General features: G+C 39.9%; 6 protein-coding genes and 3 long non-coding RNA genes across 38 annotated transcripts in view; 3 read left to right on the plus strand and 6 right to left on the minus strand.

The window, feature by feature from the left end:
* Window positions 1-34,321: 34,321 nt before the first annotated feature.
* Window positions 34,322-44,279, minus strand: LOC122466573. The gene is made up of 3 exons (XR_006292202.1): window positions 43,909-44,279; window positions 40,382-40,608; window positions 34,322-35,089 (listed from the first exon to the last, which is right to left on the minus strand). It is a non-coding gene; the product is annotated as an uncharacterized LOC122466573 (long non-coding RNA).
* On the minus strand, window positions 41,764-43,741 carry DKK1 (dickkopf WNT signaling pathway inhibitor 1). The gene is made up of 4 exons (XM_007071596.3): window positions 43,493-43,741; window positions 43,240-43,402; window positions 42,832-42,975; window positions 41,764-42,470 (listed from the first exon to the last, which is right to left on the minus strand). The coding sequence occupies exons 1-4, from the start codon at window positions 43,739-43,741 to the stop codon at window positions 42,220-42,222; spliced, it is 807 nt and encodes a 268-aa protein (XP_007071658.2). The 3' UTR covers window positions 41,764-42,219.
* Window positions 44,280-51,805: 7,526 nt separating the features above from the next.
* PRKG1 (protein kinase cGMP-dependent 1) lies at window positions 51,806-907,696 on the minus strand. Of its 5 annotated transcripts, none has more exons than XM_007071587.4 (18): window positions 907,259-907,696; window positions 776,254-776,420; window positions 560,810-560,923; window positions 354,617-354,722; window positions 301,785-301,848; window positions 232,060-232,137; window positions 227,338-227,432; window positions 167,399-167,464; window positions 157,824-157,898; window positions 101,267-101,363; window positions 79,546-79,685; window positions 74,286-74,375; window positions 70,712-70,853; window positions 66,713-66,876; window positions 61,307-61,429; window positions 61,148-61,210; window positions 59,837-59,903; window positions 51,806-56,835 (listed from the first exon to the last, which is right to left on the minus strand). In XM_007071587.4, the coding sequence occupies exons 1-18, from the start codon at window positions 907,522-907,524 to the stop codon at window positions 56,737-56,739; spliced, it is 2,016 nt and encodes a 671-aa protein (XP_007071649.1). In that variant the 5' UTR covers window positions 907,525-907,696; the 3' UTR covers window positions 51,806-56,736. The 5 variants fall into 5 exon arrangements, with proteins under 5 accessions (XP_007071649.1, XP_007071648.1, XP_043407249.1 ...); XM_007071586.4 differs by lacking the exon at window positions 907,259-907,696 and adding an exon at window positions 828,384-830,282; XM_043551314.1 differs by lacking the exons at window positions 776,254-776,420; window positions 907,259-907,696 and adding an exon at window positions 703,869-704,241.
* LOC122466574 lies at window positions 529,466-553,172 on the plus strand. Its single transcript, XR_006292203.1, has 3 exons — window positions 529,466-529,694; window positions 538,502-538,513; window positions 553,160-553,172. It is a non-coding gene; the product is annotated as an uncharacterized LOC122466574 (long non-coding RNA).
* Window positions 907,697-916,752: 9,056 nt separating the features above from the next.
* On the plus strand, window positions 916,753-958,895 carry LOC102942491. The gene is made up of 3 exons (XM_027833750.3): window positions 916,753-916,879; window positions 918,874-918,898; window positions 958,547-958,895. The coding sequence occupies exons 1-3, from the start codon at window positions 916,753-916,755 to the stop codon at window positions 958,893-958,895; spliced, it is 501 nt and encodes a 166-aa protein (XP_027689551.3).
* Window positions 958,896-973,331: 14,436 nt separating this feature from the next.
* On the plus strand, window positions 973,332-1,023,152 carry A1CF (APOBEC1 complementation factor). 2 transcript variants are annotated; one of them, XM_043551955.1, is made up of 12 exons: window positions 973,332-973,432; window positions 985,455-985,598; window positions 989,200-989,334; window positions 990,981-991,111; window positions 992,331-992,569; window positions 996,392-996,556; window positions 1,002,992-1,003,089; window positions 1,004,895-1,005,168; window positions 1,008,010-1,008,218; window positions 1,012,906-1,013,042; window positions 1,014,159-1,014,292; window positions 1,017,194-1,023,152. In XM_043551955.1, exons 2-12 carry the CDS (start codon window positions 985,500-985,502, stop codon window positions 1,017,343-1,017,345), a joined length of 1,773 nt encoding a protein of 590 aa, XP_043407890.1. In that variant the 5' UTR covers window positions 973,332-973,432; window positions 985,455-985,499; the 3' UTR covers window positions 1,017,346-1,023,152. The 2 variants fall into 2 exon arrangements, with proteins under 2 accessions (XP_043407890.1, XP_027689527.1); XM_027833726.3 differs by having other exon boundaries at window positions 1,008,034-1,008,218.
* A 17,266-nt stretch (window positions 1,023,153-1,040,418) lies between these two features.
* On the minus strand, window positions 1,040,419-1,072,508 carry LOC102945456 (putative neutral ceramidase C). Its single transcript, XM_037905635.2, has 20 exons — window positions 1,072,346-1,072,508; window positions 1,069,418-1,069,491; window positions 1,066,413-1,066,562; window positions 1,065,203-1,065,379; window positions 1,064,584-1,064,711; window positions 1,063,293-1,063,370; window positions 1,060,587-1,060,707; window positions 1,058,257-1,058,382; window positions 1,057,291-1,057,377; window positions 1,053,103-1,053,207; window positions 1,052,891-1,052,972; window positions 1,052,140-1,052,255; window positions 1,050,164-1,050,258; window positions 1,049,427-1,049,466; window positions 1,047,882-1,047,977; window positions 1,047,591-1,047,686; window positions 1,046,733-1,046,882; window positions 1,045,558-1,045,617; window positions 1,044,029-1,044,117; window positions 1,040,419-1,040,872 (listed from the first exon to the last, which is right to left on the minus strand). The coding sequence occupies exons 1-20, from the start codon at window positions 1,072,497-1,072,499 to the stop codon at window positions 1,040,683-1,040,685; spliced, it is 2,214 nt and encodes a 737-aa protein (XP_037761563.1). The 5' UTR covers window positions 1,072,500-1,072,508; the 3' UTR covers window positions 1,040,419-1,040,682.
* Window positions 1,072,509-1,106,467: 33,959 nt separating this feature from the next.
* SGMS1 (sphingomyelin synthase 1) overlaps window positions 1,106,468-1,153,433 on the minus strand; it is a 209,827-nt gene continuing 162,861 nt past the window's right edge. For 8 of the 25 annotated variants that reach the window (XM_037904997.2, XM_037904998.2, XM_037905006.2 and 5 more), the window contains 6 exons: window positions 1,151,594-1,151,632; window positions 1,141,963-1,142,814; window positions 1,125,626-1,125,743; window positions 1,113,778-1,113,931; window positions 1,112,052-1,112,218; window positions 1,106,468-1,108,054 (listed from right to left, as the gene is read on the minus strand). In XM_037904997.2, coding sequence (XP_037760925.1) covers window positions 1,107,875-1,108,054; window positions 1,112,052-1,112,218; window positions 1,113,778-1,113,931; window positions 1,125,626-1,125,743; window positions 1,141,963-1,142,603 — 1,260 coding nt within the window. In that variant the 5' untranslated portion in view covers window positions 1,142,604-1,142,814; window positions 1,151,594-1,151,632 and the 3' untranslated portion in view covers window positions 1,106,468-1,107,874. Of the gene's footprint in view, window positions 1,108,055-1,112,051; window positions 1,112,219-1,113,777; window positions 1,113,932-1,125,625; window positions 1,125,744-1,141,962; window positions 1,142,815-1,143,165; window positions 1,143,306-1,144,639; window positions 1,144,864-1,145,139; window positions 1,145,217-1,151,593; window positions 1,151,690-1,153,433 lie in introns of all 25 variants that reach the window. The other 17 variants (XM_037905005.2, XM_037904999.2, XM_037905001.2 and 14 more) reach the window with 7 other exon arrangements.
* Window positions 1,138,472-1,141,956, minus strand: LOC122466472. Its single transcript, XR_006291988.1, has 2 exons — window positions 1,140,627-1,141,956; window positions 1,138,472-1,140,418 (listed from the first exon to the last, which is right to left on the minus strand). It is a non-coding gene; the product is annotated as an uncharacterized LOC122466472 (long non-coding RNA).

Here is a 1,153,433-nt window from a genome sequence, read left to right on the forward strand (position 1 = left end):
AGTCTGCCTATACTTTTCTAACTGTCACTTTTTCTTAAGTAGTAAAGAGTGAAGAATTTGGAGAAAGGCTTTCTCCCTGGAATGTGGTCTGTTGAAGGGGATTAAATGTTACTTTCTCCAGGTTTCAATTAAAAGATTTTAGGCTTTTTTATTTTGTTTGTATTTGCATATTCTTATGATGTATAGTTTGTAAAGTTCCATTCTTAGATAATGATTTTTCTCAAGATTGTTTGAAGCACAAAATCTTCTACTGCAGGAAGTGGCAACTAAATCAAAAAGACTTTTTTGGTGCACAGTTAAAATTATTTTTATTATACAAAGAATAAGTGTGCAGTAAATTCCATAAACCTATATTCAAATGATACATTGTTCAGCATCCAATACAGTGGAATCCTGACTGTGTCAGCTTCTAGGCACTACCACAATGCAAATATTAAATAATAATAATAATTAATAATTTGGTACTGTGAACAAGGAAACAGCCGGAGCCAGGCTGTCCCCTGATGAAGCAAAGTAAATTCAGAAGAATATGAACTTTTATATTAGTGCCTTATATGAAGTCCTTAGTAATGGATAAATGACTAAATATCATTTTAAGAGGTAGACTTTTCCTAACAATCGGATGGTGCCTCAGTTGTTAAATGGCTGATGTGTAAGGTGTCCATGGCTACTCACCTCATTTCCCTTCCTCCTCTCCTAGAAGATGACTTTGGAGAAACAGGTTTCAGAATAACAGCCATGTTAGTCTGTATTCGCAAAAAGAAAAGGAGTACTTGTGGCACCTTAGAGACTAACCAATTTATTTGAGCATGAGCTTTCGTGAGCTACAGCTCACTTCATCGGATGCATACTGTGGAAATTGCAGAATATCATTATTATATACACAGACACCATGAAACAATACCTCCTCCCACCCCACTCTCCTGCTGGTAATAGCTTATCTAAAGTGATCATCAAGATGGGCCATTTCCAGCACAAATCCAGGTTTTCTCACCCTCCGCCCCCCCACAGACAAACTCACTCTCTTGCTGGTAATAGCCCATCCAAAGTGACCACTCTCTTCACTTGGCCCATCTTGATGATCACTTTAGATAAGCTATTACCAGCAGGAGAGTGGGGTGGGAGGAGGTATTGTTTCATGGTGTCTGTGTATATAATAATGATATTCTGCAATTTCCACAGTATGCATCCGATGAAGTGAGCTGTAGCTCACGAAAGCTCATGCTCAAATAAATTGGTTAGTCTCTAAGGTGCCACAAGTACTCCTTTTCTTTTTGGAGAAACAGTGCTCAAACCTATTTTCTCCCCGAGCTGGGGCAATTTCCACCTAGCTCACTAACAAGCAACCAGGGGCAATATTAAAGGATTAATGCAACATATAAAACAAAATCCTGGTGAAAACCTGAAATAGAATTGTCAACCAGGAGAGGAGCTATTAAACTGAAAACTCTCCCTGCAGGGCAGTTGCACTGGTATCTTTTCAATGTTTCATGGAATGAAACATTCCCATTGACTTCAGTGGCATTGGATCAAGTCCTTATTGAACAGTGACCACATGAAGGGGGAGTGTGGAATTGGGAGTTTCTTTCACAGTCAGAAACATCACATGCAGAACCAGATAGCAGACAGAAAAGGAATTGGCTGCCCATCTACGTAAGAGATTCACAGACAATTACAAAAGCTGGCCACAAATCTACTTGACAGGAGGATTTTATTTTCTTTAGCATGGACCCATGGGATTTTCAGGGCTTCAGACAGCTTGCAGAATGCAGAAACAGACATTCTTTTTTCTGAATTGAGTAACCCAGTAAATTAGAACATCTGAGCTGTTATGGGATTGAGAGTTCAATAAAGGCTTTAAAAAACACCATTCCTTAGGGAATGAGGGAAAAACAAGCCCTATGGTCTTGAAATTCAAAGTGTCATCCTATATTAAAACAGGAAGTATGATAACAGTAGCCATTCTTGCACTAGTTCATAGCAGTGTTTGGATACAGTTAAAGGAAAAGTTTGCGAGAGCCTTCCACGGCAAATCAAAATGTTCCAAAGAAATGAAAAGCTTTGAAGGGACCACCTACCATAAACACTATTCCCAAAGACTGCACCATCCAAAGAGTAAATGATAAACAGATGAATTTGCAAACTGATATTTTTACAGCACAGTGCTGTAACTTTAACTTTCTTCATGTGTTGAAGAAATATGCTGTCTAAAATATCTTTGGAGCTGTTTAGGACTAACAATCAGTACATTTGTTTATATAAAACCCAATGCAATTTTGATCCAATCATCAGACACTTAGTGGTCATTAATTTGCTGCTAATCCAATCTTCTGTTTACCACATTATAACTGGTTTTATTTTTACTGACCACTGGTTTTTGCTTATATTAACATTGCCAGAGTACACACACGATTTTTCACAACTTTTGAAGATCTGTACAACATAGACTGAAAAATGAGCTTTCGAGTCATATTAAAAAAATTAGTAGAGAAATAAAAACATCAATAATATAAGTTTCAGTATAACTGAAATTCAGCCTCAAAGTTCATACTATGCTTTAAGGAAAGGAAGCATATTGAGAAACATTTCATCAGTCTTGTATAAACCATTTCTACCTCCTCTACCTGCATCTTTCTCCCCCAGGAGCCCCACTCACCATTGCTGGCTTCTGTTATGAAGGCCTCATAGGTAGCAAGCACACTGTGGTTTCTGGGATTTGTAGTTCTGTTGAGCATGGGCTGTCACAGGTCAGGGAGCTTCATCTTAAAGAGCAGTGACTGGACGTAGTCATAGGAAAAGCAATAGTATTTAAGAGAGACGGTTGTTGTGACATTGCACTCTCTATGATTTTATGAAAATATGCTAATGAGTGAATATAATGTAACTGGAATATGCTTCATTCAAAAGGTCTCTTGTAACGTATCATTACAAAGCTTATAATCTACTGAATGTGGTCATCCTATTTGTATAAATATAGCACTCTTGTATCTGAAACTAGAAATACAAAATGTAACTCTGTGGTCCTATTGTAGTTTTGCAAAGTGTGGGCCATTAATAGTGGTTTGGAATCTTGATGGCTCCAATTAACCAGGACAACTGTCTGTAGATGGCTCTGTTTTACTTGTAAGTCTTCCTGTTTACATGTGTGCTGGCAAGTGGGTAATGAAGTCTTACAGTGACATGTCATCATGTCACCTTAACTGGAATCCATCTTTATTTAACCTGGTGCTTCCCCATTTTTAGAAGGAGGGTTGGGAACCCAGAGAGGGACAAAGGATTCTCCCGCCTTATGCAAAAGCTATATAAGTGAGTGGAGCAGAAGAGGGGGCAATCATAAGAAATCCCCTTGCTACAACCTGAGCTGGAAAAAGGGCTGTACCAGAGGAAAGGATTGTGCCCAGACTAGGAAGGCGTCCAGTCTGTGAAAGAAATTTATTGAAACATCTCTGAGGGTGAGGTTTTATCTGTATTCAGTTTTCTTACTGTATTACGAATAGACTTGCGTGTTCTATTTTATTTTGCTTGGTAAGTCACTTTGTTCTGTCTGTTACTATTTGGAACCACTTAAATCCTACTTTCTGTATTTAATATAATCACTTTTTACTTATTAATTAACCCAGAGTATGTATTAATACCTGGGGGGGGGGGGGAAACAGCTGTGCATATCTCTCTTCAGTGTTATAGAGGGCGAACAATTTATGAGTTTACCCTGCATAAGCTTTATACAGGGTAAAACAGATTTATTTGGGGTTTGGACCCCATTGGGAGTTGAGCATATGAGTGTTAAAGACAGGAACACTTCTTAAGCTGTTATCAATTAAGCCTATAGCTGTTAGGGGACGTGGTTCAGACCTGGGTCTGGGTTTGCAGCAGGCTAGCGGGTCTGGCTCAAACCAGGTAGGGCACTGAAGTCCCAAGCTGCCAGGGCAGGAAAGCAGGGGCAGTAGTAGTCCTGGCATATCAGTTGGCAGCCCCAAGCGGGTTTCTGTGATCCAACCCATCACAGTTGTAATTTAGGCTTACCAGAAACAAACATGGGCAAAACACCCAGTTACAGATTTAAATAAGAAACACAAGGAAGCTGTGCAAGCTGGAGCTTGTCTGCTCTTAGGCCAAACTCCGGCTTTACATGCACATGAAGTACACATTTATTATGGAACTCGCATACTACAGTGATATGTAGTATCTGAGTTTGTGTTCCATATACACAATACTTAGGGATTTTATTACATTAGGTGTGTGCACAGGGGGACCCACTATTCACCGTTTAATGCGATAACTATAAAAATAATGACAGGTTTCAGAGTAGCAGCTGTGTTAGTCTGTATCCGCAAAAAGAAAAGGAGTACTTGTGACACCTCAGAGACTAACAAATTTATTTGAGCATAAGCTTTTGTGAGCTACAGCTCAGTTCATTGGATGCATCGGAATGTTGAGGATGTGGATCACTGCATAAGGTGATCCTGGTTTGGGATCCAATTAGATCTAAATCCTGGAAAACAGCCTTCTAGGTTTTGGAGGTGCATGTGCAGCCTACTTTGCATGCATCCGATGAAGTGAGCTGTAGCTCACGAAAGCTTATGCTCAAATAAATTGGTTAGTCTCTAAGGTGCCACAAGTCCTCCTTTTCTTTTTATAAAAATGTTTATTAGAGGGTTGATTAAACAAACCCAGTTAACTTAGTCCTCATTTGTAAATTTAGAGCTGCCTACCACATATTATGTTCAGCACTAGTGGGGGAAGGCAAAACTAGTGACTCCCCCTTCTCTCTATGTGAGCATGAAGTGGGGAGAAGGCCAGTGTTCCTGCAAAGGCCCCTGTTGAGGATGAAGCCTGAGGTGGCAGCCCACTGAAAAAGCAACGGGGAGATGAGTCAGCAGTTGTGCTCCCCCTCCTTAACAAAAAAGGGGCCGGGGCGGAAGGTGAGACCTGTATTCGCAGAATACAGAAACTGTTTGTGGGGGACCTGGGGAATAAGGAGAAGGGTACGTGTATTGAAGTCTTGGCAAAGTAGGCTGCACCTGTACCTCCAAAACCTAGAAGGCTGTTTTCCAGGATTTAGATCTAATTGGATCCCAAACCAGGATCACCTTATGCAGTGATGCACATCCTCAACCTTCTCTCCTCTGCTGCTCCCTCTTCTTCTTCCCCCCCCCACCACATAAAAAGGTTAGTTGGTAGCTGCAATTCAAGAGCAGGCCTAATTCTAACTCCCATCTATCGCATCTATCTGTACAAGGTCAAATTTAATGAGGAATCTGGAGAGCTGCTTTGAAAATGCCAGCAATAAAACTTTGCACACTAATCATTTCAATATCCCATTAAAATATCAAAGTAATATACAGAGAAATGTTATAGCTAAACTGGAAAACAAATACAATTTGAATGAATTTTACAAGCTCTCAGATCTTTGCATGAATGCTAGAGCCAGCTAAAAAAACAAGATATGGATCATGTCACAGCCCAAAAAAAGACACCCCAAGACCATTTTGAGAAATAACAGGTTTAGCAAGAAAACTACTTGTAATGCACAAGAGACTGATGTGCCGAAGGGCTGAAATGAAGGACAGTTGGGGCTGAGTTCCCTGCCTTTGCTGGAGTTCACGCCCTTTTTGGATACTGCTAAATCATCCCTTGGGCTCAGAAATATGCTTCTGAAGAGTAAACATTCGCCTTTGATTGCACAGAGTGCCACATTATTTGGAAAAAAAAAAAAAAAGGCTCAGAGAAGGGTGCCCCAAGACACACCCAACCAGGATCACATTACACAAGTTCAGTATCATCACTGGCAAAAAGCATTTTTTGTTTAAATGGGAATATAAATTAGTAGAAACCGCAGTCTCTCACTTCTTCAACCTGCAGAACACATAGTTCTGGAATTGGACTTATTCTAGGTAGCCTTGGTTTAGCACAAGCTAAGGCAAAAAATTTGGTGTGAGCCTTTATTAAAACAATGGCAGCACATCATTAGAAATTTAAATAAAATCATCCCATCAAGCTAGAATCATGCAGTACTATAGCTAGAAGATGTCTGCCTGTCACTTTGCCATAGGGTGTTATTGATCCTTCCTGCATGTAGGTGGGCTTTGTTCAGGGCACTAAGAACCACATCTTCAAAGGTATTTAGGTGGGCAACTTCAGTGGAAGTTAGGAACCTTAATACCTTTGATGATCTGGACTTAAAACCCAGTGTATGGGCAGGCTACAGGACTATAATGCAGACCCTCTGCAGCTCTTACTTAGCCCATTCGCTGAGACAGGGCCACTGTCATTCTAGACTCCATATAGTGAGTGAGTGTGTGTGTGTGTTGGGGGGGGGGGGGGGGTTGGGCCACAAGATTCCAATGCCTCTCTTTTGGGCCACCTGCAACCTCTGTGAGCCTCTTCTGGGCTTCCACAGATTTCCAGAGCAAAGCTTCCTCTGATCTGACATACAGTCCCACAGTTGCTCTTAAATGCTGCAGAGGGCTTTGTACTGGATCTCTCTACTTTGGTTGAAGCTCAGATACTGAATCAATAATATCTGCATACATACCTATCTTATAACAACTTTTCATCCAAATACACCTGTACCTACTTGTATATAAAAATGCCACAGCTACTTGTGGAGTAACCCTGAATAACAATACTGTCCCCCAAAATCTCTATATTTGTCTCTATTAGTCTTGTGTCAACATTCATACAAAAAGTGCCCATAGGTCCTGTGTTCTTACTTACGAATATCCAAACCACACCTAAAACCTGCATGCCTACCTGTGTATTTTACATGTGTATATACTTATACTTGCCTATAAAAATTCCTGTACAAACCAAAGATGATAAAAGCTTTTCAAAATATATATTAATTCTTTTCCAGCAATACATTTATAACGTGATTAGTTTTACCAGTTTTCTAAAGCTGGCATCTGAGAACACATTTCACATAGCCAAGTTAGGAAAAAGAACAGTTCAGCCATATCATGTGGGATTGTATCTATACCATTAACTATATTTAGAATTGGTTACTTGTTTAACTAATCAGATTAAGTTATGACACAATTAGTGCTAACTTGATCTGTTCTTCGCCAATCAACTAGAGTTCATAAAACCATTCATGGCAGCTCTAAACTGACTGATGAGGACCAGGTTAACTGGGTTTGCATAACTTGACCATTTAAACAAGCTACCCTTTAGTAAACATTATTTTTATAGTTATCACATTAAACAGTGAACCTCTATGCACACACCTATTGTAATAAAAACCATAAATAAACAAGTATTTGTGTATGGAATACACTGCTAAACTGTTCTTTAATTTATGAAAGATCTTAGATCCAGCTACAGATTAAAAAATAAACCTGTAAACCTTATAACATGGCAAGGAAATAACTTTTTTTTTTTCTGCTGTGAGACCACACCTGTGCAGTTACCTAATCCCAAAGGCCTATATCAGAGGTTCCCAACTTTTCTTACTGTGTACCCCCTTCCAGATCTACCAGCTGCTTGCATACCCCTACCTTTCCCATCACTGATACTCTGCGTGCTGTTCTTAACACTACCTGTCATTAGCCATCTATCCAAATTTCACCATTATGTACAGATATAGTTATGGTGTGATGTGTACAACTGGAAAGAAAAACCTGACTAAGGTCTGAGCTCAGCTAGACTGGACATTTGCTGGGCACCTGAACTTGTGTTATACAGTGATTGGAGGCGAGGGCTCTGTATATCAGTGTATCTGGATTCTCACTGATACATCTTGAAGTAAATTAACTACTGTATTTTATATAACAAATTCCCACAGAGTTTTAAAGGTCTGAGTCACCTATTATGAAAATTCAATACAAATAAAATAAAATAAAAAAAAAATAAAAACATAATTTCTCCCATGTACCCACCCCAAAGATGTCTCGTGTGTCCCCCAGGTATGCATGCTACAGTTTGGGAACCCCTGGCCTATATCATGGTGAATTCTGAGGATTTGAGCAAATGATAGTATTGCTTTAACTGATATGACATACAATCTAATATTGTATATCTGTATACTTTGTGAGGCTACAAATACAAGACAGGTGCACTTCATTATACTAAGAAAATGGGTTGTACACAATGTGTCTCTGTCTTGTAAGTTTACAGGTCATCATAACCCTTTCTATCATGTTAGCATTTAAAATAAATACAGTATGATGCTTTTATTATTTTTAGTAACCTAGAAGCATCTAGAGAACCCACTCAGGAATCAGGGCCCCTTTGTGCTAGGCACTGTAAACACATATCATGAAAAGACAGCTCTTTGGGGGCAGGGACTAACAATCTCCGGTTTGATCCTACAACACAGAGCACCCAGGCAGCCTACTGAAGTCAGCAGGGCTCCATGTGGGAGTAGCATGCTGCCTAAACACTGCAGGATCAGCACCTCTGAATGCTGACTATTCTGTGATGGTTTTCAGGTCTTGCCGCTGACTTGCAGAACTCACTTTCCAGACTAAGTCCATTACTGCTCCTACTATAAATCATACAGAAAGTTCTGAAAGTTATTCTAGGCTGTAACTCTGGTATTGAAGCATCAATCTTATGTGTAGCCCTTGACCTGCTTTTATACAGAACCAGTTGGTATTCTGCAAAGAAATCCCCAACTTTAATTGTTAGGGTTGTCTGAGTCCTTTTGAAAAAAAAGGCATGTAGTGCATGAACCTGCCCAGTGAAGTAGTCTTCATGACGGTTTTCTTTCTTTCCCAGCAGATGTTATGTGGCGTGGTACCAATTTTGTGCTGTATCACATCATAGGCATCATATATATATTTTAAGGGTGTTGCATAGTATATTTTCTCCCTTTGATCCCTGCAGATTAGCCACTTTGATCTCAGAACAGGATATGCAAGGTTAACTAATCAATGCTTTCTCTTTTGTTGTTTTTTTAGTGTTATTCTTTAGATACACCCATAGTTCTACTCCTCTTTTGTGTTCATATTAAATGCATCCATTTTAAGAATTTTTTGTTTTTATATTAATTAAGAATATCTGTGGGTGTCACTTTTACATAGTGTATACACTTGGTTATGGAGGGTGGGGGGGAATAGACTTTAATTCAGGTCCAGTCCACACAAGGGCTTTTACAATGTTGGCTACCACTGTCTTCACATACAAATGTCAAGCACTGTTTTGCCAGAACCTTATTTGTTTTGAAGGTGAGAAAAGAAAGCAATACTGTCACTTTTCTGTTTTTACACCATATCACTGAATCCCTTCCTTCTGCTAGACAACTGAACCGTCTCGTGAATTAACTATACTTCAGAGAGCTTGAGAAAAGTGCCAGTTTTTGAAACTGAAGTCCACTGTTGCAGAACAGGAACAAGCAAATAATAAGCAAAAGCAATGGCAATACCCCTTTATCTTGCTCAGTGTGATATTCAGTCAACATAGACAGTCACATCTCAGTCCTATACAGGAACATGGTACCTCCCATGCTGGGTCAGAACAATGGGCCAGCTCCTAACAGTGATCACTGACTGTGGCCTGTGACTGATACTTTAAAAAGAAGGCATTAAAACTTTCATAAGCAATGATTATCAACAAGATGCCCATTTGTAAACCTTTCTTCCAGGCCCTACACAGCTATAATTGCTGTTTATCTGACATTAGAAATAAGAGGTAAAAGCACAGTCATCTACACTGCTCTCAGTGACCCAAAGCAAGTTTTTATGGTTCATATACTGTTATATTGCATACATACAATATAGTTTCTTCCCGTTATGAAGTTTTTTTTTGGAGATTCCAAAACAACATCACCGCTGGAGGATAAAAGTGCAACCTGTATATTCAGGAAATTATTCTGTGCTATCTTCCTTCATTAGCTTCTAGTTTTCTGTGCCAAATGTAAATAGTCAATTTCTTTTATTATGGGAATTTATGCTGCTTTAAATGGTCAGATAAATATATATTTTGCCTATTCCATTCCTTTTTTTCCTTTCTCTTTGAAAACCAGCTGCTTTTTGAGAAGTTTAAATATCCCTTCAAGCCAGCAGGATGCAGAAGAGGCTAATAGGAAAGAATGACATGGTTAAGTACTTATTTTTGTAACTAAAAGAAAATGATCTTTTTTCTAATCATCTTAATTTTAGAACTGTCAGCTATAGGTGACAGCCTGACTTGTTTAGTTCAGCGTTTTCTTTTTTTACCAGAAGAGACTGATAATCCTCATGAAGGGGTTCATTAAACACAAGACAGATTTTTTATTTTTTTTTAATTTTACAAACTGAGCTTCATGTTCAAACAGCAGATGTAACATCCCAGGCTTTCATCCTTGGAGACAGTCTAGGAGACAGATGGAAAAGTTGTAAGTAGGCTTGTAAAATGCTTAGAAGGAGGCAAAATTGCTTTGAAGATTTCAATGCTTCATAATGGCTAGCGTAGCAGGTATAGCAAGTTAGTGGCATACAGTCATTTACTTCAGAGAAAAATGACTTTACCAAAGAAACCTCAGTCGTGACCCATGAATCTGAAGAAGATGAAGCATTTGGTTTTGATAAAACCTCCAAAAATTCAGATCCCCCCCCCCCCCCCCAAACTTACCCAAATGCATAGAATTCTTCTGCCTCTACCCACATCCCATTGTCTCTCCTCCTTGCTTCCCATGCTCAGTCTGATCCTTTTCAGTTCACACAACTGCATTTCTAAATTCTTCTAGCTTCCATAAATCTTACCTTACACTGCATCCGCCTCTCGAGCTGATCTTCCCACTCACCCGACCCTTCAGCCACTCCCTTTCTCTTCTTCTCATCCTTTGACCTCCCAGCTCCTACTGCGCTTGTGGCAGGACCTCAGCAAGCCTGGCAGTTTATGCTAGCCTGGCTATTTTGTCAAGAATTCTTGCTTCCCTGGTCCAGAAGTATACACAGGCATATGTAGAATATAAAATTATGATTCCCCCCCCCCAGTTATGCCATGAAATAAAAAAGCTACTTAACTGTACTTCTATAGGTCAGTTCCGTAATTCAGCAAATTTCCTGGTATCTGTGACATCACAGAATAATGCATTCTGGGCATCACAGCACAGCTGGAGCTAGCTATTGTGACATTCAGGAACTTAGCATTATTTTTGATTTAACTGTAGAGTACACGCTCCCTGTTGGAACTGAATTAGGCCAAGATCTTCACAGGTATTTAGGCATCAAACTACCATGTATTTCAATGGGAGTAAGGTGCCTAAATACCTTTGAGGATTGGGTTCTATTAGAATCTTTCAATTAGTCTTTGTTGATGTCCATTGGAGGCCCAGTTGACCCAGGAACCAGGAAGCTAATAGATGTGCTGAGCCAAAAACTATTTGCAAAGTGGAACAGTTAATCGGTGGGAATCAGTTAGAATTTCCAGTTGGGGAATTTGACAAATGTCAACTTCTAAGGCTTTGTCTACACTAGCACTTTTATCAGTAAAACTTTTGTAGGTCAGGGGTGTGAAAAAGCACACCCCGACCGTGAAAAGTGCCGGTATGCACAGTGCTGTGGTGGTGGGAGACACTCTCCCGTCAACATAGCTACCGCCACTTGTTAGGGGTGGTTTAATTACCCCAGCCGGAGAGCTCTTTCCCGCCAGCATAGAGCGGCTACAAGGGAGACCTGACAGCGGCACAGCTGCAATGATACAGCAGTGCCACTGTAAGGTGTGTCCTGTAGACTGTGTGTGTGTGCGCGCGCGCAGAGGACAGAAGCTTTGGTGGTCAGTCCTGATTATTTTCATCTTGTTTTGTGCTGGTGATCCTCAACGTTCAGTGGTCAGTTGAGCTAAGTCCCTCAACATTTGTGTGTGTCTCTAAATCATCTCAGAATCTGCTGATGTTTTCCTCCCTCCCTTCGTCACTTCCCAACCTTCTTCCGAGCTAACCAGATCCTTCTCTCTGTCCCTATCCTTCACTTCCCCTGTTCCCAACATCACATGAGACACAACTTTTTCTTTTTGATTTTCATAAAGTTATCTGCTTTTAGCAATATTGCAGTATTTAACCAGGAGCTCTCATGAGTGTTGCCCTGTGCTTTGATCTGTCTACTCCAGGGGTGGGCAAACTTTTTGGCCTAAGGGCCAAATGGGGGAACAGAAATTGTATGGCAGGCCATGAATGCTCACAAAATTGGGGTTGGGGTGTAGGAGGGGATGCAGGCTCTGGGGTGCGGCTGGGGATGAAGAGTTTGGGGTGTAGGAGGGTGCTCTCGGCTGGGATCGAGGGGTTCAGAGGGCGGGAGGGGGATCAGGGCTGCGGCAAGGGTGCAGGTTACGGCTGGGGGTGTGGTCTCTGGGGTGGGGTTGAGGAGGAGAGGTTTGGGGTGCAGGAGGGTGCTCCGGGCTGGGATCGAGGGGTTGGGAGGGGGATCAGGGCTGGGGCAGGGGGCTGGGGCGTGGGGAGAGGCTCAGGGGGTGCAGGCTCTGAGTGGTGCTTACCTCAAGCAGCTCCCAGAAACAGTGGCACGTCCCTTCTCCGGCTCCTAAGTGGAGGCACAGCCAGGCAGTTCTGCACATTGCCTGTTCACAGGCACCGTCCCTGCAGCTCCCACTGGAGCGTGTAGGAGCAGGAGCGGGGCCATGCCGCGGCTTCCAGGAGCCACGTGGTGTGGCCCCTGACCCAGCGCCCTGGCCAGAGTGGGGCTGAGCCGCATGGTGCGGCTCACGGGCCGGCTTAAAATGGCTCACAGACTGGTTGCGGCCCACTAGCCGTAGTTTCCCCTCCCCGGTCTACTCTGTTCAAATTTCATGGTTTAGGGCTATCCTGGGTCAGATTGACCTGATATTTCTTCTTGAGAGAACAGGGATTTAGAAACAGCAGCCAGTTCGGATTATCATACCTTCAGAGGGGGAATTCAACAAAAGTAGGATGCCTGTGAAGGATTGGGGAGATGAATAATGTGGATTCAATTTAGCTTAACCCAAGACACAAGAATGGCCATACTGGGTCAGACCAAAGGCCCATCTAACCCAGTATCCTGGCTTCCGACAGTAGCCAATGCTAGGGGCCTGTAATCATCAAGTGATCCATCCCCTGTCGCCCATTCCCAGTTCCTGGCAAAAAGAGGCTAGGGACACCATCCCTGCCCATCCTGGCTACTAGCGATTGATGGGCCTATTGTCCATTAATTTATCTAGTTCTTTTTTGAACCCTGTTATAGTCTTGGCCTTTAGAGTTCCACAGGTTGATTGTGCGTTGTGTGGAGAAATATTTCCTTTTGTTTGTTTTAAACCTGCTTCCTATTAATTTCATTTGGTGACGCCTAGTTCTTGTGTTATAAGAAGTAAATAACACTTCCTTATTGACTTTCTCCACACCAGTCATGATTTTATAGACCTCAATCATATCCCCCCTTAGTTGACTCTTTTCCAAGCTGAAAAGCCCCAGTCTTTTTAATCTCTCCTCATACAGAAGCTATTCCATACCCGTAATCATTTTTGTAGCCCTTTTCTGAACCTTTTCCAATTCCAATGTATATTTTTTTGAGATGGGGCGACCACATCTGCATGCAGTATTCAAGATGTGGGCGTACCATGTATTTATATAGCAGCAATATGATATTTTCTGTCTTATTAGTTATCGTTTTCTTAATGATTCCCAACATTCTGCTCGCTTTTTTGACTGCCACTGCAGTTGAGTGGATGTTTTCAGAGACCTATCCACAATGACTCCAAGATCTCGCTCTTGAATGAAACGAATAGGCAGCAGGTTTAAAACAAAAGGAAGTAATTCTTCACACGAAACACAGTCAACCTGTGGAACTCTTTGCCAGAGGATGTTGTGAAGACCAAGACTATAACAGCGTTCAAAAAAGAACTAGATAAATTCATGGAGGATAGGTCCATCAATGGCTATTAGCCAGGATAGTCAGGGATGGTATCCCTAGCTTCTGTTTGCCAGAAGCTGGGAATGAGCAACAGGGAATGATCACTTGATGATTACCTGTTCTGTTCATTCCCCCTGGAGCACCTAGCATTGGCCACTGTCGGAAGACAGGATACTGGGCTAGATGGACTTTTGGTCTGACTCAGTATGGTCGTTCTTATGTTGAGTGGTAACAGCTAATTTAGACACCATGATTTTATATGTATAGTTGGGATTATGTTTTCCAATGCGCATCACTTTGCATTTATCAACATTGAATTTCATCTGCCATTTTGTTGCCCAGTTTTGTGTGATCCCTTTGTAGCTCTTTGCAGTTTGCTTTAGCCTTAACTATCTTGAGTAGTTAAGTGTTGAACAGTGTATTGTTTCTTGCCCAAGTTCATATTTCTCTGACTTCTGCTGAGCAAAAGTGAAGCAAACAATTCTTGAGGCTTTTTGTTTCTAATGTGGAAAAAACAAGGGCCCCTTTGTTGAGAATTTAGCCTAAAAATGATTTCCTATCATAACTGCTCAGCTGTGTGAGAGTTAATGACCTCTCTAGCTGGATTTCTAAAGACAATGAGACTGTTAATACCTCAACTAACATTATTATCTGTGACCAAAATACAAAGATAGTGACTACTAAGAACAGAGAAAATAAAAGTTAGGTTTCTGCATTGCATTTGAAGGGTCCAAGAGACTATACTGGATACTCTGACACACTGTCACAGTAGTAGCCCGAAGGTCACCTTACATTTTGGGAGCCCTGCTGAAGTAGTTTGGGAACCATTTACTTGATGTCCCCAAGGAGCTGTTGATGGAGCCTAGTTCAAATGTGTTCATCTCTAGAGTTTATGAAAGGATACCAAGTACTTAATTGGCTTGCTCAGATGTGTTAATCTCTACTGTCTCATTTAAATGTATTCTCAAATATTCTGTGTGTGCTTTGGGGAACCAGTAATCTCCTATCAAGGGACTGATACTGCAAGTCTTATGAGGTGCTGACCATCTTTAATTTAATTTGAGTCATGGGTGCTTATAAACTCACAGGAGATGCTCAGCACAATGCTTTATCAGGGAGAGTTATGTTGTTATTCCAAGTTCCATAAACTTCCCAAACCAACTTTTACCCTATGTTGTTTTCATCATGCTATGTTTAACTCCAGATCAGTTTTTAGTAAACTGGACCAGAAAATTATTCAAGTAAGTTAGAATTTTGCTGACAGCTGGCAAACCTTGGGTAGCTATTTCCTGTTCCTGTTGTTTAGTTACTTTTCCATTTGTCATAGCTAATCTGGTAGGTTTCCAGCAGCTGGCATCTCATGTTCTATTTAAGTTAGGAGATCTATAAGAGAGAATAATGCTACCCTTCTCTGAATTGTGGCCATCAGACCTTTTGCTAATTGAAACCATGAAAGGAGGGATGGTTTTGTGATTAAGGATTGAACTGGGACTTAGGAGCTCTGGGTTTAATTCCTGTCTCTGCCTTGGTCCTCTTATGTGACCTTGGGCAAGTCACTTAATCTTTTTATCAGTTCCCCATGTGTAAAATGCAGATAATTAGCACCTTTTCTTGGTCCTGTCTATTTAGATTATAAACTTCTTGAGGCAGGAATGGCATTATACTATGAATTTGTGCAAAACTAGCACAATGGGGCTCTGACACTGGGTGACACCTCTCAATTCTACTGTAATACAATAATATCACTGAGACATTATTTAAGAAGATTAGAAAGGCCACACTAGGTAAGACCAAAGGTCCATCTAGCCCAGTATCCTGTCTTCCAACAATATATTGTAATATAATACCCATATTTATAAACTAGCTCAAAGACAGTGACAACTAAGAACAGAGAAAATGAAAGTTAGGTTTCTGTAACTTTTTGAGTCCCTCGTACTCATTAGAGAAAACAGGTAATAATTGTTTGTTCTTGCTGTTTTTGAAAAGCTAGCCTAATTTCTATGCCAGTGAGTTGAACGGTATAGTCTACATGCCCTTGCCCTGTCAGTTGAACAACACAGATAAATCATATTTTACGAAGACAGAACTTTCACTGGAGATTAAATTCATGGTAACAGCTTGAATTACTTAAATGTCTAATTTTGTCATGCAGAGCTGTCACCTGGTGTTATCTGTACTATGTACAAATATCCAAGGACCATTGTCTCACAATTGTGACTTTTACCTTACAATAGCTTAGTCATTACTTAATTTGTGAATTATTAGCAGTTGAGACACTTGCCTTCACCTTTTGTTAACCACTATGACTCATTGCATACTTTTTACTTTCAGTATAAGAATATGGGCCCAAGAAACAAACATCACATCATTGTTTTTCTACTGTGTATGACATGATTGGTTGTCCATACAGCTTTAGAAATGAGTCAGATAATTATAGGATTAATATATATTGAATAATGAAACATTCAGAATACAATGGCTTTTGTGGGACTTCTTATTTGAGTAAGCACTCCTTACATAAGTAAGGCTTGGCTCTAAGATCTTGCCCTTACGTGGTTTCAAGCAGAGGGCTTGAACTGAATTTCATCCAACCTAGACCAAGTCTTGTTTTATTTTGGTTTTTCCCTTAACATGAGGGAATAAACATTTTCATGTCATTGCACCCAGTGCCACCTTTATCTTTGTGAAAGTGCTCGGATTTTCAGGACCACACTTTTTGAAGTATGTTGGACACTTAAGCAGTGCAGTTTACAGGCAAGTGATTTAATTGTATGCAGAGGCTGGTTGAAAATAAAGCCAGAACTCTATGTGGGTAAAGTCTGGGTGTGTATACTGATTTCGGTCTCAAACACAAGGGGCTTCTTTGTGCTATCCAGCTTTAAAGTCCACTGCTTCCCTACACCTCAGAAAAGCCACAGATCAGAATGGTACTTTATCATTTTTGCTTCCGCTGCAAGGATTACTGGAATGGGATTCAGGCAATATAACCTAGACACTGGTGGAAGAAAACCATATTTTGTTAAAGGCAATTTTATAACCACATTTAGGTTATGTGATGGGGTGTCCACCCCACAAGACTTGAAGGGGTTAAGAATGCCAGGAGGAGGGGAGGGATAATAACTACCCAGGCTGCACCTGGAGAAGGAGCCAGGGATTATTTAGATGAAGCTCAGCTGGATAGGAACAGGAGCGGCCTGTAGAAAGCCCAGAAGCTGAGAGCAGCTAGGGGCTGCAGAGAAGTGGTCTGCAGTCATTCCTTTGGATAAGGGAGGTTGTCTGGGGCTATAGAGGGAAGTAGCCTACAGTCACTCCTTGGGAGGAAGAAGTTGGGATGTCAAACCAGAGTTGGGGGAGAGCTGGAAAGGTAGGAAAGGCTCAGGGGAAAAGCAGAAAGATATGGGATAGACCTTGGCTGCTGATGAGAGGGCCCCTGAGCTGGAATCCAAAGTAGAGGGTGGGTCCAGGTTCCCACACCAGCCACAGAGGAAGTGGCACAGCAGTGAAGAGTGGACTGCCTGGGACAGATTACTCCGGAAGCGGAAAACATGCATAGTGACCTGGCTGGAGGGCCAAGTTGTGAAGAAGAAGCACCTGAAGTTGCAGAGATACTTTGGGAGACTACCAGAGGATGGCTAATCCCCCGAGTTGCTAATCCCCCGAGCAGCCAGGAGGAAGCACCCGAGTGGTGAGTGGACCCTGTGACAACTGGGTAATGAGAAGGAGATGTATCGGCTAGCTGGGCCATTCTCCTCCCTCAATTTTTCCTGAATTCTTAAAATTTCCTCTGGCTAAGACTCCTCATTGGTAAACAATGTGGCAAAGTCACAGCACAAGGGAGCCTGTCAAAATACAGCAAATAGGATTTTTGGTTATTTTAATAGGATTGTTGTGGGCATGGGGAGGCTGGTATGGAGATCAGTCCCAGGAAAGCTCTTACATGGACTATTCCTCATTCCACGCAAATGATGAAACCATTCTGGAGGCCAGCTGGCAAATGCTGTAGGGCTGAATGTTCTGTGCTTGGCACATGAGCTGCCCTGCAATACCTCCAGGTGTCCAGAAAAGTCAGACTGGCATGCTTTTCTTTTTTAAACAAATAGTACCTGTGATTACAGATATAGAACAGATGCTTCAGTTACAATGGCCACGGCACAGTTCCGTTACTTTCTACTCTTAGCACAGCGTGAGAGTCCACTGGGGAGTGCTCTGCCATCCTGACAAAATCCAATCACAGCAAAATGAAGGCTTAAATAAACGTTTGCATGTGCTAGAAGCACCACTGTCCACTCCCCCTTCTCATTCGTCCCCTCCAATGGTTGTATCTAGCTAATTCTGCCAAGAAGCAATGTGGCAGTGGTCAGTGGGGCTTGAAAGACAACTACTGCTACACAATAAACAAATTTGGTTTTGACTTAAATGTCCTTTTCTCTCTTGTGACACATGACCTAACTTGTATGGCCATAAGCCCCATTTTGTTGGCAACACTGAGTCTGATGCTGTAGCAAATAAGAGAAGGCTTCTATGGCCTACACTTCCCCTTACACAGTGACAGTTATTGCAGCAACCAGGAATCCCAGCCCTCATGCTCCACCCAAGTCCAACCCTGTACCCTTTTAGCCCCACCCTTATCTGCAGCTGCAGTTCACAGCGTAAACCACTAATTTGTTACTAGTTTATTTGGAACATTTTAAAGTGTTTATATTGTGCATCCAGCAAGGAAGAAGCAGTGCATTAAAATAAAATCAAACTAAATAAATGATAGCTGGGAAAGGAATCCACTGCTGATCACTGAGAAGAGAGCCTGAGACTTCAAACCATAGCAGGATGGACAGTCTTCTTCAACATGGAGCTAGATGCTTTTGCCAGCCAGTTAGCACCACTTTAGTGTTGCGTGGACTGAGCCTCTACCAGTTCAGTTTCATCCAGACCCCAAATTAAATGAGGAAAGCAAAGAGAGACCATAGAAACTGGCCTTGATGAATAAGAGTTACAGAGCTGAATCTTACCCACAAATATCAACATGCTCAAAATAGCCATGAAACAGCACCAAGAGAAAGGTAAATAGCAGGCAAACATAGAGTCCGCGTGAGATTTTTATGTAAAATACACATTTTTTTGTCATTTGACTAAAGATCAGAATGTTGTCACAAAAAAATAGTTTCAGGTGCCCGTTTTCATAGATGGTCAATCTCTTTTAAACTCAACAGGGTCAGTTCTTAGTCGCAGAATAGCTGCAAGCCAATTAGAAGTTAAATTGTTGAGCAGCATGCATCTGATTAAATATCTACATGTTAACTGTTTTTATTTTTAGTGTTTGAACCAAACTGCAGTTCCACATAGGGTATTGTTTATTAAGGAGCAACATGTGCTTCAGTGAAACAAAAGCTAACGGGCAAGGTTGCTTTTAACAAATATACATAGATGGCTGGAACACTGAGTGTTTTGGTTCAGCTCTAGAAGTCTGGTTTTCTCTGGTTTATGCAAATGATTTAAGTTGTAATAAGCATGCTTCCTCCCCATCTTAATCATTTAAGTGCATGCTTTAACAAGTTGCTTTTGGACTTCCCCCTTTCTCTGACACTTTTTAGAAACACAAAACATTTGCACATTATTTATTTTCATTGTGTTGGTAACTAGAGAGCCCAGCCCGACTGCATTAAGCAACGTACAAACGTGTAACAAATAGATGGTTCCTGCCCTGAAGAGCTTACCATTTAAGGGTAAGAGAGACAACAGGTGGCTGCACCAAACAGATGGGGTAAAGGGAGCACAGAACAATAGATGAGAAAATACTGGTTAGCATACTAAGCAGCAGTCACAGCACACCAGTTGCCTAACCATTGTCAAGGTATTTTTGTTTGTCTGTTTGTTTTGTAATGCGTTCATGTTAGAGGAGTGTTTTAAGGAAAAATATAAAGGAAGACAATGAGGTGGATTTTAATGGGAAGTTCCTTCCATGTATAAAATGCTGTATGGGAGAAAGCACCAAGATGCATCTTTGAAAACTTGAAAACTAGGCAGTTGAGTGGCATCATTAGAGGAGTAGAGGTGGAGATCATCTCAGGTGGCAGAGAGAGAATATGGGTAGGCCATGATGGCTCTTCAAAGTGAAGATGAATTGTTTGTGTTTGATATGGTGGAAAAAGTGGAGTTAGTGAAGGAATGCAAAGAGGAGGGCGATGTTGTCAAAAGGACAAGTCAGAAAAATGATATTTGCAGCAGCATTTTGAATAGATGTAAGTGGGATATGTCAAGGCCAGAGAGAAGGTTGCAGTAGTCAAGAAATGTGTTTATGAAAGGATTAACTATGTGGACAGAGAGGAAAAGCCAGATCTTAAGACATGATGTGCAAAAAAGCAGGAAGATTTAGATATAGCCTGAACAAATGAATGAGTCGAGAGAGGGCTAGTTAAAAAACAATATGCAAGTTACAGGTCCTGAGTGACAGGAAGGCTGGTGATGTTGTTCACAATGATAGGGAGGTCTAGGGGATGAGATTAAGAACTCCGTTTTGGCCACATCAAGATTAATCTGATAGCTGGACATCCACAAGAAGACATCAGACAGGCTGAGATTTTAGTTTGGACAGAAGGAAACATGTCAAGAGTGGAGAGAGAGATCTGAGAATCATCAGCATGCAGGTGATAGTTGAAGTTGTTTTTTGTGAATGAGATCACTCAGAAACAGGCTGTATAGGGAGAAGAGCAGGGGGACATGGACAAAGCCATGAGGGACCCTCACAGAAAGTTGGTGTAGGGATGAGGAAATGGTGACAATGTGGTAGAAAGACAACCAGGAAAGGAAAGTCACGAAAGCTGAGGGAGGACACGATTTTGAGACTAAGAGCATGGCTGACCATGTTGAAGGCAGCGACCGTTCAAGGAAGATGGAATACCAATTCTGAGCTTTGGAACTGACATTAGTGACTTTGCTGAGAACAACTATCTGGAGTTCCTCTCCTTCACTTTTTTACCAGACCCTCTCCAATCTAATATCTGCCCTCTGAATGCCACTGAAATATGCATCTCTCTCCCTTGCTGTTTGTCACTCTAGTGCAGTCACGCCATCCACTATTAGGCTTGTTGTCCACACACCAAGAAAAAATTTCCACTTTAGAAAGAGATCATGCTGTCGCAAGCTCATTTTGATACGGTTCAACAACAATTTTAGTTTTGTATTGTAATAATAATAAAAACAAAAAAACCCAAAGACGAATTTCCTGATGACTTTGTATGATTTTTAGTACATTCCTCGAGATAAAAAGCAGACCTAATGACGAAGGAGATAGTTTAAGAGATTTAAGAAGCTTTCTAGACAGAGGTTAAAGCCATAGCTGCAGATCTACTCAAATACCACATCAATCGTCTTCATTTGAGGAACGATAAGGATGAAGATGGTAAAGGATAATGTTTGTACATTAAAAATCTTCAAGATGGAATGAGAGAGTCACTTTCTGAGTGAGCATCTGTTTCCTTAAAAAACCCTAAGAACCTGAAAATCAGCAAAATTCAACATGATGTTCCACACATCTTAGCAAAATCAAACCTGCTCCTTCCTGTTTATCTCAGATGCTTTTAAATGTGTTCATCACATACTGTACAAGTGTATGAAGTCTCATGTGGAGAAAAATAACCTTATTTGGAATACTGTTTAGGACATTTTTCATAGATACTAAGGCTAAAAGGGACCATGGTGATCATCTAGTCTCACTTCTTGTATAACACAGGCCACAGAGCATTCCCAAAATAACTGATAGAGCATGTATTTTAGGAAAACATCCAATCTTGATTTAAAAATTGTGAGTTTTGGAGAATCTACCATGACTCTTCATAAATTGTTCCAATGGTTGTTTAGCTCTTATTTCCAATTATTTTCAAGTGTCTCCCTCTTGTCATAAAGGATGTAACTGAGTGTTTGGAAGAGATGTTTATAAATTCTTTTTTAAAATTTTCCATATTGAAATGGTCACATCTGGATGTCTCTGCAAAATAGAAAGCCAAGGTATAACTAAAATGCAGTAATGTGGTTCCTCAGATACACTTCTGCAGAGATATCGTTCTAGAATGGCATTCTAGGAACTACTGACATGTCCCTACCTTGTTTCAGCTTTCTTTCAATTGGCCATGCTCAATTAGGATTCCTTATAACAAACCATCCAGTGGATTTTTCTTATCTGCAACTAGGTTAGAGGTCAACTGACACGATATTTAAAAAGGCTTAACAAACCCAAATAAGTACACTAGTATTTAAGATAAAAAAATATTACATGGAATAAAAATGACACATACTGGAGAACAACGATATTGAAAAAATATATTCTCCTTCAGTCCCCTGCTGAGACACTAGTTTAGAGATGTATTGGTTCTCTTTTAGCCAATGACCTGACAACCCTATTCCAGCTGCCAAATTCTCCTCCATCATGACATTTTTTTACTCCCACAACCCGGAGTGACAAGCATCCAACTGACTCTACCAGCCATCTAATGATCCCACAAAACCCCTTACGAGAAGCACTCACCCAATCCCCTTTGCAATTGCCAAATGTACTCAGCCTTCTTCCACAAATCCCTATACCCTCCCTGCCCCAGTGACATATAACACACTAGTAGGCTGTGTGATCCCATCCTCTAGTTGCAAACGCCAGCAAAGATAAGAGTTAACAGCTAATGGGGCTGGCTCCAACAATTTAGAAACCTGGGATGAAGGCTTGCTAACAATCTGTGATGAAGGTCATGACACTTGTGGTGCTTTCATTCCTGGGAGTTCTGTAGATTCCACCAGCACCTATGTCTTTTAGTGAATTGGAACAGACTAGAGAATATCTTTAATAGTAAAATGGTGTATGATTCAGTGGGGCCCACTGCAAAGTGACACAAAAGAAACACAATGGCTGAGTAGAAAAAATGAATGAGAGAAAAACAGCAGCTTAAGAAAGTCATTTGGCCAATATGAAATTAGGTTTCAAAAGGTGCTAAAAATAGAATGGACTAAATTAGCAAAATGTTTGCCAGATGTTTTAGCTTCTTTTCACTCTATGGCTCCTGCAAGTATCCCAGCTGTCCCTACTATTCATCAGTGTTTTTTCTGCCTCCCACCACTAGTCCCCTTATCCCTGGCAATGTGCCATCTGTGCCATTACCTTCCTATCCCTGCCATTCCTGCCAATGCACTGTCTGTCCCCGCCAACTCTTCCTCCAGTACTTCTGTCTTGTACCATCTGCCTCTGACTTTCTCTGCCTTTAAACAATGTTTTAGAAGGGGAGTGGGAGCTGCCACTGATAGAAGGTTTATTCCTCCCAGCCCTGGTTCCTCTCCCTCTTTGGCATTTTTAATTTTGTGAGCTCCTCACAGCCTCCTTTTCTAACTCATCTCCAAAATGTAAAAGTTAAAATGGAAAAATTAAAAAAAAAATCAATCCTTTCAATATACAAATCTAGGGGAAAAAATTAAACTGGGCAGAATTAGTTATGATGGTGACTACTAAAATAAGCACAAGTGTGTAAAGACCCTGTTCCTGCACAGCAATTGGGATTAACACTTCTATACTATGGACATGGATATGGTGTAAAGAGAAATGTATCTCACTGTGTAAAGTGAATTGTGCTCAGTTTGGGCACAGCAACACAAGAAGAGTGAAGAGGGCACCAAAAGTTTTCTCCATTCACTTTGTGCAGGAGTCAGACACAATCCCCCTCCTTATGTTTGTGGAGCTAAGGGGTCTGGGCACTTCAGTAAAACGGACAGCACCAGAAAACCCAAATGGGATGGGGTGAGCCATGACCCACTAACATCTGCAATTCTTGTACCAAAAAGCAGAATTAAACAGGACCCTAATTGAAGGGGAACTCTAAAATGAAGGGAGCATTGTAGAGGGCATGCTGGATGTAGGGAGGGGAAGGAGGCCTGACCACAGCATCGTTGTGCTTAAAGCGCTGCAATGGGCACCTGAGATAGGGGAGAGGTAGCTGTGTGGCTTTTTTTTTCCCACCTGAGGGCCTGTGCTAAGCACAGTGTGCAGAACCTGAGGGTTGGACCCCGTGTCCTTTACAGTCACCTACAAAAATTTACGAGCACACAAATGTGCCTTTCCCTAGATTTAGTACCACTATTTAATTAAACGGCTGGAGCTTTAAAAGGTAGAGAACAAGGTTCAAGACAATAACAGTTATACCACAGAAGTGAAATATGTACAGTTGCTCTTTTGCAGAATATTCAGGAACTAGCAGGCAACTTTAAAATGTTTGAAGCATTTTATACCAATTTTAGAAACATTTAGTTTCTGAATTTTAATAAAGAAAGTCAAATATCTATCAAGACTGCGGCATACAATCCAAAGTTCAAAGTTATCACTAAATACATTTAAATCATTGAGATATAGAACATTTGCAACACAGAAAGTCAATGTTTTTCTGATAGACTTGCTGATGCATTTACAAAACAGTTGTCTTGTAAACAGTTGTACAGTACTAACGCCTGTTTGGTAACAGGCAGTCATAATACAATTGAGAGCAATAAACTTGCCTTGCTGAAAGATAAGATTTGATTAGATAATAAAAACCACAGTTGACTGGCAGTTTCTTTTACAAGAATTTTATGCCACAACAGTCCTTCATCTCAAGTTGTCTAGAAAAATCTGCCAGCCTAAAAACAAGATCCAAACAAGGTTTAGCAGGCTAGACAATATCTAAGCTTTTTAAAATTTCATATAGCACTTCAGGAATTACTAATGATGGAATCATATTTTAGGAACCTACCATATAGCTAAGAACAACTGATTCAAGTGGTATCAGCTATTTGCACTCTGGAAAGAGAATCTCATATCAAAGCAAATTCATTAGATACAGAGAGACTTTTTAAACTGACAACTCACTGGGTACTTAAATACTGTAAAGGAACGCTTACTAGCTAGCATCGGAACTAGCACAGCTTGGTACTTACAGGGTTCTCCACACATCTCTGCTAATGCACCCATTCTGGACTTCTGGAAATACTAACACTGCCATTCATACTTCATTATTTGGGGATGTGTGTGTGTGAGGCAGAAGGAAGGCTGGCAAAATTAAATTACTGCTCTTGACCCCAACATGTTTAACAACTTCTGTCCTACAACCAACTCTTGCACAATGATCTTCAATAATTAACCTCCTAGACTTCAGTGAAACAGCTGATATTACTGAAAACAAAAACCTTGAAAACGATGCTGGTGTGTATATTATAGCTCTCTCCTCACCTATTATTACTCTTGTAATGTAAGTAAATTTATTTTAAAAGAGTAATTAAAATCTCTTTTACTGCTCTTTCTCGGTCTCTAAGGATGGAGTAAAGCTAGCTGAGGCCTTAATCCGTTTTGATGCTGCAACACTTGCAAACCGCCCTTGCAGACTTTTCCTTCCCAGCCCAGCAGCTTCCCTGACCACATTCCTCCTGCCTCCCTAACTTGGCTTCCCACCTTCAGAAAATGTACCCCCCTGAATAGCTCAGCAGGTTAACCCTCAACACCAATCACAGCAGGTTCTTAATCCATTTTTCCTGAAAACTGTCTTTTTGAATTGAGTATCCATCTCCCCCTGAGTGCCCCTACTCCTCTCCAGCGTTGGGGCCTGTCCAATGATGGAATAATATTCAACTAATAAAAATTATTTTTTATAGTAGCCCTCCTATACAGCTAGCAAACACACTCCCTTTCTTTCCTCCCCCGTCCCAAGTATCAGGCTTCTCCATGACCATGTCTTGGATTGACTGCTCATCAGCCTTACCCTCATTAGAGCACTTCCCTGCAGCCCCAGCCTTCCTTTCCGTCAGGTCACTCTTAGTTAAGACAGCGTCATGATGTGACCTGGGAAAATATCTCTGGGTCTCCTCTGGCAACCCTTCATGCTTCTCCTTGCCAACTCTCCCTACCTTAGTGCAATATTTTCATTGTAACTTGTAACTGCTGTGCATTCTGAGATACTTGCATGTAGAAAACATTATCACGTGAAACTGTACTCTGTTTTCATTTAGACAGGTTTCAGAGTAACAGTCGTGTTAGTCTGTATTCGCAAAAAGAAAAGGAGTACTTGTGGCACCTTAGAGACTAACCAATTTATTTGAGCATAAGCTTTTGTGAGCTACAGCTCACTTCATCGGATGCATACTGTGGAAAGTGTAGAAGATTTTTTTATATACACAAAGCATGAAAAAATACCTCCCCTCACCCCACTCTCCTGCTGGTAATAGCTTATCTAAAGTGATTACTCTCCTTACAATGTGTATGATAATCAAGGTGGGCCATTTCCAGCACAAATCCAGGGTTTAACAAGAACATCTGGGGGGGGAGGGTGGTAGGAAAAAACAAGGGGAAATAGGTTACCTTGCATAATGACTTAGCCACTCCCAGTCTCTATTCAAGCCTAAGTTAATTGTATCCAATTTGCAAATGAATTCCAATTCAACAGTCTCTCGCTGGAGTCTGGATTTGAAGTTTTTTTTGTTGTAATATCGCAACTTTCATGTCTGTAATCGCGTGACCAGAGAGATTGAAGTGTTCTCCGACTGGTTTATGAATGTTATAATTCTTGATGTCTGATTTGTGTCCATTTATTCTTTTACGTAGAGACTGTCCAGTTTGACCAATGTACATGGCAGAGGGGCATTGCTGGCACATGATGGCATATATCACATTGGTGGATGTGCAGGTGAACGAGCCTCTGATAGTGTGGCTGATGTTATTAGGCCCTGTGATGGTGTCCCCTGAATAGATATGTGGGCACAGTTGGCAACGGGCTTTGTTGCAAGGATAGGTTCCTGGGTTAGTGGTTCTGTTGTGTGGTATGTGGTTGCTGGTGAGTATTTGCTTCAGGCTGGGGGGCTGTCTGTAGGCAAGGACTGGCCTGTCTCCCAAGATTTGTGAGAGTGTTGGGTCGTCCTTCAGGATAGGTTGTAGATCCTTAATAATGCGTTGGAGGGGTTTTAGTTGGGGGCTGAAGATGACGGCTAGTGGCGTTCTATTGTTTTCTTTGTTAGGCCTGTCCTGTAGTAGGTGACTTCTGGGAACTCTTCTCGCTCTATCAATCTGTTTCTTCACTTCCGCAGGTGGGTACTGTAGTTGTAAGAATGCTTGATAGAGATCTTGTAGGTGTTTGTCTCTGAGAGGTTGGAGCAAATGCGGTTGTATCGCACAGCTTGGCTGTAGACAATGGATCGTGTGGTGTGGTCAAGGTGAAAGCTGGAGGCATGTAGGTAGGAATAGCGCTCAGTAGGTTTCCGGTATAGGGTGGTGTTTATGTGACCATCACTTATTAGCACTGTAGTGTCCAGAAAGTGGATCTCTTGTGTGGACTGGACCAGGCTGAGGTTGATGGTGGGATGGAAATTGTTGAAATCATGGTGGAATTTCTCAAGGGCTTCTTTTCCATGGGGCCAGATGATGATGTCATCAATATAGCGCAAGTAGAGTAGGGCATTAGGGGACGAGAGCTGAGGAAGCGTTGTTCTAAGTCAGCCATAAAAATGTTTGCATACTGTGGGGCCATGCGGGTACCCATAGCAGTGCCGCTGATTTGAAGGTATACATTGTCCCCAAATGTAAAATAGTTATGGGTAAGGACAAAGTCACAAAGTTCAGCCACCAGGTTAGCCGTGACATTATCAGGGATAGTGTTCTTGACGGCTTGTAGTCCATCTTTGTGTGGAATGTTGGTGTAGAGGGCTTCTACATCCATAGTGGCCAGGATGGTGTTATCAGGAAGATCACCGATGGATTGTAGTTTCTTCAGGAAGTCAGTGGTGTCTCGAAGGTAGCTGGGAGTGCAGGTAGCGTAGGGCCTGAGGAGGGAGTCTACATAGCCAGACAATCCTGCTGTCAGGGTGCCAATGCCTGAGATGATGGGGCACCCAGGATTTCCAGGTTTATGGATCTTGGGTAATAGATAGAATATCCCAGGTCAGGGTTCCAGGGGTGTGTCTGTGCGGATTTGATCTTGTGCTTTTTCAGGGAGTTTCTTGAGCAAATGCTGTAGTTTCTTTTGGTAACCCTCAGTGGGATCAGAGGGTAATGGCCTGTAGAAAGTGGTGTTGGAGAGCTGCCAAGCAGCCTCTTGTTCATATTCCGACCTATTCATGATGACATCAGCACCTCCTTTGTCAGCCTTTTTGATTATGATGTCAGAGTTGTTTCTGAGGCTGTGGATGGCATTGTGTTCCGCAAGGCTGAGGTTATGGGGCAAGTGATGCTGCTTTTCCACAATTTCAGCCCGTGCACGTCGGCGGAAGCACTCTATGTAGAAGTCCAGTCTGCTGTCTCGACCTTCAGGAGGAGTCCACCTAGAATCCTTCTTTTTGTAGTGTTGGTAGGGAGGTCTCTGTCTATTAGTATGTTGTTCAGAGGTATGTTGGAAATAGAATTATAACATTCATAAACCAGTCGGAGAACACTTCAATCTCTCTGGTCACACGATTACAGACATGAAAGTTGCGATATTACAATAAAAAAACTTCAAATCCAGACTCCAGCGAGAGACTGTTGAATTGGAATTCATTTGCAAATTGGATACAATAGGCTTGAATAGAGACTGGGAGTGGCTAAGTCATTATGCAAGGTAACGTATTTCCCCTTGTTTTTTCCGACCCCCCCCACCCCCGATGTTCTTGTTAAACCCTGGATTTGTGCTGGAAATGGCCCACCTTGATTATCGTACACATTGTAAGGAGAGTGATCACTTTAGATAAGCTATTACCAGCAGGAGAGTGGGGTGGGGGGAGGTATTTTTTCATGCTTTGTGTGTATAAAAAGATCTTCTACACTTTCCACAGTATGCATCCGATGAAGTGAGCTGTAGCTCACGAAAGCTTATGCTCAAATAAATTGGTTAGTCTCTAAGGTGCCACAAGTACTCCTTTTCTGTTTTCATTTATGCGCTACATAAAGCCATAGTCCGAACCCATGTTTCCAGCGATGAAAGACCAACTAACACACTATGCCACCACAGTCCCACTGGAGCTATGAGAAAATCCATATTTTTACTTGGCACGTTTCTACTCACAGATACTGTGTTTTATTTCCATGGAAGCTTGTAGAAACAAAAATATTTTCTTTTGCTGCTGCCATTACCGAGGATTTTTTTCACAGTACCTTACTAGTGCCACAACACTGTTTACCTGTGTTTATTATAGAATAAATATGTACAATACAAAATTCATGACACTCCCATTCCACTTGGCAATCAACCACACGATGTTCTCCAGGCCCACCATCCTCATTATTGTATTTTTTTACTAATAATGTTGATTTAATTTTCCTTCTATTAATCCAATAACATTAAAGCAAAAGGCCAAGAGACAGATATGTTTCACTGAGAAAAAGAATGGCTTTACCATTTATTGTGTTGGATTGTTGTCAGTTTAAAATGCAGTCCAGACACCAGCAGACTGATTGTAAAGTTACGTAACAGAAAGATTGCCATAGCTGTACTTATAGTGTATTAATATCAGTGAAATATAAAATACTTAAAAAACCTACACAGCACACGCTTCTTATTGATAGTGAAACACTTGCTTTTTTCTGATGCGTTGTTGTTCCTGTTGCTTGTTCACTAATTCTTACCATTTCTAAACTCTTCTCCTCCAATGCAACTAGCTTGGCTAATAACTCCTCAGATATAGCACATACTTGAGTTACATAACATATAAAGACTCTTACATTCCATAATTAATTTTCCATGGAGTTGGCATCTTTTAACTAATTGTCGGTCTGGAGTATTAAACACTGCAAACTGAACAATGAAAAATGTAGAAATGCAGCTGCCATGAAGGTAAACTGGGTCAAATAAACTGCCCTGCCATAAGAATTCCTGCAGGCGTGTGATGTTGTAGGATAGATTAACATTTCAGATTTCGTAATTCGATTACTAACTAATAAAACAAACAACAATGAAACACATATTTAATATGGACTGAGGATTCCAATCCAGATCAGATATAAGTTTCAGGTTTTCATTTCAAATATGAATCAGGGTGAGGGTTTGAAATAGGATTCAAAAGCACCATTATATTTCAAGAGTTCTGCTGTAGTGAATGGTGGAAATCTTGCACAATCCATTTTTCTTGTGAGATTTCCACCATCTTGAGGTCTTGTGATTTTTTTTTTAAAAAACAAGATCCAACTCAAAACTGAAAAATAAGTCTTTTCCCCTTTTGGATCTACCTGAGTTATTCAGATCCTGGACTTGAAATTGGCACACTTATCACCCCCAAAATTTACAGAGTTTTAAATTTTGAGATTCTGGTTTTGTTCGTATTTCACTGATGGCTCTTCCATAGTTTATGCCAGACTGTGTGGCATGCTGATGGATGTATTATTTACTTGAACTGCCTGCTAATGGATTCACAACACACATGGATTTACTAACCTCAGTGATGGACTGGTACATCTTAATATTTTTTCATACCAGTGTCCTTAGCATTCAAACATTAACATGTGTACACTTTCTTTCCCTGCTTTTGACATTCATTTTCTTCCACTTTTATGTCTAGTCAGGAGGCCACATGGTAATTAGGCATGCTGCAATTCTCCAGAAAGGGCCATATTTTTGGAGTTTGATGTATCCACTCAACTCAAACATGGTGGGTATCGTTTGAAAGATTATTTTATGTATATTTATGAGGTATGATATGAGGCTGTCGAGTGGTGCCATATAGATGTAGGCAAGGTCAAACAATGGTACTCAAAATGAGTGAGTGTCAGTTTTTGCACAGTTCCAGAAACACTGCAAATATGAAACAGAACTATGACTACATTTTTTACTGTTTTAAATGAATTTCAACAACTTAATGTGGTCTTTATTGGTCAAAACTACCAAATGACAATGTATTATAAGATTTTCGTTGGTTTTACATGGTCAAGTATCTTTTTTTTTCCCCAGAAAAAAATGAAGCTGTTTAGCATGTGGCAAAAATTATGAACATCAACATTTTGCAATATACTAACATGAAATATTCCCCATCACATATTCTTAATTGTCAGAGTATCTCACAGGTGATTATAGTAGTCTTCTATATTTTCAGTTGAAGTTCGCTGACCAGATCAGTCTCACACTGAAGGTTGTGCACTAGTAGCAGTAGACTGCATGCCCACAGTTTGTACTACATAGTGGGTAGATATAAATGGTACGTGAATTCCTAATGTAATGCTTTTCCATTTGTAGGCTTTTGTACCTACAACGTAGCATCTAGTTTGCCTGGTAGAAGGTTTTTATTTGTAATTGTCTGTGCATGTATTATTAGCCTTTAACATATTCTAGAAACTAGCTTTTTATTTCAGACACACTTATCCACAGAAGCGGCAAAGAGTCCGGCGGCACCTTATAGACTAACAGACGTATAGGAGCATAAGCTTTCGGGGGGGAATACCCACTTCGTCAGATGCATGTAGTGGAAATTTCCAGAGGCAGGTATAAATATGCAAGCACGAATCCGGCTAGGGATAAGGAGGTTAGTTTAATCAGGGAGGACGAGGCCCTCTTCTAGCAGTTGAGGTGTGAACACCCAGGGAGGAGAAACTGCTTTTGTAGTTGGCTAGCCATTCACAGTCTTTGTTTAATCCTGAGCTGATGGTGTCAAATTTGCAAATGAACTGAAGCTCAGCAGTTTCTCTTTGAAGTCTGGTTCTGAAGTTTTTTTGCTGCAGGATGGTTACCTTTAAATCTGCTAAAGTCTGTAACTTTATCCTCACGCACAATTATTTCAAATTTGGTGACAATATACACCTCCAGACCAGTGGCACCGCGATGGGCACCCACATGGCCCCACAATATGCCAACACTTTCTGTGGGCAAGGACTGGCCTGTCTCCCAAGGCCTGTGAAAGTGAGGAATCTTTGTCCAAGATGGGTTGTAGATCACTGATGATGCGTTGGAGAGGTTTTAGCTGAGGACTGTATGTGATGGCTACTGGAGTTCTGTTGGTTCCTTTCTTGGGTTTGTCTCGCAGCAGGAGGCTTCTGGGTACACGTCTGGCTCTGTTGATCTGTTTCCTTATTTCCTCGTGCGGGTATCGTAGTTTTGAGAATGCTTCGTGAAGATCTTGTAGGTGTTGGCCTCTATCTGAGGGGTTGGAGCAAATGCAGTTGTACCTCAGCGCTTGGCTGTAGACAATGGATCGTGTGGTGTGTCTGGAATGGAAGCTGGAGGCATGAAGGTAGGCATAGCAGTCGGTGAGTTTTCGGTATAGGGTGATGTTAAGGTGACTGTCACTTATTTGCACCGTGGTGTCTAGGAAGTGGATCTCCCATGTAGATTGGTTCAGGCTGAGGTTGATGGTGGGGTGGAAGCTGTTGAAATCGTGGTGGAATTCTTCCAGGATTTCCTTCCCATGGGTCCAGATGATGAAGATGTCATCAACGTAGCGTAGGCAGAGAAGGGGCATAAGTGGACGAGAGCTGAGGAAGTGTTGTTCCAGGTCAGCCATAAAAATGTTGGCATATTGTGGGGCCATGCAGGTGCCCATAGCGGTGCCACTGGTCTGGAGGTGTATATTGTCACCAAATTTGAAATAATTGTGCGTGAGGATAAAGTCACAGACTTTAGCAGATTTAAAGGTAACCATCCTGCAGCAAAAAAACCTTCAGAACCAGACTTCAAAGAGAGACTGCTGAGCTTCAGTTCATTTGCAAATTTGACACCATCAGCTCAGGATTAAACAAAGACTGTGACTGGCTAGCCAACTACAAAAGCAGTTTCTCCTCCCTTGGTGTTCACACCTCAACTGCTAGAAGATGTCCTCATCCTCCCTGATTGAACTAACCTCGTTATCCCTAGCCTGATTCTTGCTTGCATATTTATACCTGCCTCTGGAAATTGCATATTTATACCTGCCTCTGGAAATTTCCACTACATGCATCTGACGAAGTGGGTATTCACCCACGAAAGCTTATGCTCCTATACGTCTGTTAGTCTGTAAGGTGCCACAGGACTCTATGCTGCTTTTACGGATCCAGACTAACACGGCTACCCCTCTGATACTTGACTTATCCACAGGTCACTATTAATGTTAGAGATGAGACTACACTGGTTCATATTGGGCTCCAATCAAAGTGCTCATTAAACAAATATGGCTATCTTGACACTCAAATATCTAATTTAGCACATCTGTATACTTGTACAGATGAAAAGTGGTGGTATGCTAACAATATACTTTGGAAATTTTATCTCTATAGGAAAGTTACAGTACATGAAGACATGGACAATACACACCCCTTAAAACTTACATTAGAGAGAAAAAGACTCTTCACAAACTTTGAAAAATGTGTTTTGTCAAGAAAATCAAAATAATACAAAACTCAAGTCAAGTCACCAGTGCGGGACAGAATTCCGTGATGCTAGCAGGAGAATCCAGGAGAGATGAATTATACTGGCAGCTACTGGATCAGTTTTCTAGTTTAGGTGTTGTGCCACCAATACTCTCCAGAAATAAACAACAAAGTCAAATTTGACATATGTCTGAGCTGTATTGAGCCCAGAACAGAAAAAAACTCTGAGTCTGATCAGATAACATAATGTTCACCTGCTTCCATAGCCACTAGAGCAAGCACATCCTCCAGCGATTGGTCCTGTAGCATTGTTTGCTTGAGAAAATACACAAAGAAAAAAAACTTCATAAAATAGAAATATTTGAGGGAGGAACCAACCTAAGGAGGCAGCTCCAAGGATGAGATGATGACATGTTGTGCAGAATATCTGTATAAAGTGTGACAGGGTCGGGCCAGATGGCTATAGGAGAGTAATAGAAGGCAGATATATTAGCCCCAGGCTAAGTAGGTCCCTTTTCCCTGGGTAAGGTAACAGGGAAGGTTCCAGAACAATCAGGAACCTTCTGGAGACAATTAAGACAGGCTGATTAGAACACCTGCAGTCAATCAAAAAGCTGCTAGAATCAATTAAGGCAGGCTAATCAGGGCACCTGGGTTTTAAAAAGGAGCTCACTTCAGTTTGTGGTGTGCGTGATGAGGAGCTGGGAGCAAGAGGCACTAGGAGCTGAGAGTGAGCATGCAGACTGTTGGAGGACTGAGGTGTACAAGCATTATCAGACACCAGGAGGAAGGTCCTATGGTGAGGATAAAGGAGGTGTTGGGAGAAGGCCATGGGGAAGTAGCCCAGGGAGTTGTAGCTGTTGCACAGCTGTTCCAGGAGGCACTCTAGGCAGCTGCATTCCACAGGGCCCTGGGCTGGAACCCGGAGTAGAGGGCGGGCCCGGGTTCCCCCCAAATCCTCCCAACTCCTGGTCAGACACAGGAGGAGTCGACCTGGACTGTGAGTTCAGAAAAACGGCCAAGCTGAGGGCTGCCTTGAAGCTCCAAGGCGAGCAAATCTGCCAATAAGCGCAAGACCCACCAAGGTAGAGCAGGAACTTTGTCACAAAAGCTTGATTGCAAAGGATGCGGTTTCACTCAATATGCCTTTATTCCTACTTGAGTAAAACAAATATTAAAGCAAAACCATCTAGTTACACTGCAACAATTAGTCACCTTATGACACTGCATTTTATCAACTGATTGAAGAGACAGATCTTATGTAGAACAAGAATGCTGCTGCAGAGATCTAAAGCTCTATTTCCTCCTGATGTAGAAATGACAAGCAATTCCAGTAGACAACCAAAGGCAAATACTATGGTTGTGCAATTTCATTCCATGCATGGCATGGACAAGGCAATTCTACCATCTTTCCATGCTGTGCAATAATGTTAGGTGATGCTACACAAGCTGCTAGTAATCTGAAGCAAGAACCTACCGGTAAGTCATCCAAATGTTTTGTGGATGTTTTTCCGGCAAGTGAGCCTGATGAACAGCTTTCAAATAAACAAGTGATTTTTATATGAAGCCACTTAAATCTTTTGGTCTGAAATGGCCAAAATAAAAGCCTCAGAACATTATTCAAACCCAGGTGATTGTAGTTTAGAGAGGTCAGCTACTTTTGTGCCTGTTGGTGCAGCAGTTTGATAGATAAAGAAGCGTATAACTCAGCCAACAAGAAGTTTCAAAAAAGACATTTAAAGAAGGCGTTTTTCAATTATGGAGTGTATGGTATTTAATGGTTCCGAAATTATCACACCACTACACATTAGCCTTGCTGCATAGTTACATCATGAGTTTGGGTCAACAATGATGCTGACGTACTACAGCTTCATGGATTCTGTATCAATTATGCGCTGAGGAGGTTCATCAGTAATGCTGCGAACACTGAAGTGGAAAGACTCCAGGAAGGTTTGTTCATTCCAAATGGAATTGTTCCACTGCCTGCAGGTAGAAATCACATCTGTGAAGGAGATGATAATATAGACATCAATGTAGAGCTCACTGATGGAAAGAATACCTTCCATTCAATGACTAGAGTCATATTTCAAGAACAGTCTGCATATACTCCAGCTTCACATGAAATAAGTTTGGGAAAGAAAAGTCTCTTATTTTCCCTGGGCAATCAGTCTCTCATGCTGTGTACAGCATTTGAAAAACCTAGAACACATCCAGAATCAAGCTGCCATGAAAAATACTTGAGAAAATAAACTCTTGTCACCTACAAATGAATGCTCTTGGGTCTCTCCTGGTATAGGAAGACTACTACGCCATGCTGTCCTACCACTGCCAAATGACGTTGATATTGTTCACACAAAGGAAGCTTCTGATATCTTGACAAATTGGGAGAGTATGACAGACAAGCCACAATTTCTGCAGCAAGGAAGTTGGCACAGAGACTGGAATTACTTGTGCCTCCATCTACTCATCAACAAAAGACAAGTTACTAGCCAAACTACCACCATTTACATAGGTAAACCAGATATTACATCATTATTGCAACATGAATGGAAAAATGTGGATGATGAACTACTTCCTGTATTCAAGGGATTTTTTTGCTGCATTTCTCAGGACACTAACACCTAGTGTTACATCTTTACCATTTTGGAGACGCTCTTTTTGGTGATAAAAACATAAAGGTCACTATTCTGACTACAGACAATTAATTGCACAATCTTCTCTGTACAAAACTGTGTGTGTGCCAAGGCAATGAAGATAGAGATCATAAATGAACAAGACAATGATAATGTTGACTAGAAATATCACCAGCACTATTATATTTAAATAATACCTGCACAAATCTATTAGGTTTTGTTTAACCCTTTCAATTGTTTTTGTGATGCTTGGAGGTCATAAAGAAACGCAATTTTTATGTCTTGAAACAAGTCATTAAACGAACAGAAAAAAATGCAAATACTTCAAAATGGTCATTTGTAATCTGTTGACTGACAGTGCCATATCAGTTTCTATGGTAAAAGCACCACTTAAAAGCTCCACATCAGACATCTTAAAGTAGTCATAAGCTTTCAAATGATGTATGAGGGGTATTTGTGTAGAGAGGTCAAATTCAGGTGACAAATTGGTAGTGTCCACCACTTGCCTAAATGTAATGGAATCCTGTCAGCACAGGTCCCCATGTAAGGCATTTTTTTGATACTCAAGGCCACTGCCAGCCTAAAACCTGGACCCAAACTTATCCTCAAATGCAGGTATAGCCCACACAGTAAGCCACACAGCTCAACTAACAGAAGTATGAATAGATGAACTAGCTGAGGAAAGAGAAACCGATAAAGGATTGATGTAAACTTTTATAAAAACAATAGGCCTGATACTCCTTTCTGGTTCACGAATTGTGCATTATTGAAGTGGCAGGTGTGTACTTAGTGTAGCACAACCTATACTGTCACAACTCTGTTGTATTCCCTAATTTTGTATAACTCTTTTTTAATACTTAAGGAAACAACTTGTACTCTCAACAATTGCTTATCGTTAATAAAATGTTAGTAACTAAAAGGAAAACAGATCACAAAGTCTGTGAAACAGAAGATCAAAGCTCAGAAGAGCTGCTGCCTAGAACTGCCTTCCATTTCAGTTTCTCAATTACCCTCAAGCACAATTAAAAGCTTTAATTAGGGACACAAATCAGACACAGATAAAGAACAAGTACAAGAAACAGTACAAGGTAAAAGGAACCATAAACATCACTTTGGATTACCAGAGATGTAGCTATTTTGTTTAAAGAAGAAACGTGACTTACTGCAAAACATAAAGAAAACAACATTTATACTTTTACACCTGTGCCTTTCATTATGAATGAAATAATTAGATGTTAAGCCACCTGTATGGATTTTTCCCCACTCAAATGACATCAGGGCTCAATTATAGAGAGACCTGAATCCAACAAATTAGAAGAGAGTAAAAACAGCTTAAGCAGGTGGTTTAGGGTAAATGTTTTTGTAGTTAACAGCTTTTCTGTATAGCCTTACTTCCATTAAGCTTTTCACCTGCTCTCTGAGTGCAGTGCTTTCATGTTTTTGAAATACTTGCATGCTGCGTTCTCTGTTGGATCAACAAATGATTTCTATAAAAATAAAAAACTTTTCTCAATATTGTTTTCTGAAATCTCTGAGGGTGGGTCTGCATCAGAAGCAAAAGTATAAAACACGTATTATTGTTTCTTGCACCACAGAAGTATAGTGGAAGTTTTATTCATTATTTTGGACAATCGTGTTTTTTTTAATTGCACGCCACGCTGCTTGTGATACTAATAGACATTACTATTGATGCTAGTGCTCCTGATACACTGCCCTAAAGCAAAATAAATTTATCTATTAAAGGAGTCACTGGTGTCTAGTGGCTAGACTTGAAGATTGGGAGACTGAACTTGAGGAGGCCTGGCCTAATTAATCACTTTATGTTCGATGCAGTCCCAAATCAGGATACACCTAAGCACCTTCTTAAACTCACACTTAACTTTAAGTCCCACTGAAGTCAATGGAAATTAAGCACATACTTAAATGTTTTCTTGAGCAAGGATGCATCTCTATATTGGGCCTAAGATAAATCAGAAATAATGTTTAGAAGTATAAAAATGGGAGTTGAATCTAAAGAATAAGATGTTTACCCTGAGGATGAACCACTCAATAATCAGACATAGGGAAAACTGCAGTAGTACAGTCCTCTTCATTTCACCATATGCCAGTAGGATTGGCATAACTTTGTGTAAATAATGATATCATCATCTCAAATGTAAGAACATGTTACTGAACAAAGAATGTCTTTTATGAAGGGATTTTATTACTGACCTATTTGAAACATTTGTTTATACAAGCAGAGATTTGTCTGGAAAGTAAACGATTATAACATTTCAAAAATACATTCCAGCAGGAAACAAAAGGGTAAAAAAAAGCATCAGAAAAATGTCTATGAGAATGTTATTAAAATTATAACAACTTTTCATTTTATAACTTCTACTTTGTCATGAATAGTGGAGGCAGTCTGTGTAGCTGTTAAACCACAAGACTGGGAATCAGGAATCCTGCAGTTTGAGTGTTGGCCTCTGCAAATGATGCAGTAGCAGTGAAATTCTCTTCTGTGCTAAGAATTGCGATTTGAAGTGGGACTTAAATGGCTCATGGAGCTTCTGACAGCCCTCTGGACAGGGGAGAATTTTACCCTGTGTGACTTCAGGACAATTGTGTGTATCTGTTTTTAAATAAGTAATTAATGTCTGGAAAGTGCTTTTAATTTATATAGCATATTTTTTCAGATCTCAAAGTTATTATTATAGCTTTCTTTAATGTTTCTTCATTACTTTGTCAGAGTACTCTTTGAAAGATAAAAGGTAAACAAAAGTAAACTAGGGTGGAAAACACAGACACGCACAATATCCCACTTCCCCTTCTCCTAAAGCACTGTGTTTTTAGCACCCCACTCAAAAATCTCCAACATGGAAAAGAAAAAACACTAGGTGTTAGTATCCTGAGAAATGGAGCAATCAAAAACCCTGAATGAAAAAAATGGCCCAAATTCATCACTGGCATAAGTCAGCAATGACCCCGCTTTGGAATTAGGCATCTAAGGAGTTTTTTGTAAGAAGCCAGGGTGGTGGAGAGGGAGGAGGACGAGGACCTCCCTCATAACTTTTTGTCAGGGATCTGCCACTCCCACATAAAGAGTCACTGGGTGCAGAGAGAGAGAGGGAAAACATGTTAGCATCAGAATGACTCTCTAGCCTAGTGGTAAGAGCATTGTCTCAGGACATTGGAGATGCAGGAGTCCAGCCCCTCTGCTCCAATGTGGAACAGCTTCCACAGGAGCAATTGAGGGTGCCCTATATCAGACTATCCAATAACCCAGAGCTTAGGGTTTCACCTGAGAGTTGACAGATCCCTTCCCCTCTTGTGGACAGGTAATGTGACACACTGAATAACCTAACCACTGGAATAAAAGTTATGGGAGGTTCTCCTCTTCCTCACTCCCCAGCTGTTCTGTGTGAACCTCTGAGCATGCTGATTAGATAGGATCCCAAACACATATTAGGCAGCCAAAGCCTATCTTCCTGAGTTTGTGAATTACTCTGGGGCTCAGGCAGGAGACAGGCATCTGGATACCTAGCGTAAGGCACCACTGTGCATACCCTGAGGCAGAAACATAGGCACCCAGGAAACTTTTTACTGCAAAAACGTAGGTGCTGAGTGAGTTCAGGTGCCTTCAGGCTTCAGCAGGATTTTCATGAATTGGAGCCTAAAACTGGGATTTAAATGCCTAACCCCAGAGTTTGGTGCCTAAGTACCTTTGTGAATCTAGACCCCTTATACTATAATGATCGGTACCCCTATAAAACAATAGCATCAAACAGATGCCAAAACCAGGGGATAACTTGGAAGGAGGACTATAGAAAAAAGGTACAAGCGTATGCATGGTAAAGTATGCGGTCCCACTGCAAATCCACACCCAATCAGTTTACACTTGTGCTTTCTTCAAAGTTACTCATTTTTTAACACCAACCAAATGTCAAAAACCACTGAGTTACTTTACCACTTTCTGAACATACTGTCTGAACATGCAATTTACACTACAATGACCATCGCTGCTCAACTGAGCCCAATATGCATTGACTTTTGTACTCTCACCATGTTATCTTGAGGGCTCAAATGCCACTTATGTGCATTAAAAAAAACTAGCAACATAGTTCAATTATGTTAAGTTCTTGACCAGAAAAGCTGAGTTGCTTATTGAGGCGTTTCAGATACATGGCTCACTGCAACAAAAGTAAAAACTTATTTTACACTGGTATCTTGCATGCTTTTGGTGCTAATAAAAATAAGATATAAAATGAAATGCTGCCAGCATGATGCTGCAGAAATGTGTTTCCCTGAGTTATGATTTAATCCATAACTGTAGTAACGTAGATCACAATTGGCTCATTTCTCATCATAACCAACCCTGGATTATTCAAAGGCTGCTATGAATGGCCTCAATGGTGGGAGGGATAGCTCAGTGGTTTGAGCATTGGCCTGCTACACCCAGGGTTTTGACTTCAATCCTTGAGGGGGCCATTTAGGGATCTGGGGCAAAAATTGGGGATTGGCCCTGCGTTGAGCAGAGGGTTGGATTAGATGACCTCCTGAGGTCCCTTCCAACCCTGATATTCTATTCTATGATTCTATAAAACCAAGTGGGTGGAAACAGTTCCATTTATTACTTGGTAAAACATCAAGATCCTTGCCCTCCTATGTGGAAACCCCCTTACCATTTTCCAGGTGAAACTGAAATCCAGTCCTAAGGGTGAAGTGGTTTGAAGAAGGATAACTTAAGTGCACTTCCCCCTTCAAGACTTGGCTGCTGCTTCCTCTGAGTCAGAAGGATCCTCTTTCTTCCCTTTGCAGCAAGTGGTTTCCTGTTTCCTCCCCTCTAGTGTGTCTTCCTGAGACCCGACCTTAGATCAGTGGGAACTGTATCTTCCTGATGCTTAAAGCTCTGCAAGGGGAAAGAGCGTTTCAATCTCAGAGGTGAAATTTACCACTAAAAGGCAGTGTCATAACATGCCAATTTCCTGTGCTTTGATATGGCCCCATTGGTCACTGAATTAAGCAAGCCCCAATGCTACAGACATTACTGGCTGAAGCCCCTTGAGATGAAATTGAACTCACTTCAGTAACATTAAAGCAATGTAGGGAAAAGGCTGCATTTCTATGTGAGTGCATTTCACAGGACGTTAAAGCTGCCTTCACATTTAATAAAGTGCTGCTTCCACACGTCCTAGGAGAGGCAATCACAGTGATTTGGGCTCAGCAGGCAAACAAAGCAAAACAGTGATTTGGAGGGGAAAAAGATTTCTCCTGCAACACTTGCAGGCAGCCCAGACTCCTGAGCCCCTCTCACAGGCTGACCTAGAGTTGAAGATCACAAAGGTAAGACACTGGAAGAAAAGTGACTTGTCACAACAATTGTGTGCATGTTTGGAGGGATTAAAAAGTACCAGTGGAGCCAATGGCAACTCACACCAGCTGAAGCTCTACCACTTGGATGCATGAGTCTAGGAGATGCATCCAGTTTCTTTGGTTTAATGACTGAGATGCAAGCTCCTGAAAAAGACACTGGGAGATAAAGCTAGCCAGCAGAAACAACTTTACACATTACTCTCAAATGAATGGAGAGAGTGATAGCAACCACCTTCATCTCTCAGAAAGGAGTAGGGGTTAGCCTTCTCCTACTCAGGCCGTCTTGAATGCTCTCTTCAAGTAGTGTGATGATATCTGATCCCCACATATACTTCCCCTCTATCAAATGCATTTTGTCTGTGGCAAGAGGACTCGTTTATGGTTATTTATATGTAGAACAAACACAGGTAGTGAAAGCAAATGCACACATTTGGGGATAAGATGATTCTCTCCTCCCCATTAAGAGCATCCACAAGTTAGGATTTATTGTTTCCAGGGCAATTGACCTATTTTGAGGGAAAGGAAATAGAGACCACCACCATTTACCAAGCCTCCCCCCTCATATTTAACCAACTGTGCACCTCTTCCTATGCAGATCCTTAAGAAAAGGAGACATCAGTTTATATGCATATAATTTTTTATGACAAGTGTACATCCATTTGGGACATCACGTTGTAGAGTTAACAAGTTAGTGTTATTTAAGCTCAACTGCAGATGGTTCTTCATTTAGAGCAGAGGTAGGGAGAAATTTATCAGTAAATGCCAGGTGTTTTTTTTTTTTTAAGTTATTTATTTCACTTCCAGATGGACAATTCATAGACTTAGGAAGATATAAAACCAGTGTGTACAAAATGTGTCACAATAGCAGACTAGAGATCATGTAGCACCTGTAGAAAAATTAAAATTCTGGAATATGTACAGTTAAGTGCCACACTGAATATTTACAACACAGTAATTTACTGCAATTAGTCACTGAAAGTTTCTTAAAGAAACAAGCTTCGTATTCCAGCTGTAGGAAGGGGAAATAGCAGAGTACTTAGTGTAACTTCCAAATCTGTACATCCTTAGAGATGAACTGCCAAAAAACAAACAATGCACTGCCCAGAAACCTCCTCCAAAGTCCATCATATGTAGTGAGGAGTGGTGTTCAATGTCTTTGACAAGTATGCAGTCTGGAAGAGTTGGTGGTTGCATAATCTCTTTGTAGCCGACAGGACAGACCTTCTCCACAGTAGCATCGCTGGAAGATCTCCAGGCCATGAGAGCCTTTCCTTCGGTGTTTGGTGCATACTTGGCCTTCCTTAAGGACAGGTTTACAGATCTTGGACCAGAAGTGACGTGCACAGCACAATCCAGCAGCACAGTCGGAAGAGCGGAGGCAGGTGGTACTTTCCTGACCTTTGAAAGGAGAAAGTGATTAAAAGCCTGTGGTAAATTGGCTGGATTGCAGGAGAGTCTAACAGCAAAGACTTGAACAAACAATTGCATTATAGGAGGCAGACTTTGTCTAGGGCTTGTCAGAAAGTAGTTGAGGGGGAGAGAGCCACAGACAAGCAGCTGGATGGCTGCATTTAGCCTCACTGCTTCCTCAGGTGGTATTTCTGGCAGACACCCCAGTTGCACTGTGCCTCAGTTAAAATGCCTTTTACACATGGGTTTAGTATACTGCAGGAATAAGGGGAAGCCTAAGCAATGTTTGCGGCTAACCCACCCCCACCTAGTTACACTTGCTAGTGGAAGAGCCACCAGGCCCCCTTACCTTTCAGGTGGTGCAGCTGGGATGGGGATGTGGTCCTTTTGGGATGCAAGTCCGGGATTCCATGGTCAGGACTGAAGCTCTCGATGATGGTCTCCTCCATCTCCCCGGGGAGAAAGTGACCTTGCTCAGATGGCACACACATCCCTGAGCGGGGAAACAGGGCAGGAGTCAGCACAGCCTGGGTAACACACCAGGGCCCCGCTGGAGGCTGCCACGCTAGCACGGTACCCCACAGGTGCGCAGCTATCCGGTAGGCGGGTGCTCCCCGCAGTAGCGCAGACACACGGCCCTTGGGACCCACCTGAGTCTAGCTATTGCACCTGCAGCCGGGCCGGGGCCGGGGCCGGGGCCAGCCTCCCCGCCCCTCCAACAGCGCGGCAGGGCCGCGCACCCCACCCCGCCGCTCACCGTTATTGCAGTAGTTGCCCGGGCAGCACATGGCATGGCGCAGGCAGCGCTTCCGGCGTTTCCTGCAGGCGAGGCAGAGCGGGACTGCGGAGCCGGCCCCGCGCGGGGCGCCGGAGCAGAACTCGTCCGGGGCGCAGTCCTCGTCCTCTGAGCACGTGAAAGGCTGCAAGGGAGACACAGCGCCAGTGAGCGGGCTCACCGCGCGGGAGGGCAGAGGAGCCCCTGGCGCCCCGCTCACGGGCCGCTCACCTACCTGGTGGGTCTCGACGGCCTGGTGCTTGTTGCCCGCCTCGAGCAGGGCCGAGTCTGCGGGCGCGGCACTGGCGAAGGAGCCCCCCTGCCCGGCGGCGCCGCCTGGGAGCAGGTTCTTGATGGCGTTGGAGTTGAGGAGGCTGGAGCCGAACCCGGCACTCGACGCCGACGCTGCCCAGGGGTAGCAGCAGCACAAAGCGGCCGCCAGCGCCACACATAGGCGGGCCGCGCCCTCCGCGCACAGCAGCATCTTCCAAGCGGCAGCGAGCTGCAGCCGGCGGGGTCAGATCCGGCCCGCACGAGGTAAGGGACCCGCGCGGTAGCTGTGCGCTTGGTGGGCTGGGGCGCCGCTGCCGAGCGCAAGCCCGCGGTGGCGCAGAGAGATGTTCCGCACAGCTGCCCGCCACTGGTAGTTACCTGCCTGCCTGTTGCTGCCTTTATACTCCCGGGGGCTGGCTCGTGGTCCCGCCCCTACGGGGTGAGGGGGGAGGGCGCCACAGGCAAAGATGAGATTTCAAAGCGAGCCTGGGGGTTGTGCTGCTGCCCCCCCCCCCCCAAAGGCTTCCTCATTGGCCGAGTCCCAAGAGGGGGATTTCGCAATCGCCGCCGTGAAAATTATCAACGACTTCCCAGGCAGCTGGTGCTGCCACAAGGCTCTTCGCGGCCGGGAGCCCCGAGCAACGTCTCCCGCTGAGCTGCGGGCACCGGGGGCTGCCTGTTTTGTGGGAATCGCGTACACTTTGTGACTGAAATCCCTCCTTTTAAAACATGTTGTCACACGGCGCCGAACCCCCACCCTCCCTCGGGGCCGCTGGGTGTCGCCTGTGCTCAGGATCAGCTGCCCAGGCCACGTTCCCAGTCCCCCCAGTGTGGACTTTTGTGTATTCAGGGGGGAAGCCGAACATTACTCGGCTCTGTTACGTGTGAGGGTGGCATTTAACGAGGCGCAATCGTTTTCCCGGAGGGTGCTGTTTGAGTTGGCGTTTTTCACTGTATATAATCTTCTTTGAACAAAACAAAACACACCTAATTTCCACATCAAACGCTGCGTAAGAATGGAGGCCACGCTTTCTAATTATCCTTTGATGGGATATTTAGAGGGAGCCTGGCATCTGTTAGTTGCAAATTAGTTCAAGGATGGTTTGTCCTGTACAAATGTAGGAAGGCGAGGTAGAGTCCGAAGCTGTCAAGTCCCCATTTCAAGAGGTGTGTTTTAACTTTATTCAAATGCTTTCCTCAACTGGCAGCATTTGTCCCCTCAGTGTAATGGGAGACGCTGGTTAAACATACAACGGAGATCAAAGGCTGGTGCAGCGCCAAGCTGCCGAAAACAGTGTGCCAAATTAATTATCTGGTCGAAGCCTCCTAAAACAAACCTAGGTTGATTAGCACGTAGTGATAAGGCGCGGCTGCCGGTCCTTTTAACTGTCTTTTAGGCACTGGGAAGCACTAATAGGTTCATAACTTTGAGACACATAAGTTAAAGGGGTATTCTGACTCGGGAGTGCAAAGGGACGAAGTTACAAAATAAGCCTTTGCTGTAAAGAGGTGACTTAGCATCCCCGCCTGGGGACGGGGCGACTTGACTATTCGCGCTCCCCCCGCTCTAGCCGGATGTCAAACAGCCGCAGCAGCAAGTGGTTGTATATTGTTCTTACGATTTGGCCAGGATTTCATAACAATGGCTCTTGAGCGAGCCTGCCTCGCCCCCTCTGGTTTTGGGGGGCGTTGCGCATTTTAGAGGCCTGGATTGTGAGGTTTTCACCTGCCAGACAGGTTTTGAGCTACCAAAGCAGCCCCTTTCCGCTCTTAATGGGATAGTAGCGCTGTTTGGTGCTTTAAAAACACATTGCATCATCCCACTGCGGCATATGCAAGCGGTGGTCTGGATTTGTAGCCTTTACTCGCACATTGACTTCAAAGGGACTGTTCAGTGATCTAGGGTTACTACTGTAATTAGAGGCAGGATCGGGCCTTGTAGTGTGAGGTTAAACTTTCCAGGCAAGCTTATCTCGGCTAATAGGAAATAAACAAAGGCTTGGCATAGCTCATTAGGGCTTTGCCATGAGGAATAAAATCTGTTTGAGCAGGAGGGCCATGTCTGACGACCACTTTTTTGCAAATGTTGTTGTAGCTGTGTGGGTCCCTGGCTATGAGCGAGACAAGGTGGGTGAGGGAGTATCTTCTATTGGACCAAGAAGGTGCAAGAGACAAGTTTTGGCGTATACACACATATTACACAGAGCCCTTCTTCAGCTCTGGGTTTTGGTGTCTAACTGCCTATGTGGCAGGTTATGTATTGTTTTATAATGGCGCACCCAGGGAAACCATGGTGCTGAGGTCTGAAAAGATGTGACTCACCTCTGTATAGGTTAGGTGGGCTCCCACTGCAGGACTCAGTTAATGTGGACTGTTAGCTGCTGTATTAGTCAACATGGTTAGCTGAGCCCTTAGGAACCTTTAAGGCCTCAAACAGTAAAATCAGTTCCCAAGAAAACACAGAGTTATCACTTTATTCCCAGCATCATTTATGCCCGGCCCTGGCTGCGCGCTCTCACCCATTAAAAGGCGGGTATTCCCGCCTCTCTGCTCTCATTTAGCGCAGTATTTCCCTGGGGCCAGCCTGCCGCACTGCCCGTAAGACTCCCAGTCCTGTGGCTCCGCAGGGCTGTAACAGTTGGCTCTAAATCAAGCTAGTCAGCCCCTCGGTTACCTAAAAGCAGAGCTCGCCGCTCGGGCTGCCCAGCACGTGCTCCAGAAGAGGCGCGCTGGGTACCTAGGAGCGCTGGAAGCGAGCGGGCTGCGCTGCACAGGCTCCGGCCATGGGCTTGAACGTCAGCAACGTGCCCGGCTAATCTTCCCCCACTCGCGCTTCCTTAATACGGAACTGTGCCAGCCTCCACGTTGCGCAGCGCTGCAGGGTCGGCGCCGTGCCAGCCTGCACGTTACACACAGCCTAGAGCAGCCCCCCCACCCCCCGCATGGCGCCGCGTCCGCTGCGATTGGACACGGGCCAGTGGCCCCCCCAGGCCCCGTGTGTCTCCTCCCGCCCTGAGGGTGGGGCTGGTTCGCAGCCCTCTGGGCCCCGCGGGCTGGGGCTGCGGGGGGACCCGGCTTGCCGGGCTCCCCGCACCACGCCGCGTCCGGCTCACTGGCTCGGCAGCTGACAGGGCTCAGCGCCGTCCCTGGGGCCGGGGCTGTGTTTGCTCAGCGTGTCAAGCGAAGCTTGCTGAGCGCTCGCTTTGATAAGCGGAGATCAAAGGCGCCGGGGATCCCAGGTCTTAATCAGCCGTGAGCCTGGATGGCGAGGCCCCAAACAGTCCGTTCGCTGGGGTTTTGCGCAGCCACTGTGCTCAGCAGCACAGCCTGGGGCAGCGTCTGCCTGGCCGCAAATCCATTCACACGACAGTGCGCGCTGTTGGCTTGTAGTGCGAGTCTCCGGCCGGCCGGCCGGCCAAAGAGCCCCACAGCCCTCTGCCTGCATGAGACGGGAAGGGGCGGATTGGCTTGAAGCGTTTCCTGGGGACTTGCGGGGCCTTGTCCGGCAGGGGACAGTGAAAAGTAACGCGCTCAGCGCCCTCCTGTGGTCGCTCAGGGTCAGTTTGCAAAGCACCTACAAAAGGCTGGGCCGGGCCGGATTAACCTTTTGGGGGCCCGGCGCCAAACATCGTTGTGGGCTCCCATATAGTGAGCCCGACGGCACCACTGGTGTCATGGGACTGCTGGGATGGGGATGAAAACATTTATTCAAAAACAAAGTAAGATATTTGAAGCTATGGTTGATTGAAACCTCCACCCAGCCCACAGAGAACAAAGTAGGCAATCATCAGTATACCCAGAATATTCTTGATTTTGGTTTACTTGTGTCGGAGGGCTTTTGTCTTTTTTGTTTAAATGCTCAGGGCCTGCTTGGGGACCTGAACACAAGTCTTCACTTAGCACAGTTATGAGCCATATAAAGCCTGGATGTAGCAGTCAGTGGAGTTGCACCTGCATCTCCCCACCACTTCCTCTATCTACAGTTATGTTTCGCAAATCCATTTTTTGAAAGCTGGATTTTCTACTTTGATGCAGTAATGTTTAAATATTAAAAAAATAGTTTCTTTAGTCTATTTCTCCCTTTGCCTCACCATCCCTCATGACTTTAAACAGAAAAGTTACTGTGCTGGAGTGTGAGGAGGAAAATTGCTGGTGCCTGTCTTTTGCAGGGAGAAAGGGTCAGACAGACAGACAGGTACACACACACTTACAATTTACCAACACAATCCAGCCTTAAGCCCCTACCCCAACTTTCACACCTGGGCTCTCCCCATGCCTCCTACTGTCCTCCCACACACAATTAACCCCCACTTTCAAACAAGGGCTCTCCTTAATCACCCTGCTATTGTCAACCCCCCACTTTCACCCCAGGGCTGTCTCCCTCCCTTCTACTGCCCCCTGAGCCAACCCCACCTTCAGCCGAGACTCCCCTCCCTCCCTCTGCTCCCACATACAGCCCCCAACCCCCACCTTCATCTCAGACTCCTCTCCCTCTGCCCCTCCACACCAAACCCCCATCTTCACACCCTGCTTTTCCTACCCCCTTCCCAAGGAGTCACCGCTGGCTCTCCCGTCACTCTTGGACTTGCCCCACAACTGCCCCTTGCCCCCAAACTGCGCTCTATCCCTCCCCGGAGTGCAGGGGAGAAGTTTCTGGGCATTCTCAGTGGCGGGGGGTGGTGGCAGCCAGCCCCACTGTCACCGCCCCCCAGCTCTGAGGGACACAGAGAACCAGCCTCCCCCACACTGCCCCCCCAATGGCGGCTGAGGACACACACACACACACCTGGGCTGAAGCTGCAGGGTCAAGACGGTGCCCAGGAGCCCACGGCTGGGCATCAGGGTTGCTGGGGGCCACATGCTGGGAGTCACAGCACTGCTGCTGCTACCCTGGAGAGCGGGGGAGACTTGGAGGTGGGGGGGGGGTGAGGAGCTTGTGCCCCATGGGGAGGGCGGTGTGGCAGGATCAGTACCCCAGCACCGGGAACCCTCCCCCTGCACCATTTCCTTTTTTTTTCCCTTTTGTCCATTCCTGCCACTCACTTCAACTGGGGCAGCTCACAGGATGGTGTTGGGCATTATGGGACTACTAGTGTTGCTGGCAGCGCAGGTCCAAGGGCCCCGGTGGAAGGCAGCTTCACGCGAACTACAGCTCCGAGCACACCTTGCAGCACATTGCTTGGCTTGGCCAGGGCTGGATTAACCCTTTGTGGGCCTCCAAATAGTCATTATGGGCCCCTTCCAAATGTGGGCCTGGCGCCATTGTAAACCTGGTACGGACACTGAGGGCATCTCCACTCTAAAATTTGAGTATTACCTCACTAAACAACAATACACCTTGAAAGCATTTGAAAAAATAGGAGGAATGATCTTAAATTGTTAGTCAGGCATTTCCACCCAATAGAGGGAGGAATGAGGAAAAAATAATGTAGCTAAATCTGATAATTTTGTAGGGGAAGCCTGGCAGACAGTTATAACAAACTAGTCAGCTGAAACTATCATCAGCATGACAATGGTTTTGAAAGTAAAATGAGGCCAAAAAATACTGCAGCTGGTTACCTGGGACCCTCTTTGTGTGGCTCTTGTCCAGTTGCTGGAGGTTAGGCATTCTCTAATGAGTTGGGATTGAGAGTTCCTAAGTAACAAGGAGACTTTATTACCATAATTCATTCCATTGGCAGAGAAGGAGAAAGAATCCAATATGGAACTTGAGAACCACAAGGGCTGGGGAAATTAGGGATTTAAATACTTACTGTTTTATGCTATAATCCATAAACTCTGTCTTGAGGATAGCAGCAATAATGTTATGGATCTAGTAATTGTGGGTTCCATTCCTCAGAACAGTACTGCACATGGTTTCTCCTGACACTAATGTACAGTGACTTGGGGATAGTACCTAACTTTCCAGAGTATCTCGAGAGATGTGAAGGCTCAGGACCTTTGGTACACAGGAGGTTTTTCATAAGCTTCATATAATGACAACTTTCCTGAGGGGAAAAAAGAGGAGCTAGGTAGTGAAAAACCACTTTCTATAACTATTCCTCATGGGATAGTTGTCTCCTCTATCCAGAGTGAATTTCGATCTGAGATCCCTTTTTCCCCCTATCAGTAGGCAGATTGTAGAAGAGTAGAAAAGTGCTTGCATTTGGGTGATTAACTGATGGCATTTAATTTGTGTGAATATAAGAGAATAGATTTTTTTACTGAGAATTTATTTTGCTTCTGAAACTTGAACTTGGAAAACCATGCAATAACATTGCTCAAGAGTGGCATTGTTGCTATAATGTAAGTCTCTTAGGGCCTGACTCCACTCCTATTAAAGTCAACTGCAAAATTCCTCTTGATTTCATCTGAAGCTGGATGGGCTTTATTATGGGAATTACTCCAAGCTATAAAAAGGAGTGACATCTTTAATGTGATGCAGGCAGATGTCTGTTAAAACAGAATGATATATCACAATGGTGGTGGCATAAAATGCATTAGTGGCTGTGGGTGGGAGGCTCCAGCAGGTATTTATTTTCCTTCCACCTGGCCAATTTACTTAATTCATTCTCATTCCTTTGAACAGACTTTCTCTATTTACAGGGAGTGCAGTTTATTCATTTTATTCATTTCCTTTACTAAGGTTAGATAAAAATATCATTAAACTATCATCAGCATGAAAATGGTATTAAAAGATTGTTTTGAAAGTAAAATGAGGTTAAAAAAATACTGCAACTATACCATCTTCATCAAAGCTTTGCAGATCATAAATGCTAATTCCCTTAAGGCTTGGGTGTTTACTTCAGAAGATACAACCCTTTAATTAGAACTACAGTATTGACCACCCACATACAGTGTTATTGATACTCTTGTTACCTTGTGCTAGGGTACTGTCAGATCTTGTAAGCAAAGCAGGATCAGGCCAGGTCAGTAATTGGATGGGCATCCTTCAAAGAACACATCAGGTGTTGCAGGAAGTGGTGTAGGCAAGACACTTCTCTTTGAATCAGTGATGAAACATTGTTGGAGCATGGTGTTTTAGGTATTGTGCCGCTGTTTCTCAGATGAGATGTGAAACCATGATCTTTACATTTGTATAGTCATTAGAGAACCCATGACTTCATGTTATTTTTAGCATAGAATAGCTAACATCAGTTCTGGCCAAAATCTGATTCTGGTAATTATGTGATGACACTAAATTGTCTTTGTAATTTTCAACTGAATTCATCTTTACATTTCCTAAACTGTTACTGTAAAGCAGCTGTTGCATTCTACCTCAGATGTAGCTGCATGTCAGTAGTGCATGAAGTGATCCCTGTGTACAGTATCTCTTTTCTAGCCTATAGGACTGTTGGGGTACTTCATTAATTTTGTAAATTACTTGAGCTATTTAGATCCTTTCAAATAGGGCCATTTTTATCTGTCTACAAACTGCAACATTTGTAATAACCAGATCCTGAAAACAGTTATGATATTTTCTCAGTATCTCCCCATATATCAAGTTTCAAGGGAGGCTTTCCTTACTGGGGGGCTGAAGGATAGTTTCTCTTACTTGGATCTTTATTTCACTTCCTTCAATATTTGCTGCAAAGCATTTAAGCATCTGCTTGACTTTTATTTCAGTGGGATTTACACAGATGCTTAAATGAGTTGCTCAGTAGGGAAGGGCAGCTATTGTACACATTGAGCTTTTAGCACACAAACTCAGGCCCTAATCTTGCTATTGTGCAAGATCCACATTTACTACTGAGATGATGAGATCAGGCAGTAACGTCTCATATCCTGAGCACGGTGGCATTGGAACAGTTTATATAGTGGGGGTGCTGAAAGCCATTGAACAAAACTGTAAATCCTATATATGATGGAAACAACTTCAAGACAGGGGGTGCTGCTGTTCCAGCACCGCTGACTCAGCATTGCAGAACTCATGTGGCTTTCTAATTACAAAGCTGAGACCTACATTACAACGTTGTCTGTGGGTAGGCTTGAAGTAATCCACATTTTCCTGGCATATTGTCCACGGTTGGTCAGTCACTATCTCTAGACATGACAGGGATAAGGGATAGCCATAACAGACTACTTTTTGTTTTATCATCATCCATCTGTTTTCATTTTCGTAGCACATGTACTATTTATGGTCAAACAGTATTCTTCGGGATTCAGTTTACTTTTTTTGGAAGTATATTTGTTTTCAGTATGTATGTTACATATATATTTATGTAAACAGAGAAACACAGATATAACAGTAGAGGTACATAATTCTTTTACAACCTCTAATAATTGTACACACACATAAATAGATGGTACCATAAATACATTCAAGTATGCCATCTAACATATCTGTGATATTCAAATGAAACATCACACTTCAGTCACCATGGAAATCTCGCCTCTTCAGCATGGTCACCTTGTGTCTGTTTTAGATAAGGACATGACTGCATTAATGCTTTAAGAGTACTCAGTCTAGAAGTACTTTCTAACAATTGTTAGATCATGTGTCAGCATGTATCATCATAAAATATAATAAAATATGATTAGATTCTGATTTGAAGTACAACTTGTACAAAACTAGAAATCTGACATCGCAGAGCACATCAAAACAATGTTCAAAAGTAATTATTTTTATTTCAACTCTATAAAGTATACAACAGGCACTCAGCAATTACAGCTGCAGGGAAAATACAGAGCAAAACAAAAGCAGTTAAGTTTATGAAAAAAAGTTCTTAAATCTACATCAAAAGAGTGCAACTGGTCAATGACCATTTGATGACAGACATTGTATTTTGACAAACAAAAAACTCTTTCATGTAGAATCCATTGTAAGAAGAAAACCAAAGAATTATAGCCATAAGAATACAAAAGAAACAACCAGTGTAAAAACAGCATACATTGGAATAAGTATGGTAGGCAACTCTGAATGAAATTTCCCTTTGCTAGTAAAGCCTGAAACATTTGAGAAATTGTCAAAGTCTCAGTACTATGTCTATTTATGTAGTAGACAGTTATGGAAGAAGAGAACTAATAACATACTTTCAATATTTAGCTTTCTAGGTGTGTTGAGAGCTTGCCTCAGAAATGATTTGCATATACAAGAGCTCATATAAAGCACTGATCCTGTTTTGTTGAGTGGTGCAACAAGATATTTCTTTTGTAGTCATTGGTTTCACGTTGAGATGTGATTTTGTTTGGTGTAAATTACAGTTAATTGCTAATCATTTGTCTGTGTGGAACATTTGTAATGGAATTTATAAAATACGATATGTTAGAACTTTACTGCACTATAGTTTTTTAAATCTGCACAGCTTAGCAAAACAGGAATACCTGTATACAGACTGATAGTATGTCATATATTAATTTGACCTGCACGTACATTTATACATTTCACAGAAATGACGCTGTATCTCATTAACAGATTCACAGCTCTGGTACATTTAACAGAAATAAGAGAACAACTTCATCATTTCTGTAATTCTTCAATATTATATAATAAAGGCTTATAAATTGTTAGCAGAAAGAACTGTAAAACGCAGCAAGCTAAGAAAGGACAACATTTTGAGGTGTGTTTGTCTTTGTCATGCAGCATAACACCAAATTTGTATTTTTATAGGATGCCATGAATTTAAGGCACTTGCAACAATGCCAAATAGCTAGGTCATGTTCTAAACTATGGAACAGATGAATAAGAGTACAGTTGACAAAGTTCAATAATACTGACAATTATGACATTAATTCAAGTTTACTTTGATCTAAAACATTACATTACAAATAAGAAAAATGAAGTAATAATGCCATGGAACTCCAAATAAAAAGTTATATGAGTACCACAAAATATCAACACGAAGAATATCTATTTACATAAATATTTGCTTATGGTCCTATTGTTAAATAAGAGGGTTTTTTTTATGAATAATGCAGCAGTGTAATGAGCTACAGATCATCTGTATCTTATGAACCCAATGCTAACACACTTGTTTTAAATATGGTAGCTGATTTCTCCTTATGTAAATACATCATCTTTCCATACATGATAAAGGAGGCATAAAGAAAAAAAGGCAAGTGGAAATACTGAGGCAATCAATTTATGTGAATGTATATATGTAAATCAAATATATTAATTATAAATGAAGGGGTTATTCATATACATATGATAATTTAAGTTATTTAAAATATACTTGGTAAAGAAGATGAAAGTTGAGTGAAGATTTATATCAAAATAAATTTGTATTAATACACAGCATGCCATAGGATTTGGATATTATTGTATGTGGCACAAGGACAAAACTGATAGGAACAAACAAAAGTAATTGATAACAAGCTCATTTTGAAACATTCTTCCTGTATTGTTTTCAGTTCACCCAAAAAATATTGTGATGCTCTTTTCTCTTGGCAATTCTTCAGTTCATTGTAACTGATAGTTGAATGCCAAGTACTCATACCATAATGACTATTTAAAATTGAGAGAGATGATAAACCCTTGTTCTTCATGTCCTTATGTATAACAAGAAAGTCAGTTAACAAATTAAACAAGTTTCACTGTCCAATATGGCCACATCACTCCATGTCAGACAATGGGGGTGAAGGGATCCAGTTTTAATGCAGAAATAAGGTGAATACACTTTTTTTTTTTTACTAAGATGACTATGAGACTGTTTTAGCCCTAGTATCTAGTGTCTGCTTTCGGACAGTATTTTAAATCCCTAAGTTAAATGTTTAAAATTAAGTATATGGTATACTTGTTGTATACAAGTAGTTCCTGGTAGATGTAATTATTATTATTTTTATGATTGCTTCAGAGTGTACAAACCTTAATGCAATGCCACACATGATTAATGAATAGCAGAAGTAATTTGCAGTTATGTTGTGCTGCTGATATTGCCTCATCCTACTATATGTAACTGTAAAAATAAATTAAATAGGTTAGTTAAAGGAAACTGCGGTAAGTGAGGCTTTCTAGTCTGCTGGCAAATTGTAGACATGATGTTGGTATATTTATTATTCTACTTTGAAAATGTTATCCTTAAAATGCTTTATTAAACCAATGTATGTCCTTATGACTATGGAAACCTGCTAAAATGTATTCATGGTAGGCATTCTATTATTGATAAATCCCCTACTATTTGCTTCTTCTGTATTCAAAGGTAAAGACAAAAATGCCAAAAATCTTCACAGGGGCCTGCTCCTGTTGAAGTCAGTAGTGAAACTTCTATTGATTTCAATGGGATAAGATCAGATCCTAAATTTCCATGCTTTGAAAAATCATGTATGCTATTAATATGCTTATGTATTAGGACACGTACAGTGGTCACCACAAAAAACTAACATCTGCTAACAGTTACCGCACAGTGTTATTTGGGATTACCATAGTCTTCCCGTAAATTTAGAACAGGAGATATCCATAATAACTGTGTGGTACCAAATGTGGGAAATGTTGATCTTTTAACGACTTCAATACATATATAATGTGTTGGAGCACAACAAATTAAGTCACATATTTTGACTCTATAGCATGGTATAATCAGATGTGGCATCATATGCTGCTCCAATGAATATAATGGGGCCCTGGTAAAATCTATTGCAAATTCTGAAAACTAATGCCTCTTATAAGTGTGAGGGGGTAAACTTACATTCAATCTAACACATCTCTGATTAGTTGGCAAATAAGGTTTGATTTTTTTCTCACATCATTGTAAATCAGGATTGACTCCACTGATGTCCTGGAGTTACAGTGATGTAAAAGCAGTTGAAGTGAGAAAAGAATTTAGGCCTATAGTATCCTTTTCCCTTGTCTTTTTTATAGCAGTTTGTGGTGGCTTAATTCTATAGCCATTGCAGCACCTCAGTATAATCACTGAAGTGTCTGTGTACCCCAAATATACATGCCAGCAGATCTCTCACAAATACAGTAGACCTGTGTTGCTCTCACATTAGTTTTCCACTTATGTGGTCTGCCATCAGATCCCATCCATTACTCCAGGCAGAGTATTAGGATTCATTGTTATAATACTATGTTGTAACTGAAAACGTTGGTTTAGTTACATTTTGAAATATAGTGCTAAAAATATAGCCAGGTCATCTGCAAACTGCCCTCGGTATTGATATATTGTTAAAGAAGCAGGAAAAGTAAGAATACTATGATGGCTCCCAAATACTGCAGAGTAAAAGCAGAGAAGATGCAAATGTGGAGACTTAAAGGATTCTCTGTTTTTAGAGCATCACTAAAGATGATGTCTCTTGCTACATATCTCTGAAATGCTTATTGACTGTTGAACATTTATATTCACAGATGAAAGACGTACATAGCACCTATACAGTATGTTACGGGTCTTAGATTTTCCTCCTTGGGCTCTAAAAGCTAAGGGTTATTTTAAGATCAGTCTTTATTTCTAATAATTAATAAGACCAGTCGGTTGTTGTCATTCTATTTCTAGGACCGTTATTTAAGCACAGTTTTTTAATATGTAGAATGAATAATAATGATTTTTTCATGCAAATATTTATTGTACCAAAAGGAAAAAAAAAAGTTTGTTACATCATGTTCTCAGTTGTATGCGAAAACCGACCCATACCTGCCTTAACAGTTCTCAACAGAATCTGTAGCAGTTGTGCTTTTGTTGTATCAGTTTAAAAAATCTGTCAGAAAGAGAAAGGAAAGGTAACATTCAGTCTTGTCATGAACACTGCTTGAAAAAAGGACAACTTTTAGCACTGCTTTGACATGAACTCATTGACCAATTGTTTTGTGGTCCTCCTTTGTATTCACAGTGGCCTGCAGTAAAAGACCCTACAAACTCACTCTGAAGTGTGGGAGTACCCCACATTCCGTACCATAGATAACTATAGTACATAATAAGTTACTATTTGATCCTACTGATAATTCTAGCTGTAAAATACTGGCTTTAAGTGTATCTTACACTATTATCTTTCAAATTATAATTAGAGCATAGCAAGATAATTGCAGTGATAGAAAACATATTTCTTTACTGGTGAAAAGGCTTGCTTCAGGACCACCATGTCAACTGCTATTTTAAGTTCAAACATAAAACGTGAAGAGCACTATTGTCATCTAAGCAATAAGTCCTAATGCCACTGTAGTTACTGTAGCAGCATCAATCAAGGCATCATGGTGACCCCGAGCACTAATCCTCCCCAATTCCTTCAGTTTTGCTGGCAGCCGTGTCTCAGGAAGCTGTCTTCAGCAAGGCAGAAGCAGGTAAGAGAAATACATTAAAAGTCTATATCCCATCCTGAGTTGTCATCAGGTGGCGGTTCATCATTGTCCTCAGGGAAACTGTCGAAATTGCTTGTGTCTGTCGGAGATGCAACCTATCAAATGAACAGTTAATGTGTTTACATCAGTTGCTTTTGATTTTAACAAAACCTTTGTTTAGGGACCTTTAGGAAGACCATTTTCCTATCTCAAAACAATGCTCTTTCAACATCATTCACTAAACTAATACATTTTATCTGTGGAAAAGCTCACTAGTTAAATATGACTAGTAAAAGCTCTCAAAGAAAAGGGAGAGCAAATACATTTGTCCCTTGGCAATATTGTCATCTAAAAGCTACCACTGCTAGGGTATTTATTTAGGTTTTTTTAGAAATGTATAACAAAAATTAAAAAGTGACTATGCTGATGTCTATGTGCATTTGATTTAATTAAAAAACTATGGTGGTGCAAAAAAATCCAGTGGTTTCCTCAGATGAAGAAAATAACCAAAGATGTAACATCAAATAAGACCCCCAGAGTACTCCACACCCATAAAAACAAAGCATATCAACAGTGTCCAACCACTCCCACAAATACCAGTTATTATCATTCTCCTCCCATACAAAAAATCTAGTGTAAAAAGATGGACCTTGCATCATGCTCTGTATGCCAACAGACAGGCCAATTTTAAACCACAGAGGGGGTGAATTATAAAGGTCAGGGCCCACCAAAGAAGTTCACAATGACAGCTCCCCTTCTTTTATAGGAAAGGAGAGCCATTTTAAGTAGCTCAACTGATGCAGTTGAGGTGGTATGGCATAGGGAGAGGGGTTGTCTCTCAATAGGGCAGGTTCCAAGCTATTTCTAAAGCAAAGCCAATACTTGTACTCTGCTTGGAAAATAAGAGGTAGCCAATACAGATCCCAAGGCACTGTGCTCCCAAAAGATTGCGTGCTAAGCAGGCTACCACATTTTGCACCAGCATCAATTTCCAGGTTGATTGAAAGTTAGGGTTGCCAACCCTTCAGGATTGGTCTGGAGTTTCCAGGAATTAAAGATTAATTTTTAATTAGAGATTAATTTTAATTAGATTTTAATTAGAGATTTCATGCGAAGAAATCTCCAGGAATACGTAGCATCTGGAGGGTGCACTGCCACAATCTAAGGGCTACAACATAAGGGATATAGTTGAGTTCTGGATGGCATAATGTCCTCTTAACTGGATGAAAGGGTTCAACCCAAAATTAATAAGTGCCCCTCATTTGCATCAATACTTATTAGCTCCTTAATATATCTTGGAAGGAATTATGATCCTTAAAAAAATATATGTCTGACTCTTCTGAAAGATATGTGAACAGTTTAACTGAAGACTGTGGAATGCATTGTTTTACAGTACAGTAAAATTTTTTGTTAGCAACAGTCTTTCATAGGGGACTGCCTGCGATAAGTGATGAACACAACAAGCCCCGTCATGGAGCATCATATCGACAGTGAGCTCCCTTGCAGTGCAACTAGTAACTGTTAAAGACAGATTGTCAAGTCAGATTTAGCACAAATATATATACACATTTTACATAAGCAAATATTTACAAAACTGTAGAAATGTTTCTCTTAAATTAAAAATCCAGTAGAAACATTTTTAAACACAAACACTTCCTTGTGTTTCCACCTAAACTTTGCAGCATTCTGCTAGTAGTGCACATAAGCCCAAATATGAAATAAATAGATATTGACAAACAAGTGAAATTGACCAGTTTGTTTTCATTGGCCATACTGAGAGAAAGTGAACAAGCAGAATGAACAGCAGATTTTTTAAAAAGAAGAATCAGTTTTAATATCTGTTACTGTCTTTAAGAAGTAAATAAATAGAATACAGGCTTTAAAAGGGTTCAAAAAAGAACTAGATAAATTCATGGAGGATAGGTCCATCAGTGGCTATTAGCCAGGATGGGCAGGGATGGTGTCCCTAGCCTCTGTTTGCCAGAAGCTGGGAATGGGCAACAGGACATGGATCACTTGATGATTACCTATTCTGTTCATACCCTCTGGGCACCTGGCATTGGCAATGTCGGAAGACAGGATACTGGGCGAGATGGACCTTTGGTCTAACCCAGTATGGCCGTTCTTATGTTCATAAATATTATTTTAAACATTACTGGCAGTGCCCCTTACTCTGAACCTTTTTTGGGGGGTACAGACTCCTTTCAGTCACTGAGTGACTGCATCTTCCCCATCTCATACAGAGAGGGGAGGGCACAGGATTCTTCTGCTCTGTCACCGTTAAGAGAAGGAACAACTTGGCACTGAAGTAGAGTCATACAGCCTTGTACAATGATCATGACATCTGCTGATGTATCTGTGCTGCCCAACTCTGTGGGTGAAGTGAGTAGCAAAGTGCAATTAAATAAGATTGTTAAATTTCACTTTGATGCTGATGTTGTTGAAGATGAAGAATGGGAAAAGGATTAAATTGAATATTCAGTTTCCCTTCAGGCTCTGTGCGTAAAGAGCTCCCAGAAAGGCATCAGCCTAAGAGCTCTGCTGTAAAACGAAACTAACTTGTGTTGTAGCCTGTTTTCTCTCGAGTCCTTTCCCAGTTAACTGTAACTGACTTGTCTACAAGTTCTTTACATAGTATATGATGGCTGAAAAAAGGAGAAGAGGCACAAAGAGGGATGGAAGGGGAAATAGTGCACAGAGGAAAGCCCAAAAGAAGAGAAGAGCAAAAAGAAAGAAAAAAAGACAGAACAGAGAGAAAAAAGATAGGAAATATTGAGAGATCAAAAACCCTGTGGTGCAGAAGGAGAAGAGGCAAAGAGAAAGAAGAAGTCATTAGTGACAGGCTCACCCCACTTCAGCTGCTGGAAAGAACATTTAATCACAGGGCCTCCCGATGAAGACTCAGCCACAAGACAAAATGTATTTGACATTAATAAAAGAAAATCTGTCATAAGTGATCTATTTTTTACTGGTCTTTGGTAAGTATCTTCAGACAAGTTTCGCTGCGTGCTACTATTACCTTTACTAAGGTATAGGTATACTGGAACTTTACACAAATGACACAGAGGAAACCGTTCCTGATTGACTGGCAAGGACAAAAGTAAGAAGTGTACTTACACTTGGTACTATAGGAGGTGTCAATGTACCTTTTCTTAACCCTTCCCAGTTAAAGCCCTCAAACCATCTAGAAAGGGGATAATGTTAGGACAAATCAAGATGTTAGATATACAGCTCAAATATCACTGTAACACACATAACATGATTCAAATAGCTTAAAACAGATTTTTAATTCCTACATGCAGTTTCTTCAGATCATCTGATTTATAGTCATCATAATTTTTCTGTTGATTTTAAGAAATACATTTTTGAAGTTTTTCTTTATGCAAACCAAAATATGCGCAGAAATCTCATGGTGATGTAAAGGGTGGCGTAAGTTACACATGACTTGAAAAGTGCACTAGGTGACATCCTCCTGACTGCTAAGGGTGTGACCTAGCCAGTCTTCACTACAGGTGTCCTGACATCTTCTTCTTACTTCCTGCAGGGTCTTTGTGGGTCCCACACTCCCAAAGTTCTTTATTCAGATCCTCTGAGCAAGACTGTAGCTCAGGCTGCAGGCCTGCACAGATTATAAGGGAAAGTAGCACAGCACTGTCCCCAGGCCTTTGTGTGGCCTCCACAGACCTTAGGTCAGGTTGCATAGGAGTAAGGGGTTGCTCAAACAGTTAAACAGAGAGTGGGTAGAGTCTTGGCTCCACCACCCAAAATAGTGGCCAGCACAGCTAAACTGACTGGGGATGAGGTGGGGGAGAACTGTCTACGGGGCTACCCTCTTGGAGCAAGGCGGAAGCAGTGAAGGACTCATACCACTTTCACAGGGCAGAGTGGAAAGGCACATTTTTTCCTTCCAATAGATGCTGGCACTCCCTGCTCTGTTTTACCTGCTATTGATATGTCAAGCAGAGTGGAGACTGCGCCCATGACTGAACTACTGAGACCAAGAAGAGCAAGTGAAATATCAGTCAGAGGCTCTATACTATCAGTGCCAATGGAATAGGATCAACAGGAACTATAGGCTTAACCACAGGGGCAGAGGCACAGTTAAAAAGCAAAAGATGTCTTTGGAAACTGGTGGCATATACAAGGGGGTTAAAAATAAATTGATGGTGACTTAATTTTCCATATTGCAAAATGCCATTTGGATGCAAATTTAAGGAAAAAAGCTCTTTCACTTAACATACCACCCTATTTGCCATGTAAGGAAGGCTAGAATAGACTCCAAAATATGAAAAGACTGCTGACATAATGTAAAATAACCTAACATCCAAAGAACCAGTTAGAAGAGAAATGTTATCAGAAGTGTTTTGTGTCTGAAATGAACAATTTTTCCATATGAAAGTAATTAATTGAGTTGTGAAACACACTTACTTGTGCTTTTGGATATCTTTTACTCCATTTTTCAAGTTCCCTAACCTTTCTGATGGATTGTCCCTATAAAGAGAGTGACAAAGTTGTTTAATAATGTTTTTTCAGAAAGACATATTTCTTTACTCATAAGATAAAGGTTATTATATTTAAAGTATTTACCTGCATAGTTTTTTAATTAAATTAGCAGCATTTTTGGCAATCTTCTTTGGAAATTCAATCATGTCAATCCCCCTTAATATGATGTTATAGGTCTTCATGGGATCTGGGCCTGAGAAAGGTGGACTTTAGGAAGTGGGAGGAGGGTGGAAAGTGAAAGTTAAAGGTCTGTCTTTAAATCTCATACCATCCTATTATACAACAAATCAGAGGAGATAAATTACAAAAGTAATAATATTTCTTATCCTGTGCTCTCAGGAAAATTGAAAGGCTGGACCATTAACATTTTATTTTATATCCTTTAGGAAGTTCTCCAGGATGTTCCCTTCCATCTCCAAAGTCCATGCCATGATAATCCTTTCTACGGCCAAAGAATTCTGAGTGTGGTTTTGTCTGGACTTCATCAACGTTGCTCCAAGGGTTGGCCAGGAGAGGGAATTGAAGAGCAATTAAAGGCAGTCCTTCTTCCATATGGGCTAAACATCCTGTTTCAGCCGTGATCCCATGTCCTGCCAGCCTAAGAAGCAAGGGGCTGGACTCAGTCCTGATCTCAGGTCCCCTGTTTCCTGACTTACTTTTGTACTACACTTATTATATAATCGCTTTTCAAATGGCACTGGATAGAGGATGGAATAAATACTCTCATTTAAAAGCACAAAGACATGTCAGAGTACAGTGATAGGTGAACAAAATGCCCTTAAATATGGATGGTATAGGTTGTTCACTTTGGACTAGATTGTGACTTGGACTACAAACCCATACAAGAGAGTAAGAAATCCCCTCTTACACCTTAATGCAGGTTACCCAGGTCTTGGGGTCAGATGCATAGGAGTAAGTGGGGTTAACTCACTTGCTTTCTCTCTACCAGAAGCAAATGGAGAAGGGGTGAGAAAAAGTTAGACGCCTTGCTCAATGGCCAGAATAGCTGAGCCAGAACAGAGTGAGGAGTAATTTACTGCTGGCTTATTACCCCCAAGAACAAAAAAGAGGCAAGGAAAGAGCTGTGACTCCATGCTGTGTCTCTCTGAGTGACAATATTTTCCAAGGTTAGTGTAGTTTACGTACCACGTAGGGCTGTGCCTAAAGTCACAATCTAGCCCTGTCTCATGGGGGAAATTCATCCAACACCAGTGGCAGATTCAGACCCATCTTGACAGTTAAATTTTCACTATCCTACAGAAAAAAAGCATTTTGTAGAGCTAGCAAATTGAAGTGTTGTACAATCTAAATTCTCAAAGAGTCTTTTCTAACTTATTTGCACATCTTTAGACCGTCAGATCCTCTATGCACGATAAATTTGGACAAGTATCAATATAACAAACCATATCCATCCTCTTTGGGAACGTTATGAAGAAAAGGGCATAATGAAGCTGTTGTGTATTTTTGATAAATGTAACAAAGCTATGCTGGGGACAGTCCAGCGCCCTATGATCCTTGGTGTCTTTCTCTGTAGCTGGGGAGGCTGGGTGTACGGCCAGTGTGTTTGTCACTGTGTGGATCCACTGGATAAAATCATTGCATAGGAGGTGCACATGGGCAGCAGATAGTACTACAGCTCCTGAGGATGAGAAGATGCTGCTCCTTCCAGTTAATTTTGAAGTTACAGTAAACAGCCTTCAAAGAAATATATGGGACTAGTATTTTCAGTAGCAAGACCTTGAATAATGAGACATTGTACAGAAGTTTCTGTACCTTCAGCAAGAGTAGTTTATAAGACTAAATGCGTGTATTCCTCTGATGCACAGTCATCTAGGGATATTTAAAATACTTAAAATATTTAAAAATTGTTTGTAAACATGTAATACTGTGAAATACTATGTCGTTCTGCATAGATTTTTAAGTTATTGTATATTTAAGGTGTAAGTATTTTTATAAGATATGTGTAATGTAAGAAAATATCAATTTAAAAATGCATATGTTCTGTACAGAAGTTCAGTGGCCAAAAGTAAGATTCAAATTTGTTATATTTCTTTGAATTTAAAGTTTTACAAGAGTTTTGAAAAAAGAAACGTGGATAGTCTCAATTTGGAGTGAGGAAGAATAAGGGTAGACCTGATAGATATATTCCCAATAACGGATGGTCTAGTTAAGATGAAACAGTCACTAGCTGCTTCTTGTCTGTAATGCTACATCTAGAGCATTGAAAAATGACAGGTAACAAAATTTAGAACTGACATGGAAATATATGTTTACATAAAGTGAGTGTGAAATTCAGTTTCAAAAATTGGTTCAAATAGCTTTGTGATATTTTAAAGGGATCTACACTGGTTGACAAATAACGGGAACATAGATAACTATGCTAAAGGATAACAATGTTAAAGGGTACCCTTAATGTGTGTGTAAAAACACTATGTAGGCTAGTGGGGATTTAACACACAGGCTGAGGGTGGTATGTCTTTCTAAGATACCATATTAGTTCAAAACTGGTGCCATGGGAAAGTGATCTTCATGCTTCCTGCATATCAGGAGTATTTTCCAACCCCATTGGCCATGTATAAGGCTAAAATTTTGTCACGGAAGTCACAGAATCTGTGACTTCCAAAGATCTCCATAACTTCAGCCTGCAGCAGCTGGGAACTGCAGGGTCCTGCTGCCCTCTGCGACTTCAGCCAGAGGCAGCGGAGGCTTCCCGAGCTGCCACAGGCAATGGGAGAACCCCACAGCTCCCAGCCACCACAGGCGACGGGGACCCCATAATTTCCAGCTGTCGTGGGCAGCAGGAGGACCCCCCGCAGCTCCCGGCTGCCACAGGCGGTAAAGGGTACCCTGCAGCTCCCGGCTGTCTTGGGTGGCGGGGGCGCTCCGAGCCGCTGCGGGGGGATTCTGCAGCTCCTGGCTTGGCCCCCCTGCAGCTCCCAGCCACTGCAGGTGGTGCTCTGAGCCCCCATGGGTGGGGAGGGGGGCCCGAGAAGAGCTCCCAGCCGGCCCCACAGCTGCCCAGCAGCTCCCCATTTTGTCATGGATATTTTTAGTAAAAGTCAGGAACAGGTCAAGGGCAATCAAGAAAAATTTACGGAAGCCCATGACTTGTCCCTGACTTTTACTAAAAATATCCATGACAAAATCTTAGCCTTAGCCATGTACAACTTTGTTTTTACCTCCTGCTGAAGCCAAATGATATAAGCCACTACCAGGAAATCAGAGTTAATGGATCATTATGACAAATGCTATGTGCCTGCAGTATGTGCATTAAATGAATTTAAACATACAGATGATGCCATTTTTATACTATGATAATAAAATCCACATGATATTTTGTGGGTTTTTGACAAAATCTATGTATAATTATTAACAGCATATACAACATTTAACAGAGAATTTGGTTAAATTATAAATAGGCTTGGAAGGATTCAAATTTTATTGATAAATACAGGTAAACTTCGATTTCACTATGCACACGTAAGAAAATGAAAAATATTTCCATTGATAATCTAAATCTGTAGATAGGCAAAGCAAGAAAAATGCTGCTTGAGAACTTAGTTTGATTTAAGAAATTTACTGTTGTCTATTTTGACATTTGATGTTGACCATTTGTATTTTAACTGTTATAAAGCTTTAACTTTTTGAATCTCAAAATCAATTGTCATTTAATAATTACTGCTGATTCTCCTATTATCTGACCCCCATTACTTCCCGCAACTGTGAAAATTTAAATGGATAAAAATAGAAAACACTCTTAAAATAAATATTGATATTATCAATGGAAATTATTAAAAAAGAACTGAATTATAGGTAACTGGACTATGTTTTACGGTAACATTAAAAAATAAATTATTCAATAGGATGTTTGCTCTGTAGAGTTTGTTCTGATTGTATAATTTATTTCCAACATCCATTCACTCTGAAAAGATGCAGGGTTTTTTTTAGCAACAAGTGCTGATGGGGTGTATTTTCAGTTCTGAGTGCCCATAGGGATTAGAAATTGAACTGTTTAAAGTGGATTCTGGGAATGCCTTTTTAATTATTTATAGCTTTTAATGAAAACTTAAATTTGACCTTTTGTCATAGTTCAGGGACTTTACTATGCAGAATCTGTGATAGTAATACTGATTTTGTACCTAGCTTGTTGAGTCTGTTCTGCATCTTCTATCCCAAACGTGATTCATTGCTGGTGTTTTTAATAAGTTCCTTTAGGGAACTCTATGTAAATGGAAACATTCTAATAAATTTCTGAATCATGGTAATATTAGTAACCTTTTATGTATAAAACAGATACTAAAGTAAACATTTTAAAAATTGTTCAAATGATTCTGTAGAATACACTAGATAACTATAACTGGGCTACTTACCTGCTTGAGACTCTCATTTGAAAAAGCTGCATTATTTCAATGTTAATGGCTCAACTCTCCCCTTATTCCATATGTGTAACTCCTATTGACAGTGGTAGGCAAAGGAGGAGGAGTTTATGACCCCACACAATATGAAATATTATAGCTTGTGTATTATAACTTTTCTGGACCTTGCTGTCCTTCATGCCACCAATGAGCTGTTCTCAGTGAGGAATGGAAGTAACATTAGCTGTTGACTTAGAATTGCTAAGAAACACAAATTGATGGGCATGCCTGTGTCCTGGCCCACAGGAGGAAGTTAACTTTAAGGGATAGGGATGAGACAGGGCCATGTTCCTGTTCCCCTCCTGCAGAGCTGGCAGGATGCCTATTGGAGAGCCTGGTGTATTCTCCTTTGTCCGCCACTGGCATATATCTCAAACCTCATCCTGAACAACTAAGGAGCATCACTGAACCATAGATTGCGCTTGATGATTTGATGCCTCAGTGCGGACACACTCAGTTCCCTTGGCATTGCTGCTTTGTGTGCTGGAGAGCTGAGAGCTGAGGCAGCAGTGCCAGGGAAGCCCTTCAAGCACTGATGCCTTGAGAAATGCTTAATGAGTACAGGCAAGAGCAGCGTCTAAGGGTCATGAGGTGATAGCATTCATGTGTCATTTTGTTGTAAATTTTTGGCTATAATAGGAAAAAACTGAAGATGCTGTACCACATTATGTTTGCCTACTCTTTCAGATGCTGCTAGCTTCCACTGCCCTAATGTCTCACTGGCTGAATTGCAAACCTCTCTCCTCAGTCCCCCACCTCCCCCCGGCAAATTCAGCTCCACCTTTTTCATTAGGAATTCTGGGGGAAAATGAGGGTAGAGTATAGCCATGATTTTGGTATCATTTTACATGTGTTTCATAATAACGTTGTAAACTGCCTAGTGACAAAATTCCTTGTAATTTGAGAGTTCTTAATAATGATTAGGTTTAACAGTAAAGTTTTCAGATTGTTGTAGGTCATCATCAAAGATGCCAGCTCTGAGTCTTCCACTGTTCTAATCAAAGTGACAAAGGCAGAAATATTCTGTAATTTGCTGATCTATTTTTATCAGCAGTTCCAGTTCCAATGCCCATACCTGCCAGTCAAGAGTTCATACATTAAGATTCCCAGTGACCAGTAGTCTGCTGAAATGTCATGACCTTTGTTCAGGATGATCTCTGGGGCTACATACTCTGGAGTTCCACAAAAAGTCCATGTTTTTTTTCCAAATCCTATTTTCTTTGCAAAGCCAAAATCGACCTGTGAAAGGAAAGGAATTCCATCAAAGCAGAAAAATAAAGGACGTTTCAGTGATGTGTTCTGTTCTTCTTAGAGTGAAGCAAAGCAGAAATAAAGGTTTCCTCATGGGAATATTATCATAAACCAGAGCTTGCTAGGTTGTTAAAAAATAAAATACAACCACCGTGTGACATTTTTCCTGAGTTAGCATTCATAGTGTAAACTCAAGTGCTTTTTTTGAGGTAAGAAGAGAGAGTGACAATGAACCAAACATATCTTGGTAGTTAGTGGTTACTAGATCTGTTCTAATAAATTCATGCATCAATGTCTGCCCTGTTCAAGTGATGTTGGACATTTGCACATGGCTCACATTTTTTCCTCTTTTAATACCAAACTCCTGTCTGAGTAATGAACTATTCATGTCAGTTTATTAGGGCCAGATCAAAGGATAGGCACCAGTTCAGAACAGCATGAACAGGCCCTGACCTGCAGGCTGTGCTTGCTCTCCTCTTCCTATGGTAACTCATGCCATCTGAACAGTTCCCAAGAATTACAATTTAGGCAGAGCAAACAATGACAAAAAATAATCTCAGTTGGCCACATTTTTTCCCCTTGATTAGCACATGGAACCACATCAATTGGGATTTGATCAGGGGCTGCCAGTCGAACAAAGTTCTATGCTTTGAAAATGACAGTAGCCAGGGAGACCCTCAGGTTTCACTTTCACTTAATAGAAAGAGTGGTACAGTAAAACAATTTGTCACCCAGCTAGGAGATGGCACTGTACTCCAGTTATTCTGGGTTTTTATAACAACCCACAGAGTGTCACTGCAGCAGAGCATAAATGGTAGAGAGCAGCCCCAGCAACTGTTATAATTTAGACCAGGGACCAAAATGGCATACAGCCACCTGTTGCACTCCAAATTCTGCAAAGCTAAACTCAGAATTGGGCCTTTGTGCTTTTAATTGCTTCTCAGCACCTAGAGAATTTTGATAGGTACAGCTGGAGATAAATCTAAATAAAGTAACAAATATAAGCAGACTAGAATCCATCCTTTTGTATTATTGGGTTGAATGATGGGTTCTGAGCAACAACTGCCTATGGAGAGCTCCATTTATAGCTATGAGGTTTTCTCTATAAATCTGTCTTTTGTGAGCATCTTTCTGTACACATCTATTCCACCCCCTGACACAACCCATTTAACTCTTAGCTACACCTCTGGCATGCTATCTGTGGCATGGAGATACAGCATTGGGAGAATGGCTCTGAACCACTTGGGAATATCCCTGATTTATGCTGGAATCCTCAGAAGGGAATTTTCCAGCTCAATGCCAGAGCTGGTTTATGGAGGCCATGGTGAAACTCAGAATCAGGGCCACAACATTTAACCGAAAACACACCAAAAGACAGTAAAAACAATCCCATAACACCATAGCTCTTAAATTTTCTGGTACACTCAGAACAAGCTCCACTTAATAAATCCCCTTCCCTGGAAAAAGCCCAGGAAAATAGGTGAGACTTGCAGTGTATTAAGAAGATCACCAAGTCCAGACACAGTTGGATGAAGGACATTAATTTCTAATTTAAGGACCCCGTCTGAGGGTCTGCCATCTGTCCCTTCCTATTTACACGAGGGTGTTCAAGCAACTCCGGTGATTGCTACTGCCACAGTATCAGATTGGGAGTCAGATGCTCTCTCAGGTTGTCAGGACAAAATTATTTATGGTGCTAGCTCAAAACTAACATGTTAAATTTCACCAGAAAAATCATTCTGTAGCCCGTGTGGATGGTGGAGTGTAAGTACAATGTGCTCTTACAAAGCAGGTTGGTGCTGCTTTCTGCCCTGACTGCAATGTCTGAATATTTTGAAGCTATAGCTCCATGTTGAGAGCTCTGGATAATCCAGTAATGTGGTGACAAAGGCATGGATGGTAAAGAAATAAAAGAATGCCACCTTCTTATTGACCATATATAGAAATATAGACATATTTTCTGGAGATTTCTAGTGGAAAGTGTTTGCTTCACAATTTGAAAAAGTGGCTGACAATATGATATAAAGCTTGAAACCACAAACGGAGGGCATGACTGCAAGCTAGAGATCACTCTTCAATAAACTAAAAACTCCATTTATACTACATTTTAAAATGGTTGTCAAAAGATGTGGAACTTTAGCTGCCAACTACTGAAACGTCTCTGTTTGAACTCATGAGGTCCTATGACTCGCTGAGCCAACAGGAGAGCTCTAGCAGTAATTCAGCAAATATCTTGGATAAACAAGTGAAAAATCTCCTCCTCCCCAGTTGCCTTCCCTCAAAGTCACTTTAAAATTTAGGATTCACAAAATGTTTCTGGACAAGAGTGTGGGGATGGAAAGCCCAAGGTTAAGTGAATTGCCTATGTCTAGTTTTGCAAACATTTTGTGTTCCTGGATGATGTTTGCTTGGTTGACCTACAACCTGAACCTACCCTTATTTTAATAGGTTCAGGGTGAATATTTTAGTAATGCTACTATGCAGGTGTTTGCATATTGTGTTCTTGCTTCAAATCAATAATTTCTGACTAAAAGAAAAGACTTTTAAAGTACCGTACATATAAATACTCTCTGCAGCATTTTATGCTTACACTTTGCCTGGGTAGGGATTAAGGTGTATGTGTGTGTGTGTGGTGGGGTGGAGGAGCATAAATGAGGAAGGAAAGGTTTTCTGGACCCTCATTCTTTTAGCAAGTTGTCCATGAAGGAACATAATTCAGTCCTTAATATTTAGTAGTCATGTGCACATGTTTAATGGCCGATACTTTTCAGAGAGCCAGTCAGACCTTTACAGCCTCAGCTTTTGCTTTTGCAGGGGCAAATAATGATATTTGACTATTTAATTTCCCGGTTTGCAGGTGAAATCAGGTAATTAAAATGTCTAAATGGCTATTATTTATGCCCACTAACTAAATTGTGAGCACAAATCTGGGTTACCTTTCCCTGCCTGTTAGTTGCCCAACATTGTTAAGCAAATCTAAATGAAACCTAATATACATTGCTACATTTTGACTACGTAGAATTTCTCTAATGTCCAATGTAAAGATTTCAAAAAGGGAGTAACAAGATCAGGTAACACAGATATGTAAAAACTCTGGCAGCAGTGATATTGTTTTACCTGTCTCTCAGATTACTTAGGGCCTGATCCTGCAATCACTTTTAAAAATGCTTAACATTAGGCGTGTGAGTGGCTATACGAAATTCAAAGCAAATTGAAATCAAGTGAATACTCCTGTGCCTCAAGCTAAGCGCATGCATAAGTGCTTGTAGGATTGAGGCCTTCATCTAGAAGTTTAGGCTTAAAAAATAACTAAATAGAAAAAGCCTCTTAATACAGCAACATTCTGTATTAGCTACACTTTAGCAGGACAAGCCTGAGGATTTAAAACAATTAATGAGAGTAATCATTTCTTGAAATAACAAAATGTGATTAATATGTCCATAAAACAAATCATTATTTTTTTTTAAACAAGCAAAGCAACTGGTTCACATCAGGATTTGGCACCAGTAGGCTGTAAAGCGATTCATGAGTGTCAGCCAAATAAAATATTGAAACATCTATTGTAAACTTCTATTTTTGCCCCTGTATGCATCAAAATGGTTAGAAGGATTTTTCCTAGTTCTCTTCTCTAAATAATTTGCTCTGGGACTGCAACTCTGAATGCTAAGTTTCAGCCAGAAGTACTATTTTGTGGGTGAGTTATAAACTCCTTAGAGTAGGAGTTTCTGATGGAAAAGGCGATGGAGACTTAACTCTAGTGTAGTAAACATGGCACTGTAGTATTTTTTTGCTGCACAGAAAAAAAGACATTGTAAGCACTCACCAGTTTGGCATAACCTCGGTGATCTAGAATAAGGTTTTCTGGCTTGAGGTCCCTATAAATTATTCCTTTGGAATGCAGATAGGCAAAAGCTTCCACCACACATGCTGTATAAAATCTGGTCGTAGAATCTTCAAATGAACCTCTATATAAAAGACAATGGGAAAAGATCTGGTGGCCATTCAAAATATTTGCATTTAATGTTTTATATTTGGTTGTACCATTACTGCATGTCACTATGATTACAGCAATGAAATAAAGTTTAACAAGAATTAATCTCTGCTATGCATGTAGGGAAGCAAGACCACGTAAATTTACTACTCTAGATTTTAAGGCCTCGACCTTGCAAGATGCTAAGTGTTCTGGCCCATTCCAACAAAGTTCTTAAACATATGCATAGTCCCACTTACTTCACCTTGAAGGATCAAGCCCTAAAACATAATTATAGTTCAAAACAGTTTCGCTATGAAACCATATTTTTCAAAAAGTTTTGTCTGTAACTACCTCAAGGACTTGTGGCATCAAGACAGTACGTTTCACATATTTTATGATCTGAGTCTAGCCACTCCTTAGCTGCCAGAAGGAAACATACTGTGAAACAGCTGTATAGATACGATACAATCATGTTTCTCTGTTTGTCTATTTAATTTGTTGAAAGGCAAGTTTACAGCTTTGAGATAAATAAGGAAAGCTTCTTAGTTCAAGTTGTGCTTATGTTTTATTCAGGTGGGAAAAGAGAAGATACTGGTATCTCAAATTGATCAGAGGAATAGCTACTATCCAGTTATAGGTTAGCTATTTACTATTTAGCTGCCAAACTAGTCTTCTATATTTATAATTAGGGAGACTAGGGTTGCCAACCCTCCAGGATTGGCCTGGAGTCTCCCGGAATTGGCATTGATCTCCCGGTGACTACTGAAAGCAATCCAGGAGATTTTAATAGGATATTTTAAGAAAATGACATTATGTCATGTTGGGGAAAAAAATCTCCCAGAATAGCTTCAGTCAGAGTTAGCAACCCTAAGGGAGACCCACTTACTTCCTCCTACTAATGGACTCTTCTTCAATAGCCAGTCCGATCTACTCACTTTCCTTGATCTAATCAATACAATATATACACAGTTTGGAAGCCCTCTGTTAATTGGAAAATAGCCATTAGCAAACTCATTTCTGTTTGGTTTCCACTCATAAGGTTAGCATTTTACCCACTAGTTGAATTCACATGAAGCATTGTTTTAAACCAAAGTTCCAAACTTAACAAAATATTAAGTTACATTAGACACAATTATGAAATAAATATGAAGTCATAACAAAAAAGAATGATATGTAATTCAAAGAAAAATTTGTATCATATATCTTTCATATCTTTCATAATATATGTTTTGAACTAAAACTATTAAAATGGATCAAAGAGTAATGTTAGATACTGTTCATGACTGAGACAAAAATAAAAAGCTATTACTTGGAATTTGAAGTGTTAATTTCAAATTTAGCATAAAATGCATTAGTAGTCTTATTTTATTACCAGTTTGGAAACTATTTATAGAAGTGAATCACTTCCCAATCTTTTGGAATTAATTTATAGTTACCTGAAATCATAATTAGTTTTTGACAGCAGAATTGTTTGAGTTCTACTAACTGAAACTAAAATAAATGTGCTTCTAAGCTAGATGGCAGTAGAAACCACAATTCAAAGAGCAAAAGAATGAAAGAATGTATCAGACTTTTGAAAAAAAATAAAAAAGAATAAATCCAGACACCTGTTAGCTTTGGAGTTGTAATGCTTTTTAAATATATTGAAGGCAAGCAGATTTTTAAAAGAAGAAGAATATATAAAAAAATAAAAGTAACGTCTTAGAGATAATTAAAATATCAGTTTTATATTTGTTTTCTGCTCCATTTTCCTTTAATGTTTGAATTGCCTGTTTACTCTGAGAACAACATTCAATTTACAAATGTAATCATATCTATTACATTTCTAATTGTGTGCATATATTTATAGAGTGTTTGTGTACAGTTTATCACATGGTTATCTCCCCTCATACGTAATATATATATTACACCCAAAAAGCTAAGATAAAAGAATGTTACAAAGTCAAGCAACCAAAAGTTGGGAAATGCCAGAATTAAAGTTGCCTGAGCACCTTGTGTTCTCCTCATTGTTCATTGGCCTATGCCTTATTGACTACACAGTATTCAAATTCTGATCTGATGAGAGAATTATTAATTCCCCCATGAGCTTTTCTATGGCACTCATCACTATGTGTCTGAGGTGCTTCAAAAATATTTAGGAATTTATCTTTTTAAAACCCCTGTGGAGTAAGGGGCTATTATCCTCATTCTATTTAATATCCCCATATTATCCCCAGATGAGGAACTGAGACACAGACGGAGGGAGCCACAAAGGCTATATCTACACATCAGTTAAACTCCTGCAGCTGGCCCTTGTAAGCTGACTTGGGCTCACGAGGCTTTGACCACGGAGCTGTAAAACTGTGGTGTAGATGTTCGCTTGGGCTGGAGTCTGGGCTCTGGGACCCTCTGACAGGGTCCCAGAGCTCAGGCTCCAGCCCAATCCCAAACACCTACACTTCAGTTAAATAGCCCTTTAGCCCGAACCCCATGAGCCCGAGTCAGCTGGCACAGGCCGGCCACAAGTTTTTAATTGCAGTGTACACATATCCCTAAAGGGAGGCAGCAACACACGTCATCAGAGGCTGAAATACAGGCGGCACATAGGGAACTTTTACTCTGAAAACTTAGGTGCTGAGTGAGTTTAGGTGACTATGGGGTTCAGCAGGAGTTTTGTGAATCACGGTGGAGCCAAAACTGGGACTTAGGTACCTCAACCCGACTAAGTCTCAGGTTTAGGTGCCTAAGTAGCTTTGTGGATTTGGGCCAGACACACTAATGTTAAAAGTATCCAATAACTTTGATTAGGGAATTCATCTGCAATGTGAGAGATCCAATTTCAAATTCCAGCTTTACATCAGGGAAGGGAAATTGAACCCAGGTCTCCCCTAGGTGAGTGCACTCACTGTTGGGCTAGTCTAAAGTTTATAAGGGAGGCTACTGCCTCCTCTTGCTTGCTTCTTCCCTCTGTCTCCCTTACTCACTCCCCCTCCCAAAATATTTTGGGTGAAAGTTCTGCATACACACTTTGCAATTTAGGACACTATAAATCAGATCCTCTCCCCTGGCTCTGTTTCCTTTTTATGGATCCTAAGAGACTCAGGCTAAGTGGAAGGGTCTGGAAGGGGGCATGGTAAGGTGGTAGAGGACAATGCTCAGCTGGTGGAGTGATCACTGTCCTAGTTAGTGTAATTTAGAGCAGCCCTTAGGTTACTCCAAGTTATGACAGGCCACTTTAGTCACTGGTCATATCTAGGATGGGGTGGGGAGGGAAACAAGACTTTCTTCATGTTTTGTGTCCTGTGCCAAGCACAGCTTGGTGAGATTTAGCGATCTTGCCTTTAATGTATGTTAGAGATTGTCTGCTAGGAATAAAGATATACAATATTACAGTTCATACTGACATATAATTTTCCTTTCCAGATAGGTTTCTAAAATTTCTTACCTGTCCCTGAGAATTGTCCAAAGCTCTCCACCTAGACAGGCTTCCATCAACATATATAAATACTTGCTGTCCTTGAATGTCCTGTATAGCCTATTATTTGCAAACAAGAAAATGCGATAAAAGTTAAAGCATTCTTTTTGTTAAAGTATATTCCTGTGATACTTCACACTCCTTATTAACCATGAATATCATTTACTGTCTTAATTCTGTTGTATCATACTTGAAATGTTTCAGCAGAACAGATGCAGTATTTTAGTGTTGAAGTGTATTATAAGAGGATGATGTTGCTACCCTGGGAACTAAATTTAGGGCATGATATTTCTAACTACTTAGCCTGATGTTGCTGCTTTCCAAGATCACTTGAAAGAGAAGCAAGACAATATGTACACCATTTCTTATAACGAGTATATCATTTATCCTTCAAAGTAAGGAGTCAATCTATAGATCTGAAGCCTTCCTTTCATTTAATAATTTCAAAAGAATGTCTCTTAATTTTGGTTCATGTAAGAATTTAACACAATTTGCTAATACATTTCATAGACCTTATAAAAATATCAAAAGATGCTTGTTTCCTCATCCAGGATGATTGAATATGTGGGAAAATCTGCCTAATGAGATAGTTGGGGCAAGTAACATGTATTCAGCATGTACTGTATGTCAGGCTTGACCAAAATTCTATGGGAAAACATTCCCTACTACACATTTCTGCAACGTTCTTGTGAAGCAGACTGGAAATTGTGTACCAGCTTCAGATAAATTAAATGCATTGAGTTTGTTTATTTAATTAAATATGAAAATAATACAAAGAATTCTACATTGTTATATTATCTCATTTGATATTAAACTCAATTAATTTTACTCTGCCCATATATTTTTCATTTTAAGGGTGCTGAAGATCTTCGTACTGACAACATGAAGCTGCATTGCAGAATCTTTCTGGGAGGAAGCTGTACATTTTGGCAGATGGGTAGAGGACCGTTGGAGTTTTTGGCCCCTTGGAAGTTAAGGTCTGGGAGACAGTTTGGGTTTGTTGTATAAGTACATTAGCTCCCAGTGTTGACATTTAAATCACTATCATTAGATTTCAGAGTTACCACAGCACTGAGGCGAACTATTCTCAGAGCTATTGTTATGTCTGTGAGAGTTATCATTTCAGGCTCTCTGAAAAAAGACGCATACTATGCTATGTCTGTTTACACTCAGATCTCACATTTGGAAGGTTTTCTTTGCAACCACATCATATAAAACATTATTTTAAAAAATCTCAAAAGGTTAGATTCTGGAGCAAAATTCTTCAGCAATGAATGGATTCTGTAGTATATTCTGTAATTGTGCAATGACACCTGTCAGGGTTCCCTCTCCACTGTCAGGGTTCCCTCCCCATTCTGAATTCTAGGGTATAGACGTGGGGACCCACATGAGAGACCCCCTAAGCTTATTTCTACCAGCTTAGGTTAAAACCCCCCCAAGGCACAAATTCTCCCTTGTACCTTGGATTAGGTAAAGCTGCCACCACCAAGTGATTTAGACAAACTCAGGGAAAGGACCACTTGGAGTTCCTACTCCCCTGTAATATCCCCCCAAGCCCCCCCACCCCCTTTCCCGGGGAGGCTTGAGAATAAACAAGATGAGCACAGACCAACCTTGGCTTTTTTTAGGACACTAAAAAAACCCAATCAGATTCTAAAAGAAACAGAACTTTATTATAAAGAAAAAAGGTAAAAGAAGCACCTCTAAAATTAGAATAGAAGATAATCTTACAGGGCAATCAGATTCAAAAACACGGAGGATTTCCCTCTGGGCCAAACTTTAACGTTACAAAAAGAAAACCAGGAATACACCTTCCTCTCAGCACAGAGAAAGTCACAAGCCAAAACAAAAATAAGTTAATGCATTCCCTTGCTAGTACTTACTAATTCTAATGGAGCTGGATTGCTTGCTTCCTTGATCTGTGTCTGGCAAGCACACAGAACAGACAGACCAACCCCTCCCTCCCTCCCCGATTTGAAAGTATCTTGTCCCCTTCTTAGTCCTTTTGGTCAGGTGCCAGCCAGGTTACCTGAACTTCTTAACCCTTTACAGGTAAAAGGATTTTGTGCTCTGGCCAGGAGGGATTTTATAGTATACAGGAAGGTTGTTACCCTTCCCTTTATATTTATGACAACACCCATGCACAGGGCTCTGTTTGTGTTAAGCATTATGGGCCTGATAATCTCAAGTGACTATAATGAAAACAGAAGGTGTTGCAAAATCGAGCCGTTCAAAGTAAAAAGCATACTTTGTTATACCTCTCAAGGAGCTGTTGTGTGACATATGCCATGAGGCAAGGATAGACTAGCGGGATGCTTCATTGATCAAGATGCAGTTGTTTAATGCATTAATCTTTTATTTTTGGAGGTATTTGGTTAAATACTAGCTGAGGTAACATGAAACGCATAGTCCCTATTGGACATTACATTACAAAATTGGGCAGAGTTTGTCTTTGGTCTTTGTTTGTAGAGCACACTGCACATTGTCACTTAGGGTAATAATGATAACAACAATAGTAATAAAAAAACTATCACACATTTTGGCATAACTATTCATCTTTTCACCTCTACTGGAAAAGTCTAAGGCTTAGGATCCAGGTCAGCACTGAGGAGCACTTGCTGACCTGTGTTAGGAAGCTGGCAAAGTTTGAGTCAATGTTACTTGTCTCTTGCTTTCAAGAGTGCCAATAGCCACAGAAAAAAAACCAGTTAAAAACAGTAAATGCTCCTCTACTTGTGAAACATTAGTCTTGATTCACCATAGCTAAAAAGTACCATATGTGGTCACAAAAGATTAAAGGAAAGAAAAATGAACCCATCTTTTAGATCCTCACTTAAATACTGGTAAATTTTGCACCTTATTTTGACACTTATTAGGCTTCAGTACAAACTTGTATAGTTAGTCAAAATTAGAGTAATTTAATTAACTACTTATTATGGTTAAGATCTTGGAAAGGATCCAGCAACAGGACAATATATTGCTAAAAATAGCAATGTAGATGGGAGGCATGACTTGGGGAAGTAGAAAGCCATGGAGGGCATGTACCTGGGCATCTCTTTACTTTTCTCACCAGCTACTCTGATATTTATACCCATGCTGGGGGTGGGGGGGCTACTGAGTATATACTCTACATGCCACCATAAGTATGTAGCATAAACCTATCTAAACAGTTTCTGATCAATTTTAACATCTTTAGGTTTATCCATCCTTATAGCAGTCTTGCAAATGGTTCATTACATGAGCAGCCTTATTTTAGTGCTTTCTTTTCCAGTATTCTGCATAGACCTTAAGATAAGATACTGGAAAGTATTTCTGTTTATCTTACATAAGCATTACTTACACACAAAAAGAAGGGAAAAAGTTGATTAGAATATATTTCATTAGCTATTGAGGTCAATGGTACTAGTCATGTAAAAGTTTGCAGGATCAGGCTCCTCATCTTAAGAATATGTTCTCTTTCAATTATGTTAAAATATCCTTTATGTTTTTAGTGGACATATTCTGTAGCTCTGTTATATAATGGCACCTTTCATTACATTAGTATATTGATTCAGACAGTGGCACATTAAAAACTTTAGAAAATAATTTGTATGCTGTAATAGTCTATAAGGAGTACTTGCAATTTCAGTGCTATCTCAAATCTAGATAACTGAAGCATTTTTATGGATCAGATATGAAAGAAAAGCAAAGTGTAAGATAATTGAAGCATTACATAGTGCCACTCTGTTTACTTAATAAAGCAATTGCTGTGGCAAATGAATCAAGCATGAGGTTGAAATAAACATATTACAAAGGCTATAACAGATGGTGCTTCAATCCCTAATAAAATGTATATATATACAATTTTCATTTCAAGCCTGTGTAATTTAATGCTCATGTAAGATAAGATACTAGAAAACATTTCTCTTTGTCTGATGTCTAATGTAGAGTACAGGAAAATAAACCACTACTCATCAGAAATATACAGGTAACTCCCTGGCAAAGTTATTGTTCCATTTCATCTCAATACTAGGAGACAGTATTTGCTACTCTTATAGGTCTAGATCCAGGCACAGAGAAATCTTTTGTGTGCAGCTCTTCTTCCTCCAGAGTGAAAGTAAGACTTAGCAGCCTCCTGTTCCCTCTTCTTTTAAACCTCTTAGAGGCCCTTCTGCCATCCAAGGTCTGCACAGAGGTAGAAAATGAGATTAGACAGCTGGGGAGAAGTGAGTATGTTAGGGACACATCATCTCTGCTCCAGCTCTGTGGAGTTTACCTGGGTAAACAATAAAGCCCCATGCTATATTATCTTTTCTGCTGAGCCCCCATCTCCAGTGGAATTGAGCTGCAAAGGAGTGGGGGTTCTGCCAAAGGCCAGAGCTGGTGCAAAGGCACATGAATCAGGGTATCTGCCAGGTTTCGGTAGGGTGTTGCAGCATGTGTGTGTGTGTGGGGGGGGGGGATCTCTGTAAGGGTGTCCTCCTGGAGAGTTCATCCCCCACAGACCTGTGTATGGATTTTACCACAGAGAGAATGATTTGGGTGATAGTTTTATTAATTTACCTAATTTGTTAAAGAATATTGCCAATACTTTGGCAATATTTATTGAATGTCAGATTTTTCAACTGTCCAAGGCTCTTACAATAATCTTGAATACATAAGGGAGCATCTCACCATCCTGTTTTCCCCCCAAATATTCACAATTTTAAGGGATGCTCCGTGTCAGATAATATAAGTGTGATTATGATCAGAAAAGTGACTATGGCCTCTTGTTACACATTCAGAGTCACATCTGCTTATCTTTCTGATCAAATTTGGTGTTACTGCTTTTTACTCTTGGTGAGCCAATAAGACTAAGGGATAATTTTCTGTTACAGCTAGATTCTGTTTTGGCATGTGCATAATCAAAAGACTTGCTGAATATTGTTGAGTCTCTACTACTGCTGTTGCTGCATGATCCAGAAAGAGTACAGCTTGACTTCCAGAATCTAGGTTGAGTTTGCAGGGCTGAGAGTTAAAAATACCGAGCAGACTTGTCAACTCATTGAGAGACAATAAACATGGAACACTATGGTGCCATATTTGCAGAGTTCCTTGACAGAGACAAACTACAATCAAAAGGTGTTTTACCTATAGTGCTTGTGGGACAATTCATGACCAATTCCATAACACGCTACAATTTTATAAGAAACAATAGCAAGATTGGAACATTCTCAACGTGAAATGAGTTTATAAGGTGTAGTGACAGTACCTCACAATGAAGTCTGAGTGAGCCCCCTGCATTATCTGCTTCTCTGAGCGTATGTGCTCCTGCTGTCTTGTGTCCACTATGTGACGTTTCTTCAGTATCTTCATTGCAAATGTTTTGGATTCTTCACTTTTCAACTGGACCTTAAATAAAAGTGGCAAATATATTAGTTAGAAGCAGTGCCCGTAACTCCCTAATGATCTGGACTCCCTAACAATCTGGAATTTTAGATGGGCACATTTTAGCTCCTTCCAAAAATATTAGATCTTCTGGAGAATAGAAAGTTTGTTTCATGGGGGATATAAACATAATTAAACAAACTGAAATAAAAATGAACCTAATTCTTAGAGCACTAAAGATGACTGTTCCTGTCTTCAGTATTCTGCAATCTCAGAGGGACTGACAAATTGACTTTCCTTCAGTTCCTCCACCCACCACAAATATGCTGTCTCCTTCTCCTACCTTTTTAACAATTTCCAACCTCATGACTGCACACCAGAACACCCCTTCTTCAATGGAACAGCAGTCTCATACTCCTGGAATGCTTACTCTCATCAACTGACCCATCCTCCCAGCACAGAGCAACTCTGAATTTCATGATCGATTTTTCCTGTTCCTAGCATGACACCCCAGTGCAACCTATCTCCCACTCCTGATTTCTAGGCCAAGAGAAGGATTTGGCAGAATGGGTAGATGGGTCACATTAAGAGGCCAGGCCAGGCCAGAGGAAGGACAGGAGGAGACTTTGTAGCAGCAATAATTTATTCCAGCATAAGTTATGATCCATTTCACCTCCCAAGAGCTAGGAACCCTCCCTTCTTTCTAGCACAGTGTTCCTAGCTTCTCTCTTAGGAAATTAACTGGCCCCCCATGGAATAACCATTTGGAAATTAGCCAGTTTCTTATGCCTTAATAAAACACAAGTTTCAACTCACTGGATTTGTTCACTGTAAACCAGATTTCTAAACATGTGGCATATTGCTACACCCTGTCCTCTGATACATTTGCTAGTACTGTATGCCATTGAATTGAAAAGCCACTTACAACAACTTTCTGTGTTGAGGGGAAAAACAGCCACACTAGCATTATATATTTCTTTCAGTTATACTCACAGCATAAAGATGCTGGTTCTAATAAGTGTACAACTTTAATAAAAATCTTTTCTATAACTATCACATTTCCACTGACTCTGACAAGGAACTGTAGTCCTTGAAAGATTTAAATGGATTAGCAAAGCTAGCTTTCCAATGGTGCTGCTCTGGCATGTCTTTACTTTTAACCTTGACCGTCAACTAATCTATTTTTCTTGTTAAGAAAACAGATGTCTGTAAAGTTTAAGCTTTTTTTTTTTTTTTTTTTTTTTTTTGCTTAGCCTAAGCACAGGAATCACTTAAGATCCCTCACAAGTCAGAATATCTCCCTATGTGCAGTGGGCCAAATTCTGCATTGACTTACATCCTGTGAATTGACATCAGTATCCATTTGCAGACAATGGAGTTGAACAGTGTTTAAGTCAATAGAGAATTTGGCCTGATATATTAATCTGCTTTCACAGACAAGAATTTACTGGTATGGCATCTGAGGGGCTTTCAAGAATGCAGAACTAACAGAAGAGATCTGTCCTGTCTCCTCCCTTCTCCACAAATTAGTAAAATTTCTTGGAGTTGGCTAAGTGATATCTTATAGTCTAGCCACCCAAGACCACAAATAAACAAAAACCTCCCATGCTGAACAAATGGAATATAATTGCAAATTGGTAGACAAGCGGACATGCACTTAATAATCTTAGGATTATTGGGACTGATTCACATGATCTTTTATGCAGTAGAAAAGGTAAATTGACCTCCAACCAGTTTCCTTGTAGCTATCACCAAATGACAGAATAAATTGATAATTCGCCCAACTGGCCTACTACTTTGCTAAATTCCTCCTCTTGTTACAGTAAACCAGTCATATCACATCACGTTGTCACATTGTGAAGAGTGCACATAGCTAATTCAATTTTTTCCATATAGCGCAGTGTATTATACAAATGCTATTTGGCAATTTTTACAAAAACGCAGAGACGAAGTCAGCTTTCCTTTTCAGGTTTCATTTTACAACCTCTCTATCAATGTACCCAGGATTTTGAAATGCAGGCCAGATCAGAACTCTAGTTTGTTTCTGAGGAAGGGACAATGTGTATGCAACATAGCCTAATTTAAAAAAAAAATCATTTTTATTAAAAAAATGACAACCATATTTTCTTAAGAGAAAAGAAAAAAAAATCTAGGTTGGTCTAAGAAAAGTCACCTTCAAAAATTTTCCTAGCCTGTCTTTGAAAACTATAATCTTTAAATCCTTCCACTTTCCCATCAATCCTTGCTGAGTGGCTATGAAGACACTTCAAATGATTCAGTTCATGCCAACTGTGTAACAACAGAGTGGAAAAATCTGTAGATTGATTTGCTCAGAATCAGAGCTTTTACTGGAAATTAAACTGACATAACAGCTGTCCTCTCTAAACCCAGGGTAACACATATGGATACACTAAATTTAAACCAAGGGGTAGATCCTCAGCTGGTATAAATGTATACCAGATAGCACTACTTAAAGAGCAACGCTTGCCCATGTGATTCAGCAACAATGTTTAATAAATGTCAATCCATTTTTACACATATAACATTTTTATCATAAACTCTTTGATTTTTTAATTCTACTTCAGAAGTTTTATCTATAATGTCCGTTTTTCTGGCATGGTTGACTGCTTTAGGTGAACTGTGAAGACCAAGGGCATGCTCGGACTCTGGTTTGGACTCACAGCCAATCTGTTCAAGATTGTCCCATACTATAGTGTTATGTTTAGCACCTGTGAGTTCTGCAAGCGGGTCTGTCTCTACAGAAATGGTTATATTATAGTTCTTCACATTTGTCATAGACATATCACATTTGCTTGCTGCCTCATGGAAAAAGGCTACAGAATCTCATGACAAGTAGTTTGTATGACACAGTGTGAGACTGATGAATTCTAATAAGATTAAGTTTCAGAGTAACAGCCGTGTTAGTCTGTATTCACAAAAAGAAAAGGAGTACTTGTGGCATCTTAGAGACTAACCAATTTATTTGAGCATAAGCTTTCGTGAGCTACAGCTCACTTCATCGGATGCATACTGTGGAAAATACAGAAGATGTTTGTAGTTTTATCACAACACCCATTTTTTCATGATTTGTGTGTATAAAAACAAACATCTTCTGTATTTTCCACAGTATGCATCTGATGAAGTGAGCTGTAGCTTACGAAAGCTTATGCTCAAATAAATCAGTTAGTCTCTAAGGTGCCACAAGTACTCCTTTTCTTTTTGCGAATACAGACTAACACGGCAGTTACTCTGAAACAATTGAGCCTGTTGGGTTAACACAGTTGGGAAACTGGGGGTCTGTAGCACAGAGATTCAATCTAAGAGAGGTAGGATTGCAGGGTTGTACCCAGAAAGGGGTAAAGGTAGTAAAACCTGTCCTCCCAAGAGTGCACTGAAGAGAGACTAAACAGAAAATAAAGCATAGTTTTCTTTGTAACAGTGACATTGCAAAATCTAGTTTGCTCTGTCAGGTACCCAAATTTCTCAGACTTCTATCAGAATTATGCATTCAATAAAGAGAAAACAGCTGCCAACATTAATAATTTCAAACAAAAGCCAGTGCACCATCCATGGTGGTACTGCGGGCATTACAAACAGGACTTGTTTTCTTTTGTCATTTATTTTTTATAGATAAATAGTTCAGAGAAAAACAACGAATATATAAACAATGGAATCAACAGAAAATCATTAGAAGATTGAACACAAAAGCTAAAGTACTAGCAACGAGTCTCAGCCTAATCTGAATCACAGAATTTTTTAAATTATATTTAGTGTTCCATTTTTTATATGTGAATTTTATTTATAGGGCATTACTACTGCCTACCTTTATTTTTAACGTTGACATATAATAAACATTTGTAATGATCTGAGTGATTTTCAGATCAATAACTTTTAAAATTTTATGATGACTTGTAATAACAATAAATCATACTTCCTCTTCCCTTTCTAGTAGGTCATTCTAATAGCATGGATTTTTGCTAAGGGTTATGTCATTTATATCAAAGACCTTTTTTTTTAAATGACTGGCTTTAGTGATGCAAGTAACTTACTGAAGGTTCCAAGGAAGCTTCAAAATAAATAAATAGTGCAAGAGTAGTTACTTTTTGGACAGAAAAAAACTCAGCAGTTTTCTTATTATCTAATAACAGTTCTACCCTCAGCTCCATACAGAACAGACAAAAAGCAACAACTAACCAATGCAAGGCATTGACCTACAGCCACAAGAAAATTCAGTCAAATTTTCCACTCACATTCCTAACTTACTTTAAATCACATAGGTATTGCAAGAGTTTGAGATCAGTGTGGGATTAATTTGTATTGTATCTTCTTGAGACACCAAACAAACCCAGGGAGTTTCAGACCCAGAGGCTTAAATTTGGATCTCCTTCCTTCCTATGGGTTTTGCCAGACCTTTTGGAAGTGAACTTAATGCTGATTTTACAGCCTGGAAATGGAAATCCTGCATTTGATTACAGGTAAAGTACAGGTATTGGCACTGTAAACTTCCCCACCCTCTTCAGGGAGCCTCAAATCTCATAAGTCTCCATGCCCAATCCATCTTTGGTGTTTCTGCTGAGATTGCCAAATAGTGCTACTTGTGCTGGTTGAGGTTATGATGTAAACTCCTGGATTCAGACCACCAACTCATTTCTATTAATCCACTGAACAGTCATCATCTTGTTATGATTTTCAGTAACTATTGACCTTTCTTAAGCCCAATGATTTAGATGGGAAAAGATTCATCTTTCGTTAACAACCCTCTGAATGATGTGGTCTCCTAATTAAGTCATACACTTAATAGGACTTTCATATACTTTTCAGATTTTTTTAATTACAATTTTTAAAATGAAAAAAAAAAAAAGCTTAAACTTTCCATATAATGATAATTATTGACCAAATGAGACAAGGGCAGCCAAGAACATTTGGCCACAGTTTTGACAAGAAAATGCCACACAAGGACACAGAAGCCAAAAATGTTTGTGTATCCCAACTCATCAAAAGGCTGACATGTTCAGTAGAAAGTTAGTTCAGACTTCTGGGAAATCCACCACAAAAATTTGCCAAATATTCTTGCCGTGGAATGTATGAAGCAAAATTATTGGGGAATTTTGCAAATGAGCCATCCTTTTGGAATTTTAAAAACCTGCCTTTAACAACACAGCAAATTTCAAAGGCCCTAGAATAATTGCAGGTTCAGAGGGAGTCCTGCTGGACAGAACCACATCAATCACACCAATCACCTGCTCCTGAGGCCAGAATAGTAGCTGTGAGGGTCTACATAGTAGCTACTGGCTGACCTTTTTCCCTATCAGTTCTTTACAGGCTGGAAAACATACTGGTCATTTATCCTTCCTTCCACCCCTCTACAGTCTTCTTTTCAGTCTTCTCAGCTTTCAGAGCAGCATAGATCTGAACAAAGGACTTGTCTCCAGAAGTGGATGCCAACTCTCACTACCCCTGTGAAGAGCCTTTTAAATATTATGGTTTTTTAAATCGGTGAAGGGGAAGAGACTGTGTAAGGAAAAAGTGTAGAGAAGTTGGAACCAGCTAAGCAATGACAATATTCAGAACTTATATTCACGGAAGGGCCCAGGATTCCAGAGACAGTGTGTATCCAATCCAAGCAGCACTTCACACCTCCCACTGTGTTCAAAGATCTTCATGTTGCTCTGATATCTGGTCCACTACTTCAGTGCTCCCTCTAATCTGCACAGACTGAGTAGTGGAATGCAAAACAGACTGAACACTGAATCTGGTATCAGAGCAGTCTAGAGAGCTCTCAGTATACTGAGGAGTGTATGTCCCTATTTTTATGTCTTGGACAAGGTCCCTTTTGCATTGAGCTTGTTAAAAACACAAAGCCTAAAAGTTATTGCTGAGCATGGCTCCTCTTTCTTTGATCTGTTTGTTGCAAATGAAATTATGAAGCAGAATTCCTGTTTGTCTTTCCACCATATTTTCAGTAAACACAGTTGCAAACTGAAGTAACACTGGTGCATTCTAACTGAAATGCAAAGGAAAAGGAATAAGGCAGAGAGTGGAGACAGAACTCATGCTCAGATTCCATGCTGAAGGGTGATGTATAAAAATCTAGGTTGAGAGATAAAATTAGATTAGATGAATTAGATTAGACAGCTCTGAAGGACTCTTTTGTTTGCAAATGAACTGCATCCCAATGACAGAGAGCGAGGTGAAACCTTGTTTAAACGTAAATCAGTCTGCAATGGTAACAACAGAAATGCTATGGGAAAAATTGTTTCCATTTATTGGCCCAGAGAGAATAGGACACACAGTATAGAGATTTGGTAAAGTTGTGTCTGCAACTTTAATTAGCATAAATTAAAGTAACAGTACTAGGGAAAACAAACAGCTGTCTCCTTCCCACACAAGCTACCCATTAGATTAAGTTCAGAACAATTCCCAAACAAACAAAAGTAAATTCTTAACATGAGACTATCCCTCGCCTGTTCATGCGAAATCTAACTCATGATCAGCACCAAGCAAGCGCCATATCCTCATGTGTGGAATGTGGGTTTAAGGGAGGGAAGTCTCTTTCTGCACCAGACAGCGTAGCCCTCACCTTTCCAGGCAATGTGCAGCAAGAATCCAGCTCGATATCACCCTGATATTGCCTTGGACTGCAGCAGCAAATCTGGCCCTCCTGCTACCTCAATTAACTTGCACTGGGCACTTACTACAGTTGCAATAAATAACTATCAATCTCCCTAGCCAAACCTCCTGTGTACTTCCAGGAAGGTAATTCCTCTCCCCCATTGCAATGAGGGAAGAGCTTTAAAAGGGAGGTGGCTGAAATTCAGAGCATAATGGGAAATCTAGCAGTAAAAAACAGGAAAGGGAAAAACAGAACAATACCAGGGAAGGGGAGGTGGGGCAAAGCAAACAGATGCAAATGGTTATGTATGCCTGGGATGCACAATATAAGTGGGCCAGGGAGGTGTCCTCAAAATCCATGAATGGGTCAGTGGTATGGAAACTAGGAGCCCCTGCCCATACACAAAGCTGACACCACTACCACTCCACATGACAGTCCAGTCATGCCATGTTTCATTGTGATGAACCAACTCACATTATCATTTGTTTATTACAATATTTTGAGTCATTAATATTAAAGTTCAACAGGTTTCTTTTAAGCAAACCTGAACAGATTCTGAAAATCCATTAATATGACAAGCTTCTTCGAAGAAAACATGAGGACATTTAACTGAAATGGGCATCACTTTGCTGCCAACAGTTATGAATTCACATGACAGCTTCTACCCTCTTTGCTTTGAGAAAATATTACTGTTCAAAATGTCTTTAACAGCTCAAGGGTTTTCTGCTCTTTGGCTGTTGGGATGTTTAAAAATGACTGTTCAGATTCTGGCCTGAGGATTAGAGCCAGAGCCTTGTAAAGAAATGTTTTAAAAATCCATTCAGAAAGAGGTGAAGAGCTTTCAATAATTAGAGTAATATCCATACAAAATTAGTTAGGCCAAGTTGCTAACATCTGGGAGAACAGAAGAAAACAGATCTACCTCTCTCACTCTTCTGAATTTTTATTTCAATAGACCTCAGTTGGCTTTTGCATGGCTCACTCAGCTTAACAAGAAATGTTTCTCTGCTGGAACTACTCCAAAGTTGCTGCTCTGCTTATGATGTGTAAAATGCTTTAGCTTTCAACACACACAATGCATGCAAGGACTGTTTTTTTTAATGCAGTTGTATTTCACAGACAAATACGCATTTTAACCCTGAACACATTTTCCAGATTTCCAGCCAAATGAATGGTTAGCATTCATTTGAAAAGAAAAGAAAAGGCCTTCATGGGAAAATAGTCAAAGACACTCCATGGTGTATTAGCAATGTGTATGTAGTTTCAATTAGAGTTGTATTGATAAATTGTTAGTCATCCTTCTGATTAATTAACCCTTAACAAATATTTACTAGAATGTGAAATAATTTTCCAAAGGAAGGATTTTTTAGTGAATATTACTGAGGAGGTTGTGATTAGTTAAAGCAGGCCCTGGAGTCTTGACCCCTGTCATAATCTGGGTTTACAGTATGGTACAGAGACTGCACTGGTCCTCTTGTAATGAATGGAAGTCAGATAACCGTGCAATTTTTTTTTTGACTATTATACCTTTGATATTATTGAAATGCCTGTGGACTATGGCAGGGATGCACAAAGTTGTTCTTGAATAGCTCTGTTCTTTCTTTCTGAGGGTTACTATAGATTATATTCTGTTACTCCTGTTTCCTGTGCAGATTATCAATTGAGGTGATATGAGCTATGGTGCCTTTAGTACACTGATAAGGCTCAGCTCTATTTCTATTTCATTACCCTGATGGTGAAGTTGCTCATCTCTTCCAGCATCAAGCTGAGATTCAGGCATGGCTGAGACCTGGCAGCCCAAGCCTCAAAAGACAAGACAAAGGGTAATGTTGCTTAGCTAGGTGAAACAAAGAGAAACAATAGTGGAAGTTATATCAGCTTCCTTGAAAAAGGGAAGCTGCTTCTCTTTTTATATTTCTGGTTCACAGCTTGAGAGTCTAGCTAGCTAGAGAATCAGTTGAGGATATCTAGATAGCACCAGTGCTTTTTGCTTTTTCCAATCTGCATTGGTAAAATAGCTCTGACATTTCCTGTTGAATGTGGAGTTGGAGCTCACTAAAATGATCTATATCTCTGACACCTCCAGATTGGTGCAGGAGCATGTGCTGATGGCTGAACTGCCACTCCTAGTAATTTGACAGCTTTATTAATAATGATACTTTTAATATTCATAGTCTTGTATGCTGATATGGGATTTGCAATTTCAGTGGTTTTAAAAATTTAAATTTAAAAAGCTCCAAGCTGTTTTTGATGTATGTAAAAGTATTTGCAAATTAAATTTCTAACTGTTTTTGCTCATCTGCAACTTTTTAGAAGCTACTCTCAGTAAGAAACCACCCGAGCTTACTATCTGCACATCTCCTCCTACTTTACTAGCTACAAATCCTGGAAGAAAGAAATTATGTATAATAGCTGTCCTGGCTTCGAGGTAAGTGAAGATACACAGTAAATTGAATTTGTTTAAGTAAAAAGTACAGATTTCTCTAGGCCCTTTTTTTTAAACATTAGATCAGAGTGATTTTTTGTGGATGTATAGAAACCTCAGTTATAGTGTTGCATACATTAACTCTAAATGAGCTAGTTGGTACTACTTTAATGTATGGTTTCAGCGTGGTAGGTGTGTTAGTCTGTATCAGCAAAAACAATGAGGAGTATTTGTGGCACCTTAGAGACTAACAGATTTATTTGGACATAAGCTTTCGTGGGCTAAAACCCACCTCATCAGATGCATTGAGTAGAAAAAAACAGTAGGCCGGTATATATACTCAGTACATGAACAGATGGGAGTTGCCTTACCAAGTGGGGGGTCAGTGCTAAAGAGACAATTCAATTAAAGTGGAAGTGGGTTATTCTCAACAGTAGAATACCAAGGGAGGAAAAATCACTTTTGTAGTGGTAATGAGGCCAATGTAAATGGGGTGGCCTGTTTCAAACAACTGACAAGAAGGCATGAGTAATAGTAGGGGAAAATTAGTATGGGGAAATTAGTTTTCGTAGTGACCCATCCACTCCCACTCTTTATTCAGGCCTAATTTGATGGTGTCCAGTTTGCAAATTAATACCAGTTCTGCAGTTTCTCGTTGGAGTCTGTTTTAGAAGTTTTTTTGTTGAAGAATTGCCACTTTTAGGTCTGTAATTGAGTGTCCAGGGAGATTGAAGTGTTCTCCGACTGGTTTTTGAATGTTATAATTCTTGATGTCTGATTTGTGTCCATTTATTCTTTTGCGTAGAGATTGTCCGGTTTGGCCATTGTACATGGCAGAGTGGCATTGCTGGCACATGATGGCATATATCACATTGGTAGATGTGCAGGTGAACGAGCCCCTGATGGTGTGTCTGATGTGATTAGGTCTTATGATGGTGTCCCTTGAATAGATATGCAGACAGAGTTGGCAACGGGGTTTGTTGCAGGGATAGGTTCCTGGGTTAGTGTTTTTGTTGTGTGGTGTGTAGTTGCTGGTGAGTATTTGCTTCAGGTTGGGGGGCTGTCTGTAAGCAAGGACTGGCCTGTCTCCCAAGGTCTGTGGAGTGAGGGATCATCCTTCAGGATAGCTTGTAGATCCTTATAATGCGTTGGAGGGGTTTTAGTTGGGGGCTGAAGGTGACGGCTAGTGGCATTCTGTTACTTTCTTTGTTGGGCCTGTCCGGTAGTAGGTGACTTCTGGGTACCTTTCTGGCTCCGTCAATCTGTTTCTTCACTTCAGCAGGTGGGTATTGTAGTTTTAAGAATGCTTGATAGAGATCCTGAAGGTGTTTGTCTCTGTCTGAGGGATTGGAGCAAATGCAGTTGTATCGTAGAGCTTGGCTGTAGACAATGGATTGTGTGATGTGGTCTGCATGAAAGATGGAGGCATGTAGGTAAGTATAGCGGTCAGTAGGTTTCTGGTATAGGGTGGTGTTTATACGACCATTGCTTATTTGCACTGTAGTGTCCAGGAAGTGGATCTTTTGTATGGACTGGTCCAGGCTGAGGTTGACGGTGGGATGGAAATCGTTTAAATCCTGGTGGAATTCCTCAAGGGCCTCTTTCCCATGGGTCCAGATGATGAAGATGTCATCAATGTAGTGCAAGTAGAGTAAGGGCGTTAGGGGATTAGAGCTTAGGAAGCATTGTTCTAAGTCAGACATAAAAATGTTGGCAGACTGTGGGGCCATGCAGGTACCCATAGCAGTGCAGCTGACTTAAAGGTATAAATTGTCGCCAAATCTGAAATAGTTGTGGGTGAGGACAAAGTCACAAAGTTCAGCCACCAGGTTTGCCGTGACATTATCGGGGATACTGTTTCTGACAACTTGTAGTCCATCTTTGTGTGGAATGTTGGTGTAGAGAGCTTCTAATCCATAGTGGCCAGGATGGTGTTATCAGGAAGATCACCGATGGATTGTAGTTTCCTCAGGAAGTCAGTGGTGTCTCGAAGATAGCTGGGAGTGTTGGAAGCGTAGGGCCTGAGGAGAGAGTCTACATAGCCAGACAATCCTGTTGTCAGGGTGCCAATGCCTGAGATGATGGGGCATCCAGAATTTCCTGGTTTATGGATCTTGGGAGCAGATACCCCAATACCCAGAATACCCCTGGTCGGGGCTCTAAGGGTGTGTCTGTGTAGATTTGTTCCTGTGTGTCTTCAGGGAGTTTCTTGAGTAGATGGTGTAGTTTCTTTTGGTAACCCTCAGTGGGATCAGAGGGTAATGGCCTGTACAATGTGGTGTCAGAGAGTTGCCTAGCAGCTTCTCGTTCATATTCTGACCTATTCATGACAACAGCACCTCCTTTGTCAGCCTTTTTGATTATGATGTCAGAGTTGTTTCTGAGGCTGTGGATGGCGTTGTGTTCTGCACGGCTGAGGTTATGGGGCAAGTGATGCTGCTTTTCCACAATTTCAGTCTGTGCACGTAGGCAGAAGCACTCTATGTAGAAGTCCAGTCTGTTGTTTCGACCTTCAGGAGGAGTCCACACAGAATCCTTCTTTTTTTTTTTTTTGGTAGCGTTGGTAGGAAGGTTTCTGTGGGTTAGTATGCTGTTCAGTGGTGTGTTGGAAATATTCCCTGAGTCAGAGACGTCAAAAGTAGGATTCTAGGTCACTGCAAACTGTATCGTGATTGTGGGGGCGGTGGGGCAGAAAGTCAGGCCCCAAGATAGGACAGACTCTTCTGCCGGGCTAAGAGTATAGCTGGATAAATTAACAATATTGTTGGGTGAGTTAAGGGAACCACTGTTGTGGCCTCTTGTGGCATGTACGAGTTTAGATAGTTTAGTGTCCTTTTTCCTCTGTAGAGAAGCAAAGTGTGGGTTGTAAATGGCTAGCACAAGTGATACGTCTTAACAAAAGAGGATCATCTGGATCATCTGACACTTTTGAAATTGTCTGCAAATACCCTGTAATACAGTTAATAGAGATATCTTGATATAACAAAACTCAGAAAACTATGATTGCTATGGACAGGAACAGATTAAATCTACATGCTCATCCTACTATCTCTTTATCATGATAGTAATAACTCACTCAAAAACTCTATCCACCAATTAAAATACAAGTGCCTTTTCTCTCCTGCGATCTACAAGGTTTCTTGCTTTCTCTGGTCTCCAAAATATGTATGTTTGACCAACTAAAATAGCAGCAGCTGTCACTGAGCATAGCATTTAGAGTACAGACAGGCTAAAGAGAATGCAAGCTGAGTTATCTTAATCCCAACAGCTGAACTGCTGCATGAGCAGGAGTAGCAAATATTTTTTTCCAAGTAAAAGAGTACATATTTTTAATTCCAAAAGTATTCATGTTGTCCCAACATGAAATTGTTTTCTCTATTAATAGTACTCTTTTGCTTTACAAATTGTGCTCGCAAAAAATTTGTTGGAAGATATCTGCCTCCAAGTATTTTTCTGCATTCACTATTTCAGATTTTTGGTACAGTGAATGTTTTGAATGCACTGTACCCATTTATTTAAGGCCTGATTCTGCATCCTTACTAAAATTGGCCCTGATATAGGATGCACTTAAGCATATTCTTAACTATAAATACATAAGTAATCCCACTGGAGTCAATGGGACTACTTATGTGATTAAAGTTAAAAATGTGGCTTAAATCTGCTCGATCAGGGTCATTGTGCAGCACATTATCTCATGAGTAGCCCACTTAAAGTTATTAAGATATTACTTAGTGTGAGTAAGGGGTGGCAGATTCTGGAACTTAGAGTTTCTGGCTTTGTTTTAATTGTGATGATTGAAATTAAAAAAAAAAGTTAGAATTGAGTTTGTGGTGGATAGCAGCGTAAATCCAGGACTTGCAAATGGCTTTATTTCCTTGTTATTGAAAAAGATTAGATTCAATTAAATGACAAACCTCTGTTGTGGAGAGCACTAAATGTTGTACTGTTATGCAAGACAATTTAATTTTGAATGCTATGGAACATGGGAGGAAATCACCTGTAAAATTATACATTGTACGGAGATGTGTTCATAAACATGCACGCTAATGATCCTATTAAAATTCATTTGCTTATTTAATTAATCATACCCACTTAATCAAATATTGCACTTTGCTAACAATCTTTAACAATGTATTTTGGTTCCACTACTAAGAATTTATATTCAGGCTTTTGACAACATATGTGCAAATATGCTTTTACCAGAGAGTACTTATTTAACTTTTTGTCCCAGTATAAACCTTAAAGGCAAGTCTTATAGTCAAAGACGTTGGAGAGAACAGAAGAAAACATGTGAGTAATACATACCATTCTATGCATAAAATCATCCCAATAAAAGTTAAGTACCAGAATAAGTGTTATTTAGGTAATATATATTAAATGAAATATAAATCACATTACTGTGTTTCTTGAAAATAATATTCAGTTCTACAATCATTCACGTGCTCACTTTTATTTCCCATTTTAATTAAGAAATCTAGATTTAAAACAAATCGTCTTTCTACACATTGTTGTCAGAGCAAGCTGTATTACACATTGGCTTCTTTGAGGTCAATTGGAGTTTTGCCACTGATGCCAATGGAGCCAGGATTTCACTTATTATTTACATTTATTGGATTTATTACTCTCAAATAGATTGTAAGTTGCAAAGTTTTCAAATCATTTCATTCACTAATCTTAAAAAAAAAATTCAACCTACCAAGGCCAATTGGCAAAAACAAAAAACAAATACAACAGCCATCAAACTCTTTCTTCCTTATTCATTTTTCCCTTTTCGTATCCACCTAGCCACTACAGTCAAGAAAATTAAGCAGAAATGATACATTTGATAGATGTGCCACAGACAATATCTCATCATTTTTGGAACTCCATGTCAGTCTTTCTGGGTAAGAGATTCCATATACAAAGTAACACTCAAAAAGTATTTTAATACAACGCTTTCAATAAATATTAAAAATCAGAGAAAGACAAATAAAGAAAATTCACTCTTTCTGTAGTATTCAAGCCTAGTATGACATTGTCACTCAAAGCCTTCAAAAATAATTATCCAGTCTTGTGTGTGTGTGTGTGTGCTTTGTAAACAACATTTTTTTCAGCCTCAGCTAAGGTGGTGGGCTTTCCGTGTCACTTTTATGTGGAGTTCTTACTCAGATCTCTAATCTTCAAGTTCCTTCACAGAACGTCATCTTCCTTGCCAATTACAGCATTCAGAATACCCATTCTTTTTAAGGAAGGGATTCAGAACCTTCCAGGATAAGGCCCCTAGTTGTTTCCTTGTGTGCCTATGTGCGCACGTGCACACACACACACAAAACTTGCTTTCTTTAAACCTTGTATTATTCTTTGCAAACTAAAAAAGAGGGAGGAAGAAAAGCCTGCTTATATAAAAACAGAGAGAATTTCTATGCACGTGGAAATATACCCAAATAAGTGCTAGAATCTCACTTCTGTCATCCTGTTGGAATAAAACTAGATTTTCCCAAGCCAGCTAATTAATCAAGCAGGGCTTCTGGAAAGCCATAAAAAGGATTATTTACAAGAATGCCTAGAAGCTGCAGCAAATTTAATAGTGCTCTAGGAATAATTCCATGGCCAGCTATCTCTTAAAATGTAAATTAGCATGAAAAATGCCCATACTGTCTGTTTAAAACCTGTTTTGTACAGGCCCAATGCAGCAAAATTCTTAAACATATGCATAACTTTAACCATATGCCTAAGTCCATCCCATCTCAGCAAAGAAGTTAAGCACATTCTTGACAGTAATGGAACATTAGTACATGCACAGTGTTAAACACATCATTATGTGCTTTGCTGAACTGAGACCTAAAAGACCAGACTAATTTACCCAGTTCTTTATCATTTAGTTTTCACAATCTCTTTGTCCACATGGCAGCAATAACAGGATCCTGCCCTTTGGCAGTGCTTTATATTTGAATATTAGGTATATCAACTGCTCACTATCAACTTATATATCCATGAAGACAGTGGGAAAGATGAGCTTTTCATAGTCAATAGTTTTGATTGACATACAGGACCTAAAGAGTTGACTATAGTTTCAGATATGATATCAAATTGGACAATGGTTTCATTCATGTCTATGATTAGGTGTGGAGTAGTGGTACTAATTTTGCAATTTTATAAACACAGCTTTAGAAATTTAAAACCTTCTCTTTGCCATTCATCTGGCAAGGTCTCTGAGTGATAGTCATGCATCTCTGAGATGATAACTGCATAAGTCAATTTACTAAAGAAATGTGCTCAGCAAAGGAACTGATTTTTACTCTACTTGTGCTCAGAGCCCCTTGACTCAGTTTTCTTGCAGCTTTGAATTTAGATTTATATCTCTAGATAAGCTGATATACTTCTTCCAATGCTGGCAAGAATAACCTGCATTTAAGTCTAAAATATATAGAGTTTGGGGCAGATAGTTCTAAAAAAGGATTGAAAGCAGGAGGAAAGCAGAGAGCAATAATAACAGTAATAAATAAATTAGAAGATATGACCTGCTGTTGGGGGGCAGGTGAACATGTGGTAAACCTTAATGGAAAATGACGTTCTGTGGGTAATAACATTCATTTAAATTTTAGGTCACCCAAAAAGAATGAAAATGTGCAGGATATTTTTCAGAAATTAAGACAATTGGATTATTTTTCAGGAAAAAAAACACTAAAATACATTTTTATTTTACATAATGTTTCTTTATGTTCCATATCAATTTAATGTTCAGTAACTTGACTTCATACACCATATGAGCAGATTGTCACCTCAATGGAAGATGCTTAGATATAACAATGATGAATGCCATGTAAGTAAATGAGTCAACAGTGAGATAGAGAGAGAGATAGCATTGAGGGATTTGCCTTTGTAGACTACAGCTGGGCTTGGTCAAAAAGCTCCTTTTTTCCCCCCACAATGATGTCCTAGGAGAATCAGAATCATTGTGTGAATGTTTTGGGTTTTATTCTGTTAGGTTATGTAATTAAAAACAGAATACCTAGATATCTTGTTTTACTTCCTTTTCTCACATCCTTGGACAGCTGTCCAAGGGCCTGGATACCAAGCTTCGGAAGATATTTCCTGGAGTAGTTTCTACCTACTTGGCAGACATTAGCAATGTATGAGGGTAGCTATGGGAATGCTACAAGGTCTAATACATGTGTGGATTGTGGGCTGTCTGAACAGTTCTGTTTATCTTTGACATATTTTGGACTAGGAATACTAGACACAATTTCAACTCTTTGTAAATAAGAACCCTTAGCTTACTTTGTCTATATTATGGTGAGATTTTATAGTTGTTCTATAAACTTGCCTCCAGGGCTAAACAGTCTGTACATTCCACCAGGTATCACATTTTTGTCGTGAATTCGTGTTAGCATGTAGTTATGTGCGTCTTATGTCTCTATTTGCCATATGAAAAACCCTGCTATTATTTGCATGTTTACATGTTAGTATTGTTCTAGCCATGCTTACTCCAGCCGAGTGCACTACAATGTAAACACTGAATGGAATTTAATGACAATTAGCTTTGTAAGCAGTGCATGCTGATACAAAGTAAGTTTGAATGAATATATCTATTAAGTATTTTTCAGGGATGAATGCTCTGGTTATAGTTTCCATCGGTTATGACAACCAGAAACATTGGGTTCTGTTGTCCCAGCTACATAGCATTAAACGCTTCCATGTTCACTTGCAGCTCAAAGTGAAGCTCCAGCTTTTTTTCTACCTCAGTGACATCCTCGTGGTATCAACATCAGACATCTATTAATTCAATAGCTGTTTTTTGTCTTAGGTAAAGTGAGTACTAGTTTGATCACAAGTGTATTGCACCATATTTTGGATGTACCTATCAGGCAGGGTGATGGGGAAGGGAGAACTGAGTTGCTAAGTGAATGGGTCAAACAACATAGAAGCCAACAAACTGCCAGTAGAAGGAGAGTGAGAAAATTGGAATTCATGGACAGTCCCTTTTACCAGTAGCCAAGAGTTCTTTAATGGTTCTATGTGGAAGGAAAGAATTGGCATATGGTGTGTGCTTGATAGAAAAGCATAAGCTAGTTTGGTTTTTGCTTAATTGAAATGTGCCATTATTTTTATAACTAACAACACTGTTAACAGCTGGAATAGCAGTAACAACTTTGGAGCCTCTTCTGGTCTCTCCTTCCAGTAAAAGACTTTGATAGATGCTTACTACAGAGGAAGTCTGTTGGGGGCAAAGGACAAAAACGGCGCCCATGATGATAAGAGTAATATGGAACAGAGGTCAGATATCTAACAAAAACTGTGCAAACTCCATGTATAACAATACAAGCCTACTGGAACAGACAACAAAATTACACAGGAAAGACCACATCACCACAGTTGACAGCTAAGATTTTTCATTACAGATGATTTTATATGATTGCTACATTTCAATTTTTTGCTACAAAAATGCCAACCAATTCCATTCTAATCTCCATAGAATTGACAATTAAGCAACTGACTGTCTCGCCAAGAGACATGTACCTGCATCTAAATTGAGTCAAGGGATGAACTCTCAAAACAGTCTAGCATTCACAGAGGTGTCTGGAGTATCATCCTTATATTATACAAACCATATCTGAAAGTTAAACTACAGTCCAATAGTAACATTCTTGCTATTTAGCCAGGATTTGAATCCCAGACATTCCAATTTCTAACCTCATCACTGGGTACACTATTGAAGGGCTTAAAGTCACACCTTGGGGATGGGAAAGCTATCACTGCAAAAGTTGAGATTAAACTATAAACATTGTTCTTTCCAATATAGTGCATTTTACTTGATCACAGTTTTTCTGGAGAAGCACAATAATTATAACATTTTTGAGCAACAAATTTCACCCCTGCTACATGATGACAAGCTTGTATAACATTTTTATTATGCTTATGTAATAAAAGATGGAAATAGATTTCCTTGGTACATATAGCATCAACACTTTATAGGTTCATATTGTAAAATGTCATATCACACTTTTTTTTAAGCAAGAGAGATTTCTCTCTGAAATAGGTGGCAATGCAAGATGATGTGATATGCTTGGTCTTTATGCGAAGGTGAATTAGTCATCCTTTTATAGCCAGCTCTCCTACCAGTATATGGAACAGTGATGACAACTTTTGAAAAGTGTTTAAAAGTTCAAAAAACTAAATTAAGTCAAGAAAAAATGTTTTACATATCTTCTAGTGTGATGAAGAATGATATTAAATCATAAGCTACCCTGGTACTTATTTTAAAAGTACTAATGTCTGTGACAATTATATAGTAATTTGATATGCAAAGTGCTAATCATCTATCATAAACAATCATGGTCACTTGAGTGGTAATATATCATAACTATTCAATTATATGCAACACTTTTTTAGGCCAACTTTTTCAGAATTGGATACCTAAAGTTAGGCACCTAGATCTCTATTTACAAGCTTATATGATCACAGCCCTGCACTTAAGCAGGGAGGAGTTTGTCTGGCTGGCCGGGAGAAGAAGGCAATACTTTCTGGCTTGGGGGAGAAGGGAAGACATAGATCTGCTGGAAAAAGCAGTCCGTGTGGTAAATGACTCACCACATAGGAATGTGCGGTTTAAAAGGTCAGTTGGGCTTGGCCCCTCCCTCTTGACTCAGAACAGGCCAGGCAGCACCCATCCTCCCTCCCTAATTAGATCACAAATATGCCGGGTGTTTAGCTATATCTGATGTGGGCATTAAGCTAGCCGCCCCACTAAGCGGGGCTGGGAAGGAATTTTTCCCTTACCAGCATATTGGCCAGGTGCAGTGGGGGTTTTTTCGCCTTCCTCACCGCAGGTTCAGGTAGGCTCGGTTCATGCATAGCATGACAGGCGGTAGGCCATATGTCACAACTTTTTATTTAAGTGTATAGCGGATGTTTCAGTGTAGGTACTCCATAAATTAAGGCACAAAAGAATGAAAAAATGGCTTGGAAAAGGAATTAAGGAGAGGTGCTTGGTAATTGAGCAAGCCGTGGGCAGTTGGGGATTCCTATGACTGGTACAGCAGGGGGCCAACCCCACATCATTATAGTCCACTTTAACCCCTCCTGCGCGGGGGCATGGTCAGTAAGTTCCCGGCAAGGGAACTGCTGGAGGGACCTGGACGAAAAGGGCAGGGGCGGGGAGCTAGTGAGAGCCGCCCCCCGGAGCTGACTGGAAGTGATAAGGTCCTGGCAAGGGAACTGCTGGAAGAACACAGATAAATAGATAAATTCCACCCCTGGAATTGGTACGGTCCCGGCAGTAAATCTGCTGGAGGAACATAAATTTTGCACCTGCACTGTACACATTTTTATCAGCCGGGTTAGTCCCAGACATCTGTCAATAATAAAGTTGTGGCCTGATTAAACCCATATCTAATGTCTCCTGTCATTCTTTCGGCATAGCCAGACAAATAGCCTGACTGCAGTTTTGAACCATTGTGTGTGCATTTTTGTTAGGACCAGGTCTGTGGCTGTGACTAAAGTCCCTTAGTATATGAAGGCCGAAAGCTTTTAAATTTTCACATACGTTTTCTGTATTTCCTGTCTAATTATTGTTGATTATCAAGATACTTTTGGGAGAGAAAAACATCTCTTTTCCAATCAACCTCCTTCTACTGGCTGGTTCATTAATTACTAGTACAACAATGAATGTAACTGTAATTATAGTGTCAATAATTCTGATGTCACAAACACAAAAATTTGTCATCAGTGACTGAATCAAGAACGAGGGGCAGGTTGACTAGAAAATATAAACCTTCTTGTATAATTAAGCAACACACTTGGAATTTATTCAGAAACAACATTATCTTAAACGTTTTGTTGGTTAAGGTTAAATTCCCCTTTGAAGAGGATCCCAATGAGGCCATTTGAACACTGAGCTTTCATTCAAGCCTTTAGCTAGAGGGGTTTTGCCCTTTGTACTGGATAGTATTTCATCATCAGTGTATGAAGTCCTAATATCAAATTTGTGGATCTTTTTTCGGTGTTAAATTTAATAGGTTTCCTATATTACATAGACACTGAGGTCATAGCACCAATGTTGCTGTGTCTGCTCTTGTTTCTCAACCAAGTCCTGTTTTGCATACTATCATCGGTATTGACTTAGGTCCTGCCCACATGATATGACTTCTGACTAATGTTATAACCAGTTGGAGGCACAGACATCATAACTGGCTATGAATAACACAGTTCAAGTTATGTCCTAGTCCAGAAATCTTTTACAGGATTAGGGTCCTAGAAACAACAATCCTAAAAGATACACCTATTACAAACTCCCATGAAGGATCATCTTTGGTTAAATTTTAATAAAAACAAAAGTCCAAAAACAAAATAAAAACAAACCAAATAAAACCCTCTCAAAAATAAAATCAAACAAATGAAACATATGTCATTCAATATTACAAAATGCTGAGACAAAGTTAAGATTGCTAAACTAACAGAGGTCAGGAGAGTCAAAGTTCTGTACTCCGACTTGACATAACATATGTGCTATAATCACAAGGCACAGCTAAATGATGTAAATCAGAGGGTCACAGTTTTAACATAGAATTTACTGGCTTTTAGCAACTTTCACAAACATCCAGTGTTATTTTTACAATATTTCAGAAGTAATAATACAAATGCTGATTGATGGCTCTATGTTTCACTGCTTTTTGGTGATTGTCAAGATCTCAGCACTAAGGCGTTAATGTAAAAATAGTGTGTTATCCCTATACTTTTATGGAACGGGGGTTCCCTTTCATTTTTGAGATGGCATCAGTAACTCTGTTTACTGCACTGTACATAACTTATAGGAGTTCCTAACATACTGAACTGGTGTCATATATCAAGGACTCTTTGGTCAGCACAGTAATATAGACTAACCTTCAGTTATTAACATAAGTTTCTTATTCACTTGATATTTCAAATGGGTCATTCAACTGATAAAATCTCATGTTTTTCCCTGCTTAATCTTTGCTTTTGATAAACAAACTATCCATACATACCAAAATGCCCAGGTAGATTTTGCATCATTTATATTTCTTCCTTGCAAATTTTGCAAGCAAAGAACATTCTTCTGTGAATTTCTGTTATTACAATTAAACCACATATTACAAAATAGCTACAGAATCCAGTTTTTTTGTTAATCAATGGCATTATTTGTCTCTGCTTCTGAATTCTTTTTTAAATTATCACTAATTAAGATTTTAGATTTCTGCTTACATTTTATCTTTAACATTTCTATGTTCATCCATATAATATTTTTTTTATAAAATGTAAGCTATGTTCATAGGTAGTACTGTTTAAACATAAGACAACACTCGAGGATGAAGACATAATGAATGTAGCCCTTAGTGACGGGATTTCCTTAAAGTTAACTGCTTGAGTTCATTCATTTCTATTCACTGTAAAACGTAATGCAGCTTTCCTCAGCTACTGGAAACTTTAGAATCCTGGATGTAGTTAATTTACAGTAAATCAAGTCCTATAATGAGGAACGACTAAAAGAGGGGAAAGCCGCATTTGTTCCAGAACAATACAATTATATAGACGTCAAAGTTATTTAAAAAACAAAGAAAGGTTACCTACCAGTTCAACTCGTCCAAAACCTCCAACTCCAAGAGTGTCAATGATGTTGAAATCGGACAGTTTCAGGTTGGCGAAGAAGGCAGCTTCTGCTTCATATCTGGATTTTTTTATGTGAAAAAATGGAAATTTCTTAGAGGTGCAAACCTGGGTATTGCGTAAGATTGTACCTGAATGGCATGAGTGTGGAACAGGATTTACCTGTTTAACTTCCATCTTGTCTCAAAGTCTGTGTTTGTTCACACTCATAGTTTTGTTGGTCCCAATTGTAAAGTATAACATGTATTTGCACTTTTCCCCCCAAAGTAGGAAAATCAAAGTTCCTACTGCATGTCTATAAAACAATTTTTTTGTACTGTAATTCAATTCCAGTTATCAATTGAATGCTACATTTTGACACTTCCTATTAATCTTCTGCTGCGGACTGTTTTGCCTTTTGGTATTTTTGGAAGATAAAGTCTCTCATATGAGTTTCCCTTATCCACAGGCTGGCAGTAGTTTCTATAAATGTTTATTGAAAGTAGCAAGATCATTAAGGTCCCTGGAGAACAATCACAGCCAAGTTACATGAAATTAGATCCAATAAGCTGAGGGCTGGTGTGCAAATGTCTGAAATGAATGACTTCAGACACATATTAACATTCCTAAAAATGCATCTTCACTTCTTTTACATTTATAAGCCTACTTGGAGCAGAAATTCCCAACTAGTATCCCACAGTCCTGAAGCTCTCTCTTTAGCCTGTGTACAAGTGGCTTGCATAAAAGTTCACAAAGCACTAACTATGCAAGCATGCAAATCTGACACATGCAAGCCTGCCAAAATAAGCTTCCCACAAATATACTTGTGAATATGAATCCCTTAAAATATCTCCTTGTTGAGGATTATGGTATTTTTAGAAGGCTCAGAAGGCAGATGGATGAACAGGATCCACCCACTTAATAAACTTTGGACAAGGGGGCATTCAGCTGCCAAAAAAAGTCCCCAGTGCATGTGCATAGTCAAATACAACCTTTGACCTTCAGGAACACAGAATTGTATGTGAAAGTAATGTTGACAGGATTATGAACACAAGCATGCAGGGTAGGAATTGTTTAGTGAGTTTTCCAAAATTATAATATTTAATTTTATGCCCATATTTTGCATTTAGAGGATCCAAATAGCCTACAAACTGCTATTTCACGATAACATAACAAGAAGCATGGCTCACTACAGATAAGGTTTTAATATTTTCTCATAATAATACAATCATGATAAAATGTTATAGATGATCATATACACCTATCCATCCACCTATCTTTTTAATGTAGCTAATCTATCTATCTAAACTGTCAGGGCTGTCACTGAATAATCTAATCTAATTCAATAATGGAGTGTAACTAATTTACTCCCACTTTATTCCCCTCAAACCAACATTCTTTATTCTTTTTAAAAGTGAAAGGACATTGTGAGGGCAGGGAAAGCAGCAGTTGACCTGTTCCAAGGTAACAAAGGAGCAGAAAAAGAGGGATAGGGGATGGGGGCAGGGAAGGAGCTTGGAGTGGCCAAATATAACAAAGACCAAATTAAAATGTAATATAAGGCAATCCTATCTTGTGGTTTCTGATGACAAAATAGTTGAGTTCTGCTTTATTATTTATAATGTCATCAGATTCTCTCAATAACCTTGAGCCTATGGCCAGAGCAGTCTGACTGCATCTGATATTGAAAGCTAATCAGTGCTGAGTCTGTTTAGTACTTGGAATAACCTTGCATGACATGGCTGCTTACTGATCATTTTATACTAGCCATGATGTGCATATTAAACTGGCAACATAAAAACTAAGTGTTGCCGGTAAATAAAAGGTCTATGTATAAATCTTCTTATTTCTAAATAACAAAGAACAAATTATATTAGCAGTTGCAATCCAGTCAGGAAAGATGTTAGTTCAGTCTGGCTGCCTGGACCGATTTAAAGTATAAATATATTACAGTTTGTGACTTCTGATATTTTAGCCCTTTTGGCTGATTTGCTACATTTAATAGTTTCTAGGGTTTAGATGTAATGGTAGGGCTGAGATCCTGTCAAGGATTTGCACCCCAGTGTTGAACCAACTGATGGAATGCTTCCCATTTCCAAGTCACAAAGCACCACATTAGCCATCCTGATTCTGGCCTGTACCTGTGGAAACTCATTTTGTAATGGTGTGGTGGGAAGGAGCAAGACAATGTGGTGACTGGGTTTATCAAATGAGGAGTTTTAGATGCACTAAACCAAGTCATTTATTCCACAACATAGCACATGTGATATGCACTTGGGGAGTGCCATGCTGGCCAACCCATGATGTCAGGGAGGCATAGGATCCGGTAGTCCAGCCCTCTTCCCCAATCCTGGGAAACTTGATTGGATTTCCCCAATGCTGAGGAAGCAGGGGATCTGACATGCTAAGTGCATGTTTTCAAATGTTGTTAAGGCCTCCGTGATCAGTTTTTACATAGGAAAGACATGGAATAAATTGTTTTCATTTCTATAATGCCTTTTATGCTGAAAGACTGCAGAGTGCTGCATAAATTATGTACAGTTCATACAATTGCACTTGAGAGGAGAAAGCCTGCCCCAACATCCCAAAATAGAGTACAGAAGAACAGGTGCTCTTTCTGATTCATGGGTATTACACGAACCCTCTTTAAAACCCCCTGTACAAAAGAGCATTTTGCAGCAAGCATATATTCTTTATCTTTCTGTGTAGAATCACAAAAATTGATACTCTACTGACAGCTTTTAAGTTGGATTTTCTGTCTTAATAAAAAAAGTTAATTAAAAGAAAACATTTTTAAGCTTCTACAATGCACTATTTATTTTTTTCTTCTGTTTGGCTAATTTTTTTTGGTAGATAGGCTGGTCTTCGGTCAGTTCAATGAAGACTGCAGAGCAAATTTTGTACAGTGTCCCAGATACTTTGTCATGGGCATTATAGAAAAGAAAGAAATGAATTATATATATTCTGAAACAAAAATATATGTAAAAGAAAGCGTACAGACCAGACAGCAATCCTATTTTGTCTAAAAATGATAATTACACCCTAATTCTGTTTCATTCCTAAAAGTAAAGGTCAAACTCTAATCCCATTCAACCTCCTATAAAAGTAGGAGACTCACATCCTATTCTCATCTTAAGGAAAATTATTTAGGGCCAAATTCTGCCCTTATATATGTGCATGTAAATCCTTGAAAAAATTGAAGTCAGTCTGGAGTAACTTCACTGACGTCAGTTACTTCCGATTTCCTGGGTGTCAATTAAAAGATTGGCCCACAGGCCATGGAAAGCTTTCTGTACATATCTAAAGAGAAAATTTAGCCCCTACCTCTAAGAGTCAAAGATTTGGATTGGGTTTTAGCTGTAGAGCTAACTTTAACAGGTGTCATATAACTCAACACTGGGAAAACCTAGCAGTAAATCTATAATATAATTTAAAGAAAAATATCAGAGTGAGAACATGCCTGTTCATGCCATAAATTAGGAATCAACCCTTTATCCTAGTTGCCCTTAAAAGGATATGACTTCAAGCTACTTTCTTCTTATCCATTAATTTGATTGTGTGCTGCTTTCTAAACCAAAAACTGAGAGATACTGGAGTGTGCAGTCTCTCAGAATCAGTTTCAGTCACACTACTAATGACAGACAATGGGCAAATATAGTACGTTCAAACCATTCTGTCTACAACATTGAAATAAGAATTCTCAATTTCATGTAAAAGAGAAGCTGTATCTTATAATTTTACCAACTACACATTACATGAGTTATTCTATAGTGAATTTGCTTAATTCCAAAAATATTCTCCAAAGTGCATTTAGTCATAAAGGAATAGGAGGGCAGTTCAATGAAATACAGATACATGTGAAAGTTAAATAATGTATGTACACAGGCATGTCCTGTTTTGGGCAGTTCAAAGAAGCAGCTGCTGCCAGAGACATCCAGGTCCTTGGGAACCCACCCCAGCAGGGACAGGATGAAATGCTAGTGGAATGTTTATTACTCATGCTCTAGTGATAACTGGGGTGTTGTACAATCTGAAATAACTTGAATCCCCTTGGAAAAATATACGCACAAGTTCTGGTCATATTTCTTAATGATTTCCATGACAGAGATTCTAAAACCTTTCTCCAGCTGGCATGGCAGAAGTGTTAGAGGTAGGTTAGGGGAGAAGGTTATATACTAGATATCTGGCCTCATAAATGGGGTCTCCAGGTTTGTTTGAACTAGCCATGATCCTTTTTGACCTCTGGAAGGTTGGTGACAGCCATAAAAATAATATTTAGTTATATAATTTAATAAAGTAATTAATGTATAGAGGTACAATGAGCAGCTACAGAGAGGTTCTGAAGTGTGGTTCAGTATGCAAAGGTCCAAATACTTCTCTGGACCATATTCAAATGCTCAGAAATTCTTGGATCTGGATAGCAGCTCAGTGAATTTGAAAGAAATTGGCTATACTGAGATTTCTGGTACTTCTTTCCTTACTTGGGCGAAGAAATATTTCAAGAACAACCTTTCTCAAGTTATTTATACATTTGCACTTGTGGTCCTAGAACCACCAGGCCGAGGGCCAGGAAAATGACAAGTGAGAATACAAAGGAAAAAAGGTGGATTGAACTTTTTCAAACAAAAAAAAGTTGATGTGTCAAATGTGTAAGGGGGAGTTAGCTTATTCTTAGCGAACATGGATTCTCACCAAAGTATTCAGCTGATAGGAGGAAAAAAACCAAACATGCCTTATAACCCAAGTTATCCATGCAAAGCAATCAAACTTCTTTTAAACTGCTTTCAAGAATTCAGGCAGCGATTTTCAGAGGAGATGAAGGGAGTTAGGCAATCAACACCTACTGAATTCCAATGGGAACTGTCTGCCTAACTCCCTCAAGATCTTTTTTTTCCCTTAGATAAAGAAATACCTCACTCTTTTAATGGGAGAGATTCCCCTTGTTTTAGCAAACATTTAGGTGTCTAATCTCCTTGCCTTGGATGTTTAATGTCCATTTATGTTAGAAATGGACAGAAAAGGAGGTATTCAGATCCAAATAAAACATAAGCTATAGTTCAGTTTTGACTGTGACAAAATCTCATGAGCTGTTCCACTAAAATTTTTGGCAAATCTTCATAGAAGCAATTTTGCCACCTTATTTTTCTGAAATCTCATGAAAATGGTTATCCTTTTGATATCTCAGAAAACAAAACAAATACTAGAAATCAAGCTTCTTTTGGTTCTTGTTTTGGCAGGTTTTGGTCTGGGGGCTTGTTAGGGTGACCAGATGACAAGAACAAAATATTGGGACATATGGGGAGGGGGGGAAGCCACAGGCTCACCCCCCACACCAGGGCTGGCTCTAGGTTTTTTGCCGCCATAAGCAAAAAAAAAAAAAAAAAAAGCTGGAGTGCCGCCGAAGCAAAATATCAGGACAAATGGCGTCCCGACCGTACACCGGTCGGGATGCGGGACAAACAACTAAATATCGGGACGCCTGATCACCCTAGGGCTTGTATCCAAACCACCTCCTTCCCAAAATTCAAAGAGTTCCCAATCAGTGTCCTGATTTTATACCACATTTAGTATTAACTGAAGTTATATATTAAAAAAAGAATTTTTAAGAGGCCCCAACCTGTTGCTGGTCACTGTGCAGAAATCCCATTGCACAGAATTTCCCATTAGTTTCAAACAGCAGTCACTGAATCAAGCTTTAGTATTTGTATAACACATGTTATGCTGGGAGGTCGTGGTGAGGAAAGCTTTTGGCCATTTGCATAGTATATTGGAATGTCCGCTTTCCAACTATTTAACGAACAGATTGCTGCATAAAACTACAAAGAATTACTTTGAAATAAATTTTAAATAGGGCTTGAAATGTATCAAGAATCACCACAATCTTAATCACTCAGGCACTCAAAAAAGAATGAGAAAATGACACAAGAACAGAAATTTGTAATTACCCTATTATTTAGTTTTACTGAGCTAGCTAATAAATGAACTTAATGTGTTGGGAAACATTAGACATCTGTTACTAAGCAGTCATCTCCAATACAAAACTTGGCTTAATTCTATGTACACTGCCAACTAGATGTGAATTGTAACCAATTGGGAGCCAACAATAAACTCACTGAAACTAATAAAATGACTTTAAAGAAAAAAAAAAAGAATTTCTGTGTCTTTTTCAATGATATCCGTTTATTCAATGGCTAATTTCTTGGGTTTTACATTCCATTTTATTGGCCAGCTGAATTGTTTCCATATTCTAGCTATTTTGCCATACTCAGCGCAATTTTGCAAAAGAGATTTTTGGACTCTTTGTAGAATGTTAGATAAACTAGCTTTCTAGCATCTGGACGACTCTGTTCACGTCTGGCCTACAGTAGGCCACATATGTCGTGTAATATGTAATAAGCTTTATAATCTCAACCTATTTAATTGGCACAGGACAATGCAGCAAAAGCAAATCTTATTTCCAAACAATGAATATTGCTTGCTCAGTAAGAGTCTGCAATAAATTGGATCCGGAGTGGTCACATTTGTAGGACTAGTGCAGAAGGCTGCACAGTGCTAACTAGTACTTGTTCTAGCTCCAGGAATCAACCTGTATTTTAATCAGAAAAACATTCAATAACACAATCTAAATTAAAAAAATATTCGTAGTCTAGCTCCCTCTTCCTAATAATCAAAAAGAATATTTTAGCTCTCTGTGAGCACTCTGCTTAAAGAATGTAATTTAAATAATCTATGAAGAAGTAAAACAAACGTGTCTTTATTCTATGCATTGTGACCTTAACTATCTCAATTTCAATATCATTGAACTGACCTTTATTTTGTTGTGGTTTATCATTGCCTACTGATTTTCTTGTGCTTCAAACAAAAGCTTTGTAAAGTGGCATACTTGCCATCTTTGATATTAGTTTTCTGCCACTGGAATACTTATATATGTGTTGTGCAGAATTAGACGTACACTAGTGGGATGTGTTTGGTCTAAACGGGAACTGATGCAAAATCATTATGATTTGTTTCAGAAAGCAAGTTACACCTAATCTCCTCCCTGGGTGAAATCTTGGCCTCACTGAAATTAATGGCAAAACTTTTATTGACTTAATTGAGGTCAGGATTTCATCCCTATAGAATCTTGTGTTTGTGTTACACAGAGAGCAGAAGGAAAGCCATTGCAACTTAGGGTCATCTCTAAGGCCTCAAGATACTTTAACATATGTAGCTGTAAATATGTGAATGGATTCCATTGAATACATTAGGATTTATGTGCTTAAACTTACACAGGTGCTTATGTAGCTGGGGATATTTTGTAATATGACAAGAACTTCTAAAATTGTTGGGTTTGATTATATTAAATAACACAGGCAATCAACTGCTGCACCAGAACAGTTTTAAGAGGAACGGTTACCCTGAACTGTGTATTGAAAATTTGTGAGCAAGCAACAGATTCTTCAGTGATGGTAATGAATCTGCTTTTTAGGATAAGCAAATTGAAGGTGATAAGCTGGTTTAAATTACTGAAAGAATGAATTTCACCTAATGAAACTGCAACTTTGAACACTTAAGAACAAAGTTTATGAAAAAGAATTGATCATTTCGATAATAAAGTATTTTTCTCACTTCTTTTCTCTATAATCTAGTATACTCACACTGTACCTTGTAAAATATACAAACTGCTGCCCTCCCATGGCTTCTGATGGCTATACAGATAACTTGCTACCCCAGTTCTAGGTACATTTTCTGGATTAGATTTGTGTACACCAGTTGGTAAATAGAAGTGCAATTCTAGGCACTGGTGGATTAAATTCAAGCAAAGAGTATTCATATTTGTTAGTAATGTAAACAAGAGGTAAATGGTATTATTATTTCCATTCCCACTGTATTATTGACTGTCCAATTTTTTGTAATGTAGATTAGGATATTTATTTAAAGGTCAAATTTGAAATATTTTATTTCTACTATATGTGATTTACCCTTGGAGAATATGGAATTTATGAACGAACACATGGGCAAAAGCAAAAAATAAACTTCTCATGTCAGTTTTGCATGAGATCCTTACCTTCAACTATGCCCAGTTTGTGTGGGGCACAGACGATAAATCAACTTGCACACCTTAGCCACATTCAGGCAACAGAGAGAAGTACGGAAGATCGACAGAATATATTACAAGCAGCATGATCCAGAGCCTGGAAATGCCTGTAAGCAGATTCTTGAGAGGCATTTTGTGTTTCTTTATAAGGCTGAACAGCTGCAGAGGTGTTGTCAGTCATCCTCTCAGAGCTCCCACCCTATGTGTGGGCACCAGTGATCTTCTATCGTATGCTCAGTGTGTTGGTCATCTTCAGTATTACACACAGCTGGTGGAGATGTCCCTTAATGGACCATTGTAGTACAAAGAATTATGAAGATGATATTGCTCTTTCAGGATTCAATCCTGCAAGGTGCTGAGCATCCCCCGCTCCCACTGGCTTCAATGGGAGCTGAAGGACCTCAGCACCTCCCAGGATTGACCCCCAAGTTATCATTAGGTGCAGTGATGGCTGAGATGTCCAAGTCTGAGTACAAGAGGCAACAGCAGTAGACTGAATTTTCCTGAGTGGAAAAAAACACTTGTATAGGTAATGCCTATGTTTTGTATCTCCTACCTCCAGGTACCCGTTAACTGATTTTTAGATGCTCTTTCATGGCACAAAAATGCCCTTTCATACAGACCCTTTTTGAATGAACACTGCCATTGGTAAGATAAAAATGTCAAGAAAGAGGCCTTTTTTTCAATTATTTTACTGACAAATATATAGTAGTTATATAGTAGTACAGAAAACTGTATTCATTTTTATGGACCATCAAATCATACTAGTAATGTCCCATTACATCAGATTAGTTTATTAGTTCATTTATTAATACAGTATCACAAAATCATATTGGGACTTCTCCATTTATAGGAAAAGACAAAATGATTCAAAAAAGACACTGCACTGTTAGATAAAAATAATGACACAACAAGACTTTGACATCCCCTTATTGCAGGATTGTCATTTTTGTCCACTACAGCTCACCAGAAGGGGCTGGCCTGTTATTGCTATGATTCTGAACAGGACCTTTTGCCCTTTCCACATGTATATGGAACAGGAGGCATTCTAGTATGTCCATACAGTCCATTTTCTGCACTTATTTGCTGTCCTCATGGTAGACCATATCTACAGGGGACAGACATAATCAACACTTGGAATAAAAACAGATCTTTACTCATTTAAACAGTAACAGACAGGTATTTTCTGCACTTCCAGTAAGAGCACCAAAGAGTAACAAAGATGAAACCATCACATTAATCTTTCACCCTAATCTTACTTTTTCATAAATATTAAAAGAAAGGGAGAAAGAAATATATATTAGCAGGAAAAATATTCTAAAAGAAGAGTGTAATAAAACCTTTCTTTAGTTCAGGTCTCCTTCTTCCAGACCAAGATCCTTCTGAGGTCAGCAGTGCAGTGGCTTTAATTCCTGGTTTAGCTGCTACCACTTCATTTTACCCTTTTTACTTTCTACTGAAAATCCAAATCAGAGAGATTATATTTGGATTTTTAAAAGCAATGAATAGTGAGCTTGTTGTGCTCATGGCAACTATGCAATTGAAAGTTACAGCTTCACAGACAATTGCATTAAAAAGAAAGGTTTTCTTTCTTTTCAAGCTAATGTTGCTAAAGCTATGCATTTTGGATTAACCTACCACCACTTTAATTTACAGTGTACTTGCCTTTAATGAATTCCAAATCAGGAGAAATAGCATACCTCCTAGTTTAGATTTTCTAACAGAAAGTGAATTGAGTTGCAGCTAAAAGAGACATTAAAGCTATGGCATCACTAACTTCCTCTGGAAGGGGAAGGAGATCTGAAATTAAAAACATAAAGTTAAAACTAACAGAGAAGTGATTTTTCACTAGAAAAATATTTTTATTTATTTTCAAACTACATTACTTAAGAAATAGAATGATTAAGTAATATGCATGTAGTATCTAAGTTCACAATTGGTTCATAATAATTTTAATGTTTTTGAACTATTTTAATACTCAGACAAATAAATAAGTCCAAATTCAAGGACACTGCAGAGTAGGTATTGTAATGGGTCCAGTTTTACATAGAACTGCCATTGAATGCACTCAGATTGATCTTAGATACAATAAATGAGAATGCTCTTCTCCTATTATACATGTGCAAAGTCATATCTTATTTCCAAGCTGATACAGTTGTATTTCTAAATGAAAAAAATAAATAAAATAATAGCAGCTACTTAGTAAAAGGATTATGCCTAAAGGTACTTTACACATGTTATGACTAGAAGTTAGTAGGATTATATCAAGAGCACCTTCCTTCTCTGGATAAATAATGTGTGGGGAGTACTTGATCAGCCTTAATTGAAAAATAAACCTGACAACCCTGCAAATAAAGTGAGAAAGATTGCCAGAAATGGCTCATCTCATGCTATGGTTTGCTAAGTCGATAACCTGTTCTCTTCTGAAGTGAAAAAATACATTATTCTTTTCAAAAAGTGTCACTGTTTTTGCTTTCGTCTGAGACCAAATTCGACCTGTTGGCAGGAAAAAATGTGTATTATGACTCTGAAACTTCTCATTGCAACAAGATGTGTTTAGGTGGCTCACACATTGTTTACTGCCATCTTACAAAATTCTATCTGCCCATTTGTCAGGAATAAATAATTTTTTTGATGGGAAGGTAAAATGTTTTTTCATTATCATCCTAACTGTAAAGTTTGGGAAGTAGATTTTGTGTCTGACCAATTTGCATGACAATTTTGCAATTAGATTAAAAAACTACTGAGCAATTCACTGGGTCAGTCTTATTGTAAGGACAGACAAAGAAAATCCAAAGCAAATCTTTGGTCACAGTATTAATGAGTTTACTTGCAGTCCTCAAATAAAATTGGTAACTTCCTTAAAATGTTAAATTGTACATTCGATATGTCTCAGAACAACAGAAATTTTAATGTAATCAGTTCAGACACCAAATATATTTGACGTAAGAAAATTCTTAACATGAAACAGAATTAAAGCTCTACTCTAGACTCAGATTTATTGTGCCAACTGAACAAGAGTTCACAAAAGATATTTCACACCAATTCCTCCTGCTTTTATAAATTCTATAGCTATCGTATGGAATGCTATTGACAGAGGATGGGATTTTCAAAATGCCTTAAGGGAGTTAGGCATCCAATTTCTATTGAAAACCAATGGGAACTTGATGCCTAACTCCCTTAGGTGCTTTTGAAAATGCCACCCAGAAATAGTTATCATGTACTTACAGTATTCAATGCCGAATTCTGCCCTGCTACTCACATAGGCTGAAAAGCCCACCTTCTTTCTTGGGCATTTGGTGGAGATGGATTGCTGGGATGGGGAGGTAGTGGGACTGCTGATAGGTGTTGATGTTAAGGAGAGTAGGTTTTATTTCCCCTTGGGCAGTTCATTGAACCTACTGAGATGACTTAACATGGGGAATCATCTCTGCACTGATGCTGAGTCCAGTGAAGAGCCGAAGGGGAGGGTATCAGTCCCTGATCTTAGGACTGCCAGGGCCAATTTAGTCCAAGACAAAGTCCTGACTAATCTAATTGCCTTCTATGACGAGATAACTGGTTCTGTGGATGAAGGGAAAGCAGTGGACGTGTTGTTCCTTGACTTTATCAAAGTTTTTGACACAGTCTCCCATAGTATTCTTGCCGGCAAGTTAAAGAAGTATGGGCTGGATGAATGGACTATAAGGTGGATAGAAAGCTGGCTAGATTGTCGGGCTCAACGGGTAGTGATCAATGGCTCCATGTCTAGTTGGCAGCCGGTATCAAGTGGAGTGCCCCAAGGGTCGGTCCTGGGGCCCGTTTTGTTCAATATATTCATAAATGATCTGGAGGATGGTGTGGATTCCCCCCCCAGCAAGTTTGCAGATGACACTAAACTGGGAGGAGAGGTAGATATGCTGGAGGGTAGGGATAGGATACAGAGGGACCTAAACAAATTGGAGGATTGGGCCAAAAGAAATCTGATGAGGTTCAACAAGGACAAGTGCAGAGTCCTGCACTTAGGACGGAAGAATCCAATGCACCGCTACAGACTAGGGACCAAATGGCTAGGCAGCAGTTCTGCAGAAAAGAACCGAGGGGTTACAGTGGACGAGAAGCTGGATATGAGTCAACAGTGTGCCCTTGTTGCCAAGAAGGCCAATGGCATTTTGGGATGTATAAGTAGGGGCATTGCCAGCAGTTCGAGGGACGTGATCGTTCCCCTCTATTCGACACTGGTGAGGCCTCATCTGGAGTACTGTGTCCAGTTTTGGGCCTCACACTACAAGAAGGATGTGGAAAAATTGGAAAGAGTCCAGCGAAGGGCAACAAAAATGATTAGGGGACTGGAACATATGACTTATGAGGAGAGGCTGAGGGAACTGGGGATGTTTAGTCTACGGAAGAGAAGAATGAGGCGGGATTTGATAGCTGCTTTCAACTATCTGAAAGGGGGTTCCAAAGAGGATGGCGCTAGACTGTTCTCAGTGGTAGCAGATGACGGAACAAGGAGTAATGGTCTCAAGTTGCAGTGGGGGAGATTTAGGTTGGATATTAGGAAAAACTTTTTCACTAGGAGGGTGGTGAAACACTGGAATGCGTTATCTAGGGAGGTGGTGGAATCTCCTTCCTTAGAAGTTTTTAAGGTCAGGTTTGACAAAGCCCTGTCTGGGATGATTTAATTGGGGATTGGTCCTGCTTTGAGCAGGGGGTTGGACTAGATGACCTCCTGAGGTCCCTTTCAACCCTGATATTCTATGATTCTATGAAATGTTAGGGCAGACTCAAGGGCTGTGTCCTGGCTATAACCAAACCTATGGGTACCACTGGAAATAGCCTGTGCTTAGAATAAACTCAAGGGTCCTGTATGGTGTGGTGTAGAGCTGACTATGCTGATCATTTGGGGAAACCCTTACACCAGGGATATTTTCCAAGGGGCAGTGAGCATACAGTGGCATTGTTGAGCTTTTACAGTGGTGAAGTCTGCATACAAGGGCTGCAAGTGCCTACATGAATTCCCCATAGTGTGTCATGAAATATTATTTGTGGTTTAATAAAGTGGTTAGTGTTTAGAATGGGTACTCAAATAATTCAAGTAAATGAAATATGAAATTCCATTGGGTTCAATGGAACTTTATCTATCTAACTGAAAGAATACTCAATAATGTTCCATATATATGTGACTGATTAAATAGGCATCATCTTTCCTTTTATTTTGTACTTTTATTTTCTTTAGAACAATTAAACAGAACACTGTTGTTGACATTGCAACCAATTCATCCATCCATCCAAAGTGAGTTGCTTTATCACTTTCAGTATAACCCCTACTTCCAGCAATTTAAAACTCAGCCATAAACATGTGATGCCAGCTGGAGTTTGTCAGGCAGGGTTTGGCCCTGGAGCCAATTATTTATTGCATGTGCAAAATTTTTTGAAAACATATTGATTTTTAAGAGTGCCGAGGCCTGGTCTGAGACTTTTGCCACTGACTTCATTAAAAACTAGACTAGACCCAGAGAATTTAAAACAAAACAAACAAGAAGCTTATAATGGTTTCCAACATACTTTTGCACTTCTCATACAGCACAATTTTAGCCCTTACTAGGAACAAGGGATTTTAATTATTTTAATTAAAATAGATGAGTTAAAATTTGAACATCACTGGTAACAAGACTTTTTTTATTACTTAATTTTAATAAAGACATTTTTCTTAACACTGTATCTTTCCATAATATGAAACAAGGCCCATAATGGCTACAGAGCATCTGATACACTTTACTGTGTCAGGTTTATATACATACCTGAATATATGAACATATAAAAACTCAGTTTTTGGATTGTAAGGGAGTAAGGACGCCTCTGAGAGTTCCTCCCTCTGGTAGAGTTCATTTCCCTTACTCGTACTGCTAAAGCATCCCTGCAAAAAATATTTTTGACTCTGTCTCTGGCTAGCTCAAAGGGCCTGGTTCAAAGCCCACTGAAGTCAATGGGAAGATTCCCACTGATTTTGGATCAGAGTCCATTCTGGTGGAGTGCAGGTGTGGGTTGATAGAACAGCCTTTCAGAGGGCTGCTGAGATTGGTGCTTTGAGTCTCAGGGTTAGGGCTGGCTGGGAGCCAGATTTTTTGTTTCTCAGGATTTTGAAAAAAATTCGGTTCAGAAATGGAACTAAACTAAACATTTTTGAAACTTCCTGTGAAACAAAATTCTGAAAAAATTCTGTGTGGGATCAACTGAAATTTTTGTTTAAATAAGATCAATATGTTTCATTATGATTTTGACTCTCTTCATTTTATATTGTAAAATTAAAAAAAAAACAAACCGAAAGAAACATCATTTTTTAATGGAAAACCGTAACACATATTTTCAGTTTTGTCAAAATGAACACATTTCCATGAAACATTTTTGCGTTCAAGGAATCATCAAAATTTCTTTCCTGCTTTACTCATGATACAGGAAATACACTGAGAGGAGCAGGGCCTGCAAACTGGCAAGGACACTGTGCCCAGCAGGCATCACCAGCAGCTGGCTGGGAGAGATGCTGTTTTATTAGAAACCTCAAACACATTCTGTGCCAACGGCTGGTCCTCAAAGCTGCCCCTGCTATCACTTTCTTCTCAATGCTGGTGTTAAGCACTCTCAAGTGAGCCATTAGTCCTGTTTGGCAGAAGTTAAAAAATGGCCACTATACACATAATTTATTTTCACTGGATTATATTTAAGCCTCTCTGCCCTGGCCATACCTAGTCTCTACTCCCTGTAGAGATGTTTTCCTTTTCCTCAGCCATCCTTGTTTCAACAGGGGTATAGTGTTAGACTAATATTGCAGAGAAATGTGTGCAGGGCTCAGTGATATGCTAAGCCTGTCTGCATAGAAGATGAGCATAAACTGTGAGTGCAGTGCTACCGCTTTGGCTTTATGAACTTTTTAACACTGCACAGTGACCTACAGTATCCATATTGATTGCAACAGAGCTGACACAGCTGGCTGTGGCAGTATCACTGTAGGTGATAGCTCTACTAGTACTTGTCGCAGAACACTGTTTGCAATTACTGAATCCATTTCCATCCCACAGGTTAAATTCCTTTTTTTTAATCTCGTCACTTCTTCATGCTGAAGCAATTTCCTTTGGGAAGAGGAATCCAGGCCATTTAGGCAGGCAGATATGGAGGAGGGAAAGATAGCAAGAGATTGACATAAACTGCATTGGCTAAGGCTTGGCCACTGGGCATCTTCATTAGTATTCAGTGAGAGGCATGATTTTAGAGTCCAGGTATTACTGCAGAATTTAGTACTAAAAATCTAATTTTTAAATTATCAGAATGAAGTAGTAACTTAAGTCTCACATTCTAAGTATTAGGCTCACTAGTTTTACCTGCTCCCACCTGTCCTCGAAATCTCAGGACTGGGAGGTAATTCACTAAATTCCTTTTACTACTCACCACCCATTCATCAATTTTGTCTTTTCTATAATTGAGCGTGCATATGAAAAACATGTTTGGAAGATAAGGCTTCAAGTTTTCCTCCCACCCTCCCATTTGATTTCTATAGAAAAAATCCTTAGGGAACAGGACTGAAAGAAATTAACATCATTTAGATGAATAAAGAAATATCTGAAGACCACTCTTTTTTGCCATAGGAATGCACCAAATGGCATCTCTATTTAAAAGAAAATACCAGGGAAAAGTACGAGAATCCTCTACATAAACAAATGCAAATTAAACATATTTAACATTGTTACAAACATTCAGACACCTCCACCCATCCTGAACTGTTGAGGAAAAACTAATCTCTTTCTATCTCATCAGTCCTTGTCTTGTGATTAAATATATTCTACCAACCAGCAGGGACTGGGGAAAGGGGAAGTGGACCGACCAAAAAAGTGATCTATGAAGACACTGCTGTGTAGAACGCCTATCCCCACATCTGACTCCTTTGGATGGCCATGCCACCTAAGCCAATAAAATTCTAACCAGTGTTTGTGCAGATGAGTTTCTCTCTCTCCCTCTGTCAGTTCTGGACCCACTGCAACAGAATTTCTGCTACTCTGAGATCCTCCTTGCTGCACAACAGAAGGGACAATATAGCCTCTAATCTATAAAAATTGGGTATCTGCTATTTCCTCCCATAGCAAGTTTATCTCCCGAGGACGTCTTATTCAAAATTGCTTGAACATTTTGTTAAACATTTAATCTAATTCACCTGGTATAAATTTCTGTTTCTTTCTGAATGTGCTGAGAACCTGTTTGATTCTTGAAATTAATCCCTGAATACTATATGCCATGTATAATTCTGTCCTTACCCCATATATTATTCTCAGAAGGAGATGGTTGTATACACAGGTGACAGAATTGTGTACTTTGACTTTAGACATGAGGTACTTACTTTGATTATGACAAGTACTGTGCTCTTTAATGGCGAATCTATCACCTCAAGAATAACTAAGATCAATAAATAGACTTAATGCGAGTGCCTGACACCATACTTGTAAGAAGAGCAAAATACTTATTCAAAGGTAATTTGCAGCATTTGGCAAGGAAGAGGTGCACGGGTGTTAGAACATTAGCTAACACCTCCTCAATAAGTAGCATGTAGTCTCAAGGAAAAAGCAGTACAATTACAGCTTCCAATTGGTCAAATCACAGTCATTTTGTTCAGTTAATTCTGTTCTTTTTTGTACTGCTTTACAAAATCTCAGGAGTTTATAAATGTATTGCATACTGCTAATTAGAGCCTGTGAATTTACAATCTGCTCATCTAAGCATGTAAACACTTGATGACCCCCTTGTTTCTAGGCTGAACGTAAAAAGACTGCACTGCTTGCATAAGTAAATGTTCACCATGGCAACAGCAATGCTCTGATGAAGAACTTGATTGCTTTTTAAAGAAAAAATAAAAAAAAGGAAAGAGAAGAAAAGATCAGGTGCCCTCAGCCTTGTTTTCATGACCTCTTGATATTATACATAGATATATGTGCAACTTACCATGTTCTTTATTAATTACTTATTGATTGAAGTCACACAGGTATCAAGTAATACTGCATGATTGGATTTCTGCTCTGGGAGTGTTGTGTGAAACAGCCATATTAACCTGTTCATCATTTAAAGGTTTTCCTTTACAGGCAAAGACTTACTTGCTAAAGATTGATTCAACACTTAGTAGTCAACTGCCAACCCATGGTCTCACCTATCAAGGGGTGCTCAGAGACATTTCCATGTACTATGGGCTGTGTAATCTACTGTAAATTCCTAAGGAAACCTGGATTTATCGTAAGAGTGTTACAATTTTGCTTTAGCAGGTATGAAAATATGGGTGGGAGTCTGTGGTTCCTGACAAGCTTCAGCAGCTCATAAGAATTTCCAGAAGGCACCAATGAGAATTATTTGTTGTATTAGGGTTTCAGAAGTTTCCAAAATTTTATTTAATATGTTTAAGTCCTTCATTCAGTCCACAGATTAAGCAGTATTTCAGTCACTCTAGCCTTGCTGCTGAAGGCTCCAATGGCTGAAACATCAGTAAATACCTGGAAAAAATTATATGTGTTTTAAATTTTGGAAACATTTTAAAACCCTCAGGGACAGAGTAAGTCTCTCTCTAGTGAACTTCTGCGACATCTTCTGAGATGATTAGGAAAACACTGGTTTTCTAAAAGAGCTACTAGTAGTGTTCTTCCACTGCAACCTATATCAAACAGTGAAGCAGTTTTAAAAGTTATTTGCTGAAGAACTGCAACTATTCAAAATATGACAAAAAGTTTGTATTATATAAATATTTTGGACAGGCTTGAAATATCCTTTCTGAAAGGTGAGGTAGGATATTTGCTGAAGGCATAATCAGAGTCAAACTCGTACTGATCAGTAGTAAGTTCACATGAATATTCTTTTAACTCAACAATGCCAATAGCCTACTGTATCACAGTGTAACATAATGAAATTCATATGATCGCACACAGAAATCACATACCATCATTAAAACATTTTGCAAACAAAACACAACAAATCCAAAATGTGTTGTGATCCTCGTCTATATCATTTCAATAGTTTCCATTTTTGTGTTCCTATTGGCAGCAACAAAATAACTGAGTAGTAAAGGGTAGATTGTGCCTATGGGATACAGCTCTGAATCTGAGGTCATGTGGCACTTCACTCCCTCCAGGGATGCTCATGGTGGGATTGTGCTTAAAAAAGAAAAATTCATCTTTGAATGTCCTTGGAAGGGGAATGTGCTCATGGCACCCTCCAGCTTGCTTCCCATGATGGGCCCAGTCTGTTAGTAGACAGATCAGGGGGGCATGACATCTATTCCTCTACATGCTCTTCTTTTGGGAGAGGGGAGGTGGAAATTATTTCTGAAGTGCGGAGGACATGCCTGACCTCTCTTCCAGAGACATCAAAAAACAAAAAAATTGCTCATAGGGTGGTGTGTGAGTTCTCCTAAATGTGCTTTGTCATAAATATAAAGGGAAGAGTAAACCCCTTTAAAATCCCTCCTGGCCAGAGGAAAAATCCTCTCACCTGTAAAGGGTTAAAAATCATAGAATCATAGAATAACAGAGTTGGAAGGGACCTCTGCAGGCCATCTAGTCCAACCCCCTGCCCAGAGCAGGACCAATCCCAACTAAATCATCCCAGCCAGGGCTTTGTCAAGCCTGACCTTAAAAACTTCTAAGGAAGGGGATTCCACCACCTCCCTAGGTAACGCGTTCCAGTGTTTCACCACCCTCCTAGTGAAAAAGTTTTCCTAATATCCAACCTAAACCTCCCCCACTGCAACTTGAGACCACTACTCCTTGTCCTGTCATCCGCTATCACTGAGAATAGTCTAGATCCATCCTCTTTGGATCCACCTTTCAGGTAGTTAAAAGCAGCTATCAAATCTCCCCTCATTCTTTTCTTCCGTAGACTAAACAATCCCAGTTCCCTCAGCCTCTCCTCATAACTCATGTGTTCCAGCCCCCTAATCATTTTTGTTGCCCTTCGCTGGACTCTTTCCAATTTCTCCACATCCTTCTTGTAGTGTGGGGCCCAAAACTGGACACAGTACTCCAGATGAGGCCTCACCAATGTTGAATAGAGGGGAACTATCACGTCCCTTGATCTGCTGGCAATGCCCCTACTTATACACCCCAAAATGCCATTGGCCTTCTTGGCAACAAGGGCACACTGTTGACTCAGGAGAAGCTAAAGGTAGCCTCGCTGGCACCTGACCAAAATGACCAATGAGGAGACAAGATACTTTCAAAAGCTGGGAAGAGGGAGAAAAAACAAAGGGTCTGTGTCTGTCTGTATGCTGCTGTTGCCGGGGATAGAACAGGAATGGAGTCTTAGAACTTTTAGTAAGTAATCTAGCTAGGTATGTGTTAGATTATGATTTCTTTAAATGGCTGAGAAAAGAACTGTGCTGAATAGAATGACTATTCCTGCCTGTGTGTCTTTTTTGTAACTTAAGGTTTTGCCTAGAGGGATTCTCTATGTTTTGAATCTAATTATCCTGCAAGGTATCTACCATCCTGATTTTACAGAGGTGATTCCTTTACTTCTATTAAAAGTCTTCTTGTAAGAAAATTGAATGCTTTTTCATTGTTCTAAGATCCAAGGGTTTGGGTCTGTGGTCACCTATGCAAATTGGTGAGGATTTTTACCAAACCTTCCCCAGGAAGTGGGGTGCAAGGGTTGGGAGGATTTGGGGGGGAAAGACGTGTCCAAACTACGTTTCCCAGTAAACCCAGTTAAAGTTTGGTGGTGGCAGTGGAAATTCCAAGGGCAAAGGGTAAAATTAATTTGTACCTTGGGGAAGTTTTAACCTAAGCTGGTAAAAGTAAGCTTAGGAGGTTTTCATGCAGGTCCCCACATCTGTACCCTTGAGTTCAGAGTGGGGAAGGAACCTTGACATGCTTGGAAAAATATTTTTTTTCCAGATCTTTCAGAAGTACATTCTGGAAGGGTGGGAGCTGGGAAGAAGTAGATTTATGTATATGGATGTACTAAAATATAAAATAGGTATAGGCGGGAAGGGGGTTTTGTTTATTTTGACGGGGAGATAAAGTTGTGGGATGCATTAAACATTTTTAGGTTCATATATTTAGCCCTATTATTGCTGCTATTGTGCTAAATCCTCTCAAGTTTATAAAATGCTATAAAGATTTGAATACTTGCTGTGTCACTATGTCGACCAACAACATTTAGTTTAGAAAACTAGTATGATTCATTGTGTCTATGGAGTAGAAAATCAGCATCTCTGTTTTAGTTTTCCTTAGGAGTTACTCACCACTAAATGAGATCACTAAGAGAATTTTATTTCTCTGTATCAGAGGCCTAGCCTGGTTGTCTCATGTTTTACTCACATCTGAGGATTAAAATCGAAGACTCAAACTCAGGCCTTCACTCTAGACCATGTCTTCACTAGGAAAAAAATAGTATTTTGTTTTTTTTAACCACATATTATCTGACATATGATAACTAATATGTAGTAAAATGTTAGTGGGACAAGACAATTGTAGTTTTTGCAAATGTTAGCTGGTTAAGGTAAGCCTAGGGATCCCCCCACCGCTGCCCATTCTCCCCTGTGTACTTACCTAGATCTGCTAACATGGGAAAACTGCATACTTCCCTGGTAGCTATGATGTGATTACATTCTAGTGTAGACAAGACAGTCTGTAGTTTTCACGTTCGCAGGTCTAGATAAGCACTAGGGAGGAGCCCAGGGTTTACTTCAACTAGATAACATATGTGAAAACTACAACTGCCTTGTCAACACTAGAATGTTACAAATGTTAGCTAACATGTAAAACTCCTCACGTTTTCCTCTAGCACTGACACACCCTTAGGCTGAGAAGGCATGCGAGTGTAACAGAAACAAGTGTGTTCATCCTGGAAAGCAACAAGAGTGGATAACACAATGCCTTGTGTTATTTTAGAGACAACTGGCTGGTTTGGGAACTGCTTTGATAATTTCCACAGTTCAATCTTCCTCAAATGATGGTTGAGTAAAGGAAGGCTGTGAGGGTATGTTTTTGAGAGTAGATGGGGTGAACTAAAAAAAAGGTAAGGGATCTTCTGAGAAGCACTAAGATTTACAGTAATCAGTTTAATAATAGCTCATTATTGTTTTGTGATGCCTCTTTGCTGGTTCCCATTCATCAGTTTTCCAGCACTCAATAAAAGCTTCTGTCAGGTACTTTCTCATACCTCCAGTAGAGGGCACAAGCGTATTAGGTTTTCCCAAGCAAAATATAAGCTCACCTCTACATATTTGTTTGTTTTAAATACTTTAGTCTACTTCTTGCCTCTGGCAGATGTTCTTATATATAATGCGAGCTTTATTTTTGTGTTCTACATTTGCTAACAATTCAATTTTTGTGAACTATAGTAGCATTGGCCTTCTAAAGGCATTTTTGTTCCCAACTCACTACTTTGACATTTTCAGGATTAACACAACATACTAAAACATTATTCTATCACAAAAAGAGATTATTCTTTTGAAAATACCTGCATTCATAGACATTGTTTAGGAACATAATGAATTTCTTCTTCTTTAAAGAAACATTTTCCAAATTTAAGTACATATGAATACAGATGATGATACACATAGTGTATTTTCAGAATTTATATACAGTTTATTGAGAAAAATAAATTTCACTCCTTTTGTAGTTACAAGTTTTAAATCTTGAGTTTTTAAGACTATTTCTTTCACAGTCAAGCAGGTTTGGGAGTTTTTTTAACACCAAATTTTCCAAAATTCTACATTTGCCAGAATGTATCAGTTTACCAATACTTTTTGCGGGTAAAATTGATTTTTCACTCCTTTGACAAAAATTATCTCCCTCAACTACAGTGAGCAGCAACAAGGAGATCTGTGGTGTTAAATTGCTTAGAGTTCTAAACTGAGAGGCAGCAGATAAGGTTCTATTTCTAATTGTGCCACAGACTTCCTCTGTGACCTTGGACATAATCTCTCTGTATTTCAGTTTTTTCATTTGTAAAATAAAGAAACCACTTACCATATAGGGGTATTATAAAGCTTAATTCATTAATATCTGCAAACCATTTTGAGACAGTGCTATAGAAGGGAAAATTATTATTAAATTATACACTATATTTAGGGGAACCTTATATCCTGCTGGGGTTCTGCCACCTTTCTGCACCTGCCTGACTTCCCTGAAGATCAAAGAGGGCTGATGATGGTGAATGTGAAGCTGTTTGCTCGACTGAACCTCAAATTTTACAAGGTCAAGCTGTTCCACAGACCATGATGATCCTGGGAAGTGTAGTGCAGGAGAAGATGCCTGTTGTAACTGACCAGGATGGCACAAAGGGCATAACTAGGCTTGGAAGGATTAGATTTTTATCAGTAAATGTTGGTAAATGTTGATTTCACCTGTGAGAAATATTTCCATCGATACTAATTGAATTTACAGATAGGCAAACTAAGAAAAATGTTGCTTGAGAATTATAGCTTGTTTTAATGAGTATATTTTGTACATTTTGACATGTGATGTTGACAGTTTGTGTTCTAATGGTTGGAAACTTTAACTTTTTGAATCGCAACATCTACTGTCAAATAATTGTTGTCTGAGTCTCTCCCCCCATCCTAATTTCCTACAACTGTGAAAATGTAAATCAATACAAATCAAAAGGAAAGCTTAAAAATAAACATCAATATTATTTGTCAAACTTATACAAAACTAAAATTGAATTCTGCTAACCCTAATCATAACAGACAAGCTCAGCCAGTTACTGAGGTAGAACATGAGACGTTAAAGGGGCCAGCCAAGAGAGAGAAAACTGGATGCTTTTTGATACATTTTTAATGTAGACAGGCTGTATTGTAAATCCTGAAATTCTAGTGTAGAAGAAGCAGGATACTTTTCAAAGAAATCAGTTTTGCTTGTGATACTCTTCCTCCTGGTTGGGCAATATTGTCAACTGGCCAAACTATACACAGCAGATGAAGTAGAGGGGCTGGACTGTCAGCTGCCAATTACTGCACTCTAATTCGCTGCCTCACAGGTTTGCACATCCCAGGGGATGCTCTAAACTATGCTAGCTGACTATGGTCCTCTGCCATATGGGGACTGCCAGAATGCTTGATGTTCTGGCCACTGTGCCTGCCCTCACAACACACATTTCTTGTCCCATAAATCCTATGCACTGGTGGTTGTGGATAGGAAGTGTAGAAGATGGATCCGTTCTTGCTAGGGACTTCTCCCTACGAGAGGTATCCCCAGCAAGAGACTTGTGGTAAGTTTACCCTCTGCTTGTAGCTCTTCAGTGCTGCAAAGAGACAAGGGTCGAGAATCCACCCACCACATTTAGATATTATGGTGGTTATTACTTCTTTGATCATTTTCTCTGAAGTCCTTCTAATATGTCTATATTTTTCTGGTAATGAAGTGCCCAGGACTGGTTTTTCAAGAGTAGCCTGACCAGTCATAGATAAAGAGAGTGTCTTCCCTCCTTATTCATGATGTGATATTTCAGTATATGAAGACCCAAATCACAAGTCTTTTTTTGCTCCAATATTTCATTGTAAACTCCTGCCTAACATACTGTCCAATATCATCTTTAAGTCATTTTCAGCATTATTGTAAAAATACATTAAAATACTTTAAAGTTGGCTCCACTGCTGCTTAAAAAGAAGAACACACACACGCACACATGCATATGCATGCACGCACACACCATCACAGAGAACATAAATGTGCATCCATTGATAAGTAAGGAATTTTTTTCTTAATATTGTCTTCAGTAAAACTACAAAAATATACTAGGTCATTTTTCTACAATTTCTTCCAAGGGCATGAAGAGACCTGATATACAGCAACATTTATTCTATAGTGGAACAAAAACACTCATCAGCCAAATGGAAAAAACAAATGACTTTTGGGAAAGAACTATTTAGCCTTACACCTGCTTTTCTTCTGAAGATCATCTTTCTACATTTCCTCTCCATTAATGGGCACATCGTCACTTGAAACTCCCAGAAGACCTTTAATGGCTTCTACATTTCCTGGTATTAGCAACAGTGGTTTCAAATTAGCTCCTATTGCTGCAAGGCAGAATTGAAAATGAATACAAGAAGGGCTGAACTCAGCTACATGTTGAACAAGTATAATTGTAGAATTTTACTGTAAAACATTTTACGGTAAAACACAGCTGACTCCTGATTAATAATAACGAATTCAATCATGTGGTAAAAGGAGCTACAGGCAAGTTCAGATATAATTTTTAAGTTACACAAGGGAATTATAATGATACGGAATGTCTGCACTTACCAAAGCTAAAAAGCACTTACTTTCTAAATAGATATTAATGTATTAGCCAACATTAGTATAAAATATATATTTTTCCTCATAGCACAGAATATATCCCTTTGAAGAGGACCCACATAAAACTCTGGTCCCAGGGTTCCTATAATAGCCCTGTGTAGGAAGGGTTTGCTGGCATAGTGACCAGGAAAGGGACCTCAACAATCTTTGAATTGAGCCACCAGATCCAGTGGCCAGGAATCTCTGCATAAGGGTACACAGAGGGACCAGAGAATGTTATTGCACTCCAATCCAAAGGCTGGGATGCATCCCCAGGCCTGCCGAAGACCTTTTTCTCCCATACCTTTGGCTCAGTTTGCAGCACAAATTGCATTTACTTATGCTTTGTGTAGGTAGGAATGGAGGTGAATTTCACCCATAATGAATAACTAGAGTTAAGTGCTATTAAGCAGGCAGGGGTTCTCATTCATTTCTGCTGCACTAATCCTACTAAACACACTTTTTTCTCTTTCCTTTTATTATGTTTCTCTTCTCTCGTATGCTGTTTGTCTCTGCTCAGCTGATATATTGTTCTGCATTATTTCTATTGCTTTCTCAATGTGTCTGGCTAGTATACAATTATTATTTGTTTTTCTTTAGAATTGGAGTGTAATGCTGTCACAAAGCATTTTTTCTTTGTTTTTTCTTGATACTGGCTGTCTAGAAGATGAAGTTCTTAGACAGTGTAAATACACGTTCCTCCAAATAACAGACTATTAAGTATTGTCATTATACATCCCCACTGATATACACACTCAGCACTGAATTTGGAACCACTTAGAAAGCAGTGAATGTTGGGATCACAGATGCTCCTTTATGGTACTGAACATTTGGACCCGAGATGATGTACTGTAGTTGTTCCAGAGTAGCAGCCATGTTAGTCTGTATCCGTAAAAAGAAAAGGAGTACTTGTGGCACCTTAGAGACTAGCAAATTTATTAGAGCATAAGCTTTTGTGGGCTACAGCTCACTTCATCGGATGCATACAGTGGAAAATATAGTGGGGAGATTTTATATACACAGAGAACATGAAACAATGGGTGTTACCATACAGACTGTAACAAAAGTGATCAGGAAAGATGAGCTATTACCAGCAGGAGAGCGGGGCCGGGGAGTGGGGTAGAACTTTTTGTAGTGATAATCAAGGTGGGCCATTTCCAGCACTTTACAAAGAACAGTAGGAGGGGAAATAAACAAGGGGAAATAGTTTTACTTTGTGTAATGACACATCCAATCCCAGTCTTTATTCAAGCCTAAGTTAATTGTATCCAGTTTGAAAATTAATTCCAATTCAGCAGTCTCATTGGAGTCTGTTTTTGAAGTGTTTTTGTTGAAGAATTGCCACCTTTAGGTCTGTAAAAGACAGAGCTGATGAGTTGTTAAAGTAGAAGCAGCTAACAGAGCTGTGCAGAGCAAGAAATCTCTATTTTAACACCTTAACAAAGAGCAGCTCTGCTATATGCTGTATCAGTGGGACCATGACTAGAGTGGTCACCCAGGGCCAAATAGAGGCTCAGAAGTTGAAGAGATTGGAGTTACCTCAAGTCAGGGTAAACAGGAACAAACGGTGCCAAGAACCAGTCCAGACAGCAGAGGCTCAGGGAGGGTGAACTGGAGCAGGCTAACCCTGAGAATTCAAGGCAGAGGAAGACTCATGAACTCAAAGGTTTTAAGTCAGAAGGGACCATCATGATCATCTAGTCTGACCTCCTGCACATTGCAAATGCGAGTGCAGAGGAAGACTGCATCATCTGTGAAGATGAAAGGTGTGTCTACCCCGACAGGAGAAACACTAGATCATCATCCAGGCTAAGTGCCCCGGATAAGTTCAGGTTATATTGGGAGAGACTGCAGCTGGGGGAAAGAAGTTCAGACAGTGGGGAAGGGGATGCCAGCATGAACTAGAATGATTGCAAATGGAGACAGAAACCACACATCTAATTGCATAGACCACAGGGATAATACATGAATATAAAGAGGGGGATAGTATAGATGTTTATTTAAAGGGGGTGCACATTTAACCAGGTGACTGGCATTAATAAGATGTGGTTTCTAGCTCCTTTGTTGAATGGTAAGGCACTCTCCACTCATTCATCTATGAGTATTGTTTGGAATATAATAAGTTTAAAATCACTTTGCTACAAACATTTGAACTAACCTTTGAAGAATATGGAAAGAAATTTCAGTGAGCTCAGAAAAAGAGTTTTGAGATTTATTCTGAACTTGCAACTCATTTGGGAGAGTATATAAGGGAATAGATGTATGGGAAAGGGGTTTCCATGCCAGAAGAGGCTGCTGAGGTGATGGGAATAAAGCAGTTCTGTAAACTGTATTCTCATGAGTTAAGAGCAGGCCTTATTGAATGTAACTCCAAAACACTATCCATGGCAGGCAAACAAGCAGATATATATATATATAGATATAGATATAGATATAGATATAGATATAGATATAGATATGAAGTGCTGGCCTGGGGTAGATAAAGAGTTAACAAAGGATTGGCACAAAACAGGTTCAAAAGGTGGGGTTATGGAGGATCCTTCACCCAGTGGGAAATCTGCTCTCTCTAAGCCAGCTAGGGCATGACCACTCCAAATCAACTCTCTTAAGGATATCTGCCAAAAAACGGTCATCTCGCATATAATTGCTCCATGAATGCACAGAAGTTAGGAGAAGTCCAAGCAAGAAATAAGCTGTGCTATGCCTTCTCTGGGGAGGAGGAGCAAAGAAATCAGTTGCCCAGCCAAAGAGAACAGACAGTCCTGTAACACTGGCATATATATATTGTGCTGCACGTTGACAAGCACAGAGGCACAACATCCCCGGCAGGCGCGAGAGGTACAAATTAATAGGAAACTGTTGGAGGGCGGTTGTGATACTCAGAAACATATTTTTTAAAAAGTATTAATGGAAGTTAATACAGACAAGAGAAGTCTTGTATGTCACATTGTAATCTAGAAGAACTTTGTATGATTTGAGTCATTACACCGTGCAAAATACGCTTTCAAAATGGAAGTTCTGAAATAGACTTGAATTTGTCTATAAAATAATGATAATAAGACCTAACATTCTGTAGGCTGTTTTATTTTCAAAGTGTTGTACACACCACAATTAATTCTCAAAGAAATACCTTAAGAATTTCTAACTATTTAGGGACACAGATGAGAAATAGTGACCTTGATGCATGTGGACATTAAAAGCAAAACTAAATAGTACACTGAAATGTTTCAGGGGCAGCTTTATGAAACTTGCCAGTAATTGCGTCATCAGAGAATAGTCATCAGCATCATTAAATCCTTCTGCATACATCCTTTTGAGAAGCACTCCAGAAGACATGCTGTTGTAAATCCAGACCTGCTGAGTGGTGTCATACTCCTCTTGTACATCATAAGCTCCTAAGAGTACCACTTTATTTGAAATGTGGTAGAGCTGATATACTCAAATTGTTAAATTCGCACTTATCCCAAAGTCCCTTTCAAATTTAAGTGACCCAGGGATTTATTTATATAGCACAGAATGTAAAAAGTGCTTTTAGGAGGTCTTTCTAGTTATTTCATACACATGGCAGATACAGTAGCAACAGACACTAAATAATATAATTGGATTTTTTCCTTACAAATTTAATGTGTCCTTAACTGGATATAATGTATTTTCAAGTCATAAGATATTAATAGCTATATAAAATAGGCAGAGACATGATTATTTAAGCCTTTTTGGTGCACTGGAATTCCTTCTAATTAAATAGCAATAAAATCTGAAATTGATGATTGGTTTCTATGTTCCTCATATATTTCCTCATCACACAACTATTCTAACATTTAGGTAAACATTATCAAAAGCTAGCCAATCACAAATTAAGCTTTACACTTTATACTTATTGCACTTTCAGTTAACTTGCATGTATTTTTCTTTTCACAACATATAAAGCTCATGTGCTCATACTTAGATTGTTTCTGGCTGCTATATAATCCTGGGAATTCTGCACTGAGATCATTTATATTTTTGAAGAACTGTCTTCATTTCTTATTCTCTATTGTCATACCAATTTGGGTTTCCATAGAAACTGGGACTAAAGAGTGAAATCGTAAAATACAAATGAACAGGTCTAAACTGACAATGTTATGTTTCATTAGACATATAAATGCAAACAGTAGGTACTATGTATGCACTGCATTCTAATAAGTAAGCCAAATAACACTATATCTTATAAAATAAATTAGATACACATTCTCAAGTCTGAAATCAGTTCATGATTACTATTAGCAAAGTGAAAAGGAGTACTTGTGGCACCTTAGAGACTAACACATTTATTTGAGCATAAGATTTTGTGAGCTATAGCTCACTTCATCGGATGCATTCAGTGGAAAATACAGTGGGGAGATTTATATACATAGAGAACATGAAACAATGGGTGTTACCATACACACTGTAATGAGAGTGATCACTTAAGGTGACCTATTACCAGCAGGAGAGCGGGGTGGGGTGGGGGGACCTTTTGCAGTGATAATCCAGGTGCGCCATTTCCAGCAGTTGACAAGAACGTGTGAGGAACAGTGGGGGGTGGAGGGGGGGAATAAACATGGGGAAATAGTTTTACTTTGTGTAATGACCCATCCACTCCCATTCTCTATTCAAGCCTAAGTTAATTGTATCCAGTTTGCAAATTAATTCCAATTCAGCACTCTCTCGTTGGAGTCTGTTTTTGAAGTTTTTCTGTTGAAGAATTGCAACTTTTAGGTCTGTAATCGAGTGACCAAAGAGATTAAAGTGTTCTCCGACTGGTTTTTGAATGTTCTGTTGTGTGGTGTGTGGTTGCTGGTGAGTATTTGCTTCAGGCTGGGAGGCTGTCTGTAAGCAAGGACTGGCCTGTCTCCCAAGATCTGTGAGAGTGATGGGTCGTCCTTCAGGATAGGTTGTAGATCCTTGATGATGCACTGGAGAGGTTTTAGTTGGGGGCTGAAGGTTATGGCTAGTGGCGTTCCGTTATTTTCTTTGTTGGGCCTGTCTTGTAGTAGATGGACAGAGCCAGAAGAGTATCCAGAAGTCACCCACTGTTCCTCAGACGTTTTTGTCAACTGCTGGAAATGGCCCACCTCGATTATCGCTACAAAAGGTCCGCCCTCACCCCCCCCGCTCTCCTGCTGGTAATAGGTCACCTTAAGTGATCACTCTGGTTACAGTGTGTATGGTAACACCCATTGTTTCATGTTCTCTATGTATATAAATCTCCCCACTGTATTTTCCACTGAATGCATCCGATGAAGTGAGCTGTAGCTCACGAAAGCTTATGCTCAAATAAATGTGTTAGTCTCTAAGGTGCTACAAGTACTCCTTTTCTTTTTGCAAATACAGATTAATACGGCTGCTACTCTGAAACCTGTTATTAGCAAAGTGATACTGTTTTTTATAGAATAAAAATTAGACATTTTTATTACTAAAACTTGCTTTCACAAGTGAGGGACAGATCCTGCATTCCTTGTGCACCCCAAATTCCCACTGACTACAGTTTATTACAATTGGAGTTTTGGGTGTGCAGGATTGTAGCAATATATTATATTTTAAGATTTAATCTAGTCTTAGAGCCAGATTGTGATTTTGTGCTAGTGTAAAGGGTAACGCCATTAAAGCCACTGGAGTTGACTTCCGCAGAGTTACTCTGGTTTACCCCAGTCTAAATGAAATCAGAATCCTGGCCCTTAAAGAGAGATTCTACTCTGGAAAAAACGTGTATACATATATCATTGTTTGTTCCCTTTTTACTATCTCTCAATGTCTTCTGTATCAAATATGCTCAGTTCACAATTAACTCAAGTCCTGCAAAATTATTCTAGGATCTGAAAGTCAAGCCATGCTCTTTCTGGCTTGTTTATAATCATCAGTAATGAAGATTCTGAACCTGTTCAACCTCATTGTCCGTAAACTCAGCCTTTGGAATACCTGTGTAATACCATTATCTACAACTGGCTTGTACCAGCGTAACTGAGGGCCAAATTTGACATGAAACTAGAACCTAGGCTTTGACGATGTATATTTTCACTAAAAATCTGTAGAATTGGCCCTTAGTTCTGCTCATGATGCACAATCCAGAAAATAATCCATTTCACTCTTTCATAGCTGTCTTGGTTTGGCCATGCTAATAGAAGTGGAAAAATAAATCAGTCGATCCTCAACTGCCTCGCGTTTAGGCTGGATTCAGGAGGGGACTGTGCACCCAAGATCAGGTTCTCTGTCTGACTCAAGGTATAGGAAATGCATTTGAGTCAGGAAAGAAAGTTGGTGCAGTTCTTATTGATCTCATGGAAGCCTATGGCATGTTTGTGGCATGTTAGACTGACTGCCAAGCTGCTGCATGTTGTTCCTTGTAAATTGATGGTGTGGTTCATTCAAGAAATGATTAGCAATCAAAGCTTTATCATGCAAGTTGAGGAGAAAATCAGTCACCTTAAACATCTCCCCAATGGCCTTCCTCAAGGGTCAGTTTTGGTGTCCCTTTTGTTCAATATATACATGTGAGCTTCCTGAAACATAGGTCAAAAAGTATGTGTATGCTGATGACATCTGTATTACTGACACCAGAAATGACTTCCATAGGATTGAAGGGAATCTGAACCAAGATATGGAGTACTTGTGGCACGTTAGAGACTAACAAATTTATTTGAGTATAAGCTTTCATGAGCTACAGCTCACTTCATCGGATGCACGTAGTGGAAAATACAATGGGGAGATTTTATATACACAGAGAACATGAAACAATGGGTGTTACCATACACACCGTAACGAGAGTGATCAGCTATTACCAGCAGGAGAGGGAAAAAAACAAACAAACAAACAAAAAACCTTTTGTAGTGATAATCAAGGTGGGCCATTTCCAGCAGTTCACAAGAACGTGTGAGGAACAGTGGGGGGGGGGGGGGCAGGGGGGGAAAATAAACATGGGGAAATAGTTTTACTTTGTGTAATGACACATCCACTCCCAGTCTTTATTCAAGCCTAATTTAATGGTGTCCAGTTTGCAAATTAATTCCAATTCAGCGGCTGTCTGTAAGCAAGGACTGGCCTGTCTCTCACGATCTGTGAGCGTGATGGGTCATCCTTCAGATTACGTTGTAGATCCTTGATGATGCGTTGGAGAGGTTTTAGTTGGGGGCTGAAGGTGATGGCTAGTGCCGTTCTATTATTTTCTTTGTTGGGCCTGTCCTGTAGTAGGTGACTTCTGGGTACTCTTCTGGCTCTGTCCATCTGTTTCTTCACTTCAGCAGGTGGGTATTGTAGTTGTAAGAATGCTTGATAGAGATCTTGTAGGTGTTTGTCTCTGTCTGAGGGGTTGGAGCAAATGCGGTTGTATCGTAGAGCTTGGCTGTAGACCATGTGGTGTGGTCTGGATGAAAGCTGGAGTCATGTAGGTAAGCACAGCGGTCAGTAGGTTTCCGGTATAGGGTGGTGTTTATGTGACCATATTAGCACTGTAGTGTCCAGGAAGTGGATCTCTTGTATGGACTGGTCCAGGCTGAGGTTGATGGTGGGATGGAAATTGTTGACATTATGGTGGAATTCCTCAAGGGAATTCAAGATATGAATACTTTGACAACTTACTTCCAGCAATGGAGACTAATTCTCAATGAAAGCAAGACAGTGATACTACTTTCCATCTACTAAACATTTTGTCAACCACCCTGTCTCACTCCATGTCCGAGAACAGCTATTGCCATTACATCCAGATGTCATACGTTTGTGAGTAAAACTCAACTGTAGCCTAACAAAGTGGCCTCACGTGGAACACATGAAAATGAAGATCTCTTCCTATACTGCCTTGATATGAAAACTATTGGGGAGCAGACCTTTGGTCCTTCATACCTCTGTATGGATCCTGGTGTTTGCTCCAGCTGAATATTGCACTGCAGTCTGTGGTGCCGCCAGCACACTCAGCTTGTAGTGATGGACGTGAATTCATCCACTCTTATTATGGCTGCTTGGATTATAAACCAATCTCTACTCTGTATGTGCTAGTGGATATAGTTCCGCCAGACCTTTGACGAGATGTCATTTCTGTTAAGTTTGCCTGGGGAGTTGCAACAGATGAAATTAACTTATATCTCCAGGTGACTGATGCCCCATTCTTAGACAGGAAACAACATGTAGTGCCAACTTAAAGGTCTGTTTATATTCCAGGGAGGAATTCCACTCCTGTGAACCAGGGTGTGACACCATGGCTGATCTCACAAAATGCCTTTGCTATAGCAGCTTGTGCACTCTTGGACTAGAATGCTACCTTCCCCTTACCACGTATGGATGACCAGCGCTGCCAGGGAGCTGAAAACTACATCCTTACAGACTGAAATCATCGGTGGGAAAGAGTGTCTAACATACTAAGTAAATTCACGAGTCCATTGCTACATCTGCATCCTTGTCCACTTGATCACAGATCCTAGGCAAGGTTTCTCAGGCTATTCTCTGGCTCATCCCGGAGTTGCTGCAAGTATGCACCAGCATGCTGTGACTGTGGGGTAGTGTTGCAGACAATATGTCATGTGGTGGAAGAGTGCCTGCCTTTACATCTGGGGGATGGTTTACAATGTCTAGCCTTCCTTGATATAGACGCCATCATTATGGAACCTGGACATAGAGCTCTGCTGTCTGCATATGAGGGAAGAAGAATAGAAGCAATCATAGGTTGGCTGGCTTTAAAGGTGGCTGTGCTCAGCCACACCTGTGCTAGATTAGCCACCCTCACACACATCTGGCCTTATCAGTTGGGTGATTCTTTAAAAGGATTGAACATTCTGTTTGAGAGTGGAACCACACAGAGTGGACAAGCTTCTGTGAAGGGTCATGAGTGACGCTCTTCAGAAGACAGTGAGGAGGCTCCAGGGAAGGAGTGAGGGAGGCAGAGAGACTGAGAGGTAACCCAGAAGGGAGTGGGAACTGAACCCAAAGAGTGTGCTGAAGAGGAACCCAAGTAGGACAAAACCTATTGGGAAAGCATCCAGACGCCAGTTGAAAGAATAACCACCTCAAAAAGATTTTAAGAGTAAGCAGAGAGCCTAAAGGGAATCAAAAAGAGATTGATTAGTAAAGGTATATCTTGGAGGTTAGAAAATGTAGCAATAAATTGAGGAACGCTAGAGGTCAAGCTGAATTAGATCTTGCCAAGCAAATAAAATAAATAAGAAGTTTTTTAGCTATATAAATACTAAAAGAATAAGGAAGGATGAGGTCAGACCAAAATGCAGTGTGGAAGGAGAGGAGATTAAAGATAATCTAGGTACAGACTGGAAACTAAATGAATATTTTGCCTCAGTTTTCAGTCAGAATGAAAATATGGAATTTCGACATGAAGGCAGGATGACTGATGGAAATGCGTGTATAGAAATGGGAATTACTACATCTGAAGTGGAAGCAAAACTCAAAGAGCTTAATGTTCTCAACTCTGGGGGATTGGATAATTTCCATCCCTGTATACTGAAAGAACTGGCACATGAGATTGCTAGTCTGATAGCACAGGTTTTTAATACATCTATCTCTTTGTGCGTAGCACCATATGACTGGGGAATAGCTAACATAGGATCTATATTTAAAAAAAGGGGGAAACAGTTATCAAGGCAATTACAGACTTGTTAGGGTAACTTCAGTAGTTTGCAAGACTTTGGACATATTGTGATGGAAAGAATAATTACATTCTTAGCGGTAAATGGAAAAGGGGATATAATGCAAAATGGGTTTAACAAAGATAGATTATGCCAGATTAACCTGATTCCTTCTTTGAGAAAATAACTGTTTTTTTAGATAAAAGAAATGCAGTAAATCTAATATATTTGGACTTCAACTAAAGCATTTGATATAGTAACACATGGGAAATTATTAAATTAGAGAAGATAGGGATTGGTAAAAGAATTATAAAGTGGATAAGGAACTGGCTAAATGAGAGAAGACAAGAGGTTATTCCGAAAGGTGAATTATCTGACTGGAGGAAGGTTACTAGGGGGAATTCTTGAAGGACCATTCTTAGTCAATATCTTTATTAATGATGTTGGAACAAAAAGTCAGAGTGTTGTAACAAAATTTGCTGATGAGAGGCATTGTCAATACAGAGGAGGATCAGAATAGTATTCTGGAAGATCTGGATGGCACTGGAGTGACAGAAATGGGATGAAATAGGATCTGTGGGGGCAAACAACTTAATTAGTTTTGAGAGAAAGATGGACAAATTTATGAGTGGAATTTTAGAATAGGGTTACTTGTGATGGTAGGAGGCAGAATTCAGCAGCCCTGGGGAGGTCCCTTCCAATTTATGTTTTATGTTCCTAAAGCTCCTGTTTTGTTACCCTGAATGGAGACTGATATCAGAGTGACCCAGCCAGAGAGCTGACACACCTAAATCCCGGGGGGAGACAGAAAATATTGGGCAGGAGGATACTGAGACAAGGAGTGCCTACAGAGCCACACTCTGCCAACAGGGAGCACTACATGGCAGGCACATCCTTTGTTAGAAGCAATAAAGAAGTAAAAGGGGAAATTAGCAAACTTACCTGTGATATTTATTTCTCATAATGGAGGGAATTCACTGGTCAGGAGACTACTCATAGATTAGAGTAGTAACATGGGATAAGGTTTCTACTCCCTTCCCCATTCTTCTTTGAACTAATGTATCCCTCAGCTGAATTGCAGCTGCACCACCCTCTGACTCTATGCAAGGACTTACAAAACTGAAAAAAACAGTAGAATTACAACCATAGGCCATGATTATTTGGTGGATTAGAGCACATTTGTGCTTTTTCCCTGGCACAAAGCAGCACTAATCCCAGTGGATCTGCTATTAGAGATTCTCCTCTGCGTATGGGGATCCTTGGGTGGTGCAAGGCCACCAGAGGCACTGCCCTCCTTGTGACCAGTGCAAGGTGGTAGTCACAGCAGCCAGAACCTGGGCCACATTGGAAGCTAGTGCAGATTGTATGAGGATTGAAGGAGACCAAAGATGGCATAAAGCTCTCCTTGGGAACCATGCAAATCTCTTTTTTCATAGCACAGGGCACAATCATACTCTGAGGTAACTGAGGCATAATCCCATATGGAAGCCCCTCGTGAGAAACTGAAGCCTGTCTTAGAAGAAATTTGGAGCAGATTTAGGCTGAGGTCTTATGAACCGTGTGAGCAAGTCAATCACTTTATATATGCTGGTCATGGAAAGAGTCTTAGATTTTCATAGGAAGTTATTCAGCTGCTAGGAGCATCCTTTCTAGAAGGGAGGACATTCCTGTGGCTAAGGTGCTGGAGTGGAACTCAGGAGAACTAGGCATAATTCCTGCCTCTGCTCCAACTTTCTGTGTGAAACCAATAATTAAGTTTCATGTTGATGAAGTGCACTGAAGCTATTGGCGTCAAAATTGACAACCCCAACTAGAGTGTGGAGCACGGTTGATGCACAGTTTCCTTTTACAGCCACTACTCCAGCTTATATACTAGAATAGCATTGCTTATCCATCCAACCTGGATGCATGGGGTGTTAGGGCCATTGAATATATGTAATTGCAGATTCCATGCACAATTCCCTAGCCTCCAACCAATACACCGCTAATGCCACTCTTCATGCCAGCCTATGTGGCGACACTGCCATAGCACACAGAGGATGCACAAATTCCATGTGTGGCCACTTAGCCTCCTTGTATTGCCTTAGCACAGGGGTTGTGTGGAATGGAGGAGTGTAGTGCAGGGCCTTCACCCTTCATTATTAGCACTCAGAGTGTTTGATGTTCTTCTGTTAAAAACTAGTAGGAAATAAAATAGATATTTATGCAGGTCAAGTGAGTTTAGAATCAGTCTTTTTGTTAAAGTCAAAACTTGACATCCAATGGCATCAAGGAAAGAATTAATTATTGGTAGCTTCTATTGCCTTCTGGACTGTTATGGCCCCTGGCATGACCAAAACTATTCCTTTTAATGTTAGGTTTTCTGTTAAATGGCTCAGCCATTGCTGCAGGTCAAACAAACATTTGAATACGTTTTTTCAAGTTCACAACAATACTGCAAAATGCTGGAAGACATTCAAAAGGAGACAGTAACTTCCCCAACTAACAGCCTGAAGACATATTTTATGTTTTCTTAGAGAGAAAGTTCCCTTAACATTGCTTCTTTATCTAATAAATTGGAAGTCAGTTGTGCAGTTATGGTTAATTTTGGACCAGACTCTGTAAGATGCTGAGCATGGTCAACTCCCATGGAATGTGAATCAAGTTCATGGAGTTCAGCACCTCACAAATAGTCCTTACCTTGCAGAATCTGGCCCTTCATGGTCTAATCGGAGGCTTAGTCAACGATGGACCGATAAAACGATTTAAACTTTTTTTTTCAAATGTCAAACTTAATTTGTAACAAGGGAGCATTTGAAACAGCATGAATTTACATGCAAGTCTTTCTTTTTCCTGAGACATGAACTTCAGAGCTTTATTTTCTTGCTGATAACACATGATGGAAAATAATGAAGAGTGAGCCTACTGAACATTGTTTCAGTGACTAAATGGTCACTGAAAACTAAACCCAAACATACTGCATTTCAATTTGTACATAAATATTAAAAATAATGTGTAGGCATCATAGGCTATTAGAATATCATAAAACATCTTTCAGTTTTCAAATCCTGAAATGATGGACTTGAGCCATTCATCTCCCATAGGTGCATGCAATTAGAATACAAGCTATGAAGATACTGAATTTTAAGCAGCTGACAAAAAGTTCCAGAAGTCAGGTGTTTCCCCACCCCACAGCAATAGCATCCATGGGGGCCGAGTCAAGACATTAAAACATGGACTGCTCCTCACTTTCTTAAATGTAAAAGTAGACACAGTCAGCTTACCTGGAATATTGCCAACATATTTCTACTTATTGGTTCCTAAATGAATTCAAAATACTTGATGAAGCACACAAGCAACCATCAAAGCTGAATGATATTCCCTACACGCACACAAATTTTCTAAATGAAATAAAGAAGAGCTATCCACTAAGATAATGTGTGCAAGAAATGCACCTTTATTATAAGGAGTACTTGTGGCACCTTAGAGACTAACACATCTATTTAAGCATAAGCTTTCGTGAGCTACAGCTCACTTCACTGGATGCATGTAGTGGAAAATACAGTGGGGAGATTTTATATACACAGAGAACATGAAACAATGGGTGTTACCATACAAACTGTAACAAGACTGATCAGGTAAGGTGAGCTATTACTGGCAGGAGAGTGGGGGGAAGGGGAGGGAGAGGGAACCTTTTGTAGTGATAATCAAGGTGGGCCACTTCCAGCAGTTGACAAGAATGTGTGAGGAACAGTGTGGGCGGGGTGGATAAAGATGGGGAAATAGTTTTTGGGGACAATGTACACCTTCAAATCAGCGGCACTGCTATGGGTACCCGCATGGCCCCACAGTATGCCAACATTTTTATGGCTGACTTAGAACAACACTGTGTCAGCTCTTGTCCCCTAATGCCCCTACTCTACTTGCGCTACATCTTCATCATCTGGACCCATGGAAAAGAAGCCCTTGAGGAATTCCACCATGATTTTAACAATTTCCATCCCACCATCAACTTCAGCCTGGACCAGTCCATACAAGAGATCCACTTCCTGGACACTACAGTGCTAATAAGCGATGGTCACATAAACACCACCCTATCCCAGAAACCTACTGACCGCTATGCTTCCTACATGCCTCCAGCTTTCATCCAGACCACACCACACGATCCATTGTCTATAGCCAACCTCTACGATACAACCGCATTTGCTCCAACCCCTCAGACAGAGACAAACACCTACAAGATCTCTATCAAGCGTTCTTACAACTACAATACCCACCTGCTGAAGTGAAGAAACAGACTGACAGAGTCAGAAGAGTACCCAGAAGTTACCTACTACAGGACAGGCCCAACAAAGAAAATAAAAGAAAGCCACTAGCCACCACCTTCAGCCCCCAACTAAAACCCCTCCAACGCATCATCAAGGATCTGCAACCTATGTGAAGGACAACCCATCACTCTCACAGATCGTGGGAGATAGGCCAGTCCTTGCTTACAGACAGCCTCCCAACCTGAAGCAAATACCAGCAACCACACACCACACAATAAAAACACTAACCCAGGAACCTATCCCTGCAACAAAGCCCGTTGCCAACTGTGTCCACATATCTATTCAGGAGACACCATCATAGGGCCTAATCACATCAGCCACACTATCAGAGGCTCGTTCACCTGCGCATCTACCAATGTGATGTATGCCATCATGTGCCAGCAATGTACGTAAAAAAAATAAATGGACATAAATCAGAAGTCAAGAATTATATCATTCAAAAACCAGTCGGAGAACACTTCAATCTCTTTGGTCACTCGATGGTGGCAATTCTTCAACAAAAAAACTTCAAAAACAGACTCCAACGAGCGACTGATGAATTGGAATTAATTTGCAAACTGGACACCATTAAATTAGGCTTGAATAAAGACTGGGAGTGGATGGGTCATTACACAAAATAAAACTATTTCCCCATGTTTATTTTCCCCCCTACTGTTCCTCACACGTTCTTGTCAACTGCTGGAAATGGCCCACCTTGATTATCACTACAAAAGGTTCCACCCCCGCATCCCCGCTCTCCTGCTGGTAATAGCTCACCTTACCTGATCACTCTCGTTACGGTGTGTATGGTAACACCCATTGTTTCATGTTCTCTGTGTATATAAAATCTCCCCACTGTATTTTCCACTACATGCATCCGATGAAGTGAGCTGTAGCTCACAAAAGCTTATGCTCAAATAAATTTGTTAGTCTCTAAGGTGCCACAAGTCCTCCTTTTCTTTTTGCAGATACAGAGTAACATGGCTGCTACTCTGTAACCTTTATTATAAATCTTCTTCTTAAAACAGAAAGGATTAGGAAATCTACAAAATCTTGTGATTTAATTTAAACTGAGATAGTTAAACATTTTAAAATGCATCTGCGGTTTTGATTAATTTGGTTGATGGTGTTACTTCACAACACAGTAATTAGTAGTAGGAAATCAAAATTCAGTGAATCAATTTCTTCCCTGGGGTACGCAAGTGAAATTGGTGTTGCACTTATAGATACAGTATGTGGTTTAACATTATTTTAATAGGCTAAATAGATAATTATTTTTGGTAGCAATAAAATACATTACCTTTATATATTTATGAAAGCAAAGATTTTTGGTATTGTGTGTTGACCCCAGGAAACGTAATTTGAAAAAGGATTCATGGAGTGGAAACACAAGTTAAAAACCGAAAGGTTAGAGTGTATATGTGTGTGGGTATGAGAGAGAGAGAACTGATTAACTCCCATTACTAAAGCAAAAATGTATTTGAAATACAACTGTGGACAAATTCTCTTGTCTTTTAATTTAGCTATGATTAATAAATCTATTAAACTTCCAGAGAATTTTATGTTAACAGCCAAGCAGATAGAGCAGATTATATGTTGACGAATTTACTATAAATTCTCATAAGTTTGTTAGTCTCTAAGGTGCCACAAATACTCCTGTTCTTTTTACATAAGTTTGGTTTTCCTACAAGCTCAAATTTCATTTTATCACATTTTTTTAAAGTTCTAATCTCAGTCTAAATACAAAAATTAAAAGTGTGATTAATTAAATTGTGAGCTCACTTTATTATCCTTTCAACAGCAGATGATGAGGAATTGCCAGAAGGAAAGTGAGAAACGGATGAAGAATGAATATATTTTCACAACACCCCTGTGAAATGAGCACGTATTATCTCCACTTTACAGAAAGGGAACTGAGACATGGAGAGATTAAGGTAAAAAAGTATCCACTAAGATAACTAGAACCTGATTTTTCAGAGTATTGAGCATTCTATAATACTTCATATTGTCTTCAGATGCAGCTGAGAGTGCTCAACACTTGATTAGGCCCCACAGTCTGAAGTTAGGTACCCAGAAAATGAGGGACACACTATTAGTGACCACCTGTGACTAGTGTGCAATCTTGATAATTTTCTTTTAGTGTAGTTGTTTTGTTGTAAATTGCTAGGTTTTTAGAAAAGCAAATTGAAAAAAGGCATTATATTGACATGCATATAGGTCAGCAGCAGAGTTGGAAATTTTAGATCCACTGCACAAACCTTTACCACTTGAGCTAAGTAATGAGGACCAGCAGTAGAGAGGCATGGGATATTTGCCAGTGGGTTTCGCAGAAAATTTGCTGACAGACGAGGACTTGTGCGACCAGGAACATGGGTTCCATTCCAGACTCTGGAGATGAGTGTGCTCTTCGAGGCACACTCTTCTGCCAATCCTCCCCAAGCTTCACAACTTCTGCCCTGTCCCCTCAAACCTGTCCATGTCCCAGCCCTGCCTCTTTCCCACATTTGGCTCCTTCTCCCAGTCCATGCTGCTCTACTAGCCAGTCTCAGACTTTGCTCCCCAGGCTTCTCATCCCAGTCCCAATCTCCTCACCCACAAGTGCTAGTCTCACCTCCTGGACTCCCTGTCCTAGGTCCATCCTCCCCTCCCCCACAATCCCAGTCTCTTTGCCCAGCCATTACAAATTTGCCCTTGCCCCTCAGCTCCTTGTCTTCAATCTCATTGCCCAGGCAGTCCTAATTTCCACACACACACATACGCCATGGGCTCATCATATGATCTCAGTCTCCTCACACATATTGGTTCCCAATCCTCACCAGCCTGTTTCCCTCCCTTGCTCCGAGTCCCAGTTTCCCCCCTCCCCTGCAATCCAACTCCTAGTCTCAGTTTTTTCTCTCTCCCGTTTCCTCTCAGCTTCCAGTCCCACAATTCCTTGTCCCAGTCTATTCCCACACACACCCTCATTCTGCATTCAAATCAAGCAGCTTCCCTCCCTGGGCCCAGTAGGGGGCTATTGAAAGCACAGGAGAAACAGGCTTTCTGCAATCTGGTCAGATGCTTGGACCGGTCATGGCTCGCAACAGCAGGGAAGGCCTGTTCAGCTCTTGGCTGAAACATGCGCAATTCAGAAGGAATATTCAAGGAATTTATCTGCTAAAATCTAAGAAGCTCTACTTCCTACGTAGATAGAATTTCACAGAAGTGGCAAAAGTCACATCCTTGACACAAAGACCATCTCCCTGCTAAATTTCAAGTCCAAAGCTTCAGGTGCTACTGCTTTTCAAAGAAAAGGTTGCAAACATTTTTAACATGGGAAAAACAACATACTTTTCTTATCCTCATCTTGGATATGGCTAAACCATTTTGGCTGAAATTTTCAAAAATAATGAACTATCAGCCCACTGCGGCAGAGACACCTGGCATGGAAAATTCAGTCCAAATGATCAAATGGCAGAGCAATAAGCAACCAAAAACAGGCTGTTACAATGTAAGATGTCTGGAAAACTTAAGAGACAGAATTACCAGTCACTTATATTTGGTTGAATGCTGATGTTATCTCATTTTTTAATGTTTTAAGTAGACTGAAATTAGAACTACAGATAAAAACGTTAATACAATACACTTAAAGTATATTTGAGCTTTCAGGGGGGAAATATGTAGAACGAAAGGAAAGGATAAACTAATTTGACTTGGTGCTTTGGCTGTTAGTGTAGTGGAGGCGTCAGCAGGACTCTGTAGTTATGGTTGTGTTGAGCTTTTCACTTACAGCAGGATTAAAATCCTTCTATTTCACACTTTGGTGACTGATGTTAGTCTCCACATTCAATGCAATTACCATTGAGGGGGTCAATTGAATTTGCTATGCACTGTTTAGATAACAGACTTAATAACTTTTCCAGAGAAACAATTAATATTCATTCACCTTTGAAATTTGGTCCTAACACACTCCTTTCCCCTTTTCCTCCAGCTAAACAGCCACAGACATCACGAACTTAAACAAACACACCAGAGACACAGACCTTTCTGAAAATTCTCCAGTTAAACAAAGTTATTTCTTTATGTGCTCTAACCTTTTTCACATGCATTAGGAAAAGCCAATGGATGTGTCAATATCTACCATGTACTTCGCCCTCTGATGCTGCCCAATCTGCCTCTCCAGCTTTGCTCCTCACACACAGCCCCAGCACCCCTGAATGAAGGGAGGATGTCTGGGTAACAAGGAATCCTGTTCTATGCCTATCTGAATTTTGGCTTCTTGGCCTTGCTCACTAATTCTCCCCAGCTGAGAGTTCCATTTCTTTGGCTGACTATTCTGATTTCAGACTATTAACATAGAAAGACTGACAAGTATCCCTAACTATAGTGTTCTTTCTCACCTCTCTCAGCATTCTCCTAAATGTCGCCTTACACAGTTTTTGGTTCCAAATTTGGGGCCTGATCTATCTCCCATTGGTTTCAATAACAGCTGGATTCTTTATAAGGGAAATAGCAAATGATCCTGGGAATATTTCTAGCACCCTAACTCCTAAAATGTAACTTGGAAGCATCAGTGAAGAGTTTTAATGATAATGTATTGACGGTTATCAGTATTTGACATTTGCAGCACTATAGGTGTGCATAGGGTTTCCAACCCTCCAGGATTGTCCCGGAGTCTCCTGGAATTAAAGATTAATCTTTAATTAAAAATTATGTCATGTGATAAAATCTCCCGGAAAATGTCCAACCAAAATTGGCAACCTTAGGTGTGCATGGCATTCTATAGAGAAAATAAGTGGAACAGGCCATATCCTGGCCTCTAGAGAGAGGCTGCTTTATGTACCCTGTACTGCAAATTAAGTCCTAGTAATGAGAGGGAGTAAAGTTAGAGTACCCAGCACCCCGGTGATCCCTGAGAGTGTAAAACCACCATAGGGTTGATTACAAACTGGTGCAATTTAGAAGAGCGTTGAGACTGCTCTAAATTGTTCTGGGGGACAAATATACAGCCCCAGAGTTTGGGTGAATGAAAAGCTGGCTTAAAGCCTTCCCCAGAATTGCTGAGCTGAGTTCTGGTACAGAAGAGATCTGTGCTGAAGGTCCCTTACTTTGAGCTACTGTTTCCTCCCATGATTGTTATGCAAAACTGTAAGGACCTTAACAGGATCAGTAAAATATTCTTGGCATTAACCCATGGAAAAATTGTTCCAGAAAAAAATAAGGTAATTTAGACAAATGTTCAAAGTAATGGTCATATGTTTCTGACTACTTTATATAAACAAATATACGTAACAGTGGACCTGTTGTATGATACATATGCACCAGTAACACTCTTCAAGTCTCCATTTTATAGAAATATTTTCTATTTTCTCCAGAATGTTATTCATGGTCTTCACAAGCCCTTGTGCTGAAGACTCATTTCTTCATCTCTAAACTAGTATGGGCCTTGTGATGCATCAATATTGATGCAAAAAATGATATTTTACAAGCTTCTCTGGGCCTTTACTGAATATTAGCTACAAGTATGAATGGCAAGAAAAATACCTCCATACATTTAAATTAGTTATGCTATAAAATCTTCAGAAGAAATCACAAAAGGCTTCTGCTTTCTGGCACCCCAAAGGCAAGCGAATGTCAGGAAGATAACACCTCCTTGGTTGTAATACTGTTTATGACCACCAGAGTGTGCTTATATAAACTTTAAAAGGCAGCTTTTCTAACTTTACTTTGCTTCAACTTCTATCCTATTTTATTTTGTGCTATGTTTAAAAGATGGATAGGTTATAAAATTTTTGCTTTGCACAAAATATTTAATAGAAGTTTAACTGCTATAAAACAGATTGTAACTCTAAAGAGCTTGGGTAAAGAGATAAACAAAGAGATTGTCATCTAGATCAGGACACCTCCCTCTTGAACAAGATACCAGTCTGGTATAGCTATAATCCTTCATCTGAAGGAAACAAACTTTGTAAAGGAAAATGTTTTAGGAAAGACCTGGTCCTGCATGATAGGGCAGATAGGCTCCACACTGGCAATGAGGCGGTTAATAAGAGCCCATGGACCCAACTGGCTCTGTCCTGCAACACCCTGCAAATATCAGACGTGGAGATGGGAGTTAAAAGAAAGACATCTAGACTAGTTCAGGGCTGACCAGGAAGGAGAGCAGAGTTCTGCTTCTCTTGAATGGAAAGAAGCCTAGTTGATGCCCAGAGATTAGGTTAGACTGCTGGATGAATGAGCCTCAGCTAGATGGGATAATCAGACCCTGTGGGATAGGTGGAAGCATGGACTGTTTAGAAGCAAGCCTGGAATAGAAGGGGGGTTCCCACTGAAGGTTTGTCAGATGACCCTGTTTTGAGTTGTGCTTATTTTGTGTTCCAGATTTCCTTTGGACCTTAACATCCCTGAAGGGGCAGGAGTGAAATGTACCTTGGCTGGAGGGCTAAAGCACTATTTTGGACCTCACAGAGACAGTGTCCTACTGACAGAGTGAGTTCTACCTTGATGAGCCACAAGGGGTCGTAGCAAAGGCAACCCTGGTTACATCTTGTAAAAGAATGTGAGAATTTTCTTTATGTATTAAATTGCAAAATGGCTATAGAGATGTATTATCAGAGCAATGAAACCTCAGGGTAAAGTGGGCCTCTACCAACCCCACTTTCAAGCAAAAGCTCTGATTGTGTCCTTAAAACTTTAGGAAATATATGTGTAGCTGGAAATATTTTAAAACTTTTGTTTATTTCTTAAATATTGAAATGGCAAATACTTTTGTGAAAGCGTACTTGCAAATATGTTAGTTCCTAATATAATTTCCTAACAACATTGCTATGTAAATGATAAAATGCTTTATGTATTCACCTGGAATCTAATGACCTTGCTAATCTGATTACTGATACAAGAAGGCATGTAAGTATAGAACATGTATACTAATACATAATTAAATGATCACTGACAGTGTTCAAGTGACTACCTCACCCAGCTCAGGAAAACAAGAATTATCATCTCTCCAAAAGTTGTTATAGCGAATCAACAACTTCTTTACCAACAATTTAAACTAAAGACTCAAAGAAATATTTAATTTTAAATGAGTACTGGTGAATTTAAACCCTTTATATAAAGAACAGGAGTGTTTGGACTTGTTAAAAATAATTTCAATACCTGTTAAACACTAATGAAACTGAAGAAATGTGTCAGAAAATTGACTGAATAAAAAGAGTTAAAACTCTAATTTTAAAGATTTATCTGAGAATCTCCCAACACAAAATAAATTATGTCTTCTTCCCTCCTATTCATTGTCTGGCTATACCGAAAAAGGACAGGAGACATTTGACATGGGTTTAATTAGGAGGCAACTTTATTATTAGATGTCTGGGACTACACGGCAGATAAAAGTGTACAGTGCAGGTAACCCAATGTTTATTCTGTAATTGCCTGGAGGTGAGGGGGCTTTTACAAGTTCCCCCTCTTTTTCCATCCAAGTCCCTTCAGCAAATTTATTGCTGGGACCTTATCATACTTGGCTCACACCAGCTCCCCCTCTTTTTCCATCCAGGTTCCCCCCGGCAAATCCACTGCTGGGATATCACCATCCACCCCCTTTGTAGGAGGGTTAAGGTGGGCTGTAAAAATGGGGGGTTGGCTGCCTGCCGTACCAATCATAGGAATCCCCAACAGCCCCCTGTTCGTTCCTTTCATGAACACCTTTTTTAAAGTCCTTTTCCAAGCCATTTATCCAGTCATTGTATACCTTTCCTATGGAGTACCTGCACTGGACATCTGCCCTACACTTAAATAATGAGTTGCGACATATAGCCTACCGCCCTTCAGGCCATGCATGAATAGAGCCCTTCCTGAACCTACTGTGGGGAAGGCAAAAAACCCCAACTGCATCCAAGCCAATATGGTGGTAAGGGAAAAATTCCTTCCCAGCCTTTCCCCCCCCCCCCCCTCCGCAAAAAGGGGTAGCTAGTGTAACGCTCACAGTGGGTCTTGACCAAACCTGGTATTTTATCACATAAAGGGGAGGCAGGGTGAGTCCTGCTTCAGACTGCTCCATGTAAAAGGGAGCTTCAGGCACAGGGCTTCCCCTTTTAAACCCTGCATTCCTAGGGGATGAGTCAGCAACCATGCTGTCCGCTTTTGCAACAGTTTTCATCTCCCTGCCACCGCTAGCCATAAAGCACTTGTGACAAGATGGCTGATGTTAGTCTGGTGGGTCCTGTGCTTTTCTTGGCGGGGAGCTAAGATGCCACCCTTTGCCCCTGCTCTTGGGTACCGAGGGCCCCGCTACAAGCCCGGGAAGGTGCTAGAGGAGGGAAGCGGGGGAGGGGTCTGGGTTTGCTCCTTGCTCTGAGTCCCAGCCCTTCTCAACCCCTGAGGGTTTCTTACCCTCGTCCCCGTTAGGTGGGGTTACCCTCGGTCCTTAGGTGCTGGGGGGGAAGGGAGTCTTCCTGTCCTGCTGGGGCAGGGTCTCCCTTACTTCACTACTCAGGTCTTCCAAATCTCTCAACACATCTCCAAGCTCCAGTCCTCTCTCCTTCCTCCTCCTCCCCTGTCTGCCTGAAGCAGAGTGTTTTATTAGGCTCCTAACAGGGCCTTGATTGACTGCAGGTGCTCCAATTAACCTGCAGCCACCTTCCCTAGTCTACAGGGGACCTCGCCTTAATTAGCCTTGAGTTTATATATTTCCCCTCTAGCACTCTCCCACTGCTCCCTGGCCCTCCTGAATCACACACTGTTCCCTTCATTCGGCCAGCCGCCCAACTCCTCCCCTCCCCCCCACTTAAAGGTGCAGGGCGGTCATTACGTCAGTAGCCCCATCAAAAAAGAAATGAGGTTGGTTTGTCATTTCTTCTTGACAAATCCATGTTGGCTATTACTTATTAGCCTATTATCACTTAATAATTTGTTCCAGTATCTTTCCAAATATGTAAGGTATAACAACTGGTCTACAATTCCCCATTTTGTTCCCCATTTTAAAGGTACTATGTTTGCTTTTCCTCCAGTCCTCTGGGACCTCACCTTTTCTCCCTGAGTTCTGAAAAATAATCGCTAATGGTTCAAAGATTGCTTCTGCTAGTTCCTTAAGTACTCTAGGATGAATTTCATCAGGACCTGCCAACTTGAATACATCTAGCCTATCTTTAACCTGTTCTTTCCTTATTTTGGTTTTCATTCTTTCTCCTTTGTTGTTAACATTAATTGCCTTAAGTATGTGGTCACGAATTGCCTTTTTAATGAAAACTGAAGCAAAATCAACATTAAAACACCTCAGCTCACTTGTTATTGGCTCTCCTTCTCCACTAATAGTGGGCCTACACTTACCTTCATCTTTGTCTTTCTCCTAATTATTTATAGAACTTATCACCTTTTATATCCCTTGCAAGGTGTAATTCATTTTGTGTTTTAGCCTCTCTGATTTTGTCCCTACATGCTTGTGCTATTCTTTTATACTTATCCTTCACAAGTTTTCCATGTTTCCACTTTTTGTTAGGGTCCTTTTGATTTTCAGGTCATTAAAGAGCTCCTGATGGAGCCATATTGGATTCTTACTATTCTTCCTAACTTTTCTTTGCATCGGAATAGTTTGCTGTTGCGCCTTTATATGACGCACAATATAATCGGTGTAAGCCTTTTCAGGAATAACAATATGCAATGTCTTCTGATTTAAAAAGGAAACACTTTATTTTGCAACCCTCATTACATACAGTCAAGAATGACTATACTGCAATATATTGTGATGTGGTCTTATCTTTTAAAATAATTTGACAATTCCATTCCTTTTTTCTCTGTCTCCACATATGTGCCTATTGATTACATCAATTTTAACAAGAAATCCTAATGATATACTAGGATAAAAACTACAGTTAACAGTGGGCTGCAACATAAAAGCCACAAATAATTGATGTCCAGATCATCCTGTTACACTCTAAGCTCTCTAATTAAAAGAAAAAATCCCTCAATTTGTCAAATACTTTAAAATCTATCATTTACAACACTGTGTTCGATATGCATTTCACAGTGTTAATATATTTAAAACTGTTGTACAATTTTAGTTAATAAAATGTCTGTAGTGCACTTTTTTTTAACTGCTGTGGCCAAACAAGCTTTCTTCTCCTCTACACTAACCAATTAGGAGAGTCACTTTCATTATTTGCATGACCTGAAAGAGGAAACTGGAAATCCTACTTCGATAGCATTAGCACTCTTTTTGAATCTGTAGGCTACGCTTGTGTGTGTGTATATCCTGGCACTGCCTTCAGCCAAGTTGAAAAAAATGGTTTCCACATGCTCAAACTGTCTAAATATTTGCACTGCCATGAGCCAGAAAATAATTTTTATAATAGAGAAACCCCTGATCCCATGAGTAAGTCTATTATTTGAGAAAATATTTGAGGCTCAGAAAAAACATAAGACCCTAATTAAATTATTCTCTTTAATTGGCACATAGTTCCTATTTTTGAACTTGATTCTAAAATGTTGATTTTCAGCATGGCTAAAAATGTTCCCAGGCTTATGTTTCTAAGAAACACACAAAAACAAAGCCCTTTCTAATACATATACATACGGATAACGTTGATAATGTTCTGTTAACATACCGTAGTTGATAACATTCTGCTAATATTCACTACAAAATCCATGGACTGCTATCACTTTATATTGAAGGGCCATCTTTTCATATGGTTTGCAAAAATGCACTTGGAAATACAGTTTGCATATGCAGACCCTTCCCATTTGCACAAACAAACGAGGCACTTGAACTGACAATTGCCCATTTGGGGTTAGATTTTGCCTTACATGACCTCATATGAATTGGTGGTGAGCTGATGGGCCACACAGCAGCTGGAGTCCCCAGAAAGAATCCTGGCTGACTTAACTGGAATTATTCTTAGGGGCTACCAGTCACTCACTCTGGCAGGCCCATTGCACCCCACTACCTTCATCTGAGCAAGAAGGTGGAGGCAGATTCCAACCTTTACCCATGTGTATAGGGAGTCACCAGAATGTGCACCTTTGAATTCACAAATTCATTTGTGTACACAAATAGATACACCAGATCATTTATGAAGGCCCTTTGAAAATTTGTCCCTAAATGTCCCCAAGTACAATGCATTAAAGCCTAAATTTTTAAAGACAGTTCCAAATTTTAAGTTTCCTGAGGATCCCCAGACTGTGAGCCTTAACCTTGAAATACAGCCATTAGTTTCTGTTAATGGCTTGCCATTATTTAGGTTTAGTTAAATAGTAATTGCCTTTTTTGGTTATGTGTTTCACTGAATGCAGCCATTGCTCTCCGTTCCCCGTGACTCCAGCAAGTCACTATAATGCAAACCTAATAAAATACCTTCTTTTTATCCTTCAAACATACAAAAACAAATGAGGGAGGTCGAATAAAAAACAAAAGGAAAGAAAAGATTGCAAAGGAAGGTAATAAATATAGATAATAAATAAATAATAAAAATAAAAAAGCAACACTGAAGAAAAAAGCAACACTTCTATTTTTTAAAAACAAGAAGAATGAGACGGATTTCAGGAGACAGTGAGTTCCATATTAGAAAACTCACACAACAAGAGTGTCTTCAGACAATGGGTGTGTGGGGAGGTGGGGGAGAATCCTTAAAAAGCGGATGGCATCCAAAGACAAGATACCTGTCAGTACTAGGAATAAGTTTCAATTCAGCTAAGCACACGCTTAACTTTAAGCACATGAATGGATTAAGTAATTACATGCTTTGCTGAAGTGGGGCCTCAGAAACCCATAGTGCTAACTTAATGACAACCTGCTTCTCTACAGGCAGCCAATGGAAAGAATGCAGGACAGGCAAAGTAAACTCATGTTTGCTCAAGTCATAGAACTATATTTTAAATAGCAATGCCAGCATAAATATTATTATTAAAGCCCAAGGGAAAGAGAAAATATATAACACCAGAGAGAGAATTTAATTCTGACTAGTAAAATGTAAATATATCAGCATAAATAATAATAAAAAAACCTCACTGAAACAAGTCAATAAGCTGCATGAAAAATGAGATTTTGCTAGGAGTGATGAAAGAGAAGTGGTGAAATAACAGTTACTCCTTTGATCAGTTAAAGAAAAACATTGATAGGTTTGGATGCAGCTCATCTAAGCCCCCTTAGAAAAAAAAGGACAGTGACTGTAAATACAGGTCTTAAAGCACAACTAAGGTAACGATGAGGAAAGCTATTAGTCAGGGCTGGATTAAGACATAGGCCCCTGCCTTGAGCCACAGCTCCTAGTATCAGGTAACGAGGGCAGAATCTCAGTTTTAATTTAAAAAAAGTAAGCCCTCAGGGTTATAAAAACCAAAAACTTTTTAAAATGGAATCTGAGCATAACCAAAACAACATCTGCTTGATTCTGCGGATGGTCTGGAACAATCGCTCTGAGAGATAGGTGAACTGCTGCATGTATCTCAACAGGGTGTTAATTTCATGACACACTGCCTGGGGATTCTATGTGGCAGGAGGAGAAGCATGCAGGGGATTTAGCCCACTAAGCATGTATGCCCTGGTTACTGGGGAAAATACTGGGTGGCGTACACTTCTGCCAGCCTTCCTATATATGGGGAGAGGGGACTGCTCCTGTTGCTGCTTCTAGGTGACCCCGTGCTGCTGACCCATCTCTCTAGCTTGGGATGTGTCCCCCCTTGCCATTGCCACCCAAGGGAGGGACAAGGCCAAATTGCAGAGGATCTCATATTGTGGTGTGCAAAGGGACCCAGATTGCCTTGATCTTGCCCTGGTAGTGGTTAAAGTGGTGTAGAATGTGAAGAACTTCAGGAATCTATGGAACATGGAAAAATCCCAGAAGAAGTGATGGGGAGAAAAGCATCAGACTCTCTCTAAGAGTATGTGAAATTCATAGAGTTCTAAGAACTCTGTCACCCCATGTGATTTCAATAACTGCATTAGAAGCCACCTGTTTCCTATTGGATTTGTTAGAGCTTCAGCAGTGGCTCCACCTGGAATTAATTTAAGAAAACAGGTGCTCTCTTTTTAGGAATTTTCTTTATATATAATGAATAATAATTCAACTTATTATGTAACGTTTGCTGAACGGGATCCTGCCACTGGTTTGCATTGTGGTTCTTCTGCGATTACTGTTATTCTTGGGAACAAGAATCATGTTAAATTTATGCTTCTCTTTGTGACCCAGCAACCTCTTTGTGCCAACTGGCAGAGTGCACAGTGGGTTCATAGGATTTTACAGGAATCCTCAGGGTCAGACATATATGTAATAGTTCACCAAAGGGTGACATGTGAGATCTCTACTGAGAGCCAGTAGCTCATTGGTCATCATAATCATTCCTAAATGTAAGGATGGATAATATTTAAGAAGTTATTTGTCTATACTGAAAATTAGGTTCTTAAGGTCCTGGAGTCAAGAAATGTCACCAGGAAGTGATGTCACTTGGACATGTTCCTTCCAGGCAGGAGGTAACAGACACCCACCTCCCTATTTCATCATATGTGTATTGTCTGCCACACAATGAAGATCTATTTGTATACCAAGCCAGGTGCCAGTCAAGAAATTGTGAAATCTACAAGAAAGAGAAAATTTGCAAGAAGAAACAAAAACAGGAGGGGGGAGGGTATCCTGTTTATAAATGAAAACAAAGGATAGAACTTGTATATCTTGGAAGGCAAAGGAACACACTGGATCCTTCACCAGGGAAGCAAGCTGACAGCATACTTGTCTCATGAAAGGAGGATCACAGCCAAGTCTGGTTAAAAAGTACTGCAAGGAATTTGAATGAGCCAAACTCAACAAGACATAGAGTATCTTGGTAATTAAGTCTAGGCTCTAGAATGTGTGTTATAATTTTGTTTTCGACGTAACCATTTGTTCCCAATATTTTCATTACTTGAATCTCCATGCTTTGCTAAATAAACTTATGAACTGTATACATGAATTCACTATACACATATCTAAGTGCTGTGTGTTAAGTGGAACAGTGATTGGAGGTAGAACTGGTAAACTGTACTGTTTCTTTGGAAGTAGTGAATCTGAATACCGTGAGTGTCCAGTGAACCCGGGGCTGGACACTTCAAGGAGACACTCAGAGGGCTTGAGGGTTGGAGTGTGCTTATGGTAAATAAAATGTGTTACTGTGTTACCAGCCTATCTATAACACATCAGAAACAATATTTATACTTTTCACATTTTCTATTCCTCTTGGCTTAATAAATATGTGTTAATTACATGAGGACATAGTATGCATTGAAATAATAAAACACCATGGTTAAAATATTAAAAACTGTTGGCTTTCTGAGCTGCTAAAATCCATCATACTTTTATAGCAAGTAACGGCAGACATCAATATGATATAATGTTCAGTTGAACTGACGTTGAGGGTGGTCAAACCTCTTAGAATGAGGTCCTTACTATTTATAGTTTCCAATGATGCTTGCTAAATTTCTGATCTTTTTAGTGAACCATCTTTGACAAACCTGATGTAAGGTTATGTAGTAATCCTTATTCATTCAAAGAACTGTTTATGATATACCATAAACAGCGGAAAATGTGATGCTTGCTACTACTAAGTGACAAAATACTATTATCCAATTTTCAGTTATTGCAAATCACAGCACTTTGCTAAAGCACAATTGTGTCTCATGCTTTCTATGCCAAACTCTTTCACTTCACAGTCTTAAATTTTGAAAAGATAAACCCTTAAAGAGCAATTAGCTGAAGTTAATTAAGAGCCGTTTGAAAAATAATCCAGGTTAAAGTTTCTGCCAAGTAGATTTTCTCCAAGAGGAATTTTATCTTGTCAGACATAGATATAACAACTGTTGAGTGACGAAGCAGGTTCCAAATTTTCTCCTTTTACTCATAGCTTTTCAGTCATTTCTACTGTTCTATTCATGCCTTTTCCAGGCAATTGCTTTCAAGAAGTCAAGCAAATCCAAATGTGGTATTTAACTAATAAAGACCATATCTTTTGAAAGAACATTTCCTTTATAACCTTTGTAAAGGTAGACAGCACTGATGACTTCTGCTTTTTTAAAGTCAAAATGTCACTATGTGGGGGGCAATGGCATGATTGCTGACTCTGGCACCTTGGGATTGTATGCAAGGGCTAACCCTTGACTTGTAAAGCTGCAGGTAAGGACCTAGAAGGTGCCATAACAGCTTGTCTGTTCTTCTTACTGTGAAACTGTCCACCTAATTAAGGTCTCTCTAACATTAGGAATCTTCTGCCTCATCTTTCTCGTTGTGTGAAATATTGAGCACTAGAAAACAAACAAGGAAAAGCACAAGATAAAAGTATAGCAGAATGTAAAGCTATCTACTGACATTCTAGCTTCTAAAAAAATGGGTTGCTCCACAAGAGATCCAATTCTGCAGGCTTTCTCAAGCAAAATATCTACTAAAGTCAATGGGAGTTTTACTAGGATTTGGGCTAAATGAGCCAAGTGATCATAAGGCCTTAAAAGTGGTCAATGGACATTGAAAATACTTTCTTGCCTGATATTTATGTTGACGTGCATATCGATGTAATTTAATCTGTTTAGGTTTTTAGACCACAACCACCCACCTACCTCACCTCGGTATCTGAGGAGCACATACTGCATATCAAAAACATGGCTTAAAATGACATAAACCTGAGAGGATTTTCTATGAAATGATGAAGAGAGTGCATTACTTTTTTTCATCTTATATTAGCTGCTAATGAATTAGAAAGTGAAGGTCTAACAAAGGCTGTGTATGCAATAATTGAGTTATATTACTTGGCAAATCCCCACACCTACTACCAAGTTTTCTCTCCACATTATCCCCCTGGAAATCTAAATAGTAGCACTGACATGGCATATTTGTAACTCTCTCTCTCTGCAAAGCAACGTTTAGTTGCCTGTGGTTAGTTTACTGGACTACAGTAACTTCATAAAATTGGTCTTTGTATAAGCTGCTACTGACCATTAAAATAAAATTAGCAGGTCTGCCTAGTTATCTGCTGCAAGATCATCACTTCAAGTCTGATTCAGCATTCCTTCTGTACCCCAAATTCCCATTGAAATCAATGAGAGTTTTATTTATTTAAGGAATCAAGGATGAAGTCCTATATATTTTGTTACGGGGCCATAATTCTGCACAATGAGGAGAAAAGTAACTTAGTAGAGAGGTGCAATAGGTTAAAAAAGGTGTTCGGAGTGATAAATAAAAAATGTCTCTTTATTCTGTTGGTACACTCCAGCATTACCAAAATTAATGCAAGACACTGAAAATGGGACACAGACTTATTATATGATAGAAGAATTTTGAGTTTAAATTCTTATAAAACTAATAATATTTAGTTCCTTTCCATTTCTCTCTACAATAAAACCGTACATTCTTCATATAGACTTCCTTAAGCCCACAAAGACTAATGCGAAACTACTATGTATATTTTAGTAGTAAGCTTTAATTTAGGCCAACAGAACTGAAAGGCTATGATAGTCACACTTTTCAACTGTTTGATTCTGAGAAGAACCCTAATATCTAATCATTTCCCTTCGTTAAAGTGGTAATGGTAAAGAGATCTGCAAAAGAGAAAACATCAGATTTTTATACAATAGCTTCAGTTTCTCTTTAAATTATTCTTGACTTAGAGCCACTTGCGTTTAAAGTTACTATTAACCTTTATCTGAGCAAATCTTGATTTTATTCATTTATTCTGAAGTGTTAAGAAGGATATTACAGGCCTACCTGGAAAAGCTAAAGGTTTAGGGAGAAATTCACAAAGCTCATTAGGTGCCTAAATCCCCTACTGCACCCACACAACTCCTGCTGAACCCTGTAATTCACAAAGCTCATTTGGTGCCTAATTTTAGGCACCTGGACACCTATCTCCTGCTAAACCCCAGAACGATTCATGAGCCAACTTGCTCCAGGGGCTGGATCTGGTTAGCGCCCTTTGGGCACACCAGCTGAATTGGGCCCCATTCAACGGCTGTCCAGAAGAGGAGTAGGAGATGATTGTGGTGCTGTCACCCACCTTATGACCTTTAGACTAGTGGTTAGAGTGTTTACCTGGGATGTGTGAAACTTGGTGGGTGTCCTAACAACTGGACTACAGAGTCATTCCCACTCTATCCCCCCAATCACGCTTTCATGATTTAACCAGAGTGCTTCAACAGGAGAGACTGAGGGAGCCCCAGATCAGAACATCCCATAGTTCAGTAGTCAAAGCATTCTCCTGAGAGGTTGGACTTCCCTGTTCAAATCTTTTCTCCCCTTCTGTCAGGAAGGGGGGGGAACTGAATATGGGTATCACACATCCCAAGTGAGTGTTCTAATCACTGGGCCAAAAGTTATAAAGTTGGACATAACCACCACCTCCTCCTCTATGCTGACACCTAAATTATTCTTGCAAGAAACTATGTAGGCACCTAAGCCAGGAAAGAAATTCCTTTTCGTGGGTCTGTAGCAGAGCTAGGTGCCTCACTGTAGCCTGGACTTAGGAGCTTTTCTCTGAGAAAGGGCCACTCTTTAGCACATTCTCATCTTCCATTGGCTAGCATAGGCAGGGAGCCACCTAGCATACTGGCTTTTGTGGATCACATTCAAAGATGCCTTTCTCTCCCCATGAGGGAGAGCTTCACTAGGCTTTGTGAATCAGACTTGTTCCTGTGAATTTCTAGGCACCCAAGGTGCTCAGCATTGCAACACCTAAGTCCCTTCATGGATTCCATCCCTAGAGTCTAAACACATAGAAGTCTTTCTGTTCAGCACAAGATGTTGACCAAGTGGGAATTGTTGCGGCTCTTGTTTCTGTTTGTTAGCACTTTTATTATTTAAAACATTTTAAAGTGATTAAACACTAGTCTTAACTTCTAGAAGGAATACTTTAAGCCAGTATTTTGGATGGAAATATTATTCCATAGCAAAGTAACTGTATCATTCAAAAACTACTCGGCTTTCCCCTCTTCAACCTTCTTTTACAGAACATATTTTATTTGCTAAGGTTTGAAAAACTCAGGACTGTTTGAAAATAGCCCAAAATATGTCAATAATTTCTATTGAGGGAATGTCTTTGTCATCTTGAGGTTTTAGTTTAGAATTGACATACATTATTTCCTGCCTTAAAATATTTCATGACAACTATTTGCCAACCACTTTTAAAATTAAACTCTTTAGATTAACAAAGCATTATACTATATTTCTTTTATTTCCTATCAGACATTTCACTTCCTATGTTATAGCATCATGTAATAAAAAGTGTATGTTTTTAAAAATTTCTTGATTTGATTTCAATTAAAACACAGGGTATAGGCAGTACATTGAGATTAATTGGTTAAAGCCAAAATCATTAGTTGCCACTTACTTTGCTTTTGCTTCTGCATCTTCATAGGCCTTATTGGAAACATCATCCAGACCTCCAATCAAATGTTTGAAAGAGCTGTAAGAATAAAGTGAAATTTCTAAGATATATGACTTTTCTAATATGGAATTAAAACAAGAAAAACATGTTTATTCAACAGCATGTCATCATCTTGACCTTGATCTATCAATAAGGACAGATATGATCAACAGAAGCTGGGAATGGACACAAAGAGAAAGAAGTAGAGAACTAATATGCTCACCTCACATTTCATTTTCAAAACACTTTCATAAATGTTTAATAAGAAATAATAACACATAAATAAATTAAAAGTAAGGCCCAGTCTTATTCCTCAAGCTATTTTAGGGACTGATCAAATTGAACTCGGTGGCAAAACTCCGACTGACTGCAATAGCCATATTTTGCTTATAATTTCTACAAAATGTTAGGCAAAAAGGTCATAATAATGAGGGTTATTTATAACTGTGTATATAGTGCAATTACCATCAGCTTCCCTTTAGACATGGCCTTTTACGTAATAATAATCATGGTTATGACTGAAATATCACATAAACATACACACAACACAACTCTTTAGTTTTGCCACTTTGTTGAAGTCAGAATTTTTGAAATTATATGACATACACTGCCATTTACACACAACTTAGTAAAAGCAACAGGAAACGCATTAACTAAAAACTGAAATGAAAGACTATCTTTGAGCTTCCATGAAAATTATGTCCTTTTAAGAATTTTACCATGGTTAAGGGCTATAATTTTAACCCTTAAGATGTGTTCGTGATTAAGCTAAGACCTCTTTTTACAAAGGAGCTGATTACTCAGTAGTGTTTCGAAAATATGGATAAATTTGTACCATAGTTCAGACACATTCTGGGTTGTCTTTGGCAAAAAACCTGGCCATGTGCGTGGCTGCAAACTCTTATCTGGATAACAGTGAAATCAAAACATACATACGCAAAATATGTTCATTGACAAACATCTTATTAAACCTTTGGGCTCTGAATCTAGATTTCATGGGCGATTTGTACAGTATTTTCACTTCTATAAAGATTTGAATGTAAGGTTAGTCAAAGGACAAAAAGCTAAAGCTACAGCAGACAAAACTTATCCATAGTATAACCCTGTGGCATACACATAGGCAACTCCTGACCCATCGGCATTACTGCTAGTGAAGCCTGCCAATCAGCCAGATGTCTCTGGAAGAATACCTTTCACAGCTTGGCATCTGTGTCTTATGAGTGCCAACTATATGCCATTTGGGGTTATGAGTACTGGCCAAATCCGTGAAAGAGACAAGGAGAAAGAAGAGATGAGTTTATGTATATTATTGTTTGCTTGCACCACCTACAAATATGTGAGCAAGAAGGAGGTGCTGTTGTAATGCCCCTGGTATTTTGTAATGCCCCATATATTTTGTAATGCCCCTGGTATTTTGCCAACTGCCAGAGGAGTAAAATGATAGCTTAGATATGCTTGAATGTAGTTATGAAAATTATTTTTTGCAATGTTCATGAATAAGTGTTTCCACAGTGAAACAGCATGTAATAGAATAATAAGAAAATTTAGAAGTACTACAAAAATTAGTCTATTATTATTAATATTCTATTTAAATATTCAAACAATGCATGCTTAGGACACAGCTGGATCCTAAGGTCCATAGAATAATCTCTTTTTCTTCCATTCCAACCTTCCATCACTGCATCAAGCTGACTTTCCCCAGGATTTCAGCAGTGTACCAGGATACTTATAGCATTTTACATCTTCTTCTTCTATCCAACTGTCTCCATGAACAAATCTTACCCCAGCCTTAGGTCTCCTGAAAGCTTTGAGAGGAATGGGCTTGAAAGGACCTTGGGAATATCATTACTTATTAATAAAACAAACCTCAAAAGAATGTTTAATTATAAACCACAGCCTGTATAAGATCAGTGGTGCTAGGATAGAACGAAATCTGTTTTACTTTCCATCAAGCTTCAGCTGTGTGTCAAACAACTCATCATATAGAGAGATGACACAGCCACCCTTGCTGAAATCCCCAAATTCACAGCCATCCCATCAGAAGTTAAAACAAGGGCTTTAGAGTAAGGAGATATCTGTAACAGAAAAAAAACCACAGCACCACCTCCCCATTCCTCTAAGCATTTCCATGCAGAAAGTAGCACATTTGGGCTCAGTTGTTGCATTGCTAAAAGAGCTGGGGAGAGGACAGCATCATCATCATGTGCTCCTGAATGCACTGTGTCTTAGTGCGAATGAGGCACTTAGTGGGGCCAGATCTGCAGGCTGGCGGGAAGGGAAAGTCATAAGCTCACCCCTTTGTAGGATATGTAGCACCAGCCACTCATTCCCAAAACAGGGGCACAAGGGTAGCAGGATGCTTTCTGTACCCTCTCCTTCCTCTCAGACAATGGTGTTTACTTTTTTTTTTTTGCAACAATATTCTGTAATCCCACTGCTGATGATATTTGTGTTTGAATATGAACTTTCAAACCAGGACACAGCAGGAGAAACAGAAGAGACATATAAACGTGTTTATGATATCAAAGTTTCAACAAAAATGGTTGAGATCATGCAAATGACTTTATAGCAGAATCTACTAAAGAAAAAGATGGTCAGTGGTGGAGACACCTTCTGTTTAAATACAAATATGTCATGACACTGTACCTAAGTGTGTTAGGAAATCAAGTAAAATAGATTTATGCTTAAATTTGATACCATATGTTTGAGAGTTTTCTCATTGTCACAATCTTCTTCTTTTTGAAGAAAACAGTTCATAACTCAAAATTTCAGTAACAGTGGCTCTCTTTGCCTAGAAGTTCAGCTTTGTTCTTAACAGATTTTGTTGTTTGATTTTCACAGGCATGTGTATGCATTTGATTGTGATGGGAGTTCCAATATTTGAGCTGCTGAATTATTAAAATCCAAAAAGAAAGGGAATACTATTAGCTCAAAACAGGGTCATGCAACAAGTCTTTGACAGGACTCCTACTTTCTACACAGAGTTTGTCTTCATGCAGTCAATCCTTTTGGTAAGTCTCCTTGGTTCTGGTCATCCCATTCACCAGGAGGCACATCCAGGCAGCAAGCTATGTCAAGCTCTTGGTTGAGAACTCTGCTCTCCTTCCTGGTCAGCCTTAAATTGAGCAGGGCTTCCTTTATATAATTCCCCTCTGCACATCTGATATCTTCTACAGGTGTAGCAGAGTGAATCCAATTGGGCTCATTGGCCTTCATTGATCCCTTCCTTGCCGGAGTGGTGGCCTGTTTGCCCCATCACTGGTAACAGCCTTTGAACTATTTACGGTCTGTTTTGTTAAGACATTTTGCTGCAACTAACGTGTAATTGAAGAAGATAGTGAAGAGAAACCAAAAAATTTAACTATTCTCTTTGTTTCTTTCTTCTTCAGACTCAGAAGACTAAAATCAATAGTTTAACATATATGTCAGCAGACAAAGTATGTGAGCTAATACCTTTTATTGGCCCAACTTCTGTTGGTGAGAGAGACAGCAGAAGTTGGTTCAATAAGAGATATTACCTCACCCACCTTGTCTCTCTAATATCCTGGGACCGACATGGCTACAACTACACTGCATATATGTCACAACTGATCTGTTATACTAGTCACTTGGTACCAGATTTGTAAAGGTATTTAGGCACATAAAGATCAGGTAGGAGACTAATGGGATTTCCAAAAGTGCCTTGGAGCCTAACTCCCATTTCTTTTTAAAATCCCACTACGCACTTATTTGTATCTTTAGGCACCCAAATACCTTTAAAAATCTGGCCCTCAGTCAGTCAAATGATTAAGCCTGTCAGTCATTTGGTTAAAGGGCTGACAACAAGGATGAAGCATTTGACAAAATGCCTAACATTGCTCAATGAATTAACCAACAAAAGGAATAACGATATTATACTTTATTGCATGCTGTCAAATGCAAGGGAGCACCTATCATTCTGTAACAGCAAACGCCATGTAGCATTGTATCATGAACAGGCTACTTTAGCAGTAGCTGTGGCTCAAGTTTTATTGGCTGTCATATTACAGCTTTGAAGCATTTACACCTGTTGATTTTGTACTTCTTTTACCCTGAACGTTTATATTTAGTTCATCTTGGGATACCAGAAAAAGATCAATACAAATGTAAATGCAAATGTTATAAAAATGGCAAATATAAATAAAAGATGGGCCTCATCAGAACTTTCAAACACCCCTACATGCGGAAGAAACCTGTGATTCATCCCCATCTCTATAAATATTTTTCGCTCAGCTTGTGGGGCAAATGCCAAAATTCCCTCTCAGTATACCTGATGGGCAATATATGGCAGTTTCATGATGAATTATATTCAAAATCATACCAAAAATGATTTTTGGATTTCTCACCCTTCCCCTTCTTGCATTTTTTCTACATGCAGAATGGTCACAACTAAATCCTCTCCTTTCTTTCTTTAATTTGGTTTATAAAACACAGCTCCTCCATATTTAAAGTGTATAAATTATCTACACAATTTTTATACAAAACTTACTCATAAAATTTCAAATTGTACCCTCCCAATCTACTCATTAGTACTGGTAAGTCTTCCTTCTTATTGCATCCTTATTCCACAAGAAGCTTACATAATCTTTTCAGAGAGCAGTGAAAGTTAACAAACTCAGGCTGTGTCAGACCAGAGGTGCAAAGATTTCCAGAGCCAAATTCCCTGATACAAGCCTCTTTCCATTTAAACTGGATGAACAGAAATATAACAAGAGGAAATATTTTAACAGTAACCATTTTTATTTCATTTAACACGGGGCTTCACAAAACACAGGCAAATATTCCCTTAGATATACACATGGTACAACCCTGCAATTGTGGGTAGAATTTAACCACAAGGGAAAATAAGCAAAGATACCTGGCAAATAAAAGACTACCATAAATGTTCATGTTTACCTATGCCATACCTTTGATCACAAGAAAATGGAGTTCTTGCATATGCCTTTTGGTGCTGAAAATCCCATGTCTAGGCTTTTCAACATTTCTGAAGGGTTTTGTAAGGTCAGTCAAGTGGTGATATAAACTTTGCCTTGTAGTTCACAATTCCCATGATCCTTTGGATATCTACCACATCTTTTGGCTCCTGAAGCTCTAATATGGGCTGCATATAATTTGGATAAATTTCTTTCCCACAGAAACTAACGAAGTGATCAACATACTTTATTTGTTCTGTTGTGAGCTGGCATTTATCATTCAATGTCAAACCCGCTTGCTGAAGATTTCCAAGCTCAGCATATAACTATGCCAGCTGAGCCTGTATTTCATTGATGGCGGAAAGAACATTTCTCCTCCAGCAGACATTTTTGTCAGTTTTGTTAGATGAGCATGGATCTTTATATTACCATTAGGTGGAAGCACTACGAACACTTCAGCACCCCAAGGAGTGGTTTTCCTTTATGCAGGCTGTTATCCTCATTTGCTCTGTCATCTCAAATTCTTATTTTACTTTCCCCATCAGGATAATGGAAAGGTTGCCATGACCTAGTGAGAGATGAGCTCTCAGTCCTATTAAGAATACTCCAAATGGCCAGCCTAACACACACAGCCTCTGACAATTGAAGTCCTACCACTTCTCTTCTCACGGAGGTGGTCTTACAAATTAAAAGAGGGGGTGTGAAAAGTGAGTGTCTGATGCCTGCTCAGGCTGCTCAGGGGAGGTGGGGCCCTTTAGCTGCTGGCAGGCAACTCACCCAGGAGAAGGAAAACTGAATTAAGTCCTCTGAAGACAGAAGACATATTTTTAGGGTAGTGGGCAGCAGGAGTACTCTTATAGAGAGACAGATAGAAACAGCATACACACTCCTGAGAACCAACTGGCTGGTGTAGTACCCTTGAAGGGAGAAGCAGCAGCCAAGCTGTGGGTATTGTCAGGCCTCACCAGCCAGAGACCTAGACTGTGGCAGTAGGTGACATGCTTGATCTTTGTTCATTTGCACCTTGCACTTAAAGGATGGAAATAGTTATTGCCTTTAAGGGGTGGCTCATCCAGCCTACATATAACTCCACCAGGGACTCCCAAATGTTGGGAGGGCTGTTTTGGCCTACACTGGCAGTTTGCTTGCTTCAAACCTGGCAGCTCTGGACCAATAAGATTGCAAAACAAGTGATTAACAAAAGTTTGTGAGTTGTTACTTTCATGGTGTCATCCTTAACAGGCAGGTTAAAGTGCGAAGCTGGCCAAGATGATGGTCTGAAGAAACATTAATATACTGTGCATTCAGGAGATCAGGTGGTCAGGAAATGTAACCCGAGAAATGGGTCTGGGTATAAGTTGTACTATGTAGGTGGTAGTGACAGGAGAAATGGTGTAGGAGTGGTGACTCACAATGAATTTTGTAAAATCTCCATCTTCCCTATTTGCCTTTGACAGAAATAAAAAATGGAGACCTCCCTTAACATCAAGGGTACATTTTCAGAATTACATGTGTTTTCAGCTGCATGAACTCAAATGACTTTAATGGGATCTGAGTAGCTAACATTTTGCACACTGTTCCCTTTCTCTGTGTTTCAGAATGTTAGTTTTCTAGTCTCTCGACTTGTAGATCAATAGATGTTGCTGGAGATATATTGTTCAAAGACAAACTTTACATAAACATTCAAGCTAATAATCACATCATGCTGACCAGGTTAGTTGTTTTGTTGCAGAGCATATGTTGCCAGTAATCTTTTGACACTGTGAGTACTTTATTACTTTACTAAAACAAAAGCTTCTTGAGATATGAAAGCAGTGAATGTATGGTAATTCAAGCAGTTACATGATACCATTTCGCCTACTTCATTCTATGTTCAATCCCTAACTGCCTAGCACATAGAGCTGTGTTTCACTTGGTGATTTCAGTTCACAGTGAATCATGCAAACCTTCTTTCACACTTTGATTTCTTTAGGTTTGAAATAATGTTGAAATGAGCTCATCCAAAACGTATTTGCTTTGGCCTGGGTTTGGACTTAAACCTTGCAAAACAAGACTTCTGAGTGATTTCCACCCAAACCCAAAAGTCTCACCAGCAGCTGAAACTTAACCCAATTTCACTCTGAACTTGCTCCACATTCACAAACCTCACCAAAACGTTATTTGGAACATGGCCCGTGTGTAGGATTTGTAATGGAAACTGACACACTGCAAGTCTTCTCTAGTTTGGGGTCCATGAATCCAGCAGGGTTGGAAACTTCAAATTAACAGCAGACTTCTACTGTTTTAGCTAATGGAGTAACTGGTAGCAAGACTAGGTTGTTATCCTCAATCTTACCACTAGAGGGGGATAAGATACATATTTTGTCAAATAGTGTCACAGTTATTTGCTAGACAATAGAGAACTAGTGACACTCAGGAGTCTTGGGTTCTGTTACAGGGTTTGGAAGGGAATGTGTTCTACTGGTTTTGGACCCTTCTACTACTACCGTCGCCCCATAGCTCTGTGCCCCCATGAACTCTCCGCTGTTCTCTATTTCGCTCTAGTTGCTTCCTCCTCCTACTCAGGTTCCAGGAAGGGAGCATTCAGAGTACAGGAGAAACGATATCCTTGCTCTTAATTCTGGTACCACAGCAGATCCTGGCAGTTGGAAGGAGCAGCTGCAGGGAAAGTTCTATTCAGCCCCTGCAACCCAGGGCTGGAGCATGCTCAGTACAAGCAGAAACTTGAGAGGCCTATAATTTGGCCAAATTTGTGTGGATTTTTACAAGGCTACCAAAAGACATTTTTCATTTTTCTGAGTACAGAACCCTCCCTGCCAAATTTCTAGTCCCTGCTTCAAAGCAAGGAAGTGCTAGAGCTTCTAAATAAATCTGACATAAGAATTCAACACTGGCAAAACAATATATTTTTCCATTTCTTGTTTCTGGAGATGGCTAATCATTGTTGCTGGAACTTTCCATTACAATTCAGTTTGAGGCAGACGCATGCATCAAAAATATCAGCCCAAATGGTTAAAGTTTAGCAAAGTAATAAGCTACTGAAAACAGGGTCTTCTAATGGAAATTGTCAGACAACTTATTTCTAGGCATCACTCCCAGCTCTGTCCATAATAGAGTGCACAGTATCAGCCACTGTAGGTGAAGTAGAGTCCTAATTTCCATTGGCACCTCCCTTCATGTTGCTCACATTTTCAAACAAATTCCTTTCAGGCTTAATGTTTTAATGTTTAGTTCAGCCCAAAGGCAAATATTCTTGGAAAGTGGGAACAAAACTGGTGCCTAAGTTCAGAGTTACTTGAATGTGAACTCAGTAATTGCACAGTATTTCTCAACAATTATCAGACTGCAGCATGTGAAATATCCAAATAATTTCCTGTTCTACAGGTATAGATAAACACAGGATTACCATATATGCCACAGTATAGTAGTTGTTAGTAAATGTTGACTTTTTAAATGGCAACCCCTGCATTTTCTAATCAGAAATTCTGCAGGCAGATAACTCAAAAATGACTGAAATTAGAAAAATGCAAACTTAGAACAACACTGGTGACTTTGCAAGCATAGGTAATAATATAGATATTATAACAATATAATATAGACAAATATAATCCAGTGAAAAATGAAATATATGATGTGTCTTCTAAAATTAAAGTGCAGTTTGAATAATATATAAGATGAGACAAAATCCTCTAGGTATTAATGTAAACAGTTTTTTTTACCAAGGCTTTAAATATGTACTTTGTAAACTTCAAAATAGATTTTTCACTGTACTAAGATAAGCTTCTCCACTTACTATAACATATATAAAATAATCAATTAAAAGCTGAAAACAGACTCTCTAGGGCCACAGAACTGTTATGCTTGCCTTGAGCTATAAATAGCGTTATGCAAGTACTCTTCCCTTAATTGCAGAACATTGCTAGGAATCGCCAATATATACTGTGGATTAACTACTGTCTTAGAAGTTTAAATTTAAATGTGTGATTTCTTACTAGTACGGGAACATTTTTAATGGTGAAATGAAAACATATTAGACTGGAAAATGACCAACTGGTAATATAACCCAATTAGGATTAATTTTTGAATGACTATATTTATTAATTGTACTTGCGATTAAGCTGCTAGACAAACAAAATGTCTGTACAGAATTGTTCAGATAAAATGTGATAGTTCGTCCATAGTTTTCTTATTGAATATTTGCTAAAATGAGTGGGCTAAGTAATTTCCCTTTATCGCCAGGGAATGATGACGCATACTGTCTATTTTATGTAACATATACCTGGCTTGTGAATGTGTTATGAAAGCTGCTTAGCTGACAGTCCTAACGTCCACTGTTTGTGTATATTGGCTAGAACCCCGGTGTTTTCTTAATTGTTCATAAATTAAATTGTATACAGGAAGGGTTTTTTTTAAAGCATTATTCAGTTGCAGTTTAATAATAGATAGATAAAATCTTATAAATGTATCACCCAAAGTCATTAATCAAGTTTTTAAAATGAAAGTTAAACAACATCTCCCTGCAAAATGATCAAAGTCACTAGTTAAGAACTATAATGAGTATCAGCTGAAGATATTCAGTATCGTATGATAAGAAAACAATATACTTACTCTCGGTCTATGACAAGACAAGTTACTGCTTCAGCAGCAATGACATTGGCTGTTCTGACATCTTCCCTAAAAGAAAAAAACATCTCTTAAGTAAGATATAACTTTCTGCTAACAATCTTCATAGTTTAGAGTCATTATTAAAGTATCTCATGGAAGAGATTTGTATGTTACACAGTTTTACGTTTAATCGATCACTGAAAAGTATCCATAATTCACACAAATTTTAAGCATGTTCAAGTTTCAAAAAAAATTTCATACAAATGAAATAACAGAAATATAATTGCCCTTTGTAGATAACATCAGATATTCAGTTAGGTAATGTGCCATGTTTTTCACTTTCCTAATGAGTGGTTTGTTCTTTGCCATATACTGTTTATATAAGCCAATAACAATCATAGTTGTCAGAAAATTAGATATGTACTGTATATTCAGGGCTATGAGTCATGTCTTCCCCAATAAACTACATTTCATCTGCTCCTTACTTCACCTTACAGTATCTCATTACAGAAATATAACTGAATCATTCTCAATAACTAATGACTTTTAGAGCTAAATAGTCACTGTTTTGTGCGTAGTGTGGAAGGTAGGGAGAGAAGGATTCCCAAAGCTTCCAGTCTCTTGGGTGTCCTGTACTAGGGCTAGGAAAATCACAGGCCAGGCACTTAAGTGAGTCCAGGGATTATTTCTTTAGTGCACCCTGGATGCACTCACTCCCATCCACACAATGTTGCTCCTTGGGATGGGTGCAAAATACAGCATGCTACATCACATCCAAGGCATGGTTCAGTATGAACTCTCCACTCTGCACATTAGGGAGCTTGGGAAGGGATGGTGCCTTGTGGGAGGCTCAATTAGTGTGGGATTTTCAAAAGCCCTCAGCATTGGCCTAACTCTGGTCCCATTGGTATTAATGGGAGTTTTACTATAGATGTTAGTGGAAGCGGTTAGGCCATTTCTGAGCATGTTTGAAAATCCCGCTCTCATTTTTAAGGAGTACTTGTGGCACCTTAGAGACTAACCGATTTATTTGAGCATAAGCTTTCGTGAGCTACAGCTCACTTCATCGGATGCATACTGTGGAAAATACAGAAGATGTTCTTATACATACAAACCATGAAAAAATGGGTGTTTACCACTACAAAAGGTTTTCTCTCCCCCCACCCCACTCTCCTGCTGGTAATAGCTTATCTAAAGTGATCATTCTCCTTACAATGTTTATGATAATCAAGGTGGGCCATTTCCAGCACAAATCCAGGTTTTCTCCCCCCCCTGCCCCCCACAAACCCACTCTCCTGTTGGTAATAGCTTATCTAAAGGGATCACTCTCCCTACAATGTGTATGATAATCAAGGTGGGCCATTTCCAGCACAAATCCAGGTTTTCTCCCTCCCCTGCCCCCCACAAACCCACTCTCCTGTTGGTAATAGCTTATCTAAAGGGATCACTCTCCCTACAATGTGTATGATAATCAAGGTGGGCCATTTCCAGCACAAATCCAGGGTTTAACAAGAACGTCTGAGGAAGGGGGGGGGGGCGGGGTAGGAAAAAAGAAGGGGAAATAGGTTACCTTGCATAATGACTTAGCCACTCCCAATCTCTATTCAAGCCTAAGTTAATTGTATCCAATTTGCAAATGAATTCCAATCCAACCTCCAAATTCAACCTTCAAATCAGCAGCACTGCTATGGGTACCCGCATGGCCCCACAGTATGCCAACATTTTTATGGCTGACTTAGAACAATGCTTCCTCAGCTCTCGTCCCCTAATGCCCCTACTCTACTTGCGCTATATTGATGACATCTTCATCATCTGGACCCATGGAAAAGAAGCCCTTGAGGAATTCCACCATGATTTCAACAATTTCCATCCCACCATCAACCTCAGCCTGGTCCAGTCCACACAAGAGATCCACTTCCTGGACACTACAGTGCTAATAAACGATGGTAACATAAACACCACCCTATACCGGAAACCTACTGACCGCTATTCCTACCTACATGCTTCCAGCTTTCACCCTGACCACACCACACGATCCATTGTCTACAGCCAAGCTCTGCCATACAACCGCATTTGCTCCAACCCCTCAGACAGAGACAAACACCTACAAGATCTCTACCAAGCATTCTTACAACTACAATACCCACCTGCGGAAGTGAAGAAACAGACTGATAGAGCCAGAAGAGTTCCCAGAAGTCACCTACTACAGGACAGGCCTAACAAAGAAAATAACAGAATGCCACTAGCCGTCACCTTCAGCCCCCAACTAAAACCCCTCCAACGCATTATTAAGGATCTACAACCTATCCTGAAGGATGTCCCAACACTCTCACAAATCTTGGGAGACAGGCCAGTCCTTGCCTACAGACAGCCCCCCAACCTGAAGCGAATAATCACCAGCAACCACATACCACACAACAGAACCACTAACCCAGGAACCTATCCTTGCAACAAAGCCCGTTGCCAACTGTGCCCACATATCTATTCAGGGGATACCATCACAGGGCCTAATAACATCAGCCACACTATCAGAGGCTCATTCACCTGCACATCTACTAATGTGATATATGCCATCATGTGCCAGCAATGCCCCTCTGCCATGTACATTGGTCAAACTGGACAGTTTCTACGTAAAAGAATAAATGGACACAAATCAGATGTCAAGAATTATAACATTCATAAACCAGTCGGAGAACACTTCAATCTCTCTGGTCACATGATTACAGACATGAAAGTTGCGATATTACATCAGAAAAACTTCAAAACCAGACTCCAGCGAGAGACTGTTGAACTGGAATTCATTTGCAAATTGGATACAATTAACTTAGGCTTGAATAGAGACTGGGAGTGGCTAAGTCATTATGCAAGGTAACCTATTTCCCCTTGTTTTTTCCTACCTCCCCCCCCACCTTCCTCAGACGTTCTTGTTAAACCCTGGATTTGTGCTGGAAATGGCCCACCTTGATTATCATACACATTGTAAGGAGAGTGATCACTTTAGATAAGCTATTACCAACAGGAGAGTGGGTTTGTGTGTGTGGGGGGGGAAGGGGCGGGAGGGGGGAGAAAACCTGGATTTGTGCCGGAAATGGCCCACCTTGATTATCATACACATTGTAAGGAGAGTGATCACTTTAGATAAGCTATTACCAACAGGAGAGTGGGTTTGTGTGTGTGGGAAAAAAGAGGAGGGGGCGGGGGGGGGGGGGGGAGAAAACCTGGATTTGTGCTGGAAATGGCCCACCTTGATTATCATACACATTGTAAGGAGAGTGATCACTTTAGATAAGCTATTACCAACAGGAGAGTGGGTTTGTGGTGGGGGGGACCTGGATTTGTGCTGGAAATGGCCCAACTTGATTATCATACACATTGTAAGGAGATAAGCTATTACCAGCAGGAGATTGGGGTGGGGGGAGAGAAAACCTTTTGTAGTGGTAAACACCCATTTTTTCATGGTTTGTTTGTATAAGAACATCTTCTGTATTTTCCACAGTATGCATCCGATGAAGTGAGCTGTAGCTCATGAAAGCTTATGCTCAAATAAATTGGTTAGTCTCTAAGGTGCCACAAGTACTCCTTTTCTTTTTGCGAATACAGACTAACACGGCTGTTATTCTGAAACTCTCATTTTTAAATCCTTCTTCAGGAACTAAAATGTGTCATTTCAAACCCTACATTCACCTAGAAATACATTTAGTTTACTTTCTGAATCTTCATTAATGAATCCTTCAATCTCCTGTTCTACATCATACTGCAATACATGGCTACAGATCATAACATTTGATTTCAGTCAAACAGGTCCATGACTTGAGTTAAGCCCTTAGCTGTTCATTAGTCCTAACTGAAGCTTAGAATAAATGCCACCCTAGATGCCATTTTTTCTTCATAAAAAGAGACTTTAACTGTATTGAAATTTACAAATTATAAAGTGGTAAAAATAGAGATGGTTATGGTTTCAGTTTACATTGGTTAACTAAGTCATTATTTTTACAGATGAAAATTCATTGGCAATTGAGCTGGATGCTCCTCATTCCTGTGCACCCTGGTTAGTCTTTCTAACCTGTGCAAAGTGGGTGTAAAAGTCTACAACTGGTACTCGTCAGAGTCTTCTTTTTTAAGCACACTCTTCACATATGCATAAATGATGACAAAATAGTGGTGAATCAGGCCAGAACATGATATTCATAAGTTTGGAAAAACTCCGTGTATTGAGCAAGGAGATTCATTTCTTGTCAATTTAAAAAAAAACCAAAAAACCACACATGAAATGCATTTACATGGTGCGTCATATTGTAGCAGGAGCAGTGAAATTTATGCTGGTCTCTTTGTAATACTGTTTTGATATACAATTACGAAAGCAAAACAATATTAACATTAGTTTATGAGGACCTAATCATGAAGCTGATTTTATGTTAAATTTAAAAGCCAAACAATTAAAATTCATGTAATTGGAGACTCTTGTATCATTGCCATACTATGAAGCTACAACATTAAATAACACTGGGGAAATTACTTTGGTGCAAGTCTCCAGGCCATTAAATGATGCCATAACATTTTCATTATATGGGACTTCATGATGGAATAACTATTACTCTGAATCTATGGAGACACTGTTCAGCCAAAGGGGATGCTGCAGAAGAAAAGCAGGTACTCCCTTCCTGCAGAAACTGAGAAAACTGCCTCCACAACACTCAGCTTCTGCTGAAGAAGAGTCTTTATTAGGTAAAAATGGAACAATATCCATTCAGTTGTCTATATGCTACTGTGGCACGACTATTTTCAAAAAAGGAAATCATGCCATTACTATTATGTTAAAAATCTTAAGGTTCTGACCACCCCACAACAGGAAGGAAATTATTGTTGCTGTAGCACCACTACCTGCATAATGTTATGTTTCCTTACTGTAGCGCATATGCCCTTTTATCGCGGATTCTGTTAGCTTGTATGCCATACAGTATGTACTGCCTTGAACAAACAGATTTATTGGAACTGAACAGAGATAGGAAAGCTCAGAATTTCCTTGCTTTTTTCAGCATTTTGTAAGAACCTTTGCATTACTATACTGTAAGTTTTGTGCTAAATCATTTTTAAAAGGATATCATATACTTGGCCAACTGCCACATTACGGAGTTTATTTAACTGGTGTTCGGCAATCCTGTTCTAGTTAAGATTAAATGCCTATTCAAACTTTCAAAAGCAGAAGAAAAAGACTATTTGTATTCTTAGCAGTACAGAAACATTAGTACAAGTACAGTATAATATGCATATCAACTTTAAAATACAGTACATATATTGATCCACAACATATGTACACATTAATACCCATTCTCTTACTATTATGCTAGTTAATGTTAAGGTTATAAAAATTGCATTCACAGCTACAAACATGCAACTGATTAATAAAACTTTAGACTTATGCTAAAATAAGTTTTCAGTCAAAAGTTTTTAAAAGTGTGCCACTTAAAGGTAGCCATTAGCTACAATGCAGAACAAGCAAACAATCCAACATGAAATATTTTTTAAGTATTGTTTTGTGAACACTGACTCTGATATTTTCTCAACTTCATCATTGGACTCTTCCTCACTACTTCCCGAGAAACAGCAGTCTTCATCGGAAGAATCACTTTTACTGTCTGAATAATCCATAGGCGATGTTCGCATCCACCATTTGCCTTTATGAAAACTGCTGTTTCTTTCTGCCCAGCTCCTGCATCTTGTCCTCTGGACTAGCTCTGGAACTTAAAACTTCTAGGCTTGGAAAAGGTCACAGCTGCTGTGGGGATATCTACTGTGTATCACTGGGAACTGTAAGCAGAGTATATTGCTCAGCCACAAAGAAGCATATAGTTAATGCAAGAAGGCAGTATTCTCATCACTGGTACTCTCTCTTACAGCTCTGGTGCAATGTGCCTGCTGTCAACAGACGTAGTAGCAAATCCTTTCTGCCAGGACATACTTAAGCGGACACCTGTTAACCTGCACATAGGGACAAACTAATCTGAATGCCAAAACCTTTTATTATTTGTTTGAATCAAGCTCAGCAGTTTCATACAATGCGACAAACGTTATGTCTCAAGTTACAGGGTCAGCAGGATTCTTCCCCAAATTAAGATACTTGATAAAATGAACAGAAAATTCTAAAAGGAAAAATATGATCCAAGTTTACTAGAACTTTTAAAAGTGTATTATATCACTTTAAATCAGGGTACTACTACTGAAATTCATGTTAAGGGTCATTTTAGAGGAGAATAGGTGTGCATACAGGTAGATTTCACCTTTTAGAGCTGGGTGATTAATTCGTTATGTATACTTCAGTGAATTTAATCATTTTTCTGCTGACAAATTGCCTACAAACAACCATTTTTAAACATAGTTGTGAATAGTTTCTGTGACTAATTCTTGGTCTTCCAATGAACGGCTCATGAATATAGTGAAATATTTCATATGTGAAATTTGCAGTTTTGATTGGAGACATAGATTACATGGTACATTTCTGTTCTCTGATTATATTTACTTAGGGCTTCTCTACACTGCCCTGCAGCTTGGACTATAGGGGTGTGAATAGGAGGATGCACCAAACTGCAGTGTGTAACTCCCCAGTGTAGATGTTGAAGGTATGAATGAAAAGGTGCTTAGTCCTCATTAATATAATCCGGTTTGAATAAGATTACATTCGTGTGAATTAGGAACATTTTACCTTGTGCCAGCAGTATCCACACCGGTGAGTTACAGTGCAGTACTTTGGTGCACACTGTTATTCCCACCCCTGTACGCTGAACTGCAGGACAGTGTAGACACAGGCTTACAGCCGTGCCACTGTACCGCTCTTTGCTGGCGGGAGAGAGCTCTCCTGTTGGCATAATTAAAACACCCACAATGAGCGGTGTTTGCTATGTTGGCAGGAGAGCCTCTCCTGCTGACATAGGGCCATCCACACCAGCACTTTGTCTGTGAAACTTATGTCGGTGAGGGGTGTTTTTTTCACACCCCGACTGACAAAAGTGCTAGTGTAGACAAAGCCTTAATTTGTAAATTTTGGGGGGCAGAAACTGTCTTTTTGTTCTGTGTTTGTATAGCACCTAGCACAAAGGGGTCTTGGTCCATGACTTGGCTCTTAGGTGTTACCATAATACAAAATAATCAAATTAATGTAATCCTAAAAACAAATTGTACTGAAATAGACTATTTATTCAGTGAATAGTTTGCTTAAAATTTGCTGTTGTGTTACCAGTAAACTCAGTTCTAGAATATTTGTGGAAAGTGAACACAAAAAAATGGTACAAACACAATTAAGCAATTCATTTAAAAATGTGAATAACTCTTAAAATGTTTTACAGTATTCACCAGCACTAATAATGATCAGAGGATTCAAAATTCTCTCTCCTTTCATAGAAAGTGAAAAGTGGTACATGGACCATAAAAAGACTGAGTCTTCAATAGATTGTCACACTAAGGGTATGTCTTCACTGCAGAGTTAACTTGTGTTATCCATGCTCCTCTTGAGTTAGCCTAGCTTGAGTGGAACAACACTACAGCTAGGCAAAGTGATTAAAGCAAAGTGATTAGCAGCACAAAGTGACTGGATTAGCAGCTGATGAATTGAGCTAACTCGAGCTGTAGCCCGCAGCTCTATCCTCACTGCATTACTATCTCAAATGTCAGAAACACCCAGGCTGCAACCCATGCTCCATAACAGGCCAACTATCTTCAGTTTAAAGCACTGCTTAACTGGAGATAGAGATTTTGGTATGTGGATGAGAAGAGGGTTAAGGGCAACACCTGAGTTATACTGCCAGATAATACTGCAGTGAAGACAAGTCCTGTAAAAAGTTACCTACTAATTAGAGCTGGGCAGGAAATGTTTTTTCCCCCATCCTGCAAGAGCTTGAGATTTTTTTTCTTGTCCTAAATTGGGACACAGTAGAAATATTGAACATTTTTGTGCATCAATATTTTTTTTCTAATTTCTACTTGCTTTGACTTATCTCAAATGACTCATTCTACAAACTTCAAATCAGGTATATTAAGAAAATCTTGACAAGAACTAGTGCACAGGATCAGTGATGAAATAAAGAAAGGTATCTTTGGGAAGTTATACATTAGCATCTTAGCTACATCAGAATGTTGTTCCTGAAAAAGACTAAGAAGTTTCCCTATGACTGGTGAATACCGAAGCTTTATTTCCTTCTTTTTTTATTTAAAAACTAAGGGTAAAATTTTCAAAATCATCTGAATGACTTGGAGCCTAAGATCCATTTTCAAAAGTAACGTAGGTGCTTGAAAATTTTGACCTGGCCCTTTTCTATGTAGCAAGAGCTTTCAAAATGCAAACCAATCATGTGAAGTAGTACCTTCCTCCAGGAACAGTCCTATGGAAAGGGTATCAGATTCGGACCCTAAAATGGGCTGTCATTGTAATTTTTCTGAAAATAAAAGTGGAAAAATCACAGCTCACAAGCTGGGCACCTGCCATTAGCTACCAGAAATCAATTTACTGCTCCTGGCACCTTCTCTTTTTGCCATCCCAAACAAAGGAAGCATGGATCAGTGGAATTTTCATTCTTCATATGCGCTCCAGTTTCCTTCGGTTTTTGCTCTTAGCTTCAGCGTCTGTGCTAGCAGTGCTATCAGAAGAAAGGCCCTTGGCCCTTCCCCAGGTCATTGGCCCTTCCCCAGTACAAAAACCAATGTAGGTTGCCACCACATCTCTTTGGGGAAATGAAGTCGAATTACGAACAATATCTCCTGAAGGCATTGCTGCCTGAAGGTTGCTGAAGATCCTAAAAAGTGAGCCTTTGCTCCCAGGCCTATCCACCATGCCACATTTGGGAAGTAGGGGGAAGAAAGAGAGGAAATAGATCTAATTTACATAAAACCCCGTGAATATAATTTATGCCACATTTCCTAAAAACTTTTTTATTATTTGTTACTGAAATATGGTTAAGCATAGATCTCCAACTGAACTGTAATGAAGGGAATGTAACTATTCTTTTAGAAACCATCTGTGCATAACAAGCTACCATGCAATATTAGCAAAATTCAATTTGTATCCAACAAAGCAGAGCCACATTAAATCTCGTACAGCAGGCAATTACTGGTCACTAGTGTGTAATTCATAGTCCCCAAGGGACCTGTAGTTTAGGTGCTTCTGAAATGCCTCTACTACTATTTAGAGATATCCTCTCTTCTAAAGCCAAAGAGGTCTTTTAAGCTGCTGCCCGCTGCAAGACCACTTCCCATATTATCCTGCAAATCAGGAGTACTTCAGTAGGTCCAAGTCAAATTCTTCCCTTGTTTTATGTGTTGCAAGAACTATGCTTTTTGTGATTGTTTACACTTTTAAAAAGATTTCCCCCTATAAACTGGGGATATGTTTCTAAATATTATAGTTTCCTATAGACATAAAATGTTTTTTTATTCTTGCCTGAATTTATAAAATTAAACCATGGAAGACCATGTTCTTTCACAATGTTGAAAAGAAAAAACAATGTAACAATGTCTGCTGTAAAGTTATATCATCTGTCATGTATTCTCATAAAGTATATAGCAGTGCAGATGCTGGTAAGAAAACCTTGGGGATACATTCTCACCTTGATGCCAATGTCTGAGCATAACTCTGTTAGCCTAAATAATAGTTATACACCTAAATCAGTGTGTAATCAAATATGGAAATAAATGTTCATCGAAAACCTGTGAAATGTGCAACCTGAAAAAGCTTCCGCTGTAATGAAGTATGATTTTTTTTTATCTAAGATACAGAATTAATAAAATTGCTGTAGAAGAAATGCACTCAATGAAATTACAACTTTTTGGAAGAAATGCAATCCCAGAGAAACTTGGTTATGAAACACCGCCAGACTGAAATAACATTAGAGGCAACACTATGTACATTGCTATATAATTAGCTCATACAACAATTCACACCTGCTTTGGAAAAGAAAAACATTTCCTTCAGCCCACCATTTCACTTCAGTCCAACAACAAAGTTTTACAGGCATTATTTATAGCTTCCTTTCCTCTACTCATTAAAATTAAGTTTTATGATTCACTGTATAGGCTGGAAAAAATGTACCAACCGCTTACAGTAATTCATAGCTCTATTCCATCTGGTAGAATATAAATAGTACTTACTCTGGACTCCTGTATCAAATATTTAGCTGCATTCACAGTGGATTCCAACTGAAAAGATTTAGCCTCAGGGAGGATTTTATAGGAAAGAGAGATAGCTGTGTGTGCTCCTTCTGACTGTTGTTATTTTAACGCTTTTAAAGTTAAAGATTTGGGGGTCATATTGAAACAGTTTTTCCAGGAACCCAGCAAGATAACAGGTATTTCTATCCAAAAATTCTGCTCTTTCCCTTACTCTGCTGGAAGCTTCTAAAATCATGCTGAGACTCCAGACACTTACTGCTAATATCACAGTAAATTTTAATTCAAAAATCCTACTACAAAGGACGCTCTGAAATCCTGCCAAGATTGTATGTAAGACCTGTGAATTACCTTTTGTTTCATGACAATTATGGATATTATTTTATAAAGAATGGATCATAGGAAAATGCTAGGGTGCTTTTGATTCTTTTTTGTTTGGTGAATGATGCAAATTAATTCCAGTGTATTAGAAATGTCTTATTTTAAATATTTTATCCAAAAGCTCTAAAAGAAAAATATTATGACTTTGTAATGATTGTATTTATTTTTAAGTATTCATATTTATTTGGAAGGCAGGGTGGCCTTCTTGACAGAGCCCTGGATTGGGACGCAGGAGGCCTGGGTCTATTCCCAGCACTGCCACTGGCGTGATGAGCGACCTTGGGCAAGTCACTTCACTGATTTTGCCTCCATTTCCCTGTCTATATAACAGGGATAATGTTACTTACCTCCTTGGGAAAGCCATTTGACATCTATGGATGAAAAGCCTTATAGAAGAGCTAGGTATTGTTATTATCCAACAGTAGATCTGAAATTACAGAGGACTGAATTATGTAACCAAAGTAATGATATTTTTTGAAATAGAGGGGTTTCATTTATTCTTATTGTCCCCATCATTACATATAAAGGGAATTAATACAAACAAGCGTTGGCAGTAATTGGTACAAATTAAACTGACCCTAACTTCTACTACCTGGACTCAGTAATGGGATGTATACTCTTCCAAAACTCAGGCTTAAATTAAAAAAAAAAAAAAAAGTCAACATGAACAATATGTGTTGCACTGATTCCCTAAAATTGTTAATCTTGGGCTGCGGTAAAGAGTAAGAGGGAGCAAGTTTCAGTGCCAAGATTTTTCCACTAAAAATGGCCTGAAGCCATGCCCCAGGAGTTCAGCCATGGGGGACAGACAGCAAGACTTGTACAGCATAATGTAACAGCCATAGCGGGGAGAGTGGAAAAGGCAGTCTTTCAGATGCCTAGGATTCAGACTATTCAAGACTTTACAGATGATAACCAACAGCTTAATTTGTATCTAGTTGTAGGCCAAGTGCTAATGCAGAGTGCTATGCACTGACTCAGAACTTAGATGCTATGTATTAGAAACACCCAGCAGGCAGGAACATAGAAAGCTTCCCTGTCACCAAGACCTCATCCTTACTAGGAGAAAAGGTGTATTCTTAACATAAGTTAACTAAATACAGGGAAAAATGTTAGTGAAGACGAAGCAGTTTGTAGTTTTCACATGACTTATCAGGTCAAATAAACCCTGGGCTCCCCCACAGTTTTCAACTTAAGCTGCTAATATGGATGAAAACAAAAAAACTGCCTGGTTTTCATTAGAATTTTACTTTGTGTTAGTTAACTCAAGTTGGGAGCTTATCTTTTTCCAACTGAAGACAAAGCCTAAGAACTAGCTCAGCAGCTGTAATTCATGGGTCTGCTCCAGAAGGCATCACAATTATCACTAATATCTCTGAACAAAGGTAAGGTAAATGCAGCCTAGACCCAAATAACATCTGTGAATTAAAAATAAAAATGCTTCTCATTTGCCATGCTACTTTCCACTTCTCTGGGGTGAAGCTTCACTACCTCTCCTCCTTCCCACAGCACACCAACAGCACAGTGCCCAGATGTGTCAACACCACTTGGTGTACTGTGGGAACTTTGCACAACTCCAGACCTTCACCAACAGCTCATCTTAACTCAGTCCCCTTGGAACTTGAGCACTCTTGCCTCTATGTACATACCTATCTCACCACTCCCAATTGAGCCAACATCAATCTTGCATCCTTCCCCAACATAATTTGCAATAGGAAGAAATAAATAGAGGAAATGCCAGCAAAAGCCTGAAAAGATTATCAGTAAAAGCTATATCCAAACTCAGTTCAATCAGTAATCATCACAGCCCCATGGGCCTGAGACAATCATGACCTGAGCCTCATGCTAATCGTTGTAAGATCTGGAGTCAATAAGCTTGTCCAGCCTCCTAATTTTGTATCTTCTCTCTCCCCATATCTTCATTTTTTATGACAGGTAAGTGGGGTTCACACTGAAGATGCTTAGACACGGGCTTTTTTCTAATCTATTCCAGAAATGTATTCCACAGTTTAAGATCAGCCACCAAGAATATCTTGCCTCCAACTCCAGAAGATTTTCTTCCTAGGCTGTAACGATGCGGCCTCTGGTGGGACACAACTGAGAGTATCAATTCAGGACAAATTGCTTCGAGCAGGGCATTCACAGCTCAAGGCTCGGTGTCCTTTATTATTAAGGCACACCAAACCAACCAAACAGAGAGGACTTCGGTTTTACCCCAATGGCTAACCAGAAGTCATATAAGCAATTCCCTCAGATACTCCAGTTCCAGCACCATAGAATCATAGAATATCAGGGTTGGAAGGGACCCCAGAAGGTCATCTAGTCCAACCCCCTGCTCAAAGCAGGACCAAGTCCCAGTTAAATCATCCCAGCCAGGGCTTTGTCAAGCCTGACCTTAAAAAACCTCTAAGGAAGGAGATTCTACCACCTCCCTAGGTAACGCATCACTCCTTATGGGGATAAATGGTTATGAAAACCAATACCCCAATAAAAGAAAAAAGGTTTTCCCAATCCCAGAGGACCAAGCCCCAGACCCAGGTCAATATACAAGTCCGATCTTACCCACAAATCACGCTGTTGCCAATCCTTTAGAATCTAAAGGATTATTCATAAAAAGAAAGAAATATAGATGAGAGCTAAAATTGGTCAAAGTAATCAATTACATTCAGCAATGGCAAAGTTCTTGGTTCTGGCTTGTAGCAGTGATGGAATAAACTGAAGGCTCAAATCAAGTCTCTGGAGTACATCCACAGCTTGGATGGGTCAGTCAGTCCTTTGTTCAGAGCTTCATTGTAGCAAAGTTCCTCCAGAGGTAAGAAGCAGGACTGAAGACAAAATGGAGAAGATGTAGCTGCCTTTTATATCCTCTGCCATGTGGAAGGATACCCTTTTGTTCTTACTGTGGAAAATCACAGCAGCAAGATGGAGTTTGGAGTCACATGGGCAAGTCACATGTCCATGCATAACTCAGTTCTTTACAGGTAGAGCAGCCATTGCTCCCATGCTATCTTGAACATTCCCAGGAAAGCTCCTCATATAAGAACTAGGGGCCACCAAATGAAATTAATGGGCCGCAGGTTTAAAACAAATAAAAGGAAGTTCTTCACACAGCGCACAGTCAACCTGTGGAATTCCTTGCCTGAAGAGGTTGTGAAGGCTAGGACTATAACAGGGTTTAAAAAAGAACTGGATAAATTCATGGAGGTTAAGTCCATTAATGGTTATTAGTCAGGATGGGTAGGGAATGGTGTCCCTAGCCTCTGTTTGTCAGAGGGTAGAGATGGATGGCAGGAGAGAGATCACTTGATCATTACTTGTTAGGTTCACTCCCTCTGGGGCACCTGGCATTGGCCACTGTTGGCAGACAGGATACTGGGCTGGATGGACCTTTGTTCTGACCCAGTATGACCATTCTTATGTTTTTTTGTTCTTATGATAATTTCTTTATTTTAGTGCTTACTTTCTATTTTTTCTATATGTAATCTATATTTTACTTTAAAGTGTGAATACCATGGCAGGTAAGCTCACAGACAACAAGACGTGTATGGAGTTCCTTACCTTTTCGTTTATTAGTTAAAACATACTTGGGAGGAGGTTATATTTTTATGAAATATTCAAGAAAACCACTGGACTGCCATCATGATTCAAAGTCTAGATGTAACAATTATAAATCTATATATTTGAAAAATAATGTGAACGATCCCTTTAATGACTGAGAATACTATTTTCAGGACTTCTTTGAACTACTAATGCTTCAATTTCTTTGAGATACAATTGCACTTCAAAACACACCGGCTGTCAATGCAACAGTATTCTGGGATTGACCCAATTTCTATCTAATCATTAATGGTACAACTTTTACTTTCATTTAACAAACAAAGTGGATTCTCCTACAAAGCCTGGGCAACATCTTAACAGATTTGTGAAATGTAAGGAATACATTTAAAAAGAGTCAATCAGTTAATGAGTGCTGTTAAGTACTTAGTCTTCAGTTCTTCATCAATTGATAGCAGGATTTCATTAAACATTACTAGATGCCTAGTTTATATCTTTTCTTCTAATTCAATACAGAACATGATGGGGCAGATTTTATGGTCTGGCTAAGGAGGCTCTGTTGGTTTAATTGATGCTCAGCTGTGGCCAAGCCCTTCACCCAGACATGCCCACTACCCCAGAGGTCTTACAGCGGGGGAATCCTCTATTAGATATTTAAGATGGTTTGAAGACTTCTTTGCAGTCTTCCCTGGCTTTGTTGGATGACCTCAGGGAGGTCTTAGGAATTTCTATTGTGAGTTCTGACTCTAACTTGAAGACGTGAAGGTGCTGAGTCTTTAACAGAGGCTTCCTTTATCCAAAAGACTCAAGCTAAATAGGCATTAACAACAAATTAAAAATCAAAGCATTTGTGACTAAAAATTCCTCCCCCTTTCAATTGCTCAACTTTCATTCTCCTGGCTCTTACGATTTCACCTTTTAACTAGTTCTCTAGTCATCCCAGAGTCTTCAAAACCAAGATGGGACCTGAATTTCTAACATAAACTACAAGCAGAAAAAGGCTTTTTAAAATAACAAAAAGCAATCTTTCCAGCTATTATATATCATAAAGAAGCAAAATGGGGCAAAAGTTGTTTTTTTCCTTTGAGGGTCACCTCGAGAAGAAACATATTTTTGATTCACATTTTTTTGTAAAAGTATTTGTATCCTTATATGCACAGTTTTACTAGTTAGAAAAGTAATGACATGGGTACATTTTACACTAGGTGTTGCTATAAAAGACATGATTACTATACATATGCTCTGATGTTTACTGGGAAGAATGGTTATGTGCTATTTGGAGCGCAGTCTGGTTACACTCCTAGGAAGTACAGAAAAACCTGGAAAAAAAATCCATTTGCTGAAGACTGAAAAAAATACAAAATAAATTAGAAAAAAATGAAAGAACCCAAAGAGGTTTCTTATTTCATTTATATCCAAGTTAGAAAAGTAGACGGAAGCGGTTTCTTGGCAGTACTTCCAGCCTTTAAGAACCACCAGCAAAATACATTAGAACACAAAATAAACCAGAAACTGCTGACTTCCGAGTCATTCTCTTATAGATCATCACCATGGTCTCAAATGAGACTAAACATTCTAGAGCTCAATTTATGGAGAAATGTAAAGCCAACCTGTACAGCAATTATTACACTCCTTCACATTCTCTTAATGAAAAAGCATATATACAGTAGATTGTAAAATCTCATGCAAATGAAAGATATATGTAGATAATACCACAGAGCTATATTTTAATAATCCACCCATTAACATTTGTACAGTATATAGCATTATAGGTGTACATGGCACTTTATATAACAAGTGAATGAATTTACAATCTAAACTGATCATCATAGGGACTGGGGGCCGGGTGGGGGGTAGTGGGTTTTGAGGAGGGATCTGGGGGAGTTGAAAAGCTGCAAAGGATTGGGGGAAGTTAATTCAGGACAAAAAGAAGGCAGTGGGGCACTTGCACAAGGGGACATGGAGTGAAGCAGAATTGTCAGTGTGCAGGGTCTTAAGCAGAGTGGTGCATATCAAATGATGTGATGTAGGCAGAAGCAGAGCTGGAAAGAGCCTTGGAAGCAAGGACAAGGACTTTTAAAGTGAGGAGAAAGGGGTTTATGAAAGGGGGTAATGTAACACATGAAAATGACTCTGTTGGTGTCATTTTAGATAAACTGGAAGAGAATAAAAGTGTCAGAAATGCCAAGAAGAATGAAGTTACAGTAGTCCAAATGGGAGATAATCCAGAGGTAGACAGGATTTTAGAAGTGTGGCTGGAAAGATACTTTGGGTTTTGAATATGTTGAGAAGGAAAAGGGTAATAAGACTATCATGGGTTGTGTCTGCTGAGCCTGGCACTGAAGGTGCTCCCTGCCTCAATTTCCTTCACACGGGTTTTCTGTCTCTCCTGGAGATTCACATGGCCGAGGCCTCCAATGGGTTCCATCCCCTTTTGAGGTAACAAAAGTCCAAACAAAACCAAAAGTTCCTTTGCTCCACTTGGGTTCCTCATCAGTCTGCCCTTTGGGTTTGTTTCCCAGTCTTTTCTGGGCTAACTTGCAGTCTTTCTCTGGCTCTGAAATAGAGCTCTGATTCCCAGTCTCCTTCCCTGGAGTCTTCTCCCAGGGTCCTGCAGACCCTCACTCACAGTCTTCCACAGAAGCCTAACAGCTCTCTGTGGCCCCACTCCCAAACTGAGCTTTCTCAGCCCTTTTATATGGCTTAGGTATTTCAGGATGTCACCTGACTCTAATTAGTCTAGTCCCCTCAAACTGGGAAGGAGCTAATTAATTATGCCACAGATAGTGCTGATTGAACAGGGTTGGCTAGCCTCAGGATTCCTGGCTCTTAAGGGCCAAATCACACTGTTACACAGACTGAGACCTGTCAGATTTATGCTTGGACAAGAGCACGTCAAGGAAAAATCTCAATGTTGCATGATGTAGTTATGTTGATTCAACAAGAGGCACTCTTCTCTTTGAGTCACTCAGAATAAAATAGACTCCCTAGCAAGGTGTAAGGAATGCAGAATTAGGCCAATGGTTACAGTCTGTAAGGAACTGAGTCTTGGTACAGACAATGTAGTTTCTTCTCTAAGAGTGAGATAGAGATGATCAGATATCAGAAGAGGTTGCAAGATCATCCCCAGAATGAGAGTGTTAAGTCTTAAAAGAAAGAATTTCAGGATATTGTAGAAACCTCTTCATTTTGGTTAGTAAAAAAGGCAGAGCTTCTAACAAGAGAATGAATGAAAGCTCCATTTCTCGAAGAGATTAGAGGCCCAGAAAATGAGTTTAACTCTGGTGGCTTGATTTGGAATATCCTCAGGCATAAATTTTGCTGGTAGTTCTTAATTTACCTGTGACACCAAGAATGTGGAGATGTGCGCCAGAGGCTATGACTTTACTGACAAAAAAGGTGTGTTTTTACCATAGGATAATGTTAGTGGAGACAAGGCAGTAGAGTGAGGTCAACCAGGGGCATGGGGTATAAACAGACCTCGCCTACCTAATTTACAGTAAAATCTATAGGTAGCTTGTCTCCATTTAGGATTTTTTAGAGAGAGAATTACTCTGCAGTAGTTATCTAGCTATCCTGTTGTAAAAACATAGTATGAGCATGGGACTGTAGTGTTACCATAAGGTAAACTAAGCTAGGTCAACCATGAGCCTGGGGTGTATTGCTAACCTCACCTAGCTACCTCACAGTAAAAACTATAGGTGCACTTTCTCCATTTAGGATTTTACAGAAAAGTAATTATTATACTGTTTAAAAAAAAGCCTTTTTCTTCCCTTTTAGAGGCAGTTGAAGTGCAAACCCTTTTATCTCTCTTTTCTTCATTACTTTGAAGTGAATGTGATTGTGAACCGCATGGGTTGCATGCTATCTTACTGGCTATTTACCATAATAGTGAAGGAAGTTACAACAGCCCACAACAATCAGAGGTTTGCTCCCAAACTGACCTCAACAGACCTTCCTTTGAAACTAAGGGACACTGCAGAATGAGCAGTAGCATACTAGGAATGGTGCTGTCTGAAGCAGAAACTGAGGTGAGATGTGGTTATGGAAGATTTGGAGTGATGGTGAAATATTCAAACAGGGAAAACATATGGGTGACAGAGCTGCCAGATACCTGAATGGCAGGTATCAAAGGTAGTTTACCACAATTTAAAGTGCCTTTCAGGGGTAAATCCTAAACTAGCTTCATATTGGTTTTGTTCATAGTTATGGATAATTATATTTTTCTTTATTATCACATGCCTATAAAATAAGCCACTCCTCCACCTAGATTTCATAAACACATGCTTGGGATTACAGAGTGGGGCAGGGTCAAGACTTTTCTTGCATGGCTATTCAGGTCAATTCTTTTTATGGCTGATCTGGTCTCTCTCAAATGGTTTTTTTTCACATTAGATGTTTTGGCTTAGATATTACCATTCTCTGCACGTTGTAGTCTTATAATGGAAAACTGCATTGCTGTCCAATAAAAGATCCTTCCAAAAATACACTCTTTGCATTTAATTTTGGAATCACTATGTCTCTGTTTATTAGAATAATGGATGGTGATGTGAAAAGTTTCTTTTCATTAAAGTCAAGGATAGTGCATGTATCCATTTTCTAATGGCTCAATTAGTAAACAGTGTAGCCAAGCCTAAACCAGAACCTCAAACTCAGAACCCAAACCTATTTACATTTCAGGCTACGTGGATTAAACCCTCTGATTCCAGAATTTCCCCAACAGTTTTGGTTTAACATCTAATTTGAAGGTGGATGTGGACTATTTTCTGGTTCTGATTTGGATGTATCTGAAATCCCACAAGAACTAATTATAATATTTTCTTCACCACTGGCTACAACCACTAGGACTGATTTGGTCTTAAACTTGAACCCTGAGCTCTAGCTTTAATCTAATCCAGATCTAAGCACAATGTTTAGTAAAAAATGCTTACTGGGCCTGATCCAAAGCCCACTGAAGTAAATGAAAAAATTCCATTGATTAAAATGGGATTTGGATAAGGCCTATAATGGTTAAAAACCCTGCGCCTTTCAAAAAGCACTGCTAAATCCAGATGGATGTGGAATCCTTACATTAAAACCCACAAGTTTTCAGTCAAAAACATAAAAAGTATATTATTTATTATTTTAATTACCATAGTGCCTAGAAGTTCTAACTGTGGACCAGGACCTCATTGTGCTAGGCGCTGTACAAACACAGAATAAAAATTTCTTGACTTTGCTATTCTTATTTGGTTAGAGTTATCTATCTATTAAAATACTAGAAAGAAAGCACAATATAGGTAACTAAAAAAGATGGAGGCTATTCAACTCTGTTGTCTCCAAATACTGTTGTTATTGCAGATACAAGAAAAGCCCATTTTTTAATGAACAACATACTTTAAAGATGAACAAAATACTTTATCTGCATGGTATTTACAACATGAGCCAAATGACAAAACATTTGAAACCTTGTGAGAAAGTACAACCGCCCCCCGGCCCGATTCTCTGGTATTCAGATAAGCAGCATCTGTACTTTTGTAACCTTATCCAAACTGAATGGAAACTGTGAACATTTAGTGGCTCTGGTTCACCCATATTGACTTTGCTTTATTATAATGTGCACAATACTAGCTCAAAAGGACTGACTAGCCAACACTTAGTTATCCCAAAGTAATGAAAAGCACAAACTTGGAGGAAGAGGGTGCACATATAAGCAATTCTGGATGTTACAGCAGCAGTCAGCCATGGCCTCACAAACAGTGGGAGAGCAGGTAACTGAATGTTTAGTTTCTAAATAAATGCTGCTCTGAATACCAGTGCTGTGCTTTTTAAAGAGTAAATGCAAGAAACGAGAGTGACAGGTAAAGAATCAAATCCCAATAACATTACCAATTTGTGCAGAACACACCCAACAGCCAAGCAAATAAAGGCATTTGATACACTACCAAAAATGTACTTTATTTTTCTTTTTTCAGCCATTGCAACATCCAGCCAGCAATGAATGGCTCCTGCTCTGAGGGGGTACCTCAGCACACACTGTTCTGTCATGTCACAAACCACTAAGAAGTCTAACTTAATGTAGGATTATAGAGACCTCATTTTTTAAATGTATTGCAATTTTTAATATACTCATAACAAAATTAATAATAATGAAGTATCATGGAATTAATATGCAATATGCAAAATATTTGACTCCCTATTTGCCTTTTACATACTCCAGCTGTACTCTGTAGTAGCTGCAGAAGAAAAAATGACAATGTACTGAATTAAACAGACACTGTTGAATGGAATTGCCCCTTATGAATCTAAAAAATCTCAGTTGCAAGAATTATTTTTTGTTATTTTTTGATATATGAGTTTTTTAAATAGCCTTAATATTTAATTAAATTTTACAACCAGTCTTTCTACAAGTATCATAAATACTGTATGTGAACAGCTTTGGTCTGTCGTCTTAAAAATCCTATCCAGGTCACAGAACTGACTTAAAAAGAAATGAACTAATTTCTGGCTCCAATGGGGATGCCATTCATTTGACCTACAAGAAATTAGGTTGCTGGGAGTATGATACAAGTGTTAAGAGGGCAATTAGGGTTGTCACCTGTCACCAAGAGGAATATGATGGATTTTCATTCTCGGCCCCATGTCTTACACATAATGTCTTGTTGATGAATATTATATTACTATAACACTAATTTAAAGCAGGAACTTAAAGGATCTCTTCTCCATTCTTTCAATTCCAAGTTATAGGATTCCTTCAGTACGCCAATGTATGCTGATTTCCAACCACAGCTGACTTTTCTTCACCCCTTTACCTAATTTGTCCCATTTCCCAACTTCTTATGTGTGGAAACCTTTCCCAAGCAATTGTTTTGTAAAATTCTATTAAACTAGTCAAACAGTGTACCATTATATTGTATCTTTTTAACATATCGATTTGGGCATGCTGATAAACAGTTATTTCCCCTCTGAATTCATAGGCACTAGACTGAATTCTACCCCTGATAAGCGAGATTTTGTCGCTTCAGTCACTGGTTTTACAAGGCATGCACTGCTGAACACCCACACACCAGGATGCAGAATTCAGTGACTAGCATCACAGAACACACAGTAAAAACCCCATTGTAAGTAGCTATCGTATGTGTTACAGCTACGTTTTAAACCACAATATCACTTCAGAAACGTAGTCTTTCTTTTTCACATCTGTATTTTAAATGAGCCAAATAGGTCTTTTTCAAAATGCATTTTAAAACACTGCCTGATATATTTCAGCCTGATGTGAATTTAAAGTGTTGAGTACTGAATCTTTGGAAATAGGGAATTTATACTCGAAACACTCACATATCAATTACTATAAGAATGCTAAATGTTGGTGCAGTGATAAGGAGGTCATCCTTTTTGTGTAAAAAAACAGAGGAGTCCTTGTGGCACCTTAGAGACTAACAAATTTATTTGGGCATAAGCTTCCGTGGGCTAGAACCCACTTCATCAGATGTATGAAGTAAAAGATACAGGAGCAGGTATAAATACATGAAAGGATGTGGGTTGCTTTACCAAGTGTGAAGTCAGTCTAACGAGATAAATCAATGTACAGCAAGATACCAAGGGAGGAGAAATAACTTTTGAAATGGTAAGAGAGTAGCCCATTACAGACAGTTGACAAGAAGGTGTGAGTAACAGTAGGGAGAAATTAGTATTGGGGAAATTAAATTTAGGTTTTGTAATGACCCAACCACTCCCAGTCTTTATTCAGGCCTAATCTGATGGTATCTAGTTTGCAAATTAATTCCAGTTCTGCAGCTTCACTTCAGATGAGAAGATCTCACTCACTCCTCTCTCTGACTGTTCACCCGTGGTTTCTCTTTCTGCCCCCTTACACCCCCTGTAGGTTTCAGTCATGTTTGTAAACCAATTTGAACTCTGGTTAAACCACAAATGAACCTGAAAAGAAATCATGAATCCAATACCTGTGTACTTTGAGGAGCAAGAGACTCACACTCAGATCCAAATGCTCTGATTACAATCACTCTCTTTGATGGGCTGAATCAGAACTTCAAATAGGAATTAAACCAGTTTTGAGAGATCTTGAAAATCCAGATTTTAGTTTGAAACTGGATCTGAAACGTGTGGCTCAAGCCCATCTTTAGTTTAAAAGAGATTCCAGCTGACAGGTTTCAAAAATAGCTAGTTGATGGGTGTAGTTAGGGACAAGCCAGGGGTCTAGGCTTGAACAGTATTTCTGAAAATAATTTTAAAACAGGTTGGCCTCATTTACACTGGCCAGACCAAACATTTCTGAAAATGTTTTGTTGATGTTTCACCTCCATGCTGAGGATGTGGCATCCAGAAGCAGCATTATATTTTGGCTAAGGTTTAGAGTTTGGGTCTAAATCCCATTAAAAACATTATTTGCCTAAAATACAAAATTCAGGGGGTTTTGTCTGAGGATATCTCTTTAAGAGAGCCATCCTTGGGAGCTGGCTCCATCTAGTGTGACTGAGCACAAGGAGGTGGGGAGACGCAGAGACTCTTAGAGAATGGTCAGACTTTGCAAATGGTCCAGGTCTTACTTGTAATGAAGAACGATCTCTCTTAGCTCTGTCTAAGTGAAATCTCCTTCATAAGATCCACATGAATATTTCATGGTAACAGGAATAGGGTGAAGAGGACAAAGACAGCAAATGGAGCAGCTCGGAGTTCAAACTCTTCATCAATGCAGCAGACAAACCGAGGAGTTTCAAGCAGCAGTTCATTCTCTACGTGTTGGAAAGCAGAGCAACTGAGAAAGCAGATAAACAAAAAGTAGCTGTTTTCCTTAATATAGCTGAGCCTGATGCACTAGGTGTATATAAATATTTTATAGTTAAGCCAGGAAGAGCAGGCTAGTTATGAGACAGTGCTGCAAAAATTAAAGGAAAAATACCCCCCCTCCCCCAAAAGAATGAGTCTTTTAAAAGATACAATTTTCACATAAGGGGGAGAAACTTTTGAAGAATTTATGACTGTTCTCAGACTGCTGAGTCAATCATGTAATTATGGAGACTCACATATTTCCTAATTAGAGACCGGATTGTTATGGGGATCGGAGACATAAAGCTCAGAAAGAGACTGATGGAAGATCCCAACTTGAATTTAGAAAAGGCAATCAGAATTTGTCAGGCATCTGAGGTTACAGAGGCCAGATGGAAGCAGTTGGAGAGAAACGGATACACTGAACCATTAGACAGGATTACCACTCCTCTAAGCTACAGAAAACTAGCTACAGAGACCACATAGATTTTAGAAATCTAAAGAGAAATCTGAAAAATAACCCAAAACAGTCAGAATGAATTTCAAAAAGGAAATACAAAGAGCTACACCCCTTGTGATGGCAGACATATACCTCAGCAATGTGGAAAATGCTGCAGCTGCAAAAAACGTAACCACTTTGCAAGAGTTTGCAGGCAGGAACAACATGTGCTCGAACAGAAAGGAAGTGTACACACCCTGTACCACAAAGAGAACAGCACAAGAACCAGTGAAGAAGAATTCTTCAAAGGAACTGCACATGAAACAGCAGCACCAAGTGACTGGACTATTACTTTAGAAACAAATGGAACTTTTGTGACTTTTTAAGTTGGACACTGGTGCACAAGTAAATATGGTGCCAGAATCTATTACACAGGCTTAAAGAAGGGAGGTGAGGGTGGGGAGGAGGGGAAGGTGGAAATAAGGCACATTGGAAAAAAACAAGCAAAGCTCAGGATTTAGAGTGGGGAGCTGATTCCATCTGTTGGCATATATAAGCTTGAAATAAAGGTAAAAGACAATGCGGAAAGGATAATGTTTGTAATTGTGCAAGGTAAAAGTGTACCAATACTAGGGTTGAAACCATGTCAGACCCTGGGCCCTATACCAAATGTATTCTTTAGAGCAGTGTCACATACATTAAGGACCAGTTCCAAAATGTCTTCAAGGGGATTGGAAAGCTGTCAACAGAATATGAGTTAGAGTTGAGTGAGCCCAAGAGTCCCACATCTCTCTCCCCATCTTTCTTTACAAATACCAGTCTTATCAAACTTGACTAAGATATCGATTAAAAACATTATTCTTACTTTCCATGTGAAGAGAATTTTTAGCAGGTTAATATTACTGTACCTGTGACATCTTATTAAAAATACTTGACTTGAATCAGTCAGTGCAATTTTATCATATTAACTAGGAACATATATCTTTACTAAATTCATTTAAAAAGCTAAAGACTAACAATGCCTTGTTAACAGTACAGGACAAATATATTGAAAAGTAACTTGTTTTTATTTACTTTATGAAAAGTAACTTGTTTTTATTGTGAACATTCATTTGATCAAATTTCATCTCAGTCTTTATAATCCCCCATATTTCCCTCAATGATTTATATTTCAGTGACTGATGTAGAATTAAAGTCCAATATTCAACAGTAGATTTCACAGTTTTCAAGCACCAGTAGCTGTGTGCGCACATTTGGAGCACTTACGTGTGTGTGTGTGTGTGTGTAAATTCCATCACCTGTGCATACGACTGACAGAATCTATCGTTCATTCACATAAGTGTTAATGCTCAGTAGTGCAGGTACAGATCCGATTGCTGTATGGGGAGAGGAATCCGTGCTATCAGAACTACGTTGCAGTTTTCGAAATGCCAAAACATTTGTCAAAATCTCCCAGGGCATGAAGGACAGAGGCCATACCAGGGACAGAGGCCATAACAGGGAAGTGAAGCTTAAGGAGCTGAGGCAAGCCTATCAGAAAACCAGAGAGGCGAACGGCCGCTCCGGGTCAGAGCCCCAAACATGCCGCTTCTATGATGAGCTGCATGACATTTTAGGGGGTTCAGCCACCACTACTGCAGCCGTGTTGTTTGACTCCTTCAATGGAGATGGAGGCAATACGGAAGCAGGTTTTGGGGATGAGGAAGATGATGATGATGAGGTTGTGGATAGCTCACAGCAAACAAGCGGAGAAACTGGTTTTCCCGACTGCCAGGAACTGTTTCTCACCCTGGACCTGGAGCCAGTACCCCCCGAACCCACCCAAGGCTGCCTCCCGGACCTGCCAGGTGGAGAAGGGACCTCTGGTGAGTGTACCTTTTAAAATACTATACATGGTTTAAAAGCAAGCATGTTTAATGATTAATTTACCCTGGCATTCGCGGCTCTCCTGGATGTACTCCCAAAGCCTTTGCAAAAGGTTTCTGGGGAGGTCAGCCTTATTCCATCCACCATGGTAGGACACTTTACCACTCCAGGCCAGTAGCACGTACTCGGGAATCATTGTAGAACAAAGCATTGCAGTGTATGTTTGCTGGTGTTCAAACAACATCCGTTCTTTATCTCTCTGTGTTATCCCCAGGAGAGTGATATCATTCATGGTCACCTGGTTGAAATAGGGTGCTTTTCTTAAGGGTGGAGGGGCTAGCCACGTGCTGGGGGGAGGCAAAATGCGACCTTGGAATGAGAGCACATGTGCTATGTGTGTAATGTTAACAACAAGGTTTACCGTGAAAGAATGTACCCATTGTTCTATAAAATGTGTCTTTTTAAATACCACTGTCCCTTTTTTTTCCTCCACCAGCTGCATGTGTTTCAAGGATCACAGGATCTTCTCCTTCCCAGAGGCTAGCGAAGATTAGAAGGCAAAAAAACCGCACTCACGATGAAATATTCTCTGAGCTCATGCTGTCCTCCCACATTGACAGAGCACAGATGAATGCGTGGAGGCAGACAATGTCAGAGTGCAGGAAAGCACAAAATGAGCGGGAGGAGAGGTGGCGGGCTGAAGAGAGTAAGTGGCGGGCTGAAGAGAGGGCTGAAGCTGAAAGGTGGCAGCAGCATGATGAGAGGAGGCAGGATTCAATGCTGAGGCTGCTGGAGGATCAAACTAATATGCTCCAGTGTATGGTTGAGCTGCGGGAAAGACAGCAGGAGCACTGACCGCCGCTACAGCCCCTGTGTAACCACCCGCCCTCCTCCCCCAGTTCCATAGCCTCCTCACCCAGATGCCCAAGAACGCGGTGGGGGGGCCTCTGGCCACCCAGCCACTCCACCCCAGAGGATTGCCCAAGCAACAGAAGGCTGGCATTCCCGACTCCACCACCTCTCCTTGTGCTTCTCTCCTCCACCACCCCACCTGGGATACCTTGGTAGTTATCCCCCTATTTGTGTGATGAATTAATAAAGAATGCATGAATGTGAAGCAACAATGACTTTATTGCCTCTGCAAGCGGTGATCGAAGGGAGGAGGGAAGGGTGGTTAGCTTACAGGGAAGTAGAGTGAACCAAGGGGTGGGGGGTTTCATCAAGGAGAAACAAAGAGAACTTTCACACCGTAGCGTGGCCAGTCATGAAACTGGTTTTCTCTGATGTGCACCGCGCCCTCCTGTGCTCTTCTAACCGCCCTGGTGTCTGGCTGTGCGTAACCAGCAGCCAGGCGATTTGCCTCAACCTCCCACCCCACCATAAACCTCTCCCCCTTACTCTCACAGATATTTTGGAGCGCACAGCAAGCAGTAATAACAGTGGGAATATTGGTTTCGCTGAGGTTTAACCGAGTCAGTAAACTGCGCCAGTGTGCTTTTAAACGTCCAAATGCACATTCTACCACCATTCTGCACTTGCTCAGCCTGTAGTTGAACAGCTCCTGACTACTGTCCAGGCTGCCTGTGTATGGTTTCATGAGCCATGGCATTAAGGGGTAGGCTGGGTCCCCAAGGATAACTATAGGCATTTCAACATCCCCAACGGTTATTTTCTGGTCTGGGAATAAAGTCCCTTCCTGCAGCTTTTGAAACAGACCAGAGTTCCTGAAGATGCGAGCATCATGTACCTTTCCCGGCCATCCCACGTTGATGTCGGTGAAACGTCCCTTGTGATCCACCAGTGCTTGCAGCACTATTGAAAAGTACTCCTTGCGGTTTATGTACTTGCCAGCTTGGTGCTCCGGTGCCAAGACAGGGATATGGGTTCTGTCTATGGTCCCACCACAGTTAGGGTATCCCATTGCAGCAAAGCCATCCACTATGACCTGCACATTGACCATCCACTATGACCTGCACATTGATATCAGCAGATCTTTGATTGCGTTGGCTACTTGCATCACAGCAGCCCCCACACTAGATTTGCCCACTCCAAATTGATTCCCGACTGACCGGTATCTGTCTGGCATTGTAAACTTCCACAGGGCTATTGCCACTCACTTCTCAACTGAGAGGGCTGCCTTCATCTTGGTATTATTGCACCTCAGGGCAGGGGAAAGCAAGTCACAAAGTTCCATGAAAGTGCCCCTACGCATGCGAAAGTTTCGCAGCCACTGGGAATCATCCCAGACCTGCAACACTATGAGGTCTCACCAGTCTGTGCTTGTTTCCCGAGCCCAGAATCGGCGTTCCACCGCATGAACCTGCCCTATTAGCACCATGAAGCCCACATTGCCAGGGCCCGTGCTTTGAGAGACGTCTGTGTCCATGTCCTCATCACTCTCGTCACCATGTTGACATCGCCTACTCGCCTGGTTTCGTTCTGCCAGGTTCTGGTGTTGCATATACTGCTGGATAACGCGTGTGGTGTTTAATGTGCTCCTAATCGCCAAAGTGATCTAAGCGGGCTCCATGCTTGCCGTGTTATGGTGTCTGCACAGAAAAAAGGCGAGGAACAATTGTCTGCCGTTGCCCTGATGGAGGGAGGGGCAACTGAAGACATGGCTTACAGGGTTGGCTTACAGGGAATTAAAATCAACAAAGGGGGTGGCTTTGCAAGAGACAGAATGTCCCCCTCAAGGATAGAACTCAAAACCTCAAGGATAGAACTCAAAACTGGGTTTACCAGGCTGTTGATTTCACGGAGGGAGGGAGGAGAAAATGAATACAAAACAAATCTGGTCTATTTCTTGTTTTGAGCCACTTCATCTATCTTTATACATCTTGCTGGCAGCAGACTGTGCAGTACGACCGCTAGCCGTCGTCATCTCCTGGGTGCTCAGCAGAAGACGGTGCAGTATGACTACTGGCCATCGTCTTCTGCTGGCTGCTGATTAAAAGACAGTGCACTGCCGATAGGACTGAACTGCCATGAGACGAAACTTAAAAGGGAAATGACCTGGCTTAGTCACTCCCATGTTTGCCCAGGCGCCTCTGACCTCATTGAGGTCGGTTAAAAGAGCACCCAGGACTACGTCGACAACGGCTACCAGTCATACTGCACTGTCTGCTGCCAAAAGGCAATAAACTGCTGCTGTGTATCAATGCAGTACTGTGTCTGCCAGCACCCAGGAGACATACGATGACGGTTAGCTGAGTGGGCTCCATGCTTGCTGTGGTATGGCGTCTGCACACGTAACTCAAGAAAAAAGGTGCAAAACGATTGTCTGCCCTTGCTTGCACGGAAGGAGGGAGGGAAGGGGGCCTGACGATATGTACCCAGAACCACCCACGACAATGTTTTAGCCCCATCAGGCACTGGGATTTCTACCCAGAATTCAAATGGGCGGCGGAGACTGCAGGAACTGTGGGATAGCTACCCACAGTGCAATGCTCCAGAAGTCTACGGTTGCCTCAGTACTGTGGACACACTCCGTTGACTACATGCACTTAGAGCATTTGTGTAGGGACACACACAATCAACTATATAAAAACGCTTTCTACAAAACCGACTTCTATAAATTCGACCTAATTTCGTAGTGTAGACATAGTAGGTGCAAAGCTGCATTTGAAAAACATAAACACACACACCAAATTGAGGCCTCTCTGAAAATTATCCCTTTTCTTAATGCTTATAATATACCCTCTTTGGATAAACATATTAACTGTTTTCTGATGTGTGTATGGAATCAGATGTGTTGAGAGTTGAGTGCTGGGCTTCGGGGAATTTTCTAAAGATTAAATCACTCAAGACTCTTGTCTGAAGTGGTTCTTCTCTGCCCTGTTATAAGCAATATTCTTCAACCCAACAAGTGCTCCTCACATGACCTCTGTCTACCTTCTTTCATTCTTAGGAGATTTATAAGGTCAGGAAGGAATGGCCCACAGAGGTAGATCAGTGAGGAGCACATATCTAAGGATCAGAGAATGAGTATTGTGTCCTCAATGCAAGTCACTGCTACCACACAGTCTTTCAAGGTGAAAAAGCATGCAGATAAATATCTTCTTTATTCTTTGCTATTAACTCATGCATAGCAAGAAGTTATCTGTTGTAAAATGTTGTAATTGCAAAGATCTCGCCATGGTTCTAGTCTCTTGCATCCCCCTGAAGATTCTTCAGTAGATGCCTGTGACAATCACTTTATTAATTCAGCATCAGGCGTAAATCAAATACAATTCACAATCAGGTAGTACTGGGAGAGGGTCTATTGTCTGTGTTATGCAAGAGATCATTATGATAATCTTGGAAGAGGTGGATGTCAAAACTTAATTTCATTTCTTTGTAGTGAATTTAGTTTCACTCAACAGCAGTTTTAGAATCCAATTAATTTACTCCTATTTTTAACAGAGATTTCCCAGAAGAAAAGAGTTCTTTAATAATAGCAGTTCCATGATGATCCTGTACATTCCCTCGTGCTCTCATGTGTTAGCCTTATGACTCCCTCCTCTCTCTTCCCCATTACATTCCTTGGAATGAAGAGAGAGCTCCAGTGTTGTTTTTTAAGACCTTATAATGTTCAACATTATTTTTCACTATCTCAAACCTATTTAGTATCCTGAAATTCAATTCAATTGTTGGAAAGTATGTACGCATTAGGAAAGAATTTATTTGTGGTTTAGGTGCATTTGCCACAAGTCATGTGTGAGAAACATTACCCATATTAAGACAAAGAATCTAGTATTTGCTACATCTTAAACTTTTAAAATCTTTTCATCTTGTTTGTTTTCTGTGTGCCTGAACATTTGAATTCAAGTTTGTGTATCAAACCCCATTTCATATATTAATAGCTGGCATGTAGATTTCTTCCCCTTTCTCTTTCCCAGGACAATTAAAAACAAAATACTGAATCTCAAGAAGATTTCACTATCTGCATCATCATTCTACATCAGGTTTGGCAATGGAGGGATGGTAATTGCTTAAAATCATGGAATAAAAACTGTGTGAAGGACCATAAATTAGAGTAATGGTAAATGTATTGAGCTCTGGAGGGATGCCTCATGTCAGGATCACATGGGTTGGTATTAGGTCCAGCACCGCTTAACATCTTTATTAATCAGCTGTACAAGGAAGATTCAGAATAAGTGAATGAAGGGCCAGATTGTCATCTCCATCCTTGTAGAAGGAGAGGATGAAGCCACCCGTTGATCCAGTTGGGGGGCTTGGAAAAGTATGTGTGTGGGAGAGTGGAATGTAAGCTCAATGAAATTGTTTTCCCTTGTCCAGGACCTCTTGATGGGTTCTTTGGTAGACTTTCCACAGGGCTAGGGCACTGCAGGATGTTGGGTGTGAGAAAAAGTGCAGCAGAGGACCATCTGCACTTTGCAACATCATCTCTTGTTGACACCATGAAGTTATAACTAGAAATCTGAAGAATGGATGGCATAAAGATTGGACCATAAGCAAGAAGTCCCTGATGGTTCTGCAGGGTATTATAGCTTTGCAATAGCCCTTTTGTGCAGGCCTTTGCACAAATTGCACAATTTAGACTTTTATGTAGTTTAAGTACATTTTCATAGGCATCAGCAACTACAAGAGAGTTCATAGAAACCAAACTCATCAACACAAAGTTCAGTCTTTGAGATAGCTGTCTTGGCTCAAACCTCAGTGTAGCAAAACAGGATTTTTTTTAAATTACTAAACTTTACAACTTATAACTGGGGGCAGGTTTTACTTCTTTGGGTGTGACAAACCAGAGGGGAAAAGTCCAGGGGTCTGGTAGTTAAGAAATCAGGGTGGATGGACCTGGGGACATGTGGAACTGGAAGAGGCTGTTGGGATCACCCTGCAAGGAGTAACTAGGCCGGTGGAAGCTGATGTGAGATCTTTATGCGTGTAGGCTGGCTATTGGTGTCAGGGCTCTGAGCCATATCAGCATAGCATTAAGGCACCCGGGCTAGCCAATGACAGAACCACTTACTGGGTTTATGATCCCCAAAACTTCTTACATCACCTGTAAAAGCTAGGGCTCCTACTATCTTTAAAAACCTCATATGAGGGGAGGATGATGCAGTCCCAGTAATGGGCTGAGGACCACATCTGGAGGGATGGGGAGCAGTCCACTACCAGAAGGAAGGATGACCTGCACTGTATGAGTTACTGCCACCTTTCCCAGATGAGTTAATAAAATTGCATCTTAATGCATATCCAGCACAATGCCTTTAGGGTAATATTCCAATGGCAGTGCAACTTAAAGGTCACACCACTCTGAAGAGTTAAGTCCGAATATTACATTTAAAAGTTGCGGACAGTAGTTAGTAGTTTTACAGGTTTCTGACTCCTAACAGAACTGAATGGTAGCGAAGGACTGTCAAGGCTAGTAGGCCTAACATTAAACCTACCAAATTTGTTTTAAATTAAATGCATATTTTTATACTTAATACTTAATGTACTTTATACTAATTAGTCTGTCTATTTTGTTTTTTGTAAATAAGGAGAATAATTGAATATATGAGACAAGCCTGCTGCGCACTTCTAAGAACACAGGCAAAGAGAAAAGCAGTAAAGTAGTAAATTTGATAATCTGTAAATTTGAAAATCCTGCATGCATAAAACAATAGAGCATTTGAGCATGGTGTGTGGAGTGAGACAACACATCAGTGTAGTGAGTTTGTTGTAAGCTCATTTAGCAGTGCATCAAATAAAGATATTTTTAAACTATCCATTGTGGTGAAGAGATGTATTAAGTTATAGCCTTCTCTTCTATTTTGTCTCAAACACATGCAAATATGATAGACTAAAGTAGTACAGAAGTTGGTCCAATAAAAGATACTACCTCAATCATCTTGTCAAACTAAAACAGACACGGTGATCAAATTATTTCCTATAAACGATGTACATTTTCTTTATTATACCAATAAAATCCTATGTCACTTTATTCAATTTAATGTCTTAAACTCCCTCAGTTCTAATAGTTCAGCTCTGATGTTTACTGATATCAAAAAGTTCTAAAAAACGTGGGTTTTTTCTACCGAGAATTGAAATTTAAAGCTATAAAGTATGCGATCCTAGTTATGCACCAAAAACTCTGACTGAAGTCAATGGGAACTTCACGCATAAGATGAGAGCCCTTATAACTGTAAAATAAAGAAAAGGAGTACTCGTGGCACCTTAGAGACGAACCAATTTATTTGAGCATAAGCTTTCGTGAGCTACAGCTCACTTCATCGGATGCATACCGTGGAAAGTACAGAAGATCTTTTTATACACACAAGATCTTTTTATACACGAAAGCTTATGCTCAAATAAATTGGTTAGTCTCTGAGGTGCCACAAGTACTCCTTTTCTTTTTGCGAATACAGACTAACACGGCTGTTACTGTGAAACCTGTAAAATAAAGTTGTTTCAAAAATAAAGATTATCGGAAAACAAAGCTCCTGAATTTTGGAGGTTGCAGAGGGTTGAAATCTGAATCCTAATCTTGTGGCTCAGACTCATCTCTGTTTTGTATTTATGTGCTAATAGGGCCAGCTAGAAAAAAATTCCAAACAACATAAACTCTGAAATGGCCTAGTGTACCACTGAAGCATAGAGTCAGAGGGACAGTGTCCCCTTATTAAGATTCAAGATTTCAGATAATTGGGATAATTTCAGATAATTCCATTTTCACTTTGATCTCCTTAATCCAGGATCTCCACAAGGGGAATCCATGTTCCACTTCCAAGAAACGGAAAATAAAAGAAGAAGAATATTGTCAAAGGTTAAGTAAGATGTTTCATAAAAATCTCCAACATGTACAGTGTTTTGTCAACTACAAAACACTTTTCTAAATTAATCTGTATTCCACTGTGACTTCTTGACTAGAAATAAGGTGCCTTTATCTGTAAAATGTCAAATCTCTCACAAAGAAACACAGTGGGATTAGTATAAAACCTAAACATTTTGCAATTGCTTTGTAGCAGCAGGGCAATAAACCAACTGTACAAAAGAGTCAGATTGTCTCAGAGCTCAAAGTGTTTTTAAGTCTCTTAGGTAGAATTTTCTCTTGCAAAATGCCGAACGATTAATGTCTTTCTTAGAGACTCTTAGAACCTCAAGCTGTCCAAAAGAGGGCACTTGGTGTATCTTTTAGGCTACAATTCTGTATTGTGATTCAGGTGAATTAACCCCTTTGCCCTCAGTGAAGTCAATGGGACTCCATATATGTGCAGGGGTACACTGCTGCACATCGCAGTGAAAGATTGTTTTAAACCTGCTGCCCATTAATTTCATTTGGTGGCCCCTAGTTCTTATATTATGGGAACAAGTAAATAACTTTTCCTTATTCACTTTCTCCACACCACTCAGGATTTTATATACCTCTATCATATCCCCCCTTAGTCGCCTCTTTTCTAAGATGAAAAGTCCTAGCCTCTTTAATCTCTCCTCATATGAGACCCGTGCCAACCCCCTAATCATTTTAGTTGCCCTTCTTTGAACCTTTTCTAATGCCAGTATATCTTTTTTGAGATGAGGAGATTGCATCTGTATGCAGTATTCAAGATGTGGGCGTACCATGGATTTATATAAGGGCAATAAGATATTCTCTATCCCTTTTTTAATGATTCTTAACATCCCATTCACTTTTTTCACTGCCGCTGCACACTGCATGGATGTCTTCAGAGAACTATCCATGATGACTCCAAGATGTCTTTCCTGATTAGTTGTAGCTAAATTAGCCCCCATCATATTGTATGTATAGTTGGAGTTATTTTTTCCAATGTGCATTACTTTACATTTATCCACATTAAATTTCATTTGCCATTTTGTTGCCCAATCACTTAGTTTTGTGAGATCTTTTTGAAGCTCTTCACAGTTGGCACAAGGGAGATCAGGGGATGGGATGAGAATCACTGAAGGGGTTACAGGAGGAAAGCAGATGAGAAACTTCCATGCCTGTGACAGGAGAGAAGGAGAGAGCTGAAGGAGTAAGAGAAAGTCTGTTGTAATAATTGGGCTTAGACATTTACCCTAATTGTAAACTCAATTTTGAAAAGTGAATAAAAGTTAATAAAGTGTCACAATAACGAATAATAATAAATGTTGATGGGAAAAGATGCAAAAGAGAGACAGAATTAGTCCATACAAAAAGGCCAACTGATATAACTCAGGGATCACACCTGGTAAACAGGAAAAGTGTAATACCAGAAATTAATGGACCAAAATTGGCTTGTTGAAAATCAAGCCTAATTGGTGGACAAAATAATGAAGGGATAGGCTATTCCACCCACCACTCTGCTTTCTAAGTCCTCAAAAAGAGACTTTTTGAGGGGGCAGGGGTGGAAAATGAGAGAAAGGGAAGGAACAAGTGTCACAATGATAGCTGCCACCCTCACCATGTCCTTTGCCCTAATCCTGAGAGATGTTCTTACCGAATAGGGCCAGAGAGAGGAATACAGATGACACTGCCACCTTCACCAGCTCTGGCTAAATCCTGAACTCTATCTGGGATGTGAAACTTTGTCTCTTCCTCCCCCATGTGTCCTTTTCCTGCTCTACCTATTTATTTTCCTCCCTTCCTTCCTTCTGTCTAATAAGAGTCTGGGCTTAGCCAATCAAGATGGTCTTTTTTGCAACACTGCTGTAAACCTGTGACCAGAAGACAACTAAAAGCAATGCCCCAAACAGCCTCAGGCTAGTACAACTGGCTAATAAGACCATGTCCTATCCTTATGTTTTTCCAGCAGCAAGGTTGCAAGTAAGAGTCAACACCAGAAACAGAATCTTCATTTTCAATCTTTGCTATTGTTATCTCTTCCTTTTTATGTGTGTTTGTCCAGTTTTGTCTTCTAGAAAATGGGATTGGACTTCAGCAACGACAGCTCCAGCCCTTCTCAACTAACTTCTTCACTTTCTCCCACAAGAATAGTTATATACCATCTTTAATGCCATTTAAGAGACTGTCAGAGAAGGGTTTTTTTTTTTCTTCTAAAAACTTTTTCCAGCTAAAGGGAAGGGAACAAGGGATGCTGTTAAAATAAAAGTCTCTCTTAATACTTTACATTTCAAATACTTTAACAGTTTTCCCTTCTTTTCTGTATCTTTAATAAAAGACAAAAGGAATTTTTAATAGTGTGTATGCCATGGTTCTAAACAGCTTGAGATCTCTGTGTACCAAACCCTGAACCTTGTTTAAAACTGTTTAATTTTGGACAGTGGCAAGGTCATGTTAATACCTTTTACTTTTTGGGCCCATAACTTCCTTCTACATTAATATAAAAGGTCACATCATATTTTGCCAAATTTCTCTTGGAATAAATCAGTGAGATTGTGCGCAAATGGAGGAGGCAGGAAGAGAGGAGGGTCTGAGAAGTGAGTCAGAGGTGGTGAAAAGGCAGGTCGGTTTTCAGGTGTGGGATTCAATGCAATTGGAGCAGTATTGTTGTTTAGCTAAGAAGATGGCAGAACTGAAGGAGAAGAGAACAAATTTGTAGTGGAAGAAGTTATGGGATTTTCACTAGAGATACTCAGCAGCTCAGTTGAAGCAGATGTTGTGATTGAGCCAGGGCTTGGGTTTGGCAAGGCAGGTCTTGAGATGGGAGAGAGGAGCAAACAAGCTAAGGGTGGAATAGAGTGAAGAATGGAGAAAATTAACCACCATGCAATGCAAAAAGGGAAGAAAGCAGAGTGAGGAGAGAGGGCTGATAGCAGATGAGAAGTCATCAACACTGATGGACTGGAAATCATAGAAAAGCTGAATGAAAGACTGGAAAGGAGCGGGGCTGATGAGTGATACTGAAAGAGACCAGGAGACAGTTGGAGGCGGGGGAACTCAGCAACAGAGATCAGAGAGAGAGAAGTGCTTGATGAAGACTAAGTCAAGTCTTTTGGAGAGTGGGAACCAGGGCTGCAGGTTGAATGATGTGAGAGCAAGGAAAAGTGCAGCTAATGAGTTGGATGGGTCATCACTAGGATGAGTGTGGGAGATGGTAAGAAGAGGAAAAGAGAAGCAGGAGTTGAAATCAGAGAGAAAGATTGACGGGGAGGATTTGATTGGATGGTAGATTACAGCAACACTGAGAAGGAGAGGAGAGGAGAGTCAGAAGCAGTGGTGTTCACTTGAATGGGAAGGAAGAAAAGGGAGGGTTTGGAACAGCAGGAATGGAAGAGAAGAAGCCTAACTCCCATAGATGCTAAAATGAGATGCTTGAAGTAGTAACAACCCCAAATACATGGCTTCCACCTTCAGCACCCCCATTATAAAAATTGTTCCAGCACCACTGCCAACACCCCCATCACAGTTTGATCATGGGTGGGGAGTGTGAGAGGCCTCCATAAGAGAGGGTATCTGCAGAGGCAGTGTCAGACAAAGGAATCCAGGTCTCTGTGAGAGCCAGGAACTGGGGGGAGCAAGATATGAAGAGGTCATGGATGGTTATAATATCTTGAGATCATAATGAATAGGGAAAATACGATTAAATGGTTCAGAGTTGTACGAAGAATGTAAAAATGTCAGCAGAGGTGAGGAGAATGTGGAATCTAGATTTCTGTTGGCACAGAAAGGGGAGACTGGGGTGGAGAAAGGAACAGATGTATGTAGAAGTGGTGGGAACTGTAGAAGAGTGAGTATATCCAGGAAGGAGAGATGGAGCCAGTGATGGGGAAGGGAGAGGAAGACAAATGATATGGTGCAGATGAGGGGTGTGGTGACAGCCATGGGTGAGTGGCACTGTTTTTTAGCTGGCAAAATATGGATTTAGGTGTCTTCTTTTTTATACACTCATTTGAAAATGTTGATTAACGTCTCTCAGATTCCACATTTTCAACCACACGTAGGTTGTGACAATTAAACAGTTAATGTTTATAAAATTCTCTATAAGTTCTACAACTCACCAAATGCACACAACCCTCCCACCTAGGACATTTCTTTGTTTTTAAAAAATAAATTATTCCTAAATCTTTTTTTCAACAAAAGCAACACATTTAGTATGCATATTGGACTAATTACTCTTCCTGTGACTTTTAAATATCTTCTTTTTTGTTCTGTGGGAATCCTAGAACTGAACAACCCAGAATAAATAACAAATTATTTCTTTTTACATTCTTCTATAACTCAAAACCATTGCATGATATTTTTCCCATGAATTAAAATACTTATTAGACAAGTTTCAGCTCAGAAAGTATTTTCCCAACAAGTTACAAATTTCTCATAATAAAGAATTACAAAGGAAAGCCTGAAAGTCCCTGGTCTGCAGTGGCGCTACTGAACAACACTATAATAAATATCTTTTTAGTTCATGTTACCAGGTTCTCCCACAATTTAAGCTATGAAGGTTACAGCTGAACTTGGCAGTACAGCTTCCATTCCACAGACTGACTGATTTACAAAGTGTTCCAGATGATCTACGTAAATCCCACTCTAGTAAACAACAATAGATCTTAAAAGAGCAAAGGTAAATTGGACTTTAAAATGGAAACAAAAAGCATGATTTGTGTGAGTATTTCGAGTAATCATTGCCTTCCCATCATATGTTAATTGATTGTCAAGCATATACAATCATGGAATATTCCTAAATATTTGCAAGGTTTAACTATTTAGGTCTTTTGTGTTAATAAACCTTTGTGGGAGGATTTAAATGCTTATACCCAGGATATTTTTGTCAGAAAATCACTAGAAAAAATCAGTTGTAAAACATTATTAGTTACATTAATCAGAATAAAGGTGACATGGCCTATGCACACTGAGTTCTGTCGCTGTAATAAGACCACTAGAGCACATTTGGAAGGGCATGCTCAGATTTCTTGATTGCTTAAAATAAAGGCAGGGTTTGTATATTGATAATGCAGTCTATTTATTTTTTAAATACCAAAACACTAAAGAAGACATTTCCAACCAGTCTCAAATTGATTTCTAAGGTCTGAAGTGGTTCCAATGAAGGCAGCCCGCCCCCATCCTTGTAGAGTCCCACTGAAGTTAATGGGGTGCCAGCTGTAGGAGTGCACACACATCTATTTATGTTCACTTATTGGACAGAAAGAGGCTTAGATACCTCATGTATATAAATATTTGATGTGACTTTTTCACATTTAAAGGTTGTAACTGAAAATGTAGCCCTTTACTTTTTTATGGACAAATGCCTCCGACTATCACTGACACAAACAAGCACTATGCAAGGTTAAGGAGAGACAAATAGATCAGTTTTAGAGTCCTAAAAAGGTTATGGTAATGACAAGAATTCTTGGAAAATTATATTTTAATATGCTGTTGATTGTCAAGATATAGGGTGATCCATATTTGATACAGGAAACATGTGAGGGGGTATGAAGGTAGCCTTAAAACCTACCTTAAAAAAAAAGCGTAGTACTCATGAAAGTTGCTTGTGTGACAGTCCTTCAGCTCTTGCTCCACATCCCCCAACTAATATGCCTCAATCCTGAGGAGGAAAGGCCACTTTTAGGGATCAGAGGCTCTAAACCTGTTCAGTCCTTGGCTTCTCTATTGACACAGCAACAAAAAGGTACCACAACAGGTGATGGGTTTTGTGACATGAACACACTTGCCCACTAGAAATTAGTCTGACATCACTAGCTTATTTCAGACAGACCACCAAGCACTCTTTAAATAGTTTGTGCCAGTCATTTGCAATCTGGGCTGGATCAAACCACTGATTTAGCGGTGAAAAGCTCCCTATACTATTACCAACCATTTGCACAATCACCTGCAAAATGGATATGAACCCATGAAAATCTGAAAGTCATTTATACTAAAAAGAAGATTAAACATAGGTGTGAGAAAACATTTATTTATTCCATGTTAATTGCCTTAATTATACTTACTGTTTCAAAATGCTTTAGAAATGATATTTCCTATGTATTTGTTGTACTCTCTCAGTCACAGACATACTCCAGTCTCACAAGATAATTCTTTCTAAGACTAAAGGAAAATGACTTTGTTTCTTCAGTTTATAAGTCTCCTTTCTGGCATATGGATTCTGATGGCACAAAGAATGAATTACATGTTGGGTAATCAGTGTAGCCTCTCTATCATACAAACATCATCCGGAGACATGAAGCACATCCATCCACCGCCAAGATGATAAAGAAGGCAGTGCAAAACCAGATGACACACTGTTCTTGAGCTCCACAGGGGACAGGACAGGGAGCTCAAGAAGCCCCAATGATAAAGATGCAAGTTAAACTGCCCGTGATCACAACGTATCCTGTTGTAACGTAGAAGGATCTTTTGAGTCAAATAGTTGTTCTGAAGAGAGTGCGAGAACTAATCCAGAGAGACTAGGGGATGGAGAGCTGAATAGTCTATCACCCAAGCAATGTGCCATGATCAATCCAAAATGTAGTCCTGTATCACCTTTTGATGCTTTTCCTTAGAAAGTTTGTGCCTGATGTACAGTTGAAGAGGCTCAACTGTTTCAGAAAAGGGGCTCTTGATTTTAACCAGTGTTTTTGATGTGGCTTTGAGATGAAATTGTGATGTAAGCTGTCTTGGCAGTTGGCTGGACACAATAATGTGGCCAGGGCCCTTCCTTCACACCTAATTGCCAGAAGAGCAATGCCAGCCCAGGGTTGGGAGGTTGGGGACTGAAGTTGTCTGGGTTGCACCAGTGATGATACGAAGGACAGAGTTGATCACTGAGTTCAGCTTGACACAGTGATGACTGGAGCTCCTTGCTGCCACACAGCATTCGTCAAGTGCAATCATTAGGGCATTGTTTACAGGTAAGATTGATTCATATGGACCAAATCCTTCTCTTTCTCTAGGACCCATAACTAACATAATCACAAACTGTGTTTTCCACAGGGCCATTTCAACTGTTTACATACCATTACTCTGCATAATTAATTATGGTAAGTGTGCCCAACCCTAGAAAAAATGTCATTAGAACATCAGATGAACAAACAGCTGATGTCAAACATATTCTAGGTAAAACACCCACCTCTTTAATTAAATAAAAATGAGGATTTGTCTTATTTTTTGATAAACATTTTTATCCTTTAGCACAATGTAACATGTAGCCTTTACATCCCACGTCAATAGATTTGTTTCCCTGGTTTCCTTAGAGAGTCATCTTATGTTTGTTTTCTCGGAGCTATAAAGCTTCCCTACTTGCTTGCAGTGGCCAAATACACCCCAGGCAGCTTTGACATCCTTTCATATTGCCAGTTGCAAAACCTTTTGGGGTGCAGGCACTGGATGAAAAATAAACAGGTTCAAGAGCTCTATGGATATTAGTGATGCCATTGACAGGAATGGAACAGAATATAAATACAGCTGAACAGCAGGAAACAAATATTTTATTTTGCTCCATTAAGTTTTGCTCTAAAAGTACAGGGGCAAATTCAAGTCAAGAGAGTAATTAGCATCCCCTGTTCTGAGTGAAACCATGAAGACATTTCTGATGAAGGTCATATTGCCCAAAATGTGGCTGTGTTTTCTTGGCAGATTAAGGAAGGGAACTGGCAAAACAGACTCTAGGGGACAGATTCAGATTAGTGACATCAAGTGGTACCTCACTCTACAAGTAGTTCTATTAGCTTCAGCGGCATTACTTGTTGTATAAGGTACAATTCACTGTAAGGATATCGGAATCTGACCCAAAATGTTTTGGGTACAGAATATACTGTTTATATAGCATATAGGACAAACCGTGACCCCATTGTATTATGGGGCCCGTATGGAGTACTTTGCCTTACTCTAACTTCAAGAGTAAGGCAAAACAACTTGCAGGACCGGAAGCTAAAGAAGGAATTGCTATTTATGCAACTAAGTTTTACATGCTTGCATAAAGGTTTATTTAGGCATCTATATTCCTATTTCACTGGATGTGATCCTGCGAGAGACTGCTGAATCTTAAGCTCAACATCAAGAATGTCCTGAAAACTTTACCAACCCAATGCCAACCAAATCCTTTAAAAAATGACAATTTGGGGGAAGTTCTATGGCCTGTGTTATAAAGGAGGTCAGAGGAGATGACCACAATCATACTTTGAATCTATGAATCTGTTTGTTAAGTATTTAAGGCAGAAGCAAATTCTTAAATTAAGTGTTGTCAAAGGGGATTGTTATGTGTAGGAGGTTTCATTACCATTTAAAATAAGAATTTCTTGAAAGGGGTGATCTTAAATTATCTTTTTATTTAGAGAAATCCTGGAATGAGCACTCAAATAGGGATCAGTTCTGTTTATATTAATGTTCCAATCCTACAAACACTTTCATGTTTAACATTAAACATGTGACTTTAGGCATGTCTCATTGAAGTCAACCATTGACCCTGCTATTTAGACAGAAGCCATTGTTTCTGAGAGAGAGAGAAAGCGCACAAGAGAGAGAATGAGCATGTCTGTGCCTGGACCTGATAAAATTCTAGAAAAAAATGATATTTGTCATTAGGCCCCATGACTTACTTAATAATTTTATTATCCAATAGAAAATAAAGCCAATGCCCCCAACATAATGAGATCTGATCTCATCCTTTTCCATTAAAAGGCATGTAATATTCTTAGTATTACAGAATTATAAAAAATGAATACCAATTTTCTTTAGCATTAGTTTATTTGGTTTTATGCTTTCTGAAATTATTTCTTTATATACTAATAATCTGGTACTCAAAATAAAGACATTTGGATTGCAGAATATTGTATTTAGAATGTAATCTGAAGCTAATGTCTGATGCTGCACATTCCAGGGCTGTGATCTTGACCTAGATGATAGCAGTTTAAAAAGGGAACTAGGTTGTTCAGGGACAACATGTACTCACAGTGGTGTTACAGAAACTTATACTTAAAAATATCAAGTCTACAATAGTATTAACTCCTCTTCTCTGCAGCGACCTGGGCAAAATCTAAACTTTATTAAAATTACAAATGTTTCTTTAAAAGTTGGATTTTTCTAAAAACCTGTAAAGTTTGTTTTCATGTTCAGTATCTTTTAGTAATAGTAATGAGCCTCATAGAAATATGGAGAAAGAGAAAAAAATTGATAACAAAAGAAGAAAATGCTCCAAGTCTAAATTGCTTTGCATTCTTCCCACAGGAGATCAACTACACACAAGCCCAGAGAATCCAGAAGTCCATAATGGCAGCAGTACAATATGTTGCTGTCCTATCTCATAAACAGACACTCTTAAATTGTCCTAAAGATATTCTATTTATTTACTTTTGTAAACTACAAAGTTTTAGAAAGACAGCCCTCCAGTGCTGATTATTTCAATGATATTGATAGGAATGGAGGGTGAAATTCTGGCCTCATTAAAGTGTGGGAGTTCTGTGAATTCAATGGGACCAGGATTTCAGCTGCAGGAGTTGCAGAACATTCAGAATAGGTCTGGTCTACCAGCTCCCTGTTGTGTTCCACTTTGATGTTGCTGTGGGATTGTAAAACAGACTAGAACAGAATACTGGGGATAATATTTTTCTTTTTGCAGCCAACCAGCACTATTTTCTGCTTCCACATACTATACGTGCACTGGTGTCCTCGTCTAAACATAATGGCTCAGATGATCAGGTGCTGTAAAGGATGTAGCTTCACTGAAATCAAGGAACATAGCTGATTTGCACCAGCTAAGGATCTTACTCTGAATTGTTAAGTAATCTTACAGAATTACTATATATTCATCCGCAAAAGTCAGTTCACCCACTTAACATCCAAGAACGATCAGGCATTCAAGACCAATGGCTTGATTATAATGGGACTTTTTAAAAAGAGCTGCTATAGAACAATAAGTATATCACATGTTGCGTTAGGTTTCACATGCTCTGGGGTTTTGTGAGGTATCATTCAGAGAGAAAGAGCTGGCTGACATTTTAAACCCCAACATTTTCCCAGGGAAACATGAGGTTTCGACAACACAGACATTTTTTATGGGAAATTTTTTATTGCAACTAAAATTTCAGAAATTTTTCAGTTGGAAAATTCTAAATGAAACATTTGATTTCAAATTGGCATTTCAGCATTCTGAAATGTCTAAAATCTCAAAACTGCACACGTTCTTCATATATTTTGACTTTGTCCCATTTCGGGTTCAAAACAAATACCAAAATAGTGGATTTTTCTGCAGGATATAAAATCCATTTTCCAAACATCTCTACTTCAGAATGCAAGAGATTTAAAATAGACATCCCCAAAAACCCAGCAGAAAGGCCTCAGCTGGGCCCCTTCTGATGCCATTTGAAAGGCAGACGGGAGCAGTTATGAGGACGCACACAGCACTGGCAAAAGACCAGCATGTCTGGTGAAATCTCCTCAGCTATGCACTGCCGGGTTGTCAGTTTCATATTCTGTATACAGTGAAAGGCAAACTGCACTCTGGGATGTACGTTCTCAGAGCACATGAAATTTAAAATTGACTATGTGACCTAATTATTGCGCATTTAAATAACCACACTATTTTGTTTATTTATACACACGAAAGCAGCCAGATATGGTCCCCCTAACAACAGACTGTCCTCACCTTATAGAGTTTCACACCCCAGGAATGAACCTATGACTCACTCCCAGCTGCCAAACATTGCAATATGTATATCCAGTACAACAGCAGTCACCATTTAAAACTTATCAGATGCCTCAGATAACTAAACAACAGTACCTCAGAATCTGCAATATTACCTGGGTATTGATTAGATTGGGGATGGGGTATATTGCAAATTCTGAAATAACATTAACAAAGGCAAAATAAAGACCTCCCACACAACAGTAAAGTTGGTAAGAGCAATCACCATACAGTATATATGCAAATATAACAGTATATTCATAATAATAAAATAATAGTAATATCTGATGACCCAATTCTGCAGTCTTTACTTTGGCAAAATCTCAGTGCCCAGTATTACGTGTTGCTACTCCAACTAAAGTCAGTATCAGTTTTCCTTGAGTAAAGACTGTACGATTGTGCCTTTTGGGTATAACAATATATAATACCTTCTTAAGTATCGTAAATTTTTAGTTCATGGGGTTTGATTCTGTTCAATCATACATTCAATTAATATCCCGCCCTCTTATATTCTTGTAAGATTCAAAATGACATGATTATTTGTTAGTTTCACTTGATTTATACTGTTTTTGAACATTACTTTATTGTAGAAATTAAATGTGTTTTTGTATCAAGCCGAGAGGCAACTTTACTACTCTCCTTTTAACAAACGTATATAAACTAACTATCCAGGCATTTTAGATAGACTGGTAACTGTCTTCTAATGGACTCCTGTCAAAAGGAAATTTTCTATTTGGTGGAATAAATTAAAAATCTGTGATTTTTGTTTCAGCACACAGAAAATACTTTATTTGCAGATGTTTTATTAACATGTTTTAGAGTAGCAGCTGTGTTAGTCTGTATCCGCAAAAAGAAAAGGAGGACTTGTGACACCTTAGAGACTAACAAATTTATTTGAGCATAAGCTTTCGTAGCTCACGAAAGCTTATGCTCAAATAAATTTGTTAGTCTCTAAGGTGCCACAAGTCCTCCTTTTCTTTTTATTAACATGATTCTCTATTTTCCATCAGTATCAAATTATTTTCATTATTATGTATTTTATGTAAACATGTTTTTGAAATGCAAAATGGTTATTTGAAATTCAGCACAGAAGGCAGACGACTGATAAGACACAAAAGACTCCAGTTTTAGTGCTCACTGATCTTCTAGCTCCAGTTTATATTCATTTGTTCCTAACTCTTAGTGCAGTATTTATTAATGTTGTTGGATTGGAACACTTTGTTTTTATTCAGCTTTATTATAAAATAAATCTACATCTAATTTCCTAGGCAATTTCACATCAATCCAAGAGTCTTGAGGCAAGACATTTGGGGAAGGTATATGAGGCAGCTGAAAAACAATCTCCTGCTTTATACCCACATTCGATAAATCTAATAGCTTGAGTCATTTTAGGTGCCCATCAAAACAAAGCCATTGAATGGAGCTCATTCAAATGATCATTTTCAACTTATATTTACAATTTTTCCACTTGAAAGCATGGAGAAAGAAGGAAGCATGAAAAAAATCCATTGCAGCATCGTTAACTAGAGAAGTCATCCTCAAGAAAATTTCAATCAGTGAGATGTGCCAAATGGTGGTGTGACTGAAATCTAGGTGACTAAAAGCTATCACCCTAAACAACTTATCCAACACACTAAAAGAAACATGAGAAGGCAAGAGCATTTTGTAACTGCTTTAAAGCGATCTCTGCCTGGGCAAACTAATCAGCTTAATATCCATGTAGTGAGTCACTTTTACAAAGCAGGCTATATTTAAAAAGTGGTTCCTAAAGCCAAAAGGAAGAAACCAAAAAGATCATAAGAGAAGATGTGAACTAGGATAACGGATTGTATGTGTTATTCTGATACTTGTAACTCATCTACATCTCATTGTTTTTCAAGTGCTGTACTTGCCATATGCTTTTGTCCTGAGAAAACCTTTGGCATGTTTAGACCTGGAAGAGAACTACTTTGTTCTTTGCCAGCTGGCTCAAATCTAAAAACTTGTACAGCTTTCAGACACAAATACGAAAGTCAACATCATCGGCAAACACAGTTGCATATTACCTTCATATATCACCAACATATGGATTAGCAAAACACAGATCATTGGTCAAACAATTATCTGTCAACAACAGTGATACTGAAATAGATTGTTGCTATTTCCAGAACACCTTTATAGAAAGGGTACTCCGTGACAATCAGAAGTTCATGGAAAAGTGAGATCCCAGTATGGCAAATTTCACTAAATCATTTAAGATGAGCGCCAAATGAGGGGAAAATATTACTTTATATCTCTTACAAAAACAAACATTAAATAAGTTTGAATTGAAATAGATATTATCACATTTGTAGTATCACATGACATGACTTCAGCTGCCTGACTACTTAAGAGTAAATAATGTATTTGAGAGAGAATGTGTTAGATCACATTCTTGAATTTCCATTATCCTTTAAATGTGAACTACATCCCCATAATAATGATAAGTTGATCACTAGAAGGATAATCTTAAAAATCAAGCAATACATCCTGTGACCCCTTTCTTTTCATACTCCGTTCACTGTTTAAGTAACCAATATTAATTTTCAATAATGAAAAAATACAAAATTCAAAGGTTACAAGAAGATCCCTAATTGGAACAAGAATAATCATTGGACAACACAAGCAAAACTTTCTGATATACAGTACAACTACCCATCATCCTGGTATTGGTGGACAATTTATATATATGCTTCTTAGGTCATTCAGCTTGGAGTCCAGGAGTGGGACACACAAATGGTAGAACACAGTTACTCTGCAAAGACCAGTACTTGTAGAAACAGTTGATCATCGATTACATATAAACATTCTGAAAATTGGATCTTAGTAATTTTATACTGTACATGCATTAGTTTATCTTAAGTGGAGAATGTAACAAGAAAAAAAGTCCATGTAAAGTCCAGTAAAAGATATGGTAGATGGTGTAATGTTTAGTATAAAAGTAAAGAGTAGTTGATAGGCCAAATTACTTTTTATCGGTGTTTACAGGTCATGTGCCAGAGAGATGTATCTATTGAGTTATCCTCACTACATAATAAGTGCTGCACATAGGAAAGAAAGCTAAATCATTATGAATTGCAATTATGTGAAAAAAATCATTATTCAGTTTCTTTGGCGGGAAGAAGATAAAAAAATATTTCCCCAAGTTTTACATCCTGTAAAACAAAAGCTGAAAGTCCTTACGTGTTTATACCTCATTTTGTTTACTATTTCTTGTCCAGTCTTGCAGGCCTTATTTCACTGAGGGTTTTCTAAACAGGCATTGTAGCCTCAAGCCCTGTGTTTCATCTCTGCTAGATATTTTTGTACTATATTTTCCTCCTTTTAGAAGCCTGAGGTGGGAATTCAAGGAGCCCTGTATTGATGGAAATGAGTCCCTTGGTCCAAGCTCTGCAACACAACCAGTTTCCCTGACAGCATGAATCCATTTCTGATGGATCAGGTGGGAGAGAGAAGTACAGGAAAGGTTCTGAAGATTTATTTGGAGTAGGGGATGGAGTTACAGTGCCTGTTTATTGAGGTATGTTGGCTGATCTAGCTAAAAGTGTTGCAAGGTTAATAAAAAGATGAATATATTTTAAAATGTTTGCACAGCTCAGATGTGCTGTTTTATCCAAAACCTAACCACCATCCAAAAACCTGCTGCTGCTATAGATTTTGTTTTTGTTAAAACTGTAGTTTTAACATTCCTCCTTCAGAGATTAAAGCACCTAGGTAAATGTTCCAGCTCCTATTGGGCATGAAGAAGGCAATGGGATGATGGCTTTTTACGAACACAATCCATTTGTTGTAGGGGTTGTGTCCTCCAATATTTTCATAATTTGGATCTGCTCTTTATAGATTAATTGTGCCATGGATACCTTCTTTCCTATACAGGATTGCTCAGATCACCTTCCTTCCCATTTTTAATCGAGAGGACTCCTTACAGTCTCACAGCGTGGCACACTCCCTTTCCCATTCATGATAATGACACCCTTGTGGCAACTGCAGCAATTGTTCACATAGAAAAGCAAAATTATGAAAGTTTAATGTATTTTTAGCTGTCTTTTAATACAATTTAGCAGCTGGGAAGAAAGAGAGCCAGTACAAAGTAACCGGGCAGCTCTTCACAGGCCAGAGTCTGAGAACTACTGCCATAGATGGTAGGACTCTTGTGATTGCCAAACGTGGCTCAGGAAGAAAGGGAACCAGTCCCAGAAATGAACTCAACAATACGAGAGCAGCCCAATACAGTGAGTTCTTAGTGTTACAGCTACATAATACAAGTTAATCCTGCCGGTGATACAGTCAGTAATGCAGGAAAGAGACGTATTCCAGCATATAATCTGTTCTGTTCAGGGGCTAGGATTCACAGTATCCCTCCCCAACCCCCCCGACCCCCAGTAATATCTCCATGGGACAATAGGTAATTTTAAATCTCCACTGTGATCAAATTCATCACTCTTGGTCAGTCGAAAGCGTCCCACACCTTTCCAATAGTCTAAATTCACAACAGACGCTGACGGAAGAAAATGTTTTTATTGAAAATAACAGCAGGTAAGGACAATATTAGCACAGTCAAAGCATAGCACTGAATGAGCCAGTGGAGAGAACCAGTATGCTGTACAGCACACATTGTTGAAAAAACAGGGAGGCTAGTTCTTTGCTTTCCAGAACCAGAACCCAACTATACTGTCAAATAACCTGGTCTGAGCTCAGACTAGTGCTGGCCACATACATACCTGAATGATCACTACTTCCTAGCTACTAGTACATGTCAGATTATAATAAAACATTCCAGCAGCAACATCAAAAATATACAAAATCTAAATTAATCAGGTTAATAAGTCAACTGTTGCTAAGATTTTAATGGAAGGCACAGTGCTGTGCAATCAAAATGTCCAACTAACATGATACACCATACTGATATTCAATGATAAGTTTAGTCAAGGACATTCAAAAGACTTTACAACCCACAACTGTTCAGGCAAAACAGGGGCTGAGAGAAATGGCAATAAATTTAGTAAATTAAAACTTGTATTCTCTGTCCCTACAGGAGATTTGTAATAAGCTCCCAACTTCTGTGTGTTAAATGAAGGGGAAAATAAGAAATATTTGATAAGTAACTGAGAGAGATAACAGTTGTTTCCTATTGTTAGACAGGAGATAGATCTCAATAGGATATTGAATTTTATTATTATTTTTTAAAAAGAGACCCATTACCCTTCTGCATTTTGTCTTTCTAGGACATGTTCAGGTCACAGGGGAGGTGTTAAATTCACTAAGTGGGGAGTTTTGTAAATTAGAAGAAGGAAATGAACAATATAACATGCAACTCAGTTTCACTGTACAAATTACCTCTTTTCTAAACATTAAGAAATCAAAAATAGTCAATCCCAGATTAGACAGTTAATTAAGCCAAATCAAATAACCCTTGAAGGGCTACATAGGATATTAGCTCAGGCAGATATGTAAGGGCTTTGGGAAAGGAAAGACTTAGGGGAAAGGGATTCCAGGATGAGAGGAGTCTCGCTGAAGAGTGGGATAGGAAGGAAGTGAGATGATGAAGGTCAGGTAGCTAGGGTGGAAAAGGTTATCTTGGGAGAAGGATCTGGTTGGCTTTGAAGATGGAAAGCAGGTTTCAAAAGGTTCAAATACATTTAAGTTTTGGATGGACATCCAAATATTTTGGGTCTTATCTGAACCAAACTGTCTTACTTTTTGAGGATTTCCTGTCTGTGTAAGGAATATGAAAAAGGCAGAAAATAAACAATATTAGAATTGTAGTAGGGCTAAGCTCAGTTGGTTCTAGAAATATCCCCAGCAACATACATGATGTGTGGGCAGACAAAATGAAAGCAACCGCTATTCTGGCAACTGACTCATAATATTGTCTACAGCAGGAGCAAACAAAAACATTACATTAAAAAGGAGGATACAAAAAAATCAATAGTGCTGTCAATGTTCTAATATCTTATTGATGTTTCACATATTGATTTTGGTCATAGGCCTTTCAGCTATTAGATGTTCAGAAAACTTTTTAGGGAATATATGTGGTTCGTTCATGAATCCAGAAAAACACCTTAAAGTTTTGATACCCTATAGACTGCCTTCGAGATCTAAAGAAGCATTAACATTTCAACATGCATTATTTCTAACTTCCCAAAGCAAATTCTCACTCCAACATGGCTACATGTTTTATTTCCTCCTCTTTTTATACACAGGTTCCTGTATCTATAAAGATGAATAGAGCTAAATTCTGATCACAATGATTTAAGAAAATTAAATTGAGGGTAGAAATTTGCCTAAAACATTTCTGGGCAGTCACAGAGGAGATTTACCACTCCTACATACATAAAAATACTCTTAACATTAATGTGAATTGCTTGTGTGTACTGATGCATAATACACTACAGAGATGTTTGAGGTTACAGAAGGTAGAAGTTACAGCACAAATAATAACAAATGTAAGAACATAAGAATGGCCATACTGGGTCAGACCAAAGGTCCATCTAGCCCAGTATCCTGTCTTCTGACAGTGGCCAATGCCAGGTGCCCCAGAGGGAATGAACAGAACAGGTAATCATCAAGTGATCCATGCCCTTTCACTCATTCCCAGCTTCTGGCAAACAGAGGCTAGGGACACCATTCCTGCCCATCCTGGCTAACAGCCATTGATGGACCTATCCTCCATGAATTTATCTAGTTCTTTTTTGAACCCTGTTATAGTCTTGGCCTTCACAACATCTTTTGGAAAAGAGTCGCACAGGTTGATTGTGTGTTGTGTGAAGAAATACTTCCTTTTGTTTGTTTTAAACCTGCTGCCTATTAATTTCATTTGGTGACCTCTAGTTCTTGTGTTATGAGAAGGAGTAAACAGCACTTCCTTATTTACTTTGTCCACACCAGTCATTATTTTATAGACATCTATCATATCCCCCCTTAGTCATCTCTTTTCCAAGCTGAAAAGTTCCAGTCATATTCATCTCTCCTCATACGGAAGCCATTCCATACCCCTAATAATTTTTGTTGCCCTTTTCTGAATCTTTTCCAATTCCAATATATATTTTTCGAGATGGGGTGACCACATCTGCAAGCAGTATTCAAGATGTGGACGTATCATGGAATTAGATAGAGGCAATATGATATTTTCTGTCTTATCTGTACCTTATGTTTTCCATTGTGCATTACTTTGCATTTATCAACATTGAATTTCATCTGCCATTTTGTTGCCCAGTCACCTAGTTTTGAGAGATACTTTTGAAGCTCTTCTCAGTCTGCCTGGGACTTAACTATGTTGAGTAGTTTTGTATCAGCTGCAAATTTTGCCACCTCACTGTTTACCCCTTTTTCCAGATCATTTATGAATATGTTGAATAGGACTGGCCCCAGTACAGACCTGTGGGGGACACCACTATTTACCTCTCTCCATTCTGAAAACTGACCATTTATTCTTACCCTTTGTTTCTTATCTTTTAACCAGTTACCAATCCATGAGAAGACCTTCCCTCTTATCCCATGACTGTTTACTTTGCTTAAGACCCTTTAGTGAGGGACCTTGTCGAAGGCTTTCTGAAAATCGAAGTACACTATATCTACTGGATCCCCCTTGTCCACATGCTTGTTGACCCCCTCAAAGAATTCGAGTAGATTGGTGAGGCATGATTTCTCTTTATAAAAACCATGTTGACTGTTCCCCAACAAATTATGTTCATATATGTGACTGACAATTTTGTTCTTTACTACAGTTTCAAACAGTTTGCCCGGTACTGAAGTCAGGCTTGCTGGCCTATAATTGCCGGGATCACCTCTGGAGCCCTTTTTAAAATTGGCATCACATTAGTTATCCTCCTGTCATTTGGTACAGAAGCTGATTTAAATGATAGGTTACAGACCACGGTTAGTAGTTCTGCAATTTCACATTTGAGTTCCTTCAGAACTCTTGGGTGAATACCATCTGGTCCTGGTTACTTCTTATTGTTTATCAATTTGTTTCAAAACCTCCTCTAATGACACCTCTATCGGGGACATTTTCTCAGATTTGTCTCCTAAAAAGAATGGCTCAGATTTGGGAATCTCCCTCACATCCTCAGCCATGAAGACCAATGCAAAGAATTAATTTAGTTTCTGCACAATGGCCTAATCATCCCTGAGTGCTCCTTAGCATCTCGATCGTCCAGTGGCCCCACTGGTTGTTTAGCAGGCTTCTTGCTTCTGATGTACTTAAATTTTTTTTTTGCTATTACTTTTTGAGTCTTTGGCTAGCTGTTCTTCAAATTCTTTTTTGGCTTTCCTAATTATATTTTTCCACTTCATATGCCAGAGTTTATGCTCCTTTCTATTTTCCTCACTAGGATTTAATTTTCACTTTTTAAAGGATGCTTTTTTGTCTCTCACTGCTTCTTTTACATCGTTGTTTAGCCATGGTGGCATTTTTTTGGCTCTCTTACTACGTTTTTTAATTTGGGGTATACATTTAAGTTGAACCTCTATTATAGTGTCTTAAAAAAGTTTCCATACAGCTTGCAGGGATTTCACTTTTTCCGCTGTACCTTTTAATTTCTGTTTCACTAACTTCCTCATTTTTGTGTAGTCCCCTTTCTGAAATTAAATGCTACAGTGTTGGGCTGCTATGGTGTTTTCCCTGCCACAAGGATGTTAAATTTAATTATATTATGGTCACTATTATCAAGAGGTCCAGCTATTGGAACATCTCTGAGGGTGAGATTTTACCTGCATTTAGTTTCCTACTGTATTAGGCTTAGACTCGCATATTTTATTTTATTTTGCTTGGTAACTTACTTTATTCTGTCTGTTATTACTTGGAACCACTTAAATTATATTTAATAAAAACACTTTTTACTTATTAATTAACCCAGAGTAAGTAATTAATTCCTGGGGGAGCAAACATATGCTGTGCATATCTCTCTATCAGGGTTATAAAGGGCAAACAATTTATGAATTTACCCTGTATAAGATTTATACAGAGTAAAACGGATTTATTTGGGGTTTGGATCCCATTGGGAACTGGGTATCTGGGTGCTGGAGACAGGAGCACTTCTTAAGCTGTTTTCAGTTAATCCTGCAGCTTTTGGGGGAAGTGTTTCAGACCTGGGTCTGTGTTTGTAGCAGGCTAGCGTGTCTGGCACAAGAAGGCAGGGTACTGAAGTCCCAAACTGCCAGAGAAAACAGGCTCAGAGGTAGTCCCAGCACATCAGGTGGCAGTCCCAAGGGAGTTTCTGTGACCCAACCCATCACAGTTAAGAGTCCTGTTTTTGGTTTAGAGCACCAGCATTATTTTCCTATTCCTAGAAACATTTGCTTATTGTTGTGAATTTGAGAGTAAATGCAACTACTTTGGATTGGGGATAACAGTTAATACTGAAATAGCAACTGTAGTGAAAAATGCCATAATCTTTTTATTTTTTTTTTAAATAAGAAATAGCATCACAACCAGAAATAGCAACACCACCAAAGAGGATGGATCTAGACTGTTCTCGTGGTACCAGATGACAGAACGAGGAGTAATGGTCTCAAGTTGCAGTGGGGGAGGTTTAGGTTGGATATTAGGAAAAACTTTTTCACTAGGACGGTGGTGAAGCACTGGAATGGGTTACCTAGGGAGGTGGTGGAATCTCATTGGTTAGAGGTTTTTAAGGTCAGGCTTGACAAAGCCCTGGCTGGGATGATTTAGTTGGGGATTGGTCCTGCTTTAAGCAAGGGGTTGGACTAGATGATCTCCTGAGATCCCTTCCAACCCTGATATTCTATGAAATAAACAAAACACACAATCACACTAATGACTACCATAACATACGTATTCAGTGTTTCTAGTATGAAGAAACACAAAGGACACTCTTTAATATAATGCTCAGTGTATTGGATAGCAAAAATTGAAGCTGTGTATGTATGGCCTGCTTTTGAGAAATATTGAGTGCCCCAAACTCCTCATGAATCAATGGGATATGCAGATGCTCAGCACCTCTGAGTATCAGGTTTCTAATTCTTTATTTAATGGTGTTCCAATGTATTCTAGAACGTCTTCAGAAAGGTTCAGAAAGTGAGTTTTCCCCATCAGTGATAAACTGTATTTGGTAGAAAGCAGTATTTTGAGATAATGTGTCTGCTTTTAAACCTCAGTAGGATTTTGCTATTGACTTTAGGATTTGGCCTGTTACATTTAACACAAATACACAAAGAACATACTTAAAAAAATTAGATCCAAAAAGATATGGTTTCAACATGAGCACATGTATTACAGTAAGAACCTGCTCTGAGAGGCCTAAATGCAAGCCCTACATAACACAAACTTCAGCAGTTTGCTGGAGCAGCCTCACTTTCACCTGTAAAGGTTTAAATGGATATGGCATCCATCCTTCCAAGGGTAAACTGTGGCTTCAGTTCCATTGCAGAAATGGGAATTGGTGGCCATTTTGGAGAAGGGCAAAGCTTTATGAGATTAAAGGTAGAAATCAGAAATTAATGAGAATTAAAAACTTTGCCTTTCACTAGGACCTCTCGCTAGGTCCTGACGTCCAGGCTAAATCTTGCCAATTCTTTCTGCATAAGATCTCTGAGATATGGCCTTTCTTATCCATCTACACAGCTAAAACTCTCATTTAAGCACTCATTAGCCTGTGTCTCAATTACTGCAACCTCCTGCTCTCTGGCCTTGACAAATGCAATTTCCTCCCACTCATATCCACTTAGAATGTTGCTGCGAAGATCATTTTCCTATCCTGTTACTTTGACGATATCACATCCATGGACGGCAGGTATAATATGCCAGTGAAGGCTAAGCCTTCCCTGGTGCAGCTGCCACCGACACGCTGCCGGACATCAGGTCTGCAGTGGCCATGCCCCTGTCCCTTCCCCAAGGCCCCCACCATCTGCTGCTGCTGCTTCTGCCTGCCTGCCACTGCTTGCCGGGTCCCTCCTCCTCGGGGGCAGGGGAGTGAGGAGGGAACACGGTGAGCCAGTGGTGGGTGGGAGGGACTGGCGGGGGAGTGAGGTGGCTCTGTGTGCTGGGGCTGGCTAGGAGCAGCCCGGCCCAGTGCTTGGTGGGGCTGGGGGCTCAGCCTGGCCAGCAGCTCAGGGAGGGGGGCGGCATGGCCAGGGCCAGCCCGGCAGCTCAGCCTGATGTGGCTGGGGTGGGGGGCAGCAGCTCAGCCCAGCATGGCCGGCGGCTTAGCCCAGTGTGGCCGGAGGCGGGGTGGCGACGGATCAGCCTGGAGCTCAGCGTGGCCGGGGGCCGACGGCTCAGGGGCCTGGCGTGGCCCCGGCTGGCCCAGTGGCTCAGCCTAGCATTGCCGGCCTGGCAAGGTTGTGGTGGCTCGGCCCAGTGTGGCTAAGACCAGACTGGTGCTTTGGGAGGGGGGACGGCCCAGTCTGGCTGGGGTAGGCAGGCTGGGACTCTTCCAGTTACGGGGGGGCCCTCAGGGCTCCTTCTGTTATGGGGGGGCTTGGGGCTCCAGCATACGGGAGATGGGGCCTCAGGGGGATGGGGCATGGCCAGTGGGCTTGCCTCCCCAAAGCGGGGGTTCACCCACTGTCTGTGATTACACCCTTGTTTCAATCCCTCCACTGGCTCACCCTTCTCGATCACATCAAACTTTAGATGCTTGTTTGACTTTCAAGGCCTTTCAAAGTCAATCCCTACCCTATCTATCATCTCTCATTCCCTATCAAGATTTTTATGTCCACCTCCATTTAACCCATGATGCCAGTCTCCACTGCCTACTGGTTAAATTTTCAAACAAACAACTTCGTGCTTTCTCCCAGGCTGCCCAACACAGTTGGGAGGCACTCCCCATATGCAAAGTTACCTCATCGTCTATCTTGAAATCCCTCCTTAACACGCTCCTTTACTGTGATGCGTACAAAAAACTTAACAATGTTTAGTCTGGTTGGTGTGCAGAGATCACTGCCTATCACATTGAGCAATAGTGTTACGGTGTTTACTTGTACACCTCCATCTGTTGTCTCTGGTCTTATACTTGTTAGCAACTTGAGGCAGAGGCTGTCTTTTTGTTCTGCCTTTTTTCCCTGTCTTTGTACAACACCTAGCATGGTCCAACACCTGGTCCATGACTAGGCCTCCTTGGCACTACAGTAATACAAATAAATAGATAAATAATAGAAACATTCAGATATTGTGAGACTTACATTAAAAATAATGCAAGTTGGCAATACTGAAACTTTAACTAAAATTCACAACATAGGAAATTTCAGGAATGGGGAAAGTCTGTCTGCTCAAAATGCCTGGCTAAACAAATCAAGTGCCACGTCCTTCCTCATCTACCCAGAAGAAGGGCAGCTCCTCACAATTCTCCCTCCATCCACATGAAAGATTTAAATGGAAAAAATACTTCTTTTTACATGATTTCACTGGAATGTTAAAATTAAGGAAAGTTTTCTTTCCTTCACTGTTACTCTATCCTTTCATTGACTGCCAACCCCTTTTAAAAAAAATACATGGAAAATTAAAGGATGAAGCTGTATATTTTAAGGGGCATTATTTGGCAAGTTCCAAAGAAAAGCAGCATAAAAATATGCTAATGATGTCAAAAGTGGTTGAAAATCCCTAATTTAGGAGCCACAGTTAATTTACAGAAACAACAGAGCAGCAAAAAGGAAGAGTACATTTGATTCACAGGTGTTAATTGTAATGGGCTGTTACACTGTACTCATATAGCTTATGGAATAATGATATTTGTTCAATCTGTTGAGAATTATAAAAATGTACTGCCAAGGTTCTGCAGCAGTTATCAATGGTTATTAATGACCTGGCAGGCTTTACATTGCCATATGGCATATGAGAGTCTGGAAGTGACTGTTGGGATCCTTAGTCAATAATAGCTGAGAGCTTCAGTGAGATAACATTTTGAAGCTTTCAGGAGGGAAGGAAAGAGGGGGAACAAGGAAGATGGGTTTAATGAACACCATATTCTAGAAACACTGACACTGGATTTCTGAAAGGGGTACAATAGTGCAGAGGTTCTCAACCAGAGGGTTGGGTCCCAAAATTGAGTCACCAGAATGTTTCAAAGGGTCACAGGTGGCTCCTGTCCCAAAGGCCTGGCTGGGCTTGCCTCCCTGCAACCTCGAGGGTCCCAGCACCACTCAGGTTTGGAGTCTGGTTAGGCCAAATTTGAGTGAGTGGCACTGCAACCTCATGAGTCAGGTCACAACTCCACTTACACAAATTTGGTTCAGCAAGGAAGGCAGGGGTGAACCCGAGCGGCGCTGCAACCCTGGAGTTTGCAATGCCCGGAGTGGAGAGCCAAGCCCAGCCAGCCTCACAGCACAAAAGCTAGGGTGGCTCAGGCAGGTGATGCTAGGAGGTGGGGCTTGGTAGGGGAGCACCACCTCCACCCTCTGATGAACCTCAGCAGGCCACCCAGGCTGTCTGGGTTGGGGGGGGCAACTAAAAAATTGGGGGCCCCTCCCCCCATGTCACCTCTGGTGGCGGGCACAAAATATGATTGCTCACCCCAGGAGCTAAAATGCCTAGTTACAGTTCTGCCCCAGGGCCTCCACCCCAAGACTATTTACTGAGTTGTGACAGGCCATAAACATTTACAAATGAGTCCTGAGCCCCAAAAGGTTGAGAACCACTGCATTAGTGTATCTACACTACAGATTAGAATTCCTTGTATCTCACATTTTTGGAAAATGCTAGAATTCAGCTGCTGATGTTATTCTCCACTGGTATGGTACAGAAAGAGCACAACAGAATGTATAAGCTACTATAGGGCTGTTTAGGTGCAATAGATGTTTACATTACATTATGTTCATGCTCCCTGCTGGACTATGTAGATAAATCCTGCCACCTGCCTGTTGCTAGAAATAATCAATATTAAAAAATTGTCAAAAATTAATTTAACTATGAAATACAGCAAAAAATAATGTACAGTGACTATTTCTAGTCCTACAGTATATATTGTAATCTCAGACTGAATTAGACAGGAAACTGAAAGGCAAATGTGTTGGGAAGTTTAACTATTACTGTAAAAAATATGGCTGTGGTAATTTTGTGACTTGTTTTGTTTCTGTTATTGTGACTGGGATAGTGTAAAATGAAATGTGTGGTGTACTGGCTAGAAAAATAGGATAATCATGTTATCACAGGACTTGTACGTCAGCATAAGTATTTCCAACGTATCATACAAAATACTTGTTATCCAAATTCCTTCTGTGCAGCAGTATGCATAATGAAGACTGCAACTATTCAGCATTGCTGAAACAGTAAAATACTCCCTATTGCTATTAGTTGTAACTGGATAAAATGCATATGAAATTACACATGAACCTCAGTTTTTATTTTTAACACATTATCACTGTGGGGTAAATTTTCACAGCATTGGATGAAGTTATTGTTGAACAATTCCAATTGAAGTCAATGGGTGTCACATGACTAAAAATTCCAAAGAAAGCTTTGAAAAATTATCTTTAGCTGTTAACTAGGTACAAAGAAAATATCAAAAGAAAACATGTACTGCTTGTCTATATCTATCTATATTAAACTCATATTCACAAACATTTAATAGAAGCATATAGACACATCCTGCATTGTAAACAACAGTGACGTCTAAACATTTATCTCATATATATATGTATATATACATATATATATATACATATATATACATACATACATTTGTCAGTTATTTATCTAGCTGCAGATATACTTCCAAACTATCAAATTTAAGTCTACCTACAGCATTATTGAGTTTACTAGTAAACTGGGCCTGCAGTATCTCAGATATGTACACTTTCATTCAAAAAGCATATTATCCTACCTCTATACATTGAAAATACAATAGCAATTATAGCAAGATTTCAGGTTAATTTCAGAAGATAAAAGCCATTTTATATTGAATATTTTAAAATATACAAATTGTTTAATACCTATTGTGAATTAATTCATTTTAGTCTAAAGCAGCTAACACAACTCTATTTGAAAATTTTTTTAAAAATTCATTATTAAAAAATAAGAACCTAAACTCTGGAGTAGTTGTATTATTAGAAGTTGTTTGAGAGGTGCGTTATGAGCCTTCTTCTATTTGTCAGAACTGTTTGTTTCCAGACTTATTTGGCCCAGAGTTGCCAACTCTCAAAATTTTCTTGCAAGTTTTATGATATTTGGTGTTTTTCTTGAAACCCAAGCTCCTGGAGTCATGTGGTTTTCTGAGAATTTCAGTTTTCATAAAAAAAAAGTTTCTAGCTCTCATGGCTACAGAGAAAAGCTTGGATATATTACTCAAGTATACCGTAAAGGTTAGAAAATCAGAAGGCAAATTAAAATAACCTCAAATTTATTATTTAAAAAAGCTCATGGTTTTTAAGCTGATCTCGTGGTTTTGGTGGGCCTGCCTCTGACTCATGAGTTTTGGACACTTGAGATGGGTAATAATGTTGGTCAGTTCTCTCTAGATGTCAGAAGTGCCACAAAATTTGGCTAAAAGGGTTCTTGGGCTCTTTTGAGGAAGACTGGTTTGTGAATGACTGAATGTGGAGGTTACAATATGAGAAAGAAAAGGAAAGGTTGCCATAGAGCTTATAGGCAGAGGTAAATTTTAAGAATGGGAGATTTAACTGTATGGTGCCCACTAACATTAATAGGAGTCATGCAACTATATCCCTGAATGTTCTACTGTACATCTAAACCTATAAAAAGTCTCTACATTGCCTTCCCTATGTACCTTTAGTACACCATTGAAGAAATGGAGTATTACACTTCTATACTCCTATTTAATATTAACATAGAATCATAGGACTGGAAAGGACCTCAAGAGGTCATCTAGTCCAGTCCCCTGTACTCATGACAGGACTAAGTATTATATGGTGGACATATAACATGTATGGTGGACTGTTATTTACATCTTTAAGTTCCCTCCAAGCATAGTTATAACTCCCAAACAAAACACTTCATTAAAAACAGTCTAAGTTGCTCAAGTGTGCACACCACCACTTTACAGGCAATCTGCTGTTATGTGCTCACCCAACACATGAAACATACCACAAGGTGGAAAATTTTAAAAATAAGAAAAGCTTATCAGACCCAAATTGAGGTCTACATTCAGACATTTAAGTACAAAACAGGGATTTTAATACCAAGTTAAGGCCAAATTCCAATGCAACAAACCTTCACTACAGACTGGCTATCAGTGCCTCCAGGACAATGACTCAGCAAGATTGCTTAGAATTCAGTTCTATCTTCTAGCTGCAAGACCCCAATAAGCTATTCCAGAATCCCTGTCTGCAATGAATCACAGTTGAACAGCTATATAATTTGTAGTACTTACCCCTGAAGTGCTTTTTCTCCAAACCAATCTCCTTTCCCTAAAGTGCGGAGAAAGATTGGCTCTTCACTGGGTGAATCTTCACGAGTAACATTTACCTGTGGAAAAGAAAAAAACCAAAATGTTTTATTAATAAAACCTACTCATTTGGGAATGTATGAGTCATCTGATGGCATTTTCAATTAATTCCGATTCAGGTTCCTATCTGGTTAACTTGATAATTCCTGTATCCTGAACTTCCTTAGAGCCTTGCCAATCACCATTTTAGAGTTGTGTAATCAAGCGTACTACTATGGCCAGTTCCCTAAACAAGCCTCTTAGGCCATTCATGGAAATGTATAATTACTTTTTATTGGGGTATGTATTATTCTGGAAAATATTAATATGAATCATGCCCTCTCATTTATTTTGGCGTTTGAGGCCCCAATCTGGCAACTGACTGTGTGAGCCCAGGGGTCTGTTTGTATGGAGTCAACTCTAGAACTGGAGGTCCAAATCTTTATATTACAAGATGGACTTATTATGTGGGCTTCTTTTAACAGAGTTCTAGGTTATTCTGTTCTGCACCATTCACTAATCAGGAAACCAGTCTACAAGCTGAAATGAAGAGAGAACATTACAGAATGAAAACCCTTCCTCTTTGAATCATTGAATGCAATGAAAGGACACAGTCATGGACCCCAAATGCTAGCTGGAGCAGAAATAAAGAACTTCCATGTATTTTTGATTAAAAAATGAAAATAAAAAGCAATATAATAAAATTAAAAACTGCAAATGTGGCTTAACAGCCTTTAACCACCTTTGCCAATTTAATGAATGAAAAGTGGCAGTCTGCAGCTGTGCCTTGACATTTTTCCTTTTTGCTGTGAAAAAGAAAAGCAGGTTTTGCAGATGAAAAGTTGATTTCCAGCCCAACTGAAAAATGATGCGTAGTGTGAGCCTGCTGTAGGCACAGATTAAAAAAATATATGTGGGCAACACACAATGGTTGGAGGTCTTCACATCCATAGGAGATGGAGTTCCAGCACTGGAGGTGCTAATTCTTTTTAATTTTTCTTCTAATATCTTCTAATTGCTCTTCTGAAGACCATTCTACTTTGCATTAAGATAGTAAGAAACCCTGATTTCCTTGTAGCTTGTTGTGTCTCCATGACAAATTGGTAAACTCCTAGCAACCACTGCAAGGCAAATCCTTTCTGGATATACCACTAGTATTAAGGATGATACAGCACACTCCATTAGTCCACCAAAGATTCAGAAACCCCTTGAAAAGGTGATAGGTAGATCTGGGATGTATATGACCCTCATATGAGAGGCAATTCTTTTCTTTGAACCTAGACTTAACTAGAGTGAACTCTGAATGTTTTAAAATGGTCAGATTGAGAGAGGATGCTGGGCAAGGTGCAACATCCAGTGCAATAAATTTAATGGGCAGAGGAAAATGGCAACATTTCACCCTTAGATCAAATTTGCAAATCCCACTTGCATTTCGTGAAAATCTCAGGTTCTGCATATGCAAATTCACAAAGCATTTTGGGATTTCAAACAGTTTAATTTAGTTCTGATATGGGGGATATGGAAAGCTTTCTAGTTTAATTTTGTTGTGAAAACCTAAAAAAAACCCATTTCCTCTACCGTCTACTGTCTCTTGTTATGGGTGCTCAACATAGTGATTTTGAGTCATTAATGAGCACTCAGCCTACAATAAAGTTTTGCAGTGAGTTATCAAAGATCAGATGAGGGTAGGGAAAGCATAACAGATTGGATAAAACTGTTTGTAGCAGATGGAAAAAAACTAAGCAAAGAAAGACTTAATACATTTTAATCTGTTTCTTTGTGATCCTCTGTGTGTCCTAGAAAAGAAATGCCAAGGGATCACAGTTTAAAGTGATCATACACATTAATCACCAGATAATATGGCACCAATAATGCACCTATTACATTTGTGACATTGATTTTTACAGGAAAAATGGCATGCTACAGCACAGCATGGCACATGATTTCATTCTACTGACTGAGCACTGAACGGTGCCAGACTATCAGCATGTGGTGAGCAGAAGAGTGCAAACTATTGATAGTAAACAATTTATTCACCTTGCAGGATCCTAGCAGCAGGGCTTCAGCGTGAGCCTAGACATCTACATTGCAATTAAGCAGCCCCTTATCCCAAGCCCAGCAAACCAGAGTCCGCTAGCATGGGCCGGTCGCAGGTTTCTAATTGCAGTGTAGATATACCCTGGGAGACCAAAGGAGTAATTTGTGAGAGGGGCTATGCTGCCAGGATTAAGGAATTTTTAGGACCTTTCTTGTTCAGTTCTGTCAGGTTTTGCCCAAGATATCACTGCTGGACACACTGAGCTATATGAATATCAGAAATTGGAAACAGCTTTATAACTAATGGTCTTCTAAATATTCAAACCAATTAATTGCATGCAGCATGTACATGCCCAGGCACGTGGGCTGCAGTCAGATCCTTGTTTGATTTATTTAACTGTCTGACCCAGGGTTCAGTTTGGGGTGTTGGGTGGCCATGTTTGTGCAAGGTATGGTCATATACTATAATCCATCTTATTTAACTGTTTGAGTGCCAGGGCTCTGGCGGTGAGTCCCGGGAACTCAGGCCTGTGCTGTGTTGTTGTCATGGCACCATTCCCATATACAGCAGAGATTTCATATACTTGCCAAAGGCATTTATTAAATTTACTGATCTCCAGTTTCGCCATCCATCATCTTTCACCACAGTCCTCTCTGGAAATCTGTAGTAGTGGGGTGAATGTGCACACTAATAGTTAAATAGGGCACAGTGGGAATCCCTGTAACAGCCTCCATCTCAAGTCTCTGGTCAAGGGCCTGAGGCAAATTTCAGCAAGCACTGTTTTATTTCAACTGCCTTGGCTGCCCATCAGCTCTCACAGTCAACATGGGAATAAGCAATAAAGGGAAAAGGGAGTCTGCCAAAAAAACATTTAGACCCCATGTAGATGTCCACCATAACATTGTGGCATTGCTGTTAGTGGCAGACCATGACAATTGCGTGCACAGAAATATCAGTCTATTTTGCACACTGACTGGTAAATCTGCCAATCAGGGATCTGGGGACTCTTCCGAGTACAGAGGATAGGGTGCAACCTGTTTCGAGTAGAGGAGGATACAGATTAGGCCAGTGTGTCTGGAAAGGAATGTTCATGTGGGGATCATTTGTGTCATGGTTTTCCTTCTTCAGAGAGGTAAGGAAAAGATTATGATGGGATCAGTTACTCCTGATCAGAAGAAGCTGGAAAAGCTTGAGAGTATTATGAAAGATACAGGGGTGGGGTGGGAAGGGGGAGGAGTACAGGAGAAGGAGGGAGAGGATAACATAAAGGAACTTTCTGAGGCTTCATAATAAATGCACACCCCATAATGTACTCCATTTAGAAAACCTGCCAATGATTGACTTATTCACATGGAAAATACACACAGCTTTTTTTCCCTCTAGTGAACATTTGACTTCAGCTGTTTGATAAATATTGGTTACAGAGACAGAGAGAATGTGAGCAAGACAGAGTACTAGCTTCAGTACTTGTGAGCTGGCAATGTCACACGCTCTCTCAGAAGACATCCCTGCATGTGTGGCAGTCATGTCAGAACTAACTAAACTACTCTCTCTTTTCTTCCCCAATATCTGGGCTTTTTTGTTGCCTTTCATAATAAATTGCCTGTATTAACCTCTGACTTTGCGCAGATATAAGAACGGTAAAAAGAAGGTTGGGATTGACCCAACCAATTTATCTGTCCTCTTTTGTTTAGTTTTATCTGTGTTTCAGTATGTATTCTCTGCAGCGGGAAATTGCAGTGCCTTCCCTTGAACATCTGCATCCTGCTGTGGTAAGGAGCAATGTGTTTGCCAAGCTTAACACCAAATAAAATGGAATTTTCAACTGTCAAAAAAGGATTGTCTAAAGCTACCAAGATTGTGAAAGAAAACAAAGAGGTTTAAAGCATTTCCCCCCTTGTAACTTGCTGAGTAGAGGCTAAGGCATCAAAGAGGGCACCAAATTTTAGAAATTTCAATAGAAATATGGTACAATATATTTTATTTTAGTTCAGAAAGACAACTTAGCAGTTCTGTGGGTCCCCATGATTTAAATCTTAACAAAAAAATAAGTGTTCAGTCAGTGTTTATTTGTTCTATCCATCTATGGTGTATACATATAGGTGCTACAGCAATACAAATAATAAATAATTATTATTATATTTAGAGCAAGGGATTAAAATATGTATTTCTGGATCACATCTAGCCCAACTTTGCACTGACTAAATGTAACTCAATAGCAGTTGTTATGTCTCATTCCTAGAAGGCATATATCCATGTTACAAGACCTACCAACATAACTGGCACCCATGTTGGCAGTCTTAGATGATGTCTATACTCGAAATGCTGTAAATAAAGTCTTGATCTTGCTAGTCATGCAACCAAGGTGGCTTAACAACTTTTTTCATGAACCAAAAAGTGTTCATTGTGAGTACGTGTAAAACAGTGTGTGAGATCTGCCTTTGGGGTGTGTGTGGATTTTTTACTTAAGGTCATTCTCCCCAACTGACACTGTGCCAAGAAGTTTAATTAAATGTGAAATGTTGTAACATTTGTGGCCCTGCAAGAAAAGGATTGATTGACACTGCATTCCCAGAGTTACACCATCATTGTACATAACATTTGCTTTGAAAGGGGTGACAACAACTTACCTTTCCTTTGCTGATTATAAAGAAAGTGTCCCCTCGAGCCCCTTGCCTGATAATATACTCTCCATTTTCATAATGCGTCTGTGGAAAAATTAACAAGAACAAAAGGAATCAGGCTGTCACTCAGTTTGTAGTCCAGCAGTTTCACAAGATAACTCTTAGGGAGGCAGTAAGCCTGAATGAGTTTTATCCAAGCCTGTCACCTGTCACGAGTTAAGAATTACCCTATGTCAAGAAATATAACAGTGAAAAATAAATCATTTTGTCTTGTCCATTTTTCTTATTATTTTGTTAGTGCCAGCTTTTGTCTGGATACCTTATCCTCAGTCCTCAATCCATGTATCCTAATGGAACAAGACATAGGAATTTTTCTGAAGAGCATCCAGTACAAACCAAAACTATGGTAATAAACTGCTTGTAACAGTGGTCCTTTTCCAAATATTTTCATTTATGTTTGTGGTGTTCATCTTATTTTATACTCTTGTTATCAGTGGCTTTATTTAGGAGTCATTTTTACTTAAAATAAGTTTTATTATTAGTCTTGATTTGTTCCCCTGGTTTATATTAAAATTAACTGATAATATTCTGTCCTATCCAGTCAGAGTGAGTGTCGAAAAATGGGCTAGATGAAATTCCTTGTATTACACCAATCAATGTAATTTAGGTGAATTTAGACAAAAAAATAAAATGTTCCAAGCTAAGTCCTTAAATCCATATTTAGGCTTCTAAATAACTGGTATGATTTTCAAAGGTGTTGGGTGTCAGCAGATCAATAACAGGCAAATGCAGAGGTAAGTCAACTTAAAGCATCCCACCTAAAATTTTGACCTAGATTTCCCACAGATTAAATAAATGGTGGTGGCCTTATCAGGCTTTTGTGGTGAATGAGACTAGGACTTTTCAGCTTGGAAAAGAGGAGACTAAGGGTGGGATATAATAGAGTACATAAAATCATGAAAAGAAAAGGAGTACTTGCGGCACCTTAGAGACTAACCAATGTATTTGAGCATAAGCTTTCGTGAGCTACAGCTCCGATGAAGTGAGCTGTAGCTCACGAAAGCTTATGCTCAAATAAATTGGTTAGTCTTTAAGGTGCCACAAGTACTCCTTTTCTTTTTGCGAATACAGACTAACACGGCTGCTACTCTGAAACCTGTCATAAAATCATAAGTGGTGTGAAGAAAGTGAATAAGGAAAAGTTATTTACTTGTTCCCATAACATAAGAACTAGGGGCCACCAAATGAAACTAATGGGCAGCAGATTTAAAACAAATAAAAGGAAGTTCTTCTTCACACAGCGCCCAGTGTGTGAAGAAACCTGTGGAATTCCTTGCCTGAGGAGGTTGTGAAGGCTAGGACTATAACAGGGTTTAAAAGAGAACTAGATAAATTCATGGAGGTTAAGTCCATTAATGGTTATTAGCCAGGATGGGTAAGGAATGGTGTCCCTAGCCTCTTTTTGTCAGAGGGTGGAGATGGATGGCAGGGGAGAGATCACTTGATCATTACCTGTTAGGTTCATGCCCTCTGGGGCACCTGGCATTGGCCACTGCCAGCAGACTGGATACTGGGCTGGATGGACCTTTGGTCTGACCCAGTGTGGCCATTCTTATGTTCTTAATGCAGTACTGATTACTGTATTCAGACCTCTTGTGCTCCCCCAGATAGCAATATGAACCTTTGAAACACGTAAGTTCTAGTGAACGTGTTATTTGAAGACTGCAGCAAGGCCAAGCAAAGACTGCCAAATCTGCTGTGTTCTCAAAGTAGTATATCAGCAGAAGTATAGGTGGAAAAGACCTTGACTCAAAATGAAGGAATTTATTTGAACTAATCTGAACCTTCAAAATGGGCTGAGGTTTGGAACTATCCTTATTTTTTCCAAATCAGTTTGTTGATCTATCATTTTCACTCTCAGTCTTTTTGGTCTCCCTTGAACTCAGGTAACAACACTCTACCATGAAAAGATATTTTAGGATTCATGTAAAATACTGAATATAGCTAAAAAAAAATCTTTGTTGTGGAAGCACTTGATTTAGGAGCAAGTAAATATAAAGTAAAATAGCTCTGTGGTAGGAGAGGCAAGTATTCATGTCTCATTAAACAATAATTCAATTGACAAAGATATTTTCTTCCTAAAAAGCAATTAGTTTGAGTCTACAGAGGTTTGTACAATGTTTGCATTGATTGATCATGACAAAAATGTTAGAGAAAACTGAAAATGTTAGCATCAGAAGGTAACTCCAGTTTCTGAATATCCGTTACAATCTAAAGAAAAAATATAATCAAAGAGACATTAATTTATGGTGAGTCACCAATGCTGAATAATTCTCATGACTCTTCAGGAAGGGAAACTCCATGGAAATATTACTCTGGCTGCTGTGCAGAAGGCCCTGGCTTCTGGTGAGTCTCTCATGAGCCTCTGGATTTGGGAGCAGAACTCCCTTCTTGCCCCCCATGTGGCAAAGTTGGAAGAGCCACAATGTTCAAGTGGAATCCATGAAACTCTGCAAGAACAAACTCAGGAGCTCCCAGTCCCTGACACGGCTTGATGATAGGGATTTTGAGTTCATAAAGTTTTGCGTGAACAACCTGAAACCCTTGAAGGGGCCAATTTTATAAAGTGCTGAGCACTATTCTCTGAAAATCTAACCCTTTCATGGTGCCTTAAGAGAGGCACCCAAAAATTGAGGAATATCACTAGTCACTGAAAATACTGGGCAGAAAGTTTCCAGAACTTCTGGATGGGAAGTTAATCTTCACAATGCAACTGGTGCACTGGATCCCTGTTAAATCTGTGGACAGAAAGACAAACAAAAGTACCAAGAGAGATGTGATCTTTCCTCAGCCTTTGAAAGGTGGTGGTGAAAGGTGACTGGGATAAACAATCACAGGACATCTAAACATGTAAGCAGATTTATTTTTTCTAAAAGAGACTTTTACCTGCCTCAAAGAAATATCTCTCTGCTGAGCAATGCTCAGGTGACAGGTGACATTCTCGTACCACAGAGGGTACTAAACAATTGCATTTAATCCTAATGTTTCCTATTTATTGTGATCCTCCTATCTGCCTCTAATCCTTCTATTAGCTGTCTATTGATCATATACCTTCAAACTCCTATCCCCCCTTGCTCCCTCTCTTATCCCCTCATTGTCAACAAATCTCACTGTTTCTATGCTCTCTGTCATTTGTCCAATATTTTTTTGCCATTCTGAGTGCATCATAGTTCATTTTAGAAGTCTGACAAACATCTTAAACTCAATATGACAAAAGCTAAACTTAAACTTTCCTCCCAAGCTCTTTTGTTTCACTCCTTTTTAATAAACAAAATAAATAACATAACAACAACAACAACAACATCTACCTCTGAAAAGTGTTTTCATCCATAGATTTCAAAATGCTCTAGAAAAGAGGTCAGTATCATTATCCCCATTTTACGGATGGGGAAACTGAAGCACAAAGCAGTGACGTGAATTGTCCAAGGTCACCCAGCAAGCCAGTGGCAGAGCTGGACATAGATCCCAGAACTTCTGAGTCCTAATCCTGTGCTCTATTCACCAGGACACACTGCCTCTGCATCAGCCTCCCCATTATCAAGACTCACAAGCTAGTTGTCATATTTGACTCCTCCCTATTAATTACCCCCACATCCAGGCTTTCTCCAAATCCTGTCTCTTCAGGCTCTCTAAAATCTCCCTTACTCTCTCTCTCTCATCTGCTGAAACATAACTGTCTCTTGCCTTCTTTACTATATCATCTTTCTTTGCAACCTTCGAAGCACTTCAGTCTCTAGGGCATCCAAAACACTGTAGCTCTCTTTGCATCCTGATCATTGACTCCGCACTGAATTCCATCATTCACTGGCCTCCTGTATCTTTCCACATCAGTTTCAGTCTTATTGTTTACAACCTTATGCTTCTACATAGCATTCATGCTACTTAATCTCATCCTTTGTTTCTATCTCTCCAGACCTATGCTCTCCCTATAATTTCTTTTGTCTTCTCCTCTCACGCTTGACTCCATGTCTTTTTCACACTACACTACCCAAGAATCCGCTAACTCTTTCTCAGAATTTCCCACTTCCTATCATTAATCAACTCTGCTCATTCTCGTGCTTCATCTTTTTAATTTTACTGTTTCCATTTATTTCGACTATATGCTCCTTGGTGCAAGAATCTGTGCAAAGTGCCATGCTCCCCTATAATGCTATATAAAAGAATAGAACTAATAATGATCTCCCTCGCCTTTCTTGTTTGTCAGGCAAGTTAAAGATGGTAATATTTGCTCACCATATATATGGGAGTATTATTCAACATGACTTGAACTAACCAACAAAACACTTTTTATAGCTGGTTCATATGTGTTACGTTACCATTAACATTTCAGTTTCATCTACAGAAAACCAACCCACGGACAATATAGAAACAATATTCTGAATGAAAGAGTATGAAAATAAAGTTCTGAAAGTTTTAATGGTAACAGATGTAGAAGCAATGACGTCTGAATTAAAAAAACTGAAATAAAAAAGAGGAAGGCGAACAAGCAGGTTTAATGAGGTTGTCATGTCCTAGTCACCAGCTAAGCAGATAAGAGACATAGCCAACTTACATTTCTGCTAGGATTGTTATTTGTCTACACTTGCACTGAAGGACCTAATTTTTAATGGGTCTTCTCTAGTAAAAATTTTAGAGAGTCTATTTGGAAAGGGGGCCTTTAAAAATAAACAAACATTCAGCATTTATAGAATTCTTTCTTATCTTCAAAGCCCATTACACACATTAAGTAAAAATCCCAAAACACCAGTATGAGGTATGTAAATAAGTATTAATATCCACATTTTATGGTTGGAAAATTGAAGCATAATGGTTATCTGACTTGTCCAAGACCACAAATAGAGTCATCACCAGTCAGGATTAGAATTCCGAAGTGTTTGACTTCCATACCCTGCCTTACTCCAGAAAAGAGTACTCTGCACTTAGACAAGAAAATTGGATCACACAGTAGCAGTATATCCATGATTGTATTTTTCAGAGGGCGCCACCCAGGGTGAAGAGAGCTAATTCACCCTCTTGTGTATATTTTTATGAAACCTGAGTGTTACTTAGGTGATTAAGGTATATCTCCTAGGAGGGAGAAGACTCCAAGACACACATTGATCAGAAAATGAATTTTAAAATGTTATTCAAGCAGGACTTAGGAAGTAAATACATTAAAACTGTTTTTTAACAACATGGGCCAATTTCTGCAAATAACCTTTATTCCTGAAGTAGTCCCAGTGACAAATGGAACTACCTGTGAGATCAAGCATTATTTGTATGACTAAAGGTTTGGAGGATCAAGTCCTGGATTTAGGTATTTTCCCACATTATCTCTGTGAGGCCAAACTAGAGAGAGCATATGCATTCACGCAACACTTCTCCCACGCAATGTGTGAACACTCAGTCTCCACCTCCAGCCTACTATGTGCCTGTTGCTTCCTAACTCTAGGGAATCCAGTGCCACGGAGTGCTCTACAGAGAGTCTAGGAGAAAGAGGCCATAGTGCTCTGGAGGCAGATGATGTCCCTTCTTTCCACACAGAGAAAGTTAATCGGATTACACTGTATACTTGGTGCACTACTTCCGGGAGCTAGATAGGAGGGAGTCAGCGCTGGAGTCCAGTTTAGCCAAGGAGCAGGAGAAATTAGAAATGTAGGCTGTTAAGGTTGGTTCTCTGGAGAACAGTACAGCAGCCAAGGCCCAAATAGCTGGGGAGATGAGCCACTGAAGTTAGCTACAAGCTTCCCCTTCCCTAGCTGGGCAGCCTAGACAACCATCTGATGGCTGAGGCCCATGGAGGCAAGTCATCTGAAGAAAACAGCAAAAAGTTGAAATTAGTCATTGCTGAAATAATAATTGACTAATTTTACATACCAAGAACCACGAATGTGTTTTTGTAAGCATGGGACAATAGGGATGAAGGTTATCTCATGGAAATAGAATAAATTAGCACTGCTACATAACTTAGTGTGTTTTGCCACAGAAATTGGTCTGACGGTTCAGTATAATACCAGGGACCGGCAGTACACGGATGGCAGAATTTAGCCCAACACAGAAGAAGTTAAAGCAGAAGTGTGATTATCCCAGAGGACAGTAGAAGGGTTCTAGTAAAGTAACTGTGGCTCTTAAAGATGTTGTGCACATGTAGACCCTGCTTTTTGAGCTCCTGCATCCCATGCACAGGAAATCAGAGTTTTTTAATCAGCGGTGTCCACTGAGGCCATTACATACCCCCATACTAGCAGTCCCGAGGGTATAAAAGGTAGTGCGACCTCAACTGCCAGTAAGTTCCTTCAACAACCAGAATCCTTGTCTGAAGCCTCTGAAATAAGTGAAGTTTTGAAGAAGGAACAGGAGCTTCTTCCCTTAAGACAGGGGTTCTCAAACTTGGGGTCGGGACCCCTCAGGGGGTCACGAGGTTATTACATGGGGGGGGGGGTCGCGAGCTGTCAGCCTCCATCCCAAACAACGCTTTGCCTCCAGCATTTGTAATGGTGTTAAATATATAAAAACGTGTTTTTAATTTATAAGGGGGGAGGCGCACTCAGAGGCTTGCTATGTGAAAGGGGTCACCAGTACAAAAGTTTGAGAATCACTGCCTTAGGAGAACTTCAGAGTCAGATGCTCCTCTCACAGGCTTTTCCATGAGGAACAGTTTTAAACATGTCTTGCTGGCTTTCTGTGTGTGTTTTGAAAAATATTTACAAACTGTACACATGGGGTGGGGTGGGAGATATGACCCTCCCCAGGCAAAAAAATACACCCCACGTGTCCATCATTCAAGGGGATAGCCATGTCACACAATGCACAAGTTTTAAAACCTGGACATTTTGATTCACTCCCTAGGGTTGATTGCCCCAGTACTGGGGCAGCTAGCTAACAGAAGCCTAACTCTACCTTTATTTATTTGTGTGTGGGTGTTTGGGTGTGTTCGCGTGCATGCATGTGCAGCAACAGGCTAGAACAAAAATATAAGAAATAAAAGAAAGTAAGTACAGTAACTACACTAACAACTATATAATGAGAGTCTACAGTAGCTAAGAGGACACTGACACTGTCCAGTCTCACTGTCCCGGGTGGTAAAAAGGAACTGAATGGTTACAGTTAGGGTCACTCTGCCCTTTATGCCATTGGAAGGGGTAGCGTGAGTCATGCAAAATGCAAACTTAATCCTAATGGACACTGCTAGTTAAAAGGTTCTGATCTCCTAAGCATGGGATGCATGCATACCAAGAATGAGATGCATGTGTACAAATATGTAAAGAAGACACAGAAACATTAGACAATATGTTTCTTCCTAATAAAGTGACCAATAAGTTTTTTCATTGTTTGATTTTTTTTTAGTTTCCCTTTATGTTCAATGAAAAAGGTAATGCAAAGGTTATGCAAAAACCCCAGTTTTTGAAGCTATGCCCTGAAGAGATGGCCTTTAACTGGTGAATAGCTGTTCCTGAAGACTGGAGCTCAAGGGTCCAAGTTATATAAAGAAACAGCTGAACTGGACAGTCGGGGGTTCTTGTTCCTGTTCTGAAAACTGACACGGACTTGTAACCAAGTGGGCAAGCCCAGTTGTGGGATTTGAAAGACTCAAATCTACTAGAGCCCTAGGTTGGAGTTGCGGTGAATTCTGGCAAGCTTTTAGCATGTGTATAAGTTATTTCATTTTTTAATAAATGTTTTCTCTGTAATGCTTTTATCTTAAGAATGAATGCAATTTACTTTGTGAAGGCTGGCGGGTAACTGGTGTATATTGTTACCGTCCCTGGAGAGAGGTTAATCACAGGTGCTGGACCCCTGTCAGACCGGCTGAGGAAACCAAAGTGAGGTGCAGAGGGACTGCAAGCCTAAACTCTTGTTCTGGAGGGTGAGAGACATGGATCTCTGCCCAAGAGAATTGACAGGTGGCAGCCAGGAATCTTAAGAGGGTGTCCCAGAGGAAAACTGGGGGGCGGGGGACAGGGGCTTGAGGGAGAGGGTCAAAGGTGCAGTTGACCCTGAAGCTGTGATACTTGTAAGCACATAACTAATATTTTTCATAGTCACAAGAGGGAGAGGGAGGGAGAGAGAGAGAGAGAGAGAGAGAAGCTATGAACACTCAGCTTTGACTTTCAAGGTCCCCGAGTCTCAAACCTAAAAGTGATTGAGTAAATCAGAGAATGACATTTACAAAGAGAAACAGGTCAGAAAGAAAAAAAATACATTAATAACGTTTCTCAATGATTGAACATTTTTTAGAAAAGTTCCACATTCAAAGCATATTTTTATGGAACAAATGAACAAAAATATTCATCTGAATATAATAAATATTATGAATATATTAGAAAAACCTCAGATTCCCATTCATCAGGGACCCTTTCCAGAGCCCACTGAAGTCAATGGAAAGATTTCAGTTGACTTTAGCAGGCTTTGAATCAAGCCTCTTAGGAGGAACAGTAAAATGAGAATGTTAATCCAATCCAATTATTAGCTGTTTTAAAGTCTCTTGACCAGTTTCTCAACTGTAGTAAGTCAGCATAGCTCCATCAATTTACACCATCTGAGAATCGGATGCTCTACGTTCGTCTCTCTCTTCCTTTCAAATTCCATATCAGATAAAATAGTTAGTACTTTAATTCTTACTATTTGTCTCAGTTAACTATTATCCACATAAACCTCATGGCCCTGATCCTGCAAACACTCATAGATAACTATAGCTACTGCTTTATATAAGTATTTTCAAGATCAGTGTCCAACAGTTCACTTTCATCATTTTTTATCAATATATGGAAACTCTTGGAAACATTTTACATTGGAATGAGCACAAGACATTTCTGCTTAAATCTTAATGGGTGATGACACAATAGCTTCATTTTAAGTAAATGAACATTTCTGCAAATGGCTTGTTAGAAATAATTGGCTTGTTAAAAATAACTACACAGCATGCTAGAAAACATTCCCAAAGACCAGTGAGGTCTATCTAATGTCACATGTATTTTCATAGATTCATAGATACTAAGGTCAGAAGGGACCATTATGATCATCTAGTCCGACCTGCACAACACAGGCCACAGAATCTCATCTACCCACTCCTGCGAAAAACCTCTCACCTGTGTCTGAGCTACTGAAGTCCTCAAATCGTGGTTTAAAGACTTCAAGGAGCAGAGAATCCTCCAGCAAGTGACCCGTGCCCCATGCTACAGAGGAAGGTGAAAAACCTCCAGGGCCTCTTCCAATCTGCCCTGGAGGAAAATTCCTTCCCAACCCCAAATATGGCAATCAGCTAAACCCTGAGCATATGGGCAAGATTCATCAGCCAGATACTACAGAAAATTCTTTCCTGGGTGACTCAGATCCCACCCCATCTAACATCCCATCACAGGCCATTAGGCCTATTTACCATGAATATTTAATGATCAATTAATTGCCAAAATCATGTTATCCCATCATACCATCTCCTCCATAAACTTATCGAGTTCAATCTTAAAGCCAGATAGATCTTTTGACCCCACTGCTTCCCTTGGAAGGCTATTTCAAAACTTCACTCCTCTGATGGTTAGAAACCTTTGTCTAATTTCAAGTCTAAACTTCCCAATGACCAGTTTATATCCATTTGTTCTTGTGTCCACATTGATACTGAGCTTAAATAATTCCTCTTGCTCTCCGGTATTTATCCCTCTGATATATTTATAGAGAGCAATCATATCTCCCCTCAACCTTCTTTTAGTTAGGCTAAACAAGCCAAGCTCCTTGAGTCTCCTTTCATAAGACAAGTTTTCCATTCCTCGGATCATCCTAGTAGCCCTTCTCTGTACCTGTTCCAGTTTGAATACATCCTTCTTAAACATGGGAGACCAGAACTGCACACAGTATTCCAGACGAGGTCTCACCAGTGCCTTGTATAATGGTACTAAAACCTCCTTATCTCTACTGGAAATACATCGCCTGATGCATCCCAAGACCGCATTAGCTTTTTTCATGGCCATATCACATTGGCGGCTCATAGTCATCCTATGATCAACCAATACTCCAAGGTCCTTCTCCTCCTCCGTTACTTCTAATTGATGCATCCCCAGCTTATAACTAAAATTCTTGTTATTAATCCCTAAATGCATAACCTTACACTTCTCACTATTAAATTTCATCCTATTACTATTACTCCAGTTTACAAGGTCATCCAGATCCTCCTGTATGATATCCCGGTCCTTCTTTAAATTGGCAATACCTCCCAGCTTTGTATCATCTGCAAACTTTATTAGCACACTCCCACTTTTTGTGCCGAGGTCAGTAATAAAAAGATTAAATAAGATTGGTCCCAAAACTGATCCCTGAGAAATTCCACTGGTAACCTCCCTCCAGCCTGACAGTTCACCTTTCAGTAGGACCCGCTGTAGTCTCCCTTTTAACCAATTCCTTATCCACCTTTCAATTTTCATATTGATCCCCATCTTTTCCAATTTAACTAATAATTCCCCATGTGGCACAGTATCAAATGCCTTACTGAAATCTAGGTAAATTAGATCCACTGCGTTTCCTTTGTCTAAAAAATCTGTTACTTTCTCAAAGAAGGAGATCAGGTTGGTTTGGCACGATCTATCTTTTGTAAAATCATGTTGTATTTTGTCCCATTTACCATTGACTTCATTGACTTCAATGTCCTTAACTACTTTCTCCTTCAAAAAAGATGTTAATCTAATGATATTTAGCAGTAACACTTTACTTGCACAATTTTAAAAGGGTCTTTTACTTTTTAAGAAAAAGACAATGGATAAGAAAATACTTACAGAAAATGACAGTTCTATATCTCAAAGTTGGTTTGTGCAGCTGCACTACATTTCTTAATGCTTTTAACAATGTATATGTCCCTGCAAAACTGAGGGCTAGGTTGTATCATGCAGCCATATGTTGGTGGTTGTGATGAGTCATATTGTACCAAAGGGAACACTAGGAGGCAATCTGCAAAATGTCTCCCAAAGCTCCTGGATGGAAAGAGCTTGCCCCAGTTTGTCTGTGCAGCCAACCACCTCTCCTGGCTGAAACATAAGGTGTGTGAATCAGGAGAGGGGTGTCTTGAATCCCTAGAGACCATTCCACTGACCCACAATGACCAGAATTATGGTGCTGTCCAGCTATGCCTGCTTCCACCTCCAACATGTTTCCTATATTGGTATGAGAGGCAAGAACAGGTGTCATAGAGCTAGAGGAACCCCCAGCCAGCTAATTAATCCAGTTTTCTAACATCTTTTGCACTGCTGGAGTAGCACAAACAGGATGAAGTGGTGTTCAGGATCTGGCCCTAAAACTGAAAAACACTGCCGCACATAAATTCTATTTTGAGTGTTGCTATAAAGAAGTTACTCTTACTAATAAAAAGAAAAGGAGTACTTGTGGCACCTTAGAGATTAACAAATTTATCTGAGCATAAGCTTTTGTGAGCTATAGCTCACTTCATCGGATGCATCCGATGAAGTGAGCTGTAGCTCACGAAAGCTTATGCTCAAATAACTTGGTTAGTCTCTAAGGTGCCACAAGTCCTCCTTTTCTTTTTGTGAATACAGACTAACACGGCTGCTACTCTGAAACTCTTACTAATGGGGCTAACCAAATCACTGCTTTAAAATTAATCCTCTCAGAAATTAAAACTACTTTTCTTTTTATATAAACTAACACATATATATGACCTGATTTTTAACAGGGCTCCAACCTGGATTCCAATCTCATAGACACAATTTGGCATCTGTAATAAAATGCAGACATATAACTATGTATCCGCACAATCTTTTGAACCTGCAACTGCACCCATTAAGAAGGCTAATTATTTGTCTGTCTGAATAAATGGGTATAGTCATTTAGTGGTTTGAGCATTGGCCTGCTAAACCCAGGGTTGTGAGTTCAATCCTTGAGGGGGCCATTTAGGGATCTGGGGCAAAAATTGGGGATTGGTCCTGCTTTGAGCAGGGGGTTGGACTAGATGACCTCTTGAGGTCCCTTCCAACCCTGATATTCTATGATAATGGTCAGCATCAGCAGTTGGCACAATTAACTGAGTCTGTAATTCTGTACCTACAACTAATTATGGGGATAAAATTATGGAGTAGTAAATTAGTAAATTAGTAAAATAACTAATAATTAGTAAATTAGTAAAATAACTATGGAGGCTCATCACAAAATGTAGCCCATTAGTCAGGAGTACATAATTCAGAAGATGTATCAAACTACTGATTTGAACACCCTGATTTTAGGAGAGAAGGATGGTTTCAAAATCTGAACTAGGATCCAGATCTGAATTTTGTGGTATTGATTCATTCTTTACTTCTCAAATTTTTCATTAATATAATCGCTCTAAGTGTTCAGCATTCAGGGTGAAATCCTAGATGCATTGAAGACAGTGGAAAATGTGCCTCTGATTTCAACAGACCCAGGATTTCAACCTTAGTTTTGTTCAGCTCCCATGCACATATCTACCTCTCTAAACTTTACCACCAAGTTCTGAGAAATAGCTTAGGGCTAGTCTGCACCAGAATCGCTACAGCAACGCAGCTGTACTGACGTGCTATGGAAATGGGAAAGAACTCTCCTGTCAGCATAATTACTCCACCTCCCTGAGTGGCAGTAGCTTTGTTGGCAGGAGAAGCTTCTCACCAACATACCACTTCCACACCGGCACTTAAGTCGGTGTAACTTATGTCACTTGGGGGATGGCTTTTCCACATCCCAGTGACTTAAGTTGTATCGAAATAAGTGCTAGTGTAGACTTGCCCTTAGTCTTTTCTCTTTTTCCTGAGCCAGCATATCTATTATAAGCTGTTCTATTTACAATAAATAGTTGTGAAAGTTACAGTATTTTCAAATATCTGTTTGCCTATAGTGATATAAAATACAATAAATGGACTTGCACACCAAAATGCTTCCTTATTTAACTGAGTTCTGGGCTAGAAGATATCAGAGGCCAAGAGTTACAGCATAGTGCCAGGTACTTATGAGCACTGCCAAAGAAAACTGTTTTGGAGGGGTCCTGGATACTCATCCCAATGATTATGTTTGTGTTCTGAGGGAGGTTAGGTTTGATTAGCTATTCAAGCCATTGGATGGCTTGTCCTTAGAAAACCTCAATAATTGGTAACCCTGATTTAGATTAACCATATCTAAAATAATTTTCATTTTTTCCAAAGAACAGCATAAGGACATGAGAGGTCAGAACACTTGTAAACTGAAAACAATACGAGCAAAACCAGTCCAATGTTAATGCAGTGTTAACATTGCAGAATTAAAGTAACAATGTTAGAAAATGCAAAAGGTAAGTTCACAATAGCAACTCTCTGCAACTCCATTGCATATCCTATCCTATACTATACACTACAGATTTTCCTACATAAAAATCAATATATTAAGCTAAATATTTAACAGGAATAAACAGGAAAAGAAAATACTGTGTCTGAGGAATATAACCAAAGGTTTGTCTATATGGTGGGGTAATGTGCTCCACCAGGGTATGACTACTAAAGCGCACTAACATCTTGTCTATTAATTGGTCGGTCTAGATCCTGCTAGCACATTTTAACATAGTACTGTTTCAAACAGCACTATATTAAAGTGCACCAGCAAGGTCTACAGGGATGAATTAATCAGTAACATATTAATACCACTGTAGAATGCATTACCAAACCCATGTAGATAAAACCCAAGTTAATCTTGCTATTGGAAATAATGTTTTTCTTGTCTTTTTGTAGTTTTTAACTGTACAACCTTAATATTGCATAAGAACCATTTTTATCTGTTTTGTATTTAATTTTACAGGGAAAAAAAGAAAATTGCTTATACTTAATGTCATTTAAATGGATGCTTTCAATTTCAGACTTTACAGTGGCTGCTTGACTGGAAATATCCTTCTGCAATCATTTTGCTAACAGGACCATTGCAGACTGGTTACTGTGATGGCTCTGTCTGCACAACAGAAAAATATAGCAAGTTAAGCTGAGAGTTTGCAAAATAATGCAGAATACAGCAGAAGTCCAGAAACACCTTAAACGTACAAGATGAATACTTTTTTTCTCTTCATCTGCAACTAGCTATCTCCTACGGACATTTTTTGGATTTTCCTGTGTTTATTTTAATGACACAATTACAATAATCCTCATGCAAATTGTCCCAGAAGAAGCCCCTGTACCTCCTAGTTTAGACAAAGTGAATGTGCAGTGACTTCACAAAGGGAAAGGTGAGAGGAGATTGGGCTTTTTCAAACTCTGCTAAAATCTTGATATGTTCAAGGAGTAGGCTCAGAAGTGATTTTTCAATTGCTTTTAATTGTTTTCTCCATATCTCAAATAAATGCCTTTCTTATATATAAAATTATGTGTACCCAGTTTCAAACATCAGCCATTTTTAATGCTAAAAAAGTTCACACTTGGGGGGGGGGGGTTAAATGTATATTTTACTCTTCTGAACACTCCAAAATCTGAAAGGATACATTAAAATAAAATGAAATAAAATAAAATAGTAAATGAATGCATCTTTGTTCAAAGACAAAGCATAGTACTATCAACACAAACAACACAAAAGGTTCACGACTTGGTAGGCATAAGTATATGAAAAGGGGAATTATAGTTGTGACTTCAAAACATTTTCCATTATAGGTGGCCATTCCCAGCAATCACTGTATTATATGAGTATATGTATAAATATTTACAGTATAAGACACAAAAATATATTAATCAAGACCTCAAAACAATGAGATCTCCATTACAGTAGTGATCATTGTGTTCATCTCAAGCCTGATATCATCTCCCCATCAAAAGGGTAAAACTAAAAGCTCATAACAACGCAATTTTATTCCTCTCAAGTAAGAAATAGATTATCCCCTCCCCCACACAAAGTGTGTTAGTCAATAAATCTTTCATCAAATGGCTTTTAAGATCAATATTAACCCTTTGCAACCTAGAAGAACCATCAGCATAATTTACACGTAGGTCATTACAAAATGATACTTGGACCCAGCCTGTCTGTCCTAAGGTTTTCTATAGTGCCCATCACTGTAATGTTTAAGTACGTCTCTCCACCAAAGACCCACTTTATTTTAGGATGTTGCACACATTTACAAAAGAAATATTTTATACTCATTGGTCTGGATCTTGTGAGATACAGACTAGCTCCTCTGAGATGCTCAACCCGCTCCACAGGGGTGTATGGTGCTGAATTCCTCACAGGAACAGCTTCGCATTTCACAGAATGGAGTCCATTTTTTGTACTAAAAATTTACCGTAGTATATTTTGAAAAAGTAATGAAATTTTAGTATGAGACTCCACTAAAGCACTCTGGGTGAAATGCATCCGTGTGCAGAGTGCCACATATAGCCTATGATGCAAGGGTGAATTCCATCCTCGGTGATTAAATCTTTTCTAAGAAGTAGTTGGATTTTTGCGGATTATCAATTTGCAGACTGACACAGTCAGAAATGGTAAGGTTCTCCTGTGTTATCTAGAGTATTAGTAGCAAGGTGCACCAAAGTTTGACAATAACTATTTTATTGAGCCCTATATTAGCTTTTTGTTATCTCTGGACCGAAGCTGCAAGTCCTTAGACAGGGAAAACTCCAAATGAAACCTAATGAGGTGAAATAAAATGGGTTATAAAAAGTTGTATACAATACTTTGGCTTGTGATGTCTAAGCACATCCAAGATTCTCAGTGAGTATGCATTACAGCACCCATGAGAGAAGGTAAAAGTTGGCACAATTTATTTCTTACATTAAAAGAGAAATAAAATGTGATCTCACACTGAACTTCCTTTAACCTTACTCTTTTTTTTTCTTGCGGGGGGAGGAGGGGGCTGCAAAAGTAAGGTGGTGGCTGGGACTGGGCACAGTGATCAACACACTTTTATTAAGATCAGAGTATGAGGTCCAGATTTCTACTCTTGATAAATATTATAGCAGCTACTCACTGTGACTCCATGTTTCCAAAAGGGTTTTCATTATAATTCCCCTTTGCACACATTCATACCTTACACTTAACGGGATTTTTTCTGAGTAAGGACAGCAGTATGAGGCCAGGTGAAAGACAATCCCATTTCCCTCTCATTAGGAAGACTTTAAGCCTGCTTTTTTTCTAGCTCTGAACACCCACTCTAGAGTGTATGGGAGGTGCAGGGAGCAGCCTTTTGTCCATTATGATTATCTGAGCCTATTTTATCATTCAGCAGCCTCAGTCAAAGTTTCTGTGGCAGCACACTGCATCAAAAACTGAGAAGCTTTTAGTACTATGTCAATGCTCAGTCAAGCCTAAAACAGAAGCCTTCACTCCTTATACCGTCTGCATGGTTAAACTTAAAAAATACCTTGTTTTTCTCCAGCTGGATACTTTTTACTTATGCATTTATATTCAGAACATTTTAAAAAGATGAAAAATAGGCTTTATGTTTAAAATTCAATGTAGGACATGTCAGCTGCATAGTGGTTGGGCCAAAACATGCTGAAAGGTCAAATAAGGGGAACAAAACTACAAGGCTAGTTTTGAAGTTATTGGCTTCACATACTGCAGCCAACTGCTCTGCTAATAAGCCACAGGTTTGCACCACAGGCACAGGTGATGGTAATGTGGTTGTGATGACAGTTCTGAATATATAATCCATTTATACCAAGATATGTTGTTGTTTTTTTGTATGTTTAAATGTGTTATGTTACTGGCGGTTTAAGAAATATTTAAAGGCACACTGACAGGGCTCCAAATGTAAGCAATTTTCAAAATATTTGGTTTTTGTTATGTACATCTCATCTTAAATAATTTATTAACTCTTCAGAATGACAACTGCAGTACTGATAAAGCATCAAACTTTCTTTTCTTGAAGACTCCTCAAAAAAGCTCAGATTACTGAGTGTCCTCACAGTTATATTCTTGAGGGATCACATTGCAAACATTCACTGTCAGCTTTGACTGTGTTTCATTCTTGTGAGCCAAAAGGGTAGCGAAATATACCGCAATCTTGCACTCAAGCATTGGAAGGGCAAAATTATTATAATATTTCATTGCTCTGCTAGCTCACCCTACAAACCAAATTGCATTTGGGGTGGGGGGTGTTTTTGGCCTTACAGACTCGAGTGTCCCTTCGAACATCAACTAAATTTACCCCTCCCCTCCACACAAAAAAAGAGAAGAATAGAAAAGTTAAATATAGGCAGGGGATAGATGGTATTTGGACAAATGTGGGCTAAACATAGTCTTTAAAATACCACATAAGGGGACAATACAAAGCCTATGGCTGCAGAGAGAACTGTGAGTGGGAAAACTCTCTCCTTAGCACACAGGAGGAGCATGCCGGCTATTATATTTTTTGAGGGGTTGGGAGGGGTAGTGCAGCATACAACCTCCTCATACCTGAGCAGCTTAGTTGGCCATTCTGTAGGGGTTACGGCTCCTCAGCCTGCTCCCTCAGTTGTGCCCCAAGGGATTTAGGTAGATGGCAATCCCTGCATTCTCAGGAGTACAGTGACTGCCTTAAAACTATACAGGAGGCAAAGTGGGTGGCTTCTTGAACCCCCTGCCCCATGCACCCAAGTAGCAGGCTGGCACAGTCTGGCCCATGATAAGACTGGTCACTATGATTTGTATGAGGCATAAATATTGGATTCAATCCTGCCACTTCAAGCTCTCATTAACTTCAGTGGGAATTCCAGTGCATGGAACAGCAGCAACTTAGGGCCACAATCTCTCTCCCTCTCACAGTTGGCACTTATTATTCTCCAATACCTTTATTGTTCTCTTAAAGGATTATAAATCCACTGATCTGCCTTAAAAATAAGATTGGTAGCTCCACTAAGGAGAGCCTATGTGCACATTAAGATCAAAAATTATTTTATATTAAATTTTAGAGTTCTCATTTTTATGAAGCTTCTGAAGTAAACATTTTATTTTCAGAGTGCTTATTTACTGTGGCTTTCTCATGCCCTAGAGTAAAACAATAGAGCTAAAAATAATACACATATTCAACATTCCCACATCAAATCACATAAAATCTCAGCATTCACCACCTCTAGTACCTTTAGTAACTGGGTGTCTTCCTTGATTCAGGCCCCACTTCTGCACACATTTACATTAGTACGATATCTCTTGAATATCAGTAGTTCCACTGTATTTAATAGGACTATCATAAGATAGCATGAGAGCTTTAGAAGATATTGTAGTAATGCAAATCACTGCAGGGTGGGAAATATTGAGTTTTTACTCATCGCCGCTGCAGTTGTTTTAGCATCTTTCCGAAGTGTAAGTCCGTAGTTTAGGAAAAGCTTATGTGATTCACTGAATAAAATAGTAAATGAGCACTGCAAAAATCACTAACTGTAGTTCAAACAGTAAGTGGTAAAACGTTACTCTAGCAAATAACTATTTTATCGGAACAAAAGGAGTTGAATGCTCACATCTTTTCACTTGAGAAATAGCATGCTTCTCAAAATTTGATTATATCAGTTTCTCCAATTAGACTAACAAATAGAATGGCATAACTTCTTAATCTTTTTCTTTTCTTTAGGTTTTAATGTGCAGCCCAAGAAACATCGGATCTGAAAGGTATGTCCAAATATTACTAATTTAAAATGAATTCTGTGCAAAATAAGTCCACTAGATTCCAAACAAATAAAGCCACAAAAATCCCATCACCTCTAACATTTAAGATCTAATAAACGTTCCCAATTTTATGTTCTCAGATTAAACACTCCTTTAATTGCATATTTACATCTTTTGGTGGTTGGCATGGTAGTTCTATAATTCAAGATTCTAACACGGCAAGAAGACCCCGTTGGGTGCCTGGCAGCGAGGGGAGTATGCTACGCAGTGCTTGGTGGTGCCCTTTATGAGTGGTGGAGCTGAGGTTGGTGTGACCCTAAGAGCACCCGAATATCAGATGGCACACTGCAGTCATGATATTACCCAAAAGGTGGCATGCAATAATATCATTGGAACACTAAAAATTCACTGATCATTAATATTCTTCAGTGGCATATGTATGGTTCACTCACAAAGAACTTTACAGATGTGCTGGAAATATGTGACTAAAATGTGTTTAAACCAGGCATGTCAGGGGGGTTGATAAACAGGTTTTCACCACACAAAGGAAAGAGGCCAACACTTCAAATAAGGTGTGGCCAAATTCAGTGGGCTATTCATTTGTATCAGAGATTGCAAGAAGACATCATTTAACTGTAAAATCACCAGCTGGGGAAGAACCAGCATGGAGTCTACACCAGACAGCATGGCCTCTATACCCAGCAGAGCAGAGGAACTTTATCTGGGGAAACGCTTCAGAAGAATACATGTCAAAGGTTTACTGGACTATAAAGAGAGGGGTCCAAACCCCCAAGTTATCCATCTCTTGAGGAAACAAAGAGCCCAGCACTTTGATTCTGTAAGGATGGCTCCTGGCTAGGACAGCCAGACATGCTTTAGAAGTTGCTGTAAGTAGGGAAACCATCTTGAACAACAACTATAGCTGATTAAGTGTTAGTCTCAGAAGAATGTTTTACTTTTGTTTCTTTGTAACCATGTTTATCTTTATTCTTTCTACTTGGTACCACTTAAACCTAAACCCTTTTGTTAATAAACTTGTTTTACTTTTACCATAAATCATCTCAGTGCTTTGTGTGAAGTGGAGGGTTTGTCAATCCCAGTTAAGTTAATAAACTGCTGTATGCGGTCTCTTTAAAGGAGCAGTGAATTTGATAAGTTTTGAGAGTGCTACAGATAGAGGGGCTGAGGAACTCAGGCAGAAAGACATCTCTGAGGTACTCAGGAATTGGGGTTAACTGATTGTTACCTGCTAGGCAAAGTTTGGACAGGCAAAGTCCTGAAGTGTTTGCTGGTAAGGCCGTCAGGCTGGTGTGTCAAGGAGCTGATACATAGCTTAGCAACAGCAAAGCTCTCATTTGCTGAGGCTGAGAGAGGTAATAGCATGGCCCACAGTTCTAGGAGCTCCAGCTGGTTGTCACAGTGGCAGTTTGATATTTCCCTTTGTCCTCTCCCTTCTTGACAATTATTTCTGATGTCTGTCCTCTTCCTCCACAACAGTTGTTTCTGATCTCTCAAATAAAAACCAACCAATTCTTCCCCCTTCCCCGATCAATAAAAACTGTTCCTGAACAGCTCCTCTGCAGCAATTCCTACCACTGCTCCCCAGCTCCTGAAAGAGAGCAAGTGGCCCTCCTCTGTTCCACTTCCTGTCTCCTCCCTACCCCCTACGATGCCCCCATGCTTCACTTTGCCCTTGCCAGATCACAGGCTCCCCTGTTCCTTCTTTCACACTCCGTCCTCTTGGGTCACAGGGACCTGTTCCCTGTCCACTAGTCACAAGTCCCTACTGAGTGCCTCCTTGAAATATGAGCAGGCTGGGTGATTCCTCACTCCCTCTGATCCAGCTTGGCATGGCATGGGCCTAGGATCCTGGCACGGGTCCTTGGTACTGCTCTAGAGGTGGGGATAGAGTTCCGCACTGAATCTGCTCAGACTTTTGGGGAAAATCTTACTTGGTTCCAAATAGGACTAAGAAGGGCGTCTCGGAGCATGTCCTGATCTCAGCCAGGCTTTCAGTGGAGGGAAGAGCATTCTTAGCAGCTTGCAGACCCCCATGCTTATCACTCCCTGACTGCAATCAAAGGGGTTGCTGAACTGAAGAGATTGCAGTGTCAGCATTTCACTCCCTGGACTGTATTCTATGGTGCTGAATGGAAGGAGACTAGAATCTGCCAGACCCTTCCACTTCCCACCTGTCATAAATATAAAGGGAAGGGTAAACCCCTTTAAAATCCCTCCTGGACAGGGGAAAGCTCCTCTCACCTGTAAAGGGTTAAGAAGCTAAAGGTAACCTCGCTGGCACCTGACCAAAATGACCAATGAGGAGACAAGATACTTTCAAAAGCTGGGAGGAGGGAGAGAAAAAAAGGGTCTATCTGTCTGTCTATATGCTCTCTTTACCGAGGATAGACCAGGAATGGAGTCTTAGAACTTTTAGTAAGTAATCTAGCTAGGTACGTGTTAGATTATGATTTCTTTAAATGGCTGAGAAAAGAATTGTGCTGAATAGAATAACTATTTCTGTCTGTGTATCTTTTTTGTAACTTAAGGTTTTGCCTAGAGGGGTTCTCTATGTTTTGAATCTAATTACCCTGTAAGGTATCTAGCATCCTGATTTTACAGGGGGGATTTCTTTATTTCTATTTACTTCTATTTCTATTAAAAGTCTTCTTGTAAGAAAACTGAATGCTTTTTCATTGTTCTCAGATCCAAGGGTTTGGGTCTGTGGTCAACTATGCAAATTGGTGAGGCTTTTTACCAAACCTTGTCCAGAAAGTGGGGTGCAAGGTTTTGGGAAGTATTTTGGGGGGGAAAGACATGTCCAAACAGCTCTTCCCCAGTAACCAGTATTTGTTTGGTGGTGGTAGCGGCCAATCCAAGGACAAAGGGTGGAATATTTTGTACCTTGGGGAAGTTTTGACCTAAGCTGGTAAAGATAAGCTTAGGAGGTTTTTCATGCAGGTCCCCACATCTGTACCCTAGAGTTCAGAGTGGGGGAGGAACCTTGACACCACCCATCCCCTGACGCTCCCTCTATTGTGATGAAGGAGAGAAGGGAGTAAAGAAAGGCATGAAGTTCACGCTCAAATGAATCTGGCTTTCGCACATTCAATTCTTGTTGCAAACTACAGGCAAGTTTTGCATCTGATAGGTTGCATGCATTTTCCTGGGTTCCTGGTTCACTGGAAACAGAACTGAGGCTAGCAGTGATATTAGAAAATGTGACTGGCCTCATCTGATCTATTCCAATTAATCTGAACTGAACTCAAAATACAGCATGAATAACAACTTTGAAAAGACTGTAGATTTTAAGAAGGGTAAAAAAAAAAACCCTTAAAACTAAAAGAGCTATTGGACAGTAATGGATACACGCAATGTTCCAATGTCCTGCTGCCTCACAAATATAGGTCAGATTTTCACCAAGGCTGACTTCAAGTCTAAAGCTTTGCACGGTTCTAGTGTAATTATTATAATACATTTGCGGCAATCTAGGTGCTTCTTAATTGTCACTGATAAGACCATTTGGAATGTCATGGTGCCAGTAGGAACAGAACTCAAGTCTTCCCCTTCAAACACAGATGCCCCATCACTTGAGCAAAAAGAGAACATGTGTAAGTCTGGTAGTATCAGGGCCTATTAAGCACATCTGCACAGTTCTGAGTCCATCTATCTAGAAGTCATTGGTATACAAACAAAAACAACGAGGAGTCCAGTCTCACCTTACAGACTAACAGACTTATTTGGCCATAAGCTTTCGTGGGTAAAAACCCCACTTCTTCAGATGCATGGAGTGGGTTTTTTACCCACGAAAGCTTATGCCCAAATAAATCTGTTAGTCTTTAAGGTGCCACCGGACTCCTCGTTGGTTTTGTGGATACAGACTAACATGGCTACCCCTCTGATATTTGGTATACCATCAGAGCAGTAAAAACATTACACTATCTTTGTGTCTATATACCGTGGAGACATAGGAGTATTTTTCACAGTATGTTGTGTAAAACCTAATAGCAATAGGTTTTGGGGAGAAATACGCATATATTATTGAACAAGCACACTAAGCCAAATAATATTGAGCAAAAGAATGACTGCATTAAGTGTGTGTACACTTCAATCACACGATCTTCTCACTATCCTTAAAAACACCAAAGCTGTCTTTTGTTGATTTTTCCTAATATTTCTTTCTAGATTCAACTGGGGTCTATTCATCACTCATAAAATGCAATTTTATGAGGTATGTAAACTCCAGAAGACCATGTAAGATAACCTATTTGGTGAAGGTTGGTTCAGGGTCCATGGGGGAAAAAGGTCAGAGGTGTGTCATGGGAAAAATATGTAAAAGGACTTTCCACTCCTGATTCTAAACTCACCTTCTCATCCCCCATCCCATCCCATCCCATCCCATCGCCACTCAGGAAGTGGAAGTTATTACAACCCTGGTGAGGGAAAAGAGGGGTCTCTTGCCCCTCATGCCTCTTTCAAATAAATTACATGTAGCTGGGATTTTTTCCCCTATCCTCTGACCTGCATGGGATCATTGGTGGGTCTCCTTCAATTAAGAGAGACCTCCCTTCCCCCCACCCCCAGACTATTTTGTCTCCTTTTTCTGTTATCTCTTTGGTTGACATTTCTGGTCCCACAGTCGATTTTTCAGGCAGGAGACATGTCTTCAGATCACATGGCCTCTAAGATTGTCTCCCAGAAGACTTTAAGACAGGCAGTGAAAAGTCTGGCCCCTATCAAGGCACTGAGGCTCAGAGCAACAATGAGCATGTTTAGGGACATCCCAAAGCCATAGGGTTGGTTGAACTATAGACTGTCTTGGGCAAATGAGGATTTGTGCATAAATGCTACCTCCAAGAGGAAAGACCCTCAGAATACCAAATAAACTGTGGAACATCAGCAGACTTTGCAGATATAGTGTTTTGGGCTGGATGGGCCCATTAAGACTTATCTTTATCTATGCAGTTGAATTTACAGATACTTTCATATCTTAATGCAGCTTGTATCCTTGCAGGAGGAGGAGGAGGAAAGAAAATATCTATTTAAAAATTAGTGTATCTCCAGTAAAGAGGTTCCATACCCAAATAAACACAAAGCATTGCAAACAATGCTTTTAACTTTAGTTACAGCCATACTATAGCTATAAGTAGAATGAAAGACTATTTTAGAATGCAGTTTCTCTAAACTGTGAATAGCCTTAGTGACAGCTACTGCTACTCACTGGTGCTGAGGTATATATATTCTCTACTTCCAACTGGGATTTTGATCAACTCTTCAACATTTATTACAACTACCACAGGGGCTGGTCTTTATCATACTCCATCCCTGGTGTCCAGATTGCTACCATGGTTTTATGATTAGTGCTGAGAGTTGAAACCAGTGGGTCACAGGCTACAGAGAAATGACAGAGGAGCCGGAACATCTTTTGTACAGAAAATGTATACATATCTACAGAAGGGTAATGATTGAGGCTAAGAAATATTACTTATCAGCCATAAGCATAGGAAGCAGATGTCTAACTGAGCAAATAAGTAGTGAGCATGAAGTTTAGAGAAGGGGAGGAGAAGAGGAGGAAGAACCAAAGACAGAATAGTAGATGGTGGAAGATTAGAGGTAGGGTAGAAGACAGCAACATGGGTGCAGAGAGAAGAAAATAATTGGATGGAAAGATGTTCAAATCAGTATGAGTGAGAAGTGGAAGCAAGAAAAGGTGGGAACAGCAGGAACAGGAGAGAAGCTCAACACCTCCACCACACATTCGTTTGAGGATGGCTAAAGAGAGACCACAATAAGAAATCAGCTGCAGTACAGTCACAGGGAGAGATCAAAGTTTCTGTGAATGCAAGGAAACAGAGGGAAACAGATATAGAGAGGTCATGGATGGAATGATGTTTTCTGAGATGCAACAGCCATTCCAGAGGGAGCAGAGAGTAGGAAAGAGAATGGTGATGGTCTGAGATTTGATGGGAAGTATCTAAAGACAGAGATGGTGATGAAGATGGAGATAGGTGTAGGAAGAGAAAGACTGGAGATAAAGGGAGGGCATGGGTCAAGACAGATGGCAATGAAGAGAAGGGATGAGCCACGGGGGGGAGAGTATAGAGACTGTAAAGCCTATGGGAGCTGGAGATGGAATGGGCAAAAGGAAAAGGGAGGTGGAGATAGGGTAGGAGAAAGTGGAGGGTTATGAAGGAGAAGGAGAAAGGAGATGATGACACCCCAGAAGGGTATGATATAAAGAAAGGGTGAGGTAATGGCTAGCATGGCTAGTGACAGCAATTTAATTGGGGAATATGGTGATAGTGGAATTAGGAAATCAAGTAATCAATTAATTGGGATGGAATAATTAAATTATTGATGTTAGCAGACCGTAAGTGTTTGGGGTATAATCAACTAGATAGGTGGAGAGTCATCTGAGTGATTAAACTAATTAAGTGTAGAATACACAAGCAGCATACTATAATTAATCAGTTAACCTGATTTTAAAAATAGCTGAGGATTAAACCAATAAGCAGACAATCAATTAAGCAGGTGAAAATTTATTAAATGAGACAGTTGGCACTGAGTGAATAAATTGCTTTGGTTGATACTTGTGATCAGTGTTGGAACAATGAGAAGTTAAGAAAGGCAATCAAGCTTCCAATTGGGATTCAGAACAGTTACCAAAAGAAGAAAGTGGTTAACTTTATGCATGTGAGTAGTCACAATGGTTTATGTTCTTATAATTAAGTATGTGCATAAACCTTTGTAGGATTGAGACCTATTCCTGTACATCCACTGTCCCATATCCTCATCTTAACCAATCAGTTTACCCATTTTAGTCTATTTCCAAATATTCATACACATGACTCAGGACTACGATTGATTAAATTGCTTCTTTTTTATACTTATTTTTCCTATATGAGCTCCTTGCTTTGTTAAAGTGCTCTACAGTTATACTTAACTGTTGAGAAAGGAAATTTTGTATTACATTGTTTATACTGTCCAAAAATATTCCTAGTCTACATTACAGTATATGGAGTCTAGTTTCCATTTTGATTTGTGATAGAACATCTTTGTTTTGAAGACCTACAATCTGAACCCAGACTGCTCATATTTTGCTAGTACCACAGCACTGTAAAATATCCATAGTAGATTTTACACACCTTTTAAGAAATGTGTATCTTGCTTTATTTTTAACTGAAATACAGTAAAAATGCAAGGCTTTTTTTTCTGTAAAAAAACAGGACTTTTCTTCAAGTGGTGCTTTCCTTCCCTGTTTCCTTAATTTCTCTCATTTGTGTTTCCTTTTATAATGGAAGAATGAGAATGGTGAAGCACTAATTTTCCCTCCAGAAATCCATAGATCAGTTCCACAAGAATTAAACTGGCAGTTTCTTGCAAAGATGAAATTTGTAGTAAACCATGTAAATCAACATATTTTATTGCATATATTTTCCTTAATTTGTAACAAATTTCTTACGCTTATTCAGACAAACTAGCTGCATTGCCATGAGGAACAAACCTAATTTTCCAGTTTATTACAGTGAATAAAAAAACATCTTAACTGGAGATATTCAGAAACTTTTTCAATGACCTGCCAAGAAACATTTTCTTCTAAAGGTAGGAATCAAGGAATGTACTCCCCTCTCCATATGCAAATAAAACTCCCTAAAATGTCAATGGGAGTTGACCCTACAAATTGGCAGCTGCAGAGATACTGGAAGGTTTATCTATTCTGAATCAGGTTTTACCTCAACCACTTAATCCTCCCTACCTAAACAATAAGCAAATCAGTTTGTTTTAGTTTTGCAATCCCTTTAGTTTTTCTAGATGTAAAAACTGTTAGGACTTAATACCTGAAGAATAGGAAATCAGTAAACTTAACACTAGTTATCACAACATATAGGTCTCTCTATGCATCTATGGATTCTATTAGCTGATATAAAATAACATTTTAATTACAAATATGTTCTCTCAAAAAGTGTACAGTGAATAAACTGTGATGTTTATCAGCCTGCACACATTCTGTACTGAGGTTCAAATTTTGCTTAAGTTAAACCAGTGTAAATATACAGTAGCTATTAATATCAATGGAGTTACAATGGTGTATCCAAGAGCAGACTTTGGCCCAGAGTGTATAAATGTAATCTATTACCACTGAGTTGTTTTGGCACCTGATTTGGAAAAAAACAAAATGATTTTCATTACATTTCTGATAGAAATTAAAATCAGATCAGGTATCTATGAAACAGCAACTTTTCTAAATGGAATAAGATACCTAAGGTTGTGTTACAACAGTCTTACCAATGACAAAACTTGCAAAATTAATCTAAAAATTACATTACCAGAGATGTGTGAAAATGAAAAACATTCTTGATTCTGCTCTCAAAAAAATTACTAAAGAAATGGTAATTTTCAATAGTGTCAAATTGTCATTGTGCCATGAGAATAATTTGCTTTGAAAGTCTGCCTGGGATAAATGTATGATTGTGCCTCCTCGGGAGAATTTCAGTTTTACTGTACAAAAAATAAAATACAAAAAACACCACCACATCCGAAAAGAGCCCCACCTATATTCACTGACAAATGAATGTCAGTCTTGGATTAAGTTAATGAATACTGACAAGTTCCCGGTTTTCAAATACAAAATACCAAATGAATCAATTTATACAGGTTTAGACATGTCTTTCAGGAAGTGGCCAATATCTTACTTCAGAGAAAATTAAACTAAACCAATCCTCTGAAAAAACTTGTTTCAGCTTTGTAGCCAACTGGCAATGAAACATGAAACTAAAATAAAACTGTATTATCAATTAAGAACCCCATTCAGATTACTAAAATAGATTTATAAGTAGAAAACTCCAGCTATGCTGTCATCATTAATTGCCCCAATTGTCTCTTTTCTGATCTGTTAAATCAGTTACGTGACTACATAACTAATTAGCCCAACTATATTGTTTAAAATTACTTTTTAAGTACATATCCATATCATACTTGAACAGAAAACAGAACAACAGCATGATATATATTCTGGACCCAATCTTAAGCCAAAGTACAACTTCAGTGACACAAAGGGGCCATAAAGCTACTTTTAACAGGCCACTAAAGATTTTTGTGGCATGGAGAACTCCAAGACTGATATAGAATTCATTTAACTGCCTCCTGGCCTTCTAGCCATAGAAAGTAATATTCTTTGTCATGCTGTACATAAATATCTTTCAGAGTAGCAGCCGTGTTAGTCTGTATTCGCAAAAAGAAAAGGAGTACTTGTGGCACCTTAGAGACTAACCAATTTATTTGAGCATAAGCTTTCGTGAGCTACAGCTCACTTCATCGGATGCATTCAGTGGAAAATACAGTGGGGAGATTTATATACATAGAGAACATGAAACAATGGGTGTTACCATACACACTGTAACCTATTCCACATCTAGGCATGCATGCAGCCTTAACCCTCCTTGCCCCAAGAGCCCGCACCGAATAACTTCCTTCCCAAAATAAACTGGATACAATTAACTTAGGCTTCAATAGAGACTGGGAGTGGATGGGTCATTACAGAAAGTAAAACTATTTCCCCATGTTTACCCTCCCCCACCCCCCACTGTTCCTCAGACGTTCTGGTCAACTGCTGGAAATGGCCCACTCGATTATCACTACAAAAGGTTCCCCCCACCACTCTCCTGCTGGTAATAGCTCACCTTACGTGATCACTCTGGTTACAGAGTGTATGGTAACACCCATTGTTTCATGTTCTCTGTGTATATAAAATCTCCCCACTGTATTTTCCACTACATGCAAACACCAGAGGAGCGGTAAGGTTCCTGATAAGCGGCTTTTATTTTGGGAAGGAAGTTATTCGGTGCAGGCTCTTGCAGTGAGGAGGGTTAGGGCTGCATGCATGCCTAGATGTGGAATAGGGCGTTGATGTGCTCTCTAACATCATGGTAATCTGCCTCAGTGATCTCTTCAAAGGTCTCATCCAGAACTTGGGCAATGCGCTTGCGCAGGTTTCTTGGGAGAGCCACTGTAGTTCTTGTCCCAGTAAGGCTAACTTGTTCGCGCCACTGTCCTGTGAGGGGCGGGGGGACCATTGCTGCATACAGGCAAGCTGCATATGGGCCAGGGAGGAAGCTGCATTGCAGTAGAAGACCCTCCCTTGCTTCCCAGGTCACCCTCAGCAGCAAGATATCTTCCAGGATGAACTTCTGTGGAAAATGTGGGGACAGTGTTCAGTATAGGGGCACCCTGCCGCTCTTGGTTCTCCCCAAGGCACAGAAACCCAGAGGACAGTATAGCTGTGAAACTATCAGTCATGCTTGAGCCTGTGCTTACTCACCATTTTGAACCTGTGCTTACTCCCGTGGGTTATATGCTCTCGCTTTGGGACTGGCAAATTATGCTATTGAGTAGACTGTGCTTGCCCTCAAGTATGGGGGAATCATTACTCTGTCTGGTGTGAACAATGAGGCCTCTGTTAAGAAGGTTGCATTTGTAAAAGCAAAATGCAACAGAGATCTCAGCCATCCATGTTATCACTGGCTGAAAGACTCCAAAGAATCAGAAAGAGGCCACGTAGAAGCAAGGAAGACATGTTGCATGAAGTAATGCAGCATTCAAGTAATGAAAATCGAAAAGTGCAGGAGTGGCGGGACAGTGAAAGGAGGATCTGACAGCAGAATGAGGAGCGCTGGCACAAAAGCACAGTGCTCTGGCAGCAAAGCACGGATCAGCTGATAAGCATAATGGAGCACCAAGCAGACTTGATCCAGGCGCTTGTAGCCATGCAGGCGGAACATTACCATGCCCGACCCCCACTGCAGCCCTTGTCCTAAAACTCTTTCCCTTGTGCCCCCATGTCTCCTCCAACCCACCTTCCCCAACATCCAGGTTCTTACCGCCACCAGTTGCCTCCAACACCTGTAGCTTCACCACCCAGCCCTGAAAACTATGACCCTTATGCACTGCACTCAACCTCCATCGCCATGCAGTATAGCCATCCTGAACTGCAGCACTCACTGAACAGCACTCCAAACAGGAAGGCTGAGTATGATAACAGAACTTACGCAAATCTGTGATTGTACCATTCCCCACCCCACCCCCTTGTCCTTTCTGTTTCCCAAGCAGTTGTGTTTCTTTTCAAGAAATGCATTTTCTTTTCAATAAATGGATTTTTTGGCTTTGAAAACACTCTTTTTTATTGCATAAAGCAAAAGATACCTTAGCCCAGGAAAGAAACAGGCACTGCAAGTAAGCATAGCAAACACAGATTCCTAAGAACATTGGAACTACTGCACTTCACTCCCATGCACGGCACTACCCATTACTGGTGGTTTTCAGCCTCAAATTTCTCCCTCAAGGCATCCCTAATCCTTGCAGCCCCACTTTGGGCTCATCTAATAGCCCTGCTCGCTGGCTGTTCAAATTCAGCTTCCAGGTGTTGAACATCCGAGTTCTGTGCCTGAGTGAATCGTTCACCCTTCCCTTCACAAATGGTATGGAGGGTACAGCACATGGATATAACTGTGGGGATGCTGTCATCGGCCAGGTCCAGCTTCCCATACAGAGAGCACCAGCGGCCCTTTAAACGGCCAAAAGCACACTCCACAGTCATTCTGCACCGGCTCAGCCTGTTGTTGAACCACTCCTTGCTGCTGTCAAGGCTTTCTGTGTAGGGTTTCATAAGCCACTGCATTAAAGGGTAAGTAGGGTCTCCAAGGATCACAATGGTCATTTTGACTTCCCCTATCGTGATCTTTTGGTCTGGGAAAAAAGTCCTGGCTTGCAGCTTCCTGAACAGGCCAGTGTTCTGAAAGATGCGTGCATCATGCGCCTTTCCGGGCTAGCGTGCATTAATGTCAATGAAACGCCCATGGTGATCCACAAGTGCCTAGAGAACCATAGAAAAATACCCTTTCTGATTAACGTACTCGGAGGCTAGGTGGGCTGGTGCCAGAATTGGAATTTATGTGCCATCTATCGCTCCTCCGCAGTTAGGGAAACCCATTTGTGCAAAGCCATCCACAATGTCATGCACATTACCCAGAGTCACGGTTCTTCTGAGCAGGATTTGATTAATGGCCCTGCAAACTTGCATCAACAAGATTCCAACGGTCGACTTTCCCACTCCAAACTGGCTTGCGACTGATCGGTAGCTGTCTGGAGTTGCCAGTTTCCAGACTGCAATAGCCACCCGCTTCTCCACCGTCAGGGCAGCTCTCAATCTCGTGTCCTTGCGCCGCAGGGTGGGGGCGATCTCCTCACACAGTTCCATGAAAGTAGCTTTTCTCATCCGAAAGTTCTGCAGCTGCTGCTCATCATCCCAGACTTGCATGACGATGTGATCCTACCACTCGGTGCTTGTTTCCTGAGCCCAAAAGCAGCGTTCCACGGTGGTGAGCATATCTGTGAATGCCACAAGCAAACTCATGTTACATGCATTACTTGAGTCAATATCATCGTCGGAACCCTCACTGTCAGTCTGGATCATAAGGAATAACTCGACTGCCAAACGTGACATGCTGGCGAGATTCGTCAGCATACTCCTCAGCAGTTCGGGCCCCATTCCTGCAGACTGAAAGGGAAGACAAAGCGCGCAGTACAAAAACCGTTGAAAGATGGCGCCAAATGTGGACGGAAGCACAGGGATGCAAACCGATGTATCACGGGGCGTTGGAACAGGACCCAGAATGCCCCGCCCCCCCACCTCCTTCCCACAAGCCACAGCTCCAGAATGGGAAGAGGTGCTCTGTGGGATAGCTGCCCATAATGCACCGCTCCCAATGCCGCTGCAAGTGCTGCAAATGTGGCCACGCCAGTGCGCTTGTTCCTGTCAGTATAGACAAACTTCAGCGCTTTCCCTACTGCACTCTCCGAAGGCGGGTTTAACTCAAAGCACTCTACATCTGCAAGTGTAGCCATGCGCAAAGATTACCTTTGATTTGTTCCTGCAGCGTTTCTCCCACAAATACTTCCTTTGTTATTGGTAGCCCTGGCAGTGGGTTGATTCAATTACATATTGAAAAATAATATCAAGCATTATTATGGGATCTTAAAGCATAAACGGGCAGATATGTACCTCCTAGGATATATTTCTGAATACTAGATAAAATGAACCTTGAGTTCTCCTCAAACTCACATCACATCTAAATTGTTTTTGAGCTTCAATATCATTCGTGTATTTTTTCTAGATGCTTCTGCAATCAGGACCAAAGGCTGAAATACGAAATCATGCTCCTATTTCCCGACCCATGAAGTTAGATAAACATCCAGACAGCTATAGTTTTCAGTTGTTAATACAGAAGTCTCTTGGTACAAATTGATGGTTACTATCTGAACCAAATCACAAGTTCTACCTATCTTAAGTACTTATATGTTCCTCATTACTGCAGTAATGGGGGCTTTTAAAAGGTATTTAGGCATTGGTGACCTCAGTACTGTAATGCCTAATTGTTTTAGGAGACTAAGTCTAATTTTTAAAAATGATTTAAACACTTCCTTAGGAGCCAAAATCCCATTGACAGGCAGTAGTCTGTGGCAGAGCATGGACTATAACCCCAGTCTCCTAAATCTGAGGTGAGTCCCTAGCCACTGAACAATCCTTCCTCTCTAGTTATTACAACAATCTTGAGTCACTTAACTGGCTAACAATATTTTAATTAGGTCAGATTTTACTTGCTAAACTATTTGCAAAATTAAAACTCAATCAGAGGTGACAGCTTTTATTTAACTTTACTGGAAAATGTTCTTTAATTTTTTCACCTTCTTTTTAAAGACATGGTCAGTAATACATCCTACAGTACCTTTACAGACTTCCCAAGTAGATCACTCTACAAGTGACCAAAACCATGTCAGCCAACTGTGCCTATTCAAGATAGAAGAATTTTCTAACTTTCCCCTTCCTAGAGGTACAGATGCACTGTTAGCGGCATTGAGATCAAGAGCCTTCCTGACACTACAGCTGTGAATTCTGACCTAACTGTGGGAAATGTGAATATGAAAAATGAAGCAGACTGTAGATGTTATAGCCCCCAAGCATATGGAGTCAACATGCCAGCTAATATTTCATTTCTAATGCTAGACATCTGTTATCAAAGCTTCACACTGATGATGAAGAATCTAATAACTGAAGTCAGGGGATCAAAGTTCTCTTTACTGTGTACAATAAGAGGCCACAGAAAGAGGCTAAACATGATTCATTCTGTTCTGACCTTTGCCCTTCCATCTGGTGTATAACATGTAAAAATGACTAAGGTTTTTACACTGCACAGCTAGATTTTCTTGTTGTTGTCAAATACTAACCTTTTAAGTATGACTAAAATAAGGTACTAAGAACATTATCTGTAGAAAAAAAAATCCCTTCTCATTTTCTGTTTTGCTTTCAAAATGCTCTCTGTTTTTATGAGAGCACTTTATATTAGTATTTCATTCTGCCACCAACAATTTTGTGCCTAGAATTTTCATCCCAGCTTCCATTTGGTAGAGATTATTACAGGAATGACCTCAAGTCAGCTCATAGTTACAAAAGTCATGGAGCATCCTGGGATAATTTCAGATTGCAATTGGGTATCAGCATTTCTCATTTGAGGTCTGACCCTCATTCTTTCTATACCAAAAATTTTCATTGGACTCTGTCGGTGGTTTAGGTGAGCAAGGCTGCAGAGCTGGCCATTTAGTTAGCTTCTCCTTCTCCAGATCCTCTGCCATCTAGCAACACAAAGCAGTTGGAAACAAAATGACACTGGGACTATTCTACATCACGCCCAACCCTCAGTGCCCCATCGTTCTTGATCATGGCAGGGATGCGGCTGGAGCACTGCTGTGATTCTGCTGAGGCAGTACTAAATTGTATTGGAGGTCACCAACCAAAAATCAGTTCCAGGAAGATAAAAATATTTGGCTCTTTAAAATGTCATGGCTTTTCAGCATTTAACTGAATATAAAACATCCCACCTTAATTATCACATGTATTTATTTAGCAGGGTAATGTTTCAGCAGGAAAGGTAAATTCCATTTATGCACCACTGGGAAAAAGTAGGAAAGGAATTTTATAATCTCCTTATTCAAAAGCATATTGCCATTTCCTCAGAGTGATTGGTTCATAAAGCAAACTAACCTTGCTCACTTAGGGCAAATACTAGTTTGCTTTATTTTTTTTAAATTTTGGTTCACATTTTGTAGTGCCCAGGAACTGTTTATGCCTACAGCAGTCATAAAGGATACAAAGTGGAATAAGAAATGCTTTATTACTGGGAACACCCCTTATGGAAACCTCCTGTACAATTTAATGAGAATTATAACTTTTGAATAGAGGTTTTAAACCAATCATAGGCTGATAGGCCAAGGAAGGGATAGAAAGCTTCACACATGAGTTTTTTTTAAGGCTCTCTCCTTTATTGTCCACAAACCAAAAAAAGCCAAATCAACTGGAAAACACTGGGCAACAGTTTCCATAGGTTTTCCCTGCTTTAACCAACCAGGAGGGGAGAGGGGACATCCTACTCCTTAGTTCCCCTTTGACCCAGCTTCCTCTTCCTTTTATACCCTTTCCTAAGCATCCACATGACAGACAGGGACCTGTTAATCTTGTACAGACCATAATGCCCTTATCTTGCCACATGAAGCAACAACACAGAAGCATACAGCAAGGCTATAAATCTCTATTCAATGTATAGGTTGGTTTAAAAGTTCTATAGAAAAGGTATAATTTTCTATTACATTTTGCATGTTTAAAGAGTAATTTTATACTATCATATTCTAATTGTATATGATGTTTTCATATGAGACAGATCAGATTCACCTGAGGCCAAAAATGGAGGCAAGCAATTGTTTCCAGCATTGATACACCAAGTGATGAAAGAAGATGTCTGACTAAAGCAAGCACATTAGGATTTGTATTTCATTCTGCATGCCTGTGAACGTTATTAATGCAAAGCATCCACATAATGACTGGAATTTATATAATAAAAATACAACTTGCTAAAGTTGCTAATGCCAAGTGCAACAGAATAAGTGGAACACCAGCAGGCAAAGACTTCAGGCTTTTTTTTGGACGTATATATTGTCTGTATTTATTACAGTTTGTGAAAAACAATAGTTTTAGCTCCTGTTAATTAAAACTACAATCAACTGCTATACACACACAAGTTGGGCAAAATAATTCTGCCTTTAAAAAAAAAACCAATAGTAAATGCAGTCAAATTACAGTAGAATGAAGAATGGTATGTATATCAGCCATGGTGCAGGAAATAAGAGAAATTAGGAAAAACCTGTGAAGAATTCCCACAAAAATCATATCTGATTCTATTAGCATGTCAATGCAACTTCTTGGAGATTTCTCTTGTTTTTAATAAGACAATTTATATCAGGTGACAGTTTGGTTTTATGTCCAATAAAGTAACATGAAGGTTTCATTCAAGCAATTGAACAAGTCAGATTCTTAATATTACTTTATAATTATGTACTTTAAATACATACAATAAAGCATCACAGGAAGCTTAGTTGAGGAATGCAAACAAGGCTGCAGTATGTGGGTATTTCTACATACGCCACTCCCTTTTTAACAATGTTTGCTATTCAGCAATGTATGAATAATCCAGTACATATGAACTGAAAATAAATATCTGCTGAGACAGCAACAGGCTTTATCCCAGCACATCCTGAATAGCTGTTCTAGAAGCTAGAATAAATAGTGTACTTTGCAATATGTCTTTCTAATTCAGTTTTAACACAATCTAGGTAGAATTAAAATAAACAGTTATCTACAACACAAAGTACATGAACAGGAAACTGATCTGACAATCAGACATACAAACAGACCATATTGTGTGGACCCTGCAAAAGTATTTTGCAATTTTTTTATTTTCCATTAGTCCGACTCTTTTTTCCCCTTAAAAAAGTTTTTAATTTGTAGAGTGGAAATAAAGATAAAAACTATTATATTTAATATTATATAAGATAATGTAAAGCCAACAATATACAGTTGCAAATATAAATGTATTGTAAAATTCATCCAATCCTAACACACACATGTAATGAACATGCAAACTTTTAGTTGCAGTAACTGATGCTGTAACATATGGTCAAATTTTGATTTTCCGTCAGTATATATACTTTGTTCATGTTTTTGGTATATGAGTGCTTTACAAAAATGCATGTGTATTCCAATCAGTGTGGATCTTTTGTTCTTTTCCCTGATCTTCCTTTTGATGAGAAGGATGTGTAATATATATAAATATTTTAAGGAAGTTACACCCAAAAGATGAATCTTATATTTTGTTCCATAGGTGATAAATTTCATGGTCACTCTAATTTACTGTGGATTAAAGCCATGCACCAAAACATATCTGTCTACTACATTCACAAGCCTAAATTCATGAAGCTAAAACTTCCATTATCCCCCAAGATCATAACTCTCATAGAAGTTCATGATCTGGATGTGAACGGCACAACCTGATGCAACCTGGGCTCAACCCTCTGAAGATTTTGTAGATTAGTATCATATTCCTTCATTTCGTAGATTTTTAAGGCCAGAAGGAACCACCATCATCATCTAGTCTGATCTCCTTGGTAACACAAGCCACAGATTTCATACACTGATTTCTGCATCTAACCCAGTGGTTGAGCTAGAGCTTATTGTTTTTAGAAAGATATCCATTCTTGTTCCAGGGGTTGAGTAGCCTCACTGTTAAACATTTGTGTGCCTTATTTACAGTTTGAACCTTGCTTAATTTAACTCTAGCTGTGGTATCTTATTATGCATTTATCTGCTTGATTAAAGAGCTAACTGGTATTAGATAACTTCTTCCTAAGATTCTAGACCTTCCCTCTTTAAACTAAATAGATTGAGCTCCTTTAGTCTCTGCCAGAAAGGAATGTTTTCCAGCTCATTCATATAACTCCTGTCTGAACCTTCTCTGACTTGACACATCTCAGGGCTGTTCTAAATTGCACCTGGCTGCAAAAGAACCCCCAGAACCATTCTGGTAAATGGAGATTGCCAGAGAACTTCTGTGCTCCAGATGCACTTCTCTTTTCCTCTCAATTGTGGCTCCATACACTCCTTCCCTATGTTGAAGGTTGCAAGAAAGGATGGCATCCCAGGTATTTGATGAGGAAAGACAAGTAAACAGGCTTGCACATAGGAAATACATAGGGATTAGGGAAAAAAAATCTTCCCCCAATCTGGGACCATGACATGAAGAACTGATACAGTCAGGTGGCAGCCACTACTACATATGCATTTTGGCCAGTGGACTGACATCATTGCAGACCCACCCCAACACTTTTGCATGCTATCCCAGAATGCGTTGTCATAGAGAGCTGATCCACAATGCACAAAGAATGTGAAGCCCTCCTTTATGGCTTCTTCCCATCCTGGGCAATGGAATTATAGTGAATCTGATGTTTTCTGTATTTGTGTCCCAGTCACAAATTAGGGCTACGGGTCAGGATTTGGCCCATAGAGAAGTGGGAAAGTCATTTCAGATAGAGTTTCACTAAAGTCCTGTAGTAGCAAAAAAAACAACAACCCCCCTGGAAATATGAAATCTATCTCAAACACCCTTATGTTGCATGCTGTGAAATATGGAAATAGGAAGATTTCAATTTTTGCAACATCACTGACTCCATTTCTAATGCCTTTTCTCCTTCAGCTGCTTAGTCAAGTGGCTATCTATTAAGATGTCCAGTGCCAGTATTTCAAGGATTAAGGGTGAAAGTTATTTCTGCTATCATAAAAGCATTTTTAAGTCACCACCGTTATTAGAACTGACATATCAAAAACACTGGATAAGTGCTAGAAAATAAGATTCTATAACTTATACATTCTTAAGAATTTAACTGAATGTTTAATATATATGCAGGCATTGGTGGTGAACAAATGGAAAGTTACTCAAATGAGAGCAAGTAAAGGTACTCATTTCCCAAGGCAAAAATAAACTCTAAGCAGTAACACTCACCTGCCAGCTGCTATATTTTACCTGCACCACCTAATTCTCCACAGTTGAATATCTAGCCATTTTAAAAACTCAAGCTTTTGCTTGGCACAGAGCTGAGGCTTGGACACATTGCTCTTAAGATCTTGTTTAATTGCCCCAGTAAGTGTTACAGATGGGCATCCTAGCACACAGTGTATAACATCTTTCTCAGTTTTGGTGTGGCAGTTGACAGCCATTCCTTGGATGGCTGCTTTTGTCTCCATGAAGAAAGGAAAATCAAGGGGACAGTAACTAATTGTCTCACTGCACAAATGGTATATTATGGTAAAGTCTGGCTTTCTTAAAGGTACCAGTAGGTGTCACTGTGGGCAATGGTATTGGATGAACTCTGTAAGAGAAACAGAAGACTGGGATAGAACAAAAAACATACATTACAAATTAATTATTCCTTGTTTCTAATATAGTCACTAATTTTATTTTTCATATTAATACTGTATTATACTCATAGAGCACCAGGATGGTAACTTGCAGTAGGACAAATTTTCCACATAAATATTACATTTTGTTTCTAACAGCTTTGCAAAAGAAGGAATCAGGCAAGCTGATTACAAAAAATAGCCTCGTTTTATATTTCAGGACATGTGAACAATAGATATTTACAAACTGCTGTTCAAACGAAGCAGGTGGAAGAGCATTCTCTGAACAGAACAGGAACAGAGAAGGTGCATTTCACATTTGTTTTCATCTATGGCATTCACAGATTGAAAATATGCATCAGAACTCAAAGTAACAATCTATTCTCACAGGGACAAGATGAAAAGACCTATAGGATGGAAACTACTTAGTAAACTTTACTCTCAAAATAAACCAGAAAAAGTCTCTATGAAGAAATGAGGGTCAGGTAATAAATCAGAATAAGTCCAAATGCCATTGCCTAGTACTATATAAATGTTTCTAACATAAGATACAAACTGGAGATGGAGCGTCATGTAGAGTTTACTGCAGAGAACTGGACACCAAAATTCTTGGATTTGATCCTGACTGTCTCTGGCATACTGTTATGCAAATTACATATGGATGGAACCTGTAAGTTGCGGAGCAACATTCTGTGAGGTCCCAAATACCCTCAAACTCTCACTGACTGCATCAAGATTTGAGGGCACTCAGCACCTTATAGGGTCAAGTTCTTAATCTCATTACATTTCATTTTACCTAATGTAAAATGAGTATAAATAATTACCTGGGGTAAAATTAATGTATGTTAAGCACTTTGAGCTGATTGGATATAACTATGTATATCACAGAGTGTATATTACAAAAGATCTTGTATTTTTGAAAAAAATCTGAAATCTGAAAAAAATCATATTGGCATAATTTAACCAGGGAGATTTACTTGCATTATTAGGCTAAAGTTATCTTCCTCAAGAGCTCTCAGACACCTCATTGAATCAAGTTTTAACTTTTCAAGTGCACCTTTGAGGCCTCGTACCCTAGCTCACCTCAGTCTACATCTCAGATCTCATTTCTTACTGTGGCCCATAGACCCCTTTACTCGTCCCACATGAACAAAGAAATTCATTAAAAAAGAGTAAAAGTACCTGGGTCTGAGGTACATGTCTGCTAGTCACGTAGAAGAAAGATTGCAAAATTCTTCTTGAGTTTACTGCTGACATTGCCAGAAAAACTTATTTTAGGAGACTTTTTGCCATCTTATTTTGGAAATCAGATGTTCTCTGGTGCAAGTAAAAGTGTATAAAGCCTTAGGGCCAAAACCTTGGCTCCAGTACAAAAGCAGCTAGAATTCTGCCCTAACAAGGCAGCTGGGGACTCTCCTTGTGTAGGTGACTTACTACGTAAAGGCATTTATGTCAGCTGCTTCTGTTTCAGCATAGTGGGAATTCTGGGGCCATGCCAGGACTGGGAAGGGGCAGGGAGGCTAAATGGCTAGCTTGTGCTGTCCTCTTATGATCCTGGGTGAACATAATGGCCCATCATGCGTTGTTTATCTTGTGCTGGAAGCTCAAGTTGAGTCCAGGCTGCTCCTAGACTTAGAGTTGGGGAGAAAGATGGCAGAAAGCCAGCTGACCCTGATGGCTTTCCCTTTAAGTTGTGCTTATCTGGTAGCTGTGACTTCATCCTTTCCCAGTCAGAGACAGATACTATCCCACCAGCAAATGCTTCTTTTTCTCTCTAATGACACTTTTGTCAGGTCCTTTGAAGGGTCAGTGAAAGGAAAATTAGCAATTGGAGTAGGATGACAAAGTGAGTGCATCCATCAAACACTGATGAAAGACTGTATGGTAGCAATTAGGGCTGTACAAAACTTTTAGGACAAAATCTGAAACCAAGTTAATTTCTTGAACTAGAATTGATTTTCCTTTAATGTGGAGCACTTTGGGATGTCTTGGCTTGAGAATAAATTAAAAGGCCAGTTAAGAGGTAGCTGTGGGACTGCAGTGCCTTTCATGGTATTCCACACTGATGCAGAAAGGGGAAGTAGCCCCGCCCCCTGCTTGAGGAGGCAATAGTACTATACCTGGGATTTAGAGGTCAGTGGGCCACCTGCCCATTCACTGAAGACACCTGAAGTCAGAGTGGGATGGAGTTTAATGTAAAGGGAGGGCAAACTTGATTTTCCAAATAAAGCTTAGGAGTTATGTATCCCTGCACTCCCAGTTTTTCTCTGCCAAAATGGAATGATCCAGTACCTGACATTTTTGCAAAGATTAAGAATAATAGCCCCAGATGACCGGTGTCTGGAAGCAGCAAGAAAACTAGACTCCTTTGGCAAGCAATTAAGAAACAATTCATTCAGCCTGCATGTTAGATGTTTGGTATTTTTATGATACTTTAGGAAGTATCTGAAAACATTTTTTATTAAACTTAATCTGCTCCTGTTGCTATGTTTACCTACAGCATCTACAGCTTAAACCTTCATTTGTGACATTATACAGTCAACTATCCCAGTCAACTACAATATCACAATAGAGGATTATAATTTTAGTTTTGGAATAAGCTTTCAGAGAAAAACTCAAACAACAACAATCCTGGGCCCAATTCTTGGGCTCTTAAATCTGCTTTGTGCATGTAAAGTGGCCCCAGTGTGGAGGAATCCTACAGTGGTATATACATGCCATAGTAGCTCCTGTGCTAGCCACACTCTCCTCAGTAGGTGCAAGGACAGCCTGAGAGAAAGCGTGTGATGGTGCAACCCTGCATCCAGCTGATGCCTGGATGGCTGAATAGTGTCAGGGACTGTTGGCAATTCAAGTAAAACAAGGCACTTTCTGCTGTATTTTACATCAGGGACCAAAAGGTACCTGTTAGCCCTTACTATCACTTAGGCCCACCCCCATTTGGTCTTGCACCAAACTCAGTCAAGCTGCACCATAAAACCTGCACCCTTTTTTCATACCAATGTAGTCTGTAAACAGCAACAAAGCTACAGAAATTTCAAAAATGCTATAAGCAGAATTGATTCTAGGCAGAATGTTTTTCACGTTTCCTTGTGAGTCATTCTTGAGGGCCATCTTCCAGGACCTATTTTTCCTCTGTTTGGAAGTCATCAGCTGTATGTTACAGGCTGAAGGTTTAAGGCTGGAAAGGTTTTTTGTAAGTACAGGGCTATCAGATGGGCTCTGCCACTCTCAGTTCCCCACCTGAGGGAGCTGCAAGTGCTCAGCACTTCTCAGGATTAGGCCAAGCAGGAGTTGAGGGTTCTTTGCATATTGCAGAATCAGGCCCCTGTGGCAGGTAAATCTGAAACCAAATTCTAATTAAATATGACTGGACTGCCTTTGAATAGTTTTGGGTTTGGTTTTTTTTTATTTCCCACTGTTTTCCCCTTCCTCACACCATTTGCTTTTTTGTTGCTTCTCTTCACTTGAAAAACAGATTTGCTTAATGCTTCATACCAGCTAATGGGGTGCCTGCTTGGTCATTAATGTTCATTAGCTGTTGGATTTTGTTTCAGCCTGCAAAGAGTTGATACTATCAAAAGTAGCACTTCTTTTCAGTGCCTGGGAGGAAAGTCTGCCTATGATGGGATTGTCAGAAAACAGGAACAAACAGGCAGGTCAACAGTAGAAATAAAGGACAGTTCTAGCCAGACAAATTTTGAACTGTCTGCAGAAAAATGAGGCAAATGTATTTACAACAAGGTATAATTCTTTATATATTTTGCCTAAATAGAACAAAGAGCTGCAAAATTAACCACATTTAAAGAAATTTTAAATCAAAATTAAAATTCCATTTCCACCCAAAACACAGTTTTTGAGTAGCATGCCCCAGTTCGGTCAAAACTTGTGGTCATGCTCTAAATGTATGTTGTTTGTCATAGAGCTGCCAACTTTTGAATTAGCAGAAAGGTCTTAACCTATATAAAATAATTATTATGAATAGCTAATAAAAATCCTTTAATGTTCACTTCAAGGAGATAATTGGCTGATACACAGTGTACAATGTTCTGTTCCCCCTCCCTCTGCCACACACACCAGGGATTCTTGAATGCCAGACCTGTGGGAGATTAGAGAAATTTCAGATGATAAAACTGCAAATAATTAGCTAACCCAAGTACGGGGAAATAAAGTGCAAAGCCTGCTCACTGGGGACATTTTTACTTAGAGCATATGATCTACCACATGTTTATCTGTGACCTTCCTGTTCTGTATTCACTGAAAAGTTCACATTCATCTTGCAAATTTGTGAAGAAATACCAGTCTGCAAGTGTAAACACTAAGTTATAGATTTACATAACTCCTTCCTTCATATTTGTGAATCCCTAGGAACACATCTGAGAATGGTCATAAAAAATAGCAACTTTGAAGATTTTTTTTAATAGCTGGGATAGATGACCTGGGAAAGATGTTTAAGTGAAACAACCAGACCACATTATATAGTAATATATTCCACGGATAGCCACAGCTTGCTGAAATCCATCCCATCAAATGACAAACACGTATGCTTATAAAGTCGCTTAAACTGGACCCTGTGATCTTAATGTGGGAATTTTACAAATTAGTATCTTATCACTGAAAGATAACAGAAGGGATTTAAAATACGTTGATTTAATTTTTAATTAGTGCATGTACACAATCCTATTGTAAATATATTAATGAAAACTGGAATACTGTAACTCCAACCACCATTGCATTCATCTTTTTTTGTGCCATGGAAACTACAGCTGTGTCACTGCTGTAGCCTACTCCCTGATGGTCAGCACAAAAAAAGTCTAATGAGTGCCTCCTTTTACCAGCTGAGCTGGGTGTAAGGAGGTTATTAATGGGGGAAGGGTTATCTGTATACATCTAATGTAGCAGGGTGCTAAAATAAATTGGTCAAGAGAGTGTACACAGAATGGAGCGTTTGAGGAATAGGATATGCTAGTATACTTACAGATGACGCAAGAAATATTAAATAATAAAATTAAATACTGTATCTGTGGATTCAGAAAGGAATTTGGTATATTGATAGACTTTAAGGGAATTACTAAGGCTGCAGTTTCACTAGCAGAGTAGGGAGAAGGAGCAATAGGATCCTCTTGAGATGTCATGTCTCTGGAAGGAAGAAGCAGGCATAATGACTCCAGGGTTGCTGAATGCATTTACCTGTGAACTTATTGTTACATGTGCTTCTCCAGTGCTGTTCTATATGCTTGGCCCCACAACTTAGCAATGCTGCCCAGCCTCCTATCTTGAGCTCCCTCACACTTTGCAATGAAACTATGGCTACCTCTTGCACAGGTATGCTGTGGATAAGGGGCTCCTTGAGCCCTCATCTCCTCTAGTGCAGCCAAACCAAAGCAGCTAATATTTAACACAATGATTGGATTCTACATTTGGTAAACATAATATTGTTGTACACATACCTTAAGTTAGTTGGCTATTCTAGCTCCATTTTATATATTGCAACTTCCTGCAAGAATGGTCAGACTTTTAGTGTGTATTCTGAAGCAACACAGTGAGATATTGTGTTGCACCAACTGTGTTTGAGTAATAGTTCAAAAATCCACAGTGTGCCAGCCTTCTGAAAGAGCATCTGTATTTGGGCGGGGGAGAAGGGAGAGGGCTTGGATTTAAGATATTTCTTGATAAACTTCAAATGGCAATGGCATGTGGAATTCTCTTTCTGAGTTCCCCTGGAACTTTATGATCCTACTTCAATGGATTTTACAGTTTGTGTTCAATACTGGGGGAATTCTACACCACTGTGCATGCACAGAATTCATGTCCCCGCACAGATTTTTTTTTCTCTGCAGAATATAGATTCTGCTGGAGAGGCACTGAAGTTACACCTTTTGCCCACCAGGGCTGCTGTGGCACCAGAAGAGAGGGCAGCCAGTGGGCAGAGAGGGATAGGGAAAGACTGCATTCTTCACAGCAGGGCCTGGTGAGGAGGCACAGGACGGACAGAGTGGGGAACATGGGGCTGTGGGGTGGTCACAGACTGGGGTCTGAAGAGCTAGTGGGAGGACAGACTGGGGCATGGGCTCAGGAGCTAGTGGGGTGACAGCATTGAGGCCGGGGCTGAATGGGAGGAGGGCTGCAGGGCCACAGGGGGTAGGAGGTGCAGGTACACGGGGGTAGGGGCAGATGTGCCTGACTGAATAGGAGAGGCTACGGGTCAGCCAGGGTCTGCATGGGAAAGCCCCCAACTCCCTAAAATTCCCCCCTTAAAACAAAAACGCTGTTCCATACTTTCCCCACCCACACCCAATAATCCTTCAGGTTCACTCCCTGGCTCCTTCCCTATCCCTCAGCTCCTCTGTGACCCCTGACTCCCCCAAGCCTTTGCACTGCTTCTGAGGGGTGCAGGAAATACATTTCTGTATTGTAGTTTAAATGAATTACTCAAAGTTCTGCATTACTATGCCTAGTAAGGAATCTATTTGCCGGAAAAACATTTCCCAAATCACTTTTTGTCTGTACTATTACAGACATGCTTGCTGACAGGTATTTTGAAATAAATCACCAAAATAAATGAAATTGGCATGATTATATTATGTTATTTTGACAAATAAAATATGCAGAATTTTAAAATATTGTGAGTAGAATTTTTTATTTTTCGGTGCAGAATTCCCCCAGGAATATATTGGACAAATGGAACAAGCTTTTTATCAACTGAAATAAGAAAAAAAACTCATTTGCTATGTAGCGGAATCTATCTGCCCCCTAGAAAGCCTCCTGAAGAATCCTATCTGGAGCTTTCAATCTAAGACAATCTGATTCTTGAGAGATTTTAAAATTCACTCCCTAAAAGTAAAGGATGTTATCTCTTCATGGTAGCATTTTTTAAAATCAGCAGAGCCCTCTGATTTTAATGTATATTTGGAAGAAGTCTTTCATGATCATAGGTTTGTAGCTCGCTTAACATTCACATCCAGTGCAGACACTTAGCTGAGGTTGACTTCATACAAAAAAGCATTTAATATTACAAGGAGTAATGAAGCTGTTGAAAAACATATACAGGGGAAAGAAAAGTCAAGTTTATATGTGATCAAGGTTATTTAGCTTAGACATTTTAAATTGAGAAGTTACTTTCAATAAGTGGAGTGGTCACATTTATGATCATTACAATAGCTGTAACATAGAAAAAGAAGACTCATTAATATTTAACTACCTAAAAACTGAGAAGGGGAGAAGCAAATATACTGGAAACTTTACAGAGAAGGAGCAAAATAAAAGCCCAACTAACATATAGTCAGCAGATGAAGATGTACTAGCATTACCTAAAGAAGACAAACCCAGTCTCACTAAAATGGCAAAGGATAACAGTCAAGGTGATAAAAAACTGCCAATGTACTGCATATATTTTGATGAAATTAAAATAATAGCTGTTATAAATGGAAAACACATTGAGATAGGAACAGATACAGCAACATTTGTGACACTTGTCTAAGCATGTCTTGAATGCAAGAGGTATCTTGAACTGCAATACGGCTCAAAATGTACACTGGGGAGATTCAAAATTTGGTCACAGTGTGGCTCAAGTCCAGTTTGGAGATTTTAAAAGCTGACTTGTCTCTTTTGATTGCTGAAGAAAGGGAGCTTCCAGCATTATTCCCAAGAGATATGAACAGATTATAAAGAATTTAACATAAAATTAACTCTAAATATAGATTACTTGAAAAAACTGACAACATTAAGAGACTTCTAAAGAAGGCACTGGTGTAATAAATTAATTTCAAGCTAAACCAGAGTCTGTCCTTGACCTACTGTTCCAAGGTTTTATAAGTCATGTATTGATGCACATGATCTGTGTGAAAAATGTACTGATGGAATGTCTGGAACAATCAGAGATCATTAAAAAGCAAACAATCGAGTGGTTAGCAGTAATAGTACCAATAATGGAGAATGATAAATGTTCGGACTAGAAAGATCACAATAAACTTAGATATTCTTAGATATGTACACATACCTCCCTCTGATCAAGACTAAAAACCTCCTAACAACTTTAAATGTGGGAGTATGTTTGTAAAATATCAATCACAAGCACTTTTGCAAATGCTTTGAATATGGACTCAAGAAAATATATGACTGTTAATGCCCATAGAGCATTATGGGTCAAATTCAGTCACCTCGCTCAAATAAATAGTCGTAATGAATTAGAAAAATATGAAAATTAACAGAAATAGCAACAAAATAAACTGCTAGGGCAGTGTCCTAATACAAGGCAAAGTAAATCCATAAAGTATTCGATTCAGTATAGTCTGGAGATGAAAATTTAGGGCAACATAATACCACTTGTGATGTATTAAGTTCAGTGGAACTGGATCAGAGGGCTCATGTGCCCTGAAGGGACTGTTATTGATGGGACATCAGGGGAACAGGGAATGTGGGGAGTTAGGCTGGATACTACTCAGGCACATGGACAGAACTGTGCACAGGGTTTAATGAAGTTCCACTTGTTAATCTTAACCGGCATTCCACTTTGCTTTTTGTTAATGAAACATGGTGGCAGTATCAGAGCTGTGAGTTTTCTTACATGCAGCAGCTGGCAGTGAGAGTCATGGAACTCTGTCTGAAGCCCCCCAGAGCTCTGGATTTTGCAAACACAAACTTAGCTCCATGTTGGACCTGGTGGAAGGAGGAGTTCGAGCTGAACACTTAGCTGGCCATTCAGGAGGATGACAACAGTTGGGAAGCAATACTGTTATTTTACCTTATTGGGGAAAAAGATAGAGAGGTTTGCACCACTTTGAATCTCACCACTGCTGGAAGCCTCATAGCAGTCCTAGGAGCCCTGGAGAACTATTGCTCCCGAAAGCACAGAAAAACTGTGGAGCAACACAGGTTTTTCATTAGAGACCAATCTGAAGTGGAGGGGATAGTTACTGCCTTAGATGCACTGGCGACTTTTGGCAATTTTTGACAGACTCCCTGAATCAGGACAGGGTAGTCTGTGACACTGGGGATCACTATCTGTGAGAGCAGTCACTCCAGGAAGGGGAAGGTGATCTTACAGTAGACAGATGCTTAGACATGGGTTGTGCAGAGGAAGCCTCTAGTCAAAGGATAAAAACTCTAGGAAGCATAACACCCCAGAAATACATGCAGTGTGAGACAATAGAAAAGAGAGTAGGTGATTAGGGTTCCATACATAAGAACAGCCATACTGGGTCAGACCAAGGTCCATCTATCCCAGTATCCTGTCTAGCCCAGTATCCAGTGGCCAATGCCACCTGGCCCAGAGGGAATGAACAGAAAAGGTAATCATCAAGTGATCCATCCCTGGTTACCCATTCCCAGCTTCCGGCAAACAGAGGCTAGGGAAACCATCCCTGCACATCTGACTAATAGCCATTGATGGACCTATCCTCCATGAACTCATCTAGTTCTTCTTTGAACCCTGTTACAGTCTTGGCCTTCACAACATACTCTGGCGAAGAGTTTAACAGACTGTGCATTATGTGAAAAAATACTTCCTTTTGTTTGTTTTAAACGTGCTGTCTATTAATTTCATTTGGTGACCCCTAGTTCTTGTGTTATGAGAAGGAGTAAATAACACTTTCTTATTTACTTTCTCCACACCAGTCATGATTTTATAGATCTCAATCATATTGCCCCTTAGTTGTCTCCTTTCCAAGCTGAAAAGTCCCAGTTTTATTAATCTCTCCTCATTCAGAAGCTGTTCCATACCTCTAATCATTTCTGTTGCCCTTTTCTGGACCTTTTCCAATTCCAATATATTCTGTTTTGAGATGGGGTGACCACATCTGCACACAGTATTCAAGATGTGAGCATACCATTTATATAGAGGCAATATGATATTTTCTGTCTTATTATCTATCCCTTTCTTAATGATTCCCAACATTGAGTTTGCTTTTTTGACTGCCACTGCATATTGAGTGGATGTTTTCAGAGAACTATCCACAATGACTCCAAGATCTCTTTCTTGAGTGGTAACAGCTAATAGACCCCATCATTTTATATGTGTAGTTGGTATTATATTTTCCAATGTGCATTACTATGCATTTATCAACAATGAATTTGATAAATTGAATGCGTTTGGTAAATTGAATTTGATTAATTGAATACACATAATCACAGAAATTTATGGTGCGAGACAGCATGAGTGGGTGAAGGAGAAGTGCCCTGCACTGGGACAGCATTGTAAAGCATGGCAAATTGAACCATTTTAGCAGTGTGTGCAAGAGCAGAAGAAGGTCATAGGAAGATTCAGTTAGACCTGTGTAAGAGGAAGATGGCACATCAGACAGCAGGGATGACCTCATGAGTCTCTCCTTGAGTCTGAGAGTATATCAGGTTCAGGATGTCAGGAGATGAAAACAACAAGGGACAATACCAACCTCCTAGCATGCAACAATGTTAATAGGGAAAGACTCTGTGAGATTGCAGCTTGATAGCGAAGCCTCTTGTAATGTGATTTCTCAGGATGAATGGGAAATGAACACACGCATTACAGAAAGCAGTCATGATCAAACATTGTAAAAGGAGAGCGTAATGCAGCCTGTAGGGAAATTTAAACTCATAGTAACTACCCTGAAAAATAACAGATGGTACCAACTGAAGTTTGTGGTGGTGGATGGTAAGCATCACAGACCCCTCTTGAGGAATACAGCCATACAAGTGATGGATCTGATTTGGGTGCAACATCAGAATTTATAGCTTCAGAACAAGAAGGAAAATTAGGCATCCCACACCCAACAGGGAATTTTAAAAGCACAAGGGGATGTTTTCAAAGGAGACAGGTGCCTTGAAGGCAAGCTGTGACTGGAAGTAGACTCCACAATGAAACCTTCATGCTTATCATAAATTAAAATTGTAGTGGCACTATGTAGTCCACTAAGCAAGGACATCAGAAGTCTGAGAGCAGGGGTATTATAGTACCTGTAGACCAGTACAGTCTGGATAGGCAGCATGGTGGTGGTGGTAAAGAAGCCATCAGGTAAATTATGAATTGGTATAGACCCAAAGCCACTGAATTAGGCATTGATAAGATGCCACTATCCACTGCCCACAGTTGTTTACATTCTGCCAGAACTCTCCAAAGCCTGAATCTCTACTGTCTGTGATGTGAAGAATGGGTTTTGGCACATAAGCCTGGATAAAGAGTCCAGCTTGCTGACAACTTTGCAACAACATTTGGTCACTACAGAGGTTGCACATGATGATGGATGCAAGCCCAACACCTGAGGTGTTCCAGAAAAGATTTCCAGGTGCTGGAAGGACTTTCTGGGGTGAAAATAAGTGCAGATTATATCCACATTGTGCTGAAGTGAACAATGATACAAAAGAAGCTGAATGAGACCATGATATACAACTACAAGCTTGTCTATAGTGATGCAGGGACAAGAACATAAAGCTCACCCCAGAAAAAATGTAACTCAAACAGGGTGAGGTGACATTGGACATCTGCTCACAGCAGAGGGGCTGAAAGCAGATGCCAACAAGATCAAGGCAGTCAGAGACATGCCAGCTCCAGTGGATGTGAAAGGGATATAGCGTTTCATAGGAAAGATAATTGTTCTGTCCACATTCTGTTCACACCTGGCTGCAGTAGCAGAAACCATACATCAGCTCACAAGGTAGGATGTCGAGTGAGACCAGGCAGGTCCCCAACAGCAAACATTTGACCCACTGAAACAAAGGGTAATGGATGTCCCTGTCCTGAAGTACTACCAGCCAGGACATTCACTGATACTGGAGAAAAGACTGTGTGTGGCTCTATTTGCAGGAGCAGCTGGTTGCTTACACTATGGAGCCCTGTCAGAGACTGAACAGGGCTATGCCCAAATAGAAAAAGAGCTTCTGGCTATGGTATTTGGAATGGAACAACTCCATAAGTACCTACGGCCACACAGTAATAGTGCAATCAGAACACAAACACCTATAGACAATTATGGGAAAATTCTTTAGTGATTCAAAGAAATTGCAAAAAGAAAAGGAGTACTTGTGGCACCTTAGAGACTAACCAATTTATTTGAGCATAAGCTTTCGTGAGCTACAGCTCACTTCATCGGATGCATACTGTGGAAAGTGTAGAAGATCTTTTATACACACAAAGCATGAAAAAATACCTCCCCCCACCCCACTATCCTGCTGGTAATAGCTTATCTAAAGTGACCACTCTCCTTACAATGTGTATGATAATCAAGATGGGCCATTTCCAACACAAATCCAGGGTTTAACAAGAACTAAAACTAAAACCCCCAACTAAAACCCCTCCAACGCATTATTAAGGATCTACAACCTATCCTGAAGGATGACCCAACACTCTCACAAATCTTGGGAGACAGGTCAGTCCTTCCTACAGACAGCCCCCCAACCTGAAGCAAATACTCACCAGCAACCACATACCACACAACAGAACCACTAACCCAGGAACCTATCTTGCAACAAAGCCCATTGTCAACTGTGCCCACATATCTATTCAGGGGACACCATCACAGGGCCTAATAACATCAGCCACACTATCAGAGGCTCGTTCACCTGCACATCCACCAATGTGATATATGCCATCATGTGCCAGCAATGCCCCTCTGCCATGTACATTGGTCAAACTGGACAGTCTCTACGTAAAAGAATAAATGGACACAAATCAGATGTCAAGAATTATAACATTCATAAACCAGTCAGAGAACACTTCAATCTCTCTGGTCACGCGATTACAGACATGAAAGTTGCAATTCTTCAACAAAAAAAACTTCAAATCCAGACTCCAGCGAGAAACTGTTGAATTGGAATTCATTTGCAAATTGGATACAATTAACTTAGGCTTGAATAGAGACTGGGAGTGGCTAAGTTATTATGCAAGGTAACCTATTTCCCCTTGTTTTTTCCTAACCCTCCCCCCCCCCCCCCCCAGACGTTCTTGTTAAACCCTGGATTTGTGCTGGAAATGGCCCACCTTGATTATCATACACATTGTAAGGAGAGTGGTCACTTTAGATAAGCTATTACCAGCAGGAGAGTGGGTTTGTGTGTGGGGGGGTGTGAGAAAACCTGGATTTGTGCTGGAAATGGCCCAACTTGATTATCATACACATTGTAAGGAGAGTGATTACTTTAGATAAGCTATTGCCAGCAGGAGAATGGGGTGGGGGGAGGTATTTTTTCATGCTTTGTGTGTATAAAAGATCTTCTACACTTTCCACAGTATGCATCCGATGAAGTGAGCTGTAGCTCACGAAAGCTTATGCTCAAATAAATTGGTTAGTCTCTAAGGTGCCACAAGTACTCCTTTTCTTTTTGCGAATACAGACTAACACGGCTGTTACTCTGAAAGAAATTGCAGCGCATGTTGATATGCATCCAGCGCTACCAGGCAGAGATCAGATATTGTCCAGGATGATTACTGGGGTGAGCCAACATCCTGAGAAGGACATGTACACCTAATATCAAAGAGTTGGGGGAAGGGGGATCAGGGCACTCAATCCACTAACATGCTGCACTATCTCCCAGTTTCATCAGTGAAGCTGGTGGAAATAAAAGAGGCTACAGAAAAGGACATCCAACTGCAGACAGTCAAGAAAGTGATACTAGCAGTGTGGCCAGAAGACAAAAGCCAAGTACCAGTAGGAGCAGAATCATATTTTGTCCTGGAATGATATTTCCAGGACAAAGAGCTGTTGTCCCTGCCTCACTACATAAGGATGTCATGCAAAAAATACATGCTTCACGCCTGGGCATTGACAGGTGCCTTAGGCTTAAGAGCGTGTTTACTGGTGGGGAATGAGTACACAGCTCTGCTCCTTGATAAAGAGAGCTGTGTTTACTGCCAGTTATACAATAAATACCAGGAAAAAGAGACACTGTTACTACATGAGCTGTCCACCCAACGATGGGAAAAGGTGGGCGTGGACTTATTTACCTTTAAGGGACAGCAGTAATTGATTACAGTGGTCTAATATTCAAATTTTTGGGAGGTAGATGACCTGCCTGATAGAATAAACAACAGCTAGGGTGTTTCTTCTGGTTCAGAACCCTTGTTAGCATTTTTAAAAGGGTGCCAGAACAGTACAGTGCAGGCACTGATGGGACAAAGCACCAAAATCCTGCTATCAGTGAGGTGAGACCTGCTGCAGCCAGAAGAATGAAGATACCAAGAGGATATTGCCAACTATCAGAGAAAGCAGACACTAGAATATGACAGGCCAGCCAAAGACCTACTGGCCTGGAGACAGGCTCTCCTCTGAGGATCCAGCCATTAGAGAGACGTACAAGGAGCGGACTAAAAGAGTTAGAAGGGATGCCGTGGTACCCAGGTCATATGAGGTGACTATGCAAGAGGAAAAAGTGATCCGAAGAACAGGAGGCACTTACGAGCCAGCAAACACAACAGCCAGAGAGGATCCTACAGAAATCATCATGGAATTGAGAAACAGAATCATCCAGAGGCCAACCTACAGGGAGAGAGGAGACTCTACAGAGAGATAATTTGCTAGACAAAGAGACAGGTGACAGAAAGACAGAGCTAGGTCACTTGTTGTATGGTCACCTGTTGACAAGACCAAACTATTTAAAAGACGATGTAACCAGCTGAATCTATAGTAAGGATGAGACTCCAACTCAGCTGTGTGCTAACAACCTCTGGCAAAGGGACATGGGCTGGGGGCCTGTGTGTCAATTATTAATATTATTTTTATTGTTAATATTAAAATCTTTGAAAAACAGGAAAGATTTATCATGATTGGTAGAACTGGAGTATATGGGCCCACATTTCCTGGGAGGGAATGTTATTGTTATTGACTGGGCACCAGCCGAACAGGGAATATGGGTAGCTAGGTGGAAGCAACTGAGCCATGTGGATAGAGTGGTGCACAGGGTTTAATAAAGTTGCACTTGTTCAACTTGGCCTGCATTCAGCTTCAGTGTTTGTGAACAAAACAGATGAGTGGCATTACAATAAACGATAACAAGGATGTTGTGCTTTCAATCAATCTCATCATGTGTCCCTTAGAATTACCAGATGACAAGAAATAGTATATTTAAATGAGGTGACAGAATATCAAGATGGAAAGAACTGTGGCAGGGTTGTTATTTCACATGTTCAGTATTTGTATTCAAGTCTCAAAGCTTTGCCCGTTTAATCTTACAAAATCTCAGCTGCAATGCTGCAGTGCCCCATAGAAAACAAGTAGGCTTTATAAAGAGAAGACAGTTTTACAGGGTACAAAACAGCTATTTTTTTTCTCACCAAATCCGTGACAATGTATTATGACCTGGCCCCATACACCACTTTCATCACCAGTCTGTTGCAACTGGACCCAACTGGTGGGTCCAATGTGCTTCCAAGCCAACTGGGTCTGGATAGAGTCTAATCACCATTTTTAGCTCTGGGGCTGTAGGGCTCCCAGATTTCTTGTCTGATATCCTTCTTTAGCACGTGGAGTGCCACTGACCAGCTGCCCAAAGTCAGCATCAGGCTTCCCGAGACCCCCAGTCACTTATTCTCCCAGAGTGCCACAGAAACAATGGGCATTCCAATTGTTTAACCCGTTCAGAACAACATGGAAGGCAATCAAGGAATAAAGGGTTCACCAAGGCACTTCCTCACCACAGAAACTTTACTCTGAGAACATTTGAGAATTACAGATCTTTAAAAATAATAGAGAACACCCTCTCCTGGTCTGGTCTCATCCCTTCTTGTGAGTCTGAGGTTTGTCAGCATTTCAAGCTAGAATGAATCCTGCCTCCACTCTCCTAGAAGTCCACCTTACATGTGATGATGGTGGACTCCCCGCTATCAAGTAGAGTCTCTGTCTCTTCCATGTCCTCCACTGGGATACTCCAGCCCCTCTCCCCCAGTCATGCATGCCCCACGTGAGGGCCCTTGTGTAGAATAAATACCAGCCATCGAGAGTCATTCAAAGTTGATGGCACTAGACGGAAGTCTTGATAGCAAGGCTTAGTCCTTCAAAAGGTGCCTAGCCCCTTTCCTGGGCAGGGCACTATCTCAAAAGCAATGCAGTAAGATGACCTCAGGCAAGTTAAGACATGTGCTCAACATATAACAAAAACTGGAGTTCATAATTCAGTACTGACTTATCCCACTCTATTGCATCCTGAAGCTAGAGCTTCTTTTTTAAGTCTGCATGCTTGAGTTTAAATCTGTGAAAAAAGGACTATGACATTTCCTCTACTGGGATTATACTCCTCTGAAAATCCTACCCTTATTTCATAGATCAAAGATTTTGGAGCTATTGGTTCACCCATTTATAGTTCCCTCACAGCTGTTTCCCTACAGAACTCTATATGCTTTGCTGAGACAGATCATCCTCAATTTGTAGCTGCAGAATGTGATATTCACTCTTTCAAAAAAAAGCAATAAGGTTGTCCCCCTTTTCTCCATCAGTAGTCAAGGAATAAGACATAACTTGACTTTCCAGCACCTCTATTGTAAATGGCAGTACTCTCCCTTATTGTTCTTCACCATGCTATTGAATAAGTTAAAATAAGCGTTCACCCTTATTTGTCTTGGGTTTTCAGATCAGTTTCTGTGTGTGAGACATGCTGCTCCATTATCTCAAACTCTCCATCCAAATTATTCACGCAAGACATTACCTGGTTGAATTCTGTTTCTGTTTCTAGAGCAATTAGTAATGCTTGGGGAAAATCAAACTTTTCACTCAGTTCTCACAGAACAAAACAAGTATATCTGGGTACAGTTTAGGTGACCAATCCCTGAATCAATAACTCAATTACTCACTCAGATTCTCTGTTTTTCATTTCCTCTGTGCTACAGCGGGCATAGTAATCCCAAAAATAATAAGTTACTTTTTAAAAAGGAGCTAACAAGTCAAATCGCACAGTAAGCTTCCCACAGTATTCTTGTCAGCAAGTTAAAGAAGTATGGGCTGGATGGATGCACTACAAGGTGGGTAGAAAGTTGGCTAGATTGTCGGGCTCAACGGGTAGTGATCAATGGCTCCACGTCTAGTTGGCAGCCGATATCTAGCGGAGGGCCCCACGGGATGGTCCTGGGGCCGGTTTTGTTCAATATCTTCATTAATGATCTGGAGGATGGTGTGGATTGCACCCTCAGCAAGTTTGCGGATGACACTAAACTGGGAGGAGTGGTAGGGATAGGATACAGAGGGACCTAGACAAATTGGAGGATTGGGCCAAAGGAAATCTGATGAGGTTCAACAAGGACAAGTGCAGAGTCCTGCACTTAGGACAGAAGAATCCAATGCACCGCTACAGACTAGGGACCGAATGGCTAGGCAGCAGTTCTGCAGAGAAGGACCTAGGGGTAACAGTGGACGAGAAGCTGGATATGAGTCAACAGTGTGCCCTTGTTGCCAAGAAGGCCAATGGCATTTTGGGATGTATAAGTAGGGGCATTGCCAGCAGATCGAGTGATGTGATAGTTCTCCTCTATTCGACATTGGTGAGGCCTCATCTGGAGTACTGTGTCCAGTTTTGGGCCCCACACTACAAGAAGGATGTGGAGAAATTGGAGAGAGTCCAGCGAAGGGCAACAAAAATGATTAGGGGGCTGGAACACATGAGTTATGAGGAGAGGCTGAGGGAACTGAGATTGTTTAGTCTACGGAAGAGAAGAATGAAGGGGGATTTGATAGCTGCTTTTAACTACCTGAAAGGTGGATCCAAAGAGGATGGATCTAGGCTATTCTCAGTGATAGCAGATGACAGGACAAGGAGTAATGGTCTCAAGTTGCAGTGGGGAAGATTTAGGTTGGATATTAGGAAAAACTTTTTCACTAGGAGGGTGGTGAAACACTGGAATGCGTTACCTAGGGAGGTGGTGGAATCCCCTTCCTTAGAAGTTTTTAAGGTCAGGCTTGACAAAGCCCTGGCTGGGATGATTTAGTTGGGATTGGTCCTGCTCTGGGCAGGGGGTTGGACTAGATGGCCTCCAGAGGTCCCTTCCAACTCTGTTATTCTATGATTCTATGAAATCCCATAATCAACTTGTTAATGAATTTTCATTGTAGCAGTGTGTCTTCAATGTTGGTTTTAATTAACAAAGTTTGCTAAATTAAAATAAAAGGGAATTATGCTATAATTATAGCTCAAACTGAATAGTTGAACCATTTTTCTGATGAAATTCTGTTTTACTTTGCAAATTGTTTGTGAACAAACTTGGATTTTTCACCTTACAAGCATATTATTGGATTGTTGATCTCCAAATTTCTGTTACCATTCACCATGGTAACAAAATAAAACAAAACATTAGTTGTGGGGTAGACATTCATGAGCAGATCCCCACAAGTGTCTGCATATCAGTGCTGTAGCTGTGGCCCAGGGGAAATTTAAAGAAATCTGTCCCTCTGCTGTGCTAAGAAAGAATGGTTCTATTTCTTTAATAGTCATCATTACTCACAGTGGGAGAAGAGAACTGAGGGGAGGAAAGGGTGTGCCAAATTATCCTTTTTAGTCCAATACAGGCACCAGGGTAAGTTCTAAAATGGGCATCACCAGCACAGTTAAATCACCACACCATGGCACTTCTGCTAGCAGCAGACCACAGTGATCTGCTGCAGAGAAAATATCTGTTTTTCCTTTCTCCCCCAAATGTCTTTGTTTTTTTGTATTCAGTGTAGTTGTAGCTTTGTTGGTGTCTCTCTCTGTTTTTTGTGACATACGAGTACATGAGAGTTGAATTCACCTGCACGTTCATATATATATGTAAGAACGGAAAATGCCTGAGAGAAGTGGCCCTATTAAGTTATCCCCTTTTTTCTTATATATTTTGCATGGGGAAATTGCAGTGAATTTCATTAACATTTGCATTCTGCTGTGGAAAAGGAAGCATAATATGCCTAACTTCAAATCAGGTTAGATCAGAACACACTGGGACTGATGCTAATGAGGAGTAAGCTCCCGAAGAAACAGGATGTTGTGAGATCTTCTACACAGTCAATTATTCTCAAGTTTTAAGACCAGAAGGGACCGATATGATCATCTAGTCTGACCTCCTGCATAATACAGACTGCAGAAATTCATCCAGTAATTTCTTGTATACAGCCCAGTAACCGGTGGTGAACTAGAATATCTCTCTTTATATACTTCCATGCAGGGGCGGCCCATCCATATAGGTGAACTAGGTGGTCGCCTAGGGTGCCAAGTTAAATTGGGAGCCAAATTAGAGGAAAAAAATCAAATTTAAAAAAATGAAATGAAAAAAAAAAGAAAAAGATGAAAAAATACAAATAAAATAATGAAGATGTCACTATTTCAATTCCCATGTGTGTACGGAGGGAATATGAATTATAATTCATATCTCTACATTTCTGAGTATTTATTAATATGTCAAATCTTTTATTTATTGCAAAAATAAACAATATTTTAGCGAAATTGTTTTTTAATTTGTGGCGTAAGGTCAAGATGACCCACTCTGTAATTTTAATAAGCAATAACTCAGTCACAATTAAACACATCTGCCAGCGGCAAGAACTGCAATGCTAGTGACACCTAACTCGAATATATATCAAGGTCGCATAGCCAGAAATTCATGTAGAGCGGAGATATTGCGAGTTGATATATGTCGAACTGTCATTTTAACACATGTCTCAGGTAGATGGTTAAGAATCGAGTGAATACTTTAGAAAATTGTGTTTCTTGGTGCCAAAGAATAAAGAATAATGTCCTTCAGCATTATAAATCCAAAATGTGAGTATCTTTAACCATTATTATACCTTAGCATTATTATCGGGCTGTATAATTATGAACTTTTCTTTGTTATAACTGGTTCACATGTAATAAATAAGGTCCATTAAAGAAAAGTAACAGTGTTAACGCTTAATAGACTATGAAAGTGATGACGTCACACTCCAAGCGGGTAACCATGAGGAAGGGGATTACTTTCCAAACAACCGGTGTAAGGTTATTACGTCAAAAAAGGTCATTTTGTTTCCATGTAAATGCTGTAACTAACTGTTTTAATAGGTAAGTGAGTGTATGTTACTACTCACTGAACCTTTAAGCAGTGAAAAGACATGTTGGGATGGCTGCAATGTGGTTTAAATCGCCAACCCTGAGGTGGGTGTGTCAGCCATCCTTAACGCTATAATGCTTGCAGTCAGGAGCACAGTACATAACAATATTCAAATGTCCCATGGCAGAAAGAGGAAAAAGAAAACCCTCAGGAGCTGAGTATCGTAAATGAAAGGCTGAGAAGGAAAAGGACGAAGCAAAACAGCAGGGATCCTTCCTGGAATATCTTCTCTTTAATCCAAATAAAGATAGAAGCAGTTCACAGCATCCAGATGGAAGAATTTTACTTGGAGAGGAGGTTAGCTCACATCCACATGGAAGCAGTTTGGAACATCAAGATGAAGGTACATTACTTTGAGATGAGGGTAGCTCACATCCACAAAAACTCAATTTGGAAACTCAAGATGATGGAAACTTACTTCTAGATGAAGGCAGCTCACAGCATCAGACTGATATGGAAGTGGAGAAAATTTATTCATCTTCAGAGACACATGCGGTAACTGAAGTAGAAGGAAGAAAGGCTGAGGAAGTTACAAACAAGTTACAGTATGAGGACCCAGCTTCATGGCCCAGATGTAATGACAGTGTGCAGCAAATTCTCATGTAACATGGACCCGAACAAGTTCATGAATTTCCCTTCCCTAAGGATGGAAATAAAAGAAAATTCTCTGCTCAGCATACAAGAGGAAACTCATTAATGGGGAAGAAATTCATTGAAACCGGTTACAATATTCAGTGTTGAAGGATTCTGTGTTTTGCTTTTGCTGCATGTTGTTTAGAAATCAAGCAGTTGGTACATCACTTACTGAAAATGGTTTGAAGGACTGGAAAAACATATCTTCAATTCTCTGTTTACATGAAAGAAGTACAGAACATTTGGAATGTTTTCAAAATTGGAAAGAACTTTAATTACGATTGAAAAAAGGAAAAACTATTGATGAAGAAAATTTACATGTGATCAAGGAAAAAGAAGAATATTGGCAACAAATATTAGAGCATCTGATTGCTTTAGTGAGAGTTTGGTGGGCAAAATTTAGCATTCCGCGGCCACGGTAGAAATTAAAAATTATACACTCCAGGTAACGGAAACTTTTTAAAATTTGTTGAATACCTAGCTATGTTGATCCAGTCATGAAGAAGCATCTACGTAAAATAACTGATCATGAAACACAGGTTCATTACTTAGGAAAAAATATGCAGAATGAACTGATTCAAATCCTAGCAAATGCCATTAAAAAGAAAATTGTAGAAACTGCTCATTCTGCAAAATACTTTTCAATAATACCGGACTGTACACCAGATGTGAGTCATGTTGAACAAATGACGACAATCATTCGTTTTGTGCATATGGAAAGGTCTGCAGATGAAGATAATGTTGAAGTGCTCATAAGGGAACATTTTGGGGGTTTTGTTCCACTGAAGGAGACGGCTGGAGCATTTATGACTGAAACTATTCTACAAGAGCTTGAAATAATGTCATTATCTGTTGAAAACTTACGCGGCCAGGGCTATGATAATTGGGAGTAATATGAAGGGTACAGACAATGGTGTGCAAAGGAGAATGATGGAAATCAATCCTAGGGCCTTTTTAGCTCCTTGCAGTGTGCATTCTCTGAATTTGGTTGTCAATGATGCTGCTAGATGCTGTTTGGAGGCAAGCAGTCTCTTTGACCTGGTGCAACATGTTTATGTGTTTTTCTCAGGCTCAACACAACGTTGGGAGATTCTGACTCACCATCTGAATTCTCTAACTGTGAAACCACTTAGTCAGACAAGATGGGGGAGTTGCATTGATGCTTTGAAGCTTCTTCACGATGAACTTGGAAACGTTTATGATGCCCTAATTGGAATTTCTGATGATACTACTTTAACTGGATCATCTGGCAATACGGCATGTTCAGATGCAGAAGCTCTTGCAAATGGCCTTTCCAAGTTAAAATTTGTGACTTCACTCATTTTAATATCCTTTTCGAGATTAACATCACTAGTAAGCAGCTTCAGGAAAAGAACTTGAACATACATTCTGCTATTCAAAAACTGCAGCAAACTAAAAATATTCTGGAGGAATTCAGAAGTGATGAACGGTTCAAAAGAACACTGGTAGATTCTCTCGAGCTTGCTGAAGAAATAGACTTTCCAACAGAATTTGAACCAGAGCCAGTTCGCATTCGGCAAAAGAAACAGCATTTTCATATGAAGAACGAGACACACCCATTCATAACCCAAAACAAAGGTTGAAAGTGAATTTCTACTTCACAGTCCTTGATACTGCTATTCACTCTGTTGACGAAAGTTTTCAACAGATGCAACAGCTAGAGTTAGTATTTCGATTTCTATATGATATCCAAAGCTTGCAAAAGAAAACAGCAAAACGGATAAGAGAATTTTGTGTAAAACTGGAGTCGGCATTGACTCATGAATATTCAAAAGACATTGATGCTACAGATTTGTGTAGTGAGGTTCAGACTTTTTTTCAAGACGACTTAAGAAACATTCCACTCTTGAAGAAGTACTGAAGTTTGTTTGTGAAAATAAATTCACAGACAGTTTTCCAAACATTTTTATAGGTCTACGCATTCTTTTAACTTTGCAGTTTCCATAGCTAATGGGGAACGTAGCTTCTCAAAGTTAGAATTGATAAAAATATATCTGCATTCAACAATGGTGCAAGAGAGACTTCTTGGACTTGCCACAATGTCAATAGAGCATGAAATAGCTGGAAAACTGGATCTAAAAGAACTAGTGACTGAATTTTCAAAACTTACAGCAAGAAAAGTCATGTTTTAAGAGCACAGAGTGTTTTTTATTCGGAGCGTTTCGTAAAAACATGTTAAAGTTCATTGAAGAGTTTTCTTATTTCTTTCTATATTGGATGTGCTGGTAACGGCAGTTAAAGCAGGATAGCATAATGGATGATTGTGGATTTGTAATAATAAAAATAATCAACATTTTTAATTCATTTTATTTGAAATTGGATTGAAATATCATCTAGCTGTCGTGTACAAATCTATTCTGAAAATTTTGTCTCTCTCTTTTGTCAGATCTCAGAAACACTGATTGGACAGACGGATGGACAAATCGAATAATTAAGCCTCTGTTTAAAAAAAAAAAGCTTAAAAAACATTAAAAGGAAAAAAAGGGGAAAAATGTTTCCCACTTTACCAAAAACCTCAGCCTAGATCTGCCCTTGGACTTTGGGGGTGGATTGCATGGTTTGCCTAGGGCACCAGTTGCTGGCAGCTAGTCTAGGGCTGCCCCTGCTTCCATGTGCAATGAGGTGGGTGGCTGCAGCTCTGCTACATGGTGCTAATATTTCATTTAGAAGTCTTACCTTAGATGGCTAATAAACTATTTGCACTACCACTTACTATGATATTTTGATTAGTCATAAAAAATTTGGATTGGGACCAAAATGTGTTTTTCCTTGCCCATTTGTACAAACAAAACTTAATTTGGAGGCATGTTCATGAAAAACTATTAACAAAGGAATGCAAACATGGAGATTGAAAAATATTTCCATAATTTGACAAAACGTTTAGAAATAATCTTTCCCATGAATAGCCCAGCTCTAACTATAATCCACAGCCTCTTTCGGCAATAAGAATGCCCACAAACTACAGTAACTGCGTTTGAGCAAATGCCATATTTTATCTTTTAGAATTAAAATGGAGAAAGCAGTTTTGCTGCTGCTGCTTCCACAAAGACCCTCTCCCCTTATTTATTTGAAATTTCTCTCACATCCATTTCCCCCCTAAGGTTATTATTCAAATATGCTTAAGGCATCATCTTCTGTGCCATGCCGTAATATCAATGGGTTCTAAATTTAGAAGGTAATTGTGACATGATGCATTGAAGGGCATAGAATTACAGATACCTGATTGCCTGATACCTGAGATTTGACCCTTAGCATTCACCATGAAAGAGATCGCAGGGAGAGAGAGCACTAAATATTTGCAAAACCAGGAAATGCTAAGCACAAGCACTATGTATCTTTCTTGTTCTAATCTGTGTTTGTCATAAATATAAAGGGAAGGGTAAACCCCTTTAAAATCCCTCCTGGCCAGAGGAAAAATCCTCTCACCTGTAAAGGGTTAAGAAGCTAAAGGTAACCTCGCTGGCACCTGACCAAAATGACCAATGAGGAGACAAGATACTTTCAAAAGCTGGGAGGAGGGAGAGAAACAAAGGGTCTGTGTCTGTCTATACGCTGCTTTTGCTGGGGATAGAACAGGAATGGAGTCTTAGAACTTTTAGTAAGTAATCTAGCTAGGTATGTGTTAGATTATGATTTCTTTAAATGGCTGAGAAAGGAACTGTGCTGAATAGAATGACTATTTCTGTCTGTGTGTCTTTTTTGTAACTTAAGGTTTTGCCTAGAGGGATTCTCTATGTTTTGAATCTAATTACCCTGTAAAGTATCTACCATCCTGATCTTACAGAGGTGATTCCTTTACTTCTATTTACTTCTGTTTCTATTAAAAGTCTTCTTGTAAGAAAACTGAATGCTTTTTCATTGTTCTCAGATCCAAGGGTTTGGGCCTATGGTCACCTATGCAAATTGGTGAGGATTTTTAGCAAACCTTTCCCAGGAAGTGGGGTGCAAGGGTTGGGAGGATTTTGGGGGGAAAGACGTGTCCAAACTACATTTCCCAGTAAACCCAGTTAGAGTTTGGTGGTGGCAGTGGATATTCCAAGGACAAAGGATAAAATTAATTTGTACCTTGGGGAAGTTTTAACCTAAGCTGGTAAAAGTAAGCTTAGGAGGTTTTCATGCAGGTCCCCACATCTGTACCCTAGAGTTCAGAGTGGGGGAGGAACCTTGACAGTGTTCATGTATAACTTTGCCCAGGAAGCGGGGGAGGGGGGGAACTATATTCAGAATTTTATGTTTCAGTTAAACACTGTAATCATGAGAATTTGTGCTACGTATTAATGTTACATTGTAGAAGTGGGGGGAGACGGGGAGGAAGAAAGGCTTGATACAAAGTGTGTTGACGTCAATGGAAAGTCTCATATTTCCTTGGATCAGGCTTCTAATTAGGAAAAGCTAGGTGAGAACGTTGAGCATTTGACAGAAATATTATTAAACTGAATGATGTAGTTTTTTTTTTAACATTACAGCAAACTATGTCAGTAATTCAGAAGCATGGTCCATCTTTAATAAACACAGCTCACTGTGTTTGTTTGATCATTTTCAGATCTTGTCCTGTGTTACTCAGTTCTATCAGCTTTTTGTTTAAAAAGAAGTATTAACCAAAAAACAATCACCAAAAAGATGCACAAGATTTTAAATGAAGCAACTAAAGATAACTATTGTGATCCATGCCTTCAGCACCTTGAGATTAGACTAGTGTGATGTTATGTACATGGTAAGAACATAAGAATGGCTATATTGGGTCAAAACAATGGATTATCTAACCAAGGATCCTATCTTCCAACAGTCGCCAGAACAGGGCAATTCATCAAGTAATCCGTCCTCTGTCATCCAGTCCCATCTTATAGCAGTCAGAGGTTTAGGAACACACAGAGCATAGGGTTGTGTTCCTGACCATCTTGGTTAATAGTCATTGATGCACCTATCCTCCATGAACTTCTCTAAATCTTTGAACCCAATTATACTTTTGGCCTTCACAACATCCCCAGGAAACAAGTTCCACAGTATGACTGCGCATTCACTTTCTGCACACTAGTGATGATTTTATAGACCTCTATCGTATCCCAAGTCTCTTTTCAAAATGGAACAGTCCCAGTCTGTTTAATCTCTCCTCCTATGGAAGCTGCTCCATTCCCCTAATCATTTTTGTTGCCCTCTCTGGACTTTTTACAATTCTAGTATATCTTTGAGATGGGGCAATTAGAACTGCATGCAGTATGCAAGGTGTGGGCGTACCATGGATTTATATAGTGGCATTGTGATATTTTCTGTCTTATTATCTATCCCTTTCTTAATAATTCCCAACATTCTGTTCACTTTTTTGACTGCCGCTGCTCATTGAGTGGACATTTTCAGGGAACTATCCACAATGATTCCAAGATCTCATTCTTGTGTGGCACAAGCTAATTTAGACCCCATCATTTCGTATATATAGTTGGGATTATGTATTATGTTGCACTTATCAACACTGAATTTCATTGCCATTTTCTTGCCCAGTCACACAGTTTAATGAGATCCCTTTGTAATTCTTGGTAGTCAGTTTTGAACTTAACTATCTTGAGTAATTTTGTATCATCTGCAAATTTTGCCACATTACTGTTTACCCCTTTTTCCAGATCATTTATGAATATGTGGAACAGCACAGGTCTAGTACAAATATTTGGGGGAACTACTAAGGATTATGTTTCTCTGGGTTGCGCCACAGCTCAGCCAGGAAGTAAAGTAGTATTTGCTGAGTCAAAGTTTCCCCCTGCTCTTCCCACCAAAACACGAGTATACAAGGCTAAAATTTTCACTGTCTTCAAGATTGAAGCCCCCCAGAAAATAGGCCTCTACTAAGAGGCTATACAGACTGCTATGGTACTAGGATTTCCGGTAACTTGGGTAGGCTTCAGCATGAGGTATATGGGTGTATGTGGGATCAAGGGGGTGGAAAGAAGGGAAACAGAGATAAGATACTGAGTGGTGGTATGAAGTTGGCCTGCTACACAAACCAAGAGACCAGAGATAACTTCTGGTAGATTGTTTTACAGGTATAACTAACGAAGAAAGTGAGATCAGTTTTCAAAAACATTTTCCCAGTTTACCATAATATGAGGGATGTTTTAATACCTTAAATATTTTGTGAATAGAATTCAAAATGTTGATAGTAGGCAACTCATTTGCAGTTCATCACAGAGTCATTTTTTGTTTGCAAATCACACCAATTGCAGTAAATTGCTATGCATATTACACGGCTCTTCAAAGTACTTTCTAACATTTTCAATAGAGCTGATTTAGAGCTCATCACAGATTCCTTTTCTGTTTCCAAATCACATACATGGTAAAGAATTGCTAGAAGACAAGCACTGGTTATGCATATTATTAAAAAGGAACTGTTTATTACATTTTCTTTTAAAGTTTCCTAAATAGGAAAAATCATCTGTCTTCTTCATAAATTAATTTAAGTGAGTTACTAACTGGATGATGAGGGAAAACTAAGTGATGCAAATTTGTAATATGCTAAGGGAAATAGAAACTATTAAAACAAAGACTTCCTCTAAAAACATGTAAATATACTGGAACTCCCGCAACAAAAGGGTGGGTGGGTGGGGTGGGGTGGGGGAGTTCCAGTATATTTACATGAGGTGTTTCAGCTTTATATATTGAAGGACTTTTAAATGTCTGTCCTATCTATAGAACTATTGTGAACCATTTCATTTTTCACTGAATTTCCCTCTTTTTGTACATAATTTTTATAGTCAATGAATATTTATAGCAATTGAATATTTATAGTTTCCTTCGGTGAAACACAGTTTATTTGGACAGTAGATTTTACATTGGTAATAGGCAAACACAAGACTATATAGCTGATATAGATATGTAGGCAGACAACCACGGAGAATCTTTATCTATTCTCCTTCCCGCTCCTGTCCAGGCTCTTGACAATCCTGTCACCACTTTTTTTTTTTTTACATCTCTTTAATCTGCCCATTCAGGTCTATTCCTACTGCTAAAATCTTGGTCAATTTGGAGTGGAGACGGGTAGGAAGAAGTCATGGGCTGGCATGCCCATTGAAGCAGAGTTTATATTGTGGTGTATTGTTTGTATAGTAGTTCTGGTAGAGTTCATAAGCCAGTCTTTGGGTGCCATTTTGTCAGCATAGATCTTGCTGGACATACGTAAAATTTGAGTGAAAGATTAAACTGTAAACAAAGGTGGACAGGCCATATGATTTTGAGTGAATCTGTAAACAAGGGTGTGACAGACCATTTGCTGGAGACAGTATCTCCAGGGCAAGTTGAGATAAGTGGGATAACTGACAAACTTAAAATGCAGATAAGGGAAGGACATAAAGAACTGGTTCCTACATAATCCATACAATGTCCAAACCAATTAGATTCAAGAAATTCAGATTTTAGTAGTTAGGAAAAATGTATATAAACTGTGTGATGTGTAACATGAATTGGAATTGTGATATCACTATGTACCTAAACCCCTTACATCTGGTCCTTGCCTAAAGTAACCTGAGTGATGAGCTGGAATTGAACTAAGTTTTTTGGGCTCCCAGAGAACTAGATGAAATGTCCTCCCAGAACTGGATGAGATGTTCTGGATAAGCCAAATGGAAAATCCCAACATGATTCAGACTCACAATACACTTATGCATCCTATTTGACATGTACTGGTCATGTTAAAAAGTCAGCCATATGCCTTTTTGATAATATGTACAGCATTTTTCATATAGAAAATATCTATATATTTTATTATTATAGATAAACAACCACCAACTAGAAGATGATATGCACAGCCACAATGCACAAAAGAAAAAATCAGTCTCATATAAGCCACAGAAACATATTACTCATTGACAGAGTTAGCATGTTTGGCAAGCCCAAGGATAAATAACCCAATAAAGTCAGAGACCAGAAAGATCTGCTTCAACACAGACAACTGTGACTTAGTTTAAAACAACATAAAGCAAATCCTGAAAACATAAAGGTTCTCAGGTTTTGAAATAAATGAAAAAAAAATTCAGCTGTGACCAAACACTTTGAAAAATGGTAATAAAAATTTCAGTCTCATACATTTTCAAAAAATATATGAATATAATCATTTTAATTAAAAAAAAAACCAGAACAGTTCCTTTGCTCTGTTCTAGCCACTTTTCATCACCCTAGCATCAGAAAAGGGCAGAAAGTTGGTGTGAATCAGCTAGCTAAAATTCTGGTTCTCTGCCTCTTTAAGGAGATGCCAAGGGTGTGTCTAAAATGCAGTGTTCTCTGGTGATCCCCAGTTGTTATAATGGCCCTTGGGAGCCACTACCAGTTGGTGCAGTTTGAAGCTTTGAGACTGCTCTAAACTATGTTGGGTTAGTAACAGAGCAGAATTGATTTCAAGTACATGGGTTACACCCAACATTTGTAGTCAAATTCAATCTGTACAGGTAAAGATAAAATTTACCTAGTTAATATGAATAAATTACTTGACAAAACTACAACACAATTATTAATTGGGGCTCAAATCTGCTCACATTCAAGTCAATGGGCCTGGTTCTGCTTTCACTCTGGTATAAATCATGAGCGACTGCAGTGATGTTACATTAGTGTGAAACCACTAGAAGACAGAGGAGAATTGCACTCATGTTTTGTTAATTCACATTCAATTTATCTCTGCTAAATAAGTAATTTTAATTTTTCTATCAACTTTAAAGGTGTGGTCATGTTATCATACATGGTCATTTTCTCACTGTCTTCCTAACATTTCCACAATTGCTTTGGATAATGGATAACAAATACAGGTCTTTAGTTTCTGGGTTTTAGCTAACAGCTCTTTTAGAAGGTGTTAGAAAAATGTAGTGCACCTGTGCTGCGTTATTCACAGAGTTTCTTAAGAAGAAACAGTGTATTAAATTGTGACATTAAGAGTGAGATTATTCCCTGCCTCACACTGTACCAAGTCAGTCACTTTCATTCAATTTTTGTTACAGTAAAAGCTAAGATAAAAATACAATTACTTTGTTAATTCATTTAGATATGTTTGATTTTGTAAAACATTAAATATACAGCCTTGCAGTAAGTACTACAGGTAATTCTATAGTTTATGAAGAATTTATTACATGAAAACAAAGAATAACACAGTGAAAAGCAAAAATGTTTTTTCGCCACTTAGGAAATGTAAAAATGTCTGTTGGAAAGTCCTCTAATGGATCATCTAGTACAGACTAGATGCAATTAACCAGTTATCTTGATAGAGGAGTGTACAGTCTAGCATTAAATAATTGGCTCCATACAGGTATTGGTTACACAGGGCAAACCACTTTAAAAAGAAAAAGATATATTCTCCTACCAAAGCACTAACATCATTTCCATTAATGTTATGCAACTTGTGTTTCTTTTATTTTTTCCAGTTAGGATTCAGCTTGTTTCTATACTTCACCCTTTTTCTTGATAGCTATTTTCTTATAACTCAAGAGATCAACATAAAACTAAAGAGCCAAATCTTGCTAGTTTTACTCATATATGTAAAATTAACAGAAGTAATGCTAGATAAGCGTTCCCAGGAATACTTACTTTTATATTTTTGTGTCTCATTTGTTCATCATGTTTTTTTTCCCCTGACAGCTAATGTGTAGCTAGAAAAGTATTTTATTGACTTTACATATTTTCATTTAAAATTGATGTATAGAGTTTAATATTGTTAACATGATCCAAATAAATTAAACTATTTCCAGTTAAGCATGTATTTTTGATATACACAGATTTAATTTGGCACAGGTTTATTTACAGCATTCTGAATTATTATGGCTATTTTTCAAAATACTACAAACATTTCTCTGGCAGCAACATAGGAAATAAAAATGCCCCATGATTACTTTACTGTGCCTGACAAATGTATGTTTTGCTTAGATTTCTAATAAAAACAGAGGTTGCAAAATTTTCTCACATATTAAACAAAAGAAAGCAAAGGAAAAGTAACAGCATATTAATATACGTTGCAGAAGTAAAAAGAAGTTAAAAAATCAGCTTTTTTCATGACTATTTAAGTATTATGCCTTCATTCTTTTGCTACATGGCTATACTATTGGTTTTGTTGGTCAAGTTGTGGAAAAAAATCAAACATTTAAAGCATACAAGTTAAATTTGTAATGGTCTCATTAATTATGCCTGTAATATACAGAAGTGTGTAATTCTGATGTGCAAAATGGGCAGTTAAATAGGCAAATACAAACTATGCTATATGCAATGTAATTATTTTAAATTAATTTTATGAGAGCAAACAGGAACCCCAAAATGCTGCAAGTCCTGTTAGGGACTCATTAAAAGCATGTCACTAAATATATCAAATGTCTTATTGCTAGATTGTATACAAAGACTAAATCAAAATATATTTTGTGTGGCACATGTACAAAGCATAAGGAAAGTGAAAACAAATTCATAAGCCAAGAGAGTATTGAAATGGCCCTATTCCTAGAATGTACTAACCGCTTTGGGAGTTGAAAACACTCAACAACTTGCAGGCTAAGGCCCTAAATTAGCAAAGAAACTCCCAAGATAAGTTTCCTAAATGCTCACTGCTCTCCCTCTCAGACTAAATGAGCCAAATCTGTATGCTGAGCCTGATTTAGGCTACTGACCCCATGGTGGAAAGTCTGCCAGAGGATGGGAGCAGTGGAGCAGGCTGGCCACAATCCCCACTCCACTTGGGAGGGCCAGAGTCAGCGAGCATAGACCAGAAAGATGTGAAGGGAGCAGCAGTAAAATCCTGGCTTCACTGAAGTTAGTAGCAAAAATCCTATTGACTTCAGCAGAGTCAGGATTTCATCTAGGAAAAAAATTAATTTGGTATAGCTCCTGGGCAGACCCTTCCAGCAGGGCATCTGTTATATCTGGACACATCTGCCCTACCCTGCTGTAATCTCAACGGGATGGCAATAGACGTACTGTTACCACCCTCCTCCAAGGCTGATATTGTCCTCCAGTGAATGTAGAAAGATGCAAGTTTCACTATCTGCACCTTCAGGGTTTAACCAAGCTCATTATGTCTAAATAATGGAACAGATAACCATGATCTGGAACAAAACTGTGAAGCTGTGAGTTCTGAAGAGAGCCTAGAAGATTTTTCTACAAGAGGACCTACAGGCCATGGACTTCATAGTATCCTCAAGAATTAAAATCACTTACCTCTTCTAGGACATCTGCAAGCTTACTGAGTATCTCTTCAGGAAGACTCTGGAATGTTGGAACACTGTAATATAAAATGGAAAAGAACTATTGTTTAATTAATAAAGTTAGTTTATTTCATAAAGTCAGTTAATCAACAAGGTTCCACGAGAGCCAAACAACTTTATTATTTATAATCAATATGGACTCAATCTTGTACTGTAGTTCTTAACTACCAATTTTAGCTTAATAAGCTCTTAATAATAACTCTTCAGGATTGATCATCATAAAAGCAGCATACACAGTGAATTCTTATTTCTCTGAGTCTCCTTGGGTATAATTGAGACATTCAATGGTTACAGAACAGGAAGCTACACAGAACAAACATTTTGAAGCTACGCCTTTCCTGTATAAGGTGAAATGTGAATATCTTCTCAAAAATTCATATTGGGAATCAGCTAAATGAAACTATGCTACAAACTCTTCCGAGTGGCTTGTCTTCTTGGCTGCCCCTGCTCTCACTTTCTTCTAAGTGCAGCTTCTATGCACACTTGAGTGGGCCACAACACTTGGGCCAAAGTTTTCAAGCACAAAAATTAAATGTAGGCTCCTAAATCTAAATTTTGGATTCTAAATAATTAGGTTGATTTTCAAAATTGCTTATTGCCCAGCAGCTCCCAATTCACCTCAATGAGAGCTACTAGATGCTCCAAACTTTTGAAAATTAGCCCATTTATTTAGGAGCCAAAATCAGGATATAGGAGACTAATCTTAGGGTCTTATTTATGAAAATCTTGGTTCTGATTGCCAAGCAGGAGTAAACAAAAACATTAAAAAGGTGGCTTATACCCACTACCATTTGTAAACCCTGGGTCCCTGGTCATGACCCGGGTCCCTCGTCTCTGCTCCCATCAGACTATTTTTCCTTCATGTGAATCATGTTCATTTCAGAGTGAGCACAGAGATGTGTTCACATTGGATTATGTTTTAAATGATCTTTTAAACCACTTGAAATAAATTTCATCTGATTTTTTTAAAGTGTTACAGTTTAAACCCTCCCCCACCCCGCTCTTCATTAACTTTGATTAACATTTCCAATCCTATTTTAGATTTAAATGTTAACACCATTGTAAAACTTCGCTGATAAATACATTATTCTTCTAATTAAATGCCAATTTAAAATATTTTTATAACTATACTAAGTGACATATTAGGCTTCTATGTTCTCTTCATTTTAACAATACTTGTATGAGAGAGGGCTAGTAGATGCAGCAAATTATGGATGAAATTCATCCTGTGCAAAGGGCCAGCCCAAGGCCAATCATTTACATTCCACTTTAGCTGTCAGAACAGAATGTAGGTGGAAGATGAGTCGTGTATAGGCTTTGGGTGGGCCCTCTATACAGGGTAAAGTGTACCCTAAATGAATCAGTCATTTTTGCCTCGGTAGATGTGGGTTCAGGCTTTTTTTAGATCACTGAAATAGAATCCTCCCATAGTGTAGAGAGCCAACAGAAGGCTCTCTGCATCGCAGAAACCTTCCACAAGGACTGTGCTGGGGGTTTGCTGGCAGGACAGCCACACATGGGTGTGCACACACTCACATGAGGCACAGATCGTTCTTGGCAGCCCCATATAGTCCAGTGTGGAAAGCCAAGGGGTAACCCAGAAACGGTCCAGGGAGGGACCAAAGATCCCAAAGTTCCAGTCCCCAATTATACTTGTTTTGAGTACCATGGCCACAGATTGTAGCCCACATTAGCAACCTAATGCTAGGGTAGGGGTGAAAGAGGCAGTGCTGCAGTCCTGGACTCTGGACCTGAGCTGGATTTCACCTCGCTAAGTGGTCAATATTCCAGCCATATAAAGTCTGGTTCTATGCAGGTGGAGTAAATCCAGTCTTGAGAGGTACTGACTGTTCTTGTTGCACATCAAAGTAGTTAAAGGTACTCAGCACCTCACAGAATTGGGCTCCTGTGAGTCCTCAGTCCTGCAAGGGAGTGAAGCATCTGTAATTCCCATTGCTGTTTATGGCAGTTGTGGCTGCTAAATACTCCCAGGATAAATCCCCAAATTAACAGAACATTAACACTATTTATGGTAGTTTATAATATGCTCCATACCAAATAGCAACAGTATCGTATGTGGGGCCAAATCTCCTTCTCATGCGAAACTCCCAATGAACATTTTTGAGCATGTGTTTACCAGAATTTGTCCTTATATGAGCTTAAAATTAATGTGTTCTGTGACATGGTTTATAGTAAGTACTTAAAGCAGACAGAAGCAGTCATCATTTATTCAATATTAATGAAATATGTATAAATCAACTGTGTATTATTAATTACTAATTGAGGCACAACTGGCCACTTATTAAATCATGAGATAAATAACATATACAATTAGTACTTGTTACAAAGCCTACTGAAATCAATGAGACCCTTTCCATTGAATTCAATGGGCTTTGGATCACTTAGATACTGACAGTAATTTCCAAAGGCTTTAGCAAACATCTAAATATATGGATCCCATCCAATCTATAAAAATAATGATGCAGAAATGTTCAGAGTAATTAAGTGCTTGCTGTTCCAGTAATAAATACATTTTAAAAACCCTTACATTTGCCAAAATGTAAGTGCAAGCTTCTGTCATTCACAGTATTTTTTCTGCAAAACACTGTTTCTAATGGAGGTACACTGCTGCTACTATACTGTGGACCAAAGTAAAAAGATGGGACAGAAATTATTGCTTTGATATCCATGTATTACAGACATTCATTATTCCAGCTTTACCATTCTCACAAGAAGAATCAGAAAGAATGAACTGGTAGAGTATTATTTCCTACAAAAGATAGCTGTCCAAAATTTTGCACTGTGAAATTTCACCGAAATCAGAATTAGGACAGAATTTAGCACACCACATTTTTAATGAAAGTATTTTCCCTTTTAGAACACAGAATCTTCTGCAAAAACTTTGCTACAATGAAGGTAATAGATCCATTACAGTCTAAGTTGTAGAGAAAAAACCTTTATGAAGCCTGTTTCTTAAGCAGGTAAGAGAAATGGCTTTGTGTATGTTGTATCAGACAAACAATCTCGATGAACTAAATAGTCCTACTGTCAAAAGCTTAGGGTATTTAAACAAAATTAAGTTCACAACATAAAAGGGTGAAGGAAGGAAAGCTTTTTCATTGCAATGGAGCAGATAATTAGACAATTAGAAATGTTGACAAAGCACAAGTCCCAAACAAATTATATCCCAGAATTACAAAATTAAATATCTTAGTAAACAGAAAGCCTTTAGAAAGGATTTATGATAGCTCAGAAAGGACCAGGGTGCTTCTAAATGACTGGAGGGTGGTAATATAGTTAGCTTGTATTTACATTGTGGAAGATGCTCAGATACCACAGTGATGGACAAGTTTATAAAATGTAGAAAGAATATATTTATGAAACGGGATAGAAAAAACAATTATTGATCTGTGAGCCTGATTTTATGAGGATTTTGAGATGTGAGATGATGATGATACACTGATAAGGAACAAGATTATGAAGGTGGATAAGATTATGAAATGTGCAACATTATAAATGTATAACTCAAATGTATTGGATAATTAACTTGATATATAAAAAATCATGAATAACTCTTCTACTGATATTATCAAATTGATAGATGAGGAAAAAAATAGACTTAGTTGGATTTCAGGAAAATTTTTGATATTATATTATACAACACATTTACTTACAAAGACCAATATTTTCAAGTATGAGCACCCTCAATTAGGCACCTGAACCCATATTTAGTCAACCATGTTTGAAAATTTTGGCTAAACTCAAAAAGAATAATATAGGCAAGGACTACAGCATTAGCAAAGAGATAAGAAAAAAGTGGTCATGAAGAAAAAGATATGTAGTAGAAAGATAATAACTGGGGTGATACAAGGCTTAATATTAATATTTTTCTAACTTTTTACATACAATGTTTTCAGAAGGCTGCAAGTAGAAAAAAACCTTATTTTTGTTGATTGCTTAAAAGTGGAGAAGGCAAAGTCTGAAAATATGTAAAACAGAATAAACATTATTCTGGATGTAATGTTAATTTATAAAGAAAAATCTGTTACCTTCAGAAAAAGAAAGATTAGAATGCAAACTCATAAAGTAAGATCTTAAATGGAAAGGCATCAGTTCACGCTAACTAGGGGAGTGACACCGTCAAGGTCACAAAATTCAACCCACTTGCTGGAGAACCTAATCCCAACCTCTTTCACTTCCCTGTTTTCTGTAGATATTCTCCCCAAAGAGCAGGAGAAATTTGATATCCCTCTCTTTTCCCCCTTCCCTCCAGTGTCTGAGGAGCTTTTGAAGGCCAGGAATCTTCTGGATCAGCTATCTAGAAACAAATGGTACTGATTCTCCTTGGACTTTAGAGATGAGTTTCTGAACCGCAAGGTTCTTCTTGGCCAGACATGTAGAAGCAAATGGACTCTCGCCTCCCACCTCATGGACTCCTCTAGCAGGCTGTCTCATCATTATAGCAGACTGGCAATGCCCATTCAGGCACATTCATGTTTTCTCCTGAACTATTTACAGTGAACACTATTTTTTCCAGTTGCCTTAGATAATATCACATTTTGTCAACATCTATGTCATTGCCTAGGTGTTTCTTGTAGGAAACACTGCAGGTATTGAGATGGTGCTACATAAGGCAAAGCTGGAATGCTCTTAGATGTACTCACTCTATCTGTCCCTAATGAATGCTAATACTTAATTACTTGCATACCCCAAAATTCAACTGAAATTATTGTTCAGAGAACGGAGATGGGACCCCTGCATAGTAACTAATTTTCAGACTAGTGGTTAAGAACTGAAGGAGTGAAGTTGTACATAACCAGTTCAGATGGGATTTCAAAAGGTATGGAGCAAACTAATAAAGACAGCAAGAGTCTTAAAACCTAGTGTTTATCAATTCAAACATATCTATAGCAAAGTTTGTAAGAGGCTATGGATCAGAGCTACTAATTCCATTTTTATGTTAAGATCATCAGTTTTCATTTTCTGCATTTTAAATTAAAACAGAGCTGGCTTGCATAGTTTTTACTTATTCCTCAATTATTATATGCCAAGTCCTGTAATCAAAGATATTTATAGAAAGTATTTTATACATCTTGTATAGGGCTTTTGGATAAGAGACTTTGTTCAATCCCAGATCCAGATTCTCAGATGCTGAGCACCCAACAGCTTCCTTTGGCATCAGTTGTAGAAGTGAGAGCACAGCACTCTTGAAAATCCATCCCCTAGTGTCTGCTCTACATGACATCAGGTTACAACGTACATGACCATTTTAGGCAGTAATAATTGGGTATGGATATTGTTGCAGAGCTCACACTAGCTGACCTGGTGGACTGCTGACACTTGAATATAAAATTCTGCTTGGGTACTTCAGTTCTGAACCATGGTAGGAAACCATAGCATGCAACATAAATGACCTTCCTGAAAAACTTTACACCAATTCCAATTAATAGATGCCTTTAAGCTAAACATTTAAAGGTAGTGGTAGAGTGTGGTTAAGAGTTATATTTACAGAATGACAGCTGAGGCTGGGAAGCTTGAGTAGGAGGAGCTGCAGCTTTTTACTCAGAAATGTCAGCATATGAAATGTTGGGACTGACAAGATGTTACACCTCTTCTGTATGGATTTCTACCTGGTTAGTTTTTTCATCATTCAAGACAGTGTAAGGAAATTGAATTTTAACAAAATGGGCCAATAAACCTTGGTCTTTTACCAATTGGCATACTAAGCTTTGTCAAAATGATGACTGAAGTAATAGAATAGATAGCAAATTGTTGCCATTATTGAAGCCACGATGAACACCGTATTTGAATTCCTTTAGTCTCCTTGACCAAGTGATTTTAGGTTTTAAGTCTGGGTATGGCACAGAGAACAGAATTAGTTGTGTTGGCTGATAATTTCCTCCTAGTGGTGAATGAAGTTCAAATGTCTATGAAGACTTTTTTGTCCATCTGCTGTCTTCAGAACCATTAACCACAACGTGTTCTTTGATTGTCAATACACACTGCAGGATAGATGGTTTCTCCATTAGCTGATCCTTTCTTTTTGAAAGATATCAGGAGTAATACTGTAATAATCAGCTCTGAGGGTTCTTTTATATGGCATTCAAAGGGTTTCTATTCTTTGACCCACCTGTTCAACACATCTGTACAACGAAGTCTTGGATTAGTGCTGAGATACAACACAGGGAGACATGAGGACATGGCTTGTAGGTTGAGGAACAAAGAAGAAGAAACAGAGAAGGCTGTTTTGGCTCCCTTGTTTGTGACCTGGGTTCATGTGGCTATCAAACTCCTTCTGGATGTTCTGGTATCAGATACCTAAGATTACTATTTTTTCCTTTTGGGTTAATGCTATGTGCTCTGCATGGAAGTGAAGAATATAGAAAGCTGCTTGCTTTGCAGTGCCTGTTACAGAAATCATACCACACCTTGCTCAGAGGCTGACAATGGATTCCAATTCATTCTGGGTGTAATTCAAAGTGCTATTTTTGACCTATAAAGCATTTAAATTGTTTAGATTCCAAGAGGCCACCTATCTCCTTGTGTGGTGAGATCAGCTAACGCAGTCACTGCATGGTTTAAACTGGAGTAGGCTGGAAATAGGGTGTTTTTAGTAGGATGCCCTTGACTAACTTCCCTTCTCAATTCAAGAAAGAAAACATCTGTTGACTTTCAAGAGCATGCTGCAAAACCTGCAAAAACTTTTTTTTGCTAAGCTTTTGAAAGGAGGGTATGTATAGCATTAGAGTGTATTACAGATAGTCCTAGTCGGTTACTTACAAAAGGAAGACTTCACAATTTCCCATTGGTTTATATTGTAATACATGCAATTGTTACAATAGTTTCACCTAAGCCACATAGTTACATGCATTTTAAAACTCAAAATAAATCAATACAAGGAAATAAAATTGCAGTCTGTGCCCATTTCCTGAAACTAATTTTTGTATCAACACAGTGGAATGAGGATCAAAGTATCTTACGATGCTTATCCTTTCTTCACAGCAAGTGCCTTCCCCACTATTGCCAAAAGGGCATTGCCTTTCTGAGCTCAAAGACTTCAAGATAAATACTGCCGAGTAGAATCTGACACTTGATTTAGGTTACTGGCAAAAAACTACGTTCTGAAGAACTTGAGCTAGAAATGCCATCCAACGGGCAGCTGTCCAGTTGTCTGCAAGTAGTGTCAAGGAATAAATTGCTGGCGCAGTCATCCTCATGATAAATCATGGTCTTAAAATGAGAAGGAAATAACTTGAGCTGAACCTTATCCACTGAAGTCTGAAAACATACATTTACTGCGATATCCTTGGTCTTGTGTTTGCCTTCTGGAACTAGTGTATCAAAGCAGCACACCACAGACAGTCCAGCTGGTGTCTGCACAGATCTAAAACTACCTTCTCCATTATTATCTCTGTTCTTTTTAGATTTACTTTTGCTTACCTGATCTGCTTGTACAAAATACTTCTGAAAAATAATCAAGGAAGTTATCTATAGAATATTGGCACCGCTTTCCATGGAAAATAGCCTCATAGAGACTTAGCTTCTACTTTTACCTTGAGGGCCAGATTCTGTCACCTTTACATATATTGTCTGGTATGTGTAACACAATCCAGCAGAAATAAGTGGGACTGCTTGTGGAGTAAAGTACAACCCAATGCAAGAAAGGCCCTTATTTCCAGAGCTGCCAAATTCTGTGCTCTTCCATGTGGGACATTTCATGTAAACATTTAAAGAGCCAATGTACATATTTGTAAGAAATTTGCATATAACTATACTGTCATAAATATAAAGGGAAGGGTAAACTCCTTTAAAATCCCTCCTGGCCAGAGGAAAAATCCTCTCACCTGTAAAGGGTTAAGAAGCTAAAGATAACCTCGCTGGCACCTGACCAAAATGACCAATGAGGAGACAAGATACTTTCAAAAGCTGGGAGGAGGGAGAGAAACAAAGGGTGTGTGTGTCTGTCTATATGCTGCTTTTGCTGGGGATAGAACAGGAATGGAGTCTTAGAACTTTAGTAAGTAATCTAGCTAGGTATGTGTTAGATTATGATTTCTTTAAATGGCTGAGAAAAGAATTGTGCTGAATAGAATGACTATTTCGGTCTGTGTGTCTTTTTTGTAACTTAAGGTTTTGCCTAGAGGGATTCTCTATGTTTTGAATCTAATTACCCTGTAAGGTATCTACCATCCTGATTTTACAGGGGTGATTCCTTTACTTCTATTTACTTCTATTTCTATTAAAAGTCTTCTTGTAAGAAAACGGAATGCTTTTTCATTGTTCTCAGATCCAAGGGTTTGGGTCTGTGGTCACCTATGCAAATTGGTGAGGATTTTTACCAAACCTTTCCCAGGAAGTGGGGTGCAAAGGTTGGGAAGATTTTGGGGGGTAAGACGTGTCCAAACTACGTTTCCCAGTAAACCCAGTTAGAGTTTGGTGGTGGCAGTGGATATTCCAAGGACAAAGGATAAAATTAATTTGTACCTTGTGGAAGTTTTAACCTAAGCTGGTAAAAGTAAGCTTAGGAGGTTTTCATGCAGGTCCCCACATCTGTACCCTAGAGTTCAGAGTGAGGGAGGAACCTTGACATATACACTTCAGATTATGATCAATATACCCCAGTTTGGGGTAGGATATGGAAATGTACAAATCATTGCAGCTATGGTGGATAGGACGCTGGGTGGGTGCATCTGTGCTGGAGGATGTTTGGAAGTTCTAAGTAGTTGGGTGCATGCTGAGAAGTGTCTGGGGGATGCTAGAATGTCTGGAGGTTGTACCTAGCTGCTGGGGATGTGCAGGAAGCCTTTTGGGGAGGAAGCCAGCTGGGGATGGCTAGAGGGAGCCTGGTGGGGATATCTAGGGAGGGGAAGCTGGGGTTTGACCAGGGACTGCATGGAGGTGTCTGCGAGGAGAATTTGGAAGGGTGGGGGAAATGAGGGCTCTTAGATCCAGGCCTAGTCACCTTACCTTCTGTCACCACTCATGCTTGATTTTGATGCTCCTGCTGCCTCCACTTCTGGCTGCTCCTTCCCTGCTCTAATCTAGTAGGTGGAGCAGCAGCCCCTGGTAGCTGGCAGTAGCAATTACAGGCCACCCCTACTGCCCTGCTTATAGGTCAATATCTCAGCCTAGTTGTGGAAATGTGTGAAAGGGCTGTCAAGTGTCTGAGTATCACATGAGATATTTGACTCATGGCAGCCCTGTGTTGTCAAACGTGACACTGAAATACACCGTGAAAACAATGAAACACGACTCCTCCTTTCTGTCAGCGTCACAGATATTCTTGGAGGGGTGGAAGAGGGGAGGTAGTAAATGGGCACGGAATGGCAAAAACAACCCCACAAAAAGATGAATTAAGATTTGATCTGAGCTCTCCAAAGACTCCATATATACTCTATCACAATTATGACTGATAAAACAAATCTAGTCTTCCTGCAGCAATTCACAGTATATTTTACTTTGCTTACAAAGAAGCATAGAAAAAAGACAAAGAAATGTGGGGCTCCTAAACTCACACATTAATTACAGTTGCATCTGGTTTGGGGGAAATCAGCTCAATACCACCACTTTTAGGAAAGGAGAATTTATTTGCTCTGTGATTGTCACAGATGACCTGCCTGCTGTGCTAAAGCTAAAATGGCTCTAAAATCATTCATACTCATTCATCTTGAAGAGAATGAAAATGAAAAGGCTACAAAGCCTTTTCAGCTCTGCCAACCATAACATAGTCATTACTCTGGTAAATAAACTACTTCCATTACTGAAAATGGCTCATACTAAGATTTCTCTCCAAAAACAATTACCTATGTATCTACTAAAGACTGTAACATGTAGAAAAGTGTGAAGGATGCAATAATTAGATGACCTGCTGCACTGATTTTTATTTTAGTAAGAGACTGATGAAAGGAAATGAGAGTGAAAGACTACGTTCTTCTTCTTAGAACTCTTAACAACTTCTACACCCTGTGGTGAAAAGATAATACCTAGATTGACAGATGGATTACACTGGCCAATAGACAATGTGTGGAACAAATCTTGATCATTTACAGCCCACATATTTTATTATGAAACCAGTGTGCATTGACTATGAAACAAACATTGTTCCCCTTTCCACAGGGGAAGAGGACCCTGACAGCAGTAGAACCAATGTGGTTTAATCGTATGCATGTCTGTATGGACCAGATATGAGGAGTTCATACGGAGTCATTGAAGCATTTAATTATTGTGGAAGAGAGTTCCACAGTATTAGAATACACCATATTATTTTGACTGCATTGAGAGTGAGGCAGGCGAGGGGAAAGGTCAGTGGATTCACAGCTATGTCAATCCGATGGTCATTTCACTACAGAGAAGGGACATGCGGTAATCACAGGGCAGACGTTGTAATTCTAGACTCTACTTTTCAAAGCACTAGTTAATGTGATTGTCAAGGTTCCTTCCCCACTCTGAACTCTAGGATACAGATGTGGGGACCTGCATGAAAGACCCCCTAAGCTTATTCTTACCAGCTTAGGTTAAAAACTTCCCCAAGGTACAAACTTTGCCTTGTCCTTGAACCGTATGCTGCCATCACCAAGCATTTTAAACAAAGCACAGGGAAAGAGTCCACTTGGAGATGTCTTCCCCCAAAATATCCCCCCAACCCCTACACCCCCTTTCATGGGGAAGGCTTGATAAGAATCCTCACCAAATCTTAAGAACAATGAAAAATCAATCAGGTTCTTAAAAGAAGAATTTTAATTAAAGAAAAGGTAAAAGAATCACCTCTGTAAAATCAGGATGGTAAATACCTTACAGGGTAATCAGATTCAAAACATAGAAAATCCCTCTAGGCAAAACCTTAAGTTACAAAAAGACACAAAAACAGGAATATACATTCCATCCAGCACAGCTTATTTTACCAGCTATTAAACAAAAGGAAATTAACTCATTTCTAGCGAGATTACTTAGTAACTTAACAAGAGTTGTAAGTCTCTCATTCCTGATCTGTTCGCGGCAAAAGCATCACACAGGCAGACCTATCCTTTGTTCCCCCACCTCCAGATTTGAAAGTATCTTGTCCTCTCATTGGTCATTTTGGGTCAGGTGCCAGCTAGGTTACCGTAGCTTCTTAACCCTTTACAGGTGAAAGAGTTTTGCCTCTGGCCAGGAGGGATTTTATAGCACTGTATACAGAAAGGTGATTACCCTTCCCTTTATATTTATGACAGTGATTAATCACCCTATTTTGGTCAATAGAGTTCTAATTTTTAATAGGCTTCTCAGGTATTCTCTTTTGTCAGAAGTTAATTTAGTTTTTCTTCCTGAGTCTGTTTTTCTCTCACCCTGTCTCCATCTGAGAGTGGCTCATTATGAAAGACAGCCCTCTCTCTACATCTAATTTTGAAATCCTGCAGGAAGTATTGCAATTTTTTTAAAAACAGCCGCTGTCATGTCCAAAAGGGGGAATAATAGGCAGATATATAAACCCATTAATCCATTTTTCATGTGTTTCATCTCTAATAATCAAGAAAGACTATTTCTGAGTAACAGTTAGAAATTCCCAGGAGTGGTCTCATTAGTGAAAGGACAGCATTTTTCAAAAGTATCCAACAATTTTCAGTGCATCAATTTTTGGATGCCCAATTTAAGACACCTTGGGGGTCTCATTATATTGCATGCCTTTCATTTCCATGATCCCCAAATTTCGGAAGTCAGTCATAAACCATTTTTTTCTGTGGCCCAGTACAATTAGCTGCTACTGTATCAAGCTGAGTTTATCTTTTAAATGCTCCATAAATAATCAAGGATAAGTAAAATATGGACGATAGGTAAAATGGTTTTAAAAGATCATAAAGGAATTAGGTGCTGAAATCTCACTGAGATCTAATGTGACTTGGACACCTAACTCCCTTCAGCACCTTTGAAAATCCTGGCACAAAAAATGTTAAAATGAGCATGCAAAATTGTATTAGATTAACTAGAATTCCTTCTTATGACACTGCAGTGAACTAAAACAAAACCACTTCTTTGTACCAATAGATTAGCTAATGTCTTGATGTGCTTTGATTTATCTCCTTAGTGTCAGTGGATGCTAAAACTAGGATTTTCCTTGGATCATTTCTAAATTTTTTACTTAAAAAAGTCATTAAAGACTGGTTAGTATTTTGGAGGCACAGTGCATGTAGGTAAGTTATATGTATATGTGGACCATTTGTTATGTTTCCCAAAACTAGATGCTCAGTTTAAATTGGTTTAAGATATTGTCAACATCTAATCTCAGTGTAATGGATTTATCTACTACATTTGACAGTAAATTGCCATAATAACATTGGTTTTGTGAAGACAGTGACAATATTATTTCCACAGTGCACAGAGAAGCTATTTGTCATGCTATTTTCAGTGCTCTAATACGATCCCCATGTTATATTTTGCTTTTCCAATGTCGCTGAAGGGATATTTTCTACCAGTTCACCATGCATTTTTTCCCAGAATTATATAAAGGAGCAATGTGTTGAAAAATATAAAAAAAAATAAAAATTACAAATTCACAGTTGTGGAGTCAGAGTCAAAAGTACTGCAAAGCCATTGAAACCAAGTTGAGTCCCAAAAGGGGCTGCAGTTTGGTTCAACACTTCATAGGATCAGACTCTTCATTTGAAAAAAACAGTTATTTCTCCGGGAAGCTCTGGAATATCGACTGATTATATTATTGGTAAAGCAAATGTGAGAAAAAATGTGTGTCTATATTTTCAAAATGACTCCAAGAATGGTCAGAACAGCATGTTGTAACAATGAATAATGAGAAAATGATACTCGTAAAATGCTTTGCACAGTTGTAACTATTCCTATTAGGGAACAACACAGAGCTTATATGGGTTACCCTCAGTTTACCAATTGTATCACATGCTGAATTGCCGGAGAACTAGTTTCACGAATGACCTTGAGTTTCTCACGCACTGAACCAGAGCATCTTATGCTAATTAAATGCCATGGGTAGGGTGACAATAACAACTCTCATACAAATACAAGCACTTTTGATCTATGTAACATCATTGGTAATGGCCTTAGAGGAAGCTATTTAGTACACTCCTCACCAGACAATAGTTGGTTTTATATAGTTATGAAGAAAAGAGGGGTAAAAAACCAAGACATTCCTTGTTCCTTTCCATTGCACTATGATAAAGCAACCAGAATTCTGTAGACTCATCCAACAAAGAGCAGATGTTAATATACACGTTTGTTCTGTATCTCTAGAAAGCCTAACAGATGTGTTCAGAGACCCTTCTGTCCACACACTGTCTTTGTGAAAGCAATGAATATTTCAACAGGTGTTGCAAGATATCCAAAAAGTCATTGCTAGAAATAATTACTATGACACTAACCTATCAGCAGAAATCAAAAACATCCTCTTAAATTTCTAACCTGCACCATCACAAGGACATCTTAAACAGTGTGCTTTAATAATTGATCCTTGCTTTGAGATACGGAAGGGATGCTGACTTCAAGATTTGCCGGAGGCAATAATATACTAACAGCAAGTCCCTGACTATTTGAAGAATAGTGTCAGTGTCTTTGCTGTGTGCTCATTTGCTGGTTTTAGAGGTAGTGATGGAAAAGACATTACTGACCTTTAGGTTGTAATTCAGGACATTTACCTTGTGTGAATTTTTTAAAACTAACAAATGGTGTGTCTTCTTAATTCACTGCTTATAGCTGCTTTTATTAGTATTATTATTGGGACAGATCCTACAGACTCTAATCTTTACACAGACAAAACTCCACTTGAAGGTAAGCAGATTTTTGCCTGGATGAAGACCGAGTAAAGACTGTTGATGTAGTCCAATTTAAAAATTAATTTATGGTATATAGCACCTTTTATAAGATTTGCAGCACTTTACAGAATTATAAGCTCTCACACAAATCCTTGTCTCCTATAGAAGGAGGAAAATTATTGGGGAAACCAATTTATTCTGCCTGCAGAGAGAGGTTTGTAAGATGGGCCTATAGTCTGTGGCCCTTCAATTACGTCCTCTCTATGTTATTCCCCAGGAACTGTTGCAAAATAGATAACCAAAGAGCAGTAGTGCCACTGGCATGCTGCCCATGGGAGAGTTCTGACATGTTGCCAAACAGTTCAGGAGTTAATGATGAAATTGTAGACATTAAATCACACTGAGCTATAAAATAGAAATTCTGTAGCTGATGCTGTTTAGGGAGGTTGATCCTCAGCTGGATGGACACCACCTCCCAAATGCCATGGAGCCCCAGTAATGCAGTGTTTTGGGGCACTTGAGGGATGGGAGGGAACTAGAGATAGGTGGGAAATTATTTTCCCATGTGGTGAAAATGGTTTGTGATTTCGAAAATTTTCCAGTTCTGCATCAGGGCAAAACTTAGATCTTTTGAAGTTTTTCATCAAAAATGAGAGAGACAAAGACCAGCCCCCGCAATCCAAAATAGCCAGTGCTATGGCAATTAGGACACTCAGCTGGGATGTGGGAGACCCAGGGTCAAATCACCGCTTTGTGAAGTCAGACCAAGGACTTGAACCTGGATCGCCCTCATTCCAGCTGAGTACTCTAATACCAGGCTACTCAGTGGCAGGTGGTCAGCCTGGACCTGAGAACCATTCAATGAAAGTTTTGTCAAATCTGGCACATTCCTGCAAAAAGTTTCAGTTTGAACAAAACAGCATTTTCGGACAAAAAACCTGTTTTGCTGAAAACACCTGACCAGATCTAGTGCGAATGCTGCTGCTTCGGCTGCACTCCCCCAATCCTTTTGTGTACAAGGTCAACTTGGCCAGTATCTGTGCTACCGTAATCTCTTTTATGCCTTAAAGTTGTGGGTATATTATGGTCCTGTCAACACATCAAAGTCACTTCATTTCATAGAATAAGCACCGATCGAGGCACTCAAGAAGTCCACTGAAATGTGGTGCCAGGAACACTGGCCAGAAAAGGAGCAGCTTAGATGTACCAGGGTCCTGCTGCTAAGAGAACCATGGACGGCTTGGGAACGTGAGACAGTTCAGAGGCACGCTTCCTCCGCGTACATCTATTCCAGAGGATACCCTCAGTTTGGGGAAAACAGTAGGAAGTCTCTCCAACTCTCTTCTCCCTTTTTTTCTTTTCCATATAATTGGCATGATCCCATATTCCAGTGATTCTCAAACTTTTGTAGTGGTGACCCCTTTCACACAGCAAGCCTCTGAGTGCAACCCCATCTTATAAATTAAAAACACTTTTTTATATTTAACACCATTATAAATGCTGGAGGCGAAGCGGGCTTTGGGGTGGAGGCTGACAGCTCACAACCCCCCAGGTAATAATCTCGCGACCCTTTGAGGGGTCACTACCCCCAGTTTGAGAACCCCTGCCATGTGGTTTATATTCCTGTAGAATACATTTCATCTCTTCCACTGAGTTAAAGAAAATAGAAGAACAATTTGCTTCTCTGCTGCCTGTAATTACAATTTTTTTTATCCTGCCAGTATAATCCTTACTCCTCAGGTGTCTAACATTATCAGTGGACAGTATGCCTCCATTGTGTTACATTATATTTCCAGTATAAGAAGTTTAAAACAACAACAACACAGAAATAACATCCAGCTTTTTTTAGATTAGATCATAGTTTCTATTAAAGAAATAATTGGATAAGCTTAGGGTATTCAAAATAAAGTTTGTAAATTCAATTGCTTTGAAAACACAATTTAAACACACCTGCAATATATTATAAATAAATTCAAAGCAAAGAAATTGTTAACTGGAAAAATATATGTAAGAATGCCTCAAATGCAATTTAAGTTATGAAATTAAACTCTCCATTCATCTAGCATCAATTACTTTCCCAAATATTTACTTATTCATTGCTTGCAAAATGGATAATTTATTTAAAGGACACGAAGAACATCAGATCTCACTTGGGTGCACTGCATCCATTTTGCCTAGACCAAGTCTGCCATCCCGCCTTTGAAAGGAAAACATGTATAGTTTTAAATTCTACCCAGTGCATGTTATTTTTTCCTATACCTCCCTGACATCAGCAACACAGATCTTACATTGTTTTTATTACACAGTTCTGATATTAACACATCAAAACCAAGCAATTGCATACTAGATATAACTGACTATGACAATTATTAGAGAAGCTTTTAAATCAAGCAATTCTATTTCGAGTTAATGGATTATTAGCCTACAGATTACAAAACACAAGTGTATTTCATAAATACCTCTCAGCATATGCAACTACTATTTCAATCAATTTCTTTCTGGCTGAGCAGACTAAGAGAAGACTCTTTGATGTCCATTTATATTGCTTTTCCTTGGTTGAACCTGTAAAGTTTTCCCCTCTTTTTTGTTTGTTTTTGTTTCCAATGAGTGGTACAACCTAATTTGAGTTCTGGAATTTTTAATAGGTATTTCTTCAGTATGAATTAAGAAGGTGGATATTTACATAGGGAGACAATACACATAGTAGGTAGCAGTTTTAAAAAAAAGCCTTGTGTTGCAGATAGGATGTAAGCAAATGCAAATCTGATTCTGAAATTAGCCTCCAAGTGCTTTCAACACTGAATTTCTGGCTTTGCATGGGTGCATGGGTGCTTAGTGGTCTAATTTCTAAATATCCCTCCAGGGCTATTCACCAGGCTTTTTTATATACTGGTATTTAATTTGGAAAAAAATGTATCATGTTATATACTATATACATAACATGGCAAGAAAAATGTTATGGTGCCTAAAAGTCAGACAGCCATTCTGTCAGACATGACTATTACTATAATTTCTTTACATGGCATGGGAAAATGTGCTAAGACCCTTTTCAGAATTAAACAAACAAACCAAAACCCCACAGTCCCTGCCCCAAAGAGTGTATTACCTAATTGTGAAGATACAAGGCTTTTTTCTTATTCAGATTTACACATTAAAGGAGTGCATTTTTTTTTCATCCCACTCTTCATCTTCCTGGACACTGGGCTGAATTCTCAAATCCCTCTTTGGACAGCAGTTTAAGAACATATAATGATTTTGAGCTACTCTCAGCTTGTACCATGGAATATTGTTAAGTGTTGCATCTGCTTGTACCTGTTTATAGCGTAAGCTTTTGGGGGCAGGGATTCTATTAGTTGTTTGACACATTGTAGTTACTTTAAAGGAGTGTGAACATATATATATATGCGACTAATGTTAATGTCATGATAAATGGCATGTAATCAAAATATTAACTTCTTTCATAACAAATTCTCATTATGGTAATAATATCTGAAAATGGCCACACAGTTGACACATTTCCTAATTATAGTTCTAAATAAATTGGGCTCACCTGTGCCTTTAAGCCACTGGCTTTTGGTATGGGTAGATTTCCAGGGGACATATATTGCCTCAGGGAATCAAAATGTCTCCTGAAATTGCCAGACATGCAGGGAAAGCCCAAGTGAGATTATATGCCTCAGGAGCCTTCTCTCTTCCTAATTCCCTTTGGGATGCTAGTGTAATGGGACTGTTGCCCCCTTATTAACATTCAGTGAGGGTGTTTAGTTGCTAGCTCCCAGTACTAAAAGGGGGAAGGGTCGATGAGGAATCAGGACCCTGAGACTGACAGCCCCCAGGAACAATGGGGAGAGGCCAATGCTCCAGGGCAGCCTGAATGACAGGGCAGGCAGGCTAATCAGGGAGTCAGGAGGCCAGGGAGGTCCCGTCCTCCGTGTGTGAGCTGGAATTGCCTGGGTCAGACAGAGTGGGGCCGAGCTAAGGAGAAAGTGGGGGCCCAAGCTGAGCTGGGGAGCAGAGCTGTGCCAGATCCAGAGAGAGCAGACCCTGTCCTGGGAGCAGAGCTGCAGCCCCAAAGCCAGAGGCACAGCCCAGAGAGAGCAGACTTGCCCTGGGAGCAGAGCTGCAGCAACCAGAGCCAGAGGGGCCCGAAAAGCAGCCCAGGAAGCAGGTCAGTGCTGGGAGCAGAGTTACAGAAGCAGCCTGCAGAGCAGACCTGTCCTGGGTGCAGAGCTGTAGCAACCAGAGGCAGAGAGGCCAAAGAAGCAGCCCAGGGAGCTAGAGGCAGAGCAGCAGCAGTACAGAGACAGAGTGGTGGAGCTGGGGCTGGAACAGTCCGGAGCTGGGTGCGGTGAGCAGCTGGAGAGAGCGAGGGGGACCCTGGGCAACGGGCCCAGCACAAGGAGACACCTCAGCCAAGAGGCTCTGCAGGCCAGGCTTGGATCGTAACCCCGACAGGGCGGGAGCAACACTGGGAAGAAGGGTCCTACCACTTACAGCCTGAGAGCGTGTGGCCACCACCAGAACAAGTGTCCAACCCACAGCATCCCTGCAGCACAGCCAGGGCCTGAGAAGGAGGCCTGGGACTTACAAGGAGCACAGACTGTGAACTGCCCTGACATTCCAGAGACACTGTTTGTGATGTTCCCTGCCACAGAGCGGGTTGATGGGTTTCCTTTAACCTTTCCCATTTTTCCTTATTCTTTTTAAAATTAATTGTTGATTAAATAACGTGCATTTGCTTTAACTTGTATGTAATGGTCAGTGGGTCAGAGAAGTGACCAGGGCAGAGAGAGTACTCCGGAGTGGGGACACCCTAGCCCCTGTCCTAGGTGACCACAGCAGGGTTGGGGGTCGAGCCCCCCATGAATCCTGGGCCCAGCCTTGTTGGGGTTACGAGGACTCTGCCAGACAGGAGAGCGGAAGGGGAGTCCTCAAGGGCAGGGAGGCCACTGGGTAAAGGAAGTGAAAGTGAGGACTCAGATCCTTTCGCTAGCCCACTTCACCGGGGTAGTGCAGAAGCCAGGAAAATTCCCCACAACAGCGGGACTATTCCCCCGCTTACACTAGCAATACTAGACAGTAGCAATTCTTACACACGGGGAGCAAAAAGACTTCAGTTATGGCTCTTATGATCTTTCATCCTTGCACATACTGCGTGGGTGAGAACAGCTGGGCTGTAGGTGGTGGAGGGTATGTCCGTTCCTTCCAAACCTCTGTGTGCACTTGTCTTATGTCCTGAGAAAGGACTCTGATTTTTCAAGGGGTTTATTTAACTCTAGTTTACAGAGCTGCAAATGTTATGCTCCTAAAAATTATGTTGGCAAATGCTCAGACCTTTCAAATACCCTGCTTAATTATTTCTCTCAATAACCTATTCTGTCATTCCATTCCTGTGCCAGTGTTACAAAAAGTATGCATTTCCATTTGTTAATTTTAAATATTCTATATAAATGTTCAGTATCTCAGTTTTTGTATTAAAAAAGGGAGTATCTTATTGATTTGTTCTGTACCTCAGCCAATAAGTTGTTAGCCATTTCTTTACTAGGCAAAATAATTTCATTCTTTGCAGTCACTTGTAATATGCAAAACCACTTAACCTTTAGCCACTTTCATTTCCTTTCTCTGGGTATTTTAATCTCACCTAGATTTTTCTTGATACAACCGTAATTCAACAGCACTCCAGATAATGCGGTAGCATTGTTTTTAATACAAAAAAGATAGAAAATTATATAATTTTCTATACCTTCTTAAATGCAACCAACCATCCTGATTACTTTTTGAACTGCTGAGGCACATTGTGTAAGCACATTCATGGAGCTATGAGAATTTCTTGTTCTTTTTATGGAGAGAATTCTGCTGGCTAGGAGCTCATCATCATCAGTCTATATAAGGAGTTCAAATTATTTTCCCAATTTGCACTACCTTGTATTTTTCTAATCTAATACCTTGTATCACATGCTACCTGATCTGCCAGTTTCATTAAGTCCTTCTGAAGTTTTTTACTATCCTTTGTAGTTTTCAGTTATTTATGGGATTTCCAGTTGTTAGTAATATCAAGAAACTGATTTTCCAAATACAGTATTGTACTCAGTATGTAAGGCATGCACAAAAGGCGTGCACAGTAACGCAAAAGGGAGTGCACAGTGGTTGAACTTTTTGGACAACTCTCCATCCCCTCCATGCTAGTGTTCCCCAGAGGAGGTAATTTTTGGACATCCTGCCTTGCTGGCTGAGGTTAAGAAAATAAGAATGGCCACATTGGGTCAAACCAATGGTCCATCTATCCCAGTATCCTCTCTTCCAATGGTGGCCAGACCAGATGCTTCAGAGGGAGTGAACAAAATATGGCAACTTATTGAGTGAGTGAACAAGGGCTAACAGAGGGAGTTTGCCTGGAAGTTCGCCTGGGGAGAGCCCACTGAGGCTTTCATCTTGCAGGCTTCTCTGAGTAGTTACTACAACACCTGAGGAAGCTCTTAGATAGGAGGTAATATGGATGGTGAGCGTTTAGCTGTTGTTACCTGCACAGGATGTGCCATGTTTGTCTTTCTTCCACAGGACAGAAGTGACTTTGTCTGTTTAAAGTGCAAGCTGGTCTCCATTTTGGAAGAGAAAGTTCAAGGTCTGGAGAAACAAGTATCAACCCTGTGTTGCATAAGAGAAACTGAAGATTTCCTGGACAGATGTCAGGATAAGCTTCTACGGGCACAACATTCTGAAGATTCAGAGCAGGCTGCGCAGCGGGGACAGAAGGACGGTGAAGAAATTTGTCAGCATGTGACGTCCAGAAGAAGAAAGGGGAGCGCCCATGTACCAGCAATGCAGATACAGGTAAGCAACTGTTTTCATGTTCTCTCCACAGGTACGAATGCGGAGAGTGGACTAGATGATACATCTGAGGGAAGGGAGCAGAAGGAGACTCTGCTGATTGGAAGGCATGAGATGCACTGTCTAAGGGAAGGGAGTTCCACGACCACTGCTCCCAAGAGAAGAAGGTGGGTGGTGGTGGAGGTTGGGGACTCCCTCCTCAGGGGGACTGAGTCATCTATCTGCCACCCCGACCAGGAAAACCGAGAAGTCTGCTGCTTGTCTGGAGCTAGTATTCACGATGTGACGGAGATGTATTAGTTGAAATCTTTAAAAATAGCTAAATACTTTTAATGACACATTCTGGTGTCAGACAGGTTCTATGGGGAGATAATTTGCATGACACCACTTTGCTGCTTCATAATTTAAGTCTTAGGCAACTATTTTCTAAAGGTTCCAACACCAGTAAGGACTTTACCTTACTAATGCCATGGCATGCCAGTATAATGCCATCTCCCAGTGTTTCTCTACAAATTACCCTAGTTCTCTGCATGAACGCAGCATCTTCCTCATAGCTGTGAATGGCAATATCCGTTTTTTCCATACAGCAGTACCTCAGAGCCAACTACCAGACCACAAGAGATGGTGCTGGCTGCATTCCTTCACCTAAGTTATATTACTACTAGCTGTCCCCTGTCCTGCTGGAAAGAGTGCAAAGGGAACTCCCAGGGTCTTCTGTACTGAAGCACATTCTATTACTGTTTTATCTCTGTGACTTTTGAACTCTTTGATACTCCTTCTTCAGTGGTCTTTGTATGAGTACATTAATGGATTCGGTACATCCAAGGATGTTTTATACTTTGTACAAAAAATAGAAGATCAACATGTTATTGCTGTACTAAAAATCAAACACATAGAACATTCTTTGGACTCAAAGAAACAATGCCAGAGGCAAAGGCATTAACTCAAATTCATTTTGGGGTCAGCTTCTCCCTCAAATGCTACGGTTTCATGGAAAAAAACATGCACTTCTTCCATAACATTGAAGATAAATGCATGCACTTTCTAAATATGTAATTGAGATGGGGAAATGGAATTTATCCTATTCCTGATGTGAGGGAGGATAAAAGGGCACAGATAATGACCACACATATTTTAAGATATGAGTTCATGATTTCATATTAGAAAATGTTCCAAAAAGCTATATGTACAGTAGGGCAAGTTATATCAACCACCCAGCAGATCTACTTTACATTATACAGGTATTTATCCTAAAAGTTTACTAACAACTACTGGTCTCCTCAACATTTTGGGTAAATCCCAGAAAATTTACTTCCAGGAAAATACAGGACAAAAATTAGATCTGCCATTCACAACCATACTGACATCTCCAAAGATAATATTATTTATGAGAACTGTAACAGCAATGCAGACATCAGATCAGAGGACTCTGAAGCTAAATGTTTTGATTTACGAGATGGAAAGAAACATTTAAGCCAAAATATTTAGATGCTAAATCAACCACATTCGTGGCTGACCATCTTATGTACTTCATGTTGGCTGGCAACCTCCTCTGAAATCTCACTGATAATCACCATATCTGAGTGACATTCCCTGATAACATTACGGTGAATTTTAACCTTATTTACAAAACAACTAGCAGTATCAAGCGAAAACTCACATAGGCGAAATCTGGACTATATCTTTCCTTTCTGGATACATCAGTATTTCTCAGTATTTCAGAGGTTTTTTTTGTAGAAAAAGCCCAGAACAAGGCTGCTGCTTGCCATCTTTATGCCTTAACTTCTCTGCAGATAGTCAGGCTAAAGTGTACTTTCAATTATATTAGATTCTGTTCTTTTGCTTACTGTTACAGATCTATTCAAGTGCCCACTCTTGGCCTCTCAGATTGCTGTAAGGGGATCCAACCTCGGGATCCCATGTGCTGTAAGCCTCCAGAGTCCGAACAGAGTCCATGCACTCTCCTTAGCTTGGAATGACTAGGAAAACTCCTGGTGCACACTGTCCATCTAGCACTCCTTCCTGAGACATGAAATCTCACAGCCCAAATGTCCAGCCTCTGGGATAAGTACTCTTCCTGTAGCTTAAACACACCATCACCCAGAACTCAAGCTGTACGCTTTTTCTGGGGTGTAACACAAAACACAGAGACTTTGCATAGGATTCTAAACCATGAGAAACACAGAGATCTATACAGAAATAAACCCTGAACACATTTCCCCTCCTCACTTTCCTTACCACCCTAGAACATTCCTTGCTGGGATCCGAGTCCTGTGGGGCCATCCAGCTTGTATTGTCAATCATGGAACCTCTATCTCTCCTAGTCAGCTTGCTTTGAGCTTGGTTGGTCCTGCAGCTAAAGTAGGTCTCCCCTCCTATGAAAGTCTGCCTGTGTTTTCCCCTCTCTCATGCTCAAAGCTTCCTGCATGACTCTGAATCCCTCAACTTTATATATCCTGCCACCATTATCTGGTTCCCTTGTCCTGGTAATTTTCCACTCTCCAAACTACAGCTGTCATGGTTGGGCTGTGGATGGCTGGTGTGCCCTGGTCAGCTGCTAAGTTGTGATCAGGAGATGAGTAGCAGGGTCACGAGTGAGCTGAGTCAGAAGTCAGGGTTGGGCACCAAGTTGCAGGCAGATAGCACGGTCAGAGTCAAGCCAGATGTCAGGGACCATGGGTCTTTAACCCTAGTCTATAGGGCTCTTCAGAGCTAGTAAGTTCTAATATGCCACCCAGTGATCTGCAAACTGTTACCAGAATAGAAGCTAAACTCTGCCATAAGACCCCAGTCCTGGGTTCTCCCTCCTTAAGACTGCTTCACCTGCAATCCCTGTTCTGGCTGTTACACTCTTTATAACCTGTCTCTGCCTGCCTCCAGACACCTGACTCTCAGTTTTGCCCTCTTGCCTGCCTCAGACTCTGACCACCTGATATTTGACCCAGCCTGACTCCCAGCCCCTGCTCCGACTAGTAGGTCATGCCAACCACGTTTCAGTTGTGACACTGGATCAGAATACCAGGAATCTGGGGTCAGGCACCAAGGTAGCAGATGAATAGCAGAGTTGTGGTCGAGCTGGGTCAGAATATTAGGAAGTTGGGGCTGGGCACCAGGTTATAGACAGCAATCGAATAGCAATGTCGAGACCTACGCAAGGTCAGATCCCAGAACCTAGAGTATATTGCAAGCAGGGTCTGGAGCAGAAGCAGGAAGCCAGTCTGTGTTGTTGCTCAGACAGTTCTTCAGGCTGGCTTCCTGATTTAAATACTAGTATCAGCCAATCAGTAGGCTCTGAGAGGTTGCCACTCAGGCCCTTTTGAGCAGTGCTTCCTGTCAAGCCTAGCTTCGTGGGTCTTCCAGTAAATGCCCAGTCTAAGCCTCCAGTGGCTATGTAAAAGCATCAGTGGCCCAGAATCCCCAGGGTTGCACGTTCTTACGTAGCCCCCTACAGACCAGTTAGAGGAAGTGGCTTCTCCCAGGTCCAACCAACCTCCTTAGTGCACAGTTGTTAAGGTTAATGACTCTCCATTGGCTTTCATCTTGGAGATGAGCGTTTACAGTCTTGTCAGCAGTGGAGGCTATATATAGAGAGATTCCATGCCACAGCAATTTTCATAAGAACAGCATCACAATCTCAAGCAGAATTTTACAAGTTGTACAGACAGATCCTCCAAATTGTCACACCTACCAAATCACCCATCACATAAGGCCTACCAAACCGTAGGCAGAACCATTTTCCATCCACATCAGCAAGAACGAACAAACAAACAAGACAAACACTGACAACAATGCTTAGAGGACTTAATACTGGAATTTTATTTTACAACTACAGTACATTAAAATAGTCTTTGTTCTCAACCTATATGCCTAAAAATGTGAAAAGTTTTTATTATTATTATTATACAACATAGTATTTGTATGATCATGGCAATGAAACATTGTCGCAGTATTTCACTAAACCCAGGTAAATACACCAAAAACTAACTGCTCTTTCTCCAAAGACTAAATCTCTAATGCAAAGTGCATTAAATCTGACTGTAGCTACAGCATCTTTATGTAATGTGGAAAAGAGAATTACACACAATATTCCTTGCTGAAATGTTTCAAAGAATTGTCTAATTGCCTACTTACTAACAGATAATCAAATTTAAAGCTTAACTGTAATGAAAGCAACTGTTCTGCATTTGGCCCTTAAACTTTAATACAGTTCAGCATGCAATACATATACAAGAAATCTGGTGGCTTTTGCTTTACTCCCAGGTGCCTTTCAAAGAGCTTATCTTCAGTCTCAATATGTTTTTATTTTTTAACAGTATTTCTTTGCAATCAACAATTATCTTCTTCAGATCTTCTATAAAGATTAAAAAAATATCCTCTCAGAACAAAACTATCTAAATTGAATATGTTTGATTTCAATTTCCAGATGAAGTCACAATTAGTTACACTGTATTCACAGCTTCTTAGTGCTTTTACTATTTTACTTTTGTTTGAAAGAAAGTAAATTGAGACATGAACTTATCCTTATAGGGTCTCCATTACAGAAGCCACATTTTTTTGTGTCATAACATTATCTTAAGTGTTTTCTGCTTATTAGCAATTGTTAATAGTTGAAGTAATCTGATCTTTTAATACCTTACTTATTATTTCATGTTTAACTGAATTTTAGCAGAGGTTTATTAAATGGCCTGGGAACAAGAATGGCCCCTGAGAGACAAAGAACTCATCAATTATCATTTTTGCATTAGTATGTTTCCTCTCTATGTGGGCTATTAGGAATTAATTTCTTCAAGTTTATTAATGAGCATACTGAGCTGTAAGATGATTGTGAATAATCTATGATGAGTGATGAAAAAAGGACAAACACTTCTGTATGCAAGCTCACAAAGAATAGCAATAGTTCACTCCTCATCACCACAGTTCCTCTCCCAAAAATGTTATACAGTCTCTCAGCAGAAAAGAGAGAGTGATCAAGTGGCTTCCATACAAACAATTTGAACACACTTAAATTATAGTTGTTAGTGTTCTTTCATTTGTAAATCCAAATATCCATTTACACACTGTAATTCATCATGCTCACACATAACTATATAGAAGAAAATATATTACATCAGCTGGGAAGTTATTCATTAATCCTCAGAAATGTAATTTAGATCACTATTTCCTTTGGTTTTCCTTTCTTTTCAAAGTAAACTAGACTTTCATCTTGATTGTATTAACAACCTTTCATATTCACAGCTGGTGGCTAGTAGAGATTACAGATATCATTAGTATCTCAATTATTTAGATCTCAAATCACAAGCTGACTCAAAACCTGCAAATTGTACTGAGTTACTCTAAGGAACCACTAAAAAGTCAGTTGTGACCAAGTACTTAACACTATTAATATTAAAAAGGGGGAAGGAATGCAAGCCAAAATAGGGAAAGAATGGGTTACAGGATATTTAGATAAAGTAGATGTATTCAAGTTAGCAGGACCTGATGAAATTCATCTAGAGTAGTTAAGGAACTAGCTGAAGGAATTCCTGAACTGTTAGTGGTTATCTCTGAGAACTCCTGGAGGACAGGTGAAGTCCAGATGACTGGGGAAAGGGCAAACGTAGTATCTGTCTTTTAAAAGGGGAACAAAGAGGATCCAGGGAATTTAGAGACCAGTCAGTCTAACTTTGATACCAGGAATGAGACTGGAACAAGTTATTATACAATCAGTGTGTAAGCACCTGGGGGATAATAGCGTTATCAGAAATACCCAGCATGGATTTGTCAAGAACATTCATGAACCTAATTTCATTCTTTGCCAAGGGTTACTGGCTTAGTGGGTAAGAGGGAAACTGTAGATGTGATATATCTGGACTTTGCTAAGGCTTTGACACAATCCCACATGACATTCTCATAAGGAAACTAGGGAAATGAGATCACAATGAAATGACCATAAAGTGGGTGCAAAACTGGTTGAAAGACTGTACTCAGAGAGCAGTTATCAGTGGTTTGCTGTCAAATTGGGAGGATGTATCTAGGGCAGACATTCGAAACCCATGAAAAAAACCCAGAAATTGGGCTTGTTTTTGGCTTAATTGGCTTGTGAGTTGCTTGTTGGCTAATTTTTGGCTTGTAGCTCGTTGCTTCTTCTGTTTTTTTTTTCATCAGTTCCTGGCAAGCAGGGGCAAGGAGGGGAAACGGGGCAGGGAGAGAGTCAGGGGTGCACATCGGGCCCACCACAATCCCAGACTGCACGCCAGGATGATCTAGTCACACAGAGTGTTGGGGTTCTCAGGGATTGGCTTGTTTGGGCCTTGTTTGAAATGGGATTAGCTTGATTTTTGGCTTATTTTGAAAGTCAGGGTGTGTATTTATCACGTGAAAGTTGGTAACTGTGATCTAGAGTCTGTCCTGGGTTTGGTACTATTGAATATTTTCATTAATGACTTGGATAATGGAGTGGAAATTATGCTTACAAAATTTGTGGATGATGGCAAGATGGGAGGGGTTGCTGGCACTTTGGAGGACAGGATTAGAATTCAAATGGTCTTGAGAAACTGGAAAATTATCTGAAATCAACAAGCTGAAATTCAATAAAGGCAAGTGAAAATACTACATTTAGGAAGGAAAAAATAAATGCATAATTACAAAATGGGGACTAATTGTCTAGGTGGCAGTACTGCTGAAAAGGATGTGGGGTTAGAGTGGATAACAAATTGAATATGAAACACAGTAATGCACTTGTGAAAAGGCTAATATAATTCTGGGGTGTATTAACAGGAGTGTTGTATGTAAGACATGGAAGTTGTTGTCCTGCTCTACATGGCACTGGTAAGGGCTCAACTGGAGTACTATGTCCAGTTCTGGGGACCATACTTTAAGGAAGATGTAGACAAATTGGAGAAAAGTTTTGAAAATCTTTGAGAAAAGGTTGAAAAAACTGGACATATTTAGTCTTGAGAACAGACAACTGAAAAGGGACCTGATAACAGTCTTCAAATATGTTAAGGCAGGGGTTCTCAAACTTCATTGCACCACGACCCCCTTTTGACAACAAAAATTACTATACGACCCCAGGAGGAGGGACCAAAGCCTGAGCCCACTGAAGCCCCGCTGCCCTGGGCAGGCTGAACAAAGCTTAAGCCCGAGCCCTGCCACACCAGGCGGGAGGGTGGAGCCTAAATTCAAGCCCGCCATCCCAGGGGCGGGAGGGAGGCAAAGTCAAAACCAGAGGGCTTCAGCCCCGGGCGGGGGGCCCGTAGCATGAGCCCCACTACCAGGGGTGAAGGCCTTGGGCTCTGGGCCCTGGCAGTGGGACTCAGACTTTGGCTTCAGCCCTGGGCAGTGGGGCTTGGGCTATGGCTTTGGCCCTAGACCCTAGCAAGTCTAACACCAGCCCTGGCAACCCCATTAAAACAGGGTCACGACCCACAGTTTGATAACCGTTGTGTTAAGAGCTGTTATAATGAGGATGGGTGGTCCTGCCTCAGCACAGTGGAGTGGACTAGATGATCTCTCAAGGTTGCTTCCAACCCTACATTTCTATGATTCTATGCTCCTATCACTGTTACCCCATCCTCCCTCCTCTACTCATTAGTGTGTCACACCCACCTGTTCTGGCTTGTTTTAAATTTTAAACTCTTCAGGTAGGGAATGTCACTTATGATCTGTTTATGCAGCTTCCAACACAATAGGACCCCAATCCTGATGTGTTTTCTGGGTTGTACTACACCACAACTACTAACAACAACACTGCTAAAACAAACAGGATGATACAGACTTTATTTAGAGCAACCAACTTAAATAGCAACAAAATAGGCCTTCCACGCTGCAAAAGTGTTCACTAAAAAATTCTTAGCTTTTGTAGCAAGTTGAAACAAACATTTGTTGTACAAATGTAACTCTCAAAATAAAGAGATGTTAATATTTTATTGCCCTTATGAGCTCTGTATTACATATTGCAAAATGCTGACATCTCAGTCAATCATCCCAGAGTCCAAAGTCTTTGTTCAGACTTTCTGCAGGTGTTTTTTGGCCAGTACAATGCAATCTTCAGACATAAAAGAGACAGTGGCCATGTCTCATGGCCTATTAAATCTTTACATTTACTACTTACCCTTTACCTTGTAATACCTTTTAATCAAACTTCAGTATTATTGCATCCCCTCCTAATTCTCAACTCTCAATTCTTTTTTTTCCCCAGACCTTTCTCGATGCTGAGGACTAGCTGCTGTATCAAATTCTATTAGAGGAGCAAACACCATACCATACCTCCTTAAAAAATCTTGCATCAATCAGCTCAATGTGTAACAGATCAATTAAGAACATTACTACAGATTTCTCTCTCTTATAATGTATATGGAAGTTGCACATAAAGGCTCTCTCTGCAGTTTCCTCAAAAACACTTGGCTAATTTTGAAAAATAAGAGATTTCCTGTGGTAACTGTAAACAGCTCAAAATCTCTGACAGAGCTCTCCCACAAAGATATACTACAGTTTAAGAATCTTATTTCAGAGTGGTAGCCATGTTAGTCTGTATCAGCAAAAACAATGAGGAGTACTTGTGGCACGTTAGAGACAAATTTATTTGGGCATAAGCTTTCATGGGCCAAAACCCACTTAATCAGATGCATGGAGTGGAAAACACAGTAGACAGGTATAAATACACAGTACATGAAAAGATGGGAGTTGCCTTACCAAGTGGGGGGGTCAGTGCTAACGAGACAATTCAATTAAGGTGGAAGTGGGCTATTCTCAACAGTAGAATACTTTGTAGTGGTAATGAGGCCAATGTAATGAGGGTGACCCATTTCAAACAGCTGACAAGAAGGTGTGAGTAATAGTAGAGGGAAATTAGTTTTTGTAGTGACCCATCCACTCCCAGTCTTTATTCAGGCCTAATTTGATGGTGTCCAGTTTGCAAATTAATTCCAGTTCTGCAGTTTCTCACTGGAGTCTGTTTTTGAAGTTTTTTTGTTGAAGAACTGCCACTTTTAAATCTGTTATCGAGCGTCCAGGGAGATTGAAGTGTTCTCCGACTGGTTTTTGAATGTTATAATTCTTGACATCTGATTTGTATCCATTTATTCTTTTGTGTAGAGACTGTCCGGTTTGACCAATGTACATGGCAGAGGGGCATTGCTGGCACATGATGGCATATATCACATTGGTAGATGTGCGGGTGAACGAGCCTCTGATAGTGTGGCTGATGTGATTAGGTCATATGATGGTGTCCTTTGAATAGATATGTGGACAGAGTTGGCAACAGGGTTTGTTGCAGGGATAGGTTCCTGGGTTAGTGTTTTTGTTGTGTGATGTGTAGTTGCTGGTGAGTATTTGCTTCAGTTTGAGGACTGTCTGTAAGTGAGGACTGGCCTGTCTTCCAAGGTCTGTGAGAATGAGGGATCGCCCTTCAGGATAGGTTGTAGATCCCTGATAATGTGCTGGAGAGGTTTTAGTTGGGGGCTGAAGGTGACGGCTAGTGGTGTTCTGTTACTTTCTTTGTTGGGCATGTCCTGTAGTAGGTGACTTCCGGGTACCCTTCTGGCTGTGTCAATCTGTTTCTTCACTTCACCAGGTGGGTACTGTAGTTTTAAGAGTGCTTGATAGGCATCCTGTAGGTGTTTGTCTCTGTCTGAGGGATTGGAGCAAATGCAGTTGTATCTTAGAGCTTGGCTGTAGACAATGGATCGTGTGATGTGGTCTGGATGAAAGCTAGAGGAGTATAGAGGTTTCCGGTATAGGGTGGTGTTCATGTGACCATCGCTTATTTGCACTGTAGTGTCCAGGAAGTGGATCTCTTGTGTGGACTGGTCCAGGCTGAGGTTTATGGTGGCGTGGAAATTGTTGAAATCCTGGTGGAATTCCACAAGGGCCTCTTTCCCTGGGTCCAGATGATGAAGATGTCATCAATGTAGCGCAAGTAGAGTTGGGGCTTTAGGGAACGAGAGCTGAGGAAGCGTTGTTCTCAGTCAGCCATAAAAATGTTGGAATACTGTGGGGCCATGCGGGTACCCATAGCAGTGGGTATAGACTGGGAGTGGATGAATCACTACAAAAACTAATTTCCCCAAACTAATTTCCCCCTACTGTTACTCACACCTTCTTGGCAACTGTTTGATATGGGCCACCCTGATTACATTGGCCTCATTACCACTACAAGGTATTCTACTGTTGGGAATAGCCCACTTCCACCTTAATTGAATTGTCTCATTAGCACTGAGTGATTCCCCTCTTTGTAAGGGAACACCCATCTTTTCACATACTGTGTATTTATACCTGCCTACTGCATTTTCCACTCCAAGAACCTTATGTGTCCTTTCAGTTGTAGGTTCTGCAAATAGAAGGATAAAAAGTCAACAAATGCATTCTGTTCCTACTATGACTATTCCAGGGAGTTCTGCTTCTATGTTCCCCCTTCTAGGGTGTAATTTTTAAATGTGAGATGGTTTTATGAGTCTGAAGTTAGCACAGTATTATAAAAAATAAGTCAGATTCACAAATTAGTGAAGATACAGACATAGTTCAAGATTTCCCTAAGGCTATGACAATTTCACCACTGCTGACAGGAGAAAATCCCCCAGCCCCCAGACACAAAAAGATCATTCAAACTCAATCATATCCTTTGGTGTAGGAAACTCTAAAAAGAGAATGAGAATGATATCAAACTACAAAAGGAGGATTAGAGAAGTGGGCTACTATTAATTACAATATTGATTCCTACCAGGTCTTCACAAAAATAAACTGTTTGATTTAAAACCTAATGTTGGATTGTACATCTAATGTAAAAAACCCTAGCACTTATGCAGTAAGTCACCCACATCCCTCTTTCAACTGGATACTAAATAGTCACCATGGCAACAAAGCTGCTATGGCTTGACCTATTTTTGTTACTTGTGGTGGGCATCAAAATGCAGTATTACTTCCCACTGTGGCATTTTGCATGAATGGCTATATGATCTTGAAAGGAAAGATCATGTTTTTAATTGCTCCAGTGTAAAGAAATGTACTGTTTCAAATCAAAGCATCAGACTGAAAAATTGTGGCTACATTTAATAAAACAATTTTAAAAATTTTGTTTACATTTTAAAAACTCATTTAAATTTAGAATCACAATAACAAAAACATAATATTTCAGCATCAGTGGGAGTTGTGAGTGCTCAAGACCCTGGAAAACCAAGCTTGCATAGAGAACGATAGCTTTTAGTGCAAGTGTTAGCACAGACACTGTGTGTGACATTAAAATATAAAACAGACGATAAGCCCCGTCTAAGTTAAGTGAGTTTATGATTTTTATTACATAGGGCCATGTAGGGAACCTTAACTAACTTTAATTCTTTAACTCCCAATCTATTTTTTTAGGAATGAAGGAGAAGTCGATTAGTTGCAGCTAATGGTGGTGTGGAGAACCTGAGAAGTTCCTCTCCTACCGTAGGATTTTGATATTCCACAAAATTTTTATTAAGATCTTTAGTTTGTTTGGTTTCAGAGGCAAAGTGTTTGGTTTGTAAATACTGGGACAAGGAAATCCCAGCACATGGGAAACTTTTCCAGATGTTCTCAAAAGATAGACATTTACTATTTCCAAGGAGGTGGCTCACTAGCAAGCGCTCCCTCTAGTTCCAGTTATTATAACCACAAGATTCACATACTAGCAGAAAGGACCTAAAGATCTGATGATATCATCAGAGAGTGGATAGTTTTGAATCAAAACATTTAAGTTACTTTTATCCCATTTATCTAGAGTATGTTTAGCAAGGGGAGTGCAGTAAAACTGTTTGATTCTTTCTGCTTTGGTCATTCAGATGGCATTGCCATTTGGAAAATGACAGATATAGCTTTGCTCAGAATCCACCTGGGATGGAGTACACAAACCCCACAGTGGAAAAGAAGGGAGCAGCTCTAGGCCCAGATGGTTCGACCCTGCAGCATGTGCAAAGCCCGCACAAGCTGCAGGCAGAGCTTAAAAAGGGAAGCAGAGCAGCTCAGGAGGGAGGCAGGCAGTGGAAGGGGGCAGACATGTGACCTTGGGAAGGAGTGTCCCAGGAACTCTTGCTGCCTGATGCTTGGAGATACTGATCCAACCAAGCCTGAAAAGGAGAGACTGGTGACACTTGAAGGTGAGAAAATTAAATTTTGTGTTCAGTACTTTACTTTACTCTGGGAGAAGAGGAAACATTGGTGGGAGTGCCTTCGGGGAGGCCGCTGCACAGCTCCTCAAAATACAGGGCTTAGCTACCTACCATTGGGCCACTGGCTCAGAGCCTGGTGAAGAGTGTGGGCCCAGGCTCCCCTACTAACTTCTAAAGAGGGAACAATGACAGAAGTCTGAAGCCCTTGCTGATTTCTGAAGACTTACGCATTTATGGAAAGGGGTGGACTTGAATGTGTGGAGGGCTGAGCTGGAGGGCTGAGTTGCTAAAAGGACAGTGCCCCATACAGTGGCACTATTGTGAAAAAAGATACACCTGAGACAACCTGGCATACCTCACCCTGACCAGTAGGAATCACTGCCACTGTGTACCTCCCACTGCCCTTCACAACACCCAAAGTTTATGCACTGGGCTCCAAATATTATACCCTCTGTTCCCGAGCTGTGTGGTGCACAGCTGGAAGTGATTAACTGACTTTGCACATTTTATTTTGTTGGGTTATTTTAAGATTTTACAATTAAAAATTATGTTATTTTGCTCAGAAATAACTGAGCAATCCTATAAAACTGAGAACGTAGAAGAGATATTACAACATAACCATAGGAAAATAACATTCACAAAGGTATATGGCAAAAAGAACAAGAAGAGAAGACATCACAGATTAAAAGAGGTCCACATGTGTGATAGGAGAAGACCACACCTATGTTACAATAACCCAGCTGCTCCAGTGCCTATTTTACTATCACTGCAAGACCAAAACAGAAGCAAATTATGCATTGATAATTGATATAGAATTTCTTGATTCAAAATTCATGACAAATAATTAATTTTAAAAAATCCAGAGTTAAATTAAAGCAGTTTTCCACATCTGTTGTTTCAATGGGTGAAGGTTGGTTCACTATTCTATTTGGTACCGTTTAAGCATCTATTTAGTTGTCTGTTATATGTAGCTTTTTGACATCAGCAAATGTGAATAAAATCTGTCATCTGTTGCACCAGAATATTATTTTTATGAGGTGTTTATCAGAATTAATCAGAATAATGTTAAATAAAGTTTGTACCAGAAAAACCAATAAAACTACAAATCTGTAGAATAGTCTCCTGACATGTGAAAAATATTTCTAGGCACAATTCTTCTAATAAACTAAGGGCTTGAGTGTCATCAGAGTGGTTTGTACACATTCTGGCAAAGTTTAGTTATTTACTTCTTAAAATGGGGGAGGAAAAGAAAAATAGAGGAAAAATAAGCTAAATTCACCAGGATACACACTATACCCTTAAGCATCCCCCAGGCTCCCATTTTACTTGGAAAAAAGACATTCTGTGACATAGAATCTCTGTCAATAATTGATAATTAACATAGAAAATAATGCTGTGAAAACTAGCTTTTGAAAGTCCATGAGCAACATTTCTAAGAATAGACACAGGAATGTGGAATAGATATCACCTAGCAGGGCAAGAGCTATCTGTCCAGAAAATAAAGCTTTTAAAAGCAGACAATCCAGCATCTCTCCTCTGGATGATCTCCTCGATGAGGGAATGCAAATATTTTCAGACATTTATTATGAATATCTACTTTCAAAGGATGACTTAGGCATAAGAAGAGATATAATGGTGGGGCCTGTTGGGTGTGGTAATACACCACTGGGTAAAGAGCTGTTGCAAGAGATTGTCAGTGCTTTTGTTGCCACCATGCTGGTCACAGCATATGAGAGAGACAAGGTAGGTGAGGAAATATCTTTTATTGGACCAACTTCTGGTCAGACTACCCCACTGAAATTTGAAGAACATTCTGATGTGAAACTGCTTCTTTGTTTTAATATGATTTTCTCCCTGTTTTTCATTTGGTTTTAACAAGACTATATGATTCATGGATTAAAGCACGGATCATTTTATGCAGGCCACCCCTGAAGAGATCAAAGTCTTTGAACTCCACAGAGTAGCAGAAAAGGGAGTGTCCGCAGAGTTAACACCATGCAGATGTCTTTGTAAAAGGCATGGTCTCAAAAGGTGCACCATGGGTGGATCTGTGGAATCACCTATGGGCCAAGAAAGAGATACAAGTTGGAGGTGGTGCCAGTGACACAATCCTTGTAAAATTTCAGTTCCCACTACTTTTCCATTGTTGTACCTTCTCCCCCATGGCTCACTTCTGCATACCTCTTTCCCATGGCTCTGACTTCAGCCCACTCTTTCAGTCCATGCTCCTTCTGCTGTTCCTCTTCTGCCTGTTTGTATATAGCACAGGCTCCTCACCCATTTTCAGCACTCTGTTTCAGGTGAGAGGTGGCTGCAGCAAATGGGGCTGGATGCTTGCAAGCTATCGGTGGGAAAGGCATTTGGCAGAGGAGCCACTTGTCTGCCAGCATAGAAACTGCCAGGCTCAGAGCACAGCTGCACTACAACCACTTCCTTGCTACTGGTGTTGTGGGTCATTATTTTGGACTCACGCCAGTGTAACTGAGTACAGAATTTGGCCTTGAGTGATTTCAAACAAGGATCAAAAAGAATTTGATAGAAAAAAAATCAGTCCTTACAATACTCTTCTGAGGAAAGTTAGCAAATAGTATCAGCTGCATTTTACACATTGAGAAGATGGCATTGTCAATGAGCGCTGTCAATGCCAGAGTGAAGTCTCCTCTATGCCAGTTTCTCTAACATTAATATTAAATTGCCTATCTTAGGGGTGTGATGAGAGGATTAATTCTGAACTGAGAGCCGATATTAGTTTACTGAAGTCACTGAGACTTTTCTGACTAAAGGCTTTACACTGAGGCCCAGCGAACATAATTAAGTTTGCTGTGTGGCCTTGGCTAATGATAGGCAGAGCCAGGACTAGAACTCAGGAATTCCTAGCTATCTGTCCCAGAACCTGTTCACTAGCTCATGCTACCTCTGCAGTCTATCGTTTTTTTGGTCATAATATACTCATCAGTTAACACTGCCTCATTGTAATAGATTTACAGAATATTAAAATTCTCTTCAAACATAATAAGTTTGTATGTGAATTCATGCTTTCATCTTTCTAGTTAAAAAAGCAAACCCCAAAACCTCTACTAAATGTTAGTTAACAATTGAAAAGACAATCTCCCTGCTATATGCAACAGATGTCCACATAACATTGTCAAAATGTCGCTACAGTATCAGCTTCTTTAGTACAATTACTAGAAATACAATCTAACTATTTATCACATTTGCACGTATGTCTGATGTTTTGTGGCTAGCTATGATTAGGTTTAATTTTTTATTTACTAGCATTGTCAGCAGTGTATGTCTGTAAGTACTCCATAAGCCTGGGTTCTTTTGCAGCTCAGACAGTGGTCTGTTCACTGAAACAGTAGCTAGTACTGAGAAAATCAAGACAGTATCTTTTTTTGACAAAAATTCTTGACAGCAGTTTTCCTTCTCTAGACAGCTGAGATGTCAGACATGTAACCATTAGCGATGGGCTTGAAGAGCCATTGAAATAGAGCCATGGGGCCGGACTCTGTTCTCATTTACATGAGCATGAGTCTAGAGTAATACCAGCGATGCCAAAGGATGCTTGAAAATGTTGATATTCAGCAAGGGAAAAAGCCATAATTAATGAGAAATATAAAGATGGCATTGGGTTGGAAAAATGTGAATGTGAGTTGGGGACAAAAATAAAAAAATAACTTCTTATAAAGGCTCATGGCCCCACATCTAAAAGAAGCCAAAAGAAGTACTTACAACACCAGCAGGACATCTACCATGTCTTTGTTGACTTCAAGAAGGCGTTTGACAGAGTATGGCATGAAGTTCTCTAGGCAACCATAAAGAAGTACAATGTTGGTCGTAAGCTTATTCTTATAATTAAATAACTGTATGCCAAGGCCAGCAGTGCCGTTCTCGTCAATGGAACAATAGGAGAATGGTTTCGCACCACTACTGGAGTCTGGTAATTTCTTTCACCCACGCTGTTCAACATCTGCTTGGAGTGCAAAATGACCAATGGCCTAGCAGATCACACATGCACAGTCAGCATTGGGGGGCAAACAATCTCAAATCTTCTGTTTGCTGATGACATTGATGGCCTGGCAGGCAGCGAAGATGAACTTGCCAACCTTGTGAAATGATTGGATGAAACTTCCTCAAAATGTGGCATGGAAATCAGTGCAGAGAAAACCAAGCTGATGACGAACAAATATGATACCACTGTCAGTGGACAAGAGCTGGAGACCACTGTCAGTGGACAAGAGCTGGAGACAGTGAAACAGTTCAAGTATTTGGGGGCAATCATCACTGATGAAGGATCCAAGGCAGAAATTCAGGCAAGAACTGCACAAACAAAAGCCAGTTTGGAGGAATAAGAACATCTCCCTGGAATCCAGACTGAAACTGCTGCACACGTTGGTCATCTCCATTTTTCTATATGCATGTGAGACATGGACCCTTATGGCAGAACTTGAACGGAAAATACAGGTAGTAGAAATGAGATGCTTCCATAAAATCCTGGGCATCTCCTACTTGGACTACATCATAATGAAGAGGTCTGCAACATCACCACCTAATGCATTGGGTCATATGAAGACCTCCTGACGACCATAAAGAAGTGCAAGTTGAAGTGGTACGGCCATGTAACAAGATCATCTGGCCTATCCAAGATCATCCTCCAAGGGACAGTACAGGGGAAGAGAAGAAGAGGTAGACAGAAGACGAGATGGATTGACAACATAAAAGAGTGGACAGGAATGGACTTCACGGACACTCAAGCACTGACACACAATCGTCAGGGGTGGAGACAATTGGTTGATTGCTCATCAGTGATGGTGCCCCAACAACCAATGTGGTTATGGGAGTGATGATGATGATGATGAATGGTTAGCACCAATGTGCAACATCTGTATTATTTATTGCAATGCGCTCATTTGAGGATTTGTTGATGCTTCCAATACATCCTGATTACACTGAATAATGAAATCCATTTATCTCTCATAACATTCTTTTTAGAATATATTTTGAATTTATCATACAGGATCGATATTCCAGAACACAGTTTCTATTTTCCACCGTTATATGACGACATCTCTTACAATACAGTCCATCTTGCCTTCTTATGTATGAAATGTTACAAAGCTATATTCTGATTATATTTGACCTTATGCAGTAATGTCAATCTGACTAAAGATCAAACTAGGTATTTTCACGTTTCATACAAATTGGCCCATAAAATCTTCATAGTCATACACGCACGTACCATTTTAAAATCCATTTTATGACACACCTGTCTGCATTGACTTGTAACCTGTAAAATAAGACAATCTAAAATAGGATATAAGTGAGTTCATACAAAACAGAATATTGTGTCTAGCTGGACCACGTTCTTTGAGCTTTTTCATATCAGCTGCTACAGTAATTTTGGTGGGGAAAAAGTACTTGCATGGTAAAAAGAAAAGGTTCTTGGTTTGTTTTCCTTTGAAATGTGAAGATGTTGTGTCTTGTAATAGAACAATCCCCCTAGCAAATTAGATCTTATCTCAGTGAGAAAACTCATGGCTGAAGAGAAAGAACAGTAAAAAAAAAAAAAAAAAAAAAAAGTCAAATACTTCAAAATCCTTAAGATCCACAGATGCCTTATTACCAGCTACCACCTGTGGCCTTTGTTGTACAGGCTGTAGCTTCCATTTATATACTCTGCAGTTCTATAACAAGGTGTTTCCTACCAGACATATCTATTCATCATTTTAGCAAATCCCAAATTGCCCCACAGATGGACACTAGGGAGAAAATTAACCATCTACCACCTTCTTTTTGTAAATTATGAACTACTTAATTATTTACTGCTTAATTGCAGATCAGAATTTTAAATGACATTGTCCGAGGTGTGTGTAATGGAGCAGGGTCCCGGTGCTTTACTGTACACTTGCTAAGAGGCAATGAGTACATATGGAAATATAAAAAAACCCTAAATGTTGAATCCTTTTACTGACAGCAGACTAAATGTATGCAGAGCAATATGAAAATAAGAAAGTCAATCCATGTTAATGGTATTCTTACCAACAGATGTAGAATCTATAATCAGGCAACAGCAGTAAACACTCAATTACATTGGTGTACAAACAATTTGAGTTTGTCAACCAACAGCAGTGATAAAAAGTGGAATCACAGGATACCTCATCTAGATTTTGAGATCTAAATATTCAGGGATTCATGCATGTAACTGCCAGTAACATTAAGGTTAGTGATGCACAGAAGTCTCTCCACATTAGGATGAGAATATAGATCCACCCAAGTCTGTATTAATCAGTCTGTTAAATACAATGCATACCTAATTCAAAATCAGACTCCCACCTCTAGGTAGGCCTGTGATGTGTTATATAAATCCCTGCAGATTTAACAGATTTTTTAAACTTTATTTTTATATAAAGTATAAACACATAATGAAACAAAACATACATCGATACATGCACAAGATGGATATACCATACAAAAACTAAATTCAGTGTTCATTACTTGTAAAACCCAGAAGAAAAAAACCAAACCAAACCAAACCAACCCCTGAAGCCATAGAGGTCATCAATTATTAAAGTGACTAAATAGGTAAATAAGTGAGTGAGAACATAACCTAGGTGTACTGGGGACTAATATATACTAATCTGAAAAAGTATGCAATAGTTTCATGAGTGACCAGATAGACTCATATTTTTCCATGCATCTATATTAGAGTCATTTTTTTCCGTTAATGCGGTCGTAGAGAGCTCACTAAGCCAGCCTCTATGTGGGGAAGGAATTGCAGTTTCCATTTGCTCAGAATAACTGTTTTGGCAACTAAAATAGTTACTACAATCAATTTCTTTATGTTAACTGGTAATATAAACTCCTCAACACCCTGAAAAAACACAGGCTTGGAGAAGGAAAGATAGCAATGCTTAAAGTTTTTGAGAGAGCACTGAATGTGGTGTTCCAGCACACATGCATTTTTGATAGGTATAGAGATGTGCGTAAAAGGTTGGCATGTGGCTGTTTGCATCTCCAACCACTGTGTATTGCCAGTCTAGCCTTAAACAAATGTTCTGGAGCCCAGTCGTACTGTTTAATATCTTGTTCTGGAAGAATCACAAGGTTATAGAACGAGAATCTTTCACTTTAAGCCAGAAACCCTCCCAGGTTTCTGTTGTGATAATAAAACTAGGTTGTTTTTCACATTTTTCTTTGAGGCTGAGATTGACAGCATAATGCAAAGCATTAAGCCACCTATAAGTAATTCCTTCAAAGTTACTTTTGTGTCCATATTTCTTAACGTGTTCTTCTAGCGGTAAGAGAGTTGAAACAGACCAATTGTCCCCTATTCTTCCATTGATCCTGGAACATAGCCACTGAAAGGAAGTAGTGTGAGACAGCAGTAGCTGATATTTGTTACACATCTAATTGAAGGAGTTACAGTTACATGCCTGAATCCCTGAATATTGAGATCTCAGAATCTAGATGAGGTGTCTTGTGATTCCACTTTTATCGCTGCTGTTGGTTGACAAAATCAAATTGTTTGTTCATCAATATAACTGTGTGTTTACTGCTGTTGCCTGATTACAGGGTCTAATCTGTAACTATCATCATGTATTATATGGCTAATTTTTGTTAATCCTTTTTCCATCCGAATTGCCTTAAGCATGGAGTTGGCCTTGATCCTGAGGCACAGGTTATCCCATAGTGGTATTAGAAGAGAATTAGTCAGACTGGATGCTGTAGTCATCTTAACGCATTTCAGGATGCCCCATGCAGATGTAAAGACTGGATTTTTCCTTAAGCATATGGGTAGCCTTTTAAGGTATATAAAAGAAGAGAGGGAACCAAAGGCACAGCTAAGCTTTTTCTTATTTCAACCCAGGCTGGTGTGTATTCTGACCTATTGGAGGGGAACCACCTTACAACAGGATGTGTTTGGAATGCGGGTTAATATAGATTCAAATCTGGCAACCTCCAGTTGCCCAGCATTTTTTAAGGGTCCTGTGTGACAAGCAAGGTTGTTTTTTATCCTATTATAGATTGCATGATAAGCCTTTTTATTTAAGCAAAGTGCAAGGGAGCAATCTTGAAAGGCAACAGGCTAACGACATAAGTCATTCTTGGGCAGATATTCATTTTGGCTATTTCTATTCTTCCCAGTAGGGAAAGAAGGAAGACAGATTCAGACTTGTTAGGAGAATCTGTTACCACCCTTTATTCAAATTTCCGTGTATGAGAAATTAGGTATCCAATTTATTTTATGTAATGGGAACATAGAATCTTTTCCCTTCTCCTCACCTCCTCCCACTTTTGCTGGTGAGATACGGGCACCACTGGAATCTTCCATTCAATTAAATGTCAGAAACATGCTCAGTTAGTGTTAACCTTCCACACTTAAAAAAAAGACACCAACTACTCTACATCCTCTTTAAATACTGACTTATGATTCATATAATTGGATTATGGCTAGAAGAGTTGCTCACTATAAGCACAATTAAGAAATTCTTTACCTGACCACCCCTCCCCCGCAAGGGAAAAAGGAAACAGAAAAAATATTCTTTAAAAGGGCAGTATGAAATTGACAGTTTGATACTTCAGCACATCATTTCAGTTCCGCTCCACTGGCTGCGTGTGCTCTCTGGTTTAGTGAAAACCACCTTATTACATTCAGCTGCTTGCAAACATAAACTTCCTTCAAAATATCCTCATGTGTTCTGACTGCAAACTAAATATAAAGGAACACAGTAAAAAAAGCACAGAACAGTCAGGCAGGATTTTGTGTGTTCTCTATTTCAGAAATACTTCCCTTTCCACACTTAGGCTATGTATACACTACCGCGGTAGTCGACCTATGCTATGCTACTCCAGCTACATGAATAACGTAGCTGGAGTCGACATATCTTCGGTCAAGTTACCGCCGGGTCTACACCGCCAGGGGTCAACGGGAGATTTTCTCCCATCGACTTACCTTACTCTTCTCGTCGGGGTAGAGTACAGGGGTTGACTGGAGAGCAATCTACAGTCGATTTGGCGGATCTTTACGAGACCCGCTAAATTGACCGCCGCTGGAGCGATCTCTGAGCGTCAATCCCTGCTGTAGTGTAGACCTGTCCTTAGGCCCCTAGCTTACATACCAAAAAACTCACATCACAATCTCTTTTCAAGCTATTCTATAAGGACCTGAACGGGCAAGATGCTCAGCACTTCCTGAGAGGTTTTGTGGGCTCGTGGGGAGTGGAGGACGCTCAGCACCTCACAGAATCAGGCCTTTAAACTAAACATAGGTATAGTCACAAGCATCCCCTACAGAGGTCTCCCTCATACAAATCCTACTCCCAGATTCCCATTTTCCAGCACAGCCTTCTTCCTCCCTCCAAATATTAGCCCAACTCTTGTACTCTTTTCTAACAGATATCCAAATAATTCTCAGTCCCTACTCTTTCCACCCCCCCCCCACATTATAACTCATTAACATCATTCCCTTTGAACATACACCTCAGTCAGTTCCCTACCTCACTCTCACTGCTGCTCCCTTCTCTTACCTTTAAAGACTGGGACTCAGCAGATCAGTCATCCTCTTAGCTGAACCTCATCAGCACACTCGTTGCTTATTTGCTGTTTGAATTTCAGGCCCAGATGCCGTCTGGCATGTATACCTTGTACACAGTAGTTTGTAGGGCTGCTACTAGCAGGTCAGGTGTCTGTACCAGATATGGAATGGCTACAGAGATTCCTTCCCAGCCAGATACACAGGATATATTCACTATGAGAGCCTTTAAGGCACTGCCAGGAATCACTGTTGTGAGCTTAAACTATGTTACACTTGGCACCAGCTAATGCCTGAACAGTATAATACAGTTTAGCATTCCATTACTTCCTCCACTTCCAATGGTAGTTTTAAATACCTACCATTTCCAAAATTTACTCTATCACGCTATCTTTAAAATTCAGTATAGATCAGTCTGTTAAATGTCTCTGAATCATACTGGTTTTCTAATTACACAACCCGAATATGTAACAACTGATCTGGCTGTCCATTAGTTGCAACAACTGGCTGTGGTTAGTTTGGAAATTTTGAGTCCTTTTCCTGTTCTGCATCTGCCATCATAGAGTTTCCTCACTTGATTATTCTGAGAAGCAAACTGTAGAGATTGACAGTTTCTGCTGAAAACTCTACTGTCAGCCTCAGTCACGTATGATCTGGGCATAATCTATAATAATTCTTTTTCTTTATGATAGCTTGAGTTCTTCATCTAGTTTGACACAAACACTGTCACCAGGTTCTAGACCTGGCAGCTCTCTGAGTGACATCTGTTATAAAAGTGTTTGTAAGGTCTTTTTGCCTTTTTATCTGATTTTGCCACTCTGGAGATTGGAAAAGAACTTATGTCAGAACAGTAATTCTGAGTTGTCTTCCCTTAGGAGTTGTGCTGGACTATATCTAGTAGGTGTTACAGGTATTGATCTGTAACTCAGAAGAGCAAGGGATGGATCGTCTTGCTCTAAGATTTTTTTGACTGTTTGTACAGCTTGTGGTTAATGTGGGCTGCTAGTAATATCATCAAAATATTATTTCATTTGGAATAACAAATTCTGATGCAGTAAATTGTGGTTCATTGTCCATCACTAATTGTTCTGGAATAGCATAGTAAGCAAAAGTGCACTTCAGTTTCTCAATAACACTGCAACATCTTAAGTGAAAAACAGTCCATTACAATCAAGTAATAATGTGCTCTGAATTTGCATAAATCTGCAGCTAATCTCTTCCAAGATATGTCCGGTAGAGGTGTTTGTATCCTGTATGGTTCACCATTGTCTCTTAATTTTATTTGTCGTGGATCTCCTTTCAAAAATCCCATATCATCAAATACTCTGTTAAATTCTTCCAGCTTTCTCACTCACACCTTCATGGCTACCACACCGTAGCTGAGAAAGTCGGTGGTCTTTGATCACATTCACGCTGAATGGAGAGCTTTTGTCTTTGTAAGCTGTTTCTATGAAGAACTGGCCTCTGCAGTTCAGAATACCTCCAAGACTAACTAATCAAGGCTGTGTCTGTTGATTTTAGCTCTGGCAGGGGTGGAAGGTGATTGTAAATCCCTTCTGAGATGACAATCAGATCTGCTCCTAAGTCAGTTTTAAAGTTAGTAGTCTTATCATGAATATTAAATTTCGCTCTCCAGGCAGGCTCTGTGTCACCACATGATAGACCCCAGAAACAATGGCTCTTGATTGTCTATGATATTAGTCCATTTTCTGACAGCTTTCATATGGCAAACAGCTGTAAAATGACCATATTTTGTACATTTATTACATCTTGTGCTTTTGGCTAACCATACACCTGTTGGGCTATATATTTTTCCATGTCTGGTACATTTATTTTGAAAGGCTTTGTAACTTGTCTGGAATTTCTTTATAGCCTCACGGCTTTGATGGTAACTTTTACCACGCATGCAATGTCAGTTTATAGATTCTAAACTAATTTCACGTTTTTCAAGTTGCTCCTGCCTTTTGTTCTGCTGTTTCACAAGTTCAGACTGCTTTGCTATTTGGATTGCTATGGGTAGGGTTAGATCACTCTTTAACTGGAGTTGTTGCAAAAAGGTTCTTGTCTGTTAACCCAATAGCCAGCCTGTCTCTGACATTTTCAAGTTTTGCTGTCCCAAAATCACAATGTTCTGACAATGCATGCAAAGCTCTTACAAAAGGTTTAGCATTTTCCTTTGTTTCTTGAATTTTCTGGTGAAAACAAGCTCTTTAATAACCCACATTTATCTGAGGTATGCAGTATACATCAAACATAGTCAGAAACCTTTCATAATCATCTTTGTAACTGTCTTCTTTAAAGTCAAAGGATTTAAAGTTATACTCTGCCTGCTTCTCCATAGCATACATTAAAGATACCTGAATATTTCCAGTTTCCTGACGGTGTTTTGTAGCAATGCAAAATCTTGCAAAATACTGCTTTCATGCTGTCCATGCTAAAGCTCTGTGGTACACTGAGGAATAGCATATTGATAAGATCCTGCAACCTTTGTTGCTTCCCCCCACCCTTCTGTCTGCAACTTTTGTTGCTGTTTTTCTCATGTTTCTGTTCAACTCTGGCATTCGTTTACTTCTGCCATCATATCACGTTCAGCAGATTGGAGGACCACTACTAGCACATCAGACTTCTGTACCAGAGCTTCCTTCACAGTGAGATAAACCAGACACATTCACTATAAGATCTTTTCATGCACTGCCAGGAATGCTTATTTGTTATGAGTTTAAGATATGTTACACACATAGTGGCTGAACAGTATAAGACAGTTAAGCATTCCATTACACAATCCCATGCAGACTTGTAGTACCAGTAAAAAGCTAATTTGAGAACTACAAAACCAAAATGGGTGCTTCTTCCCCTGCAACATGCCTATTTTCAGTAACCGTAGCTGAAATATATGAATTATCTAAAAGAAAAATAAAGGACTAAGGTCTGCAAAGATGTATGTATATGTTTACCTTTACACCCTATGAGGAACCCCAGTGAAGTTCCTGGGATTCCTCTCTATGTGAAAAGTTTAGCACATGCTTAAGTCTTTGCAGCATCAGTGCTTACATCATATTTTTACTTTACCTAAGTAAAAGAACCTTTAGGTATAATTGATATAGAAGAAACCATTGATATGTTGAAATATTTGGTCACACACTTGAAACTGATACCTAGGTTTGCTGTATATGAATCACTAACTTTTTGTTCTGAGGTTTGTTGAAGGATTTTATTGTGGGGCTACAAATTCAAGCTATGAAAAATTCTAGTGGATTTCTTCCTTTATTCAATAGTCCCTCTGACCCAAATCTTCTCTCATTTCGGGTCACCATTTCCTTTTTATAATTTACAGGCACTTTAGTTAATATTTTATGTTTATTTTACATGATTAGGCATTTTGTGCTTGTGTGTGTGTGTGTGTGTGTGTGTGTGTGTGTACACAGTTTTAATTAAAATAATTAGACACAGAACACAACTCATAGTTTCATTGGCAATACTTATTTTTCATTTATGGTGAAAATAAGCAACAGCACCAGCAGAAATTTGCTTTATTTACTTTCCCAAAAGTCTGGAGAAAAGGCAATTCTTCTTCCAATTTATATGCAGAATTTTTCCTACTGTAGTCATTATTAATTTGGCTAAGATACTTCTGATTTAAATTGGCTTAGTTTGGTTGGTATCTATAGTAAGTGAATATACTTTAATTGCCAGTACCTCAATGACTATGTAGATTTCTGTGCAGTGTTATTGTAGCCATGTTGGTCCCAGGATTAGAGACACAAGGTGAGTGAGGTAATAACTTGTATTGGACCAACATCTGTCGATGAAACAGATAAACTTTTCAGCTACACAGAGCTCTTCTGCAGGTCTGGGAAAGATACTCAGAGTGTCTCAGCTAAATACAAGGTGGAACAGATTGTTTAGCATAAATAATTAACAAATAATATAAGAGACCATTCAAGGTAAAGTGGCTCTCTAACACCTCTGCAGTCAAAGGACAAAAAAGGGAGGTTAATGGGTTTCAGATTGTTGTAATAAGCCATAAATCCAATGTCTTTATTAAGACCATGATTTTTAGCATCTAGCAAAGTTATGAATTTAAGCTCCCAGTCTGACCTTTTGAAGGTGTTGTGCAGATTTCCTTTGAGGATGAGGACAGAAGTCAGATACAGAGTGATCATTTTGTGAAAAAAGTATTCACCCACCCAGAAGTGATTAGATGTTTTTGCCTTTTATTATTTTTCTGTGTGAGTTCATTTGAAAGTGTAATGATTATATGGTTTCACCCATGTAGTTGTTATTGGGGCATTTAGTGTACAGGATGAGGTACACCACATGTTGTGACAGTATGTGTAGGTCCCATGGATCAGCATCTTTCATTGACTATCTTAGATGGCTCCCTGCCTAGCATGCTGGTTGTTGTGGATCACATTCTTACGCACCTATCTTTCCCCATTCATTGTATAGGGAGCGTAGGTGCCTAACTCAGATCAGATTTTGTGGACTGTGTTATTGCTGTCCCTGTGATTTTTCTAAAAGTTACGTATTGCAATATTCAGTGTTGCAATGCCCGAGTCCCTTTGTAGATCTGGGCTTAAATAAATATTTCCTTGTTTCTTGCATAAAATCAGATCAATCCTGCAGTTATTTCTCAGATCAAGCTTGCAGTTGAAGCCAATTTGGCCTGAGAAAGGACTTCAGGATTGGGATAATATCAAGAAAGAGTGCTAGAACAGAGTATTAAATATCAAAACCACATTGCTTTAGTAACATTACAATGGTGACATTAATGTTGCAAAGCCAGAACATGAAAACTTCTGAATGACACGACACTACTGATTTTCATTTTCTTTTTTATTCTCTGTTAGCATTATACCCTGGGGCTTATTTATAAGAAATCAAGATTTTTAAGTATAACTTCCTTTAACTTTCCAATCCTAAAGTCAGATTCCTTCCTCTAAAGGTTACAAAGAACATGTTCAGTTTATTCTTAGGATCTGTTCCAGACTCTTGGATGACTCAGTGTTTACACAATGGATCGGAACATTTAGGCATCTTTCATGGAACATTTAGACAGTTTTTATAGAAGTACAATATTTACACTTCTGAGACATTCTAGTCTATTGGGAAGTAGATATTTGTGCTACTCCTTAAAACTTTTATAATTTGACTTCTAGCTACTGTATATTTTTATAAAAGAAGTTGTGTATTCCTGCTATAGTTTAATTTCCATTGTAATCTTCTGTTTTCACCCCCCCAAAAAAATAATTCAGATATATTTACCTTTTGAACAGATGTGTCCTATTCTTGTTTCCTGCCTAAAAATGAGTTTTTCTTACAAGCTTGAAAAAAATCCATACAGCTGTTTGTAAGATTTGAGATAGTGGAGAAATACATTTTTACCTGTTAAACAGATCCATAAAAAGATTAAGTTTTAAACCTGATTTTCATATAGATGTAGTCCTCATTGAGGATCATTATGTTAACCTAGTTGGTGTGGAATGACATAACTAGAAATAAAATATACCGCAAATAATTTACTAAACTATGCAAATTAATTGTGAAAAAATAAAATCCTTAGCAGAAGAACTTTGACATAAGTAATTGCTGCATATGCAGAACTGATAAAGTCAAAATGAACCATTTTTGCTTTATAAATTTTAAACATTATTTAGATTTTTGTTATGAACTTTGGCCCTGACCCTATTATGAGATTCAGGCGGGTTAAGCCTAGAGTCTGCACAGAACTCTGACATCGCACAGAACAAGCTGCAAAATCAGGGACAATGGGGAAGACCTTTAGTTGGTATATAGTTATAGCTCTATTGAAGTCAAGCTGAGAACCTGCCCCTTAGTTTTGAAAATCCCTTCCTTGAGCGTGTATTTATAGACATACCATGAACTGCTGGAAACCTATGTTTATAAATGAATAACTGGTGTAACTTTTACTCTTGCATACATACAAATATGTAATTATAGGCCTGAAAAGGCCTCAAAGAGCAAGGCCTGCAGGATCAAGCCATCTTACTTACACTGAAATGAACTGCAAACCTCCCCCATTGACTTCAGAGGGATCAAAATGATTCACATAAATAGCCATCATACTATGCCCTACATACCTGGTTTCACTCAGTAACTCAAAAAGGTACTATCACTAAAATTTCTGAGTCATTAGTATTTTTGTGTCTCATCTTTGTGAAAACCAGTAACAAACCACCGAAAAAAGAAAAAGAAAAATCTTCCCACCAACATCACCTCAAAAAGATAAGTAACATTTATGTGCATGCTGATTTTTCCCTTTTTATTTGGCAATCATTTACTTTCCACTTCCTTTCTGGTGATATAGAAACCGGCATGGGTTCATTTTATCTCCTTCTATGATGCACACAATTTAGGGAAACAGCATGTGTTAATTACCACAGATTAGAAGGATAAAAGTCAAAAATGGGCACAAAAATCTTTCTGTATGTCCTATAAAATATTTGCTATTTTAATAAGTTATCAGCTGAATAGCATATTATTGTTATACTTGGAGATGTTAATGGTTGCCATCAATCAAAAAGCTGGTTAAAGCTGATGGGTGGTACTATGCACCTTTCATTCAGGCTAAATGGAAGAAGAAATAAAATGCCCTATTGTGTGGTGACAGTTGAAACTATAAAAGCCACCACCCAAGGCCTCAGCAGCATGACAAGGCCTGAGTAGAAGCTAAACCACATGGTCTGAGGTGTTTTCCTGGGGACTGATTGCAAATCCAATACAAGGGCTGGTGGATTGATTGGTTGCAGCGATGTGCACGAGGGGCAGAAAGCAACTAGAAAGCCAAGGGGAAGTGAGAAGAAAGCAAGAAAAGCAGTAAGTGTGGCCCTGGGAGAAAGTCAAGAGAAAGGATTCTTTTGGGATAATACTTTCTGGAAAGGCAGGCTTGGATTTCTGAACAAGGAAACTGCCCCCTTTTGTTTGTTCCTATGGAATTCAGGAAAACAGGACTTTGTGTTCATTCTTTGTAAATAAACAGAATTGCACCAGAACAATAACCTGGCTCATATCATCAACTTCTCCTAATGGAAACAACCCAGCCAGACTCCAAATATTGACCAACCACTTGAGGCAATTGTGGTTTAAAAGGGGAAACATTATTTAAAGAAAAAGTATGGAACACAGTGGATTTCAGGTAGGTCAAATTGTGAGTATAATACTTTAATTTATTCACCAAAAGTGTAATTTCTATTACGTTTTTCTGCGAAGTAAAACTATGTTAATTAAGATGAACACTGTCATATTTCATGACTGTAATGTCACAGCAATGAACTGTAACTTTTTGATAACACGAAACCATAAAATAATACTTTATTATTACTGAATTCATGTGAACAAGGTTCCACTTGAAAATCTGTGTCAGAAGAATTGCCATTGTGTTTTTTAACAAGAGTTTTTTACAATTAATTTAGTGACAAAAGCTGTACAAATGAAATCTTCATACCTTCATCTTGGGGATTTAAAGTAAAGTTTCCTTCATTAAAAAAATGAGGATTGATATAGCTTAAAACACAATGTTCTGTATGTTTCATTAAAAATAAAAAAAACTGAAAAACTTTAATTTTACTTGTGTTGAGCTTGAGATAAAAGTGGGAAATGAATTTGATGACATTTGCGCAAATAGCTTGTCTCATGCTATAAATGATGAACAGATAGAAACAGCTGTAAGAATGCTAAATATCAACTTTTAAGGCAAAATATATTTGCCTGCTTTTAAATATCATCCCCAATAAGAATGAATACACAGTGCACCACACTGTAATGGGCTGCAAGAAAAAAAACCTCAGAAATAGTATGAGAAAGCTCTTCTCAATTTCTGTCTCACACTGCTTGCCTTCAAATTAAAGCTGGGCAGGCTCTATAAAACATGCATCCAAATTAATCTTGACAATCTTCTTGAAAAGCTCTATTAAAGCTCAAAGCTTAAGAGCTTAACATGTATATAGCTTATGCTTTGAAAAAGAATCAAAAAGCCTTAACTTCAAAACTGATCTTACATTCATCTACTTTTGTAATCCACTGGAATACATAAGGGTAACATTTAACATCTGGGTTCATGGTTTTAGAAAAATCTTCAATATGGTGACAAAAAGTTAGAGATTTTGTTCGCTCTCTCAAGAAAACTTTTGTAAAGATGGTAACATTCCATGCAGGGGGAAAACCTTATGAAGGAGATAAAACCTCATGGGGCATAATGAAACAAAGAAATGAATGATACAATGTTTGTAGAAAGAAAAGACAGAAATATAAGAAGTGAAAACGTTGAGAGACATGGTAAATGTTTATACAATAGAAAGACTTAAAAAGCAGAGAGTTAATTCCCAAAACTAGTGAATTATTGAGAAATTAGAGGATTGGTAGGTAGAGCTACCCACCCACTAAATCAGAAAGAGAACCAAGAATGGGGGAATGAAACAACCTACTGGCTAGGCTTGCAAGTAGTTCTTAGGAAGCTGGCAACTCCCAGTGTACTCTCAATTCCCTCTTGCTACATATTTTGTCCTACTTGGAAGTTGTTCAGGCCAGTTAATTGTTTTTTGATTCCCAGTTGAAGATATCTATGGGGGAGATTTTCAAAGGCACATACGGCAGCTAGGTGCCTAGCTGCCATTTATGTCTCTGAAAATCTTTCCCCCCACCACTCCTGCCATGAGTTTAATTACAATATTAATCTGTCAGCTATGTCACTCCCTGTCCTTTGTGGAACTATTCCACCTCACATTTATTGTGAAACTGAGGCATTCTGAACAGACTGTCAAATTCCTACACCTTCCCACTGTGACAACTTTCCCTGTTTGTCTAAAGTCATGCTGAACTATTTCTGCTCCAGTTATGGATCTTTGTCATTGTCTGTGCCACCTTGATTTGCCCGCCCCTTCCCTCCCCCATTATAATACAGTCTTTAACTGTATAATTACATACTATTTTTCCCCCACAGGATCCCTTCTTCTTCCAGAGTCCTCATTTGAATTTTCCAGAGTCAGTTCAGCTTACCTCTACATACATTATATTTTTGAAAGAAAGGGTAAATGTATTTTATATGGTTTTATAATCGTACACTTTAAATGTGTGAAAATGTGTAAATGTGTAAATGTAAATGTAAATGTGTAAATGTAAATGTAAATGTGTAAATGTGTAAAATGTGTGAAAAGTAAGTCAGAAACAAAGTAAATTAACCACATGAAACTGTATAATATAAAATATTTGTGATCTCAATGTTAGCAGCCCCACTATGTTACAGTATCAAGAAGTATATATCTTGGTAGATATATGTTTCATCTTAGAACAAAAGAAAAAAAAGTAGAGCAGAAAGGATAATTTGTCAATAAAAATGTCTATTCATCAGAGACATTGTTCAGTATTTATTGCACTACTTTTTACTGTTCGCAATACTTCTGTATCATATACTGCATTTAATTAAAAGGGTCTGGTTTGGAAATACCTTGTAAATAAATTTAATCATAAAATTACTGAAATAGTCATGATTACTTCTGAAAGCAAACTGAAAAACAATCAAAAACAGCAATTAAATAAAATTCATTTCTTTTTGGAAGAGGCCAAATCTGAGAATCCCTGCTCACCCAAAACTTTATGAGGAGGAGAGAAATGGTGATTCCACCATGTATTTATTCAGCAACTCAGTCATAGCATCCAGTCTCTCACCAGTTCCTTGTATGTGACACACAGTGACAAGGACGAGCACTGGAATGGAAATGATTCAGTAGCACTAAAGTCTATGGGAAAGGTTGTTGTCTAGGAAAAAACATGTGATGAAGTATTTAGTGATTAAGTTGCTACCTGTAATCTCACCCTGACCTCAAGTGGTAAATTTCCAGAAAAAGAACTGCAGAGTTTGGCCTTTTAAAACTTATTTCATCAACATAAAACTGACTTCATTCTTTATTGCCATAATATACTTAGTTATTGGGGCATTATGCATTACTAAAGTAAGGCAGATTTATGATGCTTTGAGATGGCTGCAGAAACTGAATCAAATTTGTAAGATTAAATTCAGGTTTGAAGAAGAAGACACAACTTTATGTTAGTCCACTGACCCATTCCCTATAGAAGCCTATACAACAAAACTTTGTTTCACTTGCCTTTGTATCTGTTTGACAGAGGAACAAAAATGCACTTTAAAATGAATGATTTCCTAAACAGCATATAAACTAGATTTTTTTCTACTGGGAATTCATGTATATATTATAATTATAATTCATTTCTTTGATATGCATTTTCTTTAATGAAGTAGTTTTGAATGACTCTCATAAATGTTCAGTTTTAAAATGCAAACTGTGTTTTGGTGCAATTCTGATGTGGTCCTCTTTGCAAATGATGATGCAAACCAATAACTTACAATTAGAAGATGAACAGTGATGAGACTACTATCTCCAGTGTTCCTCCTTTTTTCTGTATGATATGGCATATAGGTGGTTTAACAACACATTAGAAGAGGAGACAATCAATACACTGCACTCACCAAAAGCCATAAGTGAGGACAGGAGTTTTAATGTATTTTTCAAAAAGTAAACATGTGCCATACCTTTTTAAAAATTCCATATACTCAGTATGCTTGATGAGGCCTGTCCTCATCATTATTGTTTGAAAACATTGCCGATCAATAGCCCAAAGTTTCACATTTACGAGAGCTGGAAAAAACAAGACAAGGGGAAAATTTAATTAGCAAATCTGAAATGTGAAAAACCTTTTGTGAACTGCAGAGGAAATTAATTATTCATGAGAACACGGAAATTACTAGCTTTTACAAACTTAAACTATTAACATAAAATTAATCTACTGGGCAATGGACTGAACATGCACAATCCAAAAACAGATCTAATTTTACTCAAAGATCTCATCATCGTATGTGGGTTTTTGGGAAAATGCCTTAGGAAGAACTGTGTCATCTGAAAGTGTTGGAGAAATACACATAGGAAGTTTTTACAGTGTATGGTGAAGGAAAGGAAAAAAGGGGCTCTATTAATCACTACAATAAGTTATGTCATATACACTATTACTGATACCACATGATTTGAGAATTGATTTAGACTTATCCATGATTTAGAGGGAGCAAAGTTAAAGTAGGATTTGATCCTACTGCCATCAAAGTAAATGGTAAAATTTCCACCGGCGTCAAAGGGTTTTTCAAGAACCCTGTCCTACTATATCTTGATGTTAGAACACTTTTAAAGGGGATGGGGAAACCTGATTTAATGAGGATTTATCCCCCAAACTTTGGTTTCAGTGTCTATGACAAATTCCAGTATTTCTCAATCATGGATTATTAAAACACATCATATGCTTTATAGCAGAAGTCCCCAACTAGGGAATGAGGAACACTTGTAGTCCACAAAGCACTTTCATTCATCCACACAGAGCTGGCTGGTCTCATGGTGCTGACTCTCTTTCCTATTCTCATCTGTCAAATTGCATTATGAGACAGCTAAAAGTGAATTAAATATTTTTCTTCAGAGGCAAATGCTGTAGTTGCCACAGGGATGTCTCACAATCATAAATGAGAGGGGAGAAGGTCTACACAACAGGAGCTGAGGTGGCTGTACAGTGGCCATGAGACCAACCTCTGTATTAAGAAGCACCTATACTATGATATTTCTAAAATTCCTGCTGTAGACAGATTAAATGATCATTTGTAGAAATTATTTGTGAAAGTTTAACAGTGACTTCAGAAAATGTTCACTACAATGAAAAGTATTACTGTTGTTGCATGTTCAGACAACTGTACTGTCTTATGGAATAGGAGTGCTCAACGTGAGAGAGGAAAATAAGTCATATTAAAGTTGTATTCTCACTTGAAGTGAAAGCACAGATGCAGGCTCCAAAATGGTCCTCTGAGAGTATCACCTCTGACTTGGTTTAGATAATAAATTCAAATTTCATTTTACATACATTAACTTAGAAATTTGGTTATAAAAAAATTTCTAATGGTGCTGCGCTTAAATAAGAATACGTAGAGAATCAGAATTCCTCTTTAAAGAGCACCACTTCTACTTTTGCTTTTGGGAAGTAACTCAAGCAAACTTCATATCCAGTAGAGAGAAACTATGGGAAATGGAATTAGGTATAAAGAATTCACAAATATTCTTGTGAATAAAAGCCATAAAATCACTTAGCTGATATTCACATCTCCTCTAATTCACAAATATTCATATTTGTGAGTTTTATCAACTATAACATTTGCAGAAAGCAAAAGCATCACAAATACCAGCTCAAATATTTATGAGAAAATACACACCTGCAGTGCTGTAGTGGCCATGTTGAAAATTTTTATTATTTTCACATTAGATTAGTATATAGGGACAAAATTAGAAAAGCCAACACACAAAATGAGATTAAACTAGCTAGAGACATAAAAGGGTAATAAAAAAACATTCTACAAATACATTAGAAACAAGAGGAAGACCAAGGGTAGGCCCGTTACTCAATGAAGTGGGGGGGAGGACACAATACCAGAAAATGTGGAAATGGTAGAAGTGCTAACAGGCTTTTTTGTTTCAGTTTTCACCAAAAAGGTTAGGAATGACTGGACATCTAACATAATGAATGCCAGTGAAAATGAGGCTAAAATAGGGAAAGAATAAGTTAAAAATTACTTTGACAAGTTAGATGTCTTCAAGTCACCAATGCCTGATGAAATGCATCCTAGAATACTCAAGGAGCTGACTGAGGAGATATCTGAACCATTAGCGATTATCTTCGAGAAGTCACGGAAGACAGGAGAGATTTCAGAGGACTGGAAAAGGGCAAATGTAGTGCCAATCTATAAAAAGGGAAATAAGGACAACCTGGGGAATTACAGGACAGTCAGCTTAACTTCAGTACCCGGAAAGATAACAGAGGAAATAATTAAGCAATCAATTTGCAAACACTTAGAAGATAATAAGGTGATAAGTAAGAGTCAGCATGGATTTGTCAAGAAAAAATCATGTCAAATCAACCTAATAGCTTTCTTTGACAGGGTAACAAGACTTGTGAATGGGAGGAAGTGGTGGATATGGTATATATTGACTTTAGTAAGGCTTTTGATACTGTCTCACATGACCTTCTCATAAACAAACTAGAGAAGTACAATCTAGATGGTGCTACTATAAAATGGGTGCATAACTGGTTAGAAAATCATTCACAGAGAGTAGTTATCAGTGGTTTCCCAGTCAAGCTGGAAGGGCATATCGAGTGGGGTCCTGCAGGGATCTGTTCAATATATTCATCAATGGCTCCGGTTCTGTTCAATATATTCATCAATGATTTAGATAATGGCATAGAGAGTACACTTATAAAGTTTTCAGAAATATCAAGATGGGAGGGGATGAAAGTGCTTTGGAGGCTAGGATTAAAATTCAAAATGATCTGGACAAACTGGAGAAATCATCTGAAATAAATAGGATGGAAATCAATAAGGACAAATGCAAAGTACTCCACTTAGGAAGGAACAATCAGTCGCACATATACAAAATGGGAAAGGACCACCTGGAAAAGAGTATTGCAGAAAAGGATATGGGGGTCATAGTGGATCACAAGCTAAATATGAGTGAACAGTGTAACAGTGTTCACAAAAAAAACCAAGCGTCATTCTGGGATGTATTAGCAGAAGTGTTGTGAGCAAGACACAAGAAGTAATTCTTCCACTCTACTCCGTGGTGATTAGGACTCAAATGGAGTATTGTGTCCAGTTCTGGGTGCCAAATTTCAGGAAAGATGTGAACAAAACAGAGGAAGTCCAGAGAAGAGCAAAACAATGATTAAAGGTTTAGAAAGCATGAGCTATGAGGGAAGATTGAAAAAATTGTGTTTGTTTAGTCTGGAGAAGAGAAGACTAAGGAGGGACATGATAATGGTTTTCAAGTACATTAGAGGCTGTTACAAGGAGGAGGGAGGTAAACTGTTCTTGTTAACCTCTGAGGATAGGACAAGAAGCAATGGGCTTAAATTGCAGCAAGGGCGGTTTAGGTTGGACATTAGGAAAAACTTCCTAATTGTCAGAGTGGTTAAGCACTGGAATAAATTGCCTAGGGAGGTTGTGGAATCTCCGTCTTTGTCTAACCTGCTCTTAAAAATCTCCGAACACCTGTTAGGGATGGTCTAGATAATGCTTAGTCCTGCCATGAGTGCAGGGGACTGGACTAGATGAGGTCCCTTCCAGTCCTACAATTCTATGATTCTAGATTAATTCAACAAGTATGGAGGTGTGCAGGTAATCTGTGATCAGAAAAAGGGGCTCAAGACTTCTTATAAAGGATAGGTCATCTAAACATCATGAGGGAGAAAACATTGAATGTCTCTTCAAAAATCAATTGCATCTAATCTGGCACCACAAACTACATGCCTTCATCTTAATTATATGGTTATTGCATGATGTCACTACAGAGCAAAGTTAAGGTTGTTTGGGTGCCTTAATTGTGCACTTCCATATTTTAATATTTTGGATTTCTTTTAAGTTTAAGCTTAACTCTGAATTTCCTTGGTTAATAATGCTTGGATTTTGAGATAATTATAATATCTCTAATATATTTTATGTACTCTCAACCATAATTCCACTTTTATTTATTTTTTGTCTGGGAGTCCTCAAAATAAGTTCCTACGTACTCCAAATTCCCAATTCTAGTCAAATGTAATTGAGAATGTGATTTGCCTTTCTGCTAGGCATCGTTTCTCTTCCTGAACAAAACACATTGCTCTCATTCAAACGCAGAATTGTCAGCCATCAGTAAGAATATAAAGAGACAGTAAAGAATTATAGTGAACTGCAAATAGAGAAATTCTGAAGGCCATAGATATTGCCAAAACCATATGAGTCATCGTCCAAGAATGAAAATAAAATATTAATGTGAACAAGAAGAGAGTATGCTCACTCATGATTTTGTAGTGCATAGTTCTGTGGATCTCATCTTCCGAGGTGCAGAGCATCCACAATTCCTATGACTTCTGAAAATAAGACCCTGTATGTCTATGTGACCAAATGTCCAGATGTCCAGACCAAATGTGACCTGAACGCCAGTAATGCTCCAAGATTACACATTTAAATGCTTTAGATATGTGCAAAATAAAACAATTAAAGTTTCATGTAGACAAGGAAGCAATTGCTTTATCTGGTAATAGTTATTAACAAATACAATAAGAAAAGGAGGACTTGTGGCACCTTAGAGACTAACCAATTTATTTGAGCATGAGCTTTCGTGAGCTACAGCTCACTTCATCGGATGCATGCTGTGGAAATCGCACAAGACATTTTATACACAGACACCATGAAACAATGCCTCCTCCCACCCCACTCTCCTGCTGGTAATAGCTTATCTAAAGTGATCATCAAGTTGGGCCATTTCCAGCACAAATCCAGGTTTTCTCACCCTCCGCCCTCCCACAAACAAACTCAGTCTCTTGCTGGTAATAGCCCATCCAAAGTGACCACTGTCTTCACAATGCATATGATAATCAATGTGGGCCATTTCCTGCAGAAATCCAGATTCTCTCACCCCCTCACCTGTGAGCTGTAGCTCACGAAAGCTCATGCTCAAATAAATTGGTTAGTCTCTAAGGCGCCACAAGTCCTCCTTTTCTTTTTGCGAATACAGACTAACACGGCTGTTACTCCGAAACAAATACAATAAAATTCCCGGGTAATTGCCATTTGCATTCACACAGTCTGAATTAATCCAACCCAGATATAGGTCTTTATACCAGCCTATATTTTATATATGTGTACCCTACATCATGTCAATAGTAGTGGCTGACTCATCACATTGTGTGTCCAAAAGGAAGAGAAAATGGAAACTGCTGGTAACAAATGAAATTGCTGGGACTTCGGGCTTGTCTGTCTGTCAGAGCATATAGATTGCGGACAGTTGGGGGTTGAATCAAAGCACACTAATGAACTGTCAGTGTGCATCAGCAAGTTCCACAGGGACAGTCACATCTCAGCTTCATGTGATCAAAATGTTCACGTAGACTAACCCTTAATTCTTGGCAGATATGAGCTAGTGTTACAATTTCTGGTAGAGAGCTAATTTTCAACAACGTACAGTTTTTTTAAAATATCATCACTCTTTTTGAATGAGAAGTACATTTGTGCATCATTTTATTATTTAGACCCTGAAATTCCCTTATATATTAATAAGCAATGCATATTTAAATCTTCAATCAATCTATAGCGATGAGAGCTCTTCGACATACAGATACAACCAATAGTTTAAAAATACAATTGAATATACTGCTTTTAGGGAACTTCCATTTTTATTTTGTTAAAATGTCTGTTATGTTAGTAATGTGTCCATTAGCAGTAACTCTGTTATTTATTTATTATGATGTCCTAATCAATAGGAATGACATTCACTTGCTACAATGGTTAATTAAGAATTCTGTTATCCCTATAACGAAACCACCAAAAGCAGCATTTACAAGGTTTTAGACTCTCCAAATTATGTTGTGGAAGTACGTTCTTAGACTAGATCTGAAGTCTTTTTACTTCAAAGACAGACATTCAAGAGCTACATTTTAATATTTAGCTTTTTGTTGTCAAATGTATATGAACAGTCTGCTGGGTGATGTTGGACAAGTAATTTCGCCTCTCTGTGCCTTAGTTTCTCCATCTGTAAAATGGGATACTGATATTGATCTCTTGTGTAAAGAGCTTTCATATCTACTGATGACAAGTGCAATATAAAACATTGGTATTACTTTTTTTTTTATAGTTACCAACATATTTCAGTAAAAATAGTGCCGTACAGGCCAAGTAAAAAAAGAAAACTAATATGAAATTGGCATCTATTTTCTGGGTGTTCGATTCTCTCTGATAAAAGATACAAGTAATATAACTCATTTTTATAGAGGTTACTTGCCTCCAAAGGGGAGGGAATAATTCACAGGTTGTTTAGCAAATCAACAGGAAAAGTCTGAAGAATGCCTCCCTATTCTCCATTCTTTGCTGATTATTTTAGTCACTTTGTTTCATCCTCCATGTTCAGCAAAATCCTGCTGTGTAAACTCATTAGAAGCAGGAAAAGATGTCCTTCTAAAACAGTCACTTTCTTTTGGAAATGAAAAAGCAGAAACTCAAAAATTTAAGTTATCTCCTCTGTCTGGCAATTTCAAAATTGTTTGTATTTGGCACATTGTATGGCTGTCATTTATCTTTCATGCTTAGATTTTCAATGCGTCATTGAATGTATGGATACTGGTATGGTGCTGAATTGCAAAAATAGTGATGGAGTGAATATGGAATTAGAGGATAGACTGTGCTTGCGTATGTTTTACATTGGATTAAGAAGTGACTTCAAACTTTGCATTGAGCTTTCCATATTTTGTATTGTAGAGTTAAAAACATTCACCCACTTACCTGTTCCTTAGAAACCATAAGAATTCTTATAAGTATGTGAAGCTATTTTAAGGTGTAAATCTAATGCTATTTAAATAAAATCAAAATTTTCTGCTATGATAAAGTCATTTGCTGTCAAACTGTTCAAAAAAAAAAAAAAAAACCTATTTCATTTTCTTAGCAGCTTGCTATTCACTTTAAAAGTCAATATAGGTTTGCCCTTACAGCATTGAACTATACAAGTGAAGCTTTCTTTTCACAACGGAGACACTGTAACCTCTCCATGGTTATAGTTTAATCACGTGTTCCATTATAAACCTGACTTTAGCTCAGGAGGAACACAGTAAAACAATCCAGTATAATTTTTGTATTTATGTTTGTATATCAGGGTGAACTTTTTCTGGAAAGTATAGGCAAATTGGACTAGGCTTTTAATAAGATATGAATGTACAAACATTTTAGTTCCTTCACCTTTGGAAATTTTACTAATGTTTTTGTGGCTTGTAGTACCTTAAGAACAACTTAACTAGAAACTCAAAACGTGTTTCAATTTGTTGGCTTTAGTAAGAATTTATAGCCTTTGGATAATTTGAGGAGATTGGAAGTTATTTTTAAATGTTCCATGGAGTGCCTAAAAGGTGCATAACAGCCACAACTATTTATATCGTCAAAAGTAATTTTTAAATGGATATTTAATGTTTTTAACCTTGTACATGCATCATGTTTAGCAAAGAATCCATAAAAAAAGATTAGCATAACATACCATCTTTCATCAGTTTTCTTGATGTCCAAACAACAGCACACTTTCAGAGAGCAATGTAACCATCTGTGACATCTATACATATGTTCAGGGACATTAGTTTTGTGAATCAAAGAGTTAAAATGTAAGCCAAAGATCCTGTGCCAATAAGCATGCAGGTGGACCTCTGCACCTGTGTAAATAGGTCCACCCTCATGGTTCTCAGTGCAAGATCAGGGCCTTATGCCATATCGCATTATTGTAAGACATGCAGGATGAAATCCCTATCCAATTGCAATCAATGGGAATTTTGCCATTGACAGCAATGGAGCCAGGATTTCACCCACAGCCTTAAATTAAAAGAAGGTAATACTACTTTACAGGCTTTTGGGTCTTAGTCAGTTTAGTTCTGATTTTTCTAGGTCTCTTCATCCTCCAGTGTAATCGACTCAGGAAGCCTTTGCATCTAAATGGAGCCTCTACAGATCCTCTCTCACACATCACAATGTCGGGGAAAACAATGACAGCCTGATGTAGAACAAAAAGACATGTGGGAAAAGGGATACAAGGTTGACAGTAATAGTCCATGAGGTTGATTTTCCCCTTCTTATTCTTGTATGAAAGACTAGAGTTAGAACTCAACTTTCTTTTATGTACCTTTGTCTTCCAAATGAATACACAGAATTTAAAAGATATAGTTGTGGGACAACTATTATTTGATAGTTATTGTACTACTGTTAATTAAACAATACTATTCTGATATCAGTATGTATATAAAATGTATTTCCGCAGAGATTACATAAACATTTCAGAAAAATTCAGTGTTAAAATATGAATGAATTAATTTAATATTGACATTTAACTAATGGGGTGAGCCAGCTTTTTGGCCAGATGTGGCACTGCAGGTGAGCTCTACCTTACCTTCCCCCATCTGGGTGTCAACCAATCTAGTTGCACAGATCAGGAAAATGAAAAGCCAAAACAAACTAGTCAAAAGAAATATGTCTCCTTTAATGCAGCCCCAGGCAAGGAGCACACGTAATAACAAATCAAAGGCCCTTACCTCAGGACCCAGGTTCAGGTCTCCCAAAGTAAAAGTCTAAAACAAAGTCTCTGTGCCTGGTCAGGTTAACCTTCCAGAGCTGGAAAGAAATCACCACCCAGCTCTAGCAGACATATTTCGTCTAGCTGTGATTGAATTGGTGCACTAAGAATAGAACGTGGCTGTAGGATGTGGGATTGACTGAATGTGCCTGTCAAAGACCCTAGGCACATACTCAAGGTGGCTAGCCCATCCTGCTGCTTGAACTGTTGCAGCTATAGTCTATTTTAAGCATGCTAGTTTGATCAAAAGTCGCTTCTATCTCCTTGAACTAGGAATCACACCCCCAGCTCAAAATGTAGACATACCCTAACGTACGAAAGTAAATGCAAAGAAAGAAGATAAAATGGTGGAATTAACTGAAAAGATTAAGTGATTAACGTGCTATGTTAATGTCCATCTAAATTAATTTATATCCTGATAAACTTCCTTTATTCAAACACCCCATATGAAGAGAAATGTGATTTTTATATTTTCTGATGAAATTTTCTTTAAAAGTGTATTTTTCTGCCAATCGAAGTCAAATCTCAGACGGCTCAGTGGATAGAGAATCACAAGATTTAGGACTTGGCTACATGGGGAAACAGCCCAGAATAGCTCTTGGTATGCTCTAAACCACAAAAAAAGAATGGTTAGAAGATGTCTATGCTGTAGCTGGAAGTGTGCTTCCCAGCTTGGGTAGATAGATGTGAGCTAGCTCTGCTTGAGCTAGTACACTAAAAATAGCAGTGTGGCCAGGAGTAGCACAGGCAGCTGCTCGGGCTAGCTGCTAAGTACATAGCCAAGGGTGGGTGGGGAATCAGGTTTGTACTCAGATGGCTAGCCCAAGTCACCACCAGTGCTACCCTTGGCTACACTGTTATTTTTAGTGTGCTAGCTTGAGCAGAGTTAATGCATATCTGTCCATCTGAGCTGGGAAGCACACTTTAAAGTACTTTAAATTCACACCCTAGTTTATTTTGCAATAGCTTCACCATGCAGACAAACCCCTACTGATAAAACACTAAACAGTTGTAGTATTTTAAAAGAAGCTAAATTCTTGAGGCTGCTCGTACAATCTCTTATCTATTCCAGTTTTCATTTGCTTAGTGAAACCTTTTAATTTTTTCCAAGGATCACTGAGTGACTCAATCACAAATAAATTACAACACTAGCTGAATATTTTATTGGAATTGAAATGTTCTCATTGCCTGGGATAGTATATTGAGTTCATGTTCTCAGTGTAGTTTTTAGCCTACTGTAACACACAGGCCCATTTGTGGATCACCATTCTGTCATCAGCTCTGGTCATGCCTGACACACTCACTGCTCCTAACACAATGTTGTCATAATCTGCATCTAAAAGGTGGCATGTCATTGGAACACTAATAACTCACTGATCATTAATATTCTTCTGTGATGTATGCACAGGTTATGTGCAAAAATTTATGAATATGTGCTAGAATTTAGTTTTTAAAATGTGTTTGGCAAGCGACGCATAAGCCAGTCTGCGCTTGCGAAGAAACATGTATTTGTTTGTTTGTCCAGCCTGCTCATCGGGAAGACACAATGAAGGTTGATTTATGTATAAGATAAACAAAATTATTCCACGGGGGATTAGACAGCATGGCATCTATACCCCAGCAGCAGGGAGAAATTTTACCTTGGCTATAGAAACCGGGGGACTGAACATCAAATGGTAAGTCATTTAATCAACTGCTTGTGTACAATATTACTGTATTATGAAAGGGTACCAAGCAAAGTCTTTTCTGAAATCTACTGACACACTGGTGATGAATATGATTGTGAAAGATATGCATGTATTAACACTATATGAGGAAATATGGATACTTAATGATATTATGCTTTAAAGTTGGTGACCAAAAACAATGGAAGCCCCATTTACATACAAATCAGCTGGAGGATGGGAAGCCCACAGGAAGGGAAGAACAGCGTGATGATATCCCGAGTCTGGGAATAAAACAGTAAGTTTGGGAAGATATAAAATGGGAGAGGAGAAGCCATCTTGGTATCCATCACTGGACATACACAAGGGGCTAGAGCTCTTGCAAGCTGAGAAAGATGGGTCCTTCAACCATGGGGGTTGAAGTCTCTGGGCACAGAAGATTTGTAAGGACCTTGAACAAAGACTGTAGCTTCTTAAGTTAGGACTTAACCATTAGAAAGCATAGTTTTACTTTTGTTAGTTTGTAACCCTTTCTAACTTTATTCCTTCTACTTGGTATCACTTAAGCTATGTCCTTTTGTTAATAAACTTGTTTACAACAAAGGGGATATTTACTCTAGTTAAGTTAATAAGCTGTGATATGCTTTTGTCTCTCTAAAAGTAGCAAACAAACCATATTATTATTCCTCTGAGTATTCCAGGAAAAGGCTGGACACTTCAGGGCAGACAACACAGGGAATACTCGGGACTGGGAGCATGTTGGTGTCTTCCCTGCATGTAGTAACTGGGTTATAGAGACTAAAGTGGGGACATTGCGATGTAGGCAGGCTGCTGGGGTCAGAGCACTGAACTAGGGCCGAAAAGTACACAGACACTCAAAGTACTGCATGCTTGTATGCTGGGCTGGAAGCATCCCGACAAAAGAACCACAGCAACAGAGCATTCTGAGGTGCTGACACCACCCCCCACTGGTCTGGACTATGCCCCTGAACGTAACACCTTCTATATCCAAAGAGTTGTTCAAATGATCTGTGAGTAGCGTGATGAAGCGTATATAGTAAACAACAGGTACAATAAATATTAGCATCTTCAGGTCTTTGGGGTTGTTTTGGAAGGGGCAAGTTGTAAAACTTTCCAACAGAAATTTAAGCAATTTCCTTTTTTTTATCATAAGTTTCTGAGGAATTATTGTAAAATTACTTTGATCTAGGAGACCTTGGTTTTCAGCTACTCATGTCATATAGTTTATATCGTATAAAATGATGAAAAGCATATGCCCATCTAACTACATAGAAGCACCACATTAAATTATTTTACCCTTCCAGATACCTCACGAATGAACTACCAGCAGACTCCAAGTATGGATATTACAAAAAGTGCTATGGAGAGAATGTACTTAGTTGGAGTAGAATGAAAAGATAAGTGACTGCACTCTAAAACACTTTTGTTCCAATTTCTAATACTGATGAGTAAGAATATCAGTTTATTCTAATACTAATGTCTTCTCAATGCTTCCCCTAACTGAAACGTATAGTAGTAAATTGTCATCCAATATTCTGTAAAAGATATAATAATTTTATATTTGAATGACTAAAGATAAAGCTATGCTGCAGAGACCCAGGAAAACATTAATGCATCTTTCTTCAGTCAGACAGAGACTACAGTTGTTCTTCAACAAAATAAACCAAGAATCTGCTTTTTTTCATTTTCTCTGGTATTAGGAAAAATTGTCAATAACCAAAACTGATAAAATGCACAGAAAGCTATGAAAACAGTTCACTTATTGCATTCCAGGGACTGAACTTCACCTCCTAGAGCACATCTACACTTCAGCTGGGAATGTGCTTTTCAGTATGAATAGATAGACATGCTAGCTCTATTCGACCTCGAGTGCTAAAAACAGATGTATAGCTGTCCAAGTACATACCCAGAGTATCTGGGGGGGTTGTACTTAGGTAACTAGGTGTCCTGATCCCAGATATGCTCCAGTTGTAGTGTACCCTTACATGTCCAAACCTCTCTAAGCAAAGAGGGGATAAGAGGAAAGGAAAAGGAGAGAGAATCAGAACACCACCGAAGTTACAGTGTGTACAAAAGCCATTCTGCCAAAGAGCATCTCACTGAATGATGCACCTCCATAGCTCCTAAAAGGAGCTATTGTTCATGTCAGGCTAGTGTGTGTTTAATACTTAATATAGAATCATAGAATAGTAGGACTGGAAGGGACCTCAAGAGGTCATCTAGCCCAGTACCCTGCACTCATGGCAGGACTAAGTATTATGTAGACCAGGGGTGGACAAACTACTGCACGCGGGCTGGATCTGGCCCTCCAGAGCTTTGGATAACCCACCCGATAACCTCATGCTGGCCCCTGGGGGATGGAGAGCAGAGAGCTCCCCATGTTGCACTTGCCTGACGGTACCTACCCCGAAGCTCCCATTGGTCATGGCTCCCCACTGAAGTGTAGATGTGCTCTAGGAGGTGCAGGCCAATGGGAGTTTTGGGGGTGGGTGCGGGGTACCCACAGGCAAGTGAAGCACGTGGAGCAGTCTGTCTCCCCCCACCCCTCCAGGGGCCGCAGGGACATGGTGCTGGCCGCTTCCCAGAGCGGCGTGGGGCCCACAGCACCATGGGGTGGCAATCTGCCTCTGTTATGGCTTTGCTCTTGGTAGTGCTCATGGGCTAATTTTCTTAAGGTCTAACTGTATCACCCAATCCACTTACAAAGGGGAAAATAACATCCATTTTTTAAAAAGTAATTGTGTTTGTCTAATATCTTACTCGTACAAGAAGCTGTCACCTCCAAAACATTAAGAATAAAAGGGGGAAAAATGAGAAGGAGAAAAGATCCTAAGGCCTCAGCAGTAGCTTGGAAAACCCCACAGAGGGGCAAAAAAGTGAGTCCCAACATTGGAATCTAATCCCCCTTTCACTTGTGGCAGCATATTACGCTACATTCAAGCACATATTTTTACACATCTATGTTACAAACTGCTTTAGGGTTTTTTAAGTGATGACAGGAGCATTAGCATGTGCTATATATTAATGCATCATATTACCTTCTAAGACTCAGTTTTGCCCTTTTTTTTAAACAAAAAATCCATATACGTAAACCAGGTGCTATTCTGCACTCTATAGGAGGCTCAAATTACTGTCCTTTGTGTCTTGGCAAATTAGTTTGTGTTAATGTGACTGTGGGCAGGGTTTCCATATGCTTATTTTGTGTAACTGAGATCAGTATTTAACTCATATATTCACTCATCTAGGAGTAGTTATTTTCAGGGTCAGTTTGGTTGTATTTACTAAGTACATAGGGGCAGATCCTCAGCTGGTGTAAGTTGTCATAGCTCCACTGATGTGAGAATTTATATGTTGAGAGCCTGCCCTTTGTCTGCTGGCAATGTTGAGAAGGAGCAGAAATCAGCCACACTGGGGTACAGAGAGGTAAGCAATGGGGTGGGTTTGGGGAGGATATGGGGGAAAGCTGGGTGGAAGGAACTAAAGGATGGGGAAGGACAGGGACAGGAGCGGGGAGGGATAGAAATAGAGGGGGAGAGGGACATAGTAGTGGTTGGAGATGTTGGAGAGAAGGCCGTTGGAGGACAGAAGCCAGTGGAAAGTGGGGGGAATAGGAATTAGGAGACAGCGTGTAATTCCATGAGCACAAACTACTTTTTCCACTTCAGTAGAAAATATTATGACAGCCTGATTTGGCCTATCTCCAATTAACGTCAGTGGACATTTCTCCTGCATAGGAACAGCAGAATCAGGACCTGTAACAACATGATTAATATTATCTTAGAAACAATGGGTGGAATACTAACTCCATTGATGTCGAAGGCAAAACTCCCATTGACTTCAGTGGAGCCAGAACATCACTCAATAAATTTGAAATGTCTTGACTTTTCTATGCTTGATCTCACAAACTTAATATTGTGATGATACATTTTTTTCCCATAAAATGTCCCAGTTTTAAAACATAAGTAAATAAGAGCTAAGATAAAAATAAAATAAAAACAACACCGAAGAAAATCAAGGTTTTTTTTAACTCAGAATGTCTCAACTGAAGGAGTCTTTTATAAATGTTTACTTAATTGAAGTATTATTGTATTTAAGTCTCCTTAATAAGTGTTTCATTTAAAGTATTTTTATCATACCTGTCTTTAACACAGGTAGCTTTATGTGACTGGGTAGTCTGCCCCTTAAGGGTAGTAGTGGCTAGTGGACAGTTACATTAATTTCTTAAGAAAGTTTTCTTTATAACTATTTATGCTAGAATCACCGTGCTTGCTAACAGTGCTGACACCACATTTAATTTAGATGGGATGGGAACAGATCAGACAGGACACGTGGTAACAAACACTGTTTTAGATATCGTGTTTTCTCTGAGATAAAATGCAGAGGTCCCAAGGTCTTGGATGCACAACTATATGAGCAAATGGATTAATGGATTAAGAATGGATTAATCCAATCTGACTGCCAAAATGATAAATTGATAAAAATAAATATTAATAACAGACTAAAATACAACATTTTATATAAGCAGGTTTAACCCAAAACAGCTTTCTACTGGAACTTCTTTGGTCAAATGGAAAGGATATGACTGAAGGAAGTGTACTAAATAAAAGATTTGTGACATAACAGGAAGAATGCACAGAAGGCACAAAATCCTCTTCACAAGGTTTTAACAAATCCAGTGGAAATATTTTTTTTTTGGTACAGTGTCAAATGTACAATTCTGTATAAGCACTTTTTGTCTGATTACCTAACATTAACTCTAGCCGACATCTGCCTATATACTTTTTTCACCACCAATTTCCTAGGATAAAATTATTTATAGTTTTTTTTTAAAAATCCATTTCAGTTCTGTGGTCTTATCATTAGCTTCAGAGACATCGTAAAGCTCGGGAAAGACAGAGAGGTCTGTAATGAAGTATTGGAGGTGTCTTTGCAGAAATGACTCAGGGTCCAAATTAAGATCAGAATTTCAAAAAAAGAACAGGAGTACTTGTGGCACCTTAGAGACTAACAAATTTATTTGCGCATAAGCTGTCGTGAGCTACAGCTCACTTCATCGGATGCATCCGTGAGCTCTAACTCACGAAAGCATATGCGCAAATAAATTTTTTAGTCTCTAAGGTGCCACAAGTACTCCTGTTCTTTTTGCAAATACAGACTAACACGGCTGCTACTCTGAAACCTGTCAATGTTGTATTGTTCACTCTTATTTTTGACTCAGAGAGAAGAGGTCCAGCTAGTGAATCACAACTTTCTGCAGCACCAAGATGTTCAGTGAATGTCACCCAACTATGAGCTGACCAGACTTGATTCCCCTTTGCTTCTGAGAATTCTTGATATCACAACAAAAGGTGGAATATCTGCAGAGAGGATGTAAGTCAAGTGCAATTGACTGATGGAAACACTGTAGCCGCCCCAGTGAAGTCAAGGCAAAATTCCCGTTGACTTCAGCAAGGCTGGATTTCATCTGCAGTGTGCAGATCAGTATTTAAAAGATAATTTATGAGAACAATTTTGGATCAGTTAACTTCTATACTGTCAGTATTCTGTATAGTTTTTTGCTACATATTACAGAGGATCATAGAATTTGCATTGCCAGATCAAATCACTGATCCATGTAACTAGCATCCTAACACCAACAATAGCCAGTACCAAATGCTTCAAAGAATGGTTCAAGAAATTTCATAATGGGTGGTTATGGAATAATCTGGCCACAGGAAAATTTCTGTTTTTTAATTTATTCTTATTTTACATACCATCAGCATGTTACCTCATGCATCTCCTCTGCAAAATATATAGCGTTAATCTTTTTTATTTACCTCACATGGAAGTCTTTCCATGTTTTTAATTAAACTTTCTTAAAACTGAAAAATATTTAAGAAATTGTATTTAGTATAGTACTGTATGTGTTTGTAAACGATAAACTGAAATAATGACAGTGTAATTAACTAATTAGTAAATGATCTACAAAACTTCTATATTCTACTTTTTGATTAGTCAAAGTAGTTTAAAACCACAATGAGTATCATAAATATGCAATCTTAAGCTTACGGGAAACTGGTATGGATGGTACCAGAGATACATTAGTAAATGAGAACTCTGCCTCCAGCTTTCTCTAACAACAAACATTGTGTAATGCTACCGTGGATATATGCTGTTTGCATAGTTGTTTTTTCAAACTTCAGGCTGCACAAATCATCTGTGCTAGTGCTGCTGAAAGAGTAGATTTTTTCCACTACTTCATATTTGAAAATTATGCAAAACTTGTACTTCAGGAAATGATCTCTGGAGACAGTACAGTAGGTTAGCTAGTAAAACAGTAAAAAAACCCAAGCCTAGTACAGTGGATGAACATGATCTTTAGTCTCTTTGTTTCATAACCTAATGAGTCACTGCTGCCAAGGACTGAGAAAAATAGAAGTGGGTTGAATATATATTTGATACCATTAAAATTTTGACATACTTTAGTTAAATTTTCCACAGTATTTGGGGTATTACTCATTTAAAGTATAGGAAATACCCCAATTCTGAGGTATTTTTCAGTATGGTAAAAAGCAAGGCTGAATTCCTGGCCCCATTGATGTAAACCACTGACTTAAATGGGCCAAGATTTCACCCAAAAACTTTAAAAGCACTCAGTGTAGCTGAATAATTTTGAAAATTCTTTAAGTGGTGATGCTTTTGAGTGGGGATGGATATAATGTTAAACTGTTGATTGTTTCTTTGCTTCCTCTCCTCCCTGCTTCCCAGAAACTCAAAAACATAGCTGCTGGAATTGGGAGTGCTGGGGATGCTGCCAGACCCCTGGGCTTGAAGTGTTTTCCATCATATACACGGTTTACAGTTTGGTTCAATGGCTCTCAGCACCCCCACTGTACACATTGTTCCAGCACCCCTGCTCAAAAAAGTCTGGATCAACCAAGACAGTGTAAGTCATTTTACAAAAAAGAAAAATTCTTTCAAAATGCAAACAAAAGATGACTCAGTATCAGATGTGATTTTTTAAATAAGTAGCAAGACAGTAAATGATGGCATAGAACTTGGAATGAATTTTCAAGAGATCATTGCACAGACTCAGAACTAGTTTGATTCATAGTAGAGCGAAATTAATTTTTTAAAACACTGCAGAAAAGCATAGCTCTTTCTCTTAAAGTAACTGTTACCCTTGAAACACATAATAGTGTTGAAAATTAAAAAGAATGATTAGAAAGTCTGGGAAGCACACTTTTGGAAGAAAGACCATTTTACTCTGTATTGGATCTAAGATAGGAGGAATCAGTCTACTAACCAGATCATGGCTGCTATTCTACTAATACATTTCACACAGAAGCCTTTCTTCTAAGGCTGTTTAAGTAATTTATAAACATTAATTATGCCTCACAATAAAAGTATCATACCCATTCACAGAAGGGGAAATAAGCACAGAAATCTTCAGTGTCGTGCTTATCATCATATGGGACACTATGAACAGAACTCAAGTTTCCCTCCTCTTAGTTCCCTGCTCCATCAACAAGACATGCTCCCTTTCTCATATCAACAAGATGTTCCACCTCATTTAATGTATGCTGTTTTGTAACTCCCATATCATATAAAATAGTACTGCTACTTAGAAATGTGTTTGGTGGCAATTATCCCTTCCCTTTCTTCCTCAGAATAATCACCAGAATTGAATATAGTCTCTGCAGAATGGGCATGAAATAGCTTTTATAGTTAGTAATTAGGGGTTATATCTGGCTGTTATTATGTTGATCCTATTTCAGCATACTTAAGCATATGTGTAGACTCTCTAACTTCAGTGGGACTTCTTCTGTGCTTAAAGTTAAGCATATGCTGAAGAACTGTTATGAACTGGGATCTTTGTGAAGTTCTGAATATTCTCAATACTAAGTCGAGAGTGCTGGGCAGCTCAGAAGATCCCTCCCTCAGTCCTTACTCAGACAAATCTCTCATTGACAGCTTGATGTCTCAGGCAGGACTGAATATAGAATTCACCTCTGAATAAGTACCGAGATGACTTTGCTTTGGGATTTGGTTAGTGAAGGGGAACCAAGAACACACATGACTAGGAAATACATTTTCCATTTATAATCACCAAAAATGGCTTTAAAAAGATCTGGAACATAAAAATAATTATTCACAGTTTAACAAAATAGGAAAAAGGAAAATTAATTATATTAACATTCATCAAAACATCATTTTACTGCCCTTTTCTGTTCCAAAGGCACTATTTCTGGGATATTTCACCATTGGTTGAGCACTTATTACAATGAATGGCTAATATGGCTAAATGGCTTCCTAAAAAGCTTATTGAAGCAACTAGACCAGCATGAAGCCATGTGGAAATCCATTTACACAGTTAGACACTTTCTCTTACAATTCTGCACTGCTGGATACTTTAATTCATGAATAATAACAACAACAAAAAAGCCCAAAACAAAGGTCTGGTGTGACTTCAATATGTATGAGAAACTGACAACTGGCACATTCTGACAAAACAATCTCTATTGTTACAACAGCTCTTAAAAAACCTCCATTCTAATTAGAGTTGCAAAGGTGTATGAAATCAGGAAAAGAAAGAAAAACTCATTTATCATACACGCTAACAAGCAGCAAAACGTCATTTCAGTACCTCTCTCAGTTATGGTATTCATGAAAACACTTGACATTACCAGTATATAGAATTTGCTACAGGAACTAAAGGGTTCCCCAGATTCCCCTTCATATTTCAAGTACTTTCCCCTCTAAAATTGTAGATCTTGATGTTACAACATAGTTAAGATCTGCTAGTGTAATAGATGTGTTTAGCTTCATAGTCTTCTAGAAATTTGATACTGGCACCAGTCTGAGAAATCACTAACTGCAAAATTTAAGAAAGGCCTCTGTCCTATAGACTGGTTTTCTTACATTGTGGAATACTGCAGATTTAAAAAAAATATTTTTCTTAGTAAATACTGTCTACTATGAAGATGGAGTATACACTAGGACATGTTTACATACAATGATAATCTTTATATACAAATACAAAAATATCAGAGAAAACATTAACTTGATTGTCCACTTCATGGAGGAAGTTTTTCTAGCACTTCAACAAAGTTTAATCAATTTGATGTTAAAGGTAAAGAAATCTTTTTCTGCAAAGCAAAATGACAAGCACAAAAATTAGGGATGAAGTCTTGGCCTGGATCTTAAATGTTGAAGGATTCTATGATATTAGGCAATTTGATGGGATAACTCTCTCAAGATTATTCATAACTTCTGTGTAGTTTAAAAACAACCATGATATTAAAAATACCAGCAATGTTTGACATTCTAACGAGATCATTTTTGATCATGCTATACCCTTAAGGTGTTTCCCAAACCACTGAACAGCTGGAGTGGGACTTTGAGAAAAATTATTACAGACCTCTTTTAGGACAAAACAACTAGGATGGAAAAGATCCCTGCTTACACTGAGGTAGGGAAAGGAGAACTGATCAGAGGTGATGGAGGTGGGAAAACAAAGGTGGCTTCATGATTCTGGGGCCAGCGGTAGACTGGTTTAGTCGCGAGAATAAGTTACAGCATACTCAGGGTCATTCTGGTAACCAGGAATAGCTGGGGCATGGATATCTCATATGCCAGTGACTGAAAAGAAGAAGAAGGTGTTGAGCTACTATGCCACGTAGACACCACTCCGACATAGGAAATTGGCACCTGTCCATATGCATAAAGTTTCTGGCCCTTTTGCACCAGTGGAGTAGTGCAAAGAGTGCTCAACACAGTGAACAATCAGACACAAGATGTTGTGGTTGGCCAGAGAGTGGATTTAGTAAAGCAGGTTTTAAAAATAGATGAAAGAAGAATGACACTTCTGAGTCTGCTGGATTAAAGCTGACAGTTTGGGAAGAACGGAGTTTTAAGGAGGCATTTTGTGGTGTTTACATGTTGCTTGTAATTATTAGAATTGGGAGCACTGGCTGTTGGGAGTGTAAAAGGACAGGAAACAGGAAGGAGGGGGAGGAGTTGAGAGGCTGGGAGAAAGCTACAGAGGGTGCAGCAGCAGCTTGGTAAAGAGGTTTCCACTTTGAAAATGAAGTCCTGTTGAAGCTTGTTAGTACCTTGCCTGGCTGATACAACACATTTGAAAGGAGAGAGGGAGGAAGTCTGGTGCTAAAAGCATCTGCTTTTATTTTGTACAGGGTGGCTATTTTAAATCCCACTTCCAACAGCTCAAATAGTTCCAACTGTGTGTCCAAGCAAGTCCTGGAGGAGTTCCATGTCTATTTGTTCCAGAATAAATTTATTTGAGATTGAACTCTTTGTTCAAGATGAATAGGTATCATATGAAAGGTATCATACTTTTATTAACTGCCCCAGAATCCAATCAATCTAAGACTGCTCAGGCTTCTGGAAACACATACGTCTCTCTGCCCATGCTCAGAGATTTATTAATACAGACACTTCTATGCTAACATTAAATGATACCTATCCATATACTAACTGCAGATTTTGGAATCCCATTTAACTGGCTATGTTTGCCTTGTCTCAGGGCCTTTCACAGTGGGTGACTTTTTGATACAGAGAGGGAGGTGCAATGTATTTGTTCCCTAAAGGATTAATCCTGTAAAGTGCTGACACTGCAGAGCACTCTAGACCTGATCCAATGAAGCACTTCAGCATATGCTAACTTTAAGAGTGCAAATAGTTCCATTCATTTCAATACTACTATGTACATGCTTAAAGTAAAGCATGTGCTCACATGCTTCACTGGATTGAGAACTACCACTAAAGTCCATGGTAGTTTTGCCAAAAGGATCAGGTCTTGCACAGGGAGGAAAGGGAACGTTTTTAGTCTGTGTGTTTTAAAATGCAGCCAGAGACTACGGTGAAGAGACATTAATAATTAACAACGTTTATGAGCTACCCCAAACTTGTTCCTTAACATCTCATTTACTTATTACAATACAAGGGCTAAATCCTAGCCTGTATTTCACTGCTGAGTCTTCATTATGTTGGTCAGAGAGAATTTAATCCCTAATATTTATTTGTATTGTTTTCTGATAAAGTAATTTTGGTTGCTGCTTGGTGGCACAGTTTGCAAGTGTATTTAGGATGATTTACTATATATATTAAAATGGGGAGTTGGAGTACGTATGATGGGGTGCACTTACCCCACATTGGTATTGCGAGGATTAACTCTATTCTCTGGGCCGAAGGACATGCCCCCGCGGTCCTGCTGACACGCTCTGGCTGGTGACTAGATATAAAAGGGAGCAGATCGGCTCATTCAAGGCTGACTACCAAAGAGAGAAGACACACGCTGTGAGCTCCAGCCTGGGAACCATGGAAGCCCCAGACAGCGGACACCCAAGCAGTGTCAGAGCTGCTGGGAACCACAATGACAGAGGAGCCCGGGGATGCCGGAAACACTGCATGAGGAAGAGGGTAGGAAGTAACTCAGGGGGACTAGTTATTGTGTCACGTGGGGTCATCATGTTTCGGGCAGATTCACCGTTGACCCAGTGGCAGCCATACTTGCCACTGACAGGGCCCTGAGCTGGGACCCAGTGGAGCAGGGAATGCCTGGATCCCCCTATCCAGCCACCACAACACCCCCCACCCAAAGTGGTGGCCCACTCTCCCAACCGGCTGCCAGGACAAACAGCCCTACTGAAGAGGGCCATTATACTGACTCTGGACATTGGGCCACACAGCCCCGCTGAACGGCGCTGCCCTTTTTGCTCTGGCCACTAGGCCATGCAGCCCTGAGATAGGGCAGCCATATTGACTTTTGCCCCTAGGCGAAGCTATCCCAAGACAAGGGATGGTTGTATATACTCAGCCGCGAGACTATCATTACCCCCACCCCATCCCAAGAAGGGACAGGGTGCACTTGAGCCGCAACAGTATCTCTGCGTTTATCATGATAACACATTACATTTAATTGGTAGAAAGATCTACAGTTTATCCAAGGGCTAAGTGTCTTGAGTAGCTTCATTCAATTTATATCATACTTTTTTTCAATTTCTCTTCTATTTTCCAGGTAAAAAAATCCTTTAAGCGCATTCTCTGATTGACAGCAAACAACGTAGGTTACTGAAATCCAATGCAAATATTTTATGAATAAGCAAGAGCCCTGAGTAGTTCCTACTGGGGAAAAAGATTCAGCAAATATCTATACATTTCATTACTCTAGGCTCTCAATTTACTCGTTTTCTGCAATTACGCTATTGCAAAAAGCTAAAAACAAACTGTTCTGGACACAACTTGTTTGTCTTGTTATTCCAGAGAGCTGTTCTTATTTATCTACAAACTGTAGAGCATATTAAACATCAGTGACAGTGGCCTTAGCAGTTTAATTTTTACCTTTTCACTTTATACTTGTCCAGATTCCACAATATTTATATTTTCTTGAAAAAGCAAATATAATTGAGATGTAGACTCCTGATATGTTTTACTAGATTTCATATCGATGTATCACATGGAATTAAGAGATGATGCATTTTTATTTCTGCCTTCAAACAATACATTATGATAGTCATCTCACTGTCCAAAGCAACAGTCATTTTACAGGTTTCAGAGTAACAGCCGTGTTAGTCTGTATTCGCAAAAAGAAAAGGAGTACTTGTGGCACCTTAGAGACTAACCAATTTATTTGAGCATAAGCTTTCGTGAGCTAGTTTGGGGGAGGGGGGGAGGGTGAGAAAATCTGGATTTGTGCTGGAAATGGCCCAACTTGATTATCATACACATTGTAAGGAGAGAGATCACTTTAGATAAGCTATTACCAGCAGGAGAGTGGGGTGGGAGGAGGTATTGTTTCATGGTCTCTGTGTATATAATGTCTTCTGCAGTTTTCACAGTATGCATCCGATGAAGTGAGCTGTAGCTCACGAAAGCTTATGCTCAAATAAATTGGTTAGTCTCTAAGGTGCCACAAGTACTTCTTTTCTTTTTGAGTCATTTTACAATAGGTCATGTTCAGCCTTCAGCCTACCAAACTTTGGGCCCAATCTTGCAGGCATTCCACACACAGAACGTGCAGAATTGGGCCATGTCTCACTGATTAATGTCAAACTAGTTAATTGAAAGAGGCATACTATCTATACATGTGTATATTTTCACAGGAAACATTCACAAACAGTAGTAATAAAAAACTGTGGTAACATGGAGAGATGCTTGCTTTTTGTTCAGAAACGGCAATCAATTTGACAGAAGAGAGAAGAATCTATAAGACATTGAATGGAACAAAAATATTTCACTGAGCTACTCTCAAGAATAAATCACATGCAAATCAATAGGTATGACCACAGTTTTGTATTTTAAAGCCCAGACATTATCTGAACTGTGAAAAGATGGAGACTAACAGAAAGCATATCCTTCCTATTACATAAGTACAGTACAGCTAATGCCCCTCCATATATTTCAGTGGGGAAGATTCAGCGGGTTTTCAAAATCACTTTAACATGGCGTGAGCATTTTTTCTCTGCTGCAAATAAAGTCCACACAATACTGTAAAATGTCAAACTTACACCCTCCTCCCTGAGGTCTGACTTTACTGGTAACTTGAATCAGGTTCCCCACCCACCCCAACCTGGCTTTTTCTAGAGGCCTCTCCCTATCTCTGTTCCTAGCTCCTGGGACAAAGGGAAGCCACACCACACTTTTTATCCTGGAGAAATTAACAACTGTACCTGCAACAGTGTGCCACACAGAAGTATGCAACACCTTTACACAAGGGTGTCTCTGCTGCTGACAAGGTAGGTCAACAGAAGAGCCTGGCAATCCCTTTGTGGGAAATCTTAAATCCTGTCACACCGTTACAAAATGTTTAAAGCTAAGATAATGCAGGAAAAATCCTGCATTAGCTAGATGATGCACTAGATGACATCTCTCTACCTTCTGATTCTGGTATATGCCTAATCATGATCAGTGTGTCATATAGATCATTTAAGACCAGCATGGAAAGAACATTTTCAGCAGTTTGTTTTCACTTCTGCTTCCTAAAAATTGGCTACCTTCTCACCTCCTGGGCTGTTGGCATCACCAAACACATTTTAGGCAATGAGGTAAGAGGGATATATTCTGAATCTTTCCCTGGCAAAAAGAGAAAATCTATTTCCTGCCAACAAAGACAGAATCAACTGTAAAAATATCAACAATTTCCCATTTGTAAAGCCTAAAAAGACTTTCCAAAACAAGACACGTTTGGAACAAAGTCTTTTATTGCAGGATTCTGAGGACGTTGCATGTGGCCTGGGGGACTCAAAGAAGTACAGATTTAAGTTGAAAGAATAATTTTCTTTACATTACTTAGTGTTCTTATTTAATATTTATACTATGGCAACAGAGGGTCTGAGCAGCGTAGGGACGACATTGCATGAGGCACAACTGCAATGAAGTCAGTGAAGCTCTCAGTGGGCGCAGAGGTCGTTCTGTGTGAAGTCTGTTAGAGATTTAGTGTCATACAAGCAGGGACTATGCTTGCCTTTGAAGAGCTTACAGTCTAAGAATAAATGTAATAAATGTTTGATTATGAGCAAAACTAGTAGCAAATAAATATACAAGACCAAATTCTACTCTTACTGTAAACCAGTGGAAATCCAGAGTACCGCAATTGTTCTCAGTGGAGCTACTCCAGATTTGTTCTAGTGTAACCAAGGGCAGAATTTGGTCCACTGTATGATGTGAAAGTGATATACATGTTCTAGGTATTCAGTGTTGACTAACTATTTCTTAAAACCTTGTTAGTGAGTTCAGGCCTTATTGAGGTAAATGGCAAAACTCCCACTGGCTTAAATGGGACAAGATTACAGTCTGTAGCTCTAATTGAAGTATTTATTTATTTTCTTCTCAGTTATTTTCCCGTAACAATTTATTTACACAGAAGGGACTCTTGAACTTCAGACTAACCATTGTAGTGCCACACAAAATATGACTTTAGAACTCTCTAATGGCAGCACTATTATTTTCATTGGCATAATAGATGCTGTAGGATGTACAGCGGTGAGATGTGTTATTTTGTTTGGCTTATGCTGTACACAATGTTCAAAATATATTTTGGCTAATTTACTGCAAATCAAAGATATTAGTGAAAGCCACTTTATTTTAAATGTCCCCATGCAGTCCAGCTTCTTATTTCTTATAAAACATGTATGGGTCCCTGCTGTCAGGTAGCAGATAATGCTTTCTTCAAATGAAGTTAATATTGTACTTCTTCCAGGCAGAGTGTAAAACTGGTGTTAAATTGTGTATGCCAGAATTTCTTTTAATAGAGGATGCTGTCATTTCCATTCTGCTTTCCTTATTTCACTTCATGTTAGACTTGACCCCTACAGCTACTCCCTTATCTTCAGAATTGTTCATTCTTACAGTGCCCATCTGGAAAGTATGGGGCACTGTGCAGCAAGGGAACCAGCATCCTCATTACTTTCAATGTCAGACACTCACTGTAGAAACCTGTTATTTAAACTTGAATTGTGCCTATCAAATTACAACCAATTCAACTATATTTTAAAGTCAATTGCAATTCATAGATTCTTAGCATTGAAGGGACCATTAGATCATCTAGTTTGACCTCAAACTAGTATATCACAGGTCATGAAATTTCACTCAGTTACCCCTGTATTGAGCCTATAATTTGTGTTTGACTGAACAATAACTTGTGTTTTGCTAAAGGATATTTTCCCAAAGGGCATCCAGTCGTGATCTGAAGACATCAAGAGTGGGACACTACTATTTTCCTTGGTAGTTTGTTCCAATTGTTAATCATCCTCACAGTTAAAAAACGGTGCCCATAATTTTTAATTTGAATTTGCCTGGTTTCCAGCCATTGGTTCTTGTTATGCCTTTCTCTGTTAGATTAAAGAACTCTTTAGTACACAGTATTTTCTCCCCATGAAGTTACCTACACATTGTAATCAAGTTATATCTCAGTGGTGTTGTTGTTTTAAATAAACTAAATAGATTGAGCTCCTTCAATCTTGTATTGTAAGGCATTTTCTCCAGCCCCAGAGTCATTTTTGTGGCTCTCTTCTTCGTCCTCTCCTATTTTTCAACATCCTTTTCAAAATGTGGATACCAGAACTAGAAACAGAAGTCTCACCACTGCCATATACAGAGGTAAAATCACCTCCCTACTACTACTCACTACATCCCAGGATCACATTAGCCCTTTTTGCCACAGAGTTGCACTGGGAGCCTATATTCAGTTGCTTGTCTACTATGACCCCTAAATACCTTTATGGGTTAATACATAGCTGACTCTGCCTTCCCATTGCCTTGTGCACACCCAAGTGAAGAGGTCTTGTGCTCAAAATCCCACTTGGCATAGAATCACTTGAATTCTGCTGCAATATACTGTGGCCCATTGTCTGAGCAGTGTGTCAGGTATGCTATACCTTGCAAGATGCTCCTTTGGTTACTAATCCACCCTCCTGAAATTGGAATAGTAATCTACTGTGACCATATAGTTCCTTGTAGTGTTGTTGTAGCCATGTTGGTCCCAGGATGAGAGAGAGAAAGAGAAAGAGAAGGAATGTATTTATTGGACCAACTTCTGTTGGTGGAAGGGACAAGCTTTCAAACTTCACAGAGCTCTTCAGGTCTGGGGAAGGTAACCAATGTGTCTGAGCTAAATACAAATTGGGACAAATTATTCAGCATCAGGAGTTCACACATGCTGTAGGAGACCATTTAAATTGAAGTGGGCAATTAAGTGTTAGCAGACAATGGGGTATGTTGCAAATTGTTGTAATGAACCATAAAACCAGAGTTTCTATTTAAACTATGGTTTTTAGTGGCCAGCAGAGTTATGAATTTAAGTTTCCAGGCTCTTCTTTTGAAAGTGTTGTGCAGGTTTCCTTTGAGGACAAGGACTGAGAGGTCAGATATGGAGTGTCACTTAAAGAAAACTGTTCACCCATGGGTGACAGGGTGTTTTTGTATTTTATTATTTTTCTGTGAGAATTCATTTAAGAACATAGTGATTTTCTGGTTTCACTCACATAGTTGCTGTGGCATTTGATGCACTGAATGAGGTAAACCACATGTTGTGATAGGCATGTGTAGGACCCAGGGATCTTGAAAGGTGTGTTGTGCGGGGGTCGGGGGGGGAGTGCTAATCATTGTAGCAATGGAGATATGTCTGCAGGTTTTGCATCTGTTGTTCTGTCATGGTCCGATGCTGCTTTCAGTTGGTGTGTCCTGGACTGTTGTGAGCTTGCTTCAGATGATGAGTGGGGTTGTTTTAAGGCCAGAAGAGAGGATTCAGGAAAGATTTCTTTCAGTACAGTTGTCCCCATCAAGTATCGTTTGTAATTATTTGATGAGACCCCGTGTGGGTTTCAGTGTAGGGTGGTAGGACAACTAGATGTCAGTGTTGTGTTTTTTGTATTGAAGCAAGTTGTCTCGGGGTATTTTTATGGCCCATTCCACGATGCAAACAAGTACTTTGGTGGAGTATCCTTTTTTAGTGTGTTTAGGTGTCTATCTAAGACTTTCTCTTTGGAGCAAATATACAGTGGTATCTGAGTGCCTTGCTGTAGATAACAGATTTCTTGGTGTGTCTGGGATGATTACTGGATCTGTGGTGGTAAGTGTAGTGATCCCTGGGTTTCTTATATATAGTCGTTTGTAGGGTTCAATTATTGAATCAGATCCTGGTATCCAAGAAGTTGATGCTAGTATGGGAACATTCTAGAGAGAATTTGATGGATGCATGGTGGTTGATGAAGTTGTGACGGAAATCTGAGGGAATTTATATCATCTGTCCAGAGGATGAAAATATTACCTCTGTATCTCAGAATTTACAGAAATTCTTCCTCAAGGAAGCCCATGAAGAGGTTGGCATATTGGTCAGCCATTATAGTACCCATGGCTGTTCCCATGATTTGGACAAAGTGTTTGTTGTGGGTGAGGATGAAATGGATGAATTTGGCAAAATGTTTGTATTTGAGGCAGGCAGTGATGCCATTATGGTGAGGTATGCTGGTGTATAGGGAGATGACATCCCTGGAGACGTTCGGGGCTGGGGGGCTGTTGATGTTGAGTTTCTGGTGGATATGTAAGGGCCCCTGGGTCCCAGGCAGCCCTCACACCCTGTTCACTACTGGACAGCTCATTCAGAACTGCTGGAAGTGAGGGGCTAACAGAATTTTGACTACTTCCAGAGGCACCGCCCATGAGGATCTTTTTTGGGGAACCACAATCAGCCTCACCCACTGGCTGACCCACACTATTTAAGCCAGAAAGAGGCATAGGAAATTGTCTGACAACTGAGAGACTTCCTGACTGGCTGATGCACTGAACCTGATGCTTGTTTCTGGTTTCTGATTCCAACTCTGACCCCATGGCTTGGACTCTGGCTCTGATTGCTAGGCTTTACCACCCTGATCTAACCACTAGGTTAGATGGCCCATGTCGTGGTCCTGACAGCAAATCAGTAGTGTCTTGGAATGTCTAACTGCCTAATAATCCTTAATTGCCATTTCATTTTAAATGATCCCTATAACATGTGTGAACCCCTCACGCTTAGCAATCTGTCCCAACTTATATTTAGCTCAGACACTCGTTACCTTCCCCAGATCTGAAGAGGAGCTCTGAGAAGCTTGAACGCTTGTCCATGCCACCAACAGAACTTGGTCCAATAAAAGAGATTACCTCAGCTACCTGGTCTCTCTCATGTAGTCCCTCTCTTTAGAAGTGAACAGGCTTGTTCCCACTTTTTCTGAGGTTAGGGCTGGGATTTCATGAGCCTGTAGAGCTCTTTCTGTTGTTAATCACTAAAAACTCTTTGCACTCTTCACACTGTTTCATGTACACTCTCAGTTGGACATTCATGACTGTCCAACAGCTACACGGCCTGGCTTGTCTCAGGCAAGCATCTATACACAGGAGTGAGGCACGTATCCCTCCTCTTGATAACAACTCTTAAATCTGCTGGGGATTAATGCTTAATATTATTTAAGCAAGATCCCATTTTGCACACACAGCTCATCCCTCAACTGTTAGTAAAGGGCACTTGCTCCTTGCAATCTGGCCAACCCTGGAGAGTGAATCATTTCTCTGCCTGTAGCACCCCATCCTGTTTGGTTGCCAGGAGCCTCACATCAGTTGACAGGGTATTGTGCTCTAGACGGTATGCTCTGCTCAGTGTGTCTGCCACCAGAAGTGATTTTCCTGGGCAATACTTTATCCTCATGTCATCACACTGGAGTCTCAATGTCATGTGGCAGTTGCTTGGGTGCAGTCAGCAGAGGCTTCAGGAACGGCTTGTAATCAGACGGCACAACCAGCTTGTGCCCAAAGCAAACCAATTAACTGTTCCATTCCAAAGAGCACAGGCAGTAGTCCCTTTTCTAACAGGGGCATATCCCCTTTCTGTCCGTGCCACGGTTCTACCAGCAAATGCTATGGGCTTCTGGCTTTGTATCAGTGCTACTTCTTCAAAGGACCGATGCTTTGCGTATGATTTTATTTACTCTTTTAAATCCCTGTTCTTGGGGCTCTGACCATTACTCGGCTGCATCATTGTGCTTTAACTGTTTCAAGGGTTCACAAGCTTGTGATAGGTGTGTACAGGATTTGGAAAGATAGTTGGCCATCCCTATAAATCACTGGACTCCCTTCACATCCTTTGGTTTGGACATTTCCTTAATGGTTCAGTTTCTTTGGGTCCAGTTAGAATCCCACAGAAGTCAACACATGTCCAATGTGGGGAACCTCAGTTCTCCTCAGCTTCAGCTTGTTTGCATTGAGCCTAATATTTTATTCCCAGCACCTGTTTAAGAGTTGTTGCAGATTGGTACTCTGTTCTTGGATTGCCTCTTCCTTTACATTTCCTTCTACTACATTAAGAATCTCATTCACTACAATCTTGATGCCTGGGAGTCTCTGGTTCAGTTTACATTGGAACACCTCTGCCTCTGGGCTAGTGTCCATAGGCCTTTGTACCCAGCAATACCTGCCAAAGGGTATGACAAAAGTTGTTAGGTTGATGGATGGCTTATCTAGACCAATATTCCAGAATCTATTCTTGATATCACAAATAGTGAACACTTTTGACCTGGATAGATGAGGTAGTATGTCCTCAGTCACAAGTAATGAAGTAGTTACTTCTTTTCAGTTCTCTGTTCAGTGATTTTGAATCAATACTGATCTTCAGTTTACTTGACTGTTTTCTCCATTCTAACATTGCTGCTTTTCAGTATTGCTAGGATTGTGGAGCCAGGTGCAATGTAATCCTAGTAACGCTGATAAGCAACAATATTAGAATGGAGAAATGTGACCAAATGCTGGTGACAGTCAATAAAACTATTCTGTGGCCAAGTGCTGACTGAGGACATAGAGACTTTGAATGAAGAGGAAGATGTTTGCAGAGTGATTTGAATAGATTCAAATGCAGAAAGCTGCTAGCCAATTGGTCATTGATCTAATAGTACAGATACAAATATGGCAGTTGAATGGCTGGCAGCTTTCTTCTGCAGTTTATTTTGAGAGTCTTTGGCTCTATTAAAATTACACTGCAAGACATCTTTCTCTTGATCTGAAGTCTCTACATCCTCAGTTATTTCATGTACTGCTACATTTTTCTTCGAAGGATAGCTGCAACATAAAGGGTTCTGTTTCCCATTCCCCTTGCACCATCAGTCTCAGGCTGGATTTTCCTTCTGCCTTTCATGGTGCTTCATTCTCAGTTGCTTTGTCTCTGTCCTGTCTTCTGGATTCCTTCAGTATGACCCGGTGTACGTGTTCTGCACTAGTGGTGGCATTGTTTTGATCCTTTCCCTGGACAGTTCAGTTGACCATGCTATTTAGAGGCATTTTTCTAGGGTTAGCTCTGTTTCTCTCAACAATCTGTCCTGTAAACTGGAATCAAATGTCTCACAAATGATCCTGTCTCTAATTAGTGAGTCTTTTATGTCTCCAAAGTTGCACGTTAATACCAGAGTTCACAGCTCCGTAACATATCTATCCCTTCTTCTGTTTCTTGATTTCAGGTAAAAAATGCTTCCTCTATACAGCCTCTTTCTTCCTGGGATCACAGTACTTACCAGACACCTTTATCATTCGTTCAGGTGTTTCTGCCACTATTCATGGCAACAGTGTCTCATTCATTTTTTGTCCTTTTTCATCAATGATATAATTTAAAAAGTTTTATCTTCATTTTTTCATGTTTGCCTCCCATGGTCCATGCTGTATACAAAATCATTTTTTGTTTCCCTGCTTCTGCAAAATTCTTTGTCTTGAAATACAGCTTTCCCAGCAGTCTGAGTGCCTCCATGCTGCCTGTTTGCTCTGTTTATAGGAGCTGCTTTGTTTGCCTGTAAATCACACTCTCTTCCTTGCTGCGGATCTCACAAGATTGAAATCTGACTCCATGTTTCCTAAAATCAAAGGACTTCATACTTGTAAAGAGCTAAACTGGCTCTTTATTAAGAGAACTATTTATAGAGGTGTTGCAACTGCAGCTAGCATTCAAGCCATGTGCATACTGACTAATTTCCTTGTGCCTCCTCCAAACACTTCCCTCCTGCAACCTGTCTTTCTCCCTCGAAGTTTCATGCAGGATGCTACACAGATCATTCTAAATGACTGCCCTGTCCTCATCATTATTTACTACTCTGAGAATCTTTGTATCCACAAATTTTATCATTATATATTTATGATTATATATTTACTACCCGATCATTGGTGAAAATATTGACCAGTGGTGGGACTAGTGCCCTTTCCTGTGAAACCCCTCGAGAAACCCCCTCATTTGATCATCATCCCCATTTACAACTGCAATTTTGAGATCAGTTAGCCTGTTCTTAATGCATTATATAGTGCTAATTTTATCAGAATGTAATGCGGTAGTCAGTCAAATAGCTTACAGTATATAACATCTGCACAGTTACCTTTATCATACAAACTTGTAATTTTATCAAAGAATAAAATCATGTTAGTTTGAGAAGGTCTATTTGCCATAAAACCATAATGACTGGCATTAATTATACTCCTATCCTTGAATTCTCTATCAACTGAATCCTGAATTAGCTTATCCATTATTTTGTCAGTGATTGTCAGGCTAACTAGCCTACACTTATCCAGGTAATACTATTTGCTCTTTTTGAATATAGACAAAACATCATCTGTCTTCCAGTCTTCTGGAATTTCACTGGTATTTCAAGATTTATTAAAAATTAACACCAGCAGGCCAGAAATGGCCTCAGTCAACTCTCTTAGGACTCTTTGGTATAAGTTATCTGGGCCCATTAATTTAAAAATGTTTATCCTTGTAGATGTTGTTTAACATTCTCCTTAATTCCCAGTAATTTTCCAGCTCCAAGTAGGGTAACCTCTGTGAAGAGACATCTAAAATGAATCAATTGCTTGCTTTTACTGTAAATAGAAAATATTGAGCTCAGTGGCTGTGAAAATCAGCATGGCAGTTATCTTCCACTACCAAGTTTTTCTCATTATATTTTCAATGTTTGTTGAAGGTAAAAATGTCAATATGCAGCACCAATCAAACAAGTCAGCTGACCATCAATGCAGAAATTTCAAACCAAAATTAAAATAGTGGAATTTGAACTATTTTGAAAAGAGCACTATTTAATTAGAGGTGCCACGGTTCACACAATCACATCTGCAGTGACGACAGATTCAAAAATATCAGCACTGACTGTTGGCAGCTCCACCATTTCTCAAGCAATCATATCAGCTTTTGGATGAGTTTAGTACTGATTTGTTTGCAGCAACTTACTCCAGTAATGTAAATATCTTTATTTAAGAACACTTTTGTTGCAAATTCTTTATAAATCACTGCAGATGTTATCCTTTGGATTCTCAGACTCTTTTCAAGCCCAATTACTTTATCCTTCTTCAGTGTAACTTATTCTATGATTATAATCATCATTATTGACTAGAGAAGTTCTATTTGTCCCTAAATGCAGTATAATCAAAATATTTTGTGTCAATACTATATATAAACTCATGCAAAATATGTAACAGGAAGAAACAGATCATAACACTTCAATTCATACTGTTCACAAGTACGAGAAAGGTTCCTAAAACGTATAGTGGGAAAAGCCTCAAGCGCGTTGTGCACACACACAAGGTTCCTTTTCAGTGTGATAGAAATTATAATTATTGTATTAATAATCATACCTTCTATATCAAGTTCTACCATTGCCCTCTTTCTCTATTTATTTAATACCGATTGCTTTCTAGTTGCACTCATCAGGTTCTCTCAACACATTACACCCATTCGAAATACAAATTTTAAACACCATGAGCATAGCAAGGCGCATGTTACAAATCTTAGTCCCAAAGTAGACCTTTGGCTCCTACTGGAAAAGCTTGGGAAAACAGGTGAGTCTTGCAGGTTGCCAAATCTGGTTTCTGATCAACCAAAGCAAACCAAAGAGAGATAAATTTGAGAGAGAATATCCTGTCACAAGCCTTTCTAATTAAATCAGAGGGTTGTTAACTCAAGCACTTTCGACAATTGCAGCTGCTGCCATGTCACACAATTAAGGTTCAAACCATAAAAACTTTATAGGTCAAAACCAACACCACTGAATTTCACCCTGGATTCATTTCGTATCCAGTTTAGCTCAAGGAGCTCAAGGAGGATAGAAGTTTGACAGATAGAACCATACAAAGCTCTTTGTCCCAGACATGAGGGAAGAAAGAGAGGATGCAAGTCATGTAGTTTAATTAGACTGCAACTCTATTAATTTAAGTCATCTGGCAATAAGTGGCACAATGCAGGTCATCATTCCTTCCTTAATCCTTCATTCATTTTCACCTGGTGTAAGGTTGCCATCAGTCCCTCAACCCCTCCACAATTGATCTCAGACCACTTCTGGGACCCCACCACTCTTCCCTCAAATGAGAGTTAAGGTATTGGGGAAAAGGGGTTGTCTCTTCACTATACCAAACATTAGGAGACCCAGCCTTATTCCCCAGCTTTTTAGAGCATACCTTCCCCTTAAACTGATATTAGAACTGGACTTATCAGGGAACAGGTCCCCCCGTGGAATGAGTATCTGCACTGGATACCTGCCACCTCCTAACCCCCCAACCCTGCCCACCCGCCCAGGTCCCTGAGCTCAAGACATGGGAAGGGGGCTCAGACTGGAGGGATAGGGTGTGTATACCCTCTCCCAGGTGTGCTGGGGCCAATGACTTTCCTGAACCCCACTGGCTCACTCACCCACTCAGGTGATTCCTCCCCCAACTCCTGCCTGCCAGCCACCCACCCTCCCAAACTCCAAGGGAACCTTAAAGGAGCCACTATGCTTCCTCTCCCCCCTCCCCCCCACACGTTTGAGGCTGTATGCACATGACATCCGATGGAGTGAGCTGTAGCTCACGAAAGCTTATGCTCAAATAAATTTGTTAGTCTCTAAGGTGCCACAAGTACTCCTTTTCTTTTTGCGGATACAGACTAACACGGCTGCTACTCTGAAACCTGTCATTCTGATAATATAACCTGGAGAAGACTGATACCAGGGTAACCAGGTGGAGGTCCACACCTGCAAGAAAAAGGATGCAGCCTCTTGCAAATTGCAGAGGGTAAGAAATGCTCTTCACAACTAGCCAACAAGACCCTTGATTTTAAATTTTAAAACAAGCAGTAGACAAAGTCCATTAATCAAAGGTAGTGTTACATTTATTTATATGTTTCGATATAATACCTGCCATTTTTAAAAAATATAACATCTTCCACCTGTGGGAATAGGGAAGTTATTGATAAAATGTTTGCCAATATAGTTGTAGCCATGACAGTCCCAGGATATTAGAGAGACAAGGTGGGTGAGGTAATATCTTTAATTGGACCAGCTTCTGTTGGTGAAAGAGAGAGGCTTTCGAGCCACACAGAACTCCCCTTCAGGTCTGGGAAAGTTACTCCGAGCATCGCAGCCAAGTGCAAGATGGAAGAGATTGTTTAGCATCTTGCATTTATCTGTGATGCTACGAGAACCTTTCCCAAACCTGAAGAGCAGCTTCTCTCTTACCAACAGAGGTTGGTCGAATAAAAGATATTACCTCACCCACCTGGTCTCTGGATTAATGAAGTAATTAACAGGTCTGCTTGTTAGGATTTTGCAGGTGATATGATAGAGAAACTTATATCCATCTCCTGCATCCACCTCCTGAAACTATAAGTTTCAAAACCTTTTTCTGCCAAAATTGATCCAATTCAGAGCAAGAATTCCACCACTGCTGTTCTAGCTGTCCTTTCCCCCCAATTCAATTAGTAACAGATCCGCTGAGTATTATAGTCACATTTTAGGACAAAGCTGTTTGTGATACAATGTGACAATGATAAAGGAGAACAAATGATTATATTGTCCAACCAAAGATTGGGCAGTCTATTTCGATGATTGTATTTCCATTATAAGCCACCAGTTTTGTAGGAAGATCATTTCTGTTAAATGCACTATTTTCAATGGACCAGCAGGGGGTTTTGGATGTGTATTTTTGTCAAAATGTCCACTGGATATAATGAGCTGTTAGAGCTCTTCTGAGATAATGCTCTGCAGCAAATCTTGCGACTGGTTGGGCTGCATTGCTCCCCCTCCCCCTTTCAGATTTCTCCTCCTATACTATTTTCTCTAACAGACCGTGACGCAACCTGCTGTGTGCAATATTATTTTGGCTATACATAAGTTGCCTAAAGAAAGGGCTACAGAATGTAATTGTATCGACGATATTATGAGATGTATTTTCAGAACTATGGGCAGAGTTTTTAGTTTTGGTCAGTGATTAATTTAGATGAACAATTTTTTAAAAAATGTTTTAATTGCCTTTTTCTTACTGCTGTTAGTTTTAAATGTTTATCTTTGTTTTAACATTTTTAGTGTCTTAATGTATAGTACAATAAATTGTGCATGTAAATTGTTAGGAAGTGTTCTAACCAGAGAACAAAATTTGACCACAAAGATTCATAGCATAGAAATCCATTCTATGAATAATTTAATTTCATTATTTGCACTGAAATTGTGCCATTGTAATATACAATGATACCATGGAAAAAACAATACACAGAAAACACCACACATACATTTTGTTTGCATACTATAAAAAGGATATGCACCCTAGAGAAATTTCCCCTTGTCAAAACACAAATGTCTACAAAGCTAAACATGTATGGGTGATCATTGGAAGCTTTGTATCTGAGTAGATTAAAATGCAGAGATCAAATTGTTGTTTTTTACATTTACACTTCCACCAACACATGAGTACAAAGTTGAAACTTTTGGTCTAAGAATACCTTCTTCTTTCAAGAAGCAAAAAAAGAGTACATACAGAAACAGAAATAAAACTTCTCATTAGCCTCTAATGCAGTGTTTCTTAACCTTTACTGCAGCCTGCACCCCTCTGGTTCTCAAAATATGTTCTCACACTCCTTATCAAAAATCGATGAAGTAGGTCAGTTTTTTAAACCTAGATATATTTTTGTTTGTATATTACAGATTACAGTAATCATTAAAAAATTATAATGTTAATAAATACATAGGTTTGATGAAACAAAATAGTTGTACTTATATGCCTATGCTTTATTTGTGTTTTCGATGATTTACCTTCTAAAAAATCTGGCATGTCTCACACCCCCAGAAAGGGCATCTTGCACCCCCCAGGGGTGCACGCACCCCAGGTTAAGAACCACTGCTCTAATGGTATGTCTACAACACAATAAAACACCTGTGGCTGGCCCATGTCAGCTGTCTTGAGTTCACAGGTCTCAGGCAGCAGGGCTATAAAATTGGAGTGTAGACATTCAGACTTGGGCTAGAGCCTGGGCTGTGGGACCAGCCGTAGGTGTTTTATTACTGTGTCCTGTACCTATACCTGAGGTGTCCTGTACAGTAATAGATCATCATACAGAGAGGTCTCATTGTCTTTAAGTGAAATATGAGAATGTTTTGATAAAAGGCCTAATAATGCAGATTTGAACCTAAGCTCTTACTGGGAAAGAGTATGGTAGTGTTGCTCTTCTTGTTTGTAAAACCTTTTAGTAGAAAGTTATGCATGTGCATAAGTACTAAAAAGATTTGAATTTTTCTATGCTTTTAATTAAGGAGACCTGATATGTTCATGTGCACAGTGTAGTCTACAATATGAGGTGCACTATTCAATAGCACCAACTCAGTAACTACATAGTCATTTAACTGTACATGCTAGCTATTTCATGGGATATCATGTTACTGCCACCTCACAAATCTCCTTTTGAAAACTGTGATACAGTTAAGTCGTATCACTAATGCATGTAAAGATCAGTATATTTGGGGTGAAGAAACTATCAGCAAAAAGGAGTAGTCAAAATGGCAGAGCGTGATTTTTAGTACACCTTAGAATTGTTATATCCACCTCCAATGTTCAGTGAGGGAAAAAAACGTAAATGTATATTCAATATTTTTATTCTAAAACTATAGTATTATTTACTAATGGATTTCCTACTGGAATATACAACTTACCTGCAAACGTTTTACTTTTGCTATATTAACATACCTTCCACAGAATCAAGTTTTCATAACAACCTACTAGCTGAAATCCTGGCCCCATTGATGTTAATGGCAAAAACCCTATTGATTCCAGTGGGCCCAGGATTTCACACATTAAAAGCAACTTTCATTTTGTTTGCTACCTTTCTTCCATCTCTGTAAAAGCAGCTATGGTGCAATCTATTTTCATATTTCACCTGCTTAGAAATATTTGGCATAAGCATGTGCCACAATACGGTTTCCACACTAACCACACTAAATTACTTCAAATATTTGCATTTCTAATTTTAAAATGTATCTGTGGCTTGCATTTTTTGGCAAAACTCCCCAAATTGCTGGCAGCATTTTTTAGCAATTCTGTTTGGTAACAAATTAAGCTTTTGTAGGAATATGTCAGCAATTATTCATGTGGCCACCGATGCTGGAGTTTCTTGCTGTCAGTTACGTGCTGCTTCTCTTCAGAGAATTGTCAAGGAACCAGGCAGAAATGACAAGGAAAGGCAGAAAAATACACTAGCCAATTAAATCATTCAACAGTCTTGAAATGAAACATTTTCATGGCTGCAGCTGGAAGAGACATGATTCAGGGGGGTTTTCTAATGATTTCAAGGTCTAACGAATAATGAGAGTCACTCTGGATGCAGTTTTGTATTGTCAAATGAAGAAAGAAGCTAAGCAGCTGCACATTGTTCCAGATATTCATTAAAGCAAAAGTTAAATCAGGGAAATTCCATTCTCCAAAACATGATCAGATACAACTGTAGAATGCTAGTATGGGTGTTAGCAGGCTTAGGCGCACGAGAGGAAGACGCTGACTCCTTGAGCGTGTGATACAGGGATAACTTGTCGACAGTAAGGTAGGCACTGATGGCCGCTCCCCAAACCCAGAATATTTCAGGGTGAAACATTAATGTAGCATATAGTGGAGCACAAGATGTATGCTCAGAAAACACTAATAATGCATTAAAAATATCAAGGTACTGGTTGGCTGATTTGCATATATCGAACCAATATTTTTGCAGACTTTCTCCTCTATTGCTGGACACATACAAGGGCAGCTAGTAGAAAGTTACAATGGCTGTCATTAAAATGTCAGAACTGCCCACAGTACTGGTAAGTAAGAAATCAGTTTTCCTCTATAAAACTCAGAAGTAATTGTGGTCTCTTGGATACTATAATATAGTGTCCATTGTTTAATGTTTAACTTGTAAATACCTTTATTCTATTAAAGACAAACTAATTGTTAAAGGGTACTGTGACAGGCTGTGCATACCACACACTGGACAAGAGAAGTTAACCCCACACTATGGGCAGCGGAAGTCCCGCCCCCTCAGACCATGTTGGGCATGCTCCAACTGCTACCTCAGTATAAAAAGGAGCGGCCCAGCTCATTCTTGGCTGACCGCTGGAGGGGAAGACCCTTTGGGGGAGGCTCCTGCTGAGGAGCCATCCCAGCCCTTGCATGTGGGAGCCAGAGATTCCGAGAGTCGGACAGGAGGCAGGTGGCCAACGGAGCCCCAGGATATCACCCACACTGACGAGCCCAGAGACTCCAATGCCATATGGACTACAGCTTCAGGAAGTACCCCAGGGAAAGAGAACAAGTGGTACCTCCAACCCGAGTGAGGTCAGTGTGTTTCAGTGGGATTCCCTGCTGACACAGTGACAGAACGCTCCACCGCTGTTAGGACCCTGGGTCGGGGCCCGGTGGGTGGAGTCAGGTGGGCCTGGGCCCCCCTACACGGGCTGCCGTGCCCCCACCCAGGCAGTGCACCCCCCGCCCCCCAGGTACTGGCTGCACTGCCCTGTGTTTGAGGGATGTTGTATTGACTCTGGCTGCTAGGCCTCACAGCCCTGAATGCAAAGGCCACTGTATTGATACTGGCCATTGGGCTGCACTGTCCTGACCCCTTAATGCATTGGGTCTCTGGACCGTGCCACTTTCAGCCTAAAGACTGTCTGGTAGACTGTAACCATGGTGGTATCACAACCCTGCCATGCCCCAAAGGAAGACAGGGTGTGCATACCACGCTATAGGTACAAATTATTTTCTTGCAGAAAGTATAAAAGAGAGGCGTCAGGTGTACAATATAAGAATATACAACATTGCCAAAGGAGTCCATGTCCTGGGTTACAGAGATAACACATATTGGTGTTGCAGAAGTTATAATAATGTTTATTTTTAGTTTGTCCTATTTGGTCCATCCTTAACCCAAAGCCAGCAGTACATCTTTCAATTTCTCTCAATTATCCTATAAGTGAGGTCATCCAGGAACACCTGTTGCTTTCCTCTGTGCAGTTCAGTCTGAGGTCATGTCTGTGATAAAGTCGTCACGCATAAACAAGTAACTACCATATGATGTCTGAGATCCCAGAGTTCTTTGCTTTTCTAAGCACACAAAATAACTACAGTATACTGGATGCTGTGAAATGGTAATTGTGGATGTTAACACTTCAGTAGGCTGTTCTATAAGCTATTTATTTCCCTGTACCTTGCTCTTTTGCTCTTCAGCTGTTGGGGACAGCACGTTAGTGTGCATAAAATTGTCTTTGAAATAGTCTTGACTATCCAACAAGCAGGACTGATGACAAAGTGTCCTACACACAATGCCTATTGCTCCAGTACTTTAGTAAAAAGAGTCACTATTTACTTTACATATATTGCCCAGTGCATATCACACACAGACAACAAAGTATGGGGAGTTATGGAGAGGGAGCCAGACTTGCTCAGCCCACACTCTCATCTCTGCTGTGTAGCTTCCTCCAGCCTGTGTACTGTATAAGGGTATGAATAGCAAGGAAATGACCGTGAAATGTTTTTTTTCTTCGGCACAGAATTGCATGTTTCAAGCAGAAGAACTGCATAGTAGCCCTGCTCTGGGACACCTTCACTGTCGTTGCTGAACATCTCACTGTCAAATTGGATTCTGCATCATCATCGTAGTGCTTAACACCCATATGTTTAAGTCGCAAGCTTTATTACTTTTAATGACTGTAGTCGAGTCAAACAAAATGATTTAACCTTCAATAGTTTGTATTTTCACATGAAAAAGCTGAAAAGTCCTTAAAAAATACATTTCCAGCTCAGGGGCCTTCATGGCCCCGAGGCAACCCTGTGTTTCCTGGTTATAGTAAACAGAGTGAACCTACTTCAGTCAGTTGCCTGTCAAGTTGCTAAACAAAGTAACTGATAAAGGTGCTAAACATTCCCGTGGGGTTATGCCTCAGAGCATATTTTTGTCTTCAGTCCAAACAAAAAACACTGTCTAAACCTAAAAACTTTTCTGAACTCTACTCTTTTCTGACATCTTATTCCTGTAAGAGCCATTGGGAAAGGCATGAAAAAATGTATTGAAGAAATTATTCTCTTTAATGAACAACAAAGTGACCCTGTCTTACAGCCATTTTATTAGTCAACCACAAAACCCATGATTATTATATGGAAACTGTAACCTTTCGTTAGACATGCAATGTGCCTCTGGATTATAGTTTCCTTGAAACCTGTAATGAATGAATCCATTTTGTGTTTCTCTGTAGCGTGGCTAAGTTCATTCTTAGAAAAAAAACAGTATCTTGTAATCATGCATGCATTATAACAGTATTGTGAGGTCTGGGAAGGCTTATACTTTTTCCAAACTGATATAGTTCACCAATCATCTTAACCTATTCAACTATTACTAAGGATCTAAATCCTGAAGTGAAATGGAGCAAATGAGATCTCAGGTGCTATCCTGGAGTACTGTGTGTATACATATATTTACAATCTAACGTGTGGTACATATTTAATAATTAGGCAAACCTTAGCTATTCTACTATGCAAGCCAAACTATGACTGCCAGTCTGGCTACTCATCTGAAATGAAATGGCAAAATGACATGGTATAGCATCTACCAACTGTTCAAAAGAAATTAACTCCTTACTTTATTAAGTGATGGAAAAATAGTTTACAAATATTTCATGAATTTTCACATTAAGACAACTTTTAAAAATATATAAATGATCTGGTATGGAAACTATGTAAAAGTAGAGTACAATAAAAGTTGTTGGAAGTAATTTCTCACTTTAAAAAAAAGTCTGCTAATTTTAAACTAAAGTTTAAAAGTTTAGTGTTTGTGAAAAGTGGCAGGTGGTAGTGCTGGGCACTGAAGTTCTGTGTTTCTCCAATTTCTGCACACGTAGCAGGATTGCCCTGCTTCTCTTAGATTCAGACTTCAGGTATGTCTACAATGCAATAAAGCTGGGTGACCAGATAGCAACTGAAAAAATGGGACAGGGGTGGGGGATAATAGGCACCTATATAAGAAAAAGTCCCCAAAAATAGGACTGTCCCTTTAAAAAGCGGACATCTGGTCACCCTAAATAAAGCACCTGTGGCTAGCCTGTGTCAGCTGACTCAGGCTCATGAGGCTATGAACTGCAGTATAGACATTGGGTCTCAGGCTGGAGCCTGGGCTCTGGGACCTGCAACGGGGAAGTGCCCCCGAACCTGGGCTCCAGCCCAAACCTGAACAGTCTACACTGGAATTTTATAGCCCTGCAGTCTGAGCCCTGTGAGCCTGAGTCTGTTGACGTGGCCAGCTGGAGGTGTTTTACTGTGGTGTAGACAAGTCCATAAAGGCCAGAAGGGTCATCTAGTCTGACAACCTGTACATTGTAGGTGATAGAACCTTACCCATATGCTCCTGCAATAGGCCCATAACCTCTGGCTGTATTACTGAAGTCTTCTCTTTTCTCCAGAAGGTTATTACCACCTTTAATACCACTCAAAAGACTGTCAAACAAGGTGTTTTCTCCTTTTAAAAATTTTCTCCAGCTAAAGGGAACAAGGGATCTTGTTAAAATGAAATCCTTACTTCTAATCTGGAGGAACCAGCTATGTGGTTGAAAATATAGTTCTCTTTCAAAACACATTCACTCTTTTTTACTTCTCTGCTGAAAACTAACAAGGGTACAAATTAATGCTAAAGTGTGGTGGTATGCTGTGTGAAATAGAGATTTATCCAAAAGGAGCGTAGCAGAGATATAACAATATCATTTAATTTCTTTGGATCTTTAAAGTAGCAACATAATGGGGTCCACAGAGCTGCTTTGGTATAAATGGTGTGGCATCTATTAGTCTTCAACAACTGATGCTTCCTGCTGAGAGACTTTTGGGGATCTCAATATTTTTTTGACAAACTAAGCTAAAAGTGTAAGCACAGCTTTGTTAGATAGTAATAACTGAAGATGGGTCAAGATGGGGTCTAAATTAGCTGTTACCATTCAAGAAAGAGATTTGGAGTCATTGTGGCTAGTTCTCTGAAAACATCCACTCAATGTGCAGTAGGAGTCAAAAAAGCAAACAGAATGCTGGGAATAATTAAGAAAGGGATAGATAATAGGACAGAAAATATCATGTTGCCTCTATATAAATCCATGGTACGCCCACATCCTGAATACTGTGTGCAGATGTGGTTGCCCTATCCCCAAAAAAATATACTGGAATTGGAAAAGGTTCAGAAAAAATGATTAGGGGTATGGAACGGCTTCCGTATGAAGACAGATGAATAAAACTGGGACTTTTCAGCTTGGAAAAGAGACAGCTAAGGGGAGATATGATTGAGGTCTATAAAATCATGACTGGTGTAGAAAAAGTAGATAAGGAAGTGTTGTTTACTACTTCTCATAACACATGAACTAGGGGTCACCAAATGAAATTAATAGGCAGCAGGTTTAAAAGAAAAGGAAGTATTTCTTCACACAATGCACAGTCAACCTGTGGAACTCCTTGCCAGAGGATGTTGTGAAGGCCAAGACCATAACAGGGTTCAAAAAAGAACTAGATAAATTCATGGAGGATAGGTCCATCAATGGCTATTAGCCAAGATGGGCAGGAATGGTGTCCCTAGCCTCTGTTTGCCAAAAGCTGGGAATGAGTGACATGGGATGGACCACCTGATTAACTGTTCTGTTCATTTCCTCTGAGGCACCTGGCACTGGCCACAGTTGGAAGACAGGATACTGGGCTAGATGGACCTTTGGTCCGACCCAGTAGGGCCATTCTTACATTCTTATGTCAAGAAGCCTGTGCTCAGATCTGGATTAGGTTTAGATTAAACTTCAGTTTTAAAGCTGAACCAGGGCTACAGTTTGGGTTAAAGTTTGAATTCAGTGATGCTAAAATCTAATGAGGTTTTCTTATGAGAAAAAGGCCCTAGGTGACAGAATCCTTGCTTACACACACATTATGTGAGATTTCTGCCAACTTGTGGTGAAATCTCATGAGAACAACTGCATCTGAATCAGAACTGGAAACTAATCTATTACACATCCCTAAAACCAGATTTGAATCCCAACTCCTCTGAAATTCAAAGTGATTTTGAGTAGAGGTTTTGTAACTCAACCATAAATTATGGTCTTGACACAGGAATCACTTGATAAAGTTATATGGCCTTGGTCATACAGGAAATCAGATTAGATCATTTTAATGGCCATTCTGCCCCTAAAAATCTGACTATGTGGTCTTTCAAACACTACAGCTAGGGCTGTCAACTCTGACTGAAGCTATTCCAGGAGATTTTTTTCCCCAACACGATACAAAGTCATTTTCTTAAAATATCCTATTAAAATCTCCCGGATTCCTTTCAATAGTCACTGAGAGATAGATGCCAATTCTGGGAGACTCCAGGCCAATCCTGGAGGGTTGGCAGCCCTAACTACAATTTAACATGGAACTTCACATTGTTCTTGATTTATAGGCTGTCACAGTTTTCTGATTTGTAAACTTGTATTTCTCCTAATGGAAAATATCAGACATTTTACAACAGGGATGCACAGATTAGACTTGAAAGGTCAGATCCTGAGATATATATCCTGCAGGACTACACTGAAGCCAAAGGGGCTCTGACGATTTGTAGAATGTCTATGTACAATATATGAATTCTGAGATAATGAATTTTCTCTCTAAAGCCAGAGACAGTGCCTGGACTGTGCTCGTTTCAAGAAGCTTCAAAGCCCATTGTGTGGGACCCAATCACAGAGACACCTGTGAGTGTCCAGCACAGGGGAGCTTTACCAGGGCTGTGATAGTGGCTTTGGCGATTTACAGCAGCTCAGGATCTGGGCCTCAGTCTCAGAAGTTGTGAGTGAGTTTTCAGCCTTCTACTGAAAACTAGTATCTTTCATTATAAAGTAGAGAGTTAGCTGTTATGTTGCCCCCAAAGTAATCAGTGTATTACCTTACACGTGGAAAAATAAAAGAAAATCCAATAGCTAGTCGTTGGATAATTTAATGAATACAATTGTGAGATCAAAACTACAAGAAGTTGAATCATTCAATGTATATTTGTTTTGCAAAAGCATTTTACCTTTGAGTTGCAGTTTTATCATCTTTCATCAGAGTTGTACAACCTGTTTTCTTCCATGCATTAGTGTTACTTACTGATTACATAAGACACTTCTTATCTTTTTGGATATGGCTATTGCAATGGTAATTCTTTTCGTTTATATGCATGATAGCTGTAATTAATATTTATACCAAAACTTAGCTTGATTACTTTGAAGTTAGTGTAGCAATATCAAATTTTCACTACAGAATTCCAAGTTTAAAGAGTTAGATCCTGAGAAATTTTGCCATAACTACCTATGTATATTGGCACAAATTTAACAAACAGCTTGCTTAGCATGCCAACTGTCTCTCTCATAAATATTTTTTATTTAATATACTGAATAGAACTTCTACTTGAGCTTTGCTTTTGTATATCTGATTGAATGCTTAATAAGCCATTATGCTTATTAATTATATAATTAGTGTGGTGAAACAAGGAGATTTTCCTGATAAGGGGGAAAAATGAGAAGATTCACCTGAATTTTAGGTGTTTCAGTTTAGCACTCTCTCTACCATTTGGTCTGAATACAGTAAGCACAACTTACAGCTTCATAAGTAGAAGTGAAATTGGCTGAAACTTCAGCTCACACTGAAGCTAGGGGGACCTGGGAGACGCATTGCCAGGGCCCACCTTTCTGCAGCTATACTCTCATATTTAATATTTGCATCTTCTTTCCTGCTTTATTATTATTTAGCATAATTCTGCATTAATTTATAATATATTTAATTCTATGTCCTGACTGACCATTTGAACGTGTCCTCATAATCACAGCACTTTTCACCTCAATCTGTAGTTCTCTAAGATAAACAGAATGCCATTAATGTCAGTATTTTTATATTACAAATTAACTGTGGTACACTGGAGATATATATTTTTGTGAACAAACACTAGTAATAATAAAATAGTGCATAAAACTTTGGGTATTTTGGCAAGTATTAGGTTAAAATGTTTTGATATCATGAACTGTTTTATTTGATTGGGTGGGTATAACATATAAGCAACAGCAATGCCTAAGAAGTAAATCAGTCACAGAAAAGAAAAATTACTGGATAATTAATTCAGCATCTAAAACAAATTTCATCATGAAGGACAGCTAACTGCTATATGTTGAAATGCTGTTAGTTATCAAGAATTCCATTCATCATTGTGATTTCTAATAATTTCACAAAGTTTGGTTCATGCACACTGTAGCTACTTAATTCTTTGTCTCTTCCATGCTCAACTGATATTTTCCATATTCAGTTGCTGTGTACCTACAATAATTTCTGTTCAGTTATGTTGTCATATTAACAACATGCCCTGATTGAGATTAATGGGAGCAAGATACGCCTAATGGTTAAACTCCTATTGACTTCTGAGAGAGTCCTTTGAGGAGTTAAATGTATTTTTAGTCAATTTAAGTCACAGAACAGAATTCCAGGGCTGAAAAACTCCAGGGAAACTACTAACTACCTCTTTTGAATTTTTCTTTGTTTTTAATACTTTAGTTTAGCTAGAAACCATTGACAAAACATTAAGTATTCAGTATACGTGTGAATATATAATAATAATAATAATAATAATAATAATAAATCAGCCTCACGGTTTGAATGATAATCATTTTGGCCTGTTAGAATGCATCAGCACAGCCCTTACATCAAATTCCAGCCTCTCAGAAATACCTCTTGTGGAAAAGTCGTATAGAATTTAATTGTGAACAACAACACTGATATAATTGTAAATCAGCCTGTAGAATGCTATTGAAAGGATGTAATTCTCTATGCAATTCTAAGAGTAATTTCTATTTGTTTTCGTTCATTTCTGGATTCTCATCCATTAGATATCGAATACAGAGCTAGATAGTGGAGCTGCAGACTGGGTGGAGACAACTGCAATTGTGAGGAAATGCAACTGAGAGGATGGTGAGAGGGTGCATCTAGAGGGAGGAGCTTTTAGCATACTATCACTGGGTCAGGTTAGGCAAATGTGCTGTTTGACATAGCCAGCAGCTGCCATTTTAAAGTATCCAATACTGGTGAGTCACTGCTTAGTTTTGTTCCTGTGTTCACCATCACTACTCCATTGTTTAGTTGCCTCTTGTTTGCACTATACATGCCTTCACTGCTCTGTTAATAGTTTAATACAAGGCCCAAAGAAGTCAGGACAAAAAGAATTCAAGCACATGTTTAACTTTAAACATGAGTAAATTCCACTGAAGTCAATAGGACTGCTTGTGCTTAACTGCTTTGCTGGATTAGAGCCAGAAAGCTCAGCACCTAGCAATAGTGAATCCTAAATGTCAGAATAAGACTTGCATAAAGATGAATTGGGTATAATTGCTTGATTCATAGACAACTCAAATACAGTTATTTGTATTAGCAAGACAACTCACAGCACTTGAGGATACATGCTATATATCCAACACATATATCCAGGTAAAGCCATTGTTCTAACCCTGACACAGAAGGCAGAGAAATGCATCCTGCTAAAAATATTTACAAAATTTCAGGCATCCCCTTGCACTAAATACACTGGTGAAAAAAAAAGAAATATTTTACCATACAATCTTCAGCTGCACTGTCTACCCTGCCTGTTCCCATTAGACAGTAGATGAATAATAAATGAATAATTCCACCCCAAGATCATTAATGAGGAGTGGAGATACAGTACAAGAGACTAGAGTGAAACAAAAATATTAATTATAATGTCCCTCCTGAGTCCCAAACTCCCTTACCCAAGAAGGAACACATCCACAGCACACCAATGATCAGGCAACTTTAATCACTACAGCTGGTATTAATAAATCCCCTCTTCGAGCTCTTAACCTAGTGACCAGGAGTGGGGAGCCTTCCCCACTTTGGGGGTGATATTTGTGCTATCAAGGTTATAGATGCCTTACAAATACCACAGATCTGAGGAAGGATAGATTAAATAACTAGCTAGTTAAAGACAGCTCACACAAGCTAAATTTGATTTAGTCAACAGTGGGGGCTCAATCCTGAAAACCTTATTTACTTATATGAATACCTGAGTCTGCTTACATAAGGACAACTCATGTGAGCAAGGGATTGCAGAATTGGGGCCTGAATAAGATTAATGGGAGCATCAATCATAGGATAACCCAACTTGTACTGGTGAATAAAGACCTCCGATATTCTACCCTTTCTTTAGAAAGTGAATGAAAAATGTGTACCTTTTTGTTCATTGTGACTGGGACTAAAAGAGTCTGATCCAAAGCCCACCATAATCAGTAGGTGACTTTTCATTGACTTAATGGGCCACGGATCAGAAATCCAACGCTGTTTGAATTGTCAAACAGGAATTTAGCCAGGACACATGGAGTTGCACAACACTCTTGTGTAAAGTGTTATGAAAAAAAAAGTATATTAGGCTTTACACCTATGAAAGTGTGTAAACTCTTTGGTTATGGTCTTGATTTTTGAATACAAATATGAATCTTAAGAATGGAAAATGAAAAAAGTCATTTTCCCCAAACAAAAATAGGTGGTGATTATTTCCATTTGATATTTTGAGCAGTCAAGACGTGTAGTACTCAAATAACTTTGCTGATGAGATAGTCACTTAAGTACTGATCTTGATTACTTAAACAGCACAGAAAAGACTTTCTTCATGTAGCCAAAACGCAATTACTGTTGACAGATTATTAAAGTCTAAAAACAAACCTGTGAAACGCATGGAATTTTCTTCGACGGATTCTATGTAAGACAGTTTTAAAGATTTTTATTCAGTGAAATCTCTCTAACCGGGAATGACTATTTAGATTAGTTCTAATAAAGGAGACAAGCACACAAAAATTGGCTTCTTAGAATTACAATTTCACACAGGCAGATCACAGAAATCTTCCCTGATTGCCTGCCATGTGTGAAAACAGTGGACAACTGTGCATTGCACATGCCAGATGCTGTGTTCTCTCACTGCTCGGCAACAATTGTTTTCACTTAACAGTAAGGTGAAGAACAATGCTTAAAGAACAGGAAGATGAGACAAGAAAAAAAAGATAAGGCAATGGGCGAGAAAGGTAGGAGAGACTTGTTCCAAAACTCAAATCTTCTGAGTGACAACCCCCAACACTATTTATAAGCTACTGGGTCAGCTTGCAAATCAGATCTTAATTGAAAAGATTTAACAGTAAAGCTGTGATATTGTCCCCCCACACTTCACAGAACATCAAAGGCCCTTAAGGAACTCTTAACAGTTATCCTGTTTAAAGACAAAATAGACAAAAATGTAATATCTCGAACATGATGAACCAAACTGTATGGAAAAGGACCTGCTTTGTGCTAGCTCTTAAAGCCCCTTTTCAGTAGAGTTATTGAAAACTATATCTAGATAATACAGCTATTTGTTTCTTTGTATGCCATCTTTGGCCTTTCTTATAAACAATATTGCAAATTAGTCAAATCAATATATTACTTTCCTAATTAGACAAATATTAAAGTACTTTTCTTACAAAATGTTGTGGCAATTTAATAGAAAAACAAAGAGACTTTCAATTGGTTTCATCAAGGTAGTACTGTATTTACAACAGTAAATAATGTATTGAAATACACACACTTGCCATTTGAGCATGTAGTCTCTGCATCAGTCTTTTATGGTCCTAATTAGGCTTTGGTATTTTTGTTTCGTTAGAAAAGAAAGTAAATTTGCATAATTGGAATCTTTTATGGTTGGCTGTGGGATGATTTGAGATCCATTGAATTTTCAACATAAACAAAGATATGTATTTTTTCCCCTTCTCTGTGGTTTTACATCAAAATAAGCTCAGTCACATTTACCAAAGGCTCACATTATCAAGAGTCCAACACCACACCTCTGAAGAAAACAGGAGTTTTACCACTGGCTTAAAGAGCAGGAGTAGGCCCAAGGGTGAAAGTAACATAAAAGACTTACCAGTACGGAGAGTCCTGGCTCTGGGCCCCCAGAAGGGGTGGTGCCTCAGGTGGAAGGGGCAGGACTGGGGTGAGCCTCCCCCAGTCAGCCCTTCCATGCTGTCCGGCCCACACCACCTGGGGTCCCACTGGTGATTTAAAGGGCCCAGGGCTCCAGCTGCTGCTGTGGTAGCGGTGGCGGCCAGGAGCCCTGGGCCCTTTTAAACTGCCGGGCCCTTGGGCAGCTGCCCCTTTTGCCCCCCCGCCGTTGGTGGCCTGGTGGGGGAAGGGGCAGTGACATTAAAATGCTGCCACAGCAGCACTTTAACATCGGCTGTGTACGCGCTGGTACTGGCAGCCACTTAGTGGTACGCCATACCGGCCCCTACCGGCCCACTTTCACCTTTGAATAGGCCCCAAATAATGTAGGAGTCTGGACCCACTTTTGCAACCCCTATTCAGGCAAAACTAACTTTGAAATCAATAGAATTTCCTGTACAGTAGCTGCTGAATCAAGTCCTTAGAGGAAGACATATCTGGGCTTTAGGGATTCAAAGACAATTAATTACCATACAGATTTCTTTAACCACTTTATAAACCAACATACCTTGGATGAAGTTAAAAAAAAAATCTTGGCATGTTAAACCTGTTTTCTATATAGCCATCCAAAACCAAAAAGGCACATTATTCTGAGAAAACCAACAGGCAGTTGAGAATGTCTATTTCCTCTACTGTTTAAAGGACAGTTCAAAAGAATTATGCTTTGGGGTGAGAGGGAGTGAGTTACTACATGGCACCATAACTAGGCCTTAATCTGGAAATGGACTCCAGAAAGGCAAAAACCTGCACCCACACAGAGCCTAGGAGCACAAGGTGTCTGTTGTGAGATGACAATCTTATGTAGGACACCATTGAAAATAAGCGCAATAGCGTAGGGCCGGATTTCCAATTAGGCACACTAGGCACGTGCCTAGGGGCACCAGCATTCTAGGAACACCTTACTTCTCTAAAACTGTGTGCAACTCAGAGGTCAGCTGTAGGTGGGGGGGGCGGGGCGGCGCGCTGAAGATTCTGTGCCTAGGGACACAAAAGGTGTCGCTCTGGACTGCAGATAAGGGGTACTGTAAAGTCAAGACTAAGGTGGGTAGCAGCAGTTCAGTCTGAAGAAACTGTCTCAGCACCTGCCTCCACTAATTTTTTATTCTAGCTGGTGTTACTAGTCCCTCCCTTTGATGAGCACCAAAATTCAAAAGAACTAAATAAATAAAAAGAGGTTTTGATTTGACAAACAAGCAGTTTAACAGTTTCTGAAAAAAGTAGAATGAAATCTGAAAGGGATCTGCTTTTGCACACTAATTTCCATCTATTTTTGTGGAATGGTATGAATTTCTCTTTTTGGGGTTTCAGAGTAACAGCCGTGTTAGTCTGTATTTGCAAAAAGAAAAGGAGTACTTGTGGCACCTTAGAGACTAACCAATTTATTTGAGCATAAGCTTTCGTGAGCTACAGCTCACTTCATCGGATGCATCCGATGAAGTGAGCTGTAGCTCACGAAAGCTTATGCTCAAATAAATTGGTTAGTCTCTAAGGTGCCACAAGTACTCCTTTTCTTTTTGGGGTATATTTATTGTGTGTTAAATTATCAAACATGGTGAAAGCCAGATAAATACATTTATAAAAAACAACTTTTGCTTTTGGGGGGGGGGGAGTTGCCAAATTCCATTTAATTATTAACAGAGTAAATAAAATAACCTAATTATTATATATGTTTAATTACATTCAGCTACTGGCAAAGCTGGCAATGACATTGGCAAGTTTAGAAATAAATCAATGCCAGCTAACTGCACTGAGATTTTTAACCTTCAATTCTTATACGGCAGGAAATGCATCCTTCCTTGAAATTGAATCATCCAAGATACTGTGACATTAACATCACTATTAAAGAACTGAACTCATTAGACTTTATGCACCACAGAATAGAGTAATGTCATATTTTCCTCTCTTTAAATAAAAGAAGTTGCTGTTTTCTTCTCAGAGACAATAGTTGATTTCAGATATTTATGTAAGTGCTATATTGACTACACTGAAGCAGCATGCCGATGTAGTAATAAAGTAATTCCCCAGTTTACTAGACTGAAAGTATCCATTTTCACAAGAGGGCATTTGGCCAGTGTGCCAGAAAAAATGAAAATCTAAGGCATTATGTCCTACTGAAGAAAGAAAGGTTAAATTTTTCATAGCAGAAAGAAAAAGTATTGAATACACAAATTGAAAAGCTATTTTTTTCAAGACCTAAATACTCACTGATTCTATATGGGAACCACTGGGTGCACAAAACGTGTATAATGAGTCTGTTCATTTGAAGAAATGTACAAATTCAGAAATATAATGGAAGGCTTAGAATGCCTATTTGCAGGTCAATTCTCAGAATGTACTTTAGGTTTATATAATTTTATGCATATCTGCATTCTGAGAATCAACTATAAGATTAAAGTGCTCCTTGTTGAAACACTACATATTATTCTGTGTACTCTGCAAGTCAGAATTATAGAAAGATTTTTCTACCTTTGCCTTCTGGATAGTATTGTGTTTCAGCAGCAACTCTAGGTTAAAACTTAGCTGTGGCATCACATACCACATCACGGACTCCCATACACTCATTATTTAAGATCCCTTTCAAAAGTGTCTCCATTCCTCAGTGTGGGCTGCCTTCCATAGAGAAGTACAAGAAACACTCTGAAGTCCTACTAGTCATACTTTTTAGTTTTTGTTGTACAGTCTGGGATATTGGAACAGATGCCCTTGAATGAAGTTTCCATAACAACATTTTGAAATGCAGTATTGTTAAAGTAATAACTGTACTCTGGTCTCTTGATTGAACACTGGTCTTATCAGGTAATGAATATTCTGTGTAATATCTATAGACAAAAAGTTAATTAATAGCAGGACTATATTAAGTAAGCATTACAGACGAAATCTATGTATTTGGTACAGAGGAGAGTTTTAAAAGTGAGGGGTTGTGGTGGAACGGTTATGACTTCTAGCTTTGCGAAACTAAGGAATTCAGTGAGGCAAAGAGGTCTTGTGTTCTGGAGAGTGGGCTTTGACAATTTAATCTGAAAAGTGAATTTTTATTTATTTTTTTTTAGTTTAGAATGTTTACTCATTTTTGATAGCACATACAGAGGGTCTGAAATGCTCCTTTGTGGCCATGTGTGGTACTGACACCCACCTGGGTGTCAGTAAATCTGTTTTAATAGATCAGGACAAAGAGAAGCTCCCCTCCATTCTCCCTCCCTCCCTCACCGAAAAAAAAAAAACCACTTAAATCAAAATAAAGTACGTTTTCATTATTGAAGCCCATGGAGGAGAACTTTGAACAACAATTTAAAGGCCCTTACCTCAGGACCTTGGTTCAGAGTTCCCCAATTTAAAATCCAAACCAATGTCTCTGTGCCTAGTGAGGCTAGCCATCCAGAGCTGGAGAGAGATCACCTCTCCTTACAAGCTAGACAGCTTCTAGTCTCCTCTCCCCTGCTCAGCTTCCTGCTTAAATAGGTCAGATCTAGGGCAGAGCAGAGAATTACTTGGATTATACCTAGGCTGTTCTGATCATGAACACTTGGCTGCCTCTTAAAGGGGTACTACATTCATTCACATTCCTTCCTCCCTTGAGTGGACCAGTCGGTGCACTTATCAAATATCTCAGTGTCTTTATTTGTTCATGAGAAGAAGTCCACATGCTAATGGTCCTTTCCAAGATAGTGTTCCACCTGGAACTAAAAGAGTTGTAAGGCTAAGTTTCATCGGGTGATACAGGCATTTGAGTCCTTCATTGTCTGTAGCTACCACAGAGCAGCATTGCTGGTGACCAGGACAAATTGTGCATCAGGTAGTACTTCATCACCTTCATTGCCAAGTGTATAGCCAAATATTCTTTTTCAAGGACCAAATGCCATCTCTCTCAGTCCAGGAACTTTCTACTCATATAGAGGATGAAGTGCTCATGGCCTTGGAATGTTGACACAGGACTGCATCTACAGCTTAATGTGAGGTGTTTATCTTCAAAATAAATTATCACAAGAAATCAGGGATGTGGAAAATGGGATTACTATGTAGGTGCTTAATTTCTTGAAATGCCTGATCATACTCATACACAAAATATTTCATCCTAAAAATGAAATAGTTTGATTCAGAAATGTCCCAATGGTGCCTTACAGGATTTGTAGTCGGTGCACTTATCAAATATCTCAGTGTCTTTATTTGTTCATGAGAAGAAGTCCACATGCTAATGGTCCTTTCCAAGATAGTGTTCCACCTGGAACTAAAAGAGTTGGGGCTGACTTCTTGACAAGGTCCATGAGGGGCAGTCAGTGAGGCACAATCTAGCACAAATCCTCTGTAGTATCCACCTAGGCCCAGGAAAGATCATACTTGTTCATTAGTTCTTGGGTCTGAGTGTTAGATAGTGCTTCAACCTTATTCACCCAAGAAGTCAGTCTCCTACTTTCTTGGGTTTGCTATGAGATTGGCCTCTCTCAGCCTGCAGGGCCACAGCCAGATTCCAGAGATGGGTGGACTAGTCCCAACTGTAGACCACATTATCATCAAAATAGGCTGATGTGTAGTAATGGGGAGGGTGTGACAATCAATCTCTGCAAGGTAGCTGGGGCACTTTGTAACCCAAAGGGCATTGTGACAATGTGGAATAGGAACACTAGGGTAGCAACCAGGAGTAAGGGGAAAGGGGAATTTGCCTATAGCCCTTGGACAAATTCGAGGTTGTAATATATTGAGCTTGGCCAAGATGGTCCAGCAGGTCCTCAGCCCAGGGCATTGGGTACACATTAAAGCTGGAGATGGTGTTTACCTGCTTGAAATCAATGCAGAATCGGACAGTCCCATCAGGTTTTGGCACAAGGACCACCAGACTACACCAGGGATTATGGAAGTCCTCCATAACCTCCACCTTTAACATCATTTTGATTTCCATAGAGCTGGGGCCAAATATCAGAAATCCTAGCTGGGTCTGGTATTGGGGAGAACACGTCCTCATAGGCTCTCAGGAGATTATTCATTTGCCCTCTGTTTGCTAGTTAACCACTCCCCAGTGGCACTTCCTCCACACCTGAAGTCTTCTTTCTTGTCCTTCTTCTGGGTGAAAGAAGAGGTCTTCCTGTATCCTCCAGTGTTTTAACAGATTTACATGTCTTTGTTTCCATTTGCCTAGGCAGCGAATCTCGTAATGTATGGGTCCCACCTGACAGAACACTTTGTACAGATCTTGTCTCTTAGTCAGGAGCTTGCTCTTTGAGCTGGGAAGTAGTAGGAGCACCAGATCTCGTGAGTGAAATTTTGTAGCTTTAGATCCTTTATTGTAGTGCTGCACCTATTTGGCCTGAGAGAGGTTATTTGTGGCCAAGTTGACTAAGGGCAGTGGCTCTGGAACACTTTTTATAGTGGGGGTGCTGAAAGCCAGCTGAGGAAACTAAAACGTGTGTTCAAAAGCCATGTGTAAAAGCGCAATTACCACTCACACCACATGGGTACAGCACAGCTCCAGGAATCTCAAGAATCACGAAATAATGCTAGTTCTATTCTGATAGCGCGTGCAAACTTTTCACAGTGAAACATGGGATCTTCCTGTATCAGGTATTGCTACACCCCTAGTTCCCATGCCTATGCCTAGGTGCTCTAACCCCTCCCTTATCTGGATGACATATTGCAGGATATTGGTTGTGCGCATAGGTTGGGCTTCCCAGGATTCTTTAACCAAATCTATGGTACATTGGGCCTGCCTCCCATAAAGGTGCTTGAAGGGAAAAACCGGTGGAGGCCCGCGGCACCATGCACATCACAAATGAAACATAGGGGAGCAGCTCGTCCAAGTCTGGAGCCTCCATCCCCACAAACTTCTTTAACATAGATTTAAGGTTTTCCTCTGGTCTGAGTGTGGTGGATGGTGGTATGAAGAAGTTTTACTTTCAACAGTGTCCCCGACCTGCTGGAGCACATTGGACACAAAATTCTTCTGTGATGACTTCTGAAGGAAGGCCAAGCCAGGAAAATACTTGTTATAGTTCCTGCACAATCATGGAAACTATGTTATTTCATAAGGGAAACACCACAAGACGCTGTGTGGCAAGTCCATGAGTATCAGAATGAACTTGTGTTTTTGGGCGCTCTTTTCTAGGGGGCCTGTTATATCAATTCCAACCGTCTTTGAATGAGGTGTATGGAGATTAAAGGGGCTTGACACAGCCTTTTGGGGCTACCCTCTGATAGTCAGGACAAGAGAGGCAGAAATCTGCTGCCTCTTTATATATGCCTGGAGAAAGAAGAACCCAAAGAACTGGTTCAACAATGTTTCCTGGTTTTAAGCCTACCTAGGTGCCCAGCTGTGGTTGTAGAAACTCCCACTGTGCAGGTTTAGGAACTAGAAGCTGGTATCAGAGTTCCTTGGTATGAGGGTGTCTCTTCACCCAGTACAGTATGTTCCTCCATAACTCAAAGTGGGGAAACTGGTGGTAAATCAATCATCATGAACACTCCACTGAGAGCTGCCACTTGGGTAAGACATTCCTGGAGTATCTGGTCATTGTGTTGGGCTGCTACAGTGTCAAAATTTTCACTCAAGGCACTGTAGTGTCCCTTCCCTGAGTATTAGAAATCTGATCTGTTGAGCAGTCCCCTTTTCAGGATCTACCCTCTGGGGAGGGTCATCCTCAAGTTCCTGGGAGTTACCTTCAGCACAGGTCCAGACTTGCCCAACCTTCCCAGCCTTCTGCTGCTTTTGCAAGCTCCAAGACTTCAGGAAAATTTCAAAATGGTCCCATTAGGTGATGGGGAACAGATTCTAGCCATCCTCTGAGTGGGAACCTTCCTGCTTCTGCAAGGGGTTTGGGCAAAGGGGACAGATTCTCCTTCCAAGAGTGCTGGGAGATGTTTCTAGTCCCATCCCAGGATTACTGGCCAATGTAGGCAATCTGCCTCTCCTACCTGGAGACAGCCTAGCTGGTTCATCAATTGCAAGATTATGTAATTCAACTCTCCCAGTAGATGCACAAAATTTGGATCAGGTTGTTCTGGATCTAAGGACTTGGGTGAAACCAGGTCTCGTTGAAGCAAGGTTAGCTCACAGCCCGAATCATCAGCCCTTCCACCATTTTTTACTTGGATTACATACAAGACCCATGGTTGACTGTAGAAGTTGGCCATGTGCTTCTCCAGATTGACAAAAGTAGGACCCTAGATCGTCAAATTCCATTGGTCACATTCATGTTGGATGTGCCCTGGTTGCCTGAAATAATAGCATACCACCAGTCCTTCAAAGGCAGGAACTAGGAGTCCCCTGAAGGTCCGGGTCTTTAGGGTGCTAGTACCTCAAGCTGGGGCTGTTGTCATGGACAGGCCCTGGTCTAGAATTTTCTCTGCTTGGAGAGGACCAACTGTGCAACATTTTATGGGGTCTTGTGGGGGTGTCTCCCACCATCATTTCTGGTTGGGCTGGCCCATTGTGAGGCTTGGCTTTCCAGCTGTAAGAGCTTCAGCCTCCAGGAACCTCTGTCATTCTGTCATGAAGTGAGCTGTTACCCCCCCCACCCAGACGTTCTTGTTAAACCCTGGATTTGTGCTGGAATGGCCCACCTTGATTATCATACACAATGTAAGGAGAGTGGTCACTTTGGATAACCTATTACCAGCAGGAGAGTGAGTTTGTGTGTTGGGGGGCGGGGGGTGAGAAAACCTGGATTTGTGCTGGAAATGGCCCAACTTGATTATCATACACATTGTAAGGAGACTGATCACTTTAGATGAGCTATTACCAGCAGGAGAGTGGGGTGGGAGGAGGTATTTTTTCATGCTTTATGTGTATATAATAAGATCTTCTACACTTTCCACAGTATGCATCCAATGAAGTGAGCTGTAGCTCACGAAAGCTTATGCTCAAATAAATTGGTTAGTCTCTAAGGTGCCACAAGTACTCCTTTTCTTTTTGCGAATACAGACTAACACTGTTACAAGTACTCCTACTCTGAAACCTGTCATTCTACAGCCTCTCCTGTAGATGCCAGCCAAAAACACTGAACTCAGACTTGTACCAAGACTGGGAAGATGTGCAGGTACTGCTCCAGGATGATATTGTCCATTAGTTTCTCCACGGTCTTGGTCTCTAGACTCAGCCATCAGGTAATTGGGTCTCAAGGTCATTTGCCATTGGCACGTGCACCTGCCCCAATGGAGAGGAGTTCAGCCTGAAACAACTTCTGATATAGCTCTAGGAAAAGGCCGATCCGATCCATTATGGCCCTCTTCATAGCCATATACAACTGAGCTTTGTCCACACTCAGCACACAATAGACTGCGTGTGCCTTCCTGGTAAGCTAGGGAACCAGTTGCACTGCCCAAGAACTTCTTTCCTACCTGACCATGGTAGTCACCCACTCCAAAGTTGTTGGGTCATCAATGCTTGGCTCAGTAAAGGCAAGGCTCGGGTTAACCCCAGGGCAGGTCTCTCCGTTAGATTCCCTTTTCTTCCAGTCTGCCGCTGGTTACCCTCATGCTGTGCCAGTTGTGCTTCCTGCAGACATTGCTAGGTGGCCAGCAGTGCCTCCTGGAACTAGCACTTCCTGTCACACTTTGCCTGTTGCTTTTTCACAAGTAACCAGAGGACCTCCTCCATGAGCCTTCTTGAATGAAGAGAGCTCCCAAAAGGCCATGTTCAGGAGCCATGTGTGAACGGCTAGGCCACCTTACATGCCCCCTTGTGGAAAGATGTGGCACTGCGGGTGAACCCCGTTTTACTTTCCCCCAACGAGGCATCAATAAATCTGCTTGCACAAAGCAGGACAAAGAGAAGCCAAAACAAACTGGTCAAAAGAAGTGTGCCTCCTTTGAAGTCCCATGGAAGGAGGATGTGAAATGACACTTCAAAGGCCCTTACCTCAGGATCCTGGTTCAGAGCTACCAAACTTAAAATCCAAAACAATGTCTCTCCGATTGGCCAGGCTAGCCTTCCAGAATTCTAGTCTCTTTCCCCCTGCTCAGTTTCCTATTTCTGTTTAAATAGATCCATCCTAGAGCAAAGCAGGGAGTCTCCTTGATTATCCCCAGGCTGTTCTGATTGTGAACTCTATGCTTAGTTGACTCCTTCACATAGAGTACCCTTCTACTTCAGCCTAGTTAATTCATCTTGTCCTCTTTGCCAGTCTGGAAACTGTAGACCCTGTCAAGTTGCTAATCCAGATGCTAGTGCTAGTTTTCTGCAGTTCACAAAGCTCTGTGTATGATACTACTTGAGAACTACCAGTATCAGTTTCCTTTTAATTTCCCAGTGGATTGCTGTGTACTGAAGCTAAGCCTCAGGATCACTGATAACAATAAAAACAAAGAAAACAGGCAAAAAAACCCCAGCAGTACCTGTTGTATGTGAAACGGAGGATAAAACCTTTAGGGTAAAAAGTCCTTAAGAATTTTCTTGTCAAATGTATGTATCAGCAATCCTGCAGGTAATTTAATGTAGAAACCCAGCGTTAAGAAACACTTTGAAACATCACATTTATTTGCTTTAAGAGCACTTGGATTCAATAACCTCTTATTGTCTGGCTACTTGCTCATAGCAATCAAAGCTCCTTGGTAATGTAATACTGTTGAAGTAAATAGTGTTTAAACAATGACATAAAGCACTTATAAAAATGTATGTTCTTATGTTCCTGGTTCTTCCATTATTTTGATGTTTGTGGCTCAAATAAATGAGTAAATTAATCTAATGTAGTAATAAAAAAATGAGGGATGTGAAATAAATATTGTTATAGCAAAGGTGGAAGTGAATGTGTGTTACAGAATTTTTGGAAAATGGACACTGATATGAACTCCATAATTAGATAGTAACTCCATAAAAAAGGCTAAACCTAAGTGAGACTTGTCAAAATACCTGAAAGCATTTGACTGGGCAAAGCCAGGCTGGCTACTGCTGATAAAAGTTGACCTGCACTGGAAAAAGCTCTCTGAAACTTTGCTATTGTTTTGCCTTCTTTACTCAATGTAAATAGGTCTTTTGAATAAAATAAATTAAAGGGAAATATCCTGAGTCTGTGTCATCAGTTTCTCTACCAGCAAGGAGATGATGCATTCTAAACACCCAACACTGCTTATCTCTTCGCAGAAGGGACAAAATATAGTAACAGGACACACACAACCACACACAAAAGGGAATGGGGTGGAGATCACTGTAACCAGCCAGAAACAAAGTGGAGAGTTTGCAGACAAAACAATATTCTCTCAGAAATGAGAAGGTTCCACATAAAATATCTGCTAATTTGTAATAGAAAGACATTTTGAACTGATACATTCTCTGTTCTGTGCCTGAACACTGGACATAGAAGGGAAGTATGGAATTTTTCACTTCAGATAGCGCCTACTTACAGGTGTTCGAAATGTCATAAGCATTGGTCAAGTATAGTGAAGGAATTTCAATGGTCCACGTAATATTTATACTAGGCTAGCCGGCTTCAGCCTAATCTTTGCTTGACATGATTTTGCTTTACTAAATTCTCCTTACATGAACTTGCTTAATAATGCTTATAGTTGTTGAACAGGACAATGTTGATGTTTTGTTTATGAAACATACTGCGTTGAAGGACACAGATCAGAGGAAAGTAATTAGTACAACAAATACATAAAGTGTTCTGCCAAAAAGTCCCTTATTAGGGGAAAAAACAAAAACAAAAACAAGAAAGTCCCTAAACTGAGTAAGGCGATATTATCAGTGTGTGGTCAATGGAAATAAGGAATTGGAAAACGGACATGACATGAAAATAGCAAAGTTTATGTAAACTGAAGCTTGCACATGTGCATTGTACAGATTATGTGAGACACAATGCTTAATGTTGATTGGATGGTCATATAATATGGAATGATATATAAATGCTAGAGTGTAAGCGGATAGGTGGAACCTCATAGGAGAAGTTCATTGTGACTTGCCTATGCTCCAGGAAAAAATAATTGATGTATACATTTTTCTGAGTCTGCCATTAATTGCTTTTATGGTAATTATAAGTGTAAGACCATGCTTTTGGATCAAATAAAGGTTTCAATTAATAAACCTGAATTTCTCGGCTCTGACTGTATTTCTCACCCAATAGGGAAAACTCAACTGCAGAGAGTGACAGAAGTGACAATAAAATTACTGTGACAAAAATCATTTCCAACAAAAAACTTGGCCAAATGTGTAAATGGGTATGGCTCCATTGAAGTTAATGGAACTATCCTATTTTACACCAATGAACAAAAAACGTCATAATAGTTCAATTAATCTTCCGTTTGTTGACATAAGTTAAAATCTACAAAGAGTCGACACAGCTTGAGCTAAGGGATTTAGCTAATCAAAGTTCTTGTTAAAGACATGCTTGCACAAATAGCACTTCACAGGTTATTAAACATATACCCACATGGCCCAGATCTTCTTGGTGTTCTCTACTCTTTATCCCTAAGAATATGGGCCTGATTCTCCACTGCTTTGTATCTTGTGCAGTCATTTGCATCTGGGGAGAAGAGCGCAAAATGCTACCACTGTGATTTGGTAGCATTACACACTTACTTTGCACTCACTTTATACAGGAAAAAATGACCATATAAGGTGTAAGACAGAAGACAATCAGGTCCAATGACTTTAAGGTCACAATTCAATGGCTCCTGTATTTTTCATTTCTAGAATTCAAGATATTGGCCTCAATTTAGCAAAACATTTAAGCATCTACTTAAGTCCAACCCTATTTAGCAAAATATTTAGGACTTGGTCTTCCACCAGTGAACCAATGATTTTTGACTCCAACTGGAGCTGGATCAGACCCTTAAGCACATGTTTTGTCCTAATGCTTTTCTGAATAGTGATGGATTTAAGCAGGTATTTACTTTTAAGTATGTGCTTAAGAGCTTTACAGAATTTGGAGGTTATTGCCTTTATTTAAACACAACCATTGGGAATATGGCAAAAATGTGTTATTTAAAGCACACACATACACTTATAAAAATTATCATTCTTATAGCATTACTAGTTTTGAACCAGACAGAACATTCCCGATTGTTAACTCCGGTTGTTTGTAAAAAATTAGAACCTAGAGACAGCAACTTCATTTCTTTTAGGAGTTACCATAAATCAGAAGTAGGTTTGGTTTGGAATACCAGACATAGCTAAGTTTTAGTAGCTCTAATGTAAATTCGATATAGTATATAGAATATTTAATAAACATCAATGACATAAGAGCAGTTATAAAGTGGGAAATTAAATGGATATTGATGGGTATTGAAAAGTATAGGTGTATGTGGGAGGAAAATTTTATTTAAGAATACATGACTTAGTCCCTAAAAAACTTCTTAATTAATATCCCCACACAAATATATTTGATGATAGCTGATTCATTTAACAGCAAATCTTTTAAAGTAGGGATTCTGGATTTTTAAAAAAAAAATTGTTTTAATATATTTGTGTGAAAACACAAATGTCATTCCAGATGAGGAAACTGCTGTGACCAGTATGGCAGTTTCCTGCAATATCCTTGAAAAAAAATAGTGAATTATGTTTCTTTGGAGTCCATTGTATTAAATACAAAAGTTATGTATTATTGTGGGCCTGGATGATCAAAGGACTATCTTGAACAATATGGGAGACAAGAATGGTCTTTTGAGACAACACATGTGAAATGGATTTCCTGGGAAATATCTAGGGGGAGCTGAATGCAAATTTCCCACCCACGGTTATGCAAAAAAAGCTATACCCTGCGGGAAGGGCCTTTGTCTGATGATCATCTATTACAGATCACCTACACCAAGATCAAAGGCCCAAGCTGTATAAAGGAAAGAATTAACTTTTCATGGTTGTTCTCATTCTGAGCTAAGGCCATTATAAACTTGTAACCACAGAAAGACCATTTTCTGGGATTGGAAGGACTGACTCCTACTAGAGCCCTTGTGGAAGTTGTGGGGGTGATTTCTGGAAAGCTTATTAGTATGTGTGAAAATTCTTTTATTGCTTTTAATATATTTTCTCTGTCATGCTTTCACCTGAAGAATAAAGGTGCTGGCTTAGAAAGCAGCATATGGAAAATTAACTGTGGGAAATGATGTCGTTAACCTCTGCAGAGAAGTGCAAAGTGCAGAGGCTGGCCTGTTTAGGCCACTTGGCTTGCTGGGAATATCACAGTGTAGACAGGAAACTGTGTAGGCTGGGGAAAATCATGGTCAGAGGGAAGAGAGATTCAGATCTCCACCCTAGAAAACTGATTACTGAGGAGCTGGGAGCCTAGAATGGGTGCCCTTGAGGGACCATGGAAGAGGAATAAGGCAGTTTCCCAGAGATGTGACAGCTGTCCCTGAGATACCGTTTATTCAAATCCACCAAAGCAAGTTTATTCTTCAGTCAGCAAGCAAAAAGGAATTGGTTAGACCAAATGAGGGGGAAAGTCTGTTCCAGTTATAGTTATTATCACTGGGATGCCACTGTTCAGGCTTTAATTTTGTTTACTGAGAATTTTTTTTTTGCTGTTCATTTATACATACAAATTAAAAATGAGGACCACTTGGAGAATTCCACACACTGTGTTTTGCTCCTCCATACCAACTTCAGGTTGCAGTGCCTGTGTCTTTTCTCCAAGAAGTATCCTTACAGGGATGTAAGTACCATATTTACTGCTGCTGCTGCGATAGAGGTAATAGTGAAGGAGTTGTTGGTCATAGGTATTACAGAATGGGGCTAAGAATGAAAGTGTGAACAAGACTCTGTGTACCCTCAACTGAACACAATAGCTGAAATTCTTGCTCCATTGAAGTCATAACAAACCTTCAATTGATTTCAGTGGGGTCAGGAATTCATCCAATGGCCTCATCTCTCTGGCACAGCTCTGTTGACAAAGGTTGATGGATAAAAGGAAGTACATCTTGAATCCCAGGGACCCTATTGCCTCAAATAAACAAACTCCTAAATCTTACATTTTTAAAAATTTACCTCGAGGAATGCATTGACTATAATCCAACAAGGAAGTTTTTACAAAAATTGGAGGCTTGGGTTTCCTGAGTTATTATTCTTGCAGCCAAGCAACATTAACGTTCCGGTTACTAAATCACAGCAAAACCATATGCTGACAGATGTATAAGGAAAAAAAATTTTTTTAGACAAGATTGTCATAAAGTCACAGAAGCATAAATGTTAGCTTAAAACTCAAGGATTCTGAAACACAAGCAATGTGGTTTCCTTTTATTTTACACTCTGAGGAAGCAAGATGCAACAACTGGAAATCAGTTGTACAGACTTTTTTGTTTCAGAGTAGTAGCCATGTTAGTCTGTATCCGCAAAACAAAAAGGAGGACTTGTGGCACCTTAGAGACTAATAAATTTATTTGATGAAGTGAGCTGTAGCTCACGAAAGCTTATGCTCAAATAAATTTGTTAGTCTCTAAGGTGCCAAGTCCTCCTTTTCTTTTTGTAGACTTCTTTGTGACAGTATTACTATATTACAATTTTCTTTCCACTAGAACTGGATCAGTATCTATAAAGATATTTTCATCAAAGTATCACCTGCAAGGACTCACTTGTCAGCCGTGATATCTAAATTCCAGTGGAATATATACTAGCCTTAACAAGATATACTGTTTACATAAAGCTCGACTCAGTGCCCCGGGATATGCAAAGCCTACTGAAAATAGATAGGATTTTGACTCTAGACCCCCAAGTTTGGATTTTAAAGAATCTAATTCAGGACCAATTCCAGGGAATCCACCAAAATCACTCAATAGCTGCAAGGTTTCTAATTTCTTATTCCTCAACAAAATTAAGCCCCTTTTGTGGATTTAAATCAGTTGAACCCTGCCAATTGTAATTTAGTCTGAAATTTGAAAAGCCTACAGTATTTAACCTCAACACATGAAAAAATATATTTTGTGACCGTTTTAGTAAAATGTATACCTCATTTGCATAGTTTCTATTGAAACCCTGAAGCTTATAATATTCTGAATGGTCTTGAATACTAGCTATGAATATGAATCTAAGAACAAGACAAAGATTAGAAACATTTCACAGTAGAAATATTTTGCTATGTATAAAATTCCATTTTATTATTCATTGATCAAAGTTAAGAATATTAATTCTGCTTTCATCAAAGCATGCAATACATATGACATGTTAATCCTTGCAACCGTCCCATTAAAATATAACATTAGCTCATGACAGAGGGAGCACTATCTGTGCATAAATGGAAATGGTTTTGGTTCTAAATTATATAATTAAAGTTTTCATACATTCTTGATTTTCTTATTAGACCATAAACACAGTTCAAAAGCCACCTAATAGTAGACAAAGTCTTTAACGTACATGTCCCTGCGATATCACAGTAAAAATGTAATGTGAAGTTTGAAAAACCTGCTTATTCTGGCCTTACCATGAGGTGAACTGAGGCGGGTGCCTCAGGTGCCAGACTGTGTGGGGGCTCCACTAGGACCAGAGTGTAGAAAATTATGTCTGCTGCTGGTGCATATGTATTCTCTCTGCTCTAGATACATAGAGATGGTGGAGTGCTGTGCTGGAGGAAGGAGGGCACAAGAGACATAACAGGTAGGCAGGAGAAAAGGTGAGAGGGAATAACAGAAAGTAGTAGGAGCTGCAGGGAGAGAGAGAAGGAGGAGTCTCTTATGTACCTCTCTAGCACCCCCAGGATCCTGGAGTGATTAACACCAGTTTCTCAGGGAGCTTCCTGTTTTCTGCTGCTTCCTGAACCCACTTGAGGAGAACAAGCAGTCAACTGAAGTAGTAGGAGCCAGTTAGGCCCTTAAGATGCTGATATCTTCCCTCACTCAGGCCTTGCTACCAGCCTGCTTATTTGTCCCCTTCAACTGAGTGTTGAGAGCCACTATAGCTGGCACAGAACAGCAGTCATGAGTGAAAGAAAAAAACACTCCTTGTGGAAGCATTCAGAAAAAGAAAGAAAGCAAAGGAAGCTTTTCTATCTGAGCAGGAAGGCGCTCTCCTGAGACACAGACACAAATGTTCACGGTGAGCCTTCCGGTCCCATTGAGGATGCGAGTGGTCAGGAGATGCCTGATCTTCCAGTTAGTCAGCGTGCAGGTGACCTGGCAGCTACTGCAGCATCCATATCTCCATCTCAAATGGATGTAACCATGCACATTCCTGAAGAAAAGTGTAGATCAGAGAAGAGTGTGGTGGAGGTGCAAGAAACAGCTGCTGCTGAATTTAGTTCCTTAAGTCTAGATGATCCAGGACTGTGGACCCACTTGAGCAGTAGCCTGAGGGACTTCCTTGTACTGCATGGGCCACAGCAAGTGAAAAACTTCATGTTCCCCAAAGACAATGAAAATAGAAGTTTCCATCCAACACATTACTGGCGTGAAATCCCCAATGGTGATAAAGTGGAGGGGCCATGGCTTATGTACTCAAAAACCCAGAATGCTGCATACTGGTTTTGTTGCAAACTCTTCCAGTCTAATGTTCCAGCCACATCGGGTTCTACAGGAACGAAGGACTGGAAAATCTGGCATGAAATCTGGCATGCCATGAGAAGGCAGAAAATCACCAGAGAGCATTCCACAGGTGGAAAGAGCTTGAGACTAAGGTTAAAGGCCACCATAGAGGATCAGCATCAAGAGAAGATTGCATCAGAGTCTCTTTACTGGCAAAATGTTCTGAAAAGGCTCTTTGCCATTGTGAGAATGCTTGCTAACCAAAACCTAGCACTGCGTGGCACTTCAGATCAGCTGTATGTGCCAAACAATGGAAACTTCCTTAAAATTGTGAGCTGATGGCTGAGTTTGATGCTGTACTCTAGGAGCATCTAAGAAGAGTCACCATCCAAGAAATGTACACACACCACTACCTTGGAAATACAATTCAAAATGAAATCATACAGTTAGAATAATAGAATCATAGAATATCAGGGTTGGAAGGGACCTCAGGAGGTCATCTAGTTCAACCCCCTGCTCAAAGCATGACCAATCCCCAACTAAATCAGTTACCAGTTACAGGCAACAAAAGTCAAACAGAAGATTGTGGCAGATCTGAAGTCAGCAAGATATTACTCTGTTATTCTGGACTGCACACCTGACATCAGCCATATGGAACAAATGACTTTAATGGTGCATTTTGTAACAACAGAACCTAGTGAAAATGTCCCTGCAATCATGACTGTTAGAGAGTATTTTCTAGAATTTATTGACATTGATGATACTACAGGAGCTGGTATGACAAATGTGCTTCTTAAAAAGCTGAAAGATATGGGAATTGCGATAGCTGACATGAGAGGTCAAGCCTAAGATAATGGTGCCAACATGAGAGGAAAGAACAGAGGAATGCAGACACGGATCCAAGAGTTAAACTCTCGAGCTTTTTTTGTCCCATGCAGTTCTCATTCATTGAGTTTGGTGGTCAGCGATGCAACATCAACTTCTAGTGAGGCAGCTGAACTTTTTAATGTAATTCAAAGCATCTATGTAATTTTTCTCTGCATCAACTCATTGATGGCAAATTTTGAAGCAACATCTGGGAACATCCTCTCTGACACGGAAACCACTGAGTGCTACATGATGGGAAAGTCGAGTGGAGGCTATCAAACACCAAATTGGGAAGATAGATGATGCCATAGTTGCCATTATGGAGGATAATGCTATGACAGGAACTGTTCATGGAAGAACAGTGGCAGAGGGAAATGGAATCACCAGAAACATACATAACTTCAAATTTCTATGTGGCTTAGTGTTGTGGCATGACATACTGTTTGAAATAACTGTTGTAAGCAAGAGACTCCAAGGTGTTGACCTTGATATATCTGGAGCAATGGAACAACTGGTCAGAGCAAAGTCATACCTATAGTCTCACCGGTCAGATGAGGGATTTCAAAACGTTCTGAAGAGTGCACAGAAGTTGGCAGAGGAACTTCACGCTCAAGTTATTTTCCCACCCACTCAAGGATACAAGAGTCACCGAAGAAGACATTTTGATTACGAGGCATGGGATAATCCCATAAGAGACCCCAAACAACAATTCAAAGTTGAATTCTTTAACCAGGTGCTAAAATGTGCAATACAGTCAGTTGAAAATTTCATGCAGCTCGAGGAACACAGCAGTATATTTGGAATGCTGTATGATATTCCAAAACTCCTCATTGTACCTGAAGAAGACTGACACCAGCAATGCAGGGCACTAGAGACAGTATTGACACATGATAACATGCCCGATATTGATGCGAGTGATTTAGGTGATGAACTGAAAGCCCTTTCAAGATACATGTCAGCAGAATCAAGTCCAAAGGCTGTTCTGAATATATGTGCACCAATAAGATGACCACCCTTTTTCCAAATGCTTTTGTTACTCTGCGCATACTTCTAACACTTCCTGTAACAGTTGCCAGTGGAGAATGCAGCTTCTCCAAACTAAAGTTAATAAAAACCCATCTACGCTCCACAATGACACAGGAGAGGCTGGTCGGCCTTGCAACCATCTCAACAGAGCATGAGCTGGCCCAGACTGTGGACCTTCAGGAAGCAGTTCAAATCTTTGCAACCAAGAAGGCACGGAAAGCACCACTTTGATTATTCAAACAGATAAAAATGCCAGTGTTTACTATGCAGACAAGAAAAGTTACATTTGCTGTTCAGGCGTTTGAAAGTTAAGTGTTAATTAAAATTTTTGAACAAGGCATTTTAAGTTGTTAGTTCTCCTTTATTGGGGCAGCAGAGCAGCACCATGAGAACAGGAAGAAGTCAGAATTGAGACCTTTCAAAGTTTTGGTCCAAGCGAGGGGACATGGGGGAGTCATTTGAGCTCCCCGCCTCAGGTGCCAAAATGTTGTGGGCCGGCCCTGCTTATTTATTGTGAAAACCCTCCATCATCCCCTTCAAGAGGTTTCTTGATAACTACCTACTTTGTTTTCAATTTCAAACCTACATTGTTTAACAATTATACATCACAGTGTCTCAAACGCTGAATTTTCTTATGTTCTGTGGTTTTCCTTTTCTTTCTGAATATTTCATGGTAACCTATGGGTTTTATACATTGCCGTAAGATATGCTAAGAACTTCCAGCTAAGAACAACAATATTCATATAATAACACCTTTCAGGCATTTACATACTATGAATTGTATTCCATAAAAAAACACATTAAGTTTACAAACAGCTATATCGTCACTTGGACTACATGCCTATGCAGGTAAAGGAAAATGAGAGCACCCACCCCCTTTCATGTTGGTATGGTCTACTATTCCTTGGGAAAAGGCATGCAGGGGCATAAGGTGCTGCATGCCTGCTCACTCCCCATCAGAGATGAAAGGCAATACATACATCCCAGCATGGCAGTACGTCATGGGAAATGTCATAATCTGCTGTTGGTACAGACCAGAAGAAAATCAACTCCTTCCTCTTCAGAACAACTGAGGAAAAATAAGCTCCATAATCATCTTGCCATTCAGGACTGCTCGTGGGATAGCACAGTTAACACATTTGGCATGGCCTTGAGCAAGGGCCAAAGGCACAATGTAACTCAAAGAGAAGCCTTCAAAAGTGTGGAAATAAAATAGTCAAGGTTATCTGTGCAACTTGCAGTGTAAAGTTTATGATAGACTTTATATATATATATATAATCACATAGCATTTTAACCCCACAAGAATAGTCTTTCATTCACTGCTTAGGATGAATAATGCTCAGTGAATACAACAGCTACTCAATAATTTTATCCATATCTTTCAAACACACCTTATACTTTAATTCACAGCACACTATACAGCCCTGCTACAAAGCCCATTGAAGGCAACAGTGGGCAGACCCTGAATGAGGCATTGGTCTCAGTAAAACAAGCCCATTCACTGCACTAGTGTGATTCATTCACTGGCAAACAACTTCTCTGGTACTTTCAGTCTGTAATTTTTTTTTTTAATTTCCCCTGAAATAGACTTAGATTGAAAAGGAAATACCCTTTCAAGTAAGTCTCCACAAAGGTAAAACTAATGGAAAATTATTATTATTAAACTATGCACATTTAACTATTCAATAAAAGTCATCTTTCAGCAGTCTGATGAAAACAGGATTAACATATTTCTATCTGTTGAACACTGGCATATAATTACATACTGTCACTTTGTCCACAGATGAAGAAACTACAATGGCATAAGGGAAAAAAAACCCTATTTCTCAAAAGTTCCACTAAATTGTATTTGAAAAGCGATAAAACATTTTTTAAAAATATTTTGTATAGACATCATAAGATGCCTGGCTGAGAAAACAACTAAGCCAATTTCCCTTTGAAGACACATCTGCTTCCGGGATTTAATCCTGTGATATGCTTAGCCTTCCTCAATGCATATTGAAGTCAACAGGAGTTCACGATGCTCATCACTACTCAGAAGGGGCTCAGTGGGTCACACATCCTGGGATCTTTAATGTGTGGGTGAATTAGTATACAAACTATTGTCCTTAAAAGCATTGACTTAAGAACTATTTGACTTCTAGTCTAGATATGCATTCCGAGTAAATTATTGCAATGTAGTGCACTTCACAAAAAAATCAAGATGAACTATCCTTAAAGAATCTGCTGAGCAAGTTAACTGTAGTGGAAAGAAAAAGGCCACATTTGTACATCGAATTCAATCAAACTAGAGTATTCGCTCTCTGCAGGATCCTCAAATCACAAAAGAAAAGAATTATAATTCATAGACAATGTGACACCTTCTTCCCTCCTCCCCATCTGTCTCTATAAATAAAGAAGTCTGCAACTTGGTCCCACTAATGATTTATGCTATCTAGTGTTCAAAAGTATTTGAGTTTCTTGCTATCAATTTTATCTTGGTTTTCTGAATTTCTCTTTTAAATTTCCCCATTCCTAAACCAGTTAAACAGTTTCTTGGAGATCCTGGCCTTAATCAACATAGCCGATAACAACTATCCCTGGACTAGCCAGATCCATAACTAGCCAGATCCCAACTTTGTTGGCTCCCAGTTTTGTATGAAAGGAATATTATTAGGGGCATAAGCCAAAACTCTCCTAAGCCTTTCAAAAAGCCTGGCACATACTGTATCAAAGGACAGGAGTAATCAATATAAATCATGTTCTCTATTGGTAAACGGCCAGCGCATAAAATTCAGTTATGATTAATAGTATTAATAGTTTGATAATTAAAAAGTTATATAAACCCAGAGACACTCCTAAAATTCTCAGTTACATACAAATATATGACTTTGTACTGTTTATAGTTTTTATGATAGAAGCCCAAAAGATTTTGAAACTCACAAAGTAAACTGTTTTAGGTTTATCTTTAAAAGATTAGAACTCAAACGAATTAACATTACTTGAAAATCTTCATCAAATTTAAGGTGTACTCAGATTATAAATTGAAAATTTAGAGTAGATACACTCTGATCTTCACATAAAAAACAGAAGCTGGATTCCCATGTTCAGTGCAAAACAGAACCCAGCCTTAAGTATGGTACTGCCAGAATAGAGTGGTCACCATTACAACATTTGTGTGTCGAATTACCACACAATAGTATCTGTGATATTACTTTTTTAAAAAAAACTATATTTAGAAGTTCACTGTAAGCTAATATTTCACAAGTGAATAAATGCTCACTTCTTAATAGTGAGCTTTGTTGGGGAGGGAGGGAGAGAGAGAGAGAGAGTGTGTGTGTGTGTGTGTATGTGTATCCGGCTACACACACGCACTCTGTTTCAATTGTCCTGTTCAAAGTCACACAGCATGTTAGCGGCCGAGCTGGGAGAAAAAAAACCCAAAACATCTCGTGACTTCCTGTCCAACATCCCATTCACTGGGCCACTCTTTTTATGCCTCCCTAGTCAATTTTAATGGTTTCTAAGTGATAGCTACAACATGCTGTGATTAAAATTATATCTGCATTGATTAAATTAGCTTTTGTTGAAGATCATTTGGTAAAATCCTTGCATTTCCCTCTCCATGATACTGTACTAAACTGGTAACATTAAACCAATAGAAAAAAAAAACAAACCTCTCACTTATATGGATGTAATTCTTTATTCTAGTATAGATTTTTTAAGTTAGATGATTAAACTAAGACTCAATGACTACAAGAGTTTCATCATGGATACAGTTACCTGATGTTAACCTCTCTAGAAGGTTTTGCACATCACATAAATGTTGAATTCTAGTGCCACTGAAGCTGATTTTATAAATTATTTTAATTTATTCAATTAGTTTCATGCTTTGGACCTTAAAAGGGAAACAAGTCAAACGTACAACAATACAGGCTTCGATTTTCCTATGATTTTCCTTATAATAAATTTAAAACATTATTATTGAAATCAATCATGTCTACGAATACCACATATTCAAGCCAATTTGAGTCTAAGCAAAACCCCCTAATTTACGCAAAACGTTTCCCAGAAGTATTGGCTCATGTAAGCTTGAGGAGCTTATTCATATATGGTACTAGAGAGCCCCGTTGGGGTGATGCTGGTTCCATCTGGGCTGCTTACTATCAGCTCAGTAACAAGGGTCTCACCACTGATATAACAGTTGTCCTCCTGATGGCTTGTCTTTACCTACCTGATCATTGAATACCTCAGCAGGAAACAGGATCTTGCTGGTATTTTTTTCATTTAAGGGTTGGGCACTACAATTGGGATGGACTCATATAAAATGTGATCCTCCTTCCACTAGTCTCTATTTATAAAGGCATAAACAGTAGCTGAAGCTTATTCTGGAATTACTACAGACTAGCATATCAGTACCATCAATTTTTATGGATCTCAAATTAATGTTTCTAAATCCATATCTTGAAATATTTGAAATTAAAGCAGGGCTCTGTTTGAGCTGATAAGAATTACAGAAACATAGAAAGCAACATCAGGAAGTACCAAACTTCCACAACATCTGTGTTTCTTCTAACACAGGACACTGTTCATTGGCCTGATCCTGCACTCCTTGAACATGATGAGCTCCACAGTGATGTGGATGCACAAAGAATACAGAAATTGGGCCCCATCTGAGCGAAGCTAACCTGGTCCTATCAAATGGTATCCATTCATTACTCCCAGTGAAAAGGCAAAGTCTCCCTAAGGGCCTCATTGAATATGTCCAGCAGGAAAATTCAGAGTGTATACAGAGGATTAGATTGCTAAATTTGGGGCCAGACTAAAATCACGGAATCCTAACTATAGCTAAATATCCTCTGGCATCCAAATAACTGTCCATTTTTTTTTGAACGCCATTAAGGGGGAAGCTGATATCAAAAACACTTTAGGATATCATCACTTATGACATTACATTATTTGAATAAAATGGGCTCCATTCTCTCCCAACTCAATGTTAGGCAAATTCTTCTTTAATGCATATGTAAGGCATACTCAAAAGGGAGCACCCAGTGGCTGAAATTCTGGACAAACCCCACTGTGTTCTACCGAGGTGGTAATTCCTAAGCACTCCTTATTCTTGCTTACTGGAGGGCAGAAATTTTAATTTGAGCCCCGTTTCACACACACTTCTGAGTCTTTCATCACTCTGTGCTACAGGTATGTTTGTACTAAGTGAAATAAAGAATCCGGTGCTGTCAAATACCAGAATCTGTGTTCAGAAGTGTGTTACATATACAGTAAATAGAAACAGCTAATTTACCCAAACCCAAAGGCCTGATTCTCTTCTTACTGTCACCAGTTTTACACCTGTGTAAAAAAGTTTCAGTGGAGTTGATCCTGATTTATGCCATTGTAAGTGAAAGAAACTGGTAGGAATTTTAGAAATAGCTTTCTCCAGTTGTAGTGTGTACATAGCATATGATGTTGTGATACCCACAAATGCTAGCAACTAAGTGTCTTAGATTCATAGATATTTAGGTCAGAAAGGACCATTATGATCATCTAGTCTGACCTCCTGCACAACGCAGGCCACAGAATCTCACCCACCCACTCCTGCGAAAAACCTCTCACCTATGTCTGAGCTATTGAAGTCCTCAAATCGTGGTTTAAAGACTTCAAGGAGCAGAGAATCCTCCAGCAAGTGACCCGTGCCCCATGCTACAGAGGAAGGCGAAAAACCTCCAGGGCCTCTTCCAATCTGCCCTGGAGGAAAATTCCTTCCCGACCCCAAATATGGCAATCAGCTAAACCCTGAGCATATGGCCAAGATTCACTAGCCAGACACTACAGAAAATTCTTTCCTGGGTAACTCAGATCCCTCCCCACCATCTAATATCCTATCACAGGCCATTGGGCCTATTTACCACAAATATTTAATTACCAAAACCATGTTATCACATCATACCATCTCCTCCATAAACTTATCGAGTTTAATCTTAAAGCCAGATAGATCTTTTGCCCCCACTGCTTCCCTTGGAAGGCTATTCCAAAACTTCACTCCTCTGATGGTTAGAAACCTTCATCTAATTTCAAGTCTAAACTTCCTGGTGGTCAGTTTATATCCATTTGTTCATGTGTCCACATTGGTACTGAGCTTAAATAGTTCCTCTCCCTCTCCGGTATTTATCCCTCTGATATATTTATAGAGAGCAATCATATCTCCCCTCAACCTTCTTTTGGTTAGACTAAACAAGCCAAGCTCCTTGAGTCTCCTTTCATAAGACAAGTTTTCCATTCCTCGGATCATCCTAGTAGCCCTTCTCTGTACCTGTTCCAGTTTGAATTCATCCTTCTTAAACATGGGAGACCAGAACTGCACACAGTATTCCACGTGAGGTCTCACCAGTTCCTTGTATAACGGTACTAAAACCTTAGTATGGATTATTTTTCATATCTCTTTCCTTTCCCATATTTACTGTAGTGTTTGTAATATTCAATTCTCTTGCTTTGGAATACACTCCAAAGTTTCCACATTCCCTACCAATTCTCTGAGTTAAAAAAACTTATGTAAACAGGAAAGCTTTAGTGGACAGCACCAGATCAGTAGAAGCAGCAAATAGGATTGTGAGTTTCAGCCTGCTATGCCTGGCATGTGGACCAATCATCACTATTCAAATACTACTAGAAATAAGTAGAGCCCTGCGCGGATACAAAAGTGTGGATCTGCATCCCCCAGGAAAAACCTGTGATCTGACCTGTGATCTGCTAGACATCTTTTCCTGTATCCGCAGCAGCAAGCCATCTCACAAAGGCTAGCAATGGGGGCGGGGGGGGAGAGGGAGCAAGTGAGTGGGGATGGGGTCTTGCAGGGAAGAGGCAGTGCGAGGGTGGGGTCTCGAGGAGAAGGGGTAGCATAGAAGGGAGGGGTAGGGGGAAAGGGCATCACATTGCATATTGCTCCCGGGGGCTCACTAGCGATGGCAAGCAGCAGCAGTGTGAATGGCATCACGGGGGGCGCCAGGGCCCTGCCTGTTCCAATCCCATGGCCGGAGGCAGGCCCTGGTGCCCAGGTTCCAGCGGGCTGGGCCCAGTACTGGGAGCACAACTAGTGCTGCCAGGCCAGGACATGGTGGGGACACTGGTGCTCCCTGAGGGGCCTGAGTTGCTGGACAGGAAGCGGCACAGTGAGCAGGTGCTGGACAGGCCCAACTCTGATGTACCACCCAGCCCCAAGCACTGGCTGCTGGCCACCAGCCCTGAGCAAGCTGGGCCCCCCGGGCTGCCTGAGCCAGATGCCGCGGGCCAGGTGCTACCAGTGAGTAGAGCCCAGAGCGGTTGTATTTGCATCCAATCCACTATCCGCAAAAACGGTCTGCGGTTATCCATGGATATGAAGCAGATATCCGTGGATTTTCAGAGCTCCAGAAATAAGGCTTCAAAAGTAGCTTGCCCTATATTTCCATATGTACAATATGAGGCTTCAGGGTCATACAATCTTTGGCCCTTGGCAGCCTTTGGTCCTTGTACTGGCACATTTTAAAAACAAAATAAAAGGAAAACACAGAAATTGAAATAAACAAATGATCCTAAAAAGCCATGCCCACTAAAGTATATCCTCCCGCATATTTCAAGAAATGACAGGACTTGTAATAAATTCATGTCAGTAACAGAAAGCCCTGCCTAGAGCTTTGCTTCTGAAAGGCAAGAACACCCTGAAATGCTTTGCAGGTAGTTCAATATGACTTTTTAACCACACCTTCTTTCTCCAAAACACCTAGCAGATTACTTTGTCCTCTCAGACTGAACCTCTCTGGTGACTGAAGCAGTTGAAATACCAAGAACAAATAAAGACTGCGACAAGTCACTCTGTCTCCCTCCCTTCCCTTTTGTCTAGTCAGTCATCTGTTGCATACTGTCTAAATCCTAGACTGAGAGTGCTCTGGAGCAGGGACTGTCTTTTTGTGATTTGTACAATACCTAGTACAATGCCTTTATCCTGATGTTGCTGTCATTGTAGAAATAGTTCATAATGAATATAAAGAAATAGGATTTTCACCTGTTTTCCACAAAAGGAGACTTCACCTACAAAATCATCTTAATGCCACGATGACTGTTTTTGACCTGTGTACCTTGTTTTAGATGCAGAAGAATAAAAGAAATAATCCTGCAGCAGGGTTGCGCTCTCATAATCGGGGTCATTCTGTGGCATCCTGCTAACAATTCCTCCACTCTTCACACCACTCTCCTATTCTATTCACACCAAAAAAATAAAGGCTCACAGGCCCTTCTGGCCAGGCTTTTATTCCATTTTCATTTTCCCAACACAGCAAACCAAAATTGAAAACAGCATAACAATTACCCTGCTGGTCCTGAGATCTGTCCTCAGAGGTAACTCTTCCCTCGTGTACCACCTCTGGCATTCTTAGCAACTCGCACAACACCACAGCAAGGCAAGACACCGCACCTCTCTCTCCAGCTTCTTCCTCATTGCAGCATCCCGCTGCTCTTGCAGTGGAACCACCTGATTCAACCCAGGTGTATTCAGGGTTGGCTAGGCCAAGGTCCTTCAGAGCAAGCCACCGTGTTACAAGCCCCACGGTAATTTTTAAAACTTTTAAACATATCTAATGTAGCTTTTGTTGTATCATATAATGGTATGGTTTTGTGAAAAAGTTTAATGGCACTTAGGACATATGTATGAGAATAAATAGAGAGTACATGAAGAGATAATGTGATGTGGTATAAAGGCTTTATCTACATGGATTTTTGATTGATGGATTATTCTAATGCTGTGTGCTTTATTTACCTTTAGTGCAAATATACAGGTCACAATATAAGAAGTAGAGTCCTCTAAAATGACCCAAATTAGCTTTTCTATGCATATAAATGTCATGATTTCACATTTCTATATCTCAAGATCTTCTAGGGTTAGAAGGCAGATGATGACTTGGTCATGTTGATCCACTTCTTTGTGACCTCCAGAGTGGATTACCGCTTCTCACTATAAAAATATATAGAACACACATACAGACAGACTATATGAAAAATTAAAAATATTTATCCTACATTCAAAAAAAGTTTTGTCTCATATAAACAATATATATTTCACAAACAATGTTTGGGATGTAATAGTGATATGACTGAAAGCACACTGCAGAAGAAGGCCAAAATTATCTGTCTCCAGTTATGCTCTGCTAAAACCAGATATCTCAATTTTGCTGTCCCTATGTCTGTAGGACATCATACCAACTTGACATTTCTTAATCTGAGCCTGTTTTCCAGGTCAACAATTCAATTTCTTAAATCTTTAGTTTAGCATTCTCAGTTAGATTAGAGTCTTGTACATCGATCATTACCAGCATGTCTTCAATTTTCAATCAAAGCCTTCAAACTTACTGTATTATCTTCTGTAAAGACTGTACCCTAAATCACATCAAAACTTTCACAGTGTTCTTAAGTAACACAATTTAACAAGTCAAATCTCAACAAAGAGCCATCAGAACTGTCTTCTGGCTAGTTGAAGAGGCAGAATAAAGCAACAAAATGTAGCAGACAGTGGTCTAGACAATAAGTTCACTCTATATTCCTAATAGCAAATATCATAAAAAATTGTCAAAGGCTACCTTTTCCCAACTGTAAGAGCATGCAGGGAATCCTGTTCCCTGAATTCTCCAGTTTCTTGCGTGTACCAGCTCTGCGCTGCCTCCATTTCACCTCACCATCCTCCAAAGTTGAAATCTGGCTGCTGCAGATCCCCAGGGATCTGAGACATTTGAAGACCTATCCATTGATCATTCTTCCCCTCCAGCGGAACAATCTGGTGAAAACTTCATGAAAGAATTGTCATGGAGTCTTCCTACCCTAAACTGTCTCATTCTGAGAGTTTTCCTGCAAGAAGGGACAATTGAACTGTAAGCACTTCAAAGCCTACCAGGTAGCACAAAGAATCTCATGCAAAGTTCATTTGAAGTCTACAGGAGTCCTTCCTTTGACTTCCATGGCCTTTGGATAAGGCCCTATGCTACTTTGAGGAGTTTACAGTGTTTCTCACCATTATCTTTTTCCACAACACTATTTGCAAATCATGTTTCTGCTTTTTTTCATGAGTAACTTTCTCTTTTCCTTTAAATGGGGTTTTGGGTCCTCTTAGACGTGTGATGAACAGAGCTGACTGGAAAATGCCCTCCCAAACGCCACCGCCTCTCCACAAAACATCAAATATTTCAATTCAGAAATGCCTCCGAAGTGGGAGTTTTCACTTGCGGGCCTTATGCTCCCATTCTCTTCTACATGCTGAGCTCTTTTCTTGGTGAGGCAAGTAGTGCATTATGGGAGTCCCAGGGCCACAGTGCATTTTAACGGACAATAAGGAGCTCATAGAAGAAAACAGGGACAAAAAGCATCTAAAACTGTAACCCTAATGAGGCACCATGACAGCATTTCCAAATTCAAATCTTCCATTTTTTAACAAAAAGTCAACATTTTCTATAGAAAGCAGACAGCCTTTTTTATGAAAAAATGTGGCTTAGTCATACTCCACTTTCTGTCAAAAACAGTTTTGATGGAGAATTTTTGACCAGCCCTAATTATAAATCGTCTTAACAGAACTGAACAAAAATCAGAAAACACCAAAGTATTTGGGAATGTTAATTTCAATTTCTATGGGCTTACTCACAATGAACACCACATTACTCCACCTGGTCAGTGGGACTACTTGTGGAGTAAAGTACTATACACCATGAGTAATGTTATCTGAATCTGGCTCTATGCATTTACAGTCTACCTGCCTAACTCAGGATTCATGATCATTTTCTTTTACTACACACTTTACTAAATATTTAGTAATTAATTTAGTCCCTAAGTTTATTTAGTTTCTTACAAAAATCAGATTAAAGCTAATTACTATTGGAGAGACATATCATGTAAGTATAACCTCCTTTATATTTTTTTATTTCTGTTCCTCAAGATGCTTTCTTTTTTTCTGAGAATTCTTCTTTTAAGACAAAGATTATTTTAGTGTATGAACATTTTTGTTTTGTATCATTTAATGAAATGTCTTATTACTCTGAAGTGATAAATATGTTTTAAAAATCCAGCATCTTTATAAGAACTGTACAAACAATGCACAACTAATACAAATACCATGGTTTTCCCCATTTTGCTGTGAGCTCAAAAATAGGCCTCTGTCTCTCTTTTTTAAAGCATTAATGACACAATTTTTGAGAGAAATCAGTTTTACATCAAAATCATGCAGATATTTTAACTTCATATATTCTGATGCAAAACAGATATTTAGCTGTCATTTCACATTAAGCAAAATTTGTGGAGAAACTACATAACATAAAAAGCCAAAATACTTCATGTGAAATTAGGATGTTCCAGTTGTTATAGCCCTAGCTTTGTATGTGGTAGGCCCAGGTTTAATTCCTGCTCTGCCACAGACATCCTGCATGATGCTAGTCAAGTCGCTTAATCTTTTTATGCCTCAGTTCCCCATCTAGAATAAGGGGGATTAATAGTACCTTCTCATCTCAGAAGGATATTGGGAGGATAAATACATTAAAGACTTTGAGTTGCTCAGATACTACGGAGATGGGAGCCATATAAGTACTTAAGTGTGATAGAAATTCTACAAAACAAAAACTTTGAATTATGCATGGTTCTAATATATATGAAGTTGAAGGATATTTATATCCCAGCTAAGTAACCCCAAAACATGGAATATTTTAAATGAATTTTATTTTGTGCAGTCTGTTTCAAACTCTTAAAGAGAATGGTGATTGGCTTATGCTCAAATTCTGACAGTAGAATTTGTTGTCTTATGATTTGTGGTCATCTAAATTATGAGATTCCCAGTCCCAGAAGTTAAATGTAATGTAGTTTTGCAGACATATGCTGCTACTTGTTTATAAATTTTAAAAAAACAAAAAAACCAAAACAAAACCACATTGCATTATAACATGCTCACTTTGTGGTGCAAAGTAATTAGACTGGTTTAGAATGACCATTCCCAGGCATAGTGAACAACTGGCCCATAACACTGGAAGCAATATTGGCTAAAGGGAAATTAATGGGGCCATACATTGGCAGCTTATTTTCTTCAACAAATAAAGCTGAGTAAAACGGTAAAATCTATCTAGCCAGGATCCCTGTTTTTATTAGCTGCATTTTATAGGTAATTGCTTAGACACAGCTTTGTACAGTGTGTTACTTCACTGTGAAATGGTTAGTATAATTTATTATTTGTCTAAATACACCTTGATTAGAATAATTTTTTTAATTTACTGGGATGATGACATTTCTGGGAACAGAGAAAACATAGATCTTTTCCTGTGAGCAACTAGAGAATATGGTTATAAGCAAATACATACTCATCACATTATGTATGTATGTGAGAATATGGCCTAAAAGGGGGTTGTATGTTCTGGCTTATAAAAATCTCAGATGGGTTTTTTTAAATAGGGATTTAGATGAACTATCACAGGGAAATACTTACGTAATCTTGGATGTCCAGTCTAAGACTCTAAGGCCCTCCCTAAAGGTCTACAATTAAGATGGTGACCAAAGTCCTATGATCCCATTCCCAACATGCTTGGAGTCAGAGTGGGGACAGAATAAATTAGAAACCCCTGATGGAGCCAATTAGAGGGGTTTCTGCATGGACTGCTCTGGATGAACTTTCCACTGGCCCAGTGACAAGCCAGGGCTGAACAGCCCCCAGCAAGCTCACAAGGGAAGTGGCCGCCTGACAGAAAAAAAAGGGGCTGGGGGTGAGTTTGGAAGCGGGAAGAGCAACAAGGCTCAGGCTAAACTGCCACTCCTCCTGAAGAGTTGCATTGCTCAGAGTCCAGCTGCAGGGATCAGGTGACTCCAGAACTGCCATGACCAGCATCCAGAGAGAGGGAGATGTGAGACCTGGTACTGGCTACCAAGAGCCACTTGAGATCACAGAAGGTTTCCAGACTAGGGAAAGCAGTGGGCTCAACTAGAGTTGGGAGAGGCCTCTGCCCCACCCAGAGGTATACAAAAAGGTAACTTTTATTTAAGCTTGTCAACACCACAGTGCTACAATATGTCACTCAGGCCATGCAACCTCAGCTATGCCATCTGTCTCTGGAAAGTGCCAGGAAGAGACATGGGGTTTAAGGCATTTGGGAGTGTTAGGAGATGAAGAGTCAGCTTATTTATAACTGTTGGTTAATTATTAATTAACTTTAACCCCTTCTTTCCCCAGATCCTATTTTCCCATTCTATTAAAGATCACAACTCTTTTATACTATTATTTTTAATAGGTCATTTTTTTGCTGGCACTTATTTTATTTACTTTATTGTCCCCTGTGTACTGGGCTTTACATTCCTTGCCAGCTACGAGTATTATCACTGATTTCTCAAGGGATGGCTCTTCTAGATATATGGCACAATGAGGAGTCACTCTGAATGGAGGCACCAAAAAAAAAAAAAAAAAGACTGAACTTTCACAAGGAGAGGGGAGAAGCTGCTCCAAATACTGGTGATACCATCCCCTGGAAGAGAAGAAGAGGCTTAAGCTACAGGTCTGGGGAATATTTACACCTAGGTGTCATATTGTTCAGTATAACGGATGAACTTTTAACCCAAAAATAAGAGTGGTTTCAATCTTTGGAGGCCTTAGGGTAAATTATTATTATTCCTGTCACCCAATAAATGTTTTATAGAATATAAAAAATCTCTCATTGGAATTGCAACTTGTGATGCCTCCAATAAATACGAAGTTACACAAAACTGGATTGAAAGGCCACTGAATACAACTTTAACTTGTAATTAAATACACAGTAAACTGGTATCTCTGGTCTCCACAGTATTCCTCATCTCCATAGAGGACACACTATGTGTCCAAAGCCTCAGTCCTATCAAGGGAGTTGTTGTAATTCATAATTCAATCCTGAAGACAAACATAACTGCCAAAAGATTACATATGCCCTGATGTCTGAGCCAGAGCCTAACATCCAGTCCCCCATGTCTGTCCTCTCTTTTCCTATGTCTTAAGCCACTGCCCAACATCTAGGGAAAAGGGGTAAACCAAAGCAACCTCATTCCAAAGAGTCCTGCTGAGTCGCACCAAAGAAATAATACTAAAACACAAGCTGATTCCCCAACTGAAATAATCCAGACCTTAACACGAGTTAATAAGTCTGATGTTTACCTAAACAACTCCATAAGGGAATTCTAAAAGTCAAACTTGCTGTTTAACTTCTAAATCAACACTCTTATGGTGTGTACAGATAGGTGTTATGTTATTAGCATTGGATTGGCTATGGAAGGTGGATTATATGATTTTAGAAAGGCAGCGATTATGCTAATGCAAATGTTAATCTTCCAAGTATGCTCAGTATTGACTAGAAGTCTCCAGAAGTCTGGGCAGAGTAGTGCAGTAAACAAAAGTATGGTGGGTCTTCTCTCCAATTTGCTTGTGTCCTTATGTAAATCTCAGAGGTATAAGGCTTAGAGGATTTAAACTCTCTACTTTACCCTGTGAGAAAGGAGTAGCTCTGAAAAGCTCAATTTACATATTATCCATTTCACCCCCAAGTGTATTTTTGCTGAGTGTTTCATGTTGTTGTGGCAGAGTCGGGTATGTCTGTATCAAATTGTGAATTCCAATTTGTATTTCAAACCTCCATTTTGGATTCTAATCTTCATTTCATAGCTTAACTTCTAATGGGGTTTAGAGCACCTATTTTGTAGTAGCAGCTTGGTACCTAGCTGAATGACTATGGCTGAAAAGCCATCATAGAGCAATCTAGAACCATCAACTTTGATTGGCTCTCAGTTGCAGGCCTTCACCTTAAGACAGTGGAAGAAGCCTGACTGGCAAAGGATATGGCATATTCTAGATGGCATATATGGGCAAAAATGTATAGGAGAGGGCTTCTCTGAGCAAGGCTGGCTATCTACTACCACATGCCAGAAGACTGGGCTTAACAGAGACAAGGCAGAAAGGACTTTGCCTTTCCTGAAGGACAGACCAGATCTCAGATTCACAGAATGAGTGAAATCAGACAGTCTCTCCCTGGACTATTATTTTGCACAGATCTGTAAACTCTCTAGTGCTTTATAGTAAAAGTGACTATGTTTAAAAACTTCTTGGCTTGCCTGCCATGTTGTCCCTAAAAGGGTTGATTGAGAAACTTAGATCGCTCATAGCAAGGTGCAACACTGAGGAAGCATGTGTAAGCTTGGGAGGATTGAGGCACTAGTTTGGGGGTTCAAGGTGAGACGCAGAGCTCAATGCACCAAAGGAGGATGGCAAACATGGGGGTCTATACCCGAGAGTGTGCCTTACAGACACAGTGACCTGGTTCTACCCAGAGCCGAGGGCTTAGAGGCAATGGGATCCAATGACTCTCCAGAGACAGGGACTGTGCCAGGTTGCGAGAGTTGTGTTGCTTGAAACTTAATTGTGTTCTGTTTGTGGAAATTATATGAAATGGTACATATTTTTGTCCTTTATCTAGTGTCCTTTTTCCATTCTTTAAGCCAGTTTTCAGTCAGTCAGTTTTCCTGTCCAGGCTAATTTGAACCAAGAGATTAATTAAGACTACATGCGAAACAGGATCAACTTCTTTACTAAACACCAAATATACTGCATCTGCTTTCTTTCTTTCATCCACTAAATTAATAACTCTATTAAACAAGCCTCTGTCTTCTTATTCTTTCTATAGCAATACAGTTTATTGCTAACAGATCCATTAACCTCTAGATGTTTAGAGCTAAATTGAGGCTGGAACTTCATGGATGCAGTACAGTTAGCAGAAGGCACAAAGCCTTCTAAGACACTTATACAAGGAAAAACACACAATTTGACTGTCAATATTGGGAAACTGAAGGGTGGAGGACTAGCTAGCAACATTGGCAGCATTAGCCCAGATAGAAAGTGTCTAGGAAATGTGAGTGGTCTTGCAATCCTCACCAGCAGGTGTGAGCAGGGGATAATAGGATGCCAACAGTGTACTCCTCTACTTCAGGTGTAACAAGTCTGTTGCTCAACACGCTACCCGGGTCCTCCTGGAAAAAATACGGCCCTGGTTCTAGGGCAGGCTCAAAATTTTCCATTGAAATTTTTTTGTGTGTGGAAATTGTCTAAATTTTCCATGGAAAGCAGATTTTCTTCTTTCTTTCTTTCATGAAAAACTCCCTGAACCAAAAACTTTGATGACTGAAAAGTGAAAACCTTTTGGTTTTTTACTCAAAAATTTTCAAAAAGGCTTAAGCACCTTGCTGAGCTGGGGCTTATGACTTCCACAGTAATAATGCTGCCTTCTGTGACTGCTAGGGTGCATAACGCCACTCCTACAGTATTCAAAGCAATAGTCTAGGTGCTAGTAATTTTCCTTCCAAAAATGCTGTTCCTTCTTTTAGTTGAGGGAGAAGTTAGCTTATGAAGCAATCATTCCTATGGTCACTCTTCTTTGCTTTTTTGAAAATTATTCCATAATTTTTCAAAGAAAATTGAAGGTGATACAGTAAACCCATTAGCTAATTCCCTTCATATCATAGCATGTGAATAATTTTGACTGGCTGATTTGTATAAATTCATAATTTCTAATGATTCCCTTACCTGACGGTTATCAAAAGTTATTTTTAACATAATTTTTTGTAGTTGTCCAAACTTCTCTTCTTTGTATTTCATGTTAAATACAGATTTTAATCTTTTTCATCTTCCTTATACTTTAATAATGACCTACTCTATTCTCCCTCTAGTGTCTGTGTTTTCCCTCATAACACTACAAAATCCCTTATTTTCTTTAACTCCTTTGGATAACATTAATTCATTCTGATTTTTTTGTTTTAAGCATTTCCCTTATCTTTCCCTTGCAAGCCTTTTGTACCTCTGTATTATTGTTTAGTAGCTTCTGCCACTGATAAATATTCTCCCTTCGTACCCTGAGCTGTAGGATTCTGAGCAGTTTAATAGTTACATAAACAAAACTGCTAGAAATGTAATTCTTTTTGTGGATCTCACTTTGCCAGAAGAATGAGTTTTCAGTGGGCCGGGAGAAATCAATGCTTGTGATTCCAAAGGGGATTTACTACTTTGCTGTGATGTTGGCTGTTGCTACACAGGTTCATGCACATTGCAGGCATTGATTTTTTAATTGAAAAGTTTAAAGGACAGCATTTAATACAATCAATTTCAAAGCAGAAACACTTTTGCTAAGGGAATTAGAATAAATTATCAAACTATTTATGCTTTACTGTAGTGGTCAATTTCATAATAATTTGTATTATATTAATATTTTATTGGACTATAAATCACAAAATACTATATTAGCTACAAATATGCTCAGGGCTTCTAAGAATTTTCTCATGGGATTTGGGGAAATGCTGCTATTTGGAGAGAAGCAACAGGGCTTTAAAAAACTTGTTTAATGCACCGATGCACAATATATTTCCCAATGTGCAGGATCCTTTTACTGGCTGGGCTTCATTTCAGATGTGCACAGAGATATCCTCTTGGTCTTGCTCTTACACCACACTGCACCAATTTTATTCCAAAATCTTTGAAACCTGCTGTAACTTGGCCTTGCACTTACCATTTGAAATATGCCAGGCTTGTCTTGCTTTTACTCAAAGCAATGCAACTGAATTATTTAAACAAACATATAAAAAAACCAAAAACATTGTGCCTTGATGCATATTGTCTACTTAATCTTAACTTCTTGGTTCCAAAGTGTCACTTCACTGACATAATGAAATCTCTTCTTGGTTCCAAAGTGTCACTTCACTGACATAATGAAACCTCTCTTGGAGTAAAAGATTTGCGGTGCTTTTGGAGTGTTGAAACATTTAGATGATGATGATGCCAGGCCAGGGAGTAACTAATCACCATCTGGTTCTCAGACTTTTCTCCCCCACCTGCCACCTTCTCTTCTTCTACTCCTGGCTTGCTCTGTTTCACCCCACACTGGCTGCATACTTCTACCACATTGTGTCTTTTCCTTATGCTGCTCTTTTTCCTGCATTGCTCAGGAACACAACCTGTCTCACTGCCCACCGAATCTCCAAGCAATTGCCATCACAGACTATGATTTCATGTCCCCATTCTCTCTCTCTCTCTCTCACCCCCTCCTCCCCCATGATTCTATATCCCCATTTTCTCTCTCTCTTTCCCGTGTTCCTGAATTTTCTGGGGGGGAGGGGAGAAATATGTGGAAGGAGGGAGTCAACATCTGAAATTAACAGATGAAAAGGCACTGAAGAGATGAGAAAAATTGCATTTAGAGACACAAGATGGGTGAGACCAACTTCTGCTGATGAGAAAGACAAGCTTTTGCGCTTACACAGAGCTCTTCTTCGGGTCTCGGAAATGTACTCAGAGTGTCACAGCTAAATACAAGGTGGAACAAATTGGTTAGTTAACACATATTTCAAGGGACTAATCAAGGAGAAGTGGCCAGTTAATACTTCTCCAGTCACAGAGGAGAAAGGAGGGGAAAATAAGGTTGGGGGGGGGGCGGTGTTAGTGGTTTATAGATTATTTCAATTGATTATCACCAACTGCTATTCTTATGAAATATGAATTCAGCTGATTTTAAGGCCTTCATAGAAAAGAAGGACAATTTTTTGCACCAATACAAAGGTGTCATACTGTTGAATATTTTATTGTATGTTTATGGCAACTTTAATAAGCTAAGAAATCTTTATATTGCCTTTTATGTTCCATGAACTTTCTTGTGGGCTGATGTCAAGGCTCTAAGAAATGCACTGAATATAATAAAACTTGTGAAAAAAATTCAAAGAATTGGAATACAGGAAGTATAATATGAAAAAATGCATAATATCAGTCACCTGTGTTAGAAACCTCTGTAACAACACACACTATTACACACCATGGTCCAGACGCTGAGTTCATTCTTTTATTCCAGTTACGCCAGCATAAATGAGAACAGAAACTGTCTCCTATATCTTTCAGGTACATTAAAAACACTGAATGTTACTAATTGTAAAGAGAAAATTTAAAGATGTCATGACATTTTAAAAAAAATTAAATGAAAGCACCTCTTTTAATCATTTATACGTCTCCCTGCAGTATTTGTAGCCTAAACTTTGTGCCATTGCTAATGCATAAGAACCAGAAAATGAAACTGATTATGAACAGTGAAAATGACCAGCTGAGAGCAAAGTACACAAAGAGCATAAATGATTAATGTAAAGTAGATGTATTAAATCATTTCATTTTGCCTAATCTAAGGTATTAGTAACAAAGGGATATAGGTTAATTTTAATACACAATTTTTAACTTGAAAACAAACTATTAATGTACCCTATCAGCCCTCCAAAGATGTTGTGCTATTATGATTGTAAAGCTAATGAACATAAATCCATATCTTAATGTTTTGTCAACTACATATGAATTATAATTATTTTAAATAACTATCTCTCTAGAGATAAGGTATTTTTATGATGCTCCCCATCCCATATTTTCTGCGCACATCTCCATCTTTAATATATTTACCTTCACAATACCTCAAAAGGCAGAACAGTACTATTATCCCCATTTTACAGATGGGGAACTGAGGCACAGAGAAGCTAAGTGATTGCCCATGGTCACAAAGGAAATCCATTGTGGGTTAGGTAAGAATTAAACACAGGTCTCTCAAGTCCTGATTAGTGTCATTCCCTTACTTTGTGCTTGAGGTTTCTCTCCCTGGTCTTGTTAAGAACATGTTGTTCTTTTGTGCCCATAATAAATATAATGCTCTCCCAGACCCAGCTTCAAAGGTTGGTATACTTTGTCCCTTGGGACTGGGGGAACAAAAAGCCTTGGTCCCTTTAAGGATTGCAACTCTCCTCCCGTCCTTGTGGGCACTCAACCTCTTTATGGCCTCTGAAGCTGATTGATTGGTTTGAAGGCTGTAGGGTAAACTTATTGGCTCCCGCACACCCATGGGGAGGGCTTAGATAGCTCTTCCTCTTGCCTGGGACACCATTGTGCTTTGGGATTTAACACTCTCTTCCCACCTGCTCACTTCAGGATTAGATTAGGATTCAGTTTTGGGGCTTTGCTGTAGGCATCATGCTTGTTGCCTTTTTAGATCCGGGAAGAAATTTTTTCACAACATTACCAGAAAGGCCTGGGAAGTGTTGGTTTTATTTTGCCTTCCACTCAGCAGCTCACGGTCCCAGTGGGTAGGTGTAAAATTCATTTAGTCACAACTCGGCAGATGCCCAGAGCTGGTACTCAGTCAGCACGAGTGAACCAGAACCAGAAACAGATTAAGAGAAGGCATTTAAAGAAGGTTTGGAATTGGGGTGGGTTTCCTAATGTCTGGTACAGTAAGGAGACAATCCCTCATCTTCACCCACTTAACAATTGTATGAGGAAAGATTTTTGGATCAGAAGCAGTCCTTTTAACAGCACTTGTAGGTCTAAACAGATCCTCCAAATAATCAGTATTTAGATTATGATGAATTGTCATTTTTTCAACAGAAAAATATTCCAGCCAAAATTTTTGACTAGCTCTAATCAGTATCAAGCATCATTCCAACATCTTATATAAAAACCACCAAAGTAGATGCTTATCTCCCATTGAACTAACTTATTAAAACATTGTATAACAGACTATTTTTCAAACAGTATAACCAACAGTCACTGCGGTGGTAAGGAATTACAGAATACTGTTATGGCAATTTTACTTTCAGAATTTATTTTAGATAGTTTAATATTAAAAAGCAAATTTAAAGCTCCTATTTTGTGTTGTTTGCAGTTATATATACACCACTGTGAAAAAAAACTAAGCTTCTGCCACACAACAGCTAGTGGAAATTTTGGATATGTGACACACATGCAAAGTAATAAATCAAGTGGCTAATCCAACTAATGTGTGTATTAGCTTGTGCAGATAATTCCCCTCCCCCCCCACTTTTATTTTTAATGTTTCTATAGTAGTTCTATAGTAGTATAGTAGTTGGGTTGGGTAAGATTATATTACTATGAAAGTCCAGAACTGATGTTTGATACACTGACCATTATGGGTTCTTGGCCACCAATTTACAGGGAAAGTTGGGATGATTTTCTTGTCCGTGATGGAGTTCACCCGCTGCTAACCATCCCAGTAGCAGATGATTTATTTCTAGGACCTATAAGATTACTTCAGAAGACCAAAGTTATGCTTCTGATTGTCAGATTGTACCAAATGGCAGGTATTAAAAAAAAATCATGATGGGAGATATCCCCAGAAGTCTCAACCTTCAAACAACACAGTTGAATAACGTGCTGTAATATTCCCCAGTCTATCTCATTTCCTCTCTTTGCAGCACATTCACCCTGGGGAGACAGTTCAACACAGACTAAAGGGGAAGACTTTTGTGGAAGCTCAGTGTTAAACCATTAACAAGTTATTCCTCCTGATACACTTGCTCAGATGTGCTGACGAGCGTGTTGGGGGAGAGCTGTTTAGCCACAATTCTGCCAACTCCTTGCCCTTGCTCATGCTGACTCACTAATGGGAGAGAGGAAGCATCAGCCCTGTGGCAGTTGATCTCCCTGCTATGCTGCTACCCACAATGCACCGAGCTCAAGCAGGGGCACAAAGCGGCTCCTTTACCCATCTGCCTCAGAAGAGCGTCAAGGTCACAAAGTGGCCCTAAATCATAAGTTAACCTTAAAACAACATAATACATAACTTTCTTAAAACTAGAAGTAACTTTAATCCCTTTTATAACTGATTTTTTAAAAATAAAATGATACAAAAGTCAATACTAGCAACATTTGAGAGAACAAATCTTAGCTCTGGGAATCTGGGAGAATCAGATTAATCAGTTTGTTCATTTTGGGTCACTTTTGTAAGTGGTTGGTTCTTTTCATATCAAAATATGGAAAAAAAAAGATTTTCATCCCCCTGGAGAAAGCTGCAAAGTGGTACTTTTTAGAATGGCTCCCAGGCTGCTGTAATCTGTGCTGGGTCCGGGCATCATAAAATTTGAATCACTATATCTACATAAAACTTTAATCTACTGGATTTACTGGTATTGCTGTTTCTTATGTTTTGTATTAAACTGAGTGTAAAAAAATTTCAGATATTTTAACATCTATTGCTTCCAGTTGAGCTATAAGTATACATTAAAAACAAAAAATAAAAAAAAAACCCAAAAATTCTACTAAAGGCAGTGGCCTCCATTTCTGAAAACATTTGCATAAGAAAGGATGATTTAATGATAATGAAAGCACAACTGTGAAATATTCTCTTTTCCCACATTTTGGGTGCCAACAATAGGGCCATGTTTATATACATACTATTATAACTATAATGTGTTGTGCATTAAGCATTTTATGCTTATTTTCACTTCCCAGTCTGGATATATTACTTGTTGCTAAGAATGGCATTGTTTGGATTTTTCCACTATGATGAAACACTGTAATGCAGTACCATGCCAATTGTTTTCAGCTAAGATTTCTGTGGCTTAAAGCAGAAAAGACTTCCATGCCTTCATAGACAAAAAGAAATGGGTTTTTGCTTGTCTTTGTATATTAATTTTAAAATAGTGGTATGGAATGAAACCTTAAACCCTACACAACTGGAACTTTTAGGCAGTCATAAAAATAACATTACCAGACCATCAGTAAGATAATTCAGTCACATTGTATCTTCACTTCAGATGACTGTAATGTAAAGTGGAAAGCTGTTCTAGGAACACTTATTGAAAAAAATATAAAACAGTGATTGACATCTCAGAACATTAGCGGAGTTATGATCCAATGCCTCAGTCTAAATGTTTTATACATCCACAAAATGTTTCTCAACCTGTCATCCTACTGGGCTATAGTTTCTCCTGATATCAAAATACAAGCAAACGAAAAAGCATTTTCCATTTCCAGCTATCAATGACGGAAACATCAGGCCAAGTTAGCAAAACAGCAATATAGTTTAGAGACTGTATTTCATTCTAAATGATCTTTACTCACTTGTGTTGTTACTTATGAAATTCTCTCTTATATTGTTTAACTACTTATGTGTTTTTATGTCAATAAATGTCATTTGTGCACAATATGAATCTCATGTTAAATTTCTGTTAATATTTCATGGTCAACCACAGCAACCAGTGCTCTATTAGTATCAGATTTATAAATCCTGACACATGGAAAAGGGGGAGATTTTTTCCTATAGTGTTTGATCTTTGCAGAAATGAACCAAACTAGAAAAATAGTTTCCCCAGCCGGGCACTGACAGGGAATGCAACATGAACACTGATCCATACCCCCTGACATTATATTGAACTACTTTTACTGAAGATTGATTCTGTATTTCACTTGACAATGAGAAGTAATGTAAATATCAAAATGAATGCCCTTCTTCACTTATGCATTGTTGATCATCTGGCTCATTGGGACATTCCTAAATTAACTAAACCCATTAAGTGCTCAGATATTCTGATGAGGTAGTCAGATGCCATAGAAATGGGTGTGGCACAAAAGCCTAGATGAAAATAGGACAGCATTACTCTAATGTTTTCTACAACTTGATTAGAGGGAATATGCAAAGTGATTTTCCTCCTCCATGCTCAGAAGTGACACATCTTGTCACATCTAGGATGTTAATGTAATCATTTTAAAAAAACAACAACACAAATTGCCTTAATAACTTCTTTGCATAAGGTCTCCCAGGATGTTAGAGAGGCCAAATACATTAGCTAATGCTCGCCACACCATCCATCCTTGGGGATCACAAGAATGGAGGTGACAGGGAGTCTAGCAAGGAACAGTGTGACACACATACTCTTTTACAATTGCAATCCTGTGTCTTGTGTCAGCTGCTGGGTCACTCAGCTTATGAGTAAGGATATTAATGCTATTATTGGCTTCATTCTGGAAGTCCAGGTAGTTATTTTCTACTCTCAAGGGAACATTTTTTAAAAATTCTGTGTTTTCAGGACTGGTCTATTTGGGGGCCCATGATTCATTAACATATTCCTTTCAGATAAAAGTTAGATTGACATATATATATGTCAAGAAATATGATTGCAAAGGAACTAATATTTCCATTTAGGGTTAAACTTGTTCAGAATACATGGTAAAAACATTATTTCCATAAGTGAAAAAAATAGAGCAATTGAATAGCATAAGCTCAAATAGTGTGAAATCCAGTCTATAAATTATAAGGGAAAGGAAAGGTTAAAAAACTAGGCATGCTTATTCCTGAGAAAATAAGAAGGGATGTTATAAAAGGTACTGTGTACTATGAAACGTGAAGGAGATACAGAGGGTTGAAGGCCTCTGTGGATTCTGTAGGAGATTTGTAAAAAAATTCACAGAGCATACAGCAGCACCATTTTACCAGCTAACTGAGAACAACTTGGTCTGGACTGATGAACACCAAAAAACATTTGAGTCACTGAAGGAAGGACTTTTAAATTATTCTGTGCTTGAATTCCCAGATCCATCCCATCCGTTCATGGTAACCTGTGATACCTCAAAAGATCAGTGTTGGATTTGCACTGGAAAAATTGATGAGCTCAGTAGGCAGAGACTGGTGGCTTTTGGAGGTTGCGAGTTAAAAGAGGAAAACCAAGTATTCAGTTACAGCACTTGCACGTCTGACTCTTCCGGAGGCCCTCATATGTACAGAATTCACAGTGTACACAGACCACAGTCCAGTGGCTCCTTAAAAAGCATAGCCCAGAAGGACACCTGTGGAGACTGATTCGCAAACCGTCTGAATACATGTTCACAGTTCATCATAAATCTGGAAAGCAAAATGTGGTGGCTGATGTACTAAGCTAGGTCAGGGCAATGAGAATGGACCCAGCTTGGTTTTGTGAAGATATCTGGCAAGAATAGTCTATGGACCCCAATGCACCAACAGATCTACTGAAGGAGACCCAGAGCAGGGAGTTTCAGTGCAGTTCATGAGCTATTATTCATTGATCTGGCTATCAACTTGCTGATGTCTGAAGGTAACAGGATTGGTTCGGCAGTATCCTTACACTGAATGGTATTGGAGCTTCTTAATGATTATGAAGCAGTAGGCTATCTGGGGTATGAAAATACAATAAGCCAAGTATTGGACACATTTTTTTGGCTGGGCAAGTTGCAGATGTTAAGGATTGAGTACTTTCCTGTCTTAATTGTTAAGATAGGAAAGCACCAACAAGATGAAGCAGAACTCCTTTAGGGGAAATGCCGCACTCTAGTAAGGACTGGAAGGCCATACAGATTTACATGAAAGGTCCATACCAGGAACACCAGCTGGAAATCATTATTTGCTGGTAGTTTGTGACACCTGTTAAAAATATGTGATGGTACAACCCCTGAAGGATAAGAGGACTGAGACAGTTACTGATGCATTGATGAAATACGTAGTGTTGCAGTTCGGCCCACTGAGGTGCATCTGCAATGATCAGGGAAGGAATTTGAATCACAGTTGTGACATGAAGTTTTCTGATAACTCCAGATAACCAAGGTGAGGACCAGTGTTGCCCACTCTGTGAGTAATAGGGGAGTGGAGAGAATAAACTGCACCATTGGTTCTATATTTAAAGTCTTAGCCAGTGAAGACCAATGAGACTGGGATATGAAGTCATCTTTTGTCATCTTTGCATGTAACAACAGCTGACACTTAACGATCCATTACCCTCTTCATGAAGTTATTTTTGGACACTGCAAACCCATGCTTCCCTGTGACTTGATATTCAGGAACCAAGAATTGGCAAGGCATCCTGCACCTACACAGGTGAATAACAGGGAAGAATGTTACATCAATGACCAGAGGATAGCATTCCAGAAGGCGGAGGAAGAGATCAGCCAGACGTGAGCATGCCAGGTACAAGATTCCATGAAAATGAAAAGTCCATCCAGGAAGGAGAGGAGGAGTGGCTGTACAACTGGAAAAAATAGCCTGGAAAAAAAACACCTCAAATTTACTCATTGTTGGTGGGGACCTTACATAGTGATTACAAAACTAGGCAACTTTTTCCTTTCTGATACAAAAAGAAAGAGCTTTCTCCGTTTGTAGTACACAGAGAACTGACGCGCAACTTCACTGAAAGTAAGGGGAGGAACCATACCAGAGGAATGCAGGAAAGTATATGGAGGTATCCCAGTAGGTAATGGAAGACTGGCTGTGGAGCAGGAATTGCTGGGGTATTCTCAAGACCTCAGCACATTGTCTTCAACAATCAGCCTGTTCTGAACAGATAGGTGTGACTTAGAGGACAAATCCTGCATTTCTGATAATTTAGATTCAACTATGAGTGACTTTGGCCTTGACAAATGCAATCTTGTTCTACTCATATCCATTCAGAACGTTACTGAAAAAAACATTTTTTTGGTTCACCATTTTGATCATATCACCCCTTTCTTTCAATCCCTTCACTGGCTTCCCCTTCTCTCTCATATCAAACAAACTACTTGTCTTCTCTTTCAAGGCCCTACACATTATATCATCTCTCATTCACGACTGAAATGTTGACTCCCACCAGCTAGTTATAGCAGTCTTCCTCACCCACTGGTTACATTTTCCCTCATGTTGCTCCTCATACTTGGGAAGAACTCTTTGTAAACATATCTCATTATCCTCTTATGAGCCTTGTGGTCTCAAGTGCTAGAAAGTTGGGAGCTCACTATTGCCTCTGTTGGTGAATAGAGAATAACGGGCCGGAGCTGCTTGAGAACTTCAGATGGGCTGGGACTCTATTAAGGAGGAAGTTCTCTACTATTGTCTGTTGCGTGAATGGGCCAGGCCTCAGGTACGTTATAGTTATGTTGAAATTTGGGGCATTTTGTTAAAATACAGTTAACTTTTGAGTTTACTATTCACCGTATTGAGAAGTGAAGGGACAAGAGAGCGACACCAAGTCTGACAGGGGTCACCTTGCCCAAGACCATAGTCAAGATACAGTTGGGTGAGGGAACCTAGACAGGGTTAAAAAAGAAGGAGTGCCTTTCTGGTGGTCAGGACTCTGTTAAGAGTCCTAGTACCACTGCTTCTTCTTTAAGGAGCTTAACTGAGATAGCACAAAACAGTGGACAATGCAGAGCTGAGGCAAGTTTTGGCAATTGCAGGTGCGGAGCTGAGGCAAATTTGAGGTGACAGATGGTCCAGAGCTGAGGCACCTTGGGCTGAGGCTGCAAAGAGTGCAACAGCTTACCTAAGGGACTCTGATACAGCTCTCCATATCCAGTATCTGAAATCACTTCAGCTGGGTCAGGTGGTAGACACCCTTGAGTAGCCCAAGCAGCACTGACTTCTCAGAATCCTTGGATTCCCAATCCAAGAAATCAAACTGAGTGGGCAAGCTGGGGAGGTCAGAAGTGATGAGTATGCGTTAGCCACTCACAACTCTCAGAGGAGGACTGAGGTTGGGACTATTGTTAAGATATCTGGGGGAGGAGGGAAGTATTACTTCATATAATTTATTAATTTATTAATTGCTGAGATTTCCCACATTTATTTTGTTTTTCCCCTCATCCCAATAATAAAACTCTCTTTGTTTTAAACCCCTGGACTCAATGTTTGTGATTGGGGAACGTATCGTCCATTCCAGGGTGCCCAGGGCTGTGTATATAGTTTCTCAGGTTCCTGGGTGGGGGAATAAAGCCAGTGTTACGTAAGTCTTTAGAAGTGTAACAGAGCAGGATCATCAATTGCCCTGGGATCCCTCAGGGGTCGATTGTCAACACCTCTGAGTTTTTTAAATTTATGTTACCTCCACCAAGATACCATCACAATCCCCCTGCAGCAATTCCACCAACAGGGTCCTTCGATCATCAGCCCTTTCTTCAGGAAGAGGAACCGATCTCACTAGTTTCAGAAAGATGATTTCAAGCTGAAACAGGTTCAGAGAAGGGCTACTACTAGGATGATCGGAGGAATGGAGAACCCACCTTACGAGAGAAGATTTAATGAGCTTAGCTTGTTTAGCCTGACCAAAAGAAGGCTGAAGGGAGATATGATTCCTCTCTATAAATACATCAGAGGGATAAACACCAGGGAGGGAGAAGAGTTATTTAAATCAAGCACCAATGTGGACACAAGAACAAATGGATGTAAACTGGCCAAAAACAGGTTTAGGCTTGAAATTAGATGAAGTTCTGGGACAATCTTCCAAGAGGAGCAGTGGGGGCAAAAAACCGAACTGGCTTCAAGACTGAACTTGATAAGTTTATAGAGGTGTGGTATGATGGGACTGCCTACGACTGATCTGTGACTGCTAGTAGCAAATATTTCCAATGGCCGATGATGGGACACTAGATGGGGAGAGCTCTGACTTACTGCAGAGAATTCTTTCCCAGCTGTCTGACTGGTGGGTCTTGCCCACATGCTCAGGGTCCAACTGATCAGCGTATGTGGGGTCAGGAAGGAATTTTCCCCTGGGTCAGATTGGCAGAGACCATGGGGGGGAGGGTTTCGCCTTCCTCTGCAGCATGGGGCACGGGTCACTTGCAGATTTAAACTAGTGTAAATTGTGGCATCTCTGTAACATGAAAGCTTTAAATCAGGAGGGGGCTCTTTAAATCATGATTTCGGGACTTCTGTAACTCAGCCAGAGGTGATGGGTCTAGGTGAGTGGCTGGGTGAGGTTCTGTGGCCTGCGATGTGCAGGAGGTCAGACTAGATGATCATGATGGTCCCTTCTGGCCTTAAAGTCTATGAGACTCTATGAGCTGGAGACCTGGCTTTCCCTGGGCTCTGCTAGCCCTCTCTCCTCCCTTATGCATTTTTCCTGTGCTTTTTAACTATCTTTTCAGATGATGGGACAATTAGCCCTTTAGCTCATCAACCCATAGTCTGATTACATAACTAAGTCTTACAGCCCTCAATCAGGGCGTCTCTGGGGAAACTAGTTAAAGCCTAAGTGACCAGAGTGCTGAGTCAGCTAATAGCTCTCAGCACTCTGTCACAAGAAGGAATCCCCTAGAAAATTGAATCACATAACAAATCCTGCATCTTGGCAGGGGTTTAGATTAGATGACCTCACGGTCCCCTCTAAACCTATGATTCTGCGATTGTAAGAACCGAGGCCTTTTTTCTGCCACCAACACCTGGTAGAAGGGTTACACACCTTCAGTTCCCTCCTTAACATTCTTCTTTGCCATAATGCCTACAAAAATACCCGCCTTTAACAACGGTTTCCCAATTAAGCTGTGTTAACCTTCAGATTTACATTATTTCCCTAACTGATACTTGGAGGAGGCAAAATAAGCCTCCCTGATGAATTCTTCAAGCAGGCTTTCCTATGAAATATGTCTCTTCAAATTCTATTGCAAGCCTCTTGCACTAGGCCATTGGGACCCATGGAACATGCTTTCTTCCCACCACCTTATACTTGTGATGAAAACCTGCTCCTCATTAACTAAAATGACCAGGTAATGAAAATTCTCCTCTTTCTGTCACACAGTAGTGATCTAAACAGTCACTGGAGGTCTTGAATCAAAAATATCTGACCAGATCTAATAATCTGATTACATGCAGCCCCCAGCTCTGGACCAAGAAAGTACAGTATATTTTAAATGCACATCATTCTCTAGATTAAAGTTTATCTGAATAGTATTTTTAGTTAGTGTGTTTTGAATTATGGGATGAGGTAGAAATTAACCCTTGGATTTTGGAAATATTCGTTATGGATCTTATCTAGACCTGAACTGCATTTATACAACAATACTCTGTGGGCAAGACTGGGCTTGACCCTTTTTCAGACATGGAATGGCAGGAAGGAACTTAAATGGCTTAATACGTGGGAGGTTAAAGTGCAAGGCAAAACTATAATCCATCTTTACAGCAAGTGAGAAACACAGCATCCCAATAAAGTAGGCAGGAATGACAAGGGAGGAGCTCAGCTATTTTCTGCCCTCTTACTATACTGCCTCAGCAGAACAGTGCAGTGGAGGGAATAAACTGCATCTTCTGAAGGAGGTAGAAATAAGCAAGCTGGTAAATTCCAAGAAGAATTCCAGTTCTCTGAAGCAGAATTTCTCCCCATGGTACCATAAGGATGATGTAATATTCACCACTCTTTATGAATGGCTATGCCAAAATGGCACAATTGTGTCCTACATTAATACAGTTACAGCAGAAATAAAATATTATTTTCATTTACTCTACCTTTAAAAGAAGATCCCTTTTTATCATGAAAACTGTAAAAAAGTTCCCAACTTCCAGTAAGTTAAGTCAGTCATCTAGCCAGTGATTACTTTCAAGTATCCGTTGTTTAAATTCACGAATTAGAATGACTCTGAAATTAGCTGAAATTCCAGAACAAGCCAGAACACCGATACTATCCACAACTCAGAAAAAGATATTCAGTCTGAATGATCGTTGTATGCCTCTTTCTACTTCTAAAATAGTAATAATGGAAAATAACAGTCAGTAAAAAAGAAAGCACAAACTTCCTTCATTGTACATGTGACAACAATCACACTGCATACTTTGATTTGGCATCTTGAAAATGAGACATGGCAGAGAGGGGAAGGAGTGACTGATGTGATAAGAAAAACTAGACAAGTCAATGATGTGTTAGGAACATCACATTGCACAGTTAAACCAAAACAACTTAAATGAATGATTTACCTTGTTTTATTTATTTACTATGTTTCTTTGGATAACGTTGAAATGGCTGTAAAAGCAATGTTACAGAGTAATACTACATGTATCAGAGTAACAGCCGTGTTAGTCTGTATTCGCAAAAAGAAAAGGAGTACTTGTGGCACCTTAGAGACTAACCAATTTATTTGAGCATAAGCTTTCGAGAGCTACAGCTGTTTTTGCGGATACTACATGTAGTTAGTCTGCAATGTTACGAAATGATTTCCATATTTACAGTGTGCTCTTACTTTTTTCTGGTTTTCAAATAATATGTCTTTGTCTCTAATTTTGAAAATAGAGAAAAATATATAGGAAAATATAACTTTTAAAAATGTAATATTTACTAATTTGAGATCCTACTATTGAAAAAATGTTGTACTGGCTGTTCCAGCTGTGATTGATTGCAATAATTCTTTAGAAAGTTACATAACTTAGATTTAGATCACTTCAAAATTGGAGTTCACAGAAAATATGAACCCTGACATCCATAGAACCAATAGATAAAAAGAACAGCAATATAAAAATAATTTTGTCAATACAGAAACAGCTCTTGTGGTGTAATAAAATGTATAGTAATAAAAATTAGTTATGTAAAATAGTATTACTTTTTCATATTATTGGTGTGAGACCAAATTGTTTATGTTGAAAAGAACTGAAGAAGGCATAAAGAAAATCTAATAAAAAAAGATGAAGAACGTGTCATTGTACAGTTATTTCTCTTTGAACTCAAAGTGGCCCAAACTGAACATTTATCATTTCTCGTAGTTAAATATAATGCAATATTGTTAGTATTTCCCATTCCAACTAAGGAAATGCACTGTGATAATAGTAAATACTGCAGTGTGTTACATTCTCCAATTTTATGGAATCCACTCTATTGTTCTCCAGCCTTTAAAATCCACTTCACTGCAAAGTATTTCTGGTCCTACAGGTTGAAAACCATTGAGTATCTCTAAAAATTACTCATTACCTGAAAGAGAAGTGGTTTTAAGATTCCAGAAAGGTATATTTACTGTAACACTGTTCATTATTGTAAATAGCCATGTTAAAAATTTAAAGAAAAGCATACAGCTAAATGTATTAATTACTATTTATTCCATTGGAGCATCTGAACATTAACCACATTGTACTGTGTGCCTCTAGGCATGTGGGGTTTTGTGCTTTTTTAAAGAAACCCAGCTTGCTTCTGAAAGCCAACAATATTGGTTACCAAAAATTTAAAAAAACCATTCTGTTGTTATGGCAACTTAACTTTTTAAAAACATTATGGGAAACTCATCAAGAGCTGCATCTTGTTGTTATAGCAACTAGAATTTTTAAAGTAATTGCATTTAAAGATTTTTCTCTCTTCCCCTCAAGTTTTGCAAAACACTAGTACAATAACAGGCTCTAACTAAAACGATTGAATATTTTTTGCTTCGGACTATTAAAAGTATACAAAATTAGGTCCCCACTGCATGACTGTTGGAGAACATTTATAATCCATATGTACAGTATGTTAATGAAGCAATTATTTCTGATATTTAAGTCTTGCACTATACAGTTAATTATTCACTGTTGGAGGAGTAAAGGCTTGATATACCAGTAACCAGTTCTTAACTGGTGCTATAACAATCAGCAATGAGTAGCTAAGCAAATTACTGGAATCCTGAAGTCAGGGCATTAGAATACAAAGGATTAGATACATGGAACAAATTTTTAGTGTACACTAGGGATGCAACAAGGGGATGGCCCAGATCCCCCCTTTGCCCAGAGATGCTACCACAAATTCACTGTCTTGCCTGGTCTCTCTGGTAGGAGGTTCAGGGAGGAGAAAAGAGGTCCTGCCAGTCTCTCTCCAGGGCTGGTTGCAGGAGATGGAAAGAAGCTATGATTGAAGTTGTCAGAGACTAGCTAGATTGGAGCTGCAGCTCCTCCTACCCGCAGGATCTCCCAGACCCAGTTCTCTGCTTCCCAGAACCCTGGGCTCCAATCTCTTCATGCTGCTTTCTTCACTTCTGCTTCCAGACCTACTCCAGAAGGAGAGATAGGAGCCTGGTGAGGACCTGGCAGGTAACATTGGCTCATTGCTTAGGAAAATGCTGGTTGTGCCTCTGGTATAGACTCAATTTGCTATAATAATTACCTTGTTTTAATTATATAGTGTTTCTCCTGAAGGATCCTACAGTGAAGTTTATAAAATATAACTTCACTAAATTGCACTAAATGCTGAGACACAGCTCAGGATTTGCTGGATTTTTCAAATTAGCAAATAAGTGAACAAATAAAAAAAACAAGAATATGGACCACATAATGTACTTTGTCCTTTTATGTTGTTTAATTTTAATTATTAACATTAACAAACTACTTTAAGGACAGTGCTACCAAGGTTTATTGTAGTATATTTTGTAAAAATAACCACAGATTTTTAGAAATGTAGAGCAGGAAGGGACATAGAGAGGTAATCTAGACCATCCCCCCACATTGAGACAGGATTAAGTATATCTAGATCATCCTTGACATGTGTTTGTCTAACCTGTTCTTAAAAACCTCTAATGGTGGGGATACCACAACCTCCCTAGGTAACCTGTTTCCGTGCTTAACATTTTCCTAACATCTAACCTGGATCTCCCCTGCTACAAACTAAACAGGTTACTTTTTCTCCTTGCCTCAGTATCACTATCCTCTTTATATCAACCTTTTACATAGTTAAAGACTTATGTCCCCTCTCAGTCTTCTCTTCTCTAGAATAAACACGCTTAATACTTCCTCACAGGTCATGTTTTCTAAACCTTTTATCATTTTTGTTACTCACCCTCTGGACTCGTTCCATTTTAGTCGCATCTTTCTTAAAGCATGGTGACCAAAACTGGACACACTACTCCATGGCCTCACCAGTGCCATGCAGAGCAGAACAATTGTTTCCCATGTCTTACATACAACAATCCTGTTACTACACCCCAGAATGACATTTGCCTTTTTGCCACAACATCACACTGTTTACTCATATTCCATTTGTGATCCACTATAGCCCCCACATCCTTTTCTGCATTACTGCTGCCTGGCCAGTTTTTCCCCGTTTTGGATTTGTGCATTTGATTTTTCCTTCCTAAACACAGTACTCCGCCCTTGTCTTCATTACATTTCATCATATTGATTTCAGACCAATTCTTCAATTTATCAAGATCACTCTGAATTCTGGTCCTGTCCTCCAAACTGCTTGCAACCCTTCCCAACTTGTTATCCACAAATTTTATAAGATACTCTCCACTTCTCCACTCCATTATCCAAGTAATTAATAAAAAACATATTGACTAGTACCAATCCAAAAAGAGACCCCTGATAAACTACGCTGATTACTGTCTGCCAACCAGTTGTGCACCCTCCTTAGAGTAATTTCATCTAGACCATATTTCCCTTGTTTGTCTATGAGAATGTCATGTGGGACAGTGTCAAAAGCCTTACTAAAAGTCCAGATATACCATGTCTACTATTTCTCCCACTATTCACTAGGACAGTCACTCTGCCAAAGAAGGAAGTCTTAGCAACAGAAAACTTTTCAGCAAAGATATAATAGCAAAGTGTTATAGCTAAGTGGGAAGACAGCACCATTATTTGGGTAATTATAAAAAAATGTGCAGATTAGTGTGGTTCTATGGAGTTATCTCTCTATAGGTTATTGCACAAGAATAGTTATATTGTCCTTTGACCAGGAAAAAAAACCAACTCAAAACAAAACACTCTCTCCAAAAAGTAGTATACAAATCATTGGCACTAAAACAAATTATAATGCCTGAAGAATGCCACATGTTCCAGTTAAAAACCAAACCAAACCTTATAGTGTGGAAAAACAACAGTATGCAAATACACTCACAAATGCTTATATGTAGCTGTACAATACCTTATATACTAACATCTGTATTAGTTGTCAAATAATGCTTAATACAAGACAAAGTAGAAATGTCAGAGACACAAACAGGTATATCTATAGCTGATATTAAGAGGTAATAAAGCACAACATGAGAGTTTTATCACTGGAACTGCATATTTCTTCTACCTAGAGATTTGATGTAGTACTATCAAAGAGACTCCTAATGATTCTTGGCCATAAACCAACATCAAAACTTCTTGTGTATCTTTAAGAAAATACTTTTTTACTTCCCTCAACTTGAGCTGTTGATGGTGCACACTCACTTCAACAATTAAAGCAGGGTATTTTCAGCAACTAAATTATCACAATTTCAGATCCCATCATGTTGCAAATGAGGGAAGAACTCCCAATTTTCCATATTATCAAGTTAGTTTTTAACTTTTCTCTTAGAGCAAATGTAACTTTTCTTTGTGGATGGATCACAGCAGTCACAGATTTGTTTATCATAAGGCAATATTCTCCTTCCAGACATGTTAGGCCTTGGAAGACATCTGAAAATTCTCCAACTGTGCTGTCTGTTCTCCCTGTTTGTGATTGTCTGGCTATGCAGAAAGAATGACAGGAGACATTAGATATGGGATTAATCAGGCCGCAACTTTATTATTAGATGTCTGGGACTCACCCAGCGGATAAAATGTGCAGTGCAGGTGAAAACCCCCACAATTCACCGGGGGGAGGGAGTGCTTTTTTCAGCGCCTCCCCCCCCTCACCTTTCTGTTCATGTCCCTCCAGCAGATCCACTGCCCGGAACCTCCAGTTCCAGCCAATTCTGGGGGGGTTGGGGCTTCCACCAGCTCCCCCACTTTTCATCCAGGTCCTGCCAGCAATTCCCTTGCCAGGACCTTACCAACCACCCCCGCTCATAGGAGGAGTTAAGGCGGACTATAATGATGGGGGGTTGGCTCCCTGCTGTACCAATCAGAGGAGTCCCCAACTGTCCCCAGCTCGCTCAATTACCAAGCACCTCTCCTTAATTCCTTTTCCAAGCCATTTATCCATTCTTTTGTGTCTTAATTTACGGAGTACCTGCACTGAACATCCGCTATACACTTAAATAAAGAGTTGCAACATATGGCCTACCGCATACTGAAAAGTTGAAGAAAAATATCCTTACTAGTTACCTTTTCAACATGAGAGAAGTTAACTATATTTTTAGATTTTTCATTACTAGTTCTCTTTGAGTAACTGACGAAGGGATGCCAAGTGCAAGTTGTAATACTTAATGATCATTGTATTAGTATCTTTTTCCTCACTATGAAACAGAGTTTGATTTAGATTTCTGTACAGTTCCTCTCGCTACTATATTATGTGTTTTCCTTGGAATAACATATGTTGTGCTCCAGTTTAAAGGACATGACTCTGCCACTAATAAGGGGCCAAATTTGCCTGATGTAGTTTGCTATGGAGTTACTTTAACTACAAATGAATCTATGTCAATATCTGGCTGCTCTACAGGCACATACACCGCTTGGACTTTAACTGGTTGACCTATCTTTGAATAAAGATAATTTTTCATTTCATTTATGGCATATTTGGTCACATACTGGACAGTGGGAAAGAGGGTGGTGCAAAGAGCCTGCCCCCCCGGGCAGTATGTGTGCTTCCTGCTAGCACCCCGTGGAGGAAGGAAGAGGAAATAGGCCAGGCCATTGTCCACTCACTCAGTGCTGGCTGGATTGCTGGCTGGCCATGGAAGAGAGCATATGCTGCATGGCCCTACTTGTGGAACAATGTCATTCCTTGAACAGAAGGTATATTCTCTGCAGCCCAATGGTGAAAAGAAATATTTCAAACACTTGCTTACACTGGCTTTTCTCTTGGAAGGTTTTCTAGGCAAATCTAGTGGACTTGGAGGAAGTGCTTTCTCAATCTTTGGTTTGATATCATTTCTGACATCATGGAGCATTTAGTAAATACTGAGGAGTCACATTTTTCAGTGAAGAAGGCACAACATTTTTTAAAAACTGCATAAACATTCAATTCAGTTTGCTTAGGCTTCTTGAAACATCAAGTTCATGCTGTGTATGTTCAGATGCTTACATAGGTATTAGCCTACTTACTCCAATATTAACATTACATCATCTCATTTGGATCACTCCCATCCTAGTAACTTGTGACCTACCTTTACAGCCACTATCCTTACCGTCCTGCAGTCCTCTGATGGCTGATAGCAATTTTGAACAATAAATGTATTTAAAAAACCCTCTTCTTTCTTCTCTATCAAACTCCATTAAAAAACTATTCCCTAACTTGTACATTTAACCTTCTCTAGTTCTTATACACTAATTTCATATGCTATAAACACTGGCAGAATGCACTGACATTTAACTTTATAGTCCTGAGAGAAATGGACTTCACTGACTAGAAAAGTAGCAAAGCCCTTCTGATGATTTACTAATATTTTTAGTCTTTAAATTGATTTTCTATCTACTCAAAATTATCTTGGAAACAATTTCATTCTTTTTCTTAATGTTAATCTCTTGGGAAGTTTAAGGACATTCAGCTTTAGTAGCCAAAAATTCTCTGCTTACTTACTTAAAGATTCAGACATTCATCTTTTTTTCTTTATAAAGGTTGAGAACAGTATCTTCTCGGTTTCCCATGTTATTAGAAAGGAAACTGCTTCTGTTGTTTGTTTAAAAATATCAGTTTTGTAAAGTAATTAAGCAAATATGCCACAGATAAGCAAAGCTGTGTTATGTAGGGAAACAATGCTATTAACTATAGCGTTCTTTTTCTGTCACACAGTATCATTCAATACAAGCACTCAGTAGCATTTTGGGCCAAATCCAGTGCAGTTCTGAGTGCCTGCAATTCCTAGTGAAGTCAACGGGAATGCAAGGCCCTCAGGCATTCTGCCTTACGTGCTTCTTGAACCCCTATGCTTTCTACTTGTATCTTGGGTAGAGGAACAACTGCTGGACTGCTACTCTACCTCCTGCATGGGAGACTAGGGAGTGGACAAGCAAGGGCAAGAAGTGGATGGAGCCTTGACTTTGCTTTCCCATCCCCAACTAATGTGCTAGCCAGTGCAGGTAAGATAGCACATTGTGGGAAGTAAACTGAGCCAGCAAAATGCTGAAATAGGGTTCATACCCCATGGAGCAAGGGAGTGATAAGGACCAAATTGTGACTGAATCACAGTTCCTGTGGCAGTACAGCTATAGGATGCCTCATACTAAGGTAATGTTACAGTTTAGCCTGACATATTTGTGATGCTATTCAAGTACCCTACTATCTGAAGATAAGAGTATTTCATATTGGGTAAGCTTAGAGGACAACGCTGTAGAAATATTGTTCTAAAATACTAAAGAGAATATATTAAATGTCACTATTTCACCAATTAGGAAATTAAGGATAATTTCTAAATACCGTGGTGGCCTAGATAGATACAGCACATGGCTTTTCTTCTCTTTTTTAGATTGTGTGACACGTGGCCAGAAAGGGTTAAGCCTCCTGCAGGATAAATGACCCAAATTCAACCTGTAGGGACATCGATAGATAATATTTATGTTTTTGCGTGTTTACATACATATTGTTCAAGAGTAGCAATGTAATCCGACAGTTCCTATCTATGCTGTATTCTGTTAATTCAGAGATCCAAAGGAGATCTTAATATTTAAATGAACTGTAAATATATTGATATCACTGTATTGAAATATATAGCACATCACCTGTGAAATGGTGGAAAACAGGCAATTGCCTTATATAAATCTGTGTAGCTAATCACTGGTGATGCTTAGGAAACAGGTTTACTTCAAAGTCTCAATGATTGCCTATTGTTCCCCTAAGGATTCCGAGCTGTCAAGAGACGGCCTGGAAATTATAAAAACCCTCAGATCTGCTTAATGCTTTATGCAGGGGAAGCTTGAGTCGTAAGACTGAGATCTCCAGTCCCACCTGGATCACCCTGGATATGACCATTGGACTATATCCTATGGACTAATTCTGAAAGAACTCTTGCAACTACAAAGCTCACCATTTCTACTATGACAGGTTTCAGAGTAGCAGCCGCGTTAGTCTGTATCCGCAAAAAGAAAAGAAGTACTTGTGGCACATTAGAGACTAACAAATTTATTTAAGCATAAGCTTTCGTGAGCTGTAGCTCACGAAAGCTTATGTTCAAATAAATTCGTTAGTCTCTAAGGTGCCACAAGTACTCCATCTCTACTATGAAACTGATCTCTATAAACTATACTTGTATCTTTTAACCAATACACACGCACTTTTCTTTTTTATAAATTTCAGTTAACTTAATAAGAATTGGGTATAAACATGTATTTGGGTAAGATCTGAAATATTCATTAACCTGGGAGGTAATGTGTCCAATCCTTTGGGATTGGTAGAACTTTCTTATATGATGAATAAGATTTTTAGTAACTCTCATCATATTTGACTTGGCTGTCTGGGTGGAAGCCCAAGGCTGGGCTGCTATAAGGGAACTGTGTTTCGACTTCTGTGCAACCAGTAAGGTATTGTAGAAGCTGTTTTGTGCTGGTTTGGTAAATTTAAGTATTGGAATATCCATCAATTTTGGGGATTAGCTGCCCCTTTCTTTGCAGTTTGCCCTCATCGAGTAATCTCAGTGTGCCCCCTCGGCTCCGGGACTCCGGTTACATTGTTGTATTTCTTATTCACCCATATTCTAAAGGTCTGCTTGAGTCTTAAGCAAAGATCAAAATATATACCAGACAGGGTAAACAATACATACATTGTTTTTTTCTTTTACCGGACCACAATAAACCCAATAAAAATGTTTGGTTTAAGGAGGAGTCTGTAAAACAAGAAAAGAAACCATAGATACACAATCTCCCTGAGATCACATAAGTCAGCAACACGTTAGCCAGCCTATATAAGACATTATTTTCTTTTCTTAAAGGCTCTATGAAGCCCAAGCTACATAGTGTGTTGGAGAATCATGGGATAAGGTGTGCTTGCAGACGAACACTTCATTCATCTCCACACATTGTTAACCCTTTAACAGATTTTAAATTATCCCCTTATGTACTGGAAGCATTGCATAAAGGAGGTATTTTTAAAAGATATGCTCTAACTCAACAAAAATGTATGGGCTTGATGCAGGAATTACTGGATGAAATTCTATGGCCTGTGCTGTGCAGGAGGTCCAAGTAGTTAATCATAATGATCCCTTCAAGCCTTAAAATCTATGAATCCATAACTGGTTATGAACATTACTGATGGAAGGGGCTCTCCTTCCTATGAAATCTCAAATAGCAGTCATTGCCCAGGGCAGGGTAGAAAAAAATCATGTACAAATACATCTAGATATTATAAGAAGAACTCATTATTATGGCCTATTGAAGCATGGAATATTCTATTTGTCCACTGGCCATATAGTTTTCAGGGACGCAGGCAAAACAATAGCATTAAAATGTATGGTGAAAATGTCCTCATTTTAGGAAGATGGTAGCTCTCCATTCTACTTTTGTTGCTGTTCTTCATTTTACATATACACAGTATACTGTTTCTTTAAGTGTCATCCTGGCTAATCCCCAAAAGCAGTCATGGACCTGATTACAAAGTCATGGACAGACTAGACACACAAAGAAATAGAGACTAGAAATTATTTTTAAAAACCTATCTTAAGTGTAGATTACTGGAGTCTTTTTTCTTATACTCCTTCTCCTTTGACAAGACATCCCTTATTATCATTATGCCATTTAGGAGAGAAGGAATCACATATCCCAGTGCCTTGAGCCAAGTCTGATTTAACTGGGGTTGTGTGGGCTGCAAGTAAGATCAGAATTTGCCTCCTTGAGTCCCAACTCACCCTTTGGAGTTTCATACAGGCTCTTCTTGAATCCACAATTCTAACCACATAGGAAGTCAAGTGCTGATGATCAAAAGAACACTTCCCACACTCCGTTATACATGCAAAACTGAATGGAGAGCTCTACAAAAATTGACTGAATTTGTCAGGCTTTCCTCTGTCTTTGCCAGCAAACAGAAAGGGTGTGGTAAAAAGAGAAAATATGTCCATTGGAATAGCAGAGAGACACAAAATAATAGCAGTCCTGACACTGTTCTGAAATGTTTTCATTCTTTCTTTGAGTAATGATGACAATTTAATCAATGCAATGTCAGAACGTTGGTCATGATTATTTTATGGTTTTCTGAAGCTCCATTCAGTGACTAATTGGACGTTCAACTGTTCAAGGTTGAATCACACTGGTCTAAATGCCCAAGCAATTGCATATATTATAGGCAATATAATATGAGGGTTTTTTAAGTACATGCAAATAGCACATGCTGATCATTAACATTATGACATTTACACCACAAACTCTGTCTTGCAAGGAGTTCTTCCTACTCTGTTTCATCCAAACAATATATTCTAAAAAGAAAATTTTAAAAATCAGTAGCAAGCAAAAGTCAGATTTTACTCATGACCAGCCTAAACTGAGATTGGAAAAAAAGATGTCCTTTTCTATGAATTCCCTTTTAACTGTTCAAAAAAGCTGGGTAAGATTTTCAGCCAGATTTGAATATTTTTTCTAAACGTTCATACTCAAATTTTGCACGTATGCTCAGGCAACTGCACATCAAATAAACTGATTTGTGCACACAAATGGATGCTCCCACAATAACACAGAACAGCAAGAGGACACTTAAAGCCAAATTGTGTCTGCCCTTGCATTGAGGTGATCGGAGAAGGGCAAAAGGGCCATGTCCCCTCCCGCACTCCCCGGCACACATCCATACAGATAGAGCTGGTCAGGAACGATCTGTCCAAATGATTTTTCAATGCAGTTTCTAATAAACAAAATGACTTGATTTGGTTCAACACAACAAAATGAAAAGTTTCAATCTGGGAATGTCAAGATGTTTTGTTTTAATAGAAACATTTTGACATTTCTGAATCAAAATTTTTCTCAACTATTTTTCACCAAAAATTTCAATATCTGACTTTTTCCTACTTTGAGATGAAAACAAATGGCAATATATCAGAATTTCCAAATGGGACAGAAATTCTGATTTTCAGTCAGGTCTGCATATAGGACATAGCCTAAACACTGCAGCTTGTGCTCTCTGAACAAGACAGAAGGGCTGAAGCACATGTCCAGAAATACTTTACATGCCAAAGATGATGTTAATAGCTGAGTTGGTGCCGTGGCTATGTCCACATCCCCCAGTCCACATGGACCAGCTACCACCTAGAGGTTATGCTAGTTGTGACAGATTGCCCACCCTCTGGAGTGCTATTTGATGTACTGGGGTACCACTGAGCCAGCCCGTTCCATCAGGCTGGGCTCCCTTACACTGTCTTGCTGAGCCAGGCCCTCAAGCCTCCTCCAGCACACACACAGCTGCAGAAAGACACAGACACTGAAATCAGTACTGCATGGGAAGGCTTCAGCTAGAGAGTTTCCCTCTGGAGTGTAAACCCAAAATTGTATCGTCTTGTGCTGCACAGAGAACTATACAGCGTAAGCTCATGAAATCCACCCCTTCCCTCAATGTGGAAGAAGATATGCACAGCTTTTTGCCCCCCAGTTATGAATTCCACAAACTGGTTTTAGATAAAACAAAAAGAAGTTTATTAACTCCAATAGATAGATTTTAAGTGACTATAAGTGATAGCAAACAGATCAAAGCAGATTACTTTAGTAAATAAAAAAAAACTGCAAACTGAGCTTAACACACTAGATAGGTCGGATATAATTAGCAAATTCTCACCCCTGAGTGATACTTAGGCTGGCAGATTCTTAAGGCACAAGTTGCCTTGGCTTTCCCAGGTTTTCATACACAGGCTAAAGATCCTTCTAGCCCAGGACCATCACTTCCCTCAGTTCACTCTTTGCCCCTCAGGTGTGTTGTTGCAGGGAGAGTGAGGTCCCCTCATGATGTCATTGTCCCCCTTGTATATCTTCTTCCTACTTGCTGGAAAGCTCTTTTCCTGTGACCTGGGTTAAACAGTTCCTATTGTGTACTGCAATCTCTGAGAGGTTTCTATTGTACACAGTTCCTGGGGTAATCCTTGTGCTTGTGTGCATTTCCTCAATAAGCTACTAACATTGCTTGGCCTTTTTATTGCTGTACCTGAAAGGCTGCTTTCAACCTCACGTTTCATGTAACAAATACATAGCCAAACTTCATAACTTCACGTACAAGGATAACACATGCAATCCAATGAGATATTAATGTCTAGCAGATCAAGACTTTTAGAATGATACCTCACAGGACATACTTTATACAAAACATATGCTAATTACATGACAGTGGGGAATATTGGGGTGTCACACTAGTGACAGTTCATACTGCACTTTTAGAACATGCACAAAATTCTACTTCTAAACACATTCCACTGAGGTCTCACTGAAGCACTCTTGTGCTGCAATTTTCAGACCAAATGCCTCCACCAATCACTGAAAAATCACACAACACTTATGTACCCATTACATGCACATACACCGTGTACCTTGGACTGAAAAGACTAAAAAACTTAGCCATAAGTTTGACACAATCAGAACCTATTGAAAAAGCTAATGGTTTTGCTCCCTATTTTAATCTGCTCAGCTACTTTTAAAAATGTATATAACTGGCTAAACTAATTTTCCTGAAATTTGGTGAAACAAAATGTCTCTTGTAGGAGATTTTATATGACAAAATTTAGTCCTCGGTTAATTTTGATAATCAAGTTTTAAGCCTCTAAAATATTAATACTCCAATTACATACCCAGCAAAATAGACACAGGAAAATAAATATTTAGATATTTGGTTGCCATTTATTCAATACTCAGGCAAAGTACATTGAACTGCAAAAATAACCCAGCACACCTGTTGAGTGGTGGTGTTGTTGATATTTTTATATATTTTAACATTTAATAGACCTGTCATATTTGATAAATAGATGTAATAAGAAGGTTCACTTAACTTAATAAAATCACCAGAAACATCATGGCTTGCATAGTGGAGAAAGGTTTACTGTGTAAAATGGTAACATCCTGCTAAACAGAGAGATCTGATGATTGTATTACAAAACATTGTTTCTCTAAACAAAAGCTTACTGTTGTAATGATTATCATTCTGTCTCTGATATTTATATGGTAATGATTTCCACATCTGTTAAACCTTCCTAAATAAATAAATAGATTTAAAAAAAGGGTGATGCTGAGATGCACATCTATAATAACAAGCCTGAATATCACCACAGTGATATTAACTTTGTTCAGACTTCCTGCATGAGAAACAACACAGAGTTCTTATAATGAGCAACGAGTACACCTCAGGTTTAGCTCTGGAAAGTAAAAGAGCTCACTTTCCTTGGTGCCAAAACAATTTTCTCCCCAAAAGAGGAAATGTTGTTTTTAGAAATCTATGTTCACGGGGAAGATATAATGCATAGAAGTTACCTTTTATGTAGTATCTTAACATAAGAACTTATCTGCTTTTTTCCCCCCATGCAGCATCCCTTTTGTTATTTCTACACCAACGTTTTCAGAATTTTATTTTTAACAAATGGCTGGCAAGTGATTAGGAAAGAATTCCAGCTTTGCTGGCTAGATATTTAAAAAAGAGAGAAAAAACCCCGCCCTATCATTCTAAGTAATCCCAGTTATACTCCTGACATATCTCAGGCACCACACCTCTACCATTTCTGTATCCCAGAACTCTCAGCCTTTTATGTGACCTTTAAAGCTTCTCTGCTAAATGGAGACTACTCAGCTAGCTCCTTTCCCTCAACACAAAGAACATCCTTTCTGCATAATGCCTGGTTTCCAGTCACCCAGGAAGCTAAAGTTTCATGGCAGCCCCCAAGCCCTGGTTTCTCACACAACAGCTCAAAATGCTATCCTTTGTGCCAGTGACCAAGCCAGGATTTAATATTTTTGCATAACAAGGACACTTCACTGGGTAGTGATCTTATTTCTCTATAAACATACCAACAGACTGATAATATAAATATCTTTTTATTGGAGAATTTTGCATTAGATTCTTAACATGTAAGGAAGGTGTAGAAAAAAATATGTATGAGTTATAAAGCAAAAAGGACTACATCCACGCCAGGGGGCAAGCTTTAGATAAAACATGTGGAGTTTTATGCAGGCATAAGAAAGTATTTTCCAGCATTTATTATATTAGCAGAATTTCTTCAGAGAAACTGCATGGTGAGGTTTTTTTTTTTTTTTTATAATACATCAGAGGAACTGCTCCTTAACCATTCCACTGCATTAAGTATCAAACACTATTCTGACATACTGCTATTTCTTTTCATGATGCATCTGAGGTGAGGAAGATACTTATTCAAATAGTTTTCTGAAAACAATTTTGGCATGATGGTTAACTAATGAAACATGAACTTGCACCTCTAGCTCACTGCTTTAAAACGAACTCACATGAGTATGACAGAAGCAGTGCTGTCAAACGGTCTGAGCATGAAGCTGAGATCATGGAGCTCTTGAATTCTAATCATGGCTCTGCCACTGACTCGGCAAGTCACTTAGCTTCTCTGTCTCTCGTCTTCCTCATGTGAAACAGGAATATCAACGTTTACCAACCTCACCTGTGAGCATTAATTAGGTACTGTTTGTACTGGACTGCACCAAAAATGAAAGCATCAAACAAATGACAGATATGATTAAATCAGTAGTAGGGAAGGGCAAAACTGTTAGAATAAAAGAACCACCAACTCAAAGTTTAACTAAACCTTTGGAGTTTGAAAAAAATGTATTAAAATTATTACATTTCTCTCCCTATTCCATGTAAGCCCAGAACTGCATATGTGGCAATTCATTTAAATTGTTCTCAAAGCATTTCTAGCCAGACAAGAACATAAGTGAAATCTTAGAAGAAACCCTGTCCTCATCAGATTTCCAGCCTAATTTTTCAGGTTGAGGAATTTCAGGTAAAGAATCTAGACTGAGTGTTTACTAAAACTGAATCTATAAAGTTGTTGTGGTTTACCACTTGTAATTATTGAGACCATCTGATGGCAGTTTGGTAACTCATGTGAAATAGATTATTTCTTTAATTCCAGTTCTTAGAGGACAGGTACATATATTATAAACAATTCCATCACAACTGAAACTTAGTTTTATCATTGTTGGTGGTCTCAGAAGACAGACCAGTATGTGCGTGGAGAGTCGTCTTCATGCAGAAAACAGATCTCTGGTACTTTGGCATAACAATGTGAAGAATTTTGCATTTCCACTACTCATCAGAGTGGGTTTATAGATAAATAGAGAACACTCACATTAGGAGTTGAGGAAAATGGAAAATAGCTGCTGTAGGAGGTTCCTAACAGTCACTGGGCCATCATGCTAACCAGTCACTTAAGTGGTGATCGATCAATCACAGGTCTGTCCAAAGCTACTTTTTATACTTCAGCTGAACTGAAAACTTGAAGAGCATTGACATTCCGTATAATTTTGAATGTAAATGATGTTCTAATGCAAAAAAACACACAGTTATGATGCTCTTTCAGAAGCATAATTTGTTTGTAAATGTGTTGTCATTTAGATCAGGTTGATTGCATTCACACATTAAGTCAACTCACTTGACAGATAGTCTAATCTTTGTTATTCCACAATGACAAACACTTCCTCTTGGTAATTTGTTTACACTGCAAAAGTTCATACAGAGAAAGGAAACAATGATGCAATAATTCAAACAACACTTGAATGTGATAAAACCAATGATTTTATGTAAAGTGTGAAAAATGATCAAAACCCAGAGAAGAGTTTTAACATAAATGAGACAAGTGGATCATCTATTTCCCCAAACATTTTGTAAGTATTCCATGGTAAGTACCAAGAATATATTCCGGGTGCTGCTTTCTTATGTTATATTTATGGGATTCAAAGAAATAACTTAATATAAAAGTAAATAGGAGAATTTCTCCTAGATGTGTTATAGATTTCTTGATATAAATAGTGGTTGTCTACATAAGGGATGCTTCTGAACTACTGTAGCGATTTCTGGAAAAAAAATTCTGTGCTATTAGAAACAGTATTCAAACAATGGAAATACTACAGTTTAATGCTAAAACAAGAAATATGCCTTATCAAGTATCTGAAAATCGTTTACAGAATTCCTCATATGGTTGTCTAGCTTATGAATAAGTGCTTGATCTTTCTCCAGCGCATCATCTATTCAAGGGACACCATCATAGGACCTAACCATATCACCCACTCTGTCAGGGGCTCGTTCACCTGCACATCTACAAATGTGATATATGCCATAATGTGCCAGCAATGCCCCTCTGCCATGTACATTGGCCAAACGGGACAGTCTCTATGCAAAAGAATAAATGGACACAAATCAGATGTCAAGAATTATAACATTCAAAAACCAGTCGGAGAACACTTCAATCTCCCTGTACACTCGATAACAGACTTAAAAGTGGCAATTCTTCAACAAAAAAAACTTCCAAAAAAGACTCCCATGAGAAACTGCAGAACTGGAATTAATTGGCAAACTGAACACCATCAAATTAGGCCTGAATAAAAACTGGGAGAGGATGGGTCACTACAAAAACTAATTTCCCCCTACTGTTACTTTCACCTTATTGTCAACTGTTTGAAATGGGCCATCCTGATTACATTGGCCTTATTACCACTACAAAAGTGATTTTTCCTCCCTTGGTATTTTACGGTTGATAATAGCCCACTTTTACTTTAATTGAATTGTCTCATTTGCACTGACCTCCCACTTGGTAAGGCAACTCCCATCTTTTCATGTACTGTGTATATATACCTGCCTACTGTATTTTCCACTCCATGCATCTGATGAAGTGGATTTTAGCTCATGAAAGCTTATGCCCAAATAAATGTGTTAGTCTCTAAGGTGCCACAAGTACTCCTCATTCTGAGAGCAGGAGTTCAGACCAAAGGAGAGGAGTAAACTTAGCGATATCAGAAGTGTATTCCTCACTGCAAACACAGAAACGAAAAGTGAACAAAAACAACTATTGCAGTAATTGGGAGAGAAAGAGCTGCTGCCACACATTCTCAGAGGATAAGAGTTGAAGAAGAGAAGAGTACTGTGAGAAAAGATACAGTGTAGGGTCCCTATCCTACCTATGGGACTATAGTGAAACCTCTGCTAGCCTTTTCAGATACCCTTCGATGGGCAAGGATTAGAGGTGAGTTAATAACTAGGTTTTTTTCCCCCAATGGCCACTGTAAATAAATAAAATAATAATAGTAATAAAATCTTCTGGTCAACCCAAAACTAAAATTTTTCAAAATTTTTGGTGAACCAAAAAGTCAAAAATATTTTGCGTAAAACAAAATCTTTTGTTCAACCCAAAAGTGTTTAATTTAGTTTTTAATTTTTTAAATGTTTTTAATTTTTTTAATGAAATTGAAATATATTTTGAAATGAAAAGTCACTTAAAATTGAAAAAAAATCAAAATGTTTAATTTAGAAAGTGTAAAAATGGAGTCTTTCAACCTTTTTGATTTTTGCCCCTATCCAAAACAATCTGGTGAATTCAACATGAATTCACAAAATTTTTCAGTCAACTTTAATCTACTTTTTTTTCTGGAGGAGAAAAATTTAGGGCAAAAAATTTCACTGAGTTCTTGCATGGATCTCCTCAGAAAATAATCTCATTGCTGTATATAGTAGGGGTGAGAGGACAGAGAAGCCACGTGAGTGGTCTGGTTGCTAGAATCAGAGAGAAGATGGGGAAGAGGGCTCAGCAGTAAGGAGGTAGTTGTGACATGTGAAGAAAGTGGGGCATGAGGATATGTTAGGGATGACGATTTAACTTTAAGCCACCACCACCACCACAACCTTCCTCCCCCACCCACCAACCAGGTCAGTTCCCCACTGCAACTACTGCTCAGACCTCAGTATAGCATTTTACTATACCATAATTTCAAGATGGTTGATATCAGCCTCTGTCTGGGAACCGGGATTAGAGAAGGGAGGAAATGATTTGTAGATGGAAAACAGTTTGATGGCTTCAGTTAATAAACTACACCAAGCACTTAGAAATAGTAAGTTTTGCTAAATCCCATGAAGATACTAAAACAGCAAATAAACCAGCTTATTTTTGTAATGCTACATGAAAAGGTAAAGTTTTCACTGGAGCATGCAAGCTACTTCCTCCACTTTGATATAAACACACGGTAATCTTTTGTATTTAAGAGCCAATATTGATTTTGTCTTCTGTAATCCAAAACAATAATTTAATTTTCAGTACATACTGCTTGTATTCAGACAGCATTAATAATTTATCAAGTAATCTTCTGAAATTAAAAACCTTTCAAGACCTGCTAATTAGTTGTCTAGCTACAGCCTCTCAGAAAAAGCTAATGGTAAAATATAAATATGTAGTTTCTGCTCTTCTAATCTGTACACAAACAAACATTAATGACTGACAACATCATAGCAGTGTGATGCCAGTGGATTAGTGCTTTTAAAAATGTTCATCTTTGAATGAATTTATAGGCTTTTGTATTAATGTTATCAATTAGATAGGACACGAGGAACCTCAGCTGATCTTCATTCATTTCCTCATCGGAAAAAAAAGATTAAACTTTAGTCCTGTAAACTGCTCTGTTTGGGGTTGGTAGGAGTTAATTCTCTCATCAACATGCATATATTTTCCATTGATATGCACAGATATCAAGGGGAGAATAGAATCCCTCCCAATTTATTAGTTAGCAAGATTTTGCCTTTGAGAGAAAGGTTTAACAAGGCAAACTTCCAACCCAATACTTTTGGGAACTTAAGCATGACCCAGAAGCTTTGAGGGGTAAGCTCCCACAAGTCTGAAGACAGAGATTCTATTTCCTTATGCAAAAAAAGCTGTGCTGATGTATTCATTATGCAAATCACAATTACAACATTTCTTTACAAAAAAGTTTGTTAAAATAATGTTATCAATCTGGTATAAATTGACAAAAGTCATACATATATCCAACACGTAGAACTCTTGCCTTACTATATAACCTCATACTTTGAAGCCATAAGATCTCAAGAGTTAAATAGGATCAGGCAAAATTAATTCTTGGATGGCAGCTCCCTAAAGAATGCTGAGATAATGCAGGAAGAATTTTCGGTGATTTAACAGGTAGCATTCTTTCTTCTGAGTAACTAGTCAAACAATTCCCCAATAGGATATTAGGGGGAACAGTGTTATTCTATTTCTAACGAGACAGACAGGTGAAGCCCTGGCAACATATGGTGATTACAGTTTCAATGGTACTCTTTGCAAGAGTACAAATTTAGCTGTGGTATTCTCACAAAATTCCAATGGAGGTAACTAAATTCTGCCTACATAAAATTCCCTAGTATTCCCAGCTGGATGAAATATTCGCTTCCTATCTTAAAATTCTTTTGTAGGATTGCTGTGCACTGTTAAACATATGTTACATTTCACCTTAGATTTGACTGAATGGCAGTGGTGATGAAGCAATGCCTGTGTATAATTTGAAGATGCTCTTTTAAAATATTTTGAGTTCTTTTGGTATTAAAGTTTGTATGTATTCAGTAAATGCAATATCAATATTACAGAATTCCAGATTTCACTGAATTAATGTGAAAGCTGAATGAAACATCTGCAGTCTCCACAAGGGTTAGCTATCCATTTGTGCCCAAGTTTCTCTTCTGAAATGTAAATGGGATTTTTTTGTCTTCACTGCAACAAAAAGGTGCCCCAACCAATAGCATGCTTTTGTTTGTCCCAAACTCAAATGAATTTAAATTATCTACATTTCAGTTTGAAACAGAACTTTACAAACCAGCTACAAAATTCTGAAAATAGTAATTAATAATCAAAATGCTGACAGACGTTTAATTATAGACCAGACTCCATCAGCACTATCTAGCATCCCCTCATTTTGATTATGCATTCAAAGAATTAACTTTTGTCACTGTTGTGTGTACCTCTTTTCTCCAGATGAATACTAATAGAGACATCAAAACCACATAAAATTTTACAATCAGCAGTGCAATTAAGGAATACTTAATGTCCAGTGAGCACACAAGGTTTCTCTGAAACAAAGAAGACTCCTGTTTAATTGACTTGCAAGAGAATTCAAAATTCTGAAATGTAGCATTATACATTAATTTTCTATAAATAGCAAAATATTTGGTTCAGATAAACATTTAAAATTTCAGATGACTATCAAAAGCTTATCTTGACCTCTTCATCTTAGAAATTAGCTTAGAAGTCTCATGAGAATAGACTTTTTGAAGAGATTACAGATAGTTTCTGGCCAGCTCAATTTTACTGTGAGAATATCCTTCAGGCCCTGACTAAATGGAAAAAGTGAACAGGCATATGAAAATGACAATAAAAATAAATTAAAAACAACAAGAAAGTTAAAATCTTCCGCCTCATCTTAAGTTTTTGGGGAGGGCTTGAGTCAGTTGTTTTACCAGAACCAGTTCCCCCATCACTAGAAGGAATAGAGTTTGGTTAAATTTTTCAGCAAAAAAACGGATAAAAATTCTTTTTGACTTTTTTTTTTATGGAACATTTTTTGACTTTTTGGTTCACAATCTCCTTTAATTTTATTTTAAAAATCAAAACTTAATTTTGCTTCCTCACCACTGCCATTCAGTCAAATCTAAGGTGAAACGTAACATATGACCCACCACCCCACCGCAGGGCGGCAGGAGCCCTGAACTCTCCTCCCCTCCCCGCCCCCAGTCTTGTAGGCCAAGAGTTGGGAGAGGTGTGGGGGGCTCCAGGAGCAGCATTTTAACTGTAAAAGAGCCACATGCAGCTCGTCAGCCGTGGTTTGGCCACCCCGGCCTATATTTTTGAAAAGAGATTCTTTCACCTACCTGATGTGTTTTTGCGAGGAACTTTATGTCTGAATGAGGGCCCTATATACGCAAACATTCTTTCCCCCCTGTTGCCAAATAAAGGAATGCAGGATTTTATTTATTTATGAGAAATGGAAGGATGTGAGGAATTAGGAGGACTCTGTCAAGTACTTCACAGCATTGTAAAGTCAAACTTCTAAGTTCACCAACTCAGTCACTGACCTTTTTAACTACAATAACTAGATGGCCTTTAAAAAAAAATCCCAAACAAAAAATTTTTTGGACTATATTGTAGAGTAATTGCTTGCCAATTTTTAATTTCATTCAATACTTTTTGGCAGGTCTGACTTTAAACAGAATAAATATTTTGCAAAACTAGTAAACAAATCTGCTATATGCTGAGATTTGACATGCTATAATTTCAGCCCAGAGTTATTGTCTGGGGGAGGAATTATGGATTCTTAAAGCTTGATCTTTCACTGCAATAGGCAGATGCACATCATAACTTATCTAGAAAATAAGATAAAGTAAGCAAGCAAAATAGATGATTTTTTAAAAAAAATATTAAGTGATGCATCCCCTATATATCTGGTGGTTGGATGAAGCTTACAAAATATATTTCTGATGGAAATTCTAATGGAATTAACTACATCATCATGAAAGTTACATTAAAATAAAGGACAAGTAATCATCTATTCCACTGAGATACTTTTTGGCATTGTGAAATAAGGGAGACTTATTATAAAAGATTCTTTTTTTAAAAAAATTAACACCTAGATTGTTTGCCACAGGCCTTTGAAATTCAGCAAGGATAAAACCCTTAGCTTAAAGAAATGCCTTAATCTTGTCTCAGATGTCTCTGAATTATAAACTGTTAAAATTGCCATTACATTTCTCTTGCTTGCATTTGTTGGCAAAATGTTGGCATCCAGCCAAAATAACTGAATCCAGCTAAGGTACGTATATGTTCCCGATCACTGTAATATGTGAGTGCCTCACTACATGTAACATTCTCCCATGAGGTAATGCAGGGCTACTATCCCCATTTTATAAATGTGCAACTGAAATGCAGATATGCTAAGTGACTTGTCCAGCATCACTCAGGAACCTTGTGAATTGAACCCACATATTTCAAGTACTAAGCTAGTGCCCCAACCACTAGATCATTGTGTCTCTTAAAATAAACAAACAAACAAAAAAAAACCAGGCTCATGCTGCTGCCAAAGCAGCAGTGCCCCATTGGGGCACCACATGGGACAGGAGCTCCCCCAACTACCTGAGTGGGGGAAAGAGATAAGCTGGGTTCAGCCAACCCTGGACCCAGCACATAGTGCCAACTGCCTATACTTGGCTGTGGTAACAGCCTTCTGTGCTGCACTGCTGAAGGTTCAGGGCCCAGATCTTGCTGACAATACATGAGGAGTGCTGGGGAGGATTTATTATAGCTGTATATAATATAATTTTTCCTTCTTTATTAAAAAAGTACAAAATTCCACACACAAAAAGTTAGTTATTTAGGCGCAAAGACAAACACTCAAAAGTAAGGAAATGTCAAGCTTCCATAGTTTACCCATACAACATTAATTTTCCCCCCCTTCCACCCTTTGTCTGTATGCATTATGATAACAGTCTTTAATTACATCAGTGCATGCTACATTTTCCACAGATACCTGCTTCATTTATTGCACAAACTGGATGCAGAAAAAGGTAGAATTAAGATAGCACAGCCAAACATAAGTCTGGCACTGTTTGCGTGCATGATTTGACAATCTAAATTATTTTCTTTTAATATAGTTTTTGGGTAAATATTATTTTTAAAATTGGTAACATGAATTGCTCAGTGCAAGTTTACAATGACCTATAAATAAGTGATGATAATCTAGAAATCTAAAGCTATAAAGCAATTGTAATTTGATTCTTTTTTAAAAAAAAATCACTTGGCATTTCCAGACATCTTAATACTTAATAATTCCGCATTATTCCCACTGTATTTCTATTTTGAGAATTAAAAAAGAATCACCAGAAATGACTGAAAATGGACACTAACATTAAATCCAAAACCACTGAATACTGTCAAAGGGTTACGTAAACAACTTCTACTGATTTAAAGAATGCTAAAAATATTCATCATGGATCATGGTTCATTTAACAAGTGGTTCATTTTCAGCAAGCAAAATGATTTTGCCTTATGATTGACCAATGCTTCTCAAAACTAGCTTTAGAAAAAGGTTCCTTAAGTCCACTGAACAAGTATTTGTGAAACACCAATACCTGACAGAAGGAAGTGCTATTTATATCTATTTTATGAGAAAATTTTAATGAATATAACTAAGTCAATCATCAAGATAATTTACATGCACCGCAAAGTTCAAAAGCAGCAATCCTCTTCAAGTTATTAAATATTGTACACCATGTATTAATTCTTAGTTTTTCTATAGTCAGAATCCTAAGACATCATTTAATTTTCAGTGCAATCTTTGTGGATGACTCTATGGGTATGTGAGCTCTTAATAGGTGAGAGTATTTGTTGTGGAGGGGTGAGGGCGTAAGGCTGTGAAACAAGTTGGAAGCTTTCTGAAAAAAATCTCTCCAGTAAAGGTTTTACTTTAAAGAAAGAATTTCATATAATAAAAATCAAATAATAATACTAAATGATACTTACAATTTATACAGGGCGTGACCCAAAACCAAACAAGCTCAATGGGAGTCTTTCCATAGTGCCTTCTATACATGGATTTCAAAGCAGTTACTGAAAGAGGCTCTGATCTTGCAAAGAGACACACTTTATGCCGTTATAAATTCTAATTGATTTATTGGGATTCTGAAAAGCTGTAAGTGTCCCTATGTGCATCTCTTCACAGGATTAAGATTAGAGCAGACTTTTCTATTACTATTACCCTCATTTTAAAACTAATTGATTGTGTTCAGACCTTTTCTCTTCACAGCCCATGAATACTTTAGTGAACAAGTTTACTGACAGGAATGTTTGCAAAAACAGTGAATTTTAAATGAAAATTGTGAATGTTTCCTAAAATCAAGTTTCAAATTCATAATCATGAGTATTTGCAACTTATATCAGAGTCTAAGAGTTACACTCACCCAAGCAAGGAACAAAAAAACACAATGTAAGCCACTTGGTATCCCCAGTAAAGAACTCAAATTTTGAATAGTGAAGAGTTGCAGCAAACTTCTTGTGTACAGGTTACAGCCCAGAAATCAGATTCTCGGCTGGTGAACATCAGTTTAGCTCCACTAAAGTCTAAGGAGCTATGTCAAGTTACACCAGCTGAGGATCTGGCCTCAGAAATCATTCAGAGAAATTATTCTGAGTATAAATTGAAATAAATAAATTTGTAATCTGCAAACAGGCATCTTGTGAACAGAAAATGAAGCAAAAATTGTCATTTATTTGTTACAAAGTACTCACTCAGCTCCACTCAACATCCTTTTGAAGAAAGTAAACAATGACAAGTGAAATGATTCAGGGGAAAAAACCTGTTTGTTACTCATGTCTCTTTTTTCATAGGGAATCCTTATCAGCAATGAACAGCAGTTAACACATTACAATAAAGTTTCTCATTCAGGGCTACTAATGCAGCCTTGGAACCATGGGTCCAGCCTTCTCTGAAGATTGTCTACCTTTGTAAACTGATATATATCATATTTATGATTGAATTACCCATACCACATATATTTTGCATGCATTAAGCATAAATAGAAGTTACATAGCCTAAATTAGCCTATTATTTTTATATAACCCTGCTCACATATGCTAAATATTTCATGATCCCTTGCATTCATGCAAATAAGTTTGGGCTTGAGCAAATAGGGAAGTTGTCAAGATCAGGAGAGATGAGTGCTTTACCATAGCAACAGAAAGGAGTTACTCTCACAGGTCTGTACTGGAATATCCCAAAGGAAGAGGGCAAGACATATGATTGATCTACCCTAGTACAAACCTAGGAGGTGACTTCACATCTTTTAGTGTCTGAAATGCATGTTGTCAGGGCAAAAAGATAAGGGGTACACCATGGTACCAGAAAAAAAAAAAAGGTAGAAAGATTAAACCTAGTTTTAGATCACTTACACAGTATCTTTTACTTGTGAGCAGGTAGGGTATAAAAAGATGGTTTTAGGGGTATAACTTTGGGAGCACATCTTCTACATTAGGTAGTTGTAACATCACGGCATGAGATGGCTTCTCAGAGACTGATATCATATAGAACCCTTTTCCTATACTATATTGGCTTAGAGCAAAAAACCTGATAATAGTTATTTAGCTTCTTAAGTAGACTTCATAATGAACCCAAGTGTTGTCAGGCAATTGACTATACAATTTATCAATACCCTCCTGTTCCTGGAGGAGGTGCTTTTACAGACCCTCCTTGGAGCAGCTATATATGTATAAATTGTTGTTAGCTTCAGGTTTACAAGAACAGGGCAAAGCATGTGCACTGTAAGTAAGAATGGTAATGGTCTTCATTTTATGGAGGGGTAACCAAGTAATAGAGCTGTCATAAATATAAAGGGAAGGGTAAACCCCTTTAAAAACCCTCCTGGCCAGAGGAAAAATCCTCTCACCTGTAAAGGGTTAAGAAGCTAAAGGTAACCTCGCTGGCACCTGACCAAAATGACCAATGAGGAGACAAGATACTTTCAAAAGCTGGGAGGAGGGAGAAAAACAAAGGGTCTGTGTCTGTCTGTGTGATGCTTTTGCCGGAGAGAGAACAGGAATCGAGTCTTAGAACTTAGTAAATAATCTACCTAGGTATGTGTTAGATTCTGATTTCTTTAAATGGCTGAGAAAATAGCTGTGCTGAATAGAATGAATATTCCTGTCTGTGTGTCTTTTTTGTAACTTAAGGTTTTGTCTAGAGGGATTCTCTATGTTTTGAATCTAATTACCCTGTAAGGTATCTACCATCCTGATTTTACAGAGGTGATTCTTTTCTACTTCTATTAAAAGTCTTCTTGTAAGAAAACTGAATGTTTTTTTCATTGTTCTAAGATCCAAGAGTTTGGGTCTGTGGTCACCTATGCAAACTGGTGAGGACTTTTACCAAACCTTCCCCAGGAAGTGGGGTGCAAGGGTTGGGAGGATTTTAGGGGGAAAGACGTGTCCAAACTATGTTTTTTCAGGAACCCAGATAAAGTTAGGTGGTGGCAGTGGAAGTCCAAGGGTAAAATAGTTTGTACCTTGGGGAAGTTTTAACCTAAGCTGGTAAAAGTAAGCTTAGGAGGTTTTCATGAAGGTCCCCACATCTGTACCCTAGAGTTCAGAGTGGGGAAGGAACCTTGCCAAGAGCCAAATGCTCTGTTTGTCTAGAACAAAGATTATTGTGATGTGGATACAGGAAAACTGATCTTAGCAAATTCTGTAGCTTTCTGTGAAAAAAAGAATGTGTAATTAAAGACTGCCTCATAATTAGAGATAGATGGGCAATTTTTTTTTCAGACAAAACCCTTTTTTCCTATCAACACACAGAGATTCGGATTCACAGGAACAGTTAACGAATTCATGTCAAATTTGAGGAATTGTTTCAATAAATATATATTTCTCAAAAAGTCAAAACATTTCATTTGGACACTTCCTAAATAAAAAAGCTTCAACTTTATTGCTTCAAAACAACTTAATTTAGAATTTGACTTCATTTTTATTTTCTAAAAGGTAAAACTCAAAACCAAACCAAAATATTTTATTTTCGGCAAACAAAGCATTTTGTTCAACATGACTCCCTCAAGTTTTTTTTTATATTTTTCAGTTTACCAAAAAATATTTGTTTTGGGCTGGCATGAAATGATTCTATTATTCAAACTGCTCTAATCATAATGCATGCACACAAGGAACTCAGACGAAGGTTGCACAGACTACCTTAATTCTGGCATTTCCTAATTTTTGTGTGCTTGATTTTGCAACCTTAATAATGGTCTTTTAACAAAGATTTGTGTGTGTAATATATATTATCTTTAAACCTTGCTATTCTCAGTTGTTACATATTTGTCTTAATACTGCAGTTAGACATTCACCATGCTTCTATTTCTCACCCTGCAAAAGGGAGAGGGGGGAGATTCAGAGAAAGGACCAGGCTGGCTACAACATCACCCTATTGCCTGAAGAGGAAGCAAAGTGTTTTTAGGAATACAAAATATATATTTCTCAAGGAAACCCTAAAAGGAAGACAACAACAACAAAAAAAAGGCCAGACTATAGGAAAGAAAACACAGTGAAAATGTAAGTGTTGTACTAATTGAAAGAACTGTGCATTTCTTTTTAGGATTTCGATTATCAGTGGTTATTTTGCAGAGTATCTTTTGCCCTTGAGGAATGTCATGTACTGTATATTTATCAAAGAGTTGAAATTAGATATTATACTTTTTGTTGTTAATACAATGTTTTTGTGACCAGGTGAAAGTTGTTTCAAATCAGAAAGAACAAAGAAGGGGGGGTGGGAGGTGGAGTGGATGAAAGAGGGAAAGTTTCTCTCCAAGTACTACAAAGAGAATGATATTAAAGGGAAAAAAGTAATTTCACATCTTGAAGTAACTGTTCACTATCAATTATCAAAACAAGCTGAAGTTACTCATAGCATTCTTATGGGGAAAAAAACCAGGACTTGCAATTAAGTAATTCTTAATGTAAACTCATAGTTCTACAGAATTTAGGAAGTATGATAAAATCTTGTACAAATATTAAATAACGAACTAATCTTTACTACACCCATAGAGTGTAGGCAAATGTTTACTCTGTTTTGCGAAAGCCAATACATATAGAAATTAAATAGTTTGCCCTAACCACACTGTGATCATCTGGCAGACACCCATGATTAGAACTTAGGAGTTCCTGAATTTAAACTTCTGTATTCAGTGTATTAGATTATACTGTGCTTCTAGTATTAAGTAACCCACACCTGCACTTCGTATACTGTTAACAACTAGACTGAAAATCATAAAACTTGCTTATCTGGTTTCAGTTGTCGTTTTAAACTTGGAACTCACACCATATAAACGGAGAGACATTCTAAAGATTGTTGGCTTTTCGGACACAATCTGGACTGAATGTGACCTGATATGCGGTTTTGCACCAAAATCATAAAACGGTCAAAACTATCACATTTCTCTTGCATTTCAGTCTGAGATTTAGGATTTTTCAAACAAAACTTGTGGGGTATGAAACCTAATGAACTAGACCCAAAGAAAGGATTCACGCAACCAGTCTGAAAAGGAACACTTGAGTTTTAGACAGCTCTGTAACTTACAAGCAAGGTAACTGCTTGGATATGAAGTCTGTATTACATTATTTTGTTTCTGATTTGAGTTACAGTAATATAAATTTCAAATGTGGCTTTTGTGGACACATCAAACCTCCAGCAGGAGCCCCAGTAATGTATCTATAATTGTATTTCAGCAATGAATTGCTGGCACAGGACTAAGTCAAAGTCTTTTCTTCTTGATGGTTTCTCATATATACATGTCAGCCAGAGGTCACAGAACTGACAACATATTAGGGTAATACAATTGTCTATATTAGAAGAAAGGGTGGTCATAATGCTGAACACCACTAACCTGAGGGATACCACTTCCAGATTAGTGTACCTGGTCCACCAGAGTTTTCTCTTTCTGAAATCTATATCGCAGAAAAAAGTGGCACAGGGTACCAAGAGAGAGATGGGGAAGATGCACGTTGAAAAGCAAAATATTCCGCCATCAAAATCTGGATTTTGACTTTTTAATGCCCTTCAAAGTTGACTTGAAGCAGACATTGAGCAGGCAAAAGGACTCACAATAGAAGAAAGCAGACAAAAGAGGATAATCAGCAAGAGCTAAAAGGTAGACTTTCAAAAAACAATGATAGAACAAGTAACACGGAGGAAAAGCCAGAACACACCAGGATCTTCCTAGACATGGTAACAGTTGGTCAGGTAAGAAGCTAATACACCTGATTGTGTAAGGTTTGGTGTTTCTCTTTTGGACAACGGTATACATGTGGCTTAATTTAATCTCAATCTACAAATTAAATTTGTGTTAGAGACGCAGAGTATGGAAGGGTTAATGGTTCTGCTGGTGGCACTGGGGCCTCGCCAGCAGCAAAAAGTTGTGAAAAGTCTTATCTTTAAATTTTGGAGAACTCAGTTTAGTGCCAAGGAAACTGTCATTTCAGAGTATGGTTTGCAATCAAAGACAACGAATAACAATGTTGTGAAATGCTACAGATCCTAAACACCACAAACTGGCATTAGATTCCAGACATGACAATCAAGCTGAGAAAAAAATTACAGTAAGCAGAACTGAGTTTTGGGATTATAACATTCTAAAGAAGATAAACACTTTCCCTGGTACTTATCCTCTTGTTTATCTCCTCCCCGACTCCAACCAAAGGACAGAAAAGTAGAGAGGAAGAAAAAAGTAAAAATAATATTATCAGGTCAGCATATACCTATATGTACCATCTGTAAACTTCACTGGAGAATCACATTAAAGAGGTCAGTGGAACTGAAGTTCTGAAACTATGCTACTGAAAGAATAAAATTCAGGATTTTGCTCTCTAATAGCACATAAATTTGGATACCATTTCTACATCTCAGGTACATTATAAATAACCTTGCAGAATAGCTCCTCTTGAGAAGAATGAAAAATCCTGACATAATCAAAGCTTATTAGGATTTTTGACTTTTATAAACCTATAGCACCGAGCCATGACCACATTATTCCTTTGATAAAACTGCCAACTACTGAATATAACACTGCTTTAACAATGAACAAAATTTATTGAAGTGACGACTCTTAACTATGAATCTCACTTGGCAAGCTAATGCAAAGATGACAAAATTTTCAATCCCAGTAATCAGGATTATATATCAAATACTGAGGGCACCAAGTTTCAAGTGTGAAGAGATATGTTAAATTTTATACCTGAATCAGTACTTCAGTTGCTACTAATGGGCAACCCTTGATTCCTGCAAAAGTGGGCTTGTTTGCATCCTCCACTCTACCTGCTGCTTGAAAATAAGCAGTTGTCTTATTTATATCCTACAGAGGATCAAAAGCCTTAGCAGTTGCAAAGCTATGGTTCAGGAAATATGATATAGAAGCCAAACAGTGAAAAATTTGACATGAAAATTGCTACAGCAATTTCTCAACCTCTTTAATATATTTTTTTCTTTTTAAACTTTCATTGTGTTACTTTGTTAATAATGCAGAACATATAGCTCCTCAGACTGATTTCTATTTCAATGGAATTTGATACATGAGATATAATTGGCCCGGTGTCATAATTTTCCAGGTTAGCTACTGTTATGGACTAAAAGTAAATATTTGGTCAAAAGCACAATGTCCTTTATAATGATTCAATATTCAGTTTAAATAAAGAAGTCTTTTCCCTAGTTTTGCTGAAAAAATATTATATTGCTAGGTATTGGAACTGGTCAGAACATTATCAATAAATTATGCTATTTGGTTGAAGCTGAAACATTTTGCAAAAATATACTGGCTTCCCCAACATTTTCATTGGAAAGGTTTTTGGGTCCCTTGTTTCTCTCATCAATCGTGAATGGTTAGGGGAAGAAAGGTGAGAATGAATCTCATGCTCTACAGCCCAGCCCAGTGGATTAGGGCACTAGTCTTGGATATGGGAGACTCAGATTCAAGACCCTGCTATGCCTCATGTAGGTGGGCCTGGCATGACATTAAACACATGGAGAGAAGGGGTCATTCTTTAGAAGACAGGATTAGGGAGGTAAATTAATCATCATGCTTAAAAGAGAATGTTTGTGCTAAATACAATAAGTAAATGGGTCAATAAGCTAAAACACAGAATGTCTGAGCCAGTTAAGATAATTTTGGAACTTATATGAAGTCTGTAATGCACTCATAATGCCTTGTAGACATTGACCTATGTAGGTGATATCAATATACTAAAACCAAAATCAGTTTCAGTGCAACCTGCTGAATGCATTTTTAACACCCTCTTGTGCATTGGCCCTGAACACGGGGAGTTGGAGGGGATGGAAATCAAGGAAGCTTACTTGCCCCTGTTCTATGACATGACTTTATAACAATTATGAAATAATGAACAAATATAAGTTCACCCTTTACAATTTGAGACCTGAATTTGGTTAAACATTATTTATATCTTCATTAAGTCTCAAATATGAAGTTTAGGATGACTGGAGTTAAACTCAGCCATTTTTTCTGTCATAGACATTAGTTATTTTATGGACAGTAACCTTTGGAATTTAAAACTTCAGTAAAGTTATTTTCACTGTTATTCCACATGAACAACTCTCAAGCTTTCACTGTTGTTATTGTGGGTTCTACACACAGAATGAATGTGAAATGTGCAACAAAAAGCCATATTGTATGTAAAGATCCATGGTGCACTGGAATTTTGCCCATGTTTTTGACTTACATAGATCATCAAAACAGTTATAAAATCAAGAAAATACATGCTAAAATAGAACGCTAGAATAGATAGAATAAAGAGAATGCTAAAGTATGCTCTATGTAGCTTTCTTCCCTTTGCCGGGCACTGGAAACTCAGTTTGGACTTGAAGCTTTGGGCCCTCCGTTCATTGTAATGAGGCACATGCAGTGGCTCGATACCGGAGTACAATTCTTCCCAACCCCTGCATTCCACAACACTATTTTTTGTGTGCTAGGTCGAGCTACACTGGAACATCTGTCTACTCGCGATGGCAAACACTTGCCAATTTGCTGTTTGGACACATACCTTAAAAAGGTATAATGCACAAAAACAACTACAAAGTTACATTCACCATGCAGGAAGTAAAAAAAAAAAAACTTACCAGATCAATTCCTAAACTATTTCTGATCACAGTATTGCCAACTCCCATAATCTGATCAGGAGTCTCATAATATTTAGTGTTTTTCTTGAAGCCCCAGTTCCTGGAGTTTTGTGATTATATGAGCATCTCACCTTTCATTTTTCAAAAAAATGAAGTTTCTAGCCCTTGTGATTGGGAAGAAAATCTTGAAAACATTAATCCTAAATGCGTAAAAAATAGAAGGCAAATAAAAGGAAGCAATTTTTTTTTAATCCCATGATTTTGGGTGCCTTACTCATTTTTTAAAATGCTTAGGATTGGCAATACTGCAGTTAAAAGCCCAATATTGTACTTTTTACTAAGGCAAAACCATCTTTAAAGTCAAGGAGAGTTTTGCCTGTGAAAGAAATCCTGAATAGGGCCCTAAAAATAAAATGACTGTAGTTATTTCTGCTACTATTTAAAGAAAGAAAATACTATGTGAAAAGTATCAGGTTTCAGAGTAGCAGCCATGTTAGTCTGTATCTGCAAAAAGAAAAGGAGGACTTGTGGCACCTTAGAGACTAACAAATTTATTTGAGTAAAAGCTAATTATTTACCGGTGACATATTTCAGCATCTAAATGTATTTTCTACCTGGAAAATGTTCTTGCCACTGTCTTGGTATGGGAATATTCCCTGATATACCCTCCACATTTGAAATCTTGGAAATCACAAAGCATAAAATGAAACATGACAAAAACTCACCTATTTCTATAGCAACTTAACAATCATGGGAGCACCCCCAAAAAACTAAGAACAATTTACTTCAGGGAGTATTCCTACCACCATTCACACTTTGAAAAAAACTTCACAGCATTACTATCATATGCATTGCACATATGTAAATAGCTATTATGAGTAGAGATTGTTTTTCCAGAAATGTTGCCCTTAAATTTATAAAATTCCAATTAACAGTATGAATTGAGATGTTCTGCAATAAAATGGATCCAGAGTATATGGATATTTAAACTAGATTATTTTCATATACATGTACATAAATGGAGCAATTAAGTTTACCTTAAAGGTTATGCTGCTGCATACTGTCACTTCAGTCAAAGGAATTAACATAGAAATTAAGTTACTCTTTATCTTCATTAAGTGTCACACAGTTTATATAATCCATTATTTCTTTTGCTCCTTATAAAGTCAAACAAATAATGAATTAAACTCACAATACATAATAAATGAGGTTCTTGCCAAAAGATTTTAGATGTCAGAACTTGGTGCCATTAAATGACCAACTTCAAACAAAGAGCAGACAGCTGAATGCTAAATAATCTTTTCTGCATTACATGAAGAAAATGTGCCTTTAATGAAAATGATAAGATTAAATAATAAAATTTAGACATCAGTGACATAATTTTTACTTTTACTGCTGTATTATTCATTGTGGTTTTAATATGCACTCTTATTCCATGACTGCTTACTTTGCTTCAGAGCCTTCAGTGAAGGATTTTGTCAAAGGCTTTCTGAACATCGAAGTACACTATATCCACTGAAGAACTCTTGTCCACATGCTTGTTGACTCCCCTCAAAGAATTCTAATAGATTGGTGAGGCATGGCATATTACAAAATATTACAAAATCTGTGTTGACTGTTTCCCAACAAATTGTGTCCATCTATGTGTCTGATAATTAAGGCTCCGTGTCTGTCATGGAAATCATGGATTCCGTGACTTTCCATGACCACCGTGACTTCTGTAGCAGCCCGTGCAGCTGGCCCAGGAGCTGCCTGAGCAGTCACATCATCCCCCCCCCCCGCCCTCCAGCAGCAGGAGTTTGGGTGTGGGGGCCTCAGGGCTGGGGATTGGGGTGCGGGGTGGTGCTTATCTGAGGGGGAGGGGCTCCCCGGAAGGGCAACAGGAACTCCCCTCCCTCTGCTCCGAGCTCCACATGCTGCCTCCACCTGTAGGGACCACCCCTGCAGTTCCCATTGGCCATGGTTCCCAGCCAATGAAAGCTGCAGAACCAGGGGTTGGTGGGGAGCGGAGGTAGTATGCGGAGCTAGGAGCTGGAGGTCACCACTTCCCAGGAGCCAGGTAGGGAACCGGCCCAGCCCCGCCAACCCCCACCTAAGACCCACCATGCCCCCCAGGCACCCATGGCACCCCCCTGCCCGAGTACCCATGGCTCTTGCCAGGCTACGCCCTCCTGAGCATCCACAGTGACCCCCCAGCACCTGTGGCACCCCCCCAACACCCGCAGTGCCCCCTGGGCCACTCCCCCAAGATACCCCCCACCCCAAGATTTAGTCAGGGCTATATAGTAAAAGTCATGGACAGGTCACGGGCCGTGAATTTTTGTTTACAGCCCATGACTTGTCCATGACTTTTACTAAAAGTACCCGTGACTAAAACGTAGCCTTACTGATAATTCTATTGTTTACTAATGGTTCCACTAATTTAACTAGTACTGAAGTTAGGCTTACCAGCCTGTTATTGCCAGGATTTCCTCTGGATCCGTTTTAACAACCGGTGTTACATTAGCTACCTTCCAGTCCCCTGGTACAGAGGTTTGTGTCAATGAAAAGTTATGTACTACAGTTAAAAGAAAAGGAGTACTTGTGGCACCTTAGAGAGTAACAAATTTATTTGAGCATAAGCTTTCGTGAGCTACAGCTCACTTCATTGGATGCATTCACTGCAATTTCATATTTGAGTACTTTCAGAATTCTTGAGTGAATTTCATGTGGTCCTGGTGACTTATTACTATTTAATTTATCAATTTGTTACAAAACCTCCTCTACTGACACCTCAGTCTGGGACATCGCCTCAGATTTATCACCTAAAAAGAATGGCTCAGGGGTGTGAGTCTCACTCACACCCTCTGCAGCAAAGACCAATGCAAATAATTCATTTAGCTTCTCTTCAGTGACCTGTTACTGAGTGGTTCAGCCATATTTACACATCTTGTACTGTGTTCCTGGGGCTCCATTTAGTACTAAATCAAGAATTGCCTCTTTCCTTGCGGGTTCCAGGACTAGCTACTCCAAGAAGCAGTTGTTTATGGTCTCTAGAAATTTTATCTCTGAATCACATCCTGAGGTGACGTATACCCAGTCAATATGAAATCATCCATTAGTATTGCACCTTCTGTGTTTGTAGCCTCTCTTACCTCCCTTAACATTTCACAAGCACTATCATCATTCTGGTCAGGTGATTGGTAGTATCATCTGATTGCTATATTCCTTTTATTGAAACATGGAATTTCTATCCATAGAGATTCTATTGTACATTTTTTTCCATTTAATACTTTTACCTTATTTGACTATGCTTTGTTTTATATATAATTATATATATTATATATGTTTTATATATAATCCCTCCCCGGCCTGACCTACTCTGTCATTCCTATATATTTTATACCCTGTTATTGCCGTTTACCATTGATTATCCTTATTCCACCTAGTTTCCATGTTGCCTATTATATCAATATCCTCATTGAATGATATGCACTCTAGTTCACCCATCTTAGTATTTAGATTTCTATCATTTGTATATAACCACTTGTACATTTTATCACTACTCAGTTGCTTGCGTTCAGGTGTTATTAGTGAGGTATGACTGAAATATGGAGAATGAGGCCCAAGGAAAAATAAATCAGAGCCAAAATTAAACTCCACTAGTTTTATAGTGTAAAAATAAGTGATTGTTACAATAAACTACTACACCAAGAATTTGCTACTGTTTACCTGATTATGTTTAATTTTGAATTTCAAAAACACTGAAGAGCATTATTTTAAATTAACATATTTCAGGTAAATGTCCTACTTAGATAATCTGTGTTTAATTTTTCAGGTAAATTGACTATTTTGTTTTAAAACACTGAAAAATACCGTTTTATTCAGCTACACGGCTTACTTAAAAAGCTTTTCACGTGACTGCAGAGCTTTTGAAACATGATATTTACTGGATGTTGGCTTTTTCTTGCATCTTGTCTTTTTTGTGGTTACTTCTAAAAATATTATTTCAAACCATTACATTGATTTGATGTGGTTATGATTAAGGATAAAATATGCTTACCTATGTGTATTTCCTAATCTTTATCTTTTCAGATATTGTGTCCACTAGTTCTACATCTGTCACTGTCTAATGGAAAAATAGTCAGTGAAAGCAAACAACCACCCATGTGTAATAGCAATGGAATACAATGAACAGCTAAAAAATATAACCCAATGTAATCAAAATAAAAGATATAAACAATCCAACATTGTAATACAATTGTATGAGAGAACACCTATGTAACAAGTATTTTTTAAAAAAAATACTTATTTCTCCTCTGTATTTCATTGTGTAATCTTTCTCAATTAAATTTCACAGCCACACACCTCCATTGTCAAACTACACTCGCTAGGATTTGTGAATACATTTGGCCTAATGCTACCCCCACACCCATCTCATCTTCCTTTTCCTTAGGCAGATTGTGTCCACTTACAATATAATGGAAATCATGTTATCAGTCTTAAAATTATTCCAAGTGGACAAGAGTCTCTCTCTTCAGTGATATTTCCAGTTCTTTCTGGTTTCCCATCTTCCTCACATTTGTGCATAGACTATATTAGGGGTTCTCAACACTGTGCTCGCGGGCGCAATAGCACCCGCCGGAGCAGTTGTGTGCACCCGCAGGACACACTGAAAGAGCTCATCAGAATTCATGGAGGCAAACAATGTCAGAGTCCAGGAAAGCAGAAAATGAAAGCGAGGACAGGGGGGATGAGCGAGATGAGAGGTGGTGGCAGCAAGATGAGAGGAGACAGGATGCAATGCTGAGGCTACTGGAGGATCAAATTGACATGCTCTGGCGTCTGGTGGAGCTGCAGGAAAGGGAGCAGGAACACAGACACCGTTGCAGACCCTGTGTAACCGCCCACCCTCCTCCCCAAGTTCCATAGCCTCCTCACCCAGATGCCCAAGACCCCGGGGTAGGGGGGGCGCGCCTCTGGGCACCCAACCACTCCACCCCAGAGGACTGCCCAAGCAACAGAAGGCTGGCATTCAATAAGTTTTGAAGTGCAGTGTGGCCTTGTCCTTCCCTCCTCCCCTCATCCACCACCCCACCTGGTGCTTCCCTCTTCCCCCGCCCCTTCGGGCTACCTTGGCAGTTATCCCCCTATTTGTGTGATGAATTAATAAAGAATGCATGGTTTTGAAGCAACAATGACTTTATTGCCTCTGCAAGCAGTGATCCAAGGGGGGAGGGTGGTTGGTTTACAGGGAAGTAGAGTGAACCAAGGGGGCGGGTTTTCATCAAGGAGAAACAAACAGAACTGTCACACCATAGCGTGGCCAGTCATGAAACTGGTTTTCAAAGCTTCTCTGATGCACAGCGTGCCCTGCTGTGCTCTTCTAATCGACTTGGTGTCTGGCTGCATGTAATCAGTGGCCAGGCGATTTGCCTCAACCTCCCACCCTACCATAAACGTCTCCCACTTACTCAGATATTGTGGAGCACACAGCAAGCAGCAATAATAATGGGAACACTGTTTTTACTGAGGTCTAACCGAGTCAGTAAACTGCACCAGCGTGCTTTTAAACGTCCAAATGCACATTCTACCACCATTCTGCACTTGCTCAGCCTGTAGTTGAACAGCTCCTGACTACTGTTCAGGCTGCCTGCGTACGGCTTCATGAGTCATGGCATTAAAGGGTAGGCTGGGTCCCCAAGGATAACTATAGCATTTCAACATCCCCAACAGTTATTTTCTGGTCTGGGAAGTAAGTCCCTTCCTGCAGCTGTTCAAACAGACCAGAGTTCCTGAAGATGCGAGCGTCATGTACCTTTCCTGGCCATCCCACGTTGATGTCAGTGAAACGTCCCTTGTGATCCACCAGTGCTTGCAGCACCTTTGAAAAGTACCCCTTGCGGTTTATGTACTGGCTGCCAAGGTGGTCCGGTCCCACTCCCACCACAGTTAGGGAATCCCATTGCAGCAAAGCCATCCACTGTGACCTGCACATTTCCCAGTCGCTACCCTTGATTGCAGCAGTTCAGTGATTGCATTGGCTACTTGGATCACAGCAGCCCCTACAGTAGATTTGCCCACTCCAAATTGATTCCCAAGTGACCGGTAGCTGTTTGGTGTTGCAAGCTTCCAGAAGGCTCTCGCCACTCGCTTCTGAACTGTGAGGGCTGCTCTCATCTTGGTATTCTTGTGCTTCAGGGCAGGGGAAAGCAAGTCACAAAGTTCCATGACAGTGCCCTTACACATGCGAAAGTTTTGCAGCCACTGGGAATCATCCCAGACCTGCAACACTATGTGGTCCCACCAGTCTGTGCTTGTTTCCCAGGCCCAGAATCAGTGTTCCATGGCATGAGCCTGCCCCATTGCCACCAGGATGTCCAAATTGCCGGGGCCCGTGCTTTGAAAGAAGTCTGTGTCCATGTGCTCTCGTCACCGTGCTGCCGTCGCCTCCTCGCCTGCTTATGCAGGTTCTGGTTCTGCACATACTGCAGGATAATGCATGAGGTGTTTACAATGCTCATAACTGCCGCAGTGATCTGAGCGGGCTCCATTCTTGCTGTGGTATGGCCTCTGCAGGAGAGCAGAGTTGCAGCGGAAGCAGTGTATGAAGACGGTTAGCAGTCCTACTACACAGTCTGCTGCCAGCAGCACCCAGGACACAACAGCGGCGGTGTCGGTGAGCTGAGCTGAGCTGAGCAGGCTGCATGCTTGCCATGGTATGGTGTCTGTGCAGAAAAAAGGCGCAAAACGATTGTCTGCCATTGCTTTCACAGACGGAGGGGTGACTGACGACATGCACCCAAAACCACCCGCGACAATGTTTTTGCCCCATCAGGCGTTGGGAGCTTAACCCAGAATTCCAATGGGCAGCGGAGACTGCGGGATAGCTACCCACAGTGCACCGCTCCATAATTCGATGCTAGCCACGGTAGTGAGGACGCACTCTGCCGACTTAATGCGCTTAGTGTGGACATACACAATCAACTGTATAAAATCAATTTCTAAAAATCGACTTCTATAATATCGACCTAATTTTGTAGTGTAGACATACCCGAAGTCTCTTATCACCTGTATCAGAGTTCTAGTTTGCCTCTATGTTCCTGACATAATTTTTGACTATACTCAGAACTATATATACTCCAATTCTGTGGTAGAGGAATTTGCTGTGGAATTCACCCCTTCCAGAATTATGCTCCAAAATCTGGGTTTTTTTTTTTTTTCATTTTTAAAGAATGTTTCTAGCCCTCATGATTTCAAGATTACCTTTAAAATGTGAATTGAGTGTAAACCAATGCAGGGATGTCTGCCTGAAAGCATGAAAAAATTGCTGTAAATTGATTCAGTTGACTGTAAAATGCTATGGAATTCAGAATTTTTGCTGTGAAGTTTGCATTTTGTCATAACCAGGCACCTAACGTTTTGTTTTCTGTTTCTCTGCCTTGCAGAGACCTATCTACTGAGATCTTGTTCCAGTTATCTGTTGCATTCCAGCTTTCCCCAGGAGGGGGAGTTAATTGGATTACAGAGAATGCCCCAGGTGCTGTTATCTGGAGCAAGATAAGGGGTCAAAGAACCAGAGTTGGAGTCCAGTATGCAGTCAGGTAACCAGGGGTATCCAAAAATGTAGGCTGGTGACCTGAGCTGTCTGGAGGGTGGAGAGCCAGGGAAATGGGTCACAGGAGCTGGCTAAACGCTTCCCCTTCTCTATCATGCACGCTTCCAGGACAACTTTGTGAGTGCTGATGCCACAGGAGACATACTGCCTAGAAAACACGATAACCCCCTTCCCCTCCTCCCCAATTAGCACTGACTAGTTTTATGTTCTATTGTGTGTTTTTGTAGAGTGAGAGGGCTGGGGATGTCATGGAGATAGAATATGTTAACATTGCCACAGGGATGCTTGCCACAGAATTGAAGGGTTCATTTCAAGGAATTTACATTATGCTGTAGATATGATTATAGCATCTCTTTCATTGATGTTATTGTGGACGTGTGGACAATAATCAGTGAGAATTTCACCGCATTCTTCATGATATCTGAAATTCTTATTGTGGTGGTTTTTTCTAGCATCCAGAAAATAAGACAGCATGCTGTTTATTAGGGTCAAGATGTCCTTAGCTGCATTTCTTTACTATCAAGCATATTGTCTCATCTTCATGCTAGCACTTCTTTTTTGGGTCTTGTATCTTGGTCACTGTTCAAGCTAGTGATCTCTTCCCACTCTGTCTTAACAAGAGCTGAATACCTACTGCAGGTATCAACGTTAAAATGATCCATACAGCTTCGCCCTCTGCTTTGTTACAGTTTATTACTCTGCCTTGATTACATATTCCTCCATCTGTCTTCACTTTCCATTCCAGTGTCATAACTAGGTATTGGAGGCCTAATCCTGGTAATAGCAAAACTCCCACTGACTTTGATAAAACCAGGTTCTGGCCCTATGATTTCAGACATAAAACTGCATTGAGAGTTAATACAATAATAATACTTGGCATTTACATAGTGCCTTGCATTTCGTTCTTCTTTTCCTGTGAGATATTAATGCCTCACTGCAGTTTGACTGGGAGTATATCCAACAGTATAACACAAACCTCCCCAATTTTCTGATGCGGGTGAAAAAAGGAGCCAAATATAATTAACTGACCTCCCACTTCTAGCAATTATATACAATTCTAAGGTATTCCATATTATTGTTTTGACTGCTGAACAGAATCAGACTGAACTTGAGGAAACACGCAGACACACCACAACTCTCAGCTACCGTCTACACTTTTCCTTGACCAAAAAAGCCTTTGTTTTAAAAAAATCCCACAGCCTAGAAGCATTCTTGATTTGAACTTTCAGCGCCTTCCATAAGGAGCTATGATAGTAAACCATTGTAGTGTACATTTGCTGTGAAAGTGGAGAGTGAATCCATAGGAGCAGCATACTCATGAGCCAATCATTCTTGATTTAGAAATGTTTTGTGTGCTAAAAAAGTGACATGTCAGACAGTTTAGAATTTTGGCTCACTAGAAGGAATAGGCCAGTAATAGTGAAAGCTGATCTTAAGATACAGTTTGTCATTGTAAAAGTAGCTAAATGACAATTTAAGTTAGAAAAGTGTAACGATATCAGACAGGTAGAGCTGATTTCCCTGACATCCATCATCTATCTTATGCTCTCAAATCCGTTTGCCAGTTTAAAGCAAAATGACTTTTGCATTCACTTCACATTTGTGTTCACACTTGTCAAACACATGATGTATTAACACTGTCTTTTTTCATACACCCTACCAATGAATTTAATTATATGGGTTTAAACATTTGGAAATGGACCCAGAATGCATTTAATGTTCATAGAAGATAGTAAATAGTCAAAAAGATGGCTTCGCCCCTGTCATAAATATAAAGGGAAGGGTAAACCCCTTTAAAATCCCTCCTGGCCAGAGGAAAAATCCTCTCACCTGTAAAGGGTTAAGAAGCTAAAGGTAACCTCGCTGGCACCTGACCAAAATGACCAATGAGGAGACAAGATACTTTCAAAAGCTGGGAGGAGGGACAAAAACAAAGGGTCTGTGTCTGTCTGTATGATGCTTTTGCCGGGGACAGAACAGGAATGGAGTCTTAGAACTTAGCCCTGGTCTACACTAGGACGTTAGGTCGAATTTAGCAGCGTTAAATCGATGTAAACCTGCACCTGTCCACACGATGAAGCCCTTTATTTCGACTTAAAGGGCTCTTAAAATCGATTTCCTTACTCCACCCCGACAAGTGGATTAGCGCTTAAAACGGCCTTGCCGGGTCGAATTTGGGGTACTGTGGACACAATTCTATGGTATTGGCATCCGGGAGCTATCCCAGAGTGCTCCATTGTGACTGCTCTGGACAGCACTCTCAACTCAGATGCATGATTGTTTGCCATGGCTCTGACGCAGGGAGGGGCGACTGACGACACGGCTTACAGGGTTGGCTTACAGGGAGCTAAAATCAACAAAGGGGGTGGCTTTACATCAAGGAGTATTTCAGGCAGGACTCCACGGAGGGTTCCAATAAGAAATGGTGCACCTAAGTTATTGTTCTTATTGGAACAAGGAAGTTAGTCTGGCCTCTGATTGATACGTGGCTAGATTTACCTCGCTGCACCTTCTCTGTGAGTGACTGCAGTGTGACCTAGAGGAATGAGTCCCCCTAGACGGGGGGGGGGGGGCGGAGGGGGGGGAGAGGTTTGCAAATGAGTACAAAACAAATCTGGTCTATTTCTTGTTTTGATACACTCCATCTATCTTTTACATTTTTGGCTGGCAGCAGAAGGTGCAGAAAGACTGCATGCCATCCACATCTCATGGCTGCTCGGCAGAAGATGGTACAATAGGACTGCTAGCCATCCTCATCTCTTGCCTGCCCGGCAGAAGATGATGCAGTAGGACTGCTAGCAATCCGTATCACCTGCCTGCTCACCATAAGATGGTTCAATAGGACTGACTGCAGGACTAAAGAGAATGACTTGATCAAGTCACTCCAAATTTAGTCCCTGTGCCCATGTCTGCCCAGGTGCTCCTGATCGACCTCACACAGGCGACCAGGAGCACCTTGGACATGACGATGACAGCTACCAGTCCTATTGCACCATCTGCTGCCACAAGGCAATGGATTGCTGCTGCTGTGTAGCAATGCAGTACCGCGTCTGCCAGCACCCAGGAGACATAAGGTGACAGTGAGCTGAGTGGACTCCATGCTTGCCGTGGTATGGCGTCTGCACAGGTAACTCAGGAAAAAAGGCGCGAAACGATTGTCTGCCCTTGCTTTCACGGAGGGAGGGAGGGAACGGGGGCCTGACGATATGTACCCAGAACCACCCGCAACAATGTTTTAGCCCCATCAGGCATTGGGATCTCAACCCAGAATTCCAATGGGCAGCGGAGACTGCGGGAACTGTGGGATAGCTACCCACAGTGCAACGCTCCGGAAGTCAACTCTAGCCTCGGTACTGTGGAAGCACTCTGCCGAGTTAATGCACTTAGAGCATTTTCTGTGGGGACACACACACTCGAATATATAAAACCGATTTCTAAAAAACTGACTTCTATAAATTCGACCTAATTTCATAGTGTAGAGATACCCTTAGTAAGTAATCTAGCTAAGTATGTGTTAGATTATGATTTCTTTAAATGGCTGAGAAAATAGCTGTGCTGAATAGAATGTATATTCGTGTCTGTGTGTCTTTTTTGTAACTTAAGGTTTTGCCTAGAGGGATTCTCTATGTTTTGAATCTAATTACCCTGTAAGGTATTTACCATCCTGATTTTACAGAGATGATTCTTTGTACTTCTATTAAAAGTCTTCTTGTAAGGAAACTGAATGCTTTTTCATTGTTCTAAGATCCAAGGGTTTGGGTCTGTGGTCACCTATGCAAATTGGTGAGGATTTTTACCAAACCTTCCCCAGGAAGTGGGGTGCAAGGGTTGGGAGGATTTTGGGGGGATAGACGTTTGCAAACAACGCTTTCCTAATAAAGAAACCCAGATAAACGTTTGGTGGTGGCAGTGGAAGTCCAAGGGCAAAGGGTAAAATAGTTTGTACCTTGGGGAAGTTTTAACCTAAGCTGGTAAAAGTAAGCTTAGGAGGTTTTCATGCAGGTCCCCACATCTGTACCCTAGAGTTCAGAGTGGGGAAGGAACCTTGACAGCCCCCCAAAATATTAACCTGTTCATGTGAATTTTAATAAACAAAAGCCAACTTGTGAAGTATTACCACCATTAAGGTGTAATTAAACTATCACTTAATGTGATACATTAATTGAGGCTAAGACAAAAACCGAGACTCAAGAAATAAAACAAATTCAGTATTGAGAGTTATTTATGACTCAGTAGTTTTGGGAAATGCCCAGTTAACTCGTTCCCTCTAACTATCTCTTCCTGGTGGCCCACTACTATTGCTTCCACACTTTGGGTATTATTAAACAGTCCCTACACTCCAGAAAGCATAATACTCCTCTGAAGCATCAGATTCTACACCCAGGAGGGCTTCTGCAGGAAGCACACAAAGCTCTATCCCCCTCCCCACAAAAGCCAACATAATTCTCATAGGAAGAAAGATGGTATGAGGGAGCAGAAAGAAAGAGCCCAGAAGCTCAGGGTGGCTTGCATCTTCCCCTCCAGCCCAACCTGAGTGTAACAGGATGGCTCCTCTGCTCCTCCTGTCTCCCTCCCTGCAACACCCATCTTGGGATAGGTGAGAAAGGACAAAGGAAATGCAGTAGGTCTAATTTATATGGATTTCAGTAAGGCATTTGATACTTTCACATGGGAAATTATTAGTTAAATTGGAGAAGATGGGGATTAATATAAGAATTAAAAGGTGGATAAGGAACTGTTAAAGGGGAGACTACATTCAGTCATACTGAAAGGTGAATGGTCAAGCTGGAGGGAGGTTACTAATGGAGTTCCTCAAGGATTGGTCTTGGGCCCAATCTTATTTAACATTTTTATTAATGACCTTGGCATAAAAAGTGTGAGTGTGTTCATAAAATTTGCAGAAAAGACAAAGTTGGGAGGTATTGCCAATACAGAGGAGGACCAGAATATCATACAAGAAGATCTGAATGACCTTGAAAACTGGAGTAAGAGAAACGGCATGAAATTTAATAGTGCAAAGGGCAAGGTCATGCACTTAGAAACTAACAACAAGAATTTTAGCTATAAGCTGGAGACTTACCAGTTGAACGTGACAGAGGAGGAGAAAGATGTGGGTGTACTGGTTGATCACAGGATGATTCTGAGTTGCCAATGTGATGTGGCTGTGAAAAGGCTAATGCAGTCCTAGGATGCATCAGGCACGGTATTCCAGTAGCAATAGGGAAGTGTTAGTACTGTTATAGAAGGCACTGATGAGACCTCATCTGGAATGCAGTGTGCAGTTCTGGTCATGTTTAAGAAAGGTGAATTCAAACTGGAACAGGTGCAGAGAAGGGTGACTAGGATGATCTGAGAAATGGAAAACCTATCTTGAGAGGAGACTCAAAGAGCTTTCTTGTTTACCCTAACCAAAAGAAGGCTGAGGAGAGAGGGATAAATATCAGGGAGGAGAGGAGTTATTGAAATTAAGTGCCAAGATAGGCACAAGAACAGATGGCTATAAACTGGCTATCAACTAGTTTAGGCTTGAAATTAGATGAAGGTTTCTAATAATCAGAAGAGTGAAATTCTGGAACAGCCTTCCAAGGGGAGCAGTGGGGGGCAAAAAACCTAACTGGCCTCAAGACTGAGCTTGAAAAGTTTATGGAGGGAATGGTATGATAAGACTGCCTACAATGCCATGTAGCCAATCCACAACTGCTAGCAGCAAATATCTTCAATGGCTGGTGATGGGGCTCTAGATGCGGAATGCTTGGAGTTAAATAAAGAATTCTTTTGCAGGTGTCTGGCTGTTGGGTCTTGTCCACATGTTCAGGGTCTAACTGACCACCACATTTGGGGTAGAGAAGGAATTTTCCCCTGGGTCAGATTGGCAGACAACCTGGGAGTTTTTCACCTTCCTTTGCAACATGGGGCACGGGTCACTTGCAGGTTTAAACAAATGTAAATGATAGATTCTCTGTAACTTGAAGTCTTTTACATGATTTGAGAACTTCAGTAACTCAGCCAGAGGTTATGAGTCTATTACAGGAGTGGGTGGGTGAGGTTCTGTGGCCTGCGATATGCAGGAGGTCAGACTAAATTATCATGATGGTCCCTGCTGACCTTAAGTCTATGAAAAAGGGACCCTGCAGCAGTCCTGGGAGGCAGGTGAAGACTCCCTGGAGCTGCAGAGATGCGATCCTTGGGGACAGAACGAATGAAGAGGCAGAATTGATGTGGGTGGGAAGAACTGATGTGGAGGCTGAGGGGCAGAATAAATTGCTGGACAGTGGGTGGGCACATGTAGGAGTGAGAGTTCCTGTTTTGGAGGCCAAAATCACCTGACCCCGAAAACATTAGTTGTCACATGCACACACGGGGATAGGCAGAGGGAGTTCAACAAAATCAAGCAACAGTCCAAAAAACAAAATATAATCTTAAAAAATAATTCCATGATTTGGGGGGCAATTTCATGTTTTTATAGTGACTGTCTCATGGTTTTTGAACCTTTGGGGTTGGCTATATTGCACACACAATATGGATGGTTCTAGGAGGAGAGCTGGTGAGGGAGAGACTGCAGAGTCTTCTCCCCTAAAAAGATTGTTGAGTAAGGTCATAAATCTGCAAGAGGAATCCTGCAGGTGTGTAGAGCTCAGCTATAAATCAACACGAAATTCAACATACCTCATTCATTCCCTTAGTAATATGTTCCTTTTCATTTGGAAAACTACACATAACAAATTAGGATATTAATTGTTATCATCATAAGTAGTCATTGAAGTAGATTGAAAAAGGAAAGGGGGCTTTTACTACATCAGCCAAAGTGGAAGTGTTGGTCCCTCACACAGAGGAGGAAGAGTCTCTCATAGATTCTTTCTGCTTTTTAATAGAAGAGGGGAGGCCATACTTCTCCTCCCCTGCTGAACTTTACTTATTTTATCCCCAATAACAAACAAGACACATTGATTTTTCTTTCATGTTGGATAACATTCCAAGTAAGTTTGTCCTTTCAACACTTTAACCATCAAAAAAGGGAACCCATATACCCTCAGAGGACATGGGAGACCTGGAGTCATGGTCCTGCTCTGCCACAGACTTCCTCTGTTACTTTGGGCAAGTCACTTAGCCTCTCTGTGCTTCATTTGCTCATCTGTAAAATGGTCCTAGACTTGAGATGGATGGCATGTTAGGTACTTATCTAGGTCAAAAAAACCCAACAGAAGTCAATTCTACCCAACCTTGGCATTGGAAATAGGAGATAGTGATGGTCATATATACTGTTAGAGTTATATTGTTCTTAAACATTCAGCTTATTCATTTCATCTCAAATCACCCTTGCCACTGTTACAGACAGAAATCCCAGTGCATTTCCACATGTGAAGAGTGTCTTCCAAGAGACTTACATATTGATCTCCTTTCTCTGCCCCGTATTGGTTTACAAGTACAATGTCCTCTGGGATGGATCAGGACATTTGTATTTGTAATCTTTGTAAAATGATCTTGTATCTCCTATCAGTATGTGGTCACACTGGGGCATGACTACATTACATGAATTAGTGTTCCAAAAGATTTAATTCTCACTAATGTTTGTCAGAGAAAAAACTAGAGAGTTTAGCTGTCTTAAGTGGAATCAAGTGTGCTCCCAGAAAAGACTTCAGCCAAGCTTTACTGAACTGAAATAATTGAAGCAGCAGATCAAAATTTTACAGACTACGTTACACCATACTCTTTGCTCCAGTTTACTAACAAGCCTTCTCTTCCAGGCTGTCATAAAAGGTACTTATTCAAATATAGTAGGAAATATTACTATTTTGTAAATTGATCCTAATAAACCACTCATTAAAATGCAATCCAGAACTAACTGCTCCGCAAAGTAGTTTGTTAGGTCAATCCTTGCCAAGTTAGAACATGGAAAATGAGGAGTGCAATTATAGGATCGACACCTGGGGAAAGGCAGTGTAAACAAGTTGCTAATAAACTGGAGAAAGAGAGAGAGAGAGAGACAGAAACATGTCAAACTGTTTAATTACAACACAAACAAGAGACACTTAAATCTAGAAAAGAAAAGAAAAGAAAAATGTTTTAATCAGTGCTAAATAGCAGTTGCCTTAATAATTTTTAACAATTTCAGAATTCCCTGATATAACATTTTTCCCAATTTTTGTATTTCAAAATATTTTTTCCTGTGGGAATATTTGTCAAAATATAAACTTTTCCCCAAACTTTTCCATTTTGACAAAAAGCATTTTCCACTGAAAGAACATTTTGATGAAAAATTTACAAACAGTTCTACTAGTAATACCTAATATTAGTAAAGCTGCTTATAAGACAATAAAGTTTTCCCACAACTTTTCCTCTTTATTTACTTTCCACATTTGACGCACTCTCATGTATAGTCAGCTTCATTGTTTGTTCATGCTATTTTTGTTGTTGTTGTCCATGCCACTTTCTATATTTGTACATTTTCTATCTAGACTGTAAAGGTCTTTGGATAGGGATCTTAGCTGAAATCCTGTCCCTCCTAAACACAATGAGAGTTTTGCCATTGAATATAATGAAACCAGATTTATTCCCTTATCTTTATCCTGGTCTGTAACATGCTTAGCACACAGTTTGTGCTATACAGATAAATCATCTCAGCTTCTAAACTGATTAGTTGGGAAAGTTTAATGCCAAAATTCAAGTTACTTCATAAAATATGGTATTTCGGTTAAAATTTTGCATGAATGACTAGAAAATGTATTTTAAATTTGTTCTTTCACTTTGAGTCACATCTATCTTCATTCATTAGTCCTTCAGTTCAAAACAAATATTAGATCAATAGAACAGCAGCAAAACAAATGTATATTTAAGTAATTTGTGAGGCATATTTATATGTAGCAATTATTTGTTTCTTTAAAACAAAGTCCAGCCATTTTGCCATTGAGAAAAATGACATTTCTTTTGAAGATGGCAAAGGTAGTGTCCTAATGGCAATATTTTTTCCTCCTTTATTTTAAAGTAAGTCTTGGACAAAATGGGCTGACAACTGCTATAATACAGGGCATTTTAAATGAATGATAGTAGCTATTTGAGTAGCACTGAAACAATGTAAATGTATATTTTCCCATTGTGTTTCTTTTACAGGTGGTTAATAGAGAAAACAGACTAGTGTATTATGGTATAAAGGTTTTATTGGCATGGGTTTGGGTTGGTTATATTGCCTGATGTTGGTGAAGCCAGGAATGATATGCAGGTCACACCAAATAAATGTCAGTAAAACCTTTATACAACATGGCACCATTGTATGTGCTTTACAGGCCATATTTCAAACATCAAAAGCATTTATTTAAAAAGTTTTAAAATTTTAGGCCACTTTTTGTATCCCTCCATCAGTAAAGCCAAAGTCTTTTAGTGTCATGTATTAAATTGTTAAGGGAACAGAAAACCGTAATTAATTTTAAAAACCTCTACAAACTTTCTGAGGTAGTTTTATTCATAAATAAGTGGCATAAGAAAATGTTGGGTTCCATGGAAAGCTGAGAATCTCCCTGTTCCAAAAGCATAAATGTGACAAGATATTAGACGTTGAATCGGTCAATGAGGCAGCGGTGAATATTATCAGTAACAGGCCTCAGTCCAGTATTATTTTAAATTTGGGGAAAAGTGAGAAATATTTTTGTAGTAGGCTTTTTGTGTGTTTGCATTTGCTTCAAGATCTGAGATGTTAGAAATAGTCTGGAGGGAAATAGATCATTGGACAGGGTGGAGTTGTAGTCATCAAGAGTATGTGAATAAATGCATCACATGGCTGTCATCACCATATATGTAGTTTGTTTGTTCGTTCCATTAAAAAAAAAAAAAAAAAAAAAAGCTAAGAACAGTAAAATTGAAAAGCAAAGACCTCAAAAGTTTGGAAATCCCAGAATTAAGGTTGCCTTTACACCCATAATTCTTCCCCTTGTGCATATACATTATGGTATAATCTTTACATGACCACATGCTCTTTTTTCCACAGGACCTCATTCAGGTGCACACCATTAGGTCTAGTCTAGATTGGGGAAAAGGTGGTGTGTTTGAAAAGTTGTGTTAGCTAAGGCCTTAGTAGTGACATCTGATTGATCTCCCTTTCCCTCTCCCCTGCCTGCTTTTAGTTTTGGTATGAGGCAGAAAATACACTTGTTGCATTTCTGTTGTCTTCAACTACATAAATACTTTAATATATTAACTACATTACCCTGTCTTGCAAATTATTATTTGTTGTTCACCAGAACAGGATAGAATATGTATCACTTCACTTTCTACTGTTGGAAACATTGGCATGATTATAAACTTTACAAGTGAGATTTTCAAAGCCACATAAGGGATTTGGATGTCCAATTCCCATTAAAATTTAATTCATTTGCAAACCTTTAGCTTAGGAGTGAGTTTAACTTTCCAAGAACAAATATTAAAGAAGTCTGTGTGGTTCAACCAATCACAGTCTAATTTTTCCAAAGCATGAAAAAGTAGGAAGTTCTCTTTTAGCTTGCCCCTCATAACAGGGAGACTGTCCATTTCAATGAGCAACAAATTGAACTGATGGCTGGCATGGATATTGATTTACAAGAATTTTCCATTTATGGTACAGCTATAAAACATTAAGAAGTCAGTTGTATCATGATTATCAACTGTCTGTATTGGAAATAGCACAATTTGTAATTTATTTCCCCTATATTCTCCAGACCAAAGGTGAACTGCACCATTGATTTGTAAAATGGCAGGCAACAAGTTATTTGCTTGGTTCTGCTCCTAATGGAAATATTTTTCTTTAGTTTCTAGCTTGTATGGGTGAATATATGATATGATATTGTAGTGGCATTCAGCAGTGCTACTATCAGTGACAATCTTGTCTGGATTTCATTTTCATTATGCATCCTACTTGCAGTGGTTTATAATTTTGGCATCAAGGCTCCCCCTGGACTTAGGCTTTCCATATGAATGTTCAGCCCAAGAAAGATTAGTTCTGTAATTGCAAAACCCCCATGTTTACTGATTAACATAAATGTTATAATTTCAGAAACATGTTTATACTTATAGCATTTTTAAAGTAATAATAACAATCAAATGTGTTGAGGGGATTAGTGACTTTTGTGCATTAAAATCAGAAGAGGTTGTAAAACAACCTAAGAAAAGAATATACACCATTCTGTTTGGATAAGTTGTTTCTATTTCTGTTAGGTGATATATATATACACACACCAAACCCGTGGCCATGCTTAACACATTTATGCAAGTAAAAACTACTAAGAATGTATGGTTTTCTTTAGTTCCCTTATAGACTCTGTTTTTCAGGAAATACTATATGCTTATGTGACTTTTATCACCATAATATCTAGTAGCTTCACAATTAATAATGAGAGGGATCCTCAAGTGGTAAAGAGCAAAGTTAATGGGCTACACTGCTTTACATTACCTGAGAATCTGCCCTCACAAACCCCTTTAAATATAGGGAAGTATCATTATCCCCATTTTACAGATGGGGAACTGAGGTGCAGAGATTAAGTGACCTGAAATGCTCATATAGGAATTTAGTGGCATAGTTGGACCATTTTCAGATCTCTCTTACATTTACATTATGAATAACTCTCTCTATGGAACAGGGATACATTGTGGAAGGACTATCAGTATAGTGTTCTGAATTGATCTAATCCATTGAAGTGCTTTTACTAAATGTCCTCTTATGCTTCCCCCCCCCCCCCGCCCCAAACTGCCACAAAAAACCCCAAACAATTTTAAAAAGGTAAGCACTTAATTGTAAGCATGCACATCCTTTGACTTTCTATTGGAAAATCTTATTCTGTAGAGCAATATTTTTAATCACAGGACTAATAATGGGATTTTCTAGTCTAACTATGAATCCTAGAAATACAATATAACCCTATTAGGCCCACCTTGATTATCATACACATTGTAAGGAGAGTGATCACTTTAGATAAGCTATTACCAACAGGAGAGTAGGGTGGGGGGAGAGAAAACCTTTTGTAGTGATAAACACCCATTTTTTCATGGTCTGTGTGTATAAAAACACATCCGATGAAGTGAGCTGTAGCTCACAAAAGCTTATGCTCAAATAAATTGGTTAGTCTCTAAGGTGCCACAAGTACTCCTTTTCTTTCTGCGAATACAGACTAACGCAGCTGTTACTCTGAAACCTATTAGGATGCTAACAGAATTTATCCATCAACAGGTGGTTTGTGAACAGCAATTAAGAGAAATTGAGTCATCTTTCTTTTGTAGTATGGATTATGTGAAGGAATCAATAAACTTGATAAATTATTTGATAAACTGTATTAGGGACATGGAAAGGTTAAAAATGCAGCATCTGTCAAAAATTCAGGCAAAATAAGGAGATACCAAAGATCTACTATATGAGAACATGAATACTCTATACACAGGCCCTGTATTTATAGGCTGAAATGAGGACGTGTGCGCTGGTAAAGCAAGCCATTGCTTTTTTGATAGGTGACAAGCCAGACCTATGGATGGGTTAACCAGCTCAGAAAAAAAAAAAAGTATGACTCTCTGACACACTGTGAACTTTGGGGAAGGAGTGTCTAGGTTTACTAGATCCACAATGAATTAACATTGCTATTTTGACTTAAATGGATTTTGTCAGCGTATGATTAGAATCGTGCCTAATGGCTCAGTCAAACTTCCAGAAACTCTCAAAGCTGGTTTCCAGGGAAGCACCAATTATTGTTATTAATAATAATTTGTTAAGCACTGACTAAGTGCTTAACAGCATTTAAGAAAAACAAAAACAGTAATTTCTCTGGAGACCTTATAATGTAAGGGCTACATCTTCCCAATTCATCACCCAGATGCACTTCAGTAGGGTTCCATACAGGGATCCATGCAGATGTATCCATCTGCAGGCTATAAATCTAAAAGACAAAGATTAAGCAACAATACACCGGGTGGCCCAGAGGACAGTAGCAGCAGAATGTTGTCAACATTTTAAAAACATTTATATTAGGGAGAGGACATCTGTGTTGGCATTTATAATGGTAATGCTGATGTGGATTAGCCTTTTTGAGCCTCTCAGAAAACATGTTTTCCAGAGGGATTTAAATATAAAGAGGAGGAAGCCCAGAACATTGGGAGCGAGCTGTTATGCCAGGTATATGGAGCAAAGGAGAAGGAAATGATGGGAATGGTGAAGCCGAAATCTCTGGCACAGTGGATTAAGGGAACTTGATTTAGTAAATGAATGGATAAATTTGTAGATAAGAGCTACATGGTCCAAGCAGGACATGAAGAGGATAATATCACTTCAACACAAGCAGAAAATTCTGGTCTGAGATTTAACCCTGACGGTCACAAATGAAGTGCACTAATAGAGTCTGCAGTAGTCACACAGGAAAAAGGACTTATTGCAGCCAGCCATTTCCTTGCAAGAATTCATTAGGGTGTGTGTCCCCCACTGGGAAATGTAACAGTCACAATAATATTAACAATGTGAGTTTGTCTACTATGGCCTGGTCTACCCTACAAAGTTAGGTTGACATAAAGATGAATTATTTACCTTGTGCCAACCTAGTTGTGCATGTGTCTACAATCAAATGTGTCTCTCACCGATGTAATCTCCCCGTTACAGTGGGGCAAAAACACCACCTCGCCAAAGAGCTTTGAGCCATGTCCGACATATTGTGGTCAACACAATGTGAGTGTAGACCAAGCATGATTGTATGTCAACCCTAACACTCTTCCAATACCCGTCCCGCAATGCCAGACACTGTCCACTCTGGTCACAAATGTTAGGATATAGATATTCAGGCCTGTCTGCAAAGGCCTGTACTTTAAAAATTTAGGTGTATTCTTATCACTTGGCTAGTTAGAGGTATAAAAGAAAGAATCAAAATCACTGTCTGCCAGTGTAAGGTCCTTCTCTTACTGTGGCAGTCTAAGGCCCTGTTCTTAGGCTAAGGCCTTTGGCTAAGCGACAGAGGCAGCCATAAGCTGGGAAGTGACTGGTCACATTCTCACATTCCAAACTAATCACATTGAAAGAAGGTACTATTGGGCTGTTAGGAATACAATCCTGTCCTGATAGTGCCTATCGCCTCCAGAGAAAGGGAAGTGCCTAGAAGATGTAAAAGGAAATTTAGGTTGATAGTTTTCTGTCTGGTAAGAACTCACTTATCAATAAACACAGCTGGGAAACTCTTATGTCTTTATAGATGTAGTTGTGAAATCCTCACATCTGTATTGTTTTGTCATTATAGTTCCCACTTTGCTATTGTTTATTGGCATGGTCTCTGTCTGGTTCTGTGATTGTTTCTGTCTGCTGTATAATTAATTTTGCTGGGTGTAAACTAATTAAGGTGGTGGGATATAATTGGTTAGCTAATCATGTTACAATATGTTAGGATTGGTTAGTTAAATTTCAGTAGAATGATTGGTTAAGGTATAGCTAAGAATATTACTATATAAATTAGGGGCAAACAGGAAGTAAGTTGGGATTTGAAAATAAAGAAAAGGAACTTGTATTTAAGCTTGCTGGAAGTTCACCCCAATAAACATCTAATTGTTTGCACCTTCGAACTTCGGGTATTGTTGCTCTCTGTTCATGCAAGAAGGAACAGGGAAGTGGGAGAGTGAAGGAATAAGCTCTCTAACAACAAATATGAACATTGCCCAGGAATCATGGAGATTGGAAGCCACCCCACCTTTAAAAACCCTGCATATTTGTGAAATTCCTTTTCCTGATTGCACATCCTGCAAGCACACCCTTGTTGTGTGCAACCCAACAAACCATGGTAACTGCACACTCCAGATGGGCTCTTGCTTGGAACAGACAGGAGATATTGGATCTCTTGGACCTGCGGGAAGAAGAGGTTCTGTAGACACAGCTATGAAGCAGTCATAACAATGCAGACTGCACAAAGGATGCAGGTGAAGAGGTATGTTAGGGATCAGAAGTAGCACTTCTTGAAAGCACAGGAACTGTGGCAGGCATACCAGAAGGCCAGGTAAGCTAACAGTCAATCTGGGGCTGAACCACAGAACTGCCACTCTTACAACAAGCTACACATCATACTTGGCAAAGACCCTACCCTGCACAGCACCACGGATACCCAAGGAGCATGACATGAACAGCAAAGAGGAAGAAGATAGGAGCCATGCGACCAAGAGCTCCAGCTGTGCCGCAAGCCAGGATCTGTTTGAGACTCCACCACAGTCTAGCCAGTTGAGCATGGGCAACCCCAATGCAGCGGAAGGAACTTCGGGTAAGTTTATGAAAGCATTTCCCATTTCAATGTTTAAATGTTCAGATGGTTCCTGACCCCAACATAGCAGGACACAGATATTAACTTTTCATTAATTTACTTGTACTAGAAGAGGTAGTAGTACAAAAGAGATAGAATTGTCATTTGCTTTTCATTCCCCTGTAGAATTATGGGGGGAGGAGGCATGCAAAGTAGTTTATCTACACAGGGAAGTCCCTTGAATCCTGAGAGATCTCTATGAAACTGTCATGGAGGTACTCTGCAATCCTCTCTGAAGGTTTCTAGGGATGGCTGCATTACTCCTTCCTCTATGGCAGGACACCTTTCCTATGCCAGTCCGCGATGACTTTGACAGGCATCATTGCAGTAAACAGGCTAGCAGCATACAGGCCCAGCCAGCTTCGGAACACCAGCAGCTGCTGCGCTCTGTGCCATTTTTACCTTCAGGAGCAAGATATCAGCTAAAATCACCACTGCCTATGGAAAACAGCGCCAGTGCCCAGAGCCATTGCCCTGCATGGAAATAGGGACTGAAATTGCATTGTTTCACACAACTAAACAATTCCCTCCTTGTCCTCTCCCCCCATCCCTTGGTGCCTCCGCTGTGCCATACTCACCATGCTTGGGGGTGGAGACCAGTGCTGCACACAAGCGCTCCAAGGGTTGAAGTGTCAATCAACATGCCTTGCTTAAAACTTTAGGAAAGCAAGAGAATGGAGGTCTGAAACTTACCTTTTGCTTTCTGTTGTGACTATACATACAATACCTTTGTGTTTTATTTACTGCCATAGTGGCCTTGAAGGGTCCCCCTCCACAACCATCAAATGCCTGATGCCAGTGAAGAGAAAGAAGAGGACATGGGAGCATTCAGAGACATCCTGCAAGCCAGTGCAGCATTGGACTGGGAACAGAGGACCTGGAGGGTTAATACTGTAGACAGTATGGAGAGGGAAATAGACAGGAGAAAGACCCAGGAGTCAGAGAGGAAGATGCACCAGGACATAATGCGGCTTTTCCGGCAGCAAACACAAATGACTGCAGATTCTTGTTGAAGTGCAGATTCAACAATCATCTGCTTGCAGTCAGTGGAGAACTCCATTTTAGCACTTCCCAAACCCCCGGTATTCCACATGGCGTTGGGGCTGCATTCCTATGCCTACCACTGAAAGAGACAGTAATAGTCTTTTCCCTTTTTAAGTTCTGTTCCGTTAATTTGTTTTAGAAATTTTTATTGTATTTATTTTAATTGCAGATTGGATTTTGCACTGATTTTAGTATGCAATAAACATTTACTTTTTTTGGTAAATAGTTCATCTTTATTCCTACGCAACATATGCAGCAGAATGCCTAGCACTACTGAAAGCACACACTATTTGTTATTGTTCAGGGTGGTGGAACGCATAGGATCAGTGACAAACACAGCATAAGTGTAAATGTAGAGAAAGCATCACAGAAATAACTGGGGCATTAACAGACCGGGTTATATTCATAAATGTACTCCAAGCTCCTAATAGCCCCCCAAACTTCAGGACCAGGTAGAGTACATTATGCCATACCACATTACTGTGGCTGACTATTAAAGTGCTCTTTCAAGGCCTCCTTCAGCCACATAGCTTCATGTAGAGCTCCTCGAATACTCCTTATGACTGGCTGTTGGAACCCAGCAGACAGCCATTCCACCTCCCCCCTGGCAGCAACTTTTCTGCCTTTGCCTCACAGATATTATGCAGAACACAACAGGCAGCTATAACTAGGGGGATCTTTTTCTCATCCAGATCTGGTCTTGTGAGTAAACAATGCCGGGGTCCCTTTAATCTATCAAAAGGGCATTCAACCGTCATTCTGCATCCCCTGAGCTAATAAATGAGTCTTTCCTTGGTGCTGTTGAGGTGGCCAGCGTACTGCTTCATGAGCTGGGGCAGCAGTAGTTGGCTGGGTCCCGCAGGATCACTATTGGTATTTTGACATTGCCAGTGGTAATCTGCTGGTTGGGAAAGAAATGTCCCTGATTGCAGCTTCCTGAACAGTCCTGTGTTCTTAAAGATGTGAGCATCATGGAGCTTCCCTGACCAGACAACACTGAATCAGCAAAGAATCCCTGGTGATCCACCAATGGTTTCATAACCATAGAAAAATACCCCTGTCTTTTGAAGTTCTCTGTGGCAAGGCAGGCTGGTGACAAAATAGGGATATGTATACTGACTATCACCCCATTGTTGCAAATCCATCCAATATGTCCTGCACATTACCATGAGTCACAGTCCTGTGTGGCAAGAGTCAAATAATGGCCCTGAACATGGGCATGACAATGACCCCGAGAGTGGATTTTCCAATCCCAAAATGATTTCCCTCTGACTGGTAGCAATCCTGTGCTGTAAGCTTCCACAGATTAATCACCACTTGTTTCTCCACTGTCAGTGAAGTTTTCATTCTGGTGTCCCTGTGCTGGAAGGCTAGGGCAAACTTGGCACACAGATCTTAGGACTGTGGCCTTCTGCATCTAAAAGTTTTGCAGCCACTGTTCATGGTCCCAAAGCTGCATTACAATGTGATCCCGCCGGTCAGTGCTGATTTCTCAGGCCCAGAAGTGGCTCTCCACTGTCTGCAGCTGCTCCATGAATGCCACCACCCTTGACTTGGTTTTTACTATGACCCACAGCAATGTGTCCTTCGCAACATCATCATGTCCCCCAATGCTGCAGTTCTTTCTGTGGCTCTGCTTGTTCATCCTGCATTTGCAATGTTCATAATACTGCAGAGGTGTACGGGCTCCATGCTTCTGTCAGAAATGGCCAGCAGCAAGAAGTTTTGCGGTATTTTTTAAAAAGGCACAAAAATTAATGGATACAGATGGCATTACGGGATGGAGAAAATTACACAATGAGAACTTGTCCCATTGCTCCTAATCACACCTGTGCCACGCATTTCTGCTCCACACACATTGCTAAAATTTCCCAAGTGCATTGGATGATGGAAAATTGCACACTGGGATATCTATCCATGGTGCACCACGCTGTGCATTGACAAGCACTCCTGGTGAGTGCACGCAGCACTGACACAAGGAGTATATGCATGAGCGATATACTAACTGCAATGGCTTTATGCCAACAACTTATGTCAACCAAAGTTTGAAATACAAATATAGCATATGCAATGAAAAGGGTCTAGTTATTCTCCATCTCTTTTGCATAATAACTTCAGCTAAAAGCAAGATATTTAAAAATAATGATGGAGCTCAGGAAGATTTCAGTTTCCACAGATTGTCCACACCACACCTGAAGTGTGTGTAGGGGAGGGGAGAACGTTCCCTGGGCTTGCCAGAGGAAGTGCTTTATGGGTGGAGGGGAAGAGGTCAGAAACTGCCGCAAAACGAGGGGGTGGGGGCTCAGCTTGGCGATGATGGCTCATCCCCTGGGAACGTATAGCGGAAGGTTTAAAAGGCACAAGCCTGGGCATTAGAAGTCCTTTATCCAGGCAGCAGGCAAGGCAGCACTTGCCCTCCCTTCTGTCGAGTTGGTGAATATCATGTTTGGTTAGGATCTGCTGCAGGCATTGTGCTAGTCACTACTTTTAGGGGTGCTGGGATGGAATTTTTCCCTCACACCCATATTGGCCTAGGTGGAGTGGGGGGTTTTCACCTTCCCCACCGCAGGTGTCAGTGAAGACCTATTACAGTGAAGAGGAAAGGAGTTTAGGCCATATGTCACAACTCAATTTGTAAGCGTAGGGCAGATGTCCAGAGCAGGTACTCTATAAGAAATGCATTCAGTGATCAAATAAATGGTCTGGTAAAGAACTTAAAAAGGAGGTACCGGATAAAGAAATGGAACTGAGGCGGGGTCGGGGCTCCTATGATTGGTATGGCAGGGAGCCAACCTCCCTTTCTTATAACCCACCTTAACCCTCCTATGAGGGGGGATGGATGGTAAGGTCCAACCCATGGGTTGCTGGGAGACCTGGATGGAAAGGTGGGCTGGTGGAAGCCCCGGGTAATTATCTGAATGAACATGGAGTTGCCTGCGCTGCCAGCTAGCCTCAGACATCTAATAATAAAGTTGCAGCCTGATTAAATCCATATGAACTGTCTCCTGTCCTTTCGGTATAGGTGGATAAGCAATTTTGTTTAGTTTTTAAAGAAGCCGTTTTCACAGTTTTGAAATCTTAAAATCCTGGTTCATGGTTTGATCAAGCTATATCTTTTTTAATGAAAAGGTACTCATTTCGCTAAAACTGTATTTCCCCTAGAGTCAAGTCACTTTCAAAAACACATACAGTCAAAGCTGCTGATGCTGCTAATATACAAATAGCAGCTGCATTTTAGGACTAACCATAAGATTGTTTGCAATAAAAGAAATGCTTCCCACCTTGTTTTAGTCTATCATATTGGTGACAGCCTGTCTCCTGAGCACCCCAGCCACATGAGCTAGAAACACATTTCTATCTAACTTAATTGAACATTCCAGTATGGAAAAAGCAACAACCCGACCTTCAGATCCTGGAGGCTGTTAAATGATACGCTAAAATAGATGGAAAATTAAAAAAGAAAAAGGAGAGAACGAGAAAAGAGAAGAATATTTTGAACTGTGGTTACATTATGAAAAATGTCAGTTAAAATGACACTATCACCTCTCATTGATTCAATATAATGTTTTATCTATTTACAAGTAAAATCACAGACTATAGTAAAAACTGGTCAAGCCTTCATTTGACCCTTACTACACATATATGAACTAAGAGACAGTTGATGAATTTAAAGGGCAAGAAAAGCAGATATGGAAAAATTCTCAGCTTTTAGAGCGATCACCTGCAGGAGACGGAAGCTTCCCCACACCTCCTATATAGCACTGGGCAACTGGTTAGGTCAAGAGTTTCTAATTTTTTTCACAGCAAGAACCACATCTTAATAAACAAAGCCAGTTGGATGGACCTTTTCCCTTCTCCATTTGTGGATGTAGAGATCACTTTCCTTCTCACAGGTAAATTATTTTATTGCCAATGTCAACTACAGTGACTCATTGACTCACTACATGGAATGTGTGGAGACTAAGGGAAACATCTGTCTTTTTTTTCCAATTTCATGTGCATCACAGTTTACCTGTGTGACTGACTGCATAGCACTAAACCAAAGAAGGAAACTCTGACAAAGATATGGTACTATGATAGAGAATGCCAAGGCTCCTTGCAGAAACAATGGGGAAATTAATTGGGGAATACCTGCAGCCTGGCTCCAACTAGGCTGGTGACATTTACTCTTCCCAGGCCAAACCTGGATCCAAAGAGATACTAAAACCTTAAAGAAGGCAGGCAGAAAGGTAGGGTTAGGTAGTTTGGCAGCAGCTGCTGAATGTGGCTTTCTAACAGAGAGATGGAGAAAATGCTGCTGCAATACAGTCTGCTTCTCCCACCCCAGAGGTGGAGGAACTTCTCAAAACTTGCAAAGAAAGATTATGGTTTAGACAAGAGGAAATAGGAGTATAGGGTTTTATTGTTTTAACAGTTTTCTCTGCATGCTATATGCCTTTGAGTGAATTAATGATGTTTTATTTTGAGGAAGCTGTTTTTGAGTCACTTTAATCAGCTACTGGTCACAGGTTCCCAAAGGTAAGGGTTTACAGGTTCCAAACATTTTGGGTTTGTCGTGCCAACACAGTTCGGGAACAGGGTGGCTGCAATTCAGAGATCCAGTCTAAGAGTTGTTGGATCGCACAGTTTTACCTTTGAGAAAAGTGCAGGAAGCCAGGACTGTCACCTGAGTGGGTCTGAAAGGGGTCTAAAATGCAGCTCACCCTGTAACCATGACAGAAAGTAAATATTTTAGCTGTCTTTTACAGAAATTAAGCAGGTAGGAAAAAAGGGATGACAAGTCAGTACCATGCGATCAGCCACCTCACCACAGACCACCAGCAAGCACTCCATATAGACGCCAGTTTGCGAGCAACTGAATTAGGCGCATTATGGAAGTTTTTCACCATCCTCTAGAAGCAAGACACTAAGTTAAATGGAAAAATGGTATGGTAAAAGTGTGGGATTTCTAATAAAACCTAGCATGGTGACAGGTTTCAGCGTGGTAGCTGTGTTAGTCTGTATCAGTAAAAACAACAAGGAGCCCTTGTGGCACTTTAGAGACTAACAAATTTATTTGGGTATAAGCTTTCATGGGCTAAAACCCACTTCATCAGACGCATCGAGTGAAAAATACAGTAAGCAGTATATATATGAAAAGATGGGAGTTGCCTTACCTGCTTACTGTATTTTTCACTCCATGCATCTGATGAAGTGGGTTTTAGCCCACGAAAGCTTATACCCAAATAAATGTGTTAGTCTCTAAGGTGCCTCATTGTTTTTAATAAAACCGAGTTAAGTTAAATATATGTATGCTAATTAGTAAGATCAGCTTTTTCTTTTTTAAGCAATGAAAAATAAAATACAACACATTTTAAAATATTTTTATTGCTGTAGAATGGAAATATGAGCAAAAGAATAATATAATTAATACACAAGGTATTTGTTATGAAGTAGTTAGTTATTATCCCTCTTTTGCCCTTCTGCACACAAACTTTTACCAGGATATATTTTTCCCCAACAGTAGTAGCTGTGAATGTTTGGTATATTAGTTGGTTGTGCTAAGAAAGGGTGGTTTGGTAAAGGTTTTTGTGCAGAAGGGTGGTTAAATAGAGTGAATAGAAAATTAGAATCCCTCAAGTTAAGGCTGGAGTGAGCAGTCTGTGCTGTATGCTAATGGCTGTGGTGATGGTAAGACTTGTGTCTGTGTGTGGAGAGGAAGAGCTTATGTAACCTTAGGTGGCTGAACTTTCAATTTCCTTACTTGTATGTTTTTCTGTCAGATATATTGTGTGTGTAGCAACCCTTATGGCTTCCAACCAAGGCTTTTCATTTACTAATTTCCTTTGTTTTTTAAATGGTTGGTAATAGCTGTTAAAGAAGAAGATGGACTGAGAGAGGGGTGTAAAAAAGTGGCTGATGGAAAATAATTTACCCAAGAGTAGCTGCACATCACCCTCATATACGAGAAACTGTGTAAAGACTTCTGTTATAAAATAAAATTTGACAGAACAGTGTAGCACCTGATAGAAATGGTTGAGTGCACACTGAGACCCATCAATGTGGCTTGCATCCATTCAGCCTCCATAAACATCAATCAGACTTACGTGCACCTGATCCCTGTCCATCAGACTAATGCGCTCCTGGCTTCCATGGGGGTTGGGGGAGGTGTGCACTGTTATAACACTAAGGACAACTGAAAATGACCCTAAATCCAACAAAAACCTATCCATTGCATGAGTTCTACTGAGGATCCACCTCTACCAATTTTTGTGTTGACGATGTTTGTCAAGAGGTATCAGCTGATAATGGAAAGTATGACTGCCAAAGAAAAACTTCAGCCAGAGTCCAAATTCAAAGATTCTCTATTAAAAATTTTGAAAAGAAACAGAACAAAAAAGGTAAAGGGTATAAACATTCACTCTGTATGAAACTTCACACCAATTGGACACCTACCTGTAGAGGAAAAACAGGATTTTTAGAACTTAACTATATCTCTGGAGTTTCCATCAGGCATCTCCATAATTTCATTGCAAATATAAAAAGTTGGCTTCATGAATAAATCTGGTATAAAAACAGAAAAAAAGTATGTTGTCCTTCTTAAAACAGATACATTCAGTATATATTCACTGGCATGAAAATGCACAGGGTAAAACAAAAAAGTATTTGCTTAAATCCCAAAACTGTATATTGGAAAAAATGGCACAGAAGTTGTTGGTTTGCTAAAAAAAAAATCCATTATTAGTGAATTCAGATATGCTGTAGCTAAACTCTGTCTAAAGTAGAATAAAAGTCCTGGATGTTTCTATACATTACAAGGTGCAAACTGCAATTCCACTTACAGTGGAATCTCTGCTTTTATAGTGAAGTGCTTCTCTGACAAAAATGACTTCACTATAAAAACGTTTCCTTTAAAATGCTGTTTAAGAGATCATGTTGACTAAAATGATAGGTGTGCTATTTTGTAAGTGATAGAAAATTAGAGTATTAATATATTACCTTCTCTCATCAAGTGCTTTCAGAACAATTCTTACTTAAGTAATGTTCTTCCTCATGCTTATCACAATCAGTATTCTTTGTTGTCTATATCAGTTTCTCTCATTTTTTATCTCTGATCTTTCATGTTAAGACTTAGATTAGTTTTCACATGTAGCACATTAATCTTTGTACCTTTATATGTTGGCAGTGCAACTAAAAACTCCTTAAATTATGCTTAAACCTAATAAAATTATGATAATTGGGATGTAAGTATGTTCCCTTAATATGTTAGAATGTAATTACTGTAGGCAGACATGCTGCCCCCACCCCCCTCCATTTGCTCTTTCAAATGCAAGCTGTATAGTTTCCAGGAGAGCTCTCTGTCAGCATAAAGTGTCTTCACCAGACGCACTGAGGTAGTGCTTCTAGTGTACACTAGCCCTTGGTAATTAAAGCACTCACCTGGAAGATAGGAGATGTGGATTCACAGATGACTGCCTTTTAATACCAGACTATAGAGACATTCTCAAGCTCTCTTTTTGCCCAATGAATATTTAAGTAGAAAGTGGAAACAGCATCAATGGGAGAGATTGAGAGAGATCCTCCCTAGAGGATAGCCTGGTGGTTAGGATACTCACCTAGGATAGGGTGAGATCAAAGTTTAAGTCCCCACTCCAGAGTGGGGATTCAAACCTGGGTCTCTCACATTCCAGGCAAGTGCCCTAAACATTGGGCTTATGGTTACAGAAGAGAACACACATGCACACACAGTTTGCTGGTCTGAAATGGACTTTTCAAATTTGCTTACACACACACACACACACACGGTTTGCTGGTCTGAAATTGACTTTTCAAATTAGCTTACAAGTTCTGAACATTTTTGGAGCTGAACTGAAGATTTTCCCTGATTTTTGGTATGCTAGGTAAACCAAAAAAAATCAATTATTCATCCATCTGTAATGCTGATACTAAGCCATTAATAGACTGATGACTCAGTGTAACGGATTCTTGGATTTAGCATGATGAAGAAAAACTGTCAAAGTAACGTAGTTTAAGAACAAATAAAGAAGGAATCATCCTCCTCTTCTGAGGGAACACGTAAACATGAATGACATTTTATAACCCCAATTTCAGTTTTATTTATATATTCTATGGGACCATAAAACCTGTGGCAACTACAAAAGAGTAATCAACTGTCATAGCCAAAATTGGAGCCAAGGAGACTTGTGGGACTCTAGAGGGGCTCCCGGTACAGGGAAAGTGGATAGAATGTCAGTACTTGAAGATGCTTTCAAAGAGAAAAAAGTTGGCCAAATGATTGATCTAATCCCTAGTTTCAGGAAGTTTGCAAATCCAGTTAGTATAGTCTTTGTGTGTTCCAAGGTAGTTACTAGATTCAGGAGTCCTTTACCTGCCTAACAAACATGCAGACCTCCAACTGCCACCTTTTAACAACTATTGTGCTACTATAAATTAACAACTCAATTTTTATACCAATTTACAAGGAACTTTGTTTCTCTCCCTCAGCACTCCTCTGATTACACAGGCACTTGTCAATTTACACTAATGTTACTATTCAAGAAACATTCTGTAGTGTTTCCTTAGGGAGTTGTTCTTTACTGAACAAAATTGTTAATTTTATAGTACAAAACTTTCCTGTGGGGTTTCTGCTCAACCCTCTGTTACTGGCACTTCACTCCTCTTTGCCAACTTGCCAGATTTAAAAAACTGATTACAGAAAACAGATTCTGGTTATCTCAAGGGGATAAAGACAACCTTTCATTTGCTTCTGTTTACCTAATCCTTTAAATCCATGTCAGCTAGGGAGAATTCACTTCCATTTATACTTTCTTAAGTCAATGGAAAACCCAGGCTAAGATTGATGCATGTGATTCAGTGATAGCTGTGGATTTCCAGAGCCATATTCTGAAATTATACATAAGTGGTATAAGTTAGACCACTTTACATTCAATAAGAATCCCTTACACATACTTAGCCCCATGCTACCCACAGATAAGGAAATAAAAGGGCATGTCTATACAGGGACATTCAGGAAAGTTAAGACAAGTTAACTAAAACTCTGGATTAAGCTACAGTGAACTAAGGCCCCTAACTAGCAAATGAGTGCTTCCATATAAGGGTTTAATAGGCTTTCACCAATGTGCTTTTATTTCACACTTAAATTAACTCATCTTAACTTTCCACAAGGTCCCCATGTAGACATGTTTGAACTGATGTAAGCGGGTATAAGTAAAAGCTGCCTTCAAAACTACTTTAACCTCCGCTTTCTTCCATTTCCTTGGCACATAAATTAGATCCAATTAGACTCCCATACATATGGTACAGCAAGTAGATCTAGAGGGGTCTGAGTGAGCAGAAAGTATACTTAGTGTGAGAGGCATCAATCCTGAACGTGTATCACTATCTACTACTTTTGGGGGGGGCACCTGGGAAAAGCAATACATGATTAAAGGCTTAATTCCTGACAGGGAACTTTTATTCCTTGGCTCTGATTTGACCTACAGAACACTTGTGCTAGGCACAAGAGTCGTTAGGTCTTCCAAACTGAAAACAGCAAAATGACAGTGTCCAAGGGTTGGAACTTTTTAGATTCCATTATCACTTTCAGTTCCAGATAAGAATTTCTAACACACCACAGTTTGGAGTACCCAGATGTGGGTGTTTGAACTGGGACAACCTCTGCTAAAAAACTGTTAAAGAGTGACATAATGAATTCTTCCATATATAGTACACACACACACTCCCCATACAGAATATAAAATGATTGCTAAAAATTGCCAGTTTCAAATTGTGCTAATATTTAAGAAGAACCTTCATTATTTGCAGAGCCTGTTTCACAAAAAGCATAAGTATGAACTGTGGTAATGACATGAAGAAATATAAGTGTGGTCACGGTTTCTAATTATAATTAATTTTTCATAGAAAATATATTTCTTAAATTCAAATCAGACTATAATATATTAATACTCTAATTGCAAACATTTGAATGTGAAGTAAAACTGAACAACAGCATTTAGCAGTGATGGAGCAGATCCGCAGCTGCTGTAAATGATCCAACAATGGAGCTAAGCTGTTTTACAACAGCTGAGGCTCTGGCCCCACATCAATTAAAGGACTAATGGTTATATTGTCAGGGTGTTAAGAGACATGATGTACTAGAGTATTAATTGCTGTTGGATTTTATTACTGTAGAAGATAAGGGACAAGGACTTTTAGTCCAAAAAACTCCAACCTTGGAACAAAACAAACTTCATTCTTCCCACAGAGTGTCTCACAGCAATAAGACTATTCTAGGATTCTTACAATGATAGGGAGGTGGTGGGGCGGGGAATAATAATAATAATAATAATAATAATAATAATAATAATAAATCACACAGATCAGGTGGAAAGGATTAAAAAAAAACATTAAAATGCCTAGGCTAAAAAAACCTCAGACACCAGATTTAAAATAAAAGAAAATCTTCAAAAGCAACCGAAGAGATTTACATGAAGAATAAATTTAAAGTATTGGCTGATTTAACTGGAAGTTGTTGACACCTTTCCAAGGGCAGAATGTGTTTTACTGGACAGGCATAATCCAGGAAGTTGGGAGATCAACATTCTGTTGCTATCTCTGCCACTGATTGACTGCGTAACCTTTGGCCAGGAGCCTCAGCCCCTCTAATATAGGGATGATAATGCCTACTCATCTTTGTAAGACACTGATATCTGTGGATGACATGTTTGATTAATTTCTGGGTTACACTAGGGGCCACACCCACATGCCCCCATGCTGTCCAATTTTTTGGAGACACTGGCAGGTTCTAGACCTGCACCAGCACTGCAGGGTTAGTGGGAGGTCTTTTCATTGTGGGTAGGAAGGAGAACTGTACTCTGTGTGTGTAGTTGTGAGTAACGTGTGCTGATTTACCAAGTACCCCAGGCAGCCTTTACTAGTGGAATTGCAGCCACAAGTTAATTCTTTCTTTCCATAGTACTTTGTAAAGGTGAGTTAAATATGAACCATTCAGAGCAGGCTGCGCAGAGGGGACATAAAGACTGAAGAAAATTGGTAGCACGTGACCTCCAGAAGAAGAAAGAGGAGCATCCATGTACCAGCAATGCAGATACAGGTGAGCAACCGTTTTCATGTTCTCTCCACAGGTACTAATGCAGAGAGTGGACTAGATGATACATCTGAGGGAAGGGAGCAGAAGGAGACTCCACCAATTGGAAGGCATGAGATGCACTGTCCTAGGGATGGGGGTTCCATGACCGCTGGTCCCAAGAGAAGGAGGCGGGTGGTGGTGGTCGGGGATTCCCTCCTAAGGGGGACTGAGTCATCTATCTGCTGTCCTGACCAGGAAAGCCGAGAAGTGTGCTGCTTGCCAGGAGCTGGTATTCACGATGTGACGGGGAGACTGCCGAGACTCATCAAGCCCTCGGATCGCTACCCCTTCCTGCTTCTCTATGTGGGCACAAGTGATACTGCCAAGAATGACCTTGAGTGGATCACTGCAGACTACAGGACTCTGGGAAGAAGGATAAAGGAGTTTGAGGCGCAAGTGGTGTTCTCGTCCATCCTCCCTGTGGAAGGAAAAGGCCTGGGTAGAGACCGTCGAATCGTGGAACTCAACAAATGGCTACGCAGGTGGTGTCGGAGAGAAGGCTTTGGATTCTTTGACCATGGGATGGTGTTCCAAGAAGGAGGAGTGCTAGGCAGAGATGGGCTCCACCTAATGAAGAGAGGGAAGAGCATCTTCGCAAGCAGGCTTGCTAACCTAATGAAGAGGGCTTTAAACTAGGTTCACCGGGGGAAGGAGTCCAAAGCCCTGAGATAAGTGGGGAAGTGGGATACCAGGAGGAAGCACGAGCAGGAGAGCGCAAGAGGGGAGGACTTCTTTCTCATACTGAGAAAGCAGGACGATCAGCGAGTTATCTTAAGTGCCTATACACAAATGCAAGAAGCCTGGGAAACAAGCAGGGAGAACTGGAAGTCCTGGCACAGTCAAGGAATTATGATGTGATTGGAATAACAGAGACTTGGTGGGATAACTCACATGACTGGAATACTGTCATGGATGGATATAAACTATTCAGGAAGGACAGGCAAGGCAGAAAAGGTGGGGGAGTTGAACTGTACGTAAGAAAGCAGTATGGCTGCTCAGAGCTCCGGTATGAAACTGCAGAAAAACCTGAGAGTCTCTGGATTAAGTTTAAAAGTGTGAGCAACAAGGGTGATGTTGTGGTGGGAGTCCGCTATAGACCACCAGACCAGGGGGATGAGGTGGACGAGGCTTTCTTCCAGCAACTAACAGAAGTTACTAGATCGCAGGCCCTGGTTCTCATTGGGGACTTAAATCATCCCGATGTCTGCTGGGAGAGCAATACAGCGGTGCACAGACAACCCAGGAAGTTTTTGGAAAGTGTAGGGGACAATTCCTGGTGCAAGTGCTAGAGGAACCAACTAGGGGCAGAGCTGCTCTTGACCTGCTGCTCACAAACAGGGAAGAATTAGTAGGGGAAGCAAAAGTGGATGGGAACCTGGGAGGCAGTGACCATGAGATGGTCGAGTTCAGGATCCTGACACAAGGAAGAAAGGAGAGCAGCAGCAAACAGACCCTGGACTTCAGAAGAGCAGACTTTGACTGCCTCCGGGAACTGATGGGCAGGATACCCTGGGAGAACAACATGAAGGGGAAAGGAATCCAGGAGAGCTGGCTGTATTTTAAAGAATCCTTACTGAGGTTGCAGGAACAAACCATCCCGATATGTAGAAAGAATAGTAAATATGGCAGGCGACCAGCTTGGCTTAACAGTGAAATCCTTGCTGATCTTAAACATACACAAAAAGAAGCTTACTAGAAGTGGAAGATTGGACAAATGACCAGGGAGGAGTATAAAAATATTGCTCAGGCATACAGGAGCGAAATCTGGAAGGCCAAATCACACTTGGAGTTGCAACTAGCAAGGGATATTAAGAGTAACAAGAAGGGTTTCTTCAGATATGTTGGCAACAAGAAGAAAGCCAAGGAAAGTGTGGGCCCCTTACTGAATGAGGGAGGCAACCTAGTGACAGAGAATGTGGAAAAAGCTAATGTACTCAATGCTTTTTTTGCCTCTGTCTTCACGAACAAGGTCAGTTCTCAGACTACTCCACTGGGCAGCACAGTATGGGGAGGAGGTGACCAGCCCTCTGTAGAGAAAGAAGTGGTTCCGGACTATTTAGAAAAGCTGGACGAGCACAAGTCCATGGGGCCGGATGAGCTGCATCCGAGGGTGCTAAAGGAGTTGGCTGATGTGATTGCAGAGCCATTGGCCATTATCTTTGAAAACTCATGGCAATTGGGGGAGATCCCAGATGACTGGAAAAAGGCTAACATAGTGCCCATCTTTAAAAAAGGGAAGGAGGAGGATCCAGGGAACAACAGGCCAGTCAGCCTCACCTCATTCCCTGGAAAAATCATGGAGCAGGTCCTCAAGGAATCAATTCTGAAGCACTTAGACGAGAGGAAAGTAATCAGGAACAGTCAGTATGGATTCACCAAGGGCAAGTCATGCCTGACTAACCTAAATGCCTTCTATGATGAGATAACTGGCTCTGTGGATGAGGGGAAAGCAGTGGACATGTTATTCCTTGACTTTAGCAAAGCTTTTGACATGGTCTCCCACCGTATTCTTGCCAGCAAGTTAAAGAAGTTTGGGCTGGATGAATGGACTATAAGGTGGATAGAAAGCTGGCTAGATCACCGGGCTCAATGGGTAGTGATCAATGGTTCCATGTCTAGTTGGCAGCTGGTATCAAGCGGTGTGCCCCAAGGGTCGGTCCTGGGGTCGGTTTTGTTCAATACCTTCATTAACGATCTGGAGGATGGCATGGATTGCACCCTCAGCAAGTTTGCAGATGATACTAAACTGGGAGGAGAGGTAGATACGCTGGAAGGTAGGGATAAGATACAGAGGGACCTAGAGGGACCTAGACAAATTAGAGGATTGGGCGAAAAGAAATCTGATGAGCTTCAACAAGGACAAGTGCAGAGTCCTGCACTTAGGACGGAAGAATCCCATGCACTGCTACAGACTAGGGACCGAGCGGCTTGGCAGCAGTTCTGCAGAAAAGGACCTAGGGGTTACAGTGGACAAGAAGCTGGATATGAGTCAACAGTGTGCCCGTGTTGCCAAGAAGGCTAACGGCATTTTGGGCTGTATAAGTAGGAGCATTGCCAGCGGATCGAGGGATGTGATCGTTCCCTCTATTCGGCATTGGTGAGGCCTCATCTGGAGTACTGTGTCCAGTTTTGGGCCCCACACTACAAGAAGGATGTGGAAAAATTGGAAAAAGAGTCCAGCGAAGGGCAACAAAAATGATTAGGGGGCTGGAGCACATGACTTATGAGGGGAGGCTGAGGGAACTGGGATAAGAGAAGAACTGGGAACTGCAGAAGAGAAGAATGAGGGGGGATTTGACAGCTGCTTTCAACTACCTGAAAGGGGGTTCCAAAGAGGATGGATCTAGACTGTTCTCAGTGGTACCAGATGACAGAACGAGGAGTAATGGTCTCAAGTTGCAGTGGGGGAGGTTTAGGTTGGATATTAGGAAAAACTTTTTCACTAGAAGGGTGGAGAAGCACTGAAATGGGTTATTTAGGGAGGTGGTGAAATCGCCTTCCTTAGAGGTTTTTAAGGTCAGGTTTGACAAAGCCCTGGCTGGGATGATTTAGTTGGCGATTGGTCCTGCTTTGAGCATGGGGTTGGACTAGATGACCTCCTGAGGTCCCTTCCTGATATTCTATGATAATATTATTAGGCTTATAGTGTTGGTCATTTATGTTGCATTATCATTTGATTTTGGTTCACAGGATTTACTTTTTTGTTGGGGAGAGTATGCAAGATAACCATGTACCACTTAAGCTCAAATAGGATTTGATAGAATAAAAACTATTACAAGTGGTAGATACACCAAGCTGGTAGCAACATTTCAATAGAGAGAGTGCTGTTCTCCTGCAAAATTTCCAAGGAACACTGATACAAATCACTGCATTATTGGAGTAACTCACTGGTACTCAAATGATTTAAATAGGAGCACTTGTAGTACTTTTAATGATTTGGTTTCATAAATGTAATTTTCATTCCACACATCAGGGAAATAATTTCTAGACAGCTTCAACCAAAAGATCTCTCTTTAAGGAAATAAAAATCATCATTGAGTTTCTCAACGCACACTCTACTGCACTCTAAATACTCCAGCTTGATTCTCTGCCATGCCAGGAATCACTCAGCATCAATTTCTATAAATCCCCACATGCCAACTTGTTTAACACAGATATCAAGCCATGAAGTGGTTACTTCCCCCTCCCTCTTCCATTTAAGAGAAATTAAATTTAAAAAAAAAAGAGGATCTGAGTGGGTCTGTTATGGATTTTTCTTTGAACATGAACATAGATATGCTAGATATAAGAACAGAGACAAAATATAGAAAAAATTATATTACTCTCTCAATAGGTAATTTCTATGAGAAGTATGAACTACTAATTGAATTACTGAATTGACTTCAGACATGAGAGTTTAATCCAAATTTCCATGAAAAACAACAGCAATTTGGAATACTTATTATGGGTCATATAAAAGGTAGGAGACACATGTTTACATTTCTAGTGCACTCCCCACCACTATGCCAATTGCACTTTATGTTGTTGTCAGATACACAGATTGCAAACAATATTGAGAAAACGAGATAATTATCAAAGCATGTGTTTGACGCTCCCTCTTGACTCTATCTGCCTTCTCTTTTCATGATTATAATGACAATGTTTTATTATCTCATTCTACTTGAAATTGTGGAGCGGCTACAGAGATTAAAACTGTTAAACACATTTCAAACCATGATTACATTTCAACTCAAAAGCAAAGGTCTCTGCAAATACCACCATGAAGTAAATATAGTTGTCAAAGTCTGTTGTCTTGGTGGTTTCTAGTGCTGTCATAGGACAAATAAAATGTTCCCACTCTAATTATATTCAGAGAGAAATGTAAGTTTCACTCTTTTAATACTCTGAGCTCATATTTTATTAAAAATTCTGTGATTAATTTATCCTTGTCACAGCCCTGACACCATGCCATGCCTCAGTCTCCCCTTTTTGTCATATAAATCAGTCTCAACTCAGGTTTTGCCTGTATCACTCCTGTATCCGGGGCAGATTTTATCTAGCAACATCCACTAAACCAACAAAGAAACTTGCCAAGGCTTCTGTTTCTTCCTTACCACAGTCTTATTCTTCTCCTTACCTCTTCTTATCAGTAAATTGCCAGCAGTCCCTCTTACCTCTCACACTGGGATTCAGTCTCTGGATCATGTACTACTTGTTGGAGAACTAACTTCTCAGTTACTTGCCCCACTCTAGGGGTCTCTCTCACTTTACAGAATATGCTTCAGCTTTCCAACTCCCTACTCTGGAGGCAGACTCAGAGCGTAGGCCTCTCTGCTCTACCGTCAGACATCAGCCCCTGCTTCCTGGAGCTTACTGACAGGATCGCTCTTCCCCCAGGGACTCTGATGGTTCTCTAGGAGCTCTTATTGTTGACCCTAACCTTCCTTCAGGACTTGTTTCCCGCAATTCCTGTGGGTTCCTGCAGCAACCGCAGAGCTTGCCTGCAAAGCGTTCCCTTTTCCCTAGGGCACCTTTCTCTTTATACTATTCTAGCAGCCTCCTAATTCAGCTGCTCCAGTTCTAATTAGCTAGAGGGGCACCACCTGGAACACCTGATTTCTCCCAGGTGTAGTCCACACTGTCCTCATGGGCCAATTAGGACCTAATTCTCCTGGAGGGCCATTGGCCCCATGACAAAGCTGTATCCAAGAGATTTCAAAGATTGGTGGTTAAAGAATTTTAAATCTAATCTTGCCAGGAACGTTTTTAGAATCTAAGAGAAAAGAAATTACAGATATTAGCCTATTTACTTTACAGAGCGACATTATTCAAATACTAATAGCTAAATACCACATCTGTGGCATCCAACTGTATTAGAAACCTATACATTTTTTCCTTTACTACAAATCAATTGTTGATTATCGGTTTATAGTTAGAATATTATTGTAATGAAGATTTTAGCTCCTTCTCATGCAATGTCAGGGTTCATGCATGTGTGTGTATATACCTATATATACATACACACACAAAGTGAAATAAGCATAACAAATAATTTTTAATGCAAATGCTGCCTACTACTACCAGAAAATCTCTCTTTAGCGACTGCAACTGGGATAAATCACTAATTATTCTTTCTAAATTGATATATCACTGCAGCAACACAATGGCATCTCAAAAGAAGGCTTGCTAACATATACTCACTACTTTTTCCCAACCACTTCTCCCTAACTTAAAAAACACTTCTCTGAAATACTTTGTATATAAAAGAATCATCCAAAATGGACTCTGTGAAACAAAAATCAAATGAATAGTTCATTCCTGATGGAAATGTAATCAGTATAAATGGAATTATGTTAAGGATGAAGCTGGCCCAATGAGTATTAAATAAAGCACAGACACATTTCTGTTTGAATTAAGAGCAAAATTTTCAAAAGCATCTAAATAACTTAGGAGTCAAAGTTCAATTTTCAAAGGTGACTTAGGGCTTGATCCTGCTTCATTGAAATCAATGGGAGTTTCACCAATGACTTCTTTGGGATCAAGTCCTGAGGCTCTTAAATCACTTAGGTGCTTTTGGAAAAGTTACCCAGAATTTATAGATCTTCAGAAAATACAGCTATGTGAGTCTGAGATTAACCATAGCTTTTATTTGTGGAAATGTAGATTGAATTCTGCAAAATCTGAAAAATTAGCTTTCAAACAGGAGAAGAAAAAGCCTCCTTTTCCTATTCAGATTTTTTCACAACTTCATACACTATTGAGAACATTAATTCCTAGCAGTTAGAGAGATTGGTCCATATTCATGAAAGTCTATTTTAAAAATTAACTTCTCCTGTCTTTGCAGACTGATTCTCTGCGACAGGCTAGTATAGTTACGTACGCTGCTGCCACTGCTATCATTACATTTAATTGAAGAAACAAATGGTTACCAATCTCTTCAAGACAGTATGAAATGCAGAGAGCCCACATAATCTCTCCATAAAGCATATACCATCTAAGCACTGTGGAAGGTGTAACAACATATTAAGAGCTTTTAGGGGCAGTTGTTTCAGTTCCGTGTCCATAGTCCAGACCTCTGAATAGGTTGTTCTCAACCCTCATCTACATTCAGTGATGGCTTGGTATTTTATTATTGGAGGCAAACTTGACAGTGTGTTCATTCTGGCTCTATGTGGGAAAGGTTAATATTACGTTACAACTTGTCCATAATAAACCCATTCTATCTTTTGGCCATTTGCACAGAAGAATTAAACTTTTCTTATTGTGCTCCTGCTCTGGTGGACTGCTGTCTCGCTTTGCTCAAGGTGATTTAGTATTTTATCAAAAGCTTAAAAGGAAAATGAAAAACTAGCAACTGCTTTCATCTGCTCAAAAGTGCTAGATGAGGAATTTGATTGTATGTGATATACATTTCCTGTATTGCAGCAGATTGCAAATGATTTGTATGCTACAGGTCAGTTGTGTTCTTTGGGAGAAGGAGGAAAGTAACACTGTTTTAGTTTAACACTAGGTCTCCAGATGTGCAAGTCAATATACAAGCCTATAGGAAGACAAAGTGTGAAGGTTTGGGGTTCAACCCACACCAGTAAGGGGTGTGTCACCAGCTGGCCTGCAGCTCAGGTGCCTTAAATGCTATAATGCTGTGACTCTCAGTCCTGACACCAACAGCCAGCATACAAGCATGCAGTCACACCCAGATACCTCCGCCCAGTTACTTTTTGCAACCTCAGGGCCTCCCAGTCCTGAATTTCCCCAAAATTTCCTGCCCATATGACAATTTGCTGAGGTTCCCAGAATTTTAAGTTACCATGTTACCACTCCCACCCCAGCCTCAGGAAGTGAAAGTTTTGCTACTACTAAACTGTGACACAGCTCCCTGATACAGCAGCTTGTCTGCCCAGACAGCAAACTCTTCAGGACTCTGCCAATCCAAACCTTGCTTTGAAGGTAACAAACAATGATCCCCACCAACCCAGTCCCCAGACAGGTCTCCTTGCAGTGTCCAGCCCTCTCCGAGAATACTCACAGAAATTATTAAATTCATTGCTCCTTTAAAGAAACAATACACTGCAGCTCATTAATTTAACCAGGGTTAGACAAACACTTTGATTTCAATCACAGCACTGAATTTGTTCACTGTAAAAGTAAAACAAGATTATTTATCAAAAGGACATAGGATTAAGTGATACCAAATATAAGGTATAAAGAAAAGTCATAATATGCTTCGATGATTAAAACAATGTCAGCAAGTTACAAGCTTTGCCTAAGCAAGTTTCTCATCTATATTCAGTTTCCAATGCCCTTGTGAGGTTTGAATGCAGTTCACTGTGATCCATATTTTATGTGTCATGGTGAAGGCAGGTGGTTGGTCGGTAATCAGGTCTTGATTCTTGAGCCTGCTATTTTCTCATAGCCTCCATATTTGTCTTTTGGTGTCAATCATGAGGTTTTAAAAGTTTCGGCCGCTAATCAGAAGAGGTTCCTGGACTTAAAGCAGCATCTCATGGGGGGTTGGAGAGCTTCACAGATGAGCAAGTCTGGTTTTGGTATTTCATGGTTATATTTTTGTATTATTGCTACTTCTCTTCAGCGGGATGGTGATAAGATGTGCACGAGGATGAGAAGCCATATTGTTGGTGGTGACTTAAGCACTCCTGTGACAATTCTCATAGTACTGTTTAATTGAACATCAACAAGTTTCATATATACGCTGCCTAGCTGTACTGGAGCGCAATAGTAAGTTGCTGAGATGTTGTGGACCAATGTGGCTGTTCCCAAGGTGTGAGCCTCTGGTCTCCAACTAGTCCCAGCTAGTTTGTAGATTATATTGTTCCTAGCCTTTATCTTGGTAGCAATCTTCACCAGGTGTTGGCAGTATGCAAGGCTGCAATCCAGAACTACTCCAAGATACTTCAGGCAACCTCATGACTGAGTTTGGCTGCAGAAGGTGACATATGGGTATTTCTTTGTATGTTACCTCAGGTGGAGTGTGAAGACAGCTGTTTTTTGAGGATTTGAAAGAAGTCACCATAACCAGTAGTACTCCTCCAGTTTTTTTCAGATTTTCTGTGAGGATGCATTCCTCTTGGGTAAAAGTGCTTGCTTGGATGACAAGTTCAAGATCATCCACATATCCAAATCTCCATGACTGGGTCAATGGCATGTTGCTGAAGTAACTGAGAAGTCTTCAGTTGTTTGCCTTTAAAATTAACTATTCAAGTTGAAACATAATTTACTTCACACTTAATTATATGGCACTAGGAATCAGAATTTCTGGAATAAAACACTTTGCCAAAATTGACTTAAATATTTAAGGGACAATAAATGAATGTGAAAGAAGGATTATGTAGGAGAGCATTTTATAATTGTACTATAAGAATAGAGGTACTAATGTACGTCTTGATTTCATTTTACCAGCCACCCTTTTTGAATAGCAGAAAGAAACGACCTTCTGGGACATTGGAAGGAATGCATCTGACAGACTGCCAGTGTCTGTACTGATGTTAAGGCAGGGACAGACCAGAACAATCTTTATGACTGATTATGGTCACCTTTTGTTTTAGGATAAGTTTTAATGTCTAAATGTTTAATATTAGGGTTTCCTATATGTATGACAAATTAGGCACTCTAGTTAAATATACGTTTCTTTGTTTTAAGGTTTAGTAAGTAAAAGACAGGATCTTGTATTGTGTCTATGTTAAGGAGATTCAGAATAAACTGACACTGTTTGTATTCTCAAAGGTCTCTGTAAAAAGACTGTAAAAAGAAAAGGAGTACTTGTGACACCTTAGAGACTTCTGGGAACTCTTCTGGCTCTATCAATCTGTTTCTTCACTTCCGCAGGTGGGTATTGTAGTTGTAAGAATGCTTGATAGAGATCTTGTAGGTGTTTGTCTCTGTCTGAGGGGTTGGAGCAAATGCGGTTGTATCGCAGAGCTTGGCTGTAGACAATGGATCGTGTAGTGTGGTCAGAGTGAAAGCTGAAGGCATGTAGGTAGGAATAGCGGTCAGTAGGTTTCCGTATAGGGTGGTGTTTATGTGATCATCGTTTATTAGCACTGTAGTGTCCAGGAAGTGGATCTCTTGTGTGGACTGGACCAGGCTGAGGTTGATGGTGGGATGGAAATTGTTGAAATCATGGTGGAATTCCTCAAGGGCTTCTTTTCCATGGGTCCAGATGATGAAGATGTCATCAATATAGCGCAAGTAGAGTAGGGGCGTTAGGGGACGAGAGCTGAGGAAGCGTTGTTCTAAGTCAGCCATAAAAATGTTGGCATACTGTGGGGCCATGTGGGTACCCATAGCAGTGCCGCTGATCTGAAGGTATACATTGTCCCCAGATGTAAAATAGTTATGGGTAAGGACAAAGTCACAAAGTTCAGCCACCAGGTTAGCCGTGACATTATTGGGGATAGTGTTCTTGACGGCTTGTAGTCCATCTTTGTGTGGAATGTTGGTGTAGAGGGCTTCTACATCCATAGTGGCCAGGATGGTGTTATCAGGAAGATCACCGATGGATTGTAGTTTCTTCAGGAAGTCAGTGGTGTCTCGAAGGTAGCTGGGAGTGCTGGTAGCATAGGGCCTGAGGAGGGAGTCTACATAGCCAGACAATCCTGCTGTCAGGGTGCCAATGCCTGAGATGATGGGGCGCCCAGGATTTCCAGGTTTATGGATCTTGGGTAGTAGATAGAATACCCCAGGTCAGGGTGCCAGGGGTGTGTCTGTGCGGATTTGATCTTGTGCTTTTTCAGGGAGTTTCTTGAGCAAATGCTGTAGTTTCTTTTAGTAACTCTCAGTGGGATCATAGGGTAATGGCTTGTAGAAAGTGGTGTTGGAGAGCTGCCGAGCAGCCTCTTGTTCATATTCCGATCTATTCATGATGACAACAGCACCTCCTTTGTCAGCCTTTTTGATTATGATGTCAGAGTTGTTTCTGAGGCTGTGAATGGCATTGTGTTCCGCACGGCTGAGGTTATGAGACAAGTGATGCTGCTTTTCCACAATTTCAGCCCGTGCACGTTGGCGGAAGCACTCTATGTAGAAGTCCAGTCTGCTGTTTCGACCTTCAGGAGGAGTCCACCTAGAATCCTTCTTTTTGTAGTGTTGGTAGGGAGGTCTCTGTGGATTAGTATATTGTTCAGAGGTATGTTGGAAATATTCCTTGAGTCGGAGATGTCGAAAAAAGGATTGATAGAGCCAGAAGAGTTCCCAGAAGTCACCTAATACAGGACAGGCCCAAGAAAGAAAACAACAGAACGCCACTAGCCGTCACCTTCAGCCCCCAACTAAAACCCCTCCAACGCATTATTAAGGATCTATAGCCTATCCTGAAGGATGACCCAACACTCTCACAAATCTTGGGAGACAGGCCAGTCCTTGCCTAGAGACAGCCCCCCGACCTGAAGCAAATACTCACCAGCAACCACATACCACACAACAGAACCACTAACCCAGGAACCTATCCTTGCAACAAAGCCTGTTGCCAACTGTGCCCACATATCTATTCAGGGGACACCATCACAGGGCCTAATAACATCAGCCACACTATCAGATGCTCGTTCACCTGCACATCCACCAATGTGATATATGCCATCATGTGCAAGCAATGCCCCTCTACCATGTACATTGGTCAAACTGGACAGTCTCTACGTAAAAGAATAAATGGACACAAATCAGATGTCAAGAATTATAACATTCATAAACCAGTCGGAGAACACTTCAATCTCTCTGGTCATGCGATTACAGACATGAACGTTGCAATATTACAACAAAAAGACTTCAAATCCAGACTCCAACGAGAGACTGTTGAATTGGAATTCATTTGCAAATTGGATACAATTAACTTAGGCTTGAATAAAGACCGGGAGTGGCTAAGTCATTATGCAAGGTAACCTATTTCCCCGTGTTTTTTCCTACCCCCCCCCCCCCCCGGACATTCTTGTTAAACCCTGGATTTGTGCTGGAAATGGCCCACCTTGATTATCATACACATTGTACGGAGAGTGGTCACTTTAGATAAGCTATTACTAGCAGGAGAGTGGGTTTGTGGGGGGGGGGGGGGGAGAGAAAACCTGGATTTGTGCTGGAAATGGCCCAACTTGATTATCATACACATTGTAAGGAGAGTGATCACTTTAGATAAGCTATTACCAGCAGGACAGTGGGGTGGGGGGAGGTATTTTTTCATGCTTTGTGTGTATAAAAAGATCTTCTACACTTTCCACAGTACGCATCCGATGAAGTGAGCTGTAGCTCACGAAAGCTTACGCTCAAATAAATTGGTTAGTCTCTAAGGTGCCACAAGTACTCCTTTTCTTTTTGCGAATACAGACTAACACGGCTGTTACTCTGAAACCTGTAAAAAGACTGTGTGAATGAGGAATGTATGCATCAGGAAAAGATAAGGTGTGAAGGCCATTGTTATAGCCAGATGGTCAAGGAAAAAGGAGTAAAGAGACTTGACACCACCAGAAAATCATCAACCCGCATCCAGAATGAAGGAAGGGCAAATTGACAACCCTGAGGTGAAGGCTGGCACCCCTAAAGACAGGACAATTGATTAAATCGGAACCAGGACAGGATAACCCTCTCAGAGGTGTTTTGGAATGTTTACATCAAAAGATACACCAATTAAGGAGTAACCTGTCACAAACTGACACAGCAAAATCCACAGTCTTCAACAGAGAAAAGGAACTATAAGAATAGAGTGCTTTGCCATGGGATTTTGGGTTTGTCTTGCCACTACTCCAGGAGCATCGGATTGCGACCGACAAAGCCCAGCTCCCCTCTGCGACCATTCTGGCTGGCCACTAGATTGATCCAGACTCCAGACTGGTAACTATAAAAACATCAACTGGCAGGACTGTGTGCATGATGTGTATGTGTGTGTGACTGAAAAGCATATGCTAACTGTTGTATTTTCAATAAATATGGCGTATTTGCCTTCTCTCTTATAAACGATCCCATGTGCTTTGTATAGCATAACAATTTGAATTAAGGAAACATTAACCTGAGTGATGCAAGGGGATGTTTAAGAAGAGAATACTTCTTGCCATAATTTACAGCGTGAATATTTTCTCCCTTTCATCCCACAGCCGTTTTGCAAACACAGAGAGCAGTACAGCATTGAAATTAATTCTTGTCCCTGGCTTGTTCCTCCATTAAGCCCAACTTGGTCATGTTCCTACATTCAACGTCCTACCATTTGGTTGGTGGTCAGCTTCTAGATTGGACTGACCTTGGTTGTGTTTGTATTGTTTTCTTTTGCCTTCATCATCTGTTTGTGTTTTGCAGTGTCCCCACTATCATAATTTTTTGATTGCAGCCAATCCCATACCCAGATTTCACATCCTACCCTCCTAACTTCATTTGCCTGAATTTTTTCCCACTTTTACACTTCATATCTTCCAAACAACTCATCTCTACTTCCTCCAGAGTTCTTATATCTATTTCAATTAAAGCAGCTGCTTTGAGGCCACCAAGAGTAATACTGTTAGTACGCTGCTTTCATAAATGTTCACTTTGGCACCAAAGGTAATGTTTAATCAGTCCATAACTTTGTCAATTTCTGTGCAGCACTTGTGGCTAAGGCACATCTCCTTTTAATCTCAGCCTTGATGGAACCATCAGCACTGATCAAGCTTTCTAGTTACACATAAGATTCTACTTGTTATACAACTTCAGAGCTGCTGCATTTCAACATTTGATCTATTGTCCCTGATCCAAGATGCAACCAGTTTGTCTTCTTGCCATTTATTTTAAATCCAAGCCGACTACACTAATTTTCCAAGGTTGCGAAGAGTATCATCATTCATTCAAACGTCTTCCAGTTGTACATCATCTGCAAAAGCTAAGGAGTTTAACCCTAGATCATCTAATGTCACACTCTCCAACTCATCTAAATTCTTAATGTCCAGGTTAAGAACATGATGAAAAGTGACAGTGATTTCATAACCCCTTTCTTTCCATCAAACTTTGTGGGAAATTAAATAACTGGTTTGAGTCAAATTCTTATGTGCACTGCAGGAGTCTTCGTACATAGCTTTTATAATTGCAGTTATCTTATCTGGAACTCCATATGATTTTGCAGCTTTCTATAATTCCTCTCTCAAAACCTCATCAAATGCCTTTATGAAGTCGATGAAAATAGCAAACATTTTTAGTCCCAGTTATCACTTTTTTCCATCAATTATTAGAGCATAAATATCTGATCAATGTAGCTATAGCCTGGTCTGAAGCTGCACTATTCCTTGCCTACTGCTTCCTCTAAATTGGCCTTAATCTATAGATAATTATTTCCTCATGATTTTTCCTGGTACTGACAATAAGCTTATACATCTATAGTTATTCAGATTGTCAGGAACTCCTTTCTTCAGAAATGTCTAAAGGCAACAGTGGTACCAATCATCTGGTATTTCCTTCCAGGTGTCACCCTGTATGTCACCCTCACAGAGCTAACCTTTAACTTATCGAGATCAGATTTGGCTCCAGTTGCACTTGCGCCCATCTTTTTCTTGGACTGGAACTTAACCTTTCCCATTAGTAGTTTTTTATCACTGACATACCCAGCACTTCTATAGACTAAGGCCTGCTGTACACTAGAGAGTTAGGTCAACATAAACTGCCTTATGTGAACATAACTATGTAAGTGTCTACACTACAATGGTGCTCCCGCCAATGTAAGTCACCCACTACATCGACCTAATAATTCCAACTCTGCAAGAGGCATAGTGCTTAGGTCAATGTAATTAAGGTGATGCAGTGTCTGTGTACACACTGTTACTTACATTGCCTGTTGGCTGACGGCCTGGAGCCCAGCCGCTGGGCTGACAGACTGGAGCCTGGCCACCGCCTCCCACTGATGGATGCGGAGAAAGAGAGCCAGCCCGGCTGCCACCCAGGCTCCGGGTCTCCTCCCTCACACTCAATCCCTCACTAGGAGGAGGCAGCAGGATCCAGGTTGTTACCTCTGGCAGTGGGACTTACTGCAGGAACACTCCCACCCCAGCCCAGGGTGCACAGCCTGAGCGGTCTGGTGTGGAGCTCACAGTGGAAGCTCTCCTCTCCCCACCTCAGCCCTGACAGCCCAAGCTGTGAGCCCTGCACTGGGCTCAATTTTACAGCAGGGATATTCTTGTCAGTTTTGTGTCTGTTGTTGTTTTACATTTGGTCTCTGGCTCCAGTTGTGAGCCCCGCATTGTGCTAATAGTTCAGGCTGTCAGCCCGGGGTGGGGTCGAGAGACTCCAGCTGTGAGCCCCATGAGGGCTGACAGCCAGAGCTGGAGAAGAAATGTGAAATAGCAGCCATGAAACTGGAAAAAAAAAAAGTCAATTTCACCACTGGTCGGCTCCTTGCTGTGACATTGAGACCCACTGCTGGCTCACATCTCGGGCTGTAGGCCTTGGGGTGAGGGGAGGGGGAGGTCCAGCTGTGACCCCACATAGTTTTCAGTGCCCCACACTTTGGCTTCTTGATGCCCCACAATGCCTCACTTCCGTCAGTGTAAGCGCTCCTGGTGCGGACCACTGGCAGAATGAGGGTAGCATGGACCCAATAGCTGATTTACTTACTACAGTGACTGTAGGTTGGCTTAATTTAAGTCAACCTAATTTTGTAGTGTAGACGAGCCCTAACATCTAACAGTGACCATCTAATGTCTTTTACTGATAACAACATGGTCAAACTGGTTTTTGTTTTGACAATCTGGCGAGTTCCATATAACCTTGTGCACATTTTTGTGAGGAAAACCAGTACCTGTCAATAATCAGATTGTGCTTCTCACAGCAAACTCTTAATCTTTCCTCATTATTGTTTGCTCTCTTGATACAATGTTGTCCAACGCTATTCATTTGCTTACCTTGTCTGCTATCAACCTGTGCATTCATATATCCCACTATCAGAATCATAACAGGAAACTCATCTGCAACGTGAGCCAGCTGTTCATAAAATCAGCTTCCTGTTCCACTGCTTCTGTTGGTGCATAATCACAGGTCACTGTTATGCAACATTTATTCTAGGCAGTAGTAAACCTTGCTATGACAATCCAGTCAGACACTGGTTTCCCAGCTGTTGACTGAAGCAACCCCATCTGTAAGCTTTGCTTGTGCATTTGAATGTCCATAGTAAAGAAAAGTGTAGTTTCTGACTTTCAACTTTACTATACCCAGCCTACGTGTCTTCAGTATGGACAGCAAGGGAAACTTGTAACTTCCTTAACATCATGAATATCTTGATTTGTTGTTATTGCACTACATAATTTGGATTTTGCACAATGGGTGCTTCTCTTATAGGTAAACTGGAGTATCTGTTTAGATTGCACTGAATTACACTTCCTGTCTCTTCTTCCCCCTTATAAAGCATGATATAATGCAACAAACTATGGCAAACTGTCAATGAATGCACTTTTGACATCTTGTATGTGCTCTTTAAAAGGTTTTATAGATCTAGTGATGCCCTTTAACCAGTGCTGAGAAAAGAATACAAGTGTTCATGTGTTGCATACTAATTTTGCTTTAAAGAGAGATTAGCCCTTGAAGGAGAACATTCTACAAAAGGGGAAGAACCACCTCACCTCAAGATTTAAAATAATTACAGAATGAGTGAGTAAAAAGAGCAAGGGGATTGAGGAAGAAAGACTTGCTGAAGAGATTTTTTTAAATGAGCATGAAAGTAGGTTTCAAGCTAATTTCAAGCTAATTGCTTATGGTTTCAAAGTGGTTCACTGAACCAAAGGACGAAAGAATGGTTCATTTGCAGAACATAAGTTTACTATTATCTAAACACCAACTTCTGTAAATTAGACAAGGCTTCTCCTTGCATTGGTCTTAGAGCTGCTGATGCACTGGACCATGTTGTTTAAAATTTCTAAACATGATGAATTTTAAAAGTCAGCTCTACTTGCACTTTTCTTGATTTAAGACTCGTGTGTGTTTTAGCAAGCTCCATTTCAACCATGTTCCACACTGTCACTTCAAATACTGCAGTAATTCCTTAAACTTTGAATACTAAATGTGTACTAAACGTTGAGACTGACATTGCTACAATTACTCTGCATGTGCTAAATGTTAGTAAGGTTGACTTTTTAATGGATATCATAGTTATAGGGTCTCAGAGACCTTGTTTTTACATTTGCTCAATTAATGTTCTATGTGGTCATGATCTTGTTCCTTCAAAGAAATTTGGAGCTTTGCCATTGACATCAGTGGGAGTAGGATGAGGACATAAGTGAAGTAGAAGGAATAGTTTTAATAAAAAATTAACAAGTCAATGTATGTAACTGCAAATTATTGATTTTCTATTTGTTAAGTGATGACTGTTCTCTCAAGTCAGAAGGAATGAAAAATCTTGCCAATTTGCCTTGTGTAATATTTTATAATTCAGAATTGTGATAGCACAATCATGACATTTGTTAAAAATGGATTGTTGCTAAAACACAGTTAAACACTAGTAAACTGATAGCAATATAAATTTTAAAAAGAAGGAAACGTTACATTATAACATCATGTGAAATTCTGAGCCCAGTAAGGTTCAGAATACATTGAGAGTACTTATAATTTTTTGAGGTCAGTTCTGAGACTGCTATGTGGGCCAGCAAAGAGTTTGTTAAATACAATTAACCCAGTCAAGTCATTGGTATGAGCTACTTCCCCAGATGTCCTTTACATTTAATAGAACTGGTTAAAGTTTTCAACAAGTAATTATATAAGAATATTAAATTTATGAAATCAGAGCAGATAAGCTAAGGGCTCAAGACTCCTTTTAGACACATGGCTGCATTGACCTGTATATTACAAAAATCAATTATTTAGCATGTATCTGCAAGCACAGTTGCTAATGTTACTGGATACATTCTCTTCAGCACCAGCATATTTGAGAGTAGGCTCAAGCCTGAAAAAGTGAAAACACTGCCAAACTTCCCCAAACCTCTAATATCTAACAATTTAGTATAGGGTCCACTGGTGCAGTCCTCAGTCAAGCACTACTCTAATTTACTTCAACAGCAAAAGAATTGTGGGATTGGACTCATGCTCTTAAATAATTAAAAAGTGACTCTCTTTAAACATGTTTATACTCTTTGAAATTGACACATTATATACCTGGGCATAAAACTGCTCAAGTTGGAGGTACAGGTGTCGTCGGGATGCCCGATAGATCTTCATTAATACAAGAGCCTCACAAAAGTATACTTATTGTAATACAAGAGCCTGGGCCTTCAACTATTACTATGCTCAGACATTTGTTATTATTTGGTTGTCCAGGTGAGCAATGATCCTTTCTTATGAGCAGCATAACAACACGGAGACATACAGTACTGTGCTCTGGTATTGAAGGTGATATTTACTGCATGCATATTTCTTTTGACTAATTAAGTGTCCAATCTTATTCCAGTAAAGGCCATTGTTAAGTGCATTTTCTTTGTTTGTTTACTCGCTTTAATGGGAGTTGGACTGATAGGTCGGTATTTCAGGGAGAAAAGTGTAGTTCCCATAATGAAGAAATGTAGATTTAAAAATACGTCTGCTATCAGCCAAAGGAAACCTGATTTCAGATAATTTAGGATAAAAATACCGATAAAAATAATCTACTTTTCTGTGGGTGTTTGGTAATACAGTGTGTGCTAATTTCATTTTAGCAGACTCTTCTCAAGTGGCTCTGGATGGAGAAATAGACTTGGAAAGGTTTTTCTTGTTCCAAAAATAGGTTGATCATTTCTACTGGTCTTTTTCTGCTATCTTAACATTGATTAGTCCCTTACTCCGCAGTTAGCATCAATGATTTCAACAGGCACACTAGCAGTTTAAGACACTACTTCATGTTAGTGTGGCAGAATTGAGCCCATATAATCATAAAATCTCATTCGTCTATATTTTAGTCTGAAAGGAAAACAATGTGTTGATGAGAATGTAAGTGAATGTGCAGTGAAAATCATATTATTGCATTTCTTTGTGTGTCAAATCCTGCTCAAAGCAAAGGTTTTATATCATTAGCAAAGTTCAATCATCTCATTTATCAAAACTATTCTAGCCTTATCATTTCATGCATCAATAATATTTTAGAGGCATGACTAAAAAGATGAAAATGAAGCTCTTGAGGAGTAATTATTTTACAGCTGCTCTTAATATTCATCACTTCTTCATGGATTGAATGAGAAAGGTCATAATCTATTTCTAAATACGTTTAACTGTATAAATTTCCCAGATTATCTAAGACCACAATTTAAAAAATTACATTTTCAGAAGTATTTAAAAATCTATTGAAATGCTTAAATTCCCTTAAATGGCAATGATACCTTCCCGATATCAGACGTGATGAATTTTGCTCTAATTTGGAGATAGCTAAAGAGAGGAGTCAGTATTGTTCTTTAACCTGGATTTACATTGAAGAGGGAGTAAAATTATTTTAAATAATATAATTGAAGAGAAAAAGGTTTCTCTTCTGCCATAGGACATCGGACTATAGGTTACATGTTTACTACACAGGAGAGAATTTATAAAAACATACATTAATTCCAAATCTTCAGATACACATTCCACAGTAACTACCTTTACAGGAAAAGTTTGGTTTATGCTCTTCAAGAAATCTAATGGTCTGAATTTTTTTGCAGTGCAATATTTTCCTAGGTGCTTTAAAATCATTACAAGATAAAATTAGTAAGGAAGCATGTCCAGTTCCTCAATGATCCATCTTAAAATGCTAACCACAACAAACATAGGTAGTATTAATTATAACTGTTGCTCTTTATTTAAACTATCAGAAAGTTTTAAAGGTACTTTCATTATAATACCTCTTTAAGGCCTAAAGGTAGATACTGAAGGAAAGCTGCAGACAATTAATAATACAGGACCAAAAAAACCCAACCAACCCCTCTTCAAGAAATTTTACAACTAACGAGAAAACAATTAACATATATTGAAAAGTAACATAGGCACTAAATCAAATAGGATCCCCAATCTATTGCTGGGCTATTGCTCCATTATTAAATAATTTTGTAACTAGTAGGAGTACTACATGATGTAAATGAAGTTATTCCCCATTATCATGAGCATAAGGGAAGGGAGAATCTGGCCTGATATATTCATGGATGCAAAGTAACTATAACATGAAGAGCTATTTAAGCAGACACAGAGCTATAATAAATACCATGCTGCAATAAAGCAGAGAAAGGAGGTCACAGAAACCACGACGAGTGAAGACTTGGAACTATGACTAAAACCTCTCACAGAAACCCACTGAAACCTCTCACAGAAATTTTTACAGAGGGTTGCTTCTGCTGTTCTGTTTCACCTTTTCAGATTCTTTTCCCATGGAGGATAAGTTATAAAGACAGACATTTTTATTAGGGTCCTCTTCATGGTAAAAACAATTTTTTCAGCAAAGAATAGATGCCCTCTTCAAATAACAGGAAATATTCCCATAAGACTGCAGCCCTAAGCTAGACTGCATCACAATCCATTTAAACCATTACTGCAGTGTACAAAGGACATTCAGCTGCCAGATCCCCCATCTCTTAAGGATCTCCCTTGGCACAGTGGTGTTCCCAAGGCACCAGAGGACCAGCATAACAGGTCAGGGAGTATGTTAGAGGAGATATGTGGAGTGTTGGATGTGGCCAAATTGATCTGCCTTTCTGCTATCCCAGGCTGCCTGACAATCTCTGGGAACCACTGCAACCCAGATGACACTGTTCTGGATTACAGTGGGAGCCAAATCAGACCCTAGCATAACATACAAAGGTGGAATAAAGCCCCTCTTCCGATCCCCAAGGCTATCTCTCCAGGTACACACATCTCTTGAGAGATGCAGCTCAGAACTGAGATAAGTCAGGCTTTGCCACCTCACTACAGAAACAATATCGGAAATGGAGGCAAAAACCAGAATGGTAGCATGCATACCAAAAACAAACGTGCATCTTTAATACAACAGCCATAATTTTGATTAACTTATGTAATCAAATATCTGCTGGGTGATGAGATGATCAAAAAAGACTGCCAGAAACTATGGGCATGTGGTTACTGCTGTGCTTATTTTTACTTCCTCATGTAGTTTTACTAAGTCAATGGAACTACACCGTGACACATATTGTGAAATACTCTTGTTGTAAAGGTCTGCAGGCCAAATTTTGTCAATAGGAAATGTACCAATTAATCTTGTTGATGTCCTTAGTTATAAAATTCATCACAGCAGATGATTGGTTGATAAAGCTATTGGGGTGGAGGGTAAGACACCTAGCTGAACTGACTCCTAAGTTCTATAGTGCAGTAGACAATAGAGAAAACATAAGAGATATAATAAATATATACCAGTACAGAAATTTCTGTGAATACTAACTATTAACCTATAGTGGTGGAACTTTTTAGCGAATGATCCTGAAAAAATTAAAGTACCAAAATATATTGGTAAATAAAATATTGTTAACTCAAAACAGTAATTTTGCTTAGTAAGGGTGGAAGAAAACAATGTGTGTTTTAATATGGCTAAATATAAATGTACACATCTAGGAACAAAGTTTGTAGGCCACACTTACAGGATGGGGACACTATCCTGGGAAGAAGGATTTTGATAAATTGGAGGGTTCAGAGAAAAGCCATAAGAATTAAAAGGATTAGAAAACACTGCTTATAGTGATAGCATTCCTTGAGTCTATCTATTTAGCTTAATAAAGAGAAGGTGGAGGGATGAAGTGATCACATTCTACCTGGGGAACAAACATTTAATAATGGGCTCTTCATTCTGTCAAAGAAATATATAAACATAATCTTATGGCTGGAAGGTGATGCTAAACAAATTCATATTGGAAATAAGGCTAAATGTTTACCAGTGGGAGTAATTAACCACTGGAACAACTTACCAAAGGTCATGGTGGATTCTCCATCACTGACATTTTTCAAATCAAGATTAGATTTTTTTTTCTAAAAGGTATGCTCTAGGTTTTTATATTGGGGGGGGGGGGGGGGGGGGTTGGTGGGGCGGGGGAGTTCTATGGTCTGGTATACAAGAGATCAGACTAGATGATCACAGTGGTCCCGTCTGGCCTTGGAATCTATGATTTTTTTAAATACAGAACTCCAAGAATATTTAGAACAAACTGGAGTGAAACTGCAAAAGTTATCAGGCAAACAGCACACAACAAAACTCACCAAAGCCCCAAATTTACAAGGTATTTATGCATGTATCTAAGTTTAACTGTGAATTGTTCCATTGATTTCAACAAGATTCATATGCTTAAGTACCTTACTGAATCAGGACCTAATACTCCGATTCTCTGCTGCAGAAGGTTTTCTGAATTTTGCAAGCAACTTTAATTGCACCATAAATTCCCTGTAAGCCAGACAAAAACACCCACAGGCGTCTTCCTTGAAGTAAGATCTTAATATCTTCACTCAAACAGCTCATCCAGCTCCAAAAACAATCACCACTTCCTCCTCCAATCTAATGAGCACTGCTAATAGAGAACACATGCATAACAACTCCCACTCCAAAGTATACATAGTAATCTAATAAAGGTAATAACAGTATTAACACACATCATGAACTAGAAGGGCCAAGGGGAAAACTTTGAGCAGCATGTACAAAGCAGGTAATCAGTGTAAAAACATAATCCAGAAGAAGTTTAATGGTAGTGAGAGGAAGGCAAACAATTCAGACAAAAACAAACAATGAAGGTAAAATGAGCTGTGTAAAGGGAAATAATAAAATCAAACCATAAAACTCCCAGCATCAAGACAAAAGCTAGGAAAAAGCAGGCAGGTGGAGGGGGGAGGAAGCCAGCTGCAGGTCAACATAATAAACGATAGCATTAAAAATTGAAGAATAACAAATAAATAAAAGTTTTTAAATAAATTTAAAATAATCAAAAGATCTAGGGACTTAAGTTAAACAAATGAAAATCAGAATTTTGCTAAGCAAAAAGATACTCAGAGATACCTTAGTTGCAAAATTGTTTAAGGAGAAAAATTAGTCTTAGGGATTTTTAAAAAAAATCAAACTAAACATCAAACCACCAAAAAAATCTACAGTGAAAACTACTGGAGGCAGTAACAGGCCTTCAACACAGCAGCATTACATCATGAGCAGCCAACTCACCACATGCTTCCATTTAACTAAATCTACACAAGTTCATAAACTTGTGAATAAAGTGCCTTTTCTTTGCACTGCCTGTGAAGTTACATGATCAATGTCAGTAGAAGTCAGGAAGGCCATATACTGTTGAAGAAAGTGCCAAATACAATGTTGCCAACTCTCGCATTTTTATTGTGAATCATGTGATAACTAGTTCTTTTCTTAAAGCACTGCCTGTTGAATTCAAGTCAATACATGAGTGTGGGCTTTCTTTTGTAAAAAGTAAGTTTCTAGCCCTTACGTGACGTGAAGGCAGTGCAAAGAAATAAGAACTCCCTCAAAATTTATTTTTATTTTCATGAGTTTTATGCCAATCTCTTGATTTTGGGGGAACTGACTCATTTTTTAACTTGTGTGGATGGTAAGACTGAAAAAAACCAAAACACTCTCCCCCCCCTCCTATTTCACCCTGTTCCTTCCCTCGCCCACCCATCTCCCGCACTTCATCGCAAAACCATGCATGCATGCACAGAGACACGTTTTAATAAAGAAATGTATTCAGGAGTGAACACAATAGACAAACATACACTTTTGGGGGGAGTAATGAGTATTTTAGCAGCATGAACCTCAAAAGGAGAAAATTAGTGGGTAATAAAAAGCAACTAATTCCTACTATATTACTAATTTGCTATTAAAGGAAACAGATGCTTTCTGCCAAATCTGACTATTTACCAGAAGCTAGTTGTACTTAGCATAATAAAAACACTGGTAAGAGTCTTTAGAGCTGAAACATCAGAGGTGAAAGGATGAGCAGCTCTTCCACTTTTCTTGAAGATAAATGGATAATTTTCTTCAAACTACAATGAAGTGATAAAAATCCAACCCTTCTGCTCAGATAATCCTTAGTAGTATACAAAAGGCAATATGCTAAATTACGGTATACAGTTAGAAAAGACATATGCTACATTTTAATATAATTGCAAAGCAGCTACAGACTCCTACAAGTGCTAAGGGAGGACATGGAGTACATAAAACATAGCTCCACAAATCCATGAGTTTATCATCCAAAGAAGCACAGTGCTGTTGTGTTTTTTTTTTAAATCTCATCTAATAGTGTCCTTTTATCTAATCCTCCCCAGGCTCATCACTCAGTTATGGTGCCTCCTGCTCTTCAGCTTCCTCAATTGTTCAGCTATGCCAGAGAAAAGACAGGATACACTGGATGTAGTTTTAATTAGGCGGCAACTTTATTCTTAAATGTTTGGGAGAACCTGGCAAATAAAATTATACAGAGCAGCTAATTCCTTAATCTTTTCCATATACTCAGGGGGTTGTCATCAGCCCTCTCCTTTACCCACCCCGGTCCCAACCAACCCCTCCTTATACAAAGGATAAAGGAGCTATAAAGGATTGCAGGAGTTGACTCCCTACCACACCAGTTGTAGGAACCCTGAACTCCGTCTTCACTTCTTCAAAGAATATGGCCTTTAAATCCTTTACAAATCCTTTTATCTGATCATCGAATCTATTCCCCATCGAGTACTTGCACTGGACATCTGCTACCAGAAGGCGTAAGCAGCTAGCTTGGCTGCCTCCTCCCCATACCTTGCTGAGTTTCCACACGTTTGCTGAAACCTTTTTTAATGTTGACCAAAAACGTATCAGCTCCCCAGTCAGGACCACTCTGGTGCCCCGTAAACTATGCCCACATGATAAATTACCAATACCCCCTTGACTACATATGGATTTGGCCACCTCTTTGTTCACACAGCTCCTAGCCTTGTCGACCCACAGGGGCTTCACAGATCCTTACTTAGCCCTGCGTTGCAACATCAGACCAAATAAGTTTTACTCCTGGAAAAAGTAGGATACATCCCAAATCTGTCTTGGCTCTGAGCATCAGTTCAACACCTTCACACCTCCCCAGATCATTTCTCCCCAACGTGAACCACAATCACATTCAGTGCTTGCTCCTGGGTCACCACAGAAAATATAAGGGGCTTCAGCTGGTCCCTTAGCTTGCCGTGCCATCTCAGGATTGCTTTACCACTGAGGCCCAGCTGTGAACCTCCAAACAACCCAGAAGCCTGCCTATGTGCAGAGTAAACAATACCCTGCCTGCAGATCCACACCATCATGTGCCTGGTGCACCTGCAACTGTCTGAAACAGAAACGCCAGAAAAATTATCTCTGATTCCCAGCCTGAGATCTCAGATGGGTCTTGCATGCACTAGAATGCCAACTCCCAATTGCCTGAATTGCCCCAGCCCATAGCCCCCGTTGCACTGCTATTAAGTCAAAAACAGACTCCAGCGAGAGACTGCTGAATTGGAATTCATTTGCAAACTGGATACAATTAACTTAGGCTTGAATAGAGCCTGGGAGTGGATGTGTCATTACACAAAGTAAAACTATTTCCCCAGGTTTATTTCCCCCACCCCCACTGCTCCTCCGACGTTCCTGTTAACTGCTGGAAATGGCCCACCTTGATTATCACTACAAAAGGTTCCCCCCCCCGGCCCCGGCTCTCCTGCTGGTAATAGCTCATCTTAAGTGATCACTCTCATTACAGTGTGTATGGTAACACCCATTTTTTCATGTTCTGTGTGTATATAAATCTCCTCACTGTATTTTCAACTGAATGCATCCGATGAAGTGAGCTGTAACTCACAAAAGCTTATGCTCAAATAAATTGGTTAGTCGCTAAGGTGAAATCCTCCTTTTCTTTTTGCGAATACAGACTAACACAGCTGCTACTCTGAAACCTGGAGAAAAAGTGTTATTTACCATTCACATAACACAAGAACCAGGGGTCACCCAATGAAATTAATAAGCAGTTATGTTTAAAACAAACATAGGGAAGTACTTTATCACACAACACACAGTCAACCTATAGAACTCATTGCCAAGGGCTGTTGTAAAGGCCAAAAGCATATATGGGTTAAAAAGAGAATTAGGTAAGTTCATGGAGGGTTAGTCCATCAATAGCTATTAGCTAAGATAGTCAGGGATGCAACCCCATGCTCTGAATGTCCCTAAGCCTCGCACTACCAGATGCTGGGACTGGACGACAGGGGATGAATCACTCAGCAATTGCACTGTTGTGTTCATTCCCTATGAAGCATCTGACACTGGCCACTATTGGAAGACAGGAAACTGAGCTAGATGGACCTTTGATCTGACTGAGTATGGCTATTCTTATGTTCTCTATGTAAGATCCAATAGGTGAATGGAAATGGTCAATGATGCCAGCCCCGCGGTTGCCAGTGACACCACGTACTGACACACCTGTTTTTTCAGGATCAGACACATCATGGCCCTCTCCTGAAATGGCACAAAACCATTAAAACTTCCCTCATAGTTCCTAAATCTCCATGGGAGCCACTGATTGCTGCACTACACTGAAAGCCATCATTTGCCAACATTCCAGATTTCTAGCAACATCTGTTTAGGTTCCTTGCTGGTTCCTGGTGCCAGCTCCTGAAATCTGTCCATCTGAAAACAAGACAATGCATCAGCTATGCCATTATTGTGGGCACGTTTTTGCAAAATAAACATTTGGATTACAAATACCCAGACCAATTTCAAAACCCTGAGTGATCCAGAGGACTGGCAATTGATAACATGTACAACTACCATGTTGTCACATCAGAAACACATCCTTTTGTTAGAAAACTGTTCCCCAAATCATCACTGACACCTAGAATGGGAAAATATTCCAGGAATGTTGTATCCTTTACTTTCCCTTTTTGTATGCCATTGGAGGGACATTTCTGAGCATACCACCTGCCTTGGTAAAATACCCCTGAACCCACTCCACTTGAAGCATTTTAAACTTCAAAAGAGGTATCCCCAATTTATCAGACAGAGCCTGGAAGGTATCGATCAGGTTAGCACACTTGTCTGAATCCACTCTGCCCACAAACAAAAAGTCATCTCTGTAGTGCACTTCCTACTATAAACCAGATTCCCACACTGCTGCCCAGTGGAGCATTTTTCTCAATTTTTTAAATGCCAGATAAGATAGTGAACATCTCATCGACTTAGATTTATTCCAAACAATACAATCCTTTGGAAAACATACTCATAAAGGTGAAACTCGGAAGGATACACTAGCAGCAATTGAAAAGCAGACTTGATAACACACTACACCATCAATGCCCCTCAGCACAAGACTAATCATGCACACAGCCTCATCAGTGGAGGAATAGCAAATGGAACATTCAGCCAGGGTCAATTCCATTGTTAACTGAGCTGCCCTGTGGGTATGGAGGTGATGCATCAAGCAATATTTGCCTGGGGCTTTCTTAGGGACCAAGCCTAGGGGAAAATCCCACAACTTCTTTATAGGTAAATGACTGAATGGCCTTCCCACTCTAATAGCCTTTAATTCTTGTGCAATCTTTTTCATTACAATATGACCTAGCCCCACTGAGAACTTATTTTGGACATTACATGGCTTCTTTTCCCCCATTCAGGGGATCCTAAACCCTGGAGTAAATCTGGCCCATAAATATGCCCCATCTATTTTGTCAGGAGAACCCTTAACACTCCCAGTTTAATCAGAGATGGAGCTTTTGTCCAGCGCCCCACTTTCAGCTCGCCCTCTCCTCAACCCAACTTCCCCCCCATCCTGTTACCATACTGCGGCCCCCCCTCGACTCCTATAGCAATGTCAAGCTGTATTGCCCCAAAGGCACATTTGTCTAAATATGCAGATGCTCTGAAAACACCCACCTTTGTCAAATGTTGACCAGATGTCATTATGTGCGTCAAGCATCAGCTGGCTCCCTGTAGAATGAACAGGCCAGTGCTAGCGTGACCACCATGCCCTCATGGTGTCATTCACTCTAACCACAGTGTATGATACGATATGTCCCACCAAATCCAGTTTGTGTTGCAGCCCTCAACCCTTCATCATAATTAAACCAAGCCATGCCCCTAAATGTATCATATCACTGCTTGATTACTGCTGGGCCTACCCTAGTTATTACAGACCCAGCACCTAGGACACCAGTTCCCTCCATTAGCCTAATGGCTGGGTCTGTTACCCTGCTTGCTTCATTGTCCCCTGCCCTGTAAGGAGGGGATAAATGGCTATTATTCCCTCTCCCATTTAGTTCCCCCATGTGGAGCAGTGAGTAAGGGCCCTGAGCCCCACCACAGTCCCCCATACCATTACGAGTTGCCACACTGGAGTTACCATCACTGTCACAAGCACATGGACAGTGCAAGCTCCTGCACCAATTTGCTTTCTCCCCTGCCCCATAATTATCCCTGGGAGGCAAATCCATTATTCCCCCCACCATGCACAATCTACCTCTCCCGCTTGAGCCTTACTGTCCTGCAACCACGCCCAATTTGATCACAGACACCTGTCAGCAGTGCCTCTCACACTGTTCCTCCCATCCTGATGGTAGCTCTTTCACCTCCTGACTTTGTGCGACCCACAAACCTTGTAATGCTGCTGATACAACCTCTGAAGCAACAGCAGACACAACTTGAATCAATTCTTGGATGCACTCCCCTCTCCGCACCACAACCTCTAATATAGTTAGTTCAGCAGTAGGACAGTTTTCCTCTTGAGTACCCAAGCTACTCCCCAAGAGAGTGGCATCCTCCTGGCAGGGAGACAGACCATGCTGTGACCTGTTATCGCTGGCACTGGGCCCTGCCCCTTGTCCATGCAGAGAGAGTCCAGGGCTCCCAAGCCCCCACCCCTGGGGTTCCCAGAACACCTCTTTGTCCATCTCATGCTAGGTTTGGGAATTCCTCCCCCTTCCCATATCTTCTAACCCCTCGGTCGCAGCAGAGGGATTAGAAGAAGAGGGAAAGGGGAACAGACCCAGTGACCGGTCTGTTTTGAATTCCATATGGAGCCATGTAGATGACACGCTGCAGTTGCTGAGTTGCTCATAATTTGAGAACATCTCTTTCCCCCCTTTTTATACACTGACATTTCTTTTCCCTCTGCTGTTATTTATATCTGTATTTGCAGCAGTTAACTCTGATTCAGTCCATGGGCTGGAGACTAGTTCCAGCTTAAAAGTTTGAAAACTGTGGTGAAAATAAAGAAAACTTGAGATGAACAAGAACTGTACAGTGTGTTTAGGAATGTAACCATCTGTAGTAAAAATTTGGAAATGCTAGAGTTGCACTGAGATCATGTCATGATGCATTGCCCTGATACTCTATTCACTGATTTGAATGCTGAAATCCAAGGCTACAAATTGACATCATGCTTACAAAATGTTTTAACCATGTTGAAAGGATACAAGTTTAAACAAAGGCCAACATTTCTGAGAGGCTTAATCACAATCAGAACCAAATCCAAATATTTTCACGGTCATTCCGTTCTGTGTTTTTATCTCCATTTCCAAATAAATAACAAAATAATAATAAAAAGATGAGGCAAGTGCTTATATTCTTGTTTGGTTTCCACAACTTTAAGTTAATGTTGTATTAGCAGAGACATATTAAACTATTGTAGAACTTAAAATTTTGTCACATTTATGTAAGAGAGAAAAATGAAAACCTCTAGAAGAGTTTTATGTATGTGCGTGCAACGCTCATGGACTGACAGCCCTGGAGACTGAAGTTATCACTTGTCCCCAGAATTGTTTCTGCACATCAACAGCACGAGGGCAAGTTTATTCCTTCAAATATTCTAAAATGCTTTAACCTTGCTAATTAGTTCCACTTATTAACATGATTTTTAAAATTTACTTATAAACTAAGTATTGTATTCTCACTTACCCATCACGAAGCATGTAGAGGGCCACTCATCCTTTTATAATGAAAAATGCATTGAGGCCTGATCTTCATTGAAGGCTTTGCAATGTTTTATTCTTTGACAAATATAAGTAATACTCAATAGACTTTAACCAAGTATCTGAATACCTAGAATGCATTGCTATCTTTCTTACAGCAATTTGATTGTTTCAATGAGCACTGAATAAACTTTCCACAGTAGGTTTATATAACAAACACAGTAAAAGACAACTTTCTATTACTAAGGCTTTAAAATGGTTCTTACCCTGAGCAGCTTTATTTGTTTTCATAGACAACTGAAAGTCTGTTGTCTTAGTTTTCTCAGCAAATTATCTTTGTCAATGTAATGCCATTCTCTGTAAATGTCGCTGGCTATTATGCTGGAGATGGATATCCAGAGGGCTCAATAAAGAGTAGTTCCAACTTATCCTAGCTTGCAGCAAAACAGAAAAATTGCTCCCCTAGCTCTGCAATGTAGAGGTGATTTTTGTACAATTAGTATTTCTGATAGGCATAAAAACTGGAGCAATTATTCTTCTTCTGTTTGCGGAGAAGCAACTTTAGTTCTAACAAAGAGACTTGCATAACTTATAATTTAATGTCTTTGGTTTATGCTTCTCTATTTTATTCATATTTAAAGTTCTTAAACATATGGATCTCAGTTCAGGCTAAGCGTAGCCCCCTCTGAATTCAGTACAGTTACATCTGCATGTTTGTAGTTCATGAAGGGGCAATGGATATATATAAAGAATTATGCCTACTCCAAAAAGTATAATTTGGACACAGAGGACATCTCTTAAACACACAAAACATCTTTCTTTTGTGCATTGATAATCTATTCCATTCTTAACACTATTTTGTTCTCAAAATTTACTTGAGTTTTAGAGCTATTGGGATTATTCTTTAAGAGTCATAACAACCAATGCATTGTTCATGTGAAACAAATTTTCATCGGCTAAACAAGTCTACTCCTTTATCAAATATTGATTTTTTTTAAAAAGTTTGATTGTACATACAAGTTGACTTTTTCACTTTGACTCACTACCTGCTACTGCCTCATTGTTAATGTTTCCTCATAAATACAGTCACTTTCAATTTTTACATTATCTATCTTGGTCTCTCGCTCTCTTTCTGATTCTTTCAGTGGCAAATAAGGCTCTGCTTTCAGAGGAATAAGCAGAACAAAGTTTTCCTCTACTTAGTTCCCTATCAGGATGTAGAGAAAGTTCCTAATTAGCAAGGTTTTATCTATTAACCTCATTTTTTCTCCAGGGTGGTGGAAGAAGTATGACAGTGCAGGATCACTCTTCCTCATTACACCTAGAGATGATAACTACATTTATAATTAATTGTTTTCTCTGTCAGTCGCCTGGAATGCATGCTGTTTCAGTTTCTTATTTAGAAGCATCTATATCATAAAATATTACGCTTGTGTAATCTGTGAATTAGTATGCTGCATTAGAAGTAAAATACCTGCTCTGACCTCTCCTTTTATCCCTACCTAATAGTATTTTTCTAAGATTTTTAGGTTTCTCACTTTTTGAACTGAGTTCTCATTCAGCAACTAGATTTTAATTTTTCACTTTCACAAAATATTTGTTACTGTTAAGTTTTGTGTTAGCAAAATGTTACATATCACAGCAGATTTGTTTGTAGGTCTTATAGGTCATGATCCAAATAACAAATAAAAAGTATAGTCTGGAGAACTGACAAAGGGGGAAGTCAGTGTCTTTCTTACATACACTCCATCCCCCTCAAGGACACTATCTTGCTTGTATCCAAGGTTCATGACTCTGTAATAGGGGAGTTGATTGTTCTATGTTGTCCTTTCAACTGGTTTTCTGGGTGGCTTTGAATTATGTAGCTCAGCATGTGACTGAGTTGAGAGCGACTGGGTTGATTGTGCAGCCAAGGTCTGTCTATACCAGGAGTCTTTCCACATGACTTTCCCTGAATCCCTTTCGTTCAAACCACATACTTCTGCTGAGGCCCAGATTAACCAATGTGTACTTGGTGTTCTTACACAGTGCCCCTATCTCAGGAGGCCCCAGTGACTTGTGGGGAGGGAAGACAACTAAACAAAACAAAAGCTAATGAAAAAACTGATTGGCTCTGTGACACCATGTGTCACACAACCACTTACTCAAATTTGGCTTAGTCTCACTGGCCCTCTCCCCATCATCATCATGATGGAGGAGCAGCCAGGCCAAACCACTGTGTTGGGTTGCAACACTGCTCACTCAAGTTTGGGCCAGCCACTCCTCCAGCATGATGGGGGCAGCCATGCCAAACCCGAGTGGCTTGGGGCCATTTGAGTGCAGGATTGGTGCTGGGAGAAAGTGGAGCCACCCTAGCCTAGGGCAGGAGTGGAGCTCTGAGCAAAGTAGGTGGGGATGAATGGGGATGAGTCAGTGGGGGGCTGAGAATGAGTTGTTCATGGGCTATGGGGTGAATGGGGAGTGTTGGAGGGCTGCAGGGTGAAGGGCTGGTGAGCAGGGTGTATGTCAGGGCAGCTGGGATGTGCATGTGGGCTGTCAGGATAAGTGGGGGCTGGTGCAGGGTTGTAGGGGTATTTGGTGCTCAAAGGTTCCATATGTGTGGGGAAAGGATGCTTTGCTTTCTAGTTTATGTAAAGTATGCATAGGGGGTCATTTCCATAATGCACTAGACCCCAAAATTATTTAATCTAGCCTGCTTCTGCTAATAGCTGCATATGTTGCTGGTATTGGAAGAGCAATGGAATACCTCTCTAAACAACAACTGAATTTTGACTTCTGGCTTTGTTCCAACACTCAGCTGATGAACAGTGTTCAGAGATGCTTAAATGTACAACCACTTAGTAGCTCTTCGCCTCATACAACAACTTAACTTATAAGGTTAGGTGCAAAGGGAAGCCACTACGTATTGTTCAGCAGTAGGCAGAAATAGCTTGGAGGAAGTGGGGCTATAAAAGGATGTGAAGAAAACAGCATTGTAACGGTTTCTGGTCCAGTCAGAAATCCAAAGTCATGAAGCAAGTACAACATGGACAGTGTAAGCTACTGCACCAATTTGCTTTCTCATGATTTGGCAAGCTACTTTTGGAGATGAGTAGGCTTATTCATACCAACCAATAACATAGCCAGTCTTCGTCCTCTGTTGGATCTGCCAGCAAGATTGCTGATTAGCGTCAGTTGCAATGGTGTTTTTGTGGTGCAGACACTTGTCTACCTGCTCATTTTGAACAGTCTGTAGGGGACAAGACCTCTTAGTCACCATCTCAATCTGTCAAATTTGAGCCGGCGATTCTGGAGTGAAATATTAAGAATCCTATTGCTATCTTGCTCCTTAGAATATATTTATTTGGCATAAGTATTGTAGCTACAAATAAAACAAACAAACAAAATCTACATTTGCTATGTAGAATACTAATAAAATACTAAAATGCTCTTTTTAGAATTATTCCTGCAAACAATGTGGTCTCTGAGTGACCTGAAACTACAGTTTTAACTGTTACCATTTTAAGAAGTTAAAGTAGTTTCCCATGTAGATGATGCAATAATAATGTAGGATATATAGGTGATCAGATGTCTATCTGTGAAAAACGTTGCTCCATGCAGAGGGTTAAAGTGACTACCAAATATAGAGCGATGCATATCTGCAGAAACTAAAAACCAGGGCTGTTTTCCCTTTATTCTGGCATACTACTAGGATCAGGTTGGTAATTTCAACATGAGTTCTCATGATTTCAAGGAACAAGGGGAGAAGGCAAACACTGTTGAAGTTCAGTCCTTTCTGCTATGTTTCTACTTTCAGCTGTCTGCAGCTTCAAGTTTTGTATTTTGGCCTTGAAAGAACTTTGAGTGAAACACAATACAAGAAGAGTAGTCAGTTTTGCTTTAGAGGTATTTGTGGTGAAAGTGAAATCATGGGCCAGCAAAGTACTTGAGAAAAACCATGATAATGACACACTTGGAGACATATAAAGGGGACTCTCCACATCCTCTTTTTGCTCTAGTATTTGCAAACCAAAAGAAAAATTTCAAAATTATGAGTCTAAAATTAGGCTTCCAAAATCATATTTAGGTATCTAAATAAATGGCCAGATTTTCAAAAGTGCCAAGCACTCAGCAGTACCCATTGAGGGCAATAGGAGCTGTTGGGTATCAAAACTTCAATCTGGACACTAATACTTTAGGCACTTAAGTATGGATATAGGAGCTTGTTCACACTCCTATTTTAAAATTTTTGGCATAATTTCCTTTTCTTTAGGAAGAGTTTATGGTATCATTGCTTCCTCACCTAATTTCTAACTAAAATTTTGCACCTTAGGTTGTGAGAACAAATGATTTTTTTCCCAATAAAACGGTCTAATTTGGCCAACATCTTCTCTGAAGTCAAAATGATCTTGGTACATTGAATTCAATAGGCCAGATCCTCTGTATAGAACATAAGTCTTAGGGTGATGGTCAAAAATAGCTTAAGTCTCTCTATAGCACTCCCTGGATTCTGATGGTGCTCTGTGCTGGCCATTACTCCATCATTTTTGAGCTATTCTATGATGCTGTAAGTTATGTTTGGCTACCACAGCTACAAGGGACCAATATTGCATCTGAGGCTTAGAATAGCACAGGATATCTTGATTAAACTCCCTTTTCTCTGCTTCACTGGAAACATGGATATTGAGTTTTATAAGAGCCCCTGTTCTAGCTCTGTGCCACCAAAAGGCAGTTCACCCTTACATTGGTTAAATTACCACTACAGCCAGCTTATGCTGGTGGAGTGCAAAAGACCCTATTTCTTCTCTCATCCTTAAGACTAAAACCTACCCTCCTTTAAACTTTCACAATATTGTGCTAAATATTAATCGAATAAAGAAATATCTGTAGTAGTTCCCTTAGATTAGATTTTCCCAATATGTTGGTTGCGACTAAAATGTGTAGGGTAGGTAGTGTCCCAGATTGCCTGCAAAAAAATATAAATTCAATGCATCTTAAGCTATTTTTAAAGAGATACATAAGTTCTGTAATGGTTTACCCCTTTAAGGCCATTATATTGTAAACTGAGAATCCTTGCTAATGGATCAGTGTAGACTAACACAGAATGTAGCCCCATTAATAACATTATTATGGACAAAATCAAAGTGGAAGTATCCATACAAAGAAACTTGATGAGATTGTTCACATTTTGTGACCTATCAACACATGAGGCCCCAAGGTGCTGTTGAGCATTACATGACTGCATTGCATATGCAACTGAATATTTGTTGGAACTTTATTCTCATTCAAAGAAGGTAGGACATTTTGTGAAAAGGACAGTGGCAACTTTTCCCAATGCCAGCTCAAAGGAAAAAAAACAAAAATGTTGAAATACAATGAAAACTGATTATACAACAATTGATTTGAAACCATAGTGTGTTCTGAACTGCTGGATGCCAAGAGTAGGAAACCTTCAAAGATATTGTGATATTTAGAGATCAAACATCAGTCATGGAAAACATTGGAGAAAAAAAAAAAAGACTAGATTTCTCAAATTGGAAATGTCAATAGTCACATATATTTCAGGCAACTGAGCCGGTATCTCTACAAATAGCTTGCAACGTAAGGTGCACGCCTCTCAAAAGCTCTTATCCTTTCCTGCACAATAGATATGACTTTAAAAACTATCGGAGGCATAAAATATCTACCAAACTGAAAACACTTACTTTGCTGATTATACTTTCATGTCTTATTAATAAGATGACCAAGGATGTCTAAGAACAACAGCTTTCAATTCTCAGAAAAAGTGACTTTTCAGCAAATTATCTTGATAAGTCAGTCAACTGAAGGCTCTGGTGCTAAGCCTGCTCTTGTGAGGTATATTTCTGGTGTTTCTACTGAAGACAATATCCTCTTTTATGCTAGGACACACAACAGGTGAATGCAGATTCAGGACATTTCATGGAGTAGTCAAAGATTCTCACTTTCAGCCGGAGTGATGTGGTGCAGTGCCCATGCATGGTGCCAATGCAACAACTAAGAACAAAATCCTTATTACACAGATCTCAAACATTGTACCTATGTCTCATAGTTTCACTGTTTCATAGACCATCAGGCTTGTGCTTCTAAGAAAGTGTTTAAAAATGTGTGCTACTAGTGAGCTTCAATAAAGGTCATCCAATGAATTCTGGACAGTTTAAATTGCTCTGCAATGGCATGAGTTTCCTGCAGTTGCAACTCCTGTAATACTAATGTGAGGTGGCACTTATTAGATGAAGTACCAGTTTGACACTCTGAATTCAGAGTACACGTGCTGGTTTCTCTGAATGATCAGCTATCAACCCTCTCTAAAACCTTCAATAATTTATCTTGGGTGGCATGCTTAGCTTACCTTGATGACATCTAACGAGTGGAGCTGTTCTCTCAGGACAGAATATGAATGATCGGTTCATGCATAATGGGGTAGAAGCATTCATCAGCCAGCTTGGAAATTGGTAATACTGAGCACGAGGAAGAAAGGGATTAATTTCTTCTTGCTTCAGACTTCATGAGGGAACTGAATAACCAGTCAAGAATGATCAGGAAATCTCATCAGCACCCCAGGGAACTTCAGACCCTGCTTAGGACTATTTTCCCAGTGAATCACACCTTCATTCAATCTGATGTTTACTTAGCAGCACTGATTAGGTGTTTCTAGCAGTGTCATACAGGGACTGGTTCTTAGCCTTATGTTATTTAATATTTTTATTAATGAACTGGAAGAAAACAAAACCATTAATGATAAATGTTGCAGATGGCACAAAGATTGCGGGAATAGTAAATAATAAAGAGGATAGGTCTTTGATATAGGGCTTTCCAGGTTGCTCAGTAACCTGGATGCAGGGAAACAATGTGTGTTTTTATATGGTTAAATAAAGTCATATCTAAGAACAAACAAACAATGTAGGTTTGCAGGATGGTGGAACTCTGTCACGGAAAACAGTGGCTCTGAAAAGGACTTGGGGCTCTTGGTGGATAATCAGTTGAACATGAGCTCCCAGTGCAAAGCCATAGCCAAAAGAGCTAATGCAATCCTTGGATGTATAAATAGAAGAATCTTGATTACGAAGGTTATATTACCTCTGTATTTGGCACTGGCATGGCCACTAATGGAATACTGTGTCCAGTTCTGGTGCTAATAATTCAAGAAGGATGCTGACAAATTGGAGAGGTTTCAAAGAAGAGCCACAAGAATTATTAAAGGAATAGAAAATATGCATTATTGTTATAAACAAGTTGAGCTGCTTGAGTCTATCTAAACAAAGAGAAGGTTAAGGGGTGGCTTGATCACAGACCTACATAAAGAACAAAAATATCTGAGCATAGATGACCCTTCATTCCACCACACTTAAGTATAACAAGTTCCAGTGGCTGAAAATTGAAGCTAGACAAATTCAGACTAAAAGTAAAGAGTAAATTTTTAACAATGAGGATAGCTAGCCATTGGAATAGCTTACCAAGCATTGTGATAAATGTTTCCAGTAATGGAGAATCTAAATGGCTGTTTTTTTTCCCAAAAGATATGCTATAGTACAAACAAATTCATTCGGGGAAGTCCTATCACCTGTGGTATACAGAAGGTCAGACTAGATGATCATAGTAGTCTCATCTGTCTTTATAATTTAAGTCTGGGCCATGGCAAGACAAAATGACAGGCCTCTTCTGTGAGAGCTCCCTGCAATTCTCTATCTAGCTAGGAAATCAGCAGATTTTGGTTGTTGCTGAAGGAATGCCTAGATTTAGTTGTCAGAGCCTTGAACATTTTCATCACAATTTCTTTCTTTTACATCGCAAGTCAAGTTACTTTTAATTGGAAGTGATGAAAAAAAGAATTGCATTCACCAGTTGATCACAAGAGACTTAAATCTGTTTATTTCCCTATTTTAACCAGCCGCGGAACACCTTTCATCAGTAAGACAGGTTCATTCATCACATTCATGTGTGAGTGTATTTAAAGTGTTGTACCTCTTATTAAAATTTGCTTTTACAAACTTTATAAGTAGTTATTTCTGGTATGGTTGGGATTGCCAAATTTAATCTGCTCATGGTTAAGTTTGAGGTCCTGAATAGGAGGAGGGAGAGGCATGGGGACAGTGGTTTACAACAGAAAGTCTTTCTTTTAACTTTTTTTCATAAAAGACAAAATACATCCCTTGGTATATTTTATAATCACCATCAGTAAAATCAGATGAATGTTTACTTTCATCACAGTTATTCAGTCAACCTACTTCCTCAAATAAAGGATTAGCAACTTACTCTCCAAGGTACTTGTTTCAGCTGAATCATTCCCCTCAGACTTATTTTTACTAGCACTTAACTTTCTAGAGTTTTAACAAGTATGTTTACTTATTGTTTAAACACAGAAAAAATAAAAAACCCACAGATATTTTAATAAGATTGTCAGTGGCTATTGTTATAATTTAACTTTATTAGTCAATAATGTCTCCTAAACTGTTCCATGCACCTCAAAATCGTGGATATATACATGTAGGTCTAGCCAAAATGGCTCCAAAAAAGTCAAATGGTGACCTCACATGTCACTAGACTTGAAAGGATATAGAGCTGATTATAGTCATGACTGCTACTCACTTACTAGTGCAATAATGAGAGAGAGAAATTACATTAAAGTCACTTGTTAGCATTCTAAATGAGATTACATTCACAACAGCTGCCTACAGAAGAAGGTGCATAATTACTACCATTTTAATATGCCAGTGGGAAAGCAAGAGAATGCTTAATAATAATGCTTCCTACTTCTTTCTTAAGGAAAAGGTCTTGCAGGGTGGCAATAGTACCGACCTTACTTGCCCCTAATTTAATAAGCAAAGAAAGATGCAGTTACAACTAGGCACCAATCAACAGTTTAGAAGAAAGCTAATGAGAAAGGACAGAGTGAGAAATAATAAGTATAATAAAACGAACAATGGACTAGCAATACAGTTACTGTTTTCTTGTCTGTTCATTTGCTGGCTGGAAATGAACAGCATACAAAAGTCAACATTAATAATAACAAACAAACAACTATCTCCTTATTTTCTATTTTAGAAATTCATTGTCTTCTTCTCATTCCCATTCTCTTGCAATGACATATCACTGATTACTTGGGCCACATTGTCTGTGACTGTGAAGAGCTTTGGTCTTCCAGGACATTTAACTACCTTTACCTTTCTGTTATTTCTGCCATAATTCTGCTTTTTTTTTAGGCTGGGCATTTTCAATTTTTTTTCTTCCACATAGAGTCTGACATGTCTCACTGGTTTCTATATTACCTTTTTCTTCCATATTCTTCCAATTACCTATCTACCACCACTGCCTTAAGATAGTCTTTAAAACAAAAGTATTCTTTATTTGTTATCTCTTATAGAAACCTTGTGAGTCTATATTTCACAGGTTATCACCATCCTCTTATTTTCAAGATCAGAAAGGGCTGTCAGTGTATTTTACCATCCCTGGTTCTGAATGTGTGAACACAAGTCTGAATGACCACCTGTAATCTCATTTTACATGACACATTTTTTTTAAAAAGTTCTCATGTATGAGGTAAAAATTTCCCTCACACCTCGCAACACATTTTTGCACAGCATGTTCTTAGAACACATTGTTTTACAGAGGAACAATGGAAAATGGCAACTGAATTTAACATGGGGATGAGCACCATCCAGTTGCTTGTCAGCTTGTGTTGCGAAAAAAGGACTTTTAGAATCAGGGGCATTCCAATATACATTAACCAGCTATTTCATAGAGTTGAAATTGACCTGTCCAGAAAAATACGTATCTCTAATTCTTATAGAATTCTTTCTGAAGGCTAAACCTGTAAGCTACTGGACATTTTCTTATCTGGTGCAACCACATTTGAAGTTCCAGCATCCTCATCATATAATACGTCACCATGGAGTGGGGAAAATAAAGACAGGAACGTGCCATTCTGTGTCCATCTCAATACCAAAGCCACGTTTGGCTCCACACTGTGGTGTGTTGGCTGAGAATGTGTCTTGGAGTGCAATGGGAAGTCTGGAGTGCAATGGGAGACTACGGACATACTAAATCCTATGGTAACCTTAGAAAGAGAACTACCCACGTTTTCAAGACCTGAAGTCATATGGTATGATTATCTCAGTCTTTGCCCTCCTAGCCAGACTCTTCGTTACCAAACTTCTGATCCTTGGGGCCCCTGCTTAGCCCTCAGAATGTAGCAAGAGAAGGCACTGAATTAGCCACAGGCTGCACTCTTGTATGAGCTAACGTAAGTCACAACACAAATGTGGGATGTTTCTACTAGAACAAAGTCGGAGCTGAATGTCATGCACAAGTGAGACATTTTCTTCCTTTCTTCTTAAAATTCATAGTGCACTGAATAATCACCATAAAAAGACTTAAATTATTGCATAAAACAAGCAGCTTCATCAGGGGGTTCAAACCAAACAAATGAAATCACTGTCAGTGAAGCTCGTTGTCGGACTTTCCTAGCAGAAGTAGAAAGTGAAACAATGGAATGATAAAGTGGACGATGCCAAAACAGTTTGTATCTATTAGCTGCCATCAGCCACTCCAACATACAGAAGAGGGAGCGTTCATTATACTTCGGTGACAACTTGGTTACTGAAGTTCCTTTTGTTTCATATGGGAAAATATTCTCTCATTTTCATGAGTTTAAAGAGCTTGAGTGGAGGAAAATGTATTGCAGACACAACACAACTTAAGAAGTTAGAAACTTGGCTTTTCTTTTTTATAAAGTCCTTCCAGCAAAGAAAACCTCAACTCTGCTGAATTGCAAAGAATGAAACACATAGCAGGGTACAACATATCCATGCTACAATATCCAAAATTTGGAAAAAGGGGACTGAATTAATAAAACTGAAATATTTTAATAATGTTTTTCAGTCAAGAACCCCCTATGAAACTGATAACTGATCTAAGTGTACTCAAGTCAAGCATTAATAGCTGTGTAAATATTCTGAAGCTTTTAAATTCTAAAATTGTCTTACTTTTGACGGTTGCTGTCCGGGTGCAATTGTAAAGGATGGCTAGCTCCCCAAATACTTTGCCAGGTCCCATGGTACACAGTTTCACACCTTCTTTTGTCACTTCAACCTTTCCATCTGTGGGGGAAAAAATACCACTTTAAGTTGCAAGCTTCTTTCTCAGCTATGTTCTGAAAATTTGTTCTAGATAAAATGTAATTGAGAGTACCAGAATCCTTTAATTCTAAAACTAATTTAAAAGCGAATTATATCATAATCCTTGGAAACAATTATTTTATAAATAAAGCTTATAAAGAGGTATTGATTATTGAAGTTTCTTAATGGAGACAAAAGCTTAATGGCACACTAGAACAATATGTAGTTTATTTTACGTAAGCCTTTCAAGTGAAATTCTCTCAGATGTTTTGTATTAAAAATCAGAAGATTCACGTTTAACATCATACATGAAAAACATATTGACTAATTTTGCTCTATTTTAACAGAAAAAGTAATCCTTGAAAACATTCATCCATGAATAAGGCAGCTATCATCAAAAGGAAAATTACTTTGACTCATGGTCATTATTTAATTCACATCTTAGAGTATCTTTTCTTTCTCGGGCAAGTCTGCTTTATCTGCTTACCAACAGTACTCATATAGTAGGCCTATACGGAGTATTTAAAAGAAAGGGCTGCAGAGAAAGAAAGGAGGTCAGTGCCAATTTATATTCTTCGAACAATTACAGAGAAAAGACTGCCAGAGGAGGAAAATTGAAAGAAAACAGCCACATCACCTACTATATGCATACTGGTTTAAAAATAGTGTTGAAGTACGATTCATAAAGGACAACATGAAAAGTAAGTATAGTAAAATGTGGGGGGAACGCATGGGTTATTATGCCCAGTGTTGCCATTTATAGTGAGACAAAAGCTCACAAGAAAGGGAAACAAGACACAGGTGAATACTGAAGAAAAAAAGACACAACGAACCAAAAACCCCAACCACACCTACACACACACACTCACGCATGCACACGCACACACGCACACACACACACACACACTCCTTAACTATTGCTCTCTTTCTGGAGTAGGGTTCTACAAATGTAGCTTTCTTCCCCCCAATTCCACAGGCAAAAGCCTTTCTACAGAATGTCTGCTGGCAAGAATTAGTGAAATTTCATATGCATCATGAAAATTCTGGTGCAACAGGCATGAGTGGCATCATGAACTATAATTTATATGAGAAGTTACATCCCATTCCCCCCACCCGGTCATTAAAACACAGTTAAGGTTGAATGTGAATTTTATGGGAATCAATATATAGTACCCTTGCAAAAATATTATACAGTTTACAAAACTTCTAAATCTTTAAAAAATAATGAGGAAATTATTATTGCCCAGCTTATCTGAGTAGTTCACTTAATCATCTCCCTGCCTTTGTGGGGGCCTCAGGCATTGGTGCACCTTGCTCCCTCCCATTCTCTGCCTGTGACACATAATAGTCTACTCTTCTATATGTCATAATACTTTGGTCTAATTTTGGTTGTTGGGTTAAGTGCTCAGATGCTGGGTGGTGGTGGCGGCCTGCGATATATATAGGAGGTCAGTCTAGATGATCTAGTGGTCCCTGCTGGCCTTAAACTCTATGAATGAATAGACAATTCCATATTGCCATTCAACTCTTCATCACTCATGAATTACTGAATAAAATCCTCTGGTCTGTGTTTTGCAGGTGGTCAGACCAGATGATCTTAATGGTCTCTTTTCACAAAATCTACACTGCCCATCTTTGAGAACCACTTCCACTTGGCTGAATAGGCTGCTGTGATTGAGAGCTGCCATGCCAAAAGGGGGCTCAGATACACTCAATGAAGCCACACCAGATGTAAGTATAACCGGTTTTATTGTCCAAATACAATAAGTTACCCAGCCTTCACGCGTTACTAAATACATGCTTTCCAGCACGCAAGCAGGCAAGCAAGAATCAGTGCTTATGCCCCTTCTGCTACAGACGATCCCGGACCCTCCAGCTTGTCCTTGAGAGCTCATAGCAGGCACTGCTCCAGCATGGGGAGTTCCTGGGCACCCACATGGCCAAGGTCCGCAGGTGAGTCTGTTCATCTAAAGCAATTCTCATAGCCATTTTTATCATCATCTCTTTCTCGGGGGCATACACATCCACAAGCAGGCTCTGGCAGGAAACACTATTGCTTTCTATTCCCACACTTAACACTCTTGGGCCTTGCTTATCTCTTCACTTCTTTATCCAGTTGAAGTGGCTGCAAGCCAGCCCGGCCAGTCAAAGACAGCTCACTACTAGCTCCATCCGGACTATTCTGTAATAACAGGCCAAGGTAACTTGCAATCGGGCCCAATAAGAGCACCCTATTATTAAGCAAGATTTGCCAGATAGGAACGATGTTCAGAAGCTCTTCCTCATCAAACCATGCAGCTTCCACATTGTGAGATTGCAGAGAGCTGAATGCAAAGCCTGACTGGGACAGTGAGTCGGGAAGTTGGGGTAAAAGGGGAAGGGATACAGGAGCTGAACTGATAACATGAGGAACTGGAGAACCAACATTGCCTGAGCCATGATGGAGCAATGAGAAAGAGCTTGACATGGTCCAAGTTCAGCTTGAGAAATGCCTGTGGGATGATCAGAATGGGAGGGGAAACCACACAGTAGTGCTGATTCTCAGCTCAAGCGAAAAGCATCAGTCAAGGAGCTTGGACTGAAAACTCTTCAGGAGCAAAACAACAGCCTTTCTTGTCATCTCTCATGGGGAACAGGTCAATCACCAGGATTCCCCAAACTGAAAAATGGTCTGCAGGACACGGGGCTTCAGAGACCACTTGTGATTCAGGTGGAAATTTCTGCTGAGGTGAACCTCCAGGTGATTCTGATTCCCCAGTAAATGATTAGCCAAGAGATAATATTTTCCCTGAAGCAAGAAAGGAAGTCCTGATTGCTTCTTGTTGCAGCACACTGGAGTCTACTCCCCCTGGTCTGTTCACATAACTCACTACAGTGGTATTGTCGGACAGTATGAAAACTAAGTTCCTGCTGTGATCATCAAAGATCTGACAAGCATTCTAGATGGCATGAAGCTCAAAGATCTGTTCTGACCACAGGCCTTGAACTGTCAGAGATCCCAGATTCTGTCCCTCACCTAGTAAGGAGGCATCGGTGACCATAGTCCTGGCTGGTGGGAACTGACTGAAAGGAATGCCCTCGCATACATTGTAAATTGTCTGTCACAGTAGGGAGTCCAGGACTGGCGGGGAAGTTGGACCTGTGCAAGGGATGACGAATCAGATGATAGACTGATTTTAGCCACATCTGAAGAGGATGCAGGCACAGCCTGGCATATTGGACTACTTGTGTTCACACAATCATATGGCCTACCCAGCTGTGGTTTAGGGTTAAGACTGCAGCTCCAGACACAGGTGGCAAATTGCCTGGAATTGCTCAGCCAGTAGAATTGCTCTTGAGCTTAAGTTTAGCAGGGTCACAATTAACTCAATTCTTTGAGTTGGAACCAGAGCTGACTTCCCACTGTTTAGGCCTAGATGATCAAGTAGGCATAGCGTGAAGTGAACATGACAGAGGACTTCTTCTCTGGACTTTTCCCTCATCCAGATGCAGGAAGGTATGAATTCCCCTCTTCCTGAGATATGCTGTTATCATAATCATACACTTGATAAAATCCAGGAGGTGCAAGACAGACTGAAAGGCTGCAAAGTGTCCTGCTAGTGCTGGCCAGCCATGACGAGCATGAGTAACTGCCTGAAACTAAGAAGGATTGCTACGTGGAAATAAGCATCCTGAAGGTCCAGGGCAGCAAACCAGTCGTTGTGATTTAAAGCTAAGGAGGATAGTTGTTAGGGTGATATATCTGATGTATTTGTTGAGATCACGGAGATCAAGGATAGTTCTTATCCCTCCCCTGGGCTTTGGGATCAGGAAATACCAGGAGTAGAACTCCCATCCCCAGTGCTGAAGGCGGACCTTCTCTACAGCCCCCAGTGTCACTGGAGACTGAACCTGCTTGAGAAGCAGAATCTTGTAAGAGGGGTCCTCGAAGAGGAATGGGGTATGGGGGGTAGAGAGGACGGATGGAGAGGAACTGTATGGCATAACCCAATCTGGCGGTGCTTAGAATCCAGGTTGTTCATGGTAATTGAGTCCCAAGCAAAAATGAGCCAGCCAGTCCCCCAAGAAGGGACAGACAAGGAGAGGTCACCACTCCTGTCCAGGACACGAGTCAAAATGGGCCCTTCCTGAATGCCAGGGGATGGGGTGTGGGGGGGATGGGGGAGGCCAGCTGGTTAAACCCAGAACCAGAGGACATTCTCCTCTGGGATCTGTGGCCATTCCTGGAGTAGCCCCACTGCCTTACAGGAAGGGAGGACTGTCCAAAGAAATTCTGCAAGCGGTATTGCTGCGGTTGCTCCTATTGTGGCGTTTCTTCACAGCTGGAGTATATACTCCCAAAGAACACAAAGTAGCTCAGGAGTCTCTAAAAGGGTGCAGTGTTTCATCTTTTTTTCTGAAAACAAAACTCGTCCATCAAAAAGTAAATCTTCAGTTGTCTGCTGCACTTTGGGAGCAATGCCTAAATACTACAGCAATGAGGCCCTCCTCATTGTCACAGCCAATTCTTAATTCTGGATGAGGCATCCGCCACATCCAGAACCCACTGCAAAGAGGTCTTGGCCATCATATAAGCCTTGTAAAATTAATTCCCTAAACTCTTCGCTGAGGCTTCTGGCAACTTATCCACAAGTTTAGATATGGCCACCCAATTAACAAAGTCCTATTTAGAATGCAATACCTGCTGGTTCACAAAGCACATCTGCAGGGAAGAAGAGGTATAAATCTTTCTTGCCATCAAGTCCATCCTCTTGGACTTTTTGTCATTAAGTGTGGATTTATACCAGGGGTCTCAAATTCAAATGACCATGAGGGCCACATGAGGACTAGTACATTGGTCCGAGGGCCACACCACTGACTGTCCCCACCCCCACTCCACCCCTTCCGTGAGGCCCCGCCCCTGCCCCACCTCTTCCCACCCCTTCCCTGCCCCCATTCCAACCCCTTCCCTGAATAGGAGTCAGCGGGGTCAAGATAGCAGGAAGTCAGAGTCAGGAGACAAACTGGAGGGTCACAACCAAAAATCAGATGCTAGGAAATCAAGACAGGAGAGCAGAACAGGGCACAGAGTCCAGAACAGAGTGGAGCCAATTTGTTCAGACAGCTACCTTTTCCTGCTACTGGCTTAAGGAGGGCCAGCAGGCCAATCAGCTGCTCTGGGACTGGCAAAAAGGATTTCAGCTGCAGACCCTCAAACTGGGGCTGAGCTTCACAGGTCTCAGGTAAGCAAGCATCAGAAGGATGTCAGATGGAGGGTTGAAGCGTGGCTGCACCTATAAACCCTGCAGGCTCAGGTTGAAGGCCGGTCTGATGCCTCCTGGTATGCTGTCAATGTGGAAATAATTGGCACTGGCATCATCAGTAGCAGACTCAATGGACACCTCCTGGCTGGTAATGGAGTTGAGAGTACAGGCACAATACCAGGAAGTGGTTGGACAGATCTGCTCCATCCTATGTGCCAGATTGTGTACTATGCCAGCCAGCGCTCCTCTTAGTAAATGAGGAGGAGTCTTCCTGAGCCCTGAAATGGTCCCAATTTTGTTTTATGGGACTTCTTTCTTGCCATCTTCTTTGGGGAAAACACCACAGCCTAAATGTGGAGCAACATCACTTGCTGGATTTGAAGTCAACTGCAGATCAGACAAAGGCCTTGGTGCCAAAGGAGGTCTCATAGCCTGCTCAAGAAGGTGCTGCTTCAGCCACAAGTATCTCACAAGTCCTCTTTGTGAACGACTTGCAGATGGAGCACAGGTCTTTAATGCATCCTTCACTGAGACAAGAAGCACCTCATTGTGATGCCCTCATTGCCTCCCCACTCCCAACTCACAATGAGGGCATCACACAGGGCAGTCAATTACTCTAATACTATATTAAACACAAAGTTTTACATCAGGTACTAAGTACTATATACATGAAAAAAAATTATCAGAAAACAGACCAAAAGCGTGAGGTGAAAACACCACACAGAGTATGAACTCTCACCATGGGTGGTGAGAAAGAAATGAGTGAGTCTGGGCAGTAGTGCTCTTATAGGGATGCTGTTAGGCAACTCCCGTGTGCTCTGTGCACCGGCACATAAATGGAATACATGGCTGCATCTACTTCAAGAATACAAAATCTACAAACATTTACATAAACCTAAGCCACCCTATAAACACACACATTTCAGAACAAGCAGAACAATCACTCCAACACTATCCATATTATTATTCTGTTCTATCAACATCTCACATTACGAGAAAACATATAGAACTCTGACATAACTTAATGTACCATTTCCTTTTTAGATAGTTAACAAATAATTCAACAGTAAACATCAACCAAATATTTCTATTATGGAATAAAATGTGTGCATGGAGTGGTTGATGTTCAATTGGGGTGGACAGTATAAATTGAATGAGGTTTATAGTGAGCAATGAAGGGGGAATCTGTTCTTTTTCAGACTTTAATGTTTGGGTGATTTTTAAAGGTGTACAATTTTTCTACCAAAAGTGTTATTTTGGATAATTGGTGTATGAGTTGGATTCCAATTAAATGTAATTTCAACCCTATCTTTTTAAAGCAAACTTTTTATGTGAGAATAAATGCTATTTTATTTCTATTATTTCAGATTATTTTTGTATTACGTACAGTACATGGACATTTTCCAAGGCACTGATACAGTAAGGTGCTTAGCCCATGCCTAATTTAAATCATGAGAGTAATCTCATTAACATCAATGGAGCTACTCACATGTTTAAAGTTAGGCACTCGCTTAAGTACCCTACTGAATTGTTTTGTTTTTTTGTTGCACCTAAGTTTGGTATTTAGAATTCATGTTTGATTGTTCTCAAACAATAACAATAAACAAACAAATGAGATGTAATCAGCTGATCACCTCTGCCAATTTTGACTTTACATGAATGTAACACTTTTTTGCTTACATTAAATCAGTGGCCTCCACTGAGTCATGCATGAGTCAAATGGCCATCTCAAACAAGCATATTCACACTCGTGTGTGCACAGATTTGTGCATCAATCACACACACACACACACACACACACACACACACACACACACACACACACACACCTTGAATATATCAACTTCTGGTCCACAGTTGAATACAATGGAGGCTGTGTTTAATGAAGAACCAACATGCCCTTCATGATACTTTGAAAAATTCAAGAAAAACTGTGTAAAAAACACATCTATTCTTAAAGTGTTAGAGCGTAGGATAGGCACACATAGCTTCTTTGTGTATATCCCTCCTGTGCATGCATACTGGCTGCTTAATGTGTGTATTTATGTAATAAATCCTCAAACTACGAATCAGTCTTGTGGTTCCACTGCTGTGCAATTGATAAGGTGGAACTCATATCGAAATGTCAGAGTGTAGTTACTTCTGTGCTATTCAAATAAACTAGACGACGTAAAACTAAAACAAATATTGCAAGAAATGGCTTATCTCCATGATCTGTTTGAAATGGCAATATGCCAAAGTGAACTACAAAACTTCTAATGCATGGTAGCAGGGTACATGCAGGCAGTTTCTGTGCAGCAAAAGCTAGAGTGCTGTTTGGTTATTCCTTGGCTTGCCATGCACTAACAGACAGCGTAAACAAGCCCAAAGAAAAATTCAGCTTCATATTTCAGAAAAAGTATAGAAACAATCACCTTAAAAATCACAGTTTGGGTCAAGTTATTCATTTAATCATGTATTTTACATGCTTTGTGTAGGTTGTATTAACAATGAGATACCAGCATTGAGTGTGTACATTAAATAGAGGGAAAAAGATAAACTGTTACAGGTAGCTTTTGTTATTAGAGTCATCTGAATTAAGAAAAACAAAACAACGGTTGCATATCGTTGTTTCTTGACAACGGAAATTACGTAAAGGTGCAGCAGCCCCGAGGGTTGGCTTTGCTTTTAATGCACTACTGACAGACTCCTGAAGGCAGCTGTTCTCTGTAGGGAAGCACAAAAAGAAAAAAAAAGAATAATGAATAATGGCATGGTGCCAGATTATGTATCTAGGATTATGTAGAATGAAGGAAATTGAAGATCCAAACCAAGGCCAAGACAGAAAAAGTTTATACATGCTGTTCACATTTACCACATATTTTGTTTATAGGAAAGCAATGAATTGACAAAAGCAGACCTTTCTTGTGATAACTCCTGCATGTATTGTACAGTAAATACCACAGAGAGCAGCATCAGCACCTAATCCACATTTTATTTGTCGCAGTTTCTCAAACAAATTGCTATGTGTCTTCCCTTTAGATTATAAAAACAGTTAAATCTAATTTCATTTAAGTTTGCTATCATGCACTGAAGCCAGGCTGCCATTGCAGAGAAGAGTGGTTGCAGAGCAGAGCTTTAGAAGATTAGAAACAACCTGCCCAAAAGAGAAAAACAATCTCTTCTATGTCCCTTTTGTAGAAAAGTAGCTTAATACTGGAAGAACTACTATGGATAGACTCACATTTTCTTCAAAAGCTGCCTCAAACCCACATGTGTAAATAATCCTGGGTAGTAGAATAAACCTGCAATACTGAGACCAAATCTTTCACCATCACCACAAAAGAAACCCCAATCTATAATCAGCAGCAGTCTCAAGCATCATCACCCATGTTATTAGCACACAACACAGTTGCAGCCGCCTAGGTGGGCTCTATGGAATTCTCTTGGGAAGCTGTTTTCCACTTACTGTGGGTCAGTACAGCATGGGGTGCACAATTTTGCAGGTCCTAACATAACAGCAGGAAATAAATTGTATGTCAATGCTGTAAAAGTGAAAGGGGAAATGAAAGTCTAAAGATACCGTGTTACTCAAACCAGATATTAATACTTGCCACTGATTATGCCCTGTAAATCATCCACTGCCAAATACCCAATAAACAGTGTGTTCATCAACATACATAATAAAGAGGGATGAGTGGAAATGTACAGTAGAATGTATAGTAGAGTTAGAATGTATAGTAGAATACAGCAGAATGCATAGAAGACCAATGGTGAAGTCCCAGGCTAACTGAAATGTGTGGATCTTGCCACTGATTTCAAATGGGCCAGAATTTCACTCCTGGTATTCATGGTCTATGCTTTAGGCACGCAGCTTTTGGAAATTTTTCATTTAATAACTGCATTAAAATCTTTATTTCCAAGATGTATTTTATTCTAGTCTGTTGGAGTGGTTTGAGACCATGTACAGTAAAAGCTTTGTTATCTGGCATGTTGGGAGAATGGGGGGATGCTGGGTAGTCAAAAATTCCAGTTAACTAAGAGTAATACTTACCAATGGAGGCAGTGAGTTTGAATGCGGGATGGGGATCAGGGCTGGGGCACAGTCTCTGGGAGGGAGTTTGGATGCGGAAGGAGGCTTGGGGTGCTGGATCCGGGCAGCACTCACCTTGGACGGCTCCCTGCAATTGGAGACATGTCTCTGCTACTCCAAGGCGGAGACGCGGCCAGGCAGCTCTGCACACTGCCTCCACCCACAGCCAGCGCTTGGGGCAGGTGGAGGCAGCGCAAGGAGCCCCCATGGCTGTTCCACCACCTAGGAGTAGCAGGGACATGTCGCCACTTCCGGGGAGCCACACAGACCCAGGTAGGGAGCCTGCCAGCCCCGTGCCAACCAGACTTCTAATGGATATCTGAAATGCTGGTTTCTAGAGCTTTCTGGGTGGTAAAGTGCCAGATAACACAGCTTTTACTGTACTGTTATTCCACCTGATCAGTTAATAGATGTCACAATTTCCAGTGCTTCTCCAAAAAAAATTCAGAATGTGAAAGTACATACTTGGTACAGCCTTGCAGAATTTTGCAGGATTATTAGAGGATTTTGCAGAGTTTCTGCAGAGCTACAGCATGGATATTTCCACAGAGTGCTCTGCAGAAAGGATAATGACAAATATTTACAAAGTGAATGACTTTGCCTGACTGTTTACAGCTCATAAATGGTTTCAGAGAAAATAAAGCCACCAATTTTTTCCGTAATGGTTAAAGAGATTACATTGTTTGAAAGCACTATAAATTCTGTCATACTGTCCAAGATGTGATCTCTTGCTTCAGAAAGCAGGTTATGTTTATAATCAATGTCAAATCCCATTTTTTTTATACTTAGGAATATACATCCAGAGTCTGATCTTGGTAGCAGTGGTGTACCAAGAGATTAGAACTTAACCTTCTCCCTATTTTATATTTTAAAATTCTGTATGTATTCCACTTCTCTCTTCCCATTTGAAAACTATGAATTCAATTCTAACTTACAGATATGTTTCTCCATATTATTAAAGGGGGAGCAGCAGAAGCTAGGGTTTGCTTGCCTAACAATTTCATCAAAAATAGCTTTTTTGAAAAGCTTGAAGTTTCTGTGACTTGCAAAGGCCCTTGAAGTCTGGCAGGAAGATACTCCTGGGATCAAGACTTCATAGGTGCCAGTTCAGACTTGGACAAGTTACAAGCTATTGAAAACTGGTAACTCTGTTTTGTTGTATCCACGGAACGGTTTGTTTAGGGCATATTCCCAACACCCTCCATCATTACAGAACATAGCATATGCATCACCATTGTTCCAACATTCTACACAGAGTTCAAGCTCTGAATGGGACTTTACTAGAGTCAGCATAACCCACTGCACCTCAGTTTCCAGTCCAACTCTCCAAACAACTCCCACAGACCCAGGAGTTTTGATCAACATGCCTCTTCTTGTAGTGAGACATTTGGTTCCACCACAAACAGCTCTGTTAGCCATTCAAGTCACAGATAGTCTTCACATGTTCCTTTCAGCACACATTCCCATTCTATTTTTCTACATCAAGTTTAGCTGGACAAGGTTACAGGTTCCATCCCCATTCCCGCTGTCACTTGGCTCTTCTCTGAACCCAGTAAGCTCCCTTTAGCCCTCAGACACTTCTTTTGGCCCAACCATGTATCATGGCTCCACCTGAGTGCTCACTGGTCCACTATGCTTCTCAGCTCTTTCTGCTCCCTGCTGCTCTCATTCCACCAGGATAGTTTGAGTCCTGGCAAGCCATCACTCTAGCCCTACCGCAAGAAAACCATCCTCTTCCCTCCCAGTCTCATCTCTGTGTAAACAGGCAGCCCATCTCATAAGAGGCTCCACCTTCTTGATGCAGCCATATGACCCTGGGTCACCTAACTCAAGCACAAGCTGGAGTTTGGGGCCTTAACTCCTTTGCAACCTTAATATTTTTACAGTTTTCTCTTTTTGTATGTTGTGTATTCTCCAGGAAGGATATACTGTAATAATTATATAAGGTAAAAATGTGACAGTTAGTCATAAGCCACAACACTATTCCCAGCTCTGCCACAGAGTTCCCTTGTGACCTTGGTCACTTAACCTCTTTATAACTCAGTTTCCACATCTACAAAGTAGAGGTACTGCTGTCCTACCTCAGGGTAATGTGAGGACTACTAGATAATTGTTGCAAAGTACTTTGAAATCTTTAGTTGGAAGGCACTACTGGTTTAAAAACTCAATGGTGCAATATGGTCCCAATTGATTTTGGGGAATCCCACAACCATCTTCATGATTCTGTTATTGAATTAGCCTTTTCTATCAATATGCAAGTTGGAGAGTTGCCTTTTAGGGGCTGACTTTTTAAACCAAAATGGATAATGGAGGAGGTAGTGAATGAATGATTGCCTTATGCATTAGAATTCAGAAACAGAGTCAAGATAAATTCACCGATTTCACTTCATGGGTGGTGGGAATGACAAAAATTAGCACTATTATTTTGTTTTGTATGTGTTTGTACCAACTACATTCCACTCTGAGTTTTAAGTAGAAATTGCAGAGTTCAGCATAAAATCAAAGGCTTCCTGAAATCTCTGGGAAGGCAGGAACTTGCTCAAAACAGGTTCAGGTCCATTACAAAATAAAAAGCCAGTGACCTAAAAAAATTTCACTCAGCTCTATTCAAAAGTGAAAAAACAACAAATGAGAATTTTAACAATAGAAAACTGGCCTCGAGTTTTCTATTCACTGAAAGACTGACACTGATCTTGTAATATAACCAGCAGATACATAGATAAATACAGAATTTAAAAGGTGAGGTGGCTGTAAGGAGCGGCACATTTGAGGGATGAAATCCAGGTTTTTGTATGTGCCCATGGAAACCGCTAATCAATTGCCAGTGTTTTGGATGTTCTCAGACAAGTTTTGTGGATCTCTAACAGGTTACAATTTTAATTTGTTGAAAAACCCACCAACTCAAACAATATTTAAATCATCAAGTTATCCATCCAGCGTCTCCCATTCCCAGTTTCTGACAAACAGAGGTGAGGGACATTTCAGAACATGGTTTTGATTCCCTGCCCATTTGGATCACTTTATGATTACTTGTTCTGTTCATTCCCTCTGATGCACCTGGAATTGGCCACTGTTGGAAGACAGCATATTCGGCTAGATGGACCCCGCATGGCTGTTCTTATGTTCGTAAATGCAAACTAAAATTGTTGGTTTTATTAAAAATGCAAAATGACCATAGGACATATTCCATCTAAGGAATGAATCCAAAATGCTGACTAGCAAGAAGTTGTGGAGGACTTCTTGTGATACAAAAACCAGAAGGATATTTGCATCTCCCAAATTTACATGTGACAGTTATCTTTAAAGTGTTTGTTTTCTATAAATATATTAAAATTTGTTACTTGAATTGTAACAAGTGAGAATCCCATCTGTTCATTAGTTCACACAAAGTTTTCTACCCATTATCATTTTGATGAAACTGGCCTTTGGGTTTCGGTGTTTTTATATTTAATTTTACATTGATATTAACACACACAGTTTTTGTCTGTCACCCATTATTACAAAAATGTCTCACACTTTCCCTGGAAATACAGTAGAACCTCAAAGATACAAACACCAGAGTTACGGACTGACAGATCAACCGGGTACCATGTGGAACCAGAAGTAAACAATCAGGCAGCGGTGGAGACCAAAAAAAAAAAAAAAAACCCCACCCAAACACCTCCCGCCCCACCAGCAAATACTGTACTGTGCCTATATTGCACCTTAAAGGTAGGCACATCTGTCTCAACCCCTAACTCACCACACAGGGGGGGGGGCAGCCACTTACAGGTAGGAGGTGAAGACACTGCGTTTCACAGACACAGCTGTGAGCCCCCCAGCAGGCGCAGCAGGAGTAATGCTGGGGTCTGAAGCTGTCCTGTAAGCCACAGGCGCAATTCCCTTCTCTCCCTGGGAAAGAAACTTCCTGAGCTCCTGCTGGAACCTGGTCTGGAGTGTTTGCTGCTGGAGCTGGCACCCAAGCTCCTGCCTGTACACTGTGCTCTGGAGGAGCAGCTCAGTTTTAAAGGCCCACAGCCTGCACCGCATGACCTCTGACACTGCGATGACCAAGGGTGCCTCACTCATCACCCTTGTAGGCAAGGGCTAGAACCAACTGTGCACACCCCCACTTCCAGGTAGGAGGTGAAGATGCTGAAGTTTGCAGGCACAGATGTGAGCCCCCGCTCCAAGCAGTCCTCCTTGAGGAGCACCCCATAATGTCTTGTTCAGAGTTACAAACATTTCAGAGTAACGTACAGTCTCCATTCCTGAGGTGTCTGTAGCTCTGAGGTTCTACTGTAACCACAGTTTTTTGGTTCCTCACAAGCTCAATTCATAATCAATTAACACCACAACCTTATTTTTCACTGCCACTAATATGAGCTTGATTTTAGAGGTGCTGAGCCAGCCTCCTGAGCATCTAACAAAATGGATGGAGCAGGAAGAATTTAGCAGGACTAGGCTCTTTAAAAGGAATAAGTTAGAAGGAATCCTGGCAGTACACTATCCATGTAATAACATGGGTTCAACCACTGAAACCAACAGCCAAACTTCCATTAACTTGAATAGAAGAATGGGCTCTGTGTTAGGAAAGAAGACTTTGTACAGTTTAATTTACACAATCTACACATACACATCTACAGTATGGAATAATGAGAAAGGACAAACTAGCAAATTTGTCGTTTGCAACAACTGTATTTAAGACATTTTACAGATTTTGCCTTTCTGAACTCAGCATTTTCATTTCAGATGCCTTCATTTATTTCTGGGAACTACAATTTCACTAGTGAATATTAACACCCTTGTGAACTGTTAATGATATAAGTAATATTCTGTGTTTTGATAGCACCTTTACCTGAGAGTCTTCAAGAGCTTTACAAACACTAGTCTTCACAGACCTATTGAGTAGGGTGATGCTAGCCTCTCCATTTACAATAGGTGAGAAAACGAAAGCACACAGATGTTAATTTAATGTCCAAAGTCACACAAGCTACTAGCAGAGCCAGCACTAATTCTCCAGCCCTTTGTTGGCAATTCTGTGTTCTAACCACTCAACACTCCTTCCCTCAATTATGACCTGGGTTCCCCCCAAATTATTTTAGAGGACAGGACAGGAGAAAGGCCAGATTTTATCACAAGCCTTTGCCCAGGAAAAACTAGATCCCAGGCTATGATAGGGAAGAGGTCAAAAACAACATAAAGCTTAATAAAAGTACTGATTCAGAAGGGATCCACAACTCCAACTTAAAAAAACAACAACAACAACACTTAAGTGGAAAGCAAATGTACAAACATAATATAATCCAAAACATGAGAAGATACAGTAAATCATCTTCTTATACTTGGGTCATCACAAACATTATACACTTCAAAATACTATGTGGTATCAAAACTAACCAGGGCAACTCTGCCACTAAAATTCCAGCATTACCACTTATTGAGGACCTAATTACCATCACTACAATGGGTTTTTGATTTTCAACAGTCAACAGTCACCTTAACCATTATCCTGTTCCAATACTTGGACGTTGCACTTCACTGCTTCTGTTCTCCCCTTTATTTATACCCCTTGCACATAATATGAGAGAAATTCTGCTCTTGCTGCTCTGTTATCTGTGATCTGATGATACTGAATGTGCCATATCCTCAACATTGCTCGATTGGATCTGGCCCCATGCATGTAGTAGCTGTAAAATGAATTGTCTTTTTCACATATATTCTCAACAAAAGAGAACATTGATAAGTCAGGTACCAGCATTTTTGTCAGTATGGCATTAAACAAAAAGAACAAAGTGAGAATGACTGAATTTAGGCAAAGCAGGAAGGGCACAGAGATCAAGAGCATCACACTGCATCAAACACTACCAGCAGCAGGATCAAAAGAGCAGGCATCGTTTAGACAAAAAGGTACTGTATATGTACATGCATATGGAGCAGAGTTGCTGCAGTAACATCATGTGGAACACTATCATTGTCCCAAAGAGCAGAATTCCTCTGGTATTAATCTAAGCAGCACTGAATTTGATCTATACACTACATTCAGTTACAGGACTACAGACTATCATGTTTTGTCTTTCCATACTGCTCCCAATTAGCATGCCTACCTCAATTTTAGTAATATTTCTCACTTTAGTCCCTAAGTTACCTGCACTCCACCCAGATTTGGTGTCTCCTCATTTATATTGTTGAAAATTTACAAAAGAAATAAAGAATCCTGAAATTAAGATTATAAAAAAAAAAAAAAACAATCAGTAATGCTAATGAAATGAATCCCCACGTCATTTTAAGTTTCCTGCACGAATAAAATATTTGTGTCCTTCATTCTGGGTCTGTCACACATTGTATTCCACATTTGGATATTTTCAGGTGGAGAGGTATGTCAGCAACATCACAACACTTCTGAAGACATAGTAAATGTAAAAGTAAGAACAGCATTTCAGTGTATATCTTGCTGCTGGAGCTGCTGCTCTGCTTCCTGAAAACTTGAGATGCTGTCACTGGCAGTGCACTGGGATAAGGTGGATTGACCTCCATCTGTAGCTATCTCTTAGCAATTAATATTGGTTTTCCAATCCTCAGTAGCCTCCTGCTGTTTCTCATGGACTCCATGGCAGCATGTTCATCTATTTCCAGATGAACCAACACAAGAAGAATCCTCCTTTCCAAATTTAACAGCAACAGCAGACACCGCCTCCCTCCACCTCATTTTCTTCCTGGGCAACCTGAACCCTGGTCGGTCTCTGGAAAGTGCTTCCTTGACAAAAGGGATCTCCTTGTTGGGTTTAGGAAATTGGACCTAGATTTTGGGGTATCAACTCCCATAGATCTAGAGGCAGAATTGTCTGGTTTGAGAGAAGCCAGTGCTCAAGAAGCTATTTAAGTAGCTTCCAAGCTTGGTCCTCAGCCTCCCAGTACAATTCTTTTCTAGTTGTATCTGTTTGGAGAAGAGGCTGATTTTGTGAATGTAGGACCCACTCTGCTGTGGCATCTCCTGAGCCTTTTCATTTTGTCAGGAATGCCTTTGGTTCAGAACAGAATTCCAATTCTTTTCTGGGGCATGTGTTCCCTTACAGAGCAATACACTAATAAACATGAGGCTTAATGCCAATAGTGCAAAGAATTTGTTCTCAGAGTGCGTAAGTGAAGGATAGAAAGGACAATAGCCTACAGGAGGGCAGGAATCAATAAAACAGACAAATATACTAGTGCTCTGATACCACAGCAAATAAAGAAATTTGCAGGGGTTGTTCCACTTGTAATATGATACAAGAAATGTATAGTTTAATTAGAATTTCATATACTGGAAAAAGTACTCAGTTCCTAACCTGTATAGTTAAATCATTTTACATGTTAAATGTTAGAGAAACAGAAAATAGGCCAAATTCATCTCCTAAAAAGTAAATGGACCAGTACAGGTATAAATAAGAGAATTAATTTGATCCACTTGTGATTCTTTTTTTTCTGGTTGGCATTATCTTCCATGGAGAAGAATATATTCTGAACATATGGAGTGGATCCAGCCAATCAGAAAACTGGAAGAAATACCAAGAGATTCTGGGACCAAGTAATGAAGTCAATCAATCCAGCTTGAAATTTGAAAATCTGAAGTGTAATTTCCACTCACATCTGGGTAATGCAAAACAATGAACAAAGCAAGAGACATTTTAATTGAGACAAAAAAGACTGAAGAACACTGCATTTTTGCAGACATACTGCTAACTTGAAAATGGGTTGAATTTCAAGCTGAACTTATTTTACTTAGCTCTAGTTATTATCAAAACTGCCTTATCTATCAATCTTAGGGGTTTGTTCTGCCACACAACACTGCAATATCTGAGCACTTTTCACATAAGATAGATTGGCAATAGCAAAGCCCTTTCATGGAGTCTCTCTCTTCTCTTTTTTCAGGTGATGGAAAGCTTTGCTTTAGTTAGGTTTTTGTGTTTTTTATTGAGTGGGAGGAGTGGGCAAAGAGAAGAGACACAGCATTTGACATTGTGAATGTCATTCTGGTTATGGTATAAAGCTTTATCAAACAGAAGGTTCTGCAGCACTTCCTATCGTAGTCAGATTCTGGATTCACCTCAACTTCCCTGGTGTTTTGTTTCAAACATGGATCCCCTTAACTGAGAAGGCTTTGGCTCTGGCTCTCAGATGCTTTGTTAACTGCATTGTCCCAAATAATCATAATTGTCTTGGAGGATCGTAGATGGTGATGCAGTGTCAAATTAGCTGGAACCTAATATATTAATGGCTTCAAGATTAGTACAAGTGTCTTAAAATGGCAGCAGACCCTGACTGGGAGTCAATGGAATGACCACGTTTGCTTTATCATTGCCATGCTTTTCTTGGTGCCCTGATCAAATGCCACATTAGGCAACGCTAAATGAAATTATATGTTTCCATCTAAGGAGGAAAATATTCCTGAATGCTGAACAATGAGGTGTCTTTTTTCCTTCTTTGAAAAGAAGAGACAACACTGAGCTGAGATAGGTACAACACTGGTGATTGATATGGTCATCCCAGACTGGCGAGCGAATGATAGTGACAATAAAACTAGATCTAGCCAATAACCGATTTTCTGCTTTGCTGTGTGTACATGTAATTTAAATTGTAAAACAGCACCAAGATCCAGTTAGCTAATAAATTAGGTGAATCCAAAATATGAAAAATTTTGAAATTATGCTTTAAAATAGGCTCTGTAGTGTAAAGACATGATCTTAGGGGCCGCTTCTCCATAGCTTTGTGATCAAAACAGAACATTTAAAAAACATCCCGAAGAACGCAAATAGAAAAAGAATATAACCTACAACAGTTCTGCTTACCCCTTTTATGCAGCACAGGTGGTAGGAGTTCATGCAACATTTCATTTAAATAGTTTATTTTTGTTTTCACCTAATTCACTAGAAATGTCATATGTGCACATAAAATCCACTGTACCAAATACCCACTGCCACACACACCCTGATAAACCATGCACCAGTATTAGCTGAATTATGAAGAGTAGTTTCATCTATGCAAAATACTGAAGTGGGAATGCAAAATCTCCATGTCTTTGCCTTATCAGGTCTATTTGTATATTATCACAAGGAATACTTATTAATCTGATTCACTAACCTAGAAACTGCTATCAGCTTAGTGTTCTTAGAGAAAAATAAAGATGGTGAATAACATGGTGGTATAGTACATGTGGAGAACTCTAGAAACAAAGACATTTCAATCACTCTCCACAGAATAACTGTGAAAAATTCAGTCTGAATCTGCTCAGACCATCTTACACTACTCAAAATATTTTGTTTCTGTCAGAATGGTCAGAAGATTGTCCATTCCACAGGAGGCTCTCTGTCCGATTGTGTTATTTAAAGTTAGCTCTACTTATGTCAAAATGACTTCAGCCTTTTCATGCAGTCTTCCCCCTCCTCTTTCCCACAGTATGTTCATTTCTGGTTTGAATTCTGCATATCTCTCCCACAAACTGATTTTGTAGAAGAAAATACAGTAAAAGAATGACAAAAATAAATAATCTAATTGTTATAAGTGTTTCAGTAAACAGATTAAATAAAAGATAACTGGATTATCTAGGTTGCAGAGTAGCAGCACTGGACACCATCAGATTAGGCTTGAATAAAGACTGGGAGTGGATGTGTCATTACACAAAGTAAAACTATTTCCCCATGTTTATTCTTCCCCCTTACTGTTCCTCACACGTTCTTGTCAACTGCTGGAAATGGCCCACCTTGACTATCGCTACAAAAGGTTTTTTTTCTCTCCTGGTGGTAATAGCTCACCTTAACTGATCACTCTTGTTATAGTGTGTATGGTAACACCCATTGTTTCATGTTCTCTGTGTATATAGAATCGTCCTACTGTATTTTCCACTGCATGCATCCGATGAAGTGGGCACAAAAGCTTATGCTCAAATAAATTTGTTAGTCTCTAAGGTGCCACAAGTACTCCTGGATTCTCTAGGCCATTTTTAAATGGGACTTTCTCTCATATAGCTGCAGTGGGGTCAAACGTTGATCTTTGTTATATTGATGTAAATTTACCATAACCGTTACAACCAGTTTACAAAGTGCTTAACCAATGAATCACATCTATACTACAGCTACTACAATGGCACAGCTATGGCTTTGCACCTATGCTGCTGTAGTCTCACAGTGTAGATGCTTCCTACATTGATGGAAGCGTTTTTTTCATCAGTGTAGTTAATCCACCTTTCTGAAAGGCAGTAGCTAGCTTAAATGGAAAAAGTTTTCCATTGATCTTGCATCATCCATACCGAGGGTTAGGTAGACTAACTACATTACACAGGATGCAAAATTCTTTAGAGCCTCAGTGACATAGCTAGAAGGATCTAATTTTTAAGTGAAGAAAAAGTAAAAAAGTAAAACTTTCTTATATAGAGTTAATTGCTTTCTTTAAAAAAAATATTCAAATGTATCATATTAATCCTTTTTATTTTTTTTGCCTGTACACTTACAGGCATGTTGCTAAGAGAGGATATTTTATATGCTATATTTATTGCATACGTAGATCCATAAATTTGCATGGTGCTGTAAAAACCACTAAACACAAATATATTCAGATGTTTATCCAGCGATTACTTGCGAGATCCAGCTCTCTAAGAAAATGTCCAATGGTTCCTGGCCTTTGTGGGTCAGGTTTCTCTCAGTGTACTTTAGCATTTTCACTTCTTGCCTTTGCCCAGGACATGCAAAATAGTGAAATGCTACTAAGACAGTTTATGCAGTGTTGGTGCTACTGTGTTGGTCCTACTGTGTTGGTCCCAGGTTTTTAAAGAGACAAGATGGGTGGAGTAATATCTTTTTGGACCAACTTCTGTTGGAGAGAAAGACAAGTTTTCGAATTTATACAGAGTGCTTTTTCAGGTCTGGGAAACATACTTGGCATGTCACAGCAAAATATGGAACAGATTGTTTAGCATAAGTAGTTAACACAAATGTCAAGGGACCATTCAAAGTAAAGTGACCTATTAACATCCCTTCAGTCACACAGGGGAAAGGAAAATGAAAAAGGCAGCTGGCGGGAGGTTGGGGGAGGAGAGAAGAGAATAGTAGGTTATAAATTGTTGTAATAAGCCCTAAATCCAGTGTCTTTATTCAGCCCATAATTTCTTAGTGTCTAGCAAAGACACTAAGAGTTCAAGTTGTCTGACCAGAGAATGAAAATATCATTGAAGTATCCTAGGTATATCATCCATTTGGTGGTGCATTTGTCCAGAAATTCTTCATATAGGTGGCTCATGAAGAGATTGGCCTACTGGGGAGCCATTCAAGTACCCCTGGCTGTTCCCATAGTTTTGACAACATGTTCATTGTTGAATGTAAAATTGTTACGGGTGAGGATGAAATGAATGAGTTTGGTGATGTCTTAGGGGTGAATATTGAGGGTTGTCCATTCTCTTATTAATAGTTGAGGCAGGCAGCTATGCAGTCATTAGGAGGGATGTTGGTGTATAGGGAAGTGACATCCATGGTGGCAAGGGTGGTATTCTGGGGGAGGTTAATATTAATATTAATATTGTGGAATTTGTGGAGGAAGTTGGTTGTGTCCTGGAGACAGCTGGCCCTTTGTGTGATGAGATGATGGTTTCTATGAGTCCCAATATTCCTTCAGTAAGAGTGCGATGGCCAGATATGATGGGTCTGCCCGGGTCTCTTGTTTATGTATTTTGGGGAACATGTAGATGGTCCCTGAGAGTGGGTTCATGGGGGTGAGTTTGTAGAGTTTCTCATGGAGTTGTTTGGAGGAAGGATTTGAGGATATCCTTAAATTCCTGGGCAAATTATGATGTGGGGTCTTATATGAATTCTATACAGTAGGTGGTATCAGAGTTGTCTTCATTAATGTAGTCATCATGGTGGAGGACTTCTTCCTTCCCCCCTTTTCTTTCCCTCTTATGACTGGAAGGATGTTAATGGACCACTTCACCTTGAATGGTTCCTTGAAATGTGTTAATTACATATGCTAAACAATCTGTTCCAACTTTTATTTAGCTGTGACCTTCTGAGTATGTTTCCCAGACCTGAAGAAGAGCTCTGTGTAAGCTCGAAAGCGTGTTTATCACCAACAGAAGTTGATCGAATAAAAGATATTACCTCACCCATCTCGCCTTACTAACAGGCTATAGATATTTTCAATTGTCCAAAAGGAGTTGTGTTCAACAGGATTTTAAATCTTGGATGAAGATTTGAGCACAGGCCATTGAGGTAATTTATCAGGAAGGCATATTTTAGCCTTCAACCAGTGCTTGGGCCTTACCCATAGTTCTGGGTAAGAAAATGGATAGCAGCATCAGATTCTATGTAGACTATAGCTAACCAAATGAAGTCACTTTAAAGGACTTTTATCCATTATTGCAAATAGATGATACCCTGGGTGCTGTGGCAGGTTAAATATTGTTTTCCACACTGGATCTTATAAGTGGGTACTGGCAGGTGGAAATGAATCTGAAAGAGGGGGAAAAACTGCTTTCATAGGAGGGCTGGGCCTGTGGCAATTTAAAGTGATAGCTTTTGGCTTGTGTAATACACCAGCCATATTTGAGAGGCTAACAGAGAGTATTACATGACATGCCCCTCTTAGCCTACTTATTATTATACCTAGATCCTATCTTGGTGCATGCTAAAACATTTGACCAGACATCTACAAATAGTCTGTGATAAATGGAAGGCTGCCAATTTGAAACTGAACACAAAGAATTGGGAGTTTTTCCAAAAGGAGTTAATTTACCTTGGGCACACAATTAGCAAGAAGGGAATTTCCACCAACAAAAAGAAAATTGAGGCTCTGAAGAATTGCGAGTGCTGGGGAGCTGGCCAGATGTGCAGTTTTATAGGGTTGTGCACCTGTTACAGAAAGATCATTTTTAGGTTTGCCAATAATCCAAAACCACTGCATAGGTTGGATGAGAAAGGAAAACCAGCAGAGTGTGACGTACCATTTTCAGAGTTGAAAAAGTCTCTAGGCAAGTGCTCCTGTCTTGGCCTATCCATGTTTCAGACACTTTTTCTTATTGGATACAGGTGCTAGATCTTCATGGTTTAGCAGTACTGGCAGGAGAATACAAGTGACTTGAGAGGGTAGGTAGTTTATTATAGCAAAAATCTAAGTTCAAGAGAAATTATTGCACCACCTGAAAGGAACTCCTAGCCAGTTTAAATCTATAGAACATTTTCATCGCTATTTGTAGAGGAAATTTATGGTCAGGACAGACCATGCTTCCCTACAATGGCTTTTCAGAGTCAGGAAACCTGAGGGACAGCATGCCAGGTGATTTAAGAGACTGCAGTGCTATGATTTCACAATTACCCATGGGCCTGGTAGCTATAAGCATGTTTATACAGATGCTTTGTCCAGATGGCCTTGTTGGAAGGCTAATGGCAAACATTGCCCTAGGCAGGAGAGCAAGGAATTAGTTGCTCAAGGAAATGGGGGTGCCTCTCTTCCTCTAATTCACAGAAGTACCCATGTTCCTGTTTCATACAATCGGGATATGGTTACAGGAACAGGTCCCAGAGCAATTACATTTCCTAAAGAAAGGATCCTGATATCAGGATAGAGTGTGATTGGAAAATCAACTGGCAAATACAGTTACCCTGGCATATAGCGACCTCTCACAATACCACAGTAAAATTTTCTGGTCACAGTGGGAAAGCTTGGAATTTAAAGATGAAATATTGTAGAGGAGATGGATACAGGTACTAACTGAAAAAGGAGGTTCTGAGATTATGTCAATCTTAAAACTGTCGGACATTTTAGGGTTGCAAAAACCTTAGCCATGCTAAGGGATAATTTCCATTAGGTAAAATGCAGACTGGATGTAGAAAACTGGTGCAGGAAATGTCATGCATTGCAAAGCACACTCCCCCTAAAAAAAGGTGAACTCTTCTGTAGTAATATCTCAGGGGGCCATCAATAGAGTGCTTGGCAGTTGATGTGCTTGGGCCCTGGTCTGAGACAGAAACTGGACATCAATGCTTGCTGGTAGCTATGGACTATTTCATAAAACAGTTTGAGGCTTGTCCAATAAGAAATCAAGAGGCTGTGACAGTAGCACAGATCCTAGTGAATGAATTCTTCACCATATTTGGGATCCTGGGTGAGCTGCATACAGATCAAGGTAGAAACTTTGAATCCAAAATGTTAACAGCTTTGAGTGATTCTGGGCATCCACAAAACACACACAATCACAGCACATACACAATTGAATGGGATGGTGAAAAGTTTCAGTAGGACTTTGGGGGGTTCTGGTGGCTAGGGAATGAGACCCGCACATTCCATTCTTTTTGATGGCTCATGGAACAATAGTCAATGAGTACAAAGTGTGCCCCATCACTCCCCATTTTTCAGCATGAGCTAAGGACCCCAGCAAACCTCTGGTATTGAGTTCCTGAAGAGAAACAAAATGATGTGACCTATTTGGACTATGTAGAAACCCTACAATCCAAGAAGTTGACCCCTTTGCTAGGAAAAAGTTGACAATAGCCTCTGACAAAATGGAGACTCTATTTAAGTACATATGGGGAAACTTTTAAGAGAGGAGACCTGCTCAAGTTCCACAATCCTATGAGAAAGAATGACAGGAGCTGTAAGTTGGATAAACCTTGGGAGGTAGCTTATACACTTCTGACCCAGATAAATGAAGTGGGGTATAGAATATAGTTAGGTCCCAGGACTAAACCCAGAGGTTTATAGGAACCATCTAAAAAATATCAGAGATACTAGATTTCAGCATAGCTGCCACCCAGAACTGAGAACATAACTGTGGAAGCTGAGGCTGGGCAAGTCATGACAGTAATGACTCCCCCACTTGGACAGAATGGGCAGGGACTGTCACAGCCAGCAAGTTCCACAAAAACAACAGACACTTCAAAGAGTATGATGAAAGGAAACTCAGAGAAGGGGAAATCCCCAGAGAGATTTGGGTTGAAATAAAATTCTTGTGTGGTGATATGAAAATAGCTAGACAATGAACACATGTAAATTGTTAACCTCATACCATTTTAGCTTTGTTAAATTATATCTTTTCTTTCTGTTTGGAGTGTATTATTTGAGGCAAGTCTACTCTACACAACTAAGTCGGCCAATGTTAGATCAACTTACAGCCACCACAGTAATTACGGCTGTTTTTCATGTCCATGCTACCTTCTTTCTGTCAGTGGTGCGCATCTTCACCAGGAACATGTGTATCAATTTAAGAGGAGCAGTGTGGGGGGCTGAGAGCCTGGGCTCTCAGCTCCCTGTGGAGCTCCCAGCTGGGAGCTCAGCTGCCGCCGGACTCTCAGCTCCCAGCTGGAGCCTGGCTGCTACCCAGGCTCTCAGCTCTCCACTCCCATGGAGCACCATTAAAATCTTAATATTTACTGCCTCACAATATGTTCCTATACTACTGCTTATAGACTATTCCCCACACTGTGCATAGGGAATATGGTAAACACAAGGGTAAATTTAACCAAGCTGGCTGAAACCAGAAATCCCAAACTTATTTTGTTTCAGAAACACTGACACATGGTGTTTCTGAAACAAAATAAGCTCCCCAGGCCTCAGACAGCTGCTGAGTGAAATTGACATTCTTGCTATTAGCAACCCTGGAACTGACAAGAATGTCAATTTCACTCAGCAGCTGCTTGGGCTCCCTGTGTCTTTGGCTGCTTGGCAGTCCCACCACATGCACTGCCCTGTACTGGGGATCCTATAGCTTCTAGCAAGCAGGGAGCCCTGAAAACTCTGGAATGGCTCTTTCCTCATAACCAGAGATCCTGAAAGACTAGGGTCCCTGCCTTAGGGCAGTCCACATGGCATGGCTATCCTCAAGCTGTCTGGTGAGCAGGAAGGAAAGGAGGCAGAAACACTGCCTTTGATTCACCACAAATTCATCCAATCTGAGATGCTTCCACAAAATGTTTCAGGTTCTAGGAACTAGCATTTTCCAACGAAACAGAGCTTTGTTGGAAAATTTCTGATAGGCTAAGGACTCCAAAAAATAAATAAATAAAAGTTTTTAGCAGAGCCCATTCTACTATACTCCAGTTCCAAAACAGAAGAAGCTAAGTTACAGTTGAGATTGCCAAGTACAATTCAAAAGAAAACGTAGCATTGAAGACAACAATTTAAACAAAAAGCTCTTAAAATTATGAAAATCACAAACTGAAATTATGTGGACAACCTGGTACCAGTATTCACACCCAATTCAGATCTGTCAGTTGCTGTAGGCAGGTCCATGAAAGTTTGTAGCCTCCTATAGTACTGCTATTAACTTTTTTAATCATGGCAAAGAGTCCTGTGGCACCTTATAGACTAACAGACGTATTGGAGCATAAACTTCTGTGGGTGAATACCCACTTCGTCGGATGCATGTAGACGATGTTAATGATGATCATTTGTTAATGATGTTTATTAGTTTATGATCGCTCCTAGGGACCAACCAGGAGTGGGGTCCCAATTTGTTAGATACTGTAAAAAAATAAAGTAGCAGACAGGCCCTGCCTTAAAGTGTTTATGCACTGAACAAAAATTATTCTACTTCCTCCTCACACTGTTTCCTACCTGCCTTCCGTGCTGCACTGAAATTTTGGTGGTGTTTTAGAGACAGTCCACTATGTCTATGTGGACAGCTACAAACTATGACACACATTGTTGAGGACTGCAAAATGACTCAATTTCCTGCAGGTCTTCGTGCCTTGAACACTGTTGATAAGAACATTGTGGCTTAGCATGACTGCCAAATAAATCTGCATAGGCCAAATAAATAACTCCCCTCCCCCACCCTGTTCCATGAGACACCTAGTTTTGCTTCCCAAATCATTGGTAATGCTGGACTGCAGTTAAGCATTTGTAACTTAAAACTGTAAGTGCAAATTGCTTTGTAATGAAAAATTTAATTGCTAGGCAATTAAAACTCTAATTGCATTATGGCTGGCCAAGATCAAGTCTAGTCTGATTAAGATTGTTAATATTTTGTTTGTTTGTTTCAAAAGCAGAATTACAATAGCCTATATTATGCACTGGAGTGTGCCAAAATCTATCAAACGTATCTCTTAATTGTGGTGTTTATTGTACAGTTAGAAGAATTAAAGTAAAATCATAACTTTATATTCATTTCTCAAATGGGCTCATGTTTGAGTACTTTCCACTGGAAAAATTTTTATCCTACTCTTTTGAAGCCCTCTGTAATCAAATGTAAAGAAGCAGTGCATACAGAAGAGGCCATGAGATACATATTTCTTAGCCAGAACTCTTGACAATTATTGAGGGTCTGCCTAAGAAGGAATAAGGTCTGGGAAACATCCAAGGGAAGCCTTGGTTATGGCAGAGTCCAGATAGCATTGAAAAAGGCTATTTTCTGGGTACGTTTCAGAAAAAATTTGTTCCAGTTTGTCCATAGTCATATGGTCCCCAAGTATGGCACGCATCACTATCAGGGATTCCTCCAGGTTTTCTGTGTGTGGACCTGAGCCACCCAGTTGACTAGGATTGGGCACACATGGATGCTGATGGGGGTAGACCTCAATATTGATGCAAAGATGTTTATTAAAAATATTCATTCTTATATTTTAGGTTATTACAATCTTTGCTTCACCTTTACCGACTCTTAGGAGATAAGTAAACTTATTTTCACACACATGATGATTGGAGACTATGATAGTTCGCATGCTTATGTTTGTGGTTGGTTACTTACTTAGATGAACTGTTCACACTAACTGAGGAAGTTCTCAGGAATGCTCTGCTTTCTGTCAACCAGGTGTCAAGGGAATGACATCTCCTAAGCCATAAAATCATATTTATTATCTCCAAGTGTTCACACTGATTTTGGGATGCAGCTTAATCACTTATTTTGCTTTAATGTTTTATCCTCTCTTATACTAGGTTTTGAAGGATGTATATAAATTATAGTTATTGTGAATTGTGCCTCATACAGAATATTTGATGTGTGCCCAACTGCAAATTGTAAATGTACTACAAACAGTATATTGTAAAGCTAAGAATTATTTGGTTAAAAAGTTGAACAAGAACATCTTCTCAAAGAACAGGAGACCTCTCCCCTTCTACACTATAGAAGACATTCAGACATGATCTTGAGATTTAAAAACTTGGTAATATATTCATGTTTAGAAAAAGGCCTGATTGTGTAAAAGATTGTGAGAATGTTCTTTATTTAACATATGCCAAAAGAAGTGATGGTTAGGATGTCTTATCACAGCTATATACCAAGTCAGAAAAGTGTTTTTTTAGGCTACCTCTTTGCAAAGAGAAAAGCCTTTTTTTAAAGCCAAAGGATTCTAGGAATATCTTTAGTGTTTAATAAAATAGATCCTCTTCAATAAAGTTTGCAATCTTCAGATGTTAAAGAGAACACTTGTGGTTGAGAAATGTATTAAAGATGATATTGGTTACGTCCAACTCATGTTTCCACCTAAAGGTGAAAAACCTTTGCTGTCTCAACTGCTCAAGATGGTATAAGCTTCTTTCGACATGTATATTTTCAAATATTTTGTTTCTAAATGTAAACATTCTTCTAACAGTAAATGGCTGTGAGTAGTTGATGTTTTATGTACAAATATAGCAAGGTCATTTGATGCTATAACTAGTTACTAATGTAAGAAGCAATCTGAGTAAAAAATATTTATATTAATTGGGAAATTAATTATCTGGGAAATTATAATTTTCTGGCAATGCTTATGCAACTCCTTACCAAACTCAGAAAAACAAGAACTTCTCCAAGGATGCTAAGAAAATACAGTATCTTTTTTGATGACCAATTACATTTAAAGACTCTCTTTAGGGATCATTTAAGTTTAAAAAGAGCCGTTTTAGAAGCTAGCAGATTTTTATACAGGAAATAGAGTGTTTAGATTAATTTGAAACAGAATTTTAATGACTATTACACCTTGATGGAATTAAAGGGATATCTCAAAATATTAACTGAATAAAAGAAAGAGTTAATACTCCAACCTTAAAGGTGTTCTGAGAATTTCTCACCAGAAAAAGACAAAAACAATACCACCATAAAGTTGAAGAAATACAACCCTGCTGCATATGCATTGCAAATAGCATCCTCAGCTCATGAATATGCTATCAACATCATCTAATGAAGGTGCAGAGCCAGTGAAAGATGAAAGCAGCTATTATTTGAAGCCAGTTAAGTCCCTGAAAGAGAAGATGTCTCTTCTACCTTCAGAGAGACTATGGAAAGAGAAGAATATAAATTCCTATGAATTAAGACATGTACTTTTATGCTCTTGCTTTTCCTTAGCCTAATGCACTCCTACACATGCCTATTCTCTTATACTCATAGGTCTTGTATCTCACCTGAGCCTTTTAACTCATCGCTATAAGCAAACAGCAATAAGACAGCTAAGAACAACAAAAAGCCACCAGGCAACATCAGGAGGCAACTTTCCAGCCCAGCACTGCTTCTGCAATATGACCACTGTGATGCTGGCAAACGAGGAGCCAGCTTTTGCCAAGGCTTTAGGCCTCAGCTGATCACTGACAAATTCATTGCTGGAAACCAGTCCATTTCACCTGTGTGTTAGTGTTGTTAAAATGGGTGTTGAACATAATATGCTCAGTGTTTATACCTCATGAAATGCTTGTGAATTGCTGAATGCATTAATCTCTCTTATAATATCTTTATAACTTGCTATAAAGGTAATATTTAACTTTTTGCTTTCTAACTGTAAAAATGTTTGCTCCGGACCTGTCAACCTGTCCGAAGAGATCATCTCCTGCTCATTAAGGCAGCTACCAAAATTAAATGGGCCAACACAATATAAAGACTTTGTTAATTGCCCCTCCACGCCCATGAAGAGGCTACATGCAAAAAGGCCCTTCCCATCAGCTTGAACTCTGGAAGAAGGAAATAAAGGTAGTGAACAAGAAATTTTTTCATCTCTTCTGCTGCTTGTACTCTTGCAGGGCTGGAGCTATGAAACAGAAGCAGAGATCCTCAGGGTCAACATGGGTTAGCCCTAAAAGACATTTTGTGCTGACACATTACTATTGCTCTGTCACCTTTTAGAACAATAGACTGACTCATTTGTGTATATGTTTGCCTGGTTTAACTTATAAATAACTATTTTTTTCTCTTAATTAATAAATCCTTAGTAAATTTACTATACAATTGGCTACAAGCATTGTCTTTGCTATGAGGTCTGAGGTACAAATTGACTGGAGTTAAGTGACAGGTCTCTTGGGACTGGAAGCAATCTGAATCCTTTACGATCTTCGATGTATAGCAACCAACTATCACTAGAGTCCAGCTTGCCTGGGTGGCAAGATAGACCTGGAATGCCCAAGGGGACTGTCTCCTGGCAAGATTGTTGTTGTATTCAGGAATTCACATTTGTTACTGGGTTGGTGAAATCTAATTACAGAATATACAGCCAGTTTGGGGTCTCTGCCTTCTTTTTGACAGTCTGCCCTGAGGTGGGCATTCATGGTCATAAACCACTCCAGACAGTGTGACAATGACATCACTCAGATCTCAGCATCATTGATAAAATGGAGTTAGCAAGAACACTGCAAGGGATTAAATGTTTCTTGTAATATTTACAATGGGCTATTGAAACTCTATTGTAATTTAAGATACAACTTCTCCTGTCAAATATCAGATTCTTTATACTAGGTGTTCCTGGAAAGACAAAGAAATAGTGGGATTTAATTTGAATTTAAAATGCTTAATAATCATTAATTTGCCTGTCTCAACATCACTCCTTGAATAGCTTCTTTTAAATAAGTGAGTTAAAAAAATTCTTTGGTTTCAAAGGTCTTAGATAAGAGTACTTGCCTTTGTCCATTTCTAAACTGTTCAGGTTATACAAAAAGGACCCTTAAGTGAAATCCCTTTGCCCATCTATAGACATCTAACATCCATGTTACACTCATATAGGACTTACTCTGATTTTGGGAATAATATACTTAAGTTTCAGTTTAACTAGAACAGAGTGTCCACAGCAGGGTAGACCCACTCCCAAAATGTGTAATCTTTATTGAAAGCTCTCCACAGAGAGACTAACTGAAGCAACTGAATTGTACCTGAAGAAATTATTCTTTATTTTTTGTGTTCTATTTTGTTTTGGTTTCCTTTTTTCCTTTCTTCAATAATAAAATACTCAAGATAATAATCAGGATTATTTTGCTTCTCTTTAATTGTGGTGTCCCTTAAAACATGGTGAGAACCACCCCCAAGTGACAACAATAAATCAAAGTCATGTTCCTTAACTAGCATTAAGACAGGCAACTATTAAGATTTGGCCTATCATTTCTTGTTTCTGTAGTCTATACATTTCAAGTAAATTTTTGGATAAAAATTACTTGGTGTTCGACACCTTAAAACACCACTTTCTGCCCATCAGTGCTCTGACACTCAAGGCATGGTTCAGTCACTGCCTAGCACTATACTCAGCTACTGCCTATGAGCGTGGTGCTAAGCAACATCAAAGGGTAGGAATTGTACTAGTAATGATTGTTGTCTATACAAAAGTAAAGGTACTTTTGATGAGTCAGTCTGATTCCAATATAAAGAGAGGCATTCACCATGACCGTACCGGTCCTTTATGAATCTTTTCTTGGTGACAATGAAAGTTTTTAGCATTGATGGATTTCTAGAATTGAGCAAACTCCTCTCTGGCACTGTTTCTTTTCTCATTACCAGTCGTCAACTGTAGAGAGATGAACAGAGACAGTCCTATCTCCACCCAAGAAGCCTGCAGCCTCAGAGGGCCCTGGGTGGGGAGGAAGTGAAGGCAAAAGGGACCTAACTGGCTGAGAGAAGAGTGGTGGGAGTCTCAGCCACCAACCATGCTCACCCTACCTGCCATCCAGAATGTGGAGAACCCAATGGGCAGGGCAGGGAGCAGGCCAGAAAAAGAGAGCCTGGAAGGCAAGGCAAGACTGGTCTCCCATGACCAGGGGAAAGATGAGAACAAATTCCCTTACTGCCATCCTTCAGAATTTAGGGAAACATTGAGGTGGAAAGCAATGAGGCAGGAGCATAGAGAAACAGAAACAGAGATGGGGTAGATGTAGGAAAGGAAAGACACCTGTAGACTCAGTTGCATGTTCTTTATTTCTGTGCTAACCTGTTGTATACTGTTGTTGTGAGCTGTTAACCAGTTACTACAGTTCAGCTCAAAAGTTGCATTTCAGTGGTAGATGAAGTGATCCATGGCAATATTTTAAGTTTGGAAGACACTTTGAAATTCTGTAGGATGAAAGATTTTCATGAACCATCATCAAAATCATCATAATCAAGTAAGTGATTCACAGGATTAGGGAGAAATATGAGAGGGATGAGACAGTTGTGGACAAGTCTGGATAAATTTTGAGTAAATATCCAAATGTTTGAGTCCTGATGAAACTGGACCAAATCTTGATCTTATCAGATTGACCCCATTATTAGTTATATATTGACACACAAGTGTGTATTCATACATAAAATACTACTTTTGCATAAAGTTTGACACAATATTTGCTGGGAAATTTTCCATCTTAGAAAATCCTGTTTTACTATGGAAAAGTACATTCTCTTGTCCTTTAGAATAAAATAATAATAATAATAAAAACAAGCTAAAGACTTTTTTTTGGATTATGATGGGAACATTTGGTACTTTAGCATACCAAGTCCATCCAATTAAAAATTAAACAGCATCCTTAGCTGAATTGCATTCAAGTTTCTCAAATAAATCAGACTATAAACTAAATAGGCCTAATGTGACTCTCTCAATTAGTAAGATAATTTTTTCTTCTGATAATTAAATGGTCATTTTCTATTTCCTGTGCAGAAGAAAACAGATTAACAAGAATTTGTCTGCGTGCATGTAATTCATATAATGGCCAATAATCTAGTGGTATATTATTGGCTTTCACTTTTCCTCCTAACAATTTAAAGAAGTGCATCAAAAACTACCTGAGGCTATTTTAATTCAAAGAACATCTTCAACAATTTACCAGCAGACAACAGACTCTCGCCCTAACTCTTTTTGCTTTTAGACAGCCTCTAAGATATTCCTTTTGTTTCAGAAGTGTGCTTTTGTACCAGTATGATGTTTGTTGCTATACTGTCTTAATATTCTTCTATCTTACTGTAAAACCATTAATGTCAGGAAAAAATGATATTTTTAGCTTGTTTTTCCCCTTGCAGGATCAAAATATAAGGTGACTGAGGGGTTTGAATCTTTTTTTGATATTCAGTTTTTTATTTTGAGAAAGCATATAATAGAGAATATCTATCAGCATTGTTAGTATTCACATTACTATTCACCTTTTAGATCTTTCACCTTTTTAGACAATGATGAGTTTTTCCAAGAAGTGGGACTGATCCATTATTGCCTATTACACACAAAAAGCATTAAAAACTTCATTTAGGCTGCAAAGGTTTCCTGTACAACTTTAATTTGGTCTCCTTGTGCATATGCATTATGAAACAGTCTTTAGTTACATGATCACAGGCTATTTTTCCAACAGTCTGCCTGCCTCATTCTGTCCACAAGATGAACTGTGCTCACTGAGTAAGCATCGATTCAATTTGTTGTTTTCTCCTCATTGTTCATTGGCCCATGCCTTATTTACTGGACACTATTCAAACCCTTCTGTTAAGACAGAATTATTAGTTTTTCGTGGATTCTTTTATGTTGGTCATCACTATAGCCTGAGTGTGTTACAAACATTAATATATGTATTTTCACAACACCCCCGTTAGGCAAATGGGTGGTATTACACAATTAGTGACGACCTATGTGAAAAAAATCAGCTTTAAGCGATTTGCCCAGAATCACAGAGGAACAATGACAAAGACAAGAAGAGAATTTAATTCTCCAAGGCAACAATTAAAGTGCCTTAACACTGAAACTAGCCTCTCTCTGTCTGCAACCTCATCTTATTCACTATACAACTTCCAGCTTCTGCAAGAAATGGAAGTGGGGTCCTACAGACAGCTTCCTGCTTACAGCCCTGATCATCTCCTGAGTAGATTCATCCTGTGCACTGAATGAACCAGGGGTCCTGTGGAAAAAGTAGTATGTGATTATGTAATTACACAGACTGGATCATAATGCATCTGCACAAGAGGCCAAATTAAATTTGCACAGAAACCTTACATTCAGGTATTTCCTAACTTTTGAGTGTTTGACTTTGCAACCTAAATATTGTTTTAATATAGCTTTTTGTGTATAATTTTCTGAGTTCTAAAAAAGCAAACTGAAAAAAAACAAACACACGCTAGACATTGCAACACGCATCATCATCTTGACAACAACATGGGTCATCAGCAAGGTTGGAATCTTTCGATATACCACACAGCTCTGCCATTTGAATAACAAAGTAAGCATCAGTAGGTTGTCATCCTCTGTGTGATCCATCACTAGAGGGAGGATGGGATACTTTTCCTATTGGTTCACAGATATTTTCTGACGGCAGAGGAATGGTGAGACTTGGGAATCTTGTGGTCCATTCCAGGCACTAGAAGAACTGCTCTCTGGTGGTCATGGACTCTTCTGTCTCCCCCCCCAGCCATGACCCCTTCTGCCCTGTCCCTTCTAATCTATCCATGTCGCAGTGACAACTCTTCCCCATCCCTGGCATTTTGTTCCAGTACCATTCTAGAAATTCCCAATCTCCACTCCTCAGATTTCTGATCCCTTTTCCTTCCGAATTCCCCGTTCCATTCTCCCATCATTCCCTGTCTCTTTGCTCGACCAATCCCAGTTTCCTCCCTCTGACCAGTGCCCAGTCAGACTCCTCCACAGCAATTCCCACTTTTACTTTACCTCTACATCCTGCCAGCCTCCAGTCCCAGTCTCCACTCCTCCAGCTCCCTGTCACAACCTAATCCCCTCCCCTGGCAGGTCTGGCTATTATCCCCTCTGCATTGGAACCAGGAAGCTTCCTCCTCCATGCTGCCTGAGTCTAGGTGTGTGTTTGGATTGGGGAGAGAGGGGGGAAGGTGGAAATCATTCAAAGCACAGTAGATGCAGGCTCCCTGCTGTCAGTTCCAGATTCTGCACTCAGACTTGGCAGTAGTCCAGATCTGCAATTGCTGGGAAAGTCCTGTTCAGCTCCAGACTGGATCATGTCCAGCACAACTGGAATCTTTATGCAATTTAGTGGCTAAAACCTAAGAATTCTCGACTGGGCACATTCAAACTGATTTTTTAAAAGTGTATAACTAATTCAGATCTGGGTGGATTTTCACAGGGATGGCAAAAGGTACATCCTGACACAAAGGTTACCCCCTGACAAAATTCAAGTCCCTACTCCAAAGCATGGGGGCATTAGAGCTTCTCAAATAAAAGGTTGCCAAAGTTTTTAACATTAGCAAAACAATGCATTTTTCCTAGCCTCATTCATGGAAATGGTTGAACCATTTTGACTGTAATTCCCCCCCCCCCAAAAGTAAGCCTGGGGAGGACATCTGGCACGGAAATTTCAGCCCCCAAAACAGTTAAAGTTTGGTAAAGTTACAAGCAGTTGAAAACAAGGTCTTAGGGAAATATTGAACAACTTTAATAATAGGCAATTCTATCAGACTTATCTATAATATTTGAAAGAAAAAATTTTACATAAAATTAAATCTGATACCTGTTAGCAGGACCAAAAGACAGTAAAGCCCATTTCTTCAGCAGATTCTCTCATGTGCAATATTACAGAATTTGTCAGGTGGGTTGACTTATTTTATCTTTTTATTTGTCACTGCTAGAGGCAGGATAGCAAATTTTATGGACCAGTGGTGAGATCCAATATGGTAAAATTCTATGTTCCAATGGAAATCTTAGGCACATTTTAAGACAGGATACTCCAAAAGGGAAGTTTGAAACATCTACAGGGATATCTATGCAGAGTTGCTGCATCACCTCGGTTTGTTGTTTAAAACTTCCGAGCAACGTAGAGTTGCCTCCATTTAGGGTTTATCTACATACAGTTACTGTGCTGCAAGCCAAAGTGTGAATCTACAGTTCACACTAGCTTGTCACCCAGTAACATACATGTGGACACTGCTACAGTGCATTAAAAGAGTTTTGTAGTGCACTTTGTCATGCTACCGTTTCAAACAGCAATATGTCAAATTGCGCTACAGAACTTTTAGTGCAATGTAGCAGTGCCCACATGGGATGTTACTATGCCAAAATCTGGTGTGCTGTATTTTCACAACCTGACTTGCCATGCAGTAACATTTCATGTAAACAAGCCCTTACTATTTGCTTGAGTTTCAGTCTTTCAGGAGTGATAACTTTTAAAAAGGGGAGGGAAAGAGGGGGAAAATAATTTATTTCAGAATAATGTAAATGAAAATATTTTCCATCTTTTTATAGTGAACGAATATTTGGCAAGTTTCGTGAGGTCTAAAGCACACAATTCAGTAGTATGTAGCACTTGAACATTTTCATGCACTGTTGACTGTAGTGGTCTTTTGGCATTGAATGAGTTGACTTTTGAAATAGACATGTAGAGTCTATTAACATGTAGAATCTCTGAGGCCTGAAACATTTTAAGAAAATAATTCTTAGATTTCAACCAAGAATTACTCTCAAGAAAAGGATTTCCTACGATTGGAACAGATCTGATCCTAAGTTTCTATGAACTCTGGGAAAACTCTTTTTAAAATACAGAAAGGAAATAACGGAACTGATCTCAAAAATTTGTGAGTAACAGGTTAGAGGCAGGTTTCAGAGTAGCAGCCATGTTAGTCTGTATTCGCAAAAAGAAAAGGAGTACTAGTGGCACCTTAGAGACTAACCAATTTATTTGAGCATAAGCTTTCATGAGCTACAGCTCACTTCATCGGATGCATTCAGTGGAAATGAATGAGGTTAGAGGCAGAGAGCAACCTTGAAGTATTGAGAGTACCTGAAAAAAAAAATCTATGGTGGGCCTTAATGGTAAGAATGTTGGTGCAAAAATCTAGATGAGAGGAGTCCATTCACTTAGGGGGGAGGTGAAGGAAAGCCCAAGAGAACACAAAATGGGTTTGCAGTGCAAAAGAAAAGGAAGACAGAGACAAATAAGATAAGTAACGTTATTTCAGAAGAAATGGGTTAATCATGTGGATTAAAACTTGAAGCACTAATAATATCTATATTGACTATTGAATGTAAAAGTACCTTAGACAACATCACTTTACAGAATGAGTTATAAAATAGCACAAACAAGACTGTGGGCCATAGAAACTGGGTGAAAGCCTGAGTCACAAAAATTAAAAATCTACTTGAATTCGTTCAGGGTCAGATTCTGATTTCAGCTACACCATTCATTGTAAATCCAGAGAATAACTCCATTGACTTCATTGACTTTGGATAGATACTGGTTTAACTGTGATAGACTATGGTCCACACCTTCTATAATCTCTTTCCTCCAATTAAATTGCCTGTAAATGTTATCATTGAACCTACTATGATATTTCTACCCAAAACAAACTACTTGTAAAGCACTTATGCTGTCGCCCCCAAATTTGACAATATTGCAGTCAGCCACTTTGTATGTTTAACCACTGACAGCTGAAACCCAAACATCAAATAGCTAGGGATAATCTTAGGACTTGAGAGGCGAAGCCATGCAGCTTCACTTTTGCAGCTCTGCTGATCAGAATGGGAGGTTGGGACAGGGAGTTAAGATTCTGTGAAAACAGAAGGAACGTTTGGACAGACAATTTTGGTTTTAGGCACCTCTGACGTGTAAGTTGTATTATTGTTATTACTAGAAGTGTTTTGCTGATAATGAGAATAATGAATTGTTATTTGCTGTTCCTAGGGAAATTGTTAGTTTATTAGGGGCTATTATAAGTTATGTGCTTTGTTTGGAGAAAATTTATAAAAAGTATAATTAGGAAGCGTGCTTTGGAGCTGTCCAAGGAAGTTTTCTTTGGGCAAGAATTTGGCATGTAAGCTCTCCATCAGTCAGATGGAAGGAAGGGCCACCTGAAGCCTGGCCACTGATTCCTTGAAACCATCTCTTAACTTTAAGTAAATATAAATGTTTTGAGATGCTCTAAAACTACTGTGACAGCACATGCGTGTGTGTTTGCTTGAGATCTAATAAAAAAGTAGTTTTAAGTGAAAGCACTCTTGTTTGTAGCAATTATTTATCGGATAGATGAGCTCTGCTCCATAGATTTATTCCTGACACTTCCTGGAGACAAACAATAAAGTTACCAGTGCTTTGGGTTCTGAAAATCTTGGGTAACAATGCTAGTTAGGGGGAGTGACTAGCATTCCCTTATTAAAAGGACAAGCAATTTAACTGTGATTATCATGGATGAACACAATTTGCTAATGAATTATTTCAGGAGAATAAACAGCCTGAAGGAGTTCTCTACCTGTGTCAGTGTAGTGCATAAGAAATAATTAGCGACAGTAAAAAGTAGTCACAAGTAAATCCTGAACTAGAGTCTCTGTCTTAAATTATATTAAATCTAAATTATAATATTTTATGTTTCTAGACAGCCCTGGTACAGTCTGAAGGATCCAAAAATTATTATTCACAAACATTTAAACTTATGGTAGCACCCAGAGGTCCTAGTAGGATTGGGGGCCATTATGCAGAGGTACTGTACAAACACAGATAAACAGTCAGCACTTGCTCCAGAATCTAAAAGTCTTACAAACTGAACATACTATAATCTACTTTGCTACAAAATTCAATTCCCAGAAGGAACACTCTTCATGTTTTGCAATGTTGCCATCAGCACCAATACTCATATATTGAGCTAGTTTGTAATTCAAGTGTAGCACAAGGTTAAAATCAATAGGACAATGCTCTGAGAATAAAGCCACGGGAGGTGTGCATCTTGAAACAGAGTATTAATTGGGGAATAAGAGAACGTAAAGAGCAAGTACAAAAATGAGATGTTCCTAACCTTCCTAATAAAACCATTTGAAATGCATCTATTAGGTTTATTGCTACAGTCTTTTACACAATATTCCTGGACACCGTCCAGCAGGTTAAAAAAAAAAAGTCTTCTTTGAAGAACAAGGGAGTAGCTAGAAACCATTTAGCACAGAAAAGAAATTCCAAGACACATTTGTGACAGTAATAAGTGAGAAATCCCAATGAAGTGTACACTAATGTCATATAAGTGATTTGTGAGGACCTCAACCTCTTCACTTTTTTGACATAATTCATTAACAAATACTTTTCATCTGTGACAGCACAGTTAAAGCTGAGAATGAATTTCTTGCCTATGCTACATGGATTCTAGTTACTCCTTTGGTTGCTTAGGGAATCTAATGAAGAATAAAGACGGGACCAATTCTTTCTCCTCAAACATGGATTAAAAAGAAATCTTTAAAAAATTATGTGCGTTTACAAGACACCGTCAACTTAATACTTATCTTCCCATCTTCAAATTTTGAACCTACTATTGTTTCAGGTTATCCCTGAAATTATTGTAAGTGACATGAGATTTTACTTTGTGCATTTGACAGCACTTTATGACAGCCAGTTCTGCTATTTTGTTGGTGGTGCACCAATAAGAATTTGTTTATGGACAACAGCAACTGCAGAGCTGACAGTGAACCTTTTGGGGCAGGAGGATTTTGTATTCTGTTGTGTTTTTTTTTTCATTGAGATTGAAACTTAGTATTTCTCTAGATAAGAGACAGTAAAATGAAAAAAACCAAAAAAAACCCCAAAAAACAAAAACAAAAAACAGAGCTGACAGGAACCTGCCACCTGCTTCAGGCAGGTGTGGGCAAGGAGACAAGAGGGAGGGAAGGAGGAGAATTGGTGGGCTTGAGGTATGTTTGGTGTTCTTGCTCTTAGGCCTGCCCAATTTTCCTTTTAAAAGATAAAAAAGAAACAAAATCTGCTTTTCCGGGAATGTTTTCCTAAATGTGCTAAAATAATTACACTAAATAAGGCAAACTCATAGAAGTAACTAAGATCAAACATTAAAATTCTCATCGTTGATAATCCTTCAGCCTTTTATTATGGATGACTTAAAGTGTGCTAAGATAAAGTTCAATTTAAATTTACATTCAGACAATCTCAGAACGTATTGGTTAATATTTCTCAGTTTTGGGAATCTCAAACAGGTAAGATTAAATCCAAGAAAAGTAATTATTTTCCTAAAATCAGTGAGTGAGGTGAAGGATATAAACAGATTTATTGTCATCTCATCCTCATCCATCTATTATATTGATGTTGAGCCTTCTATGGGGAAATGAAGAAGATTGTATAATGGAACTGAAGAATACTACATACACCTTTCATAGATAATGCATTCATTACTCATCTGAATATTTGCAAAGTTTTTTTTTCCATTTTAGTATTTCTCTAGATAAGAGACAGTAAATTTCAATCTCAATGAAAAAAAATAACAGAATATAAAATCCTCTTCCTCCAAAAGAGCAGGTGGGTTTGCTGCAACAGACATTCCTCCCTAGCTAGCTTCTGTATTCATTTAAAATTCAGGTTTTGGTTGAGTGATCCTTAAACTGGAATCATTTACACTCTCTCTGCTGACTGGCACCAGATACCTTAAGTCAGTGCCAGCAAGTGCTCTTCCTAACAGGTGCAGTTTGCCCTTTTTTAATATTGAGTCATTGGACTTTTATGAGCCTGACACATCATTACATACATCTGTTGATTAATCACTATGAACAGGACTTCACTATGGTATTTAACATGTGTTGGACTTGGACAGAACTGTTAAACACACACACCAAAATGGCTAATTTACCACTTTCACTTGCAGTGTACTGGTGCAGTGCAGGAAAGAACTCTGGAAGTCAACATTTTTCAGATTTTTTCTAGTGCTTTTACACCAGTATCATCAAAAGACAATGTCACCTAAATTGATGCTTTAACTGCAGTATACCTTGGATGTTTTTTATGTGTAACTTTGTGTCTCCAAAGTTAAACTGTGCATCGTCTAATCTAGGGACCAATTCAACCATCCACTCAAGTGGAGTTCAGTATAGGAACTGATGAAGGAGCCACTGAACTAAAAGAAAAAAAAATCAAATGCACAAATAAAAAATGGAGAATAATTGGGTAGCCTGCAGTATTGTAGAAAAGGAGATGGGTTTTATAATGCATAAGTTGAATATGAATCAGCGTGATGCTGTTGCAAAGACAAATGTCATTCTGAGATATATTAATGGGAGCTCTGTATGTAAGACATGGGAAGTAATTGTCCTGCTCTACTTGGCACGGCTGAGGCCTCAGCTGGAATACTGTGTCCAGTACTGGGCACAACATTTTAAGAAAGATACGAACAAACTGGAGCACAATAAAAATGACAAAAGATTTGGAAAACATGACCTATGAGGAAAGGTTGAAAGAAATGGGCCTGGTTAGCCTAGAGAAGAGAAGTCTGGGGCGGGGGCTGGGAGTTATGTGATAACAGTCTTTAAATATGTCAAAGATTGTTAAGAGGACAGTGATCAATTGTTCCTCTGAGGGTAGAACAAAAAGTAATCTGCCTAGTTTGCAGCAAGGGAGACTGAGGTTAGATATTATAGTTAGCAAGTTTTTCCTAAAAATAGTTTAGCACTGGGACAAGCTATCTGGGGAGGTTGTGGAATCCCTATCACTGGGGTTTTTTAAGAACAGGGTAGACAAACAGTTGTCAGTGATGGTCTAGGTATACTTAATCCTGCCTCAGTGTCAGGGAGCTGGACTAGATGACGTCTTGGGGTCACTTCCAGCCTTACATTATTATTACTTGGCGGGGGGAGGGAGGAGAGAGACAGCAGCACATAACAAGATTTAGATTATGGTGCCTAAAATTGCACCAGTCTTAATTCTTCACAAAATAATGCAGTTGATATGTTGTTGTTACAGTTTCAGGGTTTCAGTAAATGAACTCTTTGGGTTACTAAAGAATCTTTAAACACTAACATATCCTGGCTTCTTTCATATCCTTCCAGAACCTTTGTGCCACTTGGGTGATCTGATATATTTCACAACACTATGGGTTTTTTTTGACATTCACTAGGGCACAAGATGCATTTTTGTTCATCTGCCTTAAACAGATGTTGGACTATGCTATTCAAATGGATTTTTTAGCCATAATGCTCCTCCCCTATTCTTCAGCATTCTGTTTTTCATTTCCTGGCTTTTGAAAATATTTTAAAAGTATTTTAGGATCTTAGCTAAAATCAAACATTAGAAACTATAATGGTGTGAAATATTGGAACTGACCAGGTAGGGAAATTTTAATTAATTTTTTGTTAAAATGAAAAACATTTGGTATGTACTATACTAAATAGTAAAGAAAAGCACACATTGCAATGTCTCATTATTGCAGACATTGAAACATCACCAGAGATTGAGTGTTCTGCTTTTCAAAGGGCTAACCTCAGCCTCTCTTTCATTCATGATCCACCATTATCTATTAATTACACGTAAGTGGGCAGATACCGTCCCTCACAACCAAAAGCAAGCCTTGGTTGTGGAAAAATGCCTGCTGGCTATAGTAGATACATATTTGTCCACCCAGCCTTTTGTAATGAATTTTACATAAATAACCTCTTACTACACAGAGAGGCACAATATAAAATACTAATAGCTTCACAAAACTAAGAAACAAAAACCCAAAATGAATGTGAGAGAGAAAGTATCCATGTAGTATTAAAATTGTTTGTACATGTAGGTGTACACACACAATTTGATTACTATACATATGTCAAATTCATCCCATATATAACTCAATTGACTTCTTGTGAAATGCATCTGTTATCAGAGACCATGACTGCAGAGGAAAAGCGTTGTCTCAGATAGCTAGACGACATAGGTAACATGTTATCTCAAATGGCGTAGAGGATGTTGAATATCAGGATAGATATCTTGAATTGGTCTCTGCTAAGTGGAGGTCAGCTCAGAGATGACAAAGTAGCCATAAACCCAGGAGCTCTAGCCTCCTGAATCAGAGTTCAAGGCCCAAAGGGAACACCAGATGACCTAGTCTGACCTCCTGTAGTATGTCACAGGCCACCAAAACCATCCACACCAAAAATCAACAACCAGAATTAGATCAAAGTATTAGAACCTTCAGAAGACTAAGTTATTGTGTTCCACAGGCAGAGAAAAGGAAGGAACTCCTACATAGGGGAATCCATGGATAGAATACAGCCATTCAGCAACTCATACTAAACTCCTCCTTGTCCAGCATTTTCTGGATTCAGTTTTATCCAGCTCAACTATATCCAGGCTCAGAGAGTCAGGAAATGGTGCTGGTTATGTTTCCAAAAAGAATATGTAAAATTAGGTGCCTCCTGCATACTGCTGGCACTTCAGCCCATGTAGCCTCACTAGGTCTCTCATTAGTTTAATATAGATGTGAAATAATATGGGGGATGGAGCCCTGGGTTTGGTCAGAGAGAAAAGACTGGAGCCATTTCTTGGTGTTTCCATGTCTCAGGTTTGTTTCATTATCATTAGTATCAAAGTACCCGAGAGAAGTTCAGCCTGAGGAGTACAGATATATTCCCTTGTCTATGGAAAGGAGATGGTTATCCCACCAGAACAACAGATGTTGTCTCTGTGCCAGAAAAGCCTCTATATATCTTTTAAGTAATGATTTTAGTTTGAAGGTATATCATTGATATTCTTGGTATTCTTGATATTTACACTATTATAATATTTGGAACGTGGTTGATGGAACATTACCATACACCACTGGAAAGCCAGGTAATAGAAACTAAACAAAACATTACAACATCAAGTGTTTAAAACAAAAGTTTTCTTTGTATAATTTGGAAACAACATAGTCCTCCTTAAATACTAACAAGCCAGTTATATGTCTTTAGATTTCTGTGCTGAAGTCCTATCAGTATTTCTCCTCTTCCTCTTATCTCCATTTTAAGTCAGTCAAACCTCTTGGATAAAAAAGTGTTTTACAGAATATCTAAACTCTTAGAGTAAGGGGCCAATGCTGTTCTCTCAGATAACGAGAGCAGGGAGAAATCATTGTCTACCTGGCTAGTTGCCAGTATCTACTGAGAGCATCAGATGGTTATCATCTCCACCTACATTTTTCTTGTGGAAATAAAATAAGCTGACTTCAGTGAGAGTCATAAATGTGAAGGGATTTGGGTTCTTAATCTTTAGTTATTTGTAAAGTAAATCTCATCCAGTTCTTTTGCACTATTTCTCTTCACTTTCTCTTCAGTAATGTTATTAGCAGTGGCAAGCTCGTCAGAGAAAAGACTGTCTTCGATTATGTGTCTGGTGTTCCTGGCACATTTTCAGTGCTTTATTAATAAATAATTAATATGTTAACAAGTTAAACTAAACTAATCAAGCTTACACAGATCTCTTGGGTCTCAGAATTAGGCTGGAAAATATGGGCTCGATCCTGAACCCATTCAGGTCAATGGCAAAGCTTCCATTAATTTCAAATAGTGCAGAATAAGGCCTCATGTAAACTAGATCTTCTGTTGAGATTCGGAGTGTGCCCAGCTTTCTGGTGAGTTACAGTGAGTGGTATTTATGTATTTCCAACTCCAATTTCCATTCCAATTCCAATTTTGCATGTTTAATGCAATATTTAATCAATATTTGAATGTTTAAAATAGAGCTTGTCAGAAAAATATTTCTTCCCCTTGTGAAAAATTTCAGTAACAAAAAATGTTTTTGTCAAAAATTTTCTTTGAATTTTTTCACTTTAAATGACAACCCAAAAACATTTCAATGAAACCAGATGTTTTTCCATTTAACTGAAAAAAAAAAATTCAACTGAAAAAAAAAAAAAAAGGTGGAAAATTTCCAACCCGCTCTAACTTGTAACTAAAAAATATAACTGAACTTTTCCCTGTTTTCAGAAAGGTTTTGGTTGGCTCAGTTTGGTCATTTATTGTTTTAGCTAGTTCACTTCTTCCTAATAATCAGGTGTACATTCATGCAATATAAAAATGGGAAAACAGATCCTGCTTTGCAGTAAAACTCTTGAAGAAAGTTGGATTAGTGGTTAGCATAATAGACTATTAGACTTCGTTTTCATTTACCAGACTAGAAAACTAGACTGCTATCATTGCAATGTATTCCTCTCAAGGCAAATATATCCTTCAAGGTAACCACAGAGGTTTCCCCCTTATTATGCCCCATTAGTGCTAGCCTCCACTGGAAGCAAATACCATAGTAATTTTGCTCTCCTCAAACTGTTAATATGTGTAATCTGAGCTGGATTCTTCTCTACCATCCAAGTGACCAAACACAGTAATGAATAAGAGTGTGTGTGGAACTGTTTTAAATCTTGGGAGGTGAAAATATCATGATCGTACTTCAGGCTGGTTTCCATTGCTATACAGAAAGTGTGAAGTGATCTATGAACTCCCTATTGATCTCAGGCAGAAACATCTGCTAAAGACAAAATAAATGTTAGGTACTAAATACAGCACAGGGGAGGTTGCAGCTAATCAGCATTGCTACACCTACCCAACAGAACAGTTAGCATCATTAACAAAATGCAGGGAAATCTGTAACAGCAGAAAAATCACACAGAGACAACATAGAGAAGCTTCCCTGGAAAATGAGCACATCATAGAACTGTAACTAGGGGGAAAATTAACAGCAAGGCTACAGAGATGCTACATTTATACTGTCAGTATTATTTATTTCCAAACTGAAAGAGGAAAACCAAAAAGCAGGCTCTCTTTTCAGGATGCTATTACTCTACTGCTTCTACTTTACTGCTTGCAATGACTACCAAGCCTGTCTAAACACCTATGAGCATTCTGGAGATGAAGGAAGGACAGTTTGCAACTCTGCCGGCCGGTGAGCGACTGTGAAAAGCAGCATGCCTCTTTGGGTACAATTTTTTATATTGGATGTCAGGTATGTCAAAACCCATCCAGAAACAATCAAGGTAAGAACCAAGAATATGAAACAGCTGTCAACAGCAGCCAAATATGTGAGTCCTCATATTAGTCCACATACAGGATAGGCAGAGGGTGCACAGCTTACGACTCATTTGTTTAACCAAATTTGTTTATGTATCTTTCCAGCAATATTTTCCAAAAATTTACCCCCATATAGCAAATGGTCATAACTCCCAAACATCCCAAACAGTTTGGATGAGACAAAGCTAGCAATCAGCTCTTTTGTCCACTACACAAGTATAATTTAAAAAAATAAAGTAACTGATTAATGAGAAAATATACAAGATGAATCAGATTTAATAGAGATTTTCTTACTGTGCTCAGTCTGAAAAAGACAAACTAAGGACAGCAAAGCAAGGAAACTCAGCTGTAATTTCTAAAACATGTTAAGATTCTTCAATTGGTATCTCCTTCCCTCCTCCCAACAAAGCTCGAGCCCCTTTTCTGAAGGATGCCAGGTGGACAATAAATATCCCAGGAAAGCTGCAGAGAAAGGAGACATGGACAGAAAATATATGTATAGAATTCCAGAAAAATTAGAGTCAGTATACCAACTGCACTGTCTTTCCCATCCAGAACCAAAGTCCACCAATATTTTCATACTGTAAAACATCTAAATCTCACATTTTACTGACACTGCATAGTAGTATGTGATGAATATGGAGTTATTTACTAATTAACGTACTTGACTCTGTGGCAACTTGGAGTTATGTGACATACTAGATGTATGTCCTGCTCCAGGGAGTAGCTGGGTTCTTTGAGTCAGAACTGAAGAGCAGGAGGGATGTGGCTCTTTTTTTAAAGACAGGTTTCAGAGTAGCAGCCGTGTTAGTCTGTATTCGCAAAAAGAAAAGGAGTACTTGTGGCACCTTAGAGACTAACCAATTTATTTGAGCATAAGCTTTCGTGAGCTACAGCTCACTTCATTGGATACATAAAAGTGGCCATCCGATGAAGTGAGCTGTAGCTCATGAAAGCTTATGCTCAAATAAATTGGTTAGTCTCTAAGGTGCCACAAGTACTCCTTTTCTTTTTTTAAAGAGGCATCCAGCTGTTTCTGCTTACACGTCATTATCAAGTACCTGAAGCCATCAGCTTTAATGGCTCGGAAAACAACAGAACAAAAACAAATTTTGTCCAGGTGGCAAGGCCCCTAAGCAGGAAGAACAGGGAGCATAGGTAAGGGGAGTAAGGATATGAAATATGGCAATGAACACCTGCGGCAAAGGCAAGGGTGGATACTTAATGCAAGATCTCATTTGCTTAGGGCATGTCTACTCAAGAAAGTTAAAAGCGAATCAACTAAAGGTGTGAACTCAACATGCGTAAGTTATAGCTCATTAACTACCCACCCCCACCACATCCTGTGGATTCTTTCATTCAGGAGTGAAGTGGCCTTTAGTCACAGTAACTTAATCTTCCTCAGAGCCTGCCCACTTTCCATCAAGATGTTTGATGGAATCAACACATTCCCACAGAACATTTTGATTCAGTCAAATCAGCATGTTCTGATAGAAAACTTTCATTGGTAAGTTTTCTACCCCCCTTGTTTTGGTCTGGAAGAGTTTGGTCTGGAAGAGACTGCTGAATCCACCCCATGAATGGAAGGGCTGTGAGGAAAAGAAGAAACAGACGGTGCAGGTGGCCTGACTTGTAAAACCAAGAGCAAGAAATCAGCAATAGTATTTTTATGCACAGTGGGAGATGTTGGTGTGGGAGGGGCCTTGCTGCCAGGAATGCTGGGATAGTGAGGGTTAGAGATGCAAGGAGTATGATATAGGAGTGGAAAGGGTTGCTTGTGCTGAGTGGGAGGACTAGGTTTGGGGATGGAGGAATAATGCCATGAGAGAATGCTGGTTCGGGATTCAGAGCTTCTGGGCTGCTGGCTTCTGAACAGGAGTTTGTGGGCTACTGAGTGGGCTGAGTGGACTTGTGCTTGTATGGGTAGGGATGGTGCTTGCAGGTTGTTTGATACAAGCTGCTGGGTGCCCTTCCCTTCTATCACCTCTACCCATCCCACATGGACCTGAGCAGAGAGCATGATGTTGTAGTTGGGTTTCAGGGTGAAATGAGTTCCAAAGTTTTTCCCAGATGTATGAATTTTAAGAACTGTCTGCTTTACAGATCAGCGTCTCTGTCATGCTTCTGCAGTGAAGTCCTAACCCTGGCATCACAGTCTATTGTCATAGATACAAAGTTATAAGTTGACCATTTTAACTTTGTTTCAGTATACACCAGAGCTGTAAATAAAATCCATGTATTCATTTCTGAATATTGGTGACATCTTGGCAGATATTTCAGAAGCCTTCTCGATCCATCTCTAACTTCAAATAGTCAACAGCTGACCTCCCAGAGATCTGTGGCACACCATTTATCCATTTCCTTACTGGTCATCTCCTACTGTGATAACCTGCCAACCTTGAGAAATTTATGGAAGGAATGTGATCAAAGTACATAAGTTTGATCACCTGATGTGATCAAAGTACATAAGTTTGTGTCTGAATGAATGGAGTGGTTGCTCAAAATCTTTACAGAGTTACTGTGATACTCTCTTTACATGGTATAGTCAACACATAAGGAACAGTGGGTGAAATTCATTCCTGGGAAGAGGGCCAGCACACAGCTGTACAACACTTGAGTCCAATCCATTGTAAACAGAGGTAACATTCTTTAGTTATAAAATTAACTTCAAGAGTGGTCTGGGTAAACACTGTAGGAGAAGATAGGCTGGACTGGAGAAGCCCTTGTTTAAAAAACAGATTTGATAAACAGAAAGAGGCATTTTTTAAAAAATGAGATATATATTGTGTAAATGCATGTCACTTTTCAGTCAGATGTACTTGAAAAGTCTCTCCTTGAAAGAGCAAACTGACTTTTAATAATTTGTGTGCATCAAGTATACACTGGGCAACTTTCAATAAGCAACCCATTATGTCAATAAAGCTACAATTTGCAATATTGCAGGTAAGCCAATGTCTTAGACCTTTAATATCTAAAATGTGTACTTTTATTAGATGTTACTTGGTGTTTACCAATAAGAATGTTGACTCAGTTCAGTCACACATGATTTATTACTCTTTGTGCACATCATACAAAGGCAAAAAATCAGTGCACTGACGTTAAGCGATGGAAGTAATATAGATTGGTAAATCACATTTTGGTTCTGTATTATCAAGTCAAGCTCCTGACCCTGGGAAAAAAATCTGATAGCATACAGTAAAAAATAACTTTCAGAAAACACAGGTGATGATCTTCATACAATCAACTGTTCCAGCTCACAATAAATCACTTTATGCTAAGTAGTGCCATAAAACAGTATCTTCTTCAGAGAGTCAAAAGAAAGTTTAATTATTCATGTTTGAATTCAATAGACTGCAATAAAACATATGAGGATTTGAAAGCCAAACATTTTAAATACTGGCACACAGGTAAACATATGCATGTTGAAATACAGACTAGCTGGTAGCTACTGGAAACCAAAAAAGGTTTGGTTATTTTCAATTGTCCATAGGGGTGAGGATTCGCCTTCATTCAGTCTACATTCCAAACTGACATTTTACAATAGCTGATACGTATTTAAACAGAGAGAGGTGTTAAATGGTTGCTATTAGTCTAGATTCCATTGGAATGAAATACATAAGATATACAGAAGTCCCAAAATAGGGTGGCAGCTGCTGCTGAGCCATAGCAATTCACACTTCTCCCTTTGGCCAACATCCTGGCCATTGTGCATTCTGACCCTTTTCTTTTTCTCACCCACACACCTCTCCTTTCACTCTTGAGGGCCCTTCCTGTCACCTGTATATTTTTCTTTGAATGTGTTTCCTCCTTAAACTCTGAGCAACAAAGAGTCATTTTGAATAATTTTCCTTTGTTACTGCAAAAATACTCATCTGAGATGTATCTCTTTCTCTGCAGAAATGCCAGTGAATGCAGTGATTACTACTACATATAGTTTAGGAATCGATGGCATAAATGGCAGAATTGATATAATCTTCATCTGGATGAATTTCAGGTTTGCAACCTCTGAGTCCCTGTTGGATTCTCAGATGCTTCTGGGTGACCAGTTAATAGCCATCACCAAAAGTGATTTTTATCATTTGCACTTAGCCAGAAGATAGCAAACTTTTTCTTTCAGATGTGGATTTCATTGCTGTGATCCAGGATTCTGTCCCTCAATTACTGTATTGAATCCTGCATGGAGCTAAACTTTAAGACTAGGGCTGTCAAGCGTTTTAAAAAATTAATTGCAATTAATCACGCTATTAAACAATAAAAGAATACCAGGTTTCAGAGTAACAGCCGTGTTAGTCTGTATTCGTAAAAAGAAAAGGAGTACTTGTGGCACCTTAGAGACTAACCAGTTTATTTGAGCATGAGCTTTCGTGAGCTACAGCTCACTTCATCGGATGCATAGCATATCGTGGAAACTGCAGAAGACATTATATACACACAGAGACCATGAAACAAAACTTCCTCCCACCCCACTCCCCCGCTGGCAACAGCTTATCTAAAGTGATCATCAAGTAGAGCCATTTCCAGCACAAATCCAGGTTTTCTCACCCTTCCCCCCCCCCCAACACACACATACAAACTCACTCTCCTGCTGGCAACAGCCCATCCCCCTTTGAAACCCCTCTTTATAATGCGCATGATAATCAAGGTGGGTCACCTCCAGCATTAATCCAGGTTTTCTCACCCCCCCCCCACACCCCCCTCCAAAAACCACACACACAAACTCATTCTCCTGCTGGCAACAGCTCATCTTACAATGTGCACAGCAATAATCCAAGTTTAACCAGAACGTCTTGGGGGGGGTTTTGCAGGAAAAAAACAAGGGGAGACAGGCTACCTTGCATAATGACTTAGCCACTCCCAGTCTCTATTCAAGCCCAAATTAATAGTATCCAATTTGCAAATGAATTCCAATTCAGCAGTTTCTCGCTGGAGTCTGGATTTGAAGTTTTTTTGCTTTAAGATAGCGACCCTCATGTCTGTGATTGCGTGACCAGAGAGATTGAAGTGTTCTCCGACTGGTTTATGAATGTTATAATTCTTGACATCTGATTTGTGTCCATTTATTCTTTTACGTAGAGACTGTCCAGTTTGACCAATGTACATGGCAGAGGGGCATTGCTGGCACATGATGGCATATATCACATTGGTGGATGTGCAGGTGAACGAGCCTCTGATAGTGTGGCTGATGTTGTTAGGCCCTGTGATGGTGTCCCCTGAATAGATATGTGGGCACAGTTGGCAACGGGCTTTGTTGCAAGGATAGGTTCCTGGGCTAGTGGTTCTGTTGTGTGGTATGTGGTTGTTGGTGAGTATTCGCTTCAGGTTGGGGGGCTGTCTGTAGGCAAGGACTGGCCTTTCTCCCAAGATTTGTGAGAGTGTTGGGTCATCCTTCAGGATAGGTTGTAGATCCTTAATAATGCGTTGGAGGGGTTTTAGTTGGGGGCTGAAGGTGACGGCTAGTGGCGTTCTGTTATTTTCTTTGTTAGGCCTGTCCTGTAGTAGGTGACTTCTGGGAACTCTTCTGGCTCTATCAATCTGTTTCTTCACTTCCGCAGGTGGGTATTGTAGTTGTAAGAATGCTTGATAGAGATCTTGTAGGTGTTTGTCTCTGTCTGAGGGGTTGGAGCAAATGCGGTTGTATCGCAGAGCTTGGCTGTAGACGATGGATCGTGTGGTGTGGTCAGGGTGAAAGCTGGAGGCATGTAGGTAGGATACCACTTATTTAAATAGTTTTAGATGTTTTCTACATTTTCAAATATATTGATTTCAATTACAACACAGAACACAAAATGTAGAGTGCTCACTTTATTTTTATTTACAAATATTTGGACTGTAAGAAACAAAACATAGTATTTTTCAATTCACCTAATACAAGTAGTATAGTGCAATCTATTTATCATGAAAGTTGAACTTACAAATGTAGAATTATGTACAAAAAATCCCCTGCATTCAAAAATAAAACAATATAAAATGTTAGCGCCTACAAGTCCAATCAGTCCTGCTTCTTGTTTAGCCAATTGCTCAGACAAACAAGTTTGTTTACTTTTGCAGAAGATAATGTTGCCTTCTTGTTAACAATGTCACCTGAAAGTGAGAACAGGTATTCTCATGGCACTGTTGTAGCCAGCATCACAGGATATTTATGTGCCAGATGCGGTAAAGATTCATACTTCAACCACCATTCCAGAGGACATCCATCCATGCTCATGACGGGTTCTGCTCAATAACGATCCAAAGTAGTGCGGACCGACACTTGTTCATTTTCATTATGTGAGTCAGATGCCACCAACAGAAGGTTGATTTCCTTTTTTGGTGGTTTGGGTTCTGTAGTTTCCACATCAGAGTGCTTCTTTTTTTAAGACTTCTGACAGCATGCTCCACACCTTATCCCTCTCAGATTTTGGAAGGCACTTCAGATTCTTAAATCTTGGGTCAAGTGCTGTAGCTATCTTTAGAAATTTCACATTGGTATCTTTGCATTTTGTCAAATTTGCAGTGAAAGAGTTCTTCAAATGAACAACATGTGCTGGGTTATCATCTGAGACTGCTAGGACAGGAAATATATGGCAGAATGTGGATAAAACAGAGTAGGAGATATACAATTCTCCCCCCATGGAGTTGAGTCAGAAATTTAATTAACACATTATAATTTTAACGAGTGTCATCAGCATGGATGCATGTCCTCTGGAATCATGGGTGAAGCATGAAGTGGCATATGAATCTTTAGCACATCTGACACATAAATATCTTGCAATGCCAGCTAGAAAAGTGCCATGTAAAAGCCTGTTCTCACTTTCTGGTGACATTATAATTAATAAGTGGCCAGTATTATCTCCTGTAAATGTAAACAAACTTGTTTCTCTGAGCAATTGGCTGAACAAGAATTAGGACTGAGTGGACTTATCGGCTCTAAGGTTTTACATTGTTATGTTTTTGAGTGCAGTTATGTAACAAAAACCCTAAATTTGTAAGTTGCACTTTCATGATAAAGAGATTGCACTACAGTACTTGTATGAGGTCAACTGAAAGATACTATTTCTTTTATCATTTTTACAGTGCAAATATTTGTAATAAAAATAATGTAAAGTGAGCACTGTACATTTTTGTATTCTGTGTTGTAATTGAAATGGATATATATTTGAAAATGTACAAAATCATCCAAAAATATTTAATAAATTTCAATTAGTATTCCATTGTTTAGCAGTGCAATTAATTTTAGCTGGGTCTGAATGCAGTGGTCCATTTGTTAGAAGCAGTGTCTTTCAGGGAGCATATTCCATAATATACATGAAACTGCCTATGTATCCATTTCCAGGTGCAATTTAAGGTGTTGGTTTTAATTTAGAAAGCTCTGAATGGGATGGTTTCTGGTTACCTCAAAGGCAGCTTCTATCCTCATCCCTTGACAAAGTTGCTAAAGTGCCTGCGGCTGAGTATTTCCTCTTCCTCCTGGGTTTGCCAAAGCCCATAACTGTTTACCAGCAGCTCAGGCTGCAAGGCTCTTTTGTTCTTCTTGGCTTTTTGTCTGGGGGACTAGGGAAGAATGAATTAATGAATGGAGTAATAAGAGCTTTGGGCATGGAGATGTAGGAGACTTGGAAGAATCAAGTTCTAATTACTATTTTATAGTCATTGTACATGTGACAAAAGCTCTGTGTGAGCAGATATTTATAAACTGAAATAAATCAGCTCTCCAACACCACATTCTACAAGCCATTACCCTCTGATCCCACTGAGGGTTACCAAAAGAAACTACACCATCTGCTCAAGAAACTCCCTGAAAAAGCACAAGACATCCGTACAGACACACCCCTAGAATCCCGAGCAGGAGTAGTCTATCTGCTACCCAAGATCCATAAACCTGGAAATCCTGTACGCCCCATCATCTCAGGTATTGGCACCCTGACAGCAGGATTGTCTGGCTATGTAGACTCCTTCCTCAGGCCCTACACTACCAGCACTCCCAGCTATCTTCGAGACACCACTGACTTCCTGAGGAAACTACAGTCCATCGGTGATCTTCCTGAAAACACCATCCTAGCCACTATGGGTGTAGAAGCCCTTTACACCAACATTCCACACAAAGATGGACTACAAGCCATCAGGAACACTAACCCTGATAATGTCATGGCAAACCTGGTGGCTGAACTTTGTGACTTTGTCCTCACCCATAACTATTTCAGATTTGGGGACAGTGTATACCTTCAGATCAGCAGCACTGCTATGGGTACCCGGCACTGCTATGGGTACCCGGATACCACCCTATACTGGAAGCCTACTGACCGCTATACTTACCTACATGCCTCCAGCTTTCATCCAGACCACACCACACGATCCATTGTCTACAGCCAAGCTCTACGATACAACCGCATTTGCTCCAACCCCTCAGACAGAGACAAACACCTACAAGATCTCTATCAAGCATTCTTACAACTACAATAGGTTGCTGAAGTGAAGAAACAGATTGACAGAACCAGAAGAGTACCCAGAAGTTACCTACTACAGGAAGAACAACAAAGAAAATAACAGAACGCCACTAGCCGTCACCTTCAGCCCCCAACTAAAACCTCTCCAACGCATCAAGGATCTACAACCTATCCTGAAGAACGACCCATGACCCATCACTCTCACAAATCTTGGGAGACAGACCAGTCCTTGCCTACAGACAGCCCCCCAACCTGAAGCAAATACTCACCAGCAACCACACAGCACACAACAAAAACACTAAGCCAGGAACCTATCCTTGCAACAAAGCCTGTTGCCAACTGTGCCCACATATCTATTCAGGGACACCATCATAGGACCTAATCACATCAGCCACACTATCAGAGGCTCATTCACCTGCACATCTACCAATGCGATATATGCCATCATGTGCCAGCAATGCCCCTCTGACATGTACATTGGCCAAACCAGACAGTCTCTACGTAAAAGAATAAATGGACACCAATCTGACATCAAGAAGTATAACATTCAAAAACCAGTGAGAGAACATTTCAATCTCTCTGGTCACTCGATTACAGACCTAAAAGTCGCAATATTACAAAAAAAAAACCCTTTAAAAACAGACTCCAATGAGAAACTGCTGAATTGGAATTAATTTGCAAACTGGACACCATTAAATTAGGCTTGAATAAAGACTGGGAGTGGATGTGTCATCACACAAAGTAAATGTATTTCCTCATGTTTATTCTTCCCCCTTACTGCTCCTTACACGTTCTTGTCAACTGCTGGAAAAGGCCCACCTTGATTATCACTACAAAAGGTTTTTTTTTCTCTCCTGCTGGTAATAGCTCACCTTACCTGATCACTCTTGTTACAGTGTGTATGGTAACACCCATTGTTTCATGTTCTCTGTGTATATAAATCTCCCCATTGTATTTTCCACTGAAAGCATCCGATGAAGTGAGCTGCAGCTCACGAAAGCTTATGCTCAGATAAATTTGTTAGTCTCTAAGGTGCCACAAGTACTCCCTTTTCTTTTTGCGAATACAAACCAACATGGCTGCTATTCTGAAACCTGAAATAAATCAGTGTACCAATGTTAGGTGTACAGACTAAAGTTTAGTCCCTAGAAGTGGATATTACCTAAAGAAGAGCACAAAAATAGAAGATTGATGGAGGTGAGAGGGGCTTAGAAGAAGCAAAGTGGAGTGGGTTACCATCCACAAAAAAATATTTTCTCAGACTTTTTATTTTATTTATAGCCTTTGTTGGGAGGGGAGCAGCAGTCAATGATTGAACTTAAATGAGGATTCTTTTTTGATGGATGCTATATAAATACATTTGAAGTAAGAATAAATTTCATTTTCATGGCTTTCTTCTGATTTTTCAAGATGCTACATTCATTCCACTCAGTTTCTCTAGGTGATTTGAATAAAGCCTATTTCTACCACTTGTATGAATGGTTGCCTTTCCCCTCGGTTGCACAACTGATCTTTAGCATTTCCCAGTATTTTACCCATCAGTAGAGAACACTGTAATCTCTACTACAGCACAGATATATTATATCCTGTTCTTCCTAGTAAGATCCCTTAACAGCAATACCTCTGTCCCATAAAAAGAGTAGCTGATTGTATGTGGTGACCTAATGAACCAAAACTTTAGTCTCTTGTACTGAAATGATTTTCCCTCCTGAAACATAAGGCCCAAGACTGTGTTCCTTAAATATTCATCCATCTTTGAGGTTTAGTGACAATGAAATGCATTGTAAAGAATGCTGGTTGCCCTTAAGAGGCTGAAGCTGAGGAACCTTCTGTTTGATGAGATAGTGTAGATAAAGCTGTAATTAGATATTAAGGCCCTAGTCCCTTTCTGGGGCAAAGGGTACATATCTTAAAGCAGATACTCCTTGATTCTGGTGCATAAACCAGTTAATCAGGGGAGCAATCCCTGTTACATATCCCACACCAGTTGCATATCATTTGGCACACCAATAGTAAGCTCCTATGCATACATTACCTGCTACAGACTGCTTACACCCCAAATGACTGTGTTAGGGGACAGAATAGAATAGGGCTGGTATATCAAGGCAATAGAGTACTCTACATCTCTTTTCAGCTGTCATAAATATAAAGGGAAGGGTAAACCCCTTTAAAATCCCTCCTGGCCAGAGGAAAACTCCTCTCACCTGTAAAGGGTTAAGAAGCTAAAGGTAACCTCGCTGGCACCTGACCAAAATGACCAATGAGGAGACAAGATACTTTCAAAAGCTGGGAGGAGGGAGAGAAACAAAGGGTCTATGTCTGTCTATATGCTGCTTTTTGCCGGGGATAGAAGAGGAATGGAGTCTTAGAACTTTTAGTAAGTAATCTAACTAGATATGCATTAGATTATGATTTCTTTAAATGGCTGAGAAAAGAATTGTGCTCAATAGAATGACTATTTCTGTCTGTGTGTCTTTTTTGTAACTTAAGGTTTTGCCTAGAGGGATTCTCTATATTTTGAATCTAATTACCCTGTAAGGTATCTCCCATCCTGATTTTACAGAGGTGATTTCTTTACTCCTATTTACTTCTATTTCTATTAAAAGTCTCCTTGTAAGAAAACTGAATGGTTTTTCATTGTTCTCAGATCCAAGGGTTTGGGTCTGTGGTCAGCTATGCAAATTGGTGAGGATTTTTACCAAACCTTTCTCAGGAAGTGGGGTGCAAGGGTTGGGAGGATTTTGGGGGGTAAGACATGTCCAAACTATGTTTCCCAGTAAACCCAGTTAGAGTTTGGTGGTGGTAGTGGTTATTCCAAGGACAAAAGATAAAATTAATCTGTACCTTGGGGAAGTTTTAACCTAAGCTGGTAAAAGTAAGCTTAGGAGGTTTTCATGCAGGTCCCCACATCTGTACCCTAGAGTTCAGAGTGGGGAAGGAACCTTGACGTCAGCACTAAAGGCTACAGGGGAGAAAGAGATCGCTTCGTAAGAGGCAGTCAAACACTAGGACTAAAGTAGGTCCTTTCATACACACATGCCTCAAAGTAAGAGTTATCACAGAGGAAGATCACCTGAGCATAAAATCAGATCAAGCCATTCCATATGGTCAGAAGCAATCTCAGCTCACCACATACAGCACAGGGTACTGGGCCATTTATGTTCAACAATGGACCTGGCACACTCATGCTGGCATCCAGATACAGAAAGCACCCACTGTCAGAAAAGGATGGCACAAGTGTGCATTTACAATAGCCAGACAATGTTAGAGACAGCTGACAAGGCAGCACAGCATCAATATCCACAGACAGGACATGCCTTGGAATAAGAAAAACTGTGCAAAAACCAAATATCAGAACCAAAGCCAGAAAAGGTGCTCACAGAAGACTGTAGGCCAGTCCAGCAGCAGAGCGACTTGCCCAATCTCCCCCATCCCCCAAAACAAGAGGCCTGAAAAACTGAGCAGTGTGTGTGTGGAAAGAGAAAGCAAAAATAAAACCAGGAGCTGCACTCACGCTCAGGAAGTTGCAAAGGGCAGCAAGAGAGAGAGAGAGAGATCCCAAGGCAAAAGGTGCTGTTCTCACACAACTATGCAGAAATCCTGACCTTCACACACAGTGAAACGAAGAAAATTGTCACTATGTTTGTGAGAAGCATATACAACACTGCTTTCTGCAGAGCAGGTTCTGTGTGGTTGAGGTCAAACATTACGTATGGGAAGCTGTGGCTGGCCTCCAGGTGCTAGTCTCTGCCACAGCCAGCTCCAAGGTCTCAGACACGTCTGTGGGAGGGGATGAGGTGAATAGGATGCTTTTAATTTCTTGCACAATGTAAGCAGTACACAAGGGAGTAAGTCAATGACTCTGCATACAGTGCAGGATTTGAGCCCAGATGGGTATTAATCACCCTTTCCGGCTGTAAATAAGAAAGGGACTGCTGCCAACTGAATTGCAGGGAATAGTTCATTGTGCTGCCAACTAAAACGTGAGGTTGGGAACTGAATAAGAGATGTCACATGCAGTCATTAATAGAGAAAGAGAGCTGGCTGTCTAAAGCAAAGTTACTCTAATCAGCCCTTTGAGGACCCCACCCACTGTTAACAGCAGCAGGGCTATGAATCTGAGCCACCACACCAACATGGCTTTGGCTAGCCTGTTTCCCCTTTGGGCATGAATGGTTCATAGGATTAGGAAGGGTTTAAGGTGGGAAATTTCCCATTTAGGTTGGTCTCAGGATGTTTATGAGATTGCTAGGATTAAGATTACCTGTTGGGTACAGGATGTCGTTTGACTTGTTTTCACAAATCCAACTAAAGAACTCAAATTAAATATTGCTCAGAGAGACAAACAGAGTTACAGGTTAAGGGATAAGAGGGTTTTATATACGGAGAACTTCAGTAGCCTCACCATTTCCAACATACCATCCGGTGATGCTGGAACAAATTTTATAGTGGAGGTGCTGAGAGCCATTAAACCAAACTGTAAACCCTGGATATAATGGAAACTACTTTAAGCCAGGGGGTGTGGCTGCGCGCACGCGCACACACACACACACACACACACACACACCCCGCCCACACACACACTCCTACTTCCTGCACCTATGATATCATCAATGTCAAAATAAAACAAAACATTTTCTTTTAATACTTCCGACTTCTGTCAAAGTGCTCTGCTGAAGAAGGTTAACAAAAAAAGGATATATTCTAATGAAAGCTTTTCTGACAGTGTAAGGACCAGGATTCAAAAGGGAACAAGTACGCAAAGGAAAAATCAAGTACATAAATCTGTACAAATGACCCATCTAGTACGTCTCAGTAGGACAAGTGTTATTAAAAATATATTAAGGGAAATGTTAATCTCTGCACCTTGTCACCGTAAATGTCATCTAACAATTTCCTCATTCAGATACAATTTTATTGTAGTACTTTGTAACAAGGTTTGCTAGGTTGTTTCAGCCAAGCAAAAAAGAGTGGGTTGCCTCAGCCTTGCTTTGTTTTGGCCTGGACGGTTTATTTTCGCAATCCAAAGAGGCATTCACCATAGGCTATAGATAAAACCGCGATGAAATAATTTTTTTTTTTGGCCAGGGAAACTTTTAGCAGTACAAATAACCCTTCTGAATTTCACCTCCAAGATCAAAGGGAGGATGTTCTTATAAATATTTCAGTATTAAAAAACAAACAGCATATTCCATACCATTCTACAGACATTTCCTGTGAGTGCTGGCACAGGTGCTGGAACTAGGGGTGCTGCCTCACCCCCTGCTTGAAGTGGTTTCCATCATATACAGAGTTTACAGTTTGGTTCAATGGCTTGCAGCACCCCCACTATACAAATTGTTCCAGCACCTGAGTGCTGCTCCTAGGAACAGCACTATGTGTTGTTATACAACATCCCTTGAACTTGCTGTGGACTGGATACAGGAAGTAGATTAAGCCTACAGCAGCATTACTGCAACTCATCCCTGCAGCCTGCATTGTTACCAGAGACCTGAGCACAAGGACTCTGAGCAGAAACCACCAAATGTGGTGGGCCCTTCAAAAGTCAGATGATTCCCTCTCCCTCACTGTAGGTCCTTGTTACTTGCTCCCTTCTTGCCACAGAAGGGAGGGAGTAGAGAACATACTCCTAAGACTCCCCCACTCACCCCTGCAAGTGAGAAACACTCCCAACTTGCCTTTCCTTGCTCTTCAGGAGAAGAATCGGGCAGGAGAGCATCCACCCATTTATTCCCCTAACCCAAGAGACGGGAGAGAAGCTACAGCTCTTCTGCCTACTTTCATCTTTCCAAGGAGGAAAGAGATGTTGAAGAATGTGGCACCTGATGGCTCATTATCTCTATAGAAGAATGAGAGTGAAGTGGGAGTGAGCTAATGGCTTGAGGCTAGGACAGTGGTTCTCAAACTTTTGTACTGGTGACCCCTTTCACACAGCCAGCCTCTGAGCTTGCCCTCCCTCCCCCGGTTATGAATTTAAAACACTTTTTTATATATTTAGCACCATTATAAATGCTGGAGGCAAATTGGGGTTTGGGGTGGAAGCTGACAGCTTGCGACCCCCCCATATAATAACCTCATGACCCCCCTGAGGGGTCCCAACCCCCAGTTTGAGAACCCCTGGGCTAGGAGGAAACATAAGCAGCAGCAGCAGCAAACAGTTTTTTGTGGGGGGGCTTCTTAAAGATAGAGGGACTTAGGAAGATTTAATTTCAGTTTGAACCTAGGTTCCTGGGGGGCAGTGGAAACAGCAGTGAGGGCATTAATTTGGACGAAGAGAACAGGACATGGAAGAGGAGTGACTGTACAAACTTAAGGACTGTTTTATATTTAGAAAATAGTCAATTGATTCACACTGTTAAAAATAATATGGTCAGTTCTGTTGAAACAGTATGGGCTGAATTCTGCCCTCCGTTCCACACATGCAATCCCATTTACATAAGAGCAAAACTTGGCCTTTTGATTACAATTGATTGTGTACCACAGACTGATTCATTAACTCTTGGCTTCTGATGAGTTGAAGGAGTTGAATGTCAAGGAGAGTTGAAATGACATCATATAGCCATGAATGAATGTCTAGATTCTAGACTGTAATGTCCAATGAATCTGGCTTATGGCCAGCCACACTAAATTGCTTAGACTCTGGTTATGTTGTCTAACAGAGAAAGTAAGATGTTAATACTGTTCAAATATCCAATAAAAGTGAATAAAATATGACCTGATCTTTGTGAAACAGAATAAAAAAAGGGGGGGAGGGGCTCAAAATTTTAGTATGAGAACAATCTACCCAATACTTGGATCAAGAATTCACTTTCACCATTTGTGCACTAGAGCCTGGATTAGGTGACCCATAAATCACACTGTAAGATGCACTTGTTTTCCTTTACTTCCCTCAAGTATAGGAAGAGCTAATTGGTGGCCAGAAAGGGTTGATGGGAGAGATTTCACTCTTAGTGCTTGAACCATTTTTTTCCCTTCAGCAGATCTATTTTTCTACAGTTAATTTGTTATCTTCTACATTTCACATTTTAAATATTTGTGATGTGCCTTGAGCATTAGACAGATACAACTGGAAAAAAGACGGAATAAATAGATAAGTAAATAAATATAGTAAATTGCAGAAAATAGAGAAATTGAAGTCTTTTATACGGTCAAATTATAAACCTGATAGGGTTACAAAAACAACTATGAACAGCTGTGATTACTGCACACTAAAATTGAAAAAAAATCAATTACTATCTGAAAACAATTTTCATCAACCTATGTTCTAAGATTGAGATTATATTCTCTAGTGTATTAAAGCATATTAATGAAAGGTGAAACCACTTAATGTTTGTTATGTAAGCTCGTCACTGCAACAAGTTCAATTCAACAACTATGTAAAATGTTGATGTAAACATTTATATCAAGTTCAATTTAGTGGAGAAAAAATTCAGGAAAGAAAAACTACTTTACTGCCTTTATCTAAAAGATTTTAAAAACAACATATTAAAATGTAGATACTGCCATAAAACCCTGAAAGATTTTCATATTAACCCCTTTCCTTTTTGCTCTTATTCTGGATCATTTTTGAACTGAAAGGAAGTCATGGAAGATTTACTGCTCTTTCTTCATCAGCTCTTATCTTCCCCCCACACTCGCACAGCAAAAGCACTGTGCTGCAGTTCAGCAGATAATTAAAATGGAAGTACAAAACAGAGCTACAACTGCATGCACGGCTTCAAGACGTACCCCATTGATCGTGAAACACTGCATCCATCCTCGTATTACTAAGTGAGTTTTCAATACAGTTTATTTCTCTTGGCTTTAAAACATCTCTCTTACATTCACAGTACTTTCGTGGGAAATATTAGTAGAACAATATGAATTTAAAAAGAGAACATTGTATGTTGCAGTTGTACATCCCCATCTCACTAACTCTCTCTGGGCATATTCTGCAATCTTTACTCACAATGAACAGCGCTCACTTGTTTAGGGCTTGCTGGAGCTTTAGGCATAAATAACAGTAAGAACCAAAGTCTGTGAACCAGAGAAGGGCTGGTCTTGGCAGAATAGCAACACACGAGGTATTAGTCAACTGAGTAAGCACATTCCTGATCTAAGAGGATGGTTGTAGCCCTAAAGATTAATCTGCTTGTTTGCATAGATATATTTTTTCTTATACGTTTAAGTATTTGATGTATTGTAATAGGTTTATAGATTTATATTAAAAATAAGTTTGGCTGTAATGCAAGAGACCTACAGGCCAAAAACCTGTATGCTAAGCTAAGGCAAAGTTAGCATATCTATATTGGGACCTTTTACCCAGAAAAGTAAAGTTGACCTTCATCTTGTTACCCAAATAGATAAAGCACCCACACCTATGTCTAAGACCTTTACCTAGACAAACAGACAATGAAGGATGGCATGGGGGGGGTTTCAAAGTTGTACCCACAGACTTAACAAGTACACCACAAGTGCATACATACCTGTCATCAACACGCACGTACATATTAGCCTATGGGATAAGTGTACCCTAACATTTCGGGGGGGAGGGAATGAAATTTGGGCATAAGAGGAAGGATTTCCGGCACTGGTGCCCTATAAAAAGAGGTGATCCACCTCGATGTTTTAGATCCTTATCTCCAAGATTCATTCATCTCATCTATTCTAGATCTTCATCTTCAACTGCATATCGATGATATACATCTAAGACGGCTATTAACTATAAATAGGCCATACTTATTTTCTTTTCAAACTTTAAGTTCTAAAGGGACTAGGTGAAGCTTGGGTTCCCTAAATGTTTACTCTTAGTTTGTGTATTAGGTTTTATTTAAGTTAGAGAGTAAATTCTAAAGCAGCTTTGACAGCTCTTCACATTCGTTTCCTCTGCACACTTCTGCAAGAGGTGAGAAACAGGAACTGCTAGAGGCGAGGTCCTGTGTCTTTCAATACCAGGTTATCAAAACAGGGTGTGAGTTTTACAGTACATAATATTGTATTACCATATGTATCGCTTGAATAACCGTAATACAATTGTAATTTTGTAACTTTGACTATTTTACCATTTGCTTACTATTTAATTGATTTTAATAAAAAGTCTTTATGACTATATGTGTCCAAGTGTGAGCTTCCCGTCATACCCCCGAGAGTCCCTTATAAATTCTGAGGACCCTGATTCGGGACAAGAACTTTGACTTCTGATCAAACCTACTGGTGAGCCTAAACCCATAATAATAATAATTAATATTAGTAATTAAAATTAATTAAAATTAAATTAAGTTGATAAATTAAATCAACAATACTTACACACCCCAGATCAGGCTACATGGTACAGAAACACCCAGAGTTTTCAAGTAACTGCATAAACACATTCCTAGCAGATGGTAGAGGGACTCTCAGAGTCTTTGTAAGACGAGGAGGGAAGGACAGTATAATGGATAAGGATGTTTTGTGTGAACTAGCAGGTAGAATGTACAGAATAATAATGGAAAGCATATGGCATGTGATATGTAATTTGTGATATGTATATATCAATGTATAAAAGGAGAAGTCATAGGAGGGGCATCTTCATATCGAACAAGGCGACAGCATCCCATTATCTTCACGGAGCCTTTACCTTGACACGGGTGTACATGTGTTAGCGTCCCTGTGACCCATTGGACAGGCCTCTAGTACTCTGCTTCGCCGGCCTGGCTGAGCACGTTCACCACTGAACCAAGCCTGTGGTCTTCTTTATGAACAACATTGAGGTCTGCTGAACCAGAAGGTACACTCTCAGCTAGTGCAGCTAACACTGGAGCTCCAAGAACAGCAGCAGTAGCCTCATTAACAGCTCTGCAGCACCAGCAACTCTCCTCAGCACTAACAACTCCCATTGATCAGAGACAATAATTCACAGTGAATAATTTACTCAATGAATGAGAGTCAATGATTCCTTCACATTTTTTGATGAATTTCTTTAGTCAGGCTGCTTATGAATCATTTGCTGGGATACTGGATACTTGGAACAGCAGCAGTGTTAGCTAGCTGGCAAAACAAAACGAAAAAGATCTTCAGGCATAAGTCTGTTTTAACTGAGCATTTCCAAGTAGTTAGGCTTTTAGATTTCATCTCAAAAAGTGCTTTATGATGAACTTCAATTTAATAAAAGCAGTAGAATATACCTTGCCAACAATTTTCTCAACAAGAATACAATTCATTTTATACTTTATTTTCTTTCATCATAAATTAAAAATAAATGAATTATCTTACCACAGTGACATATGACTTGCATTTGTTTATATTAAAATATTTTATTTCTTTTTAGTTTTAAGACTTGCACTTTAGTTCTAAGTATCTAGGAGCTTGTATGGTCCTCTAGCATGTGAAGCGACACAAGTGACATGTTGTTGTTTCTTCTCTCTGCTTGGATAAATGAAATTCTGGAAAGGATCAGTCCAACTAACAAGTCCACAGGAGTTTTACATTAACTTCCACGGGAGGTGTATTGGAACTGTACTGGACAGGAGCATTTGAAGAATCCACTTGGGCTTTGAAATCAGGAAGAGGCAGCAGATAACCAGGATTAGGAAATTTTAAAAGGTGCTCACAGTTTTCCTTGCCTGCCCCAGCAACTCTTTGTAATACTTCTCTACTGTAAGCCTCTCTCATGGTACAAATTTTCTCTCCTTACTATTACAAAGCAATTGTGTGATGTGCATGGTCATCACTGCAAAGAGCAGCTAGATTTTGGATAGCCTCCTTTTGCCTCTGCATCAGTTCTCTCTGGCTAGGATTTTAGGAAACCTCTCTCTCCGCTGCATCAAGCATATTATAGATGGAGCTGGTAACACTGCCTATAATTAAATTAGGCACAGGTCACTGCCTATAATTAGGGTGCACAGGTCACCCTAATTCTGGTATTTCTTAATTTGAGCACTTGACTTTGCAACCCAAATAATGTTCTTTCAGCAATTTGCGTGTGCATTTATATCAAATATGCCAATTCCAGTGAGGTTTGTGGATTTAATATTTGCTTTTCACAGACATTTGTGAGAATAAAACTCAAATCACAGAAAGTGAATTCAAAAGGTGTAGAAGCATGACCAGTGAAATCAAATTTAAACAAAGCAAATACAAATGAAACATTTTTTGCAATAACTGCATATAGTTTCTTAAATCGAAAAACGACAGTGAGAGAGAAAACCTGATTATGCAGTGTTGTATAAGGATTTTACTGCCATGTGCTTGGCATGGCCACATCATTCACAAGTGGTGATACTATGACTGAATTAGTTAGGTCATCCCAAACTTATCGAGTGATTACATGATCTTTTGCTTAATGATAATTGAAACAATAGAAGCCACCACCCAAGGCACAGGACAGCATGGGAAGGCCAGAGTAGAAGCTGAGCCGGGTGAACTGAGGGGCTTCCTTGTAGACTGATTGCAGATAAAGGGGCTGGATCACTGATTTGGTTGCAGGTTATAAATGCATGCATGCATGCATACGTGCATCCGAGTGTGAGTGAGAGAGAGAGAGAGAGAAACCAGAAAGCCAGAGAGCAGTGAGTGTGTGGCCCGGAGAGAAAGCCAGAGTACAGAGTACAGCTGCAAAGGAAGGCTTGGAAATTGTGATCAAGAAAACTGCCTCCTGTTGTTGATTTTTGCGGTACTCAGAAAAATGGGACCTAGTAAATAAACAGGATTTTACTAAATGGAAAACCTGACTATCAATTTCTCCTCCTAATGGGAAAAAACAGGCAAAAGCAACAATAGTTTGCCTCAGGGTAGTGTTGACTAATAAGAGAGGCACACTGAAAATCAAACTGGTGATTCCTGGGTGGCAGGAGAAAGGAGTGGAGGAAGAGAAGTGGAATGGTGGAGAGAAGATTTTAGACACAGTAAACATGTGTGATTGTTTTAAAATGGCCCAGAACTTTCAGCCCCACTCATGGATGGAGTTAGCCCCCAGGAAAAGAAGCTCTGAGTCTGAAGCTGCAGGGAAAGAGGCAGGCAATATTTATATGCAGTACTACCCAAAGACCTCAATCAGCCTAGTTGCTCCGTTGTGATAGGCTCTATACAACTATACAAGATGACGTTGTCCCCACACAGGGATTTAACTGTGTATTTTTAAATGACACACATCAAGTGAGAACAAACAATAAGGAAGGGAGAATGAAGTGAACAGTTATAGAATCACATCGTTACATACCTACGTGCTCCATCGGATGGAGGCAAACAATTGGAAGCCATAATGTTAATACAGTGCTCTTTACAAGGCTACCTCTGAGCTAGTTCCTGGTTATCGGTATCATGTAATTATTAATACACCAGATTCCCTAATCTGACATCACTTTACTGACACTGTTTGCAAAGCAATTTATCCTGAATACACCATCACATCACAGGTCTTTAAAACTTATTGAAAGGAAACTGCAAACACTGTTTGCGGTCAGTAAAAAATTAACTGGGGGGGGGAGAGGGGGGAGACATTCCCACAGCAATTTTTGCTTCCTTGTGCAGTATAGTATTTTGAAAACAGTTGCTCTTTTACTGAAAAAAAAACTCCTTTCCCCTTTCATATTCAAGGAATTCCACTAAAATAAAGTTTATCTTGAAGATCAAGCTTTGCACATTTATAATATTCGTAAACATTTACAACAAATTGGAAATTCAAGGAGTTTTTAGCAAGACAGCAAAAGGGAAGGAAAGCCTAGGCTCTCAAGTAAAATATGCTGCAGACTGCTTCCTGACAATCTTGAGTTGCTGTCCAGAGTCCAGACACAGAGCATAATTTCTTCAGAAGAGAATTTTAGCATTAAGCAGATCTATCTGTTTTAGCCTTCAAAATGTATTAAATATCTTCAAATATAAGATGCACCTTTAAGAAATGCATATCCTCTTGGTGTCTTACACTGACAAAATTAGAAACCAAGATTCTCTGCCAGAGAGAGGTGAAGGAGCAGCAGCAGGGAAAAGCTCATTGTTCCCATCCACCAACCCACTGAGGCATCTACAGGTAAATTAATACATCCTAAGTCTATAAGAACTATCCTGAGTTACTCCAGGCTGAGGAACTCCCCCATTGAAGGGGTAGTTAATTAGCTGTGGACTGAGGAGTGCACCATCAGGGAGCTGAAAAGGAGCAAGCAGTGATGTAGCAACATAAGGCTCTATGTCTCCTTATGTTGAGATCTAGAACATCAAGAAGATCTGGAAGACATGCAGAGTTTGGGTCTGAACCTTTAGTTCTTCTTAAGGAAAAAGTCTCTGGCTCCACTCCAACCATTAGAAAAATTTGGAAGAGATTCTACGAGAGATCCTAGCAGATTTTTCATGTGGACTTTTTAGCAGGAGGTGGTGATCTGGTCCCTTGTTCTGCCTATGGAATGAGAGTGAAGAGCATCCCTTACCCTTTTCCACATTTACAGCACTTACAGAAAGCAGGGTTTTGCCCTACATGTTATAGGTATAAAAGCCTTTACTTGTGCTTACATGAGACTGATCTGTGAAACACAGGACATGAGATCACGATCCAGAGTAGCTACTTCTCCTTTCTCTCTTCTTTGAACAACAGTAAAAATAAAAATGCTTAACTTTCAAAGAGAATTCACTTAGTAGCTGTATTGATGTTTTGATCAAACAGAATATGTCCTTTTAGTGAAGCTTTTTAAAAGCACTGTTCCTCATTGATAATTCTTCATTTTATTATTAGTGTATGTATGAACAAACATCAAAAGGGGATTATGATTATTGATAATGATATCATTAATACATTTCTAAGGCACTCATCAATCATAGCTTCTAGACACCACAACTAGCTAATTCTTGCTCAGTTTGTTTGAATTGTAATAATAGAAAAAGGATATCAGTAAGGATGACCACACAAAGGAAAAATTTCAGCAACACAAAAATATATTAGGTCCAGCTGATCTGCTAATACCAAAAGAACAGTCATAGTTACATGGTTTTATATACCTGGAGCTCTCACTTGCCGTAATAAAGTCAAGGTGAACTCAAACAGTTAAACATTTTTCAATACAAAGTAAGTAACCTTGTAGTGTATATTGCCCTTTCCTTGCATTTACATTGCTCAAATGACAAGCCATTGAAATTCAACCCAAACACTATTACTATCTCTGATAAGCCCTATTAATATAGATTCAGAACATTTTCCTTCATATCTGTAAATATCAGCCTGGCATGATTTATTATAATTTAACTGATGTATTATTAATTATGCAGTGCCCAGTGTGAAAGACAATCAAGTGTGGTATGGATGCTTCTATACAATCGAGGCCAGCCTGGCCCAGCGCAGTGATTCCAAGCTTTGGGAAAGTGAAGAGTAAGTTACGTGGCAGCTACCTTACCATATTTAGATAGGATAAACAACAGCCAAACAATTTACCCCAAACCCTTGTGAGACCACACTTCGGGATCCAGGACAAACTATAGTGCAAACTCAAGTAGGATGCAAAAAGTTCAAGTTTCAGACAATTCCCCACACCCACCTCTCAGCAGGGGTTCCCTGCAACAGTGTCATTAGGTCTTTCAAGTCTTTCCCAATCAGGACAGACAGCCCTATAGTCCCTTTATAATAAGTCAAAGAAAGAGTCCAATGAAGAAAACGAACTCAATAGCCCGTGCCAGGCTTACCTTCCTCCAAAAGGCAGAGGCAGTCAGTACGAAGCAAGGAGCAGGAGACCAGTTCCCAGTCAGCCAACTACAGAGTAATCCTCTTCTCTTTTTAAGGGCCTCTTCATTACCTGATAGCAAGTGCAGGTGTAGTGCGGTGGGGATGTGTAGTAGGCCCACATAAATTTGTTAATCTTTGCAGGCTCAGTGTGGGGTTGGTATACCCCATCACACCCTGCCGGACAGTCCACGATGCTCTAGACAAAGCTGCGCACACTACCCTCAAAGCTGCCTCAATAGTGGGTAGTAAAATCAGGGGAAAAGGAAATTAAAGAATTCTTCACATTATCTCTACGTTTCTCATTTTCCATCTGATCAGAACGTTGCTTGAATGCTGCTTTTATTACTGGAAGTACAAACACTAACTCTGTTCAGGATTTCCATCATATGATAATACTCAAACCTGGAGCATCTGAATAATCAAAAAATCTTTTAAAATTTTTAAGCAACCTCTACATACACACACACAAAAAGCGCCACCTCTATATTACTGGGTTGGAGCCATTTTTCCTACGCAAATTAAGGCTGATTAGATGCCAAAGCATTTTCATTTTTTGCATTATTCAAACAAAACAAAAATGTTTTCAGTGCTTTTATTCAATGTTTATTATTTTTGAGATCCTTTCCACTGCACGTGAATAAGCACTAGAAAGGCTGATTTACTGCAAAAATTGTCTAGAGATCTAGGTCATGAACTAAAAGTCAGCTCTCTGGATTCAGAAAGGAAAGAAACAGAAGAAAATGAGTTTTGCTGCTATCCTCTGAACTAGTAACGAGTAAATTAACTCACCACTTTAAAACCAAATTTCACTGTCACTGCTCCAGTAAAAGCTGCTGTTACACCAGATGCCATTTCCATGTGACAGCTTTTCTGGGCAAAGACAACAGCCTCTTTCCACTAACCATCCCAAACAATTCGCAAAAGGGAAACTGATATTCCACCACGTAACAGAGTGCAATGTTCGTGAAGGGCTTTGAAAATGTAAAGCACCCTGTAAATATTAAACATAATGAATAAAATAAAAATAAAATAAAATAATAAAAGACATGCACAGACCTGAGACCCACGGTTTGGGGGTGTTCGTCAAGTGATTTTGATTCAAGTCTATCTCTAATAATTACAGTGTTACTGCTTTTGACCTGAGAGATTAGCCAATAGCTGGAGTCTTGCTGGTTGTTTCTATTGGGGGAGAAATGGATGACGAGTCAGGTATTTCTTTGATGCAGGAGACAATTCCTTTGTTTACAGCTCCAAGCCTGGTTCAAGCTAGAACTCTACCCAAAAAGCACTTGTGCCCTCAGCTTTTTCTCAGGATCAGGCTACAAGTGCTTCTCTGGCTGTCTCTGTCAGCTTCTCCTGTGCTTACTCTGTTGCTTCTTCTCACACACAACCAGCTCCAACCAAACAATATCCAGCCTCTTGAATTTGCATCTAGCCCCCAATGACACCCCTGTGCCCACATAGATCAGAATTGTAACCAGCTTTGCATGAGCCCCCTGTTTTGTATAGCGGGATCTATTTTTTCAGCTATCTTATTCCCTAAAGGAACTTAAATGCCTTCTTACATCTAGCCTGAATGAAGACTGGCTGTTACGCCCACCAGCTTCAGTGAGATTTCACCCAATCCCCTACATAACAGTAAACATGAAACCTGACACCCATTCCTCTAGCCCTAGGATTTGTTCATCTGCTGTTGAACCATTTGTGAATGCCCAAGGAAGTTGCAGAACATTATCTTTCATGTCGGTGTATGACTTTATTTTTATTATTATTAGGGCTCCTATCCTCCTCTTCCTATTTAATACTTATTCAGGCAGACCTCACATTTAAATCAACAAAAGTTGATTAAGAATAAAGAGTAAGGACTTCAGGTAAATCTCTTACTGAGAGGGGTTGGTTGGCATTGTACTGAGATACCTATACCCTATTATCTATCTAAATTAGATTCTTAATGAGTACTGACAGTGTATTCAGATCTGTACAGATGTGGAGGACGCCATAGTCCATGCTCCAAGGAGCTTACAATCTAAAACTAAATCTAAAAGACAGACATTACAGTACAGACAAAGAGATAGGAACTAAGAGGATCATTCAAGCGCCAACGTCTTCTCTTCTATAATAGTTTTCATTCTGTATCTGAGGGCAAGATGGAAAGTTCTGTATAATTTTGAATAGGACTTACAAATCAGTACTAATAGTTCCCCAGTGTTATAGTTTTACAATGCAACTCTTTTAGTGTTAAATATGCCATATCCAATATGTTTAAAGCTACTGCAAAGAAAGAAACTTGAAAGAAAAATAGGTGAATTTCTCCAGGGTATATGGAATAAATCAAAGCATTCCTTGCTAAATGCATGCATGTATCCTATATTCACAGGATTTAGTGTTATGTGCAACTCCTACTTGTTGTTTTTAACCTCAAGTTGGGCCTGAACCAGCCCCTCAAGTAAAAAACTTTTGATTTGGCAAGGTTGCAGGTGAGTGTGTTTAGATTCAAATCCCAAAGCCAAGTTTCCCCTGCAGTTTTGGTTTTGGGTCACATCTAAAACCAAAAGGACCCTATTTTCCCAGATTCAGTTTTAAACACTACCTCCTCATCTTATCTCTACTTTAAAAATATAATGCAAAAATAGAAGAAGGAAAAAGGCACTTTAAGGTCCTATGGACATGTGGCATGTAGAATTCTACTCCATTTAGTATCCTACAACCACCTTTAAATGGGCATTCCTGAGAGAAGATAAAGATTGACAATTAAAAGCGTTGAAAATTAAAGAGTTTACATTACCTATTGCTAATTGACGTATGTACTGTGTTTGCTGTATGGCACTACATAGAGCAGAGCTCATGTTCTAGGAGATCAAGCTTCATGCTCTTTCCTGGTAGTGATTTGCGTGAATTATTCATCCTTACAAATGATAATGTAGCTAACTGCACCACAAGTATTCTACAGTTTGTAATAATAGTAAATAGGAGGTGAAAAATTGCCCACTGTTTCAAACTAACCACTCTCACTCTTAAATTGGAAAGAATCCAGAGAGCCTTGATGTTGCTTACAGCAGGAATCTCTTTTCAGCTGAGCTGTGACATCTGGCATCTTACATGCTCCGATACACTACAGGATCCTTCACACCTATATGTGCAGGCTTTAAAAGAAGGTGCCACATGTTACAAAGTGTTTGGTGTTCTGAAGAATACTCTTCAGCAGCTGCTGTATGACAACAGGTGAGGAGGTAAAAGAACAGGTGAGGCAAAAGAACAGAAGAAAGTGGGCAAGGAAGGAGTAGGAATTATTGACAGGGCAGGCAAATACAGTGCTTAAAAATTACAATTCTTTACACATTTGAACTTATTACACTGGAAGTCTCTATTCTTAATATAGCAGAGGGAATACTGTGAATTCCATTATAAGGTTAATTACTTGCCAAATAGCCATTGTAATGATTTTACTCACAATCCTATTATTTACCTAGAAATTGATGTTAGTGGTGTTCACCAAGCACCATGGTTCTTTACATTTATTAAAACACACACACACACACACACACACACACAAGAGCACAAAAGCCAATCTTTCAGCTTACAGACCACCACTAAATACCAATACTACTATTAAATCAAATCAAGTCTCTCTCAAAGACTTGATCAAACAAGGATAATACTGTGCTCTGAAGTGAGTTAAACTAAGCTCTGGAAAAACACTGGCATGGCCCTTTCAATGAGAACCTCTTGCCACGAGCTGATGCATAAACGTAGCAATAGACAGTAACAGCCCAGTGAATTGTAATGGCTATGACAGGGCAAAGGGAGGGTGACAAAATCTCAGAAAATTGGATCCAAGACCCAAGAAACCTTTATAAAATACAACCAACACCTTGAATTGAAATGGTACATAAGCAAGTGGACAGTGAAGAGTTGTAAAGCACTGGTATTATTTGCTCACAGCATTTCATCCCATTCAAGTGGACAACTATATTAACTTTAGCTTTCATTTAGACTTGGGCTTGTAAGTGCCTTAAGGTCCTGAGTTACTTAAGTGCTTTTGAAAATTTTGCCCCTAAACATTATGTGGATATTGATGACGGTGAGAGCCAAAACATTTCAGTACCTTCCACAGTGAACTCCATCAAAAAAAAGGCAGTTCGTTTATAAAAACACACTTAACAGGGAGCAGTGGCTGGCACAGCTTGCACTTCCTCATCCCCTTCTCTTTGCATAAAAAGAATAAAATCACATAGGAGCCTTGCCATCCAATCCTGCAGGATTCCCCAAAAGAGTAAATAATATCACATGGTCAATGGAACTGAAGACTGCTGATAGATCTAACAAATCAGCAGAGACACTTTGTGAGAGTCCATCTTCAGAACCAGTTTGTATACCACTGTCATAAATATAAAGGGAAGGGTAAACCCCTTTAAAATCCCTCCTGGCCAGAGGAAAACTCCTCTCACCTGTAAAGGGTTAAGAAGCTAAAGGTAACCTCGCTGGCACCTGACCAAAATGACCAATGAGGAGACAAGATACTTTCAAAAGCTGGGAAGAGGGAGAGAAACAAAGGGTCTATGTCTGTCTATATGCTGCTTTTGTCGGGGATAGACCAGGAATGGAGTCTTAGAACTTTTAGTAAGTAATCTAGCTAGGTATGCGTTAGATTATGATTTCTTTAAATGGCTGAGAAAAGAATTGTGCTGAATAGAATAACTATTTCTGTCTGTGTATCTTTTTTGTAACTTAAGGTTATGCCTAGAGGGATTCTCTATGTTTTGAATCTAATTACCCTGTAAGGTATCTACCATCCTGATTTTACAGAGGGGATTTCTTTACTTCTATTTACTTCTATTTCTATTAAAAGTCTTCTTGTAAGAAAACTGAATGCTTTTTCATTGTTCTCAGATCCAAGGATTTGGGTCTGTGGTCACCTATTCAAATTGGTGAGGCTTTTTATCCAACATTTCCCAGGAAAGGGGGGGTGCAAGTGTTGGGAGGATTGTTCATTGTTCTTAAGATCCAAGGGTCTGGGTCTGTAGTCACCTAGGCAAATTGGTGAGGCTTTTTACCAAACCCTGTCCAGGAAGTGGGGTACAAGGTTTTGGGAAGTATTTGGGGGGGGAAAGACGTTTCCAAACAGCTCTTCCCCAGTAACCAATATTTGTTTGGTGGTGGTAGCGGCCAATCCAAGGACAAAGGGTGGAATATTTTGTACCTTGGCGAAGTTTTTGACCTAAGCTGGTAAAGATAAGCTTAGGAGGTTTTCATGCAGGTCCCCACATCTGTACCCTAGCGTTCAGAGTGGGGAAGGAACCTTGACAACCATAGATAACAGAACTATCTCTGTGATATACACATGCCAGAAGCCAGACTGATAAGAACTAAGGCCCCCCCAGGAGGTCATGATGTAAGTAAATATGGCTCCAATACCACTTTCACATATCTTCCTTTTAATGGTAAGTCAGAGAGTGAAAAACAAATAATAATAATGTTTTAATGATGTGATGACTACTTGAGCAGTTGCTTTACCACCTGTTTAAAGGTGACTGGCTCCACAAAGGGAAGCATTAACAAGCCCCAAACCTCCTCACTGGTCTTCATTAATGGTGAGGGTAAAGTCCCATCTCATACACATCTAGCTGCATCTGCCCCAATACATCTTATGCCTCACTGAGCAAATCTGAATAAAAACTCCACCAAAAACGCAGTTCATTTATAACCTCCTGCTGTTATACTCCTTACAGAAGGCTGGCCAGACCTCTCTGAATCTAATCAGTCTTTTCCTCAAAGCAAACAGAGTTCACAATGAGAAAGACTGACTCTAACAGTGCTAAGACAAGTTGGATTTCACTAGACTGCCCATCACTCTGTGCTGTTCTACTGGCTGTAACATTAACATGAGTAAACAACAACTTGTTTTCTCTGTCACACTCACAGCACTGGAATGTAAAAACTCTCTATGCTGCAATCAATCTGACTTGAAGTGCATTTTCCATGATCATCAGACTAGCCTCCCTCCTTATCACTTCATTAGCTGCATGAACACCTTTGAAAATCATGCAAAAGTAAGGATCATGTAGGTTTCAGGCTGTCAGCATTTATTGATAAATGACTGATATGATATTTCACTAACAGAGAAGTTCAGTGACATGAAGCAGTATGAAGCTAACATGCTAAACCTTAAATGGATTCACCAGCCTCTTTAGACAGAACAAGAAACGTCTTCCACCTTGACAGAGAATGAACACACCCTGATTCTGACCTGCAGGATTTGACCTGCCCAATGCAAAAAGTACTTCCAGAATCATATAAACACCCTGAAAATAAGATCAAAAGTGCATACCCTGATAAGAGTTGAGTCTGAACCCACTTGGAATTATTTCACATTTTTTTAATGGAGGGAATGAGATAATGAATGTACTAAAGTCATTGCCACTGAACACTTAAATAGCCCAGAATAGTAAGTCTTGAAAATTCAAGTACCAGCTCCAAAGAGAACTCTGTCTACATGGAGAGGGATATAGGGATAGAAGTATGCTGTAGGTTTCAGTTACACAAGAGAAATGTTGGGCATCTCATTTGAAATTGTGGATGGTAAAGTTATTTACAAATGCACTCTGAAGTTTTGGGTGCTGTATGACTGTGGATGGTAAAGTTATCTGCAATGCACTGAAGAACACAAGCTGTTGGCAAGGGCTTCTATTAACCATTGCTCCAGAACCATGAAATAGGCCCTCAGGTAAGACCAGATAAATGGCTACAATCTGCTGTGCCCCTAACTATTAGGATTTACAACACTTGTTTTTCTTTGCATTAAACAGGCATATTGCTATAGCACTTAGAGAACATGGTGATAAACATCTTCAAAATTGTTAGTTAGATATACCTGTCATGACAAATTTGGAGTTTCCCATTTCGTGAATGAGTCTTCTAAATACCACCTATCCTCTGAACAAACAGTAAATGGATGTGTGACGGGTTTGGTCACAGAGACCCCCTTGGGACTGTCATGTGATGTGCTGAAACTACCTCTGAGCCAGTTTTCTTTGCCAGCTTGGGACTCCAGAACCCTGTCTTGTTGAGCCAGACATGCTAGACGGCTGTAACACAGACCCAGGGTCTGAACCATGCCCCCAAAGCTGCAAACTTAACTGAAATCAGTTCAGCAAGTACTCCTGTCTCCAGAATCCAGACACCCAGTTCCCAATGGGATCCAAACCCCAAATAAATCCATTTTACTCTGTATAAAGCTTATACAGGGTAAACTCATAAATTGTCCGCCCTCTTTTACACTGATAGAGAGATATGCCCAGCTGTTTGCTCCCCCAGGTATTAATCACTTACTCTGTTTACTAATAAACAAAAGTGATTTTATTAAGAATAAAAAGTAGGATTTAAGTGGTTTCAAGTAATAACAGACAGAACAAAGTTTCAGGGTGGTAGCCGTGTTAGTCTGTATCAGCAAAAACAACAAGGAGTCCTTGTGGCACCTTAGAGACTAACAAATGTATTTGAACAAAGTAAGTTACCAAGCAAAATAAAAGAAACATGCAAGTCTAAGCTTAACATGTTTAAGAAACTGAATACAGGTAAATCTTACACTCAGAGATGTTCCAATAAGCTTCTTTCACAGACTAGACTCCTTTTTAGTCTGGGCCAAATCCTTTCCCCTGGTACAGACCTTGTTAGTTCCAGCTCAGGTGGTAACTAGGGGATTTCTCATGACTGGCAGCCCCCTTTGTTCTGTTCCATCCCCTTTTCTAGCTTTGGCCCAAGGTGGGACTCTTGTCTCTCTGGGTCCCCAGCCCTCCTTCTAAATGGAAAAGCATCAGGTTTAAGATGGATTCTAGTATCATGTGACATGGTCACATGTCACTGTAAGACCGCATTCCTCACTACCCATGTCACCTACACAGGAAGGCTTGTAGGTAAATAGATCTAATTGTTCTAGTCAATGGGAGCCATCAAGATTCCAAACCACCATTAATGGCCCACACTTTGCATAATTGCAATAGGACTTTAAAGTAATACTTCATATTTCTAGCTTCAGATACAAGAATGATACATTCATACAAATAGATTGAACACACTCAGTAGATTATAAGCTTTGTAATGATACCTTACAAAAGACCTTTTGCATAAAGCATATTCCAGTTACATTATATTTACACTCATAACCATATTTCCATAAACATATGGAGTGCAACATCACAGGATGTTAGTGGTACAATATTCTTCTCCTCAGTGGTGTATGAGTCATAGAACCATCATGTACCACTAAAGATAACAATCCTACTTCCATCTGTTTTGTAAATTTATATTATAATTTTCACATACTTTATAATATTTTAGCATTTCAAATAGGAAACGATGCAAGTATTTTAAATTCTTTCTGTAGCTGTGTTGGTTACCTAGGAAACAACTGTAGGATGGAATTTGATTGGCTGTGTTCTCAAACAGTTTGCCAGAGTTTTGAGAGGTTGAGATATATGTTTATGCGTAAGAGAGAAATTCCCTCAAACACAGTCTAGACAATTAAAGGATTTTTATTTGGAAGTGACAAAACCCAGAACATGTTTAACTTTTCGTGTTCCCACTCTTAAGAATTATGTTCACCCAATCAGGCAACAGAAAATATTATTTCACCAATCACAAATAGGCAGCATGGCTCGAATTTCAAATATTGAGCATCAGGTACTCTTTGAACTGAGCATAAACAATATATGGCCAAAACATTAATTGAGTAAATTTGAATAATGAACTAATTGCGATGTGCTCAGAGACATTCTGCAAACAGAAAAAGACAGGCTAAATTCATGAAGTTAATTGTTTGCTTCTCATAAACAGTACAGTTACATGCGTCACCCTGAACTCTCATGACTAGAAAGACACCAGCACTCCCATTACAGTCTCCAACTGGTGCAGGAATCATGCATTCACACTTTCTTCCTGTTGTCACCTTTCAGTCATTCTCATCTGGTCTCCCTCTTCCATGATCTCACTTCAAGTTCTGATGCAAAATGAGTTTAACCTCTTGATCCTCTCCTCCCACAACTCCCATCTGGGACATCAGGACCCAGGCGGAGACTTCTCATTCCCCCAACAAGCAGCCTTGGGAAAAACTGCGGACAGGAATCACCCAGAGATTCCAGCCACCGAAGCAGCTGCTGAACTTGAAGTAACCAAAGCGGAGACTGATGTCTGTAGTGGGGGAAAAAGGTAAAAAGGGGCTCATTCAGGGCCCTCCCTCCCCGCTCAGTAATCTCTCCGTACCCAAAACGGTGCATGGGAGATCCCGCCATACACACTTTTGAGTCACTAGGACACAGGTGGTGCCTCCCCTCCCCATCGACACATGGACTTAGGGAGAAACAGTGGAGTGGAACCAGGAAGAGACTCCAGCCAGTAGGACCAGCTACAGAAGTAGCCAAAACAGGGATCTTCAGACATTCAGAGACTTTCTGTATTGACTGATTGTTTGCTCCAAACCTCTCCCTCACCTTCTCTCAATCTTTTCACACCTGCCCCTTACCCTGTCTTCCCTTTCCCCCTCACTCCTTTCCTTCCTTCCATTTAGCTTATCCCCTCCTAACTAACCCCTGCCTCCCCACCCCCCAAAAAATTGTGGAACTAACCACTGTTTGCTACCATTACATTGTTCTTCTGCTTATGTGTTATACCCCTTACTCCATCATGTCTCTGTCTTGGCTATATAATTTGTAAGCTCTTCAGGTTAGTGACTGTCTGTTCCTGTGTGTTGGTAAAAGGCCTAGCACAATTGGGCCCCATTCTTGGTTGACCCTTAGGCATCATGTAATAAAGGAATAATAACTCCTTCACCTTGTCAATCACAATAAAAGAATAGATCAGGCAGCCTTTGTGCCTTTTTAGGGAAGTCAGCCTAGCACAACCTAGCCCCAGGTAAGTAAATTCCAAACCAAAAGTGACTTATGGTGAATGTTAAAATACAGGGACTGAGAAATCCATTGCAGCCAGAGTTGTGAGACTAGTTCATAAAGAGAAACATGCTCAAGTAATATACAAATTCAAGACATATCCAGGGACTGCAAAATCTAATTTCATACAGTACCAAAACTAGTAATGAGTGAACTCCAAAGGGTGTGTTGGTTTGGTTCAGATAGGCACCACATCCTTCCCTGAACAATTTTACCAAAAATACTGTAGCTGCACTACCTGTATTGCACTACCTAAAAGCAAAAGACAATTTTTCTTTCAGGAAAACCTCTCATACTTCCATGGACATGTGACCAAAAGCACCACTTCAGTGATGTGGTAACATTTTACAGCGGGTAGAGAAGGTCTTTATAGCTATCTATATGCTTTGCAATGCAACAATTAATGGAGGCAACCACAAAGAGCATTTATAATGATTAACTGCTTCAAATAGTACCATTCACTAGCCCTAGAAAAGAGGCCTAGTGATTTGCCTGTTGAAAGAGGAGTAGAGAAAGGCAAAGAAAATGAAGTGAAGGAACACACATGCTTGAGCTGTAACCCAGTCACTGCAAAAGAAAATGTGAGACTAAATGTCTTCTCATGAGGTCCTCTTTCAGCAGTCTCTCTCTTTCCAGGAATAAGACATTTAAAAGGAAAACATACAATAGCAGTTGAATTTTGAACATTAACTTCTTTCCAGTTGTCATGCAAAAAATTTCTAAAATGCTTCCAAAACCAACACTTTACCAGAATTCTCAACAGAATTCAACAGTATACATAAGAGAAAGGTACAAAGCAACCAAAAATCCAAAATCCACACATTTGTGAAATTTAGAGTGTTAGAAAGTTAGATCTGGATTTGTTGTTTGATCCCAGCTCATTAGAGTCTGGTTAACTGGTAGCAGGGATTAAATGTAACATGCCTTGTTTCATGGAATTGGTAGCTCAGAATGACAGATGGCAATTACAATTTTAAGTACAATTAAATCATATGAAGAAGGCCACTACGTCTAAGTGTTTACTAAAAGAGCACAACCAAGACAAATTACACTTTTTATTTTACTACAAAAAACCTTCATGAGCAGGAAGAAATTCAAGAAGAAGGTAAGTGAAAAACAAAAACGTTCAGCTATCGAATGTGTTGAAAAGAACTACTACATAAAATGATTTCATTTCCCTTTTTAAACATTAGAAATATGTGGATCCCCAGTTCTGCTCCAATACCAGAATAAAAAAGGCTACAACAGATTTGTTATAAGAGGTACCAATGACAAAATATTCACATTTCTTTGTATAGTGCTGTTTCTACAACTTTCGTTCACTTCTTAACATGGAGATTTATAGATGCATCTGGATTTAACAGAAGAACAGCATGAGCATGCACTGTTTGCTGACTGAATGCTACCAAGAGACTCTTTATACCTGTTAACCTTACAAAACCCCATATCATTCAGAAGTCTGTTACCCCTTTTGATCCAAGCAGCTACCCCAAAATTTGGCATCTCTTAGGATATTCCGCTTAGGAGAAAAAACTGATGATGAAGTCAGGTACCTTTCATGCAATCTTGTTCATTTACAAAGAATGTACAAAGTCATATTTCCATGGTCACAGGAGAAAAAAAACAGGAAATAGTTTCCTTGCTTACACTGGTAAGCCTCTTCCCCCCGCTCCAACTCTCTCTTTAGGCTTCTCTCAGGCAGTGGTGAGCTGGAGCCGGTTCGCACCAGTTCACACGAACTGGTTGTTAAATTTTGAAGCAGTTTTAGAACCGGTTGTTAACCCGCTTCCCTGCAGGGGGGCGCTGAGGCTTTGATGGGCTCTGGCCGAGAAGTGATGTAATTCCTCCTCCAGGCACCGGGGATGCTGCGCTGCGGGAGCCATGTGGGCTGCCGCCTGGCCCTGACCACGAGCCCTGTTGCTGCTGCCCCGACCCCTGGCTCTGAGGCTCCCGCTGCTGCCTGGTGGGTCCCCGGCTGCTCTGCTGGGCCTGGGCTGCGTCCTGCTGCTCGGGTTGCTCCGAGCCGCTCTCCCCGTGAGTACCCACCACCCTGCCTGCAGCCAGCCCCTGCCTCCAGCCAGCCCCGCACCCCCTGCCCACAGCCAGCCATTCCCACACCCCCTGCCTGCAGCCACCGCCTGCCCGCACCAGCCACCCCCGCACCCCTTGCCTGCAGTCTGCCCCAGCCCTGCACCCCCTGCCCTGCCTGCAGCCAGCCCATGCCGCACCCCCTGCCCGCAGCCAGCCCATGCCGCACCCCCTGCCCGTCTCCAGCCAACCCCTGCCGCACGCACCTCCCTGCCCAAAGCCAGCCCCTGCCGCATCCCTTGCCCTGCCTCCAGCCAGCCCCATACCCCCTTGCCTCCAGCCAACCCCGCACCCTCCTGTCTCCAGCTAGCTCCGCACCCCCTGCCCTGCCCTGCCCTCCCCTCAGCCAGCCCCGCACCCCCTGCCTCCAGCTAGCCCTGCCCCACGCCCCTGTCAGCAGCTGGCCCCACATCCACTGGTGCCCTGCAGTTCCCAGGGCAGTAACCCTGCACACCTTCTTCAATGAGGGGGGCAGGGAGCACCTGGACCCACACGTGTGCACACCCTAGGGTGACCAGATAGCAAGTGTGAAAAAGCAGGGCGAGGGTGCGGGGTAATAGGAGCCTATATAAGAAAAAGACCCCAAAATCGGGACTGTCCCTATAAAATCAGGACATCCGGTCATCCTAGCACACCCCCAGGGAGTGGTGGGGACCCACACACGTGAAACGGAGCTCATTTCTAGTTCAGGCCCATCTTTTTAAAAAAAGAACTTCAGGTAGGGTTAACATACATCTGTGTTTTCCCGGACATGTCATACTTTTTGGTTTTTCAATCACCGTCCGGGAGGAATTTTTAAATTTTAAAAATTCCTCCCGAGAAAATACGGACATATGGTAACCCTACTGGTACAAAAAATACATACTGTGGCACACCCCTTAAATCAGAACTTTTTATAGGGAACAGGTTGTTAAGATTTTGGCAGCTCATCACTGCTCTCAGGGCCATATGCCTTGATTGTCCAGGTTGTATTTGGGGCTTCCTGTATCTGTTTCTTTCTAGGTGCTTCTTTGCTAGTCCCTACCCTATTCAAACACCACCCAGAAAAGCCTGTCCCCACCCACATACTTCAAATGCTCTAATGGCTTTGGATGTGCATTTGTTTTAAACAGCGTTGGCTGTTATTTCATAAAGGAGCTTAACTTTCTATTATCTTAAACAGAGGGCAGCAAGTACACCCACAAGCTTCAGGGAGGCTTAACTCAACCTATCACAATACTATTGCATCTCCACCAAATGACTCAGAACCTAGCCTTGACTTTAGGCAGGCAACCAATATTATTTAAGCTCCACTTGCTAACTGCTAGTCTTACTAAAATACTGGATCCAGAGCCTAATTTATGAAAACCACACAATAATCCAAAACAGTCCACTCAGTTCAAGGTTACTTAAACACAAACTGTTTCCTTTGAAAAGAAAATCTAAAAACAATATACATTTTTGTGAGGTTATATTTATATTTAGTTATATTTTCATACCAGTACTGACAAATTTCTCAAGCAAAATTCCAAATACAAAATAGCTTCCATATGCAGAATGTACATTTGCTTATGTACAGTAGATACCAAAGGGGAAAAGACTGTGCACAATGTGTTTTCTGTATGCTGAACTTTTACATATCTAGCACTCTCCTGTGAAAATCAGCAATCTTTTTGTCCTCAGTAATCAGTACACACAGCCAGGGGAAACAAAGACCTCATGCTCTCACATGGAGACCTTGCTTCAATTCTTCCTTGTTTAGTTTTTCCTCTTGATATCAAAGAAAGCTTATTATGACTGAAGGTATCAGTTTGCTCTCTGAGTATGAAAAATAATTAACTACATTACCAGTTGTTTTGTTTGCAAGTGTCAATCCAAAGCTTTAAAGTTTAATGCATTGCAGTGAGTAAGTATCTTAGTTTGGATCAAGTGAGAGCTATTACACACAAAAAGTAAGAGAGTACCTTTGATAGCAAAATTTCAACACCTAAAAAAAAAATATAAAATCTTAAGTTTTCTCAATAGGTCACTCTCTAAGCATGTGCAAGACCACCAAGAACAAATTCGTTTTCAGTACAGGTTAGAAAAATAAAATCTTGATTGTTTTGCCATGGGCAAGAAAAGCAAAATTACAATGAAGACAGACAGAAAGTAACAGGGAGAGAGGGTAGAATGATAATATACATGACATCTCCCAGAGCACCTGTTCCAAAATTAATTCATTTTTGTTTATATTTCTCCTGATGTTAAACAGCAGTGCTGGCTGACTCAAAAACAAAAATAGCTATGCTCAAGAGAGGAGGAAAAAGTTAGAGCAGCATGACAATATTTAGTCAAAAAGTTTATTAATAAAAAGGCCATTTCAACACAAGCAAAACTATTAAAATAATAATAAATAATAATATAATAATAAAACTGAATAAAAAATATGAAATGGTTTCAAATGAAAAATGAAAATGCTTTGTTTCACAATGTCAAATGAACCATAGAGTTTTTTAAAAAAAAGTTTCAAAATTTAACTAGATTTGTTTAAAAACTTTTTAAGAAATCTAAGACATCTGCAAATGTAACAAGGTGAATAAAATAGTTTCAGATCAAACAAAATATTTAGTTTGACCTGAAACAAAATTATTTGTTGGACTTGACCACCAAACCGAAAAAAATCCATTATTAGCTCAGCTCTACTAAAGAGATCTAAAATACATATTTTTGAGGGAGAAAAGTACAGTCACCACTCTCGTACTTTTATGGCAGATTTCAGATATGTAGACAGCCGGATTATGATAACAACTGAATAAAAACATTCAGCAAGAATTTATGTTGGCAGCAGACAGCTGGTCTGCAGAAACTTTCTGGGTCAACTAAAAGTGCTGCTGGAAAGACAGAAAATTAAAACAAAAAAACCAAGTAACCAAGTGTTTGCCAAGCAACACCAATATGCAGGAGCACTACAAGGCACACTGAAGATTGACGTTTTGCCATAATATCAGATTACTAGGTTGACCTCCTGTATAGCACAGGTCATAAAATTTCCCCCAATATAATCCATGGAGCAATTACTTTAGAAAAACATTTAATCTTGATTTAAAAATGGTCAATAATGGAGAATCCACCATGACCCCTGTGAATTGTTCTAATGGTTAATTACTATCACTGTTAAAAATGTATTTCTAGTCTGAATTTGTCTAGCTTCAACTTCCAACCACTAGATTGTGCATACATTTCTGTGCTAGATACAAGAGCCCATTATTAAATATTTGTTCCCCATGCTGGTACTTATAGAATCAAGTCACCCATTAACCTTCTCTTTATTAGAATCAAAGAGCTTAATCTATGTATCTTGTCACCGTAAGACATGTTTTCTATTCCTTTAATCATTTTCACAGTTCTTCTCTGAACCCTCTCCAATTTGTCAACATCCTTCTTGAGCTGTGGGCACCAGAACTCAACATCGTATTCTAGCAGCTCTCACACCAGTGCTAAATACAGAGGTAAAACAACCTCTACTCCTACTCGAGATTCTCCTGTTTATACATTCCAGGATCACATTAGCTCTTCTGGCCACAGCGTCATATTTTGACCTCATGTTCAGCTCACTATTCACCATAAGTCCCAAATCTTTCTCACAGTCACTGCTTCCCAAGATAAGGTTCCCCATCATGTAAGTATGGCCCACATTGTTTGTTCCCAGATGTATACATTTAGCCATATTCAAACTTATATTGTTTGTTTGTGCCCAGTTCACCAAGTGACGTAGATTACTCCGAATCAGATACCCGTCTTCTTCATTATTTGCCACTCCACCAATTTGTGTCATCTGCAACCTTTATCAGTGATGATTTTAAGTTTTCTTTCAAGTAAAGATGTTAAATAGCATAGGACCAAGAACTGACCCTTGTGGGACTCTCCTGGAAACAAAACCACTCAATGAGGATTTTCTATTTACAGTTACATTTTGAAACCTAAATCAGTTAGCCAGCTTTTAATCCATGTAATTGTGCCATATTCATTTTCGATTGTTCAAGATTTTTTGTTTCACTTTTTTTACTCAAAATATTGTGCGGTACCTAGTCAAATACCTTACAATCATAGAACTGGAAAGGACCTCAAGAGGTCATCTAGTCCAGTGGTTTTCAAACTTTTTTTCTGGTGACCCAGTTGAAGAAAATTGTTGATGCCAGCGACCGAACGGAGCTGGGGATGAGGGGTCTGGGGTGTGGAAGGGACTCAGGGCTGGGGCACAGGTTGGGGTGCAGGCGTGAGGGCTGTGGGGTGGGGCTGGGAATGAGGGGTTCAGGGTGTGGGAGAGGGCTCTGGGTTGGGGTGCAGGAGGGGCTTTGGGTTTGAGGGGGGCTCAGGGCTGGGGCAGGGGGTTGGAGTGCAGGAGGGGGGCAGGGCTCTGGGCTGGGACTGCAGGCTCTGGGGTGGGGCCAGAGATGAGCGGTTTGGGGTGCGGGAAGGGGTTCTGGGTTTGGGGGGGATTAGTGCTGGGGGGGGTTGGCCCTTTATGTGCTCCCCCTCTCACTGTCCTCTCCCCGGTTTGCCCTTTCACCCGCCCAGCTCTGCTGCTCCTCCACATCCCCCCTCCCCGGCCTGGCGGGGCACATCCTGCTCCCAGCACTGTGCAGAAAACCAGCCCCCAGTCGGAGCAACAGCCTGGCTGGCAGGCTCCTTCCTTCCCCCACTGCTCTGGCTGGGCCAGTGCCGCGGGAAAGCCGAAGACCCTCCGGCCTGGGGCGCTGTCCAGGAGGATCCAAGCTCTGCGTGTGCCAAAGTCCCACACAGCGCTGGCATGGGAAAGCCTCTCCACCCCTCAGCTAAGCTCTGGAGTGGCAGGGGGGAAGCAATTTCCAGCCTGTTAGCACCCCAACCCTGCAGGCTCCACAGCACCCCCCGGGCAGGGACTTAGGTAAGCACCCTCTTTGTGCCCCCCCTTTGGGTCCTACCCCCAGGGAGTGCGGGGCTGCTCCATCCCCAGCACCTCCTCTTGCTGAGCCACCTCTCTGGCAGGGTTCACTGAAGGCCCTTTAGTCAGGTTCCCTAGGCCCTGATGCACAATGCATCCTTAGGGCTTAACCCCTTCCTGCCCGCACTGTAGCCAGAGTACAGGAGGCAGCTGGGTTATGTCAGTGGCCAGCAGGAGCCTGGAGGTGTTAGCTGCCTTTCGACACTGTGCAGGCAGGAAGATACAAGCTGCTTCCAACAAGTGCGGGTGGGGGAAGAGATGATCTCTGCAAAGACACAGGCCAGGTCATCCCTTCCCCGCACTCCCCTGCGGCTGGAAGCAGCTCCCGTTCCTTCCCTCCCGCACAGTGCCAAAAGACTGCTACTGGCCACATTCTGGTGCGAACCCCGGCAGAAATCTGGGGTGAGGTGACATATGACTTTGTGTGTTTCCCCTCCACACCCACACACACACACCCACACACACACACAAACGTTGCCTTGGGAAAATGGCGCCAGATACTAGGAGAGGCGGGTCTGTCCTGGGGGTCCAGCCAGGCATGGAGAGCACTGGGCAGGGAGGGTTGGGTTGGTCAGTCACTGTGTGTGTGTGTGTGCGCGCGCATGCGTGAAAGAGAGAGAGAGAGTTAGTTTGTGTGTGCGTGCGCGCGCGCATGCGTGACAAAGGGGGGGGGGTGTGCGAGAGAGAGAGAGATTCAGACAGTCAGCTCTCCCCATGTGAAACCTAAAGCCTTAAAGATAAAAAGGTAAATAAAAAGAATCCAACTATGCAGTATTTATTTTTAACGGGGGCTCATTCAACTTGATGTTAATTTGAACATTTGCACTTCATAATTCTGATTCATTGCCGCTGAACTCGCTTGAATACAAGTAATTTTACCAGGTGTCCCGTATTCAGCATAGGGAAATATGGTCACCCTAACTGTACTGAATATAAGGAAACAGACTCTTAGAAAGTGTTACATGCAGCTTGCACTGTATTTTTGCAAAATTTTGGCTCTTCACAGTTTTATGTGGCACTATAAATTTATGCTTACAGCCTAGTGCATGGGAGGATGTGATCATGGGAATGATGAGCACAGAATAATGCTAATACATAAAAAACCACTATCTGCTAATCGAACACATTTACAAAAAAAATGATTTAAAACTTGCTTTCACTAACTATTCTTTTTAGCAGAGCATTTATTGGTGAAATCTGCACTTTTATAAGTGGTTTAGTGTTCTTTTCCTGTAGGGCTTTTAGCAGATCTCATATAGAGCTCTGAAGTTGCATCTTAAGAAGTTTGTATTATTTAGACAAGATGTTCATGCTCTATTGAAAATGGGGGGAAATATCCTAAGATTTAGCATTACCACTATATAAAGAAGTTCTAATATTAACACTGCTATATCTTTTGAGCCCTCTCTATCATGCACTGCTCTTGTTCTTTCTGAAAATGCAGGCAAGAGGAAAATCCTATTTCCAATTACTGTGATCACTGCATCTGCTCATAAAGCAACTCTATTATCATCATTACCATGTAGTGAAAAGAACGGCCACTCGCAAAAAGCGTATTGTAGATATCACCATATGAAATTCTTTATGCTTCTTTAGCTAATTCTCTGTTTCCCTAAGTCCATGCTTTAAGTATTATTCTTTTTTCTGCCGAGGCTGAGTCAGTAACACAATAAAGAAAACATTCCACAGGATTTGTTAGAAATGGAATTGTACAAAATGTCTGCTAACAATACACTGCCTTGAACTTTCTATTTTTAAATAAATCAGTAACAATTTATCTTCTTGTTCTGGAGTTCCCTCTCCCCCACCAACCCGGTCTCTTTCAGCATCACCCATCAGCAAGTCCCCATCATGCCCTGTAATTCAATCTTTCTGTGACTTCCAAACCATAAAAGTGTTGATACCACCCTGTCTGCTATGAGGCCCCTTCTCCCTATTTTTTTTCCCCATTGATGTGGTTGTTGACTCTCTCCATGCTTCACTCTTGCCTCGCTCTTTTACTGCAAGGTCTACCTACTGACCTCCAGCCTGGCTCATCCCCGCTCTCATGCTGTAGAAGGTGTCTGGTGAAAATCTCATGACCAGGCTGACTTCCTCCCTACAAATTCATTCTCTCTTCCTTTCTGTCTGCCATTTTGCTAGCTAAACAATTCTACTTCTTCAACCCAATTGAACCCCATGCTTATAATCCCAGCCACCTTTTCACCACCTCTGACTCACTCTTCAAACCCTCTGCACCTCCTGACTCCACTTCTCTCTCTGCATATGATCCTGCTGATTTCTTCCAAGAGAAAACTGACAATAGAATGACCTTCCCCCTTCCCTTCAGCTTGCCTTTCCTTCCCCTTCCTACAACCCAATCTTCCTTCTCCCTGTCAAAGATTAAGGAATTTCTCATCGAATCTCCTCCTCTATTCCCTCCACTTGCCCCAATGACCCCATCTTTTCCTGATCTCCCTTGTGTCCACTTTCATCCCCTCTTCACTCTTCTCCTTAACCTCTCACTGTCCTCTGGTCCTTTCCCCTCACAATACAAACATGGGTTAGTCTCTTAAAAAACCCACCTTTACCTCACTTGCCTCTCTAACTACCTCCCATTCTCACTTTCATCTCTAGGCTAATTGAATGAATTAACTGTCTACAATCACTGTCTGCAGTTTCTCTCCTTCATCCTACAGCCTCTCCAATCTGACTTTCAACCTTTGCATTACACTGAAACTAGTCTCAAAGTTTCTAATGATCTCTTCATAGCTAAAGCTCAGTACCAGTACTCTACCCTCATGCTCCTTAACTTGTCAGATGCCTTTGACAGGCTTGACATGGTTTTCATGATCTTCTTCCACTGGCTCCCCTTTCTCTATTGCATCAAATATAAATGGCTTATATTCTCTTTCAAGGATCTTCATGGCCAATCCCCACCCTATCATCTCTCATTTGCTATCAAGCTGTCAGTGCTCATCTCTAATCAGCCCATGATGCCAGACTCCACTGTCTACTTGCCCATTTTTCTCCCATGCTGCTGCATACATTCAGCAGGTGCTTCTCATAAACATCTGAAAAGTTACTTCCTTATGCTCCTTCAAATACCTTCTCAAAAATCTCTCCTTCGCTGTGATACCTACAAAAAAAACTTTACGTTGGTGTACAGAGACCACTGCCTATCAGTGCTGATCAATATTGTCATTGTTTCTTTGTAGCCTCCTGTCGGCATCCATTTGTTGTCTTTTGCCTCATACCTAGATCACAAGTTCTTTGGGGCAGGGACTGTCTTTTTGTTCCGTGTTTGCACAGCACCAAGCACAGTGAGGTCCTGGTCCATGACTAGGGAGCCTAAGCACTATGATAATACTAATAGATGTTCATTTTACAATGGAATGACTGACTTAAAATTAATATTAAGATTGGCACTGATTCCGTAGAAAGCCGTCCTCAGAAAAAGTAACAGGACTCTGCTCATTCAGCAATCTGGAACTTATTATATTCAAGAGTTAGAGCCATTGTACTATTCTGCAACATAAAAACCACAAGGACAGATCCTCAGCACTGCTGCTTCCCTTTGTACCACAGGTTTCTGGGCCTCCCTCGTCCAGCAAAACCCAATAAACCCAAATGAAATCAAAATGTAATTTAAGCCATTTCTGTCTATCCCAAGCTTGAGCTTTATGCTCCCTGTTCCTTTCCCGGAACAGTAGCCACTATTTCAGGGACCCCCAGGCTAGCTGTGCTCCAGTAGTTTTGAAATGATTCCTTTCCCAGAGAGAAGAAACCTTAGACTTCTTCTCTCCTAAAGCCTGGTCTATGACTACAGAGTTAGGTCAACATAAGGCAGCTTACATCAACCTAACTCTAAAGTGTCTACACTAAAATGCAGCTCCCACTGATGTAACTCACCCACTACACCAAATTAATAACTCCACCACTGTGAGAGGCATAGCACTTAGATTGATGTAGTCAGGTCAACGCAGTGTCAGTGTAGACACTGCCTTGCTTACATCAACTGTTGCTGCTTTTCAGATATCATTCCACAATGCCCCACACTGACAGTTACATCAATGCAAGTGCTCCTGGTGAGGATGTGTAGTGTGGACATGTAAAAGTGACACAATTACTGTGGTGGCTAACATTGATGTAACTTAGGTCGACTTAATTTTGTAGTGTACACTTGCCTTAAGTCTCCACCCTCCTGGATCTCTTCCTCTGAGCAAATTTATTTATGACGAAGGCCTAACTTGTGGATCTGATAACAAATTGCGGTGTGTAATCAGATGAACTAACTGAGCCCACAGGCTCACATTAACCCTTTGACTACCACTGTGGGACTTACATACCGCACCATATGCACATACTATACTCCAACACCTACAAAGTAGCAGCATTCTCTATTTACAAGTCATTCAAGTCTTCTCCCAACAGGTTTGTAATAATAACACAAGAGGAACAACAGAATCCAAAGCTCTCCTTGACTTTTTCTGAATCCAGGTTTGATCTATATTAGCAGACTGTGACATGTATTTTGCTGCACCACTGAAAATCTGTACACAGATAGTCTCAGATCATTTTCAGATCTCATGTTCTCTAATGTCCTCGATGAGAAGTTTGACTAAAAAGAAAATGGGGTACTTTTGTTTATTTTTTGGAGCTCAGTGACCAGAACAAATAAAGCATTTAAAATAAAACTCCCTGTGTTCTTCAGGACACTTATTATAGGCAGCGCTAGTACTGAGATTTGACTTTCAGCACCACTGGTTGAGTTAAGAACTATGAGCCTGATTTCACTTCCACCAGCATAAATCAGAAGCAATTCTACTGAAGTCAAAGGACTAAAGAGTGGCATGAAACCAGCAAGAGATCATGCCCTATAAGTTAAAGTTTAGAGAATAATTTACAGTTTTTGCTCTGCCAGTGAACTAACAACTATTATTTGCATCTATAAGAAGACAGGAGGCATTTAGAATCAGACGGATCATGCAGTGTTCTGATAGGTATCATGCAGTCCCAGAAGCAGCTGGTACGTATAGTATTACTACTTACAATATTGTAATACCTTCACACAAAAAAATGTTCCATGAATATTGTTCAAAAAAGTAAATATGAAGAGAAGCTGAGAAGAATATTCAATTTAAGTTAACATGTCTCTGAAGAGCATTAGGACGAGTCTAGAAAAGATGTTTCTTAGCCTTTGTTTTGAAAGCAAAGAACCACAGTTTGGTATGATCTTATTAAAGTATTGCTTTCACAGAGGAAAGGAAAGGCTCTTAATTGGATACTATTGCAAACCAATAAGAGACTTTGAAAACCCATTCTATTCCCATTGATGCATTGAGCAAGATCAGGCCTTTGTGTATTTATAAGCCTTGTGCTAATAAATTCCATATCTATCTACTGCTAAAGAACACAAATTAAAGACAAGTATATGATTTCTGATAGAAGAAATGTGTGTTTTGGCAGACAGTTACATTTTTGAGGTAAGAGACAGGACAAAACAGCAGAGAGAAATTCACAGCATTCCTTAAAGGTTTCTGTCTTGACATCAGCGACAGCCAGACATGAAATGAAATGGAAAATGTTTCATTGTATATGTAAAAAAAAACAAACAACAAGGCAGATCTGCCCCAGTAGTCGCTTGCACTCGTCTAAAATGGTTTAAGAAAACTAGCCAAACGGAATATTTTAATTTGATGTATTTTATTTCTGTCTTCATCAAAGACCTTTTAGCTACTGAAAGTCTGCTGCTACAAGTGAAAAATGAACCTTGAAAGAAAAAGACATTGCTAGTCTAGGTTGTCCACACAAAATTATAAGTTGCATTAAAAAAATCCAACTGTCATGAACCAGGGCAAATGACAGATCATTGTCAATGAGAAACTGACAAGACACATTTCCAGACTGCTAACTGCTCTACAGTATTTGCTGAACCTAGGGAAGGTAGCTGAGAAAGAAATAAAGGAAGAGAATCATAAACAAGAACAATCATATTTGAGCTGCAATACACACAAAGGATTTTGATTTCCAATAAATTTCTAGAAGCCTCAGCTGAAGAAAAAAGGAATAGAATAAAAGTTAGCAAAATTTGTTGCTTTCTACCATATTAAAAAAAAAAAGAGAGACAAAATACATTCTTTTTGTTTGTGGTCATGGCAAGTATTGCACTAGAAATAGATAATAATCCCACCATATTCCATTATAAACCAGAGTTCCCTTATACAAAATCTAAGATAAAGAATAGTGTAGTCATCCAGGGAAATATGAAATAAGAATATTTTCTGCAACTGTTCTGGCCAGGAATTCTTCATTAAGGAATGTTATTGTGATACTAAAGAGCAGATTTGAAATTGAGCTCTATTTGATCATGGTGTGCTATGGATTCATTTAGGATTTGTTGCAGTGTTATTAAAAGGAACCATGTCATACATAGCTAACTGTTTAAAGCACATTTATATTTTATTATTCTAGATTACTTTAAAAGTATAAAGATTCACTGTAATTTAAAGTTCAGGCTACTGCACAGAAACATACAGTGTCTAATTCAAACAAAACTACCAATGAGTGTGGTAATATAATGTACAATTATCAAGATGCCAGGATGAATACAAAACAGTACCTTAAAATTTACTTCACTTGCCTCTCAGGTGTTTTTATGTTCAGAATACATGAACATACTATGTTCCAGGAAAAATTATTTCAGAGCAAAGTACAGAAATGTAAAACAAATAAGCTTAACCAGTAGGATTCTGATGCCAGTGATTTAAACAATCAAAAATCCCAGGAAAGGTCATTATAACAGTGTTCTTAATTGATTCTGCAATTATTTTCAGAGATACCACTTTAGTCTGCTACTCGCACTCAAAAAACACATATATAGGAGAATTGATAGTGTTTCCATTTTTAAAGGAAATAATTTTGCCTTATTTGATAAAGAAATATATTTCAAATAAGGCAAAATTATGCCCTTTAAAAAATAAGAACTAACAATTCTTACAGTCAGACCTGATCTGGATATTATAATGATGCCCCTTGAGAAACATTTACATTCAAGCCTATAATATTAAAATAAATTTACCAAAGACAAATTTTGCACTGACCACTAGCTTCCAGGTTTTTAATTCATATGTTCTACAAACTTAACTTTAGGCATCATGTAATACAAGAATTTACACTGATGAATTAATATCACTAAACATGGTTACAGTCACTAAACCATCATATTTCAAATAAAATATAACTAAAAACAATCAATCAAAAAAGCAATTGGTAAGACAAAACTGCCTTGGACACTCTCATTAGGACCAGAGTAAGATGCAGAACTCAAATACTGTACCATTATTATTTAGGATTACATTTAATTTTCTAATTAATATCCCAGAGAGAGAGCCTCAACACTTTCTCCATACTAAACAAGACCTGCAATTTTCCAGATTATGGTGAATTCCACAAAAATTTATACATTCAGTACCTTCATCTGTATCTTATAAAACATAGAAATACTATGCATTTCAGTGGCTAGTTTGTCACCTAAAGTATTCTATTTCCCCACCCTTCTAAGATGTATTCATTGTCCAGCTATATCAGAAGGAGGCCAGGAATCACTGGATATGGTTTAATTAGACTATAACTTTATCATCAACAGTCTGGGAGTACCCGGAAAATAAAAGTGTAGAGTGTAAGTAAATTCATGACCATTTCAACGTCTATCTTGGGGGCCTCCATCAGCCCCCAGCCCTTTTCCATCCTGGTCCCCAACCAACCCGTTGCTAGGACCTTACCACCCTTCCCCTCAAATGAGGGTTAAGGTAGCCTATAAAGAAGGGGGTGGGTTGGCTCACTGTTTTGCCAGTCATGGGAGCCCCCGTTTCTGCTCCTTGAACAAACACCTCCTTTAAAGTCCACCTTAAGCCTCATTTGATTTATCTGATCACTCCTTATGAAGTACCTGCCCTGGACATCCATCCAATGCTTACATAATGAGTTGCAACATCATAACCTAACTTCTGTTCCATGCTTGTCCTAACTACACCCCCTGAACCTGCTGTGAGGAAGGTGCAACAAACTCCACTGTGCCTTGGCCAATCAGGCAGTGAAGGAAAAATTCTTTCAGGCTCCCCGCCCCCACCCAGAGAAAGGAGCAGTGAGCGCAGTGCCCATAGTGGATCCTGACCAAACTGGTATTTCGCCACTTCCAAGGGTGGGAGGGAGGGTGCTGCTCCGCTTGGTCTGGGTGCAGGCTTTTCTCACCCTCCTTACTGCTATATATTCTCCCCTCCTTTCTAGACAGGTAATGGGGTGGGGGTGGGGAAATGAGTCAGCATCCACATGCTGACCTGCTTTGTGGCTGCACCAGAGTCCATGCCTGTCTACTTCTTAAAGAGGTATATTCCTTCCCCCCGGCAAGTCAGACAATGTCCCCCCTCCCACCACTTAAAGTACGGTGCAGTCATTCAATTTAGAAAGCTATTTTGTTGGCACCTAGTGCATCTTATTTCACCCATATAATAACGCACAAGTATCTTGTCCCCAAAATACACTGTGTGACTGCTGACAGGTAAACTTGTCTATAAATTTATCACCCCAGAAATGCTGATCTGACCCACTCAACAAGATCCATGACTTCTCCCACCTCTCACATACCAGAACCCTTTTGAAATCTCACTGACACACAACCCAAGGAGGTATAGCATGATGGAGAGGCTACAGCACTTGGATATAGGAGACCTGAATTCTATTTCTGGTTCTGCTGTTGAATGACCTTGAAAAAGTTATTTCACCTCTCTGTGTCTCTATCAGGCAGGTGAGGGTCATCAGCCATGGCAGGCAATCCACCTCGGAGAAGGAAAACTCTGATTTCAACTAAGTGTTCAGCCTGGCCAGCTGGTTTGTAATAGTTATGCCAATCATACATGATCTTACATGTCTGCACTGCTGAACACAGCTAATGGTGCAAAGTATTAGTGTATTTAGTAAAGAAGATAGACTGATCAAACAAAATTTTACACAGAGCTGGTCAGAAACCACAATTTCCATTATGCAGGAAATCCCAAAATTTTGAAAAAAACAATTATTCCAAATCAGAAGTGAAAGTTGAAATTTATCATGAAATTAAAATGAAAAAAAAAAAATCAAAAAAGAGAAAGTAGGTGAGGTAATGTCTTTTTATTGGACCAACTTCTGTTACTGGAAGGCACAAGTTTCTGACTTTCACAGAGCTCTTCTTTAGGTCCGGTCTGGGGAAGGTAACCAGTGTCCAAGCTAAATACAAGGCTGGACAGATTGTTAAGCATTAGGGGGTCACACATATTGTAGGAGACCACTTAAAATGAAGTGGTAATTATAACAATTTGTAAACACATCCTGGTGCCTGATAACCCTCCATTATCCTATGACTGCAGAAGTGTTAAAGAGCCATAAAACCAAGGTCTCTGTTAAGGCCATGGTTTTTAGCATTCAGCAGATTTCATGAATTTGAGTTCCAAGGCTTGTCTTTTGAAAGTATTATGCATATTTCCTTTAAGGATGAGAACTGAGAGGTCAGATATGGAGTCATCACTTTGGAAAAAGTGACAGGTTTCAGAGTAACAGCCGTGTTAGTCTGTATTCGCAAAAAGAAAAGGAGTACTTGTGGCACCTTAGAGACTAACCAATTTATTTGAGCATAAGCTTTCGTGAGCTACAGCCCACTTCATCGGATGCATCAAGTTTTTTCATGCAGTTGATAGATTTCCACTCCATACGGCTAAATGCAGTGCCTTGCATAATGACAGGTTTCAGAGTAACAGCCGTGTTGGGCTGTATTCGCAAAAAGAAAAGGAGTACTTGTGGCACCTTAGAGACTAACCAATTTATTTGAGCATAAGCTTTCGTGAGCTACAGCTCACTTCATCGGATGCAGTGAGCTGTAGCTCACGAAAGCTTATGCTCAAATAAATTGGTTAGTCTCTAAGGTGCCACAAGTACTCCTTTTCTTTTTGGAAAAAGTGTTCACCCACAAGCAATAGTGTGTTATTGTCTTTGTGAATCTTTTCCAAACCCCTTCTTCTGCCTTCAAACAACCCCCTAACACGGCCAAGCTCATCAGCAGAAGGAAGCTCCCCATAGATCAGGCCCCACCAACTCAAAGCAGCACCGGACACTGCCAGAACAGATGCAAAACCTGCAAACACTTCTCCACTGCTACGATGACCAATACCCCCACAACACACCTTTCAAAATCCAAGGGTCCCACACATCCTTATCACAATATATATTTCATCCACTGCATCAAATGCCTCAATGATGTGGGTGAAACCAGACAATCACTGTGCTCTCAAATTAACTCACACAGAAAAATAAGACAAAAATACTATCACCTATGGGCAAACATTTTTTCACAAAGTGATGACTCCATACAGGACTAGTAAGTTCTCATCCTCAAAGGAAACCTGCACAACATCTTCAAAAGACTAAATAAGTACTTGGGCAGCTAGCCTGGGCCACCACCCATGCTGCAGTGACTATCTACATTTAGCATGTTGGCTTGATCAAAGCAAGAGCAGGTACATCTACCCAAGATGGAAACTACACCTTCAACTGCACTATAGATATACACAAAAAGCAAGAAATTCAAAGTTAGCATTGCATGGGCAATGATTTCACAAAAGCATATGCATGACCTGCAGCATCTGGGCACTTTTACATCAAGGGTTAGAAAGTGCTTGCTCTAGCAACATTAAAGGGATACAGCCAATTAGTTTAGGCTCAACATCATTTGAGAGTTTCCTGTAATTAAAACCAACCAACCAAATGACCAATGAAAGCAGTCGGGAATGGTAAGGATTCTTGCAGGGCTAGTGGAATTTCAACCGAAGTCTATAAAACATAGTAAGAGTGCCATAATGATTCAATGACAAAGAAAGTATGACATATGCGACAAGATATTTAAAATTGCATGGATATACACTGATCCACGGTGTACACCCATCCATCCTTAAATCATACTTTGAACACTGCTGAAAGGATCTAAAAGCTTTGGTTCAAAATTGCATAGTAACCCATTATTTTCAGTTCATTGACAACAGACAGTAATGGCTCCAATATACTGGGAGTGTCTAATTAACACAGTCACACATTGTGAAGGAACAATGCATACAGCCTTTCTAGGAAAAGGTGCAGATGCATTAAATTAAAAGTAAATGTTACACAGTCATGCTATATTCACCTAGGAATATTAACTATAGTACTGCTAGCAGGTATCTCCGTAAACAATTATCTCTAACACCATAGTTATTCTTTTGCTCAATACATATTGTGATGTGATATCTCACTACTTCCTGCAAAATAATCTCATTTTCAATTCATGTTATTGTATATTTCATATTTCTGTATTTTTATTTGGTGTTTCATTGTGGAATGAACAGTTCCTCTTGTTTTTGTCACTGGAACCTATGTGATATCTTATAACTAAAATCTTGCCTTTTATTTAGTTTATGCTCAAGCACCAACTAAAGTCCTGTTACAAGTTAAACAGCATTTTCTAAGAGGCTATTTCATTTAGGTCCCAATCCTGCTCACACATACATGTTTAACTATTCTGCCATGAGTATTTGTACTGCTCATAGGAGTACAGTTAAATACATGTGTAAGGGTTTGCAGGATCAGGGCGTTAAAGCACAATGATTCCATATATCATTTTTACTAGAAAAATATTAATAGCACTTTTAATTTATTTTAATTTTTATCAGAAAGTTAAAACTTGATACACTTTACTAGGACCATATGCCCAATGGAATTTGTCAACCAACTTTTATATAAAATATTGAGACTTTACAGGATTCACCAAATTCTAAAAATGCTCTGGAGAATTCATTAATATTTAGGGCTTAAACCAGTTGTTGGAATTAGTTCAATTCACTCCAGACTATCATCTTTTCATGGTTTTATTCTCAATTATGTTTTACTTATGATAGTTTATCTACTTATTTAAAATTAAAAATAGATATACTATACCAGAACACATGACAATTTTCCAGTGAAAGATATGGATGGCATCCTGGACTAGCCGAAGAGTTTTTACTTTTTGTAGTTTCAGTAGTCTATACCCTGAAGTTTACGTACTGAATTCTATTATTTAGATGATACTGTTACTAAGATCAAGCTTTTTCCTGATTCTGTCTGCAAGGAAAGCATTCAAGCTGAGTTTTACACGATGTTACTCATCTGCAGACATGAACTGTTCATGAGAAGATCATACCATAGTTTAGCTTTCACAGGGTTTTAAAGACATATCAGATGAAAAGTCAAGTTTTTCCACTAAAAATCTAAAGATATCTATTCTGTGAAATGGAAGAAACATATCTCACTGAATTCATTTGTCCAGATTAAACACTGCCCATGGCAACTGCTCCTGCAGAAATAAGAGGATGATTCACAGATTTCAGTCAGTAGAGAATGCCATATATTTTCCTCTATGGATTGTTGCTTGAGGCATCCTTTCTTTTGCATGCACCAAAAACCCAAAAAACTGCATAACAAAACATTATAATTCAATGCTATAGTTAACTTGTAAAAATACACATGCTATTTTCATCTGGGTCATATATAATTAAATGGCAAAAAACTTCATAAGCACAGAGTTAATGTTTCCCATTGTGCCTTTCTAAAACGAACATACCCAGGTGAGCTTAACTCTTCCCTCTTGGAGCTAGCAATAGCCATTGGCAATTATCTGCATGCATTCCAGCTGTATTCACAGTGTTAGCTGTAACTGTTTTGAATGGTGAAGGCAGTCAGTGGGAAAGTGGTAGAGGTGTGCATGTGGCTTGAGGAGATGGGACTAGTTTGAGGAGCATCACAAAACTGGTTGTGTAATTAAAAAAATCAAGGTTTGCACCCACCCCATGTGTGCAAGTGAAGGAAAGGGGATCTTGTGCACCTTGAGGAGCTACTGCAGAATTGTGTAGGTTCTTGCTGTAGCAAAGGGGGGAGAAAGGTGGTCTTGCCAAGGGAATTGTCAATAATGAGGTGGAATATGACAGTCTGTGAGTTTAACAATAGGTAAGGGAAAGAACAGATTTAGATGGTATCCTGTGAGTAAATGTGAAGTGGTTGTTAAATTTCACAAGTGTAGTATTCTGGCAGGAGAGTAGGCTAAGGGCTTATCTATGCTTAAAAAGCTTCAGTGGTCCAGCTGTGCCACCGTAGTACTTCAGTGATGACACTACCTACACCGATGGGAGAGCCTCTCCCATTGGCCTAGGTAATCCACTTCCTGAGAAGCGGTAGCTAGAACAAGGGGAGAATTCTCCCACCAAGTTCGCACTTTGCACACCGAGGCTTAGATCAGTTTAACAGTTGGTCAGGAGTGTGACTCATGTGAAGGGGGTTGTCAGACCCTCCAGATTTTAGTAAACACAAAGACGCAAAGAGCAAGGCACAAGCACACCTCAATGTGCAGGGACCCCCAAATCATAGCTCACATGACAGGGGCAGGGAAAGAGAGGCATCCTTCCTCCCCGCCTCCCAATCCTGGCACACATGAAGGCAAGAAGTGAGACTCAAACTCCCTCCAGAGTGGGGACCCAGCCAGATCCCAGCTCATGTGGGCGTAGGGCTCAGACCCTACCGCATCCTGGCATGCACACACAGAAGGAGATAATATGTGGCTGACAGGGTCCCCATCCCTTATTCTTCTCCAGTCTCCCAGCCACTCACCCCCATACCCTCTTCTCAGTGTCCCTCCAACTCCTCATAGACTTTAAGGTCAGAAGGGACCACCATGATTGTCTCGTCTGACCTGCAAAATGCAGGCCACAGAATCTCACCCACTCACTCCTGTAATAAACTCCGAACCTATGTCTGAGCTATTGAAGTCCTCAAATCGTGGTTTAAAGACTTCAAGGTGCAGAGAATCCTCCAGCAGGTGACCTGTGCCCCTTGCTGCAGAGGAAGGCGAAAACCTCCAGGGCCTCTGCCAATCTGCCCTGGAGGAAAATTCCTTCCTGACCCCAAACATGGCGATCAGCTAAACCCGGAGCATGTGGGCAAGACTCACCAGACACACACCCAGGAAAGAATTCTCTGTAGTAACTCAGATCCCATCCCATCTAACATCCCATTATAGGCCATTGGACATATTTACCGCTAATAGTCAAAGATCAATTAATAGACAAAATTAGGCTATCCCACCATACCACCCCCTCAATAAACTTATCAAGCTTAGTCTTGAAGCCAGATATGTTTTTTGCCCCCACTACTCCCCTTGGAAGGCTGTTCCAGAACTTCACTCCTCTGAAAGAAGCCTTCATCTAATTTCAAGTCTAAACTTCCTGATGGCCAGTTTATATCCATTTGTTACGGTGTCCACATTGGTACTGAGCTTAAATAATTCCTCTCCCTCCCTGGTATTTATCCCTTTGATATATTTATAGAGAGCAATCATATCTCCCCTCAGCTTTCTTTTGGTTAGGCTAAACAAGCCAAGCTCTTTGAGTCTCCTTTCACGAGACAGGTTTTCCATTCCTCGGATCATCCTAGTAGCCCCTCTCTGTACCTGTTTCAGTTTTAATTCATCCTTCTCAAACAAGGGAGACCAGACAGTATGGACACAGTATTCCAGATGAGGTCTCACCAGTGCTTTGTATAACAGTACTAACATTCCTTATCTCTACTGGAAGTACCTTGCCTGATGCATCCAAAGACCGCATTAGCTTTTTTCACAGCCATATCACATTGGCAGCTCATAGTTATCCTGTGATCAACCAATATTCCGAGATCCTTCTCCTCCTCTGTTACTTCCAACTGATGAGTCCCCAGCTTATAACAAAAATTCTTGTTATTAATCCCTAAATGCATGACCTTGCACTTTTCACTATTAAATTTCATCCTATTGCTATTACTCCAGTTTACAAGGTCATCCAGATCTTGATGTATGATATCCCGGTCCTTCTCTGTATTGGCAATACCTCCCAGCTTTGTGTCATCTGCAAACTTTATTAGCACACTCCCACTTTTTGTGCCAAGGTCAGTAATAAAAAGATTAAATAAGATTGGTCCCAAAACCGATCCCTGAGGAACTCCACTAGTAACCTCCTCCCAGCCTGACAGTTCACCTTTCAGTATGACCTGTTGTAGTCTCTCCTTTAACCAATTCCTTATCCACCTTTCAATTTCCATATTGATCCCCATCTTTTACAATTTAACTAATAATTCCCCATGTGGCATGGTATCAGATGCCTTACTGAAATAGAGGTAAATTAGATCCACTGCGTTTCCTTTATCTAAAAAATCTGTTACCTTCTCAAAGAAGGAAATCAGGTTGGTTTGGCAGATCTACCTTTTGTAAAACCATGTTGTATTTTGTCCCAATTACCAGTGACCTCAATGTCCTTAACTACTTTCTCCTTCAAATTTTTTTCCAAGACCTTGCACTCCTCTACCACCCAGCCCCTCTTATCACCATCCCCTTGATGCAGCCCCAAAGTCCTCTCACCCCTATTTTCCCACCCACCCCTCCCTTTACAAGTCTTGTTTTTGTTGAGGAAAAAAAAAAAAACTAATTTCATTCCCTCCAAATAAATTCAGTAAAACCTTCCAAAAGCGACCACTCCTGGGGGTTAGCAAAAGTGGTCTCTTGTAAGAGGTGGTCTTTCTCCAAAGGTTTGCACACTAGAGAGAGTGGTGGTGTTCCATGGCCTCTGCAAGTAGTCACTTGTGACAGGTGGTCTCTTCAGAAGTGGTCACTAAGGCAGGTTTTACTGTTAATAAAAGCCTTACAGAATCAAGATTTCTGCAATATGCCTTTGAAACTTTGCCAAATTTCTACCCAAGGAGGGACAAAGACTACGTGCATGGGTCTGGTCCAAAGGACTACAGTGTAACCCCTTCACAGAACCAGCTGATATGGAACTTCGAAGACTAAAAACCCTGTTAACTCCTCTGTCCACACGTGTTCAGAGTAATTCATTAGGCATCTAAAAAGGTCCCCAAACCCCATCTTGCCTCACTGGCAAAGCAAACTCCTTTTCAAAGAACATTTAAATTTGATTTCCCTCAAAGGAATAGTGGGTACCATGCATTCTGTTGGGCTAATCCCTGAGCTCTGAGATGGTGGGGCAACAATCTGAGCCCTGTTCTGTTCTGTATGCATCTGGGCGTAAAGAAGCATTGCCAGAATGTGTCAGCTTTAAGAAAACCTGATTTTTCTCCCAGGGGGCTGTGTCTCAGGACCCTCTTGGTAAAATGATGGTACGTTTGGATAATTGACTGTACTTTGCTTCCCCATGAAAAAAAAATCACTTTTAGGCAGAGACCAAGGCTACAGAATTTCAGCCTAACAGGTGCAGGTTTTAAAAAAATAGTTATGAACATTGAAAACAGAAGATTATAAACCAGTATAATCCTAGATTGTAGCAGGAATGGCAGCAACTATCACATATGTATATTCATGATAACAACACTATGCAAAAAGAAATGTTGTTACACTATGTTACAGCAAAAATGCCTTAAGGAAGTAATCTTGAACCCATGTGTGGGTGTGCAAGTCCTGAAATGCAGTGGTTACCATGAGTGAAACCCTGGTCCCACTGAAGTCAGTCTCAAAACTCCCAATGAGTTAAATGGGTCTAATATTTCTCCTTTATCAGGAAGAAGGACAGAGCATAGCATTTTTTTCCTCTATCTATCTGCACACTATAGAGGACTTCCAGGCCATTGCTTTGCCGATGACATCATTGAAGGGCATAAGGGGCTGTCAGTGGGCCAGTGGCTCCCCTCACCAAAAACCAGTGGAGAAAAGATTTTGGTAATATGACATGGGACAGAGGAATAAAGAGATGAATCTTCTAGGATAGTCTTAATTCAGCTACTCCCATCAGCAAATGAAAAGGGAGCCAATGCAGTCTTGCTGTACCTGGTCTCAGTGGAGAATGAAGAGGAACATGAACACACACATGCCCTTTCCAGCCTCTCCTGCAACTGCAGGGGATCAGGAGAGAGGTCTCATCACCAATGCAGAGGTGAAAGAAAGGGAACATTTTGTCACAGGTCTTTTTCCGTTGAAACTTTTTAATAATTAAACTTTTTAGAGGACAAAAGACTTCACAAGAAGTGAATTCCACTGAATTTATATTCAGGAAGAAGGATGACCTCTCCAGTCCTGAGTGGCATAGTTATGAGTAGATAATGATGACATCCCATCAAGTGAAGATAAAGTCGAAATCCTCAGTATAGCTATTACACCCAATGTATATCAATATGTAGTTTTACAATTGTCCTTTGATTTTATATGCCCTCAGAGAGGTAGCCAAAGATTTAAAGCTGGAGCCACATGAGCTGACCCTTCAAAAACAATGTGGCCTGACAATGAGTAGAAGAGAAGAATAAATGAAAATGGGAAATAGAAAAGGGAGGGGATAGAATCTGACAAAAACATGACAAGAACTTTTTCTTAACCAACATAAAAGGTACCAAGAAACCCAACTACCAATTAAGTGTACCACATTATCTATCTTGTGCCCTTATTCTCAAGGACCAGTATGGCTGCAAACATTTTCTGCGTACAAATTGAAAAGGGAACTCTCAAGTCTGATAGGACAAAATGCACGTGGTGTGTTTTGTTTGTTTTATAGCAGAGAAGGAGTAAATCCCCCTAGAACCCATTTAATTTTAGAGGACAATTAACTGGGGCCTGATTGGGGACTGCAAGCCCAATCAGGAATTCAGAGGGTGTTCAATAAATATGATAAAGACACTGGTTTCATAGTGAAGACATTGGAGATAGCAACTGGGTGTGACTCTATAGGGAATGTCAGAGTGAAGTATTTTCTCTTCTCTCCTCTAAAGTTTCTTATGCTGCACCTGTCCCACTGATTACCAACTTCTTCCTCATTGTATTTTCCCCCTTTCTTCTAGCCTGGACTATCTTTGGACAGCAGTGTTCACATATATACATTTTAAACATTCATGATATAAACTGATGTGTTGCAGCTGCCAGGTGGAGTAAAAAAAAATAAATAAAAGGGAAGAGACAGATGGGAAACATAGGAGACAATGGATATGTGGAGGGGTAGGAATGTAGGAAGACAATGGACCAGAAGGAACACAGAACAGGACAAGGGCTGGACAGGTTTAGGAGAGGTGGCATGAAGCCATGCTCTCTAGTCCTAAAAAGGGGGAGACACGAGCCCCTCCCTTCAGCTCCAAACCAACAGTTTGCTAGAGACAAGAACCAGAAACTTACTTCTCTTCTTCTTCATTGTAATCATGTAATCATTGTAATCATGTAATCATTGTAATCATTTCTCCACAGAAGAAAAAAGTGAACAACTTCTGGGACTAATACATTTGTTTCTGCTACTGTTTCAGGGAGAAGTGAGGAGAAAACTAAAATTTTTAAAGAGAATACTTGACAGTTGTGCTGGCTGGTCATTACACAGAAACCCTTTTAGCCACATCTGCCTCCTCCCCAACGCCCCCCCCCGGAACATTAGGGCCAGGTTTTTTGAAGATATTTAGGTGTTCAAAGATGCAATGGAATTTTAAAAAGCATCTAGGGTTCCAGTGAGAATTAGGCACCTAGGTCCTTTTGAAACTTGCACGAGGAGCCTATTTGCATCTTTAAATATCTAAATGCCTTTGAAAATCTGACCCTTAGTTTGCCTGAATGAAGTTTTGCTACAAGGCAGCAGCTCAATGCAACAGCATGTTGTTTTAGAACATTGCTAGTAAATACTGTTCAAAACATCCAATTCTATTTATTTTCTAAGCAAATAAGATTTTTATTTGGATAATTAGGTACATATATTTAAAATGAACCTATCTCACACTAAGCTTTTTCAAAAGCACATGTTTATCGTCATTTTATGATCAACTGCATAAATAATTCAAATGAACAGAGGGTGCATAATAATAGGGAATGGAAAATTTGCCCTCTGACATAGATTTGAAGGGAAAGCAAGGTCAGCTAATTACACATGAAAGATGGAGCTATTTTCATGAGCTGCACAGTAGATGAGAATTGAACAAAGGTACAAAGATATGGTTTGAAAAAAAGCCATGTGACTTTCAGCATGCAAAGCAACAAGACTGGATCATCAGTTCTTATTCAAACCACATGTTCTTGCTCAAGAATTTGGCAAAGATCCTATTGTTTTTATTCAAACATATAAGAAATACATAATAGCAGCTTTTTAAGTCCTCTGGCTTAAACTATTTTGTGCCAGAATAAGATCATAATTTTGAAGTCTTCTTTGGATTCCTGGGTTTATTCATGTAACAGCCACTTCACCTAATTCATAGGAAGAGCTTAATTTTTTTTTATCTGCCTCAAGCATGCATCACTGTGGGTATTGCCTGGCACAACTTAGGCAAACAAAATTGCTAAAGTAATATCCTTCTGTATTCACTGAACATTTGATTACAATATAAATAGGAAATTTGATTACTTTCACATTGAGGTTGCTTTGTACATTTAGAAGCTGTTCAAAAGTCATGATTTTTTAAATTCACTCATATATTAAAGAAATAAACATCAAGAGAATGGACAAAAATAGTCTATAGCCAAGGAGTTATGTAACTACTAATGAAGCCCATGGTGGGAACTAGCCTTAATGCAACCAAACAGGGAAGTAAGAGGGGTTAAAGCCCCCCTCCACGCTCTTGCCAACTCTGTGCGTGCCTGAATTAGGGCAATCCAGGTCCAGGGTAGGTCCTCTGAAGAACACAGAAGGTGTGTTCCAAATGTTTTCCCCAAGGAAAGGAAAGATGGAGAATGAGTTCCACCCAGACCTCTCCAGCAAAGTTAGCTGGAGGCCAATGGGAGTCAGTCAACTGCACTCCCTTTCATGGAAATCTGAGGTATAGAGGCTTGTGGGAGCTACCTCACCAGAATTTTCTCATTAACCTTATCCAGAAAGGAAAATTGCACTCAATGTTTACAAGAGCTTTCCCTGATTTTCCAAACAGAAACTTAAGATGCTTGATATTTTTGGTGGTTCTTGTGCCACTAGTAAAAATACGTATCTGATTCTTTACGAGGCTACTGATAATGAATCAGTGCTTCCCTTATGTGCTCAGTGGGAGGTGTGTTTGGATAAGCACTGCAGTCTCTTGTCTTAATGCGAGCAAATCAAATGTATTTCCTAGCCTCAAGTCATTGTTTTTCAAATCACAGATAGGGACCCCCCCTTCCAGGATGTCACAATAGGTCTCCAGAAGGGGGGTGAAGAAATCTTAGCAAAAGTGAGAACTTATTGTAAAAATTCCTGAAGGTAGATGTAGTCTGTCTGAACTCTTGCAATTTTAACTGATTGCAAACAGGCAAGTTTTGCAACCAAATACTAGTAGGAACCTTCCTTGATGTCACTGATGACTAGAACTGCAGGGAAAAAATCATTAATTCTGTCATTTCACATAAGGATATTTTCTTCTATTTAACCATAATTTTGAAGGTACAATTGCTGAGTTTAAGTGTGCATTCCTTCCACATGCTGAGAACAGTACAGTCTCATAACTGTACATTAACTGTGCATTGTAACCGTCTGAAAGCTATAATCAAGTGTGCATCAGTACGGTTATTTGATTTGCTAATAACTACTGACATTTTCATAAGTATCATGAGTGCTAGTTAAACAACATATACGGATCCTCTAGCCTTTAAAGGTGGATGATAGTGCTGCTTGAGAAGCAATGTTATCAGCTGATCCAGTATTCACAACTCTTTTAGTGATATCCGATGAATGCCCTCATAGTTTCATCATTTTGCTAAAATGTTTTTCAAATGATATCATAATATGACCACTAACCAATTGTTTAAAAATTAATTACAAGTATACTAGATATATCTGGTGACCAAAGCTTTCAAATTAAGCAGAAATTTCAGCGAGGTAACAGGAAAAAAATTCTAAGTAGAAAAGAAAATTATGGGCTAAGTTAATTTATTAATGCACAAAACAGGTGTATTTTGTGCATTAGTCATAGCCAAAGATGGATGCAAAAACAGAATTAAGACTCTGAAATGTACGAAGGAGGAAACAAGAAATACATCGTTCGGGGTATAGTGTAAAAGGGCACCCAGAACATTATGCCTGACAAGGCCATCTTTTCAGTTACATGTCAAAGAGGTGAAAGGTAAAGCGTTCCAGAGTGGCAATTACAGTCCATTTGCTTCATGCTTCACTGGCACAAGTTAAAATGCTTTGCCTCTTATAACTATTTTTTAATGCCTTGCACCCAACTGCTAATTTACTCCATATAAAGCAATACAACTTTTTTTGCCTAGTGTGTCTAAACAAAGGATTATGATCATTCTTCTGTGCCCAGTGTGGGTGGGGAGGGAGAGGAGGCAGTAGAGCAATATAGAGGTATATAGGACTGGCTAAAGGCATGAGCCTGATTCGTTTCTCTTATGCACTTAGCCTACAAAAATAAAATGCAAACATGAATTTTACATAAAGAGCATTTACCATAACATTATCCAGTGAATCAAATCCACTACCATAGAAGTTCACGAAATTAAAAAGATTTCACAGACAAGTTAAAAACATGTCTTCTGGCTAAACTGTTCCTTTTTCCAATTGCTGAGCATGAATCTTGCATAATGTGTGCAAAACTAGTTTTCTCCTTCACGGTATACACCAAGGCAACAATAAAGAAGAATGACAGAATAGACTGAGTGATGACAGATTAGATCAACTTCTTCATCTTGCCATAGAGGTTCCAATAAAATGCAGTGAACAGTGTATTAGAAAACTGTTAACAGATGGTGACTTAACAATCAGAACAAGTGGTATCTAAATTAGACACCAGACCAGAATCAAACACATGTCATGTTACCAGCGCAAGGAAAATAGTTCTGTTGAACAGAGAATGAGAGGAGAAGACAAAGTGATAGAGAAAAGGAATAATGATAGGGGATAAAGAAAGAAGAGGAGAAAAAAATGTAGTGAGTAGATTATATAAATGAAAAGAGAATTTAAAATGCTCTGTTTAACAAACAATGAAAGATTTTACAAGTAAGGAGCAAAGAAACACTGGGAGGAACTGCACGGCCCTTGCGGGATAGCCTCAGAAACTTGGGGACTGATGAGGAGGATTTTATTGGGAAAAATTACTTTTTTTCTCATGTTCAAAGAGAATGAGGAAAACACACCAGAAAGTGAGCCTGGCTATGGGAGTGTAACATTTTAAAGAGCACCAAAAATGCAGCTGTAAATGCAAAATAAATGTATTTGAGAGGGTAAGAGTTTCAAACACACAAGGGTATCAATTTGAAAAGGAATAGGGATCTTTGAAAAGCCTTATACCAAAGGAAATTAATGTGTTCTACGTATACATCAAGGTGCCAATAAAAGCTGTAACCATTAACACAAGAACTTAGAGTAAACATGGAGGGTGCAAATATTAGACAAAGCTTGAGGGGCCATGTGTCCTCATTTCAGCTTGAATGTTATTACTATTTCCTCTACTTGACTCTTCTCTCCTCTTCTGGGTATTCTAGTGTTGAATATTTTCCACTGTCTACAGAAATACTAACAACATTAAAGTCACTAAGTTATCTCTTGTTTAAGTCTAACCCTAAAACATTTCACTTCGATGCATTTTAACTGATTTTTAACAAATTAATTTTAACCTAACTTTAATTTCAAAGCTGTTGTGAAGAGCTTTGTGATACTTCAGCAACTTAAGATGATATAAAGATTTATGTGGCTGTTCCAAATGTTTCATTCTAAAACTGAACACACATCTCCTAATCTGTTCTGTTTCTTAGCTCTATCTATATGCCAGAAGGCAGCTAGTCAGGAATAAAACACATTCTAAATTGATATGGCATATTATCAAATCCACACAAAATATAAACAATATTTTATGATGGATTTTTTTCCTTCTACCTATTTGGTAGACTTTTTCAGAGGATATTCCTTATCTTATTTAATAATGGGAAAAGCTGATGTTTATAGGTTTGTATTTATCATTTCAAAATGATATAAATGTATTTCAGAAGAGCCTTATAAAGGTGGCTCTTCTGAAATAAAAAACTGATACTATGCATGAGCAAAAAATATTTGGATGTCAGTCATTACCACACACAAGGAAACATAGGTGATTGTATACCCATACTGAAATGCATAACTGTACCTTGGAACCTCAACCTCAACCAACATGCAAAATCACATGTACCCAATTTGCTCTGCATAACAATAAAATTGTTGGCATCCAATCCACAACAATGAAAATATCCTGAGACACAAACATTTTAATAGGGAAAGGGCCGAACTGAGTCCTTGAATCATCATTGCAGCTTAAATATTGATTCTTCCACCTCTTACTCATATCAGTAAAAGCAGCGCCCTTTTTCTCCACGTTCCAACCCTGTGTTTTAAGCAGCACAGATCATTAGTGAGACAATGAGATACGGAAAACTGTCTTCTACAAAAAGAATTACTATTATTAGCTGTATTTCATCTTGGATCTTATCTACTTGTATTGTAACTGAAAAGCTGTCATGCTGCTCCCCTTGAACAGAACACAAATCATCATTTTCATTGTTTAAACTGACAATACCGCACTCTTCTTTTCAGTTTTAGTGTTTCTTACCAAGGAAAATCTTCTAGATCTGAGAGTTGTAATTTGTTGTTTAAAATCCTGAATAAAATTTTACATAAAATTAACGCAGCCACTCATGGAAATTAGACTTTTTTTAAACAGAAATAGCTGGCTTTCAATTTATAGGCTTGTTAAAATTCTTTTTTATAGTATAACACAATTATGTATGGTAATTAACCTAACATTTCTGCTCAGTATAACTTTTTAAATTAGCTAAATGACAAAGAGCATATACATACTCTACAATATGTTCCTGATGGTTCTATCCTACACCTTATTTAAAATTTAGCATGCTGTTCTAAAACTATCAAATGTACACAGCTATTGTACAATACAATAGAAAAGGCACTTGTATTTATTAAGTACTGCTGTATTTTATAGATTAGAAACTAATGATCTGCAGATTAGTAAATTAGAAATACCTTTATCTTTGTGCAAAAATCCAGAACCACTATCATATAATCAGGCAAAGTGGATAGCGATACATTATCATTGCCGTTGGAAAATAATCTTTTGTGCAATGTTTGGGAGAAAAAAGCAACCCCTTTTTCTGTCTTGAAGTTTCTAAATGACACTTTGGCCCATGACTCTATAAACTTCCACAATTACTTCATTACCTGTGTATAGTAACATCTGAGTGAATACTTAAACTTTCACACTCAAATTTTGGAAACTATTTACAGCCTTCTACATTTTACTACTATTTTAAGAAACTATTGTTCTTATTGAATATATTAATACAAGATTTCTCCAGAACCTCTTAACCTACTTACCAAAACACGCACAAAGCCCTGCTTGAATGATTTATTTCACTATATTACAAAAAATAAAAAATTCTTTCACTATATTACTCCCATCAGTGTTGTACATGTATGCACAACATGTCACAGAGATCTTTCCAATTACTACCACCTAGAACAACAGAAGTATTGTCACAGGATATCCATGAATTTCAATGCTTTATAGAAAGGAGTCTAAACCAACAACCAAAATATGGATACTCCTGAACTTTAGGGTGTTTGAAATCAAGGGCTGAATGTTGTGTCTTTAGTCCATCTCTGAAGATCTGGGCCATACAGTTACATGCATGTCTATGTTTTTGCAGGACCAGGACCTAAGAATTTCCAAGACACAGATTTTGGAAAGATTTTGATAGTGTCTTTAATAGAGTTTCCAGTTTTGGTTGGACATATTCCTGGAGGTTTCATCACATGATAATCTTTAATTAAAGATTAATCTTCAATTCCTGGCGTCTCCAGAACAACCCTCTAGGATGGTCCACTCCAACCTTTAAGGTTTTAATAAAATAAAGTTGCTAGCCATCTGGTTGCAAAGATCTCTACAGTTTAGAAAGATGCACTAGTTTTTTAGTTTTTCCTCAGGAAGGGGACATGAGACACATGTGGGATGGACAGCTGCTTTAGTGGTGTTTATGGGAGAGAACGGGAGTTTGAGTTTGCAGCCGAAACATGTTAAACAATAACATTAAAAGACTTGTGCTCTCCTCAGTCACTTTAATGAGGTGTTAACTTTGCAGTCTGTTTTAATTAATGCTGCTGACACAAATATTTGTGTTTGTCCATGGGACATAGCTCATAGGAATAAGGTTGCTAGTTGTGAATAACAAAGTCAAATGTTCTTTGGAGTATTCAGATAATTGCTAGGCTTGCTACTGTCCTTATAATTGGTGTTTACAATGCTAGACTCCTACAGTGCAGTGTGTTAAATTATAAAACTGGACGCAACACCAGCAGCCAGAGTAATTTAATTTAATAAGCCAAGATATTTTAGCTACTGTTCCAACAGGCACATTTGGGAACTAGAGGTTGGATTCTGTTACTGGAGAGGACTAGGCTGTGAAACTTGCTCCTTCTATCCATTCGCCTACTGACTTGGACTGTGATTGCTCACCAATTTATAAAGGGTGGTTCAGGGAGTTACAGGGCGGGGAGCTGTCCACTGTAGGCAGTTGAATTTAGATCTTATACTGAATTTATACAATGCACTGAGTGCATTGAGAGAATCAGTACATAAAACTAACGATAAAAACAACAAAATGTTTGTGAATTAGACTTCTTGTACAAATGATAGAGGGTCATAAAATATCGGAAATAGAAAATATAGAAACCCATTGCAAATTGTCTAATTGTGGAGACCATCTCCTTATCAGCGAAAACAGGAATATATAAGAAAAGGAAAGGTAGGAAGGAAGCCCTTAGTGCCAGAATGTTTAAAAAACACCTAAGGTATTCTGCATACATTTGAATGTTTGCTGATTTTGTGCTGTGGGTTGACTGATCATATTTAATTATATCTGGCCATATTTGATATTTAGTTACATTTAAGTGCCAGTGTCATAAAAATAAAGGGAAGAGTAACCACCTTTCTGTATACAGTGCTATAAAATCCCTCCTGGCCAGAGGCAAAGTTCTCTTACCTGTAAAGGGTTAAGAAGCTCAGGTAACCTGGCTCGCAACTGACTAAAATGACCAATAAGGGGACAAGATACTTTCAAATCTGGGGGGGGTGGGGGCGGGGGAAGGCTTTGTCTGTCTCTGTGATGCCTCTGCCAGGGACAGATCAAGAAAGCAAGCAATCCAACTCCTATAGAGTTAGTAACTAATCTAGCTAGAAAATGCATTATATTTTCTTTTGTTTTTGGCTTGTGACATTTGCTGTGCTGGAGGGAATGTGTATTCCGGTTCTAGTTTCTTTTTGTAACTTAAGGTTTTGCCTAGAGGGATCTCTATGTTTTGAATCTGACTGCCTGTGAGATTATTTTCCATTCTAATCCTGCAGAGTTGTTCTTTTATCTTTGTTTTGTTCTTCTAATAAAGTTCTATTTTTTTAAGAATCTGATTGGGTTTTTAGGCTCCTAAAAACCCAAGGCTGGTCTGTGCTCATCATGTTTATTCTCAAGCCTCCCCAGGAAAGGGGGTGTAAGGCTTGGGGGGATATTTTGGGGGAAGATGTCTCCAAGTGGACTCTTCCCTAATTCATTGTTAAATCCCTTGATGGTGGCAGCGAACCCTCCAAGGGCAAAAAGATTTTGCCTTGGGGAAGTTTTACCGTAAGCTGGTAGAAATAAGTTTAGGGGGTCTTTCATGTGAGTCCCCACAACTGTACCCTAGAGTTCAGAGTGGGGAGGGAACCCTGACAGCCAGATATATGTGAGCAGTAAGAAAATAAAAACATGAGATATTGGCTCTTTGTAAACACTTTAATAAGTAATTGGTGTACTATTCCAATCTCAAAACAACATGGAAACAGAACTTGTGCAGATTTGTCACCTCACATTACTTGATAGCGATTCTCACTATCACAGCTTCACAACCTAACAAGTTTATGAGGAACTCACCTTTTTTCACTGCTGCCTGCCTGCACTATCATAATCAAAAGTAATCCACCCTGCTGATCACTCTTGTTGAAAATAAGAGTTTGAAAAGATAAACTTCAAAGGTAACAGACCAAATACAAAACAGGTGCAGTGCTGTCTGCCTGTGTCTGCAACAATTTCAGTGCCTCTACTGCTGCTCATAGCTCTACTAAGCAGAATGCAGAGTGAAATCAATAAAACTCTTGTCTATTTCCTTTATTTTTCATATACTATCTATCCTGTGGGCAGCACTTAAACTGTCACAAACCATGTTAATCAACCAACTCTATCTACTTCAGCTTCATTAGTCCTAATAATAAATAATAATAATAACAACAACCACTTGCAAGTTCAGAATTAGAAAGGAACACTCAAAAATTAGGGTGGTTCAGATGCAGGAATTTGGTTTGCACTCATCTCTACTTTAGTCTTCAAAGCACTTTACAATGAGTATTTAATTACACAGCAATCTGACTCTGGGAATACTGTATGACTATGCAGAAATTAGAGCACTGGATTCACACCACCACCAAATTGTATTATTGCTTGGTCAGCAGACAAAATCCTGCTTATCTGGACTGCATATAGAATGACCCCAACACCTGGTTTGCATTACTTTCATAGTAAGTGTGGATGAACTTTCAAGTTGTCATATTCTTTAATAATGATATCTCATCTCTAACCAACTGTTGACCTTTGCCTTGCTGGCAGAATAAGCCCTAGAAATGCCCAAAGAATAAAAGAAATTCTCCATCAAGTCCATTTTACTGTATCACCTTGTTAATTATGCCGTCATGCCTTGCACTCAGAATGGATAAGCAAATCACATTAAGAGTTTGTGTCAGGCTCCCGTGCTCTCCAGACCACCACCATTGACTTTCAGATCAGAGGATCTGGGCCCAAATCCAACTGAATTCCAGGTTTCACCCATAGCTTTGCCATCCTCTCCGACAAATACTTTCAGTCATCTAAGAATCCTGAAGAACCAACATATTGTAGGCTGTGATCATTATAAAGGCTTATGAGAGTCAAGCACCTAGTTCCCTCCTAAAATTCAGTGGGATTTAGGCACCTATCTCCCTTAAGGCTCTTTTAAAAAAAATCACATCCATAATCTAATAACCTAGAGGAAATCATCATAAAGAAAAAAAAAAAACGGAAAACCACATTACCACCAAATGATCATTACCAATCTATCAGAAGACAGATACCCATACTGAAAGGTACGGGGGGGAAAAAAATCTCCATTTGAAAGGGAAAAATGGGAATATGAGAACAAACTCATGAAAGTGCCTCCAGTGAACATGTCAAAATCTCCCCAGTTCATGTGTTAGTACATTTGGCCCAAACTCCGCTTCAGTTACATTCCGGAATATCATTGGCTTCAATGGGTTTGCAAGGTTGTAAGGGGAGACTTTGGCAAACCAGTAAAGTGCCTGAAACCACTATGGCTTACTGCTAAAAGCAGCCAAGTCAGCAGGCTGTAAATTGGCCATTCAGCAGTCTCAGTTTAACCAAGGCCAGTGGGAGGGGGGGGGGCGCGGTTGGGTGCCACAGAGAGGGCAGCTTGACCCTAAGAATTGTGTTGAAGTTGCTGATACATGCATCTTAGAAGAGCAGGATGTGCCCCAGGAATGTCTATTGGGGCCTCAAGGCTGCAAACTCTGGAAAAACCCACACCTGGTTAATCGATAATCAGAAGGAACCTCTCGCTTGACCATTGAAACTGCTTACTTAACAAGTTTGTTTTAAGGGACATGTCATTCTATTACTAATGTATAAATAAGGGGGAAAAGTTTAAGGTAGGGGGATTCTTCAGGACTGGACTCTCCCTCTGGATGCATCTTGTGTTCCCCACTAGCAGACAGGCTGCCGCTGTGCCACTCGAGAGCCACACTCAGCTTTGGTAATTATCAAGGGTTGGGGTGTTTTACTAACCTGTTGCAGACATGTATATAAGTGCTTGAGACTAAGTAAAGTTTAGCTTTAAGTGAAAGCACTCATGTTGTCCTGTTTGTGCCAGCCATCTATCGGTCGGACGGCCGTGTCTCCCCTGATTTATTTCCTGACACCACCTCGCACAGAGTAAAAGTTACGAAGAGCTTTGGGTTGAAAGAACCCCAGGTAACAGTAGGGATGGTCAGAATATAACCCAATGAGTAAGATTTGTACATTTGTTTTCATAGTGTAGGTTAATATTCAAGATCTAACAACAACATTTCAAATTGCTACATCCCAAAGCTGTAAGGAATTGAAATGTTAAAAATAAAAGCTTGTACGGATGCAAAGAAAACATTTTCCCCAGTTGCATGCAAAAAAAAAAAAAAACACCACCCAAAAATTTTTAAAAAATTAAAAATTAATATAAATATTAATATATATATATATATATATATTTTTTAAAAAGGCATGTGCTGCGCCAGACCTTGGTTGAGCCTTGCTCAGCGAGATGAGATTTGGCAGGTCTGACAACAGATGTGTGCCTGGGGAGTTCACTTTGCTATGTAAATTGTCACCTGGTTTCAGCAATTACATTCAATATTGTTCATAACGGACACCACATTTGTCTGTTCATTATTTCAAAATTTAAGTATCTTTGCAACTTTGATTCTAGCAGGAAAGGAAAATACATGGTAAGGAAGAGGAGATTCACATTTACAATGCTGCTAGCATTTCACATCGAGGATTAAACCTAGCTCTTGTTGGTAAAGAAATAGAGATATTCTGCAGCATATGCTGGCTCTATTTTGGTTTTAGAATTTTCTAAGCCCTAGTACCACCAAAGCTTTTAAGAATTACTCTTGCATGCTCCATGCTTTTGGACGTGAGTGAAATCTGATGATCACTTATCTGAGTATGAATCACAAGATTAAAATGACAAATTCAGAAGCAAATGGGAAAATACACGCTTGCTAACAATCTCAAAATGCTTTGTATATTTGTTTATTAAAACCCTTATCTTGCAGTCCAAAATAAAAATGCCTCATATAGTCTCTTGAAAAAGTTGTCAGCAATTTTCCAATCACTTGAAAACTGTTCTCAGAGGAACATTCACAGCATCTTAAAGGTTTGCTTATATGCTGGTTACAATAAACTCATATTGTGAGCTTCATGTTGTAAAGAAGAATATAGTCCTTATCTCGTAACACAGAGGATAATAGGCTCTTTTCTTACACACAATAGCAGTTTTTAAAATCACTTCTCTTAATAGCCTTAGTCATAATGATAGGAAATTAGCCTCATTATGGCTACACCTTACCTTAAAACTTAACAACACAAAACACAACACAACACACACACAGAAAGACAATAAGAATCACCCACAATTGTTTAGGGGGAAAAGGAGCAAATTATATTGAAGCAGTCCTGGTAACTGGTGCTAATCCTCAGAATACTTTTATTAATTGCTAAATTAATCTCTAATGCTGTATATGGAGTAGAGACTATTAAAAAAGCAAAATTCCCTCCAGAGTTGGATTTTGCAGGGAATTATGGCAATCTGAATTTCAATACACTATATCCGACAGAGTGCAAGTGAGCGTACGATTAGGAAGAGACCACAATACATTCCTGAGCTATCATCACTGTGTAGCATATGCCTGTGCATATGTGCGTATAAATACAGATGTTAATGCAGATGTGACTAAATATACATTTTGCAGACTATTCTGCACACAACACAGGTTATACTCCACCGCAGAGTTATTTTCTTCTAATAAACAGCAAAATGAGTTGACAAATTCAAATTGGCTGCTTGTGCAACAGAAGGCTTTTTTATGGGCTTGGTTCACCTCATGCAAGCAAAATTACCAGAATACTGTATGTATGATTATTTTATTTTGGTTAAATTTTATGCAACTAAAAAAAATATATATTGATTGCCATGAAGAATCCCACACCAAACTGCAAAGAACTGGATATAATAGCACCATGAACTAGTCCTCTTAGTCGTGTGATTAGCTGATTCAGTCTGATCATTGCAAATTAAAATAATTTGATTCCCTGAACCATCATAAGCCAGAGAAAGAGTAATGTTGTAGCTCTGTATAGCTATTCCAAGAAGCTACCTTTCACAGTAGAAATTTGGTGTCACCTGAAGAAAAAAAAAAGTATTTGTCTTTATAAAACCTTAAGATTGCACTACCTGACAACATAATACACCTCAAGGCTGTGTTAGTCTCACAGCCAGAGCAGCTACAGGGCTCCAAGTGATGTCAGCAGCACCTGAAGAGGCTACTACTGCAATTAGCATTTTCTAGGGGCTTTCCAAGATGATCTGATGTGCCTCTATCTTTACAAGGCTAGTAATGTTGCAAGATATGGAAACAAAGCCCTCTGGTACAACGTATCTAGGTAAGGTCTCAAGAGATCATCAGAAAGTTGCCCTGTGGAGTTGTGTGGGTGATGGCCTGAGACAATCTGAAAGCACTCCAGAGTTAGATAACGACTGAAAACATAATCACCAGCTACTGATAGGATTTGTGGTATCTTGCTTAGTACATACCTGAGAGAAGCAACATTTCCCCCACCCCAAAATCCCCAGCAGTAACACTGACATCTCATAATTCTCTCTTGGCCAAACCATCTAATTTCTGCCTCTGCAAAAGGAGCATTGTGACCAGACTCTGTGCATGCCTAAAGGAGTAGCACAGAGACAAAGACACATTACAAAGATAACAAGAACGGGCAATGGAGGGGCACTGATCCTACTATCTATGCAGCTACCTAACCTGCTTTGCCTAGTAGGCCAATATGTGAATAAATTCTATTGAAAATTACTCAAAGTTCCATACCGCATGGCCAGAATAGCACAATGCAAGTAACTCAAGCAAAAAGACAGACCATGGCCTATGGAGAACCACAAGTATAAGCTTTCTAAGTGGAATTCATGATATCCATGACATAAGACACTAACTGAGCAAAACCACAAGAAAAAAGCAGAACTGAAATATTTACTCATGGGACAATTTTGCCCATTGCAAGTTACAGGAGCCAAAGAAAGAATAGATCCTTAAAATGTATAATATATATTTGTTCTAAAAATAGTGCACCTCCATTGCCCATTCTTCATTATTCTACTTGTAGTGTTTATGAATTTTTCACATGATTGTTCATTTGGTAACTTTTTCCATTTATTTACTTATTTTTTGGTCTACAGAAAAATAATCAATTGGACTCTTTGCATCTATCTAAAATTGATTTTGCATATAAATCCCTCGTCCAGAGATGCTCACATTGTTGTATCTGAACTGGATATAACCCCACCCCCTTTCCCATAGGAACCACCCCCCAGTGAATTAAACAATGATTTATAATCTCCTCACTCCTATATGCAGCTCTCATTTTTGTCCTGTTAAAGAGTACATATACCAGAAATAATCAAAAATAAGATTTATGGCTGGTCCTTCTGTCTACACCAAGAAGAGAGGCATTCTAGAGAGGAACCACAAGGAGTTACTGTGGCAACCTAGCTGGCTTTGCTAATAACCTACAAAGTAGACTTCCCATGGCCCTGTCTTAATGGATAAAAAGTGTGTGTTCAATCATGTTAGCTTAACATGACTGAAAGGCCCCATGATTGAAGCGCCATCTTAGAAGCCATGTTGAGGCTATCTTCTCCCCAGGCTAAAACTTGGCCAGCTAATAGAACTTTAAAACATATTTACTTGCATCATAACAAGGACTGAGAGCTTTTCAGTCATGTTAAGATCATTCAACTGAGCAAACTCAAATAAACTCACCCTCCATCCAGCACCATATTTTTGCCCGTCGAGAGAAGGGACACACGTTTTCCATGCAATAATGGCAGAGGGGAATTCCAGAGTGACATTTACAGATAAAGAGCATTGTCTTTGTCTTTAAAAGTACACCTACTAGATCTACTCCCAGTGCAAATTACTTCTACAAATGGCACCAGTAATTTGTATGACACTGAATGAAAGTTGAGCTTAGTTGCACAGTAGGGCAAAAGATGAATGTTTACAAATGCTGCATTTGTAGCATCAATTTACATTCATACTGAGAATGACAACAAAGCCTGAATTCAGAATCTCTAGGGGAGAGATTTTTGAAAATATCTGAGGATTATAAGAGCACAAGTCCTACTTATTTCCATGGGAATTGTGCTCCAAACTGCATTTTGTTGGAGTATTGTTAGGAGTGTACATGCATATCACATTTGAAAGAAGATACTACTTAAGAAAGCACATTTCAAATATTGTCCTAAAGATGTTTGCAATTTAATGAATACCTGAAACTTGAAATATTTTTCTCCAAGTTTTTTAAAAAGTTTCAAAATAAGGGTTATTTTCATTTCCTTTGTTAGTTCCCCTCTTTTGTATATCAATCAGCAGACCAGGACACAATACAGAAATGTGTTAACTTCAGTAGTTCAATATCTTCTCATGGCAATTAGGAAGGTGAGAGGTCCTTCCTAATTCTGCAATATCTTCAGCATCTTCAACACCATGAAATAATGTTACCTCAATAGTGAGACCCTGAAGAGATGGATGGAATGTCATAAGAATGGTTCTATGCATTGCTGTATGACAGATACCAAAGGGTGTTGATGGGTGATGGTTCCTCTTCCCTTGGAGCTTCCCTTGTTTAGGACTCAAACATTTTACCTCTCCAAGGTATATACAAAGTCACAGGAGAAGTTTAGGGGGCAACATGAGCTGGATAACTACTATCACTATCTATTTTGTTGAAGGTGCTCAGCTACTATAGTGATGGACAGTAGTATAAAACCCCCTAAGATGGATAAATATGCTGATGAAATTTGCTTTTGATTCCTTTTTATTGGATTAGATGAGCATAGAGAAAGAGAGCTGGATGAAAATTGATTGGTTTAAGTACAGTCCAGAAAAGAGAAAGGATACCAACTGGTAGGGAGAATACAACAACGTAGGATGTAAGCGCACCCATTGTTAGCATATTGTGCAGTCTCAGGGCCTTACTAAATGCACTTAGATTCACAAATTACAACTATGGCCAGAAATAATTTTTCCACCTTCATCTGGCTAGAAGATTTCATCCTTCTCCCATCCAGGGTAAAATTTCAAAAGGCTTCTATGTCATTTAGGTACTAAGTCTCACTGAAAGTCAACATCAAGCCTATGTCACTTTTAAAAGTTGGCCTTAGCCTCCAAACTCATCTAGGTGCTCTGGAAATTTTTACCCCCCAGTCCTCTCCTTGGACATGCAGTTTGTTACTTCTAGGCACAAATCTAAACTGCCAACTGGACTTCAGCTAATTGGGAGAGAGGCAAACTAGCTAGAATATCTATTTATCTCTGTTCCACACTACATTGGCTACCAGTGAATTCTTGTGTGAAATTCAGGGTACCAGTTATGATCTTTAAATTCCTTAGTGGTTTAAGATTCACTCCCCTCAAGCATCACTTCCAAGATCTGTAAGTAATAAAAGGGAAAGTGAGAGCATGTGTGTGTGTTTGTTTCATTTGCACCATTTCAGGTCTCTGTTCAGACAAAAGGTGCATGGTTGTAGAGCCTAGAGCCTGCCCAATCCTCCTCAGCTCTTCTATTTAATATTTGGAGGGGCTCGTTTCCCTTGAGGGCAACTGAACAACTCATTGTATGACTACCGTAGTTCTCTCCTCCCCACGTTGGAGACTGAAATTGAAGTTATGGAGAGATCTGAGCACCTTTAAAAATGGAAGAATAAATGACTTTCTCCTGCTTTTGGAAATTACTTCATAATTATACATGGAACATGATAAACCCCAAAATAAGGAAAGAGGTTCACAATCTAATCCAAGATTTAAACTACAATTGAATATAGGGTTTTTTATGATGGATTCAAGGGCCAAAGTTGACAAGTCTGTAGGAACTGGTACTGCTTGCCAGGGAGAAAAAAAAAAGATCAGAGGAGGCCCCTTAACAAGTAAAAGATGTGTTTCTCTCCACCAGCATAGAGCCCATTAGGTTGGGTAGATGTAGCCCACCTTTCTGAAGACATTATCGCTTATCCGTAATAATTGTGCTAGCTAGATATATTGAGGATGTTGACTTTGGGGACAGGCTTTTGTGTGGCCTATAGCTTGCTTATGCTTGTGTCATGCTGAAAAGAGAAAATACTAATCTGCTAAGAATCACCAGAAAGACGTAATCTTTACCAGTATTGTTAAGAAGGGTTTGGGTTTGTTTGGTTTTTTTACTGATGTCATAACAAACAAGTACAAACACTTAAGTCAGCAAAAATCTGATTCATCAGACAGATAAACAGACATCTAAATATATTGGAAATATATGGATAAAAATAAGTTGTTTGTCAGAGGAAGAGGAAATAAGTGAAGGTAAAACTATATGCAACCATATTACTGTACCAAATTGCAAGCTAACTTCAGAATTGATCCAACCAACAGTGCAAGCTGCTCGGCACCTTATTGCAACAGGGATTTATGGACTGTGATATGTCTATGCCTTTCTATTATGCATTAGTACCACCTAATAATAAATTAATCAAGCTGGCTCTGAAGTCTCTCTGATTACTAATAAAACCCTTGTTGGTAACAAAGGCAAAAGAAAACTTGAGCGAAATTACTGGGACCTGCAATTACCATAGTTTCTTGTTGCCCTATGGAATATATATGAAAATTATTTGTAGTGCCTCACGTATCAAAATGCATTAAACTAATCTCTAACACTTGATATCATACATTTACAATGACTAAAGAAATTCAAAATGCTGAAGTGTTTACAATACAGGGAGCATGCCTCTATTCTTGGAGAATAATAAGCACAAGCAGTGGTTTTAAATGTTTCAAAGTTAATGTGAGCGATACAATTTTTTTCTCTTGCCCAGCTCTGCCTTCTTCTAGGCTTCAACGAATAGCGTACAAATAAAAAAGGAAACTGTGCATGTAATTAGTTTATAGCAATTGTACAGGGGAAAGAGACAGAAAAAAGAAAGTAGGAATTCTCTGTGTAGCTTGAAAGCTCATACCCTCCACCAACAGAAATTGGTCCAATAAAAAAATATTACCTTACCTACCTCATCTCTGTTTTAGTGCAAGTCATTTTTATGCCCATGGTTTTAATAGTAGAGCTTGTACATTTTTTGAAAAATAGAGAGACTTATAAGTAAAGTATAGGGGGTTATTTTAGTTACAACAATAAACATTTCCTGTCAACTAGTGTTTTCAAAATCTCATTTTTGTTCATTTTTGTTCAGATAAGCATTGAAAAGTTCAAGTGCATATCAAGACTCCTTTGATGTAGTAACCAGGCTAGAAAAATCTCAGGAGAACAGACTCTCTTGAAAGATTTCCTGTACTCCTAACTTTTTGCAAGGGTGGAAATTGCTTCAAAAAGGGAATTTAGCTATTCAGTGCTTCTGCTTCCAGCCCCATGGCAAATAACCTGGAAACAAGAGACATGGGGTGATAAATTGAGTGATTAACCCTGCAAAAAGATCTTCTTGTGCCTCACTGAAGTTGATGGGATCCCGCACAAAAAAATCTTTTTGAAGGAGAGGTCCCTATGTAAACTTCTTCAGTGTGTAAAATAGACTTGAGCTCAGTTCAAGTGTTGGGCGGAAGTCAAGTCTGTTTTTTTATTTAACTTGAACAGGAATATCTAGCTCACCCGTAAGCCTATTTTAAAGTCAACAGAAAGCAGCCAAAAGTGTCATCCCTCCCACTAATTATATGCTAGTGTTAGAATTTTAAAAGTATTGTTTCATTCCAAATATTATCCCTCTCTTTGGAATCAGCAGAGCTGCCTGGCATCTTCAGTAGCGGTGATTCCTGGCTTCCCACATAGTGAATTGTTAAGGCTGAGTTTGTGAGAACGATTTGGATGCACTGCATCCTTTTTCTCCCAGCTCCAGGATGTGGCAGACCTGGGCCACCATTTGGGAAGCAGTGGCAGCAGCAGCTGGCACAGGAGCAGACTCAGCTGTGGAGAGCAAGCAGAGACTGACTTGGAGGAGGAAGAAGAGACGGTTTCCAGTGAGAGTGATCCCGGAAGGGACCTGTATTGGTTGGGTCTGCCCCTGGTAGGGACCTGTATCCAGCAGACTAACCCCAGAAGTGACTGTTATCACTAGCTATCAAAGCCAAAATGTCTGGCCATGTGGCTCCCTGGATACTGCTCTGGAGTCTGCGGCCTGGATTTCCAATGTTGCCCAAAGCAAGATTAGAGTCTTTATAATCCCACATACTATTGGTGAACGGTGGGAGATGAGGAGGGAAAGCTGCAAAGGTACATACCATCTCCCCAGTTTAAAGTTTTACAGGTTCTTATACACCAGTTTCAACTCAGTTACTTTTAGGCAAAGTTCTTATGGAAAATATTATCTGATGAACTTCGTGATTCACCAGTGCTACTATCATACTCTTGTCTCAGCCCCAGTCTGAGTTTTCTGGTTGAGTGTTTGGCTCCCAGTAATGAACATGCTCAGGTAATGCTTCAATAACATTCAATAACTTCTCTTTTATATTTACCGTGAGAATGCTTGCTCCCCCAGCTGTTCACATGGAAATAGTAATGCCCCACCTTTAGGCTTTATCAACAGAGCCAATACTTTGGGATTGCTGTTTGACTATACAGAAATTAATGTAAGTGATTTTTAAAGACATTTCAGGTACTCAGAGAAACCTTTCTTTAACTTCAAGGCTATGTTGGGGAGATTGTGGCAGATTTGGCAAGAGTCCAAAAATCTTAAGCATTATTACCCTGACACCCCGCATTGGTAACTGCTACCCCAATAGGGTATTTGGCATTCCCTTTGATTTGGAACAGCTGGACCATGTTTGGGGGGAGGGATAGCTCAGTGGCTTGAGCATTGGCCTGCTCAATCCTTGAGGGGGCCATTTAGGGATCTGGGGCAAAAATTGGGGATTGGTCCTGCTTTGAGCAGGGGGTTGGACTAGATGACCTCCTGAGGTCCCTTCCAACCCTGATACTCTATGATTCTAACCTGTTCCAGGCCTAGTCAGACAGAGTTAAGTATGTGTCAGAAGGGTAATGCCAACATCCAAACAATTCTCTCATACTTCTGACAGAGAGCCGTACTACGGTCCTTCGTGAGGTATTCCAACCTCTCAACCTTGTTCAAATGAAAATATTTCAGATTTAAGACTCAGCCCTGGTCCACACTAGGACTTTAGGTCGAATTTAGCAGCGTTAAATCGATGTAAACCTGCACACGATGAAGCCCTTTATTTCAACTTAAAGGGCTCTTAAAATCGATTTCCTTACTCCACCCCTGACAAGTGGATTAGCGCTTAAATCGGCCTTGCCGGGTCGAATTTGGGGTACTGTGGACACAATTCGACGGTATTGGCCTCCGGGAGCTATCCCAGAGTGCTCCATTGTGACCGCTCTGGACAGCACTCTCAACTCAGATGCACTGGCCAGGTAGACAGGAAAAGAACCGCGAACTTTTGAATCTCATTTCCTGTTTGGCCAGCGTGGCAAGCTGCAGGTGACCATGCAGCACTCATCAGCAGAGGTGACCATGCAGTGCTCATCAGCAGAGGTGACCATGATGGAGTCCCAGAATCGCAAAAGAGCTCCAGCATGGAGTGAACGGGAGGTACTGGATCTGATCGCTGTATGGGGAGAGGAATCCGTGCTATCAGAACTCCGTTCCAGTTTTCGAAATGCCAAAACCTTTGTCAAAATCTCCTAGGGCATGAAGGACAGAGGCCATAACAGGGACCCAAAGCAGTGCAGCGTGAAACTTAAGGAGCTGAGGCAAGCCTACCAGAAAACCAGAGAGGCGAACGGCCGCTCCGGGTCAGAGCCCCACACATGCCGCTTCTATGATGAGCTGCATGCCATTTTAGGGGGTTCAGCCACCATTACCCCAGCCGTGTTGTTTGACTCCTTCAATGGAGATGGAGGCAACACGGAAGCAGGTTTTGGGGACGAAGAAGATGATGATGATGAGGAGGTTGTAGATAGCTCACAGCAAGCAAGTGGAGAAACCGGTTTTCCCGACAGCCAGGAACTGTTTCTCACCCTGGACCTGGAGCCAGTACCCCCCGAACCCACCCAAGGCTGCCTCCTGGACCCGGCAGGTGGAGAAGGGACCTCCGGTGAGTGTACCTTTTAAAATACTATACATGGTTTAAAAGCAAGCATGTGAAAGGATTAATTTGCCCTGGCATTCGCGGCTCTCCTGGATGTACTCCCAAAGCCTTTGCAAAAGGTTTCTGGGGAGGGCAGCCTTATTGCGTCCTCCATGGTAGGACACTTTACCACTCCAGGCCAGTAACACGTACTCGAGAACCATTGTACAACAAAGCATTGCAGTGTATGTTTACTGGCGTTCAAACAACATCCGTTCTTTATCTCTCTGTGTTATCCTCAGGAGAGTGAGATATCATTCATGGTCACCTGGTTGAAATAGGGTGCTTTTCTTCAGGGGACACTCAGAGGAGCCCGTTCCTGCTGGGGTGTTTGCCTATGGCTGAACAGAAATGTTCCCCGCTGTTAGCCACGGGGAGGGGGGAGGGTTGAGGGGGTAGCCACGCGGTGGGGGGAGGCAAAATGCGACCTTGTAATGAAAGCATATGTGCTATGTATGTAATGTTAACAGCAAGGTTTACCCTGAAAGAGTGTAGCCACTGTTTCATAAAATGTGTCTTTTTAAATACCGTTGTCCCTTTTTTTTTCCTCCACCAGCTGCATGTGTTTCAATGATCACAGGATTTTCTCCTTCCCAGAGGCTAGTGAAGATTAGAAAGAAAAAAAAACGCACTCGTGATGAAATGTTCTCTGAGCTCATGCTGTCCTCCCACACTGACAGAGCACAGACAAATGCATGGAGGCAAATAATGTCAGAGTGCAGGAAAGCACAAAATGACCGGGAGGAGAGGTGGCGGGCTGAAGAGAGTAAGTGGCGGGCTGAAGAGAGTAAGTGGCGGCAGCGTGATGAGAGGAGGCAGGATTCAATGCTGAGGCTGCTGGAGGATCAAACCAGTATGCTCCAGTGTGTGGATGAGCTGCAGCAAAGGCAGCTGGAGCACAGACTGCCACTACAGCCCCTGTGTAACCAACCGCCCTCCTCCCCAAGTTCCATAGGCTCCACACCCAGACACCCAAGAACGCGGTGGGGGGGCCTCCGGCCAACCAGCCACTCCACCACAGAGGATTGCCCAAAAAACAGAAGGCTGGCATTCCATACATTTTAAAGTTGTAAACTTTTAAAGTGCTGTGTGGCATTTTCCTTCCATCCTCCACCACCCCTTCTGGGCTACCTTGGTAGTCATCCCCCTATTTGTGTGACGAATGAATAAAGAATGCATGAATGACTTTATTGCCTCTGCAGGCGGTGATCGAAGGGAGGAGGGAAGGGTGGTTAGCTTACAGGGAAGTAGAGTGAACCAAGGGGGGGGGGGTTTCATCAAGGAGAAACAAAGAGAACTTTCACACCGTAGCCTGGCCAGTCATGAAACTGGTTTTCAAAGCTTCTCTGATGCGTACCGCACCCTCCTGTGCTCTTCAAACCGACCTGGTGTCTGGCTGCGCGTAACCAGCAGCCAGGCAATTTGCCTCAACCTCTCACCCCACCATAAACGTCTCCCCCTTACTTTCACAGATATTGTGGAGCGCACAGCAAGCAGTAATAACAGTGGGAATATTGGTTTCGCTGAGGTCTAAGCGAATCAGTGAACTGCGCCAGCGCGCCTTTAAACGTCCAAATGCACATTCTACCACCATTCTGCACTTGCTCAGCCTGTAGTTGAACAGCTCCTGACTACTGTCCAGGCTGCCTGTGTACGGCTTCATGAGCCATGGCATTAAGGGGTAGGCTGGCTCCCCAAGGATAACTATAGGCATTTCAACATCCCCAACAGTTATTTTCTGGTCTGGGAGTAAAGTCCCTTCCTGCAGCTTTTGAAACAGACCAGAGTTCCTGAAGATACGAGCGTAATGTACCTTTCCCGGCCATCCCACGTTGATGTTGGTGAAACGTCCCTTGTGATCCACCAGAGCTTGCAGCACTATTGAAAAGTACCCCTTGCGGTTTATGTACTCGCCAGCTTGGTGCTCCGGTGCCAAGATAGGGATATGGGTTCCGTCTATGGCCCCACCACAGTTAGGGAATCCCATTGCAGCAAAGCCATCCACTATGACCTGCACATTTCCCAGGGTCACTACCCTTGATATCAGCAGATCTTTGATTGCGTGGGCTACTTGCATCACAGCAGCCCCAACAGTAGATTTGTCCACTCCAAATTGATTCCCAACTGACCAGTAGCTGTCTGGCGTTGCAAGCTTCCACAGGGCTATCGCCACTCGCTTCTCAACTGTGAGGGCTGCTCTCATCTTGGTATTCATGCGCTTCAGGGCAGGGGAAAGCAGGTCACAAAGTTCCATGAAAGTGCCCTTACACATGCGAAAGTTTCGCAGCCACTGGGAATCGTCCCAGACCTGCAACACTATGCGGTCCCACCAGTCTGTGCTTGTTTCCCGAGCCCAGAATCGGCGTTCCACAGCATGAACCTGCCCCATTAGCACCATGATGCATGCATTGGCAGGGCCCATGCTTTCAGAGAAATCTGTGTCCATGTCCTGATCACTCACGTGACCGCGCTGACGTCGCCTCCTCGCCCGGTATCGCTTTGCCAGGTTCTGGTGCTGCATATACTGCTGGATCATGCGTGTGGTGTTTAATGTGCTCCTAATTGCCAAATTGAGCTGAGCGGCCTCCATGCTTGCCTTGGTATGGCGTCCGCACAGAAAAAAGGCATGGAACGATTGTCTGCCGTTGCTCTGACGGACGGAGGGGCGACTGACGACACGGCTTTCTTGTTTTGATCCACTCCATCTATCTTTTACATCTTTGGCCAGCAGCAGACAGTGCAGAAGGACTGCATGCCATCCACATCTCATGGCTGCTCGGCAGAAGATGGTACAATAGGACTGCTAGCCATCCTCATCTCTTGCCTGCCTGGCAGAAGATGATGCAGTAGGACTGCTAGCAATCCGTATCGCCTGCCTGCTCACCATAAGATGGTTCAATAGGACTGACTGCAGGACTAAAGAGAATGACTTGATCAAGTCACTCCAAATTTAGTCCCTGCGCCCATGTCTGCCCAGGCACTTCTGGCCGATGTGGCCAGGAGCACCTCGGACATGACGATGATGGCTACCAGTCCTATTGCACCGTCTGCTGCCACAAGGCAATGGGTTGCTGCTACCGTGTAGCAATGCAGTACCGCGTCTGCCAGCGCCCAGGAGACATACGGTGACAGTGACCTGAGCAGGCTCCATGCTTGCCGTGGTATGGTGTCTGCACAGGTAACTCAGGAAAAAAGACGCGAAACGATCGTCTGCCCTTGCTTTCACGGAGGGAGGGAGGGAACGGGGGCCTGACGATATGTACCCAGAACCACCCGCGACAATGTTTTAGCCCCATCAGGCATTGGGATCTCAACCCAGAATTCCAATGGGCAGCGGAGACTGCGGGAACTGTGGGATAGCTACCCACAGTGCAACGCTCCGGAAGTCGACTCTAGCCTCGGTACTGTGGAAGCACTCCGCCGAGTTAATGCACTTAATGCACTTAGAGCATTTTCTGTTGGGACACACACACTCGAATATATAAAACCGATTTCTAAAAAACTGACTTCTATAAATTCGACCTAATTTCGTAGTGTAGACATACCCTAAGAAATCCTAGGTATAAGTGGCTGTGGTTCAGTTTTTAATAATGTTTCTAGGGGAAAAGGTAAGCCAGAGAGGCCTGACTGTAGCACCATATACATAGTCTTAGAGAGAGCAGTGTTTTATTCTTTTCCCAGAAATCAAATTCAAAAGATAGAAAGTGTTTCCAACACAGGATTACAAGAGTGGAGGCAGAATTTAAAGACTGGGGGGCTATTAAGAAAATCTGGAGTATGAGAGCTCTCTTTAGCTACAGAGGCTATTCAGTAGAAAAGGTTAAAGGGAAACAATTTTAAAGAATTCACAGAGAATTTCTGCTCTGCATAATAAATTACCAATCATTCTTGTAAATCCTGTCAGTCTACGGCCTATTTGGCTGAAACCAAATGGCCCAGAGTTAGGCTTATTGCTCAAAACCCACGAGTCAATCATGGGGTTACAGATCATCATTCTGGGAGAAACAGACCTAACTGTACAGCCAATGCAACAGTGTACCAAGACAATCTCTCAGTAAAGACCCTAGAGATGGAAGTGGAATGATCAGATGGGCCTGACTGAGATTGTATAAAATCTTGCATCAAGATGGTCTCATGGCATATTGCTGGCCTTCAAAGTAAACTTCAGAATTTAGATTGTAAGAATTATTTATCCCCATCTGATTTAGACTCCCTCCAAGGGGCTTTGAATCCTTTTTAGAAAGGTTGTTAAGCAAGATAAGAGAGGTAGACTAGCATGTGGTCTGGCCTTCTTCATCCCCACTAGATTAAATGTCATAACTATCAATTAACATCAGGTAATCACTATTTTCAGGTCTTTAAGCTTTACCTTTTTAAGATAAATCTGTCTCTCTTGTTCCTGAATGTTTATTTTCTCCTCTTGGACTCTCTTTTTGTGTGTGTTTCTCTGTGTGGAATTTGAAACTCTCAATGACTCGCTTACAGAAAGTATCCATTATCCAACTTTATTGTTCTGGGTGATTTTAAATTTATGACTTGGTTGTGGGATAGGGAAATTCTTCATCTGTCTTCTCACTTAGTGAAGGAGCTTTTCCTTTAATTGCCCCTAAATCTCTGGACCAGGTGGAAAATACCCCAGGTTGTAATTTTCAATACTTTAAAATTAATTTTGGTTGGAGGTGCTGAATGGCGATGAGGTGGAGAGCCACTTTGCCTTCACTTCATCTAGAGGGACCAGTGTTACAGATTATACTGCAGTCCCGATTTTAAATTGGACCTGTTTTTCTAATGACTTTTAAAACAGATAGTGGTCACCAATCTCTTTCAGGTAAATTTTTGCTCATCTGCCACATTTTTATGGGAGGAGATGGGGAGGGTAATGGGGAATATGGGTTCAGGCACATTTTGCCCCATTCCTGACATTATAAGTTTGAGAGGAGTTAAATGGAATCCTTTAGGTAAACTCAAAATCAAAGACATGTGCATCCAGTGATCTGTTAGTTTTGAAGAACCAACTATCAGACCTTAAGGAGGTATTCCATATCTGTATTGTAGTCACCGCCCTTATTAAGAAAAACCTTCAGGATGATTTTGCTATCAAGAAGGATGGTTTAATCTTTTACAGGATGAAACTATCTGGTATGATTTGGAAAACGCTTCAGTTATAGGAAACTGCTTCAGACTGTTGGAAAGCAAAAGCTTTTAGAAATAACGGTTAACTGGATTCTATTAGAAAATTAATTATTTTTAGATGGGAATATAAAATTTGTGAAATACGAAAAATATCAAATGGCCCTTTGGAAGGAATTTGAACTTGCTGCCAAGAAAAATTCATTTATTTTATTTTGGAAGTTATGGCTATATAGATTCAAAAAATATTTGGAAATTTTAATAAGATAAAAAGGACCTTTATGGTTTTACAGATCTTAATTGATTTTACCCATGTGAGTCAGGCCAGGCTTGAGAGTTGCCACATTACATACTGCAGACTTTTATTAGCCATTTGACAAATAAAATGGCTGTCTCCAATCTTGGCTCAGAAGACTTTCCTGATTAGTTCAAAAACTGGAACATTTGTTATGCAGCAATGTTTCAGTTACATGGATGGGCAGTTGCCTTTTTTGCCTGGTTGATGGCAAAAAGAAGAAAAAAATTGTGTGAAATTAATGCTCTTTTCAAGTTGAAGTGGATCAATTTGTTCCTAATGTTTGTAATTTTATTTATAGGCACGATTTCAAAAAATGTAAATGGACTCTAGGAGCATCTTTGCTTTTATTTTTGCCATGGGAGGATATTAACTTTTGTATGTATTTTGTTGAGCATTATGACTAAGATGATTATGATTAAGATACTGGGTTAATAAATTTGATTTGAATAATGGAAGAGAATGAATAAGGAACTGTAAGAAGAAAGTGCACAGTTCAATTAGTTTAGTAGCATTATGTTGCAACTAGAACTGTGCATAACTTTTTAGTTTACAGAGGATTCTGTGAACTTTATTCAGTTTTTAACGTTGGGTTCACACCAACTCAAGTTTCCTTTGAGTTTCAGGCTCAAATGAATAAAAGAAAATTGAATTGAAGCCAACCTAGACAGTCATTTTCAGCATCAGAGCTCTGGCTGCAGAAGGGAAGCGAGTTAAACAGAAGCTGGGAACTCTATAGGGGCAGCATGTTCAGCCACCTATGGAAAGGAGCATCTACCGTCACTCTCCCATAAATGTGAAAATCCTGATAGTCCCCAATCAATCGCAAAAAGGGTTTTGTTTCCACCTAAATAAGAGGTGTGTGCATTTTCAACCCCACTCTTAGCTTACGCAATTTCTTGTGCATAGTTATTCGCTTTAAATTAATTCAGCAAAATATTATCAGCTGCTTGTTTAGCAGCTTGCTTTAACAAATAAGTTAGCTTTGTTTATCGTACAGTACAAATGAAAGAAATCTCACTCTCCCAAGATGCAATCCACTAAAAAATAACCATGGCAACACATTAACTTCAGAGCTGATCTCTGTATTTCTAGTTTATAGGATTCTACTGGCCTTTATTAGGTTATATTTAACTTGAAGCCATGCCTAATTTGTCCATTTTCAATGAAAATTACAGACTTTGTCCATTTTGGATTTAATTCAATAAAATCATAATTTTGATTTATAGTTGTTTACTAGTGTGAAAGCACTTGATCATTAGTGGATTAAATGTGACTCAGTATTGACCATCACCAATTAACTGACATTTCTGATCAGTCCCTTGACCAATAATATTTCTTCACATAAAATGGGGAGCTTTGCTTTCAAATTTTCATCTTTAAGATATTTAATTTAACTGTGATCTTTTCTATCGTGGTTAGAATTTCTTATTGTTTTTGTCCATAATCCACTAAAGCCAGAGGAGCTCTGTCTGAGATTTGGAGACACATACAGCATGCATTTTTAGGGAAAACTGACATTCAATCTACCAAAGCCAACTGTTCACCTTTCTAATAGCTTTATTAGACTCTCTTCTGGCATCAAGACAGGTTTCAGAGTAGCAGCCGTGTTAGTCTGTATTTGCAAAAAGAAAAGGAGTACTTATGGCTCCTTAGAGACTAACAAATTTATTTGAGCATAAGCTTTCGTGAGCTACAGCTCACTTCATCGGATGCATTCAGTGGAAAATACAGTGGGGAGATTTATATACACAGAGAACATGAAACAATGGGTGTTACCATACACACCGTAAGAGAGTGATCACTTAAGGTGAGCTATTACCAGCAGGAGAGCGGGGGAGGGAACCTTTTGTAGTGATAACCAAGGTGGACCATTTCCAGCAGTTGACAAGAACGTCTGAGGAACAGTGGGGGGGGGGGGGGGTTGAGGGGGGAATAGTTTTACTTTGTGTAATGACCCATCCACTCCCAGTCTCTATTCAAGCCTAAGTTAATTGTATCCAGTTTGCAAATTAATTCCAATTCAGCAGTCAACCAGAGACTGCTGAATTGGAATTAATTTGCAAACTGGATACAATTAACTTAGGCTTGAATAGAGACTGGGAGTGGATGGGTCATTACACAAAGTAAAACTATTTCCCCTTGTTAATTCTCCCCCCCCCCCACGGTTCCTCAGACTTTCTTGTCAACTGCTGGAAATGGCCCACCTTGGTTATCACTACAAAAGGTCCCCCTCCCCCGCTACTCTAAGGCTATTTCTATCACTTGATGAATATCTTTGCACTCGGTGTAAACAGCTGTAACTCTGTCCAGTTCAAGAGGGTTAATTCTTTCCTTCTCAGCCTAGGGAAGGGGTTTGCACACCCTGTCACATACCATACCCTACAAGAGTGGATGTCAGTAGATTAGGCAGAAGCCCGGCTCCCTGCCACCCCAGGGACAGGGTCTGTGCTCCCTGTCACAGAATCTTTTCTGCACGATGTTTTGGGATCATCTGGGAGCAGGGTTTGAAGCACTTCTGCCCTTACACCCACAGATGCCCATGGACTTGAAGGAGGGTGGGGCCATCTGCATAGCATGACTTTGTGGCTGTCTAGCATCCTGCTTTACCCTCTCCCCTGTCCTATGGAGCTGCTCTATCAAGGAAGTCTCCATCATGGAAATACTAGCAAATAAATAGTCCTTGCCATGTGAACTATAGAAACAATGAAACTTTTGTGCAGAGGGCCAAACGTCATTAGCCTTCAAAGCTCCTCCTTAAACAGCTTGTCTCACCACAAGGATAAAACCTGAACATGGATGTGTGGCGTCTATGCACTCTCCCAACAATGAAGCCCTGTTTTATACAGCACAAACAAATAAGTGCATTTCCCATGATTTGCCTGATCAAGCCTCATCTTGTGAAGTTGTTGTAGTGAGCCCAGGGTCTGGGAGATGAGCAACCTGCTTCAACCTGCTGTCTTGGGAGACCGAAAGAGAAAATATATAGATGCATCTCCAAGGAGCTTATATGACCACCCAACCAAGGTATAAACGCACCCTAATTAAGCTGCATGAAAAAATGGAATATAAATAAAGTTATCTCACAAGGACATTTAAATATAACTGGTTATCTGAAAGAACAACTCCAGATAATTCAATGCTACCTCTGACTGACTCATGATATGGGGCATGTTTGGATTCCTGACAGTCCACCAAACCAAACCATGATGCTGTGTGGAGAGGAGGTGGTTCAGCTCAAGAAGACAAAGACCAAGACAATGAGGAGGAAGAAGAAGAAAAAAGATCCTGGGAAGCATGCCACTTTATAGTTCCAATCAGAGAGGGATCACAAAAAGACTACCAAGCAGAAATGAGTGTCAGGATAATCGTAACAGCTCAAGCCTGGGGCTTGCTATTAGCTGGGCTGTAGGAGGCAGTCACCTCCCACTTTGTTTTTCAGTCCACTGTCAGCAGCATAGACCAATCAGGATCTGATCTCCCTGGACTAGCATACAGCAATCTGCAATCAGCCGGACCAGCAGTACAGCTGGAAACCAGCTATCAGTGCAGTGTACGACACAGAAAGCTACGTTATACTCCACTTGAAGCCATCATTCACATTCATTGCCAAAGCAGTCTTAATGGTGAGGTTAAAACAACAATGGAGCTTGTCAAGGGTAGGCACACCCTTAATAAAGACTCTGTTCATTCAAACATGCAGACACTGAAATGTCACCTGTGCAATAAGTAGGATTTTTTTTAAAAGAGTAAAAAATTTCTCCTTAATTCATTGTCAGAAAATATTCTGAAATTTGAAAACTACAGTAAATCATTTGCATCACAAAACCTCTGCTGAAAACCACATCACCTGTATTTCAAACAATATTTAGAGTTCTGAACTTCACTGAGCTAATTAATTAATATGAATCAGTATATGTGAACTTTGACCATTTTTTTAAAACAGAGAAACTGACCTATTATTCCTACAGCAAAGTAGTTAATTGCCTCAAAAATACTGACCAGTGTTCATGAACAGTTCGATTTTTTTTTTCCAACTGCAATGAAAGCCATCTGTTCCAGAAAATTCATGAAATCTGCCATGTGGTTCATTTCTATATTGAAATGGAGATTTTAATGAGGAAAAATGTGGTAAAGTGCTGAAAGCTTCATTAAAGCACACTATTTTTGCTTGCAGGCAGAAAAATAGACATCTGACAGTGAAGTAAAGTCTGACCAGATTTACTGTGCTGCGTTTACCTGTATTGTTGTCTTTCTAGGTATTAGAAGATTCATGTAGTAACCAAACTCATTCTGTATATGCTAATTATGTGTTGAATCTGAATTATTTTTATTCTAATAAAAATAGCATTTGCAAACTGATTAAATCTCCCAAGTCTGACTGCAAAAAGGCACAGCAGTATTTTGTGTTAACTTTCAATGCACAGTTACTACTAATGCCAAAGAGTACTGTACATTTGAAAGGGGAATAAAATACACAGCTTCTGGTTTATTCTAAAAAACAAAAACAAAAACCCAAACATGTTTTTGTAAACCAGACTGTATTTAAAAAAGTATAATTTACTGCCAACATATGGACCTGATGGGGAACTAGCAGACTCTTAAAAAAAAAAGCTCACTACTATCAGTCTAATAAATGTTGAATGTTTTTCCATTTTCTATACCTGCCAATTAACTTTTTTTATTTTATTAAATCAAGTGTTTGCCCAGGCTTAGAAAAACTAAAACAAACGTATAAGCACGCCTTGCTTTTGTGCTCACGCAGTTTATTAAGCCAAGATGACTTCCTGCACTGCATGAAATTGAAAGAAATGGGACCTAAGTCAAAAGAGAGAAATTGTATGAGAATTTGGAAGAGAACAACAGGAGTCTCCAAATCCATCAAATATAACGAACTGAACTTGCCAGTGGTTGGGAGTGAGTTGCCATTTCCTACTGAATTACAGACAAGACTTTCAAAAGTAATTACTGATCTTGAGTGGGTCAGTTTCTGCATTTCCAAATTAAGACACCTTAGCATGATTTTCAGAGAGTGGGTGCTTAGCCCTTTCTAAAAATTAGGTGCCTTCAAGGTGTCTAAAAAGGCACACAAAGATCACTAGACAGCGACACTTCTGAAATTGTGATCTACTTTAAATAGGCCCTATTTAATTGTAATGATCTTGACCCAGTATAAAACAGATCTAGCATGTAACATTAGACCAGGCCAGCTCAAAGTGGATTACTTTTGGACATAACCCTGCAAAGCAATTTGAAGGTAATTAGCACATGCAGATCCTTCAACTGAAGAGTTCCAAAGGACCAATTCAGGATGTCTCCCCCGCTTAAGCTACCTTAACTTCCAAATGGGGATAAAGGAGTCAAAACATTTGATCACATGTACTCTCCAACTGTGACAGCAAGTCTTACTTTGGTTATCCCTGATTACTGGGAGAAACCCTTAGAGCCCTGGGTCTTCTCTCATTTAGATCAAGCACTGCATTATTTTCTGACTGGCCCTATAAAGGTAGCTTAAAACAATCTTTACTTCCCTCCTTTGATCTTGTGCATACACACCACAGCCAGACAAGAGGATCCAACATATGGTCAAAACAAAAAATAAGATAAAACATTTTCTTCTTAATATACTGAAGTTCAGATGTGTGACCCTCACTAGGATTAATAAAAACTGCTCATTTGTGCAAAAAGTTGAGAATATTCTACAATTCTCAATTCTGGTACATTTGGTGTAGTCATATTAGGGAACAGGGGCAGCCGTTCCATATAGGCAAACTAGGCGGTCTTCTAGGGTGCCAAGTTAAATGGGGCGCCAAATTTGAGGAAAAAATCTAATTAAAAAAAATGAAAAAAAAATGAAAATAAAAAAATACATATAAAACAAAGATGTCATTTAAATTTCTGTGCATTTACGGAGGGAATATGAATTAATTCATTTCTCTACATTTCTGAGAATTTATTAATGTTAAATCTTTAATTTACTGCAAAAATAAATATTTTAGCAAAATTACTTTTTAATTTGTGACGTAGGGTCAAGATGACCCACTCTGTAATTTTGATAAGCAATAACTCAGCCACAATGAAACACATCAGCCAGGAGTAAGAGCTGCAATGCTAGTGACACCTAACTCAAATATACATCAAGGTCACATAGCCAGAAATTCATGTAGAGTGGAGATATTGTGAGTTGATACATGTCAAATGGTCATTTTAACATACATTGTGAGTAGATGGTTAAGAATCGAGTGAATACTGTGGAAAATTGTGTTTCTTGGTGTCAAAGAATAAAGAATAACATCTTTCAGCAATGTAAATGCAAAATGTGAGTATCTTTAAGCGTTATTAAACCTTAGCATTATTATTGGGTTGTATAATTATGAACTTTTCTTTGTTATAACTGGTTCACATGTAATAAATAAGGTCCATAAAAGAAAAGGAACAGCATTAACCCTTAATAGACTATGAAAGTGATGATATCACACTCCAAGCGGGTAACCATGAGAAAGCGGATCACTTTCCAAACAACCGGTGTCGGGTTATAATGTTGAAAAACCTCATTTTGTTTCCATGTAAATGCTGTAACTAACTGTTCTAATAGTAAGTGAGTGTATGTTACTAATCATTGAATCTTTAAGCAGTGAAAAGACACGTTGGGATGGCTGCAATATGGTTTAAATCACCAACCATGTGGTGGGTGTCTCAACCATCCTTAACGCTATAATGCTTGCAGCCAGGAGCACAGTACACAACAATATTCAAATGCCCATGACAGAAAAAGAACAAAGAAAACCCTCAGGAGCTGAGTATCGTAAATGAAAGGCTGAGAAGGAAAAGGACCAAGCAAAACAGCAAGGATCCTTCCTGAAATATCTTCTCTTTAATCCAAATAAAGATGGAAACAGTTCACAGCATGCAGATGGAGGAATTTTATTTGGAGAGGAGGTTAGCTCACATCTGCATGGAAGCGGTTTGGAACATCAAGATGATGGAAATTTACTTCTAGATGGAGGCAGCTCACAGCATCAGACTGATATGGAAGCGGAGAAAATGTATTCATCTTCAGAGACACATGCAGTAATTGAAGTAAATGAAGTAGAAGGAAAGAAAAGGATGAGAACGTTACAAACAAGTTACAGTATGGGGGCCCAGCTTCATGGCCCAGATGTGATGACAGTGTGCAGCAAATTCTCGTAGAACATGGACCTGAACAAGTTCATGAATTTCCCTTCCCTAAGGATGGAAATAAAAGAAAATTATCTGCTCAGCATTACAAGAGGAAACTCAGTTGCTGCAGCTCGTCAAGGGCCGCCCCTGCTTGGGAAACTTTAAAAAAATGGCAAAGCATATAGAAATGCCATGAAGCACCAACGCTGTTTAAATTACTTAACCAAGCAAGGGAAATATACTATTACAGTAGAACCTCAGCGTTATGAACTGACCAGTCAACCACACACCTCATTTGGAACCAGAAGTACGCAATCAGGAAGCAGCACACATATACAGCAAATGCAGTACAGTATTAAACGTAAACTATTAAAAAATAGAAATAAAAATAAAATAAAAAGAAATCAGCATTTTTCTTCTGCACAGTACAGTTTCAAAGCTTTATTAAGTCAATGTTCAGTTGTAAATTTTTGAAAGAACCATAATGTTTTGTTCAGAGTTACAAACAATTCCCAAGGTGTTCGTAACTCTGAGGTTCAACTGTACATGATGCACACAATACAGAGAAAGTACACTAGCAATAAAACTTGATCTAAAAAAGATGAGACCATAATAAAAACGGAACTAAAAAGGAAGATTTCAGTCTGAGGTTCTCTATACACTGTGTGAACAAAGGATCGAAGATGTGTTGGGGAGGAAGTGGTATATAGTAACTAGGGCTGTCGATTCATCACAGTTAAGTCATGTAATTAACTCAAATGAATCACGATTAAAAAATTAATCACAATTAAATGTGTGATTAATCGCACTGTTAAACACTAGAATACCAATTGAAATGTATTAAACATTTTTGGATGTTTTTCTACATTTTCAAATATATATCCATTTCAGTTACAACACAGAATACAAAGTGTACAGTACTCACTTTATATTACTTTTTATTACAGAAATTTGCACTGTAAAAATGAAATAGTATTTTTCAATTCACCTCACACAGGTACTGTACCATGAATGTGCAACTTACAAATGTAGATTTTGTTTTTAGTACATAAACTGCACTCCATAACAAAACAAAACTTTAGAGCCTACAAGTCCACCCAGTCCTACTTCTCGTTCAGCCAATCGCTAAGAGAAACAAGTTTGTTTACATTTACAGGAGATAATACTGCCCACTACTTATTTACAGTGTCACCTGAAAGTGAGACCAGACATTCACATGGCACTTTTGTAGCCGGCATTGCAAGGTATTTATGTTCCAGATATGCTAAAAACATTCATATGCCTCTTCATGCTTCGATCACTATTCCAGAAGACATGCTTCCATGCTGATGCTTCTTTTAATAAGTAAGTAAGTAAGTGTTAATAAAATTTGTGACTGAACTTCTTGGAGAATTGTACGTCTCCTTCCTTCCATGGTTTTACCAACATTCTGCCATATATTTTGTGTTATGGTAGTCTCAGATGACGACTCAGCATATGTTGTTTGATATAAGAACACTTTCATTACGGATCCGACAAAACATAAAGCAGGTTCCAATATCAGATTTCTAAAGATAGCTATAGCACTTGACCCAAGGTTTAAGAATCTGAAGTGCCTTCCAAAATTTGAGAAGGACGAGGTGTGGAGCATGCTTTCAGAAGTCTTAAAAGAGCAACACTCAGATGTAGAAACTACAGAACCACCAAAAAAGAAAATCAACTTTCTGCTGATGGCATCTGACTCAGCTGATGAAAATGAACATGCATCAGTCCACACTGCTTTGGATCGTTATCGAGCAGAATCCATCATCAGCATGGATGTGTGTCCTCTGGAATGGTGGTCGAAGCATGAATGGACATATGAATCTTTTGCACATCTGTCATGTAAATACTTTGCGATGCTGGCTACAACAATGTCATGCATGTGCCTATTCTCACTTTCAGGTGACACTAAACAAGCAGCTTTATCTCCTGAAAATGTAAAAAAACCTGTTTGTCTGAGCAAGTAGCTGAACAAGAAGTAGGACTGAAGTAGGCCTTAATGTTTTGCATTTTTTATTTTTGTACATAATTTTTTTGTACATAATTTTACCTCTGTAAGTTCAACTTTCATCATAAAGAGATTGCACTACAATATTTGTACTAGGTGAATTGAAAAATACTATTTCTTGTTTTTTACAGAGCAAATACCTGTAATCAAAAATATAAAGTGAGCACTGTACACTTTGTATTCTGTGTTGTAACTGAAATCAATATAATTGAAAACATCCAAAGATATTTAAATAAATGGTATTCAATTATTTTTTTATCACGCGATTACTTTAATTGCCCGACAGCCCTACTAGTAAATAGAAGAGACTTTGTGACCAATGTAAAATTAAATCCATTTAAAGTAGCAATGCTTTGCTCCCTTACAGCCTGCCTTTTCTTCATAATTAATTTACACTGAAATCATAGTATTGCATTAGTGACATCAAAATCATTCCCATGGCAATTTTTTGAGGCACATGTGTAGGACAAAATAGAAATGGGGTGCCTCTTTCTAGCTCATTTTTCTCTTATCTCCTCCTATCCAGTTAATCCCAGCTATAAAAATTTCCATTAATTGTGTGTTGTCTAACTGCCACTGTTAATAGTCTTGGATGGTGCCATGCTTTCCTGAGCTGGTCATTGCTGTCAACAGTTAGGCCTGCCTATGGAAGGCCAAAACAGCATACCAGGAGATGCAAGGGGGTACAACATTCAATGAATTTTAAATAAAAGGGAAAGAAAAGAGCCCAGTTTTAAAGGGCCATGTCAACTTAATCATATTTCTGTCTGAAAATGTTGTTCCTACTATAGTTACGAAAAAGCATCCAAGAATATGAGAAATGAATGAACATAGATGGAAATAAAAATTTCTATTACCATCAGTTTATGTATTTTGTGCATTTGACAGCACGTTCTGGTAGTCAAGTTTCACCATCCCCCATAATCAGTAAATTTTCCACTTGCCAAGATGAGGAACATCATAAATGTCAAGAGCAGATATATATATTCAATTTTTAAAAGATTTTTTTAAAATATATATATATATATATATATATATATATATATATATACACACACACACATACATACACACACACACATCCTGGTATTTATTTAAAAGCAAAAATTGGGATTTTAACTTTAAAAAATGCAAACTGACAGTGTCCCTTTAACAGTAGAAACTAAATCAATATTACTTTTAACACAAGCCAATAGAGTTCTCACCACTTCCCCCCTCTGGTTCAAGCTCTGGAAAGTCTGATGGTGTCATCTTTGCGACTAATAAGCCAAAAAAAAAAAACCCCACAAAAAGCATTTACTTTAAACATACTATTTACCATGAGCACAAAGGGAAGGTATAGATCATGTTGATAGATCATGAGTATTGAAAATCCTTGCATCACTATGAAAAATATTATGATAAGGGTATAGGTTATTGCCAAAGGCAATGAACAATATGCCATCTGATTATTGTGAGCTGAGCAGTCTGGCACCTTGGAGCTAGTTTTGGCACCAATGTAAAACATATTTCTGTTGGTTCAAGGAACCAGTGGCAAAAGTGTAAATGTAACTTTTGAACAGAAATAGAAGTACTTTTTGGAAAAGTATCTGTGTAGTATTAATAGTCCTCTGTGCCAGCTAAGCAATAGATAGTTCTCTAGATGATCTTGGGAATATTTACTTTCTGCATAAAAATAATAATGTAGTATATCAATCATTTATAAAAAGAGTCTGTGTTTAGCTTGGATCAAGTCCTTAAAACTATTATTAGTTCTAAAATAGTTTAAAAAGTAAGATTTGGAGCCGAACTGGGTACAATCTTTTTTTAAGAAGTTCTATATATAGCACCCATTTCGACTGGAGATAGAGATGAGTAGGGAAAGTTCTTGTGTGTATATAAGATGAGAGAGAAGCTAAGACTCAGAAGCAGTTCTGCTACCCAATAGCTGGAAGAAAACAAGAGGAAATTCTAAGAAATGAGTGTGAAGGGGCAAGTACAAGAAATCTCACAGATCCCAGAAAGCACTGAATTACAGAAGAAGTAACAAAGGACTTAGAAAGGAAGATACGTCTGCACATAACTTACAACTACCCATATTTTAGCACAGAAATTTCATTTATTTACTTCAAGTTGCTGAAGCATCTATCTGAACCTCTAAGCACCTTCAAGGATTTAAATACAGACATTTAAATCAATCTAAGTCTTAAAAAAAAGAACTTAAAAAAAAATCTTCCACCATATTAAAAATAAATTTCTCCCCCACTGAGGCCCCAACTCAACCGACCCTCATAGGGCAAGCCTGGGAAAATACTGTATATAGGCCTTGTAGATGACCAGATGATAGAAGTTCCAGAGTCACAGGCCCCGTCTGAGTTAACACCGCTATTAGGCCTTTTTTATTTAAAACCTGAGGTCCATAAACTTGAGCAGCAGAATTGGTCATAACTGCTGTGGGATCACAGAGATGAAAGAGGAAGCCTAAGATAACAAGTTTCAGAGTGGTAGCTGTGTTAGTCTGTATCAGCCAAAAAAAAAAAAAAAAAAACCGACGAGGCACAGGAATTCCTCATTTACAGCTTTATAAGTCAAACCTGACACTTTCAACAAAGACTCTTGGACATCCAGTAGTAGCCAAAAGCCCAACATGACATCAAAGTTGAAAGTATTTTCCCCTCAAAAGAGGGAGTAAATTTGTTCTCAACTGTACTGAGCTTTGATTTAAAGATCAGTTGTGAAATGACTATCAAGCTCTTTGGGAAATCTGACACCCAGAAAGTCCCCTTGCTGAGTTTAGAAGTCAAAAGTGGCTCTGTGCTGAAGGATCTTTTTGTTAAGGCTGGAGGCAGCTGAACCATTGACAAATAATATGGGACCACCACCCCCCAAAAATGTGATACTCAAGATCACCGTTTTCTAAATAGCTGTGGTGGACATCTCTCTACATGAAGGAAAGTGATGTATGTAATCATTTACAGGACTGCTAGCCATTTCTAAATAAATCTTCTTCTTTTGGTGGTCTGCTAGGCTAATCCAACCACAAGGATTCTTATTAAATGCGAAGATCTGGCATTTTTCATATTTCTGAATCAGAATTCAGTTTGATTGGGAAGCTTTGTTGTAACAAAGACTGATCATAGCTTACTGCTCTTGCACGGCAACAATATTTCTCTCCACCTTTACACTGTAACATAATAATTTGAGAACATAATGGTGGGCAGAATGACCACTGGGGAACACAAGGGAAGCTGCAGAATTCTGAACCAATTGCAGCAAAGTTCTAATCACCCCAGGACCAGATTTCTAAAAGTAATTAGGCACCTAAAATGCACACAGGCACTTTCAAAAGCACTTACGAATTCAGCTCTCATTTATTTAAAAACACCTCAGTGCCTAAAGTCCCACTAGGTTCCTTTCTGCATATTCAGGTAAATAAACATCTATAAAAATCCCACTGTTCTAGCATTATGCTTGATTAACTGGTAAGGCTAGGAAACCTTCAGTCTGGAATAGTAAATGAAAATTCACAGGACTTCAGTTTTCACCTTAATTGAAAAGCAACATTGTTTTAAACAATCTGATCATAAAAACAACAAGGAATCTGGTAGCACCTTAAAGGCTAACAGATTTATTTGGACAAAAGCAATTTTCCCTCTCTTGGTATTGACACCTCCTCATCAGTTATAAGGAGTGGACCACATCCACCCTGACTGAATTGGCCTTGTCATCACTGGTTCTCCACTTATAAGGTAAACTCCCTTCTCTTCATGTGCCAGTATATTTATGCCTATATCTGTAAATTTTGCTCCATGCATCTGAATAAGTGGTTTTTTACTCACAAAAGCTTATGTGCAAATAAATCTGTTAGTCTTTGAGGTGCCACCAGACTCCTTGTTGTTTTTGTGGATACAGACTAACACAGCTACCCCTCTAATCTAATCAAAGTTATCTGAAATAATCATGATGGACTCTGATTATTCTAGATGTCACAGGATTTACGTACCACTGGGGTGCCTCCTTGGGACTGTATCTGGGGATTAGCTCCACTGAGGCCTGAGATCCCTTGCTCACCTTGTGGCCTCGCCTGGTTCTTTTTCTGGGCCTCAGAGTGCTCCTTCTTCATGACTTGGCCCTTTGTCAAAGTCATTATAGTCCTCCCCTTCTGGGGTGTCCCATTCTCACTGGATCAACTGTCCTCATACTCTCCAATCCATGGCAAGATCCTGTAACACTTTCCCAGCCACTTGTAGGGGAATCTGGGCCTGCCCACTAGTTCAGGTTTCAGGCCAGGGACCCTAACTATGGGTCACTATCACTAACTATGATCTCATTGCTCCCAGACCCTGTTGCTATTTCCCCGAACTCCTTCCTATTTCTCTGTTCTATCTTCTAGTCTCCTTATCCTCTGGGTTTTCCAGCTCAAACTCCCTCATCACAGTACCCTGCTGTTTTCAGTTTGCTGGCTTTTTATAAGCTCAATTTACCCTTGCCCAGCTGGTCTTCATCATCATTTAGCCTTTCAAGCCCTGGCTCTCCCCCAGGTGCAGCCTATCCGGTGAATTAAACTAATCTAATCTGCTCTGCCTTGTGTGGGATGGACACAGCAACATAGCAGATAATACTTTTTTTCAAATGCTTTACATGAAACAGATTCTATAGAAGTTGCATAGTGAAAAAAATCATAGATCAGTAAGGTATCATTCTGTTCTAAACTGATAAGAACTTATCCTTTCAGCTTGCGTGATTTTAGGTTTATATAAAAGTGAAAGTTTCCACTAAGATTTTTTATTATAAAAATAAATAGTTGTACAGTGAATCTGAGACTTTGAATTGTTTCCATCATAGAGGAAAAAAAAGAAGTGTGATAATGTATGCGGATGGGCACTGTCCCACTACATGGGCTGCCAGTAGAAGCTTTGTTTTACATTAACTCTGAAAATAGAAAAAGATAACAATGGTGTTTTGACTAGGAGGACTTCACCAAAAACATTTCTTGCATTCAGTGATGAAAACAGAAAGAGCATATAAACTTTGCAACAAGGGATTACTCTTCAGGTACTGTCAAAATATTGCTACAGTTTTATATTAGCATGAATTTAATAGAAACGCATTGCTCCACTTCCTCATAAGTTGTGCGTAAAACAAGAACATATTTACTTAGAGAGATTTGATATATGTACATAATATTACTAAGTCATAAATAATATAAGGTGATGTATAAAGTATTCAGAAACAGTGTATGTAAATAATTTCTAATAAATACAATGCACACGGTCAGATTCTAATACCATTGGCACTAGGTATGCTGAATGGCACTTTACTCTGAAAGTAACTTCACTGAACTCAGTGTGAGAATTACCAGGGTCTACACATCATGAATAAGGCATCAAACTGGCCCACAGAACTCAAGGGCAATGCCACATCTTTTCACCTGTCCTAAGGAAAAAAATGAAATTGAGGTGTACACTCTTACCCACATCTATATATACATATATAGATATATAACAGAGGAAGAAGTAGGTGTCCAAATAATTCTATGTAACTTCATTATCCATTGGTTTTGTAACCTATTTCTATAGTCACTTCTCCCACAAATGGTACTTTTTTGAACTCTTGTATGTATGTCTGTTAATGATCTGCTTTGGGTGAGTGGGGTTTGATATTGTCTGTTCTAATTTCTATTACTGTTTGTTATTCCACTGGCTGACTGACTTTCTAAGTGGCTTAGGTCTGCTGCATTTTTTCCTTTAAAATTCCCTTATTTATTTTTAGTGTTGTCTTTGTAATGATTGATTAGTTTCATAATAAGCCTTTTTTGTGTGTGTGCAAAGGTAGTAGGGAAAATGGCGCTACTTTTCCATTTAGAGATTGTGTTCTAAGTGCAAATCTTTAGGATTTTTTTTCTGACTGGTTTGTATTTAAAACCTTCGGGTGACCATACTCATTCAAACACCTTCTAAAGCATGTTTATTAAAATAACCGCTCTTATGCTTAACTCTTATTTTCACAGGTTTGTGACAAGAATTTTTTTTTAAAACAATGATCTTGAGTGACCTCAGGCATGAACACACTTGTTTTGTATTCTTGCAATGAAGGCATGTCCCTTTGGGGTTTGCCATGATGATGATGATGATGGTAAACTATTCACCATCCTCCCAAGAATCTTCCCTTCTCCCCTTTCCAATAATTCGGTGAAGAAAAGTATCTCTAAAGTAATATTAGCTTTATTGGTGAAAGCAAGGATTGAGTGAGGGCTGGCGGCCTGTAAATTAGGAAGAAATAAGTCAGCTCAGTTCTCTGCTTCAAAGAGAGCTATGTAGTTGTTGTGTGGTATTTTAATCTAAGTCAGAGAATATTTTGTTGTTCTGCAATACCTTATTGACTTTTCCCCCTCAACCCCATCTTTTTTGAACTGTTAGTAATTTTTTTGAAGATAGGAATATGAATGACAAAAATAAAATTTATGTAGGGAAGGGACTTTGCAGATTGACACTTACAAGAGGGTCTGTCTGGTTGCAAGAACTTCCAAAGCTTTTCAGGTCTGTCCTCCCCATGAGTGAGAGCTAGTGAAGGTGTTGACTGTACTGTGGAGAGGAAAAAGAGTCTTCTCTCATTCAAGGTAGCAGTGAGGCCTGGATTCAGAGGTCCAATAGGCAAGGCCTGGAGGTGAATTGTGATATTTTGTGCAGCTTACAGCCTTATGATGGGGCTACTTTTCCTTCTGTGCTTAGCTAACTTATGCCTCCTGATTTCTGAATACATATTGGGGTTGAGAGGAAAGAAGCTGGTGAAGTGAAGTTCTCCTCAATAACAGAGTTTGGGATCCTTGTCCTTTCTATTCATGCATAAAGTGGGTAGGCCATGAATAGATGGATAAGTTAAAAATCAGATATCTTCAGACGGTTCTGCTGGCTTTTCACACCATAAAGATCGGTCCCACAGCTGGCTTCAAGGGAAAGCCATACATCTGGGCATTTCTGAGGCTGGACTCCCTCATAGAGCTGCCATGATTGATGTCTGGTGAGGTACAGGAGACAAGTGTGCTGAGCTAAAATGAAAAGGAAGGAAAATCTCTGTCCACTGATTGGCTGTTCTGGTATGAGGAGCAACCCACAAGATTTTAATCATTATCCAAAACTATTAAACTTTCTCTCATTTGTCCTTTGAAACTGCAGTATTTTTTCCAAGATAGGAATTGCTTGTACATTCATTCTTATGGATTGCTACGACCCCTATTCCAGTGCTAATAAATGTCATTATAAAATAGGGTGACCAGACAGCAAGTGTGAAAAATCAGGACATGGAGTGGGGAGTAACAGGAGCCTATATAAGAAAAAGACCCAAAAATCGGGACTGTCCCTATAAAATCAGAATATCTGGTCATCCTATTATAAAATAGCAAACCGCTGTCATATTAATCTCATTAACACACTTAATATAGTCTACTGCATCATGTGTCACTGTTTCAGACAGCAATATTACATACCTAGTAAACAGCTGTTTTTTAAGAAATTAATTATCATTCTCTATTAGACGAGAAGGCTGTTCACAACCAGTTCTGCTGTGCTATTTATTTCTGAATTTGTTAATGTGACTCATTATGAGGCCATATGTTGGATTTTGTCTGTAAGGCCAGTTTAGGGGTTCAACTGAAGTATGTTGTCACTAGTAAATCACAACATTTCACCTTCTGAGGATTGTTCATTTGGACACTGCTTCTACATTTTCCTCACAGACCTGACTGATATGCACACCTGTCCTTAAAAATTGTTCCCTTGTATTCATGACTGTCAACTGCCACACTGTTTCTGTACCATTCGGGTGCCAAGCAAAAACTATTCAATCAAAATTACTTGTCAGCATTTGGCAGCTGGAAAGACAGTTTGTGGAAGTATGTAGGAGTATAACTGGATTACAGCTATTCATTTACTTTCCAGAACAGAAGCAGCAAAAATAAGATTCATGCAGAGAGTAACCCAGTCAACCAGACATTCATTGCTGACTATGTAGTTACACTAATTAAGGAGACCAACCATTTAATTTTCTTAAAAGGATGATGATGACTTTCCTAAGCTACGTGTATTCAATCAACCCTGCAAAAAGTTACCAGAAAAAGAAACATTTTTTAAAATAAAATTTTAAGAATCCAATCAGGGATAGGTTTCAGCAGGTTGAATGACCCCATATTCACAGTCTGAACTGGGGCTAAATAAATAGACTAATATTACCAAAGTCTGAATAAAGTGCCCTACTGATGGTGGCTGAATGTCATTGTGGAAACTTCACCTTCATTATGAACACTTGTTTTAAATCGCCGATGCTTGAGTTCACTGACCTATTTGCAAGTATTCCTCTATTTATGGTTTTGAAATGAAATTTCTTACATTAAAGCAGGGGTTCTCAAACTAGGGGTCAGGACCCCTCAGGGGGTCGCGAGGTTATTACATGGGGGGTCGCGAGCTGTCAGCCTCTGCCCAACCCCGCTTTGCATCCAGCATTTATAATGGTGTTATATATATAATATATAAAAAGTGTTTTTAATTTATAAGGGGGGGTCGCACTCAGAAGCTTGCTATGTGAAAGAGGTCACCAGTACAAAAGTTTGAGAACCACTGCATTAAAGGGTTCTGTGAACCATCCAAATAATCTGCAAGAAGGCTATTCAAACACCTCCCCATCTTCCCTAGTTCCAAGTATACAAAGTTATTTGGAACAAATCCGCTTAAATTACAGTTACCTAATCTTTGTACATATAAGTTTTGAAAATGTCAGCAATTATCAGAATAACCTCAGGATTCAGGGGGGGGAAAGTGAGACTAGAGATCTGATGTTTTTCTGAAATAACTTAGCAGGAGATGGTGACTTCTGTTTAAACCTTCCGAAGAAAAAGTAGTTTTCAAACAAAGACAATTTACCAGTTTAATTAAAATGCTATTGAGAGGATTATTAAATGTCTAAATCAAGGAAAGATTCCAGAGGAATACACAATCTATACTTCTATTTATCTAAGCAAAACTCCAGTTACAAAAGTAGATATATAAACATATTAATTGGGTCCAGATCCTGCATTTCTTCTGCACCCAAAACACCCACTTGAAGAAGTTTGTGTGTGTAAACAAAACATGAGGCCACCCTTAATGTTACATTTTTCTGTTCTCTTAAAAAATCTATATACTGCTTCCTCACATTCATCTGGAGAGAATCCATGAAAGGATCATTTCATGCACCATTGAAATTCTATATTTTGTCCTATTCCTACCTTCCAAACCTACATTGTCTGCCTCTTCTTCTACTTTTATTTTAGAGTTATAATAGAAATGACATTTTGAGCTTCCTACCTAGGGCCTGCTCCTGTGAAATGCTGAACATTCTCAACTCTCACTGAAGTCAACAGAGGGTGAGGACAAGCAGCTCCTCACCCTTATTTTTCAGACCTATTCTTAAATCAAATATCAATATCTATTTATATTAATGTTCTAGCATGCTTCACAGATCAAGTAAAACACAAATCCATTTAAAGTATCCACAATATGCCATAAATTTTAAGCTTATATTTACTGACTCAGGGATTCCAAAAGTCTAAAATATGAATGGTGGGAAGATGCAAATGAGTAAAGGTCCAAGGACAAAACAAGAACTAGAACAATAGACTGTATAAGCCAATTATATTACAAAGGTAAGAACAAGCAAGTCAATGTAAGGATACGTACGCAAGATAAACTTGGAGTTAATTTACTGCTTGACTGTAAACCAGAGAATGGAATTTTCTGGACTAAAAATATTGCTTTTTCTAGATTTCCACACAAAGGGGGCAGAAAATGATTTCTCATATTACTATTGCTGGCAGAAATGTAATACGGTCTGCCTTCTACCTGAGTAAATGCATTACCCAATGCATTAACACAATATGTCTGCTATTTTTCTATATGAGAACCAGGACATCATGCTTGTGCTTTAGTGACCTTTCCTGAAATGCAGATAATTCACTTCCACGGTTATTAATAAACAAAGGATTGTTAAAAAATAAATATGAAAGTTTCAGAGTGGACCAAACTAAGTGCACTGCTTCAGCTAGTAAATTGAGGCAGATTGAGAAAAAAAAATCAACCAAGGAAAGAACATATACAGTTGCAACTCCACATTTTTATTATACATTTAAATAAATCATTTCAATGTATCAGGGTGGTAACTAAGAACATGTGCAAGAACCCTCAGAGCTTTCTTCTGTTGCTAACAAATGTTTAGGCTTTTTGTCACCTAGCACACTGTATATGGAAAGTACAACCAAATGTTACAAAAACAAATGATAAATCAGTGATAAATGAAGGAGGAAATTGAAATTGCCTGATTAAGATAGCACTGAAGTTTTCACCAATAATGATACAATGTAAACAAACACTTGGTACTAAATAAAAGTCAAACTGAAGTTTTGAGTCATACTTTTGCTTTGTTTCAATTAAATATTCCTTTACTTCAGTATTTTTTTTAAAGTTTAATGTGATATTTCCTTCATAAGTCTCTATCCTTTGCATATGTGATGTCATAGTGGTACATTGACAGCATATTCAAGTCAACCACCTCTGCCTTCCTCAAATTAAGGCATATGGATAATCTGAAGTGGGTTAGCATAGTTGCTGTATTAAATGGATGCATGTTTTAAGTTAAATACATTTGTTAAATTATTTTAAAATGGCAAATAGATGTAGAGTCATAATTATACACCTAATTAGACAATTGGTCCACAATGCCTTTTTATTTTTCCTTTTTAAAAAACTATTGACTTGATTTTAGTTATTATTCACTAATGATATAAAGAAATGCCTGGTTTAATGACACGTTTCAGAGTACAAGCCGTCTTAGTCTATATCCGCAAAAAGAAGGTGGGGGGCTGAAGGTGACAGAATGTGGCCCTCTACACAAACATTCCACACAAAGATGGACTACAAGCTATCAGGAACAGTATCCCCGATAATGTCACGGCAAACCTGGTGGCCCACATTTGTGACTTTGTCCTCACCCACACCTCTTTCACATTTGGGGACAATATATACCTTCAAGTCAGCGGCACTGCTATGGGTACCCGCATGGCACCACAGTATGCCAACATTTTTATGGCTGACTTAGAACAACGCTTCTTCAGCTCTCGTCCCCTAATGCCCCTACTCTACTTGCACTACATTGATGACAACTTCATCATCTGGATCCATGGAAAAGAAGCCCTTGAGGAATTCCACCATGATTTCAACAATTTCCATCCCACCGTCAACCTCAGCCTAGACCAATCCACACAAGCGGTCCATTTTCTGGACACCACTGTGCTAATAAGTGATGGTCACATAACCACCACCCTATACCGGAAACCTACTGACCACTATACTTACCTACATGCCTCCAGCTTCCATCCAGGACACACCACACGATCCATTGTCTACAGCCAAGCTCTACGATACAACTGCATTTGCTCCAATCCCTCAGACAGAGACGAACACCTACAAGGTCTCTATCAAGCATTCTTAAAACTACAATACCCACCTGCGGAAGTGAAAAAACAGATTGACAGAGCCAGAAGAGTACCCAGAAGTCACCTACTACAGGACAGGCTCAACAAAGAAAATAACAGAATGTCACCAGCTGTCACCTTCAGCCCCCAACTAAAACCTCTCCAGCGCATCATCAAAGATTTACAACCTATCCTGAAAAATGATCCCTCACTCTCACAGATCTTGGGAGACAGACCAGTCCTCGCTTACAGACAGCCCCCCAACCTGAAGCAAATACTCATCAGCAACCACACAACAGAACCACTAACCCCAGGAACCTATTCTTGCAACAAAGCCCGATGCCAACTCTGTCCACAAATTTATTCAAGTGACACCATCATAGGACCTAATCACGTTAGCCACGCCATCAGGGGCTCGTTCACCTGCACATCTACCAATGTGATATATGCCATCATGTGCCAGCAATGCCCCTCTGCCATGTACATTGGCCAAACCGGACAGTCTCTACACAAAAGAATAAATGCACACAAATCTGACATCAGGAATCATAACATTCAAAAACTGGTAGGAGAACACTTCAACCTCTCTGGCCACTCAGTAAAAGGTTTAAGGGTGGCAATTTTGCAACAGAAAAGCTTCAAAAACAGACTCCAACGAGAAACTGCTGAGTTTGAATTAATATGCAAACTAGATACCATTAACTTGGGTTTGAATAGAGACTGGGAGTGGCTGGGTCATTACACGTATTGAATCTATTTCCTTAAGTTAAGTATCCTCACACCACCTTGTCAACTGTCTAAATGGGCCATCTTGATTATCACTACAAAAGTTTTTTTCTCCTGCTGATAATAGCTCATCTTAACTAATTAGCCTCTCACAGTTTGTATGGTAACTTCCAACTTATCTGTATCTTACTATATGTTCCATTCTATGTGGCACCTTAGAGACAAACCAATTTATTTGAGCATAAGCTTTCGTGAGCTACAGCTCACTTCATCGGATGCATCCAATGAAGTGAGCTGTAGCTCACGAAAGCTTATGCTCAAATAAATTGGTTAGTCTCTAAGGTGCCACAAGTACTCCTTTTCTTTTTGCGAATACAGACTAACACGGCTGTTACTCTGAAACCGTTCCATTCTATGCATCTGCTGAAGTGGGTTGTAGCCCACGAAAGCCTATGCTCTAATAAATTTGTTAGTCTCTAAGGTGCCACAAGTATTCCTGTTCTTTCTTGGTTTAATCTAACTCAGGGTAAATTCAGAGCATGACAAATACAGGACGGAGGGATTTACTTATAGTAAATGTTTTCAACTCCAAAAACATATTGATGTGATATATATCACTAAAGATTAAAATGCATTAGAGCTGAAACTAAAATATTGATTTCTATCAAAAGCTGCCAGTCCTAGTAACTCATATTCCTTTGAATGAAAATCTATATATTTCCATGAACATATTTATTCTGAAAGTGTAAAAAAATATTCTAGTTAATTTTTTGACAAAATATTAGATTCAGTGAGATTATTCTCTTCACTTTGGGCTGGATCCTAACGTAGTGTAAATCGGAGTATCTCAGTTGAAGTAAATGAAACAACGGTTTGGCCCTACATTTCAGTGTGTTTCAGGGAAAACACATTAATTAAAAATCTTTTGGGGAGACTCACTGCATATTTTCACAAGCTCAAATAATGGTGTAATCAGACCATGGTATAGTCAAACACCATTCCAGATATATTTAGCTACCATAAACTTCTCGCAAGTAGTTGAAAATGTATGGTAATGATGTCTTAAAAAAGAATGGGGTTAAACTGGTTCTAAATTATATAAGTTGTATTTTAAGGAAAACATTCATTTTTAAAATATTTAAAATCCTAAGTAAATATTTTTATCTTGTTATTTCCCCCCACATTCATCAGCATGACAAGGACATGAGCAATATATTGAAAGACGTGGTTGTATGTTTTACTATAATTAGATTTGGGGGGAGGGATGGGGGGATGACAACTGGGTTGATATCACATATACAAACAAGAATTTTAGTCCTGAGCTCTACTTTGACTTTCTCATAAAACTTAGAACACTATTAACTACAGACTAGTTCATCTGTGGATACAATAAGTAAGTAAGTAAATCTATTTGTTCATGTCTGAATATCAGTGACATCATAGCAGAATTTTCAGAAGCTTTCAGGATCCATCCCTAACTGAGCACTCAGCTGCTGACCCTCCAGTGATCTGCTGCACACCATCCATCACCTCTCTGGTGATTCCCCTCCCCCCCCCGCCGCCCACTAGGATGGCCCTTGACCTTTCCTTCCATAATAACTTTCCCAAGATTTATTTCCATCTCTGTGTCTAATGTGATACACTTTCTACAAGCCATTACCCTCTTATCCCACTGAGAGTTACCAAAAGAAACTACAGCATTTGCTCAAGAAACTCCCTGAAAAAGCACAAGATCAAATCCGCACAGACACACCCCTGGAACCCCTACCTGGGATATTCTATCTACTACCCAAGATCCATAAACCTGGAAATCCTGGGCGCCCCATCATCTCAGGCATACGCACCCTGACAGCAGGATTGTCTGGCTATGTAGACTCCCTCCTCAGGCCCTACGCTACCAGCACTCCCAGCTACCTTCGAGACACCACTGACTTCCTGAGGAAACTACAATCCATCGGTGATCTTCCTGATAACACCATCCTGGCCACTATGGATGTAGAAGCCCTCTACACCAACATTCCACACAAAGATGGACTACAAGCCGTCAAGAACACTATCTCCGATAATGTCACGGCTAACCTGGTGGCTGAACTTTGTGACTTTGTCCTTACCCATAACTATTTTACATTTGGGGACAATGTATACCTTCAAATCAGCGGCACTACTATGGGTACCCGCACGGCCCCACAATATGCCAACATTTTTATGGCTGACTTAGAACAATGCTTCCTCAGCTCTCGTCCTCTAACGCCCCTACACTACTTGCGCTATATTGATGACATCTTCATCATCTGGACCCATGGAAAAGAAGCCCTTGAGGAATTCCACCATGATTTCAACAATTTCCATCCCACCATCAACCTCAGCCTGGTCCAGTCCACACAAGAGATCCACTTCCTGGACACTACAGTGCTAATAAACGATGGTCACATAACCACCACCCTATACCGGAAACCTACTGACCGCTATTCCTACCTACATGCCTCCAGCTTTCACCCTGACCACACCACACGATCCATTGTCTACAGCCAAGCTCTGCGATACAACCGCATTTGCTCCAACCCCTCAGACAGAGACAAACACCTACAAGATCTCTATCAAGCATTCTTACAACTACAATACCCACCTGTGGAAGTGAAGAAACAGATTGATAGAGCCAGAAGAGTTCCCAGAAGTCACCTACTACAGGACAGGCCTAACAAAGAAAATAACAGAACGCCACTAGCCGTCACCTTCAGCCCCCAACTAAAACCCCTCCAACGCATTATTAAGGATCTACAACCTATCCTGAGGGATGACCCAACACTCTCACAAATCTTGGGAGACAGGCCAGTCCTTGCCTACAGACAGCCCCCCAACCTGAAGCAAATACTCACCAGCAACCACATACCACACAACAGAACCACTAACCCAGGAACCTATCCTTGCCACAAAGCTCGTTGCCAACTGTGCCCACATATCTATTCAGGGGACACCATCACAGGGCCTAATAACATCAGCCACACTATCAGAGGCTCGTTCACCTGCACATCCACCAATGTGATATATGCCATCATGTGCCAGCAATGCCCCTCTGCCATGTACACTGGTCAAACTGGACAGTCTCTACATAAAAGAATAAATGGACACAAATCAGATGTCAAGAATTATAACATTCATAAACCAGTCGGAGAACACTTCAATCTCTCTGGTCACGCGATTACAGACATGAAAGTTGCGATATTACAACAAAAAAACTTCAAATCCAGACTCCAGCGAGAGACTGCTGAATTGGAATTCATTTGCAAATTGGATACAATTAACTTAGGCTTGAATAGAGACTGGGAGTGGCTAAGTCATTATGCAAGGTAACCTATTTCCCCTTGTTTTTTTCCTACCCCCCACCCCCCTCCTCAGGTGTTCTTGTTAAACCCTGGATTTGTGCTGGAAATGCCCCACCTTGATTATCATACACATTGTAAGGAGAGTGGTCACTTTAGATAAGCTATTACCAACAGGAGAGTGGGTTTGTGGGGGGGGGGGGAAGAAAACCTGGATTTGTGCTGGAAATGGCCCAACTTGATTATCTTACACATTGTATGGAGAGTGATCACTTTAGATAAGCTGTTACCAGCAGGAGAGTGGGGTGGGGGGAGGTATTTTTTCATGCTTTGTGTGTATAAAAAGATCTTCTACACTTTCCACAGTATGCATCCGATGAAGTGAGCTGTAGCTCACGAAAGCTTATGCTCAAATAAATTGGTTAGTCTCTAAGGTGCCACAAGTACTCCTTTTCTTTTTGCGAATACAGACTAACAACGGCTGTTACTCTGAAACAAGTACATATGTTTGCATCTGTTGGTTTCTGACATCAGGGTTTGATTCCCTCCAATATTTCTAAACAGTCATTCCTTTTTTATTCCTCATCCAGGAGATACTCAAGAGTCTTTACCAGCACCACATTTTAACAATTTGTTTATTTTTTCTTGTGAGCAGCATTAATTTCCCACGATTCACATTCATAAATCGCTATGGGAAAAAATTAGACTTTCATATATCTTGAGATGCCACATTTTCTTAAGTTGAGCAAGCAATTCCTTATCTTCTCATTTCTTTGGAACAGCTCCTTGGTTGGATATATATGATCTCAGAAACTGCAATTCATCTACAGCTTGTCCATTAATAAAGATGTCCACTTACATCCTGTTTTTGTCAAATTCAGAAATAGTTCATATTCCTCACTAACTGTTTTTATAGACTCCATCATTTGTTGCATTGTACAGGTGGTTATAGCACATACAATGCAATGCAATGACAGTCATCACATACATTTTGGCGCTTTTAATGCATAGTAAAAGCTGTTCTCTGTCCTGGGAGTTCCCACTGTTTTCAGAATGTTTTGTCCTATTCATTTATGTTCCATTTTGCTGGGAACTCCATTTTCTAGAATAAACAATTGCAGAGAAAAACACTACAGATGTAGGGTTCTGGGGTAAATCCTTTATTTACCTGCTAGATATTGCACTGTAGTGAGTTAAGCCTCCTTTGAAAATATCAGTTTAGACTTTGCCGAAGAATTAATTTTAAATGTTTAGCAACTAATTAGGATACTGTTTTTGACTAGGGGGTGCTATAAGCAATACTTTAACCAGATGCTTTACAGTTTAAAATAGATACCCTCTTGGCATAAGGACTGCAAAATGTTAGAAGCGGATAAATTTCCTGTTGGACTTGAGTGAATTTTTTTCATTGTTGAGCTTTCCAGAGTTTTCACATTTTATCAACTTCAAGCTTTAAACTTGATCCTTTGGTAAAAGAAAAGATACTAGGATTATGCAATTTTTATCACTATATCTTCTGAACTGATCCTTCAGGGATCCAGGTATTTAAAAACAAACGAACAAGAAAATTGAAAATATAAATCTTCTACTATTTTTGGATGGAACTTTCATGAAAGATTTGGGTTGCATTTGAATCGGTCTAGGGAAGTGTACGTTGGAAGTGAGGGGATGGAATGATTAATGAATATAAAATATGGTCCCGATTATCCAAACAGCCTGGGGGACACAGATTTTATTCAGATAATCAGGAGTTGGGATAATTGAGAAGGCAGGAGCAGCAGCGCAGAGACCTCTCTGCAGCATTGCTGTCATGGCCTGCTCGCTCACTCCCATGACACTGTGAGGCTACAAAGGGCACCTCGGCCAGGACTCTGCTCTGCCCCACCCCACCAGGACCACAACCTTCCCTGCACCTTGTGCCTGCAGGGAGAGGGGATCACCTGCGCTGTAGCAGCACAGGAAGCCCTCTGCAGCTCCACACATCCCCGCTCACTCTCTGCTGTAATAGAGGGGCTGCAGAGGGCTCCCTGCCCTGCTGCGGAGCCGTTCAGCTAGAAGGGGGCCTCTCCCACAGCTATAGGTCTCTGCACATTTCCTGCACCAAAAAGCTTAAAATCTAAATATGAACAAGACACAACAGGGGGGTAAAAATAAAACAGAGGGTGACAGTAAGAGATACACAAGACAACACATTATTTAGGTAGTAAGGGGTGGGGGGCTTTTTTGTTTTTTAAATGAGATGAGTGAACAAGAGTTAATACTGAATCAATAAACAGGCTAGCTATCTGGATATTATCTAGACACCATCATTAGGTAGTTTACTATGAAGGTCACAGTAGTAGTGGGTCTTAAGAAGGGATCTGAAGGAAAACAGAGTAGTGGCTGTGAAAACTGATTTGGGGCTAGAATTTTTATGCATGGAGGAAGGTGCCTGTGGGAAGCTGCCATTATTGTCAGAGCCAAGGGGTGGGTCACAAAGCAGTGATGTAAGAGATTAGAAAAATAAGAATGAACTAAATTGTGGAGGGACTTGAAGGCAAGGACCAGCAGTTTATGTTTAAGGCAATTGAGAGGGGGTATGTGTGACATGATAAGAGGGACGGACTGGGAAGGTGATTTTATCAGTGGCCTTTCTAAAGAACTTGAGTGGGGGAGGTGGCACGGGTCTGGGGTAAGGAGGAAAATTACAGTCATCGATTTGCAAGAGAACCAGGACCTGAATGAAAAAGTGACTCATGTTACTTAAGAGAACTGATCTTATGTTCACAAATAGGTATTATATAGTTTTATATAAATATAGAGTCAATGCAATCTTAACTATGTAGCCATAACCAGCAACTCCAGAATGATATTAATATCTCCCACCTGCTGACTGCTTTCCAAAAACAGCTAAAATATTATTCAAGGACCAGGAAGAGCAAGCCTGTTCCACACCACCTTGGTATCAGTAGGAGATTCTATGGGTGACTAATTCCCTTTGTGCCACCCCTGAGCCTTTTCTGAGATCTAGAGGCCTCCAAACCCTAGAGTTTGCAAAGTAGTAGCCAACCCAAATCATTAAAATTAAAGAGCAAAATAAGGTATTTATTTTGTGGGTGGATGGGGGAGGGGAGAAAACTAAGATCTTTATGTCTTCCAGGAATTTCACTCCATTTTGCCCTTATTTTCTACCTTGCATCTAATATTTTGTACAACCCCCATTTCACTCTCATCACATAGTAAGTATTTCAAGCTAAGTATCATTCAAGGCCAAAACATGTCATAACTTGTCAGGCAACAGCACAGTAATACACATCTACATACTCAAGCCAGGTTCGACAGTGCAAGCACCCTGCTGTGTGCCCTAAAGAGAATTGGTAAATGTGGTGAAACACGAAAAGGAGTACTTGTGGCACCTTAGAGACTAACCAATTTATTTGGGCATGAGCTTTCGTGAGCTACAGTCACTTCATCGGATGAAGTGAGCTGTAGCTCACGAAAGCTTAAGTGAGCTGTAGCTCACGAAAGCTTATGCTCAAATAAATTGGTTAGTCTCTAAGGTGCCACAAGTACTCCTTTTCTTTCTGTGAATACAAACTAACACGGCTGCTACTCTGAAACCTGTGGTGAAATACGTGCTGGCTCTTCCATTCCTCACTTCCCTTGTCTGTATGGTCACCAGAGGCATATGGATTTTTTTTGTAGATAACATATGGTTTCATACAGTTAGGAAACCATGTCATATTGATCTGAAATCTTATTACATATGGTTTAAAATACTGAATTCAAGTAGATTTCATGACCCTAAAACATGTTCCCACCAAAGCATCCCACTATTTGATTTTGAAAATATGATGACCATAGTATACATGTATCAAAATTACTATTAGCTTGTGTGAGGTCCCTGGAACAGATGTTTTAGAAAAAAAGATTCATACAGTTTATATTTAGTAATAATTTTGAATAATTTTTAATATATTGTTTATAATATTTGTACATATTTTTGTAAATAGAGATAAATATAATGAGAATGGGATATGCCCCTTTAAGAACAGCATGGAGACACATTGAATGAGCTACCATAGAGGCTAGAGTATTCAATGTATATGAACTAGGCTAGCGTGTAGCTGGGCGTAAAGGAGGTCTCTATCTGCAAGAAGCTCCTAAAGCAAAAGGTTTGAATTCCCAGAATAAACAATGTTCTCTTTGAAAAGATGAGTCTTGTGATTAAGGGTGTAACAAATTTGGAGGCCCCACTGAGATTATTTTTTCTGGGCCCATTTGAAGGAGTGCAGTTGAATAGGACACAAAATAGTGGTTACTAACAACTTGTTGCTTGAGACTGAGAGGTGCCTGTGGCTCCTAGCCGAGCAGAATCCCCTGAGTGTAATTGAATGGCTGCAAATCGCAGAGGATGATCAAACAAACATAAGGATCAAAAGCCACAGAGGTTTGACCAACTATATTCTCCAGCATTTAGACAGTGAATCTGTTAACTCAATGGAGGTGGAAGGAATGTCCATCTTACTCCATTTGAACGATCACTTTTAGGATCGGACTCAAAATGGGAAAGACAAATCAGAGCCAGAAAAGGCAAAACAAGAAAGCCCCTCTCAGGAGTGGAAAGAAGCTCTGGTAGTTTGTCAGAACATAGAACAGGTAGTGCTGCAGCATTAAAAGACAATAGAGCAATTTAGAGCTAAGAGGATGAGAAATGAATCAGTGCAGCCTCCTGAAAATGACAGTAATAAGGAAACAACCTCAGATCCATCAAAATCTGCTATTAGTACTTAGAAAGGTTTCAGAATTACAGGTCAGATTGATTATTCCACACAACAGGACAAGTTAAATATAGTAGTCTGGAATGCCAAACTGAAAAGGGATTAAAGAAAGGTTTATCCAGAGCCAGAAATGATAGAAAGTGCAATTTGTGCAGTCAGCGCAGAATTAAAACTCTGGAGGGCAAGAGTTACCTCACATTGCTCAAACTAAGTCAGATCCTACAAACACATTATTCTGAAGAAAATACCACAGAACTCTATTATTCTGAAGTAGTTAATTGAAGCAGTTCAAGAACCTAAAGAGACTCCACTGGATTTCATGGTATGTGCAATAGATCTTCATCAAAAAATTATCTTTGCATCAGAGAATACAGAGTCTATACTAAAGTATCAGCCTTAGTCTAAAGTCAGTTTCTACAGTCTATTCTGTCTAGGTTACATAATGAGAACATTACAGCTGACCTGTAAATACGTACAGTTTTTAAATTTATCTGATGAACTTTTGTTGGAAAAAAATTAATACTGCTTGAAGCATTGAAATGGAGCACCAGCAAAAACTAAGCATCAGGGCAACTGAAGCTATTACAAATAAATGCTATGCACTCTGTTTTGAAAGGAGAAACTAAAGATCTCACTACTTTCAAAGAACAACTGCCGAAGCCAAATTCATTAGCTACTCAGATGGAACAGAACAATGAAGCAATCAAAAATGTCAAAGACCATGAGTGCAGGCAAGACCTATAAAATTCCCCATATTATGCTATCCAGAAAGGACAAATGCCGAAGAGTTACGAGGGATACTGTCAAAATTGCCCATGAAGGAAGTCAATTGAAAGGTGCAGTCATGGCTACAAGTGTGCTGGCAGTACACAATGGACAAGAGAATGTTGGGTATGAGGTCAATACTAGCAATTGGGAAATGAGAGAGTCACAATCATTTTGCCAATAAAAAGGAGACAAAGGACAATTTAGGCAGTGTTCAAAGGGTCTTCAGGAAGGTATTGTTCAAGGAATTGTCACCTAGCACTACAGAAAACAAAACTATCTGCCAAGCCCAGCAAAGCTCTAGAGAGAACAGTAATAAATTACCTAATCCTGTAGCTCAAAGTTTTAAATGTAAATGCTTCTAGATAGCAAGGAGAAGTTGCCAAGTGAGTTGGAATAAAGTGTTTAGTGTGGTATAATCTCAATGATAGGAAAGTAAAAGCATCATGGGACATAGGTGCCCAGATATCAATTATTGACAAACAATGGAAGGATGACCATCTTCCAGAGCTGGAACTAAGATCCACTGAAGAATTGTTAGACATTGAAGAAAGACTAGACATAAAAACAGACAGTGGCACTAAAATTCCTTTTGAACGTTGTGTTAAATAGAATTCTGCTTATCACTACCTACTGCCAATCATACTATTAAGATGTGTGTCCCTATCTCCTCACAACTCACTAGCATAAAGCAACCTGTAATAGGCTTCAACATCACTGAAGAAATTATTAGAATGATTCAAGGAACAGCTAATGCTCCTTTTTTAAGCACAGCACTTCACAGAAGTAAATCGAGCAAAGATAATTAATTTAATTAATTTTATACAGCAGAAGAACAAAAGGACAGAGGATATTTAAACAGTCAATATAGAAACAAGAGAGATCACTATTCCAAGAGGACAACCCATTAAAGTGACGTGTGTAGCAGGAAACAGTTCCACAGAGGGAGACATACGGTTTATTCCAAATGAAACCGCATCATGGCCTGAAGGTCTGGATATTACAGAACCCTTAATAGTCTCCCAAAAGGAAAATCTCATCAGATTGGAGTAAATGTCAAGAATGTCACTGAACACAGTGTCACCTTGTTTATAGCTTGTTGAGACTATCTATCCTCACAATTACTACGGAATCCAGGAAGTGGAATTGAAAGGAAATGAGCATTACAATAACCAATCAATATTGCTGGTTGAACATAAAGGCACTTCACAAACCTCTAACGAAATATGGGACCCTTCTGCAACACTTCAGAGGAAGAACAGGAAGTCAGAGGAATGCTGAGCAAAGAATGCAACGGCTTTTCAAGAGATTATTCAGATGTAGTGTTTTGAAAATAGATATTAACCTAGCTGACAAGACTCCTTTCCATGAAACATATAATGCTATCTCCGACATTGTATAAAGAAGTGAAGAGCTATATAAAACATCATCTTGCCAAAAGTTGGATAAAAAAATGTAAGTCAACGTAATCTTCACCCATGGTTTGTGTCAGAAAGAAAGACGGCATCTTACGACTAAGTATGGACTACAGAGCTAAACAAAAGCAACATCAACAACAATAAAAATTATTCCAGATAGAAATCCTATGCCCAGAATTCAAGAGATTCCACTTGGGTGGAAATTCATGGTATTCTATCCTTGATCAAGGTAAAGCTTATCGCGGTTTATAAGTGAGGGAAGTACACATCTGACTGCCTTCATTACAGCCCGGGAATGTCAATGGGTTCGCATTTCTTTTGGACTCACTGATGCCTCTGTAGCCATAACAGTGCTGCATACAAGCAGGCCTGAAATATTTGACAGGTGAAATTTCTACACTCTGCCTTCATGATGTGCTTATCTACAACAAAGATTTCAGGGACTGTATGGAAGATGTTAGGAAAGTTTTCAAAAGACTGCAGAAAAGTGGTAGCAAATGGCAATCAAATAAATGAGATTTGTTCAAGGAGGGGATACGTTACTGTGGAAGGATATTGTCAGCTGAGGGATCTAAAAGACATAGCTGCTGCACAGGTTTTGAAAGGAAAGATTCCTTCCATGGTGAGGGAAGGAAAAAAATCTGATTGGGTTCCTTAGCTATTACAGAGGGTTTATAAAGGATTTTTCATGGGTGGCGAAACCACTGAACAATCTCCTTTCTAGTACCGAACATCCTGGCTTCTAAAAGAAAAAGACAAACATGTGAAAGGAACTGGACAGCTACCTGCCAACCAACTGGTGGTATGGACAGAACCACATCAAGGAGTTTAGAACAACTGATTCATGCTCTGCCCATTCCTCCAATCATGGCCTACCCAGATTTCTAGAACCCAATCACCTTGCATACTAATAACTCAAATGAGGACTTGAGGGCTGTCCTGTTCCAGTTTAAGAAGGAAAATTCTAGGTGATTTTTGGGCCTGTAGATCCAGAACTCTGACACCTACAAAGAAGAACTACCACTTGCATTCTGGGAAACTGAAGTTTCTAGTTCTAAAGTGGGTTAGAAGCAGAAGAGGTAATCTCCAAACCTTTCTAATCACCTTCACATTGACATGGTCAGCCACCAAAACTAAGCTGCATTTTAGAGGGAGCGGGAAATAGAAATATATGTAATAGTAGTTGCTGAATATTGGAACACATTGAGAAAGTTACTGTAGGGGACAGAATGTCAGGGAGTGTGCTGCTGCTAAAGGCTGGCCTGTAGCTGAGCACTGAGGAGGTCTCTATCTGCAAGAAGCTCCTAAAGCAAAACTATTGAATTCCCAAAACAAACAAAATAATGTTCTCTTTGAAAAGCTGAGTCCTGTGATTAGGCGTGTAAAATATGCAGTTTAGAGCACCTAAAATTTCAATGCTATTTCAATACCCAGCCATCCTACAATACTACATCCTACAGGTGGTTAGAAAAACATGTTTTTCTGGAAAGACAATCTCTTTTTACTTTCAAGATCATTAAGAATGCTAATTTAAGAGACTCATAAGTGCCACTGTAATTGCTTCCACTTTATTATAGACAGCAGACTGATCCATGAACACAAAGAAAGCACTCTGTCACACAAGGAAAAGGAAACTTCTGAGGTGTATGGCTTGGGGCAGGATCCAATTTTTCTGAAATAGCATCTTAACAGTTTGTATTGTTTTATGGCCACAGATGAGTCTATTCAGACGATTACAGTTTGGAACATGCAAAATATATTTTGTAAATACTCTCAAACAAAGTTCAAGGTATAAAAAGTGCACAATTTTAGAGAGTCATTTTTTCTAGACATGCCACGTAAACTGAAAACCAATAATATTTTGAACTACTAAGATGAATTACTTATAGAATATCAAGGATGGAAGGGACCTCAGGAGGTCATCTAGTCCAACCCCCTGCTCAAAGCAGGACCAATCCCCAATTTTTGCCCCAGATCCCTAAATGGCCCCCTCAAGGATTGAACTCACAACCCTGGGATTAGCAGGCCAATGCGCAAACCACTGAGCTATCCCTCCCTCCCCAACTTCTGGTAGTACAATATAATGCTCCTCAGACAGGAAAAAAATATGCAAATACCAGGTCTGTTTTCACCTTCTATTTACCACTAATAAAATAGGAGCAAGACAGGGTAAATGGGCAGTCTGCATTTTCATGCCTTGTATTCTGTTCCCTGAAAAGGGTTCTGCTCACATATTAAAGAATAATAGAACACTAAGTCACTATGAAGGAAATTCCAAAGCAAAACACCACATATAAAAGCCAGAACTCTTGTGCGCTATTATCTTCATGGGTGGACTACAAGGAAAATAAAATGGAAGTCTGCATTTGCTGCACTCTAGATACAATAAGGACCTGACTTGCCACAATTATTTAATATGCTTGAAATTCCTGACGTTTCTTTAGACAGTGAGCAAACTAAAACCTGTGGGGTTTTTTAATATGAGAACTGGCTTAGTTTTCCATCATTAGGCAGAAGTGCTGCATCTGTTAACAATATATTATCCATATGGATAATATCTTAGGTAATAAAAAAGAATCAGATTCTGGTCTATGAGAAATGTTGCAAATATTAAACTATATCAGGGTTCAGTTCTAAAGATTCTGGTTGCTTGAAGAGGGTGTGAGCAACCTGTAACATCAGATTCTCCTGTCATTTCTTTTTCTGTATAAACCAATATATTTCTTGCAAAAGACGTGATTCGGAACTCCTTGTGGTATTTTCCCTGAATGAGGACTCCCAGATCTAGCCCAAAATAAATATTTCTTGTGTGAACAAATAAATTGTGAGGGCCAGTGTAGTACTTCCTCATGGAAGTAGGGAGTTTGACCTTCTAGTCCCATGGATCATGGGAAAGGAAACTTAAGTTTTATGAACTGCCCATCTGATCTGCACTGCTCCGGTGTCCCCTTTCCAGTGACTGCCCTGCCCCATGCAAAACACACCTTCCTGAGAGGGAAGCAGACCTAAAGCCTCAACTGATGCTGTGCCTAGTACCATTAGTGTAAATGAGGATCAATGCTTAACTATCTGCCACCTCTGGAGGAAAGCGTGTAATGGAGATCAGCATCTCCCCAGCTCTACTCTTTCCCAACCTTACTATCCAAAACCCCACAGAGATCCAGTACAGGGACTCACTCTATAATGAGAGTCAGTTTTGCAATTTGATTGTTTTATGCCTTTTGTGATATGTACACAGATGTGATTACCTTACACTAGATGGAATACATCAGATCTGATACAGACCTGCCAAAATGCCAGCTTCAGACAGGTCCATAATGCAGGTAACTCCTTTCTCCTATCCACCATGTCACCTATATACCACTATTAGAAGCATCTCCCCAGGACTTGTTCTCTAGTTGTCTCTCTTCCTAGCCTTCCCCCTTCTCCAACATAGCTTTTTTCTTTTTGTTGGCATCCCTACAGAAATGTATTGTCTTGAACAAGTTTCACTTTTCTGATCATACAGCATCATTCCTTGCCCCTTATCTGAGCACAATGGAACATCCCAAACTAGCTACATTCCACTTTTAAGTCTATTAGGTACAAGCACAAATTAAAGGACCTTGTGCTGTAGCGCAGAGAGGAAAGTCAATGGGTAGGGAGAGTGGGGAAAGCAGAATATGAAACAGAGAAGAGGCAGGAGATACTGCTTCAAATAGTTAAAAAGCAAACAAGGAAACAGGGAGAAGTAATGTTTCATAAAAATAGGAGACGGAAAAATGACCATCTCAGCAGATGCCCCTGGTTCTGAGACAGCACAGCACTCTGCCAATCTGTTCTTCTCACTCAGTCACTCCAGTTGGCAGTTCAGCATTGACTAGATAAATGCTCCTCTGCTTGATGCTCAGCACCTTTCTTTGTTCCAATCTTTCAGACACAGGTGGGGAAGCAGATATAGGAAATGAGGGGGGGAAGCATATTTTGTGTTTGCAGTTGGCTAACAAACATGGGATCTGTATAGTCATCATATTATGGATTATCACAGTGCATAAGTTAGATTTTGCTTATGATTTACTCATAGTGATGGCAGAGTCATGTCTGTGAATCTGTCAGGTGACTGGAACCTTGCACATGCTGTCAGGGAGCAGAACATCTCATTCGCCAGAAAACAGCTTCTTGGACACCAACATTGGCCAAATCATCATCTCTCTTTCCTGGAAATATGTACCTCAGAATGTATATAAACATATGAAACCTCTCTTATGCAATGAGCAGACTAAATCAATTGCTAAATGAAGTAGTCTCTTTGCAGAATTATACATTTGGCAGCACTTTTAAGTGGACTCTTAAGACTCTTAGAGTTGTCTAATACAGCGGCCTATTGTTTCACTGTATGCATGTAACAGTGTCAGAACAAGAATCTCAATTTTCACTGCTGGAAGGAAGGATTTTTGATGTTTCTACAGGTAGTTTGCATATTTCCACCCCTGCTACACTATACCCACAATAGGGTGTATTTTCCTCAAAAGTCAACAGTCAGGAAGCACTGCATGAGGGAGAGAGCAGTTTTTGTGGGCACAACAGGACAGCTGGACTAGCCCTGCCAAGATTTAATAGAAGAAAGCAAATATATCTTTTAAAAATGAGTTTTCTCTGTGCTTTGACATGACCAGATTGAGAGGATCAAATCAGATCAGAAAGGGAGCTATAGCTGACCTCACACACACACACACAAGCATGAAACGAAGACAAAACAGTTTTTTCTCATAATTACTGTAAGATTTTTTTTTATTTTTTGGAGGGGGGGTGGGGGGTGGAATGCCTATTTGAAGGCAACAAGAATGCAAACAATTACATGGTATACAGGAATATTGAGGTTGCTGAAAATGTGGCTTCAGGGCTATTCAATAGCACTTATCTTCTCTTGCTTTGATTTACTGGTTGCTTGAGTCAATTTGCTACCAGAATGAGAGCTAAAAGCTGCTGGATGGTCATAATTGTGTTATTGCTACTTTTAATTAATTGTTAGGGCACCTGGTGCAATTTGTATGGGAATTTTTTTGTGTTTTAAACCCCAAAAATAAAAATAAATAAAAAGATTGCTTATGTTCTAGCTAAGTTCTTCCTACTTGCACTCTCCCTCCCTGCCGACTCCATACTAGGAGATCGACATTTCTCATTTTTTTCAGTTAAAAAACATCAGGAACAGATTGATTTACAGGAGAGAGAATTTAAGCAGCTTCCTCGTTCATGTAAGTTACCATGAAAATGAACCCTCCACTACTGAGCTCTACTGTAACAAACATTTCTCAAGTGGCTCAAATACTGGTAAATGGATTGTATTTGCTTTTTCCTTGAACAATGACGCCTAGATTGCTGCCATTTTTCTGATGAGGAAATATGTTATTAAGTAAACCTAAGATAATACACATGTATAATGACAGGGAGTGGTGTATTATCATTTAATCCTGTTGTGTCAATACACTGTAAATACATGGCTTATCTGCCATGTTTGCAATCTAACAAAGTGATTCAACTAAATGATTATATATAGCTCTCTGCCAAAATGTTAAAGCACTACTCACATATTTTTGGCTTGGGATATTGCTACCAATTTATAAAAAGGCTTTTGAAGAGGGGGGGAAAAACAGCAGCAAAGTGGAATGCAGCAAACAGAGGTCTGTGAACTTTTCCCTACTGTTCCCCAGTCAGACACAAACATGAACTGTAGGTGACTGGAATGTTTCTGGTTTATACCCTGCAGGATGCCTGACAGTTGTATGCTATTCTTGTTCTGTTGTGATAAAAAGCATTAACTGAATCCACTGTCCTCTCTGTAAGATTCTCTGTTATAATATTAACTCCAATATACAACTACTGCTCTTTGGCTACCCTGCATACTGATGAGTAATATAAACATCTGTTTGGTTCAATTTCAATATAATTGGGTGCATTTCATCTGTCCTTCCTACAGGCATGAAGAGGGAGATGTATACGGATAGTCAGAAACCACACATTTTCAATACACTGTTTAACTATTATAAAAAAAGCAACCTTGCCCTTTTTTATGAGATCTACTTTTTGACCCTTCTGACAAAGTAAAAGGCACAACAGGTGAAAAAGAAGAATGGATGAGTGTCTGTTTCTGTACTTTGTTTCTTTTTTAAAATTGGGAAATTTATAACATGGTTATTAGCTTTTTTCTCAGATAGAATACTTTGAAGAATGTTTCATCAGCAATGAAGATATATGCAAAGTAAATTGATAAGGAGATGTTTTAATTGGTTAAACTATATAGCTTCCTTCCCTTTTATTAGGGATTTGGGGTAGGTCTACACTGCAGTTAAAAATCCAGAGCTAGCTTGCGTCAGCTGAGTTGGGCACCAGGGCTGTTTAATTGTGGTGTAGATGCTTGGGTTTGTGAAGTGGGGAGGGTCCCAGAGCCCCAGCTCCAGCCCAAGCCCTAACATCTACAGCACAAATAAACAGCCCTGTAGCTCGAGCCCCATAAATCTGAGATGTTTAATTACAGCATAGAGATACCATTTAGATCATAAACTATTTTACTTTTATTGTTATACTTGAAGAAATTCACGTTTTCATGAATGACCTCAGTTTCAGGCCCAAAGAGGAATTAATCATAGCTGATTGGGAAATGTTTTTTGTGATCGCGGAATATTTAGATTAAAACTACAAAGTTTTCATTTTATTTGACTTTTTTCTTCTGAAGTTCTAAGGTTTTAATCAAAAGTCTGAAAACTGAAAATTGTTTGGCCATTAGGATTTTTTAGGTTTTTGTTGGAAAAACTTAAAATGCTGTCAAAACCAGACATTTCCATCATAAATTTGTTTTGACAAAAACTAAAGTATTTTTAACTAAAAAGAGTTGGAAGGAAAAGTTCTGACCTGCTGTAGAATCAAAGGTGACCAATATATGGTTCAAGGTTTCCCCACATTAATGTTCGTATTATCACAAATATTAATTTCCAAGTTAAATGTGTTCAATAGTTTGTAATCTACATTTTAAAACTGGTATATGGGGTTTTAGTCAACCAATTTCTACTGATTTTAATTTATTGCTGGAGGGCAAGCTAAGATATAATAGCTCACCCCTGCAAACCCAAGTGATTACGGAACTTGAATCCTGAGACAAGCTAGAGCTAAAAATTAAACTGTGTCCTTTGTAAAACAAGAAAGGTTTAGGAATACAAGTACCATATTTATATTGTAATTCTCTAGTTTTCAGCTACCTGTGTAGTGGAAATTTGCAATGTTGTTGGCCCCAGAATATTAGAGAGAGAAAGTGGTGAGGTAATATCTTTTATTGGACCAACTTCTGCTGGTGAAAGAGACAAGGATTTGAGCTACAGAGTTTTCTTCAGATCTGAGAAAGGTACTGGGAAGGGAAAGTGCCCCAGCTAAACACAAGGTGGAACAGATAGTTCAGCATAAGTAGTTAACACATATTGTAAAGATGCAGTGTTGTTGTCGCTGTGTCAGTCCCAGGATATTAAAGAGACGAGCTGAGTGAGGTAATCTCTCTTTTTTTTTTTTTTTGGACCAACTTCGGTTGGTGAGAAAGATGCTCTTTCGAGCTACACAGAGCTCTTCTTCTTCTGTGTAACTTAAAAGCGTTTCTCTCTCGCCAACAGAAGTTGGTCCCAGAAAAAGATACTATCTCACCCATCTTGTCTCTCACATATTGTAGTGCCCATTCATGCATGGGTGGCAGGTGAAGCTTCCTTTGTGGGAGGCTAGCACCCTGTCCCGCCTCTTCCGCCCGCAGCCCCGCCTCTTCTGCCCCTGGCCCCGCCCACACTCCGCCTCTGCTGTGCCCTAGACCCGCTCCTTCCCCCATTTGTCCCCGTCCCTGCTCGGCCCCCCACCGCCACCTCCCTCCCCTGTGTTGACCGGGGTGGGGTGGGGAGATGAGAAGGGGCGTGGAAAGCGTCAAGCAGGAGAGTCTCATGGAGGCGGGGATGGAGGAGAGGAGTGATGCAGCAGGCGGGGGGTTTCTCATGGAGGAGGAGGGGTGAGGAGGGACTCGGTGAGCAGGAGATCTCACAGGGGAGGGGGAATGAGGAGGGATGCGATGACTGGTGGGCAGGTCTTGCAGGGAGGAAGGCATGTGGTGAGTAGTGGGGACCTCCAGTGGTGAGGGTGGAGTGGAGGAGAGGAGTGAGAAGGGAGTCACCAGGCAGCGGCAGGCAATGGGGGACTCGGAGAAGGGTTGGAGCAAGAGGGAGTGCAGGCAGGGCCACCATGGCCCAGGTGTGTGGCAGCGGGTCGGCTTAGTCTCCCGACTTAGTGTGGGAGTATTCTAGAGAGTGTTATCTGCAATTACCATTAAACTTCCTTGACATCACAATCAGCTTCAACAATGGAACCCCACAAACAACTATATACAAGAAACCCATGGATCACCACACTTACCTTAACAGATCCAGTAACCAACCCACACACAGCAAGAAATCTATTATCTGCAGCCAGGGACTCAGATATCACAGAATATGCTCCAAGGAGAAAGTCTAGGATACAAACATTAACATACTTAAACTGCCTTCACCAGACAATGACAGAGAAGTAGATTTCATCGTGGAATGGGCCACCCAAATCCCCAAGAGAATCTGCTTCAATATGAAAAAAAATTCCTCCTCCAACCACACACCCCTAATTCTCACCTACCAGCCCAACTGGAACCCATATCGGCTATCATTAAACAATGAACCTGAAAGACACCTTTCCTCTACCCCCTCTTCGGGCCTTCAAACAAGTCCCCAACCTCATCATTAGAAGCAAGCTCCCCACCAGCCAGGACCCACCAACTCAAAGTGGCCCCAGACCCAGCCAGAACAGATACAAAACCTTCAGACATATCTCCACCATTCAATAATCAATACCCCCCACAACACACCTTTTAAGGTTCATGGGTCCTACACATGCCTATCACAATGGGTGATGTACCTCATCCAACACACTAAATCCTCCAATAACCATGTAGATGAAACTAGACTATTACTACAAATATTACTCTCAAATAAATTTACACAGGAAAATGATAAAAGACAAAAACTCCGCATCACCTGTGGGTGAATACTTTTCACAAAACGATCAATCCACAGCTGACCTCTCAGTCAAGGAAATGATGAACCTGGGAGCTTAAATTCATAACTTCACTAGACAGTAAAAATCATGGTCTGAATAATGACACTGGGTTTATGGTTTATTACAACAATCTATAACCCACTAAATTCACCCCCCACTTTTTGTCCTATGACTGCAGAGGTATTGACCACTTCATCTTGAATGGTCCCTTGAAATGTGTGTTAATTACTTACACTCAATAATCTGTTCCATCTTGTGTTAACTGTGACACTCTGAGCAACTTTTCCAGACCTGAAGAAGAACTCTGTATAACTCAAGAGCTTGTGTCTTTCACCAACAGAAGTCGGTCCAATGAAAGATATTACCTCACCCATTTTTTTCTCTGTGTCATGAAAACTCATTCTGACCCCCCAGAAGTTTTTAATAACCAGGTTAGATGAATAGGCTGCATTTAATTCAAGTTTTGTATTGGTCTGTAGCTTTGAATCTCTGATTCACTTCATGTGATTCCTTAAGAGGCCACACAACTTCTTGTAGCTCCTAACAAACAAAGCTATGCACATGCTTTATGATAGCTCTTATTGTACACAAGGACAGATTTAATAATGTCTAGGATCTACAAGAAACTAGGTTTTTGAAGGAAAAAAAAGGCTTATTGGTGCAGTAACCAATTTTTAAAGACAGAAGTAATGTAGAGGAAATCCAGAGGCTAAGGCTATAGCTTTACAAAATTTATAATAGCCTCAGTCAGCGTACACTGCATACATATCTGACTGCACTCATTCTTTCACTGACTTGTGTTACAACCAACCGAGTTGTGTACTGAAAGTGAATGAAGAGGAGTAAAAAAGAGAAGAAGGTGGCTGGGGATATCACCTCTGGTGTCATTTAATAATGAGCTGTGCTGTTCACTATGCACTGTCGTATTTTATTCTTTAATTAACAAGAATATAAATGAATTAGGAAATGTCACCTTGAAAGAATGAAGGGTTGGAAGAATACATAACCCTGCATAACCTCTGAAATGATCAGCTTAACAAGAATAAGCCTGTGACAAATGCACATATAATTCTATTTTCTAGGAAAGAGGGATTTGAATAGGAAGTTATTTGATCAATACACATTTGTTGAGAAAAAACAAGAAGCAAGTCATTTTGAATAATGGAAAATTCACACAAAGTAATGAAAACATTTAGAAAAAATGTATCAATAAAACTATGTCCTGCCTGTGCTGTTTTGGGGGTTTGCCCAGATCAGTAAGGGGCTTGTGATACTGTCTGCCCTATAACCCTGGGTGCTTCTGTGCTGTGCAGCTTTGGCTTACAGCCTGGACACCAGCAGTACAGTGACCTCACCCTGGCTTTCTCAAGCCTAGTTACTCCTTGGCAGGGTGATACCAAAGGCCTTCCACTCCTAAATCTCCCCAAAACCATCTCCTCTGCTGTGCTCAGCCCCTCTCACTCACAAAACCTTACTAAGTTTGCTGCTCCTTTAAAGAACAGAACACAGCATCCGACTGGTAGTTTGGCTGAGGATTTTACTTTTCAGTTTGAAACGCTGCACTGAGATAGTTATATAGTAAACCAAGATTAAGTTTATTAACAAAAATAGATACTTAAGTGATACCAAGGAGAAAAAATTGGGAAAGAAATGGTTAAAAAGAAACAGCAAAATTATGTTTTTAAGACTAAAACTAAAGTTAACAAACTAGAGCCTTTTGTTCAGAATAGCTTTCTCACCACAGTCATTCTTCCAACATGGTTGGCCAGTGTCAAGGTTCCTCCCCCACTCTGAACTCTAGGGTACAGATGTGGGGACCTGCATGAAAACCTCCTAAGCTTACTTTTACCAGCTTAGGTTAAAACTTCCCCAACGTACAAATTAATTTTATCCTTTGTCCTTGGAATATCCACTGCCACCACCAAACTCTAACTGGGTTTACTGGGAAACGCAGTTTGGACACGTCTTTCCCCCCAAAATCCTCCCAACCCTTGCACCCCACTTCCTGGGAAAGGTTTGGTAAAAATCCTCACCAATTTGCATAGGTGACCACAGACCCAAACCCTTGGATCTGAGAACAATGAAAAAGCATTCAGTTTTCTTACAAGAAGACTTTTAATAGAAATAGAAGTAAATAGAAGTAAAGAAATCACCTCTGTAAAATCAGGATGGTAGATACCTTACAGGGTAATTAGATTCAAAACATAGAGAATCCCTCTAGGCAAAACCTTAAGTTACAAAAAAGACACACAGACAGAAATAGTCATTCTATTCAGCACAATTCTTTTCTCAGCCATTTAAAGAAATCATAATCTAACGCATACCTAGCTAGATTACTTACTAAAAGTTCTAAGACTCCATTCCTGTTCTATCCCCGCAAAAGCAGCATACCCACAGACACAGACCCTTTGTTTCTCTCCCTCCTCCCAGCTTTTGAAAGTATCTTGTCTCCTCATTGGTCATTTTGGTCAGGTGCCAGCGAGGTTACCTTTAGCTTCTTAACCCTTTACAGGTGAGAGGATTTTTCCTCTGGCCAGGAGGGATTTTAAAGGGGTTTACCCTTCCCTTTATATTTATGACAGCCAGTCTTTAGCCATGATCCAAACAGAGCCCAAAGTGCGTGGTTTCTTTGTCTCCTCCAGTGAAGGATGCCAAAATGGCTCACTCTCTCTGCTTATATTTTCAAAGTTTATCTTTGGCTTCAAAGTCAGGAAGCCCTTCTGGGGGCTCAGCTTGTTGTGTCTACTAGGGAGCTGAGACCATGTTAATTTTTGCAGTCTCCTCTCCCTGTCGTGATAGTTAAGTGACTATTCCCCCCTCTAGTTTGATGGCTTTGTTTACATTTTATGTAAATATACTTCCATTGCCTCTTGTTGGACAATTTACACTGGAGCCACATTCAAGCAGGTGAAACTACATTCCTTTGTCTAGGTTCGGGTGCCTTACGCTGTACCTGCCACACACATTTTCAGAACATATTTCCAGTACATATTTATAATTTTCCATATATTAACTGTACATACATAACACAAGATAATGATCAATGTGTTACTAGTTTTCCAATGATATATTTGTGATACTGTACCCCATGTGACACCCTGTACCTCATGTTCACCACTTGTACAGTAACTCATCGCTTAACGTTGTAGTTATGTTCCTGAAAAATGCTACTTTAAGCAAAAAGATGTTAAGCGAATTCAGTTTCCCCATAAGAATTAATGTAAGTAGCGGGGGTTAGGTTCCAGGGAAATTTTTTTTGCCAGACACAAGACATTTTATTTATACATACACACAAGTTAATACTGTATACAGCAATGATGATTGTGAAGCTTGGTTGAGGTGGTGGAGTCAGAGGGTGGAAGAGGGTGGGATATTTCCCAGGGAAAGCCTTGCTGCTAAATGATGAACTAGCACTCAGCTGAGTTCTCAAGGGTTAACACGTTGTTAATGTTGCCTCACACTCTACAAGGCAGCATCAATGGAGGGAGGAGACACAATAGATGCATGGCAGTGGCTGCAAACATTCCCTGTGGAAACTGAACGTGATGATGAACCCACTCTATCCCACTGGAGCACACAACTCCCTCCACTTTTCAAAGTGCCGGGAGGTGCATGTGTGTGTGAGAGAGACGGACACGGATTGCCCCTTTAAGTACGCTGACCTCACTCTAAGTACACTGCCTCTTTCAGTAGAAAAGTTGAGACAACAGCTGCTGCCAGCTAGCCCCTCCATCCTGAGCCCTGTCTTCCTCCCCCCAACCTCCCCTCCACTCTGTGGAGATGGGGTACAGGAGTGGAGGGAGGGAAACACCCTGACATCAGCACCCCTCTTCCCCCCGCCCCTGCACCCCCTGCACAGCAAGCAGGAGCTCCCAGGTACAGCTCCAAGGCAGAGGGCAGGAGCAGCACATGGCAGTGGGGGGGAGGGACAGCTGAACTGCCTGGCAATTGATAACCTGCTGGGCAGCTGCTGCACAGGGAACTTAGGGGAGCTGATAGGGGAAAGAGGGTGGGCCTGCAGCCCCAAGCCCCCACCCGCTAGCTCCACTGGGCTGCTTTTCCTGCAAACAGCCGCCAAAGCAGGCGGCTGCCAAACAACCTTATAAGGAAGCACTGCGCAACTTTAAAAGAGCACGTTCTCTAGTAGATCAGCAATGTATGAATGAAACAACATTTCCCGGGACAAGGTTAAGTGAGGAGTTACTGTATATGGTTATGATATATTTTGTACAAAGTATACCTTGTGAGGTATCATTTGAAAAGACGATCTACTAAACTTCACTGACCTGTTAAAATGTGTGTATCAACAGTGTATATGAATCTATGGAGATCTTACTTCTGATTGTTACTGAAATACAGTGTCGTTCTGGGTAACGCCTTCAGACCATTTTCTCAAAGGCACACTGGCACGCCAGCTAGGCACCTTCATTGGAGTGTCACTAGCAGGGGAATTAAAAACAATTCACCTGAAGGGCAGCTTGCAGAGCACGTTCGCAATGGAACTACTAACCCCACGACCCAGCAAATACTTTTCTAGTACAAAGGATCAGAACATAAGAAGGGTGGGGGAAAGACCTTGGGCCACCTTGCCTCTCTGCCTCCCCTGACATCAATGAATACCTAAAGAATACTAAACTAAAGGGAGTGCTCCTAGACTGGAAAGAGAAGCAGCCTGTGCATTGTATTGCAGCTAATGGTGAGACAACCTATTTTGCTTTTAGAACTATTAGCTATTAGAACTTTTAAAGTTTAGAAATTAGATTGAGGCTTTATCTTTTTACTTCTTTTGTAACCAATTCTGACTTTTATGCCTTATCACTTGTAAATCACTTAAAATTGATCTCTCTCTAGTTAATAAACTTGTTTTATCTAAACCAGTGTGTTTGATTGAAGTATTTGGGAAGCCTCCGCTTGAGACAACAAGTATGTATTTGTTACCCTTTGTTCGAATGATGGACTAATTTATGAGCTTGTATGCTCCAGTGTTCTACTGAACGGTACAAGATGCACACTTCTGTGGGGAATGGGGGGCAAGCCTGGGACTGAGGGATATATGGGTGTTGCCTTGTATTCATGGATGACTGGGCATAGCATTCATGTACTCAGCTGGGAGTGACTTTGAATCCTGGTGGCTGAGAGTGAACAGAGCCCAGAGTGGTTTGCTGTCCACTACAGCAAGCAGTGTAAAAGGCATCCCAGGCTGGAGAACTAAGGGGACACAGCAGTTCAGGCTGCATCCTGTAGAATGTCACAATATTACAAGACACCTTTTAAATAAATATCATGACAACAGCATGTGGGATACACTCAGCTGGTCAGGCCAGCTAAGATTAATTGCTAAATACCAGGTAACCCCCTAGCCTCTGGCACTGGGGTACTCTTATGGTCACACTACCGCCGTAATGATGGCCATGCTGGTTGTTACAGACTGGATTACCATTGGATTGGTGTATTGAATTGACTTTTACTGTCATGTGAAGCTACTTCCCTATGAGCTCATTGACAGGGCCACAAACACTGACAGTGCTTAACCAATAAAATACATAATAATGGGAACAAATACCATATTCTGGTGCATTTTATTATTTTTAGCATTCAAATTGTAAGCTAGACAGCCACTTATAATCCTATTTTCTTGTTAAAGAAACAGGTCTTGTGTGTGTAATCAAGTTACTTTTTCTTTCATCCATGTACTGAATCAATAGCTGAGTGTTGCTGTGGGCTGCCACATATACTTGTATTAGGGGCTGTCTGATTTTGCTTCACTTTATTCTCAAGGTTCAACATCAATATAGAAGAAAGTTCATGTCATCCAAACATTTTAAAATGTACTGAAAAAATTGAAGTGATTTCAGACTCTTATGATGCAAGCAAATTATCATCTTCATTTACTTCTCTTGTGATTCAACCTAGAGACCCCAATCTGGATCAGAGTCCATAATATTAGGCACTATACGTACATATCCAGGCTGGAAAATGGTCTTTGCCCACTAAAGAGCTTACAGTCTAGCTAATGCCCCCGCCCCCGCGCTGCCCCCCCCAAACCCCCCGCTCTCCTAATGACTAGCCTCTCCCCTTGACTAGCCTCTCCCCTGCCTTCTACCTTCTGATTTGAGTACGAATGCCACAGACCAAGCAAAAGTACACTATCCTTTATGGGACTTCAGGACTTAACTGGAACGGGACAAACAAGGAAACACTAAGACAGCAAGCCTTACTCCTGAACTTGTACGAAAGTGACACTTGTAACTATAGGAACAGAGCCAGCAAAATTTCATCTTCAATTTATTTGATTAATTTGAACTGCAAAAGAATTGAGAAATTGAAAATTAAAGTTTAGACTGACTCAGGAAAGCAATTCAAATGCAAATACCAGCAGCTTGCCTCAGGGGCAGTTGGAATCTAACTAAGTATCAGTGAGTTGCAGTACAAAATGACTAAAATGTGTCAAAATTGGCAAATAGCATATTTATCACCATGTAGATTAAGATTAAGCTACACAACTTTAGCAGTAATTTTAATAAACTTTTTTTTAAATTGTCAGAAACTAAATATTTGGTATGAAATGTCATCACATACCAAATATGAAGATGAACCTTAAAAACACAGTTTCTATCTTGGAGCTTATTTGAATTAGAAAGTACCATCAAGAATCGTCTTTCCCTTCCTTTGGTGGGATCTGTCATGCATCTACACACATCTCCTATCAGTGGTGTTCTGGGCATCCATCAATGCAAATTACCCTATTCATATCTAAGAGAAGTCTGCATCAGTGAGAGTTACTACAGTATAGTGCCTGTATGGATATATCCCCACTTCCAAGGTAACTAAATACATGTAAATAAATCTTCTCCTAGCTGTCCCTCACTGCGGAAATGACCTGTCTGGTTGATATTCTATAGTGAATTGCTTTGAGGTTATCTTAGTAGTGGTGACATTTGTGAACTATTTTCAAAGTGAGCAAATTCCATTTTTTCAGTACCAACATTTTCTTTGTTCACAATGCCTCATTCATCTGCCGCAGCGGTGAGAAGGTCATTGTCCTCATTGCTCTGTGAAGTGAGAAACACATCCAGACACAGCTAAGATTGTAGCACTGGAATGCTAATGTCTAGCAGCATCTAATTGAATGAACTGGACTATATCCAAAATAAAAATCAGTGTAAATAGCTTCCATATCTCTTATCCCCAGTCATCAGCAAATACTTCCTCTTTGTGGCTTCACAAATGTTGTTAAAAATACAACAGTTAATATGTGGGACAGTTAATCCACAACACAGTCAAAGTAATCAGAAACCTCCACCAGCTTACCAAAAGCACACCTCACAGGCATCCTACAGTAACTCTGGTTGATGTTAGTAGTTCCACGCCCTGGTCAATATTTCCAATAAGCCAGGGAGATAGATTTACAGAGTTGGTACATTCACCCTATTAATATCTATGGTACAGGAAAAGAAGAGAGAGTTCCTTGTTTCATTCTTGTTAATAGAATTTAATTTCTGTATATCTTGGCATAGGGGACTTTTTCCAACCAGCCAACATTAAAGGTGGTGAACTGGTGCTAATCATCCCAGGTCTCCAGAACTCTCTGGTCTCATTGGCCTGAACCAAAAGCACAGTTCCACTGAGGGAAAGTCATCAAAGTAAATCAGAGAAATTCACCTGGGATTTGATCAGACTGAGAATTCAATTTCCACTATCTCCACTTGAATAAATGCAAAATCTCCCATTGCCTCCTGATTGCTGCCACAGACACCACAATGCAGGCTCTCAAATACACCATAATTTGCTTTTCTAACTCAGCAATGGATAGGATACCTCTGGGCCTCCTCCATGATGACAGATTAATTTGGGAATGCCACTGGCACCAGGTGAGCTCTGGGATACAGAGAGGAAATAATAGGAGTTATGCCCAAACTCCCCATGGCCTCTAGGAAGTATCCCACAATCTGGTGTGAAAACTGACGAAAATGGGAGTGGACCTGGGAATAGTCCCAAGAACTCCAGAATAGTGACCAATATGACTAGGCACTATAACTGCACGGTGTAGACACAAGGCTCAATTGCACAGTTTAACCACAACAAAATAAACACAGAATCTGAGTATGACACAGCAGTTTAACTATATTGATGTACGTTATAACAGTGAAAATGTTGAACTCAGACAAATGTAGTGCTCCATCACTGTAGCATGAGTGTCCTCCACATGAAGATGACCACCAACAGCAAAGTGCTTAGAAGACTCCATGCAATCTCTGTCTCTTCTCCCTAGAAATCACGACTTGGGGTAGATTTCCTCTCCGCCCCCCCCCCCTTTTTTTTTTTCATTTTCTTGTGTATTAAGTAGCAAATTATTTACTGAAAACTATTGTTTGAAACTCTTGTCTATTTAATATCAATACACAGTACACCTATTCCAATCATTGCATTAGGTGCCATATATTAGCTCAGGTTTCAGCTTATTGCACTGTTACTAATTCACTGCAATTCTCTAGTTTTCCAAAGAATTCCCCACCCAAAATACGGAAGAGCTGATAGTGCTGTAACATGCAAAAGAAGGGAAAAAAATGTATTTTTGGAAATATCTGTATAAGATAGTCTTTAAAAAGCAGCAATGAAGGGCACAAATAATGTTTCTATAATTTGTAACTTGAAAAAGTAAATCATACATTTCCTGCTTGATAATATTCAGTGTACTTCATAGCATATTTTAGAAATATACACCTGTCAAGGTTCCTTCCCCACTCTGAACTCTAGGGTACAGATGTGGGGACCTGCATGAAAAACCCCCTAAGCTTATTTTTACCAGCTTCAGTTAACACTTTCCCAAGGTACAAACTATTTTACCTTTTGTCCCTGGACTTTATTGCTGCAACCACCAAGCGTTTAACAAATATAACAGGGAAAGAGCCCTCTTGGAAACGTCTTTCCCCCCAAAATCTCCCCAATCCCTACACCTCCTTTCCTGGGGAAAGCTTGACAAAAATCCTCACCAATTTGCATAAGTGAACACAGACCCAAACTCTTGGATCTTAAGAACAATGAAAAAGCAATCAGGTTCTTAAAAGAAGAATTTTAATTAAAGAAGAAGTAAAAGAATCACCTCTGTAAAATCAGGATGGTAAATACGTTACAGGGTAATCAGATTCAAAACATAGAGAATCCCTCTAGGCTAAACCTTAAGTTGCAAAAAGACACAAAAACAGGAATATACATTCCATTCAGCACAATTTATTTCATCAGCCATTTAAACAAAACAGAATCTAATGCATATCTAACTAGATTGCTTACTGACTTTTTACAGGAGTTCTGACCCGCATTCCTGCTCTGGTCCCGGCAAAAACAACACACAGACAGAGAGAACCCTTTGTTTCCCCCCATCCCCTCCAGCTTTAAAAGTATCTTGTCTCCTCATTGGTTATTTTGATCAGGTGCCAGTGAGGTTGTCTTAACTTCTTAACCCTTTACAGGTGAAAGGGTTTTTCCTCTGGCCAGGAGGGATTTAAAGGTGTTTACCTTCCCTTTATATTTATGTCAGCACCAATAAATATAAGGTTTCAGTTTGCTATTAGATTACTCAAAACCCACTCTTTCTTGAGAGGGAGGGGAACCACAATCCAAGCAATTCCACAGACACTGGAAAATATATTATGCATCATAGTAGTGACATTGTTTTGCTTGAGGAGACACAATCATTATTAGCCTCCATTATCAAGTATCTGGTACAGTGACAGATTATTACATCATAGATGAAGAAAAACTAGCTTTTTTTTTAAGTTATAAAAAAATGTGGGAAAAGATGTTTTTCCATATCTAAAGTTTTTTGGGTGTTTTTGTAATTAAGTAACAAACTTCTTTGTTTTTAAATGAGAGACACAAGGTGAGCAAGGTACCATCTTCTACTGGACTAATTCTGTTGGTAAAAGAGACAAGCAAAGAAGAAGAGCTCTGTGGAGCTCATCTCTTTCCCCAACAGAAGTCGGTCCATTAAAAGCTAATACCTCACCTACCATGTTTCACCCATATCCTGGGACCAACATGGTACAACAACTCCTCAAACAATGGAAGATATTGAATTTTGTCTTTAAATCTCAATCATGTAAATCCTCTATGAAAAATGCATGTTTTGTCCTATTTTGTAAATGTAATTAGGCAATAAGAAACCAAGAATAATTCTCAACCTTATCTAGTGTTTCTTCAAAATGTTGTGATAATGTTAACTAACTAATCCTCAGAACATCACTATAGAGGTAAGTATTATTTTCACCATTTAGGTGCAAGTAGGTAACCCAAGACGATGAATTGTCTTGCTCAGTCACTCAGGAGTCAGTAATATAGTGAGAATATCTCTCTCAATCTTATCACAAATCTCACAATAATTGTTTTTTTTAAAAGTTCTGGCTTCTACAGTCATGTGATTACTTAAGAACCTCAGTTCTCATTTTTTAAAAGTAAGTTTCTAGCCCTAATGGTTGCAGAGAAAAGCTTGGAAACCTATCCGCTAAAGGCTCAAATACCAGAAGGCAAATAAAAAGAACCCCTAATTTATTAATTTTTTTAAAAAGTGTAATTTTAAGCTAATTTCAAAATTTCTGGAGCCGATTCATGATTTTTTAGTATTGAGACTGGGTAACATTGGATTCACCATAGTACATAACTTCCCTTAGCATAAGGTACATAGAGCATATGTTGACAGCAATTTTAAGCAGTATCCCCCACTGACTGTAGGCATATTATCACATTGGGTATGATCTGACCCAATATTATTACAATATTATGACAGAAAATTTAAATGGACTAAATTCAGTAAATCCAAAGAGATGTTTCCTACAGCCACTGTAACTTACCCCATTTTTCTTAAGGTAACAGTATATTGAGTAATACAGTCTACTATGTACAGTGTTGAGTTTCACTTGTTTTGAGAACTATAGCTTTATTTATTACATAACTATATTTCTTGGCTTTGTCCATTTAAATTTTCAAACAAAACATTGCCTTAATATTATATTTTATATTAAGCATGAAGCTATTCGTGAACCAATGGCTATTCTGAATTACCCATGTAGAACTCTGAGAATTTTTATTTGAATAAAAGAAGTGTTTCCCATCTATCCTCTTCATTGATACCATGAAAATGTCTTCCATTTTTTCCCCAAACCCTTTCAGTGGTGCTATTTTATGCAATATTGCATGTGAACCAAAACACATTCTTGTTTGAATTAGGATTGCCTGTTGAGTAGGCCTGTTGGGTTTTTAAAAAGCTTTCCTGAAGAAAAATCTGAGACTCAAAAATAGAGATGATCCTGGTGAAGACAAAGAAAAACTATATTTAAAAATCTTAGCTAGTAAACAGGCATATCTCAAAAGACTCAGATCAGTTCAGATAAGCAAACAGCAGAGTGGAGGATTATCTGAACCTACCAAATTTGCAAGACTTGGTTGCAAATCTCTTGAGAACAGCTTTTTGGAGGAGGGAGAGAGAGAAAGGAAACTTGCAGCTTATTTACACGCAACTCTTCATATTCCACCTGCAAAGCAGGTGTGGATTTATGCAATATCATACTCTGACCTGGAGTACAGCTGATTTACTTAGTCAGATGGGTTTATGAGTTCCTTACTGTAACATAAACCAGGCTCAAGACATAGCCTGTAATGCATAAAAGCTTATTAGGATAATGGACTAGAATTTTAAAACACAGGTGAAAAGTAAAAAGAGCTCTGAAAAATTAAAATAAAATATTCAGCCTTTGAAGCCTTAGGTAGAACTCTGCAAATAATTCATTACAAGTAAATTGAACAATTTCACCTTTCTGTTATGTTTGTGAACTGTTGGTGAATAGATTATCAAATTGTCTACTATATTTGTTATTTGGAATTATTCACAATTTTCTCCACTGAAAGAAAAGGAATACTTGTGGCACCTTAGAAACTAACAAATTTATTTGAGCATAAACTTTCGTGAGATACAGCTCACTTCATCGGATGCATTCAGTGGACTGTATGATGTCCATCTGTTTGCATTTGGAAAGGAAGATGATGTCTGTCTGTATCTGTACGAGTTTTTTCATGAAGTTGATAGATTTCCACTCCATACGGCTAAATTCAGTGCCTTGCATAATGACAGGTTTCAGAGTAGCAGCCGTGTTAGTCTGTATTCGCAAAAAGAGAAGGAGTACTTGTGGCACCTTAGAGACTAACCAATTTATTTGAGCATAAGCTTTCGTGAGCTACAGCTCACTTCACCGGATGCATTCAGTGGAGCAACTTTTGCCTGAAGATCATTCAGGAGCATTTTGTTTAGAACACTCATACTCTATAATGTATTCATTCAACTATACGTGGTATCTTCTCTGTTCCATACATGTATGTCTTCTTTAAACATATCCACACAGTGCAAACTGTGATTTTTGCAAACAAATATAAAGGTTTCTGATTATGTGAGAGGGCACTGTGCTCTCTGCGCACACTTGTTTTATTGATGCTCATATACTTTCTCACTCACTTTAGCTTACTCATCACTCAGCTGTGTCACTTTATGGCATACTTTCTCACTCGCTTTAGCTTACTCATCACTCAGCTGTGTCACTTCTTAATCAGTCTTCTGAATGGTCACTAGGGTTTACTCAATTTGTCAACTCAGGTTAACTCACACCACCGTTAGCCATTCATCCTACTTATTGTTTGCTCACTCCTTATGGATTTGTTTGCTTGCACGTTCATTTATTTAGACTTTCTTACTCACTCAGTATCTGTTACTAAGAGATGTTAAGCAGCAGCAGCTCCCCTTTAAGTCAATGCTGCAGGTGCTCAGTGCCTCTCACCATCAGGCCATCATTTGGGGCCAATACTGCCGCTCTTCCCGGCACGTAATTCCCATTATAGTCAGTCATTGTGAGAGATGCGTGTGCAGGAACTGGTCCTGATTAACTTTCTTCATTCACTTATTCTTTCCATCACAGCACCCAGTCACACCATTTTTTCCCCCTCTTAATTGCCATTTTCTCAGTGGACCTCCTCTGTTTACTAACTCTTTTTTCCATTCACTTAGAGGACATGAACATAGCAGAATTTTACTTCTCTCTATACACTCATAGATCAATAACATGTTTTGAAAGAAGCTAGAGATACTTTTTTGTCACAAGCTCTGTAGGAATTCATTATACTTTATTTCAAACCTTCAACACACTAGCTGCAAGTCAAAATCATTTATCAGAGTTACTGACTTGTGATATGTGGCTGATGGAAAGATTTTGCAATCTTTGTAAAATGGATTTCTTTAGTTCACATAATTGTCTAAATTATTGCGTACTGACATCATGAATAACTTGTCTGTGGTAAGAAGAACAGAAGTACATGTGGCACCTTAGAGACTAACATTTATTTGAGCATAAGCGATGAAGTGAGCTGTAGCTCACGAAAGCTTATGCTCAAATAAATTTGTTAGTCTCTAAGGTGCCACAAGTACTCCTTTTCTTTTTGTGGATACAGACTAACATGGCTGCTACTATGAAACTTGTCTGTGGTAGACGGTTTTAGATTCATGCCAGTTTTAGGATATAGTATGCTATATACTGGTGCTGTTCTTTCATTTAAACAGTTTCAGAAATAGAAAACTGACCTGAAATAGAAAGCTGCCTTAAGAATATGTAACAGCTATGTGAGGAAGAAACTGAGAAGGGGATATATAACAGGTGAATTATTTCTTAGACATTGACAATATTATCATCTAGCAACTTTAATGTTTCAAGAAATATGCTTTATCTTGGTAAGCAGCATGGAAAAGGGGATATAGAAACCAGAATGGGTTTGATAATCAAATAGGCCTTTTTAATCTTTATGATCCTATACACACCTTTTTTGGGTCTTCCTTGAGTGTGCCTGATTAAATGGCAACTTTATCGAAGGATACAGTTATGTCTAGAGGTCTTCTGTAATGATGCTAGAGACAATGGACAATCATGCATTAGTGCCAAAACAAAGTTACCTAGTGACAGCTACAATTTGAAAACAACTTTTAAGTATTATATTAAATGGAACCCTTTTTCTGCCCAATTCCTCCACTTTTTCTCTCTTTTGTTATATAGAATCATAGAAATGGAAGGGACCTTGAGCAGTCATCAAGTACAGGCCCTTGCGCTGTGGTAGGACCAAGTAAATCTAGACCATCCCTGACAAGTGTTTCTCCAACCTGTTTTTAAAAACCTTCCATAACCTCACTTGGAAGCCTAGTCCAAAGCCTAACTACCCTTATAGTTAGAAAGGGTTTTTCTAATATCTAACCTAAATATCCCTTGCTGCAAATTAAACCCATTACTTCTTGTCCTACCTTCAGTGGTCATGCAAAACAATTGATCATCATCCTCTTTCTAAACAGCTCTTAATATATTTGAAGATGACTATCAGGTCTCCCTCTCGGTCTTCTTTCTCAAGACCATACATGCCCCCCCCCCCCCCCTTTTTTAACCTGTCTTCATAGGTCAGGTTTTCAAAACCTTTCATAATTTTTGTTGCTATCCTCTCCAATTTCTCCACAACTTTTCAAAAGTGTGGTGCCTAGGACACCATACTCCAGCTGAAGCCTCACAAATGCCAACTAGAGCAGGACAATTACCTCCCATATCTTACGTATGACTTTTCTTAATACACTGCAGAAGGATATTAGCCTTTATTGCAGCTGTATCACATGTACAGTTTGTGATCCACTATAACCCTCAGATCCTTTTCAGTAATAATACCATCGAGCCAGTTATTCCCCATTTTGTGGTTGTGAATTTGATGTTTCCTCCTAACTGAAGTACTTTACCCTTATCTTTATTGAATTTCATCTTGTTCGGTTCAGACCAATTCTCCAATTCATCAAGGTGCTTTTGAATTCTAATCCTGTCCTCCAAAGTGCTTGGGTGTCATCTGCAAATTTTATAAGCGTATTCTCCATTCCATTATCCAAGTCATTAATGAAAACCTAGGTACTGGACCTAGGACTGACCCCTGTGAGACCCCACTAGATACACCCTCCTAGTTTCACAGAGAACCAATGATAAATACTCTGAGTAGAGTCACTCAACCAGCTGCTTATCCATCTTATAATAATTTCATCTAAATCACATTTCCCTAGTTTGCTTATGTGCCACTGTGTCAAAAGCTGTACAGATATATCACATCTGGCACTTCCACCCTATCCCCTAGGCCAGTAATGCTGTCAAGAAGCAAGTTAGGTTAGTTTGATGTGATTTCTTCAAGACAAATCCATGCTGGCTATTCTTTATAACCTTATTATCCTCCAAGTATTTAAACTGATTGTTTCATAATTTGTTCCAGTATGTTTCCACATAAAAAAAAGTTATGTTGATTAGTCTAGAATTCCCTGGATCTTCTTTGTTCTCCTTTTTAAGGACAGGTGCTATGTTTGGCCTTCTCGTGTCTCCTGGGAACTCACGTCCTACAGGTATTCTCAGAGGTAATTGCTAACAGCTCTAAGATGGCTTCAGCTAGTTCCTTAAGTACCCTAGGATGAATTTTATCAGGCCCTGCAGACTTGAACACATCTAACTTTTCTAAATATTCTTTAACCTGATGTTTCCCTATTTTGGCTTGCATTCCTTCATCCTTGCTGTTAACCTTTATTGTGTTGAATATCTGGTCACCATTACACTTTTTAATGAAGAATGAAGCAAAATAGGCATTAAACACTTCAGCTTTCTTGATGTCATCAGTTATATATTAGTACATAATACCAAACAGTCAAAAATCAATTATTAGTTATTTGCATTGTGATACCAACGAAAGGCCTCTATCAGGATTAGGTACATACTACATGTTGTACTAATACACAGGTAGAAATGGTCTCTGTCAAACAATGAGTTTACAATTTAAGAGTTTGTTTATAGACTCAGATCAAAATTTTCAAACCTCTTAAATCCATACCTTGTAGGAGGGTTTAGGTGGGCTATAAGAAAGGGGGGTTCCCTGCTGTACCAATCATAGGAGCCCTGAATTCCCTTCTTCCCCATTCCGTTTCTTTATACAGCATCTCCTTTTTAATCCTTTACCAGGCCACTTATCTGGTCACTGGATGCGTTCCCTATGGAGTACTTGAACTGGACATCCTCCCCACACTTACAAAATGAGTTGAGACACATGGCCTAACCCACTTTCCTCCTCGTCATCATAGGTGCTTCCTACGCATTTCTAGGAGTATTAGCCCAGAGAATACTGTAATGTAATTTATTGGGACATCAGTCTAGTATCTGCTTAGAACAGGTGTATGTCTGCAGCACCTGAAGGGCTGCTTTTTATTTCATAATGTTTTACGTCAGAGTAATTTGTATCAGAAGTTTATCAACATTTCTCTGCACCCACAGGACAAATATTACCTGTTACAGAAATCACAACAGCAAAACTAATTCTCTCCCCCCGCCCCCGTTTTTTTATTAATATACTGTAGTCAGTATAAAAGTTCCCATTGCATTCATGAAACTGAGTGCGCATTGTCTGAGGGCAGAGGCTCAATCCTACCAGTTCGCATTTTAGAATTTCTGTTCATATTTTCCTATAAAATAGATTTATTCTTACCAGTTTCTTAGGGTCCAAATCCATTCATACTCCACAAAGACCAAGTAAATGGGCTTTGAATAAGGGAAATTCATAGGAATACAGGGAATTAAATCCTTCCCCCAGACAGAACAATAATAATGCAGGTGCTCCACATTTGCCATTACAGCCAATAGGCTATAGTAACGTCCACTGTACTGCACAGACAGTGAGTTTTACCATTGATGACTCATTGGTCTTTCAACATAAATGCCCACTCAGAGGCACAGTGTAAACTCCCGCAGAGAAGTGTTCCACAGTGCACTGGGATGTAAGCTCTTGAGTTCTGCTCTTCATGGTCTAACACTGTTTTATGGTAGAGTTGCACTGATTTTGTTGCCTTTGTGACCCTATGAGTGAAATCTGGGCCTCATTTAAGTCAATGGCAAAATTACTATGGTCTTCGGTGGGGCCAGGATTTTATGCTATGAGCCCACTTGTGTGAGCAAAATTTTGTCCTACTGAAAAACAAACAAAGAAGGTAACACATGAAAATATTTCACATTTATTGCATATAGAAAGTTAAGCTTATATACACAGACGATATCAAGATAAACAGCAACATTAACTGCACATTAGGCAGTGAGTTCCTGGTTACGCTCTGAAAAGTGATAACACACTGCCAGATTTATTCTCAGTGACTTACATATAGTAAATTTGCTCAGTTTACACATAAGATTATTTTTCTAACTGCCAGCACTACCTACAAATTCAACCTGGGATCTGGAGGAAAAAAAAAAAATCAAGCTCTCTGGCTTTCACATCATCTCCAGTAATAAACGTTCTGCAATTAGAATTCAACTGATAGCTTAGCTGATGCTGCAAAGGGTGAAATAGGAACTAGCTCATTCTCTGCTTATATTAGCTCAGCTATTCTAACAGGGGAAATCTTACTTTTGTCAGGGAAGTAAGCAAATGACCCAAAGACACACAGGGAGCAGATATTAAGTAAAAGCTGTCATTTATACTTTGAAACCTACATCGTCCATCTATTAAACTGTTCTTACATTAAAACTTCGACTTGCTTCTCTCCCCAGTTATGAGTCCTATGTATTTATGAATCCTAAAGATAAGGAACAAGTTAGTTGCAGCTATGCCTGTTTTAACCTGATCTGGTTTAAATAATTATTTCCTTTCTAATACTGTCATTTTTAATCACCAACACAGCTTTAAATAATAGAAATGTTCTTTTAACTTGGTTATTTGTAAATGTGATGTTTTTGATTAGATTATGTAACTCCTGCAAATACATTCATTAGTAGATGGGGAATTGAAGTGCACCAATTATTTTCACTATTTAAACAACAATAAAAGCAGAAGCATGATGATGATTCTGGTCACTAGAACTTCAGTGTGTGCCCAAGCAGAATGGTATTCACCTGGGAAGACACTGTTAAAATGAAAGAAATTATGCTGTTGACATAGCACAGGCATGGGAGTGACATCTATGTAATTCAGATGGCAGAACACCACCTCTTTCCTCTTTCATATCTCTGGCTAATACATGCTGTAAATGTTGTTACTTAAAAGATAGATTAACATAAGAAGAGTAGTTTGCTAACTGAGTAAAACTGTGGGTGAATTTCCATATATACAGTTGTGCACCTTTAAAATAGTTATATTTGAAAGACAAGGTATGGGTCTCTCACAGCAAGGCTACAAATATTCAACATTTTACTAGAAGCAACTTCCTGTGAAAGACATAAAGCAAGTATTTAATATTTACTTTTTACAACCCTCTGTAGTATGGTAGTGCGCACCATGGATTTATGGTAATACTCTCACATTTTCCTTCATGGCAGATAACTTAAGTCTTTAATCTTTATATCACCTTTTCAAGAGGTCTATTTCAATTGTTCCAGTTAACAAACTTTCTGCTCTCTGATGTATGAACATATTACTATTTATCTTGACCATTTCAACTATTGTAAAATGCACTAATTTGTCAACATATTAAGTGATGGTCCCCATGAATCAGAGGTCAGAAATTAGATTATATTTGCATTTCCAGATATATTTTTTAGTGCAGTGAATGTGGGCTTCTTAATGGTTATGGAAGTGATGGGACTGTTTGCATGAAAGCTTCTGAATTAAGTAGATTTATTCTCAGGGAAACAAAGTTTGCAAAGCATGCGGCAATCAATCAAGACAAAGACGAGAACATATGAAGCCAGTGCTTCAAAGTCTACCAATACAGTTCTGAGCCCAATTGAAAGTCTTCGTTTAAAAATCGGAGGTATTTCAGGGACTGTTTCTCCCTCTGTGCCCAAAGCACCAGCAGAGTCAGCTGGTGCAGTGTAGTGTATGAAGTGCAGAATACATTTTTCAGGAACCAAGGATCAAGCTGTCTTGCTTGAGGACCTGTTGCTGTGGAACAAGCTCCTGCTGGAACTTAGGCAGAGCCAAAATCTTACCACTTTCAAAGAACAGTGCAATTTTCACATCTTTGTGCAGTCATTTTGTTAATTAACTGTGGGTCTATCCTCATACTAAACAGCTCTGTAGTAAGAGGGGGTGGTGAAGGAAACCCTTCTTTGTACAAGACAAACAGATGTAGGGCCACCTGGATATTTCATTGATAGGCACTTTAGAAAAAACACTAATATTAATAATGGCCAGAACTGCAAAACAAAAATTAAATTATTGTTTAAGGATACCTTTTACTTGAAACTTTATTTGGTGATTCCATCCAGTTCTTTTGGAATTTTAAATAAAACACTCTTTTCTTCAACACAAAAAAACCATCTGATACCTGATTGGTTTCTATCCTCAAACCAACATATTCCTAAAAAACTTTCAGTTCCCATGTCACAGCCATAGTTTGACAGACAATTAGCAAATTATATAACATTGTCATAACAAATAAAAAGTCAGAAATAACTTATCTGTAGCAGAGCTCATAGTCACAAATATTTATGGGAAAGGCACAGTAGAAGCCAGAAATAAATTAAAGGTGTGAAAAAATTTTAATACTTATAAGAACATCACTGGCATTTCCTCAGGGTTAATGATGGTCTGAGAGAGTTTCTAGCCATTAACCCCATCCAGTCATTAATTACATATGAAATGCCATGGGCCTCAAATGTTATTGCTTAATTTAATATCTTGTTTCTGCTTCACAGTGATTGTGTCAGATTTTATATTGAAAAATTGCTTATCTGTCCCCATATATGTATACTGTTTCTCAATTCCCATTCTCCCCAACACTATCTGTGCCCAGTGACTATCCTCTGCTTGTCTGGGTGGATTTTTTTCCTTTTTAATTTTTTTCCCCATTGACAGTGTACAATGTAAATAAGTTTAATGTAACTATCTTCTTGCTATGATAAATAATGCAGTTTTAAGAGCAAATGTAAAATACAGAGGGCCAGGTCCTAACCCAACATAAATGAGTGTAGCTACCTTTATTTCATTGGAACAGTGATGATTTACACTACCTGAGGATGTCGCTCATCATATTTATCCCCAACAAGGGTTTGGCCACTGAGAAGACTAATTAAAAGTCAATAGTAAAGAAATGTGGGAAATCTGATCAATTCTCCATGTGACATTGTTATGGTTAGCCTTAGGAATATTGGAAAGACCTCCAAGATGGTGGTTTGGTCCCATGCCTGCAGAATGTACTCATTGTAGGGTTTGGAGATAATCATGAATATAAGAATGTTTGAAAAATTGTCAGATTCTGTCCAGAGAGGAGTTTATATTTTGAAGGTTTGGTGCAAAAGTCTTCCTGTGATATATCAGCATTTGTTGGGGGGAGGGGGAAGACACCTCTTTTCTCCTCATTCCCACTACACTTATACATGAGTTATGCAGAATGTTGATCTAGCACTAGTCCATGATCCAAGTGGCACCTCATGACCCCAAAAGGGCTGTGGGCCAATCAATTTCGAGTCAGTCAGGGCCTTGAATGGTTTCCCTTAGCCCACTGGGTACCTCCTGCCATGCAGAATCAGACCCCAGGAAGAATACTGGTACTGAAGAAAAAGTGTGCAATGACCACTAAGTCCAAAACCCTGCTAGACTGTCCTGCTAGGGAAAAGTGGCTCCTAAACCCTGCACTTGACTACTGCAGCTCCACAGCCTCATCCCTCCACAGTCTAACTCACAGCATGGCAAGATAATTCAGTTTTATCTTTGCAAGGAAATAGGTTATACGTTTACTTTACAAACTAAAGATGGAAAGTAAGTTGAAATTGCCATTAACATTTAATAAGGCCAAAAATTCAGAAAATCTATGGGCATCACAGGCCTCTATAACCCCCAAGTCCTGAATACTGCCACTCAGGAAAATCCTAACCAACAAAAAGTGAGTCTAATAAATAACAAAGGCCATGGGTGGAGTTTAACTGTGAGCCTGATCAGTTTTGCAATTTTGTTATCTGTTTGCAGCTAGGTGGGTGCTGTGAAGATAACTGCAGAGAGGCTCATATTGTGAGGAAAGAAAGTATTTAAGATTATTTTAGCTGGTCAATGACAATGACCAGAAACAGGCTATAATCAAGGATTAAATTTTGGTAATTTAACCAAGTGAGGAATTTGGTTCTTGAATTCCTTAGGCCCAGTTGTTCCCTTTAAATGATCAACGCACATGGGACCCTCCATGCTTTCTACTATCCTGTACCGATCAGGCACAGTCATCTACCTGGGCAGAAACATTCCTCTTCCACCAATTTAGAACTGAATTCCCCGTTAATACAGTCCAAAGCTGCCTTGACTTCTGCATGAAAACTCCTGTTTAAAGGAGATCTCTGGCATTACTTACCATCTTGCAATTCTGTCAGCATACTTCCCATAAAAATACACACACACACACACACACACGGGGGGAGAGAGAGAGAGAGGGAGAATGAACAGGAGAGGGCAGGGGGCCTGACAGCAATTTTAGCAGCCTCCATACAAACAACCCTTGATTTCAGTATATCATCAAATCAATAAGGTTTAGGGGCAGAAAGGTTGCTTTGGGTATTTTTCCAGGAGAGGCTCTGCATGAACTGCTGTAGAATAATCGAGTCCATGGTGGACTCTGTCTTGCACTTATACATAGCTCTGGCTCACATCCCACAGCTCAACCTTTGAGCTCCCTGTTCCTCCCAGTTATATATCCTCCCAGTTAATGAGTGAATTACCTCATTAGCCCAGCAATTACCACCCAGGTGCCAGTAATCCCACCCACCCCAACAGAAACTGGTTAATTACTTCCACATTAAGCTTTGTCTGTGCTGCAGCAACCTCGGTGACCAGGGTGCTATAGCTAGCCCCCTGTCACACGACCATATTGTATTCAGTGTAGGAATGGGTTAATCATCACTGTGGGTTGGTGATTGCATGCAACTCAGGGCAGGAGAAGTAGGGTTACCACAACTCCAAGAAACAAAAAACAGTGTGGTGGGGGAGGGTAGTTAAGGTAAGTCACTTAAGTTGTAAACACCAGAGAGGTACCACCATCATATGCTCATTTAAACTGGTTTGCCAGAGACGAGCAAAGAAAGAGCTTTTGGCATAAAAATTTGAACTGACTCAAGGCCCTCTTCCTTGAACAAGGATGTGCTGGAATGAAGTAACCCAGGGACCTCTTTATGCCCTCTGCCAATTGGCACATCAAATTCTGATCACCAAATAAGAATTTTGTTTAATCTGAGGTATTTTTTTCAATTGTTAAATTAACCGTCCTTGTTTAATTCAGATAGGCAGGAAACTATAATCTGTCTGAGAGAATGACTTTAAGAGCTGAGAAATCACATCAGAAACAGGACCTAAAAAACCATGGTGGGATAGATTACACATATGCAATGTGTCATGCATAAGAAGCAGCACATAGATGCTCCACTTCAGCATCTCCTTCCCTCTTCCCCCCTTGCTCCAGTGGGGTAGTAATCTCCTACAGGCCTTCACCAGTAGAAAATTACTAGAGCTCTCACCTGGCAGATCAGCTGTTTTGTCTAGTGCATTGTCTAGACAAATACCAATACCCAGCCACTTGCTCACAGAGGGGAAGTAGTGATCTCATGGCACTGGCTTAATCTTCCCCTGTGCATGCAGGCTTCAGTCTGCAGACATCACAAATGGGCAAAAAGAGGAAGACTTAAATCCACGTGATGCCCATGTGCAGACACAGAAGCCACATGGTCCTTTTACCATTAAATTAGAGAGAATATACACATTATTAGCTTCCAAAGCCCCTAGATAGTGTGTCACACAGTGTTAAAACTACATTATTAAGAATTAGAAACACAAAAATAACCTCTCTTTGCTTACAGAACTGGAAAATTTTACCCTCTGAAATCTAGCAATGTATTCATTCTGTATGCAATGTATTAATGACCTATTTGAAATTTGTTAACAAAATAGCTGTGACTTGTCATTCCATCAGATGCATGTGGTTTTATGCTATTGAAATCAACAGAGCTTTGCCACTGACTTCTCTTTATTTCCCATTATAGAGAATATGCACCAATTTATCAGCCTTACAGTAAATCTTGTGTCATATTTTCAGATGGTTATAAAAGACCTTCCGAATAAAGACCACACAGAAAAGCAGAGTAATATTTTGTTTTAAACACCTTGAGCATGGCCCTTGAATTAAAACAAAACAACAATATCCATAAACAAAATTAAAAAAAACGCAGAACTCAAATGCTCAGAAAGAATCTACTCAAAAAAATATGTACTGAATTTTGGGGAGAAGTTTCTAAGTTATTTTACCTAATCCTAAACAAACTTCTTTTTTATGTTATTGGAAATCTCCACTGTCCCTAGAGAATAACAATAGAATTATAAAAACATTCCATATAGTTGTGTTGCAAGAGATAGCATAAAATATGGTTAAACTGAAAGCTGCTTCTTCTTAAGGCTCTCAATGTGTTTTTTTAATTAAAGACAAGATAGATGTGAGAAATGTGAAGTTATTACAAAGCTTTTCATTATTTTAAAGAGTGGTTTTCCTTTTTCCTCCCTCTTCTCCAAGATAAAAAGAGTTTATTTCATTTAGGCTGTGATAAAAGGAGTCCCTTATGGATCAGGATTGGAAGGAAGTGGCTTATAACTATAACAGGCTTACATACTGCCTTTTCAAAATCTGCACCATCGAGAACATCTACTGCCGCCTTATTTTTAATATTAGAATATATTCCCAATGATATTTCATGAAATTGCTCTCCTAAACCAAGGCCAGAAAGGTATTTTCCTTAATACGAATCTTTAGCAACAGGATTACAAACTTCTTAATATGTCTTTAGTTTCTAAATCATAATTTCCACAACTTTAGTTTCAAATAGTTTACACCAGAATTAGAAATCATAATATGGAAGATACTCCAAAAGGTATTGCCAGTCATTAAAAAGTTCAATTGGTGGATAACTTTCAAATTTTTAATGATACAGAATTAAATAGGCACCTAATAATTATCTAGAGCTGAATTTTAAAGAGCTGTACTGATATTTTGTACATTTCATCGTTTATTGGGAAAATGCAGTGCAAATATAGATAACACATTTTGATATTTATGAAGTATTTGTTTCCTGGGACCATCATTCAAATTCCTCTCAAAGGCTCGCTCATGCAGTGAAGCCTACAAGAATTGACTATACCAAACAAAAACCAAAATAAAATGGGTGTGGGGGGGGAGAATGCTCACTAAGCAATGTATAGAAATGAATCTATGTATGATTGCATTCACATCCCTGTCCAACCCACTATACTACCTCTTGTTTATGCTCACTATCCATTTATGCTGTGCCTAAATTCTAGAGTGTAAGAATTTGATCCTTTCTCATTCAGGTCCATGAGTGTTGATTTGAATGTGAGATGGATCTACCCCTAAATTCCTTGGGGAAGGGACCTGTTAACTGTATTCTGTGGCACACCTAGCTCACCTCTGGGTGTGTTACAAATAAAAAACAGCAACAAAATGAAAGGTTTGAGGGAGTATGTAGAAGCACTAAAAGCCACTGTGCCCTTTCCCTGTTTTTAGCCTCTGTTCCTCTATTCAGTGCAGCACTAAATAGTGATGGTCATAAATTATCACTAAAACTAAATCCAGACCAACTAGCAATCACCTAAGATCCAAGAGTAGGGTATGTGCACATATACTGTTAAACTCTGATTTTAAAAAGTGGTGTTAGATCTTCAGCGATCACTAGCACATGTGGTTCTCAGTTTTTTACTTCTTACTTCTGAGGGACTGAACCAGTACACCACTGTCCCAGAAGCAGAGGAACACAGAGATGGCTTAAAGTCCCAACTCACCGCCCATTCCTACTAACTTGTGCTCTGCACTTCTCAGCCACTGCCAAAGCTTGGAGTCCACAGAGTTTTAAACAACATGACTAAAAATCCCTTGCCTTCTCATTTGCTCAGTTTTCATTCTCTCATCCTTTTACTAACTCTCCAGTCATAAGAGAGTCTTCCAAAATACACAGGACCTGAGCTTTCATTGTATAGAACAAGCAGAAAAAGAACAAACACAAACACAAACAAAATAAAAACATTTAAAGTCTTCTTTATGCATTATAAAGCAGCAAAAAATGGGCAAAAGACCCAATTATTTTTGGAGGTCACCTTTAAGAATCAAACCCACAAAAAACTACACAACAAATATAAAAATCATAAAAGGAAAGATTTACATTTAACATTCCTTGAGTAATGGCTTTGGATTCTAACATTGTATTCTTTCCATTGACATACATATACTTTAATGGGAAGAATTAAAGGTCAAGACTCCGAGCATGTTTATGTATAGTATTACAATAAAAATTCCTTTTATTTTAATTTTCAGTTGTGGGAGTTTTAAATTAAATAGGAGTCATGCAATTGTGGGGTGGGGGAGTGACAGTAAGCAAAGGAGAAAGACGTATTCTTTTCCCCTTTTTCATCTACCACTAAAATGAATGTGATCTTTATTTAAACAATTCATTTTGTAAAAGAAACCATTCAAGACCAAAAGAGTATTTTGCATAACTGCTGAAAAACAAAACTAAAATGGCACAGAATGTCAGTCATGCCCTTATATAAAGGGGGAGAAAAAACATTTACTCTGTTTCCCATAGTTACTTATGGCTGACACTAACATTTGTGAGGATCAGAACTCCTTTAGGAGGAAGCCATAGCTATGCATGTTCTTCGCTAGAAAGGTAGAATACTGGGGAAATGAATACTTGGCTACTGGGAAACCAAGTGCATGAATACTCTACAAAAAGGATATATTCTACTTGATACATTCAAAGTATTCATCCCTATCAATCCAAGCTTTTGATTTGATTGAATTTAGTCCTGCTCTGCTTTCTTCATATCACATCTAAGTGTGACCTCTCAGAGGAAAGAAACAAGTAACATATTTCCAAGAACCCTGAGACATGGTTGGCAAAAATGTTAAGAATAATCAAATAAATGTGAATATGAATGAGCCCTAGAGGAAACCACACATCATTTGTAAAATATTTATACTTTCCCAGAATTTTCAGGTCATAGAATCACAGAAATGTAGGGCTGGAAAGGAACTCAAAGACCTTCACTGATAGGTACTTGTCCAACCTGTTTTTAAAAACCTCCAATGATGGGGATTCCACAACCTCCCTTGGAAAGTATAGAGACTAGTCTAGTGATTAACTACCCTTATAGTTAGAAAGATTTTCCCAATATCTAACCTAAATCTCCCCTGCTGCAGATTAAGCTCATTTCCTATCCTACTTCCAGCAAACATGAGAACAATTGATCACAGTTCTCTTTATAACAGCCCTTAACACATTTGAAGACTTAGCAGGTCCCCCCAGTCTTCTTTTCTCAAAACAAAACTCATGCCCAGATTTTTAAACCCTTTCATCATAGGTTTAGAAAACCTGATCTTTTATCATTTTAGTTGCTTTCCTCTGGACTCACTCCAATTTCTCCGGGTATTTCCTAAAGTGTGGCACCCAGAATTGGATCATGACTCCAGCTGAGGCCCCACTGGTGCCAAGTTGAATGGGACAATCATCTCCCATCTGTTGCATATAACAGTCCTTTTAATAACCCCCAGGAAGATATTAACCTTTTCCTCAGTCCTATCAGGGATGTTGTGGAATCTCCATTATTGGAGATTAAGAGCACATTAGACAAACACCTGTCAGGGATGGTCTAGATAATACTTAGTCCGGCTGTGAGTGCAGGGGACTGGACTAGATGACCTCTCGAGGTCCCTTTCAGTCCTATGATTCTAGGATTCTGTAATCACACTGTTGATTCATAATCAATTTGTGATTCCCTATAAACCCCAGATCCTTTTTAGCAGTACAACCACCTATCCACTTATTCCCCATTTTGCAGTTGTGCATTTGATTTTTCCTTTTAAGTGAAATACTTTGCCCTTACCTTTATTGAATTTCATCTTGTTGAATTCAGACCAATTCTCCAATTTGTCAAGGTCCTTTTGAATTCTAATCTTGTCATCCAAAATGGTTAGCGTCATCCACAAATTTTATAACCATATTCTCCATTCCATTATCAAAGTCATTAATGTAAATATTGAATAGTACCAGACCCCTTTGGGACCCCACTAAATATGCCTTCCCAGTTTGACAGCAAAGCATTGATAACAACTCCAAGTATGGTCATTCAACCAGTTGGGCATCCACTTTATTTCTATATCCATTTCTTCTAGACCCTATTTCCCTAGTTTGCTTATGAGAAAGTCATATGGGATTGTGTTAAAGGCCTTACTAAAAATCAAGGTATCACATCTATTGCTTACCGACTATACAGAAGGCCAGTAATGGGATCAAAGAAGGAAGTTAGGTTAATTTGGCATGATTTGTTCTAGACCAATCCATGCTGTCTTATAAGCCTATTATTCTTTACATGCTTATAAATTAATTGTTTACATTATTTGTTTCAGTATTCCAACTATCTAAGTTAGGCTGGCTGGTCTATAATTCCCTGGATCCTCTCCCCCCGGCCTTTTGTAAAGATAGGTTTTATGTTTGTTTTTCTCCAGTCTTCTGGGACTTCATCTGTCCTCCATGAGTTCACAAAAATAATTGCTAATGGTTCGGAGATGGCTTAAGCTAGTTCCTTATGAATTTCATCAGGCCCTGCCAACTTGAATATATCTAACATTTAAATGTTCTTTAACCTGTTCTTTCCCTATTTTGGCTTGTGTGCCTTTCCCCTTTGTTGTTAATATTACTTGTGTTGAGTATCTGGCCACCATTAAAACTTTTTAGTGAAGGCTGAAGCAAAACAGGCGTTAAACACCTCAGATTTCTTGATGTCATTATTAGCACTCCTTGCCTGCTAAATAGAAGGCCTACACTTTCCTTCTTCTTTCTCTTGCTCCTAATTATTTAAAGAACTTCTTACTGCCTTCTATTCTAACCTCTTGTTGTCCCTTGCTAGGTGTAACTCACACTGTCCCTTTGCCTTTCTGATTTTACTCCTACATGCTTGTGCTAGTCTCTTGTACTCCTCCTTAGCAATTCATCCATATTTACACTTTGTAGTATTCCTTTTTGATTTTCTGGTCATTAAAGAGCTTCTGATGGAGCCATATTGGCCTCTAACTATTCTGCCAATCTTTCCTTTGCATCCAGATAATTTGCAGTTGTGCCTTTAACATTGTCTCCTTAAAAAACTGCCAGCTCTTCTGAATGCCTTTATCCCTTAGATTTTCTTCCCACAAGACATTACCTACCAGTTCTCAATTTGTTCAATACTTCTGCTTTTTTGAAGTCTATTGTCCTCATTCTGCTGCTCTCACTCCTTCCTTTCCTTAGAATCATGAAAATCTGCCATTTCATGATCACTTTCACCCAAATTGCCTTCCACCTTCAGTTTTAGAACAAATTCTTCATTGTAGTATGAGAATAAAAAAAGATTTTATGAAAAACTGACCATTTATATTTGCATGCCAATCCAATGGGTAAGCTCTATATATCACAATTCAACCCTGTGAACAGATGAGATACTTCACTATTCAGTACCCAATAGATACATAAAAGCACTATCTATATTTCATTCTTCTATTGTTTATACATTTGTGAGTTTGTCTTGATGTTTAGTTAATGTAGAAATTGTTTTATTAATAATTAAATGTGGTTACACGGAAGTACTTTGTAATATCAGATTCATTAGCCTACGTTTGGATTGTTTTTTTCCAGTATTGAACTGTTGAGCTTTACACTGGCCACAGTACGTTCACTGAAACGTATATAAATCTGATCAGACTGGATTAGCTATCAAACAGAGGTGGTCCTCAAGGTTTAACAAAAAACAAACAAACAAACAAAAAACCAAAAACCACACATATCCTTCTTGCCATTACTTAAAATGTAAAGTCTAAGGCCTGAATTTAAATAGATGTTAAACCACAGTATTATCATAAATGAATACACATGTTTATTGGCTCATTTTTACTGAAGTGTTAAAATTACTATATTCCCCGATTGCTCTGCCAGAAGATTGGGGGTGGGGGAGTTAGCCGGCTCAGCAGCCTGTTCCAAAGAGGAAACACCATCCATCCTGCCTAAACAATTCAGGAGAAAACTCAAGGAAAATCTCATTGAATTTTCCACTCCCTCTGTCCCTCCCACAGATTCTCTCATTGGAAGGTGCAAAGGGCCCGTTACTTAAATATTGCTGTGGTTAAATGAATTATTAAACACAAGACCAAATGAGAAAGTAACTAATACTCTGCCCACATTAGAATTTTAATGTTATAAAGTTAGTGAACATTCTTAAATGCTAAAGTTCTTTTTTCCCTCCTGATTATTAAATTGGTACAGAGGAACACAGGATACCATTCTGTACAGCCAATAACCCATGTTGCCCAGTATCATGTCCTAACACTGGCTGGTGCTAGATACATAAATGAAGATGCTCAAAAAAACCAAAACAAACCACCACCACAGACCTCTACAATGACAGTTATGGAATAACCTGCCCATTATGGAAGTTTCTTCTTACTCCCCTCCCACTAGTTAGTAATTAATGTCCTGAAGCATATGGGTTTTGTACTTTTTGTTTTTAATCCTGTCTAATGTAATTGTGGATGTTTTCATTATCTGCATAAATGTCTAACAATTTTTTCTAATTCTGCTAAGTTTGATTAAGCTCTCTTATAGCAGCAAACTTACACAGTTAAATGGAAATACATTTTCATAACACATTAATCAGTTTTAAATATGCTGTTTTACAGATTCATCGGATTTCTTCTCATCTATTATGAGAAAGGGTAAATTGAAACACCCAATATAACATCTCTGCACAGTATTCTTCATTATTTTGTACATCTATAACACATCCTCTCTTATCTGTTATTTAAAGTGCTAAGCATTATTGTGTAAGTTTTAGAAAAATATCGAGAAAAAAAAATTTTGCTATACAGAAAAAATAAAACAAATGTATTTGACCTGTAACTCAGGCTGGCCAGGAAACAAAATTCCATTCACAAAAACATTGAGGTTTTGGAATTTTCATTCCACTTCACTCTGCCCCAATTAATATTTATTTCTACAAAGTGGAATAGCTGCAACAGAAGAGACTGAAAGAGAGAGACAGATAAACTGGTGTTTAGGGCACTTACATGGGATTAGCAGGCTCAAGTCCCTGTTCTGAATCAGGCATCTCCTACACTAAACACTGGGCTACTGGATATTTTTGGATGTGGGATGTTTCCTCCCTCACTCTCTGATAAGTAATTCCTTCTTGGACGTTAGAAACTTTTCCAACAAGAGTTTAAATAGATACGTTTCTGCAAAAAGTTTGATGAATTGATATTTTCCACCAAAAAATGTTTCATTGACAACTTCCAAACCAGCTATACCTGTAACTACTATCATTCTGTATATATGTGTATACTCATTACATAAGGCACCCAAACACCGCCAACAACAAAATACAATTTTTTATTAGTCGTATTATTCAAATGTGACCATGTAATTTACAAATTAATATCCACAGGAAGCAGAATAATCTCTCTCTAGAATTAGGGAATAAAAAATTATTTTCAAGAAGCATAACTGTTAAGGTAGTTTGAATTTTGAAAGAAAGGTTACACTAAGTAAATATACAGTTATGGAGGACTTTGATTTTTACTGTGCTAAATATAAAAATGACAGGACATAAACACAACAGAAAAACTTTTTTCCTAAGAGTTTGACCATCTTCAACACATGCTCTCTAACATTACTTTGATATGGAAAAAGTAAGCAGAGTAATTGAACATTCAACAACACTCTTGTTAAATCTTGAAGATTGCTAGAAGTAGGTTGACAATTATTGGTTCAAAAGCATTTGTTCCCCTATCTTTTTAATAATGTTCACATATACCTTGTTTTTAATACTCTGAAACAAATACATTTTAATATAGGCTTATACAGTAAATGCATGAAATAGACTGCACAGATTATTAATGTAAAGGTATCTAGTAATAACTTCTTGTTATTTTGAAAAAAGCATCCAAGCATCCAATGACTTCCAATTGTAGTAATGCTAAATTTAAACAATTTTAACAATTTCAGATTTTTTCCCCCCAATAATATTTAAGAAGTCTTCACCTATAAAACCTAGCTACAGGCTCCTTCTCTATCTGTACACTGATGGATTTTGCATTTTTAAAATTCACAAAAAGCTATTTAGATGCATAAGGCCGTCAATTAAATGTCAAAATAGGTTGCCCAAGCTACATCTGAGACTGCTGCAGGAATTGTATAGCTTTTTTGAATCAGTGTATAATTTATGGTGATTTTCTTGTGTTGCAAGCTTTTTCACACTGCATTAATAAAAAGCCTACAGTTTCTAGTTTGTGGAAGAATTCTTTTTTAAAAAAAATTGTGCTTGTGTTGTCAACTTATAATGGGATTTAAGAAATACTAACCAAATTATGTTTTATTTCTCTCCACGTATACAAATATAGTCATACATTTTAATGTATACAAATATATGCACAATGCAGCCCGCTCTCCCCAGGTGCCCATTCAGGGTCATTGGTATCTGGTCAATTCACCAAACAAACACTGAGGCTGTAGAATTATGGGTAAACAACACAAAAGTACCATTACGAAACAGTTACAGAAACAGCAGAACTGTTTACCTGAAATGAACATTCTTTGAGAAATGTGTTCTTGGTAACTTAAATCTAAGAACAACGAAATATAACACATCTGATGCAGCAGTCAAGACTACGGAAGGATCTGGTATTAGATTTCAGTCTGAACATCTTCAAAGTTTGAGGTGTGGGTGGAGACTGAGTGCTCAGAACCTCTATTCTGTGTCAGTTATGAAAAGCATTGACTGTGAAGAGTAATATACAGTATCCATCACTACTGTGATAGAAAATTAAAAATGAAAAAATGGTAAAAATTCAGATATGAATATCTTCAGGTATGGGAATAAGTAACATTTTTTCCCAGTTAAATACACTTTTTCTTCCATGCTTTAAGAATCAGCAGCATGAACAAATTTCTTTTTAGATGTATTAAAAGTTGTTTTAAATGCCAGAACATTTGTTTAGAATGGCATATTTGAGGTTCATATGATGAACATTATCAGTAGGTTTATCTATTATACTTGCTGACTGTGACAGTCTATACTATTATGGTTATCACTTTTACAAGACTATGATACATTTTGTGAGGTATCATTTGAAAACGCATTGTCCTGGTAAAATATGTGTACCAATATTGTATGTAAAGTTATAAGTTTCTACTGTATAACATTGCTGTAAACATGTTCCAAAGTTAGAAAGGCAGACTCAAACAAGTTCTTCAAATCCAAAGATACCCTGCTGCCCCCAGCCAATTATCAGCATAATCAATTTGACAATCACCTAGTTAAACAGCTACTCCTTGGCAGGAAGGAAGGCGTGAATAAGAAATTTACATTGCGTCACAGGAACTTTTCAAGCCTCATGACCGCAATAGAATATTTGTGACTTGAACCCCAGTTGGGGGGTAATCCTCAAAGAGGGGAGGGTGGTATCAGAGAGAGACTGTGGCCTCCATTTTACTTCTCCTCCTTCCATCTCAACATCAACGATTCTCAAAGAACAAAACTAATGGGGAGTGGTCCCAACCTGGAAGGAGGCTTAGCCTGTGAAATTTACAACAAAGCATGGTGAGACAAAATCTTTGCTTTTAAGTTTACTTAGCATGTTAAATTAGAGTAATACACAAGCTAATACCTTTTATTTTCTTTTTTTAAGCAATCCTGACTTTTATGCATCAATACTTGTAATCACTTACAATCTATCTTTCTGTAGTTAATAAGCTTACTTTATTGTTTAATCTTAACCAGTGTTTTTGGATTAAGTTGTGTGGGAAACTCCATTTGGGATAAACTAGGCTGGTGAACATATTTTCCTTTGATGAAATGACGGACTTTCTACGGTGCTTGCATTGTTCAATAGCGAGCTGGATAGTATAATACGTACATTTCTGGGGGAACAAGGCTAGGACTAGAGAGCATGCGGGTGTTGCCCTGTGAGTAATTCATGAGTGACTGGTCAGAGTGCTCATGTGTTCAGCTGGGAGTGAATTTACACGATGAAGGCTGTGTGAGCAGGCTAGGGATGGCTGTTCTGACTGTAAAAGGCATCCCAGGTGAGAGTTTTAAGGGGACACCTCCGTTCAACAGTCCAGATTGTACCATGGGTAATGTCACACTGACCACCTTTTCTTTTGTAATCCAACCATCAGATAGAACACACTGATATAGATAAATTCCAGAAAAGGAGCACAAGAGGAAACATTTGGTTTTAGACATGGCGTATATCACACCACATCATTAGTGAGAAGTAACTTCCACACACAAGTCAAAACTGTTAACACAAAGCAGAGCTGGATGTATGAAAATGCTGCACATTCTTTACACATGTACCTTTTCCAATTTTTACAACATGTTTAAAATTGCTAAGTTCCAGCAATATTTTGCCTAAAGAGAGCGTACAAGACAACAAATAACTTCACTGGGCCTCCCTCTATATCTGACCCTGAACTGTTGGTTTTTTTCATTTAGGACTTGTCTACATTGCCACTTTACAGTGCTGCAACTTTCTCACTCAGGAGTGTGAAAAAACACACACACCCCTGAGCGCTGCAAGTTTCAGCGCTGTAACGTGGCAGTGTAGACCGTGCTACAGGCCTGGGAGCCCCGCTCCCAGTACTGGTAGCTACTTCCCCTCATGGAGCCGGGTTTTACAGCACTGGGAGAGCTCTCCCCAGTGCTGGTGCTGCCACTACATACCCACGTTGCTAGTGAGGACATGCCCTTAGACTAAGTTAAAGGTGGTGGGGACACTTAGGGAAATATCAGGGCAGAAAGTGACTGTCTGATTGAGACAACCTCTTCTTAGGCTTTGAGGGAAACCACGGCTCTCAAGCAGGAAACAAAGAACCAATTCAACTGCACATAGAAGTAAAACATATACCCCATATGATTTTAAAAACCAAAACACTAATAAAATTTCTGCTAAATTTATTTAATTCTCAAATTATTCTCTGCTGGGTCAAACTGGCTTGATTCCAGGCAAAGATGTTATCTTACATGTACAGGTAACAGCAGATTTTTACTGTTTGTGCAAGAGACAAGTCTCCACCTGGTCATTGAAAATTTCATCATTCCAGTGGAACATGCCTGTTGTAGGTGATCTGGAGAATTCTCTCTCTAGTGGATATTTGTTCACATCATAAAAATCAATTTCTTCACCACAGCATGGTTTCTAAGGAACCTCCAAGGTGTTGGTAGGGATTGTGGGATGTCTCTGCAGCTAATTCAGATTATACACAAATGGGAGGGTAGTCCACTCTCTGTACTTGCTCTATAGTGCAGATTATTCTAGTCCAAGGTCTGTCTTGATATGCAGAACTCTCCAAGGGACTGGCCCAAACTGCCTAAGATATCACTTCTCCCTCCAGGACTACAATCTCTCATGACAACTACATTACACTAGAACACACTGTCAAAGAAGCAGAGGTTCATGAGTGTCAGAGGCAGAACTTTCATGGGCACTAGACTGTAGAGCTCACTCCCACAAAAGAGAGAAGGATAATCACTTTCTAATCAAAAAGCAAAATTCATTTCTTCAACTTAGCTTTCCCGGAAAAGGTCTTTTCTCTCTCTTTCTCCTCCCCGATCCCGCTCCACACACAGACACACGATGGGAAACAGGGAGAGTTGCTGTTATTTCTATTTTTTCACTACTTAGATAAGTGATGAGGACTACATAACTAAAACACAGGCAGAGAAATACTGAAAATGGTGAGAAGGACTGGGCAAGTAGCATGAGCCCATACTCGTTCCCAAGCCTGGACTAAGGTTTAAAAGTGTCATAGAACCTCATTTTGATTGGGCTCTGGTTTCAGTGTGAACTTTCCATACAGTCTTAGCACTATCCACTACTTCCTTGACTTATACAATCCATTCTGGCCTCCTTGCCTTGTCTCCCAACCTTCAACCTCTAAACGTATGACACAAGGCATATGACAAAGTGGCCAGATAGTGGGACACCTGTATTTTGTTGAGCATCATGCCAGAGTTGACAGATTATATTGGTTTCAACTATAAAACTTGTTTTAAAAAGGATATTTTTTCAGTGTGTGAATTAAAGTTTTAAAGAAAGAAAACTGGAGAAATTCCATTCCACCAGCCATAAAGACTAGTCCCCCAATGGACTGTCAGCAGAAATTGAACCTGGACTTTCAGATCTCTAGAACAGACCTTTATCACTTCAGCTAAAGCAGTAGTTCTCAACCAGGGGTCCGGGAGCCCGTAGGGGGCCTTGATCAGGTTTCGGGGGGACCTCCAAGCAGGGCCAGCATTATACTCGCTGGGGCCCAGGACAGAAAGCCGAAACCCACTGTATGGGGCTGAAGCCCAGGTCCCTGAGCCCCGCTGCCTGGGGCTAAAGCTGAAGCCTGAGCAATGTAGCTTCATAGGGGCCCCTGTGGCATGGGGACTCAGACAGTTGCCCTGCTTGCTGCACCCTAATGCCAGCCCTGGCTTTTATATGCAGAAAACCATTTATTGTGGCACAGGTGGGCTGTTGAGTTTTTAATAGCATGTTGAAGGGCCTCAGAAAGAAAAAGGTTGAGAACTTTGTGCTAAAGGAATAACTGTTATCCTCTCTGTGGACCTAGGTGGGGAAAATGACATAAGCTCTCTCAGCAGGTCATAACCACTTGCAAGACAACAGCAGAAAGTTGTGTTCTATTCCTGACAGGAGAGTGTAGTCAAGTGCTTACAGACAGGACAGCCAAACGCACATTGGAACGTTCACTCTGAAAAGCTGAGCAGATGTGACTTGAGAATGCCATTTTAGGGACCTGGATTCTATTTCCTCTCTGACAGTTTAATTTATGCAAAACTTATGATTTCTGGTTGATGTTATGAAATTGCTGTATCCTTCAGTGCCTCAGGGTATACTAAATAAGCCATTTGCTAATGAGCTGTGTCACCTGGGCTAGGGAGGTCTGACAGGAACAATTAAGAGTCATTAATCTAAATAACTTTCCATTCAGATGGAAGCACCCTTGAACAAGGAGATGGCTGCAGCCTAATGAAATCGGTTCTTCCCCACATTGTCTGCAGAGGGTGGGGTTGGAGCAGTGGAAAATCCCCAACAGACATGAAGAAACAAAGATGAAAAAAAGTGTTAGGAGTTACTGTTTAAAAAAAAAAGAAAGAAGAAGAAAGAATCTTGTTCACTAAGTGGGGAACTTAGTAATTGTCTGTCATAAACAATGGAAGAAAGGCTGCTGCAGGACTCTGAGAAGTCTTCATGGCCATGAAGACAAACCTGAGATGGAGGAGTCCAGAATTGGAGTCTTGGGACCCCTGAAGATAGTGAACAAAATCCAAAGAACACTCAAAAGTGGCAAGAAATACAAGGGAATGAATTGCACACACGTGGTTATTATATTGCCCAGAGATCCATGCACAGGAGTGGAGGACACACCCTAAAACTGGGGGGCGGGGGGCACAGCTGCCTGAACTGTGGATTAACTCCCCCATGCAGCCCTTTCCCCCTAGACCCTGCCCTCACACCACCCATTCTCCCCAAGACCCTGCTCCTGTGCTGCCTTTCCCCCCACCCCTAAGACCTAGCTCCCTCGTCTCCATCACCCCCCTCCCTCCGTTGCTCACCATGACCCCATCACCCCTTATTCTGGCACCTCAGCCATGCACCTTTTTCGATTTGTCTATGAGTAAAGTGTGATTGGATTAGAAATTCCTCTGCAAAGTCTGTACATTACTTGCTTCAACTACCACATGTCCCTGAAGGGACAAACTATAAATCAAAGTACCCATGAAGGCACGGTTAAGGGAAGGGAGTGCTTGAATAATTACGGGGTCTTGGGGGTGCTCAAAATTGATTTGGGGGACCCAGGGCAGCAGGATTTGGGGTACCATTTCGTAGAGGTAGTACCAGACAGTCTGTACCCAGCCGTGTTCCCATGTACTTAAGTATTTTGAGGTATTTTTCACACTTGTACTTAGTACTTTAAATATTCTGTACTTAGGACTTACATTTAGGTACTTTTTAAAAAGGTACTTAAAAAGCATAAATAACTTTTTGAAATCTAAGTACTTTTAAAAACAATTTTTTTGAAACAATCACAGCTATTCTGCATTCTGGCTGGCCCCCATTGCCCACTGTATTGGCTTGGGTGCTCAGGCCCTGAGTTCCATTTGACAGTTGTTGTTTTTTTTTCATTGGCCCTGCTGCTACACCAGCAGGATGATGCCCCACTCCCTTCTCTTCTGTAATGCTGGACAAATAAGGTTGCCAATTTTGTTTGGATGTATTCCTGGAGGTTTCATCACATGACAATATTTAATTAAAGCTTAATCTTTAATTCCTGGAGACTCTGGGACAATCCTGGAGAGTTGCCTACCCTATGGACAAATCCTTTTGCCAAAAAGGAACTGTCTTCAGGATGACATGTTTGAAATTATGCTGGTACTGAAGAAAAATGCCTACACACACACACAAACAAAATGAAAAGGAAATTTATAAATTTATTTACATTTGAAAGATTTTTTCATGGTATTCAATGCTTACTTGTATATATATGAATAAAATCCTGTTGCTCTTTTTATTTCTCTTCCACACTGTGCTTATATTACTTAGGTTGTTGTCATCCATATATTAGACAGACAATTGCAGGGAATACAGGTGTTGAAAGTACTTGTACTTATATACACAAGTACTATTTCCACAGCATACTTGTACTTATAATTACTTCTTTAATGGTGTACTTGGCATTTATATGCAAGTCCTTTTTATCAGTACTTACAGAAATACTGGCACTCAGGAGGTATGTCCAAGAAGCCAGAGACTGTGGCTGGTGCCTGCCCAGGTAAGTTTAGAAGCACACAGATCCAGATCATGGATCCAAATTCAGCTAACTGGTGTTCATCAAAGAGAGGGAGCTCAGCCAAGACTGTAAACACCCTCCATGCCCTGAGATGACTTTGTGCAACCTCTCAGTAAACTTATTTGTAAAATGGGAATGATACTTGTGTATCTTCTAGGGGAGATGGATGAGGCTTTGTTCAATAATAAATGCATAGAAATATAAACAGCAATCAGTAGAGGTCACATATGGACTCCCAGATGAGTGAACCTTTCCCTAGGCTAAAAAGTATTTGGATGGGGATCTCTCTCATTCTGACTTTGTGGGACCATTGAACAGAAAGTCTAATTAAATCAAAATGCTGAATTCCCACAAAATATGGCATACTTAAAAGTCCTGCTTCCTACTTCTCATATTTTTTCAGTTATCCAAAGTGTTGTAGCTAAAATTTTCCTCACATCACTGTGAACATGTCACCCACTTCTCATTTCCCTTCTGCAGCTTCTATACTTTTTCCACATTAAGACCAAACTACTTGCCCTCATGTTCAAACCTCTGTACACTTCTGAACCTGTCTAAACCTCTTCTTGTTCTTATTCTCTTGCACCCTATGCTTCACCTTCTTTTCTCCTATTATTGCTGCTCTTGTCTCTTTCCCCTATTTACAATTATATGCCTTTTATCATACCATCTGACACATGTAGAAAAAGACAAGACTGCCTTCTTCTTGCGTTCCAAGTAACCTCAATCTTTCCTCAAATCTCACTTCATCTATCCTCTCGTCATTGGTCTCCATTCTGGCCCTACCCACTGCAGCTCTACTTCTTGATGATGAAAGAAAGAAACAGAAAGGATAGGAACAAAGAGTGAGAGAAAAAAAAGTGAAATGAGATAAAGAACAAAAACTTCACATAATCCTGAGCAAAGAGCCCTTTCTGCTGGCACCATTCCCTTTTCATTGCTTGCTGTTCTCTCCTAGCCCTTTACTACCATCTGGCCATCATGCCATATTGTCATTACTTGTTCTGATATATTATTTGGATTATAAGATCAAAGAAGGGATTGTGTCTTCTTATAGGTCTATAAAACACCACCTAGCCCCTTTGCCTTGAAGACTGATTAAATTTAGTTAGCTTTTACACTATGTTAATAATGCTGAAATAACTTATGGTGCACAGACTGAATACATATTTTTAATTTCTTTTCTGAAGAAAATTAAGTAAATGACAAATAAATATGCACTTGGATGTTAGAAACTAGAGACAGTGGAGCTGATTCTCCTGTCACTTTACATCAGTGTCATTCCATTGGCTTCAGCAGAGTTGTAGAGGAATAGAGTAAGCTTACCATGTGGACTTTACATGACAATGGTCACAGAGAGACACTTAGTTACATAAGGCCAAAGTTCTTCAGAGTATTAATATACGATGTTCTCATGTTAAATTTACTCAAGACCTCATTCACATGAAAATGGGTATGATACCCTTATGCTCTTAGGAAATGTTGAACATTAATGAATATGGGTAGGAATATCATTAATGCACAAATAGAACATGAAATCCCCTATTTCATTATCTATTTTTATTTCATCTATTTGCATGAGGGAATCATTGTTAAATGACAAAACCATTAAGTTATAAGCAGTGCTGTATCAACCCTTTTAAGGTACCCATATGGCCCTCATTACCACAGTATCTGACCACCTCACAAGCTTTAATTTGTTTTTCCTCATAACACCCCTGGAAGTGTAATTAACCCATTTTACAGCTCGGGAACTGAGGCATAGACACTCTAAGTGACTTCCCCAAGATTACCCAGGAAGTTTTTAGAAGAGGAGGGATCCAAACCTATGTCTCCCAAGTCGTAGGCTAAAGTCATAGTCAATAGACCATTCTTCGGGAAAGGAATAAAAATCAGTACTTGCATAACAGAAAAATGGGTGGAGGAGTGAATAATGAGGGACACAAAAGAACTGTAAGAGCTATAGACTTGGGATTAAGTAAAGTAGAACTCAGTTAACTGAAAAAAATTCTCATAATAGGAGATGTTTAATTCTGGATCAAGTGAATGAAGATGCATGGCACCTTTAAAAAATATTATACATAAATATATATAAAAAGATTGGGGAAGGGAGCAAAGGAATAAAAACAAGAAAATAACCTCTTTGAAACTAAATACCTCTAATTTCAGAGGTAATTCAATCACAACCTGACATGAAGTCAGAGAAAGATCCATGTCCTTGTGTAATGCCTTCATTCTCCACTTCAGCTGAAACCAAGAAGAAAGATTGGCAAAAAGAAGGCATACAGAGAGAATGTCATAATTCTACGTATAGAATTTATAGACAAAATTTATCTGAGAGTTAAAAGTGTAAATAATTACACTAGTTAGTAAAAAAAAAAAATCAAAAAACAGTTTGAAAGGATGTACAGTCAAGGGTCCTGATTGAGCATAGTGTTACTGTATTTTTGTACTGGTGATGAGGGGGTTACACTGAAGACAGTATGGTAGAGAGTGATGTGGAAGTAGTAATATTATTTTAGGAGCCTTAAGTGTGATTTTTCACTTTAAATATTTAACTTTTTAATAATGTTCTAATGATGTGTGCTCAATGTATAATTATTTACAACTTGAATTGCCTTAATCAAAGCTGTTCCATAAGAATTGCCTCAATTTTTATATAGACATTTAAAAATTATTTCTTGAATGGTACTACAAGATGTAGTTCTATAGAGATCACTCAGTAGCCCTTATAAGGCAAGGCTGTCTATTGCTCTATGCATCTGTGCAATGGAGAAGGGAGGCATAGAAAGCCCCCATATTCCCCAGCATATGGTACCCACATCACTGGTCAGGGCTTGAGCAGTGGGGAGTGCATCATAGTCAGTGGAACTGGAGTCAGAGGACCCATATTTGTAGCTGACGGTGGGGAACGGACAGACTGACTCCCAGTACACCAGCTAGCACAGATGGAAAAGTAATCCGATATTGATATAGGGCAATAGCCAATTACTTCCCTGCTGAAGCTAGTGGAGAACCAAGGAGGGAATTGTAACTCAGTCATAAATCCTTCCCTGGGCTGTTCTTGGCAGGTAAAACCACAGAATCTAGGCTAAGGAATTTAGCAGATCTGGAATTACCTTCACAAAGTGTAGAAAACCCCTAGTGGTCAAGCCAGAGTTTAGGAGCTTTATACTCTATCAAGATTCTCAGATCTACAGCGTTCACTCTGGAATTCTCCAAACATACATAGATTTTTTTTTTTTTTAATGTTCATGGAAGGGAACTGAAGAAAAATTAGGAACTCAAACTATGGAGCACAGGGACTTTAACTGTCAAAACTCCACTAGATCCAGTAGAACTAGCATGTTTTATACACCACAGGGCTGGGGATGCCTGTGGGCATAGTTTGGGGGGCATTCCCCCCTAGAGGCGACATGTAAGGGGCATGCAGGGTCACATGCCACTGCCTCCCCCCCTCATCCCCTTTTCTGCAAGTGCAGAGCTGTCCAGGTGAGGGAGAGTGCCCTTCCAGTTTGCTGACTCTGCAGCTGGAGGCCACCTCCTGGGTCCTAGTGCCAGTCATTCTCCCTTCTATATGCGCTTGGTACCCTACATGGCCACCATCCTGTTTTCCGTACAACGGTGAGTGCCAGCAGTGGGGCAGGGAAGAGGGGCAGGGGTAGTAGAGAAGAGGAGGGAATAGAGAGGTGTGTGGGGTGGTAAATCAGAAACCCAGCATGTGTCCCCCTCAATGGTGGCAGCAGGGGGAGCTGGAGCTCCCCCATCAAGCAGGCTCATCAAACCCACACCCCGACAAGCCCCATTCCCCTGCTCCTGGACCACCCCAACAAGCCTCCCGCACCCAAGTCCCCACCTGACTGAGCCCCACTCCTGCAGCACCCAGATCCCCCCTGCCAAGCCCGATCCCCCCCACAGCCAGACACCCCCCATGAGTCCCAACCATCTTCACCTGGACCCCCCCCTGCAGAGTCCCATTGCCCCTGCACCCAGAACCGTCCCCCAACAAGCTCCTGTACATCCAAATTCCCCACTGAGCTGCCTGCACCCAGATTGCCCCACACCTGGATCCCCCAACATTAAGCTCCTCCACACTTGGATCCTGCTGGGCTGAGCGTGCCTGGCCACACCTGGTACACCTGGCACAGAGGGGCAGGACCCCAGGATGTGTCTGGGGCAAGCCTGGCCTTGCCCTGTGTCAGGGAAGGGTGCAGCCTCACCACCAAAGTCTCTGTCCCGGGTGCAGGATCTCCCTTCTCCATTCAGCCAGTGGTCTGTGCTCCCCACTGCCATGGTGAAGACTCCACAGTTATTTATCAACAAATAGAATTTGCAGAATTTTAAAATATTTTGTGCAGAATTTATTTTTTTGGTGCAGAATTCCCTCACGACTAAAGAATAGAATCCATGAAAAGAATGTTTTCAATGTGATTTGAGAAAATAGTGTTGATAGTAAACTAATGAAAGATTTTTCCAGTGAAACTAACACTAAAGTCTATAGAAATTCTATAACTCTCATGGAGTAATGTAAGCCCAGGTCTTCCAATGAAGAGTCAAATCCTCTTTAGTACTCCCCAACCAGATTCTAGTGACAAAATGGCAGCCTGAGGAACCCTTTCTTCGCATTCGTCCCTGTACCTTGGCCCAAAATTCCTCTCCAAGGCACACAACAGGAACCAACAGAGTCAACATTGGTTCTGTAGTTATTTCCTCTCAGATTTGCCAAGGTACGATGCTGCAAAGAATGGCTGTCACCAGCCATGCTCCTTGCATATATTAGTGTTAGCACAGGTTTGGATTTTGAGCATTTTGGAAATCTTATGTATTGAGAGATGGCATTGAACAATGCATGCAAAAGTCTATGAACCTTAACTTACCACATTACTAAATAAAAAAAATAAAAAAACCCCACATTTGAAACACGTGTTCTGTTTCAACGTGGTACGTTTTAAAGTTAAGTAAAATTGATTATTTCTGACATTTCATACAATCAAACTGATTTTTTTTAAATTACTTGCCTTTTCATATAATATGGGAAAAACCTGTCTAGCGAGCTGGTTTTTTTACTCTCCCATTTACTAATTCACAGTGCAGAATATTGTTCTAATGCATAAAATATATAAATATCAAAAGCTGAAGAAATCAAATCTGTGCCTTGAGAAAGGAGTTAGCCTTAAAAGGATGGAAAAATGAAAGCTGTTTTAGGAAACTGCTGAAGAATTTTGCAACTGGAGAGCATTATTAAGAGTTTGGCAAGAAATTTTGTTTAAAAGCATGGCTTACTGCCTTAAGCATCCTTTTGTTTAAATGAACAATCTAAGTATAGGAAATGAATTCATAGATACATATTTGCCAGTACATTGTTCAGAGACTTGAACCAGTATGGTACGTACAGTTCAAAACTACGTTCTTCTTCAATGTTTACCTGGTGTAACAAACTAACATAACTATAAGAGATGTTTCTGACAAGGAATAGGAAAATTACTGTTTGCATGTATATTTATTTTGCTATACCAGCCAGATATACCATAGTCCAGCTAGTACAGCAACCTGTTTCTGACAGTGGCCAATGCCAGGGGCACCTCTCTCTGAAGCCTCTGGTACTAGCCAGTCTCAGAAACAAGATGCTCTATTAGATCAGGGGTTCTCAACCTTTTTCTTTCTGAGTCCCTCCCGTGCCCCCAACATGAAATACAAATTCCAAGGCCCACCTGTGCTACAACTGTTTTTCTGCATATCCAGTAGATTAAAAGCCAGGGCTGGCATTAGGGGTACCAAGCAGGGCAATTGCCTGGGGCCCCACACCACAGGGGGCCCTCCAAAGCTAAATTACTCAGACTTCAGCTTTCAGCCCTGGGCCCCAGTGAGTCTAACGCTGGCCCTGCTGTATGGTTTATTTTGGCAGACCCCTGAAATCTGCTCACGGCCTTCTAGGGTGCCCCAGACATCTGGCTGAGAAATGCTGCATTAGATGAACTCCTGGTCTGATCCAATATGACAATTCTTGTGTTCCCATACAGACAAGTTTTCTTTTTCAAAAAAGTATCTTGAAAATGTCACATACTGTATACATTATATACATTATACATACTATACACCCCGTGTATAGAAAGTCTTAGAGCAACTCAGGAGTCCCAGGATATGCATCAATAGCCTGCTTTTCAGAGGGGCTGAGCACTGACAGCAAAGGGAGCTCACAATGCTGAGCACCTATAAAAATCAGATCACGAGATTCTCAGAAATACTGTGGTTACCCAAGAGAAGAATATAGACTACCCCTCGCCCATCGCCATACACACTATTTTGTTCCAAAAGAGAAAACAAAGTCTTGTTGTTACTTTATTTGTATTATCAGACATTGTGATGAATCTATAGTTACTCTCCATCATTACTCCTAAATAAGAATACTTCACAGTTGCATGGTGCTTTTCACATAGGAGGCTCATAGTGTGCATTACAAACATTAGTTAACTTAGCTTCACAGCACTCCAGGAGGTGGGGAAGTAATAGATTATCACCATTTTACAGTCAGCTCTTCTGATCCCCAGTCCTGTGCCTTAACCACAAGACCACCCTTCTTTCTTTATGCTCTGAGCTTACATCAAGATCTACCAGCATAAACTCAAACTCAAAGAACTTTATGCAGGTTCAGGTCAGTGCTAGTGGACCTCAGTGTAGGGCCAGGGCCTTAGCTCACAATGAATTCTAGTACTAACATTTCAAAAACAAACAGTCCATACAATCAGTCAGTAATCATATCTAAGTCGTATTTCACCTCTTTTTCAAACTCAAACACACACACACACACACACACACACACACACGCTTTCCCTACAGATAAAAACAGATCTGTGTCAGGAAATATACTTTCAGTCTCGGTGCAGGCTGATAAGATGAAAAGGAAAAACTGAAATGGTCAAAGTGTCAGGGTTACAAACCATACCTTCCATGACATACACCAGTGAACCCACATCTCCTTCTTTGATGATGCAACTGTCTTTGCCATATTCCACTGGATACATACAATCCACAATCTCCTGGATCTGAGATAGTTCTAGATTCTTCATGAAGTCATTGTCAAGGATTGCCTCCTTTATTAGATCCTTGGACCTATGGCAAGAAAGGCAAGATTTATCCACTTGTTTGACAATTTAGTTAATTAACAGTATGTGAAGTTTAGCACATTCACACAGTGCCCTGGTGCGCTGATGGATGTATTTGCTTGTAAAGATTCCAATACTTTCCCAAAAAATCTGAAAGCAAAGTCCATCTGTGAAGAAATGAAAAATACAAAGGGGTACGTGTGCACGTGTTTGTTAACTTGTGAATGCTTATCATAAATAGAACATTAGACATACCAAGTTTTGAAGAGAAGTAGAGTTCAATACTTATAATTTTGTCACCTCTTTTAGCTACAGGTTTCATGTTTATACTGATGTCATGAGAATAACGTAACTACTCCAGTATTTATTCTCAATGTATACAAAACAAAAGAGAAATTTAAGATTTTGTGACTTGTAGTTTATTTATATTTGTATAATAATGACAAAAAATAGAGAATACAAAAAGTTGCAATAACGTACATGTTGGGCATTCCTTCTGTAGTATTAAGGATATTCCAAAAGTTCATTGAATACAACATAGAAAACATTATTACAGAAATAAGAATTAATTTATTTGATTATACATTAGTGGTGTCTTTAAGGAATTATTTTATTAGCATGTTCAAAAAAATATACAATCGTTTGGGTTTTTTGCATGCAATTGCTTTAGAAGTAGAAGTCAGAGGTTCCCAGCTTAAGTAGCAACTTTTGATAGTGTTAGCAGGAAAGCAGTTTATTGTCAACATAGATAATATAAAAAGGTATAAATTGTTAACCAGTTATTTTAACACTCTTATAATATTCTGGAATGTATAGCTGAATGTACAGTTTAACCTGTTTTTTCAGAAGTACTTCAGTATCTCTGCCACCACAGAATATATATTTTCTATGACCAACAGAATAGTTTCTAAATATTTTACAAAGTTTTTACTGAGGTATCATCAACTCCTACTATGTGAAGGATCGTCTCCTATATTAAGTCCTCGCGTGTAACTGTTAAATAGTGTACTGTTATTCATGCTCAACATATTTCCTCCAGATTGTCTATCATGTCCATCTTAAGCCATCTGTTAGTACAGAGTAATAAGATCATTACACAATTTAAAAAAAAAGCTTCTTAAAGGATTTTGTACAAATGAATACCTGAGGATGGTATGTGTACAAACTAGGGATTAACAAAGATAATTTAAATAAGGATCATTTGGAAGCAATATCTTTGTCATTAATCCATCTCTGTTTGATACCTTTGTCTTTAGCATTTGTGGGATCACACACATATACACTTTTACTCCACATGTTGGCTTTATATAAACATTTGATTAGAGTGCAAATGATTTTTACTTTTTAGAGAGTAGACACTAACAAAAACAAAACGGCTACTACATTTACAACAAGCTGGGGTTTTAAAAGAGGGAGTATTAATGTTCAGTAAGTCAATCATCACCTGGTGTTAGGAAGAGTTATTTTCCCCAAAACCAGCTCCTTATACTAGATTACAAAATATGCCAGGTCCGTGGGGTGAGGAGTGTCCTTTTATGGACTCAGAATAGTGGACCAAATGGTCTATTGGCCTGTTCCAGGATGACAAAGCTCGTAAGAATTTGAATTTTAAAAATTCACTTCAAAGTCTATCTATCTATAATAAAGAAGATGTAAAAGGTATCTTATTGTATTGAAGCACTTTGACTTGATTAATCTGATTAGTGACTCCTTGGGTCTACTTCTGACTTCATTTACACCAGATGATTACTTGATTTAAATGACAGGTTTCAGAGTAGCAGCCGTGTTAGTCTGTATTCGCAAAAAGAAAAGGAGTACTTGTGGCACCTTAGAGACAAACCAATTTATTTGAGCATAAGCTTTCGTGAGCTACAGCTCACTTTTATGCATCCACTGAAGTGAGCTGTAGCTCACGAAACCTTACGCTCAAATAAATTGGTTAGTCTCTAAGATGCCACAAGTACTCCTTTTGATTTAAATGAAGTCTCATGATTTCCCCCAGTGAAACTGACATCAAAATCAGGCCCCACATCTAAAAGGCTTAGATGGTTCATGCCCTGGGTAGTCAATTTACTTATACAGTACATTACCAGATAGTCTGTCACTACTATATTCAGCGTTCAGACAGAAAAGCATATTTTCTGTCAGTGTAAATTGTTATCGTTATACTGAAGTCAATATACTTCAATGGAGCAATGACAATTGAAACCTGCCAAATGATCTGCCGTTCTCAGTTAAATTCATTCTAGTGCTGCAGACCTTCACAAAACTGTATGCAACACTTAAGCTCCACATAAAGTGGAAGCAAGATATGCGGGGAACATGCAGGAATCACACACCCTTGGCATGATGTTAATTTTAACTTCTCAGCAGCTGTTTGCACACCAACATGCTGGTGGTAGCTACAAGAGGATGCTTCGCGGCCACCCAGCTCCTCCCATCCTCCCTGTTCATGAGGTGGCTGCTTGGTCCTAACGGAGCAGTGTTGTTTCCACCTTTTCCTCCTGCACATTTCCTCAGTGCCTAGTCCAACTATTAAGAGTAGATGTTGTGCGTTTGATCTGGGGAAAGGAGTTTAAGTGGTAGGTAGGACCATGTGTAGAGGGGTGCACTGGGATGAAGTTTACTATATGAAAGTATAATCTAGCAATATAAAACAAGTTTATTTCAAGACACAACCACATTTTCTTGAACGGGAGCCCAAGTTGTGGCTCTAGAAGCTTAAAACAAAAATGAAATCTAGAAAATACGTACTTAAAAATACACTTGTTTTTCTTGCATTATAGAAATTGTCTTTCAAAATAAGTCTTGTGGATATTACTCCATATAGCATGTGTGTTTCAAGTGTATTGGGAAAAAACAGATCAACCTTATGTTAGGTATAGAATTTATTCTTTAATGTCAAATATGGCTTTCAGTCTTCTATTTCATTGAAATATTCTAAACAAAATGCTTTACATCAAACACAAACAGCACTGACCTAATTGATGTGTCTAGAGCACAGAAGCCTTTTCAGTATGACTTAGAAAAACAGCTAGACTACCTTTATTGAAACCTTTTTACTTTCATGATATCTAATTAAAGTTAAAATGTCATCATTATGATTACTAGGGCAAACAAATAAAAACAACCCAAACGACACCTATTCTTTTTTTGCTTTTGTTCTTGGTAATGCAAGACTATGGAAATTTACAAGGATGAAGAAATGGATATTCAGCTTCCTCTCTCATTGGCTTCTCTATGCTACTACAAGACCGAGCCTTTGTCATGCTCTCAGAAGTACTGTTTTAATACTGTGATTTGTTTAAGTGCTTTCTTGGTGCTTCCTACCCTTCAAAAAAATAAAAACAAAACCAAGAAAACCGATGACGCTCACCACACCAAAGAGTGTTCATTATTTACATTCACAGAGTGCCAACAAGTATAACAGAAACCTCCACGTTAATTGTATCAACTAACATTACATTTACAGACATTTATTTCAGTTTTAATTGTCAAAACAAGACTCTTCTTGATAAAATAAGGTCCAATTCTTTCAAATAGAGTGTTCATAATAAATAAGAATAAGAATATCCATCAAGTGACTGTAGAGAATTCAGACACAGAGTGGAAGCCAAATCTGATCAGTTAGGGAGGCAACAGAAAATTACATAAATTATTGCAGACTATGAAAAGTAAAGGGAGGGGGGACACAACTCAGGGGCTCCAGAAGGGGCCTCAGAAAATCTGAATGATAAAGCAGGCAAAAGGAGCAGAAAAACCATTAGGAATTCTCTTTCGGGGAACAGAAGCCACAGAGCAAGTTTGATACAAGTAAACTACAGGAATTGGTAACATTTTTACGCAGACTTCCTATCACCATGTAAGGAAAGCTCAGACATAGTATGTTTACAGCATATGAAGGTCCTACGAAGAAACACATGAAGAAGGATTGCAGAAATTAAGGCTACGACCCACTAAATCACTGAGACCGTTTCCCTACCAGTACAGGACACTCTGACGAGACAAAAGATATGCCAAATATTATATTGATAATACTTCATCTTAGCCAAAAGTGAAAAATCATACAAATAAATGTCTCCACAGACTGTTGTGGATAATCTTGATTTCAATCACATTTACCCATCAACATATCATTAAAAATGGTCATTTTTAGAAGTAGTCAGCCTTAGATAGACATTTTTAGTAGAAGACAACAACCACAGTGATGAGCACTATTTCAATGTCTGAAAACAGTCTTCCTCTTCATACAAAGAAACCACATATGAATGAATGAATGAATGAATCCCCCAGTGTTTACACAGGTAAGCTTATGCCAGTGTTCACATCCTATCACCACCTTCAAAAAAAATTGCTTGAGCAACGTGAATTCCTTTAATCAATGATTTTTTGCATCCATTTTATAAAATAATGCTCAACTTGAACTAATCCAAAATTAAGTGCAAATATATGGTCATGATTACAGTAAGACTTATTCTGTTGTGCCAAGGGGTGGATATTTGTCAGCCTGGTAATATACAGAATTACTTGTGTAAATCCAGTACCATTCCTAGATACTTAACTTTCTCTAGCTTGTCTAATAAATACAGTTTTCATACAATAAAATTAATTTTGGAAGTATTTCAGATTTAAAAAATGTATTTTATATAGGATATTTATCCAAGCATGTGAAATTAATTCATACACAGCATAATGAAACTCATATTTTATCACCCATTATTCCTTAATTTTTAGTTTTATAAAATTGCATCAATCCCTGAACTAAGAAAAGTATGCATCTACACTTTTTGACGGAGAAGGATAAACAGCCCCAAAGTATGTTCTTTTCAATCAAGAGTAAGTGGTTTAATAATGGACAGTTACTGCATTCTCTTTTTATGTTTGAAGGAGACTCACTATTTCATTTGTATTTTCTGATTCGCTATCCCAATGGAGGCCATCTGTAAGTAAAATAAACCTACAATATTTTTAATGGAGCAGGCTATCTCCAGACGACCCCATTTGAAGAAGAGTTCCCTTTCATGAATATTTATTTAGTACGGAGTTTAATTTGTACGGGACACTCAGAGTAGAAAGTAGCACTTATTCATTTTCTTATTACTCTGTAAAGGAAGATACAAGAATAGATAGGAACCCTGGCAATAAGCAGTCATTGTGTTCTGAGGAAGTTAATGATTAATTATAATGGAGAAACTATCAGGAATAAGAGGGGAAATAATGGCACTCAACAACTCCATAGACTTCATCTTTTCCAAGTCAATTTTAATACCATCAAGATAATCAATAAGGCAATAGGACAGCCACCAAACTAATTATATTGGGACTGATAGGATTTGAAAAAGAGTATCTTAAACATTTATTTAAATAATTGTGCTATATAAAGGCCCAGATCTTCAGCTGTGACCTCCTCTCAAGAGAAGATTCAACAGTGACTTTAAACCACCTATCAAGGTACCAATCCTGAGCTGGCTGTGTAACAGTTCTGTACTCAAGTGTGTATGTTTGAGTATCTCTAACTTGTGTTGCTGCCAACAGCTCCAAGGAGCCAATATGGCAGTTGAAGACTGCCAGAACACACAGAAGATACAGCTATACCCCCTACATCAGCAAGTGGAAGACTGGGCTCAGAAGCCACTACACTAGCTATATACCAACAGAGCCTCTCTCTACACTGGAGTGATCCACCTATGCCAGGTGTAGAGCTGCTTTTTGGAAGTGGGCACACTTCAGTGCAGAATTTGGCCCAATTAGCGAACAAGCTGTTGATAACACCTGCATAAAATGTGAGAAGTTTCACTAAAATAGGAAGATTTACTATAGTGGGCAATTCAGAAGTACTACACAACCTTAGATTACAAGAGAAGTTAATGCTACAGTAATTAGTAATGTACACAGTAATGCACCAAAACCTCATGTGACAGACTGGGGTTAATCTGTCAATAATTCACATTTTAGAGAAACCAGAATTCATGTTAAGAATATGATCCCAGTCTCTTCAAACACTGGGCTAAAAGCAGGCAATTAGCTGTCTGCTAGAACAACAATTTCAGTGACATACAATAAATACGAGAACAAAGTTTAATTAACATCCCAAAAGGATTTTTCAACATCTGATGATCACTCAAAGGAGAGGAAAGAGAAAATGCAAATGTGGATGGAAAGACCCAGGTCCTGCATAACATCAGGAAAATGTGCATTGGTATAGCTGAACCCACTCCTAGCCCTAATGTGGATGTGCTGCATGGCATGAACTGGAGCATGCTTAATGGAATTTACTCTCTACTTTTTGGTGAAGATTGCACCAGTGAAGTTTACACTGGTGCCAATTTCCCTGATTTAGACAGGCTGCCATTTGTGTGGTTTGTACCTTCAAAAGGGACATTTAGAGAAACAAAGGTGGACCAAGTATATGGGAAGGGAAACGGCACTGTACGCAAGCCAGAACAAATTTAGGAACAGAGATCAGGAACATAACTTCGGGCATCCAGTATAAACATACCAGCTACACCAGAAACACCTGAAGGGAAGCAGCTAGGGGCAAAACTAGAAGGAAATATATCAGGCAGACTGGCTGGCTAAGACGACTAGAGAAAATAAAGTGCCTTTTCAGAAGGTAACATATTTTGTGTTCAGTTCCCCTTAGGTGTAATTGAAGTATCTGATAGAGTTTTTCCAGAGAACCAGAACAGTTTTGTACAAAAGTGATGTTTTAAACTGAACCTCTCTATATAGTTAAAAATAAGATTTATTAAGTAACTGCTTGACTCTTCAATATGTAAATTTCATGCAGATCATCACAGAGGGGAAACAAACTTGCCTGGAGCCTACCCATACAAAAATTCTCAGTTAGTGGCTCCCAGACTAAGTACCACATATAATAGGGAAGGACTTGCAGGGCTTTGGGTTATGAGATACACAATAAATGCTTACTGAGGAGAATGGAGTTCAAGAAGGTAAAAAATAAAATCTTAATGTTGGTGAGGTCTATCTCTTGCAAACTGACCCCTTAGAACCATCAATAGTATCTGTCTTTCTTGTGTTATTACATCACTGTGATGGGGGGAAAAAAAAACTCCTATGAGCCAAATACAGTTCATTTCATTACATGCAAATAAATCCATTCGGTTTGTTTAAATTTAAGGTTAAATTCTGCCTTTTTGGAATGGTCTCTGAATACCTCCAGATCAGCAGGTAGGACTGCAGTCCCTTCCCACTTGGAGTTCAACAGACTACTGTAAAAGAGACATGCTGTAGGATCAGGCCCTTTTAGAGTGTAAGTACTGCAGGACTCCAGACTACCACCCCAGCATTCTCCTATTTAAATCCATCACACATGATGTTTTAAGATGAGGACATTTTGCTACAAAATTAAAACATGGCAACACATTTTCTATTTACAGTCTGGGAGCGAGTACCAGGAAATGTTGTCTAATCTAGCTTTCCATTAGCTATTCAATGGGACCCAAACTGTCTGTAAAAGTCTCAAAGGCAATTTATGAGAAGTAGAGAAACTTAATTCAAATGATACCTTGAGTTACTTCCTTTTTATAAGGTATTATCCATGCCACGGGGTAATAAACTCCAAGGGAAAAAGCTGGAAAGCGTATTAATTCAGGATGTGATTATTACCAAATATACAGAGTATTTTCAAGTTACTGTTATAACAGCTTGCCTATCTGTGACCCTTTGATTTAAGTCATTCATGACATCTCCAAAGCTTTCATCTATCAACCCTTTCCCCATTAAAGTCCTGATTCAGGAAAGCTTTTAACACACATGCTTAAGTCCTTCTCTGTTCAGTACAGTACATTATGTTAAATTTATACTTGCTGTCCTGAAGCAGGGCATACCTACAGAAGAGGATGATTTCTGGTGGTAACTGGCCAAATAGTTACAGATTATGGATTATTTTTCTCTTTAAAAAAAAAACAAACACCACGAACAAAAAGAACCTAAGAATTATCCATTATGTTAAAAGAACGCAAAGTTAATTTACCAAAAGGGGAGAAAAAAAAATAATCAGGAAATATTAAGGTTTTACATGTACAGTACAAAAAGAAAGATGTTTAGAAGGTTCTGGATGCAGAAGTAGCCATTAGAACATAAAAGTAACTTGTTCTTTCATGGGAAGAGTACAGAAGAATCAGATTACCAAACTGATATTCAATCCAGAGAGGGTTGTTGTATACCAGATTACTCATGCATATTGATTCACATATGGTATCTTCTTTTTTTGGTTTGTAAATTATATGTTTGCTTATGCAACTAAATTGTGAAAGCTGTAAACTGCTACTCACTCTGAGCAATCAAAGATGCAGAAGTTATGGAGGGATCTACAGTGAAAATGTCTCAATCCATTAACAATATCAAAGTGACCACCACCAGAACAGCAAAAAGTTGAGGGAAACCTGTTTACACACACACACACACACACTTCTGGTGGTTGTACCTAGATCTCTCATGTGTGGTTTGAATCTTCCTATATAGAAGATGCAGGCAGAAGCTTAGACTCCATATGCTTGAGAAGATAGCCTAAAAATCAGAGATCAAACTTATTCCCTTTTTCAGATGTAGTTTTGTACTTGCGGCAATTTTGTTACAGGACATATTATTTGTGGGAGGTTAAATAAAAATACGTTTTCACTATGGGAATTTTGCATTAAGGAGTGGATTAAGGTATATGTGTAGCATATGAGTATTATGGCTTTTTGTTGTACAGGAGCAAAGTGGTTGAAGATTTTAAATCTTTTGGATAGGGAATTCTAGGAAATGTCCTTCTATAAAGAAATCTTAGAGGTAAAATGGAGCAGGCAGAAATTTAGGCCTAGCAATAATCTTTAAATTTTGTTTGTGCTGCTGTATCTCCTTACACTAGGTGGTTGTATTTTACTTGTGTATTTTGGCAATGTTTTTCTTGTGTTTTTTTCTTAAGAGAGAATTTTAAATATAATCATTACTAGGTTTGACAGATATTCTAACCTCATGGATTGGAAACAGAATAAAAGTCAAGTCCAAAGTTGAAGGAAAAATAGATCCCTTTTCCTTTAACATGCATGCGTAACACCTGTGAACAACTAATTTTCCATCAAGTGCAGTACAAAACCTGTTTTGTGTTCCTCCCAGCATCTTAACTAAAAAAGAAAATAGAAGCATTGCTCAACAGGAGAATTTGTAAGCCTCATAATCGTGTGATTAGAGTGAATTTTTAAAAGTGTTCACTTACGCAAAGTACAACAGTTCACTGGCAAGAAGGATACCCGACAACACGATGGGACCACCACTTTTGGACTAGTGCACAACTTTTGAAATGGAGTGTTTGGAACTGAAAAAACCTAGACCCTAGAGAAATTAAATGTGGTTTTTGACCTAAATTTTTTTTAAAATGAAACATTTGGTCTTTAAAAAAAAACAAAAAAAACCCACCACACGCACACCACAAACACACCACACCATGAAGAGTATTTGTCACACTTGTTTCTAAAAGTTTTATTGTTTACTTCCTTATGAGAAAGAGTTTCCAAATTATAAGCTGTGTTGACCGTGCACTCCAGTGTGAATATCTAAATATGCCATTAATATATTTTACTGCTATTGGCTGAAATTATCTTCTTCATTTAAATTTTTTTAAAAAAATATGGAATTCACTTGCAGTTTTGCTCACTATATCATGTTTTAGCTTTCCTCATTAAAGTGCAAGCAAAAATTACATGGAAGAATGTCAATACAATGTCCCAATCCCCCAAGCTAAAGTGTACCTTTAGCCTAAAATTTAGTAATGTCTTTCAAAGCCTGTCTGTCTAGGCAATGGAAAACCATATTCTTTGTAATTATTTCACTGTAACTATAGGGACATCACACTCACTGACACAAGAGTAGAACATGCCTCGCTCTCAAAGATTTGGGGGTCTCTGGGGCACTGAGTTTCATTTTGAGGAGCAACTCCCAGTGCCTCTGTAACGTCACGAACATGGCATTCCAGTAAATCCTTGTTTAGCTGAAGCAAATAGCTCCACAAAGTAATAGATGCCCAAAGAGTATTTATCATAGGAAAAGACTATAAAAAAATCAGTTATGAAAATAACTTGGTTCAGATGGTTAAGTAGGAAACTTGCAAAGTGATTCTGACAGAGGAATGGGTAGCTATCCATAGCTTATATTTCTTTTCGAGGAGGAGGACAAACATTGTTAATAGAGATTTATAATAAAATACACACACACACAGACACATCCCTTCATCCCATTAAGATACAGTGAGTGACACCTGTGAGAGACAGTTAACACCTGTGTTTACACACAATTAAATATTTGAAAAATAAATTAGCATCCCTAAAGATCTTCCTGAGTGAGAGGGGAAATTCATTTTTAAAAACACTTATTATATGTGCACATCTGCCTTCAAAAGGGCTATTTCAGGATAAAATGGAATAGGAAGTCTAGTAATGAATACAACCCTGAATGGATTTGGGGACCACCATTTTAGGGATAATCAACCAGAACAGCTGAGTAAATACCTTTTGTGAAAGATGCCAGATATGATGGTGAATTCTGTAAACTTAAATATCAAATTATCTCTCTTGACAGGGGAAAGAAGAGCAAGTGCAACAAGATAATGGGCCACAATAATGAAGGTGTGCGTTGATACAAGATCAGTGGGTCTCTGAGTTAGAAAAGAAAGGAATTGCTGTCTGCATCTCTCTGACCAAAGCAGAGCCAAGAAAAGGATGCTGCTTTATGCAAATATATTTTCCTTTATATTCACTTTAATTACGTTTAGTGTACCTATCTTGCTGAGTTTTGCAAAGTATCCAGATTAAGTATGTAAGACTTCTTTTTTTTGTTGGAATTTGATGTTTTCTCTCTACTCTAAGAGAGACAGGCTGTCTCCAAAACAGAAAACAGTCCTCAGGACACCGGGGGGTTGAAGGCCCATCTCAGTGGTCTTAGTCAAAAGGTGCCCCACACTGGGCAACACAGGGCTAATAAATTATTATGGGCTCAGCCAGCCTTAACCCCCCATCCCGGCCAACTTCTGAGAGATGTCAGACCTGGAGAGAGGACCTTAAAACAGGAAGACACAGCAGGTTGTGTCAGACAAAAAGAGAGAAGACCTTGAATCTTCCTCTCCTAGAAAGAGGGCTGGCTTTAGGCAAGAGCTCCTCAGATGACCACTGCCTGATGGTCCCTCCCTGAAAGAAGGGCAGACTAATACTGACTGATCTTCGAGAGGATTATTTCCTCATAGAAGCCTGTGAGCCTTGTTGGGGCCACAGCTGAAGGCTCTCTCAAAGAGAATTTGTTTTTGCATTTGTTGACAACTATGGAAGGGACTGACTGTGTGGGGCTCAGCCTTTTATGACTTTAGTGGAATACCCAGACATTGCAGACCAGAGGCCCATGTGAGTGCAGGGGCCTGCCCCAGAGCCTAGGTGGTGCCCTGGGGAACTAAAAGGAAACACAGCATATCAATGAAAGTGCACAGAAATACCTTCCAGATCAACTCACTGTTGGAGGCTAGAACTGGCTTCAGTGAATGAAGTCACAATACGGGGAAAATTCCTTAGCTGGCTATGGCCAGGAAGTTAAATGTTCAAGAACTGGGGCTCTAAAGCAGCTACGCGCAGAATGAGATTCACCTGCTAGTACCTCAAGGGACTAGTGAATGTTTGAGAGCAGAGTTCTATACTGTCTTGTGCTAGGGAACCAACATCAAATAGGAATGCAGTCTATGCAGTCTAATTAGAGACTGGCCTATTCTCCTCTCAAAACACATGTATCTTTTACAATGTCAACGGGAGCAATGCACGCATAGCAAGAGGTGACTAGACCAGAGCTGTCCAATGGTCCTACCCCTCTGAGTGCGTTTTCTGAAGACTGACTATATCTGAAACAGAGCTAGGAAATAGAACCGTTTCCAGATTCAGCTCTGACCAAAAAAAAAGAAAAAAAGAAAGTATCAGAGGTGGGGATGTTCAGATCTACCACTGATAGTTTGAATAGCCTCTCTCACCAAAACTGGAAGATATTCTAGATAGAGAGGTTCTGGACTCTTTCTGAATATGATCTAACTATCATGGAGCGTCTGTTGTATAAATTACTCATAGTTCCTGCTGCTTTATTTAGTAAAAGAAAGCACTCTTGTTAAACAGGAATTTAGGTTTGTTATATTGGCTGAAGACTTTGTAAAATAATCAATGCTCATTAGCTCACAGCTAGACAGATAAATTAATATTGAATGTGTAACTGTTCTGTGTGTGTGTTAGGCTTTTTAAAGACTTAGATTTTTTAGTTTATTAAATGGCAAACTGCAACTTCCAATCACCAAGTTCTTAACTGCAATTGCTCAGTAGGTATAATATAGTTTCAATTATTAAAAAATTAGGACTTTTCAAAAACCTAATAATCCTCCTTGAAAACCAGATGCATTAAATTAAGGTCTGTATAACCTACTGTAAATACAGATTGAACCAACTCTTTTGGTCAGCATCCCGTTAATCTCAGATAGCACACTGGATGCCCCATGCTTACTGTCTTTTTTTCTAATTTGACAAATTAGTTAAAATGTATTACCATTAGCCTGCCATATGAAAGGAATAATGAGGCAGATTGAATAAAATATTTCTTACAATTTACAGGTGACCAAAGTTCAGTATTAAATTATTCTGTCATTACAGAACACTTTTCTTCCAGTGTGCAGATTAAAACAAATCTTTTTTTTTAAAATGACCCCCTACTCCTACACCTGTTTTGGCAGAAGTTTAAACATACTTTTCTCCTTTTAGGAAGGAACGAACAGTATTTTGCACTTGTAATTGGAAGGAGCTAAAACAGATAACACCTAGTGCCAGCACTACTGTAACAGAAATAAATTGGTGAAAGAACAAATTCATGAGTTTTTGTTCATGAATAAAAACTTTTTTGGGAGGAAAAAAAAAGCCACACACAGCAAAAGGCTAATTATTGCCATCATTTTGGGACGTTCTGTAGCAGAAATTATGAGGGGTGTCTGTGCATCATAGAAAGAAGAACTTGTAGACTTGGCTTCTCAATACAGCCTAGCTACTCAGTTAAAAGTTTTGCTATGCCATACATCATTTTGACTAAGATTTTAGGTTCTGTGGATGCATTATAACAATTTGCTTGTGTCCTTACTAAATACGATTTTTCAGAGCCAACACTTGCCTTAAATGGCCATGAAAGCTATTTTAAGCTTTACTGTACACATCCCGATTTCAGCTAGAGTGCTAGTAATAACATATGCTCTTAGTCAACCTTATATGAGGAAGCTCTGAACAGACTGCTGCTTTGTCATGCTTGGATGTGAATCGAGCCTCTAACAATGAAAATAAATGTACATAGTGTACTGCTTTTCTCTAACACCTACAGTCAAATCTAGCTATTCATTTCATAATTTTGACCGAAGGGGTATTATTCTAGACAGATGATAATAAAAGATAGCATTCAGAACACAAGTGCTGTCTTCTACAGAAGTCTGTTCAGTTAGCAAGCAAGACTAATTGAGTCAGCATCTTGAAATCCTTGAATAAAAAGCACTATGTAGCTGAAACATATTTTTTTCTTCGTTAAATGTGACTAATCAATGGACACTTGTGGGGGTAGGGAACGTGATCCAGGGATCTTTTGGTGCCAACTGGCAGATGGGTGCATAAAGGCTGCAAGACCCAGTGTATCTAAATAGTAATTCACCAAAGAGAGTCATGCAAGGTCTCTGCTGATAGCTTGTGTCACAGTGGTCTTCATAATTATTGTGAAACGTACGCACAGATAATATGCGAGGAGTTACGTCCATATACACCTAACATTATGTTCTTAATGTCTGGACTTGGAGCTGGTCACCTAATGTGAGGAGAAAAAAAAAGGTTTCTTTCATGCAGAAGATATTTGTTTAATCGCTCTGTCTACATGTAAATTGAGTATCATACTTCACAATTTACACCTATTTCCAATCTGAGCAAAATCCTAATCCAGTAATTGCAAAGACTCTGGGGAGATCCTAGAAAGGAAAATACAAGCAGCAGGGCTTATCCTGTTTGCAAGTGAAGACAATGGATTTGTGGACTATACCCATAGAGAAACAAGGTAGATGAGGTAATATCTTTTATTGGTTCAAAACTTCTCTTCATGGAGCTAACACAGCATTCTCCTTCATGTCCAAGGAAGGAAGCAGAGACAGAGCTGAAGAAAAGCTCTGTGTAGCTTGAGAGCTTGTACCTTCCAATGACAGAAGCTGGGCCAATAAAAGATATTACGTCACCCCACCTTCTCTCTTTCATATCCTAGGACCAACACAGCTACAACAACACTGTATATAAACTATAGAGACAGACACATGCTGGTTCCTTCCACTGAGGAGTCAAGAAGACAGCATGCTTGTCTCATGACTGGAAGATCACAGCCAAGCCAAACTGCAATATGGTGGAAGGATTTTGGATGAGCTTTTTCTCTACACAGGTATTTTCTGAATATCTTGTCGGTTAAGTTTCGACTCTAGTATGCACATTATGATTTTACTTTGTATGTAACCCAGGGATCGGCAACCTTTGGCACGTGACCCACCAGGGTAAGCCCCCTGGTGGGCTGGGCCAGTCTGTTTACCTGCCACGTCCGCTGGTTCGGCTGATTGCGGCTCCCACTGGCCGCGGTTCGCCGCTCCAGGCCAATGGGGGGCTGCGGGAAGCAGTGCAGGCCGAGGGATGTGCTGGCCACCGCTTTCTGCAGCCCCCATTGGCCTGGAGCGGCGAATCGCAACCAGTGGGAGCCGCGATTGGCCAAACCTGTGGACGCGGCAGGTAAACAAACCGTCCCAGCCCACCGGGGGCTTACCCTGGCGGGCTGTGTGCCAAAGGTTTCTGATCCCTGATGTAACCCTTTGTTTCCAATATTTCAGCTTGCTATCATTTGAATCTCTGTTTTGTTAAATTTATACTTTATTCTTCTGTAAGCAAATCTAAGTAGTGTGTGTTCAGCAGAGCTGTATTCTACTGTGTAACTGGTAAGCTGTGGTGTACTGTTCCTTTGAGAATAGAGGCAGTGGATTGGGGACTGAGCACTCCAGGGAGACACTTAGAGGACTTGGGGTTTGAACTGTGCTTATCATTAACGTATAAAGAGAGAGAAGAGCCCGCAGAGGCCTAGAAGGCAGTGCTTGTGGTACCAGAGGCTGGCGATGTTGGGGAACTGACTCACAGCAGGCACAGACATGCTTCCTCATGCTAAGGGGAGGTGGTAGTGAGGCACCTCACAACCTAAGGGACTCCTAGGCAGCATCACAGAGAGGGACCCTCTTCCCCTGCCCCACATACACCCCTGTTTTCTCCATTCAGAAATATTTCTAATTTTTTTACACATGAGAAAGGGAATGTTATATACGCAGCTTGCTAAATGGAAACAATGAATGTCATGCTTTTTTCTACTAATCACCCAAATTAAAAATTAATCCTCAAACTGTAGAAGTTTCACAATCCAGATATGAAGCTTCATCACCCTCAGGGTATGCTTTATCTTTTGAGAAATGTGCAGGAAGTAGTTATGCAACCAAACAACTGATTTAACTTCCAGGAATTGCTTTGGAGAAGCTCTACATTGGCTTCTCCAATGATACCTACTGAGAAAACACAAACACCCTTTTAGGATCCTGCAATTTTATCAAGCCTACTAAGCGAGAGACAAGATACTTACAGCACAGTAGATACAGTTATATAAAACAAAAAAGGGCATACAAGAGAAAAAAAGTGCCTTTTTGCTAATCGCCCCACCCCTTTAAAAAATATGAAACATTGTCAATATTTTTACATTGATTTGCTGAGGTAGCAACTCTTATCCTCTATATGGGCACTGCTTAAAAGTGCCATTGATTCTAGAAAGTGATCCTCAAAAAAGGGTCAAGGAGCTCAATATTTATTGTCTCTCGGTGACCTCTGTATTACCTTTACCAATAAAGAGCTATATGGGCAGATTCTCTGGTCTCCTAAAAAACTTAAGCAGTGCAGAGTGGCCTTAAAACGCCCCGAGATTCCCAGCAGATAGTTCTACCTGTGTAAGTAGAACCTCCAATGGCACCAAACAGGCGGAAGCAATGGAGATAAGCCAGAGGCTGGGAGGTTAAGGGGGATGAGGGCACGTCACAGTAAGGATTTGGCAAAGCTGAGCAATGCTACCTCGGAGACTTTCCTAGCATAAGGGACATTACACCACCTTTCTCAGAAGTGGAAGAAGAGGGTAAACCCCCTCCTGGAACAAAGTGTCCCTGAATTAGGGAGCCACATCCAGATCCCTGTGATCAGCGCTGTCAGCTATGTCTGACTGGAGAATCAGGACAACACGTTTCTAACTTGCTGCACAGTGACCAGCCTGGGAACTTGAAATCAAGTTAGTTTCTGGCTTGCGTTGTACCACCAGTTTCTATGATACTTCAACTAGAACTTATTAAATGACTCTACTGAATACATGCTGTTCTGAAAAGAATGCAGCACACTCTATAGTAGCTGTATGAGCTCCACAGTGCTAAAAAAAAGGTAAAAATAATGTCACTAAAGTAAGCTCAGTAAACTCAGATTCAGAATACATACAGAGAACAAGATTACAAAACTACCATATTTCGTAAATTTGACCATAGCATAATCAAAGCATTAAAATTTAGATCTTTAAGGCTGTTTCTAGACCTATTTACACCAAAGTTTTTGAAGATTCTCTCCTTCCTTAGGAATTACTGCCTCTGCAGGTCCTACCTGGTTCTCTCAGTCATGTCTGGAGACCTGTGTACTGCTGCAATTCACAAGTCAGCCAGTTCTCCATCTACTGTACATGTGCTATCAGTTTCCACACACTCCAAATGCCATAGGCTAGTAGATTTATGAAAATATTCATTTTGTAAAGCTTTTCCTCAAACAAAAATGGTTTATCCATTTGCATCATTTTGTGACAATGTTACCACTACAACCTTGTCTTGAAATTTTATGTTCAGCAAGTTACTACTAGTATTTACTACTAAATGCAATTATACAATCTTCTTCAGACCACTTTGTCTTATGGCAAAAGAAATTCTCACTACTTGCAGATTCTTTTCCATAGCATAGAATTTTTTTCAAAGGTGTTACAATGAATTGATCTAGTTCTTAATTACAATTGTCTATTACTGTGATGCTCTGTATCCCTGTATTCACCCTTTGCACCCTTATGATAATCTTTGTACAATTACAGCTTGTGAGGTATCATTTGAAACTCAACTTGCTGGTTGATACTGTCCTAATAAAATGTGTGGACACGTGGTATGTGACGTTATAAGATTCCACTGTATGGTGTTACTAAAACATACTCCAAGTCTGGGGAGCAGCCAAATCAGTTACTCAGAGACAAAAGACAAGCAGACACCTCAGCCAGGTGTAAACAGGTGAAATGGGCCATCACCTGCTTAAGTGCCTATTAGTTGGCAGGAAAAGGGACACACATGAAAAATTTACATCTTAAAAAGAAACATCATGGGATTTTGTTTCCTGAACCTCAGCTGGAGATGCTTCTCAAAGACGGGAAGGAACTTTAAGAAAAGTAGGGCAGACCCCAAATCCTTCCTCCCTTTCTCTCTGCCCACAGCACTTGAACAAAGGAAGCAGCATTGGACTGGGGAAGGGATCCAGACGTAAACAAATTCAGCCAGCAGGACGGCTGAAATGTGGTGAGAAACCTTTGCTTTCTGAATTCACTCTAGTTTAAGTTAGGCATTAGTTGCATTTTACTTTTCTTTTTCTCGTAACCAATTCTGACTTTCATGCCTCCTTACTTTTACTCACTAAAAATCTATCCTTCTGGAGTGGATAAACTTGTTTTATTGTTGAATATAAACCAGTGTGTTTGAGTTTAAGTGTTTGGGAAATTCCATTTGGGATAACGGAGTTTGTGCGTGTAATTTTCTATTAATAAAATGGACTTTATACGAAATTGTACTGTCCAGCTCTCTCCTGGACAATACGAGAAATACACTTCTGGGGAAAGTCTGTGACTGGGAATTTGCTGGTGTCACTCTGCAATGAAATCAAGAGAGTGGCTGGCTATAGCACTCAGACAATATAACAAAGTAATTTACAGGCTGGAGACTGTGTGTAAGCAGACCAGGAGGAGTGGTAGCTCTCACAGTGAAGCAGTGTAAAAGGCACCTCAGGTTAGAGAGCTGAGGGGACAACTGTTCACCAGCTCAGACTGTACCCTGGATATGTCACAATTACGCTAGTGATTTCACAAAATATTTTGCTACATGAACACTTCCTGATATGCTATGCATGTGGTATCACACCAAGGCTGATGGTTTAGAGATAAATAACACAAGTATAATTTAAATTCATGATAGGCGTTTTAGACTTGCTTTACTTTTGCCACTTATGTGGTAGGTGATCTGAGGAATCACGCCTTTGTGTCGCACACTAGAGTGACTGAAACTTTGAGAAAAGATTGCAGAATGGTTTTGGCTTTGATGACTAAACGATCATCTGTTCTTGGTGTTAGACAACAGATGTTTGTGAAGTACCTGCCAGGATGGCTGATGGGAAGATAATGATACTTGTAAAAGCAGAAGGTGTAACAGATGTTCTTGCATAATTGGAGCAGAGGTCTGGCATGACGAAGAATCAAAGGTAGTTTTCCCCCAGTGCCTGGTATCAAACAAACAATGGCACTTAAACCTGGTTTGTGATTATTGGCTATAATACTATGGAATTCAGACCTGCCATATTTCCAAAGATGCTTCCATACTCCATATCCCACCCCTTCCTGCAAGCAGATTAATAAATCTACAAAATATATGGAGAAAAGCGACAGATGTAGCATTCCTCTTTGCTGTAGGACAATAGAAACCATGCGAGGGAAAATTATGCTTTCTCCAAAGAAGACACATGATCTGACCCTGCCAATGCAATCTGTGAGTATGAATGCCACATCAGAGCAGTTAACAAGTAACAAAAAGTTGCACCACCTGCACTCCCCAAAATATGGAAGCCCATAAAAGAGTAATTATATTCCCACGGTATCAAGCCTATCTCCAAGGGCCAAGCACAGTCTGTGCTTTTCATTCTTGAAAGGCAAGCAGTGGTCTGAACCAAGGCAAGATCAAATAAAATAGAATCTTCTCTATTTAAATTCTTACATCACACACATCATTATGATTTACAAGTGCCTTATCCAGAGTTGCTCCATAAATAAGAGCAACTTGACACACCTGTTTTGGATATATTATTTGTAGAAAAAGTGATTGCGTATCTGCTCTGCATTTCTTCCCATCATTTGTCTAGACTTCCATTATGGAAAGTGAATCAAATATCTGATTAATATGGAGTCTGTTCTTCTCTCAATGCATGCCACTTCACTCGTATTAATGGGATTTCAGTGTGCACAGTACCATGGGGAAAATAGAGGCAACGGGCTTTAATTCAGCAAGTTTTTAATAAGTGCATAACTTAAAGCACCATTCATCTGCTAAAAGTTGCACACATGCTTATGTACCTTGAGGTATGTGCGAAGTTAGACAGTGCCTACTTCTCTATGTTTATATAGTGCCTACGACAATGGGGCCCCCTGTCTTGGTGGTTCTTAGACACCACTGTAATAAACAGGTTTCAGAGTAGCAGCTGTGTTAGTCTGTATTCGCAAAAAGAAAAGGAGTACTTGTGGCACCTCAGAGACTAACAAATGTATTTGAGCATAAGCTTTCGTGAGCTACAGCTCACTTCATCGGATGCATTCAGTGGAAAATAAACAAGATTCATAATACTGGAGCTGTGGTTTGCATCCTTGAAGAGCTTTATTATCAAATGGAGTCACAGAAAAACATCAAATAATCATAGCACGACATTCTGTCATTGGATTGTTTGAATCATGATGCTTTGTTGATATAACTCAATGTCATCATGAATTAATGCAATGTTACAAGGCAAACCGTCCTGTCTTGTTTTGTGTCCTTTACATCGTAAGTTTGTTATGGCAGAGTATGGGTATTATCTGCTTTTTGGCCAAGCAAAGTAAGATCTAACAGTTTGATGGCATTTCTCTGTTTGTCCGTAATGTGATAACTTTGGAATGCATAGCCAATCAATTCCAAGCCTATTGATTTTGGTGCAAAACAAACATCAGGAAAGCCATTTCCCAAGACTGCCTGGTGCTGCAGGCAGAGGGAGGGTGCACAGAGCCCCTAGCATGAGGGTAGAAAATGCAGGACCCTGGTATTGGGGGGGGGGGGGGGTGAAATGGGGACACAGAGCCTTTGCCAGGGAAGTGGGGAGGAAGAAATGGGGAGCCATGGGGGGACGATGGTATAAGGGAGGAACATGGGGGACACACCCCTGGAATCTGGCAGAGGGGGAAATGGGGGACTTGCAAAAAGTCCCTGAAATAGAGGAGGGTGAGAGGATGACACACAAGGAGCTTGTGAGGAGGAATGCCAGGAGCCCTTGGTGGGTGGAATGTACTCAGCCTTCAGCAGCTGTGCAGTGTGTGACCACTTAGGCTTTGCATTGTCAGAAGGGAAAAACTGTTAGCCTGTGGTGCTGTGACTATTTTGCGGATCTCTGCATAAAATGAATCTCATTACATCCTCCCCACCCCACTTCATCTCCTTGTTCCCAAATACTGATAGGGTTTGTTAGATTCCTCTCCCCCTCCTTACTTGCTGTTGGCACAGAGAAGTAAATTTCTCCCCCACCTCCTTACCACCAACTCCTTTTTGCTGCAAAGGACAGCCCACCAGCCCAGCAAACTTCTGCAGCCTTAAGTTTCAGTTCTTCAAATTGACACTTTGCTCAGTCTAGTCAAGACCAAGCAAAGCAAGAAGAGCTGTAATCAGACATGGGTTTCCACAAGAGTTATACTGAGCTTCAGTGCCACAATTTGGGTATCATTGGTTTAAATAATTTTTTACACCTCGCCAAAACATGAAAAAGGACCCTCTCAGAGCAATTAAAAAAAAAAAAAAAAAGTTATTCATCTTGAATTTCTGGTTGAGTGTCAACTACCCACCAGAAAATTCAGATTGATACACATTCCCTTACAAAATTGTGCATGTGCTAATCACTGATCTAAACAATAATGAAATTAAGAACAATCACCACAAATGTAAATGCACTTTACAGTACAAAAAATAATAAAAGAGGAAGGTGCAAATATTTGATGATAGAAATATTCTTTAGTTTCCATTTAGTGAAGGGATTTTTCAAGATGTTAAAAGTTCAGCATTTTCAAAACATCTCCACAGCTATTCTGATTGTCAGTGTTGTGAACCCACTTAACAGCTTAAATGCATTCTTTCGTGTGTGACACATTGTAATTAAATAAAGCAAATCACCAATTCAATTGAGAATATAAGTTTAAATCATGCTATTACTGGCTGATCTTGAACCTCTGCTGTCTGAGCCACAGAATTCATCAGAAAGGGTGTCCATCTCATGAAATTCGTTTTTTCCCATTTATATTTGGGCCACATAGACACTAACGAATCCTTCTCCCCTTGTGAATTTGGTGCAAAAATCCACATCAGACAGATGGTTAAACAGTCATAAGCCTTGGCCAGTCCGAGGGCCTGTGTTATGGGGGTGGGGCAAAGGGAAGGAATAGGATGAGATGAAAAGTCTAAAGCCAGTGTTCCATGTCTGAAATTATTTTTAAACTATTGAATCAGAATTAGGCTGTGGCTGCCAAGCTGCAGAAACCAATGGAGATTCTGAACTCTCAAAGCTTAGGTTTTTTGGACGGAATCATATATTTTATATATATATATATATACACACACACACACTCTATTTAATATTGGAATCTACTGATTATGTATATTAAAAATCAACATCTGTGCCATTTTAAAAGTCAGTATAAATATTAGTGTGCCTGTGTAAAATTAGTTACATATTTTTCTTGTACCTAAAATAGCATATTTTAGCTATAAAAATATTTGTATTTGTTGTCCAAGATGCAGGTTTCAGGTTTGAGCAGACAGATAGATGTTAGTTATCTCTCCTATTTGTTAAGATTTTCATTCAGCTCACAGAAAATTAAATATTTGAACAAAATGAACTGCTCTGACAGTGAAATCTTCAAATCTATTTCTTGTAATGTACCCGGATCTGGTCTGAGACTCATATGCCACAACAGTTTTGTGGATTCTAAAGACAGGCATCTCTAAGACATATGCTTATAAACCTAATCACAGATAGATTTCAGGGCCGGGGGGGGGGGGGGCGGGAAAATACAGCCACAGACAGAAAAAAACCCCACAATTACTACAGTCTGGCTCGACCACAGTTTTAGCGAGCAATATTTTATTTCAAGATTTTTGCTAACATAAACAAGGCTTACACAGCGTCCAATCATTTGAATCCTAATTTCTCTGTTTTAAAAAGTCTGAGATTATTTTCTATTGATATACTTTAAAACCAACCACCAACGCTAAAGTTTTACCATATGTGTTCAGATACTAGTTTCCTAGGAAACCAGTGACTGCATGAACACTATAAAATGTAGTTTCTTGTGCTTGCTGTTGTACCACAAGTATGCTGTTATTTCCATGATACAAACCCTACTGTGGAGGTTAGGTATGCAGTCTACCATTGTAGCTAATAGACTTTAATGCAATTGCAGAGACTTTAGTAAACACCCTACGGAGTATACATGCGCCTCATTTTATAACCAATCCATCTGATTTGCTGCTATAGAGGACAGTGAACCATCACTGCTGTTAGAGGAAGAAAAAGGGGAAAAATAATAGTAATAAGCTTCATTGTACTAAAGGTCTTCCTCATTCCACTAACTTTTCACAAAATATAAAAAACAAGGTAGTGGTATGGATTTCTCTGCATACATATATACCCTAGGTTGATTTCTTCCAAATGATGTCTTTTTAAAAAAAAAAAAAAAAACCTACATATTCAGACATTTCCAGCCAATGTTTCTCTTTTAAACAGTAAAAATGTTAGGAATTTTTAATAGGTCTTATGCAGAACGAAAGCCAGTGGACTAGAAGTAGCAATGACATAGGGCATTGAGGGTGTCCAATGACATTAAATGGAGTGGTAACAATGGATCTAGCATCGGAACTACCAACAGCCACAATTTAACGAAAAAAGATTTCAGTATCTCCATTACCCTTAACATAGTTGGATAAGGCATGGTATGTGACTGTGCTTCTGGACTACTAGAATCGTACAATATCTGTACGAAACAGCACAAGCAGTCAAAGAAGCAGCGACATATCACGTCAGTGTGTCCTTTGCAATATTCTCTAAAAATACATAAAATTCTTCATCAATATATGATTCAGAACAAATTTTCCTTTGACTCATGAAATCACCTCAGAGGCAGAGAACATTATGTTTTGTGCAGTGGGCATGTATGTGTTTTGCCTTCCTCTTAAGCATTCAGTGTAGATTACTGCTAGAAGTTAGATATGCCATTGCCTCTGTTCTGGTATAGTAATTCCTCTGTAATATTAGGACATTAGCTCATTTTTCTGAGTAATTACCCAACCTGTAAGGTGCACGATGCTTTCAGGAATACAAGCTGCTAGAACTTAATTGTACTTTCACAATGAGTCTGGAGAGTTGGTCACAACAAAATACTCACTTTGGGGAACAAACTGAAAACTGTTCAATTTAACTTACTTAAATATCATAGGAAAAGCTTCTTCCCATAAAATCTTCAAACAGTCTAGGCACTATCTTAAGCTTTGGCAGAGCACAGGTCAGAGTACATGGAAAAGGTGGTTTTAAATATCACCATTGCACTCCATGCACAGGGTCCTGTCCTGCACAGAGCTCAAAGTAAGAGTATCCGAAGGATCGCTCTAATTTATGCCTAATACAAACAGCCTCAAGGAGCTAAAAAGCAGTTGGGGAATCATTGTGGCATAGGCTCAACCTGGCCATGCCTATACTATCCTTGGCCATCCCAGCAGCAGACAGACTGAGGGGCTCAAAACCCTGTTTGTCATCACTATGCCACTGAGGGATCATGCTTACACTTTAGGGTCACTTTGCTCTGGCTACACCACACCAGAAAATGTGGTGCCTTTATTCCTAAGCATCATAGAAATGTAAGGCATGGGCAGCAGGTATCTAGGCATGGGTAGGCTGTGCTTTCCCAAACATCCTAGCATGGCCCTGCCCACACTCTGCCCCCAGGCCAGGCCAGGCCAGGTCCCCTCCTGCAGTTCCCAGAGTGCTCTGCCTTGGCTGGGGTTGGCTGGCCTGCCTCCCACAGGGAGTCAGGGCAGCTAGTGCTGGGGCCACGCCGCCTGGCACACCTGGGCTGGCCGCACCACCTGGCCGCCCGGAACACCGTGGCTGGGAGCGCTGCCGCCCGGCATACTGGGGCTGGCTGTGCCGCCCAGAGCACTGGGGCAGGGGCTTTGCCCCATGGCCACCCAGTGCTGGGGGCTACGGTGGGGATGCAGATAGGGAGGGGCAGGGCCTTGGACACAAGAGGAGGAGCTGGGAGCTAGCCTCCCCCAGTGGCCGGGTCACCGGCCGTCCATGATGTAGTGCTAGAAAGGACCTTGAGAAGTCATCAAGTCCAGCCCCCTGAGCTGTAAATCTAAACCATCCCTGACTGGTGTTTACCCAACCTGTTTTTAAACAACCTCCAATGATAGGGATTCCACAACCTCCCTGGAAGCCTACTCTAAGGCTTAACTGCCCCCTATACTTAGAAAGCTTTTCTTGGTATTTAACCTAAATCCCCCTTGCTGCAGATAGAACTAAAAGTAATAGAGTCAATCTTTAGTGGACATGCAGAATAATCGATCACTATCCTCCAACAGTCCTTAGCATATTTGAAGACTGATATCAGGTCCCCACTCGGTCTTGTTTCTCTCAAAACTAAACATGACCAGTTTTTTTAAAAGCCTTCGGCATAGGTCAGATTTTCAAAACCTTCTTTCATTTTTGTTGCTCTCCTCTAGACTCACTCCAATTTTTCCACATCTTTCTTAAAGTGTGGTACCCAGAAATGGACACAATACCCCAGCTGAGTCCCTACCAGTGCTAAATAGAGAAGGACAATTACCTCCCATGTCTTACATTCAACATTCCCATTAATACACCCAGAATACTAGCCTTTTTCTCAGCAGCATCACAGTGTTGACTCATTCAATTTGTGATTTACTATAATCCCCAGATCCTTTTCAGCACGGCTACCACCTCTTCAGTTACTCCCCATTTTGCAGTTGGGCCTTTGATTTTTCCATACTAAGTGAAGTACTTTGCACTTGTCTTTGATCTGAATTCAACAAGGTGAAATTCAATAATTTCTCAAGGTCATTGTGCATTCTAATTCTTTCCTACAAAGTGCTAGCAACTCCTTCGAGCTTGGGGTCATCTACGAATTATGTAAGTCATTATTCACAATATTAACTAGTACTGGACCCAGGACAGACCCGTTAGGGACCTCACTAGATATACCCTTCTAGTTTGATAGCAAACTTTTGATAACTACTCTGAGTACAGTTGTGCACCCACCTTATACTGTAGTAACTTCATCGAGATCCCATTTCCCTAGTTTGCTTATGAGAAAGTCATGTGGAACTCTCTCAAAAGCCTTTCTAAAATTAAGATATCACATCTACTGCTTCTCCCCCATCCACAAAGTCAGTAAACCTATCAAAGAAGGAAGTTAGATTGGTTTGAAATTATTTGGTTCTTGACAAATCCGTGCTGGCTATTTCTTATAACCCTATTAACCTCCAGGTACTTACAGATTGTTTTATTATTTGCTGCAGGATCTTTAAAAGTATTTAAGTTAAACTGACTGATCTGTAATTACCATGGTCCTCTTTGCTCCCCTTCTTAAAGATAAGTATTACCTTTGCTCTTCTCCAGTCTTCTGGGACCTCACCCATCCTCCAGGAGTTCTCAAAGATAATTGCTAATTGTTCCAGTATTACTTTGGCTAGTTCCTTAAGTATCCTATGATGAATTTCATCAGGCCTGTTAACTTGAACATATGTAACTTACCTAAATATTCTTTAGCCTGATCTTTTCCTATGTTGGCTTGCCTTCCTTCCCCCTTGTTGTTCATATTAATTGTTTTGAGTATCTGGCCATCTTTAACCTTTTTAAATGAAGGCTGAACCAAAATAGGCATCAACACTTCAGCTTTCTTAAATCCATGAGCTAATAGCTCTCCCCCCTACCCCCCGCCCACTACTACACTACACTTGCCCTTTTCCTTCTTGTTCCTAATGTATTTAAAGAACCTGTTATTGACTTTTATGTCCCTTGCTAAGTATAAGTCGTTCTGTGCCTTCGCATTTCTGATTTTGTTCCTACATGCTTGTGCTATTCTTCTGTACTAGTTAGCAATTTGTCCACATTTCCACTTTTTGTAGGCTTCCTTTTTGATTTTCAGATCATTAAAGAGCTCCTGGTGAAGCCACATTGGCATCTTATTCTTCATATCATTCCTTCGCATCAGGATAGCGGAGGGACATTCTCAGCTAGCACCAGATACCAGCCATTTTATACAGCCTGAGTGGTACAGAATGATCACAACAGCAGGAGAGAATCTGACCTGGGATCTTTAACTTCCCACTGGACAGCCACAAAGACAGGCAGAAAGGACTTCTGTTCAGCATCATATCTGAAAGCTGACATTTCTAATAGTGCATCATTGCACTGATACTACATCACAATGTCAGCATTTGATTAAAACCCCAGGGAGTGGAACTCACAACCTTTTGCTACCAGCAGAAACTTACTGACATTAGTGAATTTCCCTGTTTAATTGAGAATTAACAGATTTCCCTGTGTACATAAATTGTTTGTTTTGGTTTTTTTAAACCAAGATAAACCACATTCAGTCAGTTTAACATTGTATCACTGTCCCACTGTGGTTACTTTTAAATGTTAATTACAGTCAAAAGAATGATAAATAGGAAAACATGAAAAATGCATTTATCTTGTATTACTTGGATATATGCCAAATTAAATTCGTTTATGACTTCAGTTCTCATTATTACCCCCATCAGGTGATATGATGCCTGTAACCTACTATAATGCTGTCCCCCTACTATGTGCTAAAATGACTGACCACCCTTTTCAATTACAACATTGTTCTTGAGATGTCATTTTCTGCAGTGAAACACTGAAGCCATAATGTAACGTAACTAATGTATAGATGCTGGTATTACTTGTAAGTTTTGACTGCTTTTTTCTCCCTCCATTTTAGATAGTAATAATTTAAGCTGTATTTTGGGGGTTGTGTAGTTCTCAAATGAGAGCTCCCTAATGAATTTTAGTTTCTAATGATTTAGTCATGGCTTTTACTGACCTCATTTTAAAAATAGAATATATGGGTTTCAAGCACCTGTATTTTGTGAATTTAGTTAATGTAAAGCTCCCAGTTACTGCAGCATGGACTATTGTGATAACTGGGCCTATACACTTAACCCACTTGTGAGCCTAGCTATGGGAAAGTTGATGAAAGTTCATAAAATAATCACAACAACCTATAATAATAAATGTTGATGGAAAAGAAGTATAAAAAATAGACAGGCTGAATTAGTCTAGACAAAAAGGCCTACTTTAATAACTCATGGAGTGTGTTCAGATCATGCCTAGTAAACAAGAAAAGTATGTCAGGAACGCAGCTGGCTCTGGGTGAGGTTGCCTGGCAACCCCACAAGCTTGAGTAGGCCCAATGAGCTCTCACTAAGAGACTCTGCTCCCTGCTTGGACCAAAGAGTCAGCAGATCATCATTTAAGCCTTGTAGCAACAGTAATACAGCAGCTGCTCAATGTGTTCTCCACCCACAGCTGTGCCACAGATGCTTCCTGTAGCTCCGACCTGCACTTGTTCCTGCTCCAAACCCCATCTCCGGCCACTGACCAGTCTCCTGACCACAACTCTGGTTCTGTTCTGACTCAGGATTCCGACCATTGGCTTGTCTTGCCTTGTGACCAGGACTCTGGTTCTGCCTTCTAGCTGTGTTGTTACCACTAGGCCTGACTCCTGCTTTGACCACTTGGTTGCACCACCTACACCACAGTGTGTGACAAAGTGTGGGACCAGAAACCAATGAACCAAAATTGGTGTGTTGGAAATCAGGCCTAATTAGTTACTAAAGTTGTCAAGGTTCCTCCCCCACTCTGAACTCTAGGGTACAGATGTGGGGACCTGCATGAAAAAAAACCTCCTAAGCTTATCTTTACCAGCTTAGGTCAAAACTTCCCCAAGGTACAAAATATTCCACCCTTTGTCCTTGGATTGGCCGCTACCACCACCAAACAAATACTGGTTACTGGGGAAGAGCTGTTTGGACACGTCTTTCCCCCCAAAATACTTCCCAAAACCTTGCACCCCACTTCCTGGACAAGGTTTGGTAAAAAGCCTCACCAATTTGCCTAGGTGACTACAGACCCAGACCCTTGGATCTTAAGAACAATGAACAATCCTCCCAACACTTGCACCCCCCCTTTCCAGGGAAATGTTGGATAAAAAGCCTCACCAATTTGCATAGGTGACCACAGACCCAAACCCTTGGATCTGAGAACAATGAAAAAGCATTCAGTTTTCTTACAAGAAGACTTTTAATAGAAATAGAAGTAAATAGAAATAAAAAAAAAATCCCCCCTGTAAAATCAGGATGGTAAATACTTTACAGGGTAATTAGATTCAAAACATAGAGAACCCCTCTAGGCAAAAACCTTAAGTTACAAAAAAGATACACAGACCGAAATAGTTATTCTATTCAGCACAATTCTTTTCTCAGCCATTTAAAGAAATCATAATCTAACACGTACCTAGCTAGATTACTTACTAAAAGTTCTAAGGCTTCATTCCTGGTCTATCCCCGGCAAAGACAAAATATAGACAGACACACATACCCTTTGTTTCTCTCCCTCCTCCCAGCTTTTGAAATTATCTTGTCTCCTCATTGGTCATTTTGGTCAGGTGCCAGCGAGGTTACCTTTAGCTTCTTAACCCTTTACAGGTGAGAGGAGATTTCCTCTGGCCAGGAGGGATTTTACAGGGGTTTACCCTTCCCTTTATATTTATGACACGCCCCCCAAATCTCAGCTAGGGTGAAACACTGGCTGGGATTTCTTCCTGGAGCTCTAGGAAAAACAGAGTTAATAAGACACATGCATCTCTAAATATACTACCAAGTACATAAAGACTAACAATATTTTCTACATCTCAAGGACGATTTTAACCAGTTGATTCTGGGAAACTTTCACGGGAGAGTGCATCAGCCACTTTGTTAGAAGCTCCTGAGATGTGTTGGATGTCAAAATCAAAATCTTGGAGAGCTAAACTCCACCGAAGAAGTTTTTTGCTATTTTCTTTGACCGTGTGAAGCCACTTCAGTGCAGCATGGTCGGTTTGCAGGTGGAAACGCCGTCCCCAAACATATGGGCGTAGCTTTTCCAGAGCGTAGACAATGGCGTAACATTCTTTTTCAGTGACTGACCAGTGGCTTTCCCTCTCAGACAGTTTTTTGCTGAGAAACACTACAGGGTGGAATTCTTGATCAGGTCCTTTCTGCATTAAAACTGCTCCCACACCACGCTCGGACGCATCTGTGGTTACTAGGAACGGTTTGTCAAAGTCTGGGGCCCTTAGTACAGGGTCAGACATGAGTGTCGCTTTAAGCTTGTTAAAGGCCTTCTGACACTTTTCGGTCCACTGAACCGCATTTGGCTGTTTCTTTTTGGTTAGGTCTGTCAGTGGGGCGGCGATTTGGCTGTAGTGCGGTACAAATCGTCTGTAATAACCGGCCAAGCCTAAGAAGGATTGAACCTGTTTCTTTGACTTTGGGACAGGCCACTTTTGGATAGCATCCACTTTGGCCTGTAGGGGGCTGATAGTTCCTTGACCCACCTGGTGTCCAAGGTAAGTCACTCTGTTTAGGCCTATTTGACACTTCTTAGCCTTAACAGTTAGTCCTGCCTCCCTTATGCGCTCAAGGACTTTTTGTAGATGTTCCAGGTGGTCTGCCCAGGAATCCGAAAATATGGCCACATCGTCAAGGTAGGCGACTGCATATTCTCCTAATCCTGCTAGGAGACCATCTACAAGTCTTTGGAAGGTGGCGGGTGCATTTCGCAGCCCGAAAGGGAGTACATTAAATTCATACAGCCCGAGATGTGTGGTGAAGGCTGACCTTTCCTTGGCAGATTCATCTAGCGGTACCTGCCAGTACCCCTTGGTTAAGTCCAAGGTAGAGATGAACTGGGCCCGTCCCAGTTTCTCTAATAGTTCATCTGTGCGTGGCATTGGATAGTTGTCTGGGCGAGTTACAGCATTTAGCTTACGGTAGTCCACGCAAAAACGTATTTCCCCATCTGGTTTGGGAACTAGAACCACTGGAGATGCCCATGCACTTTCAGAGGGGCGGATTACACCCATCTGTAACATATCCCGGATCTCCCGTTCTATAGCAGTTCTAGCTTGAGGAGACACCCGGTAAGGTTGGACTCTAATTGGGCGAGCATTACCTGTGTCAATGGAGTGATATGCCCGTTCAGTCAGTCCTGGGGTGGCTGAGAACGTTGGCGCGTAGCTAGTGCACAGCTCCTGGATTTGCTGTCGCTGCATACGCCCAAGGGTCATGGAGAGGTTCACCTCTTCCACACCACCAGCACATTTCCCTTCGTAGTAGACACCTTCAGGCCACTCAGCGTCGTCTCCTCCCTGGGCTGTAAACTGACAAACCTTTAATTCTCTGGAATAAAAGGGCTTTAGAGAATTAATATGGTACACCTTAGGCTTTCGGTTGGAGGTGGGGAATGCTATGAGATAATTAACAGCTCCCAGGCGCTCCTGGACCGTGAATGGCCCTTCCCACGATGCTTCCATTTTATGGGCCTGGAGCGCCTTTAAGACCATGACCTGGTCCCCTACTTTGAAGGAACGCTCTCTGGCATGTTTATCATACCAGGCTTTTTGCTCTTTTTGAGCATCCTGTAAGTTTTCTTTAGCAAGGGCTAAAGAGGTTCGGAGGGTGTTTTGTAGGTTGGTTACAAAGTCCAGAATGTTAGTTCCTGGAGAAGGTGTAAATCCCTCCCATTGCTGCTTCACCAACTGCAATGGCCCCTTAACCTCACGGCCATATACAAGTTCAAATGGGGAAAACCCTAAACTGGGGTGTGGTACAGCTCTGTAGGCAAAGAGCAACTGCTGCAACACTAGGTCCCAATCATTGGAGTGCTCATTTACGAATTTACGTATCATGGCCCCCAAAGTTCCATTAAACTTCTCCACCATGCCATTTGTTTGATGGTGGTAAGGAGTGGCAACCAAGTGATTTACCCCATGAGCTTCCCAAAGGTTTTTCATAGTTCCTGCCAGGAAATTAGTCCCTGCATCTGTGAGGATGTCGGAGGGCCAACCTACCCTGGCAAAAATGTCTGCTAGTGCCTGGCACACACTTTTAGCCCTGGTGTTGCTTAGAGCTACTGCTTCCGGCCATCGGGTGGCAAAATCCATGAAAGTCAGTATGTACTGCTTTCCTCTGGGTGTCTTTTTCGGAAAAGGACCCAGAATATCCACAGCTACTCGCTGAAATGGAACTTCAATGATGGGGAGTGGCTGGAGAGGGGCTTTGACCTGGTCTTGGGGCTTTCCCACTCTTTGGCACACCTCACAAGACTGGACATAGGTAGAAACATCCTTGCCCATTCCCTCCCAGTGGAATGACCCCCCCAAACGGTCTTTGGTCCTGTTCACCCCAGCATGGCCACTAGGGTGATCATGGGCTAAGCTCAAGAGCTTGGCCCGGTATTTAGTTGGAACTACCAACTGTCTCTGAGGATGCCAGTCTTCCTGGTGTCCACCAGAAAGAGTTTCCTTGTATAAAAGTCCTCTTTCTACAACAAACCTGGATCGATTAGAAGAGCTGAGAGGCGGTGGGTGGCTCCGTGCCGCCGTCCAAGCTCTCTGGAGGCTTTCATCTGCTTCCTGTTCGGTCTGGAACTGTTCCCTTGATGCTGGAGACATCAGTTCCTTATTGGATTGTGGACCTAGGCTTGGTCCCTCTGGAAGCGATATAGGGGATGGGGCTGTTTCTGTTGACTGTGAACCGCTCTCCGCTGGTGAACTATGTTGGGATTCAGGCTCCGGCTGAGCCTCTTGTGTCGGGTTATCGGCTGCTGTCGGTTCAGGGTCGGTGGGGCCCTCTGGTGTTGAGGTTGCAAGTACTGGATTCAGTGCTGGCAATGGGTCTGGTGTTGGTTGTTCGGCTGGTTCCGGTTCTGGGACTGGTTCCGTCTGGGTCTCTGGGACTGGATCCACTACTGCTGTTGCAGACATTGGTCTGGGGTCCGGATCCATCACCTCTGACCGGGTCCTGATAGAAGTTTCCGGAACAGAGCTAGGCCTCACGGCTTGGTTAGCCTGGCTGCGGGTGACCGTTCCCACCCTCTTGGCCTGCTTCACATGATTGGCCAAGTCTTCCCCCAACAGCATGGGGATGGGATAATCATCATAGACTGCAAAAGTCCACGTTCCGGACCAGCCCTTGTACTGGACAGGCAACTTGGCTGTAGGCAAATCGAAAGAGTTGGACTTGAAGGGTTGAATCGTCACTTGGATCTCTGGGTTGATTAAATTGGGGTCCACTAAGGAAGCATGGATAGCTGACACTTGTGCTCCGGTGTCCCTCCACGCGGTGACCTTCTTCCCGCCCACACTCACAGTTTCCCTCCGCTCCAAGGGTATCTGGGAGGTATCTGGGCCTGTGGACCTCTGGTGCGATTCCGGTGCAATGAACTGTAATCTGTTGGGGTTCTTGGGGCAGTTGGCCTTTACATGCCCCAGCTCGTTACATTTAAAACATCGTCCAGCTGACTGGTCACTGGGGCGAGGAGGGTTGCTGGAGAACGGGGTGGAGGGACGATAAGGGGTCTGGAGGGTTCTTTGGGAGGTAGGTGGGGCTTTGGGCGGCCCCCGGTAATAGGGTGTGGTCTGGGGTTGTCCCTTCTGGTCTCCGCTCCAACTGCGACCAGTTTTCTTCTTCTCTGCCACCTCCACCCATCTGGCTCCAATCTCTCCTGCCTCGATTACAGTTTTGGGCTTCCCATCTAGGATGTACCTTTCTATTTCTTCAGGAACACCCTCTAAGAATTGTTCCATTTGCATTAGGAAGGGCAAATTTACTGGAGATTCAACACTTGCTCCGGATATCCAGGCATCCCAATGTTTCACAATGTGGTAGGCATGTCGGGTAAATGACACGTCTGGTTTCCACCTTAGGGCTCTGAACCTCCGACGAGACTGCTCGGGTGTTATCCCCATTCTGACTCTCGCCTTGGATTTAAACAGTTCATACTTGTTCATGTGTTCTTTAGGCATTTCAGCTGCCACCTCAGCTAAGGGTCCACTGAGCTGCGGCCTCAGCTCTACCATGTATTGGTCAGTAGAGATGTTGTACCCAAGGCAGGCCCTTTCGAAGTTTTCTAGGAAGGCCTCAGTATCATCGCCTGCTTTGTAGGTGGGGAACTTTCTGGGATGGGAAGTGGTACTTGGAGAAGGATAGCTAGGGTTTGTTGGGATATTCTCCTGAGCCTTTATCTTCTCTATCTCCTCCACATACTTCCTCTCTTTTTCCTTCTCCTCCAGTTCTTTGTCCCTTGCTTCCATAGCTCTCCTGTGAGCAGCCGCTTGGTGTTGTTCTGCCTCTTTCGCTGCCTCTTTCGCTGCCTCCCTTTCTTGTTCCTTCTCCTCCTTCTTCAGCCGCATGAGTTCTATCTGTCTTTCATGTTCCCTTTGTCTTTCCTCAGCCTGAAATCTGGCTAATTCCAGCCGTAGTCGAGCCGCAGATTTTGTCATTCTAACCTCTCTGTTTTTAACTAACTTTACACCCGAGGTTTAGAAATAAACAAAAAAAAAAAAAACTTGGCTGTAAAATTTTGCTGTGCTGGAATAGAATACCTATTCTCTGATAGCGATTGTCAGCCTACAAAAAAAAAAAAAGACAATTCCCTTGTCTCTGCTCTGGGCCCAAATCAAAGCAAAACTTCCAGCTACTTTGAAACCTGTTTACCCAGCCCAAAGAAAAACCAAGTTTCCTTTTTAAACTTGTGCTCCTTGTAAAAAATCAAAATCCAAAAAAAAAAACCCTTGCCACTTTTGTCTCCAGGCAAATGGGTAGAACACCCCCCCTTCTATTTACTTTTAGGGAAAAAAAAACTCTGGGTTGGAAGACTGTGAATTTCCCTGCAGGAGTTAAGTACCCTGCCTCCAGGCAAAGAAAACCTGCAATTCACAAAGATAATCCCCTTTTGTCTCTGCTTGGCCACAAAGCAGAGAAAAAAACAAGCTGCTTTCAGTTTCAGCTGCTTCTGGACTTCCTTTTTAAAAATCTGTATTTCTAGTTCAACAAAATCTCAACTGGATCTCAAAATGATTTCAGGTTAATCCCACCACTCTGCCACCATGTCAAGGTTCCTCCCCCACTCTGAACTCTAGGGTACAGATGTGGGGACCTGCATGAAAAAAAACCTCCTAAGCTTATCTTTACCAGCTTAGGTCAAAACTTCCCCAAGGTACAAAATATTCCACCCTTTGTCCTTGGATTGGCCGCTACCACCACCAAACAAATACTGGTTACTGGGGAAGAGCTGTTTGGACACGTCTTTCCCCCCAAAATACTTCCCAAAACCTTGCACCCCACTTCCTGGACAAGGTTTGGTAAAAAGCCTCACCAATTTGCCTAGGTGACTACAGACCCAGACCCTTGGATCTTAAGAACAATGAACAATCCTCCCAACACTTGCACCCCCCCTTTCCAGGGAAATGTTGGATAAAAAGCCTCACCAATTTGCATAGGTGACCACAGACCCAAACCCTTGGATCTGAGAACAATGAAAAAGCATTCAGTTTTCTTACAAGAAGACTTTTAATAGAAATAGAAGTAAATAGAAATAAAAAAAAAATCCCCCCTGTAAAATCAGGATGGTAAATACTTTACAGGGTAATTAGATTCAAAACATAGAGAACCCCTCTAGGCAAAAACCTTAAGTTACAAAAAAGATACACAGACCGAAATAGTTATTCTATTCAGCACAATTCTTTTCTCAGCCATTTAAAGAAATCATAATCTAACACGTACCTAGCTAGATTACTTACTAAAAGTTCTAAGGCTTCATTCCTGGTCTATCCCCGGCAAAGACAAAATATAGACAGACACACATACCCTTTGTTTCTCTCCCTCCTCCCAGCTTTTGAAATTATCTTGTCTCCTCATTGGTCATTTTGGTCAGGTGCCAGCGAGGTTACCTTTAGCTTCTTAACCCTTTACAGGTGAGAGGAGATTTCCTCTGGCCAGGAGGGATTTTACAGGGGTTTACCCTTCCCTTTATATTTATGACAAAAGTAATGAGGAGATGGGTGGAATAGCCTATCGTTCCCTTTTGGTGTCCTTAAAAGGAAAGACTTTGGGGGAGAGGAGTGAATGCAATGATTAGTCACTGAAAGATAAAGAAGGAGTGAGCTTTAACATCATGACTGCTACCCCTGCTGTCTCATGGACCCCAGGAATCTACCGTAACACCATCAGACCTTCTTCATCCTGATCCTGAGTGAAGTCCTGCCCAAACTGAGGGACCCAGATGACATCACCTCCTCCATTGGCTCTGGCTAAACACCATCTGGGCTGGGAGACTCTGGCCTGGTCTACACTAAAAAATTAGGTCGACCTAACTACACTACCCTAGGGTGTAAAAAAATCCACACTCTTGAGCAACACAGTTAAGCTGACCTAAGTTTCAATGTAGACAGTTCTAGGTCAACAGAAGAATTCTTCCATCAACCTAACTATTGCCTCTCAGGGAGGTAGATAAGCCTTCCCACTAGCATAGGTAGAATCTACACTGAAGTGCTAAAACTGGGTCACGTCCTCCCACCCCCCTCGTGCATACTTTTCCCTTCACACCTCATTTTCTTTTTCCTATTGCTCTTATTTTGCATTCTGTCTACTAAGAGTCTGCCTATGCTGCTGTAAGTGTGACCAGCAGCTGGTAAAATTAATGCCCAAAACAGCCCAATGCTGCTGGTACATGTTTGTCAGCTCGTAAGACCATGTGCTAGGGCTGTGTGTTTCCAAACAGTCAGGTTGCAAACGAGAGCCAACGGCAGAGACAGAAGTTGCATTTTCTTTCTTTCTGTGTGCATGTGTCTTTTTTGTCTTCTAGGAAACAACCACCTCTCCAGACCATCTCATCTAACTTCTTCTCTGTTCCCCTAAAAAGGACAGTCATTTCCATCTTTAATACCATTTTAGAAACTGTTGAGTACGGGAGGTCTCCTTCTAACAACTCCACAGCTAAAGGGAAAGGGAACGGGAATAAAATATGTTATAATGAGAGAGTTATATAATATTTCACACTTCAAATGCTTCAACTGTTTTTTCTTCTTTTTCAGTACCTTTATTAAAATATTTTAAAGGATTTTTAATAGTGGTTGCCATGATACTAAGCAGGCTAAGATCTCTGTATACCAAACCTTGTTTCAAGTTAGACAATTACAGGGACATATTGACACCTTTGACTCTTTGGGCCCTTATGTTCCATCTAAACTGAGACAAATGTACCATTTATAAATTAGTATATTACTTTATGCAAACACACTGAACTAGAAAGAGCACCTCAGTATAAATATTTCTGGTTTACTTTATTGCTATTATAATCACTTGAAAATATGCCTCTGATCCAAAAGATGTATGCATATGTCTTCAAAGAACCAATTTAGCTTTCTAAGGGATTCAACTAAATCTCTTGTATATATATTATATATTTTGTACTTTCCCCAAGGCTATACAACCATTTTTTTTTTAAATCATAACTCTTGTAGATATAAATGACTTGTAGAATTTCCTCTTTGTAGAAAATGAATTTGTGGGATTTTGGCAGATTTCCCAATTTTATATTCACAGCATTTTAAAAGTTTGGTAACTGATAAAAAATAAGTCACTTTTCTTCTTACTGGACTGTATGGAAGAGTGCTGTGTAATTTACAGAAAATACTTACATAAGAAAAATGTGTTTTTATTAGGGCTGTCAAACGATTAAAAAAATCAATTGTGAATAATCACACGGATAAACAATGTAAAACTTTAGAGCCTATAAGTCCACTCAGTCCAATTTCTTGTTTGGCCAATCACGCAGACAAACAAGTTTGTTTACATTTGCAGGAGATAATGCTGCCTGCTTATTATTTATGTCAGGTCACCTGAAAGTAAGAAAAGGCATTCCCATAGCACCGTTGTAGCCGGTGTCACAAGATAGTTACGTGCCAGATGTACTAAAGATTCATATGTCCATTCAGGCTTCAACTACCATTCCAGAGGACATGCGTCCATGCCAATGATGGGTTCTGCTCGATAACAATCCAAAGCGGTGCGAACCGACACATGTTCATTTTCATTATCTGAGTCAGATGCCACCAGCAGGAGGCTGATTTTCTTTTTTGGTGGTTCGGGTTCTGTAGTTTCCACATCGGAGTGTTGCTCTTTTAAGACTTCTGAAAGCATGCTCCACACCTCCTCCCTCTGAGATTTTGGAAGGCACTTCAGATACTTAAAACTTGGGTGGAGTGCTGTAGCTATCTTTAGAAATCTCACAACGGTACCTTCTTTGTGTTTTGTCGAATCTACAGGGAAAGTGTTCTTAAAATGAACAACAACATGTGCTGAGTCGTCATCTGAGACTGCTATACCATGAAATATACCAGAACGTGGGTAAAACGGAGCAGGAGACAAGCAAGTCTCCCCTCAAGAAGTTCAAATTTAATTAACGCTTTTTTTTAAAACAAGCATCACCACATGTCCTCTGGAACGGTGGCCGAAGCAGAAAGGGGCCTACGAATGTTTAGCATATCTGGCATGTAAATACCTTACAATGTCGGCTACAAAACAGCCATGTGAATGCCTGTTCTCACTTTCAGGTGACATTGTAAATAATAAGCAGGCAGCATTATCTCCTGTAAATGTAAACAAACTTGTTTGTCTGCGTGATTGGCTGAACAAGAAGTCGGACTGAATGGATTTATAGGCTCCAAAGTTTTACACTGCACTCAAAAACAAAACAGTTATGTAACAAACAAACAAAAATCTACATTTGTAAATTGCACTTTCATGATAAAGAGATTGCACTACAGTACTTGTATGAAGTGAATACTATTTTTTGTTTATCATTTTTACAGTGAAAATATTGGTAATCAAAAATAATATAAAGTGAACTCTGTACACTTTGTATTCTGTGTTGTAACTGAAATCAATATATTTGAAAAGTGTAGAAAAACCATCCAAAAATATTTAATACATTTAAATTGGTATTCTTTTCTTTAACAGTGTGATTAATCATGATTAATATTTTTAATTGCGGTTAATTTGTATGAGTTAATTGCGTGAGTTAACAGTGATTAATCAGCCACCCTAGTTTTTATGGTCCCAACCCTATTCTCACCGAAGACAATGGCAAAATGCCCATTATCTTTGATGGGAATAAGATTAGGCTCAATATACACTGTACATCCATTAGCTGTTTACTTTCTGTAAAACTAAGTTTGTATTCCCAGCATAATTTTATTATTTCCACAGGGACAAACTGTACAGCCTTCAGAAAGTGTTGGATCATATCAAAGAAGTTCTGTAATAAAATCACAAATGAGTTTGATTCCCCATAGTTTAAATTCCAGGGTATTACTAATTAAGAGGTCTCTTGGTTTTTGGTACTGTTTCTCTCCCTCTATGTGTGAAACTTGCAAGCTGCTAATTGCGTTAGTACATTCTAAGACAGAGTCTGTTCTCAAAGCAAGTCACACAGAGAGAGACTCAAAGCAATACTCTGTAACAACAGAAACAGCATCCAGAGACTCCCCGCCCTTTTGTTGTATTAACAATTGTGATTAAAATAGAGATAGAGGATGTATGTGGATGGATGCTTGGTGTGGATAATAACTGAATGATCAGGGAGGTGCCAGCCTAAGAATCCAGTGTCCATCGGCTGAAGAAGGCGTCAAGTGGAAATAACCAGAGGACCCCGGGAGGGCAGACTGGAATCCACCCAACAGCCTCAAGAATGGGAGAACCAAAGAACAATATAACATCTAGCAGCACAGAGCCGTCAGGAATGTGCCATCCGCTGATTGATTCAGCAACAGCATGATGAAGCAATTCCCATAGACTGGCATAGGAAGAAATTCCTATAAAAATGGACTCTAGAAAGTGAGAACTTGGGGTCTGATTCTGCAAACCAACTTCCAGGAGCATCAGATGAGCAACTGACAAGGCTCTGCTCCCTCCTCATGTCCAGGCCACCTGGCCAGTGGCTTGGCATGAGCAACTCTAAGGCTGGTAACTATGATAACAACCTTGCAGAACCTGTGTGTGTGTGTGTGTTTGTATGAATGAATGTGTGAATAAATATGAGATTGAATGGAATGTTATAGCTATAACTAACTGCTTACTATAATTCTTTCTGTATTCACAAGAAATGTCGTATTTTGCCTTTTTCCCTTTAATAAGATCCTGCTGGTTTTTATTTTATTGGTATAACAAAAGCATAAATCTGCTTTTGTCTCTGACAATTTTTTTAAAATCATTTTTGTTTTTACTATAGGAAAATAGCCAGTATAAAGTTTAACAGTTGTTAAAAGAGCACTCTTAGTCATATTCCCTGATTTGATTCCAATCAAATCATATCACAGAGAAGTTAATAGCATCTTTAATCATAAAAGCGGAGTGAATTGTTCGGCCAAAGCTGAGTGAAGTAAGGTCCAACATTCAACTCAACGGCACCTCTCTGTAACCCAATAACTTTGGAGTGCCATATCTAATCAATTGAAAATTTCAGGGAATGTTCTAGGCATCAAGGGGCACAACCCGTTGATTTTGGTGCAAATTTGAACAGCATGAAAGCCTGATTCTTGGGGAAAATTAGGACTCCCAGACTCCCTAATTGTGGGAAACTCTATTGGTCTTAGATTTAAATATTTAAAAAAAATAAATAAATCTCAATTTTGGTCCAAATTCAGTCTAACATAATCCCTTTAATGCCTGATGCTATTTTGTATATCAACATGCGGGAGATCAAATTGGAGGCAATGAAAAACAGAGACAACTTTCACAGATAGGAAAATAAGACTTGTTATAGGATTTCCTGACCAGTTTTCCATAGTAGAAAGCTAATCAGCTATCCCAAAATCTTTGCCAATTATTCAAACTTCTTTTAAGCTATTCAGTTATAAGAAAATTTTCGGCTGGCATTACTTTTAATTATAAATCTTTGTGTTTAGCAAACCTATGGCCATATTCTGTTCACTGTTCTCATGCAAGTAGTCCCATTGAAATTAAAATCACTATTTGTCTGACTAAAGCAATCAAAATTTGGCTCTCTATCGATTACCTAGCCCTTGTGATCCAGCTATGGGACAAAGAGCCAGGAACGACTGGGTTTTAATCCCAGCTCTAGCCTCTGACAGACTTGCTGTGTGACCTTGAGCAAGCTATTTAACTTCTCTGTGACTCAACTTTTCCATCCGCAGAAAATCCTCAGAGGGTTGCTGCAGTTTGTTATTGTACACAGCTTTTCATATGCAACATTGTATGTGTTCAGTATTACTACTAGCCCCCAAAATCTGGACTTCATGAGTTTAGAATTATAATAGGACCAAATCCTGCCAGTCTTACTCAGATAAGTAGACCCAGTCATGTGAATAATATTAGACCAAGGTCTTCTCATACACAAAAAGTCTACTATACGGCTTCATTCCAGTACTATTCATCCATACAACTAACTGCATAGTGCCTTCTAAAATGTCTAGGATCACTTTTCCTAGTCCCTATGATGCACTTTCAGGACCCAGATTAATTAACTGTTATTGATTTGATTAGTTCTTATTCATGTTAGCAGGGCCAGATCCTGTAAAGGTGTATTAACCAGTCATCTGAAGATGTCTGCTGCTTCACTTTCAAGTCACAGTACACCAGATGTATAGCTGGGGAAAGTGGACATGGCCAAGTAGTTCTGCATTCCAGTGACCTTCAAAGCTCCTCTAAATTGCAGGTTTGATCCCATTGTGTCAATGGAATTACTTGCAATAAGGCCCTGATCATGCCTTGCCCATGTGCATGTTACTGGTTGTGATGCATATTCCGGGTTATTTTCTGTTCTGTATCCAGCTTCCCCCTGCTGCCATAATTGTTTCACAGAACATCACAAGCTAGTCCAAGGTTTGCCTGTCTGCTAGTTTGACTTTAATTATATAAGCAAAAAGACATGTTTTCCTGCCAAACCCACGTAAACCCAATAGAAGATATCTTCTTTGCATGTAAATATGTACATGAAACTTGTAGTTCAGTCATTATGGATTTCAATAAACTAAGTCTAAAAATGACAAGAGTATCAGTTGTATCAGCTTCCTCATGAAGAGTATCAGCTTCCTCATAGAGTACATTATCTAGGCACATGCACAACTGGCAGAGTGTGACTAATACGTGTTATATTCTATAATAAACAATAACTCCAGAGGGGCAAAACTCACTGTTCTCATTTTTCTTCTTTGGCATGACAGTACTCTCTCCCTCTCTTTCCCTCCCCTAGTTCTGAGGCTCAAGTTAGAAATGCTATCAAAGCCATAATTTACAGATTTGACTGGACAGTTAGGATGATGAACAGTATATCTCCAGAAGACTTCACACATTACCTGAAAAGGTATTACCCTTAGGCACAAGGCTTCATGCCACTGTGTCATGACTGTTCAAGAAAATATCAGGTATTTTTCTTGAGCAAAGCATATTTATCACCTGCAAAATTGTGGCCAATTAACATGGAAATCACCCTCTCTCACTGTTATAGTTACATTGTAAAATATTTTAATTTAGAATAAAAGCATTATTTAAGGTAACTGTATAGAACTTTAATATTAAATGCATAACATAATGCATTAGGCTACAATCATAGAATATCAGAGTTGGAAGGCACCTCAGGAGGTCATCTAGTCCAACCCCCTGCTCAGGGTAGGACCGATCTCCAACTAAATCATCCCAGCCAAGGCTTTGTCAAGCCTGACCTTAAAAACCTCAAAGGAAGGAGATTCCACCGCCACCACCTCCCTAGATAACACATTCCAACACTTCACTGCCCTCCTAGTGAAAAAGTTTTTCCTAATATCCAACCTAAATCTCCCCCACTGCAACTTGAGACCATTACTCCTCGTTCTGTCATCTGGTACTACTGAGAACAGTCTAGATCCAGCCTCTTTGGAACCCCCTTTCATGTAGTTGAAAGCAGCTATCAAATCCCCCCTCATTCTTCTCTTCCGCAGACTAAACAATCCCAGTTCCCTCAGCCTCTCCTCATAAGTCATGTGCTCCAGTCCCCTAATCATTTTTGTTGCCCTCCGCTGGACGCTTTCCAGTTTTTCCACATCCTTCTTGTAGTGTGGGGCCCCAAACTGGACACAGTACTCCAAATGAGCCCTCACCAATGCCCATGTCATAAATATAAAGGGAAGGGTAAACCCCTTTAAAATCCCTCCTGGCCAGAGGAAAAATCCTCTCACCTTTAAAGGGTTAAGAAGCTAAAGGTAACCTCGCTGGCACCTGACCAAAATGACCAATGAGGAGACAAGATACTTTCAAAAGCTGGGAGGAGGGAGAGAAACAAAGGGTCTGTGTCTGTCTATATGCTGCTTTTGCCAGGGACAGACCAGGAATGGAGTCTTAGAACTTTAGTAAGTAATCTAGCTAGGTATGTGTTAGATTATGATTTCTTTAAATGGCTGAGAAAAGAATTGTGCTGAATAGAATGACAATTTCTGTCTGTGTGTCTTTTTTGTAACTTAAGGTTTTGCCTAGAGGGATTCTCTATGTTTTGAATCTAATTACCCTGTAAGGTATCCACCATCCTGATTTTACAGAGGTGATTCCTTTACTCCTATTTACTTCTATTTCTATTAAAAGTCTTCTTGTAAGAAAACTGAATGCTTTTTCATTGTTCTCAGATCCAAGGGTTTGGGTCTGTGGTCACCTATGCAAATTGGTGAGGATTTTTACCAAACCTTTCCCAGGAAGTGGGGTGCAAGGGTTGGGAGGATTTTGGGGGGAAAGACGTGTCCAAACTGCGTTTCCCAGTAAACCCAGTTAGAGTTTGGTGGTGGCAGTGGATATTCCAAGGACAAAGGATAAAATTAATTTGTACCTTGGGGAAGTTTTAACCTAAGCTGGTAAAAGTAAGCTTAGGAGGTTTTCATGCAGGTCCCCACATCTGTACCCTAGAGTTCAGAGTGGGGGAGGAACCTTGACAGCCCATGTCCCTCGATCTGCTGGCAATACCCCTACTTATACAGCCCAAAATGCCGTTAGCCTTCTTGGCAACAAGGGACACTGTTGACTCATATCCAGCTTCTCGTCCACTGTAATCCCTAGGTCCTCTTCTGCAGAACTGCTGCCTAGTCGTTCGGCCCCTAGTCTGTAGCAGTGCAAGGGATTTTTCTGTCCTAAGTGCAGGACTCTGCATTTGCCCTTGTTGAACCTCATCAGATTTCTTTTGGCCCAATCCTCTAATTTGTCTAGGTCGCTCTGGACCCTATCCCTACCTTCCAGCGTATCTACCACTCCTCCCAGTTTAGTGTCATCTGCAAACTTGCTGAGGGTGCAATCCACGCCATCCTCCAGATCATTAATGAAGATATTGAACAAAACCGGCCCCAGGATTGACCCCTGGGGCACTCCGCTTGATACCAGCTGCCAACTAGACATGGAGCCGGTCATAAATATAAAGGGAAGGGTAACAATCTTCCTGTATACAGTACTATAAAAATCCCTCCTGGCCAGAGCACAAAATCCTTTTACCTGTAAAGGGTTAAGAAGCTCAGGTAATCTGGCTGGCACCTGACCAAAAGGATCAATAAGGGGACAAGATACTTTCAAATCGGGGGTTGGCGGGGGGGGGGGGGGGAGGAGGTTTTGGTCTGTCTGTTCTGTGTGCTTGCTGGACACAGATCAAGGAAGCAAGCAATCCAATTCCATTAGAATTAGCAAGTACTAGCAAGGGAATGCGTTAGCTTATTTTTGTTTTGGCTTGTGATTTTCTCTGTGCTGGGCGGAAGGTGTATTCCTGGTTTTCTTTTTGTAACTTTAAAGTTTGGCCCAGAGGGAAATCCTCTGTGTTTTTGAATCTGATTGCCCTGTAAGATTATCTTCCATTCTAATTTTACAGAGGTGTTTCTTTTACCTTTTTTTCTTTCTAATAAAGTTCTGTTTCTTTTAGAATCCGATTGGGGTTTTTTTAGGACACTAAAAAAAAAAAAAACCAAGGTTGGTCTGTGCTCATCTTGTTTATTCTCAAGCCTCCCCAGGAAAGGGTGTGGGGGGGCTTGGGGGGATATTACAGGGGAGTAGGAACTCCAAGTGGTCTTTTCCCTGAGTTTGTCTAAATCACTTGGTGGTGGCAGCGTTACCTAATCCAAGGTACAAGAGAGAATTTGTGCCTTGGGGAGTTTTTAACCTAAACTGGTAGAAATAAGCTTGGGGGTCTCTCATGTGGGTCCCCATGTCTGTACACTAGAGTTCAGAGTGGGGAGGGAACCCTGACAGAGCCATTGATTACTACCCATTGAGCCTGACAATCTAGCCAGCTTTCTATCCACCTTATAGTCCATTATCACCAACATGTACAGAAAAAAACAAACCAGTGATCCATGGGATGAGGAAGTAAACTTGAATTATTAGAAACACTAGATATATTAAAACTTTGCCAGGTTCTCTATATTTTACGATACCCTGCACAAATTCAGAACTTGTTTTGCTTCAAGTCACATCACTTCCACAAGCTTTACAGTCAATTTATTGACCACACAGTTTAATGTGATAAATCCTAAATCTGGTAATATTATCTGAAAATCACAAGGCAGGGTCCTGTGGATTTTCTAGTGCTTTGACAGTCATTCAGATTCCTTCACACCAAATTGCTGGAGAATAAAATGTTAAATTAGAAACTAAGATTACCTATCCGAATTCATGTGATTTTATCCATGACATTTAGGTACAAATGTGTGACAAACATTTATTCCTAATAAATTTATTTTTCCTTAGGATTAACGTCCCTCTGCAATTAACGCCTCTGGTACTCCAGACATCCTTATTACATCTACTGCGCTTTACGTGCTATATAACTGCTGAATACATTTTCATATGTTAAGACAGAGAGGAAAATAATACTTTGCTACTGACATTGATTAGATTAAGCTTATTTTCATCAGAGGTATTTGCAATTATATTAAACATTCATCTCGCATATAAAGCCTTTCCTTTTGCCATTCTTAGCCCTAAGAAATTATTAAATTATACGTTTAAAGGGCCCTATCAGAAACAATTAGAAGCATCTAACCATTTATCAAAGAATTTACAGTAAGAGGGAGAGATAAGCTACCGGTACCCTCCATCAGCCTGAATCCAGAAATGAGGAGGGCTGGTGAGGTGGCGGCAACTGGGCCAGAGCTTCAATGGAAGTTCAGAGATATACAGCCTTGGGGGTGAGAGGAGGGAGTAAAAGATGTATATACCTGGATTCTGCCAGTTTTTGGCCTCACTTTCCCAAATTCTATGGGATAGAGAACAAGAGTCACTCCTACTCTCCCAGAAAAATAGGGACCTCGGTGTGTTGGGGGCATAAGAGTGTGGCCAAAAATGCCTACCCAGAACCTGGATATGAGCAATTTCTTTTTACCCTAACCCCCAAACTATGCAAGCTAAATAGTAAACAAGTGTAGCTGCTCTTACTTCACTGTGGAATTGGGAGCCACAGCCAGCTTTTAGCCTGTGTGCCAGGGTCAAAAACATGTTTTTCATGTGGTAGGAATGGTTACACAGGTTTTCTAAACACCAGAATTTGAAGCAAAAGTTTGCGTAGCTCCAGCTTGGATTAGGTGCTGGACCCATTTTTTGGTGGGGGAGTGGGTGGAGGTGGGAAGGGGGCTGTATTGAGCAGAGCTGTGGCAAGGTCCAGATTCTCCCCCCCCCCCCCCCCCGCCCTTCTGTGCAGTAGGACTGGAGCAGCAAGACTTGTTGTTCCCTGTATTTTTATTGTACAATTTGAAGGGGGGGGGGAGGGAAGAGAAAATTGACACCACAATATCGGACTAGACCCAGGTAGTTCGGTCTCTTCCCAGGTGTCGCCACCTCCCCTAGTCACTGCTGCTCGTTCGTTTCCGTCCCGCCCCGCAGAGCAGTGAGGATCGACTAACATGAACCCGGATGTTTGTAATTAACCAGACAAGGGCGGGCGGGGGGCGGACTGGGCTTGAGGGCGGAGGGGTGTCTCTCTCTTTTCTGCTTGTCTCTCTACTGGAGCCGTCTGTTTCAATTCGAGATCCAGTGTTGAGCTCCGGCTATTTGCCTTAAAAGGAAAAATATCTATGGAAGAACTTCAGCTGGCTGGGAAGACGATGGCGGGGGGAGGGCGGGAAGAGAGAGAAGGCTGCTACAGTCTGGAGCTGCGAGGGGTGGACGTCTTCCTACGATGCAACCTAGTAGTCACCATCGCAAATACCCAGGAGCTGCTTCGTAGGGGAAAGGTCCCCCCCAGCAAAGAGGGGAATTAGCCGCTGCAGGATACTGATGACTTGCAAATACAGCACAAGCGGGGTCAGGTCTGAAGGGAGCTTTGAATGTGTGCAACCTTCTCCCCAAACTTCCCCACAAAACAGGCCAGGTCTCCTGTACTTCCCCGCCCACGACCATACCTTTAGGTAACCCAGGTGTCCAAGCTGAGGTGGGGGTGGAAATACCAGTATCCCCTCTCTCGCTCTGCTCCCCATCCTCAGCGTCTCCCTCGTCCCCTTCTACACACACAGTTCAGGTCGACTCAGCAGGAGAGTCTGGGACCTGCCGACCCCTTCAAACACTTCCACAAATGCTAGTTTCCGGTCTTAAAGAGCTATTCTATTGCAGAGAGACAAAGGGAAGCCTTCCTGGGACTGTCTCACCTGCTACTGCTCCCCCCATCACGCGTTAGCTGTGGGAGGGGTTGTGAAATCTACCGAGAAAATTCCCATGCACTGTCCTTCAGACTGAATAGTTGACATATCTTGCAGGCAGCCGAGCCCCCAGCACACCGGATACTAACAGGAGGGAGCAGGGGGAGGCAGCAGCAGCTAAACAATTCAGACTGGAATGTCAAGCACCAAAGCTAGGATTGCATAACTGGCTCGCCCTCGAAGCCTCGGGTGCCGCTTTCGCTGCGGGCTTGTTGCCTAGTAAGCTGTAAAGCGGCGTTCCGGTGCCAGTGCGCGCGGCTGGGCTGACGGGCCAGCACAGCCAATTCATGGGCCTGGGCAGGCACCTAGAGGAGAGATGGCGAAGAGACCCGCAGGCGAGCGTTAGACACTGGTTGCTAGGATACTGTGGAGATCCTCCATTGCCAGGCCGACAAGGAAAAAAAAAAAAAAAAAAAAAAGTGCCAGGCCTTCGCAGCCAACAGCAACAATAGAAACAGAGTCTGCTTCCCTCTGACCCCCTCCCTTCCACCCCCATCAGGAAACCAAATCCTAGTCTTCAGCGAAACAAGGAACACAAGCATGGAAATGGGGCCCCAGCAACCAGAGAAAACTGCCATTTGTATTCTAGTGGCAGCAGCTAGTGCCTCTGTATTAAAGGATCTGTTAGTGTTTCCATTATAAACCCCCTTTTCTGGGGTACAGAATTTGGCTGCCCCTCAAACTATCCCGCTACCTCCTCTCAAAAGAGCCTATTGATGTCTTCATTGTCCTAGTGTCCATGGAAGAACTGAAAGGATTTGGAGGATTTTGTCCTAAATGGCTATTAATGAATAAGTAAATTAAGCACATAACTATACTTCTACCTAGAACTGCAGGGAAACGCAATAACTGCTGCAAACCTTGAGCCAAACCCTGTGAAATATAGAAGGCATGCTGCCCTTCACCTCATGTTAATGATTCCTGCCTTTTATTAAAGCTATGTGATCTCTACTAATTGTAAGAGGGTTATGGACCTGCTGCAAGGGTTATACAGCACTGAAACAATTAATAGGATGAGATGTGCAAGGTTTCACAATGGAATTAGTACTCTGTGGAATGATGTATTTTAAAATACAATCCCTTTTCCTCCTGAAGAGATGTAATAGTCTTCTCAGTCAAATGTTACAGTCACTCAAAAGTACACATTATAGTTACATTCTTAAACTATTGAAAAAATTCAAACAAACTACAGTAGGTAATCACTCCCTTACCTAAAGAGGCCGGAGAGAATTAGAAGTACACTCTTGCGAATTAGTTCCTTAAATAAAAGGATGCCAGCAAAGTACCTTATTTTGGTATGATTTCATGACACACACACCCTCCCCTCGTCAATATTTGGATAACACAGTGAATTACATATCTTATTTCTGACTCTCACAACTGGATCTGAATTGCCCTTAACCTTGAAGGGAAAGTGGTTCTGATGCAAGATAATATTTCTGTAAACTCTGAATAGCGCTTTCTAAATCACCATACCTTTTTCTTTAAAAAAAAAGAAGAAAAATTAGCCACAATTACTAAACTTGACCTGGTTGTACACAGGGCCTGCAGACTTGGAATTAACGTTTTAAAAGTGATATGACTGGTGTGTTGGTTTATTAGATTTAGACAAAGGTGCTGTATATACACTACACAGATATTTTAAAATATCTCCACACAAGATGCACTCACATTCACTTGCTTAAAAGGTGGTCATTCAAACCTATGTATATAAAACAATTTGGATATTCATAATCAATAACCCAATTATTTAAGGTTTCAGAGTAGCAGCCGTGTTAGTCTGTAGCCGCAAAAAGAAAAGGAGTACTTGTGGCACCTTAGAGACTAACTAATTTATTTGAGCATAAACTTTCGTGATCTTGTATTACCTATCAGAGTTATTGCATTATGTCACTTTCCAAGAACCACTTCAGTGAATGTATAGCTCACTTTCAAACTTCCAGATCTGTTAGCCACTTTGTTTTTCACTTCAGCCAGACTGAGGGACAGCGCAGACCTATATTATTCCTTGCTTATTATGCTTCACTGACACAAATAAAGAGAGTCTTCAAAGGCTTTTCTATGGGAAATCCCATACAAACTGGAATGAATACAATGGCCACGTGTCAAACTGCTGGAGTGCCCTGCTTCATACTTCCCACATGGGAAAAAGTAGTACAAGAATGGCCTTAACAACCCATAAGCCATGTTGTTGTGAGAAATCCCCCCCTCCCGCCTTCCTTTCACTAACCGCTCATACCGTAAGGAAAATGTCAGCTATAAACATCAGACAGATTTGACTTAATGAGGCCCCTCTCCCCTTCCAGCCTTTGGGGGGTGGGGGGGAGAGGGAGAGAGAGACTTCCCAGAAGCAGGGATTCTGAGTTTTAACTCTTAATGAGACACATTTGATAGTTACAGACCAGACAAATACATCTGGACACGTCAAATAATAAAACAAAACATTAGACAAGCAGTGAACTGAATCTAACGGAAAGAGGCTAGCCTACTGTAATGTGTACAAGAGACTCAGTGCTAGCTTTTAGTATTGGGTATATATTTTACTTAGCAGATATTTCCTCTAGCAGATTTGCTTCACCCACACAAATTCCTACTCACCTTATGGTCTAGGAGAATGTTCTAAGTTAAGATATTGAACTGCAAACCATTTTTATATATCAAAAATGAAAAATTTCCAAAATGACTTAAAAATAATCGTGCTGATAACACATGAAACTGCGTGTGGTGTTCTGATATAAGACATGAATTAAAGAGTATACAAGCTTTTTCGTGATTATGAGACCAAAAGACATCAACATTTATTGGGGAGTGAAAAAGATATTAAGCACTGTATGGAGGATAGTGTCTCTCTTCCATACGTGCTCAGTTTTCTCACTTAAACCAATTTGCATAGTCTGTGACGGCAAGTGTGAAACAAGGATAGATGATCTCCCAATTTTATTTAAAGCTTGAAAGAGATTTATTGCAACTGTCCCTTCATCTAGTGTGTTGACAACCAAAACAGCACAGTGGCGAAAGTCACAGGAGTAGCTTTCTCCCCCCCCCCCGAAAAAGCTCGCAGGCGCGGGGAGGAGTAATATCAAGAAAGGCAGGGAACGTGAGTCTGATGGAAACCTGCGCATTGTTTTCAACCTTAGGCTCTTCCCCTTTTGTCCTGTAGTTGGGCAGATAAGGAACTCCCCACACCTGTCACTCACCCACCAACTTCACCTCACTTCTCACTCTACATTACACCGTCAGCAAAGCTTTGATCGGCTATATTTTTCGTTGACAAGAGGTCTCTTATTGGTGTTGATCGTTGTTCACCCCAAACTAATTATCTCTCATTTTATCTTTTAATAAATTTAATTGCTTGATATTTATTACTCCAGAGCCCTCCATAAAATGCCACAGAACTATCCAGGGAACTGTTAGTTTTTCACTTTCTCCTTAGCCAAATATGCCTAAGTAGACAAGGCCACATGCCTCATTAGATACACAGGTATGTCTGCCAATACCTTAAATTAATTTACAAGACTAAGTTAGAAGTGGGGTGAGAACTTGTGTCGCCAAGTAAGCGTTATTAGCTGAGCCACAAAAACTGCTCTTGGAGCTCAAAAATCAGCAGACACTCCCTTCTAAACAGCATCCGCAATTACCTACAGTCCCTGCCCCGTCAAACTATGAACACCTTCTCTCACTCCAGACTGAAGGGGAGATGCTGCATGACGAGCACCAGTGAAAACACTTTACACACCCGAACCAAGGACGACTGCCAAGTTTTCAGCAGTCAAGTTACAGCTAGAGCAGTCTAGTTACAAAATGATGTAGACAAAGACTATTGCGGATGGAAATAAAACCAAAAAAGCAAGGAAACAAACACTCTTCCCCTCAGCCCTTCACTCCTGTTGCGCATAGACAGTGTAGGAGTTTCCCAGTGCCGCATGACAACATCTGCTCCAATACTTAGCCATAATTGGCTCAGTGTATACATGCAACGCAACTTTTAACCTCGGAATTTCCTTGGTTGTGTCACTTGTATCACAACCTCGGTGATGACTGAAATGCAGTATAGCGACTCTTGCGTGTCGGATTTATATTTTAAATCTCCTCTAGTAGTTCGCTAGGCTTGGCTGCTAAGCTATAGCCAGGAGCCAATTTTTATATCCAAGTTCTGCGTCCCGGAGGATGATGTTTAAACCTAAAAATGTGCAAACTTAGCTACCTGACAACAGCGCCAGCAGCCACAGCTCAGATACAGCCTTGACCCCGGGAAACATGCAAAGCAGTTGTGCGGAGCGCTATGAAACCAGTAACACTGGATCTGCGTCAGATAAGACCTTTAAAAACCCCACACTTGTCAGATGCAATACCAAATTAAAAAAAAAGAACGAAAGAAAGAAAGAAATCACGAGACTGGATTTGCCTGTCAAATTCTGGGTGCTAACTATAGCAGCTCAGGAATTAGCAACACCTTTCTTAGAGGGGAAAAATAATCAGGAGAGTCAATTCTGTTTTGCTTCATAGAGTTCAAACGCCAACCATTCAGCAATGCGGACAAATTCAGGGCAGAAACCATGAGCACAAAAACAGACATAAAAACGTACCACATTGGAAAAGACAGTCTGATGAAGCAGGCGTTAGCGGGGTTATTTTTTTGGAAGGGCAATTTCACCCCAGTAATAGGGAGAATGCGCTTTCCCCCTTCACGGTCTAGGAACTCTGCTCACAGTGGGCTCGGGAATACCTGGACCTCTGACAAAGACACCGCGGAATAGGGATGCGAGCAGTTGCCGTGGCTGAAGAAATGTGGGCAGCCCAAGAGAAGCGTTAGGAGGAATATTTCTGAGAATGAGAACAGAAATGGAAAGCAGAAGGTGCAGGACTCGTCTAAACAAGTGGATGGACAGACAATACAGAGACCATTCAACTACCAAAGACAGGATGTACACAACGCTTAAACCCTGCTTACTGTGGGCTCTTGGGGTAGAAGGGAAGGGTGACATGGCTGAGATCCTGGATGTCAAATGCGGTGGGCTCGGCTGAAATTGCCTGCCTCTTGGTCCTGTGTTCCCCCTGCAGGGTGCTGGAGGTTTGCTGCTGCGCCTGCTGGGTGGCGGGCCGGATCACCGAGCGGTACTTGTCCAGCTCGTTTTGTAGTTTCTGGATCAGTTCGTCCTTCTGATCCAACTCCAGCTCCAGCTCGTCTATGAGAGCATCCCGCTGCCTCAGCTCCTCGATTTTCTCCTGCAGCGCGTACTGTAAATCCCGCAAAGTGCCCATACTCCTCCTCGGGCCAGGGGCGCCTTCCTCCGCAGCCGGTCTCTCCCCCGCTCCCAGCAACTTTCCCCGAAGTAGCCGCAGCTTCCCACTTCAGCCAACTTTGCCGATCGCTCCCGATCGACCTGCCGCCGGCAGATTCCGCTCGCCCTTTAAACACGCCTCCAGCCTGCGCCGGCTGGCTGGGCGATTTGGCAGCGAGCCGCGCTTGAGCTACGGAAGGAGGATTAGAGACATAATCTTAAACGGAACCCCACCGGCACCACTCCACCGGAGGCTGGGTTGTTAAGGGTGATTTCGATCTGCCTGCGTCAGGCTAGACTGGAGAGAGCCAGAGCCAGAGCGGGGCGGGGGAGACAGAGAGAAAGGGGCGTCTGCAGGGTGCCGCTGCACATGCACGGCCCCTAGGACTGTGGGACTGGTGGGGCTGCTTGAAGGCTAGCGAGGTTTCCGAGCCTCTGCCCCGACACTGTTTTGGAAGCGGGGGCATCAGAAGGTGATTTTGCATTCCAGCCGCTTACTGCTCAATGCCACGTTTTCGGGGCACGTCCGGCACCCGACAGGGCTGCAGTTCGCTACACTCTTGCGGTTACACCCGTTACACTTCCCCAAATAAAGAAATACATCATCAGGCTGCTAAATCTACTCCAACTGCAGAAAAATCTTCGCGACTTGATCTGTTTCCACCCAGTACAGTTACAGTGTAGGATCTCTTTGCTTCCCCCTTTCCTAGGCATTCAGATTTTACAGCCATCACTTTGTTCATTAATTCACTGTCGTTACAACTATTAGAAATAAGCAACTACGGTTAATGTTTCATAGGCCAGTAACGTTTCATAGGCCAGTAAGTCGGTTTTAAAGAAGAAACTTAAACTCTCATTTAGCCTGAAACAGACTGCTAAGCACAAGATCCGCTCATAGTGTTACTGAGGGTGCCTATTAGATCTTGCAGGGGTTTGGCCCACATCCCAAATTGCACAGCATGAATAGGGAACAGATATAACCACTCCTACTGCATCCACCCCCCCCCCCCCAAAAAGTGTGTACGCTGGCACATCCTGGTGCTTCAAAAAAAAAAAAATTGACATCACTTGAATCTTGGTGGATCCTGCTCGTGCTGGGCACCAGTCCCCAAAATCCCACTACATGAATAGAGAACAAGCCACTTGGTACATAAAAGTTTGTGGACTCTGATGCATTCCAAGAGAATAAGGGCATAAAAATGGTTCCAGTAGCTGTATCCAGACAGTTTTTATCCCTCATCTCCCAAATTCCACCACATCAGTAGAGAATGAGTGTTATTCTACTGCACTTAAAAAAAAAAAAAAAAAAAGCCAGACCAAACCAAATTCCAACTGAACAACAGTGCAAAGAACCTGGCATCTTGGTCCTGCCAATTTTTGACAGCAACCATCCAATTTCCACTGTCCAGTAAAGTCACAAAATCCTTTGGCCCTAAATCCCCATACTGTAAGTGAAAAAAAAACTTGGCTATACCCTGCTGGCTCTAGGTGTCTATTTGGATTTTTCACATGTTCATGGGCCAGGATGTATCAGATGATATTTTTATAATGGAATCGGAGCAGACACGCTTGGCTTCCACATGTGCAATAGAACTTTTTCCAGATCTAGCAAAACCCAGGCACAAAATGTGTGTTTTAGCTTTGTCTTGTAAATGATGTGCTGGAGCATAGATTTTCTTGTCTAGTAGAGCAATGATATAGGTTTGGACAGCACAACTTGGGGGTTGGTGCCAAAAATAGAAGGATCCAGCAGGGCTCCATGCACAGGCAGTACTTGTGCTCTATCGCAATTATACAATTTAGGGGTTTAGGGACAGAAGTTGCTGAGATCCAGATACTGGATGTGGGTTTTTGCAGCCCTCATGTACCAAGATGTGGTATGGTTCAGTTTTTGTCAGTGCAGTAGAAGTGGCTACATCTGTTCTCCTTTTAGGCATTAGAATTTTGGGGCAAGGCCCCAAAATTGGCAGAATATAGCAGGGGTAGGGTGCCACAAATGGGTGTTTGGGCCCTGACATCTTACCGCATGAGTGCTGCAAACTTTGTGTGTGTGGTAGGAGTAGCTAGACTTGTTCCCTATTTTGAAAGTATAAATCAGGGCACATGATTCAAAATATACAAGATACAACAAACTACAGATGGATCCAGTTTTTAATCTTTTTCTGTTGTTGATTACGGTCATTTGACTGACTCCACGGTCCCAGCTTTCCACCTGCTGATGGTCTCTATAATATTAAGAATGAAGAGCTGGGGGGGGGGGCGGGCGGGAGGAAATACTTCAGAAATCCTGTATGCAAACTATTGTTTTAAAGGGCTGGACACTTACCATAAATATTTTGTGAGCCTCTGTGCTGCTTGAATATATTTGGTCCCCTATATAATTTTCAAGGAACAACTTTGGGTTACACGTAATGTTCAAATACCATTTCAAATAAATATACAGCAGTTTAAATCTTTTGACTGCATTTGTGTTAAACCCAAAAGTGATGCAATTTAATTTGCCTTTGCAAAATATGGACATTTTCTAAAGTGCTTTAACTTCAGAACCCATTTTGCTGCATATTTTCCCCCCACTTAAATAAAACCTGCACAATTTACTAAGATTCATAACACCCAATACTATCACAATATTTCAATTTTAAAGTTAAGCAGATATACTCTGTTTACAAACTAGAAACCAATGTTAAAATGGATGTAGTATGTGTTTATTTTTTCATTTTCTTCCCTATCCGATCGGACACGGACACCTAGATAATGAGATTAAGGCTGTTGACTCAAGCCAAGACTTCAAAACAGTTGTTACACAAAATGAAAATTGTTCCATATAACTTTTGAGTAACAAATAAAAAGCTACATAAAATTATTTTATTTAGATTTCATTAACAATGCATAACCTACAATCTAGATATCTGTATGTTACTTGTAAGAGAAAAGACATCCATGAAATTACACTAGATCAATAATGCTGGCAAAGGTGTAGAAGGTTAGGACTGATGTGTTTTATGAAGCATCATACGCACAATGCTCTGAAATAGGTTGACAGCAATGGTTATAAAAGTGCACACATCTTCTGCTTACTCTGTCGCTTAAGCCATTGCTATTGGCTTCTCATTTTTATGAGCAATAAAATTGGTTACTTTGGATTATTTCTAAAATAAAAAACATGATTATGCATAAAGGACAGGCTCTTGTGGTAGCCAAGGAAACCATGAGATCCAAAGACAGTCTGAGTGACACATTGCAGCAAACAAATAATGTAACAAATAAACATAAGGATAATATTATCCCAAAGAATCCCAATGCACTTTACCAACCGTCAGCCAAATCTTCCCAGGTGATCAACTCTGAAGACTGTTGACATTAGCTTAATAGCATTTGTTTTCTAATGTCCTAAGGACACCAAAGGGCAATTGTGAAATCAGCATGTATCTCCTTTTTTGAATCTCCGGGGCAGCTTATGGGTTAGTGATCTCGTTTGTGTTCTCAGTGACAGTTGTCTTTGGGGGACCTGGAGGGCTGTCCCACTCAAAAATAATTTTTAAAAAATTCTACAAATAAATGTGCTTGTCATGAGGCAGCCCCGCCTAGAGCACCCTCCATGGCAGGCTGCACCATGACAGACACACTGAACTCAGTTTTCCTGTATCATAGTCCCCACAAATAGTTTCAAGTGTTTTTTTGAGTATAAAGAGCCCTTGGAGAGTTAATTTATCAGAAGAGAAAACCCTGTGTATATGAAGTCCCAGCACTATAATCTAGGCAATACATCTAATACAACCTCAACATCCCTGATCACACTTGGCTCTCTGACACAGCCACAGCAGCACTCACCGTGCCCGGGCTGTTCGTTGTAGTCTTCTCCAATCCTTCTACCAGGGAAGCCACTCCAGCCCTTCCAATTGGAGTACAAGCCTGCTCTTCCTACAGGAACCCCCAAAGCCTCTTGGCTAGGAGTATCCCTCACTCACCCTGGCTTTCTAGTGGTTCCTCTGGGTCCAGCTCTCCAGCCCTGGAAATGTAAGTGGGTAAGTTCCTTCACTGCTCCCCACCTTCAGCCCTCAAAGGCTGTTGGCTCCAGCTTAAAGCCATCATCCCTTGTTTATTTTCAGACTTTAGTCCTTTCCAGCCTTTGCTCTCTGTGGCTCAGGAAGGACAGCAGACTGCCCCTTCACTGGTTTCTTAGCCCCTAGCCCTTTTCAGCCTTCTCCCATTGGCTTTAGCCATTAAAAGTCAGCCAGCTGGCCCCTCCACTGTCTTCCCAATCATTCCTTTTTTTCTAGACAGCTTTTCTGCTCTCTGCAGTTTTCCACACAGACTTCCTTGATTCTCCTGATTTTTCTTGGCTGACTCACTAGAATTCTCACTCACTGGGTCACTCCCCAATCTTTTATAGCCTCCAGTTGCTGCCCCATCTTCTTAATTGGCCAGACAGGGAGCACCTGTTCCAGTACAGGGGTGCCAGACCTGCTTCATTTACAGGGGCCAGCCACCTTATCACAGTGCTTTAATCCCAATTCTCTGTGCATTTCGTAAGTATTAACTGAATAATTTAATGCTTCTATTTTCCAGTTGAGGAAGCCTTATGAGGCACCTACCTTAGAGCTCCGTAGTGTAGAGCAAACCACAGTAGAAGAATGAGGCACACAAACAAAAGGGCCTGCAGTTAATGAGTTCATGTGCAGCTACGTACCCCAAGGTAAAATTCTGATTTTAGAGTGGCCACTTAGTTTCCCTTAAGTATCTGCTCTAGATGCTGCACACATTAAATGCTGTCATACTCTCATAGGTAAGGCAATGATCAAATGAATGAAAACAAACAGGCAATTTATACACAAGAAGGCTGCAACTTCTTTGAGGAACAGAACCAATTCTAGCTGTAATCTACCTGAAATCTTTGGCAGTGTAAATCTTTGTAAGAGTAAGTGTTCTTGTGGATCCCCCAAGTCTATTTCAGATCACATAGCTGTAATTTCATGTCCAAAAGGGCCAGCACCCTGACACATACCCATCATCTAACAAGACCTCCAATCTTTGGCCCGAAAGAATGAACCCACCACAGAGGACACACACCTCTGTTCCTGAAAGTAGGGATTATACATCCCTTTAAAGTTGGATGGTCCTTATTTTCCTAGCTCCTGCACCAGGATTCAAAATAGTCGTTATATTCCTAGCTCCTCTGTTTTAAATGGCATTACTACTAATCCTTCTGCAAGGATCATCTGTCAGCAGACACAGCTAGCACTTCCACTTAATGGCCATCCTCCAAATTGAAGACAGATATTTTAAAGCCCTTCAATCAAAATGAAAATATGAACCTCTCAATGATCAGATTTGACACCATCAGGCTGGAACGAGCCAGAGTAGCTGAGAGGTACCCCCAGGATCCAGAGCTGCATGGAGCTGCACGTTTTATGCATGCCTAAATATCCTCCTCCAGCTGGGGATATTTTTTCTGGTTTAATCCACTGCAGTCCTGTTACTGGCTCCTCTCCAAACTATTTGTAGGAGGAGATCAGACTACAGTTTTAAGTAGAAAGCAGGGTTTATGAGATCTGAACTGCTGGGAGTTTATAGGACATTTTCCCACAAGCAGTAGAAATACGGATACACAATGCCAGAGTTCTGTAAATAAATATCACGTGTATCTCTAACTACCAATAGAACGGAGCCACTTATGAAATGGCTATTTACTATTTAATAGTGTACAGCAACACTACATTACAGTTTAAGTCAAGAACTGAAGAGCAAGCCCTATTAAAACTACAGGTGGAAATTCAGATAAGTAGTGTGTAAGTAAACTGGAATTTGATTCACACTGGAATTCTAGCAATAAAAAGTGCTATATTATCTTTGGTGACAAGTGGTCATTAGTTTTACATTTCATCAGAAAAGATGCATTCTGTCCCGTTTGAGAGATGATACCTTCAGCTTCACAGTGCTCCCTTATATCATTATTTTGGGGTACTGACTCAGAGGAAAGAGTGCCACCTACTGAAACACCAACACCATTCCACTGCATATGAGTTTTTCCTGAAGTCTCCAAGGAGGGGCTAACCAAACCTGACCTGGTTTGGTTTAGGTGATCTGAGAAGATCACAGTCCAAGATGTTATGTCTGCAAATTATCATTACATCCTTAAATTAATAAAGTCTACAAAGGTTAGATTCTGGATACCAATCCAGACTAAAAAAAACAAGTAGGAGAAAGAAAGCATGGAACCTGACCCTCAGTCTCTCCCTCTAGTGCACCTACACAGAGGGTATCCAGAATGTCTGTGTTTTCTCTCCTCCAGCACAAATGGGGTGTGGGGGGAGGGGTCAGCAAGGTCATGGGCACTCCACACCCTAGAGGAGGCATGGTGCCACAAGTACTCCTTTTCTTTTCGTGGATACAGACTAACAGGGCTGCTACTCTGAAACCTGGATTATTTCAGTTATCAAAAAGGAACAATTAGAGGCAGCACTTGTAAAGAACATGCAACTGTTCCAGTCTGCCAGCCCAGGAAAGTCACCCTGGTGCAAGGATCATTTTGAACAGATAAAACCAGACAATACATGAGAAAAAAACCTCAAGATCTATTAAATTTAAAAAGAAAACCTGAACAAAAAAGCTTGCTGCAAAGAAAAAAGGAAAATAATAGTGCACTATATTACAATTAGTAATATACTTAGCTGTTGATATCACATTACAGACATACTAGCAAAAATGAATGCCCATATCATGTAAGTGAAAAGATTTTACTACTACATAATAGCACAAAATCATCTACGGAATAAATGGATTCTGCTTCTCTCACCTCACCCTATTCTGCAACAACAACAAAAAATCAAATTTAGATTTCTTGTATTCTTTTATGGACCTCTGAACCATAGAAGTTAGACACATGAATGACAGAAAGCATCCAAGAGGAAATTACTGCATTGGTGAGATTTTCTAAAAAGATTAAATACCCCCTTCACTTCAGCCCTTCTGGAGGTGAGCCTGCACCTGCAAATCGTGGTTTGGGGACTGGAAGAACAGAAAACCGGGAACACTAAAAATACTGAAAGAATGAGGAATACTTGTGGCACCTTAGAGACTAACAAATTTATTTGAGCATAAACTTTCGTGGGCTAATTCCCACTTCATCAGATGCATGCAGTGGAAAATACAGTAGGAAGATTGATTATATATATATATATATATATATATATATACACAAAGAACATGAAAAAATGGGGGTTGCCATACCAACTCTTAACAAGACCAATCGATTAAAGTGGGCTATTATCAGCAGGAGAAAAAAAACTTTTGTAGTGATAATCAGGATGGCCCTTTTCAAACAGTTGACAAGACGGTGTGAGCAACAGTAGGGGGAAAATTAGCATGGGGAAATAGTTTTTAGTTAGTGTAATGACTCATCCACTCCCAGTCTTTATTCAAGCCTAATTTAATGGTGTCCAATTTGCAGATTAATTCCAGTTCTGCTGTTTCTCTTTGGAGTCTGTTTTTGAAGTCTTTTTTTGTTGAAGAATTGCAACTTTTAGGTCTGTAATTGAGTGTCCAGGGAGTTGAAGTGTTCTCCGACTGGTTTTTGAATGTTATAATTCTTGACGTCTGATTTGTGTCCATTTATTCTTTTGCAATAGAGACAGTCCGGTTTGGTCAATGTAGATGGTAGAGGGGCATTGCTGGCACATATCGCATTGGTAGATGTGCAGGTGAATGAGCCTCTGATAGTGTGATGTGATTAGGTCCTATGATGGTGTCCCTTGAATAGATATGTGGACAGAGTTGGCAATGGCTTTTGTTGCAAGGATAGGTTCCTGGGTTAGTGTTTTTGTTGTGTGGTGTGTGGTTGCTGGTGAGTATTTGCTTCAGGCTGGGGGGCTGTCTGTAAGTGAGGACTGGCCTGTCTCCCAAGAGCATTCTTTCTGCTGATACAGACTAACATGGCTTCCACTCTGAAAACTAAAAATACTGAGGCAAAACTGGCAAATTTCCTGAAGATGCATAAAATTTTAAAGTTGAGATATTTTAAACATGATATTAAAATATTTAAAATATTTTGTGAAGTGCCTGATGAAGCATTTTTATACACATTCAAGGATCCTATTAGCAGTCCTTCCCATAGAGCACCATAATTGTCCCCTCTGGGTTTTTTCTCTTACTAAGAAAAAGGCCCTAATCTGCCTTCGTGACTACAGAAGGCACAGATCCTCTGCAATCCACTTTGCCTCTGCAGTCACACAAGCTGTTTGCTTCTCCCAGTGGCTCCTTCCACTTGAGAAATACTCATGTAATACCACCAAAACACTTTTCTACCAGGGTCCTGTAATCTCTCCCCCTTTCACCAGGGGCATTGTCTCTTTCTCTGCACCCATAAAACACTAACAAGGAAACGTTCAAGGTGCTCCGTGCATGTTCAGTGTCCCATGATGAATAAGTAGGTTCCTCCCTGACTGGCAGGCTGTCAGGGAAGGTTGCTAAAGGACCAATCTGCCTAAAACACTCTACCAACTAACCCCTCTGTTAACAGGCTAGACATATCATCTAGGAACAGAAAAGGAGACACTCTTTTATTGGAAGATTTTTTTATAGTGCCACACTAACACTGAGGTTAAGACAAGCAGGGGGAAAAGAGAGTCCCCTTTAATTGGGAGAGTCTGTCAGAGACTAATGGGTCCCCCGCCTCCTCATCTGAGTGGAATTAGAAGCTTCCATTCTGTCCCCTATAGTTGACAGCTGAGTAGGATGCCTCATCCAGATGTTTGCTGCTGTTGTTTAATGTCCTAAATGGACAACACCTAGTCTTTCTCCATTCTTTTGGGGCTGTGAAGCATTTGGAAGAGAATAATATCCATTCCCTGCACAGCTACCTCATGGAGGCACAGGATAAAATGAACATAGAGAAGACTGTCAGCCCTTAAGGGCCAGGAGATTCTACAGCTATCCAGCCTTGTTCTATAATCAGACCCAGCATGGAAGGGATCAGGTGATCCCTGCAAAGTGTTGGCAGAGGTACACTGCTGTATGAGAGAGATGGGCTCCTGAGATAGGCACTGAAGCAGGGGGATTGAAGGGAAGAGTGTGTCCTCTTTTCATCATAGAGAGAGGCAAGGGGAAATGATTCTGGGAGATATAGCCAACGATGAGCAGAAGAACAGCTCTGTTTTGATGTTTTGCTTAAGTTTGATGTTTGAAGAATAAAACTGTGCCCTGAAGGAAAGGCCCGAAGAGACTCTGAGTGTGGGTCCCTTCCTGGGACCTGGAGGTAGGCCAGCAGCCTATACTTCCTAATAGAACAGGAGCACAATTGAGTGAGTTCCTTGATACTGAGCAACTGTATTCCTGCACCCCTGAGCTGAAGTTTTATTTACTTCCCCCCATAGGCAGTGGGTATCATAGGCTGGGGGAGATTGAGCCTCCCCAAACAGCCAGGTGTGGCTTTGCCCATACTCTACCCCCAGTCCCCGTCCTGCTTCCCAATCTGAAGGTGGCTCTTCCCCTGTGCCATGGCCCCAGCTGGGGCCTGTACTGGGGCTGCGCTGCCTGGCCTCCTGGCACTCTGGGACTGCGCATGCTAGCCTGGGGCAGGGGCCAGTGGCCACAGTGGTGGGGGGGAGGGAAGACCTCTGGGCTCCAGGGGGCGGGGGGCATGGAAGGGGGAGGGCCTAGGGCAGAAGGGGCAGGTCTGGAGGCTAGCCTCCCCAAGCCAGCATTTCACCCGACGGCCATGCTTCCGCCCTTCCCTCCGCCCCCAAGCACATAAGGCTGACTATGTGAATAAGTCAGTCCAGTGTAGAGCAGAGGTACATGGTGGTGTAAGATGGATCAGGTCACAGGCATCTTCAAAATGAGTGGGGAATTAGATACCTTAAATAATCCTTTGGGGGACATGTTAAGCATTCTGAATGCTGCCAAAACAAGTTCTTACTGCTGTTTTCCATTTACTGCAGTCAGACATTGACTACATCCCTGCACAGATAAGCTCTTCTCAGTCCCAGGGCACAAAATGCGTACAGCAAAAGCACCACTTAAATAAGGAAAACCCTGTAAGTGCAGCTTCCTTTTCCTTCCAGCTAAAGCTACTGACATATGAATCTAAGGACTGATGAAGTTAAATATAAGCCAAGTATGTGTCACGCTCTGATCGTTATGTACAGTCCTTTACAAGGGGTGAGGAGGGTATATGGGAGGTTGCAAAATGTGGAGGGCACTTGAAGGTGCAGGATCTGTGATAAGGGTAGGGAAGCCAGGCCTGCTCCTTGAAATTGGTTGTCCTGCCTCATTCAGGCCCCAATCAGACTCTCACATTCCATTTACCTTAATTCAGTCATCAGTGTACAGGATGGATGGTGCTCAGATAATTTTTTATCTTGAGTAGTCAGTGTATGATCCTCTTCCTCATTCACTGTAATCATGCAGCCCCCCTCTCCCAAGGAACTCGGTAGGGGTTCCCCATAACTCAGGCTTTACAATCCTGCCTCATTTACTATCCATTCTGTACACAATAGCACAGAGTTCTTGAGAAAAAATATTATGTGATCATGTAACTAAGTTGTGACCATAATGGCGTACAGAGCTCTGTGTCATTTAATGTGCATGTTAATAGATCATATAGAATGAGGCATTTAGTAGAGCAGAGATTCCTTTGGAGCATTGCCTCATTCCATACTCACCTTTACAGTGTATGGAACAAGGCCTCCGACTGCTGGTCAGTGTTCAGAGGGCAGCACCCTGGGTAGACCTCCACCCATCTACTCTTTAGAGCATGGATTACCCCATGTCATCCTAGATGATCCATTCCTTGCATTTAGTGAACACAAACACTGCCATTCTAGCAGCTCCCATCCAACTCAGGATGGGGAAGGCTCCCTGTACCTTCTCCCCCTCCTTCGCATTTCCGTACTAAAGCAACTCAATTCTTAGTCCTTTATATTTTTTTCATCAAGATGAAAACTGGATGATTAGTAACTCTACAGTTTGCATTTTAAATGAGAAATGTGAAAGATAAAAATCAGCACACAGTAGGTGGGGCAAGTATAAGTGAAAGCTTCATGCAGATCGCAAATTTTCCTTTGCAGAAATGAAAGAATCCTTACAGACAGGTAATGGCTTTGGCACAAGGGATAATTAAGTTAAACGATAAAGCTTATACAGCCAATCATCTTTTCACATGCTAAAAGAGCATATTTCAAAATATTTTTATTAGGTTGTTCAGTGAAAAGGTTTTGGCAATTATTGTACATGGACCATATGAGAGGGCACCAGACTAGGACATATTCTCTTCTCTGTCACTGTCCTGTATCTATGCCTCTGTTTCCCCTCCCACCCTTTGTCTGGCTTGTCTATTTAGATTGTAAGCTCTTCAGGACAGGGATTGTTTCTTAGGCTTTGTCTACACTGCAGACTTTATAGTGGAACAGCTGTACCGCTGCAGCTGCGCTGCTGTAAGGTCTCCTGTGTCGCCACTTTATGCCGGCGAGAGAACGCTCTTCTGCCAGCATAATTAAACCACCCTTAACAAGCGGCAGTAGCGATGTTGGCGGGAGAGCATCTCCCACCAACATAGTGCTGTCCACACCAGCGCTTTTGTCAGTGAAACTTTTGTCAATCCAGGGTGTGTTTTTTTCACACCACTGACTGACAAAAGTTTTACCGACAAAAGTGCTAGTGTAGACAAAGCCTTACTCTGTATAAAGCCTAACAGATGTGGGTCCTCTAGACACTACTGTAATACAACTAAATAAGTTTTTGATACATCTATGAATGGTGATTTGTTGCACCAGTATTCCGTGTTATATTGACAAAAATCAGTGTATAGAATATACTATGGTTTGAATGAAAATATCAACTTTGTTTATTTTACAAGTTAATCTAAAATGTACTATAGTGGCATTCTACTTTTAAAACATTATTTGGTATCTCAACTAAACTCTCAAACATCTATGCTCAGTTCCACTTAAATCTCAATGTTCTAGTGGTGCCATCCTTCATTTACCGAAGCCTCTATCAACCTTCCCAATATGCTTTTTTATTGTAGTTCTCAGACAGCAAAATAGTTGATAGCAACAGAACGTTTTCAGAAAGGCACATCAGGAAATAGTGAGATGTTTATTGTTTTTATCCAAGTCATTTTTTTCCATAACATTTTTCTTTTTTACTGCTTAAAAAAAAAAAAAAAGCTTTTTGGTGATATTTTACAACTTCTAATATTAACAGATTCAGCTCTATTGTCAGTTCCTGGTGTCTAGTCCTGGACTTTTCCTCTGATGGTCCTTTGTCTTACCTCCTTTTGCTAGTAATGTACCACTTAACTATCATGCTTATGTCTGTTGTATTGATCTAGCCAATCTTCAAAATATCTCAAATAATATTTGAAATTGGATGAGTAATACAGGTCTATTACTCTACCAGTATTAAAATACCCTCTACTTTTTTAAAGTTATGTTTATGAATGGGTGCATCATAAGCAAATATATAGCCTAAGTGATCAAATTTACATGGACTACTTATTAAATTTATTCCATATCCACTGTGAGTATACATACGTATAAAATATTTGTTTCTATTGTATGTATTTGCACTATTTGTAAGGAGATACATGTTCTTCTTGCAGATCAGTTTCAGTGCAATTTACATTTTTCTTCCTTTTTAGAGACTGAGTTGACTAATTTCAGAGTAGCAGCCACGTTAGTCTGTATCCACAAAAAGTAAAGGAGTACTTGTGGCACCCTAGAGACTAACAAATTTATTTGAGCATAAGCTTTCGTGAGCTACAGCTCTCTTCATCGGATGCATGCAGTGGAAAATACAGTGGGGAGATTTTATATACACAGAGAACATGAAACAATGGGGAGAGTGTTACCATACTCACTGTAACAAGAGTATTTTCCACTGCATGCATTAGATGAAGTGAGCTGTAGCTCACGAAAGCTTATGCTCAAATAAATTTGTTAGTCTCGAAGGTGCCACAAGTACTCCTTTTCTTTTTGATTTGACTAAATGAGACTAACATGAAAGAATTTAATCTGAAGCTTTTTTAATAATATCTATGTGTCCAATGCAACTATAAAAGTTTCACTTAGGTAGGGCATCTCAATAGGCTTTAGAAATCCATAAAGTTTTCCATGAAGATTTTATATCCAGAATTATAACAGGTTTCCATTAATGATAAGCCTCTCTTTCAGGAGGCAACTCCAATGTGGGCGTAACTTTAAAAAAGCTGGTTTCCATCATCATATGCTGCTTTCTCACACTGAAGTCACAACTGTTTCATAACCTAGTGTTTTTTATGCTAAGAATACTGATGTAGTCTCCAGGGATTATCCAAGTAAAATCTAAAGGTCAAGGACCAAATTCTGATCTCACAGATTTTACACTGCTGTAACTCCATTGATTTAAATTGAATTATTTCTGATTTACACGGGGTAAGATAAATCAGCATCAATCCCTGGAGTGTGCAGAAATGTTTAGGTTAATACAAAAATTCTTTATAAAAAAAAGCACTCTTCTCTTTGTTAATATTTTTAGTAAGTAACTGCTGCATTCATCAAAACATAATAGATCAACTTTTGTCAGATTTTGCACTAAGCAACCCTGAATTTTTTTATTTATTTTAAATCTTGACTGTCCTGGAATTGTATTGTAATTCAGGAGATGAACGGTGCTCTTGCTCGCACCTTCACAAAACACCAACACCAAATTTGTGAAACAAAGTTCTTCTATGTGCATACATGAAGGATGACCCACCCTGGGTTTGGGAACTAGGGTTGAATTTCATCCCCATCAACAGGCTATTATATGGCCACTACTCTATCCTAGGAGCTGAAATTATGACCACAGTTTGCTTATACAGGAATTTGTAGCAAGCAGATCTACGCAATCACTGGTTCAGTGACCACCCCCTGAGCCTACCTCCACAATCAATGCTAGCTTCAAATTTCCTGATCCAACATGGAATCCTCTCTGTAGTATGCAGACAGCGTACATATCCTGCTGCATGACAGCTTCACCTATGCCCCTTCACCTTCATATCTGTTCTGCCGTGTGAGGTGAGATGAATTTAATCCCAAGAGATCAATGATATTAACTCGTACAAACTTTCTCAATAAACAATAAAAATACCTTTTCAAATGGTCATTCTAAAGGGAAAAAAAAAAGACCCTTGGTTCTGCTGGTCTGTGCTTTGCTAACAAATCTTTTCAGTCTCAAACCTATGATGGTCACAACCTTTCATGGTTAATCTGTGTCTATGAAAAAGCAGATTTTGGCTAAGACTAGTGCTTTATCTTCCGTGCTCTTATTTGAACCTTGCCCCAAACAATCATGATAACTTTTCATACAGAATCCATCCATGTGAAGTCCAACCTCAGTCTCGAATTAAAAGCATTAGACACCTCGTTAATGGATGTACTGCTGGTATAATATAAATGATTAATATTATCCATCATTGCCAAAATGCAGGTGTTCAATAATGGAAAATAGAAAGTAAATTTATTGTGTGTCCTCTATTGAGAGCCAGGATTATTAATTCAAGACAATTTTGTAAATTGTCACTGTTCTTTTGTTATAAAATACATGATTGTTTACATAAAGGATAGGTATCTAGTAATTGGATTGTTTTAAACTCTTTCATTTGGCATAACATAATTTCAAGCTTCATTTTCCCTGTCACCTTTCTATGGGTATTTCAGCCTTCAATAGGTTCCCTTAAATGGTATATAGCTTTATAGGTATTACATTCTTCAGATTTTTTCCCCTGTTATTTAATGTTAATTTTTGTAAAGACCAGACAAAACTTAAGGTACAATTGCACCCTCTAGTGTCCAGCTTCTTTAATTCGATGACAACCAGAACCACTCTCTAGACCCTTTTTATTACTGAAAATAAAACAAATATCCATATGAAAACAAAAATTTTAAAGTGAAAATCCAAATACATGCAGTTACATTAAGAAACACAATCCAAACTCAAGCTGTAGTACATCTATCAGTATGATAATATTCAGCAACATTGTTACTTTTGTAACTAAAAGGGTATTTTATAATTGGTTCTTTGTCTTATTATTAGAATTTAGAACAAGTTAACATAACATTTTTAAAGAATCATATTTGCATTTAGAATAATACATTTTATTTAAGCAAGCAGGGTAACATCTCATCCTGCAATGACAGCTTTTCTTCTTAGCAAACATTTGGACCTGAATTAAAGCATTTTTGACTATGTCTGGCAGGAATGTAACAATATTCAGAAAAGACCCCAAACAAATGTAAAATGCCGCCCCATAAAACTTTGTTGTACCCCATCATTTCCATACCCTGAATCTCGTTTGGGGCTGGGGATGGGGGGTGGGGCAGGATGCTTAACCTTTGCCCTGCTCCGACTCCAAGATATGTAGGGTGGTAAGAAATCAGTGTGAATGAAGCCCTTGCAGATTGTGTGCATTTATTTCTCCTCGCCAAACCCATCCACCATAATCTTTGTACTCAAGTTGGACTTTGGGATAATACTTAGCATTCTTAAATGTTTCAAATGCTGTACAAATATTAACTAATGAATTCTCCCAAGAACTCTCTCTGACAGAGGAATATCTCCATTTTACAGAAGGGGAATTAATCCCTTTATGGAAGGGTTCTATGTAATTTAATAGAGAATTGTAACTTTTCTATAGGTTGTTTTAAGATTTCTGTAGAATCTTATAGCAGGGATATAATTCTGTGCAATATCCTACAGAAATTCCCATGGGGGCAGGCAAAGAGATGAAGTGTTTTATTTAAATCACTAACAGAACCAAGACTAGTGAGTCACAGGAAGAAGCCTGATTAGAACTAAGGAATTCCTGGCTTCCAGCCCTAAAAATAATGTATTAGACCATTATTGCCTTTATAATAATGGACAGATAACTCAGAAGGCTTTCATACAAATTCAAGGGCACAAAAACCTAATACTGTCGTTTCTATTTATGAACATTAATAGACAAATCTAATTCTTAAACATGACCAATCTGAACAAAAATACTTAAAAACTGAAGGATTGCTGTTCAGTAAAAATATATTCAATCTTCTCTGTTGTGGGGGGTTTTTAATACCAAAATATAGAAATATTTTTGATTATCTTACTAAAATCACTTTGTAATCATTGTTTTCCCAGTGCTCATCAAACTCAACTAGTTTAAAGCAGATTTAATATTTTAGACCATTAAAATGGCAACTTTATCCATCATCTCAAAAAATTCCATAGCTCTTTAAATATAGAGATGTTAAATTTTACAAAGTACATTAAAAATGTAATTTTCAGAAGAAATTTTATATTGATTGAGAGACTAACAGGTCTGTGGTAGTTGACCATAATCCTGAGGGAGGGGAGAAAATCAATATATGATCACTGCAGGAAAGTAATATTTTATACATGCAGGTGTACTGTTATTTAAAATTTTAAGTATTTCAATTTGAGAAATTTACGAGGAGGCAGAAGAACTAAAAAAAGCCAAACACTAAGAAAAACTTAGACTAAATTAAGACATTAACAGGGACAAATTTCATCCCTAGTTTAATGGCATTGAATGCAATGCCATTACACCAAAGGTTACTAGTTGCTATGCATGAAATGCTAGCCCTATTGAAGTCAATAGGAGTTTTGCCATATATTTCAATGAGACCAAGTCTTCAGCTCCACATTTCTTATTCACAAACAAAAACCTTTGTATTCCTATTTTTCTTCTGCTTTAGTTGATTGGTGAAAGCAATCTTAACTAACATTAAACAAAGTTAACGATTAAACTATTTCAAAGTCAAGCACTCAAGTTAGGAAATGCCAGAATTAACACTACCCATACAACCTTAAATCAGCCCTGTAACAGGGTGTGGCTCCTCTCCTATCTTCTTCCCTGCAGAACTGCACCAACTCTACCAGGTGTACGCTCAGTGACTTTTTATTTCAAGTTACCTCCACCAAAATCATTGCAGACTCCGTGCAACAATTTATTCACTATATCTACAGTGCTTTTTCAGGACCTGAGGGGAACAGGGGTCTCCTTTCTCTGAGGCCTCTGTATGACTGGCCTCAGCTAGCCTTATTCCCCTCCCCTCTCAATCTATTTTCCCTCCTCCTCTGGGCACTTTATTTCTGTGTCTGTCAGACTTGGGCTGATAGACTAATTTAATTTTTACCCCACCCAGCCCCACCAACCTGATCAGATAATTACCACAACTAGCTTCCTCTGGGAAACTAATTAGCATAAGTGATCAACGTGCAAGCTCACCTGTTCACTCCCTGCACACTGTCCCTCTTGTGCATATACGTTATGAGACTATTTTTAATTACCTGATCCCATATTTCCTATAGGATTCCTGCCTTATTTGTTGCAGAAGTCAGAAGGTTTATAATGAATGAGACAGGGGGCTGTAGGAAGGGGGAGAAAAATAGTCTAATGGTTAGGGAAGTTGAATGCTACCCTGGAGACTTGGATTCTATTCTGCCTCCCTTTGATTTCCTATGTGATGATGGGCAAGTCACACCAAACTTTTCACATGAAGTCACTTCTGCATGTATTTAAAGGTGGTATCATACATACTTACACACAAAGGGAAACAAAATATGAGTGCATGGAGAATATTCATTCAGGCATTTCCTAACTTGACACCGCTTGACTTTGCAATTTTATCCTTTTTAATCCTTAATTTTGTTTTTCTTAGTTTTTCATAGTTTATTTTATTGATTACCTTAATTCCTATGAAAGGAAGTTTTGTTTTTGTGAATTTCCTTTGCTTTTTTCTTTTTTTAAAAAAAAAGCACTTACACATTTGTTGTCACAATGTATAGTTTTATTGCCATTGTTATTTTTGTGAAGGCCCATATTTCACCACTCAGCATCATGCTAACCAATATATTGTAAGTAATTAACTTGAACTTTATACAAACAAAACATTTTTAAACACAACTTCAGTTTTATTGCAACTTCTAAGTGACTTTTTTTTAATTATTTGACAGAAAACTAAGTGGGAACTCAGCTATAATCCCCCCCACTCCCCATTTTTTAAAAAGGTAAATATTCAGAAAGTCATAGCTCTCAAGCCAGAAAATTCTGATGCAATTGTAATTACAGTCTTGCAGCTGTGAGACCATAATTACACACAAAAACTATGTAAAAAGATCATTATTAGGGTTGCATAGTCAAGCACTAAGGTTGCCTGTACAACCTGAATTCAATCCGATGAAGTGAGCTGTAGCTCACGAAAGCTTATGCTCTAATAAAATTGTTAGTCTCTAAGGTGTTACAAGTACTGCTGTTCTTTTTATGGATACAGACTAACAGGGCTGCTACTCTGAAACCTTAGTTCAGTACTCTTGTTCACATGCACTATAATACAGTCTTTAATTACACAATCACAGTTTTCCACAGGACCACCACTTCATTCAGTGCACAGCCTGGACCATCTCTCAGGAGTAACTGGGGTTATGTAGTAAAGAAGACTATTGTCTGTAGGACACTACCTGGTTTGTTGCAGCAGTTGGAAGGTGTGCAATTAAAACTGCGGTTCCAGACTGAGTGGACTTGTAGGTGCTAAAGTTTTACATTGTTTTGTTTTTGAGTACAGTAATATAAAAAAAAAAAAAAAGTTGATGGAACCGGGAAAAGGGATGGTCTCATGATTAAGGTAGTTAAATGCTGTGCAGGAAGAATGTTTTCTACCTCTGTCTAAGCCACAGAGGTCCTAATCCAAACTTCTCACTGGCGGTAATTAATTTGTGTTCTTCATTTTCTAGGTGCCCAGCTTGAGACCCTGGGGCCTGATTTGCAGAAGTGCTGAGAATTCACAGCTGCACCTGAAGTCAGTGGAAACTGGACTTGAATGTGTAAAGTTCTATACATTGCTAAGTACTCTGAAAAATAAGGTTCTAGTCATCTCAAATTGGACACCCAAAATTAGTGGATATATTTATTAGGGCTGTTCAATGATTCAAAAATAATCACAGTTAATCATGAGATTAATTGATAGTCGCCATTAATCACAGTTTTAATCGCACTGTTAAGCAGTAATAGAATACCAATTTAAATTCAGCATGGAAGCATGTCCTCTGGAATGGTGGTCGAAGCAGGAAGGGGCATATGAATACTTTGCATATCTGGCACGTAAATACCCCAACGCAGGCTACAACAGTGCAATGTGAACACCTGTTCTCACTTTCAGGTGACATTGTAAATAAGAAGCAGGCAGCAATATCTCCCGCAAATGTAAACATTTTTTATTATTCTATTATTGTTTAACAGTGCGATTAAAACTGCAATTAATCATGGCTATTTTTTAAACATACTTAATTTGTTTTGCAGTAATTGCTTGAGTTAACTGCAATTGACAGCCCTAATATTTTTCATTTATTTCTCTGCCTCAGCACCCTATCTGCAAAATGGAGAGAATACCACTCTCACCTCACAGGAGCTTTGAAGATAAATTCATTAATGTTTGTGAAGCACACACATACTAGAATGATAAGCACCACTGAAATGCCCATAAGGAAACAAATAATTCTGTCTTCATGGCAAGATTTGAATAGTGTGCAATAAATAAGTCCTCGGGTCACTGTGCCACACATTGAACAGTGAGTTATAAAACAAAATATGGAATAGCTGCTCAGTAAGTGAGCACCATGCACCCTGTGCACTGAATGAGACACTGAATGATCTGTGCACTATATGATCCTGTGTAAAAAAAAAAGTGATCATGTAATTAAAGATTGTATTCTAACACATACAAAGGGGCCAAACTAAGGTTGTACACCTTAATTCTGGCATTTCTTAAATTCTCAGTGCTTGACTTTGCAACTTTAACAATGTTCTTTTAATGTATCTTTATGTATGACTGTGACCTTAACAGCATCCCAATGCAAGAGAGTAAGGTGCTCACTGATATCTGGTAGTACGTTTCAACTAGCATGACCAGTTCAGTGTATCCCAGCTCAATAATAAAATAAACTGTGTCGAGAAGGTGTCATCTAAAATATCAATAGAAAACTAATCACATACTGATCAATAATATTATTATGTGGTGTATGTTTGGATAACAAATCCAAAATTACAAACATATTAGGGATAATCCAAGTATGTCTGCCAGGCAGGGCTAAAGTTACCCCATCATAAACAAAAGAATGTGGTTCAGCTACCTTGAAGGTACTTCCAAGTTACACTAAAACAATGGGAGTGCAATTTACAAATGAAGGTAAACAGGACCATCAAGGCAACAAGGGGAGATCTCCCTCCGCTCTGATGCTGAGTGGTTGAGATTGCAGGAAACAGATGAATTTTCATGAAACTTCCTTTACCAGAAGACTCCATGTCACCTTTCTCACAGCAAGAATGAACTTTACTTTGGATAGTAACCTTCAGAAGAATCTATTTTAGTGAACTACACAAGAGGACAAAGACCTCAAGTTATCTTTCACCTAAGATGACAACTAAATGGAGCATGTGGGCTGTGAAGGAGATCCTGAACAGAGGGGCAGTCAGCTACCTTGCTTGAAGGTAGATTGGTAAGGAAACTATACTGAACAAAGGCCGTAGAGCTTGTTCTGTTAAGACAGCGCTAGAAAGCATTTTTCACCTTTATTTGCTTATAACCATTTCTAACTCTATCCTTTATACTAGAACTCACTTAAAATCTCATCCCTTCGTGTTAATAAACTTTTTATTTTTAATCTAAACCACCCCAGTGCTGTGGCTGATTTAAAGTGAATGCTAACACCAGTCTGTGAGGTAAACTGCTGGTTATTATGTCTTTAGAGAAACAAATGAACCTTGATTTCTCTCTGAATGGTCCCAGGGAGGGCTGGACAATGAAGAACACATGGTTTTGGAAAAATTCAGGACTGGGGGTCATTGGGTCATCTTGCCAGGTGTAACCAGCATGTAGCGGGGACATAACAAGTGGGCTGCTGGAATTAGAATAGCTGAGTCAGAGCTCTTTAACACAGATGCTCAGTGCAGGATGGTATGCTGGCTGGGACAGTGCAGAAAAGGGCATTACAGCAGCAGAGCATTCTGAGGAACCCAGGATTACAAGGCAGGAAGTGACAACCCATCACTGGTCTGGGTTGCACCCAAGAACATGACCGTGATTTCCTAAGGTTTCAAAAGAAAACAAAAACAAAAAAGCCCTCCATTACTTGGCATCATATTGACACTCACATGGGCCATCACCAGGACTGGAACCTATAGACCCACCACACAGACCTCTGTTACTTGAGCCAATGGAGTAACTGATAGCAACACTAAGTTGTCATGCTCTGTGTGGACCAGCACTAGGGGGGGATGAGAGATTTTGCCAGTGGGTTTTAAAGGTATTTGCTGACAGCAGAGAAACAATGAGACTCAGGAATCTTGGGTTCCATTCTAGTCCCAATCTCCTTGTCCAGCCAGTCCCAGTCTTGCCCTTCCTCCCAGCTCTTTGTCCAGTTTCAGTAGTCCCCTTTAGCCAACTAAGTTCCAGTCTCTCCCATGGACCTCAGTCCCAGTCTCCTTGCCCAGCCGCTCCCAGTCTCTCCATCCAAATCCCAATCAGTTTCTGCCCCGTTGCCATCCAGCCCCAGTTTCACCAGACTCCTTGTTCCAGTCTACTCCTCTTTGTCATGCTGTTACCCCCCCTCTAGATTTGAAGCAGGCTGCTTCCTCCTCCATGCTGCATGCAGGTACATTGCTGAAGAGTGAGGGAGACAGTCTTCTTGCTGTCAGCTCTAGTGGCTGGCCCCTCCCTGGCCTGGAGCAGCAATTAGAAGGAAAGTTTGGCTTTTGCCCTGCTGCCCAGGGCAGGAGAATGATCAGTTACTATGTGGGGATGGCGCATGCACAACCTGATCCCTAAATGCTATGAAGCTCGATCATTCTTAGCAAGGATGGAATCTTCTTCAATTTTAGCTGCTAAAATTGAAGAAGTTTCTACTGAGCATATGTGAACTGCAATTTTTCAAAGGTTTATAACATGGCCAAATTTAGGCAGATTTTCACAAGGATGGCAAAAGGCAGACTCTTGACACAAAAGACATCCCCTTGCCAAATTTCAAGTTCCTGATCCAAAGCATGTGGGCACTATAATTTTTCCGAAAAAAAGGTCACCAGAATTTTTTTTAACGTGAGCAGAACATATTTTCCCCTAGCCCTTTTCTCAGAAATAGCTATAGTATTTTGGCTGCAATTTTCCAAAAATATGCAACCTCAGGCAGATACCGGTCATGGAAAATGTCAGCCCAAACAGTTAACGTCTGGCAAAGTTTTAAAAACAGTGTCTTATCATGCAAAGTGACATTCAACCTTAACAGGCGATGCTACCAGCCCCACCTATAATTAAATCTTGGTTTATTCATGAAGCGCAGAGACCTGAGTATTGAATGTGTTTTACTACTAGAATTTGATGTATCTGAGCTTTGCTCACACAGGTTCTGTTCACTTTTTTCTAACTAGCTCTTTTTTAAGCTGGATACCTGCAAGTTCAATTTTTAATATTGAACTAAACATTAAACTAGTGAGGGTTTAGGTTTGAGTAGTACAATGTTCCCTCTGACGACCCATAGGACACCTTTTAAATAGCCTTCTTATTCACTTGCAAATCATACTTTGACATAACTGGGAATTATTTTTTATGAAAGGCTGTGCTTCTGGTAATAATAGCATTAGCTAGTAAGTACAAACTAAAAAACAGTAATGTAATATAATTCACGGGAGTGCCATTTTTGAAGACAGTGAGACAGAACCTCAGCTGATGAGAACTGTCATAGCTCCACGGATGTCAATAGAGCTGTGGCAATTTACACCATCTGAGGATCTGCCGCAGCATTTCTAAGGGCTCGTCTACACTTGAAACGCTACTGCCGCTGCACCACAGTAGTGATTCAGAGTAGACACTACCAATGCTCATGGGAGGGGTTCTTCCATTGATGAAGATAATCCACCTCCCCATGAGGCAGTAGTTAGGTCAACATAACAATTATTCCATCAACTAGCACTGTCTACACTGGGGGTTAGGTCAGCTTAACTATGCCAATCCAGGATATGGATTTTTCACATCCTGAGCAACACGCTGGGTTGACCTAACTTTTTAGTGTAGACCAGGCCTAAAAATAATGTCATTAAAGGTGGCCACAGCCACCTTTTATATTGGATATTCAAATTGCCCAATACATTTACAAGCTTCCAAAATGTACTAGACCATATGATGCCCCTCTGCTTTAAGTAACAAAAATGTAATGTTGAACTAGTAGCTTAAGTCTTGACAGAGTGCATGCCGAAATCAGCACATAAGATGTCAAAGCAGTGGCATAAAAATGAGCAATTCTGCAAATTTGTGTCCCTGTGAAAGGGGAGTCAATTCTGGCCATAGACATTTATGTCCTAACAATATTATTCTAAAATAGCCCTATACCTTAAGACTAGATGTGAAATATCTGGAAGCATTTATAACAGTTTCATGAACTTGCACACATACATGAAAATGTGCTCTGTGCAAATCATCTCTAGTGAATTGGTGTCTGATTTTTTAAAAAATTATACTGTGCTCATTTGGAACTGTTGACTTTTCTTAGCCCCTCACATTTATTGATAAATGATATTCCTATTATTTGGTATTAACCAAAAAACAAATTACATCTGTATATTGATACTTGTCATCAAGATTCCAAAAGACTGGAAAAGGCAAAATATAATGCCAGTCTCTAAAGGGGAAATAAGGACAACACAGGGAATTACAGACCAGTCAGCTTAATTTATGTACCCGGAAAGATAATGGAGCAAATAATTAAGCAATCAATTTGCAAACATCTAGATGATAATAAAGTGATAAGTAACAGTCAGCATGGATTTGTCAACAACAAATCCTGTCAAACCATCCTGATAGCTTTCTTTGACAGGGTAACAAGCCTTGTGGATGGGGGGGAAGCGGTAGACATGGTATATCTTGACTTTAGTAAAGCTTTTGATACTGTCTTGCATGACCTTCTCATAAACAAACTAGGGAAATGCAACCTAGATGGATCTACTATAAGGTGGGTGCAAAATTGGTTGGAAAACTATTCCCAGAGAATAGTTATCAGTGGTTCACAGTCATGCTGGAAGGACATATCGAAGGGGGACTCACAGGGATCAGTTCTGGGTCCAGTTCTGTTCTGTTCAATATCTTCATCAAGTATTTAGATAATGACATGGAGAATACATTAATAAAGTTTGTGGACGATACCAAGCTGGGAGGGATTGCAAGTGCTTTGGAGGATAGGATTTCAAAATGATCTGGACAAATCTGGAGAAATAGTCTGAAGTAAATAGGATGAAATTCAATAAGGACAAATGCAAAGAACTCCACTTAGGAAGGAACAATCAGTTGCACACATACAAAATGGAAAATGACTGCCTAGGAAGGAGTACTGCGGACAGGGATCTGGGGGTCAGTGTGGACCACACAGTAAATATGCGCCAACAGTGTAACAGTGTTGCAAAAAAAGCGAACATCTTTCTGGGATGTATTAGCAGGAGTGTTGTAAGCAAGACACAAGAAGTAATTCTTCCACTCTATTCCACGCTGATTAGGCCTCAACTGGAGTATTGTGTCCAGTTCTGGGCACCACATTTCAGGAAAGATGGACAAATTGGAGAAAGTCCACAGAAGAGCAACAAAAATGATTAAAGGTCTAGAAAACATGACCTATGAGGAAAGATTGAAAAAAAATTGGGTTTGTTTAGTCTGGAAAAGAGAAGACTGAGAGGGGACATGATAAATGTTTTCAAGTATATAAAAGGTTGTTACAGGGAGAAGGGAGAAGAATTGTTCTTAATCTGAGGCTAGGACTAGAAGGAATGGGCTTAAATTGCAGCAAGGGAGGTTTAGGTTGGACATGAGGAAAAACTTCCTATCAGAGTGGTTTAGCACTGGAATAAATTGCCTAGGGAGGTTGTGGAATCTCCATCACTGGAGATTTTTAAGAGCAGGTTAGACAAACACCTATCAGGAATGGTCTAGATAATACTTAGTCCTGCCACGAGTGCAGGGGACTGGACTAGATGAGCTCTCGAGGTCCCTTCCAGTCCTATGATTCTATGAAAATCTGTCACCAAAAATACTCAAGCCTTGGTCTTGAGATTCTAAGCTAAGAACTCCCTTCTCTTTACACCACCAGAGACCTAGAAAATGTAAAACAACCCTTTGCAATAAAGCCTTTCAGCAGTGCTTTAAACAATCATCCTGCAAAAGCCAGCAATATAATACTGGATCTCTCAGCCCTACCAGTTCTTCAATGAACACATTTACCTGTCAGAAAAAACTTATGGAGGAACATAGAGGAAGTGAAAACAATCCCATAGATTTTCCACTTCACTGCAGAAAACTAAAAAAGTAGTGATATATCAGTTAAAACTCAAGAATAAATGAAAATTACCTTTATAAGAAAAATCAACATATATTAATATTTAACTGAGCAGGAGCAGAGAATAAACTTAGAATTAAAGAGATATTTTCAAAATCCAATACAAACTTCTTGAGATATCCTGCCTAAGGCTCTGATTTTGCAAAAATTTAAGCATGTACACTACTTTATCCACAAGAGTAGTGTCATTAAAATCAATGTGTCTACTCATGTAAGAAGTTCTACATATGCTTAAATTTGCAGGATGAGGCCCTTAGTCTATGCACACAGAAAATGCCAAAGTGGGAGGGGAGAAGAGAAAAAAAGATCAATGTGCATCTGTTTATATATTTAAGTAGGGAGAGTCATCATGGGTATACTTCCACAGGAAACACTATATACAGTTCTATAAAATCATCATTCATACATTAATACACACCAATTCATATGGTTTGAAAAAAATTCTCTGCTTTCATGAAAAACCTCAGATTATTTGTCTGCAGCGAGGTATGATGCAGATAAAATACTGAATATTTGGTCACAGACCATTAGTAAATCCTAAAACCTCAATTAATATTAATCAATGAGTTCTAAGATGACAAATTAATTTTATGGTTTTGCTTTTTATTAAGCTATGTTATGCATTCTACTGGAGAAGCCCTGTACAGTGCTTTCAGATCTTAATTAAATTCACAACTCCGAAAAAATAACTTGGGCCTTATTCTTCAAACACTTACCCACGTGAATAAATTTATACAAGTAGTTCTATTGAACTCAGCGGGACTACTCCATAGTTTAAAATTACTCACATAAGTGTTTGAAGAACTAGGGCTCGGTTTTGTATATTATTTATTTCTATTGTGGAACTGGGGCTTTACTTACAAAAGTAAGTATCTTTATGTTCATTTTAGCTTTCCTATCCCCTTAGGATACATTATATTAGGGTGAAGAACACTATTCAATGATTTTAGTTAGTTGTTTGTGAACTTTGTGGAAGGAGTGAGTCTTTAGGAGGGATTTGAAGTAGTAGGAAGAAAAGGGAACACTAGAGACAGTTATTCAAAAGATAGCTTTCCCCTTCCTTCTTCCATCACAATGCTAGCAAAATTTTGAAACAGTGTCAAGTTTTTAAAGCTACCAGGGACTATGACTTTTAAAAAATGTTACAAAGAAAATAAATTGCAAAATAGAAAAAAAATCTGTTAGATGTTTCATTTTGGATACAATCATATTGGAATAAAGTTTGCTTTTTCATAATTTAACCTTAAAATTCAACCCATATTTTTAAATCTAGTTTTTGTTTTCTACAGTATGTGGCTTATCTCAATTCCTAAGAACGCAAATCATAAAAGTGAACTTACTGAAAGATCCCACTAATTGATTAATTATTTTATTAACCCATAAAACACATTCCTATCAAGTTCAGTTTGCTAAATTAACGTACCATATTTCATCTTGAATTATTTAACAGGTATTAATTATTTATACCTTAGATTTCTTTTCAAAGTTATTAGGAGCGAGCTCCAATTATTAGACTTGGCAGATGGAGCAAAGTGCTGCCCCTGGGGGGCAAATTCCACACTCAGTATTACCTTATCTACTGAAACTACCACTGAGATTACAGGAGGGAAGTGGGAGGCAATGCTTTTAGCCATCAGATGCCATCCCATCGGTGCATTATTTCTTTCTACCCTCTAGTGGTTGATTTATGGAGGACACAGATAAGTTCAAAGGAAACAGAAGAACAGATTTCCCTGTTACACAGCAAGTGGTTTGGTTAGTCTTTCTATCATACATTAAGGTGACAAGACTTCAGTGCAGAAATCTCTATTGCCAGTTACTGTCTTTATTGAGCTGTCTGCCCATGCATCCCATAATCCCCAGCATACGAACCAAGAAACTAACAGAGTTCCCTAACAATCATGCACTGTGCAATATGGAGTACCTTAGCTAGCATTCTTAGGATTATGAGGAATCTGTGCTGACAGCTCAGTAGAATCAATATTTTCTTGACTTTAACTTATTCCCTATCTTTGCCCCCTGGAGTGAGCTGGCTCAGCAGGAGCAAAACCTGGCTCAGTCAGAGGAGGGCAGTATAAGATAGGTCCCAATTCTTTACACATACCAAGAAATTGTGGAATATCTATATTGATCAATAAATTATATTGTGAGACTTTATGTACATTTTGCTTGTAACAGTAGGGAATAAATATCAGAAACAGGGACTTTTCTATATAGTTCCTTACATCTAAGGATCATATAATTATTTCCCGGACATACTTTTAAGTGTAAATTCTGCAGTGAGACAACTATTAGGATTATGAGAGGAAGAGACAATCACAATTGCTATGTTTATTTACTGTATATTAAGTAACCAAATGGCTAGGAATATTAGATGGTCAGAAAAAAGCACATAATACTATACTGTAAATAGACACCAATATATAAGCATAAACTTGGGTTAGACACCAACCATATTTGCCAGAAACATGGCTCTGGAAACCCTGCTCATAGCGAGGTCTACACATAAAAAGATTTGCTGAAAGAAAAGGATGTAAAAGTTCTGTTGCCATTTAGGTACTCGTGTGGCTAATATAGGAAGTCCAAAATGCATGAAGAACCAAGACATCTTTAATACATTTATTTTATGAAATTTGCCTCCAGTTGCTCCAAATCATCACGTTATAAGCCTGCCCTGGTCACTCAGACAAAAATAGTCAAAAATAAAAAAAAACACAGCTTAAAGGTTGATACCATCCAAATCTCTGCCATTTTACTTCTGACAGTCATCCCCATGTAATCTTCAGCTATAGGTAACAGAACTCCTCCCCTTCCTCTGCAAAGAAAACTCAAGATCAGAGCCCATAAACTGCAAACTCACACATTAGAGAGCAAATGCTAGTCACAGCCCTTTCCTCATGGTGCATCCCACAGTATCCCAGATATTAGCTGCACATGTAGTTCTCACAGGACTCTACCTCCTTCACTGGGGCAGACTGCAGTCTGTAATGGCCACTCACCACTGGCAAGGGATTAGGACCTGCTGCCTCTTCCTGTCTCCAGGCTACACCTCTGCAGCCCCAGTACCTCTGTAGGCCTTCACCAAGGCCTGCAGCCTGGGAGGTTTACCAGGCTGGAGCTCCCCTGTTCCCTTTGCCCTTCCCCAGCACTGCTCTGCTTCAGGTTCCTTGCTCTCAAGCAGCTAGCCCTTTCTACCCCAGGAATAGAGTGAGACTCTTACAACTTTTGGCCCACAGCCCTCTTATAATGACCAGCTGTCGCCTGACTGGGGCATGGCCCCAGCTGTGGCTGCTTCCCCCAATCAGCCTAGCTGTTCCCCGCCACAGCCCTCTCCAGGGCTGCTTTAACCCCTTCAGGGCCGGAGTGAGGTGACAACCCCGCTACAGTAACCTAAATCGTCCTTGTTCCAAAGTAAGCCTATTACTACTTGTCTTACACTCAGTGAATATGGAGAACTGATCACCATCCTCTTTATAATGACTGTTTACATATTTGAAGACTTATGTCACCCCTCAACTTTCTCTTCTCTAGACTATACATGACCAATTCTTTCAACTTTTCCTCATACCTCACATTTTCTAAGCCTCTTATTTTTGTTGCTGTCTTCTGGATTCTCTCCAGTTTGTTCACATCTTTCATAAAGTGTGGTGCCTAGAACAGGACATACTACTCCAGCTGAGGCCTCACTAGTGCCACGTAGAACAGAGCAATTACCTCCCATGTTTTATGTACTACATGCTTGTTAATACATGCCAGAACATCATTAGCCTTTTTTGCAACAGCACCACACTGACTCATACTCAGTTTGTGACTCACTATTACCACCAGATCTTTTTCAGCATCTTCTTTATTCCCCATGTTGTAGTTGTGCATTTGGTTTTTCCCTCTTAAGTGTAGTACTTCACCCTTGTCTTTACTTAATTTCATCTGGTTGATTTCAGACCATTTCTCCAATTTGTCTCAGTCATTTAGAATTCTAATCCTGTTCTCCAAAGTGCTAGCAACCCTCCCAGCTTGGTGTCCTCTGCAAATTTTATAAGCACACTCTCCATTTGACCAACCAAGTCGTTAATCAAAATATTGAATAGCACTAGACCAAATACAAACTCTGCAGGACACCACTTGATACCTCCTCCCAGTTTGACAGCATACCATTAATAACTACTCTGAGTTTGGTTTTTCAACCGGTTTTGCATCCACCTCACAGGAATTTCATCTGGACCATATTTTCCTAGTTTGCCCATGAGAATGCCATGTGGTACTGTGTCAAAAGCCTTACTAAAATCAAAATATATCACATCTACTGCTCCTCTCCACCCCCCACTAGGCCAGAAACCCTGTCAAAAAAAATTGGTTTGGCATGAGTTTTGTTGACAAATCCCTGTTGGCTATTACTTATCACATTACTATCCTCCAAATTTGAACAAATTGATTGTTTAATAATTTATTCCAGTATCTTTCTGGATATTGAAGTTAGACTGATTGGTCTATAATCCCCAGAGTCCTCCTTTTCACACCATAGATAGGTACTATGTTTCACCTTCTCCACTTCTCTAGGACTTCACCTGTCCTCCATGAGTTTTCAAAGATAATTGCTGAAGGTACGGAGATTACTTTGTCTAGTTTCAGTCCTCTAAGATGAATTTCCTCAGGCCCTGCTGACTTGAATACATCTATCTTGGATAAGTATTTTTAACCTGTTTTCCCTATTCTGGCCTAAGATCCTTTTGCCTTGTTAATATTAATTGTGTTAATCATCTGGTCACAATTAGCTTTTTTACTGATGACAAATAAAAACCCCTTTAAATATTTCAGTCTTTTTGTCTGGTATATGCTCTCCTTTCCAGTTAAGTAATGGACCTACACTTTCTTTTGTCATTCTCTTACTTCTTTTAGAACTTCTTCTTCTTGTCTTTTATGTCCCTTGATTGTTTTATCTCATTTTGTGCTTTAGCATTTCTGATTTTGTTCCTACATCCTTGTGCTATTCTATTAATATTCGTTCTTAGAAATATTTCCTCGTTTCCTTTTTGTAGGCTTCCTTTTTTGATTTTCTTGTAATTAAAGAGCCCTTGATGGAGCCATATTGGCCTCTTACTATTCTTCCTATCTTTCCTCTGCATCAAGATAGTTTGCTGTTGTGCTTTTAATGTCTCTGAGAAACTGCCAGCTCTCCATTTCCATTAGATAACCCTCCACCTAGGACCACACCAATTCCATGAGTTTGCTGGAGTTTGCTGAAGTCTGCACTTTGCTGCTTGGACTCCTTCCTTTCTTTAGGATCATGACTTACTATTATTTCATGGTCACTTTCATCCGAGTTGCTTTCCACTTTCAGATTTTCAGCCAGTTCCCTCTGATTTGTCAGAACAGATTCTAAAATAGCAACTCCACAGGAACATTCTTCACCTTCTGAAACAAAATCTTATCTCCCATACATAGTAAGAACTTGTTCAATACCTGTATCCTGCCATATTGTTTTTCCCACAGCCATCAGGATAATTAAAGTCCCCCATTATAACCACATCCTGTGATTTGGCTATCTCTAATTTGTTGTAGAAATGCCTCATCCATTTCCTCCTCTTGATTTGGTGGCCAGTAGGAGACCCCTACCATGGACATCACCCTTGTTTTCCACCCCAGGTCTCCTTTATATCTTCACCCAGAGACCTAACACGTGATACACAGGCGGTCAAACTAGATGATCAAATAATCCCTTCTGGCTTTAAACTCCACGAATCTATAATCGGGCAAAAACACACTCTTGAGATATAAGTCAGAGATCAGCATTTTATATATTTGCCTTGAATACGGGGGCCCACACATCCTAGCAAGAGGGGTCCAAGAACATCAGTGCCAGGGTGGAAGCAGGGGTTAATATAATGAAGGTATGGTGAGTCTATCTCATGCTCCCCTGCTAACAGCAGAAAGAGAACTCTCCTTCCTCCTTGGCTGGTGGCTCTAGTGAGAGCTCCTCTTCCTGTTTTAGTCTACTTTCACCATTGCTTGGAAAGGAAGTCATAACTTACAATCACTGCATTGCAAAAGATCACAAGATTGTCAAACACCGCATACACAAAAGGACAGACAAATTGCTTTCAGTAACCATTAGTAGCATTCTTTTCTATATTAGGTGGGGTTTTTTTCCTGTAGAGCTCATTATTGTGGTAGCCGTGTGCTGCATTCTGCCACCAGTGGAACCTGTATGGTTAGTAAAGGTAAGGAGTGCAGAGCTGGCATCAGAACCCTCATTATTTCCTGACTTTTTGATGCTTAGCTATTTAACTATCCTTATAGCTTTTGAGTTTCCAGACTTTCAAACACTGGGATTATTATAAAAAAAAAAAACCACTAGTAGATAATTTACAAACTTCGCTCTATGTGAAGATTTTTTGTTTGTGAACGTTCCAGTCACCTAAATGGACCCTCCATTTATAGTTGCTGCTAATAGTCATCTTCTTCCTGACAGCAGTGAAAATATTTAATATGGCCAAATTTTGTGTGCTAGCAAACCACACAGGCTTCACCCTGCCTAATGTTTGTTTGTTTTGTTTTGTTTTTTCAGATAAAAATACCAGTGACTGAACACTGAAGCTTTTCAATTTTGATGGGTCTCCCTGGGCCAAATTCTGCCCTCAGATCTGTGTAAGCCCACTCAAGCCAATGAGGTTTCATGGATGTAACTGAGGGCAGAGTTTGGCCCACTGTTTATGTACTGTACCTTGCTCAAACCATCTATTTAAAGAATTATGTCTTTCAGGAAATTCTAAGACTCCTTTCTTTCAAAGCATAAGGTAAGGACCTAAATTTAAAAGTATTTTTCATGCACTCGAAAGATTTGGCTCTGTGCAAACCTTCAACAAATATAAAACTTTTCCTCCCAACACTGCCTTCTCTTTCATTCACTGGCAAATAAGATTTTTTTATATAATTTTTTTCAACACAGCGTCCTAATAGCATGCCAATTGCCATCTTCTGGATTTCACTTCCCTCATCAGGTTTTGTATCTGCTCTTTCAAGAGGTGTGTTACTTGAACTCCAAGCTGCTAGGCATGGAATTTCCAGCACCTTCTTCCATAAACCATTTTATTTCTCTGAAAAAATATGAAAGAAGTAGTCACTTCATTTTACTCTTTGTCAGTAAACACTAATTTTGGAGAAAAATAGTCTGACATTATTACACATCCTCAAATTATTTTGCAGTAGGTGTAGAAAGGATCTCAAAATGTTTTGAATCTATCATTCCTTTCTTTCTCTCCTCCCCCACAAAGTCTTCCTCCCCTAGTACATAAACACTTAGAGAAATCTTGAAGTCTCAGCACTGACTTCAATATCTTTTTCATTCATATGGCCAGATTTTCCCTCCTCCTACTCTGCTGTCAATAGGTGTAACTGCACTGAAGTTAATGTTAAACCAATGTAAGTGAGAAGAGAATCAGGACCACAGTATTTTAGTACAATGATTAGATTTTAGTATTTGCTTACCAGATTTATGATTATGATGATGAGATGTTATCATTTAATTTATGACTTGGTGTGACAGAAGGACACTCACCCCTTGTGAGTGCCTCCTGTCAGCTCAGTGTGGTGCTGCAATCTTTTTTTCTCCTGGCGCCCCCTGCAGGTTGTTGACCTCACTAGGCAGTCTTCAGTGACTCAGCCCTCCAGCCAAGCCACACAGTCAAATGGATGAACCCCTTCTGGGATAGCAAAGGGTTCAGCACACTGTTGGTCCTCACCATGGTCTTTTGCCCCAATTTTGAGCCTTTTAACACTCTGGTTTCTCGACGAGCTTTGTCCCCTTCCCAAGGCTTAGGCCACTTTCTCCATGGGTGGTGGGGGAACTTGGACCCTGCCCACTAATCTGGTCACAACCCAGGAACCCTGTAAACAGCAGCCAGGTACTGATGCCTCCAGTTCACTGCTGCTGTTCCATGGGCCTTTTCCCACGTAGCCCCTTTCCTGTCACCTGTTATCTTAACGTTACAGTAATCAGGTCCCCTCGTACAGTAATCGGACAATAAATCAGCCTGTTGAGCTCCTCTGGGCAGAGCACTCTTCCTCTCATCCCCGCCAGGAACTGGCCTGTTCAGGACCTGCAGCTCCTTTTATTTGATCCTGCTGGGCTCTGATTGGCTGTTTTTATGCAGCATCTCTAGGCAGGCCTGAAGGACTCACCATTGTTGCTCCTCTCCTGGGGTGGGGTGAGATAGGACTGCAGGGCCCCCAGGATAGGGCCTCAAAGGTCCAGGCATACCCCATCACATTTTGTCATTCATTGTTGCCCCATTTTTATCCTCTTCATCTGATTGCATCAATTAGAACAGTGTTTATTGGTTTATATTAAGTCTTACAACTGAAACCTATCATGTCCTGAAACCCCTTATTCATCCGAGTAGCCCAAATGAAGTCACATGAGTAAGGGGTTATAGGATCAAGCCACCAGAAAATACTGATGTTTCCCTCCTTTAACATTTACTACATATAAAAGGCTAATTAATGGCATTTATGTCACAGCCTATAGTGGGGAACCACATTGCCCCAGGAGGCATAGCAGGTGTACAGTATCTCAGCCAAGAAGTCTGTCTCTGGGGGTTTCTCTATGCAAACAGGGATAGGCAATTGGCTTCATACAGGTGTGAGAAAGGCTATTCCCCTTCTTGGATTCCAGCTCCTCTTAGAAGTCTGAGGTGAAGGGGTTGTGTCAGCTTGACCCTACTCCTTCCATCCTCCATTGTGGTGTCTCACTCCTGAGGAAGAACAGGACCGAAACAGTCCCTGCTCTCCCCATTGCACAGGGGCTGCTACTGTAGCAGTCCCTTGCACAGCTGTGCAAGGAGGAGCCAGAGGAGTTTCTTGAATACTCCTCTGCCTTTGTGCGCCTGGGCAAGAGTCCCTTGTAGTCTCTTAGTTTAAAAAAGAAAATCTTCAAAACCAAAGTATTTGTGATCTCCTGACCCCAGCTACCCTAGATATTTTGGAGCTAAGATTTTCAAAGATGACTAGTGAGGTATGTTTCTATTTTTGGGTGCCAAGCTTGAGACCCTGTGAAAAGGCCTTTAAAAAAAAGTATTAAAAACAAACCCTCTGTAAACCAGGCCCCTTTAAGGCTTCTCAAGTCAAAAAGCCAATATCTGAGAAACCCAAAATCAGTCACTTTTGAAAATCTTGTCAAAAATTTTCTGTAATTGGTTTAAGCATACTACTGTAGAACCTGAGTTATGGACACCGTGGAAATGGAGGTGGTTTGTAACTCTGAACAAGACGTTACGGACTTTAGCCACAGGGGCAAGGGGGGGCTGCGGTGGGGTCAGGGCTTCAGGCGAGAGTGGGTGTCGGGGGCTTCTGACCCAAGTTGGGACGCCAGAACTCTGGGTGGGGAGCCCCACAGGAATATCAGGGATCAGGGCTTTAGACCCGGGGGGAGCACAGGAGCTCAGAGCTTCAGCTCCATGGCTCTGCTCCCAGTTTCAGCCTCCTGGGGGGTGCCTGGGCTCGGCGCTTCAGCTTTGCAGCTCCATTCCCAGCTTCAGCCCTGTGAGGGGCGCAGGGACTTGGGGGGGGGCACTGGGACTCAGAGCTTTAGCTACAGGGGGAGCGCTGGGGCTGAAACTGGGAGCAGAACTGTAGGAAGTCCCGCTGCTCCCCCTCGTAGCTAAAGCCCCAAGCCCTGGCACTTCCTGTGGGGCTGAAACCAGGAATGGAGCTGAGGGACTGAAGCTCTGAGCGCTGGTATTCCTGAGGATCAGAAGCCCCGAGCCTCGCCTCCCGCCCAGAGCCCTGACCCCTCCCCACCATGCGTCTGCAGCCCCAACCCCTCCATGACTGAAGTCCAGAGGCCCCCACCTCGAACCTGAAGGCCCAAGTTTTCACAGTATGTAGGAGGGGGCCTCAGAGAGAAAAAAGTTGAGAACCCCTGCAGTACAGTATATGCTGGGGTTTGTTTTTGTCTCCACAGCTGCTTGATTGATTACTTCCAGTTTCACATGGTGTTCAGTTGACCAGTCAGCCATGGTGTTCGGATCTTTGAGGTTCTACTGTATTTAATATTTAGGATTTTACATTACTGATGATCTTTCTGGTCTGTGTTACTTGAAAAACAGGCCTCTTGCTTTTGATCAAAATTTTAAGGATTTAGTTGAGGGACGCCTCAGATCAGTCCCTGGTACTCTTAGCACAGCTTGAGGGTGGGGCGAAGAAACCTTAATCTACCTTTGCTCTCCATCAATCTTAAAGTTAATTTGTATCAGGCTAAGTCTCCAGCACAAGATAAAGTAGCTTTCAGGCTGTTCCAACTTACACTGCCTGCTGATAGACCAAAGGGCCATTCCAGTAACTCAAGATTGCTGATACATAGCGATCCTGCCCATGACACCGGCAGTCAGGAGACAAGTTGGTATAGTAACTACTATAGCAGTTCTATGCCACCCAAAGATTACCCTAGGTAAAGGGAATCTTCAAATGGCTTAAATGAATATTTTTATCCTGACTTAATTGGTCTCAGATTCTTCTACTAATGGTACCAGAATCTTTTTCTTCCCCTTCAGAACACTAACTAAAACATTCTATCAAAGTCATTGAAGCTAAAAGACTCTGCCAAAGGAAAGAAAAGGCAACTTGGCTTTGCCATACTTTTACCATCAGCACTTGAAAACCCAAGACAAAATAATTCTTTTTAATTTTCAGTGCTCCAACCCCACTATTGTACTTAGTAAAGTGTGATATCCTGGGGTGCCTGCCTTGCAAATCTGGGTGCTTTATATGCTATGCTGCTGTGACTCACAGAACTGACACCAACAGCCAGCATAGGAGCATCCAGGTCACACCCTGTTTTACACCGCCCAGTTACCTTTGCAGGGTAACACCCACCCCCAAGCCCAAATTTCTCCAAAACCATCTGTCCCCTCTCACTGAACACTTACAGAAGTTATTAAGTTCACTGCTCCCTTAAAGAGACAGTACTCAGCAGCCTACTACCTTAACTGTGGTTAACACACTATTTTAATCACGACACTGAATTGAATTATAGTAAAACAAGTTTATTAAACAAAAGGTTATAGGTTTAAGTGATACCAGCATACAGCATAAAGATAGAGAGGGTTATAAGCAAGCAAAGTAAAACTATGCTTCTAGACTAAAACTTAATTTCAGCAAGTTACAATCTTTGCCTAACCAGGTTTCTCACCTATAGTTAGTTTCCAGAAACTTCAACCCCCTTGTTTGAAGGATCCAACACTTGGAGATTTCAAGAGCTCTGACCCCTTTAGTCCCTCCAGTGATGGATGCCAAAATGGCTCTCTCACTCTTTCTCTTCCCAGAGTTCACTGACCCTGCTTTAAGAGGCAGCAAGCCTTCCTGGAAGTGCAGTCTCCATCCCTGGTCAAGATTGTTCAGTAGTCACCTTTCCCCACTTGTTCTCCGGATGGCTTTGTTTACCAGGCATGTAAATGTGTTTTTCTTTGTCTTTGGTCACACTTGGCTTAGTTTACATTGGAGACACATTCAAGCAGGTGGAACCACATTCCTTTGTATGAAACAGAAATTGCTTAGGCAATACTTGCCAAATATGTTTTAAGAACATATTTGCAGCCCATATCTATAAAGTCCTTTGTGGGTTTACTGGACATACATCACACAAGAATATTAATGAACCATGAAAAGTTAGTTTTCTAATGATATAGTACATGCCCTCTTTTAGGTATATAACATGACAACAGTGTGTCAACTGTGCTTTTAGAGTCACAGAAATATATCCCAACATCACACAACTCTGTACATGCTCTGAACACATGGAAAAGATTAACTACATTACTTAATTTCTTGTTCTCTCTCCCCTCTAACCCATATCCAGGCTCATCCCTGTTCTCAATCTGTCATCTGATCTTAATTATTGTCATGTGTGAAGCATATTTCAGTTTTGTCATTTAGTTGCAAAACAGCCAAGTCATTACACTAGACCATATTTCAGAAAGTATCCAATTAGTAAACTCCCCCTTATACAATGTTTTGAGATCAGACATTTTACTTGCAAAAACAGAAAAGCATTTTTAAAGCCCTTAAATGAACTCTAACGTATCATGCATTTTCACTCCTGTCCAAAAGGTACCTACATTATATTTAGTTTCTTTTTGCCCTCTAAACTCTCTCTACGATTAGTAGTTCCAATGCCATAGCCTGCCAAAGGTATTTTAATTTACTTCATACTGAAGAATAGTAGTTTAAAATCCATGGGCATATCAGTGATGTTTACAGCTATAAAAGTCATTTAATTACCAATTTTAAAAAAATTTACTTTATACAACTTCCATTAGCTGCCAATAAACTGTTTTAATATGGGTAATTCTGACTGATGCATTTTGGAGAAGATATGGAGCCACAGGCCATTTAAACCAGACAGTATGTGACAGTTTTACCATATTATCACGCTTTTCTGGAATCAATGCTCTTATTGCTATTTGGGAAAGGGTCTTGCCACCACTCTTGCATGACTAGCATTTGGTGAACAAATTGAACAAAGTCACTCAAGCTTTTCTCCAGCTACTGTAACTTGCCACTAAGATGATAAGAGCAGCCGAATGGAAGATTCAAAATGGTCTACTAACTGGTAATTGCAGGATTCCTTAGGAATGAAAAATCCTCACCGTAGGAAATAAACTATCTAGCTACATGGTTTCACTCCATGTGATAGTTCCTTTATACTAGCATTAAAAAAGCCTAATAATTTATATAAGCCCAAGCCTTGAATAACTTTTCTCCTTGTTGAATTGTCTTCTGCTTATATCTGTATACTTAATTTTGTAACATTATCTGCACATAACTGTGGACCTTAAATTCTGCACATTTGTCATCACCTGCAGTAATCTATCTCCTTTAATTTAAAAATATATTTATATGTACGTGCAGCTCTAAAATAAAGCTTCCCCCCCCCCAATGTTTTGACCCCTTTATTCCAGATGGAGAAGCCAGTTAATATTCAAGGAAATTCATGGTTCCCCTTCCCCCCTCCCTCCACACACACACACACACACACACACCTCAGTTATTGTCTCCTAAGGGCTACATACTGCATTTCTTGTGCCTGCAAAAATCCCCTGGATTTGAATGAGAGTCTTGCCTCTTTAAAAATAGTGGAATTTAGCCTTAAGCAGAAGCTGTGCCAGTGGCTGCAGGGAGGGCCATATAAGAGCTGGCTTTGCTAGATGTGTGCCCACTGGAACTTCATCCATGTCACAGGAGCCCCAGGTTAGGGGAATATGGCCAATCTTTGCTCCCTTTGAACCACCTCGGTAGTGCAGGGTGAATGGGATGGGCCAGAGAATCTAGCTCTTAACTTTTTGCTTTGGAGCTTTTCCAGAAGGTGAATCTGTTTTCATTTATATCTATTTAACTTGGTTTCATTGTTATTACAGTGGTGTAACTCACAAAAGAATCTGATCCAGTATGTTTTGTTTAAATTTTTTACCGTGATTTGGTACTCTTTTATTTGAAAGAAAGTTCTAAAATCTGCTTTCAATCCTTTATATGATGAAATAATGGTTTTGCTTTTAAAATAATGTTACAAATGCTATTTATTTTCATGCTGTGCCAGGAATCTCTTCGGACACATTGCTTTACTGATGAACAGCGCTGATCTCATTATTTTATTTCATCTTAATGTATAAGCCTTAAATGGATATTTGAGTACATGGCTTTTTAAACAAAAAATGGGGGAGGACATAAGGATTTTAAATTGAAACCAGTATTAAAAATACTTTTCAGAACCTATCTATAATGGGAACAATGTCTAAAATCATATAATGGAGTGTTAATGGTTCTATCATTATATGGGACTGAAGACTATGAAAACCAAAGATCAAAAAGTGAAATAGACAAAAGGTGCTAAAACTTGAGGTCTGAGAGGATCTAAAACTTGGGGGGAGGGAAGACAAAAATAACCATTAATCTGAGGTTCTGATTAAACCAGTCCTACTGTTCCAAATACCCTTTCCATCGCCTATTTTGTCCATCAGACACATATATCCAAAACTGTTAAACAGCCCCCATGTCAGCTGTGATTCACCACTGGATTGCTCCAGTTTTACACTGATCTATCTCCATTAATCGTGACCAACAATAGATGCATCATGTTCTCTTTCCTGCTGGAAGCCAGAAGGGATTTCTATAGGAAGTACAAGCTGGTGACTATGCTGGAAGAAGAGATTTGTGAAAAGTACAGACACTACGGGAACACCGCAGAGGGTGAGGAGTTCTTAGACAAGCAAATCTGGGACACCTTCCTTTCACAGATTCAAGAAGGAAGGAAGCAGACCATGGAAACCAGAGAGGAAGCTCGTCAGTACATAACCACTACAGACAAGAGGAGCAGGCAGCATTCCACAGAGCTGGTGGAGGTACAAGAGGATAGGCAGGTTGTGACCACCAGTGAGATGAGGGCCACATAGCTAGAGGTACCCAGTCATTATGTTCTCAGCTTGGAAACTGCAGAAAATATCTGATAATTGAGCTCATCAAATGGAATGGAGAGCTGTACATGACATAACGTGTGGATAGCTGCTCAGCCAAATCTGAAAGACACTAAAACATGCCCACAAGGAGATATCCAAGGAAGACAGATGATCCTTGTCAAAGCTTCTATGCTAAGAAGTATAGAAAAAACGTTCTGCCTGGAGACAAGACACGATGATATGACTAAGACTGGATAGGCTTCTGAAGGCAGTGGGCCAAGATCCATTAGTGATGGTGCACACTGGCACTAATGGCATTGCTTCATAGAATATCTCACAGATTATAGATGACTTCAAGGAATTTAAAAAGGTGCTGTAGGAGAAAAATATACAAGTGATCTTCTCAGAGATCTCTCCTGCCCTGGAAGTGAAGGAAGATAGAAGATAGATGTTTCTGTAAATGAACAACTCATTAAGTAAGTGGTACAAGGCAAAGGGTTTTGGTTTTTTGGAACATTAGTCCACCTTCTGTGAGGAAAGGGGATGGTCCAGTTTGGATGGCCTCCAAGCTAGAAATATCCAGTCATAAGGTTCTCCAGGTTGTCAAATTCTCACTTACACTAAGGCCACTATACAGTTACGTTTGCACCTTCTTTAAAGCCCCTTTACACTGCCAGAGGGATGAAAAGTAGCCTTAGTGTAAATAAAAGTTAGTCACCAGTTTCCAAAAACGTTTTAGATCCAATGTACTGGAAATAATATTCATCTCCTCCTCCATCAATTGACAGGAATGCGTGTAGATCTGTTATTAAAATAAATGAGAGTTATGCCTGTGAATGTGAAAATAAACTTTTATTGGGAATAGGGATGTTAAACAATTTAAAAAAATCACAATTAATTGTGAGATTAAAACAACCGCCATGATTAATAGTAGTTTAATTGCTCTGTTAAACAATAATAGAATACCAATTTAAATGTATTATGAGTATTTTTGGATGTTTTTATACATTTTCAAATATATTGATTTCAATTATAACACAGAATGCAAAGTGTACAGTGCTCACTTTTTATTATTTTTATTATAAATATTTGCACTGTTAAAAAGATAAACAAAATGGTACGCTCCTAGCATTGGTGTATAAGCAATTAAATTTCTTCTCTTTGTGTCCTTTATTTTCTTGATTTTGTTCTCAGCATCTTGATTTTGTGTTAACTGAGTGCTCATATTTTTGCTCTTTTTACCCTCCTCTTTTGCAATGAGTTTAATGCTCTCCTGACAATTCTACAGCCGTACGTCCCTACAGAAGGTAGACCAATGTGCCAGAAAACCGAAACTCTCCACCCCATACCACTTACTTAGCCAGCGGTTCACTTTCATAATCTACTGCCTTCTTTCTTCAGCCATGGGACACAAATGAACTCAGAGGAGTTTGGTATCAATTTGAAATTTCTAGCAGTGTGGAATTCCTCCTGCTTCTCTTCTCTCTGGTGGGCATAGCCTAAGTATCCTCATCTGTCTCCAGTCATGTAGAATATCACAGTGACCTCTTGCCTCTAGTGGTTACAAACATCTGACCTCCTCTGAGTCCCCGCCACCCCCCTCTCTGATTCCTTTATGGCTAGCTCCATTCTTCCTTGAAGCTGAGGTATTTATGTTTCCTGAACACAGATTATATTGTCAAGAAGGATGCCAATTAACGATAGGGTTACTTTGTTTTCTGAATGGCTTTTCTGAGTGCACACACAGTAACTGATATGAGATCACCAATTCACTTGTATTGGCCAATGAAGGAGCTGTGGCCTTTTGGACACAGCCAACTCATAAGAGGATTAATAAAAGATAAATATGGAGATGAAATGCTCTCTAGACCAGGCCCTATCCAATCTCCTCCTCTGAACACGACTTTTGCCCTGTTATTTCCATATTGGTATAATTATTTAGGGTCACTAGTTTGCATATCACTTTGCAGATGTATTCTTAAGGGGCATTTATTTTTGCAACCTAAATCCTATGAAACAGACACTTAGCACACCATCTACATCTGACAAAAAACCAAAATAGACAAAAGTTTTACAGCACTGGGACTGAGTGAGCTGCTCTCAACAGCTACTATTAATTTATTCATTGTAAATAAATAGAGTTAGTTGAAGAGAGTCTTTTCAAATCTTGCATATTTTGGAACTCATGTTTTCTTGTGGCACCTTTACAATTTCAATATATTAGTAAATCAAGAAAGAATCAAATTATGTACATTGTTTCCTATTATTATTCAAGTACATTCATCTCAAGGGCCTCTGATTCCTTCTGAAAATTTGCAGGCATATAATTATGGCAGAGAACGGGCATAATAAAACAGCATTAACTGTTTTGGATTCTCCCCCATAATTATAGTTGCTGACTTGAAATCAGCACCAGCTGAGTGTATTCCGTTCTCTAGGACAGCGCTAAGCTAATATACTGTTTCAGACACTGTTTTATTGTGCCTAATCAGAAGAGATTAAACAGACAGCAAAATTACTATGAAATCATTCTTCATTGATCCTTGATATGGTTTCTTTTCCCCTCTCCAAAATGGTTCTTTTCTCCTACATCTGTTCCAAGCACATAATTTTGGTTTGTGAAATAATTCAACAAAATGCCATGACAAAAGTCATCATGGTTTTCACATCCACAATCCAAACGTCATCTTACTCCTTTAAGAATGTGAATGCTAAAGCAGCACAAAAAACACATGTATATTGCGGGAGAGGGGTATATTCAGATGAACATTTTAAGCTATTCATTTCAGGTAATTTCACATCCCTGAGATTCCACTTTTCTGTGACATGCTGGGAAACTGATCCTTTTTCACACTGAAACCTGAAAATACAAAAATCCTTCTGTTTGTAATTCTCACTTCAAGCCAAAGTTGGAGTGGTCTGTTGTCTAATTTTACAAAACAGCATTGCAGAATTGTAGGACATATACCCCAGTTTTTCATTCTGAAATGGGGAGCAGGAGAGAGGGCAGCCCTCTTTCTTCCTGCTTCTCCACCAACCTCTCTTATCCCTCAATAAAACACTTCCCTGTAACTACACACTCCAACCAGTGTCCTAGTTTTTCACTTTGATAATTATAAACCAATTTCTGTAGGCACCAGCCACCACTGCTGAAATAGACCCATACATGCCTGCCAACCAGTTGCAGGACTAAAAATAAGCATGGCTCACCTGCTCTTCCTCCTTGCTTCTGGGAACTGGGAAGCAGTCTGATCATTATGGATCAAAATAGAGCATAAATATGAAAAACAATATTCTCTCATCTGAATAACAGCCTTCATATTCTAACCAGAAAAAAATAAATCTCTTAAATTATTATTTTACTGTGACTTAATCTGCCAATATTGCAAAGATGAAGAATCCATGTTTTTGTACCATGTTGTGATGCCAACTAGAGATGGCTAAGTGTTACAGGGAACCCCTGGGCCTGGTACTACTACCCCCTACTTACATTCTAGCTCACTAAGGAGCATCATGTAAGATCTCCACTGAAGACACTGAAAGCCTGTGTCACCTAGAACATCATAATCATTGCAAACTGTATGTGTGGATAATACATAAGGAGATATATATGTATATTGGAAAATATGTTCCTGTGGCCTTGTAGTTAAAGGCAGGACACCCAGAGGTACTGTGCCTTAAGTCAGGTTCCAGAAAGTCGAAGATGGAAAGCATCTCCCTGGTTGACCATTGTGTGTCTTACATTAGATGTCTGTTAGCATACAGAGTCAAATACTAATGAAGTATGAGAGGACTTCAGAAGGAAAATTAACAGAAAAAGGTCATCAGCAAAGGGGTGGAACGGACCCTGTTTTCAGGTGAAGATCAAAGGCCTGAGCTCATACATCTAGAGGTGCAGAAAGACACCCAAGCATCCTTCACTAGGGGAAGGATGAAAACTTGGCCTCCAAAAAAAGTCTGTCACCCGGGCTGAAAAATGCTGTGAGACAACTTCTCACTTGTTAGTTATGAGACAACTAATAAGAGTTAATCTTGCTAATTGAGTTTAGGCTCAAGAATGCATGTTATAATTTTGTTTTATATGTAAACCTGTGTTTCCAGCATTTCAGCTTGCTATCATTTGAAGCTCTGTTCTTTGTTAAATAAACATACTTCCTTTCTCTATAAACAAATCTAAGTGTTGTGTGTTAAGCGGAGCTGTGATTTGAGGTGTAACTGGTAACCTGCAGTATACTCTTCCTTTGGAAAGAGCAGGTTTGGTAATTCTGTAAATATTCAGTGGAGAAGGCACTGGTTACAACAGAGGGATGCTCAAAGGACTGGGAGGGGTGGGGGGGAAGTGTGCCTATCGCTAGCCAACATGGGCTGAGAGGGAAGTGCTTGTGTTGCATGTGGCTGGGAGAGTTAAAGGGGCTGACCCCTGCAGTCATGGTCTGACAAGGCTCCCTCACACTAAGGGCTGGTGGTAACGAGGTATCTCACAGTCCTGGGTACCCTTGGGAAGCGTGTAGCTACACATGTAGCTAACTCATTTTCGCACACACACTGAAGCCATGCTTATAACAATTTAGCTTCATCCAGTACGTTTATTAAATTTAACTAAAGCAGTTTAAGCATGGTTTAAACCAGTGGTTCTCAACCAGTGGTACACATATCCCTGGGAGTATGCACAGGTCTTCCAAGGTGTACATCAACTCATTTTGATATTTGCCTAGTTTTACAACAGGCTACATAAAAAACACAAGCAAAGTCAGTACAAACTAAAATTTCATACAGCCAATGACTTGTTTATACTGCTCTAGATACTATACACTGAAATGCAAGAATATTTATATTCCAATTGATTTTATAATTATATGGTAAAAATGAGAAAGTAAGCAATTTTTCAGTAATAGTGTGTTTTTGTATTTTTAGGTCTGATTTTGTAAGCAAGTAGTTTTAAGGGACGCGTAACTAGGCAGTATGCAAGACAAATCAGACTCCTGAAAGAGGTACAGTAGTCTGGAAAGGTTGAGAGCCACTGGTTTAAACTGCATTAAGTGCCTCTACCATAGGTTTGTACCATTGTAACTAAATTGATTCTGAATCCATCTAGGTCCACTCATTCAAGTTTTCTAAAAATATAGACAGGCCCTAAGAAACACCCCATTAGATATCTTTACCTGCATAAAAATAACCAATGATAATTCTCCAAAGTAAAAAAAAATCATCCCTTTTGAAATTACACCTTATAGCCTACTGGTATATTGTGAGTGAAATTCTAGTTCTATTGACATGTATGTCGAAATTCCTACTGACTCATATGGAGCCAGGATTTCTGATTCTTACCACTGATCTAACCACAGGCCAATCCTCTGCCCCATACAACCTCCCGCTGTGGAATCCCAGATCACAGAAGGCTCTCCTGAAAGTTTTTTGGGGGGGGGGGGGGAGGGGGGAGCTGTCATGGAGAAGGCAGATTTTCCATTCCAGCTGCTTAGAATGGAAGATCCCAACCATATATGGATCAGGGTCCCAATAATGAGGCATTCAGGCCTAACAAACATATGCTTTATTACTAAAGCATTAGGTTAATGCACCAGCCAAATACGGTTTGAAAGTTTATGCAATAAAAGGAACTATATAGATTTCATCCGTTAGCCTACGACAGACATATTTGTTTTCTTAATGTAGCATGAAAATCAATAGAAAAACCTTTTATGCTACTTTGGTATTCTTTTTTAAAATATTCATTAGCCTCTCCTGAGCTATAAAGCCAGCCAAGTTCAGAGAAAAGAGCGCTAAGAACTTTGATCATGAACGGCATGTGACTCATCCTTTTTTTAAAAAAACCACCAAGTTTCATTTAATTTTGTATGTCATCTGCTGATTCTTTGAAGAGATGACTCCTTGACTGCTAGTTGCACAGCAGTAGTAGTGATCACACAGCTATCTTTGGAGCTCCTTCTTTCGGAGAGACCCACGCAAGAATTAAAAACACACAAGTGTTTTGCACTCTGGATATACACGTCACTTCCTGGAACTTAAATACTGGATCAGAAACTGTCATTTGTATAAAAGCAGTGAATCACAGCAGATATTTACAATGCATCTCATGCAACAGATTTTAACCAGACACTCTAGAACAAAAAAGTAAGATAGCACAGCATTAGTAATTACTTGGATATATTTAAAACAGATGGCGATTGTAAGGTTATTTAAAGTTCATAGATATATTCCACTTGCCCTGGTGGAAAATAGTAATTCACGGTCATAAAGACTGCTGTGTTGTCTTACAATCATAATGTAGAGACGACATTCTGAGGGGAAAAAAGAGACCATTTGGGAATGAAAGTTGAAAGTCTAGACTTCCCCTGCTCCCTCCCTGCCCCCCCCCCCCCCGCCATAAATTTCTCACCGGTGCTATCACCAATGCAACTTTGCTAGTAGTGACAATGGGAGCACTTGCATAGACATGCCACTGTCAGCATTTTAGCTCAGTCTTGTAATGCTGCTCAGAGCAAGGTTAGATGACGCGGGTTGAAACGCTGGTAATCACTCAACATTAGCACTCTCATAATTGTCACCACTAGTGGAGCAGTACCAATGATAGCAGCAGTGGGAAATCTCTTGGGGGAAAAAGGTCTAATGCAGACAAATTTAAGGAATTTTGTGCAACTCCTGACTCTTGGCAAGGTTAGAAACAGTACAGAAATAGTGCACTTCACCCTATGACAAAGATTCTCTAAACATTCCATTGAATTCTACTTAGATTTCAGTTCAATCACATGCCATGAACATTTGTGCTAGGTAGGTTTTGTTCACCTCAAGGGAAGCTCATATTCACATAAATGCATGCATTTGCAAGTGCAGTCATAGTGGAAGCACTCACAGGGCCATCTGAGATAATTTGTTCATTTGGTGTGAGCACTTTAGGAAGGAGAAAGGAGAAAACAACAAAGCTTTAAATATATAACTGATCGTTATGTACAGGAGTGAGGAATTGAGATGTCTAGGAGGTATTCCATCTGGAAACTTGACTCTAAATCCCTGCACATTTCAGCAAGATTAGGATTCAAATTCACAGGACTGACCCCCTCCCACTCCAGTACCTTTGCCTCCAGATTGGATCCAAAACTGAGAAGCAGCTTGTTTTTCCTGTTCTGGTTTGGATGCCCCTGAAATGTCATGAGACCAGCTGTTCTCATGAGATTTCTGCCTATGAAGTAACTAGGGCACTGGATGGGGACTCAGAAGAGCTGGGTTCTATTCTCAGCTCTGCTCCTATCCTGCTCATGACCTTGGGCAAGTCACTTCCCTTTTTTTACCTCAGTTTTTCCATCTGAGGTAAATGGGGATAATGATACTGACCTTCTTTGTAAAGCGTTTTGTGATCTACAGATGAAAAACACTGTACAAGTGCTGGATATTTATTATTCTAAGAGCAACTGACCTTGCTGGTTTTCCACTGTACAAGCTGATCTTAGGAAAACTTAATAATTCTGGGCTCAAATCTCATGAGAACCATTTGCAAGATTTGTTGACACTATGAAGTCTAAACCATAGCCTGACTCTGCCTTAGACCCAACCCCCCAGTCTAACCACAATCCAGAACTGAACACCATTTTCTCAGCCATCTCTAGTATTTGCAAGTAAAAACAGATTTTATCTGAAACTTGTTTTAATTCACTCTGATGCATCATCAGAGGTCCTTCATTTGTCCTTATATACCAATTTTATACATTTTATTCTACTTTCTGCTGTGAAGTTGACATTAATGTATTATTCTTAAGCTAGTAATAATTTAATGCATCAAATGTAATTAACAAAACAGTGATAAACCAACCACTGACAGTGTTTAAATAATAAACTTTGTCTTAATTAAATCAATCATAATAAATATATATATTCGTTACCTTGTTAAAAGTTAACTCATGGCTCTGCTGTGATTCATAGCTATTGATGTTTAAGCATTAACAGCATATTTCCACCTTTGCATATATCAAATATCGCCAGGTCCTTGCTACCGAATTAAGAAATTACCCTAAGCTTGTACTCATTTGGTCCCTCTATTAAGCTTTGATTCACTATTTGGACTGATTTTGAAACACATGGTATATCTCTATGGACTTATCTTGCTGGCTTGCTTCACCTTGACCATTAGCTGCAGTCAGTGGTGCAAGCCATACAGCATGTGTGATTGGCACAACTTCTGCAAACCGGCTGGCCAGACCTGACATGCTTGGTTTGAAATCAGTGTTGTCTTTCTCCTAGGTGGACTGCCTACGCTAGCTGATAAGCCTCAGCTGCTCAGAGGCACAGAGAGGTTAAATGTCTTGCCCATGGTCACCCTCTCCATCATACCAAGCTGTCTCCCATCCATGGGCTCATCTACATGAGGAAATTGACTGGCATAGCTATAGTGGAATAATTATATTGTGGCTGTATTCTGAAATAAAAGTCTCTTTATTCCAGCATAATTACTCTGCTTCCAAAGCGGATGCACCTGTGTGAGTGTAAAAACGTGTGTACTATTTAATTTAATTTGATGTTTTAAGTCACAAGAACAGCCCCAATGTGTGCATTAAACCAGTGATTCTCAAAGCCGGTCTGCCGCTTGTTCAGAGAAAGCCCCTGGCGAGCCGGACCAGTTTGTTTACCTGCCGTGCCAGCAGGTTCGGCCAATCGCAGCTCCCACTGGCCGTGGTTCACCGCTCCAGGCCAATGGGTGCTGCAGGAAGCGGTGCGGACTAAGCGACATGCTGGCCACCCTTCCTGCAGCCCCCATTGGCCTGGATCAGCGCACCGCGGCCAGTGGGAGCCACGCTCGGTCGAACCTGCAGACACAACAGGTAAACAATCCGGTCTGGCTTGCCAGGGGCTTTCCCTGAATAAGCGGCGGACTGACTTTGAGAACCACTGTATTAAACTGCATCACATTGCAAAATAAAGTCTCAAGGATTTCAGGTAAACACGAGGAGTCACAGTACCCACCCTTTATGAGAAAACCAGTAAGATATTTCTTTCAACCTGCACTACTCCACTGGAATTTATTTAAAAGCCTAGTTATGACTAGTATCTTAATATGGCTGTTCACAAGTCCAACTTAAGGTTACAAAAGCTGGTACAGCAAAATGAGCAAAGAAGAACACAGAACCATGACACTGCTATCTCAGAGCTCTCCGAGATAATAGTTTTGAGTTCTGTTCCTTGTTATGATGGAGAGGGGGAGATGTTTACAGAAGCGTTCATGTAAATGGTACATGGCTAAGTAAACATAATTTACCTCAAACCGATAAAGTACTTATTACTTCTAGTTCTATTTTCTCTAGACCTATAGTACTCACTGCTTCTTCTATTCTAAATCAAACCTTACTTAGGTTAACCAGTTGCAGTGTGTTGTAGTCTGCAAGCCTACTTCTTGCATGCTCTCTGTATCCTGGCTGTATTAACACCTCAGCTAGACTCCTAAAATAGCACTGAAGTTCATTTCCAAGATTCCAAAGTTTCAGTAGCTGATTGTAGAATACACAAAGTTCTGTGCATTATTATTCTAGTGATGAAGATGCCAAATGACCCCTTTTCTGTCTCCTCAATGATTACTCAAAGATCATGTTTAGGGCAGCTCCTACTTGAGGGGTTCTCCTGTGGCAGATTGTGGCAGAAAAAGGCATGCTCACCTCAGTTTCCCTCCTTCAGAGTCCCCAGTAACCCTACACAAGCCTTTTTGGGGCTGGTTTGAAACAAAAACTTGGTGCAAACACTCCATTTATTACCCCAGTGCATGAAATCCTTAAAATCCCACATCATCTCGTCTGTCAGGGTAGCACATACCACACTCTGGCATCTTCCACCACACTTGGGCTCTTCTCTGGTCCTTATCCTTTTTTCCAGGACAGCCACCCCAGCTCCTCCAGCAGGAGCGCAACCCCACTCTTTCCAGCAGGAGCCCCCACAGCATCTCTGCTAGGAGATCATCCTCACCAGGGGAACATCCCTCACTTCCCCTAGTCCTCAGCCCTCTCTCGCCCTTTTGGCTCCAGCTTACCATCCTGGATGTATTAGTGAGTAAGACCCTCTGCTGTTCTCCCTCCTACCTTCATCCCTCCACTTTGAAGTCAGCAGGCAGCTCCCTCTGCTGTTCTCTGGCCTTCTACTCTCTCCTAGCCCTGGCTCTCCCGCTTGGGGCAGCCATCTGGCAAACCATTGTTCCTGCTCTTTGGCCTTCAACTTTCTCCTAGGAACCAGCTACAGCTTCCCTTGGGGATCTCCCACAGTCTGCTCGTCTCTAGCCTCTTTCTTCTTCATGGGCCGGTGCCACCATGTGACATCACTTAGTTCACACAATCTTTGAGAACATGGGAAACAACAGCAAATATAGCCAAAGGCATAATCCTCAGACATAATCCTCAGAACAATAAAATCCTATGCAATGATTGAATTCTACAATGGAAACTGCACAAAAAGAGAAACTCAAATAAAGGCTACAAGACCAGAGTGAGATGTGCCGTACAGGCCCAAGTCTGACTGAGATAGTGGCAGTTCATGGTGGCACTGCCCAGAAGGGAGCTCCAGAAGCATTGCTGTGTCATAAGGACACGGTGGCTACCAGCTGATCCATTTATTTCCTGTTTGTTTCTCTTCTCTCCTGCCCTCCCCGTCTCTCTTAGCATGTAAGCCCTTTAGGACAAGGGACTGTGCTTTTGTATTTGTACAACACCTAGCATAAGGAGGACATCGGATTTGTTGGGAAACAAATAATAAAAGAGTAAGAACAGTAACAACTGAGCATGAATTCACAATGCTTCCTGAGCTTCCTCGTGGCAGCAACTGTGCCTGTCCCACCGCTCCTTCGGAGGGGACAACATTCGCTTCCTCTGTGATATCCAGCTCTGATGAATGGCCATGGAAGGTAACTGGTCCCATGGCTATGACTTCTCCCCACCATTCTCTGTCCTTTTTGGGGTGGCTAGTGCCCTAGGGAGCTATTCCTGCAGTTAGGAAAGCACAGGGACTGCAAATGTACATGACCCTTACACAAAAAAAAATACCTACCTAAACTTGCTTATTTAATTATTGAAATTCAATATAGCACCAGGCCAAGCTCTGGGTGCTGCACACAACTCAGATAAGACTGTACAGAGGCAGCAGTCAGGCCTCAGTGCAACATCCTCTATAAAATATAGTCTACCATGAAGACTAAGACCCCAGAACCAATCATCCCACATCCCTCATCAGCTCTATCTGCAAAAGCCTGGAACCTAAAAGGTAACAGAGAAAAAGGGAACTAGGACCCTATCCTCCTGAAGGAAGTAGTTGATAAGGCCCATCTCAGTACTTCCCTGCTGCCCTTCACCAGCCATAAAGTACATGGAACCACCTCAGAGTTCATAACAAAGCTTTCCCAGCACTGCCAGGACCTCAGCAAGTGACACCACCCACAACTTAAGCAAAGAACATGTAGCATTTGTCCCCTGCAGCTGTTGCTTTGCCATGACAACTGCGGACAGCTTAGTTTTGATACCTTGTGCCAGCCCTCTATATGTAATATTTAACATGCAATCATTAAAACATAGACATGTAAATATCATGTTCTCTTCAGGAAACTATAGAAAATACCAGCAGTATGTATAGACTTGTGAATTCATATGTACCCAAGAATTTCATCAAAACAACTTATATTTTAAAGGACAGATATTACCATAACAGCTCGTGTTAAAAATGCATAAAAGCTCAAAGAAAAAATAAAAATAAACATTTTAACATTGTAGATTACTGTAGATCATTGATTAGCACGGTTGCAACCTGCAGATTCCAAGGTAACAATTTCTAGTCCACACTAGAAATAAAGATAATTTTTTCCGGAGTCAGTGATTTTTGCAACAAAATTTACTCCTAAGCTTTTTTATAGCACACACGAGTCATGTGTTTGCTATCTAAAGCACAGCCACATTCTACACCAGCTTAGGTTTTGGAATGGCCTTAATAAGGTAATTCATCAGGTGCACAAAGAAAGTGCTCTTCTTACAGCTGCTGACTTAGCATCTATGAGCAGCCCAACAATCTAGTAAGGCTGCTAAATGGTAAATCTGTGTTCAGACTGTGACTATATTTGCCACCTCTTCTGTTGCTTCCCCCATTACCTCAGTCTTGTGCGAGCTGAGCCTCAGCCAGCTAGCTGTTGTGCAAGCTCCACTCTCATTCAGTTACAAGGTTACTTGTTTCACTGCACCAGTTGGGTGCAAGACATGGAGATGTAGAGAGGATTCAAAGAACTAAAGATGCTTGAACTCATGGCTTCTTACTAATCCCTACCAACCTCCTTATACAGATGCTGAGAAGGAAAGGTGAAGAGCTAGAACTTTCTGTACTTAGCCTACACGGCAGAGCACTTCCCCAAAATTACCCTCTGGGATCTCCCATGAAGAAAATAACACAGTGATTCAAGAAGGATTCTGTTAGCTCTTGCTATGAATCACAAATGTCCCAACACCTCACAGCCAATGGTTTTAAAGTCAGCCACTAACAAAGTAAGATGGGTACTTCATGCCCATCGATAACTGCAAGGAGTAGATAATTGAATGTACCCATAAATCCTATACCCAGTCCTGCACCCTAAGTTGCCAAGTTCAAGGATTTGTCAGGCCTCAGCTACTTCTAGAATTATTCCCCTTTCTCAATTGCCTTTCCAAGAAAATCAATACTAGATACAGTTGTTAGCAGGATGTTCAAAGTCAAGATCAGTTAACATTATATAGTTAACAAAACAAAAGGCTTTTTCCCCAAGATTTTCACCAAATATAAAGTAAATACAAAAGTCTATAAAAAGAGAATCCCTACTGTTGGAATTCAATTTAATTTTATAATATGAGAGAGTAAGAACTGTACCGAGAACACTGGGCCAAATGCATAGGAAATCCACACCTCGCAAATAAGCCCTGCTGAGAGCTGGCTATTCCTTACTCTCAGTTTAGGCACTCTGGAATGAAATTCCTTAATTGGACAACCTCACCTACTGATCTTGACAACTATTTATTCTTCCAAATATCACACTTCTATGGAGTGTTCTCCTTTTGTAATTATAACATACTTTTCTTGTTAGTAGATAAATGCCTTCTCTTTGCCTTGGCATTTATCTAAGATAAACATTGAGGCCAAGCTGAGACACTTATTTTTAAAGTGGGAGATATTTATCTCGTGTAGCAGCTATGCCAAACTGCTTTATTTCTACTACACCCCTGATTAAAGTATAACAGACTTTTATGCACTTTGGTGTAGCAAAGACATTGTTCCACTATTAAAAAGTTGCATTCTGGTCAATGCAAAGAATGGGCCCTTCAAAAACGCGGAAACAAATTTGTTTGTAAAACTTATTTTTTAAGCATAAGATGTGCTTTTTGGTATTGTTTTAAAAGAAAATAGAAATAAAATCTCCAGACCTGTCAAAAGTTTCAAAATTAACTTGCATTTGAAGTTTTTTTTTAATTAACATAGTTTTAAAAATACAAAACTTATCAGCTGAAACTGCCGTTTTCCTGCTAGCAAGCAGCAAGTAACAGAAATTAGAGTGAGATGTAACATATACTGCATTCACATCAATTGGAAAGCACTGGATTTTGAATGCCTGTCTTATGTGATTATGCATATTTTTAAATGTTTTCAGTTAGGTGTAATTTGGTTTATTTTATTGCCAGACAGCATCCATGGATAAAAATAAATTACATCCCTCCCAAGAAAAATGGTGTACCCTCTATCTCCATCCTTTCTCTCTATCTCAAACAGACAGACTAGTCCATTCACCCACACAGTCCTTTCTCCTAGAATGTACTGACTTCATATGTATGGGTGGGTGGGTATATGTGTATACACACACACACAATTTTGCCTTTGATGGCTGGCCCACATATATACACACACACACACACACATACCTATATATATATATATACACACACACACAACACAATTTTGTCTTTGACGGCGGGCCCACAACAAATACAAATATTGCCATCTAAGGACAATCTCTTTTAGCTCATGTTGTAGAGGCCTATCTGCCTACTTTCAGAGCTGATGTTTGAGTCCCTGCTCCACAGTGTGTTGTGTGATTTATCTAGGAACTTCAGAATTGCTGCCTACCCTGCAGTCCAATGTAAGACAGATAGGAAGGGGTCGATTCAAACAAAGAGTAGAGGTACAATATTTCCAACTCTGTCACTGACCTTTTATATGCCCTTGGACAAGTCACTTCACCCTCTGTACCTCAGTTGCCCTGCTCACCCTTCTTCTGTCTTGTCTATTTAGATTGTAAACTCTTTGAGGCAGAAGCTGTCACTGTGTGTTTGTACAGAGCCTGGCACAATGGGGACCCAATCTTGGTTGGGCAGTACTACTGTAATACAAATTAGATATAACCTAACTATATAGAACACAATTTTCAAACTTATTTGCCCAGTGCGAGGCGCCCAAATCCATTATCGATTTTAGCCATGACTTATTGAGATATCCTTTGATTTGCTTAATGTACAATTGAATGTTACACAATAACCTGCAAAACAAGATAGGACTGCAGGATAGTTGTTGAATGTAGTGCAGAAAATCTCCAGGAGCCAAAAGCAAACACTTATTGAGGAAGCTGACATTCTAGTTAGACGGAATTCTTTTTTCTGTATAAAGAAATAGCTGGAAAAGAAAGCTATATAATTTTGCAGCACTACAGAAATATCAAGGGTGAAGCTGTTTATCTCACCCATTCCCTGGAGATTTAAACAAGACTCATGCCCCCTTGTTAACCCTTAAAGCAGCAATTGTTGATGCTAGTGGTATCAGCTAACTAATCCTTTCAATCCATCTGTTTACTGATGACTCTTCTGCAGGTGAAACAGATTTTTAAAGCCACAGTAGCCTATGAAGTTGATATGCTAGTCTTCTCAATGCCTGCCCTCTTGTTCTAAACTAATTGCAACTAAGGCTGCTATAGTGGAATGTAGATAATATATCTTATTCACCTTGTCATCCTTCTTGCTATTCTGCGACTTTGGCAAAGCTGCATTTATTTACAGACAAGACATTGTGATCTAGTAACCCTTCAGAGGTCAACTACATTTGAATAGTCTTAGAACAAAATAGGAAAGCAACAAGACACGGATAAGTAAGGGGACATTTTCCTGAAAAACAGCAGTAACGTGTCACAGAATTTAGCAACACCAAAGCTTTCCACACTTTTTTCCCTGGCTTTTTTTCTGCCCTTCCTCCAGAACAGATACTGCAAGTAAAAAGGAGACAGTCGTAGTTCAAGTTCCTGAGCTATGTACTTGTGGTTAGTTCAAGGTATTTCAATTGCACTGAAAGACTTTGGGGGAAAATACCAAGCTTTCCTGCAGTTGGAAATGTGCTGGTGAAGGAAAGGTACTCTACTGTCTGTATTAAATGAGTTGCGGCTAGGTAATCCTTAATTGCACAATCTCCAAAGTAAAAAATCTCCAACTACATATTTACCAGATGAAAGAAGGTCTGTGTACACATGGATTGTGCTGAATGGTTGGGACAGTATAATGCAGAGTAGCATTTTCTTACTGTATTAAAATGAATTAATTCATGTTCACAATGTAAAGATCTGTTTCTTAGGTGGAAAATGATTCTGGAAATCCTTGGCCTTGGCTTCCTCCTCCTCTGTGTTGGTCTTTTCTAGCCACACAAGGGAATGAAGAAGGTACTGTCTGCCTGCACTGAGACAGCAACCAATTCTGACTTTTATGTCTCATTACTTGTAATCATTTACAATCTATCCTTCTGGAGTTAATAAACTTGTTTATTGTTTTATCTAAACCAGTGTTCTTGAATTGAAGTGTTTGGGAAACTTTATTTGAGATAACAGGATTTGTGCATATCATTTTCTAATAAAATGACAGACTTTATATGAGCTTGTGCTGACCTAGAGAGGGCTGGGCAGCACAAGACGCACATTTCTGGGGGGAAATCTGGGACTTGGAAATGCTGGTGTTCGGCAGCAGTGTAATTTAAAAGTGGTTGGCCTTAGCACTCCTATAGTATAGCTGGGAGTAATATACAGGCTGGAGGCTGTGTGAGCTGACAAGGAGTGATTATGCTCACAGCAAAGCAGTGTAAAAGGAATCCCAGTCTGGAGAATTGAAGGGACACAGCTGTTCAACTGTCCAGACTGTACCCTGGGTAATGTCATACTCCCTTTCTGCAGATTAATCCCATTACTACTTGTCTTACTTTCAGTGGACATGGAAAACAACAAATAAAATATTTAAGGACTATTATAAGTCCCCCTTGGTCTTTTGTTCTCAAGACTAAACATACCCACTTTTAACCTTTCCTCATAGATCAGATTTTCTAACACTTTTATCATTCTTGTTGCTCTCCATTGGACTCTCTAATTTGTCCACATCTTTCCTAAAGTATAGTGCCCAGAATTGGACACAGTACTCCAGCTAAGGCCTCGCAAGTGCCAAGTAGAGAAGGACAATTACCTCTCATGTCTTACATATGACATTCCTGTTAATACACCCCAGAATATTAGCCTTTCTTCTCAACTGCACCACTCTACCACCCAGATCTTTTTCAGCAGTACTACCACTTGCCAGTTATTCCCCATTTTGTAGTTGTGCCTTTGATTTTTTCTTCATAAGTGTAATACTTTCCACTTGCCTTGACTGAATTTCATCTTGCTGAAACCAAACCAATTCTCCAGTTCATCAAGGTCCTTCTGAATTCTTCTCCTGTTCTCCAGAGTGCTAGCAATTGTTCTCAGCTTAATGTCATCTGCAAATTTTATAAGCGTATTGAATAGTAGTGGACCCAGGGACTGACATTTGTAGGATCCCACTGGATATTCCCTCCCAGTATGAAAATGAACCATTGACAACTACTCTTAGTACAGTCTTTCAACAAGTTGTGCACCCACCCTTATAGTAATTTCATCTAGATCACATTTCCCTAGTTTGCTTATGAGAATGTCATGAGGGACTATATCAAAAGCCTTACTAAAAATCATACAAAAATTATCATACGTTATGGACTTGTGTGCAGGAAGACTCCCCAAGGAGGACAGGGGCAAGAAATGTGTTCAAACATGCCTCAGGAACATGGACTGGAAATAATACGGCAGGAGTTTGACTATATAAAAGACTAGTTTGACTATCTAGAGGAGTTTCTTCCTGAAAGAGGGGGAGAAAACAGACTATTTGGAAGCTAAGAAAAAAGAGCTTATCAGCTGGTCATAAATGGTGGGGTGTGAGAGGGAAGAGAGAGAGAGAGGGGATGGGAAGGGAAAGGTAGACCTGAGAGCAAATTCTCTGCTGGCATAACTCCATTGAAGTCAGAATTATGCTAGCAGAGAATTTGTTCAATAGATTTAAACATGTAAACTACCTTCCTTTAACCTCTTTAATAAGAATGTCTACTTGATCCACTGAGGTTCTGTGCAGTCCTTGCACAGGAAAGAACAGAACAATGCTTTTCTTTATGTCTGAGGATTTTTTCTGCTTCCTTTCTTACTTAAATAAATAGTAACTATAATTTGTATTTGGCTGTCCATACTGAGGGACCAAATGCTGATTGTCCATTTTGGAAGATAAGAAAAGCTCTCCTCTTGGATGATGTAAAACAAACAGGTAGAATCCACTGACCCAGCACTGCCAAAGTCACAAAAAAAGAGGCTCAAGAGTGATTATAGTCTGAACCCTGAGAAATGAGAAAGCTAGGGGTTCAGGCTAGCAGAAAGGGAGCCTCGGGACCTCAAGGTTACAGAGGTAGAATGAAAAACTGTTTAAATATTTTATGGAAACACTGTCTCTTGCTTCAGTTTGCTTCTTTCTTGTTGTTCTTCCAATAATAGTTATCCTTATCCCCAGATCAGAATCCAGACTTCACATATTTCACAAAAAGGTATGGTCTTACATTGTTGAACTGTACCAGCTAATACAATAGCCAACACACACCTGGGTGTGCAGAAATAGACATACTCCTATGGAGGTTAAATAAATCCATCCTCTAATTACAATACAACAATTTTATATTATAAAATGAATGTGTATTCAGAATTTAGACGCATCCATTTTTTGAAAGTTTGCTAATAGCTTATTTCACTTTTCAGGTGTACTTAAAATCTCGTTTCTTTGTGCTAAAAATTATCCGTAAATATGCTATATTCCTCCCTGCACACAGTTTTTAAAAAAAAAAACTTTGAAAAATACTTTTACAGCAACCGTTATGTTTAGAAATCAACATTACATATTTTTTCAATCTTCCTAGAGTATTTCATAAAGCCAGTAATTCCAACACCACCTGTTACCTCCACTGAAGTGTAAATTCTGAAGATGAAAAATGTCCGCATGTTTCTATACTTTGTAGCAGAATTCTAAACTAACGGCCCAATCCAGCAATTCTCACACAAGCCAAATGCCAGGATCTGGCTCCATAGTTGTTAAAATGCCCCCATTTCCATTAGCTAATTCTGTACTATTTTCGCTTCAGGGGATTCTTCAAAGCAATACAAAAATATCCAAACTGGAAACCTTCCTTTAGGACACATTTAATAAGTGTAATTTCTTATGGGGCCTGTCATTCTCACAGCCACTGATTGATTCCAATTACCATAATTGCACTTCTGCATTATAATTAGTCTTGTTTAATGGCATATGTTATATATGTCAAACTTCAGCATGAATTCCAGGTCATTCAGAAAACTTTGGGAAATCCACCAGGGATCTTTGAATATTACACGCTCAATTTTTGTTCCTTCCAGTAATCAAGACAATGGATACATCAGAGTATAAATAACACATGGTAGGAAGAGAACTAAATATTCATATTTTACCAATACTATGCAAAGCACCCAAAAAAGTTTTTAAAAAAATCAATTTTGGACATGGGACACGTAAGCATATAAATGATAAAATAAGAAGATGAGACTGAATGACTGAGGATGGATCACTTGATAATTGCCCTGTTCTGTTCATTCCCTCTGAAGCTTCTGACACTGCCTACTGTCAAGACAGGATACTGGGCTACATGGACCAGTCAGACCCAGTACAGTCATTCTTATGTTCTTAAAACAAGAATTTGGTTGAGTCATATAAATTATATTAAAGGGAAAAAAACTATTTCAAGTAGAAATGTATTGATTTCCCAATTAAAATGAAATGATTATTGATTGATACAGCAGCTTCAGAATGGCAGAAAAAATAATAAAACTCGCACAGCACCTTCCAACACAATTTGTAATTGTTCTCAATTTTCTATATGTGCAAAATCTAAGGGTGTTTTATTTTTACTGTATACTGTAAATTAAAAAAAAACAAAATTTTTAAATTGTTACATTGGCATCATTTCCTCTCAGCATACAATTTTTTAGCTTTGGGGTTAAACATTTCAATGTTTGGGGCATTCTGTTTTCTATACATTTGCATGGAGAGAGAATCAAAATCAAAATCCTCAACTTTACCTTCACGGTTCTACATATCTCCATCCCTGCCTCTCTCTGACTGCTAAAACCCTATGTTTTGCCACTTCTCCTTCCTTTCACACACACTTTGTATCCTTCTTCCATAACCACTTCTGTGCCTTCTCATACAGATTTCTCAAATACAGCTGGAATGATCTCCTAGGTGTCATATGCCATACTACCTCCATTCTTGGCTCCAAATACCTCCTCAAACTCCACCTCTTTCAAATGCCTTGTCAAAGGAAACCCATACTCCCATGCCAAACTAACCACAATAAATAAATCTTTATTAAAAAACATATGGAAATCAAGAAACCTGATGGCCTTATATTGTATACATCTTAAAGCTGAATGAACTATTCATAATTTGTCTGAAGATTTTATTTTTTTTTTAAATCAGAGCATATCATGGTATGTAACATTGTAATTCATTAGTTGAATTTATTCAACAATTTAAAGCAATCTATTTTCAGTTTAAAGATTGTGACAAGTTCATTCAGAGCATTCAATACTTTGTAGATTCAACATCTTACCTGTGCTGAGTTGTAACTGGGCAGCTAAGTCACGTAGTATTGATTCTCTTGCAAGCACACTGGCACAAATAGTTCCATGTGCACATTCTGGGAAAATGTGCATTAGTATATACTGATAACCCAAGAAAGCAAATGCAAAAGTGGTGCAAGCATATACCAAGCCAATTCATTTAAAAATTGAAGCAAATAGTCAGACTTTCTTTGTAGTATTAGCCCACCTTTAGTAAGGTGTTCTCTCTCATTTTGTGTCTTATCTATTCCAAATCATAATTTCCTTAGGGTAGGGACAATGTCTTTTCATTATGAAGTGCAATGAACATCTGGTGCTGTATTAGTAAATACTGTTGCTAATGCAGTTGTTTTAGCAAGTTAAAGATTGAACAAAGGCTCCAATTTGTATGTTCAAATGATATGTTTTTGAACTTGCATTCTTTAATTTGGTTTTCTAATTTTAAATATTTAAATATATATAATATTATATTTGTATTGGACAATTGGCATGACTTCTCACTGAAGTCTTTCAGGCATCTGGCCTTATGAAATGCCTCAGCAGATAGCACAGATATGCTACATCAGGGATCGGCAACCTATGGCACGTGTGCCAAAGACGGCATGTGAGCCAATTTTTAATGGCACACTGCTGCCTGCCGGGTCCCAGCCACCAGCCCCGCTCAGCCCGCTGCCGAACCCAGGCCAGGACCCCAGCAGGCAGCAGCGTGCCATTAAAAATCCTGCCCGCCCCGGCCCATTGCTTCTCTGTCCCCTCCCCCGCCTCTTCCCCCAGCGTGCTGGGTTCCTGCCCCTCCTCCTCTCGCTCCCTGCTGCCAGTCAGCTGATGGCCCGTGCGAGGGAGGGGGAGAAGCGGAGCCACAGCGTGCTGACTGCTCCGGGGAGGAGGCGGAGAAGAGGTGGGGACGGGGACGGAATCAGGGCATATCCCCTCCAGCCCCCCACCGTGAGTTGCTCAGGACAGGGGGCTGGGAGCACCCCCACGACCCCAGCCCACACCCCCAGCCCTCTGCCCTGATCCCTGCACCCCCCTCACACCACACCCAGCCCTCTGCCCTGACCCCTGCATCCCCCTCACACACCCAGCCTCCTGCCCTGATCCCTGCACCCCCCCACACACACTCAGCCCTGTGTCCTGACTCCTGCATCCCCCTCACACACACCCAGCCCTCTGCCCTGACCCCTGCACCCCACACATACCCCAGCCTCCTGCCCTGACCCCAATCCTGACTCCAGCACCTCCCACACATACCCAGCCCCGACACAGCTCTTGCCCTGACTCCTGCACCCCTTCACATGCCCCAGCTCCCTGCCCTGACTTCTGCACCCTCCCCACACACCCCCAGCCCCCTGCCCTGACTACTGCATCCCCCCACACACATACCCAGCCTCCCCACACCCCATGTCCTGACTCTTGCACCCCCTACATTCCCACCCTTGCACCAAATGGAAGCTGCCCAGGAAAGCACTCCACCCCCAAACCTCCTGCCCCAACCCTGAGCCCCCTCCCTCATTCTAGCTCCTGGCTAGACCCTACACCCCAACCCCCAGCCCTGTGCTCAGTGCACTCCCACCCTCAGCTCAGTGCAGAGAGAGAGGAAGAGAATGGGCTAGAACAAGGAAGAAGGTAGGTACCCATTCTATGTGGGCAGGGCCGGATCCCAGACCGGCAGCGGGCTGAGCAGGGCCGGCAGCCGGGACCCTGGCTGGCAGGAGCCGGCGGACGGAACCCTAGACTGGCAGCAGGCTGAGTGGCAGCGGGCTGAGCCGCTCAGCCCACTGCCAGTCTGGGGTTCTGGCTGCCGGCCCCTTGCCAGCCAGGGCCCCGCTCAGCCTTCTGCCGGCCTAGGTGAATGGAACCCCAGGCCGGCAGCGGGCTGAGTGGGCTGGCAGCGTAAGATCAGCATTTTAATTTAATTTTAAATGAAGCTTCTTAAACATTTTGAAAACCTAGTTTACTTTACATACGACAATAGTTTTGCTATATAATATATAGACTTATAGAGAGAGACCTTCTAAAAAATGTTAAAATGTATTACTGGCACGCAAAACCTTAAATTAAAGTGAATAAATGAAGACCCGGCACACCACTTCTGAAAGGTTGCCAACCCCTGTGCTACATCAACAATGAATTTAAAAAAAAAAAATCTGTCCTCCTTACATGTCCCTCAAAGCTCCTTCTTAAAAAATGGTGTAAAGGGACTTAAAATATATATATTTCCTATTCAAGTTCAAATTTTGATTATGAGAAACAACGTTAGTCAATTCATTTGTAAGTGAATGAATCAGATTGCACTGTGAAATCTAAAGGTAACTAATGGGCCCATTTACTGTAAAGCCAGGCCTAATAAAAAGGAAATTATTTATTCAATTAAACAACTATTCATTTGGCCTGGTACTATTTGATGAGCTAATTTTAGTTACAAGAAAACCCATTACACCAGCCACAAGTCTGATTCACTTTATTCAAAGCCTTGTTTAAGAAAACTATCCTCAGAATAGATGAGCCTCAAATGAACATCATGGATCAAAATCTGCATTGACTTGCATCCCATTCAAAATCAGTTACTTCAGAGGAACAGAAGAGTGAAAAAAATCAGTGCACAATTTTGCTCTGTGGATGTACACACATGCAAAAATGAACTTATTTTTCCTTATAAAGAACCAGTTTCCCAAACTACATAGTTCATGTTCCAAGATGTACATTCTAAAAGCACAGTTGCCTTCATAACAAAAAAATGGTTACTAACCTGCTCTGTCATTGTTCTTTGAGACGTGAGTGCCAATGTATATTCCACTCAGGTTTGTTCATGCCAAGCGCACTGCTGTTGGAGGGTTTTCCCCCCGCAGCAGTACCAGTCAGGGCAGTGCACACAGCCTACCCCTCTCACAGTTCCTGAAGAGGCTATATAAGGGCAACGGCACCCTGATCCCACCCTCAGTTGCTTCACCCCAGAGCAGGTGGTTTAAAATTCCAATGGAGAAGGAATGGAGGGAAGACTGTGGAACACAAGTCTGCACCCACATCTCATAGAGCAACAGTTACAGAACAGGTTAGTAAGCTTTTTTCTTCTTTGAGTGTTTGCAGGTCTGTATTCCACTCAGATGACTCCCAAGCAGTACTGTTTGGGGGATGGGTTCGGAGTCTACTTGAACAATGATTACAGTATCACTTTGCATCTGACCTACAGGCCATCGGGCGACAGGCAAAGTCAGTACAAAGGTCGGAAACCACTGTCGGTACTGGAAAAGCCTCTCGAAGTAGAGTTCTCCACCAAAGCGTCCAGTACCAGGAAATCTTCCATTGTCAGTGCCAAAGAGCATAACAGAGTTAGTGGGGGTACGTAGGTGCCAAAGTGACAGATGCCAAAATAGGGGATGTAGACTGTGCCGGGATGAGGACTGTATCGGTACCAGCTCTACAGGCCTCTGCACCAAGGAAGGTGCTTGCTTTTTTGTCAGTACCAAGGCCATTGATTGTAGCAGCCCTAGCCCTGAATCTGTAGAAGCAGAGGAGCCTGGACAGCCAGCAGTACCAATACTATGTCCTCCTCTTGAATTAGTGGGGAGGCAGAATAAGTCCATCACTGCCACATAGGCTTTTAGCGTCACTGGAATGGAAAGAAGTAGCACCACACTATCCATAGGTACTGGAATTGGCAGCTGTCTCCCAGACAGTGCCAGAGTCAACAGTACAGCACTGGAATTTTCTTGCCTTGATACCAGGGAGATGCAAGTTAACGGCACAGCTCTACCTGGGGTGCCTGACTCTTGTGAACTTTGTGCGACTGTTTTTGATGAAGAGGACAAATCTCTTGTTGACTTTGAACATCCCTGATTCATTTTATGGGTCCTTTTCCGAGATACGTGAGAAGATGTAGATCAACCCACTTCCCTTTTTCAGGAAAGAATCAGAGCCCGGGAGTCCTTCCACTATCACCAACAAAGCGGAAGATGGTTGTGGGCAGCCAGTCCCACTGGCTGAAGAAGGTTCCTGTGCTGATGAATGCCTCATAGCCTGTTCCAACAGGTGCTGCTTCCAGCAAAGGTCTCGTGAAATCTGCATTCTCTTTCTGAAGGAGCAGCAGATATTATACTTTCCCTTAAGGTGATCTTTGTCTACACATAGCAAGCAGCGAGCATAGGAGTCACTGCTGGGGATCAAGACCCCCCCCCAACACGCAACATTTGAAACCTGGAGAATGGTGCAAACCCTCCAGTTCTAAGCATAACAAATTAGTATAAAAAATAACTGAACTAAGAACTACAATAAAGTACAAGTACTGACTATTTATAGGGTAAGACTCAATGACACAAGTGTGATGAAAAGCAAAACTGTAGAAGGCTCACACATGGGGAGTTCTGACTAAGGCCACTGGCAACAAGATGAACAAAGGGGGGCTGGAGTGGTGCCAACCTCATAAAGCCTCAGGAGGGGCCACAAGGGGGTTTGAGGCAAGTCGTACCAATGGGTATTGCTGCAGGAAAGAAATCTCCAGCTCCAGCATACATGGCACAAATATGCTGAGCAGAATACACATCGAAGAACCAGGAGTTTGCTGGGACCTCTACACCTTTTCTTCACCATCCTTTTTAAAAGGTCTCGGCCAGTTCATCGATTAGAGAAAAAAGTGTGTCCTTGAAATAACATACAAGCAACATTATTCCACAGTTATAGGTAAACAAATTACAGGTGTCAGGGACCAGTGCTGTACACTGTTTCATACGTTTAATTTTGCTCTCAATTACACCATCACAACTCTTAATGATGCCAATGCACATTGTGCCTGTGTATCTGGGGCCACAATTGAGCCCACTGAATAACAACAAAGGAAACCACTAAAGAACAGCATTTAAAAATATATATATACACAATTAGAATCACGCAAATTGCCTCTCCCCGCACCAGAAAGGGCCACTGCATCCCAACAGGAATTCATTGGGGTGGATAGCTTTAATCTGTCAGAACTGTATAATAATCCTGTACGTGGAACCTCACTGAAGACTCTACTGAATCAAAACACCCTACTGCTGCCATGCCCAAACCCATTCCCAAATCACAACTGTCCAATTTTGCATTGGTCAAATGTGATCACCCCTGGTAGCAGGGAGATTGTGGGGGGGTTAGCCATGACAATCACCCTCCTAACAGGTTTTTCAACATCAGGGCTCCCCCCTAGGCACTGCACCAGCAGAACTAAGATAATAGGTGGCTTGGAAATATAGATTAGATAGATGTTGGCACAGGGAGTGTCAGAGGTACAAACTAATCTCAGGAATTCAAATTCTCTATTCTAGTACACAGACCATTATACCATGTCTCTCTCTCAACTGGATTTGAATTCAAGAGTCCTAGTGAGCCATGAATAGTGGAAACAGCGAACTTAGTGGAAGATAGTCTTAGAATACATCAAAATTGTCATACCTACATATTGTGTATGAGTGGCCATGGCCTGCCCATGGCTTGAAGCAGTGAATTCCACACTCCCCTCAACAACCCTTGTTATCATTCACAAAGCCTATTTGCTCAGGTTATACAGGGGAGGGGGGAAGTTTACCCCAAAATAAAAAGGCAATATTGTGCTAATGAATCCTGCTGTTTACAAGCAATGAAAACTGGTATTACAATATATTAGCTTCTTCTGCTAAAATGGACACTTTCGGATTTGATTAAGAATTTTCTTTTCATTTTATTTCCTTATTACTTTCACTAGTTATTCCTTTTCTACTGTTCACCTATTTTAATTACACTCATCTACAAATTGTTTAACACAAAGGGAACAAATATGTTTAAAGAACTTCCATGAATGGAATATTAAAAAGAAAAATAATAAAATGTTGAAACAATCCTTTTTCTTTTGCAGCAACGAGGACAACATGCATTACAACTTTCTCACAGAACTCGAGCTGTGCAAGATATTTTCCAGGAGCAGCATCTAACTCCAGGTGCGACTGAATGGGTATCTTGGGAGGGCTTTTTTTTCCTACGTCTGTCAGTTAGGCTGCAAAGAGGGCTTATTTTGTTATTTTATCCCTTTATATATAATTTTCCTTTTCTACACTTTATCACCCTGAGGAATTTATTTTTATTCATATATTATATATTTTATATCATCTTTCAGATAACGTAGCCTAAAGTTCTTATGAAAACTACATTCTGTGTGACTAAAAAAAAAAAAGGCCCACTGTAGCGGAGTAGCTTACAATGCCATATATGTCTAAATCTATGTACAGCTCTTAAAAATACAACAGCAAGTGAGAGACTAACTTTTTCCCTTTCCAAACTCCACACATATAATTTCTATTATATCCAAATGTTATTTTAAAAGATAATATCCCCCACATAAAGAACTTTCCTTTTTTTATTTTTAAAATGAGATCAAAGATTTGAGAGACAGAAACAGTTTAAAATTATAGAGGTGGTTCCAGACAATGCTATGATAAAGTTATATATAACACTTTTAGGGATTTATTAAAAAAAAACAGGAAAATTTTCTCCAGGCTGAAGTTGCATTATACTGTGATCTCTCAATTTCAGTGAAGTCTGCTTGATTGTGGGTTAGTCTCCCCAGGGAAGCAGTGAAAGTCCTATCACTTACGTAATTTAAAAGAGGGCAGAACAAAGCATTCAAGAATACACTATTGGGGACAACTCTGTATTGGCAGGGGGAAAGACAGGATGATCTTTTTTTGTTTCTGAGCCCAATCCTGCAAGTGTTACTCATATGAGCAGTCCCACTGAAGTGTTGTGTTGATAAGCAGGTATCTTGGGCCCAACCAGGGATAAGATGTTAATAAAACCCTTGTTCACTGTTATATCATAAAACAGTTAAGTGTGGTCCAGAGTTTTGTGTCAAGCTATTGCTGGCTTAGTCCCATTGGAACAAGCCTGATTAAATATCTTTTTAGCCTTTTACTAAAGACACAGAAAATAGGAAACAGTTAAAACATTAAGACTTTCATTTTAATGATATCCTTTATTCCTTTTTTCTGTAGCTGTATAGTCTTGCACAGGGAAAACCTCTGTTTGATAACCTTTTGGATGGAGCTAAAGTAGTATTTACTGGGTTTTTGGTTTTTTGTTTTTGTGGAGAAAACGTTAGTGTAGAGAAAACAGCATCAAGTCAAACTGTTGTTCAAGGTCAGTTCTGTTTCCTTCAAGGGAAAAAAAGACACAAACAAAAGGGGAGAGAAAATAATAGCAAAGATAGAAAATGCAACTTCTATCTCTATGGCTGACTCTCACTTGCCATCTCACTTCTGGATAAACAGACCCAGCACAGCCACTCCAAGACTTAATAAAAGGCTGACAGGTGCTGGCAGAAGTAAAGGCTTTGCTTAGCTTGCCTTTCTGGTCACAGGGCCACAGCAGCACTGCAAAGGTGAAGTTGTCTCTGCTGGCTATGCCACACTCTTAGTAGACAGAGGCAGAAAGAGCAAGGTAGGAAGGAAGATGGGGAAGAGCAGAGTGACACGAGGGAGAAGGTGACAGCAAAAACCTCAGGCTCACATCTCAGGTGTTGTTCAGGATTTAGCTGAAGCTGCTGATCTCCTCTGATTTCCACTCAATGGCCTGGTCCTGTTAACTGCCTTTCAGCATCAAGAAAACAAAACAGTTCATGGTGGCTCTCAGGAAAAGGTGGAGTTAGCAGACATGATAGTGAAGCTCACTCCTTGCAGTCCACCTATCCCACTATTCTTGTCAGTGCTCCTCACCTAAAAGAATATCCAACCTCATCCCATTAAAATCAACCACACCACATTTCAGTGATTTTAAACTATAAGCTTTTCCTCTCTTTTCTGGGATCTTTCAGCTTGTGGTTTTGCCAACCCCTGATTGTACCTGGAGTTCTTTTTACTTAAGTGATCCAGTTAGTAATTGGATACTTGTCTGCACCTCTTGCTTACTTTTCTAAACACTTATGGAACGAGCTGAACTGAACTTTTGTTACCTTGGACAACTTAAAGCCCAGGCCTCTGCACAACAGAATTCTACAGGACAACTTGAATGAGAAAGGATTAGTCAAGAAAGATAGATTTTTCAGGATCAGGCTTAGATTCAGCCATACTTTTCAGAATGTTCATATATATTTTAAGTTACAGTAGAATTCCGGTAACAGATTATCTTCTCTCAAGGCCTGCAAAATGCTCGGGCCTCTAACAAAATAATAAAAGTAGTTGCTTCAAGTACACGTTAGCTGCTTTTCAAAGGTAAGCTTCTGTATTTATTACTGAAATACAACTGCAAATGAGTGATTTACCATTTAGAGGTAGCAGCTGCACGCGCACAGCAGTTAGTTTGCATCAAAAATTTCATAAGGGCTTTTTATGCTGTGTTACTTTCTACGAAAGGATCTATGGAATAAAGCTCCTTAAAATATATTGACATAATAGAGCCTAATGATTCTAATGAAGCCATTATGATCTTTGTGTCAGTCAGCCATGGACTAAGTACTTAAAGTATGCCCTGTCGCAACACACTGAAGCCAGATGGCATCGTATCAGTAATCTGTAGGATAACTAACATGGAGATTTTCTTTTTAAACTATACCTTTAAAACAATTATACTTTTCCTGAATAAGTTGTGGTGGCTAACCTAGGCAGACAAAGAAGATATTCTTTGGTTATCTATCTTGTTGACTATTAACCACCTGTAACTGTTTTCTGCACATTGTAGTTACCTAGGAACATGATGAGGCTTGGCCTATTGCGACACACCCCAAAGCACCTTGGACAGAGCCTCAGACATAAAGGTCATAAAATATTTAACAAAGCCTTTACAACCTCAAAAGATGCTGCAGTAATTATATTGAAAATGGAGTTCCATATACATTTATAGTAATCTTTACACAATTCTGATTTTAGTAAAGATTTAAAGCCAAATGGAAATAACAAACACACCGAAAAATCATTCAAGACAGTTTAATAACTTTAACATGACAAAAAAAAATTAAGAAAATACTGTTTTAGGGCAGCCACTCCATCTCTATCAGCAAGTGATCCAGAGTCCAAGAAACACTATGCATAACATAGTGAAAGCCTTAGATCTGAATTCCCTTCCTTTCATTAAAGATTTAACCTTAGCATCATTCAAGTTTTGCTTTCTATATGTATTAATTCACTGTACTAAGTCTCCATCAAGGGTATAAAAAACACAAGCCAGAGTTATCACTTCATTTCCAGCCTCTTCGCTGTTCTTGTGAGTAGACACACAGGTAGAGCTGAATTACATAGGTTTCATACAAGAAGGCTGAATGGTATTTTCCAGTGGTGCAGTGAATTAGACATGACCTCATATTAACTCATCCCCTACCATGGTACCTCAGCTATGGGGAATGGGTTCTTTCTCCTTTAACAGAGGATGCAAAAAAAAAATAATAATAATCATAGGACTAGATGCTGATGCAAATGCATAAGGAAGAAAAAATGTCTTTAAGAAGGCTTCTGAGGCCTTGGATCCAGGCACATAGGAATAAGCGATGCTATTCACCTGCTTACTCCTTACCAAACCACGTGGGATGGAGGAGAGCAGGGAATGGACGAAAGCTTGGCTACATCTCCACTCCCTGCCTATAGTATCCAAGCCAGCATGAGCAGTCATAATTTATGGCTAGTAATAAAGGTCAGCGGGTAACTAGCTTCTGGGAGCAAGAGGAATTTGACTCAGTGGTGTGTTTCTCTGAGTCACAATACTTCCTGGGACTACCCCTAGAGTGGTGCAATTTATGCACCACCACTGTGTACTCAGGACTGTACCTAGTCAGATTCTAGACCTTACATGATATTTTTTATGATTAAATATTGCAAGAAAAATTTTTAGACACTGGTTTATTCCAAATGTTATTGAGATGGAGTTATGGGGAATTCATCAACAATGTTCCCTGAGATCATGTTGGAAGAGCCAAATCCTAGCATTATACTGGATGAATCATACAGGTGTATATTGAAATCTAGCAGTATTGAACAGAGAAAAGTTGTACAGTGTTCTCTTTACACATTCTTTTCCTATAGTTTGACGTATTAGACAATGTGAAAGACATAAAAATTAAGACGTGGTATGGTTTATTGATTCTGGAAAGCTGAATTATGTCTGCTTGTCAGGAGAACAAGTAGTTGCACAAAGAATAAAAATGGAATTTTTGACGGAAACCAAAACACACCCCAAAATTGTGTGTTAAACATTAAGTCCCACTGCCATCTTGTGGCAAACACTATAACTCTTCTTTCTGAACATAAAAGCAAAAACACCTTTGAATAGTTTGGGATAAACTCCTTGCAGCAAAATTACAGTGGACAGATCATTTCCATTTTGCTACTTTGTTGTGGAAACAGTAAAACAAGGGTGTATGAAAATCCCACTAAGAACATATCTGCATCTTTAGGCACCAAAACATGTTTAAAATTTGGCAGTGCTTTGTACATGAGAAGTGCTCAGTGCCTAAAAGTGTTGCTTAACAACTAGGAATACTATGCTATCTCTCTCAGACATTACTGACATGCCCATAGTACCTAATTACTAGCTATATAGCTGTTACTAAGCTATAGAAGAATAATTTAGGGGATTTTTTTCCATTTTAGGTTCAGATAACCAGCAACTAGAGGACAGATCTTTTAGACTTCATCTAGTAGTCTGTATCTATATACATAAGTATTTAAACACACCCATGGTATGTGAATATAAAAACAAATATAGAAGATTACATGCTATTACCGTTGGAGTGGTGTTAATGATTTTCTTCAATCACATCAATTTTTTCCCCCAGTCAACAAAATGCTAGGTCTATTTCAAACTCAAAAGGCAGCATGACCCCTTCCTCAAAAGTTTTCTGTGAGATTTATAAACAAGCACATTTATTTCTTCAACATAATTACTTACACACAAACCCTTTTCAAAATCAGAAAGAATTGCAGTTTTTAGAAGACTACACACACACACATAGAAAGCTACCTGCCATCACTGATAGGATGACTATCTGTAAAGTTTGCAAGGTTTTAATTTATACCAGAATATTCACAAATCAATAGAAGTGTATGCAAGAATGCTTTTCTTTTCTCATTATAACTAAATTATATTATCCAATAGTTTGGAGTGATATAGTTTAAGCGTCTTTTCAGGATGTTTGCATATAACACTAATTCTGTTATGTAAAGACAAATTACTCCTCAATAGTGACCTTTAAAAAAAACAGTATTGGTCTTATAGGTGCAAATCTTTAAGATTAAGGCGAAAAAGAGAAGTACTTGCATATAAAAAGGGAAAATATTAATGTATTTCTATTTTAATCCAAATTTCTTCAGATCATAGTGAAACTTTAAAATGCTGACCCATTAAATTGTGAATGAAATAGAACAAAACATTAAAATAATATTAACATTCTGCCAAATAGATTTCATACCCACAATTTACTCTATTTTCTGTGCTCAGTAAGATAATTGTTTTTCAAAATTTCTATCGTGTTTATTTATGTTCTTTAGTATGAGGATTTCAGATTCATTTGTATATATTACAATAATATTTGTTATAAAAATATAGAGTAATTAATTATCAATGTTCTTTTGGCAAGCAAAGGGATATAAAGCCCACTGGCTTCTAAAGGAAGGCTCCCATTGACATCTGTGGATCAGGCCCTACTGGGTTAAATTAAGAACAATTCAAAACTTAAGGATAGACTGATGTCAATATTGGTCTAAATTAGGGTTGTCAAGCAATTAAAAAATTAATTGGGATTAATCGTACTGTTAATAATAGAATACCATTTATTTGAATATTTTTGGATGTTTTCTACATTTTCAAATATATTTATTTCAGTTACAACACAGAATACAAAGTGTACAGTGCTCATTTTATATTTATTTTTGATTACAAGTATTTGCACTGCAGAAAAACAAAAGAAATAGTATTTTTCAATTCACCTAATACAAGTACTGTAGTCCAATCTGTTTATCATGAGTGGAATTTACAAATGTAGAATTATGTACAAAAAACCCTGCATTCAAAATAAAACAATGTAAAACTTGCGAGCCTACAAGTCCACTCAGTCCTATTTTTTGTTCAGACAAACAAGTTTGTTTACATTTTCAGACAATAATGATGCCTGCTTCTTGTTCATGTCACCTGAAAATGAGAATAGGCATTCGCATGACACTGTTGCAGCCGGCGTTGCAAGATATTTACATGCCATATGTGCTAAAGATTCATATTTCCCTTCATGTTTCAACCACCATACCAGAGGACATGCGTCCATGTTTATGATGGATTCTGCTCGCTAACAATCCAAAGCTGTGCGGACCAATGCATGTTCACTTTCAGTATCTGAGTCAGATGCCACCAGCAGAAGGTTGATTTTCGTTTTTGGTAGTTTGGGCTCTTTTGTTTCCACATCAGAGTTTTGCTCTTTTAAGACTTCTGAAAGCATTCTCCACACCTCGTCCCTCTCGGATTTTGGAAAGCACTTCAAATTCTTAGACTTTCGGTCAAGTGCTGTAGCTATCTTTAGAAATCGCACATTGGTACCTTCTTTGCCTTTTGTGAAATCTGCAGTAAAAGTGTTTTTAAAATGAACATGTGCTGGGTCATCATCCAAGAATGCTATAACATGAAATATATGGCAGAATGTGGGTAAAACAGAGCAGGGGACATACAATTCTCCCTCAGGGAGTTCAGTCACAAATTTAATTAACACGTTATGTTTTTAACGAGCATCATCAGCATGGAAGCATGTCCTCTGGAATGGTGGCCGAAGCATGAAGGGACATACGAACGTTTAGCATATGCCAGCTACAAAAGTGCCATGCAAATGCCTGTTCTCACATTCTGGTGACATTGTAAATAAGAAGACAGCAGCATTATCTCCCGTAAATGTAAAGAAGTAGGACTCAGCAGACTTGTAGGCTCTGAAGTTTTACATTGTTTTGTTTTGGTGTGCAGTTAAGTAACAAAAAAAAAATCTACATTTGTAAATTGCACTTTCATAACAAAGAGACTGCACTACAGTACTTGTATGAGGTGGACTGAAAAATATTATTTCTTTTATCATTTTTACAATGCAAATATTTGTAATAAAAATAATATACACTTTGATTTTAATTACAACACGGAATACAATATACTGAAAATGTAGAAAAACATCCAAAATATTTAATAAATTTCAATTGGTATTCTATTGTTTAACAATGCGGTTAAAACTGCGATTAATTGCAATTAATTTTTTTAATCATGATTAATTTTTTTGAGTTAATCCCGTGCGTTAACTAGGATTAATCAACTAGTCTAAATATCTTATTGGCTTCTATTATATGGAAGTTGTCTCCAGATTTAGAAATGAGCCTCATCCTGTACTCTCCAAATCAATTTCAGCTCTAAAGAACTACAATAAGAGTAGTTGGTCAGTAGTTATTGCTAAAAAGCAGACAGAGGAATATTTGGAAAAATTAAATATACAATGGAAATCCTATCTGAGATACACACACACACACACACACACATACATATATGTATATATATCATATCCTGGAGTCCCAAGGTGATTAGTTAATGAAGATACTGAACTATTAGCAATTTTAGGTGAAAAGTCAGAGAATCATCGAGATACCTAGAGAAAAATGATACCACATCTACCTGGCAATTACTATCTAGAAACTCAAACTTTTAACCCTAGTAAAATATTGGAACAAAATTGCATGCAATTATTAAACATGTAGGAACATAATTACTAAGTACCATGTGTTTATAAGCATAATTCCACACAAATAAGATCTCATTTTCAGTCAACTGCAGGGTTTAGGCTTAATGGACAAACAAAACACAGTAGTTGGAGCCTTGCAATATACCTAGACTTCAGCAAATCATTTTAACATTTTGATACATTGTATACTTGAAAGATTGGATTTGATATAACCCATGCCCGCTGAAAACCCATGAAGCAAAAATAGTTAGGAATGATACACTAATTTTCAATACATTAGTTTGGGAGTAAATGGAGGAGAAGGAGGTTGGTTAGTGAATGCTGCAAGGATCATTACTGGGCCAAGTTTTGTTTAACTTCATTAATTATATGGGACAAGAACTCAAAGCCTTAAACAAACTCTCAGACACTAAATTGAAAAATGTTGCAACCAGCAGTAAGGGCATAGTAAGGGCATAGGACTCATACAATTATTAACAATGGAAAAATTCTGCAGAATATATTACAAAATTAGAAATATGTTCAAGAAATAGGTGTCTGATCCTGTGAAATACTGAGCACCTGCAACTCCTACAGAAGACAGAAGCATCTCTCAGGAACAAGACCAAAATGAGATTCACTCTGGAAAAATATAAACAAATACATGTGATAAAAACAGTCTGAAAACACAGATAATTAATGTGAGGGAGATATTTGGAAAGTAGAAATGCTGAAAGGGGTGACAGAGGATGTGAACTTGGAGTATGATGCAACAATATAAAAAGTCATTGAGATTTTTGGAATGTACATACAGAGGCATCATTGAACAAGAAAATCATCTCTCCGCTATGTCCTAGAGGAATGCACCTAGAACTCTGTATCCCTTTTTGAGCACCTCAGTGGCAGAAAGATGTCGACAAACTGGAGAGAATTTTTAGAGGAGAAACAAAAATTGTTAAGGATATGCAAGTATTAACTCATTAACTGGCATTTTGCTGGTGGAAGAGAGAAAAGTTCCCACTGCAGTACTGCCTAAAGGCCTCAATCAGATTGGGCCCAATTGTGCTCGGCACTGTGTAAACACAACAAATGACAGTCCCTGTCCCAAAGAGCTCACAGGCTAAAAGACAAAAAAGTAAAAGATGGATGGAACAAAAATCGGGCAGGATGGGGAGACAAAGCAACAAATATAATAGAATGTGTGATCCCTAGCCAGTCCCTAGTAGTGGTCACAGCTTGTCACCTCTCTGGCTGTTATCAGGTTGTAGTTTTCTATATGTATTACAAGACCAGAGAGGAGAAGGTTACAATAGTTAAGGCATGAGATGATCACAATTGGACAAGAGTTCTGACAACATGGGGAGACAGCAGAAGCTGAATCTTGGAATATTGCACAGGAAGAAGTGACAAGATTTCAATATGGTCTGGATGCATGAGTCAAAGGAGAAGGCCAAGCCAAAGACGACAGGTCTGAGCCACAGGGACAATGGTGTTGTTCACCATTACAAGCACAGGGGAGGAGAGGGATGTAGGGAGAAAGATCGGGAGCTTGGTTTTGGCCATGTTAAGTTATATTTTATAACAATTTGTCCAATGCAGAGCAGTTTTCTGAAGTGACAACCAAAATAGCCTATGATCCAAGCTGCTTTCTTTATGGATAATTTGGCCACATTTTTAAAAATGCAGGTCTTCCGGTTTTTGCAGCTCACATATTGCAGATGCCTGGCTGTTGAAGAAAACATATTTAGTTTCAGAAACAGCACTTGTGAAAGAGTGAAGATGAGTTTGTTTTAATTTGAAGGAAAGGGTTCATTTCCGATGCCGATCTTAGCTTTTTATTTTTAATTTTTTTAATTGACAGCTGTCTCATCCACTGAATATCAGGTTGGGGGCAATTCATAGTATAGATTCAGATAATGCTGTACATTTCAGTCATCTGTTTGATCGATACTATGAATTTTGAAATGTCCACAGGCCTTATTCAGTCAGTAGGATTTTTATATTTTCTCAATAATGTAATTATTTGCTTGAAATATGCTAAGAGCCCAGATCTCTTTTTCTCCCTGTTCTCACTGATGACATATGCATTTTGTGAAGATTATTTATGGAGGTCTTAATATATACACTCCACTAATGCAAGTAAATCTGGATCATGTATCATAAGGCATTTGAGTAGTGATTATAGTTTGTAGTTAGAGAAGTTTGTTTTAATTTTGTAGCAATAAATATTTCAATATCTATTTTTCTATTATTGTGTTCAAATATTTTGAACACAATTATAGAAAAACAGATATTGAAATTCAAATATTTTGAACACAATTTCAGTAACAATCATATTCACATACATAGCTTTTATTGTGTCATTTTCAGGTTCTAAATGGGAACAAAATATTCATAGTACGTTTATTCTGCAGTTGATGAGAAATCTCAAAGTGGTCCTGCAATTCAAAAGAAGACCTTAAAGACTTTATAACTAACAGCTGTCACTGGCACAGTGCTTGAGGCTATGTTATTGTAGGCTCAGTCATTCTATAAAACTGTCTCTTTCAGCCCCAATAAACCTATCAAGATTACTTCAACTTTTAGCAAGGGAACCCAGAACAAGACCAACATTTAAAAAGTAAGGCATTTAAAGTGGAATGTCAGAAATTTGAAGGGCACACCCTTATTTCTGAATAAAATATTGGGTCTGAATGAGCCAATCAGCCATATTTTTCTGACAAAGAAAAAAGGCATTGTTTGATATTGCTGTTAACCATATTCTGCTCCTTTAAATGTTCTGGTGCACCCACCACCCCCAATTTCAACCATTGCTATATTCATATGTTATACTTGTCATAACTCTTTACACTATAGTGAGTCAGCCTGCTGAAAATAAACTTTATGGTTTCCATTTAAAGCATGAGCCCAAATACTGAGTGGAAAAGTTTACCCGCTGTCCTAGTGTAAACCAGAAAGAGGAGGAAGTGGGGACATACTTGCAAAGTATATTGCAAGAAAAATATGTGCTTTGACACATCTAATAGAATGAATAATCTGTCTGCAGCTAGAGGATCCCTCCACTAGGAGCTTTTCTCGACTTTGGACACAGCAGGAGGGGGCTGGTGGCTGCCACTTCCATACCAAATCTCTTTTTAAAGGCTTTTCCAGGGGGAATGTCACACACTTGACAATTATCACTTGGAATGCCATATTGCAAGCCCAAATGAATTTTAATTGTAGACCCACAGTGCCCTCTTTCAAGCTCTGGTGGAAACCCCTCCAGCCTGAAAAGCAGGACTGTCAGACTGAGAGGAATTTTAAAATAAACCCAGTCATCAAGTAGCAATTAAAAAGCTTGGCGAAATGTAGCAAAGGAACCATTGGGGGGGGGGGAATCAGGTTTACACCCAAATTAATCTTTGGGGAACTGAGTTTCTTAAAGAGGCAGACAGGCCCAAGTCTGGGTCTGCTAGAAAGGAGGGGAGTAAGTCACCCAAACCAGCTGGGAAATAGTCAAGGGAATCACATCAAACACACACACACACACAGAGAGGCAGCAGTTGACGCTGTGACGAAGCCAACTTTTAATCACACCCTTCTGGCTCTTTCAAACGGGCTGTGTCTGTAGCACAGGCTCACAGACGTTTCTCACACAGGCCCACTGGGGAACTGTGCTGCCCTCACACTAACAATTCTCCACTGTTCCCAGGCCACCCCCTCGCCGCCCCGCGGGCCGCGCTCTGAACCCAGCGCTTCTCTCGGGAAGGCGGGGAGCGCGGCTCCCAGACAGGAGATTAGTAGGGGACGGGGAACAGAGTCTCTAGGGCAGCCGCGGGGGGAGGATAACGCCTCTTCTGCCCCTGTGGCTGTAGGCGGGGAAGGCTCAAAGTTTCCAGCCCCGGACGGAGGAGAGGAGCGGACATTTCTGCCAGCTTGGCCGGGCCCCGGAGCAGCGGCCGCTGCCCTCTCCCCTCCGCTTTCATCGCCACGGAAGCTGCAGGGCAGGCCCCCACTTCGCCAGCACCCCCCCCCCCGGGGCCCAAAGCAGGGGGCCCCCCGGGCGGGCTCTGGGGGGTGACCCCTGATGCAGCCGAGGCGCCACCGCCAAGCAACTTGTCACGCGCCTATTGCTTGAACCTCCCCCACCCCGGGTTCCCGGCAGCGTGACTGCACCGCTGCTCCCCGCCCAGCCCCGCACCCCCCGGGCCAGAGCGGGCGGGGGACGGTCGGGTTAATGGGATATTCAATATCCTGCAGTGTGCACTGCGTGCTCTGCACTTCCCGCGCCTAAAAGCCCCTAATGCGCTCTGGGCTTCCTCCCGCGGCTGCCCACAGGGGCTTTCAGGCTGGAGCCGATCGATGGGGCTTCTCCGGTGTCCGGGAGTCTCGCAGCAGCAGCCGCCAGGCAGGAGGGGGCCGGGAGCCGGGTTTTGCCTCTCAGCCGCTCTCTCCCCCTCCGCTTTCCGCTCCCACTGTCTCCAGTCCTGAACCGCGCGCGCGCGCCCCCCAGTGCACACCAGACCCCCCCCCCCCGCCCCGCCATTGGGTTGAGGGAGCAAGTTGTGGTGTCCGTCCAGCGGGGCCAAGGGTGGTTAGGGAGCATGCGCAGAGCGCTCAGGCACGCTCAACAAACAGCCAGGGAGCACACGCTGATGGGGAGCGGGCTGTGACCCTGCCCGTCCCGGGACGTCCTGACCGCTGCCGGGAGAGGGGGGGCGCCAGGGAAGGCGGCTCGCTCGAGCCTGGGAGCTGGGGAGGGTTGGAGTCAGCCCACGATTTATACAAGAGCCCAAAGAAACTTTGTGAGGCTTCCCTGCTCCGGCTGCCCCGCAGGGGGGGATTCAGCCCCCGCCTCGCTCGGGGCTCTGACCCGTCCCCGGCCTGACAGCAGCCCGGGACGGGCAGAGACAACTCGTCTCATTCGGCTCGCTACCATCTGCCGCCTGGTCCCCTAAACCGGAGGAGCGCGGAGCTCCGAGGAGACAGGCTCTGTGCCCACCCCTCCCGAAACCTAACGCGATGCTGGCGGCGACCTGGGGCAGAGGGGGGTCTGCCCATGTCCCCAGCGGCTGGTCCTACCTTTCCGATTTGGTGAATTTCCTAAAGGCCTGTCTGAGGTCGTGGAAAGACCTGTAGGTCTGGGGTTCCGCGGAGATGCCCTGTGCCCGGGTAGTGCGGGGTCCGATATGGGTGGTAGGCACTGGCAGCACTGACTGGCATTTGTGCAGTTTTCTTTTCAGTTCCTGGATCTCCTCTTCCTTCTCTGACAACCGCTTCTCCAACTCTTTAATTCTCTCTTCCTTCAGCTGCAAAATCTTGGCAAAGTCCCCTTCCAGCTCGCTCATTTTCCAACCTTTGCTAACTTTGTTAGCCTGCAGCAGCAGGGAAGGCGAGCGCTGAGTGAATGAAGCTTCTAAATAAGTGAGCAGGGAGATCTGCTGCCACTAATGGATGGTGAACAGCTTTCTTCGATCCACTTACTGCTGAATGGGCTGTAAACGGAGGCAGAGAAATCTGAAATCAGTGGAGAGGAGATGCTGAGTGCTAATCCGAACGCTCTGCTGGGAATAGGTGATTATCTTTCATTGAGAAACCAATTAGAGCTGTCCTTCCTCCCTTGATATCCGCCAAATTCACGAGGGGGGGGGCGAGGGGGGGAAGCATGCACTGAGCTCCTAAACTGCGTTTGATCAGAACAGCAGCTCTCCCTCCATCATACAATAATCACTGTCCGACATTAAGTGGTACACAAGAAGTGGGTGGGGGGCTTTGTGCCACTCTGCAAGACTTGATCCTTGAAATAGCAACAATTACCATGTGATCTAGAGGGTGACGCAGCTCCCTGTAACTGGATCCTAAGACTTTGGATTAAAAAAAAAAGAGCACTTCATAAATATTAAAGCGTCTTCAGCTAATAACTACATGAATCCATTCTCTCTCTCTCTCTTTCTCCACCCCCAACCCTCCCATCTCTTGCCACTGCTCATCTGGGTTGCATGACAAGGCTTTTGTGGTCCAGTTTGTTGTATAAGAAGAGTGTGGATAAGATCACTTGTAATTAGATTTCGACACAAGAATCAGGACTTTTCCCACAATAAAGCTTCAATATTTTTACTAAATGGTTAAGTGAGGCTATGACTGTACTGCTTTATGTTCATGAACTGAAAGGTAACAAAGAGTAAGTAGCTGTTGATGGCAAAGGACACCTAAAAATCTATGGACTTAGTTGTTTTGTCGGTCATTTGAGTCTTTAGGTACATAGAAGCTCAGTGTGCAGAATTATTCCTCTGTTTTAAATCTGATGACCTTCTACTCATACTCTACCAATTTATATGAGGAGCACTGATAGGGCACCATTTTCACTGTACTTTAAAAAAAAGTATTTGATAGTAGATACTAGTTATCTCCTGGAAAAGAAGACAAATGGGGCATCAGAACTGCTTTTCCCATCTTCAGAAAACACCCTAAAAATTCCAATCGCTGGTTCCTTAAAGCAGCTTAGTTTTACATTATCATAACCCCAGTAATTATATGGAAGGAATGTAATTTTAAAACCAAGCACCTTATGCACCCATGACACTAAATAAATTATAGCAACTTTTATTCTAAAAAATACCTCTGCTGATATTACAGTTTACTATTAGCATAGCCTCTTATCAAATTAATTTTTGTATCCCATCTGAAGTGCATGTTCAGTATTTCTTTATTATAGTACTAAATGTTCAACAATTCACTCTCTCACTTATAAACTATAAGGCTCTAACACCAGAGTACACTTCCAAATACTTGCTTGTTACTCTTGTAACAATGCCTCTTTATAATATTAAAAAATCATTCATACTCACCAAATGGTGGTAGAAAGAGCTTTCACTGCCTCTGAAAGTTAGAATTTTCATCCAATAAAATCTAAAATTTGTAGCAAGTTGACTGATAAGCAAAATAAAAAGTGTCATGCCAGTTAATAAGCCTCTACATGGTGCAGTTTTCGGGATGTGGGCCTCGGTGATTCACAGCACATGGAAATGCATTCTAAATTCTTACTTATTCTTCTTATTACTCCTTCATATAACCTAGGCCAGATCTGGTTCTCATATTATCTAGTGCCAGTGCTAAGCAACTATACTGATATCAGTGGGATTTCTAAGGATTTCCACTAGTGTAAATGAGATCAGAATCTGATCTATTACAGGTACAATAGGTGAGGTCAATGGAACATTTCTATATGATACCAAACAGTGATGCCTCATATCAGGCCCCACTGAAGTCAAATGAGATTTTTGCCCTTGAAATAAACTGGGCCAGGATATCACCCTTATGGTACTTATTAGGAATAGACTACCACACATGATTTTTATGGAAGCTTTAAAAAAAAAGACACCATTCAACTTTACTATCACATTTCTGTCTGAAAATTGTGTTACAGTAAGCCCCTCAGACTCAATGCCCCCATGGCTTAAAGAGAGAAAAGGAAAAATATATTTCTCTCTTTTTAGTTTCTTACCTTTGTGCATTTGATAGCAGTATGAGCATTGTCAGGTTCACAGTTTCCTGAAGGGTGCTTCAATGGAAGGTCCTTTCCTAGTAACAATAACAGCAAGGATGAAACTCAAAGTCAAAAGACTGCATTCAGGCATTTGTGTGCATGAAAAGAAAGGAGAAAGAGTGGGGCTGAGCATGTCTGGTGTCATGCTCTCAGGTCCCCGCAAAAAGTCCTTCTAAATGTGAACACAGAAGGAAGGGGGGTGAGAGGGAAAGCATTTCCTTTTCTTGAAAGAACACTTTAAAAAATAAGCTATATCAATTTAAAAAAGAAAGTCAGGTTGGCCACCTCCATTTAACTATTCTAAGTGATTTTTTTTTAATTCTCTTGGGAAATTATTTCTGCTTCCTTGCCCCAATGAAGTCTCTCTAATGAAATAAAAGTATTTAAACAGTTTGAAAAATCCTCAGCTACAGAATTTGTGAACCAGCCACCATTATTTATTTTAAAAGCATTCATATAGAGGAAATATGTTTAATAAGGGAGTTCTTCAAAGAGTCTTATTTCAACATGTGTGAATCAGAAATGTGAATAACACGGTAAATCAGTGGCAGATTGCTGAAACTTCGTTTTGTTGCACACTTCTCATTAAAAGGAAAACAGCGCCATCTTGTGTGCAAAAATGACTTGTAGAACAAAGGCAACACGCTTTTTACAAATAAATACATTATTCAAGACTGAAAAAACAAGGCAGATACAAAGTTCAGCTGTGCTCTGATCTCAGATAGCTCATTTACCAGTTCGTTTTATGCTACATGGTCCTGACGACTGCTTCCAGGGTCAGTACCAGAACACTTTCGGGAATGATGGAAAGACATCCACAGATCACAAGTGATATGATTGCTATCCATACACCTGTTGAAAAGCCTAAAATAAAGAAAAAAATATTTAAATGCTTTAAAGGCAGTCCAGTCCTGTAGTACTTACATGGAATTTTGGATCAGGTATATAGAAATGGAGAATTCAATACAATTTAGTATTTCAAGAAGCCTTATTTTCCCAGTTCTGGATTTTTATTAAATGTTTTCCGCCTTAAACTCTTGTTTTTTGCGGAAAAATTGATAAAAACATGTATTTTTAAATGGAAATCTGTGCTACTCAGATTCTTGTTTGATTCTTCTCCAGCTTGTAGGACTTCCAGGAAAATAAAACAGAAACACAAAAGAAAAAGATATGCAGGTTTTGCCAAAATCAAATCAAGTGTCTTAACTTTGTTTAGTTCTTTTCAAAAATCTGTTACTAATATTGCAGTGGCACCTGAAGGTCCCAATCTCCCATTGTTCTAGACACTTCACATACAGAGAAGCAGTTCCTGCCCTGAAGATCTTACAAAATAAGAGGCAAGACCAACAGATGCACACAAGCAATTTACATTTGGCAAAACACGTTCTCCAATCCCTAGCTCACAGTTTTCTATAGTCGTATTATGAGGTTTAACACAGTGATGTTAATTTCAAGATTAGGGAAAAATATTATTGTAGACAAATTGTTAGTGGTTAAGTCTAAAATTTACCAAGCTAACTACATGCAGCTTTCCCATACTATTTGTAAAAGAAGAACATCTGGTAGTTTGGGGTTTCCAATTTGAATCTCTGGTTTGAGAAGAAACAGTCTTCTCAAAAAAAGAGCCAACAATATAATTTTTCCAAGATTTCCAGAACATTGAAGTTCAAAGTTTCTGTTCAGCATTGCCATTCAAAGGAATTATGAGCTAAGCTTAAGGAACACAATATTACTGTGTCCAAAAATCTATATTATACTAATATTAATTTACAGCATGCACCTGCTAGAGAACTCATTTGTCCATCAATTATTTGATTTTATTCTACTCCCACTGTAGTGAATGGGAGTTTTGCCAGTGTCTTCAGTGGGAACAGGATCAAGCCCATTGTTATTTTGGGGCGCTCACAGCATAATATATCATTATAAATTGCCTCTGAAGCTCCACAGAGACTGGTGCTGTACAGTCTGCTAAATAATGCATGCTCACTTTAAATTTTATTTTTGAGGCTGGATAGTGTGTGTATAATTCCAATCTTATTAGGTCATATTAACCCCTGTGCCAAGATTGACCCAGCTTTCTTAATTTAAAATGTATTACACTCCACTCAGACTGGAAATTGAAAATAGATATGGAGCGGCCTGTTGTTCTCATTTAAATTATGTAAAGCATGAAGTCAAGAAAGGAAGGAAGGTTTCCTGATCCAAGAAACCCTTATTTACATGAGTGCTCCCAGCGAAGTAAATGAAACTTCTCACATGAGTAGAGACCCATATAAGTACGGAATCATCCTGCAACTCCATTGTGTGTGGGACATCCACGGACTACATTGAACCATGAATGTATGCTTAAAGACAAATGTATGCTTAAATTGAGTAAAGCGTGACTACATTACTGTAATTCTTGGCCTTGCTTACCCCCTCTCTCTCCTACTGTTAATTATGCTCCTTGTGTCCACAAAACACATCTACAATTATATTGTAATCTTTTGGGGACAGACCAAGTCCTATCTTTTGTCTGTTTTGTAAAGCACCTAATGCAATTTGGTATTTTAAAAGAGACCAACAACAAAAGATGTTCTGTGTATGGATCACGATTGGCCTCTTGTAATTTAAACTTCATTAGTACTTTGAATTTAAAGTATTATAAAAACAATTGATAGGTCATACTTTCTTTTAACAAGGTGTGTGCACTTTAATGATTAATATCTGCACATTTCTATATAAACCAATGGAATTAACTACAACAGGAGTTTTCAGATTAAGGCTCACAACCCTTAGAAGGGGAAAGTCAGAGGTCACAGCAAACCATACAATGTGTGGAGGCTGCTAAGAACCAGTGGCGTGAACTGAAGTCCCTGAGCTGCAGGCTTTTACCTCTACCTTATTCCTCCTTCACCATTCTCCACTACAAGGTCTACTTAAGTATGGTGAGGAGCCAGTTGCTTTAACCCCTGCTCACAGTGCTGAGCCAGCTCTTTCCCACATCTATGCAGCACTTCACTAGGAGCCCAGGAGAACAATGTGTCCAGATAGAAGCTAAAACACCACCTTCTTGTAATCCCTGGTCTTTCAGCACCTCCACATGAGACCCCATATCCTCCACTTCAATACAGAATTATTTGTGCATCTAAAGTGCCTGCTGGACTATTAATTAATACCTCCAAAATAACAAAGGTCAGCTGAGGAACAGAGGAAAACACAGTCATTTGGACTACTTGGGACCTACATTAAGGGTTACAGTTATTTATTTATTTACACATGCACACACACACACACACACATACACACCAAGTTTGTTAGCTCACTGACAGCTACTATAAATCATAGAAGGTGATTAGTGACAATTTTGCAACTGCTACAGCTTCAAAGTCAATTTCAGGAGAAGCCCAAATAAGAGTGGAATTTAATATGGGCTTCAGTGCTGAGATAGCAACTTATGAGGACCACTAAACTGCAGGCCTATCTGACATATGTCAGTCTCATTCCTGGAGTAATGTGCATGCACAAGTTATCCTTCAGTTCACAGAATATCTACATTTCCCCCAACCATGAACAATGCCATCATCTTATCCAGGTTCAGCTTAAAGCAACCGTATCTCATCTAAGCATAAAAGCATCTGCCAGATAATCACAAAGACAAAAGACAGCCTACAACGTAGCAACAGTTAAAGGGACCAAAACATTATGTATATTCAGCCACTTTCAGTGACATGTAGGCTTATATGCTCTTGGGGGGGGCAAGATAAAATCCTGCAGAACCCCAAATGGGAAATGTTTGAGCAATGATATCAAATGCCCATCACCAGCTTTTGAGACCTCAGTTCCATTAAAGAGAAAGTTCAACCTAGCTAGCCATTCCATTGATCGACTGTGTCAAAAGTCACTCGCAGAACTATCATCATCAGCAAGGACATATATCCTTTGTACATTGCTAGGAGAATATGATCTACCAAATTGATTGGAGCTGCTTCTATGCAATGCAGACTTTATCATTCCACATTAAAAGAGGTCATAAAAGCTAGCCTGATCCAGAGGGCTGTGGCTAGGTAGCTTCAATCCCTTGTCAATAACCGCCCTCAAGAAGAGAGGACAAAATACATTCTCTCTTGTTATTAAGTTTGGAACACACTTTTACACCTTTATATATAAATGAGATTCTGCCTTCCCAGGGAGACTTTACATACTTCCACAAGCTGCAGGATCAGAACCTCCCCATTAGCCTTCAACTGTTGGAAAGAACGCAAGTCTCTTGAGGCCACCAAGCACCACTTGGATTTAGGAGAGCTCAAAGTCCGACAAATAGCCAGGACAAACTGGGCATTCTTTACCTCCTGCTTACATAATGCCATAGTGATCATCAAGCTACTTCTAATGCGATTCATTTGCTTGCCAATAAACAAAAACATTATCACAGGAAGAACCATTTGTGCCTATTCTAAGTTTCAGGCAGATCATGTTCATCATGCTACCAACACACCCGTAAACCCAAAAGAGTTCCATACAGATAGATAATTCCCTGTCCTTGCTACAGAAAAGCCTTAAAGAAAAGCTCTTCTAGCCTCCACTGTGACACATAATCAACAGAATACATGATAAAATTCCAAGGGTCTCATCTAACCTCTCATTAAATGAAGACAAGCCATGACGATTTTGCTAATGTCATAGAAGCCGTTATATTGATGGTGATAGCAAAGAATTCCATTGCTAAAGTATACAAACAGTGTTTTATTCACTTTTTAACAAAAATGGTTGCCAATAAACATTCTACCTTTGCTAATAATTACTGCTAAGTTATATTTATTTCCCATGGTAAGTATAGCAAAAAAACCTGTAGTATCTCAGACACCTCTAAGTTGCAGCTTTTGACAAATGCTGACTTTGTAATGGCATCAGTGTCAGTGCTCTACAATTGCATTTTTATTTTAAGTTTCTATAATTTTGAGACCAATTTGTAATACCCAAAGCAATTATAATTAAGGCCCTACTTAATTTGTGATATTGGGGAAATTGCAGATCCTGCAATATTAGGCTTCCACTACAATTTTGATTTTAATTAACTTACTTTGCACAGTCCACAATTCTGAATACATTTTGAGGTTTGCAACACACACCTTTTTCCCCCATTAGTACAGGTGAATCCCATTTATCCGAGTGGCAGGGGCTCAGGCTGTCAGCCCCAGTCACGATGGGGCTCCCGCTGTCAGCCCCACACATTAATGACTAATATAGTTGCAGCAAAATGTCTTGTTATCAAAAAGTTAGCAAGCATAACATAATACTTGAGTGTTTATATTGTTTCAGCAATTTAAAAAAAAACAAATAAGTCTTCTCTGGCTTTTCCAAATTACTTCAATTAATAAAGGTCCATTAATTACTTTTCTATGATTTTCCATGTCTTGTCTGCAACTCAGCCACAACTATTTGATAATCATCCCACAATTAAAGTAGGGCCTTAATTATAATGATCCACTATATCTGCAAAAAAGGATCTTGCATCAGACTTTCAGAATAGTATTTCTAGGAAATTGCCAATCCACACTAGATTCTCCACAGGTGATGTTTTGAATGAGCATGTTTCATGGTTTGAATCACTAAATCCAAGTTACAGAGGAACAATCACAGTGACAGGGAGAGGTTATTCATCTTGTGCAGTAGTAACTGGAGTTCAAGACACATATTGCCTTGCACATGCACATGTTCTAGTCCTCCTTGCGACTGTACCAAAATTATATAAAGCTGCACAGGCAAACCATTCTCAGTTTCTTCTCCATGGCAAAGCCCCAAGATGGAGGACTCTGAAGCAGAAAAGAAGGGGACAGGGGTGAAGGTAGTGGAGCACCCTTAGGGGGACATATCTCACAAAATTCCAGCTACTGCACAAAAGTGAATAACCTTCAAGTAGTTTTCACATGGGTCTCCACTTCAGGTGTTCTGGGGACAAAGTTGACTTTTTGATGTTGAGCTGAAGACCTAACCTCTGGAACAGGCACATGATTGTCTGAACTGCAGAAAGAACTTCCAGTCATCAACACAGGGGAAGACTATTAGGAGAGTGGCTACTGCTACTATGATCTTTGAGATCACCCTTAGGATAGAAGAAAGCACTGAATTCTGGAAGTGATCCTGACAGACTGTAAAACAAAAGAAACCTCTTGTGAGACAGGGATAAATTACAACATGAAAATGCATCTCCAGAAAGTCAAGGGCCATGAACCAATCTGAGTCTAACGATTAGCCATCCTGAACTGCTGTGATTTTACAAATGCATTTAGAAGTCTAAGATTTAGTAGCAGTCTACATCCCCCATTCTTTTTTGGAACAAGAACATAGTCTGAATAGAAACCCTTCCCCTTGCCCTGCACAAGAGATTTATTTGTGGACTCAGAAGAGCTTAAGTACGTCAAAAGGAAGTTCTTCTGAACCTCCATAGAGAAATTTCACAATAATTGCAACCAAGACGCTTGACTATTTGCTCCTCAAAAGTCCCCTTCATATGTTCCGGCTGTTGATGAGGGAGAATTGGAACAGAGAAATGTCTCCCTATACGTTCCCTACAGGAGAAACTAGAGCTCTTGAACTGTTGGTGATATAGAGCCAACGGATTCAAATAAGGCCACCAAGGGGGCCCAGAGGATAGGGAAGGAGGCATCCACTGTTGGTCATATCAGTGAAGTGGGACTTGAGATCATACTTCCCCTCAGAGTTTCTCTTTCAGTATAGGTCAGAGGAGAGTAGTGCCCTGTATGGTAGATAGGAGATCCCTGGACAGAAATCTGAGAATCAGAGGAATCCTTCTCAACATACTCCAAAGGTAGAACCGATAATGAAAATAGGGACTGTTGTCCCCCAGAGTGTTTATCAGGGAAAAACAGTCTCAGTGACCCAGAAGATCTCATTACCAACAAACATTAGGTACCAGCTAGCCATGGGGACTCTGACGACTCAGAAACAAATAGATCTCTGGATTATCTGAACTCCCACAGTACTGGACATAGGTGAGCTGAAACTTGATAGAATTCACAGATGACCGATGTTTGTACCTGAGGACATCAGTGCCTGTCAAGATGGCATTGGTACTGAGGATATTGAATGCTTTGGTGATGCATTTTTGCTGGACGAAGATGGTACTGTAGAAGATGTCATCTTCTGGTGCACTGGTATAAGAGCCTGAGGCACCAGTTTGGGTACCAGGGTTAGTACAGGGAAGTCTGATGGTGTAGAACTTTTCTAAATATGATCTCTGCTGGAATGGCTATGTCTGGTCAATACCAGGAGAAGTTTCAATACAGACGCATGCTTGGTACCGTGGTTCCTGGAGAAGCGGAAGTCTTCAACAAATTTCCTATACTGGAACCACATGGAGCCTCAATAGTACTCACTTTGCAACCTGAAGTTTCTGAAAATGGTCCTTTTGTGTGGTGACAGATTTCTTTGAAGAAGGTTCTCTGGTGGGAGATTTAGAGTTTGTATTTGTGGACGTGTTATTGGTACTGCCATTCTTATACCACGAAGGCCTTGTGACAGGAACATAGAGGTTGGGGGGGGGGGCACTAAGTGGGCTTTAAAGGTTGTTGCACAGCAGGATTATTGAAGCCTGGATTGGAGGCTGGTCTCAGGGCTTGCTCAACAAGGGGAGAGCTGGGATGGGGGGAGGGAGTGAAAGAAAAGCCCCAAGTAAAAGAATTATCAAATAATAAAATAATTAACTATGTAAACTCAAGTAAACTAAAGCTACAAACTACTGTAAAGTGGGCAAATTAGATGCTCGGCTTTCAGGCCAAAGAGCATTTGAGAAGGAACTAAGGGTAGTTCACCCCGCGGCTTTATATATCCTCAGTATGGGGCACGAGGAGGACTAGAGAGTGCATATTTGGGCAGAATGGGCACTGTTACTGAAAATCTCTGATCAAAAGCACATGGAGTGTATGTGCAACTGAAGTGGCGCACCAATAGGACACTACTTGTAGAAGAAGAATGTATGTTATTTATAAAAGAGGCAAATTTAATTTCCTGAAAGTAACTATTGGGCTGGGCTAGCATTTCCAAAGCATACTCCAGGTCCTAAACTGCATCACTGTTACTCAGCATTATAGAAAACAGACTACTGAAAACAGACACACAGAACATGCCAGTTATTGAACCAGGAAGAGCCATCGCCTCCGTTTTTCATTCACAACTCCCTCTAATAATAAGAGATCACTTTACAAAAGAAAAGCATGTAGACATTACTCAGACTGTGGCTGTAATTATCCCATTAGAAACTATGCCAGTAAACCTTTAGTGTATAACAGATCAAAAGGTGTCAGGTCCCTACTATTTTTCTTTGAAATCCTCATGCACAAATTATGAGGCTGTATAATAGAAGTAAGGCCACAGATTTGACCTATGATGTTTAAGAAAAGTTTGGAGCTAGGTGGACTCAGTAAGTGCTTTGAGTCTGTCCACATATATCATTATGACATAATTCAAGAGTGACAAAACTGAAGCCTTATTTTTTTTAATGTGAAGCTAAATTATTCTTTTATCCAAATGACATATGGTCAATTAGCAGTAAAGAAGAGGCCGAACAGCAAGAAAGAGCTTCCCCATTTTTATATTTACTTTAGCTGAAATTATAAAGCTATATTCCTTTGTGTTTGTGGGTGAAGTAAATACAGTGTTCAAGGCTGCAGGGTTGACACTTAGCAGTGGAAACTGAACTATTTTATCCTCTGTCCAGGCACAGCATGGCCTCAAATTGCTTCCTTAAAGTTCCTCTACCCCCTTTCGGGTGGGCTCCTGTCTTTATGATTATTCATTCATTGGCTTTCAATGATTGCCAGTTGTGGAAGTGATTTTTGACGAACAGACAACTGATCAAGGGGAACCTGACCGAACTCACCAACTCACTTTATACAGGCCAATGAGCAGTCATCACATGGCAATGACTTGCGGTCAGTGTTTACCTGGGCTATATTCAAACTGGTGAATTAGAGGTAAATTACTCTAGTGATGTATCTCATCACTAGTTGCCGAAGCCATCCAGATTTAGATTTAATCTACATCTTTCACATATACTTTTTTCCTTCTTGGGAGAATCTCAGAAACAGAGTTCATTCTTTCATTAGAACAGTTAATGTCTCTATTTCAATTACACAATTTCTTATTTTAGGTTTTAGCTTTATTTGGTTGATGTGGTAATGGACATCTTGAGAATAGGTTCAATTCTAATAAATTACATTCAAAATTGTATGACATGACCAAAAATGCAGAAGTGTGTCTTCTTTATAATGTCTGCTACTGGCATTTTATTGATAAGCGCATTCTTTATTAATGTCATGGGCTTACAGAGTGTGAGAATGTTTCATGTATTAGCATCTGCATGTGGAATAAAGCAGATGTCATAATAAAACCCAAACAGTGATTAATCAGGACTGAAAACTGTTTGTGCCTGTGATACTAAGTACAAAACAACATGTAATTTAGCTATTGTTTGACTATGATGTTACTAGTTGGAATATCATAATAGAAAGAAGACATTGCATAGTATTTAGTGGGCAGTTTTAATAATATGATCTCTCTTAGTTTCATTTTTTTTTTTAGTTTCAAATTGCTTCCCCATTATTTTATAGTATTCAAGATCATTTACAATGAGACTGGAGTTAGAACGAATTAATTTTGTGGCATGTCTATCCTAATTACTATCATTCTTAACAGAATCAGGACTGAATGTATAATATATTTCACATTATATTATGGAGATATAGTTTATAACCTTTTCAATATATAGTTCAAAACTAGTTAACTAGACTTCCTTTCCCCCACAGGTTAGTTTGTAAATATGTGAACAGAAAACTGGTCATCTTGGAAAGGCATAAGAAGCTTTTGTAAATCAAACTACAAGGTGTATGTATTTTGCAGAGTATCTGACCAAAATCTTCCTTGAATGTTGCAACTTTTTTATTACACAGCAAAGCATTAATCAAGGCCCATTGTAATTAAGGTTGCATAAGTCTATTTTAAGCCCCATTTCTGGTCAACTCGTACATTTCTGAAACTTAATGTATTGCCTGAAACTTTCCATATATGGTACCTGCCTGCAAGTAAATTCAGTTTGAGCAAACATAGTTGAGTAGTTTTGAAATGACAGTGAGAATAATTTCCATATTGCCAAAAATATATTTCAATTTTGTTTTAAAAGCTCTACCACTAAAATTGTCCTAGACAAAAAGTTTAAATTTGTGTGGCTTACACAATGCCAGAGTGCACTGGAGGCATGTAGTGCTCCAAAGAGGTGCTTCCACAGTGTTCCAGAGGAGCTCTTTCTTAATTCACTAGTATGACACAGAGGACCATTTACACCAGCTAGCAAAGGGTTCACTATTATATAACAGCAACTCCTATCAGACCTGACAAACTCACTACACATAGCACATTGCTTTCATAGTATTGATCTATGAAGACTGTCATGTGAGATCTTAAATGAAAGCCAGGATCACACTGGTCATTAGTGTCATGAAATGTATGTACTGACAATATTAAGACATTGTGTGTACACACACAGATAAATAAGTTTTAAAGACTGAATCAAAACAGGGTTGACAAACTGTTTTCTGTTAGACACAGGATGTATATTCACCTGTCTGCCTCAGTTTTCATGTAAATCAAGCACTGTAAGCCAACACAGCAGAAGCCCAATTTCCGTACGAAGTCAGCACACTGTAGGATAGACTCGGTGGACAGTGATGCATCTGATCCCGGGTACATATAATGGACTTTGGGGACATAAGAGAAGACAAAAGGACACTTTTTTGTCCTTCACTGAGGAAGCAAAAAGGACAGTGCTTTTTGCATTCATTAAAGAGGGATCCCACTGAAGTTGGTTGGAGACACTGAGATTGCTTTAGGTGAGAAACTACTTTAGACAAGGGTTTAGCAAGTTAAAGTTTAGACTCTAGGAAGCATGTTATAATTTTGGTCTATATGTAATCATTTGTTTCCATTACCCTCACTCACGCTCAGATCTGAGCCTCTGATAGTAAACTTGTGATTGTTTTTACTATATCTCAGCGCTGTGATGTTACATAGGAGCTGACCCTCAGTTGAATCACAGAAACTAGTGTGTACACAGTCCCTTGGTGGGTAGCAAATGTGGTATTTCTGTGAGTAGCCAGTGACAGGGGCTGGATAACACAGGAGAATGCTTCAAAGGGGCTCAGGGATTGGAGTACACCTATTAACCTGCCAAGGATGGTGAGGGCTAGCATTGCATTGAAGACACTGTTTGGGTGCCTAACTGATTGGAGGTGTCAAGGAGCTGACACCCAGCTAAGCACAAGCACTTCTTTAGCTGGGAGACAAGGTGACTCAGTCCTGACCACCCTGAGAAAGCATCATAACTTGTAAATTGTGCAGCTATTAACTTGTGCAAAAGAAGGGCTCATTTCTGTGGATTATGTGAGGTATTCCATGATGTGCACAAAAAATGATTCTATTCCTCTTCTCTATTAGGGGGAAAACCCTAGAAAATTCCATTAAAATTATGTTAAAGGGACACCGAGGTTTCCTAGTTGTGCAGTTAAAGTCAAGAAATTATAATAAAAGGTTCCATTCATAAAATTTACCTCTGCCCCATATGCTTGTGAATTGCAATACAGACTTTATTTATGTGACCACAAACTAGAATAAAATTCTGATCACCTATCCATGAACAGCTAAGATGTAGTAATTGGCTGAAAAGAAACTGTTGTCCCAGGTTTCAGTCTCCCTCTCTCAGGTAAATAGAGTTGCTGCTATGGTTGCATTTCTTTGCATTATGCTTGTTCTAGTTTGGGCTGTTTTATTTTTTATTATTATTTAGTTATTTTTAAATTGAGTATGACTCATACTTGGTCCTATATGTTTAGTTTATCCTTGCTTTAACATAAAATTAAAATGGCATTGCCATCACAAGTCTGAGACAGAATTGGAATGGACATCAATACATTTAAATTCAAGTAATTATAACAACTTAATACTATGATCATCTTCCAGGGCTATGACCTCCAGCATAACATTTTCTAGCTCTTGCAAAGCCTCAAGCATGAAGAGATCCTCTCTTCAGAAAGTAAAAGTTGTCACAATGGTGATTAAATCCACCATGAAATAGTGTGCTACAAAATCTGCCTCTTAATTTCTTTCGGAATGCTCCTCATTCAGGCCACTTCATCCCTTGACTCTACTTCTGCAATAAAAATAATTTAGGTGACAACTTCTTATTACTGAGTTCAGTTCTCTGGCCTGACCAGTAACCTAGTACAGCACCAGATCTCACTGACTTTCAATAAAACTTGTGCTCCTAAGCCACTTTGAAAATTTCACCCTCTGTATGTGGGATGGATACCTCTGAAATAGCTCACAATTGTCTCAAAGGCTGAACCAGTAGCTTAGATCAAACTATAACAATAATCAAGGAATGAAAGACATTAGATAAGCAATTACAAAGTCTCTTCAGGAAGTGTTCCAGCAATGCATATAGAAAAGTGGGTTTTATTACAGTGCTTGCTGGTGGAGCCATTGACAGTTCTCTAGTAAAGCAAGTGTCAGTTTATATCAAATAATATTTAGTATACTCTTTGCTGACACCGTATATTTGCAATCAGAGCTCATGGAATTAAGATAGCTTTAGAACTTATGTAGAATCAAGGGAGAAAATACAATCAGACTGCTTGATCTGAAGCTAGATGATGCAGCAGTGAATAAAGACTGTTCAAATGGGCATGTAGAGCAGGCTTAGAGAATATTTTCTTCAGAAATTATGAACTGCATCAGCCACAACTTTGAGGTTACTATTCTGGACTACAAAATCATCCCCATCTTTGAAAAATTTAAAGTATGTTGAAAGACATTTTAAAACACGTAGGTTTCAAAAGTCAAAAGGAACTTCAAGGTTTCTTCTCCCCATCTTAAATAGAAAACAAAAATTAGTTACCATCTGACAAAGGGTTTCTATTTCTACCCCTACTACTGTCTAGTTGACAATGGGTGGAAGTCAGGTCATATTAAAATATTTTAGCTGTTATACTCTTCTTAAAATGTCTATACTGGAACATAAAATTTTCACCAATTGCAAATATTCATTATAAATTGTACTGAAAATCACTCACAGGAAAATTGGGGCAAATTTAATTTCAACCATCCTCTGTTATTTTTTCATTTTCTTCTGCAAGTTCTTCGGGTAAAAGACCAAGATTCAACAGGTATTTAACAACATATCTAACTTTGAACACTTCAGTGGTAAGACTTCTCACGTGTTTAAAGTTAAGCTTGAGCTTAAGCACCTTGCTGGAAAAGGACTTAAACAAGCCAAGAAAATTGGAGATGTTATCAGAATTCTGACAGGGAAGGAAAACACCACATTTCAGAGTTCTGTTGTCAGTCTTACAATATAGACTGCTAATGGCATTTTAACCATGAAATAAGCTTACTGCACATAAATATTTGATCCAAAACATTAGTAACTATGGATCTCAATCATTAAAGGATGAGGTATTAGAATCTTGACACAAAGCTGAATGAGAAAGACTAACAAAGCTTAAATTCTTCATCAGGCAAATATTCCAATAGCCTAATGCGAAATGACAAACTGATAAAACCCTTTTCTTTCCCCTTGACCTAACTATGTATCTATCAGATGGGCACTTTTTGCTGTTTTCCATAGATTCATTCGGTGCAGGAGGTGGTGAAAGTTTGCTTTTAAGATTTTACTTCTATGTTAACCATTTCACAAAGGAGATAACATCTCCAAATCTAATGAGACTGTTCAAAAAGACTGCATATCCCATGTCTGACTTCATAGTCATTTAAAAGGTGGTTCCATAAGAAATTATGGCCAACAAAACATGCAGTTCTTACAGAAAAAGTAACAGGGTTAATAGATTAATTTAAAATTGTAGTTAGGGTTAACAGCTCTCACGTATCAGTGATTAACAACTCAATGTAATATGTTACATATTTCTTTGGTATGAAATGTCAATGGCATTCACAAAACCGCTGTGCAGCATGATGTACAGGATGTATTAATAGGTCTCTTAAGGTTTGCTTTCATTTCCCAACAATTACCATAGAAGGATTCACTCATTAATTCCTTTTATTGATATGGACTATAAACAGACTAATGTCAAATTCACTTAGATCCTTAGATTCCTCAGACAAAACCTCATAACTCAAACAAAAAATTATATCCATTGCCTAGATAAATTCATTTATTATTTCTTGTTTCTGGGTGCTGATGACCAAAATATTACCTGTTGATCCTTCTATATTTTCTATATTGTAGCATCACTTTCAATTATCTCATCTTGTAGATAATGACTGAAGAAAACACTTCTCCATGAAGTAGAAGGTTTAAGGTTCTTTTCTGGGAGGCTGGCACAGACAAAGTTGAACACATGAATTCTTAAAAGGCCATCCCTTCTAAAGGGAAGAGCTAGCAGACAGCTCAGAAGTGATATCCCTCTACATTGCCAAAACTATAATTCTCAGGAAAGAGTGATGCTGAGTATGTTAACCGAAAGCCTAAGGGAATCATGGCCATCATCATGGAGTCTAGTGACCATCAAATGGACCCTAATAGGAAAGAACAGAAAACCCTTTTTTTGTTGTTACTCGGAACTAACCTGAGCACAAACATCAGACCCTAAAATTAGTTCTCCTGAACAGTTATTTGGTGGAGGGGATTTTCCAAAGAGCCAAAGTGACTTTGGAACACAAGTCCATTTGACTTTTGGTGGAACTTCTGCTCCCAAGTCATCTGGGAACTTTTGAAGACTCAACACCACGGCACCTAAATAAGTGGTCTGATTTTCAAAAAGTTCTGAGCACCCAGCAGCTCCCATTGTGGGAAGTAGATCTCAATAGGGGGTCAATGCTGACATAGATACATCCTAAAGGAGGGATTTAAGCCATAACTGGGGTTTTTCTTGCTTAAACTGGTTTGTGCAAAATAATATCGATTTTACATATACCTTCCTCCTTATGTTTTGTTATGCTGAATAATGTATGTGTTAGATTACAATTTCCAGCAGCATCACACAGCTGCTAACCACCACCTGGCTAACCACAAATACATTAAGCTAGAGAAGCTCTATTTGGAGAATGAAATGTTTCTCTAAAAGGCTCACCATCTCATCTGTGACAAATCCGAAAGGCCTTCTACTCCTTGTAATTAAGTTCAAGAGCCAAAATAAAACCAACATACTTAGTATGACAACTGAAGATTATCTTGGGAAAATGACACCAGGCATGGCTGAAATAGACTGTGAACACCAGTCAGTGTTTATATTTGATCAGTTTTGAAAGCAGACTGCATTTTTAGCAACAGTATTTGTGGAAGTCTACTTAAAGGTATAATCCATCTTTTCCTAACTGAGATCAGTTAATCCACTGCATTTGAACACAGTACTAAATATACTGACCCAAAACGTACCAAGGAATAGGCAACTCTCACTTTAAGTATCAAATATAGCTCTTTAAAATTAGGCAGGTGACAGAACTGATGGAAAATAACCACAAACTCATTTGCCAAATAAGGAATGTTCAGCAGAGGCTGTATCAAAAGCAACTTGACATGACGCCCAAAAAATGGGCTTGCAGGTCTGTGTAAATTTTAAAGAAATAACTACCTTAAAATCTAGTTTTGAATTTCCATATTTATTTTCCACCAATGTCTTTTGTATTGAGCCACTTTAATTTACAAAACAAAAAGAAGGCTTTCTTTTTATTAAGTCGTAACACTTAGCTCAGTATGTTATATCAAGTAGTCACAAAAATATCCACAAAGTTTCTGGAATCCTAACTTAGCTAATAATTTTGCTTTTTTACTACTTCCAGGAGGCAAAATAGATTATTGACTAATACAGCTTTCTCTACAGTTTTTATAGTGGCAAATTTGTTTCCAGTCACTATACTTAGCAGATAAACAACAAGGAGTCCGGTGGCACCTTAAAGATTAACAGATATATTTGAGCATAAGCTTTCATGGGTAAAAACCCCACTTCTTCAGATGCATGGAGTGAAAGTTACAGATGCAGACATAAATATACTGACACATGAAGAGAAGGGAGTTACCTCACAAGGAGAACCAGTGTTGACAGGGCCAATTCGATCAGGGTGGATGTAGTCCACTCCCAACAATAGATGAGGAGGTGTCAATTCCAGGAGAGGCAAAGCTGCTTCTATAATGAGCCAGCCACTCCCAGCCCCTATTCAAGCCCAAATTAATGGTGTTAAATTTGCAAATGAATTTTAGTTCTGTTTCTCTTTGAAGTCCGTTTCTGAAGTTTTTTTGTTCAAATATAGCTACTTTCAAATCTGTTATAAAATGTCCAGGAAGATTGAAGTGCTCTCCCACTGGCTTTTGTATGTTACCATTCCTGATGTCCAATTTGTGTCCATTTATTCTTTTACGTAGGGACTGTCCGGTTTGACCAATGTACAAGGCAGAGGGGCACTGCTGGCACATATAACATTAGTAGACGTGCAGGTGAATGAGCCTCTGATGGTGTGGTTGATGTGGTTGGGTACTCTGATGGTGTCACTAGAGTAGATCTGGGGACAGAGTAGGTGACAAGGTTTGCTACAGGGATTGGTTCCTGGTTAGTGTTTCTGTGGTGCGGTGTGTAGTTGCTGGTGAGTATTTGCTTCAGGTTGGGGGGCTGCCTGTTAGCAGATGTGACATGCTGCATCAGTTATACACATTATTTACCAAATCACTTGATTATAACTACATGTTATACATAGCTACGAATTTAAATGTTATCTGAAACAGACTTGAGAGTGAGTACTTGTGGCACCTTAGAGACTAACCAATTTATTTGAGCATAAGCTTTCGTGAGCTACAGCTCACTTCATCGGAAGCTTATGCTCAAATAAATTGGTTAGTCTCTAAGGTGCCACAAGTACTCCTTTTCTTTTTGCAAATACAGACTAACACGGCTGCTACTCTGAAACCAGACTTGAGAATGAAACACTAGAAGATATACATACTTCATTTTGAAAAAAGGATTTGGCATTTATCTTTGTTTAAACACCTGCTGAAATTAATGTAACAGGTAGTTTGTTGCAAGTCATACAACCTTCCTTTTACAGCCATCACAATTTAGTTGATTTGACTTTTGCTATCCGTTTAATTCAGGAAGAGTTTTCGGTCCCTTGAGTGAGCAAAATTCTGAACAATGAAAAGAATGAACATTTAAGTGACATATACTGTTGAATTACTGTGTTTAGTCATTCTAAATATGGTCAGTTATCCATTTAATTTACAAGGAAAAACAATCCTGTATAGCCAAAAGGTGATGGCTGACACTTAGTAAGAGATTAAACTATTTCCACTTTGAAATCACTTGGCTTCTGATGAAGTAAAGCTCATTCATGAAATAGAAATGGATGATTCACTGAGTTCATTAATATTAATTTTGACTGCTAATTGATTCATTAACGATAGAACACTCAAACCCCTTAAATACCACGTATTTTCACATTATAAAGCGTTTGAGGGAAAGAAATAATTGGGCCTGGCTTTAATATAAAATGCCAATGCTCACTCTAGCAAAGTATGTCTTCCCTAGTGGACCCTTAATTTATGTGCAATATGTAAATGTTTCAAAGAATTTTTTCAGTTCTGGAAACAATACTATTCCTATTTCAGCATCATGAATTAAATCCCCCAGAAAGTTAAGTTCTATGGACAGAATTCTCTTGGACTTCAACAGGATCAAGTTTTGGCCTGTAATCTCAAGTTAAGACATTCCTTAAAACCAAAACTCTCAAAAGTGCCTTCAGGCTCAAAATAATTTGGATTTAGCTTAACATTAGTTAAGAGTTGTTCATCCAGAAAGCAAGAAAGTAGAAAGAAAGACTTTTACAAGAAAAACTTTTAGCTCTTTCTCCAAGAAAAAATCTTCAAAATGTAACATTCATAAAGGAATGTAAAAGTTAATTTACCTGTGGACTGTCCCTTTAAGGATTTGGAGCACTGCTGAAGAGGTAAAGGGGAACAAAGTGTGGAAGCAAGGCATGGTTGGGGGTGTCTGTGTGTGCGTGTGCGTGACTAAACTGATGTAAGGTTTATGCAGGCTGCCTCAAGTATATTAAAATTTCTAAAATCTCAGTTTTAAGCTCACTCCTGGAACGTAACAAAGACAAGATCCAATGTGGTAGCCGTGTTAGTCTGTATCAGACTAACAAAAATAACAAGGAGTGCTTGTGGCACCTTAGAAACTAACACATTTATTTGGGCATAAGCTTTCCTGGGTTAGAACCCACTTCATCAGTGGAGTGGGTTCTAACCCACAAAAGCTTATGCCCAAATAAATGTTAGTCTCTAAGGTGCCACAAGGACTCCTCATTATTTTTTAAGACAGGATCCTCCACCAAACCTCTTTTCAGATCTCAACTTAATCTGGCTAATATGTCAGAATTTTGCTGTAGGTCCTATAGTGCTCAAATTATCCTGATCATAGAAACTAGTATAAAAAAGTTTAATCAGTTCATTGGACTGGCTGGTCGTCCCTAGCTCATCTGCTTGATAATCTGCACACATAGACTTTGTAAAACCGTTCAGGTAATTATCACATTTCAAACCCAGCATAGTTTCAGCATGTTTTCCCATGAACAGCATAGACAGAGATTCCTTGTAAAACACATTGTACCCAGTCAAGCAGTCTATAACTTACTTTTATTACAGAGTGTCAGAAAAAAAAATCACTCTATGTTTTGGGAAACCACGCTAGAACCATTCATAGGTTTCAACTAAATTTGAGTGCATGGCCACATAGACTCTCTCATCTTGTGGAACTGACTACTCTTGGGTTGTTCTATTGTAACTATTGTCTGTTTTATTTTACAACGGCTAGAAAGCCTTCTTCCTTTTAATAGAAAAACTTTGTTTTATTTTGGTGCTTCACATTAAATGTATGAATCTCAAAGGATGCCCTGGAGTAGCATTTTAGGGTTTACTGTTCTCTGTCTGGGTTTCAACTGTAGTTTTCTTGCACAGTCCTTTAAGTGAATTAATAAAGCATCATAAGGAACTAACAAATGCAACACTGATTAAAATCAATGTATATTTTCATTGTTGCAAAACCTAGTTGTGTTTTGAAATGTACAGAATGTATTTTTCCTTTAAGCACACTGTACTTAACACATTCTATTTTAATATTCTCAGGCACCCAATCCTCTGCTGTCCATTACAATTCAGTAAACTGCTGACCTGACAACTGTTTGGAGAATGAGGGCAATTATTTAGCTACCTACAAATACTTGCAACAATAGCTTGCATGTATAATTGAATGCTGCCAATTACAAAACTCTTCAGAATAAGTACCTCTCTGACTAAGGAATAACAATGACCATAGTACAGCACAGATGTTCTCACCCTTTTGGGGAGTTTTGCCTCAAAGGGAGTGTGGAGAAAATCTAATTTTCTGTCACAAAGTAATACACAAAGCCTATGGGCCCAATCCTGCTCCCACTAATGTTAATTTTAAAAGTCCCAGTGCTTCAGTAAGAATACGTTGGACCCAATAGTTTTAAATAAGTGGTTGTCTGATTAGGTTCAAATATATCAATATTTAAAGGTTAAGGTTTTGGAAGAGATGTATGTGGTATTTGGTACTTATTAGTGCCAGAGCACAGGGCTGTCCTTACGGGTGGGCAACCGCCCAAGGCGCTGTGGTCAAGAGGCTCCACAAGGGCTGTGCCCACCCGGGAGGTGGGGGAAGGGGAGAAATGGGGCTATGGGGCAGGACCAGATGTTCACATGAGTCCTCTCTCCACTGTCCCAGAAGCATGACACCTGCAGAGCCACCGATGCTCCACCTGCTGCTGCTCTGTCTGCCACCCACTGCTCAGGGAGCAGCATTTAAAGGGGTGCCAAAGAAAGTTCACCCAGGGTGCCATTTTCCCTAAGCCTGGCCATGCCAGAGAGTGCCTAATCAGTGATAGCTCTGCTGTGGTGCAAGAAAGTAAAAACATATTTCACTGAGTTTTATCCCACTTTTAGTATTAGAAAATCAACTGTGCAGCACAGTCTACCTACGTGTCACATTTTTATGCTTTTTATTTAGGAAATATATTTACAACTCACAAAAGAATGTTATCAGTGTTAGACTCTGAAGAAAACCTCTCTCTTTTCTTTAATTTAAAGAGTTTGACAAGCTGTCTATTAATTTTTCACTCATAAGTCCAAGTCAGTATTTACCACCTCAACTTTACACCTTTTGTTGAAGATGCATAAATAAAAACCAGGGCCACGTTAGGTTCTGAACCATTTCTGTATGGAGACCAGTTCAATGAGGTGAACACACAGAGCATGCAGATGCCTTTTATAAACTAGCATCCTTCCTGTGGTAGTGTTTTTTTTTTGTCTTCAGAGATTTTGGATATCAGATAATTGCTAAACTAAAGGCTGAAAGTTGATAGACATTCAAGATGTGCCCCATAAAACTATTTTACTCAAAAACAGTTACTCATTTTTCAAATTGAAATGACAGAAAGGATTTAAGGATGGATTATTTGTGTCATATTCAGTGTTCACATACCTAGATCCATTTGTTTCCGTCTATCAATGTTTGATTCTTATGAATCTCTTTAGAAGTACAACACATTAGAAGGTTTTCATTAAGCAATCATTCTCTCTCAGCCAGGAAAAGTTCATGATATAATCTCATGTCATCTTTTATCCTCTCATTACAGCTGACAGACCAAATATTTAAAATGTAAGTGTGGTATTTCACATTTATTCTACAGAAATGCATGATGTAATCAGTGCCTTAGAATCATAGAATCATAGAATATCAGGGTTGGAATGGACCTCAGGGGGTCATCTAGTCCAATCCCCTGCTCAAAGCAGGACCAATCCCCAAGTAAATCATCCCAGCCAGGGCTTTGTCAAGCTTGACCTTAAAAACTTTGAAGGAAGGAGATTCCACCACCTCCCTAGGTAACGCATTCCAGTGCTTCATCACCCTCCTAGTGAAAAAGTTTTTCCTAATATCCAACCTAAACCTCCCCCACTGCAACTTGAGACCATTACCTCTCGTTCTGTCATCTGCTACCACTGAGAACAGTCTAGATCCATCCTCCTTGGAACCCCCTTTCAGGTAGTTGAGAGCAGCTATCAAATCCCCCCTCATTCTTCTCTTCCGCAGACTAAACAATCCCAGTTCCCTCAGCCTCTCCTCGTAAGTCATGTGTTCCAGTCCCCTAATCATTTTTGTTGCCCTCCACTGGACGTTTTCCAATTTTTCCACATCCTTCTTGTAGTGTGGGGCCCAAAACTGGACACAGTACTCCAGATGAGGCCTCACCAATGTCGAATAGAGGGGAATGATCACGTCCCTCGATCTGCTCGCTATGCCCCTACTTATACATCCCAAAATGCCATTGGCCTTCTTGGCAACAAGGGCACACTGTTGACTCATATCCAGCTTCTCGTCCACTGTAACCCCTAGGTCCTTTTCTGCAGAACTGCTGCCTAGCCTTTCAGTCCCTAGTCTGTAGCGGTGCATTGGATTCTTCCGTCCTAAGTGCAGGACTCTGCACTTGTCCTTGTTGAACCTCATCAGATTTCTTTTGGCCCAAGCCTCTAATTTGTCGAGGGCCCTCTGTATCCTATCCCTACCCTCCAGCGTATCTCCCTCTCCTCCCAGTTTAGTGTCATCTGCAAACTTGCTGAGGGTGCAATCCACACCATCCTCCAGATCATTTATGAAGATATTGAACAAAACTGGCCCGAGGACCAACCCTTGGGGCACTCCACTTGATACCGGCTGCCAACTAGACATGGAGCCATTGATCACTACCCGTTGAGCCCGACAATCTAGCCAGCTTTCTATCCACCTTATAGTCCATTCATCCCACCCATACTTCTTTAACTTGCTGGCAAGAATACTGTGGGAGACTGTGTAAAAAGCTTTGCTAAAGTCAAGGAACAACACATCCACTGCTTTCCCCTCATCCACAGAGCCAGTTATCTCATCATAGAAGGCAAGTAGATTAGTCAGGCATGACTTGTCCTTGGTGAATCCATGCTGATTGTTCCTGATCACTTTCCTCTCCTCTAAGTGCTTCAGAATTGATTCCTTGAGGACCTGCTCCATGATTTTTCCAGGGATTGAGGTGAGGCTGACTGGCCTGTAGTTCCCAGGATCCCCCTCCTTCCCTTTTTTAAAGATGGGCACTACATTAGCCTTTTTCCAGTCGTCCAGGACCTCCCCTGATCGCCATGAGTTTTCAAAGATAATGGCCAGTGGCTCTGCAATCACATCCGCCAACTCCTTTAGCACTCTCGGATGCAGCGCATCTGGCCCCATGGACTTGTGCTCGTCTAGCTTTTCTAAGTAGTCCCGAACCACTTCTTTCTCCACAGAGGCCTGGTCACCTCCTCCCCATGCTGTGCTGCCCAGTGCAGTAGTCTGGGAGCTGACCTTGTTCATGAAGACAGAGGCAAAAAAAGCATTGAGTACATTAGCTTCTTCCACATCCTCTGTCACTAGATTGCCTCCCTCATTCAGAAAGGGGCCCACACTTTCCTTGACTTTCTTCTTGTTGCTAACATACCTGAAGAAACCCTTCTTGTTACTCTTAACATCTCTTACTAGCTGTAACTCCAAGTGTGATTTGGCCTTCCTGATTTCACTCCTGCATGCCCGAGCAATATTTTTATACTCTTTCCTAGTCATTTGTCCAATCTTCCACTTGTTTAATAACAGTCACAATAAACAAATGAGAATTAATTAAGATGGTTTGGGACATTTTGTCATTGAGAGGATATATGTAAATTTGCTAATTATGCAGCTGGAGGGTGTTATATCTGCCCCTCTGTCAGAGGTTTTGAGACCCAATTTTGTTAGCTGAGTTTGCAATTTGGCAGTCAGACTCCCAAATTCTGTTAGATGATCAGATAACAGCAGTACCAGGATGGCTTTTTTTATATCTGTGTCTGTGTAGGAGGTTGAGACGTTTTCAACTGGATATAGACCTTGCTACCATCATCCATGCCCATGTAACCTCAAGATTAGGTTATTACAATGTGTTCTGTATAACTCTATACCTTAAATCAATATGAAAACTGCTGCCAGGAGGTCTCAAGTGCCAACGGTAATAATAGCATCTTTACATGATGTCTTGAAGAGGGTCTTTAAAATGGGGATATTAGCTCCCACGCTGTTGGGTATCCTCTTATAGCTGATTGTAGAAGACTGAGGGATGTGGGTGTCGCAGATCTTGCCAAAGTTTTTTCTTACCATGGGACCTTTCAAAATGAGTAGTTCTCTTGTAACTGAATTTGATAGCTCACATCATAATCTAGGGGTTATTCAATATTTGTATTTAGACTAGATTATATCAATTTACTTTTTGAAAATATTAATATTTGTAATTCTTTAGTCTACAAAGGCTTAAAAGTAGCACCTTACCACACTGAAGTGATCTCCTTTGAAATAAATCTGTGCTGGAATTTGTCAGCTACTGTGTGAAATTCAAGATAAAAAAAAAGGGTAAAGAAAGTACACACACTTTTTAATCTGTTTCAGAGTAACAGCCGTGTTAGTCTGTATTCGCAAAAAGAAAAGGAGTACTTGTGGCACCTTAGAGACTAACCAATTTATTTGAGCATAAGCTTTTGTGAGCTACAGCTCACTTCATCGGATGCATACTGTGGAAAATACACAAGATGTTTTTATACACACAAATCATGAAAAAATGGGTGTTTTATCACTACAAAAGGTTTTCTCTCCCCCCACCCCACTCTCCTGCTGGTAATAGCTTATGTAAAGTGATCAATCTCCTTACAATGTGTATGATAATCAAGGTGGGCCATTTCCTTGATTATCTGGAAATGGCCCACCTTGATTATCATACACATTGTAAGGAAAGTGATCACTTTACATAAGCTATTACCAGCAGGAGAGTGGGGTGGGGGGAGAGAAAACCTTTTGTAGTGATAAAACACCCATTTTTTCATGATTTGTGTGTATAAAAACATCTTGTGTATTTTCCACAGTATGCATCCGATGAAGTGAGCTGTAGCTCACAAAAGCTTATGCTCAAATAAATTGGTTAGTCTCTAAGGTGCCACAAGTACTCCTTTTCTTTTTTTAATCTGTGTATCACATTATACCTTGAGAGCAAAAATATTCCGGGAATCATTGCTGACCTCTCAAGAAAAGTTATAATCTCTGGCGTCAGCTACAAATCTGTTAATCCCTGCTTGAATTGTGAACTTTATAAGGTTTGTGTGGACTACAAATACTGATTTACTGTGCAGAGCAAAATCATCCAAAAGTAACAAGTGAAATTCTCTCATTGACATCACATCCCTTCAATGATCAAAGTGACTCAGTGTATATTTTTGAATCATTTTATCAGAATAATTTTCATGTTGACAACATGAAACTTGGGACGTATTTTATGAGACACTCTTTAGTCTTGATTCAACTACATTGCAATAAGCAACTCTGATACCAATTTTGGAATAGCATTTTAGTGTAGTAACTGATAAGCTGAAAATAGTGTCCTAAACATTACCTGCAGTTTGAGACACAGCTGATCAAAATAGTAGTTATGTTGCAGCACCTCTATTCCCTTTCAGCCTCACTCCTTCCCCTGCAGCAGCCCCTGCTGGGATGGAGTGGGGGCAGGTCCCCGGGTCTCCCACACTTCACGGATGGCCCGGTGGCGCAGGTCCAGGATCTCACCATGTCTAGTGGCTATGCAAGAATAGTTTTTAAAATGAAAAATCAAGCACAGTTAATCCAAACTCAGGACTGCTTGCTTTCAACTAGAGAGATGGGGAGGAAATATCATATGGGTATAACATCATTGTCTTAGGGGATATATATAAATACACACATTCTTCACACCTTTCATCCTGAAGAATCCCAAGCCATTCACAAACTACATAATTTATAAAAATTACTGGAATGCACCCCCTGTGGTGAAAAGTGAACTACAAGCCAAGTACTCTGCACAGTGGCTCTTTGAGGGACTGTTTCCATGACTACATATTCCTCACAACAAAAACAGAGTGGTCAAAGCACTTTAAAAACATTCCCTTCAATATTTTGAAGGAAGTTTCCATTTTCTATCAAAATTTCTATATTTTGGGGATAATCCATGTGTTCTAGATCATTTACACAAATGTTAGATAAACAACACACACAGCTGGAGAACTGAGACTAGAATCTTAGTCCTTCCAATCAACAAAAAAATGATCTCTAATACCACTTGAGCTGAAAAAGATTTCCCTTAGTTGGTAGTAAAAGTAGCAAGTCCCTTATCCTGTCTGTGGAATAGCCACTAGAGGGCATTACTCACACCCACCCACCCACCCACACTGCCTTTATATTACAAAAACAAATATATCATGGAGCCTATTAAAAGATGTAAACTTCCCCTCAATACCTGGTAAAGTAGTTAGGCTCTCCTCAGATGGTTCTGAAGTCATGAAGTCAGTCTTGACTCTTCCTTACTGGCCAGGATTTCACCATCTGGCTTTCTGTTTGGTATGCTGTTTGCTGTTTTCAGATGTCCTCAATCTTGTCTCCATATCCAGTTGTTTGAAAAGAATCTTACTATTCATGCAATTAAGTGAAAGTTTTAAAATTCAAATAATCGCCAATGTTACTGGCTTCTCAGAGAAGTCAGGGTACTGGTTTATGTGTCCTCAGTTGCACAGCAGATTAAGCCATAGTTTATGCTACAAATTTATGTTGGATAACTACATCACTCAGGAGTGTGGAAAATGAGCACACCCATGAGCGAGGCAGTTTTACCGACTGAACTCCTGGTGTAGACAGTGTTCATCTTTGAAAAAATAAATTTTAAATGACAATTCTATAGAAATATGAAAAAGTAAGATGCTAATGTGAGTTTTGCCTGGGTAAGGGTCTGAGAATTTGGCTCTTATGTATCTATCTTATTAGGTGATTAAAAGAGCAAAAAAATCAGTCATTTGATCCTTGATGATGTGGTGGAGAGGTTTTAGTTGGGGGCTGTAGGTGACGGCTAGTGGCGTTCTGTTACTTTCTTTGTTGGGCCTGTCTTATAGTAGTCACCTACAACAAAGAAAGTAACAGAACCCCACTAGCCATCACCTTCAGCCCCCAACTAAAACCTCTCCAACGCATCATCAAGGATCTACAACCTATCCTGAAGGACGACCCATCACTCTCACAGACCTTGGGAGACAGGCCAGTCCTAGCTTACAGACAGCCCCCCAACCTGAAGCAAATACTCACCAGCAACTACACACCACACAACAAAAACACCAACCTAGGAACCAAACGCTGCTACAAACCCCGGTGCCAACTCTGTCCACATATCTATTCAAGTGACACCATCATAGGACCTAACCACATCAGACATACCATCAAGGGCTCATTCACCTGCACATCTGCCAATGTGATATATGCCATCATGTCCCAGCAATGTCCCTCTGCCATATAGATTGGCCAAACCGGACAGTCTCTATGCAAAAGAATAAATGGACACAAATCTAACATCAGGAATCATAACATTCAAAAACCAGTAGGAGAACACTTCAATCTAACTGGTCATTCAATAACAGTCCTAAAAGCGGCAATTCTTCAACAACAAAAACTTCAAAAATAGACTCCAATATGAAGCTGCAGAACTGGAATTAATTTGCAAACTGGATACCATCAGATTAGGCCTGAATAGAGACTGGGAGTGGTTGGGTCATTACAAAACCTAAACTTAATTTCCCCAATCCTAATTTCTCCCTACTGTTACTCACACCTTGTCAACTGTCTGTAATGGGCCACTCTCTTACCACTTCAAAAGTTATTTTTCCTCCCTTGGTATCCTGCTGTTAATTGATTTATCTCATTAGACTAACCTCACACTTGGTAAAGCCACCCCCATCCTTTCTTGTATTTATACCTGCTCCTGTATTTTCACTCCATGCATCTGATGAAGTGGGTTCTAACCCACGAAAGCTTATGCCCAGATAAATTTGTTAGTCTCTAAGGTGCCACAAGGACGCCTCGTTATTTATACACATAAATGCTTGCAGGATCAAGGCCAGAGTTTATGTGGCAAATGATAAAAGACAGGCATGGTTCTCCTTGTCAGTTTGTTTAGTTCGTTAAGTGTGAAATTCATCCTCATACACAGAGCAAACAGATCCAAGCCTTAATGTAAGCTTTTATTGGGTCTTGTGTAGGCTTTTTGCATGGGAAAGAATTTCATCTTAACTAGTTTCTCATGAGGAAAAGAAGCCAACCCTCTGTCTCTAAAGCTCAAAAATCAGTGTGCACTTACCACTATATTACTCACAAAGAGACACAGCTGTTTGCAGTAAAGATGGAAAGTAAACTCTGAAAGTCTACTGTATCAGAAAAACACCAAATACCTTATTCATTGTTTACCAATGTTAAACTATAGCAGTTTGGTTTTTCATAATCTGTCATACCATTATCTAAATCCCTCACCAACTCACTGAGTTCATTTTATCTGAAGTGGTTTGCTAGAAGGCATTGTTGGTAACTAGATGGGTTTCAGTGCGGTGAATATTTGAATTTTAAACTCAAAGCTTTGCAATAGTCTGTGTATAAAAATATTTATTTCATAATCTAAATCTGATAAAGAATGTAGGGGTTTAAAAATATATATTTATATATATATATATATTTTTGCAGGAATATTTTAAATTCAACTGATATCCTTTAGCAATCCAAACGCATTCTGGTGTTTTAGTTATAATTCAGGTGCATTTTCATAGCCCCTGATGCTTAATATGATCAAAGACTCTTAAAGCCATTCCTCAAAGTGATTTAGTTAGTTATAACCACTTACTCATATCACCTGAGGCTGTTATGAAATATGAGCAGTTAGGTCTCCCATAGTGCTTTGGGTGACCTTGCTGCACTTCAGTGGAACAATATGCAGTGAAAGTCTGCAATCTTAAAAGTCTTTAAAGAACTCCGATAGTAGCTAACTGATAAAATTGATAGTCCTGAAGATAATACAGCAATTCATATTTTTACAGGACTTTAGAACCTGGTGGTAACAACAGGGAAAAAAAGTCAGTATTCCCATCAAATAGTCAAATAATTTTTCCCTCTCTTTGTTATACCATCCTCAAATAAAACCCAGTTACCTCATTTAACTTCTCTTACCAAGTGAAGAAATGTCCAATAAAAAGCTTCCCTCCCAAGAAAGAACAAATGTAAATAGATTACTGTTCATAAGAAACATGTAACAAAATAAAGAACACTATGCTATTATACTGGGGGGCTGGGTGAAACATCACTGAAAGTGGCAGGCGTAGCAACCATCATTCATTCAGGCTCAAAGTAAAGCAACTGAGCTCTTGTGAAATAGCCAGCTGAAACAGTCAGAGTCTCCACCCAGAACAGAAGCCACATGCAAGGCTGGAGTAGGAGTTGAGCCATTCGGCCTAAAGGGTTTCCCACAGATCTGATAAAGGTAGGGGCAGACGACTGGGTAGATTGTGCACAATATGCCAGTGGGAAGAGTGGGGGGAGAAATAAACACCCTAGAAAACCTAAAAGGCAGCAGAAAGCCAAGTATAGCCAGAGAAGGCCTTTTAACATGACCCCTCAGAAAAGCTAAAAAAAAAAAGAACTGTCTAGAAAGGGTCTTCGAACTGTGAGGAAAGAAACTGTCTCCTACTGTTTTATTCCTACTGTGCTCAGGGAAATAGGAGTTTATGGTAATAAAACAGGATGCAGAGAAATACTTGACTCCAACATTAATTTCTCCTCCGAACGTAAACAACTCACAGGACCTCAACATTTTGGCTAATCAATCTGATCAAAAGGCGGTAACAACAGAAGAGTATGAGGGGCCAGTTGGGACATAATTCAAATGCTAACAGTTCCAGTACTTTATAGCAAGTGATAGACAACTTACAGTATTTTGGTAGACTAGGACACTATCAGTACTTTAATAAGGATCATTTCTTTTACACACACACACAAAATTAGGAAATACTTGTGGAGCACCAGTGCAGTTACAGGGCACCTGAGCACTACAGAAAACAGGGAAATGACAACTTCCCAAAGACCTTAATATGAAGCAGCAAAATGGAAGTCTCTTCAGCCAATACACTACACCTTGTTGCCGAGAGGTATCATCTCTAGAAAAGAGTGGTTCGAGCTCAGTGTTCATTCAGTTCTTGCCTCATTAAATAATTTTTTTAAAAATTGGGGGGAGGAAAGAAAGAAAAAACAAGGACCTGATCCAAAGCTTACTAGAAGGTCAATATGTATCTTTCCATTGACTCCAATTAGCTTTGGCACAGGCCCAAATTAGTGCCAATTCTAGTGGACTTGTGATAAAATGACAACTAGATTTTGAAGTGAAATGACCAGAAGAAGCACACAGTTCAGACAGTCATCCCTTAGGGGAGGATTTATTAGAGGGGATACTTTAGACCAGTGGTTCCCAAACTTGTTCCACTGCTTGTGCAGGGAAAGCCCCGGTGGACCGGGCAGGTTTGTTTACCTGCCGCATCCACAGGTTTGGCCAATCACGGCTCCCAGTGGCCACGGTTCGCTGCTCCAGGCCAATGGGAGCAGCTGGAAGCAGCGTGGGCCGAGGGACGTACTGGTATCGAGCAGAGGATATTATTATAATAGACATTGCAGAATCTTGGTGGTCATCCAATGAAATTAATAAGCAGCAGATTTAAAACATACATAAGGAAGTTTTTCTTCACCCAATGCACAGTCAATCTCTGGAATTTGTTGCCAGGGATGTTGTGAAGGCCAAAAATGTAAATGGGTTTGTCAATAAATATAAAGGAAAGGGTAACCACCTTTCTGTATACAGTGCTATAAAATCCCTTCTGGCCAGAGGCAAAATCCTTTCACCTGAAAGGGTTAAGAAGCTAAGGTAACCCCATTGGCACCTGACCCAAAAGGCCAATGAGGGGCCAAGATTCTTTCAAATCTGGAAGGGGGGAACAAAGGGTTTGGGCTGTCTGTGTGACGCTTTTGCCGGGAACAGATCAGGAATGCAAGCCTTACAACTCCTGTAAAGTTAGTAAGTAATCTAGCTAGAAAATGCGTTCGATTTTCTTTTGTTTAATGGCTTGTAAAATAAGCTGTGCTGGAGGGAATGTGTATTCCTGTTTTGTGTCTTTTTGTAACTTAAGGTTTTGCCTAGAGGGATTCTCTATGTTTTGAACCTGATTACCCTGTAAGGTATTTACCATCCTGATTTTACAGAGGTGATTCTTTTACCTTTTCTTTAATTAAAATTCTTCTTTTAAGAACCTGATTGATTTTTCATTGTTCTTAAGATCCAAGGGTTTGGGTCTGTGTTCACCTATGCAAATTGGTGAGGATTATTATCAAGCCTTCCCCAGGAAAGGGGGTGAGGGCTTGTGGGGGATATTTTTGGGGAAGACGTCTCCAAGTGGGCTCTTTCCCTGTTCTTTGTTTAAAATGCTTGGTGGTGGCAGCATACTGTTCAAGGACAAGGCAAAGTCTGTACCTTGGGGAAGTTTTTAACCTAAGCTGGTAAGAATAAACTTAGGGGGTCTTTCAGGCAGGTCCCCACATCTGTACCCTAAAGTTCAGAGTGGGGAAGGAACCTTGACAGGGTTAAAAAAAGAATTAGATGAGTGTATGAAGGATAGGTCTATCAGTGGCTATTAGTCAAGATGATAAGGGACACAACCCCATGCTCTGGGTGACCGTAAGCCTTTGACTGTCAGATGCTGGAACTGGACAACAGGGAAAGGATCGCTTGATAGATGCTCTGTTCTGTTCATTCTCTCTGAAGCATCTGGTCCAGCCACTGTCAGAAGACAGGATATTGGGCTAGATGGACCATTGGTCTGACCCATGATGCCCATTATGATGTTCTTGATCTGAGACCTCAAATGCATTTCACATATGCTACAAAACAGCTCTCCAAAGTTGCTGCAAATCTAAACACAGAAACTACACATCTACATCCCATTACCACTCAGTCAAATCGTATTGTTCCATATATATCCCATACTGCAGTCTACATAAAAGTAAATTACATTAAAAGAAAGTTAAGGTTGCAAAGTCAAGCACTCGAAAAGTTAGGAAAGGCCTGTGCAACCTAATTCTACTCCCTACTGCAAATGCAGGATGATACAATCTTTAATTACAGAATTGGAGGGTGGTTGCTGTGGAGGGGAGATTGGGATGGAGGGGAGGTTGTGATGGAGGGGCGGTCGCCATGTAGGAGCGGTTATAGAATCATAGAAGATTAGGGTTGGAAGAGACCTCAGGAGGTCATCTAGTCCAACCCCCTGCTCAAAGCAGGACCAACCCCAACTAAATCATCCTAGCCAGGGCTTTGTCGAGCTGGGCCTTAAAATATCTAAGGATGGAGATTCCATAACCACCCTAGGTAACCCAATCTAGTGCTTCACCATCCTCCTAGTGAAATAGTTTTTCCTAATATCCAACCTAGACCTCCCCCACTACAACTTGAGACCGTTGTTCCTTGTTCTGTCATCTGCCACCACTGAGAACAGCCTAGCTCCATCCTCTTTGGAACCCCCCTTCAGGTAGTTGAAGGCTGCTATCAAATCCCCCCTCACTCTTCTCTTCTGCAGACTAAACAAGCCTAGTTCCCTCAGCCTCTCCTCGTAAGACATGTGCCCCAACCCCCTATTCATTTTCGTTGCCCTCCGCTGGACTCTCTCCAATTTGTCCACATCTTTTCTGTAGCGGGGGGCCCAAAACTGGACACAATACTCCAGATGTGGCCTCACCAGTGCCAAATAGAGGGGAATAATCACTTCCCTCGATCTGCTGGCAATGCTCCTACTAATGCAGCCCAATATGCCGTTAGCCTTCTTGGCAACAAGAGCACACTGTTGACTCATATCCAGCTTCTCGTCCACTGTAATCCCTAGGTCCTTTTCTGTAGAACTGCTGCTTAGCCAGTCGATCCCCAGCCTATAGCAGTGATTGGGATTCTTCATTTAAGTGCAGGACTCTGCACTTGTCCTTGTTTAATCTCCTCAGATTTCTTTTGGCTCAATCCTCCAATTTTTCTCGGTCACTCTGAACCCTATCCCTACCCTTCAGCGTATCTACCTCTCCCCCCAGCTTAGTGTCATCCGCGAACGTGCTGAGGGTGCAGTCCATCCCATTATCCAGATCATTAATTAAGATGTTGAACAAAACCGGCCCCGGAACCGACCCCTGGGGCACTCTGTTTGATATGAGCTGACAACTAGACATGGAGCCATTGATCACTACCCGTTCAGCCTGACGATCTAGCCAGCTTTCTATCCATCTTATAGTCCATTCATCCAATTCATACTTTTTTAATTTGCTGGCAAGACCTGTGGTAGACCAAATCAAAAGCTTTGCTAAAGTCAAGATATATCATGTCCACTGCTTTCCCCTCATCCACAGAGCCAGTTATCTCATCATAGAAGGCAATCGGCTTGGTCAGGCATAACTTGCCCTTTGTGAATCCATGTTGACTGTTCCTGATCACATAGTCCGGTATGTCTCACTCTCTCAGGGCTGGAGTTACAAAGCAGAGATCCCATGGGTCAACCTGGATTAGCCCTAAAACACATTCTGATCTGACAGATTAGAACTCTGTGACCTTCTAAAGCTATAGGCTGTACCTCATGTGTGTGTATAGGTTTGAATGCATTAACTTTGTAATAAGGCATTTCTTTTCCTAGTTAATAAATCCTAAAATAGTTTACTATAGAATTGGCTACAAGCACTATCTTTAATGAGAGATCTAAGGTACAAATTGACCTTGGGTAAGTGACTGGTCTCTTGGGACTGGAAGCAACCTGAATCTTTTGTGATCTTTGGCATATAGCAATGTTTCTCAACCTTTTTGATACCAGGGACGAGCTTGCTGCCTTCCTAACTGTGTCAGGAAGATCTCAGGGAACAGCACTGGTCCACAGACCAGTTGTTGAGAAACACTGTATAGCAATGGTGTATAGCAATCAACTGTCACTAAATTTAGTTTGCTGGGCTTGCAAGATAGACTGGAGTGCCCAAGGAGACCGTCTGTGATCCCACGGTAAGACTGTTATAGGGCTTTAGGAGATCGCATTTGTTACAAACTTAGTGAAATCTAATTACAGAGCATACAACCAGTTTGGAGTCTTTGCCCTCCTTTTTGACAGTCTGCCCTGAGGTTGGCACTCACTGTTGTGAACCACTTTGGACTGCATGACAGACACTTTTATAAAACAGTTATTTTCCAAGGTTATTTCTCTTTTAAAATACATGTAAGGAATTTTGCTGGGGCTTGAAAGCCATACTTTGGGTAAATTCGTTTTGTCATTTCTTAGAATGCTGTCTATTTGTATCTGCCAAAAGTCATTTTCTAAAAGGCATGTCAAATTAATATCAGTATGGTTCAGTGCAGAATGGATGACATGCACATAGTTATAGATTTTATTAGTAAACTGCAGAGTTCCTCTACCCGTAAACAGCAAAACACAGTCACATTATGGGATTTAATAAAGGTGACATTTGTCTGTGAATAATACACAGCTACATACTATATTTGTACATAAAGGCTTCTTCACACAGACATAGCTCTAGTTTTCTCAGATGCTCTTCTTTATCATACAAATACATACTAGTGTTTTACAATTTACCAGCCAATAGCAAGTAGCTATAAGTCACCTGAAACAGTGACATGGACCAGAATTCTTATGTGAATTAGAATCTGATCTTTGAAACAGCTCTTCAGCATAGGATTGCTGCAGAGCTCCCACTTAGCTATAACAGCCTAAAATCTCATATCAAATAAAAAATATAAGCTGATATTGAGTAATTGTAGTAAACTCATCCTACTTTTATATGGTGAGAACATTACTGTTAATATTGTGGTCTTAAATGAATCCACAGCTGAATAGAGCACTATTCAATCGTCTCCCCTTCCTGCCCCCATGGAGGACATGGAAAGCACCATTGAGCCCTGGCTAGAGCACCTTCCACTGAAAAATAAAGTTAGGGCTTCAGCAATTGCAGGACCTGAAATTTCTGTCTGCTGAAACAAAAACTCCCTGGCCTTGATTCTGGGTGCTGCTAGCACACATGGGTTGGAAAACCCACCAAGCCACAGGAAATCCACCCAGCATAAGGAGGACTGACTGGTGCCATAGACCATATGTTGACCCATTCATATCCTCCCAGAATTGAAGAAAGTGAAACAGAAAAGGATGTGGCCGGGGTGAGGTGGGCTTCAGTATTCTGGGCTCCAGGAGTGGGTTTTACCTATGTTGGGGGTTGAACCAATGCCAAGCTAGTCCCAGAATCAGGAAGTTGCAATGTGGTGTGTTGTCTCTTGACACAACAAAATAACATTTAGAAGCCACACAGGCATGGCAGAGCTCCAGAGAACAGCATCGACCAACATACCCTATATGACTAGGCCTAGTCATATAGGGTATGCCTACACTGCACACTAAGCCCAGGCTCTGACTCAGGTTTGATCCAAGCTTCCCTTCTGTCCACACACAAATCAGTTTGACTAGGGTCAGAAAGCACTCAGGACCCAGGTCCTAGAATCGTGCTAGAGGATGGGTCAGAGCCTGAGTCCTTCTGTGGCTTGGATCCAAGCCCTATAATTCTGCAGTGTGGATGCAGAGACTTGAGTCAGAAGCTGCAGACCTGAGTCAGAAGGCTTGTGCAGTGCAGTATGGACTTATTAGCATGGCAGTGAGAGCCAGGTCCAGCAGTTGTAAGCCCAGGTTTACAATTCTTTGTGGACACTCAAGCATAGGCTTGGAAACACCAAATCCACAATCCTGAGTCCCACAAACCTTGGTATACACTGTAGTGTAGATACACACTACTGCTCTGGCTGGTTTCTGAAACCAGACAAGGTGAGCACCACTTGACAGTTCACAAACTGTTTAACATGCTACTACCCAATTCCTATATACTACATGGTGCCAATCCCCTCCAAACTGAGTGTCATCGCACCAGAGAATCAGAGCCCTAGACTTCAAGGAGGATTTGGTGAGGCCCATACAATGCATTTCAAGGGAGGGGCAATAGCACACCTACAGGAGAGTTACTTCAAACAATTCTTTCATATTCTCGAAGGGAAACAGAACAAAATAGTAAATATATAACCTGGCATTATTGTTCTAAATGTGACATTTTGAAAAAGAATACCTGATTTACACAGCTCACAGAATGGGCCCATGTTTGGACTACGGTCTCCATGAAAATCTGCAATGTGAAAGGAGATTGCCTGGAGAAACTCCATGGCTGCATTACTGCCATCATCTTCCTCCCTCATCCCACCCATCCCAGTTTGGAACTGCAGCATACATGGCTTCTGTTTAGTCTCCTTTCGTATTCACTAGCTTTTAGTTCTGTACATAGGAATTTGTTGGACCAAAATAAGAGAAAACCAAAAATAGTGCACTTAAAGGATTTCAATACCTACAGGAAAGACTGCTCAGATTAAAATATAACATTGGTCCCTATTTGGGGAAGGTTGCGCTTAACAAGGAGTAACACTAGTACTTTGTTGTTGTGAGGCAAGGCTGGCCAAATCTCAACAGTTATGACATCTGTGATATTTTGACTGGCTTCATGCATATCTGAATAAATCAACATCTAAACTTAACACTGATCTGTTTTCCATCATTAACAGTAAGCAGAGTAAAATTAAAGCCTCCAGGAAAAAAGTATTTGTACATGATTCAAAATTTCCATGTTTTGCTTAATCACTGAGTAGCCAAGCATAATGTCAATGAACCTCAAACAAGTAATTTGAATATATGGCGTTAGAGGTCATTGAGAGATATTTCCAATTGTAAAGCTGAAGTCAACAGCATTACTCGCTAAGCATTGTGTAAAATAAAATTAAACAGTTACTACAGTAGCTGTGAAAAAAAAATAGTCTGTAAGAAACAGTCAAGTTTGGTTCTGTGCTATTTTCCACAAAGGGGCAGAAAAGTGACACGTTTTGTAAATCTTGCGACAAGCAAAATAAAGCAGTTTACCCAGTAAATATTGCCTTTAACAGAAATGGGAGGTTGAAGGTGGGGGAGAATGCATGCCACACAGAAGAAAGGCCAGGGCAAGGCAAGAGGGTAAATTCTGTTTCTTGTACCACTGATTACTGAGTTTACTCAGGGTCTACAGTGCTCACACTTGCAATGGGCAGAGCTGTTAGGAGAAAAGAGGAAGGCAAAAATAAAGGGTGGGTTTTTTTTAAAAGGAGTCATGACATTGGGAAATATGACCTAAAATCAGGGGTTCTGAACATTCCTCCAACTACATCAGGAGATAGTTTCTTAACGTAACAGCAGTCTCACAATTATGTTTGTCTCTTAATGGCAATGATTTTTTTTATGAGAAGTCTACACAGATTAGAATAGATTGACCTTTTATAAATCTAAATATAATCTAAACACAAAAGGAGCGAGGAGTAGGGAACAAATTTTCACTGAATATTCCTTTGAATTTGAAAGTGAATTTAAGTTCTGCCCTTTTCGTTAGATTTTCATGGTCATTTTCTGCAAACTAATGCAACTACTCAGGAAAAGCCAAGTTTTAGTTTCAAAATTGGCTAAAAATGAATGTCAAATTTGCAGATTCAGTTGTAATATTTGCAATTTGAAAATTGGAAAGCTCACTCCTTCAATCACAGGGGCAAATATTCTCTACCATTCCCCCTGACCCCCCAGGCTGCTTCCTCCAGTATCACTTAGCCACCATCTTATCAAGAATAGTGTTAGCTGGCAGAAGTTCAGTCTTGTCCAGGATTGGAAAAGCCAGATATAATTTGTCAACACCACACATATCTTAGCAAAATTTGACATGATTGGTATTCTCTGCTCAGCAGAGGCTTAAGACTGCATTAAGAAGAGCATTTGGGGGTTAGGATTCAAATATGTTGTAATTAGAGCTGCTTAGAGAAATTTGCACCACTCTTGCCTCAATCTCTCTGATCACCTCAGTTTCACTAACATAAGAAACCTATATATAAAAAAGTGTCATTAAACTGACATTCACGACTGTTCCTTTGCCACAGTTCGGAAGGAAGAGTGGAAAAAGACTCCCCAGGAAGTGGGTTTTATTATTATTATTATTTAAACTAGCACCATTTTTCTAATCAGGAAAACTTTTAAGGTCTAAACTTAGCTCATTAGAAAATAAATGGTTTGTATAAACCAGTGCTTCAAAATGACTACATTTCCCACATATAATTATGCCAGGTCAACTTCACTGAGGGTGCTGGCAAAATACCAGTTACTGGAATTCAGAAGAGAAAAACCTTGATATACCTAAGGCTAATATGTTTTCATATTTATTCAAAAAAGAAACATTAAAAAAAGAAAAAAATTAAGTTTCCTTTTAGAGCAGCAAATGACATAAGTCTGCCCAGACTAGTCAGATCATTCCTTTTTCCAACCTAATATATTAAATACTTACTGATGTAGTGGTTTGTACACACACATCTAAAAATATGTGCCACTACCCTTGCATCACAAACAATTTTTTTGTTAGAGTTGGATCTAATCCAGAACATCAACCCAACCCAGCCACCCGGACTCTGGGAAAGTTTAGATTCGGATCTGAATAGTAACTTTGTGACTTGGGTTTCTCTAATAATAGACTAAACCTGAAAACCAAATCCCCAGGGAAGTTCACTTTTGGATGAGGCTCTGGATTAAAATTTAATCATTTTGACCCATCATTACTTTTCATATCTCCTTCTTGCTGACACGGCCGGTTCTAGGATTTTTGCTACCCCAAGCAAAAAAAAATTTTGGCTGCCCCCTCTTTTTTTCGTGCCCCCCATGCCCCAACTCCACCCCTTCCAAACCCCTTCCCCAAATCCTGGGCCCCGCCTCTTCCCCGGGGCGTGCCGCAGTTCTCCTCCCCCCATTGCTTCCTGCGGCTCCACCCCCAACCCCTCGCCCTAGCTCACCTCCACTCCGCCTGCTCACCTGAACATGCTGCCACTCCGCTTCTCCCCCCTCCCTCTCAGGCGAGGGTGAGGCAGCACGTTCGGGGAGCAGGCAGAGTGGAGGGGAGCGAGGGTGAGGGGAGAGCTCAGGAAGTAACGGGGGGGTAGAAGAACCCTCCCCACCCCAGCTCACCTCTGCTTCACCCCTGCTGCCTCCCCTGAGCGTGCCGCCACTCGGCTTCTCCTCCCTCCCTCCCAGGCTTGCCGTGCGAAACAGCTGTTTGGCGCACGGCAAGCCTGGGAGGGAGGGAGGGAGCAGGGGAGAAGCGGAACAGCGGCGGCGAGCTCAGGGGAGCAGGCGGAGGTGGAGTGGAGGTGAACTGGGGCAGCGGGGGCACATTTCTAGAGGCGGCGTGGCCGGCGACGGAATGCCGCCCCTATAAATGTGCCACCCCAAGCACCTGCTTGTTTTGCTGGTGTGTAGAGCTGGCCCTGCTTGCTGAGGTCAAGCAGGATCTCATACATCAAAACAAATATTCAGCTAATTTGTGTGACATTGTAGCTCGTAACTCTCAGGCCCCAGACTTCTAGAGATCAACAAAATATCATAAGCTCAATGGAAAAAACAAAAGATGGTCAGGAGGAATAAGACTTCTTAGTAACCCTTGTGCCTGCCCTCAGCAATTTTTTAAGAGATCTTAGCTATTTCACATTGTGAGCTAGCCTATATGCTTGCAGAGAGAGATAAGAGGTGTTAAGATGCCCGTATATTCTTCCACATAGGGTACCTGCATTGCAGGTCACATCAAGGTGTGGGGAGAGCAGCTAGTATTGGGCTGCAACTGCACTGCCTGCAGAAGTTGTCAAGAAGTGGACAGGCAGAAGCAGGCAGTAAATGGAGCCTTGGTTCTGCCCTTTTCCCACATGCCAGGCAACTGATTGTGGGAGTAAGTTGCACCAAAGGGACGAACAGCTTAATTCCCCATAGAGCAGGGAACAAGTTAGGTCTGAGAAGTCTGTCCCTGGGTCAGTGCAGCCTCATACTGCCCCTTACTTGGGGCGGATCATAAGGTTCCAGTCTAGCCCTGTAAAGATCCAAGTAGCTAGTAAGCTAAGCCCAGTAAAGTAAAGGGAGCATCTGCTTGACCTTGAAGTTAGCACAAGGGTGACGACACAAACCTGAGATAAAGAAAACGTAAAGGTTCCCACTTTATCTCCTTTTTCTTTCACTACATCTCGAATCTGTTTATACATTTTATACTTACTAAAATGTACACTTGCATAAGGCAGGATCTGGCAGACCATTGAGCTGTGTTCCTACTAGAGAGAGTCTCATTAAGATAACTTCAAGGACTTACATTATTTGTTACAAAACTTTCTATTTGAACAGAGAAGTTGGCATCCATCCATGCTGTGCCTCTGAGAGAGACTAATTTTTGCAAGCATGTGACTTTTTTAAAGCTTAACATTTTAATCTTCTCTTATACTGTTTTGTTGCATTTTAAAAAAACCTAGCAAAGTATTCATGCCAATGTTTCTTCCAGCTCACATGTCACTTCTCATATCTGCAGCGTAACTGAAATATTCCACTTCCCTTCGCAGTACTTTCCCACCTAAAGCCATGCAAGGTGAGCTCCCAACACAGAATAAGAGCCAGTTCTTCGCTTATTCCAGTGGCAGTTCAGCCTGAGTAACAACTACAGAGTTTACACATATCCTCCCTGGTATATTTTGCTCTGCATCCGTGAAATCAGTTGTGGGGGAAGATGGCAGCATGTAAAGTCCACCAGCCAGACAGGGGATCAAATGAAGAGAGAGTTACAAGAGGTCACACTGAGTCCAAAAATCATTACAAAATTATCACCCATTATTAAACTGTCATTAAACAACAGAATTACCAGTTACCCTGTAAATACTCTTCTCTAACAAGTAGATGTGTTGTAGTTATATGTACTGTGTTGGAACTTGCACTCTGTGAATGAGGACTTACCATTTTAAGGGGGACATTGGGAAGAAGTATGCAGTCATTTAATTCACAAGTTAGGTTTTAAAGCCCACCTTGATGCCCCAGCAGAGCAGCACTATCAGGGCAGGGCAGCCACATTCCATTTGCTCTTGTCTACACTGGATATTTGTTGTGGGTTAATTTGTGTTATTTTACCTCTAAGAGCCTTGAATCCACACACATTTTTCTGGCAAATATCTGGCATTTTAACATGCACTGTTAAACACATTTTGAAAGCAGGATTGCTGAGATGCAGGATGAGTAGATGCATCCCCATCTCAAAACAAGTTCTTCTACGGGTATCTCACACTGCTTTGCTGACTACCTAGGTCATCAGACTGTTTCCTTATGTGCCTACTACTTCTTGAAGATCATACTGACCAGATATCACCTCCCTGTTTACATGCTGACACTCAGCCAGGTTCTCTCTTCTTTGATTCCAACCTGTGTGCAGTTCCCAGAACTGAAACAACTCCCAATCATTGATCAGTCATGCTTCAGCATGGTCTCCTACAAAGATCCTGGACTTCATTGTTCGAGTGACCAAAGAGATTGAAGTGTTCTCCAACTGGTTTTTGAATGTTATAATTCTTGATGTCTGATTTGTGTCCATTTATTCTTTTACGTAGAGACTGTCCGGTTTGGCCAATGTACATGGCAGAGGGGCATTGCTGGCACATGATGGCATATATCACATTGGTGGATGTGCAGGTGAACGAACCTCTGATAGTGTGGCTGATGTGATTAGGTCCTATGATGGTGTCCGCTGAATAGATATGTGGACACAGTTGGTAATGGGCTTTGTGGCAAGGATAGGTTCCTGGGTTAGTGGTTCTGTTGTTTGGTGTGTGGTTGCTGGTGAGTATTTGCTTCAGGTTGGGGGGCTGTCTGTAAGCAAGGACTGGCCTGTCTCCCAAGATCTGTGAGAGTGATGGGTCGTCCTTTAGGATAGGTTGTAGATCCTTGATGATGTGTTGGAGAGGTTTTAGTTGGGGGCTGAAGGTGATGGCTAGTGGCGTTCTGTTATTTTCTTTGTTGGGCCTGGGTACTCTTCTGGCTCTGTCAGTCTGATTCTTCACTTCAGCAGGTGGGTAGTGTAGTTTTAAGAATGCTTGATAGAGATCTTGTAGGTGTTTGTCTCTGTCTGAGGGGTTGGAGCAAATGCGGTTGTATCGTAGAGCTTGGCTGTAGACAATGGATCTTGTGGTGTGGTCTGGATGAAAGCTGGAGGCATGTAGGTAGGAATAGCGGTCAGTAGGTTTCCGGTATAGGGTGGTGTTTATGTGGCCATCTCTTATTAGCACCATAGTGTCCAGGAAGTGGATCTCTTGTGTGGACTGGTCCAGGCTGAGGTTGATGGAAATTGTTGAAATCATGGTGGAATTCCTCAAGGGCTTCTTTTCCATGGGTCCAGATGATGAAGATGTCATCCATGTAGCACAAGTAGAGTAGGGGCATTAGGGGACGACAGCTGAGGAAGCGTTGTTCTAAGTCAGCCATAAAAATTTTGGCATACTGTGGGGAATGAATCCTAAAGAACTATGTTTTGTTTTATGGCATCAGCAAGAATTCCCAGGGAATGAAAGTAAAGTTACAGGAATGGAAAGGGGGAAATTGTCTGTCTATAAACATAAGCCAGCTTCAGTCCTCTACCTTTTCAAGATTTTTATAACAAATCATATACCTGAGCGATGACTTGGGTGGAAGAAAAATGTCTGAATTAAAAAGAATTTTGTCTTGTAACTGGATGAATTTTTTGGCTTATGTGCATGTTGATAGAATAAGGTCACTTGGCCTCCCCACTCAGCTATACCCTACTCAGCTCCATTGGCAATAGCATATTAATAAGGATGTACATACGAAATGGCAGTGCTTTAAGAGAAGAGATGTAGAAATAAGCAAATTGTAAACTGAATGATGATTTTTGCACATCTGAGATGGTTAGATAGTTACTAATACAATAGTAAGAATATCTTGTTTAAAGAAAGATGGGAAGATACATATTTAGATCTAGGTCTTTGGTTTGGTCCCTAATTAGATGAAAATTGTCTCAGGTGTAGCCAAATGAATAGCGTTCCCCAGCTTAACTCGTCCGCACCCACAGGCTATAAAGATATGTAATTAAGTTCAGAAGTTCTATCATTGCTCTGTTTTCAATAATTCTTCTACAATGTGTGTTTATTTCTCTATGAACTTACTAAAGCAACGATGTGCATTCCTTATGACACTGAGGTAAGAAAACTCTAAATTGTGAATTCATTGTAACACTTTTGGTAACAATTCTATATTGATTCCATAACATTATAGCAATTTTAGAACCTTTAAAAAACACATTTAATGAATTCTGAATGCATTACTTATGTTTTTTAAATCACATTGTAAGTTTTATTCATTCCGCTGTGCTAAGAACAGGAGTGTTACAGTTATGCATCCGAAGAAGTGAGCTGTAGCTCACGAAAGCTTATGCTCAAATAAATTTGTTAGTCTCTAAGGTGCCACAAGTACTCCTTTTCTTTTTACAGTTATACACAGAATGTCAGTAAGATCATATGTGAGAGTGTGCAATATAGTTTAATACTAAAAGACACAGGTATATTTTTCATGCACCTGAGAAGTGTTATTGTTTTATTATAGTATAATAATTCTTTAAATTCTGTAGCACATAGGGCCACTTACTCAGCCACTGGCAAAGCTGGGAACAAAACCCAGGAATTCTGATTAACAGGCATGCCCTGGAATGCGTAATGGCTGTAACCAAACAAAAGTCATGTATGTTTTTAGGGGGTGGGGAAGGAATTGGGATTTCTGTCTTTGCTTTAATTTTTGTTCTCATTGAGAGAAATTAGATTGCTGGACTTCGCTTACTCTTCTCCAAGAGCTGGAGTATCGGGGTCGAATGGAGAGTGCTCTGCCATTGATTTAATGGGTCTTCATTAGACCCACTAAATCGATCCCTGCTTCATCGATTGCAGAAGCGTCCATCTCCCCATTGTGGAGACCAGTCCAAAGGGATGTCAAATGGGTAGGTTGTCTCACAGTAAGAGAAAAACTATGAAAATTCAGCAACTTTGCACTCAGGATTTCCTCAACACTGACTCATCACAGTGGATAGGCTGGGTTTCCTTCCTCTCTTCTCAATGGAATTAGTCAGGAGTCCTAAACCCACAGATCTCTGAAAACAGGAGAAGGCCCAGGAGCATCCTGTTTGATTTCATGCACATCCCTGTGGCTGCGATTTGCCTTCAACCCTCATGGCTGCATAGTCTCCCAACATGGATACGGCCTCTGAACTGTTCCTCAAGTGGACTCCCAGTTGTGCAGTGGCCCACATCTATCAATGTAATGCTAACTTGGTTAATATTATCTTGTGCTGGATGCCCTGGGAAACTGGAGGGAAGAACAGTACATAGAGTGTCAGTATCACTGTCCTTGTCCCCAGCCAACCATTCCCCCTTCTCCACACACAATCCTGATTCACATGCCCACATAGGGGTTTCCATGGGATTGGAGGATGGTGCTGTTGAGCCACAGATCCCATCCTTCCACTCCCCATAGGATAATGTTCTGATATCCTGTAACGTGTCCCTTCATAACCACTGTATAAATAATCCAAGAGCTCCATCATCACTGTTGTACTTCTATTGCAAGAGCTGTCAAGTGTGGAGTAGGAACAAAGCTCACGCTGGAGCTCTGTAGATAAAGAGGATTAGCTCTGTACTTTTATTGAATTCCAGAAGACCATACAGTTGTCCTCTGCTTCTGGAAGCCCAGGTAAGGGCGAGGTGTGGTCAGGTTGACCCAGCTGGAGTTTATGAGCACCAAAAGCTTTAAGTTATTATTGCTTTGGAATATCCAGTTATAATGCCCATTGCAGACCTTACACAATTCTCAGCTCATGCCAGACAACTGGCAAAACTCAGCACAAATGTACTGGGCTTATCATCAGAAAAACTTGATAAGTGAATCAGAAATCCAGCAGGTTTCAAAGGTCTTGTACAATGCCATTTGTCTTACCCAATGGAAGCATTAAGTGTTCCTCTGATACAGTGGAAGTTCGATTACACTAACAAACATCATAAAACGAGTGTTTGGAGATGTAGGAAACTTGGGAAAACCACTATGAATTAGTTTTCCTCCTGCATTCTTTAGTTTGTTAGGTTGAATGGATCAAAACAGACCAAGAGACAGAAACATACCAAGGACATTTTAACAGAGGAGTTAAGTGAGACTTTCTTGGAGTCAAAATTACAAAAATTATCTGAAGAAAATATCTCCAAAATAGAGTCCCTTTTCCCACCTCCAAAAGGCCGCAAAACCAAGAAAAAGCCCCAAGTTGTATGATAAATATGAAATTAAAGAATTAAAGTTAGCTGAAGTTTGGTTAAGGAAACATGTGTGTTGTAAAGAAGGAACCTGACTAGCAAGTAGAAAGAAGGCCTTGAAAATAAGTTATAAGGCAGGAAGGAATGAAATATGGAGGATGCCTGGTTCAAAGAATCACTAATGAAATAAGGGAAAGTTTCTAAAAAGGCAGCCTCTGACTGGTAGGGGTGATTACAGATGGTTTTAAATAAGATAAATAATCTGTTTTACAATGAGCCAACATAGCCCTTTCCAACTCACCAGGGTTAACATACCAGTGTTAAAGCCTGTGTGAACCCAGGTGCAATGGGGAAAAAACTGATGGGCAGTCAGAAGGCAGAGAGGAAAGAACCTGGGAATGAAGAAGGCTGCAAATCTTACCTGGATTCATACTGGAAATAAGGGTGAACCCATTTGTAGGTACCTTGATCAAATAGTTAAATATTTTGTTACTGTTTGGATGTTGTAAATTGCTTATTATTTAGGCATGTTTAGAGAAATTGTGTAAATACCATTTGGCCTTCAGATTAAAAAAAGGAATTTATGGTTAAATTAGTGTTTGGTGGTTTCCCATATTAATCATTTCAAATATTAATAAATACATCCAAACCAAGTGCTTCACACTTCAGTTAATCTTCTCCCGAGCCTGTTCCCTAGTCTCTTACACCCAGCATTCTCTACTACTTTACCCAAAAGACAAGCTACTGTCCTGCTTCATAATGCCCTTCTCCCCCCACAGCTATGCCACTCAACTCCCTCTCTCACACAAGATCGTTTTACCCTAAATTACATATCTGCAATTCTGCTCTTTCACACTCACTATTTCCTACCCCCAGAAGGCGAAAGTTGTGCCATTAGGCTTGCAGCTCTCCAACTTCGCACCCCAAATATTCCTCCTTTAAGATGATCTCCCACTCATGTACCTTTATTCATTATACACTGAAATTTTGGGCTGATGTCAGTGCTGTTTCCTTCCTCAGCTCCATATTGGCTCCTGATGTCTTGGTTATTGTCCCTGAGACCTGAAAATATACTCACTAGATAGTATACGTGTACCAATGGCCAGGGGCGGCTTTACCAATTTTGCTGCCCCAAGCAGTCGCCACCAAATTGCCGCCCCCGGAACAGCAGCGGAGCTGCTGCCGAGCTGCCGCCAAACTGCCACCGTGGGACACGGCCTGCCGCCCCATTCTGAATGCCGCCCCAAGAACCTGCTTAGAAAGCTGGTGCCTGGAGCCGGCCCTGCCAATCGCATAAAAGGGACAGAACAGCTGACAACTGCAGAATTTATGAGACTGGTTTTCCTTTTTCTGCTCCAGCACCCATGGGCTAATCAGCCCAATGATCAGCATGAATTTCAATGAAGTACCAGTACATCATTCCAGAACACATCTTTGACTATTAATGAAAAATAGTTTATTTGCAAAAATAAATTTGTCACCCCATTCATGGCCTCAATCTCTAGCTAAGCTCCTGCCAAGATAAGAAAAAACAGAAGCTTATTCAAAATGACTTCTGATACAAGAACAGAATCAAAATGTCTGATCTATACCTACTAAGTCTCTTGCATCTACTAAATGTTATCATTAAGAGGCTGGGCCAAACTTGAAAAATTCCACTATTTCAACAAGCATTGTTTCTCTCTTGGCAGTTTTCTGAAACAAGTTTGATTTTGTTGTCTAATTTTATAGTAGTACAAAAGGACGCAACATATTTAAAAATTAGCAATGAGATCTGAAAATGAGTTCACTGGCCACCATATTTTTAAAATATGAGTAGGTCAAAAGTCACTGTCTATACAGCATATACAGAATAGACTGTTTGCAATGAAAAAAGGAATAAAAAACAAATAAAGCAGTTCTTAACAAGTCTCTGCATTCTGTTCTTTACTGCTTCATTTTTACTCTACACATTTTATAAGACTAACATCTAGCATTGGTCAGACTGTTTGTTACAAACAAACAATGTGTTCCTTCTATTCTGTTTAATTTTTTATGGCAATGAGGCCACTACATTCAAGTGCATTAAGTGATGCTATATGTTTGGGAAGATCATGTGCATCTTGCATATGGAATGAAAAATGGGAATGTTTGAGTTGGTTCTTCGATCCTGAAGGATTTTGTTCCACAGTCAAATTATTGGATTTAGTCTTTGTAAATTGTCTACAGAGAGATCATGGTTTTTATGATTTTTTAAATTATTTTGCAATTGTTTGAATACCTTTTACAAACATCTGCACCTATGTTCTGGGGTCTCCTCCCCTCTGCCCCCAACTGAAATGCTCTCTCAAGTATTCAACATCTGGAGTTTGCCATTTGAAGCTGTCATGTGACATGGTTTTTGTTTCCTGTTTGAATGACCTAACCTTACCAATAGGAGGAGTGCCTAAAGAAATGATTGGGGCACTCTCAGGCCATGTCTACTACTGGCTAAATCGGCACAGCTGCGATCAATGCAGCAGTGTCAATTTAGCAGATCTGGTGAAGACACACTAAGTCGATGGGAGAGTGCTCTCCTGTCAATGTCTGTACTCCACCTCCACGAGAGGTGGAAGCTATGTCAAAGGGAGAGCGTCTCCTGTTGACATACAGCAGTGTCCACACTGAGCTAAGTCAACCTAAGTTTTGTCGACTTCAGTTACATAACTGAACTAGGGTAACTTAGATCAACTTACAGCATTAGTGTAGACCAGCCCCTAGACATGCACATTACAGACTCTAAAGGAAACTTTCTGCCAGGTGGAGGTGGCAGCAACAAGGGCTGGGTTCAATATCTAAGGGTACATCTCAACAATACAAAACAGAACTGGCTTGAGCCCCGCACCCAGTGATCTGGGAGAATTAACCACTAACCCAGGCATCTCTAAGAGGCAATACTTCCCCTCTCGTAAGCACTGAGTCTGTGTATAGCAAAGACGATGCAGGAAAAGGACCCCAGCATTAATTCATGAAAACACCACAATCATGATTTGAAAGCCTGTGACTGTGAGGTAACACTCACCCTGAAGTACGTTGGGCGGTATCTTTTGCCTCAGTTTCTCACCTTGTGGTGTCAAAGTCCAACAAACAAATATTCCTTTAATGTGCTCCTCCTCTCTCCCTCCACTACACCCACTTACAGTCGCTGTCCTTGGTCAGCTAAGACCCAGAGTTCAGAGGTGTGCTCACATGAGTGCATGTGAACGGGGAGTGCAGGAGGGGAAAGTATCGAGCAACACCTCAGCTGCTGGAGTAGCCTCTGCAACTGGCTCACCGTTACTACTGTTCATTTTGCCTTCACTGTCAGCTGCTGCTGCCACTCACTCTGCCACAGTGCCATTGTTCACTCTGCCACCACAGGCCACTGCCACCACTGCTCTGCTGACGCTCTTTGCCACCGCTGGCTGCTGTGTTCTGAGGTTCCACCACTTACCCCAGCTCTCAGTGATTGCAGCAGGTAGGGGGGAACCTCACTCCTAGTGCAGGCTCCTTCACTGCAATATTGTCGCACCCCATGTCTAAGGCTCAGCACCTGGTTACCAGTGATTTCAGCTCTAGTGATCACTGAGCAAAACAAGGATTCTCTATTGAGTTTAATCAGCTTGGTCTTTCAACAGTGGAGAAAAGAGGGTCAAATTGTGCCTAAGACTTAGGCAGAGCCCACACCACCAGGTAGGAACACCTGTCCCCACCCTCTCTCTCTCCTTCACTGGAATTTGACATCCTTTCCCCCTGCTTAGTAACTGAGATTCAGTTTAGGGTGATCCCCCTCAGTCAAAGCAGGCTAAGTACAGTTCTGCTGCCCTTTACTCATACAGTCATGGTAACATTTCATTGTCCCTGCACTCAATATAAATTGGTTTGTAACCCAGCACCAGCCAAAATTGAACACTTTGGCAAAGCAGCTCCACTTGTTGAATACCTAAGCAAAATAGGTGTGTTTATGCAATTACAGTCTGTTCCTGAAGTCTTTCCCACCCCCCACCCCCCCGCCCCACCCCAGCTCATCACTAGACAGCACGGGAGAGCTCATTCAGATCTTGCTTATACATTAATACTCATGTGTGGCAGAGCTCCTTCTCCACCACAGCGGGTTCTGCACCTCCTCTTAGCGGCACGCTGGGGGATTCCTCTCTCCCTGGGAATTTCCCCACACCCCTGGATTTATTGCCCTCACATTGTCTGGGCAGCGGTTCCTCCCAGCCTCCCTGACAGGGGAGGGGAAGGGGAGCCTCTTAGTCTCTGGTAACTCCTCCGGGTGTAGTGGCGGCAGTCCAGGCATCCAGTTCAGTCTCTGCCCTCTGGCGGGGTCTCTTCTCCCCAAGCCTCTGGGGCCTGGAAGGGCTGTATGCCCTATTGGGCAGGATTTCCCCTGCGCTTCACCTCTGTACCTGTGAGGTCTGTCTCCAGCGTTTGTCAGTGTCTGTGCTGTCTGGCTGTCCAGTAGCACGCCTGCTCCCCACAGCTCCTATTGCGCACACCTATCTGACTGGAGGGGAGACTTTCAACAGGTTCTGGCAGGCCCTTGATTGGGCCCACGTGTCCTAATTAACCTGGAGTAACCTGCTTAACCTGGGGCTAATATACCTGCCTGGGTGCATGTGCAGCCCGGTGAGTAATTTTTGTTTTTACCGCTGTCTTATGCCAGACTGTGTTACCATGAGCTTCCCCCTGAACCCGTTCCTGAATGGGCTGATGGGGAAGCCAGTGATGGTGAAGCTGAAGTGGGGGATGGAGTACAAGGGCTACCTGGTGTCTGTCAACTGCTACATGAACATGCAGCTTGCAAACACAGAAGAATACATAGATGGTGCATTTTCAGGAAGAATTGGTGAAGTTTTGATAAGATGTAACAATATCCTGTACATCAAAGGAGTAGAAGAAGAAGATGGAGAAATAAGAGAATAAGTTTGTCTATTTCTGGAAAATAAAGATCAGTTTTTCACAAAAAATAAATTTAAAAAAATCACTCTCCTAAAGCTGTCTGGCCTGAACCCGCCACACAGGAAACAATGCAATTTGGTGATACTTCTAGGATCACATGGCCTTCCTCTCCTGTCAGAAAGGTACTTCAGGAAATAATAAGCATAGAGTCTAAATATCATAAACCTCTACTACAGTATGTTGAATTAATGCAGTATTATACATCAAATTCCAGACCCAGAATAATAATATGACTCCTTCTCCGTGTCACTGTTCTTACATTTATTACTTAATAATGAAAGACCTCTGTCGGTCAAATTCCTTATTAGCATAATTATGTGGCCTTCAATTTCAGCCATCAGAAAATTTTGACCAATATTAAAATATTTCTTACTACTACATAAGAATAGCCATAGTGGGTCAGACCAATGGTCCATCTATCCCAGTATCCTGCCTTCCGACCGTGGAAAATGCCAGACGCTTCAGAGGGAACGAGGAGAACAGGTGATCATTAAGTGGTCCATTCCCAACTTCTGGCAATCAGAGGCTAGGGACACCCAGAGCATGTGGTTGCATCCCTGATCATCTTGGCTAACAGCCATTGATGAACCTATTCTCCATGAACCTATCTAGTTCTTTTTGAACTCCATTATAGTTTTGGCCTTCACAACATCCCCTGGCAAGGAGTTCCGCAGGTGCCTTGTGTTAAGTAGTACTTCCTTTTGTTTGTTTTGACACTACTGCCTATTCATTTCATTGGGTGTCCTTTGGGTCTTGTGTTATGTGAAGGAGTAAAGAACACTTCCTTATTCACTTTCTCCACCTCATTCTTGGTTTTATAGACCTCTATCATATCCCCTCTTAGATATCTCTTTTCCAAGCAGAAAATTCCCAGTCCTTTTAAACCTCCTCATTTGGAAGCTGTTCCGTGCTCTTACTCAATTTTGTCATCTTTCTCTGAACCTTTTCCAATTCTAATACATTTTTTTTTAGATGGGGTGACCAGAATTGCATGCAGTTTTCAAGGTGTGGGCATACAATGGATTCATATAATGAAATTATGATCTTTTCTACATTATCTATCCATTTCCTAATCGTTCCTAACATGGTTAGCTTTATTGACTCCAAGACCTCTTTCTTGAGTGGTAAGAGCTAATTTAGTATGTATACTTGGGATTATGTTTTCCAGTATGCATTACTTTGCATTTATCAAAAATTGAATTTCATCTGCCATTTTGTTGTCCAGTCATGCAGTTTAGTAAAAATCTAGGGCTGTTGATTGATCGCAGTTAACTCACATGATTAATTTTATTGAGTTAATCGCAATTAATTGCAGTTTTAATTGCACCGTTAAACAATAGAATACCAATTGAAGTTTATTAAATATTTTTGGATGTTTTTCTACATTTTCAAATATATTGATTTCAACTACAACACAGAATACAAAGTAGACAGTGCTCACTTTATATTGTTATTTTTATTACAAATATTTGCACTGTAAAAATGGCAAATAAAAAAATAGTATTTTTCAGTTCACCTCATACAAGTACTGTAGTGCAATCTCTTTATGGTCGAAGTGCAAGTTACAAATGTAGATTTTTTTTTTGTTACATAACTGCACTCAAAAACAAAACAATGCAAAACTTTACAGCCTGCAAGTCCACTCAGTCCTACTTCTTGTTCAGCCAATCGCTAAGACAAACACATTTGTATACATTTACAGGAGATAATGCTGCCTGTTTCTTATTTACAATGTCACCTGAAAGTAAGGACAAGCATCGCATGCCACTTTTGTAGCCAGCATTGCAAGGTATTTATGTGCCAGATGCACTAAAGATTCATATGCCCCTTCATGCTTCGGCCACCATTCCAGAGGATATGCTTCCATGCTGATGATGCTCATTAAAAAATTAATGCATTAATTACATTTGTGGCTGAATTCCTTGGGGGAGAATTGTATGTCTCCTACTCTGTTTTACCCGCATTCTGCCATATATTTCATGTTATAGTAGTCTCAGATGATGACACAGCACATGTTCATTTTAAGAAAACTTTCACTGCAAATTTGATAAAATGCAGAGACGGTACCAATGTGAGATTTCTAAAGATAGCTACATCACTCGACCCAAGGTTTAAGAATCTGAAGTGCCTTCCAAAATCTGAGAAAGATGAGGTGTGCTGCACGCTTTCAGAAGTCTTAAAAGAGCAACATCCGATGCGGAAACTACAGCACCAAAACCACCAAAAAAGAAAATCAACCTTCTGCTGGTGGCATCTGACTCAGATGATGAAAATGAACATGCGTTGGTCTGCACTCCTTTGGGTTGTTATCGAGCAGAACATGTTATCATCATGGACGCATGTCCCCTGGAATGGTTGTTGAAGCATGAAGGGACATATGAATCTTTAGCACATCTGGCACATACATTTCTTGCGATGTCAGCTACAACAGTGCCATGTGAATGCCTATTCTCACTTTCAGGTGATATTGTAAACAAGAAGTGGGCAGCATTATCTTCTACAAATGTAAACAAACTTGTTTGTCTGGGCAATTGGCTGAACAAGAAGTAGGACTGAGTGGACTTATACTCTCTAAAGTTTTACATTGTTTTATTTTTGAATGCAGTTATTTTTTGTACATAATTCTACATTTGTTGGTTCAACTTTCATGATAAAGAGATTGCACTACAGTACTTGTATTAGGTGAATTAAAAATACTATTTCTTTTGTTTTTTACAGTGCAAATATTTGTAATAAAAAATATGAAGTGAGCACTGTATACTTTGTATTCTGTGTTGTAAGTGAAATCAACATATTTGAAAATGTAGAAAATATTCCAAACTATTTAAATAAATGGTATATTATTATTGTTTAACAGTGCAATTGATCGTGCGATTGATTGTGATTACTTTTTTTAATCCCTTGACAGCCTTAGTAAAATCCTTTTGTAGCTCTTTGCAGTCTGCTTTTGACTTGACTATTTTGCATAATTTAGTATTGTCTGCAAGTTTTGCCCTTCAATGTTTACCTCTTTTTCCAAGATCATTTATGAATATGTTGAACAGCACTGATTCGAGTACAGATTATTGAGGGACACCACTACCTACTTGTCTCCCCATTCTGAAAACTGACCATTTATTCTTACCCTGTCTCCTGTCTTTTCCTGTCAGTTACTGATCCCTCTTATCCCATGATTACTTATTTTTCTTAAGACTTTCTAAAAGTCCAGGTATGCTATATTGACTGGCTCACCCTTACCCACATGTTTGTTGACCCCCCTCAAAGAATTCTAATAGATTGGTAAGGCATGATTTCCCTTTACAAAAGCTACATTGACTCTTCCCCCAACAAATTGTATTCGTCTACGTGTCTGAGAATTCTGTTCTTTAATATAGTTTCAATCAGTTTGCCTGGTACTAAAGTTAGACTTACAGGCCTTTAATTGCCAGAGTCGCCTCATGAGCCTTCTTTAAAAATCATCATCATATTAGCTATCCTCCAGTCATCTGGTACAGAAGTGGACTTAAAATGATAGATTACACTGCACAGTTAGTTCTGCAGTTTCATATTTGAGTTCCTTCACAACTCTTGGTTGAATACTAGCTGGTGGTCCTGGTGACTTATTACTGTTTAATTTTTGTCCCCCTACAGCTTGCATTTGCTGTTTGGTAATATTTCCATTTGTTTCCCAAGAACTGTGATCAAAGAAAGTGATGAGCCATCCAACTTAATTTTGTATATTTAGTCAGAAGGAAAGAACTGACATTATACAATATTTTTCTCTGTTATAAAATGAGTATTTTTAGAAGTTTGTGTCAACAAAAAATTCTAAAATCTATAAAAGCTTCATTTTTTCACATAAAGAGTTCTTAAGTTTTTCCTTCATATTTTCATAAGATATTTCTATATAAATATGTTGCTTTTAACGCATTGCTTAGTCATATATTGAAGTTTTAATGCTATTTGTAATAAGATATATCATTATTCTTTTCTAAACCAGAATTTAGTGATATGAGAAATAAAAGTGTCCAGACATATATGATTGAGGAAAGGATGGCCAGGAGGTAAATTGGGAAATTATTTGAGTAAATAGAAAGAATTAGCATATAATTAGTTTCTCAGGATCTTGTTTCTATTGTCATACTCTGGAACATCAGTTAGAAGTTCACTCCCATCAGATACAGAACAACTCATTTTTAAAATTATATTATGGAGGCATACTCTCCATAGTAAAGGTTGCAGCCGGCTTCCATTATTAAGCCATATCTTCTTTTTTCACAATTCAGTTTTGACATGGATTTTAGAAGCAAATATTTCATGAGACATTTAAAGTTACAAATTAATGCTTTATACTGCTTAACAGATGGCATTACCCTGTTTCAGGTGGCAGAAAACATTACCTCCTACTTCAGGCTATTTTCATGACAGTGACCATTAAAATAGTACAAGAATGTAAGTGGGAGGGGGAGGAAGTAAAATAGTAATCCAAATGACATCTTTAAAATCTGTTGTCTCATGATCCATCAGTGTCACTAACAAATGTCACATAGCTCTGGAGAGCTAAAAAATCATAAGTCTCTGATCATATCCAGTATTAGGTCATCGGTATGGAGGCTCATGAAAGATAACAGACTTTAAAAAACAACACATCCCTCAGCACTGAACTAGGAACTGAATATAGAAAGTCTTAGCTATTGGAAAAGTAATTGCAATGCTTGAACATTGCTTACTATATTAACCACTCATTGCACAAAATATTATATGCTGAATATTTCTTATTAACATTGCCTTATCTTGTGTGTTTATTCAAATCTTATTTATTCTATTCCCTTTGCCAACAAACAACTCTGTGTTTTTCAAGATAGTATACAGTGTTGTGCTGACAATTACTAATATCCATTACTCAACTACAGCTGATAAAAAAAATCAATTAAACTACTTCCCTTTATCAAAAAAGGTAATTTTGTCTAAACCAAAACATTTCACAGAAACATAAAATGAGAGCAGGAATGCCAAGTGATCAGGGCCCTCACCAGAGAAATAGAAAACCCAAGTCCTAGTCCTGGCCCTGCCTGATTTGGAGCAGGGATTTAGTGCCTTGGAGTCAGTCTCTCGCCCCAGCCCTATGAATAATTAGTTATACAAAGCAGATCAGTGGTAACAAGAGACTGAAAGAGAAAGAGACACACACACACACTGTGCACAAGTTTCTGCTCTGAATCAGGCAGAGCAGCAGAGACTTGAACCTAGGTCTCCCATATCCCAGGCAAGTGTTATTTTGGAGTGAGAGTCACTGATGATTCCCCCCCTCATAAAGCTTCTAAAGATCTCATATTGTCCTGCATTGTAATGAAACATTTCAAACCCGCCCCCCCCAAAAGAAATGTTTGTTAATCAGAATTTTTGTTTTCTGGTCAGCCCTACTCACTATTGCTATTCTTGTGTCCAAATTAGATGTGCCACTAATCTTGGCATCCACTTCCAGTGTAAATGCTTTTAGGTCAGCTATCCTCTGCTCTGGCCACTTCTTGGACTTTGAAATGTGAGAACTGCTTCTAAACCCCATTGGACATTTCAGTTTTATCTTTTGTGGTTGTACAATGGAATAATATGCCTGTTTTTGTCTTGGCATCTTTTGAGTGTGCAAATGTATAATTCATGGGAAAGACAGACAGTAAATAAATTAATAATATATAATTCTTGCTCCTTAAAACCAGGCTGCTTAGCAACACAGGTTGCCACGAACATGAAGACATTTCCCTACCTAGTCTGTACTAGCTTTCCTTTGAATACAAAGTTCAGTTCAAGGCTTCTCTGTTGATGTTCAAAGCCGTTTGTGGATTGGCCACCTCTCCCTTCATGCTACAACAGCCATCACAGCAAGACTGTTGACTAGTAGAGAGAGGATTGTGAGTGCAGGGACAGGTCTCACATGAACTGAAGCTAGATTATGGTAATATAGAAATATAGAATTCATTTCAAATATTGCTAACCCCTGAAGGCTCAGAAGTCATGAGTGAGGCCCCCAAAAAGTTATGAGATGGTTTTAAAATCATGGGATAGTTTATTTCTATTGCAATTTTTTTTTATTTTATTTTTTTGTGTGCTTTTTTTTGTTATTTTTATTTCCCTCTGGATTTTGAGCCTATAGGATGCACTTGGGTTATATCAGTGTTTTCTTCTCAGACACTCACCTGCACCGGGGCCTGAGCCTTAGGCCAGTTCTAAGACGGTGAGAATTACACCGAGAGCTGCTCTATTCTACCCTGGCTGTCCACTGACACCTACAATGGTCCTGCTACCATCTGGGAATTGCCAGGACATACTGCACACACTGGCCATGCTCAGACCCTCAGCATGGACAGTTGTGGGGGTGGTAGCACAGGAATTGGCCATGCTGGCTCTATGTCCATGCCAGAGGAATCCCTAACAGAGGAGATCTAGATGCTGTCTTCTCCCTTTATGCCGCAAGAGCCTTGAATAGGGAGCAGAGTGAGGCTCAGGAAAGAGCCCATTGTGTCCACCTGAGGCATAAGGCTTCTGGAAACTACTGTCAGGGTAGCACCCCTCCATCCTTCTGGCCTCCTCCCCCAATCTGAACAGCAGCTTAAAGTCACAGTCTACCCCTTAGCCAACAAAATAAGGCTCAGATGAAAAAAAGTACAATCTTGTTTACAATTAATATTCCCTATTGGCTATGAGACAAAAATCTCAAATGTTCACATTGCTATTTTGAGAAGATTTTTCTTCATTAGTTAAGTAGAATATATAATACACAAGCCTTGACAGACATATAAGGGTTTTCTACGTATTTCCCACTATTGCTCAAAATTACATCACATACCACTGGTGATTCATTTGCTAGATAAAAAAGCATTAAAGGAATGTCTGTGTCTGTAAGTCTCACTTTCATTTCCCAGCCTTGTTACTCCCAAACAGGAGGTGGTATTTCTCTTAGTGGAATATGTACTCTTGACATATTCAAGGCTTAAATTCCCAAAGCAGAGACTAATAGTGTGTGCCAAACTTGAAATGCAATGGATCAGATTTTCAGAAGTGCTGAGCACTTACAGTTCCAGCTCACTCAATGAGAGCTATGAATGACTCAGCACTGCTGAGCAATCAGATCTAATGTTTGAAGCCTGACCTCCAGAAATCACTGCCTACTTTGGAAGTGTAGGCCTGCACTCCCATGCTCCTTTAATTCACTCCCCAATATTAACAATTGTAATTTGCCTTTTTCTACTCAGTGTGCATGCTAAGGTCATTTTCAAAGGAGGGGGAGGGTGACTCAGGTGTGCAGTAGGGTATTTTGAGTGCTTAGTTTTAGATGGTTTGGAAATCTGGGGCAGTTCCAAAAAGGAGATGGACAGTGCTAAAGTTGTGAAGTTTTGAGCTCTCTCTGGGTGTCTGAGCTGCCAGAGTGCTTTGACACTAGCTGTGTCTGTAAGTCTATGAGATTTTCAGTAAGGCAGCTGTCATTAACTTCTGGTACCCAGCAACTGCTGTGAACATGAAGTACCAAATATTAAGAACTGTTCCTTCACTTTTCTTGGACCCTAGCACCCAGCAGTAAGCCTTACAGAATGCAAGCAGTGACTACCAGATAATCTGAAAAACCAGCAACGCCAGAAAGCCTACAAAATCTCAAGCAGTTGCTGGGACAAGATATTGCAACAGCCCACCCTTCCCCTTTCCCCATCCTGCGTAGACATAAGCACAGACTGATGAAGGGTCCTTCCCCCCCGCATCATCACTGAGCTATCGGAACAGCTAGTTTTCCATTCCCCAGCCTCATTATCCTCTAATCTCACAGGATGATTGAACTTTTTGCTTTGCCCACAGGCACCACAATATTCTGAAAAAAAACATTAGTCACATTTTCATGGGCAACATGAATAATTTCACAACTATTCATTCAGCCTGCTGTCACCACAAAATTTTTTAGTGATCAGCCTACCCTAGTAGTCCCAGGAGTCAGTCCAGCTGGATGCTACTTGTAGGCCCAGCTCCACCAGCACTTCATGGATCTTGAGCCCCCTTGAGCCCAAACCTCAGCTTCCCTAGGTGGTTCCATTAATTCATGTGAATCTGTCTCCTCAGACATATTAACTTACTAATGAGCACATTGTAATGTGCCACCAGTCTGTTGCAGACACCTGAATCTTATTTTAGAAAAGTTATTTGGCTTTTCTATTACCATTCTAGTGGAACTGTGGGCAGCTATACCTATGCTCTGTCTTTGTGAAGGCTCATCAAGAGGTATTCTGTGCAAGAAGGAAGGAGACAGTACTAAACAATGAATTTTCTAATACAGTCGTATTTGTGATTGTTCTCCTGCAACGCTGCATGGTATATATAATGTTTGCCATCCCCTATGCTAGCGCTGATGAAAGGTAGCTCTCATAAAATCCCTGCATTATCTCCAGTTGTTTATTTTATCAGTGGGTGAAATTGCATATTGTGTTGTTTCACCATGGCCTTAAGAAAATCTTCCAAGTACTGGGATGCAGCTGATGCCAGCAATGTCCGCAGTGATCCTCTGGAATTATGCCAAAAGTGGTGTTGGTCATGGGTTGGATAGTAACTGCTGCCCTACCAGCCATCTTTTAGAGGGTCTGAAATTCTACGGCTCCTTCCCAGTCCATCCAATAGCCCCCTCAGTTTATTTGGATCCAGAATAGACTGGCCCACTGTAGCACAGAAAGCATGTGTCAAGTCCCATAGTATGACCACTCTGCTCACTCATGCCCTCTGCAGAGGTTAAGTAGTGTGGAGACACTTGCCTGATACCTCACTCATGGGTGAATTTCACTCCCTTACATTAAGAATGTAGGAAATAATTGGCTCTCTGCCTTTTCTCTTCAAATGTCAGTGTCAGGAAAATGTTTAGTCATTCCTGTGCACAACTGTGCATGGATCAGGGAAAAAGAGATGGGTTTATTTTCTATTTCCATTAACAAGATACAAACTTAATGTCAAGTATTAAAAAAATGAATTTCACAAACTGGCAGCTTCAAGGACAGGTCCCTGTTTAAAAAAATATGCAGATAGCAGGAGTGTTTCGGGAGACAACACTAAAAGTACAGTGAGCCTTCTGTGGATCATCTATAGAGATGTAGCCATATTCTTTGTATTTTGTAAGCAATCTGCCCCGTTTGGCTTTTATAGTGGATCCGAAAAAGTAGACCCCTCCCCCCACCCCACCACTTCAAAGAAGCCAAGTATTTCAATCCCCGTGAGAGAAAGAACAATTCTTCTATCCTTTTTTGCAATACAACACTTGGATACCTATTTCCAGATGTTTCAACAAGTAGGAAGAGCAAGCACCTTGAAACCAACAAGCACCATATGACCAGCCAGCTCTGCACAGAATGTGTCATGGCAGTTTACTAACTGCTGACTAACACATAATGAAAACGGGTAGAGAAATCAAAGATTTTGATTTTATGTGATTTTATTATTGTGCTATTTGGGGCTTTGTAACTAAACCCTTACACTATACAGATGTTTTGAATCACTTAATCGGGAGGTTTGAGTTCTTCCTACCATCTTCATTATGCTTTTATGATTGCACAATGGCACACAACTAACAATTAAAATATAAAGGAGCTTGTTCGTTCAAATTAAATTAAAAAAAAAAGTTGTTTCTTGAGTTGGAATCATTTTTACTCTATTTAGCCATCAGAGAAATGAAACATCAAGCAAGCGGCACAATTTTTACCAGTAATGGGGTTTTAAAAAATGAGTGATTACATTTTATTCCTAAACATGTCACTAAAAAACAAGAAGCAGGACAGCTCTTTAAAGAAGAGAGAAATACTTGCCAGAATATTCACAAGATGGGGAAAAGTCTGCAGAGAATCTGATATAGTCTCTCCTCTAAAAAGGTGGTGTTTGTGGCTGCACATATCTATTCAGGGGACACCATCATAGGGCCTAATCACATCAGAGGCTCGTTCACCTGCACATCTACCAATGTGATATATGCCATCATGTGCAAGCAATGCCCTTCTTCCATGTACATTGGCCAAACCGGACAGTCTCTTCGTAAAAGAATAAATGGACACAAATCAGACGTCAAGAATTATAACATTCAAAAAGCAGTTGGAGAACACTTCAATCTCTTTGGTCACTCGATTACAGACCTAAAAGTGGCAATTCTTCAACAAAAAAACTTCAAAAACAGACTCCAACGAGAGACTGCTGAATTGGAATTAATTTGCAAACTGGATACAATTAACTTAGGCTTGAATAAAGACTGGGAGTGGATCTGTCATTACAAAAATAAAACTATTTCCCCTTGTTTATTCCCACTGTTCCTCAGACATTCTTGTCAACTGCTGGAAATGGCCCACCTTGATTTGGCCCACTACAAAAAGTTTTTCCCCCCGCTCTCCTACTGGTAATAGCTCACCTTACCTGATCACTCTCGTTACAGTGTGTATGGTAACACCCATTGTTTCATGTTCTCTATGTATATAAATCTCCCCACTGTATTTTCCACTGAATGCATCCGATGAAGTGAGCTGTAGCTCACGAAAGCTTATGCTCAAATAAATTTGTTAGTCTCTAAGGTGCCACAAGTACTCCTTTTCTTTTTGCGAATACAGACTAACACAGCTGCTACTCTGAAACCTGTCAGGATGGGGACAAGGGCTCCTGGCCATCTGGCCCCAAAAGATTAAATATCTGCAGGAAGTCAGGTCTGAACCTCATGCGTTCATGTGACATCCTTGTGGCCCAGAAGCTCCTCTTGCTGTGCTGATGTTACTGTTCCCTCTCAAGAGGGCAGCCTTCGCTTGAACCCATGATTATTTAGATAGCCATTTAGCTTTATGACTGAATTCCTCTCGCAGTGCTCCAAAACAAAACAGCCTGGATTCAGGACTCTACAGTGTAAATTCTGTGTAGCATTTCACGAGTTAAAAATAGGAATAACTTTTTGGGATACCATGGTTCACCATTGCTTTTGTTGTCAGAAAATGTGTTTTATCTTATATACAAGTTCTCCCTTCCAATGCACATGCAGTCACCTCCCATCAACTTTAATATGCTCCCACAGGAGTGGTAAGAGGTTGCAAAAAGCATAAACACAACATAAAGCATATTACAAGACTGTACACTACCTGCACATGCCTGTGCTGGTAGAAGTGAGGTAGTGTCTACTGATAAATATGCACCAGAAGATTCAATGGTCATTAAACAAATACTACAACCACCACATGTACTGCTCTGGTTTCTTGGTCTGTGCGCCAAGGATTTTGTCCCTACATTTTACTCTGAACTCTGAATTTCCTGGCTTTTTTCCAGTTATGCTTTTTTTAAAGTAATTTTTGTATTGCCAACTTGTGCCACTGCAACACCATCAAATTGATAAATATAATGCAGTGTCAGTGAGATTTGTTTGGCTTATTAACATGACTCAGTTCCACGGTTTAACAAATAGATTCTGCTCGCTTTGGGTAAGCCCCTCTGTAATCTAGCCACATTGTGGAGTTTGGCTGGTTCCTTTAAAAACTAGACAAACACTGATATGGCACTTTTCCAATTCTAAAGTATCAGCAAACTGTATAAATATTTGAAATTCCTGAAAACAAACCCTAAAAATTTTAGTTTAATACTAATTCAGTGCAATGGCATGATAGAAAACTCCCCAAAGTCCAGAACGCTTATTAGGGCCCAAACTTGCTACCATTTGTATCAACTGGAATGTTACTACCCTGAGCAGTCTCACTGATGCAAGACAGAATTCTGACAGCAGTACACATGTGCAGGATTAGATCTTTAGCGTTATATATTTAAGCTTTAATGAACATGGCGACCCACATTAGAGCACACTCTGTCAAGTCATTCAAATATATTAATTTCATTATTAAATTGTGCTGAAGAGATTTGAAATTGAAATAAAATATTTTCCATTATACAGGAACTTCATTCTTAATTTCAGGGAATCTAAGGGAAATTTTCCTTTACTTACTAATTCTTACTTTGAGATCTTTTATGCCAGTCTAGATGTCTGACATTAGATGGAAACAGTACCTGGAAACTTTTCTGTTGGACTTCACGATCAATCTCTTTCCACTCGCCTCCAACTGTAGCAAATTCGTTCAAAAGCAGTGTGATGATTTTCCACTCTCCCAGAAATATTTACAATCTGCTCAACTGATCCAATGTACAGCCTGTTCCAGCTATGTGAAGAACAGATAGGGATGGTTAGGTTTTGTCTATACCAGTGCTTTTCAACATTTTTTCATTTGTGAATTTTGAATGGATGTGCAGACCCCTTTGGAAATCTTAGACATAGTCTGCTGACCCCCAAGGGGTCCATGGACCACAAGTTAAAAAACACTGGTCTATACCATGAGCAATTTGCTATCCTGGGCTATATTATTGTTGTCACCAGATGGCACTGTTATACATAGTCTTACAGGTTTTTTTAAGCAGGAGAGCAAGTTTTTAGAAAATTGTAGGATGTTGCTTTTCTTACTGAGTTTCTTGGGGAAGCGTAGGTGCCAAGCAGCAAAGGAAGTTGTGCTCTTCCTTAATCTAACTAGAGTTAACTTTTAGGGTAGAGTTGCTCTTTTGGAACCAGGTGTTTGGATTTGAGCTGGGACCCCTGAAAGAGGGAATTTCCTGCATGCTGTTTGCAACTACCTCTGGTCCAGGACCTCTTAAATAGGACAAGTTGCATAAAGAATATATCCAGACTCTGCATCACTAATTTCTCCTCCATTAGGAAGTCATCATGCAAGTCTCCAAAATATGCTATTTCTCAAAGGGGCAATGTTTTTTTTCTTGCTGGTTTATATATGTGATGGTGTTTGCATTGTCTAACTATTCTCACTGACTTCATAGTGTAGAAGAATAAGTGACCACTTTCATCTAGAAGTGGTTGATCAATCACTTCCTGTTTTGTCTGTGACTCAGTATTCCTCCCATAGGGAGGATTTCATGGAGGCAGGTTGGTGGTGAGGCAAGAAGGGGGGTGCTCATGGGAATTTCTAACTAGTTTTCATCTTTCTACTTTTATCAGAGGAAGTGTGGCAGACTGGGATACAGCTACTCATTTCTGGAAATCCTTGGAGAATGGCTTCCTACAGGAGGAAATCTTAAAAACAACTATTTAAAAATGCAGGCAATAAAACATTTCAAAACTATAGTCCCTGAAGTTCTCTCATCAGTGGATATTTTGTCATTGTTCCCTTGGTCCTGCTCATCGCTGTGGATTCCCTGGAGGGTCCTTATTACCTAAATACTTCCCACTGTGACAAAAGTAATGCAAGATCTTTTGGAATAGGATAGGTACTCATATGAGGTTATAAGAGGAAGAGGATAGATTTGCTCCTGGAAGCAAAATTTTCTGATGGCATAGCAAGTTATAATTTGGGACTGAAGTGCACCAGATCCAAGAAGCAGCTGTGGTCTGTTTTTCTTACATTAAAGGAGCTTGTAACTGAAAAATTGTTTTAGCAGTTTTAAATTTGTGCAGGATTTGGGGTCTTTTTTTTAAAATCACCAGAACACAATGCAATTCCCACCCCTAACAACCCTTTATTTCTTGCTGGAAATATAGTCTTAAAAGGTTTAAATGTTGCATTTTAAAGGTATTGTGTATTTAGTTCATTTGCAACTGAGATTTTTTTTAGAGGAACGGGGGTGAAGAGAAGTCATCTTTCAGCACCTACCAATGAAATTTTTGTATGTAAACTGAACTGTTAGAGCACTACTTGGGATCTTCAAAATGTGTTTCCATACATATTGGCTGTATGTTCATAAGTGTTATTCTGTGAAAGACATAATTAGCCTTGAGATTTCTTTGCAATGGGCAATGTGTTTTTGTCCTATTTCCCACTGTAGCTATTATTCTGTTTATTTGGAGAACAAATAAGGTTATGTGATGCTCATCAATTTTCTAAGTTGTAAGACCCTATTCAGTTTATGGACTGAAAGTTTGTGTTATGTAATATGGACAAAGTTCTTATTCAGATATATACCTGACTTAAATATTGTACTTATAGCTAAATACCTGAACAAAAGTAGTATGTAAGACAGGGTAGGTACTGTATAGATGAGATAGGACACCCATATCTTCCCTCAAGAGCTACATTAGAACCCTGTTAAGAGAACAAAGTTAAAGAATCTGATCTTTAAAGTGAGGGTGTGTGAACCAGGAAATTAGATTAAAAACTAAACGTAATCAATTTCAAAATGGTATTGCATTCCCAGCTTATATACTTCTATCAAGTGAAATTCTGACTTAGTCTTTTGAATTTTGTAAACAAATGCAGTTCATGTAGATATTGTCTGAGCTGCAGTGACCCAATTAGCTGGTCAAAGGGCTGCATGGAACTGAGAGATAGGGTGAGTTAAAGTTTAACCTGCGGGGACTGTAAACCAAGCTGAGGCTGCTGAACCTTTGGAGTTTGATATGATGATTAGAGAATAACCAGAGTGACACGTCGCAAATTCCCCATAATCAAGGCGAACTTTTCCGGGTGGTGATCTCTGAAATTGCTCAGGTACGGTCCATGTTGTTTGGTTTTTCCATCTTAAGTCTCTAAAAAGAGGGAATATTGTTATCTAGCTAAAAGCAGCTTTCATCGCTATCTGCTTTACTAAGATTTGTAAGGAGTGTTTTAATTACAGCTTGCTTGCTTTCTACAAAGGAGCCACTGGAAAATTTTAATGCACATGTTAGAGAATATAGGAAGTACCCGCATTCACACTTTTCATGTGTTCTGCTTATTTCTTGCATTAATTTCTCTAACTCAGAAGCAATGAGGAGGTGAGCACTCTGGAAAGCTTACCACCACTGAACATCACAGGCTGTGCTAGATTGCTCATTGTTGTGTCAGACAGAAAAGTGCTGAAGCAGGCATAGTAGTGACAACAGCTAGAGACGGCACTTCTTGCTCTTGATCAGATTTCACATCAGCTTACAGTCTATGCCCCAGGCTCTTTAGCTAGTGCCCCCCCCCCCCCCGCCAAAAGCTTTTGCAAGCTTCAGAAAGCAAGTGGGGCATTCAAAGAACTCCACCTGCCCAATGTTGCCATCATTTGTTTATGGATAGTGAAAAGGTGAAGGAAAGAGAAGGGAGATTTTACCCAAGATAATTCACTTTTGAGTTGTTAAATGACAACTTTCCATTGCTAATCATCAGGATATTGGATCATTTCACCAACAAGCTGGGTATATTTCCCAAGATCTATTTTTACAATATTTCTTCATCCTTTTATAAAATGTTATTCTCCATTTTGTAGGCAATCACTGCTCCAAAATACCTGAGTTCATATACACAACTTCATCAAAACAGGAAAAAAAAAGTATAATGTTTAATATATTAAGCTTCTCAAATAGTTTCTCCTTCCCCACTCCCGCAAGATATATATATATAAGGCTTCAAAGATCACACATGTGGGTGTGAGGTTGATTTCTTTATTAAACGAATCAAAAGTCTTAGATTTTTTTGATGTTTAAAATAAAAGGGGGAGTAGATTCAGTAACAAACGTCATCTTTAGAGGGAGTTTTTTGGCATGTTTATGGTTTTCTGTAATAGAGTTGTGTTGATTGTTTCTGTCACGTTCAAAAGCCCCAAACAATTGGTAATGAACAAATATTTAATTATGTGGTCTAAGATCTTTTTAAACTATATGCATAAGCCATTTTTCAAGAGTAAATAAGATATGTAAATGGAGTGTGCACAAGCTTTTAGTTTATATTAATATTAATCTTGTAAAGAACCTGTGGACTGAAATCACTACCCATCACATCTGTGGCTCTTTTGAATAGCCTAAATGTAGGTTAGCTTTCAGAGTTCTCATTTTGCTACCCCTATTGACACTGAGTAGTAATAATTTTCATTATGACCACGTGAAGATAGATACTATATGTAAGGGTGTCAAAACTGAGCTCTGTGGTTGTACTGCTAATACAGGACCCAATTCTGCAAACACAACCAACCAAAGTGCTTAATACCCTAAATGTTTCTGGGGTAAAAGCCTGGGGGAAAGCAAAACATTTCTTCTCTTTGGATTAATTGGAAAAAATAGTTTAAGAAAGAATACTTTGTTAATTAAGAATCTTAGTTGAGGACTTAAAAGGGGATGAAAGGTATCCTTAAAATTCCAGTTAAGAACTGAATGGTTTCTCAAGTAAATATGCATTTTTAGTTAGTGAATTCAGTAGCTGTTTTCAAAGAACGTTGCTCTTCACAAGCAGTGGTACTGCTGTGAGTATGACAGCAAAATGGCCTTCATTAGATGTGTCTTTGAATGACTCAATATGTTCAAACAAGACACTATATTGATCTACACAGGATAAACACCATTTTGTTATCTTATTCATGGAAACAGTAACTAGGTTTCTCTAAAGAGCATTGCTAACATGAAAGACCTGAATGCAAAGAGTAGTATATTGGAAATGGAAATTTCCATCTGAGTAAGAAATTATTTCACGGTATCAGCTGCTTTATGGTAGACTGATCTTTGTACAATGCATATTGAAGTGTCATAAGTACATAATTTGGGCATTAAGAACCTCTCTATCCAAAGCACATTCAATATTGTGAATTTATCCTTTCTCCCTGTTCAGTGCCACAGAGAACAGCCACATGACAAATTAATTGATTGATGCTGAGCAGTTGCACAGTAGTGGAGCCAGGTTTTGTAACTAAGAGGAGTTGGGGGAGGGGAGGAGGTAGGCTGAATAATTGAAAAAATGTGTTTGAAAAAGTACCATGCATATACCTAAAGGGCTCAGGGTGGGGGAAGGGCCTGTTTGCCCCCCTGTTGGTTCTGCCACTGCAGCAGCTACTCCCACTGACTTGCATATGTTCAGCTCCTCTCAGGACTTGGCTCAAGCTAATTTGATTTTTGAAATAGCAACGTTTATGTAGTGCCTTTCATCCTGAAAGATCACAAAGTATTTTACAAACTCTGCCTCTCTCACTCTCAAGATTCATCACTTCACATAACAAACTGCACTTATTTCTGTAGTAAAAAGAGCTACGCAACGTTTTAGGAAAGGAAGTAGAGAGTACTGCACCAATTGAAGTTGCAAGGGGATTTCAGTAGGCAGAACACAACTATTCATATTAGAATTCGGGGGGGGGGGGGGGCCTGAACAATCCCAGTCTAATAAGAAGATACCTCTGAAGACCATGAGTGATCAGAACCTCATTGTCACACTTAATCTGACAAATAGCTCTCATATTTTATATTACCACACCTATTCTCTCACTTTAAAATTAAGCATAATGTTCAGCAGAGCTTCCCCAAACCATCATCACACACAGAAATTATACTCAAGGAGCAAGTGTTCCTGAATGCTTATTGCCTCAGGAAAACACAGTAGATGAAAGATTCATAGTTCATACACAGATACTATAGACGACTAGAGTAAAATGACATAAGCAAAATAATACTATAATAAACTTGGATTTTTCTTATGTTGGGGATTTATTATGCCTATGTTCACATTTTCTTTTCAAAGTATTTTAACATAGAAAGGTGAAAGAAAATCATTTAGAAAAGAAAAAATATTAGAGCACTTGCCAAATGGGTGTAAGGGGTGGAATCAATCCGATATTCCTGGTTCTCAGCCAATGATAACTTGGCAGTATATTTTCAACAGTGTGATGTCACAAATTTAACTACTTGAGTGATCACTGCTCATTAAGATGTATTTATAAACATAACCATTGATTTAAATGCAGTCATTAACAGCTTTTTAATGATGAGTACTGAAATTGGTTTTCCCCTGTTGCAATGTCCATTTCTTAACTGATTATTGGCTTCAGCAAGAAACAACAGAGAAAGTAATAATTATCCCCTCAACTTCTATGACAGCAATTCTCCTTGCTGGTGTCATGTTACTCAAGGTATACTCAGTAAGAGTAGGCCAGCAGGCAGGCTAGAGCGATAAGGCTGTATTCCTAGTAGTGTAGAATATGATAATATTGCACTGTTGTAGCACCAGATACTAATCCTGGGTCATTGTAGGTCCAAATGCTTGTGGGAACATGTTTTTATTTAATTTATAAATGCATTTAGTGGGAGTTATGGCTTGGAAAATGTCCCCAATATACATGAAATAGCAAGAGCTAGAGCAAGGTTTAGGGGAGGATGATTCACCCTTCACATAGCAGCTTGTAGAAGCACAAAGCAGAATATAGGTCAGAAGGGATGAGTTAGGGTTGCCAACCCTCCAGGATTGTCCAGCAGGTTCCACGAATAAAAGATTAATCTTTACTTAAAGATTAAATCATGTGATGAAACCTCCAGGAATATGTCCAACCAAAACTGGCAATCCTAGGATAAATACTCCCTTGTGTATGAGTGGACTCCTATGGTCTTTTGCACTGTTCAAAAGCTGGTATTAGTCTACTAAAAAACAGAAGCATCCATGAAGATATTGCAAATGAAAATCTGGTCCAGACATGCCAAGGTTTCCCTTCCCTCCTCCCCTCCATTTCCTTCTAAGTAATTGTAATAATTGTGAAAGGGCCCAGATTTCGTGTAGCCTAAGTCATAAAACAATCTTCAGATGCTAAAGAACTTGCTACTATGGGGCTTTGAACCAGTAACTTCAAAGGTGAAAAAGCTATACAAGGAATTGACCATCTGCTGCTCCTCTTAGTCACTTCTACTTTCTCAATTTTTAACCCTTCATTCAGCAGTCAAGTAATGTTTTCTGGTACATTACAAAACTGAATTACAAATCAATTTTCAAAAAAGTGTATGTGAATTGAATTGGTTAAAAGTTAATCCACTATCAGCACACAGATGGATAGTTTCTCCCTATTGAAAGACACTATTTTTTTAAAAAAATCTTAACAGCAGCAACAAACCAAATCTCTGGAACAATCAGAGTTTAAGAGGGCAACAGCATAACTCAGAGGTACCTACGTCCTACTTTGTTTGCCATCCATTTTTGAAGGATTTTTATGGCTGTCAGTGAAAATGTTACGCTGTGTGTTAAGTTCAGAGATCATTATTTCTGCTTACCCCTCAGAAAGACTTTTAGGAAATGTTTTTGGAACATGATAGGCAAGGATTTTCCCACAGGCTCCTTTAGAAAATAAATTTAAAATAGTCAACACCAGATTCCAGTGATTAATACCTTGTGTTATCCTGAAAGTACCTCACCTGTTAGTTCAAACAGCTTGCTGAAAGTAGGTTTTTCACTGGAGTTCATGAACAGGCTACTGACATACTGTGGTCTAAACAAATTGATCCAATCCAAGGATTTAAAAGAATAAAATCAATAAAAATAAGGGTAATCGTGATTTCACATATAATGAAAGCCATTTATTTCTTGCTAGTATACCACAGTGCAAAAGCTGCTGCCAGCATTGCACATACCTCTCAAATCTGAAGCAGGACTGAGTGTGTTGGATGGTGGTTATATGTTACAGTATGTACCTATTATAAATTCTCCAATAGTCTTCAACATATCAGATCAGTATAAATACATATCCATTACATTTTAAGAACAGTCTGAAATTCATTGCTCTGCAGACTGCCAGCATAATGCCCGTGCACTGCGTAAGTCACCAAAACAAACAGTAATCTCTGCAGGAGTGTGACAATACCAAACAGTCATAAATCCATACTCTGTGCATTTTTTTACCAGGTAACATACAGTCAGAGTAAGGTCTTACCACCAGACAAATGTTTCCAAAGAGAGGCTGAAATGACTGGACTTTAGTAAATCATTTACTTTCCGCTGCTATAGTCACCAAAAAGCAAGTTACAACACCAGCTGGGTTGCTTTTGCTACCTTAGGAGAAATAGTAAATTTCAGTATTGGGTATCTTTGAGATCAGTAACTTTACAATTTTAATTGTAAATATAATTTTTAAATTGATAAGGTATACATTAATGTTCTCAGAGTATAGCACAAAAGATCACAACCAAGAAGCAAATGTCATGAAAAATGTATCATCTTTTATAGGTAAGAAACAAGCTACTTCCAGCTGAGAGATTCCTAGAAGTTTTGAAAACTGATCATGTCACGTGTATCATGTCTTACAACAATAAATATAGTAACTATTTAGCAGGGTGCAAAGAAGGAAAGCATGTTTATCAGATACTAATAAACGGTTAAACAAAAGTGAGAATTGCATAGCGCTGTACATTTTAAGGGATTATGATGATGATTAATCGGACCTCCTTTCTAACACAGCTCAAAGAATTTCACCCAGAAATTTCTGCCATATTTTGTGCTTGAGCGATAGCACATTTTTGTACACATCACATCTAATCTTGATTTAAAGACTTCAAGTGATGCGTAATCAACTGCATCCCTTGGTAAGTTGTTCCAATGGTTAATTGGCCTCAGTGTTAAAAATGTAACACTTTAAATAAGGCTAGACATATTTTCAACTTCCAGCCACTGGATCCTGTTACACCTTTGCTAAAATAGTGCTTTCCTGTCAGAAATCAGTATATTGGTGCATCTAGACCACGAAGAAGTCATCTCTTCACTCTTTCTTTGAAAAGCCAAATAGAATTTCTTAAGTCCTCCACTGTAAGACAAATTTTCCAGACCTCAAATCATTCTCGTAGCTCTTTTCCGAAACCTTTCCAAGTTGTCAGCTTCTTTTCAGAGCATTGCACTGAAAGCGCACATTTAGTTGGTTATCTACCATGACTCCTACATGAAATCATCATGTTAACCATTTTGCAGTTATGAGAAAATGGTGAAGAGAGTTCATACAGTAAAGTACTTATAGCATTTTGGATAAACTTGGATTCAATGTATTATTAAATTCATGCCTGAGCAAAAGGCTAATACAGACCTCCGCAGCATTCAAGTGGGCAATGTGAATTCATTCATGGGAACCTACATGGGGTTTCAGAAATGTACAGATCAGGAACTGGGGCTACTTCATACCACATTAACTGAAAAAAAGGCTGTTACAGTAGTTCTCTATCTAGGTCATTGCAGAGGACAGAGACAGCATGAAAGTAACAACCTGAAAAATTCAGCTGCTACGGAAACACACTTGTGCAAGTGACGCATTAGAATGCAATAATTCAGCTTGCCTCACTCACAGATTCCAGTAGGCCTACCAATGCTAGTAAGGCAAATGGGGTTTGACCTGTGATCTTTCCATCTAGATAAATATATTTCCTAATAAGAAAAGGAGGACCTGTGGCACCTTAGAGACTAACAAATTTATTTCTTAGTCTCTAAGGTTCCTCAAGTCCTCCTTTTCTTTTTGCAGATACAGACTAACACGGCTGCTACTCTGAAACCTGTCATATTTCCTAATGTAGGCTATGATACACAGCATAAAAAATATGACTCAGATACTGACCCGTAGCAGAGGAGCACATAGTGCAGTTTGTGGGCCACAGTAGCCTTGGTTACACCGTCTGCTTGCTAATGGTCTCAAGAGGACCAATGTCTGATTAGAATCATCTGGGCATAAGAAATCCCTAGCCATATCCTTTACCCTGTCAGCAGGGATTGAGAGTAGGAAAGAATCTACTATATAACCTCTTTGCCACTTGCTGATTCCCCTACACAAATTTAAAAAAATCCTTCCTTAGATATCACTTGATTTATATGACAGCCTTTACAATAGTTTAGGGCAAAAATACTGAGCTATTTACCACAGTGGACAGTAGAGGCCTGATCCTGGGAGATGTATCAATAGCATTTGATATTACAGCTAATGGGGTTTTGCTGTGTGATCACAGTTGGGTATGGATGGGAATGTTGCTCAATTGATTTTGGTCATACCCCATAGTCTTCGACTGTGGAATTCTGCTTGGGCCATGTGGTTTCATCTCTGTTCCTCTTCAGTTTTTATATATTCCTTAATGGAAAAATTTGGGTTTAGGGCATTGCCGTTATACTAATCATAGAATTATAGGCCTGGAAAGGGACCTCGAGAGGTCATCTAGTCCAGTCCCCTGCATGCATGGCAGGACTAAGTGTTATCTAATGGTACCTGCCTCCAGATTTTGAGCGGGACATTAGCTGTTATGACACCTGCATCATAGAAATCCATGATTTGATGGCTCAATTAGTTGTGTATGAATACCAACAAGATCAAAATTAGCTTGGTTGGACTGGGAAAGAACTGTAATGTGAGTATTATTTCCATTGCCAGCATTGCCTTTGAGAAATTATTTGTGTAGCCTGGACATAACTTCTGACCAGCAGCTGATGCAAGGCCATCTGATTTCAGGCATGACTAGGGCTCAGGTACATTTTTCGATACTTTGAAAATCAAACATTGTCGCTAGTTAGTGAAATCTGACTTAAAGTCTTTTAGCTAACATTAGAGTTTGTTTTGCAGCTTTGTTTTCTGTGCTATGCTAGTAAAATCTGTTTATTTACCATAAATGGAATTCAACCCAAACGAAGTTGAAACCGGTCACTCATGAGGCACCTCAGACATGAGCTGAAGTCAGACCAAGCTTATCAGAAGTGATTAAGAGTTTAAGAGCTGGTTGAGAGCAAAAGGGAGTTATGATTCCCATCTCCAAACCGCATCTGAAATGTAGTTATGGGAAGATCCCTGACTTGGGGGGGAAGTGGGTCAGAGATTATTATGGTAATGATTAGATAAGTTCTACTATTTCCCTGAATAGTTAGCAACTATAAAATAACTTTTAATGTACAGAATTTATATAGGATATCCCAGTATATCATTGGCAAGAACCAGTCCCGTAAGGTGGTGCATATTTTCAACAGGAGTTGAAGGTCCTCAGAGTTTCAGGACATGAGGCCTTTAGCAGCTCATAGGTGTGTGGGTGTTTTCTAACAATACCACTTGTTGCCTTGTGAAAACAAAATGCAATAGTAAAACCACAGGAAGTGACAGGAGTACTCAACAGCAGTTTCTGATTTTTTTTAATTGTATTCCTTTAAGTGGTCATTGATTAGCTGTTGACTTTTGAAACAAGAGAATATTACACACAACAGTTAGCGTCTTCATTTTTAGAACAAAATCATCAGAGCATCTCATTTATTTCTCCTTTTCATCTTTATCAATCAAAAAACTTCTATTCTTGTGACAGGTCTGAACCACATATTGGTAAGTAAGGACAGGAATTTAAAGAGGCTTTGAAAGCTGGAGTTCTTGCATTACAAATTATATTTCATATGTGCTGTGGAGATGTCCATAGAAGTAACATTTCTGATGAGTTCTATGATGGTTTTGCCATTGACTTCAGTAGAAACAGGATCAGGGCTTAGAGCAGTATAATAAAGTTGTGAAGTCAGGTCATGCATGGGTCATATTGGCAACTAATGAGTAGCCTTTGGGCCTCATCTTTGAAATATATTACACATTTCCTTGTAGTTTTCACAAAAATATTTCATAGCAAGTTAATTGCAATTCAGAAAACTATTTTTAAAAAATCAAAGCAATAAACATATACCAGCTTCTGTAACAATAATATGTGCCTATAAAACAAGCAATAATTAGGCTTTAGCTGATTTAAAAGAAGACATTCGCTCTGTAATTAGAGGTGGAAAAGACCTATTATATTGTCTAGTCCATCACCCACCCAGTGCACATGAGTGGTAATTAAGACATTACAAGGAGCGAAAGACAAAAATGCAGGGAATCAGAATAGATATCCCAAGTGGCCCAACCCTATGTGATAAATAGTTCAAGTGTACAACATTACATGGACTATCATCATTAAGTTGTATTGTAGATAATGAAAACTGTAAATAAATCTAACAACAGACCTAGAGCTACAAAACAATAAGATCTGAAAATAAAGCTAACTGTACTGAATGTCAGTGAAGATTTTGGAGCAAGGTAGTTTTTATGCCTTTTATCAACACCTTAAAGAAGAGGAGTCCATTTACCTATACAATGAACACATAACAAAAGCTGATCATGAGTTCTTTAGACCTCAGTTCAGTACAATTATGTGACCCAATTTCTACTCAAAAATCCTCTAGGCCAAAATCTGCCTTTCATTCAATTATTGCAATAGGAATGTCACACATGCATTTGATAGCACAATTTGGCCAATAAACTTAAGAAGAGACACCTCAGAGTGATACAGTCACTGTATATTATGTAATTTCCTTTAGCTTCACAGTTAGAGAGTTAAGTAAAACTGAAAACAGCTCATTAATGTAACAACATTCTGAGGCAGCTATCACTGGTTCCACTTTAAATCACAAGGACAATTTTAAACACATTAAAATTAAAGCCCATCCTACAATCTTTACAGATCAACTCAACATGGCAGGAAAAAGAGGGAGCAGAAATTATAAATACAAAATGGTCAAACTAAAGAGTGAGTGAAGAGAAATACCACTTTTGGAATAAAAAAAAATTACTTTTAGTCAAATAGCTATATACATATATACATAGCCATAGTGACTACATTTTGCATGACATTAAGTTTCTCACTGAAGGACACACCCTAAGGAAATGGCTAGCATGCTGCTAGGCAAAGGTCAAGTTACAGGATTGAGGCCTAAATTGGTATGTAAGGTCACATGCATGCATTTGACTTTTTGCACTAAGAGATATCCCCTTGATTTCAGATCAAGCACATTCACTTGTCTTTGCATCTCCAGGCTCTCATCCTGTAATGGTGGGACCCTTATATTGCAGGTTGTATCCACGTACAGATATTTATCAAGCAGCAGCTCAAGGAAGAGATGTCAGCTATAACCATTTACATCTCAAGTGGCTTTAAAAAAAAAATTGAGAACTAGCTTAGAAGAAATACAATACTTCATAGTCCTTCACTGTAAAGTGTGACACATAAGGCTCGTATTTTTAGGGTAACAAACTAGAGAGAACACATGCCATTGCACAGTGACTGGGACAACTGCAATGCACCAAGGCACTAATTCAGTCCTAGCATTACTGAATTTTTAATTCTCCCCTGCTGCTCTCTCTGAGGTCTGCTGTAGTCCCAGTCACCAACAAGTAGCCTAGCAGCATGCTAGTCATTTCCTGGTTCAAAAATGTGGTCCTTCTCAATGAACCCCAAAACAATACACACTACAGCAAGTGCAAATCAAATAATTTTGGCATTAGAGAGAAAATTAATGGATAAAGGTTTATTTTTACATATATAACACAATTTATTCTACGTTATTTGTTTTTAGCCCTACAAAAAGACTTCCTTTTTCTCTACCCCCCTCCCGCTGGGCTAATTTGGTGCATAAGACATGCCTATAATGAAATGCTTCGTACACAAACAATTCTGGTGTGCTGAGGAGAAGCACAGTAGAATTTTATGGGGCCCTCTAAAAATGGCATATTTCTAGCTGTCATACAATTGTGCCTTTTACAATGTTTTGAGATTACATATTCTTAACTAAAATAAATTGACAAGGTGGTCTTTGCTTTTTGTTTTCTTCCTTCTTTCTATGGCAGCCAGTATTCTTTTCTTCTCCCTTTTTTAATGCCTGTCTTTCCCCTGCCTGATTTCTCCTTTTCTTTCCCTTCCTCCATATTCTTTCATTCTGTTCCCTCCCTACCCCCTATGCTCATCACTCATATGGCCACTCAGGGGTAGTCACTGCACTCACTCACTCTCACAGGTGCCCCAATTTCTCATTCTAACACACTTACACAGGTTACCCAGTTTCACTCATTCTGGTGCTTCCTATCAGACAAATTTACTCACTTTAAAGCAACAGCAGGCTGGTTGGTCTCTGCTGCTCTTTCTGGTGTTTCCATTATACGATATGCTGATGACAGCAGCAACTTGCAGCAGAATACAGGGCTTCTAAGAAAGAGCAAGAGATGGAGCAATGCGGCCCCCAAAATACCATACACAGTTTTTTAAAGACTAAAATTCGTCATTTATTCACCCTACCCCTTGCTTTCCTGAAAAGTGGGGTTAAAGCAATGATTTCAGCCCTGCCTTAAAAAAATATTAAGGAGTAAACAGATGATGGAAAAGGATGATGATACAAAAGGAAGCTACTGTGTGACATTTTAGCGTTTATCTGGTAGATTGAAAGTAATACTAGAAATTATTTTAAATGTGCAGGGTTGGGATATTTTACACTCCATGTGCTGTATTAGCGTTGCAATAAACAATCCTGTTTAGTTGTCTTTTTGGACTTTGGTTCTGCGTATATGTACTTAGATACTTTGTTTTCCAAAGTTGTCACAAGGACCCTGATCCTACAAACGTGTCAACAAATGCTCAACTTTAATTATGGGATTTCGTGTCATTTAGTTCAATGGGATTATTCACATACATAAATCTTAAGTGATTGCAGGATCAACATGATGTGTCATGTCCCTACTCTGCTCAACTTTAATTATGTGATTTCGTGTCATTTAGTTCAATGGGATTGTTCACATACATAAATCTAAGCGAATGCAGGATCAACATGTTGTATCATGTCCCTACTCTGCATAAAGTAAAGGGGGAGGTCACTTTCCTTTTTGTCCTTTTATTTTTCTGACAAAGTTATCTCAACTTACTTATTTAGGGAGAATGAGTCATGTAAATATCCTCAGTAAAATGGACTTTCTCCTCCCAGAAAAATTAATTTACTTAATTTATCTTAAATTTGATTGCAGTGAGCACCCCTAATTAACCTGATTTTTTGCTGATAATCACTCACAATGGAATCAAATCAAAAATCGGGGGATGGTTTGACCGGCACACAGAAAGAAGCTGCTCTCCGTGCATTAATTCACCGCACAGGATATAGTTTGATCCAGGTAAGAACATGTGGTCGCATGCTTGAGTGCTATTTTTTGCATAGTATCTAATTTTAGCTTTAATTAAGTAGTTGTGTCAAGGGCTTGAGTGGTAAATATTTAACAAGGAAACTTTCCTTCTTTGTTGGTTCTCTTCCCTTCTCTCTGTTGTGTATGTCTGAAAGATGCTTTATTTTAATACGTAGGACTGAATTCTTCCATTGATTTTTTTGTTACACTGTAACCAGTCATGATAAGCTAACCAAAAACCTAGAGCTGAATGTCTGTGCATTTCAGGGAAGTTTTGGATTGTAATCTGAACATCACAGCTGCACTTTATCTTTATAATATACCAAAGCAAACCCAAAGTCCACGCTGTGGGGACTACAGTGGCGGAGCTGAGGTGTTGGGGCTATACTGGCTTGACCCTGTAGCCTACAGCAATTGAAGAGGTTATTCCATCATCATAGGAATACCCTTTCCTAAGCAATGGTAGTGAGTTCAACAGAAGCATGCTTCCATCAGCCTAGTTGCTTTTACACCAGGGGTTAGGTCGGCATAGCTACAGTGCTCGGAAGTGTAGATTTTTCACAACCCCTGAGCCCTGTAGCTATGTCAACCTCACATTTAAGTGTAGACCAGGCCTGAATTAGATACCCTTTGTACTTTAAAAGTGTTTAGGCCCAGGGCTGAATTTGACATCCTGGGACCATTTTTAGTCTCTAAAGATTAAGTATTTAATATATCTGACATAGGAGAGAGATTATTTATCAGCCTTAATAATCAGAGGTTTGTTTAAAGTCTGTTTGAGAAGGTCTCAAAATGGGAGCCACCTTTGTTTTATTTTTACTAAATTTGTAGCAGGCAGGGGAGCCCTTCAAAAGTCAAATTATCCATCTGTTTACTGAATTTTGGACTCATCCTCAAAACAAACATGGCCTCAACATATTTCATTTTCAAATGCAATAGAAAATTAGGCAATACTATGAAATAATCTGGTATAGTCTAAGGGACTATAATTGCAAATGGTAATAAGAGTGAGTTTTATGGAGTTTACTAAGGCTCAGATCCTGCCAGGTGTTTAGGGACAGAAGCATGGGAAGCAGCACAGTAGCCCAAAGAGGCAGTTTTGGACTAAAAGGAACTTGGAGCTACCAAAACTACAGGGCAGACAATTAAAATAGCAAAAAACAGTGTGTTTATATAGCATATAAAGCTGTGTGCACACATTATAGGTAAGCAAGCATTTGGGTTTGTTGCATTTTAACATTGTTATCTACTATACTTTACACAAAGTGAGATAAAAATAACGTAAGTCTGCTGTATTTATATTCTGCATTAGTTTCTTTATCCCAGTCTTCTTTTCTCTTTCTTACCTTCATCTGTATTTTTCAATATTTGATTTACCTCCATTTTCAGTTACTTTATCTCTTCTTCCTCTGACACCTTTCTATTTCTCTTTGCTTCCCAGGTTCTTTGTCCCTCCCTGCCATTTTCAGAGTTTATCCTATTTCTCCTTTCACCCCATTCCTTTCCTCACATTCTCTGGTGTTTTATATCAAACTCATCACCACAGTACCCAAGTGTCTGCTCTCTTAGCTTGCCCCTTATCCCACCCTCACTCTCCTCATTGCCCACTCACTCACCTGCAAAAAGGGAAGAGGATTTAAGAAAACAGTTCTTCCTCCTTCCACCAAATCTGTGGAGAGCTGAGAATTGGGTTGGAGTACTTTTTCCTTCTTTCAACCCGTGAGGTGAAGACCTTGCTGAATGAAATAGGGCTTTTTTTCCCTCTGCTGAGTCATCCCATTCACTTACAAATACATTAACACAATGACCTAATTAAAATAAAAGGTTTTGTTTTTCCAGTCCTTTGTTTTGCACTGGCATGGTAAATCGTCTCAAACCTTTCCCATCTGAATCTACTTTGGGTCAGGGTTTTTTTTTAATTCCTTTTACTTAGCCTCTCTTGAATGGATCCTGCAGGATCCATAGGCATGCATTACATAGTAATCACAATTAAGAATGTGACAAAACTGAACAGATTTATCGCACCTTAGCTATACAAAATGAATCAATAGAAGTTCATGCATCACTCAGCAGAATTACACCTTCAGGGAAATGGTGTTTAACATTGCCAGCTTCAATGTTTTAAAATTTGATACTGCAGGAATTCACTCCTGAAAGTACTGTTATGACTCTCCCATTATGATGAAAATGTTTTCAGTACGAATGAAAATGGATAATTTACTACTACATCTGTTCAAGTGATAATCCATAGACAATAGGCTGGAAGAGACTTCTTGGTCCCTTATCACTTATATTCCTAATTAGTTTCCCTTCAAGATCCTAATCAGTTTCACTTTGCTGTGCTCTCTTACTGTGTAAGGAGCTTGAAACAGTTTCCCTGTTTATTAAATAGTTTAGGGTTGGAATGACTTCGGAGGGCAAATAACTAGAGAATTAGGGCTTCTCTATACAGCAAGCCAGGGTGTGACTCTACAGTGGACCAGCTTGTCATGCAGTAAATCATTGTGTGGACACTGCTGTAACTTAAGTAAATGTCCCACCCTCTCCTCTTTCCAATACCTCCTGGAAACATAATTCTTCCAAGAGCAGACATGTAAGCTCATCTCTTTGTTCTGTATAGTAAGAAGCTCACCATTAACTACAAAAATCCAGTATAAATGTAATAATTAATAAAATGTTTCTGAGCAGTAGGCGGATTGTTGAAACCTTGTACTTTTGTTGAATGTGTTACTAGACTAGAACCAAAACTTAACTGCTCAGTGCACCTGTCACATCGGGTTTAGAAAAGCCATTGGACATTGACTTTTTAAGCCAACTCAAACATTTGAAAAAATGTTGACCAAAATAACTTAAGTCAAGACACTCATCTCTCCAATACTCTAACATATGTTGTTTGTGACCCTCAGAGAAACTCTCTAGTCAACAGTACAAACTGGTCTTCTCTCAAGTACATCAGGAAACTGTCATTAGCCACTGTAGAATGCACACAGGAGCTGATCTTGTTCTTCTTGAAGTTGATGGGAGATTTTTTTTATTGACTTCAGTGGAGCTGGATTATGACACCTGGTTGCTTTCTGAAGCTCATAAAACACTAGTAAATTATAAACTTTGACTCTGTAAAAGGAGATTGATGCTAGGCAGGCAACATTTTAGCCTATGGCAGGCTGGCATCCTTGTCCAATACATCATGTTATATTAAACACTACAGCATCAGAAAGGTAGTATTTGACTAGGGTCTATCCACATAGTTCAACTTTAAGTAAACAGAGATAGGTAACATTTTAGCAAATACTGAGTGACTTCATTGGGCATTGGATCACGGCTTAATGAGGGAGAATTGCACAGAGACATTGTTTCAGATGGCAAGAGCTGAAAAGAAGGATGTTATTGAATCAGGATTTTGTGAAGGGTCAGAGAGGATGCCAGTGTTAGATGAGCAGAGAGGCCAAGTGGAGGGGGGGGGGCGGGAATAGAAAGAAAGGCACAGTTATGCAGATAAGTCCATGGAGAGTTATAGAAACAAATAAGGCAATTTTGAGATATTTCTGTTGATTCCATATATTTTAAACTACGTTTCTTTTCTTTGATGCAGGAAAATGGACAAAGAAAGTATGGAGGTCCACCGCCTGGCTGGGATGCCCCGCCACCAGAGAGGGGCTGTGAGATTTTCATTGGGAAATTACCCCGAGACCTTTTTGAAGATGAACTTATTCCATTATGTGAAAAAGTAATGTTTTACATTTAAGAGATTTTCCTCCTCTTGTACCATACACATGTTCCTGATAAAACTGTATTCAGAAAGAAGGCTGCATTTTCAAAGGCCTGGTACATGAAATAACAAATGGAAAATTGAAATGCATATAATTCTAATACACAAACGTTAGCGACTATTCTTTTGTGTGTGTACATTGCTCGGTGTATAACCCATAGTACTGCTGTGTTTGGTGAGGCTACTGTATAGTTTGCTCCTGTTACCTAAATCTGTTCTGAGTCTCACTTTCTATTACAGGGCTAAGCTGTATTCTTATACTTGTCTGGAGCTACGGAATTGTGGGGGTATAGAGCAGAAGCGCTGAGCAGAGGTGCTCTGACGCATGCTATCTGCACAGGGCTGATACAAGCAGAATGCCTCCGGGAGCACTGGGCAGAGAAAGCGTGATATAGCATTCCTTCCACCTGATTTTGAGAGGAGCAGCATGCTCCTTCAATGACTCCTTCCAGATCCTAGCAGGTGTGTAGGGCCCTTAATGTGCCCCATCCTGTCTAACGTCTCCTACTGGACCATGAAACACCACAGGTTATAACCAGCCTTCACTGATATGCACATGTAGCCACTGTCATTGGATGTGCGAACTGGCATGCAGTCACTCACATATTTTTGCACACACAAGACGGGAGCAGTTTAAAAGCATGAAAGTAGTAGCAGCAACATGATCATTTGATTAACCTAAGTCACCACATAATTACATTATTGTAACGCTTCTGCCTTCCCCCCTTAATTTTTTTTAACTCTACTCTTTGTTGCATGAGTTCCAAAATTAGATTGTATGCTCCCTGAAGCAGGGACAACATAGGTGAAATCCTGGCTCCAATGAAGTCAGTGGTAAAACTTGCATTGACTTCAGTGGGGCCAGGATTTCACTCCATGTCTTATTTTTTGTAAAGTGCTTAGCATATCTCAGGTACTTGATAATAATGGTTATATCAGGACATGCACATACTGTGCCCTCCCTATCACTAACGGTAATCACATTCCCAAATAAGGAAACTCCCAAAAGTTTATCCTCATCCTCCTGCAGCACTTCTAAATAGTCTTCACTGCCGTTCTTAAGTCTATACGGAAAGAGAAAAATCCCACCAACAGTGGCACAGAAAAAAGTTTGGTTAACTGAGGTGCACATACTGACTTTGAGAATGAGGCTGATGCTGTGTGACTTTGGAGCCTCCAGTCCTTTTCTTTCCTAGCACAGACTGAAACTAAATATTTAAAAACAAAGAGCAAATCAGCGCAAGAAATCATTACTGTGACAACTGCACAGTAAGGTTCCTGAGGCACACATTGGAACTCTGGTACTGTGTTATCAGATGGTGTGAATAGAGGTCATTTACCTTGCAGTGCTAACTCAGCCCTAACTGTCACTTAAACATATGTTGCCTTTATTTATTCTGACTTCATTCACGGGTCAGAAAACAGTTCTCAAGTAAAATAGGTTCTGGCTGATGGTCACATTGATGGAGATGGTCAAACAACTCTGAGGTGATATGCACACAAGACACAGTCAGGGAAATAACCAGCTTTGTGTAAATAGCTTCTGTGCTGTTGGTGAAAGTTTCCTTTCAGAATGGGTTATTGACTTTTCTTTTCATTTGCAGATTGGTAAAATCTATGAAATGAGAATGATGATGGACTTCAATGGAAACAATAGGGGATATGCCTTTGTAACATTCTCTAACAAACAGGAGGCTAAGAATGCAATCAAGCAACTTAATAATTATGAAATTAGGTAAGCATGACTGGTATGTTCATATAAAGTTGAAATCAAATGATGTATTATTCTGTTTTATTATACATTATGTATTTACCTGCGACTTGAAAAATGAATGTGTAGTTATCTAAAGCTTAAAATCACACCATCCACCATTCCCTTATACAATCAGTCAGTTTCCCATTGATGAAAATACACAAGTTTCCATTTTGATAAATCTGCATTTTCTAACAAAAATGTGTTTTATCAGAAAATTCTGGATCAGCTTTTCTGACAACCCTATTTTGGCTCCTGGGGAGGCAGGAGGAGCTGCTGACTAGCCCCTCCTGAGCTTTGTGGGGAGTTGTGAACTGGGCAGGGAGCCTTCTTAAGTTCACAGAGTATGAGTGGGGCATCATGCAAAGGCCCATGAGGGATTGGACTTTCTGATGTATTATTTAAGGCTGTCTGGGGATGGAATTTGGAAGCTGTCTAGGCAATGAAGAGCCTTTTAAGGCTTGTGCGGAAGGAAGCTGTAACTCCTCAAAAGCCCTCCAAAGGGGCTGGGGAACAAGAGGAGGTAAAATGGGAATGAATGAAGGAGGCTTCACTCCCTGGGACTCTCCACAGAGCACAGAGAGAAGCAGGAAGCACCCAGAGAGAACAGGGATTAGCACTCCCTATGGCCTGAATCATGCAGGCTGGAGAACAGTGAGAAGTTGTTTCCCCAGACCCCCAGTTGTGCTGACCCACAGGCTGACTATGATTTCCCAGTTAGCTGACACTTTGGTGAACATGATTTGTCCTTGTCTACAGTGACTGTAAATCACTGTAAATTAGCATCATATTAGCTAAACACAATTCTTCACTGTTGTGTTCATCAATTGTAAAGCTCTGGGGTAAAGACTACCCTCAATGGCTGGTTGTGGAAATAAACACCTACGAAGTTAAAGATTGAAATTTATTTCTCCCAAAGTCTCAAATTATTTCCAAGCAATATATTCTCAAAATACTGATACCTGTCTGCAGCTCCAATTTCACCTTCAAGTTGTGGGTGTGTGAACATTCAAAATCAATTCTGAATATATTCCTTTTTGTCTGGCACAATTGCTGATTGTGTATTGGATGGAGTACACTGCTCAAATGGACTGGTCTGATTGATAAGTTTTAAACTATGGTTTTTGGGAAGATGAGGCTTGTGATTTCTCAAAGAAATGAGCCTGATTCATTACAAACTGGAACTGTTGTTTGTATGCAGGAATGGACGACTCCTAGGGGTTTGTGCCAGTGTAGACAACTGCCGTTTGTTTGTAGGAGGAATCCCAAAAAACAAGAAGAGAGAAGAAATTTTAGCAGAGATGAGGAAAGTCACAGATGGGGTCATTGATGTCATTGTGTATCCCAGCGCAGCAGACAAAACAAAAAACCGTGGCTTTGCTTTTGTGGAATATGAAAGTCATCGAGCAGCAGCAATGGCAAGAAGAAAACTGCTACCAGGTTTGTCTGCAGTGTTGGTCATGCAGCTTCCTTCGCTATGGCACTTCACGAGGTCATTTAGCATTAAAGAAACCAACAGCAAACACTGACATTTTTCAGCTTTCCTATTGTCTGCCCGCCCAGCTGCTGGAGAGGCAGAAAGCCTAGCTACTGAACTTCTTCACTTCTCCCCAGCTCCAGGGCCAGTGAGGCAGAGAGACGGGATGCTTAGCCTTTACTGCCCTGGAGTGGCACGAGGGACAGGGGCTGAATCTCCCAGCTGGCTGACTGTCCAGTCCCGGAACTTGGGGGAACACTGGGAGGCAGAGACAGGGAGCTCAGTCTTGGTAGCCCCCCAGAAAGCTTTGTCAATTGGAAAGAGCCTTCCAAGGGGGCAGCTGGGAAGCCATCATTTTGATCAAGAGACTTTGGGGCAAAATTGAAATTTTCCCATGAAAAGTTTTGATTTTGGGAGAAGGGCATTTTCAATCGGAAAAATCATTCCAACAAAAATGTCCCAACCAGTTCTACTCTAATGCAAAGCCTAATGTGATCTTTGCCACCATCACATCACATAATACAAAGACACCCAACACATACACATGCATGTACTTTATTATATACATCAAAATCAGCTGCAAAAGACAATACTTTTGCAGTTAATACAGGTCAGATTAACCTTCGTTTAGTGGAATTCAGTGGAATAAGCCTTACTAGGCCATTTTCTTAGTTCAAAGAGATTTGCTAGGCTCAATCTCTGCTGAAATTAGAAATAAATCTCTGATAAACTCCATTTATAATTCTTTGTACTGATGCAGTCTAATATATTAGAGATAGTATAGCTGCTACAGATTTTGCAAGGATATAAAGTTACATTAAAGAAAAAAACATGTTTTCTTCCCAGGATGGTGTGGGAGATGGCAAGATTGCTGAATGTGGGAATATTTATGGACCCTAATCCAGAAGTTTGGGGACTCCCATTAACTACAGTGGGAATCAATGGTACTCAGAACCTTGCAGGGTTTGGAGAATACAATCTGAGGCACTTATTCAGGAAAGTGGTTATGAACATAGTTAGCTTTAGGAAAGTGCTTAAGCATTTTCCTGAACAGGGATGCTTTCCTAACTGGAGCCTAACGAAGAAATCTCTAATGAGGAATTGCATTTATGCCTAGACTTATATTACACAAGGATTATCTTTGAATAAGAATTTACTACATGCTACATTTGAAGACATGAGCAAAGTTTACTAGTATTTAGCCATGAGATCTGATTAATTTTTAAGTAGGTTTGTACAGGTATTACCAAGGGGGTAATATGAATACAGTAGAGTTACATAGGTAGCTTATAATTGACCTATAGAACCTCTACTACTTGTGGTAATGATCAAGGTGAAAAGAAACCAACTTGACTGTCAGTCCCCAAGATAAGTTTACACAACTGGCCTTTAGGAGATCCACTTCCATAACACACACATCATGTGAAAGTCACTATGCATTATTAATCATCAATATTAGATCTTCAAATTGTGTACAATGAAAGTCAGAAAAGAGAACTAGATCTTGGTACCATCACTCTTACAACACATCTAGTGTTACAAAAGTTCCATGTTTATACTGAACTTTACATATGGGCAGAAGTGTGGAATAATGACAAAAGCAAGGAGATGGGGTTAAGAGTTCAAGATTTTCTAAGTAGCTCTGTCTCTCACAGTGTGACTTTGGCCAAGTCCTACTCCTTCAGTTTTCCCTATTTGCCAGGTAGGAATAATACTTCACAGAGGTGCTGTGAGGGTCAAATAATTGTAAAATGCTCTGCCGCTTAAGTATGGTGCTAGATAGCCATTTTTGTTTGTTCTATATTCACCTTGGCATGTGAGCATAATTTAAGATCATATGCAGCTGGCCAACTTAATATCACTCAAAGCTTTTAAAATAAATTATACTGTGATATCACCACATGATGCAGTGGGCAAAGTTTTAAGATATGTTTTGCTTTAAGGTAGATTTAAGCTCTCATTGAAAAGTAAAGCTTCCACTGTTCTGTGGATATATAGAACTCAGGTAGTTGCAGAGCAAGCTACATCATACTATGAGCCTAACCACTGCTTGAGGGACTATTTCTAAGGGTAGTTCAGGGAATGAGGTAGAGGTGGTCAAAAATAGGAACACAATTTTTGAAAAAAACATTGTCTCTTTTCCTCCCTCCATGCAATTTTTCATCAAGTTCTAGTATGAGGGAAGTTCAGCGTCCCAGCTTATTTATGCCTTGAAGAGACTACTAGCAAAACCAGCCAGTTATTTCTACCGATGATTTGAACATGACCACTGAGAACTGGACCAAAGCCATACATGTTACATAGGCTATCAATTAGCTATCAGATGACTACTTTTAGTCATTACCAGTTCAAGCCAAGTTTAGGCTAACACTGAAAAGATATAGAACTAGAGTTGGCCAAATTCACTTCAGATTTATTTAGAACAAAAAGTTTCTTGTTTTGAAAGGAAACATTTTTGTCTTCATAAATGTTCCAAGTTTTTCAACAAAAATAAGTTTTCAAATGCCTTCCCTCCTTATTTTCTTCCCTTTCCTCCCCCCACCCCCGTTCCCAAGGGAAAAGGGGGGAGAGTCCCTAAAATTTGTTTCTATTTTGTCAAATGTAAAAAAAAAAAAAAATCATAGAAAGACAAGATAAGAGAAGGACTACACTGTTAACCTCCATTGTTAGGCTGGATATAAATGCATCATCTGGAGAAAACTTGTTTACTGAACTCATTCAAATTGCCAATGAAAAAGCACTGACTTTGTCACAACATCTCTGATGTTATTGGGTGAATCCAGGACAAGACTGGGCAGGAAATAAGGTCCTGAGATTTTTGTGGCTGAGCTAAGCTTCAATTACTGTTGGAAGAGGAGAAATTCCCTACAGGATGTGCAGGAATGGAAGGAAAGCTGGGTGAAGCAGTTACTGTTGCCATCTGCAGGAGACAAGAGGTGCCTCTGCACAAGGCTGCTTGCCAGTGCTCATTAGCATCATTTGCATGACCTCAAGACCAGCTCTGTGGCTGCATGCAAAGCTATGCCAACACTCTTGATGAATTTAAAAGCAGTGGATTAATTAACCAAATGTAAATTATTACTATGGACATGAGATGCATGATGCTGCCATAGCACTGATTTTTTAGCCATCTAATTTTTTCCCTTTTTTTCCCTTTAGAGTTCCCCAAATCAGTTACAATTTCTCCTTGGGGGACTCATCCAATACACACCAAGTCAGTGAGATTTCTTTCCCCCACATAAGGCCCTTCTTGTAATAATGTATTGCCTTGCATTCCCCTATCTTCGCTATTTCCATTGAAGCACTATGCTACAGGGACCAAACTACTGCACACAAATCAAATTTCTGAGAACATAAGTCTTACTTAAACTTCTTAGAATCACAGTGTTTATCATACTGTAGTCAGTGGAGTCTTTCCAGTCAGCTGCAGAATGAAACCAAGCAGTGGAGGGAAGGAATTTTTGGAAGAGAAGCAGGTTCATTAAGAGATCTCTCTAAGTGGTTCATAGAATGAAAATGTTTGAGGACCGTACCATATTTTCTCTCCATCCTTGTTGGATTCTGCACATCTGCAGTGCTAGAAGAATAAAATCTGGACATCTGACTATCTGTTTCTGGAAACATATGGTATATGTGCCATTGCTTTGAGCATGAAATTTTAGACCTTCTGTATAATCAGTCCATTCTACTACTTCTACTACCACAGAATAATGTTATACAAAACATCAATATGCCTAGAAACCAATTGAACAATGGTACTTTCAATTATTTATTATTTTTTCCAGGAAGAATACAGTTATGGGGACATCCTATTGCTGTAGACTGGGCAGAACCAGAAGTTGAAGTTGATGAAGATACAATGTCATCAGTTAAAATCCTCTATGTGCGAAACCTTATGCTATCAACCACCGAAGAGACGATTGAAAAAGAATTCAACAATATTAAACCAGGTAGGAAATGACATAAAGTAGGTTTTTAGCTGTTGCGGGTTTGAGTCCATTAAATTGGTAGATATTGTTCAGTTATAGTAAACTAACAGTAGTTGGTCTGTTTCTCTGAAATATTAAATTGGTGGAACACCAGAGTAAAGGATAAAATAGCTGTTTTTTCCCCTGTAAAACCTTCAAGTGCTGAAACAATTTTCACCCAGTTTAAGTTCCTAAAACAGCGACTGCTGGCATTAGATCATCCAGTAAGCGGCTTGTTTTCTAATTGACAGGACAACTGACATTTTCAGGGCGGTTTGGCAAGTCAAATAGCTCTGCTGCAGTCCAAAATGGTGTATGAAAAGTCCTAAGGATTCTACATTAGTAAAAATTACTTCTGTTGTGACATGATTTTTGTATATATGCTCTCCAGTAACTTGATTTCTGCAGAAAGGGTATTTTGATTTTTTTAAACATTAGCTTTGTTTCAGGGGTAGGTTTTACCTCCCAGGAGAGCGAGCCTATGTAAGTGGGATAGACTCTTTTCACTATTCTTCTTCTATGAAAAAGGGCAATGTTCAAAAGAGAGTGATTCAGTATGGCTGCTTTACTCCTCCCTGCAATGATTGACTGATTTTTGAAAGTTCCATATGCTTTGTAAAGGTGGTTTTACATAATGAGTATTGACATAAAACTTGCACACTGAAGAACCACAAAGCACTTGGATTTTTTAAACCCATATTTAACTTGACCAGGACATGCAGGTGAATGAAGACAGGCACAGGGAGGGATTTAAGTGACAGACCACAAGGTTATTAACACTGGGGAGAGGGCAGTATGCCCCTCCTTCTCCATCTCTCAGTACCAGGCATCTGAGTGTGTTCAGTGTGGGATTACAGGCTCCCATCCTATATCCCATAACTCAGGATAGACTCTCCTCAGCTTACGCATAGTACTCAGCTCACTCTTCTGAATCCTCTCACCTTCCCCACCTCCAGAAGTGGGACAGAAGGTACTAAAAAGATACCTCTCTCTGTGAAGACTTCAGTCCGCTCTTGTCCCAGAGGCACAAGGTCCATCAGCAAAATCCCAGTAAATTACCTAGAGCTGCTGGCCCTTTTGGCTTTGTAATCACACTGGACTCAGGTTGCAACACTCCTGCAAATGACTAATAATTTCTACATTCTACTGCTATTTAAACCAAAATGTGCTTCCATGATGCTTCAAGAAAGGCAAAAAACCCTGCAGGCATCTGCCAATTTCGCCCCAAAGGGAAAAATTCCTTCCTGATACCAAAACAGGCAATTGGCCCACAACACTCAAAAAACACCGCTTCTATATTACAGTGACAGAGAGGGAGAGTGGGGCAGCTAAGGAGCAGCTTTTTGGAGCTAGATACTCCCAAAAACCCCAGGCAGTTGTTAAAATAACAAAGAGCTATAGGGGTGAGGGGCCACTCAGATCTCATCTCCCTCTGGGTGGCCAATGGGAGGCAGGGGAAAACCTGCCCCTGAGTTCCCAGGCATGTGTTCCCCACCCCCTCCCAGCTGCCTACCACACTGCAGGTCCATTCATGTTTCCCACCAAGTGAGATGGGTGGGTTGCTCTGGATTTAATTCACCTATGTTCTACATTCCAGAACTCGCATCCAATACAACGCTTGAAAATTTATAAGCTTACTTGCCCATCATAGAAATGAATAACATACAGAAACTTATATAAAAATACAAACCAATATTTATAATTTAATCCATAAATTATCCTAATATTATCCTTTCCACCTATGAGTATGTAGGGTGCAATTTTCAAAAGTGTCTACATGAGTTGAGCATAAGTTCCATTAATTTTCAATGGGAGTTTTGCTCCTAAATCATGTAGAAGCTTTTGAAAATCCAACTCTGTATAAAGAAGTGCATTTTGGAACTCCAAGAAATACAATAATCTCTGCACTACTTTCTTGTGCTCAGCACCAGGAAATCATTCATAATTTAACTCACTTCTGTTAACTTTCTCCTTAAAGTTTAAAGCTATATTACAGAGCATCTTAACTCTTCTGCTTTGTCTCTGCTACATAAATTTCTCTTTTTCACATTAGGCTGCAGCTGAAAGATATATTAGAAATTCCTTTATGAGTCATTCCTGTCTTCTTAATCCCTCAGTATAATACTTTTAGCAAACACGAAGTTGTTAGACAAATCATTTTACTTTCAGCTTCTTCCCCCATTATTAATCCCAGTTTGCTCCAGAACACTTAACTTATTAGCACTCCCTAAAAAACACATTTATAGTCACCTAAAGTGTCTATAAAACTCCATCATTTTTTACTTAAACCAAATTTGCTCAAAGGAAGTGGATTCCAAAACAGTTTATGGAAGCTTTTAAATTGCATTTGCTTTAATGATATGTTTTTGCAGTTTGATCATTTTGAAAACTGGAAATTTCTCTGTCTCTCCCTCTTTTTTATTTTACTATTAATAATATTTATTATTATTATTATTTTAGATGGATTAAAATTCTGGAACAACTCGTTTTTGAGATTGTTGTATGTTCTAAAAAACTGGTTATATAGTAGCAAATCTGAGCTTTGGGGAAATGAGTGCCGCTCTAGGTTATAGTGAAATTATATTCAGAAATGTCAGCAACAGTCTGAAATGATTTTCCCCCTCCCCTGAGCCTCTTGCACTGGACATAATGCTGAACTGCAACACCTTGGGACTGAATTGTACATTTGAGCCAGTGATCCTGTACTGAGAAAGCCTTTTGACAGTAACACAGCATCCAGTAACAATTTGTTCAGTTTAGAGGAGTTAAAATCTAGAGCTGCCACTGTGGATCAGATTACCCAAAGAGTCTCTGAAACCCACACTTCCCATTAACTTTAGTGGTAATAGGTTTCACAGTAGCAGCAGTTTTAGTCTGTATCTGCAAAAAGAACAGGAGTACTCGTGGCACCTTAGAGACTAACACATTTATTAGAGCATAAGCTTTCGTGGGCTACAGCCCACTTCATCGGATGCATAGAATGGAACATATAGTAAGAGGATATATATATACATACAGAGAAGGTGGAAGTTGCCATACAAACTGTAAGAGGCTAATTAATTAAGATGAGATATTATCAGCAGGAGAAAAAAACTTTTGTAGTCATAATCAAGATGGCCCATTTATACAGTTGACAAGAAGGTGTGAGGATACTTAACATGGGAAAATAGATTCAATATGTGTATTGACCCAGCCACTCCCAGTCTCTATTCAAACCCAAGTTAATGGTATCTAGTTTGCATATTAATTCAAGCTCAGCAATTTCTCATTGGAGTCTGTTTTTGAAGCTTTTCTGTTGCAAAATTGCCACCCTTAAGTCTTTTACTGAGTGGCCAGAGAGGTTGAAGTGTTCTCCTACCGGTTTTTGAATGTTATGATTCCTGATGTCAGATTTATGTCCATTTATTCTTTTGTGTAGAGACTGTCCAGTTTGGCCAATATACATGGCAGAGGGGCATTGCTGTCACATGATGGCATATATCACATTGGTAGGTGTGCAGGTGAACGAGCCCCTGATGGCGTGGCTAATGTGATTTGGTCCTATGATGGTGTCACTTGAATAAATATGTGGACAGAGTGGCATCAGGCTTTGTTGCAAGGATAGGTTCCTGGGTTAGTGTTCTTGTTGTGTGGTTGCTGGTGAGTATTTGCTTCAGGTTGGGGGGCTGTCTGTAAGCAAGGACTGGTCTGTCTCCCAAGATCTGTGAGAGTGAGGGATCATTTTTCAGGATAGGTTGTAAATCTTTGATGATGCATTGGAGAGGTTTTAGTTGAGGGCTGAAGGTGATGGCTAGTGGCGTTCTGTTATTTTCTTTGTTGGGCCTGTCCTGTAGTAGGTGACTTCTGGGTACTCTTCTGGCTCTGTCAATCTGTTTTTTCACTTCAGCAGGTGGGTATTGTAGTTTTAAGAATGCTTGATAGAGATCTTGTAGGTGTTTGTCTCTGTCTGAGGGATTGGAGCAAATGTGGTTGTATCTTAGAACTTGGCTGTAGACAATGGATCTTGTGGTGTGTCCTGGATGGAAGCTGAAGACATGTAGGTAAGTATAGCGGTCAGTAGGTTTCCGATATAGGGTGGTGTTTATGTGACCATCGCTTATTAGCACAGTAGTGTCCAGGAAATGGACTGCTTGTGTGGATTGGTCTAGGCTGAGGTTGATGGTGGGATGGAAATTGTTGAAATCATGGTGGAATTCCTAAGGGGCTTCTTTTCCTTGGGTCCAGATGATGAAGATGTCATCAATGTAGCACAAGTAGAGCAGGGGCATTAGGGGATGAGAGCTGAGGAAGCGTTGTTCTAAGTCAGCCATAAAAATGTTGGCATACTGTGGGGCCATGCGGGTACCCATAGCAGTGCCACTCACTTGAAGGTATATATTGTCCCCAAATGTGAAATATCTGTGGGTGAGGACAAAGTCACAAAGGTCAGCCACCAGGTTTGCTGTGAAGTTATCAGGGATACTGTTCCTGATAGCTTGTAGCCCATCTTTGTGTGGAATGTTGGCATAGAGGGCTTCTACATCCATAGTGGCCAGGATGGTGTTTTCAGGAAGATCACCGATGGATTGTAGTTTCCTCAGGAAGTCAGTGGTGTCTCGAAGATAACTGGGAGTGCTGGTAGCATAGGGCCTGAGGAGAGAGTCCACATAGCCAGACAATCTTGCTGTTAGGGTGCCAATGCCTGAGATGATGGAGCATCCACGATTTCCAGGTTTATGAATCTTGGGAAGCAAATAGAATACCCCAGGTCGGGATTCTAGGCATGTGTCTGCACAGATCTGTTCCTGTGCTTTTTCAGGGAGTTTCTTGAGCAGATGGTGTAGTTTCTTTTGGTAATCCTCAGTGGGATCAGAGGATAATGGCCTGTAGAATGTGGTGTTAGAGAGCTGCCTAGCAGCCTCTTGTTCATATTCCAATTTATTCATGGTGACAACAGCACCTCCTTTGTCAGCCTTTTTGATTATGATGTCAGAGTTGTTCCTGAGGCTGTTGATGGCATTGTGTTCAGCATGGCTCAGGTTATGGGGCAGTAAGGCCTGTTGTAGTGATTAAAAAATCCGACATTTTCACTGAAAATCTGTAAACTGATGCATATTCAATACACCATCAATTATAAACTCATTGGATTTAGAGTAATGTTTCTCTCTCTGACCCTTGTTCCCCCCACTCCTGCTGTCTGGCTGATGTGTCTGTATATTCATGTGTTCTGCAAAATTGCTTGGCAATCAGGAGGTAGAACAAATATTCAGAAATCAAGACTGCCTTGAGTTCTTCAAGACATATGACAAACCTGTTCGTTGACTTTATCATGGGTGCTGACACACACATCACATCTCATGTAGCCAGTGGAAACACAGGAAAAGGCTCTGATATAAAGTGAGAAAGAGGCAAATTTTTGTAAAAGGAAACTAGTGCTTCTAAACTTGCTGGCTGCGCTGAGGCTGCCTGGATGTAAAAGTCAGGACAAGCTGCAAGAAGTAAACAAAACCAAAGTGAATTTGTATCACATATGCCCAGAAGTAATCTGAATCCATCATGCAAGCATATGACACCAAATGACATTTTAAACAAACTAAATGTGAATGTTCTATGGAATCTGACATAATTCAAGAATATATTACATAACCAGCTGACAGTTGCATTCAGCCATCCTGGTGGAGACTACCAGACATAAAAATTCCTCAGAGTTGAAATGCACTCGAATGCACTTCCTCACTGTAATTTTTTTTTAAAATTTCATATATCTGGTTCTAGAATACTTAAGAGCTTCACTTAAAAGCTAAGATAATGGTTCTATTGCACTCTGTAAAGGTTGTTGCTCTATTTCCATTTACTGCACATGGTTTCCTTCTCAGCCCTGATTTTTACCAAGTCTGATCTAGCTGACTTCATATATCTGAAAATAGGACTTCAAGGGTTGCCTTGATTTGTTAGGTAAAGAGGGCTACTCTTATTTTAGTGTGTATTAACATCACATATATTTAACTTTACTTTTTCTGTTCAATTAACTGTACTTTTCTGTAACCATAAATGAAAAACTAAACCAATGTAGTTTTAAAACATACTTGGCAATACCAGTTCTCTAGACTACTTAGTTAACTTTAGTCTATTTAAACTTTTAAACTCTGAGAAGTGTAACATTCTGAGTTGGGTAATCAGACCAAATTAAAACAATAGCATGACAGGTTCAGTAATTACTCATTTTGATCATGACCCTACAATTATTTATGCACAAGCTTAGCTTTACACACAAGTAATCTTACTGAGTTCAGTGAGATACTCATATGCACAAACACCTGCAGATCAGAACTGTGCTTTGTAAAACTGAGTGCTAAAAACACAACCCAGAATGTTAATTTCGAATCTGTATTCCTTTGAAAAGACACTTGCGGAACTAATATCCCAACATTTTTGTAGGTGCAGTTGAAAGAATAAAGAAAATCAGAGACTATGCATTTGTACACTTTAATAACAGAGACGATGCAGTTGAAGCTATGAAAGCCTTAAATGGGAAGGTAATGCTGCACGAGTAGCATTCATAGTATATTGGTGTCATACAACTGTATTTGCTTTTTTGTAATTGTTTGCAATTTATGTAATCAAGTTTCGGCCTTTTGGGTGTTCACAAACTATTCATTTTGACTATTTACTGCTTATCTGCATAATGGGAAACTGGTCACCTTAATCATATAGTAGTGTTCTGCTCTGATTCGATGCAAGAAACAGAATAATGAACAAATGACTAATACTGAATAACAGGTCAAAAAATCTCATACTTGCACTTTGAATACCTTTTCCGTATGTGTCAACAAAAAACAAGGCAATGTGCAATAGTAAATGATGACTACAAACATGGTCAAACCAAAACAGCTGTTCAGAATTCAAACAAAGATCTGTCAAAACTGTTGTTGTTCTTCCAGAATTCAGCCAATTTTAATGCCATATACAATTTTTTTTCTATTATAAAGCAATAACCAGGTCTTAAGAGTTAACTATTTTATTATTTTCATATGTTGCAAATACTGTGTATAATATTATGTAATAGTATTACATACTTATCATGGGGTGTTACTCATCCCTCTTTTATTCCTGCTTCTACTGAGGAATCACTTCAAATGTGCCAAATCCTTTCCAAACACAATAGGAATAGCCCCTGCTCTGTGTACAGTTCAAAAAAGTGTGTTAACATAACCCCAACTTAAATTAATAGGAGCTACACACATATTAAAAATATATTCCTGTGCTGAGAACATGACAGCAAGAGAGGAAATTCAGGGTCCATGAATTCAACGATATGGGATATTTTATTCACACCCTCCATAGGCTCTGCATTGCAACTGAATACATGCTTGCTAAGAAAATTAATCCATTTGTCTCTGGTAAAACAAACAGTCATTGATCAGGTATCATACAGCTCAAAAACTCTCTTCACAGAGGCTATTTTTCTTGTAATTGCACTGCTTTTCAATCTAGAAGCTGAATAAAGCCACCTTGTGCATGTACAAATGTACTCCACATGCTCTGAGATGTGCAATCACTATCTTGAACATCTATGTTGGGAAAATAGGTAATGCAGTCACTTTTCCATTGAAGGGTGCTGTAATACAGTACCTCATTGCATCAAGCCCTTTGATACATATTTTGCATCACCTATTGGAATCAACACTGAAGTTGTGGTACTTACAATTAACATCACAATGAAAACCGGATTCCGTTTTCATGTGCTTATTATTGTTTTCAGGTTAATATAAATGGTAATGTTTGGGTTAGGAAAGGGGCAAACAGGTCTTACCTAATTTTGAACCTTCTCAGAAAGTGTAGTTTTAAAATGAGCGGTTGATTGAATCCACACATTACTGTGGGCAGAAGAGGAGTGTCTCTAAGGCTATGTCTAAACTTGGAGCTGGGGTTGTGATTCCCGGCTCTTATAAGCATACTTGTGCTAGCTCTCATAGAGATAAAAACAGTGGTGTAGCCATGATAGCACAGGCCAGCATCTTGAGTACACACCCACGAGGTCCAGGAAGGTTTGTACCTGGGGCAGCTACTCCATGCTGACACTCACCACTGCGTGACCTACCGCAGCTACACTACTAGTTTTAGCTCACTATGTCCTTGAGCACTAGCATGAGCTAGCACTAGCTCCTTGAGCGCTAGCTTCCTGGGAGCAGGGAATCACACACTCTAGCTGCAAGCTAGCTGTAGCTGTGCTTAACAAAATGCAGAACTTTGCTGGCCTTATACAAAACAGTCATTATGATGTTGGATATTGTACTGTGCTTCCCTTGCATTTTTCCATGCGTTTCTCCTTGTTTTAAAGGTGCTGGATGGTTCCCCTATTGAAGTGACATTAGCAAAACCAGTAGACAAAGACAGTTACGTTAGACACACCAGAGGCACAGGGGGACGAGGTACCATGCTACAAGGAGAATACACTTACACATTTGGACATGTGTATGATCCTGCCACAGCCTACCTTGGAGCTCCAGTCTTCTATGCACCTCAGGCCTTCGCGACTATTCCTAACCTTCATTTCCCTGCCACCAAGGGTGACCTCAGCAGTAGGGGCATTATCCGAACTCCATCCATTAGAGGTAACTCCAGCAGCTATGTCTATGGCAACCCAGAAATCTATCTTTGAAATAGCTTTGTAGCTAGAGTAGGAGGTAAATTTATGAAATCAAATATCCATGCACCACATTAAAGCTGGTTCCACTAAGCAGTTTTAAAAACCTTAGGGCATCCATCAGTTTTAACTAAATGGAGAAATTAGCACAAACCACCTCGGATTATATGAGTTGAAGCATATCCCCATCACTCAGGCACTTCAGAGTCCTTCAGAGAGGACCATAATTTGGGGCTGCTCCTGAGTCTTTAATGATCTGAGGAGTGTCTCATGATCATTGTCCTATGGTTCTTCACTATGAAGGAACTCCAGCCCACCCGTTCTTAGGAGTTCCCATTGCTAGCACTGAAACATTCAATAAATCTTCCTGGAACACACAATTGTCTCCCAAATTTCCTGCTTTTCTCAGCTACTTCCTCTTCTTTACACCTACCACAATCTCCATTCACTGGGGCAGATCTATGCATATAGCCCAGCTTTCTATAATTCTGCATAGCCTCAGGTCATGCATCCTTTTAAGAAAGAGACTAAAAGCCTTCATGCACTGCAAAATAGCCACAGTCTTTGGAATCTCTCCTTTAAAAGGGGATGAGAACCTTCAGGCAGGCTAAGCAAACAAAAAATATATATATTCCCTCATCAGCCCAGGAGAAAGCCTAAAGTCTTTTAACAGTCTCTGAATTACTCTTGCTCCAAAGTAAACAAACCCAAAATCCTCCATTTTGTCCCAGGAGGGAAAAAACAAACAAAACAAGAGTTTTCCACTCACAACAGAACTCCTTGCCCACAGCTGGCTGTTGATTCAGTCCCAGAAGCCTAGCAGTTGACTTTTTCCTCCTTTTAGTGGCTCAAGGCTGGATTTCAGGAAAGCTAACTAGTCCCAGGAGCTTCAGTGCTCTGTGTATTGACTCTTACCTCCCCACAACCAGAAAATTTTCTAGTAAGGCCATTACCCTAGTCATCCTGGGGCCCTAAGAAGCATTACAGCATCATTACAGGGAATGACAAATGAACCTCCAAAACAGAGATGAAAACAAGAAAGTGCTTCAGACTGTGCTACAAGAAGTGGCCATAAGCACTAACAGGTTACACTGTCGACATTAAGTATCTTTTCAAGTATGTCGACTACAGAAATCAAAACTGGGGATGGTTTTGTTGCACTATCTTGTTGGTTGGGTTTTAATTTTGAAACAACCAAATGATTGATATTTCAGTGTGGGATCCTATTATATCTCACGCCACAGATTTGGAAATATAGTTCCAATTTTGCTCTATCACAGTGTAGACAAAACATCAACTATTTAACATGATAAAAGGTCATGCTTCTTAGCAGGGTTTTTGTTTTGTTTTGTGTTTTGTTTCCTGCAACAAAACAAAACAAAAACAACAGTCTATTGGAATGGATAGCATAAGAGATTGGTAAAGATAAAGTTAATTTTTGAAAGACTAGAGAGAAGCCTGAATGAAGCCTTCAGTCCGAAACATTCCCAAAACTAAGGTGTGAATGTTACACATGCCCACTTACTTTATAATGTTTTAATTAAATGCTGGGGTGTTCAAAATCCAAATCTTCTCACTCATATCTAGTAGTGACTGAGATCATTAACAACTGACAGAAGATTGATGTCCTAAGTGAAATCAGATGGTGTTCTCAACCCATTTCCAGTTAGAAAGATGTCCTAAAGAAAACAGTTCTCAGTCTGAAGTACTCAGTAGAGTTGATGAGGACTGAATTAACTAACCTAATCTCTAACTCCCCTAGAAGTGATCCCTTCAGAGAAAGATTAAGATACATTGGCTGGATGGTATGGTTTGGGAAATTTGCACTGCTGCTGCCCGTACTTTAGCTTTACTGTGCATATATAAATCTAAAACCCATTAAAATTACATTTGGAAAATGTGTCAAAACTGCCAAATCACTCATTTCACTTTTCCTTAGTATGCTCTCACTTGTTAATCTCCTAAATTCCCAAACAATCCTTCTGAAAGGAACCAGTTGTAATGTGAGAAAACGGTCATTAGTTCAAAGAAGGGGGGGAAATCTATGTATTCTAAATTCATTTAAAATCTTAAATTATACCAATGGGCAGTAATCAATCTAATTTTTAACTGTCCCTGTTACTCTTCAACTGTAAATCAGGTTAGAAACATGGCAAAAAATCAAAAGTAATCTGTGCATTAATTCAATGGAAAGTTAAGCCCTATGTTGACTGAACAGAACAGAGAAGATGGGAAAGTCAGTCAGAAACGACTAGGACATTCCTTCTAACTAAAACATCTCAAGGCACTTTAGGAAAACAATTTAAAAGATATGGGGGTAGAGTTCTGGTTTATATTGATTAAATTATTGATAATCCATAAGAGAAGTGATACCATAGGAATAAGGACAATCTTAGTTATGTACTGTAATCAATTAGAATTTCCTGATTCACCATATCTTCTCATCTGCAATGAATTTTCTAAGGAAACTATGCTGCTCATACCTTGCAGCCTGAAATTACAGGCACTAAACATAAATAAACCCCCCAAGAAGTATGATAAATGCCAGAATGATACAATTGTGTAGGTACTAGCTCTATATTCATGGTATTATTGTATTTTCCTCCAAAGGTAATAAAGAAACTTCCCCTTGCGAGTTCTACTTCGTGGTGAATAGTGTAGCATGAATGTGCAGCAGTTCTCAGTCAGTCAGTGTTCCTACCCATCTTCTTATCAGAAATCAGTGAATGGGGCTAACTTTTCCATTACAGTAAGAATCAGGGTGATTTTCCGGTGATTTGATTCAGTTTAATGCTTCTTACATTCCTAGAAATTTACATGAATGTACCTGTAGGGGCTGCGGGAGTTAGAGGACTAGGAGGACGTGGATACTTGGCTTACACTGGCCTGGGTCGTGGATACCAGGTCAAAGGAGAAAAGAGGGGAGAAGACAAACTCTATGATCTTTTGCCTGGAATGGAGCTTACCCCAATGAACCATATTGCTTTAAAACCACATGGAATTAAACTTGCTCCTCAGGTAGGTACAATAAATTAGGAAAAATTTCTCTGGTCAGACCCATATTAGTCTTCGTTTTAATGCTTTCTGAGCAATACAATAGATTTAGACCCAGTTTGAATGGTTACTTGTTTTGAAAATGCTGATAGTTGATCATAAGTATGTTCACACAGTGATCTGCTCACCTTTGAAAGAGACATTACAGAGAATAACTACAAGTTACCATTGTTAGGCCTAAAGAAGGGTTTTGCTGTTTTAGGGCCTGTTCCAACTATTCTTGAAGACTACACAAGTTGGATTGAAGTTACTTTTACTATCACTTCAGCCCCAGCATATCCTTGGGAGGTGCACTAATAAAGAGATATCTGCTCAGAAATTATTACTGATACGTTTTATTTTTAAAAAACACGTTTAATTTAGGAAGCAATGAAAAACACTTATTAAAACAGAAAAACAAAGAATGGGGACATATTAAAAAAAAGTTTCTGCTTTCCACAGCATATCACAATATTAACATTACATAGCTAGAGGCCTCAAACTATAATAATCATTCCAATATGGTAACAGAATAAAAAATTATTAACTTAAACATGCCCTCAGTTCTCAGCATGTCAGCTCCCATTGACTTTCATAATTTCAATGAGAGTTACTTGCCAGATCCGAGAGCAGAACTTTATGAATACTGTGAAATCTAACATGAAAGACTACTGCTGAGAACCTGAATATTTTCTCAGCAAAGCCTCCTTTTAAAGTTAATGTACTGATCCAATCATTCAGTCCTTGACAAAAGCAGAACTCCTATGGAAGTCACAAAGTTATTTATAGGTAAAACATGCAGGACTGGGCTCAACACAGATAACAAACTTGTTGAAATTAGAGAAAGGCTCAAAACAGAATCCCAGATCAGAACAAAATTACCTGGAATTTTGAGGGTCTGGCCTTCATGATATGATGAGCCCTCTCTCTCTTTAATTGGGCAATGCAAAATTCTCAATTCAGACCATCCTGAATTTTGGGAAAGTTCTGGATTAGATATAAACTTATTGTTATTAATACTTACCATCACAGTAGTACCTACAGGCTAAGGCCAGTCATAAATTTTTTGTCAAAACTATTTTTCAGTGGAGAATTGGGTTTTTGACTAAATGAGTTTTTTGCAAAAAGCTTCTGTTCTCCACAGAAAACTCTGATATTTCATCAAAATATGGAATACCTGAAAACCTAAACATTTCCATTTAAAAATAGCACTGCAGGGCCTGACAGGAGGTGTAGTTCAGGTACCACATGCTCTCATTCTCCTTTATAGACTGGGCTCCCTGGTTGGACGATATCTTCTATGATGCACCACTTAATTCCACATGGTGGGATTTATGCTTCTAAATCAATTAAATGTTTTGGAAAATGTTGCCCTTGATATTTAAAAGTGACACTGCTTATAATAAAAGAGGTCTGTTAATTAGCACAAGAAACATGTAGTAGAATGCATATTCTTGCTAAAATACAGTTGAAAATTTCTCTCTCTCTAATCACAAGTATGACTATGTAAGTCTCCTGAGAATCCTGTGTCCCAGTGCCCAGAGGCTGTTCTTTGATAGTTATAGATGAATTACCTCTAAAGATTTTAAGGATATACAAGAGACAACCTGAAATAGAACTGATACTGACATTTATTTAATATGAAAATCTTCCTGATAAAGTGGTTTCCTTAGGAACATACAAATGTTGTCACAGTGACAAATCCCCTGAGGTGGGCTTAAGTGAATCTAAGCCTGGGACAAACTACGCTGGTGTAATTCATACTTTCTTCAGTATGTAAATTATAACAGTTGAGAAGCAGACTCACTGAGAGCACACTCATATTCAAACATAGTACTTATAGCCCCTTTCACATTACTTCTGCATTTGGCCTACTGAATCTAAAAGAGTCTAGCTGACAGGCTAAGGAGTAAAAAAAAAAAAATTGTTTAGAAGGAAAAACAACTAATACACAGATATAAATTGAAGTACCAAACCCATACTCATGGTGGCAGGATAGAAGAAGGTATAAATGACAGTAGTTTAGATTCACTTTTGAATCTGGTCAATATTATTCATTAATCTAGGTCCATTTCAGAAAGGCTTTAAAGTCAGACCCTTCCAAATTCTGTTTCCTCTCCCCAGCTAAGTTGTTATATATATGCACATGTCTCACATAGGATTTCAATACTGACAGAGCATCTTAAAATGGGCCTAACCAGCTGTTCATAAACTAGCTTTGGGCTATGGTGGCTAATATTTTAAAAGCAGCTTCTAAAATGTTGCCAGCAATTTTTCATATTTAAGATTCTGCATTTGCAATTTTTCATATATAAGTTCTTGCATACACAAACATTTGCCCTTTTGCACACAAGCTACATTTATACATGAGAATCAGGTAGATGCCTAACTACCCAATTTATGAACTCCTGCCATTTGCAAACTCAAATCTGAGTTTGTTATTCAAATAAGAATTTAAAAATGAAATTGAACATATGTAAAATTTTAAATGTGAAAAATCACTAATGTGGTTTTGATGGATGGATTGTGATGCCTTGAAAAACTTGTCCAAAGCAGTGCTATAAGAATGAATATGAGTATGAATAGCCTGCACACATTTATAAAACAAAGATAAGGTCTATCACATTAGAAGAGGGATATTCTTGTGGATAAATCAGATAACAGAATCAGGAGACCTTCCTCTATGACATTTTGAAGTCTATTTACTGCCCTCTGCCTCAATTTCCCCATTTACAAAGAAGTAGAGTTAATACTTTCCCAGCTAAGAAGACAGCAGGGAGGTAAATTTACTAGTGTTTATAAAGCACTTTGAGCAAATTTAAGTGCAAATCATTACAACACTGAACAAACAGTTTAGAGGAGGCAGCCTTGATGAAAATTTAACTGGAAAACTCATGATAGTCTTTTATGCCGTAGTGTGTTTCCATTTTAAGATCACTGAACATGGTATATGGTAGAACTACTTGATCAGGATATGCAAGTGAATGAGGACAGAGACAGCGATGATTTTTAGGCAGCAGGCTGCAACTTTGTTAGTGCTTTTCTCCAATGTTAATCTTTCACCAACCTTGTCCCACATCTCCCAATAACAGGCATATACGTGGGTTCAGTGAGACTTTTACATAGCTCCAATTATATAACCCATAACTCAGAGCAGACTCTCCACTGCCTACCCCAAGGATTCAGCTTGCTTTGCTGAACCTTCTCATCTTCCCCCGCTTCCCCTACAAAGAGGACAGAGGGTACCAAAGAGGGTCTGCACAGATTTATGTACCACTGCCATTTGCAAACTCAAATCTAGTCTCCCTCTTGCCCATAGACCTGGGGTCCACCAGTGAAAGAATTTCAGCTCTTCTGGTCACTGGCCCTTTGGCCTTCTGTCCACACCAGACACTGGCCTCAAGTTGCGATGAACTAACATTCATAAAGTTCCTCAAATGAAATTCCTAAATCCTATACCTATTTAACCTGAATATGCCTTCCCAATACTATGAGGAAGGCAAAAAACTCCATTAGGCCATAGCCAAATTGGCCCCAGTGGCAAAAATTCCTTCCTGAACTTTTAAACAAGTAATTAGTCAGACCCAAAACAACATAAAAACACAGTTCCTATGTTATATAACTATCAGGAGGGAGGGTGGGTGAGTTTAGCTAAACATGGGGCAAGAGGCCTGATAAATCCTGTACAGGGGTTTAAGTACATGATTGTGGGAAGCAAGAACCAATCACCTTGCATCTCCCTTGTTGGCTGATGAGCAGCAGAGCACCCAAGGGGATATGGGGCCTTCCCCTGTAGACACTCCCCCTTTAATTCTAAAGCCAGCTGGCACCTTGAGGATCCAATCAAGATTCCTATCCATAAAACTGGTGGATAACATTGTCCGAACAAACAACTGGCTTGGGCATCATTAATAGAAAGCTATGTAGAAAGTGAGCCCTAGTAGGACTCTTAATTATCAGTATTAAGACTGATTTGGGACACTCTATATATTCAGTGATTTGGAAGACGGAATATAAAGTAGGGTGATAACATTTGAGTACAATGATTTATTTTGTGGACTAATCAATGCAAAGGAAGAGGGCAATACCATTTAGAATTTCTGTTACAGACCAGGAGCATCAGCAAGCAAGTAGCCTCTGCAGTAAACTGGGCAGAAAAGTAACTTAAATAGGTTTTAGGCAAATAATTTGGAGAGGGATACACCCCCACTATTCATTCACTACACACAACTAAGCAGGAGAAGGAGAGAAAAAGTGAAGGATAATACAGTCGCAATTCTTTAACAGACATTAAAAATGCAGAATTCTGGAGTGCATAAATGGGTTAATGAATAGAAGTCAAAAGAAATTATTCCAATGCTGCATCAAAGTAAAACAGTTAATGGGCTAAACTGAAAATACATCAGATTCAGTGGGGTAACAATTATCTTCATGAAATAATTGATGGTTGAATGTTTAAGTTGCTTACACTATTCCTAGATTTTATGACCCTTTAAACACCCAAAACTTCTCTGTGTGTGTGTATATAGTTATATATATAGCTAAGAATTTGGAGCATATAATCTACAGATGAAAACTCATGGAAAGCAATGTATTTTTGCAGCAGGTAGTGCCAGAGATGGGCCGGAACATTAAAATGTGGTTGTAACTGGTATACATTTTTCTCGTTTAGGTCTTAGAAGAAATCTGCCAGAAAAATAACTGGGGACAACCTGTTTATCAGCTTCATTCTGCAATTGGCCAGGACCAAAGACAACTATTCCTATATAAAATCACTATTCCTGCCCTTGCCAGCCAGAATCCCGCTATGTATGTAACTATTTCATTTTGTATGGCTTTTAATCAGTTTTTAAAATTTTCTATTTATTCAGCATCATTGCTAGAAACAACTACATAGACCACTATTTATATTAATTTTAGATTTGGAGAGGAAGGATAAAGTTCTACATTGAACAAAATATTAGATAGCTACTCATTCGGTATGCACTATCCATCCTGTCTACTGAATGAGGCAAGAGTCCTGTGGAAAAAATAGTATATGATCAGGTAATTAAAGGCTGTATCAGAGCATTTGTATAAGGGAGACAAAATTAAAGTTGCACAGGCAACCTTAAAAATTAGGAAATGCCAGAATTAGGTGCTTGACTTTTCAACCTTAATAATGTTTTTAAATAGTTTTTGCTGGGTAATTTCTGAGGATTTTTAAAAAGCAAACTGAATAAACAGAAAATCCATCAAGTGGCATCATAGTGATACCCACATGGTTCATCAGCAGGTTTGGAACCTTTAGACCCACCTCACAGACTTCTGTCACCTGAGCTAATAGCAGTAGTGGGCTGTTATGCTCTACATGAACCAGCACTAGAGGAGGATTTATCACACACACTGCTAGTGGGTTTCACAGGTATTTGCTGACACCAGAGGAATGGTGAGACTCAGGAACCTTGGATTCTATTCCCCAGTCTGGAGGGGAATGTTCTGTAGAGGGCTCAAACTTTTCTGCCTATTCTCCTCAAGCTTGACTGTTTCTGCCTTATCCCCTCCAACTTGCCCCTGTCCAAGTTCAACTCTTCCACACCCTAGCTACTCATCCCAGTCTCCTTATCTACCCAATCCCAGTCTCCACTCCCCGGCTTCTCATACCAGTCCCAGGCCTCTTGCCCAGCTAGCTGTAGTCTTCCCCCTCCCAGGCTCAATCTCCCCCGAGTTCCTTTTCCCCAGACTTTTGTCCAGCCAGTCTCAGGGGCTGAGGCGACAGAGACAGATTAGCTGAGGGGTGAGGAGGGAGGGAGGTCTGCAGGTTTTGCATCTGTTGTTCTGGCAGGAGCTGGTGCCACTCTGAGTTGGTGTGTCCTGGTCTGTGAGGAGTTTGTGTCTGATCCTTAGAATACAAAAAACAGCTAATGTTTTATTTCTGGTTCATAGACATCCCTTCACACCTCCTAAGCTTAGTGCATATGTTGATGAAGCCAAGACCTATGCTGCAGAATATACTCTTCAGACCCTGGGCATTCCCACAGAGGGAGCAGAGACTCCTGCTACAGCTCCTGCTTTTCCAGGTATGTGAAGGTCTGTACTGAGATGCTCTTCTGAAGATATATTTTTGTTAGGTACTTAATTACATATAGCAGGATTGCAGGCGTGTTCAGATTCAAATCTACTGAATGGAAATGCACATATTGTCTATCTGTCTACATATCCGTGCATCCATTCCTGTCCCTTATTTGTGGAGAACACAATATAATACTCTGGGTTATGATAGTTTGCTGGCATAAGAATGCATGTTTTCAAATGATGTACTATGACTTCACTGTAGGATCAAGTGAGAGGGGATGGGAGGAGAAAATTTGTTTAAAAAAGTATTGGAGATGGGCTTGAGCTATAAACTATAATCTACATCAGAACTTCCTCAAAGTTGGGAGTGTTTGGAGCTACAGTTTTGATTTGACCCACAAGAGAAATGAGGGCAGTCACTAAATTTAGGTCCTAATCCAAATTTTCCCAAAATTCAAAAGCATTAGGACTCATTATTCCAGTCTGGGGGCCCATCTCTGATAAATAGCTTTAATAACTAGCCAAAATGGCTCGGAAAATTGTGGAAAATGTCACACAGAAACACAAATCCAATTTATAGACACTGCATTTACACTGTTCTCCACTGTGAATGTAGTTCTGAGATCCTGGGAATGCCTTGAGCCAAACTGCACACAAAGCATGCATTAATCATACTACTGAATTTTTTGCAGTGTCTTGAGGACAGATTCAATAATTTATATATATATATATATATATATATATATATATATATATATATATATATATCCAGATTCCTGCCACAGAAGTCCACAAAAGCCACAGAAAAATCAATTTGTCTGGGTTTGTGAAGGCTTCCGCAGCATGTAAGCCAAATGGACTTTTTATTGAATCCAGTCCCTACTTACTGCTTAATTATAATATCTCCCTTTCTTTCACCCACCCTTTTTATTTGTCTTGGAAACTTGACAAATACACGTACATTAACTTTTCAGCCTGCAACACATTTGACTTGCCGTTATATTTCCATAATTTTCTGAATACTAAGTTAGGCATGTGGGGATAAATCTTGCTTTCAAATGTGCGTGCCTTCAGAGGAGCATGAAGTATCACTCGTGAACAAAGATTCTTAGTCAATGATGGCTGAAAGCCTGCAGATCCCAGTCCACGTGCATTTATTCGCTTTACTTCTGGCATGGATATGGACTTCTCTTCTCATTCATGTGATTCAATTGCGTCACAGTGAATGGAGTGGGAGTTGATACGGACATAATCAGTACACACATATATATTAAAGCGGAGCAAAAAATTGGAATTTCTGTCCCATTTTTTTCTGTCCTCAATCAGGTCAAAAAGTTGAAAAATCAGCATTTTTTATTAAATAAAAACTTAGAAAAATTTCAGTTCAGAAATGAATGTTTGGGCAATTTTGATCAAAAACAAAAAATTTCAACACTCTCAAATTTAAATATTTCCTTTTGGTTTGTTGAACTGACCAAAAATACTTCATTTTGAGCGAGTTCCAGATTAAATTGTATTTCCTTATTTTGGTGCATTGCCTCATGGGAATTGTCGTTCTGATTGCCTGATCCTCTCCACTGTCCCCTATAGGCTAGGCTCCCTGGTGTGCCTACATTTTCCATGATACACCACACCCTTTGGTCAGAGGGGAAACAATGCTGCATCATGGGAGATTATGGACTGCAGTTTAATATTGACTTAATTCTAAACAAAAGGTTTTGTGTCAGTTCAACAAATGAAAATATTTTGATTCTGGTCTAACCAACCCAAAATGAAATATTATGGTGGTTCAGTTTTCTTGATAAAATATCAAAAAAATTCAGCAAACTCAAAAGTTTTACACAGAACATTTCAAATTTTGGAAACTGTATTTTCTGTTGAAAAATCATTCAGGTGGAAAATTCTCTGTACCAGACCTCTCAATAGCCCTGGCTTTTGCAAGACTGTCCCCCTTTGACCCCCAAAACCCCTGTCCTGGCTGAAGTAGCTACTGTCCTATGGGACTGGCTGGGCTCAGCGATCTGCTCCAGGCTTTGTAACCTGGCCCCTGGTGCATGGGGTTGCAACACTGCTCACATGGGGCCCAGCCCTCCCAATAGTCTTGCTGCTCTTGAACTCCGCCCCAGGGGCCACATGCAAGTCCTCTCCACAGCCTCCCACCTAACCCCAGGATCAGTACCTGAACCCCTCCCTGGAACCCCCCGTTCCTGGGACCACCCGCTTTAGCCCATCCCACTTGAGCCACTTGACAAGCTGTGGAGGTGTGCTATATAGCCATATGAAGCGTAATTTCCACTATTTTCCCAAGTTTATGTATTGGAAATATCTCTCTTCTCTACATGATGTTACTTATACACACACACACATTTTGAGAGGAGACTGCGGTAGCGAATAAGCATGATTGAATGGTAGTATGTAATTCCATCATTTATACAGATTTCTGCTCATGAAACCTGACCGGGAACATCCTTGTGCTACAGATATCTGTCTTGTCCTCCATATGCCAAGTGTGAAGTAGAGTATATAGGCCTATAGTAACATCCTTAGTTTAGAGATAACCAAATACTGGGGAAAAATCATTCAGTGAATAACAGGGTGGGGGAAAAGTTGGGAAATGATGTGTTCTACAGATTCTTTTTGAAAACTTTGGTAACTAGCTATACCAAAATTGTCACTGTCCAATATGACTACAAAGTAGAGAAAATTATCGTTTATAATAACATCTGATAAACACAGACATCAGAACAAGTAAGTATATTTAATCTGACAAATATACTGTTACCATTGACAATGAAATCTCCACCTGTTTATGTAATCGTGTAGACGAAAGGATGGTTATCAGCTATATCATGCTCTGCAGGTACATTTGCATCAAAATGCATTTTTGTGTCTGTTTTTCATTGCAGGATACACCATTGCTAATCCAGCTGCTACTGTACCAGTTACACAACTAAAACAAGCAGTGACGCTGGGACAAGATTTAGCACCTTACGCAACGTATGAAGCCTACCCTGCCTTTGCAGTAGCTACTCGTAGTGATGGTTATGGAACGTTTTGAGAGACTGTTTTGTTTTTTTTTAAATCAACGTTTTCTTTTAATCAAGTGCGGCAAGAGGCTAGCTCAGTGTGATAATTATTGTGACCTCATGATTTTAAACTAATCTATTGTCCAAACTTAGATTTAGTGATAGTTTTATACTTCTAGATTGATAGTTTTACAATGGAACATATACCAAAACAAATTTTAAAAATCAATTTTTCGCACTGGAAAAAAAACAACAACAAATTACCTTGGCCCAGGAAAAAGTTCTTAAAGGTTCTCAGGTATATATTACTGTGTGTGTTTACAAACAATAATCCATGCCGAACACAGAAATATTCCCAATTATGTAGCGACTTTAGAGCTTGAAAAGCAGTTAGACATCTCAGATGAGCAAGCTATGTTTTCATACCCATATTCGTGATGCATAGCAAGACTTAAAAGCATAAAGGGGGGCAGTTAGGCACCCAACTCCCACAATTTTTTTAAGTCTCCCCCTAATTCCTCAGGGGCGCAAGTGGGCTATACACAGTGGGGAGAGGAGCAAAAAGGAGTTAGAACAGAATCCTCTTTGCAGGCTGCCGAGTGGTAGTGTTGCACCTCAACCACTACTGTATGACATGAATGGTCGGTGGGATCACTGTCCTTCCCCTTGAGAAACACAGAAAACCTCTCACGCCATTCTACAAAACAATTCACTTCCTCCGCATAATAAAGCTCCGATGCTATCCCCAGCCAAGCCTGTGTTCGCTGGCTACCACCCCAGTCCAGTACCTAATTGCCTGGCTCTCCCCAACTAGCTACATTATGTCTCATTCTCTGTTTTTCTTTCTTCCTCTCAGCTGTGTGTATGGATAGGAGGGGCTTTTTGTGTCCTTGGATACCTCTTTTGAACTTGTACCTCATTCACATAAGCCAATCGGGAGTTGATTCTCTGCCTGCTCATCCATAAGCGTAATGAGTTAGATGTGCCCTTACCATGCCTAACTTTCATGAGCCAATGTTGGCCCATGTACACCTCCACCCACCTAGAAAATCCTCCTATATCCTAGGTCAAGCAGACAATGTGTGAAATTTAAGGCAACCCTGTGTGCACAGAGGTCCTGCACACAACTTTGCTTCCTTTGAAAATCATATATGAGCCTATCTTCCATATAAACACTAGATTAGAGACATTAAATGCTCGTTTAGGTATCTAAAATGTTTTGACAACTCTGGCCAATATATCAAAGGCCAGGTTGAAACTGACAGCAAAAGCTGGTTTTCACACATTTAGCAGAAAAATCTGATATGCTTATTTATGTGCATTTCAGAGCTGATTTGATGTTTAATGTAGTGGATAGGTTTCAGTCACTGGAGTTTTCTCTATCCTCTTGTAGTGCTCAGGTCTGTATAGAAGAAGGCAAAATCTCAATAAAATAATGTAGTATTTTCAGTTCCCATCCCTTTTCCCTAGAGAGTAAATAATTTAGAAAAGCATCCCGTAACTACTTATGGTGAAATCCAAAAAAGGGCTTGTTTATCGTGGCTGATTTTCAGTTAAACCAGCCCATGAGAATTCAGAAGTGAGATTTAATCATCATGCTTGCTAAACCTCTCTGAAGGTCACTGTCCTTCTAGTGCAAATCATCTCTTTGGGACAAATTCACCGCAGGTGTAAGCAAGTTCTTGGAATTACACCCTCTTACACTAGCAGTTAATTACCTATTATCCCTGAGAGCATTGTCCTCTACTATAAAAATTATACTAAGAGAAATTTAAAGCCATGTAAAATGTAAGAAAATGGAACTTTGGAGAAAGCTGTGTGTTCATCAACAGTTTAGCATGACGCTGAAGCCATGTCAAAGTTGCATTATAATTTAAACCAATAGAACTTTTATGGCCTTTTGGCCAAAATCCAGTGAAGTATCAATTTAATAACTGAAATATCATCTGTTGCAGTCTATAGCCGGCCCTTGACTAATTAATTGAACAATATGTTTTCCCCTTATATTTATTAGTCTTGTAACAAGTATGGCAAGGGTTTGTGCAGTGCCTGGTCTTATTACAATTTCTGAGGGTTGCAAGTTGATGGTGATCTTTTGAACCTCCCAAAAGCCATTGTACATATGCCTTTCAAGTTTCTTAAAAATCAGCTGTTGAAACGATCTGATGTCTCCATTAGCCTGAGGAGCCAGAGTCTATAGGCTATAAAATGACATTATATCATACAGGCAAGCTTTGGTGATATTAAAATTCCCCTTTGATTTACAGCATGGGAGAATCATCCTTTCATTGAAATATCAGTCACCTCAAACCTACCCAGGAATAACCATCTCCTCTCCAACAAGTGAAAAGACTGAGGTATAGCACACATCTTTTAATCACACCCAAATGTGGAGAGCTTCCAACTGTAAGATACTGCATTCCAATTCCTGAGGGGACAATATGGCAGACTGGTCTTTCTGAGCATCTCAGAAAGCTTGCATTCTCCTTTCACATGATCTTTCTATGGGATGTAGAGCCTATAATGCATACTGTAGCCACACAGACCCTCCTAGTTTGTATCCCATGGTACCCCTTTGGTACTCACTTCACTTTAAGCCTAGTGAGTCAACACTAGTTATGAAATTGTATACTCAGAAAGCTGCAACATTTCTGAGAAGATAAGACCAAAGGAGTTTGCTGAATATGAGACTTGATCTTTTTACTACTGTAAATATGCAAACGTTATAGAAAATGTAGGGCTCTTTGGTTCCAGACATATCACACAGAAGTGTACCTGAGGCATCAGATCTGGACCCACCTGTCCCAAAATTCAAGAGGGTCCATATATGAGGTTTTGGTTTGCGCCCATTTTTAGTTAATAAAACTTGAGCTAAGACTAAACTATACTAAATTACAGACGTTGCACCTAATTAACATCAATAATTTGCAGTGCTTGAAATGAAATGAAATAATCAGCAAGAAAACACACTGCAGATTGTTTGTAGGGTGAGGTGCAAGAACCAGACACAATACAGTTGTGCAGCGGCAGACAATAGCAATCACACTGTACAACACACACTTGCTTTTCTAGACACAAAGTACTGCCTTGTAAGGTGCTCTGATGACAACTGACTTCACTCTAACAGGATGCTCTTGAGACAATGCTACAGTTTGCACATATAAGAGCAGAATCAGAAAGCTTAACCTATGGTCCTGGATTTCTAGGTTTTCCTTATTAGGTGAACTGTAAATGTTACTCTATGCATATGAAATCAAGAAAAATAAGTCCGCACCCAAATCTCTCTTCCTTGAAAAAATCATATATTTTATTGCACGATTAGGAGTATGAAGCAATTATAAGTTCAAAACTAGTAGAATTCAAAATGCAGAGACAGACAGAGAGCGCAATAAGTTATTATTCAAAATAATTCAGTACTAGTCTCTCTTTAGTGACAAAATGTCATGCGTGTTAATAAATGGTTATTAAGGTCCCCATAGATAATAGTTTTAGTACAGAGAGAAAGCAAGGTTACAATATCTCAGTCTATATCTCAACGTTATCCATGAATACCTTCCATTATTAATGGAGAGGATTTACACTGTCAGATTTTCATATTGTAGTCACCAATCATTTTTTTAATGCCACTATTTCAGCTACGCATCTTCTCCATCAAAGAGCAAAACAAGAACTTTCACCACCTTTCACCCTCTGACACACTGGTCACATGAGAGGCACTCAGTGCTAAAAAATTACCTGATCCTGCCTGCACCCAGTGTAGTTAAGAGTGTTGCCTTGATTTCAATGAGAAATGGATTAGGCCCCAAATCTGTAAACCAGTATATGTGAAACAACGACACTGTGAAAATTATTTTGCTTTTCTAAGTAGAGTTTTTAATATATATAAAGCTCTTCAAAGCACATTGGTATATGAAATACCGTTTACTAGATTAGTAACAGTTAAGTGTTTATATTTACTTTTTTCTCGTATTTTTGTTGACTTACTTGTAGTAGTAATGGAACAAATGTATAAATTGTATAGTCTCTAATGCTATTAGTCTACCTATTCCTGCAGTGTTTTGCAACTTTGTTATAGAGAGACAGGGATCACTCTTCTAAGCCCTAATCACTCTTTTAAATGTATATGCTCTATGGAATTTATATAGGAAACTTAAAGGGACACTGTCAAGATATTTGTAATCATTTTTAAAACTCTTGCTTTTTCTTTTTAGTTCATTATTCTCTGTAACCCACTGGAGGCTTGAGAGTAAACTATGTTTTTAACATTGGGCCTGCTACAGTGGCATTGAAACCCATTTGCCCTGGACTACAATGGGAGCAGAATCAGGCCTATTTCCTTTCCACCCATCACACCCATGCCCTGGTTTGGCATCATAAGATTGCTTATCCATGCTGTTTCCAGCTTCCAGGTTGTTTGTTCATTTTAAGGTTTAAAGCATTAGCTTTGGTAAGAAAAACAATAGTTTATATATATTTATGGTCTGATTCTGATTGCATTCGCAACAGATATACACCCATGTAGTTCCACTGAGTTCAATGGCATTATTCTTGATTTAGGCCAGCATGAAAGGAGAATCAAGCGCATTGGCTTTGCAAAGTTTGTAGGAAGGAGGACGGCTTTATCACTTAGAATGAGGAACCCTGCTTTTGGCAAGTCACTTAATGCCTTTGTGCTCACTTTCTTTATCTGTAAAACTTGCCTAATAAAACTGTCCTTTCCCCTTCTTCATAGATTAAATTCATTAATGTCTATAAAGCACGTTAGTATCTTCAGATAGAGAGTGGTATCTAAGTGCAAAGTACTCATATATAAAAGGGGACACAAAATCATTTGGGGTTTACCCATCTTGGCAGTATCCCTTTAAGGATTTTTGGAAAACAAAAGGGAAATTACACTGTTTGTCAATTCTTTGGTGCCCCCTAGTCTCTAGAGTGTCATATTAATTTAGTTCATTGTTGTATTGTCAAAAGCTTATTCATATGTCAGAGTCACTGAAACGAATTGGGCCCCAGTCCTGCTCTTCTTAGGTGAGGTAAAACTCTCATTAACTTCAGTGGATGTTTTGCCTGAATAAAAAGTGCAAGATCTGGCCACATTTGTGAAAGTTCAGTTCTTCTGTAACTGCTGGAGCTAACGAGCTTATTTCTATTTATACACTTTAGACACTATCTCATTAACGTGATTTAAAAAAAACCATGGCATTCTCCTCTGCAATTGCTACAGAATTGTTTGCTTGCAGAGAATGACAGCACTGCATGGAAACCATTTAAGCCCAGCCATTGTACTCAGAGGTTTAAATAATTAATAGTACTGTTGGTGTTTTAGCTCAATTTTCTCTTATACATATCCGTTTTAAATCATTTTTAGCAATGATACACTCGTGAAAATTGCCAAGAACTAATGTACCCATACATCTACTATTAGTGAAAAAGGCTACTGTCAGTAAAAAAATGTTTCTCCCTTTCATTTGTTAAATAACTATATACTTCTTTTTTTCCAGCTATTTATATAAGGTAAGTTATAACAGGTGCCAAAGCAAAGAGACAGGAACAGTATTAAAAAGTGTGTGCATAAAGCACTTATTTTTGTACTTTTAGTACAATATTTGTATAGAGTTCTATACTGTGAAATGTAATAAAAATCATACCATCCATTTACTGGAAAGGCAATCATCTGTTTTGAAAAAATAAAATAAAATAAAATTGCCATCTAAGAATCAGGAATTCAAGGGAAATTGTAAATTGGATTAAATACTGTGAAGCAATTTTGTAATTCTAGGCTCATCACAGAGCATTAACTGGACTTTGAAATATCATTAAACTTTCTAAACTAACCTGAAAGTTTCTCTGTTGGAGTTTTTTTTGGAGTTTTTTCGGTCAGTTGGCCGTAGCTTCATCTAAGGTCATTCTGTGTATAGCACGTAAAAACATCTCAATATGGAGTGATGTAAATATAGTGATGCCATACAATAAGTATGCAAATAAAAATGTATCATTATTAAACTGTATCTTAAATCTGAAAACACCCTGAATCTTTGATTTGATGTCCCATTTATAATAAATAAGTGATCAGTGAAATTAAATTTAACTGTGCCACCTAGTGGAAAAAATAAACAGTTACATTTGCTTTTCAAAATTGTTACAATAGGAATAGTTCTATATGTTATTTAACAATGCTGTGTCCCATCAGATCACTCTCACCAGACTCACAAAGGAGTACTGGTGATCTCTATGGGAGTGGCTCTGCAACAGTAAGCCCTGAGCCCTTTGCTGACTCTCACTCAGGACTAGATCTATAACATCTTCAATTTAAACGAGGATTTCAGAAGGACGTTCCATAAGGATATAATGCAATCAAGATCCAAAGGCCCGGTTATTTTCCTGGAATGGGAACTAAATGGCTTATTTAATTTTAAGGAAAACATGCAACTTCTAAACTGAATAGTTGGGAGTCTAAGGGGTTTGGAATTCAAGGTGGGTTCATGTGTATAAAACAGGCAGAAGAGCCTAGGTATTATTCTAAAAGCAAGCCAAAATGTAGCCTGCAACTTGCAAAAACCTCAATATTAGTTTGGTTCCTCTCTCCTGCTTTAGGCTGAGCTAGAGCACACACAGCATAAGCAGTTGGGGGTTTACAGAGCTAACGCGTTTTCAAAGCAATCTGTACCTCCTGTACAACTGCAGTACACCAGGGTAGACAGTACTAAATTGTTTTGTACAGTCAAGGTCATTCCAATACTTCAGATAACAGCATTTGTTTGAAAGCTGGCCAGCCCTGAACTATTAGAAAAACGGCAATTTTTCAAAAGCTCACTGCTTTTTTTTCCTTCATGGAATGTCTCACAAATCCAAATTCCCAAGCTTCATATAAAAAAACAATCCGGTTTGGCACATACATGTTGGCTTTTGGTAAATGTAAAATCACAGATAAAATACAAGACAAATATTATAAATTCCATTAAATCTAAGAATTTGTAAATGGTATATATAAGATCTGAATCGGAGCTATAGGAAGGATGGGTTTGGGACTTTGGTTATATAAGCATTTAAAATTCTGGATTCTTCTCTGAATCTTTTCTAAACTACCTGTGCTTCTTAGGTCTGTAAAACTGAACAAGGAATCTTGCAAGAAGAAAATGTCTCATGATATTTCTAGTACTTTCAGAAAACCAGAATTTTACTCTTGTTCTCAATTGGATTACTGGACCTAGATTTAATAAAATTCCATGGAATGGATTAAGATAACTCAATATATGATATAAATATATTTAAAGGAACATATAGAAATACCACTAAGATATTACTCATAATGAAAGTAACCCCATAATTTATTATCAGTCTCTTGCCCTCCCTTTCACCCTATTTCAGCCAGGATTGAATCATTTCTTTAATTAGATTATAAACTCCTCAGTGCAAGGATCATCCATTTAATTTGTTTAGCAACGAGCCCAGCACTCTATGGGCATTGTCTAAAGAAAGGAGAGAGAGAGAGAGAGAGAGAAAAGGAATGCGCAGAAACTGAGAACAGAAAGAACACAGAGAGGCAAAGGAAAAAAGCAAGAAAGACAAGTTATAGTCAGTGTTCACAGTGACACCCTGGAAAAAAAGCTAGAGAAAGAGAGCACTGAGGTCTATTGGTTAAAAAGGCTTGTATCTGTAAGCTAAGAACCTGCTCCTTTTGTTCGTGGTTCCTCCTGCTTTCAGAGAAGCAGGACTTTGTACATTCCTTGTAAATAAACAAGATTGCATCAAAGAAAATACCAGACTCCATCAATTTCTTCTCCCACCTGGAACATCCCAGGGCACCAAACTTTGACTAGCCACTCAAGTGAAGAAAAAAAAAAAAGGGATATTAAGACAAACCTTCTCTGGGACTGCTACAGCAGATGTCAATTGAAATTGGATTTCTGGCAATAGTTATCAGACCAAATTCCCCCGTTGGTGTAAATGGGTGTCCTCATTAAACTCAGTGGAGCTGCATTCCTTTATATCAATTTGGCCCATAGAACACAAATGTATTCACTAACATCTGAAAAGTTGCAGTTTATTGATAATATATGTTTACAAAAGTTCCGGGTTTGTGTAATTTTCATTTCTCCTGCTCACGTGGTGACTATCTCGAGTAAAATTATCCCAGATGTCAGTTACAGCGCTGACAAATAGAAACAGAGTCACTATCTAAAGATACCACCAGGCTATAAATGCATTTGGATGCAGCATGCTTAACCTTGGCACAGGCCGTGATTTCTGTGGGCTATAACAACCAACTCTCAAAGGGTCTGGCCTGTGCAGTGAATTTCCCCTCAGACTCCCAAGGGAACAGGGCATTTGCTGGGTTGTCTAGCCCCCCATGATAGACATAGGCATGACCGGTCTCAGCCCATTCACCATTAGCTTAGACCTGGCTCTGTCAGGGAATAAGGCACAAATGAAAAGTGCTAGCAGAGAAGTAAATGGAACGATCAGACATGACAAGAGGCAGCCTTTTGCTGGATAAGAGACTTCTGTAGGTTATACTTGTTGAAGGAGACAAAGAAATATATTTGGATGGTGCATCACATGGATGTTTTTTCCTTCTTGTTCTGCGAAGTGCAATCAGGCAGCATTGGTATCGGTACCAACAAGGACAAGAAGAAAGCAAAATGTCAGAAAAATGCCACTATATTGGCCAAATGCACAGCAGCAGTTTCCCAAGCACTAACCTTCTATTGAAGAAACACCCAAATCGATGTGTTGTTATGTTCAGGTACCGTGTAATATGGAGATATGTACAGCAACGAGAGGCCAGTCAGGATTCCTGAACAAGGAAGTGTAGCTCAGGGCAGATAAGGATACAAGATTCTGATTTGTGTCTAAGACATGACCCCACTCTGGTCCACAGTTTAAATCCCCATTCAACTGCAGAGCCCACAGGCTGAGAGACGAAAATAAAAGGTCAGTTGAGTGTTTAACAGGGGAAATGGTTTTGTTCCTGACATACATTCAAACACGAGTCCCTGAAAGGTGTGGGGCTGCATAGACCACACGCGAGGTGAGGTAAGAGTATTCAAAGTAACAAGTGGGTGGTCAGCCAGAAGGGGGTGGTACAGGACCTCAGGTAGATGGTGAGGGGTCAGGAGTAAAAGGCCCCATCACCAGTTAGTTTAGATGCTGAGGTATTCCTTGGGACACCACTCCAATTTGCAAGCCCCAATTCCTTTCAAGAGGAAAAGACGAGGTGAAATGAGCAGTTTGGAGGAGACCATCTCATAGTTGCGTGGGAGGATATGGCCTATCTTCATAGCCAAAATTTGAATTGGTTGACTGGAAGGACAGGGTGAGTGGGTAGCCAGTTAACTCTTGCAGTAGATAAATTTAGTTCAATCAAGTTTTCAAAACAAAATTTTGGCCAAAACCTTTAGCCATCATACCGTGTCAGTGAGTTCATTTTGGGGCAGTGGAGAAGGGTACACAGAAGAGGTGACAGTCAGCAATGATGCTCTTACTGGCAACCTGCTAGAATTGCAAGCTCTGGGACTTGTGTGAGCAGAAGTTATAATGTAGTTTCCATTGAGCTTGTCTCAGAATAGAGACATGGAAATTATTCCTTAAAATGCCTGAATGTGTATATTTACATTTTTTCTGCTTTACATTAATTCTGAATTCTACCTGTTCCACTGAATTGGGCAATAGTGTCCAGAGCTCCCCGTGCTAGAATAGGTAGCGTTACAATTTGCTTTGTTCCAGCATTCTTCAATATCATTATTTATGGAAGTACTGAATCCTAATGATTAGAGAGAATTCATCATTCTGCTAACTATTTATATTATATAAAGCTCACTAGGAAGGTTCCCAAATCTGGGCAGATACTTAATCAGAAAAAAACAACAGCCTAGGAAGAACTGAAGAATAGCCTTAAATACCCAGAAGCAATTTCTGAAGAATCTTAAGGACGTCAGCTGTATTCTGAGCTTTACTCCGTCAAGAAGAATTTGTTCTGCCAGTTCTATTATTCTAGCTCATTTACTTTACTAATTTTCTGCTCTACCTCATTTAACTCCACTTATTTCCTGCTTTCATTTCTTTTTAAAATCATGGCAAACACAGAACTCAGGTTTTTTTCTTCCTTCAGAAGGTTTCTTAGAGCTCTCAGAAACTGCCATTCACTTTGTTTTCTCACCTGACTAGATGATACATCAAGCAACAGTCAGATTTTCTTCATGAATACCAGTGACTGAAATTCAAAAACCCAAAGAAGACCAGAGAAATAATACTTTCCTAAATTAAAGCAATATGCTCATGTTGGATGGTAAGATGCAGCTGAAAATCATATTAGTTCTCTGAAATAGGACAAACATGGAGAATTGAAACCTTCAGAGAGAAGATTGAAGACCTGGAAAACCTGAAGATGGTCACACATACATCAGTTCATTGGACAGAAGGTGCCAAAGATTGGGACTATGTTGGGACTGTTCTCATCCTCTGGTGCTGTCAGAGCTTTCCTGGGAGGATCTGTGACACCTCTGAGGTAGTGAAGCAAAAACAAACCTTTCCTGTGGGATCCCATATTTGGAGCTAGGCAGATGTTAGGCAGGGAATAGAAATTTTCTATTTCACTAAGACATTGAAAATAAGTCAGAATACCTACTAAAATCTCCTTTAGAAGGAGCTCTGACTCAATTATAGCATATTATATATTATATAGCACTTACAAAGACAGTTAGTTTCAGTGGAGTATTTGTGCCTACAAAGCTGGAAGGCAGGGACCAATTTCCTTCCCCTTTCTATAGGGCCACCAGGACTCACGTCCAGGAGGTCCCAGCAATATAACTTCTGTCCCCCAACTTCACATTCCCAGTATTGCCAGCAGGGAAATCCAGTCAACTTGGTAGTAATTCACGAAACAGCGAAGATATTGCTCAAGGACCTGGTTAATCCCCTCGCTTTCCCATTATTGCATGGGTGATAAACAGACAAGAGTTGGGATTATGTGCCCAGAAGACTTAGAAACTGCTGCCAGAAATGGCAGATGAAGTGACAGCCTCTGTCTGACATGATGGCCATTGACAATCGGTAGTAATGAAAAATGTCCCCCAGGAAAAGACAGGCAGTCTTTGGAGTGGTAGGATGGTGGGACATGGGATAAAGTGTACCATTTTGGCAAAAAGGTCCACCATCAACAAAATCATTGTATGCCCTTGAGAGCACGGCAGCTCCACAATAAAGTCCATAGATATGGTGGGCCATGGCTGAGGTGGAGTGGGCAGGGGCTGGAGAAGACCAAGAAGCCTTGAGCCTGGGCATTTGGTGCAGAGGTCACAGATTTTATACATTGCTTGACAGAGGTATGCAGGCCTGGCCACAAGAAGGTCCTTGAGACCAAGTTCCAATTCTTGAAATAACTGAATTGGCCAGCAAGAGGGGTAACATGGCAGAGATTGAGGACCTGAAGCCAGGACTGTCCGTCTGGGACACAGACATAGTCCTTGTAATAGAATGCCATCTTGTAGTCTGAACTAACAACAGTTCCAGCCATGGTCTGGCAGGTTCGAGTGGCAAAGGAGACAGGGGGTAACAGGGAATAGATGGAAGACATCAGGTTGTTCCTTACTGTCTCAGAAACAAAGTTGGACACCTTGTTGATCATGGAGGGAGTTTTCCTACCAGACTCATGGTATTCATCTTTTCAGAGCAGGGCATCGGCCTGTCCATTTCTGGCCCCCAGGCAATAGGTGACCACAAAAATCGAACCAGGCAAAGAAGAGGGACCAGTGGATGTGATGTTGATTAAGAGTCTTGCTGTCCAGAGGTATTCCAGGTTTTTGTGATCTATCAGACTCTGGAAGGAGTTACCTATCTCCCTCCAGTAAATGACTCCATTCTTCAAATACTGCTTTGATGACTAGCAGTTCTTTGACCCATATTTCATAGTTTTTCTCTTCCTTAGTTAGTTTACAGGAGTAGAAATCTCAGGGGTACAACTGATCACAAGGGTCCACTGGTTGGGACAAGACCAGCCCTAGCACAAAGTTGGACATGTCCGCCTCTACTGTAAATAGTTTTGTGGCATCTAGATGGATCAGGACATGTACCATGGTGAAAGTCTCTTTTTGTTGACTGAAGGCAGCTTGTGCCCCTGGGGGCCAGATGAACTGAGTTCCATTGCACAGAAGGGCAATCATGGGGTAATTAAGCTAGAAAAGCCTTAATAAATTGCCTGTAAAAACTGGTGAACCCTAGGAATTGCTTTAACTCATGGACATCCTTGGGTGCAGCCCAGTCAGATATGGCAGCGACCTTGCACATCTCCATGGTCAGTCGTCTGGGCGAGATAACATACCCAATGAATTAAATAGCATCCTGGTCAAACTTGCACTTTTCTGGCTTTGCATAAAGATGGTGTTGATGGAGCCTCTCTTGGATACTGTGGTCAAGATATTCATGAAGGGTCTGTTTTCAGAAAAAAATGAAAATCCACTCCAACAATTGCTTTTTTGTACTCACACTGACTTGCATACATATATGTATTTTTTTTCATCCCTACAGTCTGAGACAACAACCTTCAGATCCACAGCAGAGATTTCTTCCATTTCAGCTAGAGGAGTAACGGGTTCTTTCAGTGTAGGGAGGAGCTTTTACGGGGAAAATGTGGATGTTGTCCAGATTGATGAAAATCACCTTTCCCTTTATTGGTGGACTTCACCTCATGGTGCTACAACTGCACTCAGATCTCTAGACATTTCCTCCCTTTGTACACTGCACTCCAAGAGCTAAAACAGCCCCCATCATACCAGCTCCTTCACCCACTCCCCTCCACCACTTCTTCCCCTGGCAGGGACTGCACTTGGAGAGAAGGGAACTAGCAGAAAATTGGTGTGGCGGATGCCGGGGGGGGGACAGTTTAAGAAGACAAAAGAGGGAATGTGCTTGGTGGGGCTTCACACCATTAGCCCCTCATGACTACAGTAAATGCTTATCTCCACAAAGAGGCATGTATACATTTAACCTGCATTAACTCAGAAGTAAATTATGCATGTAAACTGCCAGAGATGAAATAATAATGCCTAAATGAATGAGAAGCAGCCACTTGCACAGAGGATTAGAGCACATTGCAGTGGATCACAGACATGTCCTTAATCAGGCAGAGCAACAGCATAGGAATTCATCAGGCTAGTAATGATGTGTTTTGTTCATGTTAAGTACCAAAGTTCCTTCTTATTGCTGACATGTGACATGAAAATATTTTAACACTATACCAGACTATTACTAGGCAGATCTTTATCCGTACCTTTGCTAGCAACTGTGAGTAAACTTTCCATTTACTTTCACAGGCTTTGGATCAGGCTCAAATTTATAGCATATCTTAATGGTAACTAACAAAGATTAATGATAACCCTAGAAAGATAAAGGTTAAGTTATGAATGCAAAACACGTTATCAGCTAAAACTAGCACTTTTCTCCAAAATAATGTAACATTTCAGTGGACTCTTAAGCATAACAGGGGTCATATCAGGCTACAAGAGTATTTCTTTGACAGTTTCATTTTTAAAGATTGTAAAGATTTAAAGATTTTAAAGATTTCTAGGGCTGTCGATTAATAGCAGTTAATTCAAGCGATTAACTCAAAAAAATTAATCGTGATGAAAAAATTAATCGCAATTAATCGCACTGTTAAACAATAGAATGCTAATTGAAATGTATTAAATATTTTTGGATGTTTTTCTACATTTTCAAATATATTGATTTCTATTACAACACACAATACAAAGTGTACAATCCTCACTTTATATTATTATTTTTTATTACAAATATTTGCACCGTAAAAATGATAAAAGAAATAGCATTTTTCAATTCACCTCATACAAGTACTGTAGTGCAATCTCTTTATTGTGAAAGTGCAACTTACAAAAGTAGTTTTTTTGTTACATAACTGCACTCATAAACAAAACAGTGTAAAACTTTAGAGCCTACAAGTCCACTCGGTCCTACTTCTTGTTCAGCCAATTGCTTAGACAAACAAATTTGTTTACATTTACGGGAGATACTGCTGCCTGCTTCTTATTTACAATGTCATCTAACAGTGAGAACAGGCGGTCACATGGCACTTTTGTAGCTGGCATTGCAAGGTATTTACGTGCCAGATATGCTAAATATTTGTATGCCCCTTAATGGTTGGGCCACCATTCCAGAGGAAATGCTTCCATGCAGATGATGCTCATTAAAAAAATAATGCTTTAATAAAATTTGTGACTGAACTCCTTTGGGGAGAATGGTATATCTCCTGTTTGGTTTTTCCCCATTTTGCCATATATTTCATGTTATTGCAGTCTTGGATGATGACCCAGCACATAATCATTTCAAGAACATTTTCATTGCAGATTTTACAAAATGCAAAGAAGGTACCAATTTCTAAAAATAGCTACAGCACTCAACCCAAGATTTAAGAATCTGAAGTGCCTTCCAAAATCTCAGAGGGAGGAGGTGTGGAGCATGCTTTCAGAAGGGGAGGGATAGCACAGTGGTTTGAGCATTGGCCTGCTAAACCCAGGGTTGTGAGTTCAATCCCTGAGGGGGCCGTTTAGGGATCTGGGGCAAAAATTGGGAATTGGTCCTGCTTTGAGCAGGGGGTTGGGCTAGATGACCTCCTGAGGTCCCTTCCAACCCTGATATTCTATGATTCTAAGTCTTAAAAGAGCAACACTCAGATGTGAAAACTACAGAACCCGAACCACCAAAAAAGAAAATCAACCTTCTGCTGGCGGCATCTGACTCAGATGATGAAAATGAACATGCGTCAGTCCACTCTGCTTTGGATCGTTATTGAGCAGAACCCATCACCAACATGGACGCATGTCCTTTGGAATGGTGGTTGAAGCATGAAGAGACATATGAATCGTTAGCACACCTGGCACATAAATATCTTGTGACGCCGGCTACAACAGTGCCACGTGAATGCCTGTTCTCACTTTCAGGTGACATTGTAAACAAGAAGTGGGCAGTGTTATCTCCTGCAAATTGTAACCAAACTTGTTTGTCTGAGCAATTGGCTGAAGTAGGACTGAGTGGACTTGTAGGCTCTAAAGTTGTACATTGTTTTACTTTTGAATGCAGTTATTTTTTGTACATAATTCTACATTTGTAAGTTCAACTTTCATGATAAAGAGATTGTACTACAGTATTTATATGAGGTGAAGTGAAAAATACTATTTCTTTTGTATTTTTATAGTACAAATGTATGTAATCAAAAATAAAGTGAGCACTGTACACTTTGTATTCTATGTTGCAATTGAAATCAATATATTTGAAAATGTAGAAAACATCCAAAAATATTTAAATAAATAGTATTCTATTATTGTTTAACAGCACGATTAATCGCATGATTAATCGCAATTAATTTTTTTAATCGCTTGAAAGCCCTAATTATTTCATGTCCTATAATGAAAAGTGGAACTCTAGATTGCTGACACAAATGTGTGTTTTTAAAGGACAGAAATTTTAGATGCAGTGTTGTAGCCATATTGCTCCCAGGATACTAGAAAGATAAGGTGGGTGAGGTTATATCTTTTTCTGGACCAACTTCTGTTGGTGAGGAAGACAAGCTTTCGAGCTTACACAGAGTTCTTCTTCAGGTCAACTTTACGGAAAGATAGAAGCATCTATAAACTAATAGTTCTAAGTCTGAAGATCTGACACATTAGGTAACCATTCTCATTGAAAGAAAAGGAGTACTTGTGGCACCTTAGAGACTAACCAGTTTATTTGAGCATGAGCTTTCGTGAGCTACAGCTCACTTCATCGGATGCATAGCATATCGTGGAAACTGCAGAAGACATTATATACACACAGAGAACATGAAACAAAACTTCCTCCCACCCCACTCCCCCGCTGGCAACAGCTTATTGAATTTGACGTACATCAATTTATTTAGTGACAGCCTTGTTTTTGTGTAGAACAACACTGTCACCCACTGGCTGGTGAAATTAATGACAGTTCAGTGTTTTGAATAGTCCCCGTGATATCTCTCAGAGTCAATATTCTATTGAAGTTACTGTGCTAAACTGGATTTTAGAACCAAGTAATGTTAAGGCTACATGACAATTTTTTGTTGGCATAGTTATGTCAGTCATGGGTATAATGAGGTAAGATTTGTAACCAACAAACCCATGCTGACAAAAGCTCCTATCCAGATGCAGATATACCAGTGAAACTGTTGTTTTGCTGGTATCGTTTATTTAGCTCAAGGAGGGCTGGAATAAGCTATACTGGCAAAACCACTGGGAGAACTTAAATGGTATAGTTATACCAGAAACACATTTCTGGTTAGACCAGGCCTGACAGCCCATGCTCTCTTCTCTACTAAAAATCTTCATTCATTATTGAGACTTAGTAGGGGTTATAATTGATTCACTATGTGCTAATCACAGAGACATAACTCTTCATGCATAAACTATCATCCACAATGCAGTTCTTTTGCCACATGAGAACTGAGATCATAGAATCACAGAAGAATCAGAGAAGATTAGGGTTGGAAGAGACCTCAGGAGGTCATCTGTAAAACCAGGACCAACCCCAGCTAAATCATCGCAGCCAAGGATTTGTCAAGCCGGGCCTTAAAAACCTCTAAGGATGGAGATTCCACCACCTCCCTGGTAACCTACCCTCCTACTATCCAACCTAGACCTACCCACTGCAACTTGAGACCATTGCTCCTTGTTCTGTCATCTGCCACCACTGAGAACAGCCGAGCTCCATCCTCTTTGGAACCCCCCTTCAGGTAGTTGAAGGCTGCTATCAAATCCCCCCTCACTCTTCTCTTCTGCAGACTAAATAAGCCCAGTTCCCTCAGCCTCTCCTCATAAGTCGTGTGCCCCAAACCCCTATTCATTTTTGTTGCCCTCCGCTGGACTCTTTCCAATTTGTCCACATCCTTTCTGTAGTGTGGGGCCCAAAATTGGACACAGTACTCCAGATGTGGCCTCGCCAGTGCCGAATAGAGGGGAATAATCACTTCCCTCGATCTGCTGGCAATGCTCCTACTAATGCAGCCCAATATGCTGTTAGCCTTCTTGGCAGCAAGGTCACAGCTTCTCATTCACTGTAATCCCCAGGCCCTTTTCCGCAGAACTGCTGCTTAGCCCGTCAGTCCCCAGCCTATAACGGTGCATGGGATTCTTCCATCCTAAGTGCAGGACTCTGCACTTGTCCTTGTTGAACCTCATCAGATTTCTTTTGGCCCAATGCTCCAATTTGTCTAGGTCACTCTGGACCCTATTCCTACCCTCCAGTGTATCTACCTCTCCCCCCCCAGTTTAGTGTCATCCGCGAACTTGCTGAGAGTGCAATCCATCCCTTCATCAGATCATTAATAAAGATGTTGAAAAAAAACCTCACCTCAGGACCGACCCCTGGGGCACTCCACTTGATGCCGGCTGCCAACTAGACATGGAGCCATTGATCACTACCCATTGAGCCCAACAATCTAGCCAGCTTTCTATCCACCGTATAGTCCATTCATCCAATCCATTTTTCTTTAACTTTCTGGCAGGAATACTGTGGGAGACCGTATCAAAAAGCTTTGCTAAAGTCAAGATATATCACGTCCACCACTTTCACCATATTCACAGAGCCAGTTCTCTCATCATAGAAGGCAATTAGATTAGTCAGGCATGACTTGCCCTTGGTGAATCCCTGTTGACTGTTCCTGATCATCTTCCTCTCCTCCAAGTGTTTCAAAACGGATTTTTTGAAGACCTGCTCCATAATTTTTCCAGGGACTGAGGTGAGGCAGACTGGTCTCTAGTTCCCTGTGTTCTCCTTCTTCCCTTTTTTAAAGACGGGCACTATATTTGCCTTTTTCCAATCGTCTGAGACCTCCCCCGATTGCCACGAGTTTTCAAAGATAATGGTTCCGCAATCACACCAGCCAAATCCCTCAGCACCCTCAGATGCAGTGCATCTGGCCCCATGGACTTGTGCATGTCCAGCTTTTCTAAATAGTCCTTAACCTGTTCTTTCACCAATGAGGGCCACTCACCTCCTCCCTATACTGTACTGGCCATTGCAGCAGTCTCGGAGCTGACTTTGTCTGTGAAGACCGAGGCAAAAAAAAACATTGAGTATTTCACCTTTTTTCCACATTATCTGTCACTAGGTTGCCTCCCCCATTCAGTAAGGATCCCACACTTTCCCTGACCGTCTTCTTGTTGCTAATATACCTGTAGAAACCCTTCACATAACTTGCTAGCTGCAACTCCAATTGTGCTTTGACCTTCCTGATTACACCCCTGCACACTCGAGCAATATTTTTATACTCCTCCCTCATCATCTGTCCAAATCTCCACTTCTTGTAAGCTTCCTTTTTGTGTTTAAGCCCACCGAAGATTTCTCTGTTAAGCCAAGGTGGTCGCCTGTCATATTTGCTATTCTTTCTGCACATCGGGATGGTTTGTTTCTGCAGCCTCAATACTTCTTCTTTAAAATACAGCCAGCTCTCCTGGACTCCTTTCCCACCTCGGGGATCTTGTCCATCAGTTTCCTGAAGGATCTAAACAAGAGTTGAGTTAAATAATTTGTAAGCCACCAGGAGTTCCCACTCCAAACCCCTCTTCATTGCTTCCATGAGCCACATGCAGGCTGTCTCACTTTTCTTTCAGAATGAGCCTGAAGTCTACATCCTCCTACAAGAAGCAACTGAGGAAATTTACTTACCTATAATTCCAATGGCAGCCTTTTTTGGTACACTAGATGGTCAGCTACCTTGACCAGCCTGAATGCTAACTCTAAATGGCTGCCGACTATATCAGCTACTGATCTAAGTAGCTCACACCAAACTATCACTGACTTCTAGAATGCAGTATCACCAGGCCAGCAAGAGAAGCTGTGAGAGCCTCTGCTTCTTGAATGCAATGATGGTCAACAAGGGACAGACTAAAAAGGGCACTCAGGAGAATGTGGATAAACACTTTTTAACATGTGCTGTTGTAACATATCAAATATTTTTGAAACCTGAGTGAAATTCTATGGCCTGTGTTATGCAGGTGTTCAGACAATCATAAAGGACCCTTCTGGCCCTAAAGTCTATTAAATTAATATCTATGTGTTGCTTTTAGATGCCTTGTGAAAGAAGACTTGGGTTTGAAATAAGAAGGTGTCCTGGGATCTGCTTCATCTTTGAATGTATAGAATTTAAATTCTATCTTTGCTGGATTTATATTTAGCAGGGCCTTTGTGTTATCTATTCCTTGTGTGCTATACTTGTCTGCTTTCTGGACTATGTTACACCACTTGTTTAGGGTATAGACCCATTAGCTTTTCCTTTCTTTTATTTCTGTAGTGTTTATACGGCAGACAACAGAGAAAAAGTTATCTGAATCCCAATCTTCGAGTCATCTTCCCAAGGCATTTCAGGTAAGATTCAAATTACTTTCACTCTAAACCAGTTACTACTATTAATACTTTGCACTTATTTACAGTAGCGTCTTTTGTATTAAGACCTCAAGAGTGCTTTACAAAGGTGGCAGTAGGTATCCCATTATTTGTAGCATGCGCACACACACAGGTACTGGTACTCTTGATATTTAACATTTATATCAGAGCTAATCAGGAACCAGAACTTCCATTCCATAAGAAATTCCAATATTTAGGGGGAAATATCAGTCTGAATCCAAAGGAACAGACAAAATTTGCTAAATAAAAATTCGGGAGGTTTTGTTTCAATAGTGTAATTTAATTTCATTTCAACTTTTATATGGTATTAAAATATTAAATAGAATATATTGTATACATATATTTAAATTATTTTAATAATATAAAAGCCAAGACAAAATGAATTGAAGCAGTGCTACTGAAAAAAAAATTTAACGTTTCCTTTCAAATAATTTCATTTAAATCCATATGTTCCTGTGAAATGTTTTACTTTCAACAAAACTGCATTTTTGAAATGCAGCATGTAAACAAGCATTTTTTGACCAGCTCATTTATATAGAGTAAGAAATACTGACAGCAAAAGTGACACAGAAACATAAGGAATGAGGATTATTTTTTTTATTATTAAAATGGGAGTCACTAGATGGTGCTGTTACACATAGTTTTCCAAGTTTCTTTGCATGAGAGCAGCATTAGCCCTTAAAAACATGCTAAACTTTGATGGTTTTGTGAAACAGTTGTAAGGGGAACTGTTGCAAGCAGCAGGAGAATGTGTTCTCTGTCTTAATTTCTCTAACAACAATTACTGAGGCACAGTTGCTTCCTGGAAACTGAGCATTGGTATTTTGTCTCAGATTACCAAAAAAGGGGGTTGCCTGTGTGACCCTTTTGTCAGTATGGATTGCAGCATCAAAGGTCAGGTTCCATAAAACATGCGCTCAAGCCCCCGCCCAAAGGCATGCTCCATTCTGAGCTGTAGGAAACTAAAATGTAACCTCCCTGTTCAGCTTTTCAAAGGTTTCTTCTCCTACTCACAAGCATATGGGAGTCCTCTATAACATCAAACCATTCAAATCTTTTATTTGGGGAAAACACAACTGCCAACTATAAAATACAATTAGGAAAACCCATATAGCATATGTGGGTACAGCCAGTGATGAGCTGCCAAAATCTTAACAACCAGTTCCCTCCTCACCCCATGAGGGGGTCATGGCCTGCCTCCACCCCCCAGGACTCCTGCCCCATCCAACCCCCCGTGTTCCTTGACGCCCCCCCCTCCCGGGACCCCTGCCCCATCCACCCCCCTCCCCTGTCCCCTGACTGCCCCCAGAACCAGGCAAGAGGGTCTCGTGGACCACTGTAGTGGGTGCCCACCCCGCCCTGCCCCTAAGAACCAGAGGGACTTGCCGGGGGCCATGCAGGGGAACCACTCCCCACCCCAACTCACCTCCATCTCCGCCTCCCTGGGCTTGAGCGCAAAGCCGCTGCTTGCTTCTCAGCCCTCCCAGGCTTACAGCTCAAACAGCTGATTCGTGGGAAGCCTGGGGGGGGGCAGAGGAGCGGAGCGGGGCGGCACATTCAGGGGCGGAGACAGAGCGGAGATGAGCTGGGGTCAAGTGCGGGGCAGGGAGCTGCCGGTGGGTGCTCTGCACCCACCAAATTTTCCCCACGGGTGCTCCAGCCCCAAAGCACCCATGGAGTCAGCGTATAAGGCACCACTTTTGGCCAGTTGTTAAATTTAGAAGCCCTTTTAGAACTGGTTGTCCCTCCACCGGTTCTAAAAGGGCTTCTAAATTTAACAACCAGTTCCAGCGAACCGGTGCGAACCGGCTCCAGCTCACCACTGGGTACAGCCCACCCCAGCCTTAGCTAGCTATTCCGCTGATTGTGCACCAGGAATTCAATCTCCACTCAGCTAAAAACCTTGTTCATGAATCCAGATAGATCCGTAGTGGTCAAGTGCGTGCTGGGAGACAACTCTGCCTATCTCTTTCGGTCCAGTGAGGCACGCAGCACCAGATATTGCTCCACTCCATTTTGCTTCCACCTGCTTATCCCATAGAGTTTACTCTACTCCACGAACACCAGTTTGGTTCAATTAAACTTAAGTAATACATTGTAATGTTTTTTAGAAGGTCTCTCGCTATAAGTCTATATATTATATAATGAAACTATTGTCATATGTAAAGTAAACGAGGTTTTAAAAATGTTTAAGAAGCTTCATTTAAAATTAAATTAAAATGCTGATCTTACACTGCCGGTCCACTCAGCCCGCTGCCGGCCCGGGGTTCCGTTCACCTAGGCCAGCAGCAGGCTGACCGGGGCCTGCACCTGGGACCTCAGCTGGCAAGGGGCCGGCAGTCAGAACCCCAGACTGGCAGCGTGATGAGCAGGGCCGGCGGCCGGGACCCCAGACCAGCAGTGGGCTGAGCTGCCGGCCTGGGGTTCCATCCGCCGGCTCCTGGGATCCCAGCCCTGCCCACATAGAGTGGGTACCTACCTTCTCCCTGGTTCTAGCCCATTCTCTTCCTTTCTCTCTGCATTGAGCTGAGGGTGGGAGTGCACTGAGCACAGGGCTGGGGGGGAAGGAGCAGGCTGGGGGGTTGGGGTGTAGGGTCTGGCCAGGAGCTAGAATGAGGGAGGGGGGCTCAGGGTTGGGGGAGGAGGTTGGGGTGTGGAGTGCTTACTTGGGCAGCTCCCATTTAGTGCGAGGGGTGCAGGTGGGAATGTGAGGTAGGTTGCAGGAGCTCCCGTTTGGTGCTCAGGGTGGGGGTGGGAATGTGGGGGGTGCAAGAGTCAAGGCATGGGGGAGCTGGGTATGTGTGGGGGATGCAGGACTTAGGGCAGGGGGTTAAGGGCATGTGAGGAGGGTGCAGAAGTCAGGGCAGAGGGCTGGGGGCAAGTGAGGGGGTACAGGAGTCAGGGTATGGAGTGTGGGGGGGCTGGATATGTGTCGGGGTGCTGGAGTCAGGGCTGGCATCATGGGGGGGTGCAGGGGTCAGGGCAGAGGGCTGGGTGTGTGAGGGGGTGCAGGGGTCAGAGGTGTGTGTGGGAGGGTGTAGGAGTCAGGGCAGAGGGATGGGGGTGTGGGCTGGGGGTGCTCACAGCAGGGAGCTGCAGGGGATAAGCCCTGATTCCACCCCCCTTCCCCACGGCTCCATCCCCACCTCTTCTCCGCCTCCTCCCTGGAGCAGCCAGCGGGCTGTGGCTCCGCTTCTCCCCGTCCCTCGCACGGGCCATCAGCTGATTGGCAGCAGGGAGCGAGAGGAGGAGGGGCAGGAACCCAGCACGCTGGGGGAAGAGGCGGGGGCGGGGAAACTTGCCTGCTCTGCAGCAGCAGCGGGCAGGACCAAGCTTCTTCACCCTGCCGGGGGAGGGGCGGAGAAGAGCGGGCCGGGGCGAGCAGGATTTTTAATGGCACGCTGCTGCCTGCCGGGGTCCCGGCCTGGGTTCGGCAGCGGGCTGAGTGGGGCCAGCGGCTGGGACCCGGCAGGCAGCAGCGTGCCATTAAAAATCGGCATGCATGCCATAGGTTGCCGACCCCTGAATTAGGGTGTGCCTGGGCACACCCGGCCCACCCCGTACGCACACCTATGGTCACCGTATTATATGGACTGGATTGTCTGAAATAACCCCCATTAGGAAACAACTCTTTCTGAGTGCTCTATATTAAATAAGGAATGAAAATTCAAGTGCAGTCGATGACTTTAAAAAGATGGTGAATCATTTATTAGAGTAGGAGTTGATTGCAGCGATAACAGGGCTGGACATGAGCAACCAGAATGGAAATACATCAGAACAGCCAAGGAGGACTGAAGATCAAATAGAGCAAATCATTCCAAAGAGCAAGAACAAGATTGAATTACTGGTACTCTAGCAACAATTCCAAAATATATATTCATATAAAATCAGGAACATACACACTATTCCTATGAAGCAACCTTTTTTCCCCAAGGAGAAAGTAGCTACAATTTTACAACTTCAAATGCTGAAGATGTGCCATTGAATGGGTAAAACTGAGCTGGCTTCAGAATTGGTTGAACCTTGTAGTGCCCAAAGTATTGTATTCTGTAGAGCCCTGGTTCAGTAGAACTTGGAATATGCCATTCTACTTTGGCCTTGCTGCGGCCAAGCAATCCTTTGGTCCAGTAAAATCTAATAGAAAAATAATAAACTACAGGTTAAAAAATATAATCCATGTTAATATGTATTGCAATAGTCCAGCCAAGATCTCTAACTGGCTGAATTAAACATATCTGAATGCCAAATCATTATGGAACAGAAATATTTTTACTACAAGTTAAGTGACATAGACACTAAACTAATCATTCTGGCTCAATTTGTCCCAAGAGGATTCTGTGATTTTTTTAATTACTGTGTTTTATTTTTGTTGCTTTGTTAATAACACAATGCACAGCAATGAAATACACCAGGGAACACTAAATGACAAATAAGTGGTTATTTCTGTAGATAAAAATATTTCTGACTAGTTAATTATGTGGCTCCCATAGCGAATTAAATGAGCACCTCCCAACATCATTATCACGGTTATTACATATTAATGAATTTACCCTCACAACTCCTATTATTCCCATTTAACAGAAGAGGAACTGAGACACAGATGGAGCAAGAAAATTGTGAAAGGTCAGGCAAAATCTGTGAAAGAGCTGGAAATTGAACCTAAATAAGGTTGAGTCCCAGACCTGTGCCAGAATCACACATCCCCTTCCTCATGTTTATTGCTAAAAGTGGGCTCAGGAAACTGAACCGCCTTAGGCTGATATAACTGGAGCCTGAATTTTTTAACAATAGAGCATGTGCCATATACATCAGAACAGCAAAACTTCCTCCCACTGCCCACACCAATGTGTCTCAGCAGGGATGCATGTCTTACGGGGAACAGAGCTAGTCCCAAAAATGCTAACAATACTTGTTTCTGTCAAAATGTTTTATGTATCTATTTTGACAAACTTCTTTGAACAAGGATCTGATAAACAACCCCTCTGTATTCTTTGTATGGATCTTAACATTATTAACTCTACTGATTATAGCTCTAAAAAACCACACTATTTTTCTTCCTGGTACATGCATTCCCCATGAAGTTGGCGATCCTACCACACATTTGATTTCTACTGCCCCCCCACCTTTTTTTTTTTTTTTAATGAAACTTCTCCACTTTTGGGACATACATCAGAGCCACTAAACACTTTCCCCAAAAATAACAGTGTTAGAGGAAACCTTTTATATCCTCCTTTTAATATCCAACTGTTAGGCAACGTGGACCAGTGAATGGGGCATTGGACTAGGAATCGGGAGATGTGGGTTCTACCCCTAGCTCTGCCATTGACCTGCTAAGTGATCTTGGGCAAGTCACCTCTCCAGCTGTAAAATGGGCATAATGATATTTACATGCCTTTGCAAACCACTATGAGCTCTATGGATGAAAAGCTCTACGTGAGAGCCAGATAGTACTATCTCCATGGAATTTCCATACATTAAATACAAATTGTTTAGAAAATATAATAAAAATGTTTTAACAAAAATGGGTTTTGTCAAGTTGGTTCACACCATGATTTTCCTTAAGATGAAATAAGATTTAGTTGTATATTCTCAATGCTGTATTGGTGAGAGCTCTGCATAAGGTTGTACAAAACCACAAATTAGTTTCTAGAGGTGGATTCTTTTAAAATGCCATTTTAAATATTTATTTTCAACTCAGCGTGTGCCAAGTGTCACTGACATCATGTACAATAGCCTTTGCCATACAGACCACAGTATTCAAAAAAATGAAAGTTCTGGCTTAAGGAGAGCTAGCTTTTGTTACATTTCCACCACAGAAAAGGACATGGTAACACTAAAATTGAGTGATCTCCACTGCCTAACTCTGTACAGTGTGTTACTATTCTGTAATGCACTGGGGCTGGGGAATGTGAGGGTATATCTCAGGCAGAAACTCACAATATCAAAAGCCCTAAAGTTTTGTGGCCAGATCTCAAGGCTCCTCAGGCCTGTCTATCATGTTATGGCTTGCTTGCATCACTTCACTGAATACAAAAGAATGCAAAGTTTGTGGATCCCACTGCTGGGAATTCCCATGGCAAAAGACAAATCCCAATGTGGCATAAAGCTGGCATAGCAACACTATGCAACCCCCTCCATTTTGCATCACCTGGTGCAGAGGCCATTGCCAGAGGAGAGGTAATGTGGCCAAGCCTTTGTGATTCAGCTATGTTCATGTGCTGGACCAGCATCCTCATATAGTTAAAGCAGCCCTGAGGTTGTTCTAATTTATGCCATGGGCCAGCTGGCCTCCAGGCAGGCAGCCCCAGAATATGGGAAGTACAAAAGCTGCATAAAGTCACCCCTAAACCAAGTCCTGTGCAGAGAGCAAAGATTTTTGACTTTCTAGTGAACCAACATCTTGCATCTCAATGACTGGGCTTGAGGCAACCTTTTTGGTCCATATAAATTACTTTACAAGTACTATAGTGCAAAATGCAGTATTTAATTAAAATTATTAAAACAATGAATGCATTCTGCAGAAGGAGGTACTTCTACCCATTGTTCTTACAGTAGTTATTCATTTATCTTACATTCCACAATATTGATAGTAATTGTGAGTAATTCATCATGGTTATACGGTAATTGTGAGTAATTCTAAAATCTGCCTCCTGTTTATATACATTAAAGGAAGGTCACATCCAGAAGGGGAATCACAAGGCAGAATGGTTCCAACTCTGATTCTGCTCCCTGCATTCCAACCTAAAAAGAAGGCTGCTTCACAGACCTTCTGCTGATGTTCAAAGGCAGGTCTGGGGGCTGTGATCTGAGCATTTTACCGACACAGCCATAGCTCAAGTATCCCCAGAGTGTGCGCAGGTTACTCTTTTCTACAAGGATAGGCATAAACTACACTGGGGCACTGTGCATGAGACAGTGGCTAGTCAGAATGTGTGTGTGCAATTAACACTCTTACAATGTTAGTGTACACCTCTTTGAGGAAAATGCAAAAGAGACCCAGAACATGGTCCCTGGGGTTTTAATAAGCAGGGCCAGCTCCAGGCACCAGCCTTCCAAGCAGGTGCTTGAGGCGGCATTCAGAATGGGGCGGCAGGCCGTGTCCCGCGGCGGCAATTCAGCAGCAGCTTTTGGGCGGCAGCTCCGCCACTCTTCCAGGCGCGGCAGCAATTCGGCGGGGACTGGTTGGGGTGGCAAAATTGGTAGATCCACCCCCGTTTATAAGCAGGTCACTGAATCCTTAATACTCAGTGGAATTTGTGAAACAGAGTCAGTCCTGGGGGAGTTACTCACCTGGTATCCCAGGAGGCATCATTATACATTACATGCCAATTTCCTGAAATATTCTCATATTTCTCTACTGTAAGGAAGGTTTGGTGAGTCTGGAATAAAATTAATATAACTAGTCAGATACTGAATGACCAATCATGTAAGCTTTCTAGTGCTTAACTTAAAATTGAAGAACAGATTTTTTTTCTTTGTTTTAACTTTTTATTGGCAAAACATAACAAGACTAAGCTGTACATATAATGTAGGGTATAATAAAGGACACATTCATTGCAAGAAGACTGCAAAATATATGGTATTTAACAAATTTCCAGTAAAAATAACCAATATGACATGTCTGTTCTCTATTTTAAAAAATGTTTAAAAAAACGTTAACGGTTTGAACTTACTTTGATTCTGAGAATGAAAGCTTGGATTTGCATTAAATTGCACCAGAATGTAGAGAAAAGGTTTCTGCATTGCTCATATGTGCAATTTTGACTCACATGGTATGAAGAGGTCATGAATTATCTAGGACTGAACTTTGTGCAGTTTTCCTATTCAATGCTCAAAATCCCCTTAGCTGGACAAACTTCCAAGCTGGAACTTTACAGTCAAAGGGCTTCTGGTAATGTAAGGCCCCAAAGAATATGCTGAAGTCAGTAACTCATGTAAGTACAAACAGGGTGAACGTGTTTTTATATGAACCAATAGGGACCTCCAATGAGTGTTTAGTTACAGGAAGTTTAGAAAATTATGTTTAGGACACTTTACCTATATCATTTGTTGTGATTTATAAACATTCCAAAATGAAGGGTTTATCTGGGATGTATTGTTTTAATGTGCAGTATTCATCCTAGTGTAAATGCCTAGTTATAGTATGATAGTTTTAGTATAATATGCAAGAATCATTGTTTATAAACTTATAAACTTCCCTGCAGTTTACAACTAATTCAACTGGCCACCGAAATAAAATAAAGTAATAGAGCTCAAATAATGTTTTCTTCTCTGAGAGTTGTGTGTGTGTGTGTGTGTTTGCAAAGATATGTTTACACTTAAAACACTATCGCTGCACAGCTGTGCTACTATAGCTGGGCCACTGCAGCACTTCAGTGTAGACACTACCTACATCAAAGAGAGGGGCTCTCCCCTCACGTAATCCACCTTCCCGAGAGGAAGATGCAAGAATTCTTCTGTCAATCTAATGCTGTCTACATAGGGTCTTAGGTTGGCTTTACGACACCACTCAAAAGTGTAGATTTTCCACACTCCTGAGAGACAGCTATGCTGACCTAATTTTCTGGTGTAGAGCAGGCCTAACATCTCTGCCTCTTTTTCTCTTTCCATGTCTGACCTATTCTATCTCCATGCCATTTGCTTTTTTTTTCCCCCCTCTAATTTCCCTCTATATCTCATTTTACTCTCTCTCTCTCTTCTCCTTATCTTTCTTTAGAAAGGTGCATCTCAAAGTCCTCCAGGTAAGCAAGCAGAACAATAATTAAACATTAGCCATTGTGAAAGAATAGAAAAATCTAACATAATTTAATTATACTTACAGTGTTCTGAGCAGAATTCCTGGGGTTCGCACCTACAAAAGTTGCTTCAGCAACTTCTCCCTGAGGAAATGTTAGAATTTATTTTGAGAGTGGACTATATGTTATATAATAAAATCAATGATTTAAGACATCTTTATTAACATTTCTGTATTATTTTAATAGTTGCTATTGGATTGTAGATTTTTTATCGTGAATTCCACTATGTACAGTGCCTTAACATTCCACCTCTCCTATCTGCTGGATGAATTCCATTATGTGACATTAAGTTGAGCTATTAAAAAAAAAAAGAAGGTGGGATTTTAAGGTTAAAGTACTAGATTGTAGCTGCTTCACACCTTCCACTTGCTTTTATTGCATCTAAGAGTGTGCAGATAAGACGACACGACCCTTGTTCTGAATAGCTTATAACCTAATTTTGCCAAGTATTTAAAATAATTAATCCTTTTTTATCTTATTCGGATTCCAAAGCAAGTATATCAAAGGACAATCAGATTTCTGTTTCAAAACATTATAACGCAACAATTGCTACTTCACAGTGAATCCTCATTTTATGTATAAAAAGAAGAAGATTCTCCTTCATAGAAAGATGTCAAGGGCTCTTTTTTTTTATTCACTGATTTTAACTACATTCGGTATACAAACACTGGCAGATAGGATATCTATATCTATGTTGTTGCTCTAAAATAAGGAAAAATAACCTTAATATAAAAACACTGATGTGATTATCCACTTCTCAGAAGCACATTCTTTACTCAATAATTCATTCATATGTAAATTTCATATTCAAGGGGCATGTTTGGTTTATTGCTATAAAGAATAAGGAAGAAAAGGAGCATTTTGACATTCATGTCAGCTATATAAACATCAGAATACTTATTCAGTTCTCATTTGCTTTTATTATAATTTTATTTCAGTTTCACTTTTTCTTGCAACTCACGCAGAGATAAACTGAGTTGCTATCACAACCAAGCTCCAGATTACTTAGTCTAGATATCACGGGTCAGATTCTGCTCTTATATATCCTGATGTAAATTTTGATTAACATCAGTGTAGTCGAAAGCAGAATTTGGCCCTATGTCTCTATAGAGACCCCACACTAATTAAGAAGACGGTTAAGAATCTGACAAGTATTCAGACTAGTAGTAAATAAATGATATTTCCCCAGACAGTCTTACCATTCTGTACTGTGGTTGTACTTCCTGTAACACATCCCCAAATTTTTTACCGATTGGTGCAACATCAGCAAGAACACCAGGTAACAAAGTTATGTTGGTTATGCTGAAGAATTCTGGCTCTGGACCATTTGGCAAATCCTGAACTGTATTCTAGGAAAAAAAGAACATTTGTTTAATAAGCAGAAATATTGTTTGTCAATTCTACTGTGAAACAATTGTGACAAAACATCATATACAGATGATGATATATTTCACAAAATCCAATAAGTCAAATGTGTCTTTTTAATTAACTACAATGACTCTAATTGGCTGTAATGCCAAGAATAAGAAAGTGACCAAAAAAAGTGAGAGGGTTCTTGTTTATATGCCACTTTCAGCACCACTTCATTCTTCGATCTTATCTCCATATGACTTTACACCAAGTTGCAGCTCCTCTGTTCTTGCTTGAGCTAGCATCCTGTTCAGCCCCAAGCAAAAGCTGCAACAACTTAAGGGCTGATCGAACGTACATGCAGCTGTCCACAGATCAACAGGGTTGTTTTAGCAGCCAGGAATTGTCAGAGTGCAGAGGCTTTTCCAGCTACACTGACATCACCCTCATGGCAGGGCCAGGAACTGACACATAGAGCTACTATACTGCTTCTGTACCAGCTGGAGATTCTGTTTACTGAAGGGAAATTCCCAGGCAGCTGATTAGGCTGGTTTCTGGTGATTTTGCACTGCCAGAGCAATACAGCAGTTAGATCAGATCAGGACCATGGCATTTAAAATAATAGGATGGAAAAATTATGTAAACCTCACTTCTAAAGAATATATAAATATGAAAGTGTACACTGGATTCAAATGATCTTTTATTACCGTAGCAATAGCCTTGGCCAGTCCTCTGAACAACTGAATATAAGCAGAAAGAGTGTGTGGCCCATAAATGGTGGATGCTGCCTCATATCGTTGAACCTACAAACGAGATTAAAAGATCACTGCATTTCTTCCACAGATTTTGTTGTTGCTGCTGTTTTCATTTCTTTGTGAAAAAGAAAAATTATTCCACAGGCATCTAAACTCCCGTGAAAATTATCACTGAAAAGTAAAAATGCATGTTAAACATGTCCTGTAAACATCTTTGTCCTATATTAGAGCTATTTTCTTTACCTGGTATTCTTCATAAGTAGTAATGTAATGGGTATAAACATTGCACAAGCCTGCAATTACGACATTCATTCCCTGGGTCCCATGGGATTCAAATTCCTAAGAAAGATGGGTACAAATACATAATTACTTTAATAAATATTAAATATACAATTATATTCATCGCATGTCGTATCTTCTATTTAGTGTTGTTGTAGCCATGTTGGTCCAAGAAGAAGGTATTGACATTTCTGTGGTCATTAATAAGATGAATAAAAATAATAAATAATATTCAGTATGATGGATGGATAATGTTATGATTTTCATAGTGTTTCTAATCATTCTCATGGTGGCACCACACTGATACAGTTAGTGGGTGAAATTTTGGCTCCAGTGAAATCAATAGCAAAATTCCCATTAATATCAGTGGGGCAGGATTTCACCCATGTTTGTTTGGGTGGCCTTATTTATTGCCATATTGGGAGGTGGGGTATGCTGATTGATAGATAGGTATTAGATCAGAGGTGGGCAATCTGGCCTGCGGGACCCTCCTGCCTGGCCCCTGAGCTCCTCACCCGGGAGGCTAGCCCCCGGCCCCTCCCCCGCTGTCCTCCCTCCCCCGCAGCCTCAGCTCACTGCGCCACCAGCACAATGCTCTGGGCGGCAGGGCTGACCCGCTGCTCTGTGTTGTGCGGTGGTGTGGCTGGCTCCAGCCGGGCGGTGCAGCTGTAGTGCTGCCAGCCACCAATCCTCCAGGCAGCGTTGTAAGGGGGCAGGGAGCGGGGAGGTTGGATTGAGGGCAGGGGAGTTTGGGGTGGTGTTCAGGGAGTGGGGGTGTGGATAGGGGGCAGGGCAGTCAGAGGGTAGGGAACACAGGGGTTGAATGGGGGCAGGGGTCCCGGGGGGCTGTCAGGGAACAAGGAGGGTTGGATGTGGCAGGAGTCCTGGGGGGCTGTCAGGGGGAAAGAAGCAGGGGGGGTCGGATAGGGGGCAAGGGCTGAGCCACACCTGGCTGTTTGGGGAGGCACAGCCTCCCCTAACCAGCCCTCCATACAATTTCTGAAACCTGATGCGGCCCTCAGGCCAAAAAGTTTGCCTGCCCCTGTATTAGATACACAACTAATTTTAAAAAATACCTTCATAATATGTGAGACCAAGAATATGTCTACACTGGAGCTGGAGATGTAAGCTCCAGCTTCAGAAGACACACCTACACTAGTTCAATGGGATCTAGCATGCTAAAAACAGAAGACTAGCCACCACGTTGCTAGTGACAGGAGGGGCCAGCCGCCCTGAGTACAATCTCATCTAAAACTCTAGGTATGTACTCGGGCAGTTAGTCAATCCCGCTACTCACGCTGCTGCAGCTACATTTCTATTTTTTGTGCACTAGGTCAATCACAGCTTGAGAGGGTAGGTCTACTCAAGTAGGAAATTACACTTCCAGCTACACCCCAAGGAACAATATCGGTATGAGGCAAGAGAAAGATGATAGACTCAAGAAAATAAAGGTTCCATAAACTCTGCTGTCTAGAAAAGTTCTCTTCAAGTTTTTAGCCAGTAACTTACACTTTTAATAGCTTCTCGTAGTCTCCGTCCAGACATTGTCCTGTGAAGTATTATGATAGTTATGTTAAACTCCAGTAATGTAGAGAAAGTGTGATATACTGAAGTGCAAGGTGAGTTGGAATGACTGTGGACGAGCATCAGTAGGAAAGGTTTGGATCACACAAGGCTCCCAAAACCTGGATGCTCAGCTGAATCTCACCTGAATTATCTGTATAGTTAGAGCCAAAGAAGAACCCACCCTTTTACAACAGTTTGGCATTTAGAAATCACAATCACTATGTGGAAAAGAGACTATAAATAATTGATCAGCTACATGTGATGTCATGCAGGCCCTGGCTGAGGTCTAGAATTTTACTAATTTTGTCCATTGAATTGAAACTACATTTTCTGATGGAAAATGGTTCTGTCAAAAAAGTTGATCAGCTATAAGAATGGGAAGCCAGTTTCAACCTCAACTATAGATCAGCAACTGCTGGTCTAAAAATAGGGAAGAGGGAATCCCCATGTGTCCAGTTAAAGACTGCACGCGCACACATACACACAAAAATGCACCTGTGTTAGAACATTAGGATGGACATTGACATACAGTGGCTGCATATCACATTGTACCAGTGATAAGGTAGTTTCTGGCTTTATATCCCTTCCATAAAAAATATGCATATACAAGTACTATGAGTTCTTTAGATATAAAAACTGTCTTCTTTGTTACACAAAATAAGAGTAAAAATAGTACATACGTCAGCTCTCCTGGTAAAGCAACGATTGCCAAGGACCCAATGGTAAAAAGCTGAACATCAACTATTTCAGGGTGCCATGGATAAGGGAATGAAATCTTGGAAGAAAAAAAAAAAGAATATAGTGTTACATTTTTTTGAATAAGGACCGTGAGATACAATCTGGTTTTGTTCTTTCCATATTCATAAAAATAGTGATGCAAACATTTATTTTTGTAAGAAATTTACATTGGTCTGTAGAAAATTAATGCTTTGTCTCACTTTATCTTCTGGGCTACTCATGCATTAAATCATTCAACCAGAACCATATTAATTAGGAATGGAAGAAACCTATTGTATTATCTAGTCTGTCTAAATGCCCATGCAACACTCTTCCCTATCCTATGTTCTTAAATGCTTTGTTCTGTTCAGTTCTAAATGATTGAAGCAATGGGAATAATGTCCCCTTCTCTTGGGACATTATTCCACAATCTCACAGATGTCACCATTAAGAATGATTTGATTCGAAATTTTCCTGTGTTTAACTTTATCCCATTACTTCTGATTTACCTACTTGACCTGCTTTAAATAATTCCTCTCTCTTTCAGATACTTGTAGGCAGTGATCATATCACTCCTCAGTTGGCATTTGGCTCGTCTATAGTTAGTTCTTTTACTTTTATTTGGCTCGTCTATAGTTAGTTCTTTGTGCTCCATGGGTCAATACCTCCATGGATTTAAACACTTTGTTAATATCTTTCTGGTAATGAGGTGCCCAGAACTGTCTGAAACATTCTTGGTGCAGTCTCACAACACCGTAGAGAAAGGAGCCATGAGCACTCTGGTGAAAACAACATGATGCCTAGAAACTGGCAGCTCAAAAAGATATTGTTTTAAAAAAAACACCAAATCATATTTCAAGATCATGAGTAAAATTTTCAAAAGCCCCCAAGTGATTTAGGAGCCTAAACCCTATTGGCTTTCAGTAAGATGTCTAAGTCTCTTTTGAAAATGGGATTAAAGATCATAATTCACTCAGGCACTTTTGAAATCTTTCCCTATCTTTAATTTGATGTTCACTCTCATTCCAGCTCTAAGACTACTTCCTTGGCATTACAGTATAGATGGGCTCTTTTTAGATTGAATTTTCCAGATTACATTTTTTCAGAACAAATCCCATTTTGTTATTTTCTATCCATTTTTTGTAACTGGAGCTACAAATATATAATTACATTTATATAATTAAATATTCTAGAACTTTGACATGCTATCCAAGCCACAAGGTTTAAAATTCTAATGTCATTGTCATTGCCCTTTTAGTCCAAATTTCTCATCAGACATTTCCACAAGTCAAAAACTCTTCTACCATGAAATTATATATTTTGGCAGGTAACCAAAGATCGAACTACCCTTTCTAGCATCACAGTAGTAATCTTTATATAAGGACAGGTTTCAGAGTAACAGCTGTGTTAGTCTGTATTCGCAAAAAGAAAAGGAGGACTTGTGGCACCTTAGAGACTAACCATCCGATGAAGTGAGCTGTAGCTCACGAAAGCTCATGCTCAAATAAATTGGTTAGTCTCTAAGGTGCCACAAGTCCTCCTTTTCTTTATATAAGGACAAACATTCTCGAACATTTTCTGCACTATATTTTATCACAAAGACATGTCTCCTTCATTATGAAGCATGCATGTCTTTTCCCCCTTTTTAAGTTCTACAATAAGAATGTATGGAAGAACATCCTTCTTTCCTAATAAAAACCCTGTCTCTTTTAGTCCTTTTTCAGAGTATTGATAAGCATATATTTGTGTTCCTTTTCATGTCTTTTAAAGTAAGATTCCCTTTAAAATATTAGTGTCATACGACCATTCATTGCCTTTACTTCTGCATCATTAGTTTAATTCTGGCGGGAATGAAATGGATATCCTTTCTCTCGGCAGGAAAATCCAGCATAGTTAAGTGTTAGCTGTGCTCAGAGTGATATACACTAACACACTCTACCTCTCCAGTATTTAAAAGGATAGGCTTAGGTTTGTGGCACTCTTTTGTTTCATTGGACGGCTCTCCAAGCAGCTGGTTATGAACAATTTCCCAGAACGGCTGGCCTTCTAGTGAACCTGTAAGTAGAAACCTCTTTTAATACAATTTCTTCAGTTTTTCTCAGTGTATATTTGACAAAGTCTAATTCCTCACCTGCATTTCCTCAAAGTATCTATGTATCTAGGCTAGGATTTTCAGGGGAGTTTAGGGGATTTGAATCCATTCATCTTAAAATGGGATTTTGGACACCTAACTCCCATAGGTTTCTTTAAATATTCCAGCTCTAACCAATCAGCATTTCGAACATGGCTGTGACCATACTATATGGGTAGTGACCCTGAATTACAGAAATAGAAAGGACCGTCCTCCTCACTGGATTGGGATCTAATGGCAAGAGGGAGCAAATAAAGGAAGATTTTAAAAATATCAAATAAAAGCTCTAACAATAGTTATGTAGGGGGGCAATTAGGGATAGATTTGTAAATAAAGAATGAATGAGGAAGTAAAAAGACATGTTCCAATTCTCACCTTCGCCACTTTCCTTATACATTGTATCCCTATCACCCGCTCTTTGTCTGTATTTTTAAGACTGTAAGCTATTTGAGGCAGGGACTGTGTTTGCACAGTTCCATGAACAAGACCGAGAGCATTATTGCCACATAAACAATAAACCTCAGTGAACAAGATCTGCAGACTCTGTTCTTCTGCTTACCTTGTGTGAAATTCAAGAATCCCACTCCATCAATAGTACCTGCTGCAAAGCTGTAGCCCAGGGCTGGTTTACATGTTTTACCCTTAATAAAAGTATTTTAAAATTAGATTATATACAGTATATCAACTCCAGATGTAAAACCACAACAATTCTACCTGGAATATTCTAATGAGGATTCCCTATCTACAGGCAGGAAAATTCCCAGTACTTACTGTATGGGTTGCATTGAGCTGGACAGTGACATCACTCATGTTCACCCACTGGTGAGCTGAATGGAGAGGTCCTGTTACCTCCTGGGAAGCTGAAGTATACAGTTCCTAAAACACAGACACATATTATACTGATTAACACTGGGTGCAAAAACTAAAGAATATATTTTATTGAACTAGAACCACAAAGAACCTGTTAAAAACAGATGCAAGACAAATATGAACTATTTTAATACAATCTCAGCTTCCTTGGGAGCAGGTGGAAGCCGTTAGTCCCTTAGGTAGAAGAAATGATGTGCTTAAATCTTTGAGAACACGTTTCTGTGATGTGGGTCAGTTACAGAGGCTAGTGCTTTATTAGCCAAATCCTTCCCAAACTATCAGACATTGCTTAGGGCATAAACAATGCCCCACCATCCCTATCTATCTGTGGCCACTCTTTGCACACCCTCTCTGTTGTTAAGTATTACCTCTCTGAGTAGTGTTCGAAGGAGCCTTTAGTGGGACCTTTTTCAGCTAAAATGTCAATTTTATTCTCCTGAGATCACAGCCGTTATTTTCAAACCTTTTTGCTCCTTTATGATCTCTCAGCATCATCGGGCTTTCTGTGACCCATGAGCAGAGGATTCCATCAGTGACTTTGCCTATAAGCAATAGGCAGATGGTCACTCACACCAACCTCACTTTTCTCCTCCATGAATGAGTAACTCAAGAGGGTGTCCGACAGCAACTGTCCAAAAATAAGTTAACTGGAACTCTAACTTTTCTGCAATGTGGGCCATACCTCAATAGAGAGAGTGTCCTCAGGGATCACCTCTCCTTTTTCCCAGTTGCAGAGACCATCTCCTTTCCCATTCCTGAGCACATAACATCTCTATGGCAACTACAGCTATTGCTTACAGGGAAGAATAATATTTGTATCTGCCTTGCATACCATTTATCAGGCGGACATAAGGAGAAAAATTAGCACCAGGTGTGCAGCAAGTTTTCTGTGGACCTTCAGCAGTCCACCAATCCAGAACCTCTGAATTGCAGTTTCAAAATTAAATTAGGGCTTCAAATATCAAATAGGGAGTAGAGAAAGATTATACAAAATGAAACAAGTTGCACAGCTCACACAAGTACCTGGAAAAGCTCTTGTGAAGATATTCTATAAAGTTAGTAACAAAAAGGAATGACTGAAATTAAGGAACAGAAGTTGCCTCATCAAATTTTATAGTAGAAGTTTTTTTTGTTTCTCTCATCTTAACACCAACCTAGATGACCCTCTCCTTGGGGAAATGTACCTGCTTGAAAACACCTTTCCCAATTCTTCGATTCTAGTTTGATCATTAAATATTCATAATTCAAAGATATAATTTCCTTTATTTAAATTCACAATTCATTTATAATTGTTCATTAAAAGGTATCTTCCACAATGAGTAATTTTCATAGAACTAGTACATATGAAGTATTAATAGAAGTTACACAGATTTGGTAACATTTCATGTAACTATGTGAAGTATCATTTTACTATGGTATGTATATTTTGAAATCCAATAGTACCACCACCCACAATGGACATATATGGAAAAAGCATTTCCCTCTAAATTAGATACACATGCAAGTCCCTAACGTACTATTAGACTAGAATATCCACTAACCTACAAATCACTGTCATTTTAGAGCAATTCTATTGTAAACACTCAAAAATGGCAATTAAAAAGAAAACTGCTATAATCAAGTCTGCTGTTATCATTAATTTACTGAATCTGTTCCAGATCCTGCAAGCTGCTGACACTGAAATCTTCAAGCGCAATGGTATTGCACTTCCTCCTCTGCTGCCCTTGACAAACATTAAAATAGATAGTATGGATAAAGGAGAATCCATTTCAGGTTAGAAGAAAAATGAAATCTGTGGCTTTCTTGGGTCTCTCTTTCAGGAAAGAAAAGCATTTTGGGGCATGTCTAGCTATGAAGTGGAGAAGGCCTATATTTATTGTGTTCTGACATATTACAGTGCACAACTTAGTTCTAGTCTACATAGTCTACTGTATATTGGTTCTTATGCCACCCACACCACCTAGCATCATGGTGAGGTCTCTATCTTGACTGGGCCTTTGAACGTTACTGTGATGCTTCCCAGGAGCACCCAGGGTTGCGAGGCACCATAGCATGAGGAAGCTTTGTCTATGCCAGCTAGGAGTCAGTGCTCAGACTCCACTGGCTAGAGGCAACCCAAGCACTCCCCTCTAAGCCTACACAGGCCCCATTCACTCACTACAGGTTATGAACAGGCATTCTCCAACCCCTGAGCCCTTGGAGCATCTCCCTGGAATGTCTAGCCCCTGTTCCACTGGGCACTCACAGTATTCATGGATCAGCTGCTCCCAGAGGAACAATATGCCCCAGCTTATCAGTTACACCTCAGATCTCTGTTCCACATAAAATACAGCACTTAGTTTATAATGAAAACAAGTAAAAGTTTAATTAACAAAGTATAAAGATTCAAGTGATAACAAGTATTGGAAACAAATGATTACATACAAAATAAAACCATAACACACATTCTAGAGACTAGGCTTAATTAACAAGTTACTCTCTTGTCTAATAAAGTATCGCTCACCAGCACTTTCCAGCCAAGCAGGCTGGGATTCCTTTTTTATGAGGCAAGACACACAGTCAATTTGTCTCCTAGGTGAAGGATTCTGGGTGTGTCTTGGTACCCTTAGATATATCAGATCAATCCACTGGTTGCTGGTTGTTTTTTTCTGTGGCTTTTCTCTCCTGTCACTATCATAATCTCCTGATTAGCCTCAGGCTCAGTATGCAAATTGTCATGCATTGTGAGGCAAGACAATACGCACTGCACAATTACCAGACAGGGAGATAAGCATCTGTTACCATCTGCCTGAAAAGAACACCCCTGAGGTCTGTTACTCTTGGTTACCAGCCTCAATAATAAAATTTTCAGTATGGACACATACCTTCTTACATATTATGCATGCGTACCTTTTGCAGTGATTGCGATGACTAGTGGGCTACTACCTCTTGTTACTCTTTAGTGAATTATTATGCAGACTTCTGATTCAGGAGATACTTGCAAAACCCTGTGCAACCCAGTGCCCGCTGCAAGTTGGCATCAAGAGGTTCCCAGGTCATAGCTATCACAATGCAATTAATAAATACATACATACATACATAATGCAATTCCTGTAGGAAAAGGTTTGCCTCTACTAGCTGGTGTAAAAATAATAATAACGATAATAATTTATGTAAAGTGTGGGGAAAGGTGAACCTTTTGGTTCTGTTCCCTAGCTTCTGTGGCAGAAGTAGAGCCCAGCTACTTATGATGACATATGTGCCCAGTTATCAGATTTTGGAAGAATTTTGCCAGGACTGATATTCCAGACAGTGCCGCCCAGAGGATTCAGGGGGCCTGGGGCAAAGCAATTTCGGGGGCCCCTTCCATAAAAAAAAGTCAGTTTTGCCTCCCCAAGCGGTGGAAAAAAAAAAGAAAGAAAGACCCAAGTCGTGCCGCCGAAGAAAGAAGAGGACAGGAAGACCTGCCACTGAATTGCCACAGAAGACTGAAGTGGAGCAACTGAGCTGCCGCTGAAGTGCCGCCGCTGAGGAAGAGAGGGACTGAAAGACCCGCATCCGAATTGCAGCTGAAATTGCCTCTGCCCTGTCTGCGGGGCCCGGGGCCTGGCACAAATTGCCCCACTTTCCCCCCAGGCAGCCCTGATTCCAGATAAGCTGGGGTTCTGGGGAACCCACGACACTGAAGGGCTACGTGAAAGGGTCATGTGCACTTGTGAGTTTGGGGACCTAGATAGCTCTTTGCAAACATTAGCTACTTAACTGTCACACCTTCTCTGTGGGGTAGGTAGGTATCATCCACATTTTACAGAAATGTACAGTGAGGAACAGAGAGGCTAAGATAAAAAGATAGCATTTTCAAATGCTGGTGCCTAAAATTGGGTACCTAAATAAAAATGTGACTGCTTTGAACCTCCGACAACTTTTACTTAGGTACATAAATATGGATCTAAGTGCACAGCTGTAGGCCTGCAGCCTTGACCCACATGTTTTGAGAATATCTCTAGCAAAATAAATTTCAGAAACTCACTTGTCAAAAAGAAAATGTTTACTGGCTTTTCCAATAATTGCATTTGAATACACAAGTAAAAAGAGCCCAGTTTAACTTACCTTTGCTTTCAAATAAAGATTTTGTCCTATAATTTTTGTACTTTCAATCATATCACTGCCAGGACCTGCAGCCATGCACATTTTAGCCTGTTAAGGATTTTTTAAAGCAAATAATTAAACAAATGTAAATGGATAAGACATCCTTCTAGCAATATCAAGCTTTCATTGTTCTGTGAATGAGGGCACAAATTATTGTGATCACTTTCATGAAAAATCTTTGCTTTTAGAACACAAACTAATCCATGCACCAGGTACTGTTTTATAAACTGGGACTAAATTCTGTGACAAGATCTGTGGTTTCTGAGCACACCAGTGCTGACTTTCATGGAAGACTGGAATTTCTGTGGCAACTTGCAGTAAGTTCAAATATGGAGGATTTTGCCCTCAGTACAGTATCCTCTGCTATTTACTGTAATATTATATTGATTTTATGCTTTACCCAAACTTCCCAGAGATTTTGTATTGTAGTCCAGCTGCATATTGAAAGTCATAATCTGCCTCCCTGAAATCAGCATTTTACCCATGGCACAGTGTACATCCCCCCAGCATGCTAGCAACACTGTACAGCAGTGGCCCCCAAAGTGGGGCGCGCGCCCCACGGGGGACGCGCGAGGCCATCCCTGGGGGTGCGCAGCAGGAGGTGCGCCACCGAAGGAGCGCTGCTGGCATGGGGGCAGCAGCGCTCCTGGACCTTTGATTCTTCGGCGGCAGCTCTCTCTTTTTTTCTTTTTTCTTTTTTTTTTGCGCTTTCTTAGAGCTGGCCTGGGGGTGCACGATCCAAAAAGTTTGGAGACCCCGGCTGTATAGGATGAGTAAGTGGCAGCCCCAAGGAGGCTGTCCATATGGGTAACCAGTACAGGAGACTATAGGAGCACCTTACATCCTTTTACAGCAGGGTGGACCACAATCTGGCCCTATATTTGAAATTCCATACTTAAAATCTACCTTAAAATGATATATACCTACCCCACCGACTGAACAGTAACTGTTGGGGTTATCACATGACTCTCCTGTGTTTATGCAGTGTGGGCCTTTGATATTGGGTGATACATCTCCCAGGTTGGATGATGCAAAGGCTGCTACAAAAGATCCCTGCCAAAAGAAAATAAAGTGTTATGGCTTTTTCTGTCTCTTGCACTGATTGCCATCAACCTGCGGACATCAGATGTATACTGGTGTTTCAATAAAAAAAATCCCGTCATGTAATACAAAGATGTGAAATAAACATGAACTGCCAAAATAACAAACTGCTTGTGTAAATTCCCCTAGGACTGCAGACAACATGTGCAAAATCATATCATCACTGATATCATATACAGTTGGCAGTGATAGGACATTGGTGAAGTTTTCAAAAGTGACTAGTAGCTCTGGATGACTGAATTTTTGGGTGCCCAACTTGACTTACGTTAAAGGAACCTGATTCTCAGGAATATGCTGAGCACCTAGCCCCCTAAGTCAGTGCCTCAAGTTGGGCATTCAAAACCTTCAGCGCCTAAAAAACATTACTTTTGAAAATGTAGGCCCTACGTTTTTTGCAGTAAGGATTTTTTAAACATTTCAAATAGAAACTTAAGGTCATTACCTTGAATTTATATATCTCTTTTGCCTGAACACAAAGCACTTTACATTAATCTTTCACATATCTCAGCAATTTAGAGATAATTAAGTATTGATATTCCCATTTTACAGATGAGGAAACTGAGGCACAAGTGGTTAAGTGACTTAGCCCAATGTCTTGTAAATTCTTATTTATAGATATTGAATTCTAGCAATCCTTGCCATCACTTTTGCTTGACTTTCCCATTCTACCTCTTGTTTTTCACTATGATTTCTACTGACAGATTTAGCTGATGATTAGCTTAAAACATTCTCTGTTCTGATGATTTGAGTGAGCCACTGAGCACAGAAACAGACAGCAGAAGTTAGCATTAAAGGTAGCAAACTGAATGGGTGATCAAGGACAGATTACACATTTATACAATGTAACACTAATTCATCACATGCAGTATTCACCTCTTAGTCAGGGAAGTGAAGATGAATTAACTAAAGTTGTGATGCTAACGTGCGTAAATTAAAGTGCATTAAAACTTTGTGTTGATGCTTTCATTCAAGGTCACTTTACTCTAGCATGAGAGCATCCACACAGCTTTTGAACATGCTTTCATTTAGCAGCTTTAGTTGATTCATCTTAACTTTTCTGATAAACCCTTACAGATGGCATATCTCACCCTCCATAACATGTCAATTTAGGGTATGTCTACACTGCAATCAGAGGTATGACTGCAGCACATGTAGACATATCCAAGATTGCTTTGGTCTAGCTAGTTTGAGTAAGAATAGCACTGCAACCTTGGCAGCAAGATTGGGGTCTTGGGTTTAATAAACGTTTTTATAAAATCTAACCTCAAAAAGAAATGCTTTCATGTAGGTATGAGCAAACTTTTTTTGTCTAATTTCCAAGTCATTCAAACATCTTTGGTTTGAAAGGTTGGACTCTATCTAATGGGTATTAGCTTGCTTTCGAATTGTGAGGCGGGAAATATAATAGAATAGAAAAATTCTAAGGGAAAAGAAGTGAATTTATATTCTATGCTGGATATAAATAGGGCACCACTTCTGTCAGGTTTGCTTTTTACGGCTGTTCACCTAATAGAAAAAACTTTTTAAATAGTTCCAAAGGGCTCTGAACACTTGTACTTCATGAGGTTCACCCATTTCTATTTTAACTATACATTTACATTTCAATTAAAATCTTGTCTTTTCAAAGAAATAATATGGTCCTACAGTTTTTGAATTCCAAATACTGCAGAATTCCAAGAACATGTGAAAACCAGAAAGTGGAACTGCATAGAAACCAATGATAAAGTGAAATTGACCAAAGCCCCAATCCTACAAAGCCCCAATCCCACTTACCCATGTGCTCAACTTTATGCATGTGAGTAGTTCCTATTGAACCAAATGTCATTAGAAAATTGTGTTTTTTTTAAAAAATCTAGATCAAATTTTGGATCTTATCAGATCGCAATGTCCCTTGAAATCTAAATAAATGTTGTCAATTGCTATTTTGGGAAGCAATACATAGTCAGCAGTTGCCTTGTAATTTCTCTTTTCTATAATTGGAAAAAGTAGATGGTAAAATGTATGATATGTCTTTACTGTGCATCTGCAGTATTTGTCCTGCAGTTTATGATCACGGTTTGAATGAGACTGCATCTATCCATAAAAGACATTTTATTGGCCCTTTTTTATTTATGTTTTATCCCCCACTCCTCAGGATAGCCATAACATAGTCCAACCTCTCCAGGAAGCAGTCCTTTATTCTTCTCTTGTTCAAAGAGGTAAGATGCATAGCCCACGTTGTCACTATTTACGAGAAGGTTTGTGTTGTTCATACTGACAGGATGAATTGCAAACCAGCTAATAAACAATCAGAAAACAAATATTAAAGGAAATGCATTCACTAATATTAGTTATAGCTGACCTACTGGTATCTTTCCTCTTGGGAAAAAGAGCCAGGTAGTTATTTGGAGCTATATCAGCAAATGTTGAGTTGCTGCCCCCTCTTCCCTCCTCCATCTCTCAACCTCCACCTGAATACAGACATCTGATCAAAATCTACCTTTAGCTACAGCCAGCTGTCATGCTCAAAAGCTTGGGGAAGTCCATTCTTTCCCTACTACCAAAGGGTACTCCAAATTCATGAGACCTTGGGGACCAGTGCAGCTGGCCCAGCTTGAGGCTGCTGTGAGTTGCTTCTCAGGAATAGATCAGTGCCTGATGGCTTGAGGATCAGGGTGTAGTGTGGCCCCAGTCCCCAAGCTGCAGGCTGCTGAGGATATAGCACAATATCATTTCTTACTAGGTTTGATATACTAGTAACTAAAATAACCTGTGATCATGTAACCCACACACCTTCTGGGTTCGGTGCTCTGTCCCCTCTAGTGGCACCAAGACCACTTGGAAATTAATGGGTCTGCTACAGCCTTAGCTCAGAGCCATGTGGCTTTTAGCTTATGCAATAGAGGCTCATGTACTAAGGTTCCGAAGTCCCAGGTTTGTGGGCTACACACACACTCAGTAACACAACTATCCTAAAATGTACCAACAAGGAGGCAAAATTACTTTTGTTGCTTCGTCCTGAACTTTTGTCTTTCCTGACTTTTGTGAAATTAGAAGTACATCATTAATTTAGTCAGTTTTTTGCATTTGATTTCCTTCTCTTTTTTTAAGGGAAAAAATAAAGGTGTAAAAAATAAAGGCTCCCTGTTCTATAACAGACGTCAGCTCGCCAAAGAATAGAACGACGGGCTAAAGGTCTCATCCGAAGCCATTGCAGTCCATGGTAGTCTTTCCATTGACCCCAATGGACTTTGGATCAGACTCTAAGGGCACAGCTAACACGTTTATATTGCACAATTCTGATTGTACATGAAAAAACTTCCATTGTTTTCCCATGGAAGCTTAAACTACATCAGCTCCTTGTGCCATTCATTGACACAGCTTGCCATCCTCTTTCCCCAGAGCAAATCAGCTTGCCCTTGCTTAAAAGCTAATAGGCCCCTAGTGTCCACTTGTGTATTTCACTACCTGTGGTCATATGCTCACTGCATCTTTGAACGTCTGACTGCACATGCTTACTTCTGCATTTTCAAATATTCATAATTTTGTTAGATTCAGTTTTTCCCCCCAAACTTAAAAGCACATACTGGTCATCAAGCTCTGTTTACATCCCAACTCTTGGAGTTATTCCCACAGAAAAAAGGTGGTCACAGTGGGAAAGTGTACTTTGTCCCCATTTGTCACTAAAAAGTGGCTGAAGCAATTTTGCTCACAGAAAGAAAGAAAAAGCAGGGACCAAGCACAGAAATGTTCAACTCAAAAGGTGAAAGGTTTGAAAAGTTAGGAGAATTATAAAAGAGGAGTTTGTAATGCAAATTGTTTTTCAGCTTTAGGCTCAGTAATTGCCACCAGTCTCACGTAGTAAAGAGGTATATATTATAAATTCGCAATGTTTATTAATATGTCTGCATCGTGATGTTTAATGCAAGGAGGTGTTTTATGGCACTTTGTGACATGTGATATGAATGCATACAAAATCTTGCAAAATAACAAGGTTTATTCCATGTTACAAACTGCCTAAGTAACAAACCTTTCCCCCTCACCTATAGAGTGCCCAACTGTGTGCAGCAGGGTGAAAAAAGAGGTACAAAAATCCCCCTGCACAATAAAGCTTCAGGGCCCTTGAGACAGAGCTGGACCCCACTCAGCTGTTCATTCCCTGGGCTAAATGGGAAAGTTCAAAAGTTGGGTAAGTATTGCAAGTTTTGTTATTTGTTTGCCTGGCCTTGACTTCTGAACTTTGTACAGCCAAACACTCCGCTTCAAATCGCCTAATAGAAAATGAGTTACTGACATGCACCATTTTATATGATATCTCAGCATATGAAGTCAGGGCCTTAGTGAGACAATGGCATATTTTACACAATATATGGGGCATTTTATAGAAATAGACTCAAGAAGAAAGATCCTCATCCCCTGCTCCAGCCCCTTTGCATTGGGTAAAAGGGCCAGAGTAGCATAAAGTGACCCTAAAAGCCCTTTATCCAGCTAGGGGAGGATTCCTTTGGTGCAGTTGCTATGGGGGAAAGACAGCTGTAGAGCCACTTTCCACGGACTCCTTCACAAGCCCCGATGTAGGGAGTGTGCCAGAGGCAGGGCCACAGCATATTGCACTGAGGAGATCCTGGGCAGTGCTGCAGGCCATGAGGCAGCCTGGGGAGGTGGCCATAACTTAATGGGTAGGGTGCAAAGGTGGCTTAAAGCTACCTTAGCCCCCACTGCCATTGGTCTATGAGAGGGATTTGAATGAATGACTTCAAGGAGAAAGGTTATCATGGACATTTTTGATGACTACAAAGAACTTGATCAATAGACAAGACATGTTTGGGGACATAGCTTATATTGTAGTGTTTGAGAGTGAATTTTACTTTTGGATTCAGTACCTGAGAAGGCCTAGCTCCTGTCCATTTACATCTACCATCTTCAGTACCACCATTTCTTTGTCTGTGTTTGATGAATACCTGGACAATAAAACAGAGAAATCACTTTAGTGCCACAACCAACATCATGATCTGTAAATGACTCTGTTATATGCCAAACAAGAAAATGAATTGAGATCATCAGTTTCCAACTGCTATATTTACAAGGCGCTATGGTAAAAAGCTGCTGAATTCAGTGACAAAAGTCACATTCCGTATTATATGTTGCTTGCCTGAAGAAAACTGAACTCTCATTTTGCTGTGATATAAAACTATTTTCTACGAAGACTGTAGATATTGCCTTCCATTTTTGTCACCGTCTAACCAAAATTTGAATTTATAACAGTGGCATGTTTTCTAAATGAAACACAGAGGCCAGATTCTCAGTTACTGCTTTTCTGCACTCAGGGCAGGAATGGAATGGGGAGTGACAAAAATGACTTGTAGGTCCCTTTGGGCATCCCATATTCTGTGGCAATTGCAGGGGTGGGGGGGCAGCCTCCAGTGCAACCTTAGGATAGCCCTGAGCTTCTGTAACTTACGCTCTGCATTCTGAGGCTTCCTATGGACCATGGGTAGCAGAGAACAGATATAGTGTTGTGTGACCCATCGTCCTAGAAACACCACGGGCTGTGAGTGGGGCTGGTTTAGAATCCCTTCCCCAGTCAGGAAGGCCCTCCCCTGGGGGTATTCTCAGGGGCTATTTGATCCCATTTAAGGTCTTTTTACACTGTTAGTGGGCCATAAAGGAGGCTTGTGTGACTGAAAATCAGGCCCAGTAAATCTGTTTAGTTTCTTAGCTGCCAGTAATTATGCCCAAATGTTTCTTTTAAACGTAGTAGTTCTTCCAATCGGAAGAGGGTGTATCTGACCACAATGCTAACCTTGGAATGCTTTATTTAATTTCAAAAACCCAGCATGAGACCATCTACAGTAGAAGATTCCCTACACAGAAAGATACCAGAGGTACCAGCACATGTTCTCAGGAGCACAGTAAAAAAGTGAAGCATGAGCCACTTGGCGTTGGCTACCATCAGCATAAAGTTGCAGTTTTCTGCACTTTATTGTTGCTAAAAACTCCCAGATCCCATCATCCCCTGGTAGGGGGAAAGTTGGGCTCTGAATTTCCCAGGTTAGGGCAATTTCCACAACTGATTTGCCTTTGATGACATACAGAAATGTAGTTTTTCAAACATTTTTTTGACAATAGTTCATGCTTGTTTTTAATAGTTACAGCTCCCCCCTTCTTCTTCACCTGTTTCTTTCAGACTCTGGATTCTGAAGATAAGAGTAAGGACTTCTGTTGATCTGGCAATTTTCTACCAAACCTTTATTGATAAAAAGTCTTCCTTCTTTCATATTCTGGTGTGCTATATCAATGCTCTGAAAAGCAGAAAGGCAAGGAAAATCAGTACAGAAACAATGAAGAGGTGCTACATGGGAAGCAAGTTTGAGTCTTCTCTGTCTAAGGACCTTACTAAAAGTCCAGACAAGGAAAGATGAATCATTACAATAGATGATCTGCGGCTATTGCTTGTTGCACTTTTTTTTTTATATACATTTGATGTAGTGTTATCCTTTAGAAATTAAAACAGCTAATATCAGTCAAACTTAATTAACATTTTAAGTAATATTAAATCATCTCTTCATAAAGAAATAGTGCAGCATTTTGTTTGCTAACCTGACCAAGTTGGTCATGATAAATCTAAAATATTTCAACAAATAAGATGATGATGTCATGAAACACTAAAACTAATCTCCCCATGACAGTTCTTGGCTACTCCTATACTAATAAATAAAAATATAACACAAAGGTTATCCCTGCTATACATGTTCATACATGTTAGGGAGAAAATTTAACTGAAAACACCTACCTTTATAATCCCATTTACAAGGGCATTAAGGGACGGTTTGATAAGTCCCTTGCTAGTTAGCAAAAAGATAGTATATTGGAAATAGCCTGCAGGTCCTGAATGGGTGTGAGTGCCACTCAGTATAACATTGTCTTGTCTGTATAGCTCCCCATATTTACTCTTCAATTTCTTGATTACCTAAAAGGAAGGAGGCAGTAATTACGGAGTGTTTTTCTATCATGCCTGAAAAGTCAGTCCTTGCATCAAGGCAGTAATAGACATGTATAATCCTGGGTTTCTTTCTTTTTTTATTTTTCTGGTAATAGCATAGTCCTCCTTTCCCATATCCATCCTCCTACCCTCTCCCCGACCCACTAATGACTGAGTAATTGGAAGTGTATCTGACCAGTCAGTAAAGAACCCTTGAAGTTGTTAAATCCAGTAAATAAAGGCTGCTTTGGTTTATTTATAGCCAGTCTTATTTATTATTACAAGACATATGAAAATTACATAGAGGATTCCCATTTCTTCCCACCATACACCCTTTCTTGATACTCTCACCAGTTTGATCTTCTAAGAATGTAAATTAGGAACACTTAATTGATGATATTCACCCCACACTAGCTCGCCGGCTACCAAGAAGGCACTACAGGGAAGAAAACAATATATGCCACTGCGCTTTGGCAACCAAGTGTGCACCACAGACAAGAATAAGTATCATATGTTATCTGGGTGCCTGAGACATAAGAGAGATTAAAATACTCAATTTTAACTTCTGGCTGAAACTAGACTCATCATAATTAAATTACCTGAGGTAGCATAACCTGCACTGAAACATCATCTAGAAGCCACCTATTCTGTTAGCTAAACAGAAAACAATTAAATACATTTTTGATTTACAAATTTTTATTCTAAATACATTTTCAGAATTTCTGTACACCTGTTAGCACCACTAAGTAGTACTGGAAATCATATATTACAGGGGACTGTCAGGCATGATCTGTTGCTAAGTTTTCCACTAATACAAACATAATAAAAGCCCTCCTTTGTCCATCAAAGGATTGTCAGCTCTTTGGGACAAGGAGTGCCTCTTCCTACTTGTTTATATAGCATATAAAACAATGAGGCTGCAAGCCTGGTTGGGGTAAGTGTGACAATATTTATTTTTATTATTGTTAATAATAATAAACCTAACACAAAAAGGAAAGAGCAATTGATTCTATTCACATACCTCCAGCCTAAGTCTTTGAGACACCATGCCTATGTCAGCACTAACAAACACCACTCTTTTGGAATCATCAGGCTCTGCCACAATGAAAGCTCGACTATATAGACGAGAGAGAATTCCACCAGCCAGCTGGTCTGGATTGGCATAGCCCATCTGCGGCAGAACACAGCATTAGGCCAACCCCACACTGTCCAATTTATTGATACATATTTCCACTTGCATATATTTCTCCAAGCAAAATCATCACAGGACCCAAATTACAGCTAACCATTAAAAGCAGAATGATATAGGTTATATATTAAGTAGGGCTGTCAAGAGACTAAAAAAATTAATCATGATTAATTGTGCTGTTAATAATAGAACACCATTTATTTAAATATTTTTGGGTGTTTTACACATTTTCAAATATACTGATTTCAGTTACAACACAGAATACAAAGTGTTCAGTGCTCACTTTATATTTATTTTATTACAAATATTTGCACTGTAAAAAACAAAAGGTATAGTATTTTTCAATTCACCTAATACAAGGATTGTAGTGCAATCTCTTTATCATGAAAGTTGAATTTACAAATGTAGAATTATGTACCAAAAAAACCTGCATTCAAAAATAAAACAATGTAAAACTTTAGAGCCTACAAGTCCAATCAGTCCTACTTCTTGTTCAGCCAATTGCTCAAATAAGTTTGTTTACATTTGCAGAAGATAATGCTGCCTGCTTCTTGTTTACAATGTCACCTGAACATGAGAACAGACATTTTGCATGGCACTGTTGTAACTGGCGTTGCAAGATATTTACATGCCAGATGCGCTAAAGATTCATATGTCCCTTGATGCTTTAACCACCATTCCAGAGGACATGCGTCCATGCTGATGACGTGTTCTACTTGATAACAATCCAAAGCAGTGCAGACCATCACATGTTCATTTCCATCATCTGAGTCAGATGCCACTAGCAGAAGGTTGATTTTCTTTTTTGGTGGTTCGGGTTCTGTAGTTTCCGCATCAGAGTGTTGCTCTTTTAAAATGAAAGCGTGCTGCACACCTTGTCCCTCTCAGATTTTGGAAAGCACTTCAGATTCTTAAATCTTGGGTGGAGTGCTGTAGCTATCTTCAGAAATTGGTCTTCTTTGCATTTTGTCAAATTTGTAGCAAAAGTGTTCTTAAAATGAACAACATGTGCTGGGTCATCATCCGAGACTGCTATAACATGAAATCTATGGCAGAATGCGGGTAAAACAGAGCAGGACACATACAATTCTCCCCCAAGGAGTTCAGCCACAAATTTAATTAATGCATTATTTTTTTAATGAGCATCATCAGCATGGAAGCATGCCCTCTGGAATGATAGACGGACCATGAAGAGGCATATGAATCTTTAACACATCTGACGCTACACCGGCTACAACTGGTGCTGTTCTCACTTTCAGGTGACATTGTAAACAAGAAGCAGGCAGCATTATCTCCCATAAATGTAAACAAACTTGTTTCTCTTTGCGATTGGCTGAACAAGAAGTAGGACTGAGTGGACTTGTAGGCTCTAAAGCAGTGATTCTCAAACTTTTGTACTGGTAACCTCTTTCACATAGCAAGGCTCTGAGTGCGACCCCCCTTATGAATTAAAAACACATATAACACCATTATAAATGCTCGAGGCAAAGTGGGGTTTAGGGTGGAAGCTGACAGCTCATGACCCCCCCCACAAAATAACCTCACGACCCCCTGAGGGGTCCCAACCCCAAGTTTGAGAACCCTGCTCTAAAGTTTTACATTGTTTTGTTTCTGAGTGCAGTTATGTAACAAAAACTAGATTTGTAAATTGCACTTTCATAATAAAGAGATTGCACTACAATACTTGTATGAGGTGAATTGAAAAATACTATTTCTTTTATCATTTTTACAGTGCGAATTTTTGTGATAAAAAATAATAAAAAGCAAGCACTGTACACTTTGTATTCTGTATTGTAATTGTAATCAATATATTTGAAAAAGTAGAAAAACATCCAAACATATTCAATAAATTTCAATTGGTATTCTGTTGTTTAACAGTGCGATTAATCGCGATTCATTTTTTGAGTTAATCACATGAGTTAACTGTGATTAATTGACAGCCCTAATATTAAGAATCCTATAACTCAGGGATCTCAAACTTGAATCACCATGAGGGCCACATGAGGACTAGTACATTGGCCCAAGGGCCGCATCACTGATACCTTTTCATATAAAGGTACAAAAGCCTGCCCTCCCGGCTCCACCCCCACTGCACCGCTTCCATGAGGCCCTGCCCCTGCCCCCACCCCTTCCCTGAAGTTCCCACCCCAACTCCGCCCCCTCCCTGCCCCTATTCCACCCCCTTCCCCAAATCCCTGCCCCTGCCCTGCCTCTTCTCCGCCTCCTCCCCTGAGCGCGCGGCTCCCCGCTGCTCCTCCCCCCTCCCTCCTGGAAAGCACTAAGCTCCTCCAAACAGCTGTTTGGAGGCAGGAAGCACCTGGAGGTAGACAGAGGGGGACGCAGCGCGCTGCGGGAGGGGAGCTTGGAGGGGTAAGTTAGAATAGCATACAGTAAAAAAAATTATCAATGCACATACACACCCCATGAGTATTACATTTATACAGCATATATGTTCACCAGTTTTCATGATATAGTTATGTAAGTTTTAAAATAAAAAAAAATATTTCCCATCTGATTTTTCCGTTTTCTGTCTACCAACCACTGAATAAAATTAATACTTGGTGATTCAGTTTTTAAATATCTGGGCAGCAAAAAAAAAAAAAAAAATCATCAATCAAATTTTCTGAAGAATGGTTCCTTGAGACATTCATTCTATGCAGATTGACAGACTGAAAACAAAGGGTGATCCTGCCCCATGTAATGTAAATGTAATGTAAAGTTCTATTTGTAAAGAAAACATCCTGTATAGCAGTGCTATACAAGCCATGGGATTTGGTACATGAAAGAATACTAAGATAACATGTTTCACAGATACTTTATTAAGTTCCTATACATACCAAAGGGACTTCTGCAACTAGTCCAGTGCAGTCAGCTCGACCAACACCAATCAGGTAGTTTTTAAGACCATCAGCTGAAGGGATTTGAGTTAATATGAGTGAAAACACGAATGCAATGAACATATCAGAAATGAACAGACACTTTTTTCTCACAAAACTGAACAAGGAGGAACTGGATTATGAGGTAAATTTTCTGTTATTTATAACTGCTGTGTATGGTGAGCAGTCCCATTAATATTATGGTTACCAAATGGCTGTGGGATTTACCATCTTTGAACCTGATATCAAAACTAGCTTCCTGTAGCGTATACGGGGTTTCAGATCCCTGCATTCAGAGCAGGCAACCCATGGTCCTACTTATAGGCTGAAGAAAATTCACAATCATTGTACACTAACCTTTGAAACAAGTCCTCTCAACTCCATCAGTATTCTGTTTGTGTCAGCATAGTTCACTATTACATGCACATAGAGCTTCTGCCAGCTTTTTTAATGGGTGTTGCTGAAAAATATGTTCCAGGCCTATGTATATAGTCCAACTCACTAACCATAATGGGATAATTTCTTTTTCAATGATGCTTCTTCAATATGCTAAACTTACAGCTTTGTCGTTGACAACTTCTATGATGCAGTTCTGCATTGTCAGGGCAAAACTCTTTTGAATATCAAAACTGAAAATGTGGGGAAAGTGAAAACTGAATAGAATTTAACATCAATATAAATAACTCAGAGGTTATTCTGCTGATTACATTATTCAATTTCGTATTCATCCTCACAAGAAGTGGATGGGAACACAGGTAGTTTCATAAAGACCCTAAGATAGGTAGTGGCATGGCAGTCAGTGTTTCACACCTAGTGACAGTTGTTTGAATCAGAAAAACAAATCACCAAACTTGTAATAAATAAAGATGAAAAACAGACCATTAAACCCTGGGCCTATTCAAAACTTAACATTTAATTCTTGGGGTCAGATCCTCACCCCCCCCTCCAGCTCCTCTACACCAGGTAAAAGAACTGGAGCAGCATAAAGGGGGCCTACAAGCTGCAGAAATGCGGGGGAAGGATTTCTTGATGCAGATACTGAGGGCAACAGCCATAAGGCTGCCCTCCAAGGCCCCCTTTGAAAGACCTGCAGGAAGGGGTGGTGCTCAGGGTGTGAGGTAGGTTGGCCGGGTAGTGCACTGTTGATAGTACTGCAAAGATTTCAGGCACACAGTGGCCCCCACGACAGCTCAAGAAGGGTGCCATAACTTATGCCCAGAGTACTATTTAAATTATGCTGGAGCCCCTTGTAGCCTTTGTAGCAATCAAGGATGAGGAGGCTGCAAAGGCTTCTTAAAACCACCATAGCACATTCTCCCTTTAGGCTCTGAGTGGGCTGCTTTGAGGTGCAAGACACAATCTCACCCTCTGTGTTGTTATCCTTCTACATACAAGGAAGCCTCATACAGAGACTTAGTTAGAACAGGTTGGACACAACAGGGGTGTAACAGTGTGGAAGGTTCTAAGACCTTGGTCAGACAAACAGTTACTTCTGCTGACTCATGTTACCAAGTGGGTTCTAGTACCTACAACCCAGGGTATACCTATGTCTATCTACTCAGACTATACAAACAAATTTTTGCTCACCACAAATGTGTATGTGCATAATTGGATGACATATTCAGTTAATTCAAAGACTGATCTTCCTATGAAAAAAATGTAGTTGTAGGAGCCTAAGTTCCCAGTGACCGATGGGCAAGACGCTTTTCATTTTATAATTATTATGACTCAGTTGTTAAGCAATATATGGCAGTCAGCATGGTCTAGTGCAGTGGTTTTCAAACTTTTTTCTGGTGACCCAGTTGAAGAAAATTGTTGATGCCCGTGACCCAATGGAGCTGGGATGAGGGGTTTGGGGTGTGAGAGGAGCTCAGGGATGGGGCAGAGGGTTGGGGTGCGGGGGTGAGGGCTGCAGGGTGGGGCCAAGAATGAGGGGTTCAGGGTGTGGGAGGGGGCTCTGGGCTGGGGCAGGGGAGTTGGGGTGCAGGAGGGGGTCAGGACTCTAAGCTGGGGGTGCAGGCTCTGGGGTGGGGCCAGAGATGAGAGGTTTGGGGTGCAGGAGGGGGCTCAGGTGCAGCGGGGGTGCAGAGGCAGGCTTCCTGCCTGTCCTGGCACAGCAGACGGCACTGCACCTCAGAAGCAGTCAGCAGCAGGTCCAGCTCCTAGGTGGAGGCACGCAAGAAGCTCCATGCAGCTCTCGCCTGCAAGCACCGCCCCTCCCCCGACTTCCCGGCCAATGGGAGTGTGGAGCCGGTGCACAGGGTGGGGGCAGCACGTGGAGCCCCATGATCCCCCTGCCTAGGAACCGGACCTTCTGTTGGCTGCTTCCAGGTCTTAGCACGGTGTCAGAACAGGTAGGGACGAGCCTGCCTTAGCCAGGAAGCACCACCAATGGGACTTTCAACAGCCCGGTCGGCAGCGCTGACCAGAGCCACTGCAACCCTTACATTCCACGACCCAGTACTGGGTCGCGACCCACAGTTTGAAAACCACTGGTCTAGTGGGAAGCGCACTGGACAGAAAGTCAGGTGACAAGGATTTTTTTTTATTCTTGTCTCTGCTGTGTAACTCTGGGCAAGTCACTTCACTTCTCTGTTTCTGTTTCCTCTTCCACGTTAGTCTATCATGCCTGTTTACGCTGTAAAATCCTGAGCACAGGAAATCTCACTCGCCATGTGTTTATATAGTGCACTGCACAATGGGACCAAATCCTAGCTGATGCCTCTAACTAAACATCAACATAATAGAAATAAGTATCATAAATTCACACACTTCCAGTTAGTTTGTAATAAATTCATTTTCAGCCTTTGTTCATGAAGCTTCATCAAGGCCCAGAAAACGTTCTATATCAAAACAGTTGCATGGCATCTGATAATGGAATCAAAATACCTTTAAGTAACTTGCCGTTATTTTCTGCAGTCCTGCTTTTTTTAGGGGCAAAGAGAAGAATGAGAAGAATCAAAGCAATTATTGTCATCAGCGTGAAGAGGACAATGAGCACCACTTCCAGGCATGAGAAACGGGATTTGCACTTTTCACCCATTGCAGGAACAAAAACTACAGAAAAAAGAAGAGGAAGAAGCTGTAAGAAATTCAAATAGAAGTCAGCACATTGATCCCAGTTCAGTGTGTCCAAAGCAAGTTTAGGCCATGTCCTCCAGTGTCACAGCTAACTTCAGATCATACCAAACTCCTTCCCTTTAGGGACCTCCTATTGCTCCCTATCTAGGGCACGTTTGGATAGGGAGAACAGCAGATGCAGGACGATCTCTTCTACCATGTCCTGGGTTTCCCACAAAATGTGCTTGACTTTTAAATAGGCCCTAACTGATTGGAAGCCCTTCAGTGGATGAAAAATCCTCCATTCACAGAGTATCTGAGGTTAATATAGCAGCTTATACCTGACAGCATTTCCTACAGTGCATATGTCAGAGCACCTCTGAAAACGTACAGAATTCATTGTACAAATGACATTATTAAATTTAGCAAACACAAACTACTCAGTAGGAACTGGACACAGGGCAAAATTCAAGTGTCATCGTTCAGCAACATATTTTTCCATTTGGAAAACGTCGTGATTGTGATGACATTACAAAGCCCGAAATATGTTTTACCCAGCTCTCCAAAACAATGCAGAGAGACCAACTGAGCAAAATGTTTCAAAAACAGAGGGTTATAATGGAAAATATTTTGCTACTTTAGCTGTTACAACATAATTTATATGCAAAAAGAAAAGGAGGACTTGTGGCACCTTAGAGACTAACCCATTTATTTGAGCATAAGCTTTTGTGAGCTGTAGCTCACTTCATCGGATGCATTCGGTGGGCTTATGCTCAAATAAATTGGTTAGTCTCTAAGGTGCCACAAGTCCTCCTTTTCTTTTTGCGCATACAGACTCACACGGCTGCTACTCTGAAACCTATAATTTATATGATTTTTTAAAGTTTATCTGCTGAAATTATCAATATTGAAGACAAAATTTCCTTAGGATGAAAATACTGTATATTATATTCTTGGTTCACATTCTGTATAAAGATTTGCTTCACCAAGTCTTTCAGCCACACCATGATCTTTTATAAATAGTAAATGAAAATCACCTCTGCTTCATTTGTAAACTGAGAGGTGAATGGGCAGCTTTCTTCCTAGGCAGTGCTGAAAGGAGTGGATAGATTTAACCAACAGTTACCTCAGCTACATGGGTGTTGTCTTTTCTGGGTGTGGACTTTAAAAATGTATCACGTCCTTAACTATATATTTTCCTGGGGTTGCACATGTGCCCTCAGTAATGTTTTCCTTAATGGGAAGTTTTGATTTCCCCCTGCACTTTTAACATTGTTATGCATCTTTATGCTACTTTACTATCATACAGACAATATATCAAACCACACAGGTGGAAGGAAGCACAATGCTAAAGCTTGTGCTGTGAATTTTTCAAGTAGACTATAGAAGGACTGGGTAGCACTGCCCATGATGATGGTTGTCCGACCCTTCCCTCTGTTTTCAGTTCCTTATAACTGCCAATCTTTAACCATTTGGGGGTGAACTTTTCCGTGCTGGGTTTCTGCCTAAGGTTGAGTTGTTTTGGAAAGTTTCAGCCAAAGCAGGTTAGCTGTTTCCAAGAACAAATCGAGGGAAAAAATAAGTAGGCACTCGAAGGATAAAAGGGGATATCCTCTCCGTAACTAGTTAAAATATAGTTAAATCCAAAGCTGACTGCAAAGAGTTACAAAGGGGTCTCACAAAACTATTGCCTGGGGCAACAAAATGACAGACGAAATTCAATGTTGATCAATGCAAGGTCACGCACATTGGTAAACATAATCCCAGCCACACATGCAGTATGATGGGGTCTAAATTAGCTGTTACCCCTCAAGAAAGATCTTGAAGTCACTGTGGATCGTTCTCTGAAAACATATGCTCAATGTGCAGCGGCAGTCAAAAAAGCTAACAAACGTTAGGAACCACTAGGAAAGGGATAGATAATAAGGCAGACAATATTATAATGCCACTAAATAAATGTGTGTTACACCCACACCTGGAATACTGCATACAGTTATGGTCACACACACCCCCACCATCTCAAAAAAATATATTAGAATTGGAAAAATTTAGAGAAGGGCAACAAAAAATGAGGAAAGGTTAAAAAGACTGGGACTGTTCAGCTTAGAAAAGAGACAACTAGAGGGGTTGGGGATATGCTAGAGGTCTATGAAATCATGACTGGTATAGAGAAAGTGAATCAGGATGTGTTATTTACCCCTTGACCATGCCCCCCTCAGTCTTCTATTCTCCAGACTAAACAAACACATTTTCTCTATCTTTCCTCATAGCTCAGGTTTTTCTAGACCTTTAATCATTTTGTTGCTCTATTCTGAACTTTCTCTAATTTATCCATATCTTTCCTGAAATGTGGCTCCCTGAACTGGACACAATACTCTAGTTGAGGCCTAATCAGTGCAGAGTAGAGAAAAATAATTACTTCTCGTGTCTTGCTTACAACACTCCTGTTAATACATCCCAGAATGATGCTTTTTTTTTTTTTTTTTTTTGGCAACAGAGTCACACTGTTGACTCATATTTAACATGTGATCCACTCTGACCCCCAGATCCCTTTCTGCAGTACTCCTCCCTAGGCAGTCATTTCCCATTTTGTATGTGTGCAACTGATTGTTCCTTCCTAAGTGGAGTACTTTGCATTTGTTCTTATTGAATTTCATCCCATTTACTTCAGACCATTTCTCCAATTTGTCCAAATTATTTTGAATCTGTCCCTGTGCTATTGTATAAGAACATAAGAATGGCCATGCTGGGTCAGACCAAATGTCCATCTAGCCCAGTGTCCTGTCTTCCAACAGTGGCCAATGCCACGTGTCCCAGAGGGAATGAACAGAACAGGTAATCATCAAGTGATCCATCCCATGTTGCCCATTCCCTAGCTTCTGGCAAACAGAGGCTAGGGACACCTAGTGTGTATAGGTTTCATGATTACAAATGTTATTATATTTTACTCTAAATACAGAGGTTGTTCTCTACAAAAGAAGTCTTTAGCCTCATCTTATGCCATTTTTCTAATCTGCAGAGATGATATATACACAGTCAAAACAACTGATTGAAAGGAGTTAAACTCTTTGGAAAAGGTGTCACGTGGTTTTAAAAGATGTCAGTTATAAATAACATTAAAAAAAGTCTGTGTGTCAAATCAATTTGCTACATAAAATATTTTTGTTTGTTTCACCCTCCATTTGTAAGATAAAGCAGTCATATTTCATCCCTATCATTCACAAAGTTTTGGCATTAACAGAAAGGGTCCTAACTTTTAAAGGATTTTTCTGTTTTTGTTTTTTTGCGTTTACAACCTGGTTTACAAACTCAGATTTAAAATTTGGTGTCCAATTCCATGGTACTACAAACCCAGCAAACTATATTGAATCAGTGCTTCACAGCCTAATTGTATTAAGGGGTGGTGAGGCTAATCATGCATTTTTCAAGGTGGCTAGAAGCAAAGTGCCAAAACAAAACCACCACCAACAAAAGTATTTGATAAATAGAAACGACTAAACCTCAAAACAGAGAATCTTACCTTACAGTATATAATTGATTAAAGATTTCAGAATTCTGGAAACTCAAATAATCCCTTAGTAAAATGTGCAGCTTTTCTATCCCACTTCTCTTTGTTCATGAACTTCTAGCGGTCTGAAGGAAAGTCAGGTTATTCTTATAGTAACATGAAAGCTTTCTAGATTTATTGCAATTATTATTATTATTACCCCTATGAGTCAGTGACAGTACAAGATAAGAAGCTCATACATCAATAATATTAGGAGCTGTAAAATATATTTTTTAGCACGAGGCAAGTTTAAGCAATGTCTATCAAAAACATCATTTTATGAAAGCTCAGTTTATAAATTATTCTATATTGACCACGACATGAAGGCCAAGCACAACCTCAGTACGTCCATGGTTTGTCAAAACACTGATCTTTTAATCTTTGCATTATTATTGGGCCAAGGCTGCCAAGTTCAGAAGTTCAGTTCTAAGAGTGACTATCTCTGTACAATATAAACAGCAATATCAAGGGCTCATTCTTCCATGGCGCTACAAAAGCTTATTTGGAAATAACACATATCTTATCACGTTAATAGCTGTTATTAACAATGAAATAATAGATTCTAAAAGTACTATAAACCTTACCTTGTAATCCAACCTTAGAACTTTATTAAATGGCAACAAACTTCATGGCCATAGAGTTCAGTTTGCTGGCTAATAGCTTGTGCCCTTCCAGAACATCAAGATCAGCAAAACTCAAACACTAGAAAATTAGGCTGGTTTAAATGTGTCAGTCAGGGGAGTGAAAAATCCAGCCCCCCCCTCCCCCCCCCCAGCAGTATAGTTAAGATGACCTAAATACCCATGTAGATAGCACTAAGTCAACAGAAGAATTCTTTTGTTGACCTAGCCACTGTCTTTTGGGGAGGTGGATCACCTACACTGACAGAAAAACAGCTCCCATCAGCATAGGTAGTGTCTACACTGAAGCAATACAGTGGCGCAGCTGTGCCATTGTAGCATTTGAAACGTAGATGAGCCCATAGAGTTAAGGCCAGAGCAGAGCTGGTGCTCCATAATTGTTTATGAAATTAGATGGAGAATGGAAGGAATTGGCACTCCACGTCTATCAGCAGCATAGCAGGCCCCGAGAGGTATGAAGTGGACCAGTCAATGAATTGTTCTCAGCTGAAATAGATTAATACAGCCTGAAACAATAGCTGTTAGATGTGTGAACTGCTTTGTTCATGTCAGTGGGTGTTCCCTTCCTACCCCCAACCGCCGTGTCGGAGAATTTCTGATACATGTCAAACACACCCATTCTCAGCTCTTCACCCCAGTGTCAGCAGTGTGTTCTTGGTGCATGCTCTGAGCATGCCAGTTCTATGCTCCTATCCCCACCCAGAGGTGCAGGTCTCCCCAGATTCTGGCTCACATGGGGAGAGGGAGACAGGCTCAGACCCCCTTCCCCCAGAAAAGCAAGCCCCTGAGAACCTGGCTCATGTGAAGGGGCAGGGAGGGGGTTCACAACCCATGGATGCACTGGGTGCCCTCAGATTATGGCACACACATTGGAGGGGAACGTGGACTAATAGGTGCCCTTGCCCTTATTCTTCCACAGTCCCTATCACCCAGCCCCATGTTTCCTTTCCCTGTGTCCCACCTGACTAACCTCCTCCCTTCTCACTCCCCAAGTCCTCATCCCCTCCCCATCATCTAATCCGCAACCCCTCTCCCACATTCCCATCCACTCTTTCACCCTAATTATCCTTGTCTCCCAGTGAGCATTTGCTTGTGTAGTTTATCATCTGTCCAGAAAATTGTTTCAGTACCTCCTGAATATTCTGCTGTATTCAGATTACATTTCCTCAAAATTAAAAAAAAAAAGAAAAAAAACTTTTATAAAGGCAGATTGGACCAACGTGACTGCCTCTTTCACTTGAGATTTCTGCCCTGGGTTGGATTAGAACTCAGAGTTCTAGGATAGTGCTCAGATCTACCCAGCTCCTGCAATGAGGTAGCTTTCCAGAAAGTTAGCTTATGTGCACAGCATAATCCATTAGGCACCCAAGTAGGCCTATGAGCCTGTGTGCGCGTAGCTGGACAAAAAAACCTTGCTCAAATAACATTTTAATTTGATTATCCCCAAAGGGCTAGTGCGGGCTATACATTCTGTTGGGTTTCTTCTTCATATGGCTGGTGTAGAACAACAACTACACTTTTACATTCAGATGGGTAACCAGATAATTGGGGTAACCATTGAGCACTGGAGACCCTGGTGCAACGATCTGAGCCCTGGTCAGGTCAGTATCTGTGAGCAAAATATGTTGTCAAAATGTGTCAACTTTAAGAAAAGCTTCCGCCCCCCCCCCCCCCCCCGAGGACTGTATCTTGGGAACTGTTTTGTCAAGTGGACCCAAAGTTGGGTCACTAACAGCACCCCACACCTGCAAGAAGCACACCAAATTTCAAGGCAATATGATTAACCAAATTAATTTTAGATTACTTTGAACAGTTGCGCTTTAAATAGAAATCTGGTCTTAAATATATCAGAGCTGTCACTCTGAATTATTGATGCAACAGTCTCGTCCAGGCAACTGCTATAGTCGATGCATTAACCACTGCTGAGTATTAATGTCGTATGTCCCAAACAGGATAATTGTAGAGAGCTGCAGCCATTACCCTCCCCAAATATGCACTTACTTCATATCTGCAAAGAAATGCAAATATTAAAAAGTGAACTGCAGAGATTTTTATGGAAACAATTTAAAAAACAGTGTAAGATTTCTAATCATTAACAGAACATGGGTTTAAAATTTGCAAATGGATTATATTTTAAAGCAAAATCTCTGAAAATCACTTTTCTTTGTATTTACCAAATCTAAACTTCAATTTTTCATAATGCATGAGTTCACCATTTCCTAAAACCAGACTTCTCCATTGTTTTAGCCAAACACCTTTCTGGTTTTCATTTACACGTTGATGGTTGCTTGGAGCAATTCCATTTTACCAAATCTTTCTATATGTTTAGGTTCCAACCTGTGCCTGAAACCAGTTTGTTGCCCAAGCTTGTAACAAAAAAAAAAAATGAAGTACACAGTAGGAATCTTGCCCTTCACTTTTTGAAACACCCAAAACTCCCATTGCATACCCTGAATTCACACTGAAATCAAGGAATGCAGGTGTAAATCCCAATTTTTCTTAAATGCTCAGTTTGTGCACAGTCTGAAAAACCAGGAGATTCTGACAACTGCCTCTTGAAATTGATACATACTTTTGTCTAATAGGATTCAAATAGTTAATATCCCAGTTACCCCTGGGAATGATAAATCAAATTCAACATGCTAAGGTCAGATAAATAACTGTTTGACTCTGCAATTTTCAGAATAATCTTTTTCAAGATGTAGCATTTTCTGATATATTATCTCTTTCCAATGATACAGATAAAGAATTTATTGCATCTGTCATCAGCAAAAATTGGCCTGTTTTGACATACAAGGTTACAAAACATATATTTATAGCTGTCACTGTATCAGGGACATTACATAGAGCTATGTGCTAATAAGTTGCTAATAGCAACTTTCAAAGAAGTATACTTGTTCTCCCTTCTTTCTCTAAAGCTCAGTAAGTACTGCTCTTTGATCACTACTGAATGCTTCATGTAATTAAAATAACCAAATCTTAGGAAATCTCATATTTTTGACTAAGATATAAAACCTACATTAAGTGCAAAACTGTTAATCTGAAAATTTATTTTTACATAAGCAAATATACACATACAGTATAATACCAGTTATCCGAATTCCTTTTACCCAAAAAGCTTAATCATCTGAATCCACAGTATGTTTCTGACACACACACCCCTGTACATTAATCACCTACTAATAATGTGTCAAATAGCAGTTAGAGCTCATCAGTGGCTCTGTATGAGCAGTTACCTGCAATAACTGAGGCCCATTCTGCACTAGTAATTTACATCCGTACAGTTATGTTTCTCTAGGGTGTGAAAACTCCACCCCCCGAGAGGATGCTGACCTAACCCCTGCTGTAGACTACACTAGATTGACAGAAGAATTCTTGCGTTGAGCTAGCTAGTGCTTCTCAGGGAGGTGAATTACTCATCCCATTGGGAGAAGCCCTCCCATTGGCATAGGTATTGTATACACCAGTGGTTCTCAACCTATTTACCATTGTGGGTCACATTTGCAGCTCTCTGTGTATTATGTGGGCTTATCCACCCAATATATATACACTACCTGCATGGCCGTGAGGATGTCACACGGGCCAAACTGTGTGCTGACTGGGTTGCAAACAGCCCCTGGGCTGCTGATTGAGAACCACTGGTCTACACAGAAGCACTACAGTGGGGGAGCTGCACTGCTGTAGCATTTTAAGTGGATACATAGCCTGAGACCTAATACTTCGGCAGCAGCAAGAGCAGCTTGACAGGACAATACCAAAAAGAAAAATATCTACGTTGAATCTAAAGCAGAAACTAAAGATTCTCAGGGACCTAGAAAGAGGAGAAAAATTGTTGACGTGGCACAGCTGCACAATGCTGGTAACTCCACTGTCTGCAATATCTGTGAGGGACAAGCTGCGGACCATTGCTGCAGACCTCACAATAAATGTGAGGGACAAGCTGCAGACGGTTGCTGCAGCCATGGGCAGTGGTGTTTGGATAGAAAAAACGGTGGCCTCTTCTGACCAGTGCTGTGACCCAGGCTTCAAAAAGAACAAGGAGAGCCTGACTATATTAGCCTGTAGTAACACCGCATAACCTACCTCTCCTACTCATTGGGAAGTCTGCCAACCTCTAATGTTTTAAGCACATCAACCTTGCCTCCCTTCCCATGATTTACAGAGCCCAGATGAGTGCATGGATGAACACTGAGCTCTTCTGTGCCTCGTTCTTGATAACTTCATCCCTGCTGCATGCTCCTTTCTTCTTTCAAAAGGACTATGCACCGACAGAGAGCTTCAGAACTGCTGATGGTCCATATAATGTGAATTTTTGCTGGCTAACTCCCCAGCAAAAATTCACCCAATGGACTAGGAGGTGTTGGCAACACTAAAGAATGGACAGAGGCAAATTGCCCCGCTATGTCCTTAATGATGAAAACAAGAAGCTAACTGTGACTTACATTATCAAGTGAATGTCGATTAAGGATGCCATCCATATGGTGGCCAAGTCATGGAAGGATAACCGAACATCACCAAAAAAAAAAAAAAGCTAGGCTAAGTATACACTGCTGCAGCTTCCCAAAAATGCCTCTGAATCTGATACCCCCAGTCAGCAACCTCTTTGCCAAACAATTTTCTTTTAATGCCCAAGAGGTGGAACACTGGGCCCAGACTGAGGGAGCCGATAAGGGATACAGTGACTTGTCTGACAGTGACAGTCTGCAATCTATCTTAGAGCGGGAGCAGACCAAAGTTTGTGAAATCAGTAATGAACAAACTCAAGATGATGTGAGAATCCCAAGTGATGGTGAGTCCACCAACTACCTGGAGAAAGTTATTATCTGGCTAAGAAACCAGATGAATACAGAATCTTACAGACGCTACTGTTGCATCAGCTATGTCAGAATGCTGTACAAAAAAAGTAATCCTTACAAATGGCAGTCAGATTTAAAAAAAAAATTGAGAATGAAACTATGTCCACTGTGATTTTAATACAATGTTGACGGTTCAATATATTCAATATATTTTTCATCAGGTAGAAAGTATTAAGCATTACTCCTTCCATTCCCCAAATTTCTATTTCAGTGAAACTGCAGCTCAAAATAGCACTTCCATTTATCCAAACATCCAGTTATCTGAAATTTTCAGATGTTCCCCAGGACATCTGGATAAACAGGAGTGTACTGCACACATGCACACCCCCGCCCCCCAACACATATACACGTTCATATGTAGAATGCAACAAGCTCCTAAAAATTATATATCATAACCAGGAGAGTTAATTCTCCTTTCAACTGCTTTCCAAATGATAACAAATCACAGCATAGGAGTTCACTGTGCTGTCTATTTATTTTGGAAGATACAGTTTTACAATAGTAGAGAAACAACAGAGAATTACAGCTTCCCTAGGCTTTAGTAAGTAGAAAGCACTGAAATATCGCTTCGTTTTCAGGCCCCCACAGACTTCCTCAATCTGTTATTTCAACCCAAATAAGATAAAGAAGTCGATAATTTGATCTATATTTTTTACTCAACTAAAGTGGACATTGTATCCTTCAAAGGTATTAAGTGGTAACAACAAAGATAATGTTAAAGAAATTATATAAACTAACCAATTACAACTATACACAAAAATTTAGATCAATTTTTGGGCAGGGAAGACTAATAATATTCCACAGCTGAAAGCTATAGAAAAAAATGGAATTCTAATGCTGAAATAAACCATACTGTATTATTGTGTCACCAGATGGCACTGGTACAGTCTTACAGATTCTGCTTAAGTGACCGTGTAGGCAGTTAGATCTTGGAGAAATGTGTGCCATTGGTTGTGAAACAGTTGTTTTACAGAAATCATACAGATCACAGTATCATCTCACTTTCCTGAGTCTCTCTAACTGGAATCATTATTATGTACCTACATGATATATGACATACCAGAGAAAGTGTCTGAAAATGTATACGCTTCTTCTCACTTCAAAGTACTTTCAAATACATTATACTATACATCGGTTTGTATAGAGCGATCTTGATTTTTCGCAGTGGAAGGATGGCATTTTGGTGGCATTAGGACAGCACTTATTTTAGCAAAAATTACTTGGTGTTACAAAGATTAGGGAGTGGAATTTAAAACTTAGTAAAATATTAGCTTAGTTGTAAGACTGCAGGACCAAAAGGAAGTATTTTTAGTTGCAAAGCAATCAGACTTCAAAGGTTCTTTCAGCTCAATAGATAAGACAGATAGTGAAGCCTTCAGTTCCAAGATAAATGGACTATAGCTGAGACTATTTTTTCTGCATTAGAAATATGCAATATATTTAAAGAAATTTGTTCTCTTAGTTCAAAGGATTCAATCAATGCCCTCTTGATTACAGATAACAAACCTCTGAAGCTCTTTGATTCTAGCATTCCACTAAAGAAATCAACAAAGATGAGAGTAAAAGTAAATATATATATATATATATACACACTTTATAAATATATACTTCCTTGAGCAGTAAGATTGTACTTCTAAATCAGCAGGAATGTGACAGTCAAATGACCTCCATATATTAGCAATCTTAAAGATTTAAAGTTCATATGCAGATATCAGCAAATATAAGATGAGGGAAGGAATCTTTACATCCCTCACTCTTAACTCTTCATCATGGCAGGACCATGAACATCTGGCACATTAAATGTCCTTTGGATCTTGTTTGCAAACATGAACAATCATTGCATTGTTCTCCCAGGAGAAAATAGGACACTATCTAGGCAGTTACACACCAGAACCTGCTGCATTAACTGTTTCAAAATTCCTTAATCATCACTGCAAGGGTAGGAACAACAAAAATCACTTCTGACTATTAGTAATACTTTGAACTTAAGTAGCACCAAGGATCTCAAAGTGCTTCACAAAAAGATGTAAGCCTCATAATGTGAGGTATTACACCCGTTGCATAAACTGAGACACAGAGGGAAAGTAATTTTCCCTAGGTCACCCAGCACATCTGTGGCCGAGTTGGGCAATGACTATAGCAGTCCTGATTGCCAGCGCTATTCACTAATCACTAGAAAGCACCAATTACTATGCTTTTGCTCTTCCAAGAAAACAGGTTATGGTTGAGTCTGGGTAACCAATAAGGTAAGTAACTGGTAACTAAGGAAAAAAAATTGACAATGCTGTAGACAAACTGCCTTCTCAGGAAGATGATGAATGGGGAGTGTTATATTTCCATCCCCTCACTGCACATTTCATGAATTAACCTAATCAGATACAATGCCTGTCTGTATGTTTAAAAAAAAAAAAACAATTCACAAAGGCAACCAGTTAATCGTTAGACTACATTGCCCCTTTTTTCAATATGCAAATGTTTCCTTCCAGACTTGAGAACTGAGACATGCTGTTTTCTTGAATCTCAGTCTCTCTTAACTTGGGTGTTATGCAGCCTTACAGCTAACTTTTAAAAATTAGCTAGTTTGGTAGTTAGGTTCTGTCCTAATAAATTCATACAATACCTGTATCCTCTCTATACATCTCATGAAGGTGAGTCCTTCTGTCTTGATTCTCCTCCTACGTCAGCATGCAGGTTTGGTTACAGGAAAAAAACCTGTATACAGCATAGTTGTTTTTTTAAAAACTAAACAACTAAGATGTGTAGGAACAAAACCCTCTCTTATGTTTATTGTAACTTTCATCCATACCTCACATTGTCCATCTCTTGCTATCCTTTACCAAACTTAGATTGTAAATTTCCTGGGACATAGATCTATTCAAATGATCTGCACAGCACCAAGCACATTATGGATCTACAGAAAGAATACATAACAAATCCTGATAGAAAAGGTCAACATGGCAGCCAATATATATATTTCTGCGTGTCATAATAAAAGAGCTTGCAGTGGGCCATACACTAACTCTTTTTCTGAGCACCATGAAACATAGATTACTAGCCTAGAAATCCAGCTGGAGAGAAATATGCCAAGAACCAATTTATCTACATTCCAGGTGTAAGACATATGAAAAAAAAACCAAAAATTTTAGCCAGGCCAAAAAAGGACCAGATGAAAAATGTTATGCTTTTTCACCTATTTTGTTCCTTTGCCTTTTTTCCCTCACCTTTTTCAGATATGGGATATAGTTTTTTTCCTTCCACTCCTCCTTCTAATCCTGCAGTTATTAGTGAAAAATCATTTCACGGACTGAAATTAAGAGGAATAATTCACTGAACATTTCATCAACAGCCATACTGGTCTGTGCGTGTCTAACCTTGCTGGTTATTACAGTGCAAAAATTTTAAATGAAACAGTAGCAGCATATTGAAACTTGTTATTTAAAAAAAGCATTTCAACTGTTTCTCTCTGATATGTAAAGTGAAGCAACTGATCTCCATTTTAAACTAATACAGAACTAAAGGGAACATGTGCTAGTAAATCTGCATAATTGTGCAGATCTTGTTCAGGTTGCATTTTTGCCTTTTTATTGGCACAAGTGCATAAAAGACAATCATTTTACTCAATAACAGCTTGGCAGCTACCAATCTTTCCTATGATTAATTAAATCGCAATGAACCACGAAAAGGAGTCTCTGACACAGCTTACATTCTATGGTAGGTAAATAGCTGCTACGTATCTTGACACAGCAGAAAAAAAATAAAGCAGAGTATACACTACATCATCTCTCCTGATGATACATTCAGCTTGTAAAACAACCGCACAACATTGATTAGATATCACATTACTGAATTTACCTGTCAAATTGATCAGTGGCTTTACGTTAATGTATCATTTTTTTCTTTGTTCCAATGAAATGTAGAAGGAGAAAAGAAAAAGATTCCTAGCTTTAATGGAGGAAAATGTATATTGAATTCATTCTTGTTTCACCAATTGTGACAAAGATCTTGTCCAAAAAATGTAACGAAGCCAATCCAACAGTGTTTTTTTATCTTTATGCTACACCATTTCATTTGCCTTTAGGCATTTGGTTATTGACACATTAATACTTGACTGACTGATTTATTTTAATAAATGTGGCACTAATGAAACGAACTAGGCTAGAAAATCCTTAAGAGTGAATTCCTCTGTTAATCCACAGCATAGGTGGGTAGCACAGTTATAATTGTTTTTTGTTTATGAAATAACCATATAGAAGTGTTCAACTTCTGTGTCCATTCAGTATTTGGGCACTTATTTATGACAGCTAGTAAGGATATGAATTATGCAGGTACTTCTCCCTCTAGGAACTGGACTGAAACCACTGAATTTCACACTGGCCAAAGAACAATCATTGGAGGATAATGGTTTTTGATCATTAATGATCTGAGCTGGATTCTAACTAAAAAATATTTAGTTTTATTGATTTTTGGGTGTGGGGGAAGGAGGAGTGGGGGTGTTTTTCTTCATGCTATGTAGAATAACAATTTTCTTTTGTAAAGTGGTTGCCGTTCTGATATTGTATGACTGTCCAGACACCAGTTAGAACAATAATCTGAAAGTAAAATTCTCAACATGCTTTCTTGCCAAATAAATCAATAACCCCCACCTTACCTCTGATCTCAGCCAAAATAATTTTGGGGTGAGTAATGTGTGAAGCAAATGTAAATGAACATTGTTCACATTTTAGCTTGTCTTTTAATAACTTGTGTGGCCTCAAAATGACAGGGCCTCATCAAACTCCTATGCATCACTTACACCCTCAAATGGTGTACATGTGCAACATTCAATGCATATGTGCATTGGATGCAGGATTTCATATGCATGAGCTCTTTTGAAAGTGTGGGCCTTGTTCTATAATTAATTGCCCAGGGTGTTTTGTTTTTTGCCATGTTTATTTCAATACCTGAAGACTTCCTTATTGGTGTATTTGTAGATTCATAGGCCATGACTGATTGTAAGTTAATGAAATACTTATAAAAATAATAGCCAGTTTGGGGAATTGGTATCTGCAAGAAACCAAGCTGGCACAATCTTCCATGTTCATGATGTTCTGAAGTGATCTTTCAGCTACCCAGGGTATAATTTAGATGTATTTATTTTTGTTTGCTTCACACTGAATGAAAGTTAATGGTATGCAGGGGTTATGTGTGATGAATAATACATTGACATTTCTTTTCCTGAAGAAACACTGAATTTTTAAATCAATTTTTTTAAAGATTGGAACATTTTGTACATTCTACTGTGGAGCTAGAAGGTCTGGCTGCATTCCCACAGCTGCTACCACCTGCTTATTAATGCTCTATGTGTTACATTCTCATTCTTTGGTTAAATGGAAGGGGACTGTTGTTCCCTTACTAAAACTCAGTGGGGGTGTTTTAGTTGGCTAGCTCTAGGGTGAACAGATAGCAAATGTGAAAAACTGGGACGGGGGTGGGGGGTAATAGGTGCCTATATAAGAAAAAGTCCCAAATATCGGGACTGTCCCTATAAAATCAGGACATCTGGTCACCCTAGCTAGCTCCCAGTACCAAAAGAAAAAGAAGGAGTCAATGGGGAATCAGGACCCCGAGACTGACAGTCCCCAGGAACAATGGGGAGGGGCCAATATTCCGGGTCAGTCTGATTGATAGGGCAGGCAGGCTAATCAGGGAGTAAGGCAGCCGGGGGCGGGGGGGCGGGCAGGGGGAGTGTGTCCCGTCCTCCCTGTGAGCCAGAATTACCTGGGTCAGACAGAGTAGGGCAGAGGTAAGGAGGAGAAAGCAGGGGCCCAAGCTGAGCTGGGGAGCAGAGCTGTGCCAGCCAGAGGGGCCAGAAAAGCAGCCCAGGAAGCAGATCAGAGCTAGGAGCAGAGTCACAGAAGGCAGCCCACAGAGCAGACCTGTAGCAGCCAGAGGGGCCAGAGAAGCAGCCCAGGGAGCTGGAGGCAGAGCAGCAGCAGTGCTGAGGCAGAATGGAGCTGGAGACACACCCCAGCCAAGACGCCTTGCAGGCTAGACTTGGAGGGGATCATAACCCACATGGGGCGCGGCAACTCTGAGAAGGAGGATCCTGCTACCTAAAGCCTGAGGGCGTGTGGCCACCACCAGAGCAAGTGTCCGACCTGCAGCATCCCTGCAGCACAGCCAGGGCCTGAGAAGGAGGCCTGGGACTTGTGAGGAATAGACTGTGAACTTCCCTTGCATTCCAGAGATGGCTGGTTGTCCCCGTGCCACAGAGCAGGGTTATGTGTTTTCCTTAAACCTTTCCCATTTTTTCCTATTTTTAAAAATTGATTGCTGTTTAATAAATTGTATTTGCTTTGAACTGTATGTAATGATCAATGGATCAGGAAAGCATCCCATGCAAAGAGAGCACCCAGGAGTGGGGACACTCTAGCTGCTGCCCTAAGTGACCACGACAAGGTTGGGGGTCGAGCCCCCCCCAGAATCCTGGCCCAGACTTGTTTGGGTTACAAGGACTCTGCCACACAGGAGAGTGGAAGGGGAGCCCTTGAGGTCAGGCAGGCCTCTGGGTAAAGGAAGTGGGAGCGAGGACTCAGATCCTTTCACTAGCCCATTTCACCAGGGTAGTGCATAAGCCAGGAAAGTTCCCCACAATACTGGGACCATTCCCCGCACTTACATAAAGCATCATATCTGGGAAGTTCACTTTATATACCATCAGTGGTGAACTCTCTCCTAAAAAGTACTTCTTATTGCAGACTTTTACACTCCATGTCCGATACACTTTCACAAGAATCTTCTTCCATAAATAGTTGCCCCTTAGCATTGATATTTTGATGGCACAAACTGGACAAAACTTCTGTTCAAACCACTGCCACTGCTTGCTCATCGGCCGAGCCTTCCTGCAGCAGCAGTGTCGAGTTGTAGCCTCTTTTGCTTACTATTTAGGTAAAGCCAAAACTGGGAGAGGATTCCCATGGAAGAGCACCTAGCTCCAGCTAATGTATCTGGTGTGTTGCATGGCCCAGGATCTCTTCCAGCAAGTAGCTATGAAATTTAGTGTAGTTGAAATCTTTCAACTGTGTTGCAAGATTTAAAAAATTTTAAAAAAGGGAGGGAGGGGGAATAACAATACAAAAAAGGAGCAGCCAGCTGCGTGTGAGAGTCTGTCACAGTCACGACTATGGCCAGGCACATTCTTCATCTCACCGGGCTCAGCGTTTCCCTCTCTGGTGGTGGGGTGCCTGGAGTAAATCAGTCCCACACCAGAGAGCTTTTATATCTCGCTCAGATTTTATTTTTCAATGTTTTGCATGGTGGGCCTCAGGATAGGCCCAACGGGTATGCTTCAGCAGAACAATAGAAACAAATTAATAACCAAAAAGGGAATACCTTTCCCTATCTCTTCTCTGGGATGCTATCATGCTGGCTTCTGGTGCCAGTTCTACCCTGAACAGGCAGTTAGCTGGGTTGCTTCCCGTATAGGGAGGAGAGCAGCCTTCCACCCAGGAGAATCCTTTTCCTCCCACTGCTACTAGCCTGCTGCAGCTTGTCTCTTATCCCTCCTCCCTCCCTCCCACCAGCCCTTAATTGGACTCAAGTGTCCCTAGCTGACCTGAGGTTACCTTTTCTTCAGCTCATGGGGAAAAGGGCCATTACATTCTAGGGCCTTCCTCCACTCTCTTACAGCTGTCTGGTCTGACTTTGTCACACGAAAAGTCTTGTCATGACATCCCAAGCCCGCCAACAGCAATTCCGGGCCCCAGGGCAGAACAGTCAATGAGCCCCCAGCCCACGCAGACGCGGTCCGCCTGACATTTGGGGCGGTGCTGCACCTGAGCTGGCTAGTGCCCAGCGAGCGGCTGCCTGCCTCACTGCTGGGTGTGCTCTTCCGGCATAGCCAGGGCTTCCACATGCCCGCCTGGCTGCCTTCGCGGCCGCTGGTACCACCCTACACACGTCTAGGAGCTCTGCTGCCCTGCGGCCCACCTGGGCAATTTAAAAGGGTCTGGGGCTCCCAGTTACAGCGGCGATCAGATAGAAAATTCTGGAATTAGAATGATTGAATGGCGCTGAAGTTTCTAGAAAGGTATTTGATTCTCTTAGGTACTTATATATGCTCCCCCCGCCCCCGCCACCCATTACCATAATATCTGAGCACCTCACAATTTTATTTATCCTCACAACTCCCGAATGAGGAAAGGAAGTATGACCCCATTCTGCACATTCATAGATCCCAAGGCCAGAAGGGACGATTGTGATTATCTAGTCTGACCTTCAAATAATTCCTAGTGCATCTCTTTCAGAAAAACAACCTATCTTGATTTTAAAACTGCCAGTGATGAAGAATCCACCACAACCCTGGTAAACTGGTCCAGTGGTTTATTACCCTCACTGTTTAAAAAAAAAAAAAAAAAAAGCTTTATTTCTCGTTTGAATTTGTCTTGCTTCAACTTCCAGTTATTAGATCATGTTATTATACCTTTCTCTGCTAGATAGACAAGCCCATTGTCAAATATTTGTTTCCCACATAGGTTTTATAAACTGTGATCAGGTCACCCCTTAACCTTATCTTTGTTAAGCCAAATAGATTGAGCTCCTTGAGTCTATCACTAAAGCATGTTTTCTAATCCTTTAATCATTCTCGCAGCTCTTCTCTGAAACCTCTCCAGTTTATCAATGTCCTTCTTGAATTGTGGGCACCAGAACTGGACATAGTATTCCAACAGTGATCTCACCAGTGCCAAATGCAGAGGTAAAATAACCTCTCTACTCTTACTAGAGATTCCCCTATTTAGGCATCCAAAGATAGCATTAGCTCTTTTGGCCACAGCATCACACTGGGAGCCCATGTTTAGCTGATTATCCAGCACCTCTCAAATCATTTTTAGAGTTCCTGAGTCCCAGGATAGATACCTCCATTGCATAAGTATGTTATACATTCTTAGCTTCTAGATGTATACAATAACATCTAGCCGTATTAAAAAGCATATTGTTTGCTTGCACTTAGTTTACCAAGCAATCCAGATCACTCTCTGTTAGTGACCTGTTCTCTTCATTGTTTATCTCTCCCCAATTTGTGTGTTGTCTGCAAACTTTATCAGTGATGATTTTATGTTTTTTTCGAGGTCATTGATAAAAATGTTAAATAGCATAAGGCCAAGAATCAATCCCTGCAGAACCCTCAAGCGGAGCTAGCATGAATACATCTACACAAATTGGGAATCCCACTTCCCAGCTCAAATGTATACATACCCTATGTGATGGAGCAAGGAACCATCTCCTGAGTCCCAGACTAGTGCTCTAATCTTTGGACCATCCTTCCATATCCTGCTTTTTAGCAGGCAGTGAAATTCCTGCTAGAGAAAACAGCTAATAGAATTCATGAAAGGACCAAGAGGTTCTGGATGGGATGGGTACGAGGGGGTGAAAAAAGCAGAATTTTTATAATGTTCCTGAAGGCCAAGGCTGTGTGTGAACCATTGCTGATTGATTAACAATCAGTCTGTTAGCCTCCACAATGAGTGTAATACGAGCATTTAAATTGTTACTTGGTAAAGTGCTCCAAGAGCATTCCGTTATGAAAGGTGTTACAAAAACCAAATACTCTTCTCTACTCTGCTGTTAGTCCCCAATAACAAACATTGGGGCCTAACAAGAGAGTAATGCAGTTATCAGATCTCTACCAAAATGTGACTTTTATGAGAAAAGTAGAGAATTTAAATTATTTGACTACATTCTGGACTGCCATATCCTGATAAATTTTTACATACATTCAATATTTAATTGACCATAGCATTAAAAAGTGTCATGCCTGTGAATATACCCACTATTTTGAGGTAGAGAGTAAGCATATAAAAACTCAAACAGAAGAGAGTTTAGTAGTTACAGAGCAAATATAGAACAGAAATACAAAATACTTGGTCACTGACTTTTTTTTAAAATATACGATTTTATAACTAAAATACTATATTCTAACTCCTGGCTATATTTATAAACTCAAAAATGGCACGTAATGGATAGTGTAAAGATAATCTCTCGAATATGGTAACAGCCTGTTAATAGAGAGATATGGTGATTATATTACTATATGCTTCTCTGAACAAAAGCTCACTGTTGTAATGATTGTTTTGTCTGTGACGTTTACATGGCAAGGATTTGTCAATCTGTTAATACTCCCTAAATAGATAAATAAATAAATAAATACAGTTTAAATGAAAAAAATAGCAATGTGTGTTTCATCATTTTGACAGCTCACTGTTCTGCAAAAAGAAAAGGAGTACTTGTGGTACCTTAGAGACTAACAAATTTATTTGAGCATAAGCTTTCGTGAGCTACTCAAATAAATTGGTTAGTCTCTAAGGTGCCACAAGTACTCCTTTTCTTTTAGTGTGTGGAAAGATATTTAAATGATTTTTTGTATAAAAATGTGCAATGGTTTATTGCTTATCGAAGAACACATTGACTAAAATGGTCAAAAATGAGAATTAGGTTAAGTGATATTAAAAGAAATAAAATAAGGAATATCTTCCTGGATATTAAAAGAAATAAAAAGCAAAGTGATCACACGTCAAGCACACTCCTGAAATCAGCCACCAGGAAGTGCTCAAGATTCTAATGCTTTTAGTCTTGAATTGCTTAGGGCAGCTCATGGATTTCGCAGATGAAATAAATATATTTCAGATAATTAACATTAGCAACTCTTCAAGCAATAAGAATGATGGCTCAAATCTCATACTTCTCAGAATCAATTAGGACTGCATGAAAAGAATGAAAGTGTGTACATCACTGAACAGAAAAAACGGATATTTACCCATACAGTAACTGCTGGTCTTCATGGTGTGCTATACACATACACGGTCCACTGTAGGTGTCTCTTAAAGGTGGTGGAACTTCAGATTACTTGAAGACAGACTGCAGGACCTATTTGCCAAAACTGGAATCCTCCTGGGATGCTTGAGTGATAGTCTAGTGTCTGGAAAGGGTATGTACAGAAACCACGTTGCCACTTTGCAAATGTCCCAACTGTTACATTGCTCAAGAAGGCTGATGAAGCGGAATGAGCCCTAGTGGAATAGGCTCATATTCTCAGAGAAGGAACCACCTTTGATAGATTACAGCAGAGCTTGATACAGTCAGAAATCCAGTGTGGCATATTCTGGGCTGTAATCAGCTGCCCTTTAATCCTTTCAGCAAAGGCTACAAAAAGGCTAGGAGATGACCTGAAAGACTTTGCACATTCCACGTGAAAGGATAGGGCCCTCCAAATATCCAAACTATGATGCTTCTCTTCAGCTTTGCAAGAATGTAGTTTCAGAAAGAATACTAGAAGATGAATGATCTGACTGAAGCAGCATACAGACAGGTACAACCTTCAGCATCAATTTAGGGTGCAGTCTCAGGGAGACCTTGTCTTTGTGAAACTCTGTGAAAGGGAGGTCAGTTAGTAGCTTCAACACCCTTCTCACAGAAGTAACTGCTACCAAAATGCTCTTGTCATCGACAGCAATGACAAGGAAGCTGGTGCTAATGGTTCGAAGGGAGACTCCATCAGACGGGACAAAACTAAATTCAAGTTCTATGAAGGTCCTAGATCAGAGACAGGAGGATAGATGTGAGTGAAGCTCTTTAAGAAAGCCTAGATACGAAAGACAGAAAAGTGACGGATGTATCACGGAGATGGATGCTAAATTGATCCTCACAGAACTGATGGAGATGCCGGAGGATTTCATCAGCAGCAGGCAGTCTAATACATGTCTAATACATGTCTAATTTCTCACTTACATGAGAGGAAAGTGATCAGGAACAGTCAGCATGGATTCACCAAGGGAAGGTCATGCCTGACTAATCTAATCGCCTTTTATGATGAGATTACTGGTTCTGTGGATGAAGGGAAAGCAGTGGATGTATTGTTTCTTGACTTTAGCAAAGCTTTTGACACGGTCTCCCACAGTATTCTTGTCAGCAAGCTAAAGAAGTATGGGCTGGATGAATGCACTATAAGGTGGGTAGAAAGTTGGCTAGATTGTCGGGCTCAACGGGTAGTGATCAATGGCTCCATGTCTAGTTGGCAGCCGGTGTCAAGTGGAGTGCCCGAGGGGTCGGTCCTGGGGCCAGTTTTGTTCAATATCTTCATAAATGATCTGGAGGATGGTGTGGATTGCACTCTCAGCAAATTTGCGGATGATACTAAACTAGGAGGAGTGGTAGATACGCTGGAGGGCAGGGATAGGATACAGAGGGACCTGGACAAATTGGAGGATTGGGCCAAAAGAAATCTGATGAGGTTCAATAAGGATAAGTGCAGGGTCCTGCACTTAGGACGGAAGAACCCAATGCACCGCTACAGACTAGGGACCGAATGGCTAGGCAGCAGTTCTGCGGAAAAGGACCTAGGGGTGACAGTGGACGAGAAGCTGGATATGAGTCAGAAGTGTGCCCTTGTTGCCAAGAAGGCCAATGGCATTTTGGGATGTATAAGTGGGGGCATAGCGAGCAGATCGAGGGACGTGATCGTTCCCCTCTATTCGACACTGGTGAGGCCTCATCTGGAGTACTGTGTCCAGTTTTGGGCCCCACACTACAGGAAGGATGTGGATAAATTGGAGAGAGTCCAGCGAAGGGCAACAAAAATGATTAGGGGTCTAGAGCACATGACTTATGAGGAGAGGCTGAGGGAGCTGGGATTGTTTAGTCTGCAGAAGAGAAGAATGAGGGGGGATTTGATAGCTGCTTTCAACTACCTGAAAGGGGGTTCCAAAGAGGATGGCTCTAGACTGTTCTCAATGGTAGCAGATGACAGAACGAGGAGTAATGGTCTCAAGTTGCAGTGGGGGAGGTTTAGATTGGATATTAGGAAAAACTTTTTCACTAAGAGGGTGGTGAAACACTGGAATGCGTTACCTAGGGAGGTGGTAGAATCTCCTTCCTTAGAGGTTTTTAAGGTCAGGCTTGACAAAGCCCTGGCTGGGATGATTTAACTGGGAATTGGTCCTGCTTCGAGCAGAGGGTTGGACTAGATGACCTTCTGGGGTCCCTTCCAACCCTGACATTCTATGATTCTATGATTCTCTGTGCTGCTAGGTGACAGGTGGTGAAAGTTAGCCCAGGTTGACAACCTTATCCATTTTCTTGCATAAGGGAGCAATTCTTCTGCACACCAAAATGGCTTGAATCTGGGGAGCAAACGCTTTCCTCACTGCTCTCTCTGAAATGGTCCATGCCGTGAGGTGAAGTGATTGTAAGTTGGAGTGCAGTAAAATGCCTTGATTCTGAGACAGAAGGTCCTTAACCAGAGGTCCTATGAATCTCAAACTGAGCTGATGTAGTTCTGTGTACCAATACTGCCTGGGCCAGACTGGTACTATGAGAATTATAATTGCTGAGTCTCTTTTTAGCTTCCTGATCAACCTCAGGATTAGAGGAATAGGAGGAAACACATATCAGAAGGCTTGACCAAGGAAGCAGAAAAGCATCTGTTACAAAACCCAGGCTGCAACCTGCTCTGAATTTCTTGCATTTTTTGTTCAGGCTGGTCACAAAGTGGTCTATTACTAGGTTACCACAGTGATGAAAGTTCTGGTGCAGAGGAGCTCCCCAACCTTTGGTAGATGCATCTGTTACCAGGGTCACAGTTGTTTCTGGTGGCAGGAGGGGACCACCTCTGCATACTTTTGACATATTCCGCCACCAATTCAGGGGCGCAGGGTTCAAGAGGGAATAGAGTAAGATTGGAGGAGGCCAATGGGATGAGGCAGAAGTGGGGAGGAGGGCGGGGGGAGTGTGAGACATTCAGAAGTAGGAACAGAATAAGGTTGGCTGGTCCAGGCCCCCCTCTTCAAGACTCAACTCCAGACTCCCTACCTTGCCCCTTAGCTGCCTTAGGTTCTCTCATTCCATCCTTCCAAACAAGCCCCATGCTCCCTCCATCTCAAGTTGTCCCATATTCCTTCAAATACCTGGGTCCCCATTAGTTTCCCCAGTCATCTTCCTGCTTCTTGTGCTGGGTGCAAAAGATAGATTTCTGCCTCTAACCACACCTGTCCCACTGCTCTGGACCTCCTGCGGGGGAAATCTGTGACATTCTCAATGGGGAGGAATGGCTTATGGAAAACGCCACAAAAACAGACACGTTGGCAAACTATAATGCTTCTGGGTGCCATTATTTGGCTGAGGTATTGGAGTAAAGACAGAGGATAACTTTTTTCCTTTATTTTAATCTATTGTGTCTGCTATAACAGCATGGCTACACCTTTTTTCACGCACTGCTTAGGAAATCTAGGAGCATATCCTTCCCCAGCCACCACCAGGGGGTGGAAGAGGAGTTTTTAATAATGGAGAAGCTCATGTTTAGTGCGTGGTTGGTTGCTGATATATCTTTATCTGAGAGATGTAACAGTCTCTTTTGCCAACCCAGTATTTCCATGAGAAGCAGGATCCTTGTGAAATGAGTTGTTGCTTTGTTGGAGATCCTGTCTAAAACTAAAGAAACTAAATTCAGAAATGACAACACTACTTTCTGTATCAGTTCAGATTGTTGCATACATAATACAGCTGACATAAAACCTCAAAAGCAAAGAAATGAAAATGTTAAACCATGTAACAATATATAGCTTCTATTCCTCCACTCAGAGAGAGACCTTCCCACTAATGCAACCATGCACCACAGAATTTCACCCGGTTGGGATGCCGGCACTCTAAGCAATCCCTTCCCAGTAATTGGAGTTGTGTCTCCTCATAACTCTCAACGCCTACCTGGAAGTTGTTCTTTTGTGTGTGTTGTCCCGTCCACTTGCCACTTTTCCCAAAAAACTTCACCACCTTTCCTGAACAACTGACCCAGTTTCCATCTACAAACCTTGCCGTCTTTTTCTCACTAGGTTTCAACTGACTTTCTGAAATATTTTGTGATATAATTTGATTTTTATGAAGGATGCACATCAAATTTGAAGGCATTGCCATGTCTTAAAAAACATCTTCCCTTCAGGAGGATTCCAAAGTGTTTAACAGTCTCTGCCCTTAGAGATTACTTTACCTACTGCTGCCATGCAGAACGTCTGGAGCAGATGCAGAGGAATCATTCTGAACCAGAAAAGTACATCACAGCGCTATAGATTTGTATTCACCTTGTGATTTTAAAAAATAAAAATTGGATAAGATCAGATCATGGATGAAGAACAGTCAGCTGAAGCTGAACCTGAGCAAAAAGAGGCAATGCGGCTAGGCAGAAGAAAGTATTCTGAATTTGCAGCCACAGTGCAGTGATTGAAGGTTCACATCCATAATCGGTCAATTCAGTCAGTAGTTTAGGAGTACTCTTGGATTCCACACTGACACAGAGCTCTCACATTGCAACAGAAGCAAATAATGTTTTCTACTATCTCTGGTTAGCTAGGAGACTTTATCCCTTCCTGGTGGATGCAGATCTGGCCTCAGTCATTTATGCCGTTGTCTCAGCTGGACTACAGAAGTGCAGTATACCTGGGCATGAAACCTTCAACGCTTAGGAAACTGCACCTAGTACAAAACTGAATCACATCTCCTCAGCAACACAGGCTTCTGTGAGCACATCACACCTGTCCTCTGCTCTTGACACAGGTTTCCCACAGAATTTCGAACAAAGTTGAAGGTCTCAGTCTTTATCTTTAAAGCACTCTATGGTCTGAGTCCAGGATACCTAAAAGATTGTTTAAAGTTCCAGGATGAAGACTGTGGTCAACAACAATAAGAGTAGAGATTGTCTATGTGGGATGGTATGAGACAGTGCAATGAACTCCCCAAGCAGGGCCGGCTCTAGGCACCAGCAAAAAAAGCAGGTGCTTGGGGTGGCATTCCGGCGCCGCCCACGCCACCCCTAGAAATGTGCCCCCGCCGCCCCAGTTCGCCTCCGCTCCACCTCCGCCTGCTCCCCTGAGCGCGCCACCGCTGCTCCGCTTCTCCTGCCTCCCTCCCAGGCTTGCCCCGCCCCAAACAGCTGTTTCACGTGGCAAGCCTGGGATGGAGGGAGGGAGGGAGAAGTGGCACGCTCGGGGGAGGGGTCAGTGGTGGAGCGGAGGTGACCTGGGGTGGGGAGCTGTTCCCCCCCCACCTCCGCTTCCCCTGCTCCCCTGGAACTGCTGCCTCTCCCACGCCTGAGAGGGAGGGGGGAGAAGCGGAGCGGCGGCATGTTCAGGGGAGCAGGTGGAGCGGAGGTGAGCTAGGGTTGGGGGCTGGGAGGGAGAGCCGCAGGAAGCAATGAGGGCCAGGGATTTGGGGAAGGGGTTGGGAAGGAGCGGAGTTGGGGCGGAGCCGGGGGTGAGCAGGGGGGCACGAAAAAAAGGCAGGGGCAGCCAAAATTTTTTTTTGCTTGGGGCGGCAAAAAGCCTAGAGCCGGCCCTGTCCCCAAGGAACTAAGGACTATCCCAAATCTCACCACTTCCCACTTCAAATGAAAGGTCCATTTCTTTGAACTTGCCTTCTCTAGTATAAATACAAACATGTATGTAAAAAAGCCCCCCAAAACAACCAAAGAATCAAACAAACCTACCAAAACAAGACACTGCACTCCACAAGCTTCTCCCTCAAGGGAGAGGATGAGAGAACAAAGAGGTGACAGAAGTATAGTCACGTTGCACTACAGGAAGGTGCTCAGATGCTAGTGATTAACCACCTACATCTGGAATAGAATATGTGACATCCAACCAGGCATGCAGAGGTGTGACAGAACTGCTGAAAATGTGTCATTCCCACAACACGTGGCAGCCTGAATTTGACCAAACCCATTTGACCATGGGAGAGTATAAACTACCATCGGTGATACAAGAACATAATAGGCTAAATTGTATTAACATACAGAGCCAAGACAAGCAGTTTCCTAAAAGAACATTTCTGTATTCTGAATTCTGCCATAACTAGACTTCACCAAATACCATCAACTATGGGACCATCACAAAGACCATCCTTTCATCCACACACAGGGGTACTGATCACCAGGTGAGGCTGAGCTGCATTTGGCAGAGGACCCAGTGGGTCTTTGCACTCCCCTGATTCGAGGGATGGGTGGGGAACAGTTCAGTCCCCTCTGTAAGTTAGAGAACTCAATATTAACGGATCTCTTGTTAGAGGCAAATGTAAAGTAACACAGTAACTAAGACTATGTCTACACTAGCCCTTTTGTCGGTATGACCTACGTCGCTCAGGGGTGTGAAAAAATACACCCCGAGCTACATAAGTTCCACTGACAGACGCACCGGTGTGGACAGTACTATGTCGGGGGAGAGCTTCTCCTGCTGACATAGCTACCACCACTCATTACAGGTGGTTTACTTATATCGACGGGAGAGCTCTCTCCCGTCAGCACAGAGCAGCTACACGGGAGATCAGTACAGCTCTGCCGCTGCAAGGTCTCTAGTGTAGACATGGCCAGAGTGAAAGACATATGATATCAAATCAGTGGTTCATCTAGTCCATTAAACCATCTGACAGCAGCCAGTAACAAATTCTTCAGACGGAATGTACATCGATTCCCACAATCAGGGAACAAGGACAAAGGCTATGTCTACACTACAGCTTATATTGGCTTAACTTATGTTGCTCAGGGGGTGAATAAATCACACACACACACACCCCAGAGTGACATAAGTTAGACCAACATGAGCACCGGTGTAGATAGTGCTGTCGGTGGGAGAAACTTGCGAGACCTGGAGTAGTTAAGAGCTCTGCTGTCAACTTAGCTATGCATTGGTGCAGCTATGCCACTGCAAACTCTCTAGTTGGCTGTGCCCAAGCTGAATGTCTCTGGATGCTCTTGGGAGAGCACTAGACCAACCATTGTTACATTCTGTATCAACAGGAACAAACTGCTCCACTATTACATGCCCCGCCCAAGAGTTTGAATGGGAAAGTGTGCAAGTTCCCAAAGCAGTGGCTGAGAACTGTTTACTTTTTCTTGGAAGGTATTAGATACCACGGTAATGAAAATGATTTAAAAACTTGATCCAAGTAGGAAAAACGGGTCCATGAGGTAGAGGGGAAGAGAAATGGCAACATTCTCAACCTCATGCCCCTTTTCAATCTGGGACAGCATGATTCAGGATAATGGCTGCCACTTTCTGAGGAGAACAACAAAGGAAATAGATTAATGTACTCTACTGCCTCATCCATCTTGTACATCTGCAATAGTGCAAGCTCGTATCTGGCCCTAAAGCATACACTTATATACACAACTTGCACAGATATGTATATGACACATGGGAAAAAGAAAACTGGCAGTGATCAAAAATGCTGGGCCTCCTGACAATCACTAATGTTAAAGTTTATACTATTTTTAGTTATTAAGTTATAATTAGCTGCTTTTCTAATTTGTTTTTATACATCTATGGGGCTCCTAGTGAGTAACCGGAATATTCATTTAATCCTTTTCCTATAGTCTAGTGCCTTTAAAAACTCATTAGATTGAAAGGACTTAATGGCTAAGAGGAATTTATATCTGACATGTATCTTTCATGTCTCGCTTTCTGGCCAATCTTTTATTGCAAAACACTATGAGAAATTGCTCTCTGCCTCGCTATAACAATCCTAGTACATCCAAGTTGTTGGCCATTTCCATATTCTTATCATTATTTTCCAGACTTTTTAGGTACAGTTTCAAGAAAGCAATTACTCCTTCCTTTTGCTCCTGAGTAGATCTGAAGCTTACTCCCTATCTGATTCCAGATCCTCTGACTTCAGATTCATTCTCCTTGAAGTGTCCTAACAGAGACTGGCCACAACTTACAGTTTCACTGTCCAAGTCCAGTTATGGGAAATAAAAGCAGATTTTACTGGCCTACTACAGAAAACATTGCAAAATAAAAGATAATTGGAAATAAATACATTGATAAGATTCAAAACAAAGTGCTGCTAGCCAGTCACAATAGATGCTTTACAAATGTATGAAAATACTAAGCTGGCCCCTAGACCATACCAGCAGTTTGAAGACTTTCTCAATCAAATATTCAGCTGTTCACATTTCTCAACTTTTCCAGTCAGCATAATTTTGATCATGTTTAGGCTCATTCTAACATGACAACAGTAAAAGGTTGTTGTAAAGGGTGATAAATTGTTTTTCTGAGCCACTGAGGACAGGACAAGAATTAACTGTCTTACATTTCAGCAAGGGAGTGTTAGATTAGACATTACAAAAAACTTCCTTATTGTAAAGATAGTTAAAATCTGGAATAAATTGCCTAAGCGGGTTGTGGAATCTCTATCATTGGAAGTTTTTAAGAACAGGTTAGATGGTCAGGGATGGTCTAGATAATACTTAATCCTGCCATGAGTGCAGGGGACTGGATTAGATGATCTATCAGGGTCCCTTCCAGCCCTACACTTCCATGATTCCCAGGCAGCTTCAAAATAACTAATACAGAACTTAATAGTTTTCAGCTGCTCTTCTGCAGTTATTGCCTATATAATCACCCACTTATTTTGCTCGTCTTTAAAGATTGCGGTTTATATCCCAAAACAAAATATTAAAAGATTTTTAATTAATGAATTAATTAAAAAGATACTCACTGACTGGAACTTCCACTGTTCTCCAAACTCCTCAGTACCCACTCTGTCAAATGCCTTTCATCTCGAGAAGCACATTCACTAGCTATCTCTGTATTTATATCAAATTAGTACAGCACACAAGGACTTTGACCCTCCCATCAACTTACTCAGTCAGATGGCCTGGCCTATGACTCACGCACTTCTAACACTCACAGACCTCAAAAAGACTGGTATGGAATGTAGGTCTTGTTAAAACCCTGCTCCTATAGCAGCTATACTCCTAACCACTGGTTACTACTGTTTTACTTGTCCATTGCTGAACGTAGCCTTACAACTCCTCCCCACGTGGTTTAAATTGTTTAAAGAAAAAATCGTCCTTCCTGGAGCTCCCAGTCAGTCCAAACTCCTGCGTCTGCAACATCAACTGCCTCTCACTCTATCTAGGGCCTCTCAGATTGAGTAGTATTGTATTTGTATTTACAATTTACTATTACTACACATTCTCTACGTATTTTAAAAATACTTTAACCCTATTTATGTATTTTGAAAGCATTTATATCCCAGCCCAGGACCAGATTCTCAAAAGTGCTCAGCTTCCAATTTTTTGCCTAAATGAAGTTATTTGAAAACCTTCAAGCACCCAAGCAGCCCCCACTGTTCTAAATTTTTCTGTTTAGATACCATGCACACAGGATTTCCACTTGCCTACACAGGGCTCTGAGATTTTGAGGCCAAATGCCCTGGGACTTCGCCCTCCTGTGTCAAGGTTTAGAGGCCAGGAATGATTCAGAGGCACCTGGCTTTACACACAGTCAGTCTGACAAAGTAAAGATTCAGTGTATTAATGCACTTATGCCAGACCCCTCCTCCCAGACATGATGCGCTAAGCTGCTTGATCCCATAAGATCAATATCTGTTGCATCAGAAACCTGCCTTCATTTTAAGGGCTGGCTTTTTGTCTTGCTGCCACACTTCATGCTTGGTGCTGTCATGAGGCGGCAGAGATGCTAAGGAGCTGAAGTATCTGTCCTCTGCTAGTGTCTATGATTCCAGCGATGCACTGAAACAGACACATCGGATTGTCTGTTAGGTAATATAAGATTGGAGACACTACACCAAACGGCTTCCACTGCCCAGAGCAAGTGTGCACTGGTGCACATCTCCCTATGGCATCAACCTCACTGCACGTCTAGATCTCTGATCCTCTTGCCTCAAATATTTTTCTGACTCTGACCTCAAAGTCCTCTCCTGGCAGGCAGGAAATACAGCATCCAGCCTTTTGAGCCTCCCACTACTGACGGGAACATGCCTCAACAAAACTAGAGAAAATAATTTACATTATTCAATAGCTGCAGGCCAGGGGTTCTCTAAAACACCACAGGAATTATGTGACTGTCATCTGCGCTTATTACTAAGAAAAAGAGGAAAAAAGAGAAATATTAATTGCACCCACACAATCCTGCCCGGAAAAAGTCATCCAGAGACAGAGCAACTGCTTTTAGCAAGCAAACAACCTGGTTTCAAGAGAGACTGGGGGGACAACCTATATCTGAAGCCACTTAAAAAACAGCCTAATTGGAATGATTGATGAGACCACTAAAGGATCCAGCAGAACTGTCAAAAGTAAATAAGCCTCCAAGAAAAGAGATGGATCAGCAGCAGACAAAGCTTCTGTGGGGAAGCAACTATACTAACTGTGGTAATAAAGGGTCTGAGGAGGTCTAAAGGAGACTGAGGGCATGGCAATTCCAATGGAACATAGGAGATGGGCTCAAAGCTTTAAGAGCTAGGAGAGTTCCAATCTCCCTCACCCTCAGAATACAAGACCCCAGACTGACACTGAGCCTCCTGTGCATATGTTTTTTTCTAAATGATCGGGAGCAGCTCTTTGTAACTTCTTTAGAAAATGAGGATGGCAGAATCAAAGCAAATATACCATATCTGAACAATTTCAGAGATACATGGACAAATTCTCCTTGATTATGGGGACTGTGTGATATATTATGGTGGTTATTCTCTAATTATTGTATCAAACTCCAAATGTTCAGCCGCTGCACATTGGTTTATGGTCCCTGCAGGTTAAATTTTAACTTGCCGTATCTCTCAGAACTTCTACACCATATGGTCCTAGTGTCCTGTTGCTGGTTAATTTATCAATTTGTTACAGTATCTCCTCTTTTGAAGCGTTAAGTTTCTGATAGTTTCCCTTTTTATTACATGCAACTAAATAGATATCTTTCCAACATTCTATGTGCTAGATATTGATGCAAAGAAATCATGTAGCTTCTTGGCAATGCTTTATCCTTCTTAATTGCCCCCTTTATTCCTGGGTAGTCCAGTTTTGTCTCACATCTTAAATTTTATTTTCCATGTTCCCAAATCCTCTCTATCTCATTTTCACATGGTATCCACTGGACAAGAGTAACTCCAGTTACCCAACAGTTATTTGCTGCCAGCTACAACAGAAAGTATCAATCAAGACTGGTTTCTTTAATTTAATGAAAACTCACTGTGTGAATCAAAACATCTTTAGCAAAATCCATGCAGTAAGTCAGATACTATAATACAGAATGGAGCAGATTCAATTTAATGTAATGCTCATATATTCATACAAATGCCAATGATCTTTTATGTGTGATCATGAAAAATCTAGACAATCTAGTCACTTACCCCTGAGAGCTGGAATCTTTCCCAAGTGTTAATTTTTAGATCAACTTTTTAGCCCTGCAGTTGCAAATGTTATGATCGGGGTTATATTTTATTGAAACCCATTAGGAATGTACACACCCTTCATTTAAAATAGCTGCAAGAGACTAGGGGCCCCATGTAAAACAAGGCATAATGGAGACTGTCCAGAAACTGGCCATATGAGCACTTTTAAGAATTGATAACTCACCGTCTCGTAACTGCTGTTCAAGATGAGTTGCATATGTCCATTACACTGTAGGTGTACGTATATATCATGCACTGATGCCAGAGAGTATCTCCTCGTGGTACCCATAGGTGTGGCCCCATTTACTTCCTGACTTCCTCATGCTAAGAATGAAGGGTATAAAGAGCAGAGCCACATTGATCATTCTTCAGTTCCTTCACGCTGGGATACCAATGATAGACTCCAACGTGTTGAGGAAGGAGGATGGGTCATGTAATGCACATATGTAACACATCTCAAAGAACAAACTGTTACGAGAAGCAGAATAGCCATTTCTATTGGTGCTTGCATATCCTATTGCACTGTATATGACTACCAGGACAATCAGGGGCCAGGCAGAGAAGAACAAGGGTGTGAACCCCCCAAAACAAGCAAGTGAATCAACTGGTTGTATACAGTGTTATTGGGTATAAATGTGTGTCAGATAAGACCTTTTACAAAAGCTAGTAATGTTTTTAACTTGACTGTCATTCGAAGATGAATTATGCATGCATATACAGGTAGAAAACTGTAATTGTAACTCAGGTGTGCAACTACAGCACCACCTCACAGGAGTATGTGGAAGCAATCAGGCAGGGTGGGGCACCGCCCAGGCTAGTTGCTTACATTAAACTGGTTTCAGAGTAACAGCCGTGTTAGTCTGTATTCGCAGAAAGAAAAGGAGGACTTGTGGCACCTTAGAGACTAAGGTAGGTTAATAAGTTGGTTAGTCTCTAAGGTGCCACAAGTACTCCTTTTCTTTTTACATTAAACTAACTCCAAGTACCTAGCATTGTATACCCAGGGAAAGACAATGGTGGACCATTAAAGTTTACGTCAGCAAAACTTTTGTCACACAGGGTGTGAAAAAAACACATTCCTGAGCAACATAAGTTTTGCTGGCATAAGCACTTGTGTGCAAAGCACTATGTCAGAGGGAGATGCTCTCCTGCTGACATAGCTACTGCTGCCATTGAACAGGTTTTATTATGTCGACAGGAGAGCTGCTCTAACGTTGGCATGACATGACGACATGAGTGCTCTTATAGCTGCACAGTTGGATCGGTACACCTGTGCCTCTGTAAGCTTGTAAGCATAGACATGGCCTAAGGAAGGAAGGCGTTTCCCACACTCTGTGTAACCATGAATTACTACAGTCTGAGAAAAAGAAAACAAAGCACAGCAAATCCTGTTAAAAGGGAAGGGGAGACTTGGGACCAGAAGGGCTATTGGGGTCACCCTGCAAGGAGTAAATAGGTGGGTGGAAGCCAGAGTGAGACCTTTATGCCTGTAGGCTGGTTACTGGTGTCAGGGCTCTGAACCATGGCAGCATAGAGGCACCGAATGTTACAAGGTAGGAGGTGACAGAACCCCTTACTGGTGTGGGTGATCCCCAAAATGTCACAAAGCCTAAGCCATTATCAGTAGATATGGGACTAGGTGTCTCATCAGAAGATGGACTGTTTTTTCTTACATTTGTTTCTTCTCTTGATGCAGCTGTAATTGCATGCTGTCTAACAAATCTGTGGACTGAGGCCCTGGTCACCTCTGTACAGATGGCAACGATAGGAACATTTCCCATAAAAGGAAACGAGGATGGATAAGTGCACTCTTGTTGAATGCAGACAGCTTCTCAGGAAATTTGATATCTTTGGCAGCATAGGTGTGACAATGAAGCTTCCAATCCATTTAGAGTCGTCATGCTGCAATAGGATGATGTCCCATTTGCTCTGCATAGGATATGAAGAGCTGATAAGAAACTCAAAAGGGTTTTGTTCTGTCCAGGTAAAAGGCTCATCCTTGTGAGCATGTGACTTTGGAAGAGACTGACAAGTATGTAGACTGATTTAGGTGGAAATCAGATACGACCTTGGAAAGGTGCACTTTTTTTTCATAGATTATAGCATCTGGGGGATCTGTTATCAGCATGTGCAGTTCCCCACTACTCTAACAGAGGTGATGGCCTCTAACAGCCACTTTTGCTGAGAGGTGTAATAATGCAGCCGGAGGCTAAGGGTACAAACGAGGGACCCATAAGAGATGACAACAATAAATAAAGGAGGAGGTGGATTCCTGATAAGGGGAAGCCCTGCACACGTTGTCCTGGCACATGCACCAATTCAAAGATGACAATATCCTGTCTGAGATCCATACTAACTTGTCCAGATGGTGGACCTCAGAGTGGTAGATTGACTTGAGCTATGCCTGTGTGTACAAGCAATCATGTCACCTAGGAGCTTGAAGCAATTCCTCATTGTGGATCACGGATGATCCTTGTTCGCCACATGGAGGTCTGTCAGACATACAACCAGACTTTTAAATATTACCACTATTCCATAGTATTAATGCACTGACTTGTAAAATGTGAACACTGGCTAAAAATGAATGCTGTTTCGATAAAGTCCAATTCTGAATCCATTCAATAAAACACAGAAAAGTAAAGACAAGGCTCTGGAGTGTAAACCTACCATTAAATTTAAGACATATTGAAAAGATAAAAGAAAATACATTTTTTAAAAGTCTCTTTATTTTCCTTCACCATCATTGTTTTACAATACAAATATCACCTTGTGAATACACAAAAACCCTACAGAAGATAACTCTGCTTCACATAAAATACAGAACGGATATCTTCTTCATTCTTAAAAATCTATTTTGTTCTGCACATTGGCAAGGATATCATAGAATACTTCCCCAAACATACAGTATGTATGGTAGGAGTGAAACTTAGAGGTACATGCAGCTTCTGCACAAATATATTTTAAAGAAATAGATTATTTTTGTTGTTTTTCAACAACATTTTCATTAAAGGATGGAGAAACTATTCAATTTGAAGTCAGTGATCAGCTGTAAAACTCCTGAAAAAGGGAATCCATGGCTGTTGTCTTGACAGTTAAAATCCAGCTACTGAGTAGATAATAAAATCAATTTAAATCTTACATTTTACTATGACCTGCCCACAATGTGTGAACAAGATCTGAGCCTTTGATTTGATTTTTCCCTACTAATAGCAATTTCAACATTATAAGTAAATTTCCAGTTTAATTTAGTTATAAATGTAAAATTTATTAATGTATACAGTACATATAATTGTGTTTTCATGGAATATTTTATTTTAAATAAGAACATCTAAGACTGCCTACTGACCATACAATCAAGACAAGAAAGGCACTAGAAACATAGACAAATCTCTCTCTTCCGAAAAGCATTTTTTATTTTAACTCTCTTTTCTCTGACATGTAAAAATCTTTTTAAATTTAGTTTTCATACATATTTTGAAAAATAAAGTTAGGAAATACTTAGAAAATCACTTTACAACAGAATATTATTTTTTGCACTTTTTGACACTGTCACTGCAGATTTTACAAAATCAAAAGTTACTAAACCTTTCTGTGTCTTATCATTTTATTTGAAACATTGGTGTAACAGGTAGAAAGAGGTTTAATTTTCCCCCAGTCAGGTATTTAGAAACCTTCATATACACATTTGCTAGAAAATGGCTTACAGCCCAATCTTTGGGGCAAGAGATATGAAAAGTATGTTTTCCCAAGAAAATAATATGTTTTATTCCCAGATGTGACTGGAAAGACCAGAACCTATGATATAAAAGTTTTCATTTATGCTGTTGCATCATATACAAAGGAACATGGTGATGGGTAATGTAGATCCCAAATCTATTAACAAGAAATGTATACAGTGCATGATAAGTTAAATTTTCTTTATTGTTGTCCAACGCAGATCCTTTGGAGAAAAAAAAAAAGATCACAGTGCTTTCCAGGTAACTGAACAGGTTAGGTGAAGGTAATGGTTAAAAGATAAAAGATTAGTGAGCAGTTCACTTTTTTATGGCATCTTCTCTCATGGAGTTCTGAGCACTTTGAACAGTTCCTTTCCCCCCACTTTTTACAGCTGTTATGTGTCATTCACCAATCTGCCGTATTTAGCTTGCCTACCGAGATACAGCACCGGCCAGGGGAAGGGCCAATGGTAAGAACGAGGTACAATTCCTTGAACATTCTTTTCAAAGTACTGGAAGGGCCTGTACCACCACACCCGTGCAAGGAGGTTAGTTTGGGAAGCTTCTTTTAGCACCTGCACAAAGATAATTAGGAAAAAATAATTACAAACAAGCACAGCAATTTCTCTCATTACTTTAATGCACACTGTTTGCCACCATCTTCTGCAATTCTCCACAAATTTATTGTTTAAATTTACATAGTACCTGCCTCCTATCTCTATGCACATTTACATTAACAATATGAACATATACCAAAACCAACCTACATTGACAAAACTTCAGCTGGATAAAAATAATTATTGTTCACATGCTTCCTATCCACTGCCCCCGAAAAACTCTCCTTGAACATGTCCTAATAGTCAAACTGCAGCTCCACTGGGCCAAGTAAGCAAGTTATGGATTTGGGAGCCCTATGAGAACTCTCTGTCCTCTAGGGGTTGTCAGTTCCACACTAACATCAAGTCTCAACTGTCAAGGAGTTGTCCTAAGTGAGAGAATTTTTATATACAGCTGGAGGATCCAAACTATGAAGAACTTTCCAGATTAAAAGAAACATCTGTAACAATACGATGTATAAAGCAAGCCGGTTTTATGGAGCACAGGCATGTTTCTTGTGTGAAACACCAGTAAATAATTTGGTGTTCAAGCAATGCAGTAGGTAAAGTTTCTGAGTGGTTAACCCTTAGCTTTTCAGCAACCCAGTCTGGAGGTTATTGAAGCATGAATGACTCTGGAGACATTCATACCTGAAGGGGAAAAAAGTCACAAACTGGCAAAAAGCACACTTGGCTTCTGGAATCATCTGGGAATCCAGAAACAGGTAAGGAATCAACACAATCTAGGGTTGCCAACTCCAGGGCATGTCTATACCGCCCCACAGTTTGGACTAACGGGTGATGTCAGTAGTAGTGCTCCCCTGGTAGAAGCTGTGGGAGCAAAATTAAAGGTCCTGAGGTCACACGAATGTTGCATCAGTGAGAACTCAGGACTTTTACATTGTGACTACGCCATCCACATGGGGGAGTTAACAGTGCAGTACTTTGGTGTGCGCTGCTATTCACATCACTCCTTAGTCTAAACTGTGGGGCAGTGTAGACATGTCTTCAGTAACAAAAGAAAGACATACCCAATACAGTTAAAGGGGCTAACAACCTCTGCCATAACCTCTTTTTGCTTTCTCTAATCCGCAAATACCTCTTGACTCTTGTCTTGGGTCAATTTAAGCCAGCTATAGTTCAACCAAGTCAACTTTTGGACAGACACTGAGGCAGCACAGCAACCATGCTGTTTGGAAGGTTCGATGAATTAGTGATTCCAGTGCCAAACTGGGCAAGCACCATATTAGCCCAAGTAGGAAATATAAGCAAGTGGCCCATATAACAATATTTCATTTTCATTCTATCTCGAGAGGCTCATAGGCAAGATAGACCCATTCCAGTGAATCCAGGTTAGAAATGGGAGACCTCCTTCATCTACAGTCAGATGCAGCCCGCACAGCGGTGCCAATTTCCAAATTGCATATGGGCTAATGCTGAACCACATAGTAGACAGGAGAAAATAATGATGTTTTGTACTGTAATTGAACCAGCTCTCAGTAATACAGTGAAAATAGAGGTATAATCCATGATCATGGATGGCAATAATCATATTACCAATTTACCTTGTGTTATACAGCATGAACTGTGATGTAGACCCCTTGTCTTGTGCCTCTGGTATAAGATTCCTGACAAGACTACAGAACTAATATCACACACTTGATCTATACCATAAAGATGATCTCTTCCTATCTAGAGTTCTCCTACTCTTCATGAAAAGGACTGAAGTACCCAAGTCCTCTGAAGTCAATCCTGAGCCTCCATATTCCCAAACTGAACAGCACTGCTATTCAATCACCCTGAAATGGCTTATGAAATATCACAGTTGCTGCAGCTGGATGCCGAGTAAGGACACCCAAGACAAAGTGAAAGGACATTTAGAGAATGATTTATTCCTCAGCTGAACGTAAACTCAATAGTCCACAACCATCGCTACTATATAAGTCTTCCATCACAAAAGAACCATCCTGCCTGGGCCAGTTGGTATCAACACACACAATATTTGACAGATTACCTTTAGTCTCTATTCCTAAGCACACTTAATGATTCCCAGAACCAGTATATGCCGATATATCATCACTGTGAAAACTGGATGACAGGATAACCAATGTTTTTCTGTGCAACGAAGTACAGCATTTCCCATAATAAGACTTTTGTAGTGTAATTTCCACCACTATGGTTTAAGTTAGCTTTCACTTCACCAGTTTACAGTTGCAAAATGCATTGATTCATTTTTCTGAGAGCAGTAAACCTATCAGTACCAGGTTTGTATTACAATATAAAAGTACTGTAATGCCTTAAGCTTGCATTACTTTTTATATTACCAACTTAAAACAATTTTGCTGCTGGCATTAATTGTCAAGACCATATATTGCCATCTTTTCCTGTCATAAACCAACATCTAGAAGCTTTCTTTTCCAACAAACAAACAAACATATATATATTCCCCCAAGTCAGAAGCTTTGGGTATAAACTAGAAATGATGGAACATTGATGATTCACAGAACATTCATACTTCAGCACTGCATATAGGCCCTGAATAAGCACATGCTCAAGTGCTATGCTGAACTGGAGCCATAGCAGGCATATAAGGAGAGAATGTGTTAAAGGATATATAATCAGGATCTCAATTTTCCAAATATAATACTTTTACACTGACCTATTATCTTAGATCAAAAGAGACTCCATTCCTATCTTAGATTTTCTGAAGATCAGCAAATAGTTTTGAGTAAAAATAGGCACTAAATTTTTGCCCAAGTCTGAAGTCAGTCAATGGATTTTCCATTTAAACCGGGACTCTACATTACTGAGCCTTGGCAGACTAAATTAAAAATAAGTCAGTCAGCATTGCTATCGGTTTAACTCCACAAGACCCTCGAACACATGACGGTAGCATTAAAATAATGAGATTTTAAAACAAAAATAAATTATTTAGGTCTGTCTTCTGATTTTTGAGCTTTAGAGTTGTAAAAAAACAAATTTCTCTACCCACTCCACATCTCTCTCTGCTTCGTCCCAAAATTTCTTTTTCTTTCTTTCTTTCTTTCTGTTTCATATTTCTGGCTCCCTCCCGCCAGCTCTCCTTTATTCTTCAGATCACTACAGCCTCACGTAAGCTCCACTATCTCCTGCCTGGACCACACATGAAGAATGTGGGCAGCCTAGGCTGAACAGATAGCAAGTGTCAAAAATCGAGACGGGGGTGGGTGGTAATAGGTGCCTATGTGAGAAAAAGACCCCAAAATTGTGACTGTCCCTATAAAATTGGGACAGCTGGTCATCCTAGGGCAGCCTGGCTTCTGTCCCATTATTTTCAATGGGAAAAGGACAGCCACCTTTACTAGGTGCAACTTCACTTCCACTTGCAGATGCTTTAAGACAATGGCTCTTTTTACTAAGAGCAGCCTGGCTTCAGTCCCATCAAAAGTAATCGTGACAGACATTTCTGAAATGGCTAAAAGTGCACGAGCAGGCTACAGCATATCTGGAGATCAAGAAAAGCTTTACCCCTCTACCACCCCCATTAAATTATGAGTTGTGCTAATACCATAAGAGTGGACAATTTTGCTTTCTTCACCTTGCCCAAAATTCAAAAACACACATCCTTCAAAAGTGAAAATTAAATAAAAAATGAAGGCAGACTGCTTGTTTGGCAGGCAGGCTTTCCCACATTTTTGGTGATCAAGATAAGAGTGATGGAGCCCCACTGGCAGGGAAGAATAAACCTGTCATGCTTCTCTGCCATCACTGGAAGTTCTGTAGTTTTTTATTTTAAGTGTTCTGTACAAGTTTGGATTTTAGGAATTCTTGGGGTTTGTCTTCTGTTCTCTCCCGTAAGGCACAATGTGAGGGGAGAACAATCCATTCATATATCCTGGTTAAAAGTCTCAAAACAACATATCATAATTCATCTATTGATGTTCTAAAGAAGGAGATGAAGAACCAAGGAGAACCAAATATTTGGGTGAAAACTCACTTGCTGATTGGCCATTGTGTGATACCACCAGAAAAGTCTTGTAGTGATGTAGTAAGCCACCACCACATCCACAGTGTAGTGGTCATGAGCCAAGAGAATACAGAACATCCCAATTATGCTAAGAGCCCAACAAATCCAGTGATACCACCAAAGTCGCCGAGGTGAATCTGAAAGCAAGAAAAATAATCACTATTTAATCACATAAAAGAATGCTGATAACATTACTTAAACACACTAATTTATTACTCTGGAAGCCAGTAATTTATAATTAGAAGCAGGAGACTGTTAGACAACAACTGTGCACATGAATTGCACAATAAGAGTTTGAGTGCAAAATAACAAAATATTTAATGTTTACTTCTCAATTTGAAAAGTAATCAGTATATTTTTTTAAAATGTATTCATAGGTGTGGGAGAGAGAGCGAGAGTCTGGAGCTCTGCGCCTGCTGTAAGATCTGAAGCCTGAACCACAGTCATCAAAGTTAAGGCATGTCATGAACCAAAGTTAAGCCATGTATTACAGCAGATGTTACAAGTTTACTGTCTGACGCATGACCTTGGCAAAAGTATTGCTAGTGTTACTAAAACTCAGGCTCCTAAGAAGCAACAGATACTGGGTATGTGTGTAGACACACTTTAAAAAAATTAGCCCGGGTACATCCTGACACCAGATAAGGGGGGTTTGACGAAAGTGATAAATAGGGATGTTTAGCCGAGATGCTTGGAGCAAGATACAAGGAGAAGTAACAAGCAGATGTCATGAAACACATAAGGTGGTACATAAGTTGTTAGTCTACAAATGTCGGGGTACTTCACCACAACCCTTTATGTGGCCTAGGGGACAGCAGACTCTGGCTGCTGACTACCACTCCTTCCCATTGGGCACTTGTGTTTGCGTACTTGTAACCACTAGTACTGTGCCTTGAGAGCAATAACTTTTTGTCACTGAACAGTGCATGTGGTCTTTCTTTCTGGGTAGTACTATCAAGGTCTGCTGAACCAACTCTCTTTGCAGGGCTGGGATAGCATGGAGAGAGCAACATGCATGCCAACTGACAACAGTCAGACACTAAAAAAAGGAAAGGCTAATTGAATCCCCAAAAAATTACACCTGTGACTCTTTGGCTAGTTTATCTCAGTCTATAAAAACAGAAGTATGTATAACCTTATAAAGTATTTTGGGATTGTATTATACATACTACAAGGCTACTGTAATTCCTTTTTTCCTATATCCTCTTCCCTACCATATTGTGTGTATACGTAAACTTTTGGGCCTGATCATCTCTTCAATTGTATGCATACAACTTCCAGTATCTTTGGGAAAGTCACTTAGGTTTTTTGTGCCACATTTCCCATTCTGCAAAACAAGTATGCTAATATTTACCTACTAAACTGAGGTATTGTGAGGCTTGTGCTTTTAAACGATTGAAATACTTGGATCAAAAGCACTATATTCACTGAGCATGAAGTATGTTTTATATCGTGTTCTAGTCAAAATATACTTTAATAAGAATGAATAATCCAAGTATAACTCATACAGTAGTGTTATTCCATTTTCACCTGTTTTCTTAGTCAATAAAGCATATATTATTGTCTTACATTACTGAATAGACTTGAACAAGCTGGGTTTTTCACTCTAATTCTATTAATGGATCGAGACAGTGAACATTTTTTAATAATTAATTATATACAAAATTAAATTCCATAAACATTGTAATGAACTTACACTCTTTGATAAATAAATATGTAAGTGTTAACATGACTGTGTGGCCGCTGTACAGATAGTCACCACACATGTTGTGGGATCCTGTGATAGATAACCCCCCTCCAGCAAGCAATTTCATTATCCTCCTCAGGTGAGACTCCCAATCTCCAAAGAGCTGGTGGAAGAAGAGAAGAACATATTTAACCAAGATTATTTCATGCTGCATTAAAGATATGAAAAATTAACATAGATTATGAGAGAAGGCATTACCCTACAGGGTGTCAAGCATCTCCAATTTAATGCTGAACAAGCCTGACTCCCATTGATGCTAACAGGACTTGAGGATGCTTACTAATTCGTGTGATCAGACCCTTTATCTCGGTAATTTTACACATGAGCTATTTAATGAGAAAAAAACCGATTGGTTCCAAAGACTACTGCCAAATATCTTTGAGGCATAAGAATGAGACTTTAAGACTACAATACATAAAAATGGAAAAAAAATAAACGAATTGTTTTCAGATTACAACATGGAGAAAACACTACTGGGATGAAAATGCATAATTAAATAGATTTATATTTTCTAAGATAGGAAACCAAAAATTATGGAGACTTCCCTTAGAGAAAAAATTGTCAGGGCCTTCCCCTTTCTCTGCAAATAGCTAACGGTTTGGGGAGAAAAGGAAACTAACAAATAGCCAGCCTTAACTCATTCACTTTCAATTAAAATAATCAACATGACATATCTTTTTGGTGTTATACAGGATCAAAGCAATAACTCCATAGTTACTGCCATTACATCTAGCAATTAATAATTCCATGATTTTAGAGCATTATCAGTTATGGTAACACTAAAATAGGTAACGTGAAATCATTTTCTCTGGTATTCATAAATATTTATAAGTGCTGCCATTTATGACATTCTTCTGCAGCTGTTTTGCCGGCAACATTCAATATTGTTCATTACTGTAAGGAAAAATTATTCTAATGAGAGCTTTAAATTCAGGTAATTGTTTAGTTTTCTCAATGGGAGCTACACAGCTATAACTGAGAATGCTTTGTAAGCGCCGTAGATACACTGTAGAATCCTGGGAAAGTAGGAAAACAACTCCTAGCAAAACAGCTTTTCTATCTCCTTTACAGCTACATCTCCAGAAAATAGTGAAATGTTTCAGAGTAGCAGCCATGTTAGTCTGTATTCGCAAAAAGAAAAGGAGTACTTGTGGCACCTTAGAGACTAACCAATTTATTTCTCACATATGAGTGGCAAAGGAATTAAGTCAACCAGGCAAATAATTTGTACAGCAATTGTAAAAGGTCTTCCAAATTTAGCTTATTTTCTAAGAATGAGACAGAACCCAGAAGCTAAGGTCAGGCAGTCAAAATACAGAACTGACAGATTAATCAAATGTATGTAGTCTTGCCTAAATCCAATTCCTAGAATACAGGGTTTTTTGGAGCTACGCTGGTTTCTATTGGCAAACAGATGTGTTTGTGGAGGAAAAAAATAGGTTATTTTACTACATGAGCTATCATGCAACTTACTTACTTCTTCCAATGAATAATGGACCAATGCAAAGCAAAATTCACAATAAAAATTCAAACATCTAACAGCAATGGAATATAAACACAATAGCTATAAAAACATGGAATAGTTTCCTGGGATTACAAGATGACACACGAAGCCAGTGGTTCCCAAACTTGTTCCGCCGGTTGTGCGGGGAAAGCCCCTGGCGGGCCGGGCCGGTTTGTTTACCTGCCTCGTCCACAGGTTCGGCCGATCGCGGCTTCCAGTGGCCGCCGTTCGCTGCTCCAGACCAATGGGAGCTGCTGGAAGTGGCGCGGGCCAAGGAAAGTATTGGCTGCTGCTTCCAGCGGCTCCCACTGGCCTGGAGAAGCGAACCGCGGCCACTGGGAGCCGCGATCGGCCGAACCTGCGGATGTGGCAGGTAAACAAACCGGCCCGGCCGGCTAGGGGCTTTCCCCGCACAATCGGCGGAACGAGTTTGGGAACCACTGCATTAAGCAGATCAAGCAGCAGAAGCATCTATCTGTAGCACCAGTAAAATCCTATACACTGAATGCCACAGATTGCAAAAATGTACTTTACATACCAATGTCTCTTTTCTTTGAAAAAAATCTCATCTAACACATATTCTGAAGCCCAACGCCTCCACAAAAAATAAGTATGTTAAACAGAAATCAAATTCTTCCAGTGACAGACTGCAATTTTTAGGTGTTTTCATTAAAATCTGGTAACCTCCCATTTTCCTTTTAATTTGATAATGATAAACTGTAAACAATTAAGATGAATTAAATGAAGTCCCTTAGTAACAGTGCTGTTCCTACAGAAATTAATCCAATAGTAAATTGGATGAATTGTCCAATTTAATGAGCTTGATTGAACACCACCTTAACAGTCATTGTGGTGTGATAACATCTGAAATTTGACACAATGGTTTCTGCATAAAGAAGAGCTGTAAAGCTTTATAGTTCTGGTTACCCATATTCCCCTATTATTACCCACTCCTCATATGGCCACCACCCAGTGTATCCAGTGTTGGAAATGCCTCCATAAATTATGTACAGCATTTCCAGCTCTGTTGTATCATTTCCACAAGTTGGCGCAAACATCAGCAAGGAACATAGGACATTGGTTGTACGTGCAGTGAGTGCTAGATAACTACATTTGCTCACTTTGTGATATGGCCATTTCCCTCTGGCTGTGGAGCCAGGCCACCTAGGCACAGATTTAATACAATTCAGTGCCTCCTTTACCAGGCTGCTGAGTGTTCAGGAAGGTAGAGCAGATCTCACACAGATGATGAGGAAACACCATCACTTACTGGCTGTTGTTCACTATTCCCACCAATGCAGAAAAAACTGAAGGCTGGTGCCTTAGCTGTCTCCTGGGGAAAGTCAATCTGCGAACTATCTATACCCTCCTATCTCCCCAAAAAAGGAAGATAAAACCTGTGTTCATTACACTCCTCTGAAGAGTGACTGAAAAACCCATTTTTTTTCTAGTAACCCCCTCTGCAGCAAGGATAGGGAAAGAGCAATTGACACAGTGGTCTATGAATGGAGCAAAATTCTCCTGCCTATCACAAGTATTCAGATGCATTGGGATGAATAGGATGGGTAGGTGACTATGTGGAGAGGCTGGGGAGACTGGTTAGAAAAAAGAAGAAAGAGGGATTTTGGGAAGAAGTGAGATTACTGGAGAGAAGAAGAGTAAGAAATGGAGAGATAATAACTGAAGGAATGAAGGAGACAATACAGAGAATGCAAGGAAGGAGAAACCGGTGCGGGGGCCGGGGGGGGGGGGGGGGGGGAGTGTTAGCAAGGGACAAACAGGTAATGAGAACTGAACAATGGAAGAAACCAAACGTTAATAACTACAATATGAAAGAAAAGTGAGATGTGAAAGACAGGAAAGAAGCTTTAAAAAAAGGCAGAGTGGCAGAGTTTTCAAAAACATTTTATTAAATAGAAAGATGATTGATGAAGTACTACCACAAACTAGACACATTCAGACTGTTTCCACAAACAAAAGCTTATTAAAAACCAGCTAAAACTGCTAAGAGCAAAACATATTCACACAAACACACAATACAAAAGAACTTACAAGTTCTGGAAAACTTGTTTATAATACTTTAACATCCAGTCACAACATTAAACATACTCCACATCTCTCTCAAGGATACAGACACACAAAAGACTCACCAAATTAATCCAACTCACACTGTAATGAAAAGCTTAACCTTTTTCAGCAACACTATAATTTATATTTATAACAGACATAAATGGGAAAGCGTGTGACATGTTGTTCTTTCATGTGGGAAGTATAAGTTTGGAGTTAAGGGTTCGGCATTGCAGTGTCTCCCTGCCCCCAGTCTGAAGCAAGAAACAGTGTACAGACTTCTCTGACCTCTAATGAAGCTCTGGTTCTTCAGAGGCTTACTATCTCCCTCTAGCTTCAGCTAGCCCACTGGCGTGGAAACCCTGTCTTCCACCCCAAGCACAAGGGATTATCAATGAGAAGGACAGGGCTGACCCGTGGCCATCTTTTATAGTTAGTCCTTTCCTCTCCTCATGATTCCTACTGTTGACCTCTGTCCACCTATGCTCCCTGGAACACATGGATGCATTGAAGTATCCATATACCACATTTGTCCTGGGACTTGCTTCCCTTTCCTAGCAGCACTGGCAGTCTGACAAGCCTTCTCTGGCTCACTGGAGTGGGTTTCACTGCCAGCAAACCACAAGCAGTTTGACTGTAAAATCTAAGAGGCCTCAGAACATTAGTTTCCACTTTTCATTTTGAAAGAAATTTAACTAGTGTAGCCCACAGAGGAGCTGCATGTGCGTGCGTGCAAATTTACTTCAATTCAAACAGTAGGTGGAAGAGCCAGGTAGATTTCCACATATCTGACTGGGTTTATCCCTTCCTCTTGATGTTTAAACTATCTATGCAATGAATGATTTAGGCTCAAAGATAGCCTTTGGAATGCACCATATATATATATATATATATATATATACACACACATACATACACACACACACACACACATATACTTAAAAATCTATTTCTGAAGATTCCACTCCCCCTCCAAACAAAGGTTTTGGCTCCTTCCAGAAAATCACTAACTCTTTTATGGAGTGTTTGTAAGATACTGCCTGGCTGCTCACACCTGCTAGAGTGACTCTGATCAGATATTTTAATGCATTCAAAAGAGGCCACTAATAGAAGTAATGGAATTTTTTTACACTTTGTTGCAAGCATAACAGGGGCATATTAGTCACTCAAAGAAAAGACTGTATTGCATGCCCACAAACTACCTGGAAGTGTAGGATCTAACGGCTTAGTATATTAACCAGCTAGGATCTAATGGATTAGTGTAGTAACCAGATAATTCTTCATGCTGTATCTTAATCTAATTTTAAAGAGGTTCACAGCCTAAAGTAGCCATGGTAACCACTTAATAATTAGAACAAAACATGTACTACTTAAATCAGTCACTACTGAATACATTTGTCTTCTGAAGACTAATATTTCTTTATTTTAGAGCTCATTCTTGTTTTAAAAACCTCAACAGAAGGCATGAATTGTACTTTTCAGACAGTTTTAACATTAAGGATCTGTTTAGTGTCTTTCATGGTGATTATACTTCCTGCATTACCCATAAAAGCCTAGAATTCGCCCAAACATCAAATCATTTCTTTCAAATTATGTTTGACTCAGATAAGGAGATGAGAAGGGATTTTCGGGATTGAAAATGTTCTGTATTTTACAAGGAAGTCCTGAGAAAGATCAAGAGAAGCTAATCAATATATCAAAACTCTGCAGTAATGCAGTACAGTGCAGGTTAGTCCTTGTTATAAAGGTCACTTAAAACGTTGGCAAATCTGCCTAATTTCTGTTGAAATAAAGAATGTTCCTTTTCAGAAATGGCAGATTTACTCAGTTTGGAATTATAGTATCTGTTTTCTTTTTGTACTTATAGTGGCTCACTGTTTGACTGACTGATTACACATGTTGCTGATTTCTCCTTCTCATGTCCCTTCCCATTCCTCCGTTTACAAAGACTTATGTCTCCAAGCAGCCACATACGATTTGGCAAAGACTACACTGTCATCATATAAGCAGAGCTAATTTCCATCATTGGTCAGCACACTCATTGGAACATTTTCTCTTGGAAACCAAATATTTTGGGTTTGTCTACTTTAAGAACATGTCGGCATTTTTCTGCATCAGTGCAGTTCCACCCATAAAAGAACAGTAGCAATACTACTGTAAAGTAGGTTAAGGGGTTTTGGATTTTTAAGATGGCCTATCAACTAATTCTGCTCTGGAAGTGGAGTTTTCACCAATACAGAAAAATGTGGACGAAGCCGTAGAGAGCTTGTACAGGGGAGGTTTCAAATAGGCTGATTAGATTATTTCTCTCAAGCTTCATAATTACCATAATTAACATCTAGGCTGGGGAGGGATAGGAATGCTATGGAGAGAGTGAGCGAGCACTACAGCTTGTCTTCAGTTTTTGTATCACTTAAATTATATTGGTTTCAAACTGGTATAATATAACCCCCCTTGTGCAGACGCAATTATACCTATATAAAGGTGCTTATACTAGGATAGCTTAGTCTTGTAAATTTAGGGGAGTAAGTAGAGCTGGGTGGGAATTTGCCATAAGAAAATCATTAAGATGGAAAATGTACTGTCCACAAAATCTAATTTTTTTATTGGAAAATTTCTGTTTTTCAAAGACTCTTTGATTTTCTATTAGAAAAATGGAAACAAGATATTTCTCATTGGGTCAGTTTGATACAAATTGGAATATTTTACTTGTTTAACTAACCTGAAATGCTTTGTTTCAAATCAATTCAACAAAACATTAAACTGCTGTGACAAAGCTCTGTCCTTGCCTCCGTGGGTCCCGCATTTCCTGGCGGATTTCGCTAGCCTCAGAGGCTCACTGTGACCCTCCACGTAACCCTTCTCTTTCTAGAAACAAGGGAAGCCATTTTCATCATAAGCCAGCAAGGGAGGTGAGGAGAAGTTATCCTTCCTTGCACAGTCTCTGTTGTCTCCCAGTCTCAGCGATTAATCAGGGGGCAAAAGGGGGGGGTAGAGGGGGGAGAGCCCAGGCCCACCCTCTACTCCGGGCTCTAGCCCAGGGACCCTAATAGTATCAGCTATGGTAGCTGACCTTTTAGAAACATGACATGTACAATTCCCTGGGCTACTTCCCCTACAGCAGCCCTCACTTCCTCAAGCTCCACTTCACCCTTACCTCAGGCCCTCCTTCCTCGTGCCTGATATGGTGTGTAGTACTCAGTCTCTCCAACAGCGCAACTTCCTCCCACAGCTCCTGACATGCACACCCACCTGACTAACTGGGAGGTTTTTAACAAGTTTCAGCCAGCCCGATTGGCTTCAGGTGTCCCAATAAACCTAGCATTCTCCCTGCCTTCTGGAAAGTTCTTAATCGGCCCCAAGTGTCTTAATTGACCTGGAGCAGCTGCCATTTCACTTATCCTGGTACCAGGGATTTGTTTAGCCTGGAGCTAATCTCCCACTACTTTTCTATAGCCATCTGGCCTTGCCCCGTCACACTGTACTTTCCTACTAGTGCATTGCCTCATGGGACCTACAGGTCAGGCTCTCTGGAGGACTACAAATCCCACAATGCCATCTGGACTCCCCTTTGATGAAACTGCATGCGGACTTGTGAATCGCAGATATATTCCAGCTGTGAAGCTTGGTCCTTGGGGAGAATAGAGCCCATCAGGCTCCCAAAATACAACTTCCATGTTCACCTAAGTGGTGAAAGAACAGGTTAAGGACAATTTAGAAAAGCTGGACATGCACAAGTCCATAGGGCCAGATCTAATGCACCCGAGGGTGCTGAGGGAGTTGGCTCATGTGATTGCAGAGCCATTGACCATTATCTTTGAAAACTCGTGGTGATTAGGGGAGGTCCCGGATGATTGGAAAAAGGCAAATATAGTGCCCATCTTTAAAAAAGGGAAGAAGGAGAATCTGGGGAACTACACACTGGTCAGTCTCATCTCAGTCCCTGGAAAAATCATGGAGCAGGTCCTCAAGGAATCCATTTTGAAGCACTTGGAGGAGAGGAAGGTGACCACAGAATCATAGAATATCAGGGTTGGAAGGGACCTCAGGAGGCCATCTAGCCCAATCGCCTGCTCAAAGCAGGACCAATCCCCTATTTAATCATCCCAGCCAGGGCTTTGTCAAGCCTGACCTTAAAAACTTCTAAGGAAGGAGATTCTACCGCCTCCCTAAGTAACACATTCCAGTGTTTCACCACCCTCTTGGTGAAAAAGTTTTTCCTAATATCCAACCTAAACCTCCCCCACTGCAACTTGAGACCATAACTCCTTGTCCTGTCCTCTTCTACCACTGAGAATAGTCTAGAACCATCCTCTCTGGAACCACCTCTCAGGTAGTTGAAAGTAGCTATCAAATCCCCCCTCATTCTTCTCTTCTGCAGACTAAACAATCCCAGTTCTCTCAGCCTCTCCTCATAAGTCATGTGTTCCAGACCCCTAATCATTTTTGTTGCCCTTCGCTGGACTCTCTCCAATTTATCCACATCCTTCTTGTAGTGTGGGGCCCAAAACTGGACACAGTACTCCAGATGAGGCCTCACCAATGTCGAATAGCGAGGAACGATCACGTCCCTCGATCTGCTCGCTATGCCCCTACTTATACATCCCAAAATGCCATTGGCCTTCTTGGCAACAAGGGCACACTGCTGACTCATATCCAGCTTCTCGTCCACTGTCACCCCTAGGTCCTTTTCCGCAGAACTGCTGCCTAGCCATTCGGTCCCTAGTCTGTAGCGGTGCATTGGGTTCTTCCGTCCTAAGTGCAGGACCCTGCACTTATCCTTATTGAACCTCATCAGATTTCTTTTGGCCCAATCCTCCAATTTGTCCAGGTCCCTCTGTATCCTATCCCTGCCCTCCAGCGTATCTACCACTCCTCCTAGTTTAGTATCATCCGCAAATTTGCTGAGGGTGCAATCCACACCACCCTCCAGATCATTTATGAAGATATTGAACAAAACCGGCCCCAGGACCGACCCCTGGGGCACTCCACTTGACACCGGCTGCCAACTAGACATGGAGCCATTGATCACTACCCGTTGAGCCCAACAATCTAGCCAACTTTCTACCCACCTTATAGTGCATTCATCCAGCCCATACTTCTTTAGCTTGCTGACAAGAATACTGTGGGAGACCGTGTCAAAAGCTTTGCTAAAGTCAAGAAACAATACATCCACTGCTTTCCCTTCATCCACAGAACCAGTAATCTCATCATAGAAGGCGATTAGATTAGTCAGGCATGACCTTCCCTTGGTGAATCCATGTTGACTGTTCCTGATCACTTTCCTCTCATGTAAGTGCTTCAGGATTGATTCTTTGAGGACCTGCTCCATGATTTTTCCGGGGACTGAAGTGAGGCTGACTGGCCTGTAGTTCCCAGGGTCCTCCTTCTTCCCTTTTTTAAAGATTGGCACTACACTAGCCTTTTTCCAGTCATCCGGGACTTCCCCCGTTCGCCACGAGTTTTCAAAGATAATGGCCAATGGCTCTGCAATCACAGCCGCCAATTCCTTTAGCACTCTCGGATGCAACTCGTCCAGCCCCATGGACTTGTGCACGTCCAGCTTTTCTAAATAGTCCCTAACCACCTCTTTCTCCACTGAGGGCTGGCCATCTACTCCCCATGCTGTGATGCCCAGCGCAGCAGTCTGGGAGCTGACCTTGTTCGTGAAGACAGAGGCAAAAAAAGCATTGAGTACATTAGCTTTTTCCACATCCTCTGTCACTAGGTTGCCTCCCTCATTCAGTAAGGGGCCCACACTTTCCTTGGCTTTCTTCTTGTTGCCAACATACCTGAAGAAACCCTTCTTGTTACTCTTGACATCTCTTGCTAGCTGCAGCTCCAGGTGCGATTTGGCCCTCCTGATTTCATTCCTACATGCCCGAGCAATATTTTTATACTCTTCCCTGGTCATGTGTCCAACCTTCCACTTCTTGTGAGCTTCTTTTTTATGTTTAAGATCCGCTAGGATTTCACCGTTAAGCCAAGCTGGTCGCCTGCCATATTTACTATTCTTTCGACTCATCGGGATGGTTTGTCCCTGTAACCTCAACAGGGATTCCTTGAAATACAGCCAGCTCTCCTGGACTCCTTTCCCCTTCATGTTAGTCCCCCAGGGGATCCTACCCATCCGTTTCCTGAGGGAGTCGAAGTCAGCTTTCCTGAAGTCCAGGGTCCGTATCCTGCTGCTTACCTTTCTTCCCTGCGTCAGGATCCTGAACTCAACCAACTCATGGTCACTGCCCCCCAGATTCCCATCCACTTTTGCTTCCCCCACTAATTCTTCCCGGTTTGTGAACAGCAGGTCACAAGGAACAGTCAACATGGATTCACCAAGGGCAAGTCATGCCTGACCAACCTGACTGCCTTCTATGATGAGACAACTGGCTCTGTGGATATGGGGAAAGTGGTGGATGTGATATATCTTGACCTTAGCAAAGCTTTTGATACGGTCTCCCACAGTATTCCTGACAGAAAGTTAAAGAAAAATGGATTGGATGAATGGACTATAAGGTGGATAGAAAGCTGGCTAGATTGTCGGGCTCAGCAGGTAGTGATCAATGGTTTGATGTCTAATTGGCAGTCGGTATCAAGCGGAGTTCCCCAGGGGTTGGTCCTGGGGCTGGCTTTGTTCAACATCTTCAATAATGATCTGGATGATGGGATCGATTGCACCCGCAGCAAGTTCGCAGATGACACTAAACTTGGGGGGAGAGGTAGATACACTGGAGGGTAGGGATAGGATTCAGAGTGACCTAGACAAATTGGAGGATTGGGCCAAAAGAAATCTGATGAGGTTCAACAAGGACAAGTGCAGAGTCCTGCACTTAGGATGGAAGAATCCCATGCACTGCTACAGGCTGGGGACCAACTGGCTAAGGGGCAGTTCTGCAGAAAAGGGCCTGGGGATTACAGTGGACGAGAAACTGGATATGAGTCAACAGTGTGCCCTTGTTGCCAAGAATTCTAACGGCATATTGGGCTGCATTAGTAGGAGCACTGCTAGCAGACTGAGGGAAGTGATTATTCGATTCTATTTGGCACTGGTGAGGCCACATCTGGAGTATTGCGTCCAGTTTTGGGCCCCCCAAATTGGAGAGAGTCCAGTGGAGGGCAATTAAAATGATTAGGGGGCTGGGGCACATGTCTTATGAGGAGAGGCTGAGGGAGCTGGGCTTATTTAGTCTGCAGAAGAGAAGAGTGCGGGGGGATTTGATAGCAGCCTTCAACTACCTGAAGGGGGGTTCCAAAGAGGATGGAGCTAGGTTGTTCTCAGTGGTGACAGATGGCAGAACAAGAAGCAATAGTCTCAAGTTGCAGCGGGAGAGGTCTAGGCTGGATATTAGGAAAGACTATTTCAAGACGAGGGTAATGAAGCACTGGAATGAGTTAGCTAGGGAGGTGGTGGAATCTCCATCCTTAGAGGTTTTTAAGGCCCAGCTTGACAAAGCCCTGGCTGGGATGATTTAGTTGGGGTTGGTCCTGCTTTGAGCAGGGAGTTGGACTAGATGACCTCCTGAGGACTCTTCCAACCCTAATCTTCTATGATTATATGTGTCAATGCGCCACAATGGGGAAATACAATTTAATGTCGAACTAACTTGCAACGAAGCATCCTACCTGAGTTCAACCAACAGAAATGAAACACTGATTTCAGGAATGATGAAAGGTTTTGTTTCGATCGAAAAAGGAGAAAACATTTTAATATTTTTGAAATGAAGTTTTTTGGAATATTTAATTCCATGAAAATTTTCCAAATGTTAACTTTTCTTTTCAATTCGGGATGAAAACACAAATGCTGAAATACTGAAATTTCCCATAAGATGGAAATTTCAAATTTTGCTCAGCTCTAGAAGTAAGCTACAGTGGTATATGGCACCTCTACATCAGTAACTGCATCTCATTATAGGATGTACAGATTCCACTATCTCAGAAAAAAAACAAAACAAAAAAGTCGCACCCCTAATCAAAATAGTTAAAAATTGACACAAACACTGTAAATTAGGCCTGAGAAGGGAGTGCTTTGCATTGTTCGACAGCTAGCACCCCGGTTGACAAATTCGCAGCATTGACGATCTGTGAAAAAACGTCCATGCCATTCCAACTTATATGAGAGTTACAATCAACAGGGCTGTTCACAGTTATTAAGGATCTCTGGCATGTGGAAAAAGGAAAAAGAAAAAAGAGCAGAAGCTACCAAATGGAATTGCAGTGAGAAAAACTTACCTTTGGAGAACAGTTGAAATGCATACCGGGTACTGGCAGTGTAGTTACATACATCGTAATACATCGATATAGGTATAGTGTGCCAACTATACAGAAAAATCTTCTGCTAATAATAGACCTGGAGAAAGGGGGGAAAAAGTGTCATTCTAAGGAAACAAATTCTACCAAGATTTGTCTAAAAACATGAAAGGCATCAGTCTAGAGTATCATGTTGACAATTCAAGCTCAGTAATTTTAATAATGCTTTATGCATCTACATCAGCTTTCATTTAAGACTATTAAAGAATTTTACAAACAGTAGTAAATAGAAGGTATCTCCCATTTTACAGGTGCAAAACAGGCACAGAATGCAATTAAGATTACACAGTAACTCAGTGGCAGAATTAAGTGGCAGAATTAAGACTAAACCCCAAATTTCTAACTTTTAGTTCTAAACGCTAACCTACGATCGCTTCCTACTACCATTCCTCATAAATACAAATAACTCATAGTTTAAAGGTAGCAAACAAAGCCAGTCCAAAACTAATATAGGTTTCTAGCCAGAGGCTGAATTCCTTTAATCTCTGCAGAGTATCTCTGCATCTACGAACAGTGAATTATCTTCCAAAAGGAGCAATCATATTCGATTTACTCATATACATTAAAAATGTTACTCATGAAAGAGAATCAGCAATCTAAAATACAGAAATCCAATTATTACAAAGCTGAATTAGACCAACCAATGACAAAAGGAGGTTATTTACTAATATCGGAAGTCCTCTGAAATATGTGGTCCGTATCTGTATTCAACACATGGATATGCATGAGCATGCATCGAGTCCAGACATTTTAACGAGCAGTGTCCATTGGCCCTCATATCCGCAGTGGGTCTTCTTGTGTTTTCGAGTGAGGATATAAGAGGTACTGCTGGTTGACGTCCCCTCAGTTTCTCTTCTCATGGTGAATCCAACCAGACCAGAAGCAGAGGGGACGGAGGGCAGGTAGTTGAATACAGATAGGGAGTGGAGGGTACCCTCAAGTCTTTTAATGAATGAAGAGTCATTCATTTTCTTATTAAAGAGGTTTGACTCATCAAAGGGAAGGTCCTGCATAGTATTTTTCACTTCCCTGGGAAAGCCCAAGGATTGCAACCAAGAATCCCTCCTCATAAAAACACCTGTGGTCAAGCTTCTGGATGCTATAACTGTTGCATCAACTTCAACCTGAAAAGCTCTTTTTGCTACCAACTTGCCCTCCTTTAGAAGGCTCACCCAACCTCGATCGGCTCAGGGAAGGAGCGCATCTCTTATGGACAGTTCTTGACAGGCATCTGTCCTTGCGCCCATGAGAATGCCCTTTATTCTCATGGGAAGCCCTGAAGGAAGAGTCTTTGGGCTTTGAAATTGAAGGCTCTGCTCCTAGACATGTGCTCATTTATTGAGGCTGCTGTAGAGGAGGGTTTCCCTGGCCCAGATCAGGGGTCTCAGGGCCTTCTCCATTAAGGGTTTCCTAAGATGAAGCTCACAGGATTTGCAATTTATTGGTGGAAATGATCGACAAACACAGAAGAAATGTGTGTTTCACCCAGACAGTAGAGATAACATTGGTGTTCCTTTTTGACAGCGAAGGATCTAGTGCAGGAGATGCAGTTTTTGAAGCCTGGGACTTTGGGCATAGGCCCAGACCGCAGGGAGGTAGTCCCCAGTCCTGGGAAGCAAAGTACACAAATGACACTAAAACTATAGCTGTACTAAGCTAAAAAGAATAACTATATACTATTTTATCTGCAGGATCTCTGAAAGCTGAAGAAAGAGAGAACATTGAATTCTGACTCAGGACCATGCGGCGGTAAGGAACTGAGGGGGTGTCAACCTGTACTGCCTCTTCTACTCTTGCTCAGAAGCATGAGGAGACCAACTGAGCATATGTGGACCAACAGACACAGCTTTTTAAAATCTCTGAACTCAGGTGCATGCTGCACATGTGTACCCACATGAGGACTACATATAGGAACCAGCACTTGAAGAAAAACTGGAGGTTTAAATACCATGGATCCACAGTGGACTCATGAAAACACAATCAGTCACATGTTTCAAAATTTACCTCTGTAATTACACCTGCAAGTTTTATCCATTCAGGTTTGAGTGTGAAAACCTGATCATTAGCTGTCACCCTAATTGCAAATTCATGTTAAAAATGAAATGCAGGCTTTGCAAGTACCAACTGCACACAAAATACAAGTATAACTTTAGGTTGCAGGTTGAGGCCAACCCAAAATTTGGCCCACTTAGCCTTCTGCTGCCAACTTTCAATGTAATTATAGTAGTAATAACTATAATAACAGTAGCAATAATATTAAATATTGGCAAGCATATATATGATCCATCAGGATTAAGCCTCACTGAGTAAGAGAATCACTCCGAGATATTCTCAAAAACAACAGATAAAGGTTAGAGGAAAGAAACTTAACATAGAAGAAATCTGGTGAAGAACTGGTACAACCTTGTGTTAGTTACATGTTATGTTGGTTTTGCTTTCGTAAAATAATCAGAATTTAAAACTGAGGAAATGATGGCAAACTAGGCTTGCAGTTTCTCATCCAGCCAAAAGTAGAATTCTTGGGTAAGATCAAACATTATCCTTTCTCCCATACTGTCTCTACTTGTGTCATAAATATAAAGGGAAGGATAAACACCTTTAAAATCCCTCCTGGCCAGAGGAAAAATCCTTCCACCTGTAAAGGGTTAAGAAGCTAGGATAACCTCGCTGGCACCTGACCAAAATGACCAGTGAGGAGACAAGATACTTTCAAAAGCTGGGAGGAGGGAGAAAAACAAAGGGTCTGGGTCTGTCTGTGTGTGATGCTTTTGCCGGGGACAGAACAGGAATGGAGTCTTAGAACTTAGTAAGTAATCTAGCTAGATATGCGTTAGATTATGATTTCTTTAAATGGCTGAGAAATTAAGCTGTGCTGAATAGAATGGATATTCCTGTCTGTGTGCCTTTTTGTAACTTAAGGTTTTGCCTAGAGGGATTTCTATGTTTTGAATCTAATTACCCTGTAAGGTATTTACCATCCTGATTTTACAGAGGTGATTCTTTTTTACTTTTACTTCTATTAAAATCCTTTTTCCTTGTTCTTAAGATCCAAGGGTTTGGGTCTGTGGTCATCTATGCAAATTGGTGAGGATTTTTACCAAACCTTCCCCAGGAAGTGGGGTGCAAGGGTTGGGAGGATTTTGGGGGGATAGACGTTTGCAAACAACGCTTTCCTAATAAAGAAACCCAGATAAATGTTTGGTGGTGGCAGTGGAAGTCCAAGGGCAAAGGGTAAAATAGTTTGTACCTTGGGGAAGTTTTAACCTAAGCTGGTAAAAGTAAGCTTAGGAGGTTTTCATGCAGGTCCCCACATCTGTACCCTAGAGTTCAGAGTGGGGAAGGAACCTTGACAACTTGCCATACAAGGCCCCAGGTATATTACTCTATCATTATAGCACTTTCCATAGAATACTTTAAGAGAAGCTGTCTGCAAGAAGGATATATAGTAAACATACTGAAAAGGTATCCCTTCCCACTCTTGCTGCTCTCCTTCCCCAGACTGTCTCTGTTAAAGTAAAAACTACGTATTTAGGCAAGGATTCCTAAAGCATTTACTTGTGACTGCTTTCAAATTTCACTTTTTTGAAAGCACTTAATCCAGACAGAAACACGTTTAATACCATTTAAACAAGTAAAGTTTCAAAACAACCAGTAGCAAACTGAGCTCTCGTGAAACTCACAAATGGCTGACAATTTGATTTTTAATGGCTTTTGGCAGAGTCAATTAGTTGCAATACTATTGATCTGACTACAGCATGACTCAACAATGCTAGATTAATATTACAAAAGAGATTTAAATGTACTGCTTTGATGGAAAGATTTCAAACAATATATTGTGTACACACATATGTTTCAGACAAAGAAGGATTACTTCCTCTTGAAACAGTAAATATTTTTGCAAACAGGAATACACTAAAGAAGGCTTAAGGTTGTACTATCAGACTGTATCTCCATGGATGTAACTATTGCAAACTGGGATAAGGGCATTATTCCATTAGAGAGATCAATTTCATTAAGGAGCAAAAGCTGAACTCAAGGCTAAACATCCATTTTATTAAACTATATATAGCTCTCTGATTTTAGTTCTATTTAAACTAACTGGTTTAGCAGACTCTGGGGTAAAGACACAGAATAAACTGTAAAAGGCAAATGTGAAGTAAAAATTCAATACCACTGTTTTTCTGAGGCTGGAAATACTGACAAGTTTGCTGCAACTATGTATAACATTATAGCACACCAAAGGAGAGAGACTCAGACAATACTTTTAAGTTCACTAATTAACAAATGGCTACTAACTTGTAATATACTTCTGAGACCCAACTGTGAGGAGTTGCACTAGAGTGTAATGGTTTTATGCACTGTATATAGATAGTTTAAATTACAGGTGGATTCTGCAACCCTTAGTCATACTCAGTAGAGCTGTGCCAATTTATTTTTTGGTTTGCTAATAGTTCTGGAAAAAAAAAATGTGGCTCTGGTTGAATAGAAGCCAATTTTTTTTTTTTTTAGCATTTTCAATGAATTGAAGTCTGAAAACTTTAATTTAGGGTTGAACAAAACGTTTAATTTGGAGTATTTTTAATAAAAGCAAAAGAAATGAAGGCTAGATTCACAAAACCCTTTATATGCAGTACTTCAGTGATTAGGGCATTCATCTGGGATGTGAGAGAAAGGAATTTCAATCTCCACTCTGGAGCTGGGACTTGAACCCCGCTCCTCAAGATACGCTAAGCACCAGACTACTGGCTATTCTGAGGGTCTCTCTCCTGTTAAAACTGTCGCACTTTATACAAAATACTTATACATTTACTGTGATAGACAGAATGACTCCATAGCTCCAATGGTTAGGGCACTGGGCTATTCGGTGTAAGGGGGGCAGCACCACCACTGTTTTTGTGAATGGGAATCTAGCCTGAAAAGTCAAAATATGTTATGCATATATGAAAAACAAACAACCAAAAAAAAGATAAAATACTCCACTGCGCACACGTTTCTCCTTGGGAAGAGGATAAGAGAACAAACACATGACAGACATTAGTTACAAGGCTTAAAGCACTACTGGCCAGCTCGCAAATACTATGGTGATGAAGTCAGTACATAAATCTACACACAATAGAATAGAATCCTCTCATATAATGCTATTGATGCATGCATCACCAGTGGTCACAGTTTGCTCTTCAAAAACAAAAAAACCCAAGCTAATTTAATTTACATTTCCAAGATTTATGAACAGAAATGTTAGTATTAAATTCAGGATGGTTCAGGGTGTGGGACTGTAATGAGCAACATTTTCAAAGACTTAATTACCGGTTAATGAGTTAATGATAGCATAGAGTAAATGACTAAATATTATTAATGTTAGCCAAAAATATCCTCAAAGTTCTATATTATTATTTTCCATTTTTATATCATTATATATTATATAAAAGCTAAGAATTAAGCCTCTTGGCTAAATAACTTATTCATATGCCATACCATTATTGTTGAGAAAATAAAAGCTAGTCAAATTAGATTATCTCAGATAAATCCTCTTGTTAAATATATTTAGGATTAAATCTATTTATTATTGTTTACAAAAGTTAAAGGAATAACTGATTCATGGGGAAGTATGATTTTCCAGTTGTTACAGAAGTAGTCAGGGAGCTTGGAACCCCAACACATATTCTGGCACCAACTCACTATGTACCTTTGAGCAAGACTCTGATTCAGCAAAGCATTTAAACATGCTTAACTTCCCTAAAAAGGGATGCTTTCCTGAATTGGACCCTGAACTTCAGGGCCTTACCATGCCCGTACAAAAATGGAGATAATGTTTAAGCAACAAGTCAAAATGTCATTTGATATATTAACATACAACCTATGGTAACATATCAGGGACTTCCCAGTTATCTTCACTATCCAGTGGAATAATTATACCTATGAATGCTTTTTTGTCTCCATGGTTACTTTGTCATCTCAGAACATCAGGGATTACTTCTGATAGTTTGCCTGAGAATAATCCAAATGGTCTTTTAATTACTAACAGCTATAAAGGTAAAAGGCAATGAAGGAAGTTGTATTATAAATATCCTACTTATGATGTCAAAGATTTCTGGTCTCCTTGTTAAAAAGCTAATCACTTGATTGAGCATATAAGGGTTTGGAATACTTACCCAAATGCCAGGTTTTTAAACTCATAACATAGCTCTCCGAATCTTCTTCCTCTAAAATGCTCAATTAGTTATGTTTCTGTAGGGAGAAAAGTTTAGCCACAAATCTAGGAGGCAGCCAACTCAAAGAACTGTGGTTCATCAAGATGTTGCAGTCAGTGTGCAACCCACGCTATAGATGCACATGAGCCTCATGCACACAAAATCAGATTTTTTTAAATCAATGTGCCTCCTTCCTTGTGCTCCTCTGTGAGGTCAAAAGGGCAGAGAGGCTATGACCCTGCCTCAGTTCCCTCACCATTCAAAAGCTGTGATAGCTAAAGACTCTGAAAGTGGAAATGGAATGTGGAGATGTACAACAGCTTGAAGAACCACAGTTACTATAGCAAACGTAACTACTCTCTTGAGTCCGTGTCTATGGATCCCACTGTTGGTGACTGGCAAGCAGTATCCCCTTAGGATAGTGAGAATGAGGAGTGTCAGCTATATGCAGTATTGTAGCCATGTCGGCCCAAGGATATTACAGAGGGTGAGGTAATATCTTTTACTGGACCAACTTCTGTTGGTAGGAGAGACAAGCCTTAGAGCTACACAGAGCTCTTCCTTGAAAGTTTGTGTCTCTCCTACCAACAGAAGTTGGTTCAATAAAAAATATTACCTCATCCACCTTGTCTCTCTAAGCTGACACTCTCTAGTGTCAGCTGGAAGAGTTGAACAGTGATTGTAGTCCTGCGCTCCTGAATTTGGCATCTGATCTAGCCATTAGGTTCAATGCATAATGCTTGATAAAGGTCAGTGGGTTACTCCACATTGGTGCCTGGCAGGTCACGGAAGCAGGCAGAGGATGTTGTTTGAGCTGTGATGGAGTGGGCCTTGATGTTCAGTGGGAGAGGTATACAGTGAGATATCTTGTGTCGTCCTCATACAAAACAAAATAGTAAAATGTGAACTACAGACTATACTTAACAATAGTTACCTGTTAGGATATAGATATTCAGGCCTGTCTGTAAAGGCCTATACTCTAAGAATTTAGGTGTATTCTTATCACTTGGCTAGTTAGAGGTATAAAAGAATGAATTAAAATCACTGCCTGCCCATGTAAGGTCCTTCTCTTACTGTGACAGTCTGAGGCCCTGTGCTTCAGCTAAGATCTTTGGCTAAGTAACAGAGGCAGCCATAAGCTGGGAAGCGACCGGTCACCTCCTCACATTCCAAACTAGTCACATTGAAAGAAGGTGCTATTGGGCTATTAGGAATACACTCCTGTCCTGATAATGCCTACCACCTCCAGAGAAAGGGAAGTGCCTAGAAAATGTAAAAGGAAATTTAGTTTGATAGCATCCTGTCTGGCAAGAACTCACTTATCAATAGCTGGGATGTGAAATCCTCATTTCTTTGTTGTTCTATCACTGTAGTCCCTGTTTCCCTATTGTTTGTCTGTATAATCTCTGTCTGGTTCTGTGATTGTTTCTGTCTGCTGTATAATTAATTTTGCTGGGTGTAAACGAATTAAGGTGGTGGGATATAATTGGTTAAATAATCATGTTACAATATGTTAGGATTGGTTAGTTAAATTTCAGTAAAATGATTGGTTAAGGTATAGCTAAGCAGAATTCAAGTTTTACTATATAGTCTGCAGTCAATCAGGAAGTGTGTGGGTGTGCGTGGGGGAAATGGGAACAGGGAATGGGGGTGGGGAAATTGGAATCATGTTTGGCTAAGGGCAGGAATGGGAACAGGGACACAGGTGTAAGGCTCTGTGGTGTCAGAGCTGGGAAGGGGGACACTAAGGAAGGAAACTGGAATCATGCTTGCTGGAGGTTCACCCCAATAAACATCGAATTGTTTGCACCTTTGGACTTCGGATATTGTTGCTCTCTGTTCATGCGAGAAGGACCAGGGAAGTAAGTGGGTGAAGGAATAAGCCCCCTAACATCTCCTTCCTACCTAATCAAGTAGGTCCCTCCCACCCCACCCCAAGATCAGTCTGTTGCAGAGCTGATGGCTTTACAGGAATCAGGAACCAAACTTTCAGGAAAACACCTCCATGCCACAAGATGTTTTCTCTGTGAATGGATTCAGAGTGCACCTTCCCATTCTGTGCTATAGTCTTTTATCTTTATTCATAGACAGGGCGAACCCCCATCTGTTGTAATGGTTCTTTTTTTTACTTCCAAGTGGTTTTGTCTGTTTGCAATAGTCTCTGATAGTTTTCCTTTGATAGCCTTGGGATGGAGCAACTCAATAGTCAACAGAGCCTTGCATTACATCATCGGCTATCCAGGTGACAACTCCCACCTCCTTGAATGGGCCATCCCGGAGACATATTACCCGGTGACTACTCTAAGGACACAATGCATACTTTCAACATAGGTACATTATTCATTAAAATATTACCTGAACACATATCTCACAATAATTATGAGTCTTGAGAAGTTATGTGCTTCATGCAGATACCTTACATGTTACCCCTTATGGATAAATATCCTGCAAGATGGGTTTGGCAAAGAATTGTTGGTAAAGAACAAAAGTCCCTTTGGCAATGGGCCTCTGTGTCACACACCTCTTATTCTTATGGAACCACATACAGTTCTGGTGTGAAGTCACTGAGGAGCATGATCTCCTTTGGAGAGGATGATATGCTTCATGACATGTGGGAGGATGATCCTCAGCAAGGCCAGTGTTGCCATGTTGGCATACTGTACAGGTACTGGGCAGGTTGGGGTAAGCCGCTCCAGTGCCACTCCTGCACCAGCTGGGGTGGTGCTTTGACTGGGGGCTTCCCAATACCCTCCTTGGGGGTCATTCTACAATACCCGAGAAGAGGAATCTCTGCTCTAAGCCGGTAAGAAGGAATATATCAGCAATGGCGAGGAGGAATACATTTCCTCCTCAAAGGGCAGCACTAAGGGTTGATATGGGCCCAGTATCTGGCACTGCTCTTTTAAAAAAAACCTAATCTTGTGCACATGCATATGCACGATAGAATTGACACTGACACGTATTCAAAGAAAATAAATTATAGAGTGTGTGTGGGTTGTCTTCACTTATAGGTCAAAGTGATTCAGAAATCAGTACTACTATGCTCACATCGCTAGATTTTCATTGAATGTTCTGTGAGAACACATGGAATTATTTTGAACCAGACTTAACTGTACTGTGCTATCAGAAGCTAATACTGTGACAGAATACACCCCTGTATTCACACCCTACACCCTACTGTAATAATCTTTGTACAAGATGTGCCTTGTGCGGTATCATTAGAAACTTATAATTTGGTGGTCAGTACTGTCCTGATAAATTATGCGTGGCAACATTATATGTGGAATTATAAGATTTCCCTGTATGGTGTTATTAACACAATCCAAACCCAACAGCCTCACCCTGGCAGAACTGAGCAAACAGGTTTGTCCTAAACAAAGGAATGTATGTGTGCCTTAATTTGCATTTAAGCACTAAGCAGAGTCATCAAGCTGGAAGGGGAAATAAAGGAAGCTCAAACAGGTGGGGGAAAAGAAGCCAGCCAAGAATATCCTTCCACGCAGACTCTTTATCTGTTGGTTCTCAGCTGAAAATGTTTCTCAGAAAGGGGGGCCTGAAACTATATAAGGGAAGCACAAACACCCCAAGGCACCCCCAACCCCATCTCCCTGCCCATTACATTCTATGCACCTAAGACAACAAAGGAAATAGCGATTGGACTCTCAGGGAGGTTGGGGTGGGGGTGAGGGGTGGTTCCTGACCGGAAAGAGTTTGGTCAGTAATCTTGCTGGAAGCATGTGGTGAGAAATTTTGCTTGAATCTAATATGGTTTGTTAAGTTAGGAACTAGAAATTGTTTTATCTTTAAAAAGAACAGGAGTACTTGTGGCACCTTACAAATTTATTGACTAACAAATTTATTTGAGCATAAGCTTTCGTGGGCTACAGCCCACTTCATCGGAAGCATGCAGTGGAAAATATAGTAGGAAGATTTTATATACACAGAGAACATGAAACAATGGGTGTTACTATACACACTATAACAAGAATGATCAGTTAAGGTGAGCTATTACCAGCAGGAGAGAAAAAACCTTTTGTAGTGATAATCAAGATGGGCCATTTCCAGCAGTTGACAAGAATGTGTGAGGAACAGTTTGGGGGGGGGGGGGGGGGAGAATAAGCATGGGGAAATAGTTTTACTTTGTGTAATGACACATCCACTCCCAGTCTTTACTCAAACCTAAGTTAATGGTGTCCAGTTCGCAAATTAATTCCAATTCAGCAGTCTCTCGTTGGAATCTGTTTTTGAAGTTTTTTTTTTGTAATAGTGCGACTTTTAGGTCTGTAATCAAGTGACAAGAGAGATTGAAGTGTTCTCCGACTGGTTTTTGAATGTTATAATTCTTGACGTCTGATTTGTGTCCATTTATTCTTTTACGTAGAGACTGTCCGGTTTGGCAAATGTACATGGCAGAGGGGCATTGCTGGCACATGATGGCATATATCACATTGGTAGATGTGCAGGTGAACGAGCCTCTGACAGTGTGGCTGATGTGATTAGGCTCCCCAGTCTGAAGCAAATACTCACCAGCAACCACACACCACACAACAAAAACACTAACCCAGGAACCTATCCTTGCAACAAAGGCCATTGCCATCTCTGTCCACATATCTATTCAAGTGACACCATCATAGGGCCTAATCACATCAGCCACACTATCAGAGGCTCGTTCACCTGCACATCTGCTTCAGGCTGGTGTATATAAATCTCTCCACTGTATTTTCCACTGAATGCATCCGATGAAGTGAGCTGTAGCTCATGAAAGCTTATGCTCAAATAAATTTGTTAGTCTCTAAGGTGCCACAAGTACTCCTGTTCTTTTTGCGGATACAGACTAACACGGCTGCTACTCTGAAACCTGTTTTATCTTTGTTTTTCTTGTAAACATTTCTGAATGTTATGCCTCATTACTAGTACTCACTTAAAATCTCTCTCTTTGTAGTTAATAAACTTGTTTTGTTGTTTTATATAATCCAATGTGTTTAAGTTGAAGTGTCTGGGTAACTATTTAAGATAAGAGGCTAATGTATATTATAGTGTAGGGGTCGGCAACCTATGGCACGTGTGCCAAAGACGGCACGCGAGCTGATTTTTAATGGCACGCTGCTGCCTGCCAAGTCCCAGCCACCAGCCCCGCTCAGCCTGCTGCCAAACCCAGGCTGGGGCCCTGGCAGGCAGCAGTGTGCCATTAAAAATCCTGCCCGACCCGGCTCGCTCTTCTCTGCCCCCGCCTCCCTTCCCCCAGGGCAGGGTGAAGAAGCTTGGTCCTGCCGACTGCTGCTGCAGAGTAGGCAAGCTCCCCCATGCCTCTTCCCCCAGCGTGCTGGGTTCCTGCCCCTCCTCCTCTCTCTTCCTGCCCCTCTTCCTCTCTCTCCCTGCTGCTGAACAGCTGATGGCCCTTGTGAGGGAGGGGAAGAAGTGGAGCCACAGTGTGCTGGCTGCTCCGGGGAGGAGGCGGAGAAGAGGTAGGGACGGGGACGGAATCAGGGCATATCCCCTCCAGCCCCCCGCCGTGAGTTGCTCAGGGCAGGGGGCTGGGAGCACCCCCACGACCCCAGCCCACACCCCCAGCCCTCTGCCCTGATCCTTGCACCCCCCTCACACACCCACCCCTCTGCCCTGATCCCTGCACCCCCCTCACACACACCCAGCCCTCTGCCCTGACCCCTCACCCACCCCAGCCTCCTGCCCTGACCCCTGCACCCCCCTCACACATACCCAGCCCTCTGCCCTGACCCCTCACCCACCCCAGCCTCCTGCCCTGACCCCTGCATCCCCCACGACCCCAGCCCTAACTCCAGCACCCCCCACACACATCCTGCCCCCCAACAGCTCTTCTCCTGACTCCTGCACCCATTGGCCATTAGATTGACTCGAGCTACGACAGACTGGTAACTATAAAGACCATCTGCAGGATGTGTGTGTGGTGTAACTGAATGCATATGCTAACTGTTGTATTTTCAATAAATGTGGCGTATTACCTTTTTCCCTGAAAAAGATCCTGTGTGCTTCTTATAAGCATAACATGTGTCCTTATTTTCCTTCATAGATGTACCTATTAATAATCATCAAATGATAGCATCTATACACCTCTCATCACCCACATTTTCAACTTCATGTCATGTCCATGCTGGGCATGGTAGCTGTTCAGCAAGAGTAGGTTTAAACTGCAAACAACTTGGCAACAGATCAAGTATAATTACCCGACACATTACCATCCCAGGCAATGACTGGGGGTGGCAAGGCACTGGTTGACTTGTGAGTCATCACAAATATGCGTGGAAAGAAAGTAACATCTAGGAAGGCAATACAAGGAAAATTCATCCTTTCATTTTCTGGAAGTGTAGAAACTTTTGATCTGTAAGGCCACAGGAGACAACCAGAAAATGGGAATTGTTCCTGGACACCAGGGAGGATGTGGGAGGTTGGAAGGTCTCAAATGTAAAGTTCTCTCTCCTCCTTAGGCTAGCTAGCTGATAGGGGCTTTGGGGCAGTTGATACTCATACTGATTTGTACCCACATTTTGTACCATAGCTCCTTCTCCCCCACCCTTTCAAAAAAAAGAAACACGAATGAGACTGGCACAATCACTTTAAGACCTATAAAAAGAAAACAATGACAAGAGAGACTCCATGGAGCCACTCAAAAGCAGAATTGAGACCTATTCTTGACAATGTCTTTTGTAAATATATAAACAAGCTATAAAACAGTCCATAGCCCACTTCTCTCACTAGAAGGGCAACTCCTGATCGTATTTTATTCTGTTCAACATGTAGCATACATAAATGTAGTCTGCATATATGAAGCAGGTACTTGTGCACCACCTGCATGAGCATCTTGGAAATTTGGCATTAGATGAAGGGATTCACAGTATTTTGGAGAATATTTTTAAAAATAGTAGATCCTCCTGAAAAGAAGTTGAAGTCTATTCTGCTAGTTAACAGCTCTAATTCATTTTCTTGAAGAAGATAGCAAAAGAGCCTTTTGGATGATTGTACTCTTTAAAATTGTGCATTGCTTCAAGAGCTGGAAGTCTGAATATAGTTTTGATTCCAATTGAAATAATTCACTATTCATAGAAATGGCACCGACACCAAAGAGCAGAATAGCAAAACAGAGGAATGGGTGGAGAAAATGCCTCCCATGCTAGTGGCTGAGTAAAATTTTATTGCATTGAATTTTCCAAGCATCCATATTTTGTTCAGTGTAACGCTTGAGAACATCTGGAAGTCGTTCTCATGCCCACCCACCCTTTAGTGTTGGAAAGACCTTTATATATGTCTGCAGAAAAGCTGGAAAATTACACAATTATTTAAACAGAATTTTTAAAAAAGAGATTTTACCATTGAAATCGTACTCTATCAGAAGTTTGATTTAAAAAATAGTATACAAATTCAAATTTGATAGTGTTTCTTTAAATTGGAGTTGCTCAGATTAATCCGTGTAAACTTTCCTGGAATTGTACTCTTAACAGGAACACCGGAAATTCCCTAGCAAATCGGAGTTATTGCCCACCAAGTCCGTTTTCCTGTCTCTGCCAGTGGTCAGTACCCAGATGTTTCACAGGAAGCTTCAAGAAACTCTGCAATGGACAACTATGGAATAATCTGTCCAAAGATAAAGCTTCTTCTTCACCATGTTAGTGGTCCATGTCTGTTATTTCATATCTGTCAGAAGTTCATATCTGTTATTTTTTAACCTATCTGTCATAACTGCAGATATTCTCATTTTATGTAGAAATGTATAATGCTTTTTTGAATTTTGCAGACATCTTGGTCTCAATCATATCTTGGGGCACCGAGTTCCACATGCAAATATTCACAATGTATTAAAAATATTTATTTGAATCAGTTTTAAATTGATTGCCTTTCAGTTTCATTGGATGTTTCCTTGTTCATGTATTATGAGAATAATGTACCCCTCCACTCACTATTAAATATTCATATCGTGTCTACTTGCTCATCTCCTCTTAACTGAACAGTCCTAATTTTCAACTTGCCTCACATGTAAGACTTTCGGTGTATGCCAACACTCTGATAAAAAACCTGTAGCCTCAGAACCTGGGTCATCTGACATGGGCTCGTGGGGCTCAGTCTTTGGGATTTTTACTGCAGTGTAGACATTTGGGCCCGCACCTTTGGGGCCTCAGCTCTCGGACTTCCTCCTATGAGACACACGAAGGGAGCTTGGAGAGAGGGAGAGCTGAGCAGCTGGCTGGGGAAGAGAGAGTTTCAGTCACTGGCCCATTTCCCTCAGCCCCATACTTCTAAGTTTGCCTGAAGGAAGAAACAAAAATGGCCAACACAAAATTACTGCTGAGAAAATAAGCCAGGCACCAGACTCTAGGAGAAAAGATGAAGGGGTAGAGGGAACATGTGGACTGTAGAGGTGGGAAAGGCAGAGAGTACTGATGGATTGTAGGGAATAAGGGGATTAATTATGGGGGCTCAGATATCGTGGAGTTGGGCAGAGTATGAAGCCTTTTCAGAACAGAATGTAGATGGATAAAGGAGAATTGCTTCACTGTATGAAAAGGAGTACTTGTGGCACCTTAGAGACTAACCAATTTATTTGAGCATAAGCTTTCGTGAGCTACAGTTACAGCTCATCCGATGAAGTGAGCTGTAGCTCACGAAAGCTTATGCTCAAATAAATTGGTTAGTCTTTAAGGTGCCACAAGTACTCCTTTTCTTTTTGCGAATACAGACTAACACGGCTGTTACTCTGAAACCTGTATGAAAAGAGGAAAGTGAAGAAATGTGCGGGCAGCAGGATGGATGAGAATATTGATTAACTGATGGTAGGATGCATGGAATGCCGGGGATATAACTGATACAGTGATAGGGCAATTTTTGGACTTTTTTTTTTTGAAAGGGAAATTGTGGGAACCCACTTTGATTTATTAAGCAAATTATATGAAAGTTTCATGCAATTTTCACCCTCAGGCTTTTCTGCCAAGCCCATGTAGACAATTCTGATACACTCTGTAGTCAAAGGCCATGAAGGTTTATGTAGCATTCCGTTCCTTTCAATGACACGCTTGAACACGTCACTTTGCTAGTGGCCATACTCTGTGAGCATCCACTGATGTCATTAGTGTTCAATTCTGTCCAATGCTGATTATCTAGACTGCTTTTTGGATGTTTAATAGTTGGTTTCTGGAACTCAAATATGCTTATTCTTGCTCTTTGAAAAGTGACAAGCTATGAAAATCCTGATACTGGTAAAAGTCAGTGCTTTGAATGCTTCATTGACAGAGCTTAACAGGAGATAAATTTGATGTTAATCAGTTACCAAACTGGTTTATCTACTGGTAGTCTAAGGTGGACGTTATCTGCCCCATCTCATGGAAGACAAAATCCATATATCTTAAAATGGCTAGCTAAAATGCAGAAATCCCAGAACTATTCATGTGGTTTTATTCACATGATATAGTTTGTACCTTTTGTGTGTTTTTCACTATATTTGTTTGTTTATCTTCTTTTGCACTTTTAAAAAAGAGTGATATAATCTTTTTAGCATAGGTCTTCACTATGGCATTAAGTCTGGTTATCTACACTTGAGCTGGCCTAACTCAAGTGAATGGGCACACTGACAAACTGAACATTTGAGGTATGCAGAGTGATTCTGAGAGCAGCTAAGGAGTTGTGCTATTGAACTGTGTTAATTCGAGCTGCGACCTAGTTTGAGTTAAAAGCACCACCACATTCAAAATTTAATGGTTTTTGTGTGTGGCCAGGACCTGAATTTGGGGCAACACCTGAGTTCACTCTGAAGTAAAGACAAGCCCACATATTTATGCTAACCACAGTATTTAGGATTAGCTCCATTCTGTACTTTATGAACAAAAAAAATGTACACTCCAAAGAAACCTATATAGACTATGTGATAAATATTTAGATTTTTCTGAGTCTGCCAAGAGTACATTGACTTTAAAAAAGTCATCACCCCAAGAAAATGAAACACTTAAAAAGACTACAAAGATTTCAGTTTTATACCTTAAATACCTGCTTCTCCCAAAAGTGATTAATATATCAAACACCACCACTGCAAAAAATGGTACTTACTTGTATTTTAAGAGCAGCCACTGAATTAACCAGAGTCCTACAAGGATCATGCCATTAATTTCACAAATAGAAAAGGCCCATTGTACACGGTTAAAACGGTCAAAAAATGCATCTGGTAGGGGACGCTGCACCTCCTTGGGAGGCACTCGTTCATGAACGACTGAGATTGTCACTGTGGTAAAGATGAAACAGAAAAGTGCATAAAGAAAAGCCAGTAAAGTCTTCCCCCACTCCATAGGATACTGGGAACGCTCTGGCTCTGGCATGGGGATCTTTATCATCTCCTTCCTATATCCATTTGGCATCCCATTCAATTTGATTTTAGTGCTGAAATCATTTTCACTCGTGGTGACATCTGTACTGATGCTGAGGTGCCCATTGGCATGCCCATTTTTGTGCGCCTCAATGTGGTGCTCCATTTTTAAAGTTTCTATCATGTACAACAACCTCTGCCCACTGTCAGAAGACACACGTGACAAAGGTGGCTTCTTAAAATCCTCCTTAGTTAGATTGATCAAATCCTGCCCAGTGTAAAATTCCAATGGTTCACAGTATTCTGGCACAGCATTCTCCATCAGCCAATTTGCCACCTCTTTGGGTGACCAGAATGCCACTTCTTTCATTTCGTCAGGCAAATGCATGCAGTCTTAAGTTTACTTTAAACCAGGCAGCAGTTGCTATTGTTCCAATACAACAAAAAGCCTCTTTTTGGCTTGTTCATCCTGTCAGATGTGCAGCAAAAACCAGTTTGGCAAGTTGACAAGTACAAGTTTCTAAATACTTTGTACAAATACCAATATATTGTGGTCAGTCCAGAAAATGGTTCACTTTTTTGCATTTATACTCTTCTTTCTAGTGAGAAAAAAAAATAAAAGGTGTTAAGACAGTGTTAACCAGTAAGTTTGTGTTTTATGTTCATAAGAAAAAAATAGCCCAAAGAAGCAATATCTAGATAGGAGCATGAAGAAAGAAGTAGCTTTTAAAATTCAGACAAATGCATATGACTTTTCTTTTTAAGTTTGTTTCTGAATACTCAAGATAGTTACTAGTTTGATCTTCTGTGTCATTTTAACAGTTAATATAAAGTTGTCTGGGGCAGGGAACCTCTTTTTGTTCCATGTTTCTACAGCACCTGGCACAATGGGGTCCTGGTCCAGAACCAGGCCTCCTCGAGCTAGGTAATACAAATAGTAAAATCATTACCTGTTCATCCATCAACTGTGAGATCTTACTGATGTAGCTCCTGTCCTCTTATACCCCTTCCATACTACTGTATGTTATGCTCACTCTTTGGAGTCTGATCCAAATCATGCTCATCTCAAGATGCTTTCACAAGATTTTAGCTGTAAGTATAGGTAGTCGACTGATGATGTGAGATTTCAACCGTGTTAAAGATTAAAAATCACAAGTTTTTGGTCCGACTGAAATCTGAACTGGAAAAATAGACCCTTCCAGTTTTAGATGCAACATGAAATCTAAGCAGTTGGAGTGGTTTCAGATCCATGATGTAAATATTAACTGTCCAAACTTTGCAATAGTTCTGATTTAAAGTTATGGTTTATTATAATCTGTAATTTTAACAGCTCCATACTGACTTAATTTTAAATAATCAACAAAATAAAATGTACAGTACAAAGCAAAATGCAATTTCTATAAGTCATAGAAATGTAGGGCTGCAAGGGTTCTCAAGAGGTTATCGAGTCCATTTCCTCCAGAGCTGAAGCAGAACCAAGTACACTTACACCATCCCTGACAAGCGTTTGTCCAACCTGTTCTTAAAAACTTCCAGTGACAGGGACTCTACAAACCTCCCTTGGCATCCTATTCCAGTACTTAACTATCCTTACAATTAGAAAATTATTCCTAATATCTCACCTGAATTTCTCTTGCTGCGAACTTAGCCGATTACTTTGTGTCCTACCCTCAGTGAACATGGAAAACAATTGACAACCATCCTGTTTATAACAACTGTTTACATATTTGAAATCTGTTACGTCGCCCCATAGCCTTTTCTTCTCTAGACTAAGTATAACCAGTTCTTTCAACCTCTCCTCATAGGTCAGGTTTTCTAAATCTCATATTTTTGTTGCTCTCCTCTAGTCTCTCTCTCCAATTTGTCCACATCTTTCGTAAAGTGTGGTGCCCAAAACTAAACAAAATACTCCAGCTGAGATGCCACAGCCCAGTGCCAAGGTGAGTAGAGTAGAACAATTATCTCCCATGTCTTACACACCTGTCTTACACACATCTGACACACCTGTTAGTATATCCCAGAATATTTACCTTTTTTTGCAATTGCATCATACTGTTGGCTCATATTCAGTTTGTGATCTACTATAATCCCCAGACCCTGGCCAGTTGTTACTCATTTTGTAGTTGCACATTTGATTTTTCCTTCCTAAATGAGTACTTTGCACTTGTCTTTACTGAATTTGTAAGCTTGTAAGATTCAACTCAGGATCAATACTATGCTTAACATCTCAGCTCTTATAAATGTTTACAGTGAAAACAAGAATACATTTATTATCAAAGATTTAAGACTAAAGGGACAGTAAGTAAAAATACTGGAAACAAATGGTTATATATGAATCAAAATCATAATACACTTTCTAGAGACTAAACTTAACTAACAGGTTAACCTCCTGTCCAAAGAAGTTTATCTCACTCGAAGACTCACCTCTGCAGAGTTTTCAACCAAGTCTGCCTACGGTCCTGTTTTCATCAGTGTAAATGGGATGTTAGTTTACTTCCTAAGTACAGGATAAAGGGGTGTCTGTTTGCCCCTTAGATAGAACCCCAAAGTTCATTGTCTTTACTCTTAGACAGGATAACCCCCTGTAGTTTGTTTTTTCCTGTGTGCTATTTCCTGTTGATTTCACGTCTCTTGGTTAGCATTTGACTCTGTATGTAAAAGGGCATCCACTGTGTTAGTATGTAAGCTAATCATTGTAAGCTAATAGAGAGACAGATGAATTAACATCTCTTGTCTGACAAGAAACACGTTTTTTTACCTCTGCTGGTGACTGACACCTTGATTCAGACTGTAAGAATATATTTTCAGTATTACATGCAAAAGTATCTGTACATATATTTCATGATGATATTAATAGCCAGTGTGACTCCGGCTTTTATTTGAGACCTCACATGATATTGTTTGGTGAACCAGAATGTATATACCAGAATCAGGAGATACCTGTTCCCCTCTATATTCCCTTGCCGGGTGGCATTAAGAGGTTCCTGGATCACAGCAGATGCTATAGCAACCAGACATAACCACTCTTAAAAACATAAAAGGAGTATGTACAGGCTAAAATCATGTGATAGATCAGCGTAACGGCAATTTTAGGGAAGTGGGTTTTGCCAAACATCCTGCTAGAATATATGCTAGAAATCAAACTTCTCCAAAGAGTAGGAGAAGAGTTGCATAATCTATTACAATCTGCTGAGTAAACAGTATGCTTTTAAAAGTTATCTAAAGACATACTAGATTAATAGTTTATGGAAAAATAAATATTTACATAACTTTCACAGGGCCTCTTTTCTCAATGCCAACATTAAATCCACAAATACTCCATGCTGCTAGTAAAGTAGATAAGATTGGGTGATTCTGAGTTGCTGCAAAAACTGCATCTGAAATTCATGGCATTCTGACTGGGTATTGCCGCTCATATTTTATGAGAACTCTCAAACCTCTTGTCCAAATGCAGAACAAGAAAGCACTCCATGATACCATGCCCCCATATGTATGGTCTATGTTTGCCACATAGCAAGGCCCAGTTTGGTAATTTCAGCTTCTTGATACCCACTGTAGCAGACTAAACAGTCTTCCATTGCATGATATAAAAGCTTCACAAAGGGTAAGGGAAGAAACATGGGAAAAGCAGGCAGGCAGGGATAGATTTTGAAAGCTCTGGGGGGCAGGGAATGGGACTTGCACATTCAGGAAACCATTTGAGTTAATTGATTAATCTGATGCAGAGAAAAATAATCCACATTCACTATTTTTCTACAGATATGAAAATTAACTAGATAAAGCCAGATGGACAGTTACTTGTTCTCACAGGGTGACTGGCTCCTTTAAGGAGAATCAGGGCCCAGTGTGCATTCTGAAGGTCCACCTGAGAGTAACTGACTGTGTCAGGTGGCTCCCTAAAGCTTAACTGGGGAAGAAAAGGGGATAGGGGAAATGTGGGAAACGGAAACAAGCCCATCGAACCCTCACCCTGATACGTCCTACCTCCCTACACCTGGACCTTCCGCCGAGCCCCCCTCTACCTCCGCCCCCACTAAGCCCAACCCGCTGCTCTGGGACCCTCACCCCATCAAGCCCCATTCCCCCAGCACCCAGATCCCCTCCACTGAGCCCCCCATATCCAGACCCCCCTGCCAAGCTCAATCTCCCCACACCTCCCTGCTGAGCCCCAACCACCATCACCTGGATCTCCTGCAGAGTCCCATTGCCCCTGCACTTGGAATCCCTCAATAAGCCCCTGTGCATCCAGATCTCCCAATAAGCAACCCGCACCCAGATTGCCCCACACAGAAACCTCTCACCCCACATCTGGATCCCCTACACACTTGAATCCTGCTAGGATAAGCCTGCCCACCCACACCTGGTATGCCTGGCGCAGAGGGACAGGGCCCTAGGGTGTTTCTGGGGCAGGCCCAGCCCTTGCACTGTGTCAGGGGCAGATGCAGCCTCACTGCCGAGTCCCTGTACTAGGGGAGGTGGGGGTTTCAGAGTGATCTCCCACCTCAATGAAGCCAGTGGCCTGTGGTCCCCACTGCCACGCTGGAGCCACATTTATTTATTGACAAATAAAATTTGCAGAATTTTAAAATATTGTGCGCATACTTTTTGGCGCAGAATATTTAATTTTTTGGCACAGAATTCCCTCAGGAGTATATACTGCATTAGTAATGCTCTGAGTTATTCTATCCCCATTAGAGTTAACGTTACACCTTTGAGAATTAGGCTGTCTGGAAAAGTAAGTTTATTAAATCAAGTTCTCATACTTTTGGGACTTACACAGCTTGCATCTTCCACTCTCTGGAAACAGGCTTAATCTCCCAGGCTTTGCTCTTAGTGTCAAACACACTTTCAATCTGCCATACCTTATTCTTAAGAGGAACAACTCCCATTAAGCAAGTGCAAATAATAAATGCAGCTGTAAAGCCAATATTAGCACAAAATCCACATCACTTTAAATGCACATCACTTCTACGGGCCACTTTCCTCATATCCCACTGAGGAATACACTAAGAAACTGCACCATCTACTCAGGATACTCCCTACACTAACACAGGAACAAATCAACATACCCTTAGAACCCCGACCGGGGCTATTCGATCTACTACCCAAGATCCACAAACCCGGAAATCCTAGACACCCCATCATCTTGGGCATTGGCACTCTGAATGACGGACTGTCCGCGTATGTGGACTCTCTACTCAGACCCTACGCCACCAGCACTCCCAGCTATCTCCGTAACATCACTGATTTCCTGAGAAAACTACAAAGCATTGGTGATCTTCCAGAAAACACCATCCTAGCCACCATGGACGTAGAGGCTCTCTACACAAACATCCCACACACAGATGGAATACAAGCTGTCAGGAACAGTATCCCTGATGATGCCACAGCACAACTGGTTGCTGAGCTCTGTGACTTTATCCTCATGCACAATTATTTCAAATTTCCTGACAATATACACCTCCAGACCAGTGGCACCGCTATGGGCACCCACATGGCCCCACAATATGCCAACATTTTTATGGCTGACCTGGAACAACGCTTCCTCAGCTCTCGTCCACTCACACCCTTCTCTACCTATGCTACACTTATGACATCATCATCACCTGGACCCACGGGAAGGAAACCCTGAAAGAATTCCACCACGATTTCAACAGCTTCCACCCCACCATTAACTTCAGCCTGGACCAATCTACACAGGAGGTCCACTTCCCAGACACCACGGTGCAAATAAGTGATGGTCACATTACCACCACCCTATACCGAAAACCCACCGACCACTACGCCTACCTTCAGCCTCCAGCTGCCAGCCCAGACACACCACACAGCCAAGCGCTGAGGTACAACCACATTTGCCCCAACCCCTCAGACAGAGGCCAACACCTACAAGATCTTCACCAAGCATTCTCAAAACTACGATACCCGCATGAGGAAATAAGGAAACAGAACAACAGAGCCAGACGTGTACCCACAAGCCGCCTGCTGTGAGACAAGCCCAAGAAAGAAACCAACAGAACTCCACTGGCCATCACATACACTCCTCATCTAAAACCTCTCCAACGCATCATCAGTGATCTACAACCCATCCTGGACAACGATCCCTCACTTTCACAGGCCAGTCCTCGCCCACAGACAACCCGCCAACCTGAAGCATAGTCTCCCGAGCAACGACACACCACACCATAGTAATTCTAACTCAGGAACCAATCCATGCAACAAATCTCGATGCCAACTCTGCCCACATATCTACACCAGCGACACCATCACAGGACCTAACCAGATCAGCCACACCATCACCGGTTCATTCACCTGCACGTCCACCAATGTAATATAAGCCATCATGTGCCAGCAATGCCCTTCTGCTATGTACATCGGCCAAACTGGACAGTCCCTATGTAAAAGGATAAATGGACACAAATCAGATATTAGGAATGGCAATATACAAAAACCTGTAGAAGAACACTTCAATCTCCCTGGACACACAATAGCAGATTTAAAGGTAGCCATCCTGCAGCAAAAAAACTTCAGGACCGGACTTCAAAGAGAAACTGCTGAGCTTCAGTTCATTTGCAAATTTGACACCATCAGCTCAGGATTAAACAAAGACTGTGAACGGCTAGCCAACTACAAAAGTTTCTCCTCCCTTGGTGTTCACACCTCAGCTGCTAGAAGAGGGCCTCATCCTCCCTGACTGAACTAACCTCGTTATCCCTAGCCTGATTCTTGCTTGCATATTTATACCTGCCTCTGGAAATTTCCACTACATGCATCTGACAAAGTGGTTATTCACCCACGAAAGCTTATGCTCCAATGCGTCTGTTAGTCTATAAGGTGCCACAGGACTCTTTGCTGCTTTTACAGATCCAGACTAACATGGCTACCCCTCTGGTACTTTAAATGCAATGTTTAGCAAGATAAAATTACAGCAAGAACTCCTGGGTCCTTATACTAACTTTCATACATGTATGTTTTTTCCCCACCCCCCATGAATCAGCAGCAAACTCTGAACTCACAAACTTCAGAACCATAGCACAGATTTCTTCTACTTCAGCAATAAGAGTAATCTGTATTGAAAAAGCATGCTGAACTCCTCTTAGGGTGACCAGATAGCAAGTGTAAAAAATCAGGATGGGGGTGTGTGATAACAGGTGTCTATATAAAGAAAAGCCCCCAAAATCTAGACTGCCCCTATAAAATCAAGACATCTGGTCACCCTAATTCCTCTGTATGGCTCAGCCCATACAGTGAGCCAACACACGCAGTGGGTTACGCAAATACTTGTAAGGTGGCACTGAAACTCTAGGTATTAGGATTTTTGGTTCACTTCCTGGCTCTGGGAGCAAATTTTACAGACAGCATAGCCAATTGTACCACCTCCTGCATTTGCGTCATCTGCAGGGGCTGAATCTGGGATCTCTGGATGGAAATGCATAAGCTTCTTCCACTTAAGCTAGAGGGCGAGATCTCTCTGCATGAAAGCTGCAGTGGAGTCACAAACCTCTGTATGTGGTTTAGCTGCTAAAGTGTGACAGAACCACACTCATCTAAGCATCAAATTTGCCATGTTCCTTCTGAACTATTGTGTGGCAAAAGCGATTAGACTTGGCTCAGTTATATCAGAAACTCTAATTCTATTCTCAGGTCTGCCCAAAGTGGGTGAATGAGGTTACCTTCTGCAAGGTCTCAGTTATCCAATTTGGGAAGTAGGTGAATAATAGCCTTCCCTCAAGACAGCACTCCTTGGTTTATAGTCAGGCTTGTGGTGTGCACAAAAGACGCAGCAATCAATAGAAGAGCTGGGACTAGAACTCATGGTACCTGGACTTGCAACCTAGTGCACTTTTCCGTAGGTTACAAGCATTGCGGGGGAGTCAATTTCTCTCTCTTATTTTGCTTCCTCAGAATCATGCAATGGCCTGAACTTGGCACATCAGCAAGACTGCTTGCAGCAGGGGCCGAATCTTATGACTCAGGATAAATCTGAGAGAGTTGGCAACACTGACCAAGGTTGCCAAGAAACACAGCGAAATATCTAAGAACTGAAACCAGCCCGCCTAACTCCACGTCTCATGCCTGAAGTACAAGATCATCTGTTTCTCATTCTTGTTTTATGTTTTTATTCTCTCAGTGAAGTCCTTTCCTATCAAGGCAACAATCATCACAGAAATTAGTAAAGTAACTAACAGCCAATTCAAAGCTGTGAATAGCTATTCACCAATAGCCATGCAGTTTTGAGCTTTCACTTTTATTTTTAAAAAGCTTAATATCTGCACAGGCAGTAACAAAGTATTTCTTAAAACAAAGCTTAAAACAAAGTATTTCTTAAAACAAAGTCACCACCTACATTATATACATTCTAGGACTGCACATTAGCTTGCGGTTTTAGTGACATTACTTTTATTGTTAAGATCCAACAGTAAGTAATCAAAAACAAACAAAAAGTCTTTCAGAAATTGAGTTCATCTTCCTTTAGCAAACACTGTTTTTTGAAGCCTAGTCAAGTCGACAGTGTCTATATAATAAATATTAAACAAAAAGAAGTCAAAGAAGTTACTGTAACAGTCTGAATATTAATTAGTGATAGATTTTTGTGCCTAAAATATATATAACCAAAACTATCACCAATGCTGGCATGAAACAGTTTGCCTTAGTACTTAGACTGTAAACTCTTTGGGGCCAGGACCGACTCTTTTGCTCTGTATTTGTATGACTATCACAGTGGGGTCCTGGTCCATGACTAGACTTCCTAGACACTGCAGTAATACAAATATTAACAACAGTAACACCAGTACCATTCCACTACCTCAGCGGTAATATACCAACAGGCCAACAAACAAATGTAAGATTAAAAAGAAACTAAGTTTATAGCCAGAGCATAAAACTCTAGTGTGTGCGTTTCCCATCAGGGAGAGAAAATTTATATCTACAGGGCATATTTCAAAATTGCTGCGACTCCTCCCAGGCAACCTTGCCTCCCGTCATCTTGAGATTGTACCCTGGATGATTGGCAGCTGATGGGATGTCCTCTCAGGCAGACTGATTATATAACAGAAGGCTTTAAAACATTACAGTAAAAGTTTAAGTTCGTTTACAGCACTGCAGGCATCACCAAATGTTGAGCACAAGACTCTTCAGCAATTGTGCTGTTGTATTTTGAGACAGTTGCAACCTCTGAGTAGATTCAAAGCAGCGGTTCTGGAACTAGGGGTGCAGCAGCACCCCCTGGCTTGAAGTGGTTTCCATCATATACAGGGCTTGGAGTTTTATTCTATAGCTTTCAGCACCCCCACTATAAAAATTGTTCCAATGCCATTGATTCTAAGGGTAGCCCCTGGGGGGGGAACACATTGTAATAATCAGATTAGAGGTAATAAATACCTGAATTACAGTGACGAAGTTCACATTCTGAATGGAAGACTGCAATGGAAGATAAAAAGATACTCTCAACACAGTTGAAACAACTTAAATGTTCACCTTTGGAAAGAAAAAGTATCTTTAATATCACCAAAAAGAAAAGGAGTACTTGTGGCATCTTAGAGACTAACAAATTTATCTGAGCATAAGCTTTCGTGAGCTACAGCTCACTTCATCGGATGCATTCAGTCTTTCTGCCAATACAGACTAACACGGCTGCTACTCTGAAACCTTTAATATCACCTTAACTGATCAGCACATCTTTAACATTCCAGGGAGAGAAAAAAAATTTTCTAAACTACTAATATAAATCCACCCACAGTTGAAGAATTCAGTTAAAACCTATACAGTTAATCGGTAACACAAACAGAATCACACAGAGATAAATGACACAGGTGAGAAGAACTGAGTTACAGTTACACTGATACCTTAGTTATGTCAGATTGATAGTAGCTAAAACAATTATCTTCAGGTGATATTTGGGATATATGATAAATAGTTATCTAATAAATGCTTTTATAAATAACAATCATTCTTTGCATTATTTATGACAAACTCAAGGATGAAGATCTCTTTCATTCAAACCTCATTTGTCTCATTTCCTTCCATTCAGTTCTTCTATTCATACCCATAAAACTAGTTTATCTATGTAACTTTCCTCCTCTTCTGCCTGCTTCTCTGAAGTAGTTATGGAGACACTAACAAACATTATTGTGCAAGGCTTTCACCTGACCCACAATTTTGTTAACCAAATAGTTGCTAAGCAGGCCTTTGTTATGTTACTATGGAAATACCACTTTATCTGATTCACTATTGACGAATATAATCTGGGCTAATGAAAAATATACTGTACATTGCCAGTGCACATTATCAGCACAATACATATATCAGTATGTATTGTGCACATAATAGTAATAGAACAGCAGTTATATAGCCTAAATATAACAGCAGTTATATAGCCTAAACCCTTGCTCACTTACACTAAGTATCCCATAACTCCTTGCATTCACTGAAGTAAGTTATAGCTTGAGCAAATAGGAAAGCTATCAAGATCAGGACAAATGAATGTTTTACGAGAGCAAAAGGAAAGGGTCTTATTCTCATAGGCCTGTACTGGAATGTCCCAAAGAAAGAGGTCAAGATATATGATTTTACTACCTTAGTACAGACCTAAGAGGTGTCTTCATGTCCTTTGGGACCTGGAATACATGTGTTCAGAACAAAGAGATAAAGGGTACAACATGGTACCACAAAAACAAGGTAGAAAGGCTGGTTAAATCTAGTTTCAGATGACGTACACAGTATTTTTACTTGTAAACAGGTAGGGTATAAAAAGATGGCTTTAGGGGAATAACTTTGGGAGCACACCTGCTATGTGCTGCATGGGACAGCTTCCCAGAGCCTGGTATCATACTGAATCTTTTTCCTGTACTCTATTATTATTGGCTTGTAGCAGTAAACCTGACTGATATTAGTTATTTGGTCTCTTGAATACATTTCCTAACAAATTAAGTGTAATCCAGCAATTGACTACGTCATTTATCAACACTGTTGAGTTTTCCTAACAAATTACTTTCTTCTCACTGTACAACAGAAATCAATTGTGTTTTCCCACAATATAGATAACCAATATTCAGACATCACTCTGTATTACATAAAAGAATTGAAAGAATATTAAAGATTTAAAATCGAGTACTCAAAGCTAGGACATGCCTGAATTAAGGGTTGCCTGTGTATTCAATCCCCTTGTGTGTATGTATTAAGAAACAGCATTTAATTACATGATCACACACTTCCCCCCACT

The sequence above is a fragment of the Chelonia mydas genome, chromosome 7, assembly GCF_015237465.2.
Source record: "Chelonia mydas isolate rCheMyd1 chromosome 7, rCheMyd1.pri.v2, whole genome shotgun sequence".
NCBI lineage: Eukaryota > Metazoa > Chordata > Testudines > Cheloniidae > Chelonia > Chelonia mydas.

Bases quoted from the DNA above. Each gene is read 5' to 3' on its own strand.
- A1CF (XM_043551955.1), top strand. From the start codon at position 985,500: ATGGAATCAAATCAAAAATCGGGGGATGGTTTGACCGGCACACAGAAA. The intron at 996,557-1,002,991 runs GTAGGAAATGAC...ACATTTTTGTAG, and splicing joins ATTCAACAATATTAAACCAG to GTGCAGTTGAAAGAATAAAG. The intron at 1,003,090-1,004,894 runs GTAATGCTGCAC...CTTGTTTTAAAG, and splicing joins TGAAAGCCTTAAATGGGAAG to GTGCTGGATGGTTCCCCTAT.
- DKK1 (XM_007071596.3), bottom strand. From the start codon at position 43,741: ATGCTGCTGTGCGCGGAGGGCGCGGCCCGCCTATGTGTGGCGCTGGCG. The intron at 42,976-43,239 runs GTGAGCGGCGGG...TTCCCCGCTCAG, and splicing joins GGGCAACTACTGCAATAACG to GGATGTGTGTGCCATCTGAG. The intron at 42,471-42,831 runs GTAAGGGGGCCT...CTCCTTTCAAAG, and splicing joins CCAGCTGCACCACCTGAAAG to GTCAGGAAAGTACCACCTGC.
- LOC102945456 (XM_037905635.2), bottom strand. From the start codon at position 1,072,499: ATGGGTGAAAAGTGCAAATCCCGTTTCTCATGCCTGGAAGTGGTGCTC. The intron at 1,066,563-1,069,417 runs GTATGTATAGGA...GTTCTGCCGCAG, and splicing joins TAGTTGCAGAAGTCCCTTTG to ATGGGCTATGCCAATCCAGA. The intron at 1,060,708-1,063,292 runs GTACTGAATCCA...ATTGTTTATTAG, and splicing joins CAGGAGCTAGGCCTTCTCAG to CTGGTTTGCAATTCATCCTG.
- PRKG1 (XM_007071586.4), bottom strand. From the start codon at position 828,694: ATGGGCACTTTGCGGGATTTACAGTACGCGCTGCAGGAGAAAATCGAG. The intron at 776,421-828,383 runs GTAAGCAGGGTT...TTCTTGCCATAG, and splicing joins TTCTACCCCAAGAGCCCACA to GTCCAAGGATCTAATAAAGG. The intron at 61,211-61,306 runs GTAAATACTTTA...CTCTCTTTATAG, and splicing joins TTAATTAAAAAACTATGCAG to GGACAATCCATCAGAAAGGT.
- LOC102942491 (XM_027833750.3), top strand. From the start codon at position 916,753: ATGTTTGTACCTGAGGACATCAGTGCCTGTCAAGATGGCATTGGTACT. The intron at 916,880-918,873 runs GTATAAGAGCCT...TTCTTATTTTAG, and splicing joins TGTCATCTTCTGGTGCACTG to GTTTTAGCTTTATTTGGTTG. The intron at 918,899-958,546 runs GTAATGGACATC...ATTAACCTGGAG, and splicing joins AGCTTTATTTGGTTGATGTG to TAACCTGCTTAACCTGGGGC.